The sequence below is a fragment of the Acinonyx jubatus genome, chromosome B1 (genome assembly GCF_027475565.1).
Source record: "Acinonyx jubatus isolate Ajub_Pintada_27869175 chromosome B1, VMU_Ajub_asm_v1.0, whole genome shotgun sequence".
Taxonomy (NCBI): domain Eukaryota; kingdom Metazoa; phylum Chordata; class Mammalia; order Carnivora; family Felidae; genus Acinonyx; species Acinonyx jubatus.
Window position 1 is genome coordinate 107,619,791 of NC_069382.1, and position 972,905 is coordinate 108,592,695.

The 972,905-nt window shown below is 37.7% G+C and overlaps 4 protein-coding genes, 2 long non-coding RNA genes, 1 other non-coding gene and 4 pseudogenes across 64 annotated transcripts; 4 read left to right on the top strand and 7 right to left on the bottom strand.

Moving 5' to 3' along the window:
- Nucleotides 1-77,382: 77,382 nt before the first annotated feature.
- ANK2 (ankyrin 2) lies at nucleotides 77,383-751,678 on the bottom strand. 50 transcript variants are annotated; one of them, XM_053217030.1, is made up of 52 exons: nucleotides 750,987-751,678; nucleotides 572,015-572,075; nucleotides 292,803-292,904; nucleotides 250,993-251,091; nucleotides 249,505-249,603; nucleotides 220,954-221,052; nucleotides 216,640-216,825; nucleotides 216,187-216,210; nucleotides 212,938-213,036; nucleotides 211,603-211,701; nucleotides 204,941-205,039; nucleotides 199,417-199,614; nucleotides 197,141-197,239; nucleotides 196,876-196,974; nucleotides 191,292-191,390; nucleotides 184,445-184,642; nucleotides 181,443-181,541; nucleotides 180,731-180,829; nucleotides 175,579-175,776; nucleotides 170,230-170,328; nucleotides 169,444-169,542; nucleotides 163,993-164,091; nucleotides 162,956-163,054; nucleotides 154,621-154,693; nucleotides 153,376-153,429; nucleotides 147,266-147,410; nucleotides 140,564-140,666; nucleotides 139,828-139,931; nucleotides 135,277-135,312; nucleotides 128,137-128,361; nucleotides 126,506-126,604; nucleotides 125,363-125,517; nucleotides 122,911-123,122; nucleotides 122,135-122,339; nucleotides 119,033-119,129; nucleotides 116,584-116,812; nucleotides 115,647-115,772; nucleotides 113,000-113,122; nucleotides 111,318-111,350; nucleotides 109,109-109,130; nucleotides 100,064-106,309; nucleotides 98,434-98,508; nucleotides 95,369-95,500; nucleotides 94,279-94,422; nucleotides 90,894-91,179; nucleotides 88,986-89,274; nucleotides 86,550-86,642; nucleotides 85,958-86,041; nucleotides 85,690-85,854; nucleotides 84,226-84,408; nucleotides 82,632-82,723; nucleotides 77,383-79,643 (listed from the first exon to the last, which is right to left on the bottom strand). In XM_053217030.1, the coding sequence occupies exons 2-52, from the start codon at nucleotides 572,033-572,035 to the stop codon at nucleotides 79,460-79,462; spliced, it is 12,426 nt and encodes a 4,141-aa protein (XP_053073005.1). In that variant the 5' UTR covers nucleotides 572,036-572,075; nucleotides 750,987-751,678; the 3' UTR covers nucleotides 77,383-79,459. The 50 variants fall into 50 exon arrangements, with proteins under 50 accessions (XP_053073005.1, XP_053073004.1, XP_026918684.1 ...); XM_053217029.1 differs by lacking the exon at nucleotides 750,987-751,678 and adding an exon at nucleotides 650,028-650,505; XM_027062883.2 differs by lacking the exons at nucleotides 572,015-572,075; nucleotides 750,987-751,678 and adding exons at nucleotides 144,549-144,560; nucleotides 326,048-329,119 and having other exon boundaries at nucleotides 140,564-140,651.
- LOC113600996 (uncharacterized) lies at nucleotides 181,348-181,560 on the top strand (annotated as a pseudogene).
- On the top strand, nucleotides 283,163-283,544 carry LOC106966322 (small nuclear ribonucleoprotein E-like; annotated as a pseudogene).
- On the bottom strand, nucleotides 370,287-372,898 carry LOC128314485 (uncharacterized). The gene is made up of 2 exons (XR_008296186.1): nucleotides 372,761-372,898; nucleotides 370,287-372,517 (listed from the first exon to the last, which is right to left on the bottom strand). It is a non-coding gene; the product is annotated as an uncharacterized LOC128314485 (long non-coding RNA).
- Nucleotides 751,679-786,760: 35,082 nt separating the features above from the next.
- On the bottom strand, nucleotides 786,761-789,261 carry LOC128314486 (40S ribosomal protein S23-like; annotated as a pseudogene).
- Nucleotides 789,262-808,379: 19,118 nt separating this feature from the next.
- Nucleotides 808,380-827,151, bottom strand: LARP7 (La ribonucleoprotein 7, transcriptional regulator). 4 transcript variants are annotated; one of them, XM_015062435.3, is made up of 13 exons: nucleotides 826,982-827,151; nucleotides 820,975-821,185; nucleotides 820,317-820,417; nucleotides 820,164-820,247; nucleotides 819,859-820,023; nucleotides 819,685-819,778; nucleotides 819,261-819,614; nucleotides 819,021-819,165; nucleotides 817,208-817,356; nucleotides 816,301-816,419; nucleotides 813,052-813,211; nucleotides 812,753-812,844; nucleotides 808,380-809,003 (listed from the first exon to the last, which is right to left on the bottom strand). In XM_015062435.3, exons 2-13 carry the CDS (start codon nucleotides 821,174-821,176, stop codon nucleotides 808,923-808,925), a joined length of 1,746 nt encoding a protein of 581 aa, XP_014917921.1. In that variant the 5' UTR covers nucleotides 821,177-821,185; nucleotides 826,982-827,151; the 3' UTR covers nucleotides 808,380-808,922. The 4 variants fall into 4 exon arrangements, with proteins under 4 accessions (XP_014917921.1, XP_014917923.1, XP_014917922.1 ...); XM_015062437.3 differs by having other exon boundaries at nucleotides 819,261-819,611; nucleotides 826,982-827,131; XM_015062436.3 differs by having other exon boundaries at nucleotides 820,975-821,178; nucleotides 826,982-827,121.
- A 12-nt stretch (nucleotides 827,152-827,163) lies between these two features.
- ZGRF1 (zinc finger GRF-type containing 1) lies at nucleotides 827,164-911,031 on the top strand. Of its 6 annotated transcripts, none has more exons than XM_027062771.2 (30): nucleotides 827,195-827,583; nucleotides 833,627-833,716; nucleotides 835,362-835,442; nucleotides 844,255-844,314; nucleotides 846,534-846,719; nucleotides 847,036-849,310; nucleotides 855,167-855,240; nucleotides 859,216-859,266; nucleotides 861,826-861,909; nucleotides 863,924-864,109; nucleotides 869,498-869,600; nucleotides 869,702-869,799; nucleotides 874,087-874,210; nucleotides 877,706-878,349; nucleotides 879,486-879,624; nucleotides 880,406-880,590; nucleotides 881,751-881,947; nucleotides 883,685-883,824; nucleotides 891,662-891,805; nucleotides 893,340-893,454; nucleotides 895,649-895,908; nucleotides 897,702-897,861; nucleotides 899,114-899,191; nucleotides 899,629-899,776; nucleotides 903,351-903,478; nucleotides 905,686-905,809; nucleotides 908,662-908,838; nucleotides 908,971-909,105; nucleotides 909,800-910,061; nucleotides 910,214-911,030. In XM_027062771.2, exons 2-30 carry the CDS (start codon nucleotides 833,696-833,698, stop codon nucleotides 910,357-910,359), a joined length of 6,525 nt encoding a protein of 2,174 aa, XP_026918572.1. In that variant the 5' UTR covers nucleotides 827,195-827,583; nucleotides 833,627-833,695; the 3' UTR covers nucleotides 910,360-911,030. The 6 variants fall into 6 exon arrangements, 4 of the variants coding, with proteins under 4 accessions (XP_026918572.1, XP_026918593.1, XP_026918578.1 ...); XM_027062792.2 differs by having other exon boundaries at nucleotides 877,706-877,758; nucleotides 910,214-911,027; XM_027062777.2 differs by lacking the exon at nucleotides 844,255-844,314 and having other exon boundaries at nucleotides 910,214-911,031.
- Nucleotides 857,697-858,767, bottom strand: LOC106966329 (60S ribosomal protein L5-like; annotated as a pseudogene).
- An 11,607-nt stretch (nucleotides 911,032-922,638) lies between the features above and the next one.
- Nucleotides 922,639-922,778, bottom strand: LOC113600998 (U4 spliceosomal RNA). Its single transcript, XR_003422118.1, has one exon. It is a non-coding gene; the product is annotated as a U4 spliceosomal RNA (small nuclear RNA).
- A 10,583-nt stretch (nucleotides 922,779-933,361) lies between these two features.
- LOC106966340 (uncharacterized) lies at nucleotides 933,362-936,311 on the bottom strand. The gene is made up of 3 exons (XR_003421235.2): nucleotides 936,151-936,311; nucleotides 934,619-934,697; nucleotides 933,362-933,680 (listed from the first exon to the last, which is right to left on the bottom strand). It is a non-coding gene; the product is annotated as an uncharacterized LOC106966340 (long non-coding RNA).
- An 820-nt stretch (nucleotides 936,312-937,131) lies between these two features.
- On the top strand, nucleotides 937,132-939,626 carry NEUROG2 (neurogenin 2). Its single transcript, XM_027062760.2, has 2 exons — nucleotides 937,132-937,264; nucleotides 937,656-939,626. The coding sequence occupies exon 2, from the start codon at nucleotides 937,657-937,659 to the stop codon at nucleotides 938,473-938,475; it is 819 nt and encodes a 272-aa protein (XP_026918561.1). The 5' UTR covers nucleotides 937,132-937,264; nucleotide 937,656; the 3' UTR covers nucleotides 938,476-939,626.
- The last annotated feature ends 33,279 nt before the right edge of the window (nucleotides 939,627-972,905 follow it).

The window sequence follows — 972,905 nt, forward strand, 5'->3', positions numbered from 1 at the left end:
TTTTAAGATAGGTATAAAATAGGAACTATTAAGAGAAAGGCATTGGCAAAAAAGTCAAGGAAAAAAGCAGGCCTAAGGATGAGGCCTGGGGTAAAACTCTACTTATAAGTTCTGGAATGTAACTGCCCAGAAGCGAACAGACCAGGAATCTACCAAGTATTTGAGAGGGGGATTTGTATTGCCAAAGAATCCTGAACAAAAATGCCATTGAATATTAAGCATTATCCTGAAATCACAAAACTTACACAAACAGAAAGTTCAATAGAACCAAAGGATTCTTTGGATTTATTGCCCACTTCGGATATGGCCATTCCGAACGGTGGAATCCCTACTAGAGAGTTAGTTCATTACCTAATCAAGTAACACCACCACCCACCCCCTGAGGGTGACCGAGGAGTTTCACAATGCCACAAGTTCACATGATTTCAATGTTGCCAGGGACCAATGATTGCTGTGAGACTCCCATTTTCCCTCTCAATTGTTGAACCCCCAATATCATGGATAGTCTGTTACAACAAAATTAAAATTTTAAGAATTTACTGCAGTGTGAGAAATTACCATATTAATAGAGATTTAGCAGTGTCTCAAGAGGGAAAAGTCAGGAGTGGGATATTTATAGATTTCAGTCTGGATCAACCGATTTAAGTCAAGTCATTCAATGTGGGGAACAATTTGAGACAAGTATTTAATATAATATAGAATTTATAAGTGTAAGTGAAAAGGTCTTGAAGCAAAGCTTCGGTAAGTAAGCTATTAGTAGTAATTGAGACCAGATGAGTGAGCTATTGTGTCTAAATTGGGGGAAAAAAAAGATAAATGGGGATTTCCTAAAGCAAACCATGAAATGGTTTCTTTATTTGCAGCAATGTCTTTCCATGTCAAAGTTCACCTGGAACAAACAACATAGTTGTGGTCCACAATATGTATATAAGTCACACTGACACAGTCTCAATTATCACTAGTCTAGCTATCCTGCTCCTTCTCTACCATGATATGGATATCAAGGGGCATCTTTTAAATCACGTATTGCCAAACTAAAAAAATATGTATATATTGCCAAACTGTGAGGAGCCACATCCAAACCTGATACAGAGGGACTGCTCTTTATCTTGAGATCTAGGATTTTGAGATCTGGTGTTTGAAGGGACTCTGGTTCTTTTGGGAGGAGGTAGTTGTATTCTGTGTTTACAGAAAAGTTTTGATTTGCTTACTGGCTGCCCAGATGGGTGCACCATGTAAGAAACGATTAACTGATCACCAAACTCTTGTGCTTCCCTTGCATTGTAGGCTTGTCCCTGGAAAATAGCTGCTCAGGGAGGGACCGCATTTCCCATTTCCTGCATGACTAGGTGGAGTCCTGTGACTAGTTCTCAGAAATGTGAATATGAGTGCAGATGATGCAGGTCACTTTCAAACCTCGAATCTGTGAAACAGTTGTGCATTCTCTATTTTTTTCCCTCCATATGGCACTGAAGGCAATAAATTTTGTAACGTAGGAAGAGGCAAAATACAAATGGAAGAAGCCTGGATGCCTGAATCCATACTTATGGAATGGAAAGTTGTCCAAACTACCTACATTGGCTTGTGAAATAAGTTAGGAATAAACTTCTCTTGAGGTAACTCATAGACTTGTCAGCATATTTATGATAGAATAGTTTGCATAGCATATAAAAGCTAGAACTGTCCTAATACATGATGCTTATCATAAAAGATGAAATATGTAATCTCAAATAGTAACATTTGACATATTCATTGAAAAAGCAATACAAGCGCATATATATGGAATCATACCATTTTGGTGATAAGCTCCTATGTAAATAGAAGAATCAAGGAAGAATATCCATTAAATTTTTAATAAACATGTCTGAATATTGGTATTACTGATAACTCCTGCCTTTTTCATTATGGTATTCTGGATTTTCCAAATGCTCTCTATATTTTTTAAGATGTCAAAGATATAATTATGTTTTGTATCTATATTAATTACTAAACATATTGGTTCAATTCTGGATTGAATGGACTTATAATTAATAGTATTTTTAAACACAATGATTCAGTTTCAATATAGGAAAAATATATTTTTTGGTGCAGAAATCTACAAATGAGTATTAATTCTGGTTTGGCCCCAAATTTCTTTTTTTTTTTTTAAAGTCATGGTTCTTTATTATTTATTAATTTTTTAAATTAAAATCCAAGTTAGTTAACATATAGTGTAATAATAATTTCAAGAATAGAATTTAGTAATTCATCGCTTACATATAACACCCAGTGCTCATCCCAACAAGTGTCCACCTTACTGACTTTCATCCCTTTAGCCCTCCCCACCACCCAACACTCCACCAGCAACCCTCAGTTTGTTCTCTGTATTTAAGAATCTCTTATGCTTTGTCTCCCTCTCTATTTTTATCTTATTTTTGCTTCCCTTCTCTTTTGTTCATCTGTTTTGTATCTTAAATTCCACATGAGTGAAATCATATGATATTTTTCTTTCTCTGACTTATTTCATTTAGCATAATACACATTAGTTCCATCCATGTTGTTGCAAAGGGCAAGATTTCATTCTTTTGATCGCCGAGTAATATTCAATTGTATATATATATATATACACCACATCTTCTGTAACCACTCATCAGTCAATGAACATTACAGTTTTTTCCATACTTTGGCTACTGTTGATAGTGCTGCTATAAACATTGGGGTGCACGTGCCCCTTCGAATCAGCACTCTTGTATCCTCTGGATAAATACCTAGTAGTGCAACTGCTGGGCCCTAAGGTAGCCCTACTTTTAATTTTTTGAGGAACCTCCATATTGTTTTCCAGAGTGGCTGCACAGTTTGCAGTCCCACCAGCAGTGCAAAAGGGTTCTTCTTTCTCCACATCCTCACCAACATCTGCTGTTGCCTGAGTCGTTAATGTTAGCCATTCTCACAGGTGTGAGGTGGTATCTCATTGTGGTTTTGATTTGAATTTCCCTAATGAGTGATGTTGAACATTTTTTTCACGTGTCTGTTAGCCATCTGGATGTCTTCTTTGGACAAGTGTCTATTCATGTCTTTTGCCCATTTCTTCACTGGATTATTTGTTTTTTGTGTGCTGAGTTTGATAAGTTCTGTATAGATTTTGGATACTAACCCTTTATCTGATATGGCATTTGCAAATATCTTCTCCCATTCCATCAATTACCTTTTAGTTTTGCTGATTGTTGCCTTCACTGTGCAGAAGTTTTCATCTTGATGAGGTCCCAATAATTTTCATTTTTGCTTTTGTTTCCCTTGCCTCTGGAGACATGTCAAGTAAGAAATTGCTGTGGCCAAGGGCAAAGAGGTTGTTGCCTGTTTTCTCCTCTAGAATTTTGATGGTTTCCTGTCTTACATTTGGGTCTTCCATTCATTTTGAGTTTCTTTTTGTGTATGGTGTAAGAAAGTGGTCCCGGTTCATCCCTCTGCATGTCACTGTCCAGTTTTCTCAACACCATTTGCTGAAGAGACTTTTTTCCATTGGATATTCTTTCCTGCTTTGTTAAAGATTAGTTGGCCATACATTTGTGGGTCCATTTCTGGACTCTATTCTGTTTCATTGATCTATGTGTCTGTTTTTGTGCCAGTATCATACTGTCTTGATGATTACAACTTTGTAATACATCTTGAAGTCCAGAATTATGATGCCTCCCACTTTGGTTTTCTTTTTCAGGATTGCTTTGGCTACTCGGGGTCTTTTCTGGTTCCATACAAATTTTAGGATTGTTTATTCCAGCTCAGTGAAGAATGCTGGTGTTATTTTGATAGGGATTGCATTAAATATATAGATTGCTTTGGGTAGTGTCAACATTTTAACAATATTTGCTCTTCCAATCCATGAGCATGGAATGTTTTTCCATTTTTCTGTGTCTTCTTCAATTTCTTTCATAAGCTTTCTATAGTTTTCAGTGCATGGATTTTTCACCTCTTTGGTTAGGTTTATTCCTAGGTATTTTACAGTTTTTGGTGCAATTGTGAGTGGGGTCGATTCCTTGATTTCTTTCTGCGGCTTCATTATTGGTGTATAGAAATGCAATTGATTTCTGTACATTTTATACCCTGAGAATTTGCTGAATTCATGTATCAGTTCTAGCAAGTTTTATGGAGTATTCTGGGTTTTCCACATAGAGTATCATGTCGTCTGCAAAGAGTGAAAGTTTTACCTCCTCCTTGCTGATTTGGATTCCTTTTATTTCTTTGTGTTGTCTACTGCTGAGGCTAGGACTTCCAACACTATGTTGAATAACAGTGGTGAGAGTGGACAGCCTTGTCATGTTCCTGAACTTTGGAGGAAGATTGCAGTTTTTCCCCACTGAGGATGATATTAGCAGTGGGTTTTTCACATATGGCCTTTATGATCTTGAGATGTATCCTTCTATACCTACTTCCTTGAGGGTTTTTAATCAAGAAAGGATACTGTATTTTGTCAAGTGTTTTTTCTACATCTATTGAGAAGATCTTTTGGTTCTTATCCTTTTATTAATGTGATGTATCACATTGATTAATTTGCAGATATTGAACCAGGCCTGTATCTCAGGAATAAATCTCACTTGATCCTGGTGAATAATTCTTTTAATGTATTATTGAATACGGTTGGCTAGTATCTTGTTGAGAATTTTTGTGTCCATGTTCATCAGGGAAATTGGTCTGTAGTTCTCCTTTTTAGTGGGGTCTCTGTCTGGTTTTAGAATCAAGGTAATTCTGGAATTGTAGAATGAATTTTGGAGTTTTCCTTCCATTTCCATTTTTGGAACAGTTTCAAAAGAATAGGTGTTTACTCTTCTTTCAATGTTTGGTAGAATTCCCCTGGAAAGCCATCCGACCATGGACTTTTGTTTGTTGGGAGATTTTTAATTACTGATTCAATTTGTTTTCTGACTATGGGTCTGTTCAAATTTTCTATTTCTTCCTGTTTCAGTTTTGGTAGTTTACATGTTTCTAGGAATTTATCCATTTCTTCCAGATTGCCCAATTTGTTGGCATATAATTGCTCTTATGCCCAATTCTCTTCTTATTGTTTATATTTCTGCAGTGTTGGTTGTGATCTCACCTCTTTTTTGTGATTTAACTTATTTGGGTTCTTTCCATTATTCTTTTGATCAATCTGACTAGGAGTTTATCAATTTTGCTAATTCTTTCAAAGAGCCAGCTCCTGGTTTCATTGATTTTTTTTTTATTTCGATATTATTGAATTCTTCTCTAATATTTATTATTTCACTTCTTCTGCTGATTTTAGGCTTTATTTGCTGTTCTTTTTCCAGCTCTTTTAGTTGTAAGGTTAGGTTGTGTATTTGAGTACTTTCTTCCTTCTTTAGGAAGGCCTGGATTGCTATGTACTTCCTTCTTATAACTGCCTTTGCTGCATCCCAGAGGTTTTGAGTTGTCATGTTTTCATTTTCATTGGTTTCCATGTACTTTTAAAATTTCTCTTTAATCTCTTGGTTAACTCATTTGTTCTTTAATAGGGTGTTCTTTAATCTCTTAATATTGATATTTCCAAATTTTTTCTTGTGGTTGATTTTGAGTTTCAAGGTGTTGTGGTCTGAAAATATGCAAGGTATGATCTCAATCTTTTTGTACTTCTTCAGGGCTGATTTGTGACCCAGTATGTGACCCATTCTGGAGAATGTTCCACGTGCACTGAGGAAGAATGTGTATTCTGTTGCTTTAGGATGAAATGTTCTGAATATATCTGTTAAGTCCATCTGGTCCAGTGTGTCATTCAGAGACATTGTTTCCTTGCTGATTTTCTGCTTACATGATCATTCCATTGTTGCAAGTGGGATGTTGAAGTCCCCTACTGTTATAGTATAGTTATCAATGAATTTATTTAGGTTTGTGATGAAATGATTTATATATTTGGGTGCTTTCACATTGGGGGTATAAATATTTACAATTGTTTGATCTTCTTGGTGGATAGACCCATTAGTTATGATATAATGCCCTTCTTCATCTCTTGTTACAGTATTTAAAAAATCTAGTTTGTATGATATAAGTATGGCTACTCCAGCTTTCTTTTGACAACCATTAGCATGACAGATGGGTCTCCATCCCTTACTTTCAATCTGCAGCTGTCTTTAGGTCTAAAATAGTCTCTTGTAAGCAGCATATAAATGGATAATCTTTTCTTATCAATTTTGATACCCTGTCTTTTGATTGGGGCATTTAGTCCATTGATATTTAGAGTGAGTACTGAAAGATATGAATTTAGTGCCATTGTGTTGCCTGTTGAGTTGGTGTTTCTGATGATGTTCTCCAGTCCTTTCTAGTCTTTGTTGGTCTTTTTTATTTGTTTTGTATTTTATGCACTCAAAGCGCCCCCCTTAAAATTTCTTTCAGGGGTTGGTTGGTGGTCATGAACTATTTTAGTTTTTGTTTGTCTGGGAAACTCTTTATCTCTCCATCTATTTTGAATGACCACCTTGCTAGATAAGGAATTCTTGGCTGTATATTTTTCCGATTCTGAATATATCCTACCACCCCTTTCTGGCCTGCCAAGTTTCTGTGGATAGATCTGCTGCAAACGTGATGGTCTTCCCTTAAGGTTTAAAGATTTTTTTCCCCTTGTTGCTTTCATAATTCTTTCCTTGTCTGTGCATTTTTTGAATTTGACTATGATAGGTCTTGGTGATGGTCGGTTTTTGTTGAATGTAATGGGAGTTCTCTGTGCTTCTCGGATTTTGATGTCTGTGTCCTTTCCCAGGTTGGGAAAGTTTTCCACTATAATGTGCTCACATAAACCTTCTGCCCCTTTTTCTCTCTCTTCATCTTCTGGGACTCATTTGATTCAGATTTTATTCCTTTTTAATAAATCACTGAGTTCTCAAAGTCTTATACTGGGATCTTTTGCCTTTGTTTCCCTCTTTTTTTCTGCTTCATTATTCTCCATAATTTTGTCTTTTAAATCACTGATTTGCCGTTCTGCTTTGTCCACCCTTGCTGTCATCGGCATTCATTTGAGATTGTATCTCAGTTGTAGCATTTTTAATTTCTTCCTGACTAGATTTTATTTCTTGTATCTCCACAGAAAGAGATTCTATGCTTTTTTCAACCCTTTTATCATGGTTCTAAATTCTAGTTCAGACATCTTGCTTACATCTGTGTTGATTGAGCCCTGGCTGTAATTTCTTCCTCTTCTTTCTTTTGGGCTGAATTCCTTCATTTTGCCATTTTGGAGGAAGAAAAAAAGCTTAATATAAAAAATAAAAATTAAAAAAATAAAAACAAAAATCAAATAAAGGAAGCTAGATCCTAGGTGTATTTTGGTCTGCTTGTTGAAAGAAGTTTGACAGAATAGAGTAAAAAGAGAAAGAGAAGGGGAAAAAATGTAAGAAAAAATTTAAAAATTAAAAAAATAGAATAAAATGAAATAAAGAAAACGAAATAGAATATAATATTTAAAAAAGAAAAAGAAAAAAAAGAAGTAAAATTTTCTCTTTCTGTATCCAAGAATGAGGCAGGAAGGCAGGAGAAAGAAAGAAAGAAAGAAAGAAAGAAAGAAAGAAAGAAAGAAAGAAAGAAAGAAAAGCAATTTAAGCAAAAAGAAACAAAGAATATGAACAAATAAATGAACCAGCAAACAGAATGAAACACAAATGACATTACATCCGGTTTCCCCTAGAACTGAAACTGTGAAGTCTTCTATAGTCCATACACTAAGCACGGGGAGTGACTCGTGCTGGTCTTCTAGGGGATGTACTTGGAGGGCGCAGTTGTATGGACTTGATGTAACAGCTTCATTCTCCAGTAGGTGGCGCTGCTTAACTTACTGGGGTGGATCATTGTGGCACACATGAGCAGGAGAGGTGGAAATTGCTTTACCCAGCTCTGGCACAGGAACTTCGTGCTTTCACCCACCAGTGATCAAGGACCCTTCCTTTGTCTCAGGCCTCTATCCACTCCCTGCCTCTATACTGTTCATGTCCAAGGTGTCCACTTGCCAGGCAGCACCTCTCTCCAGAGTTTTATCTCAGATGGGATTATGTTTCAAACCCCATGCTTCAGAGACCCCTGTGGCTTGGACCAGTGCCAACGCTTTAGGTGAGGGTCTCGCTGAGCAACAGCCAGGTACTGGCTTGCCCCAGAAAACGTTTATATGATTGTCCTGTGGCAGAGTTTCAAAGATTATGGTAAACCACAAAGCACAACAGGCACCAAGTTTCATCACACTCTGGCGTCTTTGTCCCCAGTACCAGCAAACGTGTCTGCTCTGTCGGGTCTGCTAGGACCTTTGCTGTGGGAGGCCATATGACCTCTACCAAATGCACTCTAAGCAGGGAAGCCACTTCTCCCCGTGTGGTACATGAACCCCTCAGACCCCACTGTCTGCTCCTGGGGATTTGCTCTGCTTCCTCACCAGAGCACCACCAGGCACTGAGCTCTGAACCTTCAGACTCTGCACTCTACTGTTTATAGAATTCTGGTGATATTGAAATCCTCTCCTTTCTTCCCATCAATATTTTTAGGGAGATTTCTTGTTCAGTCCCCTATAAGAGTTTACTCTCTGTCTGTCTGTCTCTCTCTCTTCCTTTCTCTCTGGAGACTTTTGGGAAGTGCTTCACTTGCATGATTCTGGTGTGCCACACTCTCCCCCTTTCCCTTTCTCTGTCCTCTCGCCACAAAAACAGCTCCCTACCCTCCACAGCTTTTCTCTGCCCCAGTTCACCTCTCTGCACTGTGTACTTGCCACGTTCTGTGGCTCAAGTTATGCAGATTGTTGTTAATCCTCAAGTCAGTTTCCTAGGTGTTCAAAATGATTTAGTGCTTATCTGGCTGGGATCAGAGACAAGCTCAGGGTCTCCATGCTGCTCTGCCATCTTAACCCCAAATTCCTTTTATGTGGGACCTGTTTGCTCATCTAAGATAAGCATGTTATTAACTCTTTGAGTCATTTATTTTTGTCTTTTCTATGCTTGCAACCGTCCTATGAAATAGGACGAATGAGAAGATATGATCAATTATTTTTATCCCATTTCATGGTCAAGAAATTTATATCCAGACAGAATCAAGAGACTTGTTTACAACTCCACAGCCATGAAGTGGTGGAACTAGGACCCCATTTGTGATGCTCACAGCAAGGCTCTGGAAGAGGAAAATTTTTATCAGGGAATGCAGTTGCCAGCTATCCACACCACCTTAGAATGCTCTCTATAATTAATCATTATTTTCAGGTAAGAATAAATAATTTAAAAAAAGATGTACATCTTAATAACCAGATGTGATTGTCTCTAAGACATAAACCATTACTACTGGGTTCTAGCATATATTAAGTCCTCCAACTAATATCTGTTTAATAACAATGATGATCAGGGGCATCTGGGTGGCTCAGTCAGTTCAGCATACAGCTTCAGTTCAGTCATGATTTTGTGGTTTGTGAGTTTGAGTCCTGTGTCGGGCTCAGTGCTGATAGCTCGGAGCCTGGACCCTGCTTCAGATTCTGTCTCTCTCTCTCTCTCTCTCTCTCTCTCTCTCAGCCCCTACCCCACTTGTACTCTCTCTCAAAAATAAACATTGAAAATATTTTTTAATAATGATGATGGTGATGAAAGAGCGCTCATGTGCAACATCCTTTAGTTTCCCATGGGTCAGTGATACAACAGAGGTAGAGGGTTATGAAGGTGCTTTTCCAAATTTGGGTTTGAAGAGGCTTCCAGTCCAAGAAGGCAATATATGAAGAATCTGAAATCACCTCCATGGAAATGCCAAATCTACACCTGTCTATAAATAATTGCTCCTGAAGAAGAACTGAGGGATAACTAAACAGCTTCTGCACAACAAAATATGGAGAGAGCACTTAGATAATGGCAAGAGAGATGGAGACATGTTGAAATAGGAAACCCCACTGATAGTGTGAACTACAGTGAGGAGGGATAGTACTAAGGAATCATGAGCAAATCCATCTGCCTCGGGGCACAGAAATAAAGTAGTGATTTAAAAGAGCTAACAGAATATAAAGAATTAAGCCCCAAACTCCACCAAACAAAGAGGAAGATGCTGGAACTCTATGCAGTTCAGAGGTCCTAGTAAGTGCAACAGTTTATGTTTCCCCTCCACTTTGATAAGATGTATGAGAGGAGCGTCTGGGTGCCCTAATTAGTCTATCACCCCAGTGATCTCCAGGTCTCTAGCCCACACCAGCCCAAGCCATCCCACCAAGATGGCCTCAGAGTGGCACACTCCAGGACATCCCTGGTCAGCACTCACTACAGCTTTAGCCACCTTGCCAAGATGACACAGGAACAAGGCACCCCAAACAGTCCAAGTCCAAACCACTTCATCTCCTGATGATTTGCAAGTGCAGTCTCAGCACAGAGGACTCAACAAGCTTCTGACTCATTCTCACTGCTGCTGCCCCAATAGCGTGGCTTCTGAGCAGAGTGCACCTGGACCCTTCTGCTTGCACCGACTTCACCATCAGCTGTCCTGCCAGGACTCCTTCTATACAGAGTTTCAGGACCTCCTGGCTTGCGCTGACTTCAGCTTCAGCAGTCCTGGTGGCACACACTGTATGTGGAGAGCCCCACCCCATGCTCACTTCAGCTCTTGCCATCCCACCAGGGCAGCACAAGCACAGAGTACCACAGAAACCCCAGTCAATACCAGCCATAAATCCAACCACAAGCTACAGTCACCAGTCTATACAGGGAATGACCTTGCACAAGACCATTTCTTCAACTCTAGGAGAAGAAGCTATTCCATCTAATTCATAGAAACAAAGTTAAGAAAAATGAGAAGACAGAGGAATATGTTCCAAACAAAATAACAACAAAAATCAGAGAAAAAGAACTAAATGAAACTGAAATAAGTAATATGCCTAAAAAATAGGTTAAAGTAATAATCATGAAGGTTCTCACTAGACTGGAGAGAAAGGTGGAAGAACTCAGTGCAAACGTCGACAAAGAGATAGAGAAGATTTTAGGTGGGAACTTGGGAAGACGGCAAAGTAGAAGGACCCTAAGCTCACTGTGTCCCATGTTTGCAACTAGAGAGTAGTCACATCTGAGTAAAGAAACCAGAAGGCAATCCAAAGACTGGCAGGACAAACTCCACAACTAAATGTAGAGAATAAGCTGCATTGGAGAGTTTAGGAAGGGCACAAACTGTGGTGAGAGCTGCCCTCAGGAGGGAGGGAAGAGGGAGCACAGAGAGGGGAAAGCATCAGGGAGCCTACATGGGGAAGATGAATCTCTGTAACAGGTGGCTTTGAAAACCAGAGGGGCTGAATTCTATGCGTTTATATGACAAGTGGGACTTGGAGCTTGGAGCTTTGAAAGTCAGTGACTCAGTACTGTGTAGGCCAGAAAGGCAAATGATAACTAGGTCCCTGCCCTTAAAGAGACCACAGCCAACTGAGAGGGAATGCACTAGCGACAGTTTACATGACTGGTACAAACAAGAGAGAGATCAGTTTTTTTTTAATATGAAATTTATTGTCAAATTTGTTTCCATACAACATTCAGTGCTCATCCCAACAGGTGCCCTCCTCTATACCCATCCCGTACCCTCCCCTCCCTCCCACCCTCCATCAATGCTCAGTTTATTCTCAGTTTTTAAGAGTCTCTTATGTTTTGGCTCCCTCCCTCTCTAACCTTTTTTTTTCTTCCCCTCCCCCATGGTCTTCTGCTAAGTTTCTCAGGATCCACATAAGAGTGAAAACATATGGTATCTGTCTTTCTCCGTATGACTTATTTCACTTAGCATAACACTCTCTAGTTCCATCCATGTTGCTACAAAAGACCATATTTCATTCTTTCTCATTGCCACGTAGTACTCCATTGCGTATATAAACCACAATTTCTTTATCCATTCATCAGTTGATGGACATTTAGTCTCTTTCCATAATTTGGCTATTGTTGAAAGTGCTGCTATAAACATTGGGGTACAAGTGTCCCTATGCATCAGCACTCCTGTATCCCTTGGGTAAATTCTTAGCAGTGCTATTGCTGGGTCATAGGGTAGATCTATTTTTAATTTTTAGAGGAACCTCCACACTGTTTTCTAGAGTGGCTGCACCAGTTTGCATTCCCACCAACAGTGCAAGAGGGTTCCCGTTTCTCCACATCCTCTCCAGCATCTACATTCGAGGGAGATCTGTTTATATGGACTTCAGAGTGTATTAGGGAACTTCTCTTGGAACAAAGGAGCTGACAGACACTATTTTCCTCCCCTGCCCCCAGACATAAACACAGTGGCAGCTGCAGGAGGTAGCATTGCACAGACACTTGCTACCTAACCTGCTAGCAATTGCTCCCACCCAGAAGTTTGCCTGAGGACTCATCCACTCCAAGTATGCTAGTCTCAACTCTGGGCTCAGCACAGATTTTGTTAGCATCCAGTGTACTGTGTCTAGCCACCATGCACCATGACCCTGGCTACTGCTGTCACAAGCCACGGACCCAGTGGCCACTGTACTTTAGGAATCTGGCTTAGGGCTAGCATTTTAGTGCAAAATTTGCTAACATCACATGTTACCAAGTCACAAATTTGCATCAAAAATTTGCTACCCCACTCAACCACCACACACCTGGCTACCACCTCCAGTGAGCACCATGTCCCCAATTGCCACCACTGTGTTCCACAGCCCTGGCAGCTATGTTACTTCATGGATCCAGCCTAAGACTAGCAGCTCAGCACAAATTTTGCTAACACTGCTGTTCCACCTCCAGCCTGCCTGTGGTCAGGACCCCTCAGAGGCAGCCTGCCTGGCTCTCACTAACACCACAGACAGCAACCACAGTCTACAATAGGCAAAGAGCAATGCAGATGTCTGGACTGAAATAAAAAGTGACTCAAACAATAGCAAGACACAAGCGATACACATAGGAGACAACCCTGAAGTGCCATGTTCTAGTGAACAGGGGAAGTTGCACTACAGGGTGCTACTGGACATCTTCTTTGTAAAGCTACTACTTTCAAGAGCAGAAGTACCTGACTTTCCTAACAAAGAGAAACAGACACATAGAGGTAGACAAAATGAGGATACAGAAATATGTCCCAAGTGAAAGAACAGGACCAAATCAGAGCAAGAGATCTAAGTGAAACAGAAATAAATAATATGCATGATAGATAATTTAAAATAATAAAAATAAAGATATTGTACTTTAGAAAAGGGTGAAGACCATCATTGAGACCCTTGACAAAGAGATAAAAACACATATCAGAGATAAAGAACTCAATAAATGAAATGAAAAATAAAATAGATTCAATAAATAATAGTCTACAGGAAGCTGAGGAACGCATCATGACCTGGAGGAGAGTAATGAAAAAAATCAAGCTGCACATGTAAGACATAAACACTACATGATGAGAACAGACTTAGAGAACTCGGTGACACCATCAAGTGTAATAACACTCACATTATAGGGATTCCAGAAGGAGAAGAGAAAGAAAGGAAGAAAATGTATTTGAAGAAATAATAGCTGAAAAATTCCCAAATCTATGGAAGGAAGCAGAGATCCAAAACCAAGAGGCAAAGAGATTCCCCACAACTTCAACCAAAGGAAGTCCACTCTAAGACACATAGTAATTTAGTAATAACAATGGCAAAAAAACAAAAACAAAAATTGTGATAAACAATATTAAGATTGCAAGAGGAAAGAAGACAGTTATATGCAAAGGAAGTGCCATAAGGTTATCAGCTGATCTTTCAGCAGAAACTTTGAAGGCCAGAAGAGAGTGGCATGATATATTCAAAGTGCTCAAAGGGAAAAATCTGCAGGCAAGAATATTCTATTCAGTAAGATTATCATTCAGAATAGAGGGAAAGATAGAGTTTTGCAGGCAAACAAAAGTTAAAAGAATTCATGACCGCTAAATCACCCCTATAAGAAATGTTAAGGGAAACTCCGTGAGTGGGAAAACAACAACAACATAGGAAACAAAAGCAAAACAAAATTAAGTATATTTGTAAAACTCAGTGAAGAAAAGCACAAAATAAAGGGATATAAAATATGATACCGAATATCTGAAATGTGGAAGGGAAAGGAGTGAGAATGAGTTCAAAACTAAGCCTCCAGCAGCTTAATATAAAAATGCTAAATACAGAAGATGTCACATATAAACGGAATGGTAACTACAAATTAAAAAAAAGTATAAGAGGGGTTCCCAGGGTGGCTCAGTCAATTGGGCATCCAACTTAGGCTCAGGTCATGATCTCACAGTCTGTGAGTTTGAGCCCCGCGTCGGGCTCTGTGCTCACAGCTCAGAGCCTGGAGTCTGCTTTAGATTCTGTGTCTCCCTCTCTCTCTCTGCACCTCCCCTGCTCACCCTCTATCTCTGCCTCTCAAAAAATAAACATTAAAAAGAATTTTTTTAAAAAAGTAACAGATATGCAAAAAATAAAGAGTAAGAGATCTAAGTATATCACTACAGAAAACCAGCAAAACATTAAAAAAGAAAGTAAAGAGAAGATTAGAGAAAACCTAGAAAAACAACCACAAAACAAGTAATGACTATATACACACACACACACACATATAATACATATACATGTAAGTATATGTACATATATACATATATGTATATATATACATATATAATAAATATATACATATAAATATATACACATATATATTTCAATATATATATTTCAATAACTACTTTGAATGTAAATGGACTAAATGCTCCTATCAGAAGACAGGATGACAGAGCGGATAAAAAGCAAGACCCATCTATATTCTGCCAACAAGAGACTCATTTTAGACCTAGAGACACCTGCAGAATGAAAGTGAAAGGATGGAGAAACATTTATCATGCAAATAGAGGTCAACAGAAATCTCGGGTAGCAATACATCTATCAGACCAAATATGCTTTAAAATAGAGATTATAAAAAGAAACAAAGAAGGATACTATATAATAAAGGGGAAATTCCAACAAGAGGATATAACAATTGCAAATATTTGTGTACCCAACATGGAAACACCCAATACATAAAATAGTTACTAACAAACATAAAGGAACTAATCAGTAGTAGTACAATAATAGTAGGGGACTTTAACATCCCACACACATCGAGGGACAAATCATCCACACAGAAAATCAACAAAAAAACTCAAGTGGCTTTGAATAACACACTGGACTAGATGGATTTAATAGATATATTCAGAATATTCCATCCTAAAACAGCAGAATACACATCCTTTTCATGTGCACACCGAACATTCTCCAGAATAGATCACATATTAGGCCACAAAACAAGCCTCAACAAATTCCAAAAATTGAAATCATACCATGCATCTTTTCTGACCACATCACTATGAAACTCAAAATCAACCACAAGAAAAATTCTGGAAAGACCACAAATACATGGAGGTTAAGTAACATGTTAGTAAACCATGAATGAGTCAACCAAAACAATCAGAGAAGAAATAAAAAAGTACATGGAAACAAATAAAAATGAATACACAACAGTCAAAAAACTTCAGGATGCAGCAAAAGTGGTATTAAATTTATAGCAATACAGGCTTACATCAAGCAAGAAAAACCTCAAAAAAAAACAAACAAAAAAAAAAAACAAAAAAAAAAACCTCACCTAAATAAGAGTTGGAAAAAGAACAATAAATTAAGCCTAAAGCCAGCAGAAGGAAGAAAATAATAAAGATTAAAGCAGAAATAAATGATATAGAAACTAAAGCAACAACAATATAACAGATCAATGAAACCAGGAAGTGGTTCTTTGAAAAAGTTAATAAAATTGATTAACCTCTAGCCAGACTTATCAAAAGAGAAAAGACAAAGGACCAAAATAAATAAAACTGCAAATGAGAGGAAAAATAACAACACCCCAGAAATACAATTATAAGAGAATATTAGGAAAAACTATATGCCAACAAGTTGGACAACCTAGAAGAAGTGGATAAATTCCTGATAACCAGCAAAGAAATTGAATCCATAATCAAAAATTTTCCAAAAAACCAAAGTCCAGAACCAGATGGCTCCATAAGCAAATTCTACCAAACATTTAAAGAAGGGTTAATACTTATTCTTCTAAATTATTCCAAAAATAGAAGGAAAACTTCCAAATTCATTCTGAGGCCAGTATTACCCTAGTACCAAAACCAGATAAAGACAACAGATAAAGAGACGAAAGAGAGAACTATAGGCCAGCATCTCTGATGAACATAGATAGAAAAATCCTCAACAAAATACTATCAAACCAAATCCAATGATACATTTAAGAAAATCATTCATCATTATCAAATAGGATTTATTCCTGGGCTGGAAGGGTGGTTCAATATTTATAAATCAATCAACATGATACATTACATTTTAAAGAAAAAACAAAATGATACGATCATTTAAAAAAAAGCATTTCACAAAGTACAGCATCCATTCATGATAAAAATCGTCAACAAAATAGGTTTAAAGGGAACATGCCTCAACATAATAAAGGCCATAGATGAAAATCCCACAGCTAATATCATCCTAAATGGGGGGAAACTGAGAGCTTTTCCTCTACAGGCAGGAACAAGACAAAGGTGTCCATTCTTACCACTTTTATTTTACACTAGAAGTCCTAGCCACAGAAATTAGATAGATAGATAGATAGATAGATAGCAAATCCACAAGAAGTAAAACTTTCACTATTTGCAGATGACATGTTACTCTCTATAAAAAACCTAAAAGATTTCACCAAAAACTGCTAGAACTGATAAATGAACACAGTAAAGCTGCAGGAGACAAAAATCAACATATGGGAATCTGTTGCATTTCTATACATCAATAATAAAGCACCAGAAAGAGGAATTAAGGAATCATTCCATTTACAATTGCAATGGGGAAAAATAAACTAACCCGGGAATAAACCTAACCAAAAAGGTGAAAGACCCGTACTCTGAAAACAATAAAACATAATGAAAGAAACTGAAAATTACACAAAGAAATGGAAAGACATTCCATGCTCATGGAATGGAAGAACAAATATTGTTAAAATGTCTGTGCTGCCCAAAGCAATCTAAACATTTACTGCAAATCCTATCAAAACCACCAATATTTTTCACAGAGCTAGAACAAACAATCCTAAAATTTGTATGGAACCACAAAAGATCCCAAATAGCCAAAGCAACCTTGAAAAAGAAAAACAAAGCTGGAGGTATCACAATTCCAGACTTCAAATAATATTACAAAAGATAAAAGCACCCCTGTGTTTACAGCAGCATTATTTACAATAGCCAAGATATTTCCAATGGGCAACATAATACCCATTGACAGGAACAGATAAAGAAGTTGTGGTGTGCATATCTATATCTAAATCTATATCCATATTACATATACATGCATACACACACATGCACAAATATATACACACAATGGACTATTATTTCACCATAAAAAAGAATGAAATCTTGCCATTTGCAACAAAATGAATGGACCTCAAAGGTATTATGGTAAGTGAAATAAGTCAGAGAAAAATACCATATGATTTCATTTATATGTGGAATCTAAACACAACAAATGAAAAAACAGAGCAGAAACAGGCCCATAAATACAGAGAACAAATTGGTGGTTGCCAGAGGGAAGTTCGGGAAGGGGATAGGAAAAATGGAAGAGGAGTGGGAATGGGAAGAGGCATGATGATTAAGCCACAGGAATGAAAAGTACAGCATAGGGAATATAGTCAGTGATATTGTAATGCATTGTATAGTGACAGAGTAGCTACATTTGTGGTATGCATAGCATAATATATAAAGTTGTCAAAGCACTATGTTGTACATCTGAAACTAATGAATTATAGGTGATGTTCAATGTTACAAAAAAATATAAATATAAAATAAAAGCCAAACTGATTTGAATTTGCAGAAACTCTTTTCTCACCAAAAAGGAACTTTATTAATAAGTCATTTAAAAAATAAAAGCAGTGTCCAGAAAATAACACTGTTATTAACTTAGGCAAAATTTAAGAAGGATAAGGCTAAAACAACAGCTCTTTAGACATGCCTGACCCAATACTGCTGTGACTCATAATTAAGAACCGTCATCATGGTAAGCAATTGGTTCCTGAAATCGCCTGGGAGCAAAATGGAGTTTCTGGCACTGGTGTCTTTCTCCCCAGGGGAATGCTGAGTGCCATCCAGTTCTGACTACTTCTGAAAACACGCATTCTATCACCATGGCAGCAAGGCTGATCATCTCATCTTGATTAAAGAGGTTTCTTTTCTCAATCCCGTGAGGATAAATCAGCACTTCCAGACACAGGATGAGTCACTGCTTTTGGCCTCATTAACATGGTGTAGCCCTTCTGTCTGCTAACAACCAGATTTAAAACAAAACAAAACACACAAAAAAATTAGTTAACCAAATGAGTTAAATAATGCAGCCAGGCAGTGAGAATACCAGCAGGTAATTCCAAATCCAAACTTTGCTTTGGAAGAGAAGAAGGTGTACTAAATAAATAAATAAATAAATAAATAAATTCTGGAAAACTACACTAACCCTTTAAATGTGCATGTTCTTCAAACAGCCAGAAGCACCTAGTTGTGAGAAGAAAATATCAATTGAAGTATATACAGTACATGGAACAGCAAAACCATCTTTCACTTAGTCCTGAAATAAAAATAGGGTTGTTATGATGAAGAGTTCCTGGTTGAATATGCCTATTCAGAACAGAGTTGGAGCCAGAGAAGAGGCTGTGTCCTCCTGCTACTAAAAGGGAAGGTTGAGTGGACAGGAAATAGAAACCCCAGTAACAGCTTTGTGTGGAGAGGAGCCAATTGAGTGGTTGAGAACATTCTGAAGCAACCACATGGTTTTTGGAACTGTAAATATGTTTTCTTATGAGAAGGGTCATGAAGAGATTGAGCTGGACTATAAGAAGAAAATGCAACTGTTCAATTCAAATTTACTGTTTAAGTAAGGATTCTGATTACATTTTCACAGATTCAAACACACACACACACACACATCATAGAAAGTGGAGTTCAAACTAGAATTTTTCCTTTTTTTCTCTCCTAAATGTATAGGCAAGCTTCAGCACATATACCTCATCTAAGTACTATTTTTCTCTTATAAAGATGACACCTTAAAATTTCACAATCTTTAATACAGCAACTGTGCCAGTATTCTTATGTGGAGACCTTTGCTAAGATTCTGGTTCCAAAGAGATCCTCTTGTACGGTGAAATGACAACCACATAATTCTTCAGTAGGATGAAAGGAAAGGCTAATAATTTGTCAATAAATTATGAAGAGCCAGGATTATCTTTAAAGAACCTGAGTGAATACAATCTATTGTTAAAAACATTACAACATAGAAAAAATTGGTAAAAAGACAGCAAACCTGAGGGAAATAGACTCTATTTGGGATGGTACTGAGAGCTGAAATATACAGCTACACATGTAATTGCATAACAATTTAGGAAGTCTCCTAAGGTCAAAGGTGCAACTGTGATTGGCTTATAGCAGCAAGTAAATCCTCAGGTGCTTTGAAAAAAGTGACCATGATTTCTCAGAACAAAGCGCTCAAATAAATCCAAGAGAGTAAAAAAAAAAAAAAAAAAAAAAAATAGATTCAGGCTCCCAAGACCTCTAACAAAATGGTATTACTAAGGAGAAAATCTCCAGATGCAAATTGTAAACTAAACAAGTAAAGGAAATAAGGAGCCAGTGACTATAGTCTGAAGTGTGCTAGGCAGTTGAGTTTCACGTTTCCTAAAGCAGTCTGATTTTGCTTAGGTTGGATGGATACATGACTTTCCATAGAAAAGAACATGACAGTTGTCAATTATAGGGTACATATTAACAAGGCAAGATTGATGGCAATAAACTTGTAGAGATTATAAAATTATCTTTAAAAGTCTGTGATACTTAAGATCTACTAACATTCCATTGTCCTTTATCCATGTCAGGGACTACTGGTCAACCTCTGAGTTCCCTGAGAAATCCACCTTACTTAAGAAATTCAGACAGATAATTGCTCATCAGTATTTCCTCTCCCTATCTCTTCCTTTCTCTCTCTCTCTCTCTCTCTCTCTCTTTAAAGTTGCCTTAAATAAGGGTATCAGAGAACAGATGTTCTGACTAAATCATGGATATGAACTTTGTTTCATACTCTACCTTAGATAAAAGCATGTTTAAAGATCAAGGAAAGAAATCCCTTTATATCCATGAGATACATTCAAGTATCAGATTAATAATTATCTAAAAATTTCATTTTGCTTCTTCACAAATTGAACTGTAAGCCCTAAGTGAAGCAGTACAGAGAATCTGAGATAGGATCATCTTTATATTTTTTCCTTTTGGTAAATATCTCATTAGGGTAGTCTGGATTATTAGAACAATGATTAGGAGGTTTGGGCAGTCAAATAGTATTGAATTTTTACTTTGTCAAGGATTGTTCCTTAGGATGGCAACTGTTTTGCCAATCAACTCACAGATTTATCCTTTGAACTTTCCAGAGTTTATGTTTTTGTTCATTTATTTGTTGGGGGGAGGAGGTTGGTCACATTGCCATTAGATATGTGGGAACTTCTTTCTCTGAAATCTCTCATATCTACTTTTTACCAAAGGCCATAAAATGCCACCATTCTGGATATCTTAGTCCTAGGATTCCAAAGTAATCCTAGAATCAATGGACTAAAGATAGGAAGGACTCGTTATCATCATTATTAAGTGATCATTATCATTAATTCTTTCCCAACATCATTTCCATTCAGAAATGTCCCAAACCGATTTATCAGAAAGGTAAGGATGAGATGGAGTTAGGGTCGCAATATGCTTATTAAGAATCAAGATCTTTGAAGAAAAGGGGAGGAAGAAAGACTGGACATAGGAAGAAGTCAAACTACAATGGAATGCCAACAAACTGTGGCCAAACACAGTGTGAGCTCTTGAACAAATGTGGCACATCAGAGTATCCCACATCAAACTGAAATGACTGGTCTTTATATTCCTATTTCAATCAGTCACTCTCTGTGGGTTGCCTCAGGAAGGGCATGAACCTGAGTGAGGTGATTCTCTGCAGCTGAGGGAGAATTGAAGGAGCGGACAGCTCAGGTTGTCTGACATTCACATACACCATAAACTGTGCAGCATGACTTTCTTTTTTTCAGAGGGGTCTGGGCAGTGCTTTTCCATATTTACCAAAGCAAATTATCAAACTTCTTCTTTAAGATCATCACTTGTATGTCCACACAAAAACTTACAATATGTGAATGTTTAGAGCAGTATCATTTATAATAGTCAGAAAGTGGAAAAACTTAAATGTCTATCAACAAATGAGTAGATAAATACAATGTGCTGCATCCATCCAATGGAGTATCATTTGGTGATAAAAGAAAGGAAATGCTGATAGATGCCACAACTTAGATGAACCTTGAAAATAATGCTGAGTGAAAGAAGTCAGTTACAAGATACCACATATGGTATATCTTGTATATAACTGTCCACAGTAGGCAACTCTACATAGAAAGATTAGCAGTTGCTTAGGATTTGGGAAGGAGCTGGAGTGGGAAATGATTGCTAATGGATATGAGGTGTCTTTTGGGGATAATGAAAGTATTATTTTTTAAGTTTATTTATTTATTCTGAGAGGGGGTAAGAGGAGGGACAGAAAGAGAGACGTAAAGAGAATCCTAAGCCCAATGTGGGGCTTGACCTCATCAACCATGAGATCATGACTTGAGCTGAGATCAAGAGTCAGACACTTAACTGATTGACCCAAGTGCCTCAATGATGAAAGTATTCTAAACTTAGATGGTGGTGATGCACAACTCTAAATACACTAAAACCACTGATACACTTTAAATTGGTATCTTAAAACCAATACATGTTAAACTGGTGACTTTTTATAGTATGTTAGGTAGATCTGAATACAAATGATTTTTTTAAAAGAGTCACCCTGAAGAAAGGTAGGCAAATGTGCTTCCTGCTCTTCTGCTCTTCTCTGAATATATTCAACTAATCATCATTATCACTGACATCATTATCATCACTAATATTTATGGGTACTTATACCAGTCACTTTCCTAAAATGCTTTGTAGCTATTATTTCTATATCAACCAACAATTATTACTCCCATTTTACATAAGATAAAATTGAAATTTAGAGAAAATTAAGTAACTCTTGTAGTCTAAGACTACAGAGTTAGTGATATTAGAACTATGATTTAATCTCTTTAGGATTCCAGACTTATTTAATGACTTTATTACTCGTGTTTTAGAAATAAATCAAAACATCTGTGTTGTACTGCCTGTGGGGATTTTACATTTTATAATGACCTGTTCTCTGTGTAGTTTGAAAGTTTACATCGTATCTCCTAATTAATCCAAATCAAACAAAATAACTAAGTTTTTATCTATTTCTCTCCTTCTGGAAGATAACCACTCCCCTTTAATAAAATAATTACTGGCATCTAAAGAAATCTAAGGAGAATGAGGCAGCGGTACAGTGTTGTCTACTGAGAAACATTATTTCCTTTGCATGTGGGTGTGATAAACTTGACAAGGAGACTGAGAATGGAATGACAGTAAAGTTTATGTAGAATATTGTTGACTTTGTACAGAACGGTGGACTAGTAATTTTACAGATATTTGCAAAGATTTTGAGACATGGCATGGTAACATTCCTTACACTATGATTTAATATGCCAAGAAGTAGGACTGCAAACAAATAATCTCATGAAGTACAGTCTCAAAATAATGTGCTCCGATAACTTTACTAAAGGCCTTGAGGTTATTTATTTGTGATGTTTATATTTGTGATACTTATTTCAGTTAGGTGGAATTTTAGTTTATTGTAGATTTTTAAATGTGAGTCTAGAACCCATCTCTGGTGGATTCTCTTTGCCCTGGAGCAAAGTAGTATCTGAAGAATTATCCATCTTATCAGGAGGCAGTCATTCCAAAGTATACCCTGAGGCAATTTATTTTTAAAATAGGAGAAAATTTTATGATAAGGTACATAACTAATGATTTTTTGGATGGAAACAAATTTTATAAATTCAAAGATTTAGAAAGTTGTCACCAAATAAAGACAAAAGACACAGATTACTAATATAAATGTAAGCAGGATCATTAATACTGATCCCTTAGACATCAAAAAAAAATAATAAAGGAAAACTATAAAAAGCTCCCTGCTCCAAATTTGATAAACTAAATGGATCAATCCTTTGAAAGTCATAAACTATGAAAACTCACACAAGATCATTTGAATAGGCCTAAATCTAATAAAGTAATCAAATCAATAATTATAAATTTCCCCCCAAAAAGAAAACACCAGGCCCAGATGGTTTCACTGGCCAATTCTATCAAATATTAAAGGAAGAGAACAAACACAAAATCTTCACAAGGAAATACAGGCAGAGTACACACATTCTAACCTATTCATAATTATCAAAATTAGATAAAGACACTCTAAGAAAGAAAAACTATATACCAATATCCCCCATAAATTTAGATGCAAAAATTTTCAAAAAACGTAACAAATTGAATACAACAATGTTTAAGAAGAATCATGTACCATGTCCAAGACGAATTTATTTCAAATATGCAAATCTGGTTCAATATATGAAAATCAATTACTGTAATCCATCACATCAATAGGTAAAAAAAAAAATGATCCTATTATCATATCAGTTGTAGGAAAAAAAAAACATGACAAAATTCAATACCCACTCATGATAATAATTTAGCAAACTAGGAACAGAAATGGCCTTCCTTGAGTGAAGTCAGCAAGATGGTATAGTGATACAAGTTTTGTTCCCCAACAAAACTCAAAAGTTATATAGCTAAACAGGAATAAAAGTAGCTTTGGGAGGGCTCAAGAGGCCCTTGAGAACCTGTAGCAACACAGCAGAGCAAAAGAAAAAAAAAACAGAATAACTGCACGCAAAAGATCTCTGGAGAGGTCAGCATAACAGAGAAATGGTTGGGAACAAAGGGTGGGGATTATCAATATCAGTCATTTGTCAGGTGCCACGATGGTCCACGTTGACCATTATAGCAGCTGACATTTGCAGACTCCCCACAGCTTTTACAGCAGAGAGCTCCATTGTTCATTAACAGGGACCCTAGTAGCCTTCTCCATGGAGTACATGAGCCGCTTTTGCCACAGAGGTAACCAATAGCCATCACTGCAGCAGACCCCTGGAAAGAGAGACATTTCTGTATGACCCCCTTCTCCAAAAAGGAGCCACTGTTATGCCACCCCATGACCCTTGTGACCCCTTCCCCATAAATACTATGCATGCCCCAGGTCCCAAGCAGTAGCCCATGCTTCAGATACTGACTCAGCAGCTACTCCACAAGCAACTATGCCTAGGATGCCAGAGCAAGAACTCTGCAGCAAGAGCACCTGCATCACAGACTCCTGGTCTCATTAATGTAGCTGCAAGGACATATGGTGCTGTACCCTACCCAGAGTTGGAACTATTGCACCTCCACCCATCCAGTGACCTTACACCCACTAGTGGGTGGAGTTCTTTTCCTACCAAGATAAGTGCATAAAATTTGGAAGAGGTGACTTATCAAATGTGCAGAAATCAACGCAACTCTGTAAGAAACATGAAAAGACCAAGGCAAAATGATACCACCAAAGGAACACAATAATTTTCCAATAATCATCTCCAAAGAAGGGATATCTATGGATGTCTGGGCAAAGAATTCAAACTGGTGCAGCCACTCTGGAAAACAGTGTGGAGGTTCCTCAAAAAATTAAAAATATAACTACCCTATGACCCAGCAATAGTGCTATTAGGAATTTATCCAAAGGATATAGGAGTGCTGATTCATAGGGGCACATGTACCCCAATGTTTATAGAAGTGCTTTCAACAATAGCCAAATTATGATGCCAGTGATGATTATCATCATCAACTAATGAATGGATAAAAAAGATGTGGTTTATATATACAATGGAATACTACTTGGCAATGAGAAAGAATAAAATCCTGCCATTTGCAACAACATGGATGGAACTGGAGGGCATTATGCTAAGTGAAATAAGTCAGGCAGAGAAAGACAGATAACATGTTTTCACTCATATGTGGAATTTGAGAAACTTAACAGAAGACTATGGGGGAAGGGAAGGGGAAAAAATAGTTTCAAACAGAGAGAGAGGCAAACCATAAGAGGCTCTTAAATACAGAGAACAAACTGAAGGTTGATGGGGGGAGCTGGAGAGGGGGGAAATGGGTGATGGGCATTGAGGAGGGCACTTGTTGGGATGAGCACTGGGTGTTGTATGTAAGAGATGAATCACAGGAATCTACCCCCAAAACCAAAAGCACACTGTATGTTAGCTAACTTGGCAATAAATTATATAAAAATGAATAAATAAATAAATAGTAATTAAAAATAATTATTTTAAAGGAAGTTCAGTAAACTATAGAGAGTACAAATAAACCAAAAAAAATGAAATTAAGAAAAGATCACATGAACAAAACAGATAAGAAAAGATAGAAAGATAGAAACCTTTCTATCAATAAAAAGATAGAAATTATTATTATTTTTTTAAAGAACCAAACAAATTCTGGAGCTGAAGAATAGAATGAATGGAATGAAAAAAATATTGCAGAGTGTCAACAGAAGACTTGATCAAGCATAAGAAAAAAACCTGAGAATTTAAAGACAATTCACTTGAAATTCTCTGTGCTGAGTCACAGCCCTAACCACTGTGGGGAGTGCTTCCAACCCCATCTGACCAAAGAGCTGGTAACAACTCCTGGGAGTTATACATTGGCACTTGAGTCAAGAGGTGTACAGAGCTAATTGCTTCCAGTTGGAGGAAAAAAATGAAAAAAAAAAAATGAAAAATAATGAAGAAAACCCATGAGATTTATGGGATACTATCCAACAAAAACATTATGCTATTCCAAGAAGTCAAAGGGAAAGAAAAAGGGGATTTCTTTTTTTAAAGAAAAAAGAGAGGCTGAAAACACCTTACATCTAGGGGGAACCCTGTACATGTAAGTATATGAAGTTAATAAGTCCGTCCTCAAAATGAATCCAAAATGGCCTTCACCAGGACATATTTTAATAAAACTATCAAAAAACAAGGACAAAGAGAATTTAAAAACCATCAAGAGAAAAGAGTCTCTTCACATACAAAGATCCCCAAAATGCTATCAGTCCATTTCTTAGCAGAAACCTTGCAGGCCAGGAAAAGTAGCGTGATATATTCAAAGCGCTGAGTGGAAATGAATGGAAAAAACTGCCAACAAAGAATATCTTACCTGGAAAAATTGTCCTTCTCAAATGAAGAAGAGTGAGCTTTCTTAGGCAAACAAAAGCTGAGGGATTTCATCACCACAAGACTTACTTTATAAAAAATGTTAAAGGGAGTTCTTTAAGCTGAATAAAAATGATGTTAATTAATAACAAAGCATGTGAAAACAGAAAACTAACTGGTAAAGGTAAGTATAAACTCTAATTTAGAATATTCTAATACTGGAGTGGTGGTGTGTGAATCACTGTTAACTCCAGGATAAGTTGAGCAGGTATCAAAGTATAAAAACAAAAGTATTAAAAATAACTATAGCTACAATAGTTTGTTAATACATATACAATATAAAAAAAATTGTGGTATCAAAAACATGGGAAAGTGTCATCAATATGGCAACAAAGGTTTTTGCTGACGTTGCTCCCCCTCATGAGAACTAACATCTGTTCAAGAACAAGACACCACCGAGAGAATTCTAGAATACAAGGATAGAATAAAGCAACAACTAGCACATATATCTTAGCCAATTGAGTTTACACCTGTAGTGCCCCAGTAGTAATCCCAACCAGCAGTTTAGCCCATCTGCAGAACCAAGTTGAGAGCACATTCTGACCAGAGAACTTGACAGAGTGCAGAACTGAGTGCTTCCAGCCCCATCTGACCAGAGGGTTGGTAGCAACTCCTGGGAGCTATACATTGGCACTTGAGTCAAGAGGTGTACAGAGCTAATTGCCTCCATAACAAAGTCAGTACAGGGTGTGGAGTCTTCTGTGCTACATACAAGTAGGGGGATTAATTTAATTACAAGATTAAGGCCCCTTAAAACTGGACACCCTATTTGGAAAATTAAGAGTAGCCTGGAGCATCCTCTCCTTCTCCAGCCCAGGCAAAAGGGCTGAGACATAGTCCCACTTACTGTGGAGCATGTCATCTAGCCCAAAACGAACAGAAATGCTAGCAAAAACACTAGAAAGCTGTGGGAGCTGTGGGCTTTTAGCCTAGAAAGCAGAGAGAGCCTTTAGTTTGCAAAGTAAAGCCAGTGATCCTGTTCATCCAGGGAACTTGGGGGTGTGGGCCTGCTCAAAATAAGACAACAAAGAGCCTTACCAATTTTAGAGATCCTTTTCCCACTGCATAGCCCATTCAAAAGCTGTTTGTACAATGGAACTTGAATAGAGAGCACAACTCTTCTCTTCCCCCAACTGCAAAGCAAAACCTGTGGCCTCCTCTAACCAAGGAATTCAGAATATACTCAGGCCTCATTCAGGCTCCCAAATAACAAGTGGCACAGGCCTTAAGCCCTAGCCTGCTACTAATTCATAGCCCCAGCTACTACTGAATATAGTGCCTAGTCCTGACCATCTAGTAAGCCTGACTAGAGAACCTAGACAACAATGGAGCCCACCCTACAGCCTCACTTGTGTAGGAAACCAAGCCAACAGTCATATCCAACTGTTCTCAGCCAGTGGCACAACACTCTTCCTTGTCCTCAGAACTCAAGTGGTAGCCTCACCCAAATACAGACCATAATGACAGGCTCCACTTGTGCAAGGACATTACCAGCAGACACACCCAGAAGTCCAAATTGAGCTGACGGGTGAGAAACTTCCTCTGCCAAAGCAAACCTGTAAAGTTTTTAAGGAGAGCCTGATCACTCAAATGAATAGATACTGACATAAAGAATAAAGGATAATAAAAAATCAGGTAAATAAGACACCACTAAATGAAACTAACAACTCCAATAACTGACCCTAATGAAATAGAGATCTATGAAATGTCAACAAAGAATTCAGACTAATCCTTGTAAGGAAGTTTAGTAAACTATAGGAACACAGGCAACTAAACAAAATTAGGAAAATAATGCATTAAAAAAATGAGAAATTTGACAAGAAAATAACCACCACCAACAACAAAAACCCCAAACAAAACAACCTAGAAATCACAGAGTTGAAAAATACAATAACTTCAGAATTCAATAGTTTCAAAAGCAGACTGACCATGCAGAAAAAAAAAAAATCAGTGACCCAGATGATTGGAAATTACCCAGTCACAAGAGCAAAAGGAAAAAAAAAATAAAAACAAGTGAAGAAAGCCTATAGGAATTATGAGATGCAATGGGAAAAAAAAAACACAAAAAACAGTACTTGCATAATTCCAGAAGTGAAAGAAAAAGGGACACAAAGTATTTTTAAAGCAACAGGGGTTGAAAACTTCCCAAATTTGGGAAGATAAATGGACATCCAAGATCCATGAAGGGAAAACAACCCTAAATAGATTGAACCTGAAGAGGTCAACACCAAGACACATTATAAATTGATAGAAGTAAGGGGTGCCTGGCTGGCTCAGCCAGTAGAGCATGTAATTCTGGATCTCAGAATTACAGGAGTTTAAGCCCCATGTTGGGAGTAGAGATAACTTAAAAAAATAAAATTTTGGGGTACCTGGGTGGCTCAGTTGGTTGAGCATCTGATTTGGGTTTAGGTCATGATCTCACAGTTGGTGAGTTCAAGCCCTGCATCGAGCTCTATGCTGATAGCTTGGAGCCTGGAGCCTTGCTTCAGATTCCGTGTCTCCCTCTCTCTCTGCCCCTCACCCTGGACACATAGAAATTAAGCAACAGTTTCCTGAAAAACCAATGGATTAAAAAAGAAATTAAAGGAGAAAAAAAACAGTTTGAGACCAATGAAATGGAAACAAAACATACCAGAATTTATGATATGCAGCAAAAGCAGTTCTAAGAAGGAAGTTCAAAGCAATACACACCTACATTGAGAAGAAAAAAGATCCCAAATGAACAACCTAATTTAATGCCTAAAGGAACTAGAAAGAGAAGAAACGTGCTAAAGTTAGCAGAAGAAAGGAAGTAATATACAGTACAGCAAAAGTAAATGAAATGTAGAACAGAAATAAATAGAAAAAAATTAACACAACTAAGATATGCTTCTTTGAAAGACAAATGAAATTGACATGAACAGACCAACAAAGCAAGAAAGCAAGGAAGCAAGCAAGAAAGAACTCATACCAACAAAATTATAAATGAAAAAGGAGACATTACAACTGATGCCAAAAGAAATTCAAAAGATCATGAAACTACTATGAACAATTATATGCCAACAAACTGGAAAACCTAGAAGAAATGGAAAAACTCTCAGAAACATAAAATTTATCAATTGGTTGAATCAGGAATCAACTTACATCTCAATTTTCAAAATCAGGAAGAAATACAAAATCTGACTAGATCAATTATTAGTAAGGAGAGAGAATCAACGATTAAAAATCTCCCAAAAAAGAAAATCCTAGGATGAGATGGCTTCACTAGTGAATTTTGCAAGACTTGAAGAATTAACACCAATCCTTACCAAACTCTTCAAAAAAGAAAAAAAATAATAATGAAGGGGAAGGAATACTCCTAAACTCACTGTAAGAAGCCTTTATCATCTTGATACCAAAACCAGAAAAGGACACTACTAGAAAACTATAGGCCATTATTTCTGATAAATATACATACAAAAATTCTTGATAAAATACTAGCAAACCAAATTCAGCAACACATTAAATGGATCATTCTCTATGACCAAGTAGAATTTATTCCTGGGATGAAAGGATGGATCAACACATGCAAATACATCGATATGATACATCACATTAAAAGAAGGTAAGAAAAGAATCATATAATCAGCTCAATAGACACAGTAGAATCATCTGAAAAAATCAATACTTATAATAAAACACTCTTAAAAAAGTATGTATAGAAGAAACGTAATATAATAAAGGCCACATATGACAACACCACAGCTGACATCATAATGATAAAAGAATGAAAAATTTTCCTTAAGATCAACAATAAGACAAAGTACCCACTCTCACTACTCCTATTCAACATGGTACTGGAAGTCCTAGCTGAAGCAATCAGGCAAGAAAAATATAAGGTATCAAAATATAAAGAAGAAGCAAAACTGTCTCTATTTGCAGAGGACATGATTTTGTATATAGAAAATCCTAAAGACTCAACCCAAAAATTTTTAGATCTAATTAATGAATAATAAAGGTGCAAGAAACAAAATTCACACATAAAAATCAGTAGTGTTTCTATGAACTAACAATAAATTTTCTGAAAAAGAAATGAAGTACATCCCACTTACAATAACATAAAAAGAATAAAATACTTAAGAATAAATTTAACTAAGAAAATGAAAGATATCTACACCAAGCTATGATATGTTAATTAAAGTAATCAAAAGCACAATAAACAAAATAAAAAATAAATAGGATCACATCAAATTAAAAAGCTCCCACACAGCAAAGGAAAACATCAACAAGTTGAAAAGACAACTTGCAGAATGGGAAAAATAGTTGCAAATCATATCTTATCTATGTGATACTATACAAAATATTTTTAAAACTCATACAAATCAATAGCCGAAGTCAAAAAGTGGGTAAAGAACCTCAATAAAGACTTCTCCAAACAACATGTATGAAAGGCAAACAGGCTCATGAAAAGATATTCAACATCACTAGTCATTAGGGAAATGCAAATTAACCACAGTGGCCTATCATCTCACACCTATTAGAATGGCCATCATCAAAAAGACAAGAGATATCTGCTGGTGTAGATGTGGAGAAAAGGGAATCCTTGTGCACCGTTGATTGGATTGTAAATTGGTACAGCCAGTATGGAAAACAGTATGAAGGATCCTCAGAAAACTAAAAATACAACTACTAAAAGATTCAGTAATTTCACTTCTGGGAATATATTCAAAGAAATAAAACACTAACTCAAAAAAAGATATCTGCATGCCCATGTTTATAGCAGCATTTTTTATAATACCTAAGACATGGAAATAACCTAAATGTCTATTGGTAGATAAATGGATAAAGAAGTTGTGGTATATATACACAATGGATTCTTATTCAGCCTTTAAAACACACACACACACACACACACACACACACACACACACACAGATTTCCTACCATTTGCAACAACATGGATGGAACTTTATTATGCTAAGTGAAGTCAGTCAGAGAAAGACAAACGCTATATGATCTCACTTAAATGTGAAATATAAAGAAAGAGGAGGAGGAGACTGAACTCATACAAAAGAGATCAGACTTGTGGTTACCAGAGGTGGGATTGTAGAAAGGGGAATTAGAGAAAATGGCTAAAAGGTACTAACTTCCAGATACATAAGTACTAGGGGTGCAATATACAATATCATGACCATAGTGAGCAATGCTTTGTGATATATAGGAAAGCTGTTAAAAGAGAGCGTATCCTGGATTTTCATCACAAGGAGAAATATTTTTTTTTTTGTTTTCTTTTGATTTCATCCACATAGACAGAGGTGAGCTGAACCTAGTGTGGTAATCATTTGACAACATATGCAATTCAAACCATGTTATAGGCCTCAAACTTATGCAGTGATGTATAATTATTTCCCAGTAAAACTGGGGGGAAAATGAATACTATGCCACATTCAAAAAAACCCCATAAAATGTGGGTAGAAGAGTAAAAAGGTAGTTTTTAAATGCAAAATCATCTTAAAATAGACTGTTCAACTATAAGATGTTTTATGTAAGGCTTATGGCATCCATTTCAAAAAAAAACAAAAAACAAAAAACAATAGTAGGAGTGCCTGGGTGGCTCAGTCAGTTAAGCTTCCAACTCTTGGTTTCGGCTCAGGTCATGATGTCAGAGTTAAGATGATCCAGCCCCCGCCTTGGGCTCTGCTGACAGTGCAGAGCCTGCTTGGGATTCTCTCTCTTTTTCTCTCTCTGCCCCTCCCACATCTGTCTGTCTCTGTCTCTCTCTGTCTCAAAATAAATAAATAAATTTAAAGAATATAAATTTAAAAAAAACTATAGTAAAAACACAAAAGATAAAGAAAAAGTGATCAAACCATATAAAAATTCAAATAACAAAGAAGCCAGCAAGAGAGGAAGAAAGGAACAAAGAAACTAATAGTTGGAAAACAACTAACAAGATGCAGTAGTAAATCTTAATCTGTTAATAATGTACTTTAAAGATAAATGGATTTAGGGGCCCCTGGGTGGCTCAGCTGGTTGAGCATCCAACTTCATTCCGCTCAGGTCTTGATCTCACAGGTCACGAGTTCAAGCCCCGCATCAGGCTCACTGCTGTCAGCATGGAGCCTGTTTCCAATCCTCTGTCCCTGCCCAATCTCTGTCTCTCCCCCACTCTTTCAAAAATAAAAATCAAAAAACCATTTAAAAATTGGTTTAATTCTCCAATCAAATGACACAGAGGGGCTGAAGGGATTAAAAAACAAGACCCGAATAATTATATGCTGCTGGCAAGAGACTCACTTCAGCTTTAAGGACACCCACAGTCTGAAGTGAAGGGATGAAAAAATTTTCGTGCAAATTGATACCCAAAAGAGGAGGTAGCAACAATTACATCAGACGAAATAGTCTTCAAATCCAAAACTCTAACAAGAGTAAGAGAGTTATCATATAATGATAAAGGGGTCAATTCATTAAGAGGATATAACAATTGTAAATATAGTTTTACCTGACACTAGAGCACCAAGATATATTAAGCAAGCAAGGGTATCAAATCAGTAGTCAAAGTCTCCACAGAGAATAGTCTATGACTAGACTGGTGAATTCTACCAGCATTTAAAGAAAACCAATCTTTTTCAAACACATTAAAAAATTATAGAAACACTTCCAAATTTATTTTGCCAGTCTAACATTACCCTGATACCATAGCCACACAAAGACACTAAGGAAAAAGCAAATAACAAGGCCAATATTACTGAATAAACATAGACACAAAAATCCTCAACAAAATACTAGCAAATCAAATTCAACAGCACATTAAAAGTATCATACACCATGATTAAGTGAGCTTTATTCCTGGGATGCAATAATTAAGCAACACAAGGAAATCAATCGATGTGATATATCACATTAACAAAATGAAGGATAAAAATAAAATGGTCCTCTCAATGGATGCAGAAAAATCATTTGATGGAATTCATCATTGATGGAATTCAACATTGCTTTATGATAAAGACTCCCAACAAATTAGCTATAGAGGAAATGTGCCTCAACGTAATAAAGGCCATTTGGACAAGTCCATAGCTAATATCATACTCTACATTCAAAAGCTGAAAGCTTTTCCTCTATGATCAGGAATAAGACAAGTGTGTTCCCTGTCACCACTTTTATTCAACAGAGCACCTGAAGTCCAAGCTAGAACAAATAGATGACAAAAAGAAATAAAAGACCTCTAAACTGGAAAGGAAGAAGCAAAATTGTCTCTGTTTGCAGATGACATGATCTTCTTTAGAAAAATGTAAAGACTCCACTAAAAAAACCATTAAGACTCATAAATGAATTCAGTAAAATTTCAAGATACAAAATTAATATACAGGCAAACCACATTTTACTGTACTTACTGTCACTGTGCTTTTCAGGTGTGTGTATACACACATACACACACCCTTTTTAGATATTAAAGGTTTGTGGCAACCCCACAGCAAGTAAGTCTGTTGGCACCATTTGTCCAACAGCATTTGCTCACTTCATGTCTCCGTGTCACATTTTGGTGATTCTTATAAAATTTCAAATTTTTATTATTATATTATTGTGGTAACCTGTGATCAGTGATCTTTGATATTACTATTGTAATTGTTTTGCTGCATTATGAAATGTGGCAGCATAAGAAGACAAACTTAATAAATGTTGTGTGTGTTCTGACTAGTCCACTGACCACCCTTCCCCGTTGAAAGCCTCCCTATTCCCTGAGACACAACAAATTAGGCCAATTAAGACCCGACAATAGCCTCTAAGTGTTCAAGTGAAAGGAAGAGTAAACCAATGCAGCAAACTTCATTGTTGCCTCATGTTTAAAAATTGCCAGTTACATTAACCTTCAGCAACCACCACCCTGATTAGTCAGTGGACATCAGCGTTTAAAGCAGGATACAACTTGCTCAAAGCTCAGATAATGCATTAGCATTTTAAAAATAGGGTGTGTACATTTTTTAGACATAATGCTATTGCACACTTAATAAACTACACTAGGGACACCTGGGTGGCTTAGTCAGTCAAGTGTCTGACTTCAGCTCAGGTCTGATCTCACTGTTCGTGAGTTCAAGCCCTTAGTTGGGCTCTGTGCTGACAGCTCAGAGCCTGGAGCCTGCTTCTGGATTCTGTGTCTCCCTCTCTTTCTGACCCTCCCCTACTCACACTGTGTCTCTCTCTTGAAAATAAATAAAACATTAAAAAATTAAAAAAAATAAACTGCACTATGAGGCACCTGGGTGGCTCAGTCAATAAGCATCCAACTCTTGATTTCACAGTTTATGAGATGGAGCCCTGTGCATGGGAGCTCGGCACTGAGCATGGAGCCTGCTTAAGATTCCTGCTCTCCCCCTTCCTGTGCCCCTCCCCTGCTTGCACTCTCACACTCTCTCTCAAAAAAAGAAAAACTACAGTATAGTATAAACATAACTTTTTTTATGCACTGGAAAACCAAACACTTCATTTTACTTACTTGATTGTGATATTCACTTAATTGCAGTGGTCTGAAACCAAACCCATAATATCTCCAAGGTATGCCTATACAAAAATCAGTTACATTTCTGTACACTGAAAGCAAATTCTCTGAAGACATAAAAGAACACAATCTCATTTATAAGAGCAACAAAAAAATAAACTACCTAAGAATAAATTTAAGTAGGTGAAAGATCTGTACACTGAAAATTATAACACATTGATGAAGTAAATTGAAGATACAAATAAATGAAAGAATATGTGTTCATGGATTAGAAGAATTAGTATTATTAAAATGTTCACACTATCCAAAGCAATCTATGGATTGAACAGAATCTATAAAAATTCCAATGGCTGGGTGCCTGGGTGGCTGTTGGTTAAGTGTCTCTTGATTTGAGCTCAGGTCATGATCTTGTGGTTTGGAAGTTCGAGCCTCAAATGGGGCTCTACGCTGACGGTGCAGAGCCTGCTTGGGATTCTCTCTCTCTCCCGCTCTCTCTGCCCCTACCATGCTCTCGTTCTCTCCCTCTCTCAAAATAAATGAATAAACTTAAAAAAATTCCATAACATTTCAAAAAAAATTTTAAATCCTAAAATCCATATGGCACTACAAAACATTCCATATAGGTAAAGGAATCTTCAGCAAGAAAAGCAAAACTAGACACATTACCCTTCTTCATTTAAAATTATATTACAAAGCTAGAGTAATCAAAACAGGTTTCTGGTGCAAAGACAGATAGATAGACCAATAGAATAGAATAGAATAGAATAGAATAGAATAGAATAGGATAGGAGAGCCCAGATATAAACCCATACATATCCAGTTAACTAATCATTGACAAAGACACCAAGAATACACAATAAGGAAAGGACATTGTTTGAATAAATGGTGCTGGGAGAACTAAATGTCCATATGCAAATGAAACTAGATCATTAACTTACACTTAACAAAAATCAGCTCAAAATGAATGAAAGACTTGAATGTGGGATATGAAACTGTATAAGTCCTAGAAGAAAACATGGGGGAATGTCTTAGCAATGATTTTTTTGATTTGATACCAAAATCACAGGTAACAAAAGCAAAACAATAAACCAAGTTAAACTATATCAAACTATATAGTTTCTGCACATCAAAGGAAACAATCAACAAAATAAAAAGGCAAACTACACAATGAGAAAAAATATTTGGAAACCATGTATCCAATAAGGGGTATATGTCCAAAATATAAAAGGAAACAACTCAATAGAAAAAAACCTCATTTAAAAACAGGCAAAAGACCTAGATAGACATACAAATGGTCAATAGTTATGTGAAAAAAATGCTAACCATATCTAATAATCATGGAAATTAAAATCAACACCACAATGAGATATAATCTCACACTTGTTAGGATGGCAACTAACAAAAAGTCAAAAGATAACAATTTTTAGTGAGGATGTGGAGAATAGGGAACCTTTGTACACTGCTGGGTGAGAATGCAAGCTTTACAGTCATTAAGGAAAAGAGCATGGAGGTTCCTCAAAAAAATCAAGATATGGGGCTTCTGGATGGCTCAGTTGGTTAAGCGTCTGACTTCGGCTCAGGTCATGATCTCACAGCTCCTGAGCTCAAGTCCTGCATCAGGCTCTGTGCTGACAGCTCAGAGCCTGGAGCCTGCTTCGGATTCTGTGTCTCCCTCTCTTTTCTCAGCCCCTCCCAGCTCGTTCTTTGTCTCCCTCTCTCTCTAAAATAAATAAACATTAAAAAATTTTTTTAATTAAAAATATAACTACCATATGATCCAGCAAATATCATTTCTGGGAATATATCAAAAGGAAATAAAATCACTATCTTGAAGAGATATTTATATTCCCACATTCCCTGCAGCATTATTCACAGAAACTAAGGGCAACAATCTAAGTATCCATCCATAAATGAATAAAGAAAACATATTGTGTGTGTGTATATACATGATAGAATATATATAATATATACACATATACATATATACAATAGAACATACATACCATTTTATATGTGTTTATATACATATACACACAATAGAAATTATTATAAGGCCTTAATAATGAAAGAAATCCTGTCATTTATGAAACCATGAAAGAATCTAGAGGTCATTATGCTAAGTAAATTAAGCCAGACCCAGAGACAAACATTGCTGATCTCACTTATATTTGGAATCTAAGAAAAAGGTCCTCATAGTGACAGAGTAGAATTGTGGCTGCCAAGGTACTGGGGAGTAGAGGAAAGAAGAAATGTTGGTCAGAGGAAACAAGGTTATAAGTTCTGGAGAACTAATGTACAGCATGATGACTATAGTTAACAATAACATATTGTATGCTTGAAATTTGCTAAGAGTAAATCTGAAGTGTTCTCACCACAAAAAGGGAGAGGTTAACTATGGGAGGTGTTAGACATGTCAATTAGCTTGATTGTGGTAATCATTTCACAACGTATGTGTATATGTCAAAACATCATACTGTACAACTTAAATGCATACAATTTTTATTTATCATACCTCAATAAAGATGAGATAAAGAAGTGGCCTTTCTCAACATCTACAAAATACCAACAGCTAACATCATCCTTAATAGTAAAAACCTGAATACATTCCCCTGATAATTAGGCACAAGGCAAAGATGTTCTCTTTTGCAACTCCTACTCAATATTTTACCAGAAGCTTGAGCTAGTGCAGTTAAGAAAGTAGTGTACAGATTGGAAAGGAAGAAATAAAACAGCCTTTGTTGGCAGATGACAAAATAGCATTACAGATTGTGTAGGTCAAAAGTCCCAAACGAAAAGAAACTCCTGGAATGAATAAGTGAATATAGCAAGGTTGCAGAATACAAAATTAATGTAAGAAAATCATTGCTTGTTTATACACCAGCAATGAATAATTCAATGCTCGATTAAAAATAAAAATACTGTTTACATGAATTCCAGTATAAGATGGTAACATAGGAAGAGCTTGAACTCAACTCCCCCATGGTCACACCAAATCTATGCCTGTTTATAGAGTAATGCCTCCTAAAGGAGAAATGAGGGATGACTGAACAGTTTCACAAGAAAAGATAGAGACCACATATAGAATGGCAAGAGAGACAGAGACACAATAACAAAGGGAATGTACATTCATCCACATTGTGAACTGCATTGGGGAGGGATAATATTGAGGGACCATGAGCAGATTTTTCTGCCCTAGGGCACAGAAAAAAAAAGCTGTGGTTTAAAAGGGTGATTTATATTTAATAGCTCCAGCTTTAGAACTCCCCCAAATGGCAGGGAATCTAATGGAACTCTCTCCAGGTTAGAGGGGCTGGCAAGGGACATGGTTTACATTCCATATCCACCTTAATAGTGCAGACAGGAGAAGGGTCTGAATGCCATAGCTGGCACGCCACCTCAGCAAGCTCCAGCCCCTTAGCCCACATGAGCCCCAGAGGCTCTGGAGCACAGAAAAAATCATAGAGAACCCTGGGACTGCCCCATCCCATGCCCACTTTGGCCCTTGTCATCCCATAAGGGCAACCCCAGCAAAGAGTCCCCAGGACCCCCAGCCCATGCCAGCCAAAGCTCCAGCCAGTTGAAGTCACCAGGCATAAAGGGGATGATCATACACAAGACCATTCTTTCAAGTTTAGGATAAGTAGCAGTTCTACCTAATTTATAGAAACAAACACAGAAAGTCAAGCAAAATGAGGAGGCAGAGGAATTCTCCAAATGATAAGACAAGACAAAACCACAGGAAATAAAAACTAAATAAAGCAGAGATAAGCAATATGTCCAATAAAGAGTTTAAATTAATGGTCAGAAAGATGCTCATTGGACTGGAGAGAAGGGTGGAATAACTCAGTGAGAATTTCAACAAAGATGGAAAATGTCAAAGAGAACCAAACAAAGATGAAGATTACAGTAACGGAAATGGAAAATACACTGGAGGGAATCAACAGTGGATTAGCAGAGGCAGAAGCATGGATGAGCAATCTGGAAGACAGGATAATAGAAAGTGCTCAAGCTGCACAGCAAAAAGAAAAAAGAATTTTATTTAAAGGGTAAGTTAAGGGATCTCTTGGACACATCAAGCAAACAAACATTCAAATTTTAGGCATCCCAGAAGAAGAGGGAGAGAAAGGGGCAGAAAACTCAACTGAAGAAATAATAGCTGAAAACCTCCCTAAACTGGAGAAGGAAACAAACATTCAAGTTCAGGAAGCATAGAGATTTTCAATCAAGACAATATCCAATGAGGTTCACACCACATCACCTTGTAACTAAAATGTCAAAATTTAAAGATAAAGGGATAATTTTAAGAGCAGCAAGAGAGGAGTGCCTGGGTGGCTCACTTGGTTAAGCATTGACTTCAACTCAGATCATGATCTCATGGTCTATGAGTTCAAGCCCTACATCTGGCTCTGTGCTGACAGCTAGGAGCCTGGAGCTTGCTTCATATTCTATCTCCCTCTGTCTGCCTCTCCACAGCTTATGTTCTGTCTCTCTCTCTTTCAAATATAAACATTAAAAAAATTTTTTTAATAGAAATTAAAAAATAAAAGCATTAAGAGAGAAGCAAAATGTTATATACAAGGGAAACCCCATAATGCTATCAGCTGATTTTTTCAGCAGAGATTTTGCAGGCCAGAAGGAAGAGGTACAATATACTCAAAATGCTGAAAAGGAAAAAAACCTACAAACAAGAACACTCTACCTGGTAAGATTATCACTCAGAATTGAAGAACAGATGGAGTTTCCCAGACAAATAAAAAGTTAAAGGAGTTCCTCACCCCTAAACCAGCCTTACAAGAAATGTTAAAGAGACTTCTCTAAGTGAAAAGAAAAGTTGATAATTATGAATAAAAAGATGTAAAATATGATAACAAATACCTAAAACGTGGCGGGGGGGGGGGGGGGGGAGTAAAAAACATTGTTTTGAATGTGTCCAGTCTTAAGTGACCATCAACTTAACATAGACTCAGGATGTTGTATATAAACCTCATGGTAACCACAAACCCAAAACCTATAATAGATACACAATAAATAAATAAATAAATAAATAAATAGCAAGCAAGCCAAACATAACACTAAAGAAAGTCATTCATCACAAGAGAGAACAAAGAACTACAAAAACAACCAGAAAACAATTAATAAAATGGCAACAAGTACATACCCATCAGTAATTAATTTAAATGTACATGGGCTAAAGGCTAATCAAAAGACATAGGGTGATGGAATGGATAAAAAAAAAAAAAAAAAAAAAAAGACCCATCTATATGCTGCCTATAAGAGATTCACTTCAGACCTAAAGACACATACAGATTGAAAGGAAAACACTGGAGGAAAAGATTCCATGAAAATGGAAGTGGTGGGGGTGGAGGGCAGATGGGGAAGGGAGCCAGGGTAGGAACACTTAGATAAAATAGACTTTAAAACAAAGTCTGTAACAAGAGACAAAGAAGAGCATTACATAATAATCAAGGGGTCAATCCAGCAAAGGAATGTAACAATCATAAATACTTAATGTACCCAACATTGGAACACCTAATAAAAGCAAATATGGACAGACAAAAAGAGAGACATTGAGAGTAGTATAGTAATAATAGGGGACTCTAATATCCCACTTACATCAATGAGACAAATCATCCAGGCAGAAAATAAATAAGGAAACAGTGTCTTTGAATGAAACATAAGACCAGAGAGATTTAACAAATATATATGGAACATTCCATCCAAAAGTAAAAGAATACACATTCTTTTCATATGTACATTTTCCAGGATAGATTACATATTAGGCCAGAAAACAAGTCTCAATGAGTTTAAAATTGATATAGCATGTATCTTTTTTAACCACAATGGTATGAAACTAGAAATCGATCACAAGAAAAAAAAACTAGACAAAACACAAACGCGTGAAGCTAAACAGAATGCTACTAAAAAACCAACGGGTCAATGAAGAAATCAATGAGTAAATTAAAAAAAAATACATGGAGACAAATTAAAATGAAAACCTAATAGTCCAAAATCTTTGGGATACAGCAAAAGCAGTACTAAGAGGGAAATTTATATTGATACCAGCCTACCTTAAGAAACAAGAAAAATCTGAAACACCTAAAGGAACTGAAAAAAAAAAAAAAAAGAAACAACAAGGATCAGAGCAGAAGTTAAAAATAAAAGACAAAAAAAGAGAAAAGATTAGTAAAACCAAGATTTAGTTCCTTGAAAAGATAAATAATTGATAAATTTTTAGCCAGACTCATGAAGACAAAAAGAGAGGACCTAAAGAAATGTAATTAGAAATGAAAGAGGAAAGGAAACAGCTAACACCACAGAAACACAAAGGATTATAAGAGACTACTATGAAATTTCTATGCCACAAAATCGGACAAACTAGAGAAATGGATAAAGTCGTAGAAACACACAATCTTCCAAAACTGAATCAGGAAGAAAGAGAAGTCTGAGCAGACCAAGAATTAACAAAGAAACTAAACTGGTAATAAAAAAAATCCAACAAACAAAAGTCCAGGACCAAATAGATTCACAGGTGAATTCTACTGAATATTTAAATAAGCGTTAATACCGATTCTTCTCCATCTATTCCAAAAAAAATAGAAAAGAAAGGAAAACTTCCAAATATAAGGCCATCATTACTCTGATGCCAAAACCAGATTAAGACACTATGAGAAAAGAACAACAACAAAAACTATATCCCTGATAATAGTTCCCAGGCCAATATCCCTGATAAACATAGATGATAATCCTCAACAAGACATTATCTAACCACAGTTAACAATACTTTAAGATGATTCACCACAATCAAGTGAGATTTATTCTGAGGATACAAGGGTGGTTCAATATATGCAAATCAATCAATGTGACACACCACATTAAAAAAAAACAAAGGAAAAAATCCTATGATCATCTCAACAGATGCAGGTAAAGCCTTTGACAAAATTCACCAACCATACATGATAAAAACTCTCAACAAAGGGGATTAGAGGGAACATATCTCAACATAATAAAGACCATATATGAAAAACCCACAACTAACATTATACTCAATGGCAAAAACCAAAGATTCCCCCAAATCAGGAATAAGACAATTATGTCCATTCTCACCACTTTTATTCAACATAGTAGTACTGAAAGTCCTAGCGACATCAATCAGACAAGAAATAAAAGGCATCCAAACTGGAAAGAAAGAAGTTAAACTCGCTATCTACAGATGACATAATGCTATATATATAGAAAACCCTAAAGAATCCACCAAAAAACTATTAGAACTGACAAACGAATTCACTAAGATCACAGGATACAAATTCAACCTACAAAAATCTGTTGCATTCCTATACAATAATAACCGAGTAGAATAAAGAGAAATTAAGAAAATTCTATTTCCAAATGTGTCAAAGGCATAAACTTAACTAAGGTGCTGAAAGACCTGTACTCTGAAAACTATAAAATATTAATGAAAGGAATTGAAGATGACACAAAAAAATGGAAAGATGTTTCATGCTCATGGATTAGAATATTAAAATATCCATACTATCCAAAGCAATCTACAGATTCAATGCAATCCCTACCAAATACCAACAGCATTTTTTACAGAACTAGAACAAATAATACTAAAATTTGTATGGAAGCACAAAAGACACTGAATAGCCAAATAAATGTTGAGAAAGAACAAAGACAAAGGTATCACAAACCCAGATTTCAAGATCTGTAACAAAGCTGTTGTAATCAAAACAGTATGGTACTGGCTCCAAAACAGACACACAGATCAATGGAAAAGAATAGAGATCCCAGAAATAAACCCATGCTTATATGGTCAGTTAACCTAGCAAAAAAACACAATGGGGAAAAGACAGTCTCTTCAATAAATGGTGCTGGGAAAACCAGATGGCTATATGCATAAAAAATGAAACTGGGTGACTTTCTGACCCCATTGTTACAAATAAACTCAAAATGGATTAAAGACCTAATGTGAGACTCAAAACTGTAAAACTCTTAAAAGAAAATATAGACAGTAATCTCTTGAATGTCAGTCTTAGTATTTATGAATACGTCTCCTTAGGCAAGGGAAAGAAAAGCAAAATTAAACTATCAAGACTACATCAAAATAAAAGCTTTTGCACAATAAAGAAACTATCAACAAAACAAAAAGGCAACCTACTGTACGGAAGATATTTGAAATGATATATCTGGTAAGGGATTAATATACAAATTCTTCAAAGAAACTATACAACTCAAGACCAAATCAAACCAAAACAACAACAACAACAAAACACCAGACAATTCCATTAAAAATGGGCAGAGGATCTGAACAGACATTTTTCCAAAGGAGACATACAGCTGGGAAATAGACACATGGAACGATACTCAGGGAAATACAACTCAAAACCACAATAATATATCATCACCTGACATCTGTCAGAATTTAAAAGACAAGAAAAAACAAGTGTTGGTGAGGATGTGGGAAAAAAACCTCACATACTGTTGGTGGGAATGTAAATTGGTACAGCCACTGTGGAAAACAATGTGGTTTCTTCAAAAAATTAAAAGTAAAGGGGTGCCTGGGTAGCTCAGTCAGTTAAACGTCTGACTCCAGCTCAGGTCATGATCTCAGGGCTTATGAGTTCGAGACCCACATCAGGCTCTGTGCTGACAGTGCAGAACCTGGAGCCTGCTTCAGATTCTGTGTCTCCCTCTCTCTCTCTGTCCCTCCCCAACTTGTGTTCTGTCTCTCTGTCTCTGTCAAAAATAAACATTAATTTTTTTAAAAAAAATTAAAAGTAGAAATACCATAATATCCAGTAATTTTCAAAGGTAACAAAAACATTAATTTGAAAAGATATGTTTATTGTAGCATTATTTGCAATACCAACATAAGGAAGTGACCCAAGTGGCCAAGTATCCATGTGGTCCACACACACACACACACACACACACACACACACACACACACTGGAATATTACTCAGCCATAAAAAGAAGAATGAGATCTTGCCATTTGCAACAACATGGAGGCTATCAAGCTAAGTGATATAAGTCAAACAGAGAAAGACAAATACCATATATTTCACATATAAGTGGAATCTAAAGAACAAGTGTAAAAACAAACATACAAAAAGCAGAAACAAATCCATAAATGCAGAGAACAAACTGGTAGTTGCCAGATGAAAAGGGAGTGAGGGGATGGGCAAAATGAAAAAAGGAGAATGGGAGATAAAGTCTTCCAGTATGGAATGAATAAGTTACAGGGATAAAAGGGAATAGGGAGTATAGTCATTGTATGGTGACAGATGGTAGCTTACACTTGTGGTGAGCACAGCGTAACATATAAACTTGTTGAATCACTATGCTATACACATAAACTAATGTGACATTGTGTGTCAACTATACTTCAGTAAAAAATACTGTTTACAGTAGCACTAAAAAATAACGAACAAAATATATGCAGAATGTGTATGCAGAAAACTACAAACTCTGAGGAAAGAAATAAAGATATAACAGAAATGTTGCATGTTCATTGATTGAAAAACTCAATATGTTAAGATGTCTTTTCTTTCTAACTTGTTCTATAGCTACAACACAATCTCAATCAAAATCAGGTGGTTTTGTAGATAATTGACAACATGATTCTACAGTTGATATAAAAAAAAGCAAAAGCCCCAGCATAGCTAACACAATATTGAAGAAGAAAAACAAAGCTGCAGGATTTATACTACTCAATTTTGGTGCATACTATAAAACTGCAGTAATCAAGTAATCAATACTAGTGTAGTAGTAGTGAAAGAACAGACATACCAGTCGTTAGAACAGATTAGAGAGCCAAAAAATACACCCAAAGAAATATAGCCAACAGATCTTTGACAAAGGAGGAAAGACAATTTAATGCAGACTGACTAGTTTTTCTCAACAAATGATGCTAAACAATTGGATACCCAGATGCAGCAACAAAAGAAGAACCTAAAATTAGACCTTATACTTTTCACAAAGATTAACTCAAAATGCATCACAAACCTAAATATTAAGTGGAAAGCTATAGTAGTTTTGCTATAGTGTCACAGACTAGGAGTCTGGAGTTCTCTCTTGTCCAGGAAGAGAGAGATGCAGAATTGAATATGAGAGAGGCTAATGTCCAGGAGGAGACAAGAGCCCCAAACAGGGGTTTCATCTATTTATTGAGTTCACAAGATATTACCCACATGGTGAATATGAAGAAAACAAGATCTTACACACGTGAATGTGGCGAAAACAATCAGACAGTAATCATTAATTTGTATGTGTAAGAAGCAAAGGGTCTAGGGGGCAAGTGGTGTTTGTGATCAAGGTACAATAGTATACTGGCACCAGATGGAAAGTAATTTCCTGCAGGTGATATAACAAATTACTTGTAATCTCATTACAATATCTCGCTAGCTAAACTTTGGTGCTTTTGCCCCATGGTGGCGGCTTTTCACCCTAAGCTTTTTTCTAACCCATTTATGTAAGCTGAACCTATTTTCCCACACTATAGTTTCTTTTAAATATAAAACTTCTAGAAGAAGAAAATCTTCACGACCTTGGGTTTGGTGGTGAGTTTTTAGATACAACACCAAAAGTGTAATTCGTGGAAGAAAAGATTGTTACATTGAACTTTTGCTCTGTGGAAGGCATTGTTAAGAGAATGAAAAGACAGGTTAGACTAGGAAAAAAATATTTGTAAAACACACATCTAGTAAAGGACTTCTATCCCAAACACACACACAAAAACACTTAACAGTTGACAAGAAAAGAACCACATTTTAAAAATAGGTCAAAGAAAATCTGAACAGACACCTGACCAAAGACTATATACAGATGGCAAACAAACATATGAAAAGATGCTTACCATTACAGGTCATTAGGTAATTTACAAATTAGAATAGCAACAGGACAGCATTGCACATTCATTAGACTGGTTACAATTCAAAACACTTGATAACACAAATTGCTGGCAAAGGTATGAAGCAACAGAAATTCTCATTCATTGCTGGTGGGAATGTAAAATGGTACAGCCACTTTAGAAATCAGTTTGGCAATTTCTTTCAAAGCTAAACACAGACTTACCGTACAATCCAGAAATCACACTCTTCTATGTATTTACCCAAATGGGTGAAAATGTCTACTCAAAACTCTGTTTTAGAATGTTAATAGCAGCTTTATTCATAATACAAACTAGAAGCAGCCAAGACCCTCAAAAGGTGAATGGGTGAACAAACTGGTACATCCACACAATGGAATACTGTCTCAGCAATTTAGAAAAGAGCTATTAAGTTACAAAAAGCCATGTATGAATCTTAAATCCATATTGAGAAGGGAAAGAAACCAGTCTGAAAAGGTACATACACGATGATTCCAATTAGAGGACATCCTAAAGATTAAGTTCCAATGATGGTTAAAAAAATTAATGGTTGGCAGAGGCTTAATGTGGGGGGACATGTTGAATAGGTGAAACATGTCACATTTTTAAGGCTGTGAAAAAATCCCATATGATATTGTAGTGATGACTATATGACACTATGAGTTTGTCAAACCCACAGAATTTTACAGTATCAAGACAGAATCTTTATAAACGTTTTTAAAATGTCATACAGGAAATTGGAGGGATCCAAGGATGGCACACAGAATGTGACGATACAATCTAACTGAATTACAAATGGATACAACAGCCTCACTGAAGAGGGTAGGGGAAAAGACACCGACCTAGGTAACTCTGTAACAGAGTGGAATCCATAAGACAAAAAGCAAAGGATTATATACTCTAATTGATAAAGTTCTTTCCCCTGGGTGTGTGGGTTTATTATAACTCTGATACCGCTATACACAAACACTGGAAGCAAATATTACATAAATGGAAAATGGGTGCTTTGAATGGGAGGTTATGATAAATAAGGGACAGAGTAGAAAGATCCATGTAGTAATGGATTCCAGTTGGAGATTTTAGTATGAACTCCTGTTGAGTTCAATGTAGATACAAATGATTACATATATTTGTAATGTATGTATGGGTTATTATACACACAACCATTTTCTTGCTCTGTAGCTGAGAGGGTCTGGAAAAAACAGTACCCCAGTAGCAACAATTATACCTATTGATCAGATCTTTTATACTTTCCTCCCATGAAAGGAACCAGGACTCAGAGAAAGGACTGGTTTCTGGGATTTGCCTATTCTCAATTTCTATCAATCACTTACCAAAACAGAAAATTGCTTAGAAAATTCTCATGTCCCACAAAGTTCTAGATCTTGATAGCATTCTAATTTGTTCTTTTACTTCTGAAATATTTTTAAGAAGTTATATAAATATAGATATGTCCTGAGGCTGCCATAACAAAATACCATGAAATGGTGACTTAACCAACAAAAATACATTGTTTTATAGTTCTGGAGGCTGGAAGTCAGAAATCAAAGTGTTGAGAAGGCTGGTTCCTTCTGTAGTCTATAACAAAGAATCTGCTTCTGTTTTGTGACTCTCTCCTCCTCTGGTAGCTTCAGGTGTCCCTTCATTGCAGGTGGTTTCCTCCCTGAGTCTTCACCTTGTTTTTACTCTACCCGTTTATTTCTGTGCCCAAATTTCTTTTATAAGGACATCAGTCATATTGGATAGAGACCACCCTAATAACCTCATCTTAGTTTGATCATCTACAAAGATTTTATTTCCAAATAAGTTTGCATTCACAGATACTCTAGGTTAGGACTTCCACATCTTTGGGGAGGACACGAGATGACCCAGAACAAGAAGGAAGAGAAACAATGTCACTCCAAATGTCACTCCTTGGCATAAACAAAAATTTGAAACCAGAGTCCATTTATCCCATGATATTAGTCAGGACATGGGGTGAGGGGATGTCCTATCACAACCAAGTTTTTTAAGTAAAACCTTTTATAAGTAAAAGTGCCTCCCCCTCCAAGTTTGAACTTTATAAAATGTTACTGTCATCTGATGTTTCCAGTTGGCATAATCTTGCTTTATTTCTATATGTACATAATTTTCTCCTCAGTATTTCCCTTTTTCCATCACTGTTTCTTCCTATACAGTATGAAAATCTAAGTCCCTGATGCAGACTTTGGAACCTTCCCTGTTTTCTGCTAATTATCTAATTAAGTTAGCTTTAGCCAACATGGATCATAAACTGGAATTATGTGGTTAGCAGGGTTTGCTAGGAATATGTGATCCTTAAACCCAGGAAAGAGGGATGGGGCTGAGCCAAAAGAAGGAGAAATCGAGCATCTACAATGAGATGAATAGTGGTCAAGGAAAGGTAAGATTCTGCATGTGCAATCCATTAATCTAGACTTGAATAATTAAGAAAATCGCTTGTAACGCAGATAAAATTTGTACAGTTCTTGGTTGTGATAGGACATCCTCTCACCCCCAGATCCTGACTAATATCATGGGATAAATGGACTCTGGTTTCAAATTTTTGTTTATGTCAAGGTGCCATTGGTGCCTAGGAAACAGTCCTTGAACCTACTGCTGGAAAGATACATGTAGTATATGAGCCAATGAAAGCCATCCGAAAAATTGACCTAAAATTCCTGGATCTGAGACTGGTCAGTAGTTAGCATCTGTGGTTTCCACTTAGTAACAAAAAAGATCCTAATGCTGGCGGGCATGGAGCGTACCCAAAACTTTTTGCTCTTTTTGGAAAGGCATGATAGACAAAGGAAGCATGCATGCTTGAACTCTTCACAGATCACTGCTGTGTCTTGGTCCTTGGTACCTGTTTATGAATATGGCTAGAAGCTTTGTGGAAAAAACTATTTAATTTTTTAGGTTTATTCATTTTTTGAGGGGCAGAGAGAGAGGGAGACCCAGAATCCGAAGTAGGCTCCAGGCTCTGAGCTGTCAGCACAGAGCCTGACGCGGGGCTCAAACTCACAAACCGTGAGATCATGACCTGAATCAAAGTCAGATGCTTAACAAACAGAGCCACCCAGGTGCCCCAGTACTATTTTATAATTTGACAAATTTGGTAAGGAATGATTTTTAGGCTGCCTCTTTGAAGTCCAGCTGAAAGGTTTTCTTGTAATCTAAGCAGATCCATGAAGAGTCTCTAAACTTGTGTTCTTTCTGCACTTTTGCTCAATATAGATTGTATGTCAATGGCTGTCAGGACCTCAGTATCATGAATATTATTCTCTCTATCCATTTATTAAATGTTTTCTTTTTTCTACATATATTCTTACTTTATAAGAATGTCTATTCCAGATTACACTCTAAGATTGCAAGCTATCAAAGCAGTGCCTTCGGAATTGTGGCATGAATACTGAGCAATCTCCTTTTTAAAATTCATATTAGTTTCCTTACCCAAAGAAATTCTGAATCAGTAGATCCGGAAGAGAGACCCAAGTATCTGTATCCATAACAAGTGACCTATCTGACTGTAATGCAGCTACTCCTTGGACCCCACTCTAGGAGACAAATTGAAAAGGTAGGGATGAATTCTATTTATGATTTGTAATATTCATGGATATATTTAACTAACCCTAATTGTTGGCCATTGCTAATTACATTCTAAGCATTCCTTATAGCCAACTGATAGTATGGAAATGTGTTTTATGTAGTTGATTAGCTACTGAGAAACAGAATAAGGGACTGATGGGTTGTCTTCCTTAGTAGCAGAGATGCCATTAATTCTTAGACAAGTTACTAAAACTTTATTTAAATTCCTTTGCATGACTTTAAATTCCTTTGAATGACTATCTTGCCCATGGTTGACCATACACAAAATGGATAAGTGTTTACATTGTAGAGATGTACTCATTTTTCCTTTTCTGTTGCCCATCAAATCGCCTCTCTTCACATTTGTCTGACGTCAGCTGAAGAAGTCGCATTTTTTTTTTATGGATCACAAAAATGTTGCACATGAAGGAAAGTACTCCAATGGAGAACCAGAAGCACCATGACCTAAATAAATCTTTACATAGTAGGCAGAAGCAAACAAACAAACAAAAAACCCAAAAACGACTGAGGAATACCATCCCCCTAGGGCTGCTGTTTCAATATGAACAGCTCTGTCACTTCCACAGACACTTTATCTGACTTCCTCTGGTGTAGGCTAGCATCCTGTGCTCCCCTCAGCCCTGTAACAGCCCTCCTACAGTACTGTGTCATTAACAGTTTATTTGTCTGAACCCATTGTCATTTCTCCGAGAGGGTAAAAATTATGCCCAAACCATCTGTGTATCCACAACTCTTGGCAAAATGCCTGATTTAAAGTAGGCAATGAAAAAAAGTAGTCTAATGAATGAATCAATAAACTAACTTCCTGGAAAGTAGAGCTAGCTTCTCCCACAAGCTTCTAGGAGAATTCTTAGTATCTCCAGTCGTGTCAGATCCATAGTGGAACTCACACTGGCAACCCAGCCAACTCCCCAGGTCTCAACCCTGCATTGCATCTACTTCACTAGATTTGTTCTAAGATTGGTGGGGCAGAGAAATTTAATTATTTATTTATTTATTTTGAGAGAGAGTGTGGGTGGGGCAGAAAGAGAAGGAAAGAGGGAGAATCCCAAGCAGGCTCTGCACCATCAGCATAGTGTGGGGCTCAAGCTCACAAACAACAAGGTCGTGATTTGAGCTGAAATCCGGAGTCAGATCCTTAACCAACTGAGCCACCCAGGTGCCCCTGTGGGGCAGAGAAATTTAAAAAACAAACAAACAAACAAACAAAACCACATCAGCTTAAGCTCACAAAAGAGGAGACATATAAAGTAAAAGACAAGCTTACAAATATGAAGGAGGCATGTGTGGTATTTTTTTTTGAGGTGGGGAGGAGTGATGTTAAAGGCATTGTCACAGCTATAAAGATTCTGAATCTAACTCTCCCCAACTAAAGATACATTTGTAAATACCCATGTGTAGATTTGTCCAAGGACTTAATTGTTTTAAACGCCTATTTTCTCCCATGTTTTTACACTGCATCCCATCGTATATATCTGCATTTTTTTTATGTTTATTTATTTTTGAGAGAGAGAGAGATAGAGCTTGAGCAGGGGAGGGACAGAGAGAGCGAGACACAGAATACGGAGCAGGCTCCAGGCTCTGAGCTGTCAGCACAGAGCCTGATGGGGGGCTTGAACTCATGACCCTGAGATCATGACCTGAGCCAAAGTCAGAGGCTTAACCAACTGAGCCACCCAGGTGGCCCTTTATTTTTTAAATATAAATCAGATACACGTTGAAGAAAGGAAATGTGATGGGGGAGGGCTCACAATTCAACAACTTCCAAGATATCAGAACCCTGGGATGAAACAGGAAGACATTCCCTCCCCACCCCCCACTCTTGCAACCTCATGCCCCATTCCTATCCATCCATACCTCTTGCAGCTGAGCTATTTTCTATCTTTGATGCATCCTTGGCAGAACAACAAAAGATGGCATTTATAACTTAAACTCTAACTGTAAATAAAACACTCTAATCTTTGAGGTATAGCAAGAAATGATTTCTTTTAAAATCTGCAGGACTCTAACACCTGGTGGTTTAAAGCTCTGATATATATATCAAAGTAGGTTGAAAGAGAGAAACACTGCAGAATTTGCTTCGGGGAATGGATTCTTCTTTTGACAATACAACACACAGAGCACCCCCCTCCCCACCACCACCAAAAAAACCCTCCAGCATCTAGGCTTTCTCCTACTTTCTGGTTTTAAGACAAAAATGGCATAATGATTCAGCACAGAAATTTTAGGATCAGGCAAGAGAGTTGTCTTGAAAGCTGTCTGGCCTTGGGAAAGGTATTTCAATTCTGAGAAATAATTCCTTCACACATGAAAATGAAGATTAAAATATATTATTTTGTCAATCTGTGAGGTATCTCTAGACAACATATATAGAAAATGCAGAGCAAGTCATGTAGTGACTAGGTCATCGTAATTGTTCCACAAAATTACATTTTGAACCAAAGCAGAAGAGCACCCAGTGGAGAATCAGCACCTGGTTACCTAGCTGCTCTATTTTATCCTTAAAGATCTTTTCTCCTCCCCTTCTTCAGGTTTCTGTATAGCGGTTACTGTATTTTTGAACTTCTATCATTTTAAGTCTAGTAAATCAGACCTATGAAATTGCTGATATCCCACCATTTTTGACCAGCGCGGGGCAGGGGGGGGGTGGGCAGCGGAGAAGAGGCTATTTCATAGAGTTAAACCAAATAGCTCTCAATCAGTTAAAAGTCTTTGTCCATTGTGAGAGACTTCTTTGAGTAAACACACTGGTAAAATTATTTTCCACAGGCTGAAATTGGTTATGGTTAGTTCACCCATTGAACTTAAATGGGTTCTGGGATACGGGATTTAGCTTATAAAATAGCTCTTCACGGGTGCTTTAAATACAAAGCTTATAGTAATCACTTCCATTAAAAGGTTCCTCTTGTGTGTTTCACAGGAAGAATTTTATAGAAAATTATATGCCATGTTAACTGGGGATTTTAAAGATACTTTTTTTTACACATACTTCCAAAACTGCTTTTTTTTACCATCCAGGATAGCAAGAAACAACAAAAACTGGTTACTGAAAATAAAAGCTCCTAGGCAACAGCCTCACATGATACAAAAATAATCTAATACTGGCAGAAATGGTCCCTTGGAAATAGTGGCTCATTTGTTTAGAGTTCTGTTATAAACTTCTGGTGATCAGGGAATGAGAAATGGAAAAGATGCCACTGAGAATCATTAAGAACAACACACCAGATAGAGATAACCCATTCAGCTGACAAACCATATAATGCAGTTTGGATTAAAAGCAAACAAACATACAAAAAAAAATTCCAAAAGTTAAAACCATTGCTAAAGAATGTGAAGTCCCTGAGAAACCCTGGCTGATTTCTGAGGTCTCTACGAAGAAAGAGCCCATTTCACTATTATGGTCCCAAACCAGTAACAAATACTGAGTGTGTTTAAAAGGAACTGGGAAAATGAAACTGGTTCTCAGCTGGAAGTTGACCGTGTTTAAATGGCAGATTTCAAATGTCTAGTGAATCTTAACCCTTTGTGGCCTTAAGTGCACAGAAGGCCTCGGCAAGGGCAGAGCTTACAACGTTAGGCCTGACTTGAGTGCAGAGCCCTATCTGGAACTTCCTGTGCATTGCCAGAGACCCTTGATCCCTCCCATTCCTTTGGTTTCCTTGCAGCACTCTGTGCTGTCACTTACTCAAAAATAATAGAACCAGCCTTTGAACTCCTAAGACTAAGTTAGTCACTGAATCCTCATTGAAAACTTTTCTGAACACTTGTTGAGTGCCGAAGCTTACTGATCTTCAAGGAATTCGAGGGTGTGTTGTGCCTGCCACAAGCCCAGAGCAGAGTGGGGTTCCCTCTCTGACTGAGGACAGACATGGATACTTCTCTTCTAGAACTTTGACAGTGTCATCACTGAGCAAAACCAGTAAAGAGTTACAGCATCCTTGCTTTCTTACCATTTTCTTCCCTATAGTTTCTCGTCATGGAAAACAGGATGAGAATTGCATAGGCACTAAAGGATTTTCCAAGATATAGGGATTATCAAGATATAGGGGTGGGGGTGACCAGAACTTTTGCTTTTACCTACAAGAACAGTATAGGGATATCCTCCATCATTAGCAGAAGATTCAGAGATGTAGAGCCTATCAGGCTTGCAAAATGAAATACTTTCAAATTATCAGATTTATCTCACTTATCAACAACAGCTGGCAAATCAAGTCTGATTAATTTCCTCTTGAGGAAAGATCATTACCTGAATTTCATTGATCTTTGCCTAATATCTTCACTCTTTCTCCACACAGAGCCTTTTTTGTTATTGTTGTTACTTGCCAAAAAAATAACTGCCTCAAAATGAAAAGTAGTTAAAGCAGTTATTTGATAAAATATAGTTTTTTGTTTTGTCTGAATTCCATACTAAAATAAAACAGTCAAATCTGTGTGTATCAACATAGCCAGTCTAGACCAAATCTTGTGAGATTTCTCCAGAATGTTTTATCCTTCCAAACTAATTAGTTAATTTTAGGGGTGTCTTCATCCACTGGGGCTGCTATAACAAATTGCCATAGTCTGGGCAGCTTACGAACAATACAAATTTATTTCTCACAGTTCTGGAAGCTGGAGATCTGAGATCAGGATGCCTGAATGGTTGTGTTTTGGAAGCATTCTTCCAGGTTGGCTTCTGGTTGTGACCTCATGGCAGGGGGCAGAGCCCGAGGGAGCTCTTTGACCTCTTCTTACAAGACACCAATCCCATTGGTGAGAGCTCCACACTCATCACCTGATCACCCCCTAAAGGCCCATTTCCAAATACCATCACACTGGGATTAGAGTTTCAGCAGTGAATTCGAGGGGAACACGGCAATGCAGTCCATCGCAATGGGTTTTAGTCATAAACACAACCAGTCAATATAGAATTGTTGCTCCCTTTGCAATAGAAGGACTGAAAGGAACCAGTCCATATAAAACCACACTCCCTCTTCTCTGACCAGTTGCTCTTCCCCACCCAGAGCTGCCTCATTTTCTTGACGGTTTTAAGTCTTTACTCAAGTGTCACCTTAGTGAGATCTTCCCTGCCCAGTTGGTTCAAAACAACACCATCCCTACACACTAGTTCCTATTGTGCTTCCCTATTCATCTCAATAAAACCTTTTCCATCTGTGTTATTTATTATACTCATTTACTTTAGTTAGGAAGATCTCCCTTTTTCCATGAGGGAAGGGACTTGGTCTCTTATTTGCTCTCATATTCCCGGGGTCTAATGTGCAGGCACATAATGCAGAGTAAATAAAGACTTACTGAAGGAAGGAGAGAGACTGTGATTAAAAGTTGTGCCTTAAAGTTATCTCTGAAGTCACTTAACTATAAATGAAGTTAATTTATATGTCCAGGAAAAATATATCCTACAAGGTCTCTGCAGGGCAAATCAAACATACTAAAAACAAATAGTGATGGCTGGCGTGAGACGTCATTTTTAGAGTTTACAAAAGAGAACACAGGAAAGGGGTGAGCTCTGTAGGTGTCAGGGGGGGCATAAAAATTCTGTATTTGAGAGACTAATTCTTAAAAGTGCTTTATACTGCTTGGAACTCTGCAACAATAAGCAGTGTGTATGGCCATAACTATTACAAATGGGGACATCTGGCTGCATCTTCCTGTGGATTTTCAGGTGACTGAAAATGTCACTCAGTCTTGTGAACTAAAACCAAAGGAAACATTTCCCTGAGCTGCTGGCAGGCTCTACCCACCACGAGTTTCATGTTTCTGAGCTGGAGGTGCAGCTGAACAGCAAAAGATACTTCCTGTAGCTAATGAGCCCCTTGCAGGTGCTCAGTATCGCCGAGGCCTCACAAAAGTCAACACCATATCGGGGATTGCTCAAGGGAACTTTCTGGAGCTAATTGGGCTTTCCGATATTGTCATTAGGCACAGCAATTGGCATGTCCCCAGGTGACCCGAACTGCCTGCTCCATGCTCATTGCTATTCTGTTTGGCACTTGCTAGAGAAATGTTTACAATTTATCGAGTCACAGAACAGAAAGGACTGAAAAAGATTGTGATCCGGATCTGAAAAAGTGTGATCCGTGATGGCAGCCCACAGTTGCTATCCAACCCTACAGGGCATCTCCTTCATAAACTAGGTAGACTAGTCAACAGGAACTGGTACCATCCCCATCTATTCTGTCCTCTGTGTGGGGGACATGGGTACACAGTGTGGCTCCCTGCCTCTGCCTTACATTTTCATCTGCTGTAAACCTTCTCTTTTTAGAGTAGGCTGGGGAGGTATGGATTATCTAAATTCCATGATAGTTCTTTGCCCACTATTTTGATGAAGACCATCCAGGGTGTGTTGCTTTAATGACAGAGTTATCAACATAGAATGGGGAATCTTAGATCTTGATTAGATAGCTCATTCCATTCTAACCCCATGGAAGAAAGCACAATTTTCACAGACTAATTCACCTTCTTAAAAGAAAAATACATTCACCATATTAAAAAAAAGGGGGGGCATGCCACAGTTGGTTACTGGAGTAGGGAGGGCAAATAGCATAAAGGTTCGATTCTTGGGCTCTGCAATTATATAGCTCTGCCTCTGTCACTTCTTTGGTATGTGTATTTGGCTATGGCCCAATTTTCTTCACTACGAAATACGGTTAATAAAAGTACCTACTAGTCAGGGCTGCAGAGGGAATTAAATGGAACCATGTACACAAAGTGTTTAAGACCACACTGGACATGTAATCTCTCAATCAACATTCACTGTTACAATTATTTCTTGTTAACAGGTTTGAAAAGAAACACATAGTTCTTTTATCGAGCATGGAGGAAAATAAGTCTTTCCCTTGTGTTTTTCTTTTCTGTATGTTTCCTTTACTACTCACACAGAACACTTCATTTCTGACAATTTTGGCCATCAAATTGTGGGAACCATTCTGCCATACCGAGCGATTCTTCACATCAGCTCAGTGTCCTACACTTTAACTCAATTCTGACACTGTTTATCCAGAGACAGCATCAAATCCTACTAGATGCCTCACCCCATCCCCACCTCAGATGCCAACAGCAAGCCCAGGTTGTTACCTGTGCTTCTGACCCACCAGCTGTAGATTAGAACTTCCAACAACCTTCTCCTTGGGTTTGTTAGAGCAGCTCACTGAACTAAGAAAAACATTCTACTTACCTTCGTTATAAAAAGATATGGGAAAGGATACAGATGAACATCCAGATGGGAGAGATGCCTAGGGCCAGTTACATGGAAAGGAGCGAGGAGCTTCCTTGCTCTCGCTGGGCACCACACTCTCCCAACACTGCCAACAGGTTTACTAGCCCAGAAACTCCCAGAACCCTCTCTCTTTTCGGTTTTTATTAAGGCTCCTTTACACAGGCATGATTGATTAACTCATTGGCCTTTGGTAACTGGTTCAGCCTCCAACTCCAACTCTCCTCCCCTGCCCCCAGGTCAGGAGGTAGGACTGAAAGTTCCAACCCTCTAATCACTTGATTGACTCCAATGGCAACCAGCCCCCCATACCTGAGTGCTTCCCAAAAGTTGTCATTAGCATCATAAGACACCTTTATCCCTCTCACCACTTAGGAAATTCCAATGGTTGTAAGAGCTCTGAGCTAGAAATGGGGATGAAAACCAAATAAATATTTCTTATCATAAATCATATTACATTACCCTGAGAAAAAATGCATTAAACTCTTCTTAACATGAATGTGTGATAAAGTTAGAGTGTTAAATAATATCACAGACACCTTTTAACTCTGTGCTTAATGCTACCCAGAAAAGGTAAGGGATGATTACCCACAATTCTAACCGCATTTCAGCTGCAACCGGTCAATTCTATTTTCAACAGCTTTAAGAAGTAATTAACAGGCTTATGTTTATTTTGCCACCTGTACCATTCTTCTCATCATCTGGTTCAAATGCTAATCAGTGTTGAAACAGTCCAGGGAAAAGAGAAGAAGCAGGGGAAGGAGGAGAAACCAGAGGCCCCGTGGCTGATTCCAAGCAAAGCAATGGCCTTGAGTCAGTGAATGGGACCCCTGCTACCATAGGGTCTTTTGGGATTTACTCCTTGGGTCCGCTTGGAGCAGTGGACGAGCTGGTAAATGGCCCTGGGTCTAGTGGCCATACAACACCGTGCAAAACTTTTCTACTGTTGCAAAACTAGGGAGAGCTGCAAAGAGGTACAATGATATTAGTTAATCTGTTTGAAAAATCTTGGGAATTAGTTTCAGCAGCAGCAGAGGGCTTCAGTTTAGGTGGTAACTGCGAAGGACATAGTTGAGTGTTAGAGCTCACCTTCCCTCATTGTATACACCCCCCCAGAGCAGGGGAGCTCCATACGTAGGGTTAACGTTTTTGGCGGAGACTGTTGGTCGTATGCCAAAATGCACCCCCCTCTTCTTGCAGGGTGATGGAACTCTAACAGGTGAGTAGGTATGGCCATGTGGCTAAGTTCTCGCCAATGAAACATTACACAGGTGATTCTGCCACTTCCTGATGGGAGCTTTTAACAAAGGAGCTGGCCTCTGCACTCTCTTTCTCTTCTGCTGGCTGCATGTAACTATGAGGCCTAGGACATAGTCTCTGAATTACCATCTGAAGGAAATCTAATCAGTCACCTGAACATCCGTACTGAACTGTTATGTGAATGAGAAATAAAAATCTGTTGCGTTTGAACTGTTGACATGGTGGTTTCACTTGTTCTACCTAACACACTGTCTTAAATTTCACTGTTGGAAATGTACCACTTTGGATTTCAACTTTTTTCTTTTGTCCAACCCTAATAAAAGGCAAATATGTCTGGGATATATAAAATAAATGCTCTGTTGGTAATTTTCTCCTCAGTGAGATGATTCATTCAAAGTTTGCCTGAGACGTGATTATGACACGGGTCACAGAGGAGAAGACATATAAAAAGGAACATATAAGAAGAGATCAGAACCCTGGGGTGCCTGGGTGGCTCAGTGGGTTAAGCATCCGACTTTGGCTCAGGTCATGATCTCACGGTTCGTGGGTTTGTGCCCTGCATGGGGCTCTGTGCTAGGAGCCTAGAAGCCTGGAGCCTGCTTCAGATTCTGTGTCTTCCTCTCTCTCTGCCCCTCCCCTGCTCACACTGTCTCTCTCTCTCTCTCTCTCTCTCTCTCTCTCTCTCTCTCTCTGTCTCTCTCTCTCTCACAACTAAATGAACATTAAAAAAAAATGAAAAAAAAAGGAAGAGATCCGAATCCTGACGGAGTGGGTGAGAGTGACCTTTGCATCCTTCACAACTTTGTGTACTACATGCTTCAACCAACATAGTGGACTTGGTAGACTAAACCCTACCTTCTGTGTGCTCATAGGATATATGACTTCTCTCTCGGCCTAGCTCAAAAAACCAGTCACACAAGTGTCTGCTGTCCTCTGGGGGAATGTTTAAAGAAGTTCCTCTGTATTTGCTGAGAACCCACCATGTGCCAGCCAATGTACACATGTCCAAAAACCCCTGTAACCTCCAGGGGTTAACAGATCTCTGCCGCTTATGATTGGGCTTCCCACAGAGCAAGGTGGGGCTCACATCTGGAACTCAAGGTCACCATGGCTGGAGCATCCCACTGGATAGAGTGATGGCTGATGCTGCTTCCAAAGGAGTTGGTTTATTAGTCTCCTTTGGCTTTGCTGCTCAGTCTAATATTATGTGACCTGTTCTGCTGATGCAAATAGTCATTTTGAAACCTCTTCTATGTAGTAGAACAGCATTTATTGAGTGTCTACTGTGGTCTGGGCAGGAGACATTTGCTGGGAGCATACACTTTTCCTATTTTTCCTTTAATATGAAGACCTTTACCCTTATGTACATATCTCCCCACATTCTGGGAGATTTAAGTTCAGAAGAAAAGGTTGACCTCCACTAAGGCAGCTGCTGAGGGTGAAGGAAAATGTGAACCATTGGAGAGAAGGAGAGTAGAGGAGTTTTGTTCCTCATCTCTGCTCCCATCCCTCCTCCCCTGTCAGGGAGAGGTCTTTGACCTCTTCTGAGCAATATGCTCTTAATTCAAATTGGCTCCTAATACAAAATCCTGGATCAACACCAAATCTTGGTTCTCTGCACAAAATCTTGGATCACTGTTGAGGAATCCAGGCCAGAAACAAATAAGACCTCTATTCATCAGTTTCCATTTGTTACAGGACTCACAGGTTATTTCAGGGATGCTCAGTTACCAGATCTTCCTCTGATAGGAAAGCACATGATGCCATAATGATCTGTTTACTCCGTTCATCCCTAGGCCAAACAGGAAGGCAAATGTTTTGTTTGGGAGGAAAATTAATACTCAGAGACTGAGTTTGTGTTCACCAACAATTTATTTAACACAGGTTTGCTGTGTGAATTTCACAGCCAAGAGCATATAGGATAATGTCTCTTAATAAGCCAATAAAGAAATGACAGTAGAAGTCTATCATTGATCCAAACCAATAATGGATTGATCACCGTTATTCCAGGCTAGGGGAGATAAAAGGAATACAGCCCAAATGTAGTTGAGGTGTACCTTTATACAGGTGAGTACTCGGATGAGAGGCCTTAGCCAACAGAGAGCTGAGGTCCAGCTGCCAGTGCAAAAGTAACTGTCCCTTGTTGCTAAAGCACATTACTAGGGAACAAGGGCACTGGTTGTGATGGACAAGAGGATTTTCTTCTCCAGGCTGCTGTACAGCTTTTGCTATAGCTGGTAAAACAGTTGCCTTTACCATGCAGGAAGCAATTGCCCCAAGATCTCCAGAGAGCTATTTAGATCAGCAAAGAGCCACCTTGCCCAGACTGAACACTCTCAGTTCTTGCAGACTCTCGGTATTTATAATCCAAATGTCCCCTTGCCACAGTTAGGGGTTTCTTCATATGTTTTCATAAGCCCCTAGCAGGACCCTCAGCCTGCTGAGTTTACCGTGTTTTTATCAGTGAGAACAGATGAGATGATGACATTCTGACAGAACTTCTTTCCTATATCAAAAAAACCCTTTTTTTCTTTTGGTATTTTTCATAAACAAATGGATTAAAACAACTCCACTTAAGTCATAAACAAGTGGACTTGAAGTCATATCAAACCAATACACAAAAACAACATTCTTCTTGGAACAGAGTTCTTTTTTTTTTTTTAAGTTTATTTATTTGAGAGAGAGAGAGAGTGTGCAAGCAGGGGAGGGGCAGAGAGAGAGAGAGAGAGAATCCTAAGCAGGTTCCCCACTGCCAGTGAGGAGTTAGAAGTGGGGCTCAAACTCACCAATTGTTAGATCATGATCTGAGCTGAAATCAAGACTCAGATGCTTAACCCACTGAGTCACCCAGGCACTCCTGAGTTCTTTAAAAATACTCATGATCAGGGTGCCTGGGTGGCTCAGTAGGTTGAGCAACTGACCTCAGGTCATGATCTCATAGTCTGTGAGTTCAAGTCCCACGTCAGGCTCTATGCTGACAGCTCAGAGCCTGGAGCCTGCTTTGGATTCTGTGTCTCCCTCTCTCTCTTCCCCTCCCCTGCTCACACTCTGTCTCTGTCTCTCTCAAAAATAAATAAACATTAAAAAAATTTTTTTAAATACTCATGATCTATTATGTTTATTTTGATGATCACTAACTCCACTCATTTAATCCCAAAGAAGAAACTATATGAAATCCTAAGTGAAGCACTATGAAAATAACCACCAAAGACATTGCTGGAGGTGATCCACCAATCACATTTCATCTACAGAGTTTTACATTTTTAGTAATGGGAACAAAGCATTCAGACAAGTTCAATAATAAGCATGACATTTATTGCTTTGTTCCTTGTATTGCTAAAGAGGGGAGCTCTATTGCCTAAGAATAAACCATTTTAGAATAAAACTTTTATTTTTCTTTTCACCATGCTTGGGCCAGTCCAGACATCTGCAGAACACATATCTTCTTACAGGACACATACCATGCCACCACATGAAAAGTAAGTCATCAGGGCAAAGCCTTTTCACCCACCCTGGAACTGGGTGGAAAAGTCAGAGGAGAAAGCCCAATTAGGGCTCTAAATCTATGCCTAAGCCTATTTTATTTTTACTTAACAAAATAAAATTGGTATTTACTCCTATAACTTTCCCTTTCTGGATAAGCATTCACAGAGGAGGGATGTGATTCACCATTGACCTCAGACCTCACTCCAAGCAGAGGAATAGATAATTAAGGAAGAAGATTAACTTCCTTGTACATATTTCAGATTTGGTTTATGAAAACTAGTTTCAAAAACTCATTTTGAAAGTGGAAATTCCAATATCCCTTTTGAATGATTTTCTGAGTTTGTTGTTGATCAAATTCAGGGTCACCTGTGAACCTCTCTAGAGATGATAAGGCAGCTGGGATACATAAGGCCCAAATGCAAGTATGTTCAGAATCTCCAGACTGTGGTGAGATAAATGGGGTAGGGACAAAGTTTTGTTGACGTTATATGTGTGATTCAGGGCTTATATTATAATTATCTAAAGGAAAGGAAGAACATTCAAGCATTAATCAAATTTTCCAAATAGATATTTATGAGCCACAACAGTTCCTATGCATTATAAACCCCCAGACTGAATTTTCAATGAAATGGGAAATCAGCACAATTGTAGGGTCTCCTTTTCAAGGTACAACAACTTAAAATATATAAATATTTCAATGATTTTATTCATAAATTAGTAAGGATTTCTGAAAAGTAATTAATAAGACAGTAAAGCATCACAAATAGAAGGGATTCTAATGGGTCATTAGACATATTACAGAGAAAATATTTTTTCTCTGGTGAGTTTTATCTAACTGGAGCAAATAATACGTAAAATTTATTTTGCTTATAATTTCTTTCATTTTACAATCTTTGCTATTATGTTACTTGAAGAAGTAATATGTTTTCCAGGCAGAAAACTTGGAAAACACACAAAGACACAAAGAAAAAGATTGAGCTAATTCTTGTACTCAGATAACTATTGTTGCTCTAGTCCTATCTGCATGTGTGTGAGTGTGTGTGTGAGAATGTGTGAGCATGTGAAAGTGTGTGCATGTGTCAGATGCTAAATGATAATCTTCCTACTGACTCAGACCTTAGAGCTTTCAGAGCCCCAAAGGTCAACGACTATAGGTGCTGGACCATCCCTCCATACAGGACAGGATGAGTTTGTGAAACCAGTTTGGCAGCTTGAGCTCATCACTTATTTTGCAAGAATCTAACAGGAAAAAAGGTATGGAGAGAGCCAGGCCTGTTAGTGTGGAGTACTTTACAGAGACTGCTGATGTCCTGTGAATTCCTCTTTCACTCCCCAGCTAAGCATATGGAGCTTCAGGGAAGCCACTTGCAAAAACTAGGCATATGTCCTCCGAATTTGGGAGATGGAACTGGGAAGTCTAGAGTGATCTGTGGTCTGTAATGGCAGAGCAAAGAGAAGAAACAGGTCTACTCTGGTATGGCCTGAATTTTTAGAGATTAACAGGGTGAGATTACACAAGAGCCAAGTGGACAAGAAAACGTGACTGGCTTTGAGTTGCCTGAGGATTCATTATGAGGACATGGCAGAGAGAAGTAGTCCCCAGTGCAGACCACTGGTAGCTGGGGTTTTGGGACACACACACACACACACACACACACACACACACAGAATGGAAGACAAACCTGTTCCTTTTAATTCCTCTTAGGTTTTTTTTTTTTTTAAAACATTAGTTATGCATATATGTGTTTGTATGTGCATTTCTCCTTTGCAAAATAACATTTTACTCCACATACTAGTAATACTCCTTTAAAATTTTCAACTATGTGTAAACACATTTTTGTGTAAACATATTTATAAACACATGTATAAACACATTTTTGAATACCAGCTACAGCTTTATTTTAACAAAACCCTGACCTTGGCAAACTATATTTTATTTCCAGTAACTCAATTTTCAAAAAGTTTAATCCTGATAACATCATCAGGGTTTTATTTTCTTTCCAGCATGCATTAGGGCCTCATTCCTAGACCACATGGCAGCTTTCTTTTTTTTTCAACTTTTTTTTTTTCTGGGACAGAGAGAGACAGAGCATGAACGGGGGAGGGGCAGAGAGAGAGGGAGACACGGAATCTGAAGCAGGCTCCAGGCTCTGAGCCATCAGCCCAGAGCCCCACGCGGGGCTGGAACTCACGGGCCTCGAGATCGTGACCTGGCTGAAGTCGGACGCTTAACGGACTGCGCCACCCAGGCGCCCCAGACATGGCAGCTTTCTATGTCTCTTGTCTGTGTCCCTAAACTTATTCCACCTAGCACTTTACTGACCGAGTATCTGCTATAGTTGTACATGGCCAACCACATAACATCCAAACTTCACAGCTTGGCATTCAAGACTTTCTGTAATTTAACTTACAAAAATCTCTTCAGATTTACTTATCATTCCCCCAAACTTCCTCTGTCAAGGAAACTGGTCTTTTCACACTCCCTGAATATGCTTTACACGTTCCCTCTTCCCTGCTGTGCTCATACATTCCTCCAGGCTCTTCTCCACCTTTCTAGGAATGTTAGTGAACATTTTGGTTTGAGAAGAAAGGAAGAAAGGAGAGAGAGAGAGAGAGAGAACATGAGTGCTTGAGAGGGAATGTATTTTGGGGGCATAACAGATTCTAGTGAGGTTTGTTTTAAATTAGCCAGAAAAAGTTTAAGCATATTTATAGTCAAGGAGAAAGAACTTCATGTCTCAGAGAGATAGAACTGAGAAGAGATAGGACGCTATCAAAAGCACAGTTCAATGAGGGAAACATCAACTTACAGAAAAGTGTGAGAGGCTGAAGTACTTTGAGGGCATTGATTTCATACATATTTGTAAACAGAAGGACACCCATTTTAGAAAGACATTTTGCCTGACGTACCAAAGCTTGGGTAGAAACCCATACGAAAACCAGTTTAAAACCAAACAAAAGCTAGCAGAGCTGATCCAAAAGGTAAAAAATGATTACCCGCCAGGCATAATCCCTGGTCTGAATCCTCAGCACCTGTGAGGAAAAACAATCTAGTTTTAGAATCATCAATCAGCAAGAATGTTTTGAATCCAGTGACCCCTTAAGCAAGATAAGGTGTTTCTAGATGGAAGTTACCTGGTTCTGACTTAAATTGCTTATTCCAAAATTGGTAAGAAGCTACCTCTATCTAGTCAGTTGTTTACACACCCCAGTAGGTGTCGGGAATCTCCCACATGCTGCTGGTTTTTGCAACCCTGCCTCCCTACAATTGATACCTAATGCTGATTCTTCATAATGATTGGGCATACCAACTTGTACCTAGAGATCATTAATCAAGTTTTCAGCATCCAAGATACCTGGGCACAATGACTTTTAAAAGATAAAGCAAAATAGAAGAACTGTCATTGCAAATTATTGAACAATTAAATAAAGTCAGAGAATTATTTTTAGGTTATTCAAAATCATTTAGGTCACTGGCAGGAAAAAAAAATCTATGTAAAAGGCAGATCGGTTCAAAGACCTCAAAGCAAACGTTTGAAAAACCTACATTCATTCATTCATTTATTCCTTCAAAGAATAATTATTATCTACTATATTCCAGGTACTATGTTAAACTTTAGGTTACAAAGAGGAAAAGAGATAAAGTATCTAAGAGTTTACATCTAGCTGGGAAAAAAACAACAAAATAAATATAGTACACTAAGATTGTTGCTAAAGTAGAGATATGTAAAAAGTGCACCTTAGACCGCCACATAGGGAAAGCTTTACAGGGAGACCACGCTTGAGTCATGGTTTAGAAGCATGGCCCACAGGGATGGGGGAGAGCCATTCAGTGAAAAGCTTGTGTGAACTGCAGTGGGGCTCACAGCAAAGCTGTGGGGGAATGTTGCCAGCAGCTGTGGAGTTGCGGTAGCAGGGAGATTAGCTCAGAGATCAACAGTCATTGCAATGGACAGATTACAGTGTTTCTATGGTAACAAAATTTTGCTTAAGTACAAGGTGTAGGGTACAATTGCATGATTTATATGCCCTGAAAAGCTCCCAAGAAAGACATTTTCTATAAGGACAAAGCTATGCATTGCCAGATGCAATTATTGATTTTATTAGACATTTGGGTTGCCTTTCATTGCACTGGTAGTTTCATTGCATGATGGAGCAGTTGTAAACTTAGCCTCGGATGTCAGAGCTCTCAGAGTCTGGCCCTACCATTCCTAGCTGCGGGCAAGTTACTTTACCGCTCTGTCCTCACCTTCCTCATCTGTAAAATGGGAATAATAACTATAATAACTACATTTACCTCAACAGGAGTGTTATATAAATAACAAGACAAGCAAAGCACTAGAACAGTATCTGGATCATAAGAAGCTCTCAAAAACTGTTAGCTATTTTTTAAAAAAAAATAGAAAAGTATCTAAACAGATTGGAGCTGAAATAGTTTTTGTTTAATGGTTACACTTTAACATGGTTACATTTTATCTTAACAGCAGTCACTATAGTCACTATGTGAATCTAACTGTGAGTTAAATCACAGCCTGATACCGCTGGCAAAGGTCTTAGGGTCATCAAGTTCACAACCCCTTTACATTTTGCTAGTAAAATTGAGATTTAAGAGAAAGTTCAGCAACTTTTTTAGTCACAAACCTCCTGAGCTGAGAGATTGCCATTCTAATGCGGCAGCCAGGACCTGGAGCTGTTGGGCAAATGACTGATCGTCTGCTGCCCTCTCATGGCAGACTGGGGAAATTTCCTTATGTACAGTAATGGAAATGACACTAACAGAGGGCTCACCGGGCATGTAACAAAGCCTCCTATATATTGTCTCTATATTGAAAGTGAAAATTAAAACTACTGGATGTCTTCATTATTTATATTTACAAGTAGCTTAAATTGTTTTTATACAAATAATACAAAGGATTTTCCTGTGCTTTGAGTATTTACATTTGTTTTTTTAAATAACGTTTATTCATTTATTATTTCTGAGAGAGAGAGAGAGAGAGAGAGAGAAAGAGAGAAGGGGGTGGGGGGTGGACAGAGAGAGAGGAAAACACAGAATCCGAAGCAGGCTCCAGGCTCTGAGCTGTCAGCACAGACCGACGTGGGGCTCGAACTCACTAACAGCAAGATAATGACCTGAGCTGAAGTCGGAGGCTCAACCTGAGCCGCTCAGGTGCCTCTAAATTTCTCTGTTTAATGCACCTCTCAATTTGTTTGAAATTACTTAAAGTGTTGGTTGCTTTTTTTTTTAACAACAGCTCATTACCAGTATCTATTTTTACTTGGACTTAATCATCTATGTAATAACGGCACCCTCACCCCTTTCTTTCAAGTAGCATGTACTTTAAAAAAAAAAAAAAAGAGTGAAATTAAACACAGCCAGAGGCTACATAGTACCAAGTTAGTCTCCCTTACCTGCAGACGTGGAGAACAACTGTTACACATTTACACCAACACATATAAATTTTTAAATAGAGGTAGGCATATTATGCCCCCTCTTTTGGACCTTACCTATTCAGGCTTATTCCCATAGACATACTTGAAGACAACAGCTACATACTACTCCCATTCATGCATCTTATTATGGATATAAAATTTGTCTCCATTGTTTTTTACCTATTATTTTAAAAAGATAAAATATTTTCCATCCACATGGAGACTATCAATAAATCCTTTAAAGTAGAACTGTGGAGTCAAAGAACTTGAACATATTTAATTCTGAAAGACATTTTCATTCCCACTGGCATACATGACCCATTTTCCCATCCTTGGGCTTATGAAATGGTAATTGTTCCCAAATTGATAAGTTTAAAAATATCATGTTGGTGTTTTAGTTTATGATGTCTAAATACAGGTGGTACTGGGCTATTTTCCCAGGTAAACAAGTCATTCAAATTTCTTCCAGTGCTGTATGAATAGTCTTTTCTGTTTATATATTAGTCATTTACATACGCATGCAATCTCTTCATATAATTAGTAAATTATACTTTTCCATTTATCTCTCAATTTTACTTATATCTTTTCCTCATGGAAATGTTAAATACTTATATAGTCAAATTTGTGGTTTTTTTCCTCACCCAGGCTTCTGTTTTTGTTTGTCTACAAAGATCTTCCCCATCGAAAGTGCTAAAACAATTTGCCTTTGCTCTCTTTGTAACTTCTACCTAAAAAAAATTATATGTAATAATTGAACTATCATTTGTTTTAATGAAAGAAACACATACAGGTTTAGCATTATTTCCTCTCCAAAATAACTAGTCATTTGACCTAACACTATATAGAATGGTCCACTATTTTCTGGTTGATTTAAAAGACTACATCTATCATATGGCAAATTTCTTTTTAGTTTGGATCAATTTCTCTTTCTGGATTCTCCATTCTATTTCCTTGCTTTTTTTTTTTTTTTTTTTTTTTTAGGTCCACCTATTATTTTGAGAGAGGGAGTAGGAGTGTGAATGGGGGAGGGGCAGAGAGGGAGACAGAATCCTAACTAGGCTCCTCACTTTCAGGACAGAGACTGACAGGGCCTCAATCCCAGAAACCAGGAGATCATGAGCTAGGCTGAAGCCAACAGTTGGATGCTTAACTTACTGAGCCACCCAGGTGCCCCTCTATTTCATTGCTTTTGTCACCACCTAGACCCCAAGACCTGATCTTTTACTATTCATTTGCTTGTACCCACTGACCTTTGTCCCACATTTTCCCTGAAACTCTACTTTCCAGATTATCTCTTAACCCAGGCAAAAGACCCCACAGGATGGGCACAATATCCCAGATGGAAACCAACTACCTCTCAAACAATAATGACTGCATGCCTAGAAGGAGTGTTCCAGTGTTCCAGGGTTCCAGACCACTCAGACCAGTTTGAACTAAACCCCAACTCACACCTACACAGATGGACCATGGAGTGACCACTAGAATGACCAACAATTACCCTTACATCATTTTATAATACTAAAATCTCCACCCAAGGAGAAGGATAAGCCTCACGTATATAACATACAATGTACGGATAGACATGTCTCTTTAAGGCACATGTGCAACCTTGTGCCTGCCTCTGCATATGATGACAAGGTTTCTCTAAATATTCAACCTAACCCTAAGCAAAAGGTACCCACTGACCCTCTCAGCCTTTTACATTGTTCCGTATGTTCTCTTTATTTGCTGCAAAGTTTCCTTTGTGCAACAACTCACTTGGGTAGTTTCTATCTGTGATTCACAAAGGAGAGAACTCATGTCAATTATGTTACATGACGACACTAATACTGAACTGCTTTAGAAACGGTAGCTTAAACATTTTAATATCTAGTAGGGCTAATTTGGTACATACATTCCTTTTTAACATCCTAGAATCTTGATTAACTTCACATGCTTATTTTTTTTTTCACGTAAAGTCAAGTTAAAATCTCACAAGCAATTTTATTATGATCCTATGAGGAAATAAATTAATGGAGAATTGACATCTTCATATTCTATAATTATATATGTGTATGCTCCTCCAATAACTTAAGTAAAACCTTTTAACATTTTTTTAATAGATCCTGTACATTTCTTGTTAAATTTATAACTAGGCATTTAATCTTTTTACTGTTATGGTAAATTATATGACTGTTTCTTCCATTTTTATTTTTAATTTGGAAATTTTCTATGTTAAAGAAAGTTACAGATTTTCTGTTAACTTTGAAAATAATGACAAAATTGTTGATTAATTTTTCTTTTGGTTTGATTGTTTGGTTTCTCCGGTTCACAAACCTATCATCTGCCTATATTGATAATATTTGCCTCTTGTTTTCCCATTAAGCTTTATTTCTTTGTTGTTGTTTTGTTTTTGCTTTTGTTTTTGTTTTTTTGTAAATTTGCATTGATTCATACCTCCTGGTCCATTCTGGATAATTATGGAAATAGTAAACTTTTTTGTTTTGTTCACAGTTTTAAAATAAGAATGTTCCCAGCGTTCATCATTAAGATGAACTTAGTCATGAGGACCACATGTCCCCTCTTTAGTGTTTCAATCCATTTTTTAAAAATTCATTTTTAAAACAAAATGCAAAAAAGCATGAAATAAAAATTATTTCCTATAAGCACAAATTTTGGCTAAAATGGCAAATGCATTAGTGAACTACACCTTAAGTGTGAATTCTTTCTAACTGATTTATGTGATAAATAAAAGAATCCTCTATTTGTGGCACATTCTTTCTTTTCTCTTGCTTACAACTTTAAAAAAAATAACTCAATGAATGCGTTAATTTGGAACCCTTTACAGGACAGGATTCATAAACTTTCCATGACTGATATCACCTTACAAGGAACGAGCCAGTAGTGTGTACTGTCAGAGATAAGGTATTCTCTATTATGGCAAATTATTGCAAAAGCTGTGCTAAACCGAGCATAACTTAGATGCTGTTCACTTAAATTTATTTAAACATTTGTGAGAGAAGTGCTGTTTATACATACACATAAAACCTTTGATCGTTTCAAGGCAGCGTATCTCTCTTTTGATTTTCTTAATAGAAAAATCAAGAACCCAATGCTACATCTTACCAAATGTCTCTTGGCCATCTATGGGAATCATTATACATTTTCTCCTTTGGCCTTTCAATGAGGGTACTTATACTAACAGCTATCAGTAAAAAACCAGTTTTGGGCGTGGAATGAAGCCACTTGGTTGGTTTAATTTTCAAAATATTAGCCAGATTACATTTATTTTATTTGCGACTTTTTGTATAGCTATTTCTTAATGAATTTATCCGAGTTTTTGTTATTTTTGATGTTTTGGGGGTTCGTTTTGTTAAAATGATTGGGAACTTTTTTTTCTCATAGGGCCCTGTGTCAGTTTAATGGTAATGGAATTATCTGTTGAAAGCTTAATACAAGTTCCATGACCTAAGAATCAGGAGCGCTGGTGTCCAAGGGCAGAATATACATGTCCCAACTAAAGCAAATTCACCCTTCCTCTGAATTTTTGTTCTATTCAGGCCCTCTATGCATTAGATGATGCCCACCTGTACTGTTGAGGGTGGGTTTTCATCACTCTACCCACTGAAATGTGAATCCTTCTGGAAACAGCAAACAGACACACCCAGAAATAAGGTGCCAGCTTTCTAGGCATTCCTCAGCCTAGTCAAGCAGACACAGAAAAATACCACCACCTTGGGGTTTACTTTTGCTATCTCTTCTGTGGTAAATTTTAGTAATTTCTGTTTATAAACAAAATCAGAACAAAATTCAGTTTTCTACACTTGCTTACATAAAATTATGGAACATTTTGTTGTATCTATTTCCTCTCTGATTATCTCCCTAAAGGGTTTCTGCTTCTAATTCCAGAGAGTGGGGGTGGGGGGTGGAGGGAGGGTCTCCCATACCAACAAACAATTCTCTGACACAAACTGGGAATCTGAGACTATCAACCTGACACCATCAACCTGGAGATAGCTTAAGATCCCGCAGGTTAAGGGCTCAGTCCTACAGGACCCCCCACCCCCAACACCAGTCAAAAGCCCATTAATATGGCTTAATAATTTATAATTAATAATTTACCTGTGCTTTGACCAACCAGCTATAGATTGGAGATTCCAACAAACTCCTTCGGTTTGATCAACTTGCTAGAGCAGCTCACAGAACTCAGATAAACATTTTCCTTACTAGATTACTGGTTTATTACAAAAGGGTATAATTTAAGAACACCCAGACAGAAGAGGTGCACAGGGTGAGGTGTGGGAAGAGCCGTGTAGAAGTTCCAAGCCCTCTCCAGGTGCACCACCCTCCCAAAATCTTTACGTGTTAACCAATCTGGAAGTTCTCCAAAGCCCCTCCTTTTCGAGTTTTTATGGGGGCTTTGTTACACAGACATGATTGATGAAATTGGTGATTAATTGACTATCTAGACCTTTCTCCCCTCCCTGGAAATCAGAGGGTGGGACTAAAAGTTCCTTGCCTCTGTTCAGGTCCTTTCCCTGGCAACTAGCCCTCATTCCTAGGTGCGTTCCAGAAGTCACCTCATTAACAGAGACTCAGGTGCGGTGGAAAGAGGCTTGTTAAGAATAACAAGACACACGTTTCACCTTGTGCCTCTAGAACCATTTCAGAAACTGAAGACATGAGAGTAAATACTGTAACAAAAGATGCCCTTATTGCTCAGGAACTTCCAAGGGTTTTAGTTTTGTGCCAGAAATGAATGAAAACAAAATATATATTTATTATAAGTCACAGTATCACACTCCCCAATTCTCTTTTTTAACATTGCACATTTCTGCTTCTTTACCTCTTGCTTATGTCAGTGGTGACCATCTGTATTATTCCAAAAGAGATCTCTCAGATATATTTTGTATTTTTACTATTTTTCTATTCTAAATAATACATTAATTATTGATGGTTTATATTTATCTCAATATATATATAACATGCGGCATGTTCTCTTAAGTTTGCCACGGGGCCCCACTAATTCTTATTTCCCATGCCAAGATAACTCATGCATTATTTTCCTGTCTGGCCATGTGGACATACTAATTATGACTCTCCCATTTAAGGTTTTGGTTTTCCTAGGACCTCTGCTAAGCCAGGTCCCAAGCCTGGCTTAGGTGCTTACCCATAAACAGGTGCTAAGCCATAGTTTCTAATACATTAAGTTTTTAGATTCTTTGAAGACAGACTGAAGGAGGATTGAGAAATAAGAAACTGGGGAAGCATATGTAGGAGGGGAAAAAAAGAGAGAAAAAGAGTGAGAGAGAATAAAAGAGAGAGGGAAAGAGAGCAAGAGAGTGAGCATTAGTTAGATGCAAAGCCAGGATTGAAGGATAATTTTTTTTTTCTCTGTAACCAGGAGAAATCTGAACGTATGCCTCGGCTGGGAGAGAAAGCTGTAGAGAACATCCATGAGAACCAAGAATGTGTTAAAAACCAGAACACAGGTGCGAAGTGGAGTCACTAATGCTAAGCCCCACATCACGAAATCAAGGCTTAATTAGTTTCAGCTTTTCCAGAAATGGAATCTTAAACCAGTCAGTCAAGAATCTCCTGATCAGCTCTAGTGAGGTAGTCTGCCTGACAGACCCCAGCCATCCCCCAAAGGAAAGGAACTGTAATAACTAACCCACTTTTGCCTAGTATAACTTCCTTATTCCTGCTCCCATCTGCCTGTAAGAGTTTCATTTGGTGCAGGATGTACAGCTCCTTGGAGCTCCTTTCTATCTGCTAGATGGGATGCTGCCCAACTCATGAATCTCTGAATAAAGCCAGTAAGATCTGTAAAATTTAGTTGGATTTTGTGCAAGGGTGGAGGTAGATAAACATAATTTTGGAGGTAGGAATAGGGAGAACATTTGCGATGATTAATGCATCAACTTGTCTGGGCCACAGGTGGCAGATATTTGGTCAAACGTTATTCTGAATAGGATTCTGAGGGTGTTTCTGGGTGAAATTAACATTTGAATTGGTAGGCTGAATAAAGCAAATTGCCCTAAGGTTGGTCGAATCCATCTAAGCAATTGAAGGCCTGAATAGTACATAAAAGTTGACCCTCCCTTATATGAGAAGGAACGCTTCCTGCCTGACTGCCTTGACTTGGGATTTCAGCCCTTCCCTGCCTTCCAACTCAAACTGAAACATGGACTTTGAGGTCTGGGTCTGCCAGTTTTTGGACTAGAACTGCGCCATTGGCTCTCCTGGGTCTCAGCTTACTGACTGTAGCTCTTGGGACTTCTCAGTCTCTATAATAACATGAGCCAATTCCTTACAATACATCTCTCTTTATCTATACATACATCCTATTATTTCTATTTCTCTGGAGAACCCTGACCCATACAGCATTGAAATAATTATACCCATTGACACCTACTTTCTTATTAAACAGAATCAAGGTCATCTGCTGAGCATGAGGTACATGAGGAAGGTAAAGTAGGTTTGTGAAAAAAGAAAGGAATTTTGTAGAAGAATAGAAATGAGAATGGTACTGAACAGGGCTTGTTCCTTTGTATAAAAGGTCTTTGTCTCAAAGCAAATTAATGTTTAATTATTTGTGAACTTATTGACTCCATATATCGATACTGCAAGCTTATAAATTCAAGGGGTAAGGACTGTCTTCCAAAGATGGAGCGTGCTTTACTGTTGGAGCCATTTGCTTGGGTTCTTATCCCAGATTTGCTGTTTTGTGGTTGCATTATCTTGGGTAAGATACTCAACCTTTTTGCTCCTCAGTTTCCTCATCGGTATTTACTTAATAGGCTTGTGGTAGAAACTAAAAAAATCTCCAGGGCACTTTCAATGGTGACTGGCACTAGTAAAAATCATGAACGTCTTGACCTCAATCTACCTGAGCACTTAGCACAATACCTGGAATATAGTAGATCTTGAATACACGAGTTAGTGGATGGATGAAAACTATTCTGTGGCTTAGCTTCTATGGCTAATGGTTGCCAACTCAGTGTCATTTCCACCCTATTCTACATTCTTCGCTGTAGGCCGAGGGAAGATCCTCAGAACCGTATTCCCCAGAATCCCTTTGCAGTGGGGTTACGTGTTGGATTCTGCCAAAGATAAGTGTTTGCCCAAAGTCCAAACAGGAAAGAGAAGGAAAACAATGATTTGTTCAGGGCAGCTGGGGAGAGTACAAGACTGCAGGACTTTAGCAGAAGACAGATGAAGTGTTTTGTGCAGCTATGTGTCCGGGCACTCTCCTAAGAAGCATCAACTTCATTGCTACATGAAGCCAAATCCATCAGTGGCAGCTTGGACTTCTGATTTCTGCATTATGGGTTTCTTCCAGACAGCAGCAGCTTCCTTCCCTGGCTTTACTTGTTTGGCTCTTCCAACATTTATATAAGTTTCTAGTTCTCTTCATTAAATCCTTTCCTGCTTAAAATATCTCGTGGGCTTTGTTTCTTGGACTAAACCCAATTGTTATGGGTTAGATTGTGTTCTCCCCCAAATTCTTGTGTTGACGCACTTGGGTGTAGTACCTCAGATTGTGACTGTATTTGGAGAGATGATTAGGTTAAAATGAGACCATTTGAGTGGGCCTTAATTACATCTGACTGATGTTCTGATAAGAAGACGAAATTTGGATGTACAAGGAACACCGGGAATGCCCTTACAAAGAAGAAAGACCACAGACTACTTGAGGACATTGCAAGAAAGTGGCCATCTATAAGCCCAAGAGAAAGGCCTCAATAGGGACCAGTCTGCTGAAGGGCCTTGATCTCAGGTTTCTGGGCTCCAGAACTGTGAGGAAATAAACACCATCCTTGGGTATTTTGTTATGGTAGCCCTATGAAACTAACATACCAGTCGGAACAGTAACTGGATTATGAGAACAAAGATTCTCTACATTATCCCTCTGATTCTTCAGGGTGAGACAGTGTGGTTGGAGAGGTGTTTAAGGTATCACATATTAGTGAGTCGCTTGAAAAATTCACACGAGGTCCAACTTACCCAGAAGTTGTTGCTATACTAATGCCATGAAAATTCCATCTCATGGCCTAGATGAGATCTGAGTTCTGATCAACACCCAGGAAAAACTGGCACGGTGTGGATGTCATGCAACACGGTAATTCAGTTGTTTCTGCACACCCACAAAGGCAGCTGTTGCGTTCATCCCCACCTCCAGGACAACCCAGGGCCCTGCTAGCACATGCAGCAGCTATGCTAGACCGGTTGCCAGCAGAGAATATTCAATAGGGGAGTTTGGGTAGTTTTACCTAATTCAGCAGTTTTAAGGGTAAAGAAAAAGTGAAAACCCAAAAATAGAATACGTGCAGGAAGTTTGAAGAAGGAATGGAAACCAGAATTGAGTTATGAAGACCTACTAAGAAAAAAGAGATCCTGAAGAATCCTTCCTCAGAAAAGGAAGTGAATTGAAGGGTGTAACTGACATAAAAAAAAATCTTGTGAGTGCCTAAGAGGAAGTGGTTAACTCTACTTTCTAATCTAGAGGGGTGACAGCCTTCAACTCCTACCCTGAGGCCCTCTCTTCCCAGAGAGATGGAAGGTCACAAATATGGGTCCATATCTAATGAGCTCCAAGGACACACAGGCCAGTGTGGCACTTCCAAATTAAAGGGTTGATAAATGGGACAGGACTTGATGCGCTGCCTGCACCTGGTATGGCGAGAGGGTTCTAAGGCATTTTGTCTTATTTTACTAATGAGGATTCCAGAGGGTAAACTTGCACAAAGTCACATAAGTCCTGACATAGCAGTCCAATCTTAGTCCAAGATTACCTGTTGAACCATTTTGCCTCAAAGAAACACTTCAAGGACTCATCAAATGAACACTTCCAGTGATTGAAGATATCTGGTAGAGTACTACAAATACCACTTTTAAATGTCCCTGTCTACCCTCCACCCACAGGCTATTCATATGTGTCATCGATTCCATTCTGTGGAGCTAATTTAAAGTGAGAGAGTTCTTTTGTTTTTCCCAGGGAGTCTAACCAAAAAAGAATAATTTGTCTGTAGGAGTTAGGAATAAAGGTTTTTCTCAAGATACTTAAAAGATTTTCTTAAATGTTCCACTATTACAGTGAAACAAAAGTTGTATTACACATTTATGTGGGTGGTTCATTCTAAGACTGTAATTCTAGCTTTAATTAGATCAGAAACAGAAATCAGACCTTAACTGAAGGAGAATGTAGTTTCTAAGCAGCGAGTGGCAACAGAGGACCAAGACATTTAAGCAATTCTTTTCTTATGGAATAATGAAAGCAAGCTGACCATCTTTTTTTCCATTCTTCAAGAAAACCTTGTAGTGATTTTGTTTTTCATTAAATATTTGGTTGGCTTCTCTTTATCTGTTCTTTTCATGTGCTTGTCTACTTGCCTACACCCAGACCAGACCCTCCATGCTGAAATATATTGAATTCCATCACTAGCCACCTAAGTTCAAATGCTGTTCGTGCCCGTTTCAATGTGTGTATATGTAATTGTCTCTTCTTTGTAACTAATTCAAGTCATTTATGAAATGTGCATAATCTTCCCTCAGTCGGGAGGTGGAGGGGTGGGGTTCACCCTACCTTACATTTTAAATATGTTTCTGTAAAAGGACATATGAACCACTGTTCATTGTTTTAATGGAGTTTGTACACCAATTAATGAAACGTGAGAAGACATTGAATATTCATTCCCTGATGCTTTAATCTCCTTAATCAAACTCAAGGCACTGGAAGCCATGAGTTCCTGTCAGTAGAAAACACAGCCCATGAGAAAAATGAGAGGAAGAGGATGGTCACACAGACAATCCTACTTTGGGAATTTTTTTTAACCTTGACTCTATTTTTATTATTTTTTAATTTCAAGCATACTTGGTATTTTAATTTCGGGAGATCTTGTAAATCAACTAGGCATATGAGCCAGATCCAGTGAGCTTTACAGCTTATACTAGTTAAAACTTCAGTAAAACCTACTCGATTTCCTAACCATGTCTTTTTGTACGTTTTTTACAGTAAAAAATAGTCTAGCGGCACTAAAGAGATTTTTCAAAAAACAAAAACAAAAAAACTCTCCAAATACAACTGATTTCAGTCTTGTATGTTTCTGCCCTTTTGCTGTTTATATTGATGTATCCATTTAGTGTTTAATTCTCAGGCTAGGAGATAAATAACACCCCCACGCACCCCAGCAAAATGCTGTTCCCAAAAAAGGGTGTTTCCAGAGCACCCCACTGCCTTGTAAGAGAAAACTAAAATGGAAGAGTCATGCCCAGTGGGCCTCGCTGCCCTACCAATCCCTGGTTACACTCCCCTCATTTTCCCCAAGCCCCCAAATTCCTATTTATTTAGTAATGATCCCCAAACTAAATATAAATCTTTGTTTTTCTTTTTTTTTTAATTTTTTTAACGTTTATTTATTTTTGAGACAGAGACAGAGCACGAACGGGGGAGGGGCAGAGAGAGAGGGAGACCCAGAATCGGAAGCAGGCTCCAGGCTCTGAGCCATCAGCCCAGAGCCCGACGCGGGGCTTGAACTCACGGACCTCGAGATCCTGACCTGAGCTGAAGCCGGAAGCTTAACCGACTGAGCCACCCAGGCGCCCCTGTTTTTCTCCTTTTGCATAACAAACACAATACAAATTTCTTTGAGAGCAAGGACAAAATCTGCTCATCTCCGTGTTTAACAGTGTTGGGCATGTAGCATCTTCAGCTACTAAATAAAAACTACAAGGAAAAGGGCAATTTGTGTCTTTTTTGGCTTTAAATGTATCACATCTCTTTAATAATGTCTTAGCTCCTGAAATCACAGATTAAGTGATAAAGAAGAATAAATCACTGTTGCCACATTTAACACTTGTACATTTTATTTAATTAAATCAGCCATTGTACACATTTGCAGCTATGTATTGTTAGTGTTGTATTTTTTTTTCCATTAACTAATACATGCCCTCATAGATATATTCAATTAGTGTTATCACCATGGGAACAAGATGCTGATTCATCAACTGAAAATTCACTTCTTCTCACAGTATTCAAGTTTTTTGATTACACAGCAAAAATCAAAACCAAAAAAAGGTGAATAACCATTATGTTGTTACACAGACATCATCTGCACTGCAAATAACACAACAGAAATGCTTTTCTTGAGCTCCAGTGAAGGTTCTGACAAGAAGGCCATGGTGTGTCTCAAAAAGTTTCACCATCAGCCTCTCTCATTTTGGCTGCCAAAAAAGCTTTATTTCCTATCCAACTGCCAAAAAGTGCTAGCATTTGAGGCTTAAGAGATTTGGCTTATGGGAAATCTCCCTCCCAGGAAATTTGCGCCCTTGGCAACACTACTTGAAATGATGAAGTGCCATTGTTTGTCACTTTTGTTTTTGACATTCGGAGCAATGAGTCATTTTTGCACAACAGGAAAAGACCAGATAGAATTGGAAAATGTTCAATCCCTGGAGGATAGACTCTTTTTTTTTTTTTTAATTTCATCTTCATCGAATATACTTTTCTTTAACAAATAACTGATTCAAAATGTATACTGTTTATATGAATATATTTGTGAATATATATATATGTTAAAATGCTACACAGCTTCAACCACTAGAGGAATAAGGAATTAGGACATGGAAATCACTCAGATGATTAAAGTTCCTTCTTTGAAACAAACAAAAAAGTGCACAAATGCACTTAAGAGTTTCCAAGGGAGTTTGGATTTCAAATAAATAAATCAAAAATTTTAACCAAAACCCAATTTGTAAGGATTTCTCAACCTTGTCTGCAAGCTAAAAAACAGACCTAGCTGAAAAGTGAAAAGTGCTTGCTCAGGGTCAGAAGAATGAAAACCATCAGTGTGATTAGAAGAGAAGTTTTGTCTGTGGTTTTGATTTTTAAATGCTACATGCAGGTATTAGAGAAGATATAAACCCGGAGGTGGGGGGGGAAACACTCCAGCATGGTGAAGGAGTTTAACCTTTTGTGTAGTGGGTAAATCTTGTTTCCAATGAATTATCTACAGTGCAGTGGCCAGAAGAAAGTACCACCAATAAGACAGCGTGGTTTGCTAAAGCAGCAATGAAAACTGGAAAAGTACAGTAGTTATAGCTTTTAAAATACCCTGCCAATGTGTCCAAAATCCAAAAGACCTGAAGATGCTAGAACGCCACAGGATGTAGCTGCTAGCAGCTGAATACCTCATTGTTTCACTCCTTTTGCCTTCTGCTCCCCTTCTCCCCTCCCTCAGAATGGCTGTTGGAGAATCATAAATCAAGGCTGGCCAGCACCAGCAATAAGTGCTTAGTTAGGATAGTTCCTTGAGGTCATTAACCCATCTTTAACTAGGAGCAATGGCTACTCTGGAAGGTCTAAGGACATGGTAGGTCTGAAGTGCTTCTTTTGGAGTAGAACTGTATTATCATTCGATTGTGTTAGCAATATCTTAATTAACCATTGTTCAGCAATTTCTAGAGGCCTTTTATTTCCATGATGCCCAGTGTAGTTATGATAGGCAGTGGTTTTAATTTTAATATGTTGTTCATCTGAGCATTTTAGCTATATACATTGTACAAGGATATCCCTTGGAAGGATTCCTATATATCAACACTTGAAGAGGTCTGTAGGTGAAGTTCTTCTGATCGATGGATTTTCATGGAGCTTGTGCAGAAGCAAAGAACGACGGAGGTGGCCAGTTTCCAGTTTAGCACAGACACAACAAAGTAGTGGATACAGCATCCAGACTGAAGGATGCTATCTTTGGTCACAAATTAGCTTACAGTTAAAGAGGATGGGGAAAAACTAAAACAAAATGCAGTGTTTTTGCTAAAAGTGGAAGTGTCAGGGTATCCCATTAGGTCGCTCTGCTAGTGAAACGGGAAGTTGCATATCGAGTGGATGTGTGGTTTCTGGTGTGAGGACAGGGCAGCCCCTCATTTGGCCTCTTGCTTCGAGTCCTCCTTGCAGAAATGCCGAAGGAGTTGCTGGAGGTCGCGCTGGAGGTCATCTTGGTCTAGTGCTTCTGGTACATCCTCCAGGTGCTCCAAGTAAATGTGTTTTCCATGCTGGTCCTTCACCACAGCCCTCTTCTGTGTACTGGCTTTACTCATTGTCGTCCTGGAGGAAAGCAGACAAGAGAGAATTATACTTTCTTCACTACAAGGCAGCCACCACCTTTGGGGTGGGAGTGATCACTGTGACATGAAAATACTTCACTGTGCTACCTCTGGATACTTCTAGACTGAGCTATTAGTTTAACATCTGCAGCCATCCTTCCACCTCTCTCTTTTAAACATGGCCTCTCCCATCTGACGTAAGTCATGAAATGTTTTAAAGTATTTTGGAACAAAGAATATTTTTTAAAACTTTCAGAACTATTTCAAAGAAATAAAACCATGCTTTAATAAGATTCTCTCCAAAAGCAACCATACAATCATTCATGTTTGTTTAAGGTGCACTGATTTGAAAGCGCTTGGCACATCCCGAAACAGGGATTCCATATGTACTTTTTGACAGGCTAGGAAAAATAGTTTTTGATTTTCTGAAAACACCTCAGCTGTCAGCTTAATCCTTAGAGTTGCATCCTGTTCTGGGAAATGTTCTAGGAAAACTTTTCCATGAGACATAGATCTTTAAAAACGGGAATCTTATTCTATCAACATAGAGGAAGGTGAATACCAACGAGAGACGAGGACTGCCCCAGCCTTGAAACTTCATCTGGAGATGGTAGGGAAGAGAGAGGAGAGAGAGAAAACACTGAGAGACAGATCCTTCCTCCATCTGCTCAGATTTCCAGGACTTTGCCCATTTTTGGTCTTCTATGCCACTGACTAGTGCTTTCTTGGCTCCCTCCTAATGATTACTTGACAAAAGGGGCTATGATGTACTGTGGTATTTAGTACTATTTTCCTGTATCCCTACTTGAAAATTATTAAACTGTAATTTGTTCATTCTCTGTCCTCCCATCTACTTCTCAACAGAATTATTCATTCTGTAAATATGTGGTGAACATTTTTATGTGCCAGGCACTATGATTGTAATAAATAAGGAAAACAAATCGCAGAGATTTTAAGCGATGTTCCAAATACAAAGTAACACAGTTAGTATGAAGTGAGGCCAAGACTCAAGGATTCCAGAGCCTGAATCTGTAACCACGATGCCATGCATCTTCACTTAAAACCACAGAAGAGCAGTCTTCTTAGCTTTACTCCAGCATTTTTCTTAATGGATTCCTAGTGTTCAGAAGCTAGAGGTTCTGCACTGTCATGCCTTTAAGATCATCCCGAGTTTTCATTGTTCTACCTTCTCACACTGCCATGCACTTAAGATACTCCTGATTTAAAAAAAAAAAAAAAAAAAAAGACTTATTTTAGCCAAAATACTTTCAGGTTTTCTTTTGGGCATCTTTGTCTCCTTCTTCCTTCTTCTCATGTTTTCTTATTCTCTCCTTCCTTTGACACCACATGAGTTATTTTGTATCTGAAAGCAAACTTAAATTTATTCCTCTTGATAAAAAAGGTCCAATTTTGTTCCAGTGGTTGAAATCAGATTGTGTTTTTCTCACGATTCAGCACCCATAATATTTTTCTTCTCCGAAAAGGCAAATATCTGATTATTTCTGCCAAGAGCTAATAGCAGCCTTCGTTGCACTGGTGTGGCTGTGTTGGGGGGTGGGGGCGGGGAGGCGGTGAATGAGCTTCTATCACAGGACAATCCCTGATATTTTGTGCAGATATCGTAGATGAATGTGCTTATGAGCATGTGTACGCATGTAACTCAAGCAGTGGATGGAATGAATTTACTTATGTGTATTCAGGGGAGCAGTGGGGATGATAAAATATCTTCAGCAACATACAAGATAAAGCAGTGTACTGACAAATACAGTTCCAGAACTAAATAGCTGTAGAACTTAATTGAGTTGTTCCATATCCCTGGCTTCAAATTCACCAGCAGTAATTAAGAAGTTTGGATTAGATGGTCTCTAAATCTATCCCAATGTAAAGATCTCATGATGTTAGGGTGTACATGGTTTGTGTGGCTTTGTCTGCATAACTGAATAAAAGACGTAAAAGTTCAGAGTATAAAAAGTACTTTATCCTTAATTCACGGGGCATTTTTTAAAGTTCCCTGAGCAATTACACTCTTTTAAATTCTTAGCTGCTGCTGTTTTTCCCATGTGATTGGAGGGCGGAATTGTGACAGAACCTTTAATTCGCTGTTCTAATTATTATGTTCTGCAGGCTGAAAATAGCTCTGTAGAGTACTATAAATGACAATCTTTTTCTTCTTTACAATGAAGCGAGAAGAACAATAGTAACTTGAATTTCCATTGTGTCTTTTCACTGAGAAGCTGAGGACACTTTTTTAGCATGGTGCTGCTAAAGAACCAAAGAGAGAGGGGACTAGAGAGAAGGGCCAGGAGACAAGGCAATGGTGCTGACAATCACGCATCAAGTAGGTGATAGGGACGACACAGCGTCACAGCTTGTCTCTTTCCTCAGGCACAAAAATGAGCCACTTACTTCTTTTATGGCCCTTTCTTAACTTGTTAAAATCCCTGGTTTCAGCATTTACAATCAGATTTGTGGGTATCCAACTCATGCTCATGTTATTTGCCACTCGCATGCAAGATCATGAAACAACTTAAAGATTTTAGAAGCAGCTTAAAAACAAAAACAAAACCCCAAAGCATGTGCCACTCAGCATTATGATTCGGTACGACTGAGCTGAAGGTAGCTGGTCACAAGATTAATCTGTGAGCAGCTGATTGGTTTCCTCTCCAAATGTGCTCCAAATCTGTCAACACAATGGAATATTCTAGCCAGTTGGCCTTAACGAAACTGATGACTTGTTAAAACCCAGGGAGTGGTTGTGTGAACAGGTGTCTCAGTTCCCCTCAAGCCTTGGTATCATTTTCAAAGCGTCAAGAGGACACTACAGGTTTGACACACTGACAGATCTACCACTTGGCAAAGCGGACAACATAGACAGAGTTGGTAATTCCCAAGGGACGTTAGGGCAGAGGTAGGGGCTCTGTTTTTCTTACAAGTGGAAAAAAAAGTCAAGGTGTTAGTAGGCAGAGCATAACCCCATGCTAACCCAAACCTTTTAATTACTGATCCATCCTCTTTCAGAATCTCATTCTCTACTAAACTGGGTAAGTGCACTTTCATGTGGCTACCTGTATAGCTCAAAGCCTGAAGAAAAAAGAAAGTAAGACAAAACCCACCATGAGCCATGGACTTAAAAAAAAGCTATTACTTTGCTTAATTGATACCATAAAAAGATATACTTGAAAGGAGAAATAAAAACAATCCTAGGAACAAATGTAAATACTGAGTTTTATTTACATCTCTCCCATTTGTGAGGGAGATGTATTGTATTACTCATAAATGTTGGTAAATAGCATCTGTACCGATCGACTTTTAATTTCCTCCACACCTCATCCCCCCTCTTTCTCTGGTGGAGACTCTAATGACGAATATAATGATCAGAGGCAAAAACGAGCAGCAAATGAATAAAGCCCAAAGCGTGCAACTCACATAATTCACCTTTTGGTTATACAAGGTCAAAATACTGTCCTTAAAAGTATTTAAATAAGGTATGCTTTTCATATCCCAATGCATTCCCATATATAATCTCAATGCACATTGTGGGTGTAGAAGAGAATGCACATATAACATTTAACTTCAAAATGTCTCAATAGCAAAAAAATGTTTTGTAGATGTTTGCATATGCCCTACAATCCCTTAGTGAAAACCCCTGGGGCCAGATGTATCTCAGAATTCGGAATATTTTCCCTTTTGGATTTTAGAAAGGTAGTATGATATATATGCTGTATATTTGAATACCTCTGATGGGGCAGGGACAGCATCTACTAATCAAACGCATAAATATATCCACAGCAAAACATATGAATATTCAGTCTAGGTAGGACCAAAAGACTCTCCATGTCATTATAACTCCATATCAGCTCACATTAAGTTTTACTGCCAAGTTAGCTTGCTATTAACCTACAAAATTTGTATTGGTTTTCAGAATTTTGGGATCTTTTTAATCCTAGTAAGGGTTTGTGGATCTGTCCCTATGGACCCATTTCCTAATTACTGAAAATCAGAACTTAAATAATTATAAATGCTTGTTTTATATCTAGGTTTAAAATAAATCAGAGTTTTCATTAATGCCTATCTTTGGAAATATTTGAGAGCATTAGCTACTAGAGATAATTCACAATCTCTTCCTTCCTTCCTTCTTTTCTTTTCTTTTCTTTTCTTTCTTTCTTTCTTTCTTTCTTTCTTTCTTTCTTTCTTTCTTTCTTTCTTTCTTTCTTTCTTTCTTTCTTTCTTTCTTTCTCTTACTAATTAAAGAATTAAAGTCACTTCTGGAGCATCTAAACAAGATGTACAATCGTGACCTAACTCCAGAGATTCTGATTCAGTTGAAGCGAATCCTGGTCATCTAGACTTTTAAAAGCATTTAAGATGACACGGAACTTGTCGCTTTGTGGATACCACAAGTTGAGAAAACGTTACCTCACTGTACAAGTTATTCAAACAGCAACTCTACCCTCTTGAATTATTCTGCACCCTTCCATGAATACATATATGGAATGACATAATGGTAAATCATTTTATTTTTAAACACAAAGCAAGCACAAAACACACAACACAAAAACACAAAAGTGATAATGCTTCTATACCTCTTCAAAGTCATCTTTGGCTGAAGGAAGATCAGTGGCTAAACTAGAATCACCCAGATGTTTCTCCATCCTTTCTCCATGTACCATAGTTGTTTTAACAACTTTGCTGACTCTACGGCCTTCCACTGGTTCAGCCTGAAATTGTGAGGTACTGGACAAAATGCTGGGCTCAGACAAAGTTACCTAATGAATGAAGGACACATGATAACACAGTTTCTGACTGCCAAAATGTAACAGTGATGGATTTTTCTATGTAAAAACAAACAAACAAACAAACAAAACCCCAAAACCTTAAAATGGTATACACGGACCTTCTGGAAAATAGTATTTTGGAAAAGAGAAGCAGGTACTAAAAGAAAGAAAAAAGCCTATAATCAACCGGTAATGCCTATATAATGACTCTATACACACAGCACCAAACCCACCACTCATTAATCAGCTGAATGAAAATCTGTCAGGAAGTATTATGAATAAGAAACTGATTCCTCAGTGACATGACAACCTGAGCATGAACTCTCTTTTCCCCCATGTTTAAATGGTTTTGATTTTATGAAGATAAAATTAAACCCCAAAAGAGGAACTCTCAAAGATATGAGAAATTGAAAAAGTAGATTTCTAGAGAAACTGTGGGTGCGATAATAAACTTCTGAGGATGTGAATGAATGCAAAACAGTGAGTGTGTCACCAATGATATGTCAAAGGGAGTAAACGTTCCTCAGAGAGGGAAGTAGAACAGAAAGAAGTAAAACTATAAATCAAGGAGTTTCTGGATCCTGGCTTTAGTGACTGAAATGCAGAAGTTTAAATATCAAATATTTATCTCCAGTGTCCTACAGAAGACTGCTATGCTGCCCGGGCACAAGCATTACAACACAATTTTACAAGGTCTTTTCATGATATACAGCTCGCCAGCAAATGGAATTCTGGTCTTTTAAAATTTCAGTTTTGGATTTCTGTTTTATGTACTCAGCCATGAATTAAACAGAAAATAGAAATAAGAAGGACCAGGGGCACCTGGGTGGCTCAGTTGGTCGAGCGTCCGACCCTTGATTTCAGCTCAAGTCCTGATCTCAGGGTTGTGAGATCAAGCCCTGCATCCGGCTCTGTGCTGACAGTGCAGTGCCTGCTTGGGATTCTCTCTCTACCCCCCACCCCTCCCCCGCTTGCGCGCGCTCGCTCTCTCTCTCTCTCTCTCTCTCTCTTTCTCAAAATAAATAAATGAACTTAAAAAAATAAATACATAAGAAGGACCAAACAGAGACAATGAGTATAATGGCTACAAATGTCCTTGAAGGTTAGTTTAAAATTCCACAAAATCATGAAGAAACATGTGAATATGCAACCGAAAGCAGAGTGCCATATAAGCGGGAGCAGTGGGGCCCAGTATGGACAATCGTGTCCACCTCTTCTGACTCTGTTTTAGACCTCTCCATAAAATCAGGCTGGAGAATCAGATGATCTTACCTCTGACTGTTCAGTGTCACTCTTTAATACAATGCGCTTCATGACTTTGGAATAGCCATCTCCTTCCTCAATGCTGATGGGTCCCTGTGCCATTCCCTGCATTGTAACCTCTTCTTTCTCTGTGCCATCAGAGGCTACGTACCGCCTAATGATTTTCCTAGTGACCTGAAAGATATTTTATTCATGTATCTTGTGTTTGAGTGACAGTACCGGGGTACCGATAAGTTTTAAACAGGAGGCTTTGAGATCAACCATGTTAGGACAATACCTTCTTTACCACAGTGTGTCCATGCTCATCAATGTATTCTTCTTCTGTGACTGTTTCTGGGGGTATGTCAGGCATATCATCTCCCTAAACAGTTGAGAGAAAACGGTCACTTCAGTGTCGGGCATCAATTCTGAGAAACTACTCCCAAGTGCTTATGTTAGAAAATGAAGGGAGCTACTGAGAAGCACTGCTGAGATGCCAAATCCTGTCGAGTAGTGTGTTTTAAAGAAAAAAAAAAAAAAGGTGGGAAGTAACATGCTTAGGAGAAGTGGACCAAAGTTAGGCGTAAAACAAACACTCCAACAAAAACAGACAAGCAAGGTGAGGTGGGTGGAACTGAAGAAGCGGTCTCTCTCTTGCTGTTTGCTCTCTTGGAAGTGGGCTGCCAATGTCATCACCATTGCAGGTTTTTTTTGTTTTTTTTTTTTTTACGAACAAAACTTAGGAGAGTTAAGTGAAGGGGTCTGCTTTTGAATGGCCATGCACTACCTAAAGAGCATGCCAAGCCCTCGTGGCTCCATGGCTAGCATCACTCTCTGAGGGTTACGGGGACAGAAGTGTCCCGGACGTGCAGGAACGTAACAGCTGGTACCTGAATAATCACTCGTCGGCGGACAACCCTGGTAGTTACCATCGCCTCCTCATCTGAGCTGGCCTCCAGCTCACCTAATTCCTCTGTTAGCTCCTGGTGGAAGCATGGAAGCATCGTTTTGTTTAACACGCTAAGGAATGTCTTCACTACTGGTTTCTGCTTTAGTTCACACGGTTTTCTGAAAGTTTTATTCATGGAGGCTGTGCTAGAAAAGCCAGCACAGCAAACAAGTGTGTGTCTGTCTCACACTTTGGTAAGAATACTTTTTTGTTCAATGAATGCAAACAATTCTGGAATTCTGAAAGCTGAGTGCCCATCTGTCAGAATCTATCAAAAGAAATGAGCCACTTGTCCACATTACTTCTTGGACTTAAACTCCTGATAAACAAGCAAATGTAAACCAAAACTTAAGCAACACACACACACACACAGACACAACACTTGGAAGCCATCGATACTCAACACTCAGGCTTAGGCTTAGAATGATTAACCCACAGGTATAGAAACAACTCATGCTTGTAGCAGAACTTTCTGCAAAAAGTCAAAATTTCCTGCAGCTCTTATTTAGCCAGTTGAGCATCTCCCTGGCAACAAACAAGGCAGGCTATGAATAATATTAGACTCATTTTGCAGAGAAGTTAAGATGCACAGGCCAGTCTGATTTTATGGGTCTGGCCCAGAGTCAAAGATGGAGCTAAGAACACAATTTTAGATTAGAACATATCTCGGGAGCGTTCCATTGAATTACTCTTTCCTAACAGGATACTACTTTTTTTTTTTTGTTAAAGAAAACTCAATGATATTTTTTCAACATATTTTAAAATATCTGACATATTTCTATATGCTTTTCTGCTAAAGGAAAACATGTAAAATCGAAACCAAATTGTACTTTAAATACATTCTGGAATCTGCTGCCTAGAAAGATGATCAGCAAGAAAAGTGACTGAAGTCAGATCCTCAAGTTAGGGTCATGAGAATTAAGGGTCAAAATAGGAAGCATCACAGAGATAACTGGATATTCACCAAGAATAAATGGAACAGGCCCATAGAAAGTGGAATACAGAATGACTTATCAAAATTTATTTATATGCATAGAAAAAATAAATGAATTATACAGATAATTGTTTGAAATCTATACTTCAATTAGCCAATGGATTCTTAGGCTAAATTTAGTAACTCCTAAGCCCTGACAGCATCTTTGAAACATTTTTACCAGAATTCATTTAAGCTGAGAATTTGGGAGATGAGTAATTCTGTGCAAAGGTACACTTAAAATAAAAATCCATTCACGGGATGAATTCATTATTTAAGATAACTACCAAAACTGGGACACAGTTCTCATTTGCCTGAAATTCCCCTAATTTTAGTTATGATCTTAGATAAATCCTGCTAGCAGATGTCACCCTCATAGTGAACAAAAATAAATGTAGGACTTAAGCCCACAGATATGTTGTATCATGCTTTTCTTCAAAACCTTTCAGTTCTTTTCTATACCTCATTCTTTACTACTGAGACCTATATTAATGCTTTAAAAACACGGTGACATAAAAAAATGCTTTTGAATTCTAAAAGGACAAATATATAATTTAATAGATATTAAATTTAACCCAAACAGATTCTCACACTTTTTTGTGCATGACAATCATCCAGAGAGTTATTTAAAATGCAGATTCTTGCTCCCCTCTTCCCTGAGATTCATTCCTCTGAGGAGGGCTTAAACACCGCCGGTGAACACTGAGGCATGTGAATGATTCAGAATACACCGTTTAAATTAATTTCTTAGATGGTCTCCGGAGACCCCTCTTTGCAACATCAAAGCTCCCTTAATGACAAAGGAAACACTTAAGTAAGTTTCTGCTCCTTATTCTGACATTCTGAACCAGGATAAGTTAAGGTACACTGTCCTTTTTCAAAGTCATTCTTAAAATAGGTATAAGGAGACCTATTTTGGAAATAATCCTTCCTTTAATGAGGAAAATTTGGGGAGGGGAGGAAAACCCCACCTGATATCCACAGTCTGCGTGTTCATCACCTGACAGCACAGACAGATGTAACCAGAGTCTGGCTCCCACAAGTTTCCATGGCTGGCACTTACCGGGGGCCCTGTTAATCCCCCTCACTAGTCTTCGTGCCCATGGTTAGCAACTCTGAAAAGCTACATCAGGCATACTGTTTCACTCCAGGGTTCATTTTCCTTAGCAAAAGGGTTTCCCAATTGTAACATTAAGGCTCATGCTCAGGTAGCAAGAATTAGAACTGTGTATCTTTTTTTTTTTTTCCTAGATTCCCTGGTTCCCAAGTTTTAAAGGGGATTGAGGGGTTTCCAGGGTCCAGGTCGATTTTTTTCAGAGAAAAAATAAACCATCAGAGAAATGGAAACTGGGGAAGATTTGTAGCTTTGCTGCCTGTGGGCAAGGAAAGAGAGGAGATCCTTACCTTATGGAAAGCTGCATCGTCATCGAATCTTTCAAGGGCCTGTGGCTGGTCATCAGCAGACTCCACTATCACAAGGCTAGTTTTCTGAGAACTCTCCTCCTTATGTTCTGGGGGCTCTTCGGGTTCCTGTACGATGGGAGAGTCGCCCTGCTCACTAGATGTTGGAGTCTGGAGGTGTGGCCTCTCCTCCTCAGGAGGGGTACTGATTTCCTCAGGTGTCTTGCTTTGAGAGCCAGATATAGCCGTAGGCTTTTGAGTCTCTGACACTTCCGTCCCTGGGGTTGTCACACTGAAATGGAAAAGCCAAGTTACACCATGAGAGCATTTACATTTCCCCTTTTGCTAAAGCAAGGCAATTGGAACGAAAGATGCAACTTGTCTTTATGGTCCATGACAAGTCAAAATAAGTTTTGTATATATGGCCGAGAAATGAAATTTGAATAAAAATCATATGTAAGAAAGTTACAGCTCCTTGATCTAGTATTGGCTGGGATGGATCTATTCTAAAGAGAAAAATTATTCTAAAATGTATTACCATTTCTTAATCTCTACAAAGTATATAAATTATAATTTCATCTTTTCTTTGATAACTCAAGGTTATCTTGAAGATTTGAGGAGGTTTATATAACAAAGATCTGTAGACAATAAGTCTTCTGAAGCAAGAATCAAAGTTCGGGAAATTTTTTTAAACATATATAAACCCCATGTTAATATGGTTATCATAATTGCAAATATAGAGAGATTCTTATTATACTTCTGGAAAATTATTACTTGATGGAAAGACCTAGTTAAAACTTTTTCTTTTGATTTAATTTGGAGTTACTCCAATGCAATCTTTATAATCTCAATTTTAAATACGAAAATTCTTTTTCTGCTTTTAAACTTCTTATTACAAATTTCTGTCACTCTGTAGATATTAAGTGACCAAATGCCTCTCTGATATTCCCTCTTTGCTTCCCATCTTTTTATTTTTCTTTCTTTCTTCTCTCCCCTAAAATCTAAAGGTAGTTGGTAGGCGGTGGCTCAGTGGAAGAAAGAGGATTTTATTACCCATTTCACCCTCTTCTCAAGCTCCAGTGACCCCAGCAGAAAACTCGCTTACTGGTGTAATCTCCTGACACACTATTCTCAGATTTCAGGTCTGGGGACACACTTGCCTTTCACATCATCTGTTTTCCTTCTCTAGATATAACAAGCGTCATTTAAACAATTCTCTTTCTCATTTGCTTCTATGAAGCCCAGTACTTGAGTTCTGAGCTGACTGTTCTATAGCTTCCTTTAGCCAGAAAGTCTCCAGAAGACTTCTCTGTATTTCCACTCTGAACTTATCCCACTTTATTTTGATGGTCTTTCATTCTGTGTGAATAATTTGTGTTGCGTTTCTATTTTTATTGTCAGCCACCCCAATGCTTTGGTGACATACACTGAGGGCTGCTTCGCCTACAGCATCCCTGTTCATACTGTGAACTAGCCATGGGACAACTGGCACATATCAGAGCACTGCAGAGAAGTCAAGTGCAACAGTCTTATAAGCAATAAGCATGAGGTCTTCATGAAATCTTACAGTTTAAACAATGCTTTCACAGGCATATCCTTGACCTGTGACCCTATGAGATGAATAAGGTATATATTCTTATAACTTAGAGATGTGGAAACAGAAACCAAAAAGGGCTTGGGGCTTGCCCAAGGTCATAGAACCAGAAGTTGTTTTAAGCAGATCTACCATACAATGCTGCCATAATTATGTCTCAAATCTTTCGCTCTTTTTCCTGTAGTTCTGGCACTTGTTACTGGTGGGCTTATTTGAAAACCATCTGAAAACAATTTACGGTTGCACGTGCCTGGCACTCTTGCCATACTGGCTTATTTCTTGGAATTACATTGGACAGGCTTTCTTTTGAAACTCACAAGTACTCCTGCTGACATTCAAGAGATGACTCTTCAGGCAGGTCTTGCATTTTCCCTGAGAAATCCTGTTGAACTTGCTCCTTGTGAGTTTGGGGAAAGAGCTCTGTTGCTGAACTGTCCCCCTCAGTTTTGGGGATGCAATCCTGAAAAGTAGAATAACCGACAGAAATGTCTTCCTCTGAGACAATGGGAGGGTGATCACAGGACTCGCTTTCTTTAGAAGCAGCTTGCTCCTCTTTCTGCTTGTGCTGTGCACTGCATAGCTCCTCTTGAAGTACTGAGAACCCTACAGGGAGAAACAATTTAAATGAAATATTAACTGAAGCTCACTTACATTAAATGGGTATTTACTCGGTAACTATTAATGTGCCACATCCTGTGACAGATCCATGGTTACAAAGCTGAATGAGATAACTGTGTCTGCCTTCAAGATACAGATCATCTATTGAAGCTCAGGCAAGTAAGAATCTGTTGAAATGCAGAGTGACTGGGCCACAGTGCCAGTCAATAAATGCAGGAGCACCCAACTCAGGGTTAAAGAATTAGGAAGGGAAATGCAGAGGGTGTGACATTTTAAGGAGACTTAATGATTACTGCTACTGAGGCATAGAATGTAAGTAGGAAGAAGGATTAGAGTTTAATAATAATTAATAATAGCTAATACATTCTAAGTATTATGTGTTAGGCACTGTTCTAGGTGTTCCACAAGTATTAACTTGTATTAACAACACTTGAGGTTAGTACCCTTTTTTGTGGAGGGTCTCTCATGCCATGCTAAGGAATATTATCATACCCAGGGCAATGAGGAGTCACTGAAAACTTTAGCAGAGGTATGACTGACATTCATCTACTTATTTATTCACTCAACAGATGTATATATTATCAACTATGTAGTAGGTGCTGTTTAGACGTTAGAGATATAGCAGTGAACAAGGTAGAAAAAGTCCTCACTGAACTTTTATTTCTGCAGATATATATTTATGATAAATTTTAGGAGAAAAGGAAACCATGGTAAAGAGTAAATAGGGCTAGTATTTTAGATAGAATTGTCAGGAAAGGGTGCTTTGGGGAGATTGATTTTGAGCAGAGGCCTGAATAGGTAGGTATTTGATGCTCTGAGGGAAGAATGCTCCAGAGTGGAGGAAACAGAAAGTAGCAGAGCTCCAAAGCCCCAAAATGCATAGGGTGCCCAGGGAACATCAAGGAGGCCAGGTGTCTGGGATTTATATAAAAAAAGGAGAGAAACAGGAGATAGGACAAACTTTCACTGGATAGTAACACACACCATCATTTAAATCTATGAAAAGAAGCTACAGAAAGGAATTGTGTAAAAATAGCCAGAAAAATAAGCAAAAGAAAAAAAAAACATGAAGGGAGGGTGTCATGGAAAGTGAATGAAGAAAATGTTTTTAAAAATATTAATTTTTTGTCAAATATTACTAAGGAGTAAATAAGATGAAGACTGAAAAATTATTCGCTGTATTTGGCAATGAGGAAATCATTAGTGAATTTTATAAGATTGCTTTCTGTTGAGTGGTGATGACTCAAAAAATGACTGTCACGGATTCTAGAGACAGTTCTAGAGAACAGGAAGACAGGAAGTAGATATAGGGAATATAGGCTATTCTTTTGAAGAGATTTTCTATAAAATGAATGGAGAAACAGAACAATCATACAAGAAGGCATATAGGATGAAGGAGTTGTTTTGTTTTGTTTTTAAAGAATGGGCTCTACTTAAATGTCCATCAACTGATAAATGGATAAAGAAACTGTGGTTTATATACACAAAGGAATACTATGTGGCAACGAGAAAGAATGAAATATGGCTTTGTAGCAACATGGATGGAACTGGAGAATGTTATGCTAAGTGAAATAAGTCATACAGAGAAAAACAGATACCATATGTTTTCACTCTTATGTGAAACTTATGAGAAACTTAACAGAAGACCATGGGGAAGGGGAAGGAAAAAAAATAAGGTTAGAGAGGGAAGGAGCCCAAACTGAGAACAAACTGAGGGTCGATGGGTGGGAGGGAGGGGAGGGTGGGTGATGGGCATTGAAGAGGGCACCTGTTGGGATGAGCACTGGGTGTTGTATGGAAACCAATTTGACAATAAATTTCATATTAAAAAAATGAAGAATGGGCTCTATTAAAGCATGTTTTAATGCTCTTGAGCATGATCTAGTTGTAGGAAGCCACAGTGGATAACTGAAGGAGTGAGGTCCTTAATTGGATAAAAAGAGATGAGATCCAGTACAAAAGAAGAGATAATGGTTTTAGCAAAGCAAAGGCATTTCATACAGAAGGGAAGGTAGAGTACAGACATTGAGATGCACTTAGATTGGTAGAGTTTGTGGTGAAAGAATATGGACATTCGCTTAGGACTATTCTTATTTTTTCTAAGAAATATGAAGCTTGGTCATTAGCTTTAAAAAAGGAGAAGAGAAATGTTGGAGGCTTGAAAGAAGAAGAGAAGGTATAAAATAGAGGTGTGAGAGAGACAGAAAGAGAGAGAGAGCAAGAGAGAAAGAGAGAGAGAGGGAAAGAGAGACAGAGAGGGAGGGAGAGAAGATAATGAGCATGCAAATAAAGGAGAATGGATCAGAGAAACTTTAGTACTGAAAAGGTGGTAGGGCCAATGGCTGGAGGTCCCAGTGGGTTTGAAGAATCACCAGTATCGAAGCAAAAGAAGAAGTAAGTGTAATGCTTCAAATCAGGACCCAGAAGTAATATAGTCAGTGGTAATGATATAGTCTTGGTTGTGAGCACAGGAATGGGTAGCTAGAGTAAAAGACACAAGTATAAGTACCACCAAGGATCCGAGGAAAGGGCATTGGATAGGTCATCCGTGTTGTTATGAACTGAGTATCTGTATCCCCTTAAAATCATCTGATGAAACCCTAATCCCAATGTGATAATATTTAGAGGTGATGCCTTTAGGAGGTACTTCAATCATGAGGGTAGAGCCTTCATGACTGGGACTTGTGCCTTTATAAGAAGACACCAGAGAACTAGCTAGTTCTCTTTTCCCCAGGTGAGGACACAGCAAGAAGGCAACCATCTACAACCCAAAGGAGGGTCCTCACCAGAACCTGTCTGTGCTGTCATCCTGATCTCTGACTTCCACTCTCTAGAACTGTGAGAAATAAATTTCTCTTATTTAAGCCACCCAGTTTATGGCATTGTGTTATAGCAGTCCAAAATGGTTGGAACAAAGGTGAAATAACAAAGAATGAGCAGTATGAAGGTACCTATAAAATGAGAAAAAATATGTGATCACCGGAGTCCACAGACCACCCTTTAAAAAAAGAAGGAAGATTTGTTCCAGTCACCTGAATTAGTCATACATACACCACACACCCACTCCCACACAGATTGTTTGACCTTCACTATGATCCAGTGCAATTGTCTGTTCAATTTCTGCATAGCTATGACTGATGCGCTCCTGGAGAGGCTCTGTGCTGGCCTCCATGAGATGAACAATATCCATTCGGTTGATCTTGGTGAGACATTCAATGAGACTTGTATCTGGGATATTAGAGAAAAAAACAGAAAAACATTTATAATATCTGAGGGGTAATCTTTTGAAAACCTCTTTCATTTAGTTGCCTTACTAAAATTTTTATATCTGTACAGGAAACAAAGCCCAACTAAAGGTCTTTGTAAAAAAAAAAAAAAGCAAATAGAAAGGAGGTATGCATAAAATAGTGGGGGAAAGCATAGGCAAAAGCCCTAAAAGTAGAGTTGTCAGATAATATATAGGATATCCTGTCAAATTTGTATTTCAGATTAAAAAAAAATTTAATATAAGTATATCCCAAATACTGCAGGGGGTATACTTATACTAAAAAAATTATCTGTAGACTCTTTGAAATTTAACTAGAAGCCCTTTATTTTTATTTGCAAAATCTGGCAATCCTACCTAGAAGAATGGTAAGAGAAGGAAAGATAAATGTAGACTGGATGTTTATAAGGGAGGTCTGTAGGTAGATCTTCAGGGAGGCGTTAGAGGAAGTAGCAAATTTAGCTGAAGAATGAGAGGAAGTAATGGTCTTTATCACTTCTCATTTTATTTGATGTGGTCAGAATATTATACATAAATCATTATAAAGAATATCTACCTGACATCTTTCTGTCATGTAAGTTATTTAGGAGTAAAGGTAATATACTGCCAATAAAACGATGATAAATAAAGTAACTGCGTCCAGTCTCAATATTTAGAAAATTTTAGGACTTTCATAATGTTCCTGTTAGCAGCCAGTGTTTCCGCTGACATTGTTCATGGGAATATAAGAATTTTTATGCAACATGCATATTTTAGAAATACCATGGCTTGTTCTCATTTGCTTACAGTAGCACTTCAGATTGATGGCATTTGTTATTATTTTACTGAATTGGCAAGAGAGGGCTTGGTGAATAAGACATATACCCCAACCTTTAGCCTAATGCTTTTTACATACAGTTTCCCACCTACCGGTAGCATGTTTCCCATCCCTTTCCAGCCAGTACTTCAATAGCGCGTGACTCTGGTCTTGGAGGGAGTTAGGATTCTCAATTCGAATTTGATGAATTTGCTCCTCAGTGAAATCCAGTTCTCTTGCTAATTCTAGACAAGAAAATATTACTCTAAATACAGTAACTTCAACATTTGAGTCTCTAACACCTTGCCTTGTGATTTTGTAAGTGATGTATTCTTTGTATTGCTGTAAGAGGGTTCATTTTCTCCCCTATGTATTAGAAGTGACTCTCAATAGGTCTTTGTTCTTCTAGCACTAATTGTGGATTTTATTAAAACTGGATATAGAATCGATAACTTTCATTGTGGAATCACTAAATTTGAGACAACTGTTGATACAAAGATGTACAATTCAGGCTCAATTAATTCCAAAATGCAGAAGAGACCATTCATACAGGCCTATACTCTTAACCAAGATAATGAAAAATAAATTACTAAAAATAGGAGTTATAGACTGTTTCTCACTTTTAATCATCATTAGGCAATGTTTTAAGTACTATAAATCCTATTTCTGGATACTTGGGTAAATACTGGCTGTGGTTATATTATGGTGGTTGGCTAAACTCCTTTGATTGGATGTCACATGAATAAAAGGTCTGGGAAGCATTAACTGACCTAGGGGAAAAGCCACAAATTTTTCCTTTAAAGTCTACCACTAACACTGTATTTGGACACTTATACATTGTGGTATGAGTGACTGAGTGTAAATGAGTGTCTTCTTTGGAGGGCAGCTTGCCGATATCTTTCAAAACTAAAAATATACATACCCTTTATCCAGATATTCAATTCTACTTCTAGTAATGTGCCCTGTAGAGATACTCATGAAAATACACCAATGCACTAGGATATTTGTCATTAACAGGAAACAACCTAAATATCCAGCAATAAAGGCCACTGGTAAAAGTATGATACTTCCATACAGTAAAAATTAAATAGCCATTTCAAAGAATGAATAGATATGTCTACCCTGATGGAATATTTACCAGGAATATTACTGGGGAAAATTGTGCTTACTTTTAAATAACAGACATAGATGTGGGTATTGTATATTTTTTGGAATACATGAGAAAGTATAAGCAGTTACTTTTGAGGCATGGTGTTAGAAGACCAGATGTAGGTGTGAAAAACTTATTTACTTTTCATTTTATACCATCCTGTATAGTTGTGGGGCTTGAATTTTCAACAAGTATACAGATACTACGCTTTATACACAAACACACTTATTTAAAAAACAAACTAAGTAATTCTGAATGTTACCTATTTGTCAATCATGGATATTTTCATGTCCTTCCTTTCCCTAAATCGCTCAATTAAATAAATCTGATTATTATTAACAATTGCTTTAAAATGTTTAAAAGTGAGGACATGACTATTCTGTTTTGTTATCAATTACCTTTGTTAAAGGTTTTACGGAATTCTATGCATCATACTGATTCCATAATTCACTTTCCTTTAAAAAATTATTTAACATACATTATAGCTTTTATGCTTAAATATCCTAATCTCTCAGAAAATTAGTTAAATATCTTACTCATATGTATTTCAACAGGCATCCAAAGCAAATTTTAGTACTGTTCACAATGGAGATATCTAATATAAGGTATCTAAAATAGGGAGCCCTGGGTTACATCTCCAACCAAATTTTATGACAATTACATCTCACAATGATTTTGAAACACAGTCATCTCCCCAAAGTTTAGGTATCCATAGCTCCCAAAGGAGGATGGTGACATGTAGCATATTATCAAATCTCCTAATTTAAAGCTCTATTTTTCAATGAATTATTGGGACCTCATCATTTCTGCACAGCAAAGGAAACAATCAACAAAACTAAGAGGCAACCTACAGAATGGGAGAAGATATTTGCAAATGAAATATCTGATAAAGCATTAGTATCCAAAATCTATAAAGAACTTATCAAACTCAACACCCAAAAAACAAATAATCCAGTTAAGAAATGGGCAGAGGACATGACTAGACATTTTTCCAAAGAAGACACACAGATGGCTAACAGACACATGAAAAGATGCTCAACGTCACTTATTATCAAAGAAATACAAATTTAAACTTCCCATCTGTCAGAATGGCTAACATTAATAACACAGGAAACAACAGATGTTGAGGAGAATGTGGAGAAAGGAGAACCCTCTTACACTGTTGGTGAGAATGCAAACTGGTGCAGCCACTCTGGAAAACGATATGGAAGTTCCTCAAAAAGTTACAAATAGAAGTACCCTATGACCCAGCAATTGCACTATTAGGTATTTATCCAAAGGATACAAAAATGCTGATTCAAAGGAGCACATTCACCCTGATGTTTACAACAGCATTAGCAACAATAGGCAAATTATGCAACTAGTCGACATGTCCATCGACTGATGAATGGATAAAGTTGTGGTGTGTGTATACCATTTGCAATGGCGTGGATGGAGCTAGAGTGTACTATACTAAGCAAAACAAGTCTGTCAGAGAAAGACGAATACCATATGATTTCACTCATATGTAGAATTTAAGGAACAAAACAGATGAGTGTAGGAGAAGGGGATGAAAAAAAGAGAGGGAAGCAAACCATAAGAGACTCTTAACTCTAGAGAACTGAAGGTTGCTGGAGGGGAGGTGGCTGAGGGGATGGGCTAAATGGACGATGAGCATTAAGGAGGGCACTTGTGATGAACACTGGGTGTTGTATGTAAACGATTAATCACTAAGTTCTACTCTTGAAACCAATATTACACTATATGTTAACTAGAATTTAAATAAAAACTTGAAATAAACAAAAAAGAAAGTATTATTTTTCTAAATTCCAGAGATAATAAAAGGCCTGCCCTGGTTCACACAGTGAGTTAATGCAGAGCCTGGATTTTCTAGTTCATAGTTTATTATTCTTTTCACTATTCCACATGGTCTTCCTCAAGGAAAGAAACAAAACACACAATTTGTTCATTGTTAACAACACATGGCTGATGCCACTGTTATTTAAGTGAAGCAAATTTTGGTGAAAAAGTGTGTCACACTCATTTTACCTGTCCAGCTGAAGCCGAGGTGATCAGCAATATAAGCCAGCCTTTCCTCGATCCGTTCCTGCTCATCCTGTTGATCTACAGAAGGTCAAAAACAGAATGGCCAAAGGTTGTCTATGACAGGAGAGCAACCATAGTACTGATCATCCAAAAAAGGAAGTCACTTGTCCAAATATTTGATAACAGCACAAATTAGCTATCATATTTTAAATCATTTTAAGTTATGTGTTTGCCTGATTTCTGGAATGGAATGGGGAATAAATGTAATTATAAATCATGAAAACCAACTGCTTCCATATCTCTTTAATCAAGACTAGCCACTGGACATATTATAGAAGTCAATGATTTCTAGTAATTAATTTTAGGACTTTCTTTTTAAATTATCTAAGAAGATACTGCCCACTGGAAGACAATCATCTTGTTCATCAAACAACAGAAAAATCTTAAATGGGATGCAGAAGTGGAGTAACTAGTTAGGACCTCCACTATTGCCTGTGGTAGCATAGATCGCTTCCAGGTCATGTCTGAAAGAAATCACATCCAAGATTCATAAGAGACACAGATCATGGGTTAATCAGGCCATCCTGTGTTTTTTCAGTGTGGCCAGAAACAACATCTTCCTTGGTCCTGGTGACCTTGGAAGAAGGGAAGATAAAAGCACATGTATGTGTGTCTGTTGTTTCAATAGGTACCTATGTCTTTTGTGTGAAATTTTTGTCTGCTTACTACTAAGTAAGCTATATATATAGTACTTCCACAAATTGTAATTTTCCCATTCATTTTTTAACCTCAATTAATTAACGGGCAGCGTTTTAGGCATCATGACATTTTCTCATAACACAAACATAAGAATAATAGTCTTTATTGTAGAGATACTGGAAGACCAGAGGCTACTTCTCAAAGCCATCTATGGTTTCCTTTTTTATAATTCAAAGGGCCATCATCCTCTCTCACAGTCACTTAAATCATGCAAAGTTTGAGTTTTTGTTGTCTGCTTTACCTGATAAGAGTAGATTCTTCATTCACCTACTACTAAAACAAAAAGTACATTTTTACCTTATATTTGTTTGCTTAAAGTGTTTACCAATGGTATCTGAAATCCAACCTTTTGAATCAAAAACAGATCCACAACAACTGGAATTTCAGGGTAATGTGAAATCTTCTTGGGCAAATGGCTTCCTAATGATTATAGAATTATTAAGTACAGATTATTTTAAAGTATTTAAGGGTAAGAAGAAAAAGCAACGAATCCTTACCATATGAAACAAACCCCAATATATTCATGTGCAAAAGCCAAAGTGCTTAATATGAGGCTAAGCCTGGGACTTCAGAGCAACAAAACTCAAAGCTTGCATGGCCTTACGTGCAGCGGCTCGAGAAAGGCAAGGTCACCATTGCCTGTTTATCATGTTTATGTTTTCCATAAGCATTCTCATTACTCAATCTTGAGATTGTTTTCATAGACAAAAGTACACAGAGAAAGCACAAAACACAAAGGGCTTACACAAACGCAGTAACCACTACAGAAAGCTTAAAGAAAATGAGACACAAATCACCAAATAAAAGATATACAAAAAACTATATAAAATTTATGACATGCGTAGCACAGGGAATCCCAGTGGCTGGCAAATACCTTCAGCATGGTCATGGCCATTTTCATCAGGGATGCGTTCAATCAGAGTCTCAATGGACTCATCCCAAATGGGCCTTGTGTCAAAGATGTCCTCAGGAATTGAATGCTCGTTCTCAACAGGTGGCAGATTTTCAATTACTGAAACTTCCAGGGCACTACTACTTTCATCATCTGAAACTAATTCTTGTTCCCTTTCTGACTGGGTAAGTCTATCTACTAACTTTGAAGCCTCGTCACTAATCTCCTCAAAGAATTCTATGGAGTTCCTGTAAAGGTCAAAGAAATGCTCCTTACTTTCTTTTGTGGGGCTCACAGCCCCCTTGCAGGAAGATGTGTTGCTTTTGCTCTTAACTGGCAATCGGGATGTAAATATCTTTGGTCTTGCGGCCCCCTCTTCTGATTCTAACTCAAGCTCCTCTGCCCTCTCTCTGCTTTCTGTTTCTGCCTCAGTGTAACTTTTAGTTTTTACTGGACATTTGATCTTTGAGTCCAAAGGACTGGCATCAGATTCAGATTTGCTTCTACTATCTGGTGCTCTGCTTGTCATGTCCTGACCCTGAGGAGCCACTGTTTTCTGGAGAGATGAATCTAGATGCGAAAGCTGCTGCTCTACTCTTTGGACAGGTGCTTTCACGGGGATTTTAGACTTTGGTTTTGTTTCATCCTCTTTACTTTCCTCATCCAGGCTGGGTAAAAAATCTTCAGAAAGGGAATTCTCATACTCCACAGATGGAGGCTCTGTGGCTGATGTGGGTATAGTCCTTACAGGAATTTTGGATTTGCTTTCAGTAGAAGGCACATTCTCCATGGGTGCAGTAGGGATTTCAATTACTGATTTCTGTTCCTCTGGGGAAGAATCAGGAGAATCATCATCCCGATCTGAATATACAGACCTAGTAACTGCGGAAAAATCTAACTGAACTTGTATGACTGGTTCAGGGGAGTCAGGGCAAGCTGTATGTTTCACACTGGACTTAGGAGGCATATCCCCCATATGCATGGTGGGGAGGTCCTCAGCTCCTACAGAAGGAGCCTCTTCTGTTGATATTTCAGTGGAGGCTGAATTCCCCATGTGGGAGTTAAGTTGAGCATCTAAAGCAGGTATTTCCTCTACTTCCTCACTCAGGTCATCTGGAAGTAAGTCTGCTTCGTCACTCACTGTTTCTTTTGATTCCGAGAGAGCTAGTGACTCAGCTGATGTCTCCCGTTGTGGGGGCTCAGCCGCAGGACTCCCTTCTTTCATGTCTTCAGAGAGAGTCTCTTCCCTGGATTCTTGCCCAATTTGGAAAAAGTGAAAACTTTCATCTGCATAGGACCTTTTGGTCATATCAATGGCACCACTTCGGGTCATCTCAAACAATTTTCCTTCCTGAAAGAGAAATGGATTTTGCTCACTGGTTGGAGTCCCCTCTTCAGTTGGGGTCCTTGCAGGAGTGGTGTCAGGGGTGGTGCCCTGTGACTGTCTGTCTACCATCAAACCAAATATCTTCTGCTCTTCCTCTTTCACTCGAGCTTCAAAGGCTTCATCATCCTCACGGATTTCACTCCAGGAATCAGAATCCACATCGGTTTTTGTGATGATGACTTTGCTAATTTGTTCACCAACGACTGCTGCTGTATTTGGTATAGAAGGCTCTAAAGATGAGGGGCCTTTCTCTGATTGAGGTTCCCACAAGGTGCTTTCTTGTTTGGATTCTTTTTCCATATTTTGGTTCTCAAAATTAGATTCTTCACTTGAAATAGTTCCAATGGAGGAGCTTGTTACCACTACATCTTCGACAGAGGATTTGATGGGAACAGAATACACTTCAGAAGAGTGAAAACTTGTGTGTCCTGCATCTGTTTGGGTTTTGCTTTCTTCACTGGAGAAAAAAGATTGGGAAGGAACATTTTCATAAGGGCTTATTATTTGAGGATCGTAGATTTCATCAGTCTCAGCTGGGTCAGACACAGGAACATCCATGGACAATTTATCTGTTTGAGTAGTAATCGACGAGTCTTGAGTGGAATAGTCCTTTGGTGAGTTCTCAAATTCTTGGTCAGTTTTGGTGTCTTCCATTTTTGAAGAAGATGGAGAGGCGATGTCTTCATCTAATTCTTTTCCTTCAGATGCTGGACAATGAGGAAAAGAGGACAAAGATGAAGAGCTTTCACTGGGGCAATCTACTTGTAGAGATTCCACTCTAGAAACATTAAGCTCTTCTTCTGTGTTTTTGTCATCAGTGTCTTGGAGAGGTAATGATTCTTTATGGATAACTAGCTGCTCATTGATTTCTCCCCCAGTGGGGCTGCGGAGACCTGAAGATACAGGAGTTACTGAGCCACTAGGACTCCCAGCCTCACACTCATGGCCATCACAGACTTCTGGTTGATCAGCACATCTGTTCAGATCATCATAAGATGTATCTGGGCCACTGGAAGAAATGGTATGATTGTCCTCAGGTATGTGGGGTTCATGATCTTTTTCTTCCTCTGATTTACCTAATTCTTCCTGAGTATCTTCATTCATCTTGAAAGTGTATTGTTTGGAAACAATAGGCTGAAACTGTACTTCTTCAGGACTAGAATTGGAGTCTATGCTGGATGGAAGTGGGGAAGGAGGCTGCACTCGAATAACTGGCTCTGGTGTGAGGCCTGAGTCAGCACCTTGTTTCAGCTGTGCCAACTCAGGTTCACTTTCTGAGGAGGAAGAAGCCTTTCTGCTCTCTGATGTTACTACCACAGGGACATTGTTTTCATCCTCTACACTCTCCATACGTTTTGGTTCATCCACACCTGCTAAACAGTCAGCATCTGGGTCAGAGGATGAAGAAGATTCTTCTTGCTTGGGTTCTTTCCTGTAGTCCCTTTTCTGCTTTGCTTCTTGTTCAAGTTCATCAAACGTTTTGATTTTGGTTACCATTTTAAACATTTCCTCTTCAGGTGTAAATCTCTTTTTCTCCCCATTTTCCAAGTCATCCTCCTCTGCACATTCATGAATTACAGCTGGTTTGGGTGTGCTTGTATCTGTGGCTTTGGGTGTAACCTCATAGCTAATTTCTTCAGAGCTGGGGGTGTCAGGAGAAAGAGGGCTCTTCCCTGAGCTCTCTACCAGTGATGTCTGCTCAAGACTGTCATCTTCAGCACTGCCGTCTGGGTCTCGGAGCAGCCGGGACCGCATCGAGGCCACTTCCGTGAAGATTTCTGTTTTGGCTACGGCTGCAGGAAGAGGAAAGTGACTTGGGAGAACTCCAGCCTTCATCTTTGGTTCCACAGGACTGCTTTCAAGAGAGTCACGGCAAGGGGATTCTTTCAGAGGACTTGGTTCCAGAGAATCTGGAGTTTTGTGTGAGGAGTTATCCTCTAGCACAGGGCTGGCTTCCAGGGAGTCTCTGTGGCTCACTGCAAATGATTCATCAGCACCAGGGCTGAGGACCTCACTATCTCGGCTAGGGAGTGCAAGTTCTAACCCTTGGGGACTTCTAGCTACTCCCTGGGGCTTTGATTCAGCCCCTGTGCCTGTCTTTACAGAAGCATCAGGCAGTGGAGAGGACTTGGTCTCATCTGAGAGCTTGGTGGTTGTGGATTTCTGAGCTTCAGTATCAGTTTGTGTCTTGTGGGCTGAACCACCATATTTAAGTTGACCCTCATCAGAGGATGCTTCCTCAGGCAATTCTTTGGGTGTTTCTTTTGCTAACACACTACAGCTGCCAAGGGAATCATCTTCTTGTTTGGGGCATGTGTCTTTGGAAGGCTCTAGGGTGGTCTCCTTCAGCAAACACTCAGCTGAGGGCTCTGTGCCTTCAGTAACTAGAGCACCTTGCTCTTCAGAACCATCAGTAATGTCTTTTATTGAGGGATGTTCTTTTTCAGAACGAATTTCTGTTGGTGCTTCTAACTTGGTAGGTTCGCTTATTTCCCCAATTTGCTCCTCATTTTTCTTTGGTGAGAAAGAAAGGCTTTCTGGGCTTGTCTCAGGGGTCTCTGCTAGGCCCTCATGCTTGTAGCTTTCTTCTGAACTAATCTGAGGGGTGCCTTCCATCAGGCTGCCACATGGAGAACCTGCCACCCCTTCAGGCTTTAGGCTCTCAGAACTGCCATCCAAAGCACCACTTTGTAAAGACAGAGCTGGAAGAAATTCATCTTTCATGTAATCTAGTGGAAATGTTGTGTTGAAAGGACTAGTGAGCACTTGGTCTAGGTGAAGCTGTACTTCTTCAGTCTCCTCACTCATTCGGAACTGTTGGTATTTGTCATTGTCTTCCAATTCTTGCTTAATGACATCAGAAAAGTCAGTGGAGGTCTTCCTGTCTGGGCTGATCTGGAGATCCAGGTCTCCCTGTTCATCTGCCAGCTTTTCTTTGGGGACTTCGCTCTCTTTATGGCTTTCTTCTTCTGGTGCTGACTGAACAGGTTCAGGTGTTTTGTGGCCAAGAACTTTCTCCTTCTCTACAGCTACCTCTTCTCTCTTAAGCCCTATGGAGGAAGCACGGACCGCTCTTTTGGATTCGGTAACTCCCGTTACCACAAATCTCTGACCTCGTTTGATTGTGTGACTCTCTGTTTTCTGTGTTTCTCTCTGGGTTGGCATCTGCCCCTTTTCTTTTTCTACCCGAACTTTGCCTTTTTCTTGTGGCTGCTTTTGTTTTGCGGATTTGTGCTCAAAGAGTCCAGTCTTATGTTTAGATGGGTCCTGACCTGACTGGAAAGCCTTCATCAACTCCCGAACAGACATGGTCTCCTCGATTCTTTCTGTTTTTGAGGTGGGGGATACAGGTGGTTGCTTTTCTGTTTTCCCAGAAGGCGACACAGGCAAGTGTTTCTCAGTTTTCCCAGAGGTTGATACAGGTGGATGCTTTTCCATTCTTCCAGCTGGTGATACAGGCAAGCGTTTTTCTGTTCTCCCGGGTGATACTGGGGCATGTTTCTCTGTTCTCCCAGAAGGCGATACAGGTGGGCGTTTGTCCATTTTACCTGAAGGTGAAACAGGTGGGTGTCTCTCTGTTTTTGTAGATGACACAGGGGAGTGTCTTTCAGTTTTTGTCGAGGGTGACACAGGTGAGTGTTTCTCAGTTTTACTTGATGACACAGGTGAGTGCCTTTCAGTTTTTGCAGAGGGAGACACAGGGGAGTGTTTCTCAGTTTTACTTGATGGTGATATTGCAGGATGCCTTTCAGTTTTTGTAGAAGCGGAAAGAGAAGAGTGTCTTTCTGTTTTAGAAGAGGGTGATGCTGGTCCATGCCTCTCTGACTTCGGAGAGGGTGATACAGCTGGATGTGTCCTGTGGGTTATCTTTTTTGGCACATCCTCTTTGCCTTTGACGCGGACAGGCAACTTGCTTCGACCTTTTTGTTCATCTTCCACTCGTTTCTGAAGGGCCTTTACTTTGTCCTTTATGGAACCAATGGGAGTCTCTTCTATCAAAGGTGAAGTGGCCTTTACGGTGGGAAGAGGCTCAGGGGCTAAACCGGTGTCTTCATCTAATGACTCTTCAGAACTACATTTTTTAAGTTCACTTTTTTCTGTACTACCTTGTACGCTTTCCTCTTTTTGTTTCTGTTTTTCTTTTAATTTCCTTCTCACTGGCTTCTTTATGCCCAGGCTTGGTTTGTGTTGTTTCTGTGCACTCTGTGTCTCACCTGGGGGTGCATCTTTCCCTTCATTTTCAGAGCTCCTGCCCACAGCCAGGGCCTCACATTTCTCCCCTGCTATCTCTTGAGCTGTCTGCTGTTTCTTTTCATGAGGAGACACATACGACTTTAGATCCTCAGTAAGGTAGTTCACTAGCCCAGTTGAGTCTTTCTCTACTTTTACGTCACCCTCTTTATCTATCCTAACTTCTACACATGGGTATTCGGTGATTTCTAAGGGTGCTTTTAGCCTAGCCTCCTCTATTTCCTCATCACTGACAATTACCCATTCCTCTTCCACTAATTCTTTCTCCGACTGAGACCTCGGCACACTGCCTTCATCTCTCGTGCAGGTTCCACTTCTCAGGATTTCATTCACTTTCTCTAAGTCCTCTTTAACTCTTTCAACAATTTCAAAAGGCTCTCCTGGCTCTTCCTCAGCAGCCTTCACCAGCTCCTTCACTTTGATAGAACCTGCCCTATCAGATACATCTGTGGTCAAGATGGCGGTCATTTTGATCAAATCTTGTTTCATCTCAGAAACTTCAGAGAGCAAGTCCGGACTGGCTAGGACAGGAACTTCATTAACCAGATGACTTTTCAGGACAGATGTTTCTGTAGATTCTGTCTCATCATCTTTGATGTGAATGAAAAACATTGAAAGTAAAATGGAAATCAAAAAATATATTGGCAAATGTAATCAGGACTGAAACAACACAGTGTCTTTTCCTGTTGTGGCGGGAGGGACAACAAAATGGGCTGGGAATGGTGGAGCCACAAGGTCTCAGGATACAAAAGCAAAGCAAGGCTAACGGAAAAAAAAAAAACTGAAAAGGAAAAATGAGCAGGAAATAACTTGCTTAATTTTCTCACTTGTAGCACATTCACACATACAACAAAGCTGTAACAAATAGCCAAGACAGACACACACACACACACACACACACACACACACCCCATCACAGATCACAACAAAGAACGAACGCAGTGAAATTACACAGAGGTATCTCAAGATTGTTCAGATGTTACAGATCAATGTTGAAAAAAATATAAACATGGGAAAAAAAGGAAAAAAGCATTAGAAATTGCAGAAAGTTGATTTCCTCTAGGAGAAAGCCAGTAGTAGCAAACTCAGAATGCCTTCTAATGATGTATAAGTGTTTTTTAATCATATAAAAAATAAGGAATTCAGTATGTTTTGTTCTGCCATTATACAATGACTATATTGAAGATGTCTGAATCAGCTGCAAACCGGCATTTCATCTAAGGGAAATTCACACCTAACAATGAAACAAATGGTCTGGTGCTAAGAGGCATGGTCCTTTCCTTGGAGCAACCTCCTGGTTTAGACACATAACGGACAGACCAAGGAGGGAAAAAAGGAAAGGAAAGGAAAAACAAGAAACCAACCAAACAACAACTGTGATTAAACATATATGTGAGTCCAAAGTTAAAATGTGATGCATGGCAATCCAAATCAGAGACAGTCACACAGGACACACGCACAGTTTATGTAAGCCAAGTTATTTCCATGCAAAGCAAAGGTGGAGGAAAACCGGTGGCCAGGGTGGCCTTGCTGAAATGCACGGGCAGGAGGATGGGTTGGAAATTAGAACAAGTATGTAAAACGTTACTGTGGTGAGGCGTATTTAATTCCACACAAGTCTGAACCTAAGGTGCTGAGTGTCTTATATTTGAGGTATAGGTAGTGGGGACCTGCACCCATGCACAGCAAAAAAGGAAAACTCAAACTCATTTAGGATTTGCTCTTGAAAAGAATTGGGAAAGTGTCTCTTCAATAGAACCCTTCTTTAGAGATTATTTTACACCTAGATGAAGATCATTTAATGATTGTCTTTAAACTAAAAGAAAACCAAACACGAGTCTATATTTAAGCTTTAAAATATATTTATAACACCTAGAATCTGGGTCATCATAGCAACACAGTAACTTTTTTTTCCTTTTTTAAATGACTGAGCAGTGGGGGGGGGGGGTGTATTAAATTTTAACTTCTACTAGCTAGCATTCAAGGAACAAAAGAAAGGCCATTTAAATAAACCTAGTAGCCCTGAAGAAGAAAGCAAGATAATAAAACAAAATCTCTTTTTAAGAAAAGGAGTTAATTAATGCAATAATAATGTCACTTTTTTAACAAATAAAAGTGCCTTGAGAGAATCAGCACTTGTTGAGGAGACATACTCTGTGAATATGCATATATAAAGACATATTAAAATAATTTATATTGATGTAAATTTATCCATGTATAAGCCAATGAAAACATTCAGAATTTCAAATAATCTAGTCCTGAATGTCAATTTAATATAAGAGCAAAGAGACTCAATCAAAAGTATTCCAATAACTTAGTTGTAATTTACATTGTACTAAGTCTTCAAAAAAAAACAAAACCAAAAAACCCCAAAAAAACCCCAGATCATTGCACAGGGTCAGATGACCACATCTGGTGGTCATTAAACATGGTTCTATGTTTCCTCCTTTTGGAATTAGCACCCTGAAATACAGTGAATAAAAATGAATTTTTAAATGAATAAACGTTAAAAATTGGTATTTTTTTCCCTATACCATTTGGGGCATAAAAACAAAAAAGAAACCTGAAAAATTCAACTTTTTCCACACAAGAAGCCAGAAACAGGCCAAAACACTAAACTGTTAATGGATTGCTACAAACCGGAAACGAGTTCTAAGACAGCTCTCTTAAGGTCTGTGAAAACCAGTTGTGTCTGTACTAAATTATGTTTGGGATTTGCACCATTATTTAAACTTAGCCCTATAATGGCACACTGTTGTGATTAATAATTTCATCCAGGAGTTTTTGATCTTTGCATTCTTGGTTCTTTTTTTTTCCTTCCCCAGAAAGTTTTCACAAAAGTCCGTTAGACCTCAGCCCTAAAGAAGTCAGTTACACTTCACCACAGTAAGAGGTGCTAGGTGGTGGGGGTGGGGGGAGGGTTAGCTTTAGCTGAGAACTATTAAGACAGTATCACTTTTGCAGGTGTAGCCTACAAAAATAATGAGCCCTCTGCCCAAGTCAGTGTTGCTTGATATAAAAAGTGATACTGTCATGTCAGTGCTTAAAAAAAAAAAATGAGATGACAATGTTATGCTAACAAATGGACAAAAACGGTAGGGTGGGTTTCTAAACAAGCATAACAGCAGTAGCAGGGTTAACGGGTATCAAAAGAAAGTGAATGCTTAGATGAATAATAATTGCATTTTACTGCTAATTAGCTCATTAAGATATTTTTGTAATTTAACTGGCCAAGCTGCTTTTCTAAATATACATTAATGATTAATAAGGACAATATAAAAATATAATAATTATAGTGGTTAGTAATGGCAACTAGCTTGCATCTTAATTCATGCTTCTCTTTATTGTAGCCAGCTTTCAAACAAATTCAATTTTATTTAAAATCTTACTTTTTTCTGATGTCATATCGATCTGAAAGAAAAGATACACAAATTGAATGGTTACAAATTGCGTCTTGTTTCACAGCCCCTGATGTGCAAGTAAGCTCCTATTGATAATCACAGCCATGGGGAGACACCATAAACCAGAGGAAGGTCAGAGTAATTTGCTACAATTCTTCCTGAGAGTCTCCTGGATTCTTATCATAACTTTGAAAAAACAAATCTCCTTTCTAGGCGCTATAGGTGGAAAGTGCTTTTTAACATGTCGTTCCTAGGAAGATGTGATCCAGGGTGTGTTTGATGTTAGAAATACATATTTATTAGGTGAAAGGCCAGGAAAAGTGCAAAATAGGGGCTAGACAGTGTCAATTTAGTTGTGAAAAAGAAGGAAAGAACAAAGAGCATGCCAGGTAATACATTCTACGGAAGTAGTTTCAGTATCATTAATTACAAGCCAAAATTCCAAACCCCGAAAAGGATCCAGGAAACTGGATCTACTGCCCTGAACAGCTCCTGAGAATACTCAATAGAGTAATCATAAACCTAACACAAGAAACTCACTTAAACACAGCAAAAATGGTTTGAGGGGCACCTGGGTGGCTCAGTCGGTTAAATGTCCGACTTCGGCTCAGGTCATGATCTCACAGTTTGTGGGGTCAAGCCCCACGTCAGGCTCTGAGCCATCAGCCCGGAGTTGAGCTGAGCCTGGAACCTGCTTTAGATGCTGTGTCTCCCTCTCTCTCTGCCCCTCCCCCACTTGGGCGCGCGCATGTGCACGCTCGCTCTCTCTCTCCCAAATAAACGTTAAAAAAACATGGTTTTAAAACTGCATTGCTCTTCTAAGAAGGTGTGTAGGTACCATTTTGAACAGCTCTGGTGATAGAAGCACCAAGTGCAGGAGGGAAACAGAATATGTGAGCCAAAAGAGTGACTCTCCAGTTGAGGGAAAGGATGACATCAGTCTTGTTGCAGTGTACTATGTATATGGTTACACATGGTGGGACCATGAGTCTATAATCACCCCTCTTGTCCTGCTCCACTGCCAGAGTAGGAGGAAAAGTGAATTCAGGGGGATCCTCTGCACTGACAAGGCCTTACATTTTGGGCTGGTGAGTACAAGAGTATTTATTATATTTTTCTTTATGTTTTTGTATTCAAAATCCATCAGACTAACATTAAAAATATAAAACTAGTATTATTGAAAACATTTATGTGCAATTATTAACAACTGCATTTGTCTATCTTAGAAACAGGAACCAGCATGTAAATAGGAAAGGAGAAGGTATTTCCCAATGATTTCTTTCATTTCTATGATAATGTTTGGGCACCTTCAAATCTTTGTAAGGAAAACAAACACACATGTGCCTGAAGAGGTCTAATTCAAATGGTTCTTTATTCAAGGTAACCTCTCTAAGACTCGCTTTCTTCACCTATGATATAGCATCTATGATATGACAGCATAGCCCTCACAGGGCAATTGTGAGACATTAGTGCTTATGAGGTATGTGGAGCACTTAATAAAGAATCTATTTTATGAGAAATGTTCATTATTAGTAGAGATCTGCACTATAATATTATAGGCTAATGGTTGAGCTATACACTCAAAACTTATAGTTTCTGGTCTCAGTGGTTCTCAAACTTTGTGGTCCTAAGGCTCCTTTACACTCCTAAAAAGGGACTGAGAACCTTGAAGAACTTCTGTTTATGTTTGATATACACAAGTAAATATCTGTTTCATACATTAAAACTGAGAAAATGCTAGAACCCAAATATACACAAGCAATATGCCAGAGTCAGAGTGATGATAATCATCATATGTAATGCAGTCCCCCAGAAGACTCCTCCACAGCTTGTGGAGATATGGGAAATAAAAGGCAAATAATGTCTCAGTAGCATTAAAAACAAGTTTTGACCCCCAGACATCTCCAGATCAACCTTTGAGAAATGAAATAATAGTCTGACCTTCAGTAGTTGGTAGGGAAACATATATTACTGCACAGAGACAGGGTAACAATTTACAGGGGAACGCTTTACTATTCTTTGAATTGAGTCTATGAGATGAGATGAGAAAACAGAGGCTCAGAGAGGTTAAGAAAGACCGTGACCCTTCAATTACTAACAACTGTATAACCCTTCTTAGAACACAGGTTAACTACATGTTCTTCTTAATGGTTAGAGCAAATACAGCCATCAACAAGCAACAGTGTCATATAATTACCTCTTCCTCCTGTTCTTGATCTGACTCTGATTCCTTGCCGCCCCAAGATGCCATGCAAGATAGAAAAAAGAGCAGAAAGAGTGGACAGTATTTAGAAGAAAAGAAAAGATTTAATATGTTGCCAACAAACATCAACAGGCAAGCATACAGACAGCATACTTTTTTTTTTTTCTAAGAGCTTATAGAAGACAGGCACAAAAATTTAAAAAAGGATTGATTTAAATGCCAAAGTCTGTAGATTGAAGAGGCAAAAGAACCAACATTATATGCTAATTTATTAGTCAAAGGAACTAAAATTATAAATATATTCATTTCAGATACTAGGTTACTAGCAGCCTTAAGGCTTGACATTTAATGGATTTGATGCCCATGTCTACAGAAATGATGATGAATATCCCAGTCATTACAGACGCTGGCTGAAAATCTTAAAAGCCACAAAAAAACATACGGTGAATATATTTTGAATATACAGGTAATATTTAGAAGTTCTACTATAATAAGGAACTACTAAATTCTAAAGTATATCTGAAGTGTACAATGTTGGCATTATTTTCCTTTTTGCTTTGAGCTGCTAAATGGAAAGCTGTCCTGGACCATCACAGCATTAATAATATGTACTGACTTAGAAATACAGTGTAACAATACAGGAAATTCTTTCTTTCATCGCACATTGAAGCTCACTGAAATCGGAGACAAAGTTCATTCATCTTTATATGTCACGCAGGTGGACTGCACAGCAGTATATACGTTGTTAAGGTTTTTATATGGCATTCTGTTTCAGTGACTTACAAATCTATAAACCGAAAGTACATTTCGCATCAACTGGAGTGAGATTAGATTATGCTCATTTGGATGGATACACCTATTGCTCTGTTCTAATTACTGGAATAACATATACATATTACATATACAGATAATGTTTCGTTTTTATCACAGAATCAGAATTTGCAATATTAAAACATGATGCTATGAGCTTTTCTCTATGTGACTCATCTCTATTTATAAGAACAAGTGGTTAAGAAAAATAGACCATCATGGGTTAAAAAGAAGTGTAGAAAATGTTTTTTTTGTGGAGTCAAGATTTAGGGTTTTAAATGTATTTCTACTTCTCCTCCAAGTCTCACCTGCCACTATTCACCCTCCACCCCAACCTCTAGTACACACTCTGACGACCTGCTGCAGCCCCCTATAGGCTGCCACATGCGAGCTTTCTATGGAAAAGATACTGGTTAAAATTGTTCTAAGTAATCAAATAAAGTTATCCCCGACATTTAATTCATTCGGTTGTCATTTTCAACTTGATCAGAGTAAGCAAGGAATTCTGTAATGGTGAGAGGTTTAAATAGAAAGTAGTATCTGGCGGGGTGCCTGGGCGGCTCAGTCAGTTAAATGTCCTACTCTTGATTTCAGTTCAGGTTGTGATCTCACAGTTGTGAGATCGAGTCCTGTGTCTGGCTCCACACTGAGCGTGGAGGCTGCTTAGAATTCATTCATTCATTCATTCATTCATTCATTCTCTCTCTCTCTCTCTCCACCCCCCCAACCCTCAAAATAAATAAACATCTTTTAAAAATGACTGTTATATGTGCTTGCATTCAATGCTTTTGCTTGTATTTATTTTAAAGGATTTGAAAATTAAATCCTACACAGACTGAAGTGCACTACAGCAGATTTGACAATACCTTTGTATAAATTGGCAGGGTGATGTTTAAGTTGCAAATAGCTTGATGCACCAGGCCTCTTGTGGATTTGGGCTCTTTCATAAATGATAGTCGCCCACAAGGTTCCTGAGTCGTATCACGTACCTTGAAGGAAAAAGGCATACATGCTTCACCCAGATATGATGTATATAATTTATTTTAATTAGAGGATACTCAAAAGAATCAGGAAGAAATAAATTCATTGATAATGCCAAGGATTTAGAGGTGTTCCTTTCTTTTGCTATTATCATTTAGAATGACTTTTAAAAAATCATTCGGCTTTTAAAAAATTGCTGTAAGATATACATAACATAAAATTTACCATGTCCATTTTTACACTTACCATTTTTAAGTGTTCAATTTAGTGGCATTAAGCACATTCACAAACTTGTGCAATCATCACTACTATGCAGAATTTTCCATGATCCCAAACAGAAACTCTGTACCCATTAAGCAAGAACTCCCCATTCTCCTCTTGCCTGCCCTCAGTCACCTCTATTCTACTTTCTGTCTCTATCAGTTTGCCTCTTCCAGGTACCTTGAATAGACAGTTATACAATACAAAGGATAGAGCTATCCTTTTGATTCTAGGTTATTTTACCTAGCGTGATATTTTCAAGGTTCAATCATATTGCAACATATATCAAAGTTTCATTCTTTAAAAAAATTGTGTTAAAATATACATAATATAAAACTTACCATTTCAACCATTTTTACACACACAGTTTTTAGTGGCATTAAATACATTCACGTGGTTGTCCAACCATTACCCCCATTCATCTTTGGAACTTTTTCATCTTCACAAACTGAAACCCTGTTTGCATTAAACAATAGCTTCCCATTCCTCCCTTGCCTCCCTCCCCTGGCAACTACTATCCTGTTTTCTGACTCTATGCATGTGACCACTCTAGGTACCTCATGTAAGTGGAAACATTGAATATTTGTCCCCTTGTGTCTGGCTAATTTCACTTAGGATATATCCTCGAGGTTCCTCCATGCTATAGCTTATATCAGAATTTCATTCCTTATTAAGGGTGAATAATATTCCTTTGTATGTATATACCGTATTTCATTTATCCATTCACCTGTCAATGGATATTTGGGATGTTTCCACCTTTTGGCTGTTATGAATAATGCTCTTATGAACACTGCTGTGCAAGTGACTGTTTGAGTCCCTGCTTTCAGTTCTCTTGGGTATACACCTAGAAGTTGAATTGCTGGACCATATGCTAATCTATGTTTAAATTTTTGAGTAATCATCAAACTGTTTTCCACAGTGGCTACATCATTTTGTATTCCCACCAGCAATAATCAAGGTTCCAATTTCTCCACATCCTTGCCAACATTTGTTAGTTATTTCATTTTTTAACAATGGCAAACCTAATGGGTACAAAGTGGTATCTCATTGTGGTTTCAATTTGAATTTCATTAAGCTGTTGAGCATCTTTTCATATGCTTATTGGCCATCCATATAACTTCTTTGGAGAAATGTCTAAGTCCTTTGCTCATTTCTGTATTTGGTTGTTTATAGAATGATTTTGCACATCAACAATACCAAGTATTAGCTTAGTTATACACCCATTTGTGTTAAATGGATCCATTACCACCCGGCAGTAATAGCTTAACGTGATGATCTACAGAACTTATCTTTAAGCAGGCAAAACAATCAAACCAGAAATGGCACAACAAAAGACTCAGAGGAGATTTGGGGAAAGCTTAATAGATTTTTTAAACAGTTAAAAGAGGTGTACTGACATATACTTGGAAAATAATAAGGGATTAAAATAAGTCACTGCTGACAAACTGTTTGGAATTAGTAGTCTAAAGTCAGTGTAGTAAAAACTGATGGAGACCAGCTTCTATCTTGTGAGGATTGAACATTATTAGGACTTCTAGAACATTATTAGGATTTCTAGAACTTCTAGAAATACACTGAGAAATAAGAAAAAAAATGAGTGACTGGAGAAATAGATAACAGAATTATTACTTCCTTTTAATTTCATGAATCTCTCCATCACACATTTTTGTCCCTCTTTATAATTGGACTCTAGAATGAAATGTGTGTCCATTAAGGCCAAATTCCTAACTTGGATTAACGTTCTTAAACGCAACTTAAACAGAGACAACAGATTCATGGTGTACTGAAGTGTCTCCATAAACGTTTGCTGGATGAATTTTTGAAAATATATCCAATTCACAGCTCTATCTGGGATAATTTCTTACTAGATTAAGTGAGACCCTGGGTCCTTTGAGAGCCTCTATTACAAAATATTGTCACTTAGAACTCTTTTGGTCTCCACATTAATGATATTCATGCATCTTTAAAAATTAAGCATAAATATTTAAAAGAAATATAGTAAAAAAGAAGAAAGAGACTTCTTTCAAAATTTGGGAAAAATGGCCAGTTTTTCTAAATAACGAATTGGCTATCCGTCCTAATTCTCAGCCTTATGAATTTGAACCTCAAAAACAAAAGTGTTTGGTTTTAGAGGACTTTAAAGTTTCATAGATATGGTTTAAAAAAATTACTGGAAATCATTGAAAAGCAAATATTATCTCCTCCTAAAGGAAATCAAATCCTTACTTGATCTTAAATAAAAGGCATTGCAAAATTTCATGTATATATTACCTTGACAAAGAGAGGAAGTCGGTTTTCTTTAAAGGCAAAAAAACTGAATATATGATGTTGGCCACTCTTGGTTAATGGCACCAGGTTGCCAAAACAATCCACATAGATTGGTTTTCCTTCTAGTACCTGATGAAAACAGAGAAAAATAACAGAGAGTATAATAGCTGTAATTATCACGTGTTATTTACGTAAAAAAAGTGGTGATGCTACTTGGACCATGAAAATTCTTAAAATACACATATATAATCTTTAAGTTGCTGACTGACATTTTTGTCTTATCGGTGACAAAGCATGTGCTAGTACCCCCTTCCTCTTCTTACTGGTATAGGAATTACAGGAATCTTCAAATGCATGGTGGCAGTTTTAATGTTTTCATTTCTAATAGTTTCATGTTACCCCTCCAAAACCAATATCTCTTTAAGTCCCGCATTTGAATTTCTGACTGGGTAATTTTTGACATCATAATGAATCAGGTTACTTGACTTCAAAATCCAAAGGCCCACTGGTAAAAAAAAAAAAAAAAAAACCCAAAATAAGAAAAAGTAATGTAGAAAAGTCCTGGATATGGTACTTTCACATTTACACAAAGGATGTACTTCCCAACGGCTTTCTTTACTATTAAACAATAATAGGAAACAACAAGGAAAGATAAAGACATCTAAACTATTACAGTCAGTTATATACTTTACCAATAACTCATAATTTTTCCCAAAATAATCTTCAACAGAGTCCTTTTATCTACTTATACACACTGAGACTGTCCCTATACCCAAACAGGTTAAGAATGGCTGATTTTGGACCTCGACCTTCTAACTGATCAAAATGTGGATTGGTCTTTTTTTTTATAGCTCTATTTATTAAATACTATTTTAAATATAATATATTAGTAAGGGTATAAACACCATGTCAATACAAATTATTTTTGTAAATACAGTACCTCTACATCCCTGCTTCTGGCCACCTCAGCAAAATTTTCTTGTTGTTCAAGGGTCTTATCCACCTTATCATCAGTCATGCAGAAACATCTCAACCTGGCTTCAATGGGGTCATGTGACTTGGCAAACACAACAAATTTGGCCATATATGGTACACAGATAATTTCTCTATACACTTGTGATGCAAAGGTAACAGATTCCTGGATTTGCCGACAATCTATCAGCCAGAACCTACAAAAGGAAATAAGGTAAGTTATTTGAAATTTAAAGTACAGCAGTTGAAAAACAACAACAGCAACAACAACAATCCCTTCACTGTGATCAAAACCGTCACTAAATGTTTCTTGGAAAAAGAAGGGAGTGAAGAGGGAGATGATAAGAGAAACTAAAAGGAAAGAAAGAAAGTGAAAGGAAAGGCAGAAAGATGGGAAGGAGCAAGGGAGTTCAGGAGAAGAGAGAAAGATCAGGTGTTTAAAATCAGCTATCAAATGCAGTATTTGTGATTTTCTTCCATAGAGACTCTTCTGAGTATTCAATCTTCTCAACTCTATCTCAGCACTTTAGAATCTTCTAGCATGTGAATTCAGTATCGGACATTATGACAAGTATCGCACTGAATAAGAATTTCTATTTCCTTGATTCCCTTTCCTATTCTTTGTTTCGTTTCCTGAAACTCTTTTCAATAATATCTACACAGCTTTTGTTCATCATTCTTTTCCAGTAACCTCTCCAGACACCAAGGTTGGTAAAACCATTTTAAACAATTTGCTTTTGCTCCAGAACTTCTAAATATTGAGTATAATTCATAGAAGAAATTATTTGCTTGTCACCAATTTGTGAGTTCTAACCCCAACTAAGTCTGTGACATTGCCTGGCAACTTTCTCCTCGGATATCATTTTATTCAGCATACTAACTTTGCTAAGCTTTTAGCAAAGCTTGAGCCCCCCACCCCCCGCCCCTCATCTGAGGCCCTAAGAAAGACAACTTCACTGAAAAAGAGGTCATTGATGGACATTTTCCCAATCTGCTATGTATACACTTTCAAAGGTTGTTCCACATCCTCTTGCTCTGAAACGTTTCCTCAACAATGATCACCTTCCTCCTCTTGGCTCATTTCCCATAATCTTTCAACATTCCTGAGATTTCCCTATCGTCTTGGCCTCTCTTTTCTTCAAGTTCTTGATCCATCTCTTTTCTTTTTTTACTGGCTTTGGTAAAATACATATAATGGAAAATTTACCATTTTAACCATTTTTAAGTGTAACCATACTTAAGTGTAACCATTAAATACGCTTACAATACCAACTGCTTAGTCTATCCCACAAGGCCTTCTATAAACAATGCACAATCCAGCATTACTTCTGAATTATAGATTACCTGGATCATTGTTGCAACCCCCCAGGATGCTTTTGCATTCTATCTTGGCATCTTTGCTCATGTTACTCTCTTTTCCACTTTCCCAATCTGCTTATTGGGTTCCTACATGTCTCATGAGTTACCTCTTCTTGGACATCCTCTACATCCCAATGCAAACACTCTCTGCTGAATTCTTTAGTAACTCTGGTGGACCTCTCATTCAAAACTTGCCATTGTCTTGCATTAGAGTGTAGATGCCTGAGTGGCAGAGCATACTGACAGAGAGCTCGAGACTCAGTAGCTGAACCTGAGTGGCTGAGACTATAAACATGGGCCATCAAACCCAGGTATTGCTGTGCACTGTTACTGAGCTATTCATGAATTTCTATTTTTTCGTTTCCCCACTAAATAGAAATTTAAGTTTTAACCACTCTCAACTTTAGTTTTCTCATCGGTAAAATGGACACAATACCTCTTGTTCTATTTAAGTCACACAGTTGTTGTAGTTGTCAAATTAAATAAATGGGAAAATGCTTAGCAATCCACTGATCCCAATGCAAATGGGAACTAAATAAACTGACTCTTGTGTGCATGACATAAAATTAGATAGCTTCAGCTTTTAAAAGATGTGTGATATGTAAATGGATAAGACATGGGTAATGGGTAAATGTGTTAGAAGGCATAAGGGTCACTGAAACCTCTAAACCACTGAAGCCAGCCATGGCCGGCTTTGTGTTTTTATTACTCTGTTGGAAAAAGTAGTTCAGGCTATTTTTTGACAGCAGGAAATTTGTCTTTCCTAAGACCTTTAGGACTGGAAAAATCAGTGGTGGCTGCTAAAACCAAAGTCAAGGTCATACAGTCAAAGCCAACAATCACTTATTTTTCTTAGATTTTAATTTGACTGCTTGTCCTTTGTTATTATATCATCACTATTATATTTGCTGGCAGGTCTGGTTTAAAATCTGAAAATGCAGATGATCTTTAAAAGCAAACCAAAAAGATGTACTTTTAAAGGATGTAAGAAACTAAAAACAAAAGACAATGGGGAGGGGCAATATCATAGTGGGCTTTTCTGGACTGCATAACCATACCTGGCAGACACATTGGTTGTAAAGGAAACACATTCATTGACAAATGTTAATGGCGTAGTTCCTGTAATATCTTCCCATTGTGCAGGGGTGGTTCCACCTGAAATAATAGGATTGTTTTTAAAAAAAATTTGGGCAAAACTCCAGACTTTGAATTGTAAAATAAAGTCATTGTGGTTCTGGCTGTGTTCACCTCTTAGTCCCACTCACCCCTCAAAATGACATGTTGGAAACATGTCTAAAAACCACATGCTAAAAAATGACACACTGAAAACAAATAGCAGACACCACCTTTCGAGAAACTTAAGGGAAGTTATTTGAATAAATGCCTCAAATTACTTACCAAGTATTCTATGCTCTGACATTCTTTTTGTTTTAATGTTTCAAGTTTTTATTTAAATTCTAGCTAGCATGTAGTATAATATTAGTTTCAGAAGTAGAATTTAGTGATTTATCACTTACATATAACTCCCAGTGCTTACTTAGCACAACAGGTATGTCCTTAATATCCATAGCCTATCCCCTGCCCACCTCCCTCCATCAACCCTCAGTTTGTTCTCTATAGTTAAGATCTGACTAACACTCTGAAGCTTTTATTGTAATTGCTAGGCTTTGAATATATTTTAAATTGTAGCAGTTGATGATGTGAAAAGATACTTTGATCAACCAAGGAGCTGAATACTTTGTTAAGATAATAAAAAATCCAAGTATTCTTTTATTCCTGGACTTCATTTATTGTATTGTATTGTATTGTATTGTATGCATTTTATTTTAATGTTTTATTTATTTTTGAGACAGAGAGAGACAGAGCATGAGTAGGAAAGGGGCAGAGAGAGAGGGAGACACAGAATCTGAAGCAGGCCCCAGGCTCTGAGCTGTCAGCACAGAGCCCGACGCAGGGCATGACCTGATCTGAAGTCGGCTGCTTAACCGACTGAGCCACCCAGGCACCCCCATATTTTGTATTTTAACTATCATATTTTATTCATATTTTAAGAAATAAAATTACTTGGGGTACCTGGGTGGCTCAGTTGCTTAAACATCCAACTCTTGATTTCAGCTCAGGTCATGATCTCACAGATTGTGAGTTTGAGCCCTGCTTTGGATTCTCAATCTCTCTGCATTCTTCCCCTACTTTCTCTCTCTCTCTCTCAAAAATAAATAAACTTTTAAAAAACGAAATAAAATTTCTCCTCAATTTGTAGTTAAAGGCTGGTAAAAAAAAAAAAAAGCTTGGAAGATATTAAGAGCTCAATAAATACTGAAAGGTGGGTGAACACATGAATGAATGCTAAAGAAATGACCTCTATACATAGAAAAATCACCATGGAGGCTGAGGTGAACTTTCATTCTACTGGAAAATTAAGTTGGCATAGATAAGGATGAAAGAGTCTTAAAGCACTGCAAGAGGAATGTATGTTTGAGATGAAGAAAAATTGTGACTCTAAACTTTCTTAAAGGAAGAAATGAGTTATCATAGAAAGTTCATGGAACCTTATTCTAGTAGGCCTCTAAAATATTAATTCTTAGCAGAAGCACATAACAGAGCAAAACACAAAAATCTAAACACTTTCACATATTTTTTAATTAACAAATAAATTTAAGAAAGTGTTTAGGGGCACCTGGGTGGCTCAGTCGGTTAAGCGCCCGACTTCAACTCAGGTCACGATCTCGCGGTCTGTGAGTTCAAGCCCCACGTTGGGCTCTGGGCTGATGGCTCAGAGCCTGGAGCCTGCTTCAGATTCTGTGTCTCCCTCTCTCTGCCCCTCCCCCATTCATGCTCTGTCTCTCTCTGTCTCAAAAATAAATAAACGTTAAAAAAAAGAATTAAAAAAAAAGAAAGTGTTTAGCATAAACCCATCTGAATAACTAGATTAGGTGGCACCTAGGCCCACGTGGTGTCTTCACTGGATCTTCTACAAGGTCAGGGTGTGCCACAGACACTTTTCGGTCTTACTACTTTTGCTTCCATGCCATGAATGTTTCACATTATAGAGAGACTGTATACCCATGGAACAAAAAGTATCAGACTGACACCCAGGAATGCTGGGTGACAACCAGAAATGGGTAATTGGGAAAGAAGTCACACGTGAAGCATGATTTCCTTCTATACTCATTATAGTCTGTGTATCTTAAAATTCTGTCATATTATTAAACTTATGGGGTAAAGTCTCAATGGTTTGCTGTCATAAGTAGAGGAAAAACACTAATTAGAAGGGGAATTAAGAGAACAAAATAAGAGTGAACATTCCTTTCAATATGGAGGAGAAATGAGAAAAAAAAAAATTCTTACGATACCTAAACAACCAGGGATGGTTGTTATTCCTACTGACAACAGTATAAATATTTACTGAATGCCAATACCATGTGTTTACTGTTAAATAGGGAAATTAGTCAAATTATGTAGTCTTAACACAGATTATTTGTGTGGGTTTTTTTTTTTCTCTTACCCAGTGGTGGTGGTATTTTGAGCAGAGAAAACCAATATTCTGGGAATGTCTTTCTGGAGTGTGGTAGTCATCTGAAAGCTACTACAACTTCCAATTGAAAAGGCCAAAATTCAGTTAATGATTAAAAACCTGTACTTTGTTTTTCCAAAGTTAGTTTAATAGATTAATGATAAAGACATATCAGTTCCTAGACAGAAGTTTGAACTACTGGGTATAGTTATTCAAGTGTTTGTTTTCAGTAGATATAAGATGAGGTCTTCGATGAAGGCTTAAAGCTTGGGAGTAGAGGTATATAAATTTGGGTTTGAATTTCAACTCTAGCAAATATGTATGGTATGATCTCAGGCAAGTTACGGAACTTCACTAGGCCTTGGCTTCCTTTTGCGTAAATGGGTTTAACATTTCCTTATGGGGCCACTGTGAAGGTTAAAATGACAATGTATACAAAGTGTCCAATAGTTTGGCATACGAGCTGTATATAAATGTAATAAATATAAGTTCATTTCCTTTACCTTTCCCGTCCCTAATTAGAATGCTTTTCCTGAATTAATGCATATAACCTCACAGGTATCTTATGGCAAAGGTACTGAATATTTACAATGATCTACGTTACTTCTTTTGGAACTTTCTACTAGCATAGTCACAAGTGACTTACCTGTTATGCTGCATAGTAATCTTAAGGTTGGTGCATCTCCCCCAAAACCATTCAACATGACATCACTTGAAGCTTTGGGGACAGGAATGGTCATGGTAATTGGCTTGTGGAATTTTCTTCTTCTAGGTTCCAAAGTGACTATAGGGCTGAAGGTAGCTTTGTTGCCTAGAATCTTCTTAACCAGCTCACTGTGCATAGGTTGAGCCTTTTCAAAGAAAAAAAATATTAAAATAAATGATATATCATTATATATATGTCAAATTTCTTTGACATAAGTTTCTCCACGTATCACTTTTTAGCCATAAATCAGTTTGGTGACTTCAAACATGATAATTGTTTAGTACTAAGCACTTATATAAAACTTCATGAGACCTACAATCTCTAATGGCAGCTTTTGCTCACCTGGGAATAATTTGACTTGTTACCCACTTACAGTCAAACCTTGGTTTGTGAGCATAATTCAGTCCAGAAACATGCTTGTAATCCAAAGCACTCGTATATCGAAGTGAATTTCAAGAACCATTGGCTCAGTTTTGATCATGAGACATTCAGTGTCACGTACTCCTTGTATTACAAGACACTGAGAGTTTATCAAGTTAAAAATTTTTTTCAATATATGAAATTTATTGTCAAATTGGTTAAAATTTATTAGAAGGGTTTGCTCATCGAGTTACTTACAATCCAAGGTTTTACTGCATTTCCCATTTGAAAAGCTGATTTCCAATCACTACAATAAAAATCCACGTTAGGTTAACGTGTATCCAACATGGGCCTACCTGTAGGCCTACACGGATCCTCTTGGTTAGCGCCCCCTCTGGGAAGACGGCCTGCACCTGGGGCACCACTGTGCTGCTCAGCACGCCCCCCTCGGGGCCAATCAGGTTGCTGTCCTGTTTGATCCGAGACACCACTGCAAAGTACTGCGGGAAGTCGCGGGTGATGATGCGACAGATCCGTTTCTTTTCTAGGTCTTCCGGGCTATCCAGCACTGAGACAAGAAATGACCCATCTTCATAGAGCAAGGATTTCCATCCAAAAACATTCTAGCAAACTCCTTGGCACAGTTCATAGTAACCAGTATGGCAGCAAGATGCCTTGTTTTAAATAGGAAAATTTAAAAAGCAAGACTACCTATCCTAACACTAGAAAAAAAAATTGCAGTCTCTCAAGACCTATTGGCATTTAGTCTGCACATTTTATTTCTCTGTGGAAACTAGGTCTTTGCAGGGCCCTGGGAAAGGAGAGCATCCAGCTTCAGATACAGTATTGCAGCACTGCCTTTGTAAATGAGGGGTTTTGAGGGCAAACCTGAAATGGAAATGAACCTGTTCTATTCTTGGTTCACGTGAAAGAGAGGAAATTGTTTGTGGACTCCTTTTCTTTGCAAATTTCAAAGTTAGCTCAAATACCAGTTACTGTGGTTTTAAGAAGGAAGATGGCCCTTTCAGTTCTCAAGGCAATAGTGAGGGAATAAAATCTGTCTTGTAAGGGTAAGGTTTGTGTTCGCGTGTTTATTCTAGTGACATGGTTGTCTCTGAAATAGTCAGATACAAAAAAAAATCAGCAATTATGAATTCAGGGTTTCAATATTCTCCTGAAACCATTAACTTACCAAACATATCATCTAGTATTAGGAAGACAGGATAATGGGCTCTTTTTAAATTGCATTAGTATAGCTATATAGGGCAACACCAAACCCAGACTGGTTTAAAATGCTGAAAATTTGCATTAAGGGAATCACTGAATTTTCAGAGATAATGGAAACTTGTTATTTTTAGAAATCATTTGCAATCTATTATAGAGGCAGGAACAGCAATTATGTTTTTCTTGACTATTGAATATAACTAGATAGCAAAAGCCAGAAGTCCCAGGATCTAATCATGGCATCGGAAACTGATACACTGGCAAACACTAGCATATACTTACAAAAGAATGCATTTCCAAGCACAGAGAACAAAAAATACAAAAATCCCATTCTTTGTTTTAAAACAAGCTTCATACACACGTAGAGTATAATAAAAGGACAAGATGCCGATGCTCATCGCAGTGTTAATGACAGGTAAATATCTCAGAAGAAAACATCCTAAACCTAAATGCAGACAAAACAAATGTTTCCAAGGAGCAGAAAACAGCTAAATATTGCATGGAACAAGGTTTATCAGTAAAAATCCTGATCTTTTTGTCTTGTTTGGAAGATACTAACCTCTGCATGTAGAGGACATTGTTTCTTTTTCCATCTACTTCTTAGATAGGGTAAGGCTGGCCCCTTTTCTTAGTCTACCTCAGCAGGATGCAGAAAGAAATATTAAAGTAGCTGCTGTCAGGCTACGCCTCCTATCCGTGAGCCATACCCAAAGCTACACATTACAAATAGCTCTACAGCTGCCTGTCCAGTTCTGTACAAAATTTGGTATGCTCTTGGCACTTGGGCAAAGAATTTGCCCTATTTGTGTGATTACTTAAAGCGGAACACATCTCCTGGATTAGAACTGGCACTCTGTATTTGTGCAAGCTAAGGATGCCAGAGAATTAATCCATTACCTCCGGTAACACGGAACTATTTCAACCTGTGGCAAAATGGCCCAAGCGAGATTTGGGATTTACAGAGCTCAAAGCCCTAATGAAAAAATAAATTCCTTAACTATATGTGTAGGTGTATATATGAGATTCTACCCTGGCTAACTCCCTATTTGAATTAGATGTGGAAGTTTGAGTGAACTTAATTTTCCTCCTTAATAATAGAAAATTCAAAAGAAATCATATTATCCTATAATGCACTGGTTTTGGGTTTATGTAAGTTTTCCAACAAAAAAGCTTAGCACTTTTATCAGTGTCTTAACTATATCTAAATTGTCTTGTTAGGCATTTCAAAAAGTCATGGATTTACTATCCAGTATCAGTTCATTCTGTAATGAAACAACATCTATTCCATCTCATGTTTTAGGTTTGAATAAGGATGGAGATATGCTATATCTCCTTATTAAATGAGATATTTTCTACTGAAAGGATTTGTTTTCCTGAATATAACAGAGGTAAGAGTAGGCAAATTCATTATGCATTCCAACCCCGGAATGTACCGAATACCTGCTGTGGTAAAATAACACAAGGAACACCTATACCCAAACCCACCTCCCATCCCCGCGCCCACATCCCTAGGTCATAAGAAAGAAATATATCATTTGAATGCTTCCACTTTAGAATTCTTTTAAAACCCTCAATATGAAGTACCTTCATCCATGCCATTAAGGATTTCATTCAATTCATCTTCAGTGTATTCGCAGTAATGCTCTTTCCAGCTGTCCCCATTCTCACTGCGGAGGACCACCAGTTCCCTCTCCTTTCCTCGAAGGGCAGCAAAATGAGGAATCTCCACGATCACAGGCCTGACACAGTAAGGCAGAACATTCAGTGTAGACAAGAGCTGGCCAACATTAAGACAAGACCTTGACTCTGTCTGTTGCAAAGTGACCTGGAATTGTTCTCTTTCTTGGGACAGGGGCATAGTAGGCTTTCCTCCGGAACCCATTGGCTAGCAGATGGTCACACAGTAGCATTCTACCTCGGGGGCACCAATCCTTAGGGGCATGCTGCTACCTTAAGCCAAATAATGTTTCCCTGTGAGTGCATGTGGCATTCTGGAACTTCTCCTTTGATAAATGTAAGTATAACACATTTAACCAAAAGAAATGTGCATGCATATCCATGAGGTGTGCCAATCTCCTAAAACAGTTTCTACAAGGTGCAAATGACAAAATGGTTTAAGAAGGAAAATGGCTCATATGTTGCATAATTTGACGTGTTGTAAATGAAAAGATGTCACAAAAGTTAACTACTTGGGAACTAAAGAGACATGCACTCATGTTTTTTGCTTAAATATCTTTCTCATTCAAGGGAACAATAGGCATGTGTACACAGTGTGGCCCTAACTGAGTGCCTCAGTAGATAGCCCAATTGTGTCCCATGCCTATTATATTCAGGATCCAGAACATGCACTGCCCTGATGTTTTCAAGTCGCATTCACTCTCAAAAATTATAGAGGCTTTTGATTTTTCAGTCCAGGTTGCTTTGATACAGACTTCAAATTCATCATAACAACATCGTAACTAGCACATAGTACAACTAGGCAGATCTCATGCTTTAAACGAAAATGAAGGTCACAGCACTTTAAGGGAAAAGATATAAAAACGTCACTCAAAAATAAAAGTCACATACCACAAGGGTCAGAAATGGTCCACTAAAGATAGGTTATACAGAATTTAAATCATAGGGAGGGACATGTCATGGGCACAATGACAAAAAGAGAAATCATATTGCAGAAGAAGGAGAAGAATGGGGGCCAGCAGCCATCAATTTGTTTTAAGTCACTCCTACCCAAGGAATTTGGTTCCAGGAGGCCCCAGCTGAAGGATGCGGCTGACCAAACTTTCTCCCTCATTAAGTGGGGGAGGGGCCGTTGGCAGGTGAAGTTTACTGAGTACATCCAAAGCAGCAGTGAAAGAAAGAACATAAGTAAGCTTCAGGTATTGTTTTCCACAGAACCCCAGCGTCACCAGCTGATCAACAGGGTGAAGTTTGGTTTCACACTGCGTTTGGTTCTGCCCCCTCCATTGGTCACAAAGAGCAAGGAACTGAGACCCAGAGTGTACAATGGAGGCATGTGGAAGGAGACACTGGGTGTTTGATCTGACCCTGTTTAGGTTCACTGCCAGGGCATGAGCCAAAAAATAAACAATGACAAAAAATATATATATATATGCTCCACAGGAAAGACAAAGCTGTTGGGAATATAATAAAAACTCTGACTTCGGGATAGAGGCCAGATGTTTTCATGGATATTCCTCAACAGATGTGAAATTTATTAAAAAGCCTAAAACTACCTGAGCATGAGGGAGGGAAGAGGGCCTGGCACAGAATATGAAAGGGCTCACTGGGGAATTATTTCAACCATACTGGCATTTTCTGATGCAACCCAGAACTTCACAGCCTCCTTCTAAATCTCTGGTCATTTAGGAGGACATGGGAGGTGGTTTCTATAATTGGGAAATACAGACACCCCTTTTCAGGTGTGAACATAATTTGCAGCAACTCATTACTAGTCTGCTCCAAATTACAAGACTTTAGAACGTTCCTTGAGTTCTAAAGCAAACCTTCTCCCCAAAATGACAGTGGCAAAGCAAAGAGTTCGTGATTAATAGGATTTTCTCTCAATTTTTGACAACAACGACTTGACGTGACAAGACTTAAATAAAATTGATTTGTTTCAAAATATTTTGAAACTTGTCCCCCTCCGAAACTTCATCCTTTTGTCAGTTTTCAGGGGCAGCTACTCATCTTTTGGCATATTGTAATACCACTTTAATATAACAGCAGCTGTATAAACAGAAGAAAGAAGAAATGCTCACTTCTGCTCAAAACTGCTAAAATGAGCACGGCAGAAGTTAGTCTTGATTTTGTCATCTTAGGGAAAACTACAACTAAAGAGACTCCCAGTGTAATTTTAAGACTCAAGGTAGCAATTTTGATGACAGAAAAGACAAATCACATAAAGTAAAATTTTGGATATTCTTATATAAAGACAACACTGATTTCCAAAGATAATCGTTCCATTTCATTACTACACAAGAGTTTAAATTTGTGTTTGGAATAGAGTAGTATTTTTCGTTATGATTTGACGAGGTGAGTCTCAGATGAAAAAAAAAAAAAAAGCTACCAATGGCTAAAGCATGACAATTCACATTGGGAGTCTAGTGGTTATGGTAACATCCAAAGAGAAAGGATAATAATTCACCTGAATGTTGAACTCATTAATGCCTTAAAATAAGAGGCATGTAATTGGAGTCAAGCCTGGAGGTGCTACTTCTAATTTAAAAAAAAAAAAATGTCATGGGCCAATCTTCTTTCACGACGTTTTGACGTACCTTTTTCCATTCCATCCTAGTGATTTCATGTAGAGGACACAAGCTCATCCGTGACTAAGTGGGAGGTTTATCAGAAACCCTTACCCAAGGAACTGAGCACCAGAAGGTCCGACTTCGATCAGACGACTGGCCAGGCCTTCTCCTTCCACCATTGGAGGCATTGTCGCCAGTCTATGACGTTTGACAAGACGGCAGGTGACTCGAGTTGGGGCAGTACATTTCCGAGGTGGAATAATGATACGGAGCCCATTGTGTCTGCACCCTCTCATCGCACCACCTCGGGCATCCACCATAAAACTAACCAGGAAACTAAAAATTAAGATAGAAGATTAGCTGTGTTTTGAAATATTGGAACCAGATAAACAAGCTTTGCCAAGTTAATTCTTTCCCGTAAAGCTTTACTCTCATTTCTATTTTTTGGCATGGTGGCAAAATACTTGTCTTTAAAAGTTATTTTACTTTATGCCAGTGCCTTTCTGTTTTGTCATTGTTTTCATTTTTGTATTATTTTGATCTTTATAGAAGAATTCTAATTTTTGTTGACAATACCGATGTTAAATACAAACTATAAATTCAAAATCTGTCCAATTAACTCAGAAAGAAAGTGGGATGAAATTACATAATGAACACTAGTGAGTCTTCTTTTGTTGTAAATGTAAAGACTTCTCCTTTCTAGGTATATCCGTAAAAATCCACATAGTTTACGGATTAAGAGAAAAAAACAAATTGTGGTTTTGGGGTGCCTGGGTGGCTCAGTCAGTTCAGCATCCAACTCTTGATTTCGGCTCAGGTAATGATCTCATGGTTCGTGACTTTGAGCCCCATGTCAGGCTCTGCGCTAACAGCACAGAGCCTGCTTGGGATTCTCTCTCTATGCCCCTCCCCTACATGTTCCCTAAATAAATAAATAAATAAATAAATAAATAAATAAATAAATAAATAAATAAATATCAAATTGCACTTTTTCTAAGTTAATTCAACCTGACTTTTCAAAATTGCATCTTGCCCACCCCACTTTAATTCTATGACCTAAAAAAAAAAAAAAAAAAAAAAAAAAAAAAGATTCACAGGGCTTTTCCCAAGATCAAACCCATGTACATGCATCCTGCTCTAACGTCATCTTACCCAGGATGCAGGTATTTAACTTACTGCATTCTAAAGGAGAAGGAAAAACTAAACGTTTTGGATAGAATGAGTTTACTGGTTCACATGCACTTTTTCAGTTCTTAAGTAGGAATCCCTCTGCCATACCATTGTAACTAAAGCAAAGATGGGGTGGGCGGGAAATAAGATAACAAATCATCTCTACTCTGTGTTTTGAAGTGGGAAACCCTGGGCTCATGCTAATGGGAGAGATCTGTGCATCATGATTTTCCCCAAAGTATAGTAAGCTGTGTATGGAAAATCACAGCTAATAATTTAGAAATGTAAAGGCTCCTATTCCTATTATTTTGCTCCTTGTCTGCCAAATGAGTTGTTCCTGAATAAAAGAACTATAATCCAAGCGATTCTGTTTAAGAGTACCAAGAAAAAGGATTAGTTTTAACCTTGAAGTTGCTTCCTGTGGGATGGTCTTAAAGGATTCTGCTACAGTTTAGTGCGAGTTATTGTCACCCTGATAGTCCTAACACTCATTAAAGTCTTGGAGGTACTTGTTTCATTAAGCAGCAAAAATTACACCAGGCAATCTGAGTGTTGTACACATATACACAAAGACACAAACAATGTGTACACCCTTATACAGATTACATTACTATCCTTCCCAATTTTCATCGCATTTGCAAGACTTTATATACCAAAACAAAAAAAGGAAAGCAACATACAGGTGTATTATGGATCTATTTAGAGCTTAACAAGCACAGAACTACATCAGATTCACCGTATCTAGATATCACATCCATGATGACACTTAAAACATTTGAAAGGTATTTCATTGAAGGATAGAAACACAATACATTGATGTTATTTTTAGACAAGTGATGGAAATATGTTAGCATGTTCCTCATAGCAGAACACAGAACTCATTAAGCATGCTATTAAACAGAAATCCTGTTGCTAGTAATAAAAATGGATGTGAGGGAGCCTGGAGTGCCTGTCTGAAGCACATCATGCAGGACGAGACCACAAGAACTGTCACTGTCCTTCTCACATGCAGGAGCCAGCCTAGAACTACCCCTCACACCCAACCCCCTAAGTTTTTAGTATAGGGCAAAAACTGAGTAGCGTAATCAATTGTTCAGTACTCAAGAATAGATGTTTCTGGGTTTTATCAAAACAAAATGAAAAAAAAATGTTGGCTGCTGTTCTTACTACTTGTCTAAGTATGAATTCTTAAAAATAATTATTTTCTATTTGTTTCTTACAATGTTCTATAGCTCAAAAGGATGTAAAACTGGTAACACTTCAGGGCACCTAGGTGGCTCACTCAGTTAAGTGTCTGACTCTTGATTTGGGCTCAGGTCATGACCTCACAGTCCTGGGATCAGGCCCCATACTGGGCTCTGCACTGACAGTGTGGAGCCTGCTTAGAGTCTCTGTCTGCCTCTCTCTCTACACCTCCCCCACTTGTGCTCACTCTCTCTCTCTCAAAATAAACATTTTCTTTAAAAGTTAAAGAAAAACTGGTGACACTTCTAGATGAATACAAAAGTTTCTTCTCCATATTATTTTTATTTGACAATGATATTTATGTCAATTTTTATAAAAACGAGGCAACACTAAGTTTCAACTAGTAGCTGAAATATTCCAAATGTTCCAAATGCATTGCAATATTTCTGACTTTCTCTAACTTCTTTAAATTTTTTCATCTTTTGATTACTGTCACCATTGAACAATAGAACAGGGACTCAAACCCATAAGAACTTATTAGAATATATCCACTTAATATTATCAGTCTTGAATATTATTTGTACCTATAAAGCCATTTAGGGAATTTCCACCTCATGTTATATGCTATTGTGTTTCCCCTGTATGTATTTCAGTGATGACTTAGGACCTACAAGATGTCCCTATCTAGAAAAACATGTTAAATATCTTCTGGTGGTACATCTTCTAAAAAAGTGAATTGAAGTAGCTATGTTCTTAGCGGCAATGTTTCCATAACAACGTTTGATTACTTTGTCTGATTTTGTGTCATTGACTGTTCCTTTTGAAATCTTCTTTTGTTCTATTTACTCCATAATTTCCATTCCCATGCATGAGAAGCATGCAATGTTTGTTTCCCTCCTACTGAGTGCCAGGTGCCCTGCTTGGAACTGAGGATACTGGTAGTAAAAATACAGTTGCTCCTGCCAAGATGCTCATAGTCTAAGCCCCAGGTTTCACATGATGGTTTTGCTTACTCAGAATCACTTAGTTTCCTGGTCAATAAGAAGTGAATTATAACCACATACAGGAGCCATGTAAGTACCATATTGGGCGTGACCTTGCTCCTCCTATTTCTTCCTGTGTTCTCCCAATGCCTAGAACAATGTAGATGGAGCACATAGGTCATCAATAACTAATGGTTGAATGAGTGAATGGAAGAATGAAAAGAGCAAGTTGTAAGGACTTGTATATATTTATATCTAATAGAGAGAAAAGGCAGCAAAAGTGAAGGTAATTCAATTATTTGGTCTCTGGACAACCAATCCAGTCAGAACTCATTCAAATTACTACACCCAGATATTTCAGCTCATAAAATAGCAAAATAGTTGGGAAGGACTATACTCAATGTTAAATATTCTTCTATAGGCCTTTTCCTGCCCCCAAATAAGAGACTTCATATATTTATTTCCCTTGGTAGATGATTAGGAGAAAATGGGAGTAACCAAAAATCAAGAGTTTGAATATAACAAAGTCAACGATTTTATTAGGAGTGAAAATTTCATGAAGACAGACCAAAGATTGGGAAATCAAAATAAAAGAACTTAAAGGCTAAAGCTGCAAGTAGATAAATTTAAGTTTATATAGATCTGGGAAGTAATACTTAAGTACTGCACCCAACCAAAGCAAATTGGGGAAATTAAAGCGTCAATATGCATAATTCAGAGAAAAGAAAAATAACATTTCCAGAGAAAACAAGCCTTTGTGTCTTTCTCAACTAACTAAAGGAAGTAGCAAGACTAACCTAAAATGACAAGCTCTGGGGAGGGAATTGTCTTTTGCCAGAGAGCTAGGGAGGGGGCTTTCCAGGAGGGGAAGAGGGAAAGGGAAGGCAGGAGGGGGAGAGAGACAGAGGCAGGAGAATTGAGAAGAAAGCAAAACAGAAAGAGGTCAAGAGAGAAACGGAAAGAAGAGAAGACATGAAAGAACTAAACAGTAGTAGTCAGAATGAATAAAAAGGTGTATAAATTCAGCAAGAAAAAAGTCTGCAGAACTTACTCTATAGTCTACAGACTCAAATAACATAACTGTGGAATACCCACTAATAAAAAAGCCGAATATGCAGAATTGTATACTAAAAGAAGTCTTTTCTTCAAATGAGAGGGAATAAGAGAAATACTAATTCAAGTGCCAATGAAAAGTCTTTTAGATAAAACATGCTCGTTAATCCCAACAATTTCTAATATAAAATTGGGTAAGCATTTGAACACTTATATTAAAAATACCAGAATACCAAAAGGTTTCACTATTCGGATAGGTAGTAGAGTTAGTAAAGCTATTCTGCAGAGTAAAAAACAGACTGTAAGAGACCATGCACTTTTTTTTTGTACCACAGGAAAAAGTGAAAACCTGGAAGGTATGAGTCATGAGATGAATCAGCTCACATACTAGAGTTAATTAAATAAATAGGATTTTCTCATATTTTCAGGAGATTAAAAATGGGATAATACTGTAAACATTTGGAAGTAAAAGGAACAGAAGTAAAAACATATAACTGAATATGTACAGAGGAGATGGTATATGGACTGAAGCTCAGCCCTGCTGTTTGTGAACTTTAAGACTGAAGCCTTGTTGTGAGGCACCTGGGAGGCTCAGTCAGTTAAGTGTCCCACTTTGGCTCAGGTCATGATCTTGCAGTTTGTGGGTTCGAGCCCCACGTGGGCTCTGTACTGACAGCTCAGAGCCTGGAGCCTGCTTCGGATTCTGTGTCTCCCCTCTCTCTGTCCCTCTCCCGTTCTCTCTCTCTCTTTCTCTCTCTCAAAAATAAATATTAAAAAAAAAATACTTAAGCTTTGTCTCAATGAGGGAGAATCGTATTACCACCGAGGGTGTAGCATGGATTAAATCATGTGTGGGTAAAGCATTTAGAAGTCAGTAAAGGCGTGTTGCCATCCTTTTCCATTCCCTACACCCATATGATTTTGTGTATTTCGAATGTCATAAAAACTACAGTGCAATATAATGCAACACCTAAGAAACAGAGAAACTAACTTTTATCAGATATTTAAAATAAACATGGAAACTTGCTAAAGCAGTTTAATACAATGGTGGAGTTTTTATTAGTTTATGAACTTCACCGTTTAAGTAAGCTATTATCACAGGGCACAAGATAATGGAGCAAGTACATTGCTCTTTCCTGGATCTATATGTCATCTATCATTAAATCTATCTCTGTTTGAATTACTGCTGTAACCATGGCCCTCAAGTTTCTCATCCACAAAATGAGAGAATTCGGCTAAATAAACTCTAAAGTGAGCTGGTGTTAAAATTCTATGTACCATTTCCTGTTAACTAAAGTTTGGAAACCTACTGAAATGTTTCACGTCAGATGCTCTGTAAGAATTTTTATTGGGAAAATAAACTGCTTTTACTGCAAGAAATATAGATTATTTCGTTGTATGCTTAAAACAGGCAACGAACAGTTTTGGAGAAAATGTGTACGCACATTCCACTGAACACTCACTGAAGACTGTACAGACAAAATTTATCACAGAATATACTCAGCTTCAAGTGCATATCTTACTCTCCAAATGAAATTCAGCAATCATGCAAAACAGAAAGTCTTTCTGAAGTTTTCTAAATTGTGAGATACAGTGTTATCACAATTTAAAAAGAATAAAAGCAAAAGCAGTCCACCATTATTATGCAGATGATTTGCCTGCAAATACACAATTTGATTAGCTAAACAGGTACATGCTTCAGAGGAGGCAGCAGAAAACAATGACTCTGGTCTTTTGAGGACTACATCCTCCACCCCAAAAGTTACTAATCCTTAGGTTCACTTTTAATTCATCCAGGGGTGGGGACAGGGAATTAACAGCATTCAGAGTTAGTTACTGGGTGAAAATAGGAAAAAAAAAAGTCATCAGGGTGCTTCAGTGATCCACATATACATAGCAAGAGGGCCTTAAATTAAATCTGATGTCTGGGGTTATGGGAGAAAACAGTATCGTGAGCTCTTTCTCCTCTCTAACTTCCTTAATTCCTTCCTACTTCTCCAAATTCCATAGGCTGAAAAACTGGTGGAAAATCGCTTTGAAAACAAATTGGCTCCAATTTGTAAAAAATCCCCAATTATTTATCACTCACAATGTTCAAATGTAGAAACAGAATATTTACTGTGTGTTTCAGAAAAAGTAAAAGGATGGATTTGAAATTTTGAATTCCAAAATTGGAAAATAAACTGTCTTATTTGTAGACAAGCTGTGGTATCATGGTGAATTACTGTACAATAAAAATACTATAATCAGTAGTCTAATAAGAACCTTTAAAAATAACTTTATTGAAATAATGAAGAATAGATATTTTTAGAAAACTGGCTAGAATCATTCTATAGCACAATTTCCAAAATATCAAAAGGTTGCACTTAAAGCAGTACTAGCAAAGAAATGCCCTATTAATAAATCTTCAGACTTTGGTTCGCCTAGAATATAGTTAAAAAAAAAAAAAAAACCCTGCTAAGTGACACTTAAAATCATAACCTACAATATAACTAAAATAGCTCAACCAATTTGCATAAAAGCTGAAAATAACATTCTTCAGCTCTATGTAGCACTTTTTCTCACCAAAGAAGTAGAGATGTGGAGACTCAGGTCCAAAACAGGCTCTCACAGTAGCTCTACATTAATTGTGGTGCAACCCCACCTACTTTCCAAAGGAAAAAAAAAATACCCACTTTCCTTTCACCACAGAGAAAGAGAATTCAGAAATGACCACAATTTGGAGAATATAAATCTCTCTCTCTCTGGCTAGGTATCTTCACACTAAAGCATCCTGAGATGGGGTATATGCAGAAGGAGATGGTGAAAGGGGGAGAGGAGGAGGCAACATGTTCAGAGAAGGAATTATGCAGAAGTTCACCTGCTGTTGTCACGATCAAGACATGGAGAGATGCGGCTGCAACAGAATAGATACTTTAGCACAGAGAAGGAATGGATAAAGTGAAATATAAAGAAGGAAATCAGAAGTGACTTTCATCCGAAATATATTACTTATACACCAATACAGTATTCACTGAAAAAAGATGGAAATACAAATGAAATATAGCTCTATGCAAATGCGGAGAGAAGAGCAAGGTATGGGGGTTCGCAGTGACTCCCAGTTCAGGGAACTGGGGATGTGATAAAATCACTGGATTTGGATTTGTAGCCTTATTCAACACTGGCTGGGGGAAGGTCATGTAACAAAGTCTGAGTGTCCCAGGGAAGTTGCCAAATACCAAGGGGCACTGTAATAAAAATCACAGTCTTTGATTTGATGGACATAGTCTCCAAACTTTTCAGTCATACTTTTAATACTTTCAAAATAATGGTAATGCCCTTTTGGTCTTCTTCCAAAGAAATGCAAGCAGAAAAGGCACAATTTAAATAGCTTCAATGACAAACAGTAGCATCAACTATAAGGTAGAGCAGGTAACATTAATTACCTACTAGCAGGTGACAAAAAACTATGCTTTTTTCAAGATTTCATTCCCTGATTTGTGGTTTACTGTTCTCACTGGCCACACTGTCTAATCCCATTTTCTAGTCCTTTCATGCCTCTTCACCCTGAGTCTGCTTTTCCACAAAACCCTCCGTAAGTTTTCATATGATTCACTTGTGTTTTCAACACTTGACAATATACAAAGGGATACATGTTTAATGGACCAGAAATCCAGCCTTACAAAACAGTTGTTCTGCCACTCAGAAAATAGTTGTCTTCATCCAAAAGAATTTACCCTCATGTACCTTAAGAAACTGGGTTGTCTGAAATACATAAACAACTAAGTTAACTGCTATAGGAATTTGATAAATATTGTCAAATGAGAAACAGTCTTGATTTCCTTGCCTTTCTAATGTCACCTTCCACTATTTGAGCTAATTACCTTCATAAGTGTTTTTGTTGACTTTTTTTTAGAGTAGTTTTAGATTCACAGCAAAATTGTCACCATGTTTTAATGAAAAAGGAGTCCTTTAAAAGATCACTCTCTTATAGGTTTGTAGCTCCTGTAATATATTTGAGCATAACATCACGAAGTGGCATTTAATTGTTGGCATCGGCTGTCATTTAAGGACTATAAAAATAATACCACTGAAATAACATTTAAAATGAATCACAAAACTATTACTAGAAACTGTGCCTTATTTGTTAATTCATTATGCACTTATGAAATGGAGGAGAATTAAAAACTTCAAATTCTTTGCCCAAGCTTATGTTGGTATACTCATGACTGGTCTTGCTAGAAATGACTGTTTAGATTGTGAATCAGTAACACGATCCAAAGAACAGCAACAAAAATATTACTGTCAGCCTTTCTTTCGCCAGATATTGGCTGTATATACTGGGTGCAGATTTTTTTTTAAGCACTGATACCTACTCTTTTGTACTCATGGACATTAGTCATTGGAAAAATAGAGCAGAGGTTAAAGAAAATTACTAATACTACTTTTGGTAGAAAGTGTGTCTTCTATTAATCTAAAAGCCCTTTATGGAATCAAATAGAACATTATACATAAAATTAGAGGCATATGCAAAAAAACGCTGACTTTATTATCCCCTTTATCTAAAAATCAACTATTCCTTACATTTTGGGCAGATTTGGAAGTGACTTAAGAATTCTCCCTATCAATTAAAAACTTAGTTCCCTAAAAACTATATAAAAATGACTACATGGGTGCCTGGTGTATAATGAACAAAATGAAAAAGAGAAATTATAGATGATATGATATAATGAATGTTATTCATATCCTTTAATATCATGGTAGCTTTCAAATACCATGACACTCAAAATCCTTGTGTTCAGTGTAATTACTCATCCCATTAGAGTCATCTGTGGCATTGCATTCAAATTCTAGAGACCTCACTAGATATTACCTAATAAAAATAACAAGCCAAATATTACCATTATGAATTATACTAGAGTGGTATTGTCACTTAAAGTATTCTGAATACATTCTGCTTAACTTATTTGAAATCTGTGAAGGATTTAGAAGGTGTATGTGAGGGTTATATAAATACTAATAGCTATAATTTATTGAGTACGTATTCTTTCAAGGCAAAATGCTAATTATTTAAGAGGCATGGAATCCATAAAGCTCCCTTATGGGATCCATAATATAACACTCCATCTTATAAACTGAAACTTATAGATAAATTATGTAAATAGATATTTTACATAACTTGCCCAGTGTCCTTGCCCAGTGTCAGGGCTGGGAACTGAATTCTGATTGGTCTGACTCCAAAGCACACTTTGGTTAGTGTCTGAATAACCAACATGTTATCTGCCTTCCACTGATTGTCTTCCAACTTCAAAAACAACAGAGAGGTGTGTTTCTTAAAAGTAGAGGTTAGATCTTACTTATCTATTTTCCTTAGTGCCTGACACAAGGTTTAGTACTTTGTAGAACTCAGCAATGTGTGAAGAATAAATAAGTGAATGGAAGGGATAAAAAAACATTTGAGAGAACTAGGTATATGTTAATTACCTAGATCTCCCTGGTAATCAAAGCTTTATTAGGCAAAGTTGTTCCTTTCTAACAGTTTATATATAAAACAGACATATTTGGACTACTGGTGCTGGTAGAAAATGCCAATGCTAAGACCCCAACAACAGAGATTTAAATGTAATTAGTTTGAGTTGGGGGCCTGGGTATCAGTATTTTTTAAAGCTCTGAGGGGATTCTAATGTACAGCCAGCGTTGAAAATTGTTTAGAATCAATGATCATGTTTGAAGTTTATAGAAAAATTGGCTTATTACAGACCAAGAGTTTAAACATACTTATCTTAATAAGTGGTTAATGTTTAACCAGTGGATGATCTTGTTTCATCATAAGTAATTAACTAGAATTACTTATGGCATGTTTCTAGTTTTATACAACTGGTGTGTATATTGATGTACTTAAGCTGAATAGTTTATTGCCCTTCAGTAGTTAAAAGGTTTAAGGAATTCCTTTTTTAAAGTAAATTATTTATTCTGAAAACTGAAGTACTACCATAACACTTTGACTCCTGTAAATTCAGCTATTGATATTTAATCACACTTTGCCTAAAATAATCTTGTCACTTTGTAGGCTGGTATAGACTTCAAATATTTTATTGGGATTTCTAGATTCTGATCTATTGTCCTTCAGTACTCTAGGTCCAAGACTCTTTTCCTCCTTAGCATTGTTGAGAAATCTGGTAGAAGAATGTAATGTTACATCTTTAGAATAATGATAGCTGTCAGACTTTAATTATCTCTTTTACACATAAAAAAAGTTAGTAAATTTGGATGATGTTTAACTTGGTTTTTATTCACTTGAAATAAATCTTGTATCAGGAACTGCCTTTTACTTATTTAAAAAGGAAAAGAATATTATGATTATTTTCAATATCTATGTAACTAGTTTTAAATTCTATGAGCCTGTAGTAGAAAATTAGACTACAAGATCCCAAATTTTTAACTACAGTATCTTCGAATGCTTTTCTGAAAGGAGAATATTTTAGAATAATAAAAATAAGAAAGGATCCACCACTCAAAATAGTTCCAGGGATTATGGATAAGGAGTTTGGGATAATAATTTATATTAAAGTATTGCACGGATAAAATACAAGTGAGGCTTCTTTAAATGAAAATGGAAATGATTAAATGAAAAATATTTTTAAAGCTTTTATGTAGTTATAAAATTACTATACAAATTGAAACTACCAAAATGTAAGGGAATAATCTTTTGCAAAGAGTGAAACAATTTAAAACTCCTTAAGCAAATTATTTTCTGCATAACTGAATTCTTACATCTTACGAACATCTTTAAGTATGTTCAAAATTATTAACTCTAAGTAATCCTACTTTTTAACGGGTTTATACAAAGAGGCAGCATTTCATGCATAATGACTTATATATTATCTGGATAACTTTTAGAAGGTGACTGAGAACCTGACAGGTTGCATTAAAATTTCCCTTTTTGGTACACCCCTACTTCAAACAGTATATGAACTCTTCTATCTGTGTGATTCAAACGTCTGTAAACATTATTTTAAACGCGTGAATATGTGAGGAAAGGCATTTATTAAACTAGTCCGTTAACCTTAGAAAAACAGAACTTTCTAGAAAGCAAGTGATCCTGTCCCTCTTTTTAAAGATATCTTGCAGACAAAATGTGAACAGTAAGGAGGCCACTGGTATATTCTGGTTAGTTAGCAAGCTCTCTGACGCAATTCTACTAGTTATTTTAAAACAACAGTCAGTTTTTCTATGCTGAATTCAACTCTTTGGGCAGGTTTGTTTGTGTAGATCAAGTCCATGTTGGATAAAGCAATGTTATTTACAAGTTTAAACAAAGGTCACTTCCCCTGTAAGCTAGCCATCAGCTAAAGCTACTGGACAAAGCTGTTATTTTCAAGCTCATCTCTTTTTACCTCTCGATCTGGATACATAATATTGATTTACTCACCCTGAATGAATAGGGCTGGAAGAAAGAGCCACGTTGTCTAAGTTCTCAGTGCCCCAGCTGAGACGATAAGAATTCCTTTCTGCTTCCTTGGCTAGAGTTGACACCTAAATACAAAGAACACGGGATTTAACAAAAATACTTTCTTCCAAGTGAATAAAATATAATGAACTCTAGAAAGTATCACAGGAAAGTGGTATTACCACCTTTTCATTTAAAAATATAAGACAAGTCATTTAAAATGCATGTTTTATAATGCATTCCCATTTAAATTACACTGTTAACATAAGACCACATTTGTGAAATTGTCTTTAAAGATAGGTATTCCCATCTATTTCTCTATACCCAACCAGCCAAAACTGATAAAATCACATCTAAGATTAAAATATTCCATAATTGCCTCTCCCTGTTTTCTGGGAACTGAAAACAATTTTAAATATAAGGTAAATATAATATCTTTACCTGTACCTTTCATTTTATACCTTAAATGCATCCTATCTCACTTTTCCCTTTAACAGATATTTTATAAAGAAATCGATTTAATGTATAATTTCCACAGAAGAATTAACATGCAGCATATCACTTTGGAAAAGTCCTCAGACTCTTATCCTAGCTTGTCAACCACATTAAAAGGATTTTCTTTACACAAAAAAAAAAACTTTCTCTGGACATCTTCAGCAACCAGTAATGTTCAAAAGCTCTCCAGAAAGTTGAAACGTCAAAGTAAAAAGTCACGTACCTGGTGACTGGGGATGACAACCGTGTCGTCAATCATGGCACTGTCCCTCAGGTAAGAGGCATGGCTCAGGGTGTGAGACCTGTCGGAACTGAAGGATCGAAGGCTGGTAGGTTGGCAGGAGGCCATGGTCATGTACCAACAGCAGTGGCAGGGTTGGGAGGATGGAAGGATGAGCCGAGCAGGAGAGTGAAAAAAGCCTGCTATTAGCTAACAGTGCAACTTCCAGGGGGACATTAATCGCAACCATGGGAGAAGGAAACCCAGGTCTCTGTGTTGCCCTACCTTTCTGTCCAACAACTAAACTAACACATCTTTTGACTGGTTCCTACCACTCAATGGCAAGGGCACAAGGGAATCCAGAAGTGAAAATTTGATCCTTCTAATCTGATTTATTTTCCTCCCAGAAGTGTTTGAAACCAGCCACTGTAGTTTACTTACTGCCAGGACAAGAAATTCACACAGGAAATAATGCCAGAATAGGTTGCTTAAATCTGTGTTAAATGTTAATCTCCCTGCAACTAAGAAAAATATTGGGGGTGGGGGCGGGGAATAGACCACCCTCAGAGAGAACAAAATGAAAGCACAGGTTTCATTTTCTCTCATTTTTCCATTCTCTCCATGCTTCATTCTCCTCCTCTCCAACTGTGAATGACTCAACACTGGTGCACTCCCCTGGAAGGTACAGAGTGAAATGAACTGTGACCAGATGCATGCTTCCTGCGGAAGTGGAGTTCCTCTTGTTTGTCTCTGGTGTCTCCAACAATGCTATTTCAAAGGGCAGCATTGTTCCCTTTGCATGTCCTCTGTGTGGTGAGTGAAGCACCAAAGAGTGCCGGTTGCTGTGGCGATGAGATGCAAGAGCACAAGAAACCGTTTCTAAGCACCAACCAGAACACAGACACATCTGCCAGCACAAAAACAAACTGCCAGTGGACACAACCGAAAAATGAGGCTTGCTTTCAAAATGGGATTTAGGCCTTGATAATTGATGCTGTATATTTTTGATAAATCTGAATTTCAACTTCGGAATGATATACGCAAATGTGACGGGTGAAATTTCACATTTGCATAAGTGCAATTCATTCCTTCCTAATCAATTTGCACAATCAAATGACACATAGATTGAGATCTCATATAAGCTCATATACTTTACACGTGTTAGTCTAAGAATTAAATAATCTGTATTCAAAACATTAGCCCAAAGCCCATAGGGAAAAATAGAGATGTGCAAGCTTTCACAATATTTATAGAAGCAAAGTTTCATTTACTTTCAGCTAGTAGGCATTTGGCCAGTGAAGCACTGTAGAATTATGGACTAAATGTCAGGTTAGCATATTTCTGAGCAAAAGCTATTTTCATTTTGCAAATATACCTATTTCTGTAAGCCTTATAACTGTCATTTTTATGAAGTGCCAATATAGCCAACTTCAATTATCTTTGAGGAAATCATCATTTGGTAGATAATTCATAGGAAGTTAGGGCCTTCACCCTCTTATCCTGCTGTAGGTTTTATGCCCCTAAAATAGACCTGGAATATCAGAGGGTAAAGTGACGTGAAGCAAAGCAGCTGATTGTCGGATCCTATATAAATGTGTGTTTATAATACAAAGAAATCTAATTTGGGAATTCACTATTTTGTGTTGTATAGGCTCTCGAAGCTTCAGGCTCCAGACATAGCAAAGTCAGGAGCAGCCCAGACACCTTAGTGAGCCCATCCATAGGGGTTTTAGTCCTGGCAGCTGATATTGGGGCTGGTTTTACAGTTGTGCAGTTGGGATTTCGATGGTGCACTTCACAAACAGGCTGCAGGCTACTATGATTAACTTTGGCCTAACCTTGAATTTGAAGATGAAAAGAGATTAAATTATTGGGGGAAAGGATCTGTAATCTCAGCAAAAGCTCGTCTCAACTGCTGGGTAAATTTTTTTTTCCCTGCTTTAAATCATGAAGATAGCTAAGATCCACTTGTATATGTTTTGTACCAGGCAGCAAGAGATACGTAGGTCTTAATTCTATTTTGCTTTATTTTGTTTTGAATTTGGCCAAGAGAAGGGAAAAAGGAGGTGTGAAGGATCAGCTTCCTGAAATGATAGGTCTGTCTATAGGGTCAACCATCTTCCCCTGTCAGGTTCTTACCCGGCTCAGATTTGTTGATTACATTAGCTCTATCCATGGCTTTAGAATTCAGAGCTCCAAGTTGTAACTTTACACATGTAAATGTGCTAGATCTATATGAATGAATAGTGCAAAAGGAGCAAGAGGCATTGAGGTACAGGATTAGACATGCCTGCTCACAACAGCGAGTAGAGACTCTGGCAATAGGTAGAATTGACTCCTAAACGCGACACTGGAATAGCGGAAACACAGGTCTCAAAGAGAAAGTGGAAATTTAGCTTGGATGGGAACAAACTGGCAATAAAGGTACATGGAATAAGACCTAGTGGCATAACTGCCATCACTATAAAGGTCTGAACTTTGAAAGAAGGCAGTTGGGTCTCAATTGCCACACTCAGGGTGATCCTACAACTCGGTGGATGTCTGTCTGCTTGGGAATGAAGTCTTAACTCATTTGGCTGCAAGCACAGAGCTGCATTTTGCAATCTATGCATCAGTAATAATAAAGGTGGATTGTTTTGATATCTACTTGATACCTGGGTCTATCTCTTAACTGGTTTGAATCAGAGGGCCAAAAGAGTACTGGTGTTTTTTGTTTTGTTTTGTTTATCTTTCCTAAAGCCTCAACAGAAAAGAAATACAGAAGGAGAAAGAAAAAAACAAAAAAGATACAGTTGACTTACAACCAAAAATGAGATTAGGGTAGAGAGAGAAAAATATTAGCATATGGAAACAGAGAGTAAGAAAAGTTGGAGAGACAGAGGGAGGGAGAATGAATGAGAACGAGGCCCAAATATCTCTATGATTTTATTCTGTCTTATTGTTTGCTGCCTTCTAAAATGCTAACTGGGTATTCAATCAACGTTTATAGTTTCTAACTGCTCTTGTCTCTGATATATAGAATTTACTTAAATAAATAAAATTAGAATATTCCAACAGTGGAGAAATTATTCTAGTGAAATAATGACCAGCACAAATGTCTGGAATAATTCAAGTCTCTACCCTGACTGAAAACATTACAAACAGGTTTAAATGTTTTACAATTCATTTTTGTCATAAACTCAGAGATCATGCCATTCAGTTAATAAGGTCAAAATAACACGTATCCATAGAAGTGTGAATTTTTACTTGCTGTTCAGCTAGGGATTGTGCCAAAAGTTCTGTTATGGTCTTAAAATTATACTTTTTTCCACTATAGTAAACTACTTTATGGACACAATAGGTAGTATCAAAGTCTGTAATTTCACTGAAAAATGTAATAATTACTATCTTAGTAAGCTGTACTATTAGTCAATTAATGAAGTTTTTCAACCCTACTGAACAAGTGAATATCCAAAAATGTTTATGCTTTATGTGCTTTATTGTCTGTAAAAGCTTCTGTGGTTCATTGTTACTTAGTGTTTTACATTAAATTTAAATGGCATTTTTAATTTAAAACAATAATACTATGGACACAACATCTAATCAGAATTTGGATATATTTTTAGGAATGTACATTAAATTGTACTTATTTTTGTTCTCCTGCATCCAGGTACATTTTAGGCATCAGAATCGTTTTTCTACCATTTTCAACTACACACAAGGCTGACTAGGTTCCTTTGGAGAAGCCATGCTAATGTTTTATCAGCCACAAGGTGGAGCTGTGATGTTACCACAAAATCATACCAGGGGCATGTCATAGACTTTTATTCCAGTAATATATTTACCCTTGTAGCTTAGTTATTCAATACATCAAAATTCTAATTTGAGAATAAATCCATAATTCTAGAATATAAGCACCCCTTGCCCACACACACACACACACGAAAAGTGAGCAAGGAAATGTGGATGTATCCAGGAGGATCATGTTTTCATGCTATTTAATACCTACCTGGGCATGGTACTATTGAAAGCATACCAAATAAATAATGAAAAGTAAAAATGGTTACAAAAAAAAAAAAAAAAAAAGAAAGAAAATTTCCACTTAACTGCCTAAGCAAAATTAAAAAAACAAAATCAGTGAAACAAGAATTCCATGAAAATGAGATGTTGCCTGTAATTCCATGTTGGAGATCATGAATACAATCTGGGGTCCCATAAATGCAAGTGTGGACCTAGAGAACTGACCATGACGTATTCATTTTATTGCCTCATCTTAAATGCTGATAAGTGTTCAGTTTAAGAGGAATCATTAAACCTTTGACCCCTGTTTTATACATAGTATTGTTCCAAATTTTTCTTAACCTGGTACTTTCAAAGAAAGAAAAAGAATCAGATTAAGAATTTATTCTTAGTAAAATAGAACAGGCTTAAAATAAAGGTTTTTTTTTCCTCTGACAGTGATATGATTATGTATAGATTATTATGAATCTGTGCAAAGCCATAAACATTTTATTTTTTTTTGAAATCTCAAGTCTTTTATTAAGAAACTTCAGATTGTGATGTCCCAATCTACCAGGATGTCAGAATCCAATTATAAAACACTGGCTCCATCATGAGCATTCCTACTCTCCCTGAGTGCTCCTCCTTCTGCCTCTTGACCCCATGGACCACCCTCTATCTATGTCATTGAAGCCAAGGGGTCAGTCTAATCTTCTTCCTCTTCTTCACCCACTCCGTGAAATCTGTCACCAAATCTGGCTAGTTTCACCTCATAGATAGGCTCTATCTATGACAAATTTGAATTTGTCATTTCCCAATTTCTCTCCATGATCACTACCACCAGGGTTAAAGTTCAAATCTTCTCTTAACAGCTTCAATTAATATTACTGCAATAGTTTTTCAGGTGGTCACAACTGCCAGGTTTAGCCCTTTGACAACTTCTCCCTAAAATTCACCCTTAATCTCACAGTCAGAGGGATCCACCCAAAATGTAGACAAGATCTCCCCTCCTTCACACTTATACTCTAGCAACACTGCACTATGCTCTTTCTCTCACACACCATGGGCCTTTGCTCATGATCTCATTAAGGCTTCAAATGCCTTTCCCACTCTTCTTCACCATCATTAGCCATCACTGTGTTTCAGTTTGGGCTCATCTCCTCCAGGAAGCCTGAGCGCTGGGGTTTCAATTGCATTCTGTGGGTACTACAGCCCAGTCTCTCTCACATCCCATTCGACTATGATTTTAGCAATTGTGCCCTAGTCATGTTTGTACCTCTAGCAACCACCACAAAGCCAGCCCAGAAAGGCACTCACTACATGCACATTGAATTGTTTAAGAAAAAGAGAAAAAATAGGGAGGAGGCATTGATGCTCAAGGAAAAACCCCCAAGAAAACTTGTTTTTGCTAATTATCCATTTAGAATTGACTACGTTTTAAAGTATTTATTTCCTAGGGGCACCTGAGTGACTCAGTCAGTTAAGCGTCCAACTCTCGATTTCGGCTGAGGTCATGATCTCATGGTTTGTTGAGATCAAGCCCCACATACGGCTCTGTGCTGACAGCATGGAGCCTGCCTGGGACACTCACTCTCTCTCTCTCTCTGCCCCTTCCCCACTCATTCTCTCTCTCTCAAAATAAACAAACATTTAAAAAATGAACTTTAAAATGTCTATTTCTTAGACTCCGTATATGTTAACTATAGCTTAGCAAACAGCCAAGATTAAAACTACAAACCTAAGATTATTGATTAGTGAAAAACACGCTATGTGGACAACCATATGCTTAACCTAAACTGGCAGTCATTCTTTTGATGAGGTACCATGGAATGTTCTTCTGCTTGCCTCAAAAAATAACCAACACCAGTTATGCTAGTAAGTAACAGTCAGAAAATAACACTGATTTTATACTTCAGAGTATTATATGAACCTCTTCAGATTTGTCTACAAAACCTATGCTCCTTCATATTTTTCTCAGATTGCTTTTTGTATTCAAGTTCTTGGAGGACTGTGGTCTCGTTATTTTTCATGAAGAAGTCAGTTTCAGGCACAGGTTCCTTTTGAATTTACTTCTTTTTAGTCCTTCTTCACAACATACTTCTATTCACAGAAATTATGGCACTAACAAAAACACTCAAGGAAACTGCATGTGTCTGTAATTGCCACGTAGTTAGCCTGTCCATAAGGTAAAACTGGCCTTTTTATTTGCCTAGAGAAAAAAGTGGCAAATAATTAAAACACTACATTGAAAAGTAGAGATTTCTTTACTTATCATTTCTCTGCTTTTTACTGGTCGTTTGACTTTTACTAAGTAACTTAATCTCTTTCGACTCAGTTTCCTGTTCTTTAAAATAGGCACTTAAAGTTGCTCAAGGGGTGTGCCTGGGTGCCTCTGACTCTTGATTTTAGCTCAGGTCATGAGCTGATTTCACAGTTCATGAGATGGAGCCCTGCATTGGGCTCAGTGCTGTCAGCACAGAACCTGCTTAGGATTCTCTCTCTCCCCCTTTCTCTCTCCCTCTCCTCTGCTCTCTCTCACTCTCTTTCAAATAATAAATAAACTTAAAAAAAAAGCTGCTCAAGAACGCAGTAAGGTAACATGCTCAGAGTTGTTATGTGCAGTCCCTGTTTAGGTATCAATAATTATGTCTACTTTTTTATTATTATCATGAAAAAAGTGTTGCATTCCCTCCTAGCCGACATCAAATGTAAGCTTTAGGTGAATACCTGTCTGAGCGGGCTCCCTCCAAGCTGTATCGCAGGTAATTCATACCATCCAGGAACTGGCTGCTGGGTAGAGAGTCATCACCCAGCTCTTTCAGATCCTCGGGCCTTAGGTATTCTCCTCCATCACCTGTCATTGTGTCATCACCTTGAAGCAACCAGAGAAAGACAAAGCATTATGCGTTGAATGTAACATTAACTACAAAATAGGAGGATTGTGGAAAATACCAGAATAGCACTGACATCACTGAAACACCACACACCAAAGAAAACAGAACGCATGCAATTAAAAAGTGATAAAACTTAGAGAAACAATATTTGACCCGCTTCTATCGCTTACCAAGAAGAAATAATTACCTGAATTCTAATTCTCTTAATATCAGTCAGTTCTCTTTACTCATTTCTTCATCACTCACTTCTTTACTCATTTTCTTTAGCTGGCTTATAGCTTATATTATTTAACTTAGTACAATATGTAGGCTGCTTAACTTCTACACACAGTTCCAATAATTTTGTACATGATGTCCAGCATTAACATTCTCTTCATGTCATTGGCAATATGCTAAGTAATATCTACTGCTCTAAAACAAATCTGTGGTATATTAAAGGAAGGGATATAATTTATAAGATTAGCAAGATATGCACATTAGGGAAAGAACACCAGAACAATGTGAACAGATTGTGACATTTTAATAAACAATCTTGAATTTAATTTTAAAAACACTGGAGAGCATAAAAAGTATGTTTTGTTGGAAACTAGATAGCTTCCCAAAGGTGAACTATAGGGAAAAAAGTGAATTAAGTAACTAAGTTGTAGCAGAAAGAGATGACTAAGTGTGGTGGCTCATATTTAGAAGCACAAATGTTAAGGGTACATCCCCTGCCCGTGATTAGGAATAGAATGCTTTCAACAATATCTTTTTCAGGTAATTCAATAAATAATACCCCATTCACAGAAATGTTCTATATGCCATTAACATGCTGAGATGGAGAAATAAATAATATAGCTGAGAGAAACTGTCTTTGAGGACTCTGAGACACGAATCACACACTTTAAGCCTCATAATCTATATAAAGGAAAACTTGAAAGAATGGACTTTATTCCTACAACTAAGTTAAATATTGTTTTATTCTCATTTGTTTCAAATAATTGTTCCAAATCAACACTAATTTATAGAGATACAGCATTAAAGAACTGTAAGAAGGGTGGGTCTTTGACATTTCATTATTTGTCTGTATATATGATTTTAAGATCTCAGATTATTAGGTCTCTAAATTACTTAAAGCTGATGACAGACTGAAAAAAAAAAGATCTTTCAGTAAATAGGGACGTAACTTATTCACCATTAGATTTTTGTCTTAAAATCAATGCATTTAACATTTGACAGTTACAAGTTTCATCATTAAAAATATTTTCATGGCTCTTTCAGGGACACCATTAGATTTTTATTGAGTTTTAGCACTCTGAGTTAGGATACCCAGAGTATTATTAAAAATTGAGTCTTTAAGGGCACCTGGGTGGTTGAGTTGGTTAAGCATCCAACTCTTGATTTTGGCTCAGGTCATGATCTCATGGTTTGTGAGTTCAAGTCCCACATCAGTTTCTGTGCTGACCATGTGGAGCTTGCTTAGGATTCTGTCTCCTTCTCTCTCTGCCCCTCCTCCATTTGCTTTTTGTATCCTTTTCAAAAATAAAGAGAAATGAAACTTTCAAGATAAAATGAAAGTTGGGTCTTTAGAATTGGACAGACCTGGGTTCAAATTCTGATTCTGTTATTACTGGCTTGTTAATCTTCCAGAGCCTCAGTTTCCACAACTAGTAAATGGGAATGATACTAATAGTCTATCACATATACTAGTTATATGAATTAAATAACACATAAAAATGTGTAATAAAATGCCAGAGTATAATAACTGCTAGCTATTGCTTCTACTAATACAAAATGGTGAACGTATTACACATTGAGCTAAATTTCATTTATGCAAAAATATTTTTAAATATATGTATTATAAAGAAATAGAATTTTATTGTTTAAAAATTCATAAATCTGATAGCTCTAAGGAAAACATGAGGTAAAGTTTTTAAAATTATGTTTGTTAAAGTGGTCTCCACCCCACCTCCAGCCCTTACATTATTTTCCTCTTCAAAGTGTTCCCTCACAAAGCAAGATGTAACAACAGATAAATAACAATATAGTCAAAGACAAAATGCATGATGTTTGTCAACTTTAAGAACTAAAAAGGTCAGGGGTGCCTGGGTGGCTTGGTTGGTTGAGCATCTGACTCTTGATTGCAGCTCAGGTCATGATCCCATGGGATCGAGCCCTGCATCGAGGCCCACGCTGAGCATGGAGCCTGCTTAAGGTTCTCTCTCTCTCCTCATCTGCCCCTCTCCCTCTCTTTCTCTAAAAAAAGAAAAAAAAAAAAAGAATAAGCCCAAAAGGTCAGAAGAGAGAGAGATCACTTTAGGATGATGTGGTAGGTTCAGTAGTCTCCTCCCTAAAATTTCATGTCCATTTGGAACCTGAGGATGTGGCATTATTTGGAGATATGCCCTTTACAGACATAACTAAGTTAAGGACCGAGATGAGATAATACTGGATAAATCCAATGTGAACATTCATATAAGAGACAGAGAAAGAGACACAGAGGAGAATGCCATGTGAAGGCATGCCATGTGAAGGTTGAAGCAATGTGTCTAAAAACCAAGGGATGAACACCAAGAATCACTGACAGCTACTAGAAGCTGGAGGAGACAAGAAAGACTCTTCCCTAGAGCCATCGGAGGTTAGTATGGTCCCACCATAGACTTTTCACTCCCAGAACTGTGAGAGAATAGGTTTGAGCCACTAAGTTTGTAGTAATTTCTTGTGGTATTCCTCAGAAATTCAGTAAAGCTGGTGAAGCACTCACTGAAGAAAGAATTGAAGCTGAGTATTTGTTCGGGCTCAGTTTTCATGGGCAGAGATTGTCAGTACTTCAGGAGAGAGGCTCATGTGTAAGGGGTCATGGAGGACAGTAAAAACAATATGAAAGAGTAATAATCATCACTTATTTAGAGAATACTATGTGAAATAACTTGGCAATAGTACACGTTCATGTTGGTGAGCAATGGCAAACAGTCCAGAAAGACAGTGTCTGAACATAGTGATAAAATCAAGAAGCTCAGACATTTTGTTATAGGCCTTGTAGGATTTATTTGTTCCTCCTATTTCCCCCTCTCTTGTATGATTGGTACATTTTTACATAGGAGTGCTTTTATAAGTCCAACTAAGTTGGGTGCCCCTTTGTTTATTTCTGGGGGAAAAGATTGTAAGATCAATTCTAAGAATTGGTGTACCGAAACACAGGCTTTGTCTGGTTTGGCTATAAGCCTAAATTCTTTCCAGGAAAAAAAAAAAGTACACAAGTTTTGTTAACATTCGGGAAGACTAAGTCTACTCTTATTTATGCAAAGGTGAAGAGAATAGCTGGATGCAGAATCTGTCATGTAATACAAGGAAGAAGTGAACAGCCTCACAAAGTGTCAAGTGTTCACAGCAGAAGTGTGTCCAATGGAGATAATAGCTGATGCCTCTACACTGCATCATAACACTGCCCTTCTGGAGTTCTCTTGATTATTATTAGTACACATCATTCCAGAGAGCCAGTGGAGAAGTTTGTACAAACCATCCAAACACAGGAATATACGGGGGAAAAAACTTTTTTTACTTAAAAAAAAAAGGAAACAATTGTTTGAGTATGTGGGACGGGAGTCATGTTTCTACAGGTATTTTAGTTACATAAGTGTTATGACCCCTGAGCCCCACTATATAACTTACTGCTGTGGAGCTGAGTCAGCAAAGGCGGGGATCAGCTCATGATCCTATGAAGATGTAGAGGATTACTCTTACCGCTCTGTTTTCGTCTGCACAGTACGATACTCTCGGACTGAATTCCCATTTCCACCTTTTCCTCCCATTTGCCTGCCATGTTGCTCCACCAGGACTTATTTATAATATGACTGAGCTATTATAGCAGCTTTCATACTGGGCTTACATTCTCCATCCAGCACTTAATGGCTGTGTGCTGTTGAGCAAACTACTTAGTGTGTTTAAGTCTTAGTCCTCTCATGTTCAGGTGAGCCCTTCCTCACCTGAAAAACAATGAGGGGAAATCCATAGCCTATCTCATGTGGATGCCATGGGGATTAAATGAGATAATGCACCTAGCATTGTAGATGCTTAGCAAATATTTTCTCTTCCATCAAATATCTCCTTCCTTCCAATTTCTTCCTAATACACTCGTTTAGTGTATCATGGCTGGCTTAATCTTTGTAAAAATTAGATATGTTTCACTCATTAATCAAAATTTTTAATATGTCCTAATTTCCCAGACTTTTCAGTTAATAATTCAACCATTCCACAGCGAAGCCCGATATGTTTTAATGCATTAGCCAAACCGAATGACTGGATTATTTTGCCACTCTGTGTCTCTCTCTTGCACTTTCCTATCTCAGGACCTTCCATACTTCCACACTCCTTCTCTACTCTCTAAAATCTGTGTCACCTTCCTATTGATCTCTCCATTTCAGCAAGTCCACGGCACTGTGCCAGGTCTCTCCTCCTGACCTTCCAGGGCAGATATGAACAGTGATGGGATAGCGCCTGCAGTTACACTTCATTTAACTTCTACATTATCTCTCCATATATGTTTCTAACGGCATGCCCTATGTCCACCTTTGATTCCCCCGTGGTACAGGGATAGAACTTTATAGACGATAACATCACTTTTACTATCTGTGGACTGGATTCATAAGTGGATATCCTGATTACTTTACTATAACAAGTTAGCTTGAAAGGACATCTATACTTGGCTTGAATATCCTTTTGAATTTTGAAACACATACTACTATCAAAACAGATTTTTAAAAAAGGCAGGAATTGACTAATACCTTCAAAACACACGTGGCTGCACCTCGTCCATATGGATAATAGGTTCCACAAAAACATTTTAAACACATATAACATTAAAGCGTTGGCAATGTCAACGAGCCAAGTTTCTTTATACTAATTCTTGCACTAAAAGTTACTTCACAATACTCAAATACTGTATATCCTACATATAAAAATTATTCAACTTGAATTTCTTTCTCGGAAAAAAATGTTACTAAGCGTTTGGCTATGTCTAAAAAAAAAGAAAGCTTCTTCTGTCACCGTAAAAGATATTATTGATCATTAGCCAATATTTCTCTCAAATCAAGACTTTTATCACTAATAACTCTTAATCTATAAGTGTTTTAACAAAAGTACACAAGATGTTATAGCTACATCTTACATTATGCAATGAGCAGCTCCAAGAAACTGTTTCACATGAATGGAATTTCTATAAACCCACTAAGTACTCTGAATGCATTAGCTATCAGAATTATTTAATAATTATGTAGGAAATAAGGAAATTAAATAATCACTAATTTATTTGATCTATAAATTTAGATTTTCATGTAGCAGGTTTGCTTAAAGTGGTGCCAAATGTACCTTGAATCTTTCTCAGTGGATAGAATATTTTATTTTATTCATTTTTCCCTATATGCCAAAGCTGCCCTAAATCATTTTAAGAGTTACTTTTTCTTTATTCCTAGCTACCTTAATAAATCACATAATAGCTATCCATTTCATATATTTTTAGCCATATCTAAAACTTATCTCCATCCAAGAAGGATATGAAATACAATCAGTCAAGTCATCTTAGTTTTAACAGGTTCATGCTAGTTAAATGTCAACTTATCAAAGAATTATTTTTTTTTCTCTGAATTTGTATTCTAACAAGAGACCTAGTTACGGAAAAATATTTATATATAATGCTCATTAGGTAATTTAATTCTACTAATAGGTCTCAACAATTCAATTCTAATAATAGGTAGCAAACTCATTAGTAGTAAAAGCAGGTTATGGCTTTAAGCTTCCAAGTTAATAAAATCCACACACTCACATGCATATTAGACATGCTATTTCAAAAGAAACAGATTAGTATTAGGCACCCAGATTTAAATAGCAGGCAAGTTGCTTCTCTCCAGTTAAGAAAAATTAAAAGCAAAAAAAAGCTTTCACTCCAATCCCTTCCTCTAAAGATACCTGAATCACTAAGCGCTTCCCCATCAATAAAGTTGTCACCGAACTGTTTAAAAGCTGTTAAGAAAGATGACCCCAGAAAACAAAATATGATGCGCATATATGGATGCTAAAAATTAGCTGGCAAGTGTTAGGAAGGAACACAACATTATTATAATACTTGGAACTACTACCTTTGGCCATTATTAATTTATTTATACTAATACAGTGACCAAACGTGCTCATTCTTGTCGTAAGTTCTTACAAAAGCTGAGATATGTCGGTGCCTGTTACCAGTAGGTGAACAAATTGGTTCCAAATAACATCTCAAGTGAAGTTTTACTTTATGGTTCTATCTTGAGGAACCTAAAAATCTGCTTCTAATATTTCTTAGTAAAAGCAGTTATTATTGACACTAGTACTACGATCTATGGCAATAATTTTTCAAACATATACATTTGACCAAAAGCTGTACTATTGAAATTTGGTTACATGCTTCATTACGTACCTCATTAGCTGCATGCATGATTTTTTGGCAGCGATATTTTTGTTCAAGGAAAGTCAGCTGCTCTAACTGAAGTGGAGGTAGGGAGCAACACACTCCCTACCCCATTGGGTATTACATTCCAATACCCCATTCTCCCGCCAGGCAGACCTGGTGCTCCTTTTAGAGCCCTAGCCTCTCACACTTTGAAATCCACCACCTTAGACACTTTTTATCAACTCTAAGACTATACAGGTCATATGCAATGACTTAATCAAATTCTTATGTTGAATTAGTATGACTTACTAATTTTAACCTTATCTAAGCCTCCTTTCCTCTGGACTTAAAATATATTCTGTTCATTGCAACCAATCAGAAACAGAGATTGCTCGAGATACCATTGAGAAAGTATACTTTTAAGGGCTTTAAGAGTAACTTTGAAAGTGTATTTTAACATAATTAAAACATACATTAATAATAATTGTATTATCAGGCAGATTTTTTTCCACAGTTGGCCAATTTCCAGTGCCTTTCCACTTTTTCAGTCCTGTCATTTAGTAACACATTAAAGATAATACCCATTGAAAAAACAGACTAATTGCTATCCTCTCTGCCCCAAATGGCAAAAGTGTATGTTCTGAAACAAGGGTGAAAAAGTGATTTTAAATGTTAAGATGCTGTCACTCATACTCACTGCACCAGCTTAGTCCCTGAGAAAAAGGATGGCTTGCTTGTCTTTGTGTAAGAGAGTGACAGATGTCACAGAAACTGAATAAAATTCTTACCCTCTTCATCAGAAACATCAAGAACCTCAGTCATCGTCTCAGGAACATTTAGCTTGTGTTTTTCCGTAATAGTCTGCAAAGGAAAAAAAAATCATTAATATGCAAGTTAAATTCCAACACAAAAGAATCACAGAGGAGGTCACATGGACAGCCTCAGCAAGCCATCCCTCCCTGGGCATTTCATCTCCCCACATGCATGTTTCGAAGCTTCTTTTCTTATTCTCTTTCATGAAAATTCCTTTGTTCTTTCTGAAGATATACGATCATTGACTCCGGTGAAGTTGTACAAGAGGAAGTTCATTATTTTGAGTACCTTTTTGAAAATAAATTCTTTAGCAATGGCATTAATAATTAGTCACATTGAGAAAGCAGATTAACATTTTCAGGGCTTCCCTAAAACAAACTGAGTGATGTCTCCAGAAAAGCTTTAAAAAGAAGCAATGAACATATGTAATTTGTTAAAAACAAAGCCATCGGAAAAGAAGTTGTAAACAAGGTGAAAGACAAACTGGGCAGAAAATGTGACGCATGTCTTCTGGGACCAGAGGATCCATGGGTCTACGGTTCTGGTTTGTCGCTTATATGCCTTCCACCAAAGCACTCCAGAGCTGTCAAGGCCACTGCCTTCCATTCCTGATAGGCAATGGAAGGTTAAGAGACCAGGTTCTGAAGACTGGCTACCTGGGTTCAAATTCTAATTTCATCATTTATTAGCTATGAGGCACAATTTCCCTGATATCTCTGTGCCTCAATTTTCTCATGTGTAAAACAGGGATAATAATACTAGTTCGTAAAACTGTTATGAAGATTAAGTGAAATAATATAAATAAGAGTTCTAAGAACAGTGCTTGGAACATGTTAGCACTCAAATATCTGCAGGCATAACATCGTTATTATAACTGTAATTCAATACTAAATTCATCCTAAAACTGAAGAGGCTCTGAAGTTTTTAGTCATTCAAGGCACTCAAGAAACATTTAGAATGCCTACTGCATACCAGGCACTATTTCAGACATCAAGGATATTACATATTAAAAAAAAAAAAAAGACAAAAATCCAATCTCACTACTTGAAATATCACCTAAAGACAGTCAAGTCTCAAGCTCATATCTCTAGTGTCTGCATTGAAAATGTATTAAGTGCATCGACTGGCATTTTAACAGGAACTCTACCTAAGTCAAATTTTTAATTAAAGCCACTAAAATACAATAATAAACAGCTTGTCTCAGGATTTTAAACTTTGCTACATAAAGAACAGACTTGTTTTAATGGCTACAATGACCCTATCACCAGTTCTTTTCTTTCCCAAAGCAGTAGAGAACTTCAAATATGTTTACAGGGTAAGTCAACTAATTTGAAAATATATTCACATATACATGTATATCTGTGTGTCTAGAGGGACTGATGAAATCACACTGCGATATTACCTGCCCTTTCAGTGGTCCTGTATCTCCTCCGAGAAAAAGCAAGACACAGTGGCTCAGAAGAGCCAGGTATTGCAGAAAGGAGAGGCAGGAAGGCCTCATCTCTCACTCCATGTTACAGTCATGTTCACAGGTAACGTTCTCTTATACCTCTAAGTTTTTCCATGTATTCTTTCCTCTACCAGAAACGTTCTTCTCCCTCTTTTCTTGGGCTCATATTAGAAGTAACTACCATGGAGATACATTCCCCAATCCTCCCTGATGAATTTATTTTTAACTGTGACTATTTGCTGTTATGTACTGTTACAACTACATCATACACAGCTGTATGTGCCTTTATCTGCTCCCACAGAAGAGTGTGGGTCATTAACGATATGATTGTTTCCACAGAACCTGAAACATAGTTAAGTGCTTCTCAAATATACACTGAATAAACCAACGATACACAATTATGCAAAATATATTTTAAATCCACATAACCACTGAATAGACTTTCTTTTGGGTGACAAAACAGTTAAAGAATGGGAAGAAACTGAGAAGTCAGTCTCATGTCATCCCAATGAAGCCACAGTTGAAGATTAAAGTACTAAATTCAGCTTTCCTGCATGTTGCAGATGGTGTTTAAAGAATTCCATAATGTCTTATTCACCAAAAACAAACTAAACTTTAGGAAAAACAAAAGCACCCATTCAAAATTCTGGATAATAACAGGTGGTCAATAAATATTTGTTAAATGAACAAACTTAAGAAGACTATCATTTACTTATTTCTATATTAGTTTATAAATTTAACATGAATAGATTAAAACCTATGTTTTATATCAAAGGTTTTCAACTCTAGCTGCTAATTAAAATCAGAGAAAATTTTAAAGCACTGTCGCTTGGATCCCATTACAGAACAATTAAATAAGAACCCCTGAGGGCCCAGCTATGAGTATTTTTATTTTCATTATTTTTTAAGCTTATTTATTTTGAGGGAAATTGAGAGAGACAGAGAGAGCATGCAATTGAGCAGGGTTGGGGAAGAGAGAGAGAGAGAGAGAGAGAGAGAGAGAGAGAGAGACAGACAATAGAGAGAGAGAGAGGATCCCAAGCAGGCTTTGCAATCATGGTACAGAGCCTGACAGAGGGGCTCTATCTCACAAACTGTGAGATCATGAGTTTAACTCAAGAGTCGGAGCTCAACTAAGCCATCCAAGTGCCCCAACTATGAGTATGTTTAAAAAGCTGTTCAGATGGGTCTATTGTGAGCTCAAAACGGAACCCATTTGGAGAAGCGTATAAATTGCAAAAAGTGATTTGCATTTAAAATAGAGGAAAGAGACAGTGACATCCTATTAAACTATGATATTCTATTAATTTTTAAATAAGATTCTCAGTGTAAATTATTTAAAAATGTGAAGGGATATCTACTGTACTAGACTACGCCAGAAAGTTTATTTTGCAGAAATGTTCTAGAGTATTTGCCCTTCAGAGGTCACGTTCCACAAGAGGATGCTTCTGTATTTGAAAATAAGCGACAGAAATATTTTTTAAATGATGAAGTTAACTTGCCCAATATTCTTAGTTTGTATCTTCAGACACTGATAATAGGACCGTATTTTCTTTGAATTTCTAAGAGTGGAAATAGCTTTGCTTTAGTTTGGTCATTCAATACTACAAAGTTATTATCAGCAAATATAGGTGGCAATCAAAAATTAACACACAGTGATCACATTGGTCCTAGATATTTTTCTGTAAATATAGTAAAAATGCCCTCCACATGCAATGTAGTCAATATAGTATGCATTTGTTCGTGATGTAGTGCTTGACCTTTAGAAGGCCATCAATAAATACATGTCAAATGCACAAATAAGCCCTCCTACTTATGAGTAATAAGAAATGAATACATATTTCCCTTTAAAAAGAAGTGTCCTTTGAAAACTTGATTATCAAAACATAAATATATGGTTTCATACAAATGCATCTGAAAAGTACATAGAAAACAAGGATATAATTAAATGATCACGGGCTTCTCCTCCTGCTATAGAATCTAAGTTTCTGTAGTCAAGATTAGAAACCACTCCAAAGTTAAAATGGTGCACAAGGCACAAATTTAATCCTATGTAATTAAAAGAGATAACATGGCAATATAAACAGGATATGATAGATGGAAGGCTTAACAATGAGTTTTTAATATGCACTATGATGTGGGAAAGATGTAAAAAATAAAACAGGCGTCCTTAACGTGCTGTTTTGTGAATAATAGATAATATCTGGTTTCTTTTAAGCAAAAGAAAGTGTGTTTCACTGACCTCTACTTAGCCCACATCCCTTGTCAACCATTTCCTTTGTATCACATACTCACCAAGTCACCACAGCACGATGAGTGGTCTTGGCTAGTATGCCACCTTCTAATGCCCACACACAATGGCTCCCATCAGTGGAGCTACGGGCTAAATTTGGTTTTGTTCCCAAACCTATTTATACCAATTGTACATGTTAACAGAATGTCTGTAATAATTTAAATAGTATGTAAATAATATTTTTCTATAAAAACTAATGAAAATGGTTTGGAAATCTCAACATAGGTGAGTCACCAAAAATAAGTGCTACTCAGGTGTGGCTGAAACAATTATACAGAAGATTAGAAAGAAAAAAAAAAGTATGTCAAAAGTTTAAAAAGGTTCTGCACTCAGCATAGTGTTGCTTTATGATAATATACTTTGCTTTAAGTATACATTGCTTTAAGATAATATACTTGATAATGTTTAAGCTTTAAGATAATATACGTTGCTTTAAGATAATATACTTGATAGTATTTAGATCAAGATATAGTTATCAAGATATAGATACTATCAAGACATACTATCAAGATATAGATATAGGATATATACACAAATAAAACATAGTATGTCATAATGTTTTTTTGCGCAAGAATGATCATTTAGCCTTCTTCTAGTCAATGGACCTGTATTCAAAAAAAGATCTTGACTCCACCTCAAAAGGTGTCAGATAACTTCAAATGGATTTATTGCATTGCTGTTGTTATGATTCCTGTTTGAAATGACTTACAGCATTAGATAAGATTTAGGACACCGCATATTTACATTTCCTTAATTTCTTGTCAAAAATTTCCCCAATGTTTAAATGCTAATGTAAATATAATGTCATTTTTATTTTAGTAGCTTATTCAGTAATTTATGATGTCATTGTTATTTTAGTAGCTGAATCAGTAATTTTTAGTCTACACAACAGTGATCATATGCAACTTAAAACATGATCATTTCTGAAATTATGTAAATAACACAAATAATCAATGACAGCTGATCATAAGTAGAGGGATGAGTCATAGCTCAGTCTTCCAAACTGCTTTAGGTAATTGAGCTTGTCAGCTTCTGATGCCAGAAATGTGTCCCCCACACTTGGATGTCCATTCTGGCAAACATACAATGATTGTAATCCTGGGAGAATGCTAAACTGCCTCATATCCCCCACTGGGTCTTACAAAGTGAAGTTAGAAAAGCAAAGGTTAAGGAAACAAACCACAACTCCAGAATGTCTCAGAAATTTCTGAAGCAGTGGCTTCTCCCTTACAGACTGCCGCCTTACTCTTCTCTCTACACAATGACTTTATTCATACTTTGGGGGAAAGAACTCTGGAAGGAGGATTAGCATGGGAAACTTTCTTTCATGGAAGAGAACTCACATGGCTGCTCAAATGGCACATCGTATGAATCTACTTATGTGAAATTTGTACATTTGTTGTGTAGCTGTAATTCAACTGTTACACTTAAATGGTGGTAACATTAAATTTAATTTTATTAATTTTACATAATTATTAAATGGTCTCTGCTATTTGCCTATTCACCAGTGAGTAGTTCCAAATTGTCCTTAGTGAATCTGCAGACTTTAGAAAATAACATTGAATATGATACCTCCAGGAAAATCAACAAAGAACACTATTTAAGTGGGTTGTTTTTAATAGAAAATAAGGTGAAAACACTTCTTTTAAAAGAAAATTTTAATGTTTGTTTATTTTTGAAGGAGTGAGAGACAGAGCGTGAGCCGGGGAAGGTCAGACAGAGAGGGAGACACAAAATCCGAAAGGAGGCTCCAGGCTCCAAGCTGTCAGCACAGAGCCCGACACGAGGCTCGAACTCACAAACCGCGAGATCATGACCTGAACTGAAGTTGGATGCTTCACTGACTGAGCCACCCAGGCACCCCTAGATTAAAATACTTCTTTCACAAAATTCATGTTAAGCTACTTTTAGTAAAGTCAAGATCAGTTATGTCAGAGTGATTAAGAACATGGTCTTCAGAATTTGACAACCTAAATTTGAATCCTAGATCTACCCTCAATGCCTGCCATATCTGTAATCGCTAAATATTAATTTTTAATATAATTAAAATTATGTTAACATGTGATAATATGCTTCACATAACAATATGTGAAAAAAGTATGAATGAAAATCTCTTCCTAAAGAGAGGAAGTGCAAAGTAAGAAGGCCCACATAATAAACAGGAATAAGTTCGTATCTTCAATCCTTAATCCCAAATTCCATTTCGCGAAACAATAAAACTCACAATTCTAAGAGAAGAATTCAATACTGAGAGGCAGAAAGCAAAAATAGGGCAGGATCAAAACATGTTACCAATAAAATTAGCCATTTAGATAAAGGGGGTACTTGTTTAGTTAATGTAGGCAATGACTTCTCATCCCAACTAAAAACAAACATGCTATCATGTTTTACATTTGTTTGTTGGCTTTTTACCTAGAAACTTGATTTCTAAGTATAGTGGTTGTTATTGAGGAAATGTTCACCTAGGCAATGTAAAGAATCATAGTTACCAGAAAAGATAAAAAGCTCACAGCTCTAAGAGTAGTTTTCGTATTCCACTAGAGCTACATGTGGTAGAGATACAACCACATGTCTAATTTCTGAAAGGTATCTGAACTTGTTTAGTGATAGCATTTAGCAAGCTAATTGCTCCTGTTTTCAAATATAGAACTATACAGTTAAAATAATTCACTCTAAGTAATATTTATGAGCCTAGAATCCCTTTGAAACCAGACATGTAAGTCCCATAGTTCTGTTGATGTTAAGGAAGAATTTATACTCTTACAAAACATGCCTCATTCTCCACTCCCATTAAACTGTAAGCTGCTGGTTGGGGAGGGGAGAGGAGGGGAGGGGGTTGGTGGTGGTAATGTTTTCACCACTAATGACTCTTCAGTACTCAGCACAGACCCCAGGGCATATTTTTTATCTAATAAATATTGAAAAAATGAGTTACTTAAAGAAATGAATGGAAAAGCAGATCAAATAGGGAAAAAAAAAAAGCAAGCTTGCCATCTAGTGGTCACTTGATAAAAATGTATGTACGTGATAACCAGAGCATGAAAAAGCTAATAAAGTTGACAGAAAACATGACTTCTAAGAATTGATGTGCTTAGCCACTAAATCTTGCCACTAAAGCCTTTACTTATCTGTGATTTATACATTGTTTCAAAGTTTCCAAATAAAGACACATATTATAGGTTCCTAATATGAAGATTTTCCTCTTCTAGTAATCATCTAGTAAGAAAAAGCCATTAAGATTCAGCCACACATAACAATTGAGAAGTATAGTGACAGGCAGTGACAAGACTTGTTTTTTCTCCTATATAATTTATTGAAGCTATACCTTAAATCTTTAAACAAAATATTGTGGTGCACTAGCTGAAGGTTTTAAGATTCTGCTTGAGTAAACAAGCAGTACTATTCTCTCCCATCTAAATTCAGGCTGTGTCTTGCAGTTCATTAATAAATCATACTCCACTCTATTTAAAATTTCGCATCAAACCAACTGTACTCCATCTACCTCAACGTTGACAGGGGCTTGGTGTCAGTCTGAAGAATAAAATTCCTTTCTTTTTCCACATATCTATCAAAATAAACAAGTGTTCTAAAACTATATGCATCGTTGCTCGCTTAAGACATTTACTAGAACCCCATCCAGACTTTTTTTGTGTTGATTTATGATCTTATTGTCTCTAAAGAACATCTAATGTTCTACTGTCGCTCTATTTTTCTATTTTAAAAAGAGAAATTAAAGAGCTGTTGTTCTTAGAGTTCATGTTTAAGAAAAAAACGTTACGAAGTTCAAAGAGAATAGCACTTCCACTTTCGGCTGTGAGGCTCCCTCTTCCGAGGCCTCCTTTAAGCTTTGCTCCAACTGAATAGTAAGAGAGCCTTACAACTCACTATTACCATAGCCTTCACTCTCCTAGAGTTTCCTGGCAAATGGCAGTGATTATCACCGCTTCTCCTAAAGAATCAGCAATCATATTCAAAGCAATAAAAAAAAATTAAGCATATATATACTCTGTCATGATACAGATATAGTTTACCTACTAAGTACAATCAATTTTCATTTTCAGTAAAGGAATAATCAGAAATAAGAAAGTGAGGATGAACTGTTCTCACGGGAATGCATTTGATCTAGTCATGAGCCCAGCATCTGGAGGTTGAGGGTCTTTCCAGAGGCTGGAGTGACCTCATGGCTAAGATCAGAAGTTTGCTGTGGAGTGTCCTACAACTGTGCCCGCAGTAGGTGTCACACCCAACTACAGTGAAATGGCAGAGCAGCGAAACGACAAAGAAGTCAGTCCGGGGCGGTGGGGGTGGGGGTGGGGGGTGGGGGGGGAGAACTAAATATAATAAAATTATGTTTACATTTTATATGGGTTGATGTTAACTAGAGGAAGCTAAAACCCCTGTATCCATTGTGTAAATGTATTTATTACATCTGCATACTTCTATGTTCTACAATATAGTCACCAAAAGAAGTTCAAAAACCAAAAGCTCAACGCGTTTTATACATGAAAAGTGTGTGGCTTGAAAACCAACACAATGGAGCCAAAGCCCATCAGTTCCTTTTACTCACCGTGGTGGTGGTGGTGACCTCCTCCGTTACAACCTTCAGGGTGTCGACCACGGAGATGTAGCCCAGACGCTTAGCAATCGCCAAGGCAGTGTTGCCATTCTGGAGACAGTGAAAGAGAGAAAGAGTGAGAACTGAGAGGGAGGACTGCGCCGTGAGCCAATGAGCTCACCGGCTGCTCCGCATGAGCCAGCATTTCCTTCCAAAACAAGGCACAGCTTAGGAAAATCACTAGTTTTTACCATTACAGCTGAATCTCTTTGTAACTTCTTTAGACTATAGCCCAGGTCACCATGGTAACACAACAAGCTGCATCTGCCTGCTCTTCTAATAAGAAGCACTTGACGCTTTAACCCTAAGGTTGTCAACCATCCCAACAGATATTGCACTGTGTTTAGGAAAGTACCTCTTGATCGGAGAGTGATGCCTCCAAAAATTATTAGCAAGTATCAAATATTCTTACTCCTCATCAGAGGTCAGGCCATCTGCTGCAGGTAAGATGTTACCACAGGGAACTCAGTAACGTATTTAGCTACAGCTGTGCACAGAGCTCACGGTGCAGCATAAGAGCGCGAGCCAGCAACTCAGGCTCCAGCCCAGGCCACTGGGGATCCCGGTTTGTTTAATTGCACCGCTTAGTTTACATTTCAATGGCTCCACATCCCGAAGAGCTTTGTCTAAGCCAGCAGCCTCGCAAACTGTGCTCCCTTAAGAAGGCCGGGCGGGAGGGGCGGACTCGCGCTCACATCTGAGCGCCAGCTGTAAGCAGAGCACGTTCCAGCAGCCTAGACGCAGGGCCCCACTCCCCCGAGAGAGAGAGAGACGGCCCGAGTCGGGCCCACGGCTCTCCCTCCCCGGGAAGCACTACCGGAGAAGTCACGCTGATTTCTGGAAAGGCTTTCCAGAAATCCCGGGCTTTCCAGAGTGCGGGGGTTTATCGAAGGGGGATGTGTCTGAACTCAGCTCAGACAAGGGGCCGCCAGGGCGGCAGAGGAGGAGGAAGCAGCAGCGTGGTGAGGGGCAGCCGGCGCCTGCCTTACCGCGGTCGTGGCGTTGGGCTTGGCCCCGTGCTGCAGCAGGACGTTGATGATGTGCGTGTGGCCCTGCTGGGCGGCCTGGTGCAAAGGCGTGTAGCCGTTCTGTGGGTGACGGTGGCGACGACGGCCCGACCATAGATTTGCAGCGGGAGAAGGAAAACTAGGTTAGCCTTCATTTTGAATCTCTTAGTCTTATTTACAGCAAATCCATCAAGGATGCCTTTTATTTGGAGCGCAGTATCACCACCACCCCATTTCTCACCAGCAAATACTCCCTCTCACCTTATGGTCTGCTAAACGAAGAGAAAAGACTAGCTGATGAAATAGACTAACAAACTCCAAATTATAGCTATTATTATATGTTAACTAATTAGCATTAAAAATGGGTATGCTGAGAGATTTCTAATGACAGAAGGGCATTATCACAATGATTTCTTCCCCGGGGAAAAAGAAAGAGTAAAATCTCAAAATCTTTTTAACGGAAAGATGCACAGGATATTTTCACAAGCCACTGCTTGTTTGTTAGGGCTTTTCTAATAATCTTTGGGCCAGCGTTAGGGCCTTCTAAACCAACGAAAGGAAATCGAAATCTTCCATTCCTTTCAGAGAGCAGCTTTGGTCCAAGAAGAGCACACTTAGAGAATGGAACATTTCGTTGACAGCTGAGTGGCCCACTTTCAACAAAAAATGACTTTAAGAATTAGGTTCTTTTTAACATCCTAGTCTGAACTTCCTCATAGCTGAAAGCTCTGTAATCCATGATTTGTGAGGAGCTGCTGGTGAGGTTAGTGGGAAGCCAGTCTTGCTCAGAACTCCAGTGGGTGGCAGATAGGACACAGGTTGGTTGCATATTCATGTTAATTAAACAAAGGGCGCCAAATCCTTGGAGGCACAACAAAGCATTACTATCTATTATTCATTGAACATTCACTTTGTGCCGGATACCAGACCTTATATTTGTCTTTTAATCTTTGTTATCATCCTAAAAATGAAGGTGCTTGGTACATAGTTGGTGTCCCATAAATAATGAGTGACTGAGTGAATAGATGATTGCATAAATGAATATTTTTCTTCCTGTGTCAGAGGTGATTAAATGGAAAACAACAGTTAAATCATTTCTTTGTGATCATTCTAGGTTCAGAACCTGTATAGATCACAATGGCCAATGGCTATCAGACTACTTTTTTATTATCTCCCTGCCTCATCCTGATAAAATTTCATCTATATATTTGAGACCCCATTGTCTGGGTTCTAAGTTCTGAGTAGTCCATTCATACCATGAACTTGTAGGAATATATATCCTTTTATCTAGTGTCACTGCTGCCTCGTGACCAATACTACTCCTATCTACATGAAGTGTCTGTATGCACAAGGGGCCACATGATTCCTTCTATGCTTTTGCTGTGGCTCTTTTGTCCATGGGGATGTCCCCACATGTGTGTGAGTCTATCAGTCTGAGAGTCTTTCAGTCTAGAACATCATCAGCCCTGCCATGTTTGGTATTCATCCCTGCAATGGAATCACCCCAGGCAACCTGGAAATATAAACCGATTACAGGGACTCTGCTCTCAAATAAAGTAATTCATGGACATCTGAGAAGCATAAAGTAGTGATATTTTTTTTCCCGAAAATTCTTCCTTTCCATTGTGTTTACAAATGTTCCACCAACCAAATTTAGTTCACCTCTTCAGCATCAACCAAGTTCAACAAGCATTTACTAACCACATGTTATGTGCTAAATAAGAGACACTGTGCTTCCATAAATCAATAATGTCAGAGTAACATTCTTGCCCCCAAGAGCTCACATTTTTCAATTTGTCAATGGACATCATAGCCAGGAAAATGTCTCCCGGGCCTGACTTAATTTAACCTTTACCTGAAGCCTCTGGTGCATGAGTATATTTGCTAGGGAAGTCTGGAGGAACTCAAAAACTTTTACATGAACATTTGGTTGCAGCTTACCCATGGTCTTAGGCCCATTCTGCTAGGAGCTCTTGACCCAGTTCTGCCAACTTTTAGCATATCCCCAAACCCCTCTAACCCTTCATTTTCTCATTTGCAAAATGGGAATGGCCAAGATTTCAAGTCTGGTGAAGGATCAGATGTGCTGTCTGTGTAACTTTGATTTATCTAAAGTTATATATGCTAAGAAACATTATTTTGGTATTTTTTTTCTTTCTCATTGAAGAATTCTATGATCTTTGCATTATATTTCACAAAGAAAATTTTCTTTTACATGCTGAAGTTCTAAACCCTTTTCGCAAATTGATCATATAATTAACCAAATCTGGGTTACCTCAAGCTGATGTTATAGCGTTTCATTTTAATTTTAAGCAACTAATAGTCCCATAAAACAAGTTCACTTTTCTAAGTTCTTATACCAAATCATGAATGTTTGAGGGGAAAGGCAGTACATATGTTTACATTTTCACAGCAACAAAACAAATTTTTAGTAACCATAGTTACATGAGATGTGAGGCAGAAAACATAAATCCTTTTCCAAAAATGCCATTTGATGTGAAAAAAATTCTGAAGTGTTTATTAAAAGAACATCTTTTGATTTATGTATCTGTCCACTCCTCTGAAGACATATTAAAAGAAATATTTTCTTCCAGAAGCAAGTCAAATCTACACAGTTCAATTTTTAAAAACTTGAAAATTTTAAATGAGATTTTTCTCTCAACCAAATGTCTATGTGACTGTATATCAAACCCCAAGCGGGTAAATGACGTTATCTAGACAATATGTCTGGCTTGTAAATATTATTTCAACATTGACACACTTAACAAAAGTCTACAGTAACTGTTTTCAAGTTCCACCAAGGTCTCATTGCAGAGCTACCATTATTCCTCTCAGAAGACCTGGATTCCAATAAGAATGTCTGTCCTGGGGGCACCTGGGTGGCTCAGTTGGTTGAGTGTCCGACTTCAGCTCATCTTTAGTTTGAGCATCGGGCTTGCTGCTGTCTGCAGAGCCGACTTTGGAGCTTCTGTCCCCGTCTCTCCCTGCTCCTCCTGCACTCATGCTCTCTCTCTCTCAAAAATGAATAAACATTAAAAAAAATGTCTTTCCTGTACGCTTAAGTGTGATCTGACTCAGCAGAAATGGGGTTGGGTGCTAATACCCAAGAATTCATCTTCGACCTTTTACATGATATCTAAGTACAATTTCATGAAAAGTCCAGAACTGCTCAGAATCTAGGCAGCAGCTGTTCCTCCCAGAGTCACATGAGAAGTTTTGAATCTTAAATATCAATAGTAGTAGTTATGATTTTCAAAACAACTATTTTTCATTTGTAAATATGCTTATGTACAGACATGATTGTGCTTCTGCTTCTAAGAGGATATAAAAAGACTAACTTCCAAAACTTACGTTTCTAATTATTAGCATCTTTGAACGATGACTTTGAAAACTCTTGAATGCGCTCACACTAATTTAGTCAAGCCCACTCACATAGCTGCAATAAAGAATTTCTGATATATAAACTTAAATGAACAAACATGTAATTACATATTTCTTTGGACCAAAGAACCTGGAGCTGCAAGTTACATTAGGCATCGTAGCAGTAGCTATATTATTCACTTCTCTTTCCCTTGAAACAATTTGAGTGCCTGGAAGTATGGTGTCATGCTCCAACCTTGTTTTGCTGAGTAGGACCTTTCAGTTGCCACTAGAAAAAACATCTGGGCTCAGGTCAGCTCTGCATTATCCTTGAGAACTTGCAACCCAGGCCTTACACACCATTGCCGTACTAAGCATTACCACGTGATAGTCCAAATGTGACAGAGTTGGTGGGATTGGTGGGGATGTAAACTGATGCAACCACTATGGAAAACAGTATGGAGGTTCCTCAAAAAATTAAAAATAGGACTACCATATGGTTCAGAAATTCCACTTCTGGGTATTTATAAGAAAACTAAAACATGAACTCAAAAAGATATCTGCACCCCCGTGTTCATTGCAACATTATTTATAATAGCTAAGATATGCAGCAAACTAAGTGCTCATCAATGGATGAATGAACAAATAAATACAATCGCACACACACACACACAATGTAAATCATTCAGCCATAAAAATGAATGAAATCTTGTCATGTGCGACAACATGGATGGACCTGGAGGGCAACATTCTAAGTGAAATAAGAGAAAGAAAACACCATATGACTTCACTTCTGTGTGGAATCTAAACAAAACAAAATCCAAACTCATAGATACAGAGAACAAATTAATGGTTGCTAGAGGCAGGGGGTGGGGAGTTGGGAGAAACAAGTGAAAGGTATCACAGGGTAATAAACATTTTTTAAGTGAAATACAATGGATTTAAAGAGTACATGATATTGAATGTCCTGTGTTCAGTTATATCCTCTGTATTTAGAGGGTGAGGTCCTTCCCTCAAGGGTGAAGAAGAGGTGGTTAGAACATACCCAACCTTTTATCATGCGTCACCAATAAAAACACAGAGATTTAGAGGTATGTACTGCTAATAAAAATGTTGTACACGCACATTTAAAAGGGAAGCACTATTGCTATTCACAGGACGTAGTATAGGAAAATACTGTTGTGAGAAAGTGAAGCACTGATAAGCTAGTTTAGTTGTAGGGAAGTTATGAAGTGGTCGTCTGGCAACTTAGTTCAGATCACAATATAGAGACTCGAAAACAAGGAAAAGGATGACCAGGTGAGAGAACTCAAGAGAAGGATTTCATAGCATGGAATAAATGTCAGGTAGGAGACTGAATGATGACTGATAAAATTTTAGGTACAGTTAGTTGATATTAATGACTTATAGCGATGTAGAAGTTAGATCATTATACCATAGCCTTGAGAGCTTTGGCCCTGAGGCAGACTGTCTGAGTATGAATTCCAATTCTTCCAATATATACTCTGTGATCTTCGATAAGGTATTTAAATTCACAGTGTAAAATGGAGATAGGACTAGCATCTGACTATGAGGTTATTTAGGGATTAAATGATTTAATATAAATAAAGTCATATATAATGTATATGTGACCACAGCTTGCATTTAATAAATATTAGTTTAAAAATTTAAAAAAAAATGAAAGGCTCAGGGTCTAGGCTTCATGTCTACATTTCTTCATGTGGAAAGAGGGGGTGACAGGAAGGCAGACCAAGGCCTTGAAACAACATGAAGAATCAGCCAGAATATCAAAGTGTTCTAACAGGCTTTTATTGTATTCTGTGGTAAATTGTTAACTGGATATGAGCTACTTTAACTCTACAATAATAGTTCTGAAGCTAACCTACCTGGCTGTCAAAGGTTATGAGAATGAAAAGCCTCAAACAATTGTACAAAACTATATTGCTTATTCAAAATCACTTCAGAAGAACTAAAAAGAAAAAAGTACATTTGTAGCTATGGTGAGCTAGTGAAGTGTCCACAAGGCAGAAGCTTTCTGCTTATAGAAAATAAAAATGAGTACACATATTTTACCTTGGTTTTTGCGTTGACATTCGCACCCTGCTTCAGAAGAAAGTTGACCATTTTCACATTTCCATAGTGACAGGCCACAATTAAAGGAGTGTAACCAAGCTAAAATAAATAAACAAACAGACAAATAAATAAGTACTCTTAATGGTTAATACTCAAGGAGAGAGGGATTAGGTAGAATTTCAACTATGGTATGATGGGTAGAAATTCTATTCCACTGTGTAAGTATTACTTAGCAGATTATTGACACTTTCTGTGGATACAAATATGGACTGAAGCAGATCCCAGAGCACATGGAACTTCAGCAAAGGGAATTAGACACGTGTGTGACTTCATCTGACAAAGGCCCAAGAGAGACACAAATAACTGAATCTGAAAACAGAGATGAGAGATGGAGTCTGATAGCCGGATGTGGAAGAGATACATGAAAAATGTAGCTTAGGTGGGCTTGAAAAGTTTCATGGCATAGAGAAGGAAAAGCCAGTTTAAGACCAAGGGCTTGGAGGCAAGTAAGCACAGGAAGAAAACAGCAAAGTCACCTTGACTGGCGGAAGCAATAAGGGAGAGAGGGTGGACTTAAGCTAGCACTGTTTTAAAGGGTCCTGATATCACCATCTCCATTTAGACTTGATTCCAGCAAAACTGGAGAACCGTTATAGATTTGTGAGTCATAATTAATTCAAAATGGACTTTTGAGGAGAGGGGCTTGGACTTGGGTGACCTAAATGGGGGCTACTGGGAGTCATCCAGTTCAGAACCTGTCACACTATTCAAGGTGATTTGCTTTACCTTTGTGTGAGCATCCTGGTCAGCCCCATGCTTAGTAAGAATGTCAGCAACATTCACTTTATCTTCCTGGGCTGCAAGATGTAAAGATGTGAGTCCACTCTAGAGAGAGAAGGGAAGCAAATGGGTATATTTGGAAAAGAAAATATATTTCATCATCTATAATGTCATATCTATTTAAAAAATCCCAGAAAATTCACAGGGTCTCCCAGAACCTGCAACTTTTGATATCTAAGACAAACCCTCAAAGTTAATATGTCTTTCCATTTATGACATATTCTCTAAGTTAATCAACACTTTCAATAACAAATTACATTTTCTACATTTGGGTACTTATAATGTACTTAAATATTTATATTATATATGATGTATTTATATATTATAATGTGCTTAAAATAACTCAGCTAATAAGCTTCCAAACAACATTCATTTTTTTTTAACATTTATTTATTTTTGAGACAGGGTCACAGCACGAACGGGGGAGGGTCAGAGAGAGAGGGAGACACAGAATCTGAAACAGGCTCCAGGCTCTGAGCTGTCAGCACAGAGCCCGACATGGGGCTGGAACTCATGGACCGTGAGATCATGACCTGAGCTGAAGTCGGACACGTAACTGACTGAGCCACCCAGGCGCCCCAACATTCATTTCAAATCCATCTGTGCCACCTGCTGAAATTAGTTATTCCCTTAAATAGTCAATCAACCAACTTCTACTTTATAACTGTAGCAATAATCTGTATTTTCATCAATAAAATATCATCTCAATGTAAAAAGTGTACAAGGTTACAGGAAATGAGTTGAGAACAGTTTTCTCCAGTACCCAAGGATAGTATACAATCTTGGAGTTTCCTCTAAATACTAAATAAAAAGTGATCCCATCATTTATTTTTAAAAATTTTTTTTTGTGTTTATTTCTGAGACAGAGAGAGACAGAGCATGAGAGGGAGAGGGGCAGAGAGAGAGGGAGACCCAGAATCGGAAGCAGGCTCCAGGCTCCGAGCTGTCAGCACAGAGCCTGACGCGGGACTCGAACCCACAGACTGTGAGATCATGACCTGAGCTGAAGTCGGACGCTCAACCGACTGAGCCACCCAGGCACCCCGTGACCCCATCATTTATATACAGCACCATAAATCGGCCAGCTTTATGTAAAATGTTTGGCATATACACATCAAGTAAATATTTTGATTATTTGTATATGCAATTAAAGTACAGTTATGAATTAATACAAGATGAAAGAAGAGGGAAAAACTGGTTTATTAAGTCAATGCCACAATCTGGCAGCCTCACTACACGTGCAAGTAGTTTCTAACAAACAAAACTGACATTAAAAGAATCCCTTTAAATCCTAAATCATTTGTGTATTTAATGGTTATTTTCTGACTACCTTTCATATGCCATGAAGTGTTGTAGGTATTTGAATATATCAGTGAACAAAAGTTTCTTCCCTGTATGCTAGTTAGCAGTATATTCATTCCATGTTTCTCTCCCCCTACTATTGCTCAAATACCTGGGATATGCATCCTCTTCCTGTACATCCTGCAGCTGTATACTGAGGTAGTTTCTTTATGTTCTGAGTTGTCAGCCCCCATCCATCTGCCCACCCCTACTCCCACCCCCACCTCCACTTTCCCAATTCACATCCAATTAGAATCGACCAGCCCCCCCTGACCATGGATTTGCAGTCAGGTTAGGTTGAGACAGCTAAGCCATGTTCTTGAAAATTCATGATCTCTAGCCAGGGAATACTCCTAGAAATGGACAAGTCCTCTGACCTTTAAAAAACAAAATTAAAAAAATAAATGTACAGAGAGAAAAACATTCTCCAACTAGAGAGAAGTTTTTTTATTTGAGGCCTGGGGCTTTGAAATCCTTATAGTTTTGGCTGAGCTCAGCTTTGAGTTCTATAAACCATCAGGATGAGATGGAAGATAGACCTTTTGCATTAAAATGTGCTCACTTCTTGGGGTGCCTGGTGGCCCAGTTGGGTAAGCATCCAACTCTTAATTTTGTGATTTCACATTTGGGGAGTTTAAACCTCATGTAGGGCTCTGCCCTGACAGTGTGGAGCCTGCTTGGGATTCTCTGTCTCTCCCTTTTTCTCTGTTTCTCCTCCATTTCCACTCTCGCTCTTTCTCTCTTTCAAAATAAATAAACTTTGAAAAAAAAAAAGGACTTTTTTTTAAGTTTTTCTCAAAATAAATAAATAAACTGAAAAAAGAGGACTTTTTTTTAAAGTTTGTTTGTTTTGAGAGAGAGAGAGAAAGGGTGAGTTGGGGAGGGGCAGAGAAAGCCAGGGAAACAGAGAATCCTAAGCAGGCTCCCCACTGTCAGCACAGAGCCCGATGCGGGGCTTGAACTCATGAACCATGAGACCATGACCTGAGCAGAAATCAAGAGTCAGATGCTTAACTGACTGAGCCATCCAGGTGCCCCAAAACGTCCTTCTAAACAAATACTATACAGTCCTAAAGTATGAACAACATGAATATAAGGACAAAACAGAAGATTCTTCCTCATTTTGAGTTTCTTCATATGAAAACAGCAAACATAAAAATATTTCTCTTTATGGACACAATTGGCCTTTTAAAATGTCATTGAAGTGACTATGAAGGGAAATGATCATTAACTATCTCAAAGATATTTTAAATGGCATGTCAAATGTATCTGCTGTTTTCTATACTATTTGCAGAATAGATTTTCTACAATATAAGATTGCAAACTAACAGCCAAGATGAGAATCCTCTACACTTTTTTATGATAAAATTGCATACCTAAATCAAATTATGAAAACTTTTCTAATAAATCAAGAAAATAGAAGATGTTGAAGGACTTCTTTTCAAAAAGAGGAACTTATTTCCTGAAATGCACTAGTGGACTCTACAACTGTTTTTTCATTATCACATGGTGACTGGATAAGAAATGTAATATAATTTCTATATTTTAGTTCTTATTGAGAAGTAATCATTTGGAGAGTATGAAATTATTGATTGCAGTTGGTCTTGAATAGCAAAAGAATATATGCATGTTTCAAAGGCTTTAGAAAAATGTATTATTGGCTTTGCTTTTTACCTGCAGTTGCATTAGCTCATTATAATACCAACCAAAGGGTAAGGTTATATTTTTATAGATAGATTCTATATATTGTATTATTATTAAGATATATATAAGCGTATTCCCTAAAGTTTTATTCTAGTGACAAATACATCATACCTTCATTTAGGACAGCACTCAAATCTAATATTGAAATCACTGTTATGAAGATAACATAATTAGTTTGTGGTTCAAAATTGAAAATATTTCTTCACTGTGAAGTATGCAACTCAAAAATATTCATAAATATTCACTGACTGTGACTGATAAAACTCCCTCAAAGGAAGTAATATGTTTAGAGGAATACTATCAGAGAGTACATAGTTAACTGATTCCAGATATGAGTACACCATTTTTACAAATTAAAAATAGCAGTATCAGAAGCATTGCATGATCAGTTTCATGAAATGCCTAGAATTTCATTCTACTCAAAATTTTGCTTGATTTGTTTATGGATTTCTTGTGTTTATTTTCAAATGCATATTTGTTTTTAATGGACAATAAAAACTCTCTGCCCTCTTCATATACTGATGTTAAATGAAGTATTCTACCATTGGTCTCATAGTGAGAATATCCCCAGTAGGTAAATGACCACCTGAATGGCATGGTTTAGATGACCACAAGGAAATCCATGCCCCAGACTGTAATGACAGCTGATATATTGAATGTAAGGCTTAATCATGTTCATTCATGCTAAAATATAAATAAATATCTTTTGGAGAGCCAACTCTATAATTATTTCTGACTATAAAAAAGGATCTGTGAGGACTTTAGATAGAGAACAGAGAAGTGTATAAGGGTAAGGGATTTACTGGAGCATTTCTGAGTGATAAAGACACAGAAACGGACTCTAGAGGCATTCAAGACAACTGTCTTTTTCATAGTTATTTCTAAAGGACATAATGCTACATAACGTATTGATAAATGCTATTAAGACCAATTTACAACTGAGTCTCCAAAAGCATTAATTAGCTCAACGGTGAGATGTAGAAAACACTGTATTTGTGCGTTTGTGAAAAATCCTAAGAAACTTAATTTTCACTAAACCTATAACTTGTCTTACGTAAAGCATTAAGAGATCTAAATGATGAGCTAACTTGGGGCACCTGGGTGGCTCAGTCCGTTAAATGTCTGATTCTTGATTTCAGCTCAGGTCATGATCTCACAGTTCGTGGGTTCAGAGCCCTGCATCAGGCTCTGTGCTGTGTCAACACGGAACCTGCTTGGAATTTGTTCTCTCTCTCTCAAATAAATAAATAAACTTTAAAAAAGTAAAAATAAATATATAAATGATGAACTGACTTATAAACATAGGCTTCAACTTTTAGTTTCTCAGCAGCTGGCTCCAGGGGAGTATATGTAAGTATAATGTTTTACTATACATTAAATAGATAGGTAGGTAGGTATGCAGGCAGGTAGGTAGGTTGAGTTATACATATATATATAGAGAGAAAGAGGGAGATGTATAGACAGACATGTACTTGTAAAGTCCAAATATTTTCATATTTGAAGAATATCTTTTCCTCTTCTTCCTAACTGTTGCTCTATTACAGTTAATGTGCTTGTCCTCAGGAGCCATTTTCTGGAGAAAGGCTTAAACGACTGCAGTTCTTTATTAAAAACACTAATTCCCTGGCCACCACCACCACAACTACTCAAGCTAGGCTGAAGTTGGCTATACAGACTTCTAGCGAGTTCCTTGTCCCCACCCCCCAACCTCTCAGGTGCCTCTGATGCTCAATCAGGCTCCAGAATGGCTTGGGTAGTGGCCATGGACCAACAGCTTAGAAGCAGTTGTTTGGGCCAGATCCCAGAGAACTGTCACCTCTCTCTGTATCCCTCACTCTTACTGTCTCTCTCTGAAATTTGGGATTATGACCGGCAGGTACTATGGCAATCTGGATTGACTTCTTAAACTGAAGTGATGTTACCTCTTCGGAGCTATGGGGTCATCACTTTGCTCACAAAACACAGAGAAGCAGAGAAAGTAGATCTGCAGAAACAGGTAAATGAAACTGACTCACAGGAAAAAGTCAAGATTCAGAAATGTAGCCATATAGGCAGAGAGTCCGCTTCTTGCTTCCTTGTGGTTTCTTGTTCATCGGAAGACTCGACTGTTACTGTCCTTGAATTCTATAAGATATCTCTATTTCCTTTTAATATATCCCCCATTTTTTGGTTACACGTTATCTTTGATTGGTTTCTCTTTACACTCATCTGAGAGACTCTTGGCTAAAACAAGAGGCAAAAACAGAATACCTTAGTTGACATGTGAATATTGGCTCCCTTATCCAGAAGCAAGGTGACCATATCCGTGTGCCCCTCCTGTGAGGCCAGATGGAGTGGGGTTACTCCTTGCTTTGTTACAATGTTAGTCTCCGCTCCATAGTTCAGGAGTGTGGAAGCGATCTGCATTTGATTCTTCTTGGCAGCAATATGTAAAGGAGTATAGCCATTCTATAAACAAAAAACAAAAAAACAAAAACACAAAAACAAAAACATATATACATTGTAAGTTTGACACTTGCCTTAATATATATCTTTGCATATATATTCAAGTAGGAATATATATTCAATAGGAAATAAGAATCTCTAATCAATAGAAAAGTTAAAAAGTGAGTTTACAGTAGATCTAGATTCTTACCCATTAAAGTTCCCATCCAACAACACCCACTCGTATCTTTACAACCAACATCAAAAGGCACCCATTCTACTGTAAGACAGGTATAGGTACAAAAACCCCAAAGCTTAACATCTCTTTTTATAAGATAGGTTGTCTCCTGCAGAGCAACATAAAATAAGCCAGGTTCCTCTTCCCTATGACTGTCCTTTAAATACCTGGAGATGGTTTTCATGTCTCCCTTTACTCTTCTTTCCCAGGTTAAACTTCCCCAGTCCTTCAACTATTCCTGATAGAAGCCCCATCTCCAGACCTCTCCATTAAGGAGGATCTGTTCTGGACTGATTTTAGTTTGTCAACACTGGTCTTGAACTGTGCTACCCAGAACTGAATGCTATGCTTCGGATACAGTTTTAATAGTACAGAATAAAATGGAATTTTATATTGTATATTTTATATTGTATATTTGTTATAACACTCCTGCGACTATGCTTCTAGCTGGATTGTACTTTTTACTTATTCAATAGCTATTTAGTAAGTAGCTAGCACATGCCACGCAGAGTGTGAGGATATAAAGGTGGACAAGATACAATCCCTGTCTTTAAGCGGTTGCATTCTAATGGAAAAGATATTTAAAAAAAACAAAACTAGCTTATATTAATCCTGTGGCCAGGTAAAATCCTAGATCTCCCATTGCCTCTATAACCTGTGAGCTCAAAAATAGACATATGAGGCTACTAGTTTTATGTGGGAGTTTGTAGAGAGGACCAGAGGAATTCAGACTTTGCTGACAAGAGCTACACCTTACACCCTATACTTGGTTAAAAGAAACAACAAACAGACCCATGGAACAAATGTAAGTCTGGAACCTATATTGTTCCCTTTCCTTTTCTTTTTTCAAAGGTAGAACTTTCTTTTTCTGGTAGAATTTTCCATGAAAAATGTGTAATAGAAACTAAAAATGGTGGTTTTTGACATTAACTGTGTTATAACGAAGGTAAAGGCCACATAACGATCAATTGCTTCTTGTGAGTTTATCATAAGAGGTCATTTTAGGTTATGTTATTTCCTGAAGCCTAACTGCAAAGGGAACCAAAAAATAAAAAGTAGTTTTCAGAATTTAAATGTCTTTATATGCCATCATCGAATCTTGTTCCTCAACGTCCTATGTTATCTACCTACTCTGCCCCCCATTTCTCCGAGTAAAAGTAGGCCTCTTTCAGTTCAAATAAATGATATTTCCCTTTCAGCTGCTGAGGAAATCTGGCAACTCTCCTTAGAAGCCTTTTCATGATATTATCGTAGGTCCCAGATGCTTCAGGTGTTCTAGAACACTGCACTTAGAACCAAGAGCTCCTTTAAAGGACACATAAATTTTTATGGACCATATAAGTTTAGTTCCTCAACGTCCTATGTTATCTACCTACTCTGCCCCCCATTTCTCCGAGTAAAAGTAGGCCTCTTTCAGTTCAAATAAATGATATTTCCCTTTCAGCTGCTGAGGAAATCTGGCAACTCTCCTTAGAAGCCTTTTCATGATATTATCGTAGGTCCCAGATGCTTCAGGTGTTCTAGAACACTGCACTTAGAACCAAGAGCTCCTTTAAAGGACACATAAATTTTTATGGACCATATAAGTTTAGTATTTTTTTTGCCACTGTAGTGTATTTTCTTCCATCCAAACATCTCCCATCCCTGCACATAGGCTCTACGCAAATTAGATGAATTATCAGAATAAATTTACCAAGGTTAGGAAGTCAGAGACTTATGTGGATGAGAACAGCAGGTTTTATCAAAACAACATAAGAGATCATCAAAGAGAGTGTCAATTTTGACAATATAAGAGATCTGACTGTCCAGTAGATACTTGACCTAAAAGATCTGAAGAGCCCTCATACTTCATGTACAGTGACATTTTTTGGAATCAAATAACTAAAAAAAAAAAATCCAATAAAAACTAAGAAAAGCTCTGGGCTCTGGTAGAAAGAAGCAAACAGATTCTAAGGCCCAAGAGATTATGTCTGTGGCTGGGACAGGTGGTTGCAGTGAATAGTCAAAAGTGGGGATGGGAGGGGTGCCTGTGTGGCTCAGTCGGTTAAGCTCCGACTTCAGCTCAGGTGATGATCTCATGGTTCATGGGTTTGAGCCCCACGTCGGGCTCTGTGCTGACGGCTCAGAACCTGGAGCCTGTTTCAGCTTCTGTGTCTCCCTCTCTCTCTCTGTTCCTCCCCCGCTCATGCTTACTCTCTCTCTCTCTCTCTCAGCTTCTGTGTCTCCCTCTCTCTCTCTGTTCCTCTTTTTGGAGTAGTCCCAGAGGACTCATGCTCATTGACAGGCTGGGGTGGATGAGTGGAAGATACCACAGGAGTCTCCTGAACACCCATCCTACTGTGAACTCCGGAGCAGAGGATTGCTCTACCTGGTCTTCTGGACTCCATGCATGTGGCTAAGACCATACACCATAGAGGCTAGAGATCAGGGATATATTTGTCTCTCTGGCAAAACCATACAGATTATTTTATAATTTAGATCTTCTTTCCCAAGTAGATTGAGAGTCTCTTGTGGGAGGAGAACAATGTTTTACCACAATCCTTTCTTTATACATAGGAAGAGTTAAAGAATTATTGGGTATTGATGAAATCTTTCATATCTATGTTGATAATGGCCAGCCTGGAAAGTTCATGAAAAAAATACTGGCATGTTAAGTGAGCAGATATTTTTTATTCCATTGAAATAGTTTCTTAGCCTTCATTCTTTCATTTAAATGTATTGAGAACCCACATAATACTGTATGAAGTAATTCAGGAATATGTAAATGAATATTACATAATTACTGTCCTCAAGTATTTATAATCTAGCAGGAAGAAAGACATCAAATAAATACAGAATTGATGAGATTACTAAGAAAAGAGTATCAAGGAATAAGAATGATAAGCATAATTATCAATATTTGTCCTCCTTTTTTGATAGTTTAAGTATTTTATTGTTAGTGTCTATTTGTACCAATAAAATATGCATACATATGTAATGTATAAATATATATGTAGACATATGTGTAGTTATATGTACAAAGTTGTGTATATTTATATGTAACATACTTTTTTATGAAATATATAATATTATACAGAGTATACTTTTTATATAATGTATCCCATTTTATTATATATGTATAACTATGTAATTTAAATAGACATGTGAGTACACATTTGTATAATAGAAGTAGACTAATTCTCTCTCTACTGCTTTGGGACACAGTGGACCTAGTGGTTGGTTAAGAGTGCTGGTTCTAGGGGCGCCTGGGTGCCTTAGTCGGTTGGGCGTCTGACTCTTAATCTTGGGGTTGTGAGTTTGAGGCCCATGATGGGTGTAGAGATTACCTAAATAAATAAATAAATAAATAAATAAATAAATAAATAAACTTAAAAAAAAAGAGTGCTGGTTCTAAAGTCAAATTGCTTGAGGCCAAATATTAGCTCCATTGCTTTTTAGTCATGTGACTTTGAACAAATTAACCTATTCAAATATCACTTCTTTATTTGTAAAATAGAAATTATTATGACACCAATCTCAAAGGATTATTATGAATTTAAATGAGATATTGCATGTAAAGTGGTAGGCACAGTGCTTGGCTAATAAACGGTAGTTGCGCTGTTTTATTATGTCATCTAACATTACATGACTATTTTCCTAACAAAATAAATACTTTTTCTTTTTAAATAAATCCTAATATGTCCTCAGTACATGTTTGCCGAATGAATTAATGAAAGGTACAATGATTACTTTATGTATCATATGACATTCATGTGTATTTTCAGTGTAAATAAGGGACAGCTCCAATGGCGAAAGATGCCCTATCCATAGGTACAAGTCTTAGTTGGGACCATCTCAGAAATTGGTGCTACATGTACACCAAAAAGGAATTCCTAGCCTAGGGACTTAAAAGGATGTATGTTATAGTTGACATGGATGAACTATTTAAAGAAAAAGAAATAAAGAGTCTTACATATACTACAATGAAAAAATTGAAGTCTAAAGGAATGAACAATTCAAAGGTTATGTTATAGGAGAACACGCTGTTTACAGGGGAAAAGAAAAAACCTATCTACCTTTATGAGGTTTCATTTCTCAGAATTCAAAACTTCAGTCTCTAAAACAGAGTGTTGGCAATAAAAGTCATCTCTATTGGTTCGTAGGCACATCCCCTTAATCTATACTGACTGGTAAAAAATCTTAAACGACTTTGTGGAAGCATCTGGTAGAAAATTTTTTAAAAAGTCAATATCAAAAGCTACTATCACTAGAACTACTTGCAATTATACGATAGCATGTGTTTAAAAAAAATTCCCTGCAACAACATGGATGCAGGTAGAGAGTGTTATGCTAAGTGAAATCAAAGACAAATAACATATGATTCCACTCATGTGTGGAATTTAAGAAATAAAACAACCAAAGGAAAAAAGGGAGAGAGAGAGAGAGAGAGAGAGAGAGAGAGAGAGAGAGAGAGAGAAACCAAGAAACAGACTCTTAACTATGGAAAACAAACTGATGGTCACCAGAGGGGAGATGGGTGAGGGATGGGTGAAACAGGTGATGGGCATTAAGGAGGGTGCTAGTCATGATGAGCACTGGGTGATTTATGGAATTATTGAATCACTATATTGTACACATGAAACCAATATAACACTGTACATTAACTATATTGGAATTAAAATTTAAAAAAATAAAAATTCCCACGTGCGGTCAGATTATAGTTATACCCTGTATCTGTAAACCCTTGTCTGTGGTCCTCACCTTCGCAGTGGCATGAGGGGAAGCACCCTTCTCCAGTAACAGCAGTGCCACCTTCTGGTTGTCATAATGAGCAGCAACATGGAGTGGGGTAAGGCCATTCTGTAAAGGGTGTGTTTAAATTCAGCATTAATAAATTAGCGTTAGCTGCCCTGAAGCTACCAAAATGCATGGAAACCGATGTATATTAAGTCTGTGTTAATTAATTAATACGGTCAATAAAAAAATCAAATAAATGCCTAATGGTTTTCATATTAGAAACTTAGCTAAAACTGAAAACGCTTGGTTGAGCTTAAATTAGCACAGGTTATCTTGATATCCACCATAAAAAGAAGTCTAAAATGCTATGCAAGAATTACTACGTTAACATTGCAAGGGCTCTTCTAAATTTAGAGATGTTCTGGGCCCTGTTGTGACAAAAACATACATTGGAGGCACAGCTTTAAATGCCTTCTAAATTGGTGTGTATGTGGACAGGTCACGGACAGAGAGCCATCATGTCTATTTGGCATAGTTTCATCAGTTGCTTTCATGTTCCTTTCAGGAGAGTGGGAAAAATATCCTGAAGCACAGATCTCCAAAGCTTCCAACTTGACTGAGTTATAAAAATGTCACATATTAGCTTTGCGCAGTGGCAGTATCGTAGCCAATGAGGTTTATCCGAGGCGCGATTATTGCTAATTGAAAAATGTCACGTATTAGTAAAAACCTTTACCTTCCCTGCAGAATCTGCGGCAGCACGGCGTTGCAAGAGGAGTTTTGCCACATCCAGGCTTCCATACTTGGCTGCTACATGCAGGGGAGTGAAACCTTTCTGGAATGTGAAGAACAAAAGTAAAATGTAATATTTATTTTTGTGACTCCTAACAAAACTTGTTTTATTTGCTAACATATTAAGCAAACTATATTGGGTCTCTCTATTTGGGAGAAATAATGAGAAACATTAAATCTGTGAGCCACAAACAAGGACTAGAAAAAAAGAAGGAAATTTAATGCACAAGAGTTTGACTTAATAGACTGAACAAAACAAATTTTATTTTGAGGGCTTAGAAATTGACATTTGACTTTATGGGGTTGGGATTTAAAAGCTACCAGTGTCCCTAAAATGGCTCTCGTTAGTGAGTTGGGCAGGATGTGGAGGGGAGCTTGGCTTTTTCTTGTCTCTAAAATTAATAGGACTGAGACAATAGCTGCCTTCTCTTTATAATACCTGAATTCCAAATTTCTTCATTTAAATTTTAGGATATTTCAGCAGCAATGGTAAAAAAAAATATTATTATTGTGATTCAGTTGATTTGTATCTTCTGCAGAAATAGCAGGATAAATGGCTGACAGAGAAAAAAAATGCTCACTACTAAAAAGCACCTCCCATCCTGTTATCCCCTTTCCCAGAAGACCTGCGCTGTATAAAAGACCAATTCCTTTTGTAAAATACACTTCTACTTCTGGCACAATGTTGAGCTGATTGACATCAGACTTTTAAACCCACCACAGTGTAAAGCTTTTTTAAAAGAATGCTCTCTTACCCATGTTTATAGATTCAATGACTTATGTGCCTGACTAATGCCATTCTCTGTAATTAGCAGTGTGTTACAAAAACAGCCAAGTCGCTGGGCTCAGATCTCAAGGATGGCACAGTTCCTACACCATGATCTCAAATCCATCCTCTTGGCCAGACAGTCTAGCCACATGCTCTTCTGGCACGACAGTGGAGTGGGAGAATTCTAAAGCTGACCAGGGCCTGTACAATACACAAAGTAAATGTGCCTGTGGTAGGTGGTGTAAGATATAGCTTATCCTTGGGACCATTTAAGCCTTCGTTGCAATACAGAGTATCTCCCCAGAAACAATATTGCCCGTTCACAGTGTCACCATACAAATTACTTTTAAGATGTTGTTTTTCTTTTTATTTCTTTTTGAACCCTTTGGCACTAATAAGTCCTTGGAGGAGAATGAGTCTTTCACTTTCTCCAAGTGTGGGACAAATACAGGAAGTATTTCCCCCTCCTTGCACTAGCCCATTTAAGCCAACATTTACTGTTAATGTGCTCCGTCTGCTCAATGCACACAATGGTTGGCGTGACAATCAGGATGAAGAAGAATCCTTTGAGAAAAAAAACATGTGGTAAGGAAGAAAAATAAATGCCTTACCCTTAAAGTCCTGCTGGAAGAGTGATCCAGCCCCTTTATAAATTTGGAACCTATTACTAGACAAAACTACATAGAATCTTTAATGTAGAATCACAAAATAGAGGTTGGAAAGCATCTCAAGTCACACATTCCTTCTTTCCCTATGTTAACCTCATCAGGACTTCATTTACCCTCTGATATGTATAAACACTCCAACAGCTTTAATGATGATGAGTCAACTATTCATCAGAACCCCAGTGAGTTCCACTGTTAAACTGGTCAGTTTAATATTCCCTTCCATTTGACTGCTGCACTTTACTATTGCTCTAGACATATTTTTGAAATCCTAAACAACTTTGGAAGGCACATATTTTATTCTCTATTTCTATATTTTAGATACCTGAAATTATTTACCACCTTCATCTGATGAGACAGTCACCCAGTCTCTCTTGGGTGGTTGTTGTTGCTATTAGTAGTTTGTTGCTTAGTTTCTGGGTTTGGGTTTTTCTAAAAAATGACTTTTAAATTCCTGGCAACTCTTCAGATTTCAGCATTTGAATAGGTATCAATTTCTTACATTGAAAACATGCCACAGGCAACCAGATTAAGTCATAGCTAGCGGTTGCCCCTCTGCTAGTACAACAGATGCGACAATACTACTCCAGTTCATACTTCTCCCTCAGATGTAGTACTTATGCTTATTTACTATGAGCAAATTGAAAATGTCTTTTAAATAATATGAATCACTGCTGTACTCATGGGAATTGTTTTGCCTTGCAAACAACACACTTGTGGTAGGCTTTAAACTTGTCTCATTTCCCTACTCTTCTGTACTCGTCCAATTTCTTTAGCACTGATTAGCTGAGTGTGTTTGTGTTTTATTCTAAGTCACATCCACAGAGTGAATTTCAAATAGGATGTATAAAGTAGAGAAAAATTATTCCGCCCCGGCATAAAACTCCGAACATAAGTCAAATTCAGGCTGGCATATACAAAGAATACACAACTAATGAAGTGATTTTCTAGCACAGCTCTATTTAGAGACTGTACATACCCAGGCAAGAATATAGCCTATAAATATTAGAGAGCAGAATGGGAATGATAACTGGCTGATACCACAGTTATAAAATCGCAAGATCAAGTGAGATGAACTTCTAGATAGTACTAAAACTCTTAGCAAATACAGTATTGCCAATTTAATGCAATTTTTTTCTTCATTAGTAATACTAGTTCAATGTATTTGAGAATCTTATATTTTTTCTCTTGGGACTACATTATACATTTTATGATGGAAAGAGAAGAGAAAGTGGCCCTTGCTCTATGGAAATAATCTCAGTTAAAGCACTAGATACCTGTATTAGAAACAATACTAACTAGAAAGATGGAATCTAGCACTCTTTACTGAAGGCATGGTATGGAACTTCACAATCCCCTTTGATGATTTAGAAGATGAATCTAAAATATTTAAATAGGAAGAAGTCAGAGGCCTAAAGGAGATGTACCTTTCTTGATACTCTATATAGTAGAACAGAGGAATCCTGACTCAGATCCTTCCCGGTCCATGTTGTCATGGAGCCATCCCCTTACCTTGGTAGCTAAAGAGTGGGCTGCTCCTGCTTCCAAGAGGACTGATGCCACATCTACCTGGCCTTCCCTGGCAGAGATGTGCAGGGGCGTGTACCCATTTGTTGTGGCTGCATCTGGATGAGCCATATGTTGTAGAAGCAGCTGGACAATTTCTGTCTTACCAAGGCGAGAGGCAATGTGCAAAGGCGTCTGTTCCTCCTACAACTCAAGTCAAGTAAAAAATTAGTGCCAAAACAAGCCAAACTTCACTGATGACATATTTCACTCAGATGTTTCCTGATGTCTCCTTGGAATTTCTAGTAGCGCCTAGCCAAAAGGATATTATTACTACTCTGACCATGATTTATGGTATATTTTGTCATGGAGGTGACTTGTTTGGTCACAAAATCTTCCTTAGACTTTTCTAGAAGTATGTACTTTCATGAACTTGGTCATTGTTTCCGGGGCACACCCACATGTTTCTCAACTCATTAAGGCTTTAGCCCCCACTAATGCTTAAATACAAACCAATTCGTGGTTCTGAGTAAGAAAAAAAATCTAGTCCAGAGGCCTAAGACCTAGATTCTCATCCAAAAGCTTTCATTAAGAGACAGTACTTAGAGGCGCCTGGGTGGCGTAGTCGGTTAAGCGTCTGACTTCAGCCAGGTCACGATCTCGCGGTCCGTGAGTTCGAGCCCCGCGTCAGGCTCTGGGCTGATGGCTCAGAGCCTGGAGCCTGTTTCCGATTCTGTGTCTCCCTCTCTCTCTGCCCCTCCCCCGTTCATGCTCTGTCTCTTTCTGTCCCAAAAATAAATGAAAACGTTGAAAAAAATTTAAAAAAAAACAAACAAAAAAGAGACAGTACTTATTCTGGGAACTATATTCAGAGTAAAAAAAAAGGGATCCAGGGAAAACTGTTCTTACTTAACTCAAACAAGCCAAGGATACAAATGCTGGTCATTTTCTTCAAGAAGGGACTGCATAAAAAGAAGATATCATAATCTTATTTTTTAAAAAAATGCTGTTCCAGGAAACACTGCATATAGTTCTGGGACTTGGATCCAGGGCTTCAAAGATGAAATGGAACTCTGGCAAGAAGCGAATGGGGTTAACTATTTGCCGAGTGCTTTTCATTTAGAAACACAGAGAAGACATAGTTGGTACTACGAACAGGGAGGATAGGTTGGAGGAGGCTCAAGAAATCACCTGACTCTAATGTGTAGTCAGAAAAATGCTTTCATTTCAGTGTTAAGAGAACCAGGCCAAGCCATCTTCTTATAAAAAGAAAGTTGAGTATAATCTTAGTGATGAAAACAGGTATGTCTTTACAATCTGTCCAAAGGCATGTCATAATCAGAGTGAGGAAGGAAAATCTGGGTCAACATACTGAGCTAAGAATGAATGGAAAAAAGATATAATAGAGTGGGGGAAGAGCTGTTCAAATAAATGCAGTGTCTTAAAGTACTAGAAAAAAGAAGTATTCAGGATGAGAGGAAATAGCATTGTGTGAATTTCAGGGTGGTGAAAAGTAAATAATAAATAACAATAATACAAGTATTTTAGTAAGAGAATTGGAATTTTTTGAAAAATTGCAATTTATAAACTTCCTTCAGGTATGATGCATACTTGATCCTAGTCTTACAAAATACCTGAAAAGAAGGTGTATAATGTAGTATTAGTATCATTTTCTAGAAAACTGAGATTAAGAGGAATTAAAGTAGTTCTCCAGGATTGTCACCAGGCTATTAAAACAGGACTTGAACTCAGGCATTGGATTCAAAAGATATTTATTCCTCTATACATTCTACTGAAATAGACACAGTTACATTGGCCACTGAGGAAACTAACAGAATGAAGCGACTCTCAATAGGAAAGGAGACTGACAACACTTTGGAAGATACAACTGTTTTTAAAAATATAGCAGAGAAAATAGACAAATGGGGAAAACTGAGTAATGAGGATAAATGGAGAGCAAAACAACAACAATAAAAGAACTGAAGAACTTGAGAATAGCTATCATGAATATCTGTTGTTTCTGGGTTTCCCTTCTTGCACTTCTGCCCAACAATTTGATAGAGGTGGGTACTGCAAGTGACATAATCTAAAAGGTGTTCTTGATGAGTGAGTGGAAGAATTGGGGCAATGAGGACATCTTAATCTAGGGCTAGTAACAGCCAAGTATTTGGTTAAGTTGTCCTTTGGTTCTCAGACTACAGAGCATTCAGGCACTTGATTTTGTTTCCTTCATTTTGTTTTTGTTTTTGTTTAAGTTAAGAAATAAGCTGTCTTGCCTACTTTCTTCAACTTTTGGTACAGTCCTATCTGAAAGTGAAAAAGAGAAGAACAAACAAATTTGGTTAGAAAGTCTTCCCAATGGTAACTAGAGATATAAGACCTCTAAGGTTTGCAGAATTATTTATTTCCCTGTTGAACTGCAAGACTTGAATTTGCTGTCCCAAGCTAAAGTTAATTCAAGCCAAGGCAAAGAATTGGGAAAGCACAGAAAATAATATTGATGGAAAGAGATTTAAAAGGGGGTGGGGGTGGTGGTTAGCTTGATCCTCTAGGCCTCTTTCAAATATAGGGGGCAATAATTATTCCCTCACCATAAAGTGCCATTGACTGTGATACAGCCTGGAGCAGGAAGAGATGAGCTCTGCCTTACTACCACAAGCTACAGTCTTCCCAAATTAGGAAGACTTGCTGAGCCCCAACTCCTTTACCAAGGGTCAGAAACAGTAATGGCTGGGACAAGGTTCAAAGATTTGATAAAATTTCTGCTATTAGTTTTTAGCTAACAGGATTCCCAGGAACCTAATCAACTGGGAGCTGACTAAAATTTTAAGGTGAATTAAGTTTCAAGTGAGTTTAAGCCTAGGGGCCTTCTTATTGCTCAATCCCCAAAGCAAATGTCAGCCCCCCCATATAATGCCAACAGAACATGGGCACCTAAAGCAAGAGAGCTCCCCAATGGGCAGGCTCCAGGGGTTCTCTCGGTCATGTCCATGGAGGATACGGGACAAGGAAGAACCTTGATGAGAGCAGAGTCTGAGGGCAAGCATATGGACTGACTGACAAACTTACACCACTGTAGTCCATGCTCCCCAGTCTGTCCAGCAAAATATGCCTTGTGTTCTTGACTGTTGAAGAGAGTATGCCGCTATGCCGCTTGCACTTTTCAAATGAGAGATACTGTTGTGAGTACATGATTTTTCTTTCATTATAAATTAGGAGTAGTGCCATGATTATATAACCAGGAGATATTATTTCCAAACCTGATTAAGAAGTATAGACTATCCAGAGAACTTGCCCTTGGAGTTCAGTGTAGTACCTGAGTGTAACTGCTGACCATCTCCCCTTTGACACAGAGTGAATTATAAAGCAATGTATTAGGTTAACAGAGTTTTCAGAAGCGCAGGCATGTGTGTATGCTTGCTGGGAAACCAGCAGGTAAAACAGAACAGATAGATGTTGGTTTTTCTGTTCAACACTCTTCTGGGAAGAGCCCTCCCTCCCTCCCTCCTTTGGGGGAAGGGGACATCCCACACTACACGTGGCTCTGGGGGGACTGCCAATCATCTCATCCCACCTCCTGAATGGGCATGGAACCCAGGCTTGGTAAGATAACCTGGCTCAGGTGGGAAATGTGACTAATTAGAATCGTGTTGTTTGTTTAGATGAAAGAGATAAGGGCTCCCTTTACATCTGAAACGGAGATAACGATGTCAGCAGAGAAAACCTAGGAGAAAGACACAGAACCAAGGAGGAACCTTTTTCTCATCCTTTCTAATTCCATGACCTCAGGCAAGACAGCAACATTTTGAATTTTAGAACTCTAAACCACCCTACAACACAGGGTTGTTCTGTGTGTTGAAGAAGATAATTTGTGTTAAAATACTTTATGAAGTATAAACCGCTGTACAAATGTTAACTAAATCAAAGATTTTCAGAGAAACCTAAAGGGCTAAATAAAAATAGAAACTCATGGTGAAAGTACAACTTAAAATAGAACATGTGAAAAGGAAAACCAAAGCTTCTTGCTGCTCAGCATGATCCCAGGATCAGGAACATGGGCATCACTTGTGAGTTTTTAGAAATACAGATTTTGGACCTCATCCCAGCCCTACTGAGTTCAATCTACATTTTAACAGGATCCCCAGGTGATGTCATGCATAATGACCTTTCATTAGCATGCCTTTATATAAGGCTATGGCAGTTTCTCCTGTCCACCACAGAAGGATGCTATAAGAAAGGAATTTCACTTGCATCCTAGGGTAGGTGGTGGAGTTGAAAAAGCAAAGGGTCATAAAATGTGATACTTAAATAAGGAGGAACAAAAAATTATAGATGTTTATATATGTAGACCATGGCATTAAATGTAGTTGAAAAAGAGAAGCAAAACAATAGAATTGATGGAATTTGTGTGTAAAAATAAACACATACATAAATGTTATAATATTTCACAGTAAAGAGTCTGTGGCCAGTGGTTTCTGAGGAAGGGGTTGCAGATGGTACCCAAAAAAGCATAAGGTGACAAATAACAGGTTAAATTGATAACACAAAAAATTGGCAAAGATATATGAAAATAAGCAAATTTCCTTTAAAAATAGAATAAATTAGAGGTGTCTGGGTGACTCGGTTGAGCGTTTGACTTGGGCTTAGGGTCATGATCTTGTGCTTCACCAATTCGGCCCCTGCATCGGGCTCTGTGATGACAGCTCAGAGCCTGGAGCCTGCTTCAGATTCTGTGTCTCCCTTTCTCTCTGCCCCTCCCCTGCTTGTGCTCTCTCTTTCTCTAATAAAATAAAATAAATAGAATACATTAAATTTGAATATAGAAAGATATTAAGCAGTTTAATTTTGAGAGATAAACAGGAAACCCTTTACTATTAAATATGGATTACAAATATTTACTAAAAATATTACCACATTTCTGGAAAAAATACTGAAGTTCATGATACTCAGAGTGCATTGATTACCTATATGTATATATATACATATGTGTGTGTGTGTGTGTGTGTGTATTTTTTAAATGACTAATGCCAGGTAAGCTTGAAAGGAAATGAGAATAGGTGGAACACAGAAGGTTTTTAGGGCAGTAAAACTACTCTGTATGATAAGGATGGATACATGTCATTATACATTTGTTCAAACCCACAGAATGTGAAACGCCAAAAGTAAACCCTAAGGTAAACTATTGACTTTGGGGGATTATGATGTGTCAATGTGTGTTCCTCAATTCTAACACATGTACTGCTCCTATAGGGAAAGTTGATAACAGGGTGGCCTATGCCTGTGTGGGATCAGGGAGTATATGGGCAATCTCTGTAACCTCCTCTCAATTTGCTGTGAACCTAAAACTGCTCTTAAAAACTAATCTTGGAAGGGGTGCCTGTGTGGTTCAGGCAGTTAAGCATCCAGCTAAGGTTCAGGTCATGATCTCACTGTTCGTGAGTTCAAGACTCACACTGGGTTCTCTGCTGTCAGTGCAGAGCCAGCTTCGGATCCTCTGTCCCCCTTTCTCTGCCCCTTTCCCACTCACAGGCACTTGTGCTCACTCTCTCTCTCAAAAATAAATGAATGTTAAAAAAAAAAAAAAGTCTTGAGGGTGAGAGGAAACAAGAAAAGTGCCAAGGCAGAGAAGAATACAGTTTGGATAACAAAAGCTCTAAATATATAAGAACATAAAATACCAATGATGATTACCAAAGAACATAAATTACATTGCTCACACAATGGATAAAAAGGCAGATAAAATCCAAAAGGACAAGAGTAATGTTAAGGCTGCCCATGTTTCACTGGATTTTTCATGAAGGTCTGTAGAAAAAATTCTATTAAGTTCATAGAGTCAGAGAATATTAAGGAAGTCTGCAATGGAGTTTCAAGTCCAACCTTTATATTTTAAGGACCTAGAAGTGCAATGACTTGCCTGAAATAACAATGTGTAAGGACTCCAGCCAGATGTTTTCATTCTAATACAATACCATTTCTAAAAGGGAGTCATGATGGTACAAGTCAAGCTGAAGTGAGTTCTAGCTTAGGTACTTCAAATATTGAAGCAGAGAAAATCCCAAAGATGCTAGTGCAAAAAAATAAATGAATAATTAATTAAAGGAACGACGTGAAAAAGGAAATTGAAGATATAGTACACTGATAAAAAATTACTAGCATATTCAGTGTAGAGGAAGAAGGTGAGAAAAGCAAATGGGAAGTGAATTTAAAAAAAAGGGAAGGAAGGAAGGAAAAATCAAGCTGTGAAGGGATTTGAAGCAATTAGAAACAAGAGAATCTGATCAAGTAATCTCCAAACCCCAATTGTTCTACTTGGAATCACAGAAGTGCAGACTGTCTAAATACGTAAAATCAGAGTAAGAAGAAAAGTATAATTCATGATAGAAAGGAGGAAAATAATAATAGAGATAAAGGTACAACATTAAAACTTTGAGTATAATTTGCTTGTAAGTAACTAGTAACGAATGTCTGTGGCAATTTGATTGGCTTATGGTAAGAAATATATTTTAATACACATACTATGTCTATAATACGGTAAATTTTTTAAATTCATGAAAAGAGATATAAGTAAAAGTGTTTCCATAGGTTAAAAAATTATTAGGCTAGTCAATGCTATATTTCTTAGAGACTAAATTATACATTTTTTTCAAAGTTAATGTTTCTGAAATTGGGGTGCATTTTCCATTGTGTATATTTACTATACCATTTCCTTTTTTGCCTGTAAAACTGCTATTGAATTGATACTTTCGCATACAATCCATGGCATTTCCAAGTCAGGGACATGAAGAATAGCATTCCGTCATAAAGGTGAAACTCATGCATGCAATAGGAGAGAACCTCCGGCACCAGCACGTACCCTGGCTCTGGCATCGACAAGGGCACCATTTCTCAGGAGGCATCGGACCACTTCCACCTGCCCTGCCCGGGCTGCCATGTGCAATGCAGTCTCCCCACGCTGCCGGGAAACAGAGACCATTGAGTCATAAGTAAATTCACTGCTCTGAATGGTCAAGGATGAAAATGTGCCTGTTTGTGAAATTCAGCAATCAATCCAAAGGTTTAGGAAATCTATGAAAAGGTATAATTGTTTCATAATTATTTAGTCTGAAACAACACAGTTTTGTATCTTCTCCATCTTCATAAGGATAAAACAAATGTTTTTTAGGTTTTTTTTTTTTCAGTCCATGACAAACAAGTGAACACTCCAAAAATCTGGTATACCCTGAGGTTTAACTTCATAGTTAATTTGGCATAATTTAAATTGCTTTAGGTGAGGGGCACCTGGGTGGCTCAGTCAGTTCAGCATCTGACTCTTTATTTGGGCTCAGGTCATGATCTCATGGTTTGTGAGATTGAGTCCTGCATCAGGCTCTGCACTGATTGTACAGAGCCTGCTTGGGATTCTCTCTCTCTCTCTCTCTCTCTCTTTCCTCCTCCTCCTCCCTTCCTTCCTTTCTTCTCTCTCTCTCTCTCAAAAATAAATAAATAAACGTTAAAAAAATACTTTAGGTGTTATCTTTTATCCTTCAAACCTAAAATTTCATTGTCATTGTGTCATTGTGTCACAATGTCATTGTGTCATTGTCACACTTGACTATGTGATTACAACTTGACCCCATTTTAAGGAGAAACTCTACATACTAGATCAAGTCAACACAGTGCAAAAAAAAAAAAAAATCACATCATTTGTACTATACATAAGTCATTCCTTTTCAGAATTCAAAATTTACTTCCATAATAAATGCTTTTACATTCAATTTGTCTTTGTGTTGTGAGGCTAGACGATGGCTATTCACATAAGAAATGTGATTTGCCCCGGATGTCCCCTATTTATTATTAATGAGCATATTTAATTATAGACGGTTATTTGAGAGAACTACCAAGAGATGAGTAAAGCAACTGTTAACAGCGTCATCTGTTGAGGTGGGCAGCACCAGGCATCAGGTCATTCCTCAAGTATTTTCATGCCACATCAAGATAGGGCACACTTGTCAGGAAACGGTAGCTTAAGTTGCAGCATGAAGGATGATGGTTAGATGAAAGGGTTTTTGTCATTGAAAACTTTGTTAAGTACTGCCTGTGAGAGGGGAGTTTTTGTTTGTTTGTTTTAATCAATGTATTTTAAAACCCCATGTTGTTCTGAAGAAGGCAGGGGTTCATTCTTCCAAACAATTTTATAATTATAAAAAACCAACACACTGGAATAGAAGGGATTACTTCTAGTCACCACAACTGTTCTAGAAAATAAAGCTGATTTCAACTATGTAAAGTAAACCACTCCAAAGAAATGCAATTGATCTTAAAGTTGGTTGTGGTAATTGCATATTTCTGACAAATTCCAGTGAATCATTTCTTCTGATTCCTTGCACAACTTAAGTTTGGTACATAGCTCACAGTTCATTTTATTTCCTAGTATCAGAGACCCATTCCTTATGAAGTTATGAAAAATTCATTTCAAATGATTTGATTTTGAAAGCATTAACCTGGATGTCTACTCTATATTTTTTCTGTTTTATTGATGATTCACTTATCCTCTAATGGCCTTAATGATGACAAGTTTTGACTTTTGTAAAGTAAATGTATCTGAAGTGTGCTGTCTCATAAAACACATTATTGGAATAGCAATATTTGTCCTTAACCTTTGGGTGTATGGCAAGATTTTTCCTCTTTGGACACCCACGATTTCAAACTTGTTTTCTATATCACTTAACCTGTCTCTAAATAGATGGTTAAGATCTAACTATTAAACAATCACAAAAAGCCCTCATATCTTTATTCTATTTCTAAGACTAACAGAAGTATAGCAATTTTACTAATGTTAGTAGAAATAAAGACAAAAATAAATTTCCTTATAAGAAGTTATGGTGTCATGAGTTCCTACTTATGGATGGATTTATATGTTTAGTTTACAAGCCAGACTTTATCAATAAGGAGTTTTCAGAATGTAAAATGTTTCCAATACTAGTCTTAATATTTCCAATAACCTTATTTTATTTTATACTTAAAATGAGTTATTTTTATGATATTTATATATTTAAAATCAATGAGTTAGATATAAAACCTAATCTAAAATATTAAACACTATATTCAAAGAAAACTTATATATATAGAGAGAGAGTTATATATATATATATAACTATATATTCAAAGAAAAGTTTTATATATATATATATATATATATATATATATATATATATACACATACACACACGTCTCTCCAATTTAAAGCAATGGTCTTGTTCATTTCTTATTTAATGACTCTGGGGTACTTGATTTTTATTGTAAATTTCCCTAACCCTTTTATATTTACATTACCCTTGTTTATACATAAATATAAATAAAAAAATGAAAGAAGGCATATATTATTTTAATGACTTCCATTTCTTGATTGTTGGGTACCTCATCTTATTCAACACCCTTGTTTTCTTTATCTTAAACTAATTCACCTCAAGTACTGGGGGGAATTTTTAAACATAATATAAAGTGTGAACTTTGGCATGAACTCATTGATTTTTATATGCGAAAACTTGGTAATATCTCACACCATACTCTGGACAGACCCCAAAGTGCTTCGTTTTCGACTCCCATGGTTGTCAACGGATACTTTGGATTATGGATGTATTACAAGTGGTAGTTCCACTTCCCAGGTTTTAAAGTGCAAAGTGCATTTGTGAGCTTTCCGGAAAGGAAGCTTTGCAATAATAATATCTGTGCGTGATTCAGTTATTGGTACATCTCACACTTGGAATGAATTTTGAGACAAAAACAAGACTGGCAAGAGAATGGGTACGCTCATGTACGAAGCAGGTACTAAATTTTTCATGCCCCTCTTCTCAGTTGTTAAAACTGATTTGGCCGACAGCTACATTGACTTCCACTTTGGCTGCATCAGTTGGAAAGCATCAAAGCACAACAGACAGCATTACATTCAAAAATGCAACAGGATTTCAGGCAACACACAAAGGCTCCAAGGGTGGGGTACTTTGGGGTCAGGAAATGACCAACTCTCACACAGCGCGCAGGCAGTCAGGGTTCACACAGTTTCTTCATCTGCACAGAATTTTGGATCCAGTAGTTATATCCTCATGTCCTGAGAATGCACAAGTTCACAGGCATCCCACTGCTAGAGAAATGAAATCCCTCTAAATGTAGGTTGCCAGATTTAGTAAATAAAAGTACAGGATGACCAGTTAAATTTGAATTCCAGACAAACAATGGATAATTATCTTAAGATAAATATGTCTCAACTATTGCACAGGACATACTTATACTGAAAACAATTACTTGTCATTTATCTGAAATTCAAATTTAACCAGGAGTTCTGTATTTTATCTGATAACCCTATCTATCTACATGGTATCTGCTCCCTGAAGGACATTGAATACAAAAAAAAAAAAAAAAAAACCACCAAAAAAACAAAAACAAAACAAAAAAACAACAACTAGGAAACATGTTAAGAGGATTATATTAGCAGGTGCCTCTCAAGTATTTGTTTTGAGGGAACTGAAGGGAAAGAGTATGTAAGAGACAAGTGAGAAGATAAAACAAAGTGAACTTTATAGTGACTGGTAGGTTGAAGTTTAGTTTGATATTACAATTACCGAAATTGGGATTTCTCAGCCTAAAGGATGCGAGCATTTTTTTTATCGTTTTGATTAATATTTTATTTATTTTTATTTGAAAATCTACATGTAGCCTACATAGCGCTTTCTTTTTTTTTTGCAGAGGGGAGCATATGAATATGGAGTAAATCCATAACCACCAAATGGTTTGGAATTGGTTAGTTAAGAAGCAAATTAACAGTGGCCACAGAATCACACAACCATTTCATATGGAGTTTCTTTGAAGATTCGATAAAATTCTCCCCTCAAAAATATTAACCTAGGGGATTTCAATAAAGCATCACATAGAATATACTTATATATGTTACTCTTATAATATGATAACATAATTTAACACAGTATCACCATTGTTCCTTGATCCTGAAGGCATTGAAATGTAAATACAGAAAATACAGTATGGTGGGAAAATATACAGAGCACTTTCCTTGAAAGTTACTGGTTCATACAGGTCTCAGTTTAAAAAAGAGAGGTGGTCACCATCTCTGCACAGAAAAAGGATGTTGATTACTTTTAAAGTTCTAAGAAGTGACTAGAAATTAAACTCAAATTGGCATGTTTTTAAATTACTCTTATCCTTAATGGAATAATTAAAGATTAATTTATGATATTATTACCTTCAGACCAATAAGCTATAATTAGGGAAATATAAACATAGACTATATTTCAATGATTTAATGGTTTTATGCTCCAATTGGGAATAATATAAAGAGAGAGTATTAAATAATATTTAAACCAAATCAATTCATCTCACATGGATTTTGTCCATGCATCAGAAACTTAGCACAGAAATAGTGTGTAAAATGCAAAGACATGAAAAAGTGAGAGGGAATGCAAATGAAAACATTCTGTTTCACAACTCAAATGGAATGATATACCAAAATTTAACAACGGTAGTCAATCAATTGCTTTTGAAAATATGACTCAATAATAAGCACTGATGCTTATTGGGGGAGAGTTATCTCTATCGCATACTTAAAAAAAAATCTCAATATTCCAGTGGCCCCCTGTTGAGCTCTAAATAGTGACTACACCTTGTGCAGAGTAAGGAGAAATTTTGCATTCAACGATCAAAGTTTAAAGTGGCAGACTCCAAGACAATTAAAGAAACATAAGGAAGTTGGAAGTTAAAATCCTAATTCAGATTAGGCAGAAGAATTCTGGGACATCCAGTAGTCCCTGGCAGAATAAACGTTGTCTGGAGACCAACATTCATTTCAAGATACACGAAAAAGTCATAATGGTATAATTATTTCAGGTAAGAGAGGCTCCACTCTAGCAAACAAAATCAAATCAAAATGAAAAATCAAAGTAAGGTTAGAAAATGAAAAGTCCATGTTATTGAAAGAGGAAGAATCTTATATCAAATGAAAATCCATAATATGGGTCTATCTCTGGTTAACTATCTGCTATGAGTCATTGTGGTACTGACTTCATACGACAATCAAAATAACCTGGAATACAATTCACTCAAGCAACTAGAATGTGTCCTTAAGATTTTATTCCAACCAATTATTCATTCACATTCTGAGGAGCTTTCAGAATGTATTTTGTTCTAATAAATGGATTTACGATGCATGTTTAATCCATCTGCACCAGGAAGCTGAAACAGCTTCCACAGCTTACATTCTATTTTCTAACACTATTGTTCTCAGTGAAGGTCTGGTGATTATTTTAATAACTTGTTATTATGGAGGCTCTTCTCACAACTCGGCTGCTCTACCTATGATGACATACACACGGACATCCCTACACACATCCATACTCTCTTTTCCTCTCGCTCCTTCTCCCTGTGGTTATTCTGACCCAAGCCATACTCACAATGTTAGTGACATCTGGAGAGGCTCCGTTCTGCAGCAGAAGGAGGACAATGTTCAAGTGGCCCATGAAGGCAGCCACATGTATTGGTGTGAGGCCAGACTGCGAAACAAAGCAACAGCAGTTTTACTCCTCTGCACCAGTGGGGGCTTTGGGGACTTCTTCAGATAAATAACACTTGAGTAAAGAGGACAGAAGATGGGGGACAGGAAGGGAAAGAAGGAGTAAGAGAAGGAATGTTTCGTGACAGGCTGAAACATTTTTCTACCTCTGTGATAGCTTGGATTGAAGCCCCATATTTCACCAGCAGTTCCATGACTTTGATGCGGTTTTTCTTGCAGGCAATGTGCAGTGGAGTAAAACCATTCTGTGCAAAAGACAATCAAGTTAGTTGAAAACATGCAGAAACGATCCTCACGCAACTCCATGCTGGCACATTGCAGGCAATAATGTTACATCGTCACGTAATGTTACCATTTTTTCAAATGCTGTAGGTGTTGGAAATTTGGAAAGAAAAGTGGTATGTGCTCCCGTAGGCCCCGAACTTTGTTTATATGTGGGGGGCCTGCATAGAATTCTATTCGTGTGGTTACAGAGAAAAACAAAAGTAAAGAAAACTGCATGGGCCTCCTTACCAGAAGTTCTGAGATGTTTTAAAGTATACTGATTGGTCAGGTGATGAAATGGCTTGAAGGTGCATGGAAGGTAAACATCTATTTTTCTGATGAAAGACCATTTCTTAGGGCATAAAAACTGTTCATCTGTTTGACTTCAAAACTCTACAAGCATGACTGCCTCTACAATAAATGTTTCAGCTTCGCTAACATCTTCAGGCCGGGGGTGTTGCAAATTAGCAGAAATCATTATTTATGCTAATAATTTTTACCTCCAAAAGTTATATATCTTCCATTAAGAAATTTGTATAAGGAATTGTTGTGTATTAGCAGAAATAATTATGCTGATAATATTTTATATCCAGAAGTTATATTTCTTACATTAAAACATTTTCAGTTTTATCATTTTATAAAGATATGATTATTAAGTTCTTGAATGTTTTTAAGACAAGTATGGAGAATTTCTGGAATTAGTGGAATAAGATATCTCTGAGGCAAAGGAATGTGGAGATGTCTCTAAGACGGTTTTTAACTTTCCAAACTAGGCAATGTGTAGGAATTGGGGGCAATTACATAAAAATTTGTTAATTAGTCCCATGCTTAACCCTTATGTGTAAGTATTATAATTTTATTTGAACAATTATCCCTTTGAACAATTATCATTTGAACAATGATCCCTACATACAGAAAGGCTATATCTGTTCTGCCAGTTAGTTACTTTGCTTGTCCGAATGGGGACTGATCATCAGTCAATATTTTTCTACATTAGCAGTTCTCAAGAAAGCATATTGTCTTACTTAACCTAATGACTTATTATTCTTCACGATGTTCAAGTCACTTCCCATTTATAAGCTATGTAGCAAGCCAGGTATAAATAGCCAAATGTATGTGTAGCACTTAAGTGACTTTTAATTATGAGAGTGTAATATTTTATAAGCTTATTGACCACTATCCAAATGAAAGTGAGTATTTTCCTCCTTATAAGAAAATAAATATCCTTACATAATTTCATATAACCCTAAAAATATATTTGCTTCCTGGGCAATTAGGAAAAAATTGATTCCAATGGAAAATTTTCTAATAAAAATAAGATTTATTATTTAATAATTCTCATGGCACTCTCATTTTAAATATTATCTGAAGACTAATTTAACTGGCATAAACCATGTACATGTATAGGATAAAGGATTGCTTTTAGTTTGAGAATTAGGAAACAAGAGGCATAAATTAGTACATGCCTAATACTCCCAACGATTATTGTTAGAATATAAGTGAAGCAAGGAAGATTTATTCAATATTAGACCTTGGGAAATACATATGCTGCTCTAGGGACAGCCTCTTGTAGATTTCTCTTGAGCAATTCCCATAATAGTTTATATGAAATGTTTCTTGAAGCAGGAAAGTGCTAAGCATCACTTTTCTATTAGACTCTGTGTGGGGAATCAGGTCAGTAAGGAAATTCTCTAAGTGAACTCTTTGCAGGCTTACATTTTACCCTGTCTTAACATGGTCAAACCTACTCAGCACTTTAAAACCATTTTTTCCCCAAATAGGGATTAATAACAGTCAACTTTTCCACACTTTCATTCTGACTTGGTATAGAGGTGTTTAGAATTTATTTTGTGATTTCCTATTTTCAACTTCTATTTTCCATTTAAAAGTGCTTACCACTACAGAAGTTTCATATCTATCTGAAGCTTGCTAGTTGTGGAAATGGTACCTTGGTGTTTTCCTAAATCTATCCTCGCTCACCATCATTTAATAGCAAACTGTGAAGGCATGAGGTAGGCAGGCCACTTGTAGGAGGCAACAAACTTAGCAGAATTAACTTCATATATGTAACCACACTTTGCTGGTGCACCATTGATCAATCACTATGGTATACTGATCTCAGTCTCTATTCTGTTAATGTGGACTAGGCCAGGTTTACCAGAGCTCTGGCGTTTGGATTGGCTCTTTTGTCCAGAAGGAGTTTGGTGACACGGTAGTGGCCACAGTGTGCAGCAACGTGGAGGGCCGTCAGGTAGTCTAGGGTGACATCGTCAACAGGCGCCTTGTGCTGTAACAGGTGCTTCACACATTCCACATGGTCCCCCTGTGCAGCCATGTGAAGTGGAGACAGCCCATTCTGCATATCGAAACACAACAAGACCAAGTCCACATTTCAGTCATGACTTCCAGGTTGTGAAACACAGCAAAGTCAATTCTTGATATCTGGTACAGTTGGTAGCAGAGGGAAAAATAATCTCCACTTGACATCTAAATGTATGGTAGACTGTGTGAGGTGCTGAGGGAAGCTAAGAGAACATTTAATTTCATAATTATGCTATTTTAGGCAAAACAGAAATTAATACGTCTTTTGTGAATGAAAACATGATATTGTGTGGCAATTCAGATGGCTCTCACAATTCTTAGGGCAATGTTAGATATTTAAAACAAGCGATGGCTGATGCTGAAATTATTTGTATCCGATTCCATTCAATTAATCTCTCTGCAAGATTTTCTTTACTTCTAAATGGGGGGGGTGTGTGGATGAAGGAGGAGAAAGTGGGTTCATCAAGGAGAGAAAGATATTTTGATCATCTCTTAGATCCGTGCTGCTCTGAAATTCTAGAATTCCTTTTTTCCTATCATGAGACATGAACTGGACTTGGAGAAAGCAGTCAGGTAAGGGCTGAAAAGTGTGAGACAAATGTGGATCATGTGCCAATGACCTCCCAGCTTTTAAATTTTGAAAATAATATAAATTTATTATCATTGATGGTGCCCAAAACAGCGTTAGTCTTAATTGTCAGAGAAGGTCAACAGCAGGAATGTAAGATAGGAGGGTAATTCACTGAGGATTATCAGTTTAGGTAAGACACTCGTTTTAAAATTTAAATAAATAAGCTTATAAGAAAAAATATGTCAAATTAGGGCAGAAACTAAATTAGAAAACATCTGCCCATTAAAAAAGAGTATTTTCTTAATAAGCAATGCAAATACAGTGACTAGGGAATAATTGTTGACCAAGTACCCAGCTTGGAAGTCATTACATTCAAAGAAGTAGAAACTGTGTCTGGATAAAAAGCCAGAATGTGCTGAAGGCCTGATATTCTCAACAAGGAAGGTGATTTCAACAATGAGGGACAACTGAAACCAAATACAGCAAAGTCTTCACTTGTGATTTGTGGGTGGCAGAAGTATGCGGTTCTGAAATTATTAATATACTTTCTTTGTTTTTTAAATACTCTGCCCATAATTATTGCTTTTATGTTAAAAAATTCTTGAAATGAAGTTAGAAGAGCAGGGTGATGAGAAGGTATTTATGCATTGGAGGGGAGATAGCATAAGGGCAAAGTGTAGAAGAAATTCAGGCCTTGGCAGTATCTGGGGTGATGTGTGGCATGTGTCTCTGACAGTCTATCAATCTTTAATGTGGTTTTATCCACTTAAAAGTTATGTGGAAAATAAAATCTTCAGCAATTAATTCTTTGTTACATTTCACAAATATTTACTGCATACCTACTTAGGTTCTGATCAAGTACTGAGGGTACAACTAGAAACATAACAGACAGGGACCCCCTGTCTTCATGGAGGTAACGTGTGGTGGACAGACAATTCAAAAAGAATAAGAATTAAAATATAGAGTATGTTAGAAGACCATCAGTGTTTTGTTTTGTTTTTAATTTTTTTTAACATCGATTTTTGAGAGATAGAGAGAGACAGAGTGTGAACAGGGGAGGGGCAGAGACAGAGGAAGACACAGAAACAAAGCAGGCTCCAGGCTCCAAGCTGCCAGCACAGAGCCCCATGCAGGGCTTGAACTCTCAAACTGGGAGATCATGACCTGAGCTCAAATCTGATGCTTAACCAACTGAGCTATGCAGGCGCCCCAGAAGGCCACCAGTATTAAGAAGAACACTAAAGCATTGGATGGCCAAGGGAGTTTGTGTATATGAGTGCACTGTGGATAGGCTAGCCAGAAGTAGCCTCGCTGACAAGGTGAGTTTTGGTGAAAGACATGATGACAGTATGAGAGCTGGTCCTGCTCATCTGTGGGAGAATATTTGAGGATGAGGAAAAGCAAATACAAGCATGTCCGGTTGAGACCACCAGCATGACTGATGAACAGTAGGGAGCAGAATGCAGCTGAAGACATGTGAATAAGAGGAGTGAATAAGGAGAGCAACTCAGGCAAGAGACCTACAAGGCAGGGTAGACTTTTTGATTTCTACTTGGAAGGAGCTGGGATGCTTTTGGAAGGTTTAAGACAACAGGATTACTCTGGTTGTTCTGTTGAGAATATACCGAATGGGGTTAAATGAGAAAAAGGGAGTCAAATTAGCATCTCTTGCAATCATTGAGGTAGGGTTGATAGTGATCTAGACCAGGGGGGTGGTAATAAGACTGTTAAGAAATTGCTGAATTATGAGGTATTTTGAGGGAAGACGTGACAAGGTTTAGTGATAGGATATGAAGAAAGAGGAGAGTCAAGCACTGCATGATGTATTTGACCTGTGAAACTGAAAGAATGGGATAATAAACATCATTTGAGATCAAAAGACTACAAGAAGGATTAGGAGTAGGGGTGAGGGAAATATCAGCAGCTGAGTTTTGAACGTACTAAATTTGAGATGCACAGTAGACATCTATGCAGCAATGGTAAGTTGACATCTACAATATAGAGCTCTGGAGATACATAGATGTGTGTCATCAGCGTATAAGTTGTATTTAAAGATGAAACTGGATGGGATTTCTTAGTGAGTATGTATAGACAAATAAAGTGAGCTCTGGAGGTTCTAACATTCAGCGACGTGGGAGGGAAGAGGAGACAGGCAAGGAGACTAAGCAGAAGGAAAGACAGAGGGGTGTAATGTCCCAGAAGACAAATAAGGAAAGGAAAGTGTTTTGAGAAGAGAGGAGCAAGCAACTGTGTCAGACGATAGCAAGAGGAGAGAACGTAGACTATATGGACAGATTCACGTAATTGGTAGATAGAAAGACAGGAGTCTACAGAAATTATCTTCTGATTACTTCAGTTTTGTCAGTGCTGTGAGAAGTGACAACAGAGAAAGAAGTCTAAAGAAAGAAAAAAGTATAGAACAGTCAGGTAGCAGGGAGTAAGAGCGAACACACTTGGGAAACATGTCGTGATTGTCAGGCAGCATTAAAGGTCAACTTGAGGTGAGCAATTATGAATTTATAGTGAACCCAGTCAGTACAGCCGGGTGTATTCTGCCACCACACTCAGCTGTAAGATTTGATCAGGGTCAAATATAGCAAGTGAGCATGAATATGTCAGGGAGTGATATGAATGATTATGCTGGGCAAAAGTGAGGGCATAAAAGTGAATGAGGGACAGTAAAACAGTGGCTGATGGACTCAGAAGAATAAACACATTTCTAGAGTTGGGGTTCCAGAGAAAGGTAGCTAAAACATACAGGGGTGTTTGGAGAGTCAGAGGTTAGACACAGAAAGGGGGGTTTACACAGGGTTTACAGTTACCAAATTGAGAGGCCAACCAGAAAGGTCATCTACAGCTGTGGCCAAGATCATTAAAGTCATCATGTATTAGAAGAGGGGTTGTGGTGAAGAGTCAGTTTGCCAAGAGCTAGCATTTTCAAAGAATGGAGGGGGGGAGTGACTAAATAGATGAATATTTGCTTCAAGGAGGAATAATGGATGATTCAAAACCGGGAGTTTTATGTAAGAGGAAGAATAGTCTGGCATTAGGTGCCTATTCCACTCACAGGCTTATGGTAACAACTTGCCAACCTGATTAGTTCATCTTCTCCCTGTTCTTTACCCTGAACATAGCTCTACTTTTTGTTATTATCTCCTTATCTATCTTACCCACTCAATTTTGAGCTTCTTGAACAAACACTGTGTATTATTTACCTTGATAGTTCCTTAGTGATCAGAACACTGCCTGGCGCGTTGTAGCTACTCACCATGATAATTGTATGCATGGATGAATAAATGACTGAATAAATGAGTAGATACAATCATGCAGTCACAGATACTTTATGCTACATCCTTACATATAAGTGATATTTGATATTAAAAGAAAGCCAGTAAAAAATTCATCTAGGTAATCCATTGTCTTCATTAGTGACATGACAATTTTAGGTGAACTCTGTAGACAAGACTATTTTATAGTTTGTGGAAAAGCAAATCTGTCTGTTCTCAATTTGATATATGTTTTTTATTGGTTGCAACATGACTGGTGAAATTTTGTTATTTTCATTTAAATTTCAGTAAGTTTTCTCCACAAAACTTTCTACAATTATCTCTGCATTATCCAGCCCAAAATGTCACATTTTAAAGATAAAACTCTACAACACTCATGGTATCAGTATGAGAATGAAAATAATACATACGATTTGAAACTACCATTTCATGGCCTATAGGGCACAGCTTTAAAGATTAAGTTCATTCTACACATATTTTAAATATGTGGGCTGGGTTTTGCTCCAAATAATTTCAAATAAATATTCAATTAAAATATAATACAAATAAAAAATTTGCTTATTTTGGCTGTCTATTCTTCTCAGTTTACCCTAGTAAAAGCATCAGTTGGTGCCAATCCTGTTCAGGGGCTAGGCGAGGTAGAATAGAGAGAAAACATAAGAAGTGTCCTTTGTCTAAATTTTTCTTGTGTTAAGGATCCGATTGTTGCATATGCTATAAAATAGTTCTGTGTGATTATTTTTTATCTGTATCTCATGATATTCCTTGGTAACCCAAAGAATGGCTAGAAAATGGGGACTTGCACAGTAATAATGCTTGTAAAATACATTTTGTAATGAAAACCTCCAACAAATCAGTTCCCGGTGCAGGTTTTGGTTAGAGTTTTATTCATAGTTGAGCATATGGATGAAATAAGACAAGAAATGCTAGATGTACTGTGCCATAGAGAATGTTAGGCTTGTTTAATGGTTCTTCGAAGATGGCCTATTCTAAACTGTGCTTTCCATGTTATCTACTAATCCTAAATACAATCATCCAACACCATTGATAAGTAATTCTTTTTACTAGTATTGCCTAAGAGATAAAGATTAGAGAGCCAAAAGAATATCTTGTATTGCTAATTGTGCTACTTTAAAAGACAATTTTATATGTATTTTATAGCATCCCACAGAATCATAAAAGTACAGACGTATAGAATGTAAGGAATATTCTCATTTATATACAATATACTCATTTACATATAATAGAAATATATTCAAATTTCCATCTGTGGTAAAAATATAGAAAGAACTTGAAGGTATACATTGAATACATTTTAATGCCTGTATTTTTTAGTTTTAAATAACTTTAAAACAGTTTGATATACACTCCTCATTTCTAGCACACAATTGTTGAGTAATTAGAAAATACTTGATTAATGCTTTGATTTCAAGAAGAAAAGACATATTCAAAAAAGTGGCTTAAAGAGTTCTTTCGATCCCATCTTACCCATAATGACCCACCTTAGTCCTTGCCAGCAAGGGAGCACCCCGTTCCAACAGAAGTTCTACCACTTGGTCATGTCCACTTCTTGCAGCACAGTGAAGGGGTGTCAACCCATCCTGTCCAAAGAATTGAAGAATTAAGCCTGAGTTAACTTAAACACACACACACACACACACACACACACACACACACACACCCACAAAGATTGCCTCTTATGCCACTTCAAAGAGAAGGTTTCCTGAACTTCTTCCTAGTGATTCAATACATCAGTAATAGAACTGCTATTAGTTAAATGATAGAGAAGAGTGAGAAGAAGACAAGACAGTGAGAGATCCTGACAGAGGGCAAGAGAGAGAAAAAGAAAGATAGGGATGAAACAGAGTGAGGGTGTAGGCAAGCGAGATCTCACATGCAGAGTCTCAATGTAAAAACACATGCTGTTGGCCCTGTGTTTCCCTGTTTGGGAAGATGGAAAAGCAGAGTTTGTTGCATTTGTTGAACTTGAAAACCCTACTTGCTTCAAACTACAACCAGATGTTATATCATTAAACTATTTTCATTTTGGTTGCCCTAACACAATTTTACCCCCAAATTCTTCTTAACCTAATTTGTCCATCTATGTCATCTCTTGAATTGTTACTAGTTTTATAAATTCTCCTAAAATGCTCCCTGCTGCTCATGAGAAGAAAGTCATGTTTTTCACATTCTTCTAAAGGTTTCCACATATATTTTTCAACATTTTAAAAACTACATAGTTATTTCTCAGAGGTGAAATTTGTTATTAATAATAATAGCATTAAAAAGGTGTCAAACAGAATTATGGCACAACTGTGTGTTATGTTACTTATAAAACTTTCAGACCTTGATGCTTCTCAGGTAGTTTCTGATTCCAGAGAAATCCTCAAATTCCCTCTGTCTTTTGGAAATTATTTCTCTTTAGGGTGAAATGGCCAGAGAGCAGAGTGCATGGGTAATATCAGGCAAAATGTACGAATGATGGGTAAGAAGTGAGAGAGAAAATGAAATTCTGAGTACATAAATTAACTAGAGATTTCAAGCTTAAGGGGAAAAAAAAGATTGTCATAGGGAAAGACATTGAGAAGGTAGGTAGCATTCAGAGAAAATGAGGGATGGGGACGTTAAGAGGTCTTCAAAAGCTGAATTTTCCAGAACTCTAATAGCTTATCTTTTGTGTCTCTGTTTCCAGGACCATTGTTCTGAATTATGTTTTCCCCCTAATAAATATAAGTCATCTGAATCACAACACTCTTCCTATCCCAACATTCTGGGATCCTATGCTAGGTATTTTCCCTTTACCTTCCAGATCCACGCTCTACCTTTCTCTCCTCTGCTCCACGTCTGACAGAAAGAACTCTAGATTGTATTGGTGAGCCACCTTGCCCTCTGGCTTCTGGTTGACTATGGAAAATGCAGCAAGTATTCAGAAAATACTGAAGCCACTCTGTAAAGGACCTCCTTAGTCTGGCTGTGTCTCTTTACCAAATATTATGCTCCTGCCAAAGCAGCCTCCATCATGCAGTTTTCTCCTTTGAAGTTCTGGCAAACTACTTCTCACCTTGCAGGCCTAGGGTTGGTAATGAGCCCTGCTGTTGGTAGCTCTGGGGATACTCTACTATCCTTTGTGCCTTCCCTACAATCCACCCTCAATGTTATAAACAGATCCTTTAATAAATCCATATTCAAATGATCAAATTTGAACATGCACTCTGGTCCTGGCTAGGACCTTGAGTTATTTGTCAGTGCAGAGCCCAAGGTGGGGTTCAAACTCAGTCACCACAAGATCATGACCTGAGCCGAGATCAAGAGCCAGACACTTAACTGACTGAGCTACCCAAGTGTCCCGGTCTAGAACCTTGAATTATAATGATACTTTGCTTTGTTAAATCTCCTTAGCTAGTATTAAGATACTGAATATCCAAAATAGACCTTGCAATTTTAGATATGTAGGAATTAGCATGAAAAGACTGCCTTTCCAGAAAAAAAAAAAAAAAGTATTTAACTACTGTAGTTGGGATGCCAAGTTATTTTAAAGTTTGCCAGAGAGGAGTCTAAAAAAAGTAACTGTGCAGGCAAAGCGATTAAGATGATTGTGCTTTTGTATCTTGATAGCTTGATTTCTCAAACATATTCTTGGTGGGGGCTCCATGGAGAACTAGAGTTTGAGAAATCAACTGTAGTGAATGAAGGCATTATATGCAATGGTCCAGCAAATGGGCTCTGGAATCAGGGAGCTTCAGGTGTGAGTCTCAGATCAGCCACTATGGATATTCTCTGTGAGGCTCAACTTCACAATACATAAAATGGGGATAATTCTTCTTATCCTGTTTAATTTACAACCTTTGTTTGAAAGATGAGGGGACCCTGCCTTAAATCATTTTTAGAATAGGTATTTTTCCTACAGAATACATGAAATATTCATTGTATAATCATGTTGAAATCTTCTGATATTCTCAGAATAACAATAGGAAAATATAGAGAACACTTAAAAACACACAAGAACGTCAAAGAACAGTAAGGATTACATTGATTCTAAATCTGATGCAATTTATCTACCCTTATCAAGGATATGGGAATTATACTAAATTCAAGTTTCCCAACATGCGCAATCTGAATAGATTTTACATATTTTCTATAAGTACAGTGTCTCATTATTGCCCCCCACCCCCTGAATCTTACCAAGGTTTTGTGTTCCAGGACTTTTTTGTTTACTTTTTTCAACTCCTAGGGGCAACGATCTGTTCAATACCTTTTTTAACTTAAATTCTTAAGACCGTATTTAAAGCTTACATTCCTCCCCTCCCACAGTTCCTTTCCTTTTGTTCTTTTTTTTTCTTCACTAGAATCAGTTCATATCACACCATGATGTTGATAATCCTTAATAGGTTAAATCAATCAACATTAGAGGGACACCATTTTTCCAGTTGATAGCCCACAGCATTAGCTTTTTACAACCAGTTCTTTCCTTATCTTTTCCCTTCCTCCCCTCTGCTTAGGTTGTAGATGTAGCCTGAAGTCTGTGTATGAACACAGGCTCTTATAATTATTACCCTGTGTATCCTAGGTCAAGTTACATAACTCCTCTGAAAGTCACTTTTCCCGTTGGGAGTCTCATTTCTCAAATGAAGGCCTCCACATTTTCTCAACAAGCAGATAATACACACTTCATAAATTGTTAGGAAAAGGAAATAAAATATTTGTAGAGTACTTAGCAGGGGGCCTAGAACAGTGAGCATATGACAATTGGTGGCCACTATTGCTGTTGCTTTAATAATTATGAACACTTTTTCTGATATATTGGTTTTTGTTCATCATCTTTTAATGTTTTTGTATACTTTCATCGTTTGCATTGAAACATGCATTTCAATAATTTAACCTTATATGGAGTATCTCCAAATATAAATAATATATAAGTTTAAAAATAAAGACAGAATAATGTTCTTAATAAAACCTGGATTAGTAATACCATTTTAAACCAGCTATGAAATTTCTGTTAATGTTTTTAACATTAACGTGAAATTTTTCAGATAGCAGAAAACCGAGCTCTGGTGAAAATGTCTCAGTTTCCCACTAGATCCCAGTCAATGATGGGAATGTCAATGACATGCACAATGTCTCAATGATTGACAAAGTGCTGGCAAAAGTGGGAAAGGATCAGTGGGCAAGATTTTTTTTAATTACCTGAAAGCCTCTACATATTCTGCTTTTCTCTAGATAATGAAAACCTTATATACTATATTAACAATGAGAAGATCAGGTGGAAAATCCTTGATAGAATATACTAGATTGAGAATGTTTACAACTAGTATGTTTGCTACAAGAAACTGAGATCTCTATGATAAAAAATGAAAAAAAAATATTATTCTTAATTCCTTATGTAGAGCCTCCATTGTACTACCTAAAAAGCAGTCGACAGTAAATGTAAAATTTTTCTGTTGTAAAATATACTTTCAAAAGACAAAAGAGAAAGCTAACCAGATTCCTTTTACTTTAATAATAAAATGTGATAGTTGCAGAACCAGCCTCCAAATTCCAGACCGCAGTCCTTGATTTCAGTATTACCTTCTACTTGACTTTGCCTTTGGTAAGAAAGATATAGTTGTTTTAGTTACAGCCAGAATTAAAAGAATTCAATTGCTTTTAAAATCCTACTTCTTAGAGATAAGGAAGTATTTTAACTTACGGTGGGAAAAGCTCAGTACCACCATTCAATACTGTACTGTACTCAATCCTGGGGTGTGCCAGAGCCAACCCACACAAACTAGTGAGAGCCAAGTTTTTGCACATCTCTTCCCAATTTTGTATTCAGTGATACCCTATTGGTAGCTCTAACTGGCCATGATGGAGGTATGGGGAGTATTTACACTACAGAAGTCAGCAAAGGCAAAAGCTCCAAATCAGAGTTTGTTTGTTTTTTGAAAGCCAATTAGTAAACTTTTACTAGCATACTGCTAATCTAATTCTTTGGGTACTATTAATTTGCATCTCTGTGAGTAAAGGGACCTAGTCTATCATATTAACTGCTGTGTCTCTAGGCATTAAGTAGGAACTCAAAAACTATCTGTTTAGGGAATGAATGAACAGAAGATCCACACAATGTATACAATTATAAAATCTAATTTTTGATTTATAAGTTCTTGAATGAAATTCAACTTATTTGTATAACTAAAAGTTTCATTGGATGAAATACAGCGCAAATATTCCTTTTACAGAAGAAACCAAAGCTTATATTTGATTAACTTGCTCAAGAACAATTAGTTAATGGCAGAACTAGCATAAGAATCCATTTCTCTCCATATCTTAGTATGCTTTTTATGAAAACGCACACCCTAATTGGAGTTAGACTTAAATTACATATGCAAATGTATGTAGGCTATGCAAATTAGAGCATCTTTTAAAGAACTAAGCAAATATTGCAATGATCAATAAGAACAAAATCACTTGCCTCAAAATGAATGAATACTCCAGAAAAATACTAACAAGAGCATGCGGATTTTGAAGACATTGGCCAAGATAAAATTCTGTTGCATTTGCCAAGTGCTTTCTTTCCATTGGTACTCTCAATTATTAGAGAGTCTCAATAGAAATGGAGAGGTAAGTGTAAAGGGAGACATTATGTTAATAACATTTTTAAAAGAGGAGGCACAGAAATTGTCCTTTAAACATGAAAAACAAGTAAGCAAGGCATGAAACACTGTGCATAATTGTTCCAAATTCTGCATATCTACAGCACAGCAAGAGAAAAGGCATGCCAACACAGCAAAGAGTAGAAATCATATAAAACTCTAATGCAAAGACAGTAGACACTACAACAAAGATCTTGACAGACAAAGCAAACCACCCTAGAATTCCCACATGATAACATGACGTAGATGATCTGGACCAAATGTCTTAGAGAAATGAGATTATGAAAGCAACAGTTCCTGAGGTCATTAAAAAACAGAATGTACAGTTTGGGACTGGTGTAGTTCTTAGAAGCACAAAGATGATAAGGCTAATTAAATAAAAGCATTTGCCAGCCTCAAGATTTGCAAAAGAACTAGATTTGATCCCTAGTCCTTTGACTCTGAAAATATAAAGTCCCAGGATTAAACAAAGTGAATAAAATATCACAAGGGATACATCCTATTCCCCAATCTTTTATAGACTTCTTACACCACTGGGTATTTGAAAATGTTCACATTATAGGAATATTTAAAATTTTGCTGAAGCCTATGATTAAGCAAATGTATTCCAGAGAACGAATATTGAAGTACTGGTTTAATGTTTAAGTAAGTAACTACTTATAATTCCAGTAACATAATAAAAAATTATGAGTAGCTAAGTAATTGACCCCCCTCCACTTTTAAAAAAGTAAATAATAAGAATCTAAGAGTTAATTCTCATACAACCATATGAGATAGGTTACCAACAGTAGCCTAAGTTCAGAGAAGATAGTAAGTCAACTGCCAATATCATACAGCTAGTAAGTTGTGGAAGTAAAATTTGAAATCAGGTAGTCAGCCTTCAGAGGCTGCGCTTCTAACAGTTGTATTCTCCTGCCTTTCTTATTATCTATTTGTTGGGAGTATAGAAAGCTCAGAATTACATTTTACTTAACAAATTTGAAGTGAATGAAGGGCACTGACTCGTATCAAATTGGATTGACTAAAGGTGCAATCTAATAACTATATGCCTTTGTTCCATAAGCATACAGCAGATTGTTTGTTCAGGTCAGTATAGTATGACCACCTAAGAAAAACGATCTAAAAATTGGAAAGTTAGGAGCAAAGGATTGTCAACATGTATTAAAATATTTTATGTAAAAGCCACAATCTCAAAGCTTAATGTATGTTTATGAGTTTGGGTTTTTGAAAAGTACAGCTGATAATCAGAGATGCTTCCGTTCAATCTTTGATCTTTGTTCCCCAAAATAAGCACGGACTTAAAAAACTGTCTCATTGAGGAGCTAGCATTCTGTTTCTTCAGCACTTATGAGCAAACATTAATTTCACTTTCCAATGAGAAACCTTTAAATATTGTATGAAATTTAAATTGAATCCAAGAAAGCAATTTCCTTGAAAATGCATTGTTTATATTTAAGCACTGGTATTTTAAGGTGCCTGCTTCAAGAATACAAAAAACAAAAATGGTAGGAAATTCAAAGAACAGAGACACTCACCCTAGTTTTGGCATCGATCTGACCACCACGATCCAGTAAGAGCTTCACCATGTTTGTGTTTCCCCTTTTGGAAGCCACATGCAGAGGGGTGATTCCATTCTACACCATGGGAAGACGAAATAAGAGCATGTTGGGTATGACAGGGCATGATGGTGAAAACTTTGTGTTAAAAGGCACAAAGAAGGTTGTGACCCATGTGGTAATTTGATTCAGGGTTTTTAAAGTTTCATGTCTTTGATTTTTAAGGAACAAAAAAGCACACAAACCACAAAGCACTATAGTTAGAGAATGAAAAATGGAATGAGCTGCATAATTAAGTTTGTCTATAACCACAACATATGAACTGAATGTACACATTACATTGTACACATTGTCAAGGGACAAAGGGAGCACTTTCGCATAATAAACAAAATTTCAGATTCTACTTAGGACAGAGCTCTAGTCCAAAGTCTATCGCTCTTTCTAAAATATCCATGAACTGAAAGATTCTCACATCTTAAAGTTTCCTATACTTAAAAACAGGATGTAAATATACATATTCAATAACCATTAGAAAAAAAGATTCTTAAAAACATCTTCTTCAGAATATTTCAGTATGAAAAACAACTTGTAAATAACTCGACACAGTTTCAATACAGAAGACTTCTCAGGGCCAAAAACACCATATATATGAATTGTAGTTATTTATTTTATTGGCTATCATATATCATCATTATGGCAAAAATAGGTACCTAATTTTTTATATGTCGTAATTTTGCAAATATTCAAATATTGCATTTACTGATTCATACTGAGTACACTGAGTTTTGTAATTAGCATGTAAGTGAATTCTTTCAATGAAAGCATACCATTAAACATATAATGCAACATGATGTCTTGTTATGTATTTTGGTTAGACTCTTTATATGAGCACATTCTCAATTCATTAAAAACATTTTTCTGTCAAATTATATGCCCCATAATGATCATAACACTGTATAAATGTTCTTTTACATTTGATAATTAATGTTTTAACAGTTTAATTGTTTATTGACTTGAAGTTGCTCATTCATGATTCATGGAGTGATCTTTAAATATAACTACTCACACTGAGGTCAGAACTAATATCCTCCTTAACTACTACAAATTATTTGTGTGCCTGTGAATTTACACATTCTTATTTTTCATTTATTGGGTCATGATGATGTGCTATGATGCAAAGAAAAAAAATGAAAAATCTAATATATCCAGCATAGATTCAGTCAAGGAAAAATAAAACTTTATTGTTATTCATTTTTACTTTAACAAAATTCTCATTTACTGCTATCTAAAATGAGAAACTATTTTAAACCATACCCTCGCTGTGAAGTCCACAGCAGCTCCCCGGTTTAGAAGAAGAGTTGCCACGTTGACGTTTCCATAGTGGGCGGCAATGTGCAAAGGGGTAAAACCACTCTATGGAAAGCAAAGAGAATAACAGTAAATCATTTCACCTCCATCTGTTATAGTCCCTGGATTAGTGAAGAAAATCACACATAATTGTCTACCTAACATGTGAGCAATACAATTAAGATAATAAATGCTTTAATAAAGCTCTTTAAATTTTAGTATTACAAGATAGTAAATAACTAAGGCTATAAGCAGGTAAATAAATACCCTATGTTTCTTGGCAACATTATTTGTAATTAGCTTCATGATTTATGTCTATGAGATTTGTTGTTTATACAAAACCATGTATCTTGAGTTGGTTAAGCTTTAGAGAAAAACAGAATATGATTAAACAACATAAGGTTTCAGCCACAGAATTCACATAATTATGAATTAAAGATTTTTTCTTCAGAGAAAGACATAAAACTATAGTTTTGTTTCGTTTGGGGATTTTCAATAAAAAAAGAAACCAACATTGGTTGACATTGTGTCTTTGGAACAATGAAAATATTGTGAGAAACTTTTACAGAGGTGTACAATTCATTCCACATCATTTACACTGTCATGATATTTCTGTCTTCTCTAATAACTGTTTAGTGAGACTATGCTGTTACAATGAAAAAAATTAAAAAAAACAAAAATTAAATAATATACCTGGCATCAATGTAAATATAAAATAAAGAAAAAAAATTTAGCTGAACACAATTTTGAATGTTAATTAAACCAAATTTTATCAATAAGATTGACATAAAATAATAAGCAAGTTAAATCAAATGTATGGACATTAGAGAACTGTTTACTTTCAGAATTTTTTTTAATGTTTATTTATTTTTGAGAGAGAGAGAGAGTGTGAGTGAGTGAGGAGCAGAGAGAGGGGGATAGACAGGATCCAAAGCAGGTTCTGCGCTCTCAGCGCAAAGCCTGATGAGAGGCTCAAACTCATGAACTACAAGACCATGACCTGAGCAGAAGTCAGACGCTTAACCAACTGCACTCCTACTCTCAAAATATTTAAAAAATGAATCTGAAAATCTTCATGGAAGAAAAGTATACTTTCTTTCATTCCTTATTCTGATGAAATTTAGTTAGAAATTTTTGCCATTTTCACAAAAGAAGTATATTTACTCTTTCATTATTAAAATGCTAAAAAATCTATTATTCTTGCTCTCCATAATTTCATAATTCTCATTACTCAATAAAAGATGAGAGGAACAATAAAGACTGTTCCTATAGAATTGGATATCAAATCCTGCAGCTTTGAGGTTAATTTGTATCATTCCCTTTTATTTGAAATGAACTTTGAGGTATATAATATTGTTTTTAAGAAATATTATATGAATCACAACTGTTATTTTTCTATTCATTTGATAGTTTTTGTTGATTTTGCTTTTTAAATGGACTAAATAAGCATTCAGATATCTTAGGTAATGGAAATTCCTCCCTGCTATCAACCAAATTAGCTACAAATGATTTCTGACTATAGAGAAACAAGACACAAAATAATAATAGTAACTATCAATCCAAATCCCACACTTGTGGTAAAGATATTTTTGTGTTTACAGGATGCCAAATACTCATGTCAAAATGGAGGGAAACATGAATCTACAACCTGGCTGTTATTTTATAAAATGTCAAATTTTTATATTTTAGGAAATAATTGACTGGAAGTTTTTCATTTGTATCTTGATAGTTCCTGCCACCTAGACATATCCTGAATGTAAGACTACCATTTAAGTTACAATTTCATTTCAGGAAAAGAACGTAGTGATTGCTGGTGAATCATTTTCAAATTATTTTTCTGATTTGCAAAAATAAACCAATTTATTGTCTGACACAGCCTCATCAACCGTCCATGAGGATGCTTCAGACTGTGACTCTTGGATCGACATGTGGCTCGGAGAAGCCCCTCGGAGAAACTCTTGCCTGGTTACCATGGAGGTAGAAAGCTCAGTTCACTTTTCTACAAGGGAATCAATGGAAGGGCTCCCCTCTTTGTTACTCTATTATCCTCAGAGAAATATTTCTAACTCAGTACGAATCTTCCCAAACTGCTGCCTTCAATACAATGTTTACAGCCAATATTGCTTTCAAAAACATCTCTTAAACAACCACCAAAAATCACCTACAAAATTAAAGTTATTAAAACCAGCAATTAAGATATCAATTTATATGTTTCTAGTCTTGAGAAATTTCACCAACCAATTGGGCCTTTTTAAAAAAAATCTATGACCTAAGTCCCATGCACAGATATGGAACAAAAGAAATAATATGACTAATTCAATATATTCATATCTCAATAGGTACATTTGTTAACAAACAAGATTTTAATTTTAGAAATACTCTACTACTACTAAATACCAAATGAATGCTCAAAACCTCTCCAGATCCACAGCCCAGTGACCATGAGAGGTTAGTCTACAAAGTCCCCTCAACTAAGTGAAAATCAATCTACACAGTCATTTGCCTTTGAATACTGGTTAATTTTTATCATATACTTTCAACAACAGAAGGCATCTCAGTAGCAATGGTCGAAAGACTACACACACACACACACACACACACACACACACACACTACTGAGAGACTTCTGAACTGAATATTCTTGGTGATCAATGTGACTTACTTTGGTATGTGGAAAATAGATAATTTCATGTCAAGTACTGCTAAGACTTAGCAAGATAAAAGCAAATGCTTCGATAATAATATGCTCGGTATCACTATTGATTATATGCAACGTGGTTAAAAAAGTACAGGAAGAAAAGGGCAACTGCAATGAGATAAGAAGATAAAACAGTTGCAAAGAAGAAACCTCCTTAAATTTCACTTTGCTAAACTCTAAGCAGAGAAATTTCATGAAGAGAAGGTCATATCTCTTACTGGCAAAAAGTTAACAGTAAAGCTAACTCAGTAAAATACATATTAAGGAGTTCTGTTTCATTCTCTACTCTAGTAAGCTATTGAAATAGTTTCACTGATTTAAAAAAAACATCAAATACATATTACATTAAAATTTTTGAATTATTCATTTGCCTTAATTATGGGAAAAGTCTCTAAAATCAATTTCCTAATAATGGAAATTCCAATCATTAGTACGAATTAGTGAGCATCTATTCTAACTGGGCAAAAAGTAAAATGAATAAAAACAAGGTATATTTTGGTATAACCACAATACTGTACCTCGGTGGTCCTATTCACCATCATCTGAAGCAGTGTTGTGTGGGAAGAAGAGGGAAGATATTACACAGTGCAAAATTAAGTAAACGGTCAATCTGCTCACTGCAACTGGATACACTGTTCCAAAATACATTCTACTGAGAAAAGACATCCGTAATGCTATCCATACAATACAATTTTACCTTTCTAATTCCATTTCTTATTCCATACCAATAGAATAAGTAAGCAGATTTCTAAAAATCTGAACCCCATCGTTAAGAGACAATTATCTTAAATTTTGTTGTTATTATACCCAACAGCCGGTCCCCTTCTTTCTGAAATACCTCCGACGGTAATTTATCTCTTAGGATGACCGGAAGTAATTTTGCATTATCACCATGGCCTACTTCTGTATCATCCCCCAGGAGGAAGCTGGCAGCCGGAGAGTTCCTGTCCACAAATGTGTTCAGCTTTTACCTTGGATTGTACGTCAGCGTTATGATCGTTCTGAAGCAGGAGTGCGGCAGATTTGGTGTCGTCTTTCCTCGCTGCGATATGCAGAGCCGGCAGCCTCACTTTCCCTTTGGTGTCATTCTCCAAGAGGATGGCCACTGCCTGGTTGTGTCCTTGCTGGAGTGCCACAGCTAGTGGCGTAAAGCCATCCTAGCAAAATAGAAGGAAAAACCCTCAATTAAATTTTGGAAGCATGGGATTCAACTGTAAGCAATGTCTCTAATGTTTAAAATAAGAATTAGGATGGAGAAGAAAAGCAAAGGGATTAAATATTCCTGTGAAGATTAAAGCAGATGATCAACTGTCCTATGCTGTACTATGGACTGGTTTCATCAGATTATTTTCCTAGCTTCTGTTCTAAATATTTTGAAAAACATCTGCATTCCCTAACAAAGCATACTTCACATAAGGTGAACTTAAATGTATGTTTAGAATGGGAAAATAAAAATCGGAACCAATGTTAAGTATACAGGCTAATCAAAAGGAAAAAGTGGGAAGGGTTGGAATAAGAGAGACCAAGTCTGACTGAGAAGCAAAGATACAGTAGCTAAGACAGGGAAATAAATTCTGTAATTAAATATGCAAGCTTCTAAATGTCTCTGTATCGATTAGGGGAGAACAATAATAATTATCAATGGAATGGGCTATTACCAATTAATGTGGCAAATTTGGAACATAATGTAACCTAAAACTTTTTGATAAATAAGGCTAGTTCATTAATTTTATACTTCATTGAATTTTATGTTACTTAGATCATTTAGATACAATGTGGTAGGTAATGAAAAAACAGATATTTAATTCTAAACTTGGCAACAAGTTAAAAAAAATAAAACAATAGCACAGATCATCAAAGTTAAAGGAATTTTAAGGGTAGATGGATAACCATGCTTGTAAATTTGGAAACTATGTTTTCTTTCTAGAAACAAGTATTCAGTTAGTAGAAAGGTGACAAATAGAAAAAAATCTATATATATATATCATATATATCCTAGGCTCTGTGTATTTTAAAACCTCCCTTACTCCACAAAAACTTGAAAACAAGTCTCAGAAGTTTCCATTCATAGAAGAGATGAGGACAATAAGATTGTATATTAATGATTACATTTTAGAGACAACAGCAATTTACCATAATCTAACTACTCGATTTGTTTTCAATGATAACTTTTTTAAACTGTAGGGTTTTGAGAAAAAGTGATTTCCTATAGCACTACCACAAAAAGACTTGAATTTGTTTTAATAAGAATTGAATTTTAGATAAACACATTACTTAATAGAATGGAAAAATACAACATGTAGCATTGTAAAATGAAAAATAGTAGCCTAAATTTAAAACTTTGGCACAAATTAAGTTTTCTGTTGAGAAAGAAAGAACAGGCTCATTATCATATACATATTCGATTATCCCCTGCAACACTGTGATAGTTTATATGAAAAGAGTATGAACTTTGTTTTTGTTTTTTCTTAGAGACAAGGCATTTGCTGACAGTACAGAACCTAATGAAAAAGTTTTTAGCCTTCAATTTTGGTAATGTTCAGGAAGAAGGAGAGTTAAGAGTTATAAAATTAGTACTGGAGGGACAGAGAATTCCCCTAAAAGAATTTAACTTTCAATGTCTACCACATGGATTTCATTCTATTCTATGCTTCATGAGGGAGGGGTGAATATTTGAAATGATTTTTTCAAGCGCCTCAACTAACTCCATGAAAAAGGAAACCCATATGAAAATTCAGTAGCTTCATTTTTCATCGTTTACTTACCAATGCTAATTGCTATAATTATGGGAAATTTCAAATATTTAAAGATTTATTTTCAAACATGAGTTTCATGGAAGTATTGAATAATCTCATGATTATCTGCTTTTTAAAGTGGTCACAATGTCTTGATTAGTAGTTAATTTTTACAAATTAGGGCTACTTTTGGGCACAGAGGAAAGGTCTTCTTTAGGCATATTCACACGTGTGCACATGAGACTGTACAAAGTATCTGGCAATACAATATAAAATATCAAACAGTAATCAGTCCTAAAGCCCTGGAAACATGGTAGGTTTTACAGAACGATAGACTAAAAGGGAATGTCCATATGCGTGTTACTTGATAATCATTAGGGCCAGCAAAGGGGAGGGGGGAATTAATCAACTAAGCTTATATATGTCCAGTCAGTCAGAAATTAATTCTAGTTATTTAAGTGATTAAAAACTTAAACAACAAGCATACACATGTCTAAGCTAAGCTTCAAACCTCATACGATTCACTTGCAAAAGCTGCATTTTTGTGTAGAAATCAGAGAGGGTTTTCATTTTTTGAGAATCACAGTGCAACATGGCTTCTGCTGATGCAGTGTATATAAAGGGATATTTTTTGAACCAGACTGAAATGCTACAGAGAGCTACACCAAAGGAGCCTTGAGACAGCTATGAATACCAGCAAGCAGAATTTCTCTAAACCATACACTAGAAATAATAAATCTATCCGGTGACTAGAACTCTGGACTGTGATGGTTTCTTGGGGGAAGTGATTCTGCATTCAAGAAACTAAAATAAAACAGACACAGATTTCCTTATTTTGGTACATTTCTCAGTTGTCCTGATACAGAGATAGAGTCTCACATAGTAGTTACTCAAGATTTACCTGAAGATAGTCATATGCTACTCATTGACATAATTAGTGTCTCAGGAAAAAAAGAAAAAAAAAAGGCCTCAAATCATAAAAATCACACTTTACCCACATGGTAAGAGTGTAAAATCTGTGTGTTAAATACAGAACTTGAAATCATTTTACATTGGGCAGTTGTGTTTTCCAGTCATAAACAAATAAGAAACATGGCCCCATTAATAGTGGTTTCTTGGGATTTTTTTTTAAGTAATGAGAATAAGCTGTCAGAAAGTTATTGCAATTGGCTCCATAAAAAGTTTTCTGCCAAAGGGACTGGAAATGGATTTAATAGATTATGATGATCTCTTCCCCCAGGGCAGGATAGAAAGGAATTCATGTTTATTTCACCTAAAGACTTAATCGTTCAGAAAGAAAGGAAGTCCTTAATAGACATTAAAAGTTACCAACTTAGTTTCTGGAGGGCAAGCATCTATCAATCATCTCTCACTCCAAGCCAGGAGTTTTAAAGTTCTATCAGTGGAGGCACAAAATATGAGAAAGGAAAAACACAGCCTGCATAATCTGGTTGAAAGGGGTGAGGAGTGAGTGGCATGACCCAGTGGAACTTTTTTCCCTTCTCTGTGTCACTCACTTCCAAGCTTTGGCCCCAAGAGGCACCACCTCACAGTGGTGGTTTGGAGACAGTTTCTCCAAACTCAATGGTTTCTGGAGGATCACTTAGAAATCGCAGTTCTAAGCAATCACTGAACTTGCTCCTTAACGTGCCTACGCAAAAATGAGAAAGAAAATAACAAAGCAAGTCTGTTTCTTGGAGTACATGCATAGTTTGAAAAGGAAAGTGATGTTCTAAACTGGCCCACTCTAACCCTTTCTTATGTCTAGATGTCCTGAATGTTTTGATACTAAATGGACTTTGAACATCCTATTTAATTGTTGCTATAATCATAGTCATACAACTATATGCCATAATTTGCACTTCAGAAAATGTGAACAGCTTTATTTTTGTCACACATTCCTCATAAAATTGTGCTAACACAGATACCTATGAATAATTTCTGATCATTAAAAATTGTTCATTTAGAGAATTAAATTGGATCCTAACAGATACAATAGTGATGAATAGTGATGAAAAATAGTGATGAAAAGAGATGGATAGGATTTACTGTAATCTGATTTTAAAATAGTATAAAAACTCCCAAAACCTAGAGAATGGCAAATTGATGGAAGCATGAGTTCATGTAAGAATAAGTTGACATGAATCCCAAATCAAGGCATAAACTCATTCAACTGTGTGCACTGGGTCCTTTGTTCATGGCCATCATTGTACGTTACACAAGTAACATGAACACTCCTAGCATATTTTATTATTTAAAAAAAATTTTTTAATGTTTATTCTTTGAGAGAGAGAGAGAGAGAGCATGAGCAGGGGAGGGGCAGAGAGAGGGAGACACAGAATCTGAAGCAGGCTCCAGGCTCTGAGCTGTCAGCACAGAGCCCGATCATGACCTGAGCCAAAGTCAGATGCTTAACTGACTGAGCCACCCAGGCGCCCCATGAACATTCTAGCATATTTTAGACAAGATAATGGAGATCCTTTGCAGCTGGATAAAAAGACTATGGACATTAAGATCAAAGAATTTGAACCTCTGGGTTGATGGTCTTACCTCAGTAGCAGTGCTCTGATTAGCTCCATTTTCAAGCAAATATTTTACAACATCAATGTGGTTCTCTTGGGCAGCCATGTATAAAGGAGTGAAGCCATTCTGAGGACAAACAATAAAAAAGACATCTTTAATCATTTGTAAAGTTTAAACCAGGGAAGAATACCAGAAAAGGAAAGAGAGAATACTACGAAGTAAACTTTTGAAATGATGATACATATAACACACCTTCACAATGTAGTATACATATATTTACTATTATAAAACTAGCTATAATCAAAGTGAACCAATTCCTACACATAATTCCTAAAAGAATGAGGACAAAGTGATATGGAAACAATATTTACCAAATTCCCTATCTTCGTTTCAGTTCTAGAGATTTACATTTCCCATTACCTAACACTGTTAAAACTAAAGATATTTAGAATTTTAATATAATCCTATGGCATACATATAAATTCTCATTATATGTAGTGTATTTATAAAATAATATTTATATAGTATCTTCTGTACTTTTTCAATTAAATTTTTTAATGTTTATCTATTTCTTAGAGAGAGATAGAGTGCGAGTTGGGGGGGGGGCAGAGAGAAAGGGAGACACAGAATCCAAAGCAGGCTCCAGGCTCCGAGCTGTCAGCACAGCACCTGACGTGGGGCTCAAACCCAACAACCGTGAGATCACGACCTGAACTGAAGCCGAAACCTTTAACCGACTGAGCCACCCAGATGCCCCTCTCCTATACTTTTTAAAAAAATGTCTATTGACTTATTTATGAGAGAGAGAGAGAGAGAGAGAGAGAGAGAGAGAGGCAGAGAGACAGGGAGACAGAGAATCTCAAGCAGGCTCCACGGTGTCAGTGCAGAGCCTAATACAAGGCTCAAACTCACAAACGGTGAGATCATGACCAAGTTAAAATCAAGAGTCTGAAGCTGAACCAACTGAGCCACCCAGGGACCCCTAATTTCTGTACTTTATTAAATCATAAACTATTTAAACAGGCCACCATTATCTTGAATGTAGGCGGTTTAATTAGCACTTTTAAAGGTATAAATTATTACTCATTCCAGAATAGGCTAGGAGTGATTGCAAATCTGATTGAAAAGGTTTTTAAAAAAATCTAAATTTCAGTATTCTGATTGAAGTAATATGGTTTATACTGAACATTTTTATATTATTTTTAAAGCCATTCTGAAATTCTATCATTCATTAACTCCCATATTCATGCATTCAGTTATTTACTAAAATCCAGCCACTGGTAGCTAGGACATCACTGGGATACACTGATAAATAAGACAGACATCTGCCTTCATGAAACATATACTATGGTAATATTATAACATTATTACATAGTCACAGTTAAAAGAATCACTGAAATTGTACAGCTTGAGTTTAAAATTAAGTTTAAATTGGCAAATTTTCTTTTCATCAGATCCTTTGCAATAGGTAACACCGCATTAAAAAAAGACTTCGTAAAAAAATAGAAAACATGGGACACTACATAGACTCTTAAATCTAACAATTCTCTCAGAACAATGTCAGAGCCTTACGTGTTGTTGATTCCCTGAAAAATTCTATGCATTAATGAGAATAAGCAAAAACAAGGGATTTTCAAAACCATAAAAGGAGAAAAAAATAACTGTTTTGAAAAATTCTTCTATATGCATCGTTTAAGTGTGGCAACATTATTTAAGATGGCCAAGATCTGGCAAAATATAAAAATACAGAATATAGAAGTAGAATAAGAAAAGAAATTTTAAATTTGATTACAAAAGAAAATCTGCAGACTTCAAAAGAGGAGGAAATTTTTAAACTAAGAAATATTGTCAAAGGAACGAGTTGACAATTTTGTAGGATGCAGGAATAGCTTGCTAGTTGGATAGCATATTTTTTTTTAAAACATAGCAAACAGGTGAAATCTTGGGTATTTTAAGAACACTGAAGAGGTGGCGGAAGGACGGAATTAGAGATTCAAAGGAAGGGAAAGCCAGTGAGTGTGGTTAAAAACAATGAGTGGGTGTGGAATGGGGCTCTTTCATGACAAGGAAAAGGCAGGATGCAAAGGCAAAAAAAAGACGAAACAGAACTTTTAATAGAGTAAAACACTTTGCTTACATGTTTTCCTCTGACAGAATCTTGGATGTAGATCAGGAGAAAGGGAGATAGACCGTGGTTGCCACATCAATAGGGAAAAAAAAAATGTACCATTCTTAGCCTCCCACCCTGGGTCCTGGGCTTTAGAGGGGGCCTCCTCTATTTGAACACGGTAGGGATCCAGAGGCCCAAAGGGACATGCCCATCCTGATCCTGCAGCTCTCCTGCTTCCAGACCACACATTAGGCATGAAGTTACCCATAATCCTTGACTAAGCAGCCCCCAGCATGGTTCCAGTGCTTGCTCAGACTTCTTTGGGTTCATTTTCCAAAAGTGCCATGCACACCATGTGACAGACTGACCAATGGCCCCTAAATATGTCCTCACTCTAATCTCTGGAAGTTGTAGATGTTACCTTATATGGCAAAAGGAACTTTACAGGTGTGATTAAGTTACGGATCTTGAGGTGGGGAGATTATCCTGGATTGTTCAACTGGGTGTAACATAATCACAGGGTTTTTATAAGAAGGAGGCAGGAGGTCAGAGAGGAGAAAAGACACCATACTGCTGGCTTTGAAAATGGAAGAAGGGGACGTGGTCCAAAGAGATTTTTACTCAGAGCCTCCAGAAAGAACCAGCAGGGGCAGCACCTTGGTTTTAGTCCTAAGCCTAATCTCAGACTTCTAAAATTATAAAATAACAAATCTGTGTTATTTTAAGTCACTGAATTTGTGGCAATTTGTTACAGCAGCAACAGGAATCTAATAGACACCCCAGGAGCTGTTTGCTAGGGAAGGTCAGAGTAGTAGGTGCAGGTCAGGGTGTTCACACCTTTACACATGATGCTCTATGGGGAGGATGGATCCAGGGATGGGCCAAGAAGAGGAACCCGCTGTAGGCCAGGGTTTAGAATCAGCACCACCCCCACCACCACCCCGCCACCAGCCACAATCCTGTGTGGAACTCCAAGGTTTCTGAGAAGTCTAAATTTGGACCTGTCATATTGTTATAAAGATATATTTGTCAAGATAGGAAGATAGGAGATACTTATTTAAAGTTAACTTGATATATAGCTTTTAATTTAAAAAAGTATATTGTAGGGGCAACTGGGTGGCTCAGTCTGTTAAGCATCTGACTCTTGATTTTAGCTCAGCTCATGATTGCACGGTTCATGAGATCAAGCCCCAAGTTGGGCTCTGTACTTACAGCACGGAGCATGCTTGCGATTCTCTCTCTCCTCTCTCCCTGCCCCTCTGCCCACTCATGCTTTCTCTCTCTCTCTCTCAAAATAAATAATAAACTTTAAAAAAAAAAGTATATTGTAAGCGGGCCTCTTTTGCATTCATGCCCTGGGCTCTGCAAGTATTAATAGTGGGTTAGTGGTAGAGAAAGAAAAGGGGGAAATATCAGTATATAGCATATAAGGGAGGGGAGAAAGGGCAGTCACAAACATTCAGGATCTTGATTAGAGTACATCATGAATCCCATTTGTGCCTGGTGCCACCGCCTCAGCATGCAAGGGCTTTCAGCAGTATAGGGGATACAGATATGAAGAACAATAACAATAAAAATAATTTATTGAACTTCTGCTATACGCTATTCACTATGAGACATGATTTCGATGTCACCTCTAATTACTGTGATCATGTATGTGTCTGTTTGTCTGGGACTGTCTAAGTTTATGTATAGTCCCCTGGAGTAATAATTAATAGTGTCTCTGTTTGAATGACACATTAAATGGCCTAATACTATCTCTAATACTTAAAATATTGCTGCAACATTGGTACTGCCATATCCTTTTTTTTTTTTTAAAGTAAACTCTACATCCAAAGTAGGGCTCAAACTCATGACCTCAAGATCAAGAGTCCCATGCTCCACCAACTGAGCCACCCAGGCATCCCTCTTCACCCCACTTGAACTGAGGCAGCTGAGGCTCAGACAGTTGGGTAACTTGGCCAAAATCTCACAGCTAGTAAGTGAAGTGAAAGTGTCTCTGCTGAACTGGAGTCTCCATGGGTGAAGCCAAAGCACCTGCAATTTTTAAAAAGCTCAATTTTTGAAATTACCTGAAGAATATTGTTATTGGCGATGCAGAGCAAATGAATGGTTTAGGGCAGGAAGGGCCGTGATCATATCTGCGTTTCAGAGCGTCCACTCTGGTGAACACTGAGTGGACCACACCCACTGTGGTTTGGGGTGGTGGAAGACACGAATGAAAGTACGGGGTTAATCAGATTTTGTAGTATTTGCGATAGTACATTTAAAAGATGAAGGAAGCCTGAGCCAAAACAACATCTTGGCTAGGCGAGGGAGGGAGGGAGCTATTTACTGTTACAAATATGTGAAGTAAGAAGGCAATAAAGATTTACTACAGGTCCTAAAGACGTGGGAAATTATCCTTCCCTAACTTCCTGATACTACTTAACAAGAAATACTCCGCCAGAAAATGTGAAACATGCCTCTGGGTAATTGGGACAGGGCACTGCAGCCTTTTAACAGCACTGTGAATTTTACAGGAAAGCTTTTATCTCTGCATATAAATAGATTAATAACACAGGATTACTGGCCTGTGTCCATGCTTCCAGGTGCTTTCCAATGTATTATGTCTCCATGCCTTTCTAAAATAGTCTGGCTGCAGGTAGGTATAAAAGTATATGTATTTTCTTCTTGTTGGTATAAAAAAGTCAAAGAGATCCACAACCTGGGCTGATACTAGGAGGATGCTAACAAGCAGCAAATTATCAGCTGTTATGATAATTAACAGCGTGACCAGTAGGTGCCTCTACCAACCAGTTATTAAATATTTTAACATTATTTGTCTCCATTGCCACTCATGTATATTTATTCAACAAAAATGTGTTGGGTGACTCTTTACTGCTAGGCATTGTGTTTGGCATAGTGATTCAGAGAGGAAAGGCAAAGTTCCTGTTAATTAGGAGCTCACAGTCCAGAGACTGAGATGGGCAAGTGAGGAAACTACTATGTTACAGTTCAGTGAACACATATAGAATTCGTTTCTTAGAAAGAAAGAAAGAAAGAAAGAAAGAAAGAAAGAAAGAAAGAGAAAGAAAGAAAGAAAAGAAAAGAAAAGAAAAGAAAAGAAAAGAAAGAAAGAAAGAAAGAAAGAAAGAAAGAAAGAAAGAAAGAAAAGAAAAGAAAAGAAAAGAAAAGAAAAGAAAAGAAAAGAAAGAAAAGAAAAGAAAAGAAGAGAGAAGTTACATGAGGGATATAAAGAGAACACAGAAGAGCACAGAACTAAACTGGGTAAGGAAATCATATCCAAAGGAAGTCACTGGAAGTGACACTTTGGTAGACAAGGGGAGTGATTTGGTTTGAACTGAATCACGAAAGCTGAAGTTAGGCATAGACGCAGGAAAGGGACTTCAAACAGCGGAAACCCCATGAGAAAACACTGAACATCTAGGGATCTGCAAATAACTCAATGTGGCTAGCAGCAGGAGGAGGCTGACACAGGCAGGAATCAGTTCCCATGTGTCATGCTAAGGAGTCTGAATTTTATTCGGAAGACTTGGGAATCACGGTTTTAAGCTGGGGTTTGGCACGATCACATTTCCATTTTAAAGAGATTCATTTGGGGCACCTGGGTGGCTCAGTGGGTTAAGCATCCCACTCTTGATTTTGGCTTAGGTCATGATCTCACAGTTCATGAGTTCAAGCCCTGAGTCTGCAAGAGCCTGCTTGGGATTCTCTCTCCCCTTCTTTCTCTGCCCCTCCCCTGCTCGTGTGCACACTCACTCTCTCTCTCAAAATAAATAAACTTAAAAAAAAAGAAAGATTAATTTACCAGGATTGAGGAGGACGAATTGGAAAATGGCCAGAGTATAGTCTGGAAAAGTAGTAATAAGGTTTTTACAATAATCCAGCTGAGAAATGAGGATTAGGAATATTAATATGATTTTGATATTTTAAAATGTAATTTAGTATTTATGTATTTATATTCTACTTAAAGATTGATCATATTGAATAATATTTCTCATATTATTGAGGTTATAACAGTCTCTTAAATCCAGAAATTATGCTGTTTCAAGAATTCAAACCCTTGTAATATTACAAAAAATGTTTTCCTGTTTTTATTAGTGATATAACTACAACCCAGTAATCAGATTTCAGCTGTTGGTGAGAATTTCTTTAGGTAATTGGATTATCTGGGAAAATTGAATGAACATGAGCTATTTATGTATCTACCTATCAAATGTAGATTTATTGAAGCTTCTCAGAACATTTTTAAAATAAGTAGATCTATTGATATTTGTATATCATTTCAAAGCAATTATACAGAGACAAATAATGTCAGTATGCAAAGCAATAAATGATTTAGAATCAATGATTTGGACAAGGACCGAAATAAAAAAAATTATAAGAACTATCATCATTAGCAATTTTTAAGATCTTGACTTTTCAGACTTAATTCTATCACCACATATAACCTTATTCTCTCCTTACACAAATGGAGATTCATCAATTGGATGACTTGAAAGATCATATCAAATTACTCTAATATTAACTGGAGTCAATGTTACTATTCAATTCAGAGGGTCTTTTTATAGCACCAGGTTTAGTCCACAGTTTGTTACTTAGGCACTTAGATGAGATGTCTTGAGAGTAATGAATATGCATATAGTATTGTTTATGTCCTCATGAACAGAAAATATAACAGAGTTCACAGAATACACATATATAGGACCATCTGTAGCGCAATACATATTATTGAGCAAATGCATACTAATATGTATATATATATAATATGTATATAATATGTATATGTAATTAGTATATACATACTAATATGTGTGTGTATATATATATATATATATATGGTTGGCTCAATACATACTAATTTCCAAAGAAGCACAAAAAAAGTGCTATCAGATCACTAAAGAACGAGCAATTAGTACCATGAAAAAAGGTACTTTTGGCTCAAGCACATAGATCTGAGAAGAAATCAGGAGGCCTTAATGAAATCAAGACAGTAGATCTACAGAAAAGAAAATGTTATTTGCTATTCTTTTCTGGTTTCATTTTCCCCATCTCTCAAGAAATGTAGTGTTTGTATGAGAATTCTCAGTGCGTTTGCTGTAGGTACACATTTCACTTGGGGAATTCTGTTCCCTGAGCCTAATAACAAATCTAGTGAATAGTAAAAGAACAGTAAGCAAAATTACCAAAGATGAGTAAAAGCCAATGCAAGAATGCATCTTGAAAAAATGTTTTACAGGTTTAAAAATTCTTTTTTAAAAAAATTTATATATATTTATATTTATGTATGTTTAAAAAAATTTTTAAATTCTTAACCAGACAGATAACAAAGAAAACTGAAATTCACATCACTACCTAGCTAAAGATATACTTTAGGTGATTTCATGGGTCAAGCATAAGCTAAAAGAGTGGACAGTGATTATGGAAATTTCAAATGGTGTATCTCTGAACGCTAGTCATTGTTATTTTACCTGTTTTAACTCTTGGTCTTATGCAGCTAAACTTATTAAATAATTTTTAATGACTAAAAAACTTGCCATATTTTCATAGGTGAAAATGTTGTAGCTGAAAGGAAACTCATCATTTTATAGTTGAGGAAATTTTAACCCAGAGACTGAGTGCACCACCAGGTGGACTCACCAGTTACACAGATTAAGGAGAGAATAGAAGGTAAATGGACACAGTTCATGCAGGGATGCTTGCTTTACCCTCTCCTTCTCATCTTTCAGGCCTTGATATAAGCATCACCCTCTCTGAGAGGCCTTATTCAATGCCCAAAGCAATTCTCAGTACAGAGCAGATGTTCAATAAATATTTAAATGGGTGAGTAAATAAAGTAGAACAGGAACCAACTTCCTGAGACTCCTGGGTGGCTTAGTCAATTGAGTGTCCGACTCTTGATTTTGGCTCAGGTCATGATCTCATGAATTGTGAGAATCTGTACTGACAGTACAGAACCTCCTTGGGATTCTCTCTCTTCCTCTTTCTCTGCCCCCACTCCCCCATTTGTGCTCACTCTCTCTCTCTCTTTCTCTCTAAAATAAATAAATAAATAAATAACAACAAAATAAATAAATAAATAAACAACAACAACAACAAAAGAAACCAAGTTCCTTTTTATGCCTGCAGGGGTCTTAAAATATGTCTTCAAATTCTTTGACATGCCTCCCTTCAAAAGGTAAAGCCTATTTCCCCTTTCTTTGAGTGTGGGCCAACTTAGTAATTCACTTTCATTGCACAGATTGTGGTGGAAACTATTGTGTATGACTTTGAGACTAGGGTTTAAAAGTGACTGGCTTATTGCCTTGCTCTCTTTTGGATCACCTGCTCTGGAGGTAATGAGCTGCCAAGTCACGATGACATTCCAGCAGCCTGTGGAGAGAAGCGGGTGAGCAGGAATTGAGACCTCCCACCAACAACTAGCACCAACTTGCCAACTATGTGAAAAACCACCTTGGTAGTGAATCTTCCAGCCCTAGGAAACCCTTCAGATGGTCAACGTTTTCATCACAACCTCATGAAAAACTCCGAGCCATGATTGCATAGCTAAGCTACTATTAAATTCCTGATCCACGGAAAGTGTTATGATCGTAGAGTTTATTGCTGTTTTAAGCCACTGAGTTTGGAGACAATTTGTTATGAGCAATTGCTAGCTGACACAATGTCCAACAAGGTCATACATGATCTGACCATGGTTTACCTTGCCAACCTCTTACCACTCATATTCTACACTGATTCCTTTGTTTTTAGGAAAGGAATTCATATCCTAGACAGTTATTTTCATATAACTTTGACAAAACACAAAGACAAAGCAACCTAATATGGTAGTCATGTGTTACCCTTCTTTATCATATTTTGCAATTGGAAAAGATTAAGTCTTTGCATTTATAAGAAGGAAAGAGTGAAGTAGGTCACTCGTGCATATTTGCTTAAATGGAGCAATCTATAATCTAAGAGAATTTGAAAATTACAGCTTTAAAGCTTTATAATACCCCTAATGCCATGTGCCTTTTGCCAGTTTTCTAAGAGTACTACATATACTTTTCATATCCACTAGAAAACTAATCAACAAATTATATGCCCAATTCCAACCGTAGAATATGAAAATGGTTATAGATAGCACTGGGTTTGAACTTGCAAAAGTAAAATTCCCCTTCTGATGAAGGCTTCTGTCTTTTGCAGGAAGGTCAGTATCAAGATTTAGGTTTTTTCACAGAGCAGAATTCTTCAGTAGACTTAGCCATGACTTCCTAGGAAACTCTTCATCAGACGGCGGTTAGCACAGGTTGGTAATTACTCCTCTAGCTACCATCCCAGATACCATGTATCATCTTCTTCCTTTGAACAAGCATCATGAGAGACAAGGCTGGGAAGAATCCCCAAGTTATCACCCAGGTTTAAGGTCAGGATGATTCAAATTATTTCCCTAAATATAACGTAAATGCACAGCTGCAAAGGATTTAAAAAAAAAAAAACAAACAATGGGTATTAATTGTAGTCACAAAAATAAAGACTATTTTGTGTACTCTGGGGGTGTAGTTAGGGCAAAAGAACAATAGATACGATTATACACTTGCTTGGTAGTGAAGAAGGAATTTTATTAATTAAAATACCATATGAATTTTCTAAGGTGATTTGAACTTGGCAGTTCTTTACCAAGGTTAAGATACTAGGAGTTATTTTTAACCACCTTCTTCTCTCCAAAGGTCCTCTTTAAAGGATTATAGCTAAACTATTAAATGACATTAAAATGATTAATGTTTTAAATCTTTTGAAGGGGGTTCTACTTTATGGAATTATTTACCATGTCATCTTGTTTGATCCCCACAACTGTGCTATTGGGGTCATTTAACAGAGAAGACTGTAGCTGGCAACCATTCACCCAAAGACATACTCACAAATGGTGCAATCAGGGTCTGAACTCCAGAGGACTCCAAACCCAGTGCTCCTTCCACTCCCCTCAGCTGTTCCCTTCAACTGACATCAGATTGTCACAGAGAACACCCTGCTTTTATCTAGTAACTGAGGAATTAGTTGACTTCCATTTTCTCCTAAGCCATTCGCTAGAGATAAGCAGGGAAGCTCTACCTAATGACAGTGACGGAATTATCATGAACTGCTTGATGAAGAATGTGCAAGTGTTCTCTTAGGTGTAAAGATTTTTCCAGTGAAGTAAGTAATAGATCTCTGTACAACTCAAGGAAATAGACATTCACAGGTATTAAGTTCCACACTATTCAAAATGTGGAGCTGGGATTTGAACCTACATATAACTAATTCTAAAGCTCAGGCTTTTTCTACTATACTATACTGCCATGTGCTTCAGCAGTATATTTGACGGACACTATTTTATCATATCTGGGTATTGCTAGCAATCAGAAACACCACTGAAAATACTGTATTCACACTAGATCTACCATAATCCCTGCTTTCAGCTCCTCATGGATACATAACCAAGAAAACATGTAAACTATTTACCAACCATGATTGAAGGTCAGTTTTCATAGACCACAGCTGAAGATCAAGATTTTTTGTACCCTTGCTTCATAGTCATATTAAGAGCAAACCTTTAATATATATTCTGACATTTTTCCAGATGAGCTTGTCTCACCAATATTTCTGAACTCACCAAGTTTAAGTGTACCTTTGCAGGGGAGAATTTCCCCTTATCTCCTTTTCAATGCCTGGCTCAAGTCCTCTGTCAATTTTTCTTTTCTTTTCTTTTCTTTTTTAATGCTTATTTATTTTTGAGAGAGACAGAGACAGAGACAGAGAGAGAGCAGGGAAAAGGCAGAGAGGAGACACAGAATTCAAAGCAGGCTCCAGGCTCTGAGCTGTCCGCACAGAGCCCGACGTGGGGCTTCAATTCATGGACCACGAGATCATGATCTGAGTCGAATTCAGATGCTCAACCAACTGAGCCACGCAGGTACCCCACCTCTGTCAATTTTTCTAATAGAGTTTGGCCAATTCCTGTCTTCCCTCTAATACATTGTTGGCTCCATACAATTTAGTACCAAGTCATATACTATCTTCTGTTGTTTGTCTTCACTTCTTCTGTATTTGTCTTTTAAAAGCAGCTTCCTGTCAGGGTGCCTGAGTGGCTCAGTCGGTTGAGTGTCTGACTTCGACTCAGGTCATGATCTCACGGTTCATGGGTTCGAGCCCTGTGTCGGGCTCTGTGCTGACAGCTCGGAGCCTGGAGCCTACTTCAGATTCTGTGTCTCCCTCTCCCTCCTTCTCTCTCCCTCTCCCCCACTCATGCTCAGTCTCTCTCTCTCTCTCTCAAAAATAAATAAACATTAAAAAAATAATTAACAGCAGCTTCCTATCTGACAACTGTTTAGAATCCTCCACAGAAATGAAAACTCTCATGGGTATACAGTAAGCACCCAATAAACAGCTGCTGACTAACAGTTTACCATTACCTTTGTTTTACTCAGTTCCTGACAATTATAGATTTGTATAGATTTGTACATTTCTCCTTTATTCAAGGTTAAAATTAAATGTACCAGGTGACTCACAACCACTTCATTCCACAAAGAGTTGAGGTGGCTGGCGATGTTTTATTTTACTCTCATATAACTCCAAAATATTGAAAACATGGATCTCATGTTTTACTTTGCAAAAGCGAATAAATACTTCATTAAACTGTTAACCTATACCTGAATAATTCTATTGTTTATATGATTGCATTTGTAAACCAAAAATAAAAAGTAAAATGAACTTTTAAATAATCCTAGAAAAAGCAAATAAATTTTTTAAAGTAAATAAAATATTAAAACTGAAAAAAGCAAATTAATTTTTAACATGGAATGCCCAAGATATAGTAGTGGGCATTTGTTCATGCCTACCCAGTATCCTTCCTCTTTTTTGATAGCATCCTGGTTTTTCTTTAAAGCATCTATGCTTCCTCACATAGTTCATTTAATTCCAAAGAAGCTGAACTTCTCCTTTACTAGCTCTAGGCAGAGTATCAGATGACTTAAGCCAATCAACACATTCCATTCTATTGGATACAAGCTGGGTCAAGTTTGGGCAAAAGAAGTAAAATGGTCCAATCAGTCAAGTTCAGGATTCTCTTTTGGAAAGCTGGGACAGGGCTCCCTTATTTTGACTCTAAACAAGAGAAAGCATAGCTCCAATCAGGTCCACAAGGGAGGCCAACGGTAAAATAAAGCTTGCAGAAATCATAGCAAAGAGAAAAAGACATTCTGGGCCCTTACTTATGAATACGCCAGTAGAAGAAAAAAAAAAAAACTGAGAAAAAAATCAATATACTACTGGAGTTTACCTTATCTACTTGAACTGTATATTCATGAAAGCCAAGAAAGTCCCTCTTTTCATCACCTGAGTATGAAGTAAGTTGTTCCTTATTTGCAATTGAAGGCATTCTGGTTGATAGAGATATCTATACTAAAATATAATTTGCCCTACTGGCATTAGTTTAAAATGAAGCATTTTCCAGGAAATCTGGAATGTCACAAAACGTACCACAGAAACAAAAGTATTAAAAGCAAAATCTATTATTATATTAAAAATGTCATTCAGTGACCCTGAGACATATCTGCAGAAAAAGTATGAAATTAATCTTTAAGAATAAGGTTAAACTACAAAAAAAAAAAAATAGGTAGGTATTTTCAGTAAAGAAATACATTTTTTCTGGGGCGCCTGGGTAGCTCTGTTGGTTAAGCGTCTGACTTCTACTCAGGTCATAATCGCATGAGTTCATGAGTTCGTGAGTTCGAGCACCGCGTCAGGCCCTATGCTGACGGCTTGAAGCCTGGAGCCTGCTTCACATTCTCTGTCTCCCTCTCTCTCTCTCTGCCCCTCCCCCATTTACACTCTGTCTCTCTGTCTCTCAAAAATAAAATAAAATATAAAAGAAAAATCTTTTAATTAGAAAAAATAAAAGAAATACATTTTCTCTTCCAAGAGATAAGATTCAAAATATTTTTTTCTGCGTGAATAGCAACCAAAATAAGGTATTCAGTGTTATTTTTGCATACATAATGCTAACTTTCATTTAAGCTACTGATAGAAATGGCGAGTGTATCACTGGATTTAGTGCTTTCTCACTATATCACATATAACTTTATAAGAATCTATAAGAACGCTTTTATGTTCCACATGTAATGATTCTAATGATAACAACTAAACTTAAATTTGCACATGTAGTGCCCTCACTAATCTCTGCAGACGTAATGAAAAGGTCTCAATATCACAGATGAAACTTTAACATAAAGTTAATAAATATTTGAATAGTGAAATTGGGGGGGGATTAATTCCCTGATACATTTTAAGTAAATTTTCTAAACGTTGAAATTACTGAACAACGTAAATTACTGGGTCCATATCTTTATAGGTCTTTATCTATACCTTTAGAAATCTGTATTGTAATTTGCTTGGCATACATAGCATTTGCTTTAAAAATGTGTACTGTTGAGCAACTTCATAAATGACCCAGTAGCTTAGAAGCGAAAGGAAATGTGTCATCTCCCAAAGCAAAACTATTGGCTGCTGTGTATTGGTCCATGATGTTAAGAAAAATTAAGTCAATAACAATCACTGGAGGATGCTTTTATTTTGCCCTAATAGAGTGAAATCCATAAACCTGAAAGCATTATTTTTAATTAAGCCCTAGTACTCATTCAAATGGTTATTATTTTATTGGTTTGAAGTTGCTTAAATATATCAGGATCAAAGAGTTTTTACTCTCCATATTAAAATACTCAACATAAGCTACAACTCTTATTAGTTGTCTTGCATATTATACAAAAAAGGAGAAATTTAACTAATGATGACTGAAAAGGTTTCTTAATTCTAACCCGCTGCCTTTGAGAAAATGCTGTGCCAAGTCTTTTTTTTTAATTAAAAATTTTTTTAATGTTTATTTTTATTTTTGAGAGAAAAGAGCCAGAGCATGAGCAGGGGAGGGGCAGTGAGAGAGAGAGAGAGAGAGAGCACAAGTGGGGCAGAAGCAGAGAAAGAGGGAGACACAGAATCTGAAGCAGGGCCCAGGCTCTGAGCTGTCAGCATAGAGCCTGATGTGGAGCTTGAACTTGTGAACCGCGAGATCGTGACCTGAGCCAAAGTCAGATGCTTAACCGACTGAGCCACCCAGGTGCCCCGATGCTGCTCCAAGTCTTTAAAAGCACATCTAACATCGAAACACTGAATGGTTCATTTGAACAAACTTTTCAAAAGGCACATTGATAACCCTGTCAACACCTGCAACTAGAGCTTTTTTTTAAAATATAGAAGGTAATCATACAGGATTTTTTTTTATTGCCTAATAACATGCATCTAGAAAGTCCAAATATTTAATGAAGTGAAATTATTGCTTCTTTCAGCAAGGTCAATCTTTTTTGCCATTTAATGATTGGAGTCCTTCGTATTCTAATTTAAAAATTAAAACATATAGTCGAGAGCATGCAGACACAAACACACTGACACACTCCATTAGGATTCAAACATTTTCAAAAAAAATTTTCAAAGTAAAAGTTTCCTTTTCTCTGCAAGATAGTCACTGTAAGTTTTCTTAGTCACTCAAAAGTGGTCGGAATTATAATGCTATTGTTACCTCTTATTTAATATGAACAGTTTGGGATAACCAAAGTTTCATTCAGATGATACTATACATATTATACCAATAGAAATTAAAACAAGACCAAGGGATATACACAGGTTCAGCAATGTCTGAGAAACAGAGTAGTTTAAGGGCAACAAAAGCCTTAGTATAGAACTCTGCCCTTACTAAGTGTGAGTTTGAGTGTGTGCTGATGGGCCCTTCTCTAAACTCTGTTAGAAGTTGCTGGAGAGTTAGAGCAGGCAATGTTCCCATGCAGTGCTGAGACCAAGAAAGAAAATAGATCCATTAAAACAACCAGCCCCAAGTGGTATACCCAGTATTTAAAAGCTGCTTAACACAAGTTCGAATTCACAACTTGCCAAAGATATAATCTTAAAGAATGAATACTGTCAATGAAATGGTCGAAAAACTCATGAACCACATCAAACACTTAGTCACAAGCCCAGACTTAGTGTCCTTTGGAGCACTTTTTAAATAATTTTTATCTTGAAATAAAATCATATTCACAAAGAATTTAAGGTTATTTAAAACACTGTGTGTGTGTGTATAAACACATATATAGATAAAACATATAGATATATAAATAAAAACATAAAAACATCTATAGATAACATATAGATCCATAGTCAAGATAAGGCTATAAAAGCAGACCTAAACAACTTTGGCTGTAGAGATCTAGCAGAGATAAGCAAAACCCAGAGTGAGCTAGGTGCAATAATTGAACTTTTGGATTTTGGCAGCCACAGAAATAAGGAAAATGTAATAGATGATGGGAAACGTCATACTTTTAAAAAACAGAAACTTGCTGATTGCCATCCACAATCCTGATTTTATACAAGGGACAGAGAAGACACAGAAGTTGGTTGTCTAAATGTGCCTGAGGCTGTTTCTTGGAACAGCTCTCTTAGGTACATATATGTTACAGGAAGAATTGTCATGGAAAGGAGAGAGAGTTCTTACCCAGGAGAATAAACTCTAATTAGAATCTGAGGTGGTAAGGTTGATTCATGCTACTCCTGAAAACTGTGACATATCCTTACTGAGACAGAGGCAGCCTTATTCCAGCCTACAGGGACCTACAGCACCACTTTCCTTTTAAGTGTTTGATCTGCTTTAAAAAATTGGGTGCAGAGCTTGATCTCAAAATAGAGAAGCTACAACTGGCACCCAAATAATTTTGAGGGAAGGGGTCACCCCTCAAAGCTCACCCATAAAATTATGTTAAGTATGCTCTATTCACTCTTCATCCTCCCACTAAAAAATTTTAAACAAAAATATATTTTGATAGTTCTGCCTGGATGTATTGGCTTCAAACTGTACCCAGAAACAACTAACTAGGCTGATCTGTCAGATGTGTTTTCTGGAGCATGCCTGCCCCAAATAATTGTCATGCCAACCTACACAATAATGATTATTATGCCCTCCAATGATGATATTTTAACAGATCTAACTGCAAAAAAGGATTACTCCTAGTTTGTGTTCATAAGGTATTGTCATTGCCCTTGAACACAATTCTTACCTCTCTTTTGTCTGTGGCAAGTGACTATTTACTAAATCATGTAAAGACACCACCGGATAGTTTATTTATTATTATTATTATTTTAATGTTTATTTATTTTTGAGAGGGGGGGGCAGAGAGAGAGGAGACACAGAATCTGAAGCAGGCTGCAGGCTCTGAGCTGTCAGCACAGAGCCCAACATGGGGCCCGAACCCATAAGCCGCGAGATCATGACTTGAGCCAAAGTCAGAGGCTCAACTGACTGAGCCACCCAGGTGCCCCACGTACGTTAGATTGAAGTACCTTAAAAGGTCTAAAATTAGAACGTGGTCCATCAGTCGATAATGCTTTCCTTTCCCGATGTTAAACACTACACTATTTAAGAAAGCTTATATTATCTGAGATTGCTGACAGTATCTGGTAGCTTGGCCTCAGACAGTTCCTAGCTATAAAATCAGAAGGTAACAAAAACATTAGTAAATCGTTTATGAGAATTTATACTGTTTTAAGCATTTTCTCAGTAAGTTGAAAGATTGTGACAAATATTAGCAATGAAATAGTTTTGCCCCAAATTCCCTGCTTCTCATGGAAGGTAATACAGTAAGAGGCTGGGACTTGAAATATCTTAACATAGGGAGATCTGCCTGGTTTAACAGTTGAAGCAGAAAAAAAAATAAGGATTTTTCTATGTAAGCAATCCTTTACCTTCAACCTTCAAAATGTGTCTTTCATGCATAAGAGATGAAGAACAGCTTGTTCCTTTATTAAATCATATTTAATTAAATTTGTTAAATAAATAGATTAAAACAGAAGTTATGTTAAAATAATAGGAAATTTAAAAAAACAGAAAATGGAAAAATTAATTATTAGATAAAGAAAACACACACACAAAAGTGATGTTTTTAAATGTGGATGTTTTAACTACCCAAAGTTAATAAAGCAAGAGACTATTTTATTGCATCCCAGTGGGTAGATCAGTGCTTAGCATATGGTATGTGTTCAGTGAATATAGTTGTTTTTCTGTCTTGCTGTTTGTAGCAAGTGCTTTTTCTATTCATTCAGCTTCACGTTCTTTGTTCCAAACCTATGTCATACCAAGGACACGTTCCATATTGCTAATCACTAAAGATGAAATTTCTGTATAATCTTTTCTCTACCACTACCTCCAGAACATAATAATTTGTCAGCTCCAATGGATAATCAGACAAAACAACAGCTTAATTAATTAAAATACCATTTAATTTAATTAGTGTTCCAAACCATTTATTACTTATTCACTAATTTGAGTAGATAAACCATTATCTCTAATAATTAAGATAAATGCTAACAGTTATATTACATTTATTAAGTGCCAGGTACTGTTCTAATACTTTACATGTATTAACCCATTTGATCTTTATCATTTACCCTGTGCAGCAAATAGTAGTATCCCTATTTTATAGACGGGGAAATGGAGTCACCAAGGCTCCATTTAAGTAACAAGTCCAAGGTAACACAAATAAAAAGTGATGGGGTAGGGTTCCTGACCACTAGACTCTAGAATCTCTCATGAAGTCTCCATCTCTGCATGTAGTATTCCTGGATTAATTAAACACATTTTATTGCCTTTCTTTTCTTATTCCAGAGTGGGATTTGCCCAGCTCCTGTGTTTGTCTTTACTTAGTGATGTCTTTATCTTGCTCTCCTGAAAAGATGTGCCTTTGTTGTTTTGCATTTTAATGTCAAGGTGTTACTCAACTCCTTATGTTTCCTGCTCTTCATATCTTCAAGTCAATATGTCATTTAAAGTTAAAGTTTTAAAGGGTTATGATTTAAAGTACTATACCAGGTTATGTTCAGGCAGAGAGTTAATAAATGTCTTTTTATGACATTGTTGGTTCACATGTGTTTCAAATCCTAAAATTCCAAAATTTTAAAGGGCTGCTATTTGCAAATCCAAAAATATGTACTTTGAGTCAACTGGGTGTCCATCTCTTGATTTTGGTTCAGGTCAGGATCTCACAGTCATGGGATTGAGCCCTGTGTCAGGCTCTGCGCTGCTTGGGATTCTCTGTCTCTTCCTCTCTCTCTTCTCCTCCCCCACCCATGCTCGTTTGCTTGATCTCTCTCTCTCTCTCAAAATAAATAAACATTTTAAATAAAATAAAATAAAATAAAATAAAATAAAATAAAATAAAATAAAATAAAATAAAATAAAAATAAAATAAAATACGAAAAGTACTTCCCAATGCTTTGAAAAGACCAGAATATATAAAGGCAGTCATGCAAACACACTCTAATGAAGCTTTAACCTGTGCTTCACAAATCCAATTTTAAATAGAATATGAAGTCCTGGGGCACCTGCGTGGCTCAGTCAGTTAAGCGTCTGACTTCAGTTCAGATCATGATCTCATGGTTCATGGGTTTGAGCCCCACATCAGGCTCTGTGCTGACAGCTCAGAGCCTGGAGCCTGCTTCTGATTCTGTGTCTCCCTCTCTCTCTGCCCCTCCCCTGCTCACGCTGTCTCTCTCTGTCTCTCAAAAATAAATAAATGTAGAAAAAAAAATTTTTTTTAAAGAATATGAAGTCCTAATCTACCATTTTTAGATGTGGAACTTACTACTTTGTTTTAGTATTAACTTTTAAGAGAATAATTCATTTTAACTTTTAGGCTGAAGAAAATCTTATCCAAAGACTATACAAGACAACTCTGTGATGTATGGGATAGAAAAATGCAGGCGGCAGAATTTTAATGAATTAGTTAATGTAAAAATATCTTCATTGATTTGCAGATTCTTTTGAGTTATCTAAATAATCATATTCTATAATACAACATTTTTTGTCTTTTCCTTTCCATTCATATTCTTATTTTATTACATTGGCTAGGGCTTGAACACAATGTTGAACAGTATCACTAAGAAGAATCCTTTTCTTGCTACTGGCTTTCATGAGAATACCTTTAATAACTTATAATTCTAAATGGTTTTGCAGTGGTTTAGGTATATTTCCTCTGCAAGCAGCCTGATATTCCTTGCTGAGTAATTTTTTTAAGTTATTAAAAATAAAATTTAATCTATTAATGTGCATACATATTAAATATATGATTGAAAATAATATTAAAATATTGGGTACAAAAATATCTATAGTGGAGAGCTAAAATGACCCATAAAGTTACTACCATTAGTTCTGAAAAGTGGTAACTGCCCAAATAAAAGGTGTAGAATGGAATTTTATTTTTAAAGAAAATAAACCCAGTCCAATCAAGGTCATTGGATGTTTTTTTAAAAAACAATTTAAAATTGTTTTTTCCACATCTTCAACTTCTATGCTAGCTTCAATGATACCTTGCTGTAACTAAGGTATACTCATACTATATTTCAGACACTTCAAAAATCTTTTTTACTATTTTACCATAAATAAATGTAAACAACTCTTTTTTGGTTTATGTTATTCCATTTAGAATTTTCCACACTGGAATTACTCTCTGAAAGTGATTTTCAAGAATAATACTCGGTTAAAAACATATTTTGGTAGTTGTATTTCAGTTTCCATCACCCAGAATATCTAAGATGAGAACTCTCATATTTGATCCGTTAATCTAAAGCCGCACGTGTCTCTAGGTGATCAGTCTATATCCTAAATGTCCTGGCTACTGAATTACTTAAACTGTTACATGACTACGATATCTGTGTTTAGGATAATGCAATTTCATGCATCCGAATTGACAGTGTTCCAAAGAGCATGTGGGAACAAAAAACAAAAAAAAAAAACAGTCACGGGAGCTGCAGCTTTCATTTTTAATAGCAACTTAGTTAACGAAAAATTTTTTTAACATTTTATTTATTTTTAAGAGACAGCTAGCAGGGCAGCAGCAGAAAGACAGGAAGGCACAGAATCAGAAGCAGGCTCCAGGTTTTGAGCTGTCAGCAGAGTCCGATGAGGGGCTCAAATCCATGGACGGTGAGATCATGACTTGAGCTGAAGTCGGACACAGATGACTGAGCCATCCAGGCACCCCTTTAGTAGCAACTTGTTAACATGTCAAGGAACTGACTTTGCTGCTGTCTCCACTGTGCTGAGAACAAGCAGTGGGGGCATGCAGAGAGGCCACTCTGACACAAATGAGCTATCACTGAATCTGTTATTAACAATGACGGCTAGGGGCACCTGGGTAGCTCAGTTGGTTGAGCATCTGACTTGGTTTTGGCTGCGGTCATGATCTCATGGTTTATGGGTTCGGGCCCCTGGAGGGCTCTGTGTGTAGAGCCTGCTTGCGATTCTCTCTCTCTCCATCTCTGCCCCTCCCCACCTCTCAAAATAAATAGATAAACTTAAAAAATATATATATGTGTATATATATGTGTGTATATATATATGTGTGTGTGTATATATATATCTCAATGACAGCTAACAGTCACTGAGTTCTTATGCCAGGCATTGTTCTAAGTGCCGTACATGGATTAACTAATTCAATTCTCATATCCTCTATGAGGGAGGTACTATTATTATGATGCCCCTTTTATAGTTCTCCAAACTGCATCAAGGTGATCTTTAAAAATCCAAATCTTATCTTTTTCTACCTCCCACCTCTACCTCATACTGGGCTTAGGATAAGCATCTTAAAACAAAATCATTAACATGGCTCACAGAGTCCTGCAGGCTGTGATCTTCTCTCTCAGCTTCATATGTACCACATTTCCCCTTCATGTTTCAGCACCTGGATTTCTTTTAGGCTCTCGCATGTCCTATTTCATTTTCCTACAGCACACTGCATCTCCTCTCACCCCTGATTATCACATCAATTCCTTTTTTTAAGAGAAAAGTTACTGGACGGTACTATGCTAAGTGAGATAAACCAGAGAGAGAAAGATAAATACTGCACGGTATCACTTACATGTGGAATCTTTTTTTTTTTTTAACTGAACTCACAGGAACAGAAAGTACAAAAATGGTCTTCAGGGGCTGAGGGGTGAGGGAAGTAGGGAGAGGGTGGTAAAAGTATACAAACCTTCAGTTATAAGATGAGTAAATTCTGAGCATCTAATATATAACATGATGACTATGTAGTTAATAACACTAGACTATACAATTGAAATTTGCTAAACGAGGAGAACTTAAATGTTCTCATTTTAAAAAGTAAGAAAGAGAGAGGGAGAAAGGAAAATAAACAAATATGTTAGGTCATGAACATGTTAATTAACCTGGAACACTTTCACAAGGTATACTAATATCAAATCATCACATTGTACCCTTTAACTACTTTATGATCTTATTTGTCAGTTATACTTCACTGAAGCTGGAAAAAATATAAAAAATAAAATTATCTATAAGTTAAAAAAAAAGAAAGCAGTTCAGTCACTACTTCCTCTGGTCTCCCCCACTCCAACCCCATCTTTGTATCTCTAGCAAACATGAGGGGGCACAAATTGAATATCCAAACACGTGCTGAGGGAGGGAGGGAAAGATGGAGGGAGGGAATGACTACTTCCAATAATTTTCTATTAGCAAGTTTTACTTCATTTATTTAGTGTCATGTTTTCACATTTTTGTTTTGTTTTGTGATCTTTGTCTGGAAGGATCACAACTTTGAGGTCTTTCTAGCATCTTAGTTGCTGTGGAACGTGCACATTGTGCTATAAGATCTGAGGTAAGAAGCAAACCGCTCTGGTACAATTTTAACTATTTGCTGCCAGAGGTGCTTACCCTCCATTTTAACTCAGAAGGACAGAGAAGGATCCTCTGTATGAAATTTGAACTCTGTTTCTACTAAGAGAAATGTAGATCCATCTTAGCCATTTTGTTCTTCTCCCTACAAGTCTCACCTTTCTACAATTTAGTTCCTTTAAAATACAGTAATAGTGGACACAGATAGTCTTCTGAAGTGATAAATATATGGCCATCTACTATAGATTTACATTCAATGACATTTATGTCTTACTTCATTCAAATTTCAGGACAAAATGGCAACCAGTATTCAGCCTTGCCACATCACCTGTCCCCAGATTAACGAAGATAAAGACAAATATAAATGTCTCAATTTCATTTCAAAGATAGCAAACTGCTTTATTTTATTGCAAATGAAAATATTATGTCTTTTCAGATGTGTGTATGAACAGACTAGTACTTTCAGTGTTGAAATTCTACTATAATATGAGAGAATTCCATTTTATACAAAATTTTAAAGATGGCAATTCTTATCATTTCTTTTAGAGAAATGATCCATATCAGAGAATGGAGAATTGGAAAAGCATACTTCCTTTGTTTAGCTCCAAATGCTGAGGAACGTAGATGCACTTCCACGTGTGTAATCATTCAATAAACTGATTTTCAGAGTCAAAAAGACAACATAAGTTTCCCAAGTTCTTTCTCATCCCCAGTCAAATGCAAGTACATGTTCACCTTAACTTCAAATAAAGTGTTACAATAATTTTCTTAATTAAAACAACTAAGAACCTTATTAAGAAAGAGCTATATGTATATATTTGGAGAAAAATGCTGAAAACATAACAATTTTTTTGGATCTGTGAGTCCAGATCCTATTTTATATACTGTGTGTGTGTGTGTGTGTGTGTGTGTGTGTGTGTGTGTGTGTATGCATGTGTGTTTGTGCGTGTGATAGAACGGAATGTTCCATTATGAGTTTTTGTTTTAAGAGCCAGGGATGGCTCCATGGCCATATGGAAGCAATTCAGTGTAATGGGCATGCTGGCCAACTGTGTAGGCTTTCTTCCTCTTCACAGCCCAATTCAAATTATTTGTGACAATGAGTGAGGGCCAATGAAGTAAAAATTATTGGAAGCTATACCCAACAAAACATTTATCATTGCATAGAGTAGGCATATGCACCCCTAAAATTCTGGGGGTGTAACTAATGGTCATGTAATCTTGCAACTGGCATTAATGGCCACAGTCTGAGAATCTAAAAGCTAATAAAGTCTAATCATGTTTGTGTTACAAATAGGAAAGTCCTCCTTTGGAATGAAATTTCCAGAATTGAAAGAACAAAGAGTAGTGACCATAAAACAAGCAAAAGGATTCAAGAAAAACAGAAGTAAATTTTCAGCAAAATATGTTATGAAGAATACCAAATCAGAATTTCTTATTTGGACTCACTCACCACTAAAATAGGATGAAAAGAGAAAAAAAAAAAGCTGTTTCTGGAATCCTCATAATACTAAAACACAAGAAATTCAAGAAAAAGTAGAACAATGCAAAAATTAATAAGAAAAATGAATCAGAAAGACATCACCAACTATACTTCAGAAAGTATATTTAAGTCTTCCGTGTGTTAAGAATTGTGTTTCATAAAAGAACACCCTAAGAGAATGAATGTCTGAGTGAAAATGTCCCAAATGTAGATAGGTGTTCCAGTGTACATGAATCCCTTTTCTTGGAAATGCCTCGCTTTTATGGAATGTTTTTAGTTATTCCCAGCATCTTCGCAACTAGACCCTGAGAGAATGGATGGCATTTGAGCCAGGGACCTGGCTCTTGTGGGAGGTAACTGAACTGACCTAGAAGAGGCAGATTGTAGAGAAAGCTTAAGGGAAACAGTGAACTATGTAGAGGACTATTGGAAGGGAGGTGTCCATGACAAATGGCCCTGGGCTTGTGACTCAATCACTAATATGTTATGAGACCTTAGATTTCCTTGCTTGTGCCTCAAATTTCCTTATATCCAAATGAGCGTAATCACTGCTAGTTCACATCATTGTAAAGATAAAATGAGATTAAATAATACATAAAACTATACATTAAAATTAAGAGGCTGAGTGTAAGATACTACTATGGGGTTGTAATTTTGTGGCATCTGGACTCTCCTCCAACCCACACTTAGCTCCCTGGACACACACTTCCACCTACTCCTTAAACAGACTTGTGGGAATTTCTGGCTCATCCTTTCTTCCAATGAAGTCACATTTTCTTTTCTCTCTGTAACTATCAGGGAATTCAAACATCCCAGTCTCCATTGTATAAGGTAAAAGTCAGAAAGCTACAGTTGACCACAAGTTTTACTGTGCCCATGTTCCACCATTTCACTTAGCTCCTACTGTATAGAGATATTACCTATACCAGAATCCACTGTGCTCTTGTTTTTTTTTTTTTTTCATTGTAGCCAAATAGGCATCACGCAAACCGGCTTGCTTCGTAAAAACAAAAAACAAATAGATATTTTTAAAGTAACTTTATTTTATTATGAGGGTCATTTGGATTTTAATAACTTTACATGAGAAAATAAAATTAAGATTGCAAGGAAAAACACTCTTGTGTGAGGAACAAAAAGTCACATGTTATTGTGGAGAAAATTAAAGAAGGGAAATTTTGCAGGCCAGATTTTGTTGGCAGCAACAGCAAAATCTCATCGTGTTTTGAACATTTTTGCAGAGCTCTAGCATTTATAGTTCACAAAAAATACTAGAGGAGAAGTTTTCACCTTAAACCTTTTGCATGGATGCTGCTGCAGGAAAATCTGCTGACTTAGACCTTCATAGGGTCTGGGACAGAAGAAAAAGAATTTTAGGAATTGTTTCCTGGGTCTGTAGCGAAGGGCTAACTGTTATGAGAGTTCTAAGAAGCAGTTTTGCCTGGGGATGAAGATTATGAGTAAGTAAATGAATCATCTTTATCTCAGTTTGTCATCGATGATGACAGAGTAAATGAAGATCAAAAGAGATAATATACACAATGCGTCAGAGATAGCTCCTGGCAGTCAATATCATTTTTTGTACTATTATTAACATCTATTGTTAAGAATGATTGGAATATGCAACGGAGCTAATTCTTATACAGGAAGAATATATGTGCATATGTTTAGCCTCCAATCATATATGTGCAAGGTATTACACCAAATCCTAAAAATACAGAGGAACGTTGAGAAAAAAATGATCTGCTCCCAAGAAATGTACCACCTTGCAGAAACTGTAGATATACATAACAAAAAATAAACCTGAGATAGGCAAATATTAATGGGCAAAAGTGTTATAAGAATTTAAAGGAGCTCATCACTCTGAGAGTATTTTTTTATTTTTTTTTCAAAATTTCGTGTACAACATATAATTGGAACAATGGTTTAAAAGTCATATCTTTGAATCTAATAGCTGTACAGGTTATAAAAGTGATCAATAAATGCCAGTACAAATATCCAGAAAGCATTCCAGCATTACTTTGTAGGACTGTGTAGAAGATGTCCATGTGCTGAGTAAAGACTGTCAGAAAGTGCCCAAGTTTTCAGAAAGCAAGCAACCATCCTCAAGGCAAATAGCATTCCTCCAATCACTCTAACCTGACTTCTAACCCCATTATTCCACCAACACAGCTTGCACTGAGACCTTGATGAGATCTCCGTGCCACCGAATCAGGAGAGCAAAGAACCAAGCCAGAGAGCTACAAGGTCTGAACAATATTTAAAATCATATCGAGATTTTAGATGAACAACTGTCTCAGTAGAGACCACACTGCTACCACTGCTGAGCACAGAAACTTAAACATCAGTGGATTGTTATTATACTGATCACATAGTTCCATTTAAAACTCTTAAATTGCTTCTGCTGGTGTTCTGGAATTCTTCATGAATTAAGGACACTACCAAAATTGGCACTGTGTCGTGTCAGGGTAAGCTTCACATGGATCTTACAGTTTATGTAGAGAGTGCAGTAAAATCCACAGGTGTATACTTCTCCATGACCTATGAGCTCCGTAAATGTTTACTGAACATTTATTCCTTGGGGCTTTTCTTAATTCCACAATAACCTTAGTGGTCCATTTCCAAAAAATTCAGAAGTTTGTCAAAAGCAAAGTACTATGCAGCTATCAACGTTCCTATACTAACAGACCATTCTGCATTTGTCTTGCATTATGTTCATAGAAAGATATGGGAGAAGGTATAATTTGAGTACAAAATTCAGAATTTATGTTGCACATTTGGTATTCCTATGCCCCTTTTCTGGTTCTCAAAAGGAAGGGACTATCTAACTACCATGAGCATGGTCCTACCCACCCATCTAGGTCCCTTGTTGTCATGGAAAAAATCTGTATCTTAATCAAGACAAGACTAATGAGAATCACGTATGACGGACTCATATCCTCTCCCAATGGCCCTTAAAACCATGCCTTTAGGATTTGTTCGCACATAGGAACAAAAAAAATCAAATAGTTTTATATAAATTCCTGTATTTTAATCTTAATCATTAAATTACAAAATATTTTAAGTAATAGTAATTTTTGTCTTTGGTAATGATGGCCACCTAAATTCAATATAGTAAATAATCTCATAGGGCTTATCAAATCACTTAGGCATCTAGAAAAGCATCCTAAATTTTAATTATTAATTTTTTTCACTCCAAAACTTTCTTATAATATAAAATCAGTTTGAAGCTAGTTGTCAGGATTCCCTACAATTTGAATCCTAAATTGAGCTAATTAAATACAATACAAATAAAGATTACTTTAATGATAATATAAATCTTTCTATAAGATCTGTTATAATCTGGCATGATTATGACTATAAAGAATGGGCTCATTGACTCTTAAAAGCAAATTACCGATTAAGTGGTTCTGGCTTATTCTTGAAAACCTCCAAAGCATATAAATTTCCACTAATCACAGTGTAATAACTGATACAACTTTTGACAAGCACTTATCTTGCAGTATTTGCTACCTGTCAACTTTTATGAGATCACAACGTTCAACGAGTCATTTTGAGCACAGCAACCAAGCTCTTTTTATAGATACTAACAGCACTAACAGTTGGCATGTGAACTTCCCATTAAAAACCTCCTATGGGCAATTGAACTTGACCAGGTTTTCATTTCCATGCTTCTTAAGTATACAAACTACTGATTTATGCACATAATTAAACCTGTACTTAGTGAATCTCTATAGCAGTGTTCTTAAGCCCAGTTTTCTCTTATATTCTCCAAAGCAGTGGGTCTCATAGCGTTCCTGAAATGGAAAACCTCAGCATTATGTGAGACATGTAAATTCTCCGGTCCACTCCAGAAATGAATCTGAAACTCTGGGGTTGGGCCCAGAAGCACATGCTTCAACAAGCCCTGTGGGTGATTATGATGCCAGCTAAGGTCTGGAAACTTTGCTCTGGAGCAAAAAGATGTTCTCTTGCTATAAAGAAAAGATTTTAATCCCTTAGTTTAGAGCAGTAGATTTTGTCAAGTCCTGTGTCTCTAAGCCCAAGATGCCATTATACTTTATACGCTATATGGGAATTCTTTACAGATGGTATCAATTTAAAAAAAAATTTCATGTCATGAAGATGTTATAATATGGAATATTCTCAATAAATGTTAAAATAGAGATGTGTATTGGACTTTCAAAAGAAAAATTATGCTTTAAAAGAAAAATGCAGTTATTTAAAACAGTATGATATTATAGAGGTGAAAATAAATAACGTTTTGCCTGTCATAATTTCAACAGAGTCTTCCCTCTAATCAAAGTCCAAGAAAAAAGGGCTGATTCTAACTTTTGCCCTGTAGTGCTATTTATACCACTGGAGACATGTCAACATAACGAATGAATGAACAAAATAGGTAGAGATATTCCTACACAAGGCCCCTCAGAAGTAAGCCGGTGAGATTATCCCAAAGAATAGATAGACAGGGACTGGTTTATTTTGCTAATAGTCCCCGTGGCATGGCCTGTGGTATGCTAGAGAGGCTAAAAACTTTAAAAGAGAGAGAGAAGAAATGGATTTAAAAGGATACACCCCTCAATTTCTACATAGATTCATAATAGATACCAAAAGGAAAGCTTTGGGCAAAGCAACATTTCTTCACGCAGAAAATGGGCATCAAGTTTATGATGTATTTTGATTACTCTTTTAATTTAAAAAAATGCTTCATTTTAAGAACACGCATTTTCTATCCTACATAATTGTTATTACATGCATTGTAAGGCCGTGGGTCACGAATTTTCTTGTTTCCTTCAGGAGTTTTGTAAAGTCCACATTTGGGGTGTGAGGTAATTAGTGTGATTCCCACTTCATAGCAGATCTCCTACTGGAATGCTAATCTTTTGAGAATTTTTAAAATTTCAGGAGAGAAACTACTTTTATAGCACAACATAGAACTTGCATGAATAATTCATATTTCACAGATGTCACTGTCATTCTGGGAAAAAACACTTTATATGCTTTTTTAATGCACTTAAAGAGAATGACAGACTGTGTAGTTGTCAAATTTTCAGTTATATTAAGAGGGGGATCATAATACATCAAAAAAATATCATAGCATGAGTTCATAAAATAATGTGGCTGAAATAAATAACGGAAATATTTATAGCAAATTTAACTATCCAACAGCTGGCTCAACCCATTAAATCAATTTCACAAAGCTGTTCTAATTTAAATTCATTCACACCAGAGAAAATCTGAATGCAGTACCTGAGACTGTGCATTAATATTGGCTCCTTCCTTAACAAGAACTTTGACAACTTCTGCTTGTCCAGCCAAAGATGCAATGTGAAGAGCAGTGTTCCCCTTCTGTTTTGGAGAAACAAAATAGAAAATATTAGAGGTTTCCAAATTTTGTAGACATCGAATGTACAGGCATTTTCAATTTTGCTGATTGATAACTTCAAGTGGTTAAAGTTTGTCATTCTAATCCAGATAGTAGCCCACCTTGGAAGGGGATAAATTGTCTGCCATCAAAACACTGAGCCTCCTATATAGTGCTTTCCTTTTCCATCCTTCACAATTCTCGTGAGGTGTCAGGCCAGTCTATATTTTGACAATCATGTGTGCATGAGGTGTTAGAAATCCAGGTTAACTGGCCATATTCCTGATTTATTCCACCACTCTTTTTGTCCAACTCTGATCAGACTGAAGCCCCAGCTGGTCGCCTGAGGGCCTACAGCCTAGCCTCTCTGCATCTCTCACAACCATATTATCACACTCCAGCTCTGGGCAACAGGCTTGATTCTGACTAACTACTGTTTTTCTCCAAATTAAACTTTCACCTTCTAAAGACAAAGATTTGTCACCAGTGATGATATTTAAAAAATATATATCCATTGTTTCTGGGGTGCCTGGATGGCTAGGTCAGTTGAGCATCCGACTCTTGATTTCAGCTCAGGTCATGATCCCAAGGTCGTGGGATTCATCCCCCACATCAGGCTCCGAGCTGAACGTGGAGTCTGATTAAGATTCTTCCTCTCCCTCTTTTCTTCTCCCCCACTCTCTCTCTCTCCCTCAGATAAAATAAAATACTTAAATCTGTTGTTTCTGAAATGACTCCCCAACGACAATGTTCAAATATATTTTAGTAAAAGGACTATCAATAAAAAAAAATAGTTTCTAGTATGCCAAACATCTTGTACAGGTCTTTAAAAATGAGTCCAATAGCTTTACAAACACACATTATAGTGATAAAATCTAATTTTCCCCAATAATTCAATCCATGATCCAAAATCTCTTTTCCATTACAGTATAAGAGATTCTGAATATTCTCTTACCAAGTTAAATGAATACATTAAAAGATATAACAACTTCATTAAAGCATGAAAATTACCTGTCCATTTCCACTGAGAAGTTTACTACATCAATATACTTTTGAAAAAAAGAATTAACCTTAGGAAAATAGGTGCTGTCGTCCACACATGATTATATTAATCTAGTGTCTACATGAATCAAAGAAAAAAAGACAGAACATTTGAAACAAAGTATGCAGAATTCTCCAGTCTCATGTTTGATAAGTCTCTAAAAGAATCAACTCAAACTCTGCAAAGTTTAGTGGAAAGAGTTTCAATTTCAGTTCTTCATGGTCAAGAACCTTGGTGTTCCAGCAAATGTCTGCAATGTATAACCAGACAAAATAACTTTAAATTATTTCCTCTTGCCCAAGGAAATAAATTCTACTAGCATGAACATTACCTTAGTGGCAGAATCCACAGAGGACCCTCTTCCCAGCAGCTCCTGAACCAGGCCCACATGGCCCTCCTTGGCAGCCAAATGGAGAGCGTTGAGTCCATTCTGAAAAGAGAAGCAAACAGTCCTCAGAAATTGAGTAATAGTTGTGGGTAGTATCTGATTTTTATGCAAGTATTTAACCCAGAGACTAGACAGACTCTGGTTTCTTCATTGTACTTTTTCTTTTTGCATTAGTTTGAAGCTACTAAGTTCAGAGAGACTAATTTCCAGTGTTTTTGATTTAGAGAGGGAAAGTAGTAAATATTCATTAGAGCCGTGGATTTGCCAACTTTATCTCAACAATTTTTTGACTAAGAAATATCTAAATACTTTTCTAATGAGAGAAAAAAAAGAACAACTGTATCATTTATTGCACCAGTCACAAATAAAATTCTTTCCAGTTTCTAGAACATTGAGAGAGTTTAAATAAATCTTACTTTTTAACAAATGGGAAGGAAATCTTTTTTTCATAAAAAGTGATTCAAAAGCCATAGGACAATTTCTAAGCTAACAAAACTTTGCAAGAACAACATTGTACTTAAAGACACTTAGCACTATGTCACTAATTTGTCTGTAAGTTTTTTTCCCAAGAATCTAAAATTTCTTTTATAACTTCTGATAGAGATGAGGGAGCATAAGACAAGCTGAGGGCAAAGTACAGGCTAATAGCACTCCCTCCCACCCTCTCACCCCCAGGTGGGATATGTGTGATATTCCCCAGACACTCCAGGCTGCCTAAGAACAAAAGAAGGAAAAGAAAGCAAATGGTTGACTGATACAGATCACAGTCATGCAGAACAGGAGTCTTCTTCAGTTTACAGATAACTTAGTAAACTTCAAGAAAAAGATAATCTTATCCATAACCTAATCTCCAGAAACCTATAGACTCCGTTTCTGGAGCCCTAATATCACCCTCATCAAGATGTAAGAGGGTTTAAGTGCTTGTCATGGTGATATGGGAAACAAAGGCAAATTAAAACTTAAATTTCCTTAGTACCTACGGCCCATTGACATGTCCTTGAGACAGGCAGAGTGACCTTCCTCAAGGAGCTTGGCTGCCTTGATAGTGACACTTGCTAGGGGCAAAAGGGAATCTTAGCTTAACATTATCCTGACCCCCCCCAGGATCCTGTGAATCTCCTTAAACACATAAAAATTCCTTTGCAAACCTCCTTTAGCTTTAACCCCCAGGTATATGTTGGCAATTATACTCCAAGCATATGGCCCCTGATATACATCTGAGGGGTCTCATGACTGAGGTTTTACTAAACAGTAATAAATGATATTTTCCTAACAGCTAGCCCTTCAAGGTCTTGGAAACCTTGCTTCCAAAATTCCTTAGAGATTTACAGTGTCCCTAACCCCCTCCTAACCTGAAGGTATATAATCAGTCACTCTTCACAACCGCAGTGCAGCTCTTTCTGCCCACAGGTCCAGTCCCCGTGGTTTAATAAAATCACCTTTTTGCACCAAAGATGTCTTCAAGAAGTCTTTCTTGGCCATAAGCTCGAAACTCCACTGTCCCCCCCGAAACCCCATCATTAGTGCTATAATATTTGACTCACATCTAAATTCCTAAAAAATTACCCACCATAACATTGAAAAAACTCATTGATAATTTTACCAAATATGGTATCTACATACATTATACTGACCTCCCCCAGAAATGACTTACAGTCAATCAGGAATTTTCTGATCAGTGCCCATGAGGTAATCTGTCACATGGGCTCTCTCCATTCCCCAAAGGAAGATGAGGTAATCTGCATGATAAAAACCCCTGTTCTCCCCCTAAGGGAAAGTGACCTTGCCTAGAACTTTTTTTTTTTTTGGCTAATAACTTTCTTGCCTAACCCTCCTTCCTATAAAACCTTTCATTTTATACCACTCCTTGGAGCTTCCCTCTACTTGTTAGATAGGATGCTGCCTGATCCACTCGTTGTTTAATAAAGTTAATTGTATTTTCAAATTTACTCTGTTGAATTTTGTTTTTTTAACACATATAAGGAGAACCAAATACATCTACAAAATGCTCTATGGCAAATTTCCTGTTACTGGTCAATGCTTGTATTAATGATTCTCTTATGGGAAGCCTTCAAGCTTTTATACCTGTTTCAAAAATAAGATAATATTTATTTTTCTTCTTTGCAAAACACGGTCCTGGTTTTTCAGCAACATTTAACTCTGAGCAGCTGATATAGTTGACCATTAATACACGCATGTCATGGTTTCTATATATTTACTGGCATAAAATAAGAATTAAAGTACTTTCAAAATACGTTATTCCTAGAAAATTTAACGAATTAATCAACAATATAACAAAAGCTTGATAAAGACACTTTTATGACTCCCGTGTCCTACCAGCATGCAAATAATGATAACTATATTAACTAACACAAATGATTCAACCAAAATTATTTTCCACTCCCTTTACCAGACCAAAGTTGTTTTCTGAATTATTCAACACCCAGTCCCTTTGGTAATGGGAAGTGGAAGTACTTAATTTTAATAGATGTAAAAACCACTTCACAAATAGTAAACTCATTCTGACACAATGAAGGACAAGCAGTATGATCTTCAGGTAGGAATTTTTAAGGAGATAATTAACCTGATATTTTAGAGCCTGTAACTTTTCTGATAATTTTTTATTCTATATATATTTCAGCATGACATTTGATTAGTTGGCCTAAGTTGTTTACTGGAAGAAATCTTTTACTCTGTATGATAAGCCATTACATAAATGTTTTTTAAGTTGGATCTGTTACTTCAGTAAGTAAGAATCAAATCTGCTGATCACTGGGAGTTGTTAGATGGCCTAGCCAACTAATATTTAAATATGAAGATTTAAATATTAAATATTTACATATTAAGATGCTTATCATAAGAAGTTGCCTTTTCTTTTTCTCAGTTTTTGTCTCTGCCTCCATCTGAAGTTTCCACCTGAGAGGTTTGAAAGAACCTCTGAGACATCTAATCCAGTGATTTGCCTAACACTCTGTCTGCCCCAGGTCTGATAAATAGTACCTACTTGATAAATATTGTTGGATGAATGAATGAATCTAAAGAGAGCATAGAGGGAATATTTTGGTAAAGTCTACATTTATAAACAATCAAACCTATGTAATATATTTGAATGGAAAAAACTGAGTAGTCCCTAAAGTTTATAAGCTTTCCATATATCAGGATTTTTATCCAAGTGGGACTAGAGATTATTGGTTTGGAGATATATTTTCCAAGTGCTTAAGGCCTATCCATAGAACTGGACTTATTCTGCACTGGAATTGTTATCATCACCAGCTAGACCCTAAGACCTGACCTTCACTGCCCACTTGCTTATACTCACCAATCTTTTTACCACATTCTTCAAGTTCTTCTTTCCAGTTTATCTCTTAACTCAGGCAACTAGAAACTGAAACCACTCCTTGAGCCATGGGACTACCCTGATGAGACCTCTAGCCACCAGACCACCCAGACCAGTTTGAGTGTAACTCCCCACTTGTGCCTGCATAGACAGGCCTCAGAGTGACTTCTAGAATGATAAACAACTGACTTTACCTCATTATAATGTGGTAGAGCCCCTCCATAAGGAATGTGGTTAGAACCTCAAGACGAGAGAAGACAACCTGCCTATGTGCTCAAGGGCGACATTCCTCACGACTCTGGAACATAGACCGCCCATGCAGACTGCATGTTACCATATATGGGAGACAAAGGAGCAAAATTTGTACAAAAGGCACCCACCCCCACCACTGCGCTTGGGGTTCAGCCTTTTGGATCCTAGCCTGCTGATCCAGTGCTGGCACAAATAAAGCTGCTTCCTGGAAAGAAAAGCCTTGGTGCCCCCACTCCGTGTGTGACTCACTGCTACATTATGTGGGGGCTTGCCCAGGAGGCAGACAGCGTTTCACCTCCCTTGTCACCGGGGCTTGGGGCACTAGGAGAGGTGACCTTGCCTGGCACCAGTGGACCACTTGATCCATAGGAGACTAGCCCCTCCTGTCATGCAGGGGTAAGGGCCCCGGATACACAAAGGAACCCAGCGAGGCCCAGGAACCAGCTCAGGGAGCACAGCCCATCAGACTGGTAAGAACCTGGATTCATTTTGGTATACCTGTCCCTAAGAGATAGAAGGAGAGCCTGATCACTTCCCAGAGCTGCCTGAATATTTTCATAAGGAACAAAACCAACTCTAAGGTGCTGGGCACTGGGCAGCGGATTGGAGTCACTATGTGACTGTGTACGAATGAGAAACAGCAGAAAGTTTCCAACCTGACCAATGGGCCAAAGTGAGTATTGAGTTCCCATCCACAGTTCCTTGGTGACCTCATACAGCTTAGGGTGGTGTCAGACTTCCTGGGGAGTCTGTCTGATCTGGGTCAGAGCTTGATACTGAACCCATCAAGGCTAAGAGGTGCCTGAAATATCTCTGAGAGGAGAGCAGCCGAAAGTGGACAAAGTTGGTGTGGGTCCTCTCCAAATTAGTCCTTCCCTTCCCCCTAGCCCTCTCTTGTGCATGAAAGTTGCCAGTTAGGGGGAGGAAATGGGTAGAAAGAAGAGAAAACTGACTCCCCTAGAATGTATGTTGAGGAATTTCAAAAAGGATACTCAGGAAATTATGGTGTGAAATTAACTCCCAGAAAGCTCTGGACATTCTGTGAAATTGATTGGCCATTGTTTGGGGTGGGCTGGCCCTCTAAGGGCTCACTTGAGAAGGAACTAATTGGCCGAGTGTTCAGAGTCATTGTACGGGATCCAGGCCACCCGGACCAATTTCCTTACATTGACTGTTGGCAAGACCTAGTCCTATACCGGCCGCCTTGACTAAAAGTGTGTATTGAAGAGAGCTGTAAAGTTATGATGGCTTGTGGCTTCCTCCAAATGCCAACCCAAAACTGAAAAGCCCATACTGTTGGGAAGGCCCGAAGGGACCCTACTGCCATGTGCCCCACTGCCATCTGTGCCTCCAGCCATCCCAGCTGCAGAAACCCCACCAGAGCCTGCCCCTAGTCCTGAGGCCTCACTCCCCACCTCTAGCACCACCGGCCTCTCCAGATGTGGCCAGCTCTCCCGGATCACCAGTCCTAACCCCATACACCCTTCCTGGAAGGAGATAAGAATATCAGGCCAAGGGAGGCAGTCCCTCCCTAAAACAACACCGGGGAGCCCTACAGATGCCACTGAGGGAAAACTAGGGGATCCATCTATTATGATCAGGAAGGCCAGATCTGAGGAGGCCAGCATGTTTTTGTGCACCAACTCTTTACCACTACGGACCTCCTAAATTGGAAGCACCATACTCCCTCCTATACAGAGAAGCCCCAGACTATGATTGAACTAATGCAGTCCATAATTCAATAATTCAAACCCAAAAACCTGCCTGGATGGACTGCCACCAACTCCTCATGACCCCCTTCGCCATGGAGGAACGTTGCCAAATTACCCAGGCAGCCCTAAAATGGTTAGAGGAGAATGCCCCACTGGGTCACTAGACACTCAGGTTATGCTTGGGCCCACTTCCCTGGGGAGGACCCCAAATGGGACCGAAATGACTCAAGTGTAGACAGAGGGCTCACAAGGACTGAACGGTATCAAGAAGCCCTTCTAAATGGCATGAAGAAAGTGGGGAGAAAGGCCATAAATATGAGCAAAACATCTGAAGTACTCCATGGGCCCGAGGAGAGCCCAAGCCAGTTCTACAAAGACTATGTGAGGGCTTTCGTCTCAACACCCCTTTTGATCTAGAGGCGCCCATTAACCAGCAGATGGTCAACACGTCATTCGTAGGTCAGGGGACTTTGGCACAGAAGGCAGAGCTCATCGCGCTAACCTGCCTGGAGGCAGGGATACATGTTAGTATATACACAGACTCTATGCCTTCACCACGGGGATTTATATAAAGAGAAGGGTCTAACAAACTCAGGAGGAAAGACATAAAGTATGGTAAGGAAATCCTTGAACTCTTAGATACTGTGTGGGCCCCTAAACGAGTGGCTATCATGCGTTGTTGGGGACATCAAAGGGGAGACACCTCGGCTGCATGGGGAAACGGTAAGACCAAGAGGCAAAGCTTGTGGCTTCCAAAGGATCAGCAGAATCAGCAGCTTTAACCGCCGCACTGTTCCCTAGTCCACTGGCAGAATGGGACCCTAATTACTCACAACTTGAAAGTACCTGGTACTGACTGAAAATGGAAGCTAACTCCCAGGTGGATGGTGGAAATTTGAAGACAGCCAAGTAGCAATCCCCTGAGGCCCTGGCTCCAGCTTTTGTCAAGCCGTTCCATCAGGAAATCCATAGTGGCTGGACAGATCTAGAGACTACTTTGAGCCGACATTTCTATATCCCTTGACTCTTCAGCATAGCCCAAGCAGTATGCGAGCAATGTGAAACGTGTGCCTGGAATAACCCACATCAAGGACCCAAGGCCGCCTCTGGGGTGCAGAGTGTCAGGGGAGCCCCATTTGAAAATATGATGGTGGATTTCACTGAGCTTCCCTGGGTCCAAGCCTATAAATATCTGTTGGTCTTTGTGTGCACTTTCTCAGGCTGGGTGGAAGCTTTCCCTACTCGCACAGAAAAGGCACATGAAGTGGCCCGACTTCTAAAATAAATCATTCCTCGATTTGGGATCCCTATCACTATAGGATCAGACAATGGGTCAGCATTCGTGGCTGAGGTGGTGCAGCTGGTGGCTAAAAGGTTAAAAATCACCTGGAAGTTACACATGGCATACCGACCTCAGAGCTCTTGGGAAGGTGGAACAAATGAACAGAACCCTGAAGCTGCAATTAAGTAAACTAAGTCAAGAAACCCACCTACACTGGGACCAGGTGTTGCCAATCACCCTGTTAAGAATCAGATGTAGTCCCACTAAGCAGATAGGGTTCTCCCCTTATGAAATCCTTTATGAGTGCCCTCCCCCCATTATCAAGGGCATAAGGGGGGATCTAAACGAGATAGGCAATCTAACCCTAAGGCAACAGATGCAAGCCCTTGGCTCTACCCTAACCACCTTACACCACTGGGTTAGGAAGTGATTACCTGTGAGTCTGACCAGACAGGCTCACCCCTTTAAACCAGGAGATAGGGTATGGGTGAAGGAGTGGAATGTCCAATCCCTATATCCCCTCTGGAGGGGCCCATTTACTGTCATCTTGTCCACCCCTAGTTCAGTAAAGGTATCCGAAGTGGGTCCCTGGATTCATCACAGCAGAGTGAAGCTGGCATCTAGAAACTGGGAGTGCATTCCTGAGCCATCAATGCTGTGCAAGCTGACCACACGGAAGAAGCAATCTGCGACTCCAGAGGCTCTGGGAGACTGCAGCCCTGCTTTAGTCACTCCGGAAGCTGACTAATCTACGCACGGCAGAAGCTTGAAGAATCAACGATCCGATGGAACAAATAGACTGTCCTTATTTTCTATATTTGTTTCCTTACTGTGATGCACTGTCCCCCTTGTTTCTTGCTGTTATTGTGATTCTTGCTCTACTTTTCACCATAGGATTGGCAGAGGCTGGCTGAAAGTGTGGTGAGAGGTTTCTGTTAGCACTCACCTTCCCTTTGTGGATAGGATGTTTCATTGGTATCAGTTGCTTCTAATCTGGACCCCTTCTGTAGCAATTCCTGAGGCACTGGCTCCAGCTTTTGTCAAGCAGTTCCATCAGGAAATCCATATTGGCTGAACAGATCTAAAGACTACATTGAGCCAACATTTATACATTCCTTGACTCTGAAGCATAGCCTAGATTCCTCATCATGTGACCCATGTATTTGTATAACCAGGTCAGGCCAGGGAGTCACTTGGACCTTACTATACCATACCCGTCTCTCATGCCAAGGAAAAGTCCTGCAGACACAATAAGACCATCTATTCTATCTGCCAATGGGAGAGTCAATACACTTGCTTTGACCCACAACACTCCCCCAGTGAAGATTGGTTAGAAGTCCAATCCTACCAAGAGGTGGGGCAAGGAGCTTGGTCAGCTGGACACAAATTACTAACCCAAAAGGACCAGTGTCAATGCTGTTTGACATACGTGCAGTTATAGATATTGGCCCAGAGGCATCTGTCATATGAAAAAAAGCAGGCACTTGTCATAGAGGGCCCAAGGACTCATGATATACCATACAGAGGCTTAAATCGGGAGTGGAAAAAACAACTCAATGACAAATACATTGTGAAGAAAATGGTTTATGTGCCTATACACCTGAGTTTGTATGCCCCAGCTGGAGCTGTGTTTCATGGGCTACTTGGAAAAAAGAAGGCACAATAGCGCTCCTTCCTATATCAGGTTATCGGTCAACCTATAACCCTGTTAATTTTACCATCATTAACCCAGGATAATTGGCATCCAGATTCACAGGTGAGACAGAGACCCAGGGACTGTGCTATATTTCAAGAGAGTCACTACTGCTCATCCAGCCACATCCCACCAAGTCTTCCACTCCTTCTGTGAAGAAATAAGAAGTAGCCACCCTCCCATTTCAGTCACAGTATGGAACTTGTTTCTAACCCTAGCAGAGACTATAGCCCAGACTCTGAAGATCTCTTCTTGCTATATATGTGGGGAACCAACATGGGGAATCAATGGCCATGGGAGGCTAGAGAATTAGATCCCTGTAAACCTTATAATGGAACAGAATGCCCCAGTCCTACTACCAGGGTTTGGCTCCTCAAAACCTCAATTGTTGGGAAAAACTGCCTTGCCCGGTGGGGAAGAAAGTTGACCATCTATGTTGGACATTTAACATTAGACCAAAGATTTTATAACTCAATTTCCTAGGAAACCCAATGGTGGGAGTTGCCAGATCACCTTGAGGCAGGTCCCAACCCCTTTTCTAAATTCTCTTATCTCCAAGAGGCCTAGGACAATGTCAATGCAGCCATTGAATGGCGGGGCCCAGGTGAACTATACTGGATATGTGGAAGGACAACCTAAAAAGTACTTTCCTCATGCTGGTCAGGGTCATGTGTGCTGGGAACTATTTGTCCATCTTTCTTCCTGCTCCCACTTGCCAGAGCGGAACATTTGAGAGTCCAAGTGTAGGGGAACTGGGAGACTCAAAGGAAACGACAAGACCTAACAATTGGTAACTGGAAAGATGATGAATGGCCTCCCAAGTGTGTAATCCAATATGGCCCTGCCACCTGGGCAGAGGATGGGTCCTGGGGCTACCACACTCCTATTTACATGCTACACCGCATAATCAGACTGCAAGCAGTTGTAGAAATTATAAACAATGAAAATGTCAGAGCTCTTAACTCACTAGCCAAGCAGCAAACCAAAATGCACAATAGTATCTATCAAAATCGCTTGACTTTAGATTACTTGCTTCTGAGGGAGGAGTTTGTGGAAAGTTTAACTTGAGTAACTGCTGCCTACAGATAGATGATAAAGGAAAAGTCATAGAGGAGATCACAGATCGAATGAGAAAGGTTGCTCATGTCCCAGTCCAGACCTGGAAAGGTTGGGGCCCTGGAGAGTTATTAGGAGGATTTATTTTCAACTTGCAGGGGATTCCAAACCCTCATAAGTATTTTTCTCTTGACCTGGGGGGCTTGCTTAATCCTGCCTTGCCTAGCTCCCCTACTTTTACAGTCTGTCTCCAGCCTCATTGAGGTAATGGTCAAAAGGAAAGCAGCCACACATGTGATGATGTTATGGAAACATAAACCTCTAAACCAAGGTGATGTTCTTTGACCAAAAATAGGGGGTCCAAGCATCAAAAGAGAGAATGTGGTAGAGTCCTTCCATAAGGAATGTGGTGAAAACCTCAAGACAAGGGAAGGCAACCTGGTTATGTGTGTGTGCGACATTCCTCATGACTCTGTAATATAGACTGCCCATTCAGACTGTTTTTTACCATATATGGGAGACAAAGGAAAAAAATTGTACAAAAGGTGACCCCCCCCCTGCCGTGCTTGGGGCTCAGCCTTTTGGGTCTTAGCCCGATGATCCCACCCTGGCATGAATAAAGCTGCTTCCTGGAAAGAAAAGCCTCAGTGTCCCGACTTTGTGTGTGACTTACCCCTATGATAATACTAAAATTTCCACCCAAGGAGGAGTATAAGCCTAATTTACATAACATACAATGCACATATAGGCAAGGTTCCTTAAGGTGCATAAATGGCCTTATTCCCACCTTTACATATGACAGGGCTTCCCTATCCAAATACTCATCCTGATCCTAAATAAAAGGAATCCATTCACCCTTTTGGGTTGAAAGTTATTCCTCATGACCACCTTATTTGTTGCAAATTAAGCTTACTTGGTGCAACAAGTCCACATGATGTGTCTGTGATTCACCAAGGAGAGAACTCACAATGGTTCAGTTACATTATCTTCTTTCTAAAATCTCATGCCATATAAATCCATAAGTTCTTACATGAGGGGCAACAGTTGGCTTCTTCAAATAATAAAACCTCTTCATATATGACTTTCTGTGTTGATCCACTCTTTCTTCCTTTCTTCCACCCAACATGGGCTTGAACTCACAACCCCAAGATCAAGAGTTGCATGCTCCAACTGACTGTGATCCATTCTTTATGAAGCTGATACTTCTACTGTGTTGATCCATTCTTTATGAAGTTCCTTCCTCTCCACGACTGGAAGAATGGGGAATCATTTTATTTGCTCCTCTGCAATTCTCTTTTAGCTTTTGAAAAAAATTTCTTTTTGTCAACTTCTATAGCCCATTAGAATTTTCTCACTGGATGACTTTTACTTTTTAGTGATTATTTTATCTGATGTCAATGCTTATGTAAATTAAAAGAAGAGTTTAACCCGTGAATTGAAATTCCCAATTGAGAGAACATGGAAGATTTCCCACCTTAAGTTCTCCAGAGCCCTTTAACACCCCAAATTGATCAAATTAAAAAAGGACTTGAACTACCTCCATTTTGACTTCAGTCTGTACTTTCTGATTCTTTCCAGCTTATCTTTTAACTCAGGCAAAAGGTTCGGTGGGCAAAGCAACCAGTGATGGGAACCAAAACCACCCCTCAAGCAATACAACTGCCATGACCTGACGCCAGAGAGATCCAAAGGAAAGGACAGAAAACATGATTGGCCCCAAGACAACGATGGACCTGAACTACATTGCTCATCTACACGCACCCACCAACTTCTGTTCCATATTTTCCTAGTATAAACCTGGAAGTATTTTCAGCACTTTGGAGACAGTCATTGAGACATTAGTCACCTGTCTTTCCAGTTCTGGCCTCACTGAAATAAATTCCTTTCTTGTTTCACCACCACTCAGTTCTCTGTCTTTGGATTTAATTGGAGGCAAGTGGTGAAACCTGGTCTATTTGGGACCCCAGAGCCAGGTGCTCTTATACTCCTGCACCCCGGTTACAAAGTTTTCCTGGACTAAGCCCATGGCTCTGAGCTGTAATCAGTTGAAGAAGGAGGAGGACAGGGAAGAAAAGAATAAAGCATCGCCTCAATATTCTCAGTATTGCCAGTGATTTCTCTTTTAGTTCTTTATTAACTTTTGTATTTAATTTAATATTTTAATTTAATTTAATTTAATTTAATTTAATTTAATTTAATTTAATTTAATATTTCTCAGAATCGTGTTGAAAGGGCGGGCCTACGCCAGCCGACTCCATCTTGTTCTGTGTCCTTCACCTTGACCACACCTCCTCCCTTTGAGTAACCCCCCTCACCTGCCTAACAGGACTCGGACCCTTCCCCAGGACCCTTCCCCAGCCAATCGGCTGAGGCCATAGCCATTACCTCACCAACTGCCCCCAGGCCCCAATAAAACCTTTGTCCTTTTGAAACTCGCTCTCTTTCCCTGGTATCTCACCGCTGCGTCGGTGCAGGTAGGGGATTGAGCTCGAGCTAGCTCGAATAAAGGCTCTTTGCTTTTGCATTGGACTCGGCTCCCTAGTGGTCTTTGGGGATCACGAATTCTGGGCATAACATTTGGGGGCTCGTCCGGGATCCCCAAGACCCCGAGGGACCCCCGACCCGGAGAGCCTGACTGGCCATGGTTAGTGTCTGTTTGTTCTGTCTTTTCTGTGTGAGCTCATTTCTGGAATTCTGGTAGTGCCCGACGCGGTCTAAGTGGACGCACTGGTGGACCACGGGCCGGGAGTTTCAGAAGACATTCCGATTCTCCCTTCTGGAGGGACGTGGAATCCCCTCAAAGGTCTGAGACGAGGCGGGTCGCTCCCGCTGGTCGGCGTGAGGCCGTCGTCTTTGGAGGGACGTGGAATCCCCTCATCAGTTTTGGAGGGACATGGAATCCCCTCAAAGGTCTAAGCTAGCTTGCAGTTTTGCTTCCATGGAGTTGGAAGACTTTCTAGGGGCCCTCTGTTTGTCTGTTTTTGTGTTTCTCTGTTTTGTTCTGTGGACTTACTGGATGGACGTTATGGGACAGACTCAGACTACTCCTCTAAGTATTATGATTGATCACTTTAAGGATGTGAGGGGAAGAGCTAACAACCTCAGTGTGGAAGTCCGAAAGGGTCGGTTGCAGTTTTTTTGTTCTAGCGAGTGGCCAACTTTCAATGTCGGATGGCCACCAGAGGGGACCTTCGACCTCCCTACCATCCACCGAGTCAGGAGTATCATCTCTCAGCCTAAGGCGGGCCATCTTGATCAGCTCCCTTACATTATCACTTGGCAGGACCTTGTAGAAGACCCACCCTCTTGGCTTAAGCCCTTCCTAACCCTGCTCCCTCCGGAGCCAAAACCCATTCTTGCTTTGCAGGAGACAGAGAAGAGGAAAAGTCTTACCCAGCCTTCAGCACCCCTCCACCCTGTCCTACAGGGGGGTACTGAAGAAGAATTAATTTTTCCTCCCCCGTATAACCCCTCTAGGATGCCGGAAGAACACCATCCTCCCCCTCCGGGGGAGGCAGACGCTGTTCGGAGAGCGGGAGGCGGAAACGCTCCAGGGGGAAGCCTGCCCTTTACCAGACAAAGGGCTCAGAGGGGGCAATCTGCCTCTGCCGCCGACTCCACTATTCTGCCCCTGCGAGCCACCGGACCCCCAGACGCGGAGGGGAATCAGCCCCATCACTATTGGCCTTTCGCCACTAGTGACCTCTACAATTGGAAAGCTCAGAATCCTAAGTTTTCTGAGCAACCGGCAGGGCTTATTGATTTATTAGACTCCGTTCTTTTTACCCATCAGCCCACGTGGGATGATTGCCAGCAGCTTTTGCAGGTCCTGTTCACGACTGAAGAAAGAGAAAGAATCCTCAGTGGGGCCCGAAAACTAGTTCCAGGCACAGACGGGAATCCCACCACCAACCAGGCTCAGATAGATGCCTCCTTCCCCTTAACTCGGCCCCAGTGGGATTTCAGCATGGCAGAAGGTAAGGAGAGGCTCCGGGTCTACCGCCAGACTCTAATGGGGGGTCTCCGAATGGCTGCTAGAAAGCCAACCAATTTGGCCAAGGTAGGAAATGTACAACAGGGAAAAGATGAATCTCCGGCTGCCTTTTTAGAACGGATCATGGAGGCATTCCGTACCTATACCCCCATGGATCCAGAGGCTCCGGAAAGCAAGGCAGCTGTTATCATGGCCTTTGTAAACCAATCGGCCATAGACATTAGGAGAAAATGACAGAAAATAGATAGACTAGGAGAAAAAAGTCTGCAGGACTTACTGGTGGTAGCCGAAAAGGTATATAATAACCGGGAGCCTCCTGAGGACAAGCAGGCTCGCACCATGGCGGCTGCCAGCAGTAAGCAGACTCGAGACCTGGCCAGAATACTACTAGCTACCACTGCTGACTTCCCCGAGGAACGAGACCGCCGTCTCCGGCAGCTGGCAGACGACACAAGAAAAGGTAAAAGCACCAAGGGGGGGAAGCAGAGGCTGCAGAAGGATCAGTGCGCATACTGCAAGGAGATAGGGCATTGGGCCCGAGATTGTCCAAAAAGGGCCGGCGGGAAGGGAAGCAAGACTGATCGAGTAAAAGTCCTAGAGCTAGATGAACTAAGTGATTAGGGGAGTCGGGGTTCGGACCTTCTCCCCGAACCCAGGGTAACTCTTAAAGTGGAGGGGACCCCTGTTGACTTCCTTGTCGACCGGAGCACAACATTCAGTCCTCTGCACCCCACAAGGAAAACTAGCCAGCAAGAAGTCCTGGGTACAAGGGGCAACTGGTATGAGCCAGTATTCATGGACTACCCGAAGAACAGTAGATTTGGGAACGGGCCGGGTATCCCACTCCTTTATGGTAATACCAGAATGCCCCTACCCGCTGTTAGGACGGGACTTACTGACCAAGATTGGAGCTCAGATAACTTTCAGACAAGGGGGGCCTCAGGTCACCGATGGCAAGGGCCACCCCATCCAGGTCCTGACCATGAAACTGGAGGATGAATACCTCCTCCACCAGGAGGCGCTCCCGAGAGAGAATAATATAGACAGATGGCTACAAGAATTCCCCTCGGTTTGGGCAGAGACGGGGAGGATGGGACTAGCCGCTCACAGGACCCCAGTCCTGGTAGAGCTCAAGCCAGGAGAGAGTCCGGTAAGGATCAAACAATACCCCATGTCTCAGGAGGCCTGGAAGGGGATCCAGCCACACATCCGGAGACTACGAAGCCTAGGGGTACTAGTTCCTTGCCAGTCTGCCTGGAACACCCCTTTACTGCCGGTCAAAAAGCCTCACACAAATGACTACCGACCGGTACAAGACCTCCAGGAAGTAAATAAGAGGGTCGCGGACATACACCCAACTGTTCCCAACCCATATACTCTCTTGAGCTCCTAAGCGCCCTCCAGGGTCTGGTATACTGTACTAGATTTAAAGAACGCCTTCTTCAGTCTGCCGCTGGCACCCCAGAGCCAACCCTTGTTCGCCTTCGAGTGGCATGATCCGGAGGAGGGCTACAGTGGGCAACTCACCTGGACACGGCTACCTCAGGGATTCAAAAATTCACCCACCATCTTCGACGAGGCACTACACGAGGACCTGGGTGAGTACAGAAGGGAGCACCCTGGCCTCACCCTTCTACAGTATGTAGATGACATCCTGATTGCTGCGGACACTGCCAAAGACTGTGAGCGAGGGACCCAGGACCTGCTGGCTACCCTGGGGGCCTTAGGATACCGGGTATCCGAGAAGAAGGCTCAGATATGCAGGGAGAGGGTACATGGATTCCGGATGGACCTGACCGACCGGCCCCTCCCCGATGCTGAGGCTACTTGGTTCACTGATGGCAGCAGCTTTGTGCGAGACGGACACAGGTATGCGGGTGCAGTGGTGGTCACCGAAACAGACACTGTATGGGCGGAGGCTCTACCCTCTGGAACGTCAGCCCAGCGAGCAGAGCTCATAGCCCTCACCAAGGCACTGATGCTGGGAGCTGGAAAACGGCTTAACATCTACACAGACAGCCGTTATGCATTTGCCACAGCTCATATTCATGGGGCAGTTTATCAGGAGAGGGGGTTACTGACGGCAGAAGGACGGACTATAAAAAATAAGCAGGAGATACTTAACCTGCTTACAGCCTTATGGCTTCCTGCCAAGCTAGCCATTATCCACTGCCAAGGGCACCAAAAAGCTGATAACCCAGTAGCTAGAGGTAATCGAAAGGCTGACCAGGCAGCCAAGGCAGTAGCCCTTACTCCAGTCCCCACCATGACCATACAACTACCAGACCCGGGAGACCCAGTTTTACCAGACCAGCCCAAATACTCCCAGGAGGAGTTACAGCGGATCAAGAAACTCCCTATGGCCCAGGAGATAAAGGGATGGTGGTATACACATAACAAGGAGCTCGTGTTGCCAGACCAGCTCGGAGTCTCAATATTAGAGCACATGCATCGGTCTACTCACATGGGGGCCCGAAAATTAAAAGACTTAATCCGACATGCTGGAATTAAGATTCACCAACAGGACACCAAAATAGAGCAAGTTGTATCTGCCTGCAAGACCTGCCAACTCACCAACGCGAGGGCCACATCAAATAAAAAAGGAACCAGGCTCAGAGGCACCAGACCGGGAGCCCAATGGGAAGTCGACTTCACTGAAGTCAAACCAGGAAAGTATGGTTATAAATATCTTTTAGTATTTACAGACACCTTCTCTGGCTGGGTGGAGGCATACCCAACCAAGCATGAAACGGCTCAGATGGTGGCTAAGAAGCTACTAGAAGACATCTTACCCAGGTATGGTTTTCCTGCCATGGTAGGATCAGACAATGGACCAGCTTTTATCTCGCAGGTAACACAGGCAGTAGCCAAGGCGGTGGGGGCAAACTGGAAATTACATTGTGCTTATAGGCCCCAGAGCTCAGGACAGGTAGAAAGAATGAATAGAACCCTAAAAGAGACCCTTATCAAATTAACCATGGAGACTGGCGGGGACTGGGTGACTCTCCTACCGTACGCCCTTTACCGGGTTAGAAACACTCCTTACACTCTGGGTTTTACTCCCTACGAGATCATGTTTGGCAGGCCACCCCCTGTTATTCCCAGCCTTCGAGCTGAACTTATTGCTGAGTTTAAAGATCAAGAACTTTTTCTTTCCTTGAGCAGGCTCCAGAGGGCGCACGAGGACATTTGGCCGCGCCTCCGTGCCATCTATGAGGCTGGCCCGATCCCGACACCTCATCAGTACAGGCCGGGAGACTGGGTCTACGTCAAGAGGCACCACCGAGAGACTCTTGAGCCGCGCTGGAAGGGACCCTACATCGTGGTGTTGACAACCCCCACCGCTCTCAAGGTAGACGGCATCGCGACCTGGGTCCATCACACCCACGCTCAGCCAGCGGACCCCTCCTCGATCCGGAAGGACGTTGTCACGCGATGGGCCATCAGTCGGGACCAACACAACCTGCTCAAGCTCAAGCTACAGCGCATTTGACCTACCTAATATTGGTAACTGTTAACTCTGCTTGTCATTGCTCATGCTGCCGGGAGTCCCCACACCCCTGGGGCGTGGCAGATCACCTGGCAGATCATAGACACCAGCTCGAGGACAATACTTAATCAGACGTCCCAGAGCCACCCCAGGGACACTTGGTTCCCAGAACTTTGCGTAAACCTCCAAACTCTGTTCCCCTTGTCACCATAAATGCAGCCGGTCCCATGATTGGGTCCCTAAGCTACATGACAAGGGGGGAATGAAAGGGCGGGCCTACGCCAGCCGACTCCATCTTGTTCTGTGTCCTTCACCTTGACCACACCTCCTCCCCTTGAGTAACCCCCCTCACCTGCCTAACAGGACTCGGACCCTTCCCCAGGACCCTTCCCCAGCCAATCGGCTGAGGCCATAGCCATTACCTCACCAACTGCCCCCAGGCCCCAATAAAACCTTTGTCCTTTTGAAACTCGCTCTCTTTCCCTGGTATCTCACCGCTGCGTCGGTGCAGGTAGGGGATTGAGCTCGAGCTAGCTCGAATAAAGGCTCTTTGCTTTTGCATTGGACTCGGCTCCCTAGTGGTCTTTGGGGATCACGAATTCTGGGCATAACAATGTCTTCCTATACTGTCATGGAAATGTTTTACTATGCAAGTCAACAAATAATATGTATCAGGGTTCCCCTCCCTCCCACTCCAGAGAGCCAGTTGTTAAACATTTACCAGCAATATCACTGCATGCCAAAGTCAGATGGTTTGACAGCAGTTTTATATTTAAAATATGTGAACTGGAGGGGTGCTGGGTGGCTCAGTTCATCGAGTGTCTAACTTCAGCTCATGTCATGATCTCGTGGTTCATGAGTTTGAGCCCCACATCAGGCTTGCTGCTGTCAGCACAGAGCCTGCTTCAGATCCTCTGTTCCCCTCTCTCTCTGCCCCTCCCACACTTGTTCTCTCTCTCTCTCTCTCTCTCTCTCTCTCTCTCTCTTAAATGAGATTTTAAAAAAGTAAATAAATAATGTGAACTGAAAAAATGGTTCCCCAATGGTCAATATCTCTAAGGTACAATGGCCTGAATCTGGTCTTCATTTATGTCTAAAATTCTACAATATGGGATATGTCTACAGGTAATCTTGTTTACAAGCTTTATAAAGAGTCAACTATTATTAACTGTTGAGGGACCACAAGGCAAGCTGAGGGCCAAGCACAAACTAGCACATCCCCCACCCAGGTGGGATATGTGTGACATTCCTCAGGCACTCCTGGCTACCCAAGAACAAAGAAAAGGACAGAAAACAAATGGTTAAACTGATAGTCTCCATCAGTTTACAAGTATCTTAGTAATATTAAAAGAAAAGGGCAATCCTATCAATAGCCTAATCTCCAGGAACCCCCTACTGTCTTTTTTTTTTTTTTAATGTTTATTTATTTTTGACAGAGAGAGAGACAGAGCATGAGCAGGGTAGGGCAGAGAGACAGAGAGGGAGACACAGAATCCGAAGCAGGCTCCAGGCTCTGAGCTGTCAGCACAGAGCCCGACACGGGGCTTGAACTCACAGACCACGAGATCATGACCTGAGCCGAAGTGGATGCTCAATCGACTGAGCCACCCAGGAGCCCCAGGAACTCCCTACTGTCTTAAGGGTAATGCTTTGCTAAAGGGAAAAACAACCTTAGCTTCACTATAGCTAGACCTCCAGTTATCTGTGACCTCTTTAGCATATGGAAATCCCTTTAAGAAACTTCCTCCTGACCTTACCTCCCCCAACCCCACAGTGTGTAAGCAGTCACCCTTCACAACCCCAGTGCAGCTCTTTCTGCTCAAGGGTCCTATTCCCCTGCTTTGATAAAATCACCCTTTTTGCACCAAAGATATCTTCAAGAATTCTTTCTTGGCCGTAGGCTCCCAACCGCCACCACCACTCCAAAACCTCATTGTTAACTAATCATCAACCTTTTATCACTTAAAATGGGTGGTGTAGACTGGCTTGAAAGTGATTTCAACAGTGGCATTCTGAATATAACTTTCTATTAATTTAAAATAGAAAAGTTTGAGAATTAAGATGTTTAAAAAGGTATCAAATTTTCTTTAATTCCATGAGTGGCCAATTCTCTGATGTTTAAAGGATTTATAATACTCTTCTCAATTTCCCCTCTGGGAGATCTTTCTCCTTGAACTCGATAGTACCACCTCAGCCGAAAGCTGTAACTTATGGTAGCCCAGACCATTAGAACACAGTTTCTATTTTTGTGTTTTAATAAATGTTGGGAAAACATTTTATAAAAAAATTGACAAGGCTAATAAGACACTATCTCAAATATAATATAGCTGACACCGTCTAAAAACTTATAAAGTTCAAATATATATTTATTTTATTTTTTTACGTTTATTTATTTTGAGAGAGTGCACTTGTGCACGTGTGAGCAGGGAGAGAGGCAGAGAGAGAGGGAGAGAGAAAAAACCCCAAGCAGGCTTTGTTCTGTCAGCACAGAGCCCAATGTAGAGCTCAAACTCTCAAAGTGAGATCATGACCTGAGTAGAAATCATGAGTCCGGAGGCTTAACCGACTAAGCCACTCAGGTGCCTTTAAATATATATTTAAATTAAATATATTCAGAAGTTATCTTAAAGAAGACTCCAATGCCAAACTATTTACCTTAGTTTACTCCAGTTTTCTTTTCATCATTTCAAAATGTAGCTGACCTCATTTTCACAAAATAGACAAAACATTTAAATCCACAGGACAAGATAAAACATGTCCTCAATAATCGGTTAGCTTTCTTCTTTATTGATTACAAAGCTGAGGCTCTAATTTATAAGAATTTTCTAAGGAAAAGCACCCTTTTTGGAAGCACAGAGATCCTACTACAAATCACTGAAATTTAGTTGCATTTTATTGAAAACATCATGAAGAATGTGATTAAAATTTCTATATGAGGGAATAATTTATAAACCCTATATAAACAATAAATTGATTTCAGGATATACATGGGTCTTTAAGATTTCTGTAATACTAACTCTACTGAAACTAGAGTTGATATGATGGGTGCCATTCTAGTTATAAATGCTATAAATTTTTAATCTGCCTTCTTTTAAAATGCAATCAAATTGGGACTATCACATTATTGTTATCCTATTGAATTAGCCATAAGAATCAGAAGACAAGCAACTTTCTGCTTAATGTTTTGTTTCTGGAATTTCTAACCAAAAATAGGTTTAATTAGCAATTGAATATGCTGGGTAATTGTTATTAGAAAAAGCAGCTCAGCATCAATAGACTTAAAAGAAAAAAGTTTTATCTGGCGAATATGAGCTAACATATAAATTAATCACGTTTAAATGAAAGGTGATAAATAATCCCATCTAATAGTACAACTCGGCTAACTCCTAGAGAATATGTTTTGCAGTCAACCCATTTTGGTGAGTCCCTGAGGTCATGTTTCTAAAATTCAGATTTCCCACTGGAGCCACACTGACATACTTTGGCTTACTATGGTCAGTTAGTAATATTGGCCTACATTTCAAAGGACGGTATGTTGTTGTTAGGTATTCTTCACTTTGCCAAGTGAGGGAATAAGGAGGTGGACATGCCCAACTAGTCAGATCTTTTATATTTGAGTGCAAACACAGGGCAGGTTCTAGAACTTTCTCAATAGTGCTTCCCACACATAAAGTGTTTGAGGCACTTAACCAAAACATAAAATATTGTCAGTTTCTGTATTTATTAGAACACTCACCATGAGCTTACTGGGTTCTGGCCAAAGAGTCTTCTGAAACAATTCATATTTAACAGAAACAATAACTACTCATTCTCTTAAATTAATATCAGGTTAGACATTCAGTTAGATCACCAGGAAACAATGTACCTGGAGTATGTTATCTGTATTCCCTGCAGAAATGGCTTCACTGAATTATAAAATATTACTATATATTTGGCTTATATGTCAAGTGAATATAAGAAATGTCCATTTGAACAATATTTATATCCTTCTGTTTGTTTTATATGGATTTTCTGGATTAACTATTGTTGAATTTAATAACAGGGAAAAGTTTAGTAATAGGAAAACTCTCTATGCTTCTTTTTACTAAACTTGAATTTAGGAAAACAGCATAAATCCATATGTTTGTCTTTTTCACTAGTTTCCAGGAAACACAAAATAAATTCAGTATTCATCAGAATTAATTACCACAAGTTCTCTATCCCTCTTTTTACTTGGTTTTGCTTTTATCTTGTTTCATTTTTAATGATGTCAGAATGACAGTACATGGGAGTATATGTATGTATGTACATGTAGTGCCACCAAAACTTTAAAATTTTTTCACATCTTGGGGCGCCTGAGTGGCTCATTCGGTTAAGCGTCCGACATGATCTCACGGTTCATGAGTTTGAGCCCCGTGTGGGGCTCTAGGCTGACAGCTCAGAGCCTGGAGCCTGCTTCAGATTCTGTGTCTCCCTCTGTCTGCCCCGCCCCTGCTTGCACTCTGTCTCTCTCATTATCTCAAAAATAAATAAACATTAAAAAAATTTTTTTTTAATTTTTCACATCTTTTGTATCTTACAACAGCACTATGCCAAGTGCTTTCACTGAGCTTGATGTATTCCCCACCTCACAAGATTTATGGACAGCAAGGATACTTTGATTAACACGGTTGATGATTCTAATTAGCTACTCAGTGGCTCAACATACTGACCAACACTTTGGAAAAAAACTTAGAAGAAAATGTAAAATCATTTAAAAATCAAAAACAAAAGTACAAGCGGAAAATCTAAGAATAAATTAAACCCGAGAAATAGTAGCCTAAAAGCTGAATTGATATCCTCAGCATGCTTGAGAATAAAAGGTGTTGGTGTTAAAACTCTACTGAAGCAAATCTGGAGGAAAACAGATAAATACACAGTAAAAAAAAAAAAAAGTATGAGACATTGGAAGAGCATTTATTGTCATTCATTGGAAATCTTTCCTTTTAAGGTTGTTAAAAGGTTAAATGTTTCTCATTTGTACACACCTGACTGAATGTGTTTCCTTTTTCTTTCTTCCCTTCCTTTTTTCTTCCTTCCTTTCTTTCTTTCTTTCTTTTCTCTTTCTTCCTCCCTTCCTCCCTTCCTCCCTTCCTTCCTTCCTTTTTTAAGACAGTGTGATCAACTGCAGAAATAATAATATGCTATTGGGAATAAGAAATGCAAACTGGTCCTTGCTCTGCTGCAAACCAGATGTGTGACTTTGGGCAAATCACTTAGCCTCTTTGTCTTATAATGATCTTATCTATAAAATGGTCTTATCAAAAAAATGATAATGAGAATAATGAAAACTCAATGACAATGATAAAGAAATAAAACTTTATGAGCACCAGTTGTGTGTCATTGTTTTAGCCTTTATTTTTAATGAATGTAAATTTATTGAAACTGGTTTGGGGGAGGATGTGTGGGTGAATTGTTGAGGGTTTTCCAAAGAGAACTGTGGGAACGAGTAAGCCCCCCAGGAGGGAGGGTGTAGGTGCCTGGCCACAGACCCCATCTTAGGTCTGATTTCTTCTCCTTCTGCTTCTTGCACCACATCCAGCTACCGGTCCTTCCACCCTTGATGGGGAGGTGTGTGGGTTAGGGGGGCACAAGCTCACCTACTTCCCACTCATCTCAGGCTTGGCACGCACATAGTCTGTGCATGATGGCTGGGGTCGTTAAGAGCTGACGAACCCTTGGTCTTGCCTCAGACTTGTTGCAGATCACCTTAGCCATAAAAAAGGATGGGAAACAGCTGAAGGTGTATGCAAGATATCATGGTTCACCTCACTGCCCACATCCCCACAGAAGATGTGGAAATCATCTGCATCCCGCTCCAGGAGGCTGGGGGACTCCTAGGTGCTGAACGAATGGTGCGTTTCGATTCCTCTGGCTCTCCTTCCTTCTCGTCCTTACCCAGGGCCTCTGGGACCTCCAAAGTCATAAGGTCAAGGCAAAGCGGCCGGGTCCATAGATTCAGGGACAAAAGTCCAGATATGCACTGTGCGAGCTGACTTCCAATGGGAGGGGCTGGGGCTAGAGCTCAGGCAAAGGCAGGGAGAGGGCCGCTTTGGTTGGCTGAGACCGGTGACTGCAATACCAGCTGGGGTGCCTCCTGCTCCACAGCCACCAATGCACTAGTCTTGTCTAGCCCATCCGCTGCTTCCACTACTTCTTCCTTCTCTTTCAGGCCAATGCCAGGCCTAAGCCCAGTTCTCAGGATGTTGCTGGCCCTTCTAGGGGAGGCCTCAGAGCACCCATGGAGACTGGAAGCGGGCCGGCCATTCCGGGCAGCACGATAGGGGCCCCACAAAGACCGGTGGGAGGGCCCGCAAAGCCAGAGGCAGAGAGACTACCTACTACAGAGTTAAGATCATAATCTGCTCTCTGCAGTACGTGGCAAATGAAGCCAGATGCAGGATAGGGATCCTCTGGGAGACCACAGCTGCATGACATAGATAGGAACAGGGCTCCTTGAGCCCCTAGACTGCTCAAATGATTCCAATCACCAGGGCCAAAGCTAAGTGGACCATAGGAGGAATCATGAGTCCAAGAGTCTGTTGGATGTGCTGGAATGTTTTGGTCACAATAATTGGGCAAATCACAGGAGCTATGGGCACCTGCACCAGTACTACCATGGGGACCTTGGGTGCAGCAGGCATGACAGTGGGGATTCTGGTTACTAGAGCCCTCAGAACTTCCTGTTCAAATCCCCACCTCCATTTCCTTCAAGCATTCCTTGCTGCTCTTATCCAGTATTCCTGTGCTGGTGCCCAGCACTACAGGCCCTCCTGCACCGGGAGTCCTGGAGCTAACCCTACCAGTTAATGTCGTGGCCACATACTGAATGGGAACCAAGCACAGCAGGTTACTATTGATAAGCCCTTGATATTGACTTAATGTTAATTAATGTTGATAAAAACAATATGAATTTGAGTCTTTTGAAACAATCAACAAATGTTAATTCAGCTTTACTGTGAGCAAGGGCTTATAGTTCTGTAAGTCCTAGACAAGTTCTCACCTTTGATTCTACAACTTTTGGAATAATGCTTTTTGTATATAATATCATTAAAATGATTAAACATACTAAATAGTTTTAAAAAATAATAAGGTCTTAATGCTGCTTTGAAACAAACCATGTGCAAATTACTCAATCAAAGGTCATATTTTTGTTCTATTAAATTTTTATGAAGCAACATTATAACATTTTGTTTACAATCAGGTTTTACAATAAGCTGTAGTCACCACTTCTCTTGTTGATTTTATGAGATATTTTGCCTATTGACTGCTTTTCTATGATCATATAAAACTGTAAAACTATGATCATATGAAACCTCAGGTAGAACAGATAGTCAATAAAAATTTGTACAGAGCCATTCAAGCATTGGTTACATTTCTGGCACACACAGGTAAGATATAGAGTAGTCCATCTGAGAAAGTTAAGGAACAGATTCAAGAAGATACAGCTAAACATATATAAAGGTTAAATTTTTGCATCGAAATCCATTCAACTGTTTTGCATGAATACTTAGGAAGGTATCAGCTAATCAGCAAGTGTGTGCCAGCTACCCACCAAGTGCTCATCTCTAGGAGCTATGTTCTAACGGAGAAGCAAAGGACATGTGATGTATTTTCTGTCCCCAAAGAGCCCCAAAATAGTTATTAGTTACACACTTGAAAACCACCTCTGCACGAGCATATACTTATCTGTGATTTTTTTCAAATCTCTGGCTTCTCTTCTTTACAAATTTTACATTTTGAGTTAAGGGTACTCCAGTCTGTCTTATGCATATCAGAAAAGTACAACTAACTTCCTTAACTTCCTTAATTCTACTAACATGCAAATATTAGGAAGGAGGCAACTGAAATATACAAGTTCTTGAAAAATATTAGAAGGAAAAGGGAGAGCAAATGGGGACAAAGGGCAGTAACAGAGAAAAGAAAATGAAACTTGACCCCCAATCTCCATCTCACCCCCACTCTGAATGGGGCTCCTGTGTCAGAGATGCCTTAAACCAGGAGTTCTTTTCAAGAGGAACTAAAATGCCCACATCTAGAGATACGATAATTATGAGTATGATTTACAATTTCATACTTACATTGGCATAAGTGACATTAGCAAAAGAAATTACCTACATGTGGAAAAAAATCAAACTCATAACAAAAATACCTGTTTATATATTCCCAATCCAATTTTCACTGGTTACACCCAGCCATAATCTAGCTGCACCTTTCCCATCTCTTCCATGGTGGCTGCTCTAAACTAAGAGTACTTACTGTGATGGAATTACGGATTCATTCAGTTTTGGGGAAGATCGGGAACAGCAAAGCAAACAATGTGTCAGATACAATTTAACTGATTTTACCATGTCTTTGGCTGGTCTTCAAAGGTTTTTGATCTAATATAGTAAATCAAACTGTGGGTGACCCAAGAGGAAACTTGTTTTATTAGTGAGTTATTCTCAAATCTTCAAGGCTTTCTTTGTAATTCCCAAAAGATGAATTTTTAGTAAGGTATTTCCTAATTTACAATGAGGCTTGGAGTTTGGTAGCTCATTGATCATTACAAGGGAAAATGCTTAGAATAAGAATGCTCTGAAAATATCACTTTGTATAGTCCACTTCCCGATCTCCATTTCATCTAAGGATCATCTATGATCCAGGGCCACCCAGATATCTGTAGTGCTTCTGGCTAGTAGCTCCCTTGTTGACCACTGGTCTTTCTCCCCTGGTCAGCCCTATCAAATCTTTCTACCATATAATCCCCCAAATATAGAGAATGACATTAAATATGATGATGACTTGGCCTGGAAGAAGAGTTGTGAAAGTTCTTCAAAACTTACCAAGATCAAGAGGGATGAAGAAGTTATGGGGCTGAGAAATAAATACTTGATGAATCAAAGAATAAGAAACTCAATGACATAGATATCATTATTATATTTTACATATATTACATCACACATTATATTTTACAAAGAAGGACCCTAAAATTCTCAGAAATCAGGTGACTTGCCTCAAAATCCTCACCACTAAAAAGAGGAAGAGCAGAAGTCCAAACTTGATCTGAGTTACCTATTTATGTTTGTAAAGCTAAAATAATTAAGTTGTAAATCAAGTTTCAAACTGTAGGTCATTTTGCATAAGTGGGTTGTAAAATCTATTACTGATGAATAGATAAAGAAGGTGTGGTTTACATATACAATGGAATACTACTTGGCAATTAGAAAAAAGTGAAATCCCGCCATGTGCAACAATGTGGATGGATCTGGAGGGTATTATGCTAAGTGAAATAAGGCAGTCAGAGAAAGACAGATATCATGTTTTCACTCATATGTGGAACTTGAGAAACTTAACAGAAGACCACAGGGGAAGGGAAGGAGAAAAAATAGTTTCAAACAGAGAAGAAGGCAAACCATAAGAGACTCTTAAATACAGAGAACAAACTGAGGTTTCACTGGGGGGGTTGGATGGGGGGAAAATAAGTGATGGGCTTTGAGGAGAGCACTTGTTGGGATGAGCAATGGGCATTGTATGTAAGCGATGAATCACGGGAATCTATCCCCCAAACCAAGAACACACTGTATACATTTTATGGTGGCTAACTTGACAATAAATTATATTTAAATAAATGAATGAATGAATGAATGAATGAATAAAATTAAAAAAAATAAAATCTATTGAATGGACCGCCAATCAACATTTTAAAATATAAAGTGGAATAAAGACAAACAGAGTGCAAGTAGATGAGCAAGTGTTGATTTTGTTTTGTTTTGGGTTTTTTTGGTGAAAATTTTCACAATACACACACATACATGCACACGACTGTGTACACATGCATGGTCTGGACTGCAAAAAAAAAAACAAAAACTAAGGAGGTTTAGGTAAGACATGCAAGCATGTTGGGAAAAGTAGATGTTCTTTCAGATCAAAGCTAACGCTCACAAAGACCATTCTAAGAGAGGATTGGTTTTTATGGTATGCTTATTTGAATTTTCTGAACTTAATAATTCTTATTTTTAGATGGGTGTTGTGATGTAAATATGAAGGATGATGATGGGACAAAGAAGAGTTCTTCACTTTGGAAATATCCACTAAGTCACTGCTGAACCGCATGCACATCCGGGGCTCTGAGAGGGGGTGTGGTGCAGGGGAGGCAACACAAAACCTGGGTTCCTAGCTTGTCTCCATTACTAACAACACAATTTCAAGTTTCTTCGTTAGTAAAACAGATGAATTTCCCACTCTGCTTTCGTCAGATAGTTATTTTAAAAAAGAATATAAAATAATGCATGTTTATGCTATTTTGAATCTATAAAATAATATGCAAATGTAAAATATTATGATTTCCTGATTAAGTGCAAGAAGTAATAAATTCATATACTCCTAACTCCTGTTTTCTATCACTGATATTTGGTTAAATACAATGAATTGAATTGAGCATTTTTGAGTCTACTGTACAATGTTTACCTGGACTAGGGAAATTATTAATTTATGCAGAAATTATTTACTTTAAAAGTATTTTTGATTCTGGGATGCCTGGCTGGCTCAGTCTGTGGAGCATGTGACTCTCGATGCTGGGGTTGTGAGTTGGAGCCCCACTTTGGGTGAAGAGATTATTTAAAAACAAAATCTTTAGGGGTTCCTAGGTGGCTCAGTTGGTTGAGTGTCTAACTCTTGATTTTTGGCTCAGGTCATGATCCCAGGGTGGTAGGATCAAGCCCCGTGTTGGCTCTGTGCTGAGCATGGGGCCTGCTTGGGGTTCTCTTTCTCTCTCCCTGAACAGCTCTCCCCAACTCACACTCACGCTCTCTCTCTCTCTCAAAATAAAATAAAAATAAAAATAAATTTTAAACATTAAAAAAAATAAAATCTTAAAGAGAAGGTATTGTCAATTCTAATGAAACATAGGAAAGACAGAACCTGGTCCATTAATAGTCATCCTTTACAAAATTCAAAGAGCTGCTATTTTATGGCAGAAAGCTTTAACTCTCTTCATTTAAGTGTTGTTTTCACATGGGCTCATTCTTTGGTTAATTTTAATGAGAAATAATAGATACACTATTTCCTTCATATTTGACTTAACACATGCTAAAGCAAAATAGTATATGAAGTTCAAAGAAAGAACATTATTTGAGCTACTTATTATAATAGTCATGGTTTAAAGAGATTTAAATATTAACTTTAAAAGTCAGCAGCAAATTATTTAAATAGCTAAAACATACAACATTCTTGAGTGTCAAGCTTGGTTCTAAGCTTTTAATTGCATTAACTCACTTAATCTTAAATTGAACATTATGAATTATGAATTACCTGGTGATTCTAGCTCAGAAACTATACCCTTAACTCCTAGAATTGAAAAAAAAAAAATCTATGGACCCTGCATTATAATCCTATTTAGCTCTCTTTAGACTTCAATTTCTCATTAATTCTATTTGGTATTTTATGGAATAGTAAGTATCTCAGTGTCTCACAGTAAGTCAGTAATTAAAGGGAAATCTCCTTTCGAGACATAAAGTGTCCAAATGTGTCAAAATTAGAAAAGAATTCTATAATGCATCTAGAATATTATTATCATATCCATGTGAAACTTAGCTAGTTTTAATTTAAAGTAAAAATTAAGGAAAGGGTTTAGATTGGTTGATCTTTAAGTTTCTTAGTAATAAAATTCTGTGGTTCTTAGATCAAACGACAAGTAATGAGGGTATAATTTCCAGAAGATTTCAAAGAAAATAAATATACAAGAGAATAAATCTTGCCTTTGTAGATTTATCACTGACTCGTTTAATATTTCAATCAACTCATTTTAAAAGAGGGCATTTTCAGGGCACCTGGGTGGCTCTGTTGGTTAAGCATTGCACTTTGGCTCAGGTCATGATCTTGTCGTTTGTAAGTTCGCCCCACATCAGGCTCTCTGCTGTCAACATTGGGCTCTCTGCTGTCAGCTTGGAGCCCATTTTGGATCCTCTGTCCCCCTTCTCTGCCCCTCCCCCCATTTGTGTGCGAGCATGCGCGGGTATTTTCTCTCTCTCAAAAATAAACATTTTTTTAAAACCTGGATTTTCTCCTTCTAACATGGAACTTATCAAAATTGGTAAGCAAGGATAAGGAGTATATATCAGAATCAACCAGTAACTTTTTTTTTTTTTAATGAAACGGAAGAACTCCTTAGTGCTGTGGCCTGGAGTGGATGTGCCTCCAGGGCTCAAGGATGAGACTGAAGTAAAAAAGGGAAAGAGTGGCAGGATCTCAAAGAAAAGGAAAACAAGAAGGGAGAACAGAACATAAAAACGTTCCATAGCAATTCCAGAATGTACCCTACCTTCCTACTTCTTTTTTCTTTTCTTTAGATTTTTTGTTTTTAAGCAATCTCTACACTTAACGTGGGGCTTGAACTTACAACCTGTTTATTAAGAGGTTTTTTACATGCTCTATCGACTGAGCCAGCCAGGCACCCCCCTATCCTCCCACTCCTAATGAGGCACAAGTGAAGAAACAGTTTTGTACTAATTATCAAATTCACATAAAAACATGGTACAAAGTTCAAATTTAATATAGACTAGAGGAAGCTTAAATTCAATGTGAAATAACAATTGAGTGTCGATTACTCACATATTAAAACATTTACTGAACTTTTATGGTATGCCAAATTGTGCTAGGAACCAAGTCTACATGTGAAGGTACCCATATAAAAGTTAGCAATATTATTATAGAATTACAATGACTTCTAACGTTCTCATTTTTTAAAACAACTTTAATTAAAAACAAGCCGAAGTTGGCATCCTGGACTCTAAAAGAATATGAAGAGAGCGAGGACGGAGCCACCACAAAATAAAGGTTGGCTTTAGGAGTCTTCCAGGTAACATACCACTACTCTGCTTTCCATCATTATAAAATGATTCCTACAAATTTCATCTAGTGTCAATTTCAGGTTTGTCTAAGACTCACAAGCTGGCTTAGTTTATCCTCTGAGTCATCACAAAATTTGGTTCTTCTTACAATTGTGTTTGTGTTCTCTGTTTATCTTCCCAACAAGGCTTATCATGGGCAAGAATCAAATCCTATTCACTTTTGTAAGCTCTACACCTCATATAGTATCTAGTATAAGAAAAAGGATACTTTAATAATGTTTGTACAATGGGTGAGCTAATGAATAGTAAGTACCATATGGAGGTAAATAGGCGTCTGCTTAGTCCATCCAGTTATTCTACATTTGTCAGTAAATGTAGTCAATGCGTGGGCAAGTCAGGTACAAACAGAATGATTTCTAGCCTTTGTAAACACAATCAGGAAAAGTTCACTCTCTGAGGCTAAAGCTGGTTAACATTAACATGCATAAGACGAAATTAGATCCTGAGAGAAACACTTAATCTAAAGGGGCTTTTCTCAGTCTGAAATCCCTTGATGTGTTCTTAAGGATCTCAGGATTCTGAGGATATTTAATTAAATATCATGTGGTAATTTCTTGGTCATGTTTATGACTGTGTCAATTGATTCCAAGTGATCACTGAAAGGAACACCCAAATTTAAACGCAGTATTTCTCACACTGAAGCATATGGATGTATTCTCAGGGTTCTAAAAAAAGTCTCCTCTCTCTACAGAGAAGAAATACTGCCTTAAGAGATGGTTTGTAAACATAACCTGACAAAACATGGGTCCTTCCATCTAGAAAGCAGAATAAATGTTTGAGGAGGCATGACCAAGACCTTCCTATGCATTACACAAAATTACAAGTTATCTGAAAGAAATAATGACAATTTTGGTTAAGTTAGAAGGAATAAACTTGTTAGTACTTTCCCAAACCCGTCCATACAGCTACTCTAGTTTGAGTGAAATCATCAATCATGGCCATACATCTTAATTAAATCCTATCTAACTGCAACTGTCAGAACCATACTTTGGTCTCCTGAGTGTGCACAACACAATGGGTTTTCACATGTATAATTTGAGCACCCAGTGGTCTCCCTTTGAGACAGAGAAGGATGTTGAGAAGATTATAAAGTATGCAGTACAGTGATAAGCATATTGTAGACATGCAATAGAGGTACCTATTTTTTTAGCTTAATTATTTGTTTTGAGAGAGAGAGTGAGCACAAGCAGGGGAGGGTCAGAGAGAGAGGGAGAGGGAGGATCCCAAGGAGGCTCTGCACTGTCAGCACAGAGCCTGACATGGGGCTTGAATACATGAACCGTGAGATCATGACCTGAGCCAAAACCAAGAGTCAGACACTTAACCAAGTGAGCCACCAAGGCACCCCAAAGGTAACTATTATTTGATATCATAGGTATTACTATTTCTCACTTCAAAAATGGATAATTTGAGACTGAGACTAGTTTAAGTGACTGGCCAAATGTCTGTGTTCATTCAATTATTTATTTATTTATCAAATATTAATTGGATTCTTACTATGTGCCAATCCTGGGTCTCCTAGTCTTTCCAACAGAGTGCCCTTTTCACTGACCAACAACACTGAAGCTGAAATTCTAGTTTGTAATCATTCTTTGTCATGATCATATAAGTCAGTGCTAGCCTCTCTTCCCCTTAGGTTTAATTTTAGCCATATTTGCATTGGTATATTTTATGAACCTTTCTTTATAAACCTCTTAATTTTCCTGTGTTGCTAATGTTCAAGTTCCCAGTTTATGCGGCTTTCTGCATATTGCTAAATTGTTAGTTGTGGATGCAAATAGCTAAAAATAATCTAGTGCCCCTTTAGAGAAACACAAAAAAATCTCACTAAAAGGTGTTGTTAAAAGGGCTCTAGAGTATATGTTACAATGAAATACTACTCGGCCATAAAAAGAATGAGACCTTGCCGCTTGAGAAAACATGGATGCACCTAAAGCTTATTGTGTTACCTGAAATAAGTCAGAGAAAGGCAAATCAGGATGATTTCACTTATATGTGGAATCTAAACAATAAAAACAAACAGAAACAGACTCATACATACAGAGAACAAAAGTGATTGCTGGAGGGGAGGGAGGCAGAAGAATGGGAAAAATAGCTGAAGGGGATGAAGAGGTACAAATTTCCAGTTGTAAAATAAATAGGTCATGGAAATGCAAAATACAGCATAGGTAATATAGTCAATAATATTGTAAGAACATTGTATGGTGACGGATGTACCTACACTTGTTGCAGTAAGTATCGCTTAGGGCATAGAATTGTCGACTCACTAAATTGTACATGTGAAATTAATATAACTTTGTATGTCAGCTATACTTCAGAAACGCAGTAGAGACCATTGCTAGTTTGATGTTTAAACTAATAATTCCAGCGGTCTTTGTCAGCTTCCACCATGGCGTACCATGGCCAGGGTCAAAAAGTGCAGAAGGTGATGGTGCAGCCCATCAACCTCATCTTCAGATACCTGCAAAATAGATCTTGGATTCAGGTGTGGTTTTATGAGCAAGTGAACATGTAGATAGAGTGCTGTATCATTGATTTTGATGAGTACGTGAACCTTGTATTAGATGATGCAGAAGAGATTCATTCTAAAACAAAGTCAAGAAAACAACTGGGTCGGATCATGCTAAAAGGAAATAATATTACCCTGTTTCAAAGTGTCTCCAACTATAAATGATCAATGAAGTGAGAAATTCTTGAGAAGACCATGTAGTTTGTTTTTTTTTGAGAGATCCATTGTTGGGAGCATAGTTCTAAAACGTTTGTTCCTATTCTTTTGGTTACCTTTATGTCATTACTGGATGACAATGAATGCTGTGGGATTGTTTTTATTAAAAAAATAATAAACTAATAATTCCAAGGGAACTTGAATAATAAATCTCTTGATAAACTTCTGGTGGTTGCTTTGGATGAGAAAATATATTCTTTTTTTTTCTTTTTTTTTAACGTTTTATTTATTTATTTTTGAGATACAGAGAGACAAAGCATGAACGGGGGAGGGTCAGAGAGAGGGAGACAAAGAATCTGAAACAGGCTCCAGGCTCTGAGCTGTCAGCACAGAGCCCGGCACAGGGCTCAAACTCACGAACCGCGAGATCATGACCTGAGCCGAAGTCGGCCGCTTAACCAACTGAGCCACCCAGGCGCCCTGAGAAAATATATTCTTAACTCCCTGATAAATTGTTTCTCTCTCTCTCTGTCTCCTACTTTTCTTTACGTGCCATGGGCACAACTGCTGTCTTTCCTCATTCCTCAAGAAAACATCACGCCATGAATTCTCTCATAAACCCCTTTCCCAAGCATTCTTTACTCACCCCAGCAATGACTTTGCATACCACTAAGGTACAGGGTTTCATTTCAGACTGTCCCCACTGCCCACTCTGCCCTGTACAAAGAACTTTCTTTTTTCATTGATGTTGGCTTTTTAAAATATTTTTGCTGCCCTTTTTAAAAAATGTCTATATTCATTTTTGAGAGAGAGAGCATGAGCAAAGGGGGGCAGAGAGAGAGGGGGACAGAGGATCTGAAGTGGGCTCCATGCTGACAGCAGTGAGCCTGATGAGGGGCTCAAATTCATGAACTATGAGATTATGACTCGAGACAAAGTTGATACTCAACCAACTGGGCCACCAAGGCACCCCCCACCCCCACTTTGCTTTCTTTTTCTTTTTTTTTTCTTTGGTAGTGATGATGGTGGTAAGAGGGGGGAGCCAGGAGTTACATGCTCCAAGGCGTACCCTTATGAGCTTTTGTGTTTCTGCATTTTGGACTCTTTCACCCTATCTTGAAGATGTTTCATTTCTGAGGGAAGAGGCTGAAGAGAAACTGAGTATGAAAATAAAAAGAATTGCCTATGTTGAGGTGTATACATGTACATATGCAGGTTCATTAACAGAGAGGTAGCTTCTGATCATGCCAGCTCAGCAGACAGCCACTTTTTAATAACGGACTGCAACATTCTCTTCTACATATCTATTTTCTTCATTTCTGAGAATTTGGGGGAAGTTACCATCTAAAAACAAGGTTTCCTTTTTATTCCCTCTGCCTCTTATACAAGGAGAGAAAAGGCTTTGACAAGACTAGAGATGACAGGATTTAGTTTACTCCTTTATAATCATCAACACACACACACACTGCCACTTTCTCCAGCCTATACAAAAGTGATTTTTCCAAAACTCTGGACTTAAGGGTTCCTGACTTCTTGGCCAAGGATTTTTCCTTTTCTCTACATCATCTCCTCACATCTATCGTCACATTCCAGACCTTCTCATTCCAATAATATAATCTGCTCCCCCCGTCCCCCGCCCCGGATCTCAATTGAGAACATTGACCTTTTGACCACCATTTACTCTCTTGCCAATCTACTGATCCAATTTCAACAATCCTTCTATGCCTGACACCTACAGTCTGTTCACCTTTTCACAGTGCCTGTTTCTCTCCTCACTCAGTGGAGCTACATCGCATGCATAGTCTTTTAGAATCATTTTATTCATTCCTTTGCATGCATCCTCAATTCTTTTGTCTTTCTCTAGCTATACTATACATGCTTAGCTAAACCACATTCCTGGTTATATATAACTCTCCATCTGAGTCCGTATCTGACTGTGGCTGCAGAAGAACACACGTACATACTAGCTGGTCACGATCCTTGAGTAGGCTTTTAATTCCGCCTTCCAATCATGCTCTGCCACCCTTACTCACTCTCCCTCCACTCTCCTAGATGATTGTCTCCCACCTCCTCTCCCCTCTCAGTTAATGAATCTTCAACCCTTATTATTCTCCTTGTGACCCCAACCTTCATCCCTGGCTCCTCTCTTTTTGTTCTTATCTTATCCTAACTCCATAAAAAAATCTATCAGCTCTCTCTTCAAAATATATCCAGAATCCAACCACATCTTACCATCTCTCCTGCCTGTTGTCCAGGTCTAGAACATTTGCCCTCTTACCTAAAGTATTACAAAAGTGCTTCCTCCTCTGCCCTTTCTCAGTTTTCAGTCTGAGCGTTACTATTTAAATTTAAGTCAACCTATGTCACTTCTTTGCTAACAACCCTCTAATCAATCACTTCTCTTCCCTCTCAGAATTAAAGCCAAAGTTCTTAAAATACCCTGTAACATCTTATATGACCTGGTGCTGCGGATGACTCTTCCTGACCTCTTACTTCTCTTCCCCTGATCTCCTACTAGTCCTGCTATGCTAGCCTCCTTACTGGACCTTGAACTCACCAGGCATGCTCCCTCCTTGGGACTTTCTCACTTGTTAGGCCTTCTTCTAAAATATATTCCCTGCAAATAGTGCAGGGCTTCCTTGGTCAAATTCTTCAGGCATTTTTTTGACCATCCTATCTAAAATAACACATTGTTTACCTTCCATTCCTTCTCCTTCTCTACTGCTATATTTTCCCACTATCACTTACTAGTTATTCCTTTCACATTTTTACTTTTTTTAAATGTTTATTTATTTTTGAGAGAGCGCAGGCAGGGAGAGGGGCAGAGAGAAGGAAACAGAGGATCCAAAGTGGGCTCTGCACTGATAGTAGTGAGCCCGATGTGGGGCTTGAACTCACAAACCACGATGACCCCAGCCGAAGTCGGACGCTCAACCAACTGAGCCACCCAGGTGCCCCACATATCTAACTTTTTTGGTTGATGATTATCTCTGTCTTCTTACATTGTAGATTATAAGCTATATGAGAGCAGGGGTGTTGTCTCTGTTTTCACTGCACCTAGGTCAGTGCCTGCCACATAGTAAACACATATTATATGTTTGAATAAAAAGATAAACAAATGGTGAGCCTGAGTTCAGACTGGCAGAAATAATGTGATTCTAATATCTGAGATGAATTAAGGAGAATGGAGTGGCTACATGGGAGTTGTGTATTAAAACCCATGTCTTTTAGTCATAGGAAAAGAGCATTCAAGAGAATTCCCAGAATATAAATTGTTTTGGTTTCATCTAAACCACCGCAGCACAGTACGTAAGACAGTCACAGAAATGCTTTGCATGAAGCTACCCCTGGCGTTTTTAAATGAAATAAGAGTTGCACTTCAAACATCTTCCTAAATCTGTGAGACAAAATGTTTTAGAGTTATGGACAAGTGGCTGATGAAAAGTCTACTGGAATTACTTTGCATTGAACAACTATCAACATGAAAATGAAAATTCTAAAAAAAAAAAAAAAAAAGAAAAGAAAGAAAGAAAATGAAAATGAAAATTCTAAGTGCTCAAAATACTGGGCAGATGTTATTTAAATCCAACCTGAATCTGTACTACTTAGTATAGACCAAGGACCAGTGTTAATGCACTGAAGAGAATTAGAGAATAATATAGAATCCAAAACCAAAAGGACATATGTAACCAGAACCAGATAGATGTACCACTTTTGCTTCCTCTAAATGAGATGTCAGATAATGAATACTTAACAAGATTGTTTGCAGGTATATTTGTGCCCCAATTTAATTGGTTAGGAAACTGGATATAGTTCATTCCATGTTCCATTAATTCCAGAAGTCCAATTCTCAAGTATTCATCACTGTCGCCTCTATAAATTCCCAGGTTAATAGAATTGGTGTTAGAGTTTTTAAAGAGAGGTCCAGAGTGGATGGATCCAAATGGCATTGGTAAAAAGGATTTTAGTTCCAGGAAAGAAATTTAGTTTAATTTAACCCAGATAAACAGAAATTGTTACCAAATTGCTACTAACTGCGATCTTTCCTATTTGATGACACAGGCTATGAGAATACCTTTTATGATCTGCCCTGCCTATGAGAACCAGCACCGCTTTTGCTAAAGTTTAGGCTGAGAATCAATATAAAAAGACTGTATTATTATAAAAAGGGTTATCATTTGCTAACATTTATTGAATGTGTATTCTGCTAAGCATTTTGCAAACATCACATTTAATTATCACAACTATGCTATGGCTCCAGTGTTGTTACGATCACTATTTTACAGCTGAGAAGACGGTGTCTTAGAAACACTTGGTGTCCAGGGTCACATAGCTGGTAAGTGGATAAAATGAGAATTTGGATTCCAGCACCTACATTCTTAAAATGACTTCCAAAAATGCATTGTGGTCTGAGTCATAACTACGTGAGCATATGATAAAGTCATTGTTTGGTGTACCTTCTTGTTGGTAAAGGATTGGTATTTTAGGAACATTAAAATTCTTTTGAAAATGTTCCTTTAACCTTGCCTTCTGTCTTTGATAAAGGAAGCATATGATCTAACTGGTAATTTTGCACCTTTATACCTCAGTAGTAAAAGGTCAAGACCAAAAATTAGAATATATTAAAGACTATTAACTTTCAGGGTCATCTCCAGGATTACATTCAATAAATGATAAGTGATAACCTTTATTTTGAAGTCACTGCAGTGAAACCAATAAATTTTATGCCTGGTGAAAGTACCTGAATCTTCTGAGCCTTTTATTGACTTGTAATTGGCTACATTTTTTCTAAGGTCCTATTTATTTATTTTTGAGAGTGAGAGAGAGAGTGAGTATGAGCACAAGCAGGCAAGGGGCAGAGGGAAAGAATCCCAAGCAGGTTCCCCACTGTCAGCACAGAACCCAGTGGGGGGCTGGAACTCACAAACCATGAAATCAGGACCTGAGCTGAAATCAAGAGTCAGATGCTTAACGGAGTGAGCCACCCAGGTGCCCGGCCATAAATATTTTTATGAAAAGGTTATAGTGTCTATTTTTAATGTTTGGACATTAACCTTGTTGATAACATTATTAGACTGTGAATAATTACTAAATAAATAAAAGCATTACATATATATGAGTTTCAGATCGGGAGCAAATGCTAAGATTTATTCTCTTTTCTGAGTGTACAAGAGGTAATAAAATAAATAAATTACTAGTTTTATCTTTTATAGAAGACAGAAGTTAACAGATTTTTTAACCATTTGGAAAAGAAAAATGAAGACTTGAAGTCGTCTTTGTTTTTTAAGAAAATTGTTTTGTGCCAAAATTATGAATTTTTTTCTCATATCCTTTAAGTGATTAAAAGCCAAATTGTATTTTTGGATTAAATTTCAAAATTCTCCTGGTAGTCATGAGACAAATTTTATAAAGAAAAAATTTTTCATCCAAATTTCAGCTTAAGGAATCTTAGAACGCCAACACACCCGATATTTTTGGAAAGCTGGTACAGCCCAGATTGCCTTTCATTGAGAAATATAGCAGGGTACAGAAAGTTCTGGTTTCTGTGTCACATGCCATGATGCTCCCCAGAAACCCAGGCTTACAAGCAAAATAATGGACACTTTTTCTTCTCTTCTTTCATATGCCACAGTAACTTTGAGCTTTTACATATTCATTAGATACAGCTGTATTTTGGCTGAAGAGTTGTCCTCTTAGGTGTTCAGAAATTATATTCAGCTCTGAATTTTGAGTTTTAGTGTAATCCTGGTAGTGGTGCACTTTGATTTAAAAGTCCCTCTATCTACTATTATGTTAAGGATGAATAAAGCTCTTTTTACACTAACAATGGTACATCTTGAAGATTTGAGCTTCAAGATAAAGGAAGCCACATTGTACACCCTGAAGGACAGATCCCAACATCTCAGAAAAATGTCCTGCAGTAGAAAACACTTGTACACCGGAAACAGACAGAGCTGTGTGACCCTGGGAACATCACTTAACCACTTGTGGGCTCAGTTTCTGCATTTGTAAGTTCCAGCAAATACCTACCTACCTCATAACATTTGTCTCTGCTGGTTGATAAAGCATCACATGTAAAGACCCCAGCGGAAAGCCTGATACACAGTGGCTAAATAGTTAACATTAGTCACTTTATTTCTCTAATCTCTATTTAATGTACATCCTTGCATAGTAATAATAAAGACCAACACCAGACAACAATACTTACTTTTTACCTAGTAAATTCAGGTGATTGAGGAGACTCAATCTCATATGTTGTATGCAGTTGAATTTTAATTTTTCTGATTCTTGGTGAATTATATATACTAATTGCAACTAGAACATGTACAACTTAAAAATTCCTTTCTTATTTAATAATTTAATTTACCCTGCAACCCAGTGATATAAGATTGAATGTATTATTATTATTATCTTGTTTTAGAGATTAGAAAAGTGTCACTTTCTGAATTGAAATGACTGACAAAAGTGGAGAGGGAACTTAGGGAACTTAAATTGTAGTCTCTGGGCTCTAAGTTTTGTGTGGTTTCATGATACTGTGCTACATGTTCACAAAAACAAATGTTCTTCCCTTGTATAGCAACATGTTACTGGACAGTTGGCCACTGTAAGAAAAATAATTTAGGCACTAAAAAGTTTTTGAGGTAACTCAAAAAGTTAGGTTGGTCTAAGGAGGAGAAAAAAACTGAGCACTGCTGAGAGATTATTTTTCTAAAAAAAACCAAAGAACCCTAAAAAAACCCTTAAGATCCTTCATACAATTAATATATTTGTTACAATTTTGGGTTAAGTGCATTTGCTTTGACCGCAGTCAACTTCATTTTCCTTGGGTTCCTTTTTTGGCATTATTGATGACAATTTTACCTAAATGAACTGATAGTTTCATTGCCTATTCTCTAGCATGTTGCACATTTAGAAATTTAATGGATCAATATTAAAATTTGGGAATGTATTTCATATACTTTAAAATATCTAAGGCAATATGTTAAAATTATAAAAATATTTTATATTTAGTCTCATAGGCATTTTTGGAAGAAGTTCATGTATCCATATGGGAATTTAGATGTTCTTTTTCTTTTAGAGTAACTAATATACTTAAAGTTCAAATTATTTGTTCAAAAGAACATGAGAAACATATCAAAACAATTCTTCATGGAAAATAAGATGGATAAAGAAAGGAATGTAGATGCAGAATATGAAGATCTTATATATTGGGATAAAGGGATTTGGCCTTATTCCATAGGTCAGTGTCAGTATGTAAGGTCTGGAATTTTATCTCACATACAAGCTAAAAAGTCAAACTCTACTCTTTCATGATGTTGGCAGAAGGTAAGAGTTTCCTAGATCAGAAACAAATGACTTTATGATTCACAGCAAAAGCCCTTGCTGAGTGTCACCATGCTGCTTGTGTCAGTTCCCTATGCCCCTTCCCAATCCCTCAGAAGTGACACACAGGGCCAATGATAGATGCCTGTGCACACTGGGTTATGTTAAAGAAGGACGCAGCTTTTATAATAAGAAAACACATTGAGGCACCTGGGTGGCTCAGTCGGTTAAGGGTCAAACTTCGGGTCAGGTCATGATCTCATTGTTCATGGGCTTAAGCCCCACGTCAGGCTCTGTGCTGATAGCTCAGAGCCTGAAGCCTGCTTCATATTCTATCTCTCCCTCTCTTTCTCTGTCCCTCCCCCCTTGCATGCTTGTGCTCTCTCTCAAAAAAAGTAAATAAACTTAAAAAAAAAAAAAAAGAAAACATAAGCCTGCTTTTTGTCAAGAGGTAGATGGTACCTAAGGTTGCTCACTGTAAGCACACTCTAAGAAATGGCCCAGATAAAGAACATTCAGGGTCCTTCAATTCTTGTCATATTCAAAAGAATACTAGAGATATTGGGGAAACAGCATATTGCTTTTCCCAATAGCAAGTGGCTGTCACCATTTTTTAATGCCAAGAAATGCATTCCTCTAAAGGATAAAAAATATTGCCAACAGTGACAATGCTTTCTATGCTGGTGACTTTCAGCATAGAGTTGCCTCTCCCTTGCTGGTGAGGAGCAAGGGAAATCCTGCAATCTTTGCAAAATCCTCCAAGTGATTTTGGTACAACCACTTCACTAATCTAAGCATTGGGAGCCACTGGAAATCTATTGGGGGAAATGACATAATTATGTTTTTACTTTGTAAAAATAACTCAAGGCATAGTGTAGAAATTGACCAGAGTGGACAGGATGAGGACAGAACCTAATTAAGGAGGGTATTATGGCAACCATGATAAGTGACTCTGAGGTGATTCAGTTAATGGAAATATGGATGTAGAAAATGGACTAAGGAAGGAGCGCCATACTGGAGCTGGGCTGGTGGGTACAGGGGGAGATAATAGGAGAACTGTTGGAACTGACACATTGATGAGGAAATCAGCAGGTAGAAGTTTGAGAGGCGAGTAAGTTTGAGATAGTATGTCTACTTTTTGAAAAGTTGTGTTTGAAAGATTTACGAATTTCAGGAAACCATGGGTTGAGCATAACTGGGCTCAATATATACCAGGATATAAAGGGGCATTCTATAGATAAGGTAGAATCCAACAATGAGATTTTCCTTCTGTTCACTTAAAATTAGCCAGGATTACTCACTTCCCAGTCAGCTATGTCAAACACACACACACACACACACACACACACACACACACGCACCACCAACATTTAGCACACTGTCGTGAACACTGAAGTCTACTAGACAATGTATTCATGGTACAAAAATCTTGTCCAAAAATAGCACAAAAATCTCAATATCCATGGGACTGAATAATATCCAAAATGTACAATACTGTCTGGAGTCATTACTGAATGGACGTAAATGAATGGATAATCCAAACACTTCATACTTAAGCCAACAGTTTCAAACTCTTCTCATTGTAATCCATATTTTAAAAATAATTAGGGAAGGAGGGGGAGATCATTTTTATTTTATTCTCTTATTTCTCTATCTCAAATTTTAACACTCAGTTACCTATGAGTAAAATGCATATGGCAGAGAAGAAAAGAAGCCAGTCTGGATAACTAGTTGATGATAAATGAGAAGTGAAACATCATTCTTGGTCAATACTCCAGCTATTGACCAAGGCCCAGCCATTTCATAGACAAAAACTGACATTCAATTGTTATTTTTGATCTATCTGCTTTGCTGCAAAATTAGGTCTAGACACAAATGTCTGAGGCTTCAAAAGTTGGTAAGAGGATGAAAATGGATTTTCATAAGTCTGAATCACTGATATTTTAGTAAATTCAATAAAGACAAAAATTAACCTTGGGCTCTTGGAATATATCTATAGATAATGAGTGTTTCTTCACTGTGTACAGAGTCATGCTCTTACCTGATTGCAGGTATTGATGTCTATGCCCCCCTTCAGATATTCCACTACTTTGTCCAGGTTACCTGCTCTGGCAGCACGGAGGAAGCTTGCATTGCTGTCAGACTGTGAGAAAAAGAAAAGACTTTTAGGTTATTACTGATAAAATAAAAACATATCAAAGACAGAAAGACAAAGAAAGTTTACACTGCAGGTAAAAAAGCTGTCGTTGCAAAATACCTCAATACTGAGTTTAAAACACTGAACAATAATTCATAGGATAAGGTAGCAACTTCGTAGTATTTCTAGAGAGTTGTTTAAAGTCAATGTGTTCTGCTATGTTACAGAGTGTAGAAGAACTACTAAAATAAAAATACTCGTTACTGCTTTATTTTAAATCTTTGGCCACATTTGAAGATGATTTTACACTACCCCCAAATCCACTGTTACCCATTCATTTTAGCTTTGAGATGCTTGTGACCTTACAGTAAGCCTAATGTCAAGCCAAAAAGGAATCAAAATAGTAAAAGAAATTAAAGACACTGGGTTTCTTCTTTCTTTTCCTTTACGGTTTGGTTTTCAGAAAAGTCTGAGGGAGAATGCTGAGCATGGGTCGCTTGGTATTCATCTGTCCTCATTACAAGAGAAAAACAGAAAGCTCCGAGGATGCTTTGAGGAAAGAGGATAGCACTAGTGTGGACTGGGCCAATGCAAATTTTGTGATCCCAGTGATTTTGGGAAAACAAGATTCAATTTAACCCAGCTGACATAATACCAAACTAAAATCCCTTGATAAAAATGAGCACTCTTAATGGAGGCTGCTTTTTAAGTCCTCGTCTTCCCCCAGCACCTTTCAAAATCTGATCATGGAAGAAACAGCTGAATTTTCCCCACAGAACATCCAGAAGAGAGCCGCTCCAGAGATGAAGCCATAGTCACCTGACTCTCTGGCTTACTGGCAAAGCCTGACTTTCAAATCTTAGCCCAATAACGATGATAAACTTTGTTAGGTTCCAAGACACTTGTGTAACTTTATAATTCTTCTTGTGGTATAGCATCTGACTAAAGAGAATGTGGTAACGTGAAAAGGGATGCCACTGACCTACTAGGAAGTGAGACACCATTGTGACAGCTTGTAATCCAGCACTGTCCCCAGTAGGCTACACTGCCTCTCTCCCTTGAAGAATGTGCTTGGCAGGGGCTCCTGGCACACTCTTGCAGACCTATTCATTATGGCTGGTGATGATGTACAGAGATAGAAATGGAGGTATTTTTTCTGGGAGTCTCAAATAGGGAATTATTTGCATACCGTTCAAATGATTTACACATGGGAAGATGGAAAACCCAAGACTAAATTACCTTACTTTTAACCCAAATACCACAATGATTTATATAGTTATAAATCAGATAGATAATTTACAAAGAGTTGACAGGTATGACCGAAATCTATACATCTGGAATTCATGCTCTCACTCTTTAGAAGTCTATCACTTGGTTAACACCTGACTGTCCTTCCCTCCCTGCATGGCTGTGATCTGCAGTGCCTCACTCTTTGCCTCTCCTGAAAGCTATGCCCATGGCAGGGTGCCCTAAGTGTATCTGCAATGCCACAGTGACTGAGTTGTGACTCATTTTAAACTGCCTATTCGATGAAATTATTTTGTGGTTTGCGGCAAATTCTAATCTCCAGGAAGATTTTTCCATCTCAGGTTTCTTGCCACAGCACTTAAAAGTGAAAGATCATACTATGCATTATGTTATGTCAATACCTCACAGGAAACATTAGTTGCTATAAAAAAACTAAAATGAAACACTATTAGGTCACAGAAAGTATGACATTATTTTCCATATATAGTTTTTTAAAAAGTAAGTCTATGCACTATATATTCTATATTATATTAGAGATTATGCCTAGTAACTACTGTTATCTTGTACATGAGGCTAAATAATTATAGTTAACGTTCACTCGTTACTGTGGGTCAGGCACAGAGCTAAGGGAGCCAGTCATATGTATTATATCCTTAATACTCACAATAACACTATGAGAAAGAAGCTATTGTTATGCTCATTTAATAGGTGAGGTTTAGAAGATCTCCAAGGTCACACAATTATGTAGTGGAAGATCCAAGATTTAACTTATGTTTATCAGTCCAGAGCTAGTCTTAACTGCTACTCTATCTCACCCCTCCAAAGCATCAAAGCAGATGTTACTACAGATACCTAACCTATGAGCTATAGATTGGTTTCAGTTGTGAGAAAACTGTTACGCCCTTGGTCTACATATTTGCTCTGCAAATCATGGCACTTCCTAAATAGAGTGCCTCAGCTGGAGAGAGAATTTTTGGCTGACATCCCTGTCCCCACATCTATCAGCCATCTATACACCTAGAAAAAGTAAGAGCTGGCTTGTGCTCTTTGCAGATGACATGATACTCTATATGGAAAACCCAAAAGATCCCACCAAAAAAACTGCCAGAACTGATTCATGAATTCAGCAAAGTTGCAGGATATAAAATCAATGTGGAGATATCGGTTGCATTCCTATACACCAACAATGAAGCAACAGAAAGAGAAATCAAGTAATCGATCCCATTTACAATCGCACCAAAACCCATAAAATACCTAGGAATGAATCTAACCAAAGAGGTGAAAAATCTGTACACTGAAAACAAAAGAAAGCTTATGAAAGAAATTGAAGGAGACACACACCAAAAAATGGAAAAATATTCCATGCTCCTGGATAGGAAGAACAAATATTGTTAAAATGTCAATACTACTCAAAGCAATCTACAAATTTAATGCAATCCTTACCAAAATAACACCAGCATTCTTTACAGAGTTAGAACAAACAATTCTAAAATTTGTGTGGAACCAGAAAAGACCCGAATAGCCAAAGCAATCTTGAAAAAGAAAACCAAAGCAGGAGGCATCACAATCCTGGACTTCAAGTTGTATAACAAAGCTGTAATCATTAAGACAGTATGGTACTGGCACAAAAACAGACACTCAGAGAACAGAATAGAAAACCCAGAAATGGACCCACAAACGTATGGCCAACTAATCTTTGACAAAGCAGGAAAGAATATCTACTGGAATAAAAGACAGTCTCTTCAGCAAGTGGTGCTGGGAAAACTGGTCAGTGACATACAGAAAAATGAACCTTGACCACTTTCATACACCATACGCAAAAATAAACTCAAAATGGATGAAAGACCTCAATGTAAGACAAGAAGCCATCAAAATCCTCGAGGAGAAAGCACGCAAAAATCTCTTTGATCTTGGCCACAGCAACTTCTTACTTAACATGTCTCCAGAGGCAAGGAAGGGACACAAAGGCAAAGATGAACTATTGGGACCGCATCAAAATAAAAAGCTTCTGCACAGCGAAGGAAACAATCAGCAAAACTAAAAGGCAACCAATGGAATGGGAGAAGATATTTGCAAACGACATACCAGATAAAGGGTTAGTATCCAAAATCTATAAAGAACTTATCAAACTCAACACCCAAAAAACAAATAATCCAGTGAAGAAATGGGCAAAAGACATGAATAGACATTTCTCCAAAGAAGACATCCAGATAGCCAACCGACACATGAAAAAATGCTCCACATCATTCATCATTAGGGAAATACAAATCAAAACCACAATGAGATACCACCTCACACCTGTCAGAATGGCTCACATTAATAACTCAGGCAACAACAGATGTTGGCGAGAATGCAGAGAAAGAGGATCTCTTTTGCATTGTTGGTGGCAATACAAGCTGGTGCAGCCACTCTGGAAAACAGTATAGAGGTTCCTCAAGAAATTAAAAATAGAACTACCCTATGACCCAGCAATTGCACGACTAGGTATTTATCCAAGGGATAAAGGTATGCTGTTTCAAAGTGGCACACGCACCCCCATGTTTATAGCAACACTATCAACAATAGCCAAAGTATGGAAAGAGCGCAAACATCCCTCGATGGATGAGTGGATAAAGAGGATGTGGTATATATATACATAATGGAATATTACTCAGCAATCAAAAGGAATGAAATCTTGCCATTTGCAACTACGTGGGTGGAACAAGAGGGTAGTATACTAAGCGAAGTTAGTCAGAGAAAGACAAATATCATGTGACTTCACTCATATGAGGACTTTAAGATACAAAACAGATGAACATAAGGGAAGGGAAGTATAAATCATATAAAACCAGGGGGGGGGAACAAAAACATAAGAGACTCTTAAATATGGAGAACAGAGGGTTACTGGAGGGGGTTGTGGGAGGGGGGATGGGCTAAATGGGTAAGGGGCATTAAGGAATCTACTCCTGAAATCATTGTCGCAACATATGCTAACTTAGATATAAATTAAAAAAAAAAAAAAAAAGAGAAAAAATATAAACAAATAAAGTTTAAAGGCAAGCAAAAGTATCATAAATGTGATAAGGTAAGGGAAAAAAAGCAAGAAGATGCTAACTGTATAATTCAGCTAGTGGCTATTTCTGAGGGAAGTCAGGGGTGGGGATGAAATGGGAGGGGGTACGTAAGATGTGTTGTTAATGGTGATATTCGAGTTCTTGGTTTAAGAGGCGCATTTGCTGGTGCTCATTATAAAATGAAATAAACTAAATCCGTGGAGTGGATGAAAGCTAAAAAAAAAAATAGCTGGCTTGTGAAAAACTACTTAGAAACATAATCTTTGGGGAATGAGGAGAAGAGGGGGGTGAAGCACACATTATATTAAAAAGCCAGTGGACTATCTCTGCCTACCTGCCTAATAGGATTAAACTCAGGAGCTAAGATCAGGGTGCTCTGTCATTCTGGTAAAAAAAAAGAATGCCTAGAATAAGTAGAGCCAGAGGGAACACCTGATCCTGAAGGGATGAAGAAACACCTGCAGACATAGCTGCGGAAGCTTAAAGCGAAGATGTTGACCTGAAGGGGAGCTACAGGCGTCACTGAGGAAAACCCAATAGACCCTCTTAGAACTTCTTTAGGGACTGGGCATGACACAGAGGATTGCTTTAGCTATTACACAACTTTTTTTTTTTTTTTAGGTTTATTTTTTTTGAGAGAGAGAGAGTGCACATGTGAGCTGGGAGGGGCAGAGAGAGGAAGAGAGAGAATCCCAAGCAGGCTCTGTGCTGTCAGCACATGGAACCTCATGCAGGGCTCCATCTCAGGAACCGTGAGATCATGACCTGAGTCAAAATCAGGAGCTGGACACTAACCAACTGAGCCACCCAGGCACCCCTACATGACTGTTTTTCATAACCGTTTTTCTCTTTCCTGAAGCAAACTTTTAAAAAGTAGATGCAAGTCAAAGACTTACAGTCAATCTGTGGAATTTTAGCAAAATGCATTCCCAGTGTTCTGGTGGGTCTAGACCCAACGGAAATGTAACATCTGAGCCACCCAGAGAGGGACCTCTTCAACAGTGAGTTATGGTAAGCTGGATTCTTTTAGAACCCGCTAGAAAAACTTAGGGAGAAAATGCATCATAAATGCATTTTGCAAATGCAAACAAACGAAAGTGTTATTAGAAAATAGATCCAGAAGATGGGTTTCAAGGAGAAAATTAAAATGAGAGGTCAAGTTTTATGTAATATTGACCTCATTTTAGGTACAAGTATAGACCTGAATGGAAATCCATATTCTTTTCCCGCTTCCACGTAGACACAGGCATTCCCTGTGCTACAATGAGGTCAATCTGTGATTAAAGCTCTCGACACAAGAGCTTAAGATAAACAGTAGTCGGTCTGGTTACCTTCAGTCAACACCGAGATGATAGAGGATTCAGGGACTCACGGTGAGAGATGCGGCAGCTTTTATGATATCGTGTTTCCCTCGGAGTTATGACAAAAGTAATTATTTCAAAGTTAAGTGTAAGTAGGGGGGAAGATATGCTCTCAAAATAGATTGATTTCACACATAACAGCTCAATAAAGAGAAAGTGAGGTAATAGCAATGCCTTGGGGGAAAGTCTCTAACAAATGTAAACCTAACCTCTTTCTGCTCTGCTGCTTTATGTCCTAGGACTCTCAAATCCTAAAACCAATTGTACTTAGGCCTATAAAGTCTGATTCCGGACAAGGAATTCAAATGCTGAGTCCCACTTATTGGAATCTGAAACAGATGGATGTCATTAAAACTTGCCCCCTTTGCAACCCTGGTGTGGCATCTCAAGCCAAGAAAGAAAAATTTCCTTTTAGATTCCTCTTGACACAGTTCTGTACATTTTTTGTATCTGAACGTTAGAAAAACAGAATACTTTCTTAGCACCCAGCAGGGTGGACTTGAAAGGCAAAGAGGAATGTGCATTCACAGAGCCACATTATATCCTAAAGATAGTGCTTCCCCAGAGTCTAGGGGCATATTCACAGGCGTCCATGAGTTTGCTACAAGATTTTTTTTTTTTTTTAATTCTGTGCTTACATTTCAACAATAACCTAACAAGAAAAATATAAGCATGTTCCCGGTCATCTAGATAGCTACCCTTTAACAAGTACAACCATGCAATTTTGGTATATGCCTTTGTGTTTACAGTTCACTGCGTAACAAGTGAAGTAGATATGCCATATAGATGCATGATATGCAGAAAGTTTTGCTGTGGTGCAGAGAATGATCAGAGAATCTGATCACTGTACATGGCAGGATGGTACACATGATAAACCAAAAAAAAAAAAAAAAACAGCAGTCAGCAGCCACATTAAAGTTGCAAATAAACGTATGGCTCAGAGGCTATCTTTGCATGGTTCAACTTGCATCAACCATTGGCAGTGAGTGTAACAGAAAGTCCACGGGAAACGTATTTCAGTGCCCAATTTTCGCGTTTACTGGATTATGTACGTACAAACCTCCGTGGAAATATTAATTTCCTCTCTCAGTAAATATGGAGAGCTTTAAACGATTATCAAATGGCATGCCGTTAAAATTGACATTAGCAAATTTCTCTGATAGCTTTAAGTTTTATTACTGTGACGTGAAAAACAAAACCTTAAACGTGTTAATAATGGCTTGTACAACATGCTTACAAAAACAATTCTTTGTTATTTTCATTCAAGTCAAATTCAGAAGCCTATTAAATTATAGAAATCTGGGGTTAAGTCTTTTTACTCTTAAACCGTGTATCTGTTAGTTTTAGTCAGTGCTATACATTCTACTCAATTGGAGTCAAGCATTTGAATAATGCTTGTTTTGTAGTTTTGTTTATGCTTACTTTGTAAACTTTCTTTTTAGCAGTGGGTTATGATTTAAGGAGCTTTGTGTAGTTTTGTTTTTACAAAACTGAGCCTGGGTGGCTAAGTCAGTTAAGCACCCGACTCTTGATTTCAGTTCAGGTCATGATCTCAAAGTTGGTGAGTTCAAGTCCCGCATAGGGCTCTGTGTGCTGATGGTGTGGAGCCTGCTTGGGATTCTCTCTCCCTCTCTCTCTGTCCCTCCCCCACTCACTCTCTCTATCTCTCTCTCTTTCTAAGTAAATAATGAAACTTAAAAAAAATTAACACTATAATAAATATAACAACACTGGAAGTCATAAACTTGTTTTTATACTTTGAAAGAGTAGACTACATTATTCAAGTTTGAGAAGCATGGGTTGAATAGTGTGAGTCGGCCAGCAGCCTTTATCAGCCTCCACAAATATTTGCTGATTAACCTGAAGGAAAGCACATGTTCCCTGTGGAATTTTAATAATATGCTTATTTTCTTAGGACGCAGTTATTCCTTTATAAAAGCAGGGTGGTTTATCAGTCTAGCTGAGATCCACATTTTTATAGCAATGCAAAATAAATGAAATGTATTAAAATAACTTAGGAGGAATCTTAATATGAATATCATGAAATGGAGGACATTTCTACCATTCCTTAGGTCTTTTCCTAGGAATGCCGGATAAGGTAAATCCGTGTCTAGCAAATCACGAGTTGTATGATCTCACATCTTTGTGTATCTCAGTTTCCTTATTAAAAAAATAAATGTACTTTGTAGTTTCTGCAGGGATTAAATAAGATGATTTGAAGGTGCTTAGCCTTATGACAGGCACACTGAGGACACAGTGAGCAAAGCTAAGTATAGATGCATCTTCATGATCTTCTTTGAATATAAAGGCTGTTGCCAGAAGACCAGAGTGTTTGAAAATACTCTGATGTGTGCGGGTGCAAAAGGACAAAAAGGAAACCAGAATGGATGTGTGCGGTCTGTTTCCAACTACAAAGATTTGACAAAGCACCCCTTTGTGATATAGTAATGTTTTTACTTAAATAGCCATACTTTTGTATAAGGATTGCTGGATTGTTTAAGTATTAGGTCTTTTAGTAACTCAAATTGTTATCACTATCTTGTTATAAGCCAAAAATCGGGGGCAATTGAGAACCGCACACTAGATGTACTAGAATTTTTTTAGAAATAATTTCACAAGTGGTCCTTCTGCAGTTAGAACACACATAGGACAGGTAAAACACGTCACACCACACAATCCCACCTGATAATTTCTAGTTAAACATGCGGTTGTTTGAAATTACATTTTTATATAAAGATAAGGGATTTTTTCCCTTAGTATTGCATTTTGATGTTGATTTTCACTAGCACACCAGGTAAATTATTTCACTCATTGATGTTTTCCCCAAGATTATCACCCATAAAAAATAAGAACTAAAAAAAAAAAAAAAACAACTATAACATATAACATACCAATTCCATCCCTTTCAGAACATTAAGATTGTTTTACAATACTATGTGAAGATTCATAAACCCCTTGTACAATTCTTACAGTTTAAAGGAGAGTAAAGCTGCAATATTATACAGGAATAGGAATGAATATAAACATTATCCACAGATAACAGACCAACAGATCTCACAAAAACAATGCCAAGCAAGGTAGGCCAGACTTAAAAAAGAACATCTTTATGATTCCATTTATTAAATTTCAAAAGCCAGAAAAAACTAATCTATAGTGTTAGGAGTCCGAATAGTAGGTTCTAGAAGGAGGCAGAAAAAACGCATCTAGTTGCTGGTAATGTCCTAATTCTACTTTTGAGCTCTGGGTGTTGTTAACTGGGTGTGTAAGCTTTGTGACAAATATCAAGATGAACACTATAATTTATGCATTTTTTATGTATGTTATAATTAAATGAAATATTTACTTTAAAAAGATGGTGACACTGAGAGAGAAGCATGTTGTTTTTAACTTCCACAATGGTAACAAAAGCACTTAAGACTAACTAGATGAAAAAAATTAGTATTCAAAAGCAGTATCTTTTTTCTCACAGTGGAGACAATTTTTCTAATTCAGACTGTTCGTATTATGCAAGGTTTTTAATGAAAATATATTGAAGGTATTACACAGTCGAAAAAGCAATGCAGAGTACTAACTACCCACAATTTTGTTCTTTAACTCCAAAGGTTTCCTAAGTCAAATTTTAGAGCAGCTCTTTATTAGTGGTTCTGATATTTACAGAGACTTCGCGATTATAAAAACCTTATGATTCTCTCTCATCATGCATTGATTATACTCTTCCTTTAGTATTAGTTAAGGCTATTCTACTTTTCTGGTCCTTTGTACATATCATACAAATGGTACTCCTCTGCTCTTCAAAATGTTTACTACAAATCTAAGAAGACAAGATCTGGTTCAAGGACCTCACCTTTTATACCTTAAAAATTTTATACCTTAAAAAATTTCTGTACACTTACTTTTCTGTGACACTTTCTAAAAACTGAACCAAAATATTAATAATATGATGATATCATTCCTTAATGAATTGAAATTACTACCACAAGAACACAAAAATCCTAAACTAGTAGAAACAGTAACTCTAAGCTAGAAAAAACATTTGTGATGTACTGTTGATAACTATTTTATACTTCAAATTCCCTACATGATTTTGAAATTTCTATAAGTTTTTATATGCATCTATTTTTAATAGAATTATTGAGCAGAGGAATATGAATTCCCCAGTTAGTATTTTATGATACAGTAGAAGTCTGACTTGAAAAGTGAGTGTTTTGCTGACATTAGTTTGGCTTTAGAAAATGTTTCTATATCCAGGCTCATAATTAAGATGCTTATTGTAATGAAACACATCAAAACTTTCACTAAAATGGGAACTTTTACAAAGACAGGTGGAAACATTCTTAACTGCTTATAGTTCTCACTTGCCCATTGAACGTTATGGTGAATTTAAGCAACTTCTCATAAGGCAGAAAATCCACAGGCTTTGATTACTTGTATTCTGGTGTATGTTCTGTCTATGACTCTGAAACACCTACAGAACTCAGAAGTTCCATCACTGAATACAACATGTCAATTTTTTCTGAATTTCAATCAGAAAATGGTAAGTTTGTAGATGGAAATATTTGCGGCTCCTTTCACATTTACAAATCTCCACAAGAAAATCAGAATAATAGGGAAAACATTTTGCTGTAGCTATAGTTCTGATGTCAGATTAAATAACTTGAGAGTCATCTTAAAAACAAATTGAAAAGTACGGACATTGAATGCTTCAGATTTTTTCAAGGGATAATACATTCTTTGGGAAGTGTCAGTTACATGAACAGATTTAAGACATTACTGTTTCAGTCAGGTAAGAACCTTGATGATTGCTTTAGCTATTAAACTATTGAACAAGAGTTAATACGCTATTGCTTGACCTGGTCTATTGGAAAAGTCCTGCCTAGGTTTTTATGTTCAAGATGCTGAGGACGCAAAGGCAAGCAAAATGGTCCACAAATCCTATACTGAGTATTATGGTTTCTCCATAATATCCCTTAATATTTTCAATAGCTAAGGTAACATGGAAGTCTGCATTTAACATGCCAACAACAAAAATAATGAAAACTTAGAGATCCACCATAGAAGTTTAATAATACATACTATATCCATACATGGCTGAATCCTAAATAGTTCTCTATTATTGCTCAGGGATCCCCAAATGGTATTAATTGTGTGTAAAATAATGAAAAAAAATTAAATAACTCGTATCCCAGACCAAATCTCTCTTCTAATTTCCCACTATCTGGACATCTCTATAAAAGTGTTCTGCCAACATTAAGCTCAACACGGCCCAAATGAACATGGGCCAAACACGGAAGAGCTTATCGAGTTTTTATGTAGTGTTCACAAATCCCCAAAGGAATTTCCTTTTGGATCGTCACTGGCCATAAAAAGAGTCAGATTTATAAATGAATAATAACCAACTGTAATAACATTGAGGTGAGGAGAAAAAAAGAAAGCTCTTGATATAAGTTGGTAACAATATTGACCTCTTTAAGGAATCTTCTCTACACCAAAACTCTTTTCAGTCCCTAACTAATCAGCGTGTTCAAATTTTACAGAACCTTTGAGGAGAGAAGATGTGTTAGAGTTCATCCCACTGCTATACTTAAGGATCAGAATTATTGGACCTGAATTAGGTTTTAGTCTCCCTTGAAGGCTCTTAAAACTGGAGATGAAAAAACAGACCCAACCAAGTGAAAATATCTTTCATCAATTTTTATTATCTAGGCATCCTACAGTGTTAATTTTCTACTGCCCCTTTGAGGGTAGGCACCGCATTTTTATCCCTATTTGTCTGATTATTCTTCATCTTCAGACCATATGCTCTGAAAGAGACATCACTCAAACAGAAGCAGCTTCGTGAGGCAACAGAGATGAGGAGCGGACTGCACCCCCATGGCTGGCACATACTAAAAAGTAAACTGCTTCTTTAGCATGGACTTATTCAGGATTGAAAAAAAAAAAGTACATTCTTGCAATGAAAGCTTCACAAATGGCTTATTTTATAATATAACCACTATCTTAAAAGAACTTGCATATGTTTTTCTATCATGATATATATCCTTACACTGTTGACTTTCGTGTAGCCCTGTTAAGAAGCATGTAGAAATACAGAAGGGCTTTGTGTTTACAACAGCCTGGAGTACATCTGTAAGTGTCGGTCACATGGATTTTCTAGGGAGATCACTTAATTACAGCTTAACAACCACACACTGTGACAACCTGATTCAGCTTGTTTAAATGCAATTCTGAACTCATTTATAGTGTTTAAAAAAAAAAAAACTGAGAGCAAGTGCATCAGTTACCCAATTCAGATTTTTTATTTTTGTTTTTTTCAGTACACATGTCCCACAATATTAATATCTACTTCAGAATAACACAGGAATTTGAAGTCATTACTTTCTAATATAATTACTTGTCTCAAGACAATATATTTATTTTCTAGGAATAATAGACCCAAGAATTCTGGTTGTGCCACCCTTAGGGTTTCTTTTTTTTTTTTTGGAAAATCTTTCTAATTACTGGATGTCATGAATTTCAGCATGATAATTATGTTGTTTATTAGAAATAATTTGTGTGTCTTTAGTCCTTTTCATTAAACTACTATTAAGTTCACTGTCATCTGTAAGATGGCAAGAGCCCACCCTTCTGATGTGCACATAGTTTTTAAGAAGTTGTTTATTTGCCCCATTCTCTAAAGTATGTGGGTCCCAAAGGGGCATGCACTGCTTTCAGCCTCTTTTGCATGTTTGCAATGATCTACATGGACACTGAGTGCAAACAATGAGCTTTAGAAGGCAAAATTCCAATTCTAATAAGTCAGCATAATGCTAAATGTAATACATAAAATCATTTTTACATCCATTTCCTGGCCCCTATGATGCCGGTTCAGTGCTACAGAGGAGAATGTTAACAAACTTTTAAAAGTTAAATTTAAAAAAACCTCAAAGGGGGCGCCTGGGTGGCTCAGTCAGTTAAGTATCCAACTTTGGTTCAGGTCATGATCTCTCAGTTCATCAGTTCGAGTACCACATTGCTCTCTGTGCTGACAGCTTGGAGCCTGGAGCCTACTTCAGATTCTGTGTCTCCCTCTCTCTCTGCCTTCCTCTGTTCATGCTCTGTCTCTCTCTCTCAAAAATAGATAAATGTTTAAAAAAACCTCAAAGAATACAAAAATACCGATTCAAAGGAATACGTGCAAACTGATGTTTATAGCAATATTATCAACAATAGTAAAATTATAGAAAAAGCCCAAATGTCCATCCACTGATGAATGGATAAACATGATATATATCTATATCTATATATATCTATATATAGATATAGATATATAGATACAGATATGTACATGTATATATAACTCTCTCTCTCCATATACATATATATATATATATATATATATATATATATATATATATATATATATGGAATATTACTCAGCCATCAAAAAGAACGAAATCTTTCCATTTACGATGACATAGATGGAGCTAGTGTGTATATGTCAAGCAAAATAAGTCAGAAAAATACAAATACCATATGATTTCACTTGTGTGGAATTTAAGAAAATTCATACATAGGGACAGAAAAAAAGAGAGAGAGGGAGGCAAATCATAAAAGAGACTCGACTGAAGAGAACAAACTTGAGGATTGCTGGAGGGGAGGTGGGGGGAATGGGCTATACAGGTGATGGGTATTAAGAAGGGCATTTGCTGTGATGAGCACTGAGTTTTGTATATAAGTGATGAATCACTAAGTTCTACTACTGAAACTAATATTACACTATATGTTAGCAACTAGAATTTAAATAAAAATATGAAACATTAAAAAATGGAAAAAACAAATAATTTTTAAGATGTATACTGTTTAAGAAGCAAATCACTTTGGGGCACCTGGGTGGCTCAGTCAGTTAAGTGTCTTAACTTCAGCTCAGGTCATGATCTCACCATTCTCAAGTTCGATCCCCACATTAGGCTCTGTGCTGACAGTTCAGAGCCTGGAGCCTGCCTCAGATTCTGTGTCTCCATTTCTCTCTGCCCCTTCCCCGCTCGTGCTGTCTCTGTCTCTCTCTTTCAAAAATAAATATAAACATTAAAAAAAATAAAAAATACAAAAAAGGAAGAAGAGAATCACTTCTCAGACTCACTAAATGATGTTGATTAAATTACTGGGGGGGGCGCCTAGGTGGCTCAGTTGGTTAAACGTCCGACTTTGGCTCAGGTCGTGATCTCGCGGTTCTTGAGTTCAAGCCCCGTGTCGGGCTCTGTGACGACAGCTCAGAGCCTGAAGCCTGCTTCAGATTCTGTGTCTCCCTCTCTCTCTTCTCTCGCCCCTGCCCTGCTCATGCTCTTTCTCAAAACAAAAAATTCCTGGAGGGTCTACAGTTGTACCTACCTAAATGTGTACGCACCAGAAAAACCATCTCTTTGGTTTGAAAAAAGTATAAACAATTAGTGAAACAACAAGTTATTCTGATAATAATTAAAGTAATTTAGTCAGTCCTTAATGATAAATTATTTAGTCAGGAGTCAGATGAATATTGTTGAAACACCTAGCATGTGCCAGGTGCTGTGTTAGATGCAAGGGATTGAATGTAGAAGAAATATGATCTATCCCCTCAAAAACTTTCAAAAGAGCAATTTAAGCTGCAGTATGGTCCATAAATTAGAAGTGGACATTAGTGGATCTGGGGAGATCAATTTCGAGGCAGTAGTCCAAGAGATAAATGCTTGTTTTGTTTAAAAAAAAAAAAAAACATACTACAAACAAATATGTTTGCTCACAAACACATTAAGATATAGAATAGAAATAGCAATATAGTATTTGATAAAGTTCCTGGAGATAAGTCAGGTGGGGAACATAGCAGGCACAGGACTAGCAAGTGCAAGGTCATAGTGGCATAAAAGAATATAGTATGCAGAAAACTCTAAGTAATTCAGTGTATGTGAATTAGAAAGATCATGCTGAAAACAAGAAAGAACTAAAATTCTAGAAGTCTGGCAGTCCCAGACCATGAATGTTCTTGTATGCCATCATAAGAAGATTGTCACCTTATACGTGGGGGGCCAAAAAAAAAAAAAAAGTCCAGGATCAGAATGTTGTTTTAAAACAGTCATTCTAGTAACATATGGAGTATGAGTTACACGGGAAAAAGAATGGACCTTGGGAGACAACTTGGAATACTACTGCAATAGTCCTGATGAGCAATCTCATCAGAGACAGCAATGTGAAAAAGACATAATTTCTCATATAGAGAAAAGAAGCTGTAAAACTTGGGGAAATCGAATTAGAGGGTTTATGGAAGAGAAGAAATTAAGGAAAGCTTGGAGGCATCTAGCTTCAGCAGGTAATGAGTGACCTATCTAATCAATCTAGGAATTTAGGGACAAAATACCCTAAAATTGGAGAGAATACAATAGTTTGGTTTTAGACTGATTAAATATAAAGTGCTAACACTACACAGTAGTGTATTAGAAATACAAGACTAGTCCAGGAGAGTGGTGCCTGGCTGGCTCAGTCAGAAGAACATGCTACTCTCGATCGTGGGTTGTGAGTTCGAGCTCCACATTGGGCATAGAAATTATTTAAATATAAAGTCTAAATAATAAATGAATGATTTAAAAATAAAGAAATAGTAAAAAAAAAAATAATAAACAGAGTCCAAGAGAGAGTATGTACTAAAGAAATAGCCCATAGAAATAACCTCTGGGTGATGGTCTGGTTTTTTTTTTTGTAGAAATACTGGATTTTGCTTCACTCTTAACCATTTCTCTGTCCATAACACTCCTAGGAACAGGGAAGCCTTTTTGTATTGCCTCTACAAGTGAATAGTATTGACCCATCAACATTTTGCATGAAATGCCAGGAAGTGCTAATAAAATAGAAATTGCAATATATATGTATGTACACAGCATATATATCAGTGAGACTAAGACTAAAATAGAATTCTGTACAGGAGCTTTCTCATGGGCTCAGAATACTGATATCATGCAGCTGACATTTCCCCACAAGACTGGAATACAATTAAGATATTGCTTTATCCTCAATGGATGTGACCTACTATAATTTTCTAAATTTACCCTTGTGCTATGAACTGCAAATGTCAAGAATGGTTTGAGCTACTAAATTCACGCAAGGTATAGAGCTTATATAATTTTATACTGAAATGTAAAACACAGAATGGAAAACTGGCTTTAAAAAGCAATGATTTGATTAATTATAGTATATAACACATGGCAGTGGAAAAAAGATTAACAAATCAAATATTTGTAGCTTGCACCACTTTTTTTTCCCCTAAACATTCCAGCTCATACTACAAAATCCCTCTGTTGGAAATCGGTCAATAAAAACTCCTCTACTTATTACTGACTTTCAAAGAATATCTGCATGTCTTCTGAAGCAGCTTTCAAAACAAATTCTTGATTTTTTGGTATAAGAGCATTGGCATCAACTCTAAACAGAATTTTGAAAAGTAATGGAACTGCTAATTTAAACAAAACTAAAACAAAAACAGGCTTAATTCATCTTATAGAACTAAGCTTTAGTTCAGATGCCCAAGACCATTTTAAAAGAAAAATCAGGCCAAAGCCAGGTTTAATGAAAAATGAAGAATCCCCTACTAGCTGTTTTTAATTTTCTGCCTCCTATAAGAATTTATATTAAATGGACCCTGTGGGTCTATTTCCCAGAAGTTTGGGCTAGCTTCTTTAGACACCTTTCTGGGGCACCCGGGTGGCTCAGTTGGTTAAGCATCTGACTTCAGCTCAGGTCATGATCTGATGGTTCCGCAGTTTGAGCCCCATGATCTGACGGTTCCCCAGTCAGGCTCTGTACTGAGAGAGCCCGGGGCCTGCTTCAGAGTCTATTTCTCCCTCTCTCTCTCTGCCCCTCCCCGCCCCTCTCTCAGTAATAAATAAACATTAAAAAAAATAAACAAACAAAAAACCTTCCTAATCTACCCTCTCCTTAAGTTGTACTCTGGGATCCCATAACACCCTGAGCATTCAATCATTCACTAGCGCCCACAGTTTACCTGTTTACCTGTTTCCCTAACTAGATTGGCCCTCTACAGTAGAGGGAATCCATGACTTACTCATCTTTGTGTCTCCACTGCCCAGCACAGTGCCCAACACAGAGTAGATCAATAAATACTTGGGGAAATGAAACAAAGGAAGAAGTTCAACAAGGTAAACTTGACCAAATAGGGGCATGAATCAGCACTGGTCAATGGGAATTAAACTAGTGAAAATTTTGCTGAATCAAGTAAATACTTCTGCAGATTTCCTGAATTTTAAAACTTGGTTTCAAATATTGATCAGCAAAATTTATACTTGTTATATCAATTTATCTAAAACTCATTACCCAAGATTAAGTTTCTTTGAAGTTTCTTTTATAATTCTATCAGATATCCACAATAAAACCATATGATGCCTAACTCTTCCTAGGGATAAATGAATAAAGAGTAATGGGTAAGGATGGCCTCCATTTGTATCATTATTATCTTTCAGTTGAAGTCATGAGAACACTACCATCCTTAGCAATGGACTTGATTAGATGGGCTCTGGAGCTCAACATTCTCCGATTGGGTAGGTTAACAGATAGTAACAACAATGACCTTAGTAAAGAAATTAAACATAGAAGGAACTAGTATCTTACTGATACTAACTACAGGGAACCATTAGTGTTCTGGTTTTTTTAGAAATAAGAAACTATAACTTCATTCTTCTCTGTGAAAAAAAAAAACTTTATATAAAGTAATAATATAAGCTTTTAATATTGTATAAATTATCCAAAGAAGAGGAGAATTCCTGACAACTCAGTATTTCTGAATGCATAACAATGTACAGCAATTTCTTTCAATATCCCCAGTAGTTACCAGAAGACTAATTAACTTTCTAAATAAATTTTTAAAAAGATCATTGGCTTGTTTCAATTATTCTGACCAAGATACACAGAAGAGAAGCTGTTTTCTCTTAGAATTATTATGCATATAAAATATACCTCACTTTAGTCATAGGAAACCTGCATATTTAATTCCACCTCTACATTCTTATTTAAATATCTACCTGTGGTATAACATATAAAAGTAAACCGGTGTGTGTGTGTGTGTGTGTGTGTGTGTGTGTGTGTGCGCAGAGTCATATAGCACATCTTCAGAACAAAACTATAATTTTACTTGAAGGCAGGAAACATGCCATAATCCTTAGAATTTCCAAGGCTGATTCAATACCTAAAAATATATATATTAGTCAATAAAGATGCTTATGTCGATAATGAAACCTTGGGAAGAACATTAGCATGTACATAAAGCTTATACAAAGGTGACAACAGGTAAGATAAAAAGAAGTTATTCTAGCTTTAATTGCTCAAAAATTAAACTTTAGAAACTAAAAAAATTCTAAACAAGCATTAGGTTACTTTGGGACATATAAAAAGATAGCATTAGAACTTGTTTTGCAAAGCAGTAGTTAACTACAGCCAAAAAGTTCTTGTTCATCTAACAAAATTAACTTAGTTGAAATGTCAAAACTCTTCATAAATATTAACACCATAGATACATCATTACTGGTCCTTGACTAAGAACCAGGTGGCAGGCTACCTTTGTCTCCATAATTCAAGGACAAACCTTGTGAAAATAAGAGGTATTGAGAATTTTATTTAAAAGTTGTTTACATTGGGGCACCTGGGTGGCTCCGTCAGTTAATCATCTATCTGACTCGTGGTTTTGGCTCAGGTCATGACCTCACAGTTTTGTGAATTCGAGCCCCCCTTCAGGCTCTGCACCGACAGCACAGAGCCTACTTGGGATTCTCTCTCTCCCTCTCTCTCTCTCTCTCTCAAACTCTCTCTCTGCCCCTCTCTCTCTCTCTCTCTCTCTCTCTCTCTCTCTCTCTCTTTCTCTCTCTCTCTCTCTCTCTCTCTCTCTCTCAAGATACATAATTAAAAAAAAAGATGTTTACATTGGGCCATTCCTGATTAGCAACATTTGAAACGGGAACCCAACCCGTCATGAAGCATGACGAGAACTTGGGTATACATTTAAATCCTGTGGCATCACTGTAGGATACAGTCCTCTATAGCTGGAGAAGCTCCATTTCTATTCGGTTTATTTTTCCCACATATACAAATTGTAGGGCATTTTGTAACTGAGTTTCCTCTGATAATGTCTTCTCATAAATGTAACTATCAATTTATCACTTATTATGTAAAGTGGTTATTACAAAGATTGAGCCTGACCTAAAGCCTTTCTCTCTGATTATGATTTCGAGCAAGAGAATTGGTTACACATGTTATTATTGGGTTTACTACATTTTTTTCACTGTATTTTGTTTTAATACAGTTATCAAAAAGCATTGTGAGTGAGCAAGTCAATTCTTCATCATTTTTACATGATTTATCTATATTAATGTAATTTTAGTGATTCCTTTCTTAAAATGTATAAATATCATCCTACAGAATATGGACTGACACACACCACGTGAAGATTCTACATACCACCCAGAATTGCTTCCTCTAAATTGTCCACCCACTCGTGAGACTCTTCAACATACAGTTTGTTTTTGTGTGCATACATTCTGCGGCTCAACCAGACTGCAAACTCCTTAAAGGGAGTTTTTTGTACTTTTTGTATTTCTTACACTTTCCACTGTAATATTAACGGTTCCTTGTACAGTATGCCAAACACATTTATATTCCCACTTAATCCTGATAAAGCACCCAAGTCAGGAAATTGAGGCTTAGTGAGGTGAAGCCACTTGTCCACGGACTTTCGGTAATAAATGCCAGAGCAAAGACCGGTCTCCAGTCTCAATCCAGAGGTCCTAATCATAACCACCAAACACTACCATCTCTCAACAGCCTCCCCTACAGTTTTCACTGTTCACTGTTGACTGACTTACCAGGAGTATCTGCTGCTTTCTGTTCCGGAGGAAAGTTACTGCGGCCTTATTCCTGGCCCAAAGATCATGTTCTGATCTCTCCTGATGCTCAGTTCCCTTTCTTGAGCTAGAGGCAGGGCCCAAAGTTTAACCATAAGGCACTCACACCTCTGGAATACTGAGATTTTTCTTTAACACTGCTAACCCAAGAGTTGTGACTTTTTTTTTTTTTTTTTGAGAGAGAGACAGAGAGAGAGAAGGCATGCACATACAAGCAGGGGAGGGGCAGAGAGAGAGAATCCCAACAGGCTAGATGCCCAGCGTAGAGTCGGACATGGGGTTCCACGACCGTGAGATAGTGACCTGAGCTGAAATCAAGACTCCGAGCTTTAACCCACTGAGCCACTCAGGCGCCCCCGCAAGAGTTGTGACTTTTAAAGACACAGCTATACTATTTCAAAATATGACTGCAAACCATATTTGGCGATCTAGAGCAACATCTCTCAGTGATCACGATTACCATACAAAGGACAAGTTTTTTCAAGCTCCACAGCATGGTAAGCTTCAAAGACATTTGTTCCTCTGTTTTTAAAGCAGCATGCAGACTTTTACTAGCTCATACTGACATATTTCCCTGAGTGGGATTTAAACCTGGACTGCTTCCAAGAGGGATGAAACCTCTCTCAGCTGTTCTTAATTAATCATCACACCTGCTGTTTAAATGTTGATTACACCTAGAAGAAAGCTTAATAGTAAATCTTATTTTCCCAGTAAAAATTAAGTAGTAAAAATGTTCTCATAAAAAGTCTGTTCCTGCAAATGAACTGAAATGCTAAATAACAGTAGGATATTAAATAAAATAATAATTTGTTGTAAAACCAAAAGAATATATAAATATATATCCCATAAGAGTATTTGCCTAAAACCATACAACTTCCTATGTTGTTTAACTCAGTTTTTTTGTTCCTATATCTCCCTTCCCTTAAACAATGTAGGGGGGTAATTATAAAAACATATATGTTCTCACAGTACAACATTTGGAAAGTGAATTTTCAAAAATCAGCCAGCAGCCGCAATTCCATTACTCAAATTTAACAGTGCATATTTTGATGTATTTTCTTCTAGAATTTCTCTACCTATATGCTGTATACGTGTGTAAAGATCAGGTTTTACAAAGCTAAGAAATAATACCCTGTCTTCTCCTTTTAAAATATTATCAACTAAGTATTGCCACATCATTAAAAAGTTTCAAAGACATTCTAATTCTCATACAATAGTTGATAGCTCACAGCTCTTTTTAGCTTTTCCTAATCACTTGTACAACTAGTACCTTTGATTTTCATTATTGTCAAGGAGGTTATGGTGAAAAGTTTTTGTCTTTGTCCTTGTTGTGATTATGTCCATTGTTTAAATTCCTAAAAGTGGAATAATCCTGTCAAAGATGTAGATTCTTGGTACATATTGTAATACTGCAAAACTTCCCTTGAGAGAGGCTGAATTAAAAGATACAGTTGTATCTGTTTGTAGAAAAGCTGATCTCCACACAACACCCTCAAATTTGCTTTGCTCAGTTGATATGTGTATCATCATGGTTTTGATTTATCTTTTCCTTTTTTGAAGAATGTGGCACTTAATTATACATGTATCGTCTATTACGTTTTTGTCTTCTTTGACTTGTCTGTTCACATTTTTGGTCCTTTTGGAGTTTTAAATGTCCTTTTTATTTTTGAAAACTCCATATTGACAAGTTAAGATTTTGTCATATTTGTTGCAAACTTTTCTGAGTTTGTTATTTTCTTTCTAACATATATTTTGACCTCTAGAAGTTTTTAATTTTATAAATTAAAAAGTATAAAATATCTTACTTTTAGATTTTTTTATTCCATTGCTTTTATGCTTTCCAACCCTGAAATCAATGAAATACTTCTCCTCATTTTCTTCTAGTTTTAAAAAGTTACATTTAACTATTATTTAAAGATTTTTATTTACTTGTTTTAAGGGGGTGGGGGGCAGAGAGACAGGAAGAGAGAGAATCCGAAGGCTCTGCACTGTCAGAAAGCAAGAGTAGGACACTTAACTGTCTGAGCCACCCAGGTACCCCTCCATTTAACTTTTAATTCTCTGAAATTTATTTTGGTATTAAGCATAAGTTACAATGTTACTTGGCGTTTTCCAAGGGGGCAATTTTTTCCAATTGTTGAAAATCTTTCAACCCACTTTTAAATTTCTCTAGTGTCTCCATTTTAACATTTTTCTTTCCTTAAAAAACCATAACATAGTCAGCGTAGACTTCCTTTTCAATCCTGGTTCCAAAACTTGACCATGAGATGTCTGATCTTGAGCAAATTACTGACCTCAAATTACTGGTCTATAAAACACATAGTGTTATGTGCATTAAAGAAGGTAATGTATATGAAATCCTTAAAAAGAATGTATTGAGGAAGCACACTCTCAGCAAAAGGAAATGTGAATACCTGACTCACAGAGCTATTGCCAGGAGTAAAGGGCATTTATGTTCTGTCAATGGTATGTAGAGCACCATGACAGAATCTGGTGAAAATAGGAGCTAAATGAATGGTAGCTATTATTATTAATAGTTGATATGGAATCCCTCCATACATGTCTACATTTCTTTTATTTATTTTCTTTCTTTTTAAAAATGCTACTATTATTTTCCACATCTCAGTCTACTTTTGATCCCAAGTAGAATAGGTCTAGTCCCAGTACCAGATCAAGAGGTTAGAGATGGGCCAGAAAGCAAACCAGTATCGATAACTTGGCTGACGATGTCCATGGATAGGCCATTTGACATGTAGCTGTAACTGTATGACCCACGCAGTTTAAACAGGAATGGAAGTTAACATGTCCATCTGGATCATTGCTTAATTCTTCAAAAAATTATTTGGTGAGTACATGTAAATCAACACCAAAGAAAAGATTGATTTTCAACCTGTATTTATATATTATATAATAAAAGAGAGAGAGAAAGAAAGAGAGAGAGGGAAAGAGGAGCGAGCATATAGACAATGGAATTCATTATTTACTTTCTTGGAAGAGATTGATTTCATACTTAATTTCACAGCTCTTTTAGAAATGCATATATAGGGCACCTGGGTGGCTCAGTTGGTTAAGCATCCAACCTTGGCTTAGATCATGATCTCACGGTTCATGGGTTCGAGCCCTACATCGGGATCAGTGCTTACAGCTCAGAGCTCAGAGCCTGCTTCAGATTCTGTGTCTCCTTCTCTCTCTGCCCCTCGCCTGCTCACACTCTGTCTCTCTTGTTCAAAAAAAAATATTTTAAAAATTTAAAACAAAATAGAAATAAATAATTTTAAAAGTTGAAAATATATGGAATGAATATTTGACGCTTCACATTAGTTGATATACTAAGAAATTTTAACAAGACCAGAAGAATTTTGTTAATCATCTGTTATGTGCTACATAACTTTTTAGGCACAGTGTGGATTTCAACCAGGATATTGTACTAGACGTCAGTTCTAAGGGAGAATCAGATCACTTGGAACAATCTGGCTGTTCATGCTGGCTGCTCAATAGTGGAATGAAATTCTGATTTTTTTAAAAATTTTGACACATTTGCACAACAATATCTTATAGAACCTCAGTGCCTAGATATCTGATGGGAGTTTACAATATTAAACAACGAATAAAAGGACGCTATACACACGTTCAGTAATTATTAGCTTTTGAAAGTGGAGCTGAAATGTACTCTAAGTGCTGAGGTTTAAAATTCCATTGAATGCAATGCAGGCACTTTCTTGCTTCTAAAAGCTGTACATGAGAACTGCAGAAGTCCAAACAATATTATGTATTATAGATATACGAACAAGTTTGTGAAACGTTTGCTAGCAAAGCAGACTCCATTCCCATGTGTCCTGTGTGGTCCTGGCTTCTGCAATTGCCACCAAATTTGGCAATCAGTTGAATGAATCTGGATTAGAAGAATCTTAATCAAATGTGAAGGGTTTTTATACTCTTTTGTCCTTTTGCGCTGATGGTACATATTCAGTCCTGTCTCTTCAATAAAATCAACCTCTTAGAACGGAAAGCAGTAGTTATCATATTTTAGTGCACTTAAGGGTTACTTAGAGATCATGCTTAATCTTATTAAATAGATATTCTTGGCTCCCATCTCAGAGATTCTAATTCTGGAGGTCGGAAGTTGGCCTCAGCAATCCACATCACTTTAAAACACCCCAGATGATTCTTCTGATGTGAGTGGTTCACAGAACACACTTTGGGAGGTGCTGACATAAAGGATTAACTAGACCTTTCATTCTATGTATTTATTACACGACTCAAATACGCCTTATCCCTTATGTCATCATCCATCATTTACTTGGTCAAAATGTTTGATGTAAGAATGGATAATAGACTGAATCTGAGAAGCCATTTTTTAAAAAAAATAATAATTATGTATTATAGATATGTGGACAATTTTGTAAAACATACACCTTATTGGTAGAAATTTTTTGAATCCCTTTTACTTCTAAAAATTGCTTTTTTTCCTTTTGTAAATTTGGGGGAGAAAACTATTTGTGACAACCAGTGATTTCCGAAAAGTTAAGAGTCACAAATTTTCTTACATCCTTCTATTTCACTAGAGGTCTTAGTGGATGGTTTCCAATTTCCTTCAGCGTGTCAACAACCTAGAAGGATATGATACTGAAGTGGCAACATCTAAATGGACTTCAGCTCTAGTTTTAACACAGTATTTCTGCCTGGACTGACCGATTTCTCATATTTAGCCTTGATAAAGTGACAGACAATTCTTTATTAGATAAATTATTGACCTTAGAAATTTAATGTTTAAGTACATGATATGTTTATTTAATAGAGCTGTTAACCAGAATATAGAAATTGTTAGAGTATCAGGCATACTGTATAAGAATATACTTCAGGGGCACCTGGGTGACTCAGTTGGTGGAGCGTTAGACTTAGGCTTAGGTCACGATCCCACAGTTTGTGGGTTCGAGCCCCACATCAGGCTCTGTGCTGACAGCTCAGAGCCTGGAGCCTGCTTCAGATTCTGTGTCTCCCTCTCTCTGCCCTCTCCCGTTCACACTCTGTCTGTGTCTCTGTCTCTCAAAAATAAATAAACATTAAAAAAATTTTTTTTAAATATACTTCAATGCCCCACTGTGTAAGTCATTAATAACTGTTGTAGATAAACTACCAAAAAAATCTCAAAACTTAAAATAATATGGCAGCAATATTTATAACTAATCAAAAACATGGTTTCAATTCACAATCTCTACTGTTTAAATACCTGGCTTTTGCATAGCTTTCAGATACAATTTGTCAGCACAAAGATAACACTGAGATGATTATACTTTGGATGATCACTGTAGTATTTTTACGTCTTATAAGCAAATTTAAAGAAAGGCACAAGAATGTTTTACTAGAGTCACATAAGCCCACACAAATATGATGTGAATGTAAGCTTTGAAAAGTCAAACACTGAAAATTCTGACAGTCAAATATGATCTAGTATGCCCCAAATTTCTTAAGTTTCACTCACTAAAAGGGCATTAAATCTAAGACAACAAATGAAAGTGGATGAGAAGTATGACAGATGTCTGTGTGGGAAGGAAGCAAAATATGGTTGAAAAGAGCTCTTTCCACAGAGTATTCTCAGCTCCATCATACATGTGACCTTGAAAAAGCCACTATATACGCAGTGGAACTAATTTTATTAAATATAGCAGAAGAAGGACTATTAAAAACTATTACATAGTTCAATTAAAGAATTATGTTTGGTTTGGATGAACCTCAGTATATGAAAAATATAAGAGAAATATTATATTAATACTGTTTATAATGATTCCTCTTATCACAATGTTATCTTTCAATGAATTTCAAACTATTGCATTTTATGTACAACTTGATCTAAAGAATGCCTAATAAGTCAAGAAAATATATATTTTTATATAGTAAATACGTTTCATACAATTACTATTTCACAGCACTAATTTAATGTTTTTAGAAATGTCTTTTGTGCCTCCATCACTTTTCCGTTTTCACAGCTTCTGTTTTCATCTGTTTTCAGCTGTCACCTGCAGCTGGAAAACACCCACAACTAGACTGGCTAACTTGGGTGATTTCCTATTTTTCTCAAATACATAGCAATCACCAGGTAGGTGCCAGGTACTCTGTTAGGCCCTGCAAAGAGGACGGAGCTTCTGATATGCAAACCACGATCTAATCGATTCTTCTAAAACAGATTTCAGTGACCTTTCCCCAGAATAGAGTCCAAATTCTAAAGCGTGGCTTATGAAACTCTTGATAATTTGATTCCACGCTTACTATCCAAATTTCCTGAGTTCCACACATGTCCGATAGAAACTTGCTGTGTCATAGCCATGGGGGTTTACCTACTGCTTCTCTATCATTCCAGTGTTACTACTGACTCCAACATTGGTTCTGTGATCTACCCATACTGCTTCAAGATTTGATTTTTCTGTAATCCTCTGATTGAGTTGTCATCCTTAGGTGTTCCACAACACCCTGTGCCTTCTCACGACACTGTAGCAACGCTGGGACTCCTTCTTTGTCCATCTTAGATTACATTCTTTAAACCAAGGTTGCATGTCTTATTCATCTTGGTAGACCAGTGGCTGGCACTTAGCAGTTGCTCAATAAATGCTTACTGCATATACTTTCTTCTCAGCAAGAACCAAGATTGCACTCTGCTACCAAGGTTTACTACAGGCTCCAGCTTCTCCATTAGCAGAGGGAGAGCCAAAATATTTAACAACTGGTACAGCTTAGGCACCAACCAATCACAGTAGATGTCGGCAGTAGCACTAGAGGCAAGTGGTCCTGGAGGCCCCTTGCTGGTCCAGGCACTATTCCTTTGTTTGCTTATTTAGGGGATGGAATGGACTAGGAAATCCTAGAAATCAGTTCCAGGCAGCCTCAGTAGAAGGTGCAGCTTGGTGGGCTCATAAAAGCAACTGTTTAATTAACATGTATGGAAGCATTTCAAAGTGTAAACAATTGGACAGTTGTTCTGCTCCATACTGGCTGGACATCAGCGCTGTCCATAAGGCATCCCCCAAACACAGCCTTGCACTGCTCTCCCCTTCTTCAGCATCCTATGGGTGCTCATTTTATCACTCGCATTGTCACTTTATTGCCTATTCCCTTATATGGTTAATTGATTGCATGTGGATAAGTTCTAGTTCTCAAACTAGATTGAAAGCTCCTGGAGGAGCTTATCTTCTTTCAATATTTACCTTTAAATAAATCATCCAAAAGTTATATAACCATGCTCCGCATCATTTCGTATTATTTGAAGTGCCTTATCAGAATAGATTTCGTTATACTCTTGGCTCATTTTAGAGTTAATATCAAAATTATAGGACGTTTCCTTATAGCAGTTATAGACAGACCACTGGACATCATTTATGTTCACTATATCACTTAAAGTCTCTAATTTCTACGCACTTAGAACTCAAAACTGAAGAAAATTTTTAACTGTCTTGATGTCCAGACATGCTTGGTTGTTAGATAAAGAATCACCTCTCTCTCTTTCTTAAACACACACACACCATTCCATCTTAATAAATAGAATTGTCTTGTACCTAGTTGTTTAAGCCAAAAGTCCCTTATTTCTTTTACAATGCCAAAACAATCCCTCAATAAAAACAAAAACACATCCATAATCTGATCACTTCTGGCCTCCCCTGCTAGCATCCTAAATCTGATCCTCCATCATTATTCACCTCAGGGGTCTCTGGGACTACCAAACTTAGCCTCTTTTTTTTTCACTCTTGCTGCACTCACCATCCCTCCTTCACCAAGGGAAGAGCAAGAGAGGGAGAGCTTTCAAAGCATAAATGAGGTCCTACTATTTCCCAGAGGATTCCCAGTGTATTTTGAATGAAATCCAAACTCTTTTACCAAGACCCATTGCATTTAGAAAGAAATCCAGGGACACTTGGGTGGCTCAGTCAGTTGAGCATCTATTGACTTCGGCTCAAGTCATGATCTCACTGATTCATGAGTTCAAGCCCCATGTAGGGCTCTGTGCTGACAGTGAGGAGCCTGTTTGGGATTCTCTCTCTCTCTTTGCCCCTCCCTGGCTTGCACACATGCACATTCTCTCCCTCTCTCTCTCTCTCTCTCTCTCTCCCCCTTTCTCTCAAAAATACATAAACTTTAAAAAAAAAAAAAAAAGAAGGAGGAAAGTAATCCAAACCTCTGCCATGGTAGGGCTATGCCTGCCTCTCAGACCCCATTGGCATCTACCCTCTTCCTTGATGACTATGCTTCTGCCATGCTGTCTTTCTGTCCCTTGAATACCCCAGCATGTTCTTACTTCAGCTAGGCAGCACACTCCCCCTCCCCCAACATATGTTTAAAGTTTGTCTCCCCACCACAAACTGTTATCATCATTCCGTCGCCAACATTTAGAAGAAGGCCCAGCTCAATAAATACTGGCCGATGAACAAACCATCTTTTGATTCAGCATAGCAGAAAAAACTAAAATGTTTTCACAACATCAGAAATCACTGTTCATGGTCTAAAAAATCATAGGAAAACTTATAGAATAACAAAAGGTTGATATAAACAAGATAAAATTCTTCATGGAAATTGGAAAAATTGTTCAAATAAATGAGCCAAGAAAATAAAAATCTCTGAGCATAACTGATAAAAAAGTGAAGAATGTAATAGCTCAAAAATCAGCTAGGACAGATAACCAAAGTAATGTTTGTGATGATGCAACAAATTTGTGGTTTTGTTCTTGGGACAAAGCAAAGTAATGTGATACAGCAAAGAAACTACAATTAAAAATACATGATTCCAGTGCCAGAAAAATAGAGAGTACACTTAGAGCAACATACAAATCTATAAATGATGCCATAATAAAAATACAAGCGAAGAAGAACATGAAATGATTTTGTTCATGTTGTTCTAGATTGCATTTTACCAAAGCATGGTCAATAAGCCATCTCTGGAGCCTACTTGGATTCCTCATGGCTTTGCTGACTCATGTCCCAGATACAGCTATCCTGGAAACAAGGGCAAAGACTATAAAGCATCTCTAAGAGCTTCTTTTTTTGTAGGTGAACTTGGAATATGTATACCAGTTATCTGCATAAGTGAAAATGAAAAGGAATGTGAGACATGATGCAGTTTTCCCTTCTGTGATCAACAGGAAAAACTAGAACCATTATGCGGATTTATTCTGAATAAGAATTTTAAAACAGCTGAACTTTGTCCTGGATTCCTATCTGCTCCACATGCTTCCTCTGTAAGGAAATGTCAAAGTGTTAACTGATAACCACTGTATATTTAACCAAAGAAAATGAAAACACTAATTCAAAAAGTGATAGGTACTCCTATGTTTATCACAGCATTATTTAAAATACCCAATATATGAAAGCAACACAAGCATCCATTGGGAGATGAATGGATAAAGAAGATGTGAGAAATATATATACATAGTGGAATATTACACAGCCATAGAAAAGGATGAGGTCTTGCCATTTGTGACAACATGGTAAGTGAAGTTAGACTGAGAAAGACAAATACCATATGATTTCACTTACATGTAGAATCTAAAAAAAAAATAAAAAATAAAAAAAAAAACAGAACAAAAGACTAAACAAAAAAACAGAATCAGAACTATAAACACAGAGAACACACTGATGGTTGCCAGATGGGAAGGGGGTGGGGAGATGAGCAAAATGGGTAAAGGAGAGTAGAAGATACAGGCTTCAAGTTGTGAAATGAATAAGTAATGGGAACAAAAGGTATAGCACAGGAGATATAGTCAATGTATGGTGACAGTCGGTATACTTGTGGGGAGCACAGCATAACATAGAGTCGAATTGCTATGTTGTACACCTGAAACTAATATAACATTGAGTGTCAGTTACATTGAAATTCACAAAAATTGAAAAACTGAAAAAAAAACTAACTGTGATAATAATAGATCTTCAAGTCCTTTAAAGTCTAAAGTAAGAGGCAACCACATTTCAGAGGAAAACCCTAACATATGCTCAGGAGCTTTATATATTCACTAGGAAGGCAGTTACTTTCTCAGTGGATTTGGAATAAGGTCTCAAGGAGTATAATTCTCTCATGCCCCTAAAATTTGAGTGAAAGGAGGAATGTTTAAGAGTGTTGGGAATACTCACAACAAATGGACTGGAGTCCAGTCCAGCCCATTAGCTGCTGTTGGAGGTGGGAATCTGCCCAGAAGCTTTACCTACCTACTCTTTTGTCTCCCTGAAAATACCTGCCTGCTACTAGAGTCCTCACTGCACTAGAAAATTGAAAAGCAGAAATTGTAATTAGAGTCTGAAATGTATTTCCAAATTGCTTTTCAAATAATTAGAAAAACTTACAGCACACCCAGGAAAGTTCATCACTCTCAAGGCAATCTTCTAAGACTAAATATTATCATATTTTACATCTTTGTTAGTGGAATGGTAACTTATTAATATTTTAATTTATATCTTTACAAAATAGGAAAAGAGTAACTAATATTTAGAAATTGAAAAGTTAGCAATGGAATAATAATAGAAAAATTTAGTAGAAGTTTGAATACAGCCAGACCCCGATTTGTTTACCTATTGTCCATGGCCACTTTTGTTCTACAATAGCGGAAAGAAGTGGCCGTGACAGAGACCAGGTGGCCAGCAACGCCTACAATGTTCATTCGCTAGTTCTTTACAAGAAAAAAAAAATGCTTGCTAATTAATTCTGCTCTGGAATGTAAGCCTTAATTAGTATATGCGCTATGAAAATAACATATTATTTGTCCAGTTATAGAATTTAAAAAATTTTTGGCATAATAGCTGTTCATCTCTTTTACTATACCTTTAAAAAGTTGTTTTAAAACTTAAAAAATAGTCATAATGCCAAAATAATATTGAGTTTCATTTTCTTTCTTTTTTTTTGGTATAATTTCTGTGTTTTGCTATGTAACACATCTGGAAATTATTCTGGTCTGATTTCCTTTATCATTTTTATAAAAAACTTGCAAGCTTATACATAAGTGGAATTGCAAATATAGACATACAATAACATTGTTCAAGGAGAAATTATTTTTGGTTACTTACTTCCAACACAATTGCTGATATATTCCTCATTGCTATACTATCTATACAAATAAATGCCAGAATATTCAAAATTCTAAATAAAACTTACAGAAAAAATGAAGTATTAATTTACACAAAAAGCTGTTTTAGCATCTCAAATTTTACTTTTCCCCATAAGTTGATTTCTGATTATGAAAAAAAAATTGGAAAATTTATTTATGTGAAATTTCTGGCCTAACAATACAATAAATTATATAAAACATTTCTAAGTTTACTTCCAAGAAAAAAGTGCCCAGTACCACTGTTTCTGTCTTGCTCCCCCCAAAAAAAACAAAATAAAAATATAAGTCAATCAGTTCTAAAGTTCTTAACAACTGTTTATCATTAATTGTGACAAACATGAATGATGGAAAGTGACTAAGGAACACATTTATCTACACGATTCAGAGAGTGACATCAGTCTTGTAGTACCCACTTAACATGAAAGAAAAGATGACACAGTTCTTAAGTTCCGAAAACTTCAGCAAGATACAACCACATATTCAGTTTAAGTCACCCTTGGTATTAGAAATTAATTATTTTTTGGTTTTTGGTGCCACAGCCAAAGTGGAGAAATTCTGAGCAGAACATCACTTCCGAAGGTGGACAACAGGTGGATTTCAACCTCTACTATAACTTTCTAAGTCACAGCAATCATTATACGCTCCCATCTATAAAATCTCTGACAGAAGAGTTTATTCAATAATCAGCAGGTTATAAGAATGTTATTTAATTCAGAGAAATCAGATTGTAATATATTTTTAAAGTCAACTCCCATTTTTCAGAACCTATCTATATTAATAGGAATAGAAGGATTTCAACCAGGGGATGGTCTTTCTTGCTGGTGATTATGTCTTCCTCTTAAAACATTTTTCATTGTCTTCTGAACTCTGAAGTTTTGAGTGAATTTCTCATTCCAGCCCTTGGACCTCAAAACCATGTTGACACGTGCTCGTGTTTACCTATATTTAATTTTTAAAGCACCTTTAACTTATTTTAATGCATTACATTTTTCTTAATGATGTTTAAAAGGTGAAAAATGGAATACACTTAGGTAACAAAAATATTGAAGGAATTATTAACTAACATTTGTAAGAATGGTCTACATTCTAAGTTAATAAAAAATATTCATAGAAATTACCTTTTAAACAAAACGGTTACTTCTCAGGGAATATATTTACATATTGCAACAAAGCAAGCATGCAGAGTTACTAAAAAGTTACCAAAAAAGTTTACCTTTTCTGACACCTCAGTTCAGAAATTGCACTAGAAGTGGCCGATCAGAAATCTGGAGTGACTCTCCTGGTGGATGGGGATAATTTAAGCCTTAACCCCAGAAGGAGAAACCTCAGCTGTGTGGTTGTTCAGGCAGGTGTTCTCCCCTCCCCCATGGGATTGCCAAGCTCCCTGCCTTTCAAGTTAATTCTCTTGCCTGGTGACTTCCATCCCCATTCCAGAAGCACTGTCCTCTTTTTCACTACAGTGCTGACAGACTTTCTTTTCACTTCTGCTAATTGCACACACTGCCTCTGCAGGTTGTTTGTATTGGTAAGTTCTTAGTTTCTGTTTCAGTTTCACTGTGGTCTGACAGACTCAATGCTAGGAAATTATGAAATTCATCCAGATCAGAGAAAAGGCCAAAGAGCACCTCAGACCCTCACCTACTTGTTATTCTCACCCCTGGAAATATCAGGTACACAAACTAAATATGAGTCCAACCCCTCTGTTTCTTTTACTCAGAAATCCTACACATCTTAGTCTCATGGTTTCGCTCTGAAATAAATAACTTGCAATAAGGTCAAATTCCTGGGCCTGGCAGATCAAAGATCAACTTTATTCTCCAGCAAATTTGAAAATCAAAAGATTTCAGAAAGAGATTTTAGCGCCCCCCCCCCAAATTCACAATAAACCTTTGTAACTATTTTAAGGAACATATCATGACAATGAATTACAAAAATCTGAAAGTCACTTAGATATTTGCTCAACTTTTAAGCCTCTGCACAAAATATTATCGTAATCAGGACAGTGTTTAAAGGCCTTTCCACTGAGGTTAGTCAAATATTGGAAGAAAAACACTTTTATAAGCTGCACCTGGGAGCTGATGTTAGCATATGCTTAAAAAATGCCCTGTGACCTAATGGAAAATGAACCATACATGAATATATAAACAGGCAAAATAATTTGACACCCTGAATGTAAGTGTCATGAGGCTACAAGTCACTCTATAATGAAATACATGTTCAGCTTGGGACAGAGTTTCAAATTAAAAAGACAACATCGTTGCTTATTCCAAATATCAATTCACAGCTAAAGCCAACTCAGGAGGAACAGACATGTGACACTGCATGGCTCCAAGAGGAAACAACAGCGTGCCGCTGAACCCGAGGCAGTTGGGTAGTTTGGTCACATTGGGTTTATTCTGTCTACTTCCTTCTAGGAAGCTTAGAGGTTGACCAATGAGGTCCACTGTTGATTCTTATGGCACCACCCTCCCCTCCTTCTCGTTTGTGGCTTAGAACTTACCCACACCCCAAGTTCTTGGGTGTCCTCGCTGTTACAGCCATAGTAGTCTGGGGTTCTGTCCAACTCCTGCATGTGTCCGTGTACTCTTACGCTCTTATCCGCATGACAAGACGGGCAGAGAGCTGCATTACCCATCTCACTCCAACAGTTCCTGCCGTCCCTGGGCCCGTGCTTGCCCTCTGTGCTCTGTCCAGGGCTCCCTGGGGGACACTAATGCGGACAATTCATCCAGACGATCTTTGGCTCCTCCGCTCAAGTCCCCTAAACGCCCCTCACCAGTTCTCCCCATCTGCTGGCTGGCTTGCTGGTGTGAGAGAGAACTCAAAACCCCAGCAACTGCAGGCTGCATTCGGTGACCATTTCCAATTCAGGCTCTGCCAGTCTATTTTTACACCTACCAGGCCAGCTATGCATGTCAATGGAGTGAGGGGGGTGAGGCCAAGAGAGAGCAGGGGAGGGGGCGGTGTTGTTTTGTTTTTCACCATGTGAGCAGCCTGCTCTACACATGGACTTAAGTTCCTGCTGTGTAAAATGTCTCTACATATGAGAATTTTTGCATTACTCAGTGAATGCCTCTGAATCCTTTGATTTTCCCCCTCCGTCTTTCTACTTACACAGAACACCAAATCTGCTAATGAGTCCGCTTCACCCACATAATAGATAGAAATTATTTTTGTAATTGTTTAAACCAAGAGGCGAGCACTCAGCTAACATACATCGTCTTTCTCATGATCTTTTACAGAAAATAACTGGTTGTCCTTGCAGCATTTAAAATTCATCGGAAACACAGCAATCAAAATGAGTCATTTTACCTTGGTCTGGATGTTTTGAATTTTACAAAGTATCTACAGTTTTCCATTATTCATGATTGTGCTACGGTAGAGCAAACATTTTGCTTTACGTACAAGTTTAACTTTTAATATTCTGAAAATGTTTCCTCCAGCTTTATAAAAGAATAATTGAGAATGGCTTTTAAAAACATACATACTATCTTTGAAACCACATTACAGATCTTTGAAAGAAATTGTTTCCCATGGAGATGAGAGCACAGTAGATTTATGACGCCAATTGTGACATACATCAAGACTTTGTTATTGACTATTATTGATGAAACTTTATTCCTCCCTTTACCCCCCATTAGGGTTTTCTCTAAAACTTTATATATGTCATTGCTTTACTATTAGTCCCATCCTTGTTATTTGCTTTCTTTTCTCATATCTTCTAAACAGGTTTTAAACTACTCAATGGCAGGATAAAGATTTAGATGTTTGTTATCACCCATCCACATGATGTATTAAATAATGTTAAAGAAATCTACTGAATTGAAAGCAATCATTTGGGGAACATAGGATGTGGAAGATATTTAGACATCAACCACATTTCATTTGATAGGATAAAATTCACCTTTCTGATTTGCCATTTTCTAAAAACTAAAAATGCCCATCACTATTATTATTTATTTAAATTAAAAACAGCATTCCTCAAATAGTCTATCACTCTATATTGCTGTCCAAAGCCCTAACAAACTCAAATCCAAGAATGGTATTTTTGCATTGTTGATTCTTACAGCCCCATGCTGGTTTGTTTGTTTTACCAATCCTCTTTGAATAGCTCTTTATCCCAGAGCTTAAGAACCTAGTGTATACTATTTACTATAAGGATCCTACCCTTACATTCCAATTTCTGAGAGGCACTGACAGTATTCAGTGAAATTATTTTTATCTTTCAGCTACAGATGATAGCATATTTTAAAAGTTTTTTAAAAAAAATATTGACTGAACCAATAATATTATGATAAAAATGGAGGGGGCATATTTTCTCCATTCATGTTAAAGACAAGCATAACCCAAACATTTTAAATGATAAAGGTTTAATGGGGTTCAAGGAGTGCACTTGCTGTGATCAGCACCGAATGATGTATGGAAGTATTGAATCAGTATATTGTACACCTGAAACTAACATTATGCTCTATGTTAACTAACTAGAATTTAGATAACAACTTAAGAAAAGGGGGGGGGGATGTGACAGGTGTAGGTGAAAGTATTCATAAAGATGAAGCTTCAGTATCAGTAACAAGATCAGACTGGTAGCTGAGATGTACCAGGCAAAACCTTTTGTGTTGCTCATGTTATTTTTACATAAACTAATGGTTTATCACAATACAGTAATTCCTCATTAAATGCCACACATGCTTGAACAGTGTACTGTAGAAATTAAATAAGAAATGATGTTTAATCATGTGTTTAGCAACTCTCCTAAAAGGATGGGTTTTAAAATTTCCTATCTTCTCTAAGGTGCTGAGAGCCTTACAGGGCCTTACAAAGTCTTAAAACAGGTGCTTCTTCTTGAATATACATGAACGATCTTATTCAGATTATGAATCAAGATTTCGCTAGCTGTTAAAAGAGGTACAGTTTTTTTTCTCTCTTTCAGAATCAGTTAGTCGAGTGTTTTTAAAACCTAAAAATTTAATATTCAACAGTCTTTTAATAGAGATCATGCAACTTAAAACCTGGAGGCAAATCCTAAAAATTCTCTCTAGCCTCATTCCTTCATTCTAGAGCTTAGATCTGAATCCCTGTACTTACACATGTGAGAGGAATATTTAACCACTCCAGCTTAGGGAAATATGTCCCTAGGTGCTTGATAAATAATTTTGTAGTGCTTTAACAGCATGAATCATTTCCTGGAATCTTTCCGTCTTGTTAATACATTACCCATTCTACCACTATGCCCTCAAGTGGCTTCTGCCTCAGCCAAGCATACATCCCCCTTTCTCCACCAGTCCCTGTTCATCGTCTCTTTCAAAGCACATCTTAAAATCACTTTTTCCTACAAGTCTTAATTACACTTATATTAGTCCCTTAATTTGTTCTATCTTTTTTAATGAAGGTGGGACTACTATCAGCTATTTGCTTTTTTTACAGAATATGCCTTGTCTCTCTCCTTGACCTCACAGATGTAAAATGCACACGGCAATATTAAATGCTTGTTAAGTAAATGAATAAAAGGCAGCCACCGATAGGAGGGCAATTGATTTTTTCAATATTTAACTGCACTGTGCTAACCTTTTTACACTTCAATGGTAACAGATTTAATAATTTTAAACATTTTTAAGTGTGACAAATCTTTGATTTCATTTCCACATTTACAATAAACACTCTGATTAGCCTTTAAAAAATATTAACATTGTTTAGGGTAAATTTTCCTAGAAAATAATTTGTAGTGTTTTGTTTCAAAAGAAAAAAAAATGTTGTAAAGTATACTAAGAACATAAACCAGAAAAGAAACATGTTAACAACTCTTACAAAATAATTTTTCTAAACATCTACCAATTAGTTTTCTACCCTTCTCTCTTTCCTTCATCCCAGGGAAATCTTCCCATCCTTTCCCCAATAGAAAAATGTTCTGCTTGCTGAATAGAATAACACCTACCCTCCTTATCATTAGGGATCCAAGGTGGCAACAAAGTCCCACTACTAAAGTTTAGTGCCTAAACGAGTATGGGAAAAGGAAAGGCAAATATAAACTGCTGGTGCCCCTGTGATTGCTAAAATTTTCCATTTTCTGGCCAAACAGACTTCATTATTTTTTTTAAAAAATTACTTAATGTTTTTGTGGGGGGGGGGGGGGAATCAGAGCACAAGCGGGGGATGGGCACAGAGAGAGGGAGACACAGAATGCAAAGCAGGCTCCAGGGTCTGAGCTACCAGCACAGAGCCCGCCGCTGGGCCCGAACCCATGAGCCGCGAGATCATGACCTGAGCCGAAGTCGGTGCTTAACTGACGCCCACCCAGACGCCCCTGGCCAAACAGATTTAAATTATCAATCTGGAAGCTATCGAAGTGTGAAAAATAGAACTTTCAAATGAACAACTTCATACTACTCGTGATTACCCCAGACTTTGCCCATGGTGGTTTCTACGTAATCAAAAACAAGGGTGAGAGGAGTTTGCAGAAGAGAGCATTATTTTAGAAGTTAAAACACTGCTAGTTCCATTTCCTAGTGGCAAACTAAGATTGGCTGCTGGGCAGACTTGTAACAAAACCTTGATGAGGTGACAACCCATATACCTAACATTTTGCCAATCAGAAGGCAAAGTTAGCAAATACTGTGTACTACCCATGCCTTACTAATGTACCCGTAGACTGTTGGGATCTCTGTGGACATCTGACAAGGGATATGCTTTCTGCCAGGGCAGAACAATGTCACCACTGTTTCTCAAAAATGCTTCAAAGTCATTAGGGCAAATTACTCAGAAAGCAAATATTTGCATGTTTGGCCACACTTAGAGCAGGATACTTGCATTTGGTACATGATTTAGAAAGTGAAATTCAAAGCCCCCATGACGTGACATAGTTTCAATATCCTTCTTAAATTTCCAGGGACTTTTACTGTTATTATTTCATCTGTATTGCTGTTTCAAATCCATCAGGAGAAAAGCGATTAAGGACGGAGAACAAAAGCCAGCTTCTCAACTGCAATCTTCTGAAAGTAGCTGTTAAAGTCCCTATGACAGCAAAGCAGTTTTGACCACTGCAGTTTTATAAAGTTCACCTTTTAAATATGAAGCAGCGATTATAGAATCATCAGAAAACTAACCCCTTGGAGAAGAAATAACTTTATCAGTTCTCGAGTTTAACCTAAAGAGTTTGATCACAGCTCCTGCAGAGGAATGAAAAGACCTCTTAGCTAGGAAAAACTAATCCCAGATTTTGGTTCGATCACTAATTTCCCTGCATGGATTTGTGTAACCTTTATCAAATCTGAGCTTTAGTTTTCTTTTTTAAAATGAGGAGGTCAGACTCCATCCCTTCCAGCTCTGGAGTTCTTCAGTTCCATGCAACCTTACTTGTTTACATTTGAAAATACATCTAACAAGAGGGGAGTTGACGCTGCCCATCTCTTTAGTTAGCTGGCATGAGAGGGAAAGATAAGAACAACTCAATATCTTGCATCACAGGTCCCTGGTTCTACGAGCTATCTGCATTCAGTGGCATTTCCGTGGGACACTCACAAGGGAAGCTGAAAGGACCATTGTGTGAAACACGACAAACTGTTGGTATCTAGGAGCTCTTTTGCAAGGTGAAGACCCTTTTGCTCTTGCTCCACCTTCCCTGAAAATTAGCTCCAATGAAAAACGGGAAACATTTTGGACACCTCACCCTGCCGGTTTTCTACATCTCACAAGAGTAAAACAGCTTTCACCTGGAAATGGTCTCGGTCTGGAAAACTGATGTTGTAGGACAGCTTTATAGGATTTTGTAGCACAATGTTTTTGCAAATCAGCTGCATAAAATAGAAAGCATTTTATTCTCCCTCATATATGTCATATAGGGCAAGTGCTATCAATATTAAAAATACTGAAAAACGTATCTTGCCAGGAGTCTTGAAAGTAGCAAATCTGAAAGAATGTTTCACTCAGAATTATGGAATTTAATTTTTTTCTCTCTTCCAAGTGGTAAGGATATGTATCACAGAAATGAAAAAAGCAAAGTGCAGTCTCTTAATCTAAACTATCATTGCAGCATAAAAGTCCTAACAGGATAGTTACCACTTTGATTGCATTTTGCAGATCATTAGTATGTAAGAGTTATCCTGAATTTAGAAAACTGTTCAGATTACAATCCACCTCCCCTGTTTCTCCCCACCAACAGCTTTTTCCTTTTTTAAACCATGCTAGCTGTAATTCAAAACTGATTGTTTTGGTCAAATGTATTTATCTGATTAAACTAATATTTCATTACTCCTATTGTGTGCAGAATTCTCCATGTCCAATCACGTGAAACCAGGGACAAATTCCCCTAACTTTGGGAATTACTGACCTGTGGAAATAAAACTAGAACATTCCGTGCAACACAGGAGACAGCACGTTATTTTCTCCTCTGTTTGTGTGCATTCAATATAATTTCTTTAGCTAAAAGTTAAACATGTAACTATTTTTACCAGTTGGATCTGTTATATAATTGATCAATCAGGAAAACTGTTGCATAATTTATAGATCTACACAGAGTCTCCATATTAACATGTGGCATAACTTTTCTAATTGAGGTCAGGATAAATGAGTTTTACTGTTTATGCTGTCCACAAATTAATCAAAATGAATATTGCCAAGCTATTTATGTGCCCACAAACATCAATTAACCAATTTAATTTTACATTCCTCCCAGCTATTATTTTCATTCCAAACTGCTGCCTCTTGACTCCTAGTACATAAAGGAGGACATTCTTTAGTAAACAGTGCTAACAACTTGAGAAGTTTTCTAAAGGCTACTCCACACAATGCCCGGCACAAAGTGGGCACTCAATAAGTGTCAGTAATTGACATTAAAGACACTATGAGCCAAGAAGTGTAGGGTGTCCAAAGCAAGCCTAAAGGGCCACGTGACTAGTTCGTGACGTGCTGTCATATTGGACAGCATTTTGAAACACAACATAAAACAATTTAGCCATTGTGCACTCCTACTTTTTCTGAAGAAAAATACATATTCACATAATACTCAGAAAATGGATAACTACTAACGCAGGGGCTCTCCCAAGGCTTTATTTGTAGAAAGAGTCAAGGATGAAAATAAAAAAGCAGGAAGGGGGCTCCATTGCAATCAGGCTTTAATAGTTACTTTCTGCAACCTAAGTCAGTATTTTAGTTTATTAACATTTCTTGTAAGTTTCCATCTGTAAACTAGGGAGACAGTGGATAGAGGTAATCTGAAAAGGACTCTGTTAAGGGGATTTTAAGATGAATGAATGGTGCACAGCACAAGTGTTGATCACTGAATGGGGTAAAGTCTAGTGCCTAGAGGAACAATGTTCTTAGAGGATGTAACTCTTCACAAGCTGACCGGTTATGCTCTATATGATGCATGCCACAGTTGTCTAGACCTATCTATGAAAATGGTCTCTCACATGCTATGGTAGTTAGACACCATGCTTGATCATTAATTAGAACAAGATAAACGGGAGTGCTATCCTAACAAGAATTTATAATCAACCTCTCCAAATAATGTCTTACTACTGTTAAGTATATAAGAAACCCCACCACTAAGCTCAAATAAATTTTCCATGGCTGAGATTAGCAAATAAAAGTTCATTTATCCTTTCCATATCTCTCAAGTCTCATTTCACTTACTATATGGACAGTTTTCCTTTGATGATTCACAGGCATTATTTTACAGATACATATTCTCAATTAGAGAACCCTAGAGATTCTAGAGAAATAGCAACTTTTCATAAATTTTTTGGGTTATGACATGCAATATGAAGGCTTAAATGTTTTGATACATTTGCCATTACTGAAAAAGTCTCTTCAATTTAAAGCAGAGCCCAGTTCAATGTAATCATACACTCAAATGTTTTAATCTATTTCTCTCAAAGTATTTTAAAATAGTAATTTCCCAACAAAATAAATGCACATGCACACGCAAACACACACACACACACACACACACACACACACACACACATACACACGTGCACATACACTCTTTGAAATTAGACAGGAGACATAGACATTTAAAATACACTGCCAGGCTATAGCCAGGAACTGATCAATTAAGAACAAACTCAAGTTCAAACTAAATTTTTAATATTAGTTCAAACTGGAGCAGATTTAAGTATTTATCAAAATTACCAATTAAACCTGACTTGTTATGAGGATGGTAACTGATTTCCTTATACTATACATTAAAATACTGTCAAGAAGTTTCAGTGATTATAAAATACATTATTATTAATTTTTTTAAATTACATGTTGAGTATGCATTTAATCAAGAATTAAATTAACAATTACAGAATGATTGACTAAATTCAATTTATTTCAAAGGCTGAGAAAACTTAGAGCACCAAAAAGAATCTGAATTTCATTGTCCAACTGATATTTAATTTGGGTTCTATTTCAAGATCTCTCTTGAGCAAACTTATTCCATGTACCTTAAAGTATAAATAATAGTTTATAATCCTTTACCTACTATTCATACTAGAATAAATATCTTGATTATATATCATTTGTTCCCCTGGATAATGGGAAATTTTGGGGTAAAGTTTTTAATTATATCCTACTTTTTTTTGGAAGAGAGAATAATTTCATAGGCAATCAAAACCCTGGGAAAACTAAAAATAAAAATATTATAAAATCAATATCATTAATTCAATTCTCCTAAAACTGTGCCATTGTGGTCTTATGTCCTCTGAGCTACAATGTTGTTGGCCATATGTCGTTAAGGAACAAACACTGGGCAGAGCACTGCCAGTCACCAATCTGAACTTTAGTATTCCAATCTGTGTAATAGTGAGCTACAGCAAATAGACTCTTCTGCTAATATTTGTATGTGTTAAATCTTTAGTCATAAGTTTATAAATCATCCTATGAGGTCAACATATAATTTACCTACTCTTCAGGACAATAAGAAAGAAATAAAAGAGGGAAGAAGGGAGGGAGGGAAGGAAGGAAGGAAGGAAAGATTGTAAATATAAGAAAATGCAGATCTGTCTCTCAAACCTAAGAAGAGTGTTTGCTTTAAGAGCACTTATTAAAAATATTTCTAATAAAAATGTTTTTCCTTTCTATTAGCTCTTTAGAGCTAGTATTTAAATATTCTCAGGGCTTTCCTAGGTCAATAATGAATCTCTCCCCTAAGTATGTGTTCTCCTCAAACCTGTTCCTGGCCCTGCCTCCTCTGGCTCAACTGACCAGCACCCTATACTCTCTGCTGCTCAGGCTAGAAATGTTGATGTTTTTGACATTCCTTTTCCCATACATTTAGGTCTAAAGAGTCTGCATTTTTCCATCTCTTAGTCACTACTTTAGGTCAGGAATTCATCATTTCCTGACTGAATTACTAGAACTCTCCCCTGAATATTTTCCTGCTTCTGGCCTTGCTCTATTCCAAATCCATTTCCCACACAATAGCTAGCTGGAGTGAGCTTTCTGAAGCTCACAGCTGTTCAGGGCACTTCCTATAATTTCCACGATAAAAGACAAAACCTTGAATGTGCTCTACAGAGTCCTGAATGATGTGGCCCCACTCCCCTATCTTATCTTTGCCTTTTCTCTTATAATTTCTTTTGGACTTTTATAAACAAGGAATCCTCCACGCGTATCACCTCCCTCCCTCCCACTGTATTTACAAGACTTCTCTTGGAACCCTCCCTGCCTGGCCAACAGAAGACTGAGGGCCTGTTGTGAACACAGAGTCATCACAGCGATAGCTACCCTGCACTGTAATCATCTTTTTACATGCTTGTCTTCCTCACTAGACTATGAGCTCATGGTGGACAGACACTATATTTTATTTGTCTGTTTGTTCCTAGGACTTCTGACAATGTCTCTAATAGAGCAGACACTCATAATTGATTACTGAATACATAAACAATAAAAAAAATCTTTCTTGACACATTTAAAATGCAATTGTTTTTCACAAACATTCATTTCATTTAGCCCATAAATATTTATTTGGCACTCTATGCCAGGCTGCAACATGTCATTTAAATAAAAAGAGGCAAATGGGCAGTATTTCTGATGTACACATACATTCTTCAGTAAATCTCTGGGAATGGCAATCTGTAGCAATCTATTCAATTGCCAGTAAATGCTCCTTTGTTTGTTCGCATTACCATTCTGTCAGCTCTTGTTAGATTATTTTTTCAGATGTTTGATTTTGTCATGAAGTGGTCGAGGCACTGAACCTACTGGTAATCATTTGAATATAAGCAGGAATGAAAAGAGGAACAATTATGCAAATGGCTATAAGAGCAATAGTGGCCACAAACCAGAAGATGGTTTATTAAGTAAGGATAAGACTATTAATCACACTGGATATTCCAGCCATGCCTAAAGCCTATGCAGAGTAATCACTGTTGATGCCAGAGAACACTCCAGTTGTTCTCTAGAGGGACAAATAGATTACTCTTACAATGAATGTCTATCACACACACATACACACCGCCCCCTCTCCCCCCGATTACTCCATGGCTTGGCCATCGTGGGCCTCTAAGGTATTATATGCTCTGGAAACCCCTATTCATTCCATTCTTTCCACCCATAGAGTTGCTCTGTGTTATCTCATTCTTTTTTATTGAGGATGATGGGTTATCCATAGATCCCTGCCCTTACAGTCACAACTAATCCTCTGCACAGACCTCACTTCTTTTTGGCCATGACCTTCTCTGACATTGCTTCTTACCTATGACACTCAATTCTTTCTCCTTCTCTCCACTGTTTCTCTTTATTTATTCATATATACCTTTCCTTCTAACATGTTTTGCTTTCAACACAAACACTAACCTCTGTAGACAACAACCAATAATATAACAAATTCATAGGAAAATACCTTACAGTTATCAGCCTATAGCAAGTAGTCATAGAAAAGACATGCGTTTCCTACTTTTGTTCATGATAAACAACCAATTCAAGGGGGCAGGTGGAACCCCCCAATTTTTCCACTGTTAGATATCAGTAATTTAGATGTATGTTAACTGCAATAAAGGCGCATCTTGAAGAAAGGAGCACCATAAAAATTTAAAATCTTGCCTTCTTTTTTATGACATTCTAATGTTTACAATTAGAATTTCCAGGGACACCTGGGTATCTCAGTCAGTTAAGCATCTAACTCTTATTTTTGGCTCAGGTCATGATCTCACGGTTCATGGAAATCAATTTAAGCCCCTCCCCACGTCAGGCTCTGCACTGACAGTGTGGAGCCTGCTTGGGATTTTCTCTCTCTCCTTCTCTGTCTGCCCATCTCCTACTCTCCCTCTCTAAAAATAAATGTACAAACATTAAAAAGATAAAAATAAACAAAGTAAGGATTCCAAGCTTCTAAATCCCTAAGGCAATAACATTTATTTCTGACTTCATATTTTGATAATTCATTAAACTTTATGGCAAGATTCTACCCAAATTTTGTCAAATTTTACTAAACACATAGGTCATGTTATATTTGGTTGATCAAGAAGTATGTCACGACAACTTAATTTTATACTAAATTCTTCCAAAAAAAGAATCATCAATAAGAGTGAAAGTAGCTTCCATTAACCACTGACATTTTAAAATGTCAATTTTATTGAAATATGTTGTTTCTATTTTGGTAACATTCAATTTTAGCTGCTTTGGGGAACAAACGTTAAAAATGATCTCTGATAAGGTATTACTTTCTCTTTGTTTTATAATCTGATACGGTTCAGTTTGTTAATATCCCACACTAACATAATGGAAGATGGCTCTTTCTATGTTATAAAGGTATCATACAGACCCCTGATCTCATTGTTCAGCAGAGCAGAAATGGCATTTAAAGCTCTTTATGTGCTATGTTTTGTCTCTGTAGCCAATAGTACCTCAGTAGTCTTCCTTATCCAGTTTGCTATATATTTATGTCCTTGGGTTTTTTCCGTAGTCCAGTGAAAAAAATTAACTTCCAGGAAATTTTAGACCTTCCTCTGCAGTTTGATAAACAGACTTCATATTAACCATTTGAATTTTGGATCTGTGAAACTGACTTCATCTGTCCCCCACTCTTCTAAGAGATTCCTGTTGAAAACATCTAGGACTTAGACATCTTCGTTGATACTATTTTGATTGTTAGAGATACAGGTATTACAGATGGTTTGAGTACTTGATAGTTCTAACCATTCTGTCCTGCTTCTTTGCATTTCTTATCATTAAAGATCTTTTTGTTATATAAACCACATTACAACTCTTAAGAGGCTCTCCCTATCCAGTTTGCTTTGTTCCTTGATATGTCAGAAATATTTTTATTTATCTTAGTGACACATGATCCCATCTTTGATCATAGTCTGCTGGGCCCAGTGTCTGCAGCTAGATCTATTCTAAAGCCAGATCCCAAAAGCCCTCATGGGCCGAGTCTGGTTGAGACACGACTACCATACCTCACGATATACTTGCAAAGTACAATGCTGCTCTGTGGAATGACTCTATACTTTAAATTTCAATACTGTTTAACTTACAAAATTTGTTTTCAATTTCACATGCTTATGAAAAGGACCCATCCCTTTGATTAAGCTTGTTAAAATGATCAATCCCTGAAGTACATTTGAGTACCTACTATAGTAAAACTACAACACTGTAACTTCAATTTATTGAAAACTCAGAGGAAAAAAAGAGCAGAGAGAGATAAAACACATATAAAAGTAAAACTTTGAGAAACATAGATATATTTGTATACACATGCATATGTACACATATACATACACATCATACCTTAAGAACAACGGAATTCCAACCATAGATGTTCTCAAATAAGAACCTACTTTGAAATGAGTTAATTAGGAAAAAAAACTCTAATCAAGTTGTATCAGAGTTTAGGGTCTGATAGTTTTGACATTTCAGGATAGTATTCTATTTTTTCTTTTATATGGTAGAGACATTTTCCTAATCAACTTTGTTACTCTGTTAGGTCAAATTCTTGACCTTATTTACTCCATGGCATTCAATGATACTTGAGCTCAAAGAGGAAAGAGAAGGGAAAAAAAGAAAAAGCCTTTGAACCCTTAAAGCTTTTGTCTATACATTCCACTCTTGTATCTTGCCCGGATGTGTTTTTATCCCTGAATCGTCCATGAAAATGCATGTGGTTTCACACAGAGAAAAACTGCTTCTTTAGGATATGTGGAATCACAGAGATCCCATTTAACTCCGCTGTGCTTTAGTGTGCAGGACTGTTAGAAGGTTTTAAAGTCAGTTACGATATACTGTTTGTTGTAACTGAAGTGTCTTTGGTGGCGTGCTCTACATACAGGTTTGTCTCCGCTTGAGAGTCTGGAAACTACCCTGACGTGGGCACAACCACGTACCCAGCCTTTAACGTCTAAATGAGCATCACACTTCAATTCCTTGTGTTTTAGTCCTTTTGGATTACAATGACATGCATGCCTTTTAGCAGCTTTCAAATGGGAGAAACCTATATATATCAGAGGAGGGGTCCTTCAAAAGTTTTATAAATCAATGGAGCACTGACACATCTTAGAAGAAATGGAACCTAGATTTCAGCAATGTAACTTATATCTAGATAACCTATATACTTGAGTCACTGGCCTGTAGGCACCTCATCCCAGGAGCTTGAGTGACATTCATCAAAACAAAGCAGGAAGAGAATAAGGAAAGTTCCGGAGTTTAGCCCTGCTTTAGGGCAGCTAAACATGCCAATAATATGTACTGAGTGTGAACAAGAATCAAGGTTAGGAGAGAAACAGTGCAAATAGGGTATTGAGAGGGTCATGCCAGCTTGATGTGGTAGATTTCATGTACTCCAGAGGAACGTTTCAAGTCCCACAAAGGTGAGAAAATTTGTATTGAAAATAGTAAAGTTAATAGTTTATAAAACAATTAAAAGGGTGTTTAATAGTTTTTAAACATTAGTGTGACTTTAAGATGGAAACACAGGGAATTAACATTTAAATATTACTTGTACCAAAGAAGATGAAAAATATTTCTCCAGGGGCACCCGGGTGGCTCAGTCGGTTAACTGTCTGACTCTCACTTCGGCTCAGGTCATGATCTCACAGTTTGTGAGTTCCAGCACTGCATCAGGCTCTGTGCTGACAGCTCAGAGCCTGCTTGGGATTCTCTCTCTCTACCTCTCTCTCTGCTCCTCCCCCATTCACTCTGTCTCAGTCTCTCACAAAATAAATAAATAAATTTAAATTTTTTTTTAATTAAAAAATACATTTCAGAAAAATTTTTGTCCCCTCTTTTGTAATGTCTTGAATTTCCTTGTTAATATATGTGACTGAGAATAGTTGATCACAAAATGTTAAAAGCTCTGGTTATGTTTCATTCTGTAATATGTGCTCATGCTTGATACAATCTCCAACTTACCCAAATAACCTTGTCCTCTGGGTTTGATTCAGAACACTAACCTATGACAAATTTGAGTTTAGGACACAAAAATAGTAATTTGATGTTTATTTTATTTATTTATTTTGTATTTGAGAGAGAGAGAGAGAGAGAGAGAGAGAGAACACCAGCAGGAGAGAGGGGCAGAGGGAGAGAGAGAGAGAGAGAGAGACTCTCAAGCAGGCTCCAAGCTCAGTGCAGAGTCTAATATAGGGCTCAATTCCATGACCTTGGGATCATGATGTGAGCTGAAATAAAGAGTCGGATGCTCACCCAATGTTTATAGCAACACTATCGACAATAGCCAAAGTATGGAAAGAGCCCAAATGTCCATCAATGGGTTAATGGATATAGAAGATGTGGTATATATATGTGTATATATATATATATATGTATATATATACATGTATATATATATACATATATATACATGTATATATATACATATATATACATGTATATATATACATATATATATATACATGTATACACACACACACACACACACACACACACATATATACACACACACACCATGGAGTATTACTCGGCAATCAGAAAGAATGAAATCTTGCCATTTGCAGCTACATGGATGGAACTAGAGGGTATTATGCTAAGTGACATTAGTCAGTCAGAGAAAGACAAATATCATATAACTTCACTCATATGAGGACTTTAAGACACAGAACAGATGAACACAAGGGAAGGGAAGCAAAAATAATATAAAAATAGGGAGGGGGATAAAACATAAGAGACTCTTAAATATGGAGAACAAACAGAGGGTTACTGGAAGGGTTGTGGGAGGTGGAATGGGCTAAATTGGTAAGGGGCATTAAGGAATCTACCCCTGAAATCATTGTTGCACTATATGCTAACTGATGTGGATGTAAAGTAAAAAAAAAAAAAAAAGTGATTCAGGCCATTAATTAATAAAAATATCATATTATTTATCTGGATTTCATGGTATGTGGTATTTATTACTTTTAAAATGTGTAATTCATTGTGATTCTTTTTCTCATTATAAATAAATACTTTCGTAACTAAAAAGAAAAAAAAGAGTCGGATGCTCGACCAACTGTGCCACCTAGGTGCCCCAATAATTCGATGTTTAGAATCAGTACGTATTTGCTGTGTCTAAGGCAATGTGACATGATATAAGAAGAAAATCAGTGCTCATTATGGGCACAGCAAGCTGGTCAAATACTGTGACACCAGGGCATTAGGCTGCCCCAGGTAGGATATTATTCTCATCTCATGTATTAAAACTTCCAAGTACATAGGCTTAGAAAAAGAACCTAAAATCCTCCTAAGGTAAACACATTTAGGTAAAGAGAACATGTATGTAACGTTAATAGAAGTACTTGTGTTTTCTCTGATCGGTGGTCAAGTGTTCTATAGTACTTAAAATATATGCTCAACTTACAGTATCATTATACACTTGGTTATAACTAAGAATTTAGTGTCAAGAGGGAACCAACATTACATATCTAAATATTTTACCAAGCTCAATTAAGATAAGCAAGTGAATTACTAAAGGCAGAGAAAACAGAAGGAAAAATTTTATTGAGTTTGGCCATGCAGTAGCAAAGTTAATTAAAATGAGAAATGGAGTGCACTTTTCCAAGAGACCAGGGAGTGATTCATTAGTTGTGAGAATATTATCTGTATATGGAGAGCAGCAGCCTGTTCATGAAAATTATTAGAGAATCAAGTTTTGTAAATAAAAGAGAAAGTTAATTCTCATGGCCAAAGTGAAAAGGATAACTCAGTCATGCATTATCACCACTGCAATAGAAGCAGCACATCGCACAGATTCCCGTACAGACTCATGGTGTGTCAGTTACAAAAAAGAGGCAGACGGGGCACCTGGGTGGCTTGCTTAGTCAGTTGAGTGGCTGACTTCAACTCAGGCCATGATCTCCCTGTTCCTGAGTTCCAGCCCCACACTGGGCTCTCTGCTATCAGTGCAGAGCCTGCTTCAGATGGCCTGTCCCCGTCTTTCCCTGCCCCTCCCCCACTGGTGCTCACTTGCTCTCAAAAATAAACATTAAAACAAAAAAAAAGAAGAAGCAGAGAAGTAAGATGATTATCTGAGTTACTCAAACTAAATAAAATGAAATCTTCCAGACTGGTAAGAAGATGAAAAGTGCTCAACAAATGTCAGTTGCCAATGTTATTATATACATTATGTATATAATATCACCAGTAAATAAATAAATAAAAATACTTCTACCCATTACCAGAAAAACGATCTTTTAAATAACCATTTTACCCAGAAAGAATTCAGGAATAAAATGGAAAAATTAGAAAAGCACTGCATCAGTGCTGACATCAGCCATGTCAAGAGTGCCATGTTCAATATAAGCAGACATGTGATTCGTAAAAACCAAGTGCAGCTATTTGGAAAAAAAAAACAAAACAAAAAACAACAATCATAAACAAAATACTATGCTGGTAATTTGGTTATATCATTCAATACTATCCAGAAGTTCTTTACATGTACCATTTCCTTAAATATTAATTGATGTAGGGGCAGCTGGGTGGCTCAGTCAGTTAAGCATCTGACTTCTGCTCAGGTCATGATCTCATGGTATGTGAGTTCAAGCCCTGCGTTGGGCTCTGTGCTAATAGCTCAGAGCCTGGAGCTGTCTTGGGATTCTGTTTTCCTCTCTCTCTGCCCCTCCCCCACTCATGCTGTCTCTCTCTCTCTCATAAATCAATAAACTTAAAAATAAAGAAAATATTAATTTATGTAAAAACCTGCAAAAGTATATTTAAAAAACAAAAAATTCTGTTTTGCATTTATAATTTCATTATGTCTTTAAAATAAATCATTAATAAATATCAACACAATTTCTTTTTCTGAATGTATCTGGGAGTTCAAGAGAGAGCAAAAGCTGTTCTAAACTCCACAAGGTAACTGTGTCTCTTAAATTCCTCCTTCTGTGATGTCTTAGACACAGTCAGCTAATTCTTACTGAATTCTGTAGTTAAAAACAATTCACTATGGAACTTTTGATAGTTTGAACTATCAAATAGGCTAAACTGTTGACCTTTGTATTATTTATAATTTACGTGATTTCTTACAAATATGTTAAGTGGAATTCTACTAGAAGAAAAAGCTTTCCCTTCTTGCTTACTTATTTATTCATTTATTCAATTATTTACTTCTGGTAGTACGAACTCATAGGGATTTATTCTGTGAGTTATAATTCCTTACTTCCATTATTTATTTTGTTGCTCCAATTTCTCTATAGTAGGTCACTGGAAGCTCCTGCAAGTTGACATGCCCCATCACTTTTTGAACACTTCCTTACTTGAATCAGCCATTTGCCCAAGAAGTTCTGGTTCCTTCCATTGGAAAATGGCATTTAGAAAAAATCTGGGCTACATATGCTCATTGCTACCGAGGCATCATTGCTGCCAGGGGCTCTCAGGGGACAGAGCACATTATACTGATGCTCACATGAACATTTTTAATCCTTTCAGTGGCAAGTATATTTCCTTTGCTCTTCCTGCATAAAAAGCAAGTAAATCTAGTAATATAATAATGAATAATATCATGTGCATAGTGATTTCAAAACATTGTTTCATTTTAGTCCTGACACTTCCTCTATGATATATATGTTAATTATTAGAGTTAACTATTACTAACCCAGATTTGCAGAAAAGCAAACCAATTTAAGGATCAGATTACCAGAATGAGGTAGAGCTAAGCAGTACACTGACTCTACATTTTACAACTTCTTCCATTATACCAAATCAGAAAGATAGATAACATTTCTATTTTTTGGCCTTTTATATAAAAATTTCCTGCATTTAAATATGACAGAGATCTTAGGGGCGCCTGGGTGGCTCAGTTGGTTGAACAGCCGACTTCAGCTCAGGTCAAGATCTCGCGGTCCGTGGGTTCGAGCCCCGCGTCGGGCTCCGTGCTGACAGCTCGGAGCCTGGAGCCTGTTTCGGATTCTGTGTCTCCCTCTCTCTGACCCTCCCCCGTTCATGCTCTGTCTCTCTCTGTCTCAAAAAATAAATAAACGTTTAAAAAAGAAGTATTTAAAAAAAATATGACAGAGATCATCTTGACAACATTTCAAATTAACCATGTATAAAGTAATGTATTTTTATTTCCCCCTGAATTTCACTTGAAATTTTTCTTTTTTGCCAATGACACCAGCACCTTTCAAATATCATTGAAATGTATAATCTGTGGAGCCTGATGTGGGGCTCGATCCCACAACTCTGGGATCGTGACTTGAGCCGAAATCAAGAGCCAGATGCTCAACTGACTGAGCCGCCCAGGTGCCCCTGAAATATGTAATCTTAAGTCATGCTTATTCACCTCTCTTTTTTTCACTATTCCCACTTGGGTGCTAATATCCATCCTGTTTCCCTCTCCACTGATTTTTCCCGTGCAAATCTTCTAATCCAGGTCTGTTCATCCCTCTTAGATTACTTTACAGTCTCCTGGATGACCTCCATTTCCTCCCCCATAATCTTACATTATCATACAACCTTCCATAGTTTCTTTTTTTTTCCTCTTTCTTTCTTTCTTCCTCTTTTTCTTTTTTCTTTTTTTCTTTTTTTCTTTATTGAGTTCAGTTACCTCTTCCTTGCCCTGAAGTCTCTCCTGTGTGGTCAGCATTATTTCCAAGTATTTACCAACTCCTACCCAGCCCTGCCACTCTGGTCATGTCATGCCAGGCCCTTCATCAGCTCCTATGTGTGTCCTCTGAGATGTTCCCTCCACTTAAGCCAAATTTGACTGTCTTCCCAAGGCCCAGCTTGAAATCCACAACTTCTATAAACATAAAAAAGCTATAACACTTAAGCTAGCACTGTCCTCTACTTTTTCCCCATTGACATTAACCTTAAATACCTATCTAACAGAGCAATTTCTTGAGAAAAAATTTTTAACTCAACCAAAATCTTGACCACTCTTAACTTAAAATTTATCTCATGGTAGTTATTTAATAATTCTTTGATCCAAAGAAGTGAAATATCCTGAATTACATTACATGTATTGTACATATCAAATTCACATTGAAAATAGGGAAGATGATTGATGGTACATGAAGCATGACAATTTTTTTTTAATCCAGCACAAGAAAGAAGAGAAACAAACAAGCATAATTTGAAAGAGCTTCTGGAGGGGTGTCTGGTTGGCTCAGCTGGTGGAACATGCAGTTCTTGATCTCAGGGTTGTGAGTTCGAGCCCCATGTTGGTGTAGAGATTACTTAAATAAATAAACTGAAAGAGAGAGAGAGAGAGAGAGAGAGAGAGAGAGAGAGAGAGAAAGAGAAAGAGAAAAAAAAGAAAGAGAAAGAGAAAGAAAGAAAGAAAGAAGGAAAGAAAGAAAGAAAGAAAGAAAGAAAAGAAAAGAAAAGAAAGAGGGAGAAAGAAAGAAAACGAAAGAGGGAGAAAGAAAGACATTCTGGTTGACTTTAAGTGTAAAAGGCAATCAAAACTAGAAAGTATAATTATCTGAGCTTCCTGATTAATCAAGTTTTATAGAATTTTAAAGACCACTGGAGTTACTAAATTGTTTCATGAGCTCTTATACAACTTACTAGGGAATACGTAACCCAGAAGGATCTTGTACGAAGGCTAATTGCAGTGACTAAAGTGAAATGCATCTCAGTTATCAAGCTTCCTTCGATGGCAAAATATTTCTGATACTAGCTTGTCACCAATTCTTCTTCTATCTTTCCAGTGTTGTTTTCTAGCATAAAAGCCAGAAGTTCTGAAATATTTCTTTTTGTGTTAAATGACTGAGTATGACTAGTTTATGTTATACCAAAGGCCCTTATCCAATTCGATAAAGTGTTTGTACTCAGAGAATTGGCATCTGCCACTTGGTCCTTTGTCATCTGCCTTCTCCCCAGTAAGGACAACTTGTGCTTACACAGATGTCTTTTTTTCTCCCCCCCCCCCCACCCACACCCAGTCTTTGGTTCCTGTCCCTTGGAGCCCACACTGAAGCCCCATGTTTTGAAGGTGACCACCCTGAACAAAAGCTCCTCATTTCCTAAGTGACCTCTCTTCTCAAAGGAGTTACTGTTTCCAGGTAACCTGTTCCACTTACACTTTATTGGTTTCAGTTGTTTCAGGATGTGACATGGTTTAATTAAGCATTCTGGCCCAGTTTGAGGCAGGAACCATAAATAAGGAGGAAGTTTATACTTGTACTCCTGGAACAACTCAGGCAACGTCTTATTTTCACTGAGCTGGACAGTTGAATGGTTTGTGAGTTGCTAGGGTAGAAGTGTTTACAGTGGACTCTTGTTCATCATAGCATCCTGCCTTTCAAAGATAGCTATTCTGACTACTATTATATCTTTGTAAAATGATTTAAAACACTATGATAATATTTCTCTGTAGATTTATAATTCATGGTATTATCAGCATATGGATGATCTAAGGGAACCGCAGTAAACTTCTTTCTGAGAAATGACTCAAATCAGTATCCAAAATACTGTATCCAACCACACAGATCCATAAGAATGCTTCATTTTATATATCTTGCCTTAACAGCTTCCAGAAAATTTCAAGTACCACAACAGAAACTATTCCCTTCTATTATTTCTTCTGCCAGGTAAGAATTTACTGACACAAGACTTCTTAAAGAAAAATTGCATAATATATACAAGATAAACAATCTCCAACCCAACTTAATAGCCCAAATAACATATTATTCTTGTTATGTGTCAAAGTACCTATTACCCCGGGCTGGTCTGAGAACCCCTTGGATGAAGGCACTGTGCCTTGGATGTAGTATCAACTCAAGAAAATTTCTATTAAATAAAGAAAACCTTGGAGATTCCACTGAACTATCTCAATCATTTATAAAAATGAAAAGAGGGAAAGACACAGTTAAAACTGTACAGTCATACAGGAACAGAAAGAATTCTAACAGATCTCAGGTCCTCGTCATTTTATAGATGTGGAAACTAAGGTCAGATCAGTTGTTTACCCAACATCGCAGTCAGTAGATAGAATTAAACGCAGGTCTCCTAAATCTGCTTTTATGGAGCTTTTAGAAGCATCCGATAATTTTGTATAAATAACACTTATTAAGTTAGTAAACACCTTTCTGCTGTGTTGTGTATTCTCTGTAGCTGTGATGTCTATTCTTACATTTCACATCCACTTCCAATTGTGCTTAACATCTTGAAAGTATTGACAGCTACAATTGATTTCAAAGGCAAAAGTAATATTTTATCTCTATATTAATAATAAAGCTAAAGTAGATTCTTAGAGTCCATGCTTGTAATATTAACATTATTTTTAAAATATTTAACCTTGAGATTTAATAGCTCCCCTGAAAGTCAGGCATTTGGGAAAACTGCCATTACTCGCATAGAGCTACATAAAGAGAGAGGTCACTGTCAGTCTAGATTTCAGCCTTGTTTTACAGACAAAGACTATAAACAAGTGAGTTAAAATTGGTAATGAACAGGTCTTCATGCAAAATATATAAAAATCCAAGAAATACATATTCATATAAAATTATTAATGTGAAATAACACTACCACTCCCAATCAAACGGGGACTAGGTTGATACGTTTATAATAATTGTTGCACCCTGGTACTTCTCTTCTTTAATACAAGATACATGGTTTTCTATCGAGGTGTTCCCCATTACATAAGCAGCATAGTAATGATACAGAGTTAAAGGAACATCTCTAGAGAAAGGCCAGGTTGAATTTACAGTGAAGTTCTAAGGGGAAAGAAAAAGGGTTTTTTTCCTGGCAAGCTACTGAAAAAGTGAGGGAAAATGGAAGGAGTAATTCCAACTATACATGCTAAAAAGTCCTTTCCTGAATTCTGTACACACTGGTGGGGAAATCCATTTCTGGCTGGCCTGACAGCTGCGGTGAACTGGGAAGAGAGTGAGAAAGTCAGATATTCACGTGAAAAAGAAACATACAACAAACAAACAAAAAACCCTGGCACTAAGAAGTTAATGAATTAGAAACATTAAAAGGAAATATCTAAAGAATAATATATAATAAATATATATAAGGATTATATATATAATAAAGATACAGAAAATCTATCAAAGCCCAGTACAAGAAACAAAAAGTAGTTGTTGACTTGCATCAGGAGCTCCAGAAGTGTTGACATCTCTAAAGGTCTGAGGACACCAAGACTGCTAAGTTACCAATGAAATCCCCGGGACATTTACTTGAGTGTATTCAAAACAGCCAAATCTATTTAAGACATCACATTTGAATGTCTTTCCTTCAAAACCCTAACTTACATAACTGTCTGATTTTCTTTGAGCTTGGTTAACATAGAACTCAGAAAAACACAAGCCTCATTCCTAAAGGTTACTCCATTAGGGCAGAGATGGTCATACAGACCGTGAAGCTTTACAACTTATCTTCTAAACATTTGGTTCCTCCTCTCTATGCCCAGAATTAATTGGTTATTATATAGACCACTTAGTCTCATTAAGCTTTCAAAAGGTTGCCAGAGTGCCTCCTATTGACACAGGAAATTTTTTCTCGGTAGCAGTTTAGTGTCATACTGATTATTAAAAGTAGGTCTCTTATTGTTCCAAATTCAAAGATGGGACAGAGTAAGAGTTGGGGTAGGAGGGGATGGCAGAGGGAATATGAATATTTATTCCAGTGGCTTTCAATTCTGGTAGGAATCACCAGGAGAACTTAAAAAATATATAGATTTACAGTCCCCTTTCCTTCCCAGTCTACTCCAGGATTCTGACTTCTTATTATCGGGATAAAGTCAAACCATTCTGATGAGATTTTCCACAATACTGTACACATTTAAACCAGAAGTCACTTCTGTGGGAAAAAGGGTCACACTTAAATACTGATGATTCCATTAGCAATTTAAGTAGAACTCCAAAATTTGGGAAGTGCCTTCTTTGTAGTGTCACTGAAAAAAAAAAAAAAAAAGGTGTATTCTTTGTGAGGAAGAAATTATTTTGAGAAATATGAATGAAAAAGTGTGACTCAATGTAAAATATAAACACTAAAAGATTATTAAATATGATGTGAGTAGACTTAACCTCCTTATATTATCACTGACCCCTGCAGTACTTCTATAAAGTATTTAGTATTCTTTATGATGTCAAAATGTGCTATAAATATCCTTATGGATAAATGAGGTAACTAATACAATTAAAACTTTCGTAATAAAGAACACCAGTGAATTAATCCTGGTTTTGTTCAAGATAAAAACATTTATATGTTTTTAGGTTCCAAAACAAATCAAACTCACTCATAGTAGCTTTTCTACATTGATTTTGTCTTTTTACAGTCTTCTTAAAAACTTATCTCAAGCCATATAATTGGGACTATTTTTACCACAATCCCACAAATTTGACAGCTGTAACCCTAAGCTAGTAGTCACCCACTCAATGGTTGAAAGAGGTTCTATAAGTAAAAATTAATAAAAACTCAGACTTACAGTACTGGCAAAGAATACCATTAATGGTGCAAGTCACTTATATAAAGATAATTGTTCTAGCCAAGATAGGGTTTATGAATTGAACTACAAAAGGGGATATAAGGAATGTTAAAGAAGAAGAAAATGGGGTTTAAAAAAATCATGATTGCATAGAAACCTCCGCATGTAAGTAGATATACCTGAACATATTTATTTAGACTCAAACGGGAAATCAACAACAAAACTGTTGAGTTTTTACTTATAAGTAGACATTAGGACATAGGAAGAGCAAATGTCCAGGTAAAGCTCAAGAAATCACCAACCTACCTTATGTTAGTGTGGTTTCTGTAAGTACTGACATATTGATGAAGGGGTTATAAGAAGTTATATAAAGACAATTTGATGTGAGTCCTAAAAAGTGTTATTGGCATTTACCACATTTGAAAAGATCTAGCATGTAATAAATACAAAGGATCACACTATCATGTTGTCATTGTATTTTTCATCACATTATGTTTGGTTTAGTGCCTGGAAATCTTTTTGTACTTGGTTCTTGGCTAAGTATTGTTGCTGTCAGTGTTGGTCTTGCCTTTGGAATCATGCTGCTGAGTGTCTGAGCAGAACACTGAAGGATAGAAAGAATGATTGGGCTATCCACCTTCCTCCTACACCATAGGGTTCACCTACAGACCACCAGAAAAATGCCACAGTCAGCCATTATCTATTGTGTTTCTTTACAAACTCATTCTTATAACACAATAAAAAAAGTTACAGAATATATTCATCTCCACAACTGCAAATAAAACATTCTTCCATTTTAATAAAGTACACTAATTAATAACTTTAGAAAGTCTCCATCTCTCCATGTCTCCTTACAACTGGATGATAAGTCCATTATATATACTCAATACGTATTCTCATTGTCATCAACTTAATAACCATATGGACAAGAATATGGGGGGGGGGAGTGTCAGTGAGGGTTCCCAAAGGTTATCCTAAAAACAGTGAGCCTTGTTCCCTTCAAGATAAAAATTATATATAGAAAAAATAAAAGCAAATAACTGATCAGAACCTTTTCCTATGAAATTCAATTTAAAAGACTTGGAAAAAAGTTTGCTTTCATTTTCTATGTAAATCCCCTGCAAAATCACCTTCCTGTGTCAGCTTGTGAATGTGAATATGCAAATACATTTTGAAGTCCTGATACAATTGTAACAAAGAGTGATAATATATCATAGTCTATCCTTGACCGCAACTGCTATATTTAAGGAGCAAATGTTAACTTTTAATAAGTTGATTTTCCAAGAAATCTCATGGAATATTTTGAAGCAATTATGATAGAATCACAAACTTAAATACATAGTTTCCTCTCAAACATGTCATTTAACTTCTTACAGGAACTAAAATCCCTTTCAGTGTAGGGAGGTATTCTGAAGATGAAGCAATTGAAGCATTGACAGATTAAATTATTTACTTATTCCCTACATTCAGTGTATGTACAAGACCAAGGAATCATCACCTCTTTTTCCCAATGAACTTTGGAGCCTGGATTCAAATCCCAACTCTTCCACATAATAGCTGCATATGATACAGCAGTTTCCATGAGTCTGAGTCTCAGTTTCCTTATTTGCAAAATGGAGAGAATAATCCCTAATGTGTAGACCTGTCTCTTGATTAAACAGTACAATGTATATAAAGTGCCAGATACAGGGCCATATTGGCACTCAATAAATATTATTATCATATAATTTATACAGAAAACATGAACTCTGGCTTTTTGAATAGTATAAACTAAAATAATAAAGGAAGAACTTCTTAAACATCACAATGCTAAGCACCAGTCATACAGATTGCCTTTTATGACATACGATTCCAGCGAATGTTGTAGACACTATAATGGATTAGAGAATGGCCTGTCCATGCTGAGAAATGGAAAACATATCTACTATTTGAAAATAACTGGTAATCATAAATTTAAATAAGAAGGGTTATTTAAGTATATGCTTTTTCCAAGGATGGAATTGTTTTGTTTTGTTTTTTACAGATTCTCTGAAATTATGTTTTTCCAAATTAAAAAAAAAGTGATTGTGGAGAGAATATTATACTCAAAATCACTTCCTACAACTAAATCTTATAAGTCTGTGAGAAATCATTCCTTTTGGCATCCTTCTCAAGTTTAATGTCTCAGGTTCTAGTGTAGAAATAAGACATGTGGACTTACAAAGAAATGACTTCAGTTCATATAAGCTAATAATTAGTATAGGAATATCCTCTTATTCCTGTAAAAACCTAGAATATCAGTGTACCATTTGGGGCAAAAAATGTTTGTTTGCTTCAACTAATCTTAATCTTGGTCCCTTTGCTTAAAGGTAAGCTTTATTCTAGCTCTATCATAGTATGACACATATACTATATATATTTAATATACGCTATATTTAAATATTAGCTATCCAGACTCAAAGACGACTGAACATTTTATTCCAAGATAAATTCTGCTTATATTGAGGTTGAAACTAGATCCCCTACTATACAAATTAGTCATTTAAAAAAAAACATACCACTGACAACTTAGTAGAAGGCTTATAGCCAAGCATGCAATGTGTTTCAAGTTTACAATAATTAAAACTTACTTAAAATGTTTTACAGAGTATAAAACAATAATGCAAAGATTCTTTTAATCAACAGCAAGTTTACAAAAATCTTAAAATGAGATCCAAATATGAAGCTGCCTAATTGATTTAATACTCAATCATTTTTACTTCAGTAAAAATCTTTTCAACACCAGCTTATTTTTTTTGAGCTCCACAGCTGGCTATTACCTGAATTGGGGCAGGTCTCATCTGAATTTTGCAAATAAGCAAGTTCTTTCGCAAGATACTTTACAAATGGATATTTAAGTGATATATTTAATCATCACTACTACTGATGCATTTCTTTATGTTTATAAAAAGGCAACAGCAAATAAAGTATAATAAGTTTTAGGTTACTTTCCGGAGATGGTGTTCCAGAGTACCACTAATAGGCAACTATCCTTTTTTCATTTCTTTATGAACTACTATTCTACATACCTTAAATAATAACAATGAGGTACACTTTTTTATCTTAAACCAAATTTTAGAACTGGCTCAAGTAGTTATGGGGGGGGGGCGTTGAAAATAAATCTAAAACACCTAAAAATGTCAGTCACTCTTCTAAGCTAGCATTTGTTATGCTGTGTAAAAACTCAAGCATCTGCAGTATAAAAGGGAAGAGGTCCAGAAGGTATGTTAAAAAAAAAAAAAAAAGAACAAGAACAAATAATAGCTATGCGATTATTCCCCCAATTTTCCTTGGTTCTAGCTTAATGATATTATCTGGATGTGAAGATCAGATAATGCTGTCATAAGACTGCATGATTAACCATCGATCTTGCCACGGTGCTGGATTCAAGCTAAAGCAATGCAGCTAAAACAATGGAGATTCTCAACAACTATTGGCACCTTTCCATTTTAATGATGTAGTCTTTCCATTTCAAGAATGGATAGAAAAGGGGAAAAGTGAACTAGATACAGAAACAAGCCACAGCGAGACCAAGAAATGTTCTAGGTGTATGCGTGGTACTCTAGCTAAGCAAAGTTACTAGGTCACAACTGGATGCTGAACAGTCCTGGCCAAGAAGCAATATACTATGTTTTGGAGAATATAAGATAAAAAAGATACGATCACAGGAAATTGTTTTATGTAATAATGTTCCATTTAGAGGATTAGAAGCAGAACTGTGGTAACTGTCAAGAAGTAAGCCAGCTCCCACAAAAATGGCCAAGGTATTATAAAAAAAGAATTACGGCATCCTTGAAACAAGGCCTTCTAAAGGTCAGACAAGCAATACTAAAGTTTTCTCCCAGAAGGAAAAACAAGAATATGCTTCTAATTTTATTTAATTATGTTGCCTAATAATAGTTACTTCCACTAACTAGTGGTGAAATAAGTAGTAAAACTGAAATGGGACGAATCCCTACATAGTAAGATCTTAATTCAATGTGGGTCCTCACGTGTCTTTCCGAAAATTAGGCAAAGATAGCATCCTCAAAATGGAAAGGTAAACATACCTATTAATGAAGAGGGGTGGGGGAAGCACTGAACATATGGATTATTGAGCATCTGATCTGCAGTGTATCCCCAACCCCCGAGTTATGTTTAACAACAGCTTGTGTACCAACCACTATTTTTATGCTTTGCTAATGTAATATGCTGTTTATCACATTCTGAAATTATTCAGTGACCTACTTTGTTAATTAAGGCATTTACAGAGATCTTCTTCCCTTATAGAACCAGACCACTGACTAAATGAACACTTCCCTTCCGCCCAGGTGTAAGATTATTTCTATTGTAAAGAAAAAAATAATGTTTCGAAAGACAGAAAGAGACAATTCTCTAGTTTAATGTAGAGGGAATCTGCGTTTCTTCCTGTTATTTAACCTTGGTCTTTTCACCTAATTGCTACAGCCAGGAGAGAAAATCATAAGATTACTGATGGAAACCAGAAAATAAATGAATTACAATTTTAAAGATGCAAGGACACAGCTCACTGCACCAATATTCTTAGTGCAGTTTCACATAGAACAGTGTGCACCTCCGGAAGGGGAAAGAAAAAGGAGTAAATAAAACCTGAGGCTTATTCCTACCAGCGATCTACATAACACATATTGTCAGTGAGAAGGCGCTGTGCTGAAGGTCTAGTAAGTAGAGATGAGGAACAAGAAGAGAAAAATACTCTACCCTGCTAACCATCAATCAGCCCTTTCCTTCTCCTAAGACAAGTGTTGGGAGTTACTTGGAGGCATAAAGCACCTGGCTCTGAGATTGAGTACACATAACTGAGAAAACCAGAGAAAAACGAAGTGCGGTTTGGCTTGGTTAAAGCGAAGGAAATTTGCCCTGCTCAGGCATCTCCTCCCAATGCAGCAAATTTGGACATGAGCTATAGGCTGCAAACTGAGCTTGGGAATGGTGCAGGGGAATGATGGAGGGAAGGGAAGATGAAGTTGCCGGCTCTGAGGACGGTGGGTTTCTACACGTAGCCTCAGAGGCAAAGGGTTAAAGGGATGCTCCTCGTTACCTTTCTTTTCCGTTCCATACGTTCCCTGGGGATTTTCCGTTGTTTTTTCCTCTCTCTCTCAAGGTTTTTTTCTTTTTCATCCAGTTCAGCCTCTCGAACTTTTTTAATAGAAGCAGCAGCGTGAGCCATTTTGCAGAGAAAATCAGCAGAAGCAGTTTCGGCGGCTCAGTTTCCACTCCCCAGCAAGCCAGGTGATTTTAGAGCTAGATGGAGATACGGTTTTCCCCACCAGGGCAATGGCTGGCGGCCAGAGCACTCACAAAATAATCCACTCCGCCCCCGAGCTAGGTCATAATCTTGCTCCAGCCTCTGCAGCACCCATAATTCACCAGAACGTACCAAGGTCCCAGGCCAAGCCCCCCAGCAGCACACACCTGCACACACGCGGGCATAGGTGTGCACCCACACTGGGAAATGGTCCCAGGGGAAGGCGGAGCACTAGACTTGGAGCTCTTCAGCAGTTGGGTGGCCGCAAGTGCAGGCAAGCATCCTACTAGTTGAAAAAGCCTTCCTTAGACACACATCACCAATTGGAACAGTCTTTGGGGACTCCTCCAGACAGTCTGTGTCTTCCGACTGGAGCCAGGAAGAGGCCACCTCTGTGGAACTGCTAGGGGGTGGGTAGTTTATTGCCGCTTCCAACCACACCTCTATGCAGGGTGAGAAGAAAATGGTGCAGTCTCACTAAATGACTCGCTGCCGCTGCGGGTGCTGCTGCTGCTGCTGCTGCTGTTGCTACGGCAGTTCTGCTGTAGCACATGACATGAATTCCTGCCTTTTAAATCTCAGCCCTTCCCTTCTCCAAGGTTCCTTTCCAGAAAAGAATCAACGCTGCCGTTTGGGGAGAAGACGGGCACAGTTGGAGTTACTTGCCACCGCTATGGCAATACCCGGGTGAGCGCGTCCGGGAAGGGCTGGGGGTAGCCCGGTCCTCACTGTGTCATTTACAGCCCCACGTGAGGCTGCATTAGGGAGCTGCATTAAGCCGGAATCGAAAGGAGCTGTCAGTGAGCACACAGCATAATCTGGGCTCAGCCACGTTACCCTGGGAGAAAAAGTGGGCCCTCCAAAGAGGGGGAGGAAGGCAGAGGCAAAAGGGAGAGGGGGGTAGGAACACCTAAAACCACTCTCCATCATTCTAAGGGGCATACAGGTACTCATTGTTAAATTACCAAAGGCTTCTGTTAAACACCAAATAAACATTAAGCCATGTGATGAAGTAAAGAGGGTTTAACATTCCTAGATGTTGCTGTTAATGTACCCGAAAGGGAGACTCATTGAATGAAAGGATACAACTCAGTAATCAGGATGAACCCAGCACTTAACCTCGTCCAAAAGCCAAAGGAGAAAATAATTGCCACTGTATGGGCCAGCATGCATGGTTCAGAGGTCAGTGAACTTCTAGCCAGCACTATTAATTTCTTATGTACAGGATGCATAACCCTCCCTGACTTAAACAGCTGAGAATTAATCTCCTAAAAAAAAAAAAAAAAAGTAGCAGCTTATCAACTCCCTCCTCTGGAAAATCTTGTACATATTTATAAGGAAACACACATAGACATTTAGGCCTCCTGGGAAGATAATATGTGGACTTGGGGAGGATTCCTATATGTTCTTAACCAGGTGAATCATCGCCTGCCACTTGATATAACATAATTGAAACATTTTCTTCCCTGAGGTACTTCAAGATAATCAGTGGTGATGGTGTCAAAACAGTCATTAGGAATGAAGGTGGTTCAGGGAAAGCGGTAAGACTGGAGCACAGGGTGTTCTTAACACCATCTGGCATTTTTTCTTCTTCTAAATACTTTTTAAAAAATGTTTACAACCAAGCTACTCTTTTTTGGATCGTGGATGTCCTTTTAACTTAATAACATGTGTCCCAACAAAAATGTGGCTGAGCCACAGACATACAGTGGTTTTCCCGTTAGTGAGAAGGACTTTTTTGGGCTTCCTCTGGGACAATGCCCTTCCCTAGTCCCTTTAGAACCTGTTCATAGTGTTTCACAACATATTCTTCCCTTTGTAGCTCTCCCAAAAGGAAGGTGGAAAATCACAAGCACAGCTAGAGAAGAAAGTGAGGAGTTACTGTTATAAAAAAACAAAAATAAAAACAAAAAACAAAGCAAAAAAACCCAAAAACCCATGTTTATTTCATTAGCCTTTAACGAGCTCAACAGCCCTACTTGTACATTGGACAGTATCAATTGGATTCTGCCGTTTTGTAATGCCAGGAAAATCATACACTTTTAAAACTTCAATCTGATAACAACAACAACAACACATTCTTAGACATGGTTAACAGTCTTAGCCCTCAAGATTCTCTCCCTTTTTCTTTTTTTTTAATAATTTATTTTTTCAGTAAACTCTATGCCCAACTCAAGCTCACGACCCTGAGATCAAGAGTCGCATGTTCTACCGATGAAGCCAGTCAGGTGTCCCTCTGTCCCCTCTTTCTACAAGGCTTGAGAGCTGTTTCATTACTTTGTTTCATGAAGAAAAGATAATGAATCAGATGTTAGTTTGTCAGGTGTTAGTTTAACATAAATATTTCACTACGTTCGCCAAATCTTTAAAAAGAGTAATTACCCTACTTTGCTTACATATTCTCATAATGTCTTTAGATGCGATGCAGAGAAGGAAAGTCACTGTGTTTTTCTAGTTGAGGACACTAGAAGGCGAATAACGTGTTCCAGATAGTTTTCCCAGGACAGTTTACAATGGCAGGGGGACCAGTTTCAGCACTCATAAATCAGCCTATCTCGGGAGAAGGAACCCACTCAAAAAGCCCCACTGCAGGCTCTACTACTCAAATCACAAAACAGGAAATCTCAGACTGGGATGAATATTTTTAAATAAAATGAACTGGTCACAAGTCCTTTTTTTTTTTTTTTTAGCATGCAATCTTTTATTTTTATCTTCCCCAATCATAGAACACTGCTTCCTGGTGAGACGGATGGCAACACAGAACCCTTTTTGGAGCACCAGGCACATGAGGCATCCCTACGCAGTGATAATGTTGTCCCTCTACAACTGACTTATTCAATAGTAAGCTGTTGAGAAAAAGATTTTTTTTTTAAAACCATACCTTCTTGTATATTTGTGTTGTTCAGACTTTCCTATGATTTCTACTTGAATGGGAAAAAAATCAGTGCCAGTCCTTCTGAGGAAAGAGAGCAGGGCACACTCACCAGCTGACCTCTGCACAGACAGGGCACCAGGTTCCAGTCCCAGGAGCTCCCAGCCATTTAAAGGATACACGCACCACATTAAAGGCGTCTTCCCATCAAGCTTCCAGCAGAGATATAATACTGGCTGAATTTTAAACTTGTAACAAAAGCCGCTTCCTTCCACAAAGCATCTTGGCCATCAATGGGATAAGCTGGTGTCTGCCTTCAAAGTAAGGAACACACTGTCGTTTACATTTAAACTTGAGAGCCAGCCTAGATAGATTGCCCTTCAGAGAGGACATACTTCATTTTAAAGGCAGGAGAGAAAATGGCCATTTGCTGTCCTCAGTGTCCAGCACTCCATTGATCAGAATCCAAAGAAAATCCTCTGCAGACCTCAGGCATCAGTCAGGGCATCGCTCAATAACAACTGAGCTAGCCATATGCAACTTAATCCCCCTTCTCTCTCCCAGTCTCACCCAGGAGAAGGAGCAATGCAATTAAACAGCATATACTGTCACTCTACCACAAATGGAGTGTGGGTGGTAAGTGGGAAAAGAAGCAGATGCACCACAAAGACGGCTAAAGCATCACCTAATCAGGAAGGAAAAAAAAAAAGGCAAAGGTTCTGCTCACTTGAGCTGGGAGCCAAGAGTTCATTCTGCTTAAGTGCAATGGTATTTGTATTTGAGGATTCACATGTGTTCTGAGACTCCCGAATGGTCCGCGTAAGATAATGCAGACTGAACGAATAGTTGCATTCATCCATCCGCCTCCCCACTTTGTTTTACCCAGAGCCAAATCCAAAAGCCAATTTGATAACACTAAATTAAGAGAGCAGAGCTTGCTAATAATCCTAGATCCTACTTCCCGTTCATAACAGTTTCTGTAAGGAGATGATTTGATTAAAATGAGACTATCGAAATGGTATAGTTCTTCTGCTTCTGCCTGAGGAACCCCAGTTCCAAGTCAAAATAAGTGGTGTCTAGAGTTTCAGACAAGGAAGCAGGAGCCTAAAGACCCCTATCCTCCAGCCTCCTAACCGAGCTCATTAACATTTTTGATGTTTCACAGAAACTTTCCAGCTAATAACAATGGTAAGACACAAGGAGTGAAAAGCTTCCCTCTGGGGATCCCTTCACATAAAGAAGATAAAGCCACAAAAGTGTAGGTCACAAATAGTTAGCATTTTGTCACCACCCTAGGCTGTGGCTCTATAACCACTCTGAGGATGGTCAGGGGATGACCCACAGCAGCCACATCCTCGATGAGCAGAGGGAAGGGAAAGGCACAGGGAAAGGAAAATCAAAAACTGTTCCCAAGGAAAAGAGAGACACAGCCTATCTCCCTGTGCCGCCCACCCAACCTCCATCCCCAACTCCATTCATTCATCCCCAAAGTGCAAACCCAGATGAACAAAGATGAATGTGCGTTAGCCTAGCTTGTGTAAATTGGAGGCAGCCTGTGTAAACGGGGCTGGGATTTGCTCATTGTGAAAACTCTTCTGACAGAAAATCCCTTCACTGAGGCTTCTTAATCAAATTTACTTTCTCTGTGCTCACTTTGACGGGAAATAAAGAAATAAGTTCATTCAGGAATTCGAAAAGCCTCACAAGGCTAAAATTTTTCTTCCTCTTAGTTTTCTATATGTTATCTTAGACTGAAAGCCTGGGAATTTATATTTGCCTTTTAAATATTCTTTGTTTAAATTGAAAACTTTCTCACTGTCATCCCATTACTGCACAGCACCTATCTCTGATGGTATCTTTTTATCAACTACAGTTACTGAGGGCCTAATCTGAGTCAGTCAAGAAGCATTGGGGATCCATCAGTGAAAATGACAAAGTCATAAAAATCCAGCTGTTATAAGTGAATTATTTGCAGACCTCCGGCAACATCTCAGTCACTGTGTTCAATCTACAGTGATTACAACTACCAATATTCAGATCTCGAATAGAAAGCTGCTTCACAATTTTCAAATGCTTGGTCTCAAGTTTCAGATTATTTCTACATATCTTCAAATATCTTCTCAGGACTATTCTCTTCTCATAAATGGACTTTTATTCTGGAAAAAAAAAAAAAAACCAGACCAATCCTGGATCAGGAAGCCACATAGTCCTTTAGGGATTGACTTAAATTGAGTTAAATTCTAACTCCTGCTGACAATTTGCTGTTGTGGTTTAAAACACATATAACCTGCCATTTGGGTTTGTAACAACTCCCCATAAAAATTCTGTGCATATTTCTTGGTCCTTTTATTTTGGTCAAATAAAAAGCAATAAATTGTGGTTAAGATGTGAAAATGCGGGGTGCCTGGGTGGCTCAGTCGGCTGGGCGTCAGACTTCGGCTCAGGTCATGATCTCACAGTTCATGAGTTCAAGCCCCGCATCGGGCTCCATGCTGACCGCTTGGAGCCTGCCTCGGATTCTGTGTCTCCCTCTCTCTCTGCCCCTCCCCTGCTCATGCTCTCTCTCTCAAAGATAAATAAACATTAAAAAAAAATTAAAAAAAAAAGATGTGAAAATGCAATCTTAAACCTGCTAGTCCTGAAGATCCCCGAAGACAGATTTGTGTGCCTTTTATCTATAAAGAAATTTTTATTTTTATTTTAGGATTTATAGTTTTACTTGGGAATTATATGTTAGTATTTTAGTATCTTAAAAGAAACAACTCTATTGGTAATGGAGAGAGAAGTTGGACTCAATGCTTGAAACTTGTGCACTTGCATAGTGTCAATTTGAAGGGCTATTGGGACAGGTTGATAGGACATTTTTTTTTTAAGTTTATTCATTTTTGAGAGAGACACAAACAGAGCGTGAGCAAGGGAGGGCAGAGAGAGAGACACACACATAATCTGAAGCAGGCTCCAGGCTCTGAGTTGTCAGCACAGAGCCCAACACGACAGGGCTCGAGCCCATGAACCGTGAGCCGAAGTCCACGCTTAACCGACTGAGCCACTCAGTCGCCCCATTGATTGTAAATGTTTTAATTAGATTATTTGCAAAAGGCAAAGGTTAATTTTTCTTGATTGAGACAAACTGTTTTTAATTGTTATTCACGTGATTCCAAATTTAAGCCATGTGTATCTTAAATTTTGTGAAATAATTTATATTTGCATATAAGTCAATAAGGCTTAAAAGCTAGTAAATGTGGGCTTTAAATGACTGAGCTATTAATCCCATACTTTTTATGGACCGTGAATTATAGCTCTCTTACTCAGCATTCCTGGCCGGTAAATTATTAGCAAAAATACCTAATTATACTTCAGAATTAACAACAGAAAGATGGCAGAATGCAATCTTAGAGTATATCCAAATCTGTGAAAGATCAAACATCAAATCAGTGACAGATGTTTAAGATCTCCAGTTTTCCGACCCAATGCCCTTACCATTAAGACAGGGACATAAACACTTCTGGCAATTCCTACAATCAATTCTATACCCAGTAGAGTTTTTGTGCATGGATGCAGCAATAAATATAAAAGACTTCTAAAATATGTTGTTTCAATAACACAGCCATACAAAAAACAATCCCCTTGTGGCTGTGTTGTTGGTACCAGAAAACTGCAGTGCTACAAAGTGCTACTATTGCATCCGTGGGTGGTTAGTAATTTTTATGAACGTATAATAAACATCTGGATTATTACTGCTTCTGGATGCCACCACATTTAGTTAACTATCTCCCCACCTTCCCTACATATACACTAAAATAGAAAGAGTTTCCATGAACCATTTTCATTTTTTCACCAACAGATACAAGCTATTCTTTTTATTGCAACCCTTGTTCAATTGACCTATAAATAAAATCTGTTGCTAGGCAGTTAATGTTTCTTGCTTTAGGCATGACCAGCACTTTTCATTTTATACCTACTCATGCAAAGTCATAGTCCATAAATATGGAAACCAAAGCATAAAATTAAATCAAACTTTCTCTGGAAACCACACTTTCAAAGGTAAGGCATAATCAAACCTTTTTCGTGACACGGTGGTTAGATCACTTCTGAATCAAATCAATCACTGAAATACGAAGTATCTACCTATACAGTGTATGTTCCCAGCTAATAGGAGCCAGGTCCCTCAGACCAACCCTCCCACTGAAGCAAGCTAGGAATGCTGGATAAAATATAAGTAACTTCGTATAAGCCACAAATAGCGGGCATGATAATAAGGAATTTCTGAAGGAAAATGGAACCACTGGGAGATAAACAAACAGAGAAACTGCTTTTGTTTCCTGAGTGTATTTCCCTAGAAATTTTAAACTTTCTTAAGCAAGAGGGCAGAAATCAAAGGTCAGTGTCTATACAAGATGGAGGGTCCACTATGGGACCTCCCTACAATCATCTGAAACCTCAAAAAGCCATACCCTTAGTCTAAGGGTAGAATAATAAATAACCAGTTCTCCAGCAGGTTTACAAACTGGGTTTTACTTTCTGGGGTTTCAACAAAACTCAAGCCTTGAACTTGGCTTAGGGTGATCTCCAAATCATTTTTAACCACAGAGCCTGAAGTGAATATATATCTTCTGTGAAGGATTGACCTCCATCCTTGGCCTTGAATTATGTGCATAAATAATTTTCCAAGTACAGTGATCAGCAAACAATCAGAGATGATCAAGCATATAGCAGAAACAACAGGACAGAGAAACAGACCCTTAAAACCTTCAAATAATAGAACTATGGACAAACCACTGACACAAAAGGGATGAGTTATTAAAAGAAACAAACAATAAAACAAACAAAACAAAAACAAACAACAACAATGACAACAGTTTCCCCGAAGTAATATCATTTATATTTATATATCATTTATATAATTATATATCATTTATATATCATTTATATTTACATAAATATAAAAGCATTAAAGCAGATAAAGCATTTAGTCGGGAGTTAAGTAATCTGAACTCACTGAGCTCAAGCTTATTTCACGTTTTTACCTCTCCCTGTCCACCAAGCTATGTTAATTTGAGTAAGAACAGATAATAATAAATGTTAGGTAAATGAACATTTTAAGCATCAAAGGAATTGTAGAAATAATATGTACTGTAGGATTATATGTATTTATAGTAGGACTTTAGAAGGTCTATTTTTTTTCTTAATAAAAAAATATTTTTGCATCCTTCAACATTTGAGAATTCAAAACTGTCACCAAAATCGAATAAGATGTAACTGAAAAATATAGTAGAATAATTTCACATATTGAAAATTTTATGTGGAAACAAACGTGGCTTCAGTAAAAACTTTCATCAATATTCAACCCAATTAACTTAGTAAAGTAAAAACATCTCTGGAATTTTTACTGTTTCAAGTCCTGTGATACATTTAGCTCTCAATGTCTTCACAGAAAGCAAATTACCTTTTCTTCCCTCATTTCTTGAAAGACATAGAATAGAGGCTCTCTTACCTTTTACTTAACAAAATATCTCCATTCCTTCTATGAACACAAATGCCCACTTAAAAGCTTGTAGCTTACAGCATTATCAGCAGTGACAAAACATCCATCAACCAATGAATGGATAAAGAAGATGTGGTGTACATATGCAATGGAGTATTACTCAGCCATCAAAAAGAATGAAATCTTGCCATTTGCAAGGGACATGGATGGAGCTAGCATAGTATGCTAAGTGAAGTCAGTCAGAGAAAGACAAATATCACATGATTTGAGTCATATGTGGAATTTAAGAAACAAAACAGATGAGCATATGGGGAGGGGAGGAGAAGAGAGGGAAACAAACAACAAGAGACTCTTAATGATAGAGAACAAATTATGGGGTGGATGGAGGCAAGTGGGCAGGAGATGGGCTAGATGGGTGATGGGTACTAAGGAGGGCACTTGTGACTAGCACCGGATGTTGTATGTAAGTGATGAATCACTGAATTCTAATCCTGAAACCAATATGGCACTGTATGTTAGCTAACTAAAATTTAAATAAAAAAAATAAAGTCTGCCTTTTTTATTACCTATAGGCACACTACATAATATGAAACATTAAACAAATGTTTAATGTTGTTCACTAAAGGTTTTTATTTAATGTTTTATAGATTCAAAATTATTACATGAAGACACAGCTGAGGCATCAGTGACTTCCTGCTGGTTGCTAAAGGCAGATATTACAAAGCAGTATTCATCATTTGTATTCTAATTAAGCATCTTTTTTCATTAATTGATCGAATAACAGAGATTTGATATGTTATAAAATCGAGCTTTTTATTTGTGTGATGAAGGGTCTTGGGGGCGGGTTTTGAATTCCAACTTGGATTCTGTAACGTCAAGTACATTACCTAGCCTTTGTAAGCTCCAATCTCCTTTTATATAGATTTTTAGGTAATGTCTACCTGACAGAACCGAGAGAAATAGCACGTGTCAAACATCTAGTAGGTGTTCAGTAAGTAGTGACTACTATGGTTACTGTTCTGAGGAAAACAAACACACACAAAACATAAATATAAAAGCACGAAAGGGAAGAAAAGTAGGCTTTTGAGACAGAAACTAGGGGGATAGACAGAAAATGAGACAGGGTCACCCCCAAAAATAGTGTGTGGGAAGAAAATGTTGATCACTCTGGGGCACCTGGGTGGCTCTGTCGGTTAAGCGTCTGACTCTTGATCTCAGCTCAGGTTATGATCTCACACTTGGTGAGATCACGCCCTGTGTTGGGCTCTGCACTGATAGCGTGGAGCCTGCTTGGGATTCTCTCTCTCTCTCTCTCTCTCTCTCTCTCTGCCCCTGCCCTACTCTCTCTTTCCCTCTCTCTCTCAAATTAAACAAACTTTAAAAAATGCTGATCACTCTGTAAGTGTGTTCATACTTCTTAAGACTATGTGTTAACGATAAAGCTTGTAACACTGTGGAATGAGTCTTAAAAATCAGGCAACGTGGGTTATGGTCTGAATGTTTCTATACCTCCCGCAAAATTCATATGTTGAAATCCTAACCCCAAGTGTGCTGATGTTAGTAGAGAGGGCCTTTAGGAGGTGATTAGGTCATGACTGAGATTACACCTTTATAAAAGAGACTCCACAGAGCTCCCTGTGTCCTTTCCACCATGTTGGGATCTAAGAAGTCTGCCATCTGAAAAAGAGTCCTCATCTCACCTGACCACGCTGGCACCCTGATCTTGGATTCCCAGCTTCTAAATTTTTTTTTAACGTTTATTTATTTTTGAGACAGAGAGAGACAGAGCATAAAAGGGGGAGGGTCAGAGAGAGGGAGACACAGAATCCGAAATAGGCTCCAGGCTCTGAGCTGTCAGCACAGAGCCTGACGCGGGGCTCGAACTCACGGACCGCGAGATCATGACCTGAGCTGAAGTCGGATGTTTAACCGACTGAGCCACCCAGGCACCCCTGGATTCCCAGCTTCTAGAACTGTGAGAATTAAATTTCTGCTGTTTGTAAGCCACCCAGTCAATAGTGTCTTGTGATAGCAGCCTGAACAGACGAAGACAAAATCTGTGCCTGAGAAAGTATTTATTAACCCCATGATAACACAGCTCCTTATGGTCATACTACTTAAATGAATTCAGTACTAATTCAGTACCAGGCTTCAATATGCATAAAGGGACACCATGTAAAAGCTCTGTTTTGAATGGAAAAGCAAAACAAACAACAATTACCATTAGACTACCAACTAGGCATAGTTCCAAATGGAAGGTTCTGTAATAGCTTCTTCCGCAAATGGATTTATTACTAATGCAAAGTAATAAATAGTCAGGAAATGGAATGCTTTTTCACTCTCGTAATTAATCCCTAAAATTCGGTTTTAGGAGAGAGCAGAACGGGCCCCATTGCCATAAATATAGAAAGCCACAGTCAACCAGTCCATCAAATTGGCACCTAAAATATTTGAACAAAATTTGTCAAAATAAATGCTTTCTGTACTCATAATAAATACTGAAGATAATATTCCATTGTTACTGAAACAAAACAAAAACAGGGGTGCCTAGGTGGCTCAGTCAGTTGAGCGTCCGACTTTGGCTCAGGTCATGATCTCGCGGTTCATGAGTTTGAGCCCCGCGTCGAGCTCTGTGCTGACAGCTCAGAGCCTGGAGCCTGCTTCGGATTCTGTGTCTCCCTCTCTCTCTGCCCCTTCCCCACTCATGCTCTATCTCTCTCTGTCTCTCAAAAATGAATAAACGTTTAAAAAATAAATAAGTAAATAACAACAAAAACAAACAAGACATACAACCGCACGGTAGGAATTACAATTGCAATTGAAGGCAATCCAACCATGAGGAACTTCCATAACTTGGACATCATCCTGCTTATATATTTTCCCTGCAGTGTCAGCATTTGGATTTTTACAGAGGGAAAAAATATTTACAACTCCACCCAAGAAGAGCTGACTTTGAATTTGGAAGAGTAGTTTTTGGACAGATCAGAGCGGAGAGTTTCCACTATCCTCCACACCTTGCTGGGGGTTTTCACAGTGGCAGCTCCGGTCCCTTCTGCAATTAGAGCATCTCTGGGTATATATATATACCTACTTTACATACTGGAAATCTCCACTTTGAGAAAGGAATTTACTACTAAATAAATAAATAAATAAATAAATAAATAAATAAATAAATAAATAAAACAGGAAAAAAAGACCAGAAGAGTGAAATAAACTCTATGTTGTTGTGTGTGCAAATAGAAATTAATGGACTTTGATAGCCCTCTGCTGGATGAGAGATACTAAATGCAGTTACAAGAAAGCAGTATTTGAGGATCTAAATGTTCCATAAGATTTAGAGGACTATTCTAATGCTTGCAATATATATATATATGCTTGCAATATATATATATATGCTTGCAATATATATATATATATATATATATATATATATATAATTTTTTTTTCTTTTTATTTAGTGGGTATTTTTCTGTTTTACACAAGAGAGACAGGAAGTATCTCCAAGTCATACAATAGAGATTAAACCAGAAGCATCTAATACAGATTATAAATTCAAATATTGTGCAGGGTTTTTTTTAAGTAAACATCTTTTTAATTTTTTAAATTTTCATTTAGTTTTCAGAGAGAGAGAGAGAGAGAGAGGCACAGAGTGTGAGCGGGAGTGGGGCAGAAACAGAAGTAGACACAGAATCCAAAGCAGGCTCCAGGCTCTGAGCTGTCAGCACAGAGCCCGATGCGGGGCTTGAACTCACTAACCGTGAGATCATGACCTGAGCCGAAGTCAGAGGCTCCACCGACTGAGCCACCTAGGTACCCCCAGGGTTTTCTTTTTTTAATAAAAATAGAAATTGAAACAAAGCAAGTAAAATTTGAGCACAAGCAAGATGTTTCTAAGTTCTCAGTTGTCAAATCCGTATCTGGTATTTGTCTTAACCTCATTCTAGGTAAGATTAATATATTTATAATTAATTTAAAAAATTATTTGTTGATGCAGTCTCAAACTGTACACTAATATGCATTAAGTCAGTTGTATTCTTCTACATTTCTGAGTAGTACAATTTAATCAGGCTTTTTCTTTAGAGCAAGACAATTTCTCAACAATATGGCGGAATCACTCTAGAATATTCATTCAACTCTTAATTTGGATGTACAGTTTCTGAAGCATGTCAAGTCCTAGAACACTATTATCTTTACAAAAATTGTTTTACAAATGAACCTCCAAACCCAATTGGAAAATTATTTGATGTGTGTTTGCAAGTCTTAATAGTAAGTCTCAAAATGAATGAGTCTTGAAATAGTCTCTAAAGATCTTGGATCAATTTCGGATTAATTTTATTCACACATCTAATCTTCCTAAAATCCTACCTTTCTGTTGTATCACTTAAAACTGTTTCTTATTGGGGCACCTGGGTGGCTCCGTGGGCTAAGTATCTGACTCTTGATCTCGTCCTCAGGTCATGATCTCACAGGTTGTGGTATGGATCCCAGGGTTGGACTGTGCTGACAACACGGAGCCTGCTTGGGATTTTCTTCCCCCCAACACACCCCCACTCTGCCCTTCCCCTGCTTGTGCATGCTCTCTGTCTCTCTCTCACACAAAATAAATAAATCAACTTAAAAAGCGATAAATGAAAAAAAAATTTCTTATTTTCAATCCTCTCTTCATATACCTAGCTGTTGTCCCTGCTGCTTCCAAAACCATTGATAAGGCTTTGCCTGGTCTACAGTCTCTTCAACTTTCTCACCGTCATGACAGAGCCATATGATATTCACTTCCAAATTCTGCTAGTCCTGTCTTAAAACAAAAAGGGATTAAGGAATTTCTTTCTAATTCACCAAAATGTAGGATCGACTCACTTTTGTATCTCAGTTTAGATAACTGGGCTTATGCTTTGATGACAAAATTTAATCCCATCCTAGATTGGTGAAATGGGCAGGACTTTAGAAGTGCTACCAACGGGCAAGATGTGCTTATTACCAACAGCCCATCATTCTACTGAATCTCCAAATACCCTCTCCTGAATTTCTGTGTCCACAGTATAACCTGCCTGCTGGGACATGTGAGCATCATGCCCATTAGACCTTCTCAATCTGTTTGGATTATTACCTACTGCCTGGGGCCATTTTCTATGAACACCACAACCATTGAGTGTTTGAAGTCCAGCTACTTCCTATGTCTGCTCTTCATTATCTTTAATTAGACACTGCCAGGAGGAGTCCCAAGATTCTGTAACAGCACTCCAACTGGTCTGAGGGGTTAACTTGCTTCCAGTTTATGTACTCCTTGCTTACTCACCTAAGTCCCTTGGCCTGCAGCAGAACTAACCTACTTTCCTTGAGATTTGCAGACTACTCACCTTGAGGAGTGAAGGACCAGACTTTCCCTAGAGATAAGGCCTGACTACATTTGAAAACAGCACCAGGGATGCCAGCAAGTCTGTTCAGGGTTATATTGACAAACTAGCCTGGGCACCTGCTTCTCCTGAACATAGGCCTCCCTCCCTTTTTTGCACCTTCCCCTTTCAAACCCTCCAGCTTGGTCTCGGTGGGGACAACGGTCTTTGAGAGGTTAGTCCACCATCTTCTCAGGCTGCCAGCTTCCTGAATAAAGTAACCTTTCTTTTCCACCATCACTTGTCTCTCTTTTTTTTTATTTTTAAATTTTGTTTTTGATGTTTATTTATTTTGAGAGAAAGAGAAACAGAGATACAGAGACAGAGTGTGAGCAGGGGAGGGGCAGAGAGAAAGGAAGACACAGAATCTGAAGCAGGCTCTAGGCTCTGAGCTGTCAGCACAGAGCCTAACACGGGGCTTGAACTCACGGGCTGTGAGAACATGACCTGAGCCCAAGTTGGACACTTAACTGACTGAGCCACCCAGGCACCTCTCACTCATCTCTTGAGTATTGATTTTCAAGTGCTGAGCAGGAAAACATGAGTTCAGAACTGGTTCTCTGTCCAGTAACAACATTACACTTTTACCAAAATTAGGTTTTTCATCCTCACCCATTATATTTTATTTTACTAATTTTAAATCATAGACTTCCTTCACTTGCCTGTTTTAAAATGATCCTACCTTCTCTTTCAGTGTGTTTTTTCTTAATTACATGTTTTTCACAATTCTTTTCTTCAAAGCAACTGCCTAGATTTGTAAAGCTCTTTGTGATTAGTTTTCCAAAATTTTTTAAAAGGCAAAGGGCATTCTGTGTCTCCCTCTCTCTCTGCCCCTCCCCCGTTCATGCTCTGCCTCTGTCTGTCCCAAAAATAAATAAACGTTGAAAAAAATTTAAAAGGCAAAGGGCAAAAACCTGCTTTTCTTTTTTTTTCTCATTTCCCAACCCAGAATTCCCACCAGGTCTCCATCAATATCACACACAACACACACACACACACACAGCATCTAACTTTTGAAAAAAGGTCTGTGGCATTTTACTCAGGGAACAGGAACATTATGGAGAGGTTATACTCCTGGATAACTATTAAAAAAGAAACAGGCTGGAAAATGAAAGTGTGGACAAAGATTTACCCTTCAGCCTATTCTAACACTATCAAATACTATAGAACCCCAGGTTTCTGCGGTCCTTGATATTTTAAAAAGTACTGCCTGAGTAAGCAGCTTGTGTGTTTCCTGAGGGAAAGGATGAGAGGCACGAAGGCAGACAGGGACAAAAATGACAACTAATATTTTTTTAACTTGCTGAAATTCAAATATTTGTCTTTTATTACAAAATGAGGCGTATCTTCCTCTTGTTTTATATCTAGATCAACATTCAGATTTGCATACATATTCCATTTCCTGAAATATGACTAATGGGTATATCTAATGTGTATACTCTAGCAACTTTATATAGCTGACTTTTAAAACACTGACAATAAAAGCTTATATTCCTAAATGTTGATGAATCATTAAAGGCACAAATAATATTCAGTAATGCATTTCCAGAGATCCTATGTGCTTTGAAAATACTAAGCACCCAGTTTAACTGGATTTTGCTTGGTGCTAAGCAGGATTCTAAATGATTTTAGTTCCTTACAATAAATGCATGATGATGTATATACTAGAGCAACTTTTGACTACTTTCAGAAATTGCCATTAAAACATTACTAACATTTACCTTTATTTAAAAAAAAAAACACTTTCCACTTAAAAGAAATCTTTAGTCTTAGATAACACTATTTTCAAAATAGTCGATGCTTTTGTACCATAAAGGCTAACAAACTTAGTCAATCCCTGGCCATTTACGCATTTATTCTTAGCATTTAATGCCAAGTCTTTTCTTTCTTTTTTAATGTTGATTTATTTTTTGAGAGAGAGAGAGAGAGAGAGAGAGAGAGAGAGAGAGAGAATCTGAAGCAGGCTCCAGGCTCTGAGCTGTCAGCACAGAGTCCGATGAGGGGCTCGAACCCACGAACTGCAAGATCATGACCTGAGCCGAAGTCAGATGCTTAACCGACTGAGCCACCCAGACATCCCCCAAGTCTTTTCTGATATGAACAAAAATGGCTTTTCTTGGGGCACCTGGGTGGCTTAGTCGGTTAAGCGCCCCTTGATTTTGGCTTAGGTCATGATCTCACAGTGTGTGGCATGGAGCCCTGTGTTGGGCTCTGTGCTGACTGTGAAGTCTGCTTGGGATTCTCTCTCTCCTTCTCTCCCTGCTCCTCCCCTACTTGTGCTCTCTCTCTCTCTCTCTCAAAATAAACAAACAGTTTTAAATGTCTTTTCTTATATGTTATAAAGAAATAACATAAGTGAAAAAAGGATGAAAAGTTTCAAGTCATCTTGACATAAGCCATATCACAGTATCTGTCCTCTACACTAAGATCAATTGCATTTTGTGCTATGGATTACAGCAAAACAAAACAGCTCTATTTGTGATTCAACACACCAGAAGCAGTCCAAACAAGGATGTATTTACATGGGCTTCATGAAAAGTTCCCCTGGGGTTCATATTGAACTTCAGACATTTCAGATATTAAACAGATATTTTATAATTGAATTTTCTAAGTGGATGACGGCAAGTAACTCAGGGTATTGTAACAGGGAGGAAAAGTAATTTTGTGAAGAATGGTACAAAGGAATCACATGTTGCACTGTATGTTGTATTACCCTTTTCTTTTGCCCTTTTCCTGCCTCCCCTGTCTCTGAGACATCCTTTTCTTTTGGTCCAAAAAGGAGAAAACTTAGAAGTATAGGGAGAAATAACTTGGGATGTCGTGTATCCAACATTAAAGGATCATACAAACTTGTTCACCACCTGAAAAATCCTTATGCTTCTTCTATTCATTACCCTCCATCTCAGCACAGAAACCCTGACAAATGCTGACCTTTCTCTTATCTCGATGATGTTGCCTTTTCCAGAATGTCCTATAGTTGGAATCAAACAGTAGGGAGCCTTTTCAGACTTGGTTCTTTCACTTAGCAGTATGCATTTAAGATTTCTCCACATCTCTTCATGACTTGATAGTTCATTTCTTTTTATCACTGAGTAGTGTTCCATTGTATGAATGTAGCACGGTTTATTTATCCATGCATATTTAAAAAAATTTTTAACATTTATTTATTTTTGAGAGACAGAGAGAGACTGAGCATGAGCAGGGGAGGGGCAGAGAGAGAGGGAGACACAGAATCCGAAGCAGGTTCCAGGTTCTGAGGTGTCAGCACAGAGCCCGAGGCAGGCCTTAAACTCACAAACCGCGAGATCATGACCTGAGCCAAAGTCGGATGCTTAACCAACTGAGCCACCCAGGCACCCCTATTCATGCATATATTAAGGGACATCTTGATTGTTTCTGGTGTTGACTAATTATGACTAAAGCTGCTATAAATATGCAAGTGCAGGCTTTTGTGTGGACAGTTTTCATCTCATTTGGGTAAATACCTAGGAACACAACTGCTGGATTCTGCTAAACTATGTTTAGCTTTGCTAAGCGCTGACTTCCCAAGTGACTGTGCCATTTGCGTTCCCACAGCAATCAGTGAGGACCCCTGTTACTTCACATCTTCACCAGCATTTGGTATTATCAGGTTTTTTTGGATTTTAATAATTCCAATAGGTGTAGAGTGGTGTCTCATTGCTGTTTTAATTTGCAATTCCTTAACCTATAAGATCCAGCATTTTTAAATATGATTATTTGCCATCCGTATTGTCTTTTTTAGTGAGGAGTCTATTCCAATCCTCTGTCTCTTTCTTCTTAAATTGAGCTGTTTTCTTATGGTTGAATTCCTTTGAAGAATTCTTTATGTATTTTTAATGCAAGTCCCTTTTACCAGGTGTGTGTTCTGCGAAGATTTCTCTCCCGGTCTCTGGCTTGTCTTTTCATTCTTGTAATAGTGTCTTTTGCAGGACAGAAGTTTTAACTTTTTTAAAAATTTTATTTATTTATTTTATTTTGAGATAGAGAGCACATGAGCAGGGGAGGGGCAGAGGGAGGGGGAGACAGAGAATCCCAAGCAGGCCCAGAGCAGAGTCCACTGTGGGGCTCGAACCCACGAACCCGTGAGATCATGACCTGAGTCAAAATTAAGAGTTGGATGGGGCGCCTGGGTGGTGCAGTCGGTTAAGTGTCCGACTTCAGCCAGGTCACGATCTCGCGGTCCGGGAGTTCGAGCCCCGCATCAGGCTCGGGGCTGATGGCTCAGAGCCTGGAGCCTGTTTCCGATTCTGTGTCTCCCTCTCTCTCTGCCCCTCCCCCGTTCATGCTCTGTCTCTCTCTGTCCCAAAAAAATAAATAAACATTGAAAAAAAAATTTATAAAAAAAAAAAAATTGAGTCGGATGCTTAACTCACTGAGCTACCAAGGCGTCCCCAGAACTTTTAAATATTAATAAAGTCCAACTAATTAGTTTTTGCTTTCATAGATCATGCTTTTGGTGTCATATCTAAAAGGCCAAGGTAACCTAGACTTTTTTTCTCTTATAGAAGGTTTATGTTCTCTTATAGAAGGTTTATGGTTTGGAATTTTCCAGTTAAATCTTGATCCATTTTGAGTTAATTTTTGTGAAAAGTGTAACGTCTGCATCTAGATTCATTTTTTGAATGCAGATGACCCATTATTCTGCACCATTAGTTAAAAAGACGCTTCATTGAATCACTTTTGCTCCTTTGCCAATGATCAGTTGACTATATTTGCATTGGTCTATTTCTGAGCTTTCTATTCTGTTCCACTCATCTAGGTCTATTCTTTCACCAATGCCACACTGTTTGCATTTCTGGCTTTTTGAGAAGTGTTCAGGTTGGGTAGTGTCAGTCCTCTTTTATTCTTCAGTGTTGTGTTGGTTGTTATGGATCTTTTGCCTTTCCGTGTAACCTTTGGAATCACTCTGTCAATATCCACAAAATAACTTACGGGGATTTTGGTCAGTGTTAAATCCATAGTGGGAAGATATGACATCTTAACAATATTGAGTCTCCCTATACATGAACATAGAATATTTAGATGTTCTTTGATTTCTGTAATTAGAGTTTTGTAGTTCTCATGTAGTTCTTGTATACGTTTTGTCAGATTTGTACCTGTTTGTGTTTTTAACTTCAAATTACAATTGTTCATTGATGACATATAGGAAAGCAATTGAGTTTTGTATATTAACTTTGTATCCTGCAAATTTAGTATCATCTTTTATTAGTTCCATAGGTGTGTTTGCTGATTATTTGGGGTTTTCTACATAGAAAATCATATCATCTATAAACAAAGACACTTTTCTTTCTCCCAATATTTTTATACACTCCTTTTCTTATCTTATTGCATTAACTAAGCTTCCCATATGATGTTAAAATACTAGGGAACATTCTCATCTCATTCTTGGTCTCAGGGGGAAAGCATTTAATTTCTCAGCATTTAGTACGATGCTAGCTGTAGGTTTTTGTAGATGTTTTTTATCAAGTTGAGTAAGTTTCCTCTATTCTTAGATTGCTGAGTTTTTTTTTTAACATGTTTAGTTTTGAGAGAAAGAGAGACAGATCATGAGCAGGAGAGGGGCAGAGAGAGAGGGAGACACAGAATCCAAAGCAGTTTCCGGGCTCTGAGCTGTCAGCACAGAGCCCAATGTAGGGCTCAAATCCATGAACTCTGAGATCATGACCTGAGCCAAAGTCAGATGCTTAACCAACTGAGTCACCCAGGCACCCCTGACGAGGTTTTTTTAAAATCAAAACTTGATATTGGGGATGACTGGCTGGCTCAGTCAGTGGAGCATGTGACTCTTGATCTTGGGATCGTAAGTTTGAGCCCAACGTTGAGAGTAGAGTTTACCTAAAAAACAAAACAAAACAATTTGGTATTGGATTTTGTCGAATGTTTTTTCTACATCTATTGATATGATTATGTGATTTTTCTTCTTTAGCCTATTGATGTAATTATTTTAGTTAATTTCTGGATGTTGAACCAAGCATATATATCTAGAATAAATGCCACTTAGTCATGATGTATAAATCTTTTTTATACATTGCTGCATTCTCTTTGCCAGTATTTTATTAAGAATATTTACACCTATTTTTTCATGACAGACATTGGTCTACAGTTTCCCTTTCTTGTCATGTCTTTATATGGTTTTGGTATCAAGGGAATGAATACTTGTCATCAAAGCATGCCATCTGACACAATTTGGTGCAAAGATCACAGTCAGGAAACCAATCATATCATATAGATAAATCTAGCACAGCACAGAAAGAATGCGTGTCTCATTTTAAGCTAATCCAATGAGATAAAAAGGAAGGAAAAGTGCACTGGACAATTTTATAAATGACAATCTTGGTTTGGCCCAAGGTCAGCTGGTAGGCTGGGTGTTCTGGAAACCTATTTCCATGGTACTGTGGCAAAGTCCACTTGTTTTTCCTTAATAGATGTGCTCCCTTCTTGCTTTGATAAAAATCATAATAATAATAATAGTTAGGCACATCATTGCCATAGTAAAGGCTACATTTTCTAGCCTCATCAGTAACCAAGCGTGGTCGTATAACTATGTGATGACCAATAGGGTTTTTTTTTTAAAGGCTTACTTGCAACCTTTGGAAATGCCCTTAAAGACAAAGCATAAATACCCTTCCCCACCATTCTCCATTCTGCTGGACATAACAGTTAGAATGTGAACCATCAGATCAGGCTATGAGGTAGAAGCTTCGTGGAGAGGATGGAAGAGCAAAAGACAAAAGGACCCTCGAATCCTGACCAAGTAGAGTGTGTACCTTATCAGCCCCAGATTATTCATATCTGGATTTATTTTATGAGAGGGAAATTAACTTCTAACCCATTTAACCCACTGTTACTGTAGATTTTCATTGGTTCTAATAGCAAATCAATTATCTAATCAATTAATCCTAATTGATAAAGAAACCAGAGAGCCTTTTGGTAAAGAACTCATCCAAATGGAAGGAGAGCAAATCACAGGAGATTCATGCAATAATAAGGTCTTCTTCATAAAACAGGAAGAGCTGGCTGCTGTCGCAGACATTTAACTCCTTGCCAGCTCCCAAGTCCTTCTCATATTTAAACTTTATAGAAAGAATCGGGATGGACTTTGTCAGGCACTGAGGCAAAAGCAATACCACTTCAGTCACCCTCCAACATAACACAATGGGGGAATGGGTTCCAATGAGATAACATGTTGCCTTTGGCATCTGAAGTGTGCAGTGACTCAGTGGAGCCTGGTCATAGGGCAGTGGGCAGCAGAAGGAAAGGGATAATATGTTTAGAGACTCTATGGCAGCTGATGAGATGGTTCACACGATTCATTCATGAGCATATCAGACCCACCTGAAGACAGTCCCACCAAAAATACAAGAGTGGTGAATGGGGGAAGAAAAGCAGGCTTTTCAGGAGATTGGGATGGTGATATGGGTCATAAAAGAAGACATGTGACTATTAAACTGACTTCATTTGTATCCATAGTTGATGAAGCGTAAGAAAATTTGGACATCTGGATATGGTCTCCATCCGCCCTTGCCTGAATTACAGTGAACAAATACAAACCCACATGTACAACAGCAACAGAAGAACATAAATGTGAGCATACACAGACAGTGAGAGGTACAGCATAAATGTATTTAGATGAGACACTAGGCAAACGTAAAGATTCCAGAGTTCCTAGCCTTGGCTAGAAATCAGAAGAAAGTTAGGTAGTGATGGTGGCTTGGAGAAAGTGAGCAGAAAAGTCTGAGAAAAAAATTTAGTGGTGGGACAGATTTTCTTGTCTACCTCAACTGGCCCTGACCAATCCAAGTATTTGAAGTCCTCTTTTTCCTATGCTGAAAGATTTTTTAAATTTCTTTTAATGTTTATTTATTTTTGAGAAAGAGAGAGACAGAGCATGGTGGGGGGTGGGGGGGGGCACAGAGAGAGGGAGATAGAGAATTCGAAGCAGGCTCGAGGCTCCAGGCTGTCAGCACAGAGCCCGACACGGGGCTCGAACCCACAGACCATGAGATCATGACCTGAAGTCAGATGCTCAGCTGACTAAGCCACCCAGGCTCCCCACCCCTATGCTGAAAGATCTTATTTTCTATAGAAGAATTGTTATTATAATCAGAAAAAAATAATATCTGCTTCACTTATTCTAACCTAGACTCTTTCCCTGGTTTTCCTTATTTTATTTATGATTCCTCTTTTCTACTGCTGTGGACAATAGAATACGAGAAATACTAGCAAGAAAATAAAAACACGCCCCAACACAGCAGTTTAAGATCTGAATACTTCTTGGGGCACCTGGGTGGCTCAGTTGGTTCAGCATCTGACTTCGGCTCAGGTCATGATCTCGCGGTTCATGAGTTCGAGCCCTGCATCGGGCTCTGTGCTGACAGCTCGGAGCCTGCAGCCTGCTTTGGATTCTGTGTCTCCCTCTCTCTGCCCCTCTCCTGCTCATGCTCTCTCTCTGTCTCTCAAAAATAAATAAATGTTAAAATAAAAAAAAAAAAGATCTGAATACTTCTTGTCTTCATGCCTGATACTAACCATAGGCAAACCTCCCAGTTACCTTCACTCATCATTAAAATTACTTCCAATTAATAATGCCATTGTTATGTGGATCCTCAATTTGTACTCATATAGGTGCCATTTCAGAGTCCTTAGAGTAGTTAACCAAAATCAAAAGCTGTAAGGAAAAAAAAAGACACAAAAGAAAAAACAGGTAATATAATAAAGATATATTTTGAAGAAGTATCAGCATAGCAGAGAGAACATAGGCAGAGAGAAGGAAGTCTCTTTTCTTAAAATGAGAATCAGTGTAAATCTTCCTCTATAAAAAAAAGGTTTGAGCAGCAATTGCATTAAAACATAACCTAGTATCAGCACACTTTTCCGATACAGACGAATCTGCCCGCAATAGACGTTCCATTTCACTAGCCCTGCCAAGTAGTGTATGTGCATGATCTTAGCTGACAGGTAAAGGCTCTTTTCTCAATCTCACCTGTGGCTCTGAATCTAGCTGTGATGCTATTCTTCAAAGACACCACTGGAGGCCAGTCATGCTACAGTTTGTATTCCAGCCACACCCTAAATTAAAACATGAATAGATCTAAATGATAGAAAACAATGCTTTGTGACTAGCCACAAAAACGTGTACTCAGATCTCATTTTAATGTTAAAATCCAACCCAGTAGTAAAATATTTGCTGAAGAAAAGATGGAATCTGGTTCTGATAGTTCAATTAAAGACCTCTATCATTCCAAAGATCACTAAATATGTTGATTATCTCGATTGTGGTGATGGCTTTATGGTTTATATATATATATATATGTCAAAACTTCCCATTGTACGCCACACTAAATATCTATGTCAATCACATCTTTAAAAGCTACTAAAAGAAAGGAAGATAACAGATCCATTGCAGCTTTTTAACTTCTATATGTATAAAAGCAGTACCCTGCTCTCCATGACAATAAATTCTTTCTGGCCCTCTCGGTGCTGAAGCAATTGTTTTGAATACATAATCAGATCTTCAGATGAACGTCCACATTTTAAAATTTTATATAAATGGAATTCCCTCAGGACCATCTCTTTTCTAATGACTTAAAGTCTTTACCACAGAGCTATGTTGATAACAGTCTTTACTTATTTATGAATCCAACGATTAAGCAAAATCTCATTCCCCTAGTTTTTAAGAAACTGCTCTTTTCTTTTTAAATCACAGAGTACCTCAATGGGTTGTGACTTGCAGATAATCAGAATAAGCAGGGAAAAAATGACCTTATTTAATTTGCAATCACTTCAACATCCAGTTCAATTTAAATATTTATTTAGTCTGTTGGCCACATGTTCAGCAGGGAAATTTATCATCACTAATTGAGAAAGAGAAACAAAAGCAGCAAACTAAGGAAAGTTCAAGAAATTCTTTTCATTTATGAAAGTCTCATTATATACTCTGGTCCCACATAAACACTGGCTGAGTTAATTGTGAACTGGAGACAGATTTTCATTTTCAGTGAACTTCAAACATTTGACTTTTTGGTTATCATAGAGTCGATATTTTGCTACAAACTATCAAGAAAGGTAAGCAACAAATTTCAGTGAATTTTCAAATGGAGAACAATGCAGGTGAAGTCACTGTCTTTCATTCAGTGAAGATTTGTTGCAGGCCTGCAATGATTCAGCCAGTGTGCTCACATAACGCCCAGACAATAAGGTGATAGAAGAAAGGACAAAAGACTTCTATGTGAAGCTTTAATAAATGTGTTGATACTATTCCATAATGAGCACACTTTCAAATAGCAGATTATTTCTTGTAGACATAACGAATTTGGGATTAAATGAAGAGAATTAGAGCATATATTTGTGGCTGAAACAGTAATATAATCTGGAAGATTTTCTGAAGCTTCTAAAAGTACCCGATATGGTGCCACAAAAGAGCCGTGGGAACACCTATCACAAATTCTCACAGACTAAAATAACATATGCATAATAATTGGGTTTTACCAGTTCTTTTTTTTTTTTTAATTTTTAAAAAATGTTTATTTAGTTTTGAGAGACAGAGAGACAGAGTGTGAGCAGAGGAGGGACAGAGAGAGGGAGACACAGAACTCGAGGTGGGCTCCAGGCTCCGCACTGTCAGCAGAGATCCTGACGCAGGGCTTGAATTCACGAACTGCGAGATCACGACCTGAGCTGAAGTCGGACGCTTAACCGACTGAGCCACCCAGGCACCCCGGGTTTTGCCAGTTCTACAAAATCCATAAAATAGTATTGTAAGTGTTTTTAAAGCACTTTATATTCTCATATAACATCCACGAAAGCCAAATGGTTAAATGACAGGTTCGAGGTCAGAAGAATTAGGACTAGATTATATAGTCCATCTAATCTCCATGCCAGTGATTTTTTCCCACTGGGCACTGTAACTCTTGGAAAATTTTGCGGCTTTAAACTTTTCAATTTTTAAAGGCAAGTATTTAAAACCAATATTTATATTGGTACAACCACTTTGGAAGAGTTTTGCATTATCTCATAAAGCTGAAAATGTGAAAAAAAAACATGTATCTGTATAGGAAATTTGGGAGAAATTTATTATCCCAGCTGCCATGTAATCCACAAGATACTATAGCATATCAGAGGAAACAATAACTAAAATAATAATTGCAAGCATATATTAACCACATACTTTATGCAGACAGTATTCCACAAACCTTACAATTATTATTACCTCATTTAATCATTATAATGATATAAAGTAGCTATTATTAGTACCTCTATTTTACAGACAACTAAATGAAGATTACAGAATTAACTTGTCCAGAATCAATGCACACTAAATGACCAGGAATGGAGGAAACTAAAATACAGAGCATAGTAAGTGACTTATTCATATTTACACAACTAATTATTAACAGAATACCAATGCTTTAGCCCAGGGCTTCTCAAACTTCAGTGTGCACATGAATCACCTGTTGATGTAAACATGGGTTCTGATTCCCCGCGGGCTCTGATGGCTGGCATCTGAGGTTCTGCATTCCTTACATGTTCTCAGGTAATGTCCATGCTCCTGGTTTTATGAGCAAACTTTATATATTTTATTATTTTTTAATGTTTATTTTTGAGAGAGTGTGAGCAGAGGATGGGCAGAAGGGGCAGAGAGATGGGGACAGAAGACCTACTGTGGGCTCTGCACTAAGAACAGCAAGCGAGCCCCATGTGGGGTTTGAGCTCATGAACCATGAGACCATGACCTGAGCCGAAGGCCAACGCTCAACCGACTGAGCCACCCAGGCACCCCTGGACAAAATTTAAATAGCAAGGACTTGTACCATTGTTTTTGCCTGTTTATCAAGTTGCTTCTTCTCACTATTGCTTCCTTGTATTTATTAAGTTTAATATTTATTAAACTCCAGTCCTCAGAGTCAGGAATGAGGGTAGTTCTACCCTAGCATAAGTGCTGTATAGAACTTTGCTCTTGTATATAGTTTGTACTTTGACCACATGGATTGTAATCCTGTAGCTGATACCATTCTAAGTAAATTCTCATATTCTAACCTTAATTTTCATTATCGCATATTACCACATTTAAAAAATAATTTTGAGAATGTACACTGGCTCTATTCAAACCACCTTAGAAGAGAAGAATAATGTTTAGGGTGGAAACACATGATTTTATTCAATAAGGAAAATCCACAGCTTCCACCAATCTTTGTATTGATGGATTTTGCTTTTATACTTTATACCGTCATTACAGCAACTATGATTATACATACTTAAGTTTCATACAAAATATTCCAAAAGCCCAATAAAGTTTAGACTCTTGCACATTGTAACAATGTCTAAAAACCCAGGCCTGTGGGAAATGTAGTGGAGACCAGATGCACGTCTGAGAGAGACAAGGCAAGATGTGGTAGAAGGGAGTAATTAAGACCAGACATGGAAGTAAAACTGCCAGAAACAAATCCCTGTTCTCTGTGAATCTAGACAAATTTTATTCCCTCTCTATGCCTCAATTTTCTCATCTATGAAGTAGGGCTACCTAACAGGGATAAATGATTTAATTAATATGGAATTCTTAAAACATTGGCACATAATAAGCACTCAATAATGTTAGCTACCATTATTTAAAACTGAGTGGGCAATTTTCAAAATGATCCAAGTTGATCTATTTCATTTCTTTGTTTCAGAAAACGGAACTACCATCACCTGGTAATTTTTCTTTCGAATCAATCTTAAAATTGCCAGTTGGTATGAAAATCATAGCTATACTCTGAGAAAAATTTAATAATAAACACAACAGAACTCATAACATTTAAATGTAAATATATATGTGATATAAATATATATGATATAAATATATGATATATGATATATATGATATATGATATATATACATATATATCATATATATACATATATGTCATATATATGTATATATATCATATATCATATATATATCAAATATATCAAATATATCATATATATCATATATCATATATATCAATATATATAAATATATCATATATATTTATATCATATATATATATATATATCATATCTTATAAAGGCTATGCCAATCCAAAATATGATCAAAGAATTTAACTACTACTCAGTTTGCTTAAATTTCTGAATTCAGAATTCAAGGCAGTTTGGAGTGAATATTTTTCTCCATTCTTTGAAGTAAGTTCACAACAATATTGAGAGAAGTCAAAATTTCAGGCTGTGTTGGATTGGATATCAATATGATGGTAAGGATGACTGATAAGCCGCATTTTCAAAGCAGCAGGTGCAATCTGTGCTGAAGTATTACTGCCAAAATCGGGTTTTATGATATGGTTCATAGACAGGCAAAATCTGCCCCACTGTTTTTCAGAGCTGGATCAGGAGGCATAGACGAAACTCTTATGTCCATCCTTTCATTTTGCCTCCCTACACTTGAGAGTCTGTACCCTTTGTCACTGATGTATCACTGACATGCCCAGTAGCAGCCCCCAAATTCTTTAATTATCAAACATGAGGGCGGTGTTTGACTCTTTTCAGCCATAATTCTATCACTGTCTCAAACTCAAATGCCTCACACAGGCAAGCAGGTTATGCAAGTATGGAAAGTGGGGTCATGGTGACCAGGTTGTTAATATTTTTTGACACACCGATACATTTTTTTGACCTGAATATAATCGACACACGATGTTACATTACTTATAAGCCTACAACATAGTGATTCAACAACTGTATACATTATGCTGTGCTCACTGCAAGTATGCTATGCTCACCACTCCCTGTCACCATGCAACGCTCTTGCAATACGATTAACTGTATTCCCTGTGCTGTACCTGTTATTCTCGTGACTTCTTCATTCCATAACTGGAAACCTGTGTCTCCCAAGGTTAATTTTTAAGAACTTCTTCCTAAATAAAGTCCCCAAATCTCACCCAGCCCTCTCTTAGAAATCCCTGGAGGATATTTTTTTTGTAGCACCACGTAGGTTTCCCATTTTAGAACTCATTTTAGCACAACATTCTGGGATGCCAAAAGGAATTAGATTTTATGGAGGGATTAAGATTGAGTAATCTGGCATTTCTGCATTTGTCAGGATGATCCCATGTCCATGATATGATTCCACAGACTGGTTGGTATGAAAGCATCTGGATCTAATACTATTAACCCAAAATATGGCAAGACTTTGCACAACTTTTACTCATTGCTTGATTCTGCACAAACAAGCAACAAAACATTTACTTTAAAAAAAAAATCACATCTTATTTCATTTCAGAAAACCAATCATACTTCCAAGTCTTGAGGAAAATTTACATGCCCTGTAAACTACAGATTATGTTTCAAATCTCTTTTTCATTTATTGTTAATCTATGAAAAACTCCTTTCAACTGTAAGTCCTTCTAGCATCTTCTAGAAATCATAATAACACCTTAGCTTACAGAGGGCTCTATTTATAGGTTTTCAAGGTATCTTCATGCTCATCATCTTCTTTCAACTATCTCCTTCACAATGGTAAAGTAGGACAAAATTAGAAGACATGTTTAAGAATGTAAAACTTCATTTTCTAACATTTTTAAGTGCTTTGGTAATGGTGCAGCATAATTCAACATCTTAAAAATTAAAAAGATAAATGAATTAATTTAATTTAATTTCATATGATCATAAATAATTTGTGGCTCCTCCCATCAAGAGGTACAAACTATTTTCCACCCTCTGAACTTGGGCTGGTCTTAGGACTTGCTTTGACTAACAGAATGTGGAGAAGTGGCACCCTGGGACTTCTAGACCCTAGTTCCATTTTCACTTCTTGGAATGCTGCCCTGAGACTACCATATAATAAAGCTGATGGAGCCTACTGGAGTATGAGAGAATTTAAATTGTTGTTGTTTTAAACCATTAAGTGTTGGGGTGGTTCATTACTCTGTGATAATTAAGTAGAGCAGAATCATGGCTCAGGAAGATTAAATGATGCGTTTAAGTAGAATTGATAGGTGACACCATGGACATAAGAGCCAGAAAGGCCTAGATTCCGATTCATGATACAGTCGTCCAACTTCTCTGAGCCTCAGTTTAGGCATTTGTGTAATATGGTGCTAGTTATGTCTGTGTAACAACTGGGGCAGGCAAATGAACTGATGTGTTCCACTAGCAGAAGAAAGGCCCATAGGCAGATAAATGTTAGTTTCTACCCAGCTCAGGTCCTTTGATTTCTGTTTCAATGTCTTTTGGAGACATAAAATGTTCTTCTCTAAATACCAGTTTGTAAAAGATTAATATTCCGAGGTTTCTGAGCTTTGTCATATAAAGTCCACTAAAATAAGACTATGATCATGCTTTTAGACATGTGTGGCCAATTGTTAATGATGGTATGCTCTAAAAATCTTTACCTGATATAGGTAAACACTTCCACTCTAGAATTATGTTTGAAAATGAAGAATGATGCTAATACTAATGAAGGCCCTCACACATAGCCAGAAAGGCGCCTGTGAAAACTCCCAGTGACCCAATCGTGCCTCTCAGGGAGCTTCCTCCTCCTCTGGAGAACCCCAGAGTCCCTGAGCTCAAATTCTACACAGCTCACAGTTCCCAAAACATTGGTTCACCATAGAACTTCTAATGAAGAGCATCAAGGGGTAACTGACACAGCAATTTAAACATATCCAATGAAAAACATTCATGATTTCTAATTTCTTATGGACAGCATACAATGTTCTTTTAGAATTCTAGAAGAACTTCAATCTTCAAAAAGAGTACCAATGAGGTTTTGCAGATTCAATCAACACTGCTGCAGGCTGGCCAAGGTCAACCCACCCTGTTCTTTGACATCGCAGTCAAGGACAAGCTCTTCAGCCGCATTGCCTTCAAGCCATTTGCCAACAAAGTACCAAAGACAGGAGAAACCTTTTGCAGTCTGAGCACTGGGACTATAGGATTCTATATTTCACAGAAATATTCAGAATTATTGCAAACAAAGTTCCAATGAAATTGACTTACAATATATGGGGCTCAAAACTAATACGTTCTTTCTAGGCCTTCTGTTCTTTCCATCTTTCCCTTTCTCTTCTACTGTCATGCATAACTTTTCATAAACTGTTCCAGAAGATGAGAGCCTATTTCTCTTAAAAGAAAATTAGATAAAGGTTTTTATTTTCATATGCAAACATAGAAGACTTCTAGGTAGACAATACATATCGCCATTGGGAATAAAAACAAAAAAAAAAATCCCACAGAACCATAAGTGCTACAGAAATCTATAAAAGATGAGTGCTGATACAATGAAGCTGGGCATAAATAATCAACAAATATATGTAATATTTATATACTTATGGAAGAAATACACATAATAAGTACATCACAGCAGGTGCAGGGACAGATTTCATATAGGATAGCCAGAGTCAAAACAGAGACAGAGTTAAAAAGAAGGATAAATTTTACAAATCAAGAAATATACGTAGGTCACAATAAATGAGGAAGTACAGAGTAAGTTCAAGTTCATTATGAATCTAACAATATTTATTGCATGCTGATTTTAGCACCCAGTATTTTTAAAATCTTTTTTTAATGTTTATTATTTTTGAGAGAGAGAGAGACAGACAGAGAGCAAGCAGGGAAGGGGCAGAGAGAGAGACACACACACACACACACAGAATCGGAAGCAGATTCTAGCCTCTGAGCTGTCAGCACAGAGCCCAACCTGGGGTTTGAACTCACAGACCACGAGATCATGACCTAAGCTGAAGTTGGCCACTTAACTAACTGAGCCACCCAGGCACCCTTAGCACCCAGTATTTTTTATTGGTTTTATTTCCCAGTGTTTATGACTTTCTACAGAGCTGTCCTTTAAATATTTTTTTGAAGCCCAGATGTGGATATTATATTTTAGACTTATTTCTGAATTTAAGTGAAATATTTAAAATGTAATTAAATTTTGGGGGCACCTAGGTGGCTCAGTTGGTTGAGTATTCTACTCTTGATTTTGGCTGATCCCAGGGTCATGGGATCAAGCCCCACATTGGGCTCCATGCTGAGTGTGGAGCCTGCTTACTATTCTTTCTCTCTCTGCAACTCTCCCCACAACATGCACATGTTCTCTCTCTCTCTCAAAAAAAAAACTATAAATAAATATAAATATAACTGAAGTTTGTATTTTACATTTAAAAAAACAATACATGTCCACTTGAACTCTTACTTATCCTTCCAGAATCAATTCAAACATCACCTCCTCCAGAACACCTTCTATAGCACCCCATTCCATCCCACCCAAAGCTGTTAGCCTCTACTCCTAGGGCTTATAAGACTCCCTTAGTAGCCTTCGTTTATCACCTTTATTTGACTATAGGAAGTCTCAGCTTCCTCTCTGTCTATCCCTCATGAAGACTCTGATCTTGGGAAAAGGGACCTTGTCTTTTATCTCTGTATTAAACAATTTTAGGCAATAAAAATTCAATAAAGAGGCAATGAATAAAAGGTGAAAAGTCAACTATACTAAATGAGAATATTTCTTGAAAATAGTAGAAATAGTTCTGGCTTCATTGAGAAATACATACATTGGAGCTGTCGTTTTGATGGCTTGTGCCTTGCGGATCAAAAGAAAAAGGCTTAATATCTGTCCACTCTCGGAATTCTACTCTATAAATATTTAAAAGCCAAAACACAAAATATGCCTACACCAGCAAAATGAAAAACCAGCAATGCTGATCTGTCATTTCAGTCACCTTGGTGATTCTCACATTATCTGCATCTGTGGTCATGTGTATAGATTGTACAAACTGAAAAATTGACACTAATGGTCCTTTCCAGTGTCCAGATAGATACCACTTTGGGTCATGAAAACAGCATCACAGGGTTTTAGTTCTCACTCCTCTAACCCTTACAATCCAAAGGCTTTTGAGATAGTGATTTAAACTATGTGAGTATTTACAAACAAAACAAACAAAAACTTTGTGAGTGTCACATTCCTTGTCCAAAAGGGGAGTTAATAATACCTACTGTAACTTTCTCAAAGGGTCATTGAGGGGCTCAAGTGGCACAAAGACCTAGAGATACTTTGTAAAGTATATGAGGACATAGTTATTCTTAATCACAGAAATTTATTTTAGCATGATAGAATATTTATATAATCATTATAACACAGAGGGATGTGTTGTATGTATCCTCTAAATAAAACTATCATTCTGCTTAGCAATTTTATTTAAGCAACTGTAGAAAGAAGGATTTTTATCCCTCCACTTAAAAATAATCACCAGAGGGAAAAAAGGGGAACAACTGTTCTGAATTTCTGAAATCTAAGAATATCTCCTTAATCATCTAAACAGGATTCTATTTGATGACATAGCAACCCCTCTAGTCCTAAACTTACTCAATTATGGGTTAATAGTATTTTGTTTCCATTTTTAAAAAATAGCCTTATTTCCAATACCATTACTCTAAGGATAATTTTCAGTTGTTGCTTGAATATAGCAATCATAATCACTCTCTCACCTTAGCAGAGGAAGCTAGCTATTCACCAAAAACTCACACTGCTTTATCACGAAGAAGTGTTGTTTTTGGAAAATGGTCACCCCACTGGAAGACCTCATTTTCCCACTCCTTTTTGCATTTGGTTAGTCCATAAGACGGATTACGGAACCTAAGCAGAAGAGATGCGTACCTTTTCTGGCCTCCACATCCTCACTTCCTCAATTGGCGAATGGATGTCAACCCCTAGGGATGTCTCAGAAGCCCAATGGGAGAAGTAGAGTCCCTACTAACCTGAGCCTCTAAGCAAACTTATACAAGCTCCAATCCCTGACAATTGCATGTAAAAGACACAAAAGCCTCACCCCGCCCCTTTCCACTAGACTTCAGGTGAACCAAAACTAAGCTCCTTTTGTGCTAAGCCATGAAGTTGCAGGCTTACATGTTATAGCAACTATCAGCCATAACTCTCATATCAGCTAAATTTAGCATCAAATCTCAATATCCATTGGAGATATAGCCGTAGGGGGAGAAAACACAAATGAACTGACTCAAAATACCAGATATATAAAATCATATAGTTTAAATTTGCTAGTGACTAGTTTCTTTAATGAGATTAAGATTTTTTGCTGCCTACTGGAGAGATTGCTTGTTGCCTAAGCAACACTACCACTATAAATCAACATATCTATGTTACGGTTTTGACCTAAAATGCCCACGTGATTTTGCTTGGTGCAGAGAGTTTTATAGATTACACAATGGGAGGATAATAGCAATCCCACTTTTCAACTCCTTGTCACCACGGACCTGGTTAGAGGATAGGGTTGAAAACCAGATGCAAGTCACTAGTGCTATCTAACTGCAAGAGCAGTTAAGAAAATATTGAGACATGCCTTGTCCTCTCCAGATCAGGCTGAGGGCATGTATCTGAGAGTCACTCAGATTCTTGTGCCCAAGCTGCCCGGACACATTCCCACCTTCCTATGTGAGTCCCAGACAGATTTTGTAGTCTTCAGCAAGACCACTTTTATAAAGCTGGCTCAACATTTATAGCAAATTTACATGATATTTTATTCCAAGAACCATAACAATGAGCACCAAATATATAAAATTTAAAGAGAGAACTGGAATTAAACTACTAAGGCATTCTGCCTCATTATATTCATAAGATGCAAACTATTTTAAGTCAGAATATTTAAACCACATTTTCTCTCCTTGCTTGTATAATATTCACAACTGAAATAATTATCCACAATAGAGGAATACTCCGATGTATGTTTCAAATATTGAAGGTGAATTGGTTTTATAAACAGCCCAATGGATAAAATGGAAGAGGAAATCATGCATTAAAACAAAATGTAGGGGTGCCTGGGTGGCTCAGTCGGTTGAGCATCCGACTTCGGCTCAGGTCATGATCTCACAGTCCGTGAGTTTGAGCCCTGCGTCGGGCTCTGTGCTGACAGCTCAGAGCCTGGAGCCTATTTCAGATTCTGTGTCTCCTTCTCTCTCCGACCCTCCCCCATTCATGCTCTCTCTCTGTCTCAAAAATAAATAAACCTTAAAAAAAATGTATTTCTGGGGCGCCTGGCTGGCTCAGTTGGTGGAGCATGTGACTCTTGATCTCAGAGTTGTGAGTTTGAGCCCCACGTTGGGTGTAGAGATTATAAATAAAATAAATTTAAAAAAATGTTTCATTAAGTTTTCATAATTATGGCATTTCATAATTAATAATGATACAAAATTAATTATTAAATAAATTAATAAAATGTATAACTTTTACAAAATCTAAAAATAAATGTAATCCTAAAGAAATAAGAAGTAATACATTCTTGTAGCAAATAAAGCTAAATTATTATACACATTTGCTACATATTTAGATGCAAAACATAAATCATGCAAATTCAAACCCAAGTTAGTACAAAATGTAAAATTTTTGTATGCCGGTGTTCATGTATTATTTTTTCAGCAAATGTTTATTGAGCACTTACAATGTACAGCTGTTGTACTAATTGATGGGAATATAAATAGGAGCAAGTTATTTTATGGGAAACAAGATGAAAAAGTGTAGAATGTAATGATTGAATTTACTTAATTCTAGGTTGAAGAAAGATTTCCTTAAGGAAAAAACATCTAAGTGGAGACTGGACAGATGAGTGGCCAGCTTTGCTTGTTAATAATAAATAATATTTCATCATCATTAAAGGCACTGTATCAATTACCATACAAAACTATTTGAAATCTAAACTGACAACTATTATGTATTCCCCACAAGGGATTTAAATAATTTCTTCAAAGGAAGGTGGTTCCTATTTAAGGTCCTATCATCAAAACACCTGGAGCTACAACAGAAGAACAAGGCAAGACTCTGCTAAGAATAATTGCCATGATAATAAAAATCTCCCCAAGAATTGTCAGTGACAATGAATTTTTCATGTTAGAAAATAGATCTTTTTGGGGGGTGACTGGGTGGCTCAGTCAGTTAAGCGTCTGATTCTTGAATTTGGCTCAGATCACGATCCCAGGGTTGTGGGATGGAGCTGCCCATTGGGCTCCGTGCTCAGCACGGAGCCCTGCTTAAGATTCTCTCTCTCTCTCTCTCTCTCTCTCTCTCTCTCTCTCTGCCCCTTCCTCTCCTGCTTGTACGCATGCACGCACTCTCTCTCTAAAAAGAAAAAAGAGAAACAGAATAAAAATAAGTAAATAAAATAAAAAATAGATCTTTCTATAAACTATTCAGCTTCTTATTACTTTATTGCTAAATGGTCTACATGTCATGCTGCTAGGATTAAGATAGTTGAATTAGTGATTAAGTTAAATAGAAGTCAGCTTTTTTAATTAAGAGAAAATGCCCCATCATTCTAGCTGGCATCAAGGAATGTCATCCTGGAAGGGAATCATGCTCTTTGAAGGAACCAACGACCATTTAGAAGAACACTCCTTTCAAACTTAAAAGCAATCGATGTCCATAGGAACTTCCCACTGATGTCAGTTTATGCTGAGTTCTTTTTAAATTTTTTTTTCAACGTTTATTTATTTTGGGGGGGGACAGAAAGAGAGCATGAACGGGGGAGGGGTAGAGAGAGAGGGAGACACAGAATCGGAAACAGGCTCCAGGCTCTGAGCCATCAGCCCAGAGCCTGACGCGGGGCTCGAACTCCCGGACCGCGAGATCGTGACCTGGCTGAAGTCAGACGCTTAACCGACTGCGCCACCCAGGCGCCCCTATGCTGAGTTTTAAAATGTAAAGTCGTAAGTGGTACTAGATACATGCGGTAAACTCTTATCAATAGGACTAATTAAAAGAAAAGACATTCTGAGTTAGTGAAAACTCTCTATTGGAGTTTTTTCAAAAGAAACTCAACTTCTTTAAAATATACAAAATAAATATCTGGAGTCTGATGAGAATAATATACATTTCATGAGTAATGCCTTTGAAGCGCTTAAAAACAGTTGGCTTGTGTATTTTATAGATTAAAATGTTTCCGTACAATTTTGTTCATTTTGTCAATGCATTGATAGCAGATCAGTGTGGAGGTTACCACACAGCACCTAACAGACTTTCCTGTGTCTTTTTCCTCTGCCCAACCTCTTTCCATCTCTATTTGCTCTCCAGAGCACCCCTGGTTTCATCTTCTTTTACATCTCCTTTGCCTTTCTGTCCTAGGGAGACTGATTCCAAATACAGGCCTACAGAGACAAAGGTGTGAAAAAGAAAACAAAATCACCAAGTAGCTCACTTGATAACCAACAGGTGACAGGGCATAGATTTATGAAAACTAGTAAAGCAGGGGTGCCTGGGTGGCTCAGTTGGTTAAGTATCCCACTTCCGCTCAGGTCATGACGTCTTGTGGTTCTTGGGTTCAAGTCCCACACTGGGCTCTGTGCTGACAGCTCAGAGCCTGGAGCCTGCTTCAGATTCTGTGTCTCCCTCTCCCCCTGCTCACACTCTGTCTCTCTCTCTCTCTCTCTCTCTCTCTCAAAAATAAATAAACCTTAAAAATTAAAAAAAAAAAAGTGAAAGGAAAGCTAGTAAAGCAGACCAAGCCAGTTACAGATGTGACAGATTTTTTTCAAGTAGCAGAATGTCTTGTTTTCCATTTGAAGGGATTCTAATGTCTTTGCATATACTCATGGTAATTCCAGACTTGAACATTGCAACACGTAAAACTATAAAGTCATGAGATTTGTTTTCCTGTGTAGCCTAGTCATAATTCATAATCATATAGAAATCGGTCATGGTTCCATTTACAAAGTGACCTTTAACTTTGATTAGAATCTAAGTCTTATATACAGTAGAGTTTATATTAATTATATTGAGCATATATTCTCAAAACTATATGAAAAGGAGGCCACCAAACTGTGAACCTCATAAACAAAACTGCTTTCCCAACAGTTTAAAAGGCTCTCCAGAACTGTTGTACTTGATTTTATCATTCCTGATCTTCAGTCTTCTAGTACTAAAGAATAACAATGGAAAATACTACGATTCTAGCTTGACTGTGAAATGACAGACCGCTTTAAGAAATAAAACCAATTCCACTGCAATAAGCCACACACAAATCTCTTCCTCAGGAGAGGAATATCAACAGTTGGGCTCTAGAGATCATCTCAAAGCCCAGCTAAAACCATGTGGCAGGTTCATCATTCTCTAAAGTCACAAAGATCACACCCAACTTGGTTAGAACCACATCCTCCAGAAGGAAGACCTAGAAGGTCCAGGCTTGCACCTGGCTTTCCTCTCTTAAATTAATAGTTAAAACACCCTTATGCTTTCATCTTTAGTTACATTTGAATATTTTTTACTTTATTGTTTTTGGGTATTTGTGGTATTCTGAGGGAAAATCAAGTAAGATAACAACCCACATGCAACTGAAATATTTATTTCATCTGATCGAATCATTTTCAATAATGACACAATGATTCAGATTAATGAGAAAAAAAGTCGACATAAACTAAGGATGTTTTTAAAAGAAATACAGTTATATTTAAGGTCACGCCCTTAAAAAGCATTTTTTGAAATGTGCCAAGCAGTATTCTGCGCGCTAAGAAACCTAGGACTAATAAAGCATGATTCCCGTCCCCAATTAACCAACTCTCTAGAAAACTGAACATAAAAATCAAGTAAGTGCAACTTCAAGATGCGAAAGTTAAAAGTTCAAGGAACACTGTAAGTAGACAAAAAGCATTGGTAGCTACTTCTTGATGTATCCCCCTAGATACCCAGTCTAGAAACTTGGAGTCATCGTTACACCCAATCTATACCTGTTTGATTTCACCTCCTAAATATTTCTCGAATCCTTCTGATCCCTGACTACTAATGCCCTCTTTGAAGAAATTCCCATGTGTCATCTGGATTATCATAGCTTCCTCATTCCTCATATGTCTCCCTGCCTGCAGTCCACATAGCTGCCAGAGTGGCCTTTCCATAATATATGTATTTCCACAATTCCCTGTCTTGATCAAAAGTCCACTTTGTACAGGACAATGTAGTTTGGCTTTTAAGGCTTTTAAAATATGTGGTGCGTACTCACCTGTCTTTGCTTACCAGGCTCCAGAAAAAATATCATAAAATGACCTCAGACAGGATGTCACAGAAAGTACAATCAGTAAGGTAGAAAGAGAATCAGAACAGTGTACTGACCATTGTAAAATATATCAAAATATGTCTTCTTTCCCAAAAAGACAGGAATATTCCTCTATAAATTCAGTAATAAAACAGCTAAAAGAAAACATAGCAGGGTGGGCTCACACCTGGGTATTTTTCTATTTTGACAAAGGGTAAATGTCTATCTACCATAAAATTAATAAACTTTCTGAAGGCAAAAGAAATAAGTGCGGACAACACTACTGGATTTAAGCCTAATTTTAGAAAAAAAAAATCATAATCCATCTGTGTCCAGCCTGTGCCTCCAACAGGTGGTCACCCCTAAGTCATTAGCAACTCAGGTCTTCACTTCGCTTGACCTTATTTCCCCAGACACCACTGTTACTATTGACCAGCAGCATTCAATATGTTCATACAATAATGTCATAAACAATCCTCAGCAACTCTGCCTTCTGGAAGTACTGCTCCTGCCAATGACATCACAGCTTGTCAGCTCAATATGCCACTGGCATATGGGTTCACTTTAAGTGGTGATAATAAATAGCATCGGGCCATCCAGTTGCACTCCATTTTGAGATCACATTACAAAGCGGCATGAGTCCTGGGCAAGGCGGGAGGACGGCTGCTATTTTAATGTCTCTTTAGCATCACTATGTACTTAAGAAGGAAAAGAAAAATGTGGAAAAGGTGAATATGACCATGTATCAACTAATATTTTAAAACTGTAGTTTAGAAACCTCTTTCTTACAATATTTTATAGGACATAAACAGAGAAAGCCATTATGATTCTTATTTTAAAGATAAATAAACTGAAGTGCAGTTGGCTTTCCCAAGGTCACCCAATAAGCTGTGGCCCTCCACATACTTTGTCTTCACGTTTTATGTATTTACCTCATGAGCAGAAGCAGATAGAACCATCCTCAGTGGTGTCTGCTTTTTATACAGGCATATTCAAGACACCAGAGCAGGCTCATTCCTGAGACTCTTGGACTTGGGCTGTGGATCTGTGCAGCAGCACGAATGGCCAGCTGCTGGCTTTGATCCGGTAGCTAGTTGCAAAACGTGAACAACACTTGCATAGAAGCAAAGTGGAAACAGCCTTCCTTGGGGACAGCTTGAACTCAATAAATAGTCCATTAGTTTAAGGCAGCAGATATGCACAGAGGTAACAGACAGAACTCACAAAGGCATGGTTTCTTTCTGCCTTTACTAATTGGATAGAACTTCTTTCAGTGGTTACTGGTTAATAGGACTGGGCAGATGGCCCATGGAACTGAAGGGACATTAAAGGTTCATTCAGCCCATCCACCTGTGTTTTTGTTTGTTTGTTTGTTTGTTTTGTTTTGTTTATTAGGTAAGCTCTATGCCCCACGTGGGGCATGAACTCATGAACCCGAGATCAAGTGTCGCATGCTCTACCGACTGAGCCAGCCAGGTTTCCCCCCCCTTCCACCTGTTCTTAAGCAGAACTACCCTTAAAACAATCTAAAATTTTAAACTTATATTCCTTTAAAATTTGTTCCTAGTTGTAAAAGTAACATAAGCTCATTGAAAAGATTTTGGAGTGTACAGAAAGTTATCAAGAAAAAAAGTTTAAATCACCTGCAATTCAATAATCCAGATATGACCATTCTTATACTTTGACATGTTTCCATCAAAATGTTTAATGTGTATATATATTTTTTATTTTCAAAATCAACTTTCTTGTATCCTGCTTTTTTCTCTTAACATTGTATGGTGAGAGTGTTGTGTTAAATATTTTTGGAAAATATGAATTTAAATGGTTGTGTTTTCCAAACTATATGGGTATACTATAATATGTTTACCTATGTTTCTACAGGTCAACAGATTTATTATGCTATTGATAAATGATACTACAATGTCTACTCATACAAATAATTCAAGTTTCTAATTATTTCCTTACACAAATTCCTAGTGAGGGAATTGCTAGTTGAGGACGTATTCAGATTTTATGATTTTTATTACAACACTGACAAGTTGTTTTTGAGAAAGCACCAGTAATATAAAAAAGGCACCCTCTACATTCATCAACTTTGAATATTATGCTTATATTTATTTTTTAATTCAGCAATCCAAAAGTATGTAAATATTTCTGGAACATATTTTATTTTTAAAGACATACAGAGAAGGAGATTTGACAACCACCCTTGACAAAACACTGAATGACTGAAGATAAACTGCCTTGGAATACAACAAAGTCTAAGATGTTACAAACTCTTAATGCTGTTGTCTGATGGAACATAAAGTTAGGAACAAGAGATAAAGTGATCTGAAACATAGAGGAATGAGCCAACTTTTGGTCATGCCATAAATAAATCCTCAAGTAAAAGATTTCATGGTGTCTTAATCAAGTAACATAAATCAATAGTATTTTTTCTCCCTTATTTGTCAAAAAGAAATTCCAAATCTGTCAACTTCAATATTTAAACTCCTGTATTCTGTATATATTACAAATTCTCTTAGCTCCATTTTACATGGGAATGCAATGAAGTCATTGTCTAGTCACAATTGCAAATATTCACTGATAAATGAGAAATGATACAAACTCTCCACTTTTCCAAAATTAAAAGTTCCTGACATGGACCCATGTAACAAATTCACAACAGGAAAATTGTTATCGAATATTTCTCAATCCACTGAAGTGCATCACAATAAACACCACTTATTTCCTTTTTCTTCTTCCCTCCTTACTCCCATCTTCCCTTCCACCCTTCCTTCTTTTCCTCCTTTAATGGTAAGTAGTAAGAAACAAACAAAACAAAACAAAAAAACCTCCCAGCACTAGTCAGATACTAATTTATAGTTTTCTTATTAAAAAAAAGTACTGAATTTTTCCCTATAAAAATGCAATATGATCAATAGTTAGACATAATGGATTGCATATTTTAATGCTTAAAATACAAAATCGTCCAGTAAATACAAGTAATTTTTTAATATCGTCTTCAGAAAGCTTGCCTGATTAAATGGATGAATCTACAGTTTACCATTAGACTGACAATTGGCACTAGAAGAAAGTTCGCAATTCCTAAGAATGCAGTGCCTTAGAGCAATGTTCTTCCAACATGTAATATCCTTAGCACCAGTAACAGAATTTCCTGGGTTGCTTGTTTCAGTGCAGATTCCTGAGCCTTTCTCCAAGTTACTGAGTCACAATCTCAGTAGGGTTTGGAACATCTTTTTTGAACAACATTCTCAGATATTCTTTTGCACACTACAGTTCAAGAAAGGCAGATCATTTCTGTTAATTAAGCATATTAGCTCTTGTTGCTAAGTATCAACCTAAGGTGATTTAACCAGATCACTAAATTCAATACTACTTGGGAAAAGGAATGTTTTAATAATTATTTGTAAACATATTGCCTTTTCATGGATCAGAGGCATTGCTGGAAAACCCCCATCCGTGAAATATTCTGCTATTTAGCAAAACTTCTCTGAATCATTATTTACAGTTAATTGTTTAATTCAGTTTAAAGAGGTAAATAATGATTAAGCACCCACGCTAGACCATCTTCTTGTGTGCCACAAATTTATTCTGGCATCCCTGTTTCCGTGGATGGAGTTTTCTAGTCCCTTGTCTTTCTTTCCCATCTGCCATATGCCACCCAAACCCATGTGCAGTGGGATGGCAGAGGCACAGAATCTTAGATTATAATTGGTTTTCAGAGGTGATTTTGAGGACATCCATTTGAAAAGCATAGGAAATATTACCAAGGTCTTATTCAGGACCGGGATGGAACTGGAGAGAAACACCAAGACAAAGTTATAGGAATTTAAATTTTTTCATCACACTTAAGTAAATTATTACATGACAATATATAGTGTGATAAATATAAAAAGGTATCTGAGGGGAGCCTGGGTGGCTCAGTTGGTTAGGCATCCAACTCTTGATTTTGGTTAAGGTCATGATCTCACAGTTCGTGAGACTGAGCCCTGCGTGGAGCTCCATGCTAAGAGCACAGAGCCTGCTTGGGGTTCTCTCTCCCCCTCTCTCTGCCCCTCCCCTGCTCATGCTCTGTCTCATAAACAAACAAACATTTTTAATGGTGTCTGATTAAATGAGAAGATTATTGTCTGTCAGTACTATTCTTTGTTCACATAGTCAAATAGAAATTTAATTTATTAAAACATATGTACACTTCTCTACCTCCCTCAATTGATTATAGCTAATTATGTAATAGTAATTTATATACTAAAGTAGTGTTTCTCAGACTTCAGTGTCCATACAAAAATCTTTTTAAAATTCAGATTTTGATTCATTAGGTCTGGAGTGGGATCCAAGATTCTATATTTCTAACAAACTACAGATGATGTTAATGCTGTTGATCTGAGAATCATATACTTTTAATAGCAAGGTACTAAAGTGCATTTTAAATATATGCCTGCCCCACCATATATGAGGCACTTTCAGCTTTGTTGTTTTAGAAATAATGTTTAGAGTATGGGAAAAAAACTTGCTGAAATATCCCACCATTTCATAAATGTATTTGAGTTCTTACTAGCTAGCTAAAATTACAAATCTGCGATAACTTTCATAATATCAGGTATGCATTAGTTTTCACAGAACTGACTTAAGCTTAGCCTTGCTTTTGACCCTCTTTCTGATGCCTATCTCTGCCCATCAAAATTTCAAAGTTCAGTAAAATATTACTTCCTTCTTGAAATGTTTCCTGATAGACTCAATGAAATGTAGTTTCTCCTCCTTTTAAATGTTTGTATTTTTCAAACAGACAAATGATTAAAAACAATGTCCTTTGTACAGAGACTTGGACTTAGCCACGTGCTACCTTTTCACTTCCTTTTAGATCAGTTTTTCATTCTCAAATCTGGTTGCACATCATGGAGATAAGGAGACACAGAAAAAAATACTGAGGCCACAAGCCTCACCTTGGATGAATTAAATCAAAGTCTCTGGGAAGAAACCCAGCATCAGGATTTTTTTTTAAGTCATCTGTGGGGATTCTAATGTGCAGCCCCAGTTGAGAATCACTGTCTCAGATGAGAAGCTCTTCAAGGGCTTGCACTAGGTCCTATTCACAAACATCTGGAACAGTACACTCAGTTCAACTCAATACATTTTACTAAGGACCTTGAACACTGTAGGCACCTAATAAATACACACAAATTGTACATTTGTCATATTTGAATACTGGAAAGAAAAGGAAAGCACATCAATCAAAACTTATTTTTTCACAACACATTCTTTAATGATACATTGTCAATAACAGACCAAATCTTTTGTGCAAAAGAATTTTGAAGTTGCTGATATCTTTCTCAATTCCTCTGCCATCAAATGTTCACTCTGTAGATTAGGATTTTCCTTAAGATTGGGTCCAGTTTACTTTTGGTTTTTCAGGAAAGCACTTTTCTCCTCTCTTTAAGTTGAATAGATATTGCAAATCATTAATGGAATTTTCAGCAGCAACCATACTGGAAATAATCAGCTGGCATCCAAGGTAGGACACACTTTTTGCTACTGTCAAACAAAATTAATCACGAGCTTCCAGCATGCTGAGTAGAGGCGGCCTGGGCACCATTGGATGAGGTGTTTCCATGGCGCGGCAGCAGTCGATGATCAGCAGGAGAGTAAGGCTGTTTTCAGAAAACACAGCAACGGGTTGCTTCTTTCCCTTCATCTCTTTCTTCTTTTCAATTTCTAAGGGAGAACCTCCTGGCAATGCACCCAGGAGATTTTCTTGCCATGGAAACAAGAGAGTGGGGTGTTTTAAAAGCTGACTGTAAGAAAGAATGCCATTCTCCTTGCTTTGTTCTACTCGGCCTATACTCTTCTGCCGACGACTTGGGCAATTATTCAAATAATTCAGCCTGAGACCTAGTTTCACCTGAATTACATAGATGATCCAGGTATACTGGGTCGTTTTGGATGTATTATCCAGATAAATCTGTTCTGGTATGCTTTAGTCTCATTTAGTAGAGATCGAAATTTTATGTATTCAATCAATAATTAGCTAATTTACTCATTATTTTAAAAATAAATGAATTGAGACATATTTATGTGCCAGGTATTGTGCAAAAATCCAGGAATTATAAGACACAGTGTCTGTGACACAGTTGTGAAGACGGGTCTACTAACAGCAAGATGTAATTGTCATAAATCCTATAATAGAAACAGTTTGAGTAAAGACACTATAATATCTACAATTATAGCACACAATAAAAAGTTTAAACACATGTTTTCGAAGCTGGAAAGGCAGGACAGAGAAAACCTTTTTTTTTTTTTAAGTAACTGTTCATTTTCTTGGGGGGGTGTGGAAGGCAGGACAGAGAAAACCTTTTTTTTTTTTTAAGTAACTGTTCATTTTCTTGGGGGGGTGTGGGGGGGAAGAAGAGCAAAAAAGTCATAGTGGAATTTCTTACACTTGTATTTTGGTTGAGCATTGCCTAGGCATTGTTATTGCTCCCACAACCTTGCTCTACAACTCAGCTGAGGTGTTCTCATGCCCCATTCCCCACACACCCCTGTAAGAAAATAGTCACAGGTGTCTTCTAATATTGAGGATATCTCATGCTCATTTTTTTGGATGTCACAAAGACCAGTCTGGTAGGTCTTTGACATTTGAACACCTGAAGAGACTGGCACCAGAACTCTGTAGCATTGGGTGGGGGTGGGGATTGCCTGGGTGGCTCAGTCAATTAAGAGTCCAACTTCCGCTTGGATCATGATCTCGTGGTCCGTGAGTTCGAGCCCTGCCTCGGGCCCTGTGTTGACAGCTCAGAGCCTGCAGCCTGCTTTGGATTCTGTGTCTCCTTCTCTTTCTGCCCCTCCATGACTCTCTCTCTCTCTCTCTCTCTCTCTCTCTCTCTCTCTCTCTCTCAAAAATAAACATTAAAAAAAAAAGAATACTGTAGCATTGGAAACACAATTTTCCCCAGAAATCCAATTGTATATGCTGCTCGAGTTTGATTTTATGACTCCATAGGACTGAGTCTCTGAATCCTTCCCTCCATGCTGAAGATGCCCTGGAAAAGGAATCTGGTTTGAGCATGTAAAGATTATTATAAAAGCTGTTGTTTTATTGACCTTCTTTTCCATACCAAGTAACCTTTAGATTATCATGAATCTATTAATTGAATCCTATTAATAGGGCAATGGTAAAAGTGCTTGTAAATGTGGGTGGTTTAGCTTGTAAATGTCTTCTTAAGGTACTTGTCCTTCTGTCTGATCTCTCTAGCTGTACGATGCTGATTTTATTCAAAATGGGTTAGGGACAGGGTATATATACTTCTATCTAAGCCTAGACCAGACTATAAAGCTATTATGGCAACTAAATGGAAGTAATAAGTCCTACCAGGGTTAAGAAAACCCTGAGGAAGAAAGAGTGAACATCTTAGTTGATCAAGCAAAGAGGAAGTCCGGCTTAAGAAGGTGGATTTGAATTAAGTCTTGTTAGAGTCATCTTGGCAGCCAAGATAGGCTAGAGTGCAGGTAAGACACAAGGTATGAAATACAGGGTGATTTTCATGAAGCCCTACCTGATCCCTTGGTCTGAGTAGGGAACCACACTATGAATCTCTGTACTACTACTACTACTACTACTACTACTACTTCTTCTTCTTCTTCTTCTTCTTCTTCTTCTTCTTCTTCTTCTTCTTCTTCTTCTTCTTCTCCTCCTCCTCCTCCTCCTCCTCCTCCTCCTCCTCCTCCTCCTCCTCCTCCTTCTTCTTCTTCTTCTTCTTCTTCTTCTTCTTCTTCTTCTTCTTCTTCTTCTTCTAAAGTAAACTCTATCCCCAACACGGGACTTGAACTCACAACCCCAAGATCAAGAGTCACATGCTCTACCAACTGAGCCAGCCAGGGGCACCACCCCTCTCTGTACCACTCTTAAAAAATATGCATCATAGCCTTTATCACAGTGAACTGTAATTGGGATTTATTATCTAGCTTACTATTCTGTCAGCTGACTGACTTTGAAACCATGCTATCTGCCAGTCCTTGTCCCTAATCTGACTGAAAAGACATAAGGCCTAAACTTCTGTCAGCTGCTATTTCATTTACTGCTTTGTTTTTAAATAAATGTGAGGCAATTTAGACATGTACAGTATATAAGAGAAGCAGTCATTATTTTAGGACTATGGGATGGTTGTCATCTCAATTTAAAATGAACCCAAGCTTATTCTTAGTGCTTTATCCTGTCCGTTACTTCTTCTAAATAAATCCAACTAGACATTCTTGGCTCATAACTTCTCTGGGGTGTGATGGCCTCCTTTATCCATCACCATTACTGTCATCAAAATCTGAGTTATGATGGGTACTAACGATTTACTAAGCAACTAAACCTAAGCATTTCAAATGCCCCAAGGGCTTATTGTCTTAGACAGAAAAGATCAAAGCAGAATGGGATGTTAATGACATATGCCATAAATTCATTTAATTAGTGTTTAAGGGTTTTTAAAAGACTCAATGCATTCAATGGCAGCAGTGAATAAAATCAGGAAAATTACACAAGGGAATGGGGCTGCAGGATCTCCATGGAAGGAAATGTAGTATAGTCTGACTGAGCAGGAATGATTGCCACCTGAGGACAAAAAAATAGTGTTTGATTGGTTGGTTCCTAAATTGTACAGATAGACTCATAAGGCAAATGGACCCTTTGTCTTCCAGTGAAATTTATTGCTTGGATGTGCCAAACCAGGAAATTAAAATAAGTACATTTTGGTTGAGATTCAAACTCAGAGTCACTAAGTTCAGTCAGAATGAGAAGGAAAAATTTAAATATGGAACAATGTCATTGATACTGATGAATCTCCAAGTAAAAGATGCCATGTAATCATGTGCTTGGAGAATCACCACTACCCTTGTAGTTAGGACTCACGGTTTCATGACTTTAACAATGCCAAGATTTTTTAAATGACAAAGTGATAATGTCCAAATTCTAGGAATAGAGCTGATCAACTTTGTCTAGAATAAGAGAAAGCATACCAAGAGAAGGGAAGTGAGTAAAGGAAGCTACATTTCAATTTGGAGGATAAAGATGTAGTCTCTCTGAGTATAAAGGTGTGGAAAGAACTTGTGTGCCAGTTCTCTGCAGTGTCCGCTCAGGATCAGGGACAAAAGAGACAAGTGGTGTAAAGACTGAAATGTGCACTGACTCTCAACACATGAGCGGAGTGACAGTGTAGACTGGGACATCCAACTGGGCTTAGGAGGAGATGGTTTAGGTCGTTCTGGTCAAGTGTCAAACACAGAGGGAGATAGTATCAATTCACAGCATGATGGAAGCCTGGAAAGCCCCCATGCCTAAAAAACAAGATGAAAGGGAGGAGTCAAGCAGAAGAGACCACTTTGGCAGGGGCCCTACAGGTAGAACAGAGTCGTGCAGTCTTTGTGGGGGGCTAGAGAAGGAGGAATGAATAGGCACTGTGCTAAAGGTAAAAGTGACGAGTTAGAGAAATATATTGGATATTCAGCATAAGAAAGAACAATGAGTCACATATGGCCCCAAGGTTAAAGAGAAACATGACCCTTCAATGGAAAAGGTTAGCATAAATGATGATGTAAAAAAGAGATGAGCAGCTCTTTCCTTGTCCTCTATAGTTTCATGTGGCAGCAAAACACTCAGTTTAAGATATCTATAGTTGTGCCAAAGGCCAAATTCATTATTTAACTTAAAAAGAAAGGTTTTTTTTAATGTTTATTTACTTTTGAAGGAGAGAGAAACAGAGCGTGAGTGGGGGAGGGACAGAGAGAAAGGGAGACAGAATCCGAAGCAGGCTCCAGGCTCTGAGCTGTCAGCACAGAGCCTGTCACAGGGCTCGAACCCACGGACCTGAGCCGAAGTTGGATGCCCAACTGACTGAGCCACCCAGGGGTCCCTCATTATTTAACTTTTAAAGGACTGACTGCAATATGGAAGTCTCATGAGTTTATGCTGATCCTTGACTGTCTTCTGTCTTACTTTAGTAAAGCACGCTTTCTTCTCACTCAGACCTCGCGAGTTGTGTTGCTATTACCAGTTGTCCGCTGCAGCCTGGGCTGCGGACCTGGAAGACGGCCTGTTCTCATTTGGCTCATTTGATGGTTTGTGCCAATAAATTTTTTAATTCTACTCTCCAGGTGGCAAAGCTGTTTTATAACAAATTGCTGGCTAATTAGGGCATAAATGTTCTTTTCTTCATTTCTCCCTGACCTTGCTCATTCTCTCCTCGCCGATTACACGCCCCGGAGGCCGTTTCTCACTCCTTGTTTTACACTCTCTTCTGTGATCTGCTTACATTACTTGTTACTTTCAGGACTTCGATCTTCATTTGATTTCATTTTCTTAATCTGTTGAGTCTGAAATCCCTTACTTGACTTTAGACCTTAGGTTCCCTTAAACCTAAAGTGGTTGTTCATTGTTTGTTTCTTATCAAATCGTCTACAATTTTTTGACTCCTAGCCATGTCATTGCTCTTACTGTAATACAAATATCCAAATATACAATCGTATGATTCATTTCGGATCATTCTCTTTATCCTTATGGGATGGCAAACTCTCTATCTAAAATCTGGAAAATACACTTAGGATCCTGTTACACAAGGGAATTTTTAAATCCATTATTAAAATAGTGTTATATACTTTTATTTGTTTTTCATCTTACATCATAAAGTTGAAATTTTCCAGTTTTTATGAGAAGACTATTTACGTGACATTCAGAACAATTAAATGGTAGAGATAAATAAGGGTAAAATAAATTTAAAGGATTGCCGAAGACCTCCAGCATGCAAACTGTTTAAAAATAACAATGTAAATTTTCTCATGATAATTTTCAGCCTCACTCATATGCAACCCATCCAGTCTCGCTTATATGCAACCCATCCAGTATAGACATAACTAACTGTCTCAATTGTTGTGTATTTTTACAATCTTTTCATTGTGCAGGTGAAATTCATGCATAGGGCAGAAAAACCCTTACAGACCTTTATCTGCTACTCACAGGCAACTATTAGCAGATTTGTTTTTGTTCCAAAGATGTGGCTATAAAGTTTACATCTTTCCAACACTCAGGGGAAAACAGAAGAGAAAGAAATAAGAATTCGATGGAGAGGACTTGTTTTGATTCTCTTTGGGAATAGTTGCCCAAATGATCTCTTTAATTTGCATTTGCCCCAGGAACTAGATAGACTCAGAACCTCACGCTTGGAAAAGCAACTGGCATCACCGAGCGGCCCCAGAGACACGGTGACGGCGTGACCAGTATAGACGGAGAGCAAGAGTGGTCCACCCACCCAGAGAGAAAGATGTGACCGGTTAACTTATTTTCACTGTGGCCAAGCAGCCTACATGGAGTGTTGACAAATTAGGCGGACTTAGACTTGCTTGGGGCTTCGATTTGCAAACTGCAGCCTCAGAAGAACACCTGTTAGAATCTAAGCCTGGCATTCAAATGGGGAAATCATTCTTGGAGGCAAAAACATGAACACATTCTCTTTCCCAGCTTTCCTGGGAGCTCTGCTATCTCCTTTTATTGTCTCTCCTGAAAACCTCTTTAACTTTCCCTATAGCTAACTCTGTCCAAAACTCTGTCCTCCACCAACGAGTGATTTCGTTACATCTTACGATTTCAACCTCATCTGGCTGATGGTTCCTAAAATTATATCTATCTTGACCCTTTTGTCCAAGTGTCACATTTCAAATGCTTGCTAGACTTTTCCATCTGCCTATCCCACAGGAACCTCAGGGATGAGGTTCCACGTGAAATCTTGCCCTCTGAACCTATTCCTCCCTTACTACTGTCTATGTCAGTTCCTAGTACCCCCTGCTACCATGTCACCAGAGTTGGACATGTAGAAGCCATTTTTTTACCTGCTGTTTGCCACTTCCACCTCACCCCTGTATCCACTCAATGTCTGGTTCAGGCTAATTTGCCTTTATCTATCCTTCCTTGCCACACCTACTATATGACGCTTTAGTTGATGCCCATACCACATCTCCCCAGGCATTACAGCTCCCTAAATAAAATCTGCCCCCAGACTTTCCCATTCTCTGCCGTCTCCACCGTAATGGGAAAAAAATCTGGCCATGGCACTTTACTGCTTAAAGTCTTTCAAAGTCTCCTCATTAGCTACCCAGCATACAGCCCAAGCTTATGAGCATGAGGTACAACATTTTTACTCCTGCCTACATTTTCAGTCTCATTTATCATAAGACCTACTTACTTTTCCCTTTATAAGTTAGACAGAAAGCTTACAGAGTGTTCACTATTGCCAAGTCCTGCGCTAAGCACTTTATATACATTAATTCACATAATTTTCACGGAAACCCTATTAGGCAGGTCCCGTAATTACCTCAGTTCTTATAGATGAAGAAACAGGCAGAGAGAAGTAAGCTGCTTGCCCAAAGTTACACACCTTGACATGTCAGAACATGTGGTCCAGGTGCAGACTCCATGCTGTACCCCATTATGCCCTCCCTTCCTGGGAGGAAGCCCTGTTCTCATTTCCCCATGACATGGCCCATGTTTACCATATGTCAGAAAATCTTCTGTCACCCCAGTGCCTGGTCAATCCTACATATCCTTTAAAGCTCAATGCAATCATCATAGCTGATAGCGGCTCAGTCACTACCAACTTATAGGAGTTCTTGCCTAACCTTCTTCCCTTCCTCACAGGGGCCACTTCTGTGTTTTTATATTGTATATAAAACATATATATGTGTATATATTCTGTGCTTCTAAATTTTGTTAATGTTTATTTTTGAGAGAGGGGAGGGACAGAGAGAGGGAGACATAGAATCTGAAGCAGGCTCCAGGCTCTGAGCTGTGAGCACAGAGCCCAACGTGGGGCTTGAACTCACAGACTGTGAGATCATGACCTGAGCTGAAGTCAGATGCTTAACCAACTGAGCCACCCAGGTGCCCCTATTTTATGCTTCTATAGTAGGCTCTGTATATTCCCATCATAGCAGTTAACCTCTAATATAATAATTATCTATTTAGGGGCTCCTGGATGGCTTAGTCAGAAGAGCATGTGACTCTTCATCCTAGGGTTGTGAGTTTGAGCCCCACGTAAGGTGTAGAGGTTCCTCAAGTAAAACAAATTTTAAAAATGTATCTATTTAATGAAGGGGGCCTATTCCTTGAGGAATTCTCTTTAATTGAGGCCAAGGAATATGTCTCCCTCATTTTTGTATTTGATATTTTGTATTTTGCACAGCAGTGTCCAGACATTAAGAGGCATTCGATAAATGTGTGCTGAGTGAAGAATTAGTTAATATGTGGAGGAGTAAAGGGCACCCCCACCAGGAACCAAGAACCATTCCTGATAAGAGTACTACAGTAACTGAACTTTCAGTACCTACAGAGTGAGTTCAGTAGTCACTGCAGTTGATTTACAAAAACCTTATGAAGCCTGAATGTGTGTGTGTGTGTGTGTGTGTGTGTGTGTGTGTGTGTGCGTGTGCGCGCGCGTGATGCAGGGAGAGGGACAGGATAACATAAATCAAGGGAGCAAGCGACTGAAAAGGATGGTATACACAGACAAAGTAAAACGAAGCACCTTTCTAAGACTAATGTATGTTAATGGTTCGACAAATCTGTATACGGTTCCCTCGCAATGTTTTGATTTCAACCATCTTTTTAGTTTGTTTTAAAGTTCTAGTTTAAAAAGGCCTTAAGGTATCATAAAATATATACCTGAATCCAGGCAGACACCAGAGCAATGATACAGCAAAGCAGCTCTCCTTTCATAAGTCACAGTGAAAGACAGCTCTGGTTTAGTAGCCCTAGTATAACACATTCTCATGAAGCATTTGATAGTAAATACCAGGAAATTGGCTTTTGCGTAATATCTTCGCAGATAAAAACTTGGTACCTCACTTGGTGTTTGAAACATAGCTTGTCCTCATTGTCAAGCTGGCCCACATGTCCTTCACACAGCAGACATTAGGGACATTTCTGATGCTGTACCTCTCAACATCAACACTTAAATTCTTTCTCACTGCTAGGCTTTATTGCTCTTTAAGATGACCTCTAAGCAATAAGAAGATCACTAGGAGTCAGGAGATGTGAAGTCTAGGCCCATGTAACTGCTTACACAATTTTGGCCAATGTGCTTGACTTCTCTGGGTCTCAGTTTCCTCATGTAACATAAGACATTTGAATTTGGAAATTTTAAGCTAATTTCAGCTCTATACGCTTACACTCTTGAGGTAGGGAAGCTGAAGGGACTCCATTTTAGAAAGTCCCTGTCTCTTCTGTTTTTCTGCTAGGCTGTTTACCCATGTTCTGTATTCTGCCCCTGAATAAGCCATAGAAGCTATGTTCCCACTTCAAGGGGGGAAGCAAGAAAGTTAATCATTCTCTGAGTTTTGTCCTAGACCCAAAACACCTTATAACATCTAAGAAGATCCTGAATATGTTCTAGGACATTAGCCTCAAACAAGCCTCTGCTGATGCTGGTATCAATACCCTACCTTGGATAATTTTGGAATAACATCTATTGTTCACCTGACACTCGCCTGTGATAGAACCCTACCCTAGATCCCCAAAGGAACACATACTCTCGATCCCTTTCCGACATAAATCCCTAACCCCAAACAACCACAGGACTCGTTCTCTTTTCCTTTCCGAGTCTCCTAAATACTCTGCTAGTCTCTGTCACTCATGCTATTCAATAAACTCTGTTTTTACCTTCTCCACCTTGTGTTTGATTTCTATCCTATGTGAAGCGAGGGACCCTTTTGGCTGGTCCTGTGGGACCCCCTCTCTGGGTCCTCAGATCCAGCCTGCCTGTATCACTTTCAAAGAAAACTAGTGTTAATCAAATATCAAAGTCACCTGTATGTATACACGCTCTCACATGCATGAGAGAGAGTACACTTATATATTTATATTGACTGCAATAACAAAATAATCATTGCTTTTATTAGACACACAGGATGAGTGATACGATATGTGTCTGTAGAATTTGAGAGGTACTGTGTTTGTTTAAATTTCAATTTTAACATTTTTTACTTGTTGGAGGTTCTACAGATGTACAAGGAAGCTAATTTTTAATGCATGGCTTAAATCACAGAAGTTAACTTTTCTTTTTTTTCAATGTTTATTTTATATTTTCTTCTTGAGAGAGAGAGAGTGAGTGTGCAAGTGAGGGAGGGGCAGAGAAAGAGGTAGACAGAGGATCCAAGGCGGCCTCCACGCTGACAGCAGAGAGTAGATGTGGGGCTCGAACTCACACACCGTGAGATCATGACCCAAGCTAAAGTCATACACTTAACTGTCTGAGCCACCCAGGCGCCCTAGAAAGTTAACTTTCCAAAGAACCACACAAGGCCACAATTTTCATAAATAGTCTGGATTTTCTCAAAACGGGGTGGCGGGAGAGGCGGCAAGGACTAGGAAGTATTCTGTGGCAAGGCACATCACCACAGACTGAGCTCCTAGAGCAAGATGGGTAAACTGGTCTGGCAGGTGGGGAGGTAAGGGGTTTCAGTCATGGGAAAAACAAAAGGTGGCCAATGCACCACAGAGGAATGTAGAGCCCTCCTCCTTAATCCTAGCTGAATCCTGCTGCGTACCACCTGCTGTTATGTATAAACTCCCAGAACAATTGACTACCTGCATATGGGAAACATTACTGAATCAGACACAAAATCCCACCATCGTGATAAACCACACAGAGTGTTCTTATGGGAGCTTAGTCTGCACTGAGAGATAATGAGGTAGGTAAAAAGGACTTTTTCTTCTGTTAGACTCCCAGCAAAAGGCATTTGTGTCATAACCAAATTCTAAAGCACTTCATGTTCTAAAGAATTAACAAGGCAAAATTTCTTTAATTTTTTTTTTAATGTTTATTCAGTTTTGAGAGAGAGACAGAGACAGAGCGTGAGTGGGGGAGGGGCAGAGAGAGGAAGACACAGAATCTAAAGCAGGCTCCAGCCTCTGAGCTGTTAGTTAGCACAGAGCCTGACACGGGGTTCAAACTCAGAACCCTGAGATCATGACCTTAGCCGAAGTCGGACGCTTAACTGACTGAACCACCCAGGCACCCCAAAATTTCTTTAAAATAAGTGTCCAACACCTCATTTCAGCTCAGGTCATGATCCCACAGTTTGTGAGTTGGAGCCCCACATTGAGCTCTGCACTGGATTCTCTCTCTTTCCCTCTCTCTCTGCCCCTCCCTTGCTCGTGCTCTCTCAAAATAAATAAACTTAAAAAAAAGTATTCAAAATAAAAATAAGCTAAAATAAAACAATATAATATAGATCTTTTACACGTAAAAGCTATACAGTTTCAATTGGACCATGTTACTGTAAATTCCAAACACAACTTTCAGTGGGAAGAAAGACATTTGTATATATCTACTGAAAAAACAGTTTGTGTGTGTGTGTGTTTATGAAAAAAAATTAAATTTCAGTTTAATGTTATAGGTCAATTCGAAAATAAAACATTATGTTAAAATAACTTGGGAGGTGAGCTTCCCATAAGTAAGTTGCCATTTGAGGCGTCAAGTGAAATAAAGAAACAGAAAAGTATGTTTCCCATTGCAATCTAAACAAATTCCATGTAGTTAGGTGAAAATTAGCAAGAATTAACACAATGTCTACTCAAAATAGCCCTGAAATGTGTTTTTCAGCCTTACTTTTATATTTGCACAGTCAAGTTTCATACATCTTAAGAAGTAGAAATATTTTTATGTGAGAAAAAATACCATTTTTCATAATTCAACTCTTTGACTTCCACATATGCTGTTACTTTGCAAGAATTTTTAATTATAATATAAAAATACCTACCTATAACCGCCAGCCAATAAAAATAATCTGCAATTAATATCATAGATGTGGATTCTACTTATCAGTCTATTTGATCTCTCATCTTCTGCCAACTGAGAAAGTAGCCACACAAAAACAATGTTTTCTGATTGTAATAAAAAGCAATGCATTTTACACTGAGAAAGGATATATCCGCATCATCAAAGAAATACACTTTCACTAGACACTACATAGAAAAAAGCAAATTCAAGAACTACAATATATTTTTTGAGAAAGCAGTATTGAAATTTACCTCTCCCAGAATTTATTTTACTAACGACTGTTACCAAATGTTATGTGCAATACTGGCTGCAGGGATAATTTGAAAACTTTTACTAAATGATAACCCATTACAATTCATTTAGGAAACACGGCAAATTTTGTGGCATTTTTGCTATTATTTGGAAATATCCAAAGATAATATTTGTTATGCACACATACACACATATATGAGTGATTATGTATAAGTGATTATGTATAGATACATTTATATTCAATTTCATATTCTATCTCAGAATTTTCAACTCTAAGAAGATATTACACTATAGAATTTGAATTTTGGTCAGCTATAACACAGACACTTGTCACCTGTTAGCTAAATTGGTATAAGCACCTCATTTCCTTGAGGTCATCGTAGGGTCAAAAGACATAATTACTTGTCATCATGATAGACCTAGGGAAAATAATCAAATTAGTACCGTAGAAAGAAGGGGCAAAATATTAATCATACCCATAAATATCTGAGCTATACAACCTTGAAATTACTGGACAAATAGTAAATAAATGTGTACTAGACAGTTGCCATTGAAAAGCTGCCAAGAATCCTTCTCATATTCCAGAAAATTCAGTATGTTGAAAGATGTAGTCAGCTGTACCTGCCTAAGTATCAATCACCCCTGTAATGTACTCATTCGTGTCAAATATATTCTAAAAGTCCCATGTTAGACCACATATTCTCAATTTATCAAGTTATTCACACTGTTTACTTCTGCAATTCATATAGTATTGAACAATCTCTATTTAAAATAAGGCTCTTATGGATGTTAAAAAAAAGACACTGCAAAAGGTTGATATGTATTCATATAGAAGTATACAAAGAACTGTATAGCAACAGATATAAAGAATATACTATGATCCAAACTCATTGTTCACTGATGACGTTAAAATAAATTTGAGAAATCATTCTAAATAGTAAAAGTTCCCAAAATATTACTTTTATTTTAAAGTATGAAATGGAAATGTACATGGTATTTAAATTATAGATTAGGCCATCCTCTGATAGTGTTCACATGCCCCTTGATTCTTGGGTTGGAACATGAGACTACCATCATAGGTCCTGACATACACACACAGAAAAAGAGAGCCAAACTCACCTTAGGGGGAGGGAAGCCTGTTTGAATATTTGGAAATTCAATTTATGACTTCCAAATTAATAACCCAGCTTTATACAAGGATCTAAAATCTGCATATGACATGGCATTAGGTTTTTAGAGGGTTAGTTATCATTATAAAAGCTTTCTATGGTGATGATAATAATGAAAACACTTCAAACACCAGGAAACTATGAATTAGAGCATGATTAAGACTATTGTTTTAAAAAGTCCAAAGTTTCTAAGCCATTTCCAATAGTATCATATCTGAAACCAAGAATAATCCAAGTGTGTATCTATGTGTGTATATAATTTTTCCTAAACTCTTGACTTTGTTGTATAGGCAATCTATAAGAAGTATCTCCCAATTTCCTTTTTGAAAAAAGAAAATTTTAATTGCTCTGCAAAGGATGAATTATTTCCATTCATAAATCATTTTCTTCATATGTGATAAATTGTAAAGTTTTAAAAATAATCATCCCTTAAAATTGTTATCAGAAAGAAGCAATAAGGAGCCAAACTTCACTCTTCCATTGGACTCTGGCCAGCAAGTGATTCAGAAAATTGTTGCAACAACAGTTTTTTATCTGATCAAGGCATTTTGTCAAAATAAGAGTAAATTCCCAAACCACATCCAACCTGTTGCTATTGCCAAAGAACTACCTGCACAAATCAGGCATGGAAGCCACTTGGGGTCAGGTCATCTGGAAGAGTTTCCTGATGGAACAGACCTCCTACCTACTCAAAAAATAGTTTAGAGTGCATGTTCCTACATGGGCCCGTATACAAATGTCTGATTGCCCCATGTAATGGCCCAATCACTCCTACTGATTCTTTAACAACTGGAAAGAAGTCCCTGCTGTGTAATGAGATTATGAAGCACATGATAGATTACTGACCTTCTGAATTAGGACAAACAACATGAACTCCCCCTTATATTGAAGAGGCTATGTTAAGAGTGTCAGCCATTTGACAAAAATAGTTGAAGCGCAGATGGAAATATCAACATATAAGGCTTCATTCTTCAGTGTTCTAGTGCTAAGACCAAGAACTCACATGTGACTTGAATATTATGAGCGCATCTGATGATTTTAATCAATGGCCAAATAAAAAAAAAACATTTTCCTATTTGGATTTATACTTCAGTTTTGAAATATATTTGAAAAAAAAAACAATCAAAATAGCTTTTTAGATTCATTGACTAATCAGCGAGGTGTATTGGGGCCAATGGGTTTTGAATGTAAAGAAACCTCTATTTTTTGAATTCTTGATCCTATTTTAATTGTTTAAAATGTTGCTCTATCAGCATAGCACAGGGGTTTGGAGACAGGCAGGAAGGTGATTTTGACTTGGGGTAACATCTTGGGTCCATCATTTAGTAGCTATGTGAATTCAATTATGGAAGTTTTTCAATCCCTCTAGACATCAACCTCTTCCTCTTTAATATGGGGATAGTGCCAATTCATTGAATTATTGTGCAGATAAAATTAGATAATCTATGTAGAACTCTTAGCACAATGGGTAGTGCATAATACAATGATAAACCCTCAATATGTATTATTTTTTGCTTATTATTCAAAAATGTTGTTCCTATTATTATTATAAAATGTTTTAATGAGGTAAGCTATTTTTCCTAATGAAAAATATTTCCATAATTAAACTGTTCAGCTTATTAGAAAAAACATAACTTATTCAAACAAGTTTGAATTCAGTTAACTTCATCATGAAGCCATAGAAGACCTCCATTTTTACTTTCATTCTATTACTATTGTTACCCCTCACGTGGACCTCCTAAAAAGGGACTGGGATTCCTTTTCATATTGAAGAGATAAGTAATTAGGGGATAATCTTGACACATAAATATGTGCCTACAGAATGTCGATTTTTAAGTTTATTTTTGTGGGGTAATGGATTTGGGTTTGTACACATCTAGCAGTATTCTCCTGTACTGTCTCCCTTTGATCAGCTACTCTGTGAGCTTAAGAATGAAGCTTATGCCTTTGAGACTAAATGAAGATAATTGCCTTGCGTGGAATAGCAGTGGCTAGATTAGCACTATGTCCTAACCAGCTGCGCAATTCAAACCAAAACCTCGTCACCACTTATCCTGAAACCTCACTACACGGACTTATTCTGAGTCTCAGAATAATGTGTTACTTATTAACATTTTATTAACGCTACTCAAATGTGGTTTTCAAAAGAGTCTAAAATCATGAAAACAAATGGATAATTCACATTAAGTCTCTTCACAGTCACTACTGTAAACCGTCAACTGCGAGGACAGTGTTGCCAATTTCTGAATTCTCAAAGTACAAATACAAATTTCTCAGAAAAGAATTTTACAGGTGTACTTTACTTTGCCCCTGTCACTTGTTCTGTACGTTGTATTGGGAGAACCATATCCCTTTGGTATAGTGGGGGGTAAACTCTACAGGTGAATTCTACTCTAATATCAGATTTATGTTCTCAAATCGTCACATGAAACACAAACAAAACCACTCTGCAGGTAAACGTCAGATGTGAATGTTTTTCATACTTCTGAATCCACAGACTTACGCACAGCTTCTGAAATGAATGGAAGAGGAGCTGCTACATGGTATTTCCTTAATCCTTCTCCTCACCTTTATCCTTGTACTACACAGGATAAAACATTGTCATTAGGATAGAGCAGGAACCTTGACTTTCTACACAAGGTGGGAAGCCGACAACCATATTGAAAAAAACATACCAGCTTTATTTCATGAGATTTAGAAGAATTATCACAACCCTGAGTGTGACAAATTTGCCTTAACTCTGTCACAGACACACATCCCCATTACACGCTGTGTGACCCAGCAATGCACAGATGTGTGGCATACAGCCACATCAAAGTACCAGGACAGAAGAATGACCTATAAGAATACAGCATTATGCTAATCTTCTCTTCATGTTGAGGCAGAACAGAACTGATTCCTATAGGGTACTTAGTATCTTCACTGGCCATTTAGATATGAGCTTTTGAACAACTTTTCTACACAAATGATATTATGTGATAGATCATACTAAGTCTAAGTTGCAGAGACAATTACAAATATATTTACTACAGTTCATACCAACAATGTACACCTATCAAACTCTTAAGTAAACCTACTCTTTTGAATTTGGCTGATTCAAGAGGATACTGAAATGACTTACTGTGACAACTATATGGAAAATACTAAACAATCATATGCCAGTTTGATCTGATACAGGTCTGACTGAATGTGAACAAATTAAAGAGATATTCATGCCAATTTTAACAACCCAATAGGATGAATAGATCTACTAGTTCTAATGGCGTCTCTAAACTACCGAATGCAAAATGTCTGTACTTGTTCTAGTTTTTCGCTTCCTGGTTTTCACTCTAAAATACTGGTGTTTATCTCTATTGCCACTCCCCACTTTCACCCCTCACTGCCGTGCAATGATTACGAGACAATACTATAAAATAAGAGAGAAAGTCAATCTGCTGTCACACCCCCTGAATTCAGGGCAAACATTTAGAACATCTGAGAAAAGGAATCTTTAGGGATAAATATTATGTGAAAAGGGAACTAAAATCATGACGCAGAAAATACCAAATTTCCCATCCATAATTTTCATGGTGTTTCAATTTTTTTAAGTTTTTAGTATTTTTTTGTCCAGTTAGAACACCCTCACCTAGACTGGCTCAACTTTCACAGAGAAATATTTATTCTTAAAAATGTTGTTAAAGATCAGCAGTATGATAAATTACTACATTATTACATTAAAATACTTATAAAAAGATATCACTTACTAGTACTTGGTAAAACATTCTAGAATGGTCCACCTTCCATTTTTAAATTCTTCAAACTTCCCAAATCAACACAGATCCTGACACTTATTTCTGTTTCCATAGTTTTACTTCTAATATGCCCCCCTTACTTTTTTTTTAAACCGTGAGTGTTCTCTGAAGTACCAGTGGCTACAATTGTTCTTATGGATAAAAAGTTCAAGGCAGCCAGAGGTAAAATAATTGACCCTAAGTCACTCTGCCTGCCAGTGAAGATGAACAAAGACCATACGCAGAAACCTGTGGACAGACCAGGAAGTGGAAAGGAGGGGAAAGTCATGAATTTCATGTTCAAGGATCTGAAAATTCAACAGGATTTAGTCACTCAGAACAAACTCAAAAGTATGCCAATACATAAAATGGGCCAACATATAACAGATATAATGATAACCAAATGAGAAAAACCATTTTTAGCTAACATGTAAGTGTAAAGTCTTGGGAGTTCCTATGTAAGTTTCTAGACAACTACAGTCCTAGGGTAACCATAGCAGTTTCTCTAAAGGCAGAGGTTGATTATTTGGATAATATAGTAGTAGACTGAAATGCCTTATTAATTTGGAGGCTTATTTATTGGAATTTACTATTGACAAAAGGAATAATTTATAAACAAGAATATATATGAGATAAGATCAGTGATTAAAGAAATATGCGCTTTAAGAAGGGCACAGGATAAGTCTCCCAAACAAGATGAATTCTAAAATGTGAGCCTAGAACTGACCAAGGCTCAGAGCATAAGGACATGTCAAGGAGAATTCACCCAAAAAATGTATGATGATAAACCACAACAAATTTCTCAACAGTTTCCTAATCGTTAATGTGACTTGTGATTACATGGCTGAGGTCGTCCCATCTAGATTGCCCATCTATCCCCATCCTTCATACTCCAGTATTAGCCATAAATCAAGGCCCAGGGCTATTTGCTGATTGCCTTGTGGAGCTTAATAATTTAACAAAATCACACTGATCTCCTGCTCTTCTCCAGGATCCTAGAGAATTTATTTTGGGCACTGCACAACATAATACTTACAATCCTTGTTAAATAATACTTATAATATTTCTGAGCTGCTCATTACCTTTTTTTGATAGAAATGTCTACTCCATCAGATTATAAACTCCATGAAGGTATCAACCATTGACTTTCATCCCTGAAATGCCATAACAGTTAATTCAGTGCTATATGCACCTAGCAAACCAATACAAAATTGTTGTGTTAGGGAGGTTTCCTGTGTGTTAGGAGGAAACACTTCAGTTAAACTGAGTTAAACAAGTGGATTCTTGGAAACTAAAGCTCATTAAGCAAACGTTAGAAATCAAGGTCTTTTTCTTAATGAGTACAAACACAAATTAGTGGGTAGAAGATGATAATTGTGAGTTAACAGAAAGACATGAATAAAAACCAGGTTTGATAACTAACTATAAGCTCACCCTCTAGATTAGGTGTATCATTCATGAAAACATATTTCACTCTCTCCCTCTGGCTTTTAAAAATTGACCCTCCAAAACGGGTTGGCAGGTATTAATGAATTTCAAAGAAAAAGAATATCCTATCATATTTATTTGGTCTCAAGTTATAAAACAGTTAATTTTTTTTCTATCAAAAGATGGTCTCATTTGGTAGCAATTCCAACTCGATCTTTTCAAGTGAAAGGAAATGGAGATGGTAAGTTTATTTGTTGTGATGAATCCTGCCAGTGCCCACTGAGATAAAAATAGACAGTGGTTTTGTTTCTGCTACCAACAGGAATTTGAACACATTACAAGCAGGAAAGAAACAAAGCTGTAGGCATATTTATAATTTAGTATGCTCTAAATCAGGGCAAGATAGTAACAAATACAGATTTAAAAATCTTAATTCTATTTCAATATGCATTCACTTGTCTCTTTAGAAACTTTATTGAGAAGGAAAAAAAACCCACAAACACTTTAGAAAAGAGTACAGTAAACCTTGGGCTGTGAGTAACCTGTTCTGTGAGTGTTTCACAAGATGAGCAAACATTTCTACTAAATTTTGACTTGATAAACGAGCAATGTCTTGCAATACGAGTAGTATGTAATGCTGAATGTCACATGATCACAACCATTTCAATGGTTCTTGAAATTTGCTTTGATATGCAAGTGCTTTGGATTACAAACATGCTTCTGGGACGAATTATGCTTGCAAACCAAGACTTTACTGTATGTGAAAATGAATCTTTCATACAACAATTGCTGAGAATATCATACTAACAAAGTTTCTCAGGCAATTAGAATAAAGTTGTGAAAGTAGGATCAACTTTTTATGCTAGCTTAATTTGATACACCTAAACCACAGAAAGATACCTGTTTACTTATGTTATCCCATTCATTTTTGTGGATTTTTCAAAGTCCAGTACATGTCTGTATAGACTGAAAGAAACAGCTACCCCAACATATCACAAAATGTAATAGGAGCAAAAGGAGAGGAAAGGGGAGGCCTGAATGGAAGAATATTACAAACATCCAGGAAATAAATCACCTTTACATATATTATTCCCAGATTAGAGTCAGCATTTTGGAGAAAGTCACCAACTGGTAGAAGATAGGAAGCAAGACAGGAAGCAAAACTGGGGGAAAAATCTGGAGGACACCTTGTAGCAGAAGATGAAGCCATAGATACTCTAGAAGCTTTGCAGGAGACACAGAGATATGGGTTAGCACCTGGTTTCTGGGGGAGAAATGGTTCAAAATACGTCATTTGGTGAATAGTAGGAAAAATGTCTATCATTTCTCCAGCGACATCCCCACATAAAGCCTGAGTCTCCAGTTCCTCATCTACAAAACTGGCGTAATAATACTCACGAGAGTTATTTTGGAGATTAAAAGAGATGGTGTATGTGAAGTAATTCTAGGTCCTAGACATTGAATAAGAGTAAAATAGGGGAGAAATGCTGTCTATTCTCTTGTGTCATTGTTATTGCCATCTAGACTTAAAAGAAATAGATGTAACTGTAAGAGCCAAGTAACAATCTAACACATCTAACTGAAATTAGAGACTCTTCTTTCTAAAATAACTCCACTTCCTGTCTGCTGACCACATTCTAAGGCAATGTTTCTAAACTCTAGTGTACATAAAAAAGAGTTAGAAGCCGGTAAAAAAATCCCCAAAAGTGATTGAGCAAGTCTGAAGTGGGTCCTAAGAATTCTCTTCATTTATCAGGCAACCCAGGGAATTCTGATAGTCGTGATCAGCAGACAGGACTTTACTCTAAAAAGGGTATTTTAGGTTTAATATGTAGCTACTATTTATATACGAAATTATCAGTGAAAGAATCCTATCATGAAGGTACGTAGAAAGCTGGAGAGACATAGAAAACCACAGAATACCACGTTGTAAGGGATTCTTCTTTCCAATAAAAAAATTTCCATCACCTCTGACAGATGGTTATCCTAAACACCTTCAGTGACGGGGAATTGCTGTCTGCAGGCAACACGTGCTATTTCGGGTTATAAATTCATGTTAAAAAAAAAAAAGGTAAATCATAACTTATTTGGAAGATTGAAGAATTGGGGATATTATTCAGAATGAATTATACATGAAAGCCTTTCTAGACTTGACTGAACTAGGTAAGGCACCAACTAAATTCAAAACTAATTTGCCTGCAAGAAGATTTGAACACCCAAACATTGGCTCTGCTACCTGATTGTACTAGAAAAGCCATACGTTCTGCGGCTGCTGGAAAATTAACCTTTTTTTCTGTGTCTCTCATTCACATTTCAATGGTGCAACATTTCAATCACACATCTGGTATCACTTCCATCTCCCTATTTAGGCAGTGGCAAGTAAACAGCAATAAAAATATATATAACCAAAAACTTTTGCAACGCTCATGAATATTTTAAAATAATGGTCCAGAACAAAACATTGTAAATGAATATAAAATATGCCGCAAAGCCATTTTATCCTACTACTCGATTGAAAACAGTAGGATTTATATTTTAATCTTTATATAGGTATTCCACCAAATGAGTGAATAGTTATTAAGTCATTTGGTTGTTTACTTGTTTTAGAAGAACTCACAAAGCCTCATGGTTTCAGATGGCTCTGTCATGTGTGATTGATGCTTGGGCATTTCCATTTTCATTTATGTAAATTATCAGAGGCTCCTACAGCCTTGTCACTGACACAAAATTGGGAAATGTGAGGTGCTGCACACTAACATGGTCTTGAATTATTTTAATCTAATCTGCCAAAATATTGTCTGGAATAAAATATTTATCGAGTTGTCTGGGATTAGAATAGGCTAAACACTCCCCTACAGTGATACAGTATGGGGCTCTGTACTTCCTTTTAGTCCAAGATTCCCGCTGGGAATTAGAGTATTTCCCATTTCCTCTTTTCCACTGAACAACCACTAGAATATCAACCCCAGATCTGTACCTCGGGTAATATTTGTTTGCGTGAAATAACTGGGCCTTAAGTAAACTATTTGCTGAAGTATTACATGAGAAAGATTTCTATGAATACTTTAGCAACAATATATGATTTATTTTCCTTGAACACTAAAGAGCATCCAATAATAAATCTCTGTCTCTCCAAAAGAATCTTTGTGTTCAAGCTTGAGAAAGAGAAAAGCAGTCACTGGCACCCAGGAGTGAACCGGGTACTATCAACTTGGCCTTTGTGTTTTGCTGAACATAAACAATTTCCCAGAGCATCATCATCAGACCAGGCCACTCTGGGACTAAGATGGAGCAGGGCAAAAACAGCACCAGTCCCTTATCATGTTTGAATACAGACAAAACACGAACATTGTGTCCAAGCCACAAAATACCAGATAGGCCCCTTTCTTACTAAATGAGAGATTGCTGGGAGTTTTTTTTTCTCTTTCTTTCTTTCTTTCTTGCTTGCTTGCTTGCTTTCTTGCTTTCCTGCTTGCTTTCTTCCTCTTCCTTCCTTCCTTCCTTCCTTCCTTCTTTCCTTCCTTCCTTCCTTCCTTCCTTCCCTCCGCTTGCTTGCTTGCTTTCTTTCTTTCTTTCTTTCTTTCTTTCTTTCTTTCTTTCCCAACTATAGCTTTAGTCTGCATTCTTAGAGCTAAGATTTCTTGGGATAAACAATCATAGAACTGTCCCTGCTTTCTGACAGCACTCAATCCAGAATGAGCTCCCACTTTCTTGGACCCTCCCCCAAATCACTCATCCAAAGCCCAAATCCTAGGAGTCCTTGCTAACTCAGCTCCTCACAATGTACATCCTCCCTCACTGCAATGAGTTGTAACCCCGACACATTCAATCACAGGTGTGTTCTTTTCTATTTTTATTTTTTTAATTAAAAATTTTTTTTTCTTTACATTTACTTATTTTTGAGAGGCAGAGACAGAGCACAGGTTGGGGAGGGGCAGAGAGAGGAGACACAGAATCTGAAGCAGGCTCCAGGCTCCGAGCTGTCAGCACAGAGCCCAACACCAGGCTCAAACTCACGAACTCTGAGATCATGACCTGAGCTGCAGTCGGACGCTTAACCGACTGAGCCACCCAGGCGCCCCTAATTTTTTTTTAATGTTTACTTATTTTTGAGATCTCTCTCTCCACCAGGGGAGGGGCAGAGAGAGAGGGGAAGACACAGAATCCGAAGCAGGCTACAGGCTCTGAGCTGTCAGCACAGAGCCAGACACAGGGCTCAAACCCACGAACCATGAGATCATGACCTGAACTGAAGTCGGGCGCTCAACCGACTGAGCCACCCAGGCGCCCCCAATCACAGGTGTGTTCTTAGTGGTCTTTGCATGGAGGGCAATGAGATGCTCAATTATTAAAAACAGAATAGAATTTTTTTTCTTTACTAAAGGTAGGATCATTTCTATTTTCAAGGTACTCACTAAAACTCTAATATAAAATAAATTCCTTTGCTTATTTTTCCACATTGTGGGTTTTGTGGCAAAAGACCCTTTCATTCTGTCCCTGAGAAGAACCACTTTTTTGAGATGTGGAATAAACAAGTGTATTATGGCTCATCTGTTAAATATTTACTAGAGGAGGAGGCATGTTTTCAAGGAATATGATTCATCCTATTGGATCAGCACCTGGGCCACAGTGAGCTTGGTGGTCCACAGTCCTGGATGCTCACACAGAATCCTACCATGCATTCAATGTGAACCTCTAGTAAAAAAACAGACAATTGAATTGAAGTGATATGACACTGACTTTGCTCCAGTTCTTGCTTTGCTCAGATTTTATCCTTATTAGGGATGCTTATCTCTTGATTATTATTTCCTCATCAAAGCACATTTAATGGTCTAGTTTCTAAATATGAAAATTTAAGTCGCCTGCTATGAAAAAGGACGTGAAGCAGTAATCTAAAGACCTGAGGTACATTTATGTGGATCTCAATAATTTGTATGAGATCACAAGTTTTCAATTATAGTATATAACTTCTGGCCTTTTGAGAAATGAATACTAGCCTTTGCGAAGTACCAATATTATATTCTGCCTCTCTTAAGAATATAAACAGACTTTGCTTCTATAGGGCTTATTCTAATAAGTAATTTCCATTCAAGGGAATTGTAACAACACCTAAAAGTCATTGCCATGAACTATATATTAAATACTGCCCAAAGAATTTGATGCCCGTTATTTCTAATCCTCACAAAATACCAATAGGTGTATAGAATCATTCACCTTGTAGATGAGAACCCAAGTCAGAGAAATTAAACAATATGCTGCAAACACACTATATTCAGAGATAGAGCTAAGATTCAAACCCATTTATGTCTGATTTGACAAACTAAAGGTTGGTTACTTGTGCATGCATGTATGTGGATGTTTTCCTATTAGGTGCAATTACTCCTAACCCTCAATATTCACTGTGTTTTCGTAGCTCATTTAATATATGCTTCTGAATGTATGTAAAAATACACACACATATGCAAAGCTTACAATCAATTGCTATCATTTTGAATACAAGTTTGAAAAGACTTTATTCCTAAATAAACATATTTGAGAAAATAGAGCTGAAAAAATATTATAGTTCTCACATATGATGATTTCATCTTCTCTGCCACCTCAAATACTTTAAGATGGCTTTGGCCATGTGAATTTAGTATCAACCCTCGGAGCTTATGAAATCTTCGTGATACAGATTCTCCACCCCTTTAGTAGTTCTGAGTATAATGTTTCCAATGCAGCACAGGGACTTCAGAGAGAAATTAAGACAAATTTGAAATGATACTGTGAATTCAAACAAAAATTCCTTCTTTCTTTTTCCCTATCACTTGCTCTCTTTTTCTTTTCTATTTGTTTTTTCTTTTCTATTTGTTTTTTCTCTTTTTAAAGGTTAACCAATTAAGTAGCTAACACTCTGCAAAAATGCCATCGAGGGCTGGAGGATCCAGAATCCTTAGGTACAAAAGGATTTTCTACCAATGTTCCTGCCTACCCTGAATTATCCTTTGCCTTTATCAGACTGCATCACTATCTTTACACTATTATTTTTTTTTTAACTCATATGTGGGCATGCTTATCTTTATCAAATTACGCGGCACCATACAAATTTACTAACCCCTATTTGCTAATACAATGATCTTTTAAATATCAGAGGTTTGCTTTCAAATCATTTCTAATTCTTTAGATTATGAGACATTTAGTACCAGAGACCTATAATTTTGAAGTGCAATGCAATTTCAAAATTGTCAAAATGAAAAACATTCATTTGTTCATGGTAATTTTTTCAACCTGCTCATTCAAAAGCAAACCGTCTAACGTTGGAATGCATTTACATTAGAATCATGTTACATTCTGCCCGTCTTACTGCCTCAAGAAATAAACGGATTTTAGGAGAATTTATTTAAGAGACATCTCTGTCAGAGGTGGGGCTCACATGGCTCTGTGAGGCTGCAACAGTTTACCAGAAGGAGTCAGGCCATAAAGAAAGAAGTGCTAGCATTGGGTGGGGCTGAATAGTTTGCATCTTTTCCCACTGTTTCTCACTGGTATCGCTTCCATGAAAATCAAGGGTGTGGGAATGTATGCCAGGCTAAAAAAACCTACACACGGCTTTGTGTGCCCAACACCCCCGACCCATAATATCTTTAGTTGTTTATCTTAATCAATGAAAGAGGCATCACACTATAATGTCTGAGAAAACTGTAGAGGAGCTAAGCAAACCAAAGAAATACCATGCTGGGGATCATATTTCTCCTGTCACAACAGTCTTTTCTCCTCAGGAAGAATACACTTAGCACGGAACCAAAAGGCATTTGCTGTCTAGCTGTCTCAAGATCATCCCCGAGCAAACATCTGGCCACAATCTTCGTTTTGCTTCACAATCCACCTTGCTTAACATTTCCTTTTAAACTCACCCATTCTAAAAATAAAATGACTCTCTCTATACCCAGTTCACACCAGAAGCATCCATCGGTGGCCACAATCCTCAACAATCCACATACAGAACACACCTTATCTCTGCTCACTTCACCGTGCTCTAGTCAATGAATCCATTATGAACCCGGGTTCCTTTCCTATTCTCAGAAAGCAGCAGTGTGCACCTGCCTCTTTAAAAAGCAATGTTTGGCACTGCTACAGTCTACAGTCACTCGTAAGGCTCTACGGGTTCCATAATCTCACTGAGATTACACACTAACACATACACACACATATCGAGATACAGACATTCTTAATTCTGCCAATTTACCTTTTTGGGTCTTTTTCTTCTCTGACTACTGCCATTGAACTTCTCTCCGCTGTCGCTTTTCTGAGCTGCATCTTCGTTCATCATTTTGAACAGTTTGGAAAGAAAATAGCTCTGCCATTAAACCCTGCTGCCTGCACAGACCACTAGCGAGTATGCACTTACTGGAGGAAAGCAGGAGGAGGAGGAGGGGTGGGGAAGGGGCGCGCGCTGGGAGGGTAAGGACGGTGACGTTGCCATGGCAGCAGCTGCCACAACTGTTTATCTGACTGCATTGTTAAATCTGATTCAACCAATTACCATCGGGACCGGTTACAATGCAGAAAGCCTGGAAAAAAGAATACCAGGGACTCGGATGATGTGGGGACACTGCTGGTTGGTTCTTGACACACCTTCAATTCGATCAGCTCTCAACCCACACACAAAACCTGCACTTAATTTTCTTCCTACAGGTACTTCAGCACAGAACAGACACAATGCATAATAAGAAAACTATAACAATCTTGATGTCTCTGAAACTGAGGAGATACATTTCAGCCAGTGAAGAGGCTACTCAAGGGAAAGGATTAGCTGTTAATATCCTAAAGTGCATGTAGGAAAGTTACAGTTTTAAGATGTTATTCACTTGGTTTCAAATGATAATCTTTCAAAACTCAGCTTAAGAATGACTTTTGTCACGGAGACTTGAAAACAGGTTCCCCATCAAGCAGGTAACACAGACCACTCCCGCCCCTGTGCCTCCTCTTCCCACTGTACCCTTCTGACAAGGCACCTGTAACATATCGCACAACTGTATGTTTACCCAACAGAAGCGTCTTAAGGCCAGGGAAAGTGTGTGTGTGTGTGTGTGTGTGTGTGTGTGTGTGTGTGTGTGTGTACATGCGTGCTTGGGTTGGAGGGAGATCACTGCATTTCCCAGAACCAAGCATGATATATTGAAGGCAGTTAGTCAAGGTTTGTCAATTTATATGTAAGACACTGGGTAATAGAAATACAAGAAATTCATGCAGTTAAAACATTTTATAAGTAATCTTAACCTAATTCTCCTTATTGACTGACAAATAAAACACAATCCCAGCTTTTAAGGAAATTATATATATAAAGTTCCAGAATTATTCTTGATAAGAAGAAAACAGGGTTGGTTTTTATCACAAGAAACCCAATTTCATCTTTTGGATCAAGGTGGCCATATCCGTATATTTGAACATATTAAATTGTGGATGCAACCAGTATTTTATACTAATACATATGCTAAACATTCATCCCTATTCCTAGAAAACAAACTCAAAGTATAATACACAGAATACTTAAATGTAAAAATAAAGTAAGGATCAGATCAGTGAGATAATGTATTTCAACACACTTTGAAAACTGAAGGTGCCTATGTCAATGTGTTGTTGTCGTTGTTGATCCTACCATTATTTCTACAAATACAGGTAATTTTCAACTTAGAAAAATTGACCTTAAAAAATGTTTCTAACATGAAAAGGGCTACCAAAATTGGGAACTCATCTTTTTAATAGACATGAAAAGAAAAACTCACCTTCCGTCCAGACTGCTACTGGGATTAATCTTCCTCTCTGGCTTACCACCCTAAAGACATTTGTCACATCTTCATCTCGAGTCAACTGAGTCTTGCTGCCCCTTACTCTCTCCACCCTCCTTCCTCTTGAGCGGATACACCCACCACCAATGGTGTCTTGGATCCCACAGCCAGGCAGGGGCACTGGGCCTCTTTTTTATGAAACAAAATCCTACAGGGACTTGTACAAAAACCTCGGGAACTCAATTCCCACTGTTGTCAGAGCTCTGCCAGAAATCCCCCATGGTATCCTAATCCTCTGCTAGCCCTTCAGCTATTCCACTTATTCCCTCACCCATCCCCACTGGGGCCCCCTTACTCAAGCTTTCTCAGGAGCACCCCCAGCCTGGAAACTGGATTCATCTAAACAATAAATATCTATTGAACATTTACCATGTACCAGGAACTAAGCACTAGGGATAGACTGTCCTAACCACTGGGGGTATAATGGTCAACAAAACTGGCAACATTTCCACTATCATGGCGCTTATATTCTTACAGGGGAACTAAGACACTGGTAAGTGGTAAGTGCTACTGGGAAAATAAGTTTAGGATAAGGAGTGATGGGAGACAGGTGCTACTTTAGGTACGGTGTCGAGGAATGCTCTTTAAAAACACGAATGAACTCAGGGACCAAGTCAAGCAATTACCTGGAGTAAAAACACTCTAGCCAAGAAGAACAGCCCTCCAAAGTTCTGAAATGGGAATTTCTTGGCACATATTTTGGGGAAAAAGTGATATCACCAAAAGGGGAAAAGAAGGAAAAAGGAAAACTTTTCTAGCAACTGGATCAATAGAAGAGATGTGTTACTAACACCCTTTACTCTCCAGTGACATCAAAATGTGTTTTTTAATCAATGGGTTTGGTGGACCAATTAGGAGCCCAATCACTGTAACATAAACTGAAAATAAGTGTACTTCACATTTCAATACTTCATGAATTAGAAACTTCTGATTAAGATGAGACAGGCTCTTATAACAGTGTCTTCTCTGCCAACACCCAAATATGTATACATGGCTTTAAATAGTCAGGTACAGGGGCGCCTGGGTGGCTCAGTCGGTTAAGCATCCGACTTCGGCTCAGGTCATGATCTCACAGTTCGTGGGTTCGAGCCCCGCGTTGGGCTCTGGGCTGACAGCTGGGAGCCTGGAGCCTGCTTCACATTCTGTGTCTCCCTCTCTCTTTCTGCCCCTCCCCTGCTCACACTCTGTCTCTCAAAAATGAATAAATGTTAAAAAAATTTCTTTAAATAGACACGTACAGGCCTCCAATTTTGACAATGAGTTATAACCTTCTGGATGTTCGGATGCTGTTCTGAAATATCATGTAGGCTCTTAGGCAATATATGTCTACTACAGAGTGAGAGTACGGCACAAACACTGTACCAGCAGACCACAGATGTCAACATCTACATTCAACGTGTAAAATGAAAACGCAGTAAGTAGGTAATTGAAACAGGTACTAGGAGTGCTATGTCCATCACAACAGTAGAAGGTAAATATTTTACATATAGAAAATGTCAATAAGACATTACAGTGTTGCAGGTGTTTGGGGTGGTCTTTTGAAGCTTTCAATCAATTTTTTGGTGCCTCACATTTGGGCACTATTCACTTTCTATCCTCACAGTGCAGGGTTTTGTTTGTTTATTTGTTTGCTTGTTTGTTTTTGTTTTGTTATGTTTTTTGAGAGAGACAGAGACAGTGCAAATGGGGAAGGGGCAGACAGAGAGGGAGAGAGAATCCCAAGCAGGCTCCACGCTGTCAGTGCAGAGCCCGACACAGGGCTCAAACCCATGGAACAATGAGATCATGGCTTGAGCTGAAACCAAGAATCAGACCCTTATTGAGCCACCCAGGCACCCTCCCCCCAATACTGCAGGTATTTTGTGGGCATGTGTTTCACTGGACTCTATAAATTCCTTGAAGACAGGATTAATGCCTATTTTCACATTCCACACAAAGCCTCATTCACAACATATACGAGGGGTCCAAGGATTACTTTTAAATGCAATAAAGAAACATTTTCGATATTTACCATCCAGTTTATATTTGTAGTTAAACTCCTAATGAGTAAATACTTCATTTCTTACATTTTCTTTTTGTGTACTTGATATCTAGGAGATACGCATAATAAGAGTTTTAAAGACATTTGAAAAATTAGAGCTGCTGCTGGCAAGATAGCAATGATGATAATACCTTACCTTTGTAAAGCATTTTATAATGTATACGATTTTTATCTCCTAGGATAAAAGCTCCATGAAGACAAATCTTTGTCGGGTGTCACTGATACATCTCATGCACTTATAACAATCCTGGCATATGACACACACTCAAATATTAAGTGACTTTATAGGATTCTCATAACCACACAGGGAAAGGGTTAATATCAATCACAGTACAGGTGAAAACATTGAAGTAAACTCAGTAATTTTTTTTTTGGTGACTTGCCCAAGATAACAAAGTTAATAGAATACAGAGCTAAAGTTCGGATTCTAAGGCCACTGTTCTTTTATTAAATCATGGCTGACTTAACAAAGTGCACACTTTAATAAAGTGCGGTCAGATGAGCAAAGACCAAGATGGAAAATGCCAAGAGCAGAAACCACAGTCAGATGACAGTGACCCAAGTAGAAAAAGGAAATCTTTATTGTTTTATGCTAAGCATATTTAATAGGCATGGGGTTTTAGAGGTGCTTATATTAATTTTAATATGCCTACTTTTATTTTATTGAACCATCAGAGTTAATATTATTATGAAATGTGACACATACTACTTTAAAAAAAACTTGCAACATTATTTGAGTGGGGTAAATTTCCCTGAGGTATAAGCAGTTATGTCTTAGAGGTAGGTTAACTTCCAAAAGTTCCTTTATCAGTCAGAGTTGCCTGGTGTTAAATCCAGTTAATCTAGAAACAATGTGATAAATAAAGGCTTAGTTCTCTAAAACCTTCAAAAACAAAAACAAAAACAAAAACAAAACCCTTCAAAAGGCCTTCCTATTCACCATTACTTGTGATACAGTATCTTAACAGCTAGGCAGAGAGAGATTGGAAAGTGGTTCACCAGTTCATCTTTTCCTCTAGGCCACTGTCATACTTGAACTGTGTACCACAACCCTTCTCCCCCCAAAATATGTTTAAGCCCTAAATTTCAGTACCTGTATATGTGACCTTATTTGGGATTAGGGCCTCTGTAGATGTAATCATGTTAAGATAAGGTCATAACGGATTAGAGTGGGCCTTAATCCAATGACTGGTGTCCGTATAAAAAGAGGGAAATTTGGACACAGAGACACAGAGGTAAGACAGCCACGCGAAGACTCAGGAAGAAACTGGAGAAGTGTAGCTGTAGCCAGTGATGACAAATTGCCAGCAACCCACCAGAAGCAAGGAGGAGGTAAGGAAAGAGTCTTCTCTAAAGTTTTCAGAGGGAGGCTAGTCCTGATGACACCTTGGTTTCAGACTTCTACCCTTCATAACTGTGATAGAATAAGTTTTGTTATTTGAAACCACCCAGTACTTTGTTTTGACAACCCTGGGAAAGTAGGACAACCATATTTGCCAGCTACCTTTGCCACTGGGTGCAGCCTTGTGACTTAGTTCTGGCTGGTATAAAAGATGGAAGTGTATGCCACTTTCAGGGCTAGCTAATGCAACCCTCCCATGAGTGATCTTCTTTCTTTACCCACCGACTGGCTGAAAACAGAGGAAGACATAACCTAGAAGGTGGAAGAGTAACAGGTTGGAAAAAAGCCTGAGTCCTTGAGTCACTGTGTGGAGCAGAGTCTCTCTTCTTCCCATTCCCTCCTCCATTGACCCTCAGTAGACATGAGTAACTTCTTCTCATGAGTGTTTTGTCACTGAGACTACAGCGCTATTTGTTACAACAGTTGGCTTATGGTACCTAACCATGTCTACCTATGTTTCCCAGGGAATATGTACTTACACTTCTATTTTGGGTTGCCTGTTCTATCAATGATACTCTCAGTGCATCAAAGCCTTTAGCCATTGGAAATGGATCCTATGTCCAGGAGCAAAGGTGCTACTCTGATAAAAAAAAAAAAGGACCACAAGTAATTAGAGAGGAATCAGAAGAGATGAAGAGAAGAATATTATTGATTAGGGGTGGGTACAAGAAAGGGATACCTGATAGGTCTCGGGGGATCACAATCTCAAAGCAGCCTGTGCCCACTCTCCTTTTTCTCCTATCTCTCTTCCTGGATAAATCCTTCCTTTTCCTATTTCCAGATGCCATTGCTTCTGACCCACTGAGAATGAAAACACAGAATGCTTGCTTCTCTTTGGCAAGCATTTAACTTCTGGATGTCCTCTAATGATTCTTCTTTCTCTCTCTCTTTTTAAATAGTTTTGTTATCAATGGGAAAAACATGAAGGGTTGGGGCGCCTGGGTGGCTCAGTCAGTTGAGTGTTCAACTTCAGCTCAGGTCATGATCTTGCTTTCATGGATCTGAGCCCCGCGTCGGGCTCTGGGCTGATGGCTCAGAGCCTGGAACCTGCTTCAGATTCTGTGTCTCCCTCTCTCTCTGCCCCTCCCCTGCTTGCACCGTGTCTCTCTCTTGAATCTCAAAAATAAAATAAAACATTAAAAGAATTTTTTTTTTAAAAAAAGAAAGAAGACATGAAGGAAAGAGAGCAAAGGAAAAACATAGTTTCTCAAAGTTCACCATACAAGTCCTAGAATGCATTGGGGTGTGTAGCCAGAGTTGTGCTCAGATCCACTTCCAGGCCTCAGGGCTGCTCTCTTCTGGTGCCTTTCTTGAATTGCTGGGTGTACTGCACAGGTCTTATTTGATGCAATTTCTCTTCCACAGGAAACCTAGGCAGACTCTAACAATTACACTTCCTTGGAAGCTGAAGTCAGGCTCATGGGCCGGGCAGGAGACTTTTTCTTTTTTACCTCACAGTTAATTGCAGTTCCACCATCAGCATCAGCAGGAAGTACTTCCTCTCCTTCCTTGTGATCTGTTCCTTCTTCTCATCTAGGAGCTCCCCTTCCATTGTTCATGTATTTCTTTATTCAAACAACAGATACTTTATTGGGTGACTGACTACTATATGTCAGGCCTCATGCTTGATATTGGGGTTCTGTAAAAATTAGACAAGTTTTCCCTTAAAGAGCTTAAAATCTAAAAGTGGGACAATCATTGAATTGCAAGAGCAAGGACTCTATCTACAGGGGATGTCAAGTGCATTATGGAAGGACCAGACAGGGATATCCAACCTAGTCTAAAGAGCAGGACATGTTTCTAAGAGGAAGTAACTCAAATATTGAGAAGATGTGACTGTTAAGTAGGAATTATCTAAATGGAAAGGAAGGTATAAGGTGGGGTTTGGGAGGAATGATCCAAGAAGGAACAGCAAGGGTAAATGCGCTCCAGTAGGAAGGAACATGGCACTGGCATAACTGAGACAAGGTGCATGTGGTTGTATAGTACTCCCTAGGTGGGCCTGCAGTAGTGACTCCATCCTAGGCCATAATGTAGCACCAAATGTGCCTGTCCATAGACTGGTTATTGTTCCATGTAAGTATCCATGTGTGATATCTAATCATTATTATACAACTTGCAAACCACTAGTAAGATGGCCCTGTTGGCTTATGGATGTTAAAAGCAAGTGGTGTGGCCAGAAAAGGCTGAGTTTGCAACCATGTAACTTATCATTTCCTTAGGTTCGTGGATCATGTTTGGAGATAGAAAAAAACCAACCCATACTCTGGACAGGAAAAATTCCATGACCACAAAACTGAGCATGCTTCCCAGGAAGAACTAGGACACTTAAGAAGCCATATCCAGCAATTTCTCTGTCTGACGTCACCAAGTCTTCTGGTAAAAGCATATCCATTGTGCTTATTGCAACACATTTATACCACAACAAAGTATTCATATTCACTAAGCTGCCACCTCAATCTTCCGAGGGACAACTCCAGGCTACTGCAAACTGAAAGGTGAGGGGGGCAAGAGAAGTGTCAGAGGTGTAGGGAGAGACTAAAGAACAGAAAGTTCAGTAAGCCATGTTGAGGGTTTGGGATTCAGACTGAAAAGCCACACGAAGCCATTTTTCATGGTTTAAGGAGAGAAGTGAAATCATACGATCTGGTGGTCTTGTTTTTGTTTTAATATAAAGAACTATTGTGTGGGAACCAAACAGAGAATGGATATGAAGAGATGTGTTTAAGAGGCTCTATCAGCAGTCTGGGAGAAGAAAAGATGGTGACGGAGTGGACAGACGCACTGTTTAGTCTGTCACTGCGAACAGTGTTCCATTCATAAGTCCTAGGAAAAAGTAAGAAGCATGCAGAGGGCAGTGGGGAGGTCTCCTGCCTAAATAGCAAGGGGAAAGAGAGTTCATCTTCATTAAAGTCTGGTATTGGTAAGAGGCCTCAAAGAAAATTTTCTAAAGTCCATTTCTTTTAACAAACGAGGAAACAAAATTCAGAAAGATTAGAGATTGCTCTCAAGGTTCCACAACTAGTTAATGGCATAGGGAAGTTTGGGATCATGCCACCTCAGTGAGCAGCCTTTCCACATGGGTGAACTTAAAAAGCCTATGTCAAATCTTATCTATTATTATTTGAAATTAAGGAGCCATCAGCTTTTGCATAAGGTGTAACAGACCAGAGAGAAATTAGTCCACTCCCCCAAGGAATGATTGGGAAGAATGACCCTTGTTTCTTATGTAAATATGGTGTGTGTCCTGCCAGGGATTGGAGTGAACTCAACAAACGTTTCCTTGAGATAGATCTTAAAGTAGCAGCAACAATTGATTAGGGACCTGCTTCTTTCGCTTTATGCCAGTCTTACATAAGGTTTACAAAGGAGGTATTTGGTTGCAAAATGTACCATGCCCAACCCAAAAAGACAGTTTTTGGAACCCACGACATACAATTTTAGCACCTCAATCCACCTGAGACACGAAATTATTAAAATTAGCATAATGATTAATTATAATCTCATTTTACATAAACACTAGCAACAGTATTTTAGATCAAATGTAGAATTCCATGGGGGAATAATATAATGTGGGTAAGCTCACCATGTACATGTTCCTGTCTAGGTCAGTTTTTTAGGACACGCTGTTACCTGCTTGCTCTACTACAGGGTAGCTCTGCTCAGTCTCCAGTGATATTAGTTCTTGAAAATAGCTGTTATAATTGGGTTTCCCTGTAGATGCAAATGAATGGCACATTGGGGTAGGTTGTGTCCTTGACAGACATATTTTTTCCAGTGCAACTGAACTTTATTACTGTAAATATTTTAAATCTTAAACCATCTTGAAAATGGCAAATGTTTTTGCTTCTATTAACTATGAAGAGAGAGTATGTGTCCATTTATAAATACCGAACATAGAAAGCATCCAGAGCCTCCATATTTAAGTTTTATATAAATGTAAAATCATATTTTAAAAAGATGTGTAACCATGGTGGTAACGGAAGTGACAAAAACACAAAGATTATGATGTAGAAGGTAATTTAGAGACCATGGCATCTACCTTTCAGGAAATGTAAAGTACCAAGTCAATTAAGGGCTCTGCCATATTTTACTGTTCAAGGAAGCCCCGGGGCCCATCTAGACTCAAGTAGTAAAGAAATGGACTCCACTTTTTTTTTAATATGAAATTTATTGTCAAATTGGTTTCCATACAACACCCAGTGCTCATCCCAACAGGTGCCCTCCTCAATGCCCATCAGCCACCCATCCTTCCCTCCCACCTCCCATCAACCCTCAGTTTATTTTCAGTTTTTAAGGGACTCCACCTTTTGATGAGAGGGGGTGGACAGGTCACATCGCAGAAGAACATATGGGATGGGAGCCATCTTGGAAAATGTAATCTGCCACAGATGGCTAGCAAGTAAAGTAGGCCATGAGGGAAATGAAGTATAAGGGCTGACTTTGCATACTATAAACACAGTCTTTTCCCAAATGAGCAGACTCTGCTAGCTAGAAATACACCGTTCTGCATATTTTTTTTTTATAAACAAGGTTATCAATGTCAGTTTCTGGAATGATTTACTACATATTACTGGGTCAAACTCTACTATTTCCTCTCAAAGTAAAGTCTCTATTGATCTCTGAAGATGAGTTTCATGTATCAGATTTTCTGAACATGAGCCATTGTATCTAATACATTCACCGAAAGTACTGTATATTTGAAGTATGGCTTCTTTTGCACTTTTCTCTTTACTCTCACCCTCTTTGCACTGTCCTCTCTTACCACTCTTGCACCCGTTCTATCCTTTTAAACAATATAAATATGATTTTAAAACACAAATTCTACTGCACAAAAAGTTATTTTAAAAAAGCCTACAAAGGCAATAAAAGTAAAATAGGTTAGAACTAACTTGAAATAATGTCCAAAGAGAGACATACAGGGCAGCCATATTCATTGTTAATTATATGTTAACATATATGTTAATTATATGTTAGCTTTAAACCCAACACCAAGAAAATGATTAAACATACATTAGAGTTGGAGGCAAGATTATTAGCTTGTTAACCATACTGTTACCACATACCCAAATTTAGTCTTTAGTAGTGATTTGTGTAGATGTTGGCTATTATGTTTCAGACCTTAGCAAAACCTATGTATCTGATGGGTTCCCTTTGTCATTCAATTTTTATGATGTCTTCTTCTTTGTAAGCCTCACATTTACTGTTTCGAGCTTAGAAACAAAACTAAAACAGACAATGTCTATTCTAATTATTCAATCTGCTTAATTCCCAAGTGCTGGAAGCCAAGCTATCCCAGCCTGAGTGGCAGGGCCTGGGCTGTGGACAGATTGGTGACTTCAAGGCGGCCCACCGACAGTGAAGCTTCTTGTACTCCCGCTTTTAGGTAATTTGGCCTTAAAACTACCTGGGGTATTGTCTGTTGGGGAATTGCCCTCGACAGCCCCTCTGGGAAAAGAACCATTAGGAAAGAAAATAAGGTTCCGCAAGAAATTGTGCGGCCTTACATTTAGTCCTTGCCATCCCCTATGGAGACTCTTCTACTTACAGGAAGGATAGCCTCATAGATTTGCCAGCAAAGAGGACCTGTAAAGGAGAGACATATGGATTTGAAAGCCTCACTCCGGCAACTAAGGAGTGTATCTCTGGGCACAGGTGACTTCAACCCCTAGGCCCACCTGGCCCCCCAGAGGCATTCCAGATGATGACTGAACCTAGTCGGTTAAGGTACAGAATGGTTCATTGGTTCCTAGGTGCATTGTCTCTCTGAGAATGTATGAGGCATGGGTTTCTAAGGCTTTTTCAGCCCCTTCCTGGCACCTCAGACCGAGGCAAACACATTGTTCTTCTGGCCTCATGTGGTTAGGAGGTCATGTCCCTGTAACCTTTCCACTTGAGGTATTGAGAAATGGAGGGCCTTTGACGCGAACAGCAAAGCAAATGCTTTATAGACTATAGATAATTATAGATAAACACAGATGCATAATGGAATAATGTAAGAAATTAATCAATAATCAAAGGGTATGTGGGAATATTACAGGAAACTCACCATGTTATTTCTTAAAGGTTGTTTACACATAGGAACATTTTCAAAATTAGGTAATGTTAGAAAAACATAGATGATGTATGCTACAAGGAAATCACTAGCATATATAATGCCACGTTTACTACAATAAATCAGCCAGTTCAACACTGCTGTTGTCTGTGTCCATTTTTATTTTAGTTTTCATTTTTTATTTAGTTTTTTTATTTTAGTTTTGTTTTATTTTCACCGACGCCATTCTTCCTTCAGGAACCCCTGGTTGCTGGAGCTGGTCTCTGGCAACCAAGAACAAAATGTTTGGAGCCTTGATAATATGGTAAGAATCAGACCTGGAAAGGAAGTTTCCAAGTTCAGGTAGGAAGAAGCATCTTCCTCCAGAAAGTTCTCCAACTCACACAAGCAAACTTCAGGGACCAAAGTATGGTGAAGCCATCCATTTTGGTCACATTGACTATCTACACAAATTACCACATAATATGTGTTTACCAGCTTATCCTGCATAATTGTTCCCAAAATAACCTTTTCCACCCTATAAATTTACAAAAGCAATTTAGAATATAACAACAATACTATATTCAATGCTGTATAGTTTGTCATGGATGAGAGCAAGTACCACTTCACAAATCCTATCGGTGAACCCCAGGATAGTAATACCACACTCAGATCTTAAGCTGTTCAATCTAAAACTACAGTCTGAGTAAAAACTGATATACAACATTTCGAATTTTATTTATACATAGCCAATTATCAGCTTTTTTCCCTGGCCCATAAACCTCTACACCTAGTATGTGTCAAGAACTGTGAAGTGTCTCAGATCCTACTTACAACCTAACAAGTTGGTCTGCTGTATTTTTATGGATACTGCCAGAAGATATGAGACTCCTGGGTCAGAGACAAAGAACTTCATGACTCACAGCATAGCATGGCCATCAGCATACTCATGTCAGTTTTCCTTTCAATTCTCACAGAATTGAGATGTGGTCCAGAGGGATATGGTCTAAATGGATGCGTGCACAATCAGTGGGTTGAACAGAAAAGAGGAACCCTGACTTTAGGACACCTGAATCTTTTATAGTAGGCAGTAAACATATTGGTGCTTTGCTACAGAGGAAGCCATTACCTTTATTATACTGGATAGTAAGCATGCTTCTCTATCTTCCAAGGCTGTTTGCTATACCAACTTCCTTGAGAAACTAATCTGGAACAAAGTCAGTGCCTTGGCTTGCAAGATGTACAGAAATGTAAGAAGCCCACAGATAATTCTCTCTTCAACAGGAAGTTTCAAAAAATACAGGTTATCCTACAGTTGAAGAGATAAATGCCAAAATGCCCTTCGTGACAGTCTAAATTTAAATGGAAACTAAGCAAGATTTCCTGCATATTCTCTGCAGTCATACATATATGTCTGTGAGGTAAGTTTTTAACAGTTAGCTTATATCATTTGGAAGATTTCACACATTATCTGTAGTTTTGCCAGAACCACTATGGCATACAATAAGGAAAAAGAGTTTGAAAGTCAGTACATGTAGGTTTAAATCCCCATGTTGTCATTAACAGCCATTTATTCACAACATGTCCTATAATTTACCTGGGCTTCACTTTCTATATCTCTCCTAATGTGTGATCATTCTCTTATTTTTCTCTAAGATACTTTTCTGTATCTTTTTTTTTTACTGCTAAAAGTCCTTGAATCTACAAACCTACACTTTATGGGGGAAAATAACTCAAAGAGAATTTAATGAGCAGATTAAATAGCCAGTGATACAATAGCAAACAGAATGTCATATTGCTGTCTTCATTTTCAATGAGCTTTTCTTTTTCCCACTAGAAGATGAATGATGCTACAGAATCTAACTTTTCTCAAGGTCAACAAATCAAGTTGGAAAATGAGGAAAAGAGAAATACTAACATTTATGGCACAAACTATTTAGACCTTGAAAGCAAATCTGGCACTTGTACAAATGCTGTGGAGTTTTACCCACCAGTTTGGACAGAAATTCGAAAGTGTCCAGTAGGCTTGAAACTGTAGTCACCTTTCCCTTCTCTCTTTCCAGTCTCTCATACCCAGGAAACAAAACCTTTTGTTTCTACTTTGGAAACACATCTTACCTATTCCTGCCATTCTATTTCTATCACCGCAGCACCACCTCTTTCTCTCTCCTATCTGAACTATTTTAATCAACAGGATTTGCTGTCTCATCACCTTCAGGTTTCCTCCTCAAATCTGACCTTCAGACTGTTGCACTTTTATTCTTCATAGAACATTTTTTTCCACTCTTGAATATCCTCAGAATAAATTTAAGCATTCCAATTATTGCTCAAATTCATTTATACATTCCTGTCTCCAAGGTGGCCTATGAAAGCAGATAGGTAAACCAAAATATAATGTGATCAGATTTTTATTAAGGAAATGCTACCAGAGCTTCTGGGAGGAGCATCAAATCCTGAGTTGGTGGGTCAGTGAAAAATTCCCACTTTGAAAAAAAAAAATACCTACTCTTACTTTTTTCCTTCTCTCTAAAATGTACACAACTCAAGTCCCAAATTGACCATGGAGCTTTTTCTAACAACAAACCACATCAAACTTTCCTTCTCTCGAGATCACTATGCCACTTCTCTGCATTAATCACACAAACTAGTTAACTGCTGAATATGCATCTGTTTTGTATGCCCAACTAGACGCCTTGCAACATCAAATAAAATAACCCTGGATAATCCAAGACAACCTCTCACCATAAAAAAGATATTTTTTGATAAGTACCTTTTTATCCTGGGTGCAAGGTGCTGTTGGTATTTGTTGTTTCCTCTACAAACTCATAGTAGCTAGAACAGTAGAACAGTAGAAGAGCCTATCTAGAAAAAACAGGTGGACTGACTTCTTTCTCTTAGCGTAATACTCTCCAGCTCCACTCATGTTGTTGCAAATGGCAATATTTTATTCTTTTTTATGGCTGAGCAATATTTAATTATATACTATTTAAAACATAAATATAAATATATTTTAATATATTTATTAATGAAATAAATATAAGTATAAATATATTTTAATATATTTATTAATAAAATATAAGTATAAATATTTAAATATATATATATATCTCTCTCTCTCTCTCTCACATCTTCTTTATCCATTCATCAGTCAATGGACACTTCAGCTGTTTCCATAATTTGGCTATTAATATGTTAATAATGTTGCTATAAACATCAGTCAGAGAAAGACAAATACCATATGATATCACTCATATGTGGAATTTAAGCAACAAAACAAATGAGCAACGGAAAACAAGAGAGAAAGAGAGAGAGGCAAATCAAGAAACAGACTCTTACTACAGAGAACAAACTGATGGTTACCAGAAAGGAGGTGGGTGGGGTGATGGGTTAAATAGGTGATAGGGATTAAGGAGTATACTTATGATGAGCACTGGGTGATATATGGAAATGGTGAATTACTATATTGTACACTTGAAACTAATATTACACTGCATGTTAACTGGAATTTAAATAAATTTTTTTTTAAAACAAGTGGGTATGAACCTTAGAAAAATGGTTGTGTTCCCAATTTTGAATACATTCGGTCCTAGAAACTATGTTAGATATGACTTGATACGTTTCTAGATAATCCACAAAGTTCCTTGTGCTCCCCAAAACAGTTTTCAATTATATCTAAACTGCCATTTTAAATATGTCTTCTATAGGAAAATGAAATTCATACTCCACTAGAGATTCCAAAATACATGTCCTCATCATGGTAGTGGAGAAAAGTGGAGAGAGGGATTTCATTAGGTGAAAAAGAATCTAGTAATTTATTCATTCTCTACATTTACCCAGAAAGATTGTCAATACCCCTTCAGCAAACATTATTGTATATCTGCTAAGTGCCAGGTTCCTTTCTCCATTCTAGATACACAGATAATTAAGACATGATGCTTACCCTTAAGGGTATGCATGAAAAAGCATCCTCATTGAGAACTCTCTGTTCGGCCTTCACTTTAACCTAGGAGGGTTAAAACCACCCCCAGGAGATTCCCTTATATTGGCTGCAGTCTTTTCTTATCAATATTTCTGGTAGTACTCATCACACGGCAGGCAGTGTATATTTCTTAATCAATTTAATAGATTGCAGATAAATCAAGACTATTTAGTTATTATTAGTTGAACTGGAAAACTCCATCTGGTTATAAGTTAAACAAAAATACAAACGGCAGAGATTCCTCTTCTTGGCCCACCTAAAGAATATTTGTAACATAATTTAAACTGATCGTGACTCCCTCTCGTGGTATAATTTTCATCTTCAGATATACCCCATCTTCAAGGTTTTCCTGTTCTACCATTCAACCTCAGTCTTTTAAAGCCTCAGGGCACCTGTGTGGCTCAGTCCGTTAAGCTTCCAACTTTGGCACATGGTTCATGAGTTCAAGCCCCATATCTGGGTTCTGTAATTACAGCTCAGAGCCTAGAGCCTACTTCAGATGCTGCATCTCCTCTGCTTGTGCTGTTTCTCTCTCTTTCAAAAATAAACATTAAAAAAAGAGAGAGCTTCTTCCTCTTGAACTTTTTTGATGATTCCAAGCAAACTACTCATTCCATTCAGCTAGCTAATTTGGCATGGCAGCACACTCACAGAAAAACAGAACCAGTAAGAAAAGAGATGGTCTCCCAAATCTACCTACCAGGTCTGGAGATTTGGCCGGGAGTGGAGGTCCAGCCAGCACGCCACAACACACTCTTCAGGATCATTAAGACTGCCTTTCCTGTGACTCAGACAAATCAGGCATCCAAGGTGTGGAAAGAAGACAATGTGGGAGAAAGAATCAAGGCAAGTGACTGATGGAGGTTGTCGATACAGGGGTCAGGTGCTAGTAAGAAATGGGCAGTTAGATTGTCCCTAAACTGCTGCCTGTCACAGAACCTATACTCCTAGAACCAACGGAAAATACCCCCTTAGTTTGTTTTTTATCATAAATAATCACGCATATGGCAGGGTTTCTTGATAATGTTGGATAAGGCAGTAGTGAAAATGACAATGTTCATCTAACCAAACTTGAAATCAAATCCACAGACTTCTTTTTCAAATCGTCAGTTAACATTATTAGAGAAAGAAATCTCTCTTCTCCAAAAATGTAATAAGATCATATAATATCACAAAGTGAGCATTTGATGTGGAGAAGTTTTGTTTTATTTTTTAAGCATTTCTTAGATTTAATTGCCTAAAGAGAACTGTTTTGCATATCATGCCATTATAGACAATGAGTTTTTGGTTTGTTCTATAGGATGAGTCGTCAGGACACAAGAATCCCATTCCTGGATGGACCACAATTACAACTGTGGGCAAATCACCTGAATCTCTGTGCCTTTATTTCTAGAAAGTTAGACTACAGGTATGATTTCCAAGGTTGTTCTACGAACCTATAACTCTGATATATACTCAGCCATCCTTACCTTATATAATACAAGATGGTGATGTCATCCTGTGTTACATTGGTGGCCACATGTTGTTCCTTGGATCTTTATCATGTTTCTCAATTCCAGACAATAAGCAGCTTTCCAAACACAGGAAAGTGTAATCTAATTTAAATGGCCCAAGTGGGCAAATAAAGCAGTATCTGTGATTCCACAAATGTGTATGCATATGCTTTCCCTGATACTGGACGCTGTTTTGTGGTATAGTGAATGTCAGCGGGATCCTCTTCTAAAACTCTTTCCAAAATTTGGTTCTTCGGGAGGAACTCATTACTTTCACAGATCAGACAAGAATGTTTCACCTGGCTGCCAGTAGATGTTTTCAGAAAGGATATATCTACAAGTATTTGAATGAGTATTCAAATTCAGCCTAGGAACACTGTCCTATCAGAAGGAGAACATTACAGGGTGACTGTCTCTTTGGATAATATAATACAAGTGAGATTACTCAATTATAAAAGAGAACCTTCCTTCTCTCTAAGCTGATTCTTAGGTCTTTCACTAGTATCATTGACAGTGGAAAATAGAAGAAACTACCTTAGGCGATATCTCTTAGTTATGTTACAGTCTGACTCATTGCAAAGATGAAGGTGGGAATAAAGAATAGTTGGCAATAGAGAAAAAGACTCAAACAAGAAAGATTGATATTGCATTTCTCTGGGATCCCTTTTATGCTAAGAAAATGGAGTTCAGTTCCCCGATGAGAAACCAAACTGGAACCGTAGCACTTAACATGCAAAGGTGACTTTACCTAGACTATTGTCCTTAATGTACACCATAACCCTCTATGAAGAGGTTCTCCTGTTTCATATGGGAGGGGACCTGTGGCTCCAAGAGGTTACTAATCCAGGCAAACCCCACTTGGTGGAGGGAAGGGAGGGTGGGGAGAGGCTGCAACGCAGACTCTTTAGTTCCCATTCTGACTTTCCACATGCTCCACATTTAACCCATGCTCTTGACTCTCCACACCGTTTGTGCCCAGGTCTGGGACAAATTCGTGGAACAATAGGTTTTCCATATGTAGAAACCAATTGGAAAAATAGAAAAAGAGAGAGAGAGAAAGAGATGAATTCAAAACAGTCATTGTTTTTCTCCCTCCAAAAACTGCAGACACATGATTTAAGTTGCATATATTTATCAAATAGTGTATGTAGCCAAAGAGTAGTACAGTAAATAGAACTATGAATTAGAGTCAAACATCATACTTTGATTTATGTGTGATAACACTAACATTCCTGCCATGGATGTCTGGGATGCTTTGGTTTCAGAAGTTCTTTATTTTTCAAGTACTCTATCGGGCTCACAGAAGAGTTCAACTACAACTTGATAATGTAGTAACTGCATGCAATTGTGACTACCTCAAAACATGCCGTGTCTAACTTCAGTAAATGCAAATGTTTTGTTTTAGAAAAGAAAAAAAATTAATAAGGCACATATAGGTTGACAGCAGTTTTTGCATACCCTTGCATGTGATATTAAAAATTTCCCTGTTTTATTCATCATGCGTCCCCCATGTACTAAATAATGGGAGGAGGGCGTTCAGTTGGGATTTCCCAATTCTTCTTTAATGAGAGGCTTCTCCTAGCTACCTAATGCTGAATCCTGCAGTTACATCTGTGCAACTCTGATAACAAAAGAACAAAAGAACAAACTACTCGTCTGTCTACTTTAAGGTTTCATCAGGGATAACACCAAGTCATCAAGCCAAACCAGAATACCAAAAAAAGAAAAAAAAAAAAAAAGAGAGAGAGAGAGAGAGAGAAACAAGGTGGGGGATGGGAGAGACAAAATAATATCTTTATTTTTTAATTATATTTCCATGATTGAGCAAACCTCATTTTAAGTGGCTCCTATCCCTTAGGAAGAAGTTGATAGTCAAATCATTCCAGCTTACTAATAAGCAAGAAATCAGCCCATCTGCCCATTATTCTGCAACAGTCCCCAGGGCATTCTCTCTCCTTAAATAAATAAATCCAAGGCAAGATGAATGGATGGTTCAGAGAAAGACAAATATCTCCAAACAAGATGAAATAAAGAGAAATATTGAACTGAATAATAAATCAATTACAAAATTAAAATTTTTTCTAATGTATCTCTATAGAAGTCTCAACATTAACAATGTTGCCTAATTCTTCTTTTGTTTATTTTAGTTAAAATTTACAATTCATTTCAAAGACATTTTGGCAAACTTCAAAATATAGTCACAGAATTGGCAGACTAGACAATTCAAGTCATCTGCTAAGTATTTTTCAAGCAAGTAAATATCTCAAATCTTAAGGAAAAACAACCATTCATTATCTTAGTCAAGCTTTCCAGGATGGTAATTTCACTATTCTCTTTGTCTTTCTAATATTTATTACTCACATAGTCACCAAAAATATCTTTTTACTTTCACTGAACCCATTTTCTGTTCATCTCAGTATAAAAAGGAAAGGACCAACCTCTCCCTCATCCAAAACCAAAAAATAACTCTTCCTGTACTTAAAAGCATCTACATGATTAATTTTTAGCTTACCTTTTTTTTTTTTTTTTTAATTTTCTGGCTAGAACCATCCTAATTTCTTAAACCTGTACTCATGAGTGACCTCCTTTTTCTTTCTTTTCTATCATTTGGATTACATTTTTTAAAGTTTTGTTTATTTATTTATTCTTTTTTTTTTTTTTTTTGAGAGAGAGAGTGCGCAAGTTTGCAAGGGACAGAGAGAGAGAGAGAAGCGGGGCTCAGCTGGGGCACCTGGGGCTCATGTTCAGCAGAAGCAGGGATTGAGCTCACCAGATGTGGGACTGGATCTCATGAACTGTGAGATCATGACCTGAGCTGAAGTCAGATGCTTAACAACTGAGCCCCCAGGCACCATGGATTACATTTTAACCACTCTGGAGTTTTACCTTTTAGTTCGTAAAGCACTTTAGCAATTCACAAACACGGAATTAGTAAAACCACAGTCAGCATGGTGCAGGCATTTTTAAACAATGGCAACATATTGCTAACGCATATTCAGCTTTTTTCCAGATTCATTTCTTATGCTGAGTCCGATCCTGTATTCGCATTATAAAGGGCACCATACTTCTCCGCATATAATTTTTATTCTGTTTGCAAAACTATTTGAATTTTTATTTCTATCCTTTGGGGTTTCACCTAATTTAAACATTAATACAAATCTGACGGACATATTCCAGATTCTTTTTTCCAGGTCATCTGTAAAGATATTAAATCAAGTGACCTCAACCCCCATCCCATTACTTGATACCTCAGAAGAAGGGAACTGAACTAATGAGAACTGCCTAGGTGCTTACTTCAGTTCTCTTCTCTTCTCAACAGGTCAGCCAGGCTAGAGAGGACCACCTTGTTTAGAAAACTATCAAATGAGTCAAATATAAGATTTTCCATTCTCTGGATGGCTGATCCCTCCCCTTTTAAGTTATCTGATCTATTTTATTTTTTATTGTAATATGAAGAATGTACTCTCTTCCAATTTTTAGTTCTACAGATGAAACACATCCTTCTTTTTCAAAATTACCCATCTATACACCATCATTCTGTTGCCTTTTGATTCACAGAGTACACTAGATTATTTTTTTATTTTAGTTTAGAGACAGAGTACTCACCTGAGCCGAAATCAAGACCCCAACACTCGACCACCTGAGCCACTCAGGCACTCCTAGATATTATTTTTTAATAATATATTTTATCCTAGATAATAAATATCATTATTTACTTTCATTAAAAAAGCCTACCTCAGAAGCAGTAAACCAAAAAGTAAACCAGATTTTACATTTCAATTTCAAATAGAGCAATGAGAAAATCATGTAAAATTGTGTGAATATTAATCAAGTAATAAGGTATAAATGCTGTATTATTTCTCTTACTTATAACTTAAGAATAAGCCAACAGGTGTCCCCATAACTCTACCTCCTTAATTTACCAGGGAATTTTGAAAAAAAAAGTATTTGAGCTGTTAAGATAAGTTTGTCAGGGCCCCTGGGTGGCTCAGTCAGTTAAGCAACCAACTCTTGACTGGGGCTCAAGTCATGATCTCATGGTTTGTGAGTTCCAGCCCCGTATCAGGCTCCATGCTGACAGCACAGAACCTGCTTGGGATTCTCTCTCTCTCTCTCTCTCTCTCTCTCTGCTTCTCCTCTGTTCACACTGTTGCATGCTCTCTCCCTCTCTCAAAATAAATAAATAAACATATAAATATATATGTAAACATATATATATTTTTTTCTTAAGATAAGCTTATCATCCTGAGGCATGGAGCTACAGAGAAAATCACAGGCAAGAATGAGGAGAGATGCACAGGTCAGGCTCTACTTGTGGGTGTATAATTCTGAGCAGATCACTCCAACTCATTGGGCCTCAAACCAACTAATCACTGTGGTCCTTGTAAGCTCCATATGTCCATTTTATTTTAAAGAAACCTCTGCCTTGTTCATTTGCAGTATCTTTTTAAAAACACCAAATCCCCATGTATCCTAAAACCCCTTGCTTGAGAGTAATTTTGCTTTCTTAAAATATTATTTTTCTAGGAAAACTGACAAGTAATATATAATCTACTCTTATTTATGTGTTAAAATTGCCTGGAGTTTTTCCAATTATTCTGAATCCAGGTTTTTATTTCAATCTTCTAAATTCACTCAATTGTGTTGACATCAAATATGATCAAGCCAACAGAAACCGAGTTGCACTAACAGAGCACATAGCAACACGTCATTCCAACATATTAATGTATATTAAGACCCAGTACTTGTATTCACTTACTACTTCAATCCCCTATCTGAGGAGACTATGCATATTTGGTTCATATAAAGCAATTTACGATAAAAGTCGAAGGCCTTTGAGGTATCTCCTGCAACCTTTGAGTTAGCAAATTGTTCTTCTCCATCATGGAAACAACACATGTTTTCCTTTGCCCTGAATAGGATTTATGGACACTCCATAAGCATCCTTCTCATTCATTCTAGGTTTCTGATTCTGAAACCTGCTGTAAAGCAAACACCATCTTGGCCGCACAAGGTTAAATTCTGAATTAAGCCCCAAAATAAAAACCTAACAAAAGGTCCCCTTACATTTGGGTTGCTGTAAAATAAATCTCCAGCCTTCCTTCAGAATTCCAAACATAACTATTTCTCCTCTGTTCTACCGCACCCTTTGTACATGCCTCTGTTCCAGTTCTTATGCACTGTCCTGCAATTATTTGCTAATGCATTAATACCCAGTTACTTCCTGCCTACATAATAAACACCATGAAGACATTTGCATTTCATAACTCCCAGCGCCTAATCCAATGCCTCTCTTTCTCTCTGATGAAAGAGAGTTAACAGATGTTCTCTGCATTTTTCTGACTTGCTGTGCCCTGACTTACGTCTTGGACAGTATCACCGGCCTTTCCCTCTGGTCACAACTGTACTTTTGTTTGGCTCCCCCCTATGCCTCCTCTGGGTCTTATTCCAAAGGTGACTTCCTAAAGAAGCTCTGTCCTGTTAGATCAGCTGCTTGTCCACTCTGTGCTCTCATTGTACTTTGCACTCCCCGGCCATGGCACATGTTACTCCACTGCAATCATTTAATTGGCCATGTTTCCCACTAAACAAAGTAGACATGTGCAAATTGCTTACCATCACCACTAGTGCAGAATCCACAGATGGTCCCAAATAAGTGTTTTTAGTATGGGTGAATGTCAGTCACCTATTTTAATAGCTGTACCAGAGCAGAAGAAATACATCGAAATTTGAAATTTGAAATAAATAAATGGACTAGCTAGAGGAATGCACATTTTACACCATCATAATTTTGTTATTTATAACATCCACAAAACTGTGCCACCACATTACACGACAACACGATAGTGTATTGTAAGCAAAGAAATCAATCGTTTCACCCGAAGCCACCATTTCTAAATAAATCCACTAGTCTCCCTACTGTATATGAGCTATATTTCTGTTTTTTTAGGGAATTTCAACAAAAACAAAGACTCTTATTTCTACTTATCTCCTGAATACCTCCCAATACAAGATTTATGTTTAATTTTTGTGAAACAACGGACTAACAGGAATTTTTAAATTCTTGAAAATAGTAATGTACCATACCATTCAAAAGAGATCAAAGAAAATGGCTGTAAGACACCTGGGGACATGAGCTTTTCCTTAAGCTCTTGGCAACATGATATAATGCTAGAGTCCTAGGGATATGAACATGTGGTTCAGTTCACGTAATGGTAGCCCCAGGAAGGGAACAGACAGAATTCAGTAGAAGTGTTGCCTGTAAATAGGTAGAGATCAGGTTCTGTACGGTCAGCACAAATACTTGGCTCAGGTTGGCTCCACAGTGGTATTATCTGAAGTACAACCCACCTTTAAGGAATTAAGACCATGAGTCTACAGACATTATTACATGCTAGAGTGACTTTCACACGTAGGAAATAATGAAACCTGTATCTTAGCGAAGGTATTGAGCTTCTGAATATATGCTGAATATACTGAAAAAATGATTCAAAATTCTATTAATCATTCCACCCAGAAGTTACCAAGAAATGCTGTTTCGACACCATAGAGGACTTCACATTTGTCACCAGACATGCAAGTCAAAAGAAGTCACTTACTCTCCAAGATACCAACGGCAATGAAGAGAGTGTATCACCATCCAGCTTCAGGCAAACACAGACACTCCCCATTTTCAATGCACTGTCTTCTCTGAAACCAGTGGATTCCTTCACTCTCATCCCGGTCCCTTTTCTCTTTGTATCCAAGCTCTTGGAAAAGTGGCATACCTCTGGAGCTTCCAGTTTCTCACCTCTAACTCCATTAACCTTCTCCAGTCTGGCTTCGATCCCAACTACTGCAAAGGGCCACCCTTTCCAAGGTTTCCAATAACCTCCTCTCAGCCAAATCAAACTGCTTCTTTCCTGGACTAATCATTTTATTTCATTCCTCCAAAAAGCCAGTCAGCACAGTCCACCACCATGAATAACTTCCTTCTCCTTGATTCTGCACTTCCAGACATTTCCCTGCACTTCCTGACATGATCCCACCGTCTTCAGTCATTTCTGTCATTTTTCTTTGCATCCTATGAGATCTTTTAAGCCAGATTTGACTATATTTCACAGCTTCGCATTTGGGCCCTTTCCTATAAATGGCTGCTCTCAGGATTAGCAACATTCTCTGTCCACTGAAAATACCTCAGTTGGTCAAATTTCTCTATAAAAATTCAATCCAATGAAAGTTTTGATAAAAATATTTCTGATTATCAGTTGTTAATCCACAGCAGCAGTTAAAGAGGTACGAGTAGACACTTCCTGACCCCAAGGAACTTAGAAGAGAGCTCTCTGGCACAAGAAGAAATCTTAGAGATAGCCTAGTCTTTAGGGCATAGATCACAGCAGTCCTTGGGCTGAAGATGGCTTCACTGTGTAGCCTCATTATGTTTAGTTTGGCCCACACAGTTTTTTGTTTTTGTTAGAACTCAACTTAAAATGTCAGGAAGTTTGGGGGCACCTGAGTGGCTCAGTCAGCTAAGTGTCTGACTTGATTTCAACTCAGGCCATGATCTCAAGGCTTGTGGACATGATCTCATGATTTGTGAGTCGAGCCCTGCATTGGACTCTGTGCTGACAGCGTAGAACCTGCTTGGGATTCTCTCTTTCCCTCCTTCTCTCCCTCCCCTGCTTGCTTTCTCTCTCTCAAAATAAAAAAGTAAATAAATAAACACTAAAAAGAAAAGTCAGGAGTTTTGGTATCAAAATTTTGACTTCTTACTTCTGAAAACTCAGATCTGGCAACACGGATCTCACAACTCTACATGGAAACAGTAAGTAGAGCTAAATTGTAGCAGTCCCTTTTAGAGAGAGCTTTGCTTTCCACATCTCAGGTCCCAAGTGCCAGTTGTCATATATCACAGCACTTGTGTTTGTAGGTGTTGTTTTTCCTTAAGAAATCTATCTTATATTCTGTGTCTATCAATGTCAAAGTGCAAAATAACCAAGAAACCAAGCAATTCTTATGCCCATCCTGCTTCATTCATTTACTTAACCTGTCTGTTCCTATTTTAATTTATATCCCTGGCCTCCTTGTAAGTTAGGAAATAAAAACACATAAAGATGAAATAGTCTAAATAAGTTTACCTATGTATAATTTTTCACTATTTAAAATTATATAGCTATTAGTTATGCCACCCATACAGCCACATCTCACAAAAACTTACTTTCCACAAAATAATTCCCTTCCCCCAACCTTTAGCAATTTGCATTTACACATTTCACATAGAAAAAGAAAGAGGTACTCATTAACCATTCACAAGAACCCATGGGGGAGAAAAAAAAAACATACAAACTGATTACAACTGCATAAGGAGATAGCATTATTCACTTCGAGGAAATTTAGGTACGATCCAAGATAAGCCTAGAAAATGTCACAGAGATTAATTTTTAGCAATGTTTTGAATAGAAGAAACATTATATACCAGGAGTTTGGAGATTATCCATAAAGGAACAAAAGAGAAAGAGAGAGGGAGGAAGAGAGAGAAATTTACGTTTGTTTGGACAAAGTGAAGAATACAACTGGAAATGGTCCTATCAGGAAATAAATATGTGAGGAGGGGGTGGCAAGAATGAAGTAAAGTATATAAGAATAGCCAGGGAGACTCCCAATACCCACATATATACCTCCCGTGCTGCCACAATTCTTACATCATGTGAAGGGTCAGGGATGGGGGAGTTCATGCAGGGAGTCCCTTTATATATGCTGACGTGTTTTTTTAAAAAAAAATGCAATGTGATTAGAGTGGCATCTAAGGATTGATCCTGGCTGTTATTTTTAGGATAAAATAGGGAATAAGGCAGAAAAGAGCCAACGAAATAATTAGAACAGAAAGGAATAATGAGGGGTACTTTGTACAAGGATTACAAATGTAAGAATTAGGAAAAAAAAGATAATGACTTTCAGAATTGTAGTTTCTGGATAATTAATGAGAGAACATTCCAAGAGTATCAATTGTATGCTACAGAAACCAAGAGGTACAAAACTAACATGAAATATAGTTTCTAAAACTGTAGCAATCTGATTAACTATAAATGTAAAGATAAGGGAGTATATGGGAAATCTCTGTACCTTACTCTTAATTTTGATGTGAACCTAAAATGACTTTAAAAAAATAAGTCTTTTTTTTGTAAATAAAGATTTCTTTTAGTTTAAAACCTAAAAGAAAATATATGCTGGAAGAGATTAATCTTTAGCATGTTTAGTAGCACATTCTTCACACGTGTTACTACTACCACAGGGCCTGAAATTTTGCAGCTAACAAATACTTAGAACCAATAACCTAGACTGTACTATCGTCTAGGCTCTAACAATAATTTGTACACGGTATTCATTTTATGCTCTTTGTAAGGCTGGGAAGTAGAGGTTTATTTAAATTTGCAGAATGTCCTTGGAGTACTTAAGATAAAAGCTCTACCGTCCTTACAAAGACCCAGGAGAAATGGGTTTGTCCTGGAGTAGTTCACAATTATCATGCTGGACACAAGCCACGTGACTATTGCTATAGTTACACAACTCCTGGCAGGGACAGTTAGGAGTATCCCCTGGAGGGTCTTGAATTTACGTGTGTGTGTTTCATTTGTGTGTTTTTGTAGATCAAGAAAAAATTTCGCAGCATTTTAAAAGTGCTTTTTGTGATCTGAATTCACTCTATTTTTTGGTCCTCATTTATGGACTGACTCGCTCCTGTTTTCCTTCCCCCCACCCCATACTCCAAACTAGTTTTGAATATTAGACACCCCTAGAACTGTGTACATATTTTTTAAAATCAGTTTTAACATGTATTACTTCTATAAGAATTTAAGTAATAGAAGGAGAAATCTTCCCTTTTGCTGTCACTTCATTGTACTGATTATGCTAACCTCTTGAAATTCAACAGCACTGCTCCCATCAGGATGGAAAAAGCATAATGAGGCAAATTTGGTTAATTTTTCAGGACTTATTATTGCATCATACAGTCAATGAAAGGTGATACGAAGTTTCCGCTAAAAATAGGCCGTAGTTCTTATGACACCAAAGCCACTCCCTTAACTCCCTCAAGGTTAAATGACTTCATGTCAGCCACACTGACAGAAGCAGTAGCAATTATATTTTTGGTTTCTAAAATTTTTATCATGTTTAACTCTAATGGATGCAATACACCCTAAAATTCCACATATAGTCCGTGCCTACTCACTGGCAACGGTCAAGAGCCTGTAGAATGTGACCGGAGTTCCAGGCCTACCAAACACTAGGTAACTCTCTGAACTGTTCTACGCCACTGTGAAGAGTGAAGGGTTTGTACCAGAGCCCCTTCCAGTTGGACATTGCCATTATCTTAGAGCTGAATATCAAATACAATACAGATGAGAAATATGCAATTTAAGGAAAAGGAACTAGAATACAATTTAACAGAAATAATGGCTTTTCCTCTTAAGCCTGTTTGCAATCTGGTAAAACATACACTTCATAAATAATGGGAACAATAATGCTGAATTTGCTGTAAAATAATGATGTGTAGATTTATGTGTGTTATCACATACATACAAGCTGTAACACTGCATGCACAGATTGATAATCTGCCCTATTTTCCCTTCCCATGGGGGAAAAAAATACACACAAACATGAACATGTGCACACACAATTCTTTTTTTTTATGTTTATTTATTTTGGGGGGAGAGAGAGACAGAGTGCGAGTGGGGGAGGGGCAGAGAGAGAGGGAGACTCAGAATCTGAAATGGGCTCCAGGCTCTGAGCTGTCAGCACAGTGACCGATGCGGGGCTCGAACCCACAAGCTGTGAGATCATGACCTGAGCTGAAGTCGGGCACTTAACCGACTGAGCCAACCAGGTGCCCCCACACACAATTCTTTGTAGAAGCAAACTGGCCAGATTCCCTGACCAGCAAAAAAATTCCAAAGTTTTGATCTATTAATATAAAATTACCTAAACAGGAGAAACATTTAGAAGTTTCAAAGATTTAGGAAAAAAAAAAAAAGGGAAGTAGGAGAGAACAAGAAAGCTATCCAAGGACTATTGACTTCAAAGTGGGAAGCTTCATGTTAGTATTTTAAAGCATAGTTACTTCTCAAAAGTTTTATCTAAGTGTTTTTTCTTTCCCTTAGATTCCAAGCTCCTCAAAAGTTGTGAGTCAGATTACCTAATACATACTTGTGTGTAACACAGATTTAACAATCACATAGGGAAGTAGAGGGGTTGCCGTAAATACATAATAAAATATCTCAGCCAATGAAGTACAGATACGTGCATATATTTCAGAAAGTCATCTGCTTAGAAAGATGGCAAAGTTTTTTTCCAAGATAATGTTGCTTGACATTTAAAAAATCATACAAGAGAGATAAAATGGGGTCCAATCCAGGAGACGTAAATAAAAAGTGTCCAAAGAATTTAGCTCTCTGCTCCTCAGGAACCCAGTCTGGATTTTTTCCCCTGGTTCTGCTAGGAATATGCTTTCTCAACTCAGGATCAATCACCAGAGGCTCTCTACATCATTTTACCCCATACATTTGGGAAGCTCTTCTACTACAAAGCTGATGTGAATGTTATATATTTAAAGTTTATTTAAAAAAATAATAAGAGGAATGAAACATGAAGAATCACCTACGGTATCAATAGTTGCTTAACTGAGAGGAGTATTCACTATTGTCAGAATTAATACAAGGCTTAAAGTTTGTGGGTTATATGATCTGAAAGCTTTGCAGTCCTAAAAGAAAAGCTTCTTTGAATTGTATGAGATTTCTCCCAGATAAATCTTTTTTATATTGCAGACTCCTAAACTTCAGTAAATACATTGGAAGAATTCTTACTTAAAGCCATATGACCTTAAAAGAAACAACAATGGAAAAGGAGAGAACTTATTGGATCTAATCACTGGAATAAATGGTCAGTCACTTTGGCTAACTTGGTCTCATCTGGGTCATTAGAAAATCATGAAGCTGTTAAACAAAATCGCAAGTGTTTTCAGTGCTAGTTTTGAGTCAGGTGGGGCTGAATCATATGGGTGACTAATGATTACTGGACTATGAAAAAAAATTAGAAAGAGCTGCATTATTTGAACGTTATATCACAAAAGGAGAAAGAATTTTCTGATAGCCCACACTGCCTTCATTTTGACAAATCAAGAAACTTGCCAAGGAGCTATTGAAATTCAGTGATGCGTCTACATCTGGTAGATAGCAGAGTAAGGTGCTTTCTCTATGAAGATTTGCCTTAGGAAGTGAATTCACATTGTCTTCTGTATTAGAGAATGTAGTTTTAAGGAACAAAAGAGTCAAGAAAATCTAATAGATCTCTGTCTGATTCTAAATTGTATCACAACGGTCTCTTCCTCTTCTAAATAACGATTATTATTTCTTACCTAGTGCTTTATTGTTTACAAAGGTTATTCATATTATTTCATTTGATCTTCTCAAGAGCTCAAAGAGGTGGGTGGGTTTACACTAGCAGCATAGGGAAGCATTTAAAAATGCAAACACTTTCTTCTTTCCGCTCTCTAGAATTCTTCAATCCTTTCAGGTTTTACCCTCAAAATGCTACCTTTTGCCATGAGATCATCCCTGGTGACTGTACCTAATATTACAAATCATCCCACATGTTTCATGCTTTCTTTTTCTTTTTTTTCTTCTTTGCACTTATCACCCCAATATATGCTATATTTTCTTTTTAAAACACTTGGTTCATTCTCTTCTCCTGTTAGAACATAGGCCTGTAAGAGACCCTGCTGTTGCCCTTTTTGTCTATGTTTTCCAGGGCTACATCTCCAGCTTCAAGAAAAAGTGTCTGGCACATAGTAGGTGTCCTGTAAGTACTCTTCAAATGAATGGAATCAGATTTCTCTCTTGTCCCTTCCTCTGTATAATGTTGTAAACAGTTCCTATCACTTAAAGTTGTTAGGATGATTAAATCAACTAAGACATGCAAAGCACTTAGCACAGTACCTAGCATGTAACAAGCATAGAATCAATATAAGCCATTATTGCCTTCATTTTTCAGATACATCAACTGAAATGTAGAGAAGTTAAATGAATTTTCTAATTTTTTTTAAGTTTATTTATTCTTTAGAGATAAAGAGAGACAGAGCGTGAGCAGGGGAGGGGCAGGGAGAGAGGAGGAGACACAGAATCTGAAGCAGGCTCCAGGCTCTGAGCTGTCAGCACAGAGCCCGACACGGGGCTCAAACTCACGAACCGTGAGATCATGACCTGTACTGAAGCCGGATACTTAACCAACTGAGCCACCCAGGCACCCCTAAATGACTTTTCTAGATCATACAAAAAGTATTTAGTAGTGTCTGACCAGGATCTCCTTGATTTTCCTTCCAGTATGTTTTTAAACAGATCTTTCAATACTATAAATGTTACCTACTGTACAATGAACCTATTGAAAAATGCCTTGGAATAAAATGAAAAATAGCTCCACATTCATTCAGTGTTTACCAGGAGCCATTTTGCTTTACACAAATCTTTTCTGTTAATACTCATTAAGGACCCTTTAAGATTGATCCTACTATTATTATCCTTGTGCTATTGATAAGTTTTTCTTTAATTTTAAACATTGAGGCATAGAAATGTTAAGTAACTTGACCAAGTTTCCAGAGCTAAGAAGAGGCAGAGCTGGGATCTGCTCTAAGGTCCTTCAGCTCCAGAGCCCTTATAGGTCACACGATAGCCACGCCCAAGCTTCCCTCCACTTAGCACTGCTCTCCACCCTCTCGCTGCAGAGCTTTTACAGGTGTTCATGCTAGGGAGACTCTAGAGGGGTCTGGTTCTGAGTGGTTTATGGGAGAATAGAATAGTCTATGTAACCAGAAACCCCTGGAACATCTCACACTCAGAATCTAGTGGAATAATGGGAATGTGCAAAGGGAAGAAGTGTTATGCTCAAAAAGTACAAGGCTCTTTGAATTCTCTCTTTGTGTATAAAAGCTTCTATTCATTGGGATTTAAGAGAAAAAAAAAATCCCTTGACTCGCTATGCTTTGAAGAATTTACATCATTGCTTCTCACATTCCAATAATTCAGCAGAAACAGCTGTTCTGCTGTCCTGGGCAAGAAGCCATGAACTGCATTCCAAAGAACATGTTCCATGTCATTATTATTTATTAATTAATGCTATATAGCTCCTGCCTTATAATAAATGAGTATCTGCTGAAAAGCGTAAAAAGAAAGAAAAAATCATTTATTATTTCTATTTCTCTAACCCAAAGCAATGCCCTGAATTTATACTCCTATCCTCTAGATGAACTGCTACGCTATTCTCTCCATTTTTCAGATAAATTCATTAAGAATCTCACTTTGTCTTTTGGTAGAATACAGACCAGAAATATTTTATCATTAAAACTATTTCAGAAGCAAAAGTGAAGGATTTCTTTGGCTCAGGGGGTCAAAAACTATAAGCAAAAAAATCCAAGACAGCGAAAATGGGATATGTCTTGCATATAAATTTTTTAGCTGATAAGTACTTAAAATAGAAAAATTCTGCACAGCTGGTATCAATCTAATGACTGAATAACCAGTTACATAGGTCTTCTGAATCACAGCAAGACCAATATATCGGTAAAAAAAAATTTTTTTAAGTTTTATTGATTTTTTAGAGATAGACAGAATGTGAGCAGGGGAGGAACAGAGAGAGAGAGGGAGACACAGAATCTGAAGCAGGCTCCAGGCTCTGAGCTGTCAGCACAGAGCCTGATGTGGGGCTCAAACTCATGAACCATATCATAACCTAGGCTGAAGTCGGATGCTTAACCGACTAAGCCACCCGGGTGCCCCAAGACCACTATATCTTTGATGCAGTAAACAACATCCAGTCTTTGAAGTTTGCTCCATCATCTATACAGTTGCACTACATTTATTAGACAATAGGGAATGCCTCCTTCATGTACACTTAGCTTAGAAACAAAATCCACAAATAAATACAGTCAGTTGCATTTAGGAATATGGACACTATTTTTCTGGATTTTTATGATCATAAAAAAATAGCTTCGCTATTTCAGATTTTAACCTAGTGAAATAACTCTGCTAGAAAATAGAAAAATGGGAGCTTTCTCCTTAAAACATAATAATGGTCCAAAACGACATTCTCAGAAGAAGTACTGAATTTTATTGAATACCATTATAATTTTCTCATGTACAATGGCATTTAGACTTAAAATGATTGTGAATCTGTGTTCATAAATAACATACCTCTTAATTTCTTTTTAACACTGAATCCATTCTTTCAAAAAATTTAAATACTAACAAGAACAAAAATAGGTAGATCATTAGATCACTAGATCATTAAGAACCAGTACAATTTTTTTTCTGGAATATTTTGCATGTGTTTTGTTTCACCTGATTTATTTCTGTCCATAAAATTAAAGAAAAAATAAAGAACATTTATACAAGAACAAATAAAAACATTTAACTGAAAGTGTTTTGCTTGGAAGGACTTTTATAAATCTAGGGGCAGATTTTAGATACAGAAAGTGTGTTCACAACTTTATTTACAAGTGTAGTTAAAGTAACATGTTCTCTGTGTATCTATTTTACACTGTATGTGAAGTGACAGAACTGATGAGCACTTTTAACTAGATATTAATGAGAAATACAAAATACTTTTTTAAAAATGTTTATTTTTGAGAGAGAGTGTGAGTGGGGGGAGGGCAGAGAGAGGGAGACAGAGGATCCAAAGCGGGTTCCAAGCTAACAGCAGAAAGCCTGATGTGGGGCTTGAGGTGACAAACCACAAGGTCATGAAGTCAGATGCTTAACCTACTGAGCCACCCAGGCGCCCCAATACAAAATGCTTTTGACAGGGATAGTTTAAATGGAAGAGATAGGGATAGTTTAAATGGAATAGAATAGAGACTCCAGAATTGGACCCACAAAAGTATGGCCAACTCATCTTTGACAAAGCAGGAAAGAACATCCAATGGAAAAAAGACAGTCTCTTTAACAAATGGTGCTGGGAGAACTGGACAGAAACATGCAGAAGGTTGAAACTAGACCACTTTCTCACACCATTCACAAAAATAAACTCAAAATGGGTAAAGGACCTGAATGTGAGACAGGAAACCATCAAAACCCTAGGGGAGAAAGCAGGAAAAAACTTCTCTGACCTCAGTCACGTCAATTTCTTACTTGACACATCTCCAAAGGCAAAGGAATTAAAAGCAAAAATGAACTATTGGGACCTCATGAAGATAAAAAGCTTCTGCACTGCAAAGGAAACAATCAACAAAACTAAAAGGCAACCAACAGAATGGGAAAAGATATTTGCAAATGATGTATTGTACAAAGGGCTAGTATCCAAAATCTATAAAGAACTCACCAAACTCCACACCCAAAAAACAAATAATCCAGTGAAGAAATGGGCAGAAAACATGAATAGACACTTCTCTAAAGAAGACATCCAGATGGTCAACAGGCACATGAAAAGATGCTCAACGTCACTCCTCATCAGGGAAATACAAATCAAAACCACACTCAGATATCACCTCACTCCAGTCAGAGTGGCTAAAATGAACAAATCAGGAGACTATGGATGCTGGAGAGGATGTGGAGAAACGGGAACCCTCTTGCACTGCTGGTGGGAATGCAAACTGGTGCAGCCACTCTGGAAAACAGTGTAGAGGTTCCTCAAAAATTAAAAATAGATCTACCCTATGATCCAGCAATAGCACTGCTAGGAATTTACCCAAGGGATACAGGAGTGCTGATGCATAGGGGCACTTGTATCCCAATGTTTATAGCAGCACTTTCAACAATAGCCAAATTATGGAAAGAACCTAAATGTCCATCAACTGATGAATGGATAAAGAAATTGTGGTTTATATACACAATGGAATACTATGTGGCAACGAGAAAGAATGAAATATGGCCTTTTGTCGCAACGTGGATGGAACTGGAGAGTGTTGTGCTAAGTGAAATAAGTCAGGCAGAGAAAGACAGATACCATATGTTTTCACTCATATGTGGATCCTGAGAAACTTAACAGAAGACCATGGGGGAGAGGAAGGAAAAAAAAAGGGAGGGAGGCAAACCATAAGAGACTCTTAAAAGCTGAAAATAAACTGAGGGTTGATGGGGGGTGGGAGGGAGGCGAGGATGGGTGATGGGCATTGAGGAGGGCACCTGTTGGGATGAGCACTGGGTGTTGTATGGAAACCAATTTGACAATAAATTTCATAAATAAATAAATAAATAAATAAATAAATAAATAAATAAATTTTTTTAAAAAACCTGGCAGATCAGAATCTATAAGTATGTATATCTTTAAATGTAAGTATACACATATACCTTTAATTGCTAATTTAAATTAAAACCCTTGAAATCCTACCATAAGCACTCAAGAATAAGAAGGTGACATTGTTCCCCTAAACTTGCTAATTTTGGGAGAAGTCCAATAGTTTAGTAAAATTGGCTTCACCTTGGATTTATGTGTCAACTTAGATGAAAGGAATAATAGATAATCACAGAGAATTATAAAGTTAACACAAGAAATTGATATCCTTGCAAGAATCACCAACCCAAACTCTGCTCATTCACATCCCAAGGAAATGGGGAAAATGAAAACAGTGGTGCCAGCCAAAAAGTAGCCCTTCAGGAAGAATGGGACGGCTGCAGTTGCCTGTTGGTGGCTGAAACAAGGCCAGGGACAATCTGGAGAAACATCCCCCAGGCCTCAGGCTCCTGTGATTCTGTAGGACGACAGGAAGAGAAACCATGTTGATGCTAGAATTGGTATATTCTTTACAGTTTTGCTGTGGCTGGCCCTGGCTATGGCTCCGAAAAACAATCATCTCACTTACCACATACAGCACAAGTGGTAAAGAAAGCAGCCTTTGGACCCTATTCCTCAACTAAATTTCTCAACTGGTAAGCTGTCAAATAATAAAGAATGATTTAACTTATCTTCCATTCACAGAGACTTCTCTCCTAGAAGAATATGAGCAACTCCTATGACACCGACTCTTAACACAACAGTTCCTTAGAGATTTTGCTACCAAAGTTAAACCCATGCATTTTAATTGTAAGCTGGTGTTTTGATTGATGGTCAATGACTAAAATCCCTCAAAGTACGGCCCTTACTCCAAGATAGACTTAATTTCACATTTTCTCCAAGTCACAACCACTAGCTTTGTAAAATGACTTGCTGTCAAGTTGCCTGTGTTTCATATCATTAATTTCAGCCAGTTGCCTCCAGCTACAGAATACTGGTCTCATCAGTCTGAACAGGCAGATGTGAGACTGACTGACAATGAAAGCACTCTTTAAAAACCTAACGCACGAAACATTTCATCTTGTTATTTTCAAGGGAAATATCATCAAGAAGGGTGATAGATTCCCATTGTTTTCACACATATTATTTTGAACTTTTCTTCTTTTTATCCCATTAAGTCTACATAAGAAAGAGTATCTCAGCAGCCCTTTTCTTTTACACCCACCACATCCAATTATTTGGAAAATGAATGTTTTCAACATCTGAGGACCAGGCCTCATGGGTCATTTGACACTGAAATAAAGGTAGAGAGAAAAAGCTTTTCAGAACAATTGGTATGGATCTCATTGTATCATATACCACTGGCTCAGTGTGTCTAGTTGATAGGAGCTTCCGTACAAACTGCATGCTGCGGCTAAAATTCACCCTTCACCAGCCAAGGTTTTCTAATCCATTTTCAAGCACACTTGAAACAACTAGAGCATTAAAGGTCCATATGAAAATCTGCATGTTAATGAGAGATGCAAATCCAAGGTTTGGATGGAACCCAAATAATATGGGTTCCTAAAAGATTTACAGTTGTAGCATATTTCATAAGAAAGAGTTCATTAACTAAATTTTAGAACCTTCAGAAAATGTATTACAGTTCTCATTTCTGCAATGTTGGCTTTAGCTTTTCTCTTCTGTGATAGGCCAAAGTAGAGACTTCAGTCTTGCCAAGTTTTCTCTTTAAAGAAAAAACCCAAAAACGACTATGCTTACTACCAGGTATTTACCCAAAAGATACAAAACTACTGATTGAAAGGGGCACATGCACCCCAATGTTTATAGCAGCATTATCTACAATAGGCAAAATTTGGAAATGGTCCAAGTGTCCATCAATTGATGTATGGTTAGAGGAGATGTGGTGTGTATATATATATATATATATATATATATATATATATATATATACACATATATATATATACACACACACACATATATATGTATATATATGTATATATATATGTGTGTGTTTATATATATATACACATATATATATACACAGTTGTGTATATATATATACACATACATATATGGTATATATACATATATATATACACACATATACACACAATGGAATAGTGTTTAGTTTTAAAAAAGAATGAAATCTTGCCATTTGCAATGACATGGATGGAGCTAGAGAGTATTATGCTAAGCGAAATCAAAGAAAGACAAATACCATATGATTTCACTTACAAGTAGAATTTAATAAACAAAAGAAAAGAGCAAATGGGGAAAAAAGACAGAAAGGCAAACCAAGAAACAGACTCTTAACTGTAAAGAACAAACTGATGGTTACCAGAAGGGAGGTGCAGGAGAGGGAATGGGTGAAATGGGTGAAGGGGATTAAGGAGCAGATTTGTCGTGATGAGCACAGGGTGATATATGGAATTGTCGAATCACTATATTGTACACCTGAAACTAATATTACACTGTATGTTAACTGGAATTTAAGTAAAAACCTAAAAAACCAAAACAAAACAAAACACTACCTTGTTCAGACATACTGCACACTGGGCTTCACCCTTTGTTTTTTCTATTTCTACTTTCTGCAGAGTTCATATTGTCAGCCACAATGCTGTTCACAAAACAGAAAACTGACCAAATCAGACTTTTCACACATCCAAGACATTTTCCAAAAGCGAAATGGGTGCTTAGAAACATTTAAGCTATATAAGGTACTCAAGGAATATGAAATACGTTTAATATTTAGCTAAACAAAATAGGAAGATAAACTTTTGCAAAAGACAATCCAGCAGCATACATTGAGGTTAAAAATTAGCTACAAAGCCTTTGAGACACTTTTAAATTAAAGATTAAGAGCTGTTAGGGAACCCAGCTGGCTCAGTCGGTAGAGCATGAGACTCTTGATCTCAGGGTTGTGAGTTTAAGCCCCATGCTGTGTATGGGGATGACTTAAAAATAAACTCTTTAAAAAAATTAAGGGCTGTTTATTTGCTGTAGGTACCCACAAAATTTTCAGAAGTTGGGAGCCACATTTCTAAGGCTTAGAAAAAAAGTGAAGGGAACAGTAAAGAGTGCTAATGGCAATTCCCCTTCATCTGCTGGAGAGAGGAATCAGGCTGAGGGTATGGAGACATGGCCCCCAAGCCCTCTAAGCTCATGTGAGGTGGGCAGTGAGAGACAATCCACACCCTTCTGAGCCTTAGACTCAGCAGAACAGGGAAGAACAGTAACAAAAGTAGGCCTTTTGAACCTTCCCATCCTCACTACCTTCCCACAATCTCTCCATGACAAGTCTCTCTGGCAGAATGTTGTACATACTCACTAAAAAATCAGAATCCTTTCTTCACTGTTGCCCTGGAGCCATTTTCCTTCTCTATAATTTTCCATTCCTTTGGGTCTTGTAAAAAAAGCACAAATCCTACAGTGGTGGAGATGTGTCACAGCTCTTGCCACAAGAGGTGAAGGGAGGTATCACATCAGCTAATGCCTTCAGCAGAAATTTAGCCCTTTGCAGGGCCAAGATGGCAGCCCAGTGAAGAAGGTGAGATGTGGGGAAGAGCATGCCAGAGCAGGAAGAGATAGTAGGGACTCTGAAAATGAAAAGGGTAGTTTTCAAAAAGAATGTGACAATTTTACCATTCCATCAAAACTGTCTTGCATCACCATTTGGCACATGAGCTATGAGTTGCTGAGCAGAAACTTGGTGGGTGAAGAACCTAGAAGAGTTTGTGCTTCCCAGTCATTAAAATGTCCATAAAAGATTCTACGGGCCACACATCAGATGAAGTTTCTATCTCTCTAGGCCTCTCTCCCTAACTGTCCACAATGATAGGAAACCTGTCATCTACCAGGGAATTTGGAATAAAACAAGGCTACATGAGGGGCACCTAGATGGCTCAGTGGGTTAAGCATCTGACTTCAGCTCAGGTCATGATCTCACAGTTCATGGGTTTGAGCCCCACGTTGGGCTCTGTGCTGACAGCTCAGAGCCTGGAACCTGCTTCGGATTCTCTGTTTCCTTCTTCTCTGCCCCTCCCCTGCTAGTGCTCTCTCTCTGTCTCTCAAAAATGAATAAAAACATTTAAAAAAATTAAGAAGAACAAAAAAAACAAAGCTATCTGGGAAGAACTTTCTCTGATAATTCTCTTGAATGTTTCTATATCTTTTTTTTTGTACCCTGATAACATTTGTGTTTTGCTAACACTGACTTCTTTTTTTTTTAATTTTTTTTTTAACGTTTATTTATTTTTGAGACAGAGAGAGACAGAGCATGAATGGGGGGAGGGTCAGAGAGAGGGAGACACAGAATCTGAAACAGGCTCCAGGCTCCGAGCTGTCAGCACAGAGCCCGACGCGGGGCTCGAACTCACGGACCGCGAGATCATGACCTGAGCCGAAGTCGGCCGCTCAACCGACTGAGCCACCCAGGCGCCCCGCTAACACTGACTTCTAAAGACCATACCGTTATCTCCTTATTTGCTCATCTCCCCAAATGTACAAGATGCTAATCCTTCAACCTTGAGCAAGACTTTTTGGATTTATGCTGAATTGTCTTCAATCCTCTAGGAAATAAACAAGCAAAAATTCAAGGAAGTAAAAAAAAACATGATGAACAAAAGAAAATATACACAATTGGGAATTCAAAATCTGTCAGGTTTCATGATATTTCTGAATTCCTTTTGTGAAATGACACCCCACCTAACTCTAATCATTAGACCATGTAGTTTGCACTGAAAAGGGAACATGATTCAATGTGATCCAACAATCCACATATTTTTTATTATTCATGAAGTAGAACTAAGAGCAACGAAACTGTAGGTAGAAAAGGAATAAAAAAAACCCAAGAATACTGATACTGTGAACAACTTTATGAACATGTTAAGTCATAACATTTAGTTCAACAACTAAAAATGCACTTAACAGTGCATAGAGAGCTACAGGTTAGATGTTCTCAAAGTTTGGGCATATGATCAGGAAAGTAAGACCTGTAAAAATTTCAACCAGTCACATTAGTAAAAAGTAGTCATTAGCATTTATTTAGGGCTCTGAGCTAAGTCTCTTTTCATCCTAACTTTAAACTTCATCACAACCTTGAAAATAAGGTATTATTATAACTCTCAAAGATAGGGGGAAATTAAGGCTTAAAAGAGGTTAGGGATTTGCCAAAAGCTACACATTTATAAGGTGCCAGAGCTATTTCTAACAATTTCTTTAAACCCGCTCCATAAACAGTAGACAAAATGCTATATGATCCCCACTTACAGAAATGATGTCTCCCCAGTCCAATCAATATGAACAGAATATTGGCTTCCAAGCAGTAGGGTATTGACACAGCACTACGCACTTTATATACATTTCTCATTTATTCTGTACAGTAACTTTAAGAGGATGCCTTAGTCTCTTCAGACTGCTATAATAGGATACCACAGACTAATGGCTTATAAGCAACAGAAATTTATTTCTCACAGTTATGGAGGCTGGAAGTCCAAGGTCAGATTGCCAGTGTGGTCACTGCCAGCGTGGCCTCCTCCAGGCTGCAGACTGTTGACTTCTCATTGTACCCCCCACATGGCAGAAGAGGCAGGGGAGCCCTTGGGGGTCTCTTTTGTAAGGGCATTAATCCTATCATGAGGGGTCCACCCTCATGATCCAATCACCTCCCAAAGGCATCACCTCCCAATACCAATAGGTTTTCAACATATGGATTTGGGTGGGAGGGGAACACATTCAATCTATAGCAATAGAGGAATAGTTATTATTTCTATCTATCTGTCTATCTATCTATCTATCTATCTATCTATCTATCTCTATCTATCATCTACTTTTTAGACACAGAGAACACATGAGCAGGGGACAGGGGCTGAGGGAGAGAGACACGGAACTGGATCTCACAACACTGGGATCATGACCTGAGCAAAAATCAAGAGTCAGATGCTTAACCCACTGAGCTATCCAGGTGCCCTTATTATTTCTATTTATAAGGATGAGATAACTGAGGCTTGGAGAAGTAGCTTCTCCAAAGGGGCATAGCCATTAAGCGGCAAAGTCAGGTTTGATCCCAGTCTGTCAGCCTGCAAAAGTTATGGCCCTAAACCAGTTGGGCCTCTTAACCTCTTCAAGTTGGTCAGCAAATGAAGAAGTAAATTGTCACTTATCAAAACATGAGGCAAGGTAAATGCATGAAGAACAACCAATTAATACCAATTGGCTGGTTCCATCAGTACTGCTGTGAAGAGAAGGTGTTTTGACCTCAGATGACCTCTTTTTTTTTTCACATAATATATTCCTAGAATTAAAGAAAATCAGATACAATGAAAATGAATACTTCTCAGGGCTCCTGGGTGACTTAGTTGGTTAAGTGTCCAACTTTGGCTCTAGACATGATCTCCTGGTTCAGGTCACGATCTCACGGCTCATGGGTTCGTGCCCCACATATGGCTCTCTGCTGTAAGTGTGGAGCCTGATTGGGATTCTCTTTCCCTCTCTCTTTGCCCCTCCCTCTTCTCTCAAAAATAAATAAAACATTAAAAATGTTTTTAAATAAATTTTAAAAAATAAAATGAAAGCTTCTCTTGAGAAATACTTATTCTCATTCCATTTTCATCAGAACTCTTTGATTTGTAACTTGCTTCTCTAGTAGATTTATACAAAGAAAATGATATATGCTCTGTGGAGATTACTAGTCTGTGTATCTGGGTGAGTTGTATCTTTCCTTGTAGATAGTTTAAATGATTTATAATCCATACCCTGTGCATTGAGCTATTGTGAGCAAACCACTAAAGATAGTCCACCCCCTGGACAAACCAACAAAACCAAAAGCACATTTCTTGACCAGCAAAACTGTGGATAAAATCATGGGCTGTGAATCCCCAACAGAAAAGCTTAGCTTAAACAGCCACCCAGTATTTCTCAAAGTAAAGTACTGTGGTTTTAAAAGAGGGCTCTGCAAGTGAACTCTCAGTTTTAAATTCTGGTTCTGATATTTACTAGCCATGTAACCTTAAGAAGCTGTTTACTCTGCCTCAGTGTTCCTGTCTATAGAATGGGAATAACAGAAATCTTATAGGGCTATCATAAGTAATAGAACCTTTACAGGGTATCCTAAAGCCTACGTGAGTTAATAATAATGAAATCATTATAACAGTGCCCGGCACATATGTATTTCTCAAAAATTGTTAGTTATTATTATTATCTCTTAGGTCTACAAGCAGCTCAGTCCTTATTGATTAGCCAAGCCCCCCCATGAAATCTTCAAAGATTTTCTGTTTTATTTTCATTTCTGGGTCTCTGTGAGATGACCAACAGCAGAGAATACTACTTATAGTCCATGCCTCATTTCAACTACATGTTCAGCCAACCTAAAACTAGCTTTTCAGTCCTCAGTGCTCAACCTGTTAAAAAAAAAATACGTAGTAACTTTAGGGACGCCAGGGTGGCGCAGTCAGTTAAACGTCCGACTTCTGCTCAGGTCATGATCTCATGGCTCGTGACTTCAAGCCCCATGTCAGGCTCTGTGCTGACAGCTCAGAGCCTGGAGCCTGCTTCAGATTCTGTGTCTCCTTCTCTCTCTGCCCCTCCCCTGTTTTCACTCTCTCTCTCTCTCTCTCTCTCTCTCTCTCTCTCTCTCTCTCTCTCAAAAATAATAAACATTAAAAAAAATGTAGTTATTTTAATTCTTTAAACTGAATCAAATTCTATATTATAAAGTTGAAATGAAACAGTCATACAATGTCTTTCCCTCATTTAAAAGTTTAGTGACTAAAACAAGAAAAAAAAATGCTGACTTTATGTTCCATTAAGATGGTGATTACCAAAATCCTTAACCAAATATTTTGAATACCTCTTAGAATAGGACAGAGCAGGTATGTAAGAAACACAGAGGCTTTCCACTCTGAGACTAACCCCTAACAATTTCAGTGTTTTTAGTGTATTTATGAAGGAAAAAAAAGTGTTCAAAACTACAATAAATCAAACATGAAGACAATTTTAAAGCAGTTTAAAAATCCAGTGTAAAGTTACCTTTGAAATAACACACTGCCAAGGAAACATATACATGCTTTATATCTATTATTTAGCAAATATGGATATACATGATTTTTACTACAAGATGTTAAAAGTAGTTAGCTCTAGATTTTTAACTATCTGCTTTATGCTTTCTAAACTGTCTGTATTTTAGATAAGAAGTATGTCAACTATAATTTTTAAAAAAAGCGATTTTCATTTTGGAAACGAGAAAAATGAACATTAACAGAATTTTTTTTGGCATTATCAACGTTCTGATGTATGACAGAAATGTGAAATGATACTTTTCCTCTCAAATAATTAATGTGTGATAATTGATGGTCTGGCTACTTTGTGGGCCTGTGGAGGAGTCAGGTGGTAATGCCCTTGAATTAGGAAGTGTCTATGAAAGAGAAACACTTTTAAAAACAGGCTGTTAGATTATCACCCTGGTACTGCAGATTGCATACTCTGAACTAATCATAAAATAGAGTGCAGTTCTTTGGGGCATCATTCCTTTCCAAAGTATGGGATTCCTGCCTTATGCTAGCCAGGATCACTTTAAAATACCACTGAGATAAACAATGTCTTTCACTTATGAATTCCAACTGATTGCAGGGGAACTTTAAAGTCCTAGCAACACTGTTGCTATAGCAATGCAACCTGATTAGATATTCTTAGCAACCAGCCACAACTCACACCCACAATCCCTTCATTTATTCCAAGAAGAATAATGTTGACATTCCAATTTTTAAAATATTCAGATCTCAGTGACAGACATCTATGCTTGAGAAGCCTGTGAGATCCAAAGGAATCGCGAGTTAATAATGCACTTGGGTCTTGAACACACACTGTATGCATACAGTAAACCCATATAAAGGTGTATTGTACAGTGTAAGTAAAGAAGAATTTCATTTGGCTCTTGGAGCACATATGTGTAAATAATGGCAGAATCTTTGAATTTCATATTGTAGTTGCTAAAGTTTACCTGCTCTTCAAACTGTATACTCTTTCATAGTGAATTGACAGAGATGATAAAATTACATTTGCAACAAACAGCAACAATTTGACATTTTGATTCTAAAGTTTTCATCAGAATTGGCATCACACTTGAAAACCTCCAGGTACTTTTGAGAGAGAACCGTATGGCTCATAATGAGGGTGCATAGCAGAAAGGTGGCCTTGATATCACACATGCATAAACCAGAGCTGATGTGAGGAACTTATTGAGTTACTGCTTTGAAAGGAAGGATCTGTCACATTCTGAGCAGAATAAGGTTTGAATACTAAATTCTGGAGTTCTCCCCAGGCTGATCTTAATCAGGAAGGTCAGATGCATGATCAGATCCATAAAAGCTCAGAGAAGACGACAGCCCGGAAATCTGCAAACATGACCCATACTTCTATAATTAAATGAAGGATGCTTTTTCTATCAGCACAGATCCTGAATCATTGTTTGGATATAGCAAATAAACCAAGTACACTCTCCCCTTCCCCTGAGTGGTGACATTGTAGTGGTTAATAATCCAATCTCTCTATATATATGGTTTCTGTTACAAGTGGAGGAGTGAAAAGGTATCAAGGTGAAAACCAACCAGAAGCAAAGATATGCTTTTTGTTGTTGTCATTGCCTTTAAAAGTTATTAAATTTGATAGGGATGTGATATTATGAAAATAATTACTCTCAGCTAAGCTTAGAATTAGGAAGCTCTTTTGAGGAGTCCCCAATTTTAGTACGTTCCTTTAAAATATCAAATCTATATAAAAATCTGCATTAAAATGTTTTTTGCACATCCCTTATATAATGATTTAATGCTTCCTAAGAAAATCATCAGTAATGTGCACAAATAGGTGGCTAGAAGAATGTTTATCCCAGCAGGCTAAAATAACAATTAAGTGGAGATGATCTAAATATACAAAAACATGGCATTAATTATGATTATTTGCTTTTTAAAATTTTTTTTAACTTTTATTCATTTTTGAGAGACAGAGTGTGATCAGGGAGGGGCAGAGAGAGAGAGGGAGACACAGAATCTGAAGCAGACTCCAGGCTCTGAGCTGTCAGCACAGAGCCTGACGCGGAGCTCGAACTCATGGACTGTAAGATTATGACCTGAGCAGAAGTCGGATGCTTAACTGACTGAGCCACCCAGACACCCCTATGATGTTTTGTATTATGGAATACTGTTCCACAGTCCCCTTACCTATGATCTTGAAACCTAGAAAGTACAAAAAGTCAAGTTTATATATAAATTATTTGGCAGAAAAACCCAATCTCGCTAGAACTCATTTGACACCAAAACCTAATTAGAAGGGAGACTATTTAGAGGCTTTTTTTTATCTCACACAGCGTGATTATTCTTATGCTTCATTGCAGAAATAGTCATGTGTTTGATTACAGGGTGCTGCCCAGACACTGCTGAAAATGTTACCAAATATGCGTACTTAACCATAATATGTTTCAAGAGTTCAAAAACTTCTGAATTCCCAAATATCACCACAAGAGATGTCTACAAAGAATTGCGGACATTTATGTTTAGTGGAAAAGGGCAGGATAAAAATTGTGTACACATCGAGTGTCCTCTCTACTTGAAATAGTCTCTCTCTCTCTTACATGGCTTGTTCCTTCTTATCCTTCAGTTCAGATCTGGACTTACGAATCTCCTCCTAGAGTCAGTTCCTGTCTGCCATGTCTAAAGAGGACCCTTGCATTACTCTCCATCTCACATCGCATGTGCTGTTTACCTCCCTCATAGTACTTATCACAAGCATCGATGATCCCATTTGTTTCTTCGCTTACACATCTAGTGACTGTCTGTCGCTCCCAGCTAGTGCCAGGAGCACAGAGATCTTATTCGTCGTATTCACTGAAGTGTTTATAGCATCTAGCACAATGTCAGGCACCTAGTCTGTGCTCAGCGTATATTTGTTGAATGAATAAATGAGAAAACAGAAGAGTTCTTGTAAATATATGTGCATTAAAAGATGAAAAAAGACCAAATTTAACAATTTGGTGGATGCAGGGGTGCTTGTTTTTTTTTTTTGTTTGTTTTTGTTTTTCCTTTGGGGCTTATCTTTATGTTTGAAATTATCTATGAGAAACCATGTATTCCTTTTGGAATAGAGGGAACAATTTTTAAATGATCAGTATATCAGTGATTGAATTGACTCACATTACACCAAACACTCCTCTCAAAGCACTTATCATTACAAAAAGTACATAATCTTCCTGCTATCAAGAATTTCTTCAGTCAAGATCACACAGAGCAATCCTTCCAAAATGAGAAAGCAGGCAACATAAAAGTGAAAGATAAAAGTAGTCCCAGTAGAGGATCCACATTACTTCTTTTGTCCTCCACCAGGTGTGAATTATTATGTTATTTGTTCTTCTAATTCCCAAACCAAAGTGCTGTCATATTGGACCACAAGCATAGTGGTGTGGATGTGTGTGAGTGTGTGTATATGGATGGGGTGTGTGTGATCTCTCCTAACAATGAAGCCCTGGAAAGCATGGAATCTCCCAAATCTTTGGGCTTATTTATGAAGATAAGATGAGAAGTAGAAGCATATGACTACTTTATAAAGGTAAAACATTTTTTTCAATATACAATTAAGCATTTCCAAAAATGATTAATCACAGTGATTAATGTGGATTACTTTACAAAGGACATATGACAACCAAATGCTAAAACTTCCAAATTCATTCCTTAAAGCATTTTTTATCCTCAGGAGAGGTCCAGGCATCCTCTGATGCGACTACAGTTGCATCCAACTACAGTTTCTAGAACCACAGGGTGTTGGGAAACAGAAGAGTATGTTAGTCATATTTACACAAAGCATTCTCAATATGTTTTTCTTCAACCTCCAGACATGTTTCCAGGTGAACTACCTCTAAATTTCCTGGTGTTTGCAGAATTTTTGCATACGCTGTTTTGTATTTATTGTATCTTTTCCAGATTAACAATTGGGCCCTTTGCTTTAAATTTGGAGGTACCTCAACAACAACAAAAATAAAACATATCTGGAGAATGAAGAAACATACACTGAGCACATAAAATTTAAAAGTGGCCAATGGGGAGGAGGGGCGCCTGGGTGACTCAGTCAGTTAAATGTCCAACTTCCACTCAACTCACAATCTCTTGGTTCTTGAATTCGAGCCCCGCATCAGGCTCTCTGCTGTTGGCACAGAGCCTGCTTTGGGTCCTCTGTCCCCCTCTTTTTCTGCCCCTCCCACAGTTATGCTGTCTCTGTCTCAAAAATAAATGAACATTAAAAAAAAATAACTGAGGTGGGGCACCTGGCTGGCTCAATCCATAGAGCATGAGACTCTTGATCTCAGAGTCATGAGTTTGAGCCCTACACTAGGCATAAAGCTTACTCACAAAAAATAAAAATAAAAATAACTAATGTATATTTAAAATGGTTCCAGACTTTTTGAACACTGTAGTTTTCAGAATACATTTAAACCAAAGAATAGCATGGATTTGCCATTGTTCTGAGGAATCCACTTGACCCCACATCAATGTCACTTGCTCTTGCTCTAATCCCAAGAAACAAAACAAACAAGCAAAGACCCCACCAACCAGAACGGTGTTCTCCTTTAACTGCATCTCCACATGTTTATAATTTAAAATCTCTGGTTCAGGCATGGTGGAAGAATATTTCTATGAGCAGGTGTGTTGTAAGACAAATTGAATTCTTTCTCTGAGGCCCCTTCAGTGAGGCAGCTGACGATCAGCAGCTGCAAGTTTTTTGTTTTCTTCCCCAGCTTGTCTTTGTTAGCTCTGGTCACTGAGCCCTTTTCCCTAATGAACAGGCTGAGGCTGGGGGGCAGCTGGACCGGATTTCTCCTATTCACCACTCAGACATGCAACGCCGAAATGTGCCCCCAGCCAGCAAGAATTGTGCTTACTTAAGTAATGCAGGGTCTGAAATATTAGATAACAAAATCACTCCATTAATGACACAAAATGGAAAATGACCATTTGATCCAGTAAATTTCTCCCTATGCTCTCCACATAGTACTTGGATACATTTATTCCACATTAAAACCCCCAATAACAAAGGCCTATTTCAGGGACCCCAACTTTGTAACAAGCAGGAATTAAAATGAAATTCTTACACCACCTATTCTATTTTTTTTTTTTTTGTAAGTGATTTTCAAAGTCATAGCCTAAAAGTGGCTTACGATCAGAGGTCACAAATATTCTTTCTGGTATGAGAATTAAATTTCCTGTCTAAAAACTCCAGTCCTGACTAAAACTAAAATAACATTTCCGTTGGCATATCTAAACTAAATTCTAAGGCTACTCTTGCAAAAACAAACAGATGGTAATCATGTGAGGCTTTTCTCTAACTACAAATACAAGACTGCTGTACAATAAACTCCACTCAACTGCCTTTGAAAGGCAATAAAATGTAACACACAACACTTTATGCAGTGTTTAGAGTCCTATGCAACTGAGAAATCCTAAAATCACAACCTGTGTTTATTTCCTCTAAAAATTTAGTTCAAAAGGGAAAACAAGGGAATTCCATTCAGAAGGAGAAAACAATGAAAAACCTTAATAAGTGAATAGTGTGGGTACAAAATTAAACCTGCACATAATGGTGGCTGCAAAGATGAAAATGTATGCTGCTCCTGAAACTGAAAGATTACGGAGGAGGTGAACTGGAATGCTTGAGCGCACTAGCCTGGATTTACACGGTGTTCGGAAATGGCACTTTGCAATTCCTGAATGCTGCATTTTGATTTTTCTGATGCCACATTACAATTTAGTTTGCAATACACTCCAGTACTGGTTTTCATCTTAGCCATGCCTGTGCTTGTATAACATTGTCTTATTTATTTACCTGTATCTATCTGCTTCTGTTTTAAAATCTCAATGCTGTACTTCAAGGCATAAACTTCTTCGCCACCAATAAATTCAGTGTGCATGTTCTCTGGCAACCCGTGTCATTAATTAAATGCAGTGATTCTACATAATATTTCCTTATATCGAAATCTTTCAGAGTTCTTTCTCTGGGGAACAGTCTTCTTCTGAGAAGGGGAGAAAAAAACACTCTCAGTGAAGCACATGGGAAAAAAAAAAGACATCCCGATGCGCTTAGGCACATGGTACTCCGGGTATCCTATAATGGAACTATTGATTATACAGTTTCCCTGTGTGGTTGGCAGGTAAAAGTAAATCTTTGGGGACTCTGTGGCCAGGGCCAGACTTAGCCACCTGCTTCTCCAGGACAGCAGAGCATGTAGCCATATGTGTGAGATCTCTATTCTGAAAAGCTTAAAGCTTACTCTGCTCCCCAGAGGCCCAGATGAAGGTCAAATATTTATACGATAGCTCCACAAAACCATCGAGTCAGATAATTCCATATGTCACACATATTTTTAATTTTTCTTCTCAGTTAAAATAAGCGAACAACATTTGATCAAAGCATCCACCCTAAAAGACATAATTGATTTTTTTTTTAAAATAAGTGTTTTAGAAAAGCAGTGGATGGTATATAACCAATGTATATTATATCAATAATTTTTTACAACCCTTTACTTTCTCAGGCCAAATAAAATGCTAACATTTCAGTTTCAAACTTGAAGATACAAAGAGTAAACATTTTCCTTCTAAATTTTCTACTAATTTTTACCAAGTTTTAAAGTATGTAGTTTCTAGAGAAATGTATTTGTCAGAATCACAGTGCATTCATGACAAAGTCCTAAATGTTTGAAACAAAATGTAGGGAAAATCTGGGCCAAAAGATGGTGAAATGAGGGCTTTTTTTAAACAAAAGTTCATTTAATTTTTATTTTAAAAATTTGTTTAGATTTTAAAATAGGAAATACCTTAACACAGTCCCAAATATACCTGTCAATGAAATCCTTACATAGAGAATGGTGGGATCAAATCGTTGGATTTCTAATTTTCATACATGTTGCCAAATTTCCCTCTGTAAAAGTTGTACCCATTTACACTCCTACCAACAATCTCTGGGAAAAGATTGTTTTCCCACATCTTCTGACACAAATTATTAGCAAAATGTGTTCATATTTGCTAATCTGAAAGACAATAAATAGTACCTCAAAGTGTTTCAATGTGTACTGCTCTTGTGAGTAAAGTCACGCTCTTTTTCCTACACTGAAGAGCATTCATACCTCCTTTTAACTATCTCCTCATTTATTTTACCTATTTTTATTTGTTCATTGGTCTTTTCCTTATTGATATGTGAGAGCCCTTTGTATATTAGGTAGATTAGCCCTATGTCTGTGGTGTGAGTTACAAATACTTTCCCCTAATTTGGAGATTATTTCTTGAATTTATTTATGGTAATCTTTGCATGCAGAAATTCTTTACATGTAGTTGAATTTATCAGTTTTTTTTTCTTATGGCTTATTGTTTTTACATCATATAGTGAAGAAAGCTTTTCCCTACTCCAATTTTATCAACAGATTTTCCTATGGTTTATTGAAGTATTTCTTTTATGCTTTAATTGTTCACATTTAAATCTTTAATTCAATGCTACTTACTGTGGGGTCACGTAAAAATTATTTTTCAAAATTGATCATAGTCCCTATAGCAATTGTTGGTCCCTACAGACTTAAGATGCCACCTTAATCATACATTCAATCTTCATATGTATCCCAATCTATTTCTTGGCCTTCTATTCCCTTCCATTGGTTTGTATCTTTTTCTATTCCAATACTATGTGCTATGTGTTATAGTGCTATAGTGTTTCTTCTTTTATTTAATATTTATTTATTTATTAGAGAGACAGAGACAGAGCATGAGTAGGGGAGGGGCAGAGAGAGAGACAGGGACACACAGAATCTGAAGCAGGCTCCAGGCTCTGAGTTGTTAGCACAGAGCCTGGTGCGGGGCTCGAACCCACAAACCATGAGACCATGACCTGAGCTGAAGTCAGACGCTTAACCGACTGAGCCACCCAAGTGCCCCTATAATGTTTTTAAATATTTAATGCTTTAAATACCTAATACAATATTTTTAAATATTTGAAACATCCAGGTTGGTCCTCTTCCCCTCACACATTATTCTCCTTTTCCAGCGATGTTTGGTCATTTTTTTCTTTTTTCTTTTTCATTTGAATATTAGACTCAGCTTGTATAGCTCAAAAAAATAAAGAAAAACATCAGTGATATTATTTTTGGAGGATGTTAAATATTCAGATAAACTTTGGAAAAAATGTATGAGATACTGAATTTTCCTATGTGGAAACAACGTATGCCTTTCCAATTGTTCATGTCTTCTTTAAGATATGGGGAATATATATAAAACTTTTTCATAAAAAATCATGTACTTGTCATTTTGTTCATTCCTAGTTATTTTATCTTTTATGTTGAAACTGTAATTGAGCGTACAAAGAGCTGCAAGGTAAGATTTCCATACACAAATAAAACACACAGGTCTCCAAGACCGCTAAAATATAATACGATGCATGTCATAAAAAAGTCTGTGAACACATTCTACAGGACTGGGGTCATGAAGATGATGGCACAGAACAGTGTCACCTGAAGGATAAATAGGTGTCTCTCAAAAGACAAAGAGGCACAAGTGCTTCCGATGGATGGAGGAGTTTGCACAAAACTGCAGAGGCCTGAGAGAAAGAGGTAACTTGATGTATTGCAATAGTTTCCCAGAACAAATCTGTCAGCCTCAGACAGAATGGGGGGAGATAAGGCTGAAAAGGTGGACAAGGGCCCAATCACAACGGGGATTTATGTCCTGCCAAGGGGTTTGGATTATACAGATACTGAAGGGTTATAAATAGACAAGGTCCAAAGTGCCCCAGAAAGGGACTAGCCTGGTAATTAGGAAAATAGAGGTTATTTCAATTTTCAAGGTATTTCAATTTTCAGACAAAGGTCTGAAATAAGATCAAGGAATGGATTAAAGAGATGCTTAAGAAGTAAAATTTTAGGACTTATATAATGGTGTATTTTATCTATTCCTTTAAAATTTATTTTCTTATTTTGAAAGAGACAGAGCACAAGTGGGGGAGGGGCAGAGAGAGAGGGGAAAGAGAGAGAATCCCAAGTAGGTGCCATGCTGTCAGCACAGAGCCCGACGTGGAGCTCCATCTCATGCACCACAAGACCATGACCTGAGCCAAAGTCAAGAGTCTGATGTTCAACCAACTGAGCTGCCCAAGCGCCCCAAGAATTTTAGGACTTATAAATGATAAAATATGGCAAGTAAGAGAGAGAATTCTAGCTTTTTGGCATGCACATGTTCCTGGCCAGGATTAGAGAGAGAACCTCAAGGAGATAGACAAATAGAGATAATTAAAACACACAGTTAAGTTAACTTACTCATTTAGTGGTGGTTTATTTCACATTCAACCTGAGAGCTAAGGGAAAGGACAGAAGCCTGACAACAGAAAACTAGGAAATCTCAAATAAGTGTCAGGTGGAGAAAAGGAATCCTTGCAAGACTGACTGAGGAATGACCAGAACAGTAAGCAGAATTTATTCCCTGGTATCCCAGAATCCAGTATAAGATCAAATTCATAAAGAATGAATGGTCACTAGAATCAAAGGTAAAAATAATATTTGAATAACTCTTACCTAATCAAAATCATAGGGACACTTGAAATGCCTTGAATCTGGGGTGGAAGGGAGAAATCTTAGTTAAATATTTATTAATCTGACACATGCCTAGAATATTCTACATCAACCATTGATCGCAGTCTTCCCTTTGGAAGTTTTGCTTCATGATTCATGTTTTGTTTTACAATAAAGGTATTTTTGGAGTGCCTAGGTGACTCAGTCAGTTAAGCGACCAACCCTTGATTTTTGCTCAGGTCATGATCTCACGGTTCATGAGTTTGAGCCCCACAAAGCCTGCTTCAAATCCTCTTTTTCCCTCTCTCTCTCTCAGCCCCTCCCCAGCTTGAGCTTTCTCTCTCTCAAAAATAAACATATATACATGTATGTATGTGTGTGTATACACACACACACACACACACACACACATATATAAGATATTTTTAATAGCCAATTATAAAAGTTTACATTATTGTTAAGAAAAAGTGAAAGGGAGCAAGAAAACATTGAAAAGGAGGAAGATGTTCAACATTTATCTCAAAGTTTTGTAGACATTATTTCTGTGTCTTTTGTAAAAAAACAGATAAAGCAAAATAAAAAAAAAGTAGTCACTCTTCCTCACAATTTTGATGGTTTGGATAATGAGGAGGATGATAATGAAATCAACAATCCTAATGTCATTGTTCAGTCATTAAGACCTGTAACAAGGACCTATGTGAAGGTACTGGGAGTTTTTAGTGGATTTACTGGTAGTTGACCTGAACCACCCACACTTTCTCCCCAGAAGCAGTTTTCTTGATTTACTCAAAATATAACTCTATCTTTAGCTAATATATTCAGCTTTTCTCAATTTCTAGTCTCACGGATTTTTTTCATATCATTCTACATCCCTGAAAACTTTGAAACTCACTTATCAGATTATCATCCTCCATAAACACATTGATTCAACAGTGAATTAAGAAACATAATCTTTGGGGCACCTGGCTGTCTCAGTTGGTGGAGCATGCAACTCTTGATCTCAGGGTTGTGAGTTCAAGCCCCGTGTTGGGCATAGTGCTTACTTAAAAATAAAAAAAAAAATTAAAAAAATTAAAAATTAAGGAAGGAAATTAAAAAAAAAAAAGGAAAGACAAATGTTGCTCTCAATTGCCCCAACTTTAGCATGTGTTACTGAATCAACTCCCTTTATCTCTCTAGACTTCAGTCATTTCTTAGACTCTCCAGATACCACATTCCAAAATTAAAACTTTGCTATGATATTTGTGAAGAAAAGCCAGAAAGAATTCTAGGGGCATCAAATAAAATTAAAATCGACAGCAAAACACTTCATATTTGGCATTCTGACAGTGAATATGAGCTCTTACCTTTACCTTTCCTTTTTTTTCTTTCCTTTTTCTTTAATGAGTTTCTTTCTTTTTTTTTTTTAAGTTTATTTAGTTTGAGAAAGAGAGACAGAGAAGGAGCCAGGAGAGGCGGTGGGGGGGGGGGGGGGGGCAGGAGATCCAAAGCGGACTCCTCACTAACAGCAGGGAGCCCAATATGGGGCACAAACTCACAAACCATGAGATTATGACTTGAGCCAAAGTCGGACAATTAACCAACAGAACTGTCCCTTTTCTTTCCTTTTCTTTTTTTCTTTTTGAGGATGATGGGGTAGGAAGATGGTGATGAACAGAGGCACTTCACTAGAAATCTACTAATTTTGTTGTACAAAAGTTTAGACGTTCTTTAGTAAATGTTGCAGAGGAAAATTGTAGAAGTGTGACGCATGACAGGAAGTTATTCATTTTAATATTTTAAAAAGGCAATAATGCACACATGTGGCAATTTGTATAATATATATGTTGCAATACTTAATATATGTATATACTTTATACATACACAAGTATGAAGACAAATTTATTTGCTAAATTTATAGTCATTTTTCTATTTCTATTTTGGTTTTAATTAAATTATTAAATTATTTTATTTTAAATAAATTAAAATTTATTTTAATTATTTGGTTTTATATTTAATTAAAATATATATGAAAAGCAGCAGATAGAGAAGGATTTCTCCAAATTAATTTTAAGTGTGTTCATGTTCTGCAAGATGAAAATTAGGCATTTTTGAATTTAAAAAAAGGTGCTGTGATCAGATATGCTTAGTCAGTACTGTGTACTACGGGTTTATCTTAGGGATTAAAAATTCAGTGGCTTATGAAAGGTTCTGAGAAATCCTGCTGCAGAGGAATCTGCTCAACTTTATTTAACACACAGTTTCCCAAAATTATTTTATTTTCTTAAGTTTATTTATTTATTTTGAGAGGGAGAGAGCACGTGCAAGGGAAGAACAGAGAGAGAGTTGGAGAGAGAATCCCAAGCAGACTCTGCATTGTCAGCACAAAGCCCAACGTGGGACTCCACTCACGAGCCATGGGATCTTGACCTGAGCTGAAATCAATAGTCGGCTACTTAACCAACTGAGGCACTCAGGCACATTTATTTAATGGGACATTTTAATTTTTTTAAGCAACCTCCTATTAATATCTCATGAACCTCTAGTGCTCTCATAACAATTTGGGAATAGCTGACCAATGCAGTGTGCTTCAGATATGCAGCAGCTATTTATAAAATAAAAGATACCTCCTCAAAATATAAAAAATAAAATTAATTTAAAAAAACAAAGACCCTCAGCACTGACTGTACACTAGGCTGGCTGAGCACTTTTTTTCTCATTCACTAACATTGCCTTTCAACCTAAAAGTCATCCTGGAAAACCCGGCAAATTCATACGATGCATGTGGCTGAGACTGAATGAAAGGCAGAGGACACTTCTGGCAAATGGCACCAAGTATTACAGTTGTTAAAGACCATCACTCATTTTGGGCACAAAACCTCTTCTGAATTGTACCCTAAGGGCTCAGTGAGTGAGGGGAAAATTGCACCTACAAGGAGGCAGGCATAATTGACTTCTGCTTGAAAGAGTCCATTTGCCCTTGGCAAAACCACCAAATGTACCTTGAAAATGGCAATTATTTACTATCACTGGATTATCTTAAGATTGATGAAACACTCACAATGCATCAGACCCTGTGTAAAAATATTAGTCCAACTAATAGAGTTTGTATGATTCCAGTAGCTTTGAAGAATAAAATATGAAGAATTAAGACCATCACACTTAGGACCACAGCTCAAAAGATGACCTTTGTATACGGTATTATGTCTCACATGCTATCTAATTAGACAAAGTAGTCAATGGTAGCAATGTTTTGTCAAAATTGACCCTGCAATTAGAAAGATGGCCAAAATATTTGTGTACACATAGACTCTAAAAAAAAAAAAAAAGGATACATTCTCCCCAAACAGGGGAGTTCTGTCGCGTCTTTTTAAGTATTTAACTAGCAACGAAAAATCCAAGAGATTTGATGAAGGCATCACCTCTGCATTTGAAGGGCTTGAAGTGAAAAACCGGTTGTGCTGGTTGTGTTTGCTAAGCATATTTGATACCAGTAGTTTTGAGGAAGGGGAGCTCCTCGAGTTGGTCTGTCAGAAATTCCACAGAACAGGGATGTAGGTGCAATCTGAAATCTTTACGTAGTCTTACTACAGGAAAATTCATTTCACCATAATCTCAACCATAATCTTAACATACCAGAGAGCACAAACACACTTAGCAGAGAACCCGAAAATGTATGTGGAGTAAAATAGATGAAATATTATGAAAGTTAAGTGAATGGTGCAATAAAAGGAACTGTTCTACTGCTTTCTACAACCATAGGACATGTTTTAAGTGAGTATATATGTTTTCCTTTTTTAAATATAGTTTTATTGAGGTAGAATTGATACACAATAACCTGTGTATAAAGAGAACAATTTTATGAGTTTTCATATATGTACATACCCGTAACCACAGTTAAAATATTGAACATTTATTACTTCCTGTCAAATGACAAAACTAAAACAATTTAGTAACGAATTTGATGTCCTTTATTCAAGGGGAACCACTCCATGGATTTGGGGGGGTGCGGTGCCTCACAAGCAGTAGCGTACTCTTCCCAAAGGATTTTGGGTCAGAGCAAGGTTTACAGAGCATGAGAAGAGGCGTGGAGAAACAGGGCATCATTGGTGAGGAGGTGAGGATTTCCTTATTAGACTAGCAGGTCCTATTTTCTAAGTAAGGTAAGCTTACTGAAGCTGAGCTGGAAGATTGTGATTGGTGTGTGTTAGGTTTCCTTGACAGTGAGGCGTTTGTAGTAACTTCAGACTGACTTAGGTTTGGATTTGTGACATGGGCCCAGCCACTGGAACCGCCTCCATAATGTGGGTTCTAATGTATAAATTAACTTCATCTTTCCAAAAGCTTCTTCCCAGCCGTTTGTAATCTGTCTCCCTACTCTCATCCTTGTCCCCGGGAACTCACTTGATCTCCTTTCTATCACTATTGATTAGTTTGCATTTTCTAGAATTGTGTATAAATGGAATAATACAGTATGTGTTTGTTTTATATCTGGCTTGTTTCACTTAGATCATTATTTTGAGATCATCTGTGCTGTATGTATCAATAGTTTTTCCTTTTTTTTTTTTTTTTTTTCCCATTTAGCAGTTGATGAGTTGTTTCAAGTTTGGGACTATTACAAATAAAGCTGCTATAAATATTTGCATACTAGTCTTTGTATGGATTCATGCTTTTATCTATTTTGGGTAAATATTTAGGAGTTGAATGGCTGGATATGATAAATGTATGTTTAACTTTTTAAGAAACTGTCAAATTGTTCTCCAGAGTGATTGTTCCATTTTACATTTCCACCAGCAACATATGAATTTGGAAAGAATGTAGAATCCTCACCAATACCCCATAAAAATGGATCATCCTATCAAAAACCCAATGTATATATCACAAAGAATTTCTTTTCTAAACATGCTTCAATTTTTTTATTACATGTAAATATAATTCCATTATGGGCTCCTACATTTTCCATCTTTGAATTATTACATATGATGTAGGGAAGATAATCAAGAATAAATAGCTCTTTGTTTCACTTTGACTTTCAAATTAGAATTCATTTGTGTGAATAGTAAAATGTTAATATTGAAATCCAGGTTTTATAGAAATAGGCAAAGGTCTTCCAATATCTAAAGTTTATAATTACACACCAAGAATAAGACTTGGGGAGTATAAAGTATACTAGGAGGAACAAAACATAAACTTCATTCTGATAAAGCCTTTTTCAGGGAGGATATATGATAGGCACATGCATGATATGGAAATGCATGATATGATGTAGGGAAAGTCCCTTCTTATGAGAAATGGTAAAGACTATTTAGGGTGGGTGGGTGTGAATTGGGGGAGAGATGAGTAAATGAGGTAGAGAAATGAAAATGTTTAGGAATAGTGAAATAAGTATTCTGACTTGCTATTACAATCCAAACCTCAGGGGAATCGGGAGGAAAGACACCCAGATAGATCTGGGATAATCCAAGACTATTTGAGCAAGTGTTCTATTTCCCTAATCATAGAACAGACTTCATTTCAGAGTACAGTCTCAGGACACCATGGACCAAGCAAAGTGAACAACTTGTTGAAGGCATAGAGAAGTCAGTAAGCACAAAAATGATCCTCTCCCCACCAGGGCATGTGTGTCTAGACCTCTCATTTCAACGCTGGAGGGAAGAAAGGAAGAGAATATGCATTGACAGAGAGGAAACAGCACTTAATGGGAGGTGAACACTGAATTGACTGAATATCCCAAAGAGAATTTGAAGGTGACACCAAGATGTACTGACTGACTATTCATTGGCAATTTTTGTCTTATTCCTGATCTGTATCATTCCTTATTTCCCCCAGGACAGGTGCAGAAGCATCCACGGACACTGATACACCAGCAAGCAGGAATGGTGTTCTAAGGAAAGGCAACATAAAATATAGGAGGGACGCCTGGGTGGCTCAGTCAGTTAAGCTTCCAATTCTGGATTTCGGCTCATGTCATGATCTCATGGTTCATGGGATCAAGCCCCACATTGGGCTCTGGACTGACAGCTGGAGCCTGCTTGGGATTCTCTCTCTCTCTCTGTCTCTGCCCCTCCCCCACTCACGTTTTCTCTCTCTCTCTCTCTCTTAAAATAAATAAATGAAGGTTTAAAATACAGCAAATAGCTAAAAGTGTTTTCATATCTATCTCACAGTGTATACATTCTACACATCCTAAATATTTGTCAAATTCATTTATTTCTCTCCATTTCTGAACCCCTAGCCTCAACTACAAACATCTCTTATCTGAAATAACACTACAGCTGTCTTCTGAATTATTTCCCTGAACCAATTTTTCCCTCGAGAAGAATGATTTAAACTAATGGAGACCTGCCCATGAAAACTTGCATTCTCAGTGCTGCCACAACTTCATTAGTAGAAGGAACTCCCTAGTAGCTCTTAGCTAATTCTCCCATGAGTTATTGACCTAGCCTGCATGTAAGTATTTAAATTTTGTAAACAATCACAAGAATTTTCTTTTTGCTATTAGGTGCAATGAATTTGCCAGAGAAGGATATTATGTCTACTTGTTTATTGCCATATGTGGCAAAACATGAAAGAAGAAATGTCCTTTCCTCAAGTGTCAGTGAGAATCTGTAAAAATGTTGCTCTCTCAGAAATTATGTCAAAACTCTTACAAGAAAATCAGTTAGATCCAAATGTGTTTCAGTTAATCCATTCACTATTCCATTCAGGTCCAAGTGTCAGCATGCAAACCTACCTAGCAATGAATAAGATGTCCCAGACTGTCAAATGGAAACATGTTTGTGTGTATAGATGAGCTAAGGAATGCAATTGTCACCAGAATGTAGGCTGCATGTACCTGGGAACTTCGCCTCGTTTACCTCCATGCTGCTAGCACCCATAACAATGCATAGCATATAAAAGATACACAAGAGGAACAGAATTGGTAGGAGGTGCATATTAAAAGATTTATTGCAAGGAGTGGCTTATGCAATTGTGGGGCTGGCTAGGCAAGTCCAAACTCCATAGGGCAGGTCATCAAGAAAAAGGCAAGCTGGAATTCTCAGGTACAGGCTGAAGCTCCTGTCCACAAGACAATTTTTTCTTCATTCAGAAAACCTTGGATCTGTTTTTAAAGCCTTTCAGTTGATTGAATTAGGCCCATCCAGATCATTTGGGTTAATCTCCCTTATTTAAAATCAGTTAATGGACTTTAATCACATCTTTTTTACAGCAACATCTAGATTAGAGTTTGATTATATAACGGGACTGTAGCCTCAGCAAGTGGACACATCAAAAACACAGTCACACTAACCATGTGCATGTAGAGGGATGGGACAAGAGTGAAGGGAGAGCAAGAAGGGGACAGGAGTGGAGTGCCTGGGGGGCTCAATCGGTTAAGCATCCGACTTCAGCTCAGGTCATGATCTCACGGTTCATGAGTTTGAGCTCCACATCGGGCTCTGTGCTGACAGTGTGGAGCCTGCTTGGATTCTCATTCTCTCTCTCTCACTGTCTCTCTCTGTCCTTCTCTGCCCTTCCCCTGCTCACACTTGTGCAGGCTTGCTCTCTCTCTCTCTCTCTCTCTCTCTCTCTCTCTCTCTCTCTTTCTCTCTCAAAAATAAATAAATAAACATTTTAAAAAAAGGAGGGGGGGAGAAGGGGACAGGAGAATGCTGGTACTCTAAGCATATTCTGTCCCAGGATGAGGATAGATTTTATACATATAAGCAATGGATCATTGTCTACTATGTTCCATCCCCCCACCAAATTTGTGTCTTCTCTTTTTTTGCAGTGGCTATCACTTAAAAACATGAAATGTTGATCTACATGGGTGCATTAGAGATGATAAAGTGGAATCTCTCTCCCTGGAACAAACCCAAGCATGGATATGTAGTTCTTAGATACACCAAGACAGGTATAAAAAAAAAAAAATCCCTCTCGCAAACATGCTGGACATTAAAGAACAAAGAAGCATCTGGGATTAATCAAAGAATAATGACTCAGAGTGGAGTGTTGTCTAACAGCTGAGAGAAGGGACTTTCATACATTGACTATTAGAGATTCTGATTATGCCAGCCTTGTTATGGCCTCAAAACTATTGTTTTGGCTCAATACCTACATTGTTTTAGAAAATTATTAATTTAGTTTGCCAAAACACTGTAATTTCAACAATTCCTATTGAGCTATGAAATTAAATGTTAATTTTCAATTTCATCTTGGAGGGATATAGTTATGAACTACCCGAAGTCAAAAAATGCAAATGCACTCATGTATATGTGTGTTTCCTTATAATTAGTTGGTTTAAAAGCATTTATTACTTTTGCAGTACAAAACTAAGCAGCGTATTAACATAATATATATTACCATTAAACCATCAGGCTCCCTGACCTCCCTCCATTCCTTTTTAAACTCTACTCTTTCCAAGATCTCTGATGAATTTCCACCATTTTGGGGAGCTAACAAGCCTACACCACAAGGCTACAGGATATTTTCTGAAACTATTCACTTAAATTTGGCCCACTGTGATGTATCTTAACATCTGGTAATCCAGAGACTTACATTATGAAATTATAATGAGAACATACTGTACAAGGCTGCTGAGGCTTTCAGAGGCACAAGAGCTTATTTTTATCCCCAGAATCAATTAGCTACAATAAATATAAAACACCACTACAGATAGAAGGAAATTTGGTAGGTAAATATTATGGCTAAGAGGAATCAATGAATCAGTAAGACCACATGTTTGATCATCTGTTTGTGTCTACAGGCTTCACTTTCATCAATATTATAATGTGAATTGTCTCATTAAAGTTATTTATAATATGACTTTCTGCTATCTTATTAAGTAAGAATTTTTAACTTGGTAAACTGACAACCTCTTTGTGTCTCAGTTTTCTCATTTAAAACATGATAACTAGATCTCTAGGGTTACCTCTAGTCCTAGCATTGGTTTTTATCTGGTTTAAGAGAAAAACAACTTGGAGATCTATCTGCACATAAATTAAAGTAGCATTTGTGTCCACAGAGTCCACAGAATCATCCCCGTGGAACCTGGCACACTAGAAAATCTTCCTCCTTGCTTTATACTGTTTTAAGACCAAGTTCCTTTATTCTCCCATCAGATTTTTTTTTTTTTTTTTTTTTTTTACCACCATTTGAGTTATCCAGCAAAAGCTTAGATATTGGTGTCTGCTTAAAAACTGTCACTACATTGAGGCACGTGGGTGGTTCAGTCGGTTAAGTGTCTGACTTCGGCTCAGGTCATGATGTCGAGGTTCATGGGTTCGAGCCCACATCAGGCCCTGTACTGACAGCTCAGCCCCTGGAACCTGCTTTAGAGTCATGTCTCCCTCTCTCTCTGCCCCTCCCCTGCTCACGCTTTATTTCAAAAATAAATAAAAATTTTAAAAAATTTTTGTTTTAACTCTCAGTACATTAAAGACTCTAACCTCCTTCTACTAGTCCATCTATCGGTCCTCATGCACACAATTAGGCTAATACTACCTCTCCTATGGACCCAATAGGAGTACATCTTGGTTAGGTTACAATAAGATATGCTAGCGGGGAAGAAGATTGTACATAATGAGGCATTGTACATATTTTAGCTGTTGCTATTTAACAAAAAGAGATGCAAAGCACATCCCAGATTAGTCATCGTATCTCCAGGTACTATTCTCCCATTTCCATCCCTAAATCTGGAGGCTGGAAGTAACTATATTTGATTGGCCTGTAGCAAATAGCTTCCTTCCTCTCCCTTACAGAGTAAATGCATGCTGACTTCTTCTCAGCTCAATCCTTCTTTCCATTGACCTCCTAGGTACTTGCTTCTACATCTCAAACCTTGGGATAACAAGTCTACATAAGTCAGAAGTGGATCACCCACTCAAGGTACTTCAGTCATTATCCTGTAGGGGACACTCCTGATGTGGTCACCAGGATAACAAACACAAAGGTCTACTGAGGACACTTGATTCCCACGAATGTGTTTAAGTACCAAAAGAGCAAAGGGTTTTCTGTGTTTTGTTTCATGTTGCATCCCAGTTGCCGGAAAAGTGCCTGGCTCATAGTAGATGCTCAACAAATATCTAATGAACAAATTCACTGGCTTTAAGTATGCTTCTTTAACAGTTTCTAAAAGAGTTCTTCTTCCACAAACATACAGCTGTTATTACTCTGCAGTGTAAACCACTGATTTCTTTAGTGAAACAAACACTGAGGAAATGTTAGAGTATAACCCACATCCTAATTTGCAACCCATTCCTCCTTTGTCATACTAGATCTCCTCTGGTATCTGAGTCACCTCCCCTGCTTCTTTATCCTTTGCTGGTTCATACTTAATATTGTCACTTCCTATAATCTGAAATGACAACTATAAAATTCCCTATTTTCATATGTAATGTATCTGTGAAAAAAAATGTTACAACATTTATTGTCTCAAAGTTGGGCAACAGACCTTCATGTTATAGTTGTTCCCTCAGAAATCAAGCACAACAAATAATTCCTGAATTAAATTTCTTTCTGGCCCTCCCACAGGGCCATGCAATCTAGCTGGTGGGTGATAATTTTCACAGTTGTCTGGAAATTGCTGACCTGGGAGCCAACTGGTCATTTCCATGTCCTACCACATTTAGTCAGGCATCCTCTTGCCCAAAGACCTGCCACCTTCTATCATAGGCTTGTCAGAAAGCCGGCCTTCAAACTGAATCTGGTTAATATCAGAAGCAAAGGATCAAGGGCCATTGTTTATCTCTTGCCCCCAACAACCAGGAGAGGTGAGCTCAGAGAGCATCACCCGGCTGTACTGCCACCTGCTTACAGCCCCGCACTGCCCACAGCACTGGGGCAGAGGAAGTTCAAGCAGAAGGGCAGATAGATACTCACCCTATATGCCAACATAGTATGAACAGACAGGAGGATAGGACTGTAGACCCGTGGAAGACCTTGAAATCATTAGGTAATGGATACATGGAAAAAATTGACTTCGATATATGCAACATGTGTTGAGGTCTATCCAATGTGCTAAAGTGCAAATTAAGTGAAATTTGAACACACAAAAGGTGGAACGCTGCACAATCTCATCAGCAAGCACCCAGTGCTCACGCTAAACAGCTCCACCTATTTCGTTACCCATATGCTATTACTCTAGTGATTTTTTTCCCATTTGATATTTTACGTATCTAAAATACTGGAAATGCTTAACAGTGAAATGCCTTAAAAGCACTGTTAACTGAGGCGCCTGGGTGGCTCAGTCGGTTAAGCATCCGACTTCGGCTCAGGTCACGATCTCACGGTTCGTAAGTTCGAGCCCCGCGTCGGGCTCTGGGCTGATGGCTCAGAGCCTGGAGCCTGCTTCCGATTCTGTGTCTCCCTCTCTCTCTGCCCCTCCCCCATTCATGCTCTGTCCCTCCCTGTCTCAAAAATAAATAAAACGTTAAAAAAAAAAAAGCACTGTTAACTGCTTTCTGTAAAAATGTCACCTACAAAGACATCTGTTGCAGTCACACAATATACGGCATCTCAGTCATGGTGAAGATTTTCCAAGCTGAATGTTACCAGGAAGATTCTTCCCCAGAGTCAAAAGCCATTTCTTCTATGCATGTGTTTCTTCTACCCTATTCTCAACAGTTCCCTGATTGGAGTAATGTATTGGAAAACACTCTGCTGACTACCTTCCTGGGGTTTTTACAATTTGCATTTTATGCTCATGTGGGTTACCAAATCATGTGCCTTCGTATAAAACCAGAAGCATACTTCAAATTCTGTAAGTTTGTATTTTTTATTGATGAAGCTTCTACTATGTTTTAAATCTTTAAATATATTTGAACTGTATATACAGCATAACTTATTCAACTAGAAAAAATTTGGCTCTGTATACAGAGAAGCTACACAGTTCTCTAAATGTATTGCACCGGTCAGTTATAAACAGGAACTAGAGAGCTAAACTGAATTCACCTGGATCTTCATCCCTCTGATTCTGTTAACCTGGACTGGAGTATACTCCTTTAATCAGAGCCTAGGGTGTCTGACTCTTCCCCCCAAATTATGCCTTCTAGGGAGAGCTATGGACTCTAATCAGAGCATCCACTAGACAACTTGATAATGAGACTAAAGGTAGATTTCTATATTACTAAAACAATATACACATGTCCTCTAAAGCTAGTTTAACATTAAACCAAGCACATCTGTATGGAATAGCAAATGTCCTCACAAATCTTCGGAGGAGAACCACTTTACAAATACAGTCAAACCTTGGATTGCAAGTAACTTGTTCTGCACATGTTCCGCAAGACGAACAAACGTTTCTAATAAATTTTAACTTGATAAACGAGCGATGTCTTGCGATACGAGTAGTATGTGATGCCAAATGTCACATAACCACAACTGAGCCAATGGTTCTTGAAATTTGCTTTGATAGACAAGTGCTCTGGATTACAAGCATGTTTCAGGAATGAACTATGCTTGCAAATCAAGATTTTACTGTACCAAGAATAAGGTCTATCCTCAATAGAAGCTCGGGAAGAATTCTCTTTCTGTTAAAACCACAACCCAAATAGGAAAAGCACACTCCTACGAGAGCCTTCCTAGAACCTTTTTGCTCTCACTGCGTGTTTTTCACCCTTAGGAAAATGGAGAGAAGCAGAGAAGATTCAGGCTGAAGTTAGCATTCTTAGTGCAATGGCACAGGTGGGTGTTGTGGGGTAGTCTAAGTTGTAATGCAAATCTCTCACCTGTCAGAGTCAAACATGACAAGTTTGCAGACACACTTGATTAATACCTGGAACTGAATCTCATTGGAGTGGCTTCGGCATAGAACAGTGTTTCAAAAGTGAGTATTTTGAGGGAGGCCCAGAGATAATGTAATAGACAGATTCGAGACATAAATAATTCCATCTTCATGTCAGCAGATACAGGAGTGTGGTCCCGTTTCCAATGACAACGTCGCCATTATTTAAAAGCAAGGTACATAAAAGTTTAATTGTAGAATTCAGGTAGTGGATCTATAAATATTCACTATATAATATTTCAACTTTCTGTATATTTGACCTTTTACTAACAAGATGTTGGACAGGGTAGGGCAGAAATCAAGCCATAGAGGAGTTGGTTCACTGAGCTCAGTTTATCAGTTACTATGTATGGCTACAACACACGCTGGTGACCTAACTGCAAAGCCTAAATCCAGAGACCATCTCAGTGTTCTCCCCAGAGTGGGGTGCATGAGCTCACTCTTGACTGCTGCTATGAACTTTAATCATAGTAACATCTGGGACAACATGGATGGACCTTGAGGGCATTATGCTAAGTGAAATAAACCAGACAGAGAAAGAAAATACCACATGGTATCACTTATATTCAGAATCCTAAAAAATGTCAAACTCATGGAAACAGAGTAGAAAGGTGGTTGCCACGGGGTGGGGGAAAGAGGCAGAGGTTAGTGAAAGGATACAAACTTTCAGTTATAAATTAAATAAGGTCTGAGATCTAATGTAAAACATAGTGCCGACAGTTGCTAACACTGTATAGTATAATTGAATTTTGCTAAGAGACGAGAACTTAAATGTCCTCATCAAAAAAAAAAAAAGCAAGAAAAGAAAAGAGAAGATAAAAATGTGAGACATTTCCTGTGTTAATTAGATGGAAGGATCCACACTGTATACACATATCAAATTACCGTGATGTGCTCTTTAAATATCCTACAATTTTATTTTCAATTATACCTCAAAAGAGTTGAAAAAAATTTACATAGTAATCTACTAGAATTGGATACATTTCCAGGGCTCTAAACACCCAGTCCTCTTTATTCTTCACACAGGAAGCCATGAGCCTAGTAATAAAGACCTGCTTTGAATCAGTTCAGATCCTAACTGACCTCACTGCTTATACTGATCAAACTTCCTGATCTTCTCCTCATACATCAGGAAAACCAAGATACTAACTTAAATTTTACACAGTTGATGCAAACCCATTGCAAAAGACCTTTGGTTATGATTCCATATTGGCTGAGCCTTTGTCCAGGCGAAAAATTGTCTAAAACTTTAAAATTGTTTTCAGGGGCACCTGGCAAACTCAGTTGGAAGAGCATGCAACTCTTGATCTTGAGATTGTGAGTTTGAGCCCCAGACTGGGTGCAAAGATTACTTAAATAAATAAACTTGGAAAAAATTAAAATTGCTTTTAGGCAGTAGGATGTCAAATTATCATTATTATTTTGTCAAGAATGCTAAAAATATAGATAAATTCTGTTAAGTAGACTTTGCTTCCTTAACTTCCATACCTCTAGAATAAAATACTTGGGTTGTTGAATGGTTGACCCTGAAGTCCTGAAAATACCTGAAGTGTCTACTGTATCATGGAAGCGTATTGGAAGAGAGGAAAAGAGAAAGATAGCAGTTTAGTCTTCTTCCAGAACTCAGCTCCTACTGCCTTCTATTTTACCCATTAAAATATGGAGAAAGACGAAAAGAAACACAGGAGATAATTTTTTTTAATTTAATTTATTTATGTTGGGAGAGAACGAGAGAGCAGAGGGAGGGGCAGAGAAAGAGGGACAGAGAGAGAATCCCGAGCAGGCTCCATGGTGTTAGCTCACAGCCCTATGCAGGGCTCAATCTCACAAACTGTGAGATCATGACCTGAGCAAAATCAGGGGTCTGACGCTCAACCGATAGCCACCCAGGCACCCCCACGAGATAAATTTTTAAAGGGAGTTCAATTTCTTTTTATTTACTATTTAATGTTTGAGAAAGAGACAGAGCACAAGTGGGGGAGGGGCAAAGAGAGAGGGAGACACAGAATCTGAGGCAGGCTCCAGGCTCTGAGCTGTCAGCACAGAGTTCCACCTGGGCTTGAACCCACGAATCTCAAGATCATGACCTGAGCTGAAGTGGAATGCTTAACTGACGGAGCCACCCAGGTGCCCCAAGGGGGTTCAGTTTCTTAATTTTAGCTCCCATTTTGCACAATGATGTTAGAAGTCCAAGCACTTCAAATACATAGAGATTTAATGCACCCAAAGGTCAAGAAAACATAAACATTTTGTCACTGTCTGAATAATGATTTTATAATATGTGTACATGAACTAGAAAATAATAAAGAATCTAATATGTTGAATAAAATGAAATATATAACAATGTGAGGGAATAAAGCCATTATATTCAGAAATGCATATCATTTTGAAAATCAGACAGTTTTTCTTCAGGCAATAAAAGGGAATTTTGTCTTAAAAGATGGCTAAATATACTGCTTAGAGTTAATGAGAAAAATGAAAATGATTACTATTATTAGTCTTGTTGGGGTGGCTGAAATGGCATATGGGCCTGGTGCACTGGTTGCCATGGTGTATACTGTTGTGTTCTTCAAATAGAGGATAATACAGTTCTGCATTCAATAACAAGGGTTGAAAGAATGAATTCTACTGCACAGATTGCAAAACAGCTTTTTCATTTCTGCTTTCTCCTTCAATTACCAGGAGAAACCATACAACATATACTAAATGACGGGACTTTCTAGAACTGGTTAACAGAAATTTGTAAACATAGAATGTTCCAGGTGATTTAGTTTCGAATTTGGTCAGCATTTATGTCATTTCCCTCCCCTCCCCCAACCCCCCCCCCCCCCCGCTCGATTGGGCACAGCTTTCAACAGGGATTGATTTGTCTCATAAGAATCACAATTCATACCATGATGCCCTCCATCCTCTATGAACTTTTAAAAGCCCCTCTCTAGGGCTGTCTCCCATGTTCTCTATGACTTTCCCCCTATGACAGAGGTCCTAGAAATTCCCCATGGACTGAAGATATTTCACCAAATGACTTTTTTTAATTTTTTTTTTAATTCTTGTATCAACTCAATTGTATTTTTCAAAACCACAGCTACTAATATATGTCTTTTTTTTCTCTTTAAAAATATTATTGACTATATTCACTATGCAATACCTTTCATCTCTATGATTTATTTATTCCATTAATGCAAATTTGTACCCCTTAATACCCTTTATCTATTTCACCCATCCCCCCATATCCCCTCTGGCAACTACCTGCTAGATCTCTATATTTAAGAGTTTGTTGTTTTGTTTTGTTTTTTAGATTATACAGATAAGTGAAATCATGTGGTATTTGTCTTTCTCTGACTTATTTCATTTAGCATAATACCCTCTAGGTCCAACCATGATGCTGCAAATGGCAAGATCTCATTCTTATGGCTTAATAATATTCCATTGTATATACACCACATCTTCTCCATTCATCTATCAATGAACACTTGAGTTGCTTCTATATCTTGGCTATTGTAAATACTGCTGTAATAAACATAGGGGTGCATGGCCAACTAATCTTTGACAAAGCAGGAAAGAATATCCAATGGAATAAAGACAGTCTCTTCAGCAAGTGGTGCTTACACATTACACAAAAATAAACTCAAAATGGATGAAACACCTCAATGTAAGACAGGAAGCCATCAAAACCCTCAAGGAGAAAGCAGGCAAAAACCTCTTTGATCTTGCCCGCAGCAACTTCTTACTCAACACGTCTCTGGAGGTAAGGGAAACAAAAGCAAAAATGAACTACTGGGACATCATCAAAATAAAAACTTCTGCACAGCGAAGGAAACAATCAGCAAAACTAAAAGGCAACTGACAGAATGGGAGAAGATATTTGCAAATGACATATCAGATAAAGGGTTAGTACCCAAAATCTATAAAGCACTTATCAAACTCAACATCCAAAAAACAAATAATCCAGTGAAGAAATGGGCAAAAGACATGAATAGACACTTCTCCAAAGAAGACATCCAGATGGCCAACTGACACATGAAAAAATGCGCCACATCGCTCATCATCAGGGAAATACAAATCAAAACCACAATGAGATACCACCTTACATCTGTCAGAATGGCTAACATTAACAACTCAGGCAACAACAGATGTTGGCAAGGATGCAGAGAAAGAGGATCTCTTTTGCATTGTTGGTGGCAATGCATGCTGGTGCAGCCACTCTGGAAAACAGTATGGAAGTTCCTCAAAAAACTAAAAATAGAACTACCCTATGACCCAGCAATTGCACTACTAGGTATTTATCCAAGGGATACAGGTATGTTGTTTCGAAGGGACACATGCACCCCCATGTTTATAGCAGCACTATCAACAACGGCCAAAGTATGGGAAGAGCCCAAATGTCCATCAATGGATGAATGGATAAAGAAGATGTGGTATATATATATACAATAGAGTATTACTCGGCAATCAAAAAGAATGAAATCTTGCCATTTGCTACTACATGGATGGAACTGGAGGGTGTTACGCTAAGTGAAATTAGTCAGAGAAAGACAAAAATCATATGATTTCACTCACGTGAGGACTTTAAGAGACAAAACAGATGAACATAAGGGAAGGGAAACAAAAATAATATAAAAACAGGGAGGGGAACAAAACAGAAGAGACTCATAAATATGGAGAACAAACTGAGGGTTATGGGAGGGGTTATTGGAGGGGGTATGGCCTAAATGGGTAAGGGGCACTAAGGAATCTACTCCTGAAATCATTGTTGCACTATATGTTAACTAGTTGGATGTAAATTTTAAAAAATAAAAATAATTTTTAAATAAACAAACAAACATAGGGGTGCATATACCTTTTGAAGTTAGTGTTTTCATTTTCTTTAGGTAAATACTCATTAGTGGATTTACTGGATAATATGGTATTCCTATTTTTAATTTTTTGAGGAACCGCCATTCTGTTTTTCACAGTGGCTGCACCAATTTACATTCCCACCAAGAGAGCGTGCGAGTTCCTTTTTCTCCACATCCTCGCCAACACTTATTGCTTCTTGTGTTTTTGATTCTAGCCACTCTGACAGGTGGAAGGTGGTTTTGATTTGAGTTTCCCTGATGATTAGTGATGGTGAATATCTTTTCATGTGTCTGTTCGCCATCTGTACATTTTCCTTGGAAAAATGTCTTTTCAGGTCCCCTGTCCATGTTTTAATTGGATTATTTGTGTTTTTAAAATTAATTTTGATTTTTAAAGAAGAATTCTCCATTGCTCTCTAGATTTCAGAATTTGCTGAATTCATATTCTTAATACAAATTAGATTATTGCCTTTCTAATTACTTTAAAATTGATAGTTCTACATAAAATAACAATATGACTCTTCAGTGGCTGTCAAAGATGATCATGTTTCAAAATTAATGTTGGAGATCCCTAACAAAAAACTAAAACCTTTTTTCCTCCTTCAGCTTCTATAGTCCATCAAGTTTATGCTTTTCCTTCTGCCTCTCAAGGCTCACATTGCCTGCATTCCACTCTTTTTCTATCTTTTCATTTAAAATAGACACTTTCTGAGGCCCCTGGTGGCTCAGTCAGTTAAGCATCCAACTCTTGATTTCAGCTTAGGTCATGATCTCAAGGTTCATGGGTTTGAGTACCACACTGAACAGAGCAGAGCCTGCTTGGGATTCTCTGTCTCCTCCTCTATCTGCCTCTCTCTCTCTCTCTCTCTCTCTCTCTCTCTCTCTCTCTCTCTCTCAAAAAGAAAAAAAAAACAGACATTTCTTGAAGTTTCTTCCTTTGATCAATTTTTTATCTCTGTACTCTTTTCCTCAATGACCCCATCCTTCACCAGGCTTCATAAATGTCCTCAACGAAGATGCCTACCTCATTCTAAGGAAATGATAGTTCCCAATCTTTCCCTTTAACATCCCTCATTACTGTATATATTGTATTGTATTGTATTGTATTGTATTGTATTGTATTGATCACCTAGGACTGCTATAACAAAGTACCATAGATAGAAGATCTTAAACAACAAAAATGTATTTCCTCACACTATGGAGGCTAGAAGTCTTAGATCAAGTTTCCCCGTGAGGGCTTGTGAGGGAAGGGTCTGTTTCGGGCAACTGTCTTTGGCTTGACAGTGGCTGTCTTCTCCCTGTATCTTCACCCCATCTTTTCTCTGCACATGTCTGTATCTAAATTTCCTCTTTTTATAAGGATGCTTGTCATATTAGATTAGAGACCACCTTAATGGCCTCGTTTTAACTTAATTATCTCTGAGTACAATCTCCAAATACAATCATATCCTGAGGTTCTAGGGGTTAGAACTTCAACATATGAATCAGGGACAGGGGGACAAATTCAACCCATAACAAATATTGTATGATTATATTGTATTGAAATGTAATTACTCAGTTAAAACTTACAAAATTAATACTGCTTCATCCTATCATGGAGAATAATACTATCCAAGTGAGGTCAGCTTTCATGTCAAAGACCCACAAAAGAGGCAAACCCATAGACAGGAATCAAAACAGGCCCCAGTTTGGAGGGAAAACAAGATTAACCTATCTGTCTTGATCAAAAGTCTTAAGAGAAAAGATGTTAGGTTTGGAATCCTGGATGGTGGGTTTGAGGATGGTCACATCGAGAAAGACCGGGTGCTAGGAAAAGAAACACACCTGTAGCACGTCCAAGCTAAAGGGAAGTTAGGAATATTTTTATCTCCGTTATGCTTAGGATTTTTAAAAATTATTCTCTATTTCAAAATCCCTCAAATGTTCAGCATTCTATAGTTTTCTCTCAATGATTGATGGTGAATAAATGGTAACTTCAAAACCAAAGTCCAGTCAAAATGAAATGAAGCAAAATAAAACAAGATTTTATAATTTTCAAAAAAGGATTTACCTTTGTTTAGCTCCAGCATTTCCAAACTCTTTTGGCCTCTTTATTTCTCCATGGACCAATGATTGTTGTGTCACAGAACACACTGAGAATGGTTCAGTTTGACAAAGTTTTGCTGGGATTTTTAAACTTTGTCCCAGATGTTCTCTAAGTCAAAGTGAAAGTTTTGCTGTTTCCACAAGCATCATGTTGCCGAGACAAGTGACAAAAGGCAGAGAAACACTGTCACACCCCCACTCCCAAGAAAATGCATCTTATGATTTTTGAAGAATAAAGTTAGAATCACACAACCTGGCCTCTTCTCAATCTTAGAGTTTAAGGATTTATTTCTAAGGAAAAGACATTATTTTGCAATCCCAAATTCCTATCTCTAACCCAGAATCACTTGACCTTTCTTTAGCACTAAAGTTAGTGTTCCCCAGTATTCCTTCCTTAAGGTATACCAGCAAAAGGATTAATTGCTAGACTCTTCAACTCAAACTACCCCAAACAGAATTCACCCCCCCCCCTTCTCTCCAAGTCATTTCCTCCTTCTGATTTTATTAATCCTGCTCTTGGAACCATCATATCCCTGAGAGGCTATAATAACGTATTAAAGGTCACATGGTTAGTGATCTGCAGAGTTAAGACTTGAGCCCATTTAGGGCCTAACCATACACTGTGGTCTCATAGTGTAAAAGGTCAAATGACTACATAAAATTCATATTTGTTGAAACATTTTCAAATTGCTAAAACTACAGTCCCAGAAGCATCACATTACTGGGAAAAATTTTTTAATGGATGGAAACAACCCAAATGTCCATCAATGGATGAATGGATAAACCAAATACATTATATACATATAATAGGGTATTATTCAGCTTTATAAAGGAAGGAAATTCTGACATTTGCTACAAAACAGATGAACGCTGTGGACATTATAAGTGAAATAAGCCAGACACAAAAGGACAAGTACCTTATGATTTCGTTTTCACTTACATGAAGTAACTAATCAAATTCATAGAGATACAAAGTAGAATGATGGTTGTCAGGGGCTGGAGGAAGGGAGAAATGAGAAGCTATTGTTTAATGAATATGGAGTTTCAGTTTGGGACGATGCAAAAGTCTAGAGATGGAAGGTAGTAATATTTGCATAGCGATGTGCATGTACTTAATGCACTGAACTATACACTTAAAAATGTTTCGATTTTACATTATGTATATCTTACCACAATTTTTAAAACTGGAACAAAATTTTGTTGCTAACTCAGAGTAAGATGAATTTTTAAATGAAAGTGAAAACAAGGGCACCTGGGTGACTCAGTTGGTTAAGCGTCCGACTCTTGGTTTCGGCTCAGGTCATGATCATGGCTCATGAGTTTGAGCCCCTGACAGGGTCCCTGAGCAGCCCTGTGCTGACAGTGTGGAGCCCACTTCAGATTCTCTGTCCCCCTTTCTCTCTGCTCCTTCTCTGTTCATTCTCCCTCTCTCTCAAAATAAATTTAAAAAATAATAAAATAAAATAAAGACTCTCCCTCTGCCCCTCTCCCTGATTGCATATACCATCTATGTCTCTCTAAAATAAAAAAATTAAAAATAAATAAATAAAAATTAGATTTGTATAAAAGGAGCAAATAGTAGGGATTAAGCTGTATCCATATGCCTTTGTTTCATCTTTATTGTAATCTTTAAAGAAATGAGTTGTTGACGTTATATTGCTTGACTATTTCAGTATGGAAAAAATTATTTTTAAGTTATTTATTATAAACAATTACCTTTCTTCCTTAAAAAATATTGTTGAAATGAACAATAGCAGCATATGTTTTTCTCTTTAAACAAACCACAGACTTGTTACAAAGTACTTTGTGGACATTTGAGAATAGTTTTATATTAATTTCAAAATGTAAAGAAATTTGGAAAGTAAGTTTATTATTTTTGAAAGTTGATTTATTTATTTTGAGAGAGAGAGAGAGCATAAGCTGGGGAGGGGCAGAGAGAGAGAGGGAGGGAGAGAGAAACTCAAGCAGGTTCTGTGCTGTCAGTGCAGAGCCTGATATGGGGCTCAAACTCCCGAACCATGAGATCATGACCTGAGCTGAAATCAAGAGTCACAGGGGTTTAACCAACTGAGCCATCCAGGCACCCCGAGAGAAAGAGAGACTCCTAAGCAGGCTCCATGCACAGCACAGAGCCCAACACAGGGCTCAATCCCACGACCTTGGGATCATGACATGAGCCAAAATCAAGAGTTAGACACCTAATTAACTGAGCCACCCGGGTGCCCCATAAAAATCTAATTTTTAAAATAAACTTGTATCAGTATAAACTTTTATTTTAGAAGGACAAACCTCCACTTTAAGAAAAGAAAACCAGGTGTAAGAATAGAACATAAAATCCTGTTTCCTAGTCTTCCACATTAAATCTAATTCAACAGTGACTTGCAAAAGCTTACCATTGACAAGCTTACCATTGTACGTGATGCTAGAGATACAAAAATGATTAAAACGCTTTCTCCCTGCTCTTAAAGAACTGAGTCCATGGGAGATATAAACATGTATGTACATGCACCTCCATGTTGTGGGCAGAGATTCAAGGAAGCAGACTTAACAAAAGAGGTAGATTGAACGTATAGTAGGGACACAAAGAAGTAGTTAATCTAAGTGTGGTGATTCTGGAGCTCTCTTGACTGGAAAGAAAGAAAATTACAAGTCTTTCTGTTCTGGAATGGGTGTCTTCAGAAAGAAACCAATATCTGCATTAATATCACCTTACATTTCTGATATCACCTTATCCTTCATTGTAAAATTTAGTAAGCAATTTCTCATCCAGTACTTTACTGGATGTGACAACCCGACAAGGCCTCTGTAATTATTCCCACACTGCAGATGAGGAAGGTATCTCCCAGAGAAGCAGCCAGCTCAAAATTATGGAGCTAGTAAACCCAGGACTATTTATAATAAACTCTTTTAATTTCTCAACTGCTTCCTCACTAAACTTCACACTTTTGGCTAACAAAAGAACGGCATAAAGAATTTGTGGATTTCAGAAAAAAATAACACGAAATGAAGAGATGTCAGAAGCATGTGTTGGCATATTAAATTTTCAAATTGAGAAACATCAACTAAATATAACTACTCAGGCATCTGAGGCTTTCTGAATAATAATGGGGGGAAAAAAAAACAACTAAATGATTAACCAGTACCAGACACAGATTAGTTATATTCAAATGTATCCATAGATGGTACCCAGTTACCGATTTTAGAAAGTTCTCTAAAAAGTAATTAATTGGTGCTCTAATCTAATAATCTGATAGTTTAAATGAAATATCTGATAATCATGATACAAAGGAACTTCCCTTGAATGATGCTACCTGATTATTGCCAATATTAAGGCGGGCGTTTGTGCAAAAACAGAGAAAAGTGGAGAACTATAAAAGGAAGTTTATTTGCTTCCAGTCCTGCTGTATACTATTTATAAAAGAAATAAAAATTAGAGTGGTTGATGGTGTTGGCTTTCAATTCACAGTTCACATTAAATAAAACTATCAGCCCTTCCTTTTGATTTCCTCCAGTTTATTTTTTTTTAATCTTTTTTAACGTTTTATTTGTTTTTGAGACAGGGAGAGACAGAGCATGAACAGGGGAGGGTCAGAGAGAGGGAGACACAGAATCTGAAACAGGCTCCAGGCTCTATGCTGTCAGCACAGAGCCCGAGGCGGGGCTCGAACTCACGGACCGGGAGATCATGACCTGAGCCAAAGTCGGCTGCTTAACCGACTGAGCCACCCAGGTGCCCCTATTTCCTCCAGTTTAAATAAACCCATTTTTCTGTATTACTGGATACAACAAACAATGAAAGATTACTTAAAGTTCTATGTAATATTTTCTAGAATGTTGTTTAAGATCCAATAAGCACCTTTTTTTTTGGCCTTCCGAGTTGATATTTATCTCAACTACACTTAACAACCTGAAAACTATGAGTATATCATTTTATTTAAAGGAGCAGTAGCATCTCCAAATTTACTCTAGCCAGAAAAAAAAAATCGTAAGACAAAATTATCATAAACTTAGGAAATTTATGACTTCTGCTAAGTGATATAAACATCAACAGAATATACTCATTTTATACACGTAACTAAAAGAAAGTTCCTAAACAGTAGATTCCTTTACAAAAGATAATGTCAGATAAGTAACTTCGATTTTTCTCAGCGGAAGGAAAAAGGATTTGAAATGACAAAAGGCAACGTGATATCTGAGAAGTGCTGGGCTGGGAATAGGTAACATCGTTTTTTTAAAAAATGTTTATTTAAAAAGAAGTGGGGTGGCACAGAGAGATAGGAAGAGAGAGAATCTCAAGCAGGCTCCATGCTGTTAGCGCCCAGCCTGCCACAGGGCTCCAACCCATGACCCTGATATCAAAAGTCTGACCCTTAACCAACTGAGCTACCTAGGCCCCCCAGGTAACATCAGTTTCTAATCCAGATTTACTTTTAACTAAATGTTTCATTTTACTATCTTTAAATATAGCTACGCCAACCAAAAATGAAAATGTTGGCATAGGTCACCTGCCAAATACCTTCTATGGCATTCCCACTCTTCTTTTGATAACCCTGCTTCCCCTCTTTCATGTAGGCAGAGACCAACCTGTGTTCACTTCCTTTCTTCTTTCTCTACTTTTGCCACAGGAGCTAAATTGGAGAGTGGGAGAGAAGAAACCAAAAAGGAATTTCTATGGGGAATGTGAGTTCTTTACAGAAAACTAGCTAGGGAAACGAGACTAATTTGTCAAACTCTCCAAATTCTACACTGGCCTCACCTATAAAGTGAAGTAGTAAAATTATCCTGATAATCCATATGGAGTCCCCAATGCATAGAAAGCACTTAATTAAGTCTGGCTATTAGTGCTGTTGTTTATTTATAGTGAGGAGATGGAAGGAAAAATAGACTACAGTCCAGGTTTGTCTACGTCTTCACTTCCTTCCTTTTACTGTATTTTCCCTCTCTTCACAAACATTTTATAATTCCACTTCACTCTGTGTGATGATCTATATGAAATATCAGGTAGTATTTTAATTGAGTAACGAGAAAGTACGCCTTTGGGATTAGCACTTTATGTTGCTTATTCGATCCCTTTTTATGTTGGACACAGGAAATTAGCAAAGTCCCCTTTGAATGGAAAACGTTTTCTTGCTAAATCTGTATTACTTCCTAATTTAGCCCTTGTCGTTGTGTTCCCACAAATGACACAATTTAACAGTGCATGGGTGGATTCTCTAGAGACTGCGAAGGTTCATGAAAATATTCATAAGAGAGGTGTGTCATTTTCCCTCAGCACTATGCACTGTGCCCAATTTAGAAAGACAAACTCTCAGCAGATGGGTCTCTGGCCTCTTTCCAATACATGATTTGAATTGTTTTTCAAACACACCACAAATCCAAAGCTGCCTGCTGTAGCAAACAATTTTTATGTCCCAGGAAATCAAGAGGCAAGGTCAGGGTAAGGTACTGCTTTAGTTATTATACCTTTTAATGGTTTTCTTTTTCTATGGTGACATAAGTAGTTTGAGACTTTCCTAAGATTATAATGAAATATTTCTTATTTTCAGCTATCCAACCAGTCACATGGACAGTGACTGACCCCTAACAACAGTGCAGTGGCCCGTAAGAAATAAGTTTCTGGTTTTAATCTAGTTCCTTAATGGAGAACCACCTACATCACACAACCCATCACCCAAAGTGTGATTATTCAGACTGAAGGAACAATGGTCAGAAGTGGCCCTGAGCCTACATTATTTAAGATTTCAGTCAATATTCTCAGTGATGGCACAAGGAACACGCTCATTAAATCTGCATAGGAAGCCAGGCTGAGAGGAAGGCAGAGGCTAGGATCTGAGAAAACATTAATCAGCTCTGAGACTGTATCTAATTGGATCCTTTATCAAAAGCAAGGCAACAAAACTCGGCCAGGAGAGTAGAGATAAACATAATGGGGGAGGAAAGATAAGATAGAAAAGCCATAAACTAGCCAGGAGTTCTGAGGCCAAGACTTGACTCTGCCATCTACTAGATAAATCTATAATATATATTTGTTAATATATTATTCTAGTTATATTATATAAGTATATATTTATACATATACGGTTAAATCTTGAGCATATCGCTTCACATTTCTATACTTTAGTCATATATGGATAGAAATGTCCTACCACACCTATTTGCTAGAGTTTGGGGAAACTCTAACTACATCTGCTCATTTGATTTTTAAAATAAAAACATGAAAGCTATGCATTCCAGAGAAAATAACCTCAACTCTCTGTTGTCCTACTCGTATCAAGCCTTATTGAGGAAATTATGTTTGTGAAAGCCTGAGTACTATCACCCCCACATTCACTATTTGTACTATCATACTGACAAGGCCTTAACCTGTCTTTTCCAGTCCCTCCTCTGGCTTACAATAACTCCTGTACACTGGTAACTCTCGAACATTTATCACCAGTCCCCTTCTATCCTCTGAACTTGGGTCTACCTGACATGCCCACCTAAATATCTAAGGGGCATATTAAAGTTTATTTGGGGGTGCCTGGGTGGCTCAGTGGGTTAAGCGCCCAACTCTTGATTTTGGTTCAGGTCATGATCTCACTGTACGTGGGTTCAAGCTCTGTGTCAGGCCCGCGCTGACAGTGCGGAGCCTGCTTGGTATTCTCTGTCTCCTTCTCTCTCTCTCTGTTCCATCCCCACTTGGGTGCTCGCTTTGTCCCTCTCAAAAAATTAAATAAACTTCAAAATGTTTTTAAAAATTTTATTTTATAATAGTAATAATTACAATGATGATAATAGCAGTTACAGTTTATCGAACATTTACTCCATGCCAGGCACTATGCTAAGGAAGTTTACTTTATTTGCCTACCCTGGAAAGACTCCTCTCCCTTAAACTTAACATTGCTCTTGACAGAATTGTGAAAAGGAAACCTTGAGTGATCCTTCTACATTCCTTTGATGAAGACCCACTGCTAGAGACGGATCAAGTAGGCCATCTTCAAACCAGACTCCTGGACTATAATTATCATTTCCTCTCCCTTCTCACTCCACCCCTGCTCCACTGGAACTGGTTTCTCTGAGTGGATTTCAATGTTACACTCAAGGCTTCCATTACAGTGTACTCCAAGAAAACAGCCCTCTGACGTCTGTTTTTTCATTTGCTGGATGGCTGTGTAAAGACTGTGAGATGTGAAATTCCAAGCCCCAGTATGAAGCTCCTCAGGTACATGTGTCTTTTTTCTGAAGACAAACTTATCTTCCTTGAAGGAACTGAAGTACTTCTTTTTTCTATCCATAAAATCCTCTAACCTTTCACATCTTCCATTCTGGGCTTCCACAGAACTTGAAACTAAATGCCGGTTTCAATGATAGCAATTATGTAGGCCCTTACTGCCTATGTACCTAAATTTCATTTCCCACCTTGATCATGGTCCTTTACACAAATTTTAAGAATTATTTGTCAGAAAAATTATCCAAAATTTGGGAAAAGGCAAAAGAAATTATTAGGTATGTTTTCAGGGCAGTGCTGGGCTTGACATTGTATTTAGTGACAATTCACAATGTGTAAGGACAGAGGTTAACTTGTAGATTTGGTTTAATAGATATGCAAATAATCACTATCCAGTGGAACCCCAAAATTGTGGTTTATGGCCCTGTTGGACAATAGCCAGTTTTGTATCTAATCTAGTAATCTAGTAAATTGCAATAAATCTAATAAAAACCAAATGTTCTTTGGCTAGGTTTTTAACATTTTACTTTTTTCCTCATCAGTTAATAAGATGAATGAAATCTGCAGCATGCATTCATTTTATCTTTTCATGAATCAGGAGTTTTCATTTTTAAAATTATATGTTAGCATATTTTATGTAATCATAAATTTAAATTTCCATTTATATTTTCCCATTTTGTTATATGTATTTTTGTTGTAGGTTAGCCTGAATTATTTATCATTTATAGAATGAAGTCGGGTAGAAATAAATTAAAATGAGGTTATATTTATATTTATATATGAAAGCATCATCTAAATATATTATCCACATATATGGATGTGTGTGTGTACATACGTATATGTATATATGGAAATTTAGTAGAGACAAATATATATATATATATATATATATATATGCAATATTATCAAATAAAACAGTATGAAAGGGGCTTGCATCAAAAACAGTATTTAGAATTCGATACTAGCCCTCTCAGACTTACCACCAGTGAGACCATATTAAATCTTATGTGAGGGCTCAGCTATGACAAAATAAATACTCCTTATCAAATTTAAAAGGAAGTTGCTGAATAAATTGCTACCCATATCTACCAAGAACAGAAAGAGAGGATACAGGCTCATTTCATGGGACAAAAGTTGGGTTAAATGTAAGAACAAATATTCCATAGAGAAAATATCCTAAAATATTTTGAAAAAACTGACTAGATGAAGTTTGCTTGAGCTTTTCTCCTCCATAGCATTCAGTTCATATTCTGCCTCTTCAGAGCATTAGCCTTAAATTCACTTCTCCTCCTTCTCCTCCATTTCCCCTAAGCCTTCCCATACAGAGTCCGAACTTCTTATGGAAACAGCATAAAGTGTTCAACTTTGAAGCCCTGAGCAAAGCCAAAGACTCTCTGAGAAGTCAGAAAGGAAGGCTGAAAGGATAAAAATTTCAGAGAGAGATTGGAGGTACGGAGGGAAAATGTGGCCAACACCTACACCCTGGATACTCAGAAAACGGTAGACTCTACCTCAGGAGAAATGAGACGCTGCATATCCAAAACAAAGAGTATTTAGTGAAGCTGAAGTAGTTCTCACTAACAGAGTGAGTGTGGATTATGAAAAGAGCTCCAGTGCCTGAAGTCTGAGAGATTTAGACACCATTTATTAACTACATGACCTGGGGTAAGAGCCCCTGTCTTCCTCCCATCTGTGGAATATGATGATTACACCTACCCTGCAAGTTTCATGTGAAGATTAAACAATGTATGCAGAGCCTCCAGCATAGTGCCTGGACCAAACAAAGAGCTAGCTAATTAATTCTAATCTATAGGTATTAAGATAGCATTTTTAATTCAGGTTGAGGAGACGGATCTGAGGCCAAGACACAAAAAGACCCTGTTTTTCCAGGGATCTACCACCAGCTTAAAATGGTGTGAACAATCAAGAAAGGTCAGTATCAGGAAAAAAGTGAGCAACTAAAGGGCTAGTAAAAATATTAAACTCTCTGGAAGAGATTGTTTAATGCTTTAACCCTACACTGAGCTAATTAAGTAATGAAAGAATGTGTCCTGTATGGAAAAAGCATGCAATTTCTAACTTGGGATTCCTTCCCACTGTAGTAAAAATTGCTTTGAATGTTGTGATGGTGGTTGCTATAGGCAACAGCAATCACAATGTGAAAAAAGATTCAAGAGAGAGGAAAAAAAGGTGATAATACTGTAGGGAATCAGTCTTTGAAGAAATTCTGTACTCCCATTTCCCATTCCCATCCTCCGTCCAGGATACATTTAGTACAGACAAATAAAAGAAAAAATCTGGCCTAAGGCTTCATAAACAATTCCTCAACTAAAAACACTCTTTTCTCTGGGATGGCCATCCTCTCAGCCAAACGCCTGGAGTAGGAGAGCTGAGATAGGAAACAGCACCATCCAGCCAGTCCAATGAGCCCTGTCAACAATGAGGTGATAAATGTCCCAGTGTGCCCTAACCTCTGAAAGTAAAATCTGTGGCTAAAGAGGATCCATTCATCTGACCATTATTCAATAGCGCTAATACCTCTTTGAACCCTGTGCAGTAATAAAACTTTCAGCTCAAGAAAAACACTAATCTACTAATAATTTATGTTAAATACTGATTAATGATTCATAGGAAAGACCTTCAAATGAATAACCAACTGAAAGAGAGTTCAATGTTTTTGAGATTTACACATTCTATAAATTTACTGGGTAAATGTCTCTGGAATAAAAAAAGGTCAGAGATGGAAAAAAAAAACAAGTAAGCATTATCTAATTTTACCTAGTAGCATACGTAATCTACTATCAGCTACTAGGGCAAGATGCCTGTAGAGTAGATGAAATGGATCAGTTAGATTTTTCTTTATGGGACACAATAGATTCCACACTCTTCCTTGACATATCCACAAGCCTCTGTCTATTCACCTCAAGCTGAGAGGGGAGATGATTAAATATTAAAATAAGCAAGCTGTTATCTCTCCATTTTTGCCATCCTCACCAAGGATTTTGCATTTAAAATCTCAGTGTGATTATACAGCAAGAAATGAAGGTTCTAACTAAAATAAAAACTAGTATAATATGAAATCATGAAATCATTAACACTTTTAGTTTACTTTGGTTTTATCTCTGCTCATTTTTATTCTTTCACACCTTTAGAAATGTACGCATCATTTCAGTAGCATTTTTCAGATTAAAAAAAGGCAAGAGCCATTATAATATGGGCGACTTCTGTCATCTAAACTACTGTTTTGATCATAAGTAGAAGGAGAGACTTCTGAATCTCTATACTACATGGTGGTGATCAAAGTAGGTCTTGCAAAGGCATGTTTCAGCTCTGGCACAGAACTGTGTGGGGATTATTAGGGAAGCTGTTTAGCCTCTTGTAGCATCATTTCACTCACTTACAAAAGGAAAGAGTTGGATTAATCTAGCCTTGACTCTTGGTTCCCAGTCCCAGGAAGAAATAGGAGCTCATCCGGCCATCCTTTGTCTCCGACAAGGGAAAGCTAAGGCCATACGCGAGCTTGCAAGTTGCACTGTCCTGGAATGTAGAGAGGACACTGCATTTACTTCCTTATTTGCAACTCGGTACAATGCCATAATATTTCAGCATTTAACATTTATAAGTACTTATTTCATGAGAGGTTCAACTGAGAAAATGTCTAAATTCTCTGTAAAGAAGATATTCTTTCCTACAATTCAGAATTGTTTAATGTGTCTTAAGAACATCCCCAAATAACTATTATGGCAAAACAACCAGCAATTTTCCCTGACGTGCTACCTCCAAGCTCTCATCAAGCGTTCTTACATTTTCCTATATTTATTGACAGTGCTTGTTCAGGCTGAAAATGAGATTTTGCCATTCCAAGAAGAGGGGGTCAGAAGGCGCAACAATATCATTTAATAAGGTTTTACCCCATTTTATGCATTGTCAATCAAACACCACAGATCCAGTTTCTTAAATGTTTGTAAAACAATTTCATAATAGATTTTTAAGGGCTTATGTAGAATATATTATTTTCTATACCTACTATCTTACATATGGTTATAGTTTTCAGTGATATTCAAATATGGACACCTTTAATTCTCTAAAAGTTTATTCTAGAAACAAAAATGTCCACTATAACATTAACCTGATATAGCAAAAAAAAAAAAAAAGAAAGAAAGAAAGAAAAAAGAAAAGTGCAACACTGAGAAGAGAATATTTCCTGTGAATATTTACAAACATAAGAAATTCTTATTAAATAATTCAGTTAAAAATTAATTTTTAATATGATCACAAATTTGCTTTTAAAAACTGTATATGTATATATACATATTATTTTAAAAACACTAGAATGAAAAACCAAACATTAACATTAATTTATGTGATTAATGTGACTGTGAATAATTTTCTAAATTTTCTACTAGTAATATGGATTACATTTTTTTAATGTTTATTTATTTTTGAGAGAGAGAAAGCAGAGTGTGAGCAGGGGCGGGGAGGGGCAGAGAGAGAGAGGGAGACACAGAACTTGAAGCAGGCTCTAGGCTCTGAGCTGTCAGCATTGAGCCTGACACAGGGCTCGAACTCAAAAACTGTGAGATCACGACCTAAGCTGAAGTCGGACGCTTAACCAACCGAGCCACCCAGGTGCCTCTATGGATTACATTTATAATGAGAAATACATATGAAAAAAGTTATGCTTGCATTGCATTAATAAAAATTATTTTAGTATATTTTAACTTTTTAATGAGTCATATAATCTTTTAGGAAGAAGCAGAAGATATCATAAGTTTAATCAAACATTTATAATATAATTGGGTTTCACAGCATAAGTGTTCACAAGGCAATGGAAACATATCATTGTAGTTTCTGCCTAAAGTATTTTAACCTTAATTGATGCACATAGTTAACGTATTATAATTAAACATGTTTATAGATTTCAACTTTTAAAAGTTTTATACTTAATGTGACATATAATCCTATTTAAACATATTAATTTTGAGTCTTTCTAAATTTGAAAGTGTCATTAAAATTCTTTTTATGAATTTTGATGGCTTGGTAAAATTAGACAATAAGTATTATTATAAAATACAGTATTGCATAGTTTGCTATGAAGAAATATTTTAACATATGTGATTCAAAATATTATCTAATGGGGCTCCTGAGTGGCTTAGTCAGGTTAGCATCCAACTTTTGCTCAGGTCAATCTCGCAGTTGGAGAGTTCAAGCCCCACATCGGGGTCTGTGCTGACAGCTCAGAGCCTGGAGCCTGCTTCAGATTCTGTGCCTCCCTCTCTCTCTCTCTGCCCCTCCCCTGCTCGTACTCTGTCTCTCTCTGTCTCAAAAATAAATAAACTTTAAAAACAAATTTCAAAATATCATCTAGAGATAAAAGGATAGTAAAAATTGAAAATGTCATTCTTTTTGTAAATAACATAAGAATCTACAATAGAGATACAGTTGAACAACAATATAATGCAGGCATTAACATGGTAAATAGTTTGACTATATTCAATCATAGGAGTGGTTACAAAATACCAACATTATTAGTAAGGGTAAATGGTTGGCTACTATAAATATAGGCATAAAGACTGTAAAAGAACAGAAAACATCTAATTGTGTTAGTATTTGGGTGTTATCACTTGTAATTTTCATTTTGTTATTTCAAAGTTATGTTAGATATTTTGAATTATAACTGATTCTTAAAATTATCACATTCTATATAGACATGTTTTTTCCATATCTTATGAAAATTTTGTACGCTATTATTTTTCCTTGAGGGAAATATGTGAAAAGTTAAAAATGTTTTCTTATTTCCATTTTATAGACGCACCCATTGAGACCACAAAGTGTCATGGAGAGAAATAGTGATTGAATTGGGAAAGCAAATTAACCCTGTTGCTTCTCTGAACATCCACAATAAAGCCAAGTGCTACTCTCTTACTGTGGCCCATAGATTATTTTTAGTTATCAAAATTTTGAACTAATAAATTATTTCTGTAATTTCAAGAATGACTGAAATCTAAGCAATCTTACTAAAACCCACTCACCCGGGAGCTATAATTACCTTTGGTGGCGTGATATTTTGACTATTAGAAGTTAAGAGGTAATAGATGCATGAAGTATGGTGCATTCCCAGAAAAGAATGTTCTTCTTGCCTTGTACAGCACAACTATAAAGGTGGGAATGGCTTTATTATCATCAAGATCATTAAAAACTAAAAGAGTCCACCAAGATAACCAACATGTACTTGGAAATACACTTGGCTTTGAAAGAGAAAGAATTAAATCAAACTACATTCTCATATTGCTTTCAGAGGAGGGAGCAGCTCCAGATGACTTAGAAAAGTCAATCTCATTGCCAGGACAACAGAGACAGAGCATGCCACTGCCTATTAAATATTTCTCCTAGGTAATTGACTATTAAGCATTATAAAAAATAATTAAATGGTGGGAAACAAACTAAATAATCAGGAAATATTCATCTATTAGCTGAAGATAAGCTGGGGTATAAAAAGAAATAACACTTCAGCACACAAATGATTAGCAGTAACCTACTGGAGATTCCCAGAGTAAATGATTTCCTTTCCTATCACTGAGCAACTCCATATTTAAGTCTAATTAAGGTTTAGTGAAGTCATGCCATTTTCCTTTTGCCATAAATCAGTGATTCTCAGACGCTTTTAAAAAGATGCTGGCAGTCCTCTCTCCCTAGATTCTGATTCATTAAGTTGGGGTGGGACTTACGCATGTTTCCTTAATTAGTCCTCATTATCTACAAGGAACCAAGGTTTGAGGACCACAGACTAGATTAGTGGTTCTTAACTAGAACTGCACATTGTAGGTACTTTGAAAGCTTTAGAAAAACTCCTAAGCCCAGGCCCCACGCAAGATAAATTAAATCAGAATCTCTGGAGAGGGGCCCAACATCAGTAATAGTTAAAGGCCCTCAAGTCATTATAATAGGCAGACAGGGTTAAGAAGCACTGCATTCTTGTCACTTCCTGCAACAATTCAGTCCGCTCTAGTTGTTATAATTATGCTGGCAATTTTTATCTGAAGATCATCTGCACAATACCTCACATTAACTTAAGGAGACAAAATTGCTAACAAGAAGATGACCATAGACACATGGTACAACTGTCTTAAACATGACAAAGGGAAATGGAGCATGCTTTCATCCTGGTTACAATCTGTAGAAAGCCACTGGTTTTTCAACCTACGGTACCTACAGGTAAGCCAAGGCCCAGTCCCTAAAGCATCTGAAAGTACTGAGTTCATTAAAGAAATAGGGAATTTATTAAACACACACTTCTCCTTTCTCCATCCTGTGTTCGGAATCTTTCTGTTTGCAGCTTTGTTTTGGTAATATTGAAGTAGAGAAGGGTTCTGTTTGGTAATCTTTTTAAGATGGAAACAAGTAACTATCACTCCGTAGCCCTAAAAACTCAAACCTTAATTCAGTTCTCCTTTTCCTATCTACAGTGAAAGTAGCACATAAGAGTTTTGCTGCTATCGTTATACTGACTTTTAGAATCCAGAGAAAGCGCTTGTTTTTCTTCACAGAGAATTCATTGCAACTAGATCAGACAAGCACTTTCTGTGGGCTGTCTGCCCAGACAATGAGGTAGCTTTTGTGCAAAACTGTTCTCGGTAGTGACATTTTTGTAATGGAACTGTATCTGTAGCCCTATTTGTCTCTATTAAGCAGCAGTTACTTAAATAATTTACGTACGCTAAAAGATTTATAATACACCTTAAAAAATAATAATGCTACACAAGATTGGTATGGAAATTGAGTATTGCAAACACCTCACATACCTGATTATTTGTGAAAGTGTCTGATGATTTAAGGCAATGTGGCAAACTGAAAATAATATGGAGGTTATGTTCTAAGGGAAAAAATGAACTTTCCAGAAGCTTGGTTTTATCTGTAAATTGAAGTGATGATACTTACCCTCAGTATCCTTGTAGGGATACTGTGAAAGTAAAAAGGGGGAAAAAGCATAGGAGGAAACTTGGCAAACCAATTATAAAAAATAAATTACTCTTATTACTATAAAAATGCTACCGTTGAGGAAAACAATGGCAGAGAACCATTAATTAAGAAGAACGGTCACTAACTTATTATTTTTAATTTGTTCAGTTTTATTTTAATTCAGCATAGTTAACATACAGTGTTATATCAGTTCCAGATATACAAATAGTGATTTGACTAATTTATTATGTTAAAGAATAAATTTATCAAGACAATAGTGCTTGTGGGTTTTTTTTTTAATTGATTTAATTCTGGTATTGAACGAAATACAATCTAATTTGGAATGTTATCATTGCCCCAAAGTTTAGAACTAATGAATTCTTTTAAATTGAAGGATGTTTTTAAAACATTAATTAATTAATAAAGGATGTTTTGGGTTCTGGTTCTTAAAAAACAAACACAGAAGAAAGCAAACTGTGCTTACATTTGGGAACCGGGAAAACTGGTTAGAAAATATGAACTTCCTGGGCACCTGGCTGGCTCAGATGGTGGAGCATGTGACTCTTGGTTTTGGGGCTGTGGGTTTGAGCCACAAGTCGGGTGTAGATTGCTTAAAAATAAAATCTTTTTTAAAAAGAGAAAAGAGAAACTTTTTATGTCCCTGGTATAATACTCATCTATTTTCTGTCATTTTGAATGATTTTGGAAATGAGATACCAGAAGAAAACAATAACATTTTTAAAAATTAAAGCAGATATTAACACTGTTACTTCTCCGGTTTACATCCACCCTACATACATGTCATCTACAGCCACCCTATAGGCAACCTTGCCCCAGAAGAAGGCTCTTGGACAGAAATACAGTGGCACCTCCTGATATCACTGACACAGGTGGGCTTAACTCTATTACAGTATGGTTTTCCCGAAAGTTTTTCTCCTAGGTAACCTATTCATCTGAGTTGTTTGGCTTGAATACACAAAGACTTTTGTCTCTACCTGGGTTATTTTAAGTAAATGATTATTATTACCAGTGTCACCATGGAATACCAGTACAATGAAAGGCTCATCAGAGTTATTATTATGCACTTTACTTTTTTGGTTTCAAACTACTTCAGCTGCTTAACATTAAGTCTGTCTAAGCCTTGTCCTCCAGGTTGTAGGAACATTTGCAATTGCTGACAGTTCTAAGTCAGATTTCAAAGGGGGTTCCTCCAACTGGTACTCCCCGGGGACCCCACAAGCAGTTGGAGCTGGATCCGATAATTCTTCTCCCAATCTTCCTGGGTCTGTTAACCAGTGTTCCTTTGACTTCTGCTCTTTGATCTTAACACCAGCACTTGCATTAGTTAACACTGCTAGTTACAAACATAAAAACTAAAATGCACCTACATTCCTACATATGGACACATTTGAGGTAGGAATTTTGGTCATGAAAGACAATTATACTACAGAGACTGTCTCAGGTAGAAGAGACCATTATCTATCTACCTATCTATACATATGTGTGTCCCATAATATTTTCACAAGGTTACCAAACCTTCACTTTTCTACCTTTGCATCAATACAGTTAGGCAAGCGTTGATTAAAGCACTTGAGACTTGAAAATAACTTTCAAAATCCCTAAGAAGCATCCTCTTATCTGTGGCAGTGGGGAGGGTGGCTCAGTCGGTTTAGCATCTGACTTTGGCTCAGGTCATGATCTCACGGTGTGTGGGTTCAAGCCCCGCGTCGGGCTCTATGCTGACAGCTCAGAGCCTGGAGACTGCTTTGGATTCTGTGTATCCTTCTCTCTCTTCCCCTCCTTGCTAGCGCTCTGTCTCTCTCTCTCTCTCAAAAACAAATAAAAATGTTTGAAAATAAATAAATAAATCACATAAAAAAATTAACATGTCATAAACTTTTTTCATCTGGAAAATCTGTTGCATTGGAGGTTAAGTTAGGGTTCCACTCTCCCTTTTAACCTCCCTTGTCCCAATAAGATAACCATTATCATTGGATAGGGATAAACATTTGGCCCTATTAATAATATTAGTAACAATTATTAATCATTAATAATGCATCATAACATGATTTTCAAGTAAAGTCAACTCAAAAAGGATACCAAACAATTGATCTTATGTAGTATACATGAAATCTTTAAGACGAGGGCAATATTGCAGATTTGCTTTAGGGAAATTTAAAAGGCCATTTTTTAAAAACTGCATTAGAAATACATAGTATGGGGGCGCCTGGGTGGCTCAGTCGGTTGAGCACCAGCTTCAGCTCAGGTCACGATCTCACGGTCCGTGAGTTCGAGCCCTGCGTCGGGCTCTGTGCTGACAGCTCAGAGCCTGGAGCCTGTTTCGGATTCTGTGTCTCCCTCTCTCTCTGACCCTCCCCCATTCATGCTCTGTCTCTCTCTGTCTCAAAAATAAATAAACGTTAAAAAAAATTTAAAAAAAAAAAGAAATACATAGTATGGACAGTGTCTTTCTATTTTTAGCCATTAAATTTAACCAAAACCCAGAGCACCCAATGTCTTTACGCATTGAATGGTCTTCATTCAATTTCAGTTTTTTCATTAAGAACTCAGGTAGTAATGACTGAGGGATTATCCACAATGAGTACCTTAGGGATGCGTGATACTTATAAAATGCAATGGCTCTTTTTGGAGGGAAGAATAGAAAAGCAATTATTTCTAATGTTTTTATATATTTATACTAACCATTATTTCTCCTGTACTAAGAACAGCAATTGGCACATCACAGGTGATTTATAATTATCTACTAAGTGAACATGTGAGTAAATAAATACCTGTACTTGCCAGAGAAAAAATATATTTAGGGAACAAGATGGCATCCACACAAACTTTCCTAACTAGGGGTATGAGTCCATTGTTTTTGGTTCTCCCTCAATTCTACTAATGACCAAATATTAGCACATAAATATTGGCAATTATATATACAATGTTTTATTATGCCCAGCATACTACTACATATATAATGCTTGTTTTTAGTAAGTAATATTTATGACACAGTAGTCTAGAATCCCATTGTATCAGGCTGTATGCGTACCATGTGGTAAATTGTAATTCCTTACATAATCAACTGAGCAATAATTTCATTTTCACTTTAAAAAAATTACAAGATGTTTTGTGATTTAAAATATTTTGGACTCTGAATCATTGTTGCACTAGATGCTAACTCACTTGAATGTAAATTTAAAAATTAATTAATTAATTTTAAAAAAGATTTTGGACTAAGAATTAAAAGAGTAGGGCTTTAGGGACACCTGGGTGGCTCAGTCGGTTAAACATCTGACTCTTGGTTTCAGCTCAGGTCATGATCCCACGGCTCACGAGTTCAAGCCCAGTGACAGGCTCCAACAGCTGGCATCACAGAGCCCACCTGGGATTCTCTCTCTCTCCTTCCCTCTCTGCCGCGTCCCCACTCACACTGTCTCTGTCTCTCTCAAGATAAACTTAAAAAAAAAAAAAAGACTAGGGTTTTAGTCTTTCTTGTTACTAATGTTCACACATCTACATTCCAAATGGAAATTTAGAATACATGATCTCAAAGGTTCTGGCCCTTTCACTATTAAAAACTCTTACCCTGAGTGTAATCTTAAATTATTATGTGAGTTAAAAATGGTTTATTCAATCATTAGGCCTAGGTTAATCTGATGCCTAGTTCTGGGTCAGGAATGCAGCTTCTGAGTTTTCATATTTTTCATTACAAAGGCAATATGACCTTTTTAACTTAAAAAAGATGAAAAATATTCATCCCACAACCACTATTAATATATTGGCATTTTCTTCCATAGAGAGCTTAAATTGCTGCCCTGGTTTTAGTGAACTTTACATGATTTTATCAAAGAATGATTTCCATCGCTTTTTTTTACTTACGTTGCCATAATTTCCATTTTACTGCCTTGTTTTGTTAACATAATTGTAATGTGAGCATAGTTAAAGTATCTTGACACCTCTTGCCAAAGATTTACATTTTTCACAATTATAATCATATTTGGCCATGCAAGGTTGTTTGTTTGTTTGTTTTTGTATATTTAGGATTATTTGCTTAGGACCGCTTCCTAAAAGTTGACTTTTTGCTTATGTACATTTTCATCTGTTTAATACATATTTCCAAATTTTTTTCCCCAAATAGCATCCCATCTTACACTCATACCAGCAAACAGACCCTATTTATAATTTTAGATCTACATACAAAAAGAAAAGATGGCCAGATAATTCTCTCAACTTTTTCATTTCTAAAATTAGCACCTTCCTAGTTTAAGAAACCAAAGTCTTCCTAAAGACTATATTTATATTTTGCTATCCATTTTGGTTAGAAATCAATGTTAATGGGTAGTGGCCAAATAAAATTAAATCTATTAAAAATCAATGGAGGATGAAAGCCAGGAATTACTGGTCTAGAGAGTTAATGCTATTTTCTACTGAATTAAGTCCCAAAGCCACCACCTGTTTAACAGTTCAGAGTTCTTAGTAGTGTGCTTGTATTTGAATTATGTGTTAGACATGAGCCATCTGGATTCCTAGTGCACAATCTCTTCCATTTAAATACTTTATCTCATTGTTTCCATAGACAGTAAATGGCATAACTAGAGTTCAAATAACATTTGCCTTGGTCCAGAAAATAATTTAACGGAAGTGATTTTTGCCATTGTAATTTGGTAGAGGGAACTATGCTCTTCAGTGCTGACATATTACTGAACTAGCTTTTGGAAAAATGGAAGGAAGGGAGAGGGAGAGAGAGAGGTAAGAAAGGAGAAATAAGGAAAAAAAGGAGGGAGGGAAGGGGTGGGAAGAAAGGAGGGCATCATTATCCAGTGGTAAATTTAATTCTATAAAAAGAAACCGAATTATTCACATAGCAATAGCAATTAGATACTGAAATCTCATTTGGGTTTAAAACATGGCCAGAAGTTACTGCATTTTTCTGAGTTTATAAAGAACCAACCTACCCTATTCTATATCCTACTTTGTTTTTTTGTTTGTTTGGCTTTTTTTTGTTTGTTTGTTTTTGTTTTTTGCCTTCACATTTATACAAAAGCAGAAAATATCTGTGCATGTGACTTCAACCACCTAAAAGAAACTGAAAAATTGAGATATTTGAATGGGGTGGATAAGCTCTCTGTGGCTAGTTATTTATTTGCAAGATGTATGAGATGTTTATTAGACCACCAAACACCTGATAATTTTACCAAAATTCAAAAGGCAAGCTTTTGTGACAAGCAAGCAAAAGAACTACCTTCTAGGGGCACCTGGGTGGCTCAGTCCGTTAAGTGACCAACTTCACCTCAGGTCATGATATCAGTCTGTGGGTTTGAGCACCCCCCCTTCGCCTCCCCCCCCACCCCACCCCCCACCCCCCGCTTCAGGTCAGGGTCTGTGCTGACAGCTCAGAGCCTGAAGGCTGCTTCAGATTCTGTGTGTCTCTCTCTCTGCCCCTCCCCAACTTGTGCGCTGTCTCTCTCTCTCTCTCAAAAATAAACATTAAAAAAATTTTTTTAAATTAAAAAAAAAAAAGAACTACCTTCTTGTAGAGTGGAGAGCCAGGGAAAAGTCAGTGGCTTGACCTCTAGAGAATGCCAGAAGTTTAACTTCCTTAACTGGGAATTAATATCTATCAGAAAGAGTCCCATATGAGAAACTCTAATGTCAAAGCTCTGAAATTATTGCACACTACACATATGTAATCCTCTCAAAAAACTAATGATAGGATTCTCCCCACAGCCATATGCGGAGGCTTGGGAATAGTAAGCAGGGTGGTCCTTGCTGTGAACATCTCCCCCTCTGGAACATCAGAAAAGAATTCCAGCCTTTAAGTTTCCCATAGCACCAAATATCTGAATGCAGCACTTTACTTCTTTCTGGAATGATGCAAAATAGGAACATGTGTAGCTGAGAACAATGAAGCTGTACTATGTAGTGGCTAATCGTTTAAAAATATGCAGTCCCCCAAATGGCAGGATATTAAGTTTATCCAGTTAGCAGAAAGACACACATTCAACCAAAATCAACAAACAAAACTCTATGTGGTATGATAAAGTATATTTGTTATGAGAAACCAGTTTTAATTATTTATTATTAAGAATAGCTATGGTGTATTCTTCTCCTAGGTATTAAAATATTCAAAGAAGAAAAATTACTACCATATGTTAATTCTTGGAGGAGAAGACTGTCAGGTGAGGTCAAGGGTGATCAGGGCAGGTCAAAAGTGTCAGAGGAAAGAAAGGGAAAGGGGAAAATGGGCACAAAGAAAAACAGTAAAACGGAAATCAAAATAATATGTATGTTTCAGAAATACTACAATTAGTTTAAGTTGGTATTATTTCTACCACAGATTTGGGGGAAAAAAAACTAATGTGATTCACCATAGTTTTTTTTTTTTACTTATTTAAGGCAAAGATATTAAAATCCCTTTTAGGCTCTTGAAATAAGAGCAAGTTTAAGAAATAAAAAGGAAAACCAATCCTCTTTAAAGAGAAAGTTGGTATTCAGTGATATTTTTCTGAAACTATTTTCTCAATACTTAAGCTATAATAAAGTATGCCTGCCTGAGAAATGGATAGAATATGACATTGCATTTTATCTACATATGCATGGGACAGGTAAGGAATGGGGGCAGGAGATTATATTATCTCTTAGAGTTAGGTTCTGGGGTCAGACACACCTGGCTGTGAATCACATGATCCCCACTACTTTTATAATCTTGGGCAAATTGTTCTACCTCTCTGGTCTGGTTTCCTTACTTGAAAAATGGAGATTTATATGGTTCGTGAGAGGATTAAATGAAATACTACCTGCAATGTATTTAGAATATTGTTTAGCATATTTTCAGTGCTCAGCCAACATTTCTGTTGTGACACTGTTGCTGTTTTATCATCTTTATAATCATAGCCCTCCTGGGGCACCTGGGTGGTTCAGTCGGTTAAGTGTCTGACATTGGTTCAGGTCATGATCTCACAGTTCGTGGGTTCGAGCCCCACGTGGGGCTCTGCTGACAGCTCAGAGCCTGGAGCCTGCTTCGGATTCTGTGTATCCTTCTCTCTCTGCCCCTCCCTTGCTCGCACTCTGTCTCTCTCTCTCTCTCTCTCTCAAAAATAAACAAACATTAAAAAAAATTCCGATCATAGCTCTCCTAATCTCTCCTGACCTTCATCAAGCGCCTTTACATCTTTGCATCCCTGTTTCCCAACATGTAAAATGAAAGGAATAATACCCCCTTTAATAGGTTTGTTAAGAGGGTTAAATGAGACAACGTGGAGAAGGAATTTAAAAGTAAAAAGATTACATTATAAAGTATTTCCAAGAGATATTTTAGTTTAGATAATTATATCTGTATAGTAATAATTTCAGTAAGTAATTGAGAACTTTGCATGTATCTTTTATGCTTTCTTCCTTTTTTTTTTTTTGCAAGACACTCAAAGGCTTAAAGCACACGTTAAAGAAGAATAATCTCCATAATTAGTGCATGTTAAGGGAGCGATTACTCCTCCTTAACATGCACTAATGGCAGATAACAATAAAACATGCCATCGTATGCCATACAAATACAAATTAGAAACTCTAAGAATGGTGCTCTTTCATGGTTCCGCAGTTTTCCTAGAACAATAAAGATAACTCAGAAAGCAAAGATAACAACTATATTCAAGGACGTGCCGGAGCTGACTCACACAGGCTAACAAGAGCCAAGTGTTAAATTTTCAAGAACTTTGCAAGCCTGTTTTTAACTGTCATTTAAGTTATGTAAACTTATAATTAAATAAATTACATTAAAAATAAAGATAAATATACATTTAAAACTCATCACTTCCTATTTATTATGCTACATTTACTATATTTTACTATTATTGATGTTTTGAGGTTATTATTGATGCTTTTGAGGTTCTATCATACCTGTATGGTGAAAATACTATACATACTTGTGTGCTACTGTGAGTCTGTTCCCAAATCCATGTGCAGTGATGTCACATTGGTAGACTGAAATTGACTATGGTAAGAATATTTATACAACCAAAATTTACAAGTGCTACACATAAGGGTTTGATTTAGTGCTAAAACTGAGATCTGAGTTTAATGAATACAATTTGTAAAAGGGTGGGACATAGTTATACAGTAGATCATATATAATATTTAATGATAATTGGGAAAAGAATTGGTGGATTGGAATATAACTCCGTGTGTCAATTGATAGTTGTACTGCAACCATAGATTGGCTACAGACACATAGGTTCAGCATAAATCAATGAAAGCATTTTCTGGTAATCAATTAGATGTATTTAATTTAAATAAAGAGTACTTCTTCCTTTATTATTACTTGTAAATTGTGTGTTACTTTTATATAAATTGTGTATATCCTTTATATAGGTAAAATTCACTAAAAATGCATGTTTGTGTGTATATACGTATGCATTTGTTTTCTGGAGAGAGAGCTAATTGTTAAACATTTAGTATACTTCCCTGCTTATTTTTTTAAGCTCTGAAGTCAAAAGAACTATCTTTGGGGGAAAAAAAACAAGCTATATTCTCAAATAGTCAAAAAGTAAACTAACACTTATCCACTAGGTGGCAGTAACAAGAGTTAAGAAAACCTTAGGAAAACAAACTGGAAATCTACAAAGATACTACTTCATCTGTTTTCTTTTCATTTGATTCATTAAATAATATTATAAAAGTAAACTATGACCTTTTAAAAAGCTATCTTGTGTATGGAAACCATTTTGACAATAAATTTCATATATTGAAAAAAATAAAAAATAAAATAAATAAAAATAAAAAGCTATCTTGTAATGTCTGGTTATCAAAGTAACCCATGTTCAGTATAAAAAGTTCAGAAAATAAACAAGGGCATATAAGGTAAGCAAAATGACCCATAATATGACTCAAGAATTAAGTACTGTCAATATTTTGGTGAATAACCTTGTAGGATTATACTATCCATACTTCTTTATAATTTATTTTTCCCTACTGTATCACTTTTTTCATGTCAAGATACATAGATGTTATAACATCATTTCTAGTGAATGCATAATATTTGGCTATTTGGATACACTACAATATATCAACTTTCTATTTATTAATAGACATTTCACTTGCTAATAACTTTTCCCTATTATAAACAATACTTTAATAAACAACCGCATGCACTTATCCAATAATTTTCTTATGGTAAGTTCCAAAGTGTAGAATTACTTGATTGAAAGGGCTCACATTTTATTTTATTTTTTTAAGGGGTGCACCTTTTAAACTGTGATGCAAACTGTCAAATCTTCCTGCAGAAATATTGTGCTCATTTACACCTCCAGAAATGAGAATACACTATTTTACCCATGCTGGGTAGTTTCAGTTTTTAACCTTCTCAATTCAATTGTTTTTATTTACTTGCTCTTAATTCTTTCATTCATATATACATTTATTCAATAACCATTTGAGAGTCTACTGGGACCAGTCACTAGATATATGTCAGAAAAAAGAAACAGAGATTAGGTCCCTGATCTTTTTTGTTGTTGTTGTTGTTGTTGTTAACTTTTTTTAATGTTTATCTTTTGAGAGAGAGAGACAGACAGACAGAATATGAGTGGGGGAGGGGCAAAGAGAGAGGGAGACACAGAATCCAAAGCAGGCTCCAGGCTCTAAGTGGTCAGCACAGAGCCCAACGCTGAGCTTGAACTCACAAACTGCAATATCATGACCTGCGCTGAAGCAGATGTTTAACTGACTTGAGCCACCCAGGCACCCCTAGGTCCCTGATCTTAAAAAGCTTCTATTTGGGGAGTTTGGGTGGCTCAGCCGGTTAAGTGGCCGACTTCGGCTCAGGTCATGATCTTGTGGTTCACGAGTTCGAGCCCCACGTCAGGCTCTGTGCTGACAGCTCGGAGCCTGGAGCCTGCTCCCAAATTCTGTGTCTCCCTCTCTCTCTGACCCTCCCCCCATTCATGCTCTGTCTCTCTCTGTCTCAAAAATAAACAAATGTTAAAAAAAAAATTTTTTTTAAAGCTTCTATTCAAATGGTGGCAGACAGGGAGTTAGTGAGTTAAAGAATATTAGAGTGAAGACCTGATAAAATTTTTAAGAAAAGGGGAGAAGTCTGTAAGCAGACCAAACAGAAAGTTATCTGTGAGGACATGTAATTATAGTTATGTTTATTGATCAGTTGCATTTCTTTTATATTGAGTTGTTAATCCCTGACGCAGTAGGTCAGCAATACCCACAAATATTCTAAAACCAACCAATAGATCCATCATCTTTACAAGAATTAAAAGACCACAAACCAGGGAACATATACAAGAAGGCTATCGATTCATTAGAAAGACTGTTTCTTTGAAGAGAATTTCAGGAGACTGCTCTGTGAGATTTTCTCTCCCTCAACCCCTGTAGGAAAAGGAGGGACCAAGAGAACCACTATGGAGATGGCTGCAAATTTTACCATTTTACCTAGCTGGGGAGATAACAATCTCTTCCTTCCAGATGACAACAATGAAAGTAGATTCCAGCAGTTAGCTAGACTTCTGCCATCTTGACTTGACAGGTATCCCCCAAGAAAGCTGCTGCCTGCAGGGGCCAAAAGGCCTAACTTTTTGGCCAAGGAACTTTTTGGTCAAAAGGAAATGACTGGAATTGTGCTGCCCGGGGCAAAAGCTCAGGACGAAGAAAAACTCTCAGAATCACTGGAGAAATTCCACATGTAATCTGGAAAGAACTCTCGTGACCTCACAAAAGAGACAGCATCTGAATACTTGAAATGAAAAGGGCATCTGATACAAGGAAAGTACCAAAAACAATAAAACTCATTATCCTCCTTCTCCCAACCCTAGCAGATATAAAAGTGGGAAGAATATGGGGCAAGAAGAGTGAAAGAACAGGTCATACTCTTCCTCACTCCCTGCTCATTCCAGAGTCAACCATAAGTCAGACCTGAGCTGAAAGAAGGCAAAGGCTTTAAACTGGATATCAAAATAGTTTTTTATATACCCGGACCAGACTTTTATTTTTAGTTTATTCTTTTAAGTGAGCTTAAAGCCACCCCAGGCATGGCTCACACTCACTACCCTGAGATCAAGAGTTGCATCCCCTACTGAGTAAGCCAGCCAGGCACCCCAGGCATTGTAATGTCTGAAAATGAGGCCATTTGGTCACATGAGAGTGACAAAAAGCTATTGGATGACTTGAGATCATATCCAGGCCACTAAAGAGAGATGACAGAGCCTGTTTGAATGAAATGTGGGGAGAACAATCAAAGCTGTTTCCTGTGTGTAACTCCTTCACTGAATGAAGCCAGTTACGCATTTATCATATAATTGGATTTCTTTCTGGATTCTGTTCTGGCTCATTGCTCTTTTCTCTCTTCACTAGGGCCAGTTTTAATGATGAATTACTGTTACTTTTAAACTATTCAAACACAAATAACGAATATGTTCGACTTGAATCAAAACAGTTACAAGTTTGTGTCAGTTCTCATAAAAATGAACCATAGACAGTAGACATTCGGCTTCTGCAAGGTGCTGATTTTTAGGAAGTAGACAAAAGTTAGCTGCGACCTCCTCAACCAGGAACCTTATTGACTATTAAGGCCCAGTGGCCCCAGGCAAGTGGCGCACACCTGATCCTCTGTGATAACACCCCCAAATCTGCATTTTGCCCTCTTTCCCTACTCTGATTTCTGATTTGGGCAGAAAACCGTGAGGAGGAAAATGGCGATCATGGGTCTGCATGCATACATTACACCTGCCTGTAATAAAATGACAAGGGAGAGTGACTCTGAGCACTTAGTGGGACCAGAAATTTTAAATCTTGTCGTAAGGCTGGCAGATACTGTAAGGTTCTCCATTTAGCCACAAGGTATTCTCCAGAAAACCAGAAAAGATGACATCTTCATTAGATTCTCTGACTTATCAAAATAGTCCTGAGTGTTGGGTTTCAATGATGACAATAATAGTAATTACTGCTCACTGAGGTGCCTACTTAGGTCTCGATGTTTTACACACATTTGATCCTCAGAACATTACAAGTTAGAAATTACAAACTCCGTGTAATAAATCTTCTAAGTTTCAAAACGATTATTTGAATTGCTACAAGTGACATAGCTATTAGTGACAGAGCCTGGATGTGAACTCAAGTCAACCTGACAGACTGTGCCCCATGTGCTCTCCATTACTTCCCACAAGCTCTCTAGCTAATTATCATACATTGCATTGATTTTTTTCATTTTGTAAATCTTGGAGTTTATCAGTATAACATCTGTGTTAAATGTATACCTATTAGGGGCACCTGGGTAGACCAGTCAGTTAAGCATCCGACTCTTGATCTCAGCTCAGGTCATAATCTCATGATTTGTGGGTTCAAGCCCCATGTCAGGCTCTGCACTGTGAGGATACTGCTTGGGATTATCTCTCTCCTTCTCTCTCTGCCTCTCCCTGCTTGTGCTCTCTCTCTCAAAATAAATACATAAACTTTTAAAACAATTTAAAAATAAATGTATACTCTTTACTTGTCTGGAAACAATAAAATTCTAACCTTCAATTGTGAGGATTTTAGTTATCTTCCCTCTGGAGCTTTGCTCCAGATGCCTGCATGCTTCTCTTTTCCATATTTCAAGGTTATAAAAATAGAGTTAAATAATTCTAGTCATTTTTGGCATAACTCAGAACAAACCGTGAGCAACTTATTTGATAGCAAGATACCAAAGTAAAGATTTTCATTAAAATTATGGGCATGTATTATCAGTTAACGACTTACACCAAGTGCCTAACCATAAAAAAACTACACTTCATAAAATGAGCCATTAACCGAAGGGCACCGCACCAAGAATAATGGGAGTGAAACAACTGTGTGGCTATGGTTTCTACTCCCAAAGGGCATACAATATGATGGAAAGATAATATGGACTTAAGAAGCATGCAGGACCTATTCATGACAAAATCCTGCTTCCTGTTTCTGCCTATCAGTGTTAATTGGGAAAGGTAGTTTAGACAATGCGGGGTAACAACTTTAAGATACCATTCTTCAACTTGAAAGAATTGATCCCCTGAACGTCATCACCCTTGTAAGTGTATCCAAAGGAAAGCAGACATCCGAGGCTGAGCCCCACCACTTTCCAGCCATACCACTTTGAGGAAATGACTTCATCTCTTTAGGCTTCAGCTGTTTACCTGTAAAATGGAATAATAATACCTGCCTTACAGGACTGTTGCGAGGAGTCAAAACAATCTGTATTTGGCACAGCGCCTGGCACTGCTTCGCAGCCAATTTTAAGAATAAGATTTTTACTGTTACAAATTACAAAGTTAGTTGGACTGACATTATTCCTGTACATAAATTATATATACATGATATATAAATGATATAGGCCTCCTTTGTAAATTAGAAGCAGTGAATAATGGACAGCCGCGTCTGATTGGCAATTTGACCCCGCTTGCCTTTTAATTCTTCTCCAGGCGCCCTCTCCCTCGCTGGCTGATTGGCTTTAAGCACTCCTATAAAGGTCCATTAGCTGTCTGTGCCTTAATCAAATTAGAGGCAGTCTTCAATTTACGAGAATCTTCACAGCCCACGCCATTTACACCCCTGTTCTGACTTTTGCAGCACTTAGGGTGTGGAGGGCTAACAGGACGGCCCAGCCCGTTCGTTTGCTCAGCACTCCAGCCCCTAACAGCCCACGCCACCCTCGGCCGGCCGCACCACATCCGGGCATCAGGAGGCCGCTCTGCCCGGCAGGGGCTCCTTTCCAGGAAGAGCTCTGGTCTTCATCTTCTGGGACATCCCTGGCTCCCAGCCTCACTCAGAGCTCTCCTCCCAGGCCCAGGAAAAACAACAACAATAACTGAGCTTCTGTAGCGAAAGCACCGAAAACCACTAATTTTAAAACACTTCTATGTTCTGGTAAGATGATGAGCACGACTGCTGTGGAGTGCCAAGATCCCTCACTCTTCCCCCAGAGCTGATCCAGCTGCACCAGCTCTCTCCCCATCACTGTCTCCTGAACCACCCACGGACCCAGTGCTCAGGGATCACGTACTGCCCAGGTTTGGTGCAAGCTATCAGAGTAGTGGCTGAGCACATGAACGTTAAGGCCAGACAAAGGTCAGTTGCTTCTGAGCTAAGGACTATGTGATACAATCTTGTGTATCTCAAACTAGAGTCCGTTGAACCAATAACTTTACAAAAGAAATAAACTTTTCCTTATTAAACATTAATAAACGTTTTTGGAAAGCAGCCTACCAGTTTCTTAGAGTGACTGCTGTGTGGTTACCAATCAGAAATGGTAGCCATGACCCAAGGACTTATTAAATAACTTTTTTTCGTAACTAGTCCCTAGGTCCATTTTTCCTGAACTAATTTATTACTTTAAAAATCTTGGGCTCCTGGGTGGCTCAGTCATTAAGCATTTGCTTTGACTCAGGTCATGATCTCTCAGTTCCAGTTTGAGCCCCACATCGGGCTCTCTGCTATCAGCGTGGAACCTGTTTGGGATCCTCTGTCCCCCTCTCTTTCTCTCTGTCCCTCCCCTGCTCACTCTCTCTCACTCCCTCTCTCAAAAATAAATAAAAACATCTTTAAAAAGAAATGAAGGGGCGCCTGGGTGGCTCAGTCGGTTAAGCGGCCGACTTCGGCTCAGGTCATGATCTCACGGTCCGTAAGTTAGAGCCCTGCAGTCGGGCTCTGTGCTGACAGCTCAGAGCCTGGAGCCTATTTCAGATTCTGTGTCTCCCTCTCTCTGACCCTCCCCCGTTCATGCTCTGTCTCTCTCTGTCTCAAAAATAAACGTTAAAAAAAATTTTTTTAAATAATAAAAAGAAATGAATTGGCAAAACTATCCACACAATTAAAATATTTTGGAAAAATATTGATATAATAATATTTGGAAATACTATTTGCTCTTTTTGATTGCAGTTCCCCAATGTTTCTGGTTCTCCTTCTGGGCACAAGGTTGGACTGCCCCTTCCTGCACTTGCTTTCATCAATAAAGTATGCATAGAAGTAACATTCCTCTCTTCCGAGGAGAAGCCATTTATAAGCAACACACATTCCATCCTGTTGCTTCCCAGTGCCACGGCAGACAACAATATTCCAGATTTCCAGATGGTGGAAACTCTGCCAGCCTGTGCCCTGAATGAGGACAAGGCAGAGCACAGTCCCCACCAACCCAAGATACACACGTGGTATGAGCAAGAAATACATCTTTGTGGTTTTTCTGTCACTATGTTATACTTTAGTACAACGTAGTCCATGTTGACTGGTACACAGATGATTAAATGTTATATAATAACTTGTATAAATCCTTGGATATCGCACTCTTGGTTAGAGAATGTTAGCTCTTACTACAGCATTGCCTTTTTCAATAAGGTTTCTTTTCCTAAAAGGTAATCAGCCCCGAGAAGGAGAGTTACCTGCGCCAAATCATATTGTCTCAAAGGCAAGGTATCATTTTCAGCAGTCCACCAAAGTCTGTGTTACCTCTCATTCCGTCTGATGTCCTCTACAAGCCATATTTTTATTCTGTGTTATCTGCCTCAGCTCTCTTCATTGTAAACAAACTACAGTCTTTTCATTTGTTTTTCCACATTAAATCTTAACCTCGGAACCACTTCCCAATTCCCATATGCAAGCAACTACCCAGCTTGTCAAACCTCAGGGATCCACACATTAGAGATCCCCACCAACAGAAGAAGAAATGGACATAAAAGAGAAACTTAGGGTTTAGAAGGCCCTAGACTCTTAAAATTAAGGGTACCTTTTATAGGCTGTAACATTCATTAAATGTGTTCATTAATAATAATTTCCCGTTATCGTCATCCTATCCTATTCACACAGAAATAGAATGTTTGCATTTTTTACGAACTCCAAACTAATGGATGATTTTCTTTACCCAAGTTAAAGAAAACACTATGTTTGGCAGGTCTGTCGACTGCAAAAATCATTTCCTCAGTTTATTAACTGGAAATGAAAATACTTCTGCAGTAGTCTGTGGATGAGATCACGGTAACCAGACAAGGCAGTTAATTCAATACATCATTTATTGTCAATTAGGAAAAGGCCGTAACAAAGAGATGCCTACCAAGACCAAATCCTACTAGACTGAAAAGCTTGTCCAGAAATGGAAGAGGGTTTCATAGCTGATTTCTATGCAGATAAGCCTTATACCTGTGTTTTCTAGTCCTTGCTAAATATAAATATTAATTCAGTGGACTCAAAAACCTGCAAAACCTGGTTTCTCTAATCAAGGGCTGCCAACACCCATTCCCATTTCATTTAAATAGTCTGAAGTCATCTAAATTATATCTGACATACAAATTAGGTTTGTATGTATAAACCTTGGGACTAAATACCAACTCTGCTTTCCTAATTAAAAATTGTTACCCAAGAATGCCAGAAAACAAATTAAATTATATTCTCTAACAGTAATCTTCTGTTTCCACCACCCCTACTCCATCCCCCAAATGTTTACAGCAAAACAAGGTAGAGAGAAAGAAAAAAAAAATTATAAACTCCATTTTACTCTTATTTTTGTGAAACTTCATTGATCCTGACATTATCTTCTTACATACACAATATCTTCTTGCAAACGCAATCAAAATAGAAGGGTTTAGGGCTGATGGGGTCCTTGGATGCCTAATGCCATTATTGTAACAATGAGACAGGATCCTACAGAAATCAAATCTAAGACCTGAATGGAGATTATGTAACTCTCAGTCAAGAGCTTCTTCCTTCACAGCACAATGGCCACAAGTGAAAATAAACAGAAAGGAGAAGAATAACAGGAATCTGGTTCTCCCCGAATCTCTTTGTTCCAGCAGCTATCTAATCATTAGTTTGTTAACTGAGGCTGCCCAGATTTGCAAGTAGAAGAAAGAAAGAAGGGAGGGGGAAGGGAGGAGAGAAGGAAAGAAAGAGGAAAGAAGAGAGATGAAAAAGAGAGAGAGAAACTTTCAATTTATTAGGAGAGAGGTCTCACAGAGAACTCACTTTCCTTTCAAGTTTTACATTTGAGACACAGGCACCTATAGACCAAGGATGAGAATTAGCGACCTGCTGAGGCCTTTTCTTACTACTTAAATTTGTTCTCAGGGTTAGGGGTCCATTATGAGACTTAGGCTCTGCCCTGCCCCTGTTCACAGAAGTCTGGAGAAAGGAGAAAGATCAAGGGCTGTGAAAATGGTTACCAAGTTTAACCATTTATAGGTTGAGCAAGTAAAATTGTGTTCAAGGTAGCAATTTGTTTTGTTGTTAAAACTTCAGATTGTCGTTAGTTTAAAAAGCACCCCTCCACTGAAAAAGGTAGTATGTAAAAAATTAATGGAAAAAAGTATTTTCTTAATTTTATTTTATGAATAAGAGGGGATATGGAGCTACACCAGTGAAAAACAAAGTGGATGTAAATAATAATTACTTGTTTGGAAAATTATAAGGATAGCTTGTGAACACACACAAGCCCATTTGTAAAGCATGATAGATATGCTACATGTTCTTTTCTATTCCTCTCAGTTTCAGTTTTTTTTAATTCCAATAAATATTTCAAGCATGTCCTATATTTTGGTGTAATTCTCCTAGATAGTATTACTTTGATCATATTTCCTCATTTTCTTTTAAGATATTTTTACTTCTAAGTAATCTCTATACCTAATGTGGGTCTCAAATCCACAACCCCAAGACAAGCTCTATTGACTGAGCCAACCAGGTGCCCCTCTCCTCATTTTTCTTATGGGAGGCAGTATACTTTAATGAGATTAACTGGGTTCCAATTCTGACTTTACTACTTGCTTGTTGTGAGTCTGTTTGGTATTTTCATTTATAAATTGGGGTAATAGGATTTAATGACTTAATGTATAAACTAAACCACAAAGTACTAAGTGACCATGAATTACTTTGAATATATCCTTAACTTCCATTTATTCAGCAAATATTTATTAAGCACCAACTAAGAAGTGGAAAAGCATTAGTCACAAAGGAAACTAAAATCAGTAAGACTAACACATCCCTACCCAGTGAGGCTTACAGCTTCCTGGAGAAGACAATCCTCAAACAATTAATTAATTATAATATCAGCACGTGCTGCAAAGGAGAATGCTGGGATCCTATCCCCCCCTCTAATGTTTGGATGACAGAGTTTGGGTGCTGAAAAAAAAATTCTAGAAGTAGATAATATATTTTTAAATAACTTAATTATAAAATTAACATGTTGGTTATAGAAAATTAGGAAAATGAAAAAACAGTAATCTATAAAACATTGTGCATAGCAATAGCAATAAAAACAATAATAGCTACCATTTATGCCAGACTTTGTTCTGAGCATATTGTAAGTATTATTTCATTTAACCTTTATAACAACCCTATGAAATAAGTCCTGTCATAATCCTTTTATTTTTTTTGCTTTTATTTTAATTTTATTATTATTACTTTTAATTTACACCCAAATTAGTTAGCATATAGTGCAACAATGATTTCAGGAGTAGATTCCTTAGTGCCCCTTACCCATTTAGCCCATCCCCACTCCCACAAACCCTCCAGTAACCCTCAGTTTGTTCTCCATATTTATGAGTCTCTTCTGTTTTGTCCCCCTCCCTGTTTTTATATTATTTTTGTTTCCCTTCCTTTATGTTCATCTGTTTTGCCTCTTAAAGTCCTCATATGAGTGAAGGCATATGATTTTTGTCTTTCTCTGACTACTTTCACTTAGCATAATACCCTCCATTTCCATCCACATAGTTGCAAATGGCAAGATTTCATTCTTTTTGATTGCCGAGTAATACTCCATTGTATATACATACATTTGTATATATATACATATATACCACATCTTCTTTATCCATTCATCCATCGATGGACATTTGGGCTCTTTCCATACTTTGGCTATTGGTGATAGTGCTACTATAAACATGGGAGTGCATGTGTCCCTTAGAAACAGCACACATGTATCCCTTGGATAAATACCTAGTAGTACAGTTGCTGGGTCAGAGCATAGTTCTATTATTAATTTTTTGAGGAACCTCCATAATGTTTTCCAGAGTGGCTGTACCAGCTTGCATTGCCATCATTATCCTTACTTTTAAAATAAAGAAACCATGGGGAGCCTGGGTGGCTCAGTTGGCTAAGTGTCCGACTTCGGCTTGGGTCATGATCTCACAGTACATGAGTTTGAGCCCCATGTCGGTCTCTGTTCTGACAGCTCAGAGCCTGAAGCCTGCTACAGATTCTGTGTGTGTGTCTCTCTCTCTGCCCCTCCCCCACTCACCCTCTGTCTCTCTCTCTCTCTCTCTCTCTCTCTCTCAAAAAAAAAAATAAATAAATGTTAAAAAAAATTAAATGAAGAAACCAAAGCACAGAAAACACTTCTATCAAAATTTTGATGTGTAGATTTCCATTTTTTTCCTGTGTACATGTTATATACAGTTTTCTTTTTAAACAAATTAGGTTAATATAATTCATGTTCTATTAAATATGCTTTAATATGTCCTTTCCTAATATGCTTTTTCACTCAAGAAAATAACATAAACATTTTCCAATACTATTGGCTTTTCTGCCATATGATTCTAGAGTACTTTTGAGTATATAATAGGATATTATATAAATGGCCAATATAAATATCTTAAAGATACATTTAACAACTTTCATGAAAAAAGTAGCCAAACTCCTCGAACAATTGTTCAGCATGTGTTTCCCCAATCTTTAAAAATGCCAAACTCTGGGGTGCCTGGGTGGCTCAGTCGGTTAAGCGTTCAACATCGGCTCAGGTCATGATCTCATGGTCTGAGTTCAAGCCCTGCATCTGGCTCTGTGCTGACAGCTCAGAGCCTGGAGCCTGCTTTGGATTCTGTGTCTCCCTCTCTCTGTTCCTCCCCTGCTCGCTCTCTTTCTCTCTCTCTCTCTCAAAAATAAAGATTAAAAAAAATTAAAAATGCCAAAATCTTATCAACAATAGCATGAGGGGGTTGAAAGTATCTGTCCCTTCCTCCCACTGATCTTAACTTCTTAATGGCAGGGCAAGCATTGAAGCCTGTGCTCCAGAACATAAATAAATCATACTGCTTGACATAAGAATTCTTGTTTGGCTATGCTTTCACCAAGACAGAACGGATGCCTCGGGGACAAATCAATGTGCTTTCAACTGTCTCAACTAAAAAGGCTGCTTTTCCATGCAAAAGAAAAAACGTTCAAAGATTTTCAATAGATTCCACCACTTTGGGACTTTGTGCTCCTTTATTTGAAATGTAAATACTGGGCTAGCATTAGAGTTATGATTCAGAGGCTGTTATGTCAAATGAAGTCCTACAACAGTTGTTCAACTGAGCATATGTCAGACAGTCCAAAGCCCAGCACCTAATATTAATGGGTATTCTCATTTTCTGTACAATGCCTCCAGCATTTAGGAGATTCTTGAAAATACTAATGACATCACTTCTCATTATAACCAAATACTGAAGGTGATCTGGTGCCAGTAATTGTTTTAAGTAATTAGACATTCCCTGTGTGTGTTCAGATACAGCCAAATTTTTAAATGTCACTAGCTTCTTTTATTTTTATGTTCCTAAGTAGGGTTTGTCCCATAAATGCTCTACATAATTATTAGGTGATTTCTACAGTCTCTAGCATAGAGTATTTAAGAATGACTTGTCAGATGAATATGTATGTTCCTTCTCTCTACCATTTGCTTAATGGCAAAATAAAGAAATTGGACAAAAACTGGTCCGGCTAATAGATAAATAACATTTGATAAGGTAAAAAGCCCATAATTGTGTTTCTCTTGCCTGCCGAAACAATTGCAGCAAATTATTAAGGCACTGGAAACATGAGATGACGATTACAACCTGGTAAAACTGTCACCCAACATACTGAACATCCATGTGAATAATTTACATGCAAATGTATATTTATTATAAAAACAAACTTAAATTCACAAAGCTAAAATAACAACTACCATTTAAACATAATCCAGGGAATGCCAAAAGGAATTTTTTTCAATAGGAAAACATTGCCATTTTTGTCAAATTGAAAGCATATTATGAAGTTGAGACAACTCTAAATTTTCGATCAAATTTTGTTCTTTGTAATAATAGGTACATTCTGTATAGTGGTTCTTTATAATAAGAGGTATAATTTTATAGAAAAGCATATTCACTTGAAAACATTTAAGAAGTCTCAGGAAAGACACATGGAAAAACAACATTGGTGGGGCGCCTGAGTGGCGCAGTCGATTAGGCATCTGACCAGCTCAGTCATGATCTCATGGCTCGTGAGTTCAAGCCCTGCATCAGGCTTTGTGCTGACCACTCAGAGCTTGGAGCCTGCTTCGAATTCTGTGTCTCTGTCTGTCTCTGCCCCTTCCCTGCTCATGCTCTCTGTCTCTCTCTCAAAAATAAATAAACATTTAAAAATGTTAAAAAACATAAAATAAAATAACCTAACTTTGGTGACTTCCTGGTAAGGGAATCAGGTAACTGGAGAACAGAGATAGGATGAATTTTCATAATATGTTTTTTTTTGTACCTTTGAATTTTGAATTCAAAATTTTTACTGAATGTCCAATTTTAAAATAAAAATTTAATTTTAAAAATGGACTGTTCCCTGATATTATGCTTTTTAAATTTATAGTCTATTTAGTCTATCCTGAATTTGACTTAATATGCCTACTCGTTTTCCCATTTTCTACCAACTAACTTGCCATTTCTCAAGCAAATTTAAATACTGGCTATGGAAATATTTCCACAAGTCTTATTTAGTTTTAAAAAGGCATTTGTTGGGGCGCCTGGGTGGCTCAGTCGGTTGGGCGGCCGACTTCGGCTCAGGTCATGATCTCGCGGTCCGTGAGTTCGAGCCCCGCATCGGGCTCTGTGCTGACAGCTCAGATCCTGGAGCCTGTTTCAGATTCTGTGTCTCCCTCTCTCTGACCCTCCCCCATTCATGCTCTGTCTCTCTCTGTCTCAAAAATAAATAAACGTTAAAACAATTAAAAAAAAAAAGGCATTTGTTTCAGGGCTCCTGGGTGGCTCAGTCAGTTAACCATCTGATTCTTGATTTCAGCTTAGGTCATGATTCCAGGGTCTTCGGATCAAGCCCCAGATCAGGTTCTGCGCTGATCGTGGAGCCTTCTTGAGATTTTCTCTCTCTCCCTCTGCCCTACCCCACTCATGCACATGTGTTCTCTCTCTCTCTCTCTCTCTCTCTCTCTCTCTCTCTCTCTCAAAATAAAAAAAAATTAAAGACATTTGTTTCAATTTCCACTAAATACTAGCAAACTAACTTTATAATAGGAGCTAGGATACAAAACTATAAAGTACAAATAAAACTGACAAACCGTTTTCATATATGAAGTACAGAAAATTGTCCAGCAAAAGGAAATATATGAATAATATTCTTAATTTAAAAAATAAGTCATGGTACCTGGGTGGCTCAGTCGGTTAAGCTTCCAACTTCAGCTCAGGTCATAATCTCACCACCGATGAGTTCAAGTCCTGGGTTGGGCTCTATGCTGACAGCTCAGAGCCTGGAGCTGGCTTCAGATTCTGTGTCTCCCTCTCTCTCTGCCCCCACCCCCTGCCCCTGTCACGCTCTGTCTCTCTCTTTCTTTCTCTCAATAATAAACATTAAAAAAATAACTTTAACAATCAATTCATTTAATAAATATTTATTGAGCTCCTACTATTTGGTAGGTACTATTCTGAGTTTTGGTAGACATATTAGTGAATAAAACAGAAAAATTATGGCACTTACATTTCACTGTAATATTCCTCTGATGAGATTCTGAGGTGGTAAATAGACATTATGTCTTACATCGTTTATTTCAGCATTTTCCATTTATATGTTCTTGTTTCCTCTAATTTTTCTTTCATAGATCACCTATCTAGAAAAAATCCACTAGGTGGCATTGTCTCATTTATCAGAATAAAAGCAACTTTTCCTGTTTCTATGGGAATGTATTCTTTTTGTTTCCTTTGATTTTGTTTTTAACATGCTTTTTCCGTGACATATGCCATTTTGGAGAACACAAGAAGATGAGCTAAAGGTCTGAGTTTGCTAGAGCACACCACCTTCTAATCTAACAAGACAAGCTATAAGGCATGATCTGTCACTCAATCATACCCCAACACACATGACACTGAACAGACTTCACCACCAGTGACTAGAACCCCTAGGAAGAAATGTATAATGATGGAACAAGAAGCCTAGAGAAAGTGTCTAGAGTTATGCATTCAAGTCCTAGCTTTGTCTCCCCTTTGACCCAACTTGAAATGAGCAACCAGGGACAATTCACCTGATCACCATGAACTTTAAGTTTCTCATTAGAAAAACAAAGAGTAATATATCCTTACTCACCTACAAGGGTCTCGTAAAGATTGAATGATTTAAATGATTTAAAGTCTGCTATTTTGGACACGTTTAGCCATGTGGGTCTAACAAGATATTTTGGCTAAGAGAAAACACATGGTTTTTGGAATTATGAATACAATAAATAATATTTTTAATTTACTTTTTCAATTAGTGCTTACTATGTATCATGAACTATTCCAACTGCTTTAAAATAATAATTCATCTAAGAATGTAGACACCATTATTATCCTCATTTATAGCCGAGAAAACTGTTACAAAGAGATGGAATAACTTGTCAAAGGCCACACAGCTTTAAGCAGCAGAATTCATCTTTTCCCAAGGACCACCTCTTTATTATGCACCATATCCCTCACATGAGCTGTCTGAAGAGTTCCTATACCACTGAAAACATCATAACCAATGGAACATTTGGGGTATGCTAGGACTAAAACATAGGAATTTTTTTCAGAGGACAGCAAAGTAATGAATATAACTGCTTCATACAAGGAAATGAAGCTAATCAGACCTAAAAATACCCCAAATTAAAAGACATAAGGATTGTGATCAGTCAGATAACATCTATACACACATACAGCTTTATATAGCTTTTTTAATTATAGCTGCTCCAACATAGAACCTGCCATCTAAAAGGTAAGAAATGAAAGATATGATTTTCACCACCTATCACTATATTATCCAATCCTGCAAGACCCTGTTCAGACACTTGAAAGCTCCTTAAAAACAAGTTTGGATCTATGCATTGGAATTAAAGAAAAAGTCGTTGAAATATAAGTAAACTTTATCAGGAGAGTAATTTGGGACATGATCTCTGTAGAATACAGACTGTTTGGGTTTTCCCCACTTGCCAATTAAAAGATTTGAGGAAAGTTATCAACCCCCACATTTGTAAAATAGGGACAGTAATAGGACCTCTATTGGAGGTGGATTGATAATGACCTTTAATGATGGAAAGAGGAAACGTGATAGCGGAATCTAATAAATACCATTGAATTGACTTAAATGTTGAAAACGCAGAGATGTTGGCTAAAAATTTAAGTAGAGAGGAATTAGGAGACCAGAGGGAGAAGAAAAGAATGTTAAGAGAGAGTAATGTCTTGGATAACATGAAAAACAGAAAGATATGGAGCAAGAGGGATCAATGAAACCACAGACAGCTGGAAGTTTTCTCAGGGCTCAGGAGAATCTAGCTTCCCATTTAAAGACAAAAACACCTCGACAGGGCTCTGTAGTTGGTCACCAGCTTCAACTGAAAACTTCAGCCACAGGAATAGTCTTATTTACAAGACAAATTCTATTAGAAGCAAATTCTCATTAAGAAGTTCTTCCACATTCTGAACCCAAACCACCTACATCTCCCATAAACTGATCACAATTCTGCCTTCCAGAACTACGCTGATTCCATTTCCACAACTCTTCAAATATTCAAAACCCACTAACAGGCCCAATTCCTCCACCCATTACATGAGTCTTCCCTCCTCCAAGCTCAGTCTCCCTAGTGTCTTTGGCCATCTCATATGACATGGTTTCCAGACGGTCATCCTCTTAGTCAACCTTCTTCAGATCTATCCTAATTTTTCAATTTGCTTCTTAAAAAAGGTTATCGGCAAGGGATAGGCCCAGGTTAGGTGATTATGTTTACATCAATAATGTATACTTTATTTTAGAAAATAATTTTCTACTTTTTTCAGAGTTCTTTCACATGAATTATATTGTTCAGTCATCATTGTAGAAAGCTTTTTTCCCCTTCAATTTTAAAGCTGGAAAAACTGAGAATCAGAAGGGTTACTTGATATATCCAAAGCTACAGAATGTAGATCTGCTATCAGAATACCTATATCTGGTTTTGTTTTGCTTTGTTTTTGTTTTTAGATTTCTTATTTTTAAGTAATCTCTACACCCAATGTGGGGCTTGTTCTTACAGCCCTGGATCAAGAGTCTTACGCTCTATTTACTGAGACAGCCAGGTGCCCCGGGTTTTGTTTTTGTTTAACTTTATACTATGAAAAATTTCAAACATACATAAAAGCAGAGAGAGATTTGTAAAATGACCATCCATATCCTTTCTCCCTAGATTTAACAATTATCAGCACTGGCTTCATCCAAGTTTTTCTTATCCTTTGATAAAATATTTTAAAGCAAATTGCAAGCATCCTGGAATTTTGTCACTAAATCTTTTAGTATGCATCTTTAAAAGTATAAGGACATTTGCTTATATAACCGTGAACTGGTATCACATCTAAGAAAATTAACAATAATTTCTTAATATTGGGGCACCTGGCTGGCTCAGTCGGAGGAGCATGCAACTGTTGATCTTGGGGTTGTGGGTTCAAGCCTCATGTTGGGCATAGAGCTTACTTAAAAAATAATAACAATTTCTTAATATCATCTCCTACTCCACATTTAAATTTCTCTGTGTATGTCCAAAACAATTAGATTTTTTTGGAATTAATTTGTTCATGAGTTATATTCTGTAACTCCTGATCCATTCTTATTCCTACTATATCATGGAAATTATAAACAAATAGGAAAAAAATATGCTTAAGGAAATACAAGTGAAAGGAATAATTCTTTGTTGAAAGATCAATTAACTGATTTTTACATTTTCCTGACTATAGGAAAAAATAGAAGAATATCAAAGGTAACATGATACTGACTCCTTGGATTAAGTCAAGAAAAAGTATGTTTGCCATTTTATTAAAGTTTTTTACTAACACATCATTTTCCTTCAGCTCTATATTCGGGAAACTTTCATTTTATCTATTATGAAACTACTTTAAAAACTAATTGAAAGACATTTTTGAAGAGTAAAATTATATATGGTGACCTGGTAAATACTGTCAAGAAGTTTTCTTTCTCACTGGCCTTAAAACATTCTATGAAATCTGATTACAAACAACTGAAACTTTGGATTAACACTAAACCTTATATCTTTTGCCAGACAAAAGGCCACAGCTGCAAACAGAAGGGGCTAGCTTTTTTAAGACTGTTCAACATTTTAGCCAAATATTTTATCTTTGTCACTCTTTCAGGCTAGAGGCTGACCCTTGCACTTATTAAAAAGCAAATTAACACTTGTTGATAAATAACTGGTTCTTAGTAGTAGGAACATTCTGATATTCTGTTGTCTTTTAACAGACATACTTTAAAAGATTCATTTTAAAATATGAATTAAATGGAAACCAGTACCTATGTTATATTAAATAGTGATTTTTCCATTTTTTAGAGTTGCTATCAGCTTTCATTGTTTGATTTCATGACAACTCCCAAATACAAGTGAAAATTAATTTTGTCTGTTAAAAACGTACAATTGTTATTATGATAATTAGAGATACCTGGATTGAGGATATGACTCAGTAGTGGATGCGGTTTGATGAAATTACCATGATTCTCTAATCAAGGCAGCAAGACCAACCTGCAGTTACATTAAGCGGGGGAGGAGTCTTTATGGAACTTATTAAGGTAGAGATCTTTGAACTGTATACAAAATAAGTTGTATGCAATGAAGCTTGTCATTAACTTACAACAAACATATGGCTCCTTAAATCCCTATATATTTATGCTGTGAGCATTTGAGGAAAGACCAATTTTTTAGGATGGCTGCCCTCTATTTCCAACACCTACTCTGGTCTCTATGGCCCTCCTCAACCACTTTACCAGAAATGTCTCCCTGCCATCTGCACTCAGGCTTTTCCCCTAGCCATATGCAGTCTATAGTCGGTTTCATCATAAGAGAAAAGGATTAAAGGACATTACAAATCACCAGACTGCCTGCTGGCCAACACCTCTGATACCCTGAAGCCCCAATGTCCTATTCCAAGTGTGCTCTGACCAAACCCTGGCAGGTATTCTCAATCCTTGCTTAATTTAATATTCCTCCTAAGGAATGTTATATTTGTAAATGTCTGGAGACTAGGAGACTTCATTTGTTATTCCTGTATTTGTCCTTTCTCACTTAGAGCCTAATCTTATACCTCTTCCCCCTCTTCCCCCCCCCCCCCCATTTACAGTCTAATCCAACCTTCTCTACCCCTCATACCCTAATTCCCCTGCCTGGTATTCACAGGGAGCATCCTAGACAACACTTGAACATTTTCAACAACTAAGAAAATGACTGTAAAAAAGTAGAGGAATCCTCATTCTGATATGATCTTCCACAACCAAATATTCTATTCCTCTGTCCTTTCTGTACCTCCTATTCACCGACTCTATTTTATGGACCTGGAAGCAAAAAGTGCATTATCCTGCTAGTGGTAAGACAATCACTCAAAGAGACTGCACCTCATGAATGAGAGACTCTATCCCAGTCTCTTCACTGGGAAACATCTAATTCAATGTAAACTGGGTTTGGGATATGCTTCCAATATCTGTACAGACCGCCATTTTCTGGGGAGAACAGGTTACTATGTCAGTCCTCACTCGACAGAGAGATATCATTAAGTTTGTGGTCATCAGAGAAAGAATTAAGGCTGTCTGTAGTGCAGATTGTTAGGGTGAAAACAACAAAGAAGGAGCTTACCTCAGGATGCAAGAGCAATAGCTCACTGTAATCCAGACCTCATTTATCTCAACATTCACCTAGAGACCAGTCACTGGAGATTAAGAAATGGAAGATTTCTTTGGGGAAAATAAGCATGACCAGCTGGCTAGTGCCTGTGTTGGCCATGACAGAAACAATAAAGGAAGATTAATGCAAGGGCTGCTCAGGAACAGAATAACAGAATGAATCCAAAAAGAATAGGATAAATATTTGTCACAGTAAGTCTACTCATTTAGGAACTTCCCTCCTGCAAAACTCTCTTCATTTCTATATTTTTCTATTCCCGAAAGCAATTTGTTTCATCGTTGTAAACCCTTATTAGAATAGATATATGTCTAAGGAATAAATAGCAGGTCAATCATTTATATTTTTTAAATTTTTTTAAGTATGCTCCACACCCAACATGGGCCTTGAACTCATGACCCTGAGATCAAGAGTCATATGCTCTACTGACTGAGCCAGGCAGGAGTCCAGGTCAATCATTTTTAAACTAAGAGATGTGCAGTAGCATAAATCAGGGATTTCCTAAAAACAGAGGTTGACTCTGACTCCCCTCCCCACAAAAAAGACAAATAAATTTTGACTGGTAATCACAAATTAACTTACTTACAGAATTTGATATATATGATTGCCCTATTTTATCTTGAACTCAATGGGGAAAAAATAAAAAAAAGCTTAAGATTGGGTGACTTAAATAATAGAAATCTATTTTCTCACAACTCTGGAGGCTAGAAGTCAAAAATCAAAATATTGGCAGGGTTAGTTTTTTCCAAAGCCTCTTTCCTTGACTTATAGATGGCTGTCTTTTCCTTGGGTCTTCATGTGGTTTTCCCTCTGGGTGTTTCTGGGTTCTAAACTTTTCTTTTAAGGACACCAGTCATATTAGATTAGGGCCCACCCAAAGACCTCATTTTAATTTATCTCTTTAAGGACCGTATCTCCAAATACAGTCACATTCTAAAGTGCTGGAGGTTAGGCAACATACAAATTTGGAGGGGACACACTTCAGTCTGTAACAATTACTATGGCCAAAAACTTCTGCCTTAGACGTTTTAAGAAAACTGTACATTTTTATGGTTGTCAATGGAACGATCTCATAGTGCCTTGTGCTCTCTATCATAAGTGCTATTGACATGAGAATATATTATTTTTCTATTTAGAACATATCCTAATTGGATCAGATTAGGAAAATGAAAACTACTTCCTCTATCAATTGCAATTATTTCCAAACTCAGTTCAAAAACAAAACAAAACAACCAGCGACTGTTTTAATCTGAAATCCAATAGATTATTTTTTCTCAATATTTGCACTATTTCAAAACTGAAATAAATTATCATAAATTATTCTACTCTTTGGCAAATTATTTTTCTGATATTTTGAAAAGTGTACACATTAATTTTTCTTGATTTTTTAAGTCAAAATGCAATTATTTTTATTAGAACAGGACCATTAGAAAATCAAAAATGCTTACAAATTTAATAGGCTAATGGCAGAGCAGGGGCTTTCTTAAGCATGGAGAGTGTCTAGAAATAGCGGTATATTGGCTATGATCATTTGGGATGAGAGAGTTTATTGGTTGTGAAAGCAGGAGAGGATATCTCTGAATTGTTTCAAGAGCAAAGTCACATCTCCATGCCCAGGTCAAAGAAATAAGTACAATTTATATATAACTTTGACATATTCTGACTGTTGCCATGGTAGCAAAAAATGCTTCTCCAGTGAACACAGTAGAATTTATGACCATAGCTTAGCAAAAGCCATAAAAATGGTTATGATGTAATCAATAGCTACAAGATAGTTATTTGTCAACAAATCTGCCAGAATGTATTTTTCAGAAAAAGCCTGGGTAGATGATTCTATAATTTTTTTCTGTGTAATATCAGAGGAGGAGTCACCAATATATCATCTCAAATTATGAAAGAAGCACTGATAGTCAAGGAGGATGTATATCCTATCTCCAGTGGCAAGTAGTGATGAGTGAGAAAAGAGCCACTGCTTGAAATAGCATAAGGTGTAGAAATATCCCTGATTCAAAATCCATTCCAAAGGCAAGTCTAAGGCATGCCGATATTTATAGTTGTGAAATCACCATTTTCATCTAATTATCATTCAAATACAAGATGATACATGTCAAAGACATAATGTAGCTGATTAATGGGAAATGAGAAAATGAGTAACATGTTAAAACTAGTTTAAAGAATCTAAAGACCAAATTTGTATTATTTTTTAATTGAAGTATAGCTAACAAAATATTATATTAGTTTCAAGTGCATAACATAGTGATTTGACATTTTTTATATATATTACAAAATGCTCACCATAATAAATGTAGTTACCATCTATCACCACACAAAGTTATTACAATATTACTGACTATATTCCCTATGCTGTATTTTACATCCCTGTGACTTATTTATTTTATAAGTTTGTACCTCTTAATCCCCTTTATCCATTTCACCCATCTCTCCAAAGTCCCCAGCAACCACCAGTTTGTTCTCTGTATTAATGAAATTGTTTCTGTTCTATTTGTTCTTTTGTTTTGCTTTGTAGATTGCACATATAAGTGGAATCGTATGATATTTTTCTTTCTCTGTCTGACTTTTTTCATTTAGCATAATACTCTCTAGGTCCATCCATTCATTCTGTCTATCAATGGCTATTCATCTATCAATGGGTACTTACTTTAGTTGCTTCCATATCTTGGCTATTGTAAATAATGCTGCAATAAACAATGGGGTGCATATATCTTTTTTATTCAGTGATTTTGTTTTCTTCAGGTAAACATCCAGAAATGGAATTACTGGACCATATGGTATTTCTATTAAAATTTTTTGAGAAACATCCACACTGTTTTCCAAAGTGGAAATTTTTATTCCCACAACAGGGCATGAAGGTTCCCTTTTCTCCACATTCTTGCTAACACTTGTTACTTTTTTTGTCTCTTTCTTCTCACACCAATTTATTTATTTATTTTTTCATCATGACAAGTGCACTCTAATCTTCATCACCTATTTCATCCATTCTCCCATTCCCTTCCCCTCTGGCAACCAGTTTGTTCTCTACAGTTTAGGGTCTGCATATGTGGAATTTGAGAAACTTAACATAAGACTATGGGGGAAGGGAAGGGGAAAAAAATAGTTTCAAACAGAGAGGTAGGCAAACCATAAGAGACTCTTAAATATGGAGAACAAACTGAGGGTTGACGGGGGAGGGGGACAAATGGGTGATGGGTATTGAAGAGGGCACTTGTTGGGATGAGCACTGCGTGTTGTATGTAAGCAATGAATCATGGGAATCTACTCCCAAAACCAAGAGCACACTGTATATACTGTATGTTAGCTAACTTGACAATAAATTATATTTAGAAATTAATTGATTAATTAATTAATTAGGTAAAGAGTCTGTTTCTTGGTTTGTGTCTCTCTTTCCTTTGCTTAACAAGTGTTGTTTCTTAAATTCCACATTTATTTAAATTTATTCCTAAGTATTTTATTTCTCTGACTTATTTTGCTTAGCATTATGCTCTCTAGCTCTATTTATGTTGTTGCAAATTGCAAGATTTCATTCGTTTTTATGGATGAATAATATTTCCATTATATATATACACACAAAAACACACATACATACATACACACACATACATACATATACACACATATGTCCCCACTTTTTCTTTATCCATTCATTTATCAGTGGACACTTGGGCTGTTTCTATAGTTGACTATTGTAAATAATGCAACAAATATAGTGGTGCATGTATTCTTTTGAATTATTGTTTTTGTATCTTGGGGCTAAAAACCCAGTAGTTCAATTATTGGATCATAGGGTAATTTCTTTTTTTAATTTTTTGAGGAACTTCCAGGCTATTTTCCAGAGTGGCTGCACCAGTTTGCATTCCCACCAAAAGTGCACAAGTGTTCCTTTTTCTCCACATCCTTGCCAGCACTTGTTGTTTCTTGTGTTTTCTATTTTAGCCATTCTGACAGATGTGACATGATATCTCATTGCAATTTTGATTGCATTTCCCTGATGATGAGTGACGTTGAGCATCTTTTCATGTGTCTGTTACTTATCTGTATATCTTTATTGGAAAAATGTCTACTCAGATCCTCTGCCCATTCTTTCATCAGATTGTTTGGTGGTTTATTTATTTATAATATTTTCATGTTGAGTTGTAGGACTTCTTTATATATTTTGGATATTAACCCCTTATCAGATATATCATTTACAAATATTTTCTCCCAATCAGTAGGTTACCTTTTCATTAGGTTGATAGATTCCTTTGCTGTGCAAATGCTTTTCGGTTGGATATAATCCCAATAGTTTATTTTTGCTTTTGTTACCTTTGCCGGAGAAGACACATCCAAAAATATATATATTGCTAGACCAATGTCCTAGAGTTTACTCCTTATGTTTTCTTCTAGAAGTTCTATGGTTTCAGGTCTTACATTTAGGACTGTAATCCATTTTGAGTTTATTTTCATATATGGTATAAGAAAGTGGTCCAATTTCATTCATTCTTGCCTCCTTTGTCATAGATCAATTGACCATATAAGCCTGGGCTTATTTTGGGCTCCCTATTCTGTTCTATTGATCTATAAATCTATTTTTGTGCCAATACCATATTATTTTGATCGCCATAGTTTTGTAGTATAGTTTGAAATCTGAGTGTGGAATACCTCCAGCTTTGTTCTTCTTTTTCAAGATTGCTTTGGCCACTGGGGTTTTTGTAGTTCCATATAAATTTTAGGATTATTTGTTCTAGTTCTATAAAAAAATGCTATTGGCACTTTGATAGGGATTGCAGTGAATCTGTAAATTTCTTTGGGTAGTAAGGATATTTTAACAATATGAATTTTTGCAGTCTGTGAGTACGTCTTTCCATTTATTTTTGTCATCTTCAATTCTTTCATCATTGTCTTATACTTTCCAGAGTACAGTCTTTTACCTCCTTGATTAAATTTATTCCTAAGTATTTTATTCTTTGATGCAATAATAAGTGGGATTGTTTACTCAATTTTTCCTTCTGCTAGGTTGTTATTAGTGTATAGAAATATAACAGATTTCTGTATACTAATTTGGTATCTAATGACTACTAAGTTCACTTATTATTTCTCAGCAAACAGTGATAGTTCTACTTCTTCCTTATCAATTTGGATGCCTTTTATTTCTTTCTTTTGTCTGATTGTTGTAGCTAGGACTTCCACTATTATGCTGAATAAAACTGGCATCCTTGACTTGTCCTGATCTTAGAGGAAAAACTTTATGCTTTTTACTCAGTAGTAAAAAGCAGCTGTGGGTTTGTTGAAGAGCAGATTTATACAGACAACTATATATGCTAAATATGGAAATGATTTTGCCCATACATGAAAAACTGGTTAATATTTTATGTGGCAATAAAATATTATGTTTGGGATTACCTTTTCTACAGGTAAAAATTAATTGTATTCATACTGGGAAAAATTTATTAGTACTTCTATTAAAAAATGTTTTGCATTACTGTTTTCTAAAAATTAACTTATACTTCTACAAAGTTGTAAAATGGTCTTGAAGAAGAATTAAATATGCACACCCTTATAAAAGCAGTAATTTCCTGAAGGGTCTGCTAGACAACACCCAGCACTCCACTGGACACACACCCATTAATCTCTTCTGCCCATTTTAGATCTTCGACAATTTATTCTGACATAATTGAATCAATCAATCAATCAGCCTGTTCTTTGCCCTTGTATTCCTGGAATGGTAGAACCTTTGACAATACACATAAAATCTATCAATATATAGGTGGAGAGCTCATGACAGGAGATTATCTTTTGTATTAAAAAAATGAATATTTTACCAATGTGAAAGAGTAGAGACTGAACTGCTCTTTCAGAGAGTGCATAATATGAGGACTGGCCTGATATTTTATTTCTTTGTAATCCCAGCAACTTGCATATGCATCCTAGCCATTCTCAATTTGTGCTACACATCAACATTACTAGATTTTTTTTAATGTTTATTTATTTACTTTGAGAGAAAGAGAAAAAAGAGAGAGAGAGAGAGAGAGAGAGACTGAGTGAATGAGTACAGCTGGGGGGGGGGGGGCACAGAGAGAGTGGGAGAGAGAATCCCAAGCAGGCAGTGCAAAGCCCAACATGGGGCTCAATCTCACGACCATTGAACCATTCTGAGATGGTGACCTGAGCCAAAACCAAGAGTCAGACGCTTAACCAAATGAGCCATCCAGGAGCCCCACGAGAAAAAGTTTTATGTTTTGTTTTGTTTAACTATAGTCACCCTGACTATACTGAAAATCACCAAAATCAGGTTCTCCAGGCATAAAATCCATGTCTCTGAAGTTTTTAAACAATTCTGATGCATAGCCACAGGGGAGACACATTGATAGTCGACTGAAAAGTAAATGTTCAAGGAAGTTATTTCTAAACTGCATAGGGGTCTAGAACACAAACTAAAGCCTAACTTTATTTGTAACTATTCTATTAAAAGCAAAGTATCACTATATTTTCTCTTCATGATAACTACAAACTCTCTCCCTTAGCTAACCATAGTTCCCCTCAACTGTGGAAGAATGGATCAATTACCAGAGAAGTCCATGAAAGAAACTCATTTCATGCTGTATAACTTTAATTAAATTATTTATTATATTCTGTACCAGTTAGCTCCTCTGAATAATCTCTCAAAGTTCCTCCAAGTTTATTCCTCTTGAATAGTCCCCAAATGTTTATAGTATACTTGCACAATTTGATTTTATTAATTAAAAATTCCTGGGGCACCTGGGTGGCTCAGTCAATTAGGTGTCTAACTCTTGATTTCAGCTCAGGTCATGATCTCCTGGTTCATGAGATCGAGCCTCAAGTAGGGCTCCACACTGATAGTATGGAGCCTGCTTGGGATTCTCTCTCTCCCTCTCTCTCTCTGCCCCTCCCCCGCTCATGTGCACACAAGTGCTCTCTCTCTCTCTTTTTCTCTCTCTCTCTCAAAATAAACAAACAAACATTTTTAACAAATCCCTTTGAGGTACTTACTATCACTATCATAGTGTAGTCAGAGGACAATACCAAGTTCATATTGGCAGGGATCTGCTGGATTTAAGTTATGATTTTCTTCCAACCATGTGAAGTTTTTCTTTCAAAACATAATTCATATAGTCAATGGGATCTACATTAGGTAGATGTATCTTTTGTACTGATAATACAATGAAAGTATAAGCATTTCTAAAAATGTTATATGACTTACTATGGCAGATGGAATACAGATGGATGTTATTCTTTTAAGACGGTGACTGCCATGCTTGGGAGGTGAACTAAAGCATTTGATGCTACTTTCAGGGTAACAGGTATTTTTTCATTCTTTGTTCTTTCTTCCCCACACATTTGAGCAAAAAGAAGATTTTATCATATGCTTTTGATAATGATTATTTTCACCACTGTAAGGAACATTTGGAATCAGTAAGTTTTTAAAAATGTAGCTCCTAGTTATAAAAGTTATAAATATTCACTATAGGAAAAATTGAAATGCAAGAAAAAAATTGAAGAAAAATAATAAGTATCCAGATAAAACTACGATTGATATATACGTATTTCTTTTTTTATGTTTATTTTTTTATTTTTGAGAGAGAGAGAGACAGAGCGTGAGCAGGGGAAGAGCAGAGAGAGACAGAGACAGACAGACAGAATCCGAAGCAGGCTCCAGGCTCTGAGCTGTCAGCCCAGAGTCCAACGCAGGGCTCGAACCCACAAACTGTGAGATCATGACCTGAGCCAAAGTCGGACACTCAATCGACAGAGCCACCCAGGCACCCCATATATATATGTATTTCTTTTGCATGTTTCTCTACATATGGATTATATATGTGAGAGCATATTTGGTACATGTTTTATGCTGAATTCCTAAATTAATAAATAATGAGCATTTTCATGTCATTAAAATTTCTTTTAAAAACTACATTTAGGGGCGCCTGAGTGGCTCAATCGGATAAGCATCTAACTTTGGCTCAAGTCAATCTCACGGTTAGTGAGTTCAAGCCTCACATTGGGATCTCTGCTATCAGCACAGAGCCTGCTTCAGATCCTCTGTTCCCTCTTTTTCTGCCCCTCCCCCACTCTCATGTGCTCTCTCTCAAAAATAAATAAACATTAACAAAATAATAAAAATAAAACTACTTTTAAATGAATGCATAATATTCCATTTCATGGATATACCTTAATTTATTTAACAACTTCTTTATTATGAAATATTTTAATTATTTTCAATTTGGGACAATTATAAAAACTATGAGCCAGCTTTTGAAAAGCTGTTTTCTCACCAAGCAATAGCCAAATTATGCACTAATTGTCTAAGACAAAGTACTAGTCATGGATAAACAACTCAAATTTTCTGGAGATGCTTCAAGAACTCTAAAAGCCCTTAATTTTAAAATATCAATATGCACTCAGCTTTTTAAATTAATTTCAAAATCATTTTTATGCAAATTAAAACCATAATGAGGTATCACCACACACCTGTTAAAATGGCCATCATCAAAAAGATAAGAGATAACAAATGCTGGCGTGGGTGTAAAGAAAAGAGAATGCTTGTGCACTGTGGCTGGGATTGTAAATTGGTACAGCCACTACTACGACAGTATGGAGGATCCTCAAAAACTTAAAAATAGGGGTGTCTCGGTGGCTCAGCCAGTTAAGCATCCGATTCTTGATTTCAGCTCAGGTCATGATCTTACAGGTTGTGAGTTGGAGCCCTGTGTGTGGTTCTTTGGGGGGCAGCACAGAGCCCGCTTGGAATTCTCTCACCCTTTCTCTCTGCCCCTCCCCTGCTCATTCTCTCTGTCTCTCTCTCAAAATAAATACATAAACTGTAAAAAAAAAAAATTAAAAATAAAACTGCTATGACCCAGCAATACCACTTCTAGAAATATATCCAAAGGAAACAAAAACACTAACTCGAAAACATAACTGCATCCCTTATTCTTAGCAGCATTATTTACAATAGTGGAAACAACCTAAGTGTCCACCAATGGGTGAATGAATACAGAAATTGTGGTGTGTGTATGTGTGTGTGTGTGTGTGTGTGTGTGTGTGTGTAAATATTATTCGACCATAAAAAAAATGAGACCCTACCATTTGCAACAACATGTATGAACCTTGAAGCTATTATGCTAAGTGAAATAAGTCATAGAAAGACAAATACTGTATGATCTCACTTACATGTGGAATTAAAAAAAAAAAAAAAAACCTCATAGAAAAAGAGATCAGACTTGTGGTTACCAGAAGTGGAGGGTTTGGGGAGGATGTTTTGGAAGAAGCTCATCAAGAGATACAAAGCCCTAGTTACTAGATAAATAAGTACTGGGAATGTAAGGTGCAACATGATGACATAGGAAAGTTAAGAAAATAAATCCTAGGAATTCTGATCACATGAGAAAAATTCTTTCCTCCTTTTCTTTTTATTATAACTATATGAGAAGATGGATATTAGTTGAAATTGTGGTAATCGTTTCACAATGTATGTAAATCAAACCAGCATGATGTAGGTCTTAAACTTATAGTGACGTATGTCAATTTCTCAATAAAACTGGACAAAATAAGTAAATTAATTAATTAAATTTAAAAATCATTTTATATACAGACTTTCATTTTTCATACCAAAACTTATAGAATTATATTTTGGGTCATTAAAACAGAGGTGTGACTAAAGTGTTTCACAACTGGAAGAATCATTATTTTCAAATGTGTGCTAAATTTCAGAAATCATTTCCTTTTGGTTTGAATCAAATTCCAAGAATTTGGGTGTTTCATTATATTCTTTTCCAAATTCCTCCTTCCTCTCTGTTCCAATATCTAAAGCTTAGCAATGTGCCAAAAGTGACCAATCCTTTTTTTTTTCTTACAACTTTACTCAAGAGATTGCTTAATATTAATATTTTGGTTCCCATTTTGTTCAAATATCAACACTTGGCCCTTTGGGTATTAAAAATGAACATTCTAATTTTAGAGCAGTCATGAACTTTTTTGCTTGATATCCAATTCATATTTGCAAAAGATAGTCTTTTTTCTTTTCAAAAATATCTTGATCGGATTATTTTCCCCCAACTTCATATATTACTTGAGTTTGCTATTTGTTGGGATTTTATTAGCTCAGTGCTCATTTAAAACAACATAGCAACAATTAGCTTAATAATCAGCATCATTCCAAAAGTAATTCCATATTATGGAGTTTAACACACAGCACTCTCTACTAGACCAATTGTTTTTAGCATTTGATTTCAAAAGGCAAGGAAACAACAATATTAAAGACATTTTAAATAACTCTTCATATTATCCCTTACAGCAATTATTTAAAGTGTTGGAATATAAATAAACTTAATTTCTCTGATCTCTAGATTAGTGCTACAGGTTAAGTGGGGTTGGCTCTGAATCTAGTGCTATTAAATGCCAAAATACAAAAGAGCTAAAAATAGAATAATGTGTCCACTAGAGTACATTTATTAATAAAACTATACATCCATTTTAAATATATATATCTTGTGACTTTTAAATCAATGTCTCTCTAAAATGCAAAGTATTATTTTTTGTATGGTTAGAAAAGTAATCTTAGCATTACATAAGAATTTTTCTTTTTTTTAAAGCAGCATTAAAAACAACTTACCCTTTATAATACTAGAAAAAGAGGAGACAAAACCTAAAATAAGAACTCTATTTCCTCCCCTAGTGCATCTTGGGTTTTGCTAGGTTAGTGTCAGTGACAATGAATATTACACATTTTTAATTATAGCTGTTCTTCAAGGTTTGACCATACTTAACTAAAATGCAACATTAATATCAAACTGTCTGAATTGATTAATGCATTAAGTCAGCACCAAAGTTCAAGACCTTCATTTTAATATTCCAAATATGCTCTTTATGAAATCTTTGCTCAAAATAAGTGACTCACCCCATCTCAGACTCCATCACACCAGGCTGAGTAGTTTCTGCTATTATCTCAAACACTCCAAAGCAAACACACATTATTTAATATGAACTTTAGTGTTATAAGATAACACAAAACATATCTATTAGTCTCTGCCCCTGCGCCCTGGCATAAAGCTCCTAAAAGCACTTGTAATATCCTAAGTGATGAGAGCACTTGGAGCATCGTCTGTTCTAATATTTGGTCTTTAACCCTTGTTCCTGATACAGAGTTCCTAAATTCCTTGGAATTTCATGGGTCATACAGTGTCTTTTGTTCTGAAAAGGTGATCCTGGATCTTGGTGAGACTGTGGATGAGGACTGGGATCGTGAATGAGGACTTTTGGAAAAATCCAAAAGCTTGGAATTTTCAGTCTCAATTTTCAGAGACTGGGGAGAAGGGCTGGAAATGGAGTTAATGATGGATCACGCCCACATGATGAAGCTTCCATAAAAATCCCCAAAGTAGGGGGTTCAGAGAACTTCTGGGTTGGTGAACACATGGAGGCGCCGGGAGAGTGGAACACTGGGAGACAGCATGGAATTTCATGCCTCGTCCCACAAACCTTGCCCTATACATCTCTTCCATCTGGATGTTCATCTGTGTCCTTTATATATCCTTTTAGAATAAACCAGTAAACAGTAAGTACACTGTTTTCCTGAGTTCTATGAGCTGCTCTAACATAATCATTGAACCAGAGGAAAGAATTATGAAAATGTCCAATTTCTAGTTGGTAGGTCAGAAGCACTGGTAACAACCTGGGCTTGCCATTAGCATCTGAGAGGTTGGGGCAGTCTTGCAAGACTAGGCCTTAATCTGGGGGATCTAACCGTATTTGCAGGTAAAGAATATCCAATTTAAGTTAAATTATAGGACACGTAGCTAGTGTCACAGAACTTCTTGGTATGGGAAACCCCACACACATTTCATGACTAGAGGTATCAAGTGAAATGTTCTGTGTGAGTAGTAAAGGAGAGACACACAGGTGAAGAAGTGAGTTTTTCCTACTCAAGTGTCATTAAATCAAGTTATCTTTCGATTCTTTGTATCACTTTGCTACAGAAGATCAATTGAGAACACTTCAAAGTTTGCCAACATACATCCTAGTTGGGCTAAGTTAGTTGAACATGATTTCATAGTTGGTGAACACTGACAAAGAATACTAAATTTAAGATAAATAATATTAATCTTTTATCTTATGTATGGCTCATAGAGATGGTAAAGAACCCAGTCGCAAAACTGAATGTGGCATTATGAATTCATCTAGAACCCTTGGACTCCATGAAAAAGAGGACTAGACAATCACTCAAGAAAAGTACAGAGGTTAGTACAAGCTGACTCAGGTGCTGCCCAATACAGATCTACTCAAGAATTTCTTTCTCTTCTCAAAACTCCCAAAGATAAGAACCACTCTTCCCTCTCCAACTATCCAGTTAAAGGGAACCAAGGGTACTAGAGATCGATGCATACGAACACTCCCAAGATCAATCAGAGTAGCCCTACGATTTCATTATTTATAATATTTGAACTAAAATAACCTTAAAAATTATTCAGTCCTACTTCTTCATTTAACAACTTGGGAAACTGAGGCCCAGAAATGTTGGTCAGTTGTTCAAGGTCACAAGATTAAATAGCACTGGAACTGGAACTAGCACGCGAGTCGTCTGACGTCCAGCCCAGAGTTCTACTCCCTCTGCTGCTGGTCAGGTGCCAGTTCGCAGGCACATGTATTCAAGGACAAATGAACTAGAACTGAATTGCTGTGAGTTCTAAGCCTGACACACAGGAGCTCATGATGTTTGACATCTGACAAGAAACAAGTGATCAATTCTTCTTAGCTGCCATGGTAACAAACATTTAATTAAACACAAGAACAAATGGAAAAATGCAAACAAGTGGAACTATATCTCAAATTCACTCTTAAAAATTTGATAAAAATGACAGAAATGGTGTCTTGCTTTCTGAAAATACATTACTGTGCCTCTGTATCAGAGCATATAACAAATAGCAACTATACAAAGAACTTAAGAAACCAAATGCAGAAAATATTCTCATAAGAAAATAATACATAGAATTACTCATTTGGACCAATCGCCATTAAAACCACTTTGCTAACATGAGGTATTTAAACAAATAGGATTCCCTGAATATTTCTTAACCAGAAATCCCTGAGTTATGCAAGCCAAAGTTTTAATTTGAGGTTGGATTTTTAAATATAAAATTTCACAACATTATGTGGGGCATTTAAAGTAATATTAAACAGAAAAGGAGGGAGTATGGGTGGAATGAGAAATTCTTGATCATTAGGTATGTGTGTGTGCAATAAGGGATAGCCAGAATTAAAGCAAATCTACAAAGTAAACATGACAATTCAATTAACAAGAATAGAGCAGGGACTTCAGGGTGGCTCAGTTGGTTAAGCATCAGACTCTTGATCTTGGCTCAAATCTCATGGTTTGTGGTATCAAGCCCCCATCGGGGGCTCTGCTGTCAGTGTGGACCCTGCTTAGGATTCTCTCTCCTTCAGTCTCTGCCCCTCCCCTGCTCGAGCCTCTCTCTCTCTCTCTCTCAGAATAAATAAACTTTAAAAAATTTAAAAATAAAGGGGTGCTTGGGTGGCTCAGTTGGTTAAGCACCTGACTTCGGCTCGGGTCATGATTTCACGGTTTATGAGTTTGAGCCTCGCATCCAGCTCTGTGCAGACAGCTTGGAGCCTGGAGCTTGCTTCTGATTTTGTGTCTCTGTATCTCTCTGCTCCTCCCCTGTTCATGTCCGTGCTCTGTCTCTCACTCAAGAATAAATAAACATTTAAAAAAGAAAGAAAGAAAGAAAGAAAGAATAAATAAATAAATAAATAAATAAATAAATAAATAAATAATTTTTCAAAAAGAACAGACTGTCTTTGATGGTAGTATTAAAATCCATCCATACATATAACTATACATATATATGTATATACATACATACTCTGTATACATATATCTATGAAGAAAGAAAGCTAATAAATGGCTTCTCTGTGCCAATTTGTACACTACTTATATATAACCAATATGGTAAATCTTGTCAAAATCCAAGGAAATCTAAAATATTAATGCTGAAATTACATTAGTTATAACTGAAAATAAAATATAATTGTTATTAACCCAAAATCGTTGAAGACTGTTTTACTTTGTTCAGATTTTGAAAGCAAAGATCTTAAAAAAAATAAAACGCATCTTATCTCATTAGTGTTACACTCTATATCCTCTGCCTATGTACGTAATATTTGGGAACATGTATTATGTCTTAACTATTGCTTTCCAATAGGGAACACATTCTGTTTGGCTATGGGAAGACTATCTGTATACATTGACATTTCCCACTCAAATGTCATGTCTCTCACCCGATAACCTATCCGCAACTACTAATATGCCAGCACACGATATTTTATAAATATTTGTGAGAAGAAAAATGCGTGGGGTCTCCTCAATATGGGAAGTGCAGACCAATTCTGTATCTTATAAAAAGCTGAGTGGATATCACCTACCATATAGGTCAAAGGCAGTGTAGCGTGGTGAAAAATATTCTGGGCTTAGAGGCAGGTGACGAGAGTGCTGCATCTTGCTTTGCCGCTAACCGGCCAGGGGAAGAGCCTGTACGTCTACCGTACTTAAAATAAGATCGTTGGTTCAAATGATCTGTCAGGGCCCTTTCTGGGACCTAAAATTCTATAATTTATTATTCACTATGAAATATGGTAAATTTTATTAGTAGTCGCATGAGTTAAACTGTAGGCAGATTAACAGATTGATTAAAGTGATATTTATTCTTGTCTAGACAAAATAAATAATTTTCTCACTAGGATGTTCAACCGTCATTGATAGCAGACATTACAATGCATTTCAAGTTCACTTTTGTATTTTCCAACTGGAACTTTGATTTGACCTCACTTAGCTACATTTGCAAACATTAGCAAGACACTTAGTACACTAAAACAAACAGGATTATTCCCTATTACAGAAGTATTGACAAAATACCAGTTTATAAATTTTCTACTTTTTTGCTAAGGGAATTAGATGTAGTCATACACTAATTTTGTTTGTCTTAGGAAAAGTAAAGAGAATATTAAAAGCGCTATGCAACTCAAATTGTTAGGATCTAGGTGTATTAAAATATTTCAACATATATTAAAATAAGTGTATTAAAATTAGTATATATACTAATTATCCTCCGTTGACCCTCATAAAATAATCTAATTGTTCTATTTCCTCATCTGAAAGTTTGGACTTCAACCAACGTTAATGACCAGCAATGAGTGAGCTTATGTTAAGTTTTTAAACTTACTTTTAAAATATCACCTTTTTTGCAGTGACATGGATGGAGCTAGAGTGTATTATGCTAAGCAAAATAAGTCAGAGAAAGACAAATACGACATGATTTCACTCATATGTGGAACTTAAGAAACAAAATAGATGAACATAGGGAAAGAGGGGGTGGGGGAAGAGAGGGAAGCAAGCCATAAGAGATTCTTAAGTATAGAAAACAAACTGAGGGTTGATGGAGGGAGGTGGGTGGGGGATGGGCTAAATGGGCGATGGGCATTAAGGAGGGCACCTGTTGTGATGAGCACTGGGTGTTACATGTAAGTGATGAATCACTAAGTTGTACTCCTGAAACCAATGTTACATTATACATTAACTAACTAGAATTTAAGTAAAAACTTGAAAAAGAAATAAAATAAAATGCCACGTTTAAAACGTAGTTAATGCTTATAAATTAAAACATACGCATAAAGAAATGAAACCCAACTAAAGCTAATGGAAGTATAAACAGAAAAATAATGACTTCCTTAATGCTATTCCCTACTCCGTAGAGCTGCTACAAGTCCTTGTTGTCACCTATGAATAGATGCTTCTGCCAATTTTCAATGTGGAGCTAAGTCTTGAGGATAATATTAATATGCACATTCCAGTATACTGAAAGATTTCTATTAAGAAATGAAGAGCTCCACTGTAGCCCTAAAAGGTTTTGCATGTAGAAAATGAGAAATAAATTTTTATTATTAAATACAAAGTGGAATAATTTTGTATTTATGGAAATTATTTCCATTATTAAATGGAAATTCAGTAGAGAGTCTACGTGATCAAGGGTTCATTAAAGCAGAGTATATTGCCACCTCTGATTAACAGCATAGAGAATTTCAACAACCATGCAGAAATGATGATATGCAAACACGAATCCTAGTTTTAGAGCCAGCCTAGTAAACAACAGCCAAGTAAACAAACAGGTGGGGACATAGGAAAATAAACGGCCATGGGAAAACTTTTAACAATTTTTCAAAAGCAAAACGTAATTAGCATGAAAATTAAAGGTTTCAGAAAATTATTTGCAATCCAAAACCCATAATCCTGTTGGTATGCCAAACAACAGAGATATAAAATGCAAAATACTAAGAAGATGGTAGGTAGTATCATTAATATTATTGCCATGCTTTTTTATTTTATTTGTTAGAATGTGGCATAATTTTCAGGTCAAGAGGTTTTGAGAGAGAATGTAAACACTATCAATTGAACTATGCCCTACAGAATCCTTTGGGGGAAAACAGCACCAATAACACTCAAATTAATGTATTTTGCAAACTGTATTCCCTCACATACGGTCCTATGTAGTTATAATGACTGTAGGCTGTGTCATTAAAACAGACGTGGGTTCAAATACAAGGGTTCAAACGTCATTTAAACATCGCTTTTAGCTGCCTAACTTGAACAAATTATTTGACCTCTGTTCCTTATAATGTATATTGCAAAAGAAAATATTAATAATGCTCCCTCAAAGATTAGACATGGGGATGCAAAATTACATCCACAAAGTGTCTAGCACATAAAAAGCATCTGGCTCATAAAAGTCCCAAGTACACTCATTTATAGTTACTTGGAAAATAACCACATCTTAAAATAAATTATATCCCTAAACATAGTGCCTTATATATAATATTTTAAAAATAACCTTTAACAGGAAAATGAGACTCTAGTCATTAAAAAGTCTGTTTCCCGGAAAAAAAAAATGCTGTTCAAGAAAAGTTCATAACTCTATTAGTGAGGTATACACCCAACTCAGGTTATAGTCATGGACTGCCTAACCCCACCTACAGCAATCTGATGAAAGTGACTATCAATCAAAGTTTCTTATCAAATTGATTCTGTTTATTTATGAAATAAACAACAAACAAAACTATAAATCTTTAGATGTGAGCACAGAATTATGGTGGTAAGTATTAAAAGCACTTAGCAGAAAAGTCTGAATAATACTAGGTAGTGTTCAAACAAAAAGGCGCAAGAAGATTTCATTAATAAAATATGATGCCCTGATCTTTGAATCAGCCATTACCGAGTAATTAAGCAAGAATTTTCTGCTTTATACTTAAGGAGTCTTGACTGAATTTAAAAACTCCCTCAATTCTGCTCAACAAAACAAAGATTTTTTTATATCTATTTCTCCTCGTTCTTCAGACAGAGAAAGTAATATTCACTTGGACAAGAAATACATCGGCCACAGAGAAAGCAACCATAGAAAACCAGTGTCTGGAATTAAATGTTGCTGCCATACTTCTCAGCTACCCCCGGTCAGATAGCTTACACCCAGAGCGATGCTGAGTACGACGAATCTGGGCAGGTGACCTGATTTGACGTGATCTTGTCCTTCTCTAAGTGAAAACTTGTTGACGCCACTTTCCTGCTTATGCTCATTCAGGTGCTCTACACAATCTGAACTACTCACGAAAGGAAGGAAAATCCAGTGAATTATTTCCACTCCTCCCTAGCCGAGTGCAATCTTCCAGTACAACCTCCCAGGTACTCTAGCCCGCTGAGCTTGTCTGAATCTCAGAGTCCTTCTCAAAACTGCTCCAGGCAGCCACATCCAATCCGTCAGAGATGGCCCATAAAATAAAACCTATACACCTTCTGAAGATACTGGTAGTCAAAAGAGTGATCTGACCAGAGGAGGGCCTGGGCATCACTGGTCTCACAATTAAACAGATTCAGGGAGGAGAGATATTGAGAGTCATCAAGCCAATCCAAGCAAGGGAAGTGATCCACAAGCCCCACATCTCCTACGTTCCAATCCTAGTAGCCAAATAGTCCTGTCTTTGTTGTTAATGTTTTATTTATTTTTGAGAGAGAGGGTGCAAGTAGGAGAGGGGCAGAAAGAAAGGGGGACAGAGGATCTGAAGTGGGCTCCATGCTGACAGCTGACAGTCACAAACTCATGAACCATGAGATCATGACCTGAGCTGAACTCAGACATTCAACACTGATCCACCCCAGGCATCCCCAGATAGTCCCCTTAATGCAGATGGTGCCTCGGGATACTAGGCCGATGCCATTGACAATCAAATTATAAATTTATCTCCTCTTTCATGCAAAAAACCTTCTGGTTAATATTTGTTCCCATATAATTTTATTTGCCTATAAAGTTAGAATACCACACTCATGTTGACCCTACACACCTTATGTGACAATACATTGGAATTCTGTTTTACTTAACTTTCTACAAGGTCAGTTAATATGAATTCACCTTAAGAAATTGCTTGATGTGCTGACAAACTTAGTTCCTGGGCTATAAAGTCAGGATTCAGTGTAAAACCATGATGAATTCCCCAAGATCTAGATCATCTAATAATATATCATAACAACCAAATAGCTGGAGTTTATTGCTAAGGCTACATCTTTCTCAGAGGACTCTCCACATGTAACACGCAGAAGAAAAGTCCCTTATGATTTGAGCCCCACCCTTAAATTTTTCCAATTTTACCTCCAATATGATGGAACAAACAGTACCAACAACAGGAGTGTCACCCATGGCAGTGTTGGTGGTGGAAGACAGGATGTTGCTTCACTATCAGATCTAAAGTTGAGAAGCAAAATCTAAAATAGAAAAGTAAGAAACCACATTGGAAGCTGGGAGCATGGAAAGCTTGTAGAATTGACCTGGATATAATATAATATGGCAACTGGATTTGGATTCAAAAGGGACATCACTGGGGTGCCTGGGTGGCTCTGCCGGTTAAGTGTCCAGCTTCGGCTCAGGTCATGATCTCGCAGTTCATGAGTCGGAGCCCCGCGTCAAGCTCTGTGCCGGCAGCTCAGACCCTGGAGCCTGCTTCAGATTCTGTGTCTCCCTCTCTCCCTCTGCCCCTCCCCCACTCACACTCTGTCTCTCTCAAAAATAAATAAACATTAAAAAAGAAAAACTTCAAAAGGGACATCACTAAAGAGATTGTGATGAGTTCTGTGGTGGTGCTTGGTGCTTTGGCAGAAATAAGGTCGTTGAAAGCAGCTGTGTGACCCTTGAGCCTCATTACTCAAACCTACCTTGTGCACAAACTCTGAGCTGTAGCAACCCCAAATTACTGGATGTTCTGGAAGTGGCATATTCCACACACTGCTGTACCTTTGCACACACTCTTACTTCTTGCCAGAACGCCAATAGGCCTTTGCTCAAGTCTTGCCTCCTCTCTGTTCCCATAGCATTTATAGCTTTTGGAATTAAGTTGTCACTATATATTCCCTTTTAGAGTACAAATTCCTTAAAAGCAAGGTCCTGTTTAAGTCATGTTAATTCCATAGACGTGCTTTTCTTATTTTTTTTAAAGATTTTATTTTGTAATTTCTACACCCAACGTGGGACTCAAACTCGACCCCAAGATCAAGAGCCACACACTCTACCGACTGAGCCAGCCTGGCGTCCCAGAGGTGTTTTTCATAGTACTTTGTATATAGTAAGAAGATAGGAAATTGGATCACTGAATTACTCATTAAAATACATTGAATGGAAATCCTGATGCTATTATAATAGTTGAAGATCTTCTCATAAGTAATCATTTATTTGCTCAACCTGACAAATGTGTAATCAAGATTTTTGCTTTTTACTTTTTTAATGTGTCAGGCTTTGTGCTAGGAATGGAAAAATGAAAGTGACTCAATCTTGACCATGAAAGAGATTATAGTTTTAGTGAAAGTTGACACTTTCACTCTCAGTCACATTGCTATCCAAATATGCCACGAAATATGCATAAACTACAGATATTTCATTGAAGTGCTTAAATATTTAACAGATTAAAGGTGGAAATTCTAATTTATGCCTTAGTTATTCATCAAGTCTTTATAGATCAATTTCCTCTGCTTCATAATTATAGCTTAGGTATATAATTATAATGTATATCAAAGATGACTTTGATAAATAACCCCACATTCTTCTAATTTTCCATTACTGAAGCTCACAGACCTGCTCAATGATAAAGATGCAATTGTACATTTACTGCATTAACCTTCAATAACCAAATCGAAAGCAGATTTTTATTATGTATATTCATAAACTATTGGGTTTAATGTTAACCCATTTTCTTTGCAAAACTGCATCAGAACACAAAAATACTAGGGATTCACGTGACTGGTTTATTAATTCAGAAATTATAACATTTAGAGTCCATGAGCTAAAAGTATTGTTTGATCTCTAAAACAAACATGTTTAGTAGATAATTTAAGAATAACTTTCTTGTCTTAATGAATCACACACATCAGCTTCCTCAATGAAACATCTAAATTCAATTAAAAACATTAAAAAGTAGGAGGAAAGAAAAAAAATTGCATATATTAATCTTTGATATTCTAGATATCAAATTTGGTGGTAATAGGCAACTGTTATACTAAGTATACTTATACTTACTAATTACACTAAGCAAAGTCATGTGCCTACAAACCAAATTGCAAAGCCTAAATAGCAAAAGCAAACACAAAATTGAAACCCAACACAAACTGAAAAATAATTCATAGCATCTTGTTACAAGTTTTTAAAACCCCAAAATATTATGCAAGACACACTCCATCCTGTATTTTTCTTTGAGAATTTTAACTTATCCTTAAAAAAAAAACATCTCTTTTGAGTCTTATTGCCCTATCAGGTCTTATGTTCTCAGTAAGGATTTCATTAGATCAGGTTCGGCATTTATCATTTGTATGTGTATCCCAGGATGTTTACTGAACTCTCCCAGTGTTTCACTGAGGATCCTGAGGCTAAGAAAGCAGAGAAGGCTCTTGCTCCGAAGGAGTTCTCTCTAGAAAATACACAAGGAAGTGCAGAGAGCAATAATAACTAGAGAAGAAATCAAAATCTAATTACTATAACTCAGTTCAATTCAGTAGAAGTCAAAGACTTATTATCTTGGGAAAATCAGAAAATATGAACCCTAAATTTAGCCACAAACTTTACTCTAGATATATTTTCCAGTAACTATTTAGAAGAAAGCAGCAGTCATTGGGATTCAGAGGCACCAGTCATTACCATTAATATTAGACTGTGTTGCCTTAAGGTTTCCAAGAGTAGAATTCATCTTCAAATTCACATGTTCATGTATTCTCAACAAATTTTTCCTCCAATGAAGGAAATATTATGTTCTTACCTAGACTATCACTTCAATCGTGAGACAAGAATTCAAATCAGGAGTTGAGATGAATGGATTAAGAAAATGTGGTATATATATATATATATATATATATATATATATATATATACATACAATGGACTAGTACTCAGTGATGAAAAGAATGAGATCTTGCCATTTGCAACAACGTGGATGGAACTGGAGGGTATTATGCTAAGTGAAATAAGTCAGTCAGAGAAAGACAGATATCATATGTTTTCACTCATACGTGGAATTTGAGAAAACAGATGATCATAGGGGAATGGAAAGAAAAATAAGATAAAAACAGAGAGGGAGGCAAACCATAAGAGACTTAAATACAGAGAATTAACTGAAGGTTGATTGGGGTGGGGTGGGCTAAATGGGTGATGGGCATTAAGGAGAGCACTTGTTTGGCTAAGCACTGGGTGATATATGTAAGTGATGAATCATTGGGTTCTACTCCTAAAGCCAAGGCTACACTGTATGTTAACTAACTTGAGAATAATAAATAAATAAATAAATAAATAAATAAATAAATAAATAAATAAATAAATAACAGGAGTTGAACTAGTTCTCTAAAGCCCCTTCCATCTCTAAATTTTAGGAAATAGCATGTACCATTCCTTCTCAGTCTCCATACACATGTGCTTGGACCTTTTCTCCCTCAGCTCACAGAAAGAAAAGCAAGCAGGTATGGAAAAAATCATTTTGTAGTCCACATTAGATAGTTTATGCAATCATATCTAACTTTACCGTATGATGACTGTGTAAATAACTGTATGCAATAACGGTAACAAAAATGAACATTTCATCAGTATGTGTACATGTAACAGTTTTCAATATATTGACACAGTTTGATTTCATGAGTAAAATCATGAGTTTTGAAATCAGACAGGGGTAGGTTGGAAGCTTAGCTATGCCACAATTCATGTGACAAGTTATATAGCCATGTTCACCTCAACTTCCACTTCTACAAAATGCAAAATACAAAATATAAAAAGCACAAAATAATAAAACTATACCTCCAAGTATGATGCACCTGAGGTCCTTAGCAGAAAGTAAGCACTAAAGATGTCAGCTAGTGTTGCAATCAAACATTTCAATTGAAAAGAACACAGGGTGAACATCTGTGAAATGATCCCTAACATAAAACATAAATGGAGACAAAATATCTTGAAGATGCAATTATATCTAAAACATATCTTGAAGATGCAATTATAGCTAAATTTCATAGCAAACTGTCCCATTTTTATACGCTTGAATTTCTTTTCAAACTCCACTATAGGTACTGTATTACAATTTCTTTATGGTTTCCAAGTAGGACTTTCAACTTACTAGACAAAAATAGTATATCTGTACAACTTTATGATACATATCTAACAAATTTACAGAAGAGGTCAATACAGATGAAGAGGACAGAGGATATGAAGAGATTTTTTATTTGTTTTTAAGTTTATTTATTTATTTATTTTATTTTGAGAGCGAGATAGAGAGCAAGCAGAGGAGAAGCAGAGAGAGAGGGAGACAGACAGGATCCTAAGCAGGCTCAGTGCTGTCCGCACAGAGCCCAATGCAGGGCTAAACCCATGAACTGTGAGATCATGATCTGAGTGAGCCAAGATCAAGAGTTGGACGCTTAACCGACTGAGCCACTCAGGCACCCTGAAGTGAATTTTAAAGCAATTAGAGAATTCAAGGTCTTGACCTCCTATAGAATCCATAATCTAACTGGGGAAAAATTCAAGAATATATATTTTTCAAAATGTATTATTTTGAAATACATTCTAATAAAAAATAATTCTAATAAAAAACAGTTTTAGGAAAATAGGTAAAAAGCACAAAATAAAAAAATCAATGTTCCAACCCTATAATATGCCATTTATATTATAAAGGATTAATACTGACTTGATAAAGTGCTCCTATGATATACTAAAGTCTCACTTTCTCATTCTTTCTCTCCCTCCATCTCTCTTTTCCTTCCTTTTTACCTCTTTTGTTTTTAGAATGATAGGGATTGTATTTATTTTTAAAAGCTTTTATTAAGGATATATTATATTGGACAAATCTCTTATCCTCCCAGTATTTTCATTACCTTGCTAGAAAGTGGTAATGATAATGACTTTATTCAACAGGGAAAGGAATTATATGGCTCAAAAACCATTACAACAAGCTGCATTTTGCCATAAAAGTTTATATTGCTGAAGGATATTGAAGTGCCTATTACTGGCCTTTTATATAAATACTTAATATTACATACTTAGTTCAAGCAATGTTTAATACAGCATTATTCCAATGTTACAAATAATTTGAATAGTTACAATGGGAAGAACCTAACAACAATAGATGTGAACAACTATGTAAAGTACTATGCAAGCTAATAATAGTTCTTTTATTGTTACATAGGCAACCCTGGGCCTATGTAGTATGTCTTGGTCCAATCATTGATTGACACAATATATCATGGAATTATAGATCTGGAAGAAACCTTAGAGACTTCACTGGATTTCCAGTCCAGTATTTTTTTTTTAAATCATGTTTTCCTAGATGTAGTTATTTCTAGAAACTGGAAAGTATTTAATTTACAAATACATTATCTCTACTCCACTTATGGTCACATGGCTGACTTGCTCTTCATAATATTAAAATAAATTAGGCTATTTACAAATTCAGTCTTCTAGAAACCGTAGTATGGGCCACCCACTATCCAGCTCTCTGAATTGTGGGATATTTTCCATGTTACTCTTCTAAGAATACACATTTTGGGAATCCCCACTGAAAAGACAAATTGCTTTTCATGGAAGAAAATGAGAGGGACAGAAAAAATAAAATCCTAATATAACCTCTCCCCACTCCCCTCAAAATAAATTGGCAGCTAAATGGTTTTTCTTACATTTGATGTTATACCAGTGGAATTTTGTTTGGAAGCTGAAGTAGAAATGAGTGGCTTATAAAGCAATGCTTTTATATCAAGTATCAAAGTTTTTAGTCATCTCTTAATAGGAAGTATGTTTGGAAATTCTTTATTTTTTTTAATTAAGGTCTAGATACATCATGGAGCTTGAACTCACAACTCCAAGATTAAGAGTCATATGCTCTACCAATTGAACTAGTGGGGCAGTCCTGTTTGGAAATTCTTAGACCTTATAAGTGATTTCTCCTTTTTCCCAAATTTGTGTTACTGAAAAAATATTCATTAAAAATGGCCTTTTTTCCCCTGAGCCATAAATACTGTGCCCACATATCCATAAAATGCCATATCCAAATTTGTTAACATGACATAATCGCTAGTACAGTAGTTACATAACTATGCTCTTAGCTAACTTGCTTCAGAAAGGTGAACTATTTTTCTAGCTGACTCAAAAAATTATTGACAAATTTTATGTACATATTGGTTTTCTTTTTTTATCTGAATAACTTGGCAAAACAAATTATATAGAGACAACTTTAGCTTCTTTTTGGTGTCATTGACAGTATAGTAAGTACAAAAGTAGCGTTAGACTTTGTTTAAAATTGTATTGATAAAGTTATGTGGTTTTTACCACAATAAAAAAAAAGTATTGAATTTCTACCCATGATTCACAGGATATATGATAAAACCAATGGCTTTTCTTGGGGGATGCTGAGACACAGCCCCTAGGTATGGGACATTTTGTAAAACGCACTAACTAAAATAGAAAGACATTCATTACTGAGTTGTTCACAAAATACCAGACATTTGTGTCTACATTTTGAAAGCAAATATAAAAATCATATTGTTGACAGGATCAGTCAATCACTCAGTTGACCTGGTCTCAAATACACTCAGGCTTAGCCAAGAGCACATTTCCAATCAACTACACAAACACTCACTGAGAAAAGGTAATAGAACCACACAAAATTCAATATATCTAAGAGACCATCAATATTTGAGCCCATGTCATCCAAGTAATCTTAATCTGTAGGTGATTATAAGGCACTATCAAATGGTTAATTCAAAAGGAGAATCCCCACCCCTTGTTACTTACTTATCTGATATATACACTTCCAGTTTCCATCAAACAAATGAACGTGATTTTTTTTTTTTAATTTTATAGGAATGTGGGTTAGGCTGCTTTATTTTCGATTGCTAATCCGTGTAACCTACGTGAACTACAGAACTGTTCGGTGTCCCAGCATTTTTTAAAATTATAGATAAGACTTAAATGATAAATTCTAGAGTTGGATTCTGGTTTCGCTATAGTAAAAGAATCATGAAGTATACTGATGAGGTTTGTAATAGCATCCTAATGTATTCATTCCTCCAGTTATGCAACATTTATTAAATGCCCATAATATACAAGAGGCTGAGCAACATGATTTATTCTGCTGAAACAAAAAGGACATCAAGTGAATTGGCTAACTGCTTAATCCTCAACTTTGTTGTAGTTATCTTGGTTGGAATAACTTTAATCCCTTTGTTCTCCACAAGGAAAATTTAAGTCAAACAATATCCATAAGAAGAAAAGATAAGGAGCGCCCATGGAAATATAGAAATGTAACACTGACAAGGTGGAGGTGGAATTCACCAGGGCTAGGCCAGTGCCTTGCAGTAGATGGCAGAAACTCAACAGTTATTCACACTATCGCGATATCCAGAGAAGACAAAGTAGTGTCACTCCCACACTCTTCTTAAAGGATTAGTGGACTTTGAGATGATTTTCTAAATGCTCTGTTCCTCACTCTCCTTCTACTTGGTAAGTGGATATTGATAATTCTCTCATTTGGTTGTTACATAAAATTGACAAAAATAAAAAGTTCTCACTAAGTTCTTGGTGCAATAAATAAATAAATAAACAATAAAATAAAATAAAAATCTTAATATAGTGCTTCTATGATATTTTAGGTTTGCTACTACTTTGCCATTATTGTTCTTCATTTTTGTCTCTTGTTAATCAAGTTTGTTTATTCACTAAACTTTTCACACAGTTGATAACTTTACTAAATTGTTTCATCTCATAAATTTCATTAAGTAGAAAATAATAATAATAAAAATCAAATGTGAAATACTCATCAGCTAAAGGGATACACAGATACATAGATATAGATATATACACACAATCTAGGAAGTTTATAACAGTAGCATAAGAGTTATGCACGCCTGTTCTATAATAAAAAATTTTAAATTAGCCGTATTCCTGAAGGATACAGGCTGTATGGAATTTTAATGTAGATTTATAGTAGGTGAAACTGATGGACCATAGCCAGAATTCCACATGTATTATGGGGGTGGGGGGGGGAGGGAGAACCTAATTGCTATTTTTGTTTCACTCACTAACAAAGGCTAATGACATGTATTTTCTTACTATCACATAACAATCTTTTCTACCATGTGGATGTTTTTGTGACTCCCTAATTTCAATCCTTTCAGGGCAATATTTACAAAGAGAAACAATGTTATGTCAGTGTTAATCTCATAACAACACTACCTTAACTCTATACTTTCTACAAAAGTCAACCAGATCCATTTATTCTCAGCCTAATTGTCTCAGTAGACCTGCTCCATTTTCTGGCTATTAGTGTTCATATTTAACAGCAACAACAAAAAAGAACTAATCTTCCCTTCCTCACTCACAATGCCAAATAATTCTCATAACAATGATATAAAATAAGCAGATCAATTTACTTTTGATGGTTAGTAAATTTCAAGTCAGGACCAGTAGTCTTTTTCACTGTGTTAGCCCTTTAAATATGTACACATACTGCCTTAAATAAAAATATGTGTGTGTCTGTGTGTGTGAAAACATACATATTGAAAAAAAGATCTAAACAGTATAAAATGCATTTATAAAAGTGAAAGTCTCCTGTGTCCACTCACAGAGTTCTATTTACCAAAGGTAACCACAATTAACTGTGTAGTATCCTTCAGATATTTTCTAGAACTACGCACAAATATTTATGATGGAAATAGATTCACACACAGTGTTCTATCTCTTTTCTTTTCTTTTTCTTTTCCTTACCTTGACATCTTTCTACCTCAGAAAATAGAAATTTATTCATTCTATTTAAAAAGCTCTCTATCTACCAGTCCACTCTTAAAAATAAGTGTTCTCTTAATTTTTCTATTTTTAGCCCAAACATTTTATAATACCCCAATTGTAACTGAAAAATTTACAACATGTGAAATTCAGAGATTTACATTTTAAGTAAATCAGTTCTTTCTATTATTTTGTATGATTTCATTTTTTAAATAAAATAGTTAAAATACCTATATTTGAATTTAGAACACAGGGTCAAATTAGTTGTAATTGCTATAATATTTTATACTGAAAAACCAAGTCATCACCCAATTTATTTATATGCATATAATCAAATATAAAACATATACTATATATTAATATCAATATATACAGTACATTTTCACATGGCAATGTTTTCCAGAAAATACTTTTTGGAGATACATTCATATATATTCCTCTATAGCTTGTTTTTCTGTAATGTAAATAATCTGAGTCAGTAGACAGGGTTTGTCTTGTACAGATACATACTTAGAAAATTGACTGCATTGATTCATTTCATAATGATAAAGCTACAGCAATAAATAGCAAGAAAAACAAAAGATATTGAAATAGAATTTTCCTTTTACTCAAAAGGCAAATGGCAAAATATACAAGTCGTCAAATTATAAACCCATATGGCTTGGGCTTCTGTCAATTATGATAAATTATTTTGGGAGCACAAAGGGGTATTAAAAACATTTTTGAAAAAGGCTAAATACAGGTTTTTCTTTCAACATTTTTTAAATGTTGCTTCTAAAATCTCTTAGCAATTAATTGTCTTCCAAATATGACCCTCTTTCTAAGGTAAAAAAGACAAAGATAATTAGTTCCTCTGGAAGTCTCTATGTTTGCTTGATTGTTCTGAGTAGAAATATGCATATTTGTAGATCTGCCAAGTTCAACCCATTTTGCTAGAGAATTCCCAGTGCATTGGATTTTTGCCAAAAACCTAAGCTTGGTTATTCAAAGTTCCTTTTTATCCATCTGCAAAATTTCACTCTTTCCTTTTCTGCTGGCGGCCACAGACACCCTTTACAGATATTAGATTTAGACATGCAATGAAACACACATTTGTTCCCGTTAAGCTTTACCACAATGAATACTCCAGTACCTCCTTATCATAAGTATTTTACTTTAGAGCAGCTCTCAGTAACTGAAGTTCACCATTCCCCGTGGAGCTGAATAAAGCTTTTCTGTGATAGGCTCTTCCTATAAGATTTGCAACTCTTACCATTATTTGAAGAGTTCAGAAGCACTTCTAAAAGCTGTCAGCATTTTACAATGTTTTCTTTGCACCACTGAACAGCCCCAGCTGATGAAAGCAAAATGAAAAGGGCCAGATGCATGCTAAGAAGGGCATGCTCTTTTCTGTGAGATCCGTTTTTTCAGCTTTAGATCAGGGTAAGGTCCTGTTTTCCCCATATGCTTTGCCTCTAAGCATGTGGCCTCAGACATTGGAAATTGATGTGATTCATGTTAATTTTTGGGGGGTGGGGGGACGGTGGGAGAAGCCCAAGAAGAGCTTGCTTACTCTATTGTTTATTTGTTACAAAAACTTAAAACACTAAAGATATGGTTGACCACCAAAACTAACATAAATTTTACTGTTGTGTCTGTGGTTAATTACGTGACCAATTAACAACTGTAATAGTTACTAGCTTTGCTAGAATTATAATTTATACAAGTTAAATGGAGGAATTATGGGAGCAGGAGGCAAATTTTGCTTTGAAAAAAAGTAAGTAATCAATTAGTTCATTAGAGCTTTGTTCACTTTATCTGATACCAATCCTTTCTACATAGTCTCTGTTTGTACATAGACTGACCAGAGTGAAGGAGTATTTCCGGTTGTGAAAGAGGAAAATTTGTCATAGAGCGAACACTTCCCCCCACACACACACACACACACAAATTATGTTCTTTTCTTAGTATATTAGTAGTACTTAGAAACATTAGTAGTGCTTTGGTTTACTGAGTCTTCATTTTCTCCTTTTTTCCCAAGAACAGAAAAAAGGGAGGGGGGGTATGCCAGCTGTAAACAGCTTTAACCAAAACCAAAACATAACAAAAGAGGAAACAGAATGAAAGAAAAAAGCATTCTTTTCTCTGGTCACAAGAACTGAGAGGGAGAGACTATAAAGCCCCCATTTTTATTTGAAGGTTTGGTAACATTGAAATGGATTAAGATGCGCAAATTTAATTCTATTGTTCTCTCAATTATATATGTTCTTCAGGAAAAAATACCCCAAAAATACAGAGCTTGAGAGTTTGGGGTTAACTAAATTTAAGCAAACCGTGTTACAATTGTTGATCAAAACAAAGGACCAATACTCCATTACCAGAGGAAATGTCTCAAATATTACATATGATTTACATGAACAGATACATTGGCACAATTTGAAGTATAAAAAAATGTTGACATCACAGGCAAGCAAAAATATACATATTATCAATAGTCATGTCAATGTAGGTTATTCTATTTCCTAATACCTGAAAAGATTAGTCTCTGCTATTTTCTCCCAGTAGCCCTACATATTTAAGGTTTTTTTGTTGTTTTTGTTTTTTTAATTTAAGTAATCTCTACACCCAACATGGGACTCAAACTCATGAACTGGAAATCAAAAGTTGCATGCTCTTCCCACTGAGCCACCCAAGTGCCCCTTTTTAAAGTTGTATTATTATTATTATTATTATTATTATTATTATTATTAGTTAAGCCCTACATATTTAAACAAGCCTTGAAAAAAATGTAAACACTCAGGACTGTAAATTTTATATTTGGCTCACATGATGTCCTATTTAACCCTTTTAATTATTCCCATTTCCTTTTGTTACTTGTTTCTCTTTACCTAGAACAAGATTTCATGTACCAGTGTAGATTCGAATGTATGATTCAGGAATATACACTTGAATTGAAGATGTCAGGGACATAATCCAGAACTGAGCTCCTTCTCCTTCCCCAGGAAATGAATCTTGGAATGAAAGAAAGGATAATGGGCCAGGCTTCCAAAATCAGGGACACCACAGGGAGTCCTCAGCCAGCCAGAGCTCATCCCATTGATCTCTATATTCAGAGCTCTCTTTGGCATAAGCCCCAAGTGACCTGAGCCTTGAAGAGATAGTCCTCTAATCACCACAGTTATTTAGAGGGAGGACTGTTTGAGGCAATTAAAAAGGCAGTAGGTTCTAAGGACACAAACCCTCATTGGACTCTCAGAGCCACTTCTTTCTCAGTGAACCACTGAAGTATTTAACTTCTTGGGCAGCACTCTCTGGCATGGAGGACCAAGCCTCTTCTTGCTATGTCTCTAACAGTTTTGAACTTTCCCTTCAAAACTTCGGCTACTTCTAATCCCAGCAGGCTGTTGGATCTGACTTCATTAGGCCACTTTGGTCTTGAAATAAAATGATCCAGCAAAATTTTGGCTCTACCACATTTTCTGGTAATTTGCCGTGCAAATTGGACAGGCCACTTAACTTCCATGAGCCTCTGTTCCATCCAATATAAAAACAAGTCATAATATCGACTTTACTGGGTTGCTACAACTATTAAAAATAACACAAATAAACTATTCGGTATTGTATGTGTCACATATCATATGTTTAGTACTTCCCCAATTGGTTTTATTAGTCTGTCTTTATAATTCTGTTAGCAAGTTCACATACTCCGATTTAGCCTTCTTTTGACCATTTACTGTATCTGTTTTATCCATGTTCTAGTTTCCAACTAGACAGGGTACTGTTATTCTCTCGAAAATATTCAATTCCATGTCTATAAATACTGTCAGCCCTAGGCAAAGTCATACCATAATGGAAGAGTACCATCTTGGTAACTTACACACTTTCATGGTGGCTCAAGATCAAGGCAGTTAAATCCTCTCTACCGTAGTCATATGTCCATCATTCAAGAACAATAAAGAACAGTTCTATTCATGAGCTTACCAAAGGGCTCCCCATTTACAAACTTTGGTCATCCGGACCAGCAAACATAATTAAATGGAGTGCCTGGCATTTTCAACCGCAGATTTGAAACATAGTTAGAAATGGTTTTTATGGAATTTCTTTGGCCAAAATTAGTATCTATTATCACTAAAATTAGCATTATAAAATAATTATATGACTTGGGTCAAAGTAGGCAGTAACCTGCTTATTTTAATCAGAGAACAAAATTATCCGCAAACCACCATTTATCTTAAAATTTTTATATTTTAATGAAATTCAGTATAGTTGTGATCACCTAGAATTTTAATTTTCAATATTCCAAGGTTCAGTGGTGAGGTCTCAGAAGACCTACCCAAAAGTGGGATGAGAAGGAGGTGGTGACTATAGGTGGATCCAACATCCCCCATGCCTAATGAAACCAGAACAGTTCTCTTTTTATCTTTGTTTATACCAAATTTTAATTTTCAAAGTGGTTTTGCAGCTAAAAAAACATTTGAAAGTTCCTGAACTAGAAGATCTCTTCAGTCTAATAAAGAGCTCTATGCCCTCAAGTAAACACTCTTAAAAATCAAAATGGGAAATGGAAATTTAGAGTTTCTAGTTAAATGTGCATATTAACATAACAGTCTTACAATTCAAAGTCAACAAACTGAAGTTTTTCATCTTCTGGACCCACTTAATACTTTCACAGTCTAATTGACTATCCAAAGGATACTCGCCAGAAGAGGAAGAATGTGCCAAGCTATTGACGCCTGAGTAGGGACAACAGGCTCTCTTCTGTCATGGCAAATAGGACACAAACTTTGGATTTTAAAAAAAGGAATCTTTTCTTCAAAGTCAAATAGTGATCCTAAATTTTGCCATGAAAATAGTGTCATTAGGAAATACACACCAAAACTGAGGACCTGAAAAAGAATAGTCACTATCTTTCCGATCCCTTTCCTTGAAGCAGAAAATCTTTGATTTCTGATTTTTTGAAAATAATATTCATGCATATAGTACATTTACAAATATACATAGTATATATTCATGAAAATTAAGGGAAATGACCACACTTAGATGAATGTCCTCAAATATGGTTCCATCCTAATTCTATGGAAGAAGGTAATCATTTATTAGGTTTCAATAAATCCTTATACCACCTAAGGCTTGTCACAATCTACAAAGCTTGACTGAATTGGCAAGTTCACAAATTGGAATCTTAAGACCACTGCAAAATTCAGAGAATCTGATAAACTACAAATTCTCAGTCATTGATACCAGCCTAGTCTAACAACCTAGTCTCCAACACAACTTTCCCTCTCCCCTTCTACTCTCTACAAACACTATTTCCAGCTTTCCTCTTTTCCTCAAAAACTTTCCTAACTGCACTGGCCATACCTTCTTCATAGAGAAAAGAGAAACCATGGTTAATACTCCTTATAAGTATTATACCAAGTCTATGAGCTTATCTGTATGTGTGCACACCCTCCTGTCCCTGCCTTAGTTATGTTGAAGTAGGTATCCTCCCACCAGGTACAGGTAATCTCTTTTCCTGCACTGCCTACTCCAGCCCTTTCTTCATTCTCAAGAAACCCATACCTTCGTTTCTTCCCTTCTTCTGCACCATTCCCATGAACATTTAAACATGTTCAAGGCTCTCTCTCATCCCAACATCCCTGTCCAGCTACTGGATTCTCTCCACTTTTATTCAGAGACAAATTTTTCAAAGAGCTATTATTTTTGCCAACTCCATGTCCTTACTTCCTATTTATTCCTCAATCCACCTCCAATCTGGCTTTTGTCCTTACTTCACCAAAACTTCCCTTGCCAGTGTTACTAAGGACATTCACATGGGAAAATCTAATGGGTTTATTGAAGCCTTCATGTTTCTTGACCTGTCAGTAACATTTGACACTCTGTCAACTCATTAGTCTCACCTTTCTTTCAAGTATTGGAATTAGTCCTCAAATTTTTATCACACTATAGTCTCTACAAAAGTGGCTTACTTATTTCAACGGTCTTAGTTACAAACTGTAAGACAATGATTCTCAAAATCCACCACAGATCTCTTCTCTGAGTTTCTAAGACTCATCAATCCAACTGCTGACTTGGCATTTACACTTGGAAGCCTCACTGTACCTCAAGTGAAGCAAATTGTATCATAACATATTACTATAATATGACAGGGTAATATCTGCCCTTTCTAAAAACAGCCCAAGCTGATTAGTGCTCTCATTATCAGTATTGATAAAATTCCCCAGATCTCATTTGACAAAAGAATAGCCACAAAGCAGAGAAAATGTATGCTAATTAAATGATCATTAAAAAAGTAAACTTCCGGGGCACCTGGGTGGCGCAGTCGGTTAAGCGTCCGACTTCAGTCAGGTCACGATCTCGCGGTCCGGGAGTTCGAGCCCCGCATCAGGCTCTGGGCTGATGGCTCAGAGCCTGGAGCCTGTTTCCGATTCTGTGTCTCCCTCTCTCTCTGCCCCTCCCCCATTCATGCTCTGTCTCTCTCTGTCCCAAAAATAAATAAACGTTGAAAAAAAAATTAAAAAAAAAAAAAAGTAAACTTCCTAGTATAAAGTTGTTCCCCCAATTTTTTTTTTCAAATTTCTCTTCACATTAGGCCTCTTCAGTGGCACCTGTCCTGAGATTTGTAAGATCCTTCAGAAAATTTTAAGCAAAATGAGAAGTTTTTTTATTGTGATTTTATATTTGAGTTGATTTCCCTTCTTCTGATATTCTCATGTATCTTCTGCTTATTGAAATGAATTGTTAATTTAGTACAAAGGGACAATACATGGTTCAGTGCATCTAAAATATCACAGTCTTTTGTGTGATTGCCAATGTTAATGGTATCACACAGCTCGTCTAACAATTCATAATGCAATTGTTTCCCCTGTGACAATGATAGTTTCTACAATATTTTAAGGATTTCTTCTAGAGAAGAAAGAGATTCTTCTAGATGAGATTTGGGACTTAAAAAAATCAGATTTCCACAAACCATGCATGTGACAGATATTCAGAACTGAGAATTTTTATATTCTTTATTTCTCTCTAAGTGTAATATTTCCTTCTTCCCTTCCTCCCTCCCTTCTGTTTAAAAACATTTTTTTTTTTACATAAATAGAATCTGGAGAGTTCTCCACAGTGATTCAATCCATTTAAATTATCCAGAATCAAACTGCGCTATTGACAAGCTTAGAGCAATCAGTTTGATGAGCAATCCTGGAGATAATGTTTTGATAACAGACAAGAAACCATAATCCCTTAGAGAAAATAGATGACTCTGATGCACAAATCCCAATGTGTTCACTTTGTCTATTACACCTAACTTGGTCCCCAACCTCCCTCTTTCCACCAGTCAATATGTTGACAAAATGATCAATCTCTTTATCTTTCTACTCCCCTGTAATACTGACAATATTACATTTTTCGTAATTAAAATATTATTAAAGCTCCAACATCTTTAAATCTGTTTACATAAAAAATTATTTTTGCCAAAATTGTACTTAGTTACTTTCCAACCTCTATACCTTTCGATAGGATTACTCTTACAGTGATATTAAAATACCAAAAGTACCTTTTGCAACATGGCTGTCATTTGAAATATCAGTTCTTCATGTCCCTGTTCAGTTACTTACCTAAAAGAACAAAAAAGGAAACGTAAGTTTGAAATCATTTTAATTTATTATTAAGAAGAGTTTTTCCATTTCTAATAAAAATAGGTTTGTAGTAGCACTTAAAAATTACTTTATAAGAAAACTCACTCTATTATAAATGCAAAAGAGCAAAACAAAAAAATATGTAAATATTTTAAGAGCCCAGAAAAGTAGGCAAAGCTAGTGAAAAGATGGAAAAATAGCATATATAAGAGGAACAGATTTAAGAAATTATGAAAATATCTAATCATAGGGAACTTTAAGCAACATTAGTAGATTTGACATGCTCATGATACTTGTGAACAAGATGAAACTCTTGTGTTCATACTAGAGAACTGTCTTTATTGGTTCAAGTTTAATATGCCAAACAATACTTTGATGCTTTGGTCATATTCTACATAAAAGTTTACATAACCAATATTAAAACTTTTATTGTTAAAACAATATGAAAACAGTAAAAGAATTTTAGGAACAACAAAAATCATTCTTACTCCACTATCTGAACTCAACACTGTTCTTATTAATTCACGTTCTCTCTCCTTTAAATCTATGAATATGAACATGTACTCAGTTTAACAGGTAAATATAATCCTCGCATGAATGTTAAGTATGTACTTCTTTAAACCTAGCATATCTAACACACTGTAAATATAAACTATTGTATTCTTCTTCTTAATTATTATTGTTTATAATTATTTTCCATGCCACTGCCTAGAGTTCATGCATGTCATTTCAAGGTCTGCAAATTTAGTTAGCCATTATCTTTTTAATGACTTTAAATACTGCCAAATTTCTATAAAAATAATTTAAGTATGAGTGTGTATTGTATGTGTGTGTGTGTGTGTGTGTGTGTGTGTGTATTCTTTTTATCTCTTCAGCTCCACTCATCTTCAGTCCTAATTTTTGCTGATTTATGTGTTTTGCTATATCTGGTAGGATATATCCTTCTTTGTTGCTCTTTTTTCTTTTTCTTCCAGAATATACTTTTAGATTCATGCCTATGTGTTTTCCAAATAAAGCTTAGTATCAATTTCTTGAGTTTAATTCCTTAAGGTCCAATAAGGCCTAAGAGGAGGGCATCAGTCTATAAATAGATTACATGAATTGACAACCACAACAATTGTTTGCCATCTCATCCATCCCTTATTTGATCTTTCCTTTCATCTCCCAAAAAAAGCATTTCAGTTTTCTTTGTATATTCCATGCACACCCTTTCCTAAGCTCATTTCTAAATATTTAATACGTTTTCTTCTTCAATTATCAACAGGATCTTCTTCTTGCATTTTCTCTCTGATACATATTAATCTTATTAATCCCTCCTCTTTTATTTTGTGTTTATCCTCTTTAGGGTTTATAGGCTCTTTAAAGTTTCTGTCATTTCTCTGATTACATAACAATTTTTAAAACTATAAGGAAAATGCACCAATTTTTCCTGAGTATCCCCACTATAGAAGTTAATAAAATTAGGCAGACAGACTATGATACGCAGAATAATCTGGAGTTGATGGCAGTGAGGACGATTAAGATGACTTCCTGAGCCACATTTCAAAAGCAGGCTTCAATCACACAGAATATTCAAGTATTTTATACCTTTGCCTTATGAGCTGTATGAATCAACCTAAATAGTTTTCTTATACAGATTTGCAGAGAGAACTTACTACACAATCATACCCTTTGGCTTTTCTCAGAAAGCTATTTTAAGTGTATTTGTGCCTTATGGGAGAAAAGGTCAAAGGATGTGAACTGCAGTTTAACAGAAAGAGCCTGGCTTTGGAATCTTATTGGCCAGGCTTCAAGGCCTAACTCTGCCACTTGCTAACTATAGGCCCTGCAAAAATTGCTTAAACTCTGATCCTTAGTTCTTCTCATGAAATGAGCTTAGTTGGAAGATTAGAGATGCTCCTGGCATAAGGCTGGCACTCAAAAGGTGGTAGGTTTTATACTTTGTTGAAAGAAGGCCATGTCTTGACTTTAAACGTTTTACATACATTTATTCATTTAGTCTCACAATAGCCATGTGAAATATTATACACTCTAAGCCCATGAGGAATGGGTTCAGAGTCTATATTGAACAAGTTCACAAATGATCAGTGCTGATCCAGGATTCTAGCCATTGTCTCTCTGATGCTAGGTCTCTATTGTAACATCCTATCTTCTGTTTTCATTCCTTTTTTCTACTAAGATCCAGTTTTTCATAATATTCTAAAGGCCTCCTTTTAATTTGTAATAATTGGAAAAGAATGCTTTCAAATTTACATTAAAAATTCAGTGAATTAACCCATCTGGGTGGTTCAGTCGGTCAGGCATCCAACTTTAGCTCAGGTCATAATCTTGTAGTTCATGAGCTCAAGTCCTGTGTTGGGCTCTGTGCTGACAGCTCAGAGCCTGGAGCCTGTTTCACATTCTGTGTCTCCCTCTCTCTCTGCCCCTCCCCTGCTCATGCTCCATCTCTCTCTCTCTCTCTCTCTCTCTCTCTCCCAAAAATAAACAAACATTAAAAAAATTATATAATACTGCTTTGGAACTTGCTTTTTTTTGTCCTTGTGGATATTGGTCATGCCAGTATATACAAATTCATCTGTTCTTTTAAAAAAAATATTTTCTTAGCCTAACAGAAAATATGCATGCACCATATACCTATTTAATCAAGGAAAAGGCATTCTTTTCATCATACAACATCCACAATTAGTTTTAAAATTTCCTAGTTTTAATTTATACCTGCAAAGACTACATTAATAATTATTTTTAGTTTTTTATTTATGTTTATTTTTATTTTTAATACAAAATTTATTGTCAAATTGATTATTTTTAAATTTTTAAGTAGGCTCCACACCCAGTGTAGGGCTTGAACCCACAACCCTGAGATTAAGAGTCACATACATGCTCTACTGACTGAGCCAGCCAGATGTCTCAATAATTCTTATACGAAAGAAACCTGAGGGATGAAATTTACTTCAGAGTCAGTCTAAAATATGTACAAAAGCATTGGCCGAAATGGCTGACCAAGGAATGTCAAGTTGAATAAGCATCTTCCATATCATAGTTAAACCAAAATGAAAAAAAAATTATGAAATGAGAGATGCCTGTGTTCTATCATTTCTTCTTTAACTATCATTTAGTAAACATCTGCAATATATTAAAAGCTCTATATATTATCTATTTATTCTTCATGACATATAAGACAAAAATTACTGGGGAGCCTGGGTGGCTCAGTTGATTGAGTGACACTTGAACTCAGATCTTGATCTCAGGGTTGTGAATTCAAGCCCCACACTGGGCTCCACATTGGGCATGGATCCTACTAAGGAAAAAAAAAGTTTAAAAAAAAGACATAAATTACTAAATCCCTTTTACAGAAGAGATAACTAATCATCATAAAGGTTAAGTAACTTGCCCAGGCTTTTTAAGTGTTAGAACTAGAATCTATCTATCTCCAAAGTCTTCTTTTTCATTATATCCTGCTACCTCCTTCAAAAGATTGGGTTTACTTACATTTTACTTAATAACAGGAGATTAGACAATTTTTTCATGCCAAAGTCATGTTATATTTAAGTTTGGCTACATGCTTATCATATTATATCACAGTATCATATTTTCATGAGATGTGGCTTAGCCTATGTTATCAGTAAGCCATTAAAATACTGTAATGTTTCCATTTCATTTTCTTTCGCTCTTCAAGGAGATTTAGAACTTCACAGTCATTAACTGACATTCAAGCCATGAATGGTTATGACAACATGAAAAACTCAAATACCAAAGGGTTAGAGATGTTCCAATGGCTTAGAGTCCCTAGGCCAGTGTCCCTGGACCAATTACAGCAGAATCACTAATGGTGTCTTTAATAACACCAGAGTCCTGAGCCTCACCAGTGTAACTTTTAAAGACTACACATTTTACAACTTCTCCAAGATGATCCTTCTGCATATTAAAGTTTGAGAAATAGGGCAAGAATCATCGCCTTATTTCAGTGGATGTCAGACCAGCAGTATATCAGCATCACTTAAGAACTTGTCAGAGATGTAAATTCATTTTTTTTTAAAGTTTATTTATTTTTGAGAGAAAGAGAGAGACAGAGTGCAAACAGAGGAGGGGCAGAGAGAGAGGAAGACACAGAATCTGAAGCGGGCACCAGGCTCTGAGTTGTCAGCACAGAGCCCAACCCAACCGGGCCTTGAACTCAGGAACTGTGAGATCGTGACCTAGGCCGAAGTCCAAGGCTCAAATGACAGCCACACAGGCACCCTAAAGATGTAAATTGTTAAGCCCCACCCCAGACCTTCTGATTTAGAAATTCCAAGAATGAGGTCCAATAATTTGTGTTTTAGGAAGACTTCCAGGTAATTCTGATGTAAGTGAAAGTTTGAGGAGTACTGCCCTATGTGGAGCAATTTTCTGGATCTTTTGTACTACTTGCATTCTCTCATGGATGAATGTTCTAGAGCCGTTATAGAGCCACGCATTGTGGCTCTTCAGTCTCCCAGGAGGCTCTATGAACTGTCAATAACAGGCCTCTGGCACATACAGTGTTCAAAGCCCACCATTTCTCCATTTCTGCCTTCATCTTATTTGATCTACCCTATGTCTAGATTGGATGCAGTGTCCACCTTCACGTAGCCTTACTAGGAACTACCAAAATCATAAACAGGTATTCAGAAGCCTAAATCAGACCCATCGTTTAAAACTCCCTTAGAATAGTATATGTAACCATAGAGATCAGATGGTTAGCATAATAGTCTTTTGAAAAAAGTCTTCCCATATTTCACTTTCTATGCTTTCTATGTAGTAAACAACCTTCTCTATGCCTTAGTAGCAATTTAGAAAGTACAACTTTTAAGCGTTCATAAGAAGTGTTCATAGAAAAGACCAATCAAATTGAAAGACAAATATTGCCTCCAGGTGTCAAAAGAGAAAAAAAAGTTCATGGGGCTCCTGAGTGGCTCAGTCAGTTAAGCGTCCGACTTAGGCTCAGGTCATGATCTCACGGTCTATGAGTTTGATCCCCGCATCGGGGTCTGTGCTGACAGCTCAGAGCCTAGAGCCTGCTTCGGATTCTCTCTGTCCCCCCCCCCCCCCACTACTTGCACTCTGTCTGTCTGTCTGTCTCTCTCTCTCTCTCTCCCAAAAATAAACATTAAGAAAAAAAATTTTTTAAGAAAAAAAAAACAAGTTCACAAAAACCTTGCCCAATTAAAGTTCAAGGCAAATAGGCAATAACATCACAGAATATTAATTGTGGAGTTGCTTTCCAGCTCTTGTGTTAGTGAAGGCACTAACAAGGACCTGATTCAACATCTCACATAACAATGCAGAACATAACAGGAAAATCAGCGTTGTGCACTGCCTGCTGAGCAAAGTGTTCCATCTGACATTTAGAACTGGTCGCACTCAACTACTTTTAATTTTAGTCCCAATTTCAAGAGACTGCCAAAGACACAGAGCTACTGCATGAAGTCCTTGCTTCCAGCTCCCATTGGGCTGTTCGGTTGAGTCCTTGAATAATTGGAGCTCCACTGACAGAATACGCATTTTCCTTTTGACACTGAAAATCAGATCTTGGGCCTTTGCATACGTGTTTATTCTTCTCCAAGAGAATCGAGAGCAATTTAAGTGTTTTCTTCTTCACTATGAGCCTGTAACTCTCCCGGCTTAATGATGCAATGTCTTATGCTTAGCTAGGTTTAAAATGCTCTTTCTTGGCCTCCTTCAGACCCACAATTCAATTTGATTCTCCCGGACTCTCACCAGCTTTCCGTAGTGAAATATATCATGCCTCTTAATTTCCTTCTTTCAAGGCAGAGCATTTTGCTTTGAGGTTGGCAAAGAAACAACACTGAGAACCATTTGCAACAAATAAAATATTAACTAGACAGATGCTCTCAGCATCAGATTCACAACATCCCTTTTTTTCCCTAAACTTAATAAAGGAACTCATACGAAAATAAAGACTCACTAATTTCAATCACTTTTTTGGCCTAATTTTAGCAACTACTTAAATAGTATAATAGGTACAGTTTCTTTCCCACATGTTCTAGACCATTTTCTGGGATGTATTTTTCCTTTCCTGCCTTAGTGCTGTCCACTCTCAAATGACTACTAAAAACCACATCTGAACAACTGGATGAATATTTAAATGACTGTGTGGGAACCCCTAGAGCCAAAAGCGGAAGATCTTAAAAATGACTCTTCACAAAACAATGTGCAATATCAACAATGTACAAGGCATTATTTAAGTGCCTTCCCATCTAGTTGGAGATGACATAATTAGACAAAAATATAATTAATAATAATAAGAACTTACCAGTTATAGAGTGTTTCCAAGTATCAAAAATTATATTGACTACATATATTATCTTAATTATTATTCAAGGAAACCCCATGAAAATCAACCTATATTTACATTCTATAGACCAAAAAAAAGTGAGACTCTAAGAAGTAAACAGACTTGTCCAAGACCATATTGCTAATAAGTGGCTGGACTGAAAATCAAATCCAGGGCTTTCTGATTTATGAAGCCTAGGTCTCACCCACAGGTGGTTTTAAAAAACTTTTTAACGTTTTATTTATTTTTGGGAGACAGAAAGAGACAGCATGACCAGGGGAGGGGCAGAGAAAGAGGGAGACACAGAATCTGAAGCAGGCTCCAGGCGCTGAGCTGTCAGCACAGAGCCTGATGAGGGGCTGAAACTCACAAACCGCAAGATCATGACCTGAGCCGAAGCCAGCTGCTTAACTGACTAAGCCACCCAGGCGCCCCAACCACAGGTGGTTTTATATATCAAGGCAATGTAAATTAAGTGTCATATTGGTGGATTAGGCATTAAATGGCTTGGTGGTGTGTAATCTTTACAGAGGTGATGAAAATTAAGCCGAGCTTTAAGGAAATTAAGAGGAGAGAATAGAAAAGAAAATTGGAGGAAAGAAGGAAGGGGAGAGAAAGAGGAGAAGGTAATGAGTTAATTCCAGCCTAAGAAAGTTACAGAGCAGAATTAACTCAAGGCAAGTTCAAGAGACCAGCCTGGTTACAGTAAAGTTGATATAGCAAAAAGATAACATTGAAAGTGTAAGTTAGGGTTACTTTTATAGGTATTGCGGTTTGACCTTTATTGATAGGAATGACAAGTCATGCTTCAGCTGTTTTAGGAAGGCAATGACAAGATCAAAATGGAGTTTTACAGAGATTCATCCAGCAAGGGGGCAGCCTGGTTGGTGTAGAGGTTAGAAAGAGATAACTGTAATGGCAATAATGTTCTAACAAGGACCTGACAATTCCAAAACATCTCAAGCGTTAAGAATTAGATCCTAGCTCCTACATGTCAAGTCTGCCTCAATTAAACCTTCTGGATTTATTCGGGAACTACCCCTCCTTACCCCAGCTCAAGTCTAAAGCGAACACGTGCAGAGGCTCCAGCCACTGGAACATAAGCTCCATGTTGTTAACTGTTGACTCGCTGTGCCTAGAACAGTGCCTAACATTGAGTAGGCACTCAATAAATATTTACTGAATGAATAACGGTGTGAATGAGCCAAAATGCTCAGTCATGCAAATGTTTAACTCTAGGCCTAATGTTATTAAATGTTTACATACATAGAATAGAGAGAAAACAAAGCAGAAATACATTTTTTATGCAGGCCATCACTTACTTATCTTTCACATAAATGACACTCCCCTATATGTGAAGACTAAACAATGCCTCAACATAATCAAATGCAATGTACAGGCTTTGTTCAGGTCCTGATTTTAACAAATCAACTGTAGAAAGGCAGTTTTGAGGAAATATGGACATTAGATATTTGGTATTAAATTATGTTAAAGAGGTGTGATAATGGGATGATGAAAAAAAAACTTTACTAGTTAAATACTTAATGAAATGTTTACAAGTAAATGGTATGACGTCTGGTGTTTGCTTTCAAATACTCCACCAAATTCAAACCAAAAAAAAATGTGGGGTGGGAGGCAGATGAAACAAATTGCAAGCTGATGTCGACTTTTGAAGCTGACTGGTTACATGGGAATTCATTATACTGTTCTCCTTACTTTGGCCTGTGTTTGAAAATGTCCACGAAAGATTTTTAAGAGTCTTCTAAAATGTGGGCTGTGAAACAAAAACAAACATCAACATTTTAGTCATGGAGATGTCCACCAGATAACCTCCAAATGTGGTTATACTCATTCATTTATCCAGCCCATGGTTACTGAGCCTACAGTGTGCTGCCAGTTATTCATAGGTGAATGGGACACTGTCCCTACCCTCAGAGATCTCATAATCACGTAGGGGAGGCAGGACAGCGACTTAGTGACAGCAATCCAGAGTCATCACGCATGATGTACAGATATGGACAAGTTACAGTGGAGACACAAGAGACATAATTCAATTTAGTATTTAGAAAACTCAGTCTGGTAGTAGAGTGGCTAATGGATTGAGAAAAGCAGAGGATGGGAACTGAACTAGTAGCACTGAAACTAAAGAAAAGGGGATAAATATAAGAAACTTTAAGGAAACAGTATGAATCTCCTACCACTTATAATTTACTTTTAATAATATAACTACCTTTAATAATAAAATAACTAAAAGAAAATCATATTTTTGATCCTGTCATCTACACTAAATGGCTAAGAAAATTGTGTTTTTATATGTGAGCCAAAGGATAAAATAGAGGAAGTTGTATATGCATGCATCCTATAACAATAATTAATACAATGAGGGGTGTCTGGGTGGCTCCGTTGGTTTAGTGTCCCAGACTCTTGATTTTCGCTCAGGTCATGATCTCATGGTTATGAGATCAAGCCCCACGTCAGGCTCTGCACTGGGCATGGGGCCTGGTTGGGATTCTCTCCCTCAGCCCCTCCCCTGCTCATGCTCTCTTTCTCTCTCTCAAAAAAAAAAAAAAAAAATACTAATTACTAAAATGAGAAAAAATATGGAGAAATATATAAATAAGTAGTATAAAAATCATTGTGGACCTCACAAAGAAAATATGAAAATACACATTAATAATACACATTAATCTATGCAATGGGTTTTATTTAAAGATGACTCTCTTTGTTGAACTCAAATATGTGTATTTAGAATCTAAACTCTGGAAGAATACAAATTAGAGGATATCTAACTAAGGTCACGTCTGTATTTTGTTAAGGACGTTGCTAACTTTCACTAATATTAAAATTGGTGACAGGATAGTCAAGTAACGACATACCTGAGTTATTCTTTGTAATATTTCATTCATTCATTCATTCATTCATTTATTTATTTATTTATTTATTTATTTATTTTTAAGAGAGAGAGAGAGACAGAGCACAAGTGGGGGAGGGGCAGAGAGAGAGGGAAACAGAATCTGCAGCAGGCTCCAGGCTCCAAGCTGTCAGCAGAGAGCCCAACGTTGGGCTTGAACCCACAAAACCTGAGATCATGACCTGAGCTGAAGTTGGGATGCTCAACCAACTGAGTCACCCAGGCACCCTACATTTCTTTCAATTTTAAATAAAAATAATGAGCCTGAGCCTACAGGAAAGGCTTCACAATTCCATCAGCCTGAGTAGAGTAAGACTAGAAAGATTCAGACAAGGGTTAGGAAATGCTTCCTGAGCAAGGTGTTCTAAAATACTAAAAGTACCCCTGGATGGTCACTTCCTTAAAAATCTCTCAGATGAGAAATATATGAGCCAACAGTCATGATCAACAGGGCAGAAATTCTTTCATGGAGCTGACACATCCTGGGGGGGAGGGGGAATCATCTTCTCTTTCCTCACTTTTTATCTCTTGATGTGTCAACCACACACACACAAAATTTATCTCCCTAGGATAATGGTCTAAGTCACAGATAACTAGCTCTGTGTTCTTTAGACAGGAGAAGAAAAACAAATGTATTATATCCGATGTTTTCATTATACTAAAGGCCATTTCCTCATGATAATTTCCAAATAATCTTCCAAATCCAGAATCTAGAACTTTTATTTGAAAAACTAGTCAACACTAGTTTAAAAATAGTTGGCTTCAGTAGAGACACCTAACAAACACTATTTCCGGCAGATGACTAAGGTCCACGTCAACAGTAATAAGTTATGTTGACTTATCAGTTGACTCATCAGTACTCCCAAAACTCTCAAGGTCATCAAAAACAAGAAAGCCTGAAGAAGCTGCCATAGCTAAGAGGAGACTAAGAAGACATGAGTATATGTGATGTGGTGTCCTGGATGGGAACTCGGAACAGAAAAGGAGCATTAGGTTAAAAACAAAGGTGCATACTATAACCTGTAACTATAATTAATAAAAATTTATTAACTTTTAAGAATGTACCGTACTTGGGGCTTCTGGGTGGCACAGTCAGTTGGGCATTTGACTTCGGCTCAGGTCATGATCTCACAGCTCATGAGTTCAAGCCCCACATAGGGCTCTGTGCTGACAACTCAGAGCCTGAAGCCTGCTTTGGATTCTGTGTCTCCCTTTCTCTCTCTGCTCCTCCCCTGCTCACGCTCTATCTCTTCTTCAAAAATAAACACTAAAAAAAATTTTTAATAAAAAAAATGCATCATACTTTTGTAAGATGTTAATAGTAGGTAAAATGGGGGATTGAGGGGGAGATATGGGAATTTTCTACTATCTGCTCAACTTTTTTTTTTAAGTAATCTCTATGCACAACATGGGGCTCGAACGCATGACCCAGAGATCAAGAGTCACATGCCCTACCAACTAAGCCAGCCAGGCACCCCTCTCAACTTTTCTATAGATATAAAATTGTTCTAAATATAAAGTCTATGATTTTTTTTAAAAGATTGGCTTCTCCCTTGATGAAATAAGTCAAAATATATTCTTACCTTTTTGACTTATATGTTAAGGTTTATAAATTAATATTGAATCTCTGTTCTTTTGAGATTCGTGAGAGGAATACACATATTTTCCGCATTACTCCAAAATAGATTAACCAGTCTCAAAGAGTGGATATAGAAGGAGCTAGCTCTTTTATTATTCTTGGAAATAGTGAGAAGAAGAAGCTCTTCCAGAGACAGGAGGCCTGACACCTTCTGGAGAGGCATTCTGCTGCTGCTAGCTGAAACACTGAGCAATGGGAATTGCAGTGTGTTGGTGTAAGAGGTTCCAAACAGATGTTCAACTCATTGATCAAAAAGATGTGCAGTATGGAGAGCTGAGCATCCATCTGTCCTCTTCCACAAGAAGACAGATCATCAGTGCATGAAAATTTTTAGGGCTAGGGAGACCCTTAACAGATCATCTGCTCTAATCCCTTCATTTGCACTGAGGAGGAAATTTCAACAGCCGACTAATTTCTGATAAGCAATCCTTTTAGTACTTTTTTGAAATGTGAAAAATAAGCCGATTCTAAGAGCTAGAGAAGATCAGCTTAGGGGCACCTGGCTGGCTCAGTCAATGGAGCATGAGACTCTCGATCTCGGGTTGTGAGTTTGAGCCCCATGTTGAGTGTAGATATTACTTTCTTTTTTTCTTTTTTTTTTTTAATTTTTTTAAATCTTTATTTTTATTTTTGAAAGAGACAGAGCACGAGCAGGGGAGGGGCAGAGAGAGAGGGAGACACAGAATCCGAAACAGGCTCCAGGCTCTGAGCTGTCAGCACAGAGCCTGATGTGGGGCTCGAACTCACAGACTGTGAGATCATGACCTGAGCTGAAGTCGGACACTCAACTGACTGAGCCACCCAGGCGTCCCGAGATTAATTTCAAAAAAGAAAGAAAGAACGTCAGCTTATTTCTCTATAATCATGTACACAGATAATTTTTGCTTGACGCAAGTGATATTTTCCATTTGAACTCCTCTTACGGAGAAGGGGCCATTGAAAAAATAGCAAGGACAAAGGCACAAATAAGAAGCATTGAGCAAAGAAAGAAGACTGGTAGACTAGGTCAATAAACACAAGGCTCATGGGAAACCCACGAGAGGGAAGAAACATCTGTCATGGAGGACCAAAAGCTATAATCATACAAGGTTTTTGAAGCAGATATGGTGTTCATTTTGCCTGAGTGAAAACCTGAATAACTGGATCTCTAAAAACTGGCCAGTTCCTCATGACCAGTTATCAGAGAAGCTCAGGGAGAGGGCCTGGCTAGTAGACAAACAAGACTTGTCAGATCAGCTGGAAGAGAGCTAGTGGACTAGGGAAGGGGAACTGAAACGAGTTCATGACTGACGAAGAATCTTCCCCTAAAATCCATGAAGCTGCATTTTAATTAGCATGTCTGCAAATAGTTAATAAGCTGAGAGCTTCCTTACACTTGGAGGTAAGTGGTCTGTTTTCCTCTAAAGAACAGTTTTACTATGAAGTCAATGACGACTCAGTGAAAGGAGCTGTTCTCAGGTAAGTGGCCATGGTCATGTTTCCAAGGTTGAAGACAGAGAGAAAACCCTAATTTATAAGGTCTCGGGTTGGTGACAGCAGAAATGAACAACAAGCAAGATGTGTGAGCTCCGCATTTACAGCGTTTATCCCAACCAGCCCCCTAGCAGCAGTAACAAACTTGGCCAAAATGTCTTTAACCCCCGCCGTAGCATCTGAGGTGAACTAAATGAGAACTCAAAGGCTGTCTTTCTCTACCTGGGAAAAAGGCTTACCAGCACCCACACATTGATTTTTCCTTCCTGCAAAGGAAGAGAGATCTCAGTAAGCTGAGTTTTATGCTGTGTTCCTCAATCTTCTTTTTTCCCCCTCCTCTCTATTTTCTTCTGGTGAAGTGATTTGTGCTTTCTTTCCAAGGCACACATATTACCTCTCAGAATTGTTACTTGCTTAGACACACCAAAGGGCTTGGCAACAGATTGCATGCAGGAGAAATTCATGTTTGCACTTGAGAATACATCCCCGGTGAATAAACAACTTGGGCTCCAAACAACTTTTTCAGACCATAGTCTATATCACACACATGGCAAAAAAAACAAAAAAGCTTTTGAAAGTGCATTTCAGCTCCTTCCCCTTGTAGCTGGAAAGCAGTTTGCAAACAGCTGAACTCTCTAAATAGCCAGTGGACATAAGTCAGAGCTTTACTCCAAGTCCAGCAATCCTGCTGACCCTTCAAAGCATTCTAACGTGAGATCCTTGTGCTCTGTTGGAGTCTGGGCACAGTGGCCTGGAGCTGAAGCAGTAGGGCAACAAGAGAATGAGAACAAATGCTTCCATTGTGTAGCTGTCCAGACAAAATGAGAGTCGGGCTCACAGACCCAGCCCAATTAGGGGCAATGCACAGGCCACAATGTGCCAACATCGAAACACACGGTTTGAATGCTTTCACTTTGCCACTTACTCCCAGAGTTCAACAGTTTTCTAGCTGGTTTCTGAAATTACTGCCAGCCAAGAAAACTATTTTTAAGTTGCTTTTGTTCATGTTTTGACTTTGGAATTCATAAATACTTAGGAAAATAGACTTGACTTGATGTCTTTCCTGGTTTGTTGTTGCTGTTGTTGTTGGCATTTTTTTAAACATAGGAGCTGCATTACTCTCTAGTGTGAGAACACATTCTGGGGGTCATGGGTAGAATTTCGAAGTAACTGAACTATGTAATGCAGCTGCTTATGAATTAAAAGTGTTCCTTTGGGTTCTTACAATGATTGTATCACTTGTTTAGAAAACACCTAAGTGCCAGTATTCTGCAAGCCCATAGTAAAGCTGTGACCTCAGTGCAGCGTTCTAAAAATCTATTTAATTTCCCAAAGAAGAGACAATGATAACTTTCTGCCAGTCTGGAGAGAAACCAATGATACTCTTCACCTAAAGGATCATAAAATTGGTGGAGAAAGTAATCCCAGTCTTCATTAATAAATGAAAAAAGTGAAAATTCCTTTTGCAAATTCTTCTTTGAATGATTTTTTCTTTTCATTTGAAAACAGGCTTGCCTACTCACATGTGTGAAAGAGAAGATTCAAAGCCTTTATGATCAGTGTATTGATGTCTCCCCAATACTGATGTCATCCACTGTGGCATTAGGCTAATGTGCTGTTTTTAGTACCATCTGTATTTTTACCCAGATACATGAAATTTGATAGCAATGATACTAAGTGACTCAGTGCTTATCACAATAAAAATTTCCATTAGAAAAATATGTTCAATAGCATTCAGGATAACTAAATTACTATTAGGTCATTTACCAGCACACTGATGCTTCGCTTCTGAGCGTCTCCTTTGGGAGTGGCCTTAGAAAACTATTGCAACGAATGTATCTAATGCATCAGCATCCTGATGTCACCAAGTGGTAAAATTTGTTCATTAACCCTGCCAGGCATTTAGTGAATTACTTGAAATTTTATCACTTGCTGTTCATAAAGATCAAGGAAAGAAAGAAATATTATACACCAAACCTGGCATTCAGATCATGCAACCTTATCATACCTATGAGTTCTGCTGTTCTAAAGCCTGTTTCACTGATATGACTCAGAGAAACCATCACTAAAACATGAGTATAACAAACTTCCCTCTTGTTTTCATTCCTGTGAAGTCATGCTGGAATAGCTAAAAGATGGTGAAAAACTTGGGGCAGTGACTTAATCCAAGAGAATATCATGCTTTCAGTCAAGAACAATAGGGGGCGTCTGGGTGGCTTGGTCGGTTGAGCGTCTGACTTTGACTCAGATCATAATCTCCCAGTCCGTGTGTTCGAGCCCCACATGGGGCTCTGTGCTGACAGCTCAGAGCCTGGAACCTACTTCGGATTCTGTGTCTCCCTCTCTCTGCTCCTCCCCTATTCCAGTCTGTCTGTCTGTCTCTCAAAAATAAATAAGCACCAAAAAATTTTTAAGAAAAGAATGATACGGATCTCTGAGTCTGTGTATTTCATTGTTTTTCTATACCTCTTAGGCAATAATGGAACATTCTATAGCACACTCGGAGAAAATAGTCAAAAAAGATTTGATGTTAGCCAACAATTTCAATTTCCTTAAAAAGAAAAGACTAGCACGTGTCTTCTATCTATATAAATGTATGGAGTCCTCTTTCCCGACTAGACTGAATTTCTCAAAGATAGAACCAGTGTTGTTTGTATTCACTTCTATATTGCTGGGCCTATGAGTTATCTGGTAAAGAGTAGGTGCTTAGAAATGAAATAATTAGGTTGAAAAAGAATACGCTTATGACACAGTAGAAACTGCACAAACTTTGGGGTCAGACAGGCTTGTATTTGCATCCTGATTTTGCCATTTCCTAGCTGTGTGACGTTGAATAAATAATTCAATATCCCTGCAGATTTTCTCCATCTCTAAAAAGAGAAGAACCCTGCAAGACCATTATAGAATAGACAATAATAGATGCAAAATGCAGAATGACAAATGATAATTATTATGATAATATGTCCTAAGGTTCTTTATAGCAAATTAAGATTTAAAAGTGCACTATTATTTATATTCACCATAATAATGATATCTCACACTGGTGGGTATCATGTACTTTTCTAAGCACCTTAAAAGATTACCTTATTAACCTATCAACAACCTTGTGAAGTGGTATTATCTTCATCTTATACCTGAGAAAATTGAAGTTCACATTTCTGGGCATACTCACAAGATTTGAGTTAGAAAAAGGAAACATTAAAAATTTAACTAAAGAAAACTCAAACATTTAACCAAAGTGTAGTTGAAATGAAAATCTGGGGGACATGTTATCTGTTTTAGTGAATGACTTGTAAAAATATTTGAGTAAGATACTTGAAAAGCATATGAAAATGCATGAAGATTTACCTTAAAGGTACCTTAAGGTCCTCATCTTACCTTAAGGTCCTCACCTTAAAGGACACTGTCACGGCAGCATTAAGTATGTGGAGTCAAACTGTTTTCTTCAGAAATTATTATTAAGCTCAAAAGTACTAAAACCCCATAGCCTGTGACCTCCGGATTCAAAGGGGAGTAGAAGGAGACTAAAAAGAGCAATCATGCTTTCAAGTTTAACCTCAATACACTCTTAGCATACACAGGAGTCACAACCTTTACTAAATTCCCGCTGCTCTGATCACATGAACAGGGAACACCACGATTTCATGATAGCAGCACACCTAAGGGCCAGGGCTTGTAACTGGGGCAATGTCAGCATTCACAGCAAATCCCTATCTCTGCAAAGCACTTCATGTTCACAAAGAGCCATCAAATACCTTACTTCAAAATGCTACGAATCAAATATTATTATGATCATAAAAAATTATAAAAGCCCCAATTTTCTGACTTTTCACCAAGAACATTATATACATGCACACACACGCGCGCGCGCACGCACATGCACACCCATGCTTCATTCTAATCCTTATAATAGCTCCATAAAGTCAGTATTATTATCCCTAGCTCCCCAATATGAAGCTGAGGCTATTTGCCCAAGGGACTTCTACAAGATTAATAAACATAGTCTAATTTCAAGGGCCAAATTCTCTCACCCTGACAAACCTATTTCTCTTTTCCTAGCACATAATGCCAATAAAATCTTTGTGCAAATACCATGTATCCGAAGGGCCTCTTCCATTTCCACCTCTTCCTTCCACCTGGTATCCAGAGAAGTTTCACTGGCTGAGAGCTGTCTAGAACATACCACATCTATCCCACATCCCATCTGACATGCTTTCCCAGGAATTCCATGCAATATTTCTCCTACGCAAACTCTCGTCTTCCCACTGCCATCATCCAAACTGTCCTAACCCATCTCTATTCGTTTGTGTCTCTTTGAAATACAAATTATCTTTGTAACGCATACGGATGCTAGCACATATTCATTTTTTTTTAATATTTATTTTTGAGACAGAGAGACAGAGCATGAACAGGGGAGGGTCAGAGAGAGAGGGAGACACAGAATCTGAAGCAGGCTCCAGGCTCCGAGCTGTCAGCACAGAGCCCGACGCGGGGCTCGAACTCACAGACCGTGAGGTCATGACCTGAGCCGAAGTTGGACGCTTAACCGACTGAGCCACCCAGGCGCCCCACATATTCATTTTTTTAAAAAACTTGTTGAGAACATATTATGTAGTACTTCTGGAAAACTAACGTTTTAATTCTAAGAAACAACGAAGCTATGTTTATCTTTGACAAATCTTTGGATAGCACTCAAAGAAGGTATATTTCCAGAAGTCATTTTCTTTCTACATATAACAATAGATAACATCAGTACTTATTCTGTTTTAATGCTATACATGTATTACCTCACTTAAAACACATGGCCTTATTAAACAGGTACTAGTAATATACTCCTGTTTTACATATGAGGAAACTAAAACAGTGGGGAGGCACTGACAAAAATCACGTGGCTCTTAAATACTGGAATCAGAGTTTGAACTTCACAATGTCACAAGAGCTGCTGTTCCTAGTAAGCTATACTACCTCAAGTTTTGTTTCTGTTGTTTTTGTTTTATAATCAAGGCATGTATGCGTCCTAATTTGCCTGGGATAATTCTGGTATAAGCCTATTTTTCCAGAATAACTAATAGCACCCTTTCCCTCTCAGTGTTTCCTTAAAGAATAATTTATATTGTCACCCTATTTCTATAGAAGAGTAATTGTTTTGCTGTTGTTGTTGTTGTTTAAGTAGGCTCCATGCCCAGTGCAGAGCCCAATGTGGGGCTTGAACTCATGACCCTGAGATCAAAACCTGAGCTGAGATCAAGAGGTGGACGCTTAACCAACTGAGCCACCCAGGGGCCCCTGAAAGAGTAACTGTTAACTGGACATGACTGGAATAGTCATCTATAGAAACAATACAACAAGACTATTAATTTAGCCGATTTTATTATAACCAGATAAACTAAACCTATAACATATTCACTGAGACACAAAGAGAGTACGAAGAGGAAGGAAAAACAAAAAAACTAGTAGTCAAAGGAAACTGACTCAAGACCAGGCTCTGCTAATGGTTATTTGTGTGTCATCAGGCAGGTCACATAACCTCTCTATGTCTCAATTAATCTTACCTATAAAATAGAGTTAAAAACACTAACTCCCAGAGCTGTGGTGAAAAGCAAATAGGATTAAATAGGAAAAGTGCCTGGAACAGTAACATTACACCTGGAACATAGTAAGGTCTCAAAAAAATAGCTGTTAAGTTATTCTCTGAAAAACAGCTTCTCTTCTACTATACACGATTTTTTCCACTACAGATGAAAGTGAGCTCTTATAGGGATTAAACAGCCTTTGGATAGGCGCCTAACGTTACAGGGCTAATAGAAATTTATAGCATTAATTCTTGCTACAGTCTTTATTCTTCAGAGTGATAGCACTGGGAATTATGTATGAAAATGAATCCATCCCATAATGCATTCCTTGAAGGCCACGTAATATTCTATGGCCCAAATATCTAGTCATTGTAGGTGGTCTTACCACGTAGGTTGAAGTAGCAAAACCACACCATGCTTTGGATACTTATTTTCATTCTAGAATCTAAGACTTCAAAGACTAAGGAGCCAAATTTTAAGACTCATTTTGAGGGAAGAGGAAAGGAAATCCCAGAGCAGCAAGGTAGGATGAAGCTCTTTCCTTTTCTCCCACTGTGAAAGAACAAAACTATTTGGCAAGGAGTACCGTGTGTGTACTCCCTTGTACTGTGTTTATAAAGGAAGAAAACGAGGTGGGAAAATGGGGACAGTCTGAATATACTATAAACTACTCAGTATTATTAGTTTAACATTTCCTAAGCCTATTTGTTTATTTCATCTTTTAAGTAGTCTCTCTTCATAGCATGGCTTTTTTTTTAGGTAGTAATAAGGCAAGATGCTTAAGAATGATGTGTTTCCACTTAACCAGCTATAAAAGCAGAAATAAATTTAAAACGGCACTCAACTAAGAAAACATCACAGTTCCACAGACCTTTGCTACCCTGATTCCTTGAAGAATGTGGATTCATCCAATACTGGCTAACACTACATTGTGGGATGATTGTGCTTCTTTAAACTCAAATAATTCACGCCAATTAAATAACTCATGCAACTCCCTATGGGTTTAGTAATTCCCTAACAGCTGGGATGTGAAATAAAGACCATAAACTCAGTTCTTTCCAAAGATAAATTAAAACATAAACCTATTGAATCATGACATGCTTTACTAGTAAATAAAATATCACGGTGTACTTCCATTTCTCACATTAATTTTGTAAACTAGAAATTGGTCATTTAAAAAAAAAGGAAAACAATCAGGAACCCACAAAAAAACAGAAGGAAAAGATAAAACGAAAGTTCTAAAAAAATATAATAGGATAGCCAAAAAAAGTAAAGTAGACATCTAACATAAAGTTGAGATAAGTGTTTATTCTAATCTACTCAGTATAGCTCTGCAGAATTGTGGGATCCACTGTACCTAGAAAGATCAAGATAGGCTATGTAGAGCACACATCCCTAAATGTGTATCATAGTCGGTATATTCTATTCTAGAAACAATATCATGCATCCTCACCCCAAAGAGAAAAGAAGGCAATATCTCCCATAAAAGCAATCATTAAGAGTAGGCACAGTGTTCAAGTGAATTTCAAGTTTATCTTTTTGAATGAGTACTTCAAGAGAAACAGCACTCATAGAATTCAAGAACTGTAAGTGAGATAGTTTCCGCTAAACAGGCTTAATAAACTGGGAAACAAATATTTTAAGGAAACCTTCAAAAATTGAGATTTTAAGAAGAGAAACATATCATTTATAGGGGACTTAGAAATTGCAATTCACAATTTTGTCACACCACTTGATGTCAGCTAGTTGATAAATTTATATCCATCAAAGGGACAAAATATAACATAGGGTTTATGCCCTGATTTCTTTTTTTCCACCACAATTAACAGGCCTTCTAGGAAACCATCCAAATTAATAAGGTTCAGTGTACCCAGGTCAGCATTCTGAATCATCCTCCTCTTTGTTTGGCTGTCCTGACATGATACATGTTGGGACCACAACAACGACAGCTGACAACTGCTTTTCCCATTTGAAAAGACTTTACCATTCAACTTGGACCAAAAACATTTGTCATGTTGTAGGCAGTGGATTAACTATAATCAAACCAAGCCAGTAGCAGTGCCAGTGCCAGATTGAAAGAATCTGGTAGAACAAAGGCTGGATTTATCCCTTTGAGCATTGCTGGTTTGTTTCTTTTTTGGGGGTGGGAAGGTGAGAGGTTAGAAAACAGACAGGGCTCCCTTTCTGTAGAGTCGAAACAAAGTATCAAAATTAAAATAATTTAGAGCTAACATTGCTAAAATTTTAGAGTTTACATTGCTAAAACTTTCCCCAAAAAGTATATTTTTGATATTGGATATTTATCTTAGTTACATTTTAAAATGCAAATTTCTGTGTATTTTCAGAGTGCAATATATATATATATATATATATATATATATATATATATATATATATATATAGTGTGTGTGTGTGTGTGTGTGTATGTATGTGTATTTTTTGCTTGAAAAAAGTTTCATTAATTATACAAAATAGAGACTTATTTTGACTCTGCAAACCACTGTCCATAACTTCCTGGAACTCATTTTCAACATCTCTAGTGATTACATGATCTCTAGGGTACATTTCAGCTTTAAAAGATGATGACATTAAACATTGTATTAACCACTTCCACCCTCTATATAACCAGACAATTCCCCACCAACTGATTTTTCTCTAACTTCTGAGTTGTTAACAAAGGAAACATAAAAATACTGTCAGTATTATATGCACAAATAGCAATAAAATGTACAGCTAAAATCGTCTTCAAAGTAACTAACAAGAAAAAGACTACTTATTTTTGTTAAAATATAGATTTTAGTTAATAGGCCTTATATTCCACATAAAATTTCTGAGGAAAACTATTTTAAAACTCTGAAAGCTTTTTTTTGACACTCAAATGGTTTAAAATAATTTATAATGAATGATAAAATGTCTATCATATTTAGCAAAGTTTGGCCAAACACCCAATGTTACACATTTAATAAATATTTGTTGAGCATTTACTATTATGCCAGAAAATGTTGAAAATACAGAAGATACAAAACAAACTTTCTGTTCCCAAAGAACTTGCAGTGGAGAAGATAAACATAAATAAATTTATGTTCAATATTCTGGGATAAAAACAATAAGCAATTATTTTTTCCATTTATACAAAGGAAAAGAAAAGCAATCACTTTAGCCAGCTAATTTGTGGAAACCTCTATAAAAACTCATGATCCATGATAACATTAAAGATTTTCCATTCATATATATATGTACATGAGTAAATACACAATATAAAAATTTCAGAAAGTGAATATATATTTTTTAAGTTTATTTATTTTGAGAGAGAGAGAGAGAGAGAGAGAGAGAGAGAGAGAGAGAATCCAGAGCAGGATCCTCACTGTCAGCACAGAGCCTGATGGGGGGCTCAAACCTACAAACCATAAGATCATGACCTGAGCTGAAATCAAGAATCAGAAGCTCAACCAACTGAGCCACCCAGGCACCCCCAGAAAGTGAGTATTTTTTAAACAGGAGTATATAGAACACATACATCTTTTGCTCATATATTCAAAAACAATAACTGAGTGCTTATTATATGATTTTGGTGGGCACGTCCATTAGTGACTAAAAAGATTTAAAAAACAAAAACAGGGGCACCTGGGTGGCTCAGTTGGTTAAGCAACAGACTCTTGATCTTGGCCCAGGTCATGATCTCATGGTTTGTGAGATTGAGCCCCAGGTCAACTGCTTGGGATTCTCTCTCCCTCTCTCTCTCTGCCCCTTTCCCGCTCCTAGCTCTCTCTGCCTCTCTGTCTCTCTCTCTCTCAAAATAAATTAATAGACTTAAAAAAATAGATAAAAATAAGAAGCTAAAACAAAAAACCTGACCTCAACCAGGGGGCAAAACACATAGATACGGAGATAATTTTAGTATCATTTCATATCATGAATAAATTAATATAAAATAAAATAAAATAATATAATATAATATAATATAATATAATATAATTAATGTAATATGGTAGCCTGGAAGAGACATAAACCAGAGAGAAGTCAAGAGAAATAAATTATTTCAAGCTGGAGGAATTCAGAGAAGCCTCTTGAAAATCTCCTACCATTTGAATAGGATTTTGAGCATGGGTTCAATATTAACAACAACAAAACAACAACAACAACAAATATGGGGAAAGACATTACAGACTTTTCGTGGGATGGCAATATCTGAATTATCTCAGGTACTGCTGCTATTGGCTCAACTTTTTTTCTTGATTATGGGTCTCATTGTTCTTGTTTCTTTGAATTTTTTATTCAAATAAATAGAAATGTTTTATTGTAAACACTGTGGGTGAGACATTATAGGAAGTCTAGATTATGCCATCTTCCTGCAAGAGTGCTGAGCATTTTTGCAAAAGGCAGTTAAATTATTGACAGATCTGTTTGGTCCCATCAGAGTCAGTTTTGCATTACTTGTTAGGGCAAATCTGTTTTGAACTTAGACTTAGAGCATAGCTCTTACTCCTTACTCCACACACTTACTGGAATGCAGCCTTCATAGGGTCTCAGCTGGACACTCAAGGTGCCCAAAGGAGTATCTATTCTAACTGGGCCATAACTTAAACAACTCCCAGCACTATGCAACCTCTGTATCTCATTCAGCTCTCATCTCTGTAGCAGGGAATTCCTTACAAATGTGCAGGTCAGCCTTTGGCTAAGGATACAGACTTCTGTGACTCTCCTCTTCTCCAGGACACTGCCCTACAAATTCCAGCTGCTTCAGCATGCGTAAACAATGATCTCTGCCCCTTCCGCCCAGAGAGACTGTGTTCCATTTGGTCTCCACCTCCATGTGCCATGACTGGGAAGCATTCCCAGAAAGAAGCTAGGGCCCAGCTCATGTGTCTCCTTTTGAGTATCTAAAGGATCCTGAAAAAACATTATCTCAAGGAATAATTGAATTCCTTAACTCAATAGGGAATAGATGAGTATCAATGTCAATGGAAGATTCATTGTTATTGTTGCTAGGTTTTACAAAGAGAGAACTTGAGCATGATTATGGACAGAGAAGGAATTCTAGTGAGGGAAGACCAAGTGAAAACCCAGAGGGGGAAAAAAGAGCATATTGAGACCAAAGAGCCAAATAAAAGTGCTTTAAAACATAATAGAAGAATAATAAATGTTGTATTTTGATAGCAAACATGTTAGAATGATAGAACATCATTCTAGTAAGTATTTATCCATCTACATGCCCAATATTATGCAAAGGGAATTAGAGGGACTATACCACATAGTCTCTGCTCTAAAATGTGATAATCAAAAAAATCAAAGCTCACATCTCTGAAATAATAAACTAATTCACACTAATTGTGTGAAAGAGACTGAAGGTACTTAAAAGAATTTGGTGGCAAGGGAGATACCTGAGGGCTAGCAGGTCTGGGAAATAATAAGGGAGGACAGAGAAGTCAGCTGATTTTTGGATTAAAAGAACAGAAGATATTCTATACAAGAAGAAATATGAGCCAAAAAATGTGTAAGCAAATATGAACACAATGTGTTTCTGTAATACTAACACAACCTGATTAGAAGGTTGTGAGAAAGGTAACAGTGTCTAGATCAGGAGTTGGTAAATCAGGGCCTGAAGGCCAAATCCAGTCTGCCACATGATTTTTACAGCCTGTGAGCTAAAAATAGTTTTTAAATTTTTTAATGGTTGGAAAAAAATCTAAACAAGAATAATATTTCATGACATGTGAAAATTATATGAAATTCACATTTCAGTGCCCATAAATACAGTTTTATTGGAACACAACCATACTGACTCATTTACACCTTGCCTATGGCTGCATTTAGTACAAGAGCAGAGTTGAGTAGTAACCATATGATCCACAAAGTTAAAATTATTTACTATCTAGTCCTTAAAAAAAAAATTGGCAATCCCTCATCTAAATAACCAAACTCATGATCTATTCTATCGCCTAAGGACCAATAAGTTTAATATTAAGTCAGAATAGGCCATGGGGCACCTGGGTGGCTCAGTTGGTTGGGCGTCTGACTTTGGCTCAGGTCATGATCTCATGGTTTGTGAGTTCGAGCCCCGTGTCGGGCTCTGTGCTCACAGCTCAGAGCCTGGAACCTGCTTTGGATTCTGTCTCCTTCTCTCTCTGCCCCTCCCCACTTGTGCTCTCTCTGTGTCTCAAAAATAAATAAGTGTAAAAAAAAAAAAAAAGAATAGGCCAGTTTGTTTCATTTTTGTGATAAGAGTACCTGAGTGAGTACCGTTGTCTATCACTTTTTTGAAAACCTTTTATCAGAATTTCAAGTTTTTCTGTAACTAAGAAACACATTCATAAATCTAAGTGACATTTTTATACTCACTTGGGGGAATTTATGAAATGAGACCACATTTGGTTGAACCTTTATTGCATTATTTTTTAAATCTATTGAAAAACACTCACTCTCCTATAACCTTATCTAGAGCAATCAGGTCCACGTGTTGATTATAAACTGAAAAAGGTAGAATTGAGAATCATAAGAAAGATATATAAATAGCTATCAAGCCAAATGAGAAGCAACTTGGATTCAGATCTTTCAAGATTTTTGGTGAATTTCTCCCCAAACTTTTAGTTTTCTAGCCCACCTTCATTCACCTTTATCAAGTCTTGACAAAGTATTCCATTTTTTATAGAAATAATTTTTTCAAACATGTTTCATCTTCCTATGTAATATTTAATTGAATTACATAATTATAATAACAAATACAAGTGAGAAGAAACACAAGTGACCGTGAGTAGACACCCAACTCCTAGGCAAATCAGAAAGTATTCACTAGCTGCATACACTCAGCACATCACGGACCCATTCAATGAGGTCTCCTAGGGGAAAAAAGATAGAAGCTGATACAGATATAGGGGCTTTGCAAACACTTCCACTGTATTTTGTTACAGGCTAATAAAGGTTTGGATCCTTTGTAAGAGACACAGTCACTTTCATGGAATTTACCTAGAAATATTTTTCACATTCTCAATGTTCCTAAAACAATATTAAATAATATATGCCTTTATTAAGGTATGAAATCAACAGAAGCCAGGTTTTTTGTTCTCTCTCTCTCTTTTTAATCTTTCATTTATTGATGCATTACAGCAGGTATTCCTGTATAATTCTGATTTGGAAAATTTCATTCTGTCTACATAAATTTTTCCACAGAAAGTTTCAATTAGATATGTCATCCTGATTCTAAACCAACATTCTTATTGTTCTGAACCATTGAACAGCTGCCACATTCCATTCCTCAGATCAGGTTTCCAACCATTGAAAATTAGTAAACATCATTCAGGATTTGAGATGGAAAACACATTTTAAACTACTAAGGAATACTTCAGCAACTAAAAAATGATTTACTTTTTTCTGCTTTTGTAAACTAACTTGACTCTAATATTGCTGGGAATTCCTTCTGTGTATTTTTCCGTATATATGGGACTATACAAACAATTCAAGGCTTAAAGGAAAATAAAAGCCTTTATTCACAGCAGGTGATACATTCAAATATTCAGTAAACAATAGTATACAATTCCATCAGTTATTTAAAATTGCGCTACAGAACATATTTGATAACATAATACACTCCTAAGTAACATGAGTAAGTAACATAAGATGTAAAATATATGTTGCAATTTTCATTTTTATAAGGTGAATGAGAATTCTGTTCATACTAAAATATTAAGTAGTTATTTCTGTGTGATTCAGCATGGTCATGATTTTTACGTTCTTCTTTTAACTCATTTGTACATCTAAGTTTTTTTAAGTTTCTTTACTTATTCTGAGAGAAAGAGTTCATGCATGCACAGGTGGAGAGCAGAGAGAGAGGAGAAAGAGAATTCCAAGCAGGCTCCATGCTGCCAGTGCAGAGCCTCACGTGGGGCTGAAACTCATAAACCATGAGATCATGACCTGAGCCCAAGAGTTGGAGGCTCAACCAACTGAACCACTCGGACACCTCCTTTAAAAAAAAAAGATATTCATTTATTCTGAAAGAGAGAAAATACATCTAATTTTAACAATAAGCTTTTCCATGGGCACCTGGGTGGCTCAGTCAGTTAAGCCTCCAACTTCGGTTCAAGTCATGATCTCATGGTTCATGGGTTCAGGCCCTGCGTCGGGCTGTGTGCTGACAGCTTGGAGCCTGGAGCCTGCTTCAGATTCTGTGTGTGTCTCTCTCTCTGCCCCTGTCCCACTCATGCACTCTTGCTTTCTCTCTCTCTCTAAAATAAATAAACATTAAAAAAAAAACAATATGCTTTTGTAACAGTAAACAACAACTGGAGCTATTCTCTAGGAAAAGACTGTATTATCCCATTTTTCCCTCAGTATAAGCCTCCATATGAAAAACTAAAGAATCAAATACGACCCTGTCTAATTCCATCAACCTCTTTGAGGGTTTATAGGGAAGATACCAACCCATGGTAAGCAGAGAAAAAAGGAAAAGGAACCAGGATTAGAAGATACAGATAGAGGATACTCTGGTCAGATTTGTATCTGATAATTAAATGGAAGGAACAAACTCTGGTTTTCCCCTCCCTCAATCAAAGACTACAAATTTCTCTCTCAACCTATAAAGCTACCTTTTCTAATTATAGTCAGGAACTAGTTTCCTAGAGGAATATGTTTCGCTATTGGCATTTCACACTGCACAATGGTGTGAACTTGATATACCTCAGCTGATCTGGAAGGCAGATCTCTAAAAGCCAAGAACTATCTCATCAACAGCTGTCAATAGAATTGTTTTCCTGCACTACTAGCTTCCAACATGTCATGGGCTCTATAGACAACTAGTATATTAACTAAAACAAAACAAAATCAGGTATTGTTTACAACACTTAAACAAGCACTTTCCAATAAAACTTTCCATAATGATGGAAATGTTCTATAATCTGTCTAGATAAGTAGTTTAGGGCACAGGAGACAAGGTGAGAGGAAGGAAAAGCCTACAAAATGGCCTGGAGGAAACTTTTAAGCATAATGTTCACTGTGCGTGTGTGTGTGTGTATGTGAGTGTGTGCACCACTGTGCTAGAAACATATAGGGAATATCACTTTTGGTAAAAAGTGCTTCAGGGTATACAGTTGGAGTTTCAATTCAAGAACCTGATCTTTGTTGATCCTGGAAGTCAGAAATGTCAGAACATTAATAGAAGTCCAGGGGAACCAGCCCTAAGTGCCTCCTGGCTGGAGATGCTGAAGAGGGAAGCAGGAGCCAGATCACGTAGACTGGGGAGGTAAGTACAAGGAATTCTAAGTGTAATGGGAAACCACTGGGGGACTGAGGCAGGGATTTTATTTTCATAGCTCCCTTTGTAGTTCTGTTGCTGTGTTTCTTTATAGAGATAATACATGTCTAGAGTTCAAAAGTGCAACACCTATAAAATTGTATGTAAGGAAAAGCCCTCTTCATTAGTTATCTATTGCTGTGTAACAAATTAGCCCCAAACTTGCATCAACACATAGGGCTAGGACTACAAGCATTTGAAGTTTTGCTTGAGGTAGAGGATCTGCATCCAAGAAGGGACACTCACATGGCTCTTGTCTGGAGGCCTCAGTTCCTCAAACAATGGACCTCTCCACAGGCTGTTTGAGTCCTCCACACCATGGCAAGTGGCTTCCTCTAAAACTAGTGATCCAAGAGAATAAGATCGAAGCCACAATATCTTTCATAAACCAGCTTCAGAAGTCAAACTTCATTATTTCAGCAAATTCCTGTATGTTCTACAAGTCAGCTCTGTTAGTACGGGAAGGTACTATACAAGATGTAAATATCAGAAGGTGGGTATCATTGGAGGCCATCTTAGAAGCTGGCTACCACAGTCACATCTATTTTTTCTTTTCCAAAAGAAAAAAACAGTAGCATTTTACCTTTTATGTAACTTCTATCTCACTTGTATCTTTCCACATTTATTCACCTTTCAAGTTTTATTTCAGACTTGATATCTTTCCTAAGCTCCTTACATTGGTCAGAAAATATAATCTCTCCCTCAAAAAAAAAATATATATATACACATTCTTGATAATTTTGAATAAGCGGTCTTGCATTTTCATTTTGCACCTATATATACATAATATAAACAAATATATATATATATATAATCTTTCCCTCAATGAGTCCTCCTTAGTATTTTGTGCCATTAAAAATAAGAATCACAGAGAAACAAAGTTTACTGTAAGAAATGGTATTAAGTTTGGTTTGAGATATGTTGAATTTAAAATATCAATTGATCATCCAGGTAAAGATATCACAGAGACAGCAAATCTGCATATGTGTGTGTATATGTGTGTGTAAAGTTAGAGGAAGACCTAGACATAGATTTTGAGGTCACCAGTTTACACATAAACCTGGAGGGATTAACTAGGGTGAAGGTATGGAGTAAGTGAGGAGAGAGGACACTGAAATCCAATGAGCAGGAGTCCAAGAATGGTCATTCATTCATTCAATAAATAATTTTCCAGCAACCACAATGGATGGAAGGAAGATGGGAATACATAGAAAGATTACGCTAATGCAAAAAGTTCAAAATAAGAGCTGAAAAATATCTACTGATTTTAGCTACATGTGAGCTTACATGGCATTAAGAATGAGATAAAAGATAGTCTGCAGTGGGTTGAGAGGTGAATGGGAATTCAGTAAGTAGAAATGAGGCATGTAGACCCAGAGTCAGCTTCGTGGTGTGCAACCTAAGCAGTCACATGGGGCCCAGAGCCCACGCCTGGCTTACTACTCCACTGCTGCCATCTAGAAATTCTTGATAATTTTGAATAAGCAGTCTTGCATTTTCATTTTGCACCAAACTCTGCAAATTCTGTAGCCAGTCCTGGATAGAGTGTAATTTTAAAAAGCTTGACTAAACAAGGAAAGAGAGATGAGACAGTAAGCAATCAGACTGATATGCAGACAACAGAGAATTCTATTATTGCAGTTGTTTGTTATTTTTGGTTATTTTGGTGGTTGTTGTTGTTATTTTTATTTTAGGATGAGAAAGGCTTACAGGCTTAGGGAAAGGAGGCAGTGGTACAGGAGGTACCATTGAAGGTACAGAAGAAAGAGGAGATTGGTGATAGAGTAAAATAGCATTGAGAAAGAAAGGAATGAGAACAGAGAGCAGGAGACACCTCTTCCCTGAGACTAGAGGGGGAAAAGTGAAAACAGAAAAAAGAACAGAGTTCTGGTCTGATGGTCTTATTTACCTCAATGAAGAAAAAAAAAAAGTCATCCACTTAGAAATAGGTGGAAAAGAGGAAAAGACTGCTGGCTAGAAAACTTGACAAGAAAAAGAATGTTTAACATCAGAAGGAACTGAAAAGAATGTTCACCAAAAGGAGGTAGAAGGGTTGAATGATAAATAGAGAGCCCAACTGTTATTTTAACATTTTACATAGATGAATCTCAAAATAATTATGTTGAGTAAAAAAAAGTCAATGAAAAAAGTAAATATTGTATCATTCCATTTATATAATGCAAACACAAATCAATCTACAGTAACAACAAGCCTGGCTGGGGGATGGGGGAGGAGAGGGGGAAGGGGGGGCCAGAGATTACACAAAGGGGCCTGGGGAAACTCCCAGGATGATGGGTATGTTCACCACCCTGTCTGTGCTAATGGTGTCACAGTTGTTCACCTATGTCAAAACTTATCAAATTCTACCTACTAAATATAATGCACATTAATTCAATACAGCTATTAAACACTTAATGGATTGGGGCACCTGGGTGGCTCAGTTGGTCAAGGGTCCGACTTCAGCTCAGGTCACGATCTCTCAGTCCGTGAGTTTGAGCCCCGCGTCGGGCTCTGGGCTGATGGCTCAGAGCCTGGAGCCTGCTTCTAATTCTGTGTCTCCCTCTCTCTCTGCCCCTCCCCCGTTCATGCTCTGTCTCTCTCTGTCTCAAAAATAAATAAACATTTAAAAAAATTTAAAAAAAAAAAGTTAAAAAAAAAACACTTAATGGATTGAGTCAATGGCTCTGCGTCATTTGCAGTTGTCAGTACAACCACACTACACTTCTGTCCAGCGTCTCTGCTGGTGGGGACAGGGGGACAAAGTGATCTGGTACACTGCACTGTGTGGTACCCGATGTGTAGGTTCGTGGGGAGATCAACTCTCACCCTCTGTAGACCTGTCTATGTGCAGTATTTCTCCTCAATGAAAAAACTACTCTCTGTTTGGCTAGAAGATAAAGATACCTTCTACCCCTTAGCAGCAAACAGGCCTTGTGCAATCAGTGAGAATCCAGGACAAGAACTCTAGCCTCGTCCCAGGCATGCAACATGCACTTTCCCATCACCTTTTGGCTCCCGTGTATCCACGTGTATCTCCATCTGTTTGTTTAGTCCCTTCCTGCGGGGTTGGAGGAAGTGGTACATCTCATTTCAAAGTTAAAGCCTACACCTGTGCCCTCCATCCCCCACATTTTTTTCTTGCTTTTAAAATATCTTCCATTCCCCTGGTTTCCTCCTCCTCTTTAGTTACCTCTGTAAATAGTTTCAGCATAAATAAAACCTCCTTAATGTATCCTATTTTGAGCATGCCAGCTGCTTTCTGTCAGAATCCTGATTGATAATGCTGCATAATCTCTCAAAATGTCCCCACAATATATGCAAAATTACATTGATTTAAATTAACTTGCTACAAAGCACACAGAAACTCCAAGCAGGACTCCCTATTTTAAAGAGATATTGTGATTATCATGGTGCTGAGTCCCTTTAAGCTGCTTTTTTGCTCAGTTTATATATTGGCTTTCTGTTTATTCAAATTACAAACTTACTTGAAAAATAACATTGGCAAAGGACTGATTATCCTCATGAAAGAAAGCACTTCAAAATATAGGAAAGACACTGAATCTCCAGAAGAGAAAAAAATCCCAACTACCCAGGGACTATTTCACATTGGCTTTAATGATAAAAACAGAAATTAAAAGTAATTAGAGAGTTTAAACATAATTTCTCAGAATCGTCTTCATTCATCTATGTGTCTCTTGCCAAAAATTCCAAAAACAAACTAGTTTTCCTGACTCTGGTCCCTCAGTTTTTCAATCCACACTTCCAAATATCATCCAACATACATTTGCTGAGCTACAATATAGAATGGTGAGGAAAAAGGAAAAATCATGACATAAAGGTTTCCTTTAGTCGGTTCACTTTTAAGAAAAGCTTAGAGTTTAACTTCAGGACCACAGCATAATGCTACCATCCCTTTAAAAATAATAAACACAAGGAAAAATATACAAAAAGTTTACACCAGTGTTAACATCAAAAATTAACTGTTGGGGTACCTGGGTGGCTCAGTCAGTTAAGCATTTGACTTTGGCTCAGGTCATGATCTCGTGCTTTGTGAGTTCGAGTCCTTCATCAGGCTCTGTGCTGACAGCTCAGAGCCTGCAGCCTGCTTCAGATTCTGTGTCTCCCTCTCTCTCTGGCCCTCCCTTGCTCGCACTCTATCTCTCTCAAAAATAAACAAACATTAAAAAAAAAACTTTAAAAAAATAACCGTTAATTTCTGGATGGATAAATGATAAGTGAACTTTATCGTCTCATTTTGCTTATTTGTGTTTTGTTAATTTTATCTTTTCTCTGGAATAACCAAGTCATTACAAAATAATAAAAAAGAACAACACTGTACATTAATCTTAGTTTGTTATGTAAATATATCTGTGTTTAATTTACCTGAAGAATATTCAACTTCATATCATTCTTATTCTATAGTCTGGATTTAGTCACTCAATCTTTTTATTGTCCTTATATAATCTCACATAAATGGTTCCCTCAGGTATATTGACTAAAACCTTAACCGGGTCTCAACTACGATCCAGATTTTGATGTCCTTACCTAGCAGCTGGATAAGAAGCAGCCATTCTATGATGCTGCTTTAAAGATTTTCCTATCTAGGTTTATAGCAGGTGGGAAGAACATAAACTACAGTCACAAAGTGGATACCCAATAACTGACAGTTAAGAGTACTTAATTCTTGGGGCACCTGAGTGCCTCAGTCAGTTGAGTGTCCAACTTTTTTTTTTTTTACTTTTTAAAAAAAATATTTATTTTTGAGAGCCAAGAGACAGAGTGAGAGCGGGGAAAGGCAGAGAAAGGAAGACAGAATCCAAAGTAGGCTCCAGGCTCTGAGCTGTCAGCACACAGCCCAATGCAGGCCGAACTCACAGACCAGGAAATCATGACCTGAGCCAAAGTCAGAGGCTTAACCCACTGAGCCACCCAGGTGCCCCGACTCCTGGTATTGGCTCAGGTCATGATCCCAGGGTTGTGGGATCAAGCCACGAGTCAGGCTCCACGCTGAGCAAGCATGGAGCCTGCTTAAAATTTTCTCTCTCCCTCTGCCCCTCTCCCCTGTTTGTGCTCTCTCTCTCTCACTCTCAAAACAAAAACAAACAAACTAAAAGAATATTTAATTCTCCAAAAAATATCTTCCCTTGCTGCACCATATACTGACCCAAATTAAAAAATGGCCAGGGCTGGTACTTAAGAAAACTACAGTGTTGAGTCTTGTTAAAATAGAATGCTTCATAAATGTAGAAAAATGATCCACCAAAGAGCTAAAGTAAGGCCACATATGTGCATGTTTGTGCGTCCATGTGTGCAATTAATCTTAATTTCCTACAAAACATTATTAGAAAATTGAAACACCCATTGCTATGAAAAATAACAGGCTACGTAATTTCCTTAAAACTTGCAGCAATGATTATTTTGGAATGAATGCATAAGAAACCTACTAGACCATCCCTACCAGTAACAGATCTTAATAAAGCTGCAAGGAAATTTGTGAAATTCATCCATCTTCAGCATTTCAAGTATGTGTCATAAAATAAATCTTAGGTAAATGACAATATTTACATTTTTTAAGGTCATGGCATATGATTAGGTTAGATGTCTTGTAGTATTTCCTATTATCACACAGTTTATAAGTTGTAGTTGCCTCAAAACTTCTTTCATGTGATTCATCATGTTCCCCACCTCCACATCCCCACACCACATTTCGTTTTGCCATAACCATTTTGTAAGTAGTTTATTTATCTATTTTTCATAGGTGAAACTGCCAGTAAATATATATCCTTTTTACATGGCAGAATAATGCTTTTTACGTACTCAGGAAACCTGAATTAAAAACCATATACAAACACCCACTTTGAGACATTTTACGGTTGTGAGTTTGGTATAAACCGAACCAAAGTTCATTGTAATTGCAGCAACAGTTTTCAAAGGGTTGGGAGAAAATGAAAGACAGGAGGGCTATTTTCTTCACTGCCATTTTTTAAATCTCTCTGCATTAAGCTTCGCGACTGGCTATATTGCTTTTGGGAATTAATGACTTTCAATGCTGAACCAGAGCTCTCCACATTACTTTGACAGCAAACAGAATGCCCACAGCATTGGGTGGATTACACTCATTGCAACGCACAGGTCTTTGCCAGTGCCATTTCTAAGGCTAATGAATCCCTAGTTTCTACTCCTAGCAGCCACTCAAATCAAAGTACCGTGAGCATAGCATTTGGTTGCTTTTATATGATATCCAAACACAGTATGTGTTAATGAATCACTTTTGGCCAAGTAAACATCAAAAAAAAAAAAAAAAAAAACTTGGAGATGTAGATTCCAACACTGTTATCACCTGTAGAACTTCCATGCCTTTGTCCCTTTTCCAAAACCCTTATAGAAGATACCGCCTGCGTTTTGTATTTATAGGCAGTATGTAATGGCAAGAGTCACAAATGAGAAATTGAATTGCCTCAAACTATTAATCTATAAAATAAGACTATAATGCAAAGTTATCTTAAAGAGGCAAAGTAGCAGAAGTTAAATAAAGAGAGGAAATACAAGTCTTGTGAGCCCAGGGACTTTTGTCTGTGCTGTTCACTAGTATATTCCTCCTGCCCTAATCAGTGCCTGGTACCTAATGGGATCTCAACAAATATTTGTTGAGTAACTGAGTGACAGTCTGTAAGGTCAGTAACACTTTCAGACCTCACTGACAACATAAACACATTTAAAGTAAAAATGTACTATTTTAAATTGGAATTCATCAGTATGGAGGAAACAAAAAGAAAGGTCATAGATGCAGATGCTGGCAGTGTCTTTCTTAATTTTTTTTTCTTTAATCCTTACCAATATTTTAATTAACCAGATGGGGTAATTCCTTTACAATGTATACATGTATCAAATCACCAAAATGTGCAATGTAAATATCTGACAATGTTATATATCAATTATACCTCAATAAAGCTGATTTTTTTTTAATCCTTACTATTTAGTGACAATTTTACTGGTCCTTCCCCAAGGTCATAATGTCATAGTGATAAGATATGACACTAAGGACCAGTGATATGTCTCGGTAGGGGATATCTTGATCTCACCTGGAACAAAATCTTTGTTAAATGCTACATAAATAAAATATAGTCATGAATTAACCAGAATACTTATTTTAGTGATTTCTTATTATTTCAAATCTGTTTTCTTCTCTCTACAAGTAATTTTTAGCTTTTCTCCATAATCCCTCATCTAATCCTTGCTGCTTCTTCCATGACCTCTACATCGAGATGGTTTTTCCAGTTGCGTGTAGTCCCACATAAATGGAAGGCTCTTGGTGATCTCAGACTGTACTGTCTTTTATATTTTTTTATTAATTCTTTCAATAACAGTATTTTATCAATCTTTTGTTTATAAACATTTAATTATTTTCCTCATAGCACATAACATGGAATTGACCAGTTATAGCCATCACCATATCAAAATAGTATAAAGATACTTTAAAGTCATATATTTCCCCTAATGAGTTAAAAACAAAAACAAGATTTTGTAATTTTTAAGATAATGCTGAAATCTCAGGCTATTGAATTTACCATATCTTACATAAAGTTGGAAATTATGACTTTTTAATTTAGGAGTAATACATGATCATTAAAATGTTTTAAATAAAAATATTTGAAAGATAAAAAACTTTAAATAGCCAACATTTTCATGACTCACAATTTGTAAAAAATGTTCCTCCTAGCATTTTTCTCTTCTGAAAGACCATTTGGGTTTTCATGGTTATAGTCACACTGACTATATAGAAATTAGTGTCTCAAAATCATTTTTTCAAAAGTGAAATACAGCATGTTTTGAGAAAAAAAAATAAGATAACTTCCTAACCTTTTGTTCAAGAAAAAAAACACAAAGATTAGGATAAATTATGAAATGGCAAACATCTGATAAATTCCAAAAACTTTATCAAAAAAGATACGTGTAGCGTTTTATGTATAAAAACTGTGTTTACAGGAAAATTCAAACACTGGAATTCCCTGAATCCTCTAGAGTAAAGGGTTCTCATTCAACTTTTTATTTATAGGAAAAACATGTATCTCATGCTTTAAAAATGCTTACAAAATCAAATATATAAACTAATTGCAAAGAAAAAACTAATCTAACAATACAGTTATAAGCCGTGAGACCTCACATTTGAGTATTTGATTGACTAATTTTATTGCCATCTAATTTGAAGAGAAATAACCCTTTGCAAGGGATTGAGAGTCCATAAACATTTTTCCCACTAGTTTTGTTTCTGGACTTAAAAAAAAAAATCCCATAAAAACAACTGGGACTCTGGAATACAGCTGCCCTTTTTAGCATTCCAAAAATTAAAACTCTGATCTGCCTTGGCCAGGAACACTCCAGAAATAATGAAGTCCAGTTTTCACGTGGAAGATTAGCCTGTTTAAAAATGTTGCTCAGAAGTGTTTTCATTGGACAAGCCCATCTATATCTCTTTAGAAATCAAACAGTAATAATTGTATGCTAAAAAATAATGAAATTAATATACTTTAAGGGAAAGCATTGTTCCTTAAATCTGTCAAACACCAGAATATTAAAGCTCTTTGTTCCTATTTTTGTACATGAGTGCTGGGCAGTTTCATGCCAGTCGTGGAGGTAATGATGGGGGCTTTTACTGGGCGGTGAGCACATGCCAGGTATTTTCCTTACACCTTTTATTTCCCTTCGTCTTCACAACACCCCAGGAGTACAATTATCTTCACCATTTTTAGATGAGGACATGGAGGCAAAGAAATTAAATAATTTATCCCACTCAGCTAAGAGGCACACTCTAGATTTCAACCAAGGAGTTGAAGTGAAGTGCCAAGTCTTTGCTGCTCTTAAAGAATAAGGAAAAATTTTCTTAGTTACGTTCTCCACCTAGTTGTGAGTCCCGCTCCCATTCTTTCCTCTTTCTTACTTACCATCATTTTGTTTGCTTGTTTACTTTTAACAAAGATGAATTAGCTAAGTTCATGTTTACAATGAGATATTGCCACCCTGAAAGAGCCACATTTTAAATATTATACCAAGTAGGGGTGCCTGGGCAGCTCAGTCGATTAAGCATCTGACTCTTGATTTTGGCTCAGGTCATGACCTCGCAGTTTGTGAGTTCAAGCCCCGCATCCAGCTCCGTGCTGACAGCACACAGCTTGCCTGAGATTCCCTCTCTACCTCTCTCTCTCTGCCCCTCCTCCGCTCTCTCTCTCTTTCCCTCTCCCTCCCCGTCTCTCCTCTCTCTCTCTCAAAATAAATAAATAAACTTTAAAAAATAAATAACAGCATACCAAGTAAGAATGAGAAGCCCTATCAGGTTGCTTGGGACATTAACAATGCCATTAAATTTTATTTAATCCTCCCAATAACAATGTGCATACCCCATTTTAGACATAAATTCAAGTAATTCAAATAACTACCCTCAAAGCAAATAGCTATTTAGTGGACAGCTGAGATTTTGTACAGCTCAAATGGAAACACACCTATTATTTACTCTGGAGTTTATGTTCTTTAACAGGCTAAAACAGGTATGCTACCCACCAAGCCTGCAGTAAAGAAGATATTTAAGACAGCCCTCAGTCAATCAGAGTAATCACATATTTAGTTTGGGTCTCAATCTAAAACCTAGTTAGTCGAACACACACAGCCTTTGGGAGAGTCCTGTATTCCTCAGAAATGGATGTAAGTTCCAAATTTCAAGGAATTCCAACCTAATGAGTACTCCATATACAATATCAACCTTTCCTTTCCCTAATAAGATATAAATCCAAGAGCTTGAGTGTAGCCCAGCTAATTAGATCTTTGTCAAACAATAGTCCTTTTCTTTAAATCTGTGGCTTCTCACCCAGATGATAAAAAGCTATTTCAGCTCAAGACTTCTACTTAATTGGTTTGCACCCTCACAGGGACCTCCTGGGCCCCTCCAGCATATCCCCACCTCAGAGTGTAGGGGGAATGCTTTGCCTCCTAGCAGAGCACAGTTGTAAGATTTATGTATGGCTTTCATGTTCACCCAGTGAATTAAATCGAAAGGCTTTGTTTCTGTTAACTTCAACTACCTTCCCTAAGCAAGGCTTTGGGAACTTGTTCATGTCAAAGGAAGTTTGTTTACCATTAGAAAAGTCCAGCAGAATTAACAGTGAAGCAATTCTTTTGTACCCTTTGGCAGCCCCTAGGGCTAGGGACCCCAGATCACAATAGCCCCAGTCACCCAACCTTAGAAAGCAAGATTTACATCCAAAAAATAGTCATTGTAAAATCTTCCCACTTAAAATGTTAACTTCTTACATATTATACTGGTATTTATGAAACTCGTGTAATGAAGCAAGCCCCTATTTAGCAAGCATTGCCTTGTTTTGTAAAATATACGGCGATAGAATTTTAGACCTAAAGATATCAGAAATCATTTTTTTCCAACCACTTCATTTTTCCACATACTTGATCTGAGGCCCAGAGAGCTCAAGTATCTTTTCCAGTTAGTAGCAAGGGGAATCCAGAACCCAGATCTTTTCGATTATTTTTTAGCATTCAAATAAAAACTTTAGGAGAAAAAAAAAGGGCACTTGACCAGCTCAGTTGGAAGAGCGTACAACTCTTGATCTCAGGGTCGTGAGTTCAAGCCGCACATTGGGTGTAGAGATTGCTTAAAATAAATAAATAAACTTAAAAAAAATTGCAACCACCATTTAAAAAACAGAAAGAAAGAAAGAAAGAAAGAAAGAAAGAAAGAAAGAAAGAAAGAAAGAAAAGGTAAAGAAAGAAAGAGGGGGAAAGAAAGAAAGAAAGAAAGAAAGAAAGAAAGAAAGAAAGAAAGAAAGAAAGAAAGAAAGAAAGAAAGGGAGAGAAAGAAAGAAAGAAACCTCTGTTCAAAAAAACTTGGGTCACATTAAATGGTAAATCTGGCTCCAAGAAACTGTGTGGATGAAAAGGTGACTGGGAAGGGAAGTACAGTAAATGGCACGTAATCAAATAGATGTTTTATTGTCTGGGTGATAGAACACTGTAAAAATAAAACATGGATATGAACCCTCCTTTCACTAGAGCAATTTTCCCCCATAGGATGGACCAGATTTGCTGGTACGTACCACCCAACTGATGGAACAACACCCCCTTATTTTGCAGAGAATGGTTGCTCTATTATTGACAGAGCAGCAATCGGCCAGTGTATTCACATCTGTTAGGTAGCAAACCAACATCATGGAAACCAGGACAAATTTAGTAAGCAACTAAAGTTTCATCTTTTTATTATTTTTTTAAGTAATAAACGTCATCAGTTTGGGGAAACCAGTCCCTGTATGCTAGCCCTCTTCACGATCTGACCTGAAATCAGCCAGGTGAGAGAGAGCCCCAGAAAGGGGCTGTGGTCCAGGCAGGGTGGTCACAGATAAGTAGCGACACCGTTTTCTACACATACTTGCTCCTCTGCAGAGACTTTATTAAAGAGACTTCAAGCAGAGGAACAAAATGCTCTGGCTTCCAGCCATATAAGCTGGCAGCAAATAAGAGGCAATAGAAGGGTACAAGTTTAAGCCAAGATAGTTCTGCTCCCCTGAGGGCTGGAACCTTCCTGAACAGAAGAAGGATCCTGCTGAGGCCGGATAAGTCAGAAAGACAGACATCTAACTGGGCCTACCTCTCTTATCCTTTCCCAAATCCAGAAAGCACAAAATAAGAGTACCAGGAGTCTAAAAGTCAGAGTATTTTAATGTAAATATTGAAACAGATGATCATAATTATCTCATGTGAAAATTCTTTGAGAGTGTACAACTAAGAAAAAAAAAAACCCACTAAGTTCTCTCTTTTGCTTTGCCCAGTAACTGTTTAGCCGTTGGTTAGACATATGTGTCTGTCACTTACTTAAAGAAATGTCAGGATAGGCAGTGCATGATGTGATCATACACTGATTTTAATCTACACCCTGAGTCATGTTTTCCTGGGCCGGTTGTTGGCATTGGACAAACCCCACGAGGAAACCAAACTCCCAAGCCTGCTTGGGCAAACACTTTAAGCATCTCCATCTGAAGCTGCTGAGAGAGGTTATTAATTAACACAAGGGTCTTAGATATCATCTATTATAGGTAAATTAGTACTGTCCATACAATGCACACTGGCTGGAAACACTGATTGGCCAGCTCGGCCCTGCATGGTGTATAAGCACCTGTCAAGCCTAGCTGCATGACAACTTTAAGGTAGCTTTTGTAATTAGAACTCCATTTGTTCCTGTGTCTGTCACATAACACAGGTTTCTGGCACCTGATCCAACTACAAGGTTAGGAACCCTACTGCCAGAACATCATAGCATTTGCCTTAGATGAACCTTCCATACGTTGATAATTGCAGAAGTGCAGAAAAGACAGTGGAGACCGGAAGTTGCCTTCCAGGTTGTATGATTGCTCTCGTGCTTGTTCACTATCAAATGTATGCTCATGGGACACAATTTGGTTCAACACATGCCTTTGTTGTATCAGATTACCTGGTACTAAGGTTGTGGACTGGACAGAAGACAGTTTCCAATCACCTCCACCACTCATGGAGGCTACAATGTGCACCAAAACTGTGAGAGTTTCTGACTCTTGACTCTGGCTCAGGTCATGATCCCAGGGTGGTTGGATCAAGCCCTACGTCAGGCTCTGAGCTTAGCATGGAGCCTGCTTAAGATTCTCTCTCTCCCCCTTTGGCCCTCTCCCTGACTCTCCCTCTCTCTCTCACTCTTCCTCTAAAAAAATTTTTTTAATTAAAAACAAGAACCTGAGAACTGTGAATGACTATACTCTCAAGAGAGATGTGCCATTGGACCCAACCACTTCCCACATCTATTTGTGCTTGTTTTGTACAGATAGGAAATTGATGGAAAATTACCCACACTATGCCCTCTCTAGAATAAAGTACTATAAAAGTTGTCACTGTCAGAGCACCTGGGTCGTTCAGTCAGTTAAGCATCCGACTTGGGCTCAGGTCATGATCTCATAGTTAATGAGTTGGAGCCCCACATCAGGCTCTGTGCTGACAGCTCAGAGCCTGGAACCTGCTTCGGATTCTGTGTCTCCCTCTCTCTCCGTTCTTCCCCTGCTCTCTCTATCTCTCTCAGAAATAAAGATTAAATTTTTTTTTCTTTTGAAATTGTCACTGTTACATTTACTTCCCTAATCCCCAGATTAGTTAGCAAAATGATTAAGTGGGAAGGAAAAGGCTGGTATATATGGGTGATGTTGGTAGCTGTACACAGATCAATCCCACTGACTGCTGACAAGTGGAACACTGTGGAACCTCAGGGTGACTGGAGGCACAGCCTATGAAGGTTTGCTAAGCTGTGAACCACATGCAATTTTCGGTAAATACGATCCTTCAGGCCCCTGGTTTTTGGTTTTGTTCTCAGGCCTTGTCAGCCTGTACACCAAACCTTTTGCTGCCTCTTTTTACAAGAACCCACTTCTGTGAAGAAAAACAAATTACGCTGAGTATTACGCTGCCAGCATGGTAATGTATTGAAAATGCTTGTATGTGTTAATTTTTAGTCTATTCTTTGGAAGTGATTGATTAACATCTGCAGAAAGTAATCGTAAATCAATACTCCAAAGGAGGTTTCTTAAGTACAATCTTCAGTACAATCTAACCCAGAAGGTTTGCTACTTAACACAAATGAGGTTTGAAATAATTTTTCCTAGTAAAACGAGTGGAGACTTGCTTGGGCCCTACTGCCCTATACGAACAGCACACTCGTATCTGGAATCCCACTGGTACCACCAGTTCTGTCCACTTCAAGGAGGGCTTGGTCACCTCATCTCCCACAAGCTTAGCTGGGCCTTTCATGAGAACTTCTTGTGTTTTCCTTAGAGGGAGGTTCTCATGGGAAGTTCTGAAGAAGAGTGCAGAGTCCCTGAGGACAGAGATTGGGGCAAACTCTAGTAACAAGTATTATAACCGTTCTGGTCTTCTTACTAATATAGGTATTTATAGGCACAACAGAATTTTATCTAAGACTTGCTTTCCTTCTAACAGAAAGATTTTATGGAGGGGATCCGTGGTCCCCATGACATTAGCCAGCAGAAGCTACTCAAGTACCTTCCAAAAGAACCTGATAATTGTTGAATGGCCAAATTGCTCTGGACTGTGTGCATCTCTCAATCCGAAAGGGGGAAAGACTACCTACCATGTGGAGAGAAGGTCAAGAAAAGAGACATTTTCAAGGGAGAAAATGAGAGACTAAATATTCCCTAATCATCTTTGACCTTACAGATGTTACAGCCTTAGTCCTAGACAGGATCATTTTGCCAAACTGGTCTTCTTTTCTAATTTTCCCTTTGTTTCACTCAATACATGAGCTAAGATGGATAATGAGGAATAAAACTGTCCTAGTAGAATAAGGGACCTGATACTATTCTTATTACTACTATTAGATTTGCTCTTATAGACTATACACGATTTTGGAGTCAAGCAGATCTGAGTTCAAATTTCCCTTCTAGCACTGCAGATACCTTCACTTCTCTCAACTATGGTTTCCTCGTCATTCAATCAAAATATATTTAATAATAGCTACTGCTACTATGCAAGCTTGTTGTAAGGACTTATAAAGACAATATATAAAGAGCACCTAGAAAAATGCCTAGCACATCATCTGGGCTCAATGTACAACAGTTTTGTTATTTTTATTATTAATGTTATTTTTATGAATAATAATATTGTCACTCTTTAGGAACTTATATCCATAAAAATAGCTTTTTTTCCTCCTAATAAGGGATCCTAGAACTGAGGAAGCAGTGATATCTATAAATAATGCACAATCTTTTCATGAAATAACAGTCATCTTCACTGCATGGAAGTAATAAATAATTTACAATTCTGATTTTCTTCACAACATGACAAGAATATGATGGGGATCAAAACATGCCACCCCAAATATGTCACTTTGGCATAAGGATTGCTTTGAACTGAAGGCAATTAAAAAACAGCAAATGTAGAAAGAGGTCTCTGCTTTCCCCCATCTGCCTAAAAATGGGACACAAATTTCCATTTGTGATGGTGTTCCCCTTCCCTTGTCTCTACCAGGAGGAAGAAAACTGTCATCACTGGAGACAGAAAGATGAACCTGATATGGGTCTGCACAAGTAAAGCTTAGTAAAATAACCATCATCTCCCATCAGTTTTCCCCATATATTTGCCTTCCCACAATTCACTGCCCCTAGAAACCCAAACACTTTTTCTTTTGTCTAATCACCTCTCCACGATTTATCACCCTTTATTAAAATGTATACAGGCTCTCAAGCCAAACTGCTTTTGCAAATTCTCATTTCATTTATAAAGGCTTCTGTGCACAAAAATCAAAATATTAACATCAAATAAAATACATATGTCTTTTCTGTTAACAATGTTTTGTCAGTCCAATTTGCACATCCTAGTAAAAAAAATGTAAGACAGTAACTAGAGGGCAAATTTTTGTCTCCCTCTTCTATACATATATACATGTGGGATTTTTTTTATTTTATATTTTATTTTTTAAAATTTACATCCAAATTAGTTACCATATAGTGCAACAATGATTTCAGGAGTAGATTCTTTAGTGCCCCTTACCCATTTAGCCCATCCCCCCTCCTACAACCCCCTCCAGTAACCCTTAGTTTGTTCTCCATACTTATGAGTCTCTTCTGTTCTGTCCCCCTCACTGTTTTTATATTATTTTTGTTTCCCTTCCCTAATGTTCATCTGTTTTGTCTCTTAAAGTCCTCATAGGAGTGAAATCACATGATTTTTGTCTTTCTCTGACTAATTTCACTTAGCATAATCCCTCCAGTTCCATCCATGTAGTTGCAAATGGCAAGATTTCATTCTTTTTGATTGCCAAGCAATACTCCATTGTATATATATATATATATATACCACATCTTCTTTATCCATTCATCCATCGATGGACATTTGGGCTCTTTCCATACTTTGGCTGTTGTTGATAGTGCTGCTATAAACATGGGGGTGCATGTGTCCCTTCGAAACAGCACACCTGTATCCCGTGGATAAATGCCTAGTAGTGTAATTGCTGGGTCATAGTGTATTTCTATTTTTAGTTTTTGAGGAACCTCCATACTGTTTTCCAGAGCGGCTGCACCAGCTTGCATTCCCACCAACAATGCAAAAGAGATCCTCTTTCTCCGCATCCTCACCAACATCTGTTGTTGCCAGAGTTGTTAATGTTAGCCATTCTGATGGGTGTAAGGTGGTATCTCATTGTGGTTTTGATTTGTATTTCCCTGATAATGAGTGATGGTGAGCATTTTTTCATGTGTCAGTTGGCCATCTGGATGTCTTCTTTGGAGAAGAAGACGTGTCTATTCACGTCTTTTGCCCGTTTCTTCACTGGATTATTTGTTTTTTGGGTGTTGAGTTTGATAAGTTCTTCAGAGATTTTTGGATACTAACCCTTTATCTGCTATGTCATTTGCAAATATCTTCTCCCATTCTGTCGGTTGCCTTTTAGTTTTGCTGATTGTTTCCTTTGCTGTGCAGAAGATTTTTATTTTGATGAGGGCCCAGTAGTTCATTTTATACATGTGTTTTGAAGCTAGGAACTACCTCTCTTAAATTGGGGGGAGAAAAAAGTAAATAAATAGCTCAAAAGAGCATTTAGTGCTTTTCCTTTTGAGTTAGGTCTTTGCTATTCACCTGAGTGAGGAATCAGCATCATCTGGGAACCTTATAAAAATGCAAAAACAATAATATATAATTTCTTTAAAAAAAAAAACGGCCAGGGGGGCCTGGGTGGCTAGGTCAGTTGAGTGTCCAATTCTTGATTTCAGCTCAGGTCATGATCCCAGGGTCATGGGATCAAACCCTGCAAAGGGCTCCATGCTGCATGTGGAGCCTGCTTAAGATTTGGTCTCTCCCTCTGACTCAAAAAATTAAAAAATAAATTAAATAACACATAAATTTAAAAAACTTGAAGTGCCTGGATGGCTCAGTCGGTTAAGTTGTCTGACTTGACTCAGGTCATGATCTCATGGTTTGTGGATTCAAGCCCCACATTGGGCTCTGTGCTGACAGCTCAGAGCCTGGAGCCTGCTTTGGATCCTCCCTCTCTCCCTCTCTCTCTCTCTCTGCCCCTCCTCCACTCATGCTTTGTCTCCCTCTCTCTCAAAAGAAAATAAACATTAAAAAATTTTTTTTCATAAAAAATAAATAATTAAAATATAAATAAATAACCATTTAGAGCTTTGTACAATATGTAAGGGACTTGGGATATCCATGGTGCTAAACTTCAGGCAAATATATTCTTATGAACTCAAACATGACATACAAGAGAATACTAGATGAGTATTTCCTAATGTTTTTCAATGTGCCTAAACCAAATCATGAGCCCCTGTCCTTGGAGCTATGGCCATTATAGAAGAGAATACATCTTCAATAACATGTAACAACAAACTCAGAGGGCAGAATATTTTACATATAGTAAAAACTAACTTCATCCACACGTCTCTTATTCAAAGTCCTTTTTTCTATCTTTTTTTAATCTTGATAAAGACCCTCCTTAAAGCAACTTTAGTCAGGTTTCTCTGAACCCCTTCCTCAACTAAGCCTCCATCTTGGACCCCATCCTTGATGGGCCTAGATAGCCAAATTTTAGCAAGAATCCTGATAAGACAGTTTATAAAGAAGCCTCCATTCTCAATGATCTGATCAAATTCCTCACCTCCCACCCTTTATTTCTGGTCACCCTGACTTCTCTTCAGCAAGAATTATGTTAAGTCAGTTTGGAAAGAATCCCCCTACCTTGATGTCTCCTCTTAGTAATTTCCTACTCACTAACCCCCTCACTCTGTTCCTTGGCTGTAAATCTCCAGCTGTCTTTGCTGGATTTGGAGTGTAACTCCATCTCTCTTCCCTATTACAACCTCCCTCTCCTGGTACAATAGTGCTGACACCATTCACAACAGTCCTGAAGAGATTTCTTTGCCATTTTAGCAAGTTTCAGAATATTTTTTTCTTTAACAACATACTTCCTTAAAAATTCTTATTAAGAGGTAGCCAGAGCACAGACAAATGCTGCCAAGAAGTATAGCTTATCCACAGAGAGCTATAAAACATTGGGACCAGTTTGTTTGAATAGAATACATTTTATGAAAAGTATACTTGGGACTATTTAGCTTACCAAATGCAAGTTAAGTGAGGCAAGTCTGAAATTTCATCCAGAATGCTAGATAGGGATAGTCAAAAGAAAATCAAGCATCTAAATGACCCTCCAAAAATGGGCAGTCCCAAAATATTCATGATCCATTTCTGTTTGGAGTGTGGATAGAAATGAGCAAGCTCAATTGAGGTACGGCGATCCCGCATTAACTCACATCTTGGCCAAGGACCCACATCTAAGTTTCACTCACACTGCTCATGAAACTCAAATTAAGTCCCAGAAAAGCAATTATGTGAGACCTCTCACAACCCTCCAAAGGCCATCCGGATGGCAGCAGGGACATAAGAACCAAAGATTGGCAGTCCAATTCCAAAGAGGTAGGTACTCTAAGTAACACTGCCCATTACATCAAGCTATTGCATCTTCACTGGGGACATTTTTGAATAAATCTCTAAATACTCTCAAGTCTGAAAAGTAACAAAATACATCAAAGTAGATGCAGTCACTAAAATGTGGATAGATGATAAGACAATTTCAGGACACTTTAGCGGGATCTCCTTGTTTTGCGCTTCTTTATCCAAATGTATGTTTTCCAAGGCCACATTCTGCAGAACACTAGCCAATGAGATGCTCTCCAAAAAAGTGGTTCCTTGATCAAATAAACTTGGAAAAGAATGTATACTCAATCCTCCCAGTTTAAAAGTGTGTTCATTCACATATAAAAAATTCTAAATCACATTAGCATTTAATGGTTCTAAAAAATTCTGAAAAAAATGGAGACTTAGTAGCTTGATTTAATCTAGGGTTTTTCCAAAGACAATTGTCACAGAGTGCTTCATTCTTTCTAAGTTTGTTTATTTGTTTCTTTAAGTAATCTCCACACCCAGCATGGAGCTCAAACTCATGACCCCGAGATGAAGAGTCTCACATGCTCCTCTGACTGAGCCAGCCAGGCACCCCTGGGACCCTTTTTTAAAATCTCACATTGTGAATTACTTGGGGAAAATAGCTGAGCCGTGTAGTGAGGGCTTCATTTTCTTTGGAAAAGAAAAGGAGGACATGGGAAGGGCAGGGTATGTTTTATCAATGAAGCTTAATAAAGAATTAAGGTATGGCATTCACGGCCCCTCCATGCACACACACACCCACAACAACACCAACACCATCACCACCATCTCCATCTTCTCATCTCGTAAAAATCAGGATAATGGGGAAATCTTTTCCTTTAAGGGTAGAGAGCACAGAGGTAAAGTACAGGAGTCCAGAAAAGCCCTTGCAGTCAGAAAGCGGGAGAAGAGCCTTGCTGGGACCACCCACAGAAGGTGAGAGGCATTTGAGCAGGCCCATGAGGTTGAGGTGAGACACCTGCAGCTGACAGGGCCATGAGAGCCCAGGTTGCCTGCAGCAGTTCACAGACAATTCCCATTTCTTCCGAACGATGAAACACAATCACCGAGGGTACTGGAAAAATGGGAAGAGGAACGAAGAAAGCAACGAATGGGAAGGATAATAGAGGTGATACATGTACTCATTATTATTCACCATTTGCTGTTCCATTGAAGAGATAAGTAACTTAGTTGTTAAGGTCATGGACTCTGGAGCCAGAACTGCCTGACTCTGAACCCGGCTCTGTCTCTCTCCAGATGTGGGATCTTGCATAGGTCACTTGACCTCCGTGCCTCTAGTTTTCCCACCTGTAAGTATACTACCTTGTCTGTCATCGTTTTCAAGTAAATAGGTGTAATTCACTTAGGGTAATTCCTGGCACACAGTAAGTAATAGCTAAGTGTTAGTTATCTTTACGGGTACTTCTGCTGTAGCTTGATATATACATTCTGGAAAAAAAATTCTCTGTATTCTACAAAACTATCGAATACAGGGCTGGCGGGGGCAGGAAGGGAAGGAATAGAGGTACCTCTCAAAAACTACACAAGCTGTCATCAGAACGCTACCAAAAACTGTACCAGAATAGCTTAAACTGCCCAGGTAGGCCACCTGACATACTGAAAGTTGTCCCAGCAGATGTTTAAAGTGCACGACAACAGAGTAGAAATGTTGGTAGCACCTCAGTCGGAGCAGGCTGATGGGTGTTAAGAGAAGGCAGATGGATGCAGAGCTCTGGGCAGTGGGGCTGCTGAGGTGATTCCAGCAGGCAGTGCCACCCCCCAGGGATCTGTGCAAAGCCTGGAAGATGGCCCCAGGTCCAGGCACTTGTTTTTAATTTTCACAAAACACAGCCGAAAGTGCTTCTCCTTAGTGTGATTTATCTATTCCAAGGTCGCTATGAGAGAAAGCAAATATTAGGAAGCTTACTATTCCCACACATCTAAGCCACCTCCTCTCAGAGAGCATCTTTTCAGTACTAAAGTTAGTACTTTGCTGTCTATTTGCCTGAGTCCTGGTCATTCTCGATTTATAACCCATGGGGAAGAGAAAAGTATTATACATGAGCTCCTTAGTAAATAAAGTTTTCCACCTTAAAATGAGGAAACTGAGGAAAGAATAATTAACTTGTCCAATGTCATATAGCCATGCAGAGCCCAAGTTCATGGTCCATGCCCAAAGAGTACACAGCCTGTCTTAATCAATGTATTTGTGGGATTAAGAAACAACACAGTCAATACTTGTGTCATTAAGAGTTTCATATTTAGAAACAAATTAAAATCTTTTTTTGTGGTCTGGCAAGCGGTCCTCAACTCTAACAACCAATCAGGAACGCAGATAATACAAAAATGTCAACCAAAATCAAATCACAACACTTCACCTTTCATTCTGCCCCACTTCTCCCACATTGAGCCCCATCTCAGTACAGTGGTCATCCCCACCATTCCCCTTCATCACCTCAGTCCCCATCTCTGTACCATTAGTCCCAAACTGAACCCTCAAGACACAAGTCCAATATGAACTCATAGTTTTACTCCTGAAACCATTCTTCCTCCTATAATTCCAATCTTGGTCAATTATCTGTGACAATCACTTAAACCAGAACTCCCGATGCCTTCCTAGAATACTACCTCTGCCAGACAGCCATTTTATTGTCAAATCATGTGAATTTAACCACTCATTCCCACAATATTGACCCTTATCATCTCTCCTGTACAGGCTACAATAGTCTCCCAACTTACGTCCCTATCTCACGGCCACCATTTATGTAAACTATGTAAACAACGTAAAAGTGACTTCCCTAAAAGTGAGTAAACAAACTCACCAAGGAAGGCATGCCAAGCCATTGATTATCTAGCCTGCATTATATACAGTCTCCTACTGTATGTCTTAATCATATTAAACTACTTCAATTTCCTTAAATACGCCAGACTGGTTCTTGGATTTTTGGTCCTTCCCTCATGTATCTCCCTTTACTCCCAGGCACCACCTCCTCCAGTTCTGCAATCTATATAATCTACTTCCTAGTAACCCCCTCTCCAGGTATAAAAGATTCTGTTTTAGAATCATTATCTCTCCAATACCTTTACAAACCCACCCCCTAACATCTGTAGAGGTGTCCATTCCTTCCTTTGGGGCCCCATTCTTTGCCATATATAGCTCAATATAGCCCCTAAAACACTATTGTCCTCATTTTCTTACAGATACACCTTCCCCTATTAGACTCTTGGCTCCTTGAGGACCAGAAGTGTATATAAATCACTTCAGTATCTCTTATGCCTAACATTATCCTGGGCATGTGGTTGAGGATTATTAAATGCTTGTTTACTGAATGAATGAATGACATTTATGAATGCCTAGGTATTTATTTCTACACCATCTTGTGGCCATTCCTAGAAATGGCACCTTCTCCAAAATACTGAAATCCTGTGAATGAAGAAACATTCCAATTTCTTCTAGATATCCCTCTGTTCCCAATTGTCCAAAATACTCATGAAGATGAAAGACTCAATTGATTAGCTAATTTTTAATAGGTGTTCTTCTAATATCAAAAGGAAAACATTTTTTAATAATTGAAATTCAAGAAAAATAAAAGCTCTGGGAATCAACCTCTCTCAAGTTGTTCTGCATTTATTAAAGCAAACAATTATGTGGATATAAGTAAGACAAAAGTTTCTTCTTTGAAGTTTCCTTAGAAGACTAAGTTCTTTTTAATTTTTTTAAATATAATCTATTGTCACATTGGTTTCCATACAACTCCCAGTGCTCATGCCAACAAGTGCCCTCTTCAATGCCCATCACCAACTTTCCCCTCCCCCCAACCGCCATCAACCCTGTTTGTTCTCTGTATTTAAGACTCTCTTATGGTTTGCCTCCCTTCCTCTCAGTTTGTAACTTTTTCCCCCCTTCCCTTCCCCCATGGTCTTCTGTTAAGTTTCTCAAGATCCACATATATGAGTGAAAACATGGTATCTGTTTACCTCTGACTTATTTCACTTAGCATGACCATCCAGTTCCATCCATGCTGCTACGAAAGGCCAGATTTCATTCCTTCTCATTGCCAAGTAGTATTCCATTGTATATATAAACCACATCTTATTTACCCATTCACCAATAGATGGACATTTAGGCTCTTTCCATTATTTGACTATTGTTGAAAGTGCTGCTATAAATATTGGGGTACAAGTGCCCCTATGTATTAGCACTCCTGTATCCCTTGGGTAAATTCCTAGCAGTCCTATTGCTGGGTCATAGGGTAGTTCTATTTTTAATATTTTGAGGAATCTCCACACTGTTTTCCAGACTGGCTATGCCAGTTTGCATTCCCATCAACGGTGCCAGAAGGTTCCCGTTTCTCCACATCCTTGCCAGCATCTATAGTCTAGGCAACTAAATTCTAATAGATATTTCTGGAATGCTTGTTGGCCTTTCCATCACATGTTTTATGCTGTTGTACAAAACAAATTCAAGTTTGCAAGTATATGCATCAGAGACAAACTGGAGTCATTATAAAAAATAACTTATTTTATTTTTCAAGAAGAGGGGTCCACAAAATGGATTTAAATATTACATACACCCAAATGTTTTTTTTTTCTTTTAAAAGCAATGTGTCCAGATGACAATATGTCTTTTCTCCAAATGCCTTCTTAATTTCTTCCAATGCTTTCTTGATTGAGGCCATGTGTTATCTGAAAGGTTTTGTTGTTTTTTTTTCCCCCTTCCTGTCAGTATTCCATTCCCATACTCTTACTTGGGATTCACCAAAGAAAAGGGTCTTATTATCCAACATAAAATACATCAGAAGAAGTTTAAATCATGTACATATAAATGCTACTTATTTATAGAAATTTCTAAGCAGGAAATATTGGAAGAAATTTTGTCATTCTTCTTCTTAAAAGGCTCACATCTTAGCCTAGAAATTTAACCTCAAACATACTGAATAATACGCCATTCTAACTTTCTATACTGATCAAGTTCATTAATTATTTACTATGTGTTTTGTCTCTACTAGACATGCAGAGGAAGGGTGGGGAGATATTAGAAGTATAGGAAACTATACTTCTATACAAGTTAGTTAGAAAGCTAAAGCCAAAATATAAACAATTTCAGAATTATAAAATAATCATTTTAATTCCACAAAGCAGTTAAGTACACTAGCAGAGATGTAGACTAGAGTACATGGCATCTGGGAGATAGGGAGGTTGAACTGGGAAATTTAAGACTATGGAAGGTCAAGAAGCTGTTCTCGGGCACAGCTGCCCACTTGGGCAAAGGAGCAATAGGAATAAGCATGGTGTGTTCCCAAAACATCATCTTTCCTAAAGTGCTGTTTATATTCTGGAACATATTGTAAAAGAATGTCATATATTAGGGTAATGGAGAGACACTTAAGTGCCAGTTTGCATCTAATCCAAAACACTACAGATTTATGAACAATCTTTAAGAAGCAAACCAGAAGCAAAGAAGACTTACATATTGGACAGATCTATTCAAGGATGCTAAAGGTTCGTCACAGTTGGTGGTAGCAATACTGATGAACAGACAAAATAAAAGATGCATTTTAAAGAAAAACAATGATATTATAATATTCAACTCTGTAGCATTTGAGGAAAGTCAAGTCAAAGCTGACTCAATCTTTTGTGTAACAGAAGCAATTTTTGTGTAACAGAAGCAATTGGGGAAGAAACGTGTCTTGAAGGAGAATATGATGAACATTATTTGAGGTGATAGTGAGATATCTAGATAGAGATATATGTGGGGAAGGGGGGAGAGGAGAAATATTCTTTCAATTCCCAATGTTTTCTCCACATGGGCAAATGTCCAGTAGTGTTATTACCCCCTTGGCCCCATTCCACCTCTTCACTCACTCCTTCCTATGTGAGGTTGAGTGGGAAACTTGAGAACAGACAAATGAATCACCAAAGAAGAGTCAGTAAAGCATTCTGATATATTTTAAATAAAAAAGAATAGTACAAGCCATGTTAGGAAACTATGTGGCACTATGAGAAAATAGCAATTAACCCTGTTGACTAAACTATAAACTGTGTGTAGGTAATGAAAAAAGGGAACAAAAGATAAAGCAGGAAAGATAGGTGAGAACCCAATTTTAGAAAAATTTAGACATTTCTGGACAACAATGAGGAAAGTTGAAGTATTCTGAATGACTTAGACTCTTTCTTAAGAAGTATAAACTTGGGGCGCCTGGGTGGCGCAGTTGGTTAAGCGTCCGACTTCAGCCAGGTCACGATCTCGCAGTCCGTGAGTTCGAGCCCCGCGTCAGGCTCTGGGCTGATGGCTCAGAGCCTGGAGCCTGTTTCCGATTCTGTGTCTCCCTCTCTCTCTGCCCCTCCCCCGTTCATGCTCTGTCTCTCTCTGTCCCAAAAATAAATAAATGTTGAAAAAATAAATAAATAAATAAAAAAGAAGTATAAACTAGAGGGGCACCTGGGTGGCTCATCGGTTGAGTGTCCAACTTTGGCTCAGGTCATGATCTCGCAGTGTGTGAGTTCAAGCCCTGCATCAGGCTCACTGCTGTCAGCACAGAGCCCACTTCAGATCCTCTGTCCCCCTCTCTCTCTACACCCCCTCTCTGTCAAAAATACAGAGACATTTTTTAAAAAAAGAAGCATAAACTAGACACAGCATATTTAGTAGTTTGGAAATATAAGAGGTATCAAATAAGTAGAAGAGAGAGGAATTCAGAATAAGGTGATAAACCGGATGTGTGCATGGAGAGGGAGTGGGAGAGAGAATGAATGAAGGTGACAACTATTATAGACATGAGTGGTCTTAGGCAACTTTCTAAATACAGGGTGTGAAAGAGAAATAATTTTGAGATTTCAAACCTATATAACACAAAGACTGGACATTAAACATCATTAAAAAAAAATAGAAAGGTTGGGAATGACACCAAAAGCACAGGCAACAAAATCAGAAATAGACAAATGGCACTACATCAAACTTAAAAACATCTGCACATCAAAGGAAACAATCAACAGAGTGAAAAAGCTACCTGTAGAATATGACAAAATGATTGCAAATGATATAACTGGTAAGGGGTTATTATTTAGAATATATAAAAAAAAAACTTCTATAATTCAACAACAGCATCAACAAAAAACCCAAATAATTCAACTATAAAATGAGCAAAGGACTTGAATAGACATTTCTCCAGAAAAAGACATACAAGTGGCCAATACGCACATGAAAAAATGCTCAACATCACTAATCATTAGGGAAATGCAAATCAAAACCAATTGAGATATCACTTCACACTTATCAAGATGACCACTATCAAAAGAAGAGAAAATAACATGTGCTGATGAAAATGAGACATTAGAACACCTGTGCACTGCTGATGGGAATGTAAAATGGTACAGCCATGACTGAAAATAGTACGGAGATCCGTCAAAAAAGTGAAAAATAGAATTGCCATATGACTCACCTCTTCCACTTTGGATATTTATCTAAAAGATTCAAAGAAGGACCTTGAAGGAATACTTGTATATCCATGTGTATCACAGAATTAATCACAATAGCTAAGAGATAGAAGTAACCCAACTGCCCATTTATTGATAAATAGAAAAGGAAAATGTGGTATACACACACCATGAAATATTATGTAGTTTTAAAAATGAAAGAAATCCTATAACATGCTACAACATGGATGAACCTCAAGGACATCATGCTAAGCAAAATAAGCCGGCCATAAAAGGACAAATACAGTACGATTCCACATAGATGAAGTATCTCAAGTAGTCAAAATAAGAAAAAGAAAGTTAAAAGGAGATTGCCAAGGGTAGGGGGAAGAGGCAAGGGAAAATCAGTGTTTAGTGGGTATAGAATTTCAGGGTTACAAGATGAAAAAATTCTAGAGATCTGTTGCACAATAACGTGAACAGACTTAACACTAGCAAACTAGATACTTAAAAATGGTTATAATGATAAATTTAATGTTATATGGTTTTTGCAAGCCACATTTTTAAAAAAGAAATAGAGAAGAAAAGAAAAATTTGCTTATATGTTTGGGGTGGGGAGGTGATATCGGGCTTGATTTGTCCCATATATACACACTCTGCAGCCAGTGTCAAAATGTCGTCTGTAAAAATAGCAGATTATGTTGTCAACTGTGAATGCCTGAATACATCAATTTGTCTTACATGTCACTTTTTTGGGACTGTGCCCCACTTTAACTTTGGCCTCCATACAGATGCTCATGTAAATCCCTTACATGGTTCAATAAACATGGACTATGAAACAACATTCTACCCTGTTGATGCCAAAACAAAACACTCCAGGATAAATGCAATTTTGCAGATTGTTTCATAGTCCAGCAGCGGCTATTTCATGTTCAGAATCAGAAGACTGCTCCTTTTTATTACAAAACAGCATATGCACATCCATCAAACTCTTGCTCCATTCCTTATGGGGAGGGTGAGTCAGAGCCAAGGAAACTGGATTTATTTTTCTACTGTAAATTCATTTTGATTCAATTCAATGCAATTCAATTTAACCTTTACTTCATGTCTATTTTTTCCAAGCATAAGGATCAAAGGTGAGTGAGTCAGGACTCTTACCTTCAAAGAGTTCAAAGTCCAGCAGATGTGACAAGCACATACATACATAAATATAATCATAAAAGTTCTCTAATATAAGCTTTATCAAATAGTATGAAATCAAATAATGTGAAATAATATGAGACTGAGGAAAACTACTTTCTCCCGTGGTGATCACAAAAAAAATACAGAAGTGACATCTGAGAAGGAGATAGAAAGGACTGACATCTTGACACTCCCCTATGGCCAGGGTACTTTATGTAGATTCTCTTATTGAATCCATTTTTTCCGATGAGAAAACTAGGCCTCAACTGAACTCTTAATCCAGCTCTGCCAATCTCCAAAGCTCCTGCTCTTTCAGAGGAGTAATGGTGTGCCCAGTGAACAACGGAGAGACACCAATTATGACTGAAGGAACAAGAGTGAACACAGACCCACAAATGCCTGCCACAAGTGACAGAAGTGATTAATGCCATGTGACTAAAGCAGGGAAGATGATGGGAATGCTGGCTAAAAATAAATCTGGGAAAGTCAGCTGGTACTGGTTTGTGAAGGCTCTTTTAATTGTTATCAAGTAATCTAAATTAAAATTCTGCAGGCCAGTGAATTCACACTACACTCTCTGGAGACAATCCCTATCCAAGAAGTTCTCCATTTTTTTTTTTTTATGTTGAGTAATTTGGTGGAAGACTCATTTCTAAAAAGAAAGAAAGAAAGAAAGAAAGAAAGAAAGAAAGAAAGAAAGAAAGAAAGAAAGAGGGTTCCATTTCTAAAAATCACATTTACAGACCCACAGTAGCAAATGGAGGGTCATGACAGACTTTTAAGAATGAAAATGAGGGCACCTAGGTGGCTCAGTCGGTTAAGCATCTAACTTCAGCCGAGGTGAGGTCAAGATCTCATGGTTCATGAGTTCCAGTCCCACATTGGATGAGCTCAAGTCCTGCTTCCAGTGAACTCGAGTCTTGATTCAGGTGAGCTCTGCTTCTCTCTCTCTCTCTCTCTCTCTCTCTCTCTCTCCCTCCCTCCCTCTCTCTCTCTCTCTCTGCTCCTAGCTCACTTGTGCCCTCTATCTCTCAAAAAAAGAAAAAAAAAAAGGAATGAAAATGAAATCATCCCATATGTGCTTTAGAAAGATAAATACAGTGGCTGTGTGGGAGGGATGGTCATCTAAGGAAACAGCTCTTGGGCTGGAGGCCAGTCAGGAGGCTTCAAAAAGTATAAAAAATGATTAGCAAAAATATATACAATATTCAGGCACCTGGATGGCTCAGTCAATACAGCATGCAACTCTCAATCTCAGGGTGGTGAGTTCAAGTCCCACATTGGGGATAGAGATTACTTTTTAAAAAAGAAAAAATACACACACACACACACACACACACACACACACAAGATAGAGTTTTTGGGGTCTAGATAGACACAGATAGTGGTAGAAGAATGAATTCAGTAATCAAAATACACAGAACATGGTGACAAATTTACTTGAGGAATAAGACATATAGAAGAATCAAGAATGACTGAAGTTTCTAGTTCAAACAACTGAGTAATGATCATTAACTGAGTTGGGAAAGTGGTGGAAGGAATAGGCTTAGAGAAAATAATTAGTTCAGACTTGTTCTGTTTTGTGATGTTAAATTTGAGTGGGTGCAGGATACACAGAAGACATCACATGGGTTAATTAACTAGATAAGGGCAATCCTTTCACCGTATATATGTATAACAAATCACCATGATGTACACTTTAAATATCTTACAATTTTATACAGCAAATATGCCTCAATAAACCTGATATTTTTATTTTTTTAAGTAAACCCTACATCCAACGTGGGGATTGAACTCACAACCCTGAGATCTAGTCACATGCTCTGTCAACTAAGCCAACTAGACACCCCAAAGCTGACTTTTTTTTTTAATCTAATGAACCATTTAAGAAAGCAGAAGACCTCACAAAGTAAACAGATCTATGAATCTGGAACATCAAAGAGCAGGTCTGAAAGTATTTTAGCAGAAGCCATTAACTTTGCCCCCATATCCCTTTCTCATTCTTCCTCATAGTTATCAAAACTCACAATTTTTACAGAGTACAAAGCCACTCATTTCCCAGGCTCCCTTGAAGCTACAGGTGGTCAGGTGACTGCCTCCTCAGCAATGTAATTTGAGCAGAAATTTCATGTACAACTTCTTTTTCTCTTACTTAAAAGGAAATTGTTACCTTCAATTCCTGGATGTTGGAACACAGACATGGTGCTGTTGAGCTACTTTGGATTGTGCAGCTAAAGACTACACATGAGGGGGTGGCAGAGCAGCAAGAGAGAAGAAAAGCGCATTCCTGGGTAACCTCATCACTCAGGAGAATCACCCAGCTACCTTTTTGTTACAGCAGCTCAGCCTCACTCTGACTACTGCAGGAGTCATCTGCATGTAGTTGAAACCTCAGGATGAATGAGATCAACCAGGAAAACAAGGAAAGAAAACTTAGAGGATCTTGATAATAAACAACAAGCTCTAAAAAGTGAGGAAAGCCCCATTGACAAGACTGAAAAGAAATAGCCAGGAGGAGGGAGGAGATCATGAGAGAGGAGGATGCCTCAGGCAAGAAGGCTGCTTTAGAAATGTAAAACAGGAGAGGAGAAAACTAGAAGGGAGATTAAAAAGAAGCTAATGGGTATTCTGGGTCTTTTCTGGTTCCATACAAGTTTTAGGATTGTTTGTTCTAGCTCTGTGAAGAGTACTGGTGTTATTTTGATAGGTATTGCATTAAATATATCGATTGCTTTGGGTAGTATTGACATTTTAACAATATTTTTTCTTCCTATCCAGGAGCATGGAATCTTTTTTCCATTTTTTTGTGTGTCTTCTTCAATTTTCTTTCATAAATTTTCTGTAATTTTCCGTGTATGGATTTTTCACCTCTTTAGTTAGATTTATTCCCAGGTATTTTATGGGTTTTGGGGCAATTGTTAATGGAACTGATTCCGTGGTGGAACAATTGCTGGTGGGCAATTGTTAATGGGATTGATTTCTCTTTCTGTTGCTTCAATATTGGTATACAGGAATGCAACTGATTTCTGTGCATTGATTTTATATCCTGTGACTGTGCTGAATTCATGGATCAGTTCTAGCAGTTATGGGTTTTCCATACAGAGTATCACGTCATCTGCGAAGAGTGAAAGTTTGACATCCTCCTGGCCGATCTGGATGCCTTTTATTTCTTTGTTTTGTCTGATTGCTGAGGCTAAAGAAAATCAAAGCTGGAGGCATCACAATCCCGGACTTCAAGCTGTATTACAAAGCTGTAATCATCAAGACAGTATGGTACTGGCACAAGAACAGACACTCAGATCAATGGAACAGAATAGAGAACCCAGAAATGGACCCACAAACGTATGGCCAACTAATCTTTGACAAAGCAGGAAGGAATATCGAGTGGAATAAAGTCAGACTCTTCAGCAAGTGGTGCTGGGAAAACTGGACAGCGACATGCAGAAATGAACCTGGACTACTTTCTTGCACCATACCCAAAAATAAACACAAAATAGATGAAAGACCTAAACGTAATACAGGAAGCCATCAAAATCCTCAAGGAGAAAGCAGACAAAAACCTCTTTGACCTTGGCCACAGCAACTTCTTACTCAACATGTCTACAGAGGCAAGGGAAACAAAAGCAAAAATGAATTCTTGTGACCTCATCAAAATAAAATCTTTTGTACAGCAAAGGAAACAACAAAACTAAAAGACAACCGACAGAATGGGAGAAGATATTTGCAAACAACATATCAGATAAAGGGTTAGTATCCAAAATCTATAGAGAACTTATCAAACTCAACACCCAAAAAAACAAGTAATCCAGTGAAGAAATGGGCAAAAGACATGAATAGACACTTCTCCAAAGAAGACATCCAGATGGCCAACCGACACATGAAAAAATGCTCCACATCACTCTTCATCAGGGAAATACAAATCAAAACCACAATGAGATACCACCTTACACCCGTCAGAATGGCTAACATTAACAACTCTGGCAACAACAGATGTTGGCGAGGATGCGGAGAAAGAGGATCTCTTTTGCATTGCTGGTGGGAATGCAAACTGGTGCAGCCACTTTGGAAAACGGTATGGAGGTTCCTCAAAAAATGGAAAATAGAACTACCCTACGACCCAGCAATTGCACTACTAGGTATTTATCCAAGGGATACAGGTATGCTGTTTTGAAGGAGCACATGCACCCCAATGTTTATAGCAGCACTATTAACAACAGCCAAAGTATGGAAAGAGCCCAAATGTCCATTGATGGATGAGTGGATAAAGAAGATGTGGCATATATATACAATGGAGTATTACTCAGCAATCAAAAAGAATGAAATCTTGCCATTTGCAACTACGTGGATAGAACTAGAGGGTATTATGCTAAGCAAAATTAGTCAGAAAAAGACAAATATTGTATGACTTCACTCATATGAAGACTTTAAGATACAAAACAGATGAACATAAGGGAAGGGAAGCAAAAATAATATAAAAACAGGGAGGGGGACAAAACATAAGAGACTCTTAAATACGGAGAGCAAATAGAGGGTTACGGGAGGGGTTGTGGGAGGGGGGATGGGCTAAATGGGTAAGGGGAATTAAGGAATCTACTCTGAAATCATTGTGCACTATATGCTAACTAACTTAAGTGTAAATTAAAAAATAAATTAATTAATTTTAAAAAAAGAAGCTAACAGATTTGGTGACTTTTGCCAAAACAAAGTCAGTGAAGTCATAGGGGTGAATGGCTTATTAGAGGCTATTAGGATGGAAGGAAGCAGATACAAGCAAGGAAGACTACTGTTTCAAGAAGGGAAGGAGATGGAAAAAAGGTATTTTGCAAGTCAGGATTACAATTTCTTACACACACTTAACAAAACTCTTAAATGTGAATCAATGTAAAGTCACGGTGACCCAAAGGAATTAGAAACCAAATAAAAAGGCTTCTTTGCCATCCTCGATCTGGCTGGACACCCCAATCAGCTTCAACACCAGAAGTCAGATGTAAGGAAGGAGGTCAGGGCAAGTTTTTATCCTAACCTCAAAACCTCCAATGTTAAGACAACATTCCAAGAAAATTCCCAAGATCTAAAAATAACTTTTGGGAATCCCACATTCTTATAAACTCTTTTCAATAAATTGATGGCTGTTGAAAGGTATTTCCAAAATGACATTGGCACTGTCTTTATTACATGCCGGCAGTATCAGATCCACACAGGCACATAAGAAAGGAAGTGAGTGGCAGTTAATTTCCCAGAAGACATGCTATTTCCATCCATCACATCCCTGCAGTTAGAACGCTTCCATCCAACTTTCCCTTTCCCCAGAGAGGGCTCCAGGTGCCTGCCCTTCTTTAATTGGTTTCTATTCTCACACCTTCCTTTTAAGTCATCATTTTCTGGGATAATTGGTATATGTGAATTCTCACTAGAGTCAGTTTCTTTCTACTGAAAAGGAACTTAAATTGCAACTTAAGGAAGAAATATATTCTATGTTTAGCTGACGTTTTCCTGTTGTTTAACAGCCAGTCCTATTGGCGCATTCTGTAATACTTTATACAAAGAAAATTTTGGCAAAAACACTTTAAGTAAATAACGGTCATCAGTATTTGAGCCCCACCTTCAGATAATTGATTATAAAGACTGATTACAATGTATTTACTCTAACAATTAGGCAACAGATGCTGCATTATTCCATACTAGTTTCTTTTCCCTGCTAGTGGAATTTTATATCCATATTAATTGCTAATTAAACATTGGAAAAAATGTTTGATAACTGTTTTTGCAATTTCGTTAGCATAAAATGATTTCATGAACCACTGTTTATCCCTTTCTACAGCTGTACTCCTTAGTTGGTTATGCTGTGATGTGGTGGGGATGCTATCAGTAACCAAGGGTAATAGAAGAAATTCTCTTTAAAATGCATTGCTGTATCTAAAGATATGTTGCATACATTATTCTTCATATTACACAGTAAACTTCTTCTGATATCCCATGGGAAGAATTTCTCTCTGATCCTAGTTCCAGAAATAGCTGTTTCATGTGAGCAACTGAAATTAAAATTTTCTAGATACTGGGGTGCCTGGGTGGCTCAGTTGGTTAAGTGTCCGACTTTGGCTCAGGTCATGATCTCTTGGCTTGTGGGTTCAAGCCCCATCTTGGGCTCTGTGCTGATAGCTCAGAGTCTGGAGCTGCTTCGGATTCTGTGTCTCCCTCTCTCTGCCCCTACCCCACTCACTCTCTCTCCCTGTCTCTCTCTCTCTCTTTCTGTCTCAAAACTAAGTAAACATTAAAAAAAAAATTCTATGGGCTCCTGGGTGGCTCAGTCAGTTAAGCATCCGACTTCAGCTCAGGTCATGATCTCGCAGTTTGTGTGTTTGAGCCCAGCGTCTGGCTCTGTGCTGACAGCTCGGGGCCTGAAGCCTGCTTCAGATTCTGTGTCTCCCCCTCTATCTCTGCCCCTGCCCTGCTCATGCTCTGTCTGTCTCTCTCTCTCTCTCAAAAATAAATACACATTAAAAAAATTTAATAAAAATAAAAAATAGATTCTAGATACTGAAAATCAAATAACCAACTGTTTCCTTCATAGGTTCTTAATAAGCTGAGTACCAAATTAATGTCCTCCACCGGCAATGGCACATGTTTTTCAGAACAGCCACTCCTAAAGCGATTTTACTTTCTAACCCCTATCCTTCCTTTTTCTAAGTTATCTCACTTATCAGTAATCTAGCTTTTTCTTTACTTTATATGCATATCTTTGTGACATTCCCCAAATTTTAACTAGGGTAGGATATAAATGTGGATCAACTGATGGGTGATTGAAGCACACACCTAATATTTCCATTGTAAGTTAATGCATTCATTCATTCACGGAGTCATCCATTTGACAAGCATTGGTCCAGTTCCTACTGTGGGGAAAGCACTGAACCAGGCACCAGGAAGGATATAGTGATGAGTCCTACCCTTAAGAACCTTACTCTGGGCATATAAACCATAACATGCATGTAACTAATGATGTGTGAGAAAATAAAATCAATGTCATAAGAAAAGGACAAAGAAAGTGCAATGAAAGTCTTATCTTGCAGGGCACATGGCAGGGCACTCTATTCAGTCAGTAGACCATGTGACTCTTGATCTTAGGATCACGAGTTCAAGCCCCATGTTGGATGTAGAGCTTATTTTAAAGAAAAACTCTTGGGGTGCCTGGGTGGCTCAGCCTGTTAAATGTCCAACTTCGGCTCAGGTCATGATCTCTGGTTCATGAGTTCAAGCCCCACATCGGGCTCTCTGCTGTCAGCACAGAGCCTGCTTCGGATCCTCTGCCCCTCCCCTACTCGCAAGTACTCTTTCTCAAAAATAAATAAATGAATATTAAAAAAAAAACTTTTATCTTGTGAAGATTGAACTGCCAACCTGTGCTAAGGGCTATCTCACCACAAACCCAGCAGAGGAGGCTGAAGATCTCTTCACATCATTTTCGGGAGCTCTGAGGTGACCCAGCATTAATTATCAGGTACCACTGTGGACCACTTTAGAGGAAATACCTTCCCAAAATAGGAAAAAGATAAATACAATTTTTTAAAGAAATTAATGTGTGCCAGTCCTGGGATTCTGAGATAGTCAAATAGTACATTTTTCTACACACCTTGAAAAACTCTGACATTAAACAATTACTTTTCAAAACAATTTTGTGTTATCATAGTCACAAAATTTTTGCTTGCATGTAATATTATTCAAATTTTACTTATAGAAATATAAAGTTATTCTTAACCTCAATTCAAATTATGAAAGTTAGTTGCTTTAAAGTCTAAAGAAACTGGGTGCTTGGGTGGCTCAGTTGGTTGAGCATCTGACTTCAGCTCAGGTCATGATCTCATGGTTCATGAGTTCAGGCCCCACATTGGGCTCCATGGCTGACAGTGCAGAGCCTACTTGGGATTGTCTTTCTCTCTCTCTCTCTGCCCCCTCTCTTGTGTTCTCTCTCTCTCTCTCTCAAAATAAATGAATTAAAAAAATAAAGTCTAAAGAAACTAAGTTCAACATAGGTAGTAGAGAAAGAAGATTAAATATGAAAGATGCCATTTAGAAGATATTTAGAGGCAGTTTAAATACACCCTTTTTATTGTATTTATTTTTTCAGGGGAATATAGTTAAGCTTTAGAATGAAAGTTGCATTAAGGACAACAATTCCCAATCATAACACATTGGTTTCCTTCAGAAGATCATTAATAACATTTTTTTAAAAAAGAAAAAATAAAGAAAATAAGAAAGAGAAATAAAAGATTCCATTGTAAAATACATTCGGAATCACAGACGATAGCAAGCTTCAGTTTAGAAAATGTTGCTCTAGGACCCTTCACATCATGGTCAGGGGCTCCCAGATAAATCAAATGTGAGACCATAATAGAGTTTCTGGTATTTGAATGAAAACAGAAAGAAGAGTTAAAGGAGAAGTACTAATTTAGTATGAATTTCTCCCACACAAAATCCCTCAGCAAATCGGATTTGTACATCTCTTTGGTAGGCTTAACGATGCCCCCTCCCCAAAGATGTCCACATCCTAATCCCTGGAACTTCTGAACGTTAGCACATATGGCAAAAGGGACTTTCCCGATGTGAGTAAACTAAGGGTTTTGAGATGGAAAGACCATCCAGGTAGGATCCTTATAAGAGGGAGGCAATGTGGTAACAGAACCAGAGACCAGAGTGATGTTCCTTGGTACAGAGGATGTGGTCAGGAGCAAAGAAATGCAGGTAACCTCTAGAATCTGGAAAAGGCAAAAAAACAAATCCTCCCCTAGAGTCTTCAGAGGAACCATAGGTTGCCAACACCTTGGTTTCAGCCCAGTGAAACCCACGTGGGGAACTCTCATCTCCAGACTATAAAGTAATATTTTTGTGTTGGCCACTAAATTTGTGGAAATGTGTTACAACTGCAATAGGAAACTAATATAATGTCCAAGTAGTTAAAAGTAAAAAAAAAATAGGAATTATAACTCTGGTCATCATAAGTTGAAATATCGCTTTATTCAGTGGGAATGTTATTTTAAAAGAAGCATTAGATATCTGTTGACTTTGAAAATACTTTGGGGTGAGCGTCATTCATCTTTGACTTCAAACATGTCTTCTTCTGTTGAATTTTTTAACAAGAAGCGTATACTATTTTTAATAGAAAAGAATTGGTTTAGACTAATGAAAATCATTGGAGTTTAAATATTCAGTGGAGTCGACAGCGGTTCCTGCCTTATGAGAGGTTTATGCATCCTTTCATTGCCAGAATTAACCATGCCCTTCAGTAACTCTACCAGTGCTAACACAGGTAGGCATTGATTGAGTGAAAGAATAAGTGTTTGTGCAATAAACCTATACCTGAGAATGGTTTTCGTCAGTTAGATAATGTTTTGTGGGTGCAACTCTTCCAACAAGGAGACCAGGAAAAAGGTTAAGTTGCCAGGCCACTGGAGCAAAATTTCTAATGGCAGCCCTCTCGCTCCTCATCCTATAGGAAAAAATAAAAAGAGCAATATCATAGCTCACTGACTTCCTACTGATTCAGGACATCTTTAGATCAGCTTGCAAGCCAGGTCTCTGGCATCTGGTATGATATGTAAAAAGTGAAATCGCTCCTGAAATAGAATTCAGGTTAAATAACTCTTCATGTCAGAAGCTCCTTGTTACCATTTTTTTTTTAATTTGTTAATAACTATCCACATTACTGAATACACACACAAAGCCTTTAGATACTCAATCCCATATTAAAATCAAATTTAAAAACACTCAGAAGTTGTTCATGCTTTTAAATAGGCACTGAGAAATTTTCTTTTTTTATATCACGCAGTTGTTCAAAGGCTAAGATGTGGTGGGTTTGCCTCTAAAAATAGTGCGTCCAGTCTTCACTTCAGGCAGTGAAATGCAGGATCAGATCTACTGCCAAGGAGATTTTCATACGCATCTGGATTATAAGGTTAACAACAAAAGGAAGCATGTAATGTCTTCTCTAAAACAGAAGAAACCAGCCTTGAAGGCATTTAAGAGAGCAACTGTCAGGGCTTCCAAAGTGTTCTTTGGGTGGCCCACAGGGGAGGATGGGTATCATCTGGCGACAAGCTGGAAGAAGCCAATGCTCAAGGAGAACAGTATACTTCAGCTTTTACGTTTTCCGGTGATGATCTTCTGAGAGGCACTGGAATGCTCTAGTGATGAACTTCTGTTCGGCTCCACACTTACCTGTGTTGAAATGCTGGCTCTGCCAAAGGACTATTGCATAACCTCTCTGTTTCTTCATTTGTAAAATGAAGATGGTAGTACTGGCACCTAGCTCTTAAGATCGTTGTTAGGATTGGATGAATTAACATACGTAAAGTGCACGGAACAGAAGGAAGGCACAGCAAGACACTATATATGTGCTGGCTCTTAGAGTTTTATCTCTGCATTTTTTTCTCTCCCTAAATGAATCCTCATGATATTAGCCGTGAGCTATATTCTCCCCCTTGGACACCACAGGGACAAAATTGTGAATCATCTAGGGATCCAAATCCTTGGCTCTTCTCCTCCCAACCTAACCCAAAACCTTGCCCCTTAATTCAGGACCATGACTTTCTGAAAGACAGAGTTCACACCATTCCCAGAAGCCTTTCTACTAGCCCTTCAGCCTGCCTGTTCCAGAGGGGGTTCCTTCAAGCCAGGCGAGGTGTCTCCCTCCTGAGGAGCCTCCCAGAAATATTAATGCTGAGTAGAAAGCTCTAAAAGCATCTAAAAGATACAATGCATTGCACACTGGCAGCTACTCTCTCCATGAACCACCTGGCTCCTACCATGCTCTGGGCCAATGCCTAAGAATCATTCGATGAAAATGCAGATTCCTAAGCCTATCCCGAGATTCTTACTCAATAGCTGAAGCAGGGCCCCAGGCGAGACCACAGACCACACTCTGGGAACCCTGTTTGTTCCAGGCAGAGATGCCTGACCTAGCGCCAGCTCTTACACTGGGACCATGTCTTCCTCATCTCTGTACCTGCAGCACGAGGCACCAGACCTAGCACATAATAGTTGCTTAGAATGAATGTGTGAGAGCAGACAGGAAAACCCTTGTCCTTCATAGATTGGGAACAACAATCCATTGCCCAACACACAGAGGAATGCAAAACTGGCAGAGAAAGATTAGAAATGGGCATTTTTAGGAGATTTTCCCCCTGAAGCAATCCCAGGCACTGAAAACGAGCAAGACAAAATTTCAACAATTATGTATAATTTTTTAAAAGGCATCCTTCAATCAAAAACAAAACAAAACAAAACAAAAACAAAACTCTATACCCAAGATGAAGAGCAGACATGGATCATTATGAAAGCTGGTCATTGAGGGGCGCCGGGGTGGCTCAGTTGGTTGAGCCTCTGACTCCTGATTTCGGCTCAGGTCATGACTCCAGTGTCATGGGATTGAGCCCCACATCAGGCTCCATGCTGTTCCTAGCATATTCCATGCTGTTCCCAGCCTCCCTGTTCCTTTTTCCTCTGCTTTATACCATAACTTTTTAGTTAAAGAGTAGTGTCATTCTGTGAGAGTTTGTGATGCTCCAAATCTTAATTAACACACCAAATAGGATTTATCTTAACCAAACCACACTTCTTAACACTTAAGAAGCCATTCAAATTTGTCAAAATAGGTAGTATCATCGTTCTTTAAAGACTCAGCCCATGTTTATCATATCCTTCTATCAAAATAGAAAGAGTACCATTAGAATGAGGAAAAGTATGTCTTGTTTTCCAGGCCATTACTAAGATATGTGTGTGCTCCTTCAGCAGATTTCACTGGAAAACAGCCTGATCTGAGCATCCGGGAGCCGGGTGTTGTCTCTAATCTGCAGTGCTGGCTCTACGTTGTTATCTTCAACACATCCTTTCAAATCACTTAACCTTTTTGCATTCTGTGTATCTAAAACCTTGGGGTCAGTGAACAAAAGTACAGTGCTTGCCAGGTATTACATAAAGACAGAGGAAAAAGAGATCAGATAATGCCAAGAAAGCCCAGCTTTATCCAATCACATAGCTAAGGAGTGGGGCAAAATGTCTACTTACTTCATCAACACATGATGCGTCTAAGAATTGAAACGTTATAGGATGGAGGCAGAAAGTAACAAGAGGGGATGCTAGAAGTCTGAAGTCCAGTGGGGAAAGAGGAAAGACTGGCCAGGATTGGATAGAGGAAAGTGGAGGAATAAAGTTAAGGTTGAAGATGTTACAAAGAAGAGGAATATATGGAAAAGAGAAATACCAAAAGAGCAAAACAAATAGTAATTCTCATGAGTTGCTAGAATAAAATAAGTCAGCATATCAACTTTCAAGGCAAATGCCCTTTAGTCTAAAGTTTGATGGGAAGATTAATTTGTCATGATTCTACCTAGTTTTGGTTCCCACACAGTTTAGACAGAGCACAGGGAATAATACACAGAGTTGTAACAGACTAACTTTTTAATCCTAAAAATGAACTGGCAACTATGGATGGGCAGGGTGGGCAAGACAGACAAGAGGAACACTATTTCCACAGCTCAGGATTAAAATGTAGTGTTGTTTGCATTCCACCTGGTCCGTTTTGGACTGGGACAGTCTGAAAGTTAGCATTTCTCAGTATGCAAGAAGGCTTCCTGGGATAGGGGCCTGTGACTCCAACAATCCCAGGTGGGTTTCCAGAAAGTCTAATAGCAGAATTACAGGATGAAAACAGCAAAAGGCTCAGGGCAGCTGACATGTTTGGGTTTTTTTTTTCTTAAATTCCTGAAAACGGTCAGGAAAAAGAATAATCTTTATGGCTGCTCAGATTGGAGACAAAGTGAAGAAAGAGAAAAGAGTAGCACTATTTATTGAGCATCTATTTGCCAGGCCAAATTGAGTTTGCAGGTGCTCTTTAAGCATCAAATATTAACAAAAGTTCATCCTATTCAACACTCACTGTATGACAGGCACTGTACCAAGTATTTTGATAGATTATTTTATTTAATCCTTAAAACAGTCAAGGAATCAGATATTATTATTATTATTATTATTATTATTATTATTATTATTCTCAGCATACGAAGCTTAGAAAGGATAAATAACTTGCCCAAGGTCCTGTTTTTAATAAATGATCCAGGGTTAAAATACAGATCTGTCTGACTCTAACTCCCATATTTATATGAAAATAACATGCAGGAAGTAAAACTCCAGTAATTTTTCAATTAAAATATAATTCTCTCAAAATTCCATAGTTTACTATTCACCATAAATACATAAGTATATGAGGTAATAAACAGTAAGAAAAAATATTTAAATCAAGAAATAGTAACAGAAACATTCTAAAGGACGCCTGGCTAGCTCAGTCAGTAGAGGATGTGACTCTTGATCTTGGTGTCATGAATTCAAGCCCCACATTGGGGGTAAAGTTTATTTAAAAAAAAGGGGGGGGGGACCTGTTCAATTATGATACAATAAAATGCTATATGGTCTTTAAAAAGAATAAATTAACTATATTTAGACTAATCAAAAAGATGAGAGAAATGCCTTTATTGAACAATCCCAGGTAATGCAAAATGAGTGGAAGAACTGGAAAATCATTTTGCAACCCTTAATGGAATAATGGACTACAGCAAAAATAATCACTGAATGCCAAAAACATCAGGTGAAACATTAATGGGAAACTTTATACAGGCAGATCAGCCCGATGTCACCCAAATCCTCTGCTCAATCTTAAAATCACTCAAAGTGAAACATGAGATATATGAGCCTCCCGAGGTGATTGAGCAAGAACACAGGAACCACTTAGGAAGAATTCTTGCCAAAAACATTCAACATGAATTTAACCAAGCCTCAAATACAAGGAATAGAAGAACAAGTGGAAAAGCACCTAGAGGAAACAGTCAAATCCAAAAGTATGGCCTTCTATAGGATAAAAAAAAAAACCTAATTTTTTAAAATAAATAAATGACATTTTTTAAGGGAAAATAAGTATTAACAATTTCAAAGAATTTTAATGGATGTCATATGTGGACACAATTTGGCTCCTAATTCGAACAAAACAACTATAAAAAGATTCTTTTGAGACAGAGAAACTGGAAAATAGACTGGGTTTGGGATTATCTTAAGAATTATTGTTAGTTTTCTAAGATGTGACAATGGTATTATAGTTATTTTTTTAAGTCTTTATGTCTTTCTTAGAAATACATACAGAGAGGAAAAAATGTATACATACAAAGGTAGTTATGGGTAAATTACATGATATGTAAGATTTATTTTACAATACTCCAGAGAAGTGGTGCCTGGTTGGCTCTGTTGGTTAAGCATCTGACTTCATTCAGGACATGGTCTCACAGTTCATGAGGTCAAGTCCCACACAGGGTCCTGCGTTGACAGCACCGGACCCTGCTTCAGATCCTGTCTCCCTCTCTCTGTCTCTCCCCTGCGCATTCTCTCTCTCCCTCTCCCTCTCCTTCTCTCTCTCTCTCTCAAAAATAAACATTTAAAAAAATACTCCAGGAATGCCTGGGTAGCTCAGTCAGTTGAGCATCAGACTTCAGCTCAGGTCATGATATCACTGCTCATGAGTTCGAGCCCCCAGCCAGGCTCTGTGCTGATAGCTCAGAGCCTGGAGCCTACTTTGAATTCTGTGTCTCCCTCTCTCTCTGCCTCTCCCTCATTCACTCTCTGTCTCTCTCTGTCTCTCTCTCTCTCTCCAAAATAAATAAACATAAATAATAATAATAATAAAATACAATAAATAAAGAAATACTCCAGAGAAAAAGAGGGAGCTGTAGATGAAACTAGACTTGCAAATGTATTTATTATTTTGAAATTATTTCAACATACACATAGCAAAGAAATAATGAATTTGCATTGATCCAGCTTCTACATTTTGCCAATCTTAGCTCAAGCTGCATCTCCCACACATACTTTTTCTTCTGGCATATTTTAAAGTAAATCTCAAACATCAGACAACATATCATTTCACTCATAAATATATCAGCATGCATCTCTAATTGATAAGGAAATTTGTTTCAATATAACCACTAGACCACTATTACACCTAACAAAGCTAATGGTAAGTCCCTTAATATTATCTAATATACAGTAAGATTGTCAAAAATATTCATACGTCTGTTGAAGCTGGTTAATAGATACCTGGGTGTTCATTACACAATCTAATTCTATATATGTTTTAAATTTTTCATAAAAAAACACATTTATTTCAAGAATAAGGTAACTTTGTATGTTACCTCATATGGAACAATGGCAAAGACATTTTAAGTGGAAAAAATACAGCAGCATAGTGTATGCAGTATGCTACTATTTACGCTTAACAAGATACAGATAGATATATGTATGTATAGTCAAGGCAAATAACCAGAAGATACACATGGAACTAAAAATAGCAGTTACCTCTGAGGAGGGGAACTGGAGCAGCAGGCAAGAAGAAAACTTAAATACTCATTCTTTTTTATCTTTTGAATTTGGGAGAGTATATCATATATTCAAAAACATAAATCAAGGCGGCCTGGGTGGCTCAGTCGGTTAAGCATCCAATTTTGGCTCAGGTCATGATCTCACAGTTCGTGGGGTTGAGCCCTGCATCAGGCTCTGTGCTGACAGCTCGGAGCCTGGAGCCTGCTTCGGATTCTGTGTCTCCCTCTCTCTCTGCCTCTCCCCTGTTTGTGCTCTGTCTCTCAAAAATAAGCAAAAACATTTAAAAATTTTTTAAAAAACATAAATCATTCACAAATTAAAAGAAAAAACAGAATGCACAGCCACTTGGTTACATCACGCATCACCAAAACTAATCATTAACTGTCATCATCAGTCACAGCTTACACTAATCTAATTTTGGTAGCCTACCAGATTGACAATGCAAAATTGCCCTGATATTGCTAAAATCAGAAATCTTGAGCCATCTATCCAATCCAATATTCTAGCGTTCTGGGTTTTAGAGCTACCGTGGTCTAAAAGATTGCCACTTCAGCTTACTGTCATCTCCTCTTACGTACTACTTCCTGTTTCGCTTATTCTGGTTCAAACCTTTTTTTAAAAGGAAAAGAAGTATTAAAATTTAAAAGGGTCTTAATGGATGTCATATGTGGACATTTATTTCTGCACGTCAAGACTTTCTTCAGTAGAGCAAAGGCTCTCTCTGTTAATTCCTCTGGTGGTTCAAACCGAAAGTAAGACCACCTTTCAAAACTGTCCTGTGTCCAAAAGAGACTTGCCGTACAATGTAGCTGCTACAGACCATTTTCTATCCTACCTGGTCTAGCTAAGTACTGATTAACTAACATATATTGGGCTAGCTATCTTTAGGGGGATTTGTCTGTTTCTAAATTACATTTTAAATAATTTACAGTTAGTGCCTAAACACAAGTATATAGCTGTCTTTTTATAGCAACAATTTAGATATAACAGAGGCAGTATATTGGGAGTTTATAAAGCACCAATACATCTCCTTTTAAAATATTTCTCCTAAATGTCCTCTTTTCAGTCCCAAATGGAAACAAAGCGAAAATGCGTAACAAGTAGAAAGGCATGGAATGTTTATTCCCTGTGTGAGATTTCAGAGCAACAATTATTTTTAGTAACATCTGAGCCAAATGTTCTTAACAGAATTTAGTTTACTCTGAAATTGAATACCATGTGATATCAGAATAAGGTGTTTAAAATTCTTCAGTATTGTTCTACAAGTAACTTTACAACTAGAGGAATATGTTTTTGTGTATGTATATCAACAAAGTTTTAGTAAGTGTAAATACGTACAATGTGAAGGAACAATAGTCCTTTCTGAGCAAAACGAAATAATGGTATGACAGTAAAATGATGTAAAATCTACTTTCAACCCAGCTTCATTCTTCATTTAGGATGGTTTAATGTTCCCTTTAGTATAAAACCCAATGATATTAAGATATGAGGAAAAGTTATGAATTGCAGCATTGATGTTCCAACATCAAGATGAGAAAAGATCTAATCATATGAAACTCGTGGAGCCTATTTTTTCTTTAGCACTTGAAAACCACACTCAAGGGTATACTTTTACATGTCACAAACAGGAACCCCAACAACGGATATTCTGAATGGCTAGCATGAAAGGATCTGTGAAATTGTTTTGCTAAAAAACAAGACATAAGCAGTTCAGTCTGGATTACTTACATTTTGTTTTCTGGTTTTAGTTGTTTTTCCACAATGTGTTCTCTTAAAATGTCAAAGAAATCCTACTTTGAGTTTCGACCACAAAACCTACACCTTTAGAGAGGTGGGCCTCATGGTGGATGGCAATTTTGTGAACAAACAACATCCTATACGAGTCACTGTGCCCAGCTCTGGGAAGACAAAGGTAAAACAGCCCTTCTCTCAAGGAACTTAAAGAAGCCTAAGGTAAGTGGGCAATTCACTACTCAAGTTAGGAAATGTGAACTGATTGGCAAAAGGAAGAAAATGTAATAAATATGATAACATGCTTTTTCAGACTTCCAGTAATATTGTTCTGTGATATATATTTTTAAAAATTTTTTTAATATAATTTATTGTCAAGTTAGCTAACACACAGTGCACAGTGTGCTCTTGGCTTAAGGAGTAGATTCCCATGATTCATCGCTTACATCCAACACCCAGTGTTCATCCCAACAAGTGCCCTCCTCAATGCCCATCACCCATTTTCCTCCCTGCCTCACCTCCCCATCAACCCTCAGTTTGTTCTCTGTATTTAAAACTATCTTATGGTTTGCCTCCCTCTCTGTTTTTTCCCCTTCCCTTCCCCTATGGTCTTCTGTTAAGTTTCTCAAGTTCCACATGAGTGAAAACATATGATATCTGTATTTCTCTGACTTATTTCACTTAGCATAATACCCTCCAGTTCCATCCACATTGTTGCAAATGGCAATATTTCATTCTTTCTCATTGCCGAGTAGTATTCCATTGTATATATATACTATATCTTCTTTATCCATTCATCAGTTGATGGACATGTGGGCTCTTTCCATAATTTGGCTATTGTCAATAGCACTGCTATAAACATTGGGGTACATGTGCCCCTATGAATCAGCACTCCCGTACCCTTTGGATAAATTTCTAGTAGTGACATTGCTGGGTTGTAGGGTAATTCTATTTTTAATTTTTTGAGGAACCTCCATGCTGTTTTCCAGGCCGCACCAGTTTGCATTCCCACCAACAGTGCAAGAGGGTTCCCCTTTCTCCACATCCTCACCAACATCTGTTGTTTCCTTGTGATATATTTTTATTAGGGCATTACCTTTACAGAGTCCATAAATCATTTCGCTGTGAGTTAAATTGGTTACAAAGCTACCATGTTTTAGATAAAGCTGAAAGAACTATGCTTTTAAGAATAAGGTCTTATAAAACAAAATTTTGTATGGAAACTAATTTGATGATAAATTATAAATAAATAAATAAATAAATAAATAAATAAATAAATAATGTGTTTATTCCATTTAAAAAAATAAAACAAAATTTTGTCAAATTATGGTATCTATTAGGACCTTGTAATGGGGACTGTCTTCTAAATACTCCTGGTAGAACTAATAAGCAGGTAACTATTACTCCTAAACATTTCCCATATCTTTTAATCATATCACATCACAATTTATTAACATCATGGAATCTTATCCAAAATAAAGGCATTCTCTCCTCACCTATAAGTCAACACTCCCCTCCCCACATCTGTATTATATATATAAACAAATAGGTCTTACCACAATCTTCATGTTTGTGTACACAACTCTACAGAAATCTATACTTGAAACAATAGCATCAGTTAAAAGAGAGCCTTAGACTTAGAAAGACCTGGTTGGAATCTGAGCTGACAAGTCAAGTGCTTTAGTGCAAGTTCACCTTACCATCTGTGAAATGTCCATAAATAAATGAAAGTTAGGAAATGGTCTGGCAAATGGGAAGTACTCAGCATACGGCAGCTGCTATTGTCATTGTTATTGTTATTACTTATGATACTTCCTCAAAACCCAGTTTAATCTGATACATAAGGTACAAATCAAATTAAGATTAAGATTAAGGAATAAAGATTTAACAATGTCATCAAAACCCAGTACTGGGTCTTGAATGATTGAATTTTCTTTTTGACTGATGGCAGCAGATAATGTTTTCCTAAATCATTATATTTAGGAAATATAAAACTATTTTTCTACCAAATCTCCTCAAAAGTTGTGTTGTAGTGCTCTTTTCAAGTGTAGTGCTGTGCAATAGATCTTCGTAACTTCTTTTCCATGCTCAAGACAAAGGACAAAAAATATGCTGAAGACCTACATCAAACCCAAAGACCCAAAAGATAATAAATAAACACAGTTTTCATGAGGAAGCCCTCCATCTAAACAATTTAGACAGTTGGGTGTAAATTAACTTTAAGAGATCGTTCTAAAAAATCAGCATTAATCAAAACAGACTGGAGTGTAGGAGCTTAAATTCATGATCAAAGAAATCAATCTATAACTTCCATTGACCCCAAACAGTAATCTCAGATTTCACATTGAAGCTGGCAAAGTTACTAGCACAGTAAACAGTAGCATCTGGCTCTCATGTGGGATGGTGTATACAATGGGCTGATCCATAACTTTAGTCTACTTTAGACATTTAGATGGATGGGCTAAGAGCCCAGTGTGTTATAATAACCCTGAAAAGCTTTTGGCTCTGGCCGTGAACACATTAGCATTAACTTAAATCTGTTGCTTTGTTTACAACAAGAGATATTCGCTTGTGCTTTCTGCCTAAATGGAACCAGTTAAAGGCATCCAAGGCCTTAAAGAGTGAAATTTACAACACGGACAGCAGCCATTCACTGTATTGAGGCTCCTCTGGCCATTGTTTTTGCATTTCCTCTTAGTTATATCTTTTTTAAATAAGTAATACCTTTCACTGAAGCCCTTGTCTCTCCATATTAGAAATATTAACAATTTCTCTTTTCTGTTTTCTTTTTGCCCACCATAACCTGAAACTTAAAATAAGAAATCAGCTAGAGGGCTCCTTGAAGATGTCACCATTTAGAAATGTCACACATGCAGCCATTTGTTTCGGAGCTAGAGAGTGCAGGCTCTTTGGAACAGTGTTCCAATTATTCTTGTTGAAACCACTCAAAGCCACCAGAACTAATTTCTTCCAATATATCACTATAGTATAATGTCTAGATTGAAAAGATGCCCTCACTAGACCAGTAGAAACTGATTATTACACATTAAGGATATAATCAGAGATCCTCTGTATTATAGGCAAGGTTTCTAAAAAATGTAATTAAACAACACCCAATCTAATTAATTATGTTTCTTGCTTTTACAAATAGCATGAATTACATGTGACATTTATTCTTATTTATTTTGATTTCAAACAAATATGTGAATCTCACCCTGACCAAAATTAGACTGAATAATTAACAGATGGATATTCTAATTCCATTATAAGAAAGCATAACATTGTGTTACCTTTTAAATCTCAATACACTCATCAGCAGGCATTGTAATGCCCTGTATATTCTATCATTGAATCAATAAGTATTTTTTTAATCTCTTTTATGTCTGGCAGCAATCTAAAGAGAGTAAGTTAAGCTGAAAATTTATTTTAAACGTCTCTTCTTAAATTTTTTTTTTAAGTTTATTTATCTATTTTCAGAGAAAGAGAGAGAGAGAGTGAGCTGGGGCGGGGCAGAGAAAGAGGAAGAGACAGAATCCCAAGCAGACTCTGTGTTGCCAGCATGGAGCCTGATGCGGGGCTCAATCCCACAAACCATGAGATCATGACCTGAGCTGAAATCAAGAGTCGGATGCTTAACCAACTGAGCCACCTTGGCAGCCCTAAATATCTCTTAAATGGTTTAAATATGTCCCCATGAATAGGACCTATGTAAAGAAAGAATATTAATATGACTCAGAAAATGACCCAGGGGTACCTGGCTGGCTCAGTAGGTAGAGTATGCCACTCTTAATCTCAGGGTTGTAAGTTCAAGCCCCAGGTTGGATGTAGAGATTACTTAAAAATAAAATCTTATAAAAAAATAAAAAGAAAAAAATAAAAGAAAAAGAAAACTACCCAAATGGGAAGAAGCTTCTCAATGCTACTGTGGTATTTGTTTGCCATAATTGAACAATGATTGAATAATGATCACTTTACTAATTAAGATGGTCCACATTCCCAGTAAGGCAAGATTGGAAAACTAATAATCAGGTATTTGAGATCTCATCACATGACCCACAAAGAACATGCTACTCCCCTAACAAAATAAAACTTGATTTTCTTTCAAAGGACGTTCCAACATATTCCAAGATATTCTTAGGAAAGAAATGCAAAATTGTAGTGATTTTACTAGTAGTACCACAGCTAAATAAAATGAAAAATCACCTAAAATTGGAAAAAAATTATAGAAAAATGCTTTCTCCTTAAGTTAGGTGATTGTGAAAGGTACACTGAGTCAGGAGAGTGGGGTTCTGGTCCTGATTCTGTCACTCATCACATGTATGACTCGGGCCACTTTGCCCTCTGTAAAATAAGCAGATGGACTGTCAGTCCTGAGGGTCTGTTCTACTTCTAAGTCCCTAACTGCATATGCCTTCCCTGAAAAGTAGAAATCTGGGGTGTAGATAGCCCCTGTGCATTAATCACAGTCTGCCAAAAATGACAATGAAGACAAGGAAACAGAAGCATTAAGCAAAGCTTTTGTGCGTGAGATGGGGAAATGAGTCATTTTCTTCCATTTCTTTTCATAAGAGTATATTAATTTTTGAAGAAAAGAAATTCTAAAACACCCATAAACTGGCATCTCTACCCTGAGAAGCAGGTTGGTGTGTCCTTGCAGAGATGAGGGCTCCTCGGTTTTATCACCAAATAATCGATGGTCCAAAGCATGGGCATCAGTTCATCGGGCTTCCCTAGACAGAGATACAGTATTTGGCAGGTAGCCAAAAAAGGGGGTGTGGTCTAGGGCTGGGTCAGTGAGAGTACCTCTGAAAACATTTCTCACACTATGCTCACCTACTCTCCTCCAGCAAGTACCAGCTGCATATCCTATGCCCTTTGTCCCCTCTTCTGAAATGGCTAACGAAATTACAAGCAGTAATAAGGACCCTTTCCAGAATAAATCTAGCTTCACTCAACAATATGGAGGGAGAACAAGATGGGGTGGGGCAGGAAAGAGAGAAGCTTCATTTTTCTACAGCTTCATTTTATTTGGCTTGTACTCTGCTTCCACGGGGCTCAAACGATGAATTAGAACCCTCTCTGCACTTAGTGCTTATGCAGTTCATTGGAATAAAATGGCAAGTGAATGAATAATCCATGTTCACAACACTATGGGTGGGGCAAGCTCTCGTCTGTTGTTTGATGTTCTGTGACTTAAATCATCTATTGCAAAAGCCTACAAAAAAGAATGGATCACATCTAAGCATACTTGCTTTGCTCCCATCCCACTGTCTTTCCCACCCAAAAGTTTCTTCGATACCTAAATGTTTCTAGAATCAGGCTTTGACCCCAACGCCTACAGTTAATGCAGAGACTCAAAGAAAAGACTAGGGTTATTCCTAAAACCCAAACAAACAAACAAAAAGAATAAATATTTCCCAATGCTTAAAGACATAGCCTAAATAATTATTTGTTTATGTCTTTCAAGTAGACATCCCACACCTTGACCTAAAACTCTGTCAAGTGTTCATAGAAAAGCGCCCAGGCAAATAAACAATCTCTTCCCCTAAGTTTCCTTTTGTAGCCCCTTGCAAGACACTTATTTTCAGTCTCTAAAACAAATTCAGTGTTACATGCCCAGAAGGAACAATAAGATGTTACTGAGTGTATTCCCTTGCTCTCCAAAAAGGCCACACCTAAACATTACAGAGGTAAGGATCTCTCCTGATCCATGAGTGTGGGAATGTGATGCTTGTTACCAGCAAAACAACAAAAAACAGTGCTTAGAAATCTGCCCTGCTTGCACTTCTCACCACTCTTTAACGGGGCTTTGCAAGCAGTAAAAACAATTTGCTTGCTGGGAAAAGGGAGAGAGAACTCCATCATTCTTCCATTACTGGCACCTGTGCTGCCAGCTGACACTACCTCATACAAAATTGACCATTAAAAAGCAATATACTAACAGCATTTCAGTTTACCAGTAATTCCTCAAATCTACATGCTCCTCACTGCTGGTTCACCCTGCTTTCTTTCCCATCACCTACTTACCCAAAGCCAAAAAAGAGGGGGCAACCACTAAATATTTCTCCGGCACAGACACAGCCAGTATCTTAACATAAACAGTGCTTCTGACCAAGACAGACACCACCCTCTTTCCCCTCTCCCTGTTTACCATACAGAGAACACCAGGACCACTCAGGGGTGTGAGAATCTGAAATCAATTCAATCGAACCACATCTAACAAATCTACCCCACAATTACAAAAATAGAAAATGCAATTCAGAAAAACACATCACCGTGGAGAACAAACCGAAATCAGGGCTGGGGGACATTTGCACATCAGTGCTGCCTATCAACTCCAGGATGGCATGGAAAGGCGCTCTGCCCAGCCCAGATCCTGGGAGAGTGTTCTACAAAGGGCTTCCAGTAACCCCCATCAACACCAACACTTCCTCCCCGCTTCCAGAATGCTCTGAATAAAAACCTTCTTTAAGTACTTACTGGGAGCAGGAGCTTCTCTGTGCAATGTAACTGTGAGTCACACAGCAGGAGAGGCCCTGGAGCAGGGCAAACCGGAGAGCCCCCAGCTTCCCTGCAGGCTGGTGTCTATGAGACAGCAGCCCCGGAGCCGACTTTCCCATTACAGCCTCAGACGGTAATCCATGTGCTTTCGGCGGGCCAGTCCCAGCGGCCCACGGAGCACCACATGATCCGCTCTGACATCAGATCAGCCAGACGTGACAGCCATCCGCCAGCCTCTTCTACACTCGTGGGCTGCATCATTTGGGTGCCTTTGGCTTACATTTAAGCAGGTGGTACAGAGTAAGGAATTGTTTTCTCACAAAAAAAAATTTTTTTTGCCTGATTCCTTCTGTTTCTAACACAAGGAAGAAATAAGCAAGAAAAGCACTGGGATGTGTTTGCAGCCAGAACTTAGCAGATATATGGGAAGTAGCTGAAGTTCCACACCTAGTTCAGAGAAGGTGAAAAATGAGCTACCACCAAGATGCCAAGAACCATGGGAGTAATTTCATCTGCAAATCACTACCACCTCCCCCCTCCCCGACCTTTCAGTAGATATATATGTGTACATGTCCTAAAATATTGGTGGGTTGTGTGTGAATTTTATTTAAGCTAGTCACTACTGGTTTTCTTTCATGGAATTTCTCAGGGAGGTAACCACTAGATTCAGTGCCATGTGCAATAATTCCTCACATACAGTCCAACAGAAATAGACTTACAGACTTAGGTAAGTAGAAATTCAGAATCATCGATTCATGCTTGCATTCATTCATTCAATAACCATTTATTGATCACCTACTAAGCACCTACTACAAAGGGGGCTAGTAGATTTAGGGGCAGGGTATTTGAATCTTCAAATAAGATTTCTTTTTATTTGGCACAGGGTTTCTAATTCTATTTCTGTGATAAGTCAAAGAAATAATGGCTCTCTCAAGGCTCCTTATAACATGTTTTGTGTCTAATACTGAATCTGAAGGCTAGTAATAAAACTATGTTTCATCTCAGTTTCATTATAATAAATGGCAATAAATGTAACATTTAAGGTAAGAATAACAACAATTATTAAGCTTTTATGAAGCAAAATCATAGCCAAGTAAGGCAGCAGTAACCAGAAGCATACTTCTTCCCTGGTCAAGAGGAGAATTCACTTTCTTTGTCTAATTTAACTGTATTACTTCCTGTGAATTTGGTTTATCAACTGTATTTCAGATATTTATGTAGAAACAGGAGGTCTCTACATGCACCTTGGTATTATTTACAGTGACACAGTGTAAATAGGTGTTAAACATCATAGGTGTTCAACAAGTAGTGAGAATAAATTAATTGACTCAAACAGTTTTATTGTTTATATGGCTTATTCCCAATAGAAATCAAATGGAAATTAGCTGCCTCATGGAATCACATATTGAATTCCATAGTCAGAAGCAACCTGGTCACCTTCTCAGGAGAAAATATCAAAAACTTGATACAAAACAACCAGAAGATTTAAATATTATATATATATATATATATATATATATATATATATATATATATATACACACACACACACACACACACATATGTGTACATGTGTGTATATATATATATATATAGTGACAAATAGGTTATTATATTAATAATCATATAGCTTAATAGATTATTCAATTATCCCCATAACAAAGAGGATATGTAGATACTGTTTAAATATTGATGTTGTAGCTTTAGTAAATACATACAAAAATATTGAAATCCACTTTAAATGTAAGGAACAAAGACAAAATAATGAAAACCTTGTTTATCATTATTTTGTTATTATTCTGTGGGAAAGAGCATATTAATAAACTAAGATATAAACAAATGAAAGTGATACTTTTTTGCTTGAGAAATACCTTTCTGTTTAGAGTTTCTTGGCATTTTTCTTACCTTTAACTTTATAAACATAATTAATTTTGAACATTTTAAAATAACACTCTAGAAATGTGTCTGTACCTAGTGATCTTTTGCCACTATCTCTAATTATGTGGGCAAACTAAAGTGTGAAATTTGGCCTCACGGACAAAATGCTCCTTCCAAAATCTACACAGCTAATAAAAGTTTAATATTCGATTGACTATCACTAACACTGCTAAAACCCTAGTTCAAACTACCATCGTCATGTGTCTCCTAGATTCTGGCAACTGCTTCCACTCTGTCCTCCAAACAGCAAGCAAAATATTCTTAAACTGAATCACTCGTTTACTCAAAACCCTCCACTGGTTTCCACCTCGTTTAATTCCTTGCTATGGCCTCTAAAATGCTCCAATAATATGTATAAGATGTTTCTCATGTGATTTTCCTCTCGAGTACATAACTGAACATTATTCTCCTTGGCGGAGTAATTGTTAAGCAGTTAACACATTTTCTGTAATTGGTTTATTTCATTAAAATAGATTAGCAGAAATGGAAATTATTGAATCAAAGGATGTGGTCTGTTCCGAAGTGACAGGGTTCAAGCTAGATAAACAGTTCCTGTCTAAACACCGCAGCTCCCAGCTCCCTTCCAGCTAAGTGGGGCCTTGTTAGCAGAATTCTGCCTCTCTTCCTTAAGAGAATAGTGCCTGTCCTGGACTTCTTTCTCTCCTCTTCATACAACCTGGAACCCGGACTTGCCTGTGACCTAGTTTGAACCACACAGCTTTAACACTTAGGAAACGACAGAGCAAGGGAATGAAGAGAACCAGGTACCTAAATGACCACAGAAAGCAGAGCTGCCCTTCCAACCTGGACTACTCACTCTCAACCTGTTGTAGGAGAGAATCTTTTTTTTTTTAATTTCAAGAGATCTCATTTGGTACCTCTTTGTCACCGTATCATAGGCTCTATCCTAACTAGTAAGAATGGTTGCAACTTTTTAATATTGTTGCATAATTCATATTGCCCAATTACTTAGCAGAAAGCCAAATATCAAGTGTCATTCCTACCAATGTGTACAAGATCACATTTTTTCTACATTTTTACTACATTCATGTTGAAGCTTATTTCTTCTAAGGAAAATCTAATTTGATCAAGAAAAAATAGTATATATTCAATTTTTTTAGTAAAAGGAAGTTGAACATGATTCAGTATTTACTATCCATAGGTATTCCACCTTTTGACAATGGCTTATTCATGTTTTTTGTTTGTTTTTGCTTTTGTTTTTAAGTAACCTCTAAACCTAACATGAGGCGTGAACTCATAAGCCTGAGATCAAGAGTCACATGCTCTACCAACTGAGCCAGCGAGGCAACACTATACATGTTGTTTTTACTTTTGTTAGAATTTTATTACTTTTCTTGTCCATTCTGTTGACCGTCATAGTTTGTCTTTCAATTCTGCTTTCAGGAAACATGTTGAAATGTTTTATTATCATCAAATTTGTAATTTTTCTATTGAAATTTGCTCCTTTGAAAACTCTCTTAATGCTCACATTTTGAACCCTCAATACCTTTTCCCACTAAAAAGAACCAAGACTCTTTGGAGAAAAGGCTGATTTCAGATCTGAGGCAGAACATGTGTAACATGAGCTTAAGACATTATTTTATGCCAGAAGTAAAGAAACTATAGAAGAGCATAAACATCATGTCAAAAAATGTAGGAATCAATTTGGGGAGGCTCCTACAGGCCAACTTCATCTAGCTACTGTGGCTACACAAAAAGCCACACCAAACTTTACTTAAAACAATATACATGTTCTCTCAAATTTTCAGTGTGGGCAGAGTTCAGCGGGTCAACTGGTGTCTACTCCACTCACATCAACTGATCATCTCAAAAGCTAAAGGCTGAAATCTGAAGGCTCACCCATCCATTCACATGTTTGTTGCCTGGCCTGGAACAACTAAGGGATGAAACAATCAGGACTCTCTAGTCATCTCCTATATCTCTATGTTGTCTCTCCATATGCTTTCTCTTCTTTGGTGTGCGGGCTTCAGGGTGGTTGGATTTCACTGAAAGCACATATCCCTAGAGAGGGCTGGGCAGAAGCAATGGAGAAATGTCAATATCACTTTATAAGAAAAACATGTGGGGGCACCTGGGTGGCTCAATCGGTTGAGCATCTGACTCTTGGTTTCGGCTCAGGTCATGATTTCGTGCTTTGTGAGTTTGAGCCCTGCATGGGGCTCTGCACTGACAGCACGGAGCCTACTTGGGATTCTCTCTCTCCCTCTCTCCCTCTCTGCCACTCCCCTGCACGTGCTCACTCTCTCTCAAAAATAAATAAAATAGGGGCTCCTGGGTGGCTCAGTCGGTTAAGCGTCCGACTTCAGCTCAGGTCATGATCTCACAATTCGTGAGTTTGAGCCCCACGTGGGGACTCTGAGCTGTCAGCACGGAGCCTGGAACCTGCTTCGGATTCTGTGTCTCCCTCTCTCTCTGCCCCTCCCCCGCTCATGCTCTGTTTCTGTCTCTCAAAAATAAATAAATGTTAAAAAAAAATTAAAGAAGAATAAATAAATAAATAAAATAAACATTTAAAAAAAGAAGAAGAAGAAGAAGAAGAAGAACATGTAGGACCAAATATATTGGTATAGCATTCTTAGGTGAATACAGTCTGTGACAGATTCATAAAGAATACTAAAGAATAATAAATAATGATTAATCCACTTGAATATATAAAAATCCTAATGATACTTTAACACAAAAATAAAAAAGAACATATTTGCCACTAATTGAGAAGAAGTTCAATTCATCATACCAGCTCTCTGACTTGAAAATTTGTAGAGAGAGATTTTAAGTACTATTTCTTTACCACATGAAACTCTATATCAGAGGAACAGTTGGCTTCAGTTGATGAGAAGAAGCTCTTCTTGATAGAAGAATCTTAATGAATGAAAAAGGATTGACAGAATTGGAAAAATCACCATTTTGCAATCTGTAATGGAATAACTGGTTCAGGGAGGAGTCAGCAACGGGTGCTAAAAGTGTTGTGTATGGGGCGCCTAGCTGATTCAGTCAGTAGAACATGTGACTCTATCTTGAGGCCATGAGTTGAGGCCCCAGATTGGGCCTAGACATTACTTAAAAAAAAAAAATTGAATATAAGGTTGACAAAGACTGGATAACAATCTGCTGCCAGGTTGTCTCCACACAGAATATTTACTTGTCTCAAGGGGAAAACTCATAACTTCCCAATGGAGTGATGTGGCATTTTTCACAGTAACAATGAATCTAATGACGGAGGTTAACATAAAGACAAGTAGGTAGTATGCAACTCCTGATATGGCACAATATAACGTTCACAGCATCACTCATGAAATAGTCTTGACAAGAATGTTTTACCTGACACCTGACTGTAGTCACAACTTTAGATAGAAATGTCCATGGGGTGCCTGGGTAGCTCAGTCGGTTAAGTGTCTAACTCCCACTTAGGTTGTGATCTAATGGTTTGTGAGTTTGAGCCCTACATCTGGCTCTGTGCTGACAGTGTAGAGTCTGCTTGGGATTTTCTCTCTCTCTCTCTCTCTCTCTCTCTCTCTGCCTCTCCCCTGCTCGCTCTCTTGCTCCCTCTCAAAATAAATAAACTTTAAAAAAAAAGTCCAGTTTACAGGAAATACAATGGAAAGTAAACCAGAATTTCAATGTAAGTAAACAATCATATAAATCCAGAAGGTAGAATTCTACCAGAAAATTGACCCAGTCTCTTCAACAAGAAATTATAATGAGGTTCTGGTTCAAGATGGCAAGATAGGAAGATACTGAACTCACCCCCTCTTGCAGACTCACCAAATCTACAGCTATATATGGAACAATTTTCTCTAGGGAAAAAAAAAAGGACTAAAAACTGATAAATAGTGCCTTCACATCAGGCAAATGAGAGGGAAAGCACAACAAGGAAGAAATTCTAAGACGCAATAGTGCTATAAACCCCACCTCCTGGTTAGACAACCCACAGTCAGGAGGGAACTCAAACCAGGAGCTTCTATCTAAAGAGTGAAGGGTTTTACCCTACATTAGACACCCCAACTTTTAAGACCAGCACCTGAGAGATGAGCCCCCAAAACACTTGGCTTTGAAGGTCAATGGGACTTATGCCCACAAGATCCTGGGTCTGCGTGTGCCAAACTGAGGAATACTCTTAAAGAGCCTGTGTGCAGACTCACCCACTCCAGGGCCAAGAAACAGCCCTTTGAAAAATGCCCAGACTTTATGTGAAAGAAACTCATTTCCTAATTTTAAAGTATTGGTCTGAGGGACAGGGGCCAGCTAAGATATTCTCTGGGGGTAGCAGGCTGTTACTGCTCTTACACTGCACTTTTAAAACCAGTAGGCACCATCCTTTTTTTTTTTTTCTCCCTTTCCCACGGGTACCATCTTTATGCTCTAGTCAGCAGGCACCATCTTGGACACTCACCCTTTGCCTTGCTAACACCAGAAAGGGCCTTTTTCTCCACCCACTTCCCTTTTTTTTCTTTTTATTTCCCCTATTCCTTTTTCTCTTTTTCTTTTTATTTTCCTTTCTTTTTCTTTTTCCTTTTATGGGTGGGTGCCATCTTTGCCATTCTTCCTCTGCTTCAATCCAGCCAGTGTCATCTTTACACACTCCCTCTCTTGTACTCCAGAGCACCGGTATCTCCCAGAGGGTAGCTTCTACACATTTATGGTGCTCCAGTTTCTACATCTGGTGACCCAGTTTTTGCTGCTGCCACCCAGGGAATGCCCCCTTGAGGATCTGGCTCCAGAAACCAGAAAGACTTACATTCTTGGGTCCCATGGGACTGTCACAATCTAAGAGACATTTCTTTTTTTTTTTTTATGTTTATTTATTTTTGAGTGTGTGTGCACGAACAGGGGCAGGGCAGAGAGAGAAGAAGATACAGAATCCAAAGCAGGCTCAGGCTCCCAGCTGTCAGCACAGAGCCTGATGTGGGGCTTGAACTCACAAACCATGAGATCATGACCTGAGCTAAAGTCAAACGCTTAACCTACTGAGCCACCCAAGACATTTCTTGACAGACTACCACCCCTAAGGCACTGCACAGGCAGCAGACCGAAACATACCCCTGGACTTTCTGTGAAAAAGGCCTATCTCTTGTCCAAGAGTTTTTACCTGAGGGGCAGGCTTCTTGTTCCGCACATTCATAGCAGCTTACGGTACAGAGGCTGATGAAGACAGTCTTTGCAACGCTCCCTCTGCCTCACTCCACCTCACTAGTGTCTTCCAGAATAGATCTTATACCTTTGTGGTTTCATGATTATTGGTGTTGCTTTTAGGGGACTCCTCTACATCGCCCGGTCCCAGTGACCAGCAAGGGTTATATTCGCAGGTCCCACAGACCTACAACCAATGGAGAAAGGACTCAAACAGCTACCACCCCCAGGGCTCAGCAAGAGACAACAGACCCAGGTGCTCGATGTTTCTGCAAAAGAGACCTATTAGCTTCTCCTCAGAGCTGCAGCCTGAGAGACAGGCTTCTAATTAAACACACATCTAAAGGCTGACCGTAAACCTCTCCTGGGACTTCAGAGCACAGGCATTATCCTCACACTCTCCTTCTGCCCTGCTCTAGAGAACCAGCGCCTCTTGGAGGGGAGCTGTGATATGTGTCTGCTGACCATTTTTACGACTGGTGCCTGGTTTTGTCGGCTGCTCCAGAGGGGTGACCTCTTGATTGCCTGGCTCTAGTGGCCAGTGGAGGAGGGGGAGGGAGCTGCATTCCTGAGTCCCATGAGACTGACAATTAGAAAAACAGTTCTTGGCAGGCTACCACCTCCAGGGCACTGCACGGACAGCATGCTAAAACACACCCCTAGCCTTTCTGTGAAAGAGGCCTGCGTGCTAGTCCTGGAGCGTAGGCCCCAGGGGCAGCCTTCAGGTTGGGCACCATCTAGAGGCTACCGAAGTGCTCTCAGGGAACGACAGCAATGTAAGCCAAGGAAGGCCACGTACGCGTCATCCATCTGCCTCAGTACAGCTGGCTGGTATCTTCTAGAAAGGAGCTTGTCTACTTGTCTGGAGCCCTAAATTTTTGCAACTGCTCATAGAAAACCACCCCACTTACAATTGCATCAAAAAAATACCTGGGAATAAATTTAACCAAGGAAGTAAAACACCTGTACACTGAAAACTACGATACTCTGATGGCAGAAATCGAAAAGAACACAATTAAATGGAAAGATGTTCCATACTCATGAACTGTAAGAATTAATATTGTTAAAATGTTCACACTACACAGCAGCGCCTGGGTGGCTCAGTCAGGTAAGTATCTGACTCTTGGTTTCGGTTCAGGTCATGATCTCAGGTCATGGGATTGAGTCCTGCATCAAGCTCCATGCTGGACATAGAGCCTATTTAAGATTCTCTCTCTCTCTCTCTCTCTCTCTCTCTCTCTCTCTCTCTCTCTCTCTCCCCCCCTCCCTCTGCTTTAATAAACTCACCTTTTTGGGGGGCACCTGGGCAGTTAAGTGTCTGACTTCAGCTCAGGTCATGCTCTCATGGTTCGTGGTTCGTGAGTTCGAGCCCCACGTTGGGTTCTGTGCTGACAGCTTGGTGCTCAGAGTTCGGATTCTATGTCTCCCTCTCTCTCTCTGCCCCTCCCCTGCTCCCGCTCTCACTCTCCCTTTCTCTTGAAACTAAATAAACATTAAAAATATTTTTTAAGAGATAGCAAGTATTGGCAAGGATGTAGAGAAAAGGAAATTCTTGTACACTGTTGGTAGGAGTGTAAACTGGTCCATCCATTATAGAAAACAGTATGGAGGTTCCTCAAAAAACTAAAAATAGAACAATCATATGATCCTGCAATCTCACCTCTGGGTATCTTAAGAAAATGAAATCAGTGCCTCAAAGAGATATCTGCACTCCCATGGTCACGTAGCATTATTCACCGTAGCCAAGATATGGAAACAACCTAACCGTCTGTCTATAAATGAATGAATAAACACACAATTCAATATTATTCAGAGGTTCATGAGTTCAAGACCTGCATCAGGCTCTGTGCTGACAGCTCAGAGCCTGGAGCCTGCTTTGGATTCTGTGTCTTCCTCTCTCTCTGTTCCTCCCCCACTCAGGCTTTGCCTCTCTCTCTCTCAAAGAATAAGTAAATATTTTTAAAAATTTAAAAAAAATTTTTTTCAACGTTTATTTATTTTTTTTTGGGACAGAGAGAGACAGAGCATGAACGGGGGAGGGGCAGAGAGAGAGGGAGACACAGAATCTGAGCCATCAGCCCAGAGCCTGACGCGGGGCTCGAACTCACGGACCGCGAGATCGTGACCTGGCTGAAGTCCGACGCTTAACCGACTGCGCCACCCAGGCGCCCCAATATTTTTAAAAATTTTAAAAAAACAAGCAAAAATAATCAGACAGTCAAGGAACTGAGCCACCCAGGTGCCCCCAAAGTATTTTTTTAACTGTTAAGATCAGACATGTATTGATGACTGTGGAACCTAGGTAATAGATACATGGGGCTTTGCCACACTATTTTCTCTGCTTTTGAATATATTTGGAAGTCTCAATAGTAAAAACACTTTTTAACTATTTGCAAAATTTGCAAAGTTATCACATCATTTATACCAAATATCCATTTTACCAAATACTGCTAAACAACACAGAGATTATTAAGACGAGATCTCTGTCTAGGGTTACTAAATAAAATATAGGAGGTCCACCCAGTTAAATTTGAATTTCAGATAAACAACAAATAATATGTATAAGTACATGCATACTTAGAATATTCATTCTCTCACATTTCTGGAGTTGAGAAGCCTGAAATCAGTTTCACTAGGCTGAAATCAAGACTCTAGGGGAAAACCAGTCCCTTGTGTCTTTTAGCTTCTGATGGCTACTGGCATTCCTTGGCTTATGGCCATATCACTCCAATGGTCAAGGCAAACATCTTGAAATCTCTGTTCCACCTTTGTATTCCCTTCTCTTCTGTGCTTGTGTCAAATCTCTCTGTGCCTATCTCTTATGAGGACACTTGTGATGGCATTTAGGGCCCACCTGGATAATCCAAAATAATTGTCCCATCTCCAGATCTTTAATTTAAGCATATCTGCAAAGACCCTTTTTCCAAATAAGGTAACATTTAGGTATTTCAGGAATTAGGACCTGATATCTTTGGGAGCCATAATTCAGCCTAGTACAGGTGCCATTATAGATATGTATCCAGGAATACTGGAGTAGCAGAGAAGGAGCTGACAGTTAAACTTGAAAAGTGGAAGAAGAGGAAGATGTCAAGAAAGGCTTCCTAAATCAGGGGTACCTGGCTCAGTCAGTAGAGCATGCAACTCTTGATCTCAGGGTCATTAAGTTCAACCTCCACAATGGATGCAGAGCTTACTAAAACAAAACAAAAAACTAAACTAAACTAAACTAATAAATAAAAGTTTAAAAATAATAAAGAGGAGAGTGCCTGGGTGGCTCAGTCGGTTGAACATCCGACTTCAGTTCAGGTCATGATATCATGGTTCATGGGTTCGAGCCCCACATTGGGCTCTGTGCTGACAGTGTGGAGCCTGCCCGGGATTCTCTCTCTATTCCTCTCTCTCTGCACTTCCCCCACTCTCTCTCTCAAAATATATAAGTAAACTTGAAAGAAAGAAAGAAAGAAAGAAAGAAAGAAAGAAAGAAAGAAAGAAAGAAAGAAAGAAAGAAAGAAGGAAGGGGGCCTGGGTGGCTCAGTCAGTTGGGCATCCAACTCTTGATTTTGGCTCAGGTCATAGCCTCATTGTTTGTGGGATCGAGCCCTGTGTTGGGCTCCATGCTTACAGTGCAGAGACTACTTAGGATTCTCTTTCTCCCTTTCTCTCTGCCCCTTCCCCCCACCTCTTTCTCTCTCAAAATAAATACACATTTTTTTCAATAAAATAGTCTTTTAAAAAAAGAAAGACAAGAAAGAAAGAAAGACAAGAAAGAAAGAAAGAAAGAAAGAAAGAAAGAAAGAAAGAAAGAAAGAAAAGAAAAGAAAAGAAAAGAAAGGCTCCCTAAATCAATGCTGTCAGAGAATATAAATTACTAAAGCAGTAATAATAACAACCAGCAACCAGACAAACCAGAACAGATACCAGCTATAAATAACCACCACAGCCTACCAGTGAGTAACAGTTGAGCATTAGTCTCCTAACAAGTATAATGTTGGAGGCTTGTTACAGGAGAATAAGTAAGAAGCAGCAACTGAATGACAAAAATTCTTTATACATGGTTCCTAATATACCACTTAGGGAGGCAAGAAGGCAGGGAGACCTTCCCCCATGTAACTTGTGAAGTATCACCAAACCTTCTATGTTACCTTCAGTCATTTTTTTCCTTTCTGTTTCTTCTACATTGTGCTTCAAAATTCTCCCAACCCCTCAATTATTTTTTATCAACACAGTTTCCTCATGTTTTACTCAATTTATTTCCTCAATAATTTTATTATTTTCATAAAATAAAATACTTTGTGCAAAAAAAAAAAACATTCTAGCAATGTTAAGATTATATAAATTAGCAATTCCCCACTCCTCATATTTGTCTGGAGCACCTGTGTATCTCAGTCAGTTAAGCATCCAGCTCTTGGTTTCATCTCAGGTCATGATCTCACAGGTTCATAGGTTTGAGCCCCGAGTCAGGCTCCGAGCTGACAATGCAGAGCCTGCTTGGGATTCTCTTTCTATCTCTGCCCCTCCCCCACTTGCTTTCTCCCTCTCTCTCTCTCTCTCCCCCCCCCAAGATAAACAAACATAAAATTTTTTTAACAGATCATACTTAGCTACATATACATACATTTGCAATTAAATATTTATTTATTATTTATATAAATAGGAAGGAGTAAACATTGAGCTGTTGGCAGAAAATGATCATCAAAACAATGCTACCTCAGCTCATCATGCTCCCAAGCAGCAAGTCATGTATCCCTTCCTGTTGTACTCTTTGGATCCAATTCCACAGGAAATAAGATATAAAATTAATTAATTAGATACCCAGTGTCTTATTATTATTAAACACTGCGGGTCTAATTACTAATTATTAATCACATAGTGACATCCTAAAAGAAGATGGGCAACAAGAGCAAAAATTAAACATCGACAATAACTTTCCCTAATCTCTCCCCTAAAACTTCACCACAACAGCCTTCTTCATTGTCTCACTGGCACTTCAAATATAAATTATCTAAAACTGAACTTATCATCTTCCTTAGGAAATGGCTACACCTTCCGTTTTCCATCTCACCTAGTGGCCAAGCCAGGAACCAGGAGTCACCCATTTCCTCCACATCACATATCCAAAAAGTCCCCAAATCCTGGAAAAGAATGCCCAAATTTATAAAATTATCTCTATCCCTGGATTAGTACAGAAAATTCATGGTCTCCCTGACTTGCACTTGCCCTTCCCTTACCCATTCTCCACACTGCAGCTGGAGCTATCTTTTCAGAACATACATTTCATTGTGATGCACCCTTTCCTCAAGCTCTCTGAGTCTCCATGCTCTCCGAATGGAGTCCTGAAGAGGATTCATAACATCCCAGATAAATGAGGTCCTGCTTGTCTCTCTGGCTTCATCTCACACGCTCACAATGTGGTCTCAAACCACTCTTACCTTGTTTTATTTCCTTAAGAATGCATGCTTACCCCTGTTGTTTCTTCAGAGAAAGAATTTTTTCTTTTCCTTGTTCAGCTAACTCCTATTCAATCATAGATCTTGGGACACCTGGGTGGCTCAGTCGGTTAAGTGGCTCAGTCGGTTAAGTGTCCGATTTCAGCTCAGGTCATGATCTCAATGCTCGTTGAGTTCAAGCCCCGCGTCGGGCTCTGTGCTGACAGTTCAGAACCAGCAGCCTGCTTCAGATTCTGTGTCTCCCTCTCTCTCTGCCCCTCCCCTGCTTTCTCTCTCTCTCTCTCTCTCAAAAATAAATAAACTTAAAAAAAATTCTAAATCTTAATTATCAGTCCTCCAGGAAGTCTCCTCTAATCCTCTTTGTCTCAGTTGGGGTCTCTTTTCTGTGCTACCTCAGCATCCTGTGCTCGCTCTGCTATTTAATTAATACTTAGCAATTATAATTGTCTATTCATTTGTCTTTCTCCACCACTAGGCCACAGGATCAGTTCACTCTTCTGTTATCAGGACCTAGCATAGTACTGAGTACATAGTAGGATCTCAATAAATAATTGTTAAATAAAATGGAATTAAATAGGTAGTAAAAGTAATGCAGAGTCTCAGTAGCAAGGTACCGTCCATTTATGTTCAGAGAGTAAGTTCAGTGCATAGCTTGAGTATAATAAACCAAATGACAGTATGATCATTTACAACATTTTCTTGACTTGGACATAAGACAAATAAATCCCAGAGACTCTTGATGATAGAGAAAAAAATGAGGGTTGTTGGAGGGGAAGTGGGTGGGGAATGGGTTAAATCAGTGAGGGGCATTAAGGAGGGCACTTGTTATGATGAGCACTGGGTGTTATATGTAAGTGATGAATCACTAAATTCTACTCCTGGGACCAATATTATACTACATGTTAATTAACTAGAATCTAAATAAAAATTTGGAAAAAAAAAAAAGACAAATCCCACCCCAAAAAAGGAGCCCATTCTTCTCTATGGGAAGAAAGACTATGATTCAGTTGCAAATAAATGTCCGCCTATCCTTCTCAATTTATACAGAAAGTAAAAGCTTTGCAGGTTCAGATCAATTTTATTATTTCACTGAGAAGTGGAAAGTCACTAAGGCAGACTTTCTCAACAGGGGTTCTTCATCTGAACACAAGATACAGAAAATGATTTGAGTGATTATTTTTCAATTCTCCTAAGATGGCAAATAGCTAGTACCATTCTAGATGAAAAGAAAAGTTAATTCACTAGATACAATGGCTATCTTAGAGCCATTTGGGCTTATTTCAATCCCAGAATTTCAGATGGGCTTAAATATCATGAATTAAACCATATACACAGATATATGTAATCCATATATGTGGGTGTATTATATGTATTATTTACTAACTTGCATAAGAAAACATATGTGTCACCAAAACTAGAATAGAGTATCATTACTGATCACGATGAGGCTTGAAAAATACGGACTTTGATGCCAAAAGGGTTCGGTTTTGTTTTTTGTGGGTTTTTTTTTGTTTTTGGGGGTTTTTTTTGATACTCTAATTGAGCTGTGATATCTTGGTGACTCAGCCTTCCTCCCTAAGGAGATAACAGACTGTGGGTTCATTGAGTAAAGAAACCTCATTTGTCGTGGCTTCAATTTTTATTGAAATTTGACCTCCTAACAATTAACATAGTGCATACTCCTGTTCATTGACTGAATGGATGGATGGATGAATATGTTGTATTGTATTACTTCCTGGATTATATTCTACAGATATTTCATTTCATATATGACATGTGGATTCTTGCCCATTCATTCAACAAACACCTACAATGTGCCTGGATCCCAGGCTAGGAAATGAGACAGGTTATTGTATATCACAATTCATGTTTTTAAATATTTTTTAATGTTTCTTTTTTAGAGACAGAGAGAGAGAGAGAGAGAGAGAGAGAGAACACCAGCGGGGGAGGGGTGTGAGAGGGAGACACAGAATCCGAGGCAGACTCCAGGCTCTGAGCTGTCAGCACACAGTCCCAAGCAGGGTTCCAACTCATGAACCGCGTGATCATGACCTGAGCCCAAGTCGGTCGCTTAACCGACTGAGCCACTCAGGTGCCCCCACAATTCATGTTTTTAAGAGTAATTTACTACTTTACACCTATTAGGACAACATTATCAAAATAAAGAAGGAAAGAAGGAAAGAAGAAAGAAAGAAAGAAAGAAAGAAAGAAAGAAAGAAAGAAAGAGAAAATAACAAGTACTGGCAACAATGTAGAGAAATTATAACTCTTGTGCATGGCTGGTAGGAATGTAAAATGCTACAGCCACTATGGAAAACAGTTTTGGCAATTCCTCTAAAAATTATTAAATGAACATATGATCCAGCAATCCTACCTCTTGATATATACCACAAAAAAACGAAAGCAGACACTCACTCCAATAGATATTTGCATACCTACGTACTCACAATAGCCAAGAGATGGAAGCAACCATCTCTAATGAATGAATAAATAAAATATGATATATACATACAATGGGATGTTATCCAGCCATAAAAAAAGAAGGACATTTAGACACATGCTGTACTATGGATGAACTCTGAAGACATTATAGTAGGCAAAATAAGCCAATCACAAAAGCACAAATACTATATGATTCCACTTATATGAGGTATAGTTAAATTTATAGAGTGAAAGAATATAAAATGGTGGTTTCCAGGGACTGGGACAGGGAAGTTATTATTTAATGGGTACAGAGTTTTGGTGTAGAGATAGTAAAAAATGGTGGGGATGGTTGCCTGACAATGTGAATGGATTTAATGTCACTGAACTGTACACTTAAAAATGACTAAAATGATGGGGCACCTGGGTAGCTCACTCATTTAAGCATCTGATATTGGCTCAGGTTATGATCTCATGGTTCATGAGTTCAAGCCCTGCATTGGGCTCTGTAGTGATAGGGCGGAGCCTGCTTGGTATTCTCTGTCTCCCTCTCTCTCTGCCCTTCCCCCACTTGCATTCTCTCTGTCTCTCTCTGTCTCTCTCTGTCTCTCTCTCTAACAAATAAATAAACATTTTTTAAAATGGTTAGGGGCACCTGAGTGGTTCAATCAGTTGAGCAACTGACTCTTGGTTTCAGCTCAGGTCATGATCCCAGTGTTGTAGGATTGAGCCCCACATCAGGCTTCATGCTGAGCGTGGAACCTGCTTTAGATTCATTCTCTCTCTCTCTCTCTCTCTCTCTCTCTCTGTCTGTCTGTCTGTCTCTGTCTCCTTCTTCCCCTCTCCCCCACTCTCTCCCTTTCTCTAAAATAAAAATTAAAAAAAAAATTTAAAAAAATGGTTAAAATGATTAAGCTTATGATATATACATAATATGTATAATTTTTTAAGTTTTTATTTATTTATTTTGAGAAAGAGAGAGAGAGAGAGCACAAGTGGTGGAGGAACAGAGATAGAACCCCAAGCAGGCTCCGCACCATCACTGCAGAGCCTGATGCGGGGCTCAAACTCACGAACCACAAGATCGTGGCCTGAGCCAAAAGCAAGAGTTGGGTGCCCAACAAACTGAGCTACCCAGGTGCCTCCTATAATTTTTAAAAAATTAATGTAATTGTCCTTCTGATCCTGTCCCTGGATCTTGGCATCTATCTTACTTTAAGATAAGATAAGCTCTTACAAGAGCTGTAGCTCTTACTCGTCTTTCATAGAGAAAAGTAGAAAAGCCACTTTACCGGAGCACCGGGACTCTGTAAGCAACTGAGGCCAATCCTGGATTACCTCACCTTGCAACACAGGACTATCATTGTGTCAAGTCTCTAAGTAATATCCACAGATGAGGTTTGTGAGAATTGGATTTAATTGAATGTGGGCTGTTTGCAAATAGAACTGGGGTTAGGATTGGAGCACAATGGGGAATGGTAATCTTGATCCCTCTCCTACATTTATTGGAAGGTAATATTCACCAGTAAAATGGCTGCTGTAGTAGCCCAATGCTCTCTATCCCCATTTCAAGTATTCTGCACTTTAGCCTGCAAAGGAATCCAAGGGAAGTAGAATTGGATTTGTAAGGAGGCAGGAAGGGAATTAAGACTTATACAACGTGTACCAGATACTGCCCTTCATGCTTGACATTCACAATTTCATTTGATTCTCATAACAAACATATTGTTATCCTCATTTCATAGATGGCCAAATTAAAGCTCAGAACAATTAGTATTTCCCAAAGTCATACTGCTTTACAATCCCTAGGACCAGGATTCAAACCTAATTATTTTTGACCCAATAGCCCAGACTCATTTTATCACTCTCACTGTTGCCTATAGAGCCAATTTCTAACACTGGCTCCTCCTTGAAAAGACCGATGTCATTAAGAAATCAAAATCTGTGCCTAAATTCTTAACATTGGCAGATAAATAAGGCTCTTGGCAGCAAGTCTGTTCTTTAATGGAAGCACTTAAGATTGATTCCCACCTAGAATAATTAGGGGTAACGAGAAAGTGCTTCTTCCGCATTCAGCACCTCCCTGGCTCAAAAAAGTCAAATAAATAAATAAATAAATAAATAAATAAATAAATAACGTAGTCACCAGCTCATATTGAACAAAAAGAAATTAAACCTGCTGCCTGAAAATCACTAAGTATAAATTCAGGCTTGGATACTGTACTCCCCTACAAGCACACTAGACCTTGTGTGCTTAATTATACTTAAATTGCATTTCCAGGAGTACTTGTTATGGGATTGGTTTAACTTAATTGGCTAAGAACAGGCAAAGCAGTAAACATATAAGAGAACTACATACTCTGCTTTTATTAATCATTGAACCAATTAAATATCTTCCAGCAAATGGTGTGATGCCTCTTTCAGGCAACAGGAGGATTATCTATCAAAATACTGTATCAATACATAAATTCTTATAAATAAAATCTTTGTTCACAGCAATTGATTTTATATGACATCCAAGTTAGGGGCGCCTGGGTGGCTCAGTTGGTTGAGCGTCGGACTTTGGCTCCAGGTCATGACCTCACGGTTTATGAGCTCGAGCCCCGTGTCAGGCTCTGTGCTAACAGCTCAGGGCCTGGAGCTTGTTTCAGATTCTGTGTCTCCCTCTCTCTCACACTGCTCACACTCTCTCTCTCAAATATAAATAAAGATTTTTTAAAAAATTTTTAATAAAAAAAAAGACATCCAAGTTAGAAATCTGGACAAATAAATTATTAACTGCATGAAAACTTTCCAGAGAAATTTCATGGCCTTTTATAGCTTGTCTTAAATTCACTTTTGTCATAGAAGCACTTCAGAGCTCTCTTTTACATTGTTAACTATGTCTTACAACACACTGGATTGGGGTGGGGAATCAACAATTAGTTATTCTATAACTCCCACATAGGAAATGTGATGACGGGGGAGGGAGGTACTAGTAACCCAATGGAGGAAGTTATTTCATTTCTGTCTGAGCTTTAGTTTTCTCATCTATGAAAAATGAAATTGAACAAAATCATCTCCAAGGATATTTCAGTCTTTGAGTTTCTATAATTTGGTTATTCAGCAATATTATAAACCAAAATATAAAATAGTTCCTATCTAAATTTTAGTAAGCAATGGCATAATAAGATAAAATTCTTAACTGTAGAGGCCACTTTTGGGCAACCAACTTGAACAATGAAAGCTGAGTAAGGTCGACGGGCCCTAGTAAGCCCCAACTCCCAATGGGCTGAATACAAACAGGCCCATTAGACAACGCACTTGAAAATATCCATAAGCCCTAGCTAAACATTGGGTTACTTACACCTGCACACAGGTACCAGTCCTCACCTTCCCCTTTAACTACAGCCCCCCACCACTACCTCATGGCAGACAGTCTCTGCTTTGCTGTCCTGCACGCCATTCCCTTGCAGTGTATTCAATAAACTTCTGTCTCTTGTTCTGCCTTGGGTGAATTCTTTTACCACTCATGCTGCCAGCCACGACCTCATCAAGTCGCCCACATTTGGTGGCCCCCATCTGATCTAGAGACCCCACATTAACAAAGGGTTTTCAGGGTAAATAATAATGACTCAAAACTACTTGCCTTATAGCCACTTTTGTAAGTTATTATTGGATACTAAATTTTTTAATATTTGTTTTTGAGAGAGAGAGAGACAGACAGAGAGAGACAGAGAGAGAGACAGAGCGTGAGTCGGGAAGGGGCAGAGAGAGAGGGAGACACAGAATCCGAAGCAGACTCCAGGATCTGAGTTGTCAGCATAGATCCCAACACGGGGCTCAAATTCAAGAACCTCGAGATCATGACTGATCCGAAGTCAGATGCTTAACTGACTGAGCCACACAGGTACCCCTATTATTGGATACTAATATGCTTATCACATAATTAAATTCTTTGAACAAGATATAAATATTATCACAGCCTTTCATATCAATAATTTTTATATGAGCCATCTTAACACCTTAATTTTTGGCTCATTTGTGACTTAATTTTAATTTCTTGGACAAAACAATTTAATAAATTTTATCAAAAGATAGAAAATTAATTTGAGGATTTTCTTACTTTTAAAATTATTTGTAGGTTTTTAGTAGTAAAAATTGAAGTTTTCCTTAAAGTAAACCACATTGTTGTTTTATTTTAAGACTTTGGATCAAAAGGAATGATGAATTCATATTGTCCAAAAAAATCGAGTTTTGAGGTAACAGATGGTGAGTTTAAAAATAATACGTTTTCCCAAAGCATTCTATAAGTATGTATCAAATTTATAATGAAAGAAAAACAAAAAATAGCATAACATGAAGAGAAAATTCACAACCTCCTTTATATCAGGGCAAAACTATTCTATTTCTCTACTTCCTGTTGGATCTTCATTTCTCCATGTTCCCAAAATAGTAGCACATCAACTAAACATTGGGGAGGAAGACCTTCCCCTGCCCTATAGTCTTTCTAGCTGGATTTAGAATCAAATCAACATGAGGCAGATTAACAGGAGAAAATCAAATTTTATAGCATACACACAGGGAGTCCACACAGAAATGAAATTCCAAGGACAATGAGGCAACATGAAGCTTATATGAGCTAAGGCAAGGGAGAGAAGCCTGAGGATACAAAGGAGAGAAAGCTCATTAGCAAGAAGGTGAAAGGAGGTGTTTGGAAAAACAAGGTTGCCCCACTATGCAGATAAAGTTCTTAGGTAAAGAAGAGTTTCCATTAATAGCTTCTCTTCTAGTTACAGGTTCTCCTTTCCAATGTAAATTTAGCCATTTGAGGGGGAGGCAGAGAGCTTTTCCTGAATCTGCTGGATTTTGATTACTTGTAATTGAAAATCATCTTTATGCCAAAGTGGCCTATCTTGGGGCAGCCTGCCCTGGGCCCCTACAATGGAACATTATATAATGTGTAGCATCTGTTATGTTTCTTGCATATCTTGCAGCAAACAAATTTTCACTGTGATTAACATAAATATTTATGTATATAAGAACCATAGTAAATACCAAACACCTAAAATGATAACCATATTCTCCCAGTAACTATGTTATAGCCATCAACAACACTGAACAATTTTGACTGTCATTCATTTTTAATATTAAATGGATTCAAATTCCATCACAATACGATCTGTATATAAAAGTTTTTCAAATAATTCAAATGTTAATTGTTATTAGGTCCAATTCTGATATACTACTGGATGCAAAACTTACTTCACTGCCTAATGAAAAGGAACTATGTGTTAGGATGTGTTGAAAAACAAGGGCACCTGGGTGGCTCAGTTGGTTAAGTGTCAGACTCTTGATTTCAGCTCAGGTCATGATCTCAGGTTGTGGAATTGAGCCCCACCTTGGGCTCTGCAATGGGCATGCAGCCTGCTTTAGATTCTCTCTCTCCCTCTCCATCCCCCTTCCTCCACTTGCGTGCTCTTCCCACCCCCCCAAAAAAGGATGCGTTGGAAAACAAAATTAAATGTGGCTTATGTTCTCTAAAAGTAGTTACCAGCATCTATTAATGACACAGCATATGTATAATGTTGTTATGAATCTGTCCTTTAAAGAATCAGCTACATGACAAATATGTATATATTACCTTTACTTTTATTATTGATGAAGAAGATTAAGGTATTTGAAAATTCTAGGTAGGTAGAGTCTATCGTTTTCAATTCCCTCGTCTAACCAAGTCCAAGCAGCTCTAGAGGTAAGAGGTTTTCTTTATTTCTACCTTGATTTTCCAACAACTATGATTTAGGTTCCTAAGAAGCTCCCAGAATAAGATAAAATCTTTTTTTTTTCAAATATGCACCCTTATGTATGCCTGTCTCCAATACTCTACAGCTTTACCCTGTTCCTTTACATTCAAGAAGACTGTGATCATCAGATCAAGCATCTCCTAGTTTGAGGATTCCCCTCTACAACCATCTTAACAGATGGCTAACTAGCTTCTATTTAAATACTCCAAACATAGTATTGTCCTATTTTGTTTGTGTCTCCCTAAAATTTATATGCCAAAGCCCTAACCCCAGTGTGACTATATGTGAAGAAAGGCTGCTACGTAAGTGATTATGTTAAATAAGTTCATGAGGGTGGGACCCTGGTCCAATAGGATTGGTGTCCTTATAAGAGACACCACAGCACTTGGAATCATTCATGTGTTCTCTCTCTCTTTCTACATACATGTGCTGAGAAAAGACATGTGCATATGCATATGAGGACAGCAAAAAGACAACCACCTGAAAGCCAGGAAAAGAGATCTCACTAGAAACTAAATCAGTGGAAACCTTGATCTTGATCTCCAGGACTATGAAAGAAATACATTTCTCTTGTCTAACCCACCTAGCCTATCATTGTTTGTTCTGGCAGCCCAAGATGACTAATACAGCCTGCGCCACAAAGTAGCCAGTTCCACTCTCAAACAACTCTTAACTGTTAGAAAGTTCTTATTGGGGCGCCTGGGTGGCGCAGTTGGTTAAGCGTCCAACTTCAGCCAGGTCACGATCTCACGGTCCGTGAGTTCGAGCCCGCGTCAGGCTCTGGGCTGATGGCTCGGAGCCTGGAGCCTGTTTCCAATTCTGTGTCTCCCTCTCTCTCTGGCCCTCCCCCGTTCATGCTCTGTCTCTCTCTGTCCCAAAAATAAATAAAAAGCGTTGAAAAAAAAATTTTTAAAAAAAAAGTTCTCATTTTAAGAAAATCTGCTTTCTGCAGGTCTACCCAATAATCTAACTTCCACCTTCTGGAGCTATATGGTATAAATTTATCTCCTTCTTTCAATTAAAAATAAAAATTACATGAAGAGACCCAGATATTTTAAGAATTCTTCCCTGTTAGGCCCTGACTTTCTTAGAAATGTCCCAATTTGTCAAGACTCTCTTTAAAATGTGGCAGCTAGAAAGACTTCTCAAATACCCTGTAAATATGAATATTTGCTAAATTAGTCCTAAAGGGTAGCATTTTCCTGAGGAAAAGCTACTTTTTTTATCTGCACACCCTTAAAAATCCTTAAGAGGAAGGAAACAGTCAACAAGATCATCTATCTATGAAGAAAAACCTTCTATAATCCCCCCTTACCCTGATGGAAATCTAGTGAGCTGGCTCAGAAATCAACAAGGTAGGGGTGCCCAGGTGGCTCAGTTAGTTAAGCATCTGACTTAAGCACAGGTCAGGATCTCATGGTTGGTAAGTTTGAGTCCCACATCAGGCTCTCTGCTGTTAGCACGGAGCCCAGTTGGATCCTCTGTCCCCCTCTCTCTCTGCCCCCCACCCCAGCTTGTGTGTGCTCATGCACATGCTCTCTCTCTCTCTCTCTCTTAAAAATAAATAAATATTTTTAAAAAAAGAAATCAACAAGGTAGACTTCAAGATCAATTTCACGAAGATAAATGAGTACATCATCAAGGACAGATTACTTACCTCAAGGTCACTGTGGACAAAGAATTCATTCTTCCTTCTTACAAGTACAAGTTCATTTATATTTTATCATCTTGCTGATGTCCAAAATGTCTAAATGAGTTTTCTCTTATTCATTTTCTTTTTTTCCAGAGAGACAAACTAGGTAGCCCAACACACATTTACACAAGCTATCTCTACTATATTAGAAGAGCAAATAAGCCTAATTCTTTGCTGTCTAGGGGATTCTTTTTTTTTTTTTTTAATGTTTTATTTATTTGAGAGAGAGAGAGAGAGCAGGGGATGAGTTGAGAGAGAGGGAGACACAGAATCTGAAGCAGGTCCCAGGCTCTGAGCTGTCAGCACAGAACCCGACTCAGGGCTCCAACTTGTGAACTACGAGATCATCACCTGAGCAGAAGTTGGATGCTTAACCAACTGAGCCATCCAGGCACCCCATGGGAATTCTTTAATGAACCCCTTGCTGTCACCATCTTGAAACTCTCTGGTGTTGCTTCCAAGGATCAAAGAGAGGGAGATTTTTGCCTTCAAGCCCTGCACCTTTTGGTTCATGTCCTCTTATTTTTTTTTTCTTATTCCAGCTGTTGTGCCTATCTTGTAAATATGTCACATCTGAATTGCCAGAAGAAAATTACTTTTAATATCAACTGCTAATGGTCCATAACACAGAGATAAAAAGCACAGATCCACTAGAGTATAACAGACCTAAGGGGATATAAACCACATACACCTGAGGTAAATCACTGGTAAGATGTCAACCATTCAGTGATCATTGCTGTCCTTGTTAGTCCACATTGCTTCTCCCCTCAACCCCAAGACCAGCATAAATTCAACTCTAAATTTAGTAAGTGTAATTATTTTTATATTTGCATTCCTACAACCTGTTGAAAAAGTCTTTCCTTTCTAGGTCCTTCCTCACCTCCTTGGTCCCAAATCATAACCATTTCCCTGACAGCCATCTTACTTACTAACTTAGAAGGTATGCTCAGTGCTCTTCCTTTAAGGATCCCCAATGATTTAGTCATCAAGTATCATTTTAGCTAATTCTCCATTTTGATCTTCCTAGTCTGGATGTCTTTGTCTCACCTATCTTCTTCTTCTAATAGATGTTGTAGTCTTCTAACAATTGAGGATTTTCTAGTGAGCTGTGAGCCCCAGGCTTCAGCTCATTTAAAATTAGGGGTATCCACGCCTGGGTGGCTCAGTTATAGTTAAGTGTCTGACTCTTGATTTTGGCTCAGGTCATAATCCCAGGGTCATGGGATCAAGCCCTGCATCAGGCTCCAAGTTGGGCATGGAGACTGCTTGATTCTCTCTTCCTCTTCCTCTGCCCCTCTCCCCAACTTGCTCATGTACTTTCTCTGTCTCTCTCTCTAATAAAAATAAGTAAATAAATAATATAAAAAATAAATAAATGAATAAAAATTAAATTGAGGGTTTTCTTCAAGTCTGTTCTGATCTTTTTCTGAACCTGCCGTCTTACCACAATACAGTCGACCCCTGAACACCACAAGGATTAGGGGCACCCACATCCCCGAATATAACTTTTGACTCCCTAAACTTTAAGTACTAATAGCCTACTGTTGACTAGAAGTCTTAACTATGATTATATAACATAAACAGTCAATTAACACATATTTTGTTTGTTATATGTATTATATACTGCATTCTTGCAATAAAGTAAACTAGAAAAAAGAAAATATTATTTAAAAAATCTTAAAGAAAAGAAAGCACATTTACAGTACTGAACTATACAAAATCTGAATATAAGTGGACCCATGCCATTCATACTCATGTTGTTCAAGGGTCAACTCTATAATAACTATATCCAATCAGTGGCCACTTCCTGTGAAGAATAGAGTAACACCACTGTCATGGGCAGGCAGTTTCAGCTGAAGGATGAAAGTTTCTGTGTGACTCTGGGACTGTCATATACAGAACATGTCTCAGGTATTTCCACTGCTCTCCCTTTGTTGATATCTATTCTCTTATCCATAGGGTTTTCTCTATGAATTCATACATATTTTGATTCTACTCAGATAAAATAGTAATAAATTAAGCAAATCCTGCCTCAAATAGTGCAGTCTGTTGACATATTCCATCTATGATCTTTTAATGGATCGCTACTGAGGGCATATCATGTGCTAATATTATTTCTTAACTATTAAGCTTACATCAGTATGTATCATCTTTTTAAAAGATTGCCTTTATTTTACATTTGCTAAAGTTTATTTCATTTTAGAAAGTGAGAGACAGAGTGGGTGAGGGGGCGGAGAGAGAGAGGGAGAGAGAGAACCCCAAGCTCTGTACTGTCAGTGTGGAGCCTGACATGGGGCTGGCTGTCACAAATCATGAGATCATGACCTGAGCTGAAATCAAGAGTCAGATGCTTAACCAACTTAGCCACCCAGGCACTCCATATATTGAATCATGAGTATAAACTCTCTGAGGGAAAGGGCCATCTCTGTGTGTCTTTATTTTCCCCAAAATGTTTAGGGCATGGATTCTATGTACTAGGTTATGATTCAGTGCCTTTTGCCTATTTTTAAAAATCACATTCGTTTCTAAAGAAACGGTAATATATATACCCAATTCCAGTAAAGTAGTCCTCTCACTAAAAAGTCATTGCATATAGAGTTTCTCTCTCTCTCTCTCTCTCTCTCAAATAAAATAAACTTTAGAAAATGTAAAATAAAGGAAATCTTTTAAAAAGATGATTCAATATGTAAGTTTAATACTTTACAAATAATATTAGCACATATATGCCCTCAGTAGTGATCCATTAAAAGATCATAGATGGAATATGTCAACAGACTGCACTATTTGAGGCAGGATTTGATTAACTTATTACTATTTTATCTGGGTAGAATCAAAATATGAGCGAATTCACTGAGAACACCCTATGGATAAGAGAATAGATATCCATAAAGGGAGAGCAGTGGAAATACCTGAGACATGTTCTGTATATGACAGTCCCAGAGTTACACAGAAACTTTCATCCTTCAGCTGAAACTGCCTGCCCATGACAGTGGTGTTACTCTATTCTTCACAGGAAGTGGCCACTGACTAGACCAGAGTGGGCCTGACCCAAGAGCCCACTTAGCTAAGTTGGCCCACCCAGCTTAGACAAAGTCTAAGTCCTGGGTATTCACAATAAAACCCTTTATCTTCAGGTTATATGAGTGAATTTCTTCCTTGCAAGCAAAAAATAATAATAATAATAACCTAATGTAATATATTTGGGAAGCAAGCAATACACAAGTCTACCCCAAATGAACGGTTTATCCAGAGGAGTAGCACAAGTTAAGTCTGGAACAGTAGATTAAGATCTTCACATGTGAAAAACTTAAAATCTTCACATGTGGCTATATTATTTTCCTTTTTAATCTAATCTTACTTTAATTTTGCCATTGTGAATTTGGAAACATTTTTAAAAAGAGAGAGAATCTATCAGTCTAGGCTGAAATTAATTAATTTATAAGAGATATATACGACTTGAATGACACAAATAAAAATGTTTGATTTTATACCTATTTTGTCACAGATGACTAAAGGCATTAAAAAGTCTATGGTGGGTTGACCTAGTAAGAAGATGTTCTAAATCTTTCTTTTTTCACACACAAAAAAGATATATATCTCCCACTAAGATCAGTACAAAGAAAAGATAACTCCTCTCACCACCATTTTCAATATTGTACTGGAAGTCTTTGCTAATGCAATAAAACAAGAAAAGGAAATAGAAAGTATACAGATTGGGAGGAAGACAAAAAACGGTCTTTGCTCCCAGATGACATGATCATCAATGTAGAAAATCCAAAAGATTCAATAAATGAAAGTCCCACAACTAGTAAGTGATTATAGCAAGGCTGCAGGATACAAGATTAACATACAAAAGTCAACTGCTTTCCTGTATACCAACAACAAACAAGCAAAATTTGAAATCAAAAATAATTCTATTTACATTAGTACCCCCCAAAATTACTTAGGTATAAATCTAACAAAATATGTACAAGATCTATATAAGCAAAACTCTGATTAGTAAATACAAAGAACAACTAAATCAGTGAGGAAATATTCCATGTTTATGGATAGGTAGACTCAATATTGTCAAGATGTCAGTTCTTCACAACTTGATATATAGATTCAATGCAATCCCAACCAAAATCCCAGCAAGTCATTTTATAGGTATTGACAAGCTGATTTTAAAGTTTATATGAGGGGACAAAAGGCCCAGCATAGCCAACACAATGTTGAAGGAAAAGAACAAAACTAGAAGACTGACACCATCCAATTTCAGGATTTACTAGAAATGCGGTAATCAAGAAAGTGTGGTATTAGCAAAAGAGTACACAAATAGATCAATGGAACAAAATAGAGAGGACAGAAATAGATTCACATAAATATAATCAACTGATCTTTTAAAAGGGGCAAAGGCAATACAATGGAACAAAGATAGTCTCTTCGACAAACAGTGGTAGAGCAACTGAAATCCATGTACAGAAAACTATGGATCTATACAGAGCTTACACTCTTCAGAAAAATTGACTCTAAATGGATCATAAACCTGAATGTAAAATACAAAAACTATAAAACTCCTAGAAGATAATACAAGAGAAAACCTAGATTATCTTGGGTGTGAAAATGCCTTTTGAGATGCAATACCAAAGGCACAATCATTGAAATAAATAATTGATAAACTGTACTTCATTAAAATTTAAAACTTCTGCTCTGCAAAAAAGAGACAAGGCACAGACTGGAAAAAAAAATATTTGCAAAAGACATATCTGATGAAGGGCAGTTAAACAAAATACAAAAAGAACTATTAAAACTCAACAATAAGAAAACAACCAGATTTTAAAAATGGGCCATCTATTCCTGAAATCATCATTACACTATATGTTAACTATCTTGGATTTAAATTAAAAAAAAAATTAAAATTAAAAAATTAAATAAATAATTTTTTTTAATGGGCCAAAGACTTTAACAGACATCAAAGAAGATAAGTGGATGGCAAATGAACATATGAAAAGATGTTCCACTGCATATCTCATCAAGGAATGCAAATTAAAACAATGAGATACCACTGCCTGCCTATTAGAATGGTCAAAATCTGGAAAGCTGACAACACCAAATGCTGGCAAAGGTGTGGAACAATAGGAATTCTAATTCATTGCTGTTGGAAATGCAAACTGGTACAGCGACTCTGAAAGACAGTTTAGCAGTTTCTTACAAAATTAAACATACTCTTACTATACAATCAAGCAACTGTGCTCCTTGGCATTCAGCCAAAAAAGCAGAAAAAAAGTCCATACAAAAAAGCTTGCACATTAATATTTATAGCAGCCTTATTCGTCTAACTGCCAAAACTTGGAAGTAACCAAGATGTCCTTCAGTAGGTGAATAGGTAAATAAACTGTGGTGCATCCAGACAATGAAATATTACTCAGTACTTTAAAAAAAATGAGCTACTGGGGTGCCTGGGTGGCTTTGTCGGTTAAGCGTCTGACTTCAAGCCCTGTGTTGGGCTCTGTGCTGACAGCTTGGAGCCTGGAGCCTGCTTCGGGTTCTGTGTCTCCCTCTCTCACTCTTCAACTCCCACACTCATGCTCTGTCTGTCTCTCAAGAATGAACAAACGTTAAAAAAAATTTTTTTTTTAAATGAGCTATCAAGCCAAGACAAGACATGGAGGAATTTTATATGAACTGCTAAGTGAAAGAAGCCAATCTGAAAAGGCTATACATATAGTAGAATTCTAACTATATGACATCCTGGAAAAGGCAAAAATATAGAGATAGTAAAAAATAATCAGTGGTTGCTAGAGACAAGGTGATGGGGAGGAATGAGTAGGCAAAACACACAAGATCTTTAGGGCAGTGAAAATACTCTGTATGATATTATAATGATGGATAATGTAATTATACATTTGTCCAAACCCATAGAATTAGCATGTACTGAGCCTGGGTGGCTCAGTCGGTTAAGTGGCTGACTTTGGCTCAGGTCATGATCTCATGCTCCGTGAGTTCGAGCCCCACATTGGGCTCTGTGCTGATAGCTCAGAGCCTGGAGCCTGCTTCTGTTTCTGTGTCTCCCTCTCTCTCTGCCCCTCCCCCATTCGCACTCTGTCTCTCTCTGCCTTTCAAAAATGAATAAATGTTAAAAAAATTTTTTTTTTAAAACAAAAAGAATTAGAATGTACAACACTAAGAGTGAACCCTAAGGTACACTATGGACTTTGGGTGATTATGATCTGTCAATATAGGTTCATCCTTGGTAATAAATGTGCCATTCTAGTAAGTGATATTGATAATGGGGAGGCTAGGCACGTGTGGGGCAAGGGGTATACGAGAAATCTCTGCGCTTGCCTCTCAATTTTGTTGAGAAACTAAAACTGTTCTAAAAAAATAAAGCTTAAAAAAAGTACATCTACACCCACACCTCATATTGCCATATTTTTTTTTTCACACAGTGAAGAATAGATTTGGCAAGCTAAAATATTTTGGTCAACATTATAAAGTTTACAGTATATCTCAAAGACTGATTTTCTTGCAGTTGAATTTAAACATTAAAGGCTTTATGGTTCCGATTGTTAATGTATGATAATAGGGTCTCCTTTAATATGGATTTTTAAAGCTAAGCATAAGCAGCAAGAAAGCCTAAAGGAATAAGATGCTAAAATTTTTTTTCTTTAGTTAGTATGCTTTAAACATTTTAACTGTAATCCTTTTATTAAAATATCTTCCTTGGCTCTCTCTGAAGTGAAGGCTGAGATAAACACTGAAACCTTTTTACAAAACCAGCTTACTATTCAGAATAGGAAAGCAAACATCCAGTTTTCCAAGATGGTCTCAACTAAGAATCTACCCACAATGCAAGAACATTGACCACTGAGGATTGCTAAGGTTGGAATAAGAAATAAGCTTATGCACATATGGTAACAATTCATTTCCCAAAGTCATTCCAGCACCTGTTACCTCTTTATACAAATGTGTATATATACCAATAGCACAAGGGCCACTGCAACTGGGCAGAGAATATTCATCCTGGATGCCCAGTATTTATCACTGAACCTCAGGCTTCCCTTCACATTTTCAGGTTTTAGGTGAGAGTCACTACTGCCAAGAGCCTTGCCATTGACAGTCACCAGGAAGGTTGTTCATAATCCACGCTGAGGCAAAAAAGACATATTAGGGATCAAAGAGAGGTAGCAAAAGAAGCATAGGAGAGCGGGCAGTCAAAAGGGATAAATATCCCCACCAACAATACAGAAGAACAAACTTTACCATCATCTCTATCCTCAGCCCACAGACCCTTGAAGAAGGATTTTTCTCCAGAGCAAGCAGCTATGCTCCCAAAGCTACATCAAAGTAATTTACTTTAAGATTAATTTTTTATTATTTTAAAGACTCCCTCTCTTCCCATAATTCTGGTTCTTTCTTGTTTTATTTGTGTCAAACTGAGTAAACATTTTCCAACTCAACCACATTATCTGCTTTGCCTATCTATGCACATTTTCAAACGCTCTTAAGGGGAGGTATACTTTTCCGGAAGAACAGATGAAATGTAGTCTGTCACGAATATCGGTGAGAACCATCTGGAATCCGGTCAGGGAGGACCAAATAAAATTCAACCAAATATGTCCTAGAAGCTCAAGAAGATTAGTGTGGCATTTTTACCTACTAATTTTAAAGTTTATAAATTGCCATTGTTGACAGAAGTTTATTCTTTTAACAAACTTTTAAAGTTTATTCTTTTTTTTAATGTTTATTTTTTTGAGACAGACAGAGAGACAGAGCATGAGTGGGGGGGGGGGGGGCAGAGAGAGAGGGAGACACAGAATCTGAAGCAGACTCCAGGCTCTGAGCTGTCAGCACAGAGCTAGACGCGGGTCTCAAACTCACAGACCGTGAGATCATGACCTGAGCCGAAGTCGTCCGCTTCACCGACTGAGCCACCCAGGCGCCCCACGTTTATTTATTTTTGAGACAGAGAGAGACAGAGCATGAACAGGGAAGGGGCAGAGAGAGAGGGAGACACAGAATCTGAAACAGGCTCCAGGCTCTGAGCTGTCAGCACAGAGCCCAACGCGGGGCTCGAACTCACAAACCCCGAGATCATGACCTGAGCCCAAGTGGGACGCTTAACTGACTGAGCCACCCAGGCGCCCCTAACGTTTATTCTTTAGACTCATACAAGTATGTCATATACATTTGTAGGATCATTGCTTATCATAACAAAAGATTGGAAACAACCTAAATATCCATCTGTTGGGAACTGGTTAAATAAATTAGTTTACTCATACAATGAATGAATACTTTGCAGTTAGTTAATAGGAATGAGATAGATCTATATTTCTGCTATGGAAAACATTCCAAAGAATAGTAAGTGAAAGTGAAAATAAAATGTTTAGGTTTTGTTTGTGTATTTTTACTATTGTATACTATGCCAGAATGAGTATACCATATATATACCATATATATGAGTATATTTATAAACATATCAACATAAATACATCTTATAAACATAAGGTGAGAGCAAAAAGCAAATTGTTAAAATGCTAATAGGATGATATCATTTATATAAAATTTTAAAACATGAGAAACAATACTATGCACTATTAGGAACATATACACGTGAAATAAAACTACAAAGAAATGAGTGGGAATGATGGTAGTTATTATCTGGGGACTCAGAGCAGGATGTAATTAGGAAGAAGTATCGGGGTCAACCACATGATGTTGCCAATGTGCCACCATTTTTTACCTATAAAAACAATATTACATGATTCAACCTATAATATAAGTAGTCATTGGCTATGTTAAAAGGTTTTATTTCCTTATTTATTTATTTATTTACTTACTTATTTATTTATTTATTTATTTATTTTGAGAGAAAGAGATAGCATGCATGCAGGGGAAGAACAGAGAAAGAGGGAGAGAGAGAGAATCCCAAGCAGGCTGCCCACTGACAGCACAGAGCCCAATGTGGGGCTGGAACTCACGAACCATGAGATCATGACCTGAGCTGAAATCAAGAGTCAGACGCTTAACTGACTGAGCCACCCAGGAGCCCCTTATTTCCTTTTTTTTTTTAAGTTTATTTATTTATTTTGAGAGAGAGAGATAAAGAAAGGGCAAGCAGGGGAGGGGCAGAAAAAGAGGAAGAGAAAGAATCCCAAGCAGGCTCCGCACTGTCACTCGAACACATGAATCGTGAGATCATGATGTGAACCGAAATCAAGAGTCAGAGGCTCAACTAACTGAGACACCAGGCATCTCAGAAGGTTTTATTTCTTAAGCTAAGAGGCAAATATTCACAGAAACCCATATGGCTCTACCACTATTGAGCTCTGTGACCCTAGACAAGTTAACTTAACCTAATTTTTTCATCTGTGAAATGAGGATAATAACAATACATATCTCATAGGGACAGAAGATCAAATAAGTTAATATATGTAAAGCACTTAATGCCTCACACATGAGTAAGCACTATTTAATTTAACTACTATTATTTTACAGTTTTTATGCTCAGAATATTTCATGAAAATATTTTTTCACTTCTTATTATAGAAAACTATAAGTATAAACAAAAGCAGGGAGACTAGTATAATAAACATAGATGTACCAATCATTTTGCTTTAATAATTAGCAAATCATGGCCAGTTACATTTCCCCTCTACCCCATCCCCATCCCAAAAACACATGTTAGATTATTTCAAAATAATCCTAGATTTCATCCATAAGTATCTCTTTATAGATCTCTAATATATAAGGGTTTTTAAAACCATAACCAAAAATACTATTATCACACTTGAAGAATTAACATTTCTTTAATATTATCAAATATCTAGTCACTACTGAAATCTCCTTCATGAAGACACCTGGCTGGCTTAGTCGGTAGAGCATTTAACTCTTAATCTTGGGCTTGTGAGTTCAAGCCCCATGTTGGGACTAGAGCTTACTTTATAAAAATATTAAAATCTCCTTGCTTGTTTTATAAATGCTTATAAGTAAATTTGTGTTGCAGTATTTATAGTATACAGCTTGCTGAATTTTTTACCAAGTGAACCTACCCACATAACCAGCCAGCACCTGGGAGAAAAAATAAAACATTAGGTTTTTTGTTGTTTTTTTTTTTTTGGAGGGTGGAGGGTTGGAGTTTTTAAATAATTTCGTCCAATCAGGATCCAGGTAAGGTTCCATATCTTACATCTGGCTGACAGTCTCTTACACGGTTATTTTTAACATTTTTTTTAAGTAAGCTCTACATACAAGGTGGGACTTGAATTCATAACCCCAAGATCAAGAATCACATGCTCTACCGACTAAGCCAGCCAGGAATCCCATTAAGTTTTAAATTAAATTTAAAACAGTGAAAAATACAGGCCTATTTCTGCTTTTTAGCCATTCAGGGGGTTTTCATTATTTTTAAAAGAATATTTAAAACACTATTACCACTGGCAGTGGGAATGGAAGTCAGAAATTCAATAAAGCAAACATTACTTTTCATTTTTTACTCTTCTTTAGCGTTCACCTTTTTACTATATGCACATATTAGATTTACTTAAATAAAATTTGCCAGTGCAGTCTTTTGAGGCATAGCCATCAATTAACATTTTTTAAAAAGGAAATATCATTGAAAATTAAAAACAGATTGAACTTACGGTCATTAAAGAATAACAAACACTAAGAGACCTATTCTACAGCTAACTCAATATATAGATTCCCTTTAGAATTCACTTGTTTCGTTCATAATCCCAATTATGTTCTACCTTAACAACTGTGCTCCTATTACTTGGGTTTCCGGCCCTGGGTCGAAATTGCAGTGAAAGTCTTAATGGTGCACCAGCAATAGAATTTGAAAATCTTTAGTCTGGGATATTGTAGTTCTGCAGCCCTTAATGGCACCGTCCTTGACTGGAGATGCAGAAGCGTATTCATTTCCTGTCAGCCTCTCTGGGGCTAATGGGCTTTTCCAACTGCAGGGTTTTCACTGCTGGCTAATGACTCAGGGCCGGCAAGGGGCTACAGAGCACAGCGCCTTCTCCCGGCTTAGTTCCTGGCAAAAGAAAATCTTGACAGATGCTCTGCAACAAACCGCTCGTTCTGAGAACACAGAGAAGTCAGGCTCCACCATGATTCCTTTTCCTCCATAATCCTACTTTAGGATTCTGTTCAGGTGAAGGCAAGGGTAGACTGTCTGATAAAATAATTGTGAGAAGGTCTGAGATTGAGATATGTATGAATGCTTATGTAAAACAGTCATGTAGAAAGAGCACTCCATTCTCCAGGATCTCGAGAAAAACGCTAAATCTGGTAGTAAAATCTCCCATGCACTTGTGTAATTGAGATAATTATGTGAGTCAATGAGAAGAAAATGAGAAATCTATGTACTATTATACTGCCTTGTCAATAAGAAAAAGGTGACTAATTTTTAAAGAACAAAGCAGAATGATCAAAAAATTGCTTACTCCACATTGATATTACAGGATGTGCACAGCTAGCGAGAGTATGCCAGGACCTCACCAAAAGTGGTTCCCCCAGCATTGAAAAATGGGGGCTGCAGATCACACAACCTGACAGTACAGAAAACTCCCATGGGAGCAGACTTCCATTCCTAACCACTTTGGTACAAACCAGATTTCCCTAGAGGTCCAATTTTATGCAAAGAACAGGCAATTTGAGCTTGCTCGGCAAGCTAGAAATCAGTGGCAAGTGCTAGAGCTGTCTGTAAATGATAATGCTGAGAGAAGTTGGAAGTCATTATAAATTCAGTTTCCACCATACAAAAGATTAGCAAACCGACAGATCCAGCTCTAGGCAATGGTGTGCTGGATAGTTGTCCAGTAGTCAGCCATTCCCACATCACACCCCCCACCCTGCCCCCCAAGCACAAACAGGAACATTCTAGCTAGCCATCAGTCGCAGGCTAGTATCCATTCTCAAAGATTTGGTTCCATGGCAGCTATAGCAGGGGGGCCAGCAAGGCACCGGGACCTGCTTCCCAGGAGCTGGACATGATGAGCCCCTTCAGGAGAGGAACTGTGTGTGCTATTTATCTTTCTCCCCGGTCTTTAGGACCTCTAGGGTCTCTGAATCCTCCACAGATGTTTGCTGAAGTTAGTTGATTGTAAGTCATAATATTTTGGGATTTGTGTTTAGTCAGCCCTTGCAGTAGCAGGGTACTGACAAAATTTAACTTCTATATATTTGTGAAACAATTTATCCTTTTGAAAGCACTTTCGTATACACAGTCGGTATCTTTTTAACCACAATTTTGACAGGGAGCTAAACAGTGGTTATCCTGATTTATAAAAGCCGACCAAGACTACATGGGACACTTCCCTAAAGACACAAAGATTGGTAACAAAGATGGGCCTCAAACTGTGTTACACTACACATCCAGTGTGCTTTTCTCCAAACCTCATCTGATGAGCTATCACATTTCAGCAACCAAAGAAAAGAAAAGGGCTGGTGATTTCCACCCTTCCTGGCTCTTCAAGATCTCACTGGTAACAGCAGGATCTTGGTCTCGATTGTGACCAAGATGGAGAACAACTGTCTTGACAATCCCAGAATCAGCTGGGATGAGCTGCCCCAGATGAGCACAGACTTTGATTTCACTTTGTCCTGATGAGAACTGGGGATTGGGAATATTGGTCTGGAAGTAATAAGCCAGATCAGAGGTGACTGAAGGCAGAGATACCAGTCAAATGTCCACAAATTGGTTCTAGAAGAAGAGACACTTTAGGTTATCTAAAGAGGAAAAAAAAATACCTATCACTAAGTGATCTATGATAGGTGATAGATAGGTAGACATATATCAGACAGATACACGCATATAAATTACAATTTCTCGGGGCGCCTGGGTGGCTCAGTCGGTTGAGCGACTGGCTTCGGCTCAGGTCATGATCTCGCGGTTTGTCAGTTTGAGCCCCACATCAGGCTCTGGGCTGACAGCTCAGAGCCTGGAGCCTGTTTCAGATTCTGTGTCTCCCTCTCTCTCTGACCCTCCCCCGTTCATGCTCTGTCTCTCTCTGTCTCAAAAATAAAAATAAAACATTTAAAAAATAAATAAATAAAATAAAAATAAATTACAATTTCTCAATTCTGAAATATGTATCTTTGCACACTTCATGTTTCTGATATGGGGATGCATTTTCTATTCAACATGCACATTTAACACAATTGGAATTTTATTCCTGACACCAGAGAAGGAGGGAAATATACATACAATTTCTACATACAGCAATCTACATTTCTACAATCTACATGTGAAGAGAATCTACAATTTCATACATACAACTTCTTTGTTTTAATTTGGAACTTTAAGTCAGAGAGTGGTTGACCAAAAAACTAAATTTGATTATCATTTAAAAAATATTGGAGGTGGGGGGGCGCCCGGCTGGCTTGGTCAGAGGAGCATGCAACTCTTGATCTTAGGGTTGTGAGCTCAAGTCCCATTTTGGGTGTAGAGATTACTTAAAAAGAAAATCTTTTTTAAAAATTTGATTATCATTTATAGTCTACTCATATTTTTGCCTCACTATATATCATCTCTCTGGGAGCATCTCTGTAATTTCCCAGAACACCTAATATTTCTTCATAATAGTTGAATACAAGTTTGCTACTGAGTATTGTTAAAAGTTATACATATACAGTTAGCAAAAAAAATTGCCCCATCCAGGTGACTGATGGCTAACAAAATGAAGGAAATGGAGAAAAGTAAAACTATTGAGTATATCTGAGCACTAGGTGCATCCGTCAAACTAAAATATCACCTAAATATCTAAATAGCAAAGAGAATGTTGCCAAAAACCAAATATCTGTTTATGACATTTTAGAAGAAATTCTCTATCATACAAAAAAGAATGTTAATATTTACCTATGTTTTTATTAGAATGATTTTTTAAAAGGAAACAACTTGAGGCAATAGTTAAATAAATTATGATACAACCATAAACTAGAATGCAGGGCTGCCAATAAAAATGAGGTTTCCAGGGAGCCTGGGTGGCTCAGCCCGTTAAGCATCTGACTCTTGATTTCAGCTCAGGTCATGATCTCACGGTTGTGAGATCAAACCCCGAGTCAGCATGGAGCCGGCTGGGGATTCTCTCTCTCCTTCTGCCCCTGCCTCAGTTGTGTGCTTGCTCTCTCTCTCTCCCTCTCAAAAAAAAAAAAAAATGAGGTTGCCAATGGACATTTAATGACATGGACAAATGTCCCATTATAATATCGAGTGGAAAAGAATGAGATACAAAATTGAATCAATTATTTTATTTTAATTTTCCAAATATTGATGGAGTACAGAACATGCTACACCCAAATACGGTAACTTGGTATATTGAATACTTAACTGGAAGGAGTTTGAGAAAACAGCAGGTGTAGGAAGGATTCTCTGACCTCCTTGGTCTCCCCTAACACAGGTCATGAGACTCTAGTGGGAAAGGTGCCCTCCCTTTACCTGGAGGTAAAGAAGAATCTGAATGAACAGGCCTTGCTAAGTCTCCCCCTCTTTACTACCTTTAGCTCATACCCTTTTATTCTATCATGTCTTTCGATGACTATACATTCTTCATCAAATCTCATATAAAAACACTCAGACCCAAGGGTTTCTTCAGGGCTTCATCTCCTTGTGAAGGTTCCTGTGCCACATAAAACTTAAATGTGTATGTATTTTTTCTCTTCTTAATCTTTTGTTAGTCCAATATGCAGGGCCCCAGCAAGCAAACCTAGAGGGTAGTAGAAAAAATAATTTTGCCTCCCCTACAATATACATGAGACTGGAAAGAAATATACCTAAATCGGGGCGCCTGGGTGGCGCAGTCGTTAAGCGTCCGACTTCAGCCAGGTCACGATCTCGCGGTCTGTGAGTTCAAGCCCCGCGTCAGTCTCTGGGCTGATGGCTCAGAGCCTGGAGCCTGTCTCTGATTCTGTGTCTCCCTCTCTCTCTGCCCCTCCCCCGTTCATGCTCTGTCTCTCTCTGTCCCCAAAATAAATAAAAAACGTTGAAAAAAAATTAAAAAAAAAAAAAGAAATATACCTAAATCTTCGTGGTGGCTGTTTCTCAAATATGAGATCATGGACATTTTTTTAAAAAACTAATTTCAATACTTTCAATATTTTTATTAGTAACAGGGCTTTTAAAATTTTTGCTTTGCTGAGCAAGTTCCCCACAATGTGATTTAGCTCATTTGAGTCTTCTGCATGCATATTGCTGGTGAGCTATAGTTTCTCCCCCAAAACAAAACTGTATATGGAAACAATAAAATTAACAAGAATATATTATGTCAACACTCACTGAGTTATTTTTATTACTGATGTTATTTTCACTTTCCTTGTAATAAAAAAAATTAAAATCCATTTTAATTTTTTAGGAGCAACTCACAGAAAATCTCAGATTATAAATTTGGCTTGGGGCGCCTGGGTGGCGCAGTCGGTTAAGCGTCCAACTTCAGCCAGGTCACGATGTCGAGGTCTGGGAGTTCGAGCCCCGCGTCAGGCTCTGGGCTGATGGCTCAGAGCCTGGAGCCTGTTTCCGATTCTGTGTCTCCCTCTCTCTCTGCCCCTCCCCCATTCATGCTCTGTCTCTCTCTGTCCCAAAAATAAATAAATGTTGAAAAAAAAAATAAATTTGGCTTGACATTAAAAAAAATTTTTTTAATGTTTATTTTTGAGAGACGAGACAGAGACAGAGTGCGAGTGGAGAAGGGGCAGAGAGGGAGACACAGAATCTAAAGCAGGCTCCAGGCTCTGAGCTGTCAGCACAGAGCCCAACACAGGGCTTGAACCCACAAACCGTGAGATCGTGACCTAAGCTGAAGTTGGACGCTTAACCTACTGAGCCACCCAGGTGCCCCTTGGCTTGACATTTTTATTCCAGGAATGGGACTGGCCACTGAGGCCTGTATAAAGTGGATGAGTCCCAAATGAAAGCCACTTAGGGATTAAACAGAATGAGAGGGATTCTTCCAAAGACGAAATTTCTGGGATTCATAGCATTCTCTGTTTTCTCAGTTCTCTTCTGATACTCCTTATCTAACTGTATACCCAATACGTGCACATTTAATATGCAAAGAAGTGTGCATAATAAGTACATTTAATGTACAATTATTTCTATTACAATGCAAGGACTGTAAGACATGTCTATAGGTATCTCTCACTTAGCTTGTCTTCCTTCACTTCCTTCTTAATCTGGGCACTCTCTAATGCCCCCCCACCCCCACCCAGTTCACTACCTATTTCTTTAGGCTGGCACTTCTCAAAGTGTGGTCAGCAGACCAGCAGCGTCACTAGAAATTTGTTAGAGCTGCAAACTCTTGGGCCTTGCCCAGACTGAATCAGAAACTCTAGGGATGAGCTTACCTGGCTCAGTTGGTAGAGCACTGGACTCTTGATCTTGGCATCATGAGTTCAAGCCCCACATTAGGTATAAAGATAACTTAAAAATAATATCAATCAATCTATACTTGCTGGCTCTGGCCTTTCTTATGAGCTCCAGACTTAAGTTCTCATCTGCCTGCTACATCTCTCTATGTGAATATCCTCAGTGTATCTCAAATCCAACAAAGCAATAAGCTCCTATCTTCCTACCCCTCTCCCTACCACGTATACCCTATAACCTGTCCCTTTTCCTACTGTCCCATCTCAGTTAATACCTAACATTCACCCAGTGTCTTAGCCCAGAAATCTTAAAAATCATTTATAGCAGCACATTCAACAACAGCCAAATTATGGAAAGAGCCCAAATGTCAATCAATTGATGAATGGATTAAGAAGATGTGAGATACACAGACACACACACACACACACACACACACACACACACACAAAATGGAGTACTGCCTGACAGTGAAAAAGAATGAAATCTTGCCATTTGCAACAACATGGACGGAACTGGAGAGTATTATGCTAAGTGAAGTAAGTCAGTCAGAGAAAGATATATGATTTCACTCATATGTGGAATTTGTGAAAACAGATGAACATGGGGGAAGGGAAGGAAAAATAATATAAAAACAGAGTGGGAGGTAAATCATAAGAGACTCAAATACAGAGAACAAACTGAGGATTGATGGGGGTGGGGAAATGGGTTAAATGGGTGATGGGCATTAAGGAGGGCACTTGTTGGGATGAGCACTAGGTGTTATATGTAAGTCATGAATCACTGGGTTCTACTCCTGAAGCCAAGACTATACTGTAACTAACTTGAGAATTAAAAAACAACAACAACAACAAAAACAAAAACATGTATTTTAGTTTACTTCTCTTATCTGCCCCATCTGGTCACCACGTTCTGACTCTACCTTAGCAACATCTCTTATGACCTATTCTGCATTCTGACCTTCACTGTTTATGCTGCAGAGAATCAGTACCCAGTCTATTCACTGCTGGTGGATCCTCACACAAATCTGTCCCCCACACTCCTTCTGGAAAAAACCCACGAGAAGGGAAGAAACTGATGGGAAGACCTTGTTGTATACCAATAAAAATCCTGAGAGTTTCAAAAAATTATTTTCCTGGGGCTCACGTCTCTTTGTGACGCTGTTTTCCACAAATAGTATTGAGTTCTGTTAAATCTCTTTTCAAAAAACTTCTAAAACCTCCCACTGTCTGGGGCACCTGGCTGGCTAGGTCAGTAGAGCATGTGATTCTTGACCTCGGGGTTGTGAGTTCAAGCTCCACATTGGGTGTAGAGATTTCTTTTTTTAAAAAGATTTTATTGTGGTGCCTGGCTGGCTTGGTCAGAAAAGCATGAAACTCTTGGAGGTATGAGTTTAAGCCCCACTTTGGGTGTAGAGATTACATACATACCTGCATACAAGTCTGCTTTTAAAAGGTCAAATTTCAAAACCCATGTATTCATTCAACAAACATTTCACCTACTATGTGCTGGTGTATCACATCTCGTCAGTTAACCCAAGAGTAAATTAACAAAGATCAGGTGTTCTTCAACATATTATTATTTTAGGGAAGATAATTCTTAATTGCTCAAGATTATTCCAAGTAGAGAAGAACATTTGCAACCCTGGCCACTGGTGAATATTGACTAGTAAGACCCCAGTCACTGTAACAATTGAAAGTATCACACATTCCAGAAGTGCCCCTAGGGGGCAGTACTACTCCTGACTGGGAACCACTGAATTCAGGTAAAGATCCAGACCATGACATCCTAGAACTGAGGATTTTAGAGCGGTCAGGCATATCCTATATAAAAGACATGTCAGAAGTCCCAATAAGGAAAACAAATGGAAAAGGAAAATCTGTTCCAGAAGGCAGAACAGAGTGGTATTCAGTATCAGAAGATAAAAGGCAAATAAAGGTTTCAGTGAGTAGAAAAAAATGTTTCAAAAAAGCAAATGATTAAGGACCAACATAGAAAAAAATGCCTGAGGTGACCAGAGGAGCCAGATAAAACAAGCTAATGATAAAATAGAGTTTCCATCTGACAAATTCAAAGGGCCGACATTCTGCAGACAGTTGGTCTTCCCTCTCAACAAGGCAAGGTCATAAAAAAGGGTGGGGCTTGGGGCAGGGAGGACTGTTCTAGATTAAAAGAGACCTAAGAAACAAAACAACTTAATGCAATAAATATGTGGACCTTGCTTGGCTCTTGATTTTAACAAATCAGCTGTCAAAGATAGCTTGGGGACAACTGGAAAAACCTGAACATAGTTTGGATCTTAGATAATATGAAGAACTGTTCATTTTGTTTGATACAGTTATGTAGGAAAATCTTCACATTTTTAGAAATGTATAGGTAAATATTCAGAGGTGAACAACCATCATGTCTTCTTTAAGTACTCTAGAATATTTCACCTAAAAAAAGATGAAGTACATGTGGCAGAATCTTAAAAATTGTTAAAGCTAGAATACTGGGTTAAAGATTCAATTTAGCATCTTAATGAATAGTCTCCTTAATTACTTCTTAATTATTTTGTTAAAATATTGCTGGATATATGAATTTTCCCTAGTCTATTCTCTCTTCATGTTAAAAGACTTTTCATAATAAAATGTTAAGAAAACTAGAACTTTATCAGAGAATATTAAAATATATATGCATCCTTTCCTTTTTACAGATGTACAAACTGTGTAGGACAAGAAATAAAAGAAAACCATAAGTGATCTTTATTCATGATGACCACGTTTGCCAGGCCCACCAGTCAGGACAACTGATTTAGAGAGGATTGATAGTGGGGTCAGGAAGACCAGTCAGAAGATACATGGGCAAAATCGATGAGAAATATAAAGAACACACAGAAATGGAGCACCTGGGTGGCTCAGTCGGTTAAGCATCTGACTTTGGCTCAGGTCATGATCTCATGGTTCGTGGGTTTGAGCCCCGCATCCAGCTCTGTGCTGACAGCTCGGAGCCTGGAGCCTGCTTTGGATTCTGTGTCTCCCTCTCTCTCTGCCCTCCCCCACTCATGCTCTGTCTTTCTCTGTCTCTCTCAAAAATAAATAAATGTTTTTTTAATTAAAAAAAAAAAAAAGGAAACACAGAAGTAACTGGAAAATAAGGAACAAGATTAGAGAGAGACACCGGAAAAGAGATCGATGGGACCAGGAACTTACTGAATATGCAGAGTACATGACGTCAAAGATTCTGCCAATTTTTAGTGGCTGTATATTGGGAGGACGGTGCGAGAAAAAAATAATTATGAGACCAAGAAGGAGCAAATGTGGGAGTCACGTTGAAATTTAAGTGTGAGTGAGATATTAAAGAGAGATATAGGACAACCACGTGGCACCTCTCACCAAGTAGGCCAATGGAAATGATGTATGCGGATCGCTGAAGAAATGTACGTTGAAACATAGACTTAGGAATATCCCACATGAACATAATAATTATTGGCGGTAAATGAGATCAGTAAGTGTAAGAATGTTGAGCGTCAAATATTGGAATGGAAGAAGCTCTCAGAGCTCCTCAGGGCCTTTAAGGAGAGATTCCAAGGGCACAGACAGACACGGAATGTCCTCACAGATCTGCTACCCACCCATGTCCCTAGTCCACCTGCAACCTGCTGTGGCCATACAGCCGTAAGGAACTTTCATCTCAACAAGGCCAAAACTAGACTTATCAGCTTTCCCTACAACAAGACCTGATCTCACATTCTCAGTTTTAGCATTTGGTCTTCTTCAACTGAACGTGCCTGAGGCATGAGAGGCTCCCTTGAGGGAGGCTTCCCTTCCCTCTCTGGCTGACATCCAATTAACACCAGGTTCTGAGAAGTCAGTCTATGGAATCCACCTGGTCTCACTATCATGAAGGCAGCTAGCAAATCCAGGCATCTAATATCTCTTACATGTCTACTGTCGCAACATCCTTTTTACTGGGATCCTAGGTCCAGTCTTACCCCCGCAGCCATAGACAGAGAACCTCCCATAACTACAAATTTGACCCTTTTGCTTTCCAATGGCAAACTTATCAGTGGCTTCAAACTGCCTGTGAGATAAAATCCTAAACAACTAATATAACCATTAGGGTTTGGACTCAGCTTCAAGTCTAATGTCTATTAATTTATTTTAGTTCTCAACTTCCTTGGTAGTGGTACTCATTACACCTTACACTAACTGCTTGATTAACTGTCTATCTCATACACTGTGCTATTTAGTAAACTTGTTGAGAATGGAGACTGACTTTGTCATTCCTAGCATAGCATCCAAGCGTAGGCACTCAAAAACTATCACATGGATGGACCGATGGCTATGAAACCTTCCAAACTTAACAACCTCTCTTTATGTTTTAAATGCACATTTGACAGGGCACCTGAGTGGCTCAGTCGGTTAAGCATTGGACTTTGGCTCACGTCATGATCTCACAGTTCTTGAGTTTGAGCCCCACATCAGCTCTGTGCTGACACTACAAAGCCTGCTTGGGATTCTCTCGCCTCTCTCTCTGCCTTCCCCCCTCCCCGCGATCTCTCTGTCTCTGTCTCTCTCTCAAAAATAAATAAACATTAAAAAATAATAAATAAGCATAAGCACTAAGAAACCTTATTTTAAAAAATGTACATTTGACGTGCCATAACCTCTGTCTAAAAGGTGCTTACATACAGTCCTAATTAAATCTTCTTCAAACTCTTCGACCTTCTTAAACATTTTGTGTGTGTGATTTTCAACTCTGGCATCACTTCCTCAGCTGTCACTGCTCAGTCTGTACTTTCATAGGACTCTAGGTCACAGCCCACATCAGTCTATATCAGTCTATATGGCATTGCAATCATACTGCAATGTCATCAGTTGTTTGTCTTTCCCACACCAGACCCCGAGCTCCTCATTACATGTACTTGTTTTTAAATGTTTTACTAAAGGGGTGCCTGGGTGGCTCATTCGGCTGATCGTCCGACTTCAGCTCAGGTCATGATCTCACGGTTCATGAGTTCGAGCCCCTTGTCTGCTTCAGATTCCGTGTCTCACTCTCTCTCTCTCTGCCCCTCCCCTGCTCATGCTCTGTCTCTCTCTGTCTCAAAAATAAATAAAACTTTAGAAAATAAATAAATGCTTTACTGAAGATTGACATAAAAAGCACAAATAATAATGCAGGGCTTCATGAATTTTCACAGAGTAAACATATTCTTCTAATAAGCACTCAGGTTAAGAAACAATTTTTCAACCTCCAATGACAAGTAGTGCCTCTTGCCTGCTCTGTCTCTTAATCTTGCTCTCTCTCTCTCTCTCTCTCTGTCTCTCTCTCTCTCTCTCTCTCTCTCACACACACACACACACACACACAACACACACACTAAATGAAAGCCTGAATAAATGACTCAAAGAAGGAACCGTCAAAGGAATTTAATACAATTAAGAGATTGATGTGTCACCAAAAACAAAAGAAAGAGTTTCAAGGAGGAAAGACTTAACAATGCTAAGAATAAAGGAAGGTTAAAAAAATGAAAACATGTGAAACAGCTGGTGATTACTGATCTTAAAAAAAGGAAAGAAGTAATGTCAATAGAGAAAGGCAGAATGCAGGGAGGTGAAGAGTAAGCCATTGATAAGGGAATAGAGATAGTGGATGCGATTTGGGTGATGAAAGAACATGTTGGCAGGATCAAGAAAGGATTTTAAGCAAACCAAAAAGCCTGCATAGTACTATGGTTGACAGCAAGAACTCTGGAGTTATGCTTCTTGGGCTCAATTCTTCACCCTGCCAAATACTAGGAAGTGACTTTGAACACATTACTTCACACCTCTATTCCATCTGGTCCCTTATTTGTATCACGAGGTTCATAATAATACCTCCCTCATAAAATTATGAGGATTAAATAAGAGTCTGCTAATAAAAAAAAAAAACCCGCAAGTGTGAACACTCAATATTTCCTAAGTGTTGAGTGCAAAAGACAGGTAATTTCCGGGGGGGGGGGGGGGGGGGGAAGGGGTTAGGGGGAAGACAGCAACGTATGCTGAGAGGCTCTGCCTCAGAAATGTTGGCAGTTATCCTTGCCTTAAGTTAATGAGAAATTATTGTAATAATTCAACACAAGCAAGGTTCTTCAGACATTCTTAATAGTCAAGTTTCCGTGGAACTCCTGAAATTAGCTTCAGCAGTTGTGTATGGGCTCTCCATTAATGAGACTATGAGCTACTCACTGAATTAACAAGAGTTGAGAGTGGGGTCAAGACCAGATAGAAGATACTGGGAAATACCTCAGTGGAAGAAAAGTTTGGGACTCCCAAGGGAATGATTGCTTTGAGGGAGAATTTCGTGTTTGCCAGATGGTAGAGCTAGTCAAAGTATAGAAAGAACTCTTAGAACAGTGAACCTTCCCCATTCCAGAAGCTTCTCTGGGTCTGAGTTACTGCAGTGTTAACTCTCATAGGCAGACTCAAGTAGGAAAAAGCAGAGGTTTTGCATTGGGCCTGGATCTTAATGGTCATTCCTAAATAAAGTGGTAATTGACATAAAATGAGTTTTGAAAAGTATCAAGGGCAATTTATAAAGGAATGAGATCACCCCAGACTCCCCCAACAACAGCTCAAACGAAGACCTAACAGTTATGTAGTGAAAAGAGAAAAGTGCAAAATAAACACTGTTCACAGATTTAGAAAGAAATGTGTAGTGCCTTTCCTGCAGGAGACTAATTCTTTATACTTTCATTTACCTTTCAGGCCTAGTCTCCTTTATGCATTACAATTCTGAACTCAACAGCTTGGCAAAAGCTTTTAAATCTTTTAGCAGTTGCTAAAAGCCTGGCTGAAACGTCACTTCTGAAAGGCCCTGCATGGCTCTGTCTCCTCACAGCCTAGGAACAATAATAACCTAATTTTTAAAGATTTTTTTTTTACCATTTATTTATTTTTGAGAGAGAGAGTGAGCAGGGATGGGATACAGAGAGGGAGACAGAGACTCCAAAGCGGGCTCTTTGCTGACAGCAGACAGCCAGATGCAGGGCTCAAACTCACAAACCATGAGATAATGGCCTGAGCCAAAGTCAGACGCTTAATTAACTGAGCCACCTACAGGTCTTTTAAAGTTAGGAAACACTCTATCTCTACATGTCACTTAAGGCACAAAAGTAATGAATGGTAAACTCTAACTATCCCTACTTTACAGATGAGAAAACAAAGCCAAGAAGGGTAACGGCAATGGCCAGTCAGACCTGGGGCAACTGCCCAAACTCAGTATTGGGATTCTGGATCTTGAGCCCACCACAAACATGACGGCAAGCAAGGGCATATAAAATATTGTGGGAAGGGCGCCTGGGTGGCTCGGCTGGGCATCCGACGTTGGCTCAGGTCATGATCTCACAGTTCATGGATTCAAGCCCTACATTGGGCTCTGTGCTGACAGCTCAGAGCCTGGAGCCTGCTTCAGATTCTGTCTCCCTCTCTCTCTGCCCGTCACTCACTTGCATTCTGTCTCTCTCTCAAAAATAAACATTTTAAATATAATATAATATATAATATAATATAATATAATATAATATAATATAATATAATGTAATATAATGTAATGTAATATGGTGGGAACCTCCCTCCCACTAGTGACTGCTGATCAAAGACTGATCTTGAACTAGAACCACTTTACTTTAAAAGTAAAGTTTCAACTGGATGATTCAACTCAAGTTGGGAAACTGACCAGTTTATCTGGTACTTTGTAATTCTATAATCTGATTTCTGGGACAAGGGAAAATTCCACCACATTTACTTATCTTTTGAATGCAGCAGATTACCCCTCCTAGGGACCATATTCCCTAATTATCACAAATCTATAGATGTAAGAAACTACGTAAATTATCACTACACTTTGTATGTCCTCCATATCCTCTTGATTTGATACACTTATCTTCCTAGATAAAATTTCCATGGGATTCAGCTCCAAGCTATGTTCCTTAATACCTTTTGAGAATTGCAGCAGATTCTTTTTCTTGCCTTAAATGCATTGAATATTCATCATGTGTTCCAACAATATTTCCAGGAGTTATCACTTTATACTAATCCAAATTAGTACTTCCTTCCCATTAGTTGCAAGTTTAATTTTCTCCTAATGAAATGTTGAATATGCATAGAATTAACTCTATCAAGTAGTATTGAGCATTTTCAAAACACTTAATTAAGGATTTAACAGTTCATTCCTGCCACTGGAGGGCACCAAAAGCCAAGAAGCACAAACATTAAAAAAAATAAGCAGTTTTCAAGTTGCTACACAATTCAATTCTGAAGTATTAAAAACAAACCAAAAAAGTACAAGTTAGAGTGTCAAGATATTTAGGAAAACTAACTTGTGCTTAATTTTATTCTTTCCCACTAAATATTTTTTTAAACTGATTTTTAAACATTGCCAATAAATATCTGAAACTCTTACAAAAGTAAAGTTTCAACAGAACAATATTGTCAAACCTTGCTGCAATTTCAAATCAGATGTTACTCTGCCTAACCAAGCAGATTACCTCACTTTATTAAGAGTGCAAATTTGAGCTTAGCAATTTTCCCTTAACTAGCAAGTATCTTTGCATCCTTTCATTTTCCAATGATCTAATCAAAAGTTAAGGAAACATTTTTTTTTACTTAAATAATAAAGTAAATTTTAAAGAAGCACACTTTTCTTAGAAGTCTGTGTTTTCAATCTTCCGATGCACTAATCAACTGGGGCAACCTGGATAAAATCCCACCTAAAATGGTGGAACTCTCCCTCCTTTGGCAAAACAATTTCTTTTACCTGAAATGTCCTTTTCCCTAGCTCAGTAATTCCAGGCTTAGTTGAAATGTCGGTCCAGGTTTCTCTAGCATCACATCACCTGTAGAAAAAGCAAAGATTCCTTCCTCTGTGCATTTCTGTACTCCTACAATACTTGGTGTACTCAGTGCAATTACATGAAGGAAATATTTCTTAACGATCTACTATGTTGCATGCACCAGTGGCTTGGTTCTTCCCTCGAGAAGTCTATATCACAGGGTTCAGTACATGCTTCCCCCAAATATGGCAAATTAAATGTTAAATATTGTAAATATTGATTGAATGTGGCAAACTGGCATTTTGAATATCTTCTGCTTAAGGAATTTGAGAAATGACACCTGCCTGAAGTGCTTTCTGACCTTCTCCAGAGAAAGGTCACAAGTCCCAGAGGAAAGGAACATTCCCAGAGAGAAATCCGAATAATGAACAAGCCTCACTTACTAAGTTTCCCCAGTTTCCTACACTTTCCTTCTGTCTTCTGTCCCATCATATCTTTCCACCATTTCCTACTCTTCATCGAACCTAGCATAATAGCACTCAGGCTTAACCATCTCACTGGGACTTCCCTTCTCATGGAGGCTCTGATGTCACATTAAACTTACACTCAATACACTTGTATGCTTTTTTCTTGTTAATCTATGTCTTGTTACAGATGTCTCAGTTAAGAACTTAACAGGGTAGAAGAAAGATATCTTTGCTCCCTTACAATAAGTAATAGAGTAAAATGAGGGAAAAAATACAGTTACATGCAAAAATAGAAGTATAATAATGAAAGACAGGGAGATCAGTAAATGTTAAGAATACATTATTAAAAGAAATACTTCCAAACACTGTCTTTATATTCACCTTGGAAAGGAACCTTCTTTTTATTAACTGAGTACCAGCTCAGAACACCATACATAGGAGGCACTGTGGAGAAGCATACGAAAGAAATAAGGGATATCATTCCTCACAGATGTTTTAAGCCTACTAGATAAATAAAAAATACATATCCAACACTTCAGGACACTATAAAAGCAATATATATTCAACTGTAATGAATTTACTATAAAAAAAAAAACACATGTGTTTAGGGGAAAAAAAGAATTGTTTAAAAAGAACACATACTAAACCAATCTAAGACACTTTTGATTTAAAACATCAGAAAATAAGAAGTCCCATTAAGTCTAGAGGAGAGAGGTCATCGTTACAAAAATGAAATTTGAAATCAAAAATGAAATTTGAAATCTATTTTCCTCCAAGCTTCACACTAAAGAACTAGAATTGGGGTTAGGGTGGGGGTGGGGGAACTAAGCAGTCAGGCTTTAATTTGTGGCCTGGAAGGCAAGTGGTCAGGGGACCTAAGGGTACCTCTAATCTTGCCAAAGTTATATAACCGTCATCATATCTTAATATCTTTATTTAAAAGATGAGGAGTTCATATTAAATGATCTCTAAGGATACTTCCAGCCCCACCATGCTGTAATTTTTATGGTATCAGCTACTGGAATGGGGGGGTGGAATTTGAAAGACATTATAGTCAGGAAATCAATAGGAAGTTGACAACAAATTGCATGGGACGAAAATAAAGGGAAGAGAGGAACAACATATAGTACATCAGGAGGTAAGAGCACTTTGAAAAGCATCAAGTTCCCTACAAGGTATGGAGTTAAAATGATCATTAGTAATCCAATATGGTTCCAGACCTGGATGACAGGAAAATGTGGAAATGAAACTACAGGACCTAATCAAAACCAGGGAAGCTGAGGATAAGGGAGAAAGTGGGCTTTCCTTTCACATGCTAACTGACTCACCTCCCCATTCTCTACAGTATTGAGATGGAATTTACCACCAAGGGACAGGCGGGAGGGAATCCTCTTATTTTTAGGCAACATCCACCTTTATTCTTATTGTCTGATAACACTTCCTAGAAAGGGAAAGAAAATAGCTATTCAAAATTCAGTAATTAGAAAGATTGGCTATCTTCCAAAGACTGTTCTGACAGCAGATCTCACTGAAGCTATTGTTGTCTGAAAATTATAAATAGAAAAACTAATTAGGAAGAAATAACATTTAAAACTGATCAGAGAACAAAATATATGTAGGCTTGTATTTCAAATCCCAGGTAGGCTATAAATAGAAAACAAAATCCTATTTTCCAACTCACTAGTAAAACTTGAATGTAACTCAGAATCATACACCTAAAACAATGCGTTTTTTTAAGATTTTATTTGTAAGTAATCTCTACACCCAAAGTGGAACTCCAACCTATAACCTGAAGATCAAGAGTCACGTGCTTTACCGAGTAAGCCAGCCAGGTGCCCCAATTACGCATCTTTAAAATGATTATACAGGGTATGTAATCAAGACATACTACCCCAAAAATATGGCACCTGTGCATTTGGAACATTCTAAACTGAAGGCATCTAAAAACAGGAGGTGCAGGAAGAACTTCCTAACCTTCCCTGAAGCAAGTGATAAGTTCCTCACGTGAGATGCCCTCCCTATCTCTACAGAGAAAGGGACACAGAAGGAGATCTAATACATAGGGCTTGCTACATTTCCCCAGTTTACTACAACTACTTCACACTCTTTGTCCTATCATATCTTTCCACAATGTCATTCTTCAGCAAACCTAGCATCAAAGCACTCCAGTTTAATGACTCGTTCAGATCTTTTCTCATAAGAGATCCCATGTCATGTAAAACTTGTATTAAACAAATTTGCGTGTTTTCTCCTGTTAATCTTTGTCAGTCTACATTTCAGACCCAGCCAGGAAACCTTGGGAGATCAAGGAAAACGTCTACAATTAACAGCTAAATTAAGAAACCTTTTACCTTTCTTTTTTTCCTTCACATACACACTTCTCAGTCCTCACCCTTACCTCCTGTGGTATGAGAAAATGACTAAAGACACAAAAATAAGATTTAGCCTAAAATCTGGAGAGCAAAATGTAGAAAAGTATAAAATATTCATGAGTGAGAAGCTCCCTGGCTTCAATTTACGAAGATTCATAACCTGTAAACTGTGGATTACTTATTAAATAAGTGATTAATTGCCCATAAGTAATCTACCATAAACTAACTCTCTATACCTCCAATTCCTCATCTATAAAACCAGAGATGATAGTAACTCACACCTCACAGAACTGATTAAAAAATTTAATACACGTAAAAATGCCTGGACCTTTGCCTGGCACATGGTACTCCATCAATGTAGACTCTCATTAATTCTGTTAGACAGTTACTGATAAAATATGTCACTGCTGGCATTAAGAGATCTAAGGAAAGTGCCAACCCAAATTGTTAGCAATGAAATTGTAACATGGCAATTACAGGGTGATGTAATCACAAATGCAAAAAGGTGAAATGATGAGAAATCAGGGGTTGGCTTTAAAATACTATAACAACAGGGGCAGCTGTGTGGCTCAGTCAGTTGAGTGTCCCACTTCGGCTCCGGTCATGATCTCATGGTTCATGAGTTTGAGCCCCATATCAGGCTCACGGCCATCAGTGCAGACCCTACTTCAGATCCTCTGTCCCCTTCTCTCTCTGCCCATCCCCCACTCATTCCCTCTCTCTCTCTCTCTCTCTCTCTCTCTCTCTCTCTTAAAAATAAATAAAAAAACATGTTTTAAAAATGTTTTAAGAAGTAACAAAAAATAAAATACTATAGCAACAAAAATGAAGGATGGGCGGAAAGATAAAAATAGGGATGGATGAAGCAAATGTCAAATGTTGGTGACTGCTGAACCAAAGTGATGGTTATATAAAGGAATAATAAATTATTCATGTCACTTCTATAAAGGCTTGAAAACTTCCCTAGTAAGAAAAGGGATTTTAAAAATTAAAAAAGCAGTAAGAAGTACACAGCTCTTAAAACAACAACATAATTAAGAAATAACAACATCATTACTATTACTTATTATTGAGTCTCTTGCTAGCTTCAAAAGTTTTAATTCAAAAGAGGAGTTTTATTTCTGCTGGTTTGTTCTTCATTTCTACTGTCATTAATAATCTTTGCTTTAAATCAAGTTCCTACATATATCAAAACTGAACTTCTTCAATGTCAGGGGAAGTCTAGTCCGTTCTAGGCTTTCCTCTCGTGTGGAGTCTGTCCACACACTGAAATTTAGGACTTTTAGAAGAATGACATAGTGACACGAAGATCCTTCACCTGAGACTCAGGCCACTTCTCTCATGCACCATTTGGTAGCCTTACCTTTCACAACACAATTTACTTCTAAAATGAGGGATTTGAATTCCATCTTTAAGATTCTTCTAATCTAAAATATTTTGATCTAACTGCAACAGTGGTTTCCTCAACCACTGATACACTACTTGTCACCTGCATCTGATAGATTGATAGAACTTGCTTTCTGTAACTTTACCCTAAAAAGATAAGAAAAAAAGGGGGGTGTGCTACATTAGCCTGTCTTCCTAGAGAATGAGGTGCATGTGTGCATGTGTGCGTGTGTGTGTGTGCGCGTGCGTGTGTGTGTGTGTGTGTGTGTGTGTGTGTGTATGACCTGCTTTTCTTGTTAAAAGTCAGATGCATAGAGGGGAAAATAGAAAAGTATACATCAAAATGTTAGCAATAAGGCAGTCTTTCCTTTGCTGTCCTATCTTCCACTCCCTAACAGTGTACTCAATAAACTTCTAACTCCTTTAAAAGCAAAAACAAAAACAAAACAAAAAAACCAAAATGTTAGCAATGATCATTTGGGGATTATAAAATCAGGGTATTTTTTATTTTCTTCTTTTTGCTTAATTTTTTTTACTTTTATTTTTCTACAATTACAAGACATCACTTAATTTTTTTAAATTACTACATACAAATGTTTTAACAGATAAAATATACAAAAGTATCCTCTCCCTCCCCCAACGTAAGCTCTTCTTCCCAGAGGCAACAAATAATATCAGTTTCTCAAAAATCCTACAAGAAATGGTCGTTCTATTTAAAGAAAATACTTGGACACTGCTTTTGTAATACGGAGAAAGAGTGTTTTAAAGAAAGAAAGAAAGAAATCCACCTACACTTGCTTTCTCTTCTAGGCCCCTTTTGCATTGTCCTGTCACTAGATTCTATTTTAGTTCGGTGAAGGCTCAGTAGCCAGAAGCCAATCCTGCATTCCTGATTCATTCAAGGGCTGTTTGACATCCCAGCAAGGAAAGCCCTTTGTTAGAAGGACTGAGGGGTCTTTCTATCTTAAATATATTTTCCACTCATTAAAGAGTAGAGGACATTTTCTTCTTTTTGTTTAAAACTATCCAGAAACACAGTGACTCATTTTAATAATCGTTTCTAGTAAAAAAGATGTAAAAAATAGCTAGACAATGTATAATACTTATAAACATAATGGTTAGAAAATAATAATACAACAATTAACCTACGTAAGAGATGGTAAGATACATAAGATTGGTAAAGTTAGCCAAAGTTGTAAATCAAATGAAGGGGGATAAAAGAATGCTAATTAACTGCCTCTGAGTAATTCTCATTTTACCTATTATGCTACCAGTTATTTTGAATTGTAACATCTTAATTTTGTTGCCTTAGTATGGCATTCCTCCCCCCTGCATCACACTGCCACTCTTTGTTCAAGTCCTTTCCTCCCCGCCAATCTGTCAGCAGCTAAGGGCTAGAAGGGTCCCTATACATCTTATACCTTCTCACAAACAGCAAGAACTTAATGCCATTAATTGAACTATAGAATATAAATGTTGATAAAGATATAGCACAGAGAACCTTTGGACTCTCAGTTTATTTTCTATAAACTATGGACAAGCTTATCTTCTTACCCTCAACAGTCTGATTTTATAAAGGCTAGTACTATATTGGTATTTTCCCAACAGAATTTACTACAAGGGCAATAGTAAACCTTAGCTTAAAATTAAAATAGACATTTGTTTCTAAAAATTTTTAAAGGCACCGAAATTTGAACCCAGATCATCTGATTCCTAAATGCAATAGCCTAAAAATGATGTTCAAGTGCCTCCCACATCCTACCAAGACATGTTGAACTAGGAGTTGAGCTGAGGGACTGGAAATAAGAAGAAAGGAGTGGCCCCAGTGGATGTCCCTGGGTAAATTCAATCAAACTTTTTTTTATAAGATTTTATTTTATTGTTTAAAGATCTTATTTTTATGTAATCTCTATAACCAACATTCTGTTTGAACTCACAGCCCCTGAAATCAAGAGTCCCATGCTCTGCCAACTGAGCCATCCAGGCACCCCTCAATCCACCTTTATTCAGGTGGGAGATTCTAGGTTATATAACCACCCACCAGATACAGCAATATCCTGTCTAATGGCATCCAAACCCAGAAAAGTTAAATCTCAGGATATTCAGATTTCTGCACAGCTAATTTCCCAGAATATATTTGAGCAGGATCTGGTGCCCTGGACACAACAAATATATCAGCAAATACCTGGACCTGGCATCATGGAGCTGGGAAGGGCCTCCACTATCTTTCTGGCACTCTCCTTGTCTACTCATCCTTATTGCCTGGAGACAGAGGACCAAAAGAGGAAAGCATCCCCCGCTCCACACTGATACACTTCCTGGGTAACTGTTGCAAGTCCCTACTGATGCCATTTTTCAGTCTTATATGAAGCTCAGGGAGAAATATGGCCCAGTCTTCACTGTGTACATGGGTCCCCAGCCAGTAGTTGTTTTATGTGGGCAGAAGCAGTGAAGGAGGCCCTGGTGCATAGAGCAGATGAGTTCAGCAGCCGCAGAGAATTGGTTTCAATAAAGTGTAACTTCCGAAGTCATGGTGTAGATCTGGCTAATGGAGAATGATGGAAGATTCTCTGATGCGCCTACCTAACCATTCTTTTGGGCTTTGGGATAGGAAAGTAGGGCACTGAGGAGTGGATCCAGGAGGAGACGGGCTTCTTAGTAGAGGTATGATAGAAGACAACAGGTGTTCCCACTGAACCCACCTTCTTCCTGAACCTCACTGTCTACAATATCATCAGTTGGTTGTCTTCAGAAGCCACTTAGACTGTGAGGACAAGCAGTTCCTGAAGCTGCTGCACATGATCATTGAGAGTTTCACTGAGATGAGCACACCTTGGGCAAAGCTATATGACATGTATTCCAGAATCATGCAATATTTGCCAGGAAGACACAACTGCATCTACTACTTGTTAGAGGAGCTCAAGAACTTCATTGCCTCTAGGATCAAAATCAACAAAGCATCTCTTGACCCACAAAACCGTTGGGACTTCATTGACTGTTTACTCATCCAGATGCTCCAGGATAAAAATGATCCCCACATAGAATTCAATCTCATGAACTTGGTCCTTACCACTCTCAACATCTTCTTGGCTGGCACAGAGACTGTGAGCTCTATGCAATGTTGTGGATTTATGCTAATGATGAAGCATCCTAAGGTGAAAGCCAAGATTCATGAAGAGATTAAGTGACTGGACCACAGGTGTAGATAACCAAGTCAAAATGTCCTACACAGATGCTGTGATCCAGAAGATATAAAATCTGACAAATATTGTACCAAGGGTGTCCCCCATAATGTCATCCAGGGACATTCATTTCAAAGGCTACTTTCTGCCCAAAGGCACCAATGTGTTGCCCCTGATTGGCTTTGTCCTCATAGACCCCAAATACTTACATTACCCAGATGCCTTCTATACCCAGCACTTCGTGGATGAGCAGGGCTGCTTCAAGAAGAATGAAGCCTTTGTATGCTTTTCTTCTGATAAGTCTCTATGGTCTAAGTTCTCCCTAGGAACATGTGAGATATGACCTCCAACAACTGGTCTATATTATTTTTTAAAGATTTTATTTTTTTTAAGATTTTATTTTTAAGTAATCTCTACACCCAACTCACAACCCCAAGATCAAGAGTCACACGCTCCACCAACTTAGCCAAACAGGCACCCTCATTGGTCTGTATCTGATGTTCAGGTCTGAATGGTAAGGTGAATGCTATTTTATAGAATCTTAGAATCCCAGAATCCCATAATCATAGAATATTAGAACCAATGATTCTGACCATTAGAAAAGGAATAACACTAAACAGTGGTCCACAAACTTTTTCTGTTAAGGACCAAATAGAAAATAGTTTAGGTTTTTCCAGTCATACCCTCTCTGTCTGAACTGCGGAATCTGAAAACTACTCACCCACTACCATGTACTACAAAAGTGACCATGGACAGTACATAAATGAATAAGAATGTTTCTGATGCCAAAAACCATCATTTATGAACACTGAAATTTGAATTTCATTGACTACACATGTCACAAAATATTATTATTCTTCCAATTTTTCAACCATTTAAAACGTTAAAAACGTTCTTAGTTTTGTTGAAGAATATTCAATTGAGTAAACTTGGATATCTTTAAAAAATTAGAAAAGGCAGACCTACAGAGTAAACTAGATGACTTTCCTGAAAGAAACTTAAATGGTACATTGAATCTGTCTGGCATTTAGGAGGTGTTAGGGAATATAGATAGACCTAAACAGAGCTTGTATATTTAGATTATTTAAACTTCTTTAAACTGAAGTATTTTTATTTTTAAAGTTAAGGCTCCCATTTCCTCCACTGTTCTCAGTAGCAGAACAGCCTTGGATAAAAATGTTGACAAGATAATATTGGAAGGATCACAGTCATCTAGTCAACAAATATTTATGAGGAACTTACCACCTGACCTTTGAGAATGTATTTTCTTTCTAAACGGTAGAAACCAGGTCCACAGTTTAAAGGGCAGGAACAGAGCCATATGACATGCTAATGCGCTAGAATCCAATGATCTGCCCTCAGCCACTTGAATAAACATCCTCTAGATGCTGGCAAATGCACGGTCAGAAATACCGGAACCATTATCACAACAGATTCAAATTACATACATAAACCTCAAAGACAAGACCAAAGGATTCTAGGAATCAACTCTGAGGAATACTGAAATATATGCATATTTCAATTACTTTTTTTTTTAATTTTTTTTTCAACGTTTATTTATTTTTGGGGGGACAGAGAGAGACAGAGCATGAACGGGGGAGGGGCGGAGAGAGAGGGAGACACAGAATCGGAAACAGGCTCCAGGCTCTGAGCCATCAGCCCAGAGCCCGACGCGGGGCTCGAACTCACCGGCCGCGAGATCGTGACCTGGCTGAAGTCGGACGCTTAACCGACTGCGCCACCCAGGCGCCCCTCAATTACTTTTTTTAAATGTCTTATTTATTTTTAAGAGACAGAGCACGAGCAGTGTAGGGGCAGAGAGAGAGGTGGACAGAGGATCCAAAGCAGGCTTTTCACTGACAGCAGAGACCTGGATGTGGGGATCAAATGCATGAACTGTGAGATCATGACCTGAGCCGAAGTCAGATGCTAAACTGGCTGAGCCACCAAGGTGCCCCACGTGTTTCAATTACATAAAAAAATAACCTTAAAATTAATATTTCTCTTATTTCAGGATTACCTGAGTGCCTTAGTCAGTCAAGCGTCCAACTCTTGATTTCACTCAGGTCATGATCTCACGGTTGCGTTCGTGAGTTTGAGCCTCTCATTGGGCTCTGTGCCAAATGCTCAGAGCCTGCTTGGGATTCTCTCTCTACCTCTCTCTCTGTCCCTCCCTTGCTCGCATGTGTGTGTTCTGTCTCTCTCACAATAAATAAACTTAAAAATATATATTTCTCTAATTTCAATTCAATAAACATTTATTCCATACCAGTAGCATTCCACAGGGCTTATAGGTTAATGAAAAGAATGAAAAAGAGTTGTTCCTGCCAAGGCATATGTATTAGTCAATCATAAGACTTAAAATCTTAACAAACTAAATATTAGCTAGTTTTAAGTTGCTGATATGCCTTCAAGTTTTCATCTTGGATTTTTCCTTGCTTGTGAACTGTCAAGACACAAGAGTTTAAGGTAAAAAGTAAAATATTTCCTTTTCCTTTCTACTCTTCTGTCATTATTTGTAGAGGTAACTACTGTCATCATATTAGAATCTATCATTCAATTCAGTATTTCATTCCCCCAAATCTCTACTGTGGATTTTTCTTTCCATGACCCCTCACTCTCTTCTACCACTTTCCTTTCTAGCAGGTTTTCTTGGGCAGCTATAGGGCAGGGACAACAGACACAGTACACAGAGTGGCTAGGAAATACACATGAAAGGCTGACACGGGTTGGAGACCTGGAAACTGGTGAACTTCAAGGAGTCTGCAGGTGGTGGCTGCAAACTGAAGGAAAGTCACTGGTAAACTCAGTGTGCCATATATATATATATATATATATATATATATATATATATATATATATGTATATATATATATACACACACACATATATATATACATATATATATTTTTTTGAAAGAGAGAGAGAAGGTAAAAGTCCACAGTTTTATGTGAAGACTTTTAAGCACTGGAAGCTAATTAAAAAATTTTAATATAATGTAGCCAAACACACACACACACCAAAAATATGACATCAACCCAACCTAGCCCATAAGTTGACAGCTACCTCTGCTTTCGATTTACAAGAAGATTCAGATTGGCCATAGAAATTTAGAACTGGAAAGGATTTTAGAAATCATCAGGAGCAAACACTCTGTTTTATGGCAAAGAGAAACTGGCCCAGAGAGGAACTGTGGCTTCAGTACAAGTGAATCAGTGTTAATTGGTGATCAATTACCACACCAGACAGAGGACATGGATGCCCTCAAGTCCCTGTTCTCAAGCTGCTCACAGTCTAGCAGAAGAAAGAAACTGTGAATGTTTGGAAAGTAGTTTTATCAATGTCCATGCAATAATAAAAGATTGTTCAATGTACAGAAGAAATAAAACAAAGAAAGAAATATCAAGTATCTGATGGCCAGTTAATGCCTGTCATCTCAACCCAAGTCTCTTCTCCAGCCTTAAGCTCTTCCTGCTCTACCATACTGCCTCTTGGTTCCCAAAAACAACCCCAATCCCTCCCACCAAGGAAACGTAGCAACATAAAACGTGACCATGCTTGCATAAATGGAGGAAACCTGCCAGCATTTAGAATGCCGCAATCTGTGAAAGCAAAGAAACACTTGGCCTTTAATTTTAACAATATGGTGGCTCAGCTAACACAGCACTGGAATCAGAAAACAGAAGTCTAGTCCTGGCTCAGCCATTAACTAGCCAAAAGACTAAGCAAATATGTAAACTGATGAGGTTAGACTACAAGGCGACTTAAGGAGCTGCCTGCCAGTTTGGTGATTCTAAGACATTTTATGACAGATTTCATTGAAGTTCAAAGAAGAAAGATATCATTGCGGGCAGGAAATGTTAGGGAAAACTTTGCAGAGGAGCAATGGATTAGATTAGGTCCTAAAGGATGAGAAGGATTAAGTAGCAGTGGGGGAGGGATGGAATTAGAAGCAGGGGAGGGGAAAGCTGAAGGAAATAGTTTTAGCAAAAATGTAGGGACAGGAATGCACCCAGAGATATGCTAAGGTGTGGAGGGAGTTTACAACAGATGGCAGAGATTTTATCTCTAAAGTAGGAAGTGAGGTCCATGTGCATAAAGAATCCCAAGAGAATTGTTAAGGCTTGAAGAAGTGGGGCAAATTTTTGGATCTTTTCTTCTGGGGGCTGTGCTGAGTGAGGGTTCAAGAAGGGATGTTGCAGCAGAGGTGAGAAGCTTTGCTTAAGGAAGGCTATGAAATTTTAGTGAGTTACTTTTACTCTCAGTAAAAAGAAGAAGGGAAATAGAGTTTGGGGTGTGCTCTGGTGTTTTTGCCACCATTCCTAAGACTTATTTCATGAGGGCAAACGACCACTGAAGGCAAGACTTCTTATACACGTGCCACAGACTGATGCCCTCATCCAGGAACTACCATTGTTTTAGAAGACAGAAATTAACGGAGGAAAAATCAACCCTTCATTCATTCATCAGTCTTCTACCGAGTTCTTTATCAGACACTTTGGAACCTCACTCTCTTTCTGGTCCTCATTAAATTGACATTACTTTCTGCTCTTTACCATCTGTTTCTACCCTGAGAGATACTTGTAGGTTATCCATAGAGAGCACTGCTCTTGCCGCTGGGACACGGTTGGGATGAGGTGAAACAAGTGAGGCACTTTTTCTCTGGGTAATTACATTTGGGTCAATCAATGCTTCTCTGCTTCATTCTCAGCCTGGCCTTGAAGTATACACACAGCCTTTCTCACCAGCTCTCCCAAACAACCCTCCCCTGCCTGGAACTATCTCTTTCCCCTCACCGCCTTCATTTCATACCAGTGTTGTTCTCAGAAACCTTCCTACCAGCTTAGTTCCTCATTCTCTTCAGGCCTCGGTTTCCCATTCTTTTCTCTAGCCCTAGGCCTTTTCCTTCTTAGGACTCCTCATTGTCTCACCTGGTGCTTCCCCTGGGCTCAGATCACCTGTCTTGCCTCATCTGCTGAGATTTGAAAAACTGCAGGCAGGTGGTAGAAAGAAATTTGGAGGAATCTCAAAGTCCATAGATACATACGATATACACAAGTGTTTGTGTATGTGTATGTGTGTGTGTGTGTGTGTGTGTGTGTGTGTAGAAATGATATATATGATAGTAATCAATAAATCTGGTTAAAAGAAAGTGTGCTGAGATCGTTGTCTGCACCTATAACTCATCCAGACATAAATACATAAAAGTTTGAAGGGTGATTTTTCTAAAAACAATGGCAGACTTTTTCCCTACTTAGTGAATTTCTGAAGGGCTTCCATTACTCTCTTTCTTTGATGTGTGGAATGGGGCAGAGTGTCGGGGGGGGGGGGGGCTTTCTTTAACCACTGACTCCTCCTGTTCCTCTTCAATTAACCTGAGATTTACTCCCTCAGTATCTGCTACCTTTAACAGAAAGCAAATGTTCTTATAGATAAAATGAAGCCTAATAATATCCATGCTCTACTGCATGGAAACAAACAGGTGTGTATATAGTATTGATCTATTTGGATTTTTCTCATTCATGATCACTAGGGTAATCAAAAAAGTTGGACATGAGGCATATTTTTTGGGTTTCTAAGAAATTGTAGAAATAAGAAAATAATGTGTTAGAAGGTGCCTAGGTTTGAATAATACTGAAATGAACACCTTTTATATTCCATGATAAGCCTCTCTATATATTTTTTTATTAAATTTTTTTAAAACATTTTATTTATTTTTGAGACAGGGAGAGATAGAGCATGAACAGGGGAGGGTCAGAAAGAGGGAGACACAGAATCTGAAACAGGCTCCAGGCTCTGAGCTGTCAGCACAGAGCCCGACGTGGGGCTTGAACCCACGGACCATGACCTTCGGATCATGACCTGAGCCGAAGTCGGCCGCTTAACCGACTGAGCCACCCAGGTGCCCCAAGCCTCTATATATTAAAAAAAAATCCTTCCTCTTTATCCAGCACCATCCAGGAACATTACAGGGCAATCCTAGAAAATACTGCTGTGATTGTTTTCAATCCGGTGATTCTATTCAGACAATCTAGCTCACAAACTCTGCAGGGCTGGGGATAGCTGACTTTGGTAAATTTTAGAGTAAACAACCCATGCTTTTCCATACATTTTCTGAATGTAACATTTTCTTCCAAATTCCAAAATTTACTTTGATCCATCAACAAGTGCTTGCCATTAGTATCTATGGATCTACTTTTATACTTAAGTACAGAGCAACCCAAGACATTTTTCCACCAGAAACAAAATCTTCACATATGCGGTACGAATAACATCACTGGAGATTTTATCTATGGTGATAACTGATGAAATGCACACGGGTCAAAAAGAATCAATTAAAGGGAGGGGTGCCCGGCTGGCTTAGTCACTGGAGCATGTGACTCTTGGTCTCAGGGGTCCTGAGTCTGCTTCCTACATTGGGGTTACAGATTACTTTAGAAAATTAAATAAAATCTTTAAAAGTATCAATTAAAGGTGATTGAGAATCATGAGTCAGTACTATACCTTTATTTTAAAGAACCAAATCTACTTTTCACTGCTATTTATGAAGTTAATAATGTGTAATTCTTGTTTCCAATAATCCAAGCATTTAAAAAATATAGGTATGTTTCAAGATGTTCTCCAACCAAGTGGTTTTCAATTGCCCTGCTTTAAGGGGACTATAAAACATATACGTATATGAGTATCCTGTATGCATCCATTTTCAGAGCATATCCAGGACAAAATCATGTTGAGAACTTCAGGCCCAAAGGCAGCAGGAGCCAGAGAAAAAACAGGAAAGTCAAACAGCAATGTATTGTCTGTGCATGAAATTAACATACCCTCCTAGGTTAAAGATAAAGCAAACAAGAAAAAAAGCAGATTTCAGGAACAAAGAATTTATCACTATGAACTGACCCTCTTCAGAGACTAAGGACAGCTGGTCACACATGTTCCTAGAAGACAAACTTTGTTTCAGGCTCATTATGAAGGCGTTCTCTACATTTCCTCAGCAAGCTCAGGTCTAGTAAGTCTGAATTAGATTTACCACCACGTTGGGGACCTTGAAACTTATTTCTGACTTGCCACACCACATTTACTCTAAAAAACCCATGATGATCATTCTAATTTGCCATCTTACAATTGTTACACAGTAAACATGTCTGTGTAAACAAGCAAATCAGATGGTATTCCGCTCCAGATTAAAAACTGGTTTTTGCTTGGGGCATCCCTTGTCAAGTGGTATGGGAATCCAAGAACAAGACAGTCTTCCAGAAGAGCTTTTGGTGTTATACATCATACAATATTAATCACCATATTTTCCTGATGTACTGAAGATATTGAAATTAGTTGAAGTATGCTTACCAAAAGATACATGTACGAAAACAGCTTTTACTACCTCTCGATAGCTAATGGAGAGCTTATATTCTAGAATAATAGGCAAATCTTTTCATCAATGAAAAAAAGTTCATAAAATATATTTGATGACATCTTTGGGAACTCTCTACAATAGAAATTAATTCATTGTTCAGGGATTATACTGAAAACATTAGCAGGTATCAGTATTCAACTTTTGTCTCACAATTAATACCTCTTTTCATCCCCTAAGATATTTAAGAGTTAAAGTCTGTTATTTAATGTAGATTGTTATTGTGTCCTATCACTCTTCATACTTTTCCCACCTTCTTGTCATTCTCAGTATTAAGAAGGGAAATGGCTTCCGATAAGCAGAACCAAATTGAGAGAACCACCATTAAAATAAATCAGAGCAAAAGCACTTTGCTTAATCGGAAGCACTTATTTACTTATTAATTTGAAAAAATAAATCTTCTCTTAAATTCAGTGCTTTCGTGTAAAATCATGCTTCGCTCCCCACCCCCAACAGTTCCTAGGAGAAAACAACCATCTTCCATCTCCCCAACAAAAGCTATTCACCTAATCAATTTGCGCATAAGCTACTCATTTTCACATGCAAATATTCTTGTGTATTACCATTTTGCACATTTGAATGTGATTTTTACATTTAAAGTCCGGTGGCAAGGCTTTAGACATCCCAGCCTGTGGTCTACGGATTAAGATTTCTTTTCTAATTATCATGTCCTTTTGGTGCTAATGTGTTTGTTCCTTATTAGTGCCACTCACTGACCTGGATGTAAGCCAGATTAAAAGAAATTCCTTTGATTTTCCTCGTTTCAAAGATACAAAAGAATTTCTCACTTTGAAAATCCGCACAGTTTGGGTGAAGAATGTATCACCTCAGGATGTTGATACCCTTTATTATAATTTATGCTCTTAGGAATTCCTCAACCTTAGAAGATCTGGTTACTGTTCCTCTCTTCTTTTTGAGAAATGTAAAGGTAATGTCTGCTGCTTTAAGTCTGACACCATTAATTGTACTCAATTCCCAAAATAATGTAATACATGTTGAAATTCATTTCAGGGATCTCATAAATATGTGAATACAGTTATAAACCTACTTACTGCTTAAAATCGGATTTCTGAATATATTTGAAGTATTTGCAGAGAAATAAAACCATATCTTTTGTCATCAAATAGGAATAACTTTAACTTCCATCAGGTTTTCTCTGTTATGCCTGATTAAAATTTACCTTATTATTTAAACCTATCTTAAATTATAAAAATGAACAAGCTCCTTTAGATTAACGTGTCAAGTTATTTGTCTCTATTTTACAAATCTTCATGTGATACTAAATATTACTTAACAGTAAAGCATGTGCATAAGCTAAGGAACACATCATCCGTACCTTTCCAATACAAGAGAAATGATGATATCATTTGCATGTCAGGAGAGAGAGGTATTCAAAGGCATTTTCTGGTTCCCAAGTTAATTCTGCTACTTCACAAACCAAACAGCATCTTATCTAGACTCTCCTTTATTTACATCATACTTAAGAGTTGAAAAAGTAGTTTTCACTGAAGTTAAACGCAAATAATGTCCTCTTGAAATATATTTGGAAAACTAGTCTCAGGTTAATATAATTTTTCTACTTTCTTAATTCTTGTACATGATGATCAACAAAAGCTGGCTATACCTACTAACTTCATTGTAATCCCCCAAATTTGTGATCTTTTCTAAGAACTTCCAAAATATCTTAGCCACTGCATAATTGAAAATTCAGTTGATTCCTTTAATGGGCTGAAGTGAGAAGGGGTGGGTAAGAGGACAAGATGAATACTGTGTTGCAAAAAACAGAATTTTTAAAATCGTTTTTATGTATGAGTTTATACCTCAGGCATATGTGTTGTGACCTGTGTGATAGGTGAATACATGTTACTGATTTTTACAAATTAGTCAAGGAAGAAGTAAATAGTGAAGAAAGAAAAGGGCTGATAAATGTGATTACCTACTTATGAATATATGAAGAAAAAACATGATAAATGGAATCCAAGGATTCTAATTCCACCAGGAAAGAATTATTTGATCGTATGTGACACATATATAAAAAGGCCTCACAAGTCACTTAGAAAGAGTCCAAAGCACCAATAAAAAATGACAAAGACTGTGTACAGACATTCACAAATAGGGAAATAAAAATAGCTAATAGGCTTACAAAAATATATTTAACCTGATGACAAAAGAAGAAATACATGCTAACCAAATGAAATGTATTTTGGCTGTCAGACTAGCAAAGATTAAAAAAGAAGAGAAAATAGTTAATATTGGGAAGCATTTGCTAGAACAGGCACTCTGATACTCTTTTTAAGCAGGAATGTAAATTTGTGCCATAACTGCAGAGGACAACATATACTAAAATTGAAAATGCATATAGTCTGACCCAGAAATTCTACTTTTAGGATCTCATCATAAGGAAATAATATAGATAACATGAAAAACTGGCAACAATGATTTGCAACTAGTGGATGGAACTGGAGGGTCTTATGCTGAGTGAAATTAGTCAGAGAAAGACAAAAATCACACGACTTCACTCATATGAGGACTTTAAGAGACAAAACAGATGAACATAAGGGAAAGGAAACAAAAATAATATAAAAACAGGGAGGGGGACAAAACAGAAGAGACTCATAAATATGGAGAACAAACTGAGGGTTACTGGAGGGGCTGTGGGAGGGGGATGGGCTAAGTGGGTAAGGGGCACTAAGGAATCTACTCCTGAAATCATTGTTGCACTATATGCTAACTAATTTGGATGTAAATTTAAAAACAAACAAACAAACTGGCAACAATGGAAAGGTCTTAAAGAGTAGAATTATCCATTAAATTTAATACTCTATAGCCATTCAATAAATCTATCTGTGCTATTGTATCCAAATGTTAATGAGAAATATAAAATATAGAATAATACATCTCTAAGTGTTGGTTTAAGCAACCAACTTGTGAAAAAGCTGGAAGACTGTTTACTACGGGAGTTATCTTTAGAGAAGAAAGCTATGAAAGATCGCCATTTCCCTTTGATATGTTTCTAGAGTGTTTGATGATTTACAAGCATATATTATGCTGTAACCAGAAAATTGCACACTTTTAAATAAAATTAATTATGTAGGATTAAAATAAAATATGTAAATAATAACTTAGTAAGCAAAGCGAACCGTATAAAATTCTACTATATAGGACTTGCCAGGTGTCAGCCACAGAGAACTGCCTTCACTTTCACACTTCTGTTTTAAATGGAAAGGAAAGATTATAGAACAACCATTAAAATGGCAAGACTGGATAAAAATCCAGTTCCCTAATAACAGTGTTATTGACCAAGCAAGGTAGTGAGCTGATATGGAAAAAGATTTGCTTTTACAGCCTGAGGAAGATTAGAGTTCCATACTCTTCATGCAAAGGATCAGAGTCAATATTTGGGTTTTGATCTGTTATGGTAGCCCCCACAGATCTCAAAAGGAGATAGGGAATGAGGGCTAATCCCCCAAATCTCATGCATTGTCATTGAACCATCATCTGACATTTGGATCATCTGACATTTTATTCTGGGGCACTTTTCTGCAATTTTACTTTTACTTTGTTCTAAGAATGAAAATATATCTGTTCATGTTACTCCTGTACTTGCAAATCTATTATGGGTGACCATTGTTCAAAGGATAATGCCCTAACTCTTCCTTATCAAGACAAACAAGGCCCTTAACATTCTGGCCCCAACCTACCTGAACCAGCCTTATCTAGGGTCTCTGTTCATCCAACTCCACACCCCCCCTCCCCCCCACACTCTCTCTCTCTCTCTCTCTCTCTCTCTCTCTCTCTCTCTTTCTCTCTCTCTCTCTCTCTCTCTCTCTTTCATCAGTACAAAGTTTAAGGAGGATGCCATGCTAACATAGAATGGATTTCATCTCCTCTCTGAAGACCTTCCTCAGGTTTGCATGGTATTTATCACACTTTTGTTTAAGTGTTTATTCCCTTTTCTAAACAGTAACCTATTCAAGGGGCCATGTATTTAGCATCTAGTACCTGAAACTTTGTTACATCATAACTATATCAATTAGTAAGGAAAATGCTTTATGCAGTTGTTTGAGTCCAATGCCAATTATAGAGATGTACAAACAAGCTGTTTGACAGGAAGAATAATAACATCTAAATGTAATGGTGAAGAAAAAACAAAATCACAATTCTAAATTCTATCCAGAACGAACTCTGACTATGAATGCTTGCACTAGACAACGCTATGAACCCTAAGGCTGCTCTGCCACCCACACTTCCTAATTCCAGCCCTTAGAGAGAGCATGGACAGGACAGGCTTTGTCTGTCAAGACGACAATGTAAGGAAAAGGAAGCTGTCTGGGTAGGGCCAAGTGTAGGGGTGCCAGACTTGTTGGGAAGAAGATGTCTTATTGGAAAGTGCTTTTAGAAAAGGGGAAGCCTATTTGTTAGGGAAAAGACTAATGAGAGCAGTTAGATCACAGAAGGAAAGGAAGTTGAGCTAATATCTTTCTCTTGTGTGTTGATGCCTGGGTGCAAAAGGCAGAGCTGAATCTCTGGATGCAGAAGCACATGATAAATGATGGTTGCTAGGGAGAGAGTGGTTGTCATATGAGATAATAATCCTTCGGAGAATAATGCCTTTGCCCTTTTGGTAATAGCTATTTGTTTCTGCTTTTCCTTTTTTTTTTTTTTTTCTCCCTCTTCAGAACCTGGACTAGAATACTGACAGCTAACCACATTTAAAGGAACCGGATGGTGGTGAGAATTTGGAAAATAAAACCTCCAAGCTAGAAAAATCATCCTGTAACCAAAATGTTTACTTCTTAAAGTTTTTTTTCCCAAGAAAACCACTACCATTCATTGAATGATTCACATAACATATATCTTGTGCCTTCTCTGCACTATGCCCTGTGCTAGACACTGGGAATAAGATGAATAAGACATAGTCCATGCCTTTAAGGATGTGACAGATGTTACCAAAAAGAAGTGCAGTAAGCTGTTGTAGGCGACAGTAATGCAAGCCTGTAAAGGTGGAGGCAGAGCACAAAGAAGGGCTGATGCATTCAACCTTGGAGACTCAGAAAAGCCTCCCATGGAGGCGTGACTCTTGAGAGGACTCGAGAAAGAGAAGTAGACTCCTTGGTTGAAAGGGAGGGGGAAGACTTGGGATCTAAACAAAGGAATTTGGACGAGAAGCAAAAATTTCCCAGCCCATTCAGAGACCTGGAGCCCTGAAGTCCCTGAAGGTCAGAAGGGACAAGCCATCTGTGAACTCTGTCTCCTAAATATTCAATACCATTCACTTTTATCTACCTCTATTGATGGCACTATTGATGGCACCAAATTACCATGATCTCTTCCATGGATTACTGTACTGCCTTTACCAGTCATGCTAACACTCTTGTCCTCATTGCACCTAAGCACCACACGGTGGCAAGTGATTTTTTTAAACATAATTCAGATGATCACTCACCTACATAATATCTTTTCATGTGGTGACGGATTACTAATAAGCAACTCTTTATGGAAGTCCTTCATCATGACAATGACCTTTTGCCCAACAAAATAACTCCTGCAGTTTTTCTCCACTTAATTTGTCTATGGAAGTGACACCCCTCCTTCCCTTTTTGAGGATTATTCTGTCTCGTTTCAATTCCTATCTCATTATTCCACATTACATGAAGTCTTAAAAGCGATTCAGCTGCAAGGGATCTTGAAGGTCATAAACTCCAGTGGGTTTTCAATTTTGTTTTTTGCAGTATAACTCAAATAGATAAATACATAATATATTTATGTTCACTAATATAAAAGTGATATAAGCTGTATTTTATTAGGATAAATGTGTTGTTTAAATCCAAATCTATATTTTGTTGTTAAGACACTTCATAAGACTTATCTAAGAAAATAACTTGGTTGCTTATTATGTGCTCGGCCCCACTGGGTGGGCACAGACTTGCTGATGTTGATGGGAGTTTGCATAGTTCTCTTCTGATAGTTTCAGTTTTCTCAGTGAATCCAGAAGGAAGGTCATCAGCTGAGAATGAGTGTGAAGGAGGAGATGTTAGAAGTTTAAGAGAATGGAGAGGGGAAATTATGAAATAAAGTGAGAGAGTGAGTGGCTTAAGACACAGGTTTACAGAACTGTGGTGCCCCGACCAGCCGCACCAGTATGGCATGGGAACTTGTTAGAAATTACAAATTCTCAAGGCCCCATCAGAAACTTTGGAGGTAGGGCACCCCTGATTCATGTTTTAACAGGCCCCCTAGGTGAGAGTGATGCTCAATGAAATCTGAATGCCTGAGATGAGGGAAGTGCAGGAATGTTTCCGGACAGCATTAAGAGTCCCTTATTTTTTTTTTCTAAAATTTTTTTAACATGTATTTATTTTTGAGATAGAAAGAGACAGAGCATGAACGGGGGAGGGGCAGAGAGAGAGGGAGACACAGAATCCGAAGCAGGCTCCAGGCTCTGAGCCGTCAGCCCAGAGCCCGATGCGGGGCTCGAACTCACGGACCGCGAGATCGTGACCTGAGCTGAAGTTGGACGCTCAACCAACTGAGCCACCCAGGCGCCCCTTTTTTTCCTTTTTTCTTTTTCTAAAATTTTTTTAACGTTTATTTATTTTTGAGACAGAGAGAGACAGAGCATTAACGGGGGAGGGGAAGAGTCCCTTAAGGTTCAGGATTATTGATGGACAATGACACACCACTCTTGTATAGTTTTCATTGACCAAATTTAACTATTGGGTGCAGGCTTGAAAAAAATAGAGATTTTAATTTAACTCAAATTTGTGTTTGCCAGTTATTAAATTTTGCACTTAACGTATTTCAATGTGTATGCTTTTTTAAAAAAATGTCTAAAAATGAAACAAATATATTTGAGAAATGAAACTCAAACTACATGTTTTTAATTCCTAAAGCAGAAACAGAGTATTAAACCTAAACTACTGGATCTAATCCAGCTTCCTTATTACACAGGTGAGTAGGCTTAAACTGATTAAATGTGCCCCTGCTTTATTCTAATTGATAAAAATGCCTACTTTAAATAGGAAATCAGGCAATGGTAATATTCAACAATGACAATGGTATTTTCAGTAAGAAATTTTTTTCTGGAAACTTCCCAGCACACCTGAATTAAACCAGTGGTTCTCTAATATTTTCCTCTGTTAATAAAAGAAAGGGCAACAACATAGATCTGTCAGAAAGAGTGATTGGAGGGGAGATGGGAGGAAACCACTCCCCGCCCTCTACCATGAGAATATCAGGAATTTGGTAATTTGGCACAAGGGAGGGAAGGCAGAGGTAGCCTTTAAAAGCTTGTATCCCATGCACATTTGCCTTCCCTCTCTCTGGAATCACTTGGGTATTTTGCTGATTACCTCAAGGTCAAACAGCCAATCCCTAGATTCATGAATATCAAATACACTCCTCTCTGCCTGCTATTTTGTAAGCATGTGACATGGCCCCAAATTAGAGAGCAGTAAAGTACTACAAACCCAGCACTCCTGCTGTAGAAAGGAACCACTCACCTCATTTCTCTCTATCCCTCTCTCTCTCCCTCATCCTGTCTGTCTCTCTGTCTCTCTCTCTCTCTGTCTCTCTCTCTCTGTCTCTCTCTCTCTCACACACACACACACACACTTGCTCCCAGGCTCAGCACTCATTTCTTTCATCTGGAAAGCTTCCTCCCTACACCTTACCATTTCAAGTGTTTCACATCATTTAATAGCAGAAAAAACAGACTTTTCCTTGCCTACTTTAACTGTTTCTCTCCTTTCATCAAATCCTATAGAATGTATTATTTTTACCTCACAAATCAGAATTTCCCTGAACCCACAGACTAAGTTGAGATCCCTGCTAAATGTTGGCAGTATAGCTCTTACCATTTTCAGAGCACCCATCAAATTACGAGTTAATGAAATCACTTGTTGAATTGCCTGATGTATGATCTATCAGGACAAGGACCTTGTACATTTTGTTCAATTGTACAAGTGGTATCCCCGGTGTCTACTACAAGCCCTGGCACAGGATAGATGCTCAGCAAATAACTGTGGAAATAATAAATGAATATTCTCTTATATTCCAAGAAGTAGCCAAATGTTTGTATTAGATGAGTGGTATGATGCTGTTTGGGCCCCAATGCCCACATCTCCTGCTATTTACATCCTTATGCAGTCCCCTTTTCTTGAATCTGACACTGTTGGTTTTTTTTAATTTGTTAATGTTTATTTATTTTTGAGAGAGAGAAACAGAGCGTGAGTGGCGGAGGGGCAGAGAAAGAGGAAGACAGAATCCAAAGCAGGCTCCAGGCTCTAAGTTATCAGCACAGAGCCTGATGCGGGGCTCCAACCCACCAGCTGTGAGATCATGACATGAGCCAAAGTTGGATTTTCAGCCAATTGAGCCACCCAGGCACCTTGAATCCGACACTTTTTAACCAGTCAAATACAGTGGAAGATACATGCTCACCACTAATCAGGCGGGTAATCACCACTAACTAGGGGGAAACCCAAGTTATCTGTATGCTGAGGCCACGTGGAAGACAGCCAAGAACCCAGCTGACAGAACCAAGGAACTGCAGCTGAGCAAGAAATGAACGTCTCCTGCAACCAAACTCACAGTTAACAACCAGCACCCACTTCCCAGTCATGTGATGAACCATCTTAGAAATGGATCATCCAGGGGCGCCTGGGTGGCTCAGTTGGTTAAGCCTCCGACTTTGGCTCAGGTCATGATCTCACAGTTCGTGAGTTCTAGCCCCACATCAGGCTTTGTGCTGACAGCTCAGAGCCTGGAACCTGCTTCGGATTCTGTATCTCTACCTCTCTCTGCCCCTCCCATGCTCATGCTCTGTGTTTCTCTCTCAGTAATAAATAAAAATGTTGAAGTTTTTTTTAAAAAAACAAAAAACAAATGGATCATCCAACAGCAGGCAAGCTGTCCCAGCTGATGCCATGTGCAGTAAAAACAAGGTGCTATACCCAGTCCTGCACAAATGGCAGAATCACAAACGCATAAATGATTACTATAGTTCTAAGCCAGTAAATATTGAAATGATTTGTTATGCAGGAGCTGATAACCAGGATAGATGATTGATATATATTAATTTAAATTTCACAGAAATAATATTATATGTACACTGAAGGACTTGTTTCAGTGACAGGCAGCAAATTTCCAGAGAGAAGCTATATGTTTTCTGGACATATCATAGTCTACTGTGTTTTTAAATCAAGCATCAGGACCTGTTAGCACTTTTCTGTCAGCCATGTAACATAACTAATGTTTATAAAGTATTTACTATGTGCCAGATATAATTTAATTCCTTTTTTTTTTTTTTTAGTAATCTCTGTCCCCAGTGTGGGTCTCAAACTCATAGCCCTGAGATCAAGAGTCCTATGCTCTACAGATGGAGCCAGCCAGGTGCCCCTCATTTAATTCTCACGACAGCTCTATGCTACACTTTATCCCTAATTTACAGATGTGGAAACTGAGGATTAGAGAGATGAGGTCACAGTCTGAGGTCACACAGCAAGTAAGCATCAGTGCCAGCATTTCAACCTAGCCAGTGACTCTTCAGAGCCTAAGATCTTAAAAACACTAGGGGACATTCTGGAAAGAGCCACCACCATCACCACCACCACTACCCAACTGTCATAACCATTTTAATTGTGCTCCTTAAAGAAAGAATTGCTGTCATGATTCTCTAGGCACTTCTTTTTCTCCCCAGCTCGGCAGAGCTCCGCTCCACCAGGGCTACTGGAATAAGGGGCAATATCACTGTAAGTTAGCCCCCCACCAGGGCCTGTGAGTGGGATGACTTATCACCCATTTTACCTCTAAAAAGGATTTGCAGAAAGAGAGTTAACCCTACCAACATTCAGCACCTGTGGAAATGATGTCGCTTGCAAGGAAAAGCCTATGTGATCAAAAATTTCTTCCCCAACTGGTACAAGCCTGAAATTTGCCACCACGGAGGGGAAGTGATGATGATCTGCCACATTCTTCGGTACCCCCAGTTCTCTAGATTCAATTTCTTCATGTGTAAATTAGAGAACTTGATCTTATAAATTCTATGGTTCTATTTTTCATTTCTTTAAGATATATTTGGCAGCTATGTCCTTAAGTTAGATAAATGAATTTAGCAGTTTAAGTCATTAAGTTAGGTAAAAGATTATACATATAAAATTATAAAGTAATAATATAATAAAATGTAGTAAAATAATAAAATAATAAATTCTATATATAACATATAGTATATAATATATAACATATATAGTTATATATAACATATATACCATACATATTATATATAAAATTTAATTGAAAGGTACTGGTAATCCCTGGGTTTATTTCCATTCATTTTTTTTTCAATTTTTATTTATTTTTGAGAGAGAGTGCATTCATGATCAGAGAAGTGGCAGAGAGACAGGGAGACACAGAATATGAAGCAAGCTCCAGGCTCTGAGCTGTCAGAGCTTGACGCAGGATTCAAACTCACAACCATAAGATCGTGAACTGAGCCGAAGTCAGATGCTCAATCGACTGAGCCACCCGGGTGCCCCTCTATTCTGAAACCTAAAAGAAAACATAGAATTTGGGGGAAAGCAGTACAAATGACTCTCAAATTATCTACACTGAATCTGCCAGCAAAGCTAAAACTTGCTGTGAAAAGAAAAAAAAAAAAAAAAAAGAACCTAGGAATTGGAAATGTTACCTAAGTATCCCTCATGGTTCCCACAAGTATGCAGGACATGTAGCTAAAGCAATTCTATGCATGGGTCAGATTTGAAAATCTGACTGTACTCATTCAACACAAGTTTATTGAACATATTTAATTTTCTTTAGTTTATTTATTTATTTTGAGAGAGAGAGAGAGAGAGAGAGCATGCAAGTGCATGCAGGAGGAGGGGCAGAGAGGGGGCAGAGAGAGAGGAGACAGAATCCCAAGCAGGATCTGCAGGGTCAGCACAGAACCCAATGTGGGGGCTTGATCTCAAGAACAGTGAGATCATGGCCTGAGCCGAAATCAAGAGTCAGACGCTTCATTAACCAATTGGCCATCCCAGCGCCCCATGTTGAGCACATTTAATGAAAACTATTCCATACTGATCAATACGAAGGATCAGAAAATGTGCATGACAATATCTTTCTGGTAGCTTAACATCTGATAGAAAAGGAAAGACACATATGTAAATAATTACAACCAAGGAAAATGGAATATATGAAATGTCAGTCACAAAAAGACAAATACTATTTGATATCACTTACACAAGGTGTCAAGAGTAGCCAAATTCCTAGAAACACAGCAGAATGGTGGTCCCTAGGGGCTGGGGTAAGAGGAATGGGGAACTGTTGTTTAATGGGTATAGAGTTTCAGTTTTGCATGTTGAAAAAGTTGCACCACAGTATGAATATACTTAACATTACTGAACTGTACACTTAGCAATGGTTGATAGTCAATTTTACATTATGAGCTGTTGACCGCAATAAAAAAGGGAAATGGAATATAAATACCACATGAATGGTACAGATAGTAAGTAGTGCAGGAGCTTGAGAAAATGACAGATTCACTGCTGTTTAAGTTGTGAAAGTTAAGGGTGAAAGTTAGTGAGACAAGGAAAGCCTCCTTGTAGGAAGTAAATCTGGAGGCAGTCCTTGAAGATGGCCTGAGTCTTGACAGGTAGAGATTGGGAAGATTGAAGAGATGAGTAAAAGTGGGAAGGTAGAAAAGGCCACAGAGTGCTGGGGACAGGAAAAGAAACACTCTGATTTTACACGAAGCAATATATACAGAGAAGAAATGTTTAAAGAACCACAATCCAGGGAATTTTAAATTCATTGTAGTTAGAGTTATATTTCCACTATGTGTCACTTCTTCATAATTAAAACAATATATGACAGATTGCCCTAAGGAATGAACTTTTATTGCTTCAATTTTAGATTGATAAGAACCCATTATGATGTATCATTAGTAACAGCTAATAACAGTAATGATTTAATAAGTGTAATGCAACCTAAGACACTTCACAAATAAACAAAAATTAAACCAAACTGGGCAAAATGCCCAGATTACTTCCTACACACACCAACAAAGTACTATAAAAAGTGAAAATGGAAAGAAATGTCTCACAGCAATGGTGGTTATTTTGGGGTGGTAAAACAATTCTCTGTATTACTTTTTATTCTTATGTTTTAAAATAAGCATGAACACTTTGTACAATGGAAACATATTTCATGAAACAAATCGCTATTATAATAAATGACACTGGAAAATGAGAGAATTATTCCTTGAGATCCTGAAAGAAAAATGATGCGGATTTTTTTTTTAAGATTTTACTTTTAGGTAATTTCTACACCCAACATGGGGCTCAAGCTTACAACCCCAAGATCAAGAGTCACATGCCCTACCAACTGAGCTAGCCAGGTGCCCCAGGGATCATCCTTAATAAAATGAGGGGACATGTTCTCCTGGTCAGATTTCCTCAAAGTTCTCATATCACTCTCTCTATCTCTGTATCACCAAGCAAAGTGGGGACTACAGCTATTTGTCTTCCATTGATCATACATACCCCTAACAGAGGTCTTCCCAGCATAATGTCTGAGTCAATAGCTCTTGACAATTAATGACTTTGAATACATACGATGGAAAGTCACTACACCATTCCTGAGGTGCCTTTTGGCCCTGCACTTAACTAGAAGGAAGGAACAGCAGGAAGGCTCCCATCGGTTAAGATGTTTTATAGAACTTGACAGTCCCATCATTGAGCCAATTTGGGGAGTTAGTTTCCTCTCCACAAGAAGAGAAGATATGGCATCTTCTCTTTTTTTTTTTTTCTTTTTAAGTAATCTCTACACCCAGTGTGGGGCTTGAACTCACAAGAGATCAAGAGTCACATGCTCTTCTGACAGCCAACCAGACGTCCCAATGGGATCTTCTTTTAAGGAGAGACTGTGGGTAGGTTTACAACTGAACTTACACTTTTCATTCCTAAAGGAAAGCAATGTTATCAGTTTCTTCCATTTTCTTCCACAGATATTCTTTTTTTTTTAATCTTTTTATTTTATTTATTGGAGAGAGAGAGAGAGAGAGAGAGAAACATAAGCAAGGGAGTGGGGCAGAAGGAGAGAAAGAATCCTAAGTGGGCTCCACAATCATTGCGGAGCCTAATGGGGGACTCAGTCCCACGATCCTGGGATCATGACCTGAACTGAAACCAAGAGTCGGGAGCTTAAAGCTGAGCCACCCAGGCGCCCCTCCTTCCACAGATATTCCATGCGTATATACGCAAATATGTATGTTACACACACACATATGACATCACATCACTGGTGTCTGTCTCCAATTTTCTTTTCTTTTTATTTTTCTTTCTTTTTTTTTTTTAATTATTTTTAAGTAATCTCTACATCCACTGTGGGGCCTAAACTCACAACCTCAAAATCAAGAGTTGTATGCTCTACTGATTAAGCCAGCAAGTAGCTTTTCTGTCTCCAATTTTCTAATTTCTTTCCACCCCCAATATATTCAACTACACCCATAATAGTAACACTTGTTGATTTGAACTGCAGTTGAATTGCTGAAATGAACCAAAGAAAATTTCATGTAATCACTCAACAGCTGTCAAAATTTGAGGTAATACTTCATCCATGCCAGTGAGCAAAACAGATAGGGCTTCCGCCTTCACAACGTTTAAAGTGTAATTTTCAAAATCATGATAAGCTATTAGCCTAATACCTACCTAATTTTTTAATGCTTATTTATTTTTGAGAGAGAGAGAGAAAGCAGGGGAAGGGCAGAGAGAGATGGAGAATCCCAAGAAGGTTCTGAGCCTGACACAGGGCTCAATCCCAGGAACAGTGAAATCATGACTTGAGCTAAAATCAAGAGCTGGATGCTTAACCTCCTGAGCCACCCAGGTGCCCCAAACCTACCTGATTTCTATAAAAAATATGTACGTGTATAAAACAACCAGAGAAAAATTGCCAACAGACTCAAATGCTTGCTCACCGGTAGAATTACAGGCTACCTGTGGGGCAGATGCTGAGTCTACAAACACCGGTGCCAAGAGACAGAATTGGATAGGCTTTGGATAAGTAGGAATTTTATACATGGAAGACATTTTAGATATAATCAAATTCTTTACTTTTAGAAGAGGAATACAAGTCTCAGGGGGTAAATGAGTGCTATTTAGAAGTAGAGGGAGACCCAGGCTGTTTCCAATCTAGAGTAGCCCATTGTGTCTGCTGTCGGTGAAAACCAATGTAGATGACTTTTTTTTTAATTTCTTTTTAATGTTTATTTATTTTTGAGAGACAGGGCGTGAGCAGGGGAGAGGCAGAGAGAAAAGGAGACCCAGAATCTGAAGCAGGTTCCAGGCTCCAAGCTGTCAGCACAGAGCCAGATGGGGGGCTCAAACTCATGGACAGAGAGATCATGACCAGAGCTGAAGTCGGCTGTCACCCAGGCACACCCCCCACCCCACTCCCGCCCCCGCCATGTGGATGACTTTTAAGAATACATTCCAACCTTCCATTGTGAGGCTGCATTCTTTTTTGTAGAAAACACTGCAAGGAGAGAACACAGCTTTAGGATCAAGCAACATTGACAATGCAAAGAGTTTAAGACCATGAACTTCAGAGCCTGATTGCTGAAATAAAAATCCCTACTGTGCAACTTATTATCTATGTGACCGTGGATGGGACAAGTGACCTCAACTTCCCTGGTCTCAGTTCGTCATTTGTAAAGTGGGAATGATAATTGTATCCATTTTATGAAGTCACTGTGAGAGTAAATGGAGTTGGTGCACATAATGGTGTGATCGTAAATGTTTAAAAATAGGTCTGGGTAGTAAGTATGCTTTGTAGCAATTACCAATTTCCTACCAGTGTGAGGTCAGTCAACTCACAGAATTTCTGGTATTTTAATAATAGGTTCGTCTTGAACTGGTTACATGGCCACATCACTGCATGTAAAGTTATTTATAAAAGTGGCACTTGGTAAGTGCTATATATATAAAATGTGTAGATATTAGTCACTATATACACTAATATGAATGATAGCATTTTCTCTGATTTTGGAATGTTGAAACAGACTGTAATTTTCAGAATAACTAAATTCATAGTGGTGCCTAGGGGGCAAAAGAGGCCCCCAGAGAACATACAACCTAACTGAAACAGTACGTTTGCTATGCAACTACAGATTCAAGACAGATTCCCCCATGTATCTGCCCCTTCTAATCAGATTTCCACCCCTAATCCCCTTCTAGATGGAGGAGAGCCACTGTAAATGCATTAATAATTCCTATTTGAATGACATTATTAACCACATATGATTTCTAATTTTGTAACAATTAATTAAGTGTATCCCATGTGCTTTACTTACAATATCTCAATTAGTCCATATAGCAACCATGTTGGATGGATATTATTTTCAAGTGAAGAAACTGAGTTTCAGAGAGGATTCTTAACTTTCCAGCTTTCCAAAGGGCTTACATCTAGTAAATAATACATGCTTGATCCTGGTCTTTTGAAGCTAAATCTCATGGCATAATCACACATTGTGCCATAATTACAACAAGTTTTGCTTTGTTTTGTTTTTCAGTTCCATGTAAAAATATGCGTTAAGTAATTTATATAATAGTACTTTAACAATAACTGTCTATATTGAACACTACAGCTAGCTATATACTGAACCATGTATGTAATATCTAATTTTATATATAAAGTTAATAGTAAACTATTGCTGTATATTTATAAACACTAAGAAAACTCCTCTTATTATACGTTTTCAGTAAATTGCTCAATGATTCTAAAATCAAGAAGGCTTATACTTTGATTTCTGTACTTTTAAATTATTTTTTCAAAAGCAGAATTCTTAAAATAAGCTTAATTTCTGACTCTGAAGATATAAACAGAATATTAAGTCTGTAATTTGAAAATCTTGGAAAAATATTCCTTTAAAAGATGAGCAAATGGGGTAGAGTGGGAGGTGGTGAGGGGAGTAGAGAAGAATGTCACTAAAGACAGTTTAGGGGCTGTATACACCAATATGAACGTTCCTCTATTAACTGTAGGAGTATACAGAATGAAAACATATATAATTTAGGTCAATATGATCATCTGCTTTCAAACAAATGACATTATGCCTACAAGTATAGAGAAATATAATATCCATATTTTATTCATACCAAGATGCATTTAACACACTCAGTGTCACAACCTGAAACACGATCTGCCCATCCTCACCTCTGAGGCCTCATTCGACCTCACCTAGACTGCTTAAACTACGACAATCTCCCTATTCCTGGAAAATACCAAACTGGTCCTACCTTTGACCATTCTCATCCGCTTAACATATGCCTAAAATGCTATTCCCCCAGATGGGTGATCCCTCCTTCCTATGCTTCAAAACTCTGTACGACTGACTGACTGTCGCTCATCAGGGAGGTTTTCTCTGACCACCAAATATAAAATAGCAATCTGTACCCTGCTCATGCCATGTGCTCCCATATCTGTGTTTGACTTCTTGCATAGCCCTTATCACTACCTAATATTTCTACCTATCTTTCCTTCCTTCCTTCCTTCCTTCCTTCCTTCCTTCCTTCCTTCCTTCCTTCCTTCTTCCCTTCTTGTTTTATTTTTTTAAATTGTGGTAAAATACAGATAACATAAAATTTACTGCTCAACTATTTTTAAATGTACAGTTTGGTAGCGTAAAGTACATTCACATTGTCATGCAACCAATTTCCAAAAGTCTTCACCTTCCCAAACAGAAAGTTCATGCCCCTTATACAATTTCCCCATTTCACCCTCTCCACAGCCCCTGACAACCACCATTCTACTTTCTGTCTCTTTGAATTTGACTACTATAGGTTTCTCATGGAAGTGGAATCATACAGTACTTGTCCTTTTGTGACTGGCTTCTTTTATTTAACATAATGTCTTCAAAATTCATCCATTATTGTAGCATGTGTCAGAATTTCCTCCCTGTTTAAGGCTGAATAATATTTTATTGTATGTGAAATATATGTGAAACATATATGTGAAACATAATATGTATATACCACATTTTGTTTATCCACTATTCCATGGATGGACACTTTGGTCGCTTTCACCTTTTGGCTAGAATGCTCCTGTGAAAATGGGTATACAAATAGCTGTTCAAGTTTGCACTTTCAACCCTTTTGGTTATATACCTAGAAGAGGAATTGCTGGATCATATGGAGTTCTATTTCTCATGTTTTGAGGAACTGCCATACTGTTTTCCACAGCAGCTGTATCATTTTACATACCCAATAGCAGTGCACAGGGCTCCAATTTCTCCACATCCTAGTCAATAATTACGTTCTGCCTTTTGATAGTAGCTATACCAATAGGTGTAACATGGTATATATTTATTTTTATATCTTTCTTTTCTATCTTTCCTACCTGCTGCAATATAAGCTTCATGAAGCCGGGGACTTCATTTTGTCACTGTTGCTTCCCAAATTCTGTAACGCTGCCTGACAGTGTTATAAAGGCATATAGGCATAAAGGCATAAAGGCATCAAAAAATATTTATAAAATGAACTAAGTGATACCACACCTTCTTTCATCTTAGCATAATTTTCTTTGTGTTTTTTCTCTTTTTCTTTTTTTTAAGTAAGCTCTGTGACCAACTTGGGGCTTAAACTCACCACCCAGAGATCAAGAGTCTCATGTTCTACCAACTGAGCCAGCCAGGCACCACTATCTTAGCATAATTTCCAAGTTGAAAAGATAAGAGCATAGTTATTGTAGGAATTATTATATAGACCATCTCAACAGATTCTCTCAGAAGTTTGAGTGTAAAATTGAGACTCTTATCTCTATTGATTATATTTTAAAATTTAAACCCAGAGGTAATTTCAGTAATGTAATGCATACATCACATGAACTGAAGAACAAATTCTAAACACATTCTCAACAATTGCCAGGGACCATTTTTGTTTATTCCTGTGATCATCATCTAAACTGTGTCTTTTGCTGTTAGGTTCTAAAGGAATGCTCTTAGATGATAATGCTTTTGATCACCATGGAAACATTAACCACAAAGTTTATATCAAGCCCTCATAGAGATAGCTAAATAGAAAGAGAACATAAAACTCAGAACATAAAACTCAGAACATAAAACTCAGTCTTTAAGCCTAACAGAAGTAAATTCCAGTAAATTAACTGCAGATTCATGAGATCTAAAATTCAATCAAGTTCTAGCTATTTAGTTTAGCAGATATTGTTGATTTGCTACTTAACACCTTTCTCTAATTTTCCCCAACCATTTTGGTTAAATGATAATGTACCCAACCCCAACACATGGCATCGTGTTCTTATTCCTAGAGATTTTTCTAGGGGTAGGCACATGATCCAGTTCTAACAATGAAATGAAAGGAGGTTTTTGAAGGATGACGTCTAGGAAAGATTTTTCTCCCTGATACACAAAAAGAGATGTGCCCAGAGAAAGACCTAGCCATCATGTGCCACACTCCACATAACCTTGCTTTCTACTTTGGATAACATTACATTGAGACATGATACTTGGTGGGTGCGGGGAGGTGGGAGTAATGGCGTCTGGCTGGGTCAGTCAAAAGAGTGTGTGACTCAAGCTGTAATCATCAAGACAGTATGGTACTGGCACAAGAACAGACACTCAGATCAATGGAACAGAATAGAGAACCCAGAAATGGACCCATAATCATATGGCCAACTAATCTTTGACAAAACAGGAAAGACTATCCAATGGAATAAAGACAGTCTCTTCAGCAAGTGGTACTGGGAAAACTGGACAGCGACATGCAGAAAAATGAACCTGGACCACTTTCTTACACCATACACAAAAATAAACTCAAAATGTATGAAAGACCTCAATGTAATACAGGAAGCCATCAAAATCCTCGAGGAGAAAGCAGGCAAAAACCTCTTTGATCTTGGCCACAGCAACTTCTTACTCAACATGTCTACAGAGACAAGGGAAACAAAAGCAAAAATGAACTCCTGGGACCTCATCAAAACAAAAAGCTTCTACACAGCGAAGGAAACAATCAGCAAAACTAAAAGGCAACCGACAGAATGGGAGAAGATATTTGCAAATGACATATCAGATAAAGGGTTAGTATCCAAAATCTATAAAGAACTCATCAAACTCAACACCCAAAAAACAAAGAGTCCAGTGAAGAAATGGGCAAAAGACGTGAATAGACACTTCTCCAAAGAAGACATCCAGACGGCCAACCAACACATGAAAAAATGCTCAACTTCACTCATCATCAGGAAAATACAAATCAAAACCACAATGAGATACCACCTTACACCTGTCAGAATGGCTCACATTAACAACTCAGGCAACAACAGATGTTGGCAAGGATGAGGAGAAAGAGGATCTCTTTTGCATTGTTGGTGGGAATGTAAGCTGGTGCAGCCACTCTGGAAAACAGTATGGAGGTTCCTCAAAAAACTAAAAATAGAACTACCCTACAACCCAGCAATTGCACTACTGGGTATTTATCCAAGGGATACAGGTATGTTGTTTCAAAGGGACACATGCACCCCAATGTTTACAGCAGCACTATCAACAATAGCCAAAGTATGGAAAGAGTGCAAATGTCCATCAATGGATCAATGGATAAAGAAGATGTGGTATATACATACAATGGAGTATTACTCGGCAACCAAAAAGAATGAAATTTTGCCATTTCCAATTATGTGGATGGAACTAGAGGGTCTTATGCTAAGTGAAATTAGGCAGTCAGAGAAAGACAAATATCCTATGACTTCACTCATATGAGGACTTTAAGAGACAAAGCAGATGAACATAAGGGAAGAGAAACAAAAATAATATAAAAACAGGGAGGGGGACAAGACAAAAGAGACTCATAAATATGGAGAACAAACTGAGGGTTACTGGAAGGGTTGTGGGAGGGGAGATGAGCTAAATGGGTAAGGGGCACTAAGGAATCTACTCCTGAAATCATTGTTGCACTATATGCTAACTAATTTGGATATAAATTTTAAAAATAATTAATTAATTAAATTTACAAAAAAAGAGAGACAGCATGTGACTCTTGATCTTGGGGTCATGAATTTGAACCCCACATTGGATGTAGTTTACCACAAAAAACTACATGATGCTTAGGACTGTGGCAGCCATCCTGTGACCAAGAGGTACAACATAGATTACACCTGAGGACTAAAAAACAGAAAGATTAGAGAGGCTTCAATCACTGATAACATTACTGATAACATCAATAACTTCTGACCTCCTTGTTAGGTAAACAGTAGATTCTTTATGGCTTAAGGCAAGATTAGCTGAAGCATCTTAAATGATGTGTGTATATGTATGTGTGTTAGGTACACTCTTCCATTAAACAGCTGTGATTCCAGACCACAACTTCATCGTTTGCAGAGAGAGGGAGAGAGATGGGGCGGGGAGAGAGAGGAGGGAGAATAACGGTCCAATGCAGAACACTGAGAGACACTAATAACGAAGACAAGTGAGAGAAGAGGAAATGATGGAGAATAATAAAGAACTTCCTGGGAAAGCACTGGGAGGAAAATCATGAATGAGCCATGGTCATAAATAAGGCTTTTTATGATCTGGCTTTTGACTGAATTACCAGTCTCATCTCCTGTGACCCCCTCTCAACACTCTGGTTCAGCCATTCATATCTGCTGATAACTCACTAAAATACAATATGCTTTCTACTTCTATGTCTTTGCACTTGCTCTGTCCTCTGCCTGGAATTTCCTCTCTATCTTTCAAACTTTTACTCTTCCTTCAAACACCAGCTTCTCTCCCAGGCCGTTGCTGAATTCCCCCCCAGTAAACAAAGGCCCATACTGCCTGGGATCATACCCCCATGATCCAAATCATCACATTCTATTTGTTTTTTTGTTTTGCTTTGTTTTCCCACCATAGGGTAACTTCCATGAGTAGTGACTGTTTTCACCTCTGCATTTCCAGGCCTTAACAGAGCACCTGGAATGAGGAGTGGGTATTATATGCTCTATTTAAGGACATGGCTATGGTGCCTAACACATGTGGATATAAATCCATTACTCTGCCGTTTACTTGCCCATGTGATCATAGGTAAACTATTAAGCCTACTTCTCTGTCTTATAGATTGGGATAATTACTGTACCCATCTCGTAGAATGGATGGGAGAACGAAATAAGAGAATACATGTATAGAACTTGGCACACACTCAGGCTCCGTTAAGAGTTAGCATCATATTTCAGAGGGAGTTCAATGTAATGGTTGAATATATGCATGGTGCTCTACAGTCCTCCCGGGAAGTTTCAAAAAGGAAAGAAAGATCAACAGAATCAAAACTGCTGAGAAGTCTAGTAAGATTAGGGCTGCCAGTTGTTAAATTTTCAGCCAAAGCAACCTTCTCTCCACATAGTTGGGCGTCTTTCACTTCACCATCAGGCTCAACCTTGCTCCAGTCTCCATAACTATGAAGACAAAAAAAATGGGGGGAAAAAAAACAACTCCTAGGCAAAGTAACTTCCTAGAGTAGGCAAAACGAGTGGGATCAAGGTCAGGATAATTCTTCCTATGAAACAGGAATAAAGAAAGCAAGAATATGTGAAAATACTATGTGTAGAGCTGGAGGTATGTTTCTGGTTTTCTTTTATAACTAAAGAGGATGACTATAAAAGAAGCATTTGTGAATAAAACATTTTTTACTCTCAATGAAAGAATTAAGTCAGTAATACAAGAAACCAATCTGCTTTTATCAAAAACAGAGAGGACTGGGGCGCCTGGGTGGCTCAGTCAGTTAAGCATTTTGCTCTTGATTTCAACGTTTATTTATTTTTGGGACAGAGAGAGACAGAGCATGAACGGGGGAGGGGCAGAGAGAGAGGGAGACACAGAATCGGAAACAGGCTCCAGGCTCTGAGCCATCAGCCCAGAGCCTGACGAGGGGCTCGAACTCACGGACCACGAGATCATGACCTGGCTGAAGTCGGACGCTTAACCGACTGCGCCATGCAGGCGCCCCATCTCTTGATTTCAGCTCACGTCATGCATGATCTCATGGTTTGTGAGTTTGAGCCCCACGTCGAGCTCTGCACTGACAGTGCAGAACCTACTTGGGATTGTCTCTCTCTCCTTCTCTCTCTGCCCCTCCTTCACTCTCTTTCTCTCTCTCAAAATAAATAAACATTAAAAAAAAAAAAAGGAAATAGGATTTTCAAAGTTGGCATACAAGTTCCCTTACCCAATTAGAATTCTGATTTAGTCAACAGCTCTGGTGTTTTTGTACAACTTAGCTTCGTATATTTGTAAATGGGTCTTTTATTATTCATTGGTGTCTAAATCAACTATATGAGCACTTCTAACAAAGGTATACAAATACTTGATAACTATCATGGATAGGTAATAGCACTACATACATTGATTTGGTAAGCATTATTTTTAGCTCAATGGTGCAGACTTAAAAAACAAGTATTTTTCCTTATAAACTAGTATTATGAAAGTGAATAGTCCATATAAGTTATGTCAAATATATTTGTTATTCTTTTTCTTTAATGTTTATTTATTTATATTGTAAGAGAGATTGAGAGAGAGAGAGAGAGAGAGAGAGAGAGCATGACAGGGAGAGAGAGAATCCCAAGCAAGCTCCATGCTGCCAGCACAAAGCCCAACACGGGGCTCCATACCACCAACCGTGAGATCATGACCTGAGTCCAAATTAAGAGTCAGAAGCCCAACTGACTGAGCTACCCAGGCACCCCTACATCCATTATTCTTAAATTTATAAGCTCACTTAATTTAAGCAATATCACAGTATGATGCATGTAATATTCATTACATGAGGCAGCAAGTTGGTTAAACCAGGTTAAATCCAGTTCCCAAAAGCGTTTATTTCACTTGCCTGATCCCAAAATGAACTAGGGTGAAATGACCTTATGATATGAAACTGAAGACAGACATTAAAATAGAAACTCAGTATTCATAAAACCTGTGGGAAGATTTCTTTTAGTTTTAATGTTTATTTATTTTTGAGAGAAAAAGACAGAGAGAGACAGAGTGCGAGTGGGAGACACAGAATCCGAAGCAGATTCCAGGCTCTGAGCTGTGAGCACAGAGCCCTACGCGGGGCTCAAACCCACAAACTGAGATCATGACCTGAGCCGAAGTTGGACACTTCGCCGACTGAGCCACCCAGGCGCCCCGATTTCTTGTACTTTTGTAAGCCTATTCTTTAGGTCATACAAACCCAATTTATATTATATCATACATTGCAGAAAAATGATATGATCCTTCTACTTTTATTACCGTAAGAGTTGAATAAAGGTTAATGAATTTAAAAAACTGCATTGCTAGGAGTCTAGTTTTTAATACCAAGTGTCTGGCAAGCTACCATCCATTATAAAGGAAAATTGTTGAAATAAATAATTTCTATATCAGACAGTGTGGAAGATTCGAGGCAACTTATTGCTATGTTACTCCAAGTAAAACAAAGCATTTTTAAATGCTTTGTTCTTTTAAGAACAAAATTGTTGGGGCACTTGGCTGGCTCAGATGGTAGGGCATATGACAATCTCAGAGCCATGAGTTTAAGCCCCATGTTGGGGGGTAAAGTTTACTTTTTAAAAGGGGGTAGGGCACCTGGGTGGCTCAGTGGTTAACTGTCAGACTTTGGCTCAGGTCATGATCTCACAGTTCATGAGTTCAAGTCCCACATTGGGCTCAGGCTCTCTGCTGTCAGTGCAGAGCTTGCTTCAGATCCTGTCTCTCTCTCTGCCCCTCCCCATTTGTGCTCACTCTCCCTCTCTGTCAAAAGTTAAGAAACATTAAAAAAAAAAAAAGAAAGAAAGAAAAAAAGAGGGGCAACTGGGCAGCTCAGTCAGTTAAGCATCAGACTCTTGATCTGAGCTCAGGTCTTGATCTCAGGGTCGTGAGTTGAAGCCCCATGTTGGGCTCCACACCGGGCATGAAGTCTGCTTAAAAAAACATTGTTTTAGATATATGCAAATAAAACAAAAGAATATGTCCTAGGTCCTTAATTTCATTAAAAGAAAAAATAAAGTCCAGATATAGCATTTGACAGTAACTCCTATCTTGATGTCTCCTCTAGTTTCTTTAAGCTGTAAGATACCCATTCTCAACTAGCATGATCATATCTTTGACTTCTTGTTGGGTTTCCATCACCTAAACTTGGGCACATCCCCACCTAAACTGGTTACATGCAACATAGGAAATACCATCAGTCTGTACTCTGCCCAAAGGATTCTGTTTTCAGTCTGAACTCAACCAAGAAATGACCTAGTAAGCTATAACTTAAAGTATCCCTCCTATCGCCTCCAGCTCACCAAATGAGGATGATGACCAAATACACATGTTCAAGACAGAAGACACCGATTAGATAGATATCATTATCAGGTTAATAGGTAGATTATGGTAGAAGTTTTGCAGAGTAAAGTGACAGAAGCAAAAGACCCCAGAAATCAGATTGTAAAATTTAGTACTTCAAATAACATTTAAATTAATGTTGAAATTAATTGATTTAAATTAATTAATTTTAAACTAAATCACATTAGCATCAAATAAGATTAACATGTAAATAATGACAACAACCCTAAAACAAGGAAGTTATCAATCACAGCATAGACATTTCTAGGAAAGAATATGGAATTGAGAATATGATCAGGCTGGATCTGGAAAAACCAAAGACTGAGACTTCCTAGTGAAGAGGCACAGTATTTTGTTTCAAACCCCGACTGGGTAGTATTAATAACCACAGATGTGTTTAACTTATTGTATCTTCATTTTTTTTTAATTTATTTTTTTTAGTAATCTCTATTCCCACTATAGGGCTCAAACCCACAACCCCAAGATCAGGAGTTGCATGCTTTTCTGACCGAACCAGTCGGGTGTCTCTATTGTATCTTTAAATGCATGTAATTTTTATTTATATTGTGAGTTCCATTATTCCTTATGAATTATTTACTGGTTTCATAAAGTCTTAAAGTAAAGAACCTAGGTATGCCTGACTGGCTTAGGCGGTACAGCACAGGACTCTTGATCTGCAGGTCTTGAGTTCAAGCACCATGTTGGGTGTATAGCTTACTTAAAAAATGACTAGGGGCACCTGGCTAGCTCAGGTGGTAGGGTATGTGACTCTTGACCTCAGGGTTGGGAGTCGAAGCCCCATGTTGGCTGTAGAGATTACTTAAAAACAAAATCCTAAGGAAATAATACAAAATAAAATTTAAAAGGATGGGGTGCCTGGGTGGCTCAGTCTGTTGAGTGTCAGACTTGATTTCAGCTCAGGTCACGTTCCCAGGGTCATGGGATCGAGCTCTGTGTTGGGCTCTGCACTGAGAATGCTTCAGATTCTCTCTCTCTCTCTCTCCCTCTGTCCCTCTTCCCAACTCATGCTCTCTCTCTTTAAAATAATAATTTTAAAAACTTAAAAAAATAATAAAATAAAAATAAAATACAAAAAAGGCAAACAAACAAACAAAAACACCTCTTGCAAGCATTGTTATAAAAAGATATCTGGTCTAATACTTAAATATTGGTCAAGATTCTGGTGCTCAAATGAGCCAAACCAGATAAGCAAATCTATTACAGTGCTCATTTTTTTCTGAGCGTTCTACAAGTTATATTTACACAAAAGGATCTCAGTTAGACCTATGATCTTAAATCTATTATTGTTCAGCCTTTGAAATAAATTATTCTTTCAACTAAAATCCCTACATGCAGCAGCAGCTTCAGAATTTCTATTTAGTTGGGACCTAAGAGAGGAAATATGATAGGAAGACAGGGAGATTCTAAGGAAGCATGATGTGAAGTTACTCGTGCAGAACATAAACATATCGTTTTTCTTAGATTTTATGTTACAGAATTTATGAAAATAGTAGTTTCCTAGAGTTACTTTTATTCACATTTTAGTTAAAACTGTAAAAATATGGCTTATCCATGATTAGGTGATGATGACGATAATGATGATAGAGCCAAACCCTAGCAGGGGTATTTATCTTCTACAGAATAAAGATCAAACTCCAGCAAATTGAAGACTCTCCATGGTATACCAATTATCATTCCAGTTTCATCTTTCACTATTCACTCCTGGTCTCTTACTCTGTAGCCAGTCAGTTTTGATTACTAACTATTCTGTCTACTCTTCATTTTTCCCCCCATTTCTATGTGTCTCTTCATGCACTCATTCTGAATTTCCAATGTTTCTTTCCCCTTCTTCTTCTTCTTCTTCTTCTTCTTCTTCTTCTTCTTCTTCTTCTTCTTCTTCTTCTTCTTCTTCTTCTAAGATTTTCTTTTATGTAATATCCATACCCTACATGGGGTTCGAACTTATAACCCAGAGATCAAGAGTCACATGCTTTGCCAGCTGAGACAGCCAGGCTCCTTTCAAATGTTTTTTATCCAATCTCTACCTGTCAAAATTAAATCTATTCTTCAATATCCATCTCATATTTCAACTGCTTCAGTAAAGCTAATGTGATTTCCCCCAACCAAAATAAACATCTTTTATCTGTTTTCTTATGGTATTTTGTACTCTATTATTGTATTTACCATATTCTATCTGTATTATAGTAAGCTGTGTACCTTCCTTGATTTCATCTTCCATAGAATTGTTAAGATTTTGAGAGTAGAGGTAAATCTAAAGTCCTTTTTAGGAAAAATTTTCCAAATAAACCAGAACTTCTATAATCATGGCTTATCTTTTAAAAAATGAGGGGGCGCCTGGGTGGCTCAGTCGGTTAAGCGTCCGACTTCGGCTCAGGTCATGATCTCGTGGTCCATGAGTTCGAGCCCCGCGTCGGGCTCTGTGCTGACAGCTCAGAGCCTGGAGCCTGTTTCAGATTCTGTGTCTCCCTCTCTCTCTGCCCCTTCCCTGTTCATGCTCTGTCTCTCTCTGTCTCAAAAATAAATAAAACGTTAAAAAAAAAAATCTGAGGAACTTATCACTTATAATGTCCACCTAGAGGAATATTCCAGGAGACACCTACACTTGCAATTTGGTTTTTCATTTTAAGAGCAACCTTTTATAATGTCCAATGAAGTTGTAGAGGAAGATTACATTGTTAGTATATCTTCCATCAAATGATAGTTAAAATTGGAAATGTGATTGCCGATAGCACTCTTCTTTGAAAGACAATAAAGTTCCATTGATTAAAAGCAAATAGTTACCAATCAGGGTCTTTTTCAGACTGTCATTCGCTTGCTAGGTAATGCTGAGCACATTATACTCCTTGTGCATCCACTTACCTAATCTGAAATCTAAAATACAGATTATCTGCTTTCCAAGCTGTTACAGATATTAGTCATTAAGTGACTGTCAGGAATGATTATGGGGCGCACCCAGGTGGCTCAGTTGGTTAAGGGTCAGATCCTTGGTTTCTGCTCAGGTCATGATCTCACAGTTCAGAACCCATTGGCCGATGCTGTCAGCATACAGCCTGCTTGGGATTCTTTCTCTTCTTTTCTTTTTGCCCCCCCCCCCCCCCGTCTTTCTGTTAAAATAAATGAATAAACTTTAAAAAAAAAAAGAGTGATTATGAAAGAGAGAATATGAAAAGTGAACAGAAATGGTACTTGCTAATAACATCCTGGAGCTTAATCTAAAGTGATCTAAGGTACTCCTGGGTGGCTCAGTTGGTTAGGCATCTAACTCTTGATCTCAACTCAGGTCTTGATCTCAGGGTCATGAGTTCCACACTGGGTGTGGAGCCTACTTAAGAAAGAAAGAAAGAAAGAAAGAAAGAAAGAAAGAAAGAAAGAAAGAAAGAAAGAAAGAAAGAAAGAAAGGAAGGAAGGAAGGAAGGAAGAAAGATAGGAAGGAAGGGGCACCTGGCTGACTCAGTTGATAGAGCATGCTAATCTTGATCTCGGGGTTGTAAATTCAAACCTCTAGTTGGATGTAGAGATTACTATATACGTATAAAACCTTAAAAAATAAATAAACAAAGTGATCTAAGAAAATAATGGAGTTAAGAAAACGTTTTCAGCCAAAGTATATATAATCCATTAGGACTCATCACAAGATTCTGATAACTATTTCCCTAATATGATGACATATAAGCACGTAACATTAAAAGTGGAGGAGAGGTACATGGGTGGCTCAGTAGGTTAAGTGTCCAACTTTGGCTCAGGTCATGATCTGGCAGTTTGTGGGTTCAAGCCCCACATCGGGTTCTGTGCTGACAGCTCAGAGCCAGGAGCCTGCTTCAGATCCTGTCTCCCTTTCTCTCTGTCCCTCCCCTATTCAACTCTGTCTCTCTCTCTCTCTCTCAAAAATAAATAAAACGTTAAAAAAATTTTTTTTAAGTGGAGGGAAACAAAAAAGGATCTGCAAAATATAAAGCTTGGTTGGCAATTGTATACTTAGGACCAAAATTGATGTAATTCATTCATTACTTGGAGTTTCTACATTGCTGAATATAGTACTCAGAAGTGCGAGGAGGTAAAAAGTAGCCTTTATCCAACAATTTTACTTCTGGGAACTTATCTACCAATACATGTGTTCAAAAACCCATATATTCCCACACATCCCCTTAAACACAATGTGCAAGATCTTCACTGTTGCAGAATGCTGGAAGCAACAGAAATGTCCATTCATAAAGAAAGTTTGAAATGAATTATGATATGTTCATTTAATAAAATAATACATAGCTGAATAAAAAATGAAGTGTATGCACCAAAATGGAGTGATGACCAAAATATTTTTTTATGAAAGAAACAGAGTACAAAGCAATGTGTACAGTAGGATCACATTTATGTAAATGAAAGGGGGTAGAGGTATGTACACAGGTAAATTTTTATATAAACACAGAATATTTCTCTAGGGAATACATAAGAAGTGGTTGCTTTAGTGGTAGGGAGTTGTGGAGTTTGGGTTTGGAGTAAGGTTTACTTAGAATTATTAGAGTTTAATACTAGGCCTTTCAGCTAGCATGATAATTATTTGCATTTTTTTAAGTTTATTTATTTTCAGAGAGAGAGAAAGAGAGAGAGCAGGGGAGCAGAGGAGGGGCAGAGAGAGAGGGAGAGAGAGAACCCCAAGCAGGCTCTGTACTGTCAGTGTGGTGCCTGACATGGGAATCATACCCACGAACCGTGAAAGCATGACCTGAGCCGAGATCAAGAGTCAAATGCTTAACGAACTGAGCCACCCAGGCGCTCCTATTTGCATTTTATAGATTATAAAACTAAGGCTTAACAAGACTGAATAATTTATTTACTCAGAATAATTTATTTACTCAAATAGCAACCAGGTTAGCTGTACAAGCCTGACTTCTGACTTTTATGTCTACTCCTCAGAAAAATGACTTAGATGTCTACTTCTAGCACTGTCCCTGGGAAAGGGAAGGGGCTGATATTTATTAAGTATTTCTCGTATAACAACAATACCTAAAATTATTTGGTATTTACCAAGTGCCAAGCACTAAGCAAAAGGCATTGTGCACTGTATTCATTATATTCTTTAATTTTAAGCTAATTTTATGTAGTGGATACCACTATGATTCCCCCATTCATAAGTGAAGAAACTAAGCACAAATAGGTTAAGTAGTTTGCCTAAGATCAGGTCACATGGCCAATAAGTGACCAAACCAGACTTTGCACAGGACACCTGCATACCCCAGGCTTCACTGTCAAGTTCTGTCTACACCCTCCACAAATAATATTTGGGCCACGGGTGCACACGCATACCTCTCAGTCTGCTTTCTGGAGAACAGACTAGGAGGAAAGCAGACCCGAAGTCACTGGAACAGAAAATTCTGGTTCCTGACTACCCAGAGCATAATTCCAAAGACAAAAGTACTGACTCAGTGTTCGCAAGTTCCCTGGCCCCAAGCACTCCTCCCTTGGTAGAAAAGGATATCATCAGAGGAGGCCCAGAGTGGGAGCGTCCATAGGCCGGGGACTCTTTTGCTTTTGTCTAAGGGTGATCTGTGTGACACCCGCCAAACTCCAATGACAGAACCCAAATCTAGGACCACTGAGCAACTGAAAGTCAGTCAAAGTATATTCAGTGTTTTCATATAGTGATTGACAAAGATGTAAGTGGGAAAATATTTCCTCTGAAATGTTTATTTAACTAGTTGTTGTCACCTGTGTATTACCTCCTGCTCCAATGACAAAAACAATGTGCTGAATATGAATATACCAACTTACTTTGTGTTAACTTGGTTCTCACTCTCTGAACGTGGTAGATCACGTTTGCAAAAGTCGCTAATATCCTAACCCCCATGCTGTTCTAAAAATGTAGGATTGATATTCACCCTTCCCATGGAGTAATGGGATCTAGGTCCCCTCCTCTTGAATCTAGGTGAAAATTTGTGACTGCTTCAACCAATAGATTATGGCAAAAGTGGCCCTGTGTGATTTCCAAGTCTAGATCATAAAGATGTTATTTACTTCTGCTGTGATTTCTTGGGACTCTTACTGTTAGAGCACAGTCATCACGCTGTGAGGAAGAGAAGTGTCTACATGGCGAGGACTCGTGCATGCGTTCCAACCAACAGCCCAGCCAGCACTGTCCACCAGACATGTCCGTGAGCAAACCTTACATGATTCCTGCCCCCAGCCAGAAAGTCACCTCAAGCCTTCTGGTAACCCCAGCTGATTCCCAATGCCCTCATCAAGCCCTGCTCACACTGCAGATTACAAAATACATGATTACTATTGCTCAAAACCACTATGCTTGGGGTGACTTGTTATGCAGCAATAGGTCGCTGAAATTTTATTTATAAATCTTTGCAATCACAGCTAGGTTTACTGAACTCAAGGTTGTATGTGTCATTAGGAATAGGTAATTGCTCTATTTTTTTTTTTTAACTAAACTCTAACCCTAGGTGAGGCTTGAACTAACAACTCGGAGATCAAGAGTTACATGCTCTACAGGCTGAGATAGCCAGGCACCCCCTTATTAGCTCCTTAATATACCATAACCTATCTATAAAATAACTCTTTTTTTAAATTTATTTTAATTTATTTTTATCTTTATTTTGAGAGAGAGAGAGAGTGGGCGGGGGGTGGGGGGGGAGAGAGAGAGAGAGAGAGAGACAAAGAGAGAGAATCTCAAGGAGGCTCCGTGCTGTCAGTGCGGAGCCCGATGCGCAGCTTGAACTCCTGAAACGTAAGATCATGATCTGTGCCAAAACCAAGAGTTGGACGTTTAACCGACTGAGCCACCCAGACCAGCCACCCCAAATAACTCTTTTTTAAAATAACTTCAAAAAACATGAAACGCTAATCTTCTCTAAAACCTACAATGAATGAAGTCCCTATTTATTTTTCATTTCATTACCAATATTGAATATAGCTGATTTAGAAACTTTTCTTAACGCCCCTGGAAGCTCTACTCATCAAGCAGACACAATATGACATATTATCTTGTCATTTTCCATTTGTTTTCTTGATATAGTTTTATTGTATGCATTTCACTTTTATAAATGGCTTCCCTACCAGACATGAGGATTTGTCTCGTACTTTCATATAACATTTAGATTTAAAATTATGTAAATAACATTTTAAAAAACAAAGCCAAAAGCATATTAATGTCATTAAGATTTCCTAAAAATTACATGATACATACCTATTTCTGAAATCTGAAAAACTCAAAACATCTAAACCTAGAAGAAACAGTCCAAAAATGGACTCATGTCAATATGTCAATTGATTTTTTTATGAAGATGCAAAGGCAATTTAATAGATAAAGCACAGTCATATCAACAAATAGTGCTGGAACAACTGGATAGCCATAGGCAAAAAAAAAAAAAAAAAAAGGATCTTGATCTATAAGTTATAAAAAATCAACTCAATATGGGCCATAGACTTAAATGTAAAATGTTAAAACTATAAAACTTTTAAGAAAATATGGGAGAAAATATTTGTGACTCTAGATTAGGGAAAGAGCTATTAAACACAAGAAAAATGCAACCCATAAAAGAAAAAAAAATGATAATTGGACTTCATCGAAATTATAAGCCATTCCTGAGAAAGTGTAAAGAGAAAAGACAAGAAACTGACTAAGAGCAAATGTTTTCAGATCTCAGATCTAACAAAGAACTTACATCCAGAATATATAAATAACCCCCTAAACAATAAGAAAACAACACCCAGTTTAAATGATGGCCAAAGTATTTGAATACTTCAACAAAAAAATGTAAGGATGGCAACTAAGCACATGAAAATTGATGTTCAACATCAGTCATTAGAGAAATACAAATTAAAATTACAATGCGGTACACCTCTGCATACCGATTAGAATGACTAAAACAAAAAAATGATACCACCAATTTGTATACTTTTTTTTAAATTTACATCCAAGTTAGTTAGCATGGAGTGCAATAATAATTTTAGGAGTAGAATCCAGTGATTTATCCCCTACATATAACACCCAGTGTTCATCCCAACAAGTGCCCTCCTTAATGCCCCTTGCCCATTTAGTCCATCCCCAACCCACAACCACTCAAGCAACCCTCAGTTTGTTCTCTGTATTTGAGTCTCTTATGTTTTGTCCCCTTCCCTGTTTTTATATTATTTTTGCTTCCCTTCCCATATGTTAATCTGTTTTGTATCTTAAATTCCACGTACGAGTGAAGTCACATGATATGTCTTTCTCTGACTAATTTCGCCTAGCATAATACACTCTAGTTCCATCCACATTGTTGCAAATGGCAAGATTTCATTCTTTTTTACCACTGAGTAATATTCCATTGTGTATATATATATATATATATATATATATATGTATATACATACACCACATCTTCTTCATCCATTCATCTGTCAATGGACATTTAGACTCTTTCCATACTTTGGCTATTATTGATAGTGCTGCTATAAACATTGGGGTGCATGTGACCCTTTGAAACAGCACACCTGTATCCTTTGGATAAATACCTAGTAGTGCAATTGCTGGGTAGTAGAGTAGTTCTATTTTTAATTTTTTGAGAAACCTCCATACTGTTTTCCAGAATGGCTGCACCAGTTTGCATTCCCACCAGCAGTGTTAAAAGAGTTCCTCTTTCTCTGCATCCTCGCCAATATCTGCTGTTGCCTGAGTTGTTAATTTTAGCCATTCTGACTGAGATAACATCAAATGTTGACAAAGCCTCACAGCAACAGGAATTCTCACTATTGGGAGGAAAGCAAAATAGTATAATCACTATGGAAAATAGTTTAGCAGTTTTTTTTATAAAGTTAAATATACACTTACTATATGATCCAGTAATCCTATTTCTAGGTATACACCCGAGACAAATTAAAACTTTATGTTCACACAAAACCTTAATAGCAACTTTATTCTCAATTGCTGCAATCTGGAAACAACCCAAATATCCTTCATCTAAATGGCTGAACAGTGGTACCATCCATACAACAGAATACTACTCCACAGTAAAAAGGAACAAAATATTAATGCACACAGGAAGTTAGATGGATATTTAGAGCATTGTGATGAAAGAAAAAAATCCAAAGGTGATTATCTAGATAATTCCATTTATAATGATTCAGGTAAAGGCAAAAATGTAGGGACAGGACAGGTTGGTGGCTGTGGTCAGTGGCAGCCAGGGGTCACAGAAGGAAAGAGTTGTTTGACTACAGTGGAATTAGCACAAGGGAATGTTTCAGGGAGATAGAACTGTTCTGTACCCGGGCAGTGGTGGTGGAGACACAGCCTAAGTATTTGTCAAAACTCATAAAACTGTATATAAAGTGAATTTTACTGTATGTAAATTTTTAAAAATTAAAAACTCGAAACCAGTTACATCAATGTATTGCTATATTATTTATGGCCTTGTTCTTCCATTACTTCACTGTCTGAAGGAAATTATACTCTTTTGTTACTAAAATACCTTACATAACATGAAAATTCAAAATATAAGTTATCTTGACCTTAACCATAAACAAAGAATGGAATTGATATTAGAAGCATTGAAAAACTTGAAAATATAAGCCTATTGTTTGTTTACGCCTGTTCCAGAAGATTCTCCATTAACCCAACTCATTTTCAGAATTTTTAAAAATTTTTTTAATGTTTATTCATTTTGATAGAGAGAGACGAAGAGTGAAAGGGAGAGGGGTAGAGAGAGAGGAAGTCACAGAATCTGAAGCAGGCTCCAGGCTCTAAGCTGTTAGCACAGAGCCCGATGTGGGGCTCAAACTCACAAACCATGAGATCATGACCTGAGCAGAAGTCGGACGCTTAACTGACTGGGCCACCCAGGTGCCCCAGAATTATTTTTTTTCAGGACCACTGTATTAACAGCAGGAATAATTGAAGAGTTCTCAGGGGTAAGCAAAAGCTAAATGAGAGATTTAGTCTCTCAGCAACCATGACGCTAGAGAAATACTCTCTTAGAGAATACAGAAGTGAAAATGGAATTCAAGTTATCTCACTTAACAAATTACAATAATGAAAATTATTTCACTCTGCTATAAATTCTGCAGTTATTTTCAAGGTAACCTAAAGGAGAATGGTTACATTCTTAGCAAGAGTGCTAAGACAAGCTCCCTCAAGAGTCACAATGTCTGAAAACTAGAAGGGGAATACAATAAATAATAGTGATTGTGAAACAAAGCATGATCAATTAAGACCAAGTCTGAAATCCCTGAGTTGCAACTGTCTAGCTATGACCTTGAGCAGATAGCTCAGTTCCTCTAAACCCACATTTCTCATCTGGAGAAGAGGAATAACAATACCTCCTTCATGGAACCCTTGAGAAAAACCTAGCTTAGCATCACACCTGAGTCATTATAAATATTTCATCATTATCATATATGGGAGTTGTCTAAGTTACCACAGCACACAAAGAAGGAACACTGGTTTGCTGCCATAAATGCAAAGACACCAGTACCAACAAATCTTGGAGAAGGATTGATCATGAAATGAAAAAGACACTAAATGTTACTAGCACCAATTTCAAAGGATTTCTTATATCTTTTCAATTCTCCTAGCAATCATTGCCTTGGAAACTCCCATCAGCGTTCATCAGAAAGATGGTTAAGGCCAGAAAGAGGCTAGCAAAATATCTTAACTTCCAGATATCAATAAATACTCATTTAATTAATTGATTTAAGTTTTCTGGCAATGGCCATAGGTATCATATGGGTCTCTTAATATACATAGACAAACTATTTAAAAACTTAGTTGCAAAACTACCATTTCTTAATCTTTTCTTTACAAAGTGAAAAAAGTGAATGAAGAATAAACACAGGAAGAAATCCAGTAAATGTGTCTTTCTGCTGGAAACTAATCTAATGCAGATATTTATAAAGTAGGTGAAACGTCTGTACCACGTCATCTTGTATATAAAATAAAGATAAACCTTTATTTAAAAGAAGGGAAAAACTGGGGTGCCTGGGTGCCTCAGTCAGTTAGGTGACCAACTTCAGTTCAGGTCATGATCTCCAGATCACGAGTTCAAGAGCCCTACATCAGGCTCTGTGCTGACGGCTCAGAGCCTGGAGCTGGCTTCAGATTCAGTCTCTGGCTCTCTCTACATTTCCCCTGCTCTCTCTCTCTCTCTCTCTCAAAATATAAATAAACACTTAAAAAATGCTTTAATAATAAAAAAAAGAGGGTAAAATTATGTATCTAGTATCTTAGGAGCCTAAGACAGTGTATATTGATAAATTTTCTCTCCCTCAACATGACAGAATGAAGTTGAAGGTCATTTTCCTTTGACCTTCTCATTTTTGGAACCTAGATTTTAACCACGGTATGTGAAGCCACTGGACTACTTTAGCTATTTCATGTTGCATCAGTATTTTCCAAAAGCTAAGCAAAAATATTTGTCCAAAATATCAAATTGTAAAATAATACATGTAGTATCTGATATGTAATTCTAATAACATATTAAATAATTAAAAGAGAACAGAAGTATATCAAATTAATGCAAACAGGAATTTGGTCATACAGTGACTTTTTAGATATATGCAGGCCTAGGTATTATTTAGGCTCATTATTAGAGGAATGATCAAAACAAAAGCTGAGAAATAAACATATTTTTAAAATAATGTGGAAAGGACCTTATAAGCAATTCAGAATTTAAATGTTTTAATGTTAGTCTTCATTAAAAATACCTACACCTGCTAATGGATAAGATTTTTGTGTGTGTCCTCTTCCTTTCTTTATCTTTAAGGCATGAAATATTACCTTATGCAGAATATATGTGTGTTGAATAAATGAATCTTCACATAACATATTCTCATTGAAATTAGACATTAAACACAGTAATTTACCAATTATATTTATATTCACAAAAAGACTTTCTAAAGTATTTTTTATTTCTTAAATGTCCATTACATAATTAAAATTCACTGCTTTGGAGTTCTATGCTTTTCTCAATTATACTTTTTCTCTCAATCATGACTTAAAAAGAAAAAAATTTCAGATTTTAAGTCAGTTGTGATTCAATCCAGAATTGGTTTGAAAAATAATTCTTAAAGAACAAGGAAAAAAGATGTGTGAGAAACAGTGACACCGTTAAAATATAGTGGGACTGGGGCCTAAAATATTTCACCACTTGCAGGAAAACACTGTTATCTCTTCTGTTTTTTGGGGGGTTTTGGGGTATTTTTTATTCCTAATTGTCTCAAAATCACTTGCAGGCAAATGGTGATACTGCAGTCAGAGGTTGTCAGTATTTTTTCTTCCACCTGCCTGGATGAATCAGGTAGAATGGAATGACCAATAATTCCAGGAGCCTATTTCTACCTCCTATGCAAATTAATGCACCAATCACTAAAAGAGTGCTTCTTTAAGGTCATATAAATGAAAGTCTAACCAGAGGACACCACTCAATTACTTGAATGTTGCAGCATTATGTCATTTACACAGCTTCTAGTTAGGAGGTCCTCTAAGTAGATATCTACAAAATAACAATGACCTTTCTTGCAAATTTTTTCTAGTAACTATTTACATATATAATTTCTTAGATCAATACAAGTATTCTAAATATAGAATAAGATTTCATAGAGATTTTTATGAGTACGTATATTCTGTTTAAACTAATATATTTTTATCCTTAATGCTTATATGAATATATATACTACGTACATATATACATATTTAGTCAAATAGATATAGAAATGGTTTTTCATCCTATTTTTTTGCATAGGTTGTGTTTTCTCTTATATTGCAAATACCAATAATTTCACCTTCATTCTTACATGCATAAATATCACAAATATTTATCACAAAGATTTAATGATACCTGCCACCACAATTCTTCAGGAAAAAAAAATAGCTCCATGTGCAATTAAAAACGCATTGTCATAAAATTAGAGTCCTGTGCCCTATAAGAGTTTAAAACCCTACCAGTTTCTCTGGGATACCATTTTAAAAAGTGCCATTAAAAAAAGTATATATTTTTAAGAAAGAAGATTTTCAAAAGTATACATTAATTTTTAGTTGTTGCATTAAAAAATGCACATAAACAAAGGTTGCCCCTAAAATAGCACTACCTGTACATATTAAAATTCAAATGTGGCAAAGACCTGGTTAAGTGTCAACTAAATCTTATGGGCAGAATTTCTTTTTTTCAGAAATTCTGAAGCCCCTGGTGTTCTTCATAATTTCTACACCGTCCTGAAAAAAGACCATTGTGGTGGGCATTATCTTCCCGCCCAGATAGTTTCCATAAACCGATTTTACCCTATTTCTAAACAGGAATCCAATTATCGTTGGTAAAGAGGTTGCCTCCTTGGAGTCAGTGGATCATATTTTCACACCCATGCACTACCCTGATCAGGGCTAACCCTTGCGTTCCTACGGCGATAACCTAAAGTGGTATGTAGTTCAGGCAATGACAGCAGGAAACACACACACACACGCACACACACAAAACTCTTTCAGATACCAAATCGCAGATCACAACCAGATGGAGTACTCCCTTGTTTTAATATTACCATACAAACAGAAAACAGGACTCATTCAAATAGCCAAAGCAATGTGCATTCCCCTCTTGCAGTATTGGGGAAAACTGTCTTTGCACACGACAGAGCAGGAACACATGTTTTCTAGTACTACATGTCTATTACAGGGCTGCAGTTGTCCGGGGTAGCTCTGTCTGAAAGTTGAGAACTGGTAAGTAACATATAGACAAGATTCCTCCTCTCCTAAGAGTGGGAAGTGAATGCTTCCGGCAGTCCCTCTCAGAGTCCTCGCTGGATTTGGGTCTGGGGTGCATTTCCACCCTGAGGGCACCACGGGTTTCTTCTAATGGTGCAGCTCCGCAGTAGATCATGTGACATTTGGGTGTGTGCCTCTGTGCTCGACTTGGGGGGGGGGGGGGGTGGGAGGATGAGTTTGCGGGGGCGGAGGGGTGTGCAGAAGTTACACGTCTGGTTTTGGAAGACGTGTTTCTCTAGGAGTGTATGTGTGTGTGTGTCTATGTGCCTGTGTGTGTGTGTCTGTGTGTGAAGTGAGATGAAGAAAAAGAGAGTGAGAGACTGGTCCTGGGCCGGGCGATGCGGCCAAGTACGCCTATGTCAGCCCCACCTCTCGCTCAACCCCTACCCTGGGGCGAGGTCCCGGTCCTTGAGGGAGGCGAGGACAATGGGGTGCGCCCCTCCCGGACTTTGTGCACCCACCTGACGAATCCGCGGCGGGTTCGGCGGGGTGGAGGCCCCGCCTTCCGGGGCTGGGGAGGTGGGAGAAGCCATCTTCCTGGTGCTCCGGGTTTCTTCCTCCTGTCACGCCCGGGTCCCCCGCGTCTCCTGGAGTCCTCAGCGTCCGGCCTGCGGCCCGCGGCCCCGCAGGGACCGGGAGACTCCGCAGCCGCCGCGCCCCACGGCCCCGCCCGGGCCCCTCCGCCGCAGAGTGCAAGGAGCGGCCGGCCCCTTCGCTCGCCCTGGCGGAGTCCCGGCCGGAGCCCCTAGCGCCTTCCCGCGCCCACCTACCTCCCGGCCGGGAGACTCGGGGCCATGGCGGTCCGGGGTCTGGCGCGACCTTGGCCGCGAAGCCGGGCGGACGGCGGCCACTTCCCAGCGCCGCGCTCCGCGCGTGTGTCTGAATGTGTTAGCGGCGGGGCTTATTCTAGCGGCGCCGGGAGAAAGGAGGCTGCTTCCCTCGCTGCTGCCGCTATCGCCAGGAGAGCGATGAGCTCATGGACAGCTCCCAGAAATATGTCTATATGCACCACTGACTGCCGGAGTTCGGGAGGTGGGTGGGGAGAAGGAGGCTCCTCGGCTGGCGCTCCCGCATCACAGGCAGACGTTCCCCCGGGAGGCCCCCGGCCTGCAGGACACGTCCAGCTCTTCCCTGCCCATCTCCACACTCGCTCGTCTCTCTCCATTCATACAGTGCACACATTGCCTGTTCACACCCATTCTCCCCCTTCGCATTGTGATAGCCACGCACTCACCAGCGCTCACCGCTAGCCTCCACAGGCACACATTCTTTGTTCTGTCAACCACTCCCTATTGAGAAGGAGAAATTAATTTATGGACTGGACACGGCGTGAAATGCCACTGCGACTTCAACCTATGTCATCTGTGGGCTGATGAACTGCCTTAAGCAGTGTGTCTTTTACTCTTTGGGCGTTTCCCCTTCCCCAAGACCCAGCTTCTCCCCTCCCATCTTCATTCATGAGAAAGTATCCGTCAAAAACTACTGTCCAGGGTAGTGATGGACCCCATCCTCACTAAGGTGAAGAGGACGTCCTCTGTAGTAGCCCTGTGAAGAACTTAAAAGACAGGACCAGGTTTTGCAGACCTCAATCTGTGCAAGAACTTGTGGCAGCAGTAGTGAATCCCGCACAGAGACCAGCTTTGTTTGCATTATTGTCTCTCAGGGATACATCTGGAGCTGTCATTGGCTAAGTGCAAACCACTTTCCAAGACCTGATCATTTTTTCTCTTTATTGGCTCAGCTGCCCCACTGAGGTGGAAATGACAGCTTTTTACAGATAAGGTGACCCTCAAGAGATTAATTGTTCCCTCTCTCATGCATCAATTTCCTCTTTCTTATGGATCTCCATACAAACATATTCCCACCTTTAAAAAAATAAACTTTACCACAGATACCGTCCCCTTACTCCTATCCCCCAGCTAGTATTTCAGTTGATTATACCTCTTTCAGCAAGATCTTCAACAAAGTTCCAATACCTCCCATTCTTATCCTTACACTCTCCACTAAAGCTTCTTATAGAAGCTTTCCTCCATTTATTCCACCAAACTTCCTATTGCCAAGATTCCCAGTGATGTTCATGTTACCAGGTCTAATGGTCAATTCTCAGTCTTCATTTGGCTTGACCACTAAATGATTTTTTCAAATGTTTTATTTATTTATTCGGGGTGGGGGGGAGGCGAAGAGAGAGGGAATCTCAAACAAGTTCCACTTTGTCATCACAGAGCCTGTCTCAGGGCTCAATCCCACCAATCGTGAGATCATAACCTGCGCAGAAATCAAAAGTCAGACGCCCAACCCACAGAGCCACCTCAGGCACCCCTAAAGGATATTTTTTTTAATTGAAGTATAGATTGCATGTAATATTATATTAGTTTCAGGTGTACAACATAGTGACTTAACAATTATATACATTATGAAATGCTCATAAACATGACTGTAAAAAAAAATCCATTCCTCTTGATCATCTTCTTAACTCACTGGTACTTCTCTTCTGTCCCCTTTACTATTTCTTCCTCATCTTCCAGACCTCTACACTTTGAAATATCAAAAAGTTCAGTCCTGGTCCACCTTTTCTTCTCTATTTATACTCACTTTGTTGTTGATCTTAAGATGACCTCAGTTCTATGGCTTCAAATAGAATCTGTATCATGGGGTGCCTGGATATCTCAGTCAGTCGAGCCTCCGACTTCGGCTCAGGTCATGATCTCACGGCTTGTGAGTTTGAGCCCCATGTCGGGCTCTGTGCTGATGGCTCAGGGCCTGGAGGCTGCTTCAGATTCTGTCTCTCTCTCTCTCTCTCTCTCTCTCTCTCTCTGCCCCTCCCCCACTCATGCTCTGTCTCTGTCTCTCAAAAATAAACATAAAAAAAAAATTTTAAGTTAAATAAATAAATAAATAAATAAATAAATAAATAAATAGAATCTGTATTCTGATACATATTCCCAAATGTGTATCTCCACCCCCAAATTCCCCTATTAAGTTTAAACTCCAACTGCCAACTAATTCCTCCTTTACCTGGATATCTAGGAGTTTCAAGCTTACCAGGTGCAAAACTGAGCTCCTTTTTATCCTCCCCTCCCAAATCAACTGCTCAGCTATAGCTCTACCCATCCTTCAGATGTTCAGGGCAAAAACCTCCAAGATATTCTTAATTCCTCTCTTGCTCCCACGATCCACATTTGATCTAACAGCAAATCCTATTGGTTCTATGTTCATGCAGCATTTCATCACTTCGTTTACACCATAGTCTCTCTAGCCCAAGCCACCATCATCTTTCACTTGCCTGATGGCACAAGTCTCTAATCAGTCTGCATTCTCCACCCTTGCTCCTCACAGTTGGCTTGCAATGGAGCAGCTGGCCAATGCTCAAAGACCTCTTCTGTCTATTCATCTCACTCACTCAGAGTCAGAGCAAACGCCTCTTGATATAAGATAAAGTCTATGTAATCCATCTTCCATTCCTGCCCACCACCTTGTTTCTACTTCTTGAGCATTCCAGGCCTACTCTGGTTTTGGCCCTTTGGACTTAAACCACTTCTCCAGAAGATATCATCATAGATCATTCCCTTACTTCCTTCAGGCCCCTGTGCCAATATCACCTTATCAGTGAGGTCTCCTTGGTGAATTATGTCTCCCAAAATTCATATATTGAGTCATAACCCCCAGTACCTCAGAATATGACCGTATTAAGAAACAGAGTGGTTGCAGATGTAGTTAGTTAAGATGGGGTCATACTGAGTTGGCCTCCAATCCAATATGACTGGTGTCCTTATAAAAGGGGGAAATTTAGACACAGAGACACACACACAGGGAGAGCACCATGTGAACATGCAGACAGAGATTGGGATGATGCATTTCTTTTTTTTTTTTAATTTTTTTTAACGTTTATTAATTTTTGAGAGAGAGACAGAGCATGAACGGGGGAGGGTCAGAGAGAGGGAGACACAGAATCTGAAACAGGCTCCAGGCTCTGAGCTGTCAGCACAGAGCCCGACGCGGGGCTCGAACTCACGGACCGCGAGATCATGACCTGAGCCGAAGTTGGCCGCTTAACCGACTGAGCCACCCAGGCACCCCTGGGATGATGCATTTCTAAGCCAAGGAATGCCAACAAACTACTAGAAGCTGGAAAAGTGGCAAAGACCAGATTTTCCCTCACAGCCCTCAGAAGAACCCACTCTGCCAACATTGATCCCAGATTTCTAGCCTCCAGAACTGAGAGAGAATAGATTTCCTCTGTTTAAGCCACATATTGGACTCTGTGCTGATAGCTCAGAGCCTGGAGCCTATTTCAGATTCTGTGTCTTCCTCTCTCTCTCTCTGCCCCTCTCCCGTTCATGGTCTGTCTCCCTCCCTCTCTCTTTCTCTCTCTCAAAAATAAATAAACATTAAAAAAAATTTTTTTAAAGTGCCTCAGGAAAGTGTGAGCTATTTCAAGTGGGTTAAGTAAAGACATGATTCAGTCCTTTCAATATAAGGTATTCAAAGTACAACACCTCCCTTTTCCCTTATGCATCCCATCTATCCATTCATGTACACAAACACTCAAAACCTGCTTCAACCTCTTCATTCTTAATCTACATAAAGAGTCTCGCTGTCGACTGAGTCACTCAAACTAGAAACTTTAGTGTCATTCTCAACCTCTCTACATCTCTCACACTCCATAATCTCTCACCAAACCCTGTGAATTCTAATATGGTAAAGTCCTGCTTCTTTTTCTCCATATGCATGGCTTTAGTCCAGGTTAGTTCAGCTACACTTAGTGTGTTATTGTAGTTTCTTAATAATGGCCCCTCAGAGCTTTTTCTATTCTGAAACATCTTGCATAATTCAGAGTATCTTCCTTAAAAACAAAAACAAAAACAAAAACAAAAACAAAAAACCCTCCCATTTCAAAAGCCCTGATGGCTTTCTGTTGCCCTCAGGATGAAATCTACATCCTTTCACTTTGAAATAAAAACCCTTCTTAATATTAATATACTTTTTTTATGCTCAGGAAGATTTCCTAAGAATGATAGCTATAAAAAAAATTTAAAGAGAAGTGGTAGATTTTCCTACATAAAATTATAAAACTTCTTTACATTAAAACTCACTCTATTATAGGGCATGAAAATATTTATGAATATGTATTTGTGTGTGAACAGAAAAAACTTTAAAGCTAAATGACCGAGGGCAGCTGGGTGGCTCAGTCAGTTGAGTGTCAAGTCTTGATTTCAGCTCAGGTCATAATGCTAGGGTCATGGGATAGAGCCCTGCTTTGAGCCCTGCGTTAAGCTCCAAGCTGGGCCCAGGCCCTGTTTGAGATTCTCTGTCTCCCTCTGCCCTTCTGCCTTATTTCCCGCTCATGCTAGCTCCCAAAAAAAACAAAAAAAAATTTTTAAAGAGAGGAGGACTTTTAGGAGAACTCACAAAAGAATAGTAATTTCTAATAAACAGATGAAAAAAAATGTTTAGCCTCTTCTGTAATAAAAGAAATGCAAATGACAAACTACTATTTTCATGTTTAAATTGGCAGAAAAGAGAATTTTAAGCAATGAAAATCCCTCCAGAGCTTCCAAAAGAATTCTGAAGAATATCTTGTCACTCTGTACAAAAAAAAGCTGTAAAATATACAAATATACATATAATTTTTGAGTTTGAAAATGATCACAAACATGAACAAAGGTTTTTTTATTGCAGCATTCTTCATAATAGTAAAAACAAAGACAAATAAACAATAACAACCTGGAAATCACCTAAATATTCTAAAGAAGGGAATTGAGTACATACAGTGTGGAACTTCCATATACAGGAATGTATAATGGAATGCCATTAACTCATTCAAATAATTCTTCAGGCAAATATTTCAGGTATGGTAGTTTTCATAATAAAATCATTTCAAGGGGCCCCCGGCTGGTTCAGTCAGTAGAGCATGCAACACATAATCTCAGGGTCTTGAGTTCAAGCCCCACATTGGGTGTGGAGCCTACCTAACTTTTTTAAAAAGGCAAAAAAATAATTGTTTCAAGTTATCAGTTGTTTGTTTGTTTTCCTTTAGTGCCCTTCTCCATTTTTTCCACAACTAGGCCTTTGAGCTTGTTTCCCTCTGCTCCTGATTCACTCTCTGTTTCTGCCACTTTCTTGTCCTTGGAAACCAGCCTCGACTATGCCTTTGGCCCCCCACATGCTGGGTTCCATCTGCCCAGAATGCCCTCACCTCCCTTCTTCACCTAACTAACATCTGTGCACCTTGCAAGACCTAGATCAAGAAAAAGTCTTTGTTTACTCCTTTAGATAGAGTTTTGTTCTCAGTGCCCCCAGAGCAATTTTAGCCAGTTCTATTTTAATACTTGCACATCTGTAATTTTTCTGTCTACACAGTTATCTTCCCAACCAGACTACGAGATTTCAAAGGGAGTTAAGACTGGATTTTTTTTTCTGAATTTTCAGTTCCTAGCAGAGCCCTTCACAGTTAGTAAGTGCTCTATAAAGCTTGTGATTTCAAGGAGCACAACTTGAAACAATATCGAATCATAATTTATGACCACAGCTAGCTGACTGCATTGAATTTCCACCAAACTATGTGTGTGTGTGAGAATGTGTATACGTGTGTGTAGGTTCGTGTGTTTGTATAAATAATTTGGAGTGACCATTGTGTCAAATATGAAGCAAAGAAACATAACCACATAATTCTTAACTTACAATTCTCAGAAAACTGTCAACACTTCTCAAAGGTGTATGTTTTGTTTCCTCAAAGAGATTACAACCACTTATGGAGATATAGAAATTTACACATAAATTTGTATGATCTTGTATTTTCATAGATCTACATATCTCCCCAAATAGTATTATATACATTATTATAAATATATTTAAAGTAAGTTCATTAACATTTCAATCAAGCTTCAAAAAACCCAGAGCCTCCAAACTTTCAAATGTCTAAATAGCTATTGATCTCCATTCTAGAACAGAGACTCATTATCATTGGTGCGATATTTGTGCAGGTCCAAAAATTAAAGGTGCGTATTATGATGTGACAAACTTGGCTTTGAGTCTGGCTTCTATATCTGATTATAAGTTACCCCTCTAAACCTTATAGGTTGTATGTGTGTGGTAGGAGTTGGAGGTCTAGAGGCGATATAAATCATTTACTGTGTCTGGACACTCAATGACTTCAAAGCTGTATTAGGTCTTATTTTCTTCCTTAATCTGACATTCCCATTTATTTTATCTGTAGGCTGTTTTTAATGTTTGTTTATTATTTTTGAGAAAGCGAGAGAGCACGAGCTGGGGAGGGGCAGAGAGAGGGGGACAGAAGTTCCAAAGCAGGCTCTGCTGGCAGCAGAGACCCCAATGTGGGGCTCGAACTCAGGAACAATGAGATCATGACCTAAGCTGAAGTCAGAGGCTTAACCAACTGAGCGACCCAGGTGCCCGTATCTGCAGGCTTTTATGGGTATCATATATTTTATGCCCACAACTACTATGTGGAATGGCAGGACAGTGTTATGCTTATGTTATAAATAACGAAAACGAGTCTCAGGGTTTAGATGTATGACCCAAGTCATGCTAGTAAGTGCTGTTTTCAGAGCTCCTGTTGAACATTTTCTCTTGAATTACACTACATTGGAACTTGAGTAAAATTCACAGGTGGTTTTCTTTGGCGGAGGGTGGGGAGAGGGGAAAAATTCACAGGTGTTTTCTGATTCTGACAAAAAAAGAATTTTCTCTTGTTTGAACTCCGATGCCTAATTTCCCTCTACCATTTTTTCCCGGTTTCCTAAAATCAACTGAAGACCACGAATAACATGAAATGCATGCTTCAGTATGTAACCAGGGTACATCACCTAAACTGCTGAATCAACTTCCTAGAAGTCATGGGTCCACCATTAATGTGCCATTACTCCACCCCTTCTGATGTTTATCCAGGGCTGCCTTCCAGAGGATCAAGTATATGCGATAGCAAATTGTGAATAAGTAGCCAGGGCATACAGATGTCGAGTGTCCTTGTCCTCAGCATACCACCTGGTTACAGTGTTTTCATTCATTTATGGCTGCTTTCTCCTCTTCTAATTCCATTTGTAACTGGGGGGGGAAAAGCTAAGGACTCATCGTATTCATAAGAGAAGATAGTTTTAATATAGTACACTTGGCATTTTAGGCAGGATTTGTAGTCTAAAGGCCTTACTTTCCACACTAAACTCTAAGGCTAAAAAAAGTCTCTTTATGTATGTCAACTATACTCAAAAAAAAAGAAAAAATAGAGAACAAACAGGGTTGCTGGTGGGTTAAATGGGGAATATTAAGGAGGGCATTTGTTGTGATGAACACTGGGTATTGTGTGTAAGTGATGAATCACTAAATCCTATGCATGAAAATAGTATCACACTGTATGTTAACTAACTGGAATTCAAAACAAAACAAAACAAAGCAAAACACAAACTTGGGAGGGAAAAAAAGAAAAAAAAATTAAAGTCTTCCTACAGCTTCCAGACAAAATTGAAAAGGGTAATAAATCTCTAAAGAGAATTGGGCTCGTTCCCAAATAAATATATTAAAACAATATATATATAATGTCCAAAACAATCTTAAAATTAATCAATTAAAAGAACAGGAGCTTCAACTACACAAAACAAATCAATAGGGGCACCTGAGTGGCTCGGTCAGTTAAGCATCCAACTCTTTTTTTTTTTTTTCAATGTTTGCTTAATGTTTCTAAGGTGCTGTTCTGAGCAGCCTGTAGGTAATTACTTATTAAATTCGGACAATCACTTTATCAAATAGGGATCAATATGATCCCTGTTTCATAGATAAGGAAAAAGTAACTTGCCTGAGGCCACAAAGCTGATGAATAGAGTGGAGCTGGGATTTAAACCTGGGTGGGTAGTCTTGCACCAGAATCTATGTTCTTTTTTTTTTTTTTTTTTTTTTTTTTAAGTTACATCCAAATTAGTTAGCATATAGTGCAACAATGATTTCAGGAGTAGATTCCTTAATGCCCCTTATCCATTTAGCCCATCCCCCCTCCCACAACCCCTCCAGTAACCCTCAGTTTGTTCTCCATGTTTATGAGCCTCTTCTGTTTTGTCCCCCTCCCTATTTTTATATTATTTTTGTTTCCCTTCCCTTATGTTCATCTGTTTTGTCTCTTAAAGTCCTCATAGGAGTGAAGTCATATGATTTTTGTCTTTCTCTAATTTCACTTAGCATAATACCCTCCAGTTCCATCCATGTAGTTGCAAATAGCAAGATTTCCTTCTTTTTGATTGCCGAGTAATACTCCATTGTGTGTATGTGTGTGTGTGTGTGTGTGTGTGTGTGTGTGTGTGTGTGTGTATATATATATATATACCACATCTTCTTTATCCACTCATCCATCGATGGACATTTGGGCTCTTTCCATACTTTGGCTATTGTTGATAGTGCTGCTATAAACATGGGAGTGCACGTGTCCCTTTGAAACAGCACACCTGTATCCCATGGATAAATTCCTAGTAGTGCAATTGCTGGGTTGTAGGGTAGTTCTGTTTTTAGTTTTTTGAGGAACCTCCATACTGTTTTCCAGAGTGGCTCCACCAGCTTGCATTCCCAAGCATCCAACTCTTGATCTCTGCTTAGGTTATGATCTCATGGGTTCATGGGATTGAGCCCTGTGTCGGGGTCTACTTACAGTGCATAGCCTGCTTGGGATTCTCTCTCTCTCTCTCTCTCTCTGTGCCCCTCCCCCATTTGTGCACCCTCTCTCTCTCTCTCTGTCTCTCAAAATAAACTTAAAAACAATCAATAGCCTGAAATTCAGATATTCTAGCTCACATAGATCTTTTTTTTTTTAATTTTTTTTTAACATTTATTTATTTTTGAGACAGAGAGAGACAGAGCATGAACGGGGGAGGGTCAGAGAGAGAGGGAGACACAGAATCTGAAACAGGCTCCAGGCTCTGAGCTGTCAGCACAGAGCCCGATGCGGGGCTCAAACTCACGGACCGTGAGATCATGACCTGAGCTGAAGTCGGCCGCTTAACCCACTGAGCCACCCAGGTGCCCCTAGCTCACATAGATCTTGATCCAAGTTCTGTTACCTATGAAATATAGGCTGAATGTTAGGAAGCTGACACTGAAGATTTCCATTAAGACTCCTTTGTTTCTTTCAAATTTTATTTCCTATCTTTTGTCTACATAAAACTTTTTTCAGCTGAACCAATCTAATGTGTAAATTAATCCCCACAGGGGCACCTGGCTAGTAGAGCACATGACTCCTGATTTTAGAGTCATGAGTTCAAGCCCCGATTTAGGCATGGAACCTACTTAAAAACAAACGAAAAAGTCCTAAGTTAATCCCCACATTTATTTCTGCCTTCTAGTTAGAGTATTATTGGATTTCCCTAGACTTCTCTAATGGCCATAACTTTTGATTATTTATTAGCATTTTTTGTCTGTAGCAATCCTATCACTCTTATGTATATATAATACAGGGTAACAGTGTATCGTTTTCTGTATTTTATGTATGCAGTTTATTTCCCAATTGCTATGTCATTAACAGCTTAAAGTCAGGGGCTATGTCATATAATTGCCTTTATTTCCAGAACCCAGTACATGTCCTACAAATAATAGGCATGAAATAAATGATTGTTGATATTTCTAAAAAGTCACCAGAAATAAAAAAATCCCTAGAAATGGACATTAGTTTTTATGTAGGAGCTCCAAAAAGAAAGGGATATTTTTCTCATTTTCCAGTCATTTTTGACTTCTTCAAAATAATAAGGAGTATAGAGAGACAAGTTTTGAAGAACACATTGGTCCTCAGTTGGCAGCTTATACCTGTACATGCATTACATATTATAATATATGGCATTACATTTACATATTAAATAACAATATACCTTATCACCTGAAGTTATTCCAGATGCTTTTGACACTCATATTTATAAGTGTATCTCAGTATTTTACAAAATTTTATTAAGATTCTAAATAGTTATTAAGCTTGAATCTTTTATAAAATATTAATTATAAAGGTAATGCATTCTCATAGTAAACAACAGACAACATACAAAGTATATAAAGTGAAAAATATGAGTCCTTTACTTCCCGTTACTTTAGTCCCATGCCCTAGTAGTCAACTACTATAAATTATTTCTTATTTGTCCTTCCAGAACTCTTAGCACACATGTCTGAAAAGACAAAATAAGTATATTTTAGGAATTATGTTATACATTCTACTTTACAGGTTGCTTTTTTCCTTTTTTTCCCCCCACAAGGTGCTTTTAATCTCTGTACAATATAGCATGTTTCCATATCAGTATATACAAATCTACTTAGTTTTTTTTTTTTTTAAGTTTATTTATTTATTTTGAGAGACGGAAAGACAGAGCATGTGAGCCAGGGAAAGGCAGAGAGAGGGGAAGAGAAAAATTCCCAAACAGCCTCCACACCATCAGCGCAGGCTCGGGGCTCAAACTCACAAACCATGAGATCATGATCTGAACCAAAAGTTGGACGCTAACCAGCTGACCCATCCAGGCACCCCTGCAACACTTTCCAAATGATGATGTCCCCTTTGTCATCTCCTTTCTGCAGCCAAGACCAAAGAGTTGAGACTAACATTTTCGCTGGGAGGAATTCCCTGGAGACTCAGCCAAGTTGTTGGATGAATCAGTGGTTCATTTCTTTTGATTGTGGTGTAGTAGAAGTCTTAATACCATAAACAACATGGTATTATCAGACACCACAGCATCTTCTATCACAGCACATTTTTAAGAAATCAAATATAAGTGACTCTAAAAGTCAAAGGTTGTGTTATGAAATTAATATAGGCCCAGGCTTGGTTTCAGGAGTGTGATGGTACCTTTAGGAGTACTGTCCTGGATGAGGTACAGGGTAATCTTTCCAAAAGAAAATGTTTACAATTAGAAAATACCATTATTATTGCATGTTTTGGACATGCAATATCCAAAATCCAAAAATCATTTGGACAACGTGATTTACTTTGACCTTAAAGGACAGAAAAGGTAATCTTGACTGAAAAAAACCTCCAGAAGGCTTCTGACCTTCTTCTTCACTGGGATATTTTCCAGTTCATCCAGGGCAATATGCCTGGTACATGAAGAGCCAATGTGAAAATCAGCTGTGTAGGTCAAACAGGTGAAGTACTCTTTTATAGACTTGCTCTAGTGTTTGAAACAAATCCCACTGAAAGACAGGAAGTGCCTTAGTGTATTAAGATAGTATTATCCACCTTCCAAATAGCTAATAGTGACCATTCAGAACAATTAGGAAACTGAAGTACAAGGAAGACTGAGGAAAACTACAAATTTAGGACACATTCACCTCACAGTTGCTGAAACAGCTGTATAAGGTGTTTCAGAAAATGTGAAAGAGCGGGTTCCTGGGTGGCTCAGTTGGTTAAGCATCCAACCCTTGGTTTCAGCTCAGGTCATGATCTCACAGTTCCTGTGTTCGAACTCTGGGTCGGGCTCTGCACTGACGGTGCAGAGCCTGCTTGGGATTCTTTCTCTCCCTCTCTCTCTGCCCTTCCCTTGCTCATGCTCTCCCTCTCTCTCTCAAAAATAAAAAATAAACATTAAAAAAAGAAAATAAGAAAAAATGTGAAATAGGACTCTGTCAAAAAGTACTTTTCTAAAAGAAGAATGTAGAATAGAAAACAACTTTATAAAATAAATAAGAATTCTGCCATATGATAGAATTTCTTTCCTAATAGATATTAGTTCTTGGTGAAGTAATAAAGGGAATAAAAGCAGAAGAAATCAAGTTAGATATACTTTTATAAATGAGAAAATGTGCATTTGACCCTGTATGTTTTTTATCAATTAAAATGCAATCTAAGGATCTGTAAATTGGAGCAGAATATTCATAAACAACTAGGGAATTTTGAATAACAAATTTCATTGCTTTGCAGATGGCACATAGATGTGACTTTGTAAAAACAGATCAGAGAGAACAGGAAAGAAAGAAAGACTAATTTACATCGGTGATAAAATAATGTCTGAATCCCCACACTAAACAACCATTTTCCTGTTCTGCTAAAAGTGCTTTATCTGTTACTTAGCTTTTAAGATAAGTATCTATTTTTTTTTTTTGTCAATTGGGCATGTAAGCAAAGTTTCAGTTGGTGTCCTTGAAATAGTTTCTTCAATTCTATGCATCTTTCTTTCTTAAGTGCAAAAGGGGATATGGAGAATGATAATACTGAAAGACCAAGACAAGGATAAAACATCCTTTAGAAGTCAACTATTCAGGACCAGTGAGCACCCCACATGGCATGACCAAAACCAACCTCAGCTGCTTCTTCTCATTCTCACAGCACAAACCAGAAATTCCGGGATCATCCTAATCTCCTTCTTCTCTTCCACCAATCTTCCCCACATCAGTTATTAAATTCCCTTCCTACCAACTTCTTTGGTAACAGTCCCTTTTTCTTTCCTCACAGTGGCCACAATTTCAAGCTCCTAACACCTTTTCCCATTTTACGGCAGGGACTCCTTGACTGCTCTGTCTGACTCTGATCCCATGATCTATCCTCCAATGATCTTTCTGAAACAAAAGTGTAATCAGGTGGCATTTCTGTTTTCACTCCTTTAAAGGCACTGCACAGGATTCAGGATAAAATCCAAACCCTTGAGTTTAATGAGCAAAGCTCTTCACAGTCTGGTCCCTGCCCATGGCTCTTGCATCATCAGCTACCATTTCCACACGTGCCCTGAATATATCTTGCTATTTTCTACCATCTTGCCTTCAAACACCCTGCTGCCTATGAGTCAAACGCTCATTCTTACTTCTATAAACCAATGCTCAAGGTCCCTCTTCTGGGTTCTGTTACCTCCCACCCCCACATAAATTCCTGTTTTATGCTCTCATTTTACTTATGCTACGCATTCATTCATTCAGCAATTATTTGCGTGCCTACTATGTGCCAGGAATTCTACTATATTGTCACTGTGCTTTGATGATTTATGTGGCTCTTCTCCCTCTTTGAATGTAAATTCCCTGCATAGTGGATTCATCCATAAGGATGAATGGACAGACAGACAGAGGGTTGGAGATTTTAAAGGATAGCTGACAGTGTTCTTTATAAGCACCAAAAACATTTTTGTATTAATCATTTTATGTAGAAAAATTTCTAGGATGTACTATAAACTCCCTGCTTTCTTTTTTTTTCTTCAATATATGAAATTTATTGTCAAATTGGTTTCCATACAACACCCAGTGCTCATCCCAAAAGATACCGTCCTCAATACCCATCACCCACCCTCCCCTCCCTCCCACCCCCATCAACCCTCAGTTTGTTCTCAGTTTTTAAGAGTTTCTTATGCTTTGGCTCTCTCCCACTCTAACCTCTTTTTTTTTTTTCCTTCCCCTCCCCCATGGGTTTCTGTTAAGTTTCTCAGGATCCACATAAGAGTGAAAACATATGGTATCTGTCTTTCTCTGTATGGCTTATTTCACTTAGCATAACACTCTCCAGTTCCATCCACGTTGCTACAAAAAGCCAGATTTCATTCTTTCTCATTGCCACATAGTACTCCATTGTGTATATAAACCACAATTTCTTTATCCATTCGTCAGTTGATGGACATTTAGGCTCTTTCCATAATTTGGCTATTGTTGAGAGTGCTGCTATAAACATTGGGGTACAAGTGCCCCTATGCATCAGTACTCCTGTATCCCTTGGGTAAATTCCTAGCAGTGCTATTGCTGGGTCATAGGGTAGGTCTATTTTTAATTTTCTGAGGAACCTCCACAGTTTTCCAGAGTGGCTGTACCAATTTGCATTCCCACCAACAGTGCAAGAGGGTTCCCGTTTTTCCACATCCTCTCCAGCATCTATAGTCTCCTGATTTGTTCATTTTGGCCACTCTGACTGGCGTGAGGTGATAGATATCTGAGTGTGGTTTTGATTTGTATTTCCCTGATGAGGAGCGACATTGAGCATCTTTTCATATGCCTGTTGGCCATCTGGATGTCTTCTTTAGAGAAGTGTCTATTCATGTTTTCTGCCCATTTCTTCACTGGGTTATTTGTTTTTCGGGTGTGGAAACTCCCTGCTGTTTGAAAAAATACTACTACTGTTTGACCTTACTAAAGGACTTCTTATTACTTTTCTTTGAAGTATTTAAGTTTTTTCTATATTTTTGTTTTCCTTCCTTGCTGATATGAAATGATTTTTTGCTTACTACTGTTGTCAATATGCCACTTGAGACAGATGTTCTTCCTCTAACACCAATCTGATCAGTTTAAGTTTAGAAGACACATCATAAAAGTTGCTGTAACTATATGCAAAATACAAACAAATGGATACAGAATGAGGTCCTGAAGACTCTTTTGTAAGAATAGTCATGAGGGTGGCTGGGTGACTCGGTCGGTTAAGCTCTGACTTCAGCTCAGGTCATGATCTGGCAGTTTCTGAGTTCCAGCACTGTGTCAGGCTCTCTGCCAGCACAGAGACTGCTTCAGGTCTCTGTCTCTCTCTCTCTCTCCCCCCTCCCCCGCCCCTTGCACACTGTCTCTGTCTTTCTCAAAAGAAATAAACTTAAAAAAAGAGAATAGTCATGAACTCTAGAGCAATGGACTTTAGGACAATTATTTTTGCATACTCAGAATATTTTGCTTACTTCAAGATTCTTTGGGTTCTGTATAGCAGTGGTATTAATGTACCAAATTTAGTACCTTTTTAAAAACTAAAATCTACCAAAACAGAAATTAATATTTGAACATATACCTGTTTAGAAAATAGTAATAAGATATGGTATGGTGGAGGCCCCTGGCTGGCTCAGTCAGTGGAGCATGTGACTCTTGATCTCAGGGTCATGAGTTCAAGCCCCACATTGGGCTGGAGCCTACTTTAAAAATTAATTAATTAATTCATAAGTAAATAAATAAAAGATACAGTATTGTGAAAAGACAAATTACAAAATTGATTTGATTTAAACATCTGGCAGAATCTATGAAATTCCTCAGTATATGGTGAAATGAAAAGAGCATGAGCTTTGGAAACAGATAACCCAGGTCCAAATCCTTGCTCACCCCTGGGTGATCTTTGAGTAACAGCTATTTTACCTTCTGTGATCTATAAAATCCCTAACCTGAAAAATGGAGGTTAAAAACACTCTTCTTGGGGGGCCTGGATAGCTCCAGTTAAGTATCCAACTCTTGATCTCAGCTCAGGTCTTGATCTCAGGGTCATGAGTTCAAGCCCCACTTTGGACTCCACGCTGTGTGTGGAACTTACTAAAAAAAAAAAAAAAAAAAAAAAACAACCACAACAAAAAAACACTTTTCTTATTGTGTTGTGAATAGATTAAGATAATAATTTAAATAGTCAACAATGTACACTTAACAATTTGTAAGAGAGTAGCTGTTATGTTAAGTGGACTTACCACAGTAAAATAAAAGTTTTTTTAAAAGATAATAGTTTAAGAGCAATTGCTTATTGGGCATTTTCTCTTGTAGGAATGAACTCCTCCAAAATAAGATAGGCATATATATCAGTAATTAGAGAAAGAGAGCTGAAGCCTCAACAAAATGGTAGATCATTAATGTTTTACTAGGCAAATCTTGTAATCCCTTTTACATTTATGCTATCAGTGCCTCTTTCAAGCAACCTTGTAACCTTTGCTAACATGGTTACAGCCATGCTCAGCCTGCTTTCGTGAGATCTCCCCTCCTTTATTTGTCAACAAGCTTCAGGCCTTCCCCTAAAGACTACCAGGCCCTTTTTGAAGAAGGTGTAAAGGTGGCTTTTTTGTTTTGTTTTGTCTTGTTTAATTCTGAGTTTGTGGTGAGCACTTTCTATCCATTAACTCATTTAATCTCATGGGACACATACCGTTGTTTTCTTTTTTCTTTTATGCTATCTTTATTTTTTTTTATTGAGGTAAAACCAACAAATAACATCGTATTAGTTTCAGGCATACAACATAATAATTCAATACTTATATATATTGCAAAATGATCACCACAATACCTAGTTAATAGATGGAAATTTTTAAGATTTATTTTCTTAGCAATTTTCTAATATATTAATACAGTATTGTTAACTCTAGATGCCTTGCTGTACATTACGTCCTCACGACTTTTTTTTTCTTTTTTAGTTCATTTGCTTATTTTGAGAGAGACAGAGAGAGCTTTAACAGGGGAGGGGGAGAGAGAGAGAGGGAGAGAGAAAATGCCAAGCAGGCTCATGGGCAGAACCCGATGCAGGGCCTGAATTCACAAAACCGTGAGATCATGACCTGATCTGAAATCTAAAGACTGAGGCTTAACTGACTGAGCCACCCAGGCGCCCCTGACTTATTTATTTTTTAACCAGAAGTTTGTAGGCTTTTACTTTTCAGTAATCTCTACACCCAGTCGGGAGCTCAGACTTACAACCCCAAGATCAAGAGTCACATTCTCCATCAACCGAGCCAGCCAAGCACCACTGACGTTTGTAGCTTTTGACTCTCTTCCCCTAGTTTGCCTGCCCTCACTCCCACTCCTCAGACAGGTACTGATTTTACACACGTTTTACAGACAGGCAGAAGTGGAAGCTTGGATTGTTCAACACAGTAGTCAGAAGCACATGTGGCAATTGAGCACTTGAAACCCGGCCTGTGTGGGGCGCCTGGCTGGCTCAACTGGGAGAGCATGAGACTCTTGATCTCAGGGTTGTGAATTCAAGTCCCATGTTGGGTATGGAGCCTATTTAAAAAAAAAAAAATGTGGCTCATCTGAACTGAGATACACAGATGAATACAAGCTATTTCATTAATGTTGGTTGACATTGGGGTGCCTGGGTGGCTCCGTTTGTTGAGGATCTGACTTCAGCTCAGGTCATGATCTCACAATTTGTGAGTTCGAGCCCTGCATCGGGCTCACTGTTATCAGTGCAGATGCTGCTTCAGATCCTGTGTTCCCCTCTCTCTCTGCCCCTTCCCTGCCGGCACTCTTTCCCTCAAAAATAAATAAATGTTAAAAAAAAAATGTGTCAGGGGTGCCTGTGTGGCTCAGTCGGTTAAGCGTCTGACTTCGGCTCAGGTCATGATCTCGTGGTCCGTGAGTCCGAGCCCTGCGTCGGGCTCTGTGCTGACAGCTCAGAGCCTGGAGCCTGTTTCAGATTCTGTGTCTCCCTCTCTCTCTGGCCCTCCCCTGTTCATGCTCTGTCTCTCTCTGTCTCAAAAATAAATAAACGTTAAAAAAAATTTTTTTAAATAAAAAAAATGTGTCTAACTATGTGGAAAAATAAAACACAATCTTTAAAAAATATATATTGGTTTACATTAATTGCATGTTGAAATGATATTTTGTATATATTGGCTTAAATAAAATATTTTAACAAAATTAATTATTCTTGTTTCTTTAACTTTCTGTAACTTGGCTACTATAAAAAATTTAAATTACTTATGTACTTCATAAGTAATATGTGTCTCATCAGCTTCTATAGGACAGCACTGGCTTAAGCAATTTGCTCAAGATCACCCTGAGAGTGTCAGAGGCAGAGTCAGAACCAGGTGGTCTGGCCCCAGAGCATACACTCTTTATCACCGTGCTCTGAATCTGCATAACACACTCAATGCCTTTGGACACATAATAGTACCACAAATTCAGTGAATGTGCATCCTTTGGTCTTTTTCCTTCTATGTTCTCTACTAACGTGTCCCTTCCTACACCTCTGCTTCCTTCTAAACTACATATTAAGTAAGTCAGTCTAAAAAATAAAATAGCAATCTGTTAGATAGAGAGCCCATGTGGTACTGAAGTGATCTTCTTTTTGCTTTAATAGTTTTAAGATGACACAGTTATTTTATCCACAATGTGTGAAAAGCTAATGTCTAAGAATAGGCCTACAGGATACTGTGATCTATTTCTGGATACCATTAGGTCAACATTTATTATGTTTGAGGTATACCTGAATTTTCTAGCAAATATCTCAATCATGGCATCATGTGCTCAGAGCTGGGAATGACTTTGGGATGAATCCCTCCATGATGCTCCCCCAGAAAATAGGTTGACAAGATATATCATTGCCTCTGTATGTGAAAATTATGGCTTGGTGTACATTTTTTGTTTTATAAACAGCTATGTTTTCAAGCTGATAATCCTGGGATGCCTGGCTGGCTCAGTCAGTAGAGCATTCGACTCTTGATCTCAGGGCGGTGAGTTTAAGCCCCATGTTGGGCGTTGAGCCTACTTTAAATACATACATTCATACATACATACATACATACATACATTACTTATATATGTATATAGTCCTAAACTGAACAATTAAAATAACCATAATAATTATTATTACGTTTATTACATCATTTACTGAGTGCCCATCCTTAGAAGACTGTTTCACAGATGAAAAGATTTAATATGTGTAAAGATTAAAACAGTGTTGGCACACAGTAAGTAGTCAATAAATGTTAGCCATTATTATTACAAAGTAATATTAAACTTTGACTCACTGGTGTATTTAGTCCTCAAGACTCCTGTAAGAGAGAAGTGAGGTTCAAAAAAGTTAAATAATTTGTCAAAGTTTATATAGTTGATGGAACAGCTGGATGACAAGACAAACCATCTGACTCAGAGCCAATGCTTTTAACTGCTATGCTCTCATTCAATAAATGCCTTTCTGTGTGCTTTCGTAATTGTGCAATACCATAAGATTATCTCTGAAAAAAATTTAAATATAGATAACAAGGTGAAAAAATGAAAAGTATTTATAATCCAACTGGCTCTGACCTAGTAACACCTTGATTAATTCTTCCAACTATTTTTCTACTGATTTAAAAAGTGCAACATCTAGGGCACGTGGCTGAATCAGCTGGTAGAGCATGTAACTCTTGATCTCAGGGTCCTGAGTTTTAGTCCCACATTGTGGGTGGAGATTCCAAAAAAGAGGGGGGCACCTGGGTGGTTCAATCAGTTAAGAGTATGACTCTTGGTTTCTTCTGAGGTCATGATCTCACAGTTTGTGGGATCAAGGCCTGAGTCAGGCTCCACACTGACAGCACAAAGCCTGTTTGGGATTCTCTCTCTCCCTCTTTCTCTGTCCCTCCCCTGCTCACATGTGCTCTCTCTTTCTCAAAAATAAATAATTAAACTTAAAAAATTATTTAAAAAACTGCATCTAATTTATTTAATTTAATAATATATTATAAATATCTTTTAAATGTGATTTTACAAAAAAAATTTTTTTTAAATTAAGGGGCGCCTGGGTGGCTCAGTCGGTTAAGCGTCCGACTTCAGCTCAGGTCACGATCTCACACTCCGTGAGTTGGAGCCCCGCGTCGGGCTCTGGGCTGATGGCTCAGAGCCTGGAGCCTGCTTCCGATTCTGTCTCCCTCTCTCTCTGCCCCTCCCCCGTTCATGCTCTGTCTCTGTCTCAAAAATAAATAAACGTTAAAAAAAAATTAAAAAATAAATTAAAAAATAAATGTGATTTTACAGCGTGTTTTTACGGCTGCATAGAATTCTATTATATTCGTAAATTATTATTCAGTTATTTATTTTTGACTATTCAGATTGTTTCTAATTTTTTATTTCATTATAACATATGTAAACTATGCTGTTATGTGTGCTTTTTTTTTTTCAATGTTTACTTATTTTTAAGAGAGAGACAGTACAAGCAGGGGAGGGGCAGGGAGACAGAGGGAGATACAGAATCCAAGGTAGGCTCCAGGCTCTGAGCTGTCAGCACAGAGTCTGATGTGAGGCTCAAACTCATGAACTTTGAGATCATGACCCGAGCCAAAGTCGGAGGCTTAACCAGCTGAGTCACCCAGGTGCCCCATGAGTACCATTATAGTTGAATATTTTTACCCCTTGTTAATTATGGCTTTCAAATGCATTTCTAGCACTTCAAAATATATTTTTTTACATATATTTTGAAGCTTTAGATACATAACACAGATTTGAAAGAATTTACAAAATTAGACTCCCATGAGTGGTGAATAGAAGAGTAGCCTTTTCACCATATACTTATGAACAGTGTGCATTGATTTTTTAAAAATATATTTTGATACGTGAAATACTATATATTGTTTAATTGATTTTTTTTTTTTTATGACTAGTGAGGTTGAACTTACTCTTTCAAATTTTCATGTGTGCCTTTGCTTAGGAGAGCCTCCCAGAGATTGTTTTCCTCACTCTTATAAATATGTCTTTGTGATAATAAAAATATCTGGTATTTGCTGAGCACATACTGTGTTTCAGACACTATGCCAAGTACTTTATAGATACCATCTGATTTAATTCCTACAAGACTACTAGTTACCTGCTATTATCATCCCCATTTCCAGATAAGAATACTGAAGTTTGAAGAGGTTAAGTTCATTGATCAAGATCACAAAGCCAGTGAAGAGCTGAACAATCTTGGAATATGTACATTAATAAGGATCATAATATTCGGTCCACCTAAATTGTCTGAAACAAATATATGGGACATGCTCTGTGGAACCAGTGTTTCTAGGTAACTGTTAAGACTGTAGCAAAGAAAAATAAACAAACAAACAAAAAAGACGGTAGCAAAGAGTTTGAAATCAAATCAGGTCCCCAGAAGTCATAATTCATAAAGATACAACCTCAGAAAATATCAAGCAATGACTACAATATTTCTTCTGTCATAAGCTATATGACAACTATATAGGAAATTTATAATTTTCAATATAAATTAATGTTAACCAATATATCTATATACATATTTTTCAAAGTAGCTCTAGACCATATGGAGCCTGAACTCATGACCCTGAGATCAAGAGTCACATGCTCTACTGAGACAGTCAGGCGCTCCTTAAAATGTTTTTAAAAATGCAATCAATCAAAATATTTCTAATTTGGGACACAAAGTGCATTATAGTTCTTTATATACCAGATGTCTAGTACCTCTCATTGTACAGCTCAGTTTAACACATTATCTTATAGCATGAGGACATTTTGGAACTTTTCAGCTTTCGAAACTGAAATTAAAGAAGAAATGAACTTAAGGTACCCTTATTACAAATCTTTGAGGTAATTCAGAGGGGAGAACATATCATTAACCTTTTGATCATTAGTAATTGTGTTGTCATTTTCAAAAAATTAATTTTGTGTGTAGCAGAGAAAAAACAAGAAAATCCCTTGCCCTAATGGAGCTTACATTCTAGGCAGGGGGTTGGGAGGGGAGATAGATGTTGCAAATAAATATATATATTTCAGGTGGTTAAAGGGGCTGTGAAGAAGAAAAAGGAAGGTAAAGGCACAGAAAATGATGGGAGAATAATGGATGGGAATAGTGCTGTTTTTAATAGAAGGATCTGGGAAGTCCCCTCTGTCATGCTGGCATTTGCACAGGGACCTGAATGAAGTGATGGAGCAAAGCCTTGCAGTTATTTTGGGAAAGAACATTTCAGGCAGAGAGAAAAGAAGATGCAAAGGACATAGGGCAGGAGCAAAAAGCTAATGTAGCCAGAATGGAGTGAAAAGAGGTAGAAGAAGAGGTTAGAGGGAAGTGGGGCAGAGCCAGGTACAAAGGGCCTCATGGGCCACTGTAAAGACTTTTGATCATTTTGATTGACAGTGAAAATCACTGGAGGTTTCAGAGCAGAGGAGTTATACATTCCGAGCCACACTCTTACTGCTTTTTAAGATGAGATTGTAGGCAGCAACCATGAAGGCAGGGAGGCCAGCTGAGATGTCATTGCACATGTCCAGTTGTCCAAGTATGTAGTTTAGACTAGGATGGTATCATAGGTGACAATAAAGGTCAGATTTGGGTTGTTTATAAAGATAAGACTGACAAAATCTGAGAATGGTTTGGATGTGAAATGTGGAGACAAGAAAGCAGTTAAAGTGGCTTAAATATACAGGACTTTGTTTTATTTCATTTATTCATCTACTTGTTCATTCTTTTATAGATTTATTTATCCAGTATTTCCGCAAGCTGACAGAATGCCAATAAATGTGCTGGATGCTGGAAAGCAAGGAAAAGAAAACCTTTTAGCCTAGCAGATTTTAGAAGCATATTTTTCAATAACTTTTTTTTTTCCTGATCATGAAACTAATATTGGGGCGGCTGAGTGGCTCAGTTTGTTAAGTGTCCAACTCTTGATTTAGACTCAGGTCATGACTTCAGGATTCGTGAATTCCAGCCCCATAATGGGCTCTGTGCTAAGACTGAGGAGCCTGCTTGGGATTCTCTCTCTCTGCCTCTCTTTCTGCCCCTTCTGTGCTCTCTCTCTCTCTCTCTCTCACTCTCTCTCAAAATAAGTAAAATAAACTGAAAAAAAACTAATATTGATTGAAGATATTTTGAGAGAAAGAAGCAAAAAAAAGAAAAAATCCCCATCAAGGTATTAAAGTCTTGAAATTTAAACATATATTCTTCCTTGAAATATTATTTTATTATAATATGAGGATTTCTTTAAGTTTTTTTTAATGTGTTTTTATTTCTGAGACAGAGAGAGACAGAGCATGAGTGGGGGAGGGGCAGAAAGAGGGAGACACAGAATCTGAAACAGGCTCCCAGGCTCTAAGCTGTCCGCATAGAGCCCGACGTGGGCTCAAACTCACAAACCGTGAGATCATGACCTGAGCTGAAGTCGGACACCTAACCGGACTGAGCCACCCAGGCGCCCCTATAATATGAGCATATTAAACAAGGTTTCTTCCTGTCATTTAATATCTAATGTATGTATTGTCTAGAATACAAGTAATGTCATATAGTTGGGATCATACTCTATACAGAGTTTTGAACCCAATATTTCTTCACTCAATATAGTACCTTTGACATGTCATGTAAAGTCTTTCAAAAATATTATCTTTAATGGCTACATCTTATTTCATCTTATGAGTATACCAAAATTTTCTTGACCATTCCCACATATCTGACTTATTTTCTTTGGGAAAAAGAGTCCTGGAAATGGAGTTTTTAGATCAAAGGACCAAAATTTCTTGAAAGTTCTTCAAGAAATTGTTAAGTAGTTCTCTTGAAAATGTCAAGTATATACGTATCAGCAACCTATGATCACTTTTTTCTCTTTGGACCCTTGTCAGCACAGAGTGGTAAATTTTTTAAAGGTTCTATTATTTTTGTTTTTTAAGTAATCTCTACACCTAATGTGAGGCTCAAACTTACAACCCTGAGATCAAGAGTTGCATGCTCTACTAAGTGAGCCAGCCAGGAGACCCAAGTAGTAACTTTTTTAATTGCCAATTTTTGCAGTAAAGAAAAAAGTAAAAGATTTTCCATTGTTGGGGCGCCTGGGTGGCTCAGTTAGTGGAGTCTCTGAATCTTGATTTCAGATCAGGTCATGATCTCACCATTCATGAGTTCAAGCCCTGTGCTGGGCTCTGATAGCTCAGAGACTGCTTGGGATACTCTCTCTCCCTCCCTATCTCTCTGACGTCCCCTGTTCACACGTGTGCTCTCTCTCTCTCTCTCTCAATCTTTCAAAATAAATAAACATTAAAAAAAAAAAAGATTTCCATTGTTGCTTTAGTTTTCATTTATTTGAATACTTTAAAATGTTTAAAAATTAGGCATACTTACGTATCATAGTTTACCTGCCGTTTACTTTTGTGTTCACACCCTTCATGGGGGTTTCTTGTGGTGTGCAGGAGCAATTTTGAGACAAAGTTAACTGGAGATTAAGAAGACTGGGGACCTCCTGGGGCTAAAAGATACTCTGGCAAGGGTAATGAGGTTAAAGTCTGTTCTTCAACTTCTTTGATCTGGGACCTTGGTAGCTTACTCAAGGATGGCTCAAGCTACCCAAACTCACATGCTATAAATATAATATTTGTTTAAGATTTTATTTTATTCTACACCCAAGGCGGGGCTCAAACTCACAACCCCAAGATGAAGAGTCACAGGCCTCATGGACTGAGCCAACCAGGCATCCTAATTCACTTATTTTAAATAAAGTGTATAGTCCACTAGTGACTGAATATATGTGTCTTATTTGCAAATCACTCTTTTCCTATTGATGAGCTATCTGGTTAATCAGTTTAATAACAAATTCAACAAGTACACATTAAGTGCCTATTATCTGCAAGTTAATACAGTTAAATAATGAGCAGCTTATGGTTTTTCCCCTCAAGGTCTTTATAGTCCTATGGGGAATAACAGATTCCATTTAATTATAACAAAATGAAGGAATCACAAAGAAAAGACATGAGAAGATTGTTTGCTGAGCACAAATGGGGAAGGGAACTTAGTTGGTATTTAACTAAACCATTGTGGAGTATCCCCCAGAGAGTGTAACTTTCTAGTGTGCCTCAAATACATGTCTCTCCCCTTTGAGGTCTGTTGGGTCAACCCGAAATATTGGCCTTTTCCTGATAATACCACTACAGCCAATGCATTGCAATGTCACTCTTTCTTCTTCAATGTCCTTTCTATAGTACTTTTAAGTTTAAAGTTTTGAGTGCTTTATCAAAGTGCTGACCATATCTAGAGGGCAGAACCAAATTATCACCTTCATGGCCTTGGCACTTTTACCTTCATGGTCCCCTTATAAATATTGAAACTATAGTTAATAACTGTGCTGTATAAAGGCAAATATATATTATGTGTTAAAATATAAAGTATTTTTTTGAACCTGAAAGTCATTTTTCCTTCTGATTTTAAAATAAATTAAAACATTTTCTTAAGCCCAAAAGAATACTGTGGCCTGCATATGTGATGTCTGCTGTGCCTATACCAAGTCATTAATTTCCTCAATAGCCAGTTTCTACTCAGGGAACTTTCTTGAACACAGTCAACCCAACTTGTACATATAGATACCTATTAGTCTTAACCAAAGAGAAAGACTCTTCTCTACCTTCAGCATGCCATATGCCCGGTCACTTAAAGAAGGTTTGATGTGGGACATCTGGCTGGCTCATTTGGTGGAGCATGTGACTCTTGATTTTCGTGTGAGTTCGAGATTACTTAAGAAAAAAATCTTTTTATTTTTCTTATTTTTTTTTTAAAGTTTATTTCTGAGACAGAGAGAGACAGAGCATGAGTGGGAGGAGGGGCAGAGGGAAAGGAGACAAAATCCAAAGTGGGCTCCAGGCTCTGAACTGTCAGCACAGAGTCCGACGGGGGGCTCAAACCCACAAACCGTGAGATCATGACCTGAGCCGAAGTCGGGCGCTCAACCGACTGAGCCACCCAGGTGTCCGAACCCCCCCCCCCTTTTTAAAGAAGGTTTGATGAATAAATGAGCAAATGAAAGAAATTGGGTAAGAGAGTTGGTAAGAATGGCCCTCATTCATTGGGACATATGTTGTGTTAGATTTTATACTAAGCACTCCATTACTACTAATTCTTAAATAATCCTGTCAGATAGGTACTATCCTCTTGTTGTCTCTGCCTAGCCCAGACTTGTTCTCACATAAAGTAGCCCCTCTCGCTCTGTGGTTATTTTTTGAGTGGCAATTTTGTAGATGATTATTCCCTTTAAAAAGCAAACTACATTTATAAAAATGTTTTAAGTTTTTTGTATATATAAAATAAGGGGAAATCATCCATTATAACACTTCCCTAAAGCTAACATTAATACTTTGTATATTCCTTTCCTAGTAATTTGTAAGATGCATGCATATTTTTACATAATGAAATTATCAGGGATAACCCATTGTCTATATTGCATATTCAGTTTTACCTTTTGTCTGCATGATAATCAAAAGTAGCATGTTTAAAAAAAAGTAGCATGTACAATGGTTGTACAATATAAAGTATCTACATCCCAATTTCAGTAACTATTCCCCTTGCATCATCTTCCAATTCTTCTTTGTTATAAATAGCACTTAAGAATGAATGAATGAGGGGCACCTGGGTGGCTCAGTCGGTTAAGCGGCCAACTTCGGCTCAGGTCATGATCTCGCGGTTTGTGGGTTCGAGCCCCGCGTCGGGCTCTGTGCTGACGGCCTGGAGCCTGCTTCCGATTCTGTGTCTCCCTCTCTCTCTGCCCCTCCCCCTTTCATGCTCTGTCTCTCTGTCTCAAAAATAAATAAATGTTAAAAAAAAAAAAAGAATGAATAAGTAAGTAAATAAATAACATTTAAAGAGTGTTTCTTTTTTTGGATTATATTATTAGATGATAATTTTCTTTCTTTCTTTCTTTCTTTCTTTCTTTCTTTCTTTCTTAAGATTTTATTTTTAAGTAATCTCTACAACTAATGTGGAGCTCAAATTTACAACCCTGAAATCAAGAGTAGAGCATGCTACTAATAATTTAGAGCATAATCTAAAATTATGATCTAAGGGATGCCTGGTTGGCTCAGTCATTAGAACATGTGACTCTTGATCTTGGGGTCATTGAGTTCTAGTCCCATGTTGGGGAGAGAGATTACTAAAAAAAAAAATGAATATTTAGTCTAATCTCATGAAATGTATTTTAATTCTATTTCTCTATTCAGTATCTATATGACTAAAACAAAAATTTAACTGAACTTGGTGAACATAAAATTTTATGGAGGCCTAAGCTTTTAAATTCTCACTCAAAAATCGCACAAGAACAACTTTCTCAAATTTTTGATTGATATAGAAAAAGATAGTTATTTAAAAACTTATATTACTATGGCTTTACTGTTATTTCCTATCAAAAGTAATACACTTATTTAAAAATTTTTAGAAATACAGAAAGAAAGAAGTAGGAAAAACAGCTTATTCATTGTCCCACTACACAATCACTGTCATGGATAGACTATTGGTAAATTTCCTTCTAGTTATTATTTTTTTTAATGCTTAGATTACTTTAAAAAATTATTTGTATTCCTACTACAAATACAATTTTTCATCCTGACTTATTCATTTGACATTTCCCCACACAATTAAACAGTTTTCATAAAAATACTTTTTTTTTTAATGTTTACTTATTTATAGAGAGGGAGAGAGACAGAGTGGGAGCAGGGGAAGGGCAGAGAGAGAGGAAGACACAGAATCCAAAGCAGGCTCCAGGCTCTGAGCTGTCAGCACAGAGCCCGACGCGGGGCTCAAAATCACAAACTGCGAGATCATGGCCTGAGCCGAAGTTGGATGCTCAACCGACTGAGCCACCCAGGTGCCCAATAAAAATACTTTTTTCATGAAAATAATGTTCTATGGATTTACTTGGATATCAATATGATTTATATTTGACTATTGTTAACCCATCCATCAGAGTTTAATTAGGTTAATCTATCAAGTTAAGCGGTCTTTAGTCTTTCCTCAGCATGCCATGTCCACTGAAAAGACTCTCCCAAAAAGCGGAGGTATGTTTGCAGAAGCCTCCATGCTATATTTTTCTTAACAATTCGCCTGTTATTTTGAGTTTTCTTAATTCTATCTTGATTCTGCATTTGTCCTTACATAGTCTTTGTTAGTTTTGTTAGTTTTCACTTTTAATATGTTGATAAGTCATCATATATGCATAGTAACTATAATCTTCATCTTCCTTATTAAAAAGGCAATACTTAATCACTTAAAAAAAAAGAACATTATAAAACAGACAAGGAAAAAGAACTACAAACACTGCAATCCAGACAACAGTGCTAACTCTTAGCATATACCTTTCTACATCTTTTTTTTTTAATTTTTTTAATGTTTATTTATTTTTGAGACAGAGAGAGACAGAGCATGAACGGGGGAGGGGCAGAGAGAGAGGGAGACACAGAATCGGAAGCAGGCTCCAGGCTCTGAGCCATCAGCCCAGAGCCTGACGCGGGGCTCGAACTCACGGACTGCGAGATCGTGACCTGAGCTGAAGTCAGACGCTTAACCGACTGAGCCACCCAGGCGCCCCTCTACATCTTTTTTTTTTTTTTTTTTTTTTAGATATATGCATGTGTATGTATGTGCCCCTTGCACTTCATCTGCACTTATCTATGTTATTTGCCATTAACAGTGAAGAAAAAACTAATTTTTCATCTTGGAAAACACACACACACAAAAGCTGTATCCTTGGACCGAAATTTCATATTCTTGTGATGTTTTTTTCAAAGGGATTTAGGGAGTCCTACCTATTTAGTTCAGGGAACAGAAAACACCAAGTGAGAGAAGGTTGATACTGGATGTAAAAGAAAATAGAAACAAATAAGTCAAGGTCGAAGAAAAAGAACAGGTTCAGAGGCCCCGGATCCTCAGCTGCTGTTGCTTCTCATCTTGCACCTGGCCTCCTGCCGAGCACCAAGTGCCTGCCCTTGACTTCCCTCCTCCCTCCTGCCCTTGAGGAGACACACATTAAGACATGAGGAGCCTAAACTCCCAGTCTCCTGTGCTAACCCTACAATGCACACGCCCATGACACTCCAGCTGGTACTGAGTGATTTCGTAGTTTCTAGTGATTGGCATTGCCTTAGGGGACTTCCTTGTGTTTTGACAACATTGGTATCTCAATAAAAGATTGAAGAAGAAATCTCTTGCCACAGGAATACACAATTCAAATAGGTTAATTATGTTAAATGTTCCATAGAATAATGAATACATATATGGGCTGTGTGCTTGATATTTACATTCTATTTTATAAAATGTTACCACCTATGTTGGCAAAACATGAGCTTCAATGTCAGCTGAATTTGAAATCTTACTCCTGACTTTGCCACTTATAAGTTATAAGAACTTCATCAAGGATCTTAATTCTCCAAGCTTCAATTTCCTTAGATGAAATGTAGCTAATAATACCTAACTAAAAATTTAAGTTTTATATGAAATAACATATTCAAAAAGACAAATATAAGTCCAGGCAAATAGTTTCTTAAACCTTTATTCCTTATCACAGCTAGAATGGTGTCTCGTGTATTTGTTGCAATTGAATTAAATAGATGAGCACACCACATAAACATGAGTTTAATTCTCTGCCAGCATAGGCATCTGAGAAGTTTTGCAAAGTTGAGAGAGAGCTCCTTGGTCTTCTGGTGCTGCAGAAAGGTGCCCAACACTGCCATTTACTTATACATGTACCATGTTAAGAATCTACTTGGGTGCATGTCAAAGAAAAGAAAGAGACTGAGAATTTGAAAGAGTGGCCAGTACGAAGGACACAGACCCAGGAATTTTCCACCATGTTGCCATAAAGCTTGCCCTACTGAATCGACACAAAGTTACATAGGACTTTGCATTAGCCATCAGCTTCAGAGATGCTCAATATAAATCTGATTCAAGCAGAGAATTTAAAGAATTTAGGAAGAAAAGAGAAATAATTGCCCTGCACCATCCTAGAAAGAATTTAAGATTAAAAAGGACAGAGCCGTGAATTTGCATTGAATGGATATGAAAAGCTAAGAGTTGGTCAGCATTTTTTTTTTTTTTTTTGATGAGTTTGGAATGATGGGTTTCCCTTAATGATGGGTTTCCAGTAAGAATAGTGTTTCTGGAAAAATGTAATCTGAAACTTTTCTCTTTATTTCCTATTTTACCTCTTCTGACTGAAAGAGTAGTTTAGTTTCTACATCACCAGCAAAATTCAGGGCACTGGATGATCTTGTCTGTAGACAGAGAATGAGAGAAAATGAGGTGTTTTCATAAAGAAGACACTTCCTGCCTAAAAATATCTATTGCTGAAATTCTATTTTAGAATCTCCTTATAAAATGCTTATCATAGTGCCTGTGCATATTAATTGTTCAATATATGTTGGCTATTTCTATCATCATTATAATACACATAATATTACATATTGTCATTACCTCTACAGTGTTGTAGTCCCAGAAAGGATAGTACTTGAAGATGTTTTAGACCACATTATTCTGCTCCAAACCTTCCAGTGGCTTCTCATCTCCCTCAGAATCAAAATAATTTTTTTTTTTTTTTTTTTTTGCAGCGATCCCCAAGGCTTTATATCATCTGACGTCCACCTCCACGCTTGGCCTCATCTCCTGCCTCTCTCTCCCGTATTCATTCCACACCATCCAGGCCAGGCTTCTTGTTGTTACCTCAATATCTGAGGCACATTCCCACCATAGGGCCCTTGCATTTGCTCCTCCTCGGCTTGAAAGCTGGATTGCTCTCTATCTCACATCTTTTAGGTCCTGACTTAAATGTCATCTTCTCAGTAAGACCAACCCCTGAGTGTCCTATTTAAAATTGCAGTATCTGCATACACACCACCCACTTGAACTCCCTATCTCCTTTCCTGGCTTTATTTTTCTACATAGTGTGTATCATAATCTAACATAGTGTATGCATGTGTGTGTACATTTATATATAAATAAATATAAATGTTTTATATATGGGTGTGTATACATATACACATACACATATATATACATATACATATACAGCTATTTCCCTTCACTGGAATATAAGCTCAGCCAAGCCAGATATATTATTTTGTTGCTGATGCTTAGCCCCAAATAGCTGTATAATAAATATTTGCTGAATTAATACATGAATCATATACATTGCTATTTGTAATGAAAAATCTAAGAAAATATTTTAATAAAAGTACAATCATGAAAGGAGGCATGAGATCAGATGGACACCACCCAAGAAGGTGAAGGACAGAGAATGGAACAGGTTTTCGTTTTGTTTTGTTTTTTAATTTTAGAGAGATAGCACGTAGTGGGGGAGAGGGCCAGAGGAAGAGAAGGAAAAAGAGACACAGAGAGAGAGTCCTCAGCAAGGAGACCAACGTGTGGCTTGATTTCATGAACCATGAGAGTTCATGCCAAAATCAAGAGTTGGATGCTCAACCAGCTGAGCCATCCAGACACCCCAAGAATGGGACAGTCTCGGACCCTGAAGATTAACCTGTCTACTTGATCACTTTGCAGAAGGCCAACCCTCTTCAGTGGGCCAGAAACAAGACTGCATTAATCCTGTCAATAGAGGAAAACCCAACCCTAATCTCAGAAACTCCACTGCTGTATTAAAACCCTTTTATGGTCACTTCTCATGTATGTTAATAGATCTCTCCTCTTCCTCTAAGGGTGCTAAAACCAACCAAACAAACAAAAAATTTCAAGGGCTTAGAAGGGAATGACTACCTAAATACAACCACATTGTACTGTAAAAAATAAAGACTGCCAAAATAAGAGCCTATCAACAAGGAACACATTACGTTGTTCCTGGTTTCAACTTTGAGGTAGGAAAGTTAAAGAAACTAAGGTTAACAATTCTCTATTTTGCATATAATAATCAGAAATTTTAAATGATTGGCTCATCCTTTCAAAGTGCAACCTGGATATTTAAAGGCAGGGACTACGTGACTCTGGGCAAAAATATACCGTATCACATTGGAAGCTTGGTATGCCTTCCCAGCTGCTGCAAGAACATTTGTCATGTGCTGACAGCATTCTCACTTCTGAGGGTATGCATAGTCTCAAACAGTAGCTGCAGCCTCTGCTTCAGTTTGGGTGTCTTTGTGAAATCAATTCTCAATAACCCTGTGAGAGCAGAACATAAGGAAGGTCTTAAGTCCCCTCCTACCTTTTGAAACCATTTCAAAGTTAAGTATATAATCAGAAGAGGTTACCTTTCAATGATATGCAGGTTGGGGGCAGAAGTGTGGTGAAACCAAACACTTCTTCAGGCCTGCACAGGGTCTCATGCCTCTGGGATTAAACATCAGCTTTGGGTGTCGACTAAAGCAGAGTCATCAAAAACTTGCTCTGAGAACTTTTAATCATAGCTTTCTCTTTCTTGGCATAGGTAAGTTAGAGGGTGGTGGTGTTTTTTTCATAGAGGCCTTGGGGAAGGAAAATTAAGTAGAAAGAGAGAGGGGCTGTGTTGGATGGACGCAGACCATAGGTTAGTTTACAAGGGAATATGATATGGGCTTAAGCAAGTAGAAGAAGCCGTATGATATGCAAAAATTAGCTGTACAAGGTAATCTGATTAGCGTCAGATAATCGTGAAGACAGTGGTCCTCAGAGAGCCATCTGGACCAGCAGCATCAGCATCATCAGGGGACTCGTTGGAGATGCAAATTCTCAGACCTATCCCAGACCTACTGGATCGGAAACTCTGGAGGTAGAGAGTTCAACAAGCCCTCCAGGTGATGCTGATGCAACCCTAAAGTTTGAGAACCACTGAACCACAGGATCTCGTGCCCTAGTGCAGAGATTCTCCAACATTAGTGAGCATCAGTCACCTGTAGGTAGATCACAACTGCCAATGCCCTGCACAGGATATGTTCTTCGTCAGTTCTTGTGGACTTGTGGACGACAGGAAAGGAGGGATGGGGGTGTATTCCCTTAAACTGAAGAAGCAGAACTATTCAACTTCCATCACTATCTCTTACTTTTTGTTTTTTGTTAGACTCAAATTTATAGAACAAAAGTTAATCTCTAACACCAATTACCAGGTATGAAATAAATGTACCTAATATTTTACTGAGTCGAAATCAGTATATACACTATTTTGTGATACAATTTTTATTTTATTTTAGTTTATTTGTTCATTTGTTTATATTTAAGTAGGCTGTATGACCAACGTGGGTGGTTGAACTCAAGACCCTGAGATCAAGAGTTACATACTCTATCTTTTACATTTTTTTTAAGTTTATTATTTAGTTTTTGAGAGAGAGAGAGAGAGACAGAGACAGAGCATGAGCAGGGGACAGCAGAGAGAAAAGGGAGACACCAAATCCAAAGCAGGCCCCGAGCTGTCAGCACAGAGCCCGACGCAGGGTTGGAACTGACAAACTGTTAAGATCATGACCTGAGACCCAGTCGGACACTTAACCAACAGAGCCACCCAGGGGCCCCGAGTTTCATGCTCTATTGACTGAACCAGCCAGGTGACTTAATTTATTTATTTTTAAAATATATTTATGTTTACCTTTATCTATAAAGCATTAGGGTCTATTGCTTTTTTTTTCCACTTGGTTTATGTGCACACTTTCATGTGTCAGTTTATCCCATGTGCTTGTTACTTTTATGCTTTACAATCTTTCTTTGTATTTCCTTTTCCCTGGCTTATAAATATTGAACAATTAACTCTGATATTTATGACAAGTAGTGGCAATAGCATTGGAATCAGTTAGTGCTACCAGGTGCTAAGTTCAATTCAAATAACAAAGAATCAGTCCCAGTTCTGTAGAGACAGCAGTCACATGAAGTAATTTAAGGAAATTAACAAGGACCACAGTAAGAAGCACCTCAGAGTTTAGATGATTGGGGAATATGCAGTAAAGAAGTGATCAGAGTCTCCAAGACTCCTTGGAGAAAATTAAGTTTTGGATCAGCACTGAGAGGAAGTGATGGATATAGATTGGCAGAGAGTGGCAAAGCCATTCCACATTTAAAGAATGGCTTTTCCAAGGGCCCACAGAGAGGAACTAGCAAGTCATGTGCTGGGTGCTATCTGCCAATTAACTTGGCTCAAGAAGAAGGTCATGTTAGGAAATAACAAAAGATGAGGTTGAGGAGTTGACAATGAGCCCAGAATGCTAAGCTAAGAGATATAGTAACCAGTAAACAGGAAATCTTGATAGATTCACAAATGAGGCAGTGATGTGATAAAACTATTAAAAAAAAAAAAAAGGTTGACATCCAAAATGAGTATTGATATAGAAGTAAAATCCACAAGTTTTCATAGCTGGCAGTGTAAGCCATTTAAAACAAGAATTATTGTAAGATGTAAAATAATTTCCACTGTTATGCCTCTCTTCCTTTGTTTGTATACTTCAGGTGCTTTCACAACTCTCTGTCCTATTTCCTCCAGCATCACCAGGTAAAATAGTTCCATTGTAAGTTTGTGCTAGGAAGAATAGCCTTTGACTGATACTCCGAATTCTGTCATGCAAAAGTAGTTCAAGTTTTCCTGAGTCAGTCTTAACACTGTATTTCTGAAGTACTTTTCTGATCCCCTTCCACCTACATTGAGCTCTAAAGCTGCATTGCTTAACCTTAGTCAACCCAGCGAAGCCCTTGCTTGTATATGCTTTGCAAACCCTGTTAGCTTCATTTAATGCAATTGCATCTCTACTCACATTTCACTGCCTTTGACTGGAGCAGTAACAGGGCTGAAAATAGCTCTTAAAAATCTTAATATTTTAGATATGCCAAATACATTAAATAAAAGTGAAAGTGTGATGCTACACAGTCCAGTTTTAATCCTGAATTCTATTTTTGTTTTTAATTTAAAAATCCTACATATATGAGAAGCCATCTATAATTGAGCAGTAATTGTTCACTCTGGGGTCCATATAACTCCAGGATACCTTAGTGAATTCAGTTTTTTTTTTATTTTTTAAGATTTTATTTTTTTAATTAAAAATGCTTATTTATTTATTTTTGAAAGGGAGAGGGGGGGTGGAAAACAACAACATGTGCAAGAGGGTGAGTGAGTGGGTGAGGGGCAGGGAGAGAGGGAGACAGAGAGTCCCAAGCACGCTCTACACTGGCAGCACAGAGCCCTACTCGGGGCTCAGTCTCATAAACCGTGAAATCGTGACCTGAGCCAAAATCAAGAGTTGGATGCTTAACCGACTGAGCCATGCAGGCGCCCCATAAGATTTTATTTTTAAGTAATCTCTACACCCAATGTGGGACTTGAACCTACAACTCCAAGATCAAGAGGGGCAGGCTCCTTGGACTGAGTCAGCCAGACACCCCCACAGGTAGTGAGTTTAAATCAAGGGCAGAGCTGATGGATAATGAATTGGTGAGGGAATTTTGCCAAGGCTCGATACCCTGCGGAGTGATGATTTCCAAATGAAACGTTTTCAAACCTGTTAAGGACTCTGAGAGCTAGGCAGAGCAAAGTATTGAAGAGCAGAACCCATAGATTTGGTTCAACGTGTTTAAATAGTTTTTTGGCCCAAACTGTTTCAAGTACTGAGAAATGAGGTCTGAGGTTTGGGAGAGTAAGTCATTGGGATGGTGAGAAAAAAATGGTAAATACTTCCTATGTGATATAAACCAAAGAAAGTCACCAGGCATTCCTCGATAACAGATGATTGTTATTCATGTATTTTCTTCGCTGTTTCCACTATTCCAGTATCTCTTATAGAGTCCTACAGTCCCATCAACCTTGGTGGAGTCAAGAAAATCCATGCATTTCCCTGAAATAACAAATCCTACAAGCTCAGAAAGGAGAGAGGGAGAAAAAGGAGAAAAGTAAAGAAGAGGGAGAAGAGGAGAGAAAGGAGAGTGTAATAATTTAATTTATATGGGAAAGTCTTAATTGGGAAACAGGAATATACTCTTCCCAGGCTTCATTTTCCAAATTCTTTTCTGAGTGTGAACATTGAGCCACACTTGTGTGTGATTTAGCACTTAAAGATTCACTTGGGGTGCCTGGCTGGCTCAGTGGGTAGAGCATGTGACTTCTTGATCTCTGGTTGTGAGTTTGAGCCTCACTTTCGGTGTAGACATTACTTAAAAATAAAATCTTAAAAAAAAAAAAAGGTTTAGGGCACATGGGTGGCTTAGTCAGTTAAGCATCCAACTTTGGCTCAGGTCATGATCTCACGGTTTGTGGGTTCCAGCCCCACGTCAGGCTCTGTGCTGACAGCTCAGAGCCTGGAACCTGCTTTGGATTCTGTGTCTCCCTCTCTGCCCCTCCCCCATTCACACTCTCTCTGTCTCTCAGAAATGAATAAATGTTAAAGAATTTTTTTTAAAAAGATTCACTTGTCTTTTTGTTGTTGTTGTTGTATATGAAAATTTATTGTCATGTTTTCATCATCAAAACTTAAGATCTTGGTCTTTCCTTCTTGCCTTTGTATAAGGCCAAAAGAGAGAGACGTTGGCTACTTTGACGACCTTAAAGCAAACTCCAGGAATGTCACCAACAGCATGACCTTTGCAACCAAATCCAGCAACCAGAACCTCACAGTTTTCCTCGATAAAATTCAAACAACCATCATTGGGTACAAAGGCGGTGATTTTCTTGCCATTCTTGATCAGCTGGACTCTGACACACTTCCTGATGGCAGAATTTGGCCGTTTGGCTTCAACCCCTACTTTTTTCCAGCACAATTCCTTTCGCATGGGAAGAGCCTCCAAAATGGTTGGCCTTCAGGACTGTGCCCAAATTGGCTTTCTTGTACTGTTTATCGTACCACTTCTGATCTCGTCAGTGGCTACGGAGCTTCCTGGCAGTATGAAGACCACGACACTTGCCCATCCTGCCAGCACCATGGGCTTGAGCAAAAGCAAGATTCACTTGTCTCATGACATGATCTTCACATACATCTGTGTCCATTGGAAGGAACAGGGACTGCTTCTAATAATAGGAAAATTGGCTCTGTTGAACTTCATTTTTCTTTTTTAACATGTATTTATTTTTGAGAGACAGAGTGGGGGAGGAGCAGAGAGAGAGAGGAAGACACATAATCTGAAGCAGGCTCCAGGCTCTGAGCTGTCTGCATAGAGACTGACATGGGGCTCAAACTCATGAACCGTGAGATCATGACCTCAGCCGAAGTTGGACGCCTAACTGACTGAGCCACCCAGGTGCCTCGAGAATTAATTTTTCTACCGAGGCATATTCCTGGGGGATTCTTTTTCCCTAGGATAAATTTGACTACTAGTGGTGTTTCTCCTAGGTGTTGGCTTTAGCACCTAAATCTAGCATCTGGGATAACTCCATTTGTCCTGTGACTTTGGTCAAGTAATTGAACAACTCAGGGCTTCTGTTTCTCATCTGTAACATAAGCAATAATTTACAAGATGATGCTTGTGTGTCTTTTTTGCACATGATTATTCCACGTGCAGCCTTCCTTTCTCAGACCTATCTATCCCTGCCTCAGAAAGAGTCTGAACTTTTAGAACTATCAATAAAATATTTAACCTATTGAACCCCATCCTCAGGTTCAGGAATTTTTAGTTCCTGCTTAGATCACAACAGCAAGTATATAATTAATGAAAATTAGTTAATACTGCAAACCTGTATTACAGAAATTAAAGAAGTTTTCTAAATTAATTATCTATGTAGATTTGAGACTGAGATTTTGTTTCATTTATTTATTTTGAGGGGGGGCAGGGGTAGAGAGAGGGAGAGAGAATCCCAAGCAGGCTCTGCACTATCAGCACAGTGGCTCAATCCCATGAACCATGAGATCATGTCCTGAGTCAAAATCAAGAGTCAGATGCTTAACTGACTGAACCAGCCAGGTGTTCCCTTCCTACTTTATTGATTTTTTTTTAATTTACATCCAAGTTAGTTAGCATATAGTGCAACAATGATTTCAGGAGTAGATTCCTTAATGCCTCTTACCCATTTAGCTCATCCCCCCTCCCACAGCCCCTCCAGTAACCCTCTGCTCTCCATATTTAAGAGTCTCTTCTGTTTTGTCCCCCTCCCTGTTTTTATATTATTTTTGTTTCCCCTCCCTTCTGTTCATCTGTTTTGTCTCTTAAAATCCTCGTATGAGTGAAGTCATGATATTTGTCTTTCTCTGACTACTTTCGCTTAGCATAATACCCTCTAGTTCTATCCACGTAGTTGCACGTGGCAAGATTTCATTCTTTTTGAGTCCTAGTAATACTCCATCGTATACCTCTTTTATTGATTCTTAATGGAAAGTGTGTTTTTTAAGGATAGATGTAAGAAAATAAATAAAATAATAAAAATGAGTAATTATACGAAGAATTAGCTAAGAAACTGAAGACATCAGAATAAGAAGAATCCATAGAAAAAATAGGTAAAAGAAATGTGCAAAATGTGTCAGAAAAGAAAGATCACTCATGTTTGCTTATAGGCCAATCAATAAGCATTTTCTGTTGTTCTTTCACTCCACATCTCAAAATGATATTATTTTGAGACCTGAAAATTCTTTCAAAATTTAAAAATAAACTTTACAAGTACTATGGCATAGAATGATCACTTTTCTCATATCCCTTCTTAAAAGATTATTGTATTATTTATATAAATACCAATCTTTTTTCTTATAGCAATGAGTATGTATAGAGCCCTTGCTACATGCCCGATATTGTACTAAGCACATGAGACCTATTAACTGACTTAATTTTCCCCACATGCTCTACAATAGAGTATTATCCTAATCTCTACTTCGTAGTTGGGAAAACTGAGGCAGAAAAAGGTGAAGAAAATTCCCAAAAGCAGTTAGCTAGTAAGTGGTAGGATAGGGTTTTAAGCCCCTATCATAAACAACATGAAATACTCCCTAAAGATTCCACAAAGATGGCCGTCTCTGAGGAGAAATGCTCAGTAGAACCCAGATCTACAGTTAATATACTTCTATGTGATTTCATAGATGTTGGCCTCACAAATTAAACCAATGGAGAAAGATGTCTGAATTAGTTAAAATCTGATTTAAAGAATAACTGAAAAGAATTTTCTTTATTTTGACACATATTCCTTGGCAGTACTTGAAGATGGACTAACAGCATGCACAGTATCACTAAATAGGAATAATTTGAAGTTAATAACACGTGTAAGTGAATATTTCTTCTGTTTTTAGTATTTAAGTAATCAAAAATACCTTACTGATGCTAATTAAAATAAGCTTAATTTATTCATAATGTTTAATCTTTCCTTAAGGGTGTACAATATAATAATTAAAAAAAATTTTTTTTAATGTTTAGTTATTTTTGACACAGAGAGAGAGAGGCAGCATAAGCAGGGCAAGGGCAGAGAGAGAGGGAGACACAGAATCCAAAGCAGGTTCCAGGCTCTGAGCCATCAGCACAGAGCCCAACCCGGGGCTCGAACCCATGAACCGTGAGATCATGACCTGAGCCGAAGTCGGATGCCTAACCGACTGAGCCACCCAGTTGCCCCACAATACAATGATTTACGCATACATTATGAAATGATAACCACAGTCAAGTTAGTTAACACACACATCACCTCACATAGTTACCAACTTTTTATTTTTCGTTTTTTTATGATGAGAACACTGAAGATTTACTTTTCATAGTACATTTCAAGTATACAATACAGTATTATTAACTGCAGTCACCATGTGTAGATTAGATCATTAGATCCTCAGAACTTACTATCTTATAACTGAAAGTTTATGCCCTTTGACTGACATCACCCCATTTCTACCACCTGCAGCCCTTGGCAACCACCATTCTACTTTGTAGTTCTATGAATTTGACTTTTTTAGATTCTGCATGTAAGTGAGCTCATACAGTGTTTCTGTGCCTGACTTATTTCACTTAGCATAATGTCTTCCAGGATTACCCATGTTGTCACCAATGGCAGGATTTCATTTTTTTATGGCCGAGTAGTATTCCACTGCATCCATATAACACATTTTCCTTATGCATTCATTTGTCAACAGACAATTTGGTTGTTTCCATTTCTTGGTTATTGTTAATAAGTGCTGCAGTGAACTTGGGGGTGCAAATATCTCTTCAAGATACTGATTTTATTTTCTTTGTATATATACCCAGAAGTGGGATTGCTAGATCACATGGTAGCACTATTTTTAAATTTTTTAGGAATCTCCATATTGTTTTCCCTAATGGCTGTTACCACTTCACATTCCCGCTAACAGTGTACAAGTATTCCTGTTTTTTCACACGCTTCCCAACACTTGGTATCTATTGTCCTATACACAATAGCCATGCTGACATGTGTGAGGTGGTATCTTTTGTGGTTGATTTTAATTTCCCTGATAATTACTAATATTGAGTACCTTTTTAGGAACCTACATACAGTACCATCTGTATGTCTTTATTTAGGTCCTCTGCCCATATTTTAATCAGATTTTTTTTGGCTATCAAGTTATATAATTTCCTTATATTTTATATCAGATATGTGATTTGCAAATATTTTCTCTCATTCCATACGTTGCTTTTCTTTCTTTCTTTCTTTCTTTCTTTCTTTCTTTCTCTGAGAGAGAAAGAAGGAGTGAGGGAGGTACAGAGAAAGAGAGGGAGACAGAGAATTCCAAGCAGGCTCCACACTGTCAGTGCAGAGTCTCATGCAGGGCTTGAACTCACAAACTATGAGATCAGATGCTTAACTGCCTGGTCCACCCAGGCACTGCTCTTATATGTTGCTTTTTCATTTTGTTTGTTGTTTCCTCTGCTGTACATAAGTTTTTCAATTTGACATTGTTCCACTTGTTTATTTTTGCCTTTGTTGCCTAAGCTTTTGGTGTCCAATCCAAAAAATCATTGCCAAGACCAGTATCAAGGAGCTTTTCCTTATGTTTTCTTCCAGGTGTTTTATAGTTCCAAGTTCTACATTTAAACCTTTAATCCATTTTGAGTTAATTTTTATGTATGGTATAAGGTCCAATTTCATTATTTTCCACTTGTCTCTCCAGTTTTCCCACACCATTTATTGAGATACTTTACCCATTGTCAATTCTTGTTGCCATGTCAAAGATGAGTTGACTGTACGTGCATGGGTCTATTTCTAGGCTCTCTATTCTGTTCCACTGGTCTATGTGTCTATTTTTATGCCAGTACCATACTTTTAAAAAATAACATAGCTTTGTAATATAGTTTGAAATCAGAGAGCAAAATGCCTTTAGCTTTGTTCTTTCTTAGGATTGCTTTGACTATTCAAGGTCTTTTGTGGTTCCATACAAATTTTAGGCTTCTTTTTCCTGTTTCTGTGAAAAATGCCATTGAAATTTTGATAGGGATTGCAATGAATCCGTAGATAGCTTCGGGTAATATGGACATTTTAACAATATTATTTCTTCCAATTCACAGGGCATCTTTCTGTTTGTGTCTTCTTCAATTTCTTTCATCAAAGTGTCATAGTTTTTAGTAAATATGTCTTTCAGCTCCTTGGTTAAATTTCTTCCTAAATATTTTATTCTTTTTTTTTTTTTTTTAAAGTGAACTCTATTCCCATCATAGAGCTTGAACACACAACCCTGAGATCAAGAGTTGCATATTCTATTGACTGATCCAGCCAGGCACTCCATATTTTACTCTTTTTGATGCTACTGTAAATAGTTCATTGTTAGTGAACAGAAACGCAACAAATTTTTGTGTGTCAATCTTTCATCCTTCAACTTTACTGAATTCACTTATTGGTATTAACAGTTTTTGGTGGAGTCTGTAGTTCTTTTCGTATATAAAAGCATGTCACCTGCAAACACAATTTCGCTTCCTCCTTTTCTATTTACTTGTGCTGTCTTTTTTGTTGCCTGGTTGCTCTGGCTAGGACTCCCAGTGTTATGGTCAATAGAAGTGGTAGGAGTGGGCACCCTTGTCTTATTATTCTGGATCTTAGAGGAAAGACTTTCAGCTTTGCATGGAGTATGATGTTCACAAGTATGATGGGCTTGTCATATAAAGTGTTTATTATGTTGAGGTAAATTGCTTCTATAGCTAATTTGTTGAGAGTGTTATCATGAAAGATGTTGAATTTTGTCAAATACTTTCTCTGCATCTATCAAGATGACCAACATGCTTTCTATGCACCAGGAACTTATCTGGGCACTGGGGAGACCTGGTTTAAAATCCCAGCTCTCCCTTTTATTAGCCTGTGATCTTGGACAAGTTTCTTAATCTCTCTGATCCTCAGTTTCTTCATATGTAAATGTATCTATCTCATAGGATTGTTCTAAGTATGAATTATAAATATATAGTGCTTGCTATAGTGCTTGGCACAGTAAACACCTGTATTCACTTTTATTATTAATTAATACAGAGTTGTATAAAGTGAAAAGTGAAAGGGGCGCCTGGGTGGCTCAGTTGTTTAAGCAACTGACTTTGACTCAGATCATGATCTCATGGTTCATGAGTTCAAGCCCCATGTCAGGCTCTGTGCTGACAGCTCAGTGCCTGGAGCCTACTTCAGATTCTGTGTCTCCCTCTCTCTCTGTCCCTCCCCTGCTCACACTCTGTCTCTCTCTCTCTCAAAAATAAATATTAAAAAATATATGTTAGGTGTACCTGGGTGGCTCAGTCGATTGAGCATCCAACTTCAGCTCAGGTCATGATCTCACACTCCATAAGTTCAAGCCCCATGTCAGGATGTGTGCTGACAGCTCAGAGCCTGGAGCCTGCTTCGGATTCTGTGTCTCCCTCTCTCTCTGTCCCTCCCCCGCTCATGCACTCTCTGTCAAAAATAAACCTTAAAAAAATTAAAAAAATATATATATATATATGTTAAAAAAAATAAAGTAAAAAGTGAAAATCCACATCAGATTCCACTCTGCAGATATAGCCACTGTTAATATTTTGGCTTATATTTGTCCCTACTTTTTGTATGCAAATATAAATTTTATATCTGTATGTATGTAAACATGTTTTATATGAGTGAAATTGTCTTACTCTTCAACTTGCTTTTTCACTTAACTATATTTATTTTATAATCAGAAAGAAATCGATATCTGGTATATATTATAGAGGATTAAATACACTGTAGGGGTACATGGCTGGCTCACTGGGTGGAGCATGTGACCCAGTTGTGGGGTTCAAACCCCATGTTGGCTGTAGAGATTACTTAAAAATAAAAATCTCTGGGGCACCTGGGTGGCTCAGTGGGTTAAGTGACTTAGGCTCAGGTCATTATCTTGCAGTTCATGAGTTTGAGCCCTGTGTCGGGCTCTGTGCTAACAGCTCAGAGCCTGGAACCTGCTTCAGATTCTGTGTCTCCCTCTCTCTCTGCTCCTCCCCTGCTTGCACTCTCTCTCTGTCTCTCAAAAATAAATAAACATTTAAAAAAACTTTTTTAATAAAAATCTTTATTATTTTATTTTTTTAACGTTTACTTATTTTTGAGACAGAGGGAGACAGAGCATGAACAGGGGAGGGTCAGAGAGAGGGAGACACAGAATCTGAAACAGGCTCCAGGCTCTGAGCTGTCAGCACAGGGCCTGACGCAGGGCTTGAACTCACTGACTGCAAGATCATGACCTGAGCCGAAGTCGGCCGCTTAACCGACTGAGCCACCCAGGCGCCCCCAAAATCTTTAAAAATATATACTCTAGTGGCACCTGGGTGGCTCAGTCGGTTGTGTCGGACTCTTGATTTCAGCTTAGGTCATGATCTCACCATTGTGGGATGGAGCCCTGTGGGGGCTCTACACTGACCGTGAGCATGACAGCATGGAGCCTGCCTGGGATTCTCTCTCTGCCCTTTCCCCTTGCTCTTTCTCAAAATAAAAAAGCATTTAAAAAATACACCATGTATAAATTAGGCCCATTCTTCCACACACTCGTAATCAAATATGGATAGGGAGATGACCTTTAGGCCACCTGAAAAACCAAAGTGGATAGTTTTTGGTTAGAGAGGGTAAGTGTATAATAGAGAATAGGGTCCATTGTTAAACTGAAAAATCTATTTATTCACTGATATTGAGGTCAGCTTTTCTCCTTTAAGAGTAATCTAAGATAATTTGATATATGATATATTAAAACTGAGACCAAAGTCAGCACCATCCAAAACAAAATATGTCCATAAAACAAAGAATAGTCTTGAGGATTAGAGTCCTGGGTGGGACCAATGGGGAATTCAAGTCAATAGTATGATGTGATCAGAGGCTTTTGGACAGCTTATTCTTAGAAAGACTGTGGTTTTGTCTGTTTCATTGTTTTTGAATATTTTTTTAAAGTAAGCTCTATGCTCAATGTGGAGCTTGAACTCAGAAACTTGAAATGAAGAGTCATATGCTCTACTGACTGAACCAGCCAGGAACCCCAGAAAGGCTGTGATTTTTTTAAAACCACTTTATGTATGTATGTATGTATGTATGTATGTTTATTTTTGACAGACAGAGAAAGAGACAGAGCATGAGTGGGGGGAGGGGCAGAGAGAGAGAGACAGAGAGAGAGAGAGAGACAGAATCTGAAGCAGGCTCCAGGCTCTGAGCTGTCCACATACAGCCTGATGTGGGTCTTGAACTCACGAACCATGAGATCATGACCTGAGCTGAAGTTGGCCACTTAACAAACTGAGCCACCCAGGTGGGCTCCTTTATTTCATTTTTTTAAGTGTGTTCATTTATTTTGAGGGGGGGGAGGGGGCAGAGAGAATCCCAAGCAGGCTCTGAGCTGTCAGCACAGAGCCTGAGCTGGGGCTCTATCCCATGAACCATGAGATCATGACCTGAGCTGAGATCAAGAGTAGGATGCTTAACCAACTGAGCCACTCAGGCACCCCTATTTAATCTTTTTATTTGAGTGAGAGAGAGAGAGAGAGAGAGGCAGAGAGAGAGAGAGAGAGAGCTCGAGTGGGGTAGAGACGCAGAGAGGGAGAGAGAGAAAGAGAGGGAATCTTAAGCAGGCTCAATGACACAGGGCTCCATCTCACAACTCTGGGATCATGACCAGAGGCAAAATCAAGAGTCGGACACTCAACTGACTGAGCTACCACCCAGTCACCCCAGAGAGACAGTGTTCTCAATCAGCTCAAACACTGAACCCACAACTGGGAAGAAACAGGATGTATGAGTATTTATGCTGGCACGGATAGAGAACAACAGTTCAGCTAGTGCTCCAAAGTACAACCATTGTATTCAGAACGAAGACAAATTTATAGTGCCTTAATATGTCTCGTAAGGTGTTCCTTCCAGTTTCTATTTCATTTAAAAAAAAAAATTTTTTTTAACGTTTAAAAAAGAGAGAGGGAGACACAGAATCCAAAGCAGGCTCCAGGCTCTGAGCTGTCAGCACAGAGCTCGACGCGGGGCTCGAACTCACGGACCGCAAGATCGTGACCTGAGCCGAAGTCGGCCGCTCAACCGACTGAGCCACCCAGGCACCCCTCCTATTTCATTTTAAAGATGGAAGATCAGGTTCTAGAAGAGTCATAGCAGAGAGACATACCCATGTCTCTTCAGTATAAGACACAGATGTCAGCTCCTCAGCCATTCAGCCAAGCTTTGGATAAGAGCAATCCTCTTGGAGCAGCACTGCAGGAGCTCAGTCTGTTCATCGAGACACCTATCACCCAGGAGAGAAGGTGATGCTGGGTCCAGTGGCAAACCAACTGGATGGGATTTGACTCCCAGACGCCCCAGAGACGCTTGGCCTCCCCCAGGTCTAGGCCACACATTTGCTTTTGACTCTGGTCTAGTCAGTCATGGTCATGGTAGCAACGTAAGTACTTGACATGCATGGCACAAACCATATGAACTTTATAGGAGGGGGAAAATGCGTTTAGAAATATTTAGCAGGCCCCCTGCTTCCGATTCTGTGTCTCCCTCTCTCTCTGCCCCTTCCCCGTTCATGCTCTGTCTCTGTCTCAAAAATAAATAAACGTTAAAAAAAAAAAAATTAAAAAAAAAATATTTAGCAGGCCCTTAGGAATTCATGGACCACTTCCTTCACTTTCTTTGTACTGCACCCCTTGCCTGTCATAAACACTTCTAGGAATTTTTTCTAAGCACACATACATAATAATAAAAAATTAGAGGGGCACCTGGGTGGCTCAGTCGGTTAAACATTGGACTTTGGTTCAGGTCACAATCTTGTGGTCTGTGAGTTCGAGGCCTGCATCAGGCTCTGTGCTGACAGGTCAGACCCTGGAGCCTGGTTCAGATTCTGTGTCTCCCTCTCTCTCTGCCCCTCCCCCACTCACACTTTGTCTCTGTCTCTGAAAAATGAACGTTAAAAAAATTTTTTTTTAAATTAAAAGAAAATTAGGAAACCAAATGTCAAGCAATAATTCTTTCATTAATAGGTTATAGTAGGGGGTGCCTGGCTGGCTCATTCGGTAGAGCATGTGCCTTTTGATCTCAGGGTTGTAAGTTTGAGCCCCACATTGGGTACAGATAAAAACTACTTAAAACTAAAATTAAAAAAAAAATCTTGGCGTGTCTGGGTGGCTCAGTCAGTTAAGCATCCAACTCTTGATTTCTGCTCAGGTCATGAGATCGAGACCTGAGTCGGGATCTGCACTGACCATGAAGCCTGATTGATTCTCTCTTCCTCTGCCCCCTCCCCTTACTCCCCACTCTCTCTAAAATAATAAAAAATAGTTAAATAAAATTTCTAACAACAAAAAATCTTTAAAAAAGAAGCTATAGTAAATAACATAAAGGGTATTAAGTAGCTATTAAAAATAACAATGTAGGGGTGCCTAAGTAGCTCAGCTGTTAAGCTTCTGACTTGGGCTCAGGTCATGATCTCACATTTTGAGTTCCACATGGGGCAAGCTTGAGGCCTACTTCCGGTCAACACAAGCCCTGCTTTGGGTTAAAAAAAAAAAAAAAAAAAGAAACAAAGCACCAGGTAAGCCCCACTTCTCTTTTTCTGTCTCTGTCTGCCCCTCATGGGATTCCACCCCCTCACCCTGTCCTTGCTCACTTGTGCACTCTCTCTCTCTCTCAAAAATAAAGAAATAATAATAATAAAAATAAATAAAAATAAAAATAACAATGTGGGGCACCTGGGTGGCTCGGTCTAGTGTCTGACTCTTGGTTTCTTCTCAGGTCATGATCTTGTGGTTTGTGGGTTCAAGCCCCTCATTGGGATCCATGCTGGCAGTGCAGAGCCTGTTTGGGTTTCTCTCTCTCCCTCTCTCTGCCCCTCTCATATTCTTTTCTCTCTCAAAATAAATAAACAAACATTTATTTATTTATTTATAGGGGGGGGCACATGTGAGTGAGGGACAGAGAGAGAGAGAATCCCAAGAGGAGAAGAGAGAGAGAGAGAGAGAGAGAGAGAGAGAGAGAGAGAGAGAAGTGGGACTCATGTTCACCCAAAGCAGGGCTTGAGCTCACCCACTGTGGTGCTTGAGCGCAACCAATGTAGGACTTGAACTCACAAACCATGAGATTAGGACCTGAGCTGAAGTCAGATGCTTAATGACTGAACACCCCCCAGGTGCTTTAAAAAAAAGATGCTATTTTTGAATGATTATCATATGCCAGGCCTGTGCTACACGGTACATAATATTACTGTCCATATTTTGTAGATTAAAAACATGATTTGGAGGGGCACCTGGCCTGCTCACTCAGAACATGCAACTCTTGATTTTAGGATTTTAAGTTTGAGCCCCACATTGGGTGTAGAGATTACTTAAAAATAAAATCTTAAAAAATAAAAAACATAAACCTCACTTGGAGAAGGTAATATCTATTGACAGAAAAATCTTTACAGTATACTATTCACTAAACATAGGAGGTTATGAAAGTGTAATAACCTGTATAAAATTTTGGTGACTTTCTTTTGTTTTGTTCTCATACAATTTCTAATTTTTTCCTTAATAAATTTGTGTTATTTATGTAATTCAAATATAATAGGCAATTTTTTTTTTGTTTTGTTTTTTGAAAAAAAATTTAACTAGGCTCTATATCCAACCTGGGGCTTGAACTCACAACCCCAACTTGGGGACAGGGGAGTGCTGGCTGGCTCAGTTGGTATACAGCATGTGAGTCTTAATCTCTGGGTTGTGAATTCAAATACCATGTTGGGCATGGGGCCTACTTAAAAAAAAAAAAGTTATTTTCAGTACTTGCGAGAATTTAAAAATCTTTCTTCACTCTCTTAGTCTTTCTTCCTTATTGTTTATCAAACTTGTTGGTTTTCTTTTTTAAAATCCAGTGACAGGGCAAATAGAGTTGGTTTCCTTAGTAATAGCAGCTAAAGCTCCCAAACATTCTTTTCTTTTTGTTTTTTCCATTACTTTCTTTTAAAACTGTTTGGATTTCCTGAGTAATAGATACGCATACTAATTATTCTGATTTTATTCTGGGAGCTTGAAAATCATGACTGTGAAAATGGCCTGATTCAAAGTTTAAATCAACAATTTTAACAGCTTAAATCAACAATTTTAAGTGGGTCACCAGTTACTCCTAGAATTTTCAGACATTTTCAGTGCTGTGATTTAAGTTCTTGGGCCAATGTTTTATTACCACAGTAGTCAACAAGGGTTCTCAAATTAAATGCGAGGATTGTATTTAAAGGATTCTTCAACTTTCTACTCATGTTTTTTTTAATTGAATAAAATGCATGGTTGTTAAAATTAAAGACACAAAGAGCTAAAATTAAACAGTCTGTTTTTTTTAAAAATTATTTTATGTTTATTTATTTTTGAGAGAGAGAAAGACAGAGTGCAAGCAGGGGAGGGGCAAGGAGAGAGAGGGAGACACAGAATCCAAAGCAGGCACCAGGCTCTGAGCTGTCAGCACAGAGTCCTATGGGGGGCTCAAGCCCACAGACCCTGAGATCATGATCTGAGCTGGAGTAGGACTCTCAAACGATGGAGCAACCCAGGAGCCCCCAAAAAGTCTGTCTTTACTTCAGGTCATCTTCACCAAAGGCATCACGGTTATCAGTTTCCTATGTAGTATTCTAAAATGTGTTTAATGTAAAGGGGCATCTGGGTGGATTGGTGGGTTAAATGTCTGACTCTTGATTTTGGTTTAAGTCATGACCTCAAGCTTCTTGAGTTTGAGCCCTGAGATTCTCTCTCTTGGGATTCTGTCCATCCCCTGGCTTGCCTCGTCTCTTTCAAAATAAATAAACATTAAAATAATAATAATAATAAAATGTTTTTAATGTATGCAACAGCACAAATATGATAAATGCTTTTTGAAGTAGATACATTATCTTTAATATATTTACCCAGATGGGCTCATACTCTATTACTGACTTGTAACATCTTTCCTCCACTTCAATCTTAACCTCTGCAAAGCATTCAATTGGATAAACATATAGTAATGTAAAGAACTAGTTCTTTTTTGAAGATTTAGAGTTTTTCCTGGAATGACCACACCAATGACACAAAAGAACATCTAAACATTTGATTCTACTTATATAAAGTACAAAATCAGATGAAAGTAATCTATGCTAAGTCTCCTCCCTTTGTGGAGGGAGTGGGGGTGGCTGGAAGAGGGACTCCGAGGGTGCTCATGATGATAGTTCTTGATCTGGGTGCTGCTTACCTATGTGTTCCTTTTGTAAAATTTCATTGATCTTTACTAAGCTTCAAAAAACAAACAAAAACACAAAGTACAGTTTTCAGTATACATGTTGTGCTTCTTAAGAAGTTGACAAGGTAGTTGTTGGTGCTGTGCTTTATAGGACATAAACAGTGGTGCTTTATGCAACATAAAGTGATTAGCTAGGTTACTTTTACTGAATTTTAGCTCTGTGCTTCTGCATATTTAAACAACTAAATATATAATTGTTACAAATGTATGACTAACACATATAACCTTACATTCCCAGATATTGCTCTGGCATCAGTTTTTATACACAGCTATTTGGGAGAAACCCAAAATCCTTGTATTTGGCCTCTTGTATTATGATTGTAGTTTCTATTCGTCCAACAGTTTGTAGGACATTTTCATACAGAACTCCACCCTCAAATTAACATGTTAAAAAGTTGCTAATTATATCCTCACCCCACCAGCACACCTCCTGAAAATCAACTCTCATCTTAACCTTATTTATTTATTTATTTATTTATATATTTATTCATTTTGAGAGAGAGAGCTTGTGTGTGGAGAAGGGGCAGAGATAGAGGGAGAAAAAGTCCGAAGCAGGCTCTGCATGGTCAGTGCAGAGCCTGATGTGGGTCTCAAACTTATTTTATTTTTTAAAATCAATTGTTGTGTTCTGCCACCTAGCCTAGAATTTCTTAGATAGCTTTTACTCTTCCATTTCCACCATTTTTCATCTGATCAGTCACCAAGGACTGTTAGCCCTTCTGACCTAGACCTTGCATTCATAACATCTTTTTCATTTTCTCTGAACTCCACTGCTTCATGACTGAAATAGTCTAATAGTTGTTTTTTTTTTAAGAACTTTTTTTTTAAACGTTTATTTATTTTTGAGAGAGAGAGAGCAAGCAGAGGAGGGGCAGACAGGGAGACAGAATCCCAACAGGCCCACAACTGTCAGCACAGAGCCTGACGTGGGGCTCAAACTCATGACCTGAGCCAAAAGCAAGAGTCAGACGCTTAACCGACTGAGCCACCCAGGCACCACCCCCAACCCTGACACTTTTTTTTTAAAGTAAGCTCCATGTTGGGCTTGTAGCCCATAACGGGTCTTGAACTCAGAAAACTGAGATTAAGACCGGAGTTGAGATCAAGAGCCAGACACTTACTTGTTTCTTCCTTCTTTCCTTCCAATAGTTGACATATTGATGCTGGTTTTTTTACACTGATACTTTGATATCTTTCCCTTGTTTAAAATCTACAGTTGCTACAGGGTAAATCCCTGAATCTAACATTCAAAAAATTTCTATAGACCGATCCTTATCAACCTATCCTATTCTTTATCTTTCCCTATTTTCTTTTTACGAACTTTGTTCAGCTGCTGAGATTTTTCAAACACACCAGGCAAGTTCCTCCTTTAGCATTTTTACATGTGCTGTTTTCTTAACTCTACTGATACAAGAGATGGTAACAAAGGTCAGCTAACAACCTTTGCTGTCGTCTTGAAGCACGAATCCTAAACCTGTAGTCGTCTTTCAGAATATCTACTTATTATAATTAATAATAATGCAAGAATGCACTCGACTCGACCCAAGCTTGGTCAGGAGAGTTGGTCTCCTAAGGGAAATGGGAATTTTGAACTGAGAGTCCATGAGCCTGGAAAACACTGTTGCTGAATCGACTGAACAGTAACTAGCTTCTCTAAAATCTGTGAGGAAATCCAGAGCTGTCCTGGCTCCTGTACTTCATTTACTTCTTTCTCAGATTTCACAAGTTTCCCTTGTATTTACAATAATTTTTTCCCCCTTTGCTTAATCTAGTGTAGTTTCTATTTCTTGCAACCAAAAAATAGTAAATAGGGCATCTGACTGTTCGGTCAGTAGGACATTCGGTTCCTGATCTCATTTTCATCAGTTCTGGCCCCACATTGGGTGTAAAGCCTACTTACAAACAAAAACCAAAGAGAAGGGGCATATGGGTAGCTCAGTCAGTTGGGCATCTGACTTCAGCTCAGGTCATGATCTTGTGGTTCCTGAGTTCAAGACCCACGTTGGGGCATTCTGCTGTCAGCACAGAGCTCGCTTCAGATCCTCTGTCGCCCTCTCTCTGCCCCTCCCATTGTGCTCTCTCAAAAACAAAATATTTCTCACTTGCTTTTGCACACTTATTCTTTCTTCTAATTTTTTTTTCTTGCATACTTATTCTGTAAATATGTTGCTGGGTCCCATACTGACCTATCCTTACTCTGACAGGTGAAGAGAAGTAAATCAACAGTCACGGAGTGTTTACTTCATGAGACGGGCAAGTTATAGCACAGCACAAAAGCTCTGTAGTTATTTACCAGTCGTGAGCATGCTTGAGAAGTGGCAATGAGAACTTTTGGGCTAAGTACGCAGGAACAAGGGATACTTATAAACCTGGAGTGAATGAATGACTTGGAACTGGGGCAGTGGCCTTCTCAGATAATAGGACTGGAAACAAATAGGTGCCCCTCCCACTTGGTATTGCATAAACATCTAATATTGACTCAACTTTTAAGAAAAAGGGAGAGAACCCTACATTGACTGAGGTTAAGAATTTTGTAGAAAGTAGGGCTTGAAATTGAAATTAAGTTGAATTATAAAAATATAAAGTTATACTTCTTGCACACCTTTGTGGGCCAAGATTTATTATATTGCAACAGAAATAATGGATTTTATAATACTTATTTTTGAGAGAGAAAGAGCACAAGTGGGTGAGGGGCAGAGACGGAGGGACAGAGGATCTGAAGAGGGCCCCAGGCTGACGGCAGCCAGCTATATGCAGGGCTCGAACTCATTAACCATGTGATCATGACCTGAGCCAAAGTCAGTCATTCAACCGACTGAGCCACCCAGGTACCCTTGGATTTTGTAATACTTAAGTACTGTAAGATAAACATTATTTGACCATATCCATTGGATCCAAAATCTAATTTATCAATTATATAATGAATTCACTAGTTAACCCACAGTATATCAAGATTAATTTTAATACATTCACCCAATTTTTCTAAGTATCACTTTATTTAAAATAAGGATTAGGCAGGTGTGTTTGGTTACTAAGTAATTTCATGAAAAGGTCTTCAGGTATGGGGGGGGAGAAACCCCTTAAATCCTTATAATTTTTTTTAAGCTCTATGCCTGACATGGGGCTTGAACTCACAACCCTGAGATCTAGAGTTGCATGTTCTACCAACTGAGCCAGCGAGGCACCCCCGACAATTTTTATTTAGTTACCCCACTAGGGACTTACAGAAATACAAATTCAGATCTATTCCAATCAAAAGATAACAAACCTTACCAAATGGTAAGACCTAGAACAGACTTTTCTTTTCCTAGTATCAACTAAGTCTTTTGTAGAGCAATAAGCATTTGGATATTTTCAGTTGATTCTTTCAGTAACTGAGTCAGTATAAAAGCTATTACTATAAATACTACCACTGATTCCAGTTGTATTGTGGCTTCTCCAAGTCAGTGCTATCTTACTGAAATATAATGTGAGGCATGTAAGTAATTTAAAGTTTTCTATTAGCGGGGGTTCCTGAGCAGCTCAGTTGGTTAAGCATCTGACTTCAGCTCAGGTTATGATCTCAAGGTTTCTGAGTTGGAGAGCCCTGCATGGGCTCTCTCCTGTCTGCACACAGCCTGAGCCTGCTTCCTACCCTCTGTCTCCCTCTCTCACTGCCCCTCCCCTACTCGTGTGTGCATACTCTCTCTTCCTCAAAAATAAACATTAAAAACAAAAAAATAAAATTTTCTATAGCAACATTAAAAAGGTTAAAAAAAAGCAAATGAAATTAAGTTTAGTAATATTTTAAGCCAATAAATATTATCATTTCAATAAGCTATTCAAATATGAAAACATTATTATATATATTTTTAGTAAGCTCTATGCCTGCGGTGCCTGGCTAGCCGGCTTGGTTAGTACAGCATATGACTTTTGATCTTGGGACGAGTTTGGGTGCCATATTAAGTGAGTGTAGTTGACTTTTTTTTTCCAGATAAATAGAAAGTGACCACGCACATGTTCATGGGAGAAGGGCAGAGTAAAAAGAGAGAATCTTAAGCAAACTCCACTCTCAGCACATAGCTGACATGGGGCCTCATCTCACAACCATGAGATCATGACCTGGGTGGAAATCAAGAGTTGGATGCTCAATGGACAGAGTCACCCAGATGCTTTTTTAAAAATTAAACTCTGGGGGCACCTGGGTGGCTCAGCCGGTTAAGTACCCGACTTCAGCTCAGGTCATGATGTCACAGTTTGTGGGTTCGAGCCCGTGTCAGGCTCTGTGCTGACAGCTCAGAGCCTGGAGCCTGTTTCAGATTCTGTGTCTCCTTCTCTCTCTGGCTCTCACCTGCTCACACTCTGTCTCTCTCAAAAATAAATAAACATAAAAAAAAAAATTAAAAAAAAAATATAAAATAAAAACTAAACTCTGTGCACAACATGGGGCTTGAACTTGTGACCCCAAGATTAGTAAGAGTCTCATGCTTTACCCACTGGATCAGCTAGGTGCCCCCAAAACACAACTTTTAAGACCAAGCCCTGGTTAGTCAAGATAGAGCAAATCTAAAACATTTCGGTAGACATTCACAATATAGTTATATATATTATAGTTGTAAGTATTGCTATAGAAATTTTTCCTATAATGGTTGCAAAACCTCAGGTTGACATTTAGAGATCCCTAGTATAATGTCTATACTTGAAAGTCCCTATTTTGATAACCTGCTCTGTAATATAAACCAAGTCTCCAGGTTTGGATCACCTCAGACCTGGAGTACTGTGGTAATTTACAAGAATGTTAGTTTTTTGTCTTATTTCCCCAGCAGTGTAAGGATGGTCTCAATCACAAAACAGAAAAAGCTAAGGATCACTGGGCTGTCATGTACAGTGTGCAGACTGTGCACTATATACCTCCAAGAACACCTTCACATCGTACTCTATGCAAATGCTAACACTGGTGCATAACTTGTGCAGCTGCACAAATGAGACAGTCTTGTTTGTGATAAGTCAGTCATCAGACAAATGGGGAATAAAAGTGATAGTGTGGACTCTTCTAGTGTGACTGCTTCCTACTTTTTCATTTTAATTCTCTTTATATTATAAACTTCCCAAGGTATTAAAAAAAAATTAAATTTGTGACTTATTTTTTAAAGAAAGGTATTGCTTTAATTAAGATTGTATTTGTCCGCGGGGCACCTGGGTGGCTCAGTTGGTTGAACATCTGCCTTCAGCTCAGGTCATGATCTCACGGTTCGCGGGTTCGAGCCCCACATCGGGCTCTGTGCTGACAGCTCAGAGCCTGGAGCCTGCTTTGAATTCTCTCTGCCCCTCCCCCACTCATGCTCTGTCTCACAAAAATGAATAAATGTTAAAAAAAAAAAAAAAGATTGCACTTGTCCACAAAGTCTCTCATGCTAACTCAAAGATTCCTGCTTATCTGTCAATATTCTGAACATGAGAAAATAAGAAAAGAAGGCAGGATTCACAGACTCCAGACTGGGAAATTATTTTGTAAAAAGCAGACTGAAAGATATGGCTCTGTAAAAATATAAAATATTTATACAACAAATGTATTATAAACCAAGTTGAAAGGCAAGTGGTTGAATGGGAGAACATATTTATAAGGATATGTTAACATAAAAAGTTCTGCAGTTCAGTCCTTAAAAAGAAATTATCCATGCCATAAAAATCTACAAATAATAATTTGTTGGGGCACCCAGGTGGCTTAGTCAGTTAAGTATCTGAATCTTGTTTTTGGCTCACATCATGATCATATTTATCATGAATACACTTCACATTTTCATGTTTAGATCGGGAAAAACGAAAACGACTGATTATGATTAGAACCTGTACTTTTTTAAATAGTTTATTCAAGAGTGAACAAGCATAGGCACAAGGGGGGAAGATGCAGAGAGAGTGGGAGAGAGAGAATCCCAAGCAGGCTCTGAGCTATCAGCGTGGAGCCTGACGGGCTCAATCTGAAGAACCATGAGATCATGACCTGAGCCAAAACCAAGAGTTGGATGCTTAATTGACTGAGCCACCCAGGTGCTCAACCTGTACTTTTTAAAAAGTAAACTCTATGCCCAAAGAGGGGTTCCAAGTCATAACCCTGAGATCAACAGGTGCATGCTCTGCTGAGTGAGCCAGCGAGGCACCCCAGATTCTGTATTAGTAAGAGTTTCGATTAAAAAAAAAAAAGGGAAAATGTAATTGTTGCCCAGTGAAAATTTATACACCATTTTGGGCTATTTCAGACATACTAATATAAAAGATATATATGTATTTTTAACTTTTAAGTAGGCCCCATGCCCATCATGGGGCTTGAACTCATGTTCTACCAAAGGAGTCAGCCAGGCACCCCTAAAAGATATCTTTGTCCCAATTCCTATTCCAGAAATCTATCCTGCAAATACATTTCAATAAGGTGGACATGATGTTCATTGCAGCATTGCTCTTAGTAGTAAAAAAGCAGACAACTACTTGTCCAATAGAAGCATGGTTAAATAAACTACAGTACATCTCTACCATAACATGGAAAACATTGGCTAGAAAGAATAAAATAAGGAAGAAAAGGAGAAAGGCGGGAAGGTGGTTAAGAAGGGAGGTATCACAGTTGTTAAATGTGTGGTCTTTAGAATAAGAGAAACTGAACTTAAATCTCAGATTAGGTATTATAACCTTTGACAAGTGCTTTAGTTTCAACAACTACTAACAACAGACAATGACCAATGAGTGGTACTGAGCTACTGTAAGGTGCTTAAATAAAATTAGTTTTGCAGTTAAGAAACTAAATCCCACCAAAATACATAAAGACAGGTACATAGCAAGCACTTACAAAAAAAAAGGAATGTGAACACTGAGAATCAGCAAGTTGAGTAAGAAAATATCCTTCATTGGAGCAAACTGTAACATCCATCCTGGGGGAACATCTTGAAACACATATTCAATTCAACTCAATTAAACAAATATGTATTAAACAATTACTATGTGCTAAGTGTTAGATAAAAAGGAAATTCACTTACCCTCCCCCCCCCCCCCCCCAAATTAAAGGTTCATAGAAACCTTGGAAGGTCAACTCAATTATCATGAGTAAGCTTTTAGGGATGTATCCCACATAATCTGGAGCTACTTGTTACATTACTTACATAGTATCATGATTATGTTGGCTTGTGGGTCTTCCCCAAGGCTGTAAACTGCTCAAGGGCAGGATGCCTTACCTTTTATTTGTAGCTGTTTGTCAGGGTCAAATGTGTAGCAAAGACTAAGTATTTCTTTAATTAAATGAATTAAAGAATAAATAGAAGAATGAATGAATGGGGTTTCTCCTCCACCTTTTCTGTTTGTCCTAAGGAGTTACCTAACAAACTATAACTTTTATTACTTATTTTTGCTTACCATCTCTAACTACTGCTGAACTATAAGGTCCATGGGAGAGAGATCTTTGTCCCAAGTGCTAAAAGTGTCCAAAGAGATTTGCTGAATGACCACTTATCTTGTTTTAAAAACTGCCAAGGGGAGAATTTCTCAAATTTTACTTTCCAAAGTCACCTTAAGACCGTCCTCACTGAGACCAACTGAATCCTTTAAACATACATCCATCTGTTGACTATTTTGGATCAACTGAAGCATATTTAGTCATAATCTTCATAATAAGGTTTAATAACTATTTACAGATATTTCTTTCCCTCCATTACATTGTGTGTACGTTAGCTTTCCTTTATAGAGAAAAAAAAGGGAACGGGTCAGTGGGCAACTTGCCAGATACCTATTTTTAGTATTAATAAACTGCTGTCACCTCAACCAGTGAGGCAGCCAATCTCCTCAAATCCCTGGCCCACAGAAGTAGTTTCCTGACTGTAGGTCTTCTACAATTAGGCACCAAATGAGGCCCTCACTTCTGGATAAAGCTGATGGAACTACAAATGGTTTCTAGCCCAAGGAAATGAACCCCATGGCTGTTTTTAATATTCTGATAGGGGATCAAGATGCCAGTCATGAAAAGGCCCTGTAGATTCAGTTCTGAGAAGGACTTAAAATACTCCAGTCTGCCACTTTCCTGAATAAAATGATAGAGTTCAGTTATGCCCAAGGCTGATTCTGAGAAGATGTTTTTTCTCCCTGTGTTCAGAGCATCTGGTACATTTTACTTTGGTTAAGCAAAATAAAATGTTTCACTTCATTTATGAAAAACAAACTCAATACTTTTAAAAGTTTAATATTTTAATTGGACAGTTCATATGGCCTATTCAGTGGAAGCTCAGATAAGCAAAGTGCAATGAACAGAATGAAGTATCACACATAAGTCTCTGTATAAGTCAACATGAAAAGATATCCTAGATATCTGAAATGGAAAAAGCAAACTATAAAACAAGTACAGTGAGTCTACTGTCAAACAGATTTTCTTAAACTATTTGTGTAGTATTATTTTTGCAAATATTTTGTTTTTTGTAATATAAAAACAACAAAATCAATGATAATGTTCAAAACATTTACTAATTATTTTGAGGTTGATTTGTAGAAGATAATTTCAGCAAATAAGACGTTTAATGTAAAACTGTGGGTATACAATGTACTTGTCTCAAAAACAAGTCTTATTTACAAGTTAAGGAACAAAGGTATTTTTTTTAATTAATGTAGGTTTCAGAAAAACATTCTTTATTATTGACTACCATAATAAAATGGATTTCCTAAGAAAAGTTCAAGTAATCATTGAAATCTTAAGAGGTGAACCAAAAGTGTTTTTTAATCATATTCAGAAAATCTAATATGTTTACTTGCTTGTTGAGTCTTTGCCAGTCTAATCTTCTCAGCTTTGGTGATTAACTATGGAGAAAGAAATTAGAAATCAGAATGTACCGGATGCTTAAAAAGATAATTACGACTAGAAAAATCAGGTTGAATAAAAATTTTTTAAAAGAGGGAAAGGTAGACAAAAGACATAAATTAAGCGTAGCCCAAATCAATATAGAAAGAACTGTTCAGGATTATGGCTTATTAAGTATAATAGATAATAAATCTTAGAATTACCTAAAACACTCAAATTTTAGTTTCACATTACTAAAAAATTTTCAGTTGAAAACAGCCACTCCATGCTGGCAATTTTTTTTAACCTTTTAGGAGGGTTCAAGACCCATACTGGTTAGTTGTTTCATATCCCCTTGGACTTGAGTATTAATTACTAAGACATTTCTTAAAAGATATGTGGTCCTAAATAATTATATTGTACGTGCGAATTCATGCATTATTGGAATGAGACAATATATTTTGGTCTGAGTGCTACACAAAGGTTTGCTTACAAATCTGAAGATTAAAATATTCTACCTAGGGATCCACTCTTAAGAGAACTTATTACTCACCACACCCTTACATAAATACTTTAGTATTTTTAAAGGCAAATGAAATTGTATGGAATGTAGAAGACCGTTTAAGATGTCTAAATATTCCAAAAGTTTTCTTGATGTAAAAATTTTAAATATCTTATTGTAGCTTTGGAGGAAATGAAAATCTTACTCCCTTAAAAAATAGATTCTAGGGGCTCCTGGGTGGCTCAGATGGTTGGGCATCCAACCTTGGCTCATGTCATGATCTCATAGCTCATGGGTTCGAACCCCACGTCAGGCTCTGTGCTGACAGCTCAGAGCCTGGAGCCTGTTCTGATTCTGTGTTTCCCTCTCTCTCTGCCCCTTCCCTGCTCGTGTTCTATCTCTTAAAAATAAACATCAAAAAATAAAAAATAAAAAAAATAGGTTCTAGTAATTATTCACCAGTTTCGTTAAAATGTTTTGTGACTGTGGTCATTGGTAGGAAGTCACTTTTATTTATTGTTTAGTTTCTTAAAGTGTTTGCTTAATATTCAAAGTTTACTTAAAAGTTAAAGTAGAAGTCAGCATAGAGATAGACCGGCTACACAAGTTAAAAATACAAGTACTGAAAGACAAAAACTCAAAAGATGCCAAGGTCACCAAACAGTCTGTTTATGATAGAAAACAGTAATAGCCACATGAGGACCACATTCACAAAAGTCATCAGCAAAGCCAGAACCAGGGTTTATATCTATGGAAGTAAAGGTTTATGGGATATATTTAAGATTTTATTACCATGGAAATGAAATTAGGGTGCCCCTGTATTTGTTGTTTTTGTACAAAGTCACTTCAAGATTAAACCAAAAGCCTGTTCCTCATTATAATTTCATGAATTCTGTCTTTACTTACCTGTTGGAATATCTGATATATCAGTAATTTGTAGAAAAAAGACCATGCTAACTAAATTTCAAATATGCTTTAAAGGCTAAGGATGAATGAGAAAAGACTCATGGTCTCCAGTAGCTGTTACTGCATCTTACCCACATGCTCAAAGTGATAGGGAAGACTACAAAGGCTACAAAGACTCGCCAGAAGGAATGAGCCCCTTTCTGGGGGACGCTTCCTCATCTTACTAATCTTTTGTGAGAATTTACCCATATTGATCTCTATATGTAAAAAATACTACCATGAGTACAAAACACCTTTTTTCTTCACCTATTCTCCTCTTTTAATATTGCATAAACTGACTGGGACTTAGGAAACTGTCCCTAGTTTCCTTCTGCTCCCCGACATGAAAATGCAGAACGAAGATTCATTACCAGTGCTTTTCTTCCTTTGCTCATGGACCAAACACTACAATACTACTGGGAAACTTTGAACTGTCGTATCAGAAAAGCGCTAATGTCATACTTTTTTAGCCGCTAATTTTTTTCTAAATATTTAACTTCCGTTACTACGGTGCTTGTTCCCAGGGATCTAGCTGTAGTGGCCTCCTTCCCTTTAAGGCTTCTGTGCTTTCTGGTGCCTCTGCCTGGAAAGCCATGCATTTAAGCTCTCTTGCTTGTATGCTCACTTTCCTAAGGTCTGCTCTAGTGTCGCTTTCACAGAGAACTTCCCAGAACCTCATGTGATGTAAAGATATCTCACAATACCCTTTAATTTGCTCTTTATACACAGCATTTGTCATCACCTGACCTAAACTGTTCATCTGCAAACTTCACGAAAACAGGGTATTTTGTTACTTGCAGCTATTTCCTAGAATGGTGGCTAACACAAATCAGCACTCAAAAAATATTAATTAAATGAATTATCAAAAAGGTAGACTGACATACTAATTACTGTGTTTTCTGAAAAGTATGTACAATACCCACTTTGTGTGGTACCTTATTTTAATTACATGACGGGAGCCAACTAGCTACTTTCACATCTTCAGCTAGAATCCTATACTATTTATCAAACAAATCATGCTAAGGACAAGACTGGTGGTGCAACAGATAAATGAGATCAGGAAAAAACTTTCCAACTCAGTAACAGAGGCACTCATTTTGTTCCAATGAAACTTATAAAATTCCCCAGTCATTGTTTATTTCCTTGCCTCAAGTTTATTTATGGAGATTGGATCTTTCTGAAAAACAAAACTAATTCCTAGTTTTAAAAACATACACGATTTAAATGAAATTTCACACCAATTAGAATGGTAAATACTATTTAACAAAGTGATTTCATTTTAGTTATGAGCTCTGGTTCAATGATTTTAACATTTAAATAATCTCAAGCAGGCTTTGAAATTACCACCTCTTAGACCTGAAAGAATCCTTAGGGAGGAAGGAGGCCTTCCCACATTTCAGCAAATTCAGTCTGTATTCATGGAAAGAGAATTAACAAAGACCAGTAGGAAACCTCCCTTCAAATCATCTTAAATTCCAGTGAATCCTAGGCAATGCAAAGCCAATGAAAAACACTCAACAAACCTAGCACACAGGAAGTATTATGATTTTAAGTGTAACCAGTCATAGAAGAATGCATATCTTTTTAGATTCTTATTTAATAATACACATTTAAAAATTTTATAATAGCATTAGTTATTATGTACCCTTAATTTGTCCTAAGCACTTAAAGATGTACTACTATTTATAATAATCTGATTAAAAAAGAATAAACGTGACAGCACACAAGCAACAGGTATTAAATTACTCAGTATCATTTAAAATGAAATTATTGAAACAGAGTCTATTTTACATTATTTAAAGTATTTAAGCTTGTTTGTTTCACTTGACTACATTAGAGAAAAAGGAATAAAGCTTATCATTGCTGTAACAAACATTAGGCATAAAGTCTCCCAATCTTATCTGTGGGGGGTCATATCTTAAAAAATTACACTCTTAAATACATTGTGTTTTTACCATTAAGACAATCTTTAAATAATCATTTACTACCAAACTATGATACATAGCAGCCAGAATTCAACACTGTTGAAATTAAACTGCTACTAACAGGTACAATAAAAGAAAGGAAAACAAGAAAACTCTAAATTAAAATTATGTACCCTGTGGGGAAAATAATTCTAATTTCGTATATTTCAAAATGCAGACAAACAAGTATTGTCTCTCACAATTTAAAATGCAGTATACACCATGTAAATCTTTATCGTGTATAGGAAAACCAAGGTTATTTTAGGACTACACATTACTGACTTCCAGAAAACATTCAACCTATTATATTTAAGCTATCAAACAACTATAACAAAAAACAAAAAAATGAATTGATTACCTTCTCAGTGCCTCTTTTCTTTTCACGAGGCTGATTAAGTTTGGCCTGCCTATCTACCAAAATCTTCTGCCAGTACCTCTGCTCATGATCACCTTGAAAACAAAAACAATAATCACTGATACAAATGAAGAAACATATTCAAGGCATTAATCACACTTCAATAATAAATCTATAGTTGTCTGATTAAATACTACTTTGCACATGCTAGAATATGAATAAAAAGTTTATTAATCAAAATCAGAAAACATAGTGCAATCACCTCTAAATAAGAGTTATTAAAAAAGACTCTGACGTTTTACCAGAAAGGATCTCGAGATTCCAGCAGTGTTTCTTTTTAATTTCCATATATGCGTTTATTACTGCTTGAGCATCCTCAGGGGTTTTAAACCTAGCATGGCATTCTGTATCTCCTTCTAGCAAATCCACATAAACAACTTCTGAGATTGCTGCCAAAGTATCCTGCATTAGAGTTTAGAAAGATTTTATGTAAATAATAGAAATGTTTGATAATAATTATAAAATTATTCCCATGGTTGTGTTAGAATGTGTTACATAAATAAGCCATATCCAGTTTAAAATGAGGAGTAACTATCCTACTTATCATACACAGGGGTGCCTGGCTGGCTCAGTCAGTACAAGTTAGGTGACTCTTGATCTAGGGGTTTTGAGTTCGAGCTTCATGTTGAGGGTAGAGATCATTTACATAATCTGGGCTAGAACTCACAACCCCAAGATCAAGAGTCATAAACTCTCTTGACTGAGCCAGCCACGCACCTCTAAAATATACACAAATACTCTTAAAATTGACTTGGACAAAGTTGAAAACTCTAATCAAACCCTTTTATTCAATCACAATCTTAGAATATTAACTAGAATAGGACTACTACAGAGAGACAACAGATTTATAGAGCAGGATGTACAAATAATTTCCCCTAGCCCCCACATCAAGAAGGGGATTACAAGTCACGGTATAGTTAAAATAAGGAATACAATTAAAAACAAACAAAAAACCCAGAATGGATTGGGGGAGAAGGTGCGTTTCCACTTATCTGTACAAAATCCCTTATGACTTAAAATATATGAAAAAAAATTCAACTTTTTCTAACAACTTGTGAAAAAAAAACATTTCATGGGAGCCTACAAAAATCCTAGGTTCTTGAGTAGATCTATGGGAATATAGCTCAAGAGTTCATACTTTCTGATGAAATACCTCAACAATCTCTTCTAAACAAGTTGTGGTCCCCCAGCAAGGAAAAGTTTAACCTATAATGCCTGCTGTGAGGGCAAATTAACAAGATTCCTGCATTCCTAACCATTTCTTCCCAGCATGTTCTGTGGTGTAAACAATGCAATTATGCAGGAATGTTATATAATTCTTCATTCATCAACTTCCATTCAGAAAACCAAAGAAATTACTGGAGATTCCCAACTTAAAAAAAAAAAAAGCACTTTACGCATCTGGCTTTACTTTTGACCCAAATTTCAAGCCTCAAAGAATTTAGATTACTTTTAGATGTTGGATTTTTAAGGTCTGAATTCTGTAACTGAGCAGTATTCTGGAAATATTATTTCACCACAATATAAGAAAAGTTTATTAGTTAATAATAAAGAATAAGCAATAAAAACCTGAGAAGCCAGGGAGTATTAACTCAACCCTACTCTTAGCATATTGCCTATCTCAAAATTGGCACTTATTGATTGCTAATTACATGAAAAAAATAGAACTGGAGGGAAATATACTTGCCAATTCTTTCCACTTGTACTTGAGTACTAAATTTAGAAAGCAAGACAAATAATTGGTATGAAGTTAATGAAATGTGAATATATTAACTGGTAGTGTTTTGTAACTGACTTACCAGATAGACCCGATTACTACAATTCAAAATATTACCTATATATCCATTATAATGTTAGGCTAATCCCAGGACTTAAACCATTCCTTAAAATGATAAATTAGCCTGGTAATCACATGGGCAAGTTAAATAGCAGTAAATACCATAACTCCATTTTTGTTCCGGCAAAATGTAAGTAACTACTAACTTTTAACAATGTTATGATTTTGTAAGTAATTTTTAACTGATATACTTATCTTTTAGATAACAAAAGCTCTTTGATGAATATTACTGAATCTATGTTATTTCAAATAACAAACTTTTTCTAATTTATCTTTTAAATCTTTTGCAACCTGATTAACCACAGCTTCATTTACATCCTCAGTTTTTTACCCTTCTGATCTGAAATTCTGTATTGTTACCATACTCTGAAATATAAGTTGGTAATAGCAATTTGGGATTCACCAAATCCCTCATCAACATCTTAAAGAGAATCTAAATTTATGTTAGTGACAGCTACAGGATTTTACAGGAAACAGGATTTCAGATAAAGTGTTCACAAGCTTATTTCAGTGAGCAACTTCAATGGTCATGCAAGTTAAAAAATGTGACTGGTAGGAGTCCATGCAAAATCAAAACAACATACTAGATGACGATGAATGTCAGCATAACAATTGAAAATATATTTGCTACGAAAATATATATGCTATTTTACATAGGAATATGTCAATAAGAAAGAAATATGGTTGTGCTGTTACAAAAGGCTGTTAGAAGATCAAATAGATAAAGTGAAAAAAGACTGCAGAGCAATAGATATAACAATGTGTACTGTAAATTATATAGGACTCCGTATTTATTTGTACACGCATACAAAATTTTTGTAGCTTTTCAAAATATTTTACACTTTTCTGTAATTGTTTCACATTTTTTAAAATTGTTTCACATTTTTAAACAATCAGTGCAGACTGAAAATAGCAAAAAAAAATTAATAAATAATATTAACAAAACCTTTTTTCTCCAAAAATATCTTTCATTTCTTCCAGGAAAAAATTTCAATTTCCAAGAGGATTAACAGACAAAATTACTAAATTTACGTTAAGTTAAAAAATATGCATATGATATCCCCTTTGTTCCAAAATAGCTCTGACTTTCTTTAGGTCACAAAATCTTTTGGGAATCTACTGGAAGTTAAGAGCTCTAATGAAAACGAATTATGTTCACTACAAAATCAGACAACAACAGATGATTAAAAATTCGTAATAACTTCAGACCAACTCTAACGTTGACTAGATATTTAATACATTTTAGCATGAAATACTTTCTAAAATAAATTTTCTCTGAAAATAGATGTCCCTTAAAGGAATACCAGGAAAGCATTTTACTAATTTATTCTTTTAAGTTATAATGACTATAGTAAGGCTTACTCATTCAACTACTCAATCAACCGTTAACGGCACCAATAAAAATAAGCCAAGTGCAGTTCTATTGAAAGATGTTTTAAACTGAGCTCACTGCAAATTTCATCCAGCAGGGAATTTCAGACTTCAGATTTTGCTTCAAGTCAAATACAAGAGTTACGGTAGAATCAAATCTAGACATAGTTTATTGCAGAGGAACAAATTTACTTGCTTTGTTTTCCATATGCAAAACATTTTCACATGGGGAAGTTTTAAAAAGGAAAGAGCAACAACTATCCTCAACACACAAAAGCATTACCCTGACTTGTTTCCTGCCAGGCAGAGGCTCAGTGCTAATGATCTTCACAATCACGCCACTGACAAACTGTGGTCCTGTTGCATTAACCTTTTCCTGGGGACAACACTCTTCACTGTTTGCTGTTGATTTGAAAAGGAAAGAGAAATAAGCCTCTTACACTCAGTAATTTAGTAGGCCCACTTTAGAAGAACAACAGTAATTTCTTCAGCTGATTTAAGTAACCAATTTTAATTTACTTAATGTAACTGTAAAATAAGTTATTCTGGTGTCATACTGCTTACTGCAGATTACCATGAATAAAAATACCCAAACCTTTACTACTCTAATTGCAGAGCCTGGTTAGAACACTTGTAAAACCTTAGAAAAAACTCCCCCTTTTTCTTAACCAAATAATAGAGTACTTTACTTAGTAAACAGACACAGAACAGTATGTTAACATTCTACAAACATTATAATTAAAATGTGAAAATTTAAGATTTTCAATTTGTAAGAATTCCAAATATGTCCTAATAGGATAAAATTACAGACGGAAATTGTAATTTTTCTTTCTACAAACTTGCTCAATTGATAGACACTCATCACTAATTCTGATTAATAAAAACTGTAGAGAAAACTTAAGCAAAAAAGACACTTTCTTTTCTCTTTTTTTAATTTTTTTAAATGTCAAGGGCTTGAATTACAAGGGGCTTGAACATAGGACGCAGATCCAGAGACACATGTTCTACTGAGCCAGCCAGGTGCCCAGAAAAACAGGAGTCATGGAAACGAGCACTTCAAATATTCTTATATCAAAAATAAATTGCACATTTAAGTTTTTAAAAATTAAGGTTTATCCTGTAACTCAGAAATAGTACATTAGTATATAAACACAATACAATACTACAAAAACTATTATAGTGGTATTTACTTTTTTCATTTTCTATTCCAGAGTTAGGAGCTACTCCATTTGTTTCCATTTTTGACTCCAATTTTATTTGGGATATTGTTTTTTTTAAAGAAGACATGCTGGCTTTTTGCAGTGCTAAATACTCTTTTTTCAAATCCATCCATTCGCTCCTGTAACGAAAAGAATGTACTTTTGAAATAGTGAAAAAAGATGGTCAAATAAAAAGTTATTATCAAAGTATATACATTCACAGTGCCTTGTAATGTTTTCCTTCTTCAAACACATACATTCACACTACTTCTGGAGTCCTAAGTCCATCCAGTAAATATATAAAGGGGAGTTCCATCTGACCCAACATTCAGATTAAATGTTTTAAATTTGACAATTCAATTCTTGAGTATGTTTCAAATATTTTCATTTATGAAAATAAAAGTTTTGAATTAATTAACTAGTAACAATTAGTCATCACTAGGGGGAAAATGGCAGATTACTATTTAGAGATTATTTGTTAAACTGCTTCCAATTTGGGAGATAACATTCCTTAGCATTTACTTGACTCAAAAGGAATTTCTAAGAAGAAAAAAAACGCCCCATGGAAGCAATTTATTTATTTACATGCATTTAACATGTAGATGTTTCTTCAAACAGCTAGAGCTCCTCCAGATAGAAACACAATGCCTCTCCAGGCTCCACAGGAGCACTCATTGTTACTCTAATCTATGCCATCAAACAAGCAGATAGGGTTTTTTTTTTTTTTAAAGAGGATATCTTGTGGTAATGGTCTTAGCTGTTATTATTGACATCTGTATACTTCAAAAAAAAAAAAAAAGTATCCAGACCCACCCAGGATCATACATTCCCAGAGAGCTGATACATTAGAATAACAAAAACCTCTTGTAATGATTCTCTGAGATAAAAAGGCAAGAGGAATTCAGCAGTTAAGAATAGTATAAATACAAGTGCCTGAAGTCCTTGCCTTTTAACCTTCAAGAGGAGGACAGGGCACTTCGAGAGTACAATTCAAGACGGATCAGAAAAACTTTCTTGGCAAAGGTATGGTTTTTTGCCTTTTCTTTTCTTTTCCTACATGGCTTCCGCTTCTTGTGTGGATGGACTCCCTTTAACTTTAACATGGAAGTACTTTCTTTGACTTTTAAATAGTAAGTGCTTCCATGTTTTAGTAGAAGTGAATCCAAATCATTCCTCTGAATGTAACAAGGCAAGTTCCTTATATAGCCCAAGGGGAATCCCTTTGCTTTAACATGGGGGTACCTGCTGTGTAAAACAAAAGTAAGTGCTTCCATGTTTCAGTGGAGGTGTTCCCAAATGGACACAACTTTTATCTTGATCCGGCATCTTCTAAGCTTACTTTACAGGTTAAGGAATGGTAACTTTTTCACATTTGTACAAGACTGGGCTCCCCACCACTTAAACGTGGATGTACTTGCTTTGTATCTAAAAAAGTAAGTGCTTCCATGTTTTAGTGATGGTAAGTCTTACTTTTACATTTTAGAAACTTACAAGGCTTACAGCCTCACCGAAATGACCATCTATGGTATATTTAAGCTGTACCCTTAAAACTGTTAAGGAACGCCCTCTACTTTAACATGGAGACACTTGCTGTGACATGATAAAAATAAGTGCTTCCATGTTTTAGTGTGGTGGTTCCTTTCAAATCCTCAACTGCCTTATATCCATTATATGTGCAGATCTTGGCTACATGCCATGACTGTTGCTAATATGCAACTCTGTTCAATACAAATTGGAATTGCACTTTAGCAATGGTGATGGCGTGTGCCAATTTTCAACTACAGAATCTGTATCGTCTACTTACTTTGAAAGTACTCTTAAGGGTATAACCTCTTCTCCCATTTTGTGCCTCTCTTTGTGTTTTTTCTTATGCTTCCTTTTTGCTTTTAAAAGGGATCCATCTTTTACATCTCCAGTATCCTTTTCCTCTTCAGTAGAGACTTCTAAATCTTAATATCAAAAAGTTAACTTTAGGTAAATAAGGATTTCTTAATCTCTCATTTTAATTTAATTGTAGATAAATTAACCTTGAAGTTGTCAATACCTTTGTTTTCTTTGGGAACATCTACATCTTCTTTTTTAATGTTGTCTTTCTGCGTTATTTTCTTTACTTTTGACCTGGGAGTTGGGTGTTCTGCTTCTTCAGAGATACTTCTCTTCCTCTTCCCCGTTCTGACTGTAGGTAAGCTGGATGCTTCTGCTCTTTCCCGTTTTTTCTTTTTCTTAGACGGTGGCTTCTGGGGTTCAGTAATCTCTACTTCAGATCCCTCAGATGTGGTCCTGGATCTTTTCATTTTTTCTACAGTCTCTTTACTTGTGTCAATATTTGACTCTTTGGTCTGGATATTGTCCTCTTTCTTCATTCGGCCTTTCTTCTTCTTCTTCTTCTTCTTTTCTTCTGTAACAATGTTATCATTAGTGTTCATTTTAATTCAACTATGTTTACTTAAATATCAATATTAAGTTACCTGATACTCCAAGGACAGGAATAGGCTTATTTTTTACTGTCTTAGGAAATATGCCAGGTTTTCTTGGTGCTTCTTCTGGTGGGTTGTTAAGAAACTGAAAACCAATAAAATTTTGTTACTATTTAAAAACACTTGCTAATTGTCTTTGCTTTTCTTTTTAGGTTCGGGACCTACCTCAATAGCTTTCGCTGCTTGTTCTTTTGTTTCAAATTCTACAAAGGCAAATCCCTTTGGATCTCCAGTAGATTTATAATGTGGTATACTTATATAAACAACATTGCCACATTTCCCAAATACTCTTTCAATCCAGCTGTGATTAACATTTTTGGGAAGTAATTCCTATAAGTGAGAAGCAATATTAAAATAGAAGAACTTTTTCAGGGTCAATAAATTTTTACTTGTAATGTTAGAATGTTTCTGTCATTCTTTCGAATGCCAGCACTGAGCTTTTAGAAAATACGGTCTCACCACATACATACCACATACACTGTCCGCTCATCCTCATCTTTTGGTCGTTCACCTAAAGGCTTTTTTCTCCTGATTCTGGTGCCTTCTAAGTCCAGCTATGAAATAGTTACATGAGATTAATAACTGACATAATAATTCCATGATATAGTTGTAATAATTCTTACCTCTACAACAGATGAACTTTTCAGTGCTCTGGCTATTAACTTTCCATCTGTGGTCAATTTTTTCATTTTGTTGAAAGACACGAGAAGTGATATATCAACATCTAATGGAAATGCATAAGTTAGTATTACAGAGAATAATTGCATTTTGGTAAAAAATTAATCACATTTCCCTAAAATGCCTTATGAGAATTAATGCACTAAGCACACAGCATTCAAGAAAACTCAAAACTGAAAACTTTGCTCACTGAAAACTGAGCTTGCAAGGAGCTCAACCACACAAACATGGAGCCTGGGTGGCTAGTTAGGTTAAGCCTCCGACTTTAGCTCAGGTCATAATCTGCTCTCCGCACAAAGCCTGCTTGTGAACCCCTGTCCCCATATCTCTGCTCTATCTCTAAGATAAACAAAAAAATATAGGATGTGTGTCTCCAGAATTAACTGAAATCTTTGTCTTTTAACACTAGAAATCTGTCTTCTAAAGCAAAAGTGAGCTATAATAGTTTTCACGTGTAAAAACTAATGGATTTGTATGCATAGTATGTGGTATATATCACAATACAAAATATGCTACCATTGTATTTATGGTAAACGTTGTACAAGTTGAAGGCAATAACCCTCTAAAACTAGTTCCATTCATTATACAGTGAAGTAAACTTACATCCATCTCTGGACTTTTCTATTTGTTCTCGAAGAAATCTATCCTTGTGAAGATTTGCATCTCCAAACCAGAAATCCACTTGCTTAGCAATATCTGCAAGCACTTGCTTAACTCGTGACCGTTTCTTTTTTTCTACTTCTTTTTTCTTTTCAGGGTTTTCTTCTTCCATTGCTTTTTCTTGATTTCCACTTTCAGCTTCCATTCCTGTGTACTGAAAAAAGGTTTATATCACATGTAATAGGAAAATATTTAGGTTACCCTTTTTATTGTCTGAAGGGTTAATAGACTCATTCAGCTGGCAGAGAACAAACTTTGGGTTAACACTTGTAATTAGCTGAGAAAACTTTCATTGTGGTTTTTTTTTTAAATCTCTTACCTGTTCACTTTTCATTGGCCTTTTTACTTTCAAAATAATTTACAACCTATGTCATTAATTAGCTTAAGCTTTTGATGCATTTTAATTCAGGGCCAGAATGTTCTAGTATAGCATAAAATCTCTACCAACATCTATATCTCACCAAACTACACTTCTAAAATATGTCAAATTATAAGATTAAAATCTCAGACATTCTCCATCTTAACAAACTAAAAAATACAATCTCCAATGAAATAAGTTGATCTTGGTTTTGTTTTCAGTGTTTTCTTAAGTAATCTCTACACCCAAAGTGGGGCTTGGGGGCTTGAATTTACAATCCTGAGATCAAGAGTCCCATGCTCTATGGACTAAGCTAGCCACGTGCCCAGAAATGTTAATTTCTGTTCATTAGAAACAGAACTGGCTTTCTGTTTTCCAGGTGACCTTCCCATCCCAGTGTTTATTTCTTGGGACAGCAAACCTCTTTCCTTGAGTTACTTTGCATGTATCTTCTTTGTTATCTAGCTCTTCCTAAAACCTGGTTATCTAGCTCGTCCTGAAACTGGTTTTCTAGCTCTTCCTAAAACCTGGCTGGCAAATCTTCAACTGAGGGCCTTCTGAATTTGCAGTTCCCTTCCAAACACTTGCTGCCTAGATAACATGGCTTGCTCCCTCACTTGCTAAAGTCTTGTTCAAATGTCACTTCATTTAAAACTGCAAATTTCTGGATACCTGTATCTCCCTTGCCTTACTTTTCCTTCATTGCACTTATCTTCTAACATTATTGTACATTTAAAAAAATGCTTATTTATTTGTTTTTAGGAGTGGTGAGGCAGAGAGAGAGGGAGATAGACAATACTAGGGAAGCTCCTCAAAGCCTGACATGGGGCTCGAACTCATGAACCGTGAGATCATGACCTGACCTGGAAGTTGGATGCTCAACTAACTGAGCCACTCAGGTGCCCCTACTGTACATTTTTATTTATCCTTCCTAGAATGTAATATTAATGAAATCAGGTTTTTGTCTGTTTTGTTTACTGATGAATTCCCATTCCCTGGCACACAGTAGTCACTCAAAAATTTGTTGAATGAATTGTGGCCTCTTCACTGAACCACTAGAAGTACATACACAAAAAGAAGTAAATGAGCAAAGGCTTATTAAATCGGGCCTGCGGTGAGATTTATCTCTGTAACATAGTTTTCCCATATTTTATTTCCCAGGCTCCCATAACTGTTTTCTTGGGACACAGGAGAGTGAAGACATGGGGAGAGTTTTATCTGATTGCACCAGGGTGGGAGCCACTATTGGTTGGTATGCAAGCCTTGGACCTATGCGACCAGAATGGCATACTAGATTGATGGGAAACAGGGGCTAAGGCTTTTACACATCAAGGTGACCTAAAACATTCTGGTCCGTTATCTATGGAAGTCACACACGTCTGTTGTAATGTAAAGGGGGGAAAAAAGTGGATTTGGATTAATTGCTCAGTTTGAGTAAGTGCTGGGGCCGAGACTCCAGATGAGATGAAGATGCTGTCCCTACTGTATCTTCTGTCTTTATCCTTTAAAGCTCAGTGTACATAGTATTAAAGCCTATTTCTGTCTCTTTGGCCTGTCAGCTGGAATCAGTTACTGAGCACCAATGCTGCAGACAGTAATAGAAAATGTGTTTCAAAGTGACACCCAGTAAAAGAGTACAAGCCATTAATGCATTTCACTTCAAATCTCCAACTAAACATGCAATCTCACAAAAATCAGATGAGTATTTTGGCATTTTCAGAACAGGCTGGAGCTGACTGACCAAGTACCAATTTTGAAAATATACAAGTAATGAAGTATTTATTGAGATATAAAAGAGTTACTTGTCAGAATTAATCATTAAAAAAAAAACAACCAAAAACCAATCAGGTGTCATTTAGTGCTGAATAACCACATTCTTCAGCCCATCCTGTGAAGCTTCCCTTTCCATCATTCTAGTGAAACTGAAAACAGTGATCTCCACTGACTACTGGACCCCTAAGCAGCTCTTGCAGTCAAACTCCCTCTTTGAAAATATTTTCTTCATCTGGCTTCCAGGAGAGTTTTCCTCCTTCTCAATTTCCTTTTCCGGACCATTCTACTCTGCTCTACCTTTACATGCTACCCAGAATTGAATTCAGTCCTGGGCTCCCTTCTTATCTCCACACATATCCTTTCCCAGGCTTTACGCTGTTTAGCTCTATGCTGATGTTTTACAAATCTATATTCTCCAGCCCTTACTTCTCCCATTAGCTCCTCCCATTCCAATATTCAATCATCCATTTGACATCTTCACTTATCTTCCTGAACTATATGTATCTCATGTGGAAAATGGCAAAAACCGAACGCTCAAACCTCTTTTTGCCTTGTTTTCCCCATTCTGGAAAACACCAGTCACAAAACTGTTGAGAGCAAAAATTCTGAAATCCTCCTTCTTTTCCTCATATACCACAACAAATCCATTAGCATTTTTGTTAGCTCTACCTTTATAAAATATATCCTGAATATGAATACTTTTCATTTATCACCTGGTTCATGCTATCATTGTGTCCTGTCTGAACTACTACAAGAACATAACTTGTGCTTGCTTCTACTCTTCTTCCATTATCATCAACTCTCCAGACAGCAGCCAGAATATGTAAACCAGAGATGTCAATATCTTGGACAAAGTCCTCCAAAGGATTTTTAACCACACTCAAAATCCAAAATCCATAGTATGCCAAGCAGTATGTTCTCTAGCCTGGGGATATCTAACTTCATTTCTTAACAATTCTTTCCAACAGGTTCACTCCAACTACAACATATCATTCCTTAAACATGCTAAGGCCATTCCCATCTCAAGGCCTGTGCTCTTGCTGTTTACCTTCCCTGCCACATCGCAGGGATTACTTCCCTGTTCATTCAGGTCTCCATAAATGTCAATTTCTCAAAAAGGCTTTCTTTCACTCAATCTAAGATATTCCTTACCTGGCAACTTTAACTCCACCTATCCCCTCTGTCACCACTTTGTATCCTTGTATCTTCTTGGAGTTATAATTTTATTGTCTGTCTACCCCACTAGAATGCAAAAAACTCTGAAGGTAGGGACTTGAGCTTGATCACAACTTAAGCCATTTGTTAACTAATTATTTAAAAGGATCTCTCATACACTGCAAAACGTTAAGCACTTCAAGTTCTTTTGAAAGGGGGTAGGATTATAATTTAAAAATACGCGGAAGCTAAAAATTATTACATAAGGATCCAATGTTAACTTTCCTTTTTGTAAAAACTCCAAATTAGTAAATGGCATACTATTAGCTCTCTAGTTCCTTTCCTTGTCAGAGCCACCATCTAAAGAAACAGTGGACAGAATTGCAGAAGTGAAGAAAGTCATGATTTCCCCAAACCAGATTTTTCCTATCATTCTCATCTCAGAGACCCTCCTCATTCCTTTTCCTAAGGATTATTTTTGTGACCCGAATAATTGAGTTCCAAAACTCTTGCCTAGTGTGTATAACATATGTCTGCAATTTCGATTTTAAGAAATATATCCTCTAGATAATCAAACACATCTCTGTTATTAGAGAAGATATGGATGAAACATAAAGTAACAAGATAGGATTCAACTTAACTTTCCTATGCAATGGCTGCTAGAAAATCAGGAAGTTACACGGCAGTACTTTTGTCACAGTCTTGATTCTCCAACTCTACCTTCTCACTCCCTCCATAAAACGTAACCATTATTATTACCATTATTATTACCAACTTCTGGAAGGGCTCTTTCTCTCCTTCCAGTGTGTTCACAACTACTGTCACTATAATACGGGAACAGTTTATAAATGGTTCCAGAAGTCATCTATCCTTCTCAGAAGCTGTGTAACTTGTCCAAAACACAGATATAATTTTATGATTTAAATGTTACAACTTTCAACATTAAAAATCCTTTACCACTTTCTTACAATATGCAAGTTTAAAAAATTGGTAAAAAAAAAAAAAAATTAAAAAATTGGTAATGAACCAGTGACATCTAACTGGCTTCTAAACAGGGGCTTAAGGAATAAAAGTTACTGTATAACAATGCCAGTTACTTTACATATATTGTTTTAAATCCTCAGTCACAATCAGATAGTTTCTTCCAACTTGTTTTGACACAGGCTTAAAGGTGAAGTGAACTGACCGAAACTAGCTAGGTAAACAAGTTCTGGTAAATTCGACTCCTATTAGTAGAACCTCTTGTAGTCTGTCATCATTCATTCTATCTTCTGACTCAGATATTCTTAACCTAAAGTCCAGGGAATTTTGGATGGGTTTCAAACATTCTTGTCAATTTCATGAAATTGTTAAAAGATACATTTTAAAAAGAGAAATCTAAATATGTGAATATAAAATGAATACACATCAAATATTTTAAGTAATAAATCACGGAACTAGTTAAGTAGGATTTTTTATGTGTGTGTTCTGTGTTAGGAAACAGTTAAGTATTAAAAACTAGCTCAGGGGGTGCAGAGCTGGCTCATTCAGAAGACCATGTGACCCTTAATCTCAGGGTCATGAGTTTAAGGGCCCATGTTCGGTGTGGAGCCTACCTAAAACAAGATAAATAAATAATAAATTTAAAAAATTATATAAAATACCAAATCGAAGGAGAATTAAAATAAATAAGCAATGAGGAACACTGAAATGAATTTGTTAATAGGTGTAAAACTGGTTACGGCAGTAATTGCAAAATTAACTTAATTCCAAGACTAATTTCCATTATTATCGTTTTCTACAACTTACACAAAGTAAAATAACTCAATGACAATGAAAGAGATAACTAGACAACACATACAATATAACGCTTCTTGGCCGTTTCAAGGCTCTTCATAATTTCCCTACAAAATTATACGCAAAATATTTGGACATGTATATGAATTTTCCTGGGAAACTCATCCATAGCTTTTATCGTTTTTGGAGGAAATGGTGTGTCAAAAACGTTAAGTTCTAGTCACGGCTGACCACCCAACGGTACCAGAACTCCCTTGCCTGTGTGCAAGTTCTTTTTACCTTACTTGTCTTATAAACCTCTATTCAATTTTCAAGATCCACGTTAAATGGCATCTTACTCTCTATAGCTTTCCAAGACCACTTCTTCCTTAATTAACTGCTACCTTACTTTCCCTAAAGGGCATCTATGAACGCACTCAGTACACTTAACACTTTTACTTTGTTAGCTCCTTTCCGTAATTGATTTTCGACATCCTTTGATGACAAAAACTAGAATCCTGAAAAAGAAAATGACTTAACTTCACAACACAAGCCCTCACATTCGCTATCGTTTGGCCGCCAAGGCTCAGATCGACGAAGTAAGGTAATTTCCACTTTGGCTACGGCCCCCCTCAGCACCCGTCCTTTCGCAAGGACGTCGCCAAATGCTGGGCGGACCCCCAACCTCCCAACGCCGGACAATACGCGCCCCCAACCTCTGAAAACTGGAACTACAAGGGCTGCCAAAGCATTTCTGCGCGTGCGCACAGAGAACTAGCACAAGCAAACTGATGGGTTTGCGGGAGGGGGCGAGGTGAGAACGATAGATAAAATGGACTGCATGAAAAAAGAGAAACTGAGACCTCGCTCAACCTGACCAACACTATCTACAGTCTACTTGGAACTTACTCCGCTCAATTCCCAACACACAGGGCTGGGGACTGCGTCTTCCAACCTTTTCGTCTCTAGATCCTTATGGTCCGGGTTTCCGCGTCATAGGACGAGCGACACCGTTCTCCCGTACGCCTCGGAAAAGACGAGCACGGAGACCGCGCGTCCGTCGCTTACGTCACAAGCGTGAGCTGGCGCAGGGGGCGGGGCGTCGGAGTACGCGGCTGGCCTAGGCTCTCAGCGAAAAGTTTGGCGGTTTGAAAATGCTGCTTCTCGTGGGCGGGCCAAGTATTGGGTCCTGATTTGTTCCGGTCGCGGGCTAATGACGTCACAGTTTTTCGCGGGAGAAATTCGAAAGTGGATTTTATACAATGGACCGGTGAAGTGAACTGTTTTCCCGGGATTGAGGGTGGATAGCAAGGGGATTTTGAGCGAGAGGCAGCGTCACTGATTTAGGGCAAAGAGTTAAAAGAATCTGTTCCGCCAGAAGCGGACTGGTCCGGGTGCCGTGCGGACCACGTTTGGGTAGTGATTGTCGCAACTTGCTCCGAATCCCTGTAAAATTGCTGCCTCCTCTTCGCCGCGTTTCCAAGCCTCTGCTCTGCAGTTCCCGCATACGTGTAAGGACCAGGGAGGGTTTTTCTGTTTGTTTTTAGGACTGACAAAGGGTCAAGTCTCATTGCCACTTGGTTAACACAGGATCATGGTAATTACTATCTTGGTAAATGAAGTGTGGGCTTCTTTTGGTTACTTGGACTGACTGGTTTCTTAAACAGGATATTGGGTTCGAGACTCAAACTTTTGAATCAACCATTTAGGGATTCTAAAGGTCCTGCTTGTTCCAGAATAAAAGACCAAAAAAATCTTGTGGTACTTAAAAGGAAGTGGTACTCATTGAGAACACTGTATTTTATATATGAATGTACAAAGCAGTGTAAGGATGTATGAGTATGTATGTGTGTGGTGGGTGTGTTTGTATGTGTCTGGTTATATAATCATCACACCATCTGAGGGCTCCATACCACTTTAAAAGTTTTCCACATTAAACTTTGACCCTTTAGTGGATCAACACTTGATGTGGTTAGATGAAGACTTTAAGGAAAATTTTTTTTCTTTTCAAAGTTTTATGTAAATTATAGTTAATTAACATACAGTGCAATTTTGGTTTGAGGAGTAGAACTCCGTGATTCATCTCTTGCATACAACACCCAGGGCTCTTCACAAATGCCCTCCTTGGTACCCATCATGCATCTACTGTCTCCCGCCTTCCTCCCTCCATCAACCCTCAGTTTGTTTTTTATCCTTAAGAGTCTCTTATGGTTTGTTTCCCTTTTTTCCCCCCATCCTGTAAGTCTCTGACTGACTTATGTGGCTTAACGTAATATACTCTAGCTTCATCCACATCGTTGCAAATGGAAAGATTTCATTCTTTTTGATCGCTGAGTAATATTATATTGTGTGTACATGTATATATGTGTAGATACAACACATCTTCTTTATCCATTCATCAGTTGCTGGACATTTGGGCTTTTCCCATAGTTTGGCTATTGTTGATGTTGCTATAAACATTGGGATGCATGTACCTCTGAATCTGTACTTTTTTTATCCTTTGGGCAAATACTAGTGCATTTGCTGGACTATAGGGTAGTTGTATTTTTAACTTTTTGAGGAACCTCCATTATGTTTTCCAGAGTGGCTGCACCAGTTTGCATTTCTACCAACAACTCAAGAGGGTTCCCCTTTCTCCACATCCTGGTCAACACCTGTTGTTTCTTGTGTTGTTTACTTTAGCCATTCTGACAGGTGTGAGGTGGTATCTTATTGTGGTTTTGATTTGTATTTCCCTTATGCTGAGTGATGTTGAGCATCTTTTCATGTGTCTTGTTTGCCATCTGAATGTCTTCTTTGGAAAAATGTCTATTCGTGCCTTCTGCCCATTTCTTAACTGGATTGTTTATTTTTGGGGTGTTGAGTTTGATAAGTTTGTTATAGATTTTGGATAGTAACCCTTTATCAGATATGCCACTTGCAAATATCTTCTTCCATTCCGTAGGCTGCCTTTTAGTTTTGCTGATTGTTTTCTTCCCTGTGCAGAAGCTTTTTATCTAAATAAAGTCCCAATACTTCATGTTTGCTTTTGTTTCCCTTGCCTTCCACAATGTCTCTAGTAAGAAGTTACTCTGGCCAGGGTCAAAGAGGTTGCTGCTTGTTCTCTTCTAGGATTTCGATGGTTTCCTACCTCACATTTAGTTCTTTCATGCATTGAAATTTATTATTTGTTTGTTTATTTATTTATTTTAAGAGAGACAAACATGGCATGAGCTGAGGAGGGGCAGAGGGAGCTAGAGAATCCCAAACAGGCTCTGTGCTGCCAGTGCAGATCCTGATATGGGGCTTGATCTCACAAATTGTGAAATCATGACCAAAACCAAGAGTTGGACACTTAACTGACTGAGCTACCCAGGCACCCCCGTTTTGAATTTATTTTTGTGTATGGTGTAAAAAAGTGGTCTGGTTTCATTCTTCTCCATATTGCTGTCTGGTTTTCTCAACACCATTTGTGGAAGAGACTGTCTTTTTTCCATTGGATATTCTTCCCTGCTCTGTCAAAGATTAATGGACCGTATAATTATGGGTTTATTTCTGGGTTCTTTATTCTGTTCTGTTGATCTATGTGTCTGTTTTTGTGCCAGTACCATACTGTCTCTATGACTAAAGCTTTGTAATATAGCTTGAAATCCAGAATCAGGATGCCTCCAATTTTGTTTTTCTTTTTCAGGATTGCTTTGGCTATTTGGGGTCTTTTGTGGTGCCATACAGATTTTAAGATTGTTCTAGCTGTGTTAAGAATGCTGGTGTTACTTTGATAGTGATTACATTGAATATGTAGATTCCTTTTGGTACTATAGACATTTTAACAATGTTTTTTCTTCCACTCCATGAGCATGGAAAGCTTTTCCATTTCTTTGTGTCCTCCTCAATTTCTTCCATAAGTGTTCTATAGTCTTCAAGAGTATAGGTCTTTTACCTCTTTATTTACCTAGGTTTATTCCTAGGTATCTAATCGTTTTGGTGCAATTACAAATGGGATAGATTGCTTGATTTCTTTTTCTGCTGCTTCGTATTGGTGTATAGAAATGCAACAGATTTCTGCATGTTGATTTCATATCCTGAGACTTTGCTGAATTCATGTATTCTGGTAATTTTTTTGGTGGTGTCTTTCCGGTTTTCTACATAGAGTATCATGTCATCTGCAAATATTAAAGTTTGACTTCTTCCGTGCTGATTTGGATGCCTGTTGTTTTCTTTTTGTTGTGTGATTGCTGAGGCTGACTTCTAGTACTATTTAAATAGTAATGGTGAGACTGGAAATCTGTCTTATTCCTTCCTGACTATAAGGAAAAGCTCTCAGTTTTTCCCCATTGAGGATGATATTAGCTATGTGTCTTTCATATATGGCTTTTATGATGTTGAGGTATGTTCCCTCTATACCTACTTTGTTGAGGGTTTTTATCAAGAATGGATGCTGTATTTTGTCAAATGCTTTTCCTACATCTTTTGACAAGATCATATAGTTCTTATCGTTTTATTAATGTGTATCATGTTGATCGATTTGTGAAGACTGAATCACCCTTGCAGCCCAGGAATAAATCCCACTTGACCATGGTGAATAATTCTTTTAATATACTGTTGGATTTGATTTGCTGATGTCTTGTTGAGAATTTTTGCATCCGTGTTCATCATTGATATTGGCCTGTAATTTTTCTTTTTAGTGAGGTCTTTGTCTGGTTGGAATCAAGGTAATGCTGGTCTTGTAAAATCAGTCTGGGAGCTTTCCTTCCAATTCTATTTTTTGGAACAGTTTGAGAAGAATAGTTACTAGCTCTTCTTTTAAAAAAAAAAAATTTATATATTTTGCGATGGAGAGCAAGTGTGTGCACCTGTGTGAGAGGGAGGAGCAGAGAGAGAGGGTGAGAGAGAATCCCAAGTAGCCTCCTCACTGTCAGTAGGAACCTGATGTAGGGCCCGAACTCACGAACCATGACCTGAATCAAAATCAAGAGTCAGGTGCTTAACCGAATGAGCCACCCAGGCACTCCAGGCCTCTTTAAATATTTTTGAATACAGTTAGCCTTTTTTTTTTAAGCTAGTCTTTTTTTTTTTTTTATTATCTAATTTACACTTCTGAGAGCATGGATCTTTACAATTCCTTTTAAATTGTAAATCCCGCAAGTAGTATCTCAGATTTAGGAAAACAATGGGGATTTATCTTGCAATTCCTAAATAGAATATAAGTAATCCTGTATTAGTAAATACCGGTTTCCTAATCTGTATGTTGTGGTGATAATATCTAAACCAGTGCTCTAGATCATGCCTTCAGGATTCTGAGACTGGCAAATATTATATATAATTTTTATATGATATAAATTATCTAGTCTACTTCCTGCCTGATATAGTAGGCACTCAATAAATAGTTATATGTCATATTTGTGAGTATGAGTGCCAGAGTTTACACTACTTAGTTTTTAAAATTTCGTATTTTTTTAAGTAAACTTTATGCCCACCATGGGCTTGAACTCAACTGGAGATCAAGAGGTGCATGCTCTAGGGGCTGAGTCAGGCAGGGGCCCCTAAACTACTTAGTTTTGAATTTTGAATCTGCCATTTATTTTGTGATCTTGGGCAAATTATTTACTGATATATACTTTCGTTTCCTTTTTTTGTAAAATAATGTGAAAATTGAAATCTATACAGTAAGGTGGTGAGCATTTAAAGCATGTTAGATGTCTAGCACATAATTGCACTGAATAAATGATAGCTGTTATTAAAGCAATCTCATATCAATAACTGCCACATGCCAAGCACTGTGCCTACACCATGTAGTCTCATACATATGTAGAATGTCCAACACATTCAGTGGCTGGGAGCAAGTTGCTCTAAAACAGTAGTGAAAGATGTGTTTCTCTGGACATCTGTTATCTTCTTGGCATTCATTAGGGATTTAGCAATTCCTGTGGGTTTGAGGGGAGGGGTGTAGGATATGGGAGTTTTTATCTCTGAAAGGCAGTGCCTCCATAGGCCTGTGTCCCGTCCTGTGAACTATGTCCTGGGGCAAGTATTCATACCTCGTTTGCCTAATCCCTTATCCCTCCTATCTCCATTCAGCAGCCAGAGCAATCTTTGTAAAACCCAAATCAGATTATGTAATCTTATTCTTAAAACCCTACCCTTCCCGCTGCCTTTATGCAAAGTTCAAACAACTCGGCATAGCATAGAAGGCCCTCTGACTCCTATTATTTCTCGGTTTTTTTCAGTCTTCTCTCTCACTATTCCCTATCTTGACTCCTTAATTGTACCGAGTTCCTTGATCATGCCTTGCTGTGTCTTTTCACAGGTCCTTGTATATATTGATTTCATTTTGGAAATACATTCCTGGCATCTTTTGGTTATGGTTATTTCAACTTGCAGCTTAGACATTATGTTCTTCGGGAAGCCTTATTTGATGCCCTAGACCCAGTTAAGTGCCCCTCCTGTGCTTATTTCTGTCATGGTTTATTGTAAGTACTGTTTTTCACCCTGCTACACTGAAATTTCCTTGATTAAGAATAGTATTTTGTTCATTTTAGTACCTAGTTTAGCACATTGTCTGGCAAGTACTAAGGGAAATAATATATGTAATTTATAAATGATACGTATGTGGTATATTTTATATGTATGAAAGGGGATTTGAATCTAGAATCGCAAATTATACTTCTATTGAATCATCCTGGGTGGTTTAGCCGTGTGTTCTCAAAATTGAGCATATATCACTATCACTTGTAGGGCATGTTAAAACGAAGTACTGGGCCTGAACTTAGACTCTCTGATTGAACAGGTCAGGGGTGGGACCCAAGACCTTGAATTTCTAACTAGTTCCCAGGTGATGTTGTCTTGTTAGTCCAGGGTTCATACCTTTGGAACCAGTGCTTTAGAAATTTTTTTTTCATTGGCATCTCTGTTTACTTCTTCAATTCCCCATCAGTAATTTTAGATTTCTAAATTTGCCCACAGTAACAATTTTATCCAGTAGCATAGGATACCTACAGTACTCATTCCAATATCATTGCAGTGATATTGCAAAGATTATTCCTTGCAGAGGAAATTTGTATATTCTTGGATGCTAGGATATGTTGACTTTAAGATGTAAAAGGAAAAATTCAAAACGCAAGGGGGCCATCTTGTGGTGCCTATAGCAATTTAGAAAATGGAAAATTGAAGCTCTTTCCACAAGGATCCCATATGTTGTGGGATCATTTTCAGATACATGTTATGGCACCTAGAAAAAGCTTTCCACGCTAATTATTTTATATAATATATATATTATTGTTATATAATATATATTAATAACATGTTATTTTATGTATTTTATAATATACATTATCTTACATATTTTACTTAGTTTACTCTTTTAGTTTTTCTTGGCAAATTCTTTTTCCACAGGGTAGGATCACTCTTTTATTGTGTACTTAGTATCAGATAATTTGATTATACCTATGTTTCCCTTGGTGATTCTAGGAGACTTAGAACTCTCAGATTTCTCTCTTCTGTCGAGTTTGTGGGAAACAATTGTGTTTGATATTTATTCTTTTCATCAAGGTTGAATGTTCTTTGTTTTCATTTTAGGTGATACAAATAATTAAATAACCACAGTTATTTTCTGGACCTGACTCGTTTATAACTTCGGAAGAAATAATGGAAAGCCAGGAATTTATTGTGAGTCTTACCAGTTTTCACTACTTCCTTTTTTCTTTTTTTAAAATCCTCTTTATTTTATTATTATTATTATTTTTTAATATTTTATTTTCAAGTAATCTCTACACCCACTGTGGGGCACTAACTTACAACCTTGAGATCAAGAATTGCACGCTCCATCCATTGAGCCAGCCAGGTGCCCCACTATTTCCTTTTTCTTACTTCCTTTCACATTTCACAAATGTCTTGCTAGGGTTGATAGATTTAACAAACAACCTCAGAACCTAAAAGCAAGACACTTAGTTAAATTTAAGTATCAGATAAACAGTGAATAATTTTTTTGGTATAAATATGTATATTTCAAATATTGCCTGATGTTTTACCTGGCAACCCTATCTCTTGCCTACTATTCAGGTTTGTTATACAAAGTCCTTTGGAACAAACTCTTTGTAAGCTCTTTGTTAGGACCAGGAAATAATTTCTTTTGAAGAATTGGCATGCCTCTTCTATCTAGATTAGTGATTCTTAAAACTGTTTGGTCTTAGGATCCTTTTATGCTGTAAACAATTATTGGAGACCCAAGAGAATTTTTGATTATGGGGCTTATGTCTATTGATGTCTTTCATATGATAAATTGTAACAAATTTAAAAAATATTTATTAATTCATTAAAAATAAGCCATTACATCGGACATAAATTATTTTTTTAAATGGAAATAGCTATATTTTCCAAAACAACAACAGAAGAAAAACACATAGAAAAAAGTGGCATTGCTTTACTTTTTTTTGCAAATCCTCCGAGCAATTGACTTAATAAAAGTCCGCTAGATTCTCAGATCTGCCTCTGCATTAGTCTGAAATTGAATCTTACAACATTGCGTATACATAACCCTGGGAAACTCCATTCTGCATGCCTGAAGAAATGAGAGAAAAGGCAAATAACATCACGAAAATATGACCTCATAGACCTATGACCTCATAGACCCCTGAAAAGGTCTTGGGGACTTATAGGAGTCTCTGGACTACATTTTGAGCACAGATCATGACTTCTGTATAACTCAACAAATATTTTCCTTCCCACAGATGACTGAGAAGCTCAAAATTATCATTGTTATTATTTTTTTGAACGAGAGAAAGAGAGTGTATAAGTGTGCGTGCAAGCAGGAGAGAGGGGTAGAGGTGGGGAAAATCCTAAGCAGGTTCCACACTCAGCACAGAGCCCAATATGGGGCTCAGTCCCACAACCTTGGCATCATTACCTGAGCTGAAATCAAGCGTCGGATGCTTAAGTGACTAAGCCACCCTGGTGCCCCTCAAAATTGTTGATGTCCAGTTAACTTTTCAGTTTCCTCTTTAGATTTTATCTTGTTTCTTTCCTGCCTTGACTTCTACTACCAAGTTTCTTTTTTTTAAATTGATGTTTGTTGTTATTTATTATTATTATTGTTTTCTCATGTAAGCTCAGGGCCCAGTGTGGGCCTTGAACTCACAGTTATGTACTGTGCCAACTGAATCAACCAGACAACCTCATGTTTTGTTGTTATTATTATATGTTTTGTTTCGATAAAAGATGTCTAAATATTTTTTGTGGGTAGGAAGTGTATAAAGATATATAACATTTAATACATGTAAAAAGAAACCATTTCTTTTGTACTTTTGGAAATAAGGTACTATATACTCATCAAAAAATGAAGAAGTCAAAAGTGTGGCGAGATGGAACTCTGAAGATCACTCACTTGGGAAACAAAGTAAGTACAAAGCAGTTGACTACAAAATTCAAGAGCTAGATTCTTGCCTTTTGATTGAGTATTAAAAAAGACTCTATAGATGATAGAATGTTAAATTTGTCCATAAACTGAAACAATATGAAAACAGAAGTGATCAGATGATTATAGTGATTAATTTGTGCATTATAAAAGTTCAGTAAATATTATTGAATTTGTTTTGATTTTCAAAAGTTGAATTAGGTTTTCTATAAAATGATTTAGGAATTTTGGCATATTTTTTTTCTTTGCAGGCATGAGTTTAATGATAAAAAAATATTAAAATATATTTCTAACATGGTAATAGAGGGAAATGGTATGTACAGAGTTGACACACCATTGTAGAAAAGTTGCTGATTTCTAAAATTATGTACAGAGTACTCTTTATTTTCATGTTTTCTTTCAGTCAGTTACTTTGATTGTGATATGTACCTATCAGTCTTGAGAGAATTATTTGCTAGGGTGATCTTTTACTTTACTAGATATGGTAATCCTTCTATGGGTTTCTTTTCTCACCCCCAAAGATCTCCATCTGCCAAATTGTAATATTCTTTAACCAGTTCTCATGACCTTATGCAACACTGTTGGCTCCTCCATTCTTCTTCCTGATACCTCTTCATTTGACTTTTGTGACACCACACTTTCCTGATGTTGCTTACTGACGTCTAAGTATTTTCTGTAGGCTCATTCTCTTCTCAAACTTTAAATTTTTCCTTAGGACTCAGTCTTACATGTACTTATAAAGAAATACATAAAGGTATATAAATCTTTCTTACTCTCTCTTTTATCCCTGTGTGTGTGTGTGTGTGTGTGTGTGTGTGTGTGTATACACACATGTAGAGAGAGAGAGGGAGAAAAGAGATTTATTCTAAGGAATTGGATCATGTGATTGTGGAAGCTGACAAGTCCCAAGATCCATAGTTGGTAAGATGGGAGACCCAAGAAAGCCAATAGTGTAGTTTCAATATAAATGTTGGAATGCTTGAGACTCAGGAAGAGCCAGTATTTCAGTTTGAGTCAAAAGGCAGGAGAGCACTCATAACTCAGCTGAGAGACAATCAGGCAGGAGGAGTTTTTTCTTACTCAAGCTTTTTATTCTCTTCGGTCCTTCCTCTGATCAGATGAGGCCCACCCAATTAGGGAGAGCAATCTGCTCTATTTGTTTATTTTTTTATTGAGGTATAATTGACATTTAACATTATGTTAGTTTCAGGTGTACAGTGTAGTGATTTGATATTCATATACATTGCAAAATGATCACAGTAAGTGTAGGGTACCATCTGTCACCATATATAGTTAACAAAATTTTTTTTCTTTTATTTTTTGTGATGAGTACTTTTAAGATTTACTTTTAGCAACTTTTAAATATGCAGTATGGTGGTATTAATTATGGTCACTGTGCTGTACATTATTTATTTTTATAGTTAGAATTTTGTGTCTTTTGACGTCTTCATCCATTTTGTCCCTTCATTCCCCTTCCCAGATGGATTAAAAAAACATTTTTTTTTAATGTTTATTTATTTTTGTGAGAGACAGAGTGCAAGCAGGGGAGGGCCAGAGAGAGGGAGACACAGAATCTGAAGCAGTCTCTAGGCTCTGAGCTGTCAGCACAGAGCCTGATGTGGGGCTCAGACCCACAAACCACGAGATTATGACCCAAGCCGAAGTAGGATGCTCAGCCAACTGAGCCACCCAGGTGCCCCCCAGATGGATTTTTAAAAAAACTTATATTGTCAACTGCTTACTAGGTGCCAGGCATGCTTTAAATGTGTCAACTTACTGGGGCGCCTGGGTGGCGCAGTCGGTTAAGCGTCCGACTTCAGCCAGGTCACGATCTCGTGGTCTGTGAGTTCGAGCCCCGCGTCAGGCTCTGGGCTGATGGCTCAGAGCCTGGAGCTTGTTTCCGACTCTGTGTCTCCCTCTCTCTCTGCCCCTCCCCCGTTCATGCTCTGTCTCTCTCTGTCCCAAAAATAAATAAACGTTGAAAAAAAAATTTTTTAAATGTGTCAACTTACTTAGTCTATGTAACTCCACTATTAGGTACTATTTTTATCTTTATTTTACTGAGGATGAAACTGAAGCACAGAAAGGTGAAGTAACTTGTCCACAGATCTCACAGTTAGAAAATGGAGAAGTCATATGTGACCCTAGGCTTTTTGGCTCCAGAGCCCATATCCTAACCATTCTGCTGTCTCTGTTAATACTACAAATTAAAAACAAAAAACAAAAAACCCTCCAACACATTTGAGTTGACAATACATAAAGTTAGAAGTCATACTTCTCAGTTAGCAGTTAAAGATCTCCATATTCTGTCCTTATTCTACATATCTATCATTGTGAAATTACCAGAGAAGCTTTTCAATGTAGAAAGGCTACTTGTTATTATTTTTAAATTAGCAATTAGTTAAAACAAAATTAAAAGAAAAAAATCGTTTTGCTTTAAGCCTTCAAGTTCAACTTATACTTCCTATTAACTTTAACGTTCAGTGGGTTTAATGTTCAGTCAAGTTAAGTTGAACAAACTGGATACTTTTAATCATCAGTCTAGTAACAAACATAAAATTTTTTTTAAACATAAAATTTTAAATATTTTAAATTTATAAATTTATTTTCTTTTTTCTTTTTCTTTTTTTTTTTTTTTTAAGATTTTGTTTTTAAGTAATCTATACCCAACATGGGGCTCAAACCCACAACCCTTAGATCAAAAGTGAAATACTCCTCCTACTGAACAAGCCAGGTGTCCGGTTTTTTTTTCTTTCTTTTTTTTTTCCCCCAAAGTAATATCTACATCCAATGTGGGGCTCAAACTCATGATCCCAAGATCAAGAGTTGCATGCTGGGGCACATAGGTGGCTCAGTCGGTTGAGTGTCTGACTCTTGATTTCAGCTCAGGTCATGATCCCAGGGTTGTGGGATCAAGCCCTCCCTTGGGCTCCACATTCAGTGCAGAGCCTGCTTGGGATGCTCCCTCTCCCTGCCTCTGTGCCTCTCCCCCACTCAAGCTCTTTCCATCTCTCAAGTACAAAAAAAAGAAAAAGAAAAAAAGAGTTGCATGTCATACCAATTGAGCCAGCCAGGTGCCTCTGATTTTCTTTCTTTAGCATTTTAGTTGTCCTAACAAATAAAAACCTCCCAATTGCCAAAATCCTTCTATTATATCTAGTAAATTAAACATAAACATAGTTATTCTTAAGGCTTTGTAAGTATTCTAATACTGTTTATAAACTTAGTAAAATTAAGTTACCCACCTCTTTCACTTAAAAAGTCACATATCTGGGGCTCAGTTGAGTATCTAACTGTTGATTTCAGATCAGGTCATGATCCCAGGGTTGTAGGATCAAATCCCATGTTGGGTTCTGTGCTGAGCATGGAGCCTGCTTAAGATTCTCTTTCTCTCTCCCTCTGTTCTTCTCCCCTGCTTGCATTCTCTCCTGCTTGCATTGATCCAGCCAGGTGACTCTGATTTTCTTTCTTTCTTTCTCTCTCTCTCCCCTTTCCTTCCTCTCTAAGAGTTACAAAAAAATAAAGGCCACATATCCAAAATGAATTTTTCAGTTACACATTTGGGATCATAAATGTATAATCTGTCTTTGTAAATTTAAACATTACAAGTACTTTTTAAAGTAAAAAATAATTTTTGAATGTTAAAATAGCACAGATACTTCAAAATCATGGGTTGCATAATTACTAAAACCTATTCATGATCTTAATTCAAAAGCATTGATATTTTGGGGGTGATTTACTGCCTTATCACTATCCAGTTCTAAATGTTTCAGGAGTTAAAAAGTCCTTTTCCATAGTTAAAAAAAAATTTTTTTTTAGGGGCACCTGGCTGGCTCATTCCATAGAGCAGGTGACTCTTGGTCTCAGGGTTGTGAATTGTGAGTTTGAGCCCATTGGGTGTAGAGATTACTTAAAAATAAAGAAACAAATAAATAAACTTTAGATAAAAATGTTACTGCCCAAGTAAATTGAAGGTATGTCAGTGAACACAAGTTACTAATTAGATTCTAGGCTGGGACTTGAGACCTAGGGTTATAGATAATCACTGTACCCTTACCAGCATCATAAAGGGATATGTTGAGCCTTGTGTTTAGTGGGAGTAACAACAGGATGTCTAAGTCCATGCCCTTTAGAGAGTGTTGGTCTCAGAGTTGATATCTTAGGTTTAAGTCATGGCATTATCTAATTCTTTTATTATTTTTTAATTTTTACTTACTATTAAAAATTTTTTTTCAATGTTTATTTTTGAAAGAGAGAGAAAGAGAGACACAGCGTGGTGGGGGAGGGGCAGAGAGACAGGGAGACACAGAATCCAAAGCAGGCTCCAGGCTCTGAGCTGTCAGTACAGAGCCCGATGAGGGGCTCGAACTCATGAACCTTGAGATCATGACCTGAGCTAAAGTCAGACATTCAACTGACTGAGCCACCCAGGCATCCCTATTTTTTAAAATTTAAGTCAAAGTTAGTTAACATATAATGTAATAATTTCAAGAATAGAGTTTAGTGATTCATCACTTACATATAACACCTAGTGCTCCTCCCAACCAGTGCCCTCCATAATTCCCATCACCCATTTAGCCCATCCTTGCTCCTAACACCTTACCAGCAACCCTCAGTTCGTTCTCTGTATTTAGAGTCTCTTATGGTTTGTCTCCCTCTCTGCTTTTATCTTATTTTTGCTTCCCTTCCCCTATGTTCATCTGTTTTGTTTGTTAAATTCCACATATGAGTGAAATCATATATTTGTCTTTCTCTGACTGACTTATTTCACTTAGCATAATGCATTCTAGTTCCAAAGGGCAAGATTTCATTCTTTTTGATTGCCGAGTAATATTCCATCGTATATGTATATCACATCTTCTTTATCCACTTGTCAGTTGATGGACATTTGGGCTCTTTCCATACTTTGACTATTGTTTATATTGCTGCAGTAAACATTGGGGTGCACGTGCCCCTTCGAATCAGCACTCCTGTATCCTTTGGATAAATACCTAATAGTGCAATTGCTGGATTGTAGAATAGTTCTATTTTTAATTTTTTGAGGAACCGCCACATTGTTTTCCAGAATGGTTGCACCAGTTTGCAATTACCTAATTCTTTTAATCTGAATAGATGAATGTCTATGCCTGCCCTCATTCATATTTTTAAATAATTTGTCTTAAACTAATTAATCCATTCACTGTTTGAGCTGTTCTTTCTCTCTCTATATGTATACACATATTTAATAGTTTTCCTATTTGGTTGGGCCAAGTCTGCAAAGTCTTATAGATTTTGTCTTATATTAAAAGGACATCTGGGGCCCCTGGGTGGCTCAGTTGGTTAAGCATCTGGCTTCGGCTCAGGTCATGATCTCGCAGTTTGTGAGCTCGAGCTCTGCATCGGGCTCTGTACCGACAGTTCGGGGTCTGGAGCCTGCTTTGCGTTCTGTCTCCCTCTCTCTCTGCCCCTTCCTTGCTCTCTCTCTTTCTTTCTCTCTCAAAAGTAAATAAACGTTAAAAAAAAAGGCATCTGATTAGATTCTGCATATCCTTCATGTCTTCTGTTACAAAATCATAATATTAGGTCACACTAGTAGTGTTATCCAACTTTATCTGCACGTATAGCATATATTTATTGAATGTCTATTTTATGCCTCTCATTGGTAAGTTACAGGAAGACAAGATAAATTCAAGTTAGTCCTAGGGATTTTCTGTGATGCAAGAAAGTTAGTAGATCCTAAATTACAGCCTTGTTCTCAAATCCAAACCACTGCTTGCACCATTTCTTTTACTAGTATTACCTTTTCCCTACCTATCCAAATTCTTACTGTCATAGTTACTCATCTTCCATTAATTGAGTCATCATTCAATAAACATATGTTGCTGGTAGGCAGTGGGAGAAGTTAAATAAGACATATGGAGGCAATGTGGAAGACCAGTTAATGTCAAACAACCTTAGTTTGAATCCTGGTTCTTCACTTACTAGATGTGTAATCTTGGCAAGTTATTTAGCCTCTCAAGGGCTATAGTTTAAGTTGTCTTGACGATTAAATAAGAAAAATAAGAAAAATGTATAAATCTCTTATCAGAGTACCTGGCACACTGTAAGAATGCAATAAATGGTAACTGTTATTATAGTTTTGCCTTCAAGGAGCTTTTACCTGAGAACATAAGATTATAATATGTAAAGAGATATGCTTAGGGTTCTATGAGATTACAAAGGAGAGACATCAAAGTCTGACTCTGGTTCAGAGAAGTCTTTCCAGATGAAGCATAGTTTTTGAGGATTTGTTTTGTTTTGTAAACAGAATTGATAGCTTGGAGGGACGGAAGCTAAAGATGGTATAACTGTAACAACGTGGAGGTATGGAAGTGTATTAAACATTTGGGGAACTATAAGCAATTAAATATGCCTGGAATGAAGGACTCATATTGGACAGTTGTAGAATATAGCTAAAGAGTCAGTCAGGAGTCATATAATGAAGGACTTTTTCTTCTCTGCTTCAGGAGCCAGTGAAGAATTAGGAGTCGAAGAGTGACATAATCATGTTTCTATTTTAGAAAGATCACTTTGGCAGCAATATGTATCATAACTTCTGAGCTGTGTAGGATGAAGTTAGGAAGAGTGTAGTCTAAAGAATAATGTAGACAAAAAGTGATGGGGGTCTGGCCAACCAGGCATTAGCAATGACAGTGGAGAGAAAGGATGATTAGGGAGAAATTATGAAAATATTATAGAATCTTAAGGTCTTGGATGTGAAAGGTGAGAATTCACAATGACTTTCAGGTTTTTGTATTGTTTTTATGGTACTGAAATAGGATATCTCAAAAAGAAAAAAAGCAAGTTTAGGAGGAAAAATTAAGATTTTGAGTTCCATTGTTTTGAATTTACTGAATTTTTTCTGTCCTAGGAACATTTAAGTAATTGTCTCTAGAGACCTGGAACTCAGGAAAGTTCTGGGCCACTGATATAGATATGTTAGGAGTATGTAAACTTAGATATTTGAAATTCCTGGAGTGAATACATTATTCATTTAGCAGATATTTTTTAAGAACCTGTTATGAGTTACACACTATTCTAGGGGATGCAGAGAGAGCAAAACACATAAATCCCTGACTTCATGGAAATAGCATGGAGGAAAGAGACCAATAAACTAAATGAATACGTATGGCTAGTGAGTTAGGCAAACAACAAGGAGTAGGGTGAGCAAGGGTGAGAATGGAGATAAAGGGGATTATGTAAGCCTTATTGGTCGTTGTAGGAACTTTTGTTCTTATTTTTTGGGAGCTGTGGAGACATTGGAAGGATTTGAACAGAAGCATGACATGATCTGGTTTGTGTGGATGATATCGCCAAAGGATGGAGTAGAGAATGTAAAGAATAGAGGGGAAAAGATAGGGCCTTTGTAAACACCAGTCTTTTAAAGAGTTGTGTTGAGATAACATTCACAAACTTTTCAATTCACCCATTTAAAGTATTCAGTTTAATGGTTCTTTGTATATTCACAGAATTTTGCTGACCATTGCTACAGTATAATTTTAGAACATTTGTCACCCCTAAAAGAAATCCCATACCTATTAATGGTCACTACTCAGTATCCACCTCCCAACCCTAAGCAACCACTAATCTACTTACTGTCTTAATAGATTTGCCTATTCTGGACTTTTCACGTGTATGGAATTGTATAATATGTGTTCTTTCATTGAATGACTACTTTCATTTAGCATGTTTTCAAGGTTCATCTATGTTGAAGCATGTGTCAGTACTTTATTCCTTTTTATTGTTCAGTAATAGTCTATTGTGTAGATATGTCACATTTTATTTATCCATTCTTCAATTGGTATACATATGAGTCATTTCCACTTTTTTGGCTGTTGTGTGTGTTATGTGTAATGTTGGTATGAACATTTGTGTGCAATATTTGTGAAGTTGTGAAGATCTATGTTTTCATTTCTCTGTATATATATCTAGGAGTGGAATTGCCGGATCACGTGGCATCTCATGTTTAACCTTTTAAGCAACTGCCAAACTATTTTCCAAAGTGATGGAAACAGTAATATTTAAGGGACTAGTGGAGAAACTGGTATAAAAAATGTCTAGAGATAACGAGGAGAAAGCCAGAAAGTTATAACCACCTTAGTTTCCTTTTTCTCCTTCAAATTTTATTCCTTATACCTCATAAACAAGTATCCGTCCCAATGCTGATGACTTATTTCAAGCACTGATCATCTCCCTGGTGCTCTGTGCCACACCATTACCATAATCTCTTTACTCATTTTGCCTTCTGTTTTGCCCTCTAATACATTCCAGTTCTGTTTTCTTTCCAGTTCCATCCCAGATCCTTCTGGTAGAGATTAAGTTTGTGAATTCCTTACGTGTATACCTTTGCTCTCTTGCACAGACTGAATAGTTGCTTAGGAAACATTTGAGATAGATGCACTTTTTTTCCTTGTTTTTGTTTTTTGGTTTTTTTTTACTTTTTAAAAAATGTTTGTTTGAGAGAGAGAGAGAGTGAGTGTGCTCAAATTGGGGAGGGCAGAGAGAGACGGGGACAGAGGATCTGAAGCAGGCTCTGCACTGACGGCAGCAAGCCCAATGTGGGCTTTATCTCATGAACCATGAGATCATGGCCTGAGCTGAAGTCACACTTAACTCACTGAGCCACCCAGGTACGCTGAAATACACTTTCTAGTCCAAAACAAAGTGGGTAATTCTTTCATTATATGATTACTTATGCAACAACTTTTGATTTGCTATTTATTGAAGATGTTTAAGAAAAGCAATATTATATTGTTTAACATTTGTTTTAATACAGGCAATTTTATATGATGACAAAGGAGAATGTTTGGAGAGTATATTTCTTAAGTGCCTTGAGGTATTTTAATGTTTCTATCTTATTTTTAAGTTATCTAAATCTCTATATTTAAGTTAAAAACATCTCTTTTTTTCCTTTATGAATATTGTCAAATACTGTTAGTGTTACTATTAGTGTTACTATAGTATTAATTATAGTTAGTACTTATTGAACATTTATTATTAGCCACACTCTGTGCTAAAAACTTTTAGATATTGTTTCATTTAATCTTTCCACAACCCTGTGATTTTTATAGATTAGGAGTGCAGTACAGAAAAGTTAAGTAACTTGCTCATGTTCATAGAGTTACAGTGGTAGGGCTGGGATTTGAACCCAGGAAGTGACCCTATATCCTAACTCTATTACATGATCTTGATAGGCTGAGAACTACAGTGGGAAATATTTTGTGAAATTATTCCTATTTATAATATTTTCTCAATTATTCTCTGTTTTTCCCTTTTGGAGGGAAAAAAAGGGAACTAAAGGCAATTTCAGTGTAAAGAATAAGGCTATTAAAGTAGGTCATTCTGGGTTCATGTCCCACTTTCAAATGCTTCCTAGCTAACCTCTCTTTGTGTCTAACTTCTCTACTGTTTATAAAATATAGACAATAGACAGATTTCATTGTGTTGGTCTAAAAATTAGAAATAATGTATGTGAAGTGCTTAGCAGTTTAGTATGGTGATTCTAAAAGTGTTAAAATGCATATTCTTGTTATCATTGTGTTGATTTTGACCATGGTGTTAAATCTTTTAAAATTTTTAAAGAAAAAAATTTTTAATGTTTATTTATTTTTGAGACAGAGAGACAGGGCATGAACAGGGGAGGGGCAGAGAGAGAGGGAGACACAGAATCTGAAACAGGCTCCAGGCTCTGAGCTGTCAGCACAGAACCCGATGCGGGACTCGAACCCACGAACCGTGAGATCATGACCTGAGCCAGAGTCGGGTGCTTAACCGACTGAGCCACCCAGGCGCCCCATAAATCTTCTAAAATTTTATGTGACATTAATAGTGGTTGTGGTATCTTTATATTTATCATAAAGAGGAAAAGCACTATCTCCGTAGATGCTTAATTGGGCCTAACTACTGTTATTTCATTTTAAATCATTTACTAATGAGTAAGGACTAAGCACATTGTGTGAGATAATACACAGATTTTGTGTATTACCAGGGGTTAATAATCTTATTTTTATGCTACAGAGATGGTGGCAGGTGCTATGTTTTTTGGGTTTTTTTTTATTAAAAAATTTTTTTTGTTTTTAATGTTTATTTTTTGAGAGAGAGATTGACAGAGTGTGAGCAGGGGAGGGGCAGAGAGAGAGAAGAAGACGTAGAATCTGAAGCAGGCTCCAGGCTCTGAGCTGTCAGCACAGAGCCTGATGTGGGGCTCGAACCCACAAACCGTGAGATCATGACCTGAGCTGAAGTCAGACACTCAACCGACTGAGCCACCCAGGCGCCCCTGTTTTGTTTTTTAGAAGTATTTTGTTTATGGGGTGTCTGGGTGGCTCAGTCAGCTAAACATCCAGCCTCAGCTCAGGTCATGATCTTATGGTTTGTGAGTTCGAGCCCATGTCGGGCTGTGTGCTGACAGAGCCTGGAGCCTGCTTCGGATTCTGTGTCTCCCTCTCTCTCTGCCCTTCCCCCACTCACACTCTGTCTCTCTGTCTCTCAAAAATAAACATCTTAAAAAATATATTTTGTTTATTCAAGTAATTAAAATGCATTTTTGGATTATGATTATTTCAGCAATTTCAGTTAATAATTTATAATATTTCAGTTAATAATTTATAATAATATTTAATTTGTAATAATTATGAGCATATAATTCATCTGAATTTATAAGGATAAATATATAATTGCTATTTAATAGCTCTAATTTAAAAAATTACGTTTAGTTCCTGATGAACTCCTTGAAAGAGGGCATACTTGTGCTGCTTGTCATTGTACATCCTGCATGCAACAAAGGGTCTCATATGTGTATTATTGGATACATAAATTGGTGACAATTTTTTTGCTGTATTGTTCCTTTTTGTGCTTCTTAACTAGTACATAATAATAAATAAAGACTTAGTTATCGATTCATACATTTAACAATTATTTATCGAATACCTATTGTGTCTTGCTAGTAGTGTTAGTGACCTACTGGAACACAGAATCCAATAATTAGATATATGTGATTTTGAATTTATGTTTTAGAACTTATTGGTTCTTTAAAATGTATTGTTTAAAATTTAGGTGAAGCCTGGAGATGACTTAGAAGGTGACCGATACTTAATCACAGTTGAGGAGGTTAAAGTTGCTGGAAGCATAGCTATTAAACAGGATGTCAGTAAAGAAGCACCAGAGTTAAGTCCAAGGACATTTCTATCCTCTGGCCGATCCCTTGGATGTCAGCCTGCTGGTTTAAAAAGGAAGTTTACTGTAAGTTTATCTGTTGAAAATAATAAGTCAATATATATTTATAATATTGTTCCAAGAAGTAGTGAATTTGAAGCTGTTGTACTCTGTATCATTAAAATGGTACTTCATAATATATGTTTAGGTAGGGAAATAAACCCTAATTAGAAAAATCTTAATACAAATGAGCATTTACATTTTAATTTAGCAGATTTTATATCTTTATTACTGTACCTGGTAAAACAGACTCCTTTTTTTTCTTTCCTTTTTTTTGAGCCAGTTCATTTTACACTTCCTTTGTAGATAATGGGACAGCTAATAATTGTTTTAATATTTTTAGGGTTTTCAAGGACCACGTCAAGTGCCAAAGAAAATGATGATTACAGAAAATGGTGAATCAACTGCATCACTTGAGGCTAAGAAACCTGGCCCTAATTTTCTTTCTCCCTTGTACAGCACACCTCCTTTGTTTTCTACTGCTGGCAAGAAAGATATAAATAATATGCCAATAGACCCTGAGAACATTGTCACTTACAGGAATAGAGAAGCAAATGGCTTACGTTTTTCTTCAGTTGTCTCTACTCCATCTTTTAAGAGTAACCCAGAAATGCTATGTGAAGAAAATTATTCTTGCTTTCCTGTCTGTTCTGTAAATAAGCATTCAGATTCTTTACTGACCAATGAGGCCATAAAAAAAGATGGTTTGATATCTGACTGTTTGGGAGTTTCACAAAACGTCAGAAGCAAAGCACATATATTAGCTCTTTTGAAGTCCAAGTCAGCTATGTGTAAGGAGCTAAATTCTGGGATTACAGAACATATCCCTCAGATACAACTACAAGGAAGTATAAACATTCCTACTAAACCAAAGTGCATAATTGAACAGAAGGAGTGTGCTGACGTGAAGAGCACAGAAAGTTTACACGACCGGCATCAATCAGAAAAAAACGTGAGAAATAAAAGCCGGTGGGCCATGTATTTATCCTCACAGAGCTCACCTGTACATTCTTCTAGTGAAGATGGAAATAATATAGAAAGGAAACCCAAGGCCCAGGGAGACAATATAGATTTAAATTTGAGAGACCTTTTGGTACAAGAAAAGATACAGTTCTTTGAAACATGTGCTGAAGAGGGTAAAAAGTATAATGAAGACAAGCCAGTAGATGCTAATGATCAATTTTGGGATCAGGAAGTAAAACTGGAAATTCCTTCATTCTGTGAAAGCAACCATATACCAGTTACCTGTAGCAATGTAGAGAATGATGGCTTATTATCCGAGCCTGACATTCAAAAAAATAATAAAATACCTGTTAATGAAAATGACCAGATGTGTCTAAAAGGATCAGTTCTCATTAGAGAAAATACTCAGGAGATAAATATATGTGGAACACCAGAAAAGGAGTACAAACAGCCAGTGTCGTTTCTGCCAGAATCTGAACATCTACAGATTGAATCTTCTAGAAGTAAAAATTCTAGGGTCTCTGATGACTTTACCAGCATGCTTTCTAACAGTAATACTGATAGTGAAAGTCTTAATAGTATTCCCAAACCTATGAGCAATGTAACACAGCCACTTGTGGAGGTGACTTTTAATCTGAACAATTTTGAAACCAGTGACACTGAAGAGGAGTCACAGGAAAACAACAAAATTTCCCAGGATTCAGGGAGTCGTGTAAAGGAAACTTTGGTTAATGACAGTAGTCCAGATGTTCAAAAGAGATGTGAAGATATAAGCTGTACAGAAGTTGGCAGTAAACATTTGTCTCTCTTAACGTCTATTGGGGATAAACCTACAAAGACATTTCCTATTAAAGAGACTCTTCTATCACAATTTTGTGATAAAGCTTATGTGGCTTTTGACACAGGACCTTGGAAAGCTGAAAACGTTAGAAAAGGAACAGAAGAGTACAGTGACACATTAAGCAATTTTGACTCATCCTTAGAATGGACTGATGACGTATATGTAGATAATAATGAAGATGCTAATAAATCTATTCAAAAAGTGAGAATTAACTATGATACTGCTTCACTACTGAGTAAATCTAAAGATGTCAGCTCGAATTTACATATTCCTCATTTAAATATAGTCATTAATCAGACTCCTGAAAATAGCCTATTCTCAGACCAGGAGGAGCCTCAGCCTTTTGTTATGGGAAGTAATGTAGACAAAAATGATGAATGGGTTTCACCATCAACTTCTAGCAGTGATATCAGTATCCAACAATTAAATGTCAATCAGAATCACTCTGAAGAATGTGTTGCACTTGATAAATCAAATACCCAAGTTTCTAATTCTTTGTTTTACCCTCTGGGAAAAAAGCGTCCAATTTCCAAAGACACAGAAGCGTGTATTCCTGAACCTGAAGATTTGGGAAGGATTAGAAGTTTAGACCATGACCATATTGATGTGGAAACTGTTGGAGAAAGCAAACAATACTGGAATATTCCTAGAAATCCTTCAGAACTCTCTGGATTAGTAAATAACATTTCCCTTTTAAAGTCATTGTCTGAACATAGTACGGCTTTAGAAGGCTTGGAAATATTGAAAAAGAAAAATACAACCTTTAAGCAACAAGGAACTCTGCAGACATGTGAGCTAGACAGCAATCCTGAAGGTTAGATTGGTGTGTTTGTTTTGGATTGTTCTCTGTATAACTGTAAGGATGAAAAGTATTTGCTTTGGAGGCTACGTTAAAGAATTACATGGTATTGGTGCATCTGGGTGGCTCAGTCGGTTGAGTGTCCAACTCTTGATTTTGGCTCAGGTCGTGATCTCATGGTTCGTGGTTTCGAGTCCTGCTTTGGGCTCCATGCTAATAGTGCAGGGCCTGTTTGGGATTCTCTGTCTCTCTCCCTCTCTGCTCATTGTCTCTCTCTCTCTCTCTCTCTCTCAAAATAAATAAACTTAAGAATTACATAGTATTTAAATAGGTAATACATGTACTTGGTAAAATCAGTTCTAATAGATAATCTAGTAAGTTCTGCAGTCCCTCAGTCCAATCCTCAGAATTAGCCACAGTTTCCTTCCAGGATATCCTTCTGCAAATGTTTTATGCATATATAAACATATATAGGCATATATAAGCAATATGTGTGTGAATATCCATTCCTGTCTTACATTTTTAGATGTGTGCTAGAAGATGCTTTTTCTTTTTTTTTTTTGAGAGAGAGAGAGCGCAAGTGAGCAAGGGGCAGAGAGACAGAGAGGGGGAGAGAGAAGTGGGGCTCACACTCACCCGAAGCAGGGCTCGAGTTAATGAACCCTAAGATCATGACCTGATCTGAAGTCAGAGGTTCATCTGACTGAGCCACCCAGACACCCTGCTGGAAGATACTTTTAAAAAATAATCATGAGTTCATATTGATATCTCTAATTCCAGTTCTAAACCACAGGGTTCTTCCTGTCCTTCCATTTCATGATTATATTTCTTTACTTCTAAAATGAGAAGGGGCCCTGGTTCCCAACAACATCCGTATATTTACTTCTTCAATTCTACATACAATACACATAAAATAGCTTCCAACTTGTTATACTAGTATCACTACTAGCAAAAAAACCTTTACAAGTTTGTGAAGTTCACAAATCCTTTGATTTTTTTTTTGTTTTTTTGGTTTTTTTGGTTTTTTTTTTTAGAATGTATCCTGGGAATATAGAGTTGGAGTATTATGTTCAAAAGTTACTTGGGTTACTTTTCTTTACTGTGATTGTAGTATCATTTGATGTAAATATAGTTAAGTTTATTGTTTATATTTCAGTATGAGGGGTTTTTTGTGCAACCTTGTTGATTTATTTTTATTTCTGACTATGTAAAATATGAACCTAGTTAAGAGTCAAAGCTGTATAAAAACATAAATTCATATGCCTTCCTTAAGCCTTTTATCCTGTTCTTACTCACCTGCTATATGTAACCAATATATCATACCTGTGTTTCTTTTTTGCAAAAATAAACAGCTCTATGTTTAAATTCTTGTCCCCCCCCCCCCCCCCCCCGCCCCGACACACACATATTCAACAAAAGACAGTAAAGTCTGTATATTCTTTAGCACCTACTTTTCACTTAATATATTCTGGAAATCACTTCATATCAATTCATAGGACACATCCTCATTTTATTTGTTTATATCTGTGTAATACTCCGCTGTGTGGATAAACCATCATTTATGCAACCTGTCTCCAATACTTTGCTATTACAAATAATGTGACAATACATAACCGTGTGTGTGTGTGTGTGTGTGTTGCATATTGTTTGAGGTGTGTCTTCAGGGCAAATTCCCAGTAGGTTTGCTGCGTAAATGCGTGACTTTATTAGATACTTCAAAATTCCCTCCATTTCGTAGCCCTGTCAGTAATGTTTGAGAGTGCTTGTTTCTCTAGTCTTGCCAATATAGTGTGTTACCAAGCTTTTGAATTTTGCTAATCTAATAGATGAGAAATGGCATTCAGTATACTTAAATTTGCATTTCTCTTACTACAAGTGAAATTGAGCATCTTTTCATATGTTTAAGTATCATTTATATATCTTTTTTTCATGAATTTTCTTACCCTTTTGTCCAGATTTTAATGGGTGTTGTTCTTTTTATTCTCATTGATTTGTAAGGGTTCTTTATATATTAGAGATACTAGCCTCTTATCTATGATATATGTTGCAGATATTTTCTTTCAGTATAGTATTGGTCTTCTGACTTTGCTTATGGTATGTTGCCAACAGCAACATTTTTTTTAAAGAAAAACTATTATAGAACATATTAGTAAATATAGCAAATATTATATACATATGAATGTGAATGAACAATGTACTTTATGATACTCAAAGAGAAGTTAAAATTGAATTCTTATTTGAATATCTCAAGGATTCCTGAGAAAAATAGGAATAAATTATTATATGTACTGATATGTTTCTTTAAGTTTGTTTGTTTATTTATTTATTTGAGTGAGAGAAAGGGGTAGAGAAAGCACAAGTATGGGAGGAACAGAAAGAGAAGGAGAATCCCAAGCAGGGGCTCGAACTCACAAACTGTGAGATCATGACTTGAGCCAAAACCAGGAGTTGGCCGGCTTAACCAACTCAGCCACCCAGGCACCCCTGATATGTTTCTTTAAAATGTAGTTGTTTGCAATAGCCAAATTGTGGAAAAAGCCTAAATGTCCATCAACTGATGAGTGGATAAAGAAATTGTGGTTTATATACACGATGGAATACTACTTGGCAATGAGAAAGAATGAAATATGGCCTTTTGTAGAAACGTAGATGTAACTGGAGAGTGTTATGCTAAGTGAAATAAGTTGTACAGAGAAAGACAGATACCATATGTTTTTACTCATGTGGATCCTGAGAAACTTAACAGAAGACCATGGGGGAGGGGAATGGGAAAAAAAGTTGGAGAGGGAGGGAGACAAACCATAAGAGACTCTTAAAAACTGAGAATAGGGGCGCCTGGGTGGCTCAGTCGGTTAAGCGGCCAACTTTGGCTCAGGTCATGATCTCGCGGTCCATGAGTTCGAGCCCCGCGTCGGGCTCTGTGCTGACAGCTCAGAGCCTGGAGCCTGTTTTAGATTCTGTGTCTCCCTCTCTCTGACCTTCCCCTGTTCATGCTCTGTCTCTGCCTGTCTCAAAAATAAATTTTAAAAAACGTTAAAAAAATTTAAAAACTATAAAAAAAAAAGAATAAACAGGGTTGATGGGGGTGGAAGGGAGGAGAAAGTGGGTGATGGGCATTGAGGAGGGCACCTGTTGGGATGAGCACTGGGTGTTGTATGGAAACCAATTTGACAATAAATTTCATATTAAAAAATAAATAAAGTTAAAATTTAATTTAATTTAAAAAATGTAGTTGTTTGATGGCAGTTGATAGTTTGTTTTCTAAAAATTAAAAAGAAAGAAGAAATTTTAATGAAAAATAAGTAGGGGTAAATATGATTATGTAATATCATATAAGGATGTAAATCCCTAGTATGAAGACTTGAGAATTATAGAATTTAGTTTTAAGAAATCTTTTTTCTCATCAAGTTAAAAAGAGGATTTCAGTTGATTCTTCTTATTTGTGGTAGTTATATTCTATAAAATCAACATAAACACTGAATTAGTGAAAAATGAGTCATTGCTTTTAGGGGTAGATTCCTTCAAGCCTCTGGTCAAAGCATTTTCATCAACTGATCAAAATCTTGTTTTTATCTGTGTTTCCATTTGAAGACAATATATATTGTTGATCCATTAACATTGAATTTGTAGTGAACAGCACTATGACTAATGTCTGAAAGAAACCTCTGTCTAGGGGCGCCTGGATGGCTCAGTTGGTTAAGCGTCCAAATCTTGGTTTTCGGCTCAGGTCATAATCTCAGTTTGTGAGTTGGAGCCACACATCAGGCTCTGTGCTGACAGTGCAGAACCTGCTTGGGATTCTCTCTCTCTCTCTCTCTCTCTCTCTCTCTCCCTCTCTCTCTCTCCCCCTTTCTTTCTGCCCCTCCCCTGCTTGCACTCTCTCTCTGTCTCTCTCAAAATAAATAAATAAACTTAAAAAAGAAAAAAGAAACTCATTTAACATATGTTCTCTCTGTAAGGGACATCACAGCCTTCTTGCACTTAGCAACACTAGACAGCACTATGCTTAGGGAACATTTTAAATAGCACAGTCCCTTACAAAAAGCCCCCAAATACAAAAACATGGGCTAAGTAGATGACAAAAAGGATACTTGTTTATAGTATGAGAGCTCAAGAAGGCAGAGTGTTGCCTTGTTCTACCTCAGCTGGGAATGTATATGTCGGGCAACTTATTTTTTGTAGTTCTGTATGTCTACAAACGACCTCAAAAACAGGGTATTGATTTGGGGTTTCTGAATAAATTTTAGTGCGTAGGTAAGATCTGTAAGGAAGATTAACTGTATTTGTTTTCTGATATAAATGTATTTCTTCAAAAAGAAATGTTGGTTTTCTTAAGACAATCTGAGAAAATTAATACAGAATTAGAGATGAGTCAGTTTTACCACCAATTTAGGATGTGTGAATGTGTTTAAAAAAATTTTTTTCTTCAGTAGGTTAAAGTTTTTATGAGATAATTAAGAATAACTTTGAAATGTTAATTTAGAATTTTATTCTTGAGTGAAGGCAATCAAGGAAAACACACCAATTTTCATGCAGTGCATGAAAATCTTTTTAAAAATAGCATCAAGTTCCAAGATCCACTTATTTTTATTTCATTTAATGTATTCTGAATTTTAACAGGAAAATAATGAAACCATAAATAACAATCGACTAAAAAGTTATAGTCTTGGTGACTTTAGAAGGAATTGAAATGATTGAATATGCACTTTTCTTTAAGAAAAAAAAAATCCTATTTTGAAGCAAGGTAGGATGGCCTGGCCACCATGTCTTTTGTATTCAGTAGACTTGTCAACTTCTCTGTCTCAAGAGTCTTTTTACTTGTGCCTTTGGTCTCAACACCTTTACCCCTGGCATAGCTGGTGGCCTTTTCTTATATTCAGATCTCAACTTAAGTGTCACTTCCCACAAGAGAGCTTTCCAGTCATCGTATCTACATTAGTCTGTCATATCAACCTTTATGATGCCCTTTTGTATCATAATCTGAATTTATGCGGTTTGTTTATTCTGTGGCTCTCCCTTTTCAAGGGACTGCTGTTTTCCCAGTGTCTGGCATAATACACTTTGGAAATAATTGAAGGTTTTTTTTCTCAAACCATAGTCAAATGGGTTTAAAATAGACCCAGAAATAGCATGAAGTTCTTCTTTTCTTTTCCGTGTTTGCACATAGCAGCTGTATAGGGTGGTCTTGGCTTTCTTCTAACAGTTAATGTTTCATTTTTAGAATTTTTAGTATAGATTATTAGCTGTTTACTCAGTTTTTCAATTAGTTTGACGAAAGGAAGCATTTCTAGTACTGACTTAGAACATAGCCAAAAAAAATCTTATTTAAAAATTTTTATCATGAAAATGTTTGAACATACAGAGAATAGACAATGAATCCTCAGATATCCAAAATCCATATTCAACAATTATCAAGACTACCTTATCTTCAAATTTAAGTTGTATTCCTTGTTTCATTCAGTTTTAGGTGGTTTTTTAAAGATTTTATTGTTATTATTTTAAATGTTTATTTTGAGAGAGCGTACACAGACTCGTGCAAGTGGGAGTTGGGGGGAGGCAGAGAGAAGGAGAGAGAGAATCTTAAGCAGGCTCTGTGCTGTCAGCATGGAGGCTTGATCTCTCATGAGATCATGACCTGGGCTGAAATCAAGCATCAGATACTTAACCGACTGAGCCACCCAGGTACCCCCAAAGATTTTATTATTTTTAAGTAGTATCTATACCCAGTGTGGGGTTGAACCTACAACCCCGACATCAAGAGTTGTCATCATCAACTGGGTCAGCCAGGTGCCCCTAGAAATAAGTTTTTAAAAAGTTTAAAACACTACTATATGTATGATGAATAAAATAATTTCATTTTATCTATTATAGCTAGGAAACCATTGACTGAAGTAGTTTCACAAACTTTACCAAAGTTTCCTCATCTGAACCAGGATTCTCAACAGGTACGTCTTTTTTTTTTTTTTTCCTATCAGCATATTCTTATATTTTGATATAGAATGTTGTCATTAGTAATGAAATTACAGTAATATAAAGGGTTCCAAGCTATCTTGCTTCATGACTCTCCCACACCTTGTATCAGAATATTTTTCATTATATCCCTTGGCTAAAAGGAAAAAAGAAAAGCCAAACCTGGCAGTTCCATTTATTAAGTTGTTAGTAGTATTAAACAACATAGTAAGTATTATGTCCTAGTAATTTAGTGAGCTTTTTATTTTTTCCATTTTCATTGATATAAAATATAACATTGTGATCAGTTTAAGGTGTACAACATAATGATTTGATATATGTATAGTGAAATGATTACTGTAAACATTTTATTTATTTTTAATTTTTAGTTTATTTAATTTACATACAAGTTAGTTAGCATATGGAGCAACAATGATTTCAGGAATAGATTACTTAATGCCCTTTGCCCTTTTAAACCATCCCCCCCCCAACCCCTCCAGCAACTCTCTGTTCTCTATATTTAAGTCTTTTAGTTTTGCCCCCCTCCCTGTTTTTATATTATTTTTGTTTCCCTTCCCTTATGTTCATCTGTTTTCTATCTTAAATTCCTCATATGAGTGAAGTCATATGATATTTGCCTTTCTCTGACTACTTTCACTTAGCATAATATCCTCCAGTTCCATCCATGTAGTTGCACATGGCAAGATTTCATTCTTTTTGATTGCTAAGTAATACCCCATTGTATATATATATATATATACCACATCTTTATCCATTTATCCGTCAGTGGACATTGGGCTCTTTCCATACTTTGGCTATTGTCAATAGCACTGTTGTAAACTTTGGGGTGCATGTGCCCCTTCAAAACAGCTCACCTGTATCCCTTGGATAAATACCTAGTAGTGCAATTGCTGGGTTGTAGGGTAGTTCTATTCTTAATTTTTTTTTAAATTTTTTTTTTCAACATTTATTTATTTTTGGGACAGAGAGAGACAGAGCATGAACGGGGGAGGGGCAGAGAGAGAGGGAGACACAATCGGAAACAGGCTCCAGGCTCTCAGCCATCAGCCCAGAGCCTGACGCGGGGCTCGAACTCCCGGACCGCGAGATCGTGACCTGGCTGAAGTCGGATGCTTAACCGACTGCGCCACCCAGGCGCCCCAGTATTCTTAATTTTTTGAGGAACCTCCATATTGTTTTCCAGAGTGGCTGCACCAGCTTGCATTGCCACCAGCAGTGCAAAAGAGATCCTCTTTCTCTGCATCCCCGCCAACATCTGTTGTTGCCTGAGGTGTTCATGTTAGCCGTTCTGACAGGTGTAAGGTGGTATCTCATTGTGGTTTTGATTTGTATTTCCCCAATGATGAGTGATGTTGAGCATTTTTTCATGTGTCGGTTGGCCATCTAGATGTCTTCTTTGGAGAAATATGTATTCATGTCTTTTGCCCATTTCTTCACTGGATTATTTGTTTTTTGGGTGTTGAGTTTGATAAGTTCTATACAGATTTTGGATACTAACCCTTTATCTGATATGTCATTTGCAAATATCTTCTCCCATTCTGTCAGTTGCCTTTTAGTTTTGCTGATTGCTTCCTTCGCTGTGTAGAGCTTTTTATTTTGATGAGGTCCCAAGAGTTCATTTTTGCTTTTGTTTCCCTTGCCTCTAGAGATGTGTTAAGTAAGAAGTTGCTGTAAGCATTTTATTTTTAAACACAATCACTGATAGAATGTATGCATTTGTTGGGCACTGCTCAGCTTCTCAAACCTTAGAATAATTAGTTCACGTTGTTTTTCTCATGGTAATTGATTTTTTTTTTATCATAGCAATTTCTGAAAACTCAGCTTTACAAGGTGCCATTGAGAGAAATGACATAAGATCTGTTGTTGAAATAGAACTACCTTGAGTTAGTAGTTCATTCAATAGAGGTCAAATGACACTGTATTTCCCTTAAATTTAAAATATCTTATGGAGCCCATGTTGAGTTTCCTGTGGCACCCCAAAGTACCTTGAACAGTTTGGGAACCATTGTAGTAATATAAAAATAATAGTACTAATTAGATACATTGAAATTCTAGAATAAAATTAATTTATTAGAATAAATCTAAATTCTTGTTTCTCAGTGGGGATACTATTAGCATATTTGGAGGGATAATTCATATGACACTTTTTCGAGAAGATATATTTAAAAGAAAAGAAAGTGAAATGTTTCATTTGCCCCACTTTGTATCTTACTGTTTTCCATGTTACTGTTTTTTTTTTTTAATAATCTTGATGTTTTCTCTTTTTTAATTATAGAATAAAGTGAAGAAAAAATAAAACAACCTACTGAGAGATAATTATTATTAGTGTTTCCAGGATTTTTTGGCCTATTTTTAAAAATATGGTTAGCTTGATGTGTGCAAATAGTTTTATATCTTATCCCCTTAATGTATTTCTCACATCATTAAAACACTTATTAAATATATCTTTTATTAATTTATTTTATTTTTTTAGCTGCTTGGTGAATAGGTTTATTATTATCTTTAATCTGAAAAATCTTCAAAGAAAATAATGGTTTGGTTTATTAGCTCTCAGCAGCCGATCCTGCGCTTTAAGGAAGCTGCCTTCTTCTCAGCTACTCGATCTTTCTTCTGGGCAAGAGACATTTTGGAATGGTTCCACCTTTTCTTTTTAACTTCTTTCTTAGGCTTCTCTCAAAGATTGGATTCTCTTGTACAGCAGCATGAGCTTTCTTATACATCTCCATCATGCCTGGAGTTACATTGTTCTTTATTAAGAGAATTGTTTCTTGTAAGCATCTTAGTCTCCTTCCATTAGTGACACATATAATCTGCAGCATTCTGACCCAGGATGTGCTTCTGATGTATTTCTGCATTGAATTCCTTGCTTTCCCAATCATAACCAAGGAATCTTTTGGTACTATGAGGGGTAGAGGAACCTCCATCCACAAGTCCCTTGAGGGCCTCCCAAACTTCATTTTCAGTAGGGGTTCTGGCAAGCCCTGCATCCAAATAGCAGACGAAGGTACCAGATTGACCATCAGTGCTTTCCACGTTGTATTCATCTTGTCACCTCCACTTGGCCTTCATAGACTTTTGTCCATGCCAAACCTACTGAGAAGCCTGTGGACCAGCAGCATGCCAGTACACTATGCTGCAGCATGATTTGTCAGGCCAACCTTCACACCATACTTTGGGAGTTCATGCCCATGAGCTGCACAAACTAGTGTTATCTCCTTTAGGGGCATTAGCAATCTGACAAATGAGATCTCTGTTTGTTACACAAATTACCATCCTGTATTAAGGTGTGTTGTACTTATTTTTATCCTGAATCGCCGAGCATTTCAAAGCATTGTAATCAGTTTTGTGCTCTTGTCTTCTAAATTTCACTTGGTATCTCTTGAAATCAGTCTTATTCTTGACAACTTTAATAAACCCCATGCTGCGGAACAGAGTTTGGCATTGGTGGCTTGCTACTGGGTACTGACCAGCAGTTAAATATATCTTTTAGAGGTTACTTACTATTCCGTCCTATGGATATCCTGTGCTTTGGACAAGCAGTGCCCTATTTTGAACATTTAGGTTATTTCCAGCATTTTGCTAGGATAAATAAAATATTAGTAAATGTTTTTGCACATGAATCATTGCTTACATTTAAGTTATTTCCTTAGATGTGAGTCCCAGAAGTGGAACTGATAGCTTGAAAGGCTAAGAACAATTTTCTTGATATATATTGTCAAATTTAAAAGTCTTACTGTTTTACAATATGAATATTTATTTCACTCTACATTCACCAGTAGTAAGATATTTTCAATTCTTGCTAAGTAAAATAGTGTTTCATTAACATTTTTTACTTCCTTGATTATTAGTGATGGTGTTCTTTTATTTCTTATGTCTAATTGAAATTTATGTATTTTTTGTAACTTACTACTACCTTTTAGTTGTTCTTATATTAATATTCTGTTCCTAAGATTATAAAAGAAAATGAAGTCAAACCAAGTGGACCACTTCAGTCTTTGCAGGTATGTTCATTTTGAAACTATAAAGTAGCCAAAAATTATAGTTGTGTATATAGGTATGGCATATAATTTTATGTTTGTATTTTACATTGTCAGTTTTCAGTCTCATGTATCTTATTTTTTATTTTTTAATTAATTAATTTATTTTTGAGAGAGAGAGAGAGACAGTATGTGTGTAAGTAGGAGAGGGGCACAGAGAGAGGAAGAGAGAGAGAATCTTAAGGTCATGATCGTGAGACCATGACCTGAGCCAAAATCAAAAGTCAGATGCTTAACGCCTGAGCTACCCAGGCACCACTAGTTTTCAATCTCATTTATAATTAGTTGCTCCTTTATACTTACTTAGATGATCCTGCTATCTTTTGTACCAATGCCTGTGTGGTCAATGCAATTTGGTTATATAACAAATCTTTTATTATAAAACTAAGTCTGTAAACTTTGTAAGCATTACTTAATCCAAGAATTGTCATTGACAATTACAGCTGCACCTGCAACTCCTTTGCCTAAAAGAGAACAAAACATAACAAATAAAATTCATATTGTGGTGGCTCAATCATTTTTCACACTTTATGTATATAATAAGAGCAAATGTATAAAATCAAAATTAGCAACTGCATAATTTAGCTTATAAATGGTCACTTTTTTTTTTTAATATTTATTTATTTTTGAGACAGGGAGAGACAGCATGAACGGGGGAGGGTCAGAGAGAGAGGGAGACACAGAATCTGAAACAGGCTCCAGGCTCTGAGCTGTCAGTACAGAGCCTGACGCGGGGCTCAAACTCACAGACCGCGAGATCATGACCTGAGCCGAAGTCGGACGCTTAACCGACTGAGCCACCCAGGCACCCCTCTTTTTTTTTTTTTTAAGTTCATTTATTTCGAAAGAGAAAGAGAGTGGGTGCACCATGCACAGGAACAGGGGAGGGACAGAGAGAGAGAATCCAAAGCAGGAACCACGCTACTGGTGTGAACTCACGAAGCATGAGGTCATGACCTGAGCTAAAAGAAACTAAGAGTGGGACGCTTAACTGACTGAGCCACCCAGGGCCATATATGATCATATTCTTAATGCTTTCTTTCACTTGAAAAATTAGGATTTAATGCTTTCAAGAACAGTTATCACAAAGTATAAACTGCAAATAAACAATATCACTGTTTTTTCCTCCAGAATGAGTTTCCTCTTAAAACAAGTATTACATGTTTTGGGACACCTGGGTGGCTCAGTTAGTTAAGCATGTAACTCTTGGTATTGGCTCAGGTCCTGATCTCACAGTTCATGAGATTGAGCCCTGCATAGGGCTCTGCACTGACAATGCAAAGATGCTTGGGATTCTCTCTCTCCCTCTCTCTGCCCCTTCTTGCTCACGCTTTCTCTAAATAAATAAATAAGTAAATAATTACATGTTTTTTAAAAAGTGCATTGTAATTTTAACAGTAATGAAAAAGGTCTTACGGTCTTTTGCAAAAAAAATTATTTAAATCTGTAGCATTAATATAGGAATATATTTGCATTTATGTAATGCGTTTTGTACTACAACCCTCTGAAGCAATCTCTTCATGTACACTAGTGATAGAAAGAACTTTCAAAATTTTAAATTAGGGTCCTCTTTGAGGATACACTTAATGACACTGCCACTTTATTTCTATAATTAGCTACACATAGCAAAGCAGAAGAGAAGGTGCTATGCTAATTGATTTTTTAAATTCACTGTATTAGAAAATTCTAATTCTAAAATGTGAGTTGATAAAAAAATAAGAGTTGAAAGTTTTCAAGAACTACTTCGTTGGGAGATGTGTTAATGTATTTTGTTATTAATGGAAAGCTCCCATTATTTGAAGAAATACACTAATTTATCTCTTCTGTCTATTGGGGGAATTTTTTTCTCTATATTTTTTAAACATAAAAATTGCTTCTCAGTTGAATTCATTTTTCTATCTAAATCATAGTAGAAATCATGGTTATTTTACATTGTCATTGGATGAACTAAAAATGACTAGTTTCTATTGTCTATATCTTGTGTTTTATGGTTGCTAGAAAATTATTCTTTTTTTTTTTTTTTTTTTTTAAGTAGGCTTAACACTCAGCTTGGGGCTTGAACTCACAACCCACAATCCTAAGATCAAGAGTTGCGTGCTTGACTGAGCAAGCCAGGTGCCCTGATTCATTCTTTAGATAAACTGTTAACACTGTTTACAATTTTTCCTCCTTTGATTTCATATTAATTTTTGAATTAAATAATCTGCATTTGCATTAAATATTAGGTTTGATGGATAATTATTAGGTACTCAACAATTTTTTCTAGTGTTAAAACATTCAATTAAAATTTTAGGATTAGAATTTTTTTATTGCTGAATTTTAAAATTAATTAGCATAGTGCCTTATCTGCTAGAGAACTCCTTTGCCAGGGGTACCTTTTATACATATGTATATACAGAAGATTGAAATGGCAAGTGTATTTTCAAATGGGAAACTTTAAGTTTTGGGAGTATTTTCCCATCTAACCCATGAACCATCTACAAAACTATTGTAGCTAACACACTTACTGATATTTTATTCTAGTTCTTTCCCTTGGGAGATGAAGAAGAGGCTACTTTTCTAGATGTTATTCCTAAACAGTTAGAGAGAAAAACCTGTGATCCTAAGGTAAAACTTGTGAAGAACTTTGATTTTCTAATCTACTATCTTTTCCTGCTGTTTTTTATACAACTATCAGAGTTTTCATAGGTAGAAGGTTAGTGAGCATAATGAATTAACCTGGTTTTAAGAGCAAGAGTAACTGACTGCTAGCCTTTGTTTGGTCTTGAGCCCTTTCTCTTTACTCATGAACTAATAATAATGCATCTCATATATATGTATATATGAAGGATATATATACACGTATATGTATATATATATATATATATGTGTGTGTGTGTGTGTGTGTGTGTGAAGGATGCCCTAGGGGTTGGACAGGATAATAAATTAAGTATAATTAATGAATGTTCTGTGGAGAACAAAATAGAGATCTTTATAGCTATGAACATATAGTCTACTCTACCACTTCTACTTCTGTAGAAGTATATATAAACCAAGGTCTAAGTAGTTCCACCTACTGCATATCAAAAATTGATAGAGAAAGTAGCATATAAATAGTTGAGTTTTGTAAGTACCGATTCTGTTTCTTAAACCCAATAGATCTCTACAGAAGAGATCCACTTAGAAACATAGACAACAAGGCATCTGTGTTCTTGTGGAGAATGTGTATTCCCCATCAAACAAAACGGAAATATACAGTCTTTACCAATTGAGACTGTTTTTTATTGAAATGTGTGTGCTTCATAATTCAGGATATTTTCAATAAAAGTCCCATACAGGGGCAATTTAGATTTGATTTTCCTCTCAAATGTATGATTTAGAATCTTCATTTTTAATAAGAGAATATTCAGATTATATACTATTATAATTTTGTTCATTTATGAGTTAGAAATAAATTTGTCCTTTATGTACATTCCTTTGGCTCTATTAGCAATCTTAATTTCCTACTTTCTGGGTAGGTTTGGTCATCCTGTGAGGAGTAAAAATCCTAGAGCCCTCAAGGGGGCAGCAGAGAAAGCCATTTGGAGCCTGAAAGCTGATCAAGTCTCTGAGGAGATGACAGTACCTCCCTGAAGTACATGCCTAGATTGGCATCCTATTTTTAGGCCTCTGGTCTCAGAGCAATAGGATCAGATCTTCTGGGAGCCCCCATCCCTCCTCTATTAAGCCTGATAGTGTACAAAATGCCTAAACAAAGGAAAATGCTTCTTGTATTTCTTCTCTTACTTTCCCTCCTATTATCATGTTTGTTGACTGTCTCCTATATGCCAAAGACAGTGTTAAATGCACATTATATCCTCATGAAACAAAAAGGTCTCTTCCCTCAAGGAGCTTACAGTATAGGTAGTATATAGATAAGAAGAAACTTTGTTGTACTATAATGTGGTAAGTCTATAATGGAAAATTTTATAATGTACAGGGGAAGCATAGAGAAAGGAGCAACTATGTCTTCCTGTTTTTTTTTCTTCTAATGTTTATTTGTTTTGAGAAAGAGCACGCACAGGTAGGGGAGGGGCAGAGAGAATCCCAAGTAGGTCCCACACAGAGCCCGACTGGGGGCTCAGTCTCACAACCATGAGATCATGACCTGAGCCCAAATCAAGACTTGGACACAACTGACTGAGTTACCCAGGTGCTGCATCTTTCTGATTTTTTTAATTTATTCATTTATTTTTGAGAGAGAGCAAGTGGGGGAGGGGCAGAGAGAAAGGGAGGGATAATCTGAGGCAGGCTCCATACTGTCATCAGTGCAGAGCCTGACACAGGGCTCGAACTCACAAACTGTGAGCTGCTCCACATCTTTCTGGTGGAATTAGTTCATTATAACTATACTTTTATGCTTATAATGAAAAAATTAGTACTTATTCATTTTGAACTGAATTAAATCAATAACTGAATTATATTTCATAATCAACATATTAGGATAATAGGGGTCTTTCCTGGTTTTAGTATTGGTCACTTAGAATTACTTACATTAAGTAATATTTAATAGAGCTGAATTGTGATTTCTGTGTATATATACATTGTGACTATATATCAATATATACTTATGCAATACTCATTTTTAATAATTTACTTGTAGCCTGTTGAGTTTCAAGGGCACCAAGTGAAAGGATCAGCCACTAGCACTGTGATGGTCAGAGGACACAACTCACAGCTAGAATGCAGCCAGTTCCCAGATAGTATTGAGTATGGAAACTGCATGACGGACTCTTGTTTTTTGACACCAAAATTGACTAGTGCTTGTATGCAGATTGATTTCTTGCAGGTAAAAATATTTTTTCTAGTTGCACCTTGCCAAATCATTTTCTTTACGTAAATGTTAAATCTTATAAACAGATTATATTTAAATCTTTGAACAAATGTAAGTTACAAAGGAGTTTAGTAAATTGATAAGAAGCATGGTATCTGAAATCAATCTAAATAAGAGAAAAATATTTTATTTGAAAGATTTGCTGCCTTTTAGGACCTGGAATTTAAAGGATTACTTTTCATTTAAGAAAAGACTAGGGATTCATGACAATGGCAAATAGATCACATTTAGAAAATATATTTAACAGCTATAGATTTTTTCTTTTTTTCTATTATCCCCACCCCCACTTCACTGTGACACCAGGTACTTCTCATTGCTACCAAATAGAGGTCATAGAGAGAGAACAATATGCATATATTTGAAACAATGTCAAAGAGATTAAATTTTTTTTCTTTTTTATTAACATGTGATGCACATACAAAATAAATGTACATACCATAAGTACACAGCTTAATGATTACCACGAAGTGAACACACCCATGTAACCTCCACCCAGAAGTCCCCCTCTACTCCCTTTCAACTACTACTCCTTCTGTTTCCTCCAAAGGTAACCATTAGTTTGACTTAAAACACCATATATTCATTGTGCTTTTAAAACTTGATGTAAATAGAGTAGTAATATGCAATGTATTTTTTGTGTCTCATTCTTTTTGTTCAACACTGAACGTTTGAAATTCATCACTGTTGTTACCTGTAGCTGTAGTTTATTCATTTTCATTGCTGGTGTGCTAGTCCGTTGTATGAATATTCCCCAGTTTGTCCATTCTTCAGTTGTTTGCATTTGGTTGTTATGGATAATGCTGATAGGAACATTCGTGTGCTACCATGCACTTCTGTTAATTATACTTTATTGGAGTGAGATTGTTGAGTCACCAGATATGCATATCTTTGCTTTTAGTATATAATGCCAAACTGCTTTCCAAAAATGGTTGTTATAGTTTACATTTCTATCAGAAGTGTATGAGAGTCCCCATCACTCTATATCTTCATCAATGCTTGGTTCTGACAGTTTGTGTTTTGAATATTAGCTATTCTGGTAGATATGTAGTGGTATTTCATTGTGGTTTTAGTTTGCATTTTCCTGCCTAACAGTGAGGTTGGGACCTTTATAGATGCTTATTGGCCTTCTCTGTATTCTCTTTGATGAAGTATTTGTTCAGATTTCTTCCTCAGTTTTTAATTCATGTGTTTATCTTTTTAATTAATTTTTGAAATCCTTTATATATTGGATATATACTCATTGTCAGTTGAATACTTTGCAAATACCTTCCCTGATTCTGTCTTATATTTTACTCCTAATGATGCTTTTTGATGAATGGAAGTTTATAATTTTTAACATAATACAATTTATCTACCCTTTCCTTTATGATCAATGCTTTTTTGTCTTAGGTCTAAGAAGTCTTTCCTCCATGGGGCACCTGGGTGGTTCAGTGGTTGAGCGTCCAACTCTTGATTTCAGCTTAGGTCATGATCCCAGCGTTGCGGGATTGAGCTCCGTGCTGACTGTGGAGCCTGCTTGGGATATTCTCATTCTCTCCCTCTCTCTCTCTCTCTCTCTTTCTCTCTCTCTCTCTCTCTTTCTTTCCCTCTCTCTCCCCCCCTCCCTCTGCCCTCTCTCCCCTGCTCAGATACACTCTCTCTCTCTTTAAAAAAAAAAAAAAAAGGAGAAAGAAAAGAAAATATTCTCTCATATTATCTTGTAGAAGCTTTATTATTTGCCTTTCACACTTTGATGTACAATTTTTTATGTATTGAGATATGGATAAAGTTTCATATTTTTTCCATATGGACATTCAGTTGACCTAGCACCGTTTATTGAAAAGGCTATCTTTTCTCCATCCTTTTGTGTTTCCCCCTTTGCTGTGTAAATCACGTGTCCTTATATTTCAGGTCCAGTTTTGGTTTCTGTTCTGATTCATTGGTTTGTAGTTTGGGAAGTCTTCATATCTTACAAAGTATGTGTTTTCATGCATCTCTAAATCTTCCCACTTTCTTCTTTTTAGCTTTTTGCATTTCCATATACATTTAGAATTAGCTTAATAATTTCCACACATGTACATAAACATGCTGGGAATTTGATTGGAATTTCATTGTGTATGTAAATCTTGAGGAGAATTGACATTTTTACAATATTTTATTGATATTTTTTCAATATTGTAATAATATATTTTCTATTTTGATCTTAAATTTTTCCCATAAAATTTTACATTTGTGGCATACAGCATTCTCTATCTGTTATTTGTATATTTGATTTGTAGGAGCTCTTTTCATATTAAGAAAACTAACCGTTTGCCATTTTTCCTAATGTATTAGTGTTTTGGTTCTGTTTATGATTTTCTGCAGAACTGCATTTTTAATATTTATGTAATCAGATCTATCAGTGCTTTTTTTCATGGTTTCTGGAGCCAGAACTCTTAAGTTTTCCTTTAGTTCTTTTTAATAATGAATCTTGTTGCTTTTCTTTATTATCATGGTTTTACACTATTTTTAGTAAGAACTAATGATTGGCTATGTTAAGTAGAATAAGTTATTTCTGAATTCCTTCTTTATATTCTCTCAGATTCCTAGTATAACTATATTTTTAGATAAATAGATGTTCAACATTTGTATTATAAATATTGTAATATTTTCACAGCTGAAACAATATACTGTGGTTACATTTTGTTTCTTTTATAATTTTGGATTTTTTTCTTAGTTTCTAATTGTCTCATTTTTAAAAATTTGCTTAGTATTCTTTGAATATTGGAGTAAAGATTTTTCACATACTCGAAAAGCTTTTTATAAAATACCCTTCAATACAGGAATCTACACAAACTTATTAGATAAACTTTGTTAGTTCATTTTTTTCCCCCTTGGATCTCTTTCCTATGTCCTCCATCTGTCTGTTCTAATCTACACTGTATAGTTAGCATCTTAAAATTAACCTTCGCCTAGGGGCACCTGGGTGGTTCAGTCGGTTGAACGTCCGACTTTGGCTCAGGTCATGATCTCGCAGTCTGTGAGTGAGCCTCGTGTCGGGCTCTGTGCTGACAGCTCAGAGCCTGGAGCCTGTTTCAGATTCTGTGTCTCCCTCTCTCTCTCTGCCCCTCCCCCGCTCATACTCTGTCTGTCTCTCTCTCTCTCTCTCTCTCTCTGTCAAAAGTAAATAAACATTTTAAAAAATTAAAAAAAATAAATAAACTTTGCCTATTTCCTAGCTTGAGTTCCCTATATCTTGAACATTGTCTTTTTTTCTTGTTTTGTTATGACACATCTTAAGTGCCTCTGAAGAAAGGGAGAATGGGAAATAGAATTTGGGAGAGAATGGGAAATAGAATTTGGGAGACTTTGTATGTTGTAAATATTTTTATTCTGTTGTCATCCTTGATTGATAGGCTAAATATAGAAATTGGATATGATCTGCTATTTTTCTTTTTAAATTTAAATTTATCAGTGTTTTCTCCTAGAGGTTTTTAAGCATATTTTCTTTGTATTCTTTATTCCTGAAATTTCACAGTGATGAACCTTCCTTCAGGTTTTATTAATACTGGATATTGAATTCTCAGTGAATCTATCCTGCAGATACAAGTCCACCAGTCTTGTAAAAATTTTTTTAAAAATAATTTTTTGGTAATTTCCTCCCCATTATTTTCTTGATTTTTCTCATTCTGAAGCTTCTATCAGGGGCGCCTGGGTGGCGCAGTCGGTTGAGCGTCCGACTTCAGCCAGGTCACGATCTCGCGGTCCGTGAGTTCGAGCCACGCGTCAGGCTCTGGGCTGATGGCTCGGAGCCTGGAGCCTGTTTCCGATTCTGTGTCTCCCTCTCTCTCTGCCCCTCCCCCGTTCATGCTCTGTCTCTCTCTGTCCCAAAAAAAATAAATAAAAACGTTGAAAAAAAATTTTTTTTTTTAAAATAAAGCTTCTATCAAATGTTTTTAGCCTTTTGTAGCCTACTTTTTCAGCAGCCCCTGTGGACGGCATAGTTTCTAAGTGTTTCCATGGTTATAGGGGTAAATCAGTTTACTTGTCATTGGACTCCCCTGTAATAGGTACTTTGGTGTGGTGTGACTTTTTTCATATGATGAAGTTTGTATTCTTCCCCATCCTCTTAATATATGGTTGTTTAAGGTTACCATTGTTTCTTAGTTTCATCAAAGATAAAAGATGTTTTTGTGTCTTATTTCCTATGGTTTTTTTTGAGGAGAATAGAGGCACTCATATTGAAAATGAAATTTGTATCCATTTGTTTTATTTATTTTATTTTTATTCCGTGCCCAATGTGGGGCTTGAACTCACCACCCTGAGCTTAAGAGTCCCATGCTGTACTGACTGAGCCAGCCAGGCACCCCCATTTGTTTTATTTCTAATTATTTTTACATACATTGGTTATGGTAATGTTTTGTGTCATGAGTTTCTATGACATGTTTTAAGGCAAAATGACCAGATAGATCTAGGACCAGAGAGAATTTTTTTGGTGTGAGTGTGGCAAATTGCATATAGCAGTCTCTGAGCTTTAAAAAAAAATTCTGTAGTTCATTAAATTCTCAGGTGCTCTCACTGATTGAAAGGCGCACTGTTGTATTATACACCACTGAGAAAGAAGAACAGTCAGTTAACATACGATGCTTTATCACTTAGACTTTTTATTGAAAACTTTTTATTGTGGTAAAAAACACATCATAAAGTTTCCAACCTCATCCGTTTTTATGTGTATGGTTCAGTTATGTGAAGTATATTTACAATGTTGTGAAACAGATCTCTAGAACTTTTTCACTTTCACTTAGATTTTTAATGTTATATTTATTGAAAGAAGTCTTGGATTTATTTGTATATCACAAGTAAGGTATATCACCCTGCTTTGTTTCCTTGCCCTTCTGTGAACACAAGACTTTTTTGTTCAATGGCAAATGATAATGTCATCCTTTTGAATACATTTAAACAGCAAAATTTCATAACATGGTAATGTTAATGCAAACTCCTATTTAAGTGACCAATATATGAACAGTATGTCTAACTTGCACATAGTTTCACTTGCACAGCAATACCAACTATGTTACAACCATTGCTGGTGCTATAGAGATGTAAAAGTGTCATCACAGGCTTCATCTGCATTTCAATGGTGTTAAGGTATAAGAAATGTGAACTGTAAGAATAGATGAAATGTAATATACTCTACTTTCCCTGACTAGAATTGGTTTCATAACATATTGTTTTCTGTTTGTCTGTGTCTCGTTATAACCACAAGCTATATGTGTATATATAGAGAGGTAGATAAAGATATAGAAATGTACACACACACACACACACACACACATACAGTTTCTTTTTACTAAATAAACTGATAAATGGATCTCTGTTTTCTAGTTCCCAGATGAAGACAACTTTCCAAAAGGAGGTATTAGTTTTAATATTGAAGACAATTTTCAAGTGAGAGCTGAGTCTAATAAGGACACAGTTGAAAATGACTGTAAGTAAAGTCTAAATAAAACATAACATTAAAAAGTTATTTGACATTGAACAAACCATTATGTAAAAATCCATGCTTTTTTTTTTTTTTTTTCTCCACAGCAATTTTAGATTTCTCTCCTAAAAAGTCAGAACGTTCATATCATTATTTGGATTCTGATTTTAAATCAGCAGAGAGGACTTCATTGGAAGCAAATAAGGTACAGTGTAAGCAAAGTTTTAATAGTTGGTAGTAAAAAATCTTGGTAGTCTTATAAGAAATGAATCCATTAAAAACGAAAAAGATAAAAATTTTAAGATTGGATCATTTTTAACGTGATAAAGTTTATCAATAACCAGCCAACATTATTTTAACGATAAAACAAGCAGCAAAATTTCTGTTAGAATAATTAACAAAATGTAGATGACTACCATCTTATTATTCAAAGGTGTTTTGAATTTTCTAATATGACATGACATAGGAGGCATACATAATTAGAGAGGAAGAAATAGAAGAATCAATTAAAAATGAGAAGTTTAAGAAGAATTTTGTAAGTTAGTTGAAGGCAAGATAAACTTAAAAAATTAATAGCTTTCCTGAACCAGTTAGAAAACATAATAGAAAAGTGTTCCGACAATAATAACAACTGATATACAATGCCTAGGCATAATCTTAATTGTAAATATATGGAACATGTGTGGAATAGACTATGAAATTTTACTGTGAAATATAAAATTCATGAATACATAGCAATTCACCAATACCAAATACCCTCTGTAGGTCAGAACTTGTAAGACTTGGGTATAGAGTGATGGACAAAATAGGTATGTATGATCTCTGTCTTTAAAGGCCAAGGAGAAAGAGGATGAGATGGTTAAAGGAGGGAGAGAGATGTTAATCAAGAGTGCAAGCAAACAAATAAATTGAGATAATTGCTATGTAAGAAAGCTATGAACGTACTCTGAAATAGGGGAATCTACTTTATGGATAAATCTACTTTATGGCTTTTCCAGCTGTGGCAGCTGTAGGGGGAGGAGCATACCTTGTAAAGAAACTGCAAGTATAAATACCCTGAGATCGAAAAGAGTTGAGTGGGCTTGAGAAAGTGGACGAGAGCCAGAGTAGTGGGATTGTAGAGCGTGAAAGTGGTAATTAGAGATTGGAAAAGTGAGCAGGGCCAGACACACAATCTTACAGGTGAGGTAAAGAATTTTGATAGTCCTCTGTGTTCCTCAGGGAAATCCATGAAGGGTTTTCAGCAGAAAATTACATGACTTAATTTACATTTTTATTTAAAAATTTTTTTTCAACGTTTTTTTATTTATTTTTGGGACAGAGAGAGACAGAGCATGAACGGGGGAGGGGCAGAGAGAGTGGGAGACACAGAATCGGAAACAGGCTCCAGGCTCCGAGCCATCAGCCCAGAGCCCGACGCGGGGCTCGAACTCGCGGACCGCAAGATCGTGACCTGGCTGAAGTCGGATGCTTAACCGACTGCGCCACCCAGGCGCCCCTTAGTTTACATTTTTAAAAGGTTTGCTGGTTGCTCTGTGGTAGATGGGTTTAATGGATGCTGTGGTGGAAACAGAGAAACCAGTTTAGAGGAGACTTAATTGATAGGGACTTGAGGATAGGTATTGTGGCAGTGAAAGGAGTTAGAAGCATGGATGTTGATGGATTGAATGTAGATAGTTAGGGTGAAGGAAAAGGGAGAAGAAAGATTCCTGGCTATCTGACTTAACAATTGTGTGATTTTTTACTGCGTGGAGTAAGAAGGAGGAGTGTATTAGTTTGCCGGGATTGCCATAACAAAATACTGCAGAATGTGTCTCTTACACAGCAGAAATTTATTTTGTCAGAATTTTGGAAGCCAGAAGTCCAAGATCATAGTTCTGGCTAATTTGGTTTCTCATGAGGACTGTCTTCCAGGCTTGCAGACAGCTACCTTCTCACTGTGTCCTCACATGGCCTTTCCTCGATGTGTATACATGGAAAGAAAGAAAGAGAGCAGGTGAATGCAAGCTCTCTTTTTATAAGACCACTAATTCTGTCAGATCACAGCCCCACTCTTATGACCTCATTTATCATTTAGACTTTGTTACCTATTAGAGGCCATGTCTCCAAGTACAGTTACATTGGGGTTAGGGCTTCAACATCTGAATTTGTGGGGGACACAATTCAGTCCACAGCAGGGAGGAGCGGGTTTGGTGAATACATAGGAACAGACAGAAACGCCTGTGAATCAGTCAGGTAGATATGTAAAGTTAGAAATCAGATACATGGGTCTGGTTCAGAGAAGTTTGCGTGGTCATTTGCACATAGCAAAGTTTAAAGCACTGAGAATGGATGGGTTCATTTCAAGAGTGTGTAGAGAAAGGAGAATGTGTTATATCCCATTCTTAAGAATTGGGGGGTAGGGAGGGTTTGCTATGTCAGTTATTGTGGAGACATTGGTAAAATGACAGAAACAGGTTCATGTGGCAACTTGAGGGTCATTGGTGACTTTGGCAAGAGCAGTTTCAGAGAAATAGTGAGGATTGAAACCAGTTTAGATGGATTAAATGGTAAATGAGATGTAAGAAAGTAGTGACTGGATATGGAAAATTCCTTAAAAAGAGTAACATATTTGATTGATCAGCCACTCATTCCTCAAATATTTTGGGGGCATCTACTGTATGTTGCACTGTTCTACGTGTTAGAGGTAGGCCTATGAATAAAACAGGCAAAGATCTGCTCTCCTGGAGCTTGCCTTCTGATGAAAGGAGACAGATAATAAGCAAGTATATAGTACCTTAGAGGGTTTAAGTGCTGTGGAGAACAATAAAGCTGTGTAAGAGGGATGGAGTTCTATTTTATAGGTAAAATAGGGCCTCTCTAATAAAATACTGAGGTGGAGAACTGAAAGAAAAGAGAGGAAGGGAGAGGACACGCATACCATGCAGATATCTGGAGGAAGAGCATTCCAGGCATAAGGAATAGCAAATGGAAAGGTTTTGAGACGGGGGAATGCTGGCCAATTTGTAGAACAGCAAGGAGGTAGCCATGGAATGAGTGAACAAATGAAGGGGAAAGTGGTAGGAAGTGAGATCAGAAAGGAAGTAAAGGACCTAATCTTATAGGGCAACTGGGTAGGACATTTTCAGAGCGTTGTACTTTGAGAGAGTTTGGGAACCATTAGTTTTAATGAGAAGAGTGAAATGATTAAACTTATGTTTAAAAAGAAACCTATGGCTGGTTGATAGAGAATGTACTGTGGGAACAAGGTGCATACTCAGTAAGTATTGCCTATTATTGTTACTTTTGTTGAAAGTGCAATACAATCTAGGCTGCCTAGGTTTGAATACCAACTCTGCTGCTAATAAGCTGGATGAGTTTAAACAAGTTTAATTGCTTAACTACTCTTTTTCTCAATTCTCTCAGTTGTAAAATAAGGAAAATTAGAGTACTGACCTCATATGGTTGTGTAAGGATCAAATAAGTTAAAACTAAAAGGTACTTAGGACAGTCCCTAGCACATAGTAAGAATTTGTTATTATAATAAGACTATTACTATGGTGATGATTGAATGTAATTTCCCATTGATTTGTCAGTTTCTTCTACTAGACTGAACTCCCTGAATGTGGGGATCATCAGTAATCATCTTCACATCCTTATTTCCTAGCACAACACCTAGAACCAAATGACTAATTAAGAGAGTGTTTTAAAATTTATATATACATTTTTTAACTTTATTGTAATTTACTGAAAAAAAAGACATGCACATTCTAAAAAATTTAAACCATTCAGAAGTACATAAAGTTACAAGAATCCTTTCTCCTTAATTCCACCTGCATTAGAAACCAACCACTCTTAACAGTTTGGTATGTATTCTTCCAAACTTTTATTCTTTCATTCTATTGTTATACAAATATATATATATATTAAATGTGATCATCGTATTATATTTTTAAGGTGATTAATTTCTGGAAGCAGCAAGAAAATTAAATACTGTTCTAAGGAGAATAACATAATGAGTAATATGACTATTCATGTCTTGAATAGATCAAAAAAGTTCAGTCCATTTGGGAGTAGTATCTTCAAGTTTAGGTCAACTGTAGATAAACCCTAGACCTGAGGACATAAGAGAAAGCTGTTCATTCCATGAGTCTGCAGGAAGTTTTACCTTCACATCTTCAAACATGAAATCTGAGTTAGTCTTAAGCCCTATTGACTAGAAATTCATCTTCAGAACCAAATCCCCATAACCCAGATCAGTCTAAGTCAGGATCTGACCCATTTCAAATAAATCCAATGGTTTTTATGTTCTGCGTTTTATTTTTTTATTATTCTTGTTGATTTTAGTGAGTTTATCCTGTCCCTTTGGGAAGAGTTTTTGCCCTACTGTAGTTCTACATAATGTGCTTCAAAGCATTATTTGTATGATATAGATTACTAGAATTCATTCAAACTATAGGGAAAAAAATGTAGTAACATTTGGTTAGTAATTTTGTTTCTTCTTTCTGAATAGATGACATCACCAGAGCAAAAGATCTCGACCTTAAACCCTGTTTCTACTTTTTCTTTGAACTCAAGAGATGAAGACTTTGTGCTAGAATTCTCTACGGAGTCCCTGAAAGCAAGAACTTTACCTGGTGACCTTTACTTCCTCAGCTTAGACAGTTGCTACCCTGCTGCTCTAATAATACTTATATGTGTAAAATGAAGTTTTTTATTTGAGAAATTGTCACTAAACTAAAAATATCTTGAAACCAGATTCAGTGTCATCCCCCTCAATCCTTCCCACACCACTTTTCTATTTGAGATGGCTCTTACTTCCAAATACAGTACACCCTTCTAACTCTCAGGTCCTTCTTCTCCTCTCAACTTCTCATGACAGACCTCTGCAAATGTCTTCCATCATTGCAGTACTTCTCACAGCTGTAACTCCAGAGTCGGGCCCCTCTATAGTGTCCTCCCCTCCCAGGGAATGATTCATTGTGAATGTCTGATTTACACCATTGGTTGACTTTGGTATAACCTCTTAGTTTCCCCTTTTTTGCTTTGGGATCCTGGCAAAATCAGGGAACTCTTCCAACTGTTGCTACCACAGTTGCATTCTCAGATCTCTGTGTTTTCATACATTTTAAGTCTTCCCTATGAGTAATTTCCTGCTTCTTGATAAGTACAGTACATTCTGTAGGATTCTTTCCACTAACTTTTCTTTCCCTCTCTCTTTTCTTGAAATCTCACCAACGTATCTTCCCTGATTCCGAAGTTATGTTGGGTAAGGGATGAAGTTGTAGGTAATTTTGGGGAGTGGACGATATAAAAAAAAGAACAAAAAACCCCCACCAACTTTGTAATGTGAATGGGTCGTTGGGTTGAAGAAGGTTTAGTGGGTATGGCTAGTAGAGGAAGCAAGGTAGGGAAAAGTCAGTATGGGAGGAGTGGGTATCGAAAACAAATGAAGTGACAGTGGAATAATAGATGATTTTCATAGTTAAAGCATGATCAAGTTACTCTTGATTTCTTAATTTTTTATTCAAGTATGATTAACATGTAGTGTTATATTAGTTTCAGGTGTATAGTGTAATGGCTTAACAACTTTAGACATTTCTCAGTGCTTATCAAGATAAGTGTACTCTTAATCCCTTTATCTCTTTCCCTCCTCCTCCTGCCCACTTCCCCTCTGGAAACCACCAGTTTATTCTCTGTATGTTAGAGTCTGTTTTTTTATCTCCGTTTTTCTTTGTTCATTTGATTCTTAAATTCCACATATGGGTGAAATAATATATTTGTCTTTCTCTGACTTATTTCACTTAGGATTATACCCTGTAGGCCCATCCGTGTTGTTACAAATGGCAAGATTTCATTTTTTTATGGCTGAGTAATATCCCATTGTGTTTGTGTGTGTGTTGTGTGGGTAGGTATGTACTACCTCTTCTTTATTCATCCACGAATGGATACTTGGGTTGCTTCCATATCTTACCTATTGAAAACAATGCTGCAGTAGACATAGGCGTGCATATATCTTTTCAAATTAATGTTTTCATTTTCTTTGGGTAGATACCCAGCAGTGGAATTACTAGATCATATGGTAGTTCTATTTTCAATTTTTTGAGGAATTCCATACTGTTTTCCATAGTTGCTGCACCAATTTGCATTCCCACCAACAGTGCAGTGTTCTTTTTTCTCCACATCCTTGCCAACACTTGTTATTTCTTGTCTTTTTGATTTTGGCCATTCTGACAGGTGTAAAGTGATATCTCATTGTGATTTTAATTTGCATTTCCCTGATGATTAGTGAACATTTTTACATGTGTCTATTGGTCATCTGTATGTCTTTGGGAGAATGTCTCTTCTGGTCCTCTGCCTATTTTATTTTATTTATGTTATATTATTTTTGAGAGAGCAAGAGAGAGAGGGAGCGAGCGAGAACGGGGGAGGGGCAGAGAGAGAGGGAGACAAAAGATCTGAAGCAGGCTTGGCGATGACAACGCAGAGCCTGGTGTGGGGCTCAAACTCACGAACCGTGAGATTATGACCTAAACCAAAGTTGGACCCTTAACTGACGAAGCCATCCAGGTGCCTTGGTTCCTCTGCCCATTTTAATCAGATTATTGGCTTTTTTTGGTGTTGAGTCATATAAGTTGTTTATATATTTGGGATATTAATCCCTTATCTGATATATCGTTCGCAATTATCTTCTTCTGTTCAGTAGGTTGCCTTTTTCTTTTGTTAATGGTTTCCTTCACTGTGCAAAAGCTTTATTTTGGTGTGGTCCCAATAGTTTAATTTTGCTTTTGTTGCCCTTGCGTGGGGAGACCTATCTAGGAAAATGTTTCTATGGCCAGTGTCAAAGAAATTACTGTCTATGTTCTTTTCTAGGAGTTTTATGACATCAGGTCTCACATTTAGGTCTTTAATCCATTTTGAGTTTATTTTTGTGTCTCATGTAAAAAAGTGGTCCAGTTTTATTCTTTTGCATGTAGCTCTCCAGTTTTCCCAGCACCATTTGTTGAAGAGATTGTCTTTTCTCAATTGTATATTCTTGCCTCCTTTGTTGTATGACCATAAGTGTGGGCTTATTTCTGGACACTACTCTGTCCCTTGATCTATATGTCTATTTTTGTGCCAATCTTTTACTCTTTAATGATGTTTTAACTTTTCTGTCAGTGTTGCTTGATTGGCTTGTTAGAATTATAAAATAACACTATAAAAGAATATCATTTGCTCACTTACTGCTCTACTACCTACCCAAATGATCCCCAAAGTTTATTTCCAACAAATATTAACTCTGTCAAGAAGGTACATTATTATAAAATAGGAAACCATAGCATTGTCAGATAAAAACGTTAAGCGTATATAGCTCCCATGCGGTATTATTTATTCATTTATTTATTGAACAAATATTTATTATTGCTATTTACATTTTAGGAATATATTTATTATTAATACTGCTGACAGAAGGAATTCTAAAACTCAGCCAAAATCTAGTTTAGGAGAATTATACTCTTACCACATACCAATAGATCAGAATAAAGCTAACTATCTTCTTTACCCTGAAGGTTAACATATCACTTCATGGGTATAGTAAATATAAAGGAAGTTACAGTCACATAGATAAATAAACCGTGAACTTGAGTCTCTGGAGTAGGAATATACAATTAAGAACAAAAAACCAGTTCTCAGTTCATGTCCTGACTCTGCCAGTTGATAGTCATGTTACCTCTAGGCCTTGGCAATCTCATCTGTAAAATGAAAATAATAAATCCCTTCATGGTTGTAAAGTACTTTGAAAAGTTACGTGCTATGTAAATATAATCTAGTGATTGGTGGTGGTGGGTTGGGGGGAATCTTAGCTAAGGGGAGAAGAAAAAGGGAAGGATTTCAAATGCATTAACCTTAAAAAAGTTTGAGTCTCTTGAGCTTTGAAATCTTCATTTTTTTGGGACTAAAATCATTAAAAATATTTTATTATGAAAAAGGAACTAAAATTACCTATTTTTTGTTTTTTGTTTTTTTGTTTGTTTTGGCAAGGCAAGTTGTTACTTTTTCTTTCTTGTATAGATAGCTACTGGTTTTTAGAGCCTAGTTGATGGCCATAATACATTTTTATTTAATCAGCTCTTTTTTTTTTTTTCCAGTTAGCAAAAAACCCAGTTCTCTGGGGAATAAGAACTTTCAAAGGCTTCCATTAGTAAGTAGAACCCGAGTTCCACTTATTACTTTGCCACGTGTTGATAGGTCACCTGATTTAGATTCTCGTTCATACGACATCATCTGTGACAGGCAAGAATCTTCTGGTTCCCCCATATTCAACTTGTGTGAAAAGTCAGCGGTTCTTTCTTTTAGCTTTGGACTTGACAGCCAAAGTGAAACTTCCTTCTCTAAAGAATCCAGAGAAGTGACTCCAAAGGATGTTTTACTTCTCAATAATATATCTACTCAAAGCAAGTGGCTGAAATATCAAAACATACCCCAGTGCAACTTGACTACTCTAAATGTAGTTGATAAAGTAACAGATGGCTTCTTTGCTGAGGTTGTTTCTGGGACACATTGTAGTGACATAGGTGAAAGACAGAGTGATGCTGTGAATGAAAGCTCCATGCATTTGCAAATGATAAAAGACATGCTCCATCAGCAGCAACAGGATTTTAGCAGTCAGGATTTGATTTCCAGAAAGAAAGCACTGTCTTTGAATTTAAAGCAGACTACCAAGACTGAGAAAATTCACAATGTGTTAGGAGAGTCTGCCTGCTGCAACTACAGTGTAACAGGAGATTTACAGGTGAGGAAATGAGCCAATGTATCTTGGTGCATTGTGTCTAATAGTTAGTGTTTGAATTTCAACAAAAGAATTACCAAAATCATATAGGAGCAATGATTTTACTTTTAGAGCTAATGACTTCTTTTTTTGAGTTTTACAGAACTCTAGCTATAGTCATATCTTCTTTGACTTAAAATCTTACCTAGTAGTTATGAGCATTAAAAGAAATTATGTGGTATCTGGCACGTAATAGGTACTTAATAAATGATAGCTCCAACTGTTTCCACTTCTGCCACTACTATTACTGTGATTGTTTTCATTTTTCACTATCAGCTCAATTTTGCCGATCAGATCATGATTAGGGTAAAGTTACATCTTATACATTGGTTTTGCAAAATTCTATTGTAGTTGTAACCGGAAATAGAAACACATAATGATACCATTCACATCAGCTAAGTTTTTCCTAGAAAAAAGTTTTTACAAACTTATTAAGAGGCAGACCAGAAATGGTTAGTTTTGGTTTTTTTTAATGTTCATTTATTTTTGAGAGAGAGAGGGTAAGTGGGGGAGGGGCAGAGAGACAAGGGAACAGAGGATCCAAAGTGAAATCTGCCCTGACAGCAGTGGGCCCAATATGGGGCTCAAACTCATGAATCATGAGATCATGATCTGAGCTGAAGTTGAATACTCAACCGACAGAGCCACCCAGGTGCCCCACGTTTAGTCTTATTTATATGATTAAAAGTGCGATGCGTAGCCATTCTTGCTATACTTGGTATCTCATTTAAAATGAGAAAATAAAGAGCGCCTGGGTGGCTCAGTCGATTGAGCACCTGACTCTTGATATCAGCCGGGTCATGATCCCAAGGTCATGGAATGGAACCCTGCATCCGGCTCTGCGCTGAGCATAGAGCTTGCTTAAGATTCTGTCTCTCTCCCTCTGCCCTGCTCCCTTGCTTGTGTTCTCTCTCTCTAAAATACTACTACTACTACTACTACTACTACTACTACTACTACTAAAATCAGAAAATGATTTTCTAGGATTCTGAAAAATAAAAAAAATGTGTTTGTTAAACATATCTATAGAAAATAATTTACTCATTAGTAGACAGTATTTTTCTGGAGTTGTTATAATAACTTGAATTATTCCATTTCAGGGGATAAGTGGCTCTGAGCTGTGCTTCCCAAGTGGGCAGAAAATAAAATCTGCTTATCTTCCCCAAAGGCAAATTCATATACCGGCTGTTTTTCAGTCTCCTGCTCATTATAAGCAAATTTTTACATCTTGTCTCATAGGTATGACTTATCTTCCTATTTTATTATAATTGGTTGCTGCTTAATGTAAGTAGGATAGCTGTGAGAAAACATAGTATCTTATATTGTGAACTTTCATATTAAATTCTCTACTTGAGTTTTGTTATTTTCCATATGTCCATTCCAGTTTTCAACAGTAACTTACATTCTAATTTCAGGTCAAATTGAGTGTCAAAAGTAGGAAATGACAGTATTATCTTTTACAAGTTAGAATTTTTCATTAAAAAAAAAATGTTTACTTATTTATTTTTTAGAGAAAAAGAGAGCAGGGTAGGGGCAGAGAGAGAGGGAGAGGGGCAGGGCTGTTAGCACGGAGCCTGATGCTGGGCTCAAACTCACAAACCATGAAATCATGACCTGAATTGAAATCAAGATTCAGCAGTTCAACTGATTGAGGCACCCAAGCACCTCTTCATTTTTTTTTTTTTATTAAACTAGAAGTGTTACTGGGGTGCCTGGATGGCTCAATTTAATTTTTAAAAATAATAATAACAACTAGAAGTGTTACAGATGGTTTTGTTAAGAAATTTTAAGTATGATGCGTGATTAGTTTTGATTGTTTTGTTGTATAAGGGCAAAACTTGCCTTTAAAAAAATGAATATTAGTGTTAGATTATAGATTACTGTTAAAAGTCATTTTCAAACTTAGCTAACAGTACACATGATACAAACACAAACTTATTTTGTATTTAATTTTCATCTGTATTTATGTATATATATACACATGTATATACATATACATATATATATATTTTTTTTGTAGAACATCTAAATATATTGCTGTTTGAATTGGCACAGAGGTTGCACAAAGCTCTTTCAAAAGTTGACATATCATTTTACACATCACTAAAGAGAGAGAAACTGAAAAATGTAGAAAGTAATGTGCCATCCTGCCATCATCATCAACCTGCAAAACTTGTCACGGTTAAAAAGGAAGGTCCAAATAAGGTATTGTTCCCTGTTACTCACCGGTTGCCCCACCGAATACTTGTCTTGTAGAAAATTTAGGTACCTATTGCTTTATGACCGGCTTTGTTAAAGAGCAGGTCCTGATTAGGAGCCTTCTACTTGAGGTATTAGTAACTAACCTACAGTAAACTCCCAGTAAATTTTTACTAAAAGATGATCTGTGTTCTAGGATATAAAAGTATGAGTTAAGATAATCCTTCAGATTGCCTGTGAATCTATTGCATAGTGGTGGCTGGAGACAGAAACATAAAAATAAATTTTATGTAATAGTATAATTGATAGAATAGGAAGGATATGCCCAAGTTACAGTGAGAACACTGAGGAGGAATATGTCCCAACCTGAGATCTTAGAGAATGCAGAGATGAGCCTGAAGAAGTGAAAGTTGAAGTAGTCTCCTGTGTGAGCCCCAGTACAAGTAATAGATAAGGCCTGAGGAATGTAAAAGCAAACTGATTTAATTTACATTGCTGATAACATTATTATGGAAGATGTCAAGTTAGTAAAATGTTTATGTATTGCGTATGTACATTGAGATTTAAATTTAGGCGTCAAAGGCAAGAATTTGTAAATAATATTATAACCATAGAATAAAATATTATAGAGCCATCAAAAGTCTTTTTTTTCTTTTTAAGATAATTTGATGACATGGTTGTCATGCGTACAGCATGTTATTGTGTTAGGTTATATTAGGTTATGGAATAGAAAACACATCATCATCTGAGTTTTACTTTTTTTAAAAAAAACAGTGTATGTGTGTGTCCTTGTGCGCACACACACTTATGTGAGTGACAAAAAAGGCCAAAAAGAAATGCACAAATGTTTCTTGTAGTTGTTTCTGGGTAGCCTTCAGGGTGTCTATGGTGAACATTTTAAATTGGAGAAACAAAAAATTTTATTTTTCAAATAAGCTTATGTTCTCAGAATAATGTAATTTTCTGATAAAGAGAAATGTCAACTAAGTGGTTTTAAATTTTAATTTGTTGTTTAGTATTAATAAAAAGATTAACTTGTATGATGAATAATTTATTGGAGCACATTAATGCCAAGCACCTTTTTATAGAAGTCTTGACAAACATAATACAAAAATAGTAAAATATAAAATTTTTCTTACTCAATTGCAATATCTTTTTCCTCTTAGGGTCGTCTCTTTTATACCTGTGATGGACCCAAAGCCAACCGATGTAAATTTTTCAAGTGGCTTGAAGAAGTGACCCCAGGATATTTAACAAAGGAAGCCTCTCTAACTAGCATGGTTTTAAGTGATATAAAGAGTATTGGCTTATACTTAAGAAGTCAAAAGATACCCCTCTTTGAGGAATGCCAGCTTTTGGTGAGGTATGCTTTGGTAGCAAATAATGCCTGTAGTTAATTATTATATCAGAAAATAATAACCTCACATGATTGTTATCAGTTTTAAAAGATATTGAGATAGGTAAATTATCTGAAAGATAGAGTACCTCAGGTTTTCTAACTTTAAAATGGAAATAATTTTCTAAAGCTATTTTTAGACAATCATTTTTATATATAGTCACAATCCTTAGGAAACCCTGTTGAACAAACCACAAGAATAATTTTTGTCAGTGCAGGATAATAGGTAGCCTAACTAGTTAGTTTTATAGGATAATAGAATGCTACAATTTGGAAACATGTCCTATAAAAGTGGGATTATCCAAAAAGTAGCTATAATGAACATGTGCATCGTAATTTAATAACATCTTTGGGGAATTTATACATGCCTGCATTCTTCTAAGGACTTTGCATGTATTATTTCATTTAATCATCATAATAACCTATAAGATACGGAAATAATGGGGATGATTTATTACAGTTATTGAAGCTGAGATACTCTATCTTTTGTGTACTTTTTCAATACTTGTCCTGGCTTAGTCTCTCTCTTTTTTTTTTTTTAATTTTTTTTTTTTAATTTTTTTTTAACGTTTATTTATTTTTGAGACAGAGAGAGACAGAGCATGAACGGGGGAGGGTCAGAGAGAGGGAGACACAGAATCTGAAACAGGCTCCAGGCTCTGAGCTCTCAGCACAGAGCCCAACATGGGGCTTGAACTCATGGACCGCAAGATCATGACCTGAGCCGAAGTCGGCCGCCCAACCGACTGAGCCACCCAGACGCCCCTTAATTTTTTAAATGTTTTATTTATTTTTGAGACACAGAGAGACAGAACGTGAGCGGGTGAGGGGCAGAGAGAGAGCAAGACACAGAATCCGAAGCAGGCTCCAGGCTCCGAGCTGTCAGCACAGAGCCTGACGCGGGGCTTGAACTCACAAACCGTGAGATCATGACCTGAGCCAAAGTTGGACACTTAACCGACTGAGCCACCCAGGCGCCCCTGGCTTACTCATCTTAAAACTAATGATAATTCAGGGCGCCTGGGTGGCTCAGTCAGTTGAGCATCTGACTTCAGCTCAGGTCATGATCTTGTAGTTTATGAGTTCGAGCCCCACATTGGGCTTGCTGCTGTCAGCCTGCCAGTGTGGAGCCAGCTTCGGATCCTATGTCCCTTCTTTCTGCCCCTCCCTCACTTGTGCTCCTCTCTCTCAAAAAATAAATAAAACATTAAAAAAAAATAAAACTAATGATTCTGTGAGTGTTGCTATTTTCTTCCTACTTTTTTATTTTTTGTCCATGGATGAAAGTATATAAACATACACTCACTCTGGTTCCCTCCTTTTAATGCTATATTTTAAAGATGAAAAAAAAATGTACTTTCAAACTTATAAAGTCCTGGGGTTGTAATGTACTGCATGGTAACTGTTGTTAATAATACTGTATTGTATATGTAAAAGTTGCTAAGAGAGTAGATCTTAAAAGTGCTCATCACAAGGAAGGCAGTTTGTAACTCTGTGTGGTGATAGATGTTACCTAGACTTATTTTGGTGATCATTTTACCATAAATACACACACACACACACACACACACACACACACACACACATATCTCGAACCATTATATTGTACACCTAATACAATTGTTTCAATTGTTATTAATTATATCTCAGTAAAAATTTGTATCTTAATATTTAAATTCATTTTTGTTTTTGCTCATTTTTCAGAAAAGGATTTGACTTTCAAAGAAAACAGTATGGCAAACTAAAGAAGTTTACAACTGTAAATCCTGAATTTTATAGTGAACCTAAAAGCAAACTTTATCTTAAGCTGAGTCGGAAGGAAAGTTCTTCAACTTATAGTAAAAGTAAGTTGACCTGGTCGTGGTGACAGAGCCTACCCTTGTATCTCAGTTACATACAGCTCTGCAAATTCTTTACATTAAAGAAGGTTTACAAAGTACTGTTTAATAGTAGCATATACTCTGAGTTATTATATAAGAGTTACTATGTAATAAATTAGACGATTTCCAAAAAGCGTATTTTAAAATTTTAGTTTATTATTGTTATTTTTTAAATAAAAAAATATTTATTCATTTTTGAGGGTGAAAGAGACAGAGCGTGAGGGGGGAGGGGCAGAGAGAGAAGGAGACACACAGAGCACAGAGCCCGATGCAGGCCTCAAACTCACGGAATGCGAGATCATGACCTGAGCTGAAGTCAGACTCTTAACTGACTGAGCTACCCAAGTGTCCCTAAAATTTTAGTTTTAGTCCCTAAAAATTTTATTAAAGGCTAGCAAAATCTAATTTTGTTTAGAAAAATTATACTAGCTTCTTACCATTATATAAATAAGTATATTGATTCAGCTGTACTCTGACCTAATATCAAAAATAAACTGAAAATGTGGGCACCTGAGTGGCTCAGTCAGTTAAGCATCTGACGCGTGGTTTTGGCTCAGGTCATGATCTCACAGTTTGTGGGTTCAAGCCCTGTGTCGGGTTCTAGCTTGGGATTCTTTCTCTCCCTCTCTTTATGCCACTCCCCCGCTCACAGTCTCTCTCTCTCTCTCTCTTCTTTTTTTCACTCTTTGTCTCAAAATAAAGAAATAAACTTTAAAAAAATAAACTGAAAATGTAATGACTTTATTGACACTTCTGTCATTGTCTGCACAATTTGACAGGACTAGACCACCAGTTTTAGAGAATTGGAAATAAAATCCTTAAAAGAATTTTTTTTTTCTAAGGAGCTTAGATGCACTAAATTGGGTTCATCATTATCTTTGGTTTCATGACCTACTCATATCATTGGTCCTCACCTAGAGTGCTTTGATTATTTAGTTACTTTAAATGTAATTATCTGTGAATCTACAAACTGAGGCAAAATCAAGTACCTTTCTAGCTACCTACATTTAATATAAAGTGACCCCACTAACTCAATCTGGCTGTCTCCTAACCTAAGGTAATTATCATTTCATCCCTGTGTTCATCAGCATCTTGCTCCTCTTTGTTTGTAAGTTGTTAGAAATGAATTCCTCAAGAGCGTACAGTTAACCATTGAGCAAAATAGGTTTGAACTGTGCAGATCCACTTATACATCGATCTTTAAAATATATACAGTACAGTATTGTAACTATAATTTCTCTTATGACTTTCTTAATAAAATTTTCTTTTTTGTTTCTTTATTGTAAGAATACAATAGATAACTCATATAACATACAAAGTGTTTGTTAATTGACTGTTTATGCCATCTGTAAAGTTCTGGTCAGTAGGCTATTATTAGTAGATAAGTCTTTAGGAAGTCAAAAGTTATATGTAGATTTTTGACTGTGGGAAGTTAGCACCTCTAACCTCCATATTGTTCAGGAGTCAGTTGTAGTTTAAATTTTTTTTTTAAACATTATTAAAGTGATATAAATCTGTAATCTTTTGGAGTTTATTTATCTTTTTCACTTAGTGACAGACATATCGTTGCAATATAGACATTTTATTGATGTTGATCTGAAATCTAGAGTGTAGATTACTTGCTTTGACTGCTATATCAATTTATTTTGTGAATGTGCCACAGTTTATTCATTCACTCTTCCACTGATGGTGATTTTGGTTTCTAAGTTTTGCCATTGTGAGCAGTATGCTACATATATTCTTGTACTGTCTTGTGGATGTGCAACAGCTTCTTTTGGATATAATTCTAAGAATGAAAATGCCCACACCTTCAGGTGGTAGTGCCAAAGTCATTTCTAAAGTGGTTACATCAGCTTATCTTCTACTATCTTGCATCAGCCTGATCAAATGGGTGTAAAAGGATCTCACTGTGGTTTTAGTTTGCATTTCTCTGCTCACCAATGGTGTCGAACAGCTCTTCATGTGTTTTTTGCTTATGTATTGTTGTTTCTTTTTTTTTTTTTTAACGTTTATTTATTTTTGGGACAGAGAGAGACAGAGCACGAACGGGGGAGGGGCAGAGAGAGAGGGAGACACAGAATCGGAAGCAGGCTCCAGGCTCTGAGCCATCAGCCCAGAGCCTGACGCGGGGCTCGAACTCACGGACCGCGAGATCGTGACCTGGCTGAAGTCGGACGCTTAACCGACTGCGCCACCCAGGCGCCCCTGTATTGTTGTTTCTTACCCATTTTATTATTTGTAATCTTATTTATAGTTCCTCTGTATTTTTCGTGTTAATTTTTTGTTGATCATGTATATTGTGACTGTCCACTCACAGTTTGTACCCTGTCTTTTCACTTTACTTTATTTTTATTTATTTATTTATTTGTTTGTTTGTTTGTTTATTTAAGTTTCATTTATTTAGGTAATCTTTACACCCACTGTGGGGCTTGAACTTATGGCCCTGATATCAAGAGTCATGTACTCTTCTGACTGAGCCAGCCAGAGCTAGCTGACTCTGTCAGCACAGAGCCCTGCAGGGCTCAAACTCACAAACCAAACTGTGAGATCAAGAACTGAGCTGAAGTTGGACGCTTAACCAACTGAGCCACCCAAGCACCCCTCTGTGTCTCATTTTTAACATCTTTCCCTATACTGAGGTCTAAAATGATTCACCTTTATTTTCTACTAATTTTTTTTAAAGTTTTCTTTTTGACTTTTTTTTTTTACTTCTTTAAAGTTTATTAAGGTTTTCTTAATGACATACTACATGCGAAAATCTTCAATCCATTTGGAGTTTTTATTTTTTTTTTGTACATGGTATGAGATAGGGATCCAATTTCATTTTTTGTCTCTTTAATTAACAGTTTTGCTAGCATAGTAATCATTTTTTATTAATTAGTCCTGCTTTTCCTCTCTAAATTGAAATGCTATCTCGGTTATAGCCAAGTTCAAAATAATGTTGATCTGTTTCTGGACTCCCTATTTTATACTAGTGTTCAATTTGTATATCCTCGTGTCCATTCCATACTGTCTAAATTACTGTAGCTCCATCTATGGTATACTTTCTCCCTGCTATTTTACTACGTTTTGGATCTTATACATTGAGGTTATTTTAATATTTGAATATATTGAGGTTTATATTTTAAATTGCTATTATCTTCTTGATAAATTGAAACTTTTATTATTGTATAGAGACTCTCTTCATCTGTAATAATACTTTTTTCTTATAATCTAGTTTTTAATATAACTATGTGAGATTTATTTCGATTAGTATTTGTTTGATAAGTCTTCTAACATTCTTGTTCCACCTTTGTGTGTTCCTACATTGTCCCTTATAAATAGCAGATGTCTGAATTTTTAAAATTTTGACTTGTGAATGGAATAGGTCCAGTATTTAAATTTATAATAATAATAATAATAATATGCTTGGGTATGTTTCTCCAATTTTATTTTTTAAAATTGTTATTTACTTTAATTTTTATCATTATTATTTTTTAAATTTATATCTAAGTTAGCATGTGGTGCAACAATGATTTCAGGAGTAGATTCCTTAATGCCCCTTACCCATTTAGCCCATCCCCTCTCCCACAACTCCTCCAGCAACCCTCTGTTTGTTCTCCATATTTAAGAGTCTCTTATGTTTTGTCCGTCTCCCTGTTTTTATATTATTTTTGCTTCCCTTCCCTTGTGTTCATCTGTTCTGTGTCTTAAAGTTCTCATATGAGTGAAGTCATATATTTATCTTTCTCTGACTACTTTCGCTTAGCATAATACCCTCCAGTTCCATCCACGTAGTTGCACATGACAAGATTTCATTCTTTTTGATTGCTGAGTAATACTCTGAGTAATACCATCGATGGACATTTGTGTTCTTTCCATACTTTGGCTATTGTTTATAGTGCTGCTATAATCTTTGGGGTGCATGTGCCCCTTCGAAACAGCACACCTGTATTCCTTGGATAAATACCTAGTAGTGCCATTGTTGGGTTGTAGGGTAGTTCTATTTTTAATTTTTTGAGGAACCTCCATACTGGTGTGTGTGTGTGTGTGTGTACACACACACACATATATATTGGTATATACACACACACACACACACACACACACACACACACATACCACATCTTCTTTATCCACTCATCCATTGATGAACACTTGGGCTCTTTCCATACTTTGGCTATTGTTGATAGTGCTGATATAAACATGGGGCGCATGTGCCCTTTCGTGTTTCTACAATTTTAAATTATTTCTTTTTATCCCATTTTATCTATGCTCTTTTAAATCATTTCTTGCTTTTTTTGAAATTGATATTTAAAAGCTTACCCTCCAATAAGATAAGAACTTACAAAACACACCTCTTGTTTCTTCCTGTTTTTTTTTTTTTAAGAGCTTGTTTCTTCCTCTTGACCTTTTCTTTCACTCTCCCCTTCCCTACATCTTATTGATATTTTCTACAATGGTGCTACTCAAAGTATGGTCTGCAGACTGGTTTTAGTCCAAACACTGTTACTGGTTTCCAAAGAGAGGTGAGGAGCTGCTCCAGGGTGTTATAAACTACCCATGTCAATAAGCAAACTAGTTTAGTTGGGTTTTGCTTTGTTTTGTTTGTAGCAAGACTTCTGAATGAAGGAAGCGTTATGTTGATTTGTTAAATTGCATTCTAGCACAGACTTTATGTTGCAGACCTATAACAGAACTATTTAAGACAGGCTACTTTGAATAGCACTAATCTAAACCTATAAATTTTAGGTTAGTATGGATTTATTTTCTATCTTCTTTGAATGTAAGTACTTTTTAAAAGATGACTCAGACTTGTCCAGGGTAATTTAATTACATTTGTTTATGTATCTCTTTTAGCGTTTCCTAAATTTTTCTCTCTTATTAATGTATTTCATCAAAAACTGTTTTGAATGTAGGTCGTTGTATGGTAAACCTTCTAAGCCTTGAATGCTTGAGAATGTTTTTTGTTATACATTCATATTTGAATGATAGTTTGGCTGCACATAAAATTCTAGGTTATAAGTTCTTTTCACTTAATACTTTTGACCCCCAGAAGCAGCAATTTTATATGTTTTAAGAAAATATTAATATACTTGGTTATCTTCTTGCTGTTGAAAAATCTGTTGGCATTCCAATTCTTATTCCTTTGTATGTTATTCGCTCTTTCTGACTGGAAGCTTTAGAATTTTGTCTCTGACTATTATAGTCTTATATTTCCTTGTAATGTGTCTAAATGTGGTTTTTCCTTTTCCTCCTCTTGGGCACACTGTGAGCCTTTTAAATCTATTAAGTGTCTATTTCCAAACTCATCCAGTATATGCATTAAATAGGTACAGCTTTTTGTATGTCATTCATACCTCCATAAGGTGTTTTTTTAAAAAAAATACTAAAGTCCTTTTTTTTTTTTTTTTTTTAATTCTGGGAAATTGATCTCCTTTATCTTCGAATAATCTTCATTTTACTTTTATTTCTTTAAGACTTTTATTATTCCAATGTAGCACCTCTGACTCAACATTTCTTTTATATTGTCTAGGCTTTTGTCATCTCTTCCTTCTAGGAAATATCCTTAATATGGTCTTCTAAATTGCTTAGTTATTCCTCAAATGTATCCATTCTATGATTTAACACATCAATTATAGCTTTATTTCAACTACCATATTTTTTCAACCTGATATTTTTGTTCATTACCTTTCATTATTTTCTGGTTCTTATTTTGCATTGCAACTGTCTTCTCTTCCTTCTTGTAAAAAAATCTCTTTACCAGGCTAAATTTAAATGACTGGTCCATCTGTTCTGATATTTCTTTTTCTGTAGGACTCTGTAATCCAGTATGTTTTTCTTTTGAAGTCTTTGTCTCCTTAAATGTCTCATTATTTTGGCCCGTGAACTAATTTTCCCCTCGTGGTATCAGCTGTTCTTTCTGGACAATGCATATGAGTGAAGGCTGACCACAGTCTGGTCAGCTCCAATGAGGTCAGGGAGTTGGGTTCAGTCCCAGATCTGCTATTTACTGGCCTTGTGTCTATGGACAATTTAACTTCTTTGGGCCAGTCTTCCTTCCTCAATAAAATGGTGATAATAATAATACCTACTTGACATTTAAAATATCTATTGACCCAGAATATAATATAGGTTATTGTGGGGGGGTTGTTTTTCATTTTTATTTTTGGAAGATTTTATTTTTTTAAAGTAATTTCAGCACCCAACATGGGCTCAGGTTTACAACTCTGAAATTAAGAGTCGCATGCTCCATCAACTGAGCTAGCCAGGCTGCCCCTAGGCTATTGCGTTTTATTAAAAAAAAAAAAATTCCCATAGATACATGATCTGCCAATAGATTCTGATCTATTCATCTTACCCTGGTGCCCAGGGAAAATTGTTTAAATATATATTACATAAGTTGGCAAGTAGTTTTTTAAAAATTAGATATAAAATATATATGAACTTTTAAAAAAATAGTTTCCTAAACATATTTTCTAAAACAGTAGTTTTATGGGGTATGATAAAATTCAGTGTAAAAAAAAGGGGCAGGTGGTTCTGTGGCTAAATAAATTTGGAGAGTGCTATGTTAAACAAATAACCTTAATCTAAGATTTTTCAGAATCTTAAACATGCTGGAATGCATTGGACTTTCCAAGATGGGAATGTAGCCCAGTACACTATCTTTTCTGATGCAGTTGAGACTTGTGGTTTGTCAGTTAATTTTCTTAGTTGGTTAAGGTCAGGGATTATAATAAATAATGCATATGAACATAAAACATTTTAACTTAAAATATATGAGATAATTTAATGATCTTTTGATGAAGAATCAAGGTTTTTGCTTGGAATGTGGGGTTTGTGGTTGGAGATCTTTTTTATCTTGTATAAACTATACCCACAAATATACCACTCAGAGATTTACCATTCTGAATTCTTAAACACGGAGCAAGAACTTGTGAAGCGATCTAAGTAGAGAATGATTTAAATGTTTTCAATTTCTTTTCTAATCTTTTATATTTACTTCACCTATGCTTGAGTCAACAGCAGTGTTTTTGTGTTGTGTGGTTTTCTTAAAGCAAATTGTAATGAATTCTTTCTAAATTATTACTTTAGTTTTCGTAAAACAATTATTTTTCTTCATACTCAAATAATTATATATAATATATAATTATAACTAATCCAACTGTATAAATAAGTTTTAGAACAAATACAATTGACTCTTTGTAAGTGTAAACTCAACTGGTGGTAGAAATGGTGTACAGGTATTGTGGAAAATAGCCTACTAGCTATGAGTGCTCAATATGCCATGGAGATGGCATATTATACAGAAAGAAAGAAGTACATTAATTAATTTACAGCATCAGTTAAGGACAATCCATTAAGAGAACTTGTATTCTATCCACAGATTGCCAACTTTATTTGAGCATGAAAACCATTATATGGCAGAGCCTCTTTTCAGACTAATGTTCTACCTTGGGAAAGTCTAATACAGTTATAAAGTTGTCTTTTTAAAAATGTTTATTTATTTTGAGAGAGAGAGAGAGAGAGAGAGAGCAAGAGCATGAGCAGGGGAGGGGCAGAGAGAGAGGGAGGAAGGGAATCCCAAGCAGGCTCTGAGCTGTCAGCGCAGAGCCCGTCATGGGGCACATTCTCATGAGCCTGGGGCTCGATCTCACGAACTGAGCCAAGATCAAGAGTCAGACGCTTAACTGACCACCACCCAGGTGCCCTTCAATTTTGTTTTTTTGAGAAATAACATAGGACTAAACATGTAAGAAGTCCAAAGTAATTTTAAATTGAGCATAGTTCTAAGTTCTTTAAAAATTGTTTGTCTTCTCAGATGATCTTTGGGTGGTTTCAAAAACCCTAGACTTTGAATTGGATACTTTTATTGCATGTAGTGCTTTCTTTGGACCATCATCTACCAATGAGGTGGAGCTACTACCTTTGCAAGGTTATTTCCCCTCTAACTGGCCCACTAACAGTAAGTATTGCCATGCTTATATTAATTTATATTAAAAGAAGAATGATAGACATAAGATGTATTGTGAGCAAGGATGCTAACTTTGGGGTTATTTGATTAAAGCCAACAAAAAGCATCCACCTCTACTTCCTATTATTGTGTATAATGTGTTCCTGAAAATGTGTATAAAAGTCGAATATATAAATATTTCTGTAGTTCAAGTCTCAGAGGGATAACAATATAATAAAATTTTGAATCCTCACTTAATTTGTTAAAGTTGATCTTTACACAGAATATACCTGATTTTTAAAAATATAAACATTAAACATATAAATAAGTATTTTCTCAAATAATTTCTTACAGCAAGTTTTGATTCTCTTGGTTTTTGAATTCTTTTGGTTTATTATTCTAATAGGGTACATTTAGTAAATAAATCATTTATTTTATATTGAGAAGGTCTTATAGATTTTGCAAGAGATTTTGTAGGCAACTGAAGAGGAGGGTATGATTTTTATTTTGAGGGTATTTTATCATCTGTCTTGAGAAATTTTCAATAAGCTACTAGGCTACCAGTCTTATTACTATTTTAATAAAGGAAATTTTAGTAGGCTGAATCCCTGTTCAGTTCTAAGAATCTGTAGATATCTCTATACATCTTGATCTCTGAAATAATTCCTGATGGTCGAATTTGGTCTATAACTAATTAAAGACAACATTTAATGATTCATTTAAATACTTCATATACATTTCTAACTTTTGAATATTTTCTTCAAGAACGAAATAAATCTAGTCAACTAGCTTGAGTCCAGTAAGAGCCTGCCTAATTAAGTAAACATTTGTTACTTAATTTGTCATTTTCATGTGTATTATTTTTTATTTTTATTTTGTTTTTGAGAGAGAGAGAGAGCACGCGCATGTGCATGCGTGCGAGTGGGGGAGGGGCAGAGAGAGAGAGGGAGACAGAATCTGAAGCAGACTCCAGGCTCTGAGCTGTCAGCACAGAACCTGACGTGGGGCTTGAACCCACAAGCTGTGAGATCATGACCTAAGCCAAAGTCAGATGCTTAACTGACTGGGCCACCAGGCACCCCATATGTGTATTTTAATATTTGCTACCATTGTTTCCCCAGCAATATCAGCATTCTAACTTTCTGCTTTCCATATATTTCTATAAAATAGTTGAAGAATGAAAGAAAATGTTCCAAAGTTACACAAATACTATACAGCACAAGGTGGTATGCTGATTAGTTGGAACTGTCAAGGAGGGTCACCATGCACTAACTCAGAACAGTAGTTACTGCTCATTAGGTGATATATAGAAATCCGAGTTTGATTTAAGTTATGTAATTTATGGATACCCATGGAAAAAGTATGAATAAGTAGATCGTATAGTAGTTTAATGGGTAGAAGTACCTCCCCATATACTTAAGGGTTTATTTTATGTCATGTGATTAATGCAGTAGCTGAGCTCTGAGTTGTATCGAATGTTTTAAATAGTTCCTTTATGATCCATTTTATTTTCATTAAATGTTCAGTTTCTGTGTTCTCTCTACAGTAGTGGTCCATGCATTGTTGGTTTGTAATGCTAGCACAGAGCTGACCACTTTGAAAAACATTCAGGACTACTTTAACCCAGCTACTCTACCTCTAACACCGTACTTGTTAACAATGTAAGTCATTATTTACCAGCGGTCATTGGTGTTCAAAAATGGTGACTAACTGTGAATATGAAAATGCGTTCAAAGTACATTACATACATTTTTGCCAAAAATATTTTAATTATCTTTCAGAGACCATGAGGTTACTGTCTGTCAGTAGTTAAAAGGATGTTAGTGTAAATTTTTGCCTTCTTCAAGGAATGATATTTTAGGGAGATTCTGAGTGTTGATTTTTTATTCGTTTCTGTTTTTATGCCACAAATTATTTAACATGTAAAAGAATTCTTTTAGAGGGAATGCAAACTGGTGCAGCAACTTTAGAAAACAGTATGGAGGTTCCACAAAAAATTAAAGTTAGAACTACTCTATGACCCAGCAATTGCCCTACAAGGTGTTTATCCATAGGATACAGGAGTGCTGTTTCAAAGGGGCACATGCACCCCAGTGTTTATAGCAGCTGTATTGACAGTAGCCAAAATATGGAAAGAGCCCAAATGTCCATCAACTGATGAATGGATAAAGAAGATGTGGTGTGTATATACGTATACACACACACACACACACACACACACACACACACACACACACAATGGAATATTACTTGGCAATGAAAAAGAATGGAATCTTGTCATTTGCAGTGTGGGTGGAACTAAAGTGTATTATGCTAAGTGAAATTAGAGAAAGACAAATATTGTATGACTTCACTCAAAAGTGGAATTTAAGATCCAAAACAGATGAATATAAGGGAAGGGAAGCAAAAATAATATAAAAACAGGGAAGGGGGCAAAACATAAGAGACTCTTAAATACAGAGAACAGGGGCACCTGGGTGGCTCAGTTGGTTAAGCGTCCAACTTCATCTCAGGTCATGATATCACAGCTCGAAAGTTCAAGTCCCGTGTCAGGTTCTGTGCTGACAGCTCAGAGCCTGGAGCCTGGTTGGGATTCTGTGTCTCCCTCTCTAACTGCCCCTCTGCCGCTCATCCTCTGTCTCCCAAAAGTGAATAAACATTAAAAAAATTTTTTCTTTTAAATACAGAGAACAAGCTGAGGGTTGCTGGCAGGTGTTGGGTCAGGGGATAGACTAAATGGGCAAGAGGCATTGAAGAGGGCACTTGTTGGGATGAGCACTGGGTGTTATATGTAGATAATGAATCACTAGATTCTACTCCTGAAATCATTATTTTACTATATGCTCACTAACTTGGATGTAAATTAAAAAGATAAACTAAACTAAAATAAAAAAAAATCCTTTTTATAGGTTGAATTCAGTATGTACATTGATACTATTTTTTTTATGTTTATTTTGAGGGAGAGGGAGCGTGCATGCACGAGCAAGGGAGGGGCAGAAACAGAGAGAGAGAGAGAGAATCCCAAGCAGACTCCATGCTGTCAGCGCAGAGCCCTGTGGGGGGCTGGATCTCATGAACTGTGAGATCATGTCCTGAGCCGAAATCAAGGGTTGGACATTTAACCGATTGAGCCACCCAAGTGCCCTATACTCGCTTTATTCTTGACATAAACTTAATTTCTCAAGTTTTAAAATACCCCCTTTTAAAATATTGGAAGTGATATTCTATTAAATTCACTAAAATGGTAGAAAAAGTCTAGTTTCTAATTTGGAATGTTATCTGTCTTGTGGTGTTTCCTTTCTCTCAGTATAATGAAGTTCTAGGTAAAAAATAAAAATCCTTATGATCCCATTATGTTATTATCTATCTTTGTTATTTAATCTTTGAAATGAATTGATCCTTTATAAAAATAGAAATAAAACCAATTTATTTATTATAGTTTTACCTGAAATAGAGGCTGTATTAATTACCTAAGACAGCCTTGTATAATAGAACATGGGCTTTAAAGTCAGTACACCACTTATTATCTGTGTGCTTTTTGGGAAAAAAATTTAATATTTCTGTATCTTATTTGGGCTAATTAACTACTTCTTAGTGTTGTTTTTAAGATCACATCAAATAATATGTAAAATGCTTAGCACAGTGCTGGCACATAGTTGGTATTCAAAATAGCATTAAAACATTAGTTTTCTTCTCCTCTACCCTTCTTCAAAATGGGGTATATATATCCATTTGTGCCCTTAAAAAAAATGTTCTCTATGATGCTTATGAAATGAAGGTTATTAATAGGTTTACTCACTATTTCAAAAACCCCTCATTTTCCTTTGATTTTTTTTTTTGCTGCCTTTTTACTAGGTCTTCGTCAACTGTAGTTAGCAACAAGAGAGTCAGTAAGAGAAAATTTATCCCACCAGCCTTCTCAAGTATCAATACAAAATTTGAACTTCTCAGCCTAGAAGCAACATTGCAGTTAGCTAGTCAATTAATTCAGGCACACAAGTTAAATGAGGATCAAGCTACAGCCTTAATTCAGATAGCTCAAATGATGGCATCGCACGAAAATGCTGAAGTGAAGGAACTGCAAACACATATCCTCCCTATCATGATCATACATGGTAAGAAGCAAGAAAGAAAGCAGTTCTAATAAATATACTGTTATATGCACTTTTGTAACTCTGTCTGCTTGTAATTTCCTAATCACAGAAGATTCTAGAATGACTCTACATAGATTATTTTGAGTCTGAACCTACTTTAGTAAACTATTAGATGAGAGCAGAACTGACCATCCTGAAAGGGAGAATAGGCAGCGTATCTAATGAATGAGTAGCATTATATACTCATTATTCACAGTATCCAGACTTGATCTAGATATCTACGTGTTGCACTATCAGAGTGAACTTCAAGCCCGAGCAACAAAGCCTTTTATTAATTCCTAGTGAGCTCACACTTTCATCCTCCCCCAGCAGCTATTCCAAACCTTTAATCTCTCCTGGCCCTTGCCCTACTCCCTCTAAAATTGATTCTGCCTTTAAAACAGGAAATGGAGTTTATAACAGAAATTCCTCTCAATATCCTGCTCTCCCCCATTTTACCTAAGTTTGAACCTATTTTTACCTTTTTTGGTTCTGTGCCAGTAAAGGAACTTTACTTCCCCCTCTTCAGAGCTAATAATTCTATCTGGATTCTGTCACCTTTTTAGCTCATTTCCTCAAACATCCACTCCAAAGCTATTTTGTGCTATTTTGAGGATTTATATCACATTCACCCTGTTGACCAAGCTAGATACCTGGGACTCATCCTTGATTATTCTTTCTCCTTAGATGAAGTGACTCTCTTAATCTTCCTCCTCCTCTCTGTTTATCTCCCCCCATCAGATTAGTCACTGAGATGTTTCACTTCTGGTTTCTACCTTTCTTTCCTATAAGTTTTCTCCTCTCCATGTTACTTGGGTCCCCTCCATCCAAGCCTTCACTGTACCTCCTATATAGCCTGGTGGTGAAAAGGTAGGCTCTAGAGCTGGAATCCTGGATTTATATCCTGGCGCTCTCATGTATTAGCTGCATGACCTTAGCAGGTTACTTATCTCAGCTTTAATTTCCTACTCTGTAACGTAAGTTGATAACAGCATCTTTCTCTTAGGGTTGGAGGACCATATGAGTGAACGCTGGTAAAGGGCGTAGAACAGTGTCTGACACATGGGAGGCACTGAGGAAAGTTAGCATGTATTATTGTTATGGTTATCTCACACCCCTTTCTAATTGCTCCACCTTTAGTTTTTTCCTTCTTAATATTTTCACTCAAGTAGTTTTTACAAAATACAGTCTGCCTAAGTCAATTCTATTGCTTAAAATCCTTCAGTGACTTTCCCTGGTCTGCAAGACAAAATTTAAACTTTTTAGCCACACCAAGCAGAATTCTTGTGATTTATCCTCTTGCCTACTTTGTCGGCCTTGTCTCTTACCTATTTTGCTATAGGCTGTATAGAAATAGTTAACATCTGCATACTTTGCCATGCCTTTGCCTGGAATGGCCCTTTCTTTAAGCAGTCTGGATATATTATGCTGGAAGACTTAGTTCTGCTACTTCTTATTTTTAGGAAGCATTCCCATCTTTACCAAAGCAGAGAGGAATGTTATTTCTTTGATACAATAACAGTGTTGCTTATCATACTATTTTATCATTGTTCCTTCACTTTGTTTTCCTGCGTAGATTCATTAAATGTGGAGGCCTTTGGTTATCTATTTATCCCTTGTGCAAAGCACATAGTAGTCACTCAGTGAATGTCTTTTGACTAAATTAATTAAATGAAAGGGAGAGGGAAGCAGATGGATGAAATATTTCTTATACTTTCAAAAATTTATTTATGACATTGCCTTTATTCTATTTCCCCTTCCTTCAAAATAATTAGGTGTTTTTGGAGCAGGAAAGAGTTATTTGCTGGCAGTGGTGATTTTGTTTTTTGTACAGCTATTTGAAAAGAATGAAGTTCCTACAGTTGGAAATGCAAGACCATGGAAACTTCTCATTTCTTCTTCCACTAATGTAGCTGTGGACAGAGTACTTCTTGGGTAGGTATGACTAGTGTATTTAAGTGTCTAATATTTTATTTATTTATTTTTTTTACAAGTTTTATTTATTTAAGTAATCTCTACAACCAACGTGGGGCTCAAACTCATGACTCTGAGATCTAGAGTTGCACACTCCTCCACTTGAGCCAGCCACATACCCCTAATTAACCAATTTTTGATCCGTTAATTTTTTCCATATTTTTGCCATTATAAATAATATTGTGACAAAATCCTTAAATACAAATCTTTATCTCCATTTCTGATTCTTTCCTTAGGAAACAGTCCCAGGTCTAGAATAAAAGATATCAACCTTTTTTTCTTATTAAGTAAGCTCTGTGGCCAACGTGCCCAATGTTAGCTTAAACTCTCAACCCTGAGATAAAGAGTTGCATTCTTACCAACTGAGCCAGCCAGGTGCCCCAAGATATAAACATTAAAAAAAAATTTTTTTTAAGTTTGTTTGTTTATTATAAGTTTATGTATTTGTTTTGAGAGAGAGAGAGAGAGGTAGAGAGAGAGAATCCCAAGCAGGCTCCACCCTGGCAGTGCAGAGACTGACGTAGGGCTTGAACCTGTAAGCTGTGAGATCATAACCTGAGCCAAAATCAAGAGTCAGAGGCTCAACTGACTGAACCATCCAGGCGCCCCAAGATACAAACATTTTTAAGCTCCCTAATATATTTTGCAAAATTGTCCTTCAGAAAGGGAGTGATGTATATATACAAATGATCATAGCCTTTAGAGGTAGATGGACTTGCCTAGGTTGAATCATGGCTGACTCCACTTTTTAGCTATGTGGCCTCAGCAAAATACCTCACTTTTTTTTGGGAGTCCTCATCTCTAAGATGAGATACTGTCGTGCAGAGCTGTAATGAATATTAAATGAGATAATGTATGTAAAGATAAAGTATTTATTCCTAATAAATCCTGATGCTAAGTATATGGCAGCTATTGTTTTCCATATTATTATGTTGTTAGAGAAAATTTTATATGTGATAAATACTAGCATCAATATTTTATAAACATTTAATGAACCCTCAGTTGAATTTAAAAATTCTCTATATTTGCCTTATATAAAAAAGACTTTTAGCTACATTGCATTTACTCTGAGTTTGGACATTACAGATTGACTTCTATAACTATAAGATACACTATTACACAAAATTAATTTTAGTAACATAAATATTATATGAAACTTTGCTTTATATTCTTCTAAATAATCGGAATCTATTTTACCTTGTTTTTTTTAAAGGCTTCTCAGTCTTGGATTTGAAAAGTTCGTCAGAGTTGGGAGTGTTAGGAAGATTGCCAAACCAATTTTACCTTATAGGTGAGAACACTGAATTCCAGAAGTCACAGAGTGCTCAGAGAAGTACAATTTTTTTTTTAAGTTTATTTATTTATTTTTGAGAGAGAGTGCACCCACGTACACACAAGCGGAGGAGGGGCAGAGAGAGATTGGGATAAAGAAAATCCCAAGCAGACTCCACACTCAATGTGGAGCCCAGCACTGGGACTTGATCCCAACACTTTAAATCATGACCTGAGCTGAAACCCAGAATCTGTTGCTCAGCTGACTGAGCCACCCAGGCACCCCAAGAAGTATAATAATTTTATATAACTCTTACCTTAAATTTGGTTTTTGAAGAAGAGTGGAGAAAGATTTATCTTTTTTTTTCTGGTTAACTTAGAAAATCTATATTTTATATTTTTATAATGTGAAAATGGGACAAAGAGGGATATTGTTTTATGTAATACTTTTTTTAGTTTGCATGCTAGCTCAGAAAATGAAAATGAGCAACTAAAAGAACTGAATGCACTAATGAAAGAAGACTTGACTCCTCTGGAAAAGATCTATGTCAGAAAAAGTATTGAGCAGCATAAATTGGGGACCAATAAAACCCTGCTGAAGCAGGTAAGTTTGCATTTATACGTACTATTCAGATTTCTTTTTCTTGTTGACGGAGAATATTTCCTTTAAATAAAACAAATGACTGTGATAGTTTAGATTCAAATAAGGTGTGTGTATGTCCATCTGGTGTGTGTTTTATCCTATCGGAAAACACTCTTCAAATTTGTGAACAGATCCAGCTTACCATGACTGAGTTATCTTTTCTCCATTTCTGTATTTGTGTGTGTGTATTTAAAATATTTATTCATTATTTATTTATAATTTTGAGACAGAAAGAGCACATGTGGGGGAGGGGCAGAGAGAGATGGGGAGAGGATCCCAAACAGGCCCCGCACTGTCAGCACCGAGCCCAACACAGGATTTGAACGTATGAAACTGTAAGATCATGACCTCAGCCGAAATCAAGAGTCAGACTCAACCAACCTAGCCATCCGGGTGCCCCTATTTGTATATCTTTTTATAAGCTTAAAGAGAAAAAAGAAAAGGTTTTTATTATTAATGCATTATTTTCTAATTTTTATATAAGTTATATATAAGTATATTATTTATAATAATTATTTATTGAGAAAAACCTCCCCTTAAAGAGGAAACAGAAGATAGTTTTCTTGGGAAGTTAAGTGAAACTTGGTTTTTTTCTAGGTGAAATTGGAGAGGAGAAGGTCTGACCTGGGCAAAATATCAAGTGAAATTTGTCTTTAATGCTTTCCCTAGAAAGCCAAGCCTTTCAGGGTCTGTCTGTATCTGAGAATCTAGGAGTCTCAGATACTTGCTTCTAGGTATTGGAAGCCAAGACCGGGCACATAGGATCCTAACCTGTAACAGATAGCATCATCCCTTTTATCAACTTCTCATCCAGAGCAGCTTCCTTCAGCTGGCAGCTGATGAGAAAGAAGCCAATGAGTAGCTCCCACCAATGAAAGGAGAGCATGCAGAAAAGAAAGAGGAATGGAGGAAAAGGGGGTTGTTGGCTTTTTGGACCATGTGGACATTGGTCACTTTCTGCAAGAGATTTGGAAAAATCGGGGCACCTGGGCGGCTCAGTCAGTTGAGCGGCTGACTCTTGGTTTCAGCTCAGGTCATGATCTCACGGTTCATGAGTTCAAACCCCGCATCGGTCTCTGCACTGACAGTGTGGAGCCTGCTTGGGATTCTCTTTCTCTCCTTCTCCTTCCCCCACCCCTTCTCAAAATAAATAAACTTAAAAAAATTATATAAAAAGAAATTTGGAAAAATCAACATGCTTGGGTCCTGGTATTGCTTAGCTCTTTCCAAAAAATGCTGCTTAACAAACAAAATCTCAGTACTTTAAGACAACAGACTCATGACTATAGAGGTCATTTGGCACGGCCCAGCTTGAGGCTGTGGTTCAGGTCTCTCGTGCTGAGAACAGTTGCCTATGGCATGATGGCCTTCTCCTGACAGATGGCAGAAGCACAAGAAGGTGGGCAGGATCACACAAATACATTTAAAGCGTTTGTTCATATTATGTCTTCTAATACTCCATTTGCTTTAACAGGTCAGATGGCCAAGCCCAGCAGTAGTGGGACAGGGAAATACACTCCACCTACTTCTCTGGTGGGAAGCACTGCAAAGCCACATGGCAAAGGGTGCGGATGTGTAACACTCTCACAAGGAGGGAAGGGGAAATTGGAAATAACCAATCTGCAACAAGTTTTGCTTACGGAAGTCCTCAGAAGGCTTCAGATGAGCTTTCAAGTATTTTGAATTATAGAGTCAAATTCTACTTCCTTCTCTACTTAATCCAGAAGGGCTTAGTTTGACTGCGTTCAATCAATGCAAATTAGTCATTTATGTAAATTATTTACCATTTTAGTCACTTACTCAACATAATATTGACATGTAAGAATAATTGTTAACGACTTCTTTGATAATTTTCTGAGCGAAAGCCCAGATAGCATAATCTGTTGCTCACTGGTAATATCTGTTCACAAATGAGAACTCTTTTAAAGGAAACATTTTTCTTCAAGTTTATTTAGCAAATTTCCAAGGTCAGAGCTAACACATTTCTAAAGTGGCATGTCTTTACAATAAAATTAATTTTAAAAAATGCTTCGTGGTTGACTATTTCCTAGATCAATAATAAAAATCTCTTCTGTGGTTAGAACCTCAGCAATACAAGGACAAATTAAAATATATAAATAATACAGTATTTTATTTTATTTTTCAATATAGTTTATTGTCAAATTGGCTAACATACAGCATGTGAAGTGTGCTCTTGGTTTTTGGGGTAGATTCCCATGGTTCATCGCTGACATACAACCCCTAGTGCTCATCCCAATGAGTGCCCTCCTCAATAATAATAATGATATTTTAAAGAAAACTTAGTTCTTAAGGTTTTTGTATTAGATATTTATTTAACTAAAAAAACTGCTTCCTGGGTCACAACTTCAGGGTTCTCATTCTAAGGTTGTCTTATCAGATACAGTTCCCAGAAATTAAATGAGGAATGCCATTTGAGAGTGGTACCATGAGAATGTATAGTGCTACAGTGTGGTGTCCCCTGCTGGATCCTTTCGCAAGAGCTGAATATTTAAAAACTGTGGAGTTTCTAATATAAATGGGGCCTTGGGATTTTTGGTTTTGTTTTTAACAAGAGGAAAACCTAACTGACGAAGGGTTATTGTATGTGATAAATGTTATCTATTATTAAAGAAAATAAGGAGTTTATAATATTTCTTGTTTCACAGGGCCTATGGAGGCAGTGTTTAATTTGTAAAACATATTTTTGTCAATCACATTTGTTGACAAAATTTTGGTCAGTTTGTGTGGACTGCCCTTGCTACCAAGAAGTAGAATTATACTTCAGATTGTTAAGAGAGGAAAAAAAATGTATATATGCTTGTGTGTATGTGTATCTATACACACATGTGTGCGTTTGTGTGTGTGTGTGTGTGTGTGTGTGTGTGTAGCTATTAGACTACTAGTACAATGGCCACATGTAATTAGAAAATTCAGTCATTTTCCTCTTGTTTATATTTAGTTGCAGAGATTAAATATGAGCTTTTTTTTTTTTTTTTTTACATCAGGATTTTTGCCTTGAGAATAATGGTATTATCTTATAAGATTCAAATATACTTATAGGCCACAAGGACACTAATTTACTGTTGTTTAGAAGTAGCCATCTTTACTTTCTTAAGTAAGTTAAAATCCTAGAGTGCAGTTCATTAGTGTGTTCAGTGCTCTTCGTGGAGCACTTTGGCCTGTGTTGATGATAACACATGTGGTGTTTATTTAGCTTCATCTAGAAGGATAAAATATGCATATCATCCTTAACGTTTTAAATCCTGACACTGTAATACCTCCCTTGTGAATATCAAAATGTATCTTTTATCTGTTCTTATTAAGGGGCTTGTGGCTTAAGTAGCCTCTATGCTGTGATTTCCATTCACTCTGTGGGAATGACAAAAATGTGGAAATAAAGTGACCTATGATTTCTGATTGCCAGTAATTAAATTAGGACAGCTTGTTTCTGATTTTAGCCTACAAGTTCTTTGGTAAATACATTGTCTTATTTTTTAAAAGTTTGTTAATTAATAATATTCTTATTGTAATAAAGGTGCGGGTAGTTGGAGTTACCTGTGCAGCCTGCCCATTCCCATGCATGAATGATCTTAAATTTCCTGTAGTTGTGCTGGATGAGTGTAGTCAAATAACTGAACCGGCCTCTCTCCTTCCCATTGCAAGGTAACCTAAAAAATTCCTTTCCAAAACACACTCAGATATCATAATATTTCAAATAATTTTGCACTTCAAACTCTTACCAAACTTTTTGAAAATTTTTAACAGTTTAGGTACTAAAGTGACTTTTTAAAAGAATGCAGAGGGGAACTTGAGAGGGGTTAATGTGTCAAAATTTTGTTAGATCACAGTTGAGACATTTGGATCACATAATTCTTTTTAAAGTTTTCGTTTTAATTCCAGGGAGTTAATATACAATGTTATATTAGTTTCAGGTATACAATATAGTGATTCATCAATTCTGTACATCATCCTGTGCTCATCACAAGTGCCCTCCTTAATCCCCATCATCTATTTCACCCCATTCCCCCCACCCACCTCCCCTCTTGCAACCATCTGTTTGTTCTCGATAGTTAAGAGTTTGTTTCTTGGTTTACCTCTCTCTTATTTTTTTCCCTTTCTTGTTTATTTTTAAATTCCACATATGAGTGAAATGAGATGGTATTTGTCTTTTTTTGGTTGATTTGTTTCACTTAGCATTATACTCTCACTCCATCTGTGTCATTGCAAATGGCCAGATTTCATTCCTTTTTTATGGCTGAATGATATTCATTGTATGTATACACCACTTCTTTATCCATTCATCACTGGATGGACACTTGGGCTGCTATTATATCTTTGGTAAATAATGCTGTAAACATAAGAGTGCATGTATCCCTTTGAATTAGTATTTTTGTATCCTTTGGGTAAATACCTAGTAGTGCAATTGCTAGATCATAGGGTAGTTCTATTTTTAACTTTTTGAGGAACCCCTACAGTGTTTTCCATGGTGGCTGTACCAGTTTGCATTCCCACCAATAGTGCACAAGGGTTCCTTTTTCTCCACATCCTCGCCAACACCTGTTGTTTCTTTGGTTGTTGATTTTAGCCATTCTAATAGGTGTGAGGTGATATCTCCTTGTAGTTTTGATTTACATTTCCCTGATGATAGATCACATAATTTTTAAAGCCTTGATAACACTAGTGCTAGAATTTTACTAGAGAACCTTGCAGGTTTCTCACCTAGATTAGAGGTTCTTCTTTAGTCCTATTTTGAGAACCTAAGTCTACTGAAGAATGTTCTTCAGTTGCTTACTTTGATAAAGTTCCAGTGTTTAAGTTCTGAAAATAAAATTTATATTATGAAAGGATATAAACTATGTACAGAAAAATAAGTTGAAAATGAAACTTTGTCCAATAAAATTTAGAAGACTATAAAATCTTCTAAGCTGTATCAGTTAATTGAAACATTGTGCTTTTAAAGCATCTCTGAGGGATCCTGAAGGCAGTGGAAAGAGTGCTAGACTTGGACTCAGTAGGCCTGAGTTCTAATCCTTGTTCTATCCCCAGTTAATGAAGGAACAAGTACCTACTGTCATGATTTTCCCAGGACTTGGGAGGTCTTGCATCATGGGAATTTTAGGTTAAACTGGGACAGTCCTAAGCAAACCAATATAAGTTGGTCACCCCACTCAGGAGCCGGGAATGGAGGAATGGTAAGGTCCTGCACAGAGGATAGAGGAGTAATAGGGTTAATCTATTTAACAATAGAAGCAATAATGCTAATATGAGTAACAAGAAATATTTCCTGTTATGTGAAGCACCTGCTGTATACTAAACACATTATATACTGCACGAAGTCCTGATAACAGTTATGCAAAGTAGTAGCATATCCAGGTTACTGGTAAGAGTGCTGAAGCTTGGAGAAGTTAAATAACTTGTTGTGTCCATAGAATATAATGGAGTTGAGATTTAGATACAAGTTTTTCTACAAAAAATTGGACATTTTCCCACGATATCCTACCTCGATTTAAAAAGACATTTAGCCCCAGGAACTTAATTTATTTCATTCTAAAGCAAGAGTTTAAGCCAAATGTTTTCTACGAAAGCCTCTAAGTTTATAGAATTTAAAAGTCATTGTTTCTCAAAACGTGTTGTGCAAAATGCTAATTCCATGCAGAGGCAAGGGGACATTTAGTACGTTTTATGTAGGAAAAAATTGTAAGGGGTTTTTTACTGAGTAAGTTCAAAGCCTTTTAATACATTTATTAGCATTATTAAGCCTTGTTAGTTCCCAGAACTCTGGGAATACATGTTGGAAAATAGTGCAGCAAATGATGTCAATGCATGCCTTCTCTTATTGCTTAGATTAATTTTTGGAATTCTGTTTTTAGGTTCGAGTGTGAAAAGCTGATTCTTGTTGGAGATCCCAAACAGCTTCCTCCTACTATTCAGGGTTCTGATGCAGCTCATGAAAATGGATTAGAACAAACTCTTTTTGATCGGCTCTGCTTAATGGTACTACTGTTCAATTCATGCAGAATTATCATTTATGGATTATATACTGTGTAGATAGATCGAAAATGAAAATATTAGAAGACTTAGTCCCTGCCCTAAAATAATTGTAACTGTTTAGAAAGTACCCCTCTTAAAGATAACTAGCACCTTGTAATTTAAGTACCCTTTTATATAATGAATCTTTTCCCCATGTACTACTTTAATAGTGGGTAGTAAATATATTGCTTTTGCTCTAAAATCTTAAAAAACCCTATAATGTCTTTATTATCCATGTCCCCTATTGTAGAGCTGTTGTAGAGTGCTGCTTCACATTTAAAAGAATTTTTTTAATTAATTATTAATATACACATATATATTTTTTAACATTTACTAATTTTGAGAGAGAGGGATCCTGAGCAGGGGAGGAGCAGAGAGAGAGGGAGAGACAGAATCCCAAGAAGTCAGCGCAGAGCCCAATGCAGGACTCGAACTCAGTGAACCATGAGATCATGACCTGAGCCTAAATCAAGTCTGACACTTAACTGATGGAGCCAACCAGGCTCCCCTAATTATTAATGTATCTTTTTTAAAATTTAATTAATTTATGTATTTATTTTTACTTTACATCCAAGTTAGTTAGCATATAGTGCAACGATGATTACGGGGGTAGATTCCTTAATGCCCCTTATCCATTTAGCCCATCCCCCCTCCCCCAATAGTATTGGAGCTGTTTCTAGACAAGGTGGTAGAGGAAATAGATGAGTGCGGGGGACAGGTGGGGGGGGCATAGCTATCTATGCCACATTTCATATTTTAACAAAAAGGAAATCTGAAGCAAGATGACTAAATACTAATGTCAGATTTGTGTGGTACATAGATGAGTATTATATTTTTTTGCTTTTCTGTATATTTGAACTAGTTCAGAATTAAAAGAAACAAAAATAATATCTATTATTCATTATAGAAAGTGTGGAAACTACAGAAAACTAAAAGGTTAAAAAAAATCTATAATAACCTCACTGCCCCCAAGAGAGAATCCTTTGTAATATTTTGGTATCATTCCTTCCAGCTTTTATCCTAGGGGTGTCTGCATATATCAAATATATACACTGTAAGAATACATATATTTGATGTATGTGCACACAATGGAATATCATTCAGCCATAAAAAAAGAGGGAAGTCTTGCCACTTACAACAACATGGATATACCTTGAGAGCATTATGCTAAGTGAAATAAATCAGAAAGAGATAAATACTGTATGTTATCACTTACCTGTAGAATCTAAAAAAAAGCTGACCTCATAGAAACAAAGAGTACAATGGTGGTTACCATGAGCTAGGAGGTAGAAAGGTAGGAAGAGGGAGATGTTGGTCAAAGGGCATAAATTTCCAGTTATCAGATGAGTAAGTTCTGGGGATCTAATTAACAGCATGGTAATTATAGTTAATAATATCATATACTTGAAAATTGCTAAGAGAGTAGATGTTGCATGTTCTCACTATTAAAAAAGAAATGTAATTACCTAATTATGTGATGTGATAGAGGTGTTACCTAATGCTATGGTGGTAGTCAATTTGCAATATATGAATATCAAATCAATTCATGGTTCACCTTCAGCTTATACAGTTGTGTTATACTTACACAATTATGTTAAATGTCAATTATATCGCAATAAATCTGTAAAAATATGTATTTTTACGTAGTTGAAACCATACCATGTAGTTACTCTCCTGCCTTTTTTAAACTTTGCATTATAATAAACTATTTCCCTGTGTTATTACTAGCTTTGTAATCACTGTTGTCACAAATATTTTAATCACCAAATATTATGTGAATATACCATAATTTAATAATTTTTCTAACATTGTTTCTAGTACTAAATAATGGTCCTTTGAATAAAAAAAACTCATTTGAGAATTTTTGTACTTTGAGCATATTTTGTATTTTTGGCAGAGGTTTTCACATGCCCACTGACTTAGACTCATCCGCAAACTTATGCCCTAAATAATACAAGGACTGTTTTTTTCCTTACTGTTTTTCTTCCATAAAAGATACCTTGTCTGTGTGATCATTAATCCTGCCTTTAACTATGCATTATTATTGTTGGAGTACCTTTTAGTTATTCAAAATGTTCAAATAGTGCTCCAGAACATTTTGCAAACACAGAGCATGCTCTACAAGAGCTCTAACTTGGATGGAATGTGGATTTTATGATGCACTAACAAGATTGGAAACTTCTTTGAGGATTCAAAATATAAGATGGCTTGTGCCCAAGGAGGAAAATTAATGAGCTATCAACAACTCTTTCTAACATTTTTTTAAAATTTTTAATGTTTATTTATTTTTGAGAGAGAGAGAGACAGAGAGAGAGAGCACGCATGCAAGCAGGGGAGGGACAGAGAGAGGGAGACACAGAATCCAAAGCAGGCTCCAGGCTCTGAGCTGTCAGCACAGAGCACGATGCAGAGCTCAAACCCACAAACCATGAGATCATGACCTGAGCTGAAGTCAGACACTTAACCGGCTGAGCCACCCAGGTGCCCCTCAAATATATATTTTTTGAAGATTCCTTTTCAATTTAGTGTCAGGTCAACTCCACATACATTATGAAAGCACCTAATGTTAGGCACCAAACTTATTAGATAAGTCTAACATTTGACATGCTGTATAATTTTGTGGTGTAAATAATAGGTTACCATGAAGATATTTTTAGTAATTAAAAATTGTTATTTATAGTCTATTTGATCATAGTTGTAATTCATTTACTAAGAGCACAGTATGTTGATATTTTTAAATTTTTAAATACTAATCTTTTTTTTCCCCCTAAGGAAAAAAATGCTTTAATTTTTTTTTCTTCATTTAAATCTCTTAGGGTCATAAGCCAGTTCTGTTGAGAACCCAATACCGTTGTCACCCTGCAATCAGTGCTATCTCTAATGATCTGTTTTATGAAGGAAACCTCATGAATGGCATTTCAGAAACAGAGAGGAGCCCTTTATTGGAATGGCTCCCAACTCTGTGTTTCTATAACGTTAAAGGACTGGAGCAGGTAAATGACATTAATGAGAGTCAACATGGTTTAGTTTCCTGGTTTAATTTTATTGTTGTTGTTTATATGGTTTTCTTGGTCTTTCCACAGCCTTTCTGGGAAATATAATTTAGGCTCTGTTTCATATTCCAGATTGAAAGAGATAACAGCTTTCATAATGTGGCAGAAGCTGCTTTTACACTCAAGCTGATTCAATCACTGATTGTAAGTGGAATAGCAGGCTCAGTGATCGGGGTGATAACATTATACAAATCCCAGATGTACAAGGTTTGTATCGTATTATGACACTTAAATATTGGGACTTTTTGTTACAATATTTGATAGTTACATTTGAGTAGTAGTTGGGTTTGGTACTTAAAAAACTTTTGGGAGTGTAACATTTTTAAAAATTCTGATTTTTGTGTGGTCTGGCTTTTTTTCTGTATAATTAAATGTAAACCTAACAAGGTTTAATTAAATTCAGTTTACAGCTGTTAGGGCAAAAATGCAAATAAACAAATTAGAGGGAAGAAAATACAGTGTATGCTTTGTGTTTTGGGCCAGATGGGATTCAATCTCTGTTTTCCAAAATGTTCTTTCATTATTATTTCATTTTATTAATAAATCAAAAGTAGATAGCAAATATTAATGTACATGTAAACCAATTACTTCTAACTAGTTTTTACTTTTTTTATTTTTTAAAATATTTTTCATCTATTCTATTATTAATTTTCAACTCTGAATTAGTATATCTGGATGAATTCCCCAACAATAGATAAATCATCACTTTTGCTTTTGTTTCCTAATTTATATTGTCATCTAGTTATTTATGAATCATTTTAGAAACTACCAAATCTATGTGAATCATTAAAAAATGAAAATTATCCACTACTAGTTAAATAAAAATGGCTGCTGTGAATAGGTTCAGGGCTTAAGTTCTTCATGGTCTCTTCCCTGTGTGATCTCGTCTTTTCCTCCACAGCTTTGTCATTCACTCAATGCCGTGGACTTTGATCATCCTGATATCAAAGCCGTGCAGGTATCCACAGTAGATGCTTTTCAGGGAGCTGAAAAGGAGATTATTATTCTGTCCTGTGTAAGGACAAGACAAGTAGGATTTATTGATTCAGAAAAAAGAATGAATGTTGCATTGACCAGAGGAAGGAGGCATTTATTGATCGTGGGAAATTTAGCCTGTTTGCGGAAAAATCGACTCTGGGGACGTGTGATCCAACACTGTGAAGGTAAAATATAAAAATATCTTTAATTCAAGTGTTTTGAATTAAAAATGACTCTTGAGTTAGTGCTTGGAGTGGTTCAGGTAGGACTAGCTCTGACTTTGCCACTGTGTGAGATGACTGAAATATCGTCGTCTCACGTTTTATCTCTTTTTTAGGAAGGGAAGATGGATTACAACATGCAAGCCAATGTGAACCACAGCTGAATCATCTTCTTAAAGATTATTCTGAAAAACAAGCAGAAGAGAAACAGAAGAAAAAGAGTGAAAAAGATAAATCTCATTCACAAAAAGTCATGGCATAGATAATTTGTATTTATATGAATTCAAATTCATTTTACACTATATATTTTTTATATTTTTACTACCCCAAAATGTTGTTATTGATAAAAAATTTATAATATTTATGTAATAAATTAACTCCAAATAAAAATTTGTTCTTCAAAAAATATACATACTTATATTAAGATAGGCAGATGTTGAACATAATATAAAATCTTACTAATAAAAATACACTTTTTTCTAAAAATTATTATTTCTGTTTGCTAAAGGAATAAATTTTACAAAGGGTATGGAAAAGCCCTCCTGGGGAATACCAATGTTACTTCAAAAATAAGTAAATATCTCAAAAACTCATCTATTAGAACATGGCTACAAAGTTGTATCAATACACCCCTTTCTGAACTACAGTTCTATCAGAATCTTTAAAAACTAAATATATATAATGCCCAGTTATAAGTAAAAACATATTCACAATAACTTTTTAGAAATATAAAAAGAAGAAGAAAAATGCAAAAAATTCACTCCTGGAGAATGCAGTGCTCAGTACCTGGCCTTGTCCAGTACCCAACACCATACCTGGTATTGTAGGTTCTCAGTAAGTAGCCATTGGATGAATGAACAAATGAATGAATGAGAGACTACCTTTGGTTCGTTTCCTTCTAGTCTTTTTCCTGTGCATTTATTCACATGGTAGATATTGGTATATAAAATATATAATGGATTTAAATTTTTTTATTTTGAAGTATTTTTTAATACACACGTCTAGAAAAGTGTACAAATTACAAGTATACAGCTGAGTGAATTTTCATAAAGTGAATACATCTTTGTAATCAGCACTCAGATCACAGACGGAACATAACCAGTATCGGGAAACCCCTTCGGTGTCCCCTCACTGCTACTACACTCTCACCCTCAGGGTAACCAATATCATAACTTTTAAAAACATAGGTTTGAGATTCATGTTATCATGTGCAGGCTTTGGACTTTATAGAAATGTAATCACATTATGCTTCTACATGTGATTGATTAAATATTCTCACGAGATTCATTCACATTGTTTTGAATATTGGTAGTTTTTAATATTCTCGTTCCTGTTTGATATTCCACTGTAAAAATAACTGTAATCTACTTACATATATTACTCTTTTTTTTGCCAGTTTTATTGAGAAATAATTGACATACGTCACTGCATAAGTTTAAGGCATACAGCATGATGGCTTCATTTACATGTATTGTGAAATGATGACCACAGTAGGTTCAGCTAACGTCCATCTTCTCATATAGGTACAATAAAAAGAGGGAGAAAAAGGGAAAAATTTTTCTTGTGATGAGAATTCTTAGGTTTATTATCTTGACAACTTTCCTATATATTGTACAGCAGTGTTAGCTGTGGTCATCACGTTGTCCATTACATTCCTAGTACTTATTTATCATATAACTGGAATTTTGTGCTTTTGATCACCTTCTTCCAACTCCCCCTCCCTCTACCCTCCACTTCTAGTAACCACAAGTCTGACCTCTTTTTCTAGAAGTTTGGGGATTTTTGTTTTTAATATGCCACATATAAGTGAGATCATACAGTATTTGTCTTTCTTGGACTTACTTAATATTATGCCTTCAAGGTCCATCCATGTTTTCACAAATGGTAGGATTTCCTTGTTTTTTATGGCTAAATAACATGTGATATTCATATATGATGTACATTCATATTCATATTTACATATGATATATATATCACAGCTTCTGCCTTTTTTAAGTAAACTCTGCACCGTTTTTGGAGTTTGAATTCATGACCCCAAGATCAAGAGTCACATGTGCCACCAACTGAGCCATCCAGGTGGCCCTATATCACAACTTCTTTATCCATTCATCCATCAATGGACACTTAGGTTGTTTCCACGTCTAAGCTGCTATGAATGGTGCAGATGACTTTTTGAGTTAGAGTTTTCATTTCCTCTGGATATATCTCCAGAAGTATATAATCGCTGGATCATATGGTAGTTCTATTTTTAATTTTTTTTTTTTTTTTTTTTTTTTTTTTTTGAGGAAACTCCATGCTGTTTCCATAGTGGCTATACCAATTTACAATCCTACAAACATGCACAAGGGTTCTCTTTTCTCCATATTCACACTAACAGTTGTTGTCTTGTCTTTTTGATGATGGCTATTCCAACAGGCATGAGGTGATAGATACCTCGTGGTTTTAATCTGCATTTCCCTAATGACTAGTGATGTTGAGCATCTTTTCACATACCTGCTGGCCTTTCATATATCTTCTTTGGAGAAAAGACTAAGTTCTTTTGCCCATTTTTTTTTAATTGATCTTAGGGGAACAACTTTCAGCCTTTTATCATTGAGTATGATATTAGCTGTGGGCCTGTCATATATAGCCTTTATAATGTTGAGATATGTTCCTCTCTGCCTAATTTATTGAGTTTATTGTGAATGGATATTGAATTTTGTCAAATGCTTTTTCTGTATCTATTGAGATGATGATTCATTTTTTTTGTTCTATTATTGCAGGGTATCACATTGATTTGTATATATTGAACTGTCCTTGCATTCCAGGAATAAATCCAACTTGATCATGGTGAATGATCCTTTTAGTGTGCATTTAAATTAGGAAAACAATGTATGAACAAAACAAGAAGTTCAACAAGGAAATAGGCACCATCTAAAACAAAACACAAATCTAGAGTTAAAAAATACAACTGAAGAATTCAATAGAGATTTTCAAAAGTAGACTTTGCCATGTAAAAGAAAGAATTTGTTACGTAAAGGACATTGAAAGGGATATTGACAATTCTCCAGAGAAGCAAAAAAAAAAAGAAAGATTGAAGAAAGCCTTTGGGAATTATGAAACACAAAACAAACACTATTCACATTATGGGAATTCCAGAAGAAGAAAAAAGAACAGAAACTGTATTTAAAGCAATCAGAGAATGTGGGGAGAGAAATGGACATTCAGATCTATGAGGCCCAAAGGATAAAGGATCCCAAGTAGGTCAACACAAATAGGACTACACTGAGACACGTAGTAATTAAGTTGTTGAAAGTCAAAGACAATTTTAAAAGGAGCAAGAGAAAAGAGAGAAGTTATATACCACGGAAACTCCATAAGACTATTGACCAGTTTCTCAGTAGAAACTTTTCAGGCCAGGAGAGAATGAGATGACATATTTAAAATACCAAAAGAAAATAACTGTCAACCAGAAATTCTATAGCCAGTGAAGTCATTCAGAAACAGGGATAAAGAGTTTCCTGAACAAACAAGAGCTGAGGGGGGTCCTTACCACCAGACCTCCCTCCAAAGGGAGTTCTTTGAGCAAAAGTAAAAGAATGCTAATTAACATAAACACAGGTAGTGTAAATCCCACCAATAATGGTAAATATATAGTCATAGTTAGATTCTGCAACATAGTAATAATGGTACATAATTCACTTACAATCCTAGTTTTAAAAAGGGGGGTTATGTCTCTTAATTTGTTTGATGGTTGCTATTCCTTGTCAAACTTCTTGTGGTTTTTTTTCATGCATTGTTTTCCTAATTTTATTTGTCTGTGTTTTCTTATAGTTCACTAAACTTTAAGAGGATTATTCTAAACTCTGATAATTTATAGATTTCCATTTCTTTAGGGTCAATTATTGGAGCTATATTAGCTTTCCTTGGTGGTATCATATTTACCTGATTTTTCATGATCCTTGATTTGTATGTTGTACCTGTACATTTGAGTAATCAGGCTCCCCTTCCAGTCTTTAAAGATTTGCTTTCGCAGAGACAGTTCTTAACTAGTCAGCTCAGTTTGGATTTCTTGGCGGTGTTGTTGGGCAGGTGGGGCATGGTATTGTCTGTTTTGGGGTGAGGTAAGGGTTTGAGCTCTGACGATTAGGTGGGGGGTTGTGCCACTGGCAGAGAACATTTGGATAGAACGGCTGGCTCAGTCCCCTACCCAAGCGAGGCTGTAGGATGGTCTCTGGGTTGCCTGCGCAGTAGGAAAGGATCCAGGGCCCAGACGGCTCATCATTGAGTGACCCAAATCAGGTCAGACTGTACACTGAATTCCCTGGTCAGGTGAGGCCACTGGCTCTTCTCTGCAGAGTGGGGAAGCCTGGGCTGCGCTCTCTGTTCCAGTGCCACAGTAAGCAGTGCTGTTGAATGGACTGTGTAGCATCTTGTGTATTAGGTTCCTTGGTCAGACGTAGTAAAGGCTATATTCAGCAATGAGCGGAGCTGTGAATTAGATTCTCAAATGCCATGGGAGACTCTCAGATGCTCTTTGTTGTCTTAACTCAAACCAACCCACATCCCACGTTCCCTGGATGAACAGGACCATGGCTTTGCTTGTCAAATTATTGGCTCTGCTGTCTACCTCTCGGTTTGAGTTCTGCTAGGCCACACAGTTTCCAGGAGTTGTCACAGCGCTTCTGGTCAGATGGGGTCGAAAGCCACTGTTCACAGGGATGGGGCTATGTTGAAGCTCCTTTGTCTGGGTGGGAAGGGGAGAGGCTACTTCAGGCTACTCTGAAGTTTCACGGGGAGGAGCCAGAAGTTACCCTCAGTTTGGGCTGTGAATTGACCCCTCCGCTTGCGTGTAGTGTGGGAACACTCCACTCCCAGTACTGGCTTTGTTCCAGGGACAATCAGCTCTGCCCATCCACTTCTCTGCTCTACTGCTGCTGCTGGACTGCAGATTCCAGTTGTGCCAGCCCTTCTGGTCAGATGGGGCCATAAGACACTCTACAGAGGGTGGAGCTCTGATTCAGGTCCTTGGCTTGGGCCTGGGGCAAGCCAGGCTTTAGAGCTGGCAGAATTCATTTGAGGAACTAAATCAGGCAGATCTCCTACCTGCTGAGCTCCCTGGTCAGAGTTTTGCAGGTAAGCAAAAACCCCTGGTTGGGATTACTTCTTGGGCACTGCAGGTGTGAACTCAGTCTGACTGTCCTGTTTGTTGTAAGCCCCTGCCTCCTTTGTCACAGTCAGATTCCCAGTGGCTGGGCCCTGCAGATTCCCCAGCAATCTCCATGGAGTGAGATCAGAGTAGGGACTTCCTTAAAGTGACCCAATGCTGGGGATAACTGGCTATTCCTCTTGGGTCTCTTCTCACTGGAAGATCCAGAGGTTCAGGGGAGACCTCTCCAAGTGGTGCTGTGCTATCTCAGGGGAGGGGCAATGTGGTCAACATGTAGTCACTTCTTACCCTTTGAATGCAGTCTCTTCCGGTGTCTGTGATGTGGGGGTGTTTCAGCCTCATTTTTGTGTTCTAGGATTCTCTCAGTGGGTCTTATTCTTGAGTGTTGGTTGTTCTGGTGTGGGGGAGCAAAGTCAGGAACAACTTATGTCACCATCTTGTTGACGTCACTCCTAAATTTTTTAAAAAATATTTATTTGTTTGTTTGTTTGTTTATTTATAGAATGTGTATGCTCATGTGCACATGAGCAGAGGAGGGGCAGAGGGAGAGGGAGAGAGAGAATCCCAAGCAGGCAGCATGGAGCTCAATGTGGATATTGATCCCACCATCATGAGATCATGACCTGAGCCAAAATCAAGTTGGACTCTCAACCGACTGAGCCACTCAGGTGCCTACCCCCCCCCCCACAATTTTTTATTATGAAAAGAAGACATTCTCTTTGTAGAAAATTTGTAAAATACAGCAGAGTATACAATAGAAAACAAAAAGCACCTAGGGTTCCACTACCCAGAGATAATCGTTACAAACAACAATGTATATATGTGAATAAGTTAACCCATTTGTGGTATGATTTTAAACATTAACGAAGGAACATTTACTCATTCTATATGGAAAAATGGCAAGGGCTTGATTATAATTAATAGCAATGAAGTGTTGTCTTTATCAGTTAAAACAGAAAACCGCTTACTTGAATTATTTTATAATAAAAAATGACCAGTCTACTTCTATAAAACTATTCTTTTATGTTTGGGAAAGAAATAAAGCCACTGAAGAAACAAAACTTGTTTCATAATTCTCCAAGCCTTGTCCCAAATGTGTTCCTGAGTTTAACAGCAATTGCACGCTTAAACATTCATCCAAACTGTGAAGAAATCAGATTGTTGATTGCTCTTTGAAGGTCTTTGAAGGTCTACATTTGCTACTAGGATCCACTTTGCTACTTAATGCAAGAAAAACTGATTACCAGCAAAGAAGTTTAATAGCTGAGCTGGTGATTCCTAAAATCCTTATTTTCAAAAGTTGACTTAAAAAGAACATATATGTTTCATACTCTGCTGCCAACCCCTGTCCTTAGAAATATGCATTTCAATATTTGAGTCGTTTGTGAAAAATCACAAGTTAAAATCTGAGATTATGAAGCCCAGCTTAAAACTTCACAGTAAAATGTAACATTTGGTATTGTTCTATGATATTGGAACAAAAAGAATGTTTGATTTGGCAATGCTGCGTGCTCTTGACTATGGTTTAATTTAAAGACAGCTGTGAAATAGCTTTCTACTAATTTGATTTTTTTATATTAAATAAGAAGGAAATGGAAATTGGTGATTTACTCGACAGATATTGGACCTTGAAAATTAAATAATTGTTCTAAAAACATTAGCTTAATGCTGACTTGAAATGCCTGCTTCGTAATTAGTCATGAGTGAAATGTGTTTAGCTCAAGTTGTGTTTTTGGTTTATATTAGCATGACTTGATGATAGAATAAAGGAAAAATACAATACAAATATCTCTGCAAGGCCCTGAGTTCTTTTCATCCTGAAATACTAGATAGGTTAATATTTTTAACTCTTCTGTTTTATTTTTATTTTTTTAATTAAAAAAATTTTTTTTAATGTTTATTTATTTTTGACAGAGCATGAGCGGGGGAGGGGCAGAGAGAGAGGGAGACACAGAATCCGAAGCAGGCTCCAGGCTCTGAGCTGTCAGCACAGAGCCTGATGCGGGGCTTGAATCCACTGACCGTGAGATCATGACCTGAGCCGAAGTCAGATGCTCAACCGACTGAGCCACCCAGGTGCCCCTAACTCTTCTGTTTTATTTAGTCTCTTTATTATTGATTTTCTCTCCTATTCTTTTCTTTCTTTCTTTCTTTCTTTCTTTCTTTCTTTCTTTCTTTCTTTCTTTCTTTCTTTCTTTTTAGTTTATTTATTTATTTGGAGACATAGAGAGAATGAGTGGGGTAGGGACAGAGAGAAAGAATCCCAAGCAGGTTCCATTCTGTCAGTGCAGAGCCCGATGCGAGGCTCCATCTCATGAACTCTAAGATCATGACCTGGGCTGAAATCAGGAGTTGGACGCTTAATCAACCAAACCACCCAGGAGCCCCTAGAGTACCTCTTTTACAACAGAAACTTTGAGTACATTTATTTTATTGGCTGGATTATAATGGATTTGTGGCTTTGGGGAATAGAAATCATTCCTTGATTCAGTTGAAGTCAGTGCATTCATTGAGCATCTACTCTGTGGCTGGCCCCATATTCAATGGAAAGCAGGCTGGTTCAGTATTCGGGAACACATGTGTGTAGCTTGTCTTATTTGTCAGCCCAGGCATGGAGTACAGGTGAATTAGTTATGTACCACCTTGCGTCTATGTGGGGCAGGCTAAAGCTATCCCTGATAGACAAACTTGGCAGAATTCTTGAGGTAAAAATATCAGGCTTCTTTGACCATTCTTTTGGAGTGTCTATTTCTAAATAAAGCAAGAACTACTATGGCCATGATGATGTTGGGAGCTCAGATACATTGTTACCTACATTTCCAGATTCCTTACTCCTAGAGTTAGTGTCAGGCTTTGGGGTATGAGGTAGAGGCCAGATCTTTGAAGACCAGGTAAGGCAACGAGAAGTAGAAGAGGGCTGGATGTGCATGGAGGGGGGTAACTGATGGGGAATATTCAGGGTTGACAAATTCTGAGGCATGAAAAGATACCAAGTCTCACAGATGGGGTGAGTGTGTGTGTGTGTGTGTGTGTGTGTGTGTGTGTGTGTGTGTCTAACCAGATGGCATCTCCAAGTAGTCTATGACTCTTTTCACATATCATGGGCCATATCCAGTGTTTTGAATGCATAATGATGACCTTCCACATGGAGACATCACATGAGTGCAGAATCAGGGCATCAGACGAAGTATAATGAACAGCATTTCAGGGAAATTGCTGAGTCTAGACATTGTTATATGAGACTTGTTTTCACGTATCAGGCATACTGTGTAAGCAAGCTGACTGAATACAAGGGGCTAAGGACAAAATAAAGAACATATTGCAAAGGGTGCTACATTCATAACTTTAGTGCCAATGGCTTTTCAAAACCTATTCTGCATTTCTAAATTAGGATCAGCACCACCACAATAGGTTCTCAGTGCTTACACATTGAATAATATAAAATCTAGAATGTCCAGGTCACATGTTTTCCTTTCTTTTTTTTTAAACATTTTCTTCTATGTTTTTAAACAAATCAAGTTGAGCTTATTTTTCTCACCTTCTAGTATTTGTCCATATATATGCCTAATTTGTATACTTAAAGCATGAATACCTCACTTTGTTCTGTGTTTATTCATTATATCATATTTTCTTTTCCCTTCCTTTTGTCTAGGCTTATTTATATATTTTTGAGCAGGTAATAACATACACATGATTCAATATTCAAGAGGAACAAAAGGGAGCAGAGTGAAAAGTCTACTTCCCTGTTGTGTCCTTCAGCTACCCAGTTCTCTTCCCCAGAGTCAACCAATATTATAAGGTTCTTAAATTTCTTTCCAGAAATATTTTACCAGCATACAATAAATATTAGTGGCTTTGCCCTCTGATGGTACTCTACTATACACACTTTCTTGTACCTTGCTTTTTTTACTGAACAGTATTGTCTTCCAGTTCATGCCATGTTCATACTTTTAAACAATCACCTGAGATTTGTCATCAGCATAAATTACTCCAACATGCCACTGACCACAGCCTCTCCCTCACTTCCCCAACATGTACTCCCTGGCTTCATCATGATCTCTCATCTCCTGACTCCTTACTGTTGTGCCAACCCTATTGCATCCTTTGATCTTTTCCTGTCTGCCCAGACACCATTGTGTTAATCACACTCAACTGCCTTGGTGCATTGACTCTTCGCTGTGGGTTTTTCCAGCTGATAAAACTCTAACATCCTTTTCCATTTCTCATACCTGGGCTGCTGCTGGGTGCTCTTGAGAAAATTATACATGAAAAGATGAAAATTATACTAATATGCAAATGGGTGCCACAACATGGCTTGATAGCTTATTTCTTTTTGTCATTGAATAATATTCCATTGTTTGGATGTACCACAATTTATTTATCTACTTTTGTCATTGAATAATATTCCATTGTTTGGATGTACCACAATTTATTTATCTACTTACCTACTGAAGGACATCTTGGTTACCTCCAAGTATTGGCAATTATGAATAAAGCTTCTATAAACATCCATGTTCAGTTTTTTGTTTGGACAGAAGTTTTCAACTCCTTTGTTGAAACCCAGCAGTGTGATTGCTGGATCATATGGTAAGAGTATATTTGGTTTTGTAAGAAACTGCCAAACTATCTTCCAAAGTGGCTGTACCAGTTTGCATTCCCACCAGCAATGAATGAGAGTTCCTGTCACTCCATATCCTCACTGGCATTTGGTGTTTTTTGTGTTCTAGATTTGGGCCATTTTATAGATGTGTAGTGCTCTCGTTTTTTTAATTCACATTTCCCTGATGGCATATGGTGTGGAGCATCTCTTCATATGCTTATTTGTCATCTGTATCTTTTTTTTGGTGAGGTGTTAAGATCTGTGTACATTTTGGATACTCTGTATTAGATGTGTCTTTTGCAAATATTTTCTCCCAGTCCTGTGGCTTGTCTTCTAATTCTCTTGATCTTTTCTTTTTGTGTGTGCCCAAGTTTTTAATGAGGCACAGATTATCATTTATTTCTTTTATGGATCATGCCCTTGGTGTTGTATCAAAAAAGGCATCGCCATACCTAAAGTACTCTAGGTTTTCTCCTATGTTATTTTCTAGGAGTTTTATGGTTTTGCATTTCACATTTAGGTGATGGACCATTTTGCAGATTTTGTGGAGTGTCAAGTCTGTGTCTACATTCATTTTTTTGCATGTGCATGTCCAGTGGTTTCGGCATCATTTGTTGAGACTATCCTTTGCTCCATTTTATTGCCTTTGCTCCTTTGTCAAATATCAGTAGACTATATTTATAGGGGTCTATTTCTAGACTCCATTCTGCTCTGTTGTCTTTTTTTTTTTTTTTTTTTTTTTTTTTTTTACCAATACTACACTGTCTTGATTACTAAAACTTTATAGCAAGTCTTGAAGTTGGTAGCATCAATCTTTCAATTTTGTTCTTCTCCTTCAATATTGTGTTGGCTATTGTAGGTCTTATGCCTGGCCACATAAACTTTAGAATCAGTTTGTCAATATTCATAAAATAATTTGCTGGGATTTTGACTGGGGTTATATTGGATTGGCAGATCAAAGTGCAAAGAACCGATACCTTGATAATATCGAGTCCTCCTGTGCGTGAGGATGAAATACCTATTTATTTAGTTCTTTGATTTTGTTCTTCAGAGCTTTGTAATTTCCCTCAAATAGATCTTATATTTTAATAGATTTATACCTAAGTATTTCATTGAATCGGGTACTAATATAAATAGTATTGTGTTTTTAATTCCAAATTCCACTTGTTCATTGTCAACATATAGGAAAACAGTTAACATTTGTTTATTAACCTTGTAACTGGCAACCTTGCAATAATTGCTCATTAGTTTCAGGAGATTTTTGTGGACTCTTTTCTACACAGATCAATTATATTATCTATGAACAAAGACAGTTTTATATCCTCTTTCTTAACCTCCTTGCCTTTTATTTCCTATTCTTGCCTTATTCCATTACCAAGGACTTCCAGTATGATGCTGAAAAGCAGTGGTGAGAGGGTACATCCTGCCTTGTGCCTGTTCTTAGTGGGAAAGCTTTGAATTCCTCACCATTATGTATGGAATTAGCAGTAGGTTTTTTGTAGCTAGGCTTTATCAAGTTGAGAAAGTTCCCCTCTTTTTCTAACTTACTGAGAGTTTTTATCATGAATAGGTATTGGATTTTGCCAATTGCCTCTTCTGCGTCTATTGAGATGATAATGTGATTTTTCTTTCCCAGTTTTTGATGTGGTGGATTATATAAATCCCACTTGGTTGTGGCATATAATTCTGTTTTGGATTTCATTTGCCCATAATTTGTTGAAGATCTTTGCATCAATGTTCATGAGAGATAACTGTTCTGTAGTTCTCTATCCTTGTTATATCTGACTGGTTTGGATATTAGGGTAATGCTGGCCTCAAAAAAAAAAAAAAAAAGAATTCGGAAGTATCCCCTCTGCTTCTATCCTCCGGAAAGAGATTGCAGGGAATTGGATATTTGGTATAATTTCTTCCATAAATGTCTGGTAGAATCCACCAGTCAACCCATCTGGGTCTGGTACTTTCTGTTTTGGAAGGTTATTAGTTATTGATAAAATTTCTCTAAAAATATAGGTCTTTTCAGATTGTTTTTCTTCTATGAGTTTTGGCTGATTGTATCTTTCAAGGAATTGGTTCATTTCTATGGGATCAAGCCCCACTTTGGGCTCCACGATGAGCAAGGAGTCTGCTTAAAATTCTCTCCCTCTCGCTCTGGCCCAAACTTGCTCTCTCTCTCTCAAAATAAATAAATATACTTTAAAAAAAAGAAGTGTGTTGTTTAGTTTCCATATGTTTTGGGATTCTTCAGTTATCTTTCTGTTACTGATTTCTAGTTTAATTCCACTGTGGTCTGAAAGTCAATATTGTATGATTTATATACTTTTAAATGTGTTACGGTGTTTTATGGTCCAGAATATGTTCAAGCTTGGTAAGTGTTCCATGTATGAGAGAAATGTGTATTCTGCTATTGTTGAATGAAGTAGTCTAGAGATGTCAATTATATCCAGTTCATTGATGGTGTTGTTGAATTCAACTATGTCCTTACTGATTTTCTACCTGTTGGACTGTTCATTCCTGAGAGGGGTGTTGAAGTATCTAATTACATTAGTGGATATATCTATTCCTCCTTACAGTTCTATAAGTTTTTGCCTCCCTTACGTTGATGCTCTGTTGTTAGGTGCATATATATTAAGGATTGTTATGTCTTTTGGAGAATTGATTCCTTTATCGTTATGTAATGCCCTTCTTTATCCCTGATAACTTTCATTACTTTGAAGTCTGTTTTGTCTGAAATTAGTATAGCTACTCCCACTTTCCTTTGATTAGTGTTAGGATGGTGTATTTTTATCCTTCCACTTATATTTAATCTATAATTTGTCTGTAGTCAAAGTGGTTCTCCAGTAGACAACATATAGTTGTGTTCTGTTTTCTCAATTAGCAGTAATCATGCCTCGGATAAACCTCATTGGCTACGATACTGCCACTGCGCAAAGCTTGTGTTCTGTTTTTTGAACCACTCTGACAGACTCTGTTTTTTAATTGGTGCATTTAGAGCATTGACATTCAAAGTATTGTTGATATTTTTGGATTAATATCTCCCACATTCATTATTGTTGTTGTCCTTGATCTTTATTCCTGTTTTGTCTTCTTGGCTTTTTCTACCTTTTATCGTTTCAATTGAACATTTTATATGATTACATTTTCTTTTCCTCCTTAGTGTGTCAGTTAGACTTCTTTTTTTGTTTTTGCTTTTGTTGGTTTGTTCTTACTTTTTTACTTTTTAGTGATTGCCTAGAGTTTGCAATATGTATTTATGACTAATCCAGACCCATTTTCAAATAACATTATACCACCTCACAGGTAGCATGAGTACCTTATAATAACAAAATAAACCTAATTCCTTTTTTCCTGTTCCTTGTATCTTTGCTTTTATTCATTTCACTTATATGTAAGCAGACATAAGCATATACACATAAGTATACATAACTCAATACACTGTTGTTATTATTAGTTTGAACAAATTGTTTTCTGTTAGGTCAATTAAAAATAAGAATAATAAAGGGTTTCATTTTACCCTCACCTATTCTTTACTTGGTGTTCTTCTTCTTTATGTAGATCTGAATTTCTGAACTATATCATTATCCTTCTCTCAAAAGAACTTTTTTTTTAATTTAATTTTTTATTTTTTAAAATTTACCTCCAAATTAGTTAGCATATAGTGCTACAATGATTTCAGGAGTAGATTCCTTAGTGCCTCTTACCCATTTAGCCCACCCCCCCTCCCACAACCTTTCCAGCAACCCTGTTTGTTCTCCATATTTAAGAGTCTCTTCTGTTTTGTCCCCCTCCCTGTTTTTATATTTTTTCCCTTCCCTTATGTTCATCTGTTTTGTCTCTTAATGTCCTCATATGAATTAAGTCATATGATTTTTGTCTTTCTCTGACTGACTAATTTCACTTAGCATAATATCCTCCAGTTCCATTCACGTAGTTGCAAATGGCAATATTTCATTCTTTTTGATTACTGAGTACTCCATTGTGTGTGTATATGTGTGTGTGTGTGTGTGTGTGTGTGTGTGTGTGTGTGTGTATCACATCTTCTTTATCTATTCATCCATCGATGGACATTTGGGCTCTTTCCATACTTTGGTATTGTTGATAATGCTGCTATAAACATGGGAGTGCATGTGTCCCTTCAAAACAGCACACCTGTATCCCATCTATAAATGCCTAGTAGTGCAATTTCTGGGTCATAGGGTAATTCTATTTTCAGTTTTTGAGGAACCTCTATACTGTTTTCCAGAGTGGCTGCACCAGCTTGCATTCCCATCAAAAGAACTTTTTTTAACATTTCTGATAAGGCAGATTTACTAGCCAAAAAATGCCCTCAATATTTGTATTCCTGAGTAAGCCTTTATTTCACCTTCACTTTTGAAGGATAATTTCTCAGGGTACAGAATTTTAGGTGAGTGGTATTTTTTGTTTGTTTATTTTTATTTTTATTTTTGTCTCAACACTAAACATTTCACTCTACTGTCTTCTTGCTTACATGGTTTCTGAGGAGAAGTCAACTGTAATTCTTATCTTTGCCCCTCTACAGGTAAGGTATTCCTTCCTGCCCCAACCCAGCTTCTTTTAGTATTTTTTCTTCATCTTTGATTTTCTGCAATTTGAAAATGATAAAGCCTAGGTGATTTTTAGCAGGAGGTGGGGGGAGGAGTGGTGGGAATGGGGCATTTATCCTACTAGGTACTCTCTGAGGTTCCTGGATTTGTGATTTCGTGTTTGGTATTAATTTGGGGGGAAATTTCAGTCATTGTTTCAAATATTTCTTTGCTTTCTCAAGGGAAGGGCATAGGCTTGGAGTTCTCAAGCCTGGGCATACAGTGTGACAGATCTAGTCTGTGACCGGGATCCTGACCTTTAATTAATATGTGACCTTGGTGTGTGTGTGTCTCTCTCTCTCTCAAAATAAATAAATAAACTTAAAAAAAAATAGAGCACCCAGGTGGCTCAGTTGGTTAAGTGTTCGACTCTTGATTTTGGCTCAGGTCATGATTTCACAGTTCACGAGTTCAAGTCCTACATTGGGCTCTGCACTGTCAGCGCAGAGCCTGCTTGGGATTATGTCTCCCTCTCTTTCTGCCCCTCCCCAACTTGCTCTCTCTCTTTCAAAATAAAAATAAACTTGAAAAAATAAATTAACAAAAAAAAGAAGTAGTTTCTATTTTCTCAGTTTTCATCAGGTATCAGCCTGAAAACACTGTCTTCCCTGGCTGTTCACTACAACCAAAAAATATGGGGAAAGATTAAGTGGAGAAAAAACTGCCCAAGAAATCATTCCTTTAGAACACAGTTTTGGGGCATCTGGGTGTCTCATTTGGTTAAGCATCTGACTCTTGATTCCTGCTCAGGTCATGATCTCCCGGTTTGTGAGATCAAACCCCATGTGGGGCTCTCCACTGACAGTGCAGAGACTGCTTGGGATTCTTTCTCTCCCCCTCTCTGTGCCCCTCCCCAGTCATGCTTGCTTGCACTCTCTCTCTCTCTCTCTCAAAATAAATGAATAAACTTAAAAAAAAAAGTTTTATCAAGATCACTGATGTTGATCTGACACAGCCTTGATACATCTATCAACTACATATTATGTAATCAATATTGCTTAATGAAAAGAAAGAAGAAGAAAAAGTGATGGTCCTCATCTCTGTGAATGCTGTGTTAACCTAAATTTTCACTTGACTTTCTACAATGATTAAATTTACTCTGTGTTCTCTAGTTACAGATTTATTTCTCCATAAATATTAAGTTAGAATTTCAGTTGCCAAATTATGATTGAAATCACCTAGGTATCCTTTCTTGGCCAAATGCTTGGAACCAAGAAATGTATTACTGACTTCTTATTAGACTGTGTGCATATATTTTATTTGTTGTATTTATTATTTTAAAAATCTGTATGTCTTACTTGCTTTTATTTCTATTTTATGAGAAGAAGAAAAAGCACTTTGAGCTTTTCAGTTAAGAGGGAAGGAAAAACCTGTTACAATAAAACCTTAGATTGCAAGTAACTTGTTCCACGGGTGTTCCACAAGACGAGCCAACATTTCTAATCAGTTTTAACTTGATAAACCAGTGATGTCTTGCCATACAAGTAGTAAGTGATGACAAATGTCACATGATCACAACTGAGCCAGTGGTTCTCTGTCTCTCTCTCTCTGCTACATTGTGGGTGATCTCTCCTGAGATCATGCTCAGTCTCAGACCGAGGTGTTTGGGAGAAATCAGTTAACATTTTCAGAACACTGGAAGGTGCCCACAATTGGCACTAGTGTATTTTTTATCACTTCAAAGCACCTATGGACAGTCCTTTGTTTTCCATACAAGAGGAAGCTTAGGAATGCTTTGCTTCATTCTGGGTCAGGCTGCCTATAGATATAGACCCTTTCCTCTGCTGCCTTATTGCCAGTTACATTAAATATAGTATATGTCAAGCGTTTATTAATACTGTACTCAACATCCGTGTTAGCATATACAATGGCCCCCATGTAGAAAAAAAGGTGAAAAGAAAGGCAGTAAGAAGGAGATGATTATGGTGGAAGTTAAGAAGGAAATCATCAAAAAGTATGAACAAGGTATGTGAGTGGCCGAAATTGCAAGATTTTATAAGAAGTCTACATCTGTGTCTTTTCTGCAGAGAAGGAGAAAAAAGCAGAGGAACCCCTCCCTTCAAATGCGATTAGGGAGATGTGTAAAATGTGGGAAACAGTGCAAAATTTTGTATGAAAAAAGCACCACCAGAATAAGGCTGTAGCAGTGTGAGTGGTGAATCTGTTTAACGACAATGCAATGTCACATTTCGGCAAAATCGTCAACAGGAGGCAAAAGCAAATGTCCTTGGATAGGTTCCTTGTTAAAGCTGCACAAAAAGAAAAAGATTCCACTGAGCCAAAAGATAGCAGTGATTCCATTAGTGATAGTGAAAGTCGTCCTACACAATAACCCTTCTCTCTCTGTCTCCTTCACACCAGCCACAAAGGTTTTCAAAGATAAGTACAGGTTAATTTGTTTATTTTTCTTTATATTTTGCATTTTAAAAATTATTTGGTATTATATTACAGTATTGTAATCATTTTTATATGAATATTTTTGGGTTGTGGAATGAATTATCTGAGTTTCCATTATTTCTTATGGGGAAAGTCACTTCGATACACAAGTGCTTTGGATTACAAGCGTGTTTCCTGAACGACTTATGATGACAAACCAAGGTTTTACTGTATTTTAATAAGACACTACTCCTTGGTTAGCTTATTTTGAACAAAAGAATTGTTTCCAAGCATCACCATGGGGGTAGGTAAGCACTGTTTATGCCTATTTTGTGAGACACTGTGCCAAAGGAATATTCAGAGAGAAAACCAAATACCATGTGATTTTTCGGGAGCAGCCAGCAATTTATTCTCAGGAACAATGCACTTCGTCATAAAACAACTTCCTTTAAGCCTTCCAATGACTTGTTTTCTGAGAAACTGTTGATCTCAAATCCAATGTAGGCCAAATAATTTGAAGTATAAGGATAAAAGGTGATCAGATTCATGCAAAAAATAAACTGTATTTTCCTCCAATTTTTAGGGGCATATTAGATCCAGTGCAGCTGGGAAATTTAAAAAAGTTTTCTTTTTCAGAAATTTCTTAACAGACATTTACCATAAAAAAAAACTTTAGAAAATATCTCTTGATTTTTCTGCTTAATATTGTGAAATTATTCTTTTCCTTTCACCAAGAGAAAGTGAACTCTCAAATCCTCAAAAATAAAAAAAACCTTGGAGAAAAAGAGAATTTGCTGAGAAGAATGCCATTATCCTCTGGCAAATCCTTTCCTTTCTCTTATTCTCAGTCCTGCTGCCTCATACACAGACAATAACACAACATAGTTTCAGTGTGATGATTGGTGCTATAAAAATGCAAAGTTAAATAGAAACCCACAATAGTCTCCTTCAGGGTAAAGATGGCTTCTGTCAATAAAGCCAAAGCCCTAATAACATCAGAAAGCAAAATTCAGAATTAAACAAATTCTGGATCCTGACTGTTTTTTAAATAGAAGTTTTAAATGCCGTATTTTCAAGCACAGAATGTAAGAGGAGGAAAGTTTTTAATCACTACTAAGAACAGGTCAAGAAGAAGTACATTTAAGGAAGATTAGACACAAAGAATTTTCTGTTAACAAGTGCCATTTAAAAGGGGGATATACTACTTTGATACATGGTTAAAAAATCTTTCTTTAGATATCCATCAAAACACTATCTGTGATGAGATCTCATCTCTTTGGGAAAATTATATGTGATTTACCCAGAATATAGAAAACAATAGCATCAAGGAGATTTCCTTTCCCTATCCAACCCCAAGAATTGTGTTTTACAAAAATATTGAAATTAGCACTGAATGTTTCCTATACAACAATGTTTACACTGTGGTTCAAGAGCAAGTTTTAAATGTTGGTTTCAAGTTACAGAAGCCAATATCAATCAATAACAATCAACCAAAGATGGATCAATCGATCCGTCTGTGTGATCCTTAATTTTAACCGTGAAGGAGTTCTATGATCTAACTCACCCCAGTTCAGGCATCTCTGATCTGAAATTTACCCCCAATCTTTGACAAACACTACAAAAGACAAAGGTGAACCCCAGAAGGTCATTAGCTTTTAAATAATAATTTCTGATTATAAATGTCCCCAAGTTTACCTGGCAAACACAAAGAAGCAAATTTCAATTACCACTACCCAATGGCAAAAAAAAAAAAAAAAAAGAAAGCACGATGAATATTTTTCTTTCCAGGATGTATGTGTTTTTATGTCCCTGCAATCTTTCAAGTATACATATTGTCTACAAACTGGAGTCATACTAAGAATTACATCATGATTTTAAAGGTGAAATATCTGCCAAAAATATTTGAAAGTTTGCACGACATTTTGTTATTGTGGTAATACTATAACTTATTATTAGACTCTACATTGGTAAATATGGTCAAACTTAAAAAAATCACAGGCGAAGTGCTAAAATTATAAGTCCTTAAGTTATCTTTGACAATTGGGAAAGCCCAATTTGCCTGACAAAGTTAAAGACAAGTACATTCTAGTGGGGAAGAAATGAAAATGGGTAGCAGAAATTGGAATTTGAGCCTCTGAATCCAAGGGATGAAGCTTAAGGCAATTGGCACTGTGTGCCTCATAGCCCCCTCTCCCAACATACATGATATCCAGCTAAAATGTGTATCGAATATCAATTTGGAAGAGAAAAACATATACTAGGGGAACGGCAAGCAATCTGAGAAGGAGTCTGGAAAGTGGCTCTTTGTGTGTCAGGAGAAACATTCATCTACACCCTTTATATAATATACAGATATAGTGTATGCTCAATAAGTGCATATGAAGTCCTTTCAACAGTCTGGAATTCAGGCCTTTTCCTTAGTCTACTGCATCTTGGTGTCACTTCTAGCTGGTGAATAGAGAAATCCTCAAAACAAAAGTCTTGGGGCCTAGGCCCCCTTGTTCTCAAACTTGGCCGCCATCAGAATCGCTGGGGGAGGTGCCTTGTATGTTTACTTCGGCTCCGAGGCGCACACACACTACGGACGCTTTTGAGTCTGATGGTTAGAAGTGGCCGGGTGCCATGCGTTTGTAAAACAAGTCCAGGTGAAGGCACCAGAGGGTACCACCGGAGGAACTACGAAGTGACGGACAGCCCAAAGTCCTGTTTGCAGCCGGCGGACCCCGGGCCCCGCCGTAGTCCGCCCGTGGTCCCGCCAGGGGGCGCCAGGACCTCGCCGCGCGCCCAGCTCCCCTGGACCCTCTGCGCTTAACTCTAGGTGTGACCGGAAGGGAGCCTGACCCCGGGGGTGCGGCCGGCGGTAGGGGGCGCCTCTTCCAAACCCAGCAGCCCCTCGCGTTCCCGCGGATATCGCCCTCGCGTGAGATCTTGTTTTGTGTTTTGTTTTAAAAGCCTTCTCCGTCCCGGTACTGCTTGAAGGCGTAAATGAGAGACGGTGGGAGGGGTGGGAGGGGGAAACGGAGAAAAGAGGCGCTGGAGGACTGAATGCCTTCTTTAAATTACTGCTGACACCTCGGTTCCAGGCCCCTAAAATCTCAATCAACAATCCATTAGAACTCAACAGGAGTAAAACGAAATCCTCGTTTAAGTGTATTTATCCGATCTCCTTTCTCTCTTTCAAATGCAAAATCCATTTCAGCATATGCCCCCTTCTTTCTCTGGCCTTTCTCTCAAGACTGGCAGCCCATACCACTCTTGTAAATATGAAAGATGCTAATCATATGACATATCACGTCTCCGTCGGAGCCGGAATAAAGCCTTCAGATTTGGGATCATTGCCTCCAGACAACAGCTTCATCAGCCGGAAAGTTGGTTTTTTTCTCCTTTCCTTCAACTCTCAATCCCTTCTTTGTCTGGAGGAAAATGCAGCCGACTCGAGCCACCCAGGCCATATGGTTCACTCTGTATTTTCTTAGTTGAATTCTGTATTGTTTCTGTGACTTGCGAAGTTTTTTTGGAAATGCGTATAAAGACATAGACGAGCTACTTGTGCAGGGAGCGCTGCCCGGGCGCGCCGCGGCCGCCCCCTCCCGGCCTGGAGACCCGGCCGTCGCCGCTCCGCGGCGTGCGGTGTCAGCGATGGCATTAGCACACTGACGTGACCAACCACCGAGCCGGCCGCAGCTGTCTGGTTCGCTCGAGGTGCGTACTCTGCGCCTTGCACGGCGCCTGGCACATAGTAGGCGCTCGAGGAGACTCGGGGGCAATGAAAGAATGAATACATCAGCGACAAGGGTCGACCCCGAATGTTTTCGGTTCTAAAATATACTTTGGGTCTCTCAAAAGAAAACGTAGTCTCGCTCTCTCTTGACACTAATAACACTGTCTTATCGTCCACACAACACACGTTTTCCTGATTTCTGCAACTCTCTCTTTTCTTGCCTACTTATTTGAATGCAAGCTTTATGGGAGTAGAAATCGTGTCTGTCTTGCGCGTCGCATTGTTCCCAGGGGTTGGTACAGTGCTTGGCACACATAGGGTACTCATTAAGTGTATTTTGAACGTAGGAAGGAGGGATGATTGAATGAATGAGTTAAAGCGGTAAACGGATCCTCCTATTCCTCAAAGATACGATTAAAGAAACTTCTCTCCTAAAGTTTCGAATTTATTTAGTGCAATCTCACCCTTTTTAAAAATCTATATCAGCAACAATGAAAAATGCATTTATCTCCAGAAGAGAATTCGGTGTTTGGGGGGTTTTGTTTTTTTTCTTTAGTGGGGAAAGCAGAGGGGAAAATCAGCTTTCAGATCTTTATCCATCGCTCTGAATAAGTTTTGTGTTTTCCAGGTTCGGTACTGTCCGGGCGAGGGAGCAGGCTGCCAAATTTCCTTTCTCTCGGTCTAACTCCTTATACAAACCCAAAGGGCCCTTTCACCAAATCATTAAATTCTACAGAGGTGGTCAAGCTCGCACTGCTTTTCATGAAACGGAGAAAGAAAAGGGTCCTTGAAGTTTAGAAGATGCCCAAGGAAAACTCCTTGAATGACATCAAAAGAATGAGTTTCCATAGCTGTTGAAGCACGAGGGCCGTGTATCCGCACAAAGGGGGACCGGGGCACCGGGACGGGCCCAACGCTCTGTCCCAGGACAATTGGGTCACTGAAATAGGGAATTAATTACCATTGGAGAGTGGGCAGCCCATTCACCACTGGCTGAGTTTTATTAAACGCCAATATAAATAACAAAACAACTCTTGTGGCTGCACTATTCCTACACGCCAAAGGAAGGATTATGCTGGGGATTAACATCTTAAAGTCTATGAGACTTTCTGACTCAAGGCTCGGAGCTGGTAATCGTGTTTGTCTCCTGGTTCAGCGATTAGTGCTCTCTTTCTTGCACTTTCCCCTGGATAGCCAATGTCCCTTTTTGCAGGCACGGAGGGTTAGGGTGGGGGAGCCTTCTTTCACTAGTGGGCCCCCAGGTCCCCATTCACGCGCCGGCTGTTCTTTTCCTCTTACCTGAAGAAAACAATCAGAAAGCTGGCGTGGATTGGCAAAATCTTCTAACAGGGATTTCTTTCCTTCCTGGGAAAGCAAAGGGGCACTTGGGTCGTTTAAGGAGTGAGGAGAAGCCTGTAGGGCACTGCCTTTCCAGAGCTGATGGGGACAGGGTTAGAGTCCGGGCGGAAGAAAGGGAGCCTCCCCTCGCTTGCCGGGCAGATCTCGCCGCCTTCAAGACGACCTCGTGCGTCAAGATGGGTTCCCTGAATATTTGGCTTGAGGGACCAAAGCACTTTGTGCGGGCTTGGAGCGAGGATCTCGGGAATGGGGCTCCGACAGGGAGTAGGGTGGGGTCGGTCGGGCGGGGAGATGGTCTACCCTGCCCTGGATCTCCTCCCGTCGATTTCTCCGCGACTACCAGTTTATGGAAGAGAGGGGCGGGGGCGCTGGCGCGGTGAAGCTCCTAGCTTGCACCTCTCCAGTACGAGGGTGATGCCCAGTCCTCCCCGGACAAGATCCGAGGGGAAAGCCGGGGAAGACTGGGAATTCCATGCAGGGGTCCAGGACGAAAGTGGGGCGTGATTTCAGTTTTGGTTTTTCTTTTTTTTTCCCCCGGAAGGGGACCGCCAATATACCCGAGCTCACACTAGCTGCCAGCGCTTGTCGTCACAAATAACGAACTCTGGCAGCGCGAGGAGTCCTCGGCGAGGAAAGCTAACCGTTTCCAGCCCGGCCTCCCCAGCCCTGGAAACGGCGTTTGCAGCCCCCAGTGAAGAACTAACGATCTTCAGGATTGGCTAACTTTTTCTCTCCATCTTTACGCCTTTCTGAGCGCTCCCTCGGGGGATTAGGACATTAGGCTATAAAATCCCTTTGGCAGGCACGGCACCCTATCCTTTTAGCAGGGTGTAGACGCTCCCTCTCCTTGCAGGCAGGATGGTTTACTGGGAATTGGGGGACAGGCTCGCTGGGCAGGCAAATTTTTCCTCCTGAACTCTGGGAAAAGAGCCCTCCCTCGCGGCCTCTCCGCCCACCCTCACCCCGCATTCACCTGCAGCAGCGTGAGTTTGGGGAGGAGACCATTTGCCCTCTTTGGCCACTTGTGAGGTCGAAGTGTGGATGGGATGTAGCCTATGGCCCCACAGCAACACCTACCCTAAACTTTAGGGCTTTTGGGTCGCCTCAAAGTTCAAGCTTCTTAGAGGCAACAAAGACTTTCTAAAGATCTCCACCCTCTCACCCCTCCCCTTACTTCACTTTTCTCTCGCTACACGATTCGACCCCCTTTCTTTCGAAGGCTTAGGGATGAGTTTAAATCATTGTGCTCCCATCTCTTGATAACTGCCTGCTTTGAGCTTTTGTTCTCTTAAAGTAGGATTGCACACTGAAAGAAGGGCTGAAGATGAACAGTTTGACCCTTCAGGACAGTTCACGTAGTGGACAGGAGCGGCCCTCGGTCACCGTCCTCACTGATGGTATTCACGCGCTCCCCTCCCCCTTCGCATAACATTTCAGCCTCGTTTCATCTGGACAATCTTTTAGACCACACAAGTGCCTCTTGAATTTATTTAAGTTAAAAGAGTGCTAGAAGAGTCCAGCTAAGGATATTTGGCGTCGGTCACGTCTTCGCACATCTGAGTACAAATTGAAATTTCTTTCTTTCAGCAAAACTGAGCAAAATGCTGAACAAAAAGAATTCTGCAACAGAGTGTGAATGGTTGGTTTCTGGACTTCACTAGCGTTGTTAGACTGTTCTTGGAGTTGTTTCTTTTCTTTTCTTTTTAAAAATAATATTCTTCATAGTGGGAAATATTTCCAGAAGTGCTCTATTACTGAGTGACGATTCTCTTGAAAGCTATAACACAAACATACAACCAAAATTCTTAGAATTCCAAGATGATATAAAGGGTGATTTTTAAAAACTCTGTACTTTGCACAGTAATCTAAGATACACCACTGCATACACCCAAAGAAGCCCTTATTTTAAAGATAAAATTCTATGAACTCCATGATATCCTTATATTTATAAAGATTAGAAGCTGATTTACGTCTATGTTTGAAACCTTAAGTTTCTCCGCAGAATTTTTCCTTTTGAAGGAAATTTCTGGAATCTGAAATGTGCAGTTTACCCTCATGATATTTTATCTTTACTAAATATCTGCACAGAACATGCTTAAATATGTATTATTAACTTCTTACGGTGTAGAAAGTTTGGATTTTGACAAGAGAAAGCATGCACCCCTTCGGTGCATCATAAAAACATAAAACCTGGGAGAACATAAAAGCTGGGAAGTCAGACACCCAAATGCTGTTAACAATCAACTCAAGAAATCCATTGTGTGTTTCACTAGCACTAAGCATTAGACCCAGTTGGATCTCTGTGTAGAGTTATACAAGATTTACCAGATTTTCCTTTAAGCTTCTTAACTGGATTCTGATTCTGTTCTTCACCCAAATATATTTTATCGTATCAACCCAGCACTTTCTAGTCAAACCAAAAATTTACAACAACCTGTCCAAAGGGTACGTTTCTACTGATACCGAAATAAAGCTTCCTTTGCTTTCTGTTACATTAACCAATTGGCTTGTCATTCTTTGCGGGCAACTCCTACATGAGATGTATCTATCTAAAGACTGACACTCCGTGCGTGGTTCCTCCCATCATCCCAGTATTTCTTTTTAGCAGTCTTTGATCATTTCCTCAGAACCCAGCCTTCTCATCCTCTGTTTCACTCAAAGTAACACAAAAATCTTGCATCCACTGCAGTGTTCCTGTGTTCCTTCAATCTTTACCTGCTAGCCATGACTTTGAAGGCTTTCTTTTAGAGGGACTGTGAAGAGTATTCACTTGTTTGGTATCGGTGAGCATCACCTGCAAAATAATGTTAAGATATACATGCAACCATGGTAAAGCACTTCTGGTAACTTTTACTACTGACCTATCTTCTGCTTGATCAGACTCTTTTATGAAGTTCTGATTCTGTAGGCTCATGATCCAGAATCAGAGACCCGAAGAAGTGTGAGAGAGGCAGATGCTGTATTCTGGAGACTGAAAGTGTCTCTCTTCTTTATAAATGTTTGAACTGCTAACACATGAAATCAAGCTGTTCTGAAAAGATTGAGGGGGCATCTGGAGAAATAATGCTTTTAAGCATAGGGAACTTGCTCTTTCCAAGGGGAAGAGAGGCAAAACACAAATATCAATGAGCAAAGTGAAAATTGAGGCAGTTTTCAAATCATTTCAAGACAGAAGGGAGTCTGGAGGTTGGAGGGCTGCAGTGGGCAAAAGTCTCTTTCACGGGATTCTAATTTTCATTTTCTTTACTTTGCACCTTCCAATCCTGCAGTTACTCCATGCAGAAAGCATTAAACAAATTGAAACCATGCCAAAACACTAACAACCGCTTTCATCATGCCCTTCTCTGAAATAAATTTGTTTCCAATTCCTACAACCTGAGTGGCACAGAGACCTGAAGACAAGAATCTTTTCTCTCGTCACTTTTCAACTTCCACCATTCCAAATACGCCTTGCTTAAACTGAATTTGCAAAAGGGAACTCAAGGGACTCCTCTCCTATCTACCGCAGTCCAGATTCTTGTCAGCTACTCTGGCACGGTCTAACGCTCCATCCGGCACACACACTTCTAGGGACTCTGGTTCTGTCTCTAAGAAAAGTCAGTCAAGGCGACAAGAGGGTGGGCGTGAGCGTGGGGGAGGAGGAGAGAGGGAGGGCCGACGAGCAATTCAGAACAAGTTCCCTCCGAAGTCCAGTAGCCCTCGGCTCTATTTTCCCGTTGAAAAGCGCCGAGTATCGGGAGGACGGGCCCCTTGTCCCTACAACGCCCCCCAGCGCGGAGCAGAGGTCACGGAAATGTCAGCTCAGCCCAGGCGCTCACAGGCGCTGCAGGTCGGCCGCTCCTCCCACTCCGCTGGCTGCCACCCTTGCAAGGAAGCCACCTTGTTGTCTGGCTCTGCCGTAAACCGGGGTTAAACCCCAAAACAAAACAAACAAAACAAAGCAAACGAACAGACAGAACCTGTGTCGGTTCCCGGAGACTCCGTTTGTCACCGGCAAAATGAGGAGGGTTTTAGCTTTAACCTGTGAGTGCGTTTATTCTCACATCCTCTAAAAGCCCATCTACCGCTCCCGCACTGGATCTCCCCTTCTAGGAGACGCCTCGATGAACCTTCCAACGTCCTCTTCCTTCACCCTTCTACGCCATTCTCTCTGGAACCTAAACACGTTTGCCCACCATGTGCCCACAACTCGCCACCCACACCCCACTCCTCCCTTGACCAAATGAATGCGTTTTAAAACCATTTACTGTTTGGTACAGCTCCTAAGAGGCTTTGCCAAGAGACGCCGGGTAGCACCAGAGGGTTGCTGCTTTCCCCGAGATTCTGACCCCCATTAACTAATTCCTCGGAGCTCAACGTCCGGGAGCTGAGAGGCCGGGCAGCGCCTGGTGCGGTGAGCGAGCGCGCGCCGGGGCTGGGGGTGGGGTGCGGCCGCAAGGACGGGGGCGGAGGGAGGTAGCCTCCGTCTCCCCAACGGCCCCCGGCGCCCCGGCCCCTAATGAGCTGCTGAAAGGGAGCGGGCTCCGGTGCGCGTGGCTCGCAGGCCTCCCGGAGTCCGGGGCGCCCTGATTGGCCAGCTGCGCCTCGCGACCTCCATTCATTAATAAATTAGCGGCACGCTCCAGCCGAGCGCGAGCCACCAATCACAATGGGCAGCGGCGGCGACAACAGCCGCAGCTTGAGCTGAAGCTGCCACCGCGGCTTCAGCCGCTCCGACCGCAGCCTCGAGCTCCAACAGGAGCTTTAGAACCATTTTATGCTGATTAGATAAAGGGGGAAAAGAGAGGCGGGGGGCGATGGGAGGAGGAGGATGGATGGCAGGGCCAGGGAGGGGGGAAGCGGGTGAAGAAAGAGAAAGAAATGAATGATGATAATGCAATGAAAAGAATAAGCCGGGGGAGGGAAAAGCGGGGGAGAAGGGGGGCCTGCACAGGGGGGAGGAGGAGGCGGCGGCAGGGGTTGGGGGGGAGGTGGGGGCCCTGGGGGCAGATCTGATTGTTTTCTTGGTGGTATATAAGGGGTTTTAAGGAGAGTCGTGTGCCAGACACGCAGCCACTGAACCACAAGCAGCTTCGCTTTAACTGGAGTGCCCGGGAGTCGCGTGCCAGGAGCTGCACGGCCGAGGACTGACTGACAGACAGACACGCACCACCACCACAACACACGAGACCCGGGCGGATCGCCGCGGCCTCCGGGGCTCTTGGCAAACTCGCCAGTCGGAGAGGTCCCCCGCGGAGCCGCGCCAGATCCGCCGCTTTCACGCTAAGAGAAGGACGCAGCGCTGCGCTCCCGGCAGCGCGGAGAATCGCAGCACACGCCAAAGTAATAGCTTCGCCGAGACGCACTGAGGGAGCGAACTACGTAAGTATCCGCCGGTGTCTTCCAACTTGGAAGGGTGTTTCCGGCACTCTTTTCCGGCACTCTGTTCCACCACGTCAGAGCACCCTTTGCAGGCACAGAATCTTTGTCCCAGGGGCTGCTGTCTCTTTCCGGGCGGGAACACAGCCGCGAGGTCGACCAGCCGAGGGCGGGACCCTGTTGGCTGGCAGCGGGGACACAACGAGGGGCTCTCCTGAGCTTGGAAAGCACTGGCGGGGTCTCCTCCCTAACCACGTTCCTCCTTGGCGCCGCCCTTCCGAACCAGTCCTAGTGGGTGCGCGCAGGAGTACTTCCCGCTGGCACCAAGAACGTGCCTCTGCTTCTGTATTTACATCTCGTTTGGTTCTTTCTTCCTCCCCGCTCTCCCCGGTAGGATGTTTGTCAAATCCGAGACCTTGGAGTTGAAGGAGGAAGAGGACGTGCTGGTCCTGCTCGGCTCGGCCTCCCCCGCCTCGGCTGCCCTCACCCCGCTGTCGTCCAGCGCCGACGAGGAGGAAGAGGAGGAGCTGGGCGCGTCGGGAGGGGCGCGACGGCAGCTTGGGGCCGAGGCCGGGCCCGGGGGGCTGGGCGGCCCGTCGGCCGGAGCTGAGGGCTGCCGGCCAGCGCGGCTGCTGGGTCTGGTGCATGAATGCAAGCGGCGCCCCTCTAGGGCGCGGGCCGTTTCCCGCGGCGCCAAGACAGCCGAGACCGTGCAGCGCATCAAGAAGACCCGTAGACTGAAGGCCAACAACCGTGAGCGCAACCGCATGCACAACCTCAATGCGGCGCTGGACGCGTTGCGCGAGGTACTCCCCACGTTCCCGGAGGACGCCAAGCTTACCAAGATCGAGACCCTGCGCTTTGCCCACAATTATATCTGGGCGCTTACCGAGACCCTTCGCCTGGCGGACCACTGCGGGGGTGGCGGCGGAGGCCTGCCGGGGGCGCTCTTTTCCGAGACCGTGTTGCTGAGTCCGGGAAGCGCTAGCGCCTCCCTGAGCAGCAGCGGAGACAGTCCGTCGCCTGCCTCCACCTGGAGCTGCACCAACAGCCCGGCGCCGTCCTCCTCGGCGTCCTCCAACTCCACCTCCCCCTACAGCTGCACTTTATCTCCTGCCAGCCCGGCTGGTTCTGACATGGACTATTGGCAGCCCCCACCTCCCGACAAGCACCGCTACGCACCTCACCTCCCCATAGTCAGGGACTGTATCTAGAACTGCCATCCTTGCTACCCGCGCCAGGCCTTAGTGGGTTCCCTTTCCTGCCCTGGACCAAGCCCTCCCACCCCTCTCCTGTCCCCACTTCTACGCCCTGGAAACCATCTCATTTCGCAGGGCAGATGTAGCAGTTCTGACTCCTGGGTTGTTTGCTGCATTCCTTGGCCAAGGGTTTCCTTCCGTCAGACGGTCTCTAATTTATTGAAGGTGTGATGGAGCTTATTGTCAAAGAGGAGGGTAGAGTTTGGGGGGGGGGAGGGGGCGTTTCTTAAGGCTAAAAAGATGCTGGGAAGCAAAGAAGGTGGCCAGTCTAAAGAGTTTGCAGAGCGGACTGACGCTCCTCCCCCTCTCTGTAACACTAGAGGGACCCGGCGCAGTGCGTGTGAATCTCCCAGGGGGAATGCAACTGGTTCCTCTGATCTCTTCACCTTTGCTTCTACATAGAGATGTTAATGTCGAGTAGAAAGAAATGTATCTTAGCATCTGAATGATTTTACCGGTAATAATATTATCCACAGATTTGCAATGGCTGGCATCTGCTTTATTCCCATTGCTGTCTGCGGGCTGTGGGAATTTCACCTGTCAAACCAAACTTTCCCTCTCTGATGTGCACTTTGTTCTGTTTCCCAGATTCGTCACAATGCCTATTGTCCCGTCCTTCTCTTTCCTTTTTCTTCTCCATTTTGCCATCTGTCTCTTATGATTTATAAGGGGGAAAAAAGTTGTTTTGTTAGAGGGCCAGGTTAGAAGTCATTGTATAATTTGTAGGCTTTGTAATGATTGAATGCAAGCGTGGAAATTTAGGCTGAACTCTCTATCAAAAGGAAAAATGTGGAGGAAAAGGGAAAAATCAGGAGGGAGGATTGCTTCATGCATTATTTATCTCGACCTTTTAGGGGAGAAGGAACTCCCCCAGTCTTTCAAGAGATTAAAAATAAATCAACAGACTGAAAACCTAAGCAGACACGGAGCATTATCAGGATCAGCCACACACGTGTTCCCTTCTATTTATTATAAAGAAATTTTTCATGGGAAAAGTATGTATTTTTTGTATATTCAACAGAGTTTATTCTAGTATGTATTTACATCTTGAACAAAAAAAGTTGTTCTTGTGATTAAACTATAAATAAAATATATAATTTTCATAATTTCTGTGTGTTGTAACTTTTGCCTGCTTACGTGGTTTTTAGAAGAATGTGTTGTGTCTTTGTGAAATTCTCCTTATAGCAAACTGAGTAGAGTCCTTGTATTTTTCATCAGTGTTTGTGTGTATAATTTCACTGACACATAAGGTCTAAGAAATCACAAGAAGCTGAATCATATTTGAGACACTAACACTGACATCAGAGTGTTGCTCTGCATACAACCAAAATTTGATTTTTAAGAAATCAATTTCTGAGCATACAAGATCAGTAAAAAAGGGTTGGGGTGGGGATTAAAAGATAATTAAATCACGGTAAGTTCCAAAGTTCAGAAACCTTGATTTAAAAAGAGATAGTGAGGTTGAAATTTCTTCTTAGAATGTGTAAAAATGTGGTGCCTACACTTTGAGTCTCAATTATTATCTGTAAATTGTAGGAATTAGACAATGACTTCTAAGGAAGGCCCCCTTCCAGTTCTAGCATTTGTATTGTATTTATAATTCATTATCAGAATCTGATTTTGTATTAGCTGCTTTAACAAGCTTGTTGGTTTGAAAAGCAAACTCCTGGAGAAAAAATACTCAGAGTGAGCTGGGATAAAATTGTATCTAAGGGAAATAGCTCAGCTTTCATTTTTTGTTAGAATAATTACATAGCCAAAACTTCTTCAAAGAGAAAGCAAAAATGGTTTCCTAATCTCCAAAGCACAAAACTCTATAACTTGCACTTCAATCTCCAAAGCAGAAATGAATAGCACCATGGGTCAAAGATGACCAAGTGGGATGAGCACTCGGTGTTGTATGGAAGCCAATTTGACAATAAATTATTAAAAAAAAAAAAAAAGATGACCAAGTGAAGGTTGACCCCATTCTAGATTTAAGCCCCTTCCTTGGGGGGAGGGTGTCCACTGGACTACACAAGCTTAAAAAAATCACCTTGGCAAAGAAATGGTCATTCGTGCCCAACTCCCCCACCGCCCATGAACTTCATATCTGCTTCTGGTTTGGGTTAAATCCTCCAGTCCTCTGCTTCAAGCAACAATAACTTCTCCTGAGATATCTATCTGAAATGACTCCTCCTGTCTATCCATATGGAAAATATTAAGTGTTTAATATCTTAATGACTCCATTTTTTATCAAAGGAAGAACCGAGCCAGGGTTTTGCTTTGTTTTCATAGCTGGACATAACAGAGACCTGTTGGAATACCTTTCCATTTTCAAGCCTGTTATTCCTAGGCACTCTTGATAATCTGATATGAGAAAAAAGTGCCATACCTCATATTTACATTTGTAATTCTAATGTTTAAGAAGCTAAACAACTGTAAGCAAAACAATTGTAGTATGTATGGGCGTTTTAAAATGTCAGCGTTAGTGACAAATAATTGTTCTCATCATGACGCGGCTTATGTTGATACAAGATGCTGCTTTCAGAAATTTGCCAAAGAAACAGTTCATGGCACAGGTCTGTGGAGGCAAACTCTCAGGTGCAGTTACTCTCCCAAGACTAGGGGAAACCTCCTCAGTTGGTGAGGTGACCCCATAAACAGGTGACACTCATTGTTTACTTGGAGAGGCATGGTCAGATGGTCCAGTAATCACAGCTTTGAGTAAGAGTAATACAGCGAACGACTAGACCCGCTACTTTGCTCAGCCTAGCAGCCACCTCCACACGGCACCAGAGAGACCTGTTTAGCTGGAGCTTGTCGGTCCCCATAGACGTCAGTGGTCACACATGGCCAGAATTCCATCCACCATTTGTGATCTACACTCAGGCTTTCCCTTCCCCATCTAGAGCAGACCTTATTTTACACTAAATTGGTGCAATTATTTTTTATGGCGTCCAATCTCTCTTAGTGCTTAAGAATGTTCTTTCTGCCTCACTTCGCGCTGGAAGTTCTCCTCCCCAACCTACAGCAACTTCCACAGCGCGTGGGCTGAGGCCCCACGGCCCTTTCCTCGCCTCTGTAGGAATGAGAATTACATGGTTGAAGCCGCTGCTTCTGCAGTAGCGAGTGTAGTCGCTCTTCCAGTTTCTCCATTTCCTCCCCACGCTTTGACCACACCATGAAGAGCTGGTCTGTCTACACCGAGAGGGCTCGTGGGCCGCCGAGCGGCCATTCTTTTCTGGCAGCTATCTGATGGCATACGTTTCAAACTAGGCCAAGGCAATGTTCTTCCGATGCCAGTCCCGCACCAGCAGAGTTGCTAGATCTTTCCAGCGCGCCAGCCCGTGAGCTGCGCGTGTTTACCTAATGGCTGAGAGGTGTGAAGCCTGGTTCTGTCCTCTTTGGAAACGTGGCTTCGACGCCGTCAGGTTTCCGGCACAGGTTATATTTATTTGTTCTGAACTGCCCAGGACTTGTTAACAGCCTTATTATTTCTTCACCAGATTTTAAATAAATCCAGCTGAGGGCCAACAGAGGAAAAAAAGCAGAGAGGTGGGCTGCCAACTGCTGGGCCCGCCGCGGGACCCCGGCCCAGGCCCAGCCGAGGTTAGAGGAGCCCGGGGTCCCGCCGCTCCTGAGCAGGAGTTGAGCCTTGCAGGCTGAGGCTAGGGCAGCCGAAGGCCCAGGGCGGCCTTGGCCGGGAGAGGGCGAGGGGTCGTCGGTCCTTCTCCGAGTTTAGCCCGATTACGCACGAAGGACATCCCGGCCCAAGGCCCGCTTTAGCCGCGCACACCCCCGGGTCCTGATGGCAAGGGCTTCTGGCTGCGGCAGGCCAGGGCTGCGGGAGAGGCTGGGAGCTGCGAGTCCCCCACCCGTCTCGCCCTCCGCCTGCCGCCGTTCGTCGGGCGCACCCCCTGCATTGCACAGCCTTGGGCAGGTTCTGACTTCTGGGCACCCACACCTGGAACCCGTTAAAAGCGCCTCCTCCGCGTGCCGGGCCTCCTCACCCCCCGCCCCCCACAATCCCCCGGCGCAGCGCCCCCTCAGTTCTTGGGCTCCCAGGCGAGCTTTGAATGTATTAATTAAATAAAGCAGGCAGCCCTTGAATCGCACCGATGCAGGGCGCTCCCGGGAGCGTGAAAGTCCCGGCCTCCGAATCCGCAGAAGAAAATGTGTGAAAAGAGAATTAGTGAAATTAGGTTAGACCAATAAAACGTGAGGGCTCCAGCACCCCCCTTCCCGCTCCCCCAGCCTGGGGCTAGAAGGGCTATCTGGTCTGATCTATTGTTTCCCTCCCTGGCAGGGGGTTCATTGTGTGATAAATAATTCCCCTTCCATTTTATTCTTAAAAATAAAGGGGGGGGGGGTATTTGCATAATCAGTGCTTTGATGTGGCCAGAAATCGGAGGCTTGGTCTCCCCAAGTCTGCTATTGGTAGCGAAGCAACAAAGCTCGGTCCAGATCTTTCACTTCGCTAACAGTGTGTGGGGCAGATTGTCAGAAACGGCAGCGTTAAGCTGCTGCCTCCCTTTTTTAAAAATTCATTTTAATGATTACACTTAAGGAATGTCAAGTGTGTGAGTGTGAAAAACGAGGGTTCTCACCCCCCACCCCCTCTCCCTATCCTCTAGGGTTCATTGCTCTGGGCAGTTAGTTTCTTTTCCAAAACCTTTGGGTGTGGATGTGGAGGTAGCGGGGGCGGTGCGGCTCGCCAGGGGCCGCCCCACGTGGCACACGGTGGGCACCGCAAGGTCCGGCCGGGCGCGGAGGAGCCGGAACTGCAGGAGCGGTTCTCCTTGCACCCCCACCCCCACCCCCACCCCCCGGTTTTCCTTTTCCAGTTTGCTTTATTCAGCCTGGATGAGCTCCTCTTACCGAGGAAGATGAAGTGAGCTGCTCTTTAGTCCCCGAGTCGGATCCGGGGGGTCTCCTGGGAACACCACTTGGGGGCACTTTTAGATGGTCCCCGACAGGAGAGAGGAGCAAAGAAATGCAGTCATCCGGAAAGCAGAACTGGAAAGCCAGTGTGGCCGAAGCTATTATTTTCCTGCCAGGTGGCGTGAGTCGGGAGGATGGAGTGGGAAAGGATCCCGATGGTGTGCGCACTACAACAAATGACCCCCCCACCCCCCCACCCCTTGGTGCCACGGGCGGAGGAAGAGGGAGGGCGGTAAGAGTGCTCCTGTCTGCTTTCGCTCGCACCAGGCTTCCCCAGCCACTCACAGCGCAAAGGGGCAAAGCCAACTTGGATTATCGACCAGGAACACCCAGTGAAAGGCCGGGACTCCCTGAGCACCCGGACAGGGGCCAGCTCTGCGCTCCACCCAGCAGATCTCTCACCTTCCAAAAGGGCTCAGCCTCCTGGGATCAGAGCGCCGGAATCCCTTAGGGTTGGGGGTGGGGAGCTGCAGGCGGGAAGGAAGATCCGCAGGGCTTTCCTCTCCCTCTCTAGCCCCCGCCTCTCACCGAGCGGACTCGGGGCCATTACTCATCAGGTGTTCTAACCAGCTTTGGGATCTCAGAGCTTCAGTGGTGGTTAGCTCATTATCAATCCTCTTTTTACTTATTTTTCCCTTGTACTTGTCAAGGCTGTAACTGTGTCAGCATTAGGTTTTCATGTCAAGTTTCTCACCGTACAAAAGTCGCATTTCTTAAGAAATAAAAGGATTTGGGATCTAAGATTCCTCCCAGTGGAAGCATACTTTTAATTTTGGTTGGACTTTGGGGGCAGGGCTTTTAGATTCATGTGACCTGGTAGGCACTGTAGTTAATAGTGTACATTGAATTCCAGGGGTGTAAGAAATCTAGTTGCAAAAAGTTAAATTTCTTTCAAAGGACACGTCTCCAGGAGAGGCTGTTTGCACTGTAACTGGCTTTTCAAAGGTTTAGAAACGAGGGCGTATCTTCTCTGATCTTGTTGAATTGCAGGGAGCAGACTGTGCCACCAAGGTCTTTCCACATTCCTCCTTGCTTTCTCATGATACCATCACCACCTCTTTCTCTTCCCTCCAGTGCCTGGACGAGTACCTGGAGATGGTCAACAGCGGCGCCAAGAACCAAAACCTTTCACCTATTTTATTTGATCCAGCAACAATTAAATAAAAGTGCTGAAGTCCATGTAACATGGAAACAGGAACCTTCAAAATAAGCAGAGGGAAACTCAGGGCTGGTTTCCATGGCAGCAGCTTGCAATAAAGCCTAATTCCTTGTGACAAAGAGGTCATCTTCCTTTTCAAACGTGTTTATGATCCCTTTGTGCATTGTATTTTGGCATAAAAGCTTCTCTGCACCGTCAGGGCTCCACGGGCAGCTCCATGACTCTCAAGGGGGTTTATTGCCTCCTCGGTATAAGAATAGCAGAAAGAAGCCAAACTAGTGCCAGTGTGACAAAAGAGTAAGCCCACAGGCTTGCCATGGCTTGCTTTCTGTAGTACATAAATCTTGGTATGCCTTGAAACAATTAAAAATGAGGGATTCTGAGTATAACTTTAATTTGATTTTGTTTTTTCAAGCTTGTACATCTAACGAAACACAACATGCAAACAAATACAAGAAGATTGATTCAATGTGAAGATATAATTTTTTTCCAGCTAATTTTGAAAAAAGAAATCATGTGGAGTTAAGACCTTGAACATATCTTTGAAACTATGTGGAGGAAAGTGTAACCATAACCTTGGATAAGTATGGAATTGATGCATTAATACTTCTTTCATATCACAGTGCCTAGAACATGATCAAACATTAAAAAAAAAAAAAATCAAGCCCATCTGAACTAGTTTTATTTTCCTTAACTCTCAAAGATTGCCATGGCAGAAACTTGGAAATAGGGAAGTGAAACATCATTTTCCTGGTGGAGCAGGAAAAAGAATCTTGAAAGTCCTGAATTCAAATCCAGTGCTTCTCTTGAGTTGGAAGAAAAATGATTTCACCATATCCACATGGCAGGGAGTATGTACACAGGCAAGCCTTTCCCAAGCTCTTGTTGGCATTGGCAAAAGACGCTCCTGTCCTGTGCAGGAAACTTAAAGAGTCCACCTGACAACGTCTTCGGTCTGGGAAGTTCAGAAAGAATGCAGTGAAAAATGAGTTTTCTTTTTTGTGACCAAATCATTTAAAAAGCGTTGAGTTCTCCTCATGTAGAACAGTTCTAGAATCTTAGACTATTCTGCTCTTTCATACGGGGGGGGGGGGGAGTTTTCTAGACTCCCTAGAGTTTTTTCAAAGCAAAAAGTTCTAAACTATACAGAGGAAGCTGATCTAATGATTATTCAAAGCCCGTTATTTCATTTCATTCCATCTGACAAAACCCTGCTGCTGGATATTGTGGAGGATGTGCCTAGTCTCCACCAGTATCTGATATTCTAACCCTATTGGGCATGTTCAGGGCCCTTACCATTGGGTGGGGCCCCATCTCTGGTCTCTATCTTCCTCTTCTCTTGACATGGTGAGGACAAATAGTAAAGCTGGTTGGGCTTTTGAATGGCCATATAAGCAGCAGTGGTCCTCCTGAGTCACCTAAACTTGCAGTGGATGTTGAGTGACAGAGAAGAAACTTGTGAGTTAAAAGCCACTAGGACTTGGTGGTTATATGATTGCATTGTAATAGCCTACTCTGATTAATACGCATGTATATTTATTTGGGGACTACATAACTTACTTGCAGCAAAACAATGTCTTATAGTTGACTAAAACTTGGTAACTAATCTCTGAAAAGCTTGAAGATTCTGTTACAAAAACCATTCTAGTTTTTATTTACAGCCGTGCAAAAAAAGCTTTAATGCCTGGAAATCTATAGCCATCCTAAAAGTGATTTTTAAAATCATCTTAGCCATTTTGTAAGCCTAGTAGCTTTAAGTATATTTACATTGTTGTACAAGTAATCCCCATACTTGTGCATTTTGCAAAACTGAAACACTGTACCAATCAAATAACAACTCCTATTTTCCCTACCCTGGAAACCACTATTCTTTCTATGAATTTGCGTATGTTACATACGTTATATAATAAAAGCTGTTTTCATTTTTGAAGCACATGTTATCCCTGTCCCTACTTTTCTCTATCTCATTTTAATAAGATTTAATTTTATTTCTCCACACTGCTGATGTAGAAACGAACATTGTATAAAGTTCTATTGTTTGCCACACCTACTCTTTCTGCTACATTGTGGGAAATAATTATTAATATGGAGCTGTGCTCTCCTTTGTATAGTAGTGACTGATTGAGGGCAATTTTGCAGGGAGGGCACCCATTATCTGGGTACCTGTCCCTCTTGAATGAAGCCACCTATTCTTGAGAGAGCCCTGAAGGTAATTATGTTTTTGCCTCATTCTATCAGAATGTGACTGAAGTGGTTTGATAGGTTCTGGAGATTCATTTGAAGAGAAGATTGATTCCTGGGACACTATGGATAAAACTCACTGTCATAATGTCATTTGATCCTCTTGTACCCAAGCCTAATAAGGGGACACACAGGTAATTAAAAAAATTTTTTTAATGTTATTTGTTTTTGAGAGAGAGAGAGAGAGAGAGAGAGAGAGAGAGAGAGCGCAAGTGGGGGAGGGGCAGAGAGCAAGGGAGACACAGAATCTGTAGCAGGTTCCAGGCTCTGAGCTGTCAGCACAGGGCTTGATGCAGGGATTGAACTCGTGAACCATGAGATCATGACCTGCTTAACTGACTGAGCTACTCAGGCACCCTTTATCTCAATGTATTTTTTAGAAAGATTTACTTTTTAAAAAAATTTACTTTCTAAAATTTATATCCAAGTTAGTTAGCATATAGTGCAACAATGATTTCAGGAGTAGATTTCTTAATGTCCCTTACCCATTTAGCCCAGCTCCCCTCCCACAACTCCTCCAGTAACCCTCTGTTTGTTCAGCATATTTAAGAGTCTCTTATGTTTTGCCCCCTCCCTGTTTTTATATTATTTTTGCTTCCCTTCCCTTGTGTTCATCTGTTCTGTGTCATAAAGTCCTCATATGAGTGAAGTCATATGATTTTTGTCTTTCTCTGACTGACTAATTTCGCTTAGCATAATACCCTCTAGTTCCATCCACGTAGTTGCAAATGTCTAGATTTCATTCTTTTTGATTGCCCAGTAATACTCCATTGTATATACATACATTTGTATATATATACATATATACCACATCTTCTTTATCCATTCATCCATCGATGGACATTTGGGCTCTTTCCATACTTTGGCTATTGTTGAAGGTGCTGCTATGAACATTGGGGTGATGTGCTCCTTGGAACAGCATCCCTGTATCCCTTGGATAAATACCTAGTAGTTCAATTTCTGGGTCATAGGGTAGTTCTATTTTTAACTTTTTGAGGAACCTCCATACTGTTTTCCAGAGTGGCTGTACCAGTTTGCATTCCCACCAGCAGTGCAAAAGAGATCTCAGAAAGATTTATTTTTAAAAGAGCCATATTGATTTCTAAAAATGGATGGAGAAACCAAATTTTAAGTTGCCTTTAATAAATGGGTCTTCAAAAATGGAAACTGGAGGTTTGAGGAAGACAATTGAAAAGTCCCTCAAGCTAGGCTATTATTTCACACTGACACGTAAGACTTGCCATGCACCTTGAATCCGATCTTTTTTTTTTTTTTTTTTTTTTTCCATTCAACACTTGGCACTGAACAGAAGCCAATCATTTTAGGTGGGGAAGAAAAGCAAACCTTTAAAAAAGATTTCTGTCTTTTAAGCTGCGTCCAGGCAGAGGACGACTATGTCTTTTATTCAGGGACTCATATTCCTTCATCTGCCTCCTTTATTTCTCATCTTTAAAGGCGTCTCTTGATTTGGACATCATGGATCTATAAACACATCACATAAGTAATTTAAAATTGTTCTTCTTGGGGGGAAAACAGATTAAGTCTCAGGTCCCCATGAATAGCTCTGCTCTCTCCATTTTAATAAAGAAGAGTTGGACCAGTGCTGATGGCATATTTACCTTCATGAGTTAAAAAAGAAAAAGAAAAGAAAAAGAAAGAAAGAAAAAAAAAAGTTAATTACTGCTCCGAGCAAGTTAGTCTGGCTGTCCTGAGCTGTCTTTTATTAGCTGTCCCCTTCATTAATTTCCCTCACTGGATTTGCTGCTAATAGCTGCCTGGTCCCAGTCAGCTCAAAGCCGCATCTGTGCCATTGAGCAGGAAAGTAGGAGCCTGGCCAAAGGGGGGTAGAGATGGGGTGAGGGAGACGCTATTTACAAATCAACTCTTATTAACATGACGGTCTGGTTTGCTGAAGAAGGGAGAGGGTGGGCCTCAGCGCAGAGAGTTGTAGAACAGAGAGAGGTAGTGAAATCTGAAGTAACCAGCCCCAAGCAGGTCAGTTACGGTTTTTACTTCACTCCTATGAACTAGTGTTCACCTAGCATCAACTTAGAATAATACTTTGTTTCCAAAGGCTAGATGAAGTCCTCTACTCTGTCACTGAACTTCATGAAAAGTAACAAAAGTATCCATCTTTTCCTAAGGAGGTTTGATTTTCCCTTCATGATGCAGAGACTTGGAGAGCTCCAAGTCAATAAATGACCTTTATAAACTTGTAGCTTATTTTTAGGTACTGATTCAGTTAGACAATATATGAAATACATCTATGATTTTTTGTACTCTTGTTCCAGTTACATTGTACCCTTACTTTGGAAACGCCCACCCATCGTTATTTTTCTTACATGAATCACCAACAAGTAACTCGTTTACATTGTCTTCCCTCATTAGAATGCAAATGCCAGGAGGACCCGTGTTTGTGCGTGCCTACGTGCATGCGCGTGCTTTGTTCGGTGCTATCTCCATCACCTATAGTAGTGCCTCCCACACGGTAGGAGCTCAATAAATATTTGTTGTGTTAATGTTGATGAAGAAATTTTTTTTAATGTTTATTTATATTTGAGAGAGAGAGAAAGTGAGCACGGGTGAAGAGCGGGGCTGGGCGGGGGGGCAGAGGATCTGAAGTGGGCTCTGCGCTGACAGTAGAGATCCCAACGTGGGGCTCAAACTCAAGAACTGCGAGATAATGACCTAAACCTAGTGGGATGCTTAACTGACTGAGCCATGCAGGTGCTCCATGAAGTAATTTTTTATAGACAAAGAATAGTCAGTTCTAAGTTCCTATTTATCTATATACTCAATTAAGACACATCTCAATGTCCCTTCCCCCCACTGATTCCTTGATAAGAAGAAAGTTTGTTCAAATGTTAACATTTCACCCAACCTCTGTCATAGATGTGGTCATAAGTGGGTCTGCCTAAATTCTAGTTTTTCTTCTTTACACAATAGTTCATCTTTTCAAGCTGCATCTGGAATCTTCCAGAGCTAAGAAAAGCATACTTACAATAATATTGTGAAGTAGTGAATGAGGTGGGAGTTAGGGGCTCAGATATATTCTATATAAACACAATTGTTTGAAGACATTAAGAGTCAATAGCAATGCCTTTCTACCTGCATTTTAATATACTTGAGTTTCCATTCACATTGCTATCACAACAAAATAAAGTTAAATTTGAGGGGTGCTTGGGCAGCTCAGTTGGTTAAGCATCTGACTCCTGATTTCGACTCAGGTCATGTTCTCACAGTTTTGGGATTGAGCCTCCCCCTTCCCCATGGCGGGCTCCATGTTTGGTGTGGAGCAGGCTTGGGATTCTCTCTCTCCATCTTTCTTTGCCCTCCCCCCACCTTGTGCTCTTGCTTTCTTTCTCTTAAATAAAATAAATAATTTTAATACTGTGAGTATTACATGCTTGGTTTGGGAATCAATCAGCTTGAGTTCAAATCCCACTTCTAATATATATTGTCCTTGTGGTCTTAAGCACCTTAGTTTTGAGCTTAGTTTCCTATTTCTTTTTAAAAAATTTTTTTTAATGTTGATTTATTTTCGAGAGAGATACACACAGAGTGCCAGCAGAAGAGGGAGAGAGAGAGAGAGAGGGAGACACAGAATCCGATGCAGTCTCCAGGCTTGGAACTGTCAACACAGAGCCTGATGAGAGGCTCAACCCACAAACTGAGAGATCATGCCCTAAGCCAAAGGTGGACGCTCAACCGACTGAGCCACCCAGGTGCCCCTAGTTCCCTATTTCTAATAGTTAAATGAGCTAATGCATGTCATGTGTTTGGCACATAGTAGGTCCTAATAAATGATTGCTATTCCACTATTTTCTTGAAAATTATGAGTACCAAATGTACATGGTATTTTAAGTATAAAATTATACAGGCTTTAGAATTTTAGTTGTTTCAAAAATTACATCAGGTTTATGAAAATATCAAAGAAAAATGTACACATTAAAATCTTGGATTGCAAGTAACTTGTTCTGCTAGTGTTCCTCGAGACAAGCAAGCATTTCTAATAAATTTTATTTTCTAATAAACTTGATAAATGAGTGATATCTTCCAGGAGTAGTATGTGACACCAAACACCACATGATCACAACTGAGCCAATGATTCTCTCTCTCTTTCTCTCTCTCTCTCTCTCTCTCTTGCTGCTGGGTTGTGGTGATGGTCTCCATGCTCAGATTCCCGGTCTCAGGCCACAGTGTTTGGCAGAAATCAGTGGTTTTTCAGAACATTGGTAGGTGCCCACAACGGGCACTAGTGTATTTTTTGTCACTTCAAAGCACCTATAGACAGTCCTTTGCTTTTCCATACAAGAGGAAGCTTAGGAATGCTTTGCTTCATTCTAGGTCAGGCTGCCTGCAGATATAGACCCTTTCCTCTGCTGCCTAATTGCCAGTTACATTAAACATCCAGTCGATGACAAGAGGTTAGTGAATATCTGTGCGAGTGTATACAATGGCCCCCATGCAGAGAAAGGTTGAAAAGAAAGGCGGTGGTGAGAAGGAGATGGAGGTTAAGTTGGAAATTAAGAAGGAAATCATCAAGAATATGAATAAGGTACGGAAGTGGCCGAAATTGCAAAATTTTATAAGAAGTCTACATCTGCCTCTCATCTGCAGAGGAGAAGAAGAAAAAGGCGGAGGAACCCTTCACTTCAAATGAGATTAGGGAGATGTGTAGAATGTGGGGAACAGTGCAAAGTCTTGTAGAAAAAAACGTACTACCAGAATAAAGCTGTAGCAGTGCGAACAACGAATCTGTTTAATGACAATGTCATATTTCGGTGAAATCCTCAGAAGGAGGCAAAAGCAAGTGTTATGGGATAGGTTCCTTGTTAAAGCTGCAGGAAAAGAAAAAGATTCCATGGAGCCAAAAGATGCAGTGATTCCATTAGTGACAGTGAAAGTTGTCCTGTACAATAAACCTCTCTTGTCTCCCTCACACCAGACACGAAGGTTTTCAAAGTAAGCACAGGTTAATTTGTTTATTTTTCTTTATATTTTGTATTTTCTTTGTTATTTTGTATTATATTCCAGTACTGTAATAATTTTATATGAATATTTTTGGGTTGTGGAAAGAATCATCTGAGTTTCCATGATTTCTTATGGGGAAATTTGCTTTGATATACAAGTGCTTTGGATTACAAGCATGTTTCCTGAACAAATTATGTTTGCAAACCAAGGTTTTACTGTAGTAGTAACAATTTAGAATAATTGTAACTACCATTGACTTTATATTGAGGTAATTTACAGTTAATGACTACAATGAATATAATTCTTTGGAGAGGTGAAATAAAATACTTCATCCTTTGGTAATATATTATGGGACAAGATAGGAGTCTATGTAATGTGGTTCTGGGCGAATTGTTTCAAAAATCAAAAAGCATATACTGTTAGAACCAGAAATTCCATTTTTAGGAAGTTATCCTACAGGAACTCTCCCATTGTCTCTCTGTTCTTCACACACACACACACACACACACACACACACACACATATTTATGATAGTGTTGCTAATAAAATAAAAAAGTTTGGAAGCAATTTAAATGTTCATCAGTAGGGAGTAAGTTCCCTCATGCCTGGCACATTCATGTGCTGGAAGAGTATACATCATCACAAAAGAATCGAGTATTGCTAGGTGAACTGACTTGCTCAGATAATCACGAGCTCATCTCCCACTACTAACACCAGGAACGTGTTCTCCAGGAACCACTGACGGTTTCATTATCTACAAACCTGGCTGATCGCCCGAATCACTTGTGTTATATTTTATATTTATATGTGTTATATTTTATAAATTCCCAGCCCTTTCCTCAGACTTATGGGATGACTTTTTTGAAGCAGGAACCCAGAATCTGTATGGTTTTTAAAAAAACGGAAATGATTTTGAGGCAACCAGTTTGGCATCAGTCTGGGATGGACATTCAGGAACTGTGAAATAAGACAATAAAGACACATATGAAGGGCTATTCCCAGATGGCTTTAGTGGAACTACAGGTATGCAATTTGGGAGGGCTCTTTTGCAAGAAAGTTGTATTAAGTTATGGTAATGCTTCCCATTTGCATTATTCCTGGGAAAGTCTACCTTGGGATAAACTGGGAAGGGGTAAATTGCCCGCAATATCTTAGTAGATGAAAATACCAAGTTGGAGAATATTATGCACGGAATCATCCAACCTTTATTTTTTTAAAGAGAACTTTTATTCACATGTATTCCATGGCATTCTAGCTAAGAGTACAGAACAGAGGCTGGACAAACAACAAAGCGAACATAGCCCAGGGGCCCTCTGCCATCCAGAAAAATAGAACAGCTTCTAAATTGCCATATAATCCCCCAGTTAAGGGAAGCCACTAGAACACACTAGACCCTTAGCATTTGGGGATTTAGTATTTCCAGTTCCATCATCTGTGAAGGACTCCAAGGGTTGAAGACATGTTTTTGAAACCTAAGTGCTGTAAGGCTGGAGTGTGGACAAGTCACCAAGCTGATGAAGAACAGACCCACTGTCAACATGGACTTGTTATTTTCTACCTGTCTTCACATGTCAGGAGACCACATTGTCACTATAACCACGCACCTGAGAATTCACAAAGAACTAGATGATATGCTGCCCATGAATGTCACGAGCAACTGGAAATCAATTGGTTCCAGTTGGTCATGATCTCACGGTTCGTGCATTTGGACTCTGTGCTGACAGCTCAGAGCCTGGAGCCTGCTTTGGATTCTGTCTCCCTCTCTGCCCCTCCTTCGCTTGTGTGTGTTCTCTCTCTCTCTCCTCCCACCTCAAAAAAAACTTTTTCAGAGGATAAACACACTCCCATGATAATATCCTCTCTATGTGGATACACTTGTTGTGGTCACAAAGACCTTGACCCTATGTCAAGCATACGCTCAAGGGATATTACATGCACCTTAACAAAGGGAAGACACACAAGTGGAATAAGTGTCTAGAAAGCAATGACAGAGAACTAAACTTAAAAAAATTCCAAGTTACTTTCAACAGCAGTTTCCAGAACAAGACAATGTTTCTAATTACATTCTGTGCTTTTTCCTATCAACTCCAGACTACCACACCCTTTTCCAAAACTGTCAGGGACACACATACACATTCATGTCCTGCACTTTGGATCTGCCTATCAGGCAATTTTAGCCAGCCATTTCTCCAGGTCCTGGTTATCAGTGGAGGCAGTGTCCCTTCTTTCCACCCTCGGGCACTGCACTCCAGGAACTCTGGTTTGAGGGGCAACTGTGAGAATTCAAATTCTTTGCCTTTCTTTCCCTGCAGGGGTGGGGGGGGGGATGGGGGAGGGGTGGGGGGAGGTGGTGGGCAGTGCAGGGAACTGTCCAGTGTGCTGGGGGCAGCAGGAACAGTAACTCAGTAGTGTTGAGTTCTTTCTCAAGCTGCGGCTGAATTAGCTTTGTGGATTTTGTCATTGTAATGTCTCGCTTAATGCAGGCATGGGATCATCCAATCTTAATAAAAGTATCCACGTATTTTTATCTATATCCACTTGTTCACATGAACATAGGAAAACATATGAAAGAATATACACCAAATAGTAACAGTAGCCATTGGGGAGTGGGGTTGCATTGGTGGGGTAAAGGAGGCCCGTATCCTTTGTACTATATACAATAGGGTATACAATTTTGTGAGGTTATATCACCCAGGTAATTAAAAAGAACCAATAAACACATGAAATATAGTCAAGACAAGCCTCCTAAGCTTCTGTCAGGACATATACTTGGTCCTTGTGAGATTGGGGTATAACTCTCTCTTTTTTTGTTTTTATTTACTTTGAGAGAGAAAGAGCATGTGAGGCAGGAGAGGGGCAGAGAGAGAGAATCCCAAGCAGGCTCTGCACTATCAGTGTGAGCTGGGTATGGAGCTTGAACTCACAAACTGTGAGATAATGACCTGAGACAAAATCAAGAGTTGGACACTTAACTGACTGAGCCACCCAGCAACCTGGGGTTTGACTCTCTTCTTTAAGCCAGCCTTACTTTGCTTTGACAATTAATAAAGGGACAGCAATTTCAGGACACCCGGAGACCTGGAGACCAGTCAAGGGATAATCTTGCTGACCCTTTATTTCCTGCTTTAAAATATTCAAATTAATCCAATCAGTTTTAGCCTCTTCCTTGAGAAATTTCTTTCTTTCTCATCTGTCTAAGCAAATCTAGACTCTCCAGTAGGGTTTGCTCTTAACCTGGCATCTGCTTCAAAGTCACCTTAAAGTCATCCAAATGCTTTTGCTCCGGCAAATAGGATTGGCAATGAGAACATCTAGTCCTAACTTCATTGCCTCATTTGAGTCAAGGTGAATGGACAGGTTACTCTCTCTCTTCTTTGGCAGTCACATTAAGCTGTAAGTTGGTATAGTTTTTGGAGAAGAATTACTCAAAGGAACTCGACAAATATTACATTCCATTTGTTACCATGTTGTGAATTATTTTTCTTTCTGAGGAATATGCACAGTGATCATGGTGGGACTATCCTGAAAATAGTTTACAATGTGTTATTTCATTTTTTTATGAAAAAAGGGAAAAAGTCATTACATATATTTTGAATATTAAGGGGATTTTAGGCCTATGAAGTGTTATTTGACAAAAGTTCTTCCAGGATAAGGTGAACACATATTCAAAACATCTGTTGTGCACAAGGCTTCTGATCTGATGATGATTTGAGAATAAAGCAGGTACATGTGTTGGAAGAAGTTTCTAACAATGGGTTTCTGCTGGGACAACAGGTAGAGGGGACAGTGAGAATTCCTACAAGCTGAAAAAAGTTCTAAAGTTTTATCTCTCAAAAAATTTGATGTCTAACAAAAGACCCTTTCGCCTATACTGTACTGATGGTTAAAGGTTTGATAATCAAAGGGAGTATATTGAGAGAAAAAGCACAGCATTCGTAATGAGCAGGTTGGGTTTGGGTTTGAGTTCTTTGTGTAATTCTGAATAAGTTCTTTAGCCTTTCTGAACTCTTGGTTCTACACCTGTAAGCTATATTTCCTATCACAAGGTGTTTAGACTATTTGCAGTTTTTCTCTAGCTGATACAAAGCTGTCATAAATAATAGCACTGTAGCTAAACTATGCACTCACATTAATTTCCTTACACTGAAGAGTGCACAGGAATAAGACACCACGTGTCTTTTTATTCACATCGAAGTTTCTTTTCAATATATCATAAGATTAAAAGGAGCAGATTACAATAATGTGTGCAAAATTGTCACACACTAGGTATAATAATATCTAAATTTCATCATGTGCTTACCACGTGTGAAGGCCATTGCTAAGTCTTTTACGTAGATAGTTGTGTAAAAAAATCTTACAGTAGGCACTATTGTTATTCCTGCTTTATAGACGAAGACATTCAAACTTTATATATTCATAGTAATCTGTTTGGATTATGAATGTTTAAAAATTTATAATTTTTGTTTATTCGACATTTTCTATTTTTCAACATTGAACCCATATTACTTTTTAAACATAAAACCTATATTGTAACCACTTTTAAGTACAATTAGCAGCATCAAAAGATTCACAATATTGTGCGACCATCACCATTATCCACTTGCAGAACTTGCCCATCATCCCAAACAGAAACTCAGTACCCACTAAACAACAGTTAAACTCTCACCCTTTTAAAATTTTAAAACATAACCAGAAAGACAGAACCTCTGTTTCCTTACAGGCTGATAGAGGAAGTACTTTGTACCAGATGAACCATAACAGAACATGGCTACATAGAAATCTCTGTATCAGCTCTATAGCCATTAAAGTGATTGAATGTGCATCTCACAACTTTCTCGCAAAAACAAACAAACAACAAAAGAAAATTCCAGGCACAGTTTTTACTCATGAGTTCTTTCAAACATTTAAGGAAGAAATAATCTCAAATCTACACAAACATATCCAGAAAATAAAAGAGATTGAGATACTTCTCAACTCATTCTGTGAGACCAGGATTGCCCTGATAATAAAACCAGACAAAGACATTACAATAAAAGAAACTTATTTCTATTAGATAATTAGTTTTTAAAATGTATTTTATTAAATACATAATTAAGTAAAGAAAATAAATGACAAATACCCCTGATGGATATTGACACAAAACAGCTTTACAAAATTTTAGTAAATTGAATCTAACTATATATATATATATATATATATATATATATATATATATATATATAAAATACCTCAAGACCAAATAGGGTTTGTCCCAAGATTGCAAAGTTGGTTTGACATTTGAATATTCATCGATGTAATTCACCATATAAAGAAACTAAAAAAGAAAATCCTCACGACCATTAATAGATGCAGAAAAAGCATTTGACAAAATTCAGCATCAATTCATCAGAAATGTTTCCAGAAAACTGGGAACAGAAAGAAATTATGTTGGCAACCCAATAAAGGACCTCAACAAAAACCCTACAGTAATTATAGTTAGTGATAAAAGGCTGAATGTTTTCCTTTTAAGATTGGAACAAAGCAGGGATATTTACTCTCACCACTTCTATTCACTATCAAACTGGAGTTCCTAGTCAGTGCTAATGGCAAGAAATAGAAATTCAAGGCATAATGATTAGAAGGAAAGAAGTAAAATACCACTATACACTGTTGACATGTTACCTATCTACACAAAAGCTACTAGAACTAAGAGAATTTAGTAAGATCAGAGGATATAAGCACATTCTACAGAAGTCAGTTATATTTCTTTTTTATATTTTATATTTCCTTTTTTATCTTTATTTTACTTATTTTATATTGATAGTAATCTGTACACCCAATGTGGGGTTTGAACTCACGGCCCAAAGATCAAGAGTCTCATGCTCCACTGACTGAGCCAGACGTACGCCCCTCCTTTTCTCTTGTGGTGAGAACACGAGCTTTACTCTTAGCAAATTTCAAATATACATATTGTATGATTAAGTATAGTCACTATGATATATCCTTAGAACTTATTTATCTTATAACTTCTACCCTTTTGCCAGCATTACCAACATTTCCACACTTCTTCTATCCCTCAGCTCCTGGAAAACACTATTCTACACTCTGGTTTTATGAGATTAACCTTCCCCCCCACCCCCCACATAAGTGATAACCATACAGCACTTATCTTTGCCTGGTTTATTTTACTTAATGCCCTCCAGTTTCATCCATGTTGTCCCAAACAGATGGGCTACATCAAACTAAAAAGGAAAGGAAAAAAAAAAAAAAACCAAACAAAACAAAATTAAAAGGTAACCCATGGAATGGGAGAAAATATTTGCATACCATATATCCAATAAAAGGTTAACATCCAAAATATATAAGGGATTCATACAACTCAGTAGCAAAAAGATTCTCATTTTTTATGACTGAACAATACTGAATTTTCTGTCTATTATCTTCTTTATCCATTCATCAGTAGATGGGCATTTAGGTGGTTTCCATATCTTAGCTATTGTGAATAATGCTACAATGAACATGGGGGTGCAGATATCTCTTCAAGATACTGGTTTCATTTCCTTTGCATATACACCCAGAAATGGGATTGCTTGATTATATAGCAATTCCAATTTAAATTTTTTGAGGAACTTCTATACTTTTTCTATAATGGCTGTACCAATTTACATTCCTCTCAACAGTGTACAAGGGTTCCCTTTTCTTCATATCCTCACTAACACTTGATATCTCTTGATATCTCTTTTTGATCCTAGCCATCCTAAGGTGTGTGAAATGATATCTTATTTTGGTCTGATTTGCATTTCTCTGATGATTAGTAATGTTGAACATCTTTTCATATACCTATTGGCCATTTGTATATCTTCTCTGGAAAAATGTCTAGTTCTTCTGCCCATTTAAAAATAGTATTATTCTTTATTTATTTGCTTGTTTTTTGCTACTGAGTTGTATGAATCCCTTATATATTTTGGATGTTAACCTTTTATTGGATATATGATATGCAAATATTTTCTCCCATTCCATAGTTTACCTTTTAATTTTGTTGATTTTTTTCCTTTACTTTTTAGTTTGATGTAGCCCACTTGTTTATTTTTGCTTTTGTTACCTGTGTTTTTGGTTTCCTATTCAAAAAAAAAAAATCATTGCCAAGACCAATTTCAAGGAACTTTTCCTATATGTTTGTTTCTAGGAGTTTTATAGTTTCAGGTCTTATATTTAAGGCTTTTAAGATCCATTTCAAGTTAAGTTGGGGAAGTAGAATAAGATAGAGGTCCAGTTTCATTCTTTTGTATGTGAATATCCAGTTTTTCCAAAACCATTAATTGAATAGACTATCCTACCTCCATGTGTGTTCTTGGTACTACTGTTAAAGATTGGTTGATTGTATTTTATTTCTGGGCTCTCTATTCTGTTCTAGTGGTCTATGTATTTGTTTTTATGGTACTAACATAAAATCATAAAATGGTAACATACCCTAGATTACTATGGTTATGTGATATAGTTTGAAATCAGGAAATGTGATGCCTCCAACTTTGTTCTTCCTTTCCAGATTGTTACAGGCACTTGGGGTCTTTTGGGGCTCCATAAATTTTTTAGGATTTTTTTCCTATTTTTATGAAAAATGCCATTGGAATTTTAATAGGGATTGCGTTGAAGCTATAGGTTACTTGGGGTAATATGGACATTTTAACAATACAAATTCTTTCAATCCAAGAATGCAAGATATCTTTCCATTTATTTGAGCTTTTGATTTTTTTCATCAATGTCTTATGGTTTTCAGTGTACAGATTTTTTACCTCCTTAGTTAGACTTATTCTTAAGTATTTTATTTTTTGATGCTATTTTAAATGAGACTATTTTCTTAATTTCTCTTTCAAATAGCTCATATTTCTGCTGAACTTTTAATTTCATCCCTATGTTGTTTTACTGAGTTTATTGTATTATCTATCTGTGTTTTATCTATCTGAGTTGTACTCATTGAGCTTCCTAAAATAATCATCTCATTGAATTCTTTGTCAGGCAATTCATAGATCCCCATTTCTCTGGGGCCAGTTGCTAGAAAATTATTGTGTTCCTTTGGTGGTGTTGTGTTTCCTTGATTTTTCATGTTCCTTGAAGTCTCACATTGCTGTTTTTATTTTTAAAGAAGTGGTTACCTCCTTTAGGAAAACGACTGACTTTTGGAGAGAGATACCGTCACGTATTAGTACAGCTAGGGATTCTGAGGCTGTTTCAGATCTCCTCTATGGGTGTGCCACTCCATGCTTTTTGTTCCCTCTTAGGGACAAATTACTAAAATTGTATGCCTTCTCTTAATCTTGCAAAACTGGGTTTTGGGTGCTGAGAATCTCCCATTTTTCCCTGGGACGGTGCCCTGAAATGCATGCGAGCGTTCTCCTAATCTCACACAGAGTTAGTCTGGCTTTCTGTGCTTGCTTGCTAGTCAGCTGCAAAGTCTCCTTCTCACTGTCCATGGAAGCTGGCCATGCAGGGAGAGAAGAGTGTCGATGATGCATGAGAAACATTAGAGATGGATGTGGGGCAATTGGGGCCTACGTTTGGGGCATCCATGGTTTTTTTTGAGTAGGCTTCCTAAGGGAGTTTGTGAATTGGTTAGTAGCAGAACTATGAAGCAGTTAGTAAGATTGTTTTGATGAGTTCAGAGCCCTGGCTGTTTATACTCTTAACTTCTTCCAATCCCTGAGGCTTGCAGATCACCTCAGTAATCTGGGTGAGGTAAGAAAGAAATGGGTCTCTTGGGCAGCATCCTGCATGGCTAGGGAAGGCAGGAACTCCGTTACCTATTCTCAGTTTTCCCTGTGGGAGGAATCACATCTGCAGAGGTGTCTCCTGGCACTGAGCCAGCCTGCCTTGGGGGACGAGTGTTGAGGGCAAAGTGAAACTGTTCCTCTTACCTTCTTCAATGCATCTATTCTTGGATTATTCTGCTCTAATTGTATGCAACTCCTCTGCTGGACTCCCAGACTCCCATGAATGGACTCTTGTCTATGGGTGACCGCCAAAATTGATGTATTATGGAGGGATGAAGGTAGAAAATGTTTACTCTGCCATCTTGCTGATGGCATTTGAAGTATCCTCCATGAACTATTAAAGAACAATTGAAGTTGACATAAGAAAATAACACTATATGCAATACCATAAAAAATATAAACGACTCAAAGACAAATATAACAAAATATAGGCAAGATGTGCATGCTGAAAGCTAGAAAACTAAATGCTTTATGGGAAACATTAAAGAAGAGTTAAATAAATGGAAAGATGTGTGGTACTCATGGATCAGAAGACTTGATGTTGCTACGATGTCAATTCTCCCCTATTTGTGATCAGCCTGCAGATACAAAATTTGGATGTAGAGACTGATGATGCCACACATTCACCAAGAGTGTGAAGAGAGTATTGCTCATATAATAAAACTTTCTGGGGGGAACAAGTCAGGCTTCCAAACATGTCTAAAATGGCTTGAAAGAATGGGTTTAAAGTTATGTGGTATTTAGAGGGAGGGGCTCGTTAAAAATCCTTTTAAGGGGTGCCTGGGTGTCTCAGTCAGTTAAGCGTCCGACTTTTGGTTGTGGCTCCCGTCATGATCTCACCGTTCATGGGTTTAAGCCCCGTATTGGGCTCTGCTCTGGCAGTGCAGAGCCTGCTTGGGATTCTGTCTCCCTATCTCTCTGCCCCTCCCCCTCTCACCCTGTCTCTGTCTCTCTCAAAATAAATAAATAAATTAAAAAAAAAAATAAAATAAAAACCCTTTTTTTAAGTTGGAATTGGCACGCTTTTAACTTCTTGCTGGTGCCAAAAGAGAAAGCACCTGGGCTTTCTGGTTGCCTTCTCTGGATGGGAGGCAGAAAGGTAAGAAAGAGTGGTGGGGCTTCAAAGCAGTCAAGTAACAGCTCAGAACCTGGAGCCTGCTTGGGATTCTGTGTCTCCTTCTCTCTCTACCCCTCCCCTGCTCATGCTCTCTCTCTCAAAAATAAATAAACATTAAAAAAAAAAAGGAAATCATCCTTTACATATACATTTATATTTATTTATTTCTTCTTAATTAATTAATTGATTATAAACATTTCTTCCACTCTTTGGTTTTTGTAGATTCAGCTTTCTGTCTGTATCATACTCCTGCATGAGGAAATTCCTTTAATATTTCTTGCAGCGGTTTTGCTTGTGAGGAAATCCTTCAGCTATTGTTTATTTGGAAGTATCTGTCTTCATTTTTAAAAGAGATTTTTGTTGGGTATAGAATTCTGTTTAACTGTTTTCCCCCCAGTACCTCAGATATATTTCTCCATTGTCTTCTGACTTGTATAGTTTCTGGCCAAAAATCTACTATAATTCTCACCTTTGTTTTTCTTTATGTAACACCCTCTCCATCCCACCCTACTCACACTTACTATCTGCTTTCAAGACATTATCTTTTTTTTTAAGTTTATTTATTTATTTTGAGAGCGAGAGAGCAGGGGAGGGGCAGAGAGAGAGGAAGAGAGAATCCCAAGCAGGCTCTGCACTGTCAGCACAGAACCCAACGGGGGGTTCAAAGCCACAAACCATGAGATCATGACCTGAGCTAAAACCAAGAGTTAGATGCTCAGATGACTGAGCCTCCCTGGTGGCTCAAGATTTTATCTTTATCTTTGGTTTTAGCCATTCTACTACAAGGTGTCTAGGTGTGACTTCTTTTGGTATTTATACTTTGGGGGATTCTCTGGGTGTTTGGATCTGTAGAGTTTTGTCTTTTATTAATTTTGGACGTTTCTCAGAAATTATCTCTGCAATGTTTCTTCTGCCACATTCTCTACTACTTCTTTTTCTGGAAATCTAATTACATGTATATTATTCGTTCTTTTGATATTGCAGCACAGCTTAACCCTCTCTCTCTTTCTCTCTCTTTCTTTAACTCTTTTTACTCTTTGCATTTCAGTTTATATAATATATACTGATTGAACTTCAAATTTACTGATTTTTTTTTTTTTTTTTTTTTGCTTAGTCTGCTGATAAACCCATCTAGGGAATTCTTCATCTCTGATAATGTGTTTCTCTTTTTCTTTATATAAAACTTCCATTTAACTTCAAAAAATTATAGTTTCTATGCCTCTGCTGAAATTTCTTATCTGTTCCCATACGTGCTATCAACCCTTGTTAAATTTTTAAAATACTAATCATAGCAATTAAAAAATCTTCGATACTTTCAACATCTGGGTCATCCTTAATGACTACTTCTATTGATTGCTTTACACGTTAACAATAGATTGTGTTTTATGCTTTTTATTTAAAAAAAAATTTTTTTTTAAGTTTAGTTATTTTTGAGACACAGAGAGACAGAGCATGAACGGGGGAGGGGCAGAGAGAGAGGGAGACACAGAATCGGAAGCAGGCTCCAGGCTCTGAGCCATCAGCCCAGAGACTGACGCGGGGCTCGAACTCACGGACCGCGAGATCGTGACCTGGCTGAAGTCGGACGCTTAACCGACTGAGCCACCCAGGCGCCCCGCGTTTTATACTTTTTAATATTGCATACCATTTCAACGAAGTCTTGATATCAATTATCGAAGAGTAAAGGGAGCTGAGGGAAATAATATTTAACTCTGAAAATAGACATGCCTCTTTTGTCAGGCTGTCATGTCGGAAGTTGAGTTAGTCTGGTCAGAAGCTCAGCTGGTTTTGGGTTTCGTCGTTACCCTCATTTTCTTCATTGCAGAGGTGGCTCCGGTGCTTTGTGCCTAGAGCTGGGCGGGCCTGGGCTCCTGGAGGACTGTGGGTTTTCATTTTTGTTCTTACTGCTCCTGCCCCATTTTCAGCGTCCTGTATTCCCTGCGTGCCTGTTTCTCTTTCCATGTGCTTCGTCCTCCTTCTACCGTGAGCTAACATTTCTTGTTACTATGCACTAGTGTTGCAGGATTTTTTACCTCCATGCCCGGGGTTCGTTGTCTCCCCACTTAGAAGAATGGAGAGGTGGACACAAAACAAAATGAGCAGCAGGCAGAAGTTTAGTAGAGTATAAGATCAGAAGGGAAGAATAGTATGAAAGCTGTCTTTACAGAGAGGGGGTATTTGGAAGTGAATGCCTCGGCTATATGCAAGGGACTTTGCTCTATAGGATTTTGGTCGGGCCCCTTTCTTTCCCCCTTGTTCCTCCTCAGGTTTTACCCCTATTGGCCAGGTAAATCGAAGTGCCTAGTCATTCCTTTTTGATTGGCTCATTTCCATTGTATGAGGGGTGGTCTATGGCCATATTGTTCCTTGTGGGTCATATGTCTTATGGTCTACTTATTTTTAGCCAGGTCTTTTGTCAAATTCCTGAGGGAAACCTGAGGCGGATAGGCAATGTCTGTCACATTCTTAAGAGGAATTTACACCTGAAGGACTTTGCTTGAGGATGTTTCCAGAGGAAATATTTTAAAATATGTGTTTTTCACCACCCAGGGACCTTTAAGCCCTAGCCTCTCCCTTTCTGTCTACTGAATCTTATCTTTCCCTGTCGTACTAGGCTTATGGTACGAAAGAAGGAATCTTTACTTTTCTGGGATTTTCGTCTTTGGCAGACTCCCTGTGCCTGATTGTCAGGAATAGGATTTTATCAGCATTTCTTACCCCTCTTCCCAATGCCTGCTGAATTCTTACTTGTAGGTCATGGATAGAAAAGAGTTTCTTGTGTATTCCTGGAAGTAGTACACCCATCCTCACACCAGGGCAGGATCCTGAGTCCAAGAGTTTTCCTGCTTTTGTGTAGAGGCATAGGACCTTTGCTTCTATTCATTCCCTAGAAGCAATAGGTTTGCCCCTTCCTCCAGTAGGTTCAGCCTTTTTGCTTTTTATGAGAGAACGAACCAGGTTGCTGGGTGGGTTTTCACACTTTTGCCACAGTGACAGCGAAAAATTTCCTATATGTCTACACCACTGATCACCTCCTGCCTGCCCGCTCTGACTCTAGCTTTTCTTATGAGACTCCAGTGGAAAAGAACTTGTGGATTAGGGCAAAGTCCTCTTGTCTTCAACTCCCATTCATTCCACACTGATACTCTAGTCCATACTTGTCCTTTAAGACTTTATCAAACTTTTAATTTTTTCCTTACTGACTTATATAGTGGTCATGTATTTCTTTTCTGTTTTGCCAAAGGTAAAGGAGTTTGTGTTTCCTGTCTCTCCTTGGAAGGGCTTGCAATTATTTGGGATTTAACTTGTTTGATTGGCTTGTAGCCTCAGCTCTCATATGGGCTCAAGAAAAGTTTGTAGATTTTCTAGCTTTGTTTGGTTGCTAAGGTGGGAACTGCGTTTCTCTTCTGATTTTCCACCTCCTAAGTAGAAGCAAACTCTAGAAATCTAAGCTTAAAGACAGAAAGAAGTCAATCAGTGACTTTACATGAAACTACTTCCTTATTATCTCATGTGGACCCAAAGTAATTATCTTTAAAGAGTGTCTGTTCTTTGCAACTAAAAATTTTAAACAATGTCATGACATCCAGCATCTCAAAATCAGGAGAACCAAATTCACATTGTGTGGTATGCAGGATTTTAGAGACAGACTCCCAAGTTTCTCATACCTTGGCTATTTAAGCCCTTATCTAGGTACTGCGTTAAAGAGATTTCACAGATATAAAATCCCAAGGCAGCTAACTTTAAGATCTGAAGATTTTCAAGGTGAGCGTGACTCAATCAGGTGACTCTTTTTCAAATAGAAAGTTTTCTGCAGCTGGTAGCAGGAGAAGTTGGAGAGATTTGAAGCATGAGAAGGATTTCAGTCTACTTTTGTGGGCTTTGAAGGTGGAGGGGGCCCTGTGCAAGGACTGGAGAGTGGCCACAAGTAGCTGAGTGCAATCCTTAGCTAACAGGCAACAAGGAAATGGGATCTCATTTCTACAGTTGCATGGAACAGAATTCTGCCAATAACAGGCATGAGATGGGAAGAGGGACTTAATCTCCAGATGAGAACTTATCTAGCTGACACATTGATGTTAACCTTGTGAGATCCTGAGCGGAGCTCCTAGCTACACCATTCTGTATTTCTGACCTATAGAACTGTAAGATAACAAATTGCCTTGTTTTAAGATGCAAAATTTGTGGTAATTTGTTACATAGCAAAAGAAAACTACCACATGTTGATTTCAGGGGAACGGAATCCTCAGAAGCTGTGCAGTCCTGCAGCCCTGATCATAAATGACTGTGTGACCCTATATTAAATGACCCTATATTACCAGAATAAGAGGCTTTTGGAAAGACAGGTTTTCATAATCAGGATGGAAGATTCATGATGTTGAATGGGCTTACAGCAGAGACTGAATCATAGCAAACATGCAGGAAATACCATGAAACCATATGTGGATGCCTGGGGAGGTAACTATGCAGAAACCAGATTCTATCAGTAAACGAGAACTAGAGCAACTGGCCTTCATCTAAAAACTAGCCTTAGCTCTAGAGGAAAGCAAAGCTAAAGTACATAACGGTGGTTCTGCTTTGGTTTAGAGAACGAAACTATGGTGAATAAATAATGATGATGAAACAAGAGCAACCATTTATGGAATATTTACTCTGCGACAAACACCGTTGTAATAACTTTATGTATGCTTTTTCTAATTCTTAAAATCTTTCAGCTTGATACTATTCATCTTTTAACCCTTGGGTGTAGGTAATGAAGAATGATCCTGAGATTAACCAGGAAAAAACCAGGAAACAATGGCAGCATCTTGGGACAGAAAATTTAAGTGCCTGTTGTAGTTTTATAATGTGCCCTTAATCTCAGTAATGCTTATCTCCTCTGGCTAAAGAAGGAAGTGAACTCTTTAATTCTTAAAACTGAAAAATACCCTTCTTTTTTATTAATTTATTTATTTATTAATTTATTTTTATTTTAAAAAATTTTTTTAACGTTTATTTAGTTTTGAGACAGAGAGAGACAGAGCATGAGTAGGGGAGGGACAGAGAGAAGGAGACACAGAATCTGAAACAGGCTCCAGGCTCTGAGCTGTCAGCACAGAGCCCGACGCGGGGCTGGAACTCACGGACCGCGAGATCATGACCTGAGCTGAAGTCGGCCGCTTAACCGACTGAGCCACGCAGGCGCCCCTCTTTTTCATTTTTTAAGTTTTTATTCATTTATTTCGAGAGAGAGAGAGAGAAAGGATGAGTTGGGGAGGGGCACAGAGGGAGAGAGTATCCCAAGCAGGCTCTACACCGCCAGCACGGAGCCCAACCTGGAGCTTGAATCCATGAACTAGGGGATCATGACCTGAGCCAGAGTAGTTCATGCAACCGACTGAGCCACCCAGGCGCCCAGAAAAATACCCTTCTTAATGCACTTAAAAGCACTTGGTGTCTGAGCCAGCACCAATAAATTAGGCCTTCTTTATTTCTAAAGCAATTCGTGCTTTATTGAAAGCATATCGTATAATACATATAATGTGAGTTTATAGCAACATTTATTGATCACCGTTTGTTTTTTAAGAACGTAGGGCTCCCAATGTAGGGCTTGAACTCATGAGCCTGAGATCAAGAGTCACATGTTCTACTGACTGAGCCGGTCAGGTTCCCCTATTGATCATCTTTTTTTTTTTTTTTTTTTTTTAACATTTATTTATTATTGAGAGACAGAGAGACACAGAGTGTGAGCAGGGGAGGGGCAGAGAGAGGGGAAGACACAGGATTCAAAGCAGGCTCCAGGCTCTGGACTATCAACACAGAGCCCAATGCGGGGCTCGAATTCACGGACTGCGAGATCATGACCTGATCCGAAGTGGGGCACCAACTGACTGAGCCACCCAGGCGCCCCTCCCCTATTGATCGTCTTAAAAAATTAGATCACTAACACGTTTTGCTCGCACAGTTGTAGAATACACCTAGAGATAATTACACCTTATCATTAGAGTCCAAGAACAAATCATAATAAATTCTCCAGAGTTATCAAATTTGCAGATATACAAAATAATAATAAAAATCAACATTAATACAAGGAACCATTGTCTTTTACCAAGTTTAATTTGTATACCGCAAATAGTTTGATTTTCTTAATTAAATAAGTAACTAAAATCAAAATCATAGATAATAAGAGGGGACTGAATCTCCCTAAATGATGGAGCACTCAAGCATTTTTACTTTTGCATGCAGACAAAAAAATCCAAAAACAAATAACAAATAAACAAACAAAAAAAACCCCTGTCCACCCAAGAGCTAATCCATTTTCCACGCTCATTATCATTCAGATGAGTCTTTTGTAAGACAAAGATGTCGGCATAGCTTTTTCAGTGTCTGAGAACGCCTTTCTTATTTGGATTGTACAAATAAAGAGGACCCTCTGGATCTAATTAAGAGATTTTTCACCTGCCATCATTCATTCATTCAGTTCACAAACATCTATGGAACACGTGCTATGTGCACAGCACAATGTTAAATACTGTATTACACTAAGAGATATGCCACAATGGGCCAATCATAAAACTACACTCTTAATTAATCTTGTGATTTTTAATGATTTACTTCTTTCATTCAACAAGGCCTTATTAACAACCAAGTGCTAGGCTAAGCCTTGAGGCTGACGAAATGAACTCGGTCCCTGCTTTCACGTGCTCATAATCTGATGGGGGAGGCAGATACATAAACAAGAAGTTACTGTGCAGCTGAGGTCCCACCATAGTGGTTTGTGATGGTGTAATGGAGCCTCTGTGTGTGTGTGTGTGTGTGTGTGTGTGTGTGTGTGTGTTTGTGTGTATTACTGGAGGGAAGTAGGAGAAGAAGGGCCAGGGAAGGGCTCCCTGAAGAAGTGACAAGACCAGGGTCTTGACTGACAAGAATTTCCAAGGGGAGGGAGGGGAAGATCTCCCAGGCACCCTTGGGAAACATTTGTGGGAGGGCAGGTCACACGTGGGGAGCTGCAGCCAGGTGAGGCTGGAGGCTGTAGGATAATCTGGAAATGAGGTTGGAGAGAGATCAAATGAGAGGATCATGTTTGGGGATTATTTAGGTTGAATCATATGAACTTGCCAATATAAATTATTTAGGCTTAAAACAGCAATTTGATATGGTTTAAATGATATCTCAAGATGACATAATGATGAATGAGCATCAGTAAATAACTACCTGAACTCTGATTCTATTGTTGGTGGTGCTGTTATTTGCACTTCTCACTCCCCAGTCTGATCAGAAAGGGCTCCTCCCTAGGACCAAGACTGTTCTGGTGTCTGAGGGAGATTCTGAGGTTACATGGAAGGAAGTGGTCTTGGCCGCCAAAGTCAGTGAGAGTGGGACTGGGAAAATGAATTCTGCAGGACTGTACTGGGGAAAGAGCGCGCATAATAATGGTGATAAAACCCTATTCCTTACCGAACACCGACATGTGCTGGCTACCGTGCTAAGTCCTTCACATGCGTTATCTCTTATCCTCACAATAGCACCCCTAGGAGTGTCCTTTTATACCTATTTGACATACTGGAACTCTAAGGCTCTGAGAGACTGGGTGCCACCTTCCTAGCACTCAGCAGAGCTAGGACGCCTTCCTGTGATTTCATTGCACCTTACCCTTCGGGGGGGCCTGACGAGAGTGACCGCACCGAGAACCAGAAGGGACTGAGCACCAGTTAATGTTTATGTATTGCCCAGAAGAGCGACGATGAGAATACGGGTGTAGCCACATGAATAACTTCGGTGTCAGAAGTCCATACTTTTTAATTTGAATTATTTTGGCCCCAGAGAGGTAGAAAGGGGCAGAGGGGAAGCAGCAAGAGATGAGGATGCGGGGGTATAGGGTGTATTTTGGTGATATGGGAAGAAAAGGGGAGGCAGGCTGTTCTTTCCTCTCTAACCTCCCTGGCAAGCCACCAGCTGGCTCTATAACGTAACGCTTTGTTTACCGTGGCAAGAACAAAGCACATTCTGCTTAGTGAAGTCCTTCCTGACAACAGCTACATAACAGGGGGAGAAAACTGTGTGGACATCATTTGATGAAACCATTTCCCTCGATTTATTGCCCTAATAAATGTGCATAGAAAGGAATAGGTTGTCAGGAAAATGCAAGACCAAAACTTGAAACATGTTACTAAAGGAGTGTTCTCAGCTGGGAAATTGGAAAGTCAGACAGCATTTCCATCACTTTGGGATGGCCATCCAGTTGAGACTGTGGTTCCCTGTGGCCTTGTCATCTCGAAGCCACCCAGCACACTACAATGCACAGTGGGAACAATGCCTCAGGGGGCCCTTGCGACCCATGAGTACAGCATCTCATCTATTATCCAAGTGGCCTATTCGAGAAACCATCTTTTGGGTGTGTCTTTTCATTTGTTTCTTCTGTCCCACATGCTGAGAGTGATGACAAGGGTCATTTCTAGTTAATGTTGTGGACAGTGCACTCAAAGTGACCTTTCCAACTGTGAAGCAGCCATTCATAGTCTGGATTTTTAAACAGTTTTCTCAAAAAAAAAAAAAAGAAAGAAAGAAAGAAAGAAAAAAAAAGTGACTGTATTTTCTTAAAGTTCACGTGTTTGGATTGAGACTTAGGTGCCTGTCTGAAGCTTATCTCTTTTCATAAGAAACATATGATTTTGTGAGAGTTTGAAAGAGAAAATCACTGTAGGGTTATTTTGCAGGGGTAGAAGAGAAGCCATTTTCAGCGGAGTGAATATATAATTAATTCTCCCAATGGAAAACACTACAATAAATATGCAAACTTCTGAGTAGGGTCCTTCTTTCTCTCTTCTAGAAATTCCATGAACCAGCTATACCAAACTATAAAATGCTTTCTGAAAACAATATTTTCTTGATAACTTGAACTTCAAAATTTATAAAACATTAACTTTCCTAAGTACCTTTTCTAGTTCATTTTTTTTTTTTTAAAGCACTCGAGATATACTCTGGTTGATAGATGTTCTGAGCATGGTAGTTTGGGCACGTTTTTCAAACACCGTCAAGGCAGTAGAATAGTTAACATATACCAAATGACCAAGCACTTAATTCATCTTGATCTGTATTTTAATTCAATTTTTAAGTTACTGATGACAAACCCTGGCATTCTCCTGACGTTCAGAGGGATTTGGAATTTTCTGTCTCCCAGTCAGCACATACTGTGTAGCCATTGAACAACAAAATTGTTGTCAGCCTATGTAGGATGAATCTGTTTTTAAAAAAATGCTCGTGTGTGTGTGTGTGTGTGTGTGTGTGTGAGAGAGAGAGAGAGAGAGAGAATGTGCTAGTTGGGGGGGGGGGAGCAGAGAGAGAGAGAGAGAGGGACAGAGGATCCAAAACAGGCTCTGCACAGCACAGAGCCCAATGTGGGGCTTGAATTCACAAATCGCCAGATCGTGACCTGAGCTGAAGTCAGATGTTCAACCAACTGAGCCACCCAGGTACCCCTATGTCGGATGAATCTTAAACAATACTCCTCTTTTTGGTTGTTTGCATTTCCCCCTCGTTTCTGGTAACCAAGAGTTGAGTATAAAAAAAAAAAAAAAAAAGCTGGTGCTTGGCAATGCAGTTTCAGAGATGTCAAGTTTAATTCACTTTTATATGTGATCACACTGTCTCCAGATACTTAGGAATAATTTTTGTTTGTTGAGTGTATGTCCTTCCTCAGCTCAGACAATGCAGTGGCTGTGTTGCTGGGATGGAGGGACAAAAAGAGATGGGGGGGTGGGGGGAAGGGGATGAGCTTAGATCTGTTTTGCAGTAGGTTGCCATGCTGGATTGTAAAGCTTGCTCTAGTATCCAGTTCAATCTCTGGTCATCTTCCTTGGTGCCTGTTGAAAGTCCTAGGACTTGAATATTAAAAAAAAATTTTTTTTCAGTGTTTATTTTTGAGAGAGAGAGGAAGAGAGACAGCATGAGTGGGGGGGGGGGCGCAGACAGAGGGAGACACAGAATCTGAAACAGGCTCCAGGCTCTGAGCTATCAGCATAGAGCCCAACACGGGGCTTGAACTCATGAATTCGCAAGATCATGACCTGAGCTGAAGTCAGACGCTTAACCAACTGAGCCACTCAGGTGCCCCTTAGGACTTTGATATTTTAAACTGCTTTTGCCAGAACAATTTATGGCTTTGAATCCTTGCACAAGGCATGCTTTAAAGGCTCTTGGGCTCCATTGCTCTTAACCTTTATTTATACCCATTGAGGGTTCTTGCTAACTTGCCTATGGTGGGGCAAAGAGGACAGCCACCCAGATGGATGCCCGTGTGCTGATCTGGCCTGGCCTGGCTCCTGCACAAATATGCCCTGCAGGCTGGGGAAGGATACAGCTGGCCAGAGGCTCCTGTCCCTCATCTACCATCCTCTCTGATGCAGGTGGCTCAGTGACTGCTGTCCAGCCCAAGGGAACGCTGCACACGACCCAGGTGCTCAGCTCAGAGAGAATGTTCCCCATTGAAAACACATTTGGGAACATGGCCCCTCAAAGCCAGTCGCTGTGGGTCCTTCTGTTATTTGGAAAAGACCATGTCAAATGTCTAACAAAAGTGTTTAAACAGTCCTTCTCCTTTCTGGTGATTTGTGTAGAAAAAGAAGGTTAAATCTGGTGTCTGTCCTTGGCAGAGAAAACTTACATATTCCAATGCTCTCATGTATTCTTACAGAACACTTACATAACATATAGCTGGTTATGGATGTGCAATGTTTGAAAATTTAGTTAAAAGTAACAAAAGAGGGCATTCTCTGATTCTAAATCCCTTTGACTAGAAAGATGGTCTGTATTTTAAGAAAGCATTTGGCAACAACAGTGTTTCCTAAAATCCATCAGAACCTGAAAGAAAATACAGTTCCTTTCTCTTTAACCTGTGTCATTTATGATGTAAGGTCTAAATGGCAAAACACATATTAAACTTTAAAATTATTTTAAGTTAAAAAAAATTTAATTAGAAAGAAATGGACTCTTCATACATTAATTTTTATTAATACACTTAATCTAAAATTAAATAAACCTTTGATACTTATCTTTGTCTTCTCCCTTTTGAAAATCACTTTTTAAAAACAAATCTAACAGTTAGGGATTCAATTATTTCAAAAATACTATTTCTGTTATATGGTAAATATCTGCCTGGGCTTGGTAAATGAAGGCAGTCCATTGTGAGCTCATTTCTGTATGAGATTCATCTAAAATTTTATTACTGTGTGGGTCACACAATGGA

Bases quoted from the DNA above. Each gene is read 5' to 3' on its own strand.
- ANK2 (XM_027062875.2), bottom strand. From the start codon at position 326,182: ATGGGTAATGCAGCTCTCTGCCCGTCTTGTCATGCGGATAAGAGCGTA. The intron at 292,905-326,047 runs GTAAGTTCTAAG...TTTTTCTCACAG, and splicing joins CCCAAGAACTTGGGGTGTGG to TCTGACAGCAATGCAAGCTT. The intron at 89,275-90,893 runs GTGAGTTTCAAA...TTTCCATTTCAG, and splicing joins GAATGTCAGCAGGAGTACTT to TGTGACAACCCCAGGGACGG.
- LARP7 (XM_015062435.3), bottom strand. From the start codon at position 821,176: ATGGAAGCTGAAAGTGGAAATCAAGAAAAAGCAATGGAAGAAGAAAAC. The intron at 819,779-819,858 runs GTAGGTCCCGAA...ATTGGTTTTCAG, and splicing joins AAGCAGCGAAAGCTATTGAG to TTTCTTAACAACCCACCAGA. The intron at 819,166-819,260 runs GTATTGACAACT...TTTGATATTAAG, and splicing joins TGTTCCCAAAGAAAACAAAG to ATTTAGAAGTCTCTACTGAA.
- ZGRF1 (XM_027062771.2), top strand. From the start codon at position 833,696: ATGGAAAGCCAGGAATTTATT. The intron at 864,110-869,497 runs GTAAAAATATTT...TCTGTTTTCTAG, and splicing joins TGCAGATTGATTTCTTGCAG to TTCCCAGATGAAGACAACTT. The intron at 903,479-905,685 runs GTAACCTAAAAA...TTCTGTTTTTAG, and splicing joins TCTCTCCTTCCCATTGCAAG to GTTCGAGTGTGAAAAGCTGA.
- NEUROG2 (XM_027062760.2), top strand. From the start codon at position 937,657: ATGTTTGTCAAATCCGAGACCTTGGAGTTGAAGGAGGAAGAGGACGTG.